At 40.5% G+C, this 1153433-nt stretch overlaps 4 protein-coding genes, 1 long non-coding RNA gene and 1 pseudogene across 19 annotated transcripts in view; 2 read left to right on the top strand and 4 right to left on the bottom strand.

Annotated features, from left to right (window-relative positions):
• The window catches only part of LOC309623148 (methionine aminopeptidase 1 pseudogene), a 10533-nt pseudogene extending 4306 nt beyond the window's left edge, over positions 1-6227 (bottom strand). Inside the window, exon 1 of the transcript in view lies at positions 1-6227. This exon is cut by the window's left edge and continues 4306 nt beyond it. The product of the transcript in view is annotated as a methionine aminopeptidase 1 pseudogene (transcript).
• Positions 6228-571022: 564795 nt separating this feature from the next.
• LOC309623538 lies at positions 571023-592103 on the bottom strand. Its single transcript, XR_014241398.1, has 2 exons — positions 587997-592103; positions 571023-587819 (listed from the first exon to the last, which is right to left on the bottom strand). It is a non-coding gene; the product is annotated as an uncharacterized lncRNA (long non-coding RNA).
• A 16604-nt stretch (positions 592104-608707) lies between these two features.
• Positions 608708-650352, bottom strand: MTRR (5-methyltetrahydrofolate-homocysteine methyltransferase reductase). Of its 5 annotated transcripts, none has more exons than XM_082380321.1 (15): positions 650274-650352; positions 649084-649251; positions 647214-647367; positions 645336-645453; positions 636982-637360; positions 634176-634298; positions 632532-632685; positions 631341-631429; positions 627659-627839; positions 625674-625716; positions 624921-625107; positions 622072-622190; positions 620306-620398; positions 620013-620195; positions 608708-617749 (listed from the first exon to the last, which is right to left on the bottom strand). In XM_082380321.1, the coding sequence occupies exons 2-15, from the start codon at positions 649210-649212 to the stop codon at positions 617608-617610; spliced, it is 2094 nt and encodes a 697-aa protein (XP_082236447.1). In that variant the 5' UTR covers positions 649213-649251; positions 650274-650352; the 3' UTR covers positions 608708-617607. The 5 variants fall into 5 exon arrangements, with proteins under 5 accessions (XP_082236447.1, XP_082236449.1, XP_082236448.1 ...); XM_082380323.1 differs by having other exon boundaries at positions 608708-616610; XM_082380322.1 differs by lacking the exon at positions 650274-650352 and adding an exon at positions 649530-650248 and having other exon boundaries at positions 616738-617749.
• Positions 650353-650433: 81 nt separating this feature from the next.
• On the top strand, positions 650434-666961 carry FASTKD3 (FAST kinase domains 3). 8 transcript variants are annotated; one of them, XM_082380327.1, is made up of 7 exons: positions 650434-650533; positions 651437-652907; positions 653575-653660; positions 655691-655865; positions 656949-657018; positions 666097-666301; positions 666837-666961. In XM_082380327.1, exons 2-6 carry the CDS (start codon positions 651470-651472, stop codon positions 666296-666298), a joined length of 1971 nt encoding a protein of 656 aa, XP_082236453.1. In that variant the 5' UTR covers positions 650434-650533; positions 651437-651469; the 3' UTR covers positions 666299-666301; positions 666837-666961. The 8 variants fall into 8 exon arrangements, 4 of the variants coding, with proteins under 4 accessions (XP_082236453.1, XP_082236452.1, XP_082236454.1 ...); XM_082380326.1 differs by lacking the exons at positions 666097-666301; positions 666837-666961 and adding exons at positions 657356-657470; positions 658598-658924; XR_014241358.1 differs by lacking the exons at positions 666097-666301; positions 666837-666961 and adding an exon at positions 657356-657435 and having other exon boundaries at positions 656835-657018.
• Positions 666962-668231: 1270 nt separating this feature from the next.
• Positions 668232-683996, top strand: CFAP90 (cilia and flagella associated protein 90). 2 transcript variants are annotated; one of them, XM_082380347.1, is made up of 4 exons: positions 668232-668342; positions 668549-668783; positions 681461-681577; positions 683465-683996. In XM_082380347.1, the coding sequence occupies exons 2-4, from the start codon at positions 668637-668639 to the stop codon at positions 683642-683644; spliced, it is 444 nt and encodes a 147-aa protein (XP_082236473.1). In that variant the 5' UTR covers positions 668232-668342; positions 668549-668636; the 3' UTR covers positions 683645-683996. The 2 variants fall into 2 exon arrangements, with proteins under 2 accessions (XP_082236473.1, XP_082236472.1); XM_082380346.1 differs by lacking the exons at positions 668232-668342; positions 668549-668783 and adding an exon at positions 676088-680108.
• Positions 683997-687966: 3970 nt separating this feature from the next.
• Positions 687967-1121251, bottom strand: ADCY2 (adenylate cyclase 2). Of its 2 annotated transcripts, none has more exons than XM_082380318.1 (25): positions 1120914-1121251; positions 1101528-1101725; positions 1012525-1012686; positions 907018-907167; positions 827876-828024; positions 820077-820188; positions 815484-815611; positions 810083-810241; positions 809120-809252; positions 807410-807586; positions 803889-803932; positions 799928-800008; positions 790971-791040; positions 788269-788366; positions 772512-772596; positions 759405-759542; positions 752200-752280; positions 744196-744365; positions 728065-728149; positions 723454-723612; positions 711803-711949; positions 709949-710056; positions 696538-696652; positions 693184-693308; positions 687967-688783 (listed from the first exon to the last, which is right to left on the bottom strand). In XM_082380318.1, exons 1-25 carry the CDS (start codon positions 1121139-1121141, stop codon positions 688631-688633), a joined length of 3255 nt encoding a protein of 1084 aa, XP_082236444.1. In that variant the 5' UTR covers positions 1121142-1121251; the 3' UTR covers positions 687967-688630. The 2 variants fall into 2 exon arrangements, with proteins under 2 accessions (XP_082236444.1, XP_082236443.1); XM_082380317.1 differs by having other exon boundaries at positions 752161-752280; positions 1120914-1121249.
• Between the last annotated feature and the right edge of the window lie 32182 nt (positions 1121252-1153433).

The raw sequence follows: 1153433 nt of genomic DNA, 5'->3' as shown, positions 1-1153433 counted from the left end.
CAGTGGTAAGTCATGGTGATAAATATACCCTAGATATGATGTGATGAAAATGACTGGGACATTGTCACAGCCAAGTGGAGTCTTAAGGGACATGACAGATACATGTATTGTGGATTCCTGGACTAACAATCCTTGGATTGTTACCAAAAGGCATCAGGTAAAAGCCAAGGAAATTCAAATAAAGTATGGCCTTTGTTAATAGAAAACATATCAGTATTGGTTGATTAATTGTAATAACTTTACATTACTAATATAAAATGTTTATAATAGGAGAAACTAGGTGTAGGACATATGGGGACTCTCTGTACTACCTTCACAAATGTTCTGTAAATCCTAATCTATTTTTCTTTTCTTTTCTTTTATTTATTTATTTTTTGTGTGTGCTTCACAAACATAATTTTTTATTTGCTATGTGGAATAAGGACTGGGGAAAGGAGACACAAAAGTTAGAGACACCAGTTAAGAGGGTATTGTATTACAAGGGTAAAAAATAATAGGAAAGGGCAATTACAGAGGCAATTAGGAGAGAAAGGCAATACAAGAAATTGTGTTTCTAATTGATAAACTTCCAAGAATTGTTTTTTTTTTTAACATCTTTATTGGAGTATAATTGCTTTACAATGGTATGTTAGTTTCTGCTGTAAAACAAAGTGAATCAGCTATATGTATATATATATATATCCCCATATCCCCTCCCTCTTGCGTCTCCCTCCCACCCTCCCTATCCCACCCCTCTAGGTGGTCACAAAGCACTGAGCTGATCTCCCTGTGCTATGCAGCTGCTTCCCACTAGATATCTATTTTACATTTAGTAGTATACATATGTCTATGCTACTCTCTCACTTTGTCCCAGTTTACCCTTCCCCCTCCCCATGCCCTCAAGTCCATTCTCTATGTCTGCATCTTTATTCCTGTCCTGCCCCTAATTTCATCAGAACCTTTTTTTTTTTTAGATTCCATATATATGTGCTAGCATGCACTATTTGTTTTTCTCTTTCTGACTTACTTCACTCTGTATGACAGACTCTAGGTCCATCCACCTCACTACAAATAACTAAGTTTTGTTTCTTTTTATGGCTGAGTAATATTCCATTGTATATATGTGCCACATCTTCTTTATCCATTCATCTGTCAATGGACATTTAGGTTGCTTCCATGTCCTGGCTCTTGTAAATAGCACTGAAATGAACATTGTGGTACATGTCTCTTTTTGAATTATGGTTTTCTCAGGGTATATGCCCAGTAGTGGGATTGCTGGGTCATATGCTAGTTTTATTTTCAGTTTTTTAAGGAACCTCCATACTGTTCTCCATAGTGGCTGTATCAATTTACATTCCCACCAACAGTGCAAGAGGCTTCCCTTTTCTCCACACCCTCTCCAGTATTTATTGTTTGTAAATTTTTTGAAGATGGACATTCTGACCGGTGTGAGGTGATACCTCCTTGTAGTTTTGATTTGCATCTTGAGAAAGAAAAACGGAGCTGGAGGAATCAGGCTCCCTGACCTCAGATTATACTACAAAGCTACATTAATCAAGACAGTATGGTACTGGCACAAAAATAGAAATATAGATCAATGGAACAGGATAGAGAGCCCAGAGATAAACCCACACACATATAGTCACCTTATCTTTGATACAGGAGGCAAGAATATACAATGGAGAAAAGACAGCGTCTTCAGTAAGTGGTGCTGGGAAAACTGGACAGCTACATGTAAAACAATGAAATTAGAACACTTCCTAACACCATACACAAAAATAAACTCAAAATGGATTAAAGACCTAAATGTAAGGCCAGACACTATCAAACTCTTAGAGGAAAACATAGGCAGAACACACTATGACATAAATCACAGCAAGATCCTTTTTGACCCCCCTCCTAGAGAAATGGAAATAAAAATAAAAATAAACAAATGGGACTTACTGAAACTTAAAAGTTTTTACACAGTAAAGGAAACCATAAACAAGATGAAAAGACAACCCTCAGAGTGGGAGAAAATATTTGCAAATGAAGCAACTGACAAAGGATTAATCTCCAAAATATACAAGCAGCTCATGCAGCTCAATACCAAAAACAAACAAACAAACAAATCCAAAAATGGGCAGAAGACCTAAATAGACATTTCTCCTAACCTATTTTTAAATCAAAAGTTTATTTAAAAAGATAGACTTAGATTATTTCTACCAGACAATTCAGTGATGACTTTCATTGGAACAAACAACAGTCTATAAAAAGCACTGGGCAAAAAAAAACTGGATGGTTTCCAGATTGCATTTAACTGTTCCTTTCACTCTTCTGATTATTTGTCCTTATTTTTAACCTTTTTATTTTGATCTTATCAATTTCCAAATTACTTTGTTTAATGAGATAAAAACTGAAGTATATTTTCTTTTCACCAGCATTGGGAAGATGAAGCGTTTATTTCAACATGGTTCACTGGTTGCCTGCTCTCTACAGGGCTCTAAGGCTGAGGCCTGCAAGGAATGCCAAGAAAGCAACATGCAAGCTGATTTGCAAGTTTTGCCTGAATAGAGAAAGCTGTGTACTGAAGCACAGTATAGAGGCTCCTATTGACCTTAAAATTATTTTTAAAATACTGTATATATTGGAGCAACATCTGGTGAAATCAGTACAATTCATAATTTCTGCTAATATTTTCAAATACTTAACCATCCAGAAAAATTTTATATACTTGGTTGGAGCTTATTCTGATTTGGAGGCCTTAGAGGATGTAAGATAAATATTCTCCTTTTGAGGTGGACAAATTCTTATTTCTCAGTATTTCAGAAGAATTGGACAGATACAGACAGAAAACAAAAGGCATGACATAGAACAAATCACTTTTACAAGTGTCAGTTTATAAACAATTGTGTTCACAAAGTGTTGAATGAATATCATTCACGTGAAAACCATAAATATCTTGGCATTGGAAGGAATCTCACTGTATTCCCATCTTGTTAAGTCACTGACAACCAATACAATACCTAGATGTTTTTCTCAAAGAACAAATATAATTTTGTATTACCAGTTTTGTTTTTTAAGAAATAGAATCATACTTTGTGGTAATTTACAACTTAAACATTTCACATCTGTTCCCTTTCTCCAATTGCTTTCCAAACCCCACTTGGGCAGTAGGGCAGCACACATTTATGGTAGCATAGGGAACAGAGTTTATCACCTGGACAAAGACTGTAGCTCCACCCAAGAGCACAAACTCTGGCATTTCTAGAACAGTCCATGTAGGAAGGGAAAGGAGAGAACATGCGTTCTTGCAAAAATATCCAGAACATACTGTGGATCCTCTTCTAAGATCCCATGTTCTTCTCTTAGTTGTATGTTTGATTTGTATAATCGAGGTCTTCACCTTCCATCATAGAGCAGATTGCCCTTGTAAAGTCATATCATGCAGGTATTTTTATTTATTGGTTTGTAATCTTATCTTCCTTATTTGCCTACTCCAGCATGTGGTCTCCTAGATGGAAATTCCCTTTGGTTATTTAGTAGTCCCCCACCAGTGGAGGGACGCAATAAATGTTAAATTTCCAATAACTAAATTTTAATGTTTCACCTGGTTATGTTACCTGGTATTTTGCATTAAAAATTCTCTTAAATGACACTTGTTAATGTAAAATATATGGAAAGCAAGCTGAGGCAGTAATTTATTCCAACTCTGTACAATGAGGTGAAACCAGTAATTTATCCTAAGAATAGTAGTTGAGAAAAATAATTAAGTTCTCAAATGATAATTTTCAACAGAGACTACTATCTATAAATTTTAGAAGTCAGAAACTAGGACTTCCCTGGTGGTGCAGGGGACACGGGTTCGAGCCCTGGTCCAGGAAGATCCCACATGCCACAGAGCAACTAAGCCCATGCGCCACAACTATTGAAGCCTGCACACCTAGAGCCCATGCTCCACAACAAGAGAAGGCACCACAATGAGAAGCCCGTGCACCACAATGAATAGTAGCTCCCTCTCACCGCAACTAGACAAAGCCTGCACACAGCAATGAAGACCCAATGCAACCAAAAAATAAATAAATAAATAAAAAGAGACTATGTTTTGTTCATTTTTAGATTGTCCAGCTTTTTCTGTAGTAGATGTTTAATAAGTATGTGTTGAATAGTTCACTGTTGTCATGCACATTTTTCCACTTTGATGCTGTAGAACTACAAAGCATCTTTGAGACTAGTCTCATTTTATAAAAATAGAAATTAGGTGCAAAGAGAATAGGTGACCTACAGCTGGTGTATTCAGACCAGGGGACCCAACCTGCTGGTTTCCAGTAAACAGTGAGCAGCTAGGATTTTTTTTTTTAAGAGCTTGACTGTGGACCTAAACTAGGAGTCAACAATATTCTTCCAGGCATCCTTCTGACCACAATTTGTGACTTGGTTCTGCTTGGCTTCAAAGCATAAGCCTCATATCTACCTGTGATAAGATTCTGGGATGGTGCGAGTTGGTGGCTAAATCCTTAGGATCTCAAAAAAATCCAAAATAGTCTATGGGAATAGAATTAGTACACATTTTTCAATCCTATAAATTGTAATATTTCCTTTCCTTCTCTATGAATTTTCTTTTCTCAATTCTTAAAATTTTAGATTCTTTGTGGAAGAAAGCGAACAGCCAGAATAGCTCCCCATTCATCTGGTATATGAAAGTTTGCAGTTGAGAGTGTCATGGTATTGCTGTTACTGGCCTTATTTATTAAGAAGATTCTGTTTCCTTGGTAGGATAGAGATGACGACTGAAAAAGAAGAACTCCTTGCTTTCACTGGAATTGGTACAGAATATTCCAATGAGTGTTAAAGTTTTTTCAAAGCAACAAAATATTCCAATACAATAGTTAAAGAACTCTGCATGATTTAAGATTTGTTTATTAAAGCTATCATTGAAAAGTTGTTTGTAAAAGGTTTTACAAAAATATAGTCTTACACATTTTCACCATCATGACATCAAGCTAGACTTTGTCCCCCCACCCCCGCGAAAAGCATACCTGAAAAGCCAGTTACTCTCTGAATTTAACTTTGTTCAAATGGGACCTTGTGCCAACAAAATGAGAAAGAGATTTCACTGAGAATTGTCTCCGTCTGGGTCAGATCAAGCTTCCTGTCCTAGAACTGTTAACTGAGATCCAACATTTTGATTACAGTTTCCTTCAGTTTCATCTTCCAGGTAGAAGTAGAAAGAGATACCAGAATGCAGAGATTTCATTCCATTTTTTCCTGAAGGGAAGATAATTATTTCCAATCTGAAAAGATCCCTGAGGGAGTCAGAATTTAAAGTTAGGTCTAAGTTTTGTTTGGGTCCTTAGAACTCTTTAAAGGCCTCGTTCTTTTTCATGTTTTAACTGTGTGTATGATATATCATTTGCCAAGAACTCCTAATGGTGAATAATATTAAATTCATTGATGATAAACACCACCAAAAGCAAAACTTTTCAGTACCAGCACTAGTTTATAACCCTGGACATCCCTAGAGATTTTTTTTTGACTTTCTGTGATCTTTATTTTTATTGAAGTATAGTTAATTTACAGTGTTGTGTTAGTTTCAAGTATACAGCAAAGTGACTCAGTTATACATGTGTGTGTATATATATATATTTTTTCAGATATTTTTCCATGATAGGTTATTACAAAATATTGAGTATTCTTCCCTGTGCTATACAGTAGGTCCTTGTCATTTATCTATTTTGTATATAGTAGTGTATATATGTTAATCCCAAACTCCTAATTTATCTTTCTTCCCCCCATTATCCCCTTTGGTAACATAAGTTTGTCTTCTATGCCTGTGAATCTACTTCTGTTTTGTAAATATATTCACTTGCATTATTCTTTTAGATTCCACATATAAGTGATATCATATGAAAATTGTCTTTCTCTGTCTGACTTACTGCACTTACTATGATAATCTCTAGGTCCATCCATATTGCAAATGGCATTATTTCATTCTTTTTTTATAACTGAGTAATATTCCATTGTGTATATATACCACATCTTCTTTATCCATTCATCCGTGGATGGACACTTAGGTTGCATCCATGTCTTGGCTATTATAAATAGTGCTGCTATGAACATTGGGATGCATGTATCTTTTTTTTTTTAACAGCTTTATTGGAGTATAATTGCTTTACAATGGTGTGTTAGTTTCTGCTTTATAACAAAGTGAATCAATCAGCTATACATATACATATATCCCCATATCTCTTCCCTCTTGCGTCTCCCTCCCACCCTCCCTATCCCACCCCTCTAAGCGGTCACAAAGCACTGAGCTGATCTCCCTGTGCTATACGGCTGCTTCCCACTAGCTATCTATTTTACATTTGGTAGTGTATATATGTCCATGCCACTCTCTCACTTCGTTCCAGCTTACCCTTCCCCCTCCTCGTGTCCTCAAGTCCATTCTCTACATCTGCGTCTTTATTCCTGTCCTGCCCCTAGGTTCTTCAGAACCACTTTTTTTTTTTTTTTAGATTCCATATATATGTGTTAGCATATGGTATTTGTTTTTCTTTTTCTGACTAACTTCACTCTGTATGACAGACTCTAGGTCCATCCACCTCACTACAAATAACTCAATTTCATTTCTTTTTATGGCTGAGTAATATTCCATTGTATATATGTATCACATCTTCTTTATCCATTCATCTGTCGATGGACACTTAGGTTGCTTCCATGTCCTGGCTATTGTAAATAGAGCTGCAATGAACATTGTGGTACATGACTCTTTTTGAATTATGTTTTTCTCAGGGTATATGCCCAGTAGTGGGATTGCTGGGTCATATGGTAGTTTTATTTTTAGTTTTTAAAGGAACCTCTATGCTGTTCTCCACAGTGGTTGTATCACTTTACATTCCCACCAACAAGTGCAAGAGGGTTCCCTCTTCTTCACACCCTCTCCAGCATTTACTGTTCGTAGATTTTTTGATGATGGCCATTCTGACCGGTGTGAGGTGATACCTCATTGTAGTTTTGATTTGCATTTCTCTAATGATTAGTGATGTTGAGCATCCTTTCATGTGTTTGCTGGCAATCTGTATATCTTCTTTGGAGAAATGTCTGTTTAAGTCTTCTGCCCATTTTTGGACTGGGTTGTTTAGTTTTTTGATATTGAGCTGCATGTATCTTTTTGGATTAGCATTTTCTCTAGATGGAGGAAAGACAAGCTCTTCAATAAATGGTGCTGGGAAACTGATATTAGAGATCTTCAAATGTGCTGAAATTTGAGCAAGATGAAAAGCTGACTACATAATATGACTGATCTTTTGAAAACTGGTGGATTTATTTGAGAGGTAGATCTCACCAGGAAAATGCATTGAGATACTACCCAAGAACTTTTATTTCGAAAGCTGAAATTGATGGCAATTAGACAAAAATTAATTTCCCCTTCCAAAGGTAATATCTACTAATTCTATCTTTACATGTGCCTCAAAGATACTGAGTGCTTTACATATATTATCTCATTCATTTTCACATCATGTATATTAGCTGTTCCTTTTTCTACAGGTGAGGAAAGTGAAGATAACAGCCTCACCCACTCTTATACTTTTGACAAATAACATACAATGTGCTCTGTCCATGGTTGTTTTCTATCATTGACATCTTAGTTGCTTTTCATCATTAGCTTCAAAAATTGGAAATGTCATAAAACATAAAGAAAACAGCATAATCACAGATGTTAAAATTGGCCATTTCTATCCAGTTCAGTGGAAAAAGAAATTAGCTTATAGATATTAAGTAACCTATTTTCAATACCAAGACCATGGCTAGATAAATGTTCTCTAATTTTCAGGTCCCAAGATTAAAACTATTCCATCTTAGCCTGAAAAAACTTGAACTATTCAATTCAAATCCATCGTATTTTCATTCCAACTTATCAGATACATATCTCATCCTCTGATAATCCCACTTGCATAAGAAACCCCCACCAATTATCTGTTGGTTATATCATCATGATAATATGATTGTGATGCTTTCTTTTTCATGTATTATGTATGTGAAGATTTTGGTAAATTTATTCTGAGCCTTGCCTTCCTTGTTTTAATTTAATTTAATTTTTTTATTTTTATGTTTTTTTTTAATTTTTATTTATTTTTGGCTGCGTTGGCTCTTCATTGCTGCACGTGGGCTTTTCTCTAGTTGTGTGAGCGGGGACTACTCTTCGTTGTGGTGTGTGGGCTTCTCATTGTGTGGGCTTCTCATTGTGGTGGCTTTTCTTGTTGTGGAGCATGGGCTCTAGGCTTGTGGGCTCAGTAGTTGTGACACACGGGCTCAGTAGTTGTGGCACAGGTGCTCAGTAGTTGTAGACCGTGGGCTCTAGAGTGCAGGCTCAGTAGTTGTGGCACATGGGCTTAGTTGCTCCGCAGCATGTGGGATCTTCCCGGACCAGGGCTCAAACCCGTGTCCTCTGCATTGGCAAGCGTATTCTTAAGCACTGCGCCACCAGGGAAGTCCTGCCTTCCTTGTTTTTAGAAGATGGCTAGTAATACCACCCCAAGGACAATTTCAGATAATTTGTGTGAAGCCCCTAGAATAGTGCCTAGCACATGGAAGGAAAACAATAAACAGAGGTGGCCATTACTGCATCCTCTCTAAGACTATTCTGCAATCATCATTATGCATATCTCATCAATCTAATTTCTGTTTGGAGCCTTTAACACAAGTATAAATGTAATAGATATTTAATAATGGGGCTCAGTATATATTCATTAGTGGATTAATTAATTGTCAAGAACGGAGGCTGAAGAACAAAAATTATCAGGAGCTTCTGGCAGAAGCTGTATTCTTTATTCCATCAAATAAATTCTTCTGTCTGTCTCAGGTCGACACTTGTCTCTCTTTGAACATAGCACATCCCTAGGTTGATTATGGACTCTTCTGTCCAAAAAGAGAATCACGGAATTTTCTACACCAGAGAAGGCCTTAACTGTCAGACTCCAAAGACATAAAACAAAACCTGATTCAGATGATTACTTACAGATATGCAACATTTGTGTTCTTAGGCTTAACAATGTGAAATTAAACTAAAAAGATACTCAAACACAACCTATTTGGGGGACTAGTGATTCAGGATTAGTGTCCAAAAGAGAACAGGTGGAGAGATTGTGCAGCAGGAGTGCTGGATGGTATTTCCTGGGAAGTTTCTCGTGCTTGTGCCATTTTTGGGGAGGGTCCAGAGGTGAGTGTTCTAAACAAGGTAGTCACTGAATTTGGCTTTACCATGTGTTTCACATAGTTTCATTTAACTGTAACTTACTGTATATGGGGAATTCTCCAAGATCTCTGTGAGGGGTGGGTAAGACATCCTATTGTGTCATTTAATAAAATAAAAGATTTTCCAGGTGTCATTCTGTGTGTACTTTCCACTTTGGCCTTCAAATAGTTATCTTGATTGAAATCAATACTGCATTCTTAGAATTAGACAGTTTGTCATACTGAGATTCCAGTTTTACCTTACAAATCTTAGAAAATTGGTTCATTACAGTAATTCTTTTCTGGTGTTTTGGTTTTGACCATTTACTTCATCTAGCCTTAGGAAAAAATTTTTTTTCTGTAAATGGAACAAATGTTGAGAATCATATATATTCAGAAAGAGCTCACTTGTCAAGTATGATGTATTGGAGAATGTATGATCTTTTAATATTATGTCTTGGCAACATAGATGAACTACAAAAGCCAGAGAACACCTTCATGATACCATTAAAGTCTTAAAATCTTCTGCAAAAATACTACTTAATGTCTCTTCCTACTGGATTGGGTATCTTCAAGAGTGTTTCTCTTCATGAGGGAATGAAGAAATCTTAAACAGGGACTGGAGTGGGGGAGAGATTCATCCCCAATACAAGGGAAATGTAGTCAGAGTGAATAAAGGGAGAAGACTAGAGAGAATAAAGGTGGTGGGATCTTAACAAGCACTGAAGGACATGGGGTGGAGAAGGAAAAGTCTTATCTGACACACGAGGAAGGCCTGATCTCCAGAGCTTCCCCCATACTTAGGATGGGAGAGGAAACTGGTAAGGAAGTACGTAGTTCACTATTAGTGGTGTTGCTCAGCTCTCTGAGGCTAAGTTCAAATGGAGCTGGTAAATTTGCACTAATGTGATTTGCATTTCAGGCTGGGAAATCTAAGGCCAGAGACAGCAGTGGTCGGTGAGAGCGTTGGTTCAGAAACCAAGATTTCTGGGTCCAAAAAGCTGGATCCAGGGTCTTGGTATTCAGTTAGTTCCTTGTGGTGCATGTAGAGACTGAGCCCCATTCCTTCAAACCTGAAATGCCTGTGAGTTCCCAAGGGGGACCTACTGTGTGCAGCAGTAACAGGCAATGCGTGGAAAGGCTTTTGGAGAATTTCCAAAACTGACAAGTCAGGACTGCCATGACTCCCTAAGTGACAGCTCTGGGGGGAGAGGAGGGAGTCACTGCCCCCATTCTTAAAGGGGTAACAGAAGCAGGACAGAGAAAAACACTCTACCTGTGTCTTAACACTATGTTGTTTTAAAGCCAAACCCAGACACTTTGGTCTCTGTCAGCTGTCTGCTTCTATACTAATTTCCCTCATTTATCACCACCTAGAAATGGTTCTGTATTGGGAGATGTTTATACTGCTAAAAGGCCCTGTTGAGAGACCATTCCCTTAACAGAAGAACATGGATTCTAGATCCGTGTTGACAGAACACTGTGAAGATCACATTAGTGCAGAGAGAGGCAATGCAGACAGAGCGATGCTGAAGAAGAAACCGTCCTGCCCACTTCAGACAGAGCTGCTCAGTGCAGGTACTTTATGTGGGTCTCTACGGGAAAAAGTTAGCTCAACTCCAGTTGATCAAGCATGGAGGCAGTATCTCAACTAAAAACATTTCAAAATGGAGAGAAAAACAGAGTGACAATCTAATCATTCACAACAGGGTTAGAGCTGTTGGTATTATTAATTTTCTGAGAACAGCCTCTTGTGATGTGTATGTTCATACAGGAGAACAAAATGTAAATTACAAGGTTGTTTGATGAGCAGAGTTAGAATGAAGGGAGTGACTTTCTTAAGGGGTATTTTCATTAGTCAAGGAAAACTTGAGTGGTATTTATCTGTCCACATAACCAGTAAAAATTTACTAGAGTCAAATCCCCATTTCTCTGGGACGAACTGGGTAAATCTAAGAAGATACTGAATTCCCTCTTTCTAAAATCTACTCAATTTGCCACATAACAAGTTATAGCAAATATTGTAAACTATAAAGTATTGTGGCAGATACACTTGATGCTGACCCTCGAGGATTCATCCCCTCCTCTTGAGTGTGGCAGAAAATGTGACTTGTTCTAACCAATAGAATATGACACATGTGATAGATGTCAATCCTTTGATTAGGCTATGTTATTTGGCAAAAGGAATAGTTTTCACTCCCTTCATTAAGTTGCATGGTAAGGCAAAAGTGGTGGGTTTTGCAGATAATTAAATCATAAATTAGCTGATTTTTTAGAGTTAAGCAAAAGGGAGCTTATCTTGAGTGGGCCTTACTTAATCAGGTGAAAACCCCTAAAAGACAACTGGAGACCTTATAAGGAAATAGACCTTATGAGGAAAGGCTCCTTCTGAACTGGAAGAAGCAAACTGCCGTGTCATGACTTCCTATGGAGAGAATCATGTGGCAGAGAACTGTGGGTGGCCTCTCAATTCTGGGGGCAGCCTCCACTCATTAGGAAACAGGACCCTCTGTCACACAGTCCATGGAGATGAATTCTGTCCACCTGAATGAGATGGACATGTATTCTTCCATAGCCAAGCCTCCAGATGAGAATGCAGCCCAACAGACATCAAATTGTAACCTGGATTGACCCAGAACAGAGAATCCAGATAGGCCATGATAACACTGTAGCCATTGATTACACATCATTAGAAAATACAAGAATGCTACATATTTTCAAAACCATCTCATCTTTCTGATTTAATGACAAGATACCCCGGTTTCATTAACAGAATTTAAATCACCTCTCAGGGAAGTTTCTTGTACCTTCAGCTGATCTCTTGCACAAGTGTAGAATTCTACTTGTTTCAGTTTCAGAGATGAAGGACCCATGAGTCCTTCAAGTCGAGGAGCACCTTTTGAATTCCCCATCTACGCTAGATTTAGAATAAATTTTGCTGAAAATACACTGACTACATTTTGTGGATAAAAATAGTGTAACAGTGCAGCAACAAGTGATTTATTAACCATGACATTACTGACAAGACTGCTCCACGATTCATCAAAAGCCTGTCTCATGACCGGTTCTGTCTCAGTCATTGTTGTTTTCTTTCCTCTTGGCTTTCTGCTCATTTGCAGCACTATCACCTATTCTGCATTTGGATGAAGCACAGATTAATTCTGAAATACTGGGATTAACAAAACGCAATAATGAGGATCTCAAAGTAGCAGAGCAGCTTTCTGTAGGGATGAAGTAAGGGTCACCACACACACTTGAACCCAGCAATTACTAGTTCACCAGTAGCAGGTCCTTCATCGTAGACTTCTGCCAGAAACCCTGAAAGCAGGAAGGACCCAGAGGCAACACCGCCTAGATGCATACATTCTTCATAATTGAATTGTCCAGAAATAATCACTATCCCGTACTTCATCTTCAAACATTAACTAGCCTTAAGGGTTTCATCCTTAAGGGTTTCTTGGGCTGTATGAAAATTATACTTCTGTAAATAATTGTGAGGAAAACTAAGCAATTGTAGGTCAAGTTAATCTTCACCTAGTAGAGACAATTGTACTGTTCAGTGGTAAATGGGTGTGGATTTCAACTGGCTCTGCTAACCAAAAACACACATTGCGTTATCCCGTGGCCTACAATAAATAACAACGCTCCACTTACCTCTCTCCCTTTATCTACCTTAAATAAAGATAGTGGTTAAATTATAACCTGTTTATTGCTAGGGGCTAAATTGGAGGATGTAGCTTATGTGAGAGATCACTGCATTCCAGAATTAGATAGATGTTCCCATTGAGTCTCAGTTTACATTGGACAGCGGTGGCCTCAGCTAGCTTGTTCCCAAGGCAGAGAGCAGATCCTAGCTGAGCATGCGTGGTTACTCTCCGGAACTGGCCAATCAGGGGAGTCACTCCTCTCCCTCCCGGCAGGATGCTGAAGAGATGATTACAGGACTATAGCCCATGTATTCTTCACCGGAAGAAAACCGGACCCCAGCAATCCACCTCTGCTTGGATCACGTCTAATAAATTCTCTCTCAGAAAACCGAGCCTTAAATTTACTACTGAAGGACAAATTCCATATCAGTTTGGAGAACCGAGTAAAAGATACAGTTATACACCTTATGTCATAAATCAAAGCTAAGAGAGATAATAAGGACTGATATGAGAGACTTGTTACAGATAAATTATGTATGGTGTGTAGTCAAAGGAAGGCACTGGCACTTCTCAGCTAGAGATCTGAAGTTAATCATCCAAAGCAGAGAACAGAGTGGCAGTTAAGTCTTCAGAGGATACAGAAAATTGTGGGCAGACTGCCAAATCACGTCTGGGAGAAAGACCAGCCTCACGCTGAGTAAACACTGCACGGTTATGTTGAGACCTCCGTCTCTGCTGGACTACCAAAAGGGCACCAGGTCACCATGGTGTGAGCAAATTTCCTCCTCTGTATCTGGCTCCAGAACCTTCCATATCACAGAACATCAGGAAACTACGCTTCTCCTGGGAGAGCACTGACTGCCTCCATGCCTCCCATCAGTCATCTTCCCCAGGGGAGGTTCTAGAATTTCTCTATAGAAAGGGCTTAGGGAAGCAACCTGGATGTAAGGAGGGGTCTCGGAGTGCTCATCTGAAAACATCCTCTGCTTTTTATATTTCTTATATTGTAGGTTTGTCATATCTTGGATTGGGAGTGAGTATGAGATTGTGGAGCAACTCAAATCTCCCCGAGCCACTCCCATCACCACCTCTCTGCCTCTTCTAACAAAATAGTTTAGATTCAGAGATTGACTATCCAGCCTATATCACATGGCAGAGTATCTCTCCCCTTCTCCTAACACAGTAGCAATAGTCATTAATCAGAATTCGCATGAACTCACACCCTGGAAGGCTGGTCGTGGAACCCTGCCCATGCACTTTCTCCATGGCTCCCCTAGACCAGCCATGCTGCTGGCCAGGCCTGAAGCACACTCTCTCCCAATTTGAAGGGACAGTGGGGCCCTGTTCTTAGGATCTTCAAGGCCTGGTGTGACACAGAGTGAGTTGGCACAGCACTGGCATCTGCTACAAGCCAGGGGACAGCTAGGATCAAAGCAGTGTTTAAGGAAGGTCCCCTCAGTTTCTGGGCCCACAGACTCCAGATGCAAACTCATTTATGGTGTCCAAGAACCAGTCCTGGGGTTCCTGAAGAACCGGTGCTGATGCTCTGTCAGCTCATATTTAAACTGGGGATTAGGCAACACCACCTCAGGCTGATGGGTTTAACGCTCCTCTATTCACTGGGAGGGAGAAACGTTCACAAACGTGAACAAATACATTAAATAGTGACAATTTCTATTAGAAACTACAGCACACAGAGGGCTGGAGGAAGCTGACAAATTATTAGACTTGTTTACCCTATAGGCCCATGCAATTCCTCCAGAGTAATTAATCTGAAAGAGAAAATTAGCCAGATTACATTAGTAATGTGGAGGAAGCTGAGCAGCTTAAACTACCTCTAAGAAGAAATGAAAATACATTTGAGGCAGACAAATAAGTATATCCTATGTATTTAGTACATTTATAAGTACATTTCCATAACTTCCTACAGAAAAATCCAAATGAACTTTTTGGCCAACCCAATACAACCAGAGACATAATTTGTAGAGCTACTGCAAAAATAAAATGTGGGCCCTCTTGTTCAAAAAGCAGGGGAAAAAAAAGTACAGTTAAAGGTACTAAAACAGAGACACTTTTTATTTAGAAATATTTTATTATTAATACAATTTCATAGGAGTAATTTTATACAAAAGCAACAACACAAACTTATAAATTGCAAAATATATTCTGGTGTAATATTTTTATAAAACAAATAAATAATAAAAATATTTCATTAATTTGATATCTTGATTGAGCATAAGGTTTCTGTGGCTCACTTTTCTGAAAATACTTTTACTAACTCATCAAAATGAGTATCCAAAGCAATTTAACTTTCTTTTTTTTTTTGAATTTTATTTATTTATTTATGTTATACAGCATGTTCTTATTACTTACCATTGTATACCTATTAGTGTATATATGTCAATCCCAGTCTCCCAAATGACCTCACCACCCTCCACCCCGCTTTCCCCCCTTGATGTCCATACGTTTGTTCTCTACATCTGTGTCTCTATTTCTGCCTTGCAAACTGGTTCATCTGTACCATTTTTCTAGATTCCACATATATGTGTTAATACATGATATTTGTTTTTCTCTTTCTGACTTACTTCACTCTGTATGACAGTCTCTAGGTCCATCCATGTCTCTACAAGTGACTCAATTTCATTTCCTTTTTATGGCTGAGTAATATTCCATTGTATATATGTACCACAACTTCTTTATCCATTTGTCTGTTAATGGGCATTTAGGTTGTTCCATGACATGGCTATTGTAAATAGTGCTGCAATGAACATTGGGGTGCATGTGTCTTTTTGAATTATGGTTTTCTCAGGGTATATGCCCAGTAGTGGGATTGCTGAGTCATACGGTAATTCTATTTTAAGTTTTTTAAGGAATCTCCATACTGCTCTCCATAGTGGCTGTATCAGTTTACATTCTCACCAACAGTGCAAGAGGGTTCCCTTTTCTCCACACCCTCTCCAGCATTTATTGTTTGTAGATTTTCTGCTGATGCCCATTCTAACAAGTGTGAGGGGATACCTCATTTTAGTTTTGATTTGCATTTCTCTAATAATGAGTGTTGTTGAGCATCTTTTCATGTGACTTTTGGCCATCTGTATGTCTTCTTTGGAGAAATGTCTATTTAGGTCTTCTGCCCATTTTTGGATTGGGTTGTTTGTTTTTTTAACATTGAGCTGCATGAGCTGTTTATATATTTTGGAGATTAATCCTTTGTCCGTTGATTCATTGGCAAATATTTTCTCCCATTCTGAGGGTTGTCTTTTTGTCTTGTTTATAGTTTCCTTTGCTGTGCAAAAGCTTTTAAGTTTCATTAGGTCCCATTTGTTTATTTTTGTTTTTATTTCCATTACTCTAGGAAGTGGGTCAAAAAAGATCTTGCTGTAATTTATGTCAATGAGTGTTTTGCCTATGTTTTCCTCTAAGAGTTTTTTAGTGTCCGGTCTTACATTTAGGTCTTTAATCCATTTGGAGTTTATTTTTGTGTATGATGTTAGGGAGTGCTCTAATTTCATTCTTTTACATGTAGCGGTCCAGTTTTCCCAGCACCACTTATTGAAGAGACTGTCTTTTCTCCATTGCATAGCCTTACTTCCTTTGTCATAGATTAGTTGGCCATAGGTGTGTGGGTTTATCTCTGGGTTTTCTATCCTGTTCCATTGATCTATATTTCAGTTTTTGTGCCAGTACCATACTGTCTTGATTACTGTAGCTTTGTAGTATAGTCTGAAGTCAGGGAGTCTAATGCCTCCAGCTCCGTTTTTCTTTCTCAAGATTGTTTTTGCTATTCTGGGTCTTTTGTGTTTCCATACAAATTATGAGATTTTTTGTTCTAGTTCTGTGAAAAATGCCATTGGTACTTTAATAGGGATTGTATTGAACCTGTAGATTGCTTTGGGTAGTATAGTCGTTTTCACAATATTGATTCTTCCAATCCAAGAACATGGTATATCTCTCCATTCGTTTGTGTTGTCTTTGATTTCTTTCATCACTGTCTTATAGTTTTCTGAGTACAGGTCTTTTACCTCCTTAGATAGGTTTATTCCTACGCATTTTATTCTTTTCATTGCAATGGTGAATGGGATTGTTTCCTTAATTTCTCTTTCTGATCTTTCATTGTTAATGTATAGGAATGCAAGAGATTTCTGTGCATTAATTTTGTATCCTGCAACTTTACCAAATTCATTGATTAGTTTTCTGGTGGCATCTTTAGGATTCTCTATGTATAGTATCATTTCACCTGCAAACAGTGACAGTTTTACTTCTTCTTTTCTGGTTTGCATTCCTTTCATTTCTTTTACTACTCTGATTGTCATTGGTAGGACTTCTAAAACTATGTTGAATAATAGTGGCAAGAGTAGACATCCTTGTCTTGTTCCTGATCTTAGAGGAAATGCTTTCAGTTTTTCACGATTGAGAATGATGTTTCCTGTGGGTTTGTCGTATATGGCCTTTATTATGTTGAGGTAGGTTCCCTCTATGCTTACTTTCTGGAGAGTTTTTGTCATAAATAGGTGTTGAATTTTGTCAAAAGCTTTTTCTGCATCTATTGAGATGATCATATGGTTTTTCTTCGTCAATTTGTTCATATGGTGTATCACATTGATTGCTTTGTGTATATTGAAGAATCTTTCATCCCTGGGATAAATCCCACTTGATCACGGTGGATGATCCTTTTAACGTGTTGTTGGATTCTGTTTGCTAGTATTTTGTTGAGGATTTTTGCATCTATATTCATCCGTGATATTGGTCTGTAATTTTCTTTTTTTGTAGTATCTTTGTCTGGTTTTGGTATCAGGGTGATGGTGACCTTGTAGAATGAATTTGGGAGTGTTCCTTCCTCTGCAATTTTTTGCAAGAGTTTGAGAAGGATGGGTGTTAGCTGTTCTCTAAATGTTTGATAGAATTCACCTGTGAAGCCATCTGGTCCTGGACTTTTGTTTGTTGGAAGATTTTTAATCACAGTTTCAATTTCATTACTTGTGATTGGTCTGTTTATATTTTCTATTTCTTCCTGGTTCAGTCTTGGAAGGGTATACCTTTCTAAGAATTTGTCCATTTTATTGCATAGAGTTGCTTGTAGTAGTCTCTTATGATGCTTTGTATTTCTGCTGTGTCCATTGTAACGTCTTCTTTTTCATTTTTATTGATTTGAGTCCTCTCCCTCTTTTTCTTGATGAGTCTGGCTCATTGTTTATCAATTTTGTTTGTCTTCTCAAAGAACCAGCTTTTAGTTTTATTGATCTTTGCTATTGTTTTCTTTGTTTCTATTTCATTTTTTTCTGCTCTGATCTTTATGATTTCTTTCCTTCTACTAATTTTGGGTTCTGTTTGTTCTTCTTTCTCTTGTTCCTTTAGGTGTAAGGTTAGATTGTTTGAGACTTTTCTTGTTTCTTGAGAAAAACAACTTAATTTTCTATTGACATAATTGACAGCAACATCACTTGCTCTTGGCAAATGTAAGGTCACAAAGCATTTTTTTTTTATTTTTTAATTTTAAGTAGAATCTTTTGTTGATGCAACTATGACTGAAGGTTATTATATGCTGTGAAAACTGTAGGATAAACTTCTGTTGAATTATTTTGAAATATGATTTTTAAAAAATTTTAGGTAATAAAAATAAGTACTAGTTAAAGTGTCTGCAAACACTTTGAATTTAAAATGTATTGTCACTTGATCATAAATTGTATGGTTTTAAATAAATTTTTCAGTGTTCAAAAAAAAAGAAATATGTTTTTTAGTATACCTAAAGATAATGATTCTTGTGGAACAACTTTTTAAAATATTATGAACTTTGTGTTTGAATATAAATTCTGTTTGCTAGTTTTTAAAAATAAACTTTATATAGTACAGCAGTTTTATGTTAAGGCAAAATTGAGCAGAAAGTGCAGAGAGTTTCTGCCCCTGCATGCATTGCCTCTCCTACTACCTACATCTCCCACCAGATGGTACATTTATTATAGTCCATTAACCTACACTGACACATCATAATCACTCAGTATCCATAGTTAACATTAGGGTTCCCTTTTGGTATTCTGTATTCTGTGGGCTTGGGCAAATGTATAACATGAATCCACCTTTATAGTATCATACAGAATTGTTTTGCTGCCCTACAAATCCTCTGTGTCCCATCTCCCTTCCTCCAATTCCATCCTTTCCTTCCTTCAGCCTCTGGAAACCACTGATCTATTTACTGTCTCTGTAGTTTTGCTTTTTCCAGAATATCATAAAATTGGAATCATCTTTTCAGATTGGCTTCTTTCACTTAGTAATAAACATTCAAAGTCCCTCCGTGTCTTTTTATGGCTTAATAGCTCATTTCCTTTTAGCACTAAATAACATTCCATTGTCTAAATGTGCCATAGTTTGTTTATCCATTCATCTACTGAAGGATATCTTGGTTGCTTCCAAGTCTTATTGATTATGAATAAAGCTGCTATAAACAAGAAACTGTGTGCAGGTTCTTGTGTGTACCAATTTAATTTTAAAAGTAAATTTCCATGATCATGTTTTAAGGTTTCCTCTGGCATTTCCTGTAAACTGTGGATGAAATACAAGAACCCAAAAGCAGATTCATGATTTGCACACAATTCAAAACTCCTGTTTCTGCAGTCAATCACTGTATCTTCAATAACATAGCAATTCATTTTAAAATTATCTTCCTCATCAATAATAGGTTCATCTGAAGGTTCATATGGAGATAGTGTTATTTACCATCGAATGTGATATCCTTAAATTTAATTTCTACTTTTAAGCTTGTGGGTATTTGCTTTGCAGTTTTGTAGCAGTTTTCAAAACAAGAGATTCTAACTCTCTGAAGATTTCTAATAACTCCCTGATATGCTTTATTGCAATGTCCATACATATGCTTTTATTTTGTAATAAAATAAAATTTTACTAGCTCCAGCAATTTCTATCTCAGGCTGGAGAGTTAATATTTGTGTAGATGCTGCAGGCGGGGGCTCCACTGCAGGTCTCAGCCCTGCCCGCAGTTGGGGTCCTCTTCTCTCCCTCAGCTGTCACCTCTGCCACCAAAGCTCCTGTTTTTGACTGCCACCTCACAGGCACATGCACATGCCTTTTCTGCTCTTGTCTCTTTTCTCAGTTAGTTGTCACTCTCTCCTTTCTCTTCTCTTTCCAGGCAGTGTGAATTGGGGGAACTTCCTCCCTATGCCTTCTGTTCAAATGCCCCCAAAATCAAAGTTGGGTTATTTCTCTTGGAGGGAAAATTAGGGGTCTGGGGACACTGCCCACAAAGTCATCTCAGCTTTGTTGCCTTTGTCCTCATGGTAAGCTCAAACCATTAGCCCATTTCCCTCCATCCTTCTCTGAAACTCGACCAGCCCGTTGTTGACCCCAGCACCAATGTTTGAGCCCCATTGTCCTCAGTTTCTCCTTCCTAGGGTGAGGAGAAGCTCTGCCTATTCAACGTTGTCAGGTGTGTGAGCCCCAGTATCCTTTCCCAGCTCTCCAGGGCATGCACCTGAGGCTCCCGGAACACAGGATTTCCACCACTTCTTAACCAGGCAGCGCTCTGGGTACCTCTATGCTTTGCACTTGCTCGTCCAGCTTCCCAAAGGGCCGTTACCGCTTCTCATCCTCCTAAGGAATCAGAGTGAATTCCACCTCCTCCAGGAAATCTTTTTCAAGTGTTCTGGTTTCTTCATCTTCTTCTCATAGCATCTTTAAAGATTTCTGTTAGATCAGGGACAACATTTACCGTGATTATTTGCTCACACATCTGCCTCTTTCAAACCACTGATGAACCTTGTGATGATTTTGACAGGAAATCTAAAGGTTCTGTATTTTACCCCAAATCTGCTCTGTTTATGACCAGTCTTAGCATAGGTTATTTTTTCTCTTCTACCCCATCTTGCCATGATTCATCCCCTAATCTGGTAACTCTAATTTGCCTCCATAATTGAATCACATCTCTCATTTATTCTCCTCCACTCTCATTACCAGGGTAAAATAGCATACTACCTTTACATGTTCATAAAGACTTCAAACTCATTATCTGTGCAAAGAAATATATTTGACATCAAATCTGAGAATTTACAAATCCAGAGTTGAGGCACAAATCAGGTAATAAAATGTTTTAAGCTCTGAAAGAGGAAAGCAAAGAGAAATATGTGCATATGCCTTTGTGTGTGTGTATGTTTGTGTGCAGGTATATATTAACCAGATAAGCTCATCAGAGTAATTTTGTTGAGACTCATAGACTTAGAGAACAAACTTATGGTTACCAGGGGTAAGGGTAGGGGAAAGGGATAGTTAGGGAGTTTGGGATTGACATGTACACACTTCTATATTTAAAACAGATAACCAACAAGGATCTACTGTATAGCACAGGGAACTCTGCTCAATGTTATGTGGCAGGCTGGATGGGAGGGAAGTTTGGGGGAGAATGGATACATGTATATGTATGGCTGAGTCGCTTTGCTGTGCACATGAAACTATCACAACATTGTTAATCGGCTATACTCCAATATAAAATAAAAGGTTTTTTTTTTAAAAAAAGAGTAATTTTGTTAAGGCAGAAGCCAAGAGACACAAAAATAGGTTACTCAATAGCCCATTATACTTTTGAAAATTGTTTTCTATTTTTTCATCCTTCCCCTTACTTCACTTCAACAAATGGAGGGAAAATGAAGTTAAAACACAAGATGACCAGTTTTATGACAGGGCAAACACTGATTACAAAGAAGAAACAAAGACTAGAAAATAGAAAAAAAAATACTCTCCATACCTTGCATGTTAATCGCCTCCAAACTTCAACCTGTTAGAGGTGGTCTTCCCTAAGATAAGCAAGAAATCCCTTTATATCTTTTTATTTTTATATAATTTCATGTGCACAAGAAGCCCAAGGTGATTTGCAAGGACTAGGGAGTTTGGCTGTTGTCAGACACTAAATTTCTTTATTGGATGAAATGAGGAGAAATTGACGATGCTGTTCATTATCTTTGGAGCATGGTTGAACTTGTTGGAAGTTTGGAAGCCTTGGGAAATTTTGATCCAATTTACAGGCTATTTTTTTAACTTTTTATTTTATATTGGAGTATTGTTGATTAACAATGTTGTGTTCATTCCAGGTGTACAGCAAAGTGATTCAGGTGTACATATACATGTATCTATTCTTTTTCAATTTATTTTCCCATTTATGTTGTTACATAGTATTGAGCAGAGTTCCCTGTGCTATACAGTATGTCCTTGTTAGTCATCCATTTTAAATATAACCGTGTGTACAGGCTATTTTAATTGACTAACAGTATCTCTTAGCTTCACTAATTAACATATGTGGTGCTACGTATTCCTTGGCCTTTCAAGAATTCTGACGCCTCCTTCTCCTGCTATCCCCACTTTTTGACTTGGGATTCAAAGAGTGGCTTACATGGTATAAAGATGTGATCCTTCTTGATTAGAAAACTAGCTGGGGCATGAATCAGGAAAGGGGTAACTTTGGCGGCCTTAGGCAAAAGCTAATAAAGAGGAAGTGTGATAAAAAGATGAGGGAAAAGACAAATCTTACCAATGAGAAATCTAAATAACTATTATAGATACAAGTTAAGGTAAAGCAAAGACACTTCAATGTCTAATTTTAAAAGTCAAGACAAATTTCTCTTGAGCCCAGCAAGAGGTGTATTTGAGGAGCAGAGAATTAGGAGAGGTGAGGTGAGAGGAATCCGTACATACATGAGGAGGATTGTTGGAGAATAAATTTCTGTATCCTTGGATAGCTGGCTTTTCTGCAATGTTGTCTCCCTTTATTCAGGAAAACTATGAGGAATAGGATGTAATGAATGCATTAAAACCTGGCTGTGTTAGATGTGGTAGGTGTGGTAGATTGTGTTAATAAAATGGCCACAATGCTATCTCTCAACACATATGCTCTTTGGCAATGGTTTCTTGTCTCTCCTGACCCCTGATTCAAAAGGGGAATCTATTTCCTTCCCTGGGAATCTGGACTAGCCCTTGAGTGCTCTAAACAGTAGAATGTGGCAGAAGTGATGTTCTGAGACTTCCAAGCTCATATATTAAAAATATCTGGCAGCTTTGACTCTTGTGCTCTGGGATAAGACAGCAACCAGGTAAGACTTCCAATTTCCTCAAGACTGCCATGCTGTAAGAGATGGGGAGAGGCACACAGAAGAAAACAAGGCACCCACAAGTAGCAGAACCCAGACCAACCTGCTAGCCATGTGATTAAGACCATCTTGGAAACAAATACTACAGACCAGTCGAGCCACCTGGTGACACCACATAGAGCAGAGTACTGCTTTCCCCTCTAAGTCCTGCCTACAATGCAGAATCATGTGTAAACAAATCATATTTTAAACCACTAAGTTTTAAGGGGGTTCCTAACAGCAATAACCAAAGCATGACCTCATACACCTTGAGGTTCCCTACACTAATCACACTATTTGTACCAATGGAGGCACGTTAACAGTAACTGCCCCAGTAGACAGCCCTCAGTAGCCCACCCCTGTACAAGTTCTTTTAGAACACCCTAACTCAACTTCAAAGAGTAGTCTTTAAAAACTACCTTTTCTGTCCAACTGTGTAAAACTTTTCCACTTTGATTCCAAGGGAGTGGATACCATGTGCTGACTGAGAAGATAATAGATGGAGAAAATAGATAGTGTAACTCCAATACATGAGTAATTTCACAGCACTCTGGTAAGATGTAGTCTCTTTGCTATATTCAGGGTTTAAAATCTTAGCTGAGACCCTAGAGTAAATAAGAAACATGCTGGGAGCAGACCCTGTAAGCCTTTGCTCCCTTAAAGCAGTTATTAAAATGTGCCTCCTGCTGGTGGATTACCGATGTTTGTATGCTCCCCACCATACACACATGGCACATAAATATAGGTCAGTAAATAAGAGCCTTCCAAACAATTAGGTTTGCTAGTCTGAAGTCTCTTGGGATATCATAATCTTTAAGAGCACATAATTTTATTGCTGGATTACAGCAGTAGGAGAGATAGGGAAAGTTATGAATATAAAATATAAAAATATAAAATGACAAACAAGGGGCTCAGTGACCTTATTAAGATTGAGTGAGTTGACTTAAAGCAGTTTCTTCATCAGCCTATCTTCTGCTTTAGTGGGAAAATGACATTTGTATAAAGAATTGTAATTTTTCCAAGATTTGATTTTGAAAAATTTCAAAAACAGAACATTGAAAGATATTTACAATGAATATCTAAATACCCCACCTAGATTTTACCATTATCATTTTATTATGCATGCTTTATCACATATTGATATTGATCACTTAATTTTTGAAGCACTTCAGAATAAATTGCAGACATCAGTACACAACTTTTTATATGCTTAAACATGTATGCCATTAACTAGATTTCAATATTTGTTTATAGAGACTATGTAAAAGTTATACACTATGAAATGCACAACTAATAAGTCTACATTTGATGTTTTTCCAAAGGTATACACTGTAATCCAAACCCCTATCAAAATATAGAATATTAATCTCACCACAGGAAGTTTCCTTATGCCGCTTCCCAGTCAGTATTTATTTCTGCTTCGCTCAAATTGGCAATCATTGTTCAGATTTGTTTTCCAAGATCAGTTTTTCTTGTGTAGAATTTCGTATAAACGTAATAGAATCGTGTAGTCTATTGTGTGTAGGGCTTTTTGCCCAGCATGTTTTTGTGATTCATCCATGGTCTTGCATAGGTCACACATTTGTTCCTATTCATTGTAATGTTCTGTTGTAGGAATGTACCAAAGTTTATTTATCCATTCATCTATCAATGGATACAAGTGATGTTTTCCAGTTTTTAACTATTATAAATAAAGCTGCTATGGACATCCTTGGGAAAGTCTTTCCGTAAACATGTTTTCATTTCTCTTGAACAAATAAATAGGAGAAGAATTCTGGGTCATAGAAAAGGCATATGTTAGGCTTTTTAAGAAACCGTCAGAATATGTTCTGTGCCAGAACATTCTAGAGTGTTTGTACCATGTTACGTTCCTACTGACATTGCATGAGAGTTCCAGCTATCCTGTTCCTCACCAACATTTGGTGTTTTAGGTCTTTTAAACTTTAGCCATTTTGGTGGTCATTTTTCAGTATGAGATGATATCTCATTATGGATTTAATTTAGATTTCTCCAAATGATAAATGAGATTGATAACTTTTTAATGTGTTTATTGGTGATTCATACGTATTGCTTTGTGGAATGTCTATTAAAATATTTGGTCCATTTTTTGTTGATGCGTAGTAGAAGTAAGAGTTTCATCTTGTCTTGTGCTTGATCATAGTGAGACAAGAATTCAATATTTGATCATTAAATGTGATGTTAGTTGTAGGGTTTTTTATATGCTCTTTATCAGATTTAGAATGTTCTATTTCAATTTGGCTGAGAGATTTCATCATAAATGGTTGTTGGATTTTGTCAAGTTATTTTTATGTATACATTATAAGATTATGTTTTTTCTCATTTATTCTCATAAGATGGTGAAATGCATTAGTTGATTTCAAATTAGTTTTAGCTTTTGGAACAGTTTTAGATTTACAGAAATTTTAAGAAGATATTACAGAGAGCTCCCATATACCCTGCATCCAGTATCCCGTATTATTAATACCTTATATGAGTATAGTTCATTTGCTACAATTAATGAAACAATATTGATATGTTATTTTTAACTAAAGCCCATATTTTATTCATATTATCTTGGTTTTTACCTAATGTCCTTTTTCAGTTTTAGGATCCCCTCCAGGATACCACATTGTGTTTAGTTGTCATTTCTCCTGAGACTCCTCTTGGCTGTAAAAATTTCTCAGATTTTCTTTGACGTTGATGACTTTGACCAATTTGAAGAGTACTGGTGAGGTATTAGAGAATGACTCCGTGTTTGAATTTTTCCTGATATTTTTCTAATGATTAAACTGGGGTTATGGATTTTGGAGAGGAAAACCAGAGTTTAAATGCCATTTTTATCACATCAGGGGCATTATTATCAACATGTTTTACCACTGTTGATTTTGAAGATCACTGGTAGAAATTGTGTTTGCAAGTTTCTCCATAGTAAAGTGACTCTTTATTCCTCCCTTTCCATGATGTACTCTTTGGAAGGAAGCCACCTGCACAGGCCATGTGTAAGGAATGGGGCTTGGGATCCCTCTTCTTGAGGGTGAAGAATCTACATAAATTATTCAACATTCTTCTTCACAAAAAATTGGTCTCTTCTCCATCATTTATTAAGTTATTCAATTATTATATTAGTATGAACTCATTGATATTTATTTTATACTTTGTGTTATAGTTTAATGATACTTTTTCTATTTATTTTGCCCCAATTGTTCCAGCACTGGCCATTTGGAGCTCTTTTACTTGGTACCTGTACCCTTCAATGTACGTGTGATGTTAGCTGTAGGCTTTTGTAGATGCTCTTCTTCAGAGTGAAATGATTCTCTTTTATTTCTAGGTTGCTGAGATTTTTTTTTTTATCATGAATAGATGTTGAATTTTACCAAATGCTTTTTCTCCATCAATTGATTTGATCATGTGGCATTTTTTCTTTAGAATATTAATGTGGTAAATTATATTGATTGATATTTTTTAAATAGTAGGCTTTTTGTCACAGGAATAAACCACACCCCCCAATTCAGTGGCAAGGGCTTACTCTATATATATATAATTAGATTTAGTTTGCTAATATTTTATTGAGACTTTTTGTGTTTATGTTCTTGAGGAATAATATTGGTCTGTAATTTTCTTTATTTTTTTAAAGTAGTGTCTTTGCCTGGTTCTGGTATCAGGAAGATGAGGCACTCAAAAATAATTTTGGAAATGGTTTTTCTATTTTCAGGAAGAGATTGGACAGAGTTGTTATTTCTTCTCTAAAGTTTGGTAGACTCCACCAGTGAGACCACTGGAAACTCTGGAAAGTTTTTAAATACTAATTAAATTTTCATTATATTAGTAGGACTATTCAATTATTTGATCTATCTTGGGTGAGTTTTGATAGTTTGTGCTCTTCAAGGAATTAATCCATCTTATCAAAGTTGTCTAATTTCTGTGCATAGTGCGATTTGTAGTAGTTTCTTATTTTTGTAATGTCTGTGAGATTGGTCATGAAAATCCTTCTTCATTCCAAATATTTGTAACTTGAGTGTTCTCTTTTTGTTACCAGTCTTGCTAGAGGTTTCTCAGTTTTACTGATCTCTGATCTTTTCAAAGGATCAGTTTGAGTTTGCTGATTTTTCTTTACTCTTCTGTGTTTATTTTCAGTGATTTCTGTTCTTATTTTTTATACACTTCCTTCTTGTTTTTTATTTACTTTGTTCTTGTTCTTCTTTTCTATGAAGTAAAATAACTGATTTCAGACTTTTCTTCATTTCTAAGTGCTGTTACTTTCCTTTTTAGCACAACTTTATTTGATTTCCACATATTTTGATATGCTGTATATTTTTTCTTTTTTTTTTAACATCTTTATTGTAGTATAATTGCTTTACAGTGTTGTGTTAGTTTCTGCTGTATAACAAAGTGAATTAGCTATATGCATATGAATATCCCCATATCTCCTCTCTCTTGTGTCTCTCTCCCACCCTCCTTATCCCACCCCTTTGGTGGTTGCAAAGCACTGAGCTGATCTCCCAGTGCCATGCAGCTGCTTCCCACTAGCTATCTATTTTACATTTGGTAGTGTATATATGTCCATGCCACCCTCTCACTTCGTCCCAGCTTACCCTTCCCCCTCCCTGTGTCCTCAAGTCCATTCTCTACATCTGCATCTTTATGCCTGTCCTGCCCCTAGGTTCTTCAGAACCTTTTTCTTTAGATTGCATATATATGTGTTAGCATACGGTATTTGTTTTTCTCTTTCTGACTTACTTCACTCTGTATGACAGTCTCCATGTCCATCCGCCTCACTACAAATAACTCAATTTCATTTCTTTTTATGGCTGAGTAATATTTTCATTGTATATATGTGCCACTTCCTCTTTACCCATTCATCTGTCGATGGACACTTAGTTTGTTTCCATGTCCTGACTATTGTAAATAGAGCTGCAATGAACACTGTGGTACATGACTCTTTTTGAATTATGTTTTTCTCAGGGTATATGCCCAGTAGTGGGATTGTTGGGTCATATGGTAGTTCTATTTTTAGTTTTTTATGGAACTTCCATACTGTTCTCCATAGTGGCTGTATCAATTTACATTCCCACCAACAGTGCAAGAGGGTTCCCTTTTCTCCACACCCTCTCCAGCATTTATTGTTTGTAGATTTTTTGATGATGGCCATTCTGACTGGTGTGAGGTGATACCTCATTGTAGTTTTAATTTGCATTTCTCTAATGATTAGTGATGTTGAGGATCCTTTCATGTGTTTGTTGGTAATCTGTATACCTTCTTTGGAGAAATGTCTGTTTAGGTCTTCTGTCCATTTTTGGATTGGGTTATTTGATTTTTTGATATTGAGCTGCATGAGCTGCTTGTAAAATTTGAAGATTAATCCTTTGTTAGTTGCTTCATTTGCAAATATTTTCTCCCATTCCGAGGGTTGTCTTTACATCTTTTTTATGGTTTCCTTTACTGTGCAAAAGCTTTTAAGTTTCATTAGGTCCCATTTGTTTATTTTTGTTTTTATTTCCATTTCTCTAGGAGGTAGGTAAAAAAGGTTCTTGCTGTGATTTATGTCATAGAGTGTTCTGCCTATGTTTTCCTTTAAGAGTTTTATAGTGTCTGACCTTACATTTAGGTCTTTGATCCATTTGGAGTATATTTTTGTGTATGGTGTTAGGGAGTGTTCTAATTTAATTCTTTTACATGTAGCTGTCCAGTTATCCCAGCACCACTTACTGAAGAGGCTGTCTTCTCTCCATTGTATATTCTTGTCTCCTTTATCAAAGATATGGTGACCATATGTGCATGGGTTTATCTCTGGGTTTCTATCCTGTTCCATTGATCTATATTTCAGTTTTTGTGCCAGTACCATACTGTCTTGATTACTGTAGCTTTGTAGTATAGTCTGAAGTCAGGGAGTCTGTTTTCTCCAGGTCCATTTTCCTTTCTCAGGATTGCTTTGACTATTCAGGGTCTTTTGTGTTTCCATACAAACTGTGAAATTTTTTGTTCCAGTTCTGTGAAATATGCTATCAGTACTTTGATAGGGATTGCATTGACCCTGTAGATTGCTTTGGGTACTATAGTCATTTTCACAATGTTGATTCTTCCAATCCAAGAACATGGTATATCTCTCCATCTGTTTGTACCATCTTTAATTTCTTTCATCAGTGTCTTAAAGTTTTCTGCATACAGGTCTTTTGTCTCCTGAAGTAGGTTTACTCCTAGGTATTTTATTCTTTTGTTGCAATGGTAAATGAGAGTGTTTCCTTAGTTTCTCTTTCACATTTTTCATCATTGGTGTATAGGCATGCCAGAGATTTCTGTGCATTAATTTTTTATCCTGCTACTTTATGAAATTCATTGAATAGATATAGTAGTTTTCTGTTAACGTCTTTAGGATTCTCTATGTGTAGCACCATGTCATCTGCAGACAATGACAGTTTTACTTCTTTTCCATTTTGGATTCCTTTTATTTCTTACACTTCTGTGATTGCTGTGGCTTTCCCCCACCGCCACCCGCCATCTCCGCCCGCGAAGGGGCTTCCTAGTGTGTGGAAACCTTTCCTCCTTCACAGCTCCCTCCCACTGGTGCAGGTCCCGTCCCTATTCTTTTGTCTCTATGTTTTCTGTTTTCTTTTGCCCTACCCAGGTACGTGGGGATTTTCTTGCCTTTTGCGATGTCAGAGATCTTCTGCCAGTGTTCAGTAGGTGTTTGTAGGAGTTGTTCCACAGGTAGATGTATTTCTGTTGTATTTATGGGGAGGAAGGTGATCTCCATGTCTTACTCCTCTGCCGTCTTGAAGGTCCCTCCTCTGCTGTATGTTTATTTTCATTCAGTCCAATATATTTTTCAAATTTCCTTTAAGACTTCCTCTTTGGTCCATGGATTATTAGATGTATGTTATTTAAATTCAAGCATCTGCTGGTTTTCCTCTCATCTTTCTGTGACTGATTTCTAATTAAATTACTTTATGTTTAGATATCATATTTTTATGATTTCTAATAATTATTATCTGTTTCAATATATTTTATGATCCAGGATAAAGACTATCTTGGTGACTATTACTTGGGCACTTGGACAAAAATGTGTATTCTGTTGTTGACTGTAGGGTTCTATAAATGTCAAGGATATCCCATTTGTCAGTGGTGTTGTTCAGTTCTTCTGTATACTTTCTGATATTCAGTCTATATCAAATTTATCAATCTCAAAGAGGGGTTATTAATGTGCCCAAATATAATTTTGAATTTGTCTTTCTCTCCTTTTAGTTCTGTTAGTTTTTTCTTCATGTATTTTGAATCTCTGTTGTTTGGTATATATGCTTTTAGGATTGTTATATCTTCTTGGTAAATAGTCCTTTCATTGTTACTTAATGTCCTTCTTTGTTCCTGGAATATTTTTTCTGAAGTCTAGTTGGTCTGAACATCAGCTTTTACTTGATTAGTTTTTATATGGCTGATCTTTTTCTAATCTGTTTCTCTATTTCTTACATGTATCTTTATATTAGAAGTGAGTTTCTTATAGACAACATACAGCTGAGTGAGTCATTAATTTGTTTCACTCACTCTGACAATTTCTGTGGGTCTCTTGAAATTTACTTTTAATGTAATTGTTAGCATGTTAGCATTGAGATCTGCCATTTTATTATTTGTTCGGATCATTGAAAAATTTTTAAAGATTTTTTTTGATGTGGACCATTTTTAAAGTCTTTACTGAATTTGTTACAGTATTGCTTCTGTTTTATGTTTTGGTTTTTGGCCGCAAGGCATGTAGGATCTTAGCTCCCCAACCGGGGATTGAACCTGCACCCCCTGCATTGGAAAGGGGAGTCTTAACCACTGGACTGCCAGGGAAGTCCCTGTATCATTGATTTTTAATTAGATATTGCTGGTATATCTACAATGTATACTAATAGAATTAAAGTATTTGCCAAAAATAAATAAATAAATAAATAAAGTGTGAATATTGAATGAATAATATCTTATTTTATAGATACATATTTTAGCAATGGAACAAGTGCTTACAGAAATAAGTACAGTTTAAATAAAATACTAAAAGAACCAGTAGACTGCTAATGAGTACAGGGTTTCTTTTGGAGTGATGAAAATATTCCCATGTTACATTTTAGTGATGGTTGCAGAACACTGTAAATATATTAAAGATTTTAAATGAATGAATTGTACAGTATCTAAATTATATTTCAATTATGCTGTTAAAATTCAAAGGTAAAAACAACCAAAAAAGCCTGGTAAATCAATTTAGTGGTCATGTTTTATTAGTTTTATTATTAAAACTTGACCCCCAAAAAGCCTTACCCTGGATTTGAAGACAAATGTGATTTAAAAAAAAAGCTTAAATAAAACGGCAGGTTCCCTCACAACTGTCAGAAATTAATTTCATAGTAACAGCTTCAGGCAGCATTCAACCTCAGTAGGTCTTAGTAGTGGATCTTTAGTTTTTGTGTATTGTAATAACATTCCCGCTTGAATTTCTCCTCTGTATGTATGAAAGTGAAAGAGCAAAGAACGTTTGATAATAGAGAGATAAGAATATAAGAAATATACAAACTACTACTGAGCTGACATGGTTTCGACTCTTCACGGAAATGTTTCACAGGCAGCTTGGACTGAATAGTTCAAAAATATACTCCAGAGCAGTAGCAATTTTTACAACTACAGTGTGGCTGGACCACACTGACTCCATCATGTCAGCTCCAACTTAGACCCGCAGTCCTGCCCCCTCCCCTTTCTGCATGACTGAGCTCCAGCCCACTCACAAGGAATGCTCCCAAGCCAGGTAAGTTCCCCTTCAACTTTTACCCTTGGCTTCATCTGACATGAAAACTAGAAGAATGCCTTCTGCTGTAGCGGATGGTTAATGATCTTGAGAACCCCTTCCCCTTCTCCCCACCAAGGGAGGAAAAACCCCATCAGTGCAGCCATGCTTCTCACTTGGTAGTCAAATTCTACTTTTAGCCTTGAAGCCTTTAAGTCCCTCTGTGCCCCTTTCCGCGGCAGGTAGCGCAGCTTCGAATGCCCCTGCTTAGTCCTCCACCGGATCCTGCCCGCGTGTAAGTTATCCACAATAAACATCATAGTGGCTCTTTATGGAGTTACCTGTTTCACTTTTCAGTCTTAAAGTTCCTCCTCAGTTCACAGGATAGTATTCAATATCTCCACCTCCCAACAACTACTTTTTTTCTCTATCTCTATTAGTGGCACCCACTTGCTCAAGCCAGAACCTTGTGTCACTCCTGAGTCCTCCCTATCTCTCACCCCAACAATGGAATGTTTCTGAATGATCTCTTAGAACGTTCCTCCCCTGCCATAACTCAAGGTCATGATAAGTTCCTTTATCCCCTGACTACTGACCGCGCTCTGGTTGGCAAAGCCTTATCTCCTGCACAGTGCAATCCCCTCCCAGGGGCCTTTCCTGCACGTCATGCTAGGTCAGGCAATCTCTCCATCACATTATGCATTTTCCACAAACAGCACTTTCATCCTTGAATATGTTTTCCTGTCTTCTTTACAAATTTGATTCATATTGATAAACCCAGATAAGCCCGAGTTGGCCATCTGGGCTCACCCAGCTCTTTGCCCTACACGTGTTTAATATTAGATTGCAATGACCATAGCTTTCTTCCTCCCAAATTGTCCATCTCTTCCACTAAATTATGAGGTCCTTGAGGGCATGCTTCATGTCTTGTCCACCACTGAATCCCTACTGCTTAGTCCCATTTCTAGCAGTTATTGGACCCAGTAAATCGGTGTCAAATTTGATTTAATTTGTTTCAGCATCCATTTGTCCTCCTGAGCCTTGAGGGAGGGACTTTTCCTAAACACTGTGAATCTGCAAGGCATATATCATGCCTGATAGACAACAGTTTTCTTGAAATATGTTTAATGTTTATTAATGCATGAAATTGATTAATAAAAATCAACAAAGCTGAGTCCCTAACTCAGTTAAGGGAGCACTAAATTGGAATAGAAACACCTGGACTTGAGTATGTATATCTGTAACTGTAAGATTTTAACAAGCTGCTTTTCCTCTTTGGTGCATACATTCCAGAATCCGACTGCCTGGGTTTAAATCCTGGCTCTGTCACTTAACAGCTACTCGACCTTAGGAAGTAGCTTAATATAATGGACAAGACCCCAGTTTGCTGGGTTTCAAATCTCTCCACATGGGGCACAACCAACACCCCAATCCTTAGCCTCATGCAGTTAGACAGGAACTTAAAATTAGTTCTGGCCAATGGACTGCGTATAGAAGTTTGTTTTTTTTGGTCTCATACATTTAAAAATTGGTGCATGACACTCAGCTCTCTCTTTCCCTGCCATGGTAATAAGAAAGACACGAATTAAAAAAAAAAAAAAAAAAGAGAGAGAGAGAGAGAGAGAGAGGAATTTGCACAAATCATGTGTTCAGTTTTCTGCATTCACAAAATAAACAAAACTGTATAAAACCACACAGATCAAGAAATACAATATCACCAGCATCTGAAAAAACTCCTTATTCAAACTCTCAATTCTTATCCCGTCTCTTCCCTTCTAGTTAATTATTAGCCCAGCTTCTAACACCCTGGATTCTTTTTGCCTACTTGCCTGCACAATCCGCGTTTGCCCTTTTGACTATGGCCTTTTTCACTCGCATCACATTCGTGGGATGCACCCATATTGTTATTTGTAGCAGTAACTCACTCATTTCCACTGATGCAGTGTATGCTGTTGTATTAAAAAAAAAAAATCAAAATTTATATATTCATCAACCATTGATGGGCATTTTAGATATTTCCAATTTGAGAGATGTAGCTATCTTCCAAAATTATTACTCCCTTCAGGTTCTTGATGTATTTAGGCCAGAGGCTGCTCTCAGTTCCTTATCAGGTCATCCCCTCCATCCTCATGAGCATGCAAGAAGGCCCTAGAGAGATACCAGCAAGACAGGTCATGGTCTTTTACATCCTAATTTTGGAAGTGACATCCTGTGGTGTCTGCAGTGCTCCACGTACTAGGTCCACTCATGGTCAGGAGGAGTGGATTACATGGTGTATGGCTACCAGGAGGTGGGCATCACCAGAAGCCATGCCAAAGGGTGCCTACCATGTTATCTGCAGACTGCAAGCCAAGAATGTCAGACGCCATCGAGTATATGTAGTGTTATTTTAAGTACCAATAAGAAAGCAAAACTGCCACCAACCATATTTTAAGATACAATAGATTGTAGGATCACCTTAATTTGAAATGTTAAAATGTGAAGAAAATATGCATTCTAGATTCAGTGAAATAAGGTACCTGTGTTTTTCAGTGATAATCTTAGTAGCTCACTATGAAAAAAATATTTAATTTCCTGATACCATTAATGGTGGCACTTTAATCATATAAGCCAAGGATGTCAAGATGAAATCCCTATGATGCGGTGACAAGTTCAAAGAACTGCTTATTTTTAGTTTTTTAAGGAAACTCCATACTGGTCTCCATAGTGATTGTACCAATTTACATAGAAAAGAAGAGAAAATTATTAGTAAAATACTTTTAAAACATTTCTCCACACTTGAAGGACATGAGTTTCTAAATTTAAATGCACCCCTGACTGTCTAGCAAAACAGATGAAAATAGAGCCATCAGGGATAACACTGTGAAATTTCAAAACATTGAGTATAAAAAAAGAGAAGATGTAACAAGCTCCCAAGGAGGAAAAGAGTTTTTATATAAAGGATTAAGCAAAATGGTAAAAATACAGAAAAAAATGCTTTCCAAATTCTGAGGAAAATTTATTTCCATCTTAGAAGTTTACTGGAAATCAAACTATAAATCAAGTGCAAGGATAGAATAAAGACCTTTCAGACGGGCAATTTCTCAAACTTTTACATGTCGCGTGTACTCCGTTCCAAGAACCTACTAGAAAACATGTCACACAGAATCCAGGGAGTAACCCAAGAAAATAGAAATAAAGGACAAGAAAATTCAGAAAACGTGGCATCCACCATTAAAAAGAGGTGAAAGGATGCTTCAGGGTGATAGAGAAGGGGGATTCCAGGCTGGCAGCTGGGAAGCAGCCTGGGAGATTAAAGGAAGGAGAATCCCTAAGTGCGGGAAAAGAGCAGTCAGTGCAAAAGGATGCACGCAAGACAGCCAAACTCATCTTTCATGGCAGGAAGTCAAGAGAGTGTGATTAAAACTGAACAAAAAAGAAACAGCAATATAAGCATTACTCTCAGTGATGGAAATAAACAACAAAATAACCAGCTGAAGGAGTTGAATGCATTCGCTTTTGGGAAGAAGAGAATAGGGTGCATATTATGGTGGGGAGCTCCCAAGGTTCGTAACACAATTTCTAGAATTATTGGACTCTTTAAATATTGTGCAGTATAACTATTTTAAATATTACAAATAAATTTAAGTATTAAAATACATTTTAAGAAATAGGAATACAATAAATTTTAAAGTAAATTTGAATATTAAAATGCATTTAAGATAAATTCAAGTAAATTTAAAATAAATGTAAAATTTTTAATTATAAATAATAAATTATAAAAACAACCAGCCTGCAAGTGCACACTCACGCAGGCACACACACAGTTCTGACTAGTGATGGACGATGAAATAAAGGCATAAGTACAGGAAGGACGGTGCACACCAGCTCTACAGGTATGGTGGGCTCTGGGAAGGAAGGAAAGCACCGGGATGGGGAAGAAGGGCACATTGCATGTCTTCACCAACTGAGCTGTTTTTTTAAACAATTGTCTACCTCCTGCCCTTGATCAGAGAGTGGATAAATGACAGTGGGATTGGAGCAGTCTCTGGACACCCAAAGTGGCCTGTGCCTGCCCATTTGGACACAGTGGTTGAGGGTTCACTGCTATCTCTAGAACAGAGATCTCTTTACCACCCAAACTTGGCACTTTCACACTCTCCTTTCCATTGAAAGCACATGGTATCTATTATGTGCTTTGAGTTCTGTCTAGGAGAAATTCAGTAGTTGTTGGGCAAATTTAGAGTATCCCTCTTTATCCATAACAGCTGGAGCCAGCCCCTTAGCGCATCCTTAGGGACCACCAGGGTATGGCCAAGACGCAGGTGGATGTTTATTTTCTGTCCACTGTTGCCATTCTGAAATGCAGTCAACTTCCCAGACACCCCCATTTTTAACCGGGGGACTCGCCCCAATTCTAACATGAATTGCATATGAAAAACTGTCAACATAATACTTGTGAATGCCTGTGAACAAGCCCCTTATTACTCTTACAAATAAAAGTGTAGTATGTGTAGTCAAAATATCAAAATAATATCAGTACTCTGCCCCCTTCTATGCCTAGTTTATTGTCACTGTCATCCAAAAGGACCATCCTTTCTCCAGAACATCGCCTGGCCCCTTGCCCCTGCATGGCAGGGATAAGAATATTAGCATTTACAGATGGAAAAGTTTTGAGTTGTTCGTATTACTATCCCTATAAGAATTGTTATGTCTACAGGATAAGCCCCAAATAGACCACACTTTTTAAACTCATACATAATATGTTATTTACTATAAATGTTGGCGTATGTGACTATGGCTGAACCATTCACCTACAAAATGATGATGGCAAAATCTACCTTCTAGAAAAAAATAGGACAGGTTTAGACTAGATGCCATTTAGCATCCATCCATCAACAAATGGGGTTCTGTGCACAAAAAAATCACCCTAACCCTCTGTGATAAAGAGTCTGACTCAATTCTGGATGCTTGCTAATAGCTTTCAAGCTCTGCTTCTCCCTCTTCCCCTCCTGCCCCAAATCTGGGTAAGCCAATGAGAAGCCCAGCCTCCCTGGACTTGCCAGGAAGTTTGCACTATGCCAGCCTTAGGCATCGACACCATCCCATAACCACTGTACATCCCACGGCCCCTTCCTGCTTTCTCAAGCTATTTCAGACCTGCTTGGGACCCTGTCCTGCTCTACCCAGAAAGCAACATGATTGTGAGAATAAGCCCTTGCATATCCTCTTCACGCGTGTGTAGCATCAACAGACTTGGCAACTTAACCAAATTTTATTGGGGAGGGGGTGTTTGATACCTCTTACATAGGCGACCACAAAGCAATCTCCTTCACTGGATGAGAAAAAATATTCTAGGGAAAAAGTGTTTCCTTTGAAGGACACAAGAAAATACTCATGTGTACTTGGATTGATAGAGCTGCATGAATAAAAATAGTGATTTATTTCACAGACTCCCTACTCACCGGCTCCCCTAGCAGGGCAGGTAGCTGCACAGGTGAATGGTGCTCTTCCCCTCCACAAGCTGAAACATGGGAATAAGGCATGTCTCCACCTGGTCAAGCAAGGAGGCATGAGGCCACATGTCCACCACTTGACAAGCCATAGTTGGGAGAAAGGGTTCTCAAGGATGTGTAGTCCATTTGAATCTGACCTTTGGAAATATAGGGACATACAAGCACTTTGGGGCATTTAAGATGAAGGATTTCTACTCAGGTAACAACACTTGGGTTCCCTCATGTACTGATCACAAAAGAGCAACTAGACAGCAGATGTCTTGAGAAACTACCACCTCAGACTGAATCAAACTGGTGACTTGCAGAGGTGGAATTAACATCCTTTTACTAACCTCCTGGGCCAAGTAGGATTCCTTAGCACTCTTTTCTTTTTCTTAAAGCGCATATTAAACTTAAAATGTGCATATGGCTGTTTTGCTGAAAGCTAGGCAAGAGAAATTCACTTTGGGGACAGTGGTTGCCTTGGTATTTTTATAAGCTTTTTGAATTTCCAGTTCATATTAAGGACAATTAAAGTAGTATTTACAACAAGCAACTAACCTCAACTTCTGTGATTTGTAAATGTAAAGACAGGCTAATCTATATATACCTATATAAGAAAGTACATTTCCTAAATCCCCAAATTTTCATTTTTATACACACACACACCATAACTGAACAAAGCAAGTAGAAAAAACTCTTTAAAAATCTGAAAAATAGGACTGCCTAGAGTAATTCTGTTGTTTATTCAGAGACATAAACAAAACATAAATCGAAACATAGATCCAAAGAAAAATGTATCTTGCTTCTGTTCTAGTTGGAGGTTATGCCCATGAATAGAAAGCAGGTCTCCTGAATTGTAACAATGGGTTTATCTCCCTTACCTCACCCACAGGAGCTCAAGATCAACCAAAGACTGATGTAATTATAGTCTCCACCTCAGTCCCATTTCTTTCTCATCCTCTAGTCAGCAGAGGTATCTAGAATGGCTGCATATCAATATTTCATCTTCAATTCAAATTATACTCATATTCTGCCTGTGTAAAATTTCTCTATCTATATTGACAAATTAAGCTTCTTGATGATCATAAAACAGCATGGGAGTATTTAAAATATAACTAGAATGAAAAGTGATGCTTAAGTAGTTTTTGACAATTAACAAAAAAGTGTATTAAAAAGACGATATAATTAAACAAATATCTAAGGAGAAAACACCCATATCAGGATCAATATGAATAGGATTATAAGATTTACTAAGCCAGAAGAGTTTAATTAAATCCAAGATAAAAGTGATGGGATGCTGTATACTTTTTAAATTCTATTTTTATTGCAGCTTATTAAGGAAACATATGGACAATCCAAATGTAGAATATGAATTTGTTAAATTTCATAATAAGATTGCAAATCAAAATGATGTATTTAATAAAATTTCCTATTAAATTTTCAGTTTTTCAAAGGACTCCTTTCTTTTGTAATACAGCTATTGTCAGTTAAACGTCAGCAGAAAATCAAAGTAACTTTTTCATGATTAATGTTAAAATACTGTGACACCACAGCAACTTGCACAGAGACTCTGACTATCCATTTTAGTATCCAACACAGGTATGCTCCTTGGCTGGTTGGACCCTGAGTCTGACATACCGGAGTATGTCTGATGTCCAATACATGGCTGAATTCCTCAAGTGCACTCAAGCTTTTCTGTAGGTACTCAGTGGAATATCTAAGATGAATTTGTTAGCAGTTGCACAGTGACAAAAAGTTTTGTTCTTTCCTCAAATTTAGTGGGTTTTGAAACTTAATAAATCAGATTGAAAGTCCCTGGCATAATAAATTCAAAATGGCACAAAACTGCATAAAATATTACAGAATAAATTGTCTTACACTATTCATAGGTCACACCCTAACTCTGAAACCAGCCCTGTGGAAAGGCTACTTAGTTCCAGTACAAACATCTTAGTCTCTTGGGATGCCAAAGAGACTATGAATTATGGTTACTTTTAAAATAAGTTTTAGTTGAAAATTTTAAACAAAAATTACACATATTTAAGGTGTACAATGTGATGATTTGATATACACAGTGAAATGATTATAATTATTACTATGGTCAAGCTAATTAACATATCCAACTCCTCACATAGTTACCTTTTTTTTTTTTTTTTTTTGGTGAAATCTACTTTTAACCGTGGATTAAGGTCAGCATCCTTTGACAATGCATGGCAACTCCCATACAGTTAAACATCACAATATATGGTGGTATTGTGTCTATTTCTGGCATTTTAGTCTGCCCTTCCAAAATTTTAGTTTTTCCTAGTGTTACTTGGCAAGCTTTATTATATCTATTAGTGATGATTCCTGCCAATATCCTACAGATGTGTCATTTTGCATATATCCCTGAGAGATGTTTGTATATGCAAACTAGCTACATCTGACCATCCAACTCCATGCTTAATAGGGTTGGACGCATTGTCTGAATGGAGAGAGAGTTAATTGTACCTCATTATGCCTTTGGGGTCCTCACATATTCAGACTAAATACAACACTATATTCAAACTTCAAAATGCCTTTCCAGTAGGTGCTGCAGCAGAAGGGACCTTATAAAAAATGTGAATGTTAAAAAAGACAGATTGAAAGCCTGTCACTATTAGCACCTCCCAGGGTCCTATCTCAGAGGAAGCTGAAGCACAAGACTGAGCCTGAATAGGACAATTGTACTTCAGAGTGATGACTGAAGATTCCAGGATTTTATGATAGACTCTGACACCTGCAAAAGCAATGTGAATAAGATTACAGTTAATGTTTTCTTCTGTCATAAAGCTAAAGGTTAAAATATGATTCAGCACCGCAGACTTGCAGGAGCTCTCTGACACTACAAAATTCATCATATCCGCTTGTGAAGAAAATCTATAACAGTGACACCTCTACACTTTTATATTTAAATCCATTATAGCTTGGGCTTATATCCTTAAATTTTCAAAATAGAAATGTTTTCATCTGAAATTTGATGATTTGAGAATGATGTTAATAAAGATATATCTATTTTCCAAATTGTATTTAAATAATATTTTCCTTCCTTGTGAGTCTGAAAAAATTATCTAAAAATTTAGAGCTCAGGGAAATATTTTTCTTGAGTAAATCTTTTCTCCATGTAAATGAAATTGAGCTTCAATATTGAATATTAGTTCCTTGGATTGGGAGGGGAAAATGTGAATCTGTCATTGTTGTCTTTTGTCAGCGTGTCAATAATTAATACCTCAATTATTTAGGGTAGAGAGGTCAATCAGAAGGAAAAAAAAGGGGGGAGAAATCTAAGGGAACGTTAGGATCTGCCTGCGTTTTCTAGAAGTAATGTTGAGGTTCCCCACTAAGTAGCCCATGGCTGCCCCATCTCCCCCACCAGCACAGGGCAGAGAATATGGTAGAAGCTCTGCAACATTTATTAGATTTGTGAATAGATAAATGAGTGGACAAATAAATGAATGAACACTCATGATGATTCTTGGATGCCAAATAAATAACTTTCAGTTAGTTCTTAGAAAAAGACCCCCTTCTTTTTTTTTTTAAATTATTTATTTATTTATGGCTGTGTTGGGTCTTCGTTTCTGTGCGAGGGCTTTCTCCAGTTGTGGCAAGTGGGGGCCACTCTTCATCGCGGTGCGCGGGCCTCTCACTAACGTGGCCTCTCTTGTTGCGGAGCACAGGCTCCAGACACGCAGGCTCAGCAATTGTGGCTCACGGGCCTAGTTGCTCCGCGGCATGTGGGATCCTCCCAGACCAGGGCTCGAACCCGTGTCCCCTGCATTGGCAGGCAGCTTCTCAACCACTGCGCCACCAGGGAAGCCCAGACCCCCTTCTTAAAAACAAAAATCACATAGGAAAATGCATCTTCAAAAGTCTTAAAAAATGTAAATTTGGGAGTAATTTAATGGCGCCCGATTCTCAGGCTCTCAATAAATGTGTTTAATTTTAAATTTTGCTGTCTCTCATACATGCTACCTTCACCCTTTTACCAAGTTGGAAAACCATTAAATGCATGTCTTCCTTAATCCGTAGCAACCAGATGATAACAATCAGGGTTGTGATAGTCCCAACCCTTTGAAATTCTCTTCTGATTTGAGATAAAAAGACTTAGGTCTGTGGGGTGGCCTCAGGGTCTCCGAGTGGTGCAAATTTTCAGGCCTTGGTTTCTTGCTCCCCTGCGTGAGAGAAGCGCGGGCCCAGGTAACACAGTTCTCATGTAGCACTAACACGGCTTTGGAATAAGGGCCTGGTTGCTGAATGTCCTGGTGCCCCCTCAGAAACCCCGGCCCTCTTCATGTCTGGGGTGACCTTGTGTCTTGTTGTGTTGATCAAACAATGTGAAGTAATCGCTCTTACTTAAGCCTCAGAGGCCAGACAGCAGAAGACTCTGCCATGGTTTATATCTCTCTATGTCCTTTCATATTAATATCAAAACTCTCTTGCTCTGTGTTTTATCAAAATGGATCTCCCTCTGCTTCGGTTTCCCAGGTGGATGTATCGGACAGTATCTGGCTGAATGGTCTCCAGGAGGATTGGGAAATGCTCAGACATTTTGACTATGTTTGCAGGATTCGTCATCCGGATTCAGAGAAGAGAGCTCCAAACAATTATGCAGGATCAAAACTGACATAATTTGGTCACATGAGACTTGGCAGGATCACAGATCTTAACTCAGAGAGGGGGAAGACCCAGATCCAGAAGGATGTGAGGTGCACCGCGAGCAGGCAGCAGAGAGATACATCTGGTCTCCCTCATGCTGCAGACCCAACACTTGGGCCTCAAGGCGGTTCCCTTCCAAGGTGCCCTTGATTCTTGGCAGCCTTCTTGCCTGATAGATAAGAACTAGGTAATAACAAACATCTGGGAAAAGGAGGAAAGTTTGGAGGTCCTTTCATTTTTACTCTTGTTTCTGTGAAGTTTAAAAGATTGGCATTTCTCTGAATCCTGAGGATCTATACCAAAAGAGGAGTGAAAATCATGCCATTTATGTAATCATCTGGAATTTCTATGTTCAAGTACTACAGAAATTAAGAAGCAAAGTACAGTAGTTTGTCCCTTAGTATCCACAGGGAATTGGTTCCAGGATGCCCATGGTTACCAAAATCTGTGATGCTCAAGTCCCTTCTATAAAAGGTGCAGTATTTGGATATAACTTACACACATGCTCCCGTATACTTTAAATCATCTCTAGATTATTTATAATGCCTAATAAATGGAAATGCTATGCCAATAGTAGTAAATACAATGGAAATGCTATGTAAACAGGTGCCCAAATGCAGCAAATTCAAGTTTTGCTCTTTGGAACTTTCTGAAATTTTTTCCCACATAATCTAGATCTGTGGCTGATTGAATCCTTGTATGTGAAACCTTTGAATACGGAGGGCTGACTGTAAAACTCAAGCTATTATCTAGTTGACGCTATTGTGCTTTTCAGATTTACTTACTGCTTCCTGGGAGTCTACAACAGGTGCTATCACATGCACCTGAATTCACTCCACTCTCTGAAGCTTCCTCATGAGGACCCTAAAGAGAAGCAACATATTTCACAGGAATAAAAGAAAAGGAAACAGCTGAACGTCCCAGTTATAGAATTAGTGATGATGCCTACACAACTTTCTAAATACAATAAAATCCACTGAACTGTAAACTTTAGAAGGACTGTTTTATGGTATATTAAATATTAATAAATCTCAATTTTAAAATAATATTAAATTGCTCTCACAAAGTGCAAAAAAAACCTTATTTAAATTGAAGTATAGTTGATTTACAATGTTGTGTTAGTTTCAGGTGTACAGCAAAGTGATTCAATTATACATACAGATATTTCTATTTCCCTTTAGATTCTTTTCCCTTATAGGTTATTACAGAATACTGAGTATAGTTCCCTGTATTATACAGTAGGTCCTTGTTGTTTATCTATTTTATATATAGTAGTGTGTCTATGTTAATTCCAAATTCCTAATTTATCCCTCCCCCGCTTCCTCTTTGGTAACCATAAGTTTGTTTTCTATGTCTGTGGGTCTATTTCTGTTTTGTATATAAGTTCATTTGTATCATTTTTTAAAGCCTTTTAAAATTTTTTTCAAGTAAACTGAAATATATTGGAACATTATGGGAGGAACAGGGAGAGAGAAAAACTCCCAGAATCATCAAACTCTTCACACACAGGAAATTAAGGGAAAATCATTAAAAGTCATAAATAAGAAAGAAAGTGGTAAATAGAGCCAGCCCTCCTATTGGCAGGTTTTGCAGCCACAAATCAATCAGAAAATCCATCCGAGGTTGGTTGAGTCCTTGGATGCAGAACCAGCAAATATGGAGGGCTGAGTACTAGTATTTTATATTAAGGGACTTGAACATCCAGGGATTTTTTGTATCTGCAGGGGTCCTGGAACCAACCCCTTGGATACTGGAGACAAATGTATATAAAATGTCACCATGACGAACATTATCTGGTGAGCTACTTTCCAATCACAAGCCTGTCAACCAGAGGGCTAATATCCTCTTTGAATTCATGTTGCTTTAGTCTGTATTGATTATAATGATCTCTCTCCTGTCCCACTTCTCAGGAAAAGGATGACCCCCAGAGAACAGTCCTGGAACATTCTCTTGATTCTGGACAATGGGACGATTTTGACTGATAAAACTCCCTCTTACTTTTCACACCCATTTTCTTTATTGCTTGAAAATTCTCCCAGGACATCATTGTTCAAATGCCAGTATTCCTATAGTAGGGAGGTGTCAGTACGACCCCCAAGTTGTAAGTCTCTGGAAGTGTGAATTATAAATGCATTGAGTCCAGTTATACGATATTTTCCATCTTACACAATCTTCAGAAAGGCTTAAAAATGGAATATGGACATGATTTAGGGCAGTAGATCTCAAACTTTAGCGTGTATCAGAAACAGTTGGGGGCTTGTTAACACATGTTGACGAGATGCTCCCTTGAGTTTCTGGATCAGTAGGCCTGGGGTAGAGGCACAGAATTTGCATTTTAAACAAGTTCCAAGTGATGATGCTGTTGGACTGGGAACCACATCCTGGAACCACTGATTTATGGGATGAAAGGTATAAAGTTATACCCTCTTCCTTTCAAGGGACATGGAGAAAGATCATATGCTATTCATTAAATAACTAAATATTCCCTCTTTGGATTTTTTTTTTCTTTTCATTGGTTCCAGGGTTTACAGAGACTATGAAACCAGCCTTAATGATAAAGATTTCATTTTCTTGCTACTCTGTTTTTTCCTTTTTCTGGAACCTAGCTAAAAAGGAGATAGTATTTAGGAATTCCCGTTCTCATTTCTATTTTGAAATTGTTTCATCTTTAGCTTTCAGTAAAACTGCTAAATCATCACTTAGAGGTTTGGCATTATTTTTATTCTATTACTATTACAGAAGAGGAAGAAAGCAATATCTTTTCTTTCTTTTTAAATTTTTTCTGCAACTATCTCATATGTGTTCATTGTTATTTTCTTAAGAGAATAATTCCACTTACCTAAAGTCTTTCTTCATAATATTCATCAGTGCAGTATTTAGGTTTCTTTTTAAGTGGTCAACTTGCTGAGATATCCTCTCTACAGAGTTGCTCTTTTTCCCCAACTTTATTTGATCTGAGTTGCTCATCCAGCTCACCAGGCCTTTTCAACAAGCAGACAGGAGTCTTCGTTTAGTCCCAGAGCATAGCTTGGAACTTCTCCAAAGTCAGCTACAGATATGAGTGCTTGTCGATTTACCTAGGCATGCCAAGGAGGCTGCTCTTGGTGCTCAAGGAGATAACAGCACCTTATAGATGTACACAGTATTCACTTCTGCATAAGCCACAGATTGCTGCCGACAAATGCACAGTCGTTCCCATTTATATCAGGCCAATAACAGTTGGGTTCTAATGAAGGATCTTGAGAAAGTTGTAATCGACAGTTGTGATCATTTAGGATGTGAGAAAGCTTTGTGAACCTGAAGACAGAGGGGGTTGGAAATGAGACCGAAGTCTGCCCCCTGCTGGGGGCCTATAAAAGAAAATCTGAGTGAAGGTCAATGCTGCCTTTGTACAGATTAACTGGGTTAAAGATGCATCTTCTGCTCCTAACTGGTCTCCTAACTCACACTTCCTCTCCTTCATTCTTGTGCCTTTGCCTTTGGTCTCTTAAGCTTTCATGCTCCTTTTTTCCTTCTCCCCACTGCTATCAGCTCATGTTCTCTTGAACTCATTAGAGTCTTTTCTTTGTATGTGAATTCTATAATTTTTGGAAGACTTTATTTTTTAGGACTTTTTCAGCTTCATAGCAAAATTGAGAGGAAGGTACAGAGGTTCCCCATATTCCTCCTGCCCCTCCCTCACTTGATCTCCCCCATTATCAACGTCCCCCCCAGAGTGGAGCATTTGTTACAACTGATGAACCTACACTGACTGACACATCATAATCACCCACAGTCCACAGTTTACAGTAAGATTCACTCTTGGTGGTGTACATTGTATGGATTTGGACAAATGCATACAGGTACCCATTATGAGAGTATCAGATACAGTATTTTCACTTCCCTAAAAATCCTCTGTGCTCTGACTTTTCATCTCTCATCTCCACACCCCCAAACCCTGGCAACCACTGATAATTTTACTGTTTCTTTTGTTTTGCCTTTTCTAGAATGTCATATACAGTACAAATGAGTTCCATTCCAAGAGTGAATTTGTAAGTCCAATTTGTTCATAAGTCCAACAAAGTTAGCCTAGGTATCCAACTAACACAATTGGCTATATAGTACTGTACTGTAATAGGCTTATAATACTTTTCACACAAATAATACAGAAAAACAAACAGTACAGTACCTTGAAAAAGTACAGTAGTGCAGTACAACAGCTGGCATCCAGGGGCTGGCATCGCGTGAACAGGCAGGAAGAGTTACTGACTGGAGGAGGGAGAGGAGGTGGGAGATGGTAGAGCTGAAGGATCGTCAGCAACAGGAGATGGAGGGCAAGCTGCAATTTCACTCACGCCTGATGTGGATGGAAAGCATGTTCGCATCTTTGAAAGTTTGCAACTTGAAGGCTCGGATGTAGGGCACTTACTGTAGCTGGAAACACACAGTATGTAGCCTTTTCAGATTGTAGTGTCTTTGCCTGGTTTGGGTATTAGGGTAATGGTGGCCTCATAGAATGAATTTGGGAGTGTTGTCTCCCCTTCAATTTTTTGCAATAATTTGAGAAAGATAGGTATTAGTTCTTTACATGTCTTTATATGATTTTTATTATTTTTTAATTGTGATAAAAAACACATAACATAAAATTTACCATCTTAACCAATTCTAATTCTAAGTATACAGTTGAGTAGGATTATGGATATTCACATTGTTGTGCAACCAATCTCCAGAACTTTTTTTTCTGCAAAACTGAAAACTCTATACCCATTAAACAATAGCTGCCCATTCCCCCTCCCCAGCCCCTGGTCATCACCATTTTATTTTCTGTTTCTATGAACCTGACTACTGTAGATACCTCATTTAAGTGGAATTATACACTATTTGTCTATCAGTAACTGGCTTATTTCAGTCAACATGTTGTCCTCAAGTTTGATCCATGTTATAGTATGTGTCAGAATACTATGGATAGACTACATCATGCTGAATGAAAAATACCCATCCCAACATGTTGTGTACCACATGATTTCATGTATGTAATATTTTTTTGAAATGGTAAAATTGTAGAAATAGAAAATAGATCACTGATAATTATATGTTAGGGATGATGGTGGAGGGGTTATTAAAGGCAACATGAGAGACCCTTATGAGGATGGGACTGTTTAGAATCTTGACTGTGATACAGATACACAAATTATACTCGTGTTAAAATCATATAGAACTAAAATGCATATTCTCCTGCACATATACACACACATAAGTACATATAAAACTGAGGAAATCTGAATAAGATCAGTGATTTATATCAGTGTTAATACCTTGGTTGTGATAATTTACACAACCACATTTACAAGATGTTTACCATTGGGAGAAACTGGGCCAAGCGTTCATGGGATATCTTCGTATTATTTCTTTAAACTGCATGTAAATCTACAATTATCTAAATTAGAAATTCCATTTAAAAAGTAATAGTTCTCAAGACCTCTGGGTGCATTTTCTAAATCACATAAACTTTTGCATCTCTTTCTCAGGACTACCCATATACACTGTGATATTCCTAATACTTTATTTTGTAGAACAATCATTCACAAAGTACTGTTACTACTGAAGTTTCAATCATTTTTGTCTACTCTATGTGGTACGTAGAAACACAGGTTTCTATTAAAAATGAATGGAAGGATTAAAAATTGGAAACAAGAGAACTCTAGTCTTTTAAAAAATTCCCTATGGTTTATTTGCTGGGTTTCCAGATTGACTAAAGACTGCCTCTGGGTCATGAGCGTCAAAAAGAATACAGAAGCCCCCATACATGGGCTCTTTGCTGTGTAAGGAGCTCCCGGTAGGGGCTCCCACTGCAGTGCTGTGTACCATTTGTTTCCAGCCTGGAAGGCAAATCTTACAGTCATCAGTATTGATTTCTCTGTCTGCAAGTGGCAGCCACTAATTTTAACCACTGCTTGACAAGTAGCTTTTTGCAACTCAGAGCTGCCTTCTTTGGGTTCATTGCTCTAAGTATTCCATTACTATTATATATCAGCATACCCTGACATACATCGCTCTACCTTATGTAGAAAAAAGTGCTCCTTAATTTGACTTCAGCATTGGTTTATTTGCCTGCCTAGCTATGATTTTAGGTTCTGCTGTTTAGAGGTCTTAAGTCCAAAGGGAGGAATGGTTTCACAAGGGGGCACGACAGATGATCCCATCGAACTGGAAGTTAGCACTGCCTCCTGGGCTCTTTGAGCATCTCATTCCTCTGGGTCAACAGGCAGAGAAGGGGGTCACTGTGCTGGTGGGGGTGATGACCTTGACTATGAAGGGAAAAGTGGGTGACCACTGCATAATGCAGGCAGGGAAGAGTGTGTCTGGAAAGCAGTCATCAAGGGCATCTTTTAGGACTTTCAAGTATGTAATTAAAGTTGATGGGAAACTATAACAATCCAATTCAGGCGGGACTGCTAATGATCCAGATTCTTCAGGAATGAGGTTTGGGTCACCTCACTAGACAAGGAAACAAGAGACGATGTCTAGTGAGGGAATACAGAATGTCCCCAGATTGCTCTCAAATGGTTCCGAAAAAGAGATACAAAATTATTTATGTGTGTGTGTGACAAAGAGAGAGAGAGAGGGAGAGGGAGAAAGCAAATGGGGCAAAACAAACAATTCCTGAATTTGAGTCAAGGGTATATGAAAATTCCTTGTACTAATCTTGACATTTTTCTGTAAATTTGAAATTACAGTTAAAAAAAAAAAAAAAGTGTTACAAAAATAAAATCATAAAATCAGTGATTTTAAATGGAGTCTGGGGAGCATTTCAGACTCACAGAAACAAAGCTGTCTTCTGTGGGAAATTACTTGATAATGTTTTTAGTAGCTATAAATGTCTAACCATAAAAACTGTTACTGTGCACATGTGGGTTTTTTTATTAAATCCAGCCTTCACGGGGTGCAATAGCTGTTATGGCCTTTTTCGCTTTGTCACTGCAGAACTATTATTTCTGGTCACATTTTTCACTTTACACTTTACACTTCCGTGATCTCGCCAGCTGCCACTCACAGAAAGCAGCTGTAATGCGCATAACAAGTTCTCCTTACCCTCATTAGCACAGTCATGCTATAACCAACAGCATAAAATCAGGCTGCAATTGTGGTCCTTAATCAATATTTCTCATCTTTTTAAATTCCTTTCTTTCAGATTATGAAATGTCTGTGCTTACAGATTACACTCATTCAGGTCCATTGAAAAGAAAATTTCATTGGTAACCATAGATGAGAGCAGTGCTAGACTTAAGGGTGCAACAGTGAGAAACTGGGGAAATGGAGACTTTAGCAAGAGTGGTCAGGACAGTCCTCTTGGAGGAGGAGATCTATGAAATGGGACTGAGTGTGCGACCAGAGACCGTGACTTGGGAGGAGAGTCTTCCAGGCAGAAGGAACAGCAAGATGGGCCCCTGGGTGAGTTGATGAGCGCAGAGAAATCCCCATAGTTACTGCAGAGTGAAGAGGAGGCCAGTGGGTTGCGATGAGGCCTGAGAGACAGAGAGACTACAAACCATGTGGGTTTCATTTTGAGTGGGAGAATTTTAGGAGGGCACTGGGGTGATTGTGTTATACTGAACTGCATTTCCCAGCTCTCTGCAGCCTGTCTGCACAGCTGACCAATGCTTCAGAGAAACTGCTTATGCAACTTTATGGGTTTCCAAGAGGTCTCAGCATAAGACCAAGGTTTCTTGATTTCTCATATATTCTTTTTTTTTTATTTAACTATAGATGATTTACAATGTTGGGTTAGTTTCAGGTATACAGCGAAGTGATTCAGTTATACATTTATATATACATATTTTTCAGATTCTTTTCCATTATAGGTTATTACAAGATATTAAATATAGTTCCCTGTGCTATACAGTAGGTCCTTGTTGTTTATCTACTTTATATAGTGTGTGTATCTGATAATCTCAAATTCCCAATTTATCCCTCCCCCTCCCCCTTTAATGGACGCATATGTTCTTAGGATGACTGCCACCACCACTAACCGCCCACCGTATCTCCTAACCTTCTCCTTTGATTTAAGTAATCCAAGGGAGACCCGGTTCTTTACAACCATAGGAACCTTTTCCCATTCTCTGCCTCTATCCCTTAACTGGTTTACATGTAATTAGGCAGATTTTTAAATTAGAGTCTTTTGATGAAGAATGTTTTATTGTCTGTTAATTTCAATTGCAGAAGTTTAGCGTTTGCATTCTCTCACGATTTGTACCAACATGTTTGTGTCTATACCTGTCTCTGCTCCTCTTTAATTTCATCATTTACATCTTGGCTGTGTTGGTATGAAGGTGAATGCTCAGGTAAGAAAGTGGGAAACGTCTGTCTCCCAGTGAGTAGAAACATGGAGGAGATATTCTGGTTCAACACAACATGCAGTTCTTCCCAATTCCTACCTAAATATGCTTTTGGAAAGATGTAGATTTGGGGGTACTCCTTTAGGAAAACACTCTATTTTCAATCCATATGGTGCAGGTGGTAATGATGCCAAAAATCTGTTCCATTAGGGCTTCTCAGTTGCATCATTATCAGAGGATAAATAGTTTCTCTTTATGCCACTTTTACTGATGTTACAATTAGTGTGTTTCAGTGCTTCTGCCTAGTATATCCATCACCCAGATAACCATCAACTGTTCACTGATGCTATTGTATTAGCAGCCATGGCTGGCAGTCAGTTGCCTAACTGTTGTTTTATTAGAGGTTTCAAAATTTTGGCTTTCTACTTCTACCATTCCTCCTGTGCTTATTTATCTCCATCTTTGGGGTATTAGTCAGTAAACTCTTTTGATAAGCTTGGCTTATCCTAACTGACACTAATTATTAGTTTTTCAAGGTTCAATTTCTGACTATGATCTCAGTCAATCGCCCTCTAAAAGGCCCATGTTCTATTCAGTGGAAACCACTGGGAAAGTAACATCTGGGAAGAATGACACACACTAAATTTTCTAATTGGCTAATAAGTATCAGTGCTAGAAGTCTCACAGAAACACAGAGGCAAAACTCTGGAATCAGTGTCACCAAACACTCCAACAATTCTCTAGTTAAAGGCCAGGTTCATATTTGAAAATAGAAGATGAAAGCATTTCTAAGCATCCTACAAAAACAGTATGGTATTCTGTAGTGTTACTAAGGTTCTCCCAATCAAGTAGGATGATATCACTGAGTTCTGGAAAATGGTGAGTAAGCAAAGAGTCAGGGGAAGCTCCTGGGAATCTTCCTCAAAAGACAGCATGTATAGAACTTTGTCTCTTTTTATTAGTTTCTTTTCTTATCCCTGCTTGTATGAAGCAAGTGTAACTACTGAGCCTCCAGTGGCCACCATGTACCATGGTGTAAAAGGCAAACCCTAGGGATGGCAGAGCGTAATAGTGCAAGAAACCTGGGACTTAGATAGAGTCATAAAAGTGTAAGAACACCCCTGCTTCCATCAACTTGATAATATTTCGTCTTGTATATTTGAGCCACTGCAAAATTTAGCTTTTGGAGCCATACAGCTGAACCTAACCCTTATTAATATGCTGACTAAGAGAAACTAGTAAGTAAAAAAATTTCTCTTCCTACCTTTTAATGTAGCTGCACGAGGACATGATGTTAAGAGATCTGGCAGCCATATTGCCAGAGCCACACCTGAAATGGAAGTATCCTCAATGAAATGGTAAATAGGACATAGCACATGAAACCATTACATTGTAGTAACAGCAAAATGCCGGTTATCAGAGGCGTTCCCAAGAAATATTTTTATGCCATCTGTTGTAGTCTCAGAAACAATATCTATCTGCCTAACACAGTAATGTCCCCTAAGGTTGGGAATTACTTAAAGGACGTTTATAATTCTCAGCTTTCCTTGCAGTTGGGTTGGGTCTTGAAACTAGTACCAGGCAACAGAATTTGAGCAGGAGTGTCATGCCTCCTTACTGCTTCCTGGTTGGAGAGGTTGTGCTGATTCCAATCCAGCCTCTCTCCCTCTGCCACTGGCCATGTGGTCCAGATGGCAGAACCTCCACCATGAGGGCCAAGATCTCCTGCCAGTCAACATGGAGTGAGAAATAAGCTTTTGTGATGTGAAGCCCTTGAGATGTTGGGATATTTCTGCATAAGCTATGCCTGTATGAATACACACCATATTGATGTTAATAAAAATGTTACTTGTGCTAACGATTACAAGTTCAAACAGTTCAAAAAATTATAATTAATAAAATAAAACCACAAAGTTCAGTCTCTTTGTAAAATTAACCACTGCTAGGTTTCCAATGTCTCCTTCCAGAAAAAATATGTCATGCAAAAACTATTACTAAAAAAATAATCAAACTCCACACGCTTCTGCACTTTTCTTTTTAAAGTGGTAATGTATCTTGGCTGTATAGCTATATCTCACTCATTAAAAAAAAAAAATGCATTGCATAGGTAAAGCATAGTTAGTCAGGTAACTATGGGAATAACTGTGGGAATAAGATAAGACAGCAGTAATCTCCACAGCAGCCCAGTGAAAGGGGCTTCTGGGTGCAGGTTTTAATTGCCCTTTAAAGCACACCTCACTGTGATGATTGACTCTACTTTTCCAGAACCATCCAGATGCTCACAGAAGTGGCTGAATGTTGCCAGGGAATCTGACCTTGAAATGAATGTCTCTACAGGCTTTCAAATCAATTATTTTAAATTATTTTTTTAGCTCCTGGCAAATGTTTAAACAGGTTCTTACACTAATCTTTAACATTAAAAATTAATCACTATAAATGAAGGGCTTATTACTGGAGCTGAGGCAGACTATTTTTTCAGGAAGTAGACAATATGAGATATTTATAGAGTTTTAAATATCAAGGAAAGAACATGGAGTTTCTTTGGGAGATGTCCATTCCCTGCTCCATATTTAAATGTGATAGCAGGAAGACAGCATGTTTCAACTTTGAATATTATAATATGAAACTGCAAAAATGCATATTATTTGGTTAAAATTTCCTTTAATAAACCACCAACATAATCCAGATTAGGGGATGCTTCCTGCTGGGTTAATATAAGTAGGTCATAACTAGAAACCAGGGGAGAAAGTGGACACTTTCAGAAGGCCTGTGTTACAAAAAGGAAAATATGTCTTAACCAAGATGCGACAGCCACGTGGATATATTATAAGAAGCAGATTTAAATTAATTTTTAGCCCCAGGTGGGAGTTCTCAGGCAAAGGTGTCCCAAGGTATACATGAGTGTTTTTATAGCACACACAGAAGGTGAGAGATTCTAACCAAGCATCTCAGGGAGACACCCAAGGCCACATTTGTAGATGGATGAAGATGGAGAATAGGCACTTCCTCCTCCCACTAAAGAAAAGAAAGACAACTTTGTACCCAAACAGTGATTCCTCAGAAGGGATCCTGGAGAGAGTAGCTGAGAGGAAGGAGAGACAGAGGGTGATGACAGGGAAAGAGGAACTAGGACACAGAACAGGGAGGGTTTCTAAATGGGGGATGAGCAGATGCCAGCACCTTGAGAAGTCAGAGCTCTTTTCTTAATTCTCCCTCAGATTTGCAGTTCTTGACCCCTTTCTCCTCTCTGCAGAATAGTCTGGACACGGAGCATTTCATTTAGTTAAAATAGTCCAGACGCTCACTAAGCACGTCCTTTGGATGGAGCATGGAGGTGGGAGGGAGAGATAAGGAGAGAATAAATACAGTAAGAGACCAGCATTTACCCAGGGTGGGTACTTGAAAAGTGTCCTTGGCAGTTACCACTGGGGGTGAACACATTTCCCTCTAGACGAAAGTATCACACAATTCATGTGGGACATCTGAAATTCCAGAATTGGTCATCATTAGTCACCACTCTTCCCATGTAAAATGTCACACGGCTGGGTTGGGTAACACATTGGCCAGCAAGCTATTTCTGAGATAATTGAGTACTATCCTCCCAGCTCACTGACCCCCAAAGAAGGCAGAAATTTCAAGAAGGTGAGACACGAATCCCAAAGAGGATGCCATGGAGAAACTTGGAGATTCCTACAAAGTCAAGGTGGAAGAAGTGATTAGGACTAATGCTAAGCCTGCTTCAGGAGGTTACCTAGGTCTTGACTCCAGGCAGAACCAGCTACAGAATTCGTGGGTCCCAGTGCAAAATGAAAATGCAGAGCCCCTTCTTTAAAAATTAAGACTCAAGCCAACAATGGCAGAGCACTGCACCACTTCCGGGATCCTTCTGAGCATGGGCTCCTGAAGGTTGCCCTGATGTCAGGACCCCCCCTGCAAAGAGAGCTTGGAATGCTTAATCAGAATATACAGGTGACAGAACAGCTTTGAAGAAACACAGAAACAAAACAAGAGAAAGCTTCGTAGGTGGCTTTCATGCTCAGTCTAGTCCTGGAAGAGGCTGGTCTCACTACAGCACTGTGATTCCTACCTTGATGTGAAAGTTGACTGAGAAGATGAAACCCAACAAAGGTGAGAGAATTTCTCCTTTCAAAAAGGTGATCTCCAAGGGTAAAGGACCTCATTAGCCTAGTTGCTTAAGGATGCCAGACTACAGGAGCACTTGAGAAAATGGGCATGGAAATTAAAACCTTAAATGCTCAGGCTATACCTAATAGCATCTTGACCTTAATAAGCCACAAGGGACACACAAGTCCTTTTATAGATACATATGCAGGAGGTGAGGAGTTCTCAACAAGCCCAAAACCACAAAGAGAAAATGTAACCCCTGAAGAATATTCAAAGGAAAAATGCAAAAATGGTACCAATACATTTATTTCCAATGAGAAGAGTCAAATGCTATCACTGCAAATAGTATAATTACGTAATTCAGTCACTTAGGTTTCTTCCAGTGTAACTGTGTCACCAAGTTTGCATCCCACCGTGGGCACATCGAGCGTTTGTATGCAAATGGCTTACACAAAGATATGGTGCTTATATATAACAGAACTCAGGAAAATAAGTCCAATACTAGCCATTGGGTTTATTTCACATTCTTCTGTGTCTAAAATGAAAGTTACGATCAATTTTAGCATGATTTATTCTCTTTAGCCTTACAAATCATTCTCTATTTTCCAGTACCGTTAGCAAAGATGGCTGGTAGAAGCACACTTTCTCCACTGAAAGATCAATAAAAGGTAGCAAACAAGTTTAAACCTGAATCCTGAACTTACACCACTCAATTTCACAACCTAAGGTTGCATTGCTTCTTGTCATAGACAGGCACATGACACTGGTTTTGAGGGTGGAGGTGGTGGTATTTTCCCAGGAGGTCCATGGAGTAAGTTATGAACGTGGAGAAGCAGTAAGAGAAGAAGCTGATCTGTCTCCTGGTGAATTCTCGCCTTGTGAGGGTGGGCCCCCCTGCTCATTATGGGAATCTTAGGGAGACGCTTCTCTTTCTCTCCATGGTCAGTTCTCTTGCTGTATCCAAGTTTGTCCATAGATAACACATGTTTTACCCACCAATGACCCTCTGGACACTGAACTCCAAATGGGCCATACCTGCTACTCCTTTGGGCAGGAAGAGCTCGTGTGAGCTGATATGTGTCCACCTGGAACATCAAGGACTCTCGGTGCCTGTTTTCAAGAGATCAGCATCACATGAGGGAAATTGAGGTCTGAAGATTGCACGATCCAGTGCGAAGCTGGTGACCCACAGCCTTTAAAGGACGTGGGGGTCAGTCATGATACAGATACTCAAGGAACTGCAGACAAGTGGGTGGCCTGAAAGTAGATGAGAGACAAACCCTCCTCTTTCCCAAATGTTATAGCAAGTGTTAAGCCAAGATCGGAGGGCGGGTCCCTCAGAGTAAAGGAGACAGAGCCAGCAACTGTGTGTGGAATCTGGTAAATAAGAGTAAACTGGTGCAGGATGAAGAGTAAACAGATGGTGGAGTCACTCCATAGTAGAGGCTGCTATTCAAGGCATTCTTCTCAGTAGAGATGTTAGGAGCATTGAAAACCCAATACACTCATTCATTTGTAAATATGGCTTGAGCCTCCCTTAAGTCCCAGAACTCTTACCATATTTTGGGAATACAGTGGTGAAAAAGTCATTCACCATCCCTGCCTTTGTGAAACCCAAGTCTAGTGGAAAGATGGTTAATTAAACACATATTTACATAAATTCAATCATGGTGGCGCAATATTCACAAGACCAAATTCCTCAGCACCTCATCCTCAGTTAGAATCAGTGCCATATGGGGAAGGCATATTGACTCAGAAAGTGCCTTGACAATTATTTTATCCTGCTCCTTCTGTAAAATGGATCAGTTCATACTAGCTTTGCTGAAATATTGTGAAAACAAAGCATGCTGAGAGTGCCCAGAATGCTGTCTGGCATACGGCCCACACTGAAAAAAATTATAGCTAATACTACCCAGAACATTTTTCTTTGTTCCATTATTTTACTCACAGTGACTGGCAAGCTTACCAGTCCTGTTTCCTCTGACAGACAGGAGGGTAGGATAATAAGAAAAATAAGACGAGATATTTGGCATGTTCACTTAAGTCATTTACTGTTAAGAACCCTATGAGCAAGGTCCAGAGAAGTGGAGGGCTATTTCAGGAAAAACTTGAGAGGTTGCTTATTTTTTGTTCGTCAGTATCATCAAGAGAATGGGTATTTATTTGTATTGCATGATTTTAAATAGGAACGTTCAGGGAATCTGGCCCAATAAGTCTTTAAAGACATTTCCAGATCAGGACATACATTCAGACTTTGCTTAGTGCCTCCTGTCCTAATGACAATAACACCAAAAAGAAGCATCGGTTCCCAGACCTGCTGACTGCACCATGAGCAGCAAACTGACCTGAATGAATGTTTTATTAAAACTGTCCCCAGCCACCTTGTTGGAGGAAATTGTGCCTGAGGAATCATGGTTTTATACACTTTCTAATGAACTCATGAAAAGATAAAAAGATGACTTATGAAGAACAAATCAAAAATTGACAAAAAATCCAGGAATTTGACCTGACAATGCATGAAGAGGTGAGACTTGGTAGGTAACAAATGATATTTTCTTTTCCTTAGATGCAGGCTCTTTTGATTCATAATATCCTCCTTAACATTTAGATAACACTTAGTTACCTCTACTAAACTTTTTTAAAATTTATAAACTTACATTTAAATAGTGCTTTGAATTTTGTGTGCTTTGGTAAACTGCAGACTCTTCTAGAATTGTTGGAAAATGCATAGCACCCTTGAGCCCCCCAGGAACAATTGTAAGAGAAATTGAGGAGAACTTAAAATATACTCTTACATCGATATGGACAAATTTTTAATTTCATTTCATATAGATTATACAGTTTTAAGCACTGCTTTTTTATTTGTGTTGCATCACAAGCCTTGTCAATTATTTTCTAGATACACAAAGCAACACAAAAATGTATTTCATAACTTACTCATCATAAAGTTTTACAGACCCACAAGCTATGGGATTTTCACCTGCAGGCTGGGCCTAAACCAAATGTGAATCAACCCTGACCAAGGTTCTGGAAACTCTTGGGTTCCTGAGCCAAGGCCTCATGTGACCCTGGAAAGAGCCTTGTGTCCCTGTGGCCATTGAGTTGAGCCTTCTCTCTTCATCTCTCAGATGTTTTCCAGTTCAGACATTGGAGCTACTAGGCTTCAACTGAGTTTCCCTGTTCGACACACTATGCCCCTGTATTAGTTAGCGAGGTGTCTTAGTCCATTTGGGCTGCTATAACAAAATGCCATAGGCTGGTGGCTTATAAACAGCAGAAATCTGTTTCTCACAGACTGGAAGCCTGGAAGTCTGCGATAAAGGCGCCAGTGTACTTGGTGCCCGGCGAGAGCGTCCCACTTCAGGGATGGTGGTCTTTTGGCTGTGTCCTTGCTTTGCAGAAGAGGCAAGGGAACTCTCTGGCGTTTCTTTTATAAGGGCACTAATCCTATTCATCACCTAATTACCCTCCAAAGCCTCACTCCCAAATCCCCTTATATTGGAAATTAGGCTTCAACATATGAATTTGAAGACATAAATTTGAAGACATATGGGGGGACGTAAACATTCAGTCTGTATCACTAGATCGGCTGTAACATAGTAGCAGCGACTGGGCAGCTTAAACAATAGAAATTTATAGCCTCACAATTCTGGAGGCTGGAAGTCCACGATCAAGGTGTTGGCAGGGCTGGTTCCTCCTTAGATCTCTATCCTCAGCTTATAGATGGATGCGTTCTAACATGATCTTCTTTCTGTGTGTGTATGTGTCCTAATCTCCTCTTCTTATGAGGACACCAGTCATATTGAATTAGAGTTCACACTAGTGATCTCATTTTATTATACCTTAATTGCCTCTTTAATGGCTCTGTCTCCAAATACAGTCACATTCTGAGGTGCTGGGGTTAGGACTTCAACATGTGAATTTGAGGGGGACACAGTTCAGCCCATGACAGCCCCACAGAGAAGAGAGGACCTGCCCAATGCCAGTCCCTCATTCTTGGGCTGCCGACCCCTGGCCAGCCCTTTCCCAGTGGCCACAGGTAAATGTTGACTTCACAGTTGATTTTTCTTCTTCCTTTACCTCTCTTATTTAATGGTTCTCCAATCCTGTGTTTCTGCCTCAGAAATCACTGGATTCTGGACTGTCATCTCTCCTCATGAGCACTGTCTCTCATCATGCTGCTGCACCAGTTGCCTCCTCCATCTCAGGACCAAAAGGGTCCCAAAAGTTATCTTCCTGAAAAATCTAATCAAACTCTGCTTTAAGCCAATCATGGAAATATTATTGGTAGTCCGTTAAAGTCAAAACTCTTCCAGATAACCAAAAACCACCTTCACAGTTTAATTCCAGTTTCTTGCACCACCCACTCACCCATTCTACCCCATTCTCCATGATGGTTAGGATCAGGGTCCTCTGCCAGGAGGAGAGAAGCCAAATTACATGGCTTTAAAAAAGCAGTTTTTCTCACATATGCCTGCCCCCAAAACAGGTGATCCTGGGCTGGTAGCGCAACTTTGCTCTGTGAAATCCCCAGGTTCCTTCAGGCTGGATGCTCTGCCTCCTGAGGGTTCAGATCCAAGCCTCATGATCCAAGACGGCTGCAACAACCCCTGCCAAGATGCCTGCCTTCCAGGCAGTGGGGTAGTTGGGAAGCCATTGTTTTGGAAGGAAAGAGCTGATTTCCTGACAGTAACATCAAGAAGACCATTTCCCAAGATACAAACGCCCACACATGGGGCTAGAAAATAAGTTTGCAAAGTTAATAATGGGCTCTCTACTCTCAAGAGAGCTCAGCTTAGTGACACGGAGTTGAATAATTTTCAGGACAGCAGGACAAGTATTTTTATGAACCAAGCGCTGAAGACTCATCAGGGAAGAAGTCACTTATGTTTTTGTTTTGTTTTGTTTTGTTTTGTTTTGTTTTTACAAATTTCTGACACTTTTATTTTTCTTTCAGTGAAGCAACTTTAGATCAAAGTTTCACATTAAGTGAACAGTCCGAACATCCATTGTCTAAATTATTGAAAGCCTATTATAGAAACAGATTTAAAAGTATTCTCCTTAAAAGTGGGCTTGCAACGTTAGTAGTAAGTTGAAAAATAACGCGAAGAAGCTGTAATGACATTTGCTGGAATGGAAATCTGGTTGTGTTGGTAAATTCAGCATATGAAATATAGCATTCAGATTTCCCTCTTATCAACTTTCCTTGTTGAGTTATGTTCCTAATTCTTATTTTATTAATCTTCATTATGGTTTTCATATTTTACTTAAATCATGGACTCATTTTCTAGAGAAATGATTCTACTCTTTGTCCTACTTTCAATTAAATGCTTTTAATTCAAACCAATGTAATTCAATTTAATAAATACATGCCATGAGGCAGACATTGCACTGTGTTTGGAAAACAGTGGTGAATATTTTAGACCCATATCTTACTTTCGGAACATACAATTTTGCAGGGAAGACAAATTTTAAAGTGGTAAATAAACATTTATTACGAAAAGTGCAATAAGAGTATGTTGCAAAATAAATGGATTAACCAAATGGATTAGGGATGGGAAGTCACTTATGCTGAATCAGTGTGAACTGCTGGTTACGGGATCTTGAGTAATTCACTTAACTTCTTTGTGCCTTTGTTTTGACATTTGTAAAATGCTGAGAATAATAGCTCTCACCTTATGGAGATGCTGTGGTCATGATACCGAGCTCTTGTCAAAAGGAATATATGTGGAAGTGCTTGCGGCTGCTTCTAGTGGCTTGCTGTTGGGTTTCCGTCTGCTTTTCCCTGGATCCCAGACCCCTTTCTCCTCCTTTGGGTATCATTTCTCTGGTCTACTCCTCCACACTATGGGTGGATGAATAGTGGTCCCCAAACGTATCCAGATCCTAACCTCTGAACCTGTGAACTTTAATTAATATGGCCAAAGGAGCTTTGTAGAATGAATTAAGGGTATTAAAATATGGAGATTAATTTGGATTATCCACATGTGCCCAATGTAATCACAAGGCTCCTTGTAAATAGGAAGCAAGTAGGTCAGAAAAGAAAGAAGGAGATGTGATGACAGAGACAAGAGGTTGGAATGCTGTGGGGAAGAGGCCGTGAGACAAAGAATGCAGGCGGCCACCAGAAGCTGGAAAAGTCAAGGAAATCATTTTCCCCGGCACCTCTAGAAGAACCCAGCCCTGTTGATACACTGACGTTAGCCCAGGGACCCTGATTTCAGATGTCTGGCTTCCATCACTGGAAAGGGACAGATATGTGTTGTTTTAAGCCATTATGTTTGTGTTAATTTGTTACAGCACCCAGAGACATACTAATACACATATTTTGCCAAGACATGGAACATTCAGGAAATGACTGAGCTTGTGAGGCAACGTATCAAAGCACAAGAGAGTCCTGGCAAAAGCTGTCCTTATTATTCCTTCCACAGAGAGCTCCAGAGTGCTGATGACGGTGACCAGGTGCAGAAATGACTGCAATGTGGTTTCCATCTCTGACAGACTCACATCGCATCCTCGTCAGAACACGTTAATAACCTGCACAGATAACTGCTATACAAGGAAGCAAAAGTGACCACACGAAGAAAAATTGTGCACAGTAGGAAAGCACATCTGTTCAGAATACTGTGGAAAGCACTCAAAGATATGGACTCAGTCTTTGAGACAGGGGACCAGAACCTTGGCTTGCATGAAACACAATTTACTCTGCCTAAGAAATATAACAAAAAGTGAGGTACAGGAAGTGAGTGAGGCAACTCAGAGAAAGGGGGCGGAACAGCCATGCTGAGAAAGGCAGTAGCTTAGAGGCTTCCGAGGGCTGGGTTCAGTGAAAGGAAAATGAACAGAGATTCTCATCAGGGTGCTGCCCCTGGGGTGCTTACATCATGGGTGAATGCCATTTGTGTTTGGTGCTACCGGTTTAACAGGCACCTTTCTGGAAGGGTCCACAAGTCTGTCTGGGGTCCCACACCCACCTGTTCCCAGAGTAGACATCTCATGTTGACAAGTCTTCCCATAAATTGTGAATAGCTGGAGCAGAGTTAAAAAAAAAATTGGATGTTGGTCTCTGAAAAATCTATGTTGGACATGGAAAAAATGGCAGCTTTCCACTTGCAATAGGAAGGATTTTTCCATACAGACATGGTGAATTTTATTCCAGGAAACAGAAATGGGATAAACAAAGGAACAGATGGGCAATCACAGGTGACAGGAAGGGAGAAGTGAGGACCCCAGCTTGGCTGAAGTATGATGAGATGGGGCTGAAATTGCATATTAGAGCCAAAATGTGAAAAAGAAGATCAATGCCAGAAAAGAAGATTTGATTTTATCTTGTAGACAGAGCAGGCCACTAAAGGTATGTGATAATCATTGCTCTTATGTTATTTTGGTAGATCTTTGCAATATAATTTGAAGGCAGGAAGGATGGGTGAGGGGAATCAGTCAAGAGGCTATTACAATTATTTAGGAAAGAGGTAATGAAGTCCTAAAACAAGGTGGTGGAAGTGAAGGTGCTAAGAATAAGTTTCCCTACTAAGGAGGAATTTAAAAGTTTTCTCCTTCCAAATGATACCCAAATTCAGGGCTGAACAATCCAGTTATACAGGGTTTGCAAACCCAGAGATGTGCCTTCAGCAGCCTTCCCTGGATATTCTGACCCAGGTCGGTGTGTAGACGCAGAGTCCCTATTTCTTAAGACCTCACGTGACTGACAGGAAGAGAGAGGCTTGTTAGAAGCAGAGCAGCTCAGAGAGATTCATTAGGCATGTTTAATTTAACAGTTCAGGTAATCCAGCTACTGTTTTTATTCACACCATAGTGGTGTGTCTCACTGTTCTCCAGAACGCACTTCCTTCCAAAAGTCTCTGTAACACCCGTTGTAGGAACGGCTGCCACCAGGCCCTCCCAGTCCCTCCTGCCTGAACTACCTCCAACTACAGAGGCCAGGGAGGCTCACATTCTATCCCCTATTGTGGGAGTGGCCTCCAGGTCTGGCTCTTCCAATGGGAACTGTGGGGAAGTCAGCTGGGGGCTTCTGGAAAGGACTGAGAGGCCAGTCAGTCAGAGGAATCTCATCCTGCCCAGCCATGCTACTTCCTACCGCACAGGTGGTCGCATGAGAAATGATGCTAAAATTGTTGCAGCCTTTTTGGAACCCTGAGGGGGAAGAGCCAAAAAGTCACGGTGTTGTTGAGCACCCATCACAGTCCTGCCACTGTGGGAAAACTAATACCCTAGGGACAACATGCCCTTTGCTTCTGGTTAAGTAATCAATGCGTCCTTAGGTTTAAGCCACGGATGTTACGCGACTGTCTGTATCCTAATTGTTACAGTCTCAAATGAAGAGTAAAAACATATTGTTAGGGCTTCCCTGGTGGCGCAGTGGTTGAGAGTCTGCCTGCCAATGCAGGGGACACGGGTTCAAGCCCTGGTCTGGGAAGATCCCATGTGCCGCAGAGCAGCTGGTCCCGTGAGCCACAACTACTGAGCCTGCGCGTCTGGAGCCTGTGCTCTGCAACAGGAGGGGCCGCGACAGTGAGAGGCCCGCGCACCACGACGAAGAGTGGCCCCTGCTTGCCGCAACTAGAGAAAGCCCTCGCACAGAAACGAAGACCCAACACAGCCAAAAATAAATAAATAAATAAAATTTAAAAAAAAACAAAACATGTTGTTTTAGCACTTGCATCTGAACTGGCTCTCCAGCTTCTAGTGAAGAAATTGCATGAGGCTGTAAAGGATTATAATGACTGGGTCTTTCTGCACCGTTACTTCCAAGAGAAGAGGAGAGCATTTATAGGATTAACAAGTTAGTATCATACATTAATTTCTAACATCTCAATCAAAATCATTCTTCTTCCCTTTAATTTCAAACAGTTACTCAAACAAAATCTCATTGTAGAGACACCACTACAGATTCATTAAAATGGTTAAACAAACAAACAAAACCCAGTATTGATACCAAGCATTGGTGAGAAAGGATATGGAGAAACTGTAACTCTCGTTCCTTGCTGGTAAAATGGTACAACTACGTTGGAAAACAGTCTGGTACTTTTTTACATATCTACCATATGATCCAGAAATTCCACTCCTATGTGTTTACCCAAGAGAAAAAATATGTATATATTCACAGAAAGACTTGTTCCGGAATATTCACAGCAGCTACACTCATAATAGCTCAAACTGGAAATAACCTCAGTGTCTATCACCAGGCGAATATAAGAACAATTGTGGTATATTCATATAAACTAATACTACCTAGCAATAAAAAGTAGTAAACTACTGATATACACAACAACATGGGTGAATCTCAAAAACTGTATGATGAACAAAAGAATGCAGACACAAAAGGATGTATACTTTGTAATTCCAGTTACATGAAACTCTAGAAAAGACAAATCTAATCTACAGTAACAAAAAGTATATCATATCAGTGTTTGCTTGGGTCAGGGTGTTGGATGGGAGATGTTTGGGGCACAAAGGAATTTTTTGAGGTGATGAAAATGTTCTATATGTTGGTTATAGTGATGGTTACATAAGTTTATATCAAACCTCATTGAACTGTACACTTAAAATGAGAGTGCTTTATTGTATGTAAACTATACCTTGGTAAAGTTGATTTCAAAGAAAGCAGATTGCAGACTAATAATAAGTAATAGTATGCAATAATAATAAAGTAAAAGTAATAATATGTTAATTAAGATTCTGTTTTTGTAAATAGGAAACAAAAGCCCATAATAAAAGCCCATCTAAGGGCTTCTCTGGTAGCGCAGTGGTTAAGAATCCGTCTGCCAATGCAGGGGGCACGGGTTCAAGCCCTGGTCTGGGAAGATCCCACATGCCGCGGAGCAGCTGGGCCCGTGAGCCACAACTACTGAGCCTGTGCTCTAGAGCCTGCGAGCCACAACTATGGAGGCTGCGTGTCACAGCTACTGAAGCCCGTGAACCTAGAGCCCACGCTCCACAACAAGAGAAGCCACCACAATGAGAAGCCCGCATACCGCAACAAAGAGTAGCCCCCGCTCGCCGCAACTAGAGAAAGCCCGCGCACAGCAGTGAAGACCCAACACAGCCAAAAATAAAATAAATAAAATAAAAATAAATTTTAAAAAATAGGGATTATTTTTTAAAAACCCATATATGTTTGCATATATCTGTAGGAGTACAGAGAAAGGTGTGAAAGAATATATACCAAGCTATTATCATTGTTTACCTTGAGAGTTAAGAATATTAAATATAACTAATATTGGGAGGAAATCTCATTTTAATAAAGCCAAGACAAATTTATCTATGGTGGTTATTTATCAATGCATTATTTTTCCATTTCTTAAAAGCATGAAGAGCAATCTGCTCAGTGGTAGCTATATTCTCCAGATATTGTTTTTTTATTCTTAAAATGAATTAATTAATTCACTCACAGTTGGCATGACCAAGATGATCTTATTTTAAGCAATTAGAAAAAGTGGTTATAATAAGCTTTGGAAAGAACAGGGTTTGGGGTTTTTTAAAATTATTCCTAAATCTCTGTGCCTCCAAATCATTTCAGGCCATCTTATTAAAATGCAGTCTAATGACAAGATATGAAATATTTTAAACAAGACATTGAGATAGATGACTTTGTTTAGTACAATGTGGTTTTGCAGCTCAAGTGTGAATTTACTTTGAATTTCATTGATCCAATATCTTATAGGTCAGTATATGAGCTCTTAGTTTCTAGGGTCTTAAAAGTTTCTTTTAGGTCTTGGCATAAGTAAATCATAAGTCAAGCCCTGCATCTGTCAGTTTTCTGGAATATAGTTGATTCTACAGGTCAGAAATGATAAATAGTAGAGTTTGAGGCTAAATTTGCTAGTTGGTTTCTCAATGTTGCAATATTTCTGTTCTCAGAATGTCATTCTCAAAAAGTAAAACACTTTACTTTTTCTCTTTTGCTTAAGATGCTACATTAAAAGGCCCTCAGCTGATTCAAATGGGCAGTCAGGGCCGGACATCACTGAATGATCCCACGCCCACATGGGTTCAACTATCACATATTGCCTAGAGTAAGCCCTGGTGCTGCCAGAGAGGCACAAGTCAGACTCAGAGACCTACTTCATGGCATTTTACTGAAGTCTGGCTTGATGCAGTTAAATAAAGAGCGATAGTTGTGAGAAAATGGAGCTGGGAAGAGTCAGAAGCCCTCATATGAAATGACTGATTATGAGTCAGTCTTTGAAAATACTTTTTCGAAAAGGCAAAAAAAAAAAAAAAAAAAAACCCAGAGTTTTGTTTTATCTCTTAAATATACAAATAGCAAGTTTCTTACATCTGATTTAAACAAAAAGAAAGAAATGACATATATACAATGGAATGTTACTCAGCCATAAAAAAGAACGAAATAATGCCATTTGCAGGAGCATGGATGGACCTAGAGATCATCCTACTAAGTGAAGTGAAGTCATAGAAAGACAAATATCATATGATATCACTTATATGTGGAATCTAAAATATGACACAAATGAACTTATTTACAAAACACAAATAGAGTCACAGAGGTCGAAAACAAACTTATGGTTACCGGGGGGAAGGGGGGGGATAAATCGGGAGATTGGGATTGACACATACACGCTACTATATATAAAATAGATAATTAATAAGAACCTACTGTATAGCACAGGGAATTCTACTCAATACTCTGCAATGGCCTGTATGGGAAAAGAATCTAAAAGAGAATGGATATATGTGTATGTATAACTGATTCACTTTGCTGTACACCTATAACTAACACACCATTGAAAATCAGCTATACTCCAATAAAAATTTTTAAAAAAGACTAAACAATTGAACTTAAAAAGTAAAAACAAACAAAAAAAAAGAAATTTGTGCCTATTCAGTGTTTGCAATATTTCTGTGTGCATCATAAGAACATATATGTCAACTGACTTTGCACTAATAATAGCTGGGAGGATTAAGACTGCAGATGACCCTTGAACGACATGGGGCTTAGGGGTGCCGACTCACGCACAGTGGAAAACCCACATAAAACTTACAGTAATCTTCAGTTCTGCATCTACCAATTCAACCAACCAAGGATTGTATAGTACTGTAGTATGTATTTACTGAAAAAAATGCATGTATAAGTGGACCTGCACATTCACACCCAACTGTATATATATGTTTATATTATACACATAGTACCTTAAAACTGATAGAAGCTTTTAAAATATTATATTATTATCATTATCAATTATAAACCAGGCATATTACTGATGTTAATAAATGTATTCACAAGAGACCAGTAAAACATACCTTCATCATCTGGGGATAGAGGTCTGTAGTGTCACATACGCTCGTCTGGACTGGCCTTTGCCTACTTCTCCCCCCATCATCACCTGCCACTAGCCCTTTGCAGCCCCTGTTCCCTCTGAGGATGCCTCCTAACTGTGCCAAGTCCCCTCTCTGTAAAATGCTGCTCAACGCCTCTCCACCTCTGCTCCCCTTTGCTGAAGTGCCCTGTATCTTCTTGTCACATGTTTTTCCCTCCCTCACCCTGAGTAGCCCCTCGCAGGCACCCCTCCTCTGGACTCCCAGAGTACTCTGCTTCTCTGTCCTTCACTAGAATATCAAGGTCAAAGATCCATAGGGCATCTCTGTAGCCCCAGTCCCAGACTAGTACAGGACACCGGACCCAAGTCCCTAGTTACCTGCGGAATGGATAGCAGAATTCACAGGGATATGCTGCTCTCCAAATGTACTGGGGTTTCCTCCACACTAGCTCTGACTCTTGGAAGAATTACAGACAGATATATCAGAACTTTATCCCCTTATCTTTTCATTAGAACAGAACACAGTCAAGACCCTGGCAACAAAGCTAATTTTGAACTTGTAATTACAAAGTTTAAATTAAACCTCATTATGTTATCAGAAATAATCTCTGATACATGTACTGCAATGTGAAATCACAGCACTAAATTACGTTAAGGACAGATTAGCATGAAACATCGCTGAGGAGTTATTTTTGAGCTGGAATAAGTATGTAACCATTTTTATATTATTTTTAAGGGACGGAAGCCCTTGATTACATCTCTCAAAAGTTTGTGTAAGCAGGGTTGCTCTGATATAGTATTCAGACTTCTTTTTCTATTGAAATTCTCTGGGAAAATCAGAACCAGATGGCTTTTGTGAAGGTAGGAGAATTCCAACAGCCTTATTATTAGAGGGGTATGAACACTAGGATTTATTATGACCATGGTATTTTAAAAGCCAAATGAGAGATAATTGGGCTCTCTGGATAAAGTATTTCATTGTAAATGTTACTATCTGACCACATATTATAGAACAGTCCTCATCTGTGAATTGATGATATGTGAAACTTAAACCTAAGAAAAATACACAATTTTTATTGAGTATTTTAACAGTGCACGTTAGCGACTGGTGCCAGACATCGCTCCAGAAATGTTCTTCTCTGGAGGAACTGAGCTCACCATGGGGTGAGTGGTTTTTCCTGAAGTAGTTTCTGTCTGACAGTCTCACAGAGCAGTCAGCACCTGCTTGAATAATTAAGCCTGACTTTGAAAGTTTAAAAGCAGACACAACTTCTTTGAAATTGAACCCAAAAGAAGGACTATCAAGGCTATTGACGCCTGTGAAAAGAAACAGAAAGAAAACAAATCTATTATGTACAGAAGAAAGGAAAATAGTCACTAACTGCGCTTAATGACTGTGTTTGCTTTTCCAACACTTCCTAAAACAATGACTTGTAAGATTTTTCTCCAGTTCATTCTCGGTGAGACAAAGACCCTGGCTGCACACATCCCAACACACCCAGGTTATCAGCAGGGAACATTGTCATTTCCACTTAAAGATCACAAAGATGTACACAAAATACTTCTGTTGGGATTTCACAAGAAATGGATGTCAAAAGGAGGCACATTTGGCAAAATAACTGTTGGGAAAAAAATGTGTTTGGGCTTCTCTGTTCTGTCTTTTACTATTATTATTGGGAAGAGGTGGAAATATTATGTTTATATGGAAGAAAAAAGCGAATAAATTTAGGAAAAAGAGGTACATAAAATCAGAAACATATTTAACTCATTCTTTGTGGCACTGGCTAGCTACACTCCTTTTAGTGTCCCAGAAATGGAGAGAAGAGACAAATCTCACCACCATTGTCCAGTAAATCTCCATGATAAATGATGGCCACAGGTGCACGTTCTCAGTGTGGGATGCACTTTTTACCCATTGTCACTATCTTCTTCCCTGTCATATGAGCATAAGCTTTAGTAAAAGCTATCACTGCGGTATTTAGAGATCCAGTACTTGAGTTCCTGCCTCCCTCGGTCCCCAGATTTGTCACAGGCTATTTCTGTAGAAATTGTGTGAATTGTATGTGGGGAGAGAGTAATGGGGTGAGTATTATTGTTGATGTTGGGGAAATATAATTAAAAACAAAATCTTCTCCCAACCCAGAAGACCTCTTCAAAAAGGTAATAGAGAAATAAAACAGTCTTATTACTGAATTAGCATTAAACTAGAATGTGATGTACATCACAGGCCATCTGCTCAGAGACTTCAAAGAAAGAAAAAAATCTCACCTATTATATAACAAAGCCCATGCAATCCATTACATATTTGTTCTTGAAGGGGTTCAGAAAGAGCTTCCCAAAGTGTGGCACCTTGACATGTGGATTATGTTGAGCCAAAGGCAATAGAGACACTGCAGGCTCAAGAGAAAACTCTGCCCTCCTTTAATTACCTAGAAAGACTTAAATTGGGGTCCTTCCCAGCATAATAGTTACTACCAGAGATAAACTTTATCTGAGTGGCCCACTGTATGGGAGCAAACAACTAATTACCCAGCATCTACTCTTTTTCTTATCATCCTCTGACTTACCCTTTTGTCCTTAGAAACCCCAGGTCCCTATCCCATTCCTTAGCTTAGGACGGCATATACACCTCATTTTACCTACCTGTCTTTAAATAAACCTCTCATGTATGTGGAGGTCTTTGAACCTCTTAGATATGTGGGGTTCCCATACATACAAAATTAAGTTTTAGTTTTTTCCTGTTAATCTGTCTCAGGTCGATTGAATAATTAGACCAGCCAAAAGAACCTTTGAAGGGGAGAGAAAATTCTTTCCTACGTCCTCAATAAACAATAACTGGTCCTTACATTGATGGTTCTATTTGTCACACATAGTTCATCCTAAATACACTTGTTAATGGAGGTAACCATTTGTTAGTTAATTGGCTTTATCCAAAGGAAAATAAACTCCTCATATGTTTATGACAGAAGTAGTTTTGCAACTTGGAGTCAGGTGCCCACGAAAGTTAGGTTCCTACCCTTGCCTGAAACTGGGAGACAGGAACATATCTTCCTAGATGATTTTATTTCAAGGGGACAGTTCCCAGGGCCTGGAGAAAGATATTCCAGGGTTGTAAAGTTGTCAAGAGGCCTATTTAGCTTGTAAAAAGATTTACATACATTTCAAAGAGACAGAAAGAACTTACAAGCACATGTTTTCCTAAGTAAATGTTCTAAGAAAAGAGGGGGAGACATCTCTTTATTTTTAATCAGGAGAATTAAGCTCTTAAGTTTAATTTGTATTGCCCTTACATTGAGAGAGGAGTAGTGGCAACAGTTCAACAAAGATTTTTAAAGAATGTTTAACGGTTAAATTGTAATTAAATCTTCTGTACATGTAATACATTTAAGATCTACCATTTACTCTTGTAGATGCTTCAAAAATAAATAGCAGATAATTAAATTTTTTCTAGGGTCTGAAAATAATTATAGTGGAAAGTACGAGAGCAGAGTAGAACTTGAATAGACTCATGCTAATTTTCGTTGAGGTCATTCTTAGAATCAGTCATTAATTCTCGACCAATAAACTATTATACTATAAAAAGCATTTTAAAGGACACTTAAACCATCCCTCTGTCAAACAGATACAAAAGACACCTATAATTTTAGCTCAGAACCATGGGGTTAGGGGTTAGGGGTAGGGTTAGGAGGGTTAGGGTTAGGTTAGGTAAACTTCCAAGTTCAGGTGGTCCATGAATGTGTCTGAATAACTGAGAGAACTCAGTAAGTCACATCCTTACACTTCAGCTTTTATTGTAAATACTTATTCCCTCCTGGCCTTTTGGAATGCACTGCTAGAAAGTTATGATTAATTATTCAGAAGGCCAGAAATGCCCTTTCGCCTGTTATCTTTATGAAATGCAAATTACAGATTCAGAAATATAAGATGATGACTGAAAATAAAGCACAGAACTATGGTTACTGTTCATGGAAATACCTTCAAAGTCAGAGCATCCAGGAAGATTAGGGAAGGGGAGGACTTTTTCTTTAAAAATTAAACTTTCTCGGGGCTTCCCTGGTGGCGCAGTGGTTGAGAGTCTGCCTGCCAGTGCAGGGGACACGGGTTCGAGCCCTGGTCCGGGAAGATCCCACATGCCGCGGAGCAGATGGGCCCGTGAGCCACAACTACTGAGCCTGCGCGTCTGGAGCCTGTGCTCCGCAACGAGAGAGGCCGCGATAGTGAGAGGCCCGCGCACCGCGATGAGGAGTGGCCCCCGCTTGCCGCAACTGGAGAAAGCCCTCGCACAGAGGCGAAGACCCAGCACAACCATAAATAAATAATTGCCATTTAAAAAAAAAAGAGTATATGTTCTATATTGGGGACCAGTGGGAAATAACATCCCAGTGTATCCCCTTTAAAAAAAAAAAATTAATCTTTCTCAATGCTAAGCCCCTTATGGAACTTTTTTTTTTCTTCATTTGAAGGAATAATTTCTTAATCGGTAGTCCTTGCATGAAAGCATCTTCGAGTTTTCAGAAGAGAACAGGACTGTTTCAAAGCAGGGCCTGCTGCTCTGAAATAGAGCAGCACCTCATTAAATTGAGAGTCACCAGCTGGGCAGGAACATCAGTCAAGGGCAAAAAGAAGAGTGAGAATTTATTAAGATTTTCCCAGTAACAACCTATATTTAAGTCATTCTCTTAGAAATCTTATCTAAAACGTAAACCCATGATCATCCACCATTCAAAAGCTAAATGGCTCACTTCTCTTTATCTTGTCTGGTCCTGAATTAAATGCCAATACTTTTTTTCTCTTCCCAAAGTGGGGGGATTTTCAGAAATCAGCGAGAGGTTTTGAGATTGCAGAGGGTCTGGGTAGAGACCATGGAGTTCAATTTATGTTATAATGAGGTGGTTTTTTTTATTTTTCAGTTTTGAATCTCAGTGCAGGTAGTTAAGGAATATCCATGGATTGTAACTTTTGTACTATTTATGTTGACATAAACATGTTTAACAGTACATAGCAAAGGATATTTTTCCAAAATTAAAGTACATTTTAAAATATGATTCTTATGTATTCACTTCTCTGAGAAGTATCAGTACAGATTAATTATCCTTAACAAAATAAAATGTTTCCATGTCTATGTGCCAGAATAAGCAATGGCCAGAATAGATACCATTCACTCTATATTACAATCCTTTAATTCCAGTGAACAGGTGTTCAAACACAACTTTCCTCCGAAATACTTTCAAAAAAAATTCATGATTATTTGTCAAAAATGTACAAGAGGATTTAAAATGTGTCTATTTACTCAAAGCGATTACAAAAAATTAGTGTTGAATTGGATTCTGTTTCCCAAAGAACTGGAAACAAGGTCTCTCATTTTCTGCCTTAAATTTTTGTAAAAATAAATAAGTAAATGTCTTTACCCACGGAGGGTAGCATCATGCCTGGCATATAGTAACTGCTCAGTTGATGTTTGGGGCCTATGGTAAGATGGGAGTAAATATTTTGTGGAACATCTTCCTAGGGTGTGTGTGGTAAGACTGTTAGGATCTCAAGTTTTAGCTCTAGATTTGTCAGTGTTCTCACTGAAATATATACATCAAACAAATATTGAATAAATGCAAGAATTCCAATGCTGAGAGGCTTAATACGTTATTCATATTTTTCAGTCTTCCTTCTGGCTATTTTGTTGCTCATTAGCTCTTTTTCCTACTGGTAGAATAGTAAAGACAGAAGAAAATTCTAATGATATTTTTTTCTACCCTTACAGCTTTAGTAAAGTGTTGTTTTGAGTCACCGTAACCATAGAACCGAACAGAGCAGACTGCTTTTTCCCCCGCAGGTCACTTCTCCTATTTATAATTTTGCTTTCCGTTTGTTTCCTTGTGATAACAGGTAGTAAGTCTCTATGGACAAAAGTCATGAGGTTTATAGGGTGAAGTGAAAAATTTCATTTCTCTTCTTGTCTCCCAGCCTTGCTGTTCCTCTCCTTGAAGACAATCAATGTTACTGGTTTCTCATGGACTCTTCAATGACGCCCTAAAAGAATTTTTGAAAGGAGGTTGGTGTGATTTTTACAGGATAATTGAGTCACTGAGTGAAGCAGCATTATTTTGAGGGAAAGCTGGCCATTGAGTTAGTGGTGCGGGAAGAGAAGCCAGAGATTCATTTCACAAATGAGAAAATTGAAGCCTGGAGAATAAAAAAACGCTCATCCAATGTTGCAGAAGGCACAAGCATTTTGAATACAGGTCATGTGATTCCAAGTGTGATGCTCTCTTTTAACACTATGTGAAACTGAATTAAGCCTTTACAAATCTATCAAAATCTTAAACTTAATCATTATCTTAAACTTAACCTCTATCATTGGCCGTTACCATGAGCTATCAAGGCTGATCAGATAAAGGCAGTGAAACTGAGTCTCTATTTTAACTTAAACGAAGAAAGAATAGCATGGCAACCCTGCAACACTGGACAAAAGGAGATACTATTATTTATGAGGTATAAGAATTATATGCTAATTTTGTGGCCACTTAAAAATATGATGATGATGGTGATTTAAAAAAATCCCCCCAAAATACAAAGATGGATAAAAAAGAAATATTTTAAAACAATTTTTAGGAGGGACAACTACAAAATGTGATGCCACAAAACTGATTGAAACTGTAACTAGCAAAAATTAAAGAAAGTTGAAGAAAATTTTATGGTCTTAAGGAAATATTTTAAAAAAATGCATTCTTCACGTAGAAGATAATCCACATGGAAACTTAATGCTGACATTTATGCCTGAATTTAATCCTCTGGAACATGTCAGCACCACAGGGCAGGATATTTCCCAGGAAGGAAGCCTTTTTCTAAGCATCGTGTTTAGTAGAAAGAACTGGAAAGCTATGCTTATCTGGGCCTCCTTCGTGCTACCACTGCGTCCTCTGTAGGTTTGGCAACGTCAATGGACAAACTCCTCTGAGCAGACATTTTCTATCAATCTGCCCTAGGAGTGATGGGGATAAGTACTAATTTCGTCAAAATCCTGTTCTCCCAAACCAAAATCTCTCTCAAGCCTGTCTCAGTTTTACTTTTACATTCTATAATACGTCCATAACAGGTGTATCAGCAGCCAACCCTAAAATCCATGGAGAGCAGTTGTGAACAGTGAAAGAAAAAGCTAGTAAGAAGGAGATGACTTTTAATGACTGCTGTATGACCAGTCTAATAGTGAGAGGAAATAGCCAAATCTCAAGAGTTTTCATAGCAGACACATCACAGGGTGGTTGTGAGGAGTGAGATAATTAAAGAAGATTGTTTAGCAGAGCATCTGGAATTTTAAGTAAAATTTGTGTGCATTTTTTTTCTGGCATTGACTTCATATTTTAAGTTAAAGTAGCAGAGTGTTTGAGTTATGCCTCAGACAGGAAGGTGGTCTTTTCCCTGTTGAGAGACACAGAGGCTTGCAAAACCCCATCCAGCAGTCACTGATATGACCAGAATTGGCAGTGCCTTAAGAAGAACTGTGTGCAACAGCTAGTTGCATCAAAATTACAGCAAAGCAGAATATGTATAGTAGTCTGGGCAATAAAGTTTCAAAAATCTCCATAGTTATGAATATCAACTGATGCTAGGAATCAAACAGTACAACAGAGTATCTCTAAAATGATCTTCCGGGACTTCCCTGGTGGTCCTGTGCTTCCACTGCAGGGGACGGGAGTTCGATTCCTGGTCGCGGAACTAAGACCCCACATGCTGCACAGCAGGACCAAAAAATAAATAAATAAATAAATAAAATGCTCTTCCTCAAGATCTTGACATTGTTACTGAGTTCAAGCTCATACTGCCCTCTGCATCACAGGCCAATAAATCAAGAGATGACTTGTGGAGCAAGAAGTAGCGACTTGATTAGGAAAGCCAGCAGACCAAGAAGATGGTGGACTGGTGTCCCAAAGACCCATCTTGCCTGGGTTTGGACGCTAGTTTCTTTTATAGAGCAAAGAGGGGGAGGTGAGGAGGTAAAGTAAAAAAGGCAATACATTGTTGCAAATTTATCCTGGTTCCACCCAGACTCTGGAGGGGATGTGTTAATTTCTTCTTTCCTGCAGCTATTCACAGGCGCGCCTGGTCAGGGTGTTTCCAGTGAGCTAAACAAAGGTATTTTAGCTTAACACTCAGGTATGAGAGGCAAGGTCCTGGAGATGGGCCATTATGTTTACTTTAAGCTGAAGGCAACATCCCTTTATGACTAACTTGTAGGGAAAGCAATAGAATACAAAGGTTAAAGAAACAGATCCAGTGTGGAGTCAGATTTGTTCTTCCCCATTGTCACTCCCTCACTGGAATCTACTCTTTGCTCAAAGGGTATCTACTCAGAGAAGTCTTTCCAGATAATCCTATTTAAAATAAACTCCAAACTCATCACCCCAGACTCTCTCTCTTCCATTTTTATATTATACACACACATACACACAACCCGTTTACTTGTTAGCATGTTTTTTCCCCTGACTAAAGTGCAAATCTCAGGAAGAGGGGTCACCTTGTGTTCTTATTCCCTCCTCCATTCCGCCTACACAGACCATGGCAGGCCGAATCTCCATGGACGTCAGTCTGCTGGCTGGGTGAAAGAATGAATAGACATGGCAAAAGAGAGTCATGGTGACTAGTGCAGACCCTGAAAATCGCCTAGGTCTATATCTTATCCCTGCCATTTAACTTATCCCAATGGGATAAGATTAGTGCGAGTCTCTTAAGTTGCTTTGGAGATTGGGTTAATCCATGAAATATCTTTAGCACAGTGCCTGGCACATGGTAAATGCTCAGTAAATGATAGTTATTACATCATGGACAAGAGGTAGGTCACCTGTCTGTCTATTTCCAAGTCAGTCTCCAGCAGGTGTAGTTGAATTACTAAAACTGACCTAGAGCAATCACAATTCACTCTGTCCTATCTAAGCAAGTAGGGTAATTGTTGTTAAGAAGTCCCCAGACAGCATCTAACACCTGGTCAGGCTGGGCTGGCTGGTGGTTGATACCAGAAACGCACTGTAGCCATGCTCTGTGTTACTTGCAGTTTGATATATATGTGATTATATAAATTACTAAGTTATATAATTTTGTTACATAACTTGATATGTAGGTTAAGGCTTTTCAACTAACTCTTTTGGATGAAGAAGCATACATCATTGTAGGAAGTAGGATCAAGTAACAAAAATTTTTTCGGTTTCTAGTAGATATTGTGAAGACTCCTTCTCTGCTTAAGTATCTACACATTAAATAAAACATATTTTAATGATTTGCTGGGCATATTAGCCAGGTATAGGCACAACTGCAATATGTAACAAACCACCCAATTTCAGTGGCTTCAGATAACAATTATTTATTCTCACCTCATTGATTCATGAATTGACTTCACCTTGGCCAGGGAAGACTGAACTCTATCCAGGTTCTGGGTTCTGGGATCCATGCTGAAGTTAAGGTTCAATTTCATTTCACGTACCTCTCATCCTTCTTGGACCAGCTAATGCTCACAGCATCTGGTCTGTGATATGTGTCTCATTCTGGGGGCTAGGCTGAATGTCAGTGGCTGCCTGGGATATACTCGTTTCATGGCAGATTGTTGGAGCTTAAGAGGGCAAGCTTGGCCACACAAGTACCATTCAAACCTCCATTTGCATCAAATCTACTACTATCCTACTGACCAATGCAAGTCACTTGGACAAGCCTAAAGTCAAGGAGTGTGCAAGTGCACTCTGCCTATTGTGAGGCCATTCTCCAGAGCAGAGAACTGGGACCAGTAATTCAATCTATCACTCTAAACTTGCCGTAAGTGAAAGAAAGCTCTTGTCATGACCACTCCCAGTTTCCTTCATGAAAGAAAAATAGAAAAGTGAGCTTAAACCTTATAAGCGTGTAGGGGGAGTGAACAAATGCAAAATGCAGTGTTTCCCCGAGGGTTAATCTAGTGTCAGAGATGCTCTCAGAAGGGCAACAGACAAAACTACAGAGAAAAAAGGGTACAGACATCATTATAGGCAGAAATATAACGTATGTATTTTAATAATTTTAGGTTAAGTAATCCAAAAATTAGACGAATTACAGATTTAAAAGATATAATTAATGTTTGACTTAATAAGGGTGTATATATACATATATACACATATATACACATATTATATAAAATTGTCCACCTGACAAATCATGAATAAATATTCTTCATAAACACACATGAAACTTTAAAAAAAGACTAAACATAAACTAGACCTAGATAAAGTTACCAGAGAATTTGGACAATTGATATTATATACACTACACGCTCTGAAAAAAATTTTTAATTAAATTAACGGTTAATAACATAATATACACAAAAAATTCTCATATACGTAGAAACTAAAACACACACTTACAGTTATGTCCCCCTTTCTGTAAGCAGCTCTTAGCAGGAAACCGCCCTCAGCAGGAAGCCCTTTTGTCTCACATCACTTTAGCAAAGCTATATCGTAACTAGCTTTTACAACAGGCACCCCTCATGCTCTACTCATCTCCGGCACACCTTTTAAATCTTTTAATCACACAATACCTTGCTTAATTTGTCGGTTCTTTCCCTGGATCAAAGAAGTAGAAATGAAGATTAGGTAATTAACCGATGACCAGATCTCTTCCCGAGCTTCCCCTCAGTAAACTCCTGAACAAACTGTGTGACCAAACTGTGTGAACAAGATAACGTCTAGAGGGAAATCATGAGGCGTCAACAAGCCTGCGCACAGCTGGGGATGGTGACAACCCTGACCCTATCTTGGTGATTAACTGGGATTACTTCCCTCCTTCCCTTTAAAAGGTTCATGGCCGAGCAGAATCTTTGGAGATGGTTTTGGGGGGACGTTGAGTCTACCACCTCCCCAGGTTGCTGGTATTCTTATTAAAGGAGTCTTTCCTTTGCTACCAACATTCGTATGTTATTGATATTGTAAGCTGCCAGCAGCAGAACCCCCATGGGATAATATTTCCCACCATGATGCTTATTTCTCCTCTTTTCCTTCATTGTCTTTATTCATCATTTCAAAGAACTTAGATTTGGATTTTAATGATTAACTTTTTTTCTCCTCTGCCTAATTTTTCCTCATTTCCTTCCTTCTGCATTATCCCACTATTCTTTTTATTAAGCTCTCTAAATTTAAAGATCTGTTTATTTACTTTCAGTGTCTTGAATTCACACATACAAGTGGATTGTATGTTAATAGCCAGGGACTCCCATTCTCTCCCTGGTAGCTTTTTTACAACCATTCTAGTCAGGCTTTGTGCCCTCCACTCCACTATAATTGCTTGTTGGTCACTGTGACCTGAATGTTGTTAAATCCTATAGATACTTCTCAGTTTGCCTCTTACACCTATCGCAGTGATGCACCCAGACTCCATTTCTCCCTGAAACACTTTATGGTTCTCTAGTGCATCATACTCTTGAGTTTCCTAACTGGCCATTCTTCTCAGTCTCATTTGCTACTTCCTCCTCTCCCCAGACTCTTGTTTTTTTTTTCAGCAAAGTAGGGGGTTTATTTACAGGGTGCCAAGCAAGGAGTAAAGACAGCTCATGCTCAGAAGACCTGAGCTTCCTATAGGCAATGGCTTTTCTTTATTTTATGTGCTGGGACAATTTTACTTCTCAATAACCTTATGAGATAGGAACTAGGATAATTCGCATTTTACAGATGTAAACCCTGGGTTTGGGAAGGTAAATCACTTGCCCAAGGTCTGCCACAATGTGGCAGAATCTGAATTTGCTCTGATGGCACTTTTTGTTTGTTGGTTGGTTATCTATTTTAAATATAGCAGTGTGTACATGTCAATCCCAAACTCCCAATCTATCCCTCCCCACCACGCTTCCCCTGGTAACCATAAGTTTGTTCTCTGTGAGCCTGTTTCTATTGTGTAAATAAGTTCATTTGTATCATTTATTTTTAGATTCCACATATAAGCGATATCACATCAAACTCTTAACCAAAAATCTAACGTATTTGATCCCCAGAGCATGTGATTTAACACTCTCTTCAGGATAAACAAAAGTATAATCATGCAATACTTGGTAACAGTAATAATCATGCAGTAACTTGATTCATTCATTAGGGTTTAGAATAACAAAAAGGAAAAGTAAGTTTCAGTTTAAAGTTCTTCTTCAAATTTAGAAAAATATTTCAGTTTCGAACTAAAATTTGTACTTTCTAAACCAAAATTTACAACTTGCAGTTAATATTGTTTTAAAACTTAGAAAACAAACAACAACAAAAAACCCTTTAAGTTGTCACATAGAAAAACAGAATCAACCTGTTTGCTATCTGGTTTCTTTGTGTTGCAGTCACTGTGCTATCAGCACATCCATCAGAGTCAAGGAGGTTCACGCCTTTCAGAATCAGTGAGCCTTAGACCGGTTTGGGGAGGGTCGCGGGCACTGGAAAGGAGGAGAGGGCAGATGAGGAATATGCAATATGAAATCAGGAGGGTTTCTTTTTTGTTGTTAAGTGTTTACCCACCCCCCTTCCACAAAAATGGAAATGTTAAAAAATAAAGTTGTAGCTTCAGAAAAAATGGTCTTTCAGAGTTTTCAGCCAAAAAAGACCTTCTCTTCTTTGAATTTTTGATTGTATTCAGACAAAGTCCTGAAGATACTGTTTCCCTTTGCTTTAAGTAGTCAACATTTTCAATGCTCATAGTTTTTTAGCTCCAGCTATTCATCACTTAAATCCTTGGCTATTTATCATGTCTAGAAAAAAGAAAGAAGGAAAGAAAAGAAAGAAAGAAAGAAAGGAAGGAAGGAAGGAAGAAAGAAAGAAAGAAAGAAAGAAAGAAAGGAAGGAAGGAAGAAAGAAAGAAGGAAAGAAGGAAAGAAAGAGAAGAAAAAAAGAAAGAAAGAAAAGAAAAGAAAAGAAAGAAAGAAAGAAAGAAAAAGAAAGAAAGAAAGGAAGAAAGAAAGAAAGAGGGAGGGTAATATTTAGGGTGCAGAATTTTTTACAACAAATTTCTTACCAAATCCTCCGAGTTCACTAAACTCTCTCCCTTGTGCTAAGTCACCAGATCACCCCTTCAGTTCTTTCTTTGGAAAACTGAACATTTCCTAATCAGTCCCTCCCCCGGACTCATCTCCCATACTTACACTCAGGCCTGCAGTCAGGGTGACAGTTCTAAAATGCAAATCTTTTCAAGTCCTTCCACACTTAAAGTCTTTCAAATGCTTCCTCCTTACTGCCCCAGAGTAAAACTAAACTCTTTAATAGGAGTCAAGGACTTTCAGGACCTGGGTCCTGCTAACCTGTGCTCATTTCCTGTCTCACTTCTCTGGGCACACTTCAGGACTTACTCATCCTGAAAGTACCAAGCTCTTCTTCACACCTCTAAGCCTCTGTCACTCTTGCCCCTCAGCTTGGACTGCCTTCACCCTCAGCCATTTCATTGGGCTTTAGATCTCAGCTTGCATGTATCTCCAGGAAAGGCCATTAGCTATTACATTTACACACACACCCTCACAAAGAGGCAGCATAGCTTAGTGGTTTAAGTTACACTGACTGAAACCAGACTGTACAGAGACAAATACTGGCTTTGACACTAAAGGGCTGTAAGACCTTTGGCACTTTTCTCTCTATGCCTCAGTTTCTTTGTCTGTAAATGGGAATAATACTGATTATGAATGGTGTAAAGATTAAATGAGTTACAACTCATTTATGCTAATATATAACATGTGCTATGTACACGTTGCTATTGTTATTAATGACACATTGAGGACTTACTATGTGCCTGGTCCTTTTCTAAGTGGCTTACATATCTGAACTCACTTAACTCACAAGACAGGGTGAAGTCCCCTGCCCCCGGGTGCCCTGGTAGCCCCTTACAAAACACTTACTGTCCTAAGTATTCTTGTGACTTTCCCAATAGTTAGTAAGTCCCTGAGGGTAGGGCATGTATCATGTTCGTCCTTTTGTCACCCAACATCCTAACAGTGCCTGGCAATTAGTATGCAGTGAATTAATGGATTTGATTAGAACCTGGCACATCACAGCAAAAAATTTTTTTTAAAGTTCTTTGTATTATTCACCTTGTCCTCAACCCCTCTGTGGTTCTATTCCTGCTCCACTGAAACTGGCCTCCCCAAGGTCACTGGTTGCTAAATCCAATTTCTTTGCAGCATTCAACTCAGTTGACTAGTCTCCTCCTTTGAGACACTCTTTTCTGGACTTCCGTGTTGTAGGAGTATTGGTGGGATAAGTTTTGAAGTACCACGGCTACTAGTTTAGTGGCTCACAAGTCATTTTGTGGTATAAAAGCCTCTGCTAGTTACTGTAGCCTGAACCGTCTGAAATAGTATAATGTGAAAGTCTAAAGACAAAGAGCTTGATTTAGAACATGAAACTGCTCTATAGGTCTTTGGTACCCCTGGGCAGTAACATTTGCAGAAGCTTGACTGGCCAAGAGTGTAGGGTGGGGTCACTAGATCACCACAGGCATGTGTACATCTACTTATAAGCCTGGATTTACTACCATCCTCTCTCTCTCCTTCAGGGAAGTTTTCCAGTAACCTTTGGCAACAAACTTGTAAGTTCATGAACAGTCTTAAATCTCACTCCAATGCTTACTAATGCTAATGCTTAGTAGTAATGCTACTTCACGTGATTTGCAAAATTTAGCATGGATTCAGAGTCATGTGATTAGCAAAAAAAAAAAAAAAAAAAAAGCATGCAGCAAATTTACACAAATGGTCCTCAACCGAAAATCCGTATCAAAATAACCCACCGACGGGGCTTGGGTTCCCTCAGTAAAGTTACTGAATTGGACTCTAGGAAGAAAGTATGACTTATACATGCTGTGTGTAAAGGGTCCCATGGAGATTCTGATGGGTGGCTCTGGTAAAGAATCAGGCACCAGACGAAGGTGTTTATATGAACACCTACCAAGATTCTACACCACTAGGTGAAGGTGTTCCAAAGACTGAAGAAACAATTCCTCTCTAAAAGAGGACATAAACACAAGGCCACAAATGGCCATTCCTCTAAGAAAGGTTTAAAAATTGTCATCATTATAGCATGTCTGTAAAGTGACGAGACTTCGATTGCTATATGCTACATAGCATTGAAAAATAAAATTTACTATTGAACAATAACAGACTTGCAAGATATCAAGTCCCTCAAGTCTGGAAGACTGCAACAATATCCACATAAAAATGCAAACAAAATTTTGTTTTAGTAAAAATATACTAGATTTATCTATATTTCCTCTGAGATGCTTTTGGCCCTTCAGAGCGTATATGATGAAGGAAGGGCCAAAAGGGCCATATTTAACAACAGGAAAATGTCCTTCTTTTGTAAATGAAGAAATGTCCCTTCATTTACAAAAGAAGACAAGCAAGACATATTGCGGCACAAAAATTCGAGAGTAAGATACATCTGTACCTACTCTGCTGAAGATGTGCTAAATTAGACCTGTGACTAGAGTTAATGGCATTAACTCTAAATGTATTTAAAAAAGAGAGAATCTTCACCATTGAACTAGGGGTAATAGAGAAATTAATCCCTAATTCAGAAGCGCAGATTTCAAAGTCAGAATCCAGACTCCATGGGTTTGAAGCCTGGAATGTGCCATGCGTAAGATGTGTAACTTTGAGCAAGCTACTAAACTGACCCGGTCTTAGAGGCCTCGTCTTCAAAGTGGGGAAAATAACAATATTTATCTGCTCAATGCAATTAGTGACTGAAACATGGTGCAGCTTACAAAACAGGCTTTCTTGTTCTTGCTCTTTCCAGAAAGAAAAAAAAAAATTCAATTACAATTGAAGGTTTCTTGATGGACCTTTCATTCTAGTGCCAAGAAAACTAATTGTCCTACACAATGAGTAAACTCAAAAAGAGCATATTATCATTGAAAAACATTTCCAATACACTCAAACATTTATGCTTTTCCACAGGAAATTACCAAGAGTAAAATAAAACTCATTCCTAGAACTCTGACACTCATTACACAGTATCTACATCTAGGGGAACTGTCAGGAAAGAATCGTAAAGAAAGATTTAAACTAAAACTCAAACCGTTAATTTAGCCTTTTGGACTGCTGAGAATTAAAATCAAATTTATGCTCCACTGGACAATTACATCTGACTAAAAGCAAACTAAACCTTAAAGAAAGTAATTAGTAAAATAAACACGTTAGACAACATATTAACAAGAAAATTCGCTAAATACATCTACCTCAACTCTTTTCCCAGGCATCAGACCAGCACTCGGCAAACAGCAGGTACAAATTTGTTAAATGAATGAATGACATTAAATGTCAATACGTATTTGTTAAATGCATGAATGACATTCTAACTCCCCCCAAATAATACAGAAAAGGCAAAACACAGTTAGGGATCACCGTGTATTGGGAAAATGTGACGATGAACACAGTTTCTTAGGACAGCTAACAACTTGGAGCCCTTCCCAGGGGCCACGCACGGTCCTAGGAGCTTCAGAGCATGAGGCCCTCAGCCCCATAACGACCTCGTGGAGCCGCTACTGCACCCCGCATTTCTCGGGGGCGGCTCGCCGGCACCCGCAGGGCAAGGTCCGGCGGACAAACAGCGGAGCAGGAGCCCGCGTCCGGCCGGGTCCGCGCTCCCAACATTCCTGACGCTCCGGCGCCCCGTCCGGACACCCTCGCCTGACCCTGTGCCCGAATGTGCCCTTTGACCCCGCGCCCCGATGTGCCCTTTGACCCCGTCTAGAAAAGTGTTCTGAACAAGACGCCGACGGAGGAGGAGCCCACAGGGGCCTGCGGGACCGGCTCCACTGTGCAAACGCCGCGGCGCCGCCGGGGACCCGCTCCCAGAGGCAGTGGGGAGGCCTCAAGGCCGAGTCCCCGGCGCCGCCCGCCCTCCGCGCGTGCGCCGCCCGCAGCCCCGAGAGGCCGGGGTCCTGACCGACCCGCGCGCGCCCAGCCCGGCCGGTGGAGGGACGCGGGGGCGCGGAGGCCGGTGCCCTCGCCGACCCCGAGCCACCTCCCCCCGGGCCCATGCTGGGCGGGCGCACGCATCGGGGAGAAAAGGAAATCGGGTCCGCACGTGAGGACGCCGAGCCTGGACGCCCCGGGAGAGCGGCGACTTCGCCAGCTGCGCCCGCGCTCACGACCAATAGGAAGCTGTGCCCGTGGCAGCGCTGGGACCAATCACAGTGCGCCCGGCATGTGGGCGGTGCCTGGGCGGCCGCCCCGACGCCCGGCATTGGTGGGAGCGGGTCTGTCAGCCTGGGGACGTGGATGCTGGCGGCGGCCTCTCCTCAGGCCCAGGTGTCCGGCCGCCCGGGGCGCGAGCGCAGGTGACCTGGGGCGTCCGGCCCGTGGGATGCGAGGTCCCTTCCTCACAGGGAGGGACGCGGCCGCTGGGGTCGCCTCTCCTTTGAGTTCCTGACACGCCCCAATGTACTCCAGTGGGGTGTTTGGGTCAGGCCAGGCCTCTCCGCCTCTTCCCCACTCATTGTCCTTTGTTTTGCTACTTCTTTCTTTTTTTCCTCCTATTTGCTGAGGCAGAGCTTTTTCTTCCTCAGACAGATATAACCCTGGTTTCGGAGGAGACTTATCTCAGGAGTCCGCCCCTGCCTGCCTTGACCTATCTGAAATTCCACCATTTTATCCAAAGAATTCTTAAAACATCTTCGCCTTGCGTTTGCTCCCTCCCTTCCTCCCTTCCTCCCTTCCTTTCCTTCCTCCCTTCCTCCCTTCCTCTCTCCCTTCCTCCCTCCCTTCCTCCCTCCCTTCCTCCCTCCCTCCCTTCCTCCCTCCCTCCCTTCCTTCCTCCATTCCTCTCTCCCTTCCTCCCTCCCTTCCTCCCTCCCTCCCTCCCTCCCTCCCTTCCTCCCTCCCTCCCTCCCTCCCTTCCTCCCCTCCCTCCCTCCCTTCCTCCCTCCCTTCCTCCCTCCCTCCCTTCCTCCCTCCCTCCCTCCCTTCCTCCCTCCCTTCCTTCCTCCCTCCCTCCCTTCCTCCCTCCCTTCCTCCCTCCCTTCCTCCCCTCCCTCCCTCCCTTCCTCCCTCCCTTCCTCCCTCCCTTCCTCTCTCCCTTCCTCTCTCCCTTCCTCCCTCCCTCCCTTCCTCCCTCTCTTCCTCCCTCCCTTCCTCCCTCCCTTCCTCCCTCCCTTCCTCCCTCCCTTCCTCCCTCCCTTCCTCCCTCCCTCCCTTCCTCCCTCCCTCCCTTCCTTCCTCCATTCCTCTCTCCCTTCCTCCCTCCCTTCCTCCCTCCCTCCCTCCCTCCCTCCCTTCCTCCCTCCCTCCCTTCCTTCCTCCCTCCCTCCCTTCCTCCCTCCCTTCCTCCCTCCCTTCCTCCCCTCCCTCCCTCCCTTCCTCCCTCCCTTCCTCCCTCCCTTCCTCCCTCCCTTTCTTCCTTCTTTCCTTCCTCCCCTCCCTCCCTCCCTCCCTCCCTTCCTTCCTCCCTCCCTCCCTCCCTTCCTCCCTCCCTTCCTTCCTCCCTTCCTCCCTCCCTTTCTTCCTTCTTTCCTTCCTCCCCTCCCTCTCTCCCTCCCTTCCTTCCTCCCCTCCCTCCCTCCCTCCCTTCCTTCCTTTCCTTCCTCCCCTCCCTCCCTCCCTTCCTTCCTTTCTACCTTCCTTCCTTCCTTTCCTTCGTCCCTCCCTCCCTCCCTCCCTGTTCCTTCTCTTCCTTTTTTTTTTTTAAATTTTGATCTTAACTAACAATTCATTTGTTCAACAAATATGAAACGTTCAGTCTCTAAAGACACACGGCCTGAGTTTGAACCCATCTGCTACTGCCTTGTTTGAGTGGGTGAACTCCCCTCTTCAGTTCTCATCTAGAAACCGAGGGTGGTGGTTCCCTGGGGGTGGATAAGGATTGTTAATATGTAGACCTGTGCCTGGTACCTTGTAAATGTTCTGAAGTTACTATTACTATTAGGTACCAGTCACTTTTCTAGGCTTTAGGACATAGGGATCAAGTCCCTGGTGGTGTGTCCTGGTGCTTATAAGTTAGTTCGGACACTTTGATACATTTTTAAGATACCTTTATTTTCATAAACACTGATAATTTTTGTGAGTGAGGCATATTCTCAAATGAGTATCTTTTCCAGTATTTAACATACTTGTATTCTTTTAAAAATGTAGGTACTGTTCAAAGGGACGTGGGAGTGACATGATTTTGATAACACTGTAGAGGAATCTTCTTTATTCATCTGATCTTTCCACATGTGGACCTCTGGCTGCTCTGAAAATTAACCTATGAATCATGGTTGCAAGGTACACTGTGTCCATGCAACCCAACATCTTTCAGGCTCAGATTTTGCACAGCTGGTAAAAAAAGTTCCAGTGCAGAAAATGGAAATGAGCTTGTGTAGTTGGTGTGCTACTGTTTTCGCAAGTATACAATTGGGATAGAGTGAACAAAAAAGAGTGAAAGCATGGATGAATAGATGTCTTACAGTAGACTAAAAAAAAAAAAAAATTTCCTCAGAGGAACTGCTTGATACCTACAGCAGGGATTTTGCAACAAATTTTCGAAATGGAAGAAAAAGGAATACTGGAGAATAACATCTTTGATGCTTTATAATTTCATTTTTAATGCTAAAAACTGTTAAATACTGGTTTGGTGACTGCTTTGTAAGCTCTGGCTGTGTTACCTGTGGATCCCTAAAGAAACTTGTTTGTAAGTCTAAATGCAGAATGCTGAAATTGGCTTAAAAGGGTTCACGGATAGTCACAATCTCTGTGTGGGAAACAGTATGATTAAACACCCACGTTCCAGCTCGTGCACCACTGGGAATACAAAGTGGAAACTTACAAGAATTTACTGCAAAGGATATGGTGTCATTTTATAGAATATTCTGTGATGAAAAAGTGGATCAACAATCAACTTTTAAAAGTAAGATAGGGCTTCCCTGGTGGCGCAGTGGTTGAGAATCTGCCTGCCAATGCAGGGGACACGGGTTCGAGCCCTGGTCTGGGAAGATCCCACATGCTGTGGAGCAACTAGGCCCATGAGCCACAACTACTGAGCCTGCGCGTCTGGAGCCTGTGCTCCGCAACAAGAGAGGCTGCGATAGTGAGAGGCCCGCGCACCGCGATGAAGAGTGGTCCCCCGCTCGCCGCAACTAGAGAAAGCCCTCGCACAGAAACGAAGACTCAACACAGTCATAAATAAATAAATAAATAAATAAAAGAACGTGAATTTCTTTTAAAAAAAAAAAAAAAGTAAGATAAATAACATGCACCAAGTACCCATTGAACCTGATCTGCCCTTCAAGAGCTGGGAGATGTCTAAGCCACCAGGTAAGAAAGCTGAGTGTGCAGAGTAGCACTCCTTCATCAAGCTGATGTTTTATGTGTGAGATTTGGCTCCAGCAGGGCCTGAAGATAAAAGTAAAACAAAGTGAGAGATTCAGACTTGCATGGCACCTTCTCCTGCTGCATTGTCTTTTCTCTCTGAACCCAGATACGGCCATGTGGCAACTTCCTTGCGATTTGTTGATGGAGGAAGAAAAATTTACAGATGAGTCTGTGTAATATGCTGAAAGCAGGTCGCTACAGCACTGATCCCCACCCTGGGGCACCCTCAGTAGCCCCTCTCTTCAGGGACTATGAAGGATTGTGATGAATGGAAACCCCTTCAGTGGGCAGAATTTCAAGTGATGCCACGGTTGTTCATTTTTCCTGGAGGGGGAGATTTTCAGATGTACATATCCACACTGACTCATAAGCAGTGGCAAATTGGCTGGCTGGGTGGTCAGGAACTTCAAAGCAACAGAATTGGAAAATGAGTGACAAAGAGGTCCTTGGCTAGACCTCTCTGAGTGGTCACAGCATGAAGATATTTTTGTCCCATTGTAAACGCTATGAAAGAAATGGCAGAAGGTAGGATGGAGTATGTAGAAGGGTTTAAATTAGTAATTCTTAAGCTTTGGGGTCGGGGTTGGGGAGGTCACAGATTCTTTTAAAAATGTGATGTATAGAGCTTCTCTCCAGAAAACACACTTACTGTACACTTTCTGGAGGTTCATGAATCTTCTAACCTAAACCCTATCTACAAACCTCTTTGACCTGAGGTCAAGAAAACCTCTTTTAAATAGTACAACCTGTGAACAATTGGAAATCAACTAATTACAAGATTTCAAAGGGAAAGGAAAATCCGTTGAAGCCTAATCCCCAAGTAAGCATCATGGTTAACTGGATACTTTAACAAATCAGAATTTATCCAATCTGTCTTCCCACTCAGTCTATTTTATTCTCTTTGCCTGGTTCACTCTAACTAAAGAACCACAAAATTTTGTAAATGATCTTAGAGATCAACTAACCTAACTTCTCTTGCTCTGGATTTTATTGATAAAGAAACAGACACAAAAGGTGAGTTACAAGATGATAAGATAGAAAATCAGACATAAAAATAAAAATTATAGTATGTACAGTGTACTTACTTTCTCTGTGCCAGACACTGTTCTAAGCTTTTTACGTGCATTGAATCATTTAATTCTCACACAACCCTAAAACTGTCATCTCCAAGGAAACTGAGGCTTGAGAAGTAAGTTGAGTTGTCACAAGTCACATAGCTGGTATGTGATGAAAGTTCTTGATACAGGGTCTGACATAGATAGGAATTAAGTGAATAATTAATAGCAATTTCTTTTCCTTTTCTTGTTCTTTCTCAAGAGAACTATTTAATGACAGAGGACTAGCACTAAATTTTTCTAGCTCCAGAGCCTTTTCTACCCACAAGCTCATACTCTTCCCTTCCATGCCTTCTCCTCTCCTGTCTCCAAACCTGACCATAATTAGAAAACAGAGGATCTATAGTTGACTAAATGCAATTCAATTCCTTTTTTTGACACAAAAGAAGTCTCCCTTGAGTCCAATCCTACAAGAAGTTTACCTGAATTAAGTTCCTTTTCACTTCCTTGTATTTTTATTTCACTGAAATTTCACATTAATATAAAAATTCTTTATCTTATTAAAGTAATTTCTGCACACTCTGGTCCTCATTCAAAACTGATAGCCTTTTAGATTTCTTGTTAAATAGGTCAAAGAAGCACACTACAAATTCAAAGAGGCCTTCACTTTGGAAGAGATATCTCAAAATACCCCCAGAACATTGGACCTGTAGACATTTTACCAAAGTAGCAAGGCCTTGTGTCTTTAGTTGATTGTTTCCCATCTCTAGCATGTATTTACCTAGTCAAGGTATCAAGAATATTTGCTAGATTTTGCTCACCATATCTAATTAACATGATATTACTGATGTAGAAGACCAGCATAGGGTACTGTGGGTTATGGAGGCTGTCAAGTTCCTTGTGAATTAGATTATTATACAGAGCTGCAGAGTTGATACGTTTTGCTGACCCTGCCAGCTGAAAGTAAACTGGTTTTAGTACCATTTATTAAAAGGTATGGCCATAAAAGAATTCACCACATTATTAGTCACATACCTGGTAACAGGGCATGTGTTCATTGTTTCAGTAAAGGAATCACAATTGGAACAGCATCTGCAATTGCAGTTACCATATGATTAAGTTTATGATGCTCCATTGTCATTTTCCAAGATCCAAATCTCCTGTACAAGAGCTACATCCTTTATTAGGTCCTTGATGGAGGCCCTAATCTCCACATATCCTCCAAGAGTTTTATATTCCTTTTATTACTTTGTAAGTAGAAGCCTTTCAACTTTACCTTTTCTAGTATAATAGTTCTCACTCCTCTCTCAAAGGTGAGGCAACCAATATAGAAATACTGCCAGAGCCAAGAATTTTTATTCTAACTTTGCATTTTGGAATTAGAAAAATAACCACAGAATAAATTTGGAGACTCACTGGGTCCACTGTGAGATGTAACTGAGCCAAAAGTACATTAATCACTGCTATAAACTCTTACTTTGACTAGTGGACCATAATGACATTTTGGGTCCACAAGAATGAGTATCACTTTAGAGCCAATGTCTAATAATTCCTACAAAGTTTAATTTCCTTTCCCTAAATACAGTCATCCTGATAGATAGTCTTAGGTCCCTTTGGAGATGAGTAAGAGGAAGAAATAAAGTATTAATTTATGGCAGTGTGGCATGGTCCTTCCTCAAGGATATCAGGCCTTCATTTCATTCAAAAGACTCTGGGTCGGGAAACTGACTCAACTCTAGAATTAGTGGAGAGGCTTTAAACTCTCTGCTGTGGTGATTCAAGTGAGACATCTGTTCACCAAACATGAAACATAAATTAGGAACATAGTAGGCTCCCATTTTCCAAATCTTTCTCAAGTTCTTCCTTTGAGCTCTAGCCCTGAGCTACTCAAGAAATGAGATTCTGGGAAATGTAGTTCACAGCCTTAGCCAAGTTGAAATAGCACTATATAGCAAAAGAGAGATAAGTATATAGCTGATCACAGTTTAATAGGATGCTCACATTCACACTATGGTAGTACAAAAGAAGAATTTAGGATTCCAGACAAACCAAGGAAGGATAGTGAGTGATTTATGAGCTGAATTTTAGGAGGAGACGTGATGGGGGTGAGAGGAGGACATTTCAGGCAATATTCCAGGTATGACTCAACTTGGCAAATTGCGAGTAGTTTACCATAGCTGGAACACATCATGCAGTGTATTCAGGGTAGTACAGAAGATGAGGCTAGATGTTACTTTTTCTGGCACAGTATTAAAAACAATCTTCAGCTCAGCAATTGTGCATGTGTTTTATAAAGATAAGTTAGGCTTGATTAAATAAATTAAGTAAATAAATTAGGCTGGTAAAAACCTATATCCATCAAAATAGGAGAAGTGTTGAGAATTTAATTGAACTTAAATATTGCCTCCATAGTTTGCATTGATCAAATTTAATGAATACACTTTACTGGAGACACTGTGATGGTTCAATTAAAAGTTATCTTTTCCCCATATCATAATATAAGGTTATTTAATGGTTAAATACTATTATACTAATTATTTGGATAAATTTATTAACTATCTTTTTTTCTGTTGATTAGACACTGTTACATATGAGGGGGAGACTATCAAAACTAGATATGGGCATTTTTGGTGGATAGTAATCAGTTATTAACCTGTGAAAGCACTGCTTTCACTCTTTGTCTGTATGAATCACACAGTATGGCTTCATCTTGAGTCTTAACAGAATTTAATAAGACAAGATTGTGATGGTTAATTTTACATGTCAGTGTGGCCATGGTACTCAGTTTTTGGTCAAACACTAGTCTAAATGTCCCTATGAAGGTATTTTTTAGTTGAAGTGAACACTTAAATCAGAGACTTTAATTAAAACAGATTATCATCCATAAAGTGGTGGGTCTTATCTAATCTGCTGAAGTTCTTAAGAGAAAAAGACCCAAGGAAGAGGGAATTCTGCCTTCAGACTTAAGACTGCAGTGTCCACGCTTCCCTGGGTCTTCAGAATGTTGTTCTGCTCTGCAGAGTTCATAGTTGACAGCCCCCCAAATCGTGTGAGCCAAGTGTTTAGAAATAAATATATATGTACACATCCTGTTGGTTCTGTTTTTCTGAGAATGCTGACCAATACAAGGATTAAACTGAATGTTGTTTTAAAAGATCAAGTTTAAAAGAATTTTTGTTCACAAAAGAGTTGCTGCTTAATTTAAAAGAACTAGTCAACTTGAATAAATACTTGATAATTTATAATCAAGACTGGATCATTAATAATGTTGGGAACAATATTGGCATAAATAATTGAATTTGAACATGATTTTCAAATTCAGTTTTTACTAGCAACTTTCAAACAATTTACCAAGGAATCAAACGACCCTAAAATGGATTGATTTTCTTCAATTTTACTTTATTGTTGAGGTTTTAATAAGTATTAAAATAGCAAATAATCATAATGCAAAATAAGAAAATATCTTCAAATGAGATAAGCAGTCTATGAATAACAATTAAATTAATTTGGAATATTCATATTGGAAAAATAAGGTAGTATAATTATCATAGCAAAAAATAGAATTGTACAAATGCATAGTTGTCACCAGTTAAATTGTGTCCCCTAAAAATTCACATGTTGAAGTCCTAACCCAGAGTAATTCAGAATGTAAGCTTATTTGGAGATTATTCCCTTATAAAGAGGGGGAACTTGGAGACAGACACACATACAGGGAGAACCTCATGCTAAGATGAAGGCAGAGATCAGGATGATGCTTCTACAAGCCAAGGAATGCCAAAGATTGTCAACAAACCACCAAAAGCCAGGAGAGAAGCATGGAGCGTAGCCTTCCTCACAGCCCTTAGAAAGAACCAACCCTGCCAACCCCTCGATCCTGGGATCCTAGCTTCCAGAACCATGAGACCATAAATTTCTGTTGTTTAAGCCACCTAGTTTGTGGTATTTTGTCATAGCAGCCCTACTAAAGTAACTCAATAGTACTAATTGATTTTTTAAAATAAACATAATAAAGAAATATCATTGTAAAATTCCTAATTATTCAACTAATCTCAGAACATTATTTATGAACTACTGTTTTCTGTTCATTATTTTCAAATTAATATTTAGTTATTGGGAGCAAATAATAATGATAATAATAGCTAACTCTTATGGGACATTTATTATTTTCCAGGCATTCTTTTAGATGCTTTAAGTGTACTAACTCATAGATAATACTATTAGCCCCATTTTACAAAAAGATACTCAGAAACACTGGAAAGTAAGTTGCTTAATTTACGTATACAGTAAGTGGTAGATCCAAGGCATAGACTCAGTTTGATTGTGAAGTTTTTGGTTCTAACCAAAATGCCATACTACCTATTGGTGACATAATTAATAAAGATTTTCCAGCCCTCCAAAAGAGCTTCCAAAAGCATTTGGGATGCTGGATTCACAACATACAGCTGCATGACACCAGGGTGTCTGCTTGAAAATATTTAGGTCACATCGTGCTAAATATCCACATATTCTTCCTCATGACACAAATTATTTTGGGCTGTTTACTATATTTGAGATTTATTAACAGAAAATAATATATACCAATCCTCTGTTGTGGTCTTATTTCTGTTAATATTTAAGTTGATTTCTTTATTAAAGAAGAAAAGCCTATAATGATCATTTATGCATTTGCAATAAAAGTCATATACAATTTCAGTGACTTTCATTGCATCAATGAATGGCATTAACTTCATATTCTGTGAATGTTATGCAGTTTAATGGCATGGAGTTCACTAACTGCAAACAGACATTTTCAATACACACACACACACACACACACACACACGCACACACACAGGGAAGCTCATGGTCTATCCATGACTATAAGCAGATATTTCCATCAAAGTCAGAGTATAAAATGTCTGTTATTTATTTCATGATCTCTGGAGAGGTTATTATAAATGCTTCAATTAAGGTGCTGGTAGATGTAAACTGTTAACATCATTAAAGGGGTTTCCATTGAGGAATAAATATTTGGTTTCTCATCCCGTTCTGCAGCTGAGCAACTTGACTGAGATGCCGTCTACAGTTCCATGGCTCTCCTCACGTTGAGCTGGGCACTCTGTGCTTCAAAGGCCCCGGATTTCCTGGGGCATGATCCTACCATTTCCTGAAGTCTGGGCACCTTACCTTCCTTCTGCACTGTGCATACAATTCCCAACGGCTCTGTGGTAAGGCATTTTTAGTTACCCATCTTATTTTTCTGTGATTCACCACTTCCTTAGTGCTTAGAAGCTGATTTTTCTAATTTCTAAAGGAATAAAAAAAAAAACTAAAGAAATCAAGATGTAACATATTTAATACTGAGAAATTATATATAGAAGAGCACCGCATGGCTCTTTTGTATAAGGAATACAAACGATCTCCAACATCATAGAACTGAAGACACTGGAAATTATAACGGGCTAAATTTTAAATGTCAATTAATCATAGACTTAAGTTCTATATTTTCTATACAGGTTTTATCTTTTAAACTCTTACATACTACATATATTACTCTGAAGTGTGTGAAATTCAACATTGTACCAAAGATATCTACCATTTGTTTATCTATCTATGTCCCTTTTTTTCTTCTTCGCTGCATCTCAGGGAAGGAAAATAAGCAACATTTAATGAAATTTTCGGATATTATCATATCAGTTAAAATGTTTTTGCTGTAGGTGACTCAAAAATACTTGAACAGTAACAGCATAATTATTTTTTCACATATCTGGAAATTCACAGTGCTGCTTAATTTACTGGCTAAAGAGAAAAGGACCCTGAGTCCTTTCCACTTTTCACTCTGCCATCCTCAGCTTGGTCCCTGAACTAGTTCCCTGAATCAATGCAAAATGGCTATGTGGTTTCAGATATCATAATCCATCAAATCTAGAGGAACTCTTTCTTTCATGGTCTCTTTTATTTTATGAAGAAACCTTTCCTAGATACCCACAGCAGACCATCCTGCGTGTTTCCTTGGCCAGAAGCATCACAAGCTCACCTTTGAAAAAGTCACTGTCAGAGGAATGGGATCCTCATAATTCACTTAAATCTGAATTTACCCCAGAGCCATGTGATGGAGGGCGAGCTTGTCTGAAAAATCAGGGATTAAACTGCTCCCTAGGAAAAACAGGATAATATATTTTGAATAGGCTACATATGACTATGCTATCCAGGCTCTGCTACATAAGGACTCGCTACTTACATGGGAAAGTATAGGAAAGTTTAGAAAATTAGAGAGGTGGGAATTAACACTTCATGGTACTAGTCACAGCTGGTTCAGGTCCCACATTTCAGCACTTCCTCAGTTTGGGACTCTTTTTTTTTTACTAGGCCTTATAACACGTTTGTTCCTTGAATGTTCCCCACCTGCCTGGTCTGTCCTACTATCTTTTTTACTTTGAATGTTTTTCTTTGGTTCCTCATTTATGCCACAGCTTTGCCCTCCATTCCCAACCCTCATCTCACAGGTGTAGCTCTAGACCTGCAGGTTCATTTACAATTAAATTATTTAAATTTCAGTTAAATTAGGAGAGCCTAGTGGTACCTCAAGTTCAGCAAGTTCAAACCATGGCCCTCCCTCTGCATTTTCTTATCTAAGATAAAAGCTGTGTGAGTCTTCCATTCATCCAAACTAGAAACTGACATAACATATGAAATCACTCCTTCTCAAGAATGAATCCCCAAAATCATTCTACAACCAGGTCATGGCAAGCATGCTTTTGACATGTTTTTCAGATATGTTTTTAAAAAAATTCTTTGCTCAAGTCTTACTCATTTGTTGCCTGAATCGCTGTACTGGTCCCTCTCTAACCCATTCTCCACAAGGCAGCCAGGATGAGCTTTTAAAAAGTTAAACCATTTTGGAAATAGTGGAGGTGATTGCAGAACACTGTGAATGTAATTAACGTTGTTGAATTTTACAATTAAAAATGGCTAATGCAAAATTTTATGTTATCTGTATTTTACCACAATAAAAAAAAAAACACTTTATAAAAAGTATCAAAAGCTATTTACCTATATTAAAGGCAAATCATGTTAATGTAATAGTAAGGTTGCCCGACCTTAATTAAAAAAACAAAAACACAAGAAACTAAATCAGATAAAAGAAAGTAAACCAGATTATTTGAGTGCCAGTGCCACTGCCAGGCTTAAATACACTTTGAATTTTCTGGGAGAAGAATTTTCAATCCCTTCCGTGGCCCTTGGAGGCCCTGTGTGACTAGCTCTGGGACCTCTTGGATCGTATCTTTATCCACTCTCTCCACCTGTTCCTCACTCAGCCAAGCTGCTTCCCATCATCTTCCCATCACCTACATCCTCTCCGACTCTGTACCCTTGCCCAGGCTGTCCTTTCCACCTGAGACATTCTTCCCCAGATCCCCAGGGACCTATATCCTCAGTCCTCAAAGCCCAGCCCCAGGTTCTTCTTCCCTGGTCATCCCATTTAAGGAGCCTCGTGGGTTACTCCACCCCATTACCCTTCTGTTTCCTTCCTAGCAGGAATCACTCTTTGTGACCATGACAACAGTTAAGTGTTTGGTTATTAATTGTCTGTCTCTCTTGCTAGAAATTAAATTCCAATTCCATGAGGAGTCTTTACTGTCTTGCTCAACATTGTATCCAAAATGCCTGTAAATATCCAATAAATGTCTAAAGAATGAGAGAATAAATGAAATAAATGAATACGTGAATAAGGATGAATGAATGAATGAATGGAATCTCTATCTGTTGCAGGTATCTTCTTTCTTTTTATATACAACCACCTTTTTTTTAAAGTGCAAATTTGATCATAATTCTCTTCTTAAAATTTTCCCAAAGCCCTTCATTGTCCCCACGAGAATGACAAACTCAAATATATCCAGGAGCCAGTTAACAGTTGAATTAGTGGAGCAGGGCAAGGGGCGGTAAGGACTGTGACAAACCCGACCGTCAGGAAGGCTCAGTCAGTTGTTGCTTGTGTGGAACAGAGGACCATCGTTGCCCAGTTGTCTGGCTTTCTCTAAATGGCTTGAAAACTGGAATTTTTATGTGAACCCTTCTCTTTCTGAAATATTGGGAAATAATTTTTCTCACATTTTTGGGGCTAATGCAGTAGAGATAAAATAAAATATTTCTGTGGGCTGAATTCAGTTGCAGGCTGCCAGTCTGCAGCCTCTGATTGCGGCCACTCTTTTGCCATGTCTTTATTTTATAGCCTCTTCTACCATGCACCCAGCCTGTAATTGCCTTCTTCTTTCCTTCTTTTATCCAGCGTCTGCAAAATGCAGCTGGCACTGTGAGAAAGCTCCCCAAACCTGTTTGAATCTTTTCCTCTCAGAACATCTTACCTCCTTATCTATCTCTCTCTTTAGCTTTTATCCTGCATCACGTGTATGTCATGTACCACTGTATTACCAGGAATTGAGTTCTCTTTGAGGACAGTGCAGCTTAGAGGAAAGAAAAGAGTCTTTGGAGTTGAATCACTGCAGCCACTTGAACAAGTTGATTTCTTCCTGAATCTCAGTTTCCTCATCTTCACTTTGGCGATAAATACTGAGACTGTATATGCAGTGCTTGGCACACATTAGGTACAGTAAATAAAGGTGATTATTCATTGCCCAGTGTCTGATGCAATTTCTGACAAGTAGTAGGCAGTTAATGAGCATTTGTTGAATGGGTGAGTAAAAGCCCATCCTGAGCTCTGGCTCTTGAATTACTGACACTTAAAGCCTCCCCTTGCCATATTGTCATGCTATCCCTACTGCGTGATTTGCTTCCACTCTGGCTAACCAGCTGTGGGTGCTGACCTCTCCTGGATTTCCTGGCCTTTTGTTACCTACACCCAGGCCCCCTACAAAGCACATTCAGCACAGTGCCCAACACTGCTCACCCTTGTCTATAGACTTAGCAGGACTCAGAGCCTCTGGGAGTTTATCACTCATTATCATAACAACTGCTTGTAAATTGTAAGGAACAGAATTCCTTGTGTTGGGCATTATACAAGGTTATGAGCTGAAATGTGTTCCGCCCAAATTCATATGTTGACATGCTAATCCCCAGTGTCTCAGAATGTGACTGTATTTGGAGATAGGGCCTTTAAAGAGGTAATTAAGTTAAAAATGAGATCATTAGGGTAGGCCCTTATCCAATATGGTGTTCTTATAAGAAAAGGAAGTCTAGACGCAGATACAGAGGGAAGACTGTGTGAAGAAACAGGGAAAGGACAGCCATCTACAAGCCGAGGAGCGAGGCTTTAGAAAAAACCAGCCCTGCTGATACCTTGATCTCAGACTTCTAGCCTCCAAAATTGTAAGCAAATAAATTTCTGTTATTTAAGCCACCCACTCTGTGGTACTGTTCTGGCAGCAAACAAATACGTCTTGCTTGTCCCACCCTTTCAAGTTGTGGAAAGAAAATTGGCTTAGCATCAGAAGATCTAGATTGAGCCTATTAACTATGGCAAAAAACAGAAACAAAAACAAAACAGTCTTTGCATCTGTATTCATTGCTTGTGATTCAATTATCTGTAGAACAATTTTCCGAACACTGAGGTAGTTCATTCCTTAGTTCTTTGAATGAACATATGTAAGGCAGGGTTCTTTGTTGTAATGATTATAGCAATTACTGACATTTAATGAGTTTGCCCTGTACCAGCAATATGCTTGGCATTTTTCCTACCTAGTAATTCAGTCTTCCTAACATCACCCATCCCTTGTCCATCTGTCCATCCATCCACACACTCACCAAAGTCCACTTTAGCAAGCCACTCCTTTCACAATTCCTGGGAGAGTGACATAACTCTGAAATCTTAAACTTGGATGCCTTACATTCTGACCAAGACCTTAATTCTTCTTGAGCTGCATGTGTCAAATTTTTAGGCTTTCTGTCTTAGCCTTATTGTTTTTATTTTAGTCACATGATATTACTTCATCTTTTCAAAGATAAATAGAGGTTCTCAGGTAAATTTGAGATTACCATATGCCCTGCTTTGCCTGCTTTGTCTTGTTTATGACTAATTATTAACACTACCCCTTTCATTCTAAAATATGTCCTGATTTGGACAAGGCATTATGTCTACCCTAAATAGAGACAAATTCAAATCACTGTTCTCAACTAAAATATCACTTCCCTGCTACTATGCAATGCTGCATCTCAAACAACCACAAACCTCAATGGCATTCACCGACAAACATTTATTTTGGTCATGGGTTTGTGGTGTTCATCTAATCTGGAGTGGGTCCGCTGACCCACACTGAGTTTACTTGTGCATCTGTGGTCGTCACCAGGCAGGCTCAGTGAGGATGGATTTGATTGAGATGACTAGGGTGACTCTGCTCTGTTCTGTGCAGGTAGTTTGGACATGTCCTTTGGTGAAGATAGAGACACAAGAGAGGAGGTAGAAATAAGCACTTCTTAAAGCCTTTGCTTGTGTTGTCTGCTGACATCCTATTGACCAGAGCAAATGCCATGGTCAAGCCCAGAGTGGGAGGGCTGTGTAGAAGGACATGGCAAAGGGCGAGGATTTGGGACAAAGGAAGACTCAGGGCATTGGTGCAGTCAGTCTACCACACAATCCACTGAAAACGTTGCCTACACCCAACTGCACCTCTCCTTTTGCCCCAGAGCCTTAGAGGCAGGGTGTCCCTCATTCTACTTGAGGGCTATTCTTGAATCTCTTTTGCTCCTCAAGTCCCTTGTTCTCAAGATCATACTTGGTTGGTAGGGAAGGTATTCTGAATTATTCCCTGAAAATATTGAATTGAAAGAATGACAAAAAGGGCACTCTGATGCCGCAGTCTTAGACTGTCATAGGCACAAAGACTGTGTCTTCAGGAGATGTCATCTGATCATTTTAGTCTGGGGAACATTCAGCAATTTCAGGCCCTGTAGGACCCCTTGTTTCTAATGGCAAATGCACTAGGTTCTTCCTCGCCAGAGTGAGGCTTTGCCAAATGCAGGAAATGCTAAGTAAGAGCTTACTAAGATTCTTACAGTTCCAATCACAGCATCTCGAAACTCCAGCATAAGTATCTTTCATGGTCACAGAAATATCCCTTTTGGAAGCCAGGTCACTTGTATCTAACAGTTGAGTTTCACGTACCATGTTTCACTACAGTGCAAGTGCCATCTTGCTACCTTGGCCATGGTCATATATTAATATACTGTGCATTACACACGCATTGTTACAACTGTCTATGTTTTGAAGACCTGTCTGCTGTCCTCAAGGACTAGAAGGGCATGAGCATGTCAGACCCAGCTGCTGCCCACCCTGGCTTCTTCAGTTTTATTTCCTTCTGCCTCTTCACTGGCCTTTTCTACTCTAAGATCAGTCTACTTTTCAGCTTTGGCTCTTGCACCCCCATATGTACCCCTTGGGTTTTTTTTTAAGGAGCGCTGAGCGGTCTCCTGAAGGCATCATGCTCATCCTTACCTCTGTTTCCTTACAAATGTTGTCAATTTTGATATTAGTTCCTTTCTTTTTTCCTCTTGGGTAATTCCTGCTCCCCCCTTTAATCCTCCACTGAATTTTCAATTTTTCCCGGATTCCATTAGTTCCCTCCTTTATCAGCATCCTAAGTTATGATTCGTATTTTCACAGTATTGGAGCTCTTGGTCAATCCTCTGCTCCAAACCTCCAGCAATCCGCATTTTACATTTACTAAAATTTAAAACCCTCCTCTCTGCCCTCACATTTCCTCCATGTCATTTTCCCCTTTTCCCCTCTATTTTGTTCACACAGCTTTAGCCCCATTGGCTTCCTTACTTTTTCTCTAAAATGTCAGCCATTTGCCCTTGCTTTTCCATCAACCTATTAAGCTCTTCCATCAGTATCCAGTTGGGTAATGATTCTTTCAGTTCCTCTAAGTCTTTGCTCAAATATCACCTTCTAAGTGAGGCCTACCATGACCTCCTAACTGACATCTAGCATTCCTGACCCCTCTTATCTTGCTCTATTTTTTTCCCATAGCACTTAGCACTTTCTAACGTACCATAAAATATACTAATTTTTATGATTATTGTTACTGTTTGTCTCCCACTACTAAAATGCAAATTCCACAAAAGCAGGTATATGTTCATGTTTTGTTCATTGATGTATTCTAAGTGTTCAGAACAGTGCTTAATCATAATATTTTTTAACGCATTGATAACTGTTTTATGAACTTTTTGAGGTTCAGGGTGACATCTTATTCATTTGTATGCCCAGCATCTCACAAATAGGTAAAAGATAGTCCAGGCTCTATCAGTAACTCTTGTACGAGTAAGAGAAAAACAAATTATCTTGAGAATCAGCAGAAATATTTAAAATGTTGATAAATGACAAGTGGGAAAAAAAGCTTCATTAGTTATCACCAAGAAGAAAACAACAGAACAACAGATTGATCTATTTTAAACAAATTAGGGCCAAAAATGGACAAGTCTTACTTTTATCATCTTTTGTACCCCTGTTTGCGATTGCTTTATCAGTTATTTATTGAAGGAAGTAGAATCAACCATATAAGTCACTAAAGAAAACAGGAACAATAAGTTATGTGTTTGGTAATGAATCTGAGTCTCAAAATCAGATCCCTTGCTTTGTCACTCTTATAATCAAATGTATGTGTTCAGAGACATTCAACACTGCTTTAATGCCTTAAAATATTTATCAGTTAATAACCCTTTTTAAAATCATTCTGTAAGGCAGGGTTACTAAAAAGAAGTACATGTTTAATGAATAATACCTAAAATAGAGATGCTGTAAGACCTGCCTTCGAGTAAATGGAAATTGAGGAAACAGGAATGACATTTCCAAATTAGAATGTAAAGTTGAGCTCCTGAGTTCAGAGTGAACTATATGCTTGTAAATAATGTGAGAAATCAGTGAGAACTTAGAAAAACTAATTCCTAAGTCTTTAATAGATGAACATGGACATCAGTTTTTTCTACACTAAATGATCCTAATTTGTCTTCCATTTGTAGAAAAACCATTATTAGTCTGTCCACAATAGTCACAGTGAATTCCACTGTTTTCTTCCTTCTTAGGGTCCTGACTTCATATTGAAGTGATCTTTTCTGAAATCCACTTACTTACTACCTAATTACAAGCATTCTTATTTTAACAAAATCATTTTATGATCTATTATTTTTAATAAAGAAGACTCTTAAACATACTTAATTCTCCTGGTTTGAAATGTTTTGAAGATGTGAGCTAAGCATGATATAGACTCTCTCTGGTTTAAAAATTACAATCATTAACTTTCTAGTGATTAGAAGTAATTTACTGGAGGAAAAAGTCTCATCTGTGTTTAACTCAAGGAGAAATTGTGTCTGCTTATTGTGAAGACAGGTGCTTTGTGGAGCTTGACCCTGCTCCCTGGGAGCAGATGCTGCCTGTCAGTGGTCCAGGTGAGGCCAGGCTGTGGTGACTTTTGGGGTTATGTCCTAGGGACAGTGAGAACCCCTTTGGCAGAGTCCCTACAACTCAGTGTCCCAAAGGTGTGAATCGTCTGCCCTAAGTTCTCCCTGGACTGATGACATTTGCTAAAGTTGGAAATTCATAAATGGAAGGGAAGGATGGAGAACAAGCAAAACAAACATAAGTGGGGATTGGGAATAAAGTATGTTTATGAAGGAAAATCCTCAGAATTTAACACAGAGATGAAGAAGGACTGTAAAGTCAAAATAGACCACGAGCCAGTTAGTTGGGAGTGCATTTTATCATCAGGGAAGATGCTTCAAATGGAGTGTCTTTGTGAACAGTGGGCACTCTTCAGAGTCAGCAAGCACATGGCTAAGGCCTGATTTCTAACTCCCAGAGTTTCAACATGCTAGAGTGATGCTATGTGGGCTTAGAGCATGTTGAACAACTGTCATGAAGTGTGATGCTACACAACGAATCTCCCCTTCCTAACTTTCAGGGCTGTTTTGGCCTCACCAGAGGGCACTGGGTAGATTTGCTATGTTGGGTACCACAGATGCATTTCAGAAATTTTGTTGCAAGTCAAATTTGGTGTCATGGTGTCAGAGGTTATTTTAAAGAAGTAGCCTCCCTGCTCTATTTATAATGTGCCAGGTATGGGGACTCCATTTACACGTGATCTGTAGTCCTTCACACAGTTCTCCACGCTGCATAGGGATGTCCTCATCTTACAGATGAGCGGACTGAGCTCAGACCGATTAAACACCTTGCTGGGCCCACAGGGGTGAGGATTTGAAAGCAGATCTAACTCCAGAGCTTCCTGCATTCCTCCCCCTTCACTTCTCACGGCCTCCTCTTGTTTGGTCAGAACATTTTAAGGAATACAAACCTCACAACCTTCTTTGGTTTCTTTGCCGAGGTCCAATTTAAAATAAAATGCATTGAGTTAGTGTTACAAAGCTGAAACCCTGATAGATTTTGCCGTTGACAAGGGATATGAGGAAATTGAAAAAATTCAGAGTCTTTCTTTGATTGTTAAAGGCTTGCACAGAAGATAAATGAATCAGGATTATTAAACCCAAATCAGAAGCCTCTGGAGTAATTTAATAAACTTATTCATGTGTACATACTTGTGATAAAAGACACCAAGGGATCAATTTCTTTGGTGCTTTAGAAATAATGTAGTATTCTGTCTCTTTCATACGTTAAGCCCTAAGTGCCTGAAAGTCGAGGAACTATGAAATCCGTATCTTTAGATAAGAGCTCTATACTTGTTAGTAAGTAACTTGAAAGTTTGAATTTAAACTTCCATATTCAAATTAGAATGAATTAATCAATGCTTCCTATTTATCATCCATCTCCCTATCCTAGCGAAATATCGTGGAGGCAAAGGGACAAACGTACACACTCACAGGAAAATCTGTAGCATAAAACATGAAATCCACACAAATGAGATATGCCGTATTATACAAGGCTTCAATGAATTGCATGGGAATGTGCTATCATTGAAATATCAACTCAGAAAAATGGTTAAAGGTTGATTGTCTGAAGATTAGTTCTAAGGAGAGTTAAGTCCTAGTTTATTCTTTTGATTGTCCTGGTGTAATTATAGCATCCTGTTTCTAAGAGTGTTCCAGTTTCGGATCATACGTTATATTGTCACCCTATTTATAAAATGTTCAGATCTGGGTGTTTTAGTAAATTTGCTCCGAATTGTTGAGTAAATTTGCTCTAATATGTTTATGTTTTGGTAAACATCATGAAACAATCATTCAGCACTGTATTGGGGGAAAATATCTCTGGGTACTTCTATTTTCTTTGTATATTGGTCTAGATCAAGACCTTAGTTTCTCAAAACTAGTTTCTTCTTCAAAGAGCTAGGAATCAAGGACTAAGCAATGAAATGGATGATTCTCTCCTTGAATGCTGAAGAGGGCATTTGATGAAAATCAAATAATGTTGTTGTACAATATATTCTTTCAATTAAACTTTATTTTTTAAAAATTAGACCTTTTAACTCTATTGCTATGTGTAAAATACTTCCAGATCTTTGAATTCAAGTTAATATTTTTCAAAATTATTTTTCTTAATATTTTACTTTTAAATGTTTTCCACACTTCTAAGTGCTGTTTATGAGCCTGCAGGTTAACTTATTAAAATCAGCAATAATAACATTCAATTATAATTTAAAAAATAAAATCAGGAAACTTAGGTCATCCTAAATAAAATTATTTTATGAACTATACATAAATGCATGTTGTAAAGAAACTTGGATATATAGCCAGGCTGCAACTAATACTGGATCCTCTTCCATTCTTTTTGAGTTTGTTCATCTTCTCCATGCCAAATGTTTCTACAAATTTCATTTCTTTTCTGAGTAATCTCAGAGACTTTATTTTACATGACCATTTTGGAAACAAAGTTGTAAAACAAAATTCTTAAATTATATATAATTCCTTTCCTGCACATGAATTTTTATAGGAAACCATGTAATTCATAAGTAAATATGTTATCCAAGTGCATGGGATAAAAGCCACATCTCTATACACAAACCTGGGCTCACACGAGCACATGAAATCATTATGCAGGCTGACATATTCTCATGCCTATTTTCAGCCTTGATTAGTTAGCACATCTATTCATACGTACCCATATGAATTATGTACAAAGTCCCCTCAGATCTCTCTTTCACTCACATTCATTGTAAATTAGGTGATGCCGGCTTTATAATTTCTTTGATTAACTCAGAAGTGCCACAAATTAGGTTTGTGGCAAATTGCATTTTAGTAGGAAACAGACTTTAAATATTTAAATAAAGGAGGGAAAACAATTTGCATCCTCTCATCCTGCCTGGTGAGATTTACGCCCCCTCACCCTCTACCCCCTACCAGATTGTATCTGTAAATGGAGGCCTCTGGATCTATTTACTATCTGAAGGCTCTATGGGGCAGCGGTAACTTAAATATTATTCCTCTTCCTTGACATCTTTGAAAAAGGATAAGATACTGCTGGCTTCATTTCAGGGAGCTCTGCTTTCTAAGGAATGGAGCTTCGCAATTCAACAGCAGGTCAAACAATCAGAAGCTAGGCATCGTCCTACAAGGCCATGCTGCGGGACGGCACAATTTCCCCAAGTATGGTTTGGCTCGTTGAACAAAGTGGTCTGTATATACTCAAACACACTCTTTCCTTGTTTACTTAGTGGGTTAAAATGTATTGATTTGACCATTTCTATTAAAAACATACTTAGTTACAACATCATAAAAATAATTTCTGGAGACAAGCAATATCAGGGAGGTTTAGAGCCATCAGAAGAGGTTTTTCTGTGGAAGGAAGATGGTGAGGTCAAAGCTACCTGAGAAATCAGAGTTAAAGACGTTTCAATGTAGTAGAAGGCAGACGTGCAGCAGACACAGGAAATAACTCATCACACGGAGGCCATAGTGGATGCTATTTAAAATGCCTTGTCTGGAGCCAGATCACATACTCTCCAGTGATATTCATTAAGCTTTAGAGTTATTGCCCCTTCCTCCCTCATGCCTTACTTTTCCTATGGCATCCCCGAGAGCCCGTAGAGCATGAGATCCAGTTCCATCGGGCATTTTTCTCTGCCTGCACTCAGTTCTACAACTCTTTGCAGCTGATTACTTTAAAAACCTACTCCCCACACCACATGCAGTTTAGCGACTTCCCATCTCAGAGCTTGCCAACTTGGCCACTGAAGCCACTAGAGAGAAATCCAAATCTGTCCTTGAGTATTGTTAGCACAATTGATGTCCTCTTTGCTTATCATGATTTTTTTGAGTATTTTAGATGCAGGGGCTCTGGGTCAGATGGCCTGAGTTCAGAAAATGATGGAGTCCAGTTCTATATTTCAGTCTTTAGGCAAGTGTCTGTGAGTTTCTTATGCTAGTATTACAGGCTCTTTTGTAGTCCAGTGTGTTTTCATTGTTTTATTAATTATATGTCAATTGGGATACAATTCAGTTCAACCTATCAGAGCATATGGCCAATAGAATTGTCCCAACAGATACCTAATTATCCCTGAAAATGTGTTCTAGCAGATATAGCTGTTGTCTGCACCATTCTGAATATCAAAAGTTGTTGCTAGAATTACCCTAATTGCACTGTAAAATTCAATTACTCGCTATTAAATGGAATGTCCTTAGAAATAGAGAAAACAAGAAGAATGGAATCTAGTTGTTAGAATTTAAAAAGCATATATCTAAGAGGCAACTCTGTTTGTAAAGGCATGGATAAGTTCAATACTTACACCATCCAAAAGAATGTTATGCAAATAACATTTGAGAAAGGGAAAGAAAAAAAAAAAAGGAGCAGCTGCTGACATTGGGAAGCTGGCCTGGTTCTCACAGCTAGGCCACATTATCCTCCTGTTGGACATAAGTAATCTCAGAGAAAACTGACTTACTCTGATGCTATGATAAAGTGAGACCAAAAAAAGGCCAATTTATAATTTTGTCTAAACATAGACAAAAACAAGGTCACTGCTATGAACTGAATGTTTGTGTCTCCCTCAAATTCATATGTTGAAATCCTAACCCCCAGTGTGACAGTATTAGGAGATGGGTCTTTTGGAGGTTTTTAGATCTTGAGGGTAGAGCCCTCATGAGTGGGATCAGTGTCCTTATAAAGAGACCCCAAAGAGCACTCTCTCAACCTCTTTCCACTATGTGAGGACACAATGAGAAGTCAGTAGTCTGCAGCCCAGACAGAATAGTGGTCTCACCAGATCCTGACCAGCCTGGCACCTAGATCTTAGACTTCCCAGCCTCCAGCGCTGTAAGAAATAAATTTCTGTTGTTTATAAGCCACCCAGTCTGTGGTATTCTGTTATAGCATTCCAAAATGACTGAGACGGTCACTGTGCCACCCACAGAACACCAAACACACCCCTTTTTAATAAATGAGTGACTGGTACTTCTTTATCTAACAACAGTATCACCCCAGCTTTCTGACGGCATCAGATATACAGGAAGCCCCTTGACCATTTACCTAACCAATATCTAAATACTGTAGTATTAGTGTATCTTCATTTTAATGCTTTCTTACTGAGACACCCACTATTCTCCATGGCATATGCTCACCTTCACTGCAACAAGTACTGAACCCAAATTATTCAACTACAGGTATGTTACTGGTGATCTTTGGCTTTGTTTAAATGTTAAAAATAAAATTTAATTGGAAATCTATATAATTCTCAAATTTCTCTTGAGTCTGCTCAATGAAGGTAAAACTTTGCACAATTTTGTCAGCTCTTTCTTTCCATTATTAGGAAAAAAGTCTCTATCTGCTTTTAAGATTTTTTTCTTTGTCTTTAGTTTTCAGAAGTTTATGATGTGTCTTGGTGTAGATTTCTTTGATTTTTCCTACTTGGATTTTCTCAACTTCTTGAATCTGTGATTGTGTATATTTTCCATGTTTTGGAAAATTTCAGTCATCATTTCTTCAAATACTCTTTTAGTCTAACCCTCTTTCTCCTCTCTTTGTGGGATTCTGAAAATAAATATGTTGGGTCTTTTGTTATTTTCCCACAGGTTCCTGAGGCTCTGCTATATTTTTTTTAAGTCTGTTTTCTCTGTGTTGTTCAGATTAGGTGAATTCTATTGATCTGTCCTCAGATTCATCCTCTGTCATCTCCAGTCTGCTATTGACCTTATCCAGTGAGTTTTTAAAGTTTCCATTATTGCATTTTCACTTCTATAATTTCCATTTGATTCTTTTTTATGACTTCTATTTTATTGATGAGATCTTCTATCTTTTCATTTGTTTTCAGAAGATGTGTGATAGATCGTGGAAGTATTGTTATGATAACTGCTTTAAAATCCTTGTCAGATAAATTCAACTTGTGATTTATCTTAGTGTTGTTGTCAACTGGTTGACTGATTTTTTTTCCATTCAGGTTGAGATCTTCTTGGTTCTGGTATGACAGGTGAATTTTGATTATATCCTAGACATTTTGATTACTATGTTAGGAGACTCCAGTATTATTTAGATTTTTTATTTAGTAGGTGTCCACTCTGTTCAGGTTTAGGATGCAGGTCCTAGACTGCTTTTCAGGGCTGTGGTTCCAATGATAGTTTACTTTTTATTGTATGAAGGGTGTTACTTTATTGTATGTGTTTGGGTTATGTGATACCACTTGAGCCCTGCTATCCTACTGGTGCTGCCTGATGGAGCAAAAAGGGTTTTCTACTGTTTCTCTACTGGGGAAAGGAGTCTCAGACCCACAGGGACCAAGAGGTTTCCCTGGGTGGGCACTTGCTGTGGAAAGATGCCCCCTATCTCTTGGGGATGGAGAGGATTTCCCAAGTTGTATAGTTATTGTGGTCAGACTCCCTTACTGGTGCCCTTTGGCTGCCCTGGTGTCTCTGGTAAGGGAGTGGAGTCTCAATTAAGTAGAATCAAAAGTCTTCCTGGGCCAAGCTGCTTTTTGTAGCCAGGTCCCCTGCTCTGCTGTTGCCTGCCCACTTAAGTATTTCTCAACAGAGGAGAGCTTCCCCTGGCTGATTTCTGTTGGTGAGGGTCCTTATTGTCCCATTGTCAATGGTGTTTAGCTCACTGATTTTGTCAGGGAGACTCCTATTCAATTGGAGGGAGGAATAGACCTTCTGTTGCTACATTAGAGGTCAGGAAATGCCAGGCCTGAGTTGCCTTCTCCTGTTGGATATAGGGTTGTAAGACATCCTGCCACTGTGCTTTTCACCAGGCCTGATGCCCTAAGTCAGTTCATCCTCCTGCCACCTTTCAGAGCTCTCCTCTGGATGTCTCTTGCATTATTCCCAGGGTTTATAGTTGTGCTTAGTGAGGAGGAACACAGAGAAATGGGTCTATACCATCTTGCTCAGATGAAAAGTCCCAATTTGCCCAAATGAATTTTGACAAAGGTATAAGAGCAATTCAATAGACGAAGGATAACTTTTTCAACAAATGATGCTGGAGCAATTGGACATCTATAGGCAAAAAAACCCAAAGTCCAAAAAACAACAACAAAAAAACTTCAACTTAAACATCACACCATGCACAAAAATTAACTCTAAATAGATCACATACTTAAATGTAAAATTATAAAACATTTCGTATAGAAATAGAGAAAAACTTTCATAACATCAGGCTAAGCAAAAAATTCTTAGACTTTACATTAAAGGCATAATCAATAACAAAAAATCAATAAATTGTACATTATAAAAATTAAAACCATTTATTCTTAAAGACCTCGAGAACAACAAAAGACAGTTATATACTGGGAGAAATATTTATGAACCATGCATCCAACAAAGGACTAGTACCTAGAACACATAGGGAAATTTCAATATGTAACTGTTTAAAACACACACACACAAAAGCAAAAAGCAATTCAGTTTGCAAGTAGGCAAAATACATGAAGAGAAATTTCACCAAAAAGGATATACAAATGGCAAATAAGCACATGAAAAGATGTCCAACATCTTTAACCATTAGCAAAATGCAAATTAAAACCACAGTAAGATAATACTACAATGTATTAGAATGGTTAAAATGAAAAGTAATGACAACACCACACGTTTACAAGGATGCAAAGAAACTAGATATGTATACATTGCTGATGGGAATCTAAAATGGTTTAGCCACTCTGGAAAACAGTTTGGCAGATGAATATAAAACTAAACATGTGGGGTGGAGTCAAGATGGCATACTAGGAGGACGTGGAATTTGCATCTCCTTACAACTAGGGCACCTACCAGGCACCAGTGGGGGACCCTGGACACCTAAGGGGATGGGAGGAACCCCCAGAGACCGGGTAGGATGTGGGGCATGGGGGGAGTGAAGGGGGAGGAGAAATAGAGGCTGGACAGAACTGGTGCCCCTGAGGTGTGGCTGGGGAAGGGGAAGGGATCCCATGTCCGAAGGGGGAAATTGGGGAACCATTGGGAGGGCAGAGGATCAGAACGGAGCTTGGCCAGGTTTCCCCTGCCAACTTGGGCCCCCAGGAACCTGCTGAGATCCCAGGCCTGATCCTCTGCCCACTGAGGCCCCCTCCAGCCATGCAGGTCCTGAGGGAGTGGGAGGGAGGGAAGGGGGAGCAAAAGTAAAGGCTGGACCTCTGGGACCAGCACCCCTGTGGGGTGGCTAGGGGAGGGGAGGGGTTCCTACACCCAGCGGGACCCACCCACGGTTAGGGACCAGAGGCAACAGGGGAGACCCTGGGGGAGACAGTGGGGGAGGGGCACAAAGGAATGGAAGGGAACAGGGCCAGCTCTCTCCATGTCCACGTAGGCACTGGGGAGCCTGTTGGGCTCTGGGGCCTAATCCTCTGCCCTCGGAGCCTCCCTCCTGCTGTGCAGAGCCCAAGGCCCGCCCCTGCCCCTCCACCCAGGGCCCCCACCTCTACACTCGGAGACCCCCTCTGAGACCCCCTCCAACGCGCTGGACCTAAACCCCACCCACACACCCTCACTCAGGGCCTTTCCTCCAAACTCCAGAACTCCACACTCCAGAGGCCCCCCTTTCTATGTGCTGCCTCTCCCCTTCTGTGCAGGTCCTAAGCAGAGGCCCCGCCCCATGCTCAAAAGTCACCCCCCCACCTGCCTAGGTCCCGGCTCACCCAAAACCCCACCTGTGCCTAAGTTCCACCCCTGCCTAGGCTCTGCCCCCCTAGCTAAGGCTTTTTTTTTTTTTCCTCTTTTAGATTGGGGTTCTGTTTTACCTTGTGGATTCATTGTTGTTGATTCTTTTATATTTTTATTTTTCCTAACCTTTTATTTTTCTAATTTTATTTTACCCTGTTGTAATTGTTTCAATTATAGTTTTATTTTTCCTAATATATATTTTATCTTTCTAATTTTATTTTGTTTTTTATTCTTTGATATTGTACTGCTCTTTTTCTTTCTTTTTTCCTTTTTTTTTTTTTTTTTTGTTTACTGTGCCACAAAGCTTGCGGGATCTTGGTTCCCAGGCCAGAGGTCGGGCCCGCGTCCTGTGGTGGGAGCTCCGAGTCCAAACCGCTGGACTAACAGTGAACCTCAGACCCCAGGGAATATCAATCGAAGTGAGGCCTCCCTGAGGAGGGAGGTCCTCATCTCAGCACCAAGACCCAGCTCTATGCAACTGCCTGAAAACTCCAGTGCTGGACGTCTCAGGTCAAACAACCAGTAAGACAGGAATAGAGCACCACCCATCAAAAAAAAAAAAAAAAAAAAAAAAAAAGATGAAACCACAGAAAAATTTGTTACAGATGAAGGAGCAAGATAAAAACCTACAAGACCAAATAAATGAAGATGAAATAGGCAACCTACCTGAAAAAGAATTCAGATTATTGATAGTAAGGATGATCCAAAATCTTGGAAACAAAATGGAATAAATACAAGAAACATTTAACAAGGATCTAGAAGAACTAAAGAGCAAAAAAACAGTGAGGAGCAACACAATTACTGAAATTAAATATACTCTAGAAGGAATCAATAACAGAATAACTGAGGCAGAAGAACAGATAAGTGAGCTAGAAGATAAAATGGTGGAAATAACTGCCAGGGCACAGAATAAAGAAAAAAGAATGAAAAGAATTGAGGACAGTCTCAGAGACTTCTGGGAAAACATTAAGTGCAACACATTTGAATTATAGGGGTCCCAGAAGAAGAAGAGAAAAAGAAAGGGTCTGAGAAAATATTTGAAGAGATTATAGTCGAAAACTTCCCTAACATGGGAAAGGAAATAGTCAATCAAGTCCAGGAAACACAGAGAGTACCACACAGGATAAACCCAAAGAAGAAACACACCGAGACACGTATTAATCAAACTATCAAAAATTAAATACGAAGAAAAATATTAAAAGCAGCAAGGGAAAAGCAAATAACAACAACAAATAACATACAAGGGAATCCCCATAAGGTTAACAGCTGATTTTTCAGCAGAAACTCTGCAAGCCAGAAGGGAGTGGCAGGACATAGTTAAAGTGATGAAAGGGAAAAACCTACTACCACGATTACTCTACCCAGCAAGGATCTCATTCAGATTTGACAGAGAAATTAAAACCTTTACAGATAAGCAAAAGTTAAGAGAATTCAGCACCACAAAACCAGCTTTATAACAAATGCTAAAGGGACTTCTCTAGGCAAGAAACACAAAAGAAGGAAAAGACCTACAGTAACAAACCCAAAACAAGAAAATGGTAATAGGAACATACATATTGATAATTACCTTAAATGTAAATGGATTAAATGCTCCAACCAAAAGACACGGACTGGCTGAATGGATACAAAAACAAGACCCATACATATGCTATGTACAAGAGACCCACTTCAGACCTAGGGACACATACAGATTGAAAGTGAGGGGATGGAAAAAGATATTCCATGCAAAAGGAAATCAAAGAAAGCTGGAGTAGCAATTCTCATATCATACAAAATAGGCTTTAAAATAAAGACTATTACAATACACAAAGAAGGACACTACATAATGATCAAGGGATCAATCCAAGAAGAAGATATAACAATTGTAAATATTTATGCACCCAACATAGGAGCACCTCAATACACAAGGCAAATGCTAACAGGCATAAAAGGGGAAATCAACAGTAACAAAATCATAGTAGGGGACTTTAACACCCGACTTTCACCAATGGACAGATCATCCAAAATGAAAATAAATAAGGAGACAAAAGCTTTTACTGATACATTAAACAAGATGGACTTAATTGATCTTTATAGGACATTCCATATATGGACATGTCCATATATGGACATTCCATATTCTGTTGTTCCAAACGACAACAGAATACACTTTCTTCTCAAGTGCTCATGGAACATTCTCCAGGATAGATCATACCTTGGGTCACAAATCAAGCCTTGGTAAATTTAAAAAAATTGAAATCGTATGAAGTATCTTTTCCAACCACAACACTATGAGACTACATATCAATTACAGGAAAAAATCTGTAAAAAGTACAAACACATGGAGGCTACACAATACACTACTTAATAACGAAGTGATCACTGAAGAAATCAAAGGGGAAATCAAAAAATACCTAGAAACAAATGACAATGGAGACACGACGAACCAAAACCTATGGGATGCAGCAAAAGCAGTTCTAAGAGGGACGTTTATAGCAATACAATCCTACCTCAAGAAACAAGAAACATCTCAAATAAACAACCTAACCTTACACCTAAAGCAGTTAGAGAAAGAAGAACAAAAAACCCCCAAAATTAGCAGAAGGAAAGAAATCATAAAGATCAGATCAGAAATAAATGACAAAGAAATGAAGGAAACAATAGCAAAAATCAGTAAAACTAAAAGCTGGTTCTTTGAGAAGATAAAGAAAATTGATAAAATTGATTAGCCAGACTCATCAAAAAAAAAAAAAAAAAAAGAAGACTCAAATTGACAGAATTAGAAATGAAAAAGGAGAAGTAACAACTGACACTGCAGAAGTACAAAGGATCATGAGAGATTACTACAAGCAACTATATGCCAATAAAATGGACAACCGGGAAGAAATGGACAAGTTCTTAGAAAAGCACAACATTCTGAGACTGAACCAGGAAGAAAGAGAAAATATAAACAGACCAATCAAAAGCACTGAAATTGAGACCGTGATAAAAAATCTTCCAACAAACAAAAGCCCAGGACCAGATAGCTTCCCAGGTGAATTCTATCAAATATTTAGAAAAGAGCTAACACCTATCCTTCTCAAACTCTTCCAAAATATAGCAGAGGGAGAAACACTCCCAAACTCCTTCTACGAGGCCACCATCACCCTGATACCAAAACCAGACAAAGATGTCACAAAAAAAGAAAACTACAGGCCAATATCACTGATGAACATAGATGCAAAACTCCTCAACAGAATACTAGCAAACAGAATCCAGCAGCACATTAAAAGGATCATACACAATGATCAAGTGAGGTTTATCCCAGGAATGCAAGGGTTCTTCAATATACACAAATCAATCAATGTGATACACCATATTAACAAATTGAAGGATAAAAACCAAAAGCTCATCTCAATAGATGCAGAAAAAGCTTTTGACAAAATTCAACATCCATTTATGATAAAAACTCTCCAGAAAGTAGGCATAGAGGGAACTTACCTCAACATAATAAAGGCCATATATGACAAATCCACAGCCAACATCATTCTCAATGGTGAAAAACTGAGACCATTTCCTCTAAGATCATGAACAAGACAAGGTTGCCCATTCTCACCACTATTATTCAACATAGTTTTGGAAGTTTTAGCCACAGCAATCAGAGAAGAAAAAGAAATAAAAGGAATTCAAATCAGAAAAGAAGAAGTAAATCTGTCACTGTTTGCAGATGGCATGATACTTTACATAGAGGATCCTAAAGATGCTACCAGAAAACTACTAGAGCTAATCAGTGAATTTGGTAGAGTAGCAGGATGCAAACTTAATGCACAGAATCTCTTGCATTCCTATACACTAATGATGAAAAATCAGAAAGAGAAATTAAGGAAACACTCCCATTTACCATTGCAACAAAAAGAATAAAATACCTAGGAATAAACCTACCTAAGGAGGCAAAAGACCTGTATGCAGAAAGCTATAAGATACCAAAGAAAGAAATTAAAGATGATACAAAGAGATGGAGAGTTTTACTGTGTTCTTAGATTGGAAGAATCAACATTGTGGAAATGACTATACTACCCAAAGCAATGTACAGATTCAGTGCATCCCTATCAAACTACCAATGGCATTTTTCACAGAACTAGAACAAAAAATTGCAGAATTTGTATGGAAACACAAAAGACCCCAAATAGCCAACACAATCTTGAGAAGGAAAAACGGAGCTAGAGGAATCAGGCTCCTGGACTTCAGACTATACTACAAAACTACAGTAATACAGACAGTATGGTACTGGCACAAACACAGAAATATAGATCAATGGAACAGGATAGAAAGCCCAGAGATAAACCCATGCACATATGGTCACCTTATCTTTGATAAAGGAGGCAAGAGTATACACTGGAGAAGAGACAGCCTCTTCAATAAGTGGTGCTGGGAAAACTGGACAGCTACATGTAAAACAATGAAATTAGAACACTTCCTAACACCATAAAGAAAAATAAACTCAAAGTGGATTAAAGACCGAAATGTAAAGCAAGACACTCTAAAACTCTTAGAGGAAAACATAGGCAGAACACTTTATGACACAAATCACAGGAAGATCCTTTTTGACCCACCTCCTAGAGAAATGGAAATAAAAACAAAAATAAACAAATGGGACCTAATGAAACGTAAAAGCTTTTGCACAGCAAAGGAAACCATAATCAAGACCAAAAGACAACCCTCAGAATGGGAGAAAATATTTGCAAATGAAGCAACTGACAAAGGATTGATCTCCAGAATATACAAGCAGCTCATGCACCTCAATATCAAAAAACAAACAGCCCAATCCAAAAATGGGCAGAAGACCTAAATAGACATCTCTCCAAAGAAGATATACAGATGGCCAACAAACACATGAAAGGATGCTCAACATCACTAATCATTAGAGAAATGCAAATCAAAACTACAATGAGGTATCACCTGACACCAATCAGAATGGCCATCATCAAAAAATCTACAAACAATAAAGGCTGGAGAGTGTGTGGAGAAAAGGGAGCCACCCTGCACTGTTGGTGGGAATGTAAATTGGTACAGCCACTATGGAGAACTGTATAGAGGTTCCTTACAAAACTAAAAATAGAACTACCATACGACACAGCAATCCCACTACTGGGCCTATACCCTGAGAAAACCATAATTCAAAAAGAGTCAGGTACTACAGTGTTCATTGCAGCACTATTTACAGTAGCCAGGACATGGAAGCAACTTAAGCATCCATCAACAGATGAATGGATAAAGAAGTTGTGGCACATATATACAATGGAATATTACTCAGCCATAAAAAGAAACAAAATTGAGTTATTTGTAGTGAGGTGGATGGAAATGGAGGCTGTCATACAGAGTGAAGTAAGTCAGAAAGAGAAAAAGAAATACCATATGCTAACACATATATGTGGAATCTGAAAAAAAAAATGTTTCTGATGAACGTAGGGGCAGGACAGGAATAAAGGCACAGACGTAGAGAATGGTCTTGAGGACACAGGGATGGGGAAGCATAAGCTGGGACAAAGTGAGATAGTGTATATATATACACTACCAAATGTAAAATATATACACTACCAAATGTAAAATAAATAGCTAGTGGGAAGCAACTGCATAGCACAGCGAGATCAGCTCAGTGCTTTGTGACCACCTAGAGGGGTGGGATATGGAGGGTGGGAGGGAGATGCAAGAGAGAGGGGGTATGGGGATATATGTATATGTATAGCTGATTCACTTTGTTATACAGCAGAAACTAACACAACACTGTAAAGCCATTATACTTCATTAAAGATGTTAAAAAAAAAACCTAAACATGTAACTGTCATACAATGTCCAGTAATTGCATGCTGGGGCATTTATCCCATGAATGCTACTCTGCAATAAAAAGCACAAACTGCTAATACATTCCCCAACATGGATCTGCAAGGAATTTTTCTGAGTGAGAAAATCCAATCCCAAAAGGTTACATGCTGCATAATTCCTTGTATATAACATTATTGAAGTGACAAAATTATGGAAATGGAGAACGGATTAGTGTTGCCAGGGATTGGGGTGGGGAAAGGGAGGGAGACAGGCATGACTACAGAGGTCCAGGGGGAGGGATCCTTTTGGTGACAGAATTGTTCTGTGTCTGGGCTGTATCAATGTCAGTGTTCTGTATTTTACTATAGTTTTGAAAGATATTAACATGGAATCCCCCTGTATTATTTCTTAGAACTGCATGTCTACGTTGATCTCAAAATAAAAATTTAATTAAAAAATCAAGGTCATGGGCTTCCCTGGTGGTGCAGTGGTTAAGAATCCGCCTGCCAATGCAGGGGACATGGGTTCAAGCCCTGGTCCAGGAAGATCCCACATGCCGCGGAGCATCTAAGCCATGCGCCACAGCTACTGAGCTTGCACTCTAGAGCCTGTGAGCCACAACTACTAAGCCCACATGCCACAACTATTGAAGCATGCATGCCTAGAGCCCGTGCTCCACAATAAAAGAAGCCACCTCAGTGAGATGCTCGTGCACCACAATGAAGAGTAGCCCCTGCTCACTGCAACTAGAGAAAGCCCGCATGCAGCAACGAAGACCCAACAGAGCCAAAAAATAAAAATTAATTAATTAATTAAAAAAACATCAAGGTCACATTATCACCTCTGCATTATACTTTCATACCTCTAACCTATTATTAAAAGCCAGTACTAGAATGGCATGTTATAAATGGTAGTTTCATATTCTTATAGACAAAGACATTTATTTATATCAAACCAACTTATATGAAATTCTGAAGAGTATCAGTTATTATTTGTACTGGGATTTAGAGTTTATGAAAATAAATTTTAAAAGGCTTGTGGTTTCCTGATTCAGTCCTCTGTTCCAGGAGAGTTTAACATTCTTTCCTCTACTTTTTAGTTCCTCCTTCCCAGAGCTCATCACACATGATACACTCCCCGCCTCTGGGACATAGAGAGAATTAAATTCTCAGCAAATTCAGGTCTTTCCCTTATATATACCATGTCCCTACTCATGTTTTTTCTCTATCTGAAAACCTCTCTCTTTTCCTTTATTCCTCTTTCGTTCCCTTTTGTCTCCCTTACCTCTCCCCTTCCCTCCGCCTTCTCACTATGCAAAATGTAGCATATGTCTCAGATTCCTAGTAAGTTTATTATTCTCTAAGTAAGTTTATTATTTCTTATAACTTGGAATAACAATAAGGCAAAAAGACAAGTAGAGATTTTTACAGCCCTTGTGAATGATGTTATAACAAAATTATAAGCTCTCCCAATAAAACTAACATAATTCTCTCTTCATGGCCTCATAGGCCCATTGCTCTAATAAGGAAAGTAATAAATCTATATGATGTTCTTGATTGCTGAATTTTCAATTTGGATACCTGATTTACCAGACAGATATAATAATATGCATTTAGGCAGTTCCCAAGTGACTTAAAATAGGCTGAGGAGTTTTATGCATATGCTATCCAAATTAAAGTCAGCCATAACTTCTGCTCTATATTTTTCACTTCTGATCATTTCCTTTTATGATGGAGTGGAGAGACGCCCCAAATATGATGAGTTCAAATCTAAAATGAGAGAGACGCCACAGATGAGGACTTTTGGGGAAATGGAGAAGCAAGCATGTTTGCACACTTCAGTTATGCGTTGCAGCTTATTTTGCTTCCAAGTCAGACTCCATATGCAGTGGTCAGGATTGGCAGGGGGTGTCAAGGTGACTGGTTCCAGTAATGGCGTATCTCCTCGAGCAGCACAGCACCATGAACCAGGGCCTAAACAAGAGCCAGATGGAAGGAAGCCTGCAGGAGGCTCAGAAGTTCATTCAGATATATGAGGTGGTACAGCCAGTGGCCACAGTGCATCCCACATGGAGGTTAACAGCCATTTTCCCCATGTGACCGTGGGTTTGGTGCAGGGCAAGAACCTGCTCACCACATCATATATTTGGCCACAGGTAGGAGCTCTCCCTTCTCTGATTTTGTGTTTAAAATTCTAAACATATGGGAATTCCCTGGCGGTCCAGTGGTTAGGACTCGATGCTTCCACTGCAGGGGAAATGGGTTTGATCCCTGGTTGGGAACTAAGATCTCACAAGCCTTGAGGCATGGCCAAAATAAAATCTAAACATGCAATTTCAATGTCAAGCTGTCGGTCTCTCTTTTTTCCTCACAGGCAGCAAATTCACAATGCTCCCTCATCTTTATCTTCTGTGGTACTTGCAGGAAATCTTAACTTTTCTTTTTCCATGCTTTGTTTACTTTGATTGGAAAGATAATACTTGTACCTTTGCTACCGCTTCTTCACTTTTGATAACATAAGGCTTTTTTGATCAGATCTTTTAAATGTAATTTTGTGTAATTTAAGACAATAGCACTTTTTGTTACATAACATTTTAAGTGAAATATAATCTTGTGTTTGTCATGATAATTTCTTGTCTTTTCAAAGATAATATAGCAAAATATTTTTGTTGTAGAATAGTACATCAAAGCATTCCTGGAACTATTTCCTTTGTATTTATTCCCTTAGGGACAAATAACAGAGCATTTTATTAAAAATCTAGGGGAATATACTCATTAGGTAGTACAACTAAGCCTGATGAATTTCCAAAGTAACTTATTGCAGTAGTGCATTAAGTAATGCAGGAATGTTCCATCTCTTTGTTAATTACACCTACAACTCAAGGTAATGCAGACCAGCTTCTGGGGGCTTCTTGCAGTTCTGCATGCTCGTCCTCTATATTGGATGCCCTTGGCCTGGAATGTACTCACTTCCTCTCCATTCCCACCAATTCTTTGTCTAGCAAACAATGTATTCACCCTTCAGGTCCAGTATAATTAGTACTTTCTCGGGAAACAAAATATCCACTATTTTATCTTAATAATAATTCACATTTCTTAGTAAAAATTCTCATTTTATAATTATACATTTATCAGTTTGTTTATTTTATTCACTGAGTCACTAAAATTTATGGAATTTTTGCTATTTTGTGGTTTATCTGAGCTGATAAGTAAGACGGTGAACAGACTGTCAGCGTCCTGCTCTCTTGGAACTTACATTCCAGTGGGGACAGCAGAAAATGAACCAACCAATAACTCTTTCTGTGACAGTGGCCATGTGAAGATGATGTGTATTTCCATTAGTTTATAATTACATGCTTTTGGAAGCTTCTGATGACTTTTAATGAAATTGGGTTTGTAGTTTAATTCTGGAAGAGTCAACTTGTTTAATCACTATTCAAAACCTGCATATAAAGGTATAAAAGTGTTTATATATATATATATATGTGTGTATATATATATATATATATATATATATATATATATATATATATATTCCGTATACTATGTTTGAATGGAATCTAAATCTGGTTCTATTACCTAAATTACAGACTCCTAAATGAAATGATCATTAGCATCAGTTGCTTTTTAAACAGTACAACCATCTGGAAACTTGAACGCTGAGTTTGTTTTGAACGATCTCATGACTAGACCAGTCCTCTTCCTGGACACTACCGGGAGGGGATTAGCTCAGACCTCAGCAGCAGCAAGGATTCCAGGGTGTCTGATCATGTCAGGGCCTGCAATGGACTCTTCCACAGGCTTGTTTTTTGTTTGTTTATTTGTTTTCAATTCTCAGCTATTTACAAATTGAAATTATATGGCATACATAATCAAGATGTTGCTAAGTCAAATCAGAGTTAGAAATTTTGGTAAAATACCCATACATACCAAGAACTCTTCTGGTTACCATTACTAGTTACCATTTTTCACTAGTAAGGTGGTTTGTTAAACTCAGGGGAAGAGGTGTTTACAATGGGTGAAGGTACCTTCCAGCAGAACAAAACTGTGGATGCACGGGGTCCTAAAGTTACAGACCTGCTCCAAACCATATGCAGTGACTCAGGGCAGGCACATAAAAAGTTCTGGAAGCTGGATTCCCAGGCAGCTTTTAAGATTGTTCAGACTAGCTTGACAATTCTAACTTCATCACCTCTACAAATTACAAGTCTTATGTCTTAACTAACTTCTGGAGCTTTTTAAATATATTTTGAAGGAGGTGTGCTGAAAGAATCAGTTTAATATCTTGGGTTAGGACTTTAGAAAAGAAATCTAAGTTGAGAGATAAGTTTATTTTCTCACACTTCAGTTTACTTGAACAAACACAAATTGGAGAAAACTTGCCAATGGCCATTTAAAAAGTTGGTTTATTTTATTTGTCAGTATTACCCAACAATTAAAGTGATTGTAATGCAGTTCACGGTGCATCTCCCAGTTCATGTGGCATTTCCTTGCTGCCTACCATAAAGCTAAATCAAACAGCCTTTCCCAGACACATTCCAGGCCCATTTTCTTGGGGCACCCTTGTCTCTCTGCTGTTAGAAAACCAGCCAGGGTTAAGCACATTATCTGGGCACTGTCTGGGTAGACATTTTTGCAACTTCTTTGAAGTTCTTCTCAGATCCGGAGGCAAAGTAGTAAATGGTGACTCCTGTAGAATGCTGATGACTGGAGTTCTATAAATAACTGAGTCTTAAATCCAATAGCTGTTCAGTTCCTCTCAGCAAACATGAAAGTAGTGTTCACCATTCGTATAATCTGGGAATTGTTTCCTTCCTTGACTTCCAGAACACTGTCTCTTCTGACCCTTCCCCTCCCTCTATGACTATTCTTTTTTTGGTTCCACTTCCTCTGCCTGCCTGCCCCTCCGTGTGTCTGTGTCTTGAGCTCTGCTCATGGCCTTGGTTAGACGGGCTTTCATGAGCTGTGGGCAGCATGTTGGGTCCGTGAAGAAGGATAAAGTCTGGAATTCAGGAAAGTCACCTCGCCTTTGTTGGTCAACCAGACAGCAGTGAGTGATAGGGATTCCAAGTTGCCTTTTGTCCCTACTCATTATTTGTTGCTATCTTGTCCATGTTAATACCTATTAAGATAAAAGTATAATTACATGACTGTGTTGGAATAGATAGTTTCAAGAACAGAGACAGTCTTTTTCTTTTTCTTTTTTTGAACTCCATTCCACCCAATCAAAAAGGATATGAATTATGGTAGACTTTGCCTTGTGTGAAGAGTTGTAATAAATAATAATCCAGTAGTATTTTACTTTAACATATAAACTTCTACATCTTGAAATATAATAGAATAAAGCTCCTCAATTCTATCATTCCATACTTTGGCTATTGCGTCTAATAGTAGCCACTTCACTCTAATAGTATTTACTTTGCAGTAGAGTTTAGCCTAAGACGTAATTGCCTTGAACTCCAGACAAAGACTTTAATTAATAAAATTAAAAAGGTCACAGTTATGCAGTGACTCTGAATACATACCTCTGTGTTGTTACACCATATGTTACACACTCAATAAATATTTAAAATAAAATTGTTTTGTACTTGGAAGCTCTGGCTATCCTTTAAGCTTAGAGGTTTTGTTGGCTATCAGGAGATGGGCTCCACCGTGTTAATTTAAAATAATATGATGCAGAGGACTAATTGCACCATATGGAAAACAAAACAAATAAAACAAGGTCATGAAGTGGGGAGTCAGCGTGGTACCAATTCATGGCTTAAATAAAATGCCTTGGTGGGCTTCTATATTGATCAGTAGCCATAAAGCCTTGAATCTTAAAAGTTCTTGGAAATAAAAGTCTTTCTTTATCATTTCATCACTCTCTTTTCTGTGGTGCTAAGATTAAATAGGATTTAGGACTTCTCAGATGCTGCGGAATTGGGGAAATCTATGGAAAGAACATGGGAAAAATGTGTATACTGACTGCTAAATGAAGATCAAATTAGTTCTTTTATACTGTAGAGTGTTCCATTATTTGCTACACCTACCAATCTTCCCACTATGATTTTGGCTGGCTTATTACTAAATATGGCATGTTGAAAGTATCAAAGTTGGATATATTGGTAACAATATATCCACATTAATTCTTTTATAGATTTAAAATTATAGACAGCCACTTCTGTTTTCTAAACTCATGCAAATAGCTGACAACTTGAAATAGAAAATAACTTACAAGTTACATAACTTAAAACTTAAAAATTACATACAGAAAAATGGTCAGGAATTAATATTAAGTACAAAAATAATAACTTTTGACTGCTGAGATAATAAAAGGATAATATACTTATACTGACCTTCACAGTTTTCAAAATACAAATTCGTCTGATTTGGGCAATATCCTTTCAATTCCACAGAACTGAATTTTACTAGCACAGACATCAAGATACCTGTAGCATATAACACAGACAAGTGTGCAGTGGAGGTGAATTCAGGCCTGTTGACGCTCACTCTTGATGAATTTAGACCATACAATACTGGGGCCTGGTGGGATTAATATTAGCATTAATTATATAATTAATATTAATTATATAAGTTATCTTACTATTTTATTAAACTCTTTGCTTCTCATACCTCAGTCTTCCTCATGAATATTAAAACCAATCTAAGTACAAGTTAAAATAGTAATAATAATAATAATAAATCAATAAATAAAATGGAGCTCTATTTCCTAAAATTAGAGATGAGATCTTAAGTGATAAAAGTTCTAATGCCATAGAGCATTTTTACTTTATGCTTTAACTTACACTGAATAATTTTTTAGAAATATCACTTGGAATCTAGAATCTAGAAAGGATTACTTCTTTTTTTTCAAGATCTACTTTCTTAGTAACTTTCAAATATGCAATACAGTATTATTAACTATTGTTTAAGGATTACTTTTTTAAATAAGTCAATAACAGGAAAAACCATATTTAGAATGAAACTCTGTGATCAAGATGGTTATGAGCATAGTAAATAGCCCTCAAGAATGATATAAAATATTTGGTGATCTATTCTCCACTACATAAAACTTTTTAGTTTTTCAGCACTCTTAACTTAAAATGATAGTGCATTGAATTGGGGATAAGAAAGGAAAAGTCTGTCAAAAAAGTATAATTGCTGCCCAAGTGGAAATAAGAATTATTTTCCTCTTAACTGTTTGGATATATTTTCCTGAATCAATCTTCCCTTTGTCTTCTAATCTAAGCCATTTAAAAAACTGAAAGTAAGTTTATATTTAAATAATATCAAATACCAGTTTTATTCAGTATGCTTAAGAAAAGCCATATACAGATTTTTAAAAAGTAAATATAACGAAAAAGCCTAAATAATTGTGTCTACAAACGCTAAACGTCATTGTGCAGAGAGTAAACATAGCAGGCCTGAGACTGCCATCCTTAGGAAGACCTGTTTGCAAAGTTCATGCTTTGCAGGCTTCTGAGAACTTGGCTGGTAACCGTGCCCTGCACTGATATAGAACTTTCCCTAAATGATAAGAGTAGCTCACTGTGCCTAGACTGTACAAACAATGTAGTTTATGTGGAACACCTGCTTTCTTCCTGGGAGACTAAAAGTTCTGTCTCATGGTAGTAGAGGGTGCCTATGAGTTCGCCAAAAAACCATGGTCACTGAGTCTCTAATGAGCTTCCCTGGTAGAAGACACTTTACCCATATTGTCACAGCTTACTGCTGGGGGAATTAACCTTGTTCTGTGTGACTCACTGGGAGAGGACTTGGAATTTCGTGCCTGGTTTCCTGCAGATCTCATTCCCATGTGTCCTTTGTAGCTGTCAGTGTAATAAATCTTAGTTATGAGTACAACTATATGCTGAGTAATGTGAGTTCTTTTAACAAATCACTGAACCTAGGGATGATCTTGGAGACCCCAGATACAGACACAGGAATGTAAAGTAGTTGTGTTTTTTCTTCAAGTAAAAATACTAACTTACACATATCTGATCAATATCTTTGCAAATTCCCACATGTTATTATTTTTTTAAAATATTGCTCACATGTATTATTTATCACATCAAGGAAAGTATTAACATATCACTGGGCACTGAAGAAAACAGGCTAACTGTTGAGATCATCAGTTACTGAGGAAGAAATTCATTGGTCAAGGTAGGCAGTATAGGTTTTATTTTGTATAATAGTTTTTAAAGTGTGGTTGCAGCTGGTATTTAAAAACTACTCAAGTATGCAGAGTTAGTTGATAAGCATGACAAAAAGGACAGTTAAATGATAGTTGACATTTTGAGTGATCTGTAATGTTAACTGTACTGAGAGCTGTACATGCACTGCCTCATGTAATCTTTTCAGCAACTTCCAAGCCATAGGTAGTGTAGTGTATTGTTTAGCCTCCATGTGTTTGTATTTTTTACAGATATTTTCCTGTAATTGATATGTAGTCTCATAGTGTTGTGGTCGGAAAAGATACTTCATACAATTTGAATTTTCTTACAATTTACCAAGGCTTGATTTATGACCCAAGATATGATCTATACTGGAGAATGTTCCATGAGCACTTGAGAAGAAAGTATATTCTGTTGTTTTTGGATGGAATGTCCTATAAATATCAATTAAGTCCATCTTCTTTAATGTATCAGTTAAAGCTTGTGTCTCCTTATTTATTTTCATTTTGGATGATCTGTCCATTGGTAAAAGTCAGGTGTTAAAGTCCCCTGGTATGTTTGTGTTGCTGTCGATTTCCCCTTTTATGGCTGTTAACATTTGCCTTATGTGTTGAGGTGCTCTTATGTTGAGTGCATAAATATTTACAATTGTTATATCTTCTGTTTGGATTAATCCCTTGATCATTATGTAGTATCCTTCTTTGTCTCTTGTAATAGTCTTTATTTTAAAGTCTGTTTTTTCTGATATGAGAATTGCCACTCCAGCTTTCTTTAATTTCCATTTGCATGGAATATTTTTTCCATCCGCTCACTTTCAGTCTGTATGCTTCCCTAGGTCTGAAGTGGGTCTCTTGTAGACAACATATATATGGGTCTTGTTTTTGTATCCATTCAGCCAGTCTGTGTCTTTTGGTTGGAACATTTAATCCATTTACATTTAAGGTAATTACCGATATGTATGTTCCTATTACCATTTTCTTAATTGTTTTGGGTTTGTTAATTGTTTTGGGTAGGTCGTTTCCTTCTTTTCTGTTTCCTGCCTAGAGAAGTTCCTTTAGCATTTGTAGTAAAGCTGGTTTGGTGGTGCTGGATTCTCTAGCTTTTGCTTGTCTGTAAAGGTTTTAATTTCTCCATTGAATCTGAATGAGATCCTTGCTGGTTAGAGAATCTTGGTTGTAGGTTTTTCTCTTTCATCGCTTTAAATACGTCCTGCCACTCCCTTCTGGCTTGCAGAGTTTCTGCTGTAAGATCAGCTGTTAACTTTATGGGGATTCCCTTGTATGTTATTTGTTGTTTTTCCCTTGCTTCTTTTAATATTTTTTCTTTGTATTTAATTTTTGGTAGTTTGCTTAATGTGTGTCTTGGTGTGTTTCTCCTTGGATTTATCCTATATGGGACTCTCTGTGCTTCCTGGACTTGACTGACTCTTTCCTTTCCCGTGTTAGGGAAGTTTTCAACTATAATCTCTTCAAATATTTTCTCAGTCCCTTTCTTTTTCTCTTCTTCTTTTGGGACCCCTATAATTCAAATGTTGGTGCATTTAACGTTGTCCCAGAGGTCTCTGAGACTGTCCTCAATTGTTTTCATTCTTTTTTCTTTATTGTGCTCTGTGGTGGTCATTTCTACAAGTTTATCTTCCAGGTCACTTATCCGTTCTTCTGCCTCAGTTATTCTGCTCTTGATTCCTTCTAGAGACTTTTTAATTTCATTTATTGTGTTGTTCATCATTGTTTGTTTGCTCTTTAGTTCTTCTTGGTCCCTGTTAAACGTTTCTTGTATTTTCTCCATTCTATTTCCAAGATTTTGCATCATCTTTACTATCATTACCCTGAATTCTTTTTCAGGTAGACTGCCTATTCCTCTTCATTTGTTTGGTCTGGTGGGTTTTTGCCTTGCCCCTTCTTCTGCTGTGTGTTTCTCTGTCTTCTCATTTTGCTTAACTTACTGTGTTTGGGGTCTCCTTTTTGCAGGCTGCAGGTTCGTAGTTCCCATTGTTTTTGGTGTCTGCCCCAGTGGGTAAGGTTGGTTCAGTGGGTTGTGTAGGCTTCCTGGTGGAGGGGACTGTTGCCTGTGTTCTGGTGGATGTGGCTGGATCTTGTCTTTCTTGTGGGCAGGACTGCGTCTTGTGGTGTGTTTTGGGGTGTCTGTGGCCTTATTATGATTTTAGGCAGCCTCTCTGCTAGTGGGTGGAATTGTGTTCCTGTGTTGCTAGTTGTTTGGCGTAGGGTGTCCAGCATTGTAGCTTGCTGGTCGTTGAGTGGAGCTGGGTCTTAGCATTGAGATGAAGCTCTCTGGAAGAGCTTTTGTCATTTGACATTATGTGGAGCTGGGAGGTCTCTGGTGGAGCAATGTCTTGATGTTGGCTCTCCCACCTCAGGGGCACAGGCCTGACATTCTGCTGGAGCACCAAGACCCTGTCAGCCACACAGCCAAATTCACAAAAGTGGACAGGAGAAGTGCTGGAAGTCACTCCTATGCCTGTGGCTCTGCTTAACCAGGTTAATACATCCTGATTGGAGGCTGTTCTCCAAAAGCGGTGGAGAACCAAGGAAAACTTTGTTCTTTTTCTATATTGTTTGGCTCTTCAGGCTCTTTGCATTTCCAAATGAATTTTATGATATGCTTGTCAATTTCTGCAAAAGTATCAGCTGGAATTGGGTAGGGATTGCATTGAATCTGTACATCAATCTGGGAAGTATTAAGTCTTCTGATCCATGAACATGGGATATCTTACCTTTTGTTTAAGTCTTCTTTGTTTCAACAGTATTTTCTAGTTTTCAGAGTATAAGTTTTGCATTCCTTTTATTAAATATTTTTCTAAGAATTTTATTTTTTATGCTATTATAAATGGAATTTTTCCCAATTTCACTTTCATATTGTTCATTGCAACTAGCAAAACACTGCTGTATAATCCTTTTCATATGTCATTGTATTTGGTTTGCTAGTGTTTGGCTGAGGATTTTTGTGTCTCTGTTCATATGAGATATTTGTCTTTAGTTATCTTTTCTTCAGATATCTTTGTCTGGTTTTGATGTCAGCTGTCATTTCTTTTGAAATAAACCTACACGGAGGTGATGGGAGTTGAGGATTCCCTTAAATGATAAAAGAAAGAGATTTGATAGACCTGGTAATGAGAGAGTGATGTGTAACTGTTAATGTTATTGTTCTCACTTGAAATTCATTAGAGTAAACAGGCCTTCTTCAAATCGTCATGGGTTAATTTGTACATTTCCTGTCTCCTTTCCACCAGAATACCTGCAGAAAGCCGTGACTTGGAATAACAGCTTTATAGCGGTGCAGTGATTATCAGTGGCCAAATGTAAAAATAAACCTTTCCTGGGCATGTGGAAAACAATATTTTTTTCTTAGATATATATTGTTATAAGAACTCATATGTTTTCTTTTCTTTTTTCTTTCTTTCTCTTCCTCTTACCTCTCTCCCTACCTTTATCCTTTCATTTTTCTTTTCTTTTCTTTTCTTCTTTCTTTCTTTCTTTTCTTTCTTCTTGGTTACTTCAAAAAAGAGCAGCAGAATACTCCATAGTGATTTAATAACCTGATCATTTTTAATGTTGGTTTATAATACTGTCATCCTTTTCTTGAAACATGTAATTATTAGCCAAAATATATTTCACACATTATTTTTATGTGTATTTTTCTTTACTTAAGGGCTTTTCTGAGGATTCTATTAGATAATCCCATAATTGTCGCAAACATTAATAATAGATTAGCATAATTCTTAGGATCGGTAGAGCTAATGTCTCTGAGAGCAGCTATGTAATGAAAAGCACTGTTCTTATATGATTCTCTCAGATTTACCATTTAGATTAAATAAGTACCTCCTCAGAGAAGCTGAGGGCATGAACTTTGCTAATGAGTCATTTATGAGAAATCAGTGCAGCCTTTACTTAACCAACTACCTGAAAACAAGAATACCTGAAATTATAATTATGGAGAAACTGATCCTTGGAAATCAAATAAAAATCAATATGAAGAAGAAGTATTTTTCACTTTTCCATGTTGGATGACCCTAGTAAGTGCTAAATAATTGTTGGATAGTTGGGATGGATAGAATGCAGCTAGTTGTTCATCTATCTACCATCTGTCATTATCATCCTCACTGGCATTATTTTAGCTAAATCAAACTATAAAAAAAACTTGATATTTAAGTGTGTTCAACACACACTTGATTTCAGAGGCCTGCAAAACCTAAAATATGTTTAACATTTGGGGACAAGTTTGAGATTAAAACAATATAATATGATATTATAGTCCTAGTTACCTGCTTTGAGTCCAAATCCTGAGCCCCAGAAAAATATAATAAAACCAATTAAATATGAAACCCTTTCAGAGTTAAAATTGAGTTGAGAGAGAGGGAAAAAAAAGAGGGGTAAGAAAAAAGATTTCTTTCTTGAACTAGAAAATCTGTGTAAACATTGCTACATTTTGAGGATAAAATACTGATCATTGCCTATAATTAATAAGAAGCACTTAAAGTGATACTGGTTTGGGCCCAGTAGAAGTTGGTTTAAATTATCACAAATAATTTTAAAGGCTTTTATGTACAGCATTTTTCATGTAATTTTGTCAATATTAAAACCTCCAGTAGTAGAAAAGGGAACCCTCTTGCACTGTTGGTGTGAATGTAAATTGATACAGCCACTATGGATAACAGTATGGAGGTTCCTTAAAAAACTAAAAATAGAATTACCATATGACCCAGCAGTCCCACTACTGGGCATATACCCAGAGAAAACCATAATTAAAAAAGACACATGCACCCCATTGTTCATTGCAGCACTATTTACAATAGCCAGGACATAGAAGCAACCTAAGTGTCCATAGACAGATAAATGGATAAAGAAGATGTGGTACATATATACAATAGAATATTACTCAGCCATAAGAAGGAACGAAATTGGGTCATTTGTAGAGAGGTGGATGGACCTAGAGACTCTCATACAGAGTGAAGTAAGTCAGAAAGAGAAAACAAATATCGTACATTAACGCATACATGTGGAATCTAGAAAAGTGGTACAGATGAATCTTGTTTGCAAGGCAGAAATAGGGACACAGATGTAGAGAACTAACATATGGTCACCAAGGGGGGAAAGCGGGAGGGGGAGGGATGAATTGGGAGATTGGGATTGACACATGTATACACTAATATGTATAAAATAGATAACTAATAAGAACCTCCTGTATAAAAAAATTAAATTAAATTAAAAAAAAAAAACCTCCAGTAGTTAATTATGTGAATGCTTAAATATCTTTCTAGAACTTTGGAAAAATCTATGACCCTGAGTATTACGAGTGTTCTCTAAGCTTAATTAGTGGGATTTAGAGCTTCATTGTGAGACTTATTGATATGAACAATTAATTAATTTTTAAAGTCTGACCTTGACCATAGCAAAAGAACACTGGCTCAAAGTGAAAAAAAAAAAAAAGAAGTGTCAACTGCAGAGGCCTTAAATTGTCCTCAGTAAACTAGCTCTTTAAAAGCAATCTTCATAATGAGCTGCTGCTCTTTATAAACTATATTTTTTTTCTTTCCGTTAAAATTTGTATTGATTACACAATGTTGGTTTTTAAAAAATATTTGTGGGTAGCATTAATTTCTCTCTGCATGGAATGGATAAGAGCCAGTGGTCCTGGTCTTTATTGAATTGCTGACCTGTGATGATTCACCTACAGCTTGTTTTCAGGACCCTCTAACTTTCAAAGCTGGGGTTCCTTAACCTGCATCTCTGGGTTCCTCAGATCCTGGGGCCTTCCTACCTTGAGCACCAGATGTGCCAGGAGCATGAGGGCCCGGGTCCAGTGCCAGCTCATCTTGCCCTGGCTGGGCTCTGACCCCTCACCCAGTTTTAGTGACTCAGCCTTTGACATCTTCCCTTGTGACCTGTGATCCAATCTTCTCTTCAGTGTCTGAGTTGTATCCTGTCTTCTCTGATATGTTCTTATCTCAAAAGTCAGAGGGCCATTACTGTGCCTTGTGGTTGGTGCCCACTCCCTCCTGCTCCACTTCCAGACACTGACCTGCTGCATCCCCCCACCCCTCGACCGGTCCTCTCTCTCTTGGAATCTGATTGGGACCCTCACCATGGCCTTCATGGTTGGAGAATGTACAACTGGTGTTGGGACCAGCCTGGCCCTCAGCCACTTGAATCCTAGTTAGGGAAAAACAGTGAATTTTGTTATGACTCATAATTTGTCTTCTGCCTGAGTAAGAACTGGGCGGGGATGCCATGTAGATCACAAACAAATTGGCACCCATGGAAGGTTCAGGAGCCACACCAGAAAGTCAGCACTGAAGCCAGCAGGCTGAGGGCCCTGGAACCTGCATCATTAGTGTAGGGCACATGCCTGCCCAGTGGATGCCAGCTGGGGCTTTCCTGCCCCTTGAATATTTGGCTCCTTATTTCAGACTCCTAAGTCCATGGCCTTGGAAGTCCTCAGCTCTCCCCACAATTTCTGTTACTTATGCTCACGAAGTCCTATCTATACTCAGGTAGCATGTGTCGTCTCACTGTCAAACAAAAACAAATTCAGTCCCTTTACTCATTTCTGTATTTAAAAACTAAACTACAGCAAGTATCACATGAGTTTGGAAGCTATTGTTGAAAGTTCAGTGGTCACAGGGTCACAGGGAAGGAGTTTATTGAGATGTAGGTGGCTTTCTGTCATCTCCCTGGCTTCCCCTCTCTCCCAACCACTCTTTTGTCCCTCTTCTTTTTCCTTCTACCAGGAAGGCACTGAAACTACCCTCCTTCCCAAAGAGAGTCTCTTCTTCTTCTCTTGTCTGACTCCTTGATCCAACCAACACTCAAATCCTGGTTGGAGGGGTCTCATGTCATTACAGTTCAAGGTGTCACTCAAGAAAGCCAGTGCACCTCCAAAAAGCCCTGCTGTGAATCATAGCTTGTCCCCCCATCATATATCTCTTCCCCTCCTTTTGTTAGCACCGCACACTTCTATTTGATATATTTACTTCTAAAAGAATCCATCTTGTGACTAAGTATGTATGTGTATGTGGGTGTGTGCATACGCGTAGAGCATGGTCCAAATGATATGGGTCCCAGCTACATCAAAATGTAATTTGGCAAAGGACAAGACTTTCATCTTATTTGTATCTTTCCATTTTAAGAAGGTTATTTGTATTAAATATTGAATACATAATACTATTATAATAAATATATGTATTTGCAAGTAGTAACGATAAAATGAAAACAATACATTACCCACCATGCAGCTTAAACACTAGGATCTTGTTGGAACTTTGATGTCTGCTTTGAACACTCTTCCAACCCATTGTTTTCTGCCTCAGCTACTCTTTGTAATTTTTATTATTCCCTTGCTTTCTTTTATCACTTTACCACATAAACATACGGTTACAGTATCTATTAGTTCTGTGTGGTTTGGCCTAGAGATAAATGGAAAGATATATTTTATGTGACTTGCTTTTGTTCATTCCCATTATTTCTAAGAGATTTACCCACGTTCATGTATGTAACTAAGGTTTCTTCATCTTCACTGCTATATAGTGATCCTTTGTATTCCTGAATTTCATGTTATATCATTGACTGACATTTGGGTTGTTTCCATTGTTTTGCTGTTAAAAACAGTGCGGCTATGACCATCTCTGTTCACATCTCCTGAGGCAAAAGTTTCTCCGTATCAGGGCTTCCCAATCACAGCAACTGCAGAATATGGCACCATTTATATGGCATTGGGAAATAAATAAAGCCATTTGTGATGACCCCAAGGGTGGAAGGGATCAACATCTTGGTGGACTTGAAGCCTATTCATGGCCCAAGGGTGAGAAGCTGTGATCTTGCGGTGGAGCTGCTGGTTCATTGGCTACATGAAACTTAGACTCTGCTACAGTATTCTAAATTATTGTTGGGAGTCTTTTAGCATATCTCAGTACTTTAATTACACTTGACCCAGTTAGTTATATTATAAAAACATGTATAAGGTGGGATGTTTCTGTTTATTCAAAATAAAAATTTTTGCAGTTGCCCATCACAGTATGATATGGTTTATATCAAATCTGAAGGTTAGAAGCATATATGAAATTTGAAGAGGCAGAAGGGGACAGATCTGATGATTCCCTGGCTCCAACCCAGTGTACCACCCTCCTAAGTAACACGGAACCCTACATGTCCACAAGACAAAGCTCTAATCTTCTATACTTTGGTTGGGCCTCCCTCCCTCTCTCACATCCCTCCTTTCCTCTGACTGGAAAATGACTCCTCGTCCTTCAAGGTCAAGTTGAAAAGTATAGATTTTCCCTTCCCCATCTTCTCCCCAAAGACGGTTATACATTTCTAAACCTTGGAAGCACTGTTTCCACTCCACCTTGCTAATCACACATGCACAGTGTCTGCTGTGACCCTCCCCTCCTTCCTACTGGGCTAGGGGCTCAGTGTGGGTGGGAGGAGAAGGGCAAGACATTAAAGCAGTTAGAACCCCTCACAATGGCCAGACCCTGTCCTTACTTAGGCTAGAAGAACATAGCCACTGTAACTCCAGACTTGTAGATGAATACACTTCCTTCACCACAACTCACACATGCAAGTGAGAAGAAATTCTTCCAGGTAACTCATTCCTTCCAACCAGAGGAAATTGGTGGACACTAAGGCCAATTCCAAATATCTGAAAAGCTTCTAAGTTTGATATTTTAGTAGCAAGAGCAGCTAAACCAGAACATGACCCAAAGTACACTCTCAACAAATACTCACTAAATGAATAAGTGAGCTAATTAGTATTTGTGTCTGAAGGCAAATGGTTGGCAGTTCAGGAGGTAAAGGAAGGACAGCATCGCCAGAGTGTTCCACCTGCAGACCTGGGCAGCATGTGGCCCCTCATGGTCATAACATAGCCATGTCCTTTGTGCGTAAGGAAACTAGAAGGACTTCAGTCGTGATCAGAGGTCATGCCAAAGCTGCTCAGCTGTGTTGTGGGGACTCTTGCTGCCAGGTGGAGGGGGGCAGTGGGAGAGCATCTGACACACGAGGGTTTCATTTGTGCAGGAACAGATGGGAAATGGTAGAAGTATGATAACAAGTGAGCGAGCCCGATCAGTCCTGTGCTGAGTTGCCATCACATGCAGTTTACACAGCCTTGCTTCTGGAGAGGAAATCCAGTTAATACATTCTAAGCTATAGGATGCCACCCAGTGCATTCAACATGTTTACTTGTCTTGGATATCATCTAATTCTCTAAACATGGCCAACACAACACATGTGTTACTCATGTGATTAATAAACAAGCATGGGTAGAGGGCACATTATTTACTAGCTTAAGTTCAAGGTAGACAAGAAACATAAGAGGTGGTCCCTAACTTTATGTTGTTTGCAATTATGGTATTGAGGGGTGATTATATCTGGCCATAGAAATTCATTAGGGAATGGTGCAAATTTGTGTTAAAAGTAGCTGTTTAGATGATGGTTAATACACCAGGAGCTCCGACAAGGATGAAATTGCTATGAGTTGGAGGAACTGGAAGCAGTGTGTTGTGCTGGGAAAAGTATAAGCTTTAGTTCCAGACAAGACTAAGATTGTATCCTTCTTTCACCTATTATAAGCTATGTGACACTAGTAAATTTCTAGACCTTTGTAAGTCTCAGTTTCAGTTTCTGTCAAATAAGAATCACAATATCTATTCTGCAATATTTTAAAGGAGAATAAAAAGAGGAGATATATATCCAGTGTCTGCCACCCACATGTTTAAGTCCAGACACCTTCCATCTCTTACCCACTGGCTTTTACTGGATTTGTAAGTGTGTGTTGAGTTCTACCGGCAGCACTGTCTCTGCTCAGCCGTGTCCTACTGCAGGTTAGTTTCTCCAGGATGTAAACACAGAGATGGAGCTAGGAGCACAAGAGGTTTGGGGGGGGCTAACACCTGTGGAAAGAAAGAGGAAGGAAGCAGGACTGGGCGAGGGGAGCCATTAGACCCATCAAAAGGCTCTACCAGCACAATGTGGATCTTCAAGCAGAGTTTTTCTATTGAAGGAACTAAGCAGAAATAGAGAGGACCTTGACCACTGCCTTGCCCAGCCACTGAATGTGGGCACCCCTGAGAAGAACATGCCCTTGGCTACCACCATGTTCCCCAGGCTGAGGGTCTTCCCAAGAATATTTTGACCTTTCTTAGAAAACTGAGGCAGACCCTAAAGGATTAAATAGCTGGAGGCTGTCAGCTAACCACAGTCTTTGCAGCTGAACAAAGAGTTGGGCTCCTGACTGATACATCTCCACGCCTGCCTCTAGAATTACGCAGTTTGTAGAATCTCCCAAACGTACTGCATAGGACTTTTGGTCTTCTAATATATCAGGCTTACTACCTGAGACTGAATTAGAAAATGGAGAATTAGACTAATTATCTAATCATTAATTATACATAACTTGTAGATCTCTTAATGTTCTCTCATGCTCTAGACATCAGATTTTCTCAACTATGGCTCCACATTACACTCACCTTGACAGCTTTTGGAAAACACCAATGCCCACATTCTACCCTGACCAATTAAATCAGGTCTCTGCAAATGAAGGCGGGACCCAGGCATCTGTAATGTTTTACAGCCCCAAAGTTAGTCTAATGTGCAGTCTGGTAGTAGGTTCACAGTATCTACTTAAGGTTATGACCTATTGGGAGCTACTTTTCAATGTATAGAAAAAAGGACTTCTGGAGTAGAAGGGGGGTTTCTGGCCATGGCATCCTTCTCCTCCTCTTCCTCACCAGCGTCATGGCAATGGCTCAAGCACAGTAGGTGCTTCCTGTAATCCAGGCATTGTGATAAGAGATAAGTACTTTCCATAAAGTAGCTCATGGGGCTTAAGAAAGTAACAGATAGTCAACATGTCTCAGAGCTTCTCCATCACTGACCTTATTGTTAGCACCTTTGAGAATATGGACTAAAATCAGTAACCTCTAGTTGTTTGTCAAAGTACTATCCTAGACCATTTGTGTTAGATTCACCTAGAATTCTTATTAATGATGTTGGTTCCCAAGGCCCAGAGCAGACTTCCTGAATCCCAATCTCAGGGGTTGGACCTGGAATTTATATTTCAGCAATCTCCCCAAGTAACCTTTATAGTCATTAAAGTTTGAGAAAGAGTATGTTGTACTTATATATCTCTTGTTATGTCCACATTTTCAAATTTATGCCCCTACCTCACCCCACTTCAAGTTCTCGCCACTCAGGTAGTTTTCAGTGGAATGGGCACTAAGAAGGGTGCATGGAAGTTTATGGGCAACTTGTGTACTCTGGATGCCTCAAATTGTCAAAATAAGTGATAGAATTTTTAATGTAATCATTCTTCTCCTATATTTTAGTAATAACCAGGAAGATTGAAAGGTAAAAGCTCCACCTTGAGCTTAATGTGTGATTTCTGAGGCATACTTCTAGAATTTTAAAATCTTCATGTATTATTTCACTAAACCTTCATTGACGGTCTACCATGTGCCAAACAAATAAAAGTATCATGGATGAGAATAAGACTCAGTGCCTAACCTCCAGGAAAGTTCACATCATACAACAAAAGACAGACACTTTTCCTACAGTTTGACCTGATGTATTATCTTAGTTGAAGTAAGGATAACCTCCAAAGAGCACAGAGATTTGGGAACACTGAAATGGCCGGCGAGGGTCAGAAACGCCCCACAGTGGAGAGGCATGGGAGCTGGCTCTTGGAAGACTTGGAGATGGTTGCCTGGTGGAGAATTTTTGGAAGGACCTTCCTGGGAGAAGGTACAGACTATGCAAAACATCTAGCTCTAGAAAGGCATGAGGTGTTCTGGAAAGGTTGAGAAATTTAAGTTAGCTAGCATTGCGGGTAGAGAGATAGGAGCTGAAAAGAGATGAAGCTGAAAGTTAGGATGGGTCAGAATGAAAAATTTTATCCTAACAAATGAATTCAGAATTTCTGGTGCATGGATAGATTTAGGCCTCGGAGAGATACTGAGGTCAGTTTTGGATATGGTGAGATCCAGCAGCATGAGGTAGATCTAATAGTTGGTTGGAAATCCTTCTTTGAAGCTAAAGAGAAAGGTTTGAGACAGTAATGGAGCCCTCAGATCAGCTTTGAGGCCATTGGAATGGATAAGATCATGCCTAAAGAAAATGTGATAAGTCAAGCTACCAAACAGCTTGGAATCTCAGCCACTAGTTCATAATTAGTATGATGTGGCGATTCAGAAAAATGACAAATTAATTTTTTTATTCCACTGAGTAGACAGCTCCCTTTTATTCCTTTTAAATTAATGTAGTGGAGAAGTGCTTTGCATAGATTTTTCTCTACCACCCCAACTAACACTAATGGGACCAGACACAGTGTAAATTTCACCGCTGGTGTGAGAAGCTAATTTAGACGCTGTGTTCCTGCCTGGTGACTGTCAGAGAAGGGCTGCCGGCTTTGACAATTGCTGGCTGTTTTGTAATTTAGATACAATAAATCTAAGGCAAGTAATTTCCCTTCAGAACCTTGAATTGCCTCCTTAGCAGAATGATTTTCAGTCTGGTTGGAGTAACATTTAAGCCACAGGGCTGATTGAGAGCTTAAAAGGATGCCCAGAGGAGTCCATTGATTGCACGCTTGTTTTAAATACAATTGGGTTTCCATTCACAGGAAACTTACTGGCAAACTACTTTTAAGCTATCAGCTTACGATTTAAAGTACTTAAAGGAGTGTTTCGTTTCATTTTGTTTTTCAGTAAGGCAGTAGAGCAATCATCCACCCCTCTGCCTTGTGTGCAGCCAGTGCTGACAGAGGCAGGGAGCTTGCTCATTTTAGACAAAACTTGGGTAAGGATTATAATCTATAAGCTAAACATAGCAATAAAATAATAATACTGAATTCTCACATAACGCGTCCTGCGTGCCAGGCACCGTCTAAGCCTTCTGCATAGCTAAGCTCACTGCATGGCCCCTGGCCTGTGAGCTGGGCCCCAGGGTGAAGGAGACACAGATGCGAGTGACCTGGACACAGGAGTCTAACTTGGATCATCGGGCTCCAGGTCCTCACACGGAACCGTGTGCTCTGCTTGAGCACCTACTGTGTGTCAGGCACAGACACCCGTGAGATCACGGTGAATAAGACAGGCTAGGTCCCCCAGCACCTGACTACCTGGAATTTATATGCCGGGGGTTAGGATGCAGGAATATGGTTTAAAATACTTTGGGAAAAAGAATGTTGCATAAAATTTATGACTAGGATGTTTAAGCTGGCTAACATCCTTTTTGAGAAAAAAATAAGCCACTAGTTGAATCTGATAAACTGAGTTAATTAAAATCTCCCTTTTGTGCATAGGCTTGCCAAGAACGCCTATTTTCTTCTTTTAATTCCCCTTTACTATATAAATGCGATACTGAGCTCCCAGTGCCAAGACAAATTTAATTCATTTGTTCAATTACAACTTAAGAGAAAGAACTTTCGAAACATATTAGCTGTCTGCTACTTTGGAGTAAGGACCGGTTGAATTGATGAACTTTGTAGAATGATCTGTTGCTATGGTAACGTGCTGCCTAGGGACTGGAAGAGGATATTTCACAATTATCTCACTGATAATGCTTGGAAAGATAACAGATGCAAATATGAAAGGTTTCCTTTTACTTTGCAGTAACTCTGGGTACACGAGACAAATGCTAAAAATGTCTCTCTCCGATACAGCAGCAGGGAATCTGGCCCTACACAATTTGAAATAAAGTAATTTAGCTTTCTGAGTTAGTAGTCTCAGTGTCCACAACAAATCTCTATGCCTTGTTAAAGATATCCATTGTTAGTGGGGTTGTTTATCCATAATCAGCTATAATTTCTGCACAGTATTTAGTGCACAGAAAGCATAAATGTTCCCTTAAACTGCAACAAAAGTAAAAGGAGAAATTAAAAGAGAAAAAAGTCAAAAAATTTTGATCTCTCATACATTGGTGGTAGGAATATAAAATGGTATAACCACTCGGGATAATAATTTGGCAGTTTCTAACTAAACTGAACATAGATTTACCATACGACACAGCTGTTTCACTCCTGGGCCTGTATCCCAGAGAAATGAAGACATACCCACATAAAACATGTACATGATTGTTCGTAGCAGTTTAATTTGTATTAGCCAAAATCTGAAAACAACAATAAATGCCCCTCCATAGGTGAATGACTGAGCAAACCATGGTACCTCTATACCAGGGAATACTACTCAGCAATATAAAGGAATGAACTATTGATACAAGCAACAACTTGGATGGATGACCAGGGCATTACGCTGAATGGAAAAGCCAAGCTCAAAAGGTTCCATCCTGTATGAGTCCATTTAAAAAGCATTCTCAGAATGACAAAATTATAAAGATGGAAAATAGATTAGTGGTTACCATCAATTAGGGATGGTGGAAGAGAGGAAGGTGACACAAAGGAGATATTTGTGGTGACAGAATGATTCTGTATCTTCACTGTGGTATCAATTACACAAAACTACACAAATGACAATAATTATATAGACCTATACACACACATTGTACCAATGTCAATATCTTGGTTTTTATTTTGTACTATAATTATGTAACAAGTAACCATTGGAGGGGAACTAGGTGAGGGGTACTCTAGACCTCTCTATACTATCTTTGCAACTTTTTATAAATGTATATTGTTTTGAAATATGAAAGTTCTAAAAATAAGCAAAAAAAGCAGGCAGGTTTGGAAGGTTGGTCAGATCTTTTTTTTTTTTTTTTGTATTTCAAAAATGTGAGACAACAGAAGCTACACTTCAAAAGAAAGTAGGGACTACCTTGACCTCTAGTTAAGAACCACTCTACAACGAACCAAAGGCAGAAAGAAAGAACCTTCCCTAATGGTTATGATTGCTTTGTAGCAACCCGTAAGCCTCTGCAATAGTTGCATTCACTCTCACAGGACATCTGTCACTTGTCTGTGAGCAAATTGCCATCAGGTGATGCCAGATGGCCAGGTGAGGAGTTAGGGACCAGGTTCCAGTTCCAGGGCTGCACTCACTGGCTGGATAAACATGATCCATTAGTTAACCTTTGAGGACTGCATCACCTTACCTGCAGTAGGAGCTCTGATGCAGGGATTATCAAACATTTATGGAGATGGAACACTTTGTTCAAAGAAAATCTTATGACAAGTTTCAATATGTGAAATGCAATCAAATGAAGTTTGTCTTGTTGTAGACTGTGTGTATCTCAACTGTTTGGTTGGGAGGTGAGTGCTTTGTTCTCAGGGCAGCATTGGGACACCTCTGTACATCCTCAGGGTCTAGGTCTCCAGTGACCAAAACCATAGCCACTGGCCACAAGGCTATTGAGCGCTGGAAATGTGGCTAGTTTTAATTGGGATGCTCTGTAAGTACAAAGTGCATCAGATTTCAAAGACAGTAGGAAAGCAATGAATGTAAACCATCTCATTACTCATTTTTTACAACTGTTATGTGTTCAAATGCTAATGTTTTATTATATGTTGGTTTAAATAAAATTTATAATCAAAATTAATTTTACCTGTTTCTTTTTTACTTTTCTAAATGTGGCTGCTGGAAAATTAAAAACTACTTATGTGGACTGTGTAATATATTTCCATTGTACAGTGCTGGTCTAGAGGAACTGTCAGCTCCCACCTCCAGACATCAGTGCTTGAAGGTTTTGTGGGGATTTTAATCTTTGTTGCTGCTTTCTCAGGTCCCATGTGCATGTCATGCTGTTCTTGTGAAATGCGTTAGGAATTTTCCTGGCAGCTTTATTTACTACCACACTCTGCTCTAAGAATATCATTTCATTTAAACTCAAATACTTTTTAAAATTTCCTGCTGAAAAACACAGTTTTTTTTCCAGTTACTCTTCCCATGGGTGCTTAGTAACTCATTTACTGAAAGTCATGCATGTATTTTCCTGTGGGGTGAAGGTTTTAGAGCAAGCTTCAGTGTTTCATGTGTCATTGCTTGTAGCTGGAATTCTTTGTGGGATTTCTTCATGTCCTTTTCAGGTTACACTCCAGTTTTTGATAAGTCTTGTGCAAATATTTCTTCCCCAGCAGTCATTTTTAAAATTGAATTTACTACTATTTCGTGAGATAACGTGCGAATTGTACCCCTGGAAGCCATTTTTATTGATGACCTTTGTTTTTTCCTTTGATCATTTTCCTAATGGCTGAGATTATTGAGTTGAAATGGCTGTCTCTGTTATTACGGTAATCCAATTCCACCTCTGCATTTTCTACACCCCATCAGACTTGCTCCTCATCTTCCATGATGTCATTATTCACCAGCAAAAATCAATATTATGAATGTTTAGACCCACAATCTGATGATTTGTGCCCAGGAGAGTTCTCTTATCACAGGCAAACACACAGTGAAACCCTTTAATGTTTTCGGCATTAGTCTGGTGGCAGTGACCTTGTTTTTTAAAGTAGTGTCTCTTTCTCTTATTTCTAGAACTATTACTTTACTTGTGATTTTTCTGTGTTTACCTCTGAGCACGTTTCCTTATTACTTCATTTAAAACAATAGGTATTATACTTTGTCAAAACATTTTAGATTTTTTAAATTCACTGAATGATGATAAACATAAAAGTACAGATAATTGGGCTGGATACGACTTTTTTTAAAACCAAGCTTTCAAGGCGATTTGGTGGTTTCTTAGAAAGCTAAACATTCTCTTACCATATGATCCAGCAGTTGTGTTCCTTGGTATTTACCCTGGGTTGAAAACTTATGTCCACATAAAAACCTGAACAGTGATGTATATAAAAGCTTTATTCATAATTGCAAAACCTGGAAGCAACTGAGACAGCCTTCAGTCAGTGAATGGATAAATCAACTGTGTGGATATCCAGGCAATGGAATATCATTCAGTGCCAAAAAGAAATGATCTATTAAGCCATGAAAAGGCATGGAGGAATCTTAAAGGCATAGTGCTAAATGAAGGAAGCCAATCTGAAAAGGCTAACTACGGTATGATTCCAAGCACATGACATCCTGGAAAAGGCAAAGTTATGGAGAAAGTAAAAATATCAGGGCTTGGGAGTGGGAAGGGTTAAATAGGTGGAACACAGAGGATTTTTAGGGTACCTGTATGATACCATAATGATGACTACATGTCATTATACATTTGTCCAAACCACAGAATGTACAACACCAAGAGTGAATCTTAAGGTGTACCATAGACTTTGGGTGATTATGATGTATCAATGTAGGTTCATGAACTGTAACAAATGAACCACTCTGATAGGGGGGATGTTGGTGATGGGAAGGTTATTCCTGTGTGGAGGTAATGGGAGTATAGGAAATCTTTGTACCCTCCTTTCAATCTTGCTGTAAACCTAACACTGCTCCAAAAAAAGTAAATTAAAATTCCTTAAAATGAAAAAGAATATTTGATACACAAAGAGTAGACTAGTATTCCTATATACATAAATGGGGGAGCTCTATCAATCTTATTAGGAGACATAGGTCCATGACATATTGCATTTTATGTGTAATAATCATAAAAGTTGTAAAACATTTTTTTAAATCAAGTTTTTGCCACACCTGTTCCTGTGTGGAAACAGGAAATTGCAAGATTGAGAGTAACATGTTTATTTTTTTCTTTTTTTAAATTTTAAACTTTCTCTTGTAAAATGTAACAGAGATACAGAAAAGTGCATTAAAAAGACATGTAACAATGAATTATTATGAATCAAACATCCTCACTTCTTCCTCTGTTTGTTATATAACTGTATATCCCTAACTTGATAGTTTTTTTTTATACGTATATCTTTTAGAAATAGTTTTATTAAGGTATAACAGCCATACTAAGTACTGCATATATTTTAAATGGACAATTTGATATGTTTTGACACAGGTATTCACTGTGAAACCATCAACACTGTCATGACAATGACTATTTCTTTGTTAGAAAACCTCAACTGCAACCCTTTCCTCCTTCCCCTTCTACATCCATCACCCATCCATCCATCTTAGTGCCTAAACAGCTACTGATCAGCTTTCTGACACTTTAGATGAGTTTGTATTTCATATAAATGGAATCATACAGTACATACTCTCTTTTTCTGTCTTCTTTCACTCAAAAATTATTTTGATATTCATCTATGTTTTTGCATTATTAATAGTTCATTATTTTTACTGCTGAATAATATTTGATTGCATGAATATACTGCAGTTTATTTATCCATTCACCAGCTGATAGACATTTGGGTTGTTTCCATTTTTGCCCTGTAACAAATAAAACTGCTGTGAACATTTATGTAATACAAGTTTTTCTATGAACATGTGTTTCCATTTATCTTGGGAAATACATAGATGTGTTGTGTCTGCATCATACAGCACAAATATCTTTAAATGTTCAGAAACTGCCACACTGTTTTCCACAGTGATTGTACCGTTTTTTTCAGTTCCCGCCAGAAACGTATGAGGGGTCCAATTGCTCCTCATCCTTGCCAACATTTGGTATGATAAGTGGTTTATGGAGAAGTGTGTTAGTGTCCATATATTAGGGGATTCCCCACGTTTTTGATATTGATTACTTATTTAATTCACTTGTGTCCAGAGAACATACTTTGTGTGTTTCGAAATTTTTAATCTTTATTGGGGGGTTTTTGGACACAGAATATGGCCTATCTTGGTAAAGATTTCGTATGCACTTGAAAAGAATGTGTATTCTGCAGTTGTCGGACTGAGGATTTTATAAATCCCAACTAGATAAATTTGGTTGATACTACTTTTCAAGTCTATCCATATCCTTATTGATATTTTGTAAAATATACTTCTATAACATTGTTCTATTAATTATTGAGAGAGCAGTGTGAAAATGTTCAACTACAATTGTGAATTTGTCTGTCTCTTTGCAGCTCTATAAGTTTGGGCTCATAAATTTTGAAGTTCTGTTTTTAGTTGTGCACATGTTTAGGAATACCATGTCTGATTAATGAAATGATTCTCTCAATCCCTGGTAATATTCTTTGCCTTGAAATGCACTTTGGTATTAATTAAGCCACTCCAATAATCTTTTCATTAGTGTTAGCTTGTATACCTTTTATCCATAACTTTATTTTATTCCATTGGTGCCTTTATATTTAAGGTGGGTTGTGGGTTTTTTTTTTTGTAAACAGCTTATCTTTGGGTATTGCTTATTAATTCAACCCTAGCAATGTATTGCTTTACCATTTATTTTAATGTGATTATTGACCTGATTGTGTTTAATCTACCATATTACATTTTGTTTTCTATTTGTTATATCTGCTCTTTGCTGCTTGTTTTTTCATTGTCTACCTTATTTTGGATTGAGTATATTTTTCAATGATTTTCATAGGTATGGGCTACATGGCCAGGTAAGCCTGTATAATTTCTAACTCTATCCTTTACTGGCTGTGTAAGTTTGGATAAGCTACTGCACTCCCCAAGCCTCTATCTAAATTATTTCCTACCTCACACTCTAAATACTGAATAAAATGGTGTATGGGGCTGTGCAAGCTCTGTGGACAATGACAGCTTCTTGATGCTTCAGTTTTGTCATATATAAAATTAGGATGAATACTTACCTCACAAAGCTGTGTAAAGATTAAATAATTTATGTAAGCATAACTCTTGAATCATCACCTGGCTCACTGGAATTGGTCCATGACTCTTGACTATCATTAATAAATGGCAGTTCCTTCTTTGCTGAGAAAATGAGCATCTACCTTAGTTCCTGCCATACACACAGGAATAACAACTGCAGTCACTATGATGTGCACACCACCTTTTTAATCCCTACACACTGGGGCACCTCAAATGCAGTTGTTCTTCACAACACCCACAGAGAGTATGTTCATTGAGCCTGGTCCTCTGATGGGCATTGGTAATATGACAGTGGATAAAAAACGCAAATGGTTTTTACCCTTAGGGAACTTCGGCTCTAGCTTGGGAGAAGATATGGTCTAGTTCAGGAGAGGTTAATCCAATAATCACACAAATAAATGTAAAATTGTACCTGTAAGTGTTTCAGAAGAGATGTTTGGGAAAATTACTCATTTTATGAGGGTGGCAATTATCCCCAGTAATTAAGACAGAGAGGAGTTTGCTGAGTAAGAGGTGGTAGGTAGTGAAGGTTGGGGATTGTTGCAGACAGAGGAAACAGCACTTGGGAAGAAGGAAGAAACTTGCATCTTCTGAGGACCTTGAAGATGATGGGTGTGGGTGAAGATTAGGGAATGATGGGGAAAAAGGAAGATGAGAGGGAAGAGAGTGAAACAGAGGCCTGGAGTCTGGTCCCTAGAGGATGTTAAAGGAGCTTTGATCTTATCCTGAGAACAATGGGAAGCTTTTCAAGTATTCTATCACAGGGGGTGTGGTGGCTTGATTTCAGCAGAGAAGAGCTATATGTTCTCACTTTCCAGGTGTGGTTGATTCCTGAGAAAGAATTACTTGTTCCCAGAGAAAACAGAACTCAGGTCTATTGACAATTAGTCAATTTTCCCTCCTATTAGCTTCTTTATTTTGCTTTGCCATAAGGAGTAGATCATTTTCATTTTGTTCTGTGTCTCCATCAGAGCAGAAGGAGATTTTGTACCCACTTGATCATTCTAGACAGGTCTGCATTTTCCAAATATTTTAGACATGATCCTGCAGCCCCATGACGAGCTGACCAAACCTGTACACAATTCCATCCACCAAGATTAAGGTGTGTGGTTGGACCCTATCTTCCTTGATGATTACATTTCAAAGTGATGGTTCCCAGGTCCTTGAGAAAGAAATTTCTCTGTCATAAAACTGGCAAAAGCTTTAAGAAGATGTACATCTAAAAGCGGCAGAGAAATAGTTTGTAATTTAAAGTTTTCTAAGGTAAATTTTCTGAGAAAAGGGACCTCAGGGGCCTAGAGTCAGGAAGAAGACAGTTTAGTCAAGTTGAGGGGAATTTTAAGCCTTCTTGGTTGGTTGTAAACAGTAACTAGAATTCTGAGTATTTTCTGTCAGTTTAGGCTTCATTCGGCTCATGTCTTGTTTATTCCCAGGTTCTCTGCGGCCTCCAGATGGTGTTCCATCCAAGATAGGCTCAGTAAATCCTTGTCCAATAAACAAATGATCCCTTGGCCCCTCTCCTCACTGCTATTTTACTTCATAACTTGGAAAAAACATCTAAATCCTTATGAGATGGAGAAACTCTCCCTTTACAGAAAAGGGTAGTGATATACAACAGTAGCAAATGAATTTGAAAATGCTTGTTTTTGTTTTATTGACTAGTTAGGGAGAGAAGAAAAGCAGGGAATGGGAAGAACCTTGCCTACCTGGTTTTTCCTTTATAAATTGAAATCTTCCTTTATAAATCCGGTAGGAAAAAAAGGTACCATTAAAAAATTTACTTTTCCTGCATTTGTGTGAGCATGTATCTGGACACCATTAATTCAGTTAGTCTCTAATAGTCTAATTTAGACCACAAAAGTAACACCTCGTTAAGAAAATTAGTATGAAAATTAGGTAACTGCAAAGCAATTATTGTCTGAAAGGGCAAAGTTTTAAAAGGTGGAGTTAATAGGTTGGCACTTTTATAAATTAAATATTCTCTGAAGACAGCATCTGCCTGATGGGGGAAACATACATGTACAGAGAGAAACTGCAGGATCTCCACAAGGTCTTTCATTGCCCAAGCAACACATCATTAGTCATTCAGAATGAATCGCATGAACATTCAGAAGGGTGTTTTGACATGCACTCACTTTACAAAATATACCTTCTCCCTTCAAAATGAATTGAATGATTTTCAAATCTCAATATCTTGAGTTTTTGTTTGCATTGGCTTTGGTTTAGTCTCTATGGATCGTGACCTTTCTTTAGTTAATTCATCCATCACATATTTATTGAACTTAATATGTGCCCAGCACCAAGCCAGGCCCTGGGTGTTTGGGGATGGAGGAGACAGCTCTGACCCTGCTCTAGTGAGGCTGAAAGTTTAATGTGACATTATGACATATATAAAAGTTTCTTAATACCTAAAGGGCCTTGACGTTAACTTAGAGTTGACTTCACCTTAAAATACATTTATTGTTAAAGTCAGATTCTGGAATAGGCTCAAATTAACCTACTGTCCTTGTATGTCTGTCAAAATTTTAATAAAGCTATAACTGAGTAATAACTAGTGTTATCAACTTGAGTTTTCAATAGTAAGAGGATTATTAGTCAAATAACAGCACATTCACACAATGTATTATTTTGATGCCATTATGATGATTATGAAGAAATACTCATGATATAATGTTGATTGAAGAAAACAAGACAGAATTATAGGTATGCCATCATTACAACTACTAAAAATTGAAAGCAAAAAATTGAAATTAAATACATCAAAATACTAATTATGATGCTATTAGCACATTATTATAGGGATACTGAGTGAGAAGGGCTTGTACCACCAGGATCACAAGGTAGCTACCAAAGTCTTAGGGGTTGGGGTGAGTGGCTAAGGAACCATTTGAAATGCAATCGAAGGTTGAACATTGAAATGTTTTAACTCACTTGATAAATTTTGAAACATGTTATATTAGTGTTTGTCTCATAATAATTTGGGACTGATCTAGATTTTATGAGGATCGAAGTTTATAATTTATGAGTTTATGAAATTTGCTTTTTTTTTAAGGTAGATTTTATTTTTTAGAGAAGTTCTAGATTCACAGCAAAGTTAAGTACAGACAGTCCCATATGGCCCCTCCCTACACAAATGCACAGCTCCCCCACCCATCAACATCCCCCCCAAGAGTGGTACATTTGTTACAATCCGTGAACTTACATTGACACATCACCCTGAGTCCATAGTTTAAATTAAGGTTCACTCTTAGTGTTGTACATTCTGTGGGTTTGGACAAATGGATAATGACATGCATTCTTTACAGTATCATACACAGTATTTTCACTGCCCTAAAAATCCTCTGTGCTCTGCCTATTTATCTTTCCCTTCCACATCTCCCACAGCCACTAATCTTGGTAGCGTTTCTGAGAATGTCATAGAGTTAGAATCACAGAGGACGTAGCCTTTTCAGATGGGCTTCTTTCACTTAATGATATTCATTTAAGGTTCCTCCATGCCTTTTAATAGCTTGATAGCACTTTTCTTTTAAGCATTGAATAATATTCCATTGTCTGTATAGACCACAGTGTATTTATCCATTCACCGACTGAAGCACATCTTGGTTGCTTTCGAGTTCTGGAAATTATGAATAAAGTTGCTATAAGCATATGTGTGCAGGTTTTTATGTATACGTAAGTTTTCAGCTCATTTGGGTAAATAGCAGGGAATGCAACTGCTGGATCATATGGTAAAAGGATATTTAGTGACAAAACTGTCTACCAAAGTGCATTTCCACCAGCAACGTATGAGACTTCCTATTGCTTCACATTGTCAGCATTTGGTGTTGTTGGTGCTTTGGATTTTGTCCATTGTAATAGATGTGTAGTGGTAACTCATTGTTTAAATTTGCAATTCCCTCATGACGTATCTATATACATCTGTGTATCATTTTGCCATCTGGGTATCTTGTTTGGTGAGGTGTCTGTTCAGGTCTTTTTTAACATATTTTAAAATCAGATTGTTTACTTATTGTTGAGTTTTAAGAATCCTTTGTATATTTTGGATAACAGTCATATATCAAATGTGTCTTTTGCTAATATTTTCTCCCAATCTGTGGCTTGTCTTCTCATTCTCTTGATGGTAACTTTGCAGAGCAAAAGTTTTTAATTTTAATGAAATCCAGCTTATGAGTAATTTCTTTCACAGATTGTGACTTCAGTATTGTACAATTTACTTTTTCAAATATTTTCATTCATACCAAATTATGAGTAAAACTTGCTAGATCTGTGAGGGGATGGAAAAAGATATTCCATGCAAATGGAAATAAAAAGAAAGCTGGAGTAGCACTGCTCATATCAGATAAAATAGACTTTAAAATAGAGAATGTTACAAGAGACAAAGAAGGACACTACATAATGATCAAGGGATGAATCCAAGAAGAAGATATAACAATTATAAATATACGTGCACCCAACACAGGAGGACCTCAATACATAAGGCAATGGCTAACAGCTATAAAAGAGGAAATCGACAGTAACACAGTAATAGTGGGGGACTTCAACACCTCACTTACACCAATGGACAGATCATCCCAACAGAAAATAAATAAGGAAACACAAGCTTTAAATGACACAATAGACCAGACAGATTTAATTGATATTTATAGGACATTCCATCCCAAAACAGCAGATTACCCTTTCTTCTCAAATGCGCACACAACATCCTCCAAGATAGATCACATCTTGGGTCACAAATCAAGCCTCAGTAAATTTAAGAAAATTGAAATCATATCAAGCATCTTTTCTGACCACAACGCTGTGAGATTAGAAATCAATTACAGGGAAAAAAACATAAAAAACACAAACACATGGAGGCTAAACAATACGTTACTAAATAACCAAGAGATCACTGAAGAAATCAAAGAGGAAATCAAAAAATACCTAGAGACAAATGATAATGAAAACACAATGATCCAAAACCTATGGGATGCAGCAAAAGCTGTTCTAAGAGGGAAGTGTATAGCTGTACAAGCCTACCTCAAGAAACAAGAAAAATCTCAAATAAACAATCTAACCTTACACCTAAAGGAACTAGAGAAAGAAGAACAAACAAAACCCAAAGTTAGCAGAAAGAAAGAAATCATAAAGATCAGAGCAGAAATAAATGAAATAGAAACAAAGAAGACAATAGAAAAGATCAATAAAACTAAAAGCCGGTTCTTTGAGAAGATAAACAAAATTGATAAACCATTAGCCAGACTCATCAAGAAACAGAGGGAGAGGACTCAAATCAATAAATTTAGAAATGAAAAAGGAGAAGTTACAACAGACACCACAGACATACAAAGCATCCTAAGAGACTACTACAGGCAACTCAATGCCAATAAAATGGACAACCTGGAAGAAATAGACAAATTCTTAGAAAGGTATAACCTTCCAAGAGTGAACGAGAAAGAAATGGAAAATATGAACAGACAAATCACAAGTAATGAAATTGAAACTGTGATTAAAAACCTTCCAGCAAACAAAAGTTCAGGACCAGATGGCTTCACAGGTGAATTCTATCAAACATTTAGAGAAGAGCTAACACCCATCCTTCTCAAACTCTTCCAAAAAATTGCAGAGGAAGGAACACTCCCAAACTCATTCTATGAGGCCACCATCACCCTGATACCAAAACCAGACAAAGATACCACAAAAAAAGGAAATTACAGACCAATATCACTGATGAATATAGATGCAAAAATTCTCAACAAAATACTAGCAAACAGAATCCAACAACACATTAAAAGGATCATACAGCATGATCAAGTGGGATTAATCCCAGGAATGCAAGGATTCTTCAATATATGCAAATCAATCAGTGTGATACACCATATTAACAAATTGAAGAATGAAAACCATATGATCATCTCAATAGATGCAGAAAAAACTTTTGACAAAATTCAACACCCATTTATGATAAGAACTCTCCAGAAAGTGGGCATAGAGGGAACCTACCTCAAAATAATAAAGACCATATATGACAAACCCATAGCAAACATCATTCTCAATGTTGAAAAACTGAAAGCATTTCCTCTAAGATCAGGAACAAGAAAAGGAGGTCCACTCTTGCCACTATTATTCAACATAGTTTTGGAAGTCCTAGCCATGACAATCAGAGAAGAAAAAGAAATAAAAGGAATACAAAGTGGAAAACAAGAAGTAAAACTGTCACTGTTTGCAGATGACATTATACTATACATAGAGAGTCCTAAAGGTGCCACCAGAAAATGACTAGAGCTAATCAATGAATTTGGTAAAGTTGCAGGATACAAAATTAATGCACAGAAATCTCTTGCATTCCTATACACTAATGATGAAAAATCTCAAAGAGAAATTAAGGAAACACTCCCATTTACCATTGCAATGAAAAGAATAAAATACCTAGGAATAAACCTACCTAGGGAGACAAAAGACCTGTATGCAGAAAACTGTAAGACACTGTTGAAAGAAATTAAAGATGCAACCAACAGATAGATATACCATGTTTTGTATTGGAAGAATCAATATTGTGAAAATGACTGTACTACCCAAAGCAATCTACAGATTCAATGCAATCCCTATCAAATTACCAATGGCATTTTTTACAGAACTAGAACAAAAAATCTTAAAATTTGTATGGAGACACAAAAGACCCTGAATAGCCAAAGCAATCTTGAGGGAAAAAAATGGAGCTGGAGGAATCAGACTCCCTGACTTCAGACTATACTAGAAAGGTACAGTAATCAAGGCAATATGGTACTTGCACAAAAACAGAAATATCGATCAGTGGAACAGGATAGAAAGCCCAGAGATAAACCCACACACCTATGGTCAACTAATCTATGACAGAGGAGGCAAGGATATAAAATGGAGAAAAGACAGTCTCTTCAATAAGTGGTGCTGGGAAAACTGGACAGCTACATGTAAAAGAGTGAAATTAGAACACTCCCTAACACCATACACAAAAATAAACTTAAAATGGATTAGAGACCTAAATGTAAGGCCAGACACTGTAAAACTCTTAGAGGAAAACATAGGGAGAACACTCTATGACATAAATCACAGCAAGACCTTTTTGGATCCACCTCCTAGAGTAATGGAAATAAAAACAGAAATAAACAAATGGGACCTAATGAAACTGAAAACCTTTTGCAAAGCAAAGGAAGCTACAAACAAGATGAAAAGACAACCCTCAGAATGGGAAAAAATAGCTGCAAATGAATCAATGGACAAAGGATTAATCTTCAAAGTATATAAACAGTTTATGCAGCTCAATATTAAAAAACAAACACCCCAATCCAAAAATGGGCAGAAGACCTAAATAGACATTTCTCCAAAGAGGACATACAGATGGCCAAGAAGCACATGAAAAGCTGCTCAACGTCACTAATTATTAGGGAAATGCAAATCAAAACTACAATGAGGTATCACCTCACACCAGTTAGAATACACATCATCAGAAAAATCTACAAACAACAAATGCTGGAGAGTGTGTGGAGAAAAGGGAACCCTCTTGCACTGTTGGTGGGAATGTAAATTGATACAGTCACTATGGAGGACAGTATGGAGGTTCCTTAAAGAACTAAAGATAGGATTACCATATGACCCAGCAATCCCACTACTGGGCATATACCCAGAGAAAACCATAATTCAAAAAGACACATGCACCCCAATGTTCATTGCAGCACTATTTACAATAGCCAGGTCATGGAATCAACATAAATGCCCATCAACAGACGAATGGATAAAGAAGATGTGGTACATATATACAATGGAATATTACTCAGCCATAAAAATGAACGAAATTGGGTCATTTATAGAGACATGGATGGACCTAGAGACTGTCATACAGCGTGAAGTAAGTCAGAAAGAGAAAATCAAATATTGCATATTAACGCATATATGTGGAACCTAGAAAAATGGTACAGATGAACCAGTTTGCAGGACAGAAATTGAGACACAGATGTAGAGAACAAACGTATGAACACCATGGGGGGAAAGCAGTGGGGGTGGTGGTGGTGGTGTGATGAATTGGGCGATTGGGTTTGACATGTATACACTGATGTGTATAAAATGGATGACTAATAAGAACCTGCTGTATAAAAAAATAAATAAATAAAAATTCAAAAAAAAAAAAAAACATTGCTAGATCTGCTCCCACGGCCTTACAAGGAAGTGTCAAAGCTTCATTTGTTCCATAGGAAATAGGCCTCCAGCAAGTGTTATTATCATGATAGACAGTAAAAACAAACAAAAATGATACGTGCAACATCTTGTGGGAAGACTGTACTGTCACTTTCAAAAGTACTTCTTCCCCTACCTTTGGCCAAACACCCCACTCCACACACACACACACACACACACACACACACACACACACACACGCTCTTTTATTTGTCCCTAATGAGCTATTGCATAATTGAAGCAACTAGTAGTAACAGATTAAATAAAGTGAAAGCAGACTCTCGAGCTAGTCTTGAATTCTTGCCATACTGGTTATACTCCGTGGGAGTTTGTGTGCTTTCTTTCTGAGTGCTGTGGACACAGGGTCAGATTTTGACTGGTGAACCAGTAGGGCAGATTATTCATAAATTCTTATCTCTACATAACAGAATCCAATTAAACGATTTATATACTTAAGAGATACTTTAACTCAATAATTTTCAAACAGGAAGTTGAGGTTCATGATCAATAATTAATGAGTTGGAAAATGTTTTAAAATATGATATGAATAATAGAATGAATAGAAGAGAATAGAATAGAATATACTATGATAAATTTTACACAAACATATATATATGGTAACAGTTGTCCTTGAAACTTCAGTTTCTCTTTGTGAATGTGTGTGTACTGGCTGTCATGTGAAGTGCAATTTTTATTGAGTATAGTGATCACAAAAAAGACGGAGAGCTGTTCTTCTGAGTAATAAACATTCACTCCTGAATAAATATAAAAGCTTTTTATTTTTGAGTATTTGAATACATACAGAGATGTACCAGTTCGGGGGGTATTTGTGTTTTTGTCTCCTTCTTTTAACCTTCAACATTCAATAGAATCCTGTTGATATATTTATGTTCTGGAGGCACATAAAATTTTGTGTAAAAATTAAGATCTATTACTTGACACCTTGTGCATTTCAGACATAACTGTTGAATCCCCTGTGTTTTCTGATCCTGCCCATTAAATGCTTGTTCATAGGATTTCTCTTGACAAAACATGAAATGGACAAAGGAATAATTACATCTTAATTTTTATCTTTGATCAACCAGGGAGGAGAAGAGACTGTGAGATAGTGGACTTGGAGGAACCTATCATTATCTTTATTTTACATAATAGAGAACATAGAATACCAAACTCGTAGGCTTTTCCCTGAATGAAGAGACCAGTGATTCTTTTCTTTCCCTCCTGGGTACATGGACACAGAGCTTTCTGACCAGCACTCCCAGCAATTAGTTCAACATCCCTGAGCTGTGAAGGGCTCGGGTTGGACCACTCTTATTCCCTGTGCCCTTTGTCCTGGTTTTTGTCCCTGAGTACAAAAATGGTCATAGCTGAGACTGCCTTCCTTGTAAAGCTTCATCCTGGGGGCAGCTTGGACTTTCTAGAAAGATTTTATGCTTGTTTTAAGATTTTGATTATGACTGAGATGATTAAAGCCCATGGGGAGGGCAAGGTAAATAGCTGAGGATTCTGTGCATGATGAGAGAATGAACTGGGTTTTTTGTATCATATCAGAATCTAAAATTAATATCAATTAATTCCAATTACTAGATTACAGAAAGTACATTTGGATTGGAGTACAAATACCCTCTATTACTTTTGCTGCCTTTACCTTACTACTCATTTTTCCCAAAAGACATCATTGTAAACTTTACATCAGGTTCAATCAGTTTTAAGACACATTTTGCAGGAATATCAGTGTTATAACCACCTATTAATATTTCAACTTAAAAATCATTTGGTTGATAATACTGACAGTACATATCAGTTAATGAGGTGAGTTTTAAAAGCAAATTAAAACGTGAAAAAATATCTTTTGCATTTTAAACTTAGAGTATGATAGATCAATAATGAATATTTTTTAATGTATTAGAAGCAAGTCATTCATTAAAATACTATTTATTGACATCATCTTCAACTCACAGCATGTGACATGAATTAGAGTGGCTTTAGCAAGATACACATAATGAGTATAAATAGGTATTTTGGAGTTAATATATATTTGTTTATTGGCTATGTGCCTTTATTTAAAATAACATAATTACAATTATAGTTAAACCATTTATATTTATGGGAGTTGTGCATTAATCTTCTAATAGGCTTCACTGCCTTTAACTGTGGCATGTCCAACACATCCTAAACACCATAGCCAAGTTTTTTCTTCTTATGATGTTGCCTCCGCGACAACTTTTTCACATCGTGGAGGAACGCACAAGTTACCTAGGCTGCTCTGCTTGCCTTCCTCTAACCATGCTGTGCAGGTATGGTCTGTGTTCCCAATGCTGGAGATGTTCTCCACACTCAGCTCAACTTTAACCTTCATTCAAAAGCCAGCTGAAACCTCCCGTTTACCTGGAACTCCTTCTTATGCTCTCTCTCCTCTGAACTCCCCAGAACTCCTGTTGCAACTACTGCTTGGTCTTCTCATTTAATATTTATCTCCTGCTATCCTGCATTGTTTGGCAACCTTCGTGAATGTGTGCTTCCTCCGTTGCTAGACAGCAAGTTCATCTGTATTCTTCTTTGTGTCACAGTGGAACAGATACCACTATGTTTTGAACATACAAGTAGTCATTGATTGATTCAGACATGTAGCTGAATTGCTTTGCATTACTTAATGGAAAACATTGTGACATCTCACAGTGCTTTATTAAATAATGAGCCCTTGGCATTTACATATTTAGCATTTTCCTAATAAAACGTTTACAAACACCCCTGAAGGCACATAATATGCAGTAATTTGTAATTATGTTGAGACATAAATTAGAATAATTATATGCATTCCATCTCAAAGAAATGTATTGTTTTCATTTAATTCATACTATTATTTATTTCTCAAAATAGCCCTGTGAATTGGGTATTACCATTACAATTTTACAGAAGAGGAAACTGAAGACTAACTTGGGATATGTTTCTCAGCCATATTGTTGATTTACTGTCTTGGGATTTTGTAACTTATTTCTAGTAAAATCATGTCAATAATGTAGCACTTAATGAAAGGAATGGATTCCAAAGTGCATGTTTACATGGGGTTGGGGAATAAGCCACCTCAGATCTTATTTGGAATTAGAAGTACAATTCATACATATATAAATTAATAGATACCACTACTACTATAATTATAGTATCAATGTAAAAAAAATACTGACATTTGACATGTGGCCTTTCCACATTATATGGGAAGCACTGTGAAGTTTACAAGCGTCACTTTAGCCATGTCTGCAACTTCCAGGTGTCTTGTTGCATTTCTTGTTCCCATTGCAACTACCATAGAGGTAACAGCAAAATTCCATGGTAATGATAATTATATTTAGTCAATAGGTTTACAATGGTAAAATGTGTAACCACAGTAAAATGAAATGAAAGATTTTTTTAAAGGTTTAATAACCTTGTAAGTCTTTGACCACCTAAGCTTTCTTTAAAATAATTTTTTATTGTGTTTAGACTGGTTGAGTCAATTGTTGCCTAAGTTTCTTTCTATAAGGACTGACTACTTTACTTTTTCCCTTGGGTCCAGAAGTTGGTCTTTCATTTAGACAAGGTATGGGAGATGGCACAGGTCCATGCAGGAGGGTGTGGACACATATCTTTTATAAAAATATATGGCCATAGATAGTCATAGCCATAAAGAAGTTCATGCTTTTAACATACAAGCTTACTTTTGGAATCTTTCCTAAGAAAACGACTCAATTGAATTAAGTGACCATTTGTAGGAAGGTACATATTACTTTATTTAAGATAGGAAATAAAGGTAATTACACTATCCAAAAGGATGGAAATGTTTAGTAAACTATGTTAACAAATTTAATAGATTGGAAACATGAAAACAAGTATGGAGACTACGTATAAACATTTAAAAAGTTTTTTAATTGCTATTTTTCTTCTGTCTGCAGGTATGTCAATATGTCTTTGTGTGTGTTTGTATGCACATGCACACATACACACACACAAAATCATGTACAGGTGTTTCTGCTATACCACCATACATGATTCTTGAGAAATTTTTACATTCTGTAAAACCTCACACTAAAATCAGCATGACTCATAGGACCAATAAGCCACTCAAAACCTTTGCCACCCTGAAACTAGGTTACCCAGAAAAACAATTACTAGTACCTGGAGAGATGACGTGGCAGTTCAGTGCAGCTAGAAGTTTACTTTGGACACATTAAAAGCACATATAAACAGTACAGCAGGAATGCTGACCTGTAGGCACTGAGACAGCACAGTTGGAAGCAGAGATTTGAGCAAATAGGGCTGCCATTAAGGTGGGCACTGATAGAAGTGCAGCCTACTGTGACCTGAAAATCATTCCAGGTTGGAGGCAGCCTCTCCGGGGAGGGAGAAAATCTAGGTGACCTTGGGTTTGATGATGAATTTTTAGATACAAAAAGAAAGGCATGATCCATGAAAGAAAGAATTGATAAGCTAGACTTCATTAAAATTAAAAATTTCTGCTCAGCGAGAGACACTGTCAAAAGAATGAAAAGACAAGCCATAGAGAAAACATATTTGCAAAAACCTTGTCTAATAAAAGACTGCTGTCCAAAACATACAAAGAACTCTTAAAACTCAACAATTAGAAAACACACAACTTGATTAAAAAGTGGGCTTATTTTTAATACCACAACTACATTAATTCCTATAATGATCCATAATCTACCTTTAAAACGGCTGTATATTTGTAATATTACCTGAGGTGTTTTCTGGGTATGCAATATTCATATCTATGCTGAATCATGCTTTTTAAACTTTACTTACTGTTTTCCTTGTACAGATTTAGCTAATGCGTTTTTTTTGTTTGTTTGTTTGTTTCTTTCTGTATCACATTTCTTCTTAGAATGCCCAATGGGGATTTGATACATATTAATTTTGTCCACAGCCAGAAAGCCATATTTCCAAGAATGTCTGTGGATCTGTAAATGAAAGGTACAGGGAGTATCTTCAGCATTATTTTATAAAAACCCTGTTTTTTCAACCAGAGCACTATTGACATTTGAGTCAGACAATTCTTTGTTCTGGGACTTGTCTTGTGCATTGTAAGATGTTTACCAGCAGCCCTGGCCCTCTACCCACCAACTACCAGCAATGTAAAACAAGCCCAATAAGGTCAATTGATACTTAGCTAATGTAATATTTAAGGAGATCATACAATTCCCAAGGATACAGTGAAAAGTTGTTACTTTTTTTTTAACTGATCTTACCATCTTCTTAATACATTCAAGTTGATAAAACATAACTAGGTATTTTGGATGTAAAGCCAAAATAAAAATGAGTATCCTTGTTATGTTAAAAAAGCAGAAAAATAGAAATATTTCCTTCTTCTAGTACAAAGGTCTGCCTCTAAATATATATTTAATTCAAAAACATAATCTCAGTAATTGTTTTAAGCTTTAAATCTTAAGATTCCATCCAACAGCAGTCTCTGAATTCTGATACTTTTAAAAGCCAGGAGAATATAAAAATGAGAATAGTCTGAGTTCTTCAACTTGAAATAATAAGACAAGAACTTCATGAAATATTTTTGTCACAGAGGGAAATACAAAGTGGAATAAAGAAGGCTATGTATGACCCCTGATTGCATGATACCTGTTGTAACAAGATGTCTGTGAATTTTCATATGTTTACTCTGAAGAAATCTATCTTCCAAAAATAATAATTTTTTGGAGGATGGAAATAATTAACCATTTTTTATTAATTTATAATTTAGAATAAATATTAAAGTGATCAAAAGTTTTCCCACAGTAAAAAATATTCTGTGCAAGGAAAAATATATATTGTATTCTTTTATAGGGTAGGCTTTTGTATTTGAGTAGAAAAAACACACTGATTTTAAGCTCTGAGTGGAATTTTAAGAACATGAGCAACTAGTGACATATTCAGAAAAAGGAAATATTATTGCAGGCAGCTTTTCATTTGAAACAGCTTAAATTGTTGCTGTTGAACACTGCTGATTTGTCAGTTATGTAAACAGCTTTGCAGGAGGATGCCTGACAAAAACTACAGGGAATTCTGTTTTATGTATCTATCAGAGAAGGAAAAGTTAAAAAAATATGACAACATTCAGCATTAGAGAGGGTGTCAATAGACACTGCCCTGTTGTAGATTGGTACAAAATTAATACCTTATATTAGTCAGGGTTCTCAAGAGAAACAGAACTAACAGGAGATTATGTGTGTATATATTTATATGTGTGTGTGTGTATATATATATATATATATATATACACATATATATACACATACATATATACACACATTATATATATATATATAATATATATATATATATATGGAGAAATTTATTATAAAGAATTGGCTCATGTGATTGTGGAAGCCAAGAAGTCCCATGACCTGCCATCTGCAAGTTGGAGACTCAGGAAAGCCAGTGATGTAGTTCAGTCTGAGTTCAAAGGTCTGAAAACTCTGGGCATCAGTGATATCATTCCAGTCTAGATCTGAAGGCTGGAGAATCAAGAGCTCTGAGGGCAGAACAAGATCAATGTCCCAGCTCACAGAGTCAGGCAGGAAGTGCCAAATCCTTCCTTCCTTCATCTTCTTGTTTATTTAGGTCCTCAGTAGATTGAATGATACTCACCCACATAGGGGGCGGGTGGGGTGCAAACAGATTTACTGCTTCTACCAATTCAAACGCTAATTCAATCTGGAAACACCCTCACAGACACACCCAAATATAACGTTTAGCCAAATATCTGGGTACCCTGAGATCCTGTCAAGTTGACACATAAAATTAGCTATCACATAACCCTAACTTTTAACTCAGAATTTTACTTGTCCTACAGTAACTTATACAAAGACGTTCATTGCAACCCATAGTAATAATAATTTGAAAATAACCTAAATTTCCTTTAATAGGAGATTGTCTAAATAAACTTAGGCTCATTCTTGTAATGGCATATTCTGCAGCTTTTAAAAGGAGCGAGGTAGATTCTATACTTACTGACATGAAAATGTCTCATGATGTAATGTTACGTAAAAGCAGAAATGAAGCAGTGTGTACAATTCCATGTACTGCAGCAATGTTAATTTCTTAGTTGTGAAGAATGTACTATGTTGGATGTTAACATTAGGGGAAGCTGTGTGAAGCATGTACAGGAATCCTGTACTCTCTTTAGGAATCTTCAGTAAATCCAAAATTATTTCAGAATAAAAAGTCAAATATGCATACTGCAGTATATTTACACTTTACCATGAATACTGTACTGCACAACTAATTATTAACATGGAACAGGACTGTCCAAATCCTGTTTCATCCCATGTTAGATCCCAGGAAGGCTGGTATAAATACGGTAAATACAGATATCTCCTGACCCCTTATCTTACACAAGAGACCTTTGGAGAAGAGGCAAGAGGGAGGCTGTTAAACAGGTGGAGGTGGAAGTTGCAAACCCCAGTGGCAGGGACTTTAATGCTTTAAGAACTTTAGATAAATAATTAGTTGTTTGAATCATTCTACCATTCTGGACTTGGTTCTTTAACAAAAAACTGAGGTCTCCAGGGAACTTTACGGAGAGAGTAGGAGCTGGACTTTCTTCCCACCAGACAGGGAGGTTACAGAGATTATGAAAACTGATTTTTCTCAGGAGAAGGGTGATTTTGTAAGTTTGTCCACACTCCAGCATGTCACTTTGAGCCACCTCAGCAGATGAGGCAGTTCCACTCTCTCTCTTATGTCACAGCTTCTTATAGAAAGAGCCAGCCATGGTAGAGAATTTACAATTTCATCAGCCATTGTGGATATAGAACATTAGAGTATTGATAAGAAAGGAAGAAGGAGAGAATCATAAATGTAGAGTTGAACCAGGGATATGACCAACCAGCCATATCAGAAAAAAAAGTACACATTTAACATTTAACTGTTTCCTGTTGTTTTTGGAGAAATGGAGCAAAATAAAAGTTTGCCTGTATTTTCATGAACAAAATAGGGTGTCAGCATTATTATGAAATGATGGAGTACAGGACTCATTTGTAGCCCAGAAAGAGCAAACTTGTCTCACCATGGAGTTGTCTCTCCTTGAATGATGAATCTCTTCAAATGTAATGAAGAGCTCAGGGCAGGAATCTAAGGTCCAGAAGATGGGGTGGAGCAGGTATCAGAGAGTAGAGTGAAAGAAGGCAACTTACTTTAAATCACGTCTTCCTTTGTCAACAAAGTAAGTGAAGGGGCAAAAGGCATATTCACTCTATGTTTTCCATAGGCCACTTGGATCCCACTGCAACGCTGAAACGATATTCACAGAGCAATTCAGGGCTAAGAGATATTACTTTGCGTTATCACCTAATACACAGTTGAAAATACCAAGAGTCTAAGCTGTCTTGTATTATTTTTATAAATCAGAGGTTTTCTACTGATACCTCCTAGAGACTTTATATGCTGCTGAATATTATTAATTCAGGATCACAACAGTAAATAGTACACTCTTGTGCATCATTTGATGGAGGAAAGAACCACCAAGTATAGCCTGGGGAACGTGTTTATTAATATGTTTTTGTCTCTGTTTTAGTTGAAATTTCCTTCTCTAAAAAGGAGTGTGATACAAGTTGGTATTATAAGATGAAAAATCAACTTGGCAAACTAGTTGTAGTAATACTCAAGATACATCAGTGAATTATTCTGGACTGTATTTACTGTAAAAATTATCCATCTGATGATGTATGTTTAAATATGTTACTTCTTTGGTTGTCTTCAACTATTTCTGCCTCTAAAGCAGCACTTAACAGTATGTAAACCTAGGGACATATAACAAACACTTCCATTTAAAACTGTGTGCATATAAATTTGCTTGCTTATTGTATTCCTACTTGTTTTGCATATTTATGACATATATAATATACATCACATATACATATATATTTTGTAAATCTACCTCTCTATATACATGTCCCATATATAATAAACAGAATATTTCATAAAATTACATGTTGTTAAAGATGTTAGGTAAGTTAAATACTCCAAGCCATTTGGAATCAGTTGGAAGGAGTTTCAGCATCCTTTAGGATCTTGGTCATATTTAAAGACTTAAAAAAAATAAAAGCACTACTTCATTTATATTGGAAATGGTTCTTTTTTTTTCCCACATGTTTTAATGGATGACTTAGATAACTTAAAAATAATAATAGCTAGCAAGAAGAATAAGGTAGTTAATTAACCTTGTGGGAAATTTGGAACTATCCAGATACATTTTGTGATTACTTAGTTTAAATTATGACAGGTTCATTTTATCATATTATCATATACAAAGTAATTACAAAATTGTGTTGTTGCTAAATTTCAGAAAAGGAAGTGAATAAATGTGATGTACTGTATATACTTAGAAATATCTCAGAAGAATTTTTTATTTGAAATTATTTTAGTAATTGTAACTTTAAATTATTGTTTATACTGGGACCTTTAACTGTACAGGCATAGACTTGCATATTTCTGAAGGAATATATAAAGTAAAAATGGAATTTAATGTCAGTTGATTTATTATATTAATAAAGAGCTAAATCCTACAAGTAAGGGTGGCAGGTAATAATAGAAATGCATGTGTGATTCACAGGTAGAAAAATAATTTCTACATGCATGAAATAGGCTGCATGAAGGTTTAAAGTCTATATTTAATAGACATCTCAATATTTAAAATTCTTAAAATCACCCATATGTTTTTTAATATGAAGATAAAACAGAGATTGGTCCAAGATGGTGGAGTAGAAGGACGTGCGCTCACTCCCTCTTGCGAGAGCACCAGAATCACAACTAACTGCTGAACAATCATTGACAGGAAGACACTGGAACTCACCAGAAAAAGTACCCCACATCCAAAGACAAAGGAGAAGCCACAATGAGGGGCACAATCACAATAAAATCATATCCCATAACCACTGGGTGGGTGACTCACAAACTGGAGAACAGTTATACCACAGAAGTCCACCCACTGGAGTGAAGGTTCTGAGCCCCATGTCAGGCTTCCCAACCTGGGGGTCCAGCAACGGGAGGAGGAATTCCCAGAGAATCAGACTTTGAAGGCTAGGAGGGTTTGATTAATTACAAGGCTTTGACAGGACTGAGGGAATCAGAGACTCCACTCTTGGAGGGCACACACAAAGTAGTGTGTGCATCAGGACCCAGGAAAAGGAGCAGTGTCCCCATAGGAGACTGAACCAGACCTACCAGCTAGTGTTGGAGGGTCTCCTGCAGAGGCAGGGGCTGGCTGTGGCTCACCGCAGGGACAAGGACACGGAGAGCAGAAGTTCTGGGAAGTACTCCTTGGCATGAGCCCTCCTGGAGTCCACCATTAGCTCCACCAAAGATCCTGTAGCCTCCAGTGCTGGGTCACCTCTGACCAACCAACCAACAGGGAGGGAACTCAGCCCCACGCATCAGCAGACAAGTGGATTAAAGTTTTACTGAGCTCTGCCCACCAGAGCAACACCCAGCTCTACCCACCACCAGTCCCTCCCATTAGGAAGCTTGCACAAACCTCTTAGACCACCTCATCCACCAGAGGGCAGACAGCAGAAGCAAGAAGAACTGCAATCCTGCAGCCTGTGGAAAGAAAACCACATTCACAGAAATATAGACAAAATGAAAAGGCAGAGGGCTATGTACCAGATGAAGGAACAAGATAAAACCCCAGAAAAACAATTATATGAAGTAGAGATAGGCAACCTCCCAGAAAAAGAATTCAGAATAATGATAGTGAAAATGATCCCAGACCTTGGAAAAAGAATGGAGGCAAAGATCGAGAGGATGCAAGAAAGGTTTAACAAATACCAGGAAGAATTAAAGAACAAACACCTAGAAGAATTAAAGAAGAAACAGAGATGAACAGTATAATAACTGAAATGAAAAATACACTAGAAGGAATCAATAGTAGAATAACTGAGGCAGAAGAATGGATAAGTGTCCTGGAAGACAGAATAGTGGAATTCACTGCTATGGAACAGAATAAAGAAAAAAGAAGGAAAAGAAATGTAAACATACTAAGAGACCTCTGGGACAACATTAAATGCACCAACATTCACATTATAGGGGTCCCAGAAGGAGAAGAGAGAAAGAAAGGACCCAAGAAAATATTTGAAGAGATTATAGTCGAAAACTTCCCTAACATGGGAAAGGAAATAGCCACCCAAGTCCAGGAAGCACAGAGAGTCCCAGGCAGGATAAACCCAAGGAGAAACATGCTGAGACACATAGTAAGCAAATTGACAAAAATTAAACACAAAGCAAAATTTTCAAAAGCAACAAAGGAAAAATGACAAATAACATACAAGGGGACTCCCATAACGTTAACAGCTGATTTCTCAGCAGAAACTCTACCAGCCAGAAGGGAGTGGCATGATATACTTAAAGTAATGAAAAGGAAGAACATACAATCAAGATTACTCTACCTGGCAAGGATCTCATTCAGATTCGATGGAGAAATCAAAAGCTTTACAGACAAGCAAAAGCTAAGAGAATTCAGCACCACCAAACCAGCTTTACAACAAATGGTAAAGGAACTTCTCTAGGCAGGAAACACAAGAGAAGGAAAAGACCTACAAAAACAAACCCAAAACAATAAAGAAAATGGTAATAGGAACATACATATCAATAATTACCTTAAATGTGAATGGATTAAATGCTCCAACCAAAAGACATAGGCTAGCTGAATGGATATAAAAACAAGACTCAAATATATGCTGTCTACAAGAGACCCACTTCAGATGTAGGGACACATACAGACTGAAGGTGAGGGGATGGAAAAAGATACTCCATGCAAATGGAAATCAAAAGAAAGCTGGAGTAGCTATACTCATATCAGATAAAATAGACTTTAAAATAAGGAATATTACAAAAGACAAGGAAGGACAGTACATAATGATCAAGGGATCAATCCAAGAAGATATAACAATTATAACAATTATAAATATATATAACAATATATATAAGAAGATACAACAATTATAAATATATATTGCACCCAACATAGGAGCACCTCAATACATAAGGCAACTGCTAATAGCTATAAAAGAGGAAATTGACAGTAACACAATAATAGTGGGGGACTTGAACACATCACTTACACCAATGGACAGATCATCCAGACAGAAAATTAATAAGGAAACACAAACTTTAAATGACACAATAGACCAGATTGATTTAATTGATATTTATAGGACATTCCATCCAAAAACAGCAGACTACACTTTCTTCTTCACACGGAACATTCTCCAGGATAGATCACATCTTGGGTCACAAATAAAGCTTCAGTAACTTTAAGGAAATTGAAATCATATCAAGCATATTTTCCGACCACATCGCTATGAGATTAGAAATCAACTACAGGGGGAAAAAATTTAAAAAACACAAACACATGGAGGCTAAACAATATGTCACTAAATAACCAAGACACAACTGAAGAAATCAAAGAGGAAATTAAAAAACACCTAGAGGCAAATGACAACAAAAATACAACAATCCAAAATCTATGGGATGCAGCAAAAGCAGTTCTAAGAGGGAAGTTTACAACAATACAATCCTACCTCAAGAAAAATCTCAAATAGACAACCTAACTTTATACCTAAAGGAACTATGGAAAGAAGAACAAACAAAACCCAAAGTTAGTAGAAGGGAAGAAATCATAAAGATCAGAGCAGAAATAAATGAAATAGAAACAAAGAAAACAATAACAAAGATCAATAAAACTAAAAGCTGGTTCTTTGAGAAGATAAACAAAATTGATAAACTTTTAGCCAGACTCATCAAGAAAAAGAGGGGGAGGACTCATATCAGTAAAATTAGAAATGAAAAAGGAGAAGTTACAATGGAAACAGCAGAAATACAAAGCATCCTAAGAGACTACTACAAGTAACTCCATGCCAATAAAATGGACAACCTGGAAGAAATGGACAAATTCTTAGAAAGGTATAACCTTCCAAGACTGAACCAGGAAGAAATGGAAATATGAACAGACCAACACAAATAATGAAATTGAAAGTGTGATTAAAAATCTTGCAACAAACAAATGTCCAGGACCAGATGGCTTCACAGGTGAATTCTATCAAACATTTAGAGAAAAGTTAACATCCATCCTTCTCAAACTCTTGCAAAAAATTGCAGAGGAAGGAATACTCCCAAACTCATTCTATGAGGCCACCATCACCCTGATACCAAAACCAGACAAAGACACTACAAAAAAAAGAAAATTACAGACCAGTATCAGTGATGAATATAGATGCAAAAATTCTCAACAAAATACTAGCAAACAGAATCCAACAACACATTAAAAGGATCATACACCATGATCAAGTGGGATTTATCCCAGGGATGCAAGGATTCTTCAATATACACAAATCAATTAATGTGATACACCATATTAACAAATTGAAGGATAAAAACCATATGATCATCTCCATAGATGCAGAAAAAGCTTCTGACAAAATTCAACACCTATTTATGATAAAAACTTCCCTGAAAGTAGGCATAGAGGGAACCTACCTCAACATAATAAAGGGCATATATGACAAACCCACAGCAAACATCATACTCAATGTTGAAAAACTGAAAGCATTTCCTCTAAGATCAGGAACAAAAAAAGGATGTCCACACTTGCCACTGTTATTCAACATGGTTTTGGAAGTCGTAGCCATGACAATCAGCGAAGAAAAAGAAATAAAAGGAATACAAACTGGAAAAGAAAAAGTAAAACTGTCACTGTTTGCAGAGGACATGATACTATACATAGATAATCCTAAAGATGCCACCAGAAAACTACTAGAGTTAATCAATGAATTTGGTAAAGTTGCAGGATACAAAATTAATGCACAGAAATCTCTTGCATTCCTATACACCAATGATGAAACATCTTTAAGAGAAATTAAGGAAACACTCCCATTTACCATTGCAACAAAAAGAATAAAATACCTAGGAATAAACCTACCTAAGGAGGTAAAAGACCTGTACTCCGAAAACTATAAGACACTGATGAAATAAATCAAAGTCGACACAAACAGATGGAGAGATAGACCATGTTCTTGGATTGGAAGTATCAATATTGTGAAAATGACTATTCTACCCAAAGCAATCTACAGATTCAATGCAACCCCTATCAAATTACCAATGGCACTTTTTACAGAACTAGAAGAAAAAAATCTTAAAATTTGTATGGAGACACGGAAGACCCCGAATAGCAAAAGTAATCTTGAGGGAAAAAAACGGAGCTGGAGGAATCAGACTCCCTGACTTCAGACTATACTACAAAGCTACAGTAATTGAGACAATATGGTACTGGCACAAAAACTGAAATATAGATCAATGGAATAGGATAGAAAGCCCAGAGATAAACCCATGCCCCTATGGTCAACTAATCTATGACAGAGGAGGCAAGGATATACAATGGAGAAAAGACAGTCTCTTCAATAAGTGGTGCTGGGAAAACTGGACAGCTACATGTAAAAGAATGTATTTAGAACACTCCCTAACACCATACACAAAAATAAACTCAAAATGGATTAAAGACCTAAATGTAAGACCAGACACTATAAAACTCTTAGAGGAAAACATAGGAAGAACACTCTTTGACATAAATCACAGCAAGATCTTTTTTGACCCACCTCCTAGAATAATAGAAATAAAAACAAAAATAAACAAATGGGACCTAATGAAACTTAAAAGCTCTTGCACAGCAAAGGAAACTATAAAGACAAAAAGACAACCCTTAGAATGGGAGAAAATATTTGCAAACGAATCAACGGACAAAGGATTAATGTCCAAAATATATAAACAGCTCATGCAGCTCAATATTAAAAAAACAAACAACCCAATCCAAAAATGGGTGAAAGACCTAAATAGACATTTCTCCGAAGAAGACATACAGATGGCCAAGAGGCACATGTAAAAGCTGCTCAACCTCACTAATTGTTAGAGAAATGCAAATCAAAACTACAATGAGGTATCACCTTACACCAGTTAGAATGGGCATCATCAGAAAATCTACAAACAACAAATGCTGGAGAGGGTGTGGAGAAAAGGGAACCCTCTTGCACTGTTGGTGGGAATGTAAATTGATACAGCCACTATGGAGGACAGTATGGAGGTTCCTTAAAAAACTAAAAATAGAGCTACCATATGACCCAGCAATCCCACTACTGGGCATATACCCTGAGAAAACCATAATTCAAAAAGAGACATGTACCACAATGTTCATTGCAGCACTATTTACAATAGCCAGGACATGGAAGCAACTTAAGTGTCCATTGACAGATGAATGGATAAAGAAGATGTGGCACATATATACAATAGAATATTCTCAGCCATAAAAAGGAACGAAATTGGGTCATTTGTAGAGACGTGGATGGATCTAGAGAATGTCATACAGAGTGAAGTAAGTCAGAAAGAATAAAACAAATATCGTATAGTAATGCATACATGTGGAATCTAGAAAAACGATACAGATGAAGCAGTTTGCAAGGCAGAAATAGAGACACAGATGTAGAAAACAAACATATGGACACCAAGGGAGGAAGCACGGAGGGGCTTGGTGGTGGTGGGATGAATTGGGAGATTGGGATTGACATTTATATACTAAGATGTATAAAATAGATACCTAATAGGGACCTGCTGTATAAAAAAATAAAATAAAATAAAATTCAAAACAAAAAAGGATAAAACAGATTTCAATAAAGCCTTTCAACTGAGAGGATATTTTTAAGTTCTAAAATATTCTAAATGCAAATATTAAAGGAGGAAATGCAATATTAGTCAAATTTCTATATCTGTCACTAATGGTTTATTTTATGATATCAATATATCTTATAAGATCATTTGTTTTATGATATCAATATACTATATATCTAATTTGAACTCCTTAATTCTGTTCTTTGAATCATTGTCAGTTTGAAAAGCAATAATTAGAAGTATGAATTTAAATAGTCCCTTCATTTTAAATAAAGTTTTGTCTGGTCTTGACTATGACCACACTGTTTATTTCTGTGACTGCTGTTGAAAGAACTGCTAACTTGCACTAATGTTAAAAGGTTTTAGGACAATGATTGTACATATGTTTGGGTGATTTTTTGTTCAAATGTGATTTTGTCTTACATTATATAAAAAGTGTAGTAATTGCAGCAGAATTAATAAAATATCTGGTGTTTAGGGGGATTATCTCTAAATATATTTCAATTAAAACAAGGCGGTTTGCCTTCTCTAGCTTTCTTCATGATTAAACTTTTTAATTGTATCTAGTGTAACTCTTTTGAATTATTTACAATGCATTTTAAAATATCTTTTTCAATTTTCCTTTTGAGTTTAAAACCAGCTACTTCAAATAACCATGCAGCAACTGAGAAGACACGGTCTCTTAAGTCCCACGACTCTTCTTCCTTTGTTTCTCACACAGCCTCACTGTCAGACATACAGGAACATGTGAATTTGGGAGCAAGTAGAGAGACAGGTTGGATTCTGAGCCAGTTTTGATAGAGTGATCTCATTGCTTCCCCCTCCGCCAGGGATTGATGCTGCACCCCTGGATTTCATGGTCTTCTTGTGGCGCCACCTGTGGGTTCAGCTGCCAGATGTGCCAGGTGTGTACGGGACAGAACCCTGAGGAAAGTAGGCACTCGCTCTGCTCCTAGCATCACCATCCTCACATTCCCAGCATGGACCAATTTACCTGTAGTTTGAGGTGTGGATCTAGCTTAGCTTATCTACGGCATCCTTTTCTGTTGAGCTGAATCCCCCTCTTCTCTTTCTGCCATCCTTTTATTCAAACCTAAGCAGACAGCATTCCTGGACCTGAGTGGTGCCTTTGGTGTTTGCTGAACTGAGCTCTTCCTCATCAGGCACTGCAGTTCCAAGTCTCTTCTCTCTGTGTTCCCTGTACATTCAAAAACTGAGTCTGCTATAAAATGAATTGTGCTCTTTAGAATTCAACTAGACAGGTCTCCAAAACCTATGATTCTGAGTAGGACCTAATAAAGTTCCAGGTTTAAGATACAGTCAGATGAAGTAAAGCAGCTAACATGAAATAAGTAGCTACAGCACATCTCAGAACATTTTCAAGGTTTTGGTTATATTTTATAACTACCTACCATTCTCACTGAAACTGCCCTAAATTAAGCTGCAGTATAAACAAACTTGGGAGATTGTTTTCCCTGTTTCCCAGTTCATCATGATGACATTGAAGCTCAGGCTTGGATTTAACTGTTGGTCCCTTTGTATAAAATTAGAACATTTGTTTTCAGTCTCACAAAATTGTGGTTTTGAATTTCAATTCTTTCCTGTATGTTTAAAGTGTATTATAGTTTATGGTTATTGTTAAGAATTAGTGTAGATAAATTTCACATCGTTTTTAAGATTCTTATTCTGCTATAGTGGTATATGCTTCTCTTTGTTTTGATTAATGAAAGAGCAAACGGCTTACAATGATCTTTTAATTAAGTTGTATTAACACTATATCAGATGATACCACTTCAAAGGGCACTTTACTGAGGAAGCCTCTTACATAAATACTGCAACCAGATATTTGATGTTTGATTAATATTCCAAAGTACAAGAACTACAGATTTACTAATACCTTTACTAGGTATATATTACAACTAATAAATAAACAAAAGTGACTCTGCCCTTTCTTTCTTCACCATGTTCCCCAGGTACCAATGAAGATGTCTCTCCTTTTTTAGTAAAAAGTAAAACAGAAGGATGATGTTGACAAAGCAGGGTTTGTTATTTGTGAAGCAGTCCCATGACACAGTCCTACGCCAGGTCCATCACTGTTTAATCCCAGTTGATGGGTAGAGAGTTGTTCATGGGTTGAGTCGTCTCCTTCCTATTTAAGAACCTTGTACATTTTAAGATTGGTTAAAAGTTTTGAAATCTTCTAAAATATTAGAAGATCAGGCAAGTGCGCTCCCACTTTGCTGGGCTGCCTCAGGAATCAGGACCCTCTCCCTGCTATCAACCTGCCATGAACTTCCTCAGGCTGAGCAATGGGCCATGAAGTGAGGATCAAGCTCCCTTACTCCAGGTACATGTGTACACTGGCTATCCATGTGCAACTCTCTATAAAGCTGTCTTCAGGGAAAATTGGGATGGCGAGCTTGGTTGAAGAGCTTATATGTTTAAAATGTTACTTGTTTGCAGCAGTAGCATTTATAATTTATTTCATTAATGGAAGAAAAATGGAAATCTAATTAACAAATGAGATGAATAAGAACCAAACACAATTTATAGCATAAAGAAATATGAAATAAAATGTGATTATAGTGTTGATAAATCTAGTTCCTATGGGATTATAAAAATAATGTCTTTAGCGGAGACTAAGATTATAGAAGATGAATAATTTATGGAGAAACAATAATTGCTTTTAAATGAAAAATGAAAATAAGCCATCATGTAGCAAAACTAAGAATTTAATTTTTAATGCATCTTGAAACACATCTGTGACTTTCGATGCTTTAAAATGCTAGATGCCCAAGAGATCCAGTAAAATTCAAAAAATTGGTAAAAGTCAATAGTGTGCAGAAGACTGCAGGACTAAAATCCCAAGAACTTATCCAATGTGTAGATATTTGTCTATTAAACAAATTTTAAAAAACCCAAAACAAGCAGCTTCAAAGTCTCTAAAGTAAATAACTTCCCATTCCCACTATTGTTTATGATCAAGAGTAACCTGAGACCACTCTCTCAGGAACACAAGTCATTTGAGGTGGGGGGGAGAGGAGGTCTGAGGGAAACTGCTTTCTCACAGTTGTGGAGAATCCAGGGTTGAGGGCTTGTAAGGGTTTTGCCTCTGAGCACTCCCTCCTAGGTTGAGTTCTTGAGTGAAAATCCTGATACAAAGGGACAGAGCTAATCTAACAATTTCTATTTCCCTTCTGACCTCCTTGCTAGACATCCTGCAATTTCAGACGGTGGCATTTTAACAGATCCTTCTATGGCTTATTTCAGAGGACTCCTGCAGAATCGTGGCTTGAAGGAAAAAAGGAACTTAAAGGAGGAAGAGGAAAAAAAAGAAAGGCGATTTTTAATAAGCTTGAAATGCAGCCTAATAGATAATAAAACTTCCTGAAAACTCCGTGCTACATGCCCCTTTCAGAGTTATTTTGCAGTTTGTGTTTTGTTTTATTTTGGCGTTCTTTTTTAACTATAAGAAGATGTCTAGTGTTTTCAGAGATGTCCTGCTGTGGGCAGTAAGAAGGTACTTGTGCACTGTGGTTTATTTTTCTATGGGGAAAATGGTAGCTCAGCTGCCCTGTGTTTATTAAAAGTCAAGACTTTTATGAGTATTTTAAAGAAAGATTATTCTTTGCCCTCCTTACCCCTTATTTTATTGAAGCTGAAATTAATGTCATAGAATCTAGGCATCTTATACCTTTTAAATGACGGCGAGTCAGCTATTTTCTATTTCCTATTCTACTTACAGTGAGAGAAATTACATAGGGATATTTGGAATTAAACACTGAGAGTTCGGTCAGCATTTCTGACTTAAAAAAATATTCTCAAAATAAGTCCCAATTTCCTCCTGGAATACTCCATGCATCAACACATATGTTAATATTTACTGAGTAGTTGCTAAGTTTTACTTATTCTAACTCTGCGTGCACATTTGCATATACTTCCTAAGGTCAAATTCTTTCAATCAATTGTATCTTTAATTTTATTGTACCTTTTTTTATAACCTGGCTTCAAAACTTCTATCCAGACACTACTCTCTCTTAACTAGAAAAAAACTTCCCTCTTCCTTAGTACACAAGGATACAGAGGAAAATAAGAATGTCTAAAGGTCTTAGGCATGGGGACTTGGGGCAAGGGAAGAATAAGTTATCTTGAAAAGGAAGTCTAACGTTTCTCTTTTATCTTAGAAATATAAGATGAGAGAAAAGAAAGATAGCTAGGCAATATACATAGGTTATTTCTATATTTAAGTGTTTACAGAAATGCACTCGTATTATATGGTATCTATTTGCCAGATCGATTTCCTGGCGTTCTAGAAGATCCTCAACCATGGCATATTAAACAATCTTTCTCTGAAACTAAGAATGCCTCCCTCCCTCCTCCAAGATGAGACCTTGATTTTTGACATTACTGCTTTTTCTTGATTTGTTTTACTCAATATATTAACACAGGTGACAAATCTTATTTCTGTTTTTACCAAACCCCATATAAAATATATGCCCTAAGTTTCTCTCTCTCATATGGCAACCATCACATTTGTCTAGGTATTTGTTATCTCTCACTTTGATTGTGGTAATGTCTCCTCTACTTGTATATATAAGCCTCAGCAGACACACTCCATTGCCAGAGCCATTCATACTTAACGTGAGCAGGAATACCAACATTCTTGAACATCGTTTCCTTGGTCTCCATTCATTGGTTCACCCTGATTCCAGCTTCAACACAGTCCCGATTTTGGTTACATCAACACACAGTTAAATTGCAATCTTGCTATTTGGTATTTGTTTCTAGTCTCCTGATTCAGTCTGAAAGTTCCACATCAAAGACTGGCTTATGTTTGCTCCATGAGCTCTTCCAGCTGGTGACCTCATCTATCTGAGGGCTCAGACCCTACACTGAAATGGTCAGCTCCTGAAATCTCGGGGCTCTTGGACACCTGGACATGATGTACCAACTCCTGGGGATGAGCCTTCACTGTTTACTCTGACAGTGCTATTTTGTCCCTGGAGCTTTGTGGAACCTTCTCAATTCCTTAAAAATAAAGTTCAAGCTCATCCTCACTATACCATAAAAACCAGTTATCCTAGTTTATTTATCATTTCCTTTCTTTCTCTCTTCTCCTAAATAACATTTTTCACTTCACTTGTACTACTGCTACCTTTCTTTTTTCTTTAAAACATCACCTGATGCTCAAGATGCCTCAACTTGTTGATAACTTTCAATTTGACATTACATTCTACCTTTTATCAGGAAGTTTTCCTGATTTGAAGGAAAAGAAGTTGTCACTTCCCTGGACTGACTGTCAGGAAACTATACACCCTAAATTACTTTTTGTAGTTACTGGCTATCATTTTCCCTTATTCTACTCTGAAGATGCATTTCCTGTGTATGTACACAAGGCAGTGGTATTACTGTGCTAACATAATGTTTTCTGTCCTGCACATCCTGGGATTTTGTCCTTTCCCTTGTGTTCATCTTGAGTTATGTACATCTGTGGTCAGGAAGAGATCTTTGCAATTCCCTTTGCATAGTGTCCTGCAGTGTTAAGCCATAATTGGCAATGATGACATTAAAGGTGACTGACTTAGCTTAGAAGACAGGAACCTTTGCCTCTTATTTCTAAAGGAGGATAATCTGGGAAGGAACAGGGAGAAAAGGGTGTCCTACTGTTCCCTAGAAGTTTATTCCTAGTAGACTTAGTACACAAACTATTAAATTTAAATAGACCTTTAGATCACTGAATGTGTTTCGCTGAATTTTACTATATTCAGACAAACCTATTCAACCCTAGAGGCAGTGAACTGGAGAACAATGTTTTTTCTTTTCTTTTTTATTTCACATAGAAATTTTAGTTTGAAATGCATTTTAGATTTGTTATACCAAAGAGTGCAGAGAATGCCTAATTATAAGGATAAACAAGACTTTAGATATATAACTAAAAACTGGAAATACAGGAGTATACATAGAAGAATGTTCAAAAATTTAAAAGTAGGATCATTATTCAAAGGTAGGAATTCAGTTCTTTTGGATATTTGTTGGACTTTTTTCAAAAGTTGTCTGACAGTATTCTGAGATGTTTATTTAAATTTTTTTAAAATATAAAACATAAGAACCCAAATAATATATAGGAGGAACTTACTTCAAAAAAATCACTGTTTACATTTTTTTAAATTATAGAAATATATATATATTTTGTAAAATATTTTATAAAATATTTGTGTGTGTGCATGCCTATACACATACAGAGGGAGCACTTTTTCCCTTGGTTTAATATTTTAATCCTACTTTAGTTTTTAATTTGCATGTTTAGAATATCCATGTTCTATATGAAATGTTTTTCTATATGTTCCCCCATTTGGGTGTCTGTTTGAAGGGGTTTTTGTTTGTTTCTCCTTTAATTGGTTGCACGGGAAGATCCATCCTGCATTGTGAGTCCAGCATTTTCCTCGTTGTCTCCCGCGCATCCCATTGTCTGTGCACACACAGCATGGCCAGCGCCACATCCGCCTCCTTCCCTGGGTGACCACCCGGAACACGAAACGCCCCTCACGCGGAGCATGCCCATGGGTTCAACATCCCGTGCAGAGAGTGGAAAGCCTGTGGCCTCACGTTCCACTAAACCCTTGCTTTTTCCTCTTGGTTTCCTCATTACAGATACTGCAGTGAGCATCTGCTGTGCCCCCCACACATGTTCTGGACAGGCTGGGGTCCCTGGGAACGGTGCCCAGCACAGTGTGGAGGCGACATTCAAGCTCGCCGCAGAACCTGCGAGAATGGTCCTGACTGTGCGGGCTGTAGTGTGGTGAGTAGTCCTCCTCATCCCCAGCCCACAGTCTAGAGCTGGGAGTCCAGAGTCAGCACACACTAGATGCTCTGCAAACACAAGGTGTTCTGCAAACTGAATGCTCTGCAAACACAAGATGTTCTGCAAACACTAGATGATGTGAATCACACAAACTTCTCTGGTTAATAAGAATGTCCAGAGGAAATATTGAAAGGTCAGAGTAGCCTATAGGCTTCCTGAGCTAAGTAGACCTAGCCTAGAAATTTCTCAGTTCTGATTTCTGTGCTAAGACAAAAATGTTAGACTGCTTAATTCTGGACACAATATTTGGTCTGGGAAAATGAAAGGAGCTTTCCATTCTAAGCCCACGCTAAGGTATGGAATGCAGGATGAACCTGACACACTATGAGGGTGAGAAAACTCTGAAGTCAGAGCAAGTTGGTACCAATTCAGAGGAAATAAATCACAATTTACGGCTTCATTTTTCTTTGCCTTCACGGATCATATTTCCTTTAACGCTGAACTGCTCAAATAAAGTTCCATTTGGGCAAGCATCTTCCCACAGGCCCGTTGTTGCTCTTCCTGTGCCAGCTGCCAGAATGACTAAGCATGGAAAGCTGCTGGGCTTTCACCTGCCCCTGGTGCTGGCACTGCAGAGTGGATGCAGAGACAGTAGGGTGGTTTTGGTGAAGAGGTTCAGCCTGAGCAGATCTGGTTTGGCATGCTTCCTCCCTGATCTTTCCAGTATGTCTTTGCAGTACTTTGGACCCTTGGTTCATGAAGTTGAACAATGTTTTTGCGCTGCTGTAAAGCTTTTTTGTGAGATGCAAAAATCAAACAGTCCAGATAGCCTTGGGAAATTCAGAGAGAGGAGAAGTTTAGAGGTACTTCATCAGATACTATGCCTGATCCAAGGAGATTTCAATTACCGGGATTTGTAGTTACGTTTCTTTCCTTTCAAACTGTCAAAGAGATTGTAGTAGCCGTAATAGAATCTATTACTGATTATAGAGGCACTTGTTTCTAGGTCAGCCTGAACTAACTTTGGATTAAGAAAAATCTTAGTCTATATATAGGATGAAATATTTATTGACTTTTCAGATGCTCAAATTTAAAACTATTTTTATAAATGTGAAGGTAATTCATGGTAATTATAACGAACACCCACATGCTCTAGGAAAATAAACCCAATGTGGTAGCTCTACTCTTTGCTGAAGCATGTAACTTCCTGAACAAGTGTCTGGTGACTAGGGTCTACAATCCCACATGGACATTTGCATCATCTGCTGGGGAAAAACAGGGATGGAACCCAACAGAGTTGATCTTCTTAATCTTCTTGCCTTTAGTTTCTAAGAAATTTGAGGTACTAAGAAATCTGAATGCATGTTACATCATTCATTTATAATTGCTTATTGCCTTCAACAATATCACCCGTAAGATACTTTACTATAACAAAAAAGTATATTAAGGAAAAACTAACATATCTCATATACATACATATATTTTCTTGTGATTATAAATGTGAATGATTAAGTACTTCCTCAAGATGGTGCTGAATTTGTTGTTTATATTTCTATTTAAATAATATGTTGTTTGCATTTATATTTAATAACAAATTGCTTATGAAATAAATGTAACACCAGTTTCTAAATCCAGGAGAACTTTACATAGGTCTCTAATAGCTCTAGTAGGGGTTTTTAGGTTGTGTTCTTTTTCTCCCTACTGGAGTTTACTTCCTAGCAGATGTAATTGGCATAATCAATTAATCTATTTCCTTATGTAGAAGTACAAAAAAATGTTTTCCTTATTTGTTCCAGCTTCTGTTTTGCCTAAGGCAGGAATGCTGGCTCAGGTAAATTAATGAATGTAGACCAGTTGAAGCATGAGTTAAGTTTCTTCAGATTGCTTGGAAAATGTATTATCTCCATTAAATGTCCAAGAAGTTTATTTAAAAAGAAAAGTCACAGGGAGGAGAGCAAGATGGCAGAGTAGGAGGATGTTGAGCTCACCTCCTCGCATGAACACATCAAAAATACATCTACATGTGGAGCAAGTCTCACTGAAAACAAACTGGAGACTAACAGAAAGGCTCCTCTACAACCAAGGCTGTAAAGAAAGACCCACACAGAGTTAGGTAGGAAGGGGGAAGAAGTGATCAGGTTGGGACTCACGCCAATAGCAGGGGACACAGAAGAAGAGAGGGATATCACAGGCTTGGAGAGTTCGTTCTTTATTGAATATTTGTAGGACTTTTTTCAAAAGTTGTCTGATAGCATTCTGAGACATTTATTTAAACTTGTTTTAAATATAAAAGTATAAGAACCCAGATTATATATAGGATGGACTTATCACTCCCTGGGGAGTTAGGGGTTCAAGCCACATATTGGGCATCCCAGCCCTAGGGTCTAACACTGGAAGGCAAGTCCCTTTGACTGGGTTGAAAACCAGTGGGACTTTCAGGAGAGCTGTAAGAAACCTAGACTGTTCATGAAGAACACACACGCACTTGCTTACTCCCAGGAACAAGGCAGAGGAAGCAGACTGAAACTACCCATGGCTCTAGTCTACCCTGTAGCCACCCCAGCATGTGTCCCAGCCTGTGCTGAGCACCCTACCTGGCCCCTCTAGCTCCCACGCAGTTCCCCACTAAGGCAGAGACTGCAGTTGCTGAGAAGAGTGCACACTTGTGTGGACAGAACAGCCTTGGAGCTGAAACTGCATTTGAACAAAGTGAGGGCAGCCATTGTTGAAGCTTGTGGAGGTGGTGGATTGGAAGCTGTCTTGAGCTCTGACTGGTGTGCTGGGATCATCCAGCATGCACCAGAGTCTGCACTGGGTACCCACTGCAGCCTCTGTTGCTTTAGTGCTGCTCTCTCTGGGGTGAAGGTGCTGTTGCTGGGAAAGAAAACAGTGCAGACTTAGAGGGAATGGAACCAGCTTGGACCCAACCCTCAAAGCTTCTGCTCCAGCACCTTGGGCCCCAACCCTGCCCAATTGGGTGATGAAGGCCACTGAGAAGCCCTGGCCCACACCTGACTCTGGCTCTAGCTCCTCTGTCTCCAGCCCCACCTCCCACGAAAGTGATAGGTACTAGCACACCCTGAGGAAAGACGTGGCTTGTGTTCACATCAAATCCAGCTCTCCCACCAAAGACACTGGTCACCTGCAGATTGCATGGGACAATAGCAAACAAGGACACCCTTTCAAGAGTGGGATAAGTAAATGTTTTAGCTAATTTCATAGGATACAGGAAAAGTTAAACAAAATTAGAAGCCAAAGGAGTTTGTTTCAAATGTAAGAACAAGGAAAAAATCCTGAAAAAGCAACTAATGAAACAGAGGTAAATAATTTAGCAGATAAAGAGTTCAAAGCATTAGTAATAAGAATGTTAACTGAAAAAGAATAGATGAACACAGTGAGAATTTTAACAAGGAACCGGAAATTTTGATAAAAAGAACCAGTCAGAGCTGAAGAATATGATAACTGGAATGATAAATACAGTAGAAGGAATTAACAGCAGACTAGATGATACAGAAAAACACATAAGTGATCTGGAAGATAGGATAATGAAAATCACCCAAAAAGAACAACAAAAAGAAAAACAAATTAAAAAATGAGGATAGTTTAAGGAACCTCTGAGACAACATCAAGCATTATAACATTCTCATTGTGGGGGTCCCAGAAGAGAGGAGAGAGAAAGGGGTCAAAAATGTATTAGATGAAATCATAGCTGAAAACTTCCCAAACCTGAAGAAGGAAACAGATATCCAGGTGAAGGAAGCACAGAGTCCCAAACAAGATGAACCTAAAGAGACGCACACAAAGACGTATTATAATTAAAATGGCAAAAGTTAAAGAGGGAATTCTCAAAGCAACAAGAGAAAAACAAAGAGTCACATACAAGGGAAGTCCCATAAGGCTATCAGTAGATTTATTTGCAGAAACTTCGCAAGACAGAAAGGAGTAGCATGCTATCTTTGTAGGCTAAAGGTGTGCAATGGTTTGAGAGAACTGGAGTTCTCTGGTCTTTCATGGGTCTGGTCTTCTTAGCATGGGAGAAGCTTTGTAGTTATATTTTTTAGTCTTTGCATCTTTAGTTTGAAAAGTCAGAGTGGGACAGAGAGAAGAAAGGGGGCAGGAGGTAGCCCCTGGGGGGACCCATTTTCTACCATCTTGGAGTCCCACTGTTTGGTATTGAAGAACATTCTTTCTCCGTTCTAGTGCTCCTGGCAACACTAATTTAAAGCCTCTTTAATTTCCAGGAACGGAAGGGAGTTATTAGCCTTTACTGAGTACCTAACTTTATGGGTGTCATATTTGATAACTCCATGTGCATTTTTCCACTAACCCCCACGACAGCCCTTTTGCATAGATATCATCTTCTACCTTTTTATCAACAGAAAAACCGGGCTAAGAGGATAAATAATGTGTAGCTGGTAGTAGTATTGAGATTTGAAACCAAGTTTGTGTAACTCCAGAGCTTAAGTGTTTTTGTTTTTGTTTTTGGCTATACCATGTTCTCTGAGATGTAGGGATTTGTTTTTAATTTAGAAATAAAGTGAGATGCTAGAAAAAAAAAAAAAGAAGAAGAAGAAAGGAGTGGCATGATATATTTAAGTGCAGAAAGGGAAAAACTTACAACCTAGGATATTCTTCCCAGCAAGGTCATCATTCAGAATTGAATGAGAGTTAAAGAACTTCTCAGAAAAGCAAAAACTAAGAGAATTCATTAATACTAAACTTACCCTAAAAGAAGTGTTAAAAGGTCTTCTCTAAGTGTAAAAGAAAAGGGTACAACAAGAAGTAAGAATTTATAGGAAAAGAAAAATCCCACTGGTAAAGGCAAATATATAGTAAAGACTGGGGATCAAAAGTTTAAATAAGCTAGTAGGAAGATTAAAAGACAAAAATTGTAAAATCAGCCAAAACTAAAATAAATAGTTAAAGGATAAACATGAAGATGTAAAATATGACATCAAAAACACAAAACATGGGGGAGAGGAGTAAAAAACGTAGTTCTTTTAGAATGTGTTTGAACTTAAATGACTATCAGTTTAAAACAAGTAGATATACTTATAGAGCAACATCATATGAATCCCATGGTAATGACATATCAAAAACCTCAATGAGGTACACAAAAACTAGAAAGAAAGGAACACAATCATACCACTAAAGAAAATCATCAAACCAGAGGAAAGAAATGAAAGAAGAATAGAAGAGAGAAGAACTACAAAAACAATCAGAAAACAAATAACAAAATGGCAATAAGTACATACCTATCAAAAATCACTTTAAATGTCAATTGATTAAATGCTCCAATCAAAAGACATGGGGTGGCTGATAGGATAAAAAACAAGACCCATCTATATGTTGCCTACAAGATAATCCAGAGCTAAAGACAGACATGGGCTGAAAGAGAGGGGATGGAAAAATATTTCATGTAAATGAAAATGAAATGAAAGCAGGGGTAGCAATACCCATATGAGAAAAATGAGACTTTAAAACAAAGTCCATAACAAAAGACAAAGAAGGGCATTGTAAAATGACAAAGGAATCAATACAAGAAGATGATATAACATTTGTTAACATACATGCACCTAACATAGGAGCACCTAAACATATAAAGCAAATATTAACAGACATACAGTGAAAAATTGATAATAATACAATAAAAGTAGGGGAATTTAAAACCCCACTTACATCAATGGACAGATCATCTAGAATCAATAAGGAAACACTAGTCTTAAATGACACATTACACTAGTTTGAATTAATAGATATCTACAGGACATTCCATCCAAAAACAGTAGAATACACATTCTTTTCAAGTGCACATGGAATGTTCTCCAGGATAGATCACATGTTAGGCCACAAGATAAACAGCAGCAAATTTAAGAGGATAGAAATTATATCAAGCATTTTTTCTGACCTCAATGGTATGAAACTAGAAATCAATTACAGGAAGAAAAATGGGAATAGAAAAAACATGTGGAGACTAAGCAACATACTACTAAAAAACCAATGGGTCAATGAAGAAATTAAAGTGTAACAGAAAATACTTTGAGACAAATAAAAATAAAACACAGATTTTCACAATCTATGGGATGCAGCAAAAGCAGTTCTAAGAGGGAAATTTATAGTGGTACAGACCTACCTCAGAAAACAAGAAAAATTTCAAATAAACAGCTTAACCTACCGTTTAAAAGAATTAGAAAAACAGAAGAAACAAAACCCAAAGCCAGCAGAGGGACGGAAATAATAAAGATCAGGAGGGGAAACAAAAAACAATAGAAAAGATCAATGAAATCAACAGTTGTTTTTTTAAAAGATAAACAAAATTGATTAGCCTGTAGCTGAGGTCATTAAGAAAAACAAGAGAGATCAGAAATAAACAAAACAAGAAGTGAAAGAAGAGCAGTTACAATTTATATCATAGAGAAACAAAAATATAAGAAAATTCTATGAACAGTTATATGCCAACAAATTGAGTACCCTATAAGAAATGGATGAATTTCTGGAAACATACAGTCTTCAGAGACTGAATCAGGAAAAAATAGACAATCTGAATAAGACTGATCACTAGTAGTGAAATTGAATTAGTGATCAAGAAACTCTCAGCAAACAAAAGTCCAGGACCAGACAGCTTCTCAGAGGAATTCTCCCAAACATTAAAGAGGAGCTAATACCTATCCTTCTCAAATTATTCCAAAACATTGAAGAGGAGGGAACACTCCTAAATTTATTCTATGAGGCCACCATTTTTCTGATACCAAAACCAGACAAAGACACTACAAAAAAGGAAAATTACAGTCCAATATCTCTGATGAAAATAGATGCAAAAATCCTCAACAAAATATTATCAAACTGAATTCAACAATATATAAAAGAGATCATAAACCGTGAACAAGTGGGACTTACTCCACGGTTGGAAGATGGTTCAATATCTTCAAATTAATCAATGTGATATACCACATTAACAAAAGGAAGGATAAAAATCATATGATCATCTCAATAGATGCAGATAAAGCGACAAAATTCAACATCCATTTATGGTAAAAACTCTCATCAAAGCTCGTATAGAGGGAACATAACTCAAGACAAGAAAGGCCATTTATCACAGACCCACTACTAATATCATACTCAATGGTGAAAACTGAAAATGTTTCCTATAAAATCAGGAGCAAGACAAGGATGCCCACTCTCACCACTTCTGTTCAATATAGGATTGGAAGTCCTAACAACAGCAGTTAGACAAAAGAGAAAAAAAGAAAAAAAGAAAGATAAGACATCCAAGTTAGAAGGGAAGAAATAAAACTGTCACTATTTGCAGATGACATGATACTATGTACAGAAAACCCTGAAATCTCCACCAAAAAACTATTAGAACTAATAAGTGAATTCAATAAAGTTGCAGGATACAAGATTAAATACAAAAACCTGTTACTTTTCTATACACTAGTAATGAACTACCAGAAAGGGAAAACAAGAAAACAATATCATTTCAAATTGCATCAAAAAGAATAAAATACCTAGGAATAAACTTGTGTAAGGAGGAGAAAGATCTACACTATGAAAACTATAAAACATTGATGAAGGAAATTCAAAATGATTCAAAGAGATGGAAAAAATCCTATGTTCATAGATTGAAATAATATTGTTAAAAGGTCCATACTACCCAAAGCAATCAACAGAGTTAATGCAATTTCTATCAAAATGCCCATGACATTTTCACAGAATTAGAACAAATAATCCTAAAATTTATATGGAACCACAAAATACCCCAAATAGCTAAAGCAATCTTGAGAGAAAAGAATAAAGCTGGAGGTATCATGCCCCCTGACTTCAGAATATACTACAAATCTACTGTAATCAAAACAGTATCATACTGGCACAAAAACAGACACATAGATCAATGGAACAGAATAGAGATCCCAGAAATAAACCCATGCACTATTGTCAATGCATCTATGACAAAGGAAGCAAGATTATATGATGGGGAAATAACAGTCTCTTCAATATGTGGTGCTGGGTAAATGGGGCAGCTGCATGCAAACAAATGAAATTAGAACATTTTCTCACATCATATACAAAAATAAACTCAAAATGGAATAAAAACCTAAGTGTAAAACCAGAAACCATAAAACTCCTAGAAGAAAACATAGGCAGAACACTCTTTGACATAAGTCTTAGCAATATTTTTTTGGATCTGTCTCCTAAGGCAAAGGAAACAAAAGCAAAAATAAACAAGTGGGACCTAATTAAATTTAAAAAGCTTTTGCACAGCAAGGGAAACCATCCACAAAAGCAAAAAACAACCTACTGAATGGGAGAAAATATTTGCAAATGATATGACCAATAAGGGGTTAATATCCAAAATACATAAACAGCTCATAAAACTCAATATCAAAGAAAAACAACCCTATTAAAGAATGGGCTGAAGACTTGAATAGACATTTTTCCAAAGAAGACATACAGATGGCCAAAAGGCACATTAAAAGATGCTCGACATCACTAATCATCAGAGAAATGCAAATCAAAACCACAATGAGATATCACCTCACACCTGTCAGAATGTCTACCATCAAAAAGAGCACAGGGCTTCCCTGGTGGCGCAGTGGTTGAGAATCTGCCTGCTAATGCAGGGGACACGGGTTCGAGCCCTGGTCTGGGAAGATCCCACGTGCCACGGAGCAGCTGGGCCCGTGAGCCACAACTACTGAGCCTGCGCGTTTGGAGCCTGTGCCCCGCAACGGGAGGGGCCGCGATAGTGAAAGGCCCGCGCACCGCGATGAAGAGTGGTCCCCGCACCACGATGAAGAGTGGCCCCCGCTTGCCGCAACTAGAGAAAGCCCTCGCACGAACCGAAGACCCAACACAGTCAAAAATAAAATAAAATAAATAAATATATTTCCAAGGCAACTAAATGTAACTTTAAAAAAAAAAAAAAGAGCACAGATAACAAATACTGGAGAGGATACGAAGAATAGGAAACCCTTGTACCCTTTTGATAGGAATGCAAATTCGTGTAGCCACTGTGGAAAACAGTATGCAGGTTCCTCAAAAAAAACTAAAAATAGAACTACCATATGATCCAGCAATTCCACTCCTGTGTATATATGTAAAGAAAATAAAAACACTAATTTGAAAAGATACATGCCTTCAGTGTTCATAGGAGCTCTATTTACAATAGCCAAGATATGAAAGCATCCTCAGTGTCCATCAACGGATGAATGGATAAAGAAGATGTGGCATATGCATTCAATGGAATATTACTCAGCCATAAAAATGTATGAAGTTTTGCCATTTGCAACCACATGAATGGACCCAGAGGGTGTCATGCTTAGTGAAATATGTCAGACAGAGAATAACAAATATTGTATGTTATCACTTACATGGAATCTGAAAAATGAAACAAGTGATTGAATATAACAAAACAGAAACAGACTTACAAACATAGAGAACAAAGTACTGTTAACCAGTGGGAGAGGGAAGCGGGTACGGGTGAAACACCAGTAGGGGATTAAGAGGTACAGATGTTTAAAATAAATAAGCTGCAGTGACATATCGTACAGCACAGGAAATATAGCCAATATTTTATAATAACTATAAATGGAGTATAACCTATAAAAATATTGAATCACCAAGTTGTACACCTAAAACTAATATTGTAAATCAACTATACTTACATATATGCATACAGAAAGTCACACAGGTTTTGTAACATGATTGATTTGTACATTCTAGCTGCATTTGGCAAATCTTCAGACACAAAGTGTGTTTGATTTGAAGTGGTCTTTTATAGAAACTAGCTCTAAGTATAGGTATTGTAATTTCTTAATTTCAAGTAGTAAATTTGATCCTTTATCAATATCAAGCTGGATAAGAGGTCAGGTGATATTTCTGAGATTCAGCCTCCTTCTCTGAGAAGGAAGCAACAACAGTCCCTCCCTCCCGGGGCCGCTTTGTCAAAGACAGTGCCATCTGTGAGGTTCTGCTAGAAGGTCTCACATTCAGAGCAATTTAGTGTGAGTTTTTCTTCCTACTCTCATTACTTGTTGTTACTTTTTAAAAACTCATTCACTTTAAATCCTCAGATCTTCATAATACTATGATAAGGTCTATTCAACTACCAGTGATAGGAACATAAGGGAATTATCAATAGCAAGGAAATTTAATTGAAGAGAAACTCATAAAGAACATGAATTTTTATATTATTGTAACTAATTATTAAATAATATTTAATAATTAATAAACATTGTAAGTTAATTATTATAAAATCCATGAAGTTTTATCTTTGAAAATTACAACACATGATATGAAGGAGAATCCCAAATATTTATGCTAGGTAAATAGAATAGTTTCTCAATATGGTATAAGTCAAAGTCTCTCTCAAAGGTTTAAAGAATTAGAAATAAGTGCTGGGCTAGATACATCAAGGGCATTACAAACACCAAAATAGTGTTGGTATTACAAAATTATACCCTTATTGAAATTTCACACAAAAAGTAAAATGGTTGGCCAAAGGCTATGATCAAAGATATCAACATGGGACATAGAATTAATATGAATCTTCCTGATCTAGGAAAATGACCACAGAAGACCCTTTTTAAAAGTCATAAAGAAAGACGTTAAAACCAAAACATGCTGGCACAGGGATTCTTGGAAGGCTAATCAAAATCGATAAGCTGCACTATAAATTGTGTCAAATAATGCCACCAAGGATAAATGTAAACCTAAATGTAAAGGTAATTGTAAGCTTAAATAAATTTGTGATTTGAGTAATAATGGCAATATTACAAAGTGCCTTATTCTTGTTTAGCACATTAGGGTCTTACCAAATGCTTTTGAAAAGGTTCTCTCATCTTATATGGTCCTAATTTTCCAGATGAGGAAATTGAGGCCCAGAGAAACCTAGTCACTTATCTGAAACCCCACAGCTTGCAAAGCAAAGCCTACATTCCAGCTCTCATGCCAAGCGCTCTTCTCCCCTGAATGCTGTGGCTGATTCGGGAAAATACAGGAACAAGCACTGAGAAATTCGTTTGTCAGAGTAAATATCACACCAAAGCAGGCCTGTTAAAAATCCCCAGAAGGTAATTTTTGATTTGCTTTACCTTCAATCTTTTTTTTCTGAAAAGCTTTAGGTGAATTTGCCTCAGGCCAACAAGACATGACCTGGCTAAATTTTAAAAAGCATAGTTAGTAGAAAAAAACTTTTTGAGATTCATAAGAGTCTTTTTTAAGTCATTATCTGCAAAAAGCCTTACCATGTTCTTTTTGGAGATTTGGATTCTCAGATTAACCTCTGGCCTTCCCAACAATCATTTATTATTTTTAAAATATGCCTGAACAAATAAAAAGCAAAGATATCTTCCATAAGTTGAAAATATTTTAAATATTATGTAGAAGTTTTATTTCAAACATTGGAATCCAACTTCTGACACTGATAATTTTTCAATAGTTATGATTAATTGATGGCATAGGAAGAAATAAACATATCAACATTTTAAGATTTTTTCAAGGTTATTTTAGCAGAATTATTTTTAAAAAGCCTTTCGCCAAAACGTTCTTGCATATACAGTATTTTACTGGAAATGCATTGAATGTCTGCTGAGTTGCAGTAATACTGTCCAGAGCTGACACATGGCAGCTGGAGAACAATCATCATGGCCCACATAGCCTTTGATGGTATCCCAAGGGGAAAGGGGGAAGCCTTGGGAAGGAAGGTGGGAAGAGACTGGAGCCTTTCAAACTCATATTAAAATGCCTTCGAGGGTTAGTGGACTTTTTCCGAGGTGTTTTGATCAGTTTTAATTGATTATTTCAATTGTGCAAGACAGCAACTCAACATCATATATTTGTAGATCTCAAATATACTCCAGCATTACATAAGCAATAATAAATGGAATACTATATTGAGTACTCCATGAGAAACATGTTACAAGTAATATCATACATTAGAAACACCATATACCTAGCTAATGGTTACATATCTTTACATTTATTACTTTCATTTTGAAAATTTAGCAATCCATTATTTGGATCTCACATATTATGCCATTATATTAATATATACTTATTAACTCAAAATTCCCATGATATTTTAATGTTTCTTCTCTGAAGATACTGACCAAACTTAGTCTTAGAGTGTTGCCCCACTGTGTGACTTTGCGCATATTCCTTGACCTCTCTGTGATTTTAATTTTTCATCTGGAAACTGAACTTAACCTTGTTGAGTTTTTGTTAATATTGTATAAATTTATCCATGTAAAGAACTTAGCACCACGGTTTACAAAGCATAATAAATGCTCAGTGTTAACTATTTTATTATTGTTATTCATTAAACCACCTCTCATTTTCTGTGCTGTACTTACTTGCAAGTGGGAAGACAGAAGTTTGACATACATTGGGATGCCGGGGTTGCTGAATGAGCTCTCTTATCCTCTCTGTCATTCAAGGAGCTGACAGCCGAGGTGGTAGGTGTCGCTTCAGACATTTTCCACACCAGCACCCCCAGCGCCCCACACGCATCCACCCCGCTCTTGGGTCTCACATAGAACAGCAGCTCACTAAATGCTGCAACTAATTTAACGAATTTTATTCAGTTATTCAACTGTGGACTCAGTAGGCCACAGGTGTCTCCACAGCACTCTGACCCCATCTAATATTAGAAAAATAATTAAAATTACAATTTTTCTCATCCTGGCTATTGTAAATAGTGCTACAATGAACACTGAGGTGCATGCATCTTTTTGAATTATGGTTTTCTCCCGAAATATGCCCGGGAGTGGGATTGCTGGATCTTATGGTAGCTCTATTTCTAATTTTTAAAGAAACCTCCGTACTGTTCTCCATAGTGGCAACCTAGATGTCCGTCAACAGAGGAATGGATAAAGAAGGTGTGGTACATACGTACAATGGAACATTAGCCATAAAAAAGAATGAAATAATGCCGTTTGCAGCAACCTGGATGGACCTAGAGATTCTCATACTGAGTGAAGTAAGTCAGACGGAGATAAATATCATATGATACCGTTTATATGTGGAATCTAAAAAAAGGTTACAAATGAATTTATATACAAAACAGAAATAGAGTTACAGGTGTAGAAAACAAACTTATGGTTACCAGTGGGTAAGGGGGGAGTGATAAATTGGGAGAATGGGATTGACATATACACACTACTATATATAAAATAGGTAACTAATAAGAACCTACTGTATAGCACAGGGAACTCTACTCAATACTCTGCAATGGCCTATATGGGAAAAGAATCTAAAAGAGAATGGAGGGACTTCCCTGGTGGTCCAGTGGTAAAGAATCCGCCTTACAATGCAGGGGACACGGGTTTGATCCCTGGTCAGGGAACTAAGATCCCACATGCCGTGGAGCAACTAAGCCCGCACGCCACAACTACTGAGCTTGAGCACCTCAACTAGAGCCCACGTGCCACAAACTACAGAGCGCACGAGCTTTGGAACCCGCGTGCCACAACTAGAGAGCCCACGTGCCCTGGAGCCTGCACAGTGCAAATAGAGAAGAGAAAACCCACACACCACAACTAGAGAGAAGCCTGCACACCACAAGAAGCCCGCATGCCGCAGCGAAAGATCCTGCATGCCTCAACGAAGATCCCGCATGCTGCAACTAAGACCCAACGCAGCCATAAATTAATAAATAAATAAATAAATAAATAAATAAATAAATGATAAAGCTTTAAAAAAATAAATAAATAAAAAAGAATGGATATATGTATATGTGTAACTGATTCACTTTTCTGCATACCTGAAACTAACACAACATTGTAAATCAACTATACTCCAATAAAAATTAAAAATAAAATAAAATATAGGCAAAAAAGTACAATGTTTCTAATGTTAACAGAAACATCAACTTGTTTTACTCCAGTTAACTATGATCCACAGCAAATGTGATAAAATGAATCATCCAAACCAAAAGCTGAAAAAAAGCCTTTTAGAGCCTTACTGAGAACGACAGACAACTGTTGGTGGCTTCATGTAACTGAGAATCCAGGAGAAAGGATTCTTGGAGATGCCCCTGGTACCCAGATGCACCTGAGAAGGGATGCCTACTCCATTCCCTCTCTGGTCCCTCTCTGCATCCAATGTGCAGGTTGTGCACTGCATAATTTTAAGGGGCTGTCCACAATCGTGTAGATGTTACTAGCACCCCTTTGGTGGCTGCACAAGAAAACTCAGTGAGTTCTTCAAAGCCTCAGAAGCATGCAGAGTGCCAGCCTTCATTGTGAACTGCATTCTGCATCGTGAGTGCTCTGCCCTTGTTGAGAAGGGCAAGCTGGCATTTTAGCTTGAGCTTCCCTTAGAGAGCCTGAGACAAGGGCTGAGATCACATAGTTTATTTGGGAGATGATTGCACAGCATCAGGTGGGAAGGATGAGGGGATGAAGCAGGGAAGAAGGAGATATCCTATCAGGAGATGTCTGCTGTGGCTGTGAAACTCCATCCTCCAGGACTGCTGACAGGGATGCAGAAGCTTCCTAGAAGTGTCCCTTCATGGGATCCAGGTTGGTTGAGATGTGCCCTGAGATGAACTCCTGATGCTGCAGAGAGGTTCTGGGGAGGAGAACAACCGGAGGTAAGGCATGTGCTTGAGATGGACAATGCAGCCCACATCTGAATCTGCAGGGATTGTCCTCCTTGGCTGCAGCTGAAATCCCAGGTGATGGAGGGGATGTGGTATCCTGCATTAGGCATTTTTATTTGTACGGCCACTATCCAACCTACAGGTCGTCTTGGTCAGTGAGACCTGAGGCACTCCTAGCATGTGCTCTTGCTCCTAGAAGATGCAAGGGAGGGCTCCTTTCTTCTTCTGGATGCTGGCGTGTAGAGGATGTGATGCTACAACCACTACAGCCCATGTACTGCTGTCAGGGTAGGGACACAGGCTCAGGGAGGAGGGGCAGCAGGAGCAAAACAGAAAGCAGAGCTGAGCCCTTCTGCCCAGGAGCCACCCAGGCATGTGACACGTGACAGGAAAAGTCCACTGGGGTTTAAGCCATTCTGAGCCCACATCATCCTATCTGCTATGCACCTTCCCTCCCCTCATCACCTTGCTCCTCAGAAGCCCCTGAAACCCCAGATCCGCAAGGCTGGAGGAAGCAGGTGGGAAACCCTCGCCAGCTTTGTTCTTCCCTTTCCTTCCCTTCTATTATGAGATACATAGTTTGGGGAAACTCACTCACATGCTGATTAGCAGAAATATTCTTCCTTATTGATTGCTTTATACTCTCATATGGTATCTGGTGGAGATGATCTAAGGGTTTTTATGAGACAGGTTACCACCCAAGCAACAAATGATACTGGCCTTCATCAAAAAGGTCACAAAACAAACCCTGTAATTGCACAGTCATTTCTAAATGTGTTCACTTATATTTCCAAATATTTCTCTGCAAAGGAAAGGATCTATGATTATCCTAGATTAAACATGATAATCCATCTTCATAAGAATGGAAATGCGAAATCTGCTTTCAGGTTTCGGAAACATCATGGTGAAGAGCTTGTAAATATGAAAGATTGTCATAGTGAAAATGTCAAATTTTATTAAAGGGAGTTTGAGTGTCTTGAGAAAGAGATAATATCAGTACACATGATCATGTGGTATAGCAGATGGCCACAAAACTATACATTTTCTAAAATTTAGCATCAGCAGTTCTTCAATCAAGTACAAAAATGATGCATGACACAGAAGGGAAAAAAGAAAATGATACATTATAGGAATTAATCCTTCAAAATTCTGCTTCTAGGACATATGAATAATCATCTACAATCTCTAGAAATTATAATCCAAAACTAAGAAATGGAGAATTTTACAAAAATCTTTGTTTATAGTATTGGGAAAGGTGGAGCACAGTTTGATTTTGACTGAAGGTGGCTTTGCCACATGTAGGAAGAGCGCCCAGACAGGGAGGCACTGGTGGCAATAGACTAAGGTGGTAGCACAGTGAGAGGAGTGAGGCCTGCAGCCAGGCCACATTCCAGAACGGTCCCTGAGTGGACTCGGGGGGGGTTGGTTCCTTAGAAGTAAAGAAAAAAGGGGTAGAATACAAAGGCAGCATCCCTGTTGAAGCCCCTGGTGATGCAGTTACTGACTGTGGGAGAGTCCAGGAAAAGGGCACACAGGGAGGACAGGTGTGGGGCACAGGGCTTCCTGTGATGCTTCTCTCTAGCACCCTCCGTCTGCCTAGGCAAATGTGCAGCCCATCAAAAGCCCTGACTGCCCTCCCTGGGTGATTGCACAGCTGCCCTGACTCTGCTTTCAGGACCAAATCCTGTGCCCTGACCAGTGTGGGCTTCATGCTAAGGATGCCCAGCCCCCAGCAGCATGAGCCGGGAGGGAGGGGGGATCTGGAAGGAGGCAGTGCTGGACCAAGAGGTGCCAGAGTGAGGAAAGGCAGGAATGAAAGTGGCCGGCTGCAGGGCACCCAAAGGGCACTGTTCAGAGGAGGTGCAGCAGCTGACTGCTCCAGGAAGGGCCGAGGGGTAGGCGGTCCAAGCTTCTTCTGGATTGGAGTTCAACCGCAGCACAGGTTTGGAATCCAAGTATATCTGGGGGTCGTCAGGGAGGTCTCACTTGCATTTTCAAACAAATCCTCTGCAGTAACCATTGGGAATCTGAGGTTTACAAAAAGATTTTAATAAATCATACTTTTAAAAAAATTAGCATACGTAATTGTGAACTTGTTAAGAAGGAAGCATTGCGCAGGGACAGAAATGCCACATCAGTGGGGAAGAAATATAATTGTCTATGTTTTACCGATTCCTACCTCTTCACAGCATCTGTAAGGTGAGACCGGACTCCTGGACTTTTTCTCATCAATTTTTGATTTGTGTCCCATATATCATCCTTTGTTCTTTTCATGAGTTCATAAGAAAGCATATAAAACCATGCTTCCTTAGGCACAATTTCTTCCAACAAGGTGGTTGGGGAAAGTTTTAATAAAACATTCATTCAGGTCAGTGAGCTGCTCCTGGCACAGTCAGCAGGTCTGGGAACGGATGTTAAAGACCTTAAGGAAGGACTTACCTTTGTGTTGAAATTCTGGAAAAGTCTTTAAAGACTTATCAGGCTCAGTTCTAAAATCGTGCAGGAAAATGAATACCTACTTTTTTCTTGCCAATATGGCCCAACAGAAAATAAGCTTTCTATCCTGATACTCAGGAAGTTCTTCCTGAAATAACACTTTGATTAAAGCTCAGGTCCTCTCACTTGGACCAGACCTCAATGTCGGCTGAAATCACTTAAACAGATCGTCCCTAGATCTGATCCCATTTTCAACATTTCCCTGCCCTTTGTCTCTGTCACTAAAGGCGACAGCTCATAAGACGCCAGAGGGATGGGGAAAAATTATTCTAAGGTAACAATAGAGCTGTCATTTATTGAGTCACTAACAAATCTCAGGTGCCCTATAGGGGACTTCCCATTAATTTTCTTTTATTTTCTCAACAATTCTGCAAAGTAGATATTGTTAGACCCATTGTTAAGAATAGGACTTGGATACGGAGAACGTGGACTTGCCAGAGATACGCAGCCAGGGCCGGCTGAGCCAGGCTGCGCGTCAGCTTCTCGTGGCATCTGCTCTTGGGTCCCCACTATATGATCCTACCTCGAACCTCTGTGTGCTCCGGGGGTAAACGATGAGGAGCTGGTGGGGGGCAGGAAGGCGGGGAGTGTTTCATGAGATTCTGCTGTGTCCTGGTGATTTTTTAATCATTTATAACTAAACATTCTATTAAATATTCCCTCTCCATTTGATGGTTGGTTCCATGAAGGCAGAAGATTGCGTGCGCCTTTCTACCATTGTATTCCCAACACATAGCGGAATACCTGGCCCTTAATAGGTGCTCAGTAAATGTGGATATCTCTTTCAGGAAGAGTACTTTTGAGTGGAACCTCTATCATAAAAGACACCAAGCTGGCTGGCTTTTCTGTCTTGCATTGGCTTACATTCACTTCCCATAATTCACCAGCAAAGGGTCCTGCTGTCTTCTCCACCCCAGAGCCCTTCCCTCCCATCTCTGCTTCAGTCCTGTGCATCTCACTGTGAGGCATTTTCTTGTCCCCTGGAGGACCTCCTCCATCCATGGTTTGTCTCACAGCTGCTCCCAAACTGTTCACGTTGCTGCTGCTCTTTGGTTATCGGTTCTGTGTTCCATATCCAACCCTATTTACCTGAAGGCCACCGGCTTCTTTACAATGAATGAGAAGCTGAGGACATGCGACCAGTGGTGTGCTTGTAAACTGCACTCTCTGGAAAAAAAAAAAATAGAAAAAGCAAGAGATAGAAAGAGTTGATTTTTACTGTTTTCCTGTTTCTGTTGTGTAAATACTCCCATTATACTCAGCCCCAGGCCACCAACATGACATCATCGACCCCAGTTTGCACACAAAGAAACGCATGTGGTTGGATCTTGGGCTGCCATGTGGGACATCTTCATCACGCTACTGCATGCGACCCCGTGATCACAGCCTCCCTCATATGATCCTGAAATTTCCAAAGAAGCCTCCTTGGATGGACGAGGTCGCCAGCAATGCAGCCACACCACACAGGGAGTGTCGATTCCATCTCACTGGGAAGGGAGAGTTACATTGCCACAGATGAAAAAAATCTAAAGTCTATTTGCTAAAAATGCCTTTCCCCCTAACCTTTCCCAGGGCCCCTCATCTGTGCTGTGTGCCTCCTCACAGTGCACCCTGTCTCCTCTCTCTGAAGGGTTGTCCTCCCTGAGCGGTTTTTATTTAAGCCTCCTCACGGGAAACTTCCACAACTTCCAGGAAACGGCACCCACCACATGATCCTCTCCCCTGTAACTCCCTACTCACTCCCACCCCCAGCCCCTCGTCAGAGGGATTCCCTCATCTAGGATAACAGCCCACAGGTACAGCTGGACCATTCAAGCCATTCTCACGATCCCAGGACAGTGCACACCAGGTCCTGACAAGCTCTCCCACCCACAGAGTGGCAGATACGCCTTATCATTTTGCTCCGTGTCCAGAGGGTAACTGTTGGATAGGACATATATGTTATCTGTGGATGGACTCTGTTGCCTAGTGAGAAAGCAGACCATGGTGAAGAGAAGAAGCATCTCCCCTAGAGGTCTCCAGATGGGCTGGGTGGCCCTGTCTCTCCGGGCTAAGATTCATCAGAAGAGCAGATGGTCTTATTATTCCTCCTCCTCTTTCACCTCCTACTACATGGACCTCCTGGGAAAACACCATCACCACCACCCTCTGAAAACCATTCTCTTCATCTGTCACCACCATCCTCTGAAAACCATTCTCTTCATCTGTCTGTTACAACGTTAGAATGTAAAATTGAGGAATGTTAATTCAGGATTCAGATTTAAGCTTGCTTACTACCATTGTATTAGTTTTTCAAAAAATACGTTATTTTTAAAAATTTGTCAATATTACTGAGAAATATGGTGCTATTCTCTAAGGAAAAGGAGAGTACATCATGCAAAAAGCCGATGAAAACTTTTGTTTAATTTCCCAGAACAACTTGTAACAATAACTCAGTTGCTAATCATGGATTCATTTGCCTGAAGATTACTGCCATTTGTAGATAGATGAGTTATATCCCTTTTAAAGGATTTGTCTGCGGAAGACATTTCAAACAGGATGTTTTTGAGAGTTGGTTATTCAGTTACACTGGGAGAAGTCCTAAATGGTTAAATTACATAAGCCTAACAATTTCAGTGGTCATTTGACTCTGTTTTCATAGGAAATGATACAGTTTAATTTTACATCTTTTCCTTAAACGTGTTTATTAGGCTATTAAATTTGTTCTTTAGAATTTGGGTTTCCTTAGAATTTCTCACCTTCCATAAGATGTACCCTATAAAGGAGATTATGCATCCCTTGTGTCTTCTTTAGGTTACAGGTGCTAATAATTATTGTCATTTATTTTCTTAATTATATGCCTTTTTTTTTTTTTAACATCTTTATTGGAGTATAATTACTTTACAATGGTGTGTTAGTTTCTGCTTTATAACAAAGTGAATCAGTTATACATATACATATGTTCCCATATCTCTTCCTTCTTGAGTCTCCCTCCCTCCCACTCTCCCTATCCCACCTCTTTAGGTGGTCACAAACCACCGAATTGATCTCCCTGTGCTATGCGGCTACTTCCCACTAACTATTTTATGTTTGGTAGTGTATATATGTCCATGCCACTCTCTCACTTTGTCACAGCTTACCCTTCCCCCTCCCCATATCCTCAAGTCCATTCTCTAGTAGGTCTGTGTCTTGCCCCAGGTTCTTCATGACCTTTTTTTTTTTTCTTAGATTCCATATATATGTGTTAGCATACGGTATTTGTTTTTCTCTTTCTGACTTACTTCGCTCTGTATGACAGACTCTAGGTCCATCCACCTCACTACAAATAACTCCATTTCGTTTCTTTTTATGGCTGAGTAATATTCCATTGTGTATATGTGCCACATTTTCTTTATCCATTCATCTGTTGATGGACACTTCGGTTGCTTCCATGTCCTGGCTATTGTAAATAGAGCTGCAATGAACATTTTGGTACATGACTCTTTTTGAATTATGGTTTTCTCAGGGTATATGCCCAGTAGTGGGATTGCTGGGTCATATGGTAATTCAATTTTTAGTTTTTTAAGGAACCTCCATACTGTTCTGCATAGTGGCTGTATCAATTTACACTCCCACCAACAGTGCAAGAGTGTTCCCTTTTCTCCACACCCTCTCCAGCACTTATTGTTTCTAGATTTGTATGGAAACACAAAAGACCCCGAATAGCCAAAGCAATCTTGAGAACGAAAAATGGAGCTGGAGGAATCAGGCTCCCTGACTTCAGACTATACTACAAAGCTACAGTAATCAAGACAGTATGGTACTGGCACAAAAACAGAAATATAGATCAATGGAACAGGAGAAAGCCCAGAGATAAACCCACACACATATGGTCACCTTATCTTTGATAAAGGAGGCAAGAATATACAGTGGAGAAAAGACAGCCTCTTCAATGAGTGTTGCTGGGAAAACTGGACAGGTACTTGTAAAAGTATGAAATTAGAACACTCCCTAACACCATACACAAAAATAAACTCAAAATGGGTTAAAGACCTAAATGTAAGGCCAGACACTATAAAACTCTTAGAGGAAAACATAAGCAGAACACTCTATGACATAAATCACAGCAAGATTCTTTTTGACCCACCTCCTAGAGAAATGGAAATAAAAACAAAAATAAACAAATGGGACCTAGTGAAACTTAAAAGCTTTTGCACAGCCTCTTTTCTTAAATGCTCTGTGGTTTACTCTCCTTAAGCAGCCAGGTTAATGAGGCACTTTGACAGTTATTGTAAGGAGTAATTCTCTCACCTTGATATGTGTCAAATTTCACATTTGGGTAGAAAATGGAGTCCTCTTGGTGGGAGGCTCTGTAAAGTCCTCAGCTAGATTTATTTAGGGCGTTAAAGCAATGTGTGTTAGTCTAGTTTGTTTTCCCTCAGAGCTGGTCTCTTACCTTATATTCTGAGTAAGCCTCCCAGTTCTCCTTAAAGTCAGGAGTAAGGGAGTATTATGAATAGGCTTAGAGTTGGTCCTGGTCGCTCCTTCACCTCTGATTTCTGCAGCTCTCCCTGAGGTCCCAGCAGAACCGCTCACTGAAAGTGGTGTCTTATTCCTTCAGCCCCACTGAGCCAAGAGGGCTTAAAATAAATAAAATCATCTCAGAGAATGAGTCCATTGTCTAATGTGTTATTCCTTCCTACTGTACAAATCTTAGGCTGTAAGTAGTGATAAACTCTGGGATTTCAGGTGTCAGGTGAATTGAGAGATTTTTCTTTCAAAGAAAAAAAAACATAGCAACCACAATGGTGGCTGCCAACACCAAGTGTAAATGCAACTCAGCTCATTAAGGCTCTCTCTCGTCTCTCTCTCGTTCATTCTTGAAATCTCTCTTTCTCCCCACACCCCTTCACTCCCAGTTCTTACTCCCAACCCAGCACATACTTACTGAGTCACTGGGTCATAGGAGGAAAAATAAAATAACAGAACTTTGTGTTCAGCCCAGTCAACCGTGTGGACAGTAAGCTGAAAGCATCTCTGACTTGAAAGCTTGCTCATCAAGTTTCTTTCCCACTCAGGAGCAATCCTATTCTATTCCCTACCTCTCCCTGGTTTCCTTCTTTCCTTCCCCACTTCTCTGAGCTTCTTTCTCGAGGTTCCCCCTATATGGAACCACTTGGGCAAGAAGTTATCTTTTTTGTATTTAGTGGGAGGAGGAAGAAACCTCATCTCCATCTTCATCTGTTTGCAAAATCTCAGAACCCCTTGCCTTGGAGCATCCGTGTTCTGCCTTTGGGATGTTGTTTTACATGTGCCTCTTATAAAATATGTATGTGACTGTGGCATCTTGGGCAAGAAATGATTCTATTGTTGCACAAGCCTTGACATATTTCTTACATTCTAGCCTGGATTGTGGTGTTTCCCACAGGTTTACAATAACAGTGAAGGAAGCAACCGTTCATCCAGACTATGCTGGTGGTTCATTAAGAGATCTTTTAATTAATCAAATAATCTACATTTTTTGTTGCCAACTAAAATGCTCACAGTTGAAGTGTGATTCCCCTATATTCTCACAAAGTAAAGCAGAAAAAAGTTCTATCTCCAAAAGAAACTTTGGGATCTTTTCTTGAAATTTGCAAACTATGTAAAGCCATCCAAAGATTTCTTCTTTCTAATAAGAGGGTTAACCTCAGCTTTAGGATGAGTCCTTTAGTTTTTCTGTATTATTTTTCTGTCGTTGCTTAACTAATTAACATAAACTTAGTGGCTTAATATAACACCCATGTACTAGCTCACTGTTCTGTAGATTGGAGGTCCCATGTTGAGGGTAATGAAAATGAATAACAGAAACTATAGTTTTATTGAGGAATTGTATTCTCTCATTTCAAAGTGATCCTAAACTTCAGACATTTTAGGAACAAAAGAATCACTGCAATCAGAGGTTCCCATTGCCATTGTTGTTGTTATTATTTTTAATACCAAACTGGCTTCGCACCGTTGGACTCTGAATCATTTACTTATCAAGCAAATGAGACTAGTAGCAGTCACCTAAGGTATTCAGAATCCAGTGAGGTAGATAAAAATTGATTTGAAATGTATCAAATAGGAAACATTCCTGACATCAGGCAGTGACTTTGGTTTACCTCTCTTTCATCCTGGTGTACAATCTCTGGTGCTAGCCTGGTGCTCTGTTCCAAGCTCCCTCCCTCTCTGCCTCTAAGCCTAAAGCAGTGGTAATTAGGGTGTGGTCTTGGGACCAGCCACCCAGTCTCCTGGAGAACTTGTTAGCAGTGCCCCATCTGCTGATTCAGGAATCAGGAATACAGTGTTCATGGTGTGTGCAGACACTTGCCAAGTAGGGGGATCCCATGCTGGCCAACAGTCCTGATACTACAATAGATGGAACACATGCGGCCTAAATTCTGACAAACTGCGCCTGAAATCTGGTAGCAATAGGTTACTTGCTTTAGTGTTTTTTTTTTTTTATAATTATGTACACTGCTCTTCTAAGCTTTGACCCTCTTAACTAAAACTGTGTCTGCCTTGCTCTGTAGATATGAAATCTCTAATTTATAAGCCAAAGATGTCTTCAACGCAGCCACCTTCTAGCAATTTGTGATTCCCAGGGACTCAAACTACTCAAATTCCCCTGGCCCTCCCAGCTCAGACACCTGTCAGCCTCACTTCCACTTTAAGGGACTTTAATAAGCCTTTTATCTGTCCTATTGCCCTAGGCCATTCCTGTTGTGTTAAGCTGTTCAAGGACTACCTTTAAGGTCAGAGCTCTAAAAATCTCTCCTTTCCCTTTCTAAGGCTCTCAGACTGAATTTAGGGTATAGGAACCCGCCTGTTGAAAAATAGCCTACGCTGAGGTTATCTCATTCAATTACTCAGGGATTAACAGTCACTCACACCTAAATGGGTCTCTAAATTTTCTTTTCTCAGCAGAGCTTGAACAGACAAGCACTGATAGAGCATCCCATGATTCAGCATCTTTGCCGGAATCATTCTTGGGGGTTGCCATGATGTCTCCCATTGACAAGACTGCAAACATTTGAGCAGAACAGAATGAAATAATTTTAAAACTATATGACCTCTCCATAGTTACATGGACTTGATTTATTTCATCATCAGAGAAGAATCCCCTTGGGAAACACGTTAAAGAGGAAAGGGGCAATGTACAAAGTCCAACTTAAATTAAGAGCTGTGTGCTAGAATGCCTGACCTGTCATAATTATTTAACTTACCCACTTAAATTTTATATTTTTATTATAAATCATTTTGATGCTTTTTGGAAGATTAGCACAGATAACAACACAATCCCTGAAGAAAAAGTTGCTTCTTATGAATAATAAAAATCAATATAAAGCAAACAAACAAACAAATACAGCAAGTCCTGAATAGATGAAACATCTTTGCCAGTGTGATGCTAGATGAAGGCATTTGTGCTGAGCTTCCTTTGAACTGAGAGATCCTTATGATCATTGGAAGTAGTAACAATGGGAGACTTTCTGCAGTCATTTCCTTCCTATGGTTGTAGGTACTTATGGTTGCAAGGACTCCCTCACATAATCTTAAATGAAGGAGGATGGGAGTTAGAGAAGGCAAATGGTGAGACTTATCTAAGAAATCATGGGCAATCAAGGAATCTTGACTTCATGGTTTGGATCCGTGGAAACCAAGACACAGTTAGATAAGTAGCCTTTCTAAAACATAAGGACAGTCATGGAGCCCGGGCTTACTGTGGTGGGAACAATGGTTCAAAAGTCAGAGCCCACCTACCCCTTCCTAAATCTACTAAAGACTCCTGATTCCAGTTAAAGTAAAATCCAGTTCCTTACACAGCCTACAAAGACCTACATAATCTGCCATCTCTGGCCAATCTTAGCAACTCAGTCCTTAATTTATTCCATTAGCCCTTTCTCATTCTGCTCCAGTCATACTACTTTCCTGTCTGTTCGTCAATCACATTTACTGTTCCACCGGCCTGGAACATGCTTATTCCAGATTATCTCTATCTGACCTCATATCAAGGTGATATTTACAGAGCATCTGCACAGAGAGGCCTTTGCTGGCCACTGTATTCAGAGTCTCCTACCCCAAAGTCTCTCACTGTCTCGTTACCCACTGAATGTAGTATTTTGGAAAGCAAATACCCCCGGTAGCTCTGTTCACTTCTGTTTCCAGTGCCCGAGGCATAGTAGGTGTTTCTCTATTGCTTTTGGAATAAATGAACTGGAAGTTCAGTGGAGACCCAACATACCGCCATAGAGGGAAAGTCTTGTTTGCATTGCTATTATACCATTCAAGATACCCTTAATTCCTTTCTGCTTCGCACCGTCAACAAAGCTCATTAGCAGGCCCTGTATAGCTTCATTCAAATCACTTCTGAATTAATTCTCATCAGGATTGTGTGGAGAATACATCACTGCAGGATGTCCTTGAACATGCCCATCCAAGGCAAAATAATTCATGATGCAACATCTTATTTTTAGAGTTAAAATCAAGTACTAATTTATTTACTTATTTATTTTTGCTCAAATTGTTCCAGCTTTGGCCATGAGGAGTTCTTTCAGTTGGCTCCTGTATTCCTTCGACATACCTTCGTCATTGTGGGTGAGGGTTTATTTATATATATTTGACCATGTTTATACCTTCTGGTCCTACAATCTTGTAGCTCCAGCCTCATTTTGTATATTTCCTGCCCCAGTTCTGGAATCATCCATTTCTCCAAGGACCTCTGCTTCCTTTTACTGGAGAATGGTGTTCAAAACAAAGACTTGGGTGTGATCGTTGCTACTGGCATATTATTGTTTTATGTCCTCTCAGTCGACAGAGCACAGAAACATATGTGTGTGTACTAACTGGTCAATATACACACATCAGTAAAAAGCTAAACATGTGTTCATACTGATGTCTCCACTAGTCCTTACCTTATGGATTATTCAACCTTCTCTCTTTTCTTATCTGTAACCTCTCACTCCTAGCCATGAAACTCCTGGCTCTCGCTATATATCGTCTAGTTACTTAATTGTTTAATTTTGGCTTTACACATACAGTGGCTTCAGAAGTGTTAACCCATACCCTTGGGGGGAGAAAAGACGTTTCACCTAGAGTATGGTGCTTCTGTATAATTCCTTTGCCTTTAATAGTGCAGACTCCACTCTTCTGCAAAGTTTCTTAGGTCAGCACCCTTTCCCAAGACCTTATCACCAAACCCAGGGACACACAGATTTTCTCTTACGTTTTCTTCTAGAAATTTTGTAGTTGATGTTTTACATTTAGATATATGTTCCATTTTGGACTAATTTTTGTGGAAAATGTAAGGTCTCCATGTAACTTTTGTTTGTTTTGTTTTGTTTGTTTCAATATGGGCATGCAGTTGTTCCAACACTATTTGTTAAAAAGACTATTCTTCCTCCATGAATTGGTCTTTGCACCTTTGTCAAAGATCAGTTGACTATATTTATCTGGACTCACTATTTTTTTCCATTGATCTGTTTGTCTATTCCTCAACCAATGACCACAATAACTTGATTACTGTACCTTTTAGTAAAGCTTGAAATCAGGTATTTTGGGTCCACCAACTTTGCTGTTTTTCAGTATTCTGTTGGCTATTCCAGGTCTTTTGTTTTCTTCATATAAACTTTAGAAACAGTTCGTCTGATTTTTTAATGTTGAGCCAGTCTTTCATAGTTGGAATAAATCCCACTTGGTCATAGTGTATAATTTAAAATTATTGTCTTCAATTTGCTAACATTGGGTTGAGGATTTTTGTATCTATGTTAATGAAAGACATTGGATTCTAGCTTTCTCTCTGTAATGTCTTTATCTGGTTTGGGTATTAGTGTAATCTGTAAGAAATTGTGGACATTTTGCATTATTTCTTTCTTAAATGTTTGGTAAAATCCACCAGTTAGGTCATCTGAGCCTGGTGTTTTCTATTTTGGAGTTATTAATTATTGATTCAATTTCTTTAATAGATGTAGGCTATCCAAGTTATCTATTCTTGTTTGCATTTTGGTAGTTCATGCCTTTCAAGAAATTGGTTCACTTCATCTAAAATATCAAATTTGTTGGCCAAGTTGATCATAGTATTCTTTTATTATTCTTTTAATCCATGGGATCAGTATTAATGATCTCTTTCATTTCTGGAATTGGTCATTTGTGTCTTTATTTTACCATTTGACTGGCTAGAGGTTTATTAATTTAATTGACATTTCAAAAAACAACTTTTTGATTTCTTTGATGTTCTTCATTGTTTTCCTGTTTTCAATCCCATGGATTTCTGCTCTATTTTAAATTATTTCCTTTTTGCTTCTTTTGGCCTTAAATTGCCCTTTTATCTCTGGTTTCCTGAAAGGAAAGCTTAGGTTATTTATTTTAGATCTTTCTTCTTTTGTAGTATATACAAGTAATGCTATAGATTTCCCTTTATGTACTGCTTCCTCTGTACTCCACAAATTGCACTGTTATATTTTCCTTTTCATTCAATTCAAAATATTTAAAAATTTCTCTTGCAACTTCTCCTTTGATTTGCATTCCTTTGAAATGTGCTGTTTCATTTCCAAATATTTGAGGGATTATCCAGCTATCTTTTTGTTATTGACTTTTTGTTTGTTTAATTCTATTGTGGTCTAGAACATACTATGTGTGCATGCTGTCTTTTCTTTTAATTTTGTATGTTGTGTGGTCTAGAATGTGGTCTATCTTGTTGAATATTCCATTGATCATGAATGAATGTGTTTTATGCTGCTGCTAGATGGAATATTCTATAAATATTATGATTCTTGTGTCCTGTTGGTGTGGTGATAGGGTGTGGGGAGGAGGAGTGCTCTATAATTGTGTGATTAAATGTCACTTGTAGTGAGCTCTGTCTCGGGCTGTGACCTTCACAAGTGTTTCTCTATCAGCTTAGCTTTTTCCTCCCCTTCCTTCTACTCCCTTCCCTGACTGCCATGTTCCCCCCAACTATATTCTTGAAGCCCTGATCCTAGTTGACTATTTTTTCCCACCCTTTAGGAAAGGCAAGAAGACTGCAGGAAGTTGGAAGGGAACAAATGTCCTTCCCCCAGTTGGAATACAGCTCTGGGAAATTCTTTTCCTCTGGAGAGTAGTGTTTGGATTTGACTTACAGATGTGCTTCACATAGTAATGTAAGAAAAACCCAAAGCTCCGTTGCCCAGAATCTCCATAAATTATTGATATAAAAGGAATGCGTCTTTTGGAGAACACAACAGACTCTTACACAAAAGGGAGAGAGATATTCTGACCTCTCTCTTTGTCGTAGCCCATGATACAGCCCTGATGCTGAGAAGGTTCTAGAGCTCAGATACACTCTGAATCCCTGCCTGAAGGGCCAGAGAGACCATGGTACAGGTAAAATGTTGGTGCCATCTAGTAGAATGATATTCATTCTTTTTTTTTTTTTTTTTAAAGAGTCATTTATTCAGTCAGAAGGGACTTCTGAGTGACTACGATGAGCTACCAATGGTTTCGTTTTCATCTACCCAATTGGCAAGAATTTAAAAGCATAATAAGACCAAGTATTAGTGAGGATGTAAGGAAATTCGTACTGTCATACATTGTGTGAGGGCTGGGGGAATTAAAGCACACAATTGGGATTGGGATTGCCATACATACACTAATATGTATAAAATGGATATCTAATAAGAACGTGCTGTATAAAAAATAAATAAAATAAAATTCAAAAAATAAAACACACAATTGGAAAGTCATTTGAATAGTTCTTGGCAGAATAATACCCCTTCCCCAAAGATGTCCATATCCTAATCCCCAGAGCCTGTTAGCTTACACAGCAAGGAGGAATTAAGTTTGCAGATGTAATAAGATTGCTAATCAGCTGATCTTTCTTTTAATTGAAGTATAGTTGATTTGCAACATGTGTTAGTTTCAGGCATACAGTATAGTGATTCAGTTTTTTGCAGATTATATTCCATTATAGGTTTTTACAAGACAGTGGGTATAATTCCCTGTGCTATACAGTAAATCCTTTTGCTCCATTTTTTTGGGGGGGGATTTTTTTTTTTTTTGTAATTCAAACAGAAAGTCACAAAAATTATAATCATCCTCATCAGTTCACTCAGTCCCATATAATTAATTTTTTTTTCATCTTGATCTTTTGTTAGCACTTTTATGAGTTCATCAGTTTTTCATTAGCGTTCTGAAAATGCTTATTCATTCAGTTCAGCAGTACAGTTACCAGAAACGTGTACTTGTCAGAGTCTTTTCTATGAATTCCTTGAAGATGAAACCCTTTTATAGGAACATATTTGCAAAAGCATCAGAGTACACCCAGAACTGTCTGTAAATGACAAAAGACTTAAAAATGACCACGGTTAAAAATTTGATGAAAGTTCATAATAGTGCAATTGACAAGGAAATTTAGTTTTTTCTGAGATATACATTTTAAAGTAATAACTAGAATTATGACTTATAACATTATACCAGAACATATAAGATTTTTAGAAATTTCACGTAATGTCTGAAACATTTATATTAACATATTTCCATACAGATAACCCAATGAAAGTTTAGTATTAGTTGTTTTGTTTGTTTGTTTATCCTGTAGGTTCTTATTAGTCATCGATATTCATTCTTTAGCCCTTTGTCAATTGTCTTTAAATACTGTGAATAAAGTAGTGCAAGAGGCTGGAAGCTTTGACTTAACAGATGGGAGAAGAAGACAAAAACCCACTGTGTAAAATGGCTGGTGAGAGCTAGGATAACGGGAGTTGAACATGATTAAAGTGGATGAAAACCCAGCATTACACATGTCCTTGTCTGAGGGTGGTGGTGTCTGAATTCTCTCCACTGAGTTCACCTCAGGTTAGAGCTGTCTGAGACCAGCATTTAGGGAAGAATCTCTTCCTCGTGAAGCCCAGACTGAAAAGAACTTCCTATTTATGACAAATCCCAGAAACCAGCTTCCTTCTTGGGCTTCATCTCAATCTCCCAGGAATGGCTGTTTAACCAGGTGGTGCCCAATAATGTCAGGTGGCATAATAATTGATTGGTTAAAACAGATTGACTCATTAAAAATAGAACAGAAATAAAGGTGACTTCTTCTTTGATTACAGTCCATGGTATGATATAGTGGGACATGAGAAGTAAAGTAAAGGGCTTTGATTTAGGTAGAAGTTTGGCACTACGTACAAATTTGTCGTACCATGAAACAGTTAACATTAATGGTAAAACTTATTATTGTGTGGGTTCCTGGTGGGGTAACACTTTAAATAACATGGTTTGTCTTCCTTCCAAAGGAGAAGAGTCTGATTCAGTCCCAGGAGGTGTAATGTAGGAGTAGGGGTAGCTCTAAACAAAACGTTGTTGGTGGTGATATCTGTCCTCTCTGCCTCTTGTAAGCTGACCTGGGAAGATAAATTGTGCACAACTCTTTGAATCTTTTTGGTAAAAATGTATGCACCCATAGTTAGGAATTGGCAAGGTCTATAAGTCTCTTTCCCCACAACCTTGATGTTGGGTGTGAAAGCTGGTTACAGACTAAGTTGTGCTACATGTAGAAACAGGTACAGGATGAATGCTTATTTTTAGTAAGCAGGTCCAGAATAGCCATAAATTCTGTTCTGTAAGCTCAGTAACCCTCAGCTCTCTGTCCTTTTAGGTGTTCCTCTACATCTTGTATGACGGCTTCTCTTGGGCCAGACGGACATTATGCTGGAGGCAGATCCACTTGTATATGGTAGTCAGCTTCTAGGGTGACTAGGGAAGCCTGCTTGTCTTTGTGACCACTTTGGGGGTTGAATATCCTTCTTTATTCTGTCCACAAATAATTACTAATTTGGAACTGCCTAAGTCTGACCTGCACCCCAGAAAGCTGAGATTTCCCATCTCTTTGTGCTGCCCTAGGCTGCTCTCTTCTGGGGCAGACCAAGTCCTTTGGATCTTCATTTCTATGGACTGTAAAAAATTAATAAACAGAAACATCAATTAAATACATTCAGGAGACAAGAAGGGGGAGCTCTCAAGCTACTATAGTAGATCCCAACAGGAAGAAAAATTCCTCTTTTTCCTGGCAAGGACTCAGCCAATGAAAAGCCATGGACTCTTTGTTACTGCAGCCCTCCCAGCTTCTTTTTCCCCTCTATAAAAGTGTTCTCCTTCCCTTGCTGTGCAGGGATTTGCACATGGCTAGCCATTGTTGCAGGCCCTGAATTGCAGTTCTCTGCAGATCCCAAATAAACTCATTTTGCTCGAGAGATACCTGGCAGTCTCTTTGTTTTAGATCAAGAGGATGAAGCTTGATGTGTTTTAAGACTAGAAAATTGCTAGAGCTAAAAGCATCTTGAAGAGAATCCGGGTAGATAAGCCAGGCAAATAAAGCTGTGTTGAAGAAGCACTTCTTTCTATGAAAGGTAAAGTACTATGCAAGGCAGGATGTGCTGAAGCATGAAGATGATGGAGTTCTCAGAACAGGGAACCCAGAGACAGGCAGATCTGAATTACAAAAAGCCACCTTTTTAGTGCCAGTATTAAGCCAGTATTAGTGGCTGCCATTTGCAGACAGAGAAACCAGTACTAATGACAGTGACACTTTCCTTCTGGGGAAGAAGCAGATGATTCAAAACAGTACAGTGGAAATCCTCACAGAAGAGTGTGTGAGCTGTAATTGCATGGGGTCTACTGGATTCCTTTACAGGTTTATGGTCAAAGGATGTTGGTAGAACTGGAATCAGTCTGGGAACCACTGAATAAGGGTTGGAGGTAGAAAATATTTAGACTTGAGTATAGTTTTTGTTTGTAATATTTAATATTTCCATCCACTTTCATTTGTAACAGAAATCTGTATATTTCTACCACAGTAACCAAAAACTTTTTGAACAATACTGTAATAGCATTATTTTCTGGGGAAAAAAATAGTAACATATAACAAGGAGAGACTGTTTTTTGCTCTTATGAAAAAGAAGCAAAAATGAGGTATTAGGGAGTATGTTAGCACACTCTTGGAGTCCGAAGAGTGAGGCAACAAATCATACGTTTTAGTAAAAAGCACCCAGAAGTCCTCAGGTATTACACGTTAAAAACTATTTTTAAAATTTTTTTTAGTTTAAAGTTCTACTTTTATTTTAGTAGGTGAAGTGTTTAATTTCTATCTCAAAAAATCAAAAGTGATCCATATATTTTTGGAGAGCAACATAATAGGAACACTTCTTTATTTTTCAGGTGAATATTATTCACGGGATTAAACTTACTAAAACCACTTCTCAACTATTTCCCTTTCAGGCTGTCTAGAAATGGTGAACTTGAGATGAAGACCTATACTTCTTCTATTCATAGAACACCAACACCGTTTCATTTTCCTTTCACTTCTCTTGATGGGTGAGCAGAACACGACCATGTGCTGGGGGCGTTTTGGGAATATCACCTACATCTTGCTCAGTGTTGGTATGACATAAACACAGTAGGCTGGCAGCAACCTCTGATGCCACTGTGAGCAGGAGCCCTGTGTGTGCTTCCCCTGGAGAAGGAATCAGGGTGGGAACTCTGTTGTCAACCTGGGTTTCCACACAAGACCAGTTAGTAAGGTTAGTTTGATTTTCATTCTTGTCTCACAAGTGACATTTTCCATCTCATGCAAACAGGAGTAGATTGACTCCTGAGAACACTCATAAACCAGTGCCTGTGACAATGGAGGGGTGAAGCATTCTACTTTCAAAAATTACATTTCAGAGGTAGTGGTGAAAATTTCCTGGGCCACTGCTCTTGGATAAAGCAACCTTTTTTTGGCCCAAGTTCTTTCCTTCCTGCAGTTTCAAGGTGGGACAGTCTCTTCTGCTTTGCTCATGTGGGTTTGGGAAACCTCTACCCATTGGCTCTTAGTCTTGCTCTTCTCTCTCTGTCTTTCTCTCTGTTTCTGTCTCTCTCATCACTTATCTTCCCTTTCAATTTCATTGGACTCAAAGTATTTCAAAGGGCCTGATAATTAATTCACACTAATGTATTAACAGTATATACATTTAAAGGAGAGGCCTCCTGGAACAAGCACTGCTTTAACAATCTGACAATTTGATGACGATGTTGCTAGGAGAACAGAATTCAATCATATATCTATCCTCTACCTCACGACCAACCTGTCACAGGTTGGTTTGCTTGTAGATAATTCTATTAGGAAAAGGAATCATTTGCTCCATGTCTACTCCTCCTTCCCAGGAAGACTTGCTGCCAAAACTTCTTCCCTAATCAGAATTTTATTGATCATAGACAGCACAGCCTTTGTGTGTGAAGCATGGCAGCAACTTACCCTTTTAGAATGTTCATCAACCTGGCACCTCTCATGTCTTCTCTCTGCCTGGGTCCCACAGAGTGCCTGGTACATAGTGGATGGATGGTGAATATTATCCACTGACTGACTAGACTCAAAACAAAACCAAACCACCACCACAACAACAACCAGCAAACAATGACAGAAAAGATAAACAGCCCACATATAACACACCTAATATTTCAAACTTCATAAAATTTTCCAGAAGACTAGTTTGAGCTGACTGTACAAAAATATGTCAATTTTCACAGGAAACTGAGAGATAACAGTTTCACTCCTGTTCCCTCTCCTCACTTCACTGTAAAACAAAACCATCACAGAATTGAACCTAAGAGAAATATACAATATTTGTTTGTGTAAAATATAAATATTTTAAGAGAAATATACAAATATTTGTTTGTGTAAAATATAAATACCTACTCTGAAATTGCTACTATGACATTGACCACATATAGCAGCAATAACAATCCTTTTATGGGTAAAACATGTCCACTGAATATATGCTTACTCAGCACCTACTGTGCACCAGACACTATACTAGGCATTGGAATATAGCAGTGAAGCAGACAAAATTCTACATCCTTACATGCCTACAAAGAGATGAATATGAAAAAGTTCAAAATGTAGTATGTAAAATATTGGTAAGTCCTAAGGGAAAAATAAAGCAGAGAGTGCAGGTAGAGAGTTAATATTCTGATGGAAGAGGGTGTGTGGCTGACTGGAGGAAGACTAGTTTGGTCACAGAGAGTAGCCAGGCCAGGACCCCAAGTTGGGAGTGAGCCTGGAGAGTGCTGGGAACATCAAGAGCTGAGAGGAATGATGAGGAGGGAGAGCAGCAGAAGGAGTGAGCCCCAAGATTAGGGAATCCCCCTAGGCTAGGGCCTTAGAGGTCATTCTGAGGAATTTGGTTTTACCCTGAATGAGTTAGAAACCAATGAAGGGGATTGATCAAAGGAGGGGTATTTTCTTAAATTTAACAGATTTCAGTTTTGTTAATAATAGACTGTGGGAAGGCAGACCTAAAGCAGAGACACCAGCAATCCCTAGAAGGCTATTGCAATAAAACAGGAAGGCATGCTGTTGACTTAGACCAGAGTGGTTGCTGTGGAGATGATGAGAAGAGGTCAGTTCTGGATATATTTGGAAGGCAGTGTAGACAGGATTGGAAACAGGGTCCAAGAATAATGGTGTAAAGAATGACTCCAAGGTTTTCAGCTTAAGCAACCGGAAGATAAACTTGTCATTTTTACAGATAGGGGGGCACACAGACATTTAACTGAAGGACCCAGAAGAGCTGGATATTTGCAAAATATTGTTTTCCAATCTTCTCTGAGATTTAGGCCAATGATGTAGGGCATCACAGTTAAGGGCAGGTCCCAACATCCCTATTCCAGAAGCTGGAATGGGACCAATACAGAAGTAAACCTGTCTTGGTGGGGCATGAGAGTTAGCCATTTAATATTAACTTTGAATTCCATCTAAATGAACGGATTGTTGTCTGTTTATTTCTTCTACCACAACCCTTGGGCCTTCTCTGATTGGCTGTCAGTCCCTGACCCTCTGAGGCAAGTGTGCAGTGCACAGAGGGCAGAATCCCCTCACCCACCATCAAGTTCTAGAGCTTCCAGGAACCTGCACTTAGCTGACCTCCTCCCCAGGCTGGCTCAACCCCACACCTGTACCTAAACAGGAAGGTTCTCCCTGTCCCTGCACAGGGAGCTGACCTTGGTACTTTCAGGAGATGCAGAGATGTCAAGCACTGATGCTTCTCTAACGACTGTGGCCTGTCCAATGGGTATCATCTCATTAAGGAGAATTACCTGTATAAATGAATCATAATGAGAACTGAAATCATAAAGCTTAACATTTTGATTTATTCCTGGGAGAACTTTACAAAAATAGGAATGTTTTTAGAAATATTAAAAAGGATTGTATCTTCAGAAACTGTACCATGTTACAGTCACACAATTTACTTTAGGTGCATCCAGAAATGGAAATATATTTCTTTGACACAGATATACTCTTATGAAATGGAAACCGTATGTCTCTGTATCATTTGGCAACAATAAATCTCTTTTTAGAGGTGAATTTATGAACCCCAGCTTTCTACTTCCAAATCTCTCCTTCATATCCCCTTCTATTCCTCAAATGCAACAGGATAGGAGAAGATAGAGATTCAATTACATGAATTGCCTATTGCATCTTGATGAAGGCCAAAAATGAAATTGAAAAACACACATATTGAGCCTCAAGTCTCCTGTGGGGCTAGTTGTAATTCTAGAAAGTTGAGATGAACTCCTGTTTGGATTCCCACCCTCTCCTTACAATTCTTCTCAAATGAACTCTGAGGCTTTAGGTCAACTTAATAGAGTATCAAACAATATACAACACAATCAGAGTTAGGATTTGAGGGCAAATCTCTGTCACATAAGGTGATGGTAGTGTTATAATAGATAACGCCTAAATTTCAGAAATTTAACATAATAAAAGTATATTTTATATATTTATTTATATAAGTTTACGAAAGTATATCATTATGTCCAAAAAGAAAAGATAACATTTATAAATATTTATGTAACCAATATAGGATCACCTAAAGATTTAAAGTAAATATTAACAGACCTAAAGAGAGAAATAGACAACAGTGCAATAATATTAGAGGACTTTGATAGCCAAATTACATCAATAGATAAATCTTCAAGACAGAAAATCAATAAAGAAACATTGGCTTTAAACAACACATTAGGACAGCTGGACTTAACAGATACATACAGAACATTTCATCCAAAAGCAACAGAATACGCATTCTTCTCAAGTGTAAATGGCACACTCTCCAGGACAGATCATATGTTAGGCCACAAAACAAGTCTTAATAAATTTAAGAAGATTGAAATCATATCGCAACCACAATGGTTTCTTCTCCTACCACAATAGTATGCAACTAGAAAAATTGCAATAAGGAAACTGGAAAATTTACAAATATGTGGATATTAAACAGTATGCTACTGAACAACCAATGGGACAAAGAATAAATCAAAAGAGAAATAAAAAACTACCTTCAGACAAATGAAAATGGAAATACCACATTCCAAAACCTATGGGATGCAGCAAAAGCAGTTCTAAGAGAGAAGTTTATAGTGATAAATGCCTACATTGATTAAAAAAAAAAAATAGAAAAGTCTCATTTTAAACAACCTAATTTTACATCTCAAGAAACTAGAAGAAGAACAAATGAAGCCCAAAGTTAGTAGAAGGAAGGAAATAACAAAGATCAGAATAAAAATAAATAAATTAAAGAATAAAAAGATAATAGAAAAGATCAATGAAACTAAGAGATGGTTCTTTGAAAAGAAAAACAAAATTGACAAACCTTTAGCTACATTCAGCAAGAAAAAAGAGTGAGGGCACAAATAAATAAAATCAGAAATGAAAGAGAAAATTTATAACTGACATCACAGAAATGCAAAGGATCATATGAGACTACTATTAACAATTATATGTCAACAAATTGGACAACCTAGAAGAAATGGATAAATTCCCAGAGACATAAACCTACCAAGACTAAATCATGAAGAAACAGAAAATCTGATCAGACCAATTGCTAGTAAGGGGATTTAATCAGTAACCAAAAAACCTCCCAACAAAGGAAAGTGCAGGACCAGACAGCTTCACTGGAAATTATACCAAACATTCAAAGAAGAATTAAATATCAATCCTTCTCAAGCTCTTACAAAAAAAATAGAAGCGGAAGAAATGGTTCCAAGCTCATTTTATGAGGCCAGCATTACTCTAAGACCAAAACCAGCCTAGGACACCACAAGAAAAAAAAAAAAAAATCCCTGATGAACAAATATTAATAAACCAAATTCAACAATACATTCAAAAGATCATACACCATGATCAATTGGCATTTATTCCAGGGATGAAAGGATAGTTCAATATACACAAATCAATCAATGTGATGTACAACATTAACAAAATAAAGGATTAAAAATTATAAAAACATCTCAATAGATGCAGAAAGAGCATTTGACAAAATTCAACATCCATTATGATAAAAATTCTTAACACAGTGGATATAGAAGAAACATACTCCAAAATAATAAAGGCCATATATGACAAGCTCAAAGGTAACATCATACTCAATGGTAAAGATCAGGAACAAGACAAGGATGCCCACTCTCACGATGCTTAATCAGTGTAGTTTTGGAAGTACTAGCCAGAACAATTAGGTAGGGAAAAGAAATAAAAGGCATCCAAATTGGAAAGGAAGATGTAAAACTGCCACTATTTTCAGATGGCATGATATTATATATAGAAAACACTAAAGATGCCAAAAAAAAAAAAAAAAACCATTAGACTAACAAATTCAGTAAAGTTGCAAGGTACAAAATCATTATACAAAAATCTGTTGCATTTCTAGACACTAATAATGAACTATCAGAAAGAGAAATTAAGAAAACAATCCCATTTACAATTGCATCAAAAAAAATAAAGATCCTAGGAGTAAATCTAACCAGGGAAGTAAAATATTGGGTTGGCCAAAAAGTTCACTTGGGTTTCTCCATAAGATGTTATGGAAAAACCCGAATGAACTTTTTAGCCAACACAATATCTGTACACTGAAAACTATAAGACATTAATGAAGGAAACTGAAGACACAAATAAATGAAAAGATATTTCATGCTCATGGATTGGAAAAATTAATATTGTTGAAATGTCCATACCACCCAAATCAATCTACAGATTAAGTGAAATCTCTATTAAATTCCCAATGGCACTTTTCACAGAAATAGAAAAAACAATCCTAAAATTTGTATGGAATTACAGAAGACCCCAAATAAACTAAGCAACCCTGAGAAAGGAGAACTAAGCTGGAAGCGTCACACTCCCTGATTTCAAATTATATTACAAAATTATAGTAATCAAAACAGTATTGTGTTGGCATAAAAACAGACACATAGATCACTGGAACAGAATAGAGTTCCTAGGAGTAAACCCACACATATATGGACAATTAATTCATGAAAAAAAAAAAAGGAGCCAAGAATATACAATGGGGAAAGGATAGTCTCTGCAATAGTGTTGGGAAAACAGGATTTCCACATGCAAAAGAATGAAACTGAACCACTGTCTTACACCATACACAAAATTTAATTCAAAATGGATGCTGGAGAGGGTGTGGAGAAAAGGGAACCCTCTTGCACTGTTGGTGGGAATGTAAATTGATACAACCACTATGGAGAACAATATGGAGGTTCCTTAAAAAACTAAAAATAGAACTACCATATGACCCAGCAATCCCACTACTGGGCATATACCCTGAGAAAACCATAATTCAAAGAGAGACATGTACCACAATGTTCATTGCAGCTTTATCTACAATAGCCAGGACATGGAAGCAACCTAAGTGTCCATCAACAGATGAATGGATAAAGAAGATGTGGCACATATATACAATGGAATATTACTCAGCCATAAAAAGAAATGAAATTGAGTTATTTGTAGTGAGGTGGATGGACCTAGAGTCTGTCATACAGAGTGAAGTAAGTCAGAAAGAGAAAAACAAATACCGTATGCTAACATGTATATATGGAATCTAAAAAGAAAAAAATGGTTCTGAAGAACCTAGGGGCAGGGTAGGAATAAAGATGCAGATGTAGAGAATGGACTTGAGGACATGGGGAAGGGGAAGGGGAAGCTGGGACGAAGTGAGAGAGTGGAATGGACATATATACACTACCAAATGTAAAATAGATAGCTAGTGGGAAGCAGCCACATAGCAAAGGGAGATCAGCTCTGTGCTTTGTGCCCACCTAGAGGGGTGGGATAGAGAAGGTGGGAGGGAGAGGCAAGAGGGAGGAGATATGGGGATATATGTTTATGTACAGCTGATTCACTTTGTTATACAGCAGAAACTAACACACCATTGTAAAGCAATTATACTCCAATAAAGATGTTTAAAAAAATGTATTAAAGACTTGAATGTAAGACATGAAACCATAAAAATCATAGAAGAAAACATAGGTGGTAAGCTCCTTGACATCAGTCTTGGCAATGACTTTTTGGATTTGACACCAAAAGCAAAGGCAACAAAAGCAAAAATAAACAAATGGGACTGCATCAAACTAAAAACAAAAATTCTGTGCAGCAAAGGAAACCATAAACAAAATGGAAAGACAACCTATTAAGTGGGAGAAAATATTTGTAAATCATATCTCTGATAATGGGTTAATATTCAAAGTGTATAAAGAACACATACAACTTAATAGTAGAGAAACTAACAGTCTGATTTTAAAAATTGACAAAGGATCTGAAGAGACATTTTTCCAAATAAGACATACAGTTGGCCAATAGGTACATGAAAGGTTGCTCAACATCACTAATCATCAGCAAAATGCACATCAAAACCACAATAAGATATCCTCTCATCCCTGTTAGAATGACTACTATCAAAAAGACAAGAAATAACAGTGTTGGTGAGGATGTGGAGAAAAGGGAGCCATTGGTGGGACAGTAATTTAGTGTAGATACTATGGAAAATGTTGTGGAAGCTCCTTTAAAAAATTAAAAATAGAACTACCATGTGATCCAGCAATTCTACTTCTGGGTATTTATCCAAAGAAAACTAAAACAGGAACTCAGAAAGATATATGCACTCTCATGTTCACTGTAGCCTTATTTATAATGGCCAAGACATGGGATCAAACTAAATGCCCATTGATGGGTGAATGGACAAAGAAGATGTAATATATATAAAATGGACTATTTGCCATTAAAAAGAATGAAATCTTGCCATTTGTGACAATGTGAGTGGACCTTGAGGGCATAATGCTAAGTGAAATAAGAAAAAGACACATACTGTATTATCTCACTTATATGTGGAATCTAAAAAAACAAAAAACAAAATCAACAACAAAAACAAGTCTGAGTTCATGGATACAGAAAACAGATTGGTGTTGCCTGAGGCAGAGGTCGGGGTAAAATGGGTGCAGGGCATCAAAGGGAACAAGTGTCCAGCTACAAAATGAATAAATCATGAGGATGTTGTGCACAGTGTGGTGACTATAGTTAATAATGCTCTGTTACATATTTGAAAGTAGCCAGGGGAGTGGATCTTGAAAGTTCTTATCACACACACAAAATCTTTGTATAATTATGTATGGTGACATGTTAACTGAACTTACTGTGGTGATCATTTTGCAATATAAACAAATATCAAACGATCATACATCTGAAACTAATGAAATGTTGTATCAATTATATCTCAATTTAAAAAAAGAAATAGAAAATGTGAAATTGAATGAAAGGAAAAATACATATAAATTAATAAAATACAATACTCTGTAATGACCTATATGGGAAAAGAATTTTAAAAAGAGTGGATACATGTATATGCACAACTGATTCACTTTGCTGCACAACAGAAACTAACACAACATTGTAAATCAGCTAGACTCCAATAGAAAAATTTTTTAAAAACCCAAATAACCAACTAGAATCAACAAAGCACACAAATTGATTCTTTGAAAAGACTAATAATACTGATCAATTCCTGGTAAAACCAATCAAGGAAAACAAAGAGGGAGAGAGAAGGCAGAAATGACTCATACCAGGAGAGAAGACATCACTCTATATCCTACAGACATTAACTATACCAAGAAGATATTTTTTAAAGTGTATTTTAGCCCACAGGGCTTTACTGATGGCTGGTGGGACAAGAAGGGAATGGGTTGAAGAACCCAGGCTCATGAATATCATTAATATATGTTTCCTAAGTGTGGAGTGTGGAGAAAAGAGATCTGTTGGAAGGGATATATCTCCTGGGTGAAAACCACTTACACAGTTATCCTAAAGCAAAGGAAATACAAAGATGGGGCTGGGGGGATGCTGGGAAACATGGAGGAGAAGAGCAAGGGACACCGTTCGTATCTGTGAGGTAATGCGGATGGGCAGGAGGAGAACCTTGTACTTACAGTTTTGCCTGAGAACTTATTTACTCTCATTTTCTTTACCTTTAATCAATTCTCATTCATTCCTCCACTCCGAATTATTCACAGGTGAGAAGACTGTGTTACCTATATTTTAGGGCTGGGGAGAAAAAAAAGACACCAATGTCACAATATAATGAAATAGTAACTGTAAGGTCTAAGGGTGGCTAGGGGGATAGCTCTAAAGCTTGGTCTGGTTTTCCTTGAAATTGTTGAATCTGTGTTCTGAGTGTAAACGTCCATTCAGGAAAGAATGTATTCTTAAGTCTACATCCATCGGTATAAGTACATTTTTTTTTTTTTATCACTCTTGACACCATTCCTTAAGTAAGTGCAGGTTAACGAAAAGAAAAAAGCAAACATTCGTTAAGAATGACATTGAACCTGGAAAAAAATTTGTAAAAAGAGCAATCAGAAGGTGAATTTGAGGAGGCTTCTTGTTAAGTAAAGCCACTTCAGGGTTTTTAAAATTCATTCTCAGCTAATGGAACTTTCCCTCCTTTTTTACTGACTTTTCCTTCAGTAACCACCCAGCTGGTAGCAATGTGGGCCCACAAGAACTTCCACTACTGTATTCAGGGATATATGGTATGTTCTTCATAGCTTTTCTGTCTCCTGTCTTTATAGCCCTTTTATCACAGCCACAGACTGATCCATCATGAATGATGATCAGAATGTATCCTCTATGTACTAGCCCAGCCAGGTACGTGTAAGGGCTACAGCTGTCTTTGTAAAGTGCTAGACAGAGAATGAGGCACCCGTGGCCTCTCATTGCTGGGGTTTCAGGCCCTGCATGATGCCCCATAGCCCGCAAGTCTTAGTGCATCATTTGTGTATATTCTACACCTGGTACAGGCAATGTAAGCCCAAGACATGAAATGCCATCTGGCTACTCACAGCAACATCTTTACTTCTTACCTCTCTCCAGGTTTGTTGAGAGTTTTGGGTAGAGAAAGACAAATAAATTGTAAGAATTTGCATGAGGTAGAGAAATCCCTTCTCACATATTCAAAAAACCCAAGTGGAGTCACGATAAAACTTTTTTTTTTAATGTGTGGAGGATGAATTATTTTGTACACTATATAACCGGTTAAACTTGGAAGTTTACTTTTAACTCCATGTCACCATTTTTCAGCATAAGTCATTTAAAATGAAAATAATTCAGAATACATTATCAATTCACTGCTTTCAAAATCAGTCTGTATAGAATGTTTCCAGGTTAGCCCTGTGACTCATCGCACACAAAACCATCAAGTCTTATTTCAAGTCTTATTTAAATATGTGTCTTTGTCCCTGTATCAGCTGGTCCAAAATGTTATGCTTTTTGAGCTCTTGTTTTAGCTTTTTACAGGTTTCTTACTTTGCTGTTGCTGTTGAGCTATGAGCAGCAGTTAATTTCCTTAAACAGCCTCTCTCTTACCTTCTCTTTTTTTTCCTTCTAGCCACCGTGACCTTTCACATCACAGAATCTGGAGGATTAGGGTCAGAGCAGAATTGAAGCCCATGGTTAATGAACAACATTCTTGGGCTTTATGGAATATTTTTAACGACTTCTGATTGGCAATTCAGAGGAATTTTTTGCTTTTCTCTCTTTTTCGAGTTCCAGGTATGTACAGTTTTACCATAAGGTGTGATATGTGACTAATTTATTTAATGGCTAAATTCTTTTTCTTTTTTTTTTTTTAATTAATTAATTTATTTATTTATTTTTGGCTGTGTTGGGTCCTCGTTTCTGTGCGAGGGCTTTTTCTAGTTGCGGCAAGCGGGGGCCACTCTTCATCGCGGTGCGCGGGCCTCTCACTATCGCGGCCTCTCTTGTTGCGGAGCATAGGCTCCAGACGTGCAGGCTCAGTAGTTGTGGCTCACGGGCCCAGTTGCTCCGCGGCATGTGGGATCTTCCCAGACCAGGGCTCGAACCCGTGTTCCCAGCATTGGCAGGCGGATTCTCAACCACTGCACCACCAGGGAAGCCCAATGGCTAAATTCTTTAAGTTTAGTAATTAAGACCCTATTTACAGAGAGCCTAAATTCTTTGAGGAAAGTGACATGTCTGGATTGAATAATAAACCCAACCACTAATTAATACTGTATAAAGCAAAAATAACATTCTTTTATATGGTAAACAAAGGAAACAGCTTGCTATATAATTATTATTTGTTGATTGGAAGAAGACATTTGGCCATATGGGCTAGATCCTTGTTTCAAAGTTTCAATTTAAAGGAATTCATAATTAGCAGCAAAGTAATGTTACGGAGTCCAAGCTCTCTCTGATCCCCACACAACAGGCCAATAAATCGGGAGACGAGGAGGTGAGGCAAGGAGTACGACTTTATTCGGAAAGCCGGTAGACCAAGAAGATGACAGACTAAAGTCTCTGAAAAACCATCTTATTGGGGTTTGGATGCCAGTTTCTTTTATAGAACAGAGAGGAGGAGGAGATGAGGAAGTAAAGTAAAAAGGTCATAAGATTTGCCAATGTCCCCTGGAATAGCCAGCCTCGGGGAGGGGACGTGCTAATTTCTTCTTTCTTGCAGCCATCCACAGGTGGGCAGGGTCCGGATGCTTCCCTGAACAAAGGCACTTTGGTTTAACATTCAGGCAGAGGGGCAGGGTTCCCCGAGGCAGGCCATTGTCTATAGACAGTATCCTTTTAGTGAACAAAAGCAATGGGAAGCAAAAGTTAAAGTAAAAGAAACAGATCCAACATATAGTCCAATTTGGCTCTTCCCTGTTACAGTAACACCTCCCTTTTCAGGATTTTTATAAGGATTAAATGAGATAATAGATATTTATCAGTTCCTTCTGATGTGCTATTACAGTCTTTTTGACCTCTCTTGTCTTAGGGGTTTTGACTAGTTTTATTGCACTCTCGTGCCCCTCTAGAGACCTCCCATGCATGGGCTCTCATTGCCTTAATAGAAGCGAGACCTGAGTATACCTTTCCTCATGCTCCTGTGGACCTCTTACCGACTTAATTCAGGACCTCCTTGGTGACACTGAGGTGGAAATGGCTGTTGGACAGGCAACCCACAGGACGTGCCACAATCTGTTGATTTTTAAAAATAGGAATGATATAAAGGTCATAAGATTTGAGAATAACTAGAGCATGTTTGAGAAATCATGCAACTGACAAGGTTTTACAGAATTGAAGATTGAATAAATGTTTAGTAAGTGAGTTAAAGATGGAGAAGTCTCCAAGTTGAATTCTGTTAAATGTATTTGCAGGGCATGGAAACTTACATGTGTTGAACATACAGGTGAAGTTGCAAATCCTCCTTATCTCACACATTCTTCACAACAGTCTTGTGAGGTAAGATTCACCTTGGTTTTGAAGGTGGTAAAATTGAGAACTAGTGATATAAGTGACTTGCCAAGGTATAAGCAGCAAATATGTGATTAAAAGTTAAGTGGGCCTAGTTCCAAGGCTCATTCTGCCAAGCTACATCCCAACAGCATTGTCATTTGTTAGCAGTAAAAATTTGAACAATTTTACAACAGAGTGAAGAGGAATTTCTGGCTAATTTTAGGTTGCCCTGGATTCTAGAACTATACAACAATACATTACATATGGAACCGAAATTCATAGCTGCTGTACAGCAACTCTACATTTTAAAAATGCCACAGATGTTTTTAAACAAAATTCTTACAAAATTAGTTTCAAAGAGAAAAAAAAACATAGACACAAGTTAGACTTCTGGATATAAGGGGAAATGTCTTTAACAGTGTCTCATACGGAAGCAGGCATTTCTTCTGGACAGAAGATCTAACAACCTGTTTCATAAATGTAAAAATTCCCAGATGGACCTAGGAGCTCATGAAATAGTCTCTGACACAAATCAGTATCTGAAACCAACTGTCTAGGAGGGATACAACCATATGAGGGTCCCTGTAAGCCTATGTCCCCAGCCAATGACTACTAGAAGGTAGTCTCCCAGGTGAAATAAATACATCATGACCTTTGGGCGTTCAGTCCACTGCTTTATTGAAACGTGAAGTCAATAGAAAAAGGCTCTTGCAGGTTTGACAACTTCTATAGTATTTCCTTTAGCACAATATATTTGTTTTTGCCAACAGACAAAGTAATTTGATTGTGCTAGGAAATTGGCTGAAGAAGTTATTTAAATATTTAAAAGGGAAATGTTGATTCCTGTTTTTAAAGCACATAAACAATTAGCAGAACTAGTAAGATAATATTGCTTAGGTAATGCCAAATTAACAATTAATGGAGATGAATCCTGAAAAAAGTACAGGATAAAATGAGCAGAGAATTGGGAGTAGATTAAAGTGTTTCCCAGCAAATTCAGACATTATAAAGACCAGCCAGGGTCAGGCCTATCAGGAGTGCTTGTGCTTTATCTCAGAGCAATGATTCTCTTCAAATAATTCTACCATGATTTTAGGATAATGGATTCATGGAAAATCTTTATTGGGAGGAGAGATGACATTTCTCATGTGAGGGAAGTAACAGTACCCCGTAAGTCACTCTACCTTTGTAATAAATTTGGGTAAATTTTATATTGTAAAGATTTAAGCCAATACCATTGCAGTATTTTGAGTTACTGGCTGAAGCTATATGAAACACTAGCTGAGGAAGAATTGAATATTTTAATTTTAATATTTTAATCTTACTATTTTAAATGAGTTGCTTCATTTAAAAAAATATGGATAACATATAATACTATGAATTCATCTCCAGATTTTATTCAAAATATGACAACTAATGCCCATTTTCTGGGTCCAGGGTCCTGTCTAGAGCCACATCGCATTCTGTGGTCGGGTCGTTTTAGTCTTCTCTTGCAATCTGAGATAGATCCTCAGTCCCTGGACACATTTAAAGAAAAATTTGATTTTGTCTCTTTTAGGAGATACAAGGTTAAGTACTCAGATCTGTCGCATCAGGCTATCTGGGGTTCTTGTCTCAGCTCTCTCACTGTAGGATATCCTAGAAGGCATTTCATCTATAGGGACCCAAGTTTACATCATTTATTAAATGATGGAGTTGGCAATATGAAAGGTTTTCAAACTTTCTACCACCAAGGAAAATATTTTATTATTTTTTTCCTACCATGAAAAGATTTAATCTATTATCCAAACTGAAATACTTCAATCACTTTTTATAATGAAAATGTAATAATGCTTATAAAATAGTGGCCTGTTCTTTATCAGACATGCAAATAATAAATGAGTATTGGATAGAGTGACCACATGTGCTCAGGGAAAGAGCAAGTGATAACCAAATGCAGCCATTTAATAACTTTCTAAAATACCAACTCAAAGTGTGGTAAGTAATCCACCTTGATTATCTAGTGCTGGAGAGTTTTGGGGGAGAAAAAGGTGAATTATATCTTTTTCTGAATGTTGTCTACATGTTTATGTAACCAGACTATGGTGAGCTACACGCAACTAAAGATGCATTGAAATGATAGGTTTTGGAAATATCACTGCTTTCTTCTGCTCTGAGTGGATTTCTACACTTAATGGGCTCTTAAGAACATGGTTTTGAAAATTAGTAATAAAATTCTACTTTTAAAATGTATTTTAAAGATACATTAAAGTACATTTTATCTTAAAAATTACTTTTTTTCTGTATGAGCTCTACTTCCCAGATAACAAAATTTCCATGTTTTTAATAAATTGTATAACCATAATAGAGAAATCATGATGACTATTACTGATGTATTCAGCCTGAAATACATCCACTCAAATTCAAAATATCTACTAAACTGTCGTCTTTGTTACAGTGTAGAAAGCTTCCCGTTAGAGTTCATGAACAGCAGGCTTGAAGCACTTAAAATACCTGTGAATTAATTTAAAATCCAGGTTGAAATTTCTTTCCTTCGGTAGATTTTTCAGGGCCTTAGAAGGAAATATATTAAAACTTAAATTAGTAATCTTATAAAATAAGTATAACTTCAAAATAATTTATTTTATGTTAAATGGTTCTTGAGGTTATAATATATCGTTATGTAACCTAGAGTTAATTGTGAATTACAGTCTTTATTTATATAATTCATTATATTTATTGGTAACCATTTGAAATCTTACCAACGGACTTTTAAAGGGATTTTGAGTTCTTATACAATCATCCCACCACACCCGTGTCTTTCAAGGGCACATCTAAGGTCTGGAGAGATGCAGTGATGTGCTGAACATCACAGGGCTTTTCACTGTGGCAAAATCGGCTCCACGCCTCAATTATTCTAATCTCCCCATCACCTTGTTCTTCTGTACCATGCTGCCTTCTTTAAGGGAACGGACTGGTGGGTATTTTTCTTTCTTATTATCTCAAACACAATAGCCAGAATGTGTGAATAAGTTGATCACTTTTAGAGAAAACTGAAAGTTGCCCTAATGGAAATGATGAAAAGTATTCTATATGACCCAAACTATTCTCTGAAAAAAAAAAAAAATACAACAAATAAGTTGATTGCAGAAAAAATAAATGAAAGAAAGAATGATTTTCTTCCTCTTTCTGGGAATATATGGAATAGAGTAATGCAGCCTCCAAGCGGTAATTTAGTGGTATTATGGCAAAGGTAAACTCAAGTAATTCTAACAGAAAAGTGAGGAGATGCCTAAACACTATCACCTCCCCAGCTGGAATCCAGAATAAGGAACAAAAAATTATTAACAAGAGAATGATAACCTCTTATTAGGGCTGGTTTTATAATTTCTGCAAGCTCTTAAATAATCCTGAAACAAATGAAAAAGTTCTGAAGAGAGAAACATAATACTGTTCCTTATATTATAAATAGAATATTATCTTCTTTTGTGTCCCATGAAAAGAATAGCATGTAGTTTAATGCCTGCTTTTCCCTAAACCAGTCGTTCCAATGTGTGGTCCCTAGACCTGCAGCATTAGCACCACCTTGGAACTTGCTAGAATTCTGACTCCACCCAGGCCTACTGAATCAGACATTCAGAGGACAATTCCTGAAATCATATTTTCAACAGACCCTCCAGGCGCCTTGTGCCCAATAAAGTTTGAGAACTACTGCCCTAAATCATGCAAATATATCCATTTAAGCTTTTCTGAAAGCTGTACAAGGTGAAAATAATATCATGCAGCTGGATTTCATGCCTTTAGAATCCATGATGCTAATGACTTCCTGCTTTTCTAATTTGCATAGAGCTATTAAGCAGAAAGTCCTGCTAATACCTTCCTCACATGGGAACATTGGCATTTCTGCAGTGATGCCCTGAGAGAGCTTCCATGGCATAAAGAAAATGGGAGCAGACGCTAGAGGCCTCATGCCATTGGAAACTGTCCCACGTCTAGAATCAAGAGGGTTTTCCAAGGCTTTTCTGTGACTGTCATACTCCCCACTCACAAGTGGTACATGGGGTGGATCATTTTAATCCAACACAGACTAAAGTGACTTGAATTCAAAAATAATTGTAGCCCTATTGGTAACAAGCCTGAGATTTGTGCAACAAGAAGGGTAGCTCATGCACTAATGTTTGTCTTGCTGATGTTGTACAGTTTTAGTCATCGATTTCCTATTCAGGATTTGTAGTGATTTTCTCCCTATTCTCCTGTTTGTTCAGAGTTTTGTCCTTGGTAGCTTTTCTTGCCTTCATTCCTGGGAAACATGTTGCTTTTCCTTTGCGTCCCTATGAAGGAGCTGCAGACAATAGAGCAAGTTCAGGTTTATCTTGATGGGACCTTGGGTGGAGACTCACAGGAAGGAGGGAGTTGATCTAGAAAGAAAAATTTCAACAGCCCCAAGGAAACAATGAGTTATAATTTGCCTCCTGATTTCTAATGAAATATGAAGGTATGAATTCCAGTCCATTTGCATGAAAAAAGTTGAATACTTGGTCTCTTTTGGTATAGATTCTCAAAAATTTAGAAAAAAATGGGAGAAATTATTGATATCATATACTTGACAGAACTAAGAGAGAATAAGTAAAAAGACACCTAAATTTTCCTTCGTCTTTCAGATGCTAGTTGTCTGAATTCTCCAGGGATAATTAATGGATTATGAGTCAGGCTAACCAAGTTTATAGAAGAAATTAAAACAAACAAACAAAACCCTGAAAGTAAATATATGTCAGCACTGATTACTCGTTGTTACTGGCAGTAAGAAGGGCAAGGGTGGTGAGTGGCCTGGAGGAGCTACCAGAGCAAATGTTAAAATAAGAACCACTGGCTATCAGGTGAGAAGGCCACGGAGAAGCAGAGGTACTTTGGGGAGGGGGCTACCTTGAGCCACAGGAGTTGAGTCTGCAGGATGAGGAAGGAAACCAGTTATCTTTCTCTTCTTCCTGCTTCCTACATACCTCCCATCCTTCTGGAAAGCAGTTCTGTGAATACAGACTTCTTTGGATTCAGATCCGTGATCCCCTCAAGGCTCATGTAACCAAATTGCTGGAAGGTATGACTTGTGCACAAGTAACCTGGGACCTAAGGAAAAGCCACTTCTCTGAATCCAAATGAGGTAAATCCCAGGGAAGAATCCTAGAAACACAGTGTATCAGTTTAAATTCTCCAGAGAAACAGAACCAAGAGGAGATATAGATAGATGGATAGATAGATAGATAGATAGATAGATAGGGGTTGATTTTAAGGAATTGGCTTGTGTGATTATGGAGGATGGCTAGTCCATAGCTGTAGGGCAGGCTGATAAACTGGAAATTCCAGCAGAAGTTGATGTTAGTCTTAAGTCTGAAATCCATAACACAGGCCAGAATACTAGAAACTCAGGCAAGATTTCTGTGTTACAGCCTTGAGTCAGAACCATTCTTTTAGAGGAAACCTCAGGTTTTGCTACAAAGACCTGCAACTGATTGGATGAGGCCCATCACATTGTTGAGGGCAATCTCCTTTACTTAAATCAATTGATTTTAATGTTAATCACATCTACAAAACACCTTCAGAGCAACATCTAGACTGGCATTTGACCAAAAAACTAGGCGCCACAGCCTAGCCAAAGCTGACACATAAAATTAACCATTACACATGGTCAAGTCTTCTGGTACTTTCCCCATTATTCTGAAGGCCATGTTGCCAGATACCGTTACATAAGTCCCTGGATGTGATTTCAGCAGAGAGGATGTGATAAACACAGAGCAAACGGGTTTGTATCAATAGCTGCAGAGAGGCAGGCCTTGCTCTCCTCCAGCTGAAGAACAATTATGCAATTAATTCAAGACTTTCTTATACTTCAGCAGTTGCTTAGAAATTATGCTATATTTCATACAGTTTTTGCTTTGAGTTTGACACATTTTTGTTTTTAGTGAAGTGACCATTTGCCGTCAGTTTTTTTCTTTTGACAGGAAAAAAATGTCATTTTCAGCTAATTCCTTATATTGTTTAACTTATATGTACTTTTAGTTTGGAATCATACTAACTTTTTTAAAGTTTCTATTGTAAATGGACTAGTTTATTCATACTGGAAACACAGGTTTCTTGGAAACCTTTATGTTTTGTGTTTTTCATTCAGTTATAATTGCTTGTTTTACTCTTGTAATATTTGTCTCCTGGTCTCCCAACCTTTCAATGGCACTGTCTGCTCTACTGAGTGCCCCTCCCCCGCCTTCTTCCCTTCAGTTTCCTGAAGTAAATTATAGACTCTAGGTCGATTGCTTTCTAGGTCAACTGCTCTCCTTTCATATTGCAAGTTTCCTGTACTTTTTAATAGTACAAGCTCTGGATTTCTTATTGGTAAAATGAGAATGATGATATCCACTTAACAGTGGTGTTGTAAGAAGGATAATCCATGCATATTGAATAAATGGTATGAGGATAACTTAACCTGAAAATTACACATTTTTAAAAAGTTTATCTTGATTTGGTTCTTCGAGGAACAAACATGGAATTACTAGGATTCACTTTGGGCCAGTTTTGAATGTTCAAATGAATGCAAATTTTCTTTTTTATTGATGTATAGTTGATCTTCCCATACTTAGAAAAGCACTAAAATCATTGACTTGAAATAGCTGTTCTTTGTGATTAGCAGTAATTTTTTGATGTTCGACTACATTTTTTTTTTCCAGGGGAAAACTCCTATATATTTTGGCTCCTCCCTTTCCTCTTTTGGAGCAGTTCCTTAGAGTTACCTGAGAGATTGCCTCTCAGACTAGAGTCTTCAGTAAGATACTTGAATAAAACTTAACTTGCAACTTTAAGTTGTGTGTTTTTCTTCATTCAACAAATACATGGTAGTCTCATTGACCTTTCTTGCCTGTCATAGTATTTTTCTAATGGCAAATAAAAAAAATAAACCTTTTTGTCCCTGGCTTATTTATAAAACTATCCTTATGATAATCTCCCAGTATTTTAAGTATCAAATGTCCTGTGTTTGCTTCAAGACTTTCCTTTGAGTCACCCTATGGGATTCTGTTAAAATTAAAAAGTCAGTGTAGATATTCATAGATTTTACTCTAGAGGCATCTGTCTTTGACTTTTTTTGTTGTTATTTTTATACAACACCATGTTCTATAATCCTGGCAAAGTCACAAACTGCTTCAACCAAGGGCAAAGAGTCTGCTTGACCTGAAAAAGAACCAAAAATTTGAGTCTGGCAAATTTATCATTTCAATTCCATCAATAAGTACTCTAGGTAAGAGAAAATCTACTTTTATTTTTTAAAATCTCATTTAAGCAAATCTTTACAGAAAATAACTACAATATATGGCTCTATTGCATACACACAGTGCTGCGCACATGGCAGAAACTCATTAACTATTTAATAAATGAACATTTAATAAACATTGGAATGGCAGAGAGCTGAAGTTCTCATGTTACTGAACCGAACTTGGGTCTGCTCACCCGCCATGCAGCAAAGCCAATCTACTAGTACTGGGTTGTACAGTGCCAAGCAAGAGTATGGGCAGCTTGTGCTAAAAAAAATCCAAACTCCCTGATGGCTTTCAGGGAAGGATTGTTAAAGCAACATTTGCGGTGAGGGCTGCAGGGTACATGACTTTCTTCTGATTGGGTGGTGGTGAGGTAACAGGGTGGTGCTTCAGGAATCTTGATCATCAAACTTCCGGTTCCAACCAGTCTAGGGTCTTTTTGCTTGTGCTCAGCCTGCAGTCACCATCCTCCGTCTGGGTTGGGGGGCTTTGTTCCTGTAGAACAACTCAAAGGTGTGTGTCACTTTGTTATCTATATCCCTTGAGGAGGAATTAGGACTCTGTTTTATCGCTGAACTATTGTTATTACTTTCCTTGTTTAACTGCTTTCCTTTGTTTCTGCATTCCCTCACCCCTAATTAGTAATTGCTTGTGTCTGCTCTTTGGAACTCAGAGAATGCCTAGGAGACAAACAAGAAAAGGGGGACACCAGGGGCTTTTGTATCCAGGAGGACCCAATGGGTCCTGCTTGGTTTCAATCCCCCCTTTTCTTTGATATTCCTCAATCCTGAGGGGAACAGGGGAAGGACAAGAAAGGGAATAAAGTTTGGGATAGTGAAGTTAATCATGAACTCAGCATGGGAATTCGGTTTTGCGGGGACTTGGTTTCAATCACAGGAAGGAGGGGTAAATAGAGACTGTTTTATGGCTGAGGCAGCATCAGAGCTGAGCCCTGTCAGGGCATAGTGTTAGTGTTTTCCTATGTAGAGCTGGATGCAGGAAATGTTTCAGAAGGAGGAGAGAATGGCATCCATCAAACATTTTCATTATTGATTTATTCAATCAAGCACATTAGTTACTTGGCTACTCTGTCCTAAATGCTGTGTTTGAGTTGGGGAAACAGAGTCTTTGTGAAATGACCCCAGCCCTCATGTTGCAAATTCAATGGGTCAGGTGATTTACAGCCATTCCACTAATTACCCTGATTGCACCTGGCCCACACCTGTGCTGTGATTTGAATGATGGGCAGCAGGGCACTTCCCCAGAGCCTAGAGGTAAAAGGGAGCTACTTGAAGCAGCAGGAGGCAGGGAGTGGCCTGGCTTCTGTTCTTAGCCCTGGTTCCCCAATAAGTCTGATCCCATTTCCTTTTAAACGTTACCAAAAAGAAAGAAAAGAAAAAAGCTCAAAAATTCTCCACCTCACAGCCTCATTTCTTATTTTTCCCAGTGTCGTTGTGAATTTTACACACACACACACACACACACACACACACACACCTCTTGTCATCTCAGTGGGATTTTGTCTTGGAAGTGGAAGGTCCATGTTTTCTAATTACGAACTTGAAGAGAAGAAAGCTATTGATTTTGCCCTGTGTGTTTTGAAGTCATCTATCTCACTCAATCCACTTGTCTGCAATAGTTTTACACTAAAGTACCTTGCTTATTCCAGATTATCAAAATATCATCTGCACACACTAATAACTTCACTATATTTCTTCCAAAATGATACTTCATAACTTGTTTATTTCTAATCATATTGGCTAACATTTCCAGAGTAGCATATTAGTGATGTTGGTTTGAGAGAGAAATTTAAAATCATAGTAAGATCTCATTCTACTCCTATTTTACTTAAAAACAAAAACCAAAAATGGTTATCAAATTGTTTCAAGTGTACTTTGTAGGTGATCTCTTAGATTTGCTCCCTTTCCCTGATAATATGATGTTATACTATCATGTTCCTGGAATAAACACTAGTTAGGTGTTATTATTGTTTACTGTATATATAAGTTCATTTGGAAGTATTTTATTTAAGATTTTTATCTCTATTAATAAATGAGATTGAAATTGTTTTTCTTATTTTTATGCTATCCTTTCAAACTTTTTATTGCATTTATTGTAGTTAAAAGAGTTAACTAATGCTATCTCTTGTGTTATAATGCCAGATATCTCCTTATAGGTGAAAACCTAAGAAGGGTGGATAGAAAATGCACTTTAAGAATCTCTATAAATTCCACTCATGTAGGCAATTCCATGAACAAGCTGATAAAACTGCTCACTACAAATCACTGCAATCACACACTACCTTTTATTAAAAAGGAAGGATTATTCAGGAAGCAGAACCAAGAACACAAAAGGTGGAGATGAGGATCACAGAGCGTTATGCCCAGGCCTTGAAACCTAATCAAGAAACTCCCGATATTTGCCTGGCTGGATTTCAGAACTGCTGTAGCGTAGAGGTTCCCTTAACCTTCCATTTCCCCTTTGTGACAGGTCTTTAGAACTGTTACCCTAAATTCTTCCCACGATCCATTGTCTCCCTAGTTCACAGGTCCACAGAAGAGGAGGAGTTTTTCCACAGGAGCTATACTTAACAGATTATATGTTAATGTGTGTTAATCAGTTGAGGCCCCAGGATCCTCATCCACACCTTGACTTGACTAAAATGATGAGATTTTTGGACTTTAGTTGATGCTTATACCTTCATATGGGAGGGACATGAATCACTGGGGCCAGAGGGCAGATTGCACTCAAGCTGAGGAAAAGATGGTCCTCATGATTCCTAGCCCCTGGTGTTCCAACACTATAAGGCCCTCCCCTTGAGTGTGGATGGAACCTGAATCTGCTTCTAGACAACAGAATATGACAAAAGTGAAGAGAGGGGAGGAACAATTCTAAATGGGAGGAACCCACCTAAGAAGCAACACACCTCTATGTTTATTCCTAAATTTTAATATTTTAACATATTTATCTTATAATTGGAAGTTTGTACTTTTTTACCACTTTCATCCAATTCCCCCTCATCCCATCCTTGCCTCTGGTAACGACAAATTTGATCTCTTTTTCTATAAGTTTGCGTGTTTTATGAAGTATGATTGACATACAACACTATGTTAGTTCATAGTGGGTACACAACATAGTGATTTGGTATTTCTATGCATTATAAAATGATCTAGTTACCATTTGTCACCATACAAAGATATTACATTATTATTACTATATTCCTCACTCTGTACGTTTCATCCCTGTGACTCATTTATTTTGTAACTGGAAGTGTGTACCTCTTAATTTCCCTCATCTATTTCTCTTCTCCACCCAACACTCTCCCCTCTGGCAACCACCTGTTTATTCTCTGTATCTTTGAGTCTGTTTCTGTTTTGTTATGTTTGTCCATTCATCTTCTTTTTTAGATTCTACATGTAAGTGAAATCATACATTATTTATCTTTCTCTGTCTGGCTTCTTTCACCTAGCATAATATCCTCTAAGTCCATCCATGTTGTAGCAAATGGCAAGATTTCATTCTTTTTTATGGCTGAGTAATATTCCATCATATATATATATATATATATATATATATATAATCTCACATCTTTTTTATCCATTCATCTATTGATGGGCACTTAGGTTGCTTTCATATCTTGGCTATTGTGAATGATGCTGCAATGAACATAGGTGTACATCTATCTTTTTGAATTTATGTTCTTCTTTTATTTGGAAAAATACCCAGAAGTTGAATTGCTAGATCTTATGGTAGCTCTATTTTTAGTTTTTTGATGAAGCTCCATAATGTTTTCCATAGTGGCTGCACCAATTTACTTTCCCACCAACAGCTCATGAGGGTTCCCTTTTCTCCACATCCTTGCCAATACTTGTTATTTGATGTCTTTTTGATGATAGCCGTTCAGACACATATGATGTAATAAATTACTGTGGTTTTGATTTGCATTTCCCTCATGATTAGTGTTGTTGACCATCTTTTCATGTGTCTGTTGGCCATTGTATGTCTTCTTTGGAAAAATGTGTATAGAGGTCCTCTGCTCATTTTTTTAAAATCAGGTTGTTTGTTTAAGTTGAGTAGTATGCGTTTTTTGTATATTTTCGATATTAATCCCTTGTCAGACATAGCATTTGCAAATATCTTCTCCCATTCAGTAGGTGAACTTTTCATTTTGTTGATGGCTTCTTTTGCTGTGCAGATTTTTAGTTTGATGTGGTCCCATTTATTTCTTTTTGCTTTTGCTTCCCTGGCCTGAGGAGACATATTCAAAAAAAATATCACTTGAAACCATTTCCACTAAGATCAGGAACAAGACAAGGTTGCCCACTCTCACCACTATTATTCAACATAGTTTTGGAAGTGTTAGCCACAGCAATCAGAGAAGACAAAGAAATAAAAGGAATCCAAATCGGAAAAGAAGAAGTAAAGCTGTCACTGTTTGCAGATGACATGATACTATACATAGAGAATCCTAAAGATGCTACCAGAAAACTCCTAGAGCTAATCAATGAATTTGGTAAAGTAGCAGGATACAAAATTAATGCACAGAAATCTCTTGCATTTCTATACACTAATGACGAAAAATCTGAAAGTGAAATTAAGAAAACACTCCCGTTTACCATTGCAACAAAAAGAATAAAATATCTAGGAATAAACCTACCTAAGGAGACAAAGGACCTGTATGCAGAAAATTATAAGACATTGATGAAAGAAATTAAAGATGATACAAATAGATGGAAAGATATACCATGTTCCTGGATTGGAAGAATCAACATTGTGAAAATGACTCTACTACCCAAAGCAATCTACAGATTCAATGCAATCCCTATCAAACTACCACTGGCATTTTTCACAGAACTAGAACAAAAAATTTCACAATTTGTATGGAAACACAAAAGACCCCGAATAGCCAAAGCAATCTTGAGAACGAAAAATGGAGCTGGGGGAATCAGGCTCCCTGACTTCAGACTATATTACAAAGCTACAGTAATCAAGACAGTTTGGTACTGGCACAAAAACAGAAATATAGATCAATGGAACAGGATAGAAAGCCCAGAGATAAACCCACGCACATATGGTCACCTTATCTTTGATAAAGGAGGCAAGCATATAAAGTGGAGAAAAGACAGCCTCTTCAATAAGTGGTGCTGGGAAAATTGGACAGATACATGTAAAAGTATGAAATTAGAACACTCCCTGACACCATGCACAAAAATAAACTCAAAATGGATTAAAGACCTAAGTGTAAGACCAGACACTATCAAACTCTTAGAGGAAAACATAGGCAGAACACTCTATGACATACATCACAGCAAGATTCTTTTTGACCCAGCTCCCAGAGAAATGGAAATAAGAACACAAATAAACAAATGGGACCTAATGAAACTTAAAAGCTTTTGCACAGCAAAGGAAACCATAAACAAGACCAAAAGACAACCATCAGAATGGGAGAAAATATTTGCAAATGAAGCAACTGACAAAGGATTAATCTCCAAGATTTACAAGCAGCTCATGCAGCTCAATAACAGAAAAACGAACAACCCAATCCAAAAATGGGCAGAAGACCTAAATAGACATTTCTCCAAAGAAGATATACAGATGGCCAACAGACACATGAAAGAATGCTCAACATCATTAATCATTAGAGAAATGCAAATCAAAACTACAATGAGATATCATCTCACACCGGTCAGAATGGCCATCATCAAAAAATCTAGAAACAATAAATGCTGGAGAGGGTGTGGAGGAAAGGGAACTCTCCTGCACTGTTGGTGGGAATGTAAATTGATACAGCCACTATGGAGAACAGTATGGAGGTTCCTTAAAAAACTACAAATAGAACTACCATACGATCCAGCAATCCCACTACTGGGCATATACCCTGAGAAAACCATAGTTCAAAAAGAGTCATGTACCAAAATGTTCATTGCAGCTCTATTTACAATAGCCAGGACATGGAAGCAATCTAAATGTCCATCGACAGATGAATGGATAAAGAAGATGTGGCACATATATACAATGGAATATTACTCAGCCATAAAAAGAAATGAAATGGAGGTATTTGTAATGAGGTGGATGGAGTTAGAGTCTGTCATACAGAGTGAAGTAAGTCAGAAAGAGAAAAACAAATACAGTATGCTAACACATATATACGGAATCTAAGGGGAAAAAAAGCCATGAAGAACCTAGTGGCAAGACGGGAATAAAGACACAGACCTACTAGAGAATGGACTTGAGGATATGGGGAGGGGGTGGGGTGAGATGTGACAGGGTGAGAGAGTGTCATGGACATATATACACTGCCAAATGTAAAATAGATAGCTAGTGGGAAGGAGCCGCATAGCACAGGGAGATCAGCTTGGTGCTTTGTGACCACCTAGAGGGGTGGGATGGGGAGGGTGGGAGGGAGGGAGATGCAAGAGGGAAGAGATATGGGAACATATTGTATATGTATAACTGATTAACTTTGTTATAAAGCAGAAGCTAACACACCATTGTAAGGCAATTATACTTCAATAAAGATGTTTAAAAAAAAAAATATTACTAAGATCAAAGAGCATACTGCTCATGTTTTCTTCTAGGAGTTTTATGGTTTCAGATCTTACATTTAAGTTTTTAATTCAGTTTGAGTTTATTTTTGTACATGCTGTGAAAAATTAGCCCAGCTAGATTCTTTTGAATGTAGCTGTCCAGTTTTCCCAACACCATTTATTGAAGAGGCTGTATTTTCCTCATTACATATTCTTGCCTCCTTTGTCATAGGTTAATTGCTTGTATGAGTGTGGGTTCATTTCAGGCTCTGTATTCTGTTCCATTGACCTATGTGTCTGTTTTTGTGGCAGTACCATACTGTTTTGATTACTGTAGCTTTGTAATGTAGTTTGAAATCAGAGAACCTGAAACCTTCAGCTTTGCTCCCTTTTCTCAAGACTGCTTTGGGTATTCAGGGTCTTTTTTGTTTCCATACAAATATTAGAATTATTTTTTTCTAGTCCTCTGAAAACTGTCATTGGTGTTTTTATAGGGATTTCATTTTAAACTATAGGTTGCCTTGGAGAGTATGGTTATTTTAACAATATTAATTTTTCCAATCCACAAACACAGTATATCTTTCCATTTGTTTGTGTCATCTTCAATTTCTTTCATCAGTGTCTTACAGTTTTCTGAGTACTGTTTTTTTTACCTCCTTAGTTATATTTCTTCCTAAGTATTTTATTGCAGTTGTAAATGGAATTGTTTTCTTAATTTAACTTTCTGATAGTTTGTTGTTAGTGTATGAAAATGCAACAGATTTCTGTATATTAATTTTCTATGCTGCAACTTTACTGAATTCATTTATTAGGTCTAATAGCTTTTGGTGGTATCTTTAGGATTTTCTATATAGAGTATCATGTCATCTGAAAACAGTGACAATATTACTAATTCTTTTTCAATTTGGATTTGTTTTATTTATTTATTTATCTTTTGTTTTTGTCTGATTGCTGTGGCTAGGACTTCCAATATTATGCTTAACAAAATGGGCAAGAGTGGGCATCCTTGCCTTTGTTTCTGATCTTAGAGAAAATGCTTTCAGCTTTTCACCATTGGATATGATGTTGGCTGTATGTTTGTCATATATGCTCTTTATTATTTTGAGGAATGTTCCCTCTATACCCACTTTGTTGAGAGTTTTTTTTTTAATCATAAATGGATGTTGAGTTTTGTCAAAAGCTTTTTCTCCTTTTGACAAAAGCTTTTTGAGATGATCATATGTTTGAGGTGATCATATTGTTTTTTATTCAGTTTGTTAATGTGGTATATCACATAGATTGATTCCAGGACATTGAACCATCTTTACATCCCTGGGCTAAATCTCACTTGATCATTGTGTTCCTTTTAATGTACTGTTGAATTCAGTTTGCTAATGTTTTGTGTAGGATTTTTGCATTAATATTGACCTGTAATTTTTGGTTTTTGTGATATCTTTTCCTGGTTTTTGTATCAGGGTGATGTTATACCCATGTAATGAGTTTGAAAATGTTCCTTCCTCTGCAATATTTTGGAATAGTTTGAGAAAGATAGGTGATAACTCTTCTGTAAATGTTTGGTAGATGTCACCTGTTAAGCTATCTACTCCTATTCTTTTATTTGTTGGGAGATTTTTTTTTAAACTACTGATTCAGTGTCATTACTGATCTGTTTCATTGGTCTCTTCACACTTTATATTTATTCCTGGTTCAGTTTTGAGAGATTATACATTTCTGGTAATTTATCCATTCCTTCTATGTTGTCCATTTTATAATTGCTCATAGTAATATCCTATGATCCTTTGTATTTCATTGGTGTCAGTTGTAACTTCTCTTTCATTTCTGATTATATTTAATTGGCCCCTCTTTCTTAAGGTCTTAAACTGTCTTCATGATTTTAATTTTTTTAAATTTTTTTTTTCTTTTCAGTTTGGGTGATTTCCACTACTCTGTCTTCAAGATTGCTCATCCGTTTCTCTGTATCATCCAATCTACTGTTGCTTCCTTCTAGTGTATTTTGTATTTCAGTTATTATATTCTTCAACTCTATTTGGTTCTTCTTTATATTTTCTAACTCTTCATTAAACTTCTCACTGTGTTCATCCATCTTCTCCCAAGTTTGTTGACCATTGTTATGATTTTTACCTTGAACACTTTATGGGTAGAATGCTTATCTCATTCTATCTAATTCTTCTTCTGGGGTTTTATCTTGTTCGTTCACATGTATTATTTAGATCAGTTACATTTCCCTATCTTGGAGAAGTGACCTTGTGTAGAAGATGTCCTATGGGGCCCAGCATCACATTCCCTTTTGATCACCAGAGCTATATGATCTAGAGGTGCCCCCTATGTGGGCTGAATGGGTCCTTCTGTTGTGGCAGGGCTGACTACTGTGGGTGTGCTGATAGATGGGTTGGTCCCTGGCCTGGTTGGCTGTCCAGCCCTCCTTATTATGAAGGCTGTCAGCTGCTGATGGGCAAGGCTGGGTCCTGGTGTGGTTGGTTCCATGGCCTGGGGAGTCCCAGGACAGCTGGCTATGGAGCCCAGAGGGCCTTGGGCCTGGTCTTGGCCCACTGGGAGGGTGGGGCTAGATCCTGATGCAGCTGACTTCAGGGTTCCAGGGTCCAGAGGCTGGTGATAGCCCACTGGTAGGTAAGGCTGAGGCTTTGAAAATTCCAGGCTGGTGCTGACCTGCTGGTGGGTGGGACTGAGTCCCAGGTAGCTGGCTGCATGGCCTGGGGATCCCAGGGCTGTTTGCACATTGCTGGTGGGTGATGCTGTTTCCCAGCTGGGTTGGCTGTGGGGTTCAGGGATCCTGGGGCTTGTCACTCTCCACTCCTGGGCAGTGCCAGGTCCCTGGCAGCTTGCTCAGGGGTCTGGGGGATCCCTAGGGCTGCTGCTGACCACCTGGTGAGCAGGGCTAGGTCTTGGTGCTAATAGTCTAGAGGGAGGATCCAAAATGGCACTTGTCAGCTCCTTGTATTCGTGGTAGAACAAGCTCCCCAAAATGGTTGACACCAGCATCTAAGTCCCCAGGGGTGTCTCGGTGACCTATTTCTCTAGGAGGCTCTCCAAGATCAGCAAATGGTTCTGACTCATACCCCCTTCAGATTTCTGCCTCTGTGCTGGGTCTCAGAGTGTGTGAGATTTTGTGTGCACCGTTTAAGAGCAGAGTCTCTGTTTCTTACAGCCCTCTGGCTCTCAGGTACACAAGCCCTGCTGACCTTCAAAGGCAGATGTTCTTGGGGTTCATCTTCTTAATGAAGGACCACCGGGCTGGGAAGCCAGATATGTGGCTTACATCCCTTGCTCCTTGGGGACAACTTCTGCAATTGTAATTATCCTCCCACTTGTGGGTCACCTGCCTCAGGGGTGTGAATCTTGACTATACTGGCCCTCCTACCCATCTCACTGTGGTTCCTTCTTTATATCTTTAGTTGTAGAAGATCTTTCCTGCTAGTCTTCAGGTCACTCTTATGGATAGCTGCTTTGTAAATAGTTGTAATTTTGGTGTCTCCATGGGAGAAGGTGAGCTCAGGGTTTTCCTACTTGCTATATTGGGAACTCTCCTCTTGTGGATATTTTTCATGACATGGTCTTAGTTTCTTTGAATTTTGTAGAGATGAATAGATCTGTGGTGAAGCTGAAACACTTGTTTTCTGGAGCCAAATTGCTTGTGTTCAACTCCTGCCTTTGCTACTTACCAGCACTCTAAGCCTTAATCAAGAATTTCCCTTTTTCTTTACGTTGTGTGGCGTGTGTGTGTGTGTATGTAAAGATGAAAACCTTTGCATTTTATGAATGTACTTTCTTATATACATATACATATATTTACCTTTCTTTGTATTTAGAAACCACATAAGTTGAGGTAAGTTGCTTGTTGTAAACACCATTCTAGTTTTCCTTAACCTGAACTGGAAATTTAAAAACCTTATAAAAATGCCAAGGCAACTAGTGTCTCCAAAGTGAATTTCCCTTGCTTGGATTTCAGTAAAACATCAATATGCCAATTCTAAGTTGAATTTGTGCTTTAAGAAAAAGAAAACAAGAGTGCTAAGGAAACCTACTGGACCCAGGAGTTTAATTAAATGTTAATTCCACCTCTGCAAGTCATCAGTTTGATTCAGTCTGAGGTGGCAGTTTCTCAAGACATCTGCTGTCTAATTGTTCTTTTGTGGTCAGTAAGTGAGGGAATCCAGGTGTTCTTAGCTGAGTAGAGATCCCTCATTTAAAATGTTCCAAAGTGCTTATATGTTCCTTTATTCCCAAAAGTCAGGAACCCTTTCTCCCAGGAAAGGCTTGTCAAATGGTAGACATGCCATCCTAGTGCCTACTCACTTGACCAGGTGGAGTTGTACCTCACACCTACCCAGCCCTTGTGCTGGCTCTGAGGAGGTGGAAAGCACCATTCAGTTAGGTAGCTACCTGCATAGCTGCAGAGTGAGTAGGGGGTCTGGGAAATAATTCTTTGTTTTTATGCATACAGCTCTATCAATCCAAGCACATATGAGTATTTTCCTATGTTCTCTTCTTCCAAGGAAATGCTTTCTCCTTAATACCAATATCATGCCATGAAGGAGATTTAGGGGGGATTTTCTTCCCAGAAGCTCAGTTGCAGACAGATGTTAAAATGCACTAGTCTAAACGGTCATTTTTTAAAATGAAAGGCAGATTTTCTTACCATGATTTGTATGAGTAAAATATAGAAAAGGCATATCATTTAGCCAGAGTCACTCAGAGTCTAGGAGGTTTGAATACAAAAGAATGATAATAAATTTGGGGGTTTAGCTTTAGAAATACCAGTTCACATAGGGATACTAATGTGATAAATTCTACAATTGTCAATTTGTGAAAACTATATTCTTATCCCATAATCCAGGAGTGGGTAGCTTAGTGATCATCTGTAAAACATCACTGGGAAAAGATTATGGTTTGGGATACTTATGATATTTAACCAAATATATAACACTAATACTGATTTTATTTTTATTTTTTGGCTACATATATTGTATTGCTCATGATAAAAGTATTTAAGGGGTGGTTCATAGCAATTTGCAGCATTACATGGATATTTTCCCATATTCAGTTTATTTGAGAGTAATTCTTTGGCAGAAAAGTGATCCTTCAGAAGTTCTTTTTGTAAATCAGTATGGCAGCAACCTATGGAAAAAAAAACATCTATGAGTCATGACTGTGCTCAGGCAAACCTAGGAAGATGACGGCTAAAAGTCCAAATCAGGCGATTATGGCTAAATTCTAAATTTGCCTGAGTTTCTCATGGAAAGGACCCAAAGCCCACTGAAGAAAATGATGTAGCTTCTGTGGACAGGCACGCATGTAATAAAATTCCCAGAAAGGGTAGGAAAGAGGTATTCCATGTTCTGGGGTGGAATTATCAAGGATGTAGATTCTTTTTTTTTTTTTTAACATCTTTATTGGAGTATAATTGATTTACAATGGTGTGTTAGTTTCTGCTTTATAACAAAGTGAATCAGATATACATATACATATATCCCCATATCTCCTCCCTCCTGTGTCTCCCTCCCACCCTCCCTATCCCACGCCTCTAGCTGGTCACAAAACACCGCGCTGATCTCCCTGTGCTATGCGGCTGCTTCCCACTAGCTATCTATTTTACATTTGGTAGTGTATATATATCCATGCCACTCTCTCACTTCGTCCCAGCTTACCCTTCCTCCTCCCTGTGTCCTCAAGTCCATTCTCTACATCTGCATCTTTATTCCTGTCCTGCCCCTAGGTTCTTCAGAACCTTTTTTTTTTTTAGATTCCATATATATGTGTTAGCATACAGTATTTGTTTTTCTCTTTCTGACTTACTTCACTCTGTATGACAGTCTCTAGGTCCATCCACCTCACTACAAATAACTTACTTTCATTTCTTTTTAAGGCTGAGTAATATTTCATTGTATATATGTGCCACATCTTCTTTATCCATTCATCTGTCAATGGACTTAGGTTGCCTCCATGCCCTGGCTATTGTAAATAGAGCTGCAATGAACATTGTGGTACATGTCTCTTTTTGAATTATGGTTTTCTCAGGGTATATGCCCAGTAGTGGGATTGCTGGGTCATATGGTAGTTCTAGTTTTAGTTTTTTAAGGAACCTCCATACTGTTCTCCATAGTGGCTGTATCAATTTACATTCCCAGCAGCAGTGCAAGAGGGTTCCCTTTTCTCCACACCCTCTCCAGCATTTATTGTTTCTAGATTTTTTGATGATGGCCATTCTGAGTGGTGTGAGGTGATACCTCATTGTAGTTTTGATTTGCATTTCTCTAATGATTAGTGATGTTGAGCATCCTTTCATGTGTTTGTTGGCAATCTGTATATCTTCTTTGGAGGAATGTCTATTTAGGTCTTCTACCCATTTGTGGATTGGGTTGTTTGTTTTTTTGATATTGAGCTGCATGAGCTGCTTGTAAATTTTGGAGATTAATCCTTTGTCAGTAGCTTCATTTGCAAATATTTTCTACCATTCTGAGGGTTGTCTTTTCATCTTGTTTATGGTTTCCTTTGCTGTGCAAAAGCTTTTAAGTTTCATGAGATCCCATTTGTTTATTTTTGTTTTTATTTCCATTTCTCTAGGAGGTGGGTCAAAAAGGATCTTGCTATGATTTATGTCATAGAGTGCTCTGCCTATGTTTTCCTCTAAGAGTTTGATAGTGTCTGGCCTTACACTTAGGTCTTTAATCCATTTTGAGTTTATTTTTGTGTATGGTGTTAGAGTTTTAACCCACTTTCTGATCTTAGCTCTGTTTTCACCACTAACTTCAGAGATAATGGTATCACAAATTGCAGTAGCTGTTAATAGTTTCATGGTGTAAACTGGGTTACTTTTTGGCTTGCCACACTGTTGACTTAAGATTTGATAGTCTTGGGTTTGATGCATGAGTTAATGAACACTGGAGGTTACCTGACCCTCCTATCACAAAACAAGGGAAGGTTTTAAAGCCCATTGGTTCAACAAGATTTCAAAACGTATCAGGGAAGAAATCGTGACTATCAGAGTGGTCTAGATTTGGGGGCCTGGAGTTCATTCAATTTTAGAGCATCTCTTCAAGAAGAAGAGTAAAATAAGAAAATTCAAAATTAGGTAATCAGGTATAGCGCACGAATCCTATGAGCCTCAAGAAGGTTTAGCTGTCTCCAATGACCATCATTTTCCAGGAATCAGCTAGATATGAGACGCTTGAAGTGAAGTGGTACAAACTCCAGTGTATGTGTGTTTTGGGATGAAAATACAAAACTAGATTTCCTTAGTACTAATACATACACACGCTTATTATCCAAAGGGAGTTTTCACAAGTATTTGTTTATTACTTTATACACCAGTATCCAAACTTTAGCTGCTGAAATGTATTAGGATTTTTAAAACATTGTTTTAAAGTGACTTACTCACTTTGGGGGTCTTCTGGCTTCAACTGACAGGTGCAGAGGCTGTCAGGATTTCAACATATTTAGCTTCTGCAGACCAGGGCTGGGTGAAGATAGTAAGGGTCCTGGATGCCAGACCTCTGTGTCTCTTCTGGGTAAGCATTTCTTACCCTCTGCGTGATTAGCCAAAGATTTTAAATAAAAGAACTCCCTGGTTTTAATTAAACTAATATTCTTTTTTCCTTATGGTATGATTTAAGGTGAAGTCAGGAAAGGTTACTTTACTAGAAATAACATGGTGTGGAAAACAAAATATTTAGTGACATTAAAGCAGCAGGCACAAGCCACATTCCATGACATTTCAGGCTTATTAGGGTTTGAGGAACCATCTGTAAAGATATCTCCCTGTCCCTTACTGTTATGCAGTCATACAGCTTGAAGATATTACCCAGAGAGGAAGGATCAGCCTTTTTATTAAAAACTTCGTTTTTCTCCAGCCACATATGGTTATTGCATTTGCCAAGAGAATATGTTATCATAAAGATAGACCTCAAAGGGTGAACATTTGAATTGCAAATCCTTAAAGGAAAAACAGTGTAGATTCTGTATGAGATGTCAAACATTTTGGTGATAGGCCAATGACTTTCGCCAACAAATGATTCCCAAATGTGTTCAAGAGTAATTGTTGAGAGAAAAATAAAGATGTCCATTTTAAAATCACTTTATGCTTGAAAGAGATTCATGGAAAAAAATTTTTTTAATTTTAAAAATTTAAATTCTACTTTAAGACAAGTGTTTGTAAATGCAGTAAAGTGAGTCATTAGTAGCTAATTCATTTTACCTTGGATGATTAACACTTAGTAGTAAATTTCTGTCACTTAGTTGTTAGTTGTTAGGTTAACTTGGGGTTTATATTTGCCTGAAATTTACATTACTTAAAATCTGACATGTAGACATATTTATATAATTTATAACATAGATTATTGCAATCCCACATTAATTCTTGGTGGTGACCAAAGAGGTGCCTTGATAAGGTATTATTTTTAGAAAACAAGCTACCAAGCTATGAGAAGCACAGTATAGCACAGAGGGCTACAGCCTCTAGCTTCTAAATCTTGAGATTCACCGCTGAGTTCACAGTGAGACCTCACTCCCTCAGCCTGCTTCGAGCTAGTAAGCATGGTGGGCTCACTGGAACAGGGCCACTGCTGCCTGATGCAGGAGTTCTATCATAGGTAATCTCTTTTTTTCCAATTTTTTTATTGTGGTAAGATTATATATATATATGAAATCTCAAATTGCAGGGCCACATAGGTGAAGGTATAGTAGAGCTTCAAGACTGAGTTTACTGGAAGAGGATTTTTTTTTTAAAGGGAGGGGTAAGTTAAATTATTCTCATTATTAGAAAAAAAAAAAAGATGCATCCTAGTTCTGTGAGGGTGAGGTGGGAATCAAAGCTTTTCCTAGACCTGAGTTATTCATAAAGTTTCACCCATGATATTTCATTCTGGGGTGTGGCAGTTATCACTGTTACCAATATTCTAAGAATATTCTAATATTCTTCCTTCTAAAAACAGTTTCCCTCCTTTTGGGGATTAGGAACTGCATGTGACTTGCCTTGGTCAGTAAAACCTGAGCAGAATTGGCATGCCGCAACTCCACATCTACGTGAGAGCCTTCAACTGTCAGGACTCATTCCACATGGCGGAGGTTTTGTCAGCTTCAGTGTCAGGACAGCACATTTCAGGGTATTCACCTAGTGCACAATGGTCTACCCCAAACGAAAAGTAAACTGTCATTTAGGGCACTTAAATTTGGACTTTGTTGGCTACTGCTGCCTCATCAGATTTCTCCTGACTGACATGGGGGTGCAGGATACTGTCGGAACAATCTTACCTGCACTAACATTTGTCTTAAACCATCCTGTCTGCACTGATATTGGCCCAAAATGACTCTTTCTGAACTGGATTCTTTACTGCAAATTTCCTAAGTTTTATATGTTGCTTTTTAATAGCATAGTTTGATAACTGAGAGCATAGCTTTGCTATGTTACTTAGGAAAAGAGGCTTTTTAAGAAAATAAGGTAATTCTATTCAAGTACATATGATTTTGCTACTTGTCTTGACTGACTGGTAGAGAGCCAATATTTAAGTAATCAGATAGACTGCTTATCCTATTTTCATTAAAATTACTTAATTCAGCCAGGTTTTGACATGTGTTTAATAGCACACAGATCAAGATTGTCATAGACAAGAAATACTCATTTTCTGTTTTAACAGTCTAAAAAGGGCAGTGCCCTATGCAATTAATTTATGTGTAGGCATAAGTGTTCCTTAAATAGACAATATTCAGAGATGGACAGAGCCTGTAAAATGTCATATCATCCCTAAATTAATATTGTTTTTGTGATTCTTGTCAAGTAAGCACTTTGTAGTTCACATTCTGAGTGAAATACTTTATCAAACAACAGAGAGGATTAAAGGGAGTGTCTGCAGAGCAAATTATGAATAAGGTTTTAGATATTTGAAGGGAGATCAGGAAAACAATCACTGATAGATCTTAACTACGATCCTGAAACCATGTGATGCAGTGAATACAGGGTTAATTCACAAATCACAGAAGATGTGCACATTGTAGGCAGTTTGGAGCAGCTATTATTTGTTCCTGAAGGTTTAGAATTTCTTCCCAGGATTAACCTTCCTCATGTAGTAAATTACCCCAGGTTAAAGGAATGGAGAGATCTGATTTCTGAATTGCTCCATTGCAATTCAATGTGACTACTATGTTTAAGTCTATTCAATTTGTATCCAAATCACTGTGTCAGGCTTTGAAAAATGGATCCTACTCATTTCAGAGCTATAACCATTATGTGACATTTACTAACATTACAAAACACATTGTTTAAAGTAAAGAATAGGGAGGGATCCAAGGTAACAGGATTACTGAACGGTGATTTTTTTTCTTGTTACTTTTCACCTTGTTTGTTTTCTCTAGTTATTGTTTTCACCAAACTGTTTTGTGACATACATTTATAGAATAGTGAAGAAAGTAATCCTTTTTTTTTTTAACATCTTTATTGGAGTATAATTGCTTTACAATGGTGTGTTAGTTTCTGCTTTATAACAAAGTGAATCAGTTATACATCTACATATGTCCCCATATCTCTTCCCTCTTGCATCTCCCTCCCTCCCACCCTTCCTATCCCACCCCCCTAGGTGGTCACAAAGCACTGAGCTGATCTCCCTGTGCTATGCGGCTGCTTCCCACTAGCTATCTATTTTACATTTGGTAGTGTATATATGTCCATGCCAGTCTCTCACTTTGTCCCAGCTTACCCTTCCCCCTCCCCGTATCCTCAAGTCCATTCCCTAGTAGGTCTGCATCTTTATTCCCGTCTTGCCCCTAGGTTCTTCTGACTAATTTTTTTTCTTTTCTTTTGTTTTCTTTTTTTTTAGATTCCATATATATGTGTTAGCATACGGTATTTGTTTTTCTCTTTCTGACTTACTTCACTCTGTATGACAGTCTCTAGGTCCATCCACCTCATTACAAATAACTCAGTTTCATTCCTTTTTATGGCTGAGTAATATTCCATTGTATATATGTGCCACATCTTCTTTATCCATTCATCTGTCGATGGACACTTAGGTTGCTTCCATGTCCTGGCTGTTGTAAATAGAGCTGCAATGAACATTTTGGTACATGACTCTTTTTGAATTATGGTTTTCTCAGGGTATATGCCCAGTAGTGGGATTGCTGGGTCGTATGGTAGTTCTATTTTTAGTTTTTTAAGGAACCCCCATACTGTTCTTCAGAATGGCTGTATCAATTTGCATTCCCAGCAGCAGTGCAAGAGGGTTCCCTTTTCTCCACACCCTCTCCAGCATTTATTGTTTCTAGATTTTTTGGTGATGGCCATTCTGACTGGTGTGAGATGATATCTCATTGTAGTTTTGATTTGCATTTCTCTAATGATTAATGATGTTGAGCATTCAGAAAGTAATCCTTCTTGAAGTACTGCCAAAGAAACCTGGATTATTTTCCACAATTTTCAGTACCATAAGTGAGGTATTTGTAGTCATAGTACTTGTGTGAGTTGATTTTATTACACTTTTATATATGTTACTTTTCAGTAGATGGAATCACTGTGGGAAATTTTCCCAGATCTGACACGCCATGAGTTTGCTGAATGTCGTCTTATACTTTGCAGCTCTTACAATCTGCCCATTAGATAAATTTTCAAAATCATCATGGTAAAGAAATCGGTCCAGAAAATATATGTATAGACATTTGTGACACATTGGAGAGTCTTCAAAGAAAAGCACTTCCACTTTCTTAGCTTTTTTTTTTTTTATAAATGTGTGTCTTGATAATTAAAAAAAAAAATAAATTTATTTATTTATTTATTTTTGGCTGTGCTGTGTCTTTGTTGCAGTGCACAGGCTTCTCATGGTGGTGGCTTCTCTAGTTGTGGAGCACGGGCTCTAGGCACGTGGGCTTCAGTAGTTATGGCACGCAGGCTCAGTAGTTGTGGCTCACGGGCTCTAGAGAGCAGGCTCAGTAGTTGTGGCTCCACGGCATGTGGGATCTTCCTGGACCAGGGCTGGAACCTGTGTTGCCTGCCTTGGCAGGCGGATTCTTAACCACTATGCCACCAGGGAAGTCCACTTTCTTAGCTATTATGTATGTATATTTTACTGGTTTAAGGTATGTTGTTTTAAGGATTTTTATTGAAATAAAGGAAATATTATATAACTAGTACACTTTTCTATCAGGCTTAAAAGTTTCAAGTACATTATGTTTTTAAAACTGGCCAAATCATAGTCTATTTAAATATCTTATTTTCATGGAAAACAGTGTAAATAGATAAACTAAGCTTTATAAATGGAAGCAAATATTGTATTGTACCCTATACTATGAGCTGGTGGAGAAAACGTTTTTCAAGTCTCTTGCAGTATATGTGAGTGAACTTATCAAAACTGATGACATACACACTCCACGCATGAAGTATATCACTCTTTCAGGGATATGATTAAATTCCACCTCCTGGATCACTGGGAAGGTCAGGGCATGAATCTTTCAGTAGCATACAAGTGGACGATCTTTTATTCAGTGGCATACAAGTGGACGATCTTTTATTCAGTGATGTGTATGTGGACGATTTTTTATTCAGTGGTGTGTAAGTGGACGAGCTTTTATTCAGTATCGTATAAGTGGACGAGGTTTTATTTCCAATCTCCTTCCTCTTCCAGTTACAATTTGGCACAGAAGTCATAGAATTTGTGTCTCTTTGTTTGCATGTTTACTTACTTCTGGGACAAAACAAAGCTGTGCTCTTAAATTATCACATATAAAATTCAACCTTAGCGAAATTAGGAGTTTAATTGTAAAGTTATGGAGCTATTAAACTCTGACTTTTCATTTCTAACACAGTTTTTGACCAAATCAGCAGATATATAGGGATATATCTGGAGCGCAATGTAAACTCCAGGGTGGTGATACTCACACATCATTAAGGTTTGAGGATGACCATCAGATATTCCAGTCCTCACAGACAGCTCCAGTAGATGCAAAGAGCAGTGCACATGGCAGTGAAGACACATGTGTAAGAAAGATATATTTTAAAATATATTCAAGAATTTTACTCATTTGAAAAAGAGCCCCTAAATTTATTTTCCTACCTACATATGTATGCCTTTTATGAAACTTATCATATTTCAGTAAAATATAGATTTTTTTTTCCTTTCGGACAAATAGCACATTAAAAATAAACCATCATACCTGAAAAAAACAGTCCAGACCTTGAAATTAGTTTTCCAGTGATAATGTTAATCCTGTTTAATCTGAAGCCCAAATGATTGGAAGGCAAAGAGTAGCTCAGAAATGCTTCTTTACAGAGTCAGGCTATTGCTCTTAAATACTTTGAATTATTTTCAGTAGTATTACTTTAGAATATTTAGACATATCTGAAAAACCAAGGCCCAGTCATTTGTAGAGAGAATTACTTTTTCTCTTGCTTTTTTGGCAATGATTATGGAGAAACTTAAAATGAATAATTTTTTCACTTCTTTTATATTTGACAAATGTGTTTGCTTTTAGATTTTTTGTAATTCAATTGAAACTGGAATTGTCACAAGCTATGTTTGGAACCCACTCTTGAAAAGAATCTCAGTTCTCAATTTTAAAGCATATGGATTTTTGAATTGATTGATTACATCATAATTTATACTGTTATCCATTCTGGCAAGTAGTGGGTCACTAAGAAAATGCTGTGTCTTTTAGACCCAAGAATGTTTATCATTGACATTATTTTAAATGCATTAAGATCCAGTCGAACAGTTTCAATTTGGTATAGGAAAGCACGACATTGGAGATGAGACAAACACAAAAGATCATTTGTCTTATAAAATATAGCAATATTTTTATTCTAATGCTGAGAAAAGTGAAATCAACTACCCATTTCAAGTTGATATTTATTTGACACTTCAAAATTTTTTAAATTAAAAATGTTTCAATAGAAGTTGATATATCCCTTTGGGAGATAAACTACTGGATCCTTCGACCCAGATACTCTTCTGATTTGCAGTCATGTCATTTGTACTTGACAGTACAGATATTTCGGAACGGGGAGTAGGGGCAGTGGTGGTTACTATGGGGATAAGATGTCTTAGTGTGCCCTGATGGAAAGAAAGGTGTCAGGAAGGGTGCTCTTAGTTTTACACCCCATGAGTTCTCTGCAGGATTTCTTTAGTGAGCAAGTCCTCATTTTTTCACAAGACCAACCCTGCTTTTGTCATTCCTTACTCAGTCACTGCGATGTAACAACACACAGGAAGGAAGGAGAACAAGAGAAGAGACTGATCATCTTGTTTGTGTCCCAAACAGGGCTTTAATAGCTGCACTTAGTTGTGAAGATTGACCTGTCGCAAGGCTGACAGTCTATACATGTTCAGAAATAAAGACGTCTGAAATGGAAAGGAAAGTAGCAGAGCAGGAGTGAGGAAATGGTGGGTGCTTTTTATTCAACATGGAATCTGACACAATCAGAGGGTTCCTAGAGGTCACAGCCCAATATTTTGGCCCCGATACATCTTCTACTTCTACTTCTGTCAAGTGCCTTTCCGTTCCTGGTTTTCTTCTCCCTTTCCTCCTCTTGACTGTCCTAATCTCTGTAGAACAGTCAGTGGTGGGTGCTTCCAGAGACCAAGGAAAATTTTAATTTTGAAATAAATGTGTTAGTAGTGGTTTCATTATTTTTTAAATGAGAGAATAATTTTTCAACAAAAATTTTCTACAATATTTCTGGATCCAAAGAAGCTTTGCTCTTAAAATCACCAAAATATAAAACTAGGATAATGCAGAAGTTGCTTTAAATCAACCAAGTATGTCTTAATAAGGCAATTGGTTCCATTGTTTGACATTTGCATTTTCTTTCTTTTATTTATTTATTTATTTTTGATTCATAGCTTTTCTATTTCCTTTTACCACTGTGATCCAATGATGAAGTTGCTCAGGCGTTCTGAAAGATTCTAATATCCTGATAAATATCAGACTAACACATTTAATTGTTTGAAAAGGCTCTTCATATTGACTGACCTATATTTTTGTGTAAGGTGATTACTACATATTAAGGATGGCATGTAAAAATATTAATAACCCAACCATGAGGTGCATTTTAATGACTGCAGTTAAGAAGTAAGGGGTTTACAACGTTGCTCCCAGCACGTTCCTAATACACTGTGGGTTCTTGGCTAAGATTGTAAATCTCTTGTTTCTGGTTGCCTACCTGCTGTCACCCACCCAGTTTTGAAAAATAAAGAGGCTAATCCTCATAAGGTGTTGTGATGTTACTCATGTAATGTCCCTACATCATCTCTTCCCCTGACCTGCACTTAAGTGAACACCCTAGGAATCAAAGTTAACAAAACATGTACACCTTGGCACTTAGTCAACGAGGGCATATGAAGTTTCTGGGAAGATGTCAAGGGGATGAATTAGTGAGAAAAGTTTTGGAAAATAGAGAATAAAATGATTGGCTTTAGGGATCCCTATCCTTTACATTTCCTCAACTGTGATCATACATTACAGGGCTCCCACTTGTGAGAGCACCTATTCTCTCCCCAAAACGCACAGCTGTCACTCTAGCTTGTTGAGGTCAGCACGTTTCAAATGCATTTCGAACGTGCCTGAGCGGTGTGCCCAGCAGTTAGCTCCATCAGAAGTGAGTCTGTACGTGGACTGAAGCTTCAGGGGAAGAGAAGGTCTGAAGCATGATTATGAAACTGTATCGGGACCTTCCTTGTCCCAGGGATGGGTAACTGTGCATACGTCATGACGTGTGCCGCTCAGATCCGGTTTTCAAGTCAGCCGTCACCGCAGTCATACGTCAGTCCGGTGAAGAATGAGGGAGACTCAGAGAAAGCAGGACAGGCGTGTAAAGAGCCGTCTTTTCTGTGGCCCCACTGCCTGCTGGTCAGCCCCTCCCTCCATGGCCCCAACTTCCACAAGATGGCCTCTGTAAGATGGTTCTAGCTTTTGGGTTCTGGATACTCTCCTTCTTCCCGTTACTCTATCAGCTCTGGGAATGATAGCAGCTCTCAAGTGTTTATCGACACCTGGGTTGCCTTTCATTTGGCTTCTCACTCTCCCATCTGATGTATAACAAATCCCTGCATTGAATTTCCTTGTTTGAAATTTCTGGAGTGGTTTCTATTTTCTTGTCTGGACCCTGACAGACACAGAGAAAGTCTACTGGGACTCACTTAGGGAAATTAAGTGGCAAGAGAATTGGGCTAATCACTCTGAATAACGTTGAGGCTAGAAAACCTCAAATTACACATTGAAAAACTTAGTGACTGAAAACATTGATGTGCTCAAAATTCTGCAATTTGGCTAGGGCTCAGTGGGGACAACTCAACTCTGCTCCACACGGCGGCAGCAGCTGGGTGGCCCAACCAGGGTGAGAAGTTCCATTTCCAAAATGGCCTCACTCTGATGGCTCACTCCTGGCTGTTGGCTAGGAGTCCAACTGAGGTTGTGTGTCAGGCCCTTGATTCTGCCCCACATGGTGTCCTCATATGGCTATGTTGGTCTTCTCCTAGTAAGACCATCTTCATTTAGTCAGATTCTTACATAATGGCTAACTTCCCCTAGAGTACAAAAGCAGAAGGTTCCAGGGCCATTTAATGCCTGAGCTCAGAAGTCTCAGAATATGATTTACACCACTGTCTATTGTCTATTATTCAAAGTAATCACAGAGTAACCAGGTTCGAGGGGAGGGGAATTTGGCTTATTCTCTACATGAGAGGTGGCAAGATAATATTATAAATGAGCATGTGGGATTGGAGATATTTTTCTGCCATCTTTGTTTTTTTAATTAATTTTTATTGGAGTATAGTTGCTTTACAATGTTTTATTAGTTCCTGCTGTACAGCAAAATGAATCAGTTATACGTATACATATATCCCCTCTTTTTATGTTTGGAAACGTGATCTACTACACCTGGTTAGTTGGATTTCATGCATTTATTTGTCCTAGTTTCCTTACTATAGGGCAACACAGCATCAAATTCAGCTCAGCCAGGTTACAGAAACTTATTCTCCAGCTCTGTCCAGGTTCCTTCTAATTCTTTCTTCCTTAATGCATGTGAACATTTTTCTAACATGCCTTTCTTATATCCTTTTCCCTTTCCAGCCACCACTTGTGTTTAGTAATAATTGTCTTTTCTATCCATACATTGAAATGTCTTCTTTTCTAACTTAACATGCATCTATAATATTGTGTCCCCTCTCAGTTGTAGAGACTTCTCTTTCCTCATCCTTCTTGATTCTTTCTTCCCATACCTTTTTCCTGAGGTTAACAAAACTTCTCCCTTCCTGATTCATGCCTCGATTATATCCCTTTTAAAGGAAGATTCCTTCTTTATACTATATAAATACCTTATTGAATCCAAAGTCAAATATAGTGTTGTTTTGGGTGTAGGGGAAGTTATGAGCCAAGGTTTCTATTATATCATATTATAGCATTATTTAATGAAGCTAAAAGAAGTCATCAATCAGAATGTTTTGCAAACACCATCAAAATGTCCTCAGGCTCAAAATGTCCTCAGGCTGAATCATAATCCCAAGATTGCAACCAGCTTCATCAACTCATCTTGATAAAGAGAATCATGGTATCTACTTATATGCAAGCTCCCTCAAATATTTCCCACAAAAAAATGTGTTCATTATTGTATAACAACCATAATTGGAAAGAAAATATATACACACAGTGATTCCTTACTCTGTGTTAGGAATGGCTTTGTCTGTTGGCACTCAGACAGAGGTTCCAAATTCCTTTGGTTCATAGTACACTGTAGTACCTCAGTTATTTGTTCACGTGACTCCTAGACCAAAATAAATGCCTACAATTCAGTTAATTCTGTAGTTAAATCCAAACAACTTCATTACTTTGCATTGAGAAAAAAATATATATATATAAAGGCTTCTTTGAAACCTGAGAAGGAATGACCAAATGTCAAGAAAACAAAATGGAAGAGAATAAACTAGATCTGTTAAAAGTATGGAGTGGCAGATCAGGATATGCTTAACAAATTATGACAAGGAAAGGAGGAAGAAAAGTACCCAGACAAATCTGTGCTTGACCCTAGGGAGAGCATATGTCAAGTAAGATGCGGAATACTTGTGTCATGTCTCATAGTCCACCACATAGAGTTTGTATGTGATGTGGCAGAGACAGATGTATGAGTAAATAATCACAATATATGTGGTCCATGGCCTCAGAGAGACCTTTACTGGTACCATTATGAGATGCAAAAGATGAAGAGACTAGGAGCCTTGGGAGAGATTTCACAGAGGAGATGAAATTCATTCTGGGTCTTTAGGAGTTCTTAGGGTGATGTAAGGGAAAATGGTAGCGGTCGTCTGGACAATTGCAACAGCACGTGCAAAGCAAGAGGTGGCAAGAGCATCACTTGGTTAAGAAGTGGTGGAAGTTGTGTGTGCTGGGAGTGTGGGGTGGTTGAACTGGAGAGGTGGGAACAGAGATTGGGGCTTGCACATCTGATGGTCTTGAATGAGAAGTATTCCCCCCGGGCACCCAGGTAAAGAAAAATAGGAGAGCAACAAAGTTTAAGCCAGGGATCAGTCACCAACAGTCCAGCTTGGACTGAGATTGGAGGGAAATGGGGTGACGGACTGAGATGACGTGACATGCCCCCAGGTTCCAATGAGTGCAGCAACACGATGATGAGAGATGTTCCGGGTCTGACTTCTCAGATGCTTCACTCAGAGATAACTGGACACTTTAGGGGCACTTGATACCGACACAAAAATCATGTGGAGACAATCCCCTCAAACCCCTAATGCCTGGAGAGAGATGGGGCGGGGGAAACAGAGGGAAAAGCAAACCGAGTAAGAGGCAAAGGATGCTTGTGCTTGTGCTTTCAAGGTACAGAACTATAGGTGTGCCTAATCCATGGAATATACTTGCTCATCTCAAAAGTGTTTTTTCCCTTTTGAGGAATTATTTTAAACTGCTCAGGTACCTGAACATCATAAACAAATTCCAACCAATGTTCCTTTTCAGATTGATTGTTCTGAATGAGTTGCATATTTTTGTAGGGAAACAAATCTAATGATTTGTAAACTTCCTCCAGGCTGCTGGGCACTGTACTGCTTCTCCTTGAAACTGTCACAATTTTATTTACTTGGGCTGGTGAGTACTTTCCCTCCCAAAGAATGAAGCTATCAGTTCACGATTCTGGGCTGAATGGAGCCTAATTTCTAATGTAAATATGAACTTGGCAGAAAGATGGCAGTTGTTCTCCAGGTGCCACTGCTGGAGTTGGTTCTCAAGCACCTGGAATGGGAATTCCCTGGTGGTGTAGTGGTTAGGACTCCGCATTCTCACGGTCGAGGCCCCGGGTTCAATCCCTGGTTGGGGAACTAAAATCCCACAATCCGCGTGGCGTGGCAAAACATAAAAAAGAAACCCTGAAAGTCAAGCACCTGAAATTGATGAGTATTCCCTCCTCTGTCTATGGGAAAAAATACTGAAGAAAACTTTCTGAAACACCACTTTGTCCCTAATTCCCTCCTGCCTACAGGAGCTTACTAACATGAACCCAAGCACCCGTGATTCTTAGAACTTGGTACCATTGGCTTTTCACCTACGAAGGACTTTGCCGGTGGTTGGGCAGCTGTGAAGGCCCCCAGCTGGGCTGCCCCAGTCCAGTGCTAACTGAGACTGGTAGGCTTAATTCTGGAATTCAGTGAATAGTCTCCTTTGACTCTCAAACTAAGTGACACCTCCAACTTCACATTTATTTGTAATAAAGATCATGCAGTTTGTTTTATTTTTCAATTTGTTGAGGACCTCAGTGGGGTTGTAGAGTGCTATTTTAGGCACCCATTGGATATCCCGACTTAGGGGTTTTGGATAATGTAAGATTGAATCATCTGATCCACCTATCACTGAGCATTTTTAATGTCTCTTTTAGAGCAAGGTTATTTTGGCCTCCAAGTGCTTAGTTTTTTTCAGGATCAAGGGTGTGGGAACTGTAATTTACATATATCAGAAAACTCTCTGGGCTGCTTTTAAGGCTAATTCACATTTAGAGTGAACCGTAAGGTAGCAATTCTTTCTGGAAGAATCAATTCTGAAAGCTATGTGCAACTCTGTCATGATGTCTCTGGGTCATTCCTGCTTTCAGGGTTTCTCACAGATGTACCCCCAAGGACCAGCTAAATGGATTGGTCATTGTTGGGTTCAGGTGTGTGTGGGGTCCCATATGCCACCCCCAACAAGATCCCTCTCTGTGTGATTGTAAACAGTGCATTCTGTTCATTCCAGTGTTTCAGAATTAATCCCTGCCTCATCGAAATGCAAAACAGGTGATAGCAGCACATGTGGGCAGAAGGGAGAAATATTAATGATCTTAAGAAAGGGAGGTCACAGCATAAGCTTTTTAAAAAATTTTTTGGAGTATAGTTGATTTACAATGTTGTGTTAGTTTCAGGTGTACAGCAAAGTGAATCAGTTATATATATATATATACATATATATATATATATATATATATATATATATCCATTCTTTTTCAGATTCTTTTCCCATATACGCCATTACAGAGTATTGAGTAGAATTCCCTGTGCTATATACTAGGTCCTTATTAATTATCTATTTTATATTTTGTAGTGTGTATGTTAATCCCAATCTCCTAATTTATCACTTCCCCCCCACATTTCCCATTTGGTAACCACAAGTTTAATTTCAAGATCTATGAGTCTGTTTCTGTTTTGTAAATAAGTTCATTTGTATCATTTTTTATTAGGTTCCACATATAAGGGTAACATACGATATTTGTCTTTGTCTGACTTACTTCACTTAGTATGAGAATCTCTGGGTCCATTCATGTAGCTGCAAATGGCATTATTTTGTATTTTTTATGGCCCAGTAATATTCCATTGCATATATGTGCTACATCTTTTTTATCCATTCTTCTGCTGATGGACATTTAGGTTGCTTCCATGTCCTGGCTATTGTAAGTAGTGCTGCCATGAACATTGGGGTGCATGTATCTTTTCAAATTATGGTTTTCTCTGGATATATACCCAGGAGTGGGATTGCTAGATCATATGGTAGCTCTATTTTTAGTTTTTTAAGGAACCTCCATACTGTTATCCATAGTGGTTGTACCAATTTACATTCCCACCAACAGTGTAGGAGGGTTCCCTTTTCTCCACACCCTCTCCAGCATTTATTGTTTGTAGATTTTTTAGATGATGTCCATTCTGACCAGTGTGAGGTGGTACCTCATTGTAGTTTTGATTTGCATTTCTCTAATAATTAGTGATGTTGAGCATCTTTTCATGTGCTTTTTGGTCATCTGTATGTCTTCTTTGGAGAAATGTCTATTGAGATCTTCCACCCATATTTTGGATTGGGTTGTTTGTTTTTTAATATTGAGCTGCATGAGCTGTTTGTATATTTTGGAGATTAATCCCTTGTTGGTCACATCATTTGATGAAGAAAAAGTCAGTGTTAGCCATGATGGCATGACAATGATTTATTTGTTGATACATTGTTAACACCATTTTAACTCCAAAAATATAGACTAATGAATAACTTCACATAGATGGGGCTTTCAAAGGTGCTCCCAGAAATTGGGGGCTTCTAGGTGAGATAAAGTTCACCTTACAAACTGAAATAAGTAGAAATCTACACTCAATAAGGGCTGCCAACCGATGGTAGAAAGGACTTGCCCTGAGAATTGGTTTTCATTGTGCTCCCAACCAGGCTAGAGTGTTTGTAATGAGAAAGACAAGATGATTTTTTTAAAAATCTATAATATTCTTAATGACATGATATATTGCAATAATTATTTTGTTGTCCAAAAGTGAGAATGGGAAAAGTTTGAATAGATTCTTGGGCATAAGAAAGACAGTGTTGAAGAATTTGTCAGTTTACCCAGTCCTCTCCAGGGAAAGCGTGCTTTAAATCTAGAGCATTCCTACCCATTTTCTGGACAGATAACCATCTGTAGTGTTTTTACGGATTGAGGGAAATCTCCCTTATAAAACATTCAGATCCCACCATTCTAACTAGTTCTGCTCACTCAGCAACCTTCTAGGTTGCATTGTGGTCCCTTGTGTGAACTTACATAACTGAAGTGGGTGCTCTAAGAAAATTCATGGTACTGGTAATAGCACCACGGTTAACCCCATTACAAGTGACTCAATTGTCACTCTAGTTTCTCTCTACACCTTGAAAATGTATTAGGTTGAGGTACTTTCTAGCAGAACTGCAGTTTTCTGGAGACCCCACAAGTCCTTGGCATCAGACAGCTTTGCCTGATTTGGCCAGTGGGCTTCCTTCTTTGACACCTCTCGACCCGCAGACCTTCCTTTGTGCATTAACATGGTCTTCTTGGGTTTTCCTGTCAACATCATATGCCTTTTTCATGGGAGCAGTTTTCAACCCTCTTTTGGTGATGGAAGCCCGTCCCAGCAGAGCAGTTTGTCTAGAAGCAGCCACCTGGGAAGAAGAAAGCCTTGGGTCGGCTTTGGCAATTAAGGGAAAACCAGCACTCACAGCCCTATTGTTAAGAGTGTTTCTCCTGCCCTGCGGTCCAGGCCCTTTAAGAACAGTCTGCACCCACACGGGAGCCACGTGACAGGTCTGATTTGATGAAGCAGCCAGTTTTCCTCTTCTGCCTTGTTGGCTATGGCACGTGGTGGCTGGTCCATGTCTGGGGCTCACCTACAGCCAGCTTCCAGTGCACAGAGTCACGGCCTCTGTGATCCTCTAAGGCTGGTCCCGACTCACTGGCCAGGACTTGTTCCAGCCTTTTTGATCAGAAGTTCTGGGTTCTGCCCCACCCTTCTCCACCTCCAGCTCCTTTTGGTCTTGGATTTCCAAGTCACAAAAGTAAATCACGGGGCTTCCCTGGTGGCGCAGTGGTTGAGAATCTGCCTGCCAATGCAGGGGACACGGGTTCGAGCCCTGGTCTGGGAAGATCCCACATGCCGCGGAGCAACTGGGCCTGTGAGCCACAATTACTGAGCCTGCGCGTCTGGAGCCTGTGCTCCGCAACAAGAGAGGCCGCGATAGTGACAGGCCCGCGCACCGCGATGAAGAGTGGCCCCCACTCGCCGCAACTGGAGAAAGCCCTCACACAGAAACGAAGACCCAACACAGCCAAAAATAAAAACATAATAAATAAATAATAAATAAAAATTAAAAAAAAAAAAAAAAAAAAGTAAATCACTTTGATGCAAATTTACCGACTGCATTTTAGCTTAGGGTACTTTCAGGTAACCACTTCATAGGCTGTGAAACGTCACATTCTTTCCATCCCTGTGAGTCCCTCTCCCAGGCAAGAGCTCAGGGTGGGACAAGATCTCTGAGCCTAGCCACGTGGGTTAGTGGACTGTCTTTCTGCTTTCCCCAGTTCTTCAGGCCACTCCTTGACTCTCTGTCACCTAGTTTTCTCCCTGAGCTCTCTTTAATATTCACGCTAACTGAACTGTATGCCCCCTTTTTCCCATAAAAAGAAACATGAGTCCAGCCAGAAGGGAATGTCTTGAAGTATTATTTTTTTCAGAGAATGTTATGATATTAAAGCTGTTTGGACTGTCATGAAGGTGTTCATTGAGTTTTGGACTTTGTGTATGTTCCCTAGATATGAAATTAAAAGTTCAAATATTCTTCCACTTAACATACTTGGGACCTAACGCCTCTCTAAATAGACATGGATGCTTATATTTGTGTCTTTTTACAATTAAAAAAATTAATAATTTTTTCTTATTGCAAGGTGAAGGAAACTGTCCAAGTCAGAACATCAGGAAATCATTTCTATAATGCGTGGATTTTCTAAGACTATAAAGGCAAAATGAAAATCCTTAATAGGACAAAATATCTAACTCTAATAATGTAATACTATAGATTTCAGTGAAAATAACTGCTTAAGGGTCAAGTGGGGAAAGCAGGTAGGGCAATATTTTAAAGAGTGACAGCCAGAAAAGATTATTTTCTTATTTCATTAAATAATGTGGCAAACACATTACATTACGCCTCAACAGAAACTTGGAAAGTTCTCCACCTGCATCCACTTGCATTTAAATGAAAACTATATGAAACAAAACTGGAAAAGCCAACTTCAAGAACCAGCTACCCTAGAATACTCACCTCTGGACCGGCCCCCAAAACTGTTGGCACAAGTGAAGGAAACTTCCTAGAAAATTCTATTCTCTACTCCTACTATGCATGAATTCTCTTCTCACTTTTGGATGTCTGATGAAACACTAATCCTGAGTCTGTAGACCCCCATTAGGTTGTGTGAGCGTATAGTTTTAATGTAGTCTCGGATTGCTTTGCAGGAGAATGGAAATGTGTCTATTGAGGGATTTTTTCATGTCTTTGGGGCCTGATAGTTTAAATATTCTTTGGAGTGGAAGGTTTTGTGATTGCTTTTGGACAGCCCTTAGGCAGGAGAGTCCACAATCAATCATGTGCTAAGGAGGTAGGAGTGTAAACCTGGGACAGACAGCAAAGTTTAGTAGATGGATTAGAGAGTGTAGCTTCTGCCAGAAGCTCCTCTGGTGATTTTTCTTTTCAGCCTTCCTTCCTTGACAATTAATTAATCAACTAACATGCATTTATTAAGCTCCTGTTATTAAATATCGATTATATTTCTATCTGTGTGTGAGGTTCCATAGAGAACAGAAGATACATTGATGAAAGATATAATGATGAGTACAAAATAATCACTGTCTTTTTTTTATTAATTACCTCCCATGTGCTATGAAGGGTTCTGGTGCTTCACACAGGACATTTGTGTTTCTCATGGAGACCCTACACAGTGGTAATGCCAGCTCCATTTTAAATATGAAGAAGTCAAGTCTCAAAGTAGTTAAACTTACCCAAAGCCTTTAAATAAATAGTGAGTGAATGAAACAATATCACTATGATATTAATTATGATGATGATATTATAGTCATTCCTCCGCATCCATGGGAGATTGGTTCCAGGACCCCTGTGGATATCAAAATCCGAGAATGCTCAAGTCCCTTATGTAAAAATGGTGTGGTATTTGCATATAGCCTACACATATCCTCCTGTATACTTTAAATCGTCTCTAGGTTACTCATAATACCTAACACAATATAAATGCTATGCAAATACAGTTGACCCTTGAACAACATAGATTTGAACTGTGCGGATCCACTTACATGTGAATTTTTTCCACTGAATACATACTACAGTACTATACAATCTGCAGTTAGTTGAATCTGTGGATGTCGAACCCTGGATACAGAGGGCTCACTGTAAAGTTATACTGGGATTTTTGACTGTGCAGCAGTTGGGGTCCCTAAACCCCTTAAATTCCTCATTGTTCAAGGGTCAATGGTAGTTGTAAATACAGTGTAAATGTTATGTAAATAGTTGCCAGTGGGTAGCAAATTCAAGTTTTGCTTTTTGGAAATTTCTGGAATTTAAAAAAATTGTCGATCTGCAATTGGTTGAATCTGAAGATGCAGAACATGTGGACATGGAGGGCTGACTGTAATTATCATCAGATAAGTAGTAAGGGCCTTTCGTATGCAAGACAGACCTTATCCTATTAAGAGCTTAGAAAAATTAAAGTGTAAGATTCAATCTTTGTCCTCCAGGGAACCAAACTCGTCATCAGTTGGGGTTACAAAATGTGCATATTCTCAGGCCCCATCCTCAATTTAATAATGATACCAACCATCTTTGCCCCAACTCGAGGGGCACATGAGAATATAAGGAGACAGGGATGGCCCTAAAAGGATAACTACGTGGAGAATCACATAGAATGGTTCAAAGAGCTTTGCCCAAGCACACATGCTTCTGTTCCAGACTGTTCTTGAATATGGGACCGAATGTGGGTTCTTAGGTAAGGACTTTCATTTCTATGAGCCTCAGTTTCCCTGCCTGTAAATGGGAGAGGTGCAGGCCTACCTGCCTCCAAAATTTGAAAGACTCAATGATATAGGATATGTTCTAAGGCTGTAGATGATAGACCTGCTGTGTACACTGTCGACAGAAGTTCTAGGGCCATCTGGCGTTCAAATGTGTCATTTAGAGGACAGCCAACTGGGTTGACCTTCTGGTTTTTGAGCTCTCTCTCTTGCTGGTGCCCAAGGACATTGGGCTGTGAAGGACTAACTCATGCCCATTAAACAAACATCCTCAGTGGACAGCAGGGTGCCTACTCATGCCTGTCAGTGTCACATAGCCCTGTGCAGATTGGAAATTGTATCGTTGTCGTCTTTCAGCATGTTTTCTCTCTTGTCAGGCTGCATGAAAATCAATATCATACTCAAAAGCTATTCACTGATACAGTATAAGGTCAAAATATTCAAAGTTCATTACACTTTAAGACTTATTTGAGAATAAGTGTGTCAATTGAGTTGAAATTAGAATAAAGAGACTTAATTGTCTTGAGTGGTTCAATTTTCCAGGCCAGAATAGAATGGTTTTACCATTGGAACCTAAATTTAGAAATTTTTACCTACATGAGGAATGGTCTTGGTAGTGACATTAGATCCTCAAAAGCCTGATGGCTGTTTTTCTCCTAAACTGAATAAGAATGTCCAGTTTTTAGCTCTGGAATTCTGCCTTTTTCCCTGTGTTATTATGACAGCTCTACTTTTTTGAGTTATTGATTTAAAAAAAAAAAAAACACTTTGGACAGCACTCTGTTTTACGACACTTACCAGAAGTATAAACTCTGGCAAGATATTTATCCTCTTAAACTCAATTTCCCCACCTGTAGAAAGGGGGAAATAATGTCTAATTTATATCATTGTTGTGAAAATAAATGAGATACTATATGTAAATCATTAAGTACCACTTTTAGAACATAGACAATGCAATAATCAGTAGATATTAGCTTTGGATGGGAAAATTAGTTTTCAGTTAATTGCCATCAAATGCACCCTTTGCTGTGCATAACAGTTTCTGAATTCTTTCTCTTGTAGAGAATTGTCTCTGTCTTAATTCTACCAATTTCAACAAGGCCAGCTATATTATGTAGTCACTTTTTTTTTTAATCCTAATCTACTTTTAGTGAGCCTAAACTATTTAGAAAGTTCCTGAGTTATAAACTATTCCTGGTTTTGAAGATTTTTTTTTTAAATATTTCATATTTTGATGCTATTGCAAATGATAACTTTTTCATTTCAATTTTTGAGTGTTTTTTTTTTAATTTTTATTTATTTATATTTATTTTTGGCTGTGTTGGGTCTTCGTTTCTGTGCGAGGGCTTTCTCTAGTTGCGGCAAGCGGGGGCCACTCTTCATCGCAGTGCGCGGGCCTCTCATCGTCGTGGCCTCTCTTGCTGTGGAGCACAAGCTCCAGACGCGCAGGCTCAGTAGTTGTGGCTCACGGGCCTAGTTGCTCCGCGGCATGTGGGATCCTCCCAGACCAGGGCTCGAACCCGTGTCCCCTGCATTGGCAGGCAGATTCTCAACCACTGCGCCACCAGGGAAGCCCTGAAGATTTTTTTTACACTAACTAATGGAATGCTATTCACCCTTAGGAGTTCTTGGCAAGTAAATATGCCACACACAGAGCTAAAACATGAAAAATGACATGAGGTTTTTCATGAGGTTTAAGTCTCCAAACAAAATTTAAACCATCTCTAAACCTGACTTTCAAACATGTTCTTTTCATATTGGAAATAGTTGTCAACCCCTTTAAGGAAAAAATTAAATGAAGTCTTTGAGTTCCATCATCTCTTTCTATATCTACCTTGAGGATGAAAGTGAGAAAAACCCTAATCAAAACTTTGTATCTTGGCTATAGCTTGGGGATAGAAATTATGAATACTGACACTAAGACAGCCTTCAGTCAAAGTTCTCTCTCATATGTTTAGTCAGGCACAAGGTCCCACTTGAATAGAATTAGATTCAGAGAGTAACTGGACTTTCAGTGCTATTTGGGAATAAAATCCAAGTTGATGGTACAATGGTACAAATGTGCATGATTACACAGATGCAAACCATTTTACAAATGACTTTCCAATGACACCTCTTTTGTCTAAAATTTCTATACACTCCAGAGTAATCTGCTTGAGCTATGTGACTCGTTTGTTATGTTGAAAAAGTTTTTAAAAGTCTTTGAAATACTCTGTACCTATTCCAGTGAATCCAGGGAGTTATCCCCTTTCACTCAGTGCCTCTGTTCCACCCAGAAATGGAATCCTCTTGTTGCTGTTGGTAATGACAGTGCCATTCCATGCCGAATGGGGAATATCAATGGGATGTCTTTTCGCTATTTGTCATGTGAAGTAAAGAATGTTAACTAAATAATTAACTTGATAAATAAATAAAAGTTGCTCGCTTCTGTCTTTGCCCTCCAGAGGCTCAAACTACCTCTATCAGCACCATCTGGAGTGATGAGAAAATCTTCTTATTCTCCAGTCCCATCCTGGTTCTAATAATGGAAAGGTGTACCTGACGGTTTAGGTTGGTTACTTAGAAGAAAGCTACCCAAGCTGACCCTCTCCTTTGTGAGCCCTTGGCTTCTCCCTTTCCAGTGCTCAAGGAGCTCAGACTCTGAGAAACTGACTCAACCTCATTAAATATACACAAGAGCAGGTGGACAGTAATCTGAACATTCTTGCTGCAATGGATTTAGCATTGATTTATTTTTATTCTTTGCTAACACTCTTTTTTTTATTTTGCAATAAAATCTTCTGATATCAACTCGCTTAAAAATTGAAAGTACATGCTCAATAAGAAATTCCATATCGAATATCGATATCTCTAGAAAACTGATAATAAACATAATTTGCACAAAACATTTTCTCATCCACCATGGGAGCTTGTGATATTCCTGACCATATGAAATCCAGAAGATGCAAATCTGCTGAAGATGCGGCAGCATCTACTCTAATGTCCATAAGTGTTTTAAGAAATTTGTGTCCAAAGAAACATGAGTGTGACAGGTACAGCTGGATTGGTTGGGTTTACACACGGGTCTTCAGATTATAACTTTGTTTTAGGTCACATGAGTTATTCTTTAAACTAGTTCTTTTGATTTTGATCTCAAATTTCCTTTTACATGAACAAAAAGTAAAACACGGTAGTTGATGTTGGCTCCGATAGTAGAAAAACATTCCAAAGCATTGATGATGTCAGTTTAATATCAGTGTTATCAGAGGTTTCAAATAAAAAGTCAGATACTTCTAATAATGACGAACTTTTTTCATCTAATACATAAATTCAGAGTAAACTTTGCTAGATTGAACACAAAGTAACTCCTGACTCTATGAATCAACCCTTTCCAACTGCACCTCCTCAAGTTAACCAGTTAGTGATTAGATTTGGTACGGGTTTCTTTAAGAATATTAGTTACAGAAATGTAAACACCCTTTCAAATTCCCTGTATTTTCTTAATGCATCTAGGCAATGTAATAAAAACAGATTTTAGTGATTTGGTTACACTCTGATATTCTCTATTTAGAGAATGAAATATTAATGGAATCTCATAAAGATAGATAAAGGAAAACTTCATAAGGAGTTCTTTTTAGTTACTTACCAAAGTTCTTCCAGATAATCGCTTGGGGAATGTTGATAAAGAAACCTAGGCTACAAGAACAAACGTATGGACACCAAAGGGGGAAAGTGGGGGGGTATGAAGTGGGAGATTGGGATTGACATACATACACTAATATGTATAAAATAGAACCTGCTGTATAAAAAATGCATACATAAAATAAAATTCAAAAAAAAAAAAAAGAACCTTAGGCTACAGAACGGATAAGAATCAGAGAAAACAGGGATTGATACTCTCGTGCAAAGGGAAGATATAATGCAATCATTTCTGATATAACTGAGGTTTATCTATTTTCTTATTTATTTTTAAGTCACGATAACATATTAAGCATATACTAAAATGCAAAATTTCCCCTTTCATTGATGTTCCTAGAATTATTTTCTTCTGAGCAAACCATTATTTTAGGGTTGATGTGTGCTGTCCAGATGCATGTTTATGCAGTTAACATACATATAAAGCAAGCATACACATATATAGATATATAGTTGGCTTGTTCATAACATTAATGGAATCACGGTATACATTTTTTTCTTGCCATGCATTTATTACTGGGATTATTTTTATATCACAACATATATATTTATTCTTTTTTTCTTTCTAACCACTGCAGGTCATGTGTTGATGGGCAGTTAGGTTGTTTCCAATTATTCTGCTGTTTCCAGTGAAGCTTCCACACCCATTCTTACCATGTTCTTTTTGCATACAAGTGACCATTTCTGTACGAGGGATGTGCATTTTAGATTTAACAGATAGAGATAGATAACCTTGTTCAAAAATCTATACCGGGACTTCCCTGGTGGCGCAGTGGTTGAGAGTCCGCCTGCCGGTGCAGGGGACGCAGGTTCGAGCCCTGGTCTGCGAGGATCCCGCGTGCTGCTGAGCAGCTAGGCCTGTGTGCCTGCGCACACAACTGCTGAGCCTGCGCTCTAAAGCCCGTGAGCCACCACTGCTGAAGCCCACGTGCTGCAACTGCTGAGGCCCGCGCACCTAGAGCCCGTGCTCCACAACAAGAGAGGCCACTGCGATGAGAAGACCGCACACCACAACGAAGAGTGGCCCCCGCTCGCCGCAACTAGAGAAAGCCCACGTGCAGCAACGAGGACCCAATGCAGCCATAAATAAATAAATTAATTAATTAATTTAAAAAAAAAATCTATACCAACTTGGACTTGCACAAGTGAAACACAAACCCACCACATGCACCACTCCCTCAGCGGCACTTTGGATCTTAGCAATCTCTGCCAATCTGAAGGGAACTGTGTGCTATTTGTTTAATTTGCATTTTCTTAATTTTTTAATATTAACCATTGAATATGTTTTGCATACTTTTCTATTGTTATCCTTTCTTACTTATTTGTAAGAACTTATTGTATATGAGTTCATCACTTGTCTTTTGATTCTTTTGTGGTATATTTTGGCATATAGAGGATTTTATGGGAGGTCACACCTGTCAATAAATTTTGTTTGGCTTCTAAGTTTTGTGTAGTAAGCAGAACCTTCCTAAACTAAATTAGGCAGTCCATTATTTCCTGCTATTCATTATATATGTATTTACATATACATGTATATATTATATATTTTACATATATATGTATATATTCTATATATATTTATTATTTTATTTACGTCAATACACTTTGAATTTATTTTTACTGTTAGGTTTTGTGTCTTAAAGAAACAATTCTAACTTTGACTAGAAAATGAACTTCTATATTATCTTCCAATACATTTATTATTTTATTTATATTTTTAATTCATATAAATTCATTATGGTTCCTGATGTGTACCTTTTTGTTTATCAATTTGGTAGGTTTTTTTTTTTTTAATATCTTTATTGGAGTATAATTGCTTTACAGTGGTGTGTTAGTTTCTGCTTTATAACAAAGTGAATCAGCTATACATATACATATATCCCCATATCTGCTCCCTCTTGCATCTCCCTCCCACCCTCCCTAACTCATTCCTCTAGGTGGTCAAAAAGCACCGAGCTGTTCTCCCTGTGCTATGCAACTGCTTCCCACTAGCTATCTATTTTACGTTTGGTAGTGTATATATGTCCATGCCACTCTCTCACTTCGTACCAGCTTACCCTTCCTCGACCCCGTGTCCTCAACTCCATTCTCTTCATCTGGGTCTTTATTCCTGTCCTGCCCCTAGGTTCTTCAGAACCAGTTTTTTTTTTTTTTTTTTTTTTTAGACTTCATGTATATGTGTTAACATAAGGTATTTGGTTTTTTTTCTGACTTACTTCACTCTCTATGACAGACTCTAGGTCCATCCACCTCACTACATATAACTCAATTTCGTTTCTTTTTATGGCTGAGCAATGTTCCATTGTATATATGTCCCACATCTTCTTTATGCATTCATCTGTTGATGGACACTTAGGTTGCTTCCATGTCCTGGTTATTGTAAATAGAGCTGCAATGAACATTGTGGCATGTGACTCTTTTTGAATTATCGTTTTCTCAGGGTATATGCCCAGTAGTGGGATTGCTGGGTCATATGGTAGTTCTATTTTTAGTTTTTTAAGAAACCTCCATAATGTTCTCCATAGTGGCTGTATCAATTTACGTTCCCACCAACAGTGCAAGAGGGTTCCCTTTTCTCCACACCCTCTCCAGCATTTACTGTTTGTAGATTTTTTGATGATGGCCATTCTGACCAGTGTGAGATGATACCTCACTGTAGTTTTGATTTGCATTTCTCTAATGATTAGTAATGTTGAGCATCCTTTCATGTGTTTGATGGCAATCTGTATATCTTCCTTGGAGAAATGTCTATTTAGGTCTTCTGCCCATTTTTGGATTGGGTTTGATTTTTGGTATTGAGCTGCATGAGCTGCTTGTAAATTTTGGAGATTAATCCTTTGTCAGTTGCTTCATTTGCAAATACTTTCTCCCATTCTGAGGGTTGTGTTTTCATCTTGTTTATGGTTTCCTTTGCTGTGCAAAAGCTTTTAAGTTTCGTGAGGTCCCATTTGTTTATTTTTGTTTTTATTTCCATTTCTCTAGGAGGTGGGTCAAAAAGGATCTTGCTGTGATTTATGTCATAGAGTGTTCTACCTATGTTTTCCTCTAAGAGTTTTACAGTGTCTGGCCTTACATTTAGGTCTTTAATCCATTTTGAGTTTATTTTTGTATATGGTGTTAGGGAGTGTTCTAATTTCATTCTTTTACATGTAGCTGTCCAGTTTTCCCAGCACCACTTATTGAAGAGGCTATCTTTTCTCCATTGTATATTCTTGCCTCCTTTATCAAAAATAAAGTGACCATATGTGTGTGGGTTTATCTCTGGGGTTTCTATCCTGTTCCATTGATCTATATTTCTGTTATCGTGCCAGTACCATACTGTCTTGATTGCTGTAGCTTTGTAGTATAGTCTGAAGCCCGGGACCCTGATTCCTCCAGCTCTGTTTTTCTTTCTCAAGATTGCTTTGGCTATTTGGGGTCTTTTGTGTTTCCATACAAATTGTGACAATTTTTTCCTAGTTCTGTGAAAAATGCCATTGGTAGTTTGATAGGGATTGCATTGAATCTGTAGATTGCTTTCGGTAGTATAGTCATTTTCACAGTGTTGATTCTTCCAAGCCAAGAACATGGTATAGCTCTCCATCTGTTTGTATCATCTTTAATTTCTTTTATCAGTGTCTTAAAGTTTTCTGCATACAGGTCTTTTGTCTCCTTAAGTAGGTTTATTCCTATTCATTTTATTCTTTTCATTGCAATGGTAAATGGGAGAGTTTCCTTAATTTCTCTCTCAGATTTTTCATCATTAGTGTTAGGAATGCAAGAGGTTTTTGTGCATTAATTTTGTATCCAGCTACTTTACCAAATTCCTTGATTGGTTCTTGTAGTTTTCTGGTAGCATTTTTAGGATTCTCTATGTATAGTATCATGTCATCTGCAAACAGTGACAGCTTTACTTCTTCTTTTCTGGTTTGATTTCCTTTTATTTCTTTATCTTCTCTGATTGCTATGGCTAAAACTTCCAAAACTATGTTGAATAATAGTGGTGAGAATGGACAACCTTATCTTGTTACTGATCTTAGAGGAAATGGTTTCAGTTTTTCACCATTGAGAACAACGTTGGCTGTGGGTTTCTCATATATGGCCTTTATTATGCTGAGGTAAGTTCCCTCTATACCTACTTTCTGGAGGGTTTTTATCATAAATGGGTGTTAAATTTTGTTGAAAGCTTTTTCTGCATCTATTGAGATGATCATATGGTTTTTCTCCTTCAATTTGTTAATATGGTGTATCACGTTGATTGATTTGTGTATATTGAAGAATTCTTGCATTCCTGGGATAAACCCCACTTGATCATGGTGTATGATCCTTTTAATGTGCTGTTAGATTCTGTTTGCTAGTATTTTGTTGAGGATTTTTGCATCTATGTTCATCAGTGATATTGGCCTGTAGTTTTCTTTCTTTGTAACATCTGTGTCTGGTTTTGGTATCAGGGTGATGGTGGCCTCGTAGAACAAGGTTGGGAGTGTTCCTCCCTCTGCTATATTTTGGAAGAGTTTGAGAAGGATAGGTGTTAGCTCTTCTCTAAATGTTTGATACAATTCTCCTGTGAAGCCATCTGGTCCTGGGCTTTTGTTTATTGGAAGATTTTTAATCATGGTCTCAATTTCCGTGCTTGTGATTTGTCTGTTTATATTTTCTATTTTTTCCTGGTTCAGTCTCAGAAGGTTGTGCTTTTCTAAGAATTGTCCATTTCTTCCTGGTTGTCCATTTTACTGGCATATAGTTGCTTGTAGTAATCTCTCACAATCCTTTGTATTTCTGCAGTGTCAGTTGTTACTTCTCCTTTTTCATTTCTAATTCTATTGATTTGATTCTTCTCCCTTTTTTTCTTGATGAGTCTGGCTGATGTTTTATCAGTTTTGTTTATGTTCTCAAAGAACCACTTTTTAGTTTTATTGATCTTTGCTATTGTTTCCTTCATTAATTTTTCATTTATTTCTGATCTGATCTTTATGATTTCCTCCCTTCTGATAACTTTTGGGCGTTTTTGTTCTTCTTTCTCTAACTTATTTAGGTGTAAGGTTAGGTTGTTTATTTGAGATGTTTCTTATTTCTTGAGGTAGTATTGTATTGCTATAAACTTCCCTCTTAGAGCTGCTTTTGTTGCATCCCATAGGTTTTGGGTCGTCGTGTTTTCACTGTAATTTTTTTCTAGGTATTTTTTTATTTCTTCTTTGATTTCCTCAGTTATCTCTTGTTTATTTAGTAGTGTATTGTTTAGCCTCCATGTGTTTGTATTTTTTACAGATTTTTTCCTGTACTTGGTATCTGGTCTCATAGCGTTGTGGTCATAAAAGGCACTTGATATGATTTCAATTTTCTTAAATATACGAAAGCTTGATTTGTGACCCAAGATATGATCTATCCTGGAGAATTTTGCTTGAGCACTTGAGAAGAAACATATTCTGTTGTTTTGGGATGGAATGTCCTATAAATATCAGTTAAGTCCATCTTGTTTAATGTATCATTTAAAGCTTGTGTTTCCTTATTTATTTTCATTTTGGATGATCTCTCCATTGGTGAAAGTGGGGTTTTAAAGTCCCATACTCTTATTGTGTTACTGTCGATTTCCCCTTTTATGTCTGCTAGCATTTGCCTTATGTATTGAGATGCTCCTATGTTGGGTGCATAAATATTTACAATTGTTATATCTTCTTCTTGGATTGATCCCTTGATCATTATGTAGTGTCCTTCTTTGTGTCTTGTAATACTCTTTATTTGAAAGTCTATTTTGTCTGATATGTGAATTGCTACTCCAGCTCTCTTTTGGTTTACATTTGCATGGAATATCTTTTCCCATCCACTCACTTTCAGTCTGTATGTGTCCCAGTCTGCAGTTGGTCTCCTGTAGACAGCATATATACGGTTCTTGTTTTTGTATCCATTCATCCAGTCTATGTCTTTTGGTTGGAGCATTTAATCCATTTACATTAAAGGTAGTTATCAATATGTATGTTCCTATTACCATTTTCTTAATTGTTTTGGGTTTGTTATTGTAGGTCTTTTCCTTCTCTTGTGTTTCCTGCCTAGAGAAGTTCCTTTAGCATTTGTTGTAAAGCTGGTTTGGTGGTGCTGAATTCTCTTAGCTTTTGCTTATCTGTAAAGGTTTTAAATTCTCCATTGAATCTGAATGAGATCCTTGCTGGGTAGAGTATTCTTGGTTTTAGGTTTTTCCGTTTCATCACTTTAAATATGTCCTGTCACTCCCTGCTGGCTTGCAGAGTTTCTGCTGAAAGATCAGCTGTTAACTTTATGTGTATTCCCTTGTATGTTATTTGTTGTTTTTCCCTTGCTGCTTTTAACATTTTTCTTTGTATTTAATTTTTGATAGTTTGATTAACATGTGTCTTGGCATGTTTCTCCTTGTATTTATCCTGTATGGGACTCTCCAAGCTTCCTGGACTTGATTAACTATTTCCTTTCCCATATTAGGGAAGTTTTCAACTATAGTCTCTTCAAATATTTTCTCAGTCCCTTTCTTTTTCTCTTCCTCTTCTGGGACCCCTGTAATTCGAATGCTGCTGCATTTAATGTTGTCCCAGAGGTCTCTAAGTCTGTCCTCAATTCTTTTCATTTTCTTTTCTTTATTCTGCTCTGCAGTAGTTATTTCCACTATTTTATCTTCAAGGTCACTTATCCGTTCTTCTGCCTCAGCTAGTCTGCTATTGATTCCTTCTAGAGAATTTTAAATTTCATTTATTGTGTTGTTCATCATTGTTTGTTTGCTCTTTAGTTCTTCTAGGTCCTTGTTAAGCATTTCTTGTATTTTCTCCATTCTATTTCCAGGATTTTGGATCATCTTTACTATCATTACTCTGAATTCTTTTTCAGCTAGACTCCCTATTTCCTCTTCATTTGTTTGGTCTGGTGGGTTTTTACCTTGCTCCTTCATCTGCTGTGTGTTTCTCTGTCTTCTCATTTTGCTTAACTTACTGTGTTTGGGGTGTCCTTTTCGCAGGCTGCAGATTCATAGTTCCCGTTGTTTTTGGTGTCTGCCCCCAGTGGGTAAGGTTGGTTCAGTGGGTTGTGTAGGCTTCCTGGTGGAGGGGACTAGTGCCTGTGTTCTGGTGGATGAGGCTGGATCTTGTCTTTCTGGTGGGCAGGACCATGTCCGGTGGTGTGTTTTGGGGTGTCTGTGATCTTATTATGATTTTAGGCAGCCTCTCTGCTAATGGTTGGGGTGTGTTCCTCTCTTTCTAGTTGTTTGACATAGTGTGTCTTGCACTGTAGATTCTTGGTTTGAGTGGAGCTGGGTCTTAATGTTGAGATGGAGCTCTCTGGGAGAGCTTTTGCCGTTTGTTATTATGTGGAGCTGGGAGGTCTCTGGTGGACCAGTGTCCTTAACCCAGCTCTCCCACCTCAGAGGCACAGGCCTGACACCTGGCCAGAGCATCAACTTGGAAGGTTGTTCATAACAACATTCATGCTTTCATTACTGATTAGAAATGCTGTCCTAATTTTAAACATTTTTTGTGGCTCTAATGCTGAGATCTCTTCTGTTTCATTGTTTCACTCCTTTTTTTGAGTTAATGCAAATACATTTATTGTCATTTTAGTGTGTTTTGGTATTTTATAGGATATAGTCTCTCTTTGTTCTCTTTCAAAAAAAAAAAAAACCAAAATCCTTGGCAAGTACCAAGCATTTTTTCCTGCCCACATTTCATCTAAAATGTCTCTGTTTTCTTTAATTATGGAGGTTGGTTAATTCTCATGCCTTTTGTCCCTACACATGTAAAGACTGAGAGTTGTTGGGGAAGAAAGGAAATATTTAGTCCATGACCTCAGAATGCTAAATGTTCATAAATAGTACACAATAATTTGGATGATGTTTTTGCAAAATTTTCCCAAGAACAAATCTCTCTCTTATAATAGGTATACTCTAACTGAAAACCTAATTCTGCAAAAACATTTGTATTCATGTGAATATAAACTTTAGATGAAGGAGAGGCAGGCTTCTCCAGAATACCTGTTCCAGGTGAATGCTGGGACTCAGAAGAAAAACCGGGTAAGGGTTTTTTACTGCTGATGGTAGGGTGGGAGACAGGAGGCTATAGCTTCCACCATACTTTGAAATAAGCAAGGAGAGAACAGAGACTAAGAAGGGACCACTTAAACCAAGAGGGAGGCAAGGTCAGATGTCTGTACTGTACAGTCCCATGTGACTATGAAGACGCCAGTAGCTTTATTCATTTCACTAGTTCCAGAATCAGAATCTGCAATTATCAACAGAGAGGACATCCCCACTGGTACTCCTGTTCCCACGTAGATGCAGTAGTCACATGATTCTGTCCCAAGTCTCACTGTGTAAAAGGCAGTAAGAGAGGGTAATTGTCCTAAAATGTAATGAAATATTTAACCAAAATGAATATAAAATGTAATAACTGGAGCAGATATAGTATAAAGCTAATGTTTATGAGAGGGTACTAAGATACTGTTGATTAACAACTTTCTTCTCTCTGATGTCTAAAACAAGTGGAGAATGGAGATAAGATGAGGCTGATTTCAAAAGGGAAAAGTTGGTAACAATTATTTGAATAAATCCTGTTCTGTGTTTGTACCTCACTGAACAAAGTCTCCACAATCTTGTTTCCACAGAAGTAAATGGCACCACCATCTACTTGATGTCTAGGGCCAGAACATTCAGACTTGCCCTATACAATTCCTTCATCTCACAAATCCAATACAGTATCTAGTCCTATTGGTTTTACTTCCTGTATATTTTGTGGATGTGTTAATTCATTTCAAACCTCCATCAGCTGATTCAAATCACTATCAGCTCTCACCTAGGTTAATGTCATTGTCTCCTAACTGTCTCCCTACCTTCTTCCTTGTTCCTCTGCACATATTCTTTGCAAGCAACCAAAATAGCATCATAAAGGCAAAAAGTAAAAAAATCGAACAATCATCTAACCAATTATTATTAGTCCCACATTCTTGGTGACAGACACCATAGAGTCCAATCCACCCTGTTAACCTGGTATCCATACTTCAGCTTTATCTTTCACCGCTCGCATCTGGGCTCATGAATCCCCATTTACCTTTTTATTCTATTCCTTAAAATTCCCAGCACTTCTTCCCATCACCTAAGAGCTCCTGGACAACTGCCCTCTACCTGTACCATGCCTCTGCCACACTTCACCTGGCTAACATCTACTCATCCTTCCTGTCTCAACCAAATGTCAATCCCTTGATTTACCCACAGTTTAATTCTCCCATGATCTCATGAAGTCCCATAACACCTCATATTTTTCCTTTGTAAAATCTGTGTGATTATGTGTTTGTCTATCTTCCCTTCTAGAATGTAAGTTCCAGAGTTATGACAGGAGAACCAGCCAGACATGATCACATGTAGCTTCCTTCTTGTCTGCTGTTTTCATTATTTCTGATGTCATTTGTTCTCAAATATTAGTATGTATCCCAAACACCAGGAAAGCTTGTTAAGACACAGGCTTTGGGGACCACGCCTCCAGAGTTTCCTATTCACTAGGTGTAGGGCAGACACCCCTGAATTAACATTTCTGACTAGTTCTTAGGTGACATTGGTGACGCTGCTCCTGGTACCCCATGTGAGAATAATGACAATAAGGTAATTTTGCATCCCCACTGACTGACTGAAGCTTATAGAGTCACTAGTCATGAGTTCCCTGTGGACCAAGCACAGAACTACATTCCAGGAAACAGAAACTGTATTCACAGTTTTATCATTGATCTTCTCTGTGTCCTGTGCAAATCACTAAGTATTTATATACACGACTTCATCTTTGAGCAAAATGCTGACCTAACTGTTTTGGGATATAAAATATTACAATCCATTTTGGATCTTCAAAATTGCATTGAGGTGCTCAGCAATTACTGCCTTATGATGTAATATCGATCACAATCCAACTATCTTATTGACGCAACACATATTAATTATTGATGAAAATTGTCTGCCTGAGATTCTAATTCAGTTAAACACTGTTGCCATCACCCTCACGGTAAAGCTGTATTAATCATCAGGGCTGTTTACTGCTAGACAGTTTGAATGTCACACCCAGTGTTGCTCTGCGAGTGGGTTGCTTTGTAGCTTAAAAACAAGCCAGAGAATGATGAACGTGATGTTTATTAGGAGTTGAATCATGTCTCTATAATGCTTCATTAGTTTTGTCCTGTTGACTCAAAGTTCCAGATCCTAGATTGGGACATAGCTAAATGGTTTATGTATTAAAGTGACTTTTCCCAAGAAAAAACCTCAGTGAACATAGGTCTATTTTGTTGAGTTTATAGAGGCCTGAAAGAGTTTCTGCCTGAAAGAGTAGTGTCATTTAACACACTGAACTGCAGTTTCAGACTACATGTTCTGGATCACCTGATTCTATTTGTGTCCAACAGTGGTAACAGAAACAAGTGTCAGAAAACCATTGTTATAATAAAGAAAGCCCAGTGCTTTCTGAGAACACACTTAGATTTCTATGTAAAGAAACAGACTTGTGTCGATGAACTTCTCCCATGCTCCATCCCATACAGAATAGAACTGTCTGTGCCTATGTATGCATAAGGCACATCCACCCAGTGAGACACTACACTCTCTTCATGGAAGTTTTTAAGGTGACTGGCCAGTGGATTTAAGCTAATGAAGAAAGATAAACCATTGGCAGAAGTGATCATTAAGAAAAATTCTCACCCTATTGGACAGATACTGCTTCTGCAAATGGATTCCTGATTTGGGGGTGATGGACCAGGATTCCATGTGGGCCACAAGTGCAGAAATACCTTATAATGAGTTGTCCCTTCTTATAGACTTCAAACCAGTACCTCATCAGAGGACTCGTGTTTGCTCCACCAGGTCTTGGAGCAAGAGACCTTACCCAACCCTCCTGCAAGCTTCCCACTGCTTAGATCCCTAGGATCAATGGTGTGTTCAACTGATGCTTTGAATCATAATGAATGTTTCTCCCAGGAGCATGGCTTCCTCTGGTGAACTGGGGATCCAGGGTAAACTTGAAGGAAGGTGCCCAAATGAGCTTCTCATCATGTCCTTATGAAATCAAGGGTCACCATAGAAGAGTATGAAGTCTACACAAAGCCACTGAAGAGAATGTTTTGACTGGACTTTATACAAATAGCAAAATGCCTATATCCATGAAGCACATTAGGTCCACTTTTCCAGGACCTTATATCCTTTTGGACACCAGAGCAGCAGCATCCATTAGAGGATTCCCACGTCTGTATCCCAGCCTTTCCAGAGTCAAGGTTGGCATCTTGCTTTGCAGATCCCAAGTTATTTAATAGGTGCATGTGTGTGTAAGGGTATGTGTGGCTAAATGTATGTGGGTATGTGTAGGCATTTGTGTGAGTGTGTGTGATGTGTGATATGGGGAGGTTGCTTCCTTTCAGGTCATGTCAGGCAAAACAAATATTTAAGGGAAAAGAAAGTTTGGAGGTATATCCTAAATAATTATCTATAAATCCAGAAAAGAGGGACTGCCCTGGTGGTCTAATGGTTAAGACTCCAGGCTCCCAGTGCAGGGGGCATGAGTTTGATCCCTGGTCGGGGAACTAAGATCCCATGAGCTGCACAGCATGGCCAAAAAAAAAAAAAATTGAAAGCCAGAAGAGGGAAAGTGAAATGTCTGTATGCAGATGTGCAGAAATTTAAATTTTTCTAGATTAAATCCTTGACAGTGTCTTGGCAACAGGAAACTATTTTCCTGTTGGCTTTACTTAGTTTTCTCTTTAACGTTTAAATTTACTCAAGTCTCAATTCATATTAGTGTTTCCTTGTCTTAATCAATCTTTCTTCAAACCCTTAAGCCCCAGGATTAACAAAGTTATAACAGATCAACTGTGATAATTAAGTAAACACTAAGCATACATAAACACACCTATCCCCACACACATACAAATACAAAACCACAAATATATATAGTACCAGGTATATAGTAGGCACCTATCTATTGTTGAATGAATGACCAAACAATGTGATTAAATATTATAGCCCAAATACTGATTTTTGATTGGGGGCACCCCATAGTCTTGCTTCATCAATAATCACATATGGACCTTTAAGTGATCCATCCTGCATGTGAGTGTCTTCAGTCCTTGTTCTCTTTGTGGACTTTCACCTCTGTCCCACTGCAGCTTGGCTTCTTATTTCAGTGGTCTCCTGGAGCCACCATATTACCCAGGATCCCTTCCTTGGAGAACTAGGCGCAAAGGGGTAGGATGATTGTCAGATATAAGTCAGATGTCAGCATAGGTCCAGAGCTTACTGATTTTTGGAGCCCTCTTAAAAAATACTACACAATGAAGAATTCAAAATTAGAAACAAATATTTACATGGAATGATAAAAGAAATAACAAATTATAAATATTAAAATACTAACGAATACCAAAGCCACCGTAAGATCTACAACAATATCAATAACCTAACGTTTTATTTATACTCACCTAGCATTACCTTCACAATATTTTTCTTGTGACCTTTGGCTGTATGCTCTTTAATCACCTCTTCACATGACAATTTTGTAACATTTTCTCTAGAGAGTCTGGAAAAATAATTCAGTCTCTTCTCTAGTGTGGATATTCAAATTTGGATTCATGTTATTGATAACTTAAAATTTCATTTTATCTTTGCATCTTATTATTGGTAATGTTAGGTCAATTTTGTGGTTTTGTCAAATTTGGAAAAATCTCTACCAAGCTTTTTTACATATAGTAGCTGTTAAAGACATATTAACTGTTTGCATAAAACTATATACTTTTGTGCTATATACAAACACAGAGATTTTGATAAACTCTATTTTGTGCAATTCCTATTATAAAGGGAAATATTTATAGTGTATTCACTCTTCTATATGTTGTGTCATTGGAATTCATTCCTGAGAAGAAAGAACTTCCCCTTTGAATAGACATGAGTAAGACCCACATCATCTGCTTAAAATATTTTACATCTGGTAGTTGGAAGACTGTCCCTCAGCCTGGCTTCTGGCTCTGGTTAACTCAAGCCTTCTTTCCTTCTCAACACTCACATACATTTGGATCTTGGAGCCATTGGGCAGGTTCTTGTCATCATATGGCCTCCGGCCCTGCATTTTCATATCATGACTCCGGGTAAACGTATTCCTCGGTGCTCTTTCTACACAGCCATGGGTACCAATAACTGTACACAGACATGACCGAGAATCACACAGACATACCTCCACACAACCAGACTAAATGTAAACCCTATTCAACACTCAACTTCCTTGAAGCTGATTCCATAAATGTCTATGACAAATAGGCAGGTGGAGAAGTGTGATAGGAAGACAGTAAAAAGTGTCTGCTCTTTTAACCAATTGGAGTAGTAATATCTTTAGCTATGAATTTTACTTCAACATGTTAGTGTATGAACACATTGCTTGGAAGTAGCAGTGCATGTGAGGGAGCCTTAAGCTAAAGCTTCATGATAAATCGAACTCTGTCAGGCCTCCTGGAGACTGGAGTGGGGTGTGGAAGTCATTCATCTTTTTCTCTCTGGGGCCACCTGGTCTTTTGCCTCTGCTTATCCATAGCTCTTGCTCCCCATCACTTTTCCTTGATCATCCTTTGGTGACTGTAGCCCTAAGACAACACTATATAACCTTTCAGCTCAACCTGTCACCGACTAACTATGATCTGTGACTCTTGGTCAATCTTGGGAAGGGGATATGATTAGGGTCCAGCTAATAGTCAATGGGCTGGCCTGTGCCTGGGGAGGTTATGGTCGTGTCACCTGCTGTCCACTCCCCTTCTCTCACCAATTTATTTCTAAACTCATTGACATACCCAAGCCCCTGTCTCTTTACTTTCTCTCTTGTTTCCTCCTGTCTCTACTTGTCCCCCAACACATTTCACCCTACTGACTACTCCTGTCGCTATATCAACTCTCTGACCTCCATGGGTTTTCAACGCCTCCCCAGCAAGAAACCCCAACTCTCAGATCTTCCCCCTGTAGTCTCAGGTCTGTGAGTATCACTGGAGAGTATCATATATATCTGCAGATTAGGGTCGCTAAAAATTCATGGTCTCCAACCAGTTTCCTCATTGCGCTTAGCAATCCCACTGTGTGTCCTGGTGGCCAGTCGCTATGATTTCCCATTAAGCTGGTTCCAAAATTGAATCCCTACCCTGTGATTCCTCACTCTTTTTTTATTGACGTGTACTTGATTTACAATATTGTATTAGTTTCAGGTGTTTAGCATTGTGATTCAGTATTTTTACAGATTGTACTCAATTAAAAGTTATTACAAGATAATAGATATAATTTCTTGCATTATATAATATATCCCTTTTGCTTATCTGTTTTATAATAGTATTGATAGTTTGTATCTCTTAATCCCATACCCCTAATTTGCTCCCCCCCCCCTTCCCTCTCCCGTTTGGTAACCACTAGTTTGTTTTCTATATCTGAGTCTGTTTCTGTTTTGCATATACATTCATTTGTATTATTTTTTAGATTTCACATATAAGTGATATCATAGAGTACTTGGCTTTGTCTGACTTAGTTCACTAAGCATAATATTCTCTAGGTCCATTCACATTGCTACAAATGGCAGAATTTCGTTCTTTTTATGGCTATAATATTGCGTTGTATAAATATACCACACCTTCTTATCTATTCCTCCCTCTAAACTCTACCGACATCTGGTTCAGAAAGTTTCCTCACCTACAATTTCACAACGAAAATAAAAGAATTAGTAAGAGCTTCCAATTCCTGGCTCTCCCTTCCCCCAGCCCCCCTCCCCCATCAATTCCACACTTACTGGCACCTGCTCTCTTTATTCCTTTCCTCTTGCTCAGGGGAGCAGTCTCTCCTCCAATGCAGGGACTGACCTCTCACTCTGCATGCATCTCCAGCCTCTCCTCTCTACTTACTGACCTGCTTCAGCCCATCCATAGGTCCTTGTGAGCCCCTATCTCAGGGACGTTTCCCTTCAGTCCTACTTGTCTCTCCCTCCTGTGGCCCAAAGCATTTGCTTCATTTTTCAGATGCTGTGACCTATAAGTGTCTCAGCCTCCTTACCCTCATGCTTAGCAGGATGTCCATGAATCTGTTCCCAGATCACTAGTGACCCTTGGATTGTCAAATGCCCCTGGATTTCATTCCTTGTTCCACATGAACCCACAGCAGGATTTGACCATAATGACCTCCCCTCCTTCTCAAATACTTTTGTCCTTTGCCACCCCACTTTCTTGGTCTTCCTTTTTTTTTCTGACTTCTCTTCGCAGTCCCCTTTGAGAGCTCCTATTCCTTCACCTTTAATATTGCAGTTCCTGACAGTTTCATCTTAGATTCCTTTCTCTTCTCACTCTCATACTTTTAATAAGTCATCTCACAACCCCTCCTTAAAACTACCACCCTCCTGGCTTCAGATTGAGACATCTTCCCCATTATGTCATAGTTTCTACATGGATATCCTACAGGAGGCCGACACTGGACATGTCTGAAGCTATGCTCACATCCCCTTTCGGGCATCCTTCACCCCCAACCCCTGTCCTACACCCATATAATGACCCCTTCCATTCTTCATGACCCACACGTGGTGACCCCTTCTCTGCACTGCCCATCTAAGTATATGGCGCCATCCAGTCACCAGCCTAGGGACCTGCCCATCGTGGCAGTCGCCTCCACTTCCTTCGCATCCCAAATCAGATCAGTCTCTAATTCCTGATGATTATACCGCCTATATGTTGCCCAAAGCTCCCTCTTCCTCCCTATTTTCACCATCACAGCCTTGCTTCTGTCCCTTACCATATCTTGTATTTACAATAGTAGCTCTTTTACTGGTCTCACTGCCTTCTTTTGTGGCCTTGTTATCCATCTCTACTGACTCTTTGACAGTGTACGTAAAATCCTGCTTTTTAAAAAAATTATGAATATTAACATAGCACAACCCTCTTCTCTCTCCATTCTGCTTCTTTAAACCCTCATTTCCAGTTATAGCAAAGCTGGAAGCTTCCCCAGGAGTCCAGACTTTCTCTTTCTGTGGCCTTGGCACACACTGTGGTTCTGCTTTTCACCTTAATCCCTATGTTCTCCTTTTCTAATGCATCTGATATCACTTCCTAAAGGAAACCTCTTCTAACCCTGCCAGAGCATCTCTGTGTATTATAGTTGCTGGCTTATGTGGTCAGGCAGGGATGCTGCCACCCTGCAGCATATACCCAGCGATATATACACAGTATGTAGCTAAATTCTCAGCACAGACTAGACACTCAATAGATATTGAATGAATGAATGAATGAATGAATGAATTATTGGAATGTTCACCAATAATATATCATCATATTGACATGGGTCCATTGTGTCAACAATCTCCAAATATGTTTGCAAACACATTTTTACTTGTGGCCATTTGTGCAAGAAAACAACGAAAACAAAAAAAAAAAGCTATATGTGCAATATCAATAAAAGGGAAGGTTGGCCAGAGAGTCCGTAAACAGACTTCTGTTGCTAACAGGCAAAACTGATTGACTACATGAACTCCAAAAGTTTTAGTGTGTGTGTGTGTGTGTGTGTGTGTGTGTGTGTGTTGGTTAATCTGCAAATGATATACATAATACTCCCACAGAAATGGCCATTTTTTTATCTGATATTTTATTGATGTCCTGGGCCAGAGATTCTTACATAATTTGTTTTAAAAGTGGCTGCAGGATGAGCTTAATCAAGATTTTCTTTAACTTGATATATTTGGAGACATACACCTTTTGGGATTTTTGATGTTCTGATCTACTGAACCAAGAATAGAGCATGTGGGGCGTGGTGTGGTGAGGTGGTGTGGTGACAGTGAGAGGTCTGTTTCCCTTCTGTCTATATGTAGCACAAGACTGGAGTCAAAGTCATACCGATGTTTCATAATTTGTTTTCCATTTTAACCCTGGTAAACTCCCCTGTTTCCTTTCACAAAGTATTTCTTATGACATGACTTCTTCTAGTTGACAGGTTGCTTTTTATTATTCCCAAGTATAATTTATCAGCTTACTTTTCTTCATTCTAGTCTATTTTTATAGCTCTGATACTCAGATTTTAGAACAACTAGTCTTAAATAGTTACTCCTCCTGAGAAAACAAGTATGAAAACAGTGTAAAATATTATAAAGATAAACCTTTATGTCCCACCTACACATCATCGGGATTGGCTAATGGCAGTTTCATTTCTCGAGAGATATCTCCTAAAGATACATAAGGGTTCATATTTTAATAGTTTTCATGTTTTTCCCCTTTTTACTATCTCTTTATAGAATTTGGAGACATTTATTTCTCATCATGTTCTCTCCAGGGTTATTGCAAATTTTGACAGTATCATTAAATCTACTTTGAACCTTCTATTTTTTAATGTAATTATTTATTTCACAGACTTTAGCATTCTTAGAACTAAATTTTTTCACTATTTTCTCAATCTTTTATTAATCCATATAAAGAATTTAAAGCTACTGACTCATCATACTGCTTTTTCACTCAGAGTTGTGTTAAGGTTGTCCTAACAAATAGCTGACAAAGACATTACATTTCTTCACGATCAAGGTAGGGAACAAAGGACAAGAGTCAGTCTTCATAACAGTAAGAAGAGAAAGTGAAACGTTCAGTATTGGGATGGCACCACAGGAAGTCCAAGTATTTCTATCATGCTTATTTCAATTAATCCAAGTGGAAATATGTGCAAAGAAGAATTTTTCACACTACCTCATATACCTTGAAATGAAATGCATGCATTTTATTTTAAAATATGAGAACTTTAATGGCTTTTTTCCCACCAAATTCTGTATTTGTCTCTCCTTACTCTTAAAGGGTATTGACTCATTTATTGGTTTATATTAACTCGGGGTGATGCATTCACACTCATACATACGTACACACGCAGACGTACACATACAGTGAAAATTCCCTTTTTATAGTTCATGGTATTCTATCACATGTTAAGTTTCCTTAACTAATTCTTTGTTGATAAACTCTTAGGGTCTTTCAACTATTTTGCCATTGAAAACAATGCTGCAGGGGTAACATTGCACATATGTCTTTTCTCACGTGTGTAAGAATCTCTGCAAAATGTTCTCAGAACTGAAGTAATGTGATCAAAAGCTATATGCATTTGTAATTTTTATATATACTTCCAAATACCCTCCATAGAAGTAGAATATAGATAGATAGATGATAGATACAGATAGAGAGATATAGCGAGATATATACATCCTATATCTCCATTTGATCTTCCATGCCAAGAGTTTCCATCATTCCTCCCTTCCAGGGGCCACCTCCAGACTCTATGGTCTTCAAAGAAAAGTCAGTGAGAGGAGAAGAGAGTGAGGTCCCATGTGCAAAACAGAGTTACAAAGTTTGGTACATTTCTCATTGCATAGCAGTGCTCCTGACTACATTTAACTTGATGTGTTGAGTTTGGTTTGTACAAGTTGCATGCACTAAAGTAATACTGAGCATTTTCCTTGGGATTTATATTTCAATTAAGCATTTTATTTTAAAACAGTTTTAGATTTACAGAAAAATTTCAATGTCACAAAAATTGCACAGATGGTACAGAGAGCTCCCATATATTCTACATCCAGTTCCCCTATTATTAACATCCTACATTAATATGTACATTTGTTAAAATTTAAATTTGTTAAAATTCTATGAACCAATACTCTTACATTATTGTTAACTCAAGGCCATACATTCTAAAGATTTCCTTAATTTTTAACTTTTGTCCTCTTTTCTGTTCCAGGGTCTCCATCCAAGATACCACATTCCTCTCCACCTTGGTATTTCTTCTTAAAGTAATATGTCAACCTCTGGGTTCCTAACCCTGAAATCTTATTGTTCACGGAGAACCTACTTCTCAAATGCAAGATCCTATGGTCTGAATGTTTGTGTCAGCCCCAAATTCATATGTTGAAAACGTAATGCTCAAGGTGTTAGTATTAGGAGGTGGGGGCTTTCAAGAGGTGATTAGGTCATGAAGGTGGAGCTCTCTTGAATGGGATCAGTGTCCTTATAAAAGAGGTCCCAGAGAGCTAGCTACCCCCTCTATAATGTGAGGACACGATAAGAAATGGGGCCCTCGCCCAACCATGCTGGTACCCTGATCTTAGACCTCCAGCACACAGAACTGTGAGAAATGCATTTATGTTGTTTATAAGCTACCCAGTCTGTGGTATTTTATTATTAACAATCTAAACAGACTAAGACAGAGGATTATTTTTCCCTCACACCCATTATACCTGAGGGTCAGGATAAGGGATTAGGTCCTCCTTGCTTCCCTGTGATGCCTCCAGATCATCACTTCATCTCCAACTCTCAAAACACTTGCTCGCATGAGACTAGCACTATCAAAATCTACCCTACTTCCTCTTCATTGCTGCCAGGACGTCCTCCTGGTCACTTCTTTCTTTCACTGAAAATTTTAACCTCTGGATCACTGGTTTCGTCCACACTTCTTCATCGACACTCTACCTACATTCCTGCCAATTATTGGATTCCAACACCCACACAGATGTACCATCCATGATCATTGCGGATGTACCATCCACATCTTGGCCTTGAAGCGCTATGCATCCTCCTATTCGGTGACCTTCCCTTCTGTGGCCACTTTCTCCTAGGGTCCTACCTCAGAAACATGCCGCCTCTCAGATATCAAATTCTGACATTCCCCTCGCCAACCACAAGTTTCTATCCACCAAGACATTTGGTCAAGACACTTGCAAAAATTCTGATTCACAAGTAATTTTTAGCGCATTGATTTTTTTTTTTCATTTCCTCACAATCCCTTTGACCTTCCTTTCCTTTGTGGTACAGTTTAGAGTCATTATTAAAATTCTTCATTTTCAATCAATTTACTTCCCTCTCTTTTCCTGCTCGGTACTTGGATGGCAACCCTCCAGGCTGAATGCACTTTTCCATCTGCTGTCTCTAGCCTTCACTGAAGCAGCTGGACATTTCTAGGAAAAAAATCACATGTCCTGTCAGTTAGGCATTCCTTTGATATCTTTATCTCAAATTTCACATGGGCATGATTATCCTATAAATCTTTTTTCATCTATTCTCCTTGGTTTTCTCTTCTCCAGATGGCAATCTTATAAATTTCCCTTCCTCATAACCTTAGTGGATAACCTTGCCTCATAATTCATAGAATGAATAGAAGGCACCAGATAGGAAACCTCTTATTGCTTCCTCCCAATCCATAAATCTGCTCACATCTGGATTCCTCTTCTCCTTTCCTCCTGTTATAACTGATTCAATGCTTCTTTTTCATCCCACCCAGTCCCTCTAAAGGTGCTGTAGGTCCCATCTCTTCTTGACATTACAGGGCTCCCTCTGCTGTCCTCTCATTCCTGTAACATCAATCTCCACATTTTCCTTGATTATGCCTGACAGCCTACAGGGATCAAGATCACCAGCTGTCTTCGTGATGCTGCACAACGATCAATTTTTGGTTTTAATCTCACTGCGATTGACCTTGCAAACAACATCCTTTTCTCTTGGTCTTTGTGACATCAATTCCTCCTGGTTCTTTTTTGGCTTCTCTACCCTCCAGGCTTCTCTTCATCTACTCTCCCTATGACGGTGAATTTGAAGGACCAAGTCCTGAAATGTCTACTCTTCTCCCTTGAAATTTTACTCCTAGAAGAGAGCCTCCATTTATGAGGTTTTAAATCATATCTATATGATTCTGACTGAAGTTTTTCCCAATAAATCTTTTGCATGTCGAATTCCATCTTGAAGACTGCTTCTTGGAGATGTGAGGCTATTTATTTGATATCAACAAAGATAAGCCTACTTAAGTCTCAAGAAAATACCACTGGAATCTTAGCAACAGAATGAATTTTAAGTGGAAGGGTGAGCATTCCACTTGGTGGGAGTTGCGGGGGGCAGGCAGGCTGCTATCGCTTGACTGAAATGACGGGGGCAATGTTATTCCCATTACATTCACAAGCTCATGCACGCAGGGACCACAACAGACTTGATGGACCACACAGACTTTAGTGAGCAGGTGTCATCAAGGTAAGAGTGCAATTAGAGGGACGAAATAATGCTTACATGTTTTAAGGCATTGGTGGGAAGAATATATGTGCCTTTAAAAGTGCAAAGCAGCTGGATTCTGGGTGCAACAGGGAGCACAGGCAGTCAGTGAGGCTCTAGGCTTAAAATGTCGATGCCAAACTTGGATAGCCAGTGGCAGTGGGAAATGGAAACAAATATTCTTAATGGGAAAGACGTACATCAACTAAGACCTAGCAATTCAGGCTGCCACCATAGCAAATTCCTAAACTTTCACAAAGGCAGCAAAATCCCTGGATATCAGACTGAGTGGAATAAGAAATGAGAATTTAATTCCTTTTGACTTGTAACAAGTAAGAGATAAATACTTGACACTTAATCTAAAGAAATTAACTTTCAAGGGGATTTAATTCTCGAACTCTAATGTCTCTGTGAAAATTATCGTAATGGGAGGGCTTAATATTCACAGTTGGAATTGGAATTGATCATGAAACTGTCTTTATACATTTTATTATTGTAGTTTCTTAATGTTGTACTTGAATCTCTGCAGAATCACTAATGGACTATTTTGAACAACATGACATTTGGAATGGGAAGTCAAATAAGAAGTGATTTTTGTTTTGGATCAGAATAGCCATGGAAGTTATTCTAATTAGTGTATTCTTTTTTTAAAAATTATCTTTTACCTTTTAAAAGCTGCTGAGCATGCCACTGTTTGACTACATAGCACAGGCTCTAGGTGCGCGGGCTTCAGTAGTTGCAGCACGTGGACTCAGTAGTTGTGGCTCATGGGCTCTAGAGCGCAGGCTCAGTAGTTGTGGCGCATGGGCTTAGTTGCTCCTTGGCATGTGGGATCTTCCGGGACCAGGGCTCGAACCTGTGTCCCCTGCATTGGCAGGTGGATTCTTAACCACTGTGCCACCAGGGAAGCCCCTAATTAGTGTACTCTTCACTCGCATTTCAGGGCCTTCTGGGGGACAAACCTGTGCTGTCCCTCAGTGTTTCCAGTGGAATGCCTAAAGGAGTTACTTCAAGAAGCAGAGTTGATATGAAGGAAATGGGCTTATGAAGGTAGAAGTAGGACTGTTTTGGTGGGCTGTTCATCCCCTCACCCAAGATAGAGAACATTTGGTGAGCCATCAAAGGCTTTTATATTAACCTCAATAAGTTGAGAGAAGAGGAGGCTGGAGAAGGTTAAGGGGGGTTATGCATGGGAGGAGTGAACATTTATTATCCACCCTTTGTGTTTGCTTTCATGTGAAGGTAGATTTTGGAGTAAGACTCCTGGCTTCTCTCCACCACCTTCATCAACTGCTCTCCACAGCGAGTAGAAGTAACCTTTGTGATAAGTGAGTAAAAAACCCAGTCAGACCCGCCTTCCTCCCTTTCTCTGGGAACTGCCCACCTGCAGAGAGAATCTGTTCTCCTCTGCTGCCCCTTACCCAAATCTCCCTCACCCTCACAGCTGTGTCCACGCCAGGGCAGAAGTTCTCCCTAAGCCAGACGTCCACTCTCAGCCATCACATTGTGCTACCATATCTGGGGTCATTCTCCAGCCCCCACTCCATGCTTCCCACAGCAAGCTGCCTCAGGGAAGTGTGAGTTCACAATTCTCTTCCTTCGTGTGGTAACAGGGCACACTCCCTGCCCTCTCTGGTGGGAAGGGCTGCAGAATCGGGGGTGTAATCATGAAGTCACAGAACTTTGTTTGCTCAGTAGAGGTTCAAACTGTCTGACTCCTAAGCATGTTGCACATATTATGAAGGACAATTAAACTAAAATGAGCCCCGCATGTATCTGGGCTTTGAGAGCTGATAGAATTACTAAAACTACTGAGTGAATTATTCAAAGGAGCTTTATGGCTTCATGTAGGAGGGAATTGAAACTAATGTCATTATGTAGGAAAACAGGAGAGTTCCGACAAATATGACCATGCCTTCTTAATACATTTTATCTAAAGAACAGTGAATTGCAGGAGCTCAGACAGCACCTGACAGGAGAAGTGAAAGGGATTTATGGTGGTGGTTCAAAACAAGACTTCACGTTTTAGGTTGTTTTATTTCCTTAACGTACAAGAAAGGATCAAGTCACGTTTTGGGAGAATTACTGTGGAATTTGGTAATAAAAGGGTTTTGTTTCACTGAACTGCTGGAAGCTATTTTGAGATAGTTTTTGCTATAGTAGTATCAGAAGTCACCTGCAATTTGGCTAAGAAGATGAAGGTTCTGGATCTCTGTCTGACGGCAGGTCATGGTACCACCTGAAAGCTAATCACATCTCTGCACAATTGCTTTGGTTTAAGGGGCCGTAAGGATATAGATTAGTGTGGCTAAATTTGCCTCAGAATGCAGAGACACGATCATTTCAATAAACTGTCACCAAATGCCCCCTTGCCCAGGTTCTCTTGGCCATATTAGCAATAGCAATATAATATTCTTACTCTCTTGGCTTTAAAAATCAACCAGTATGTAGCAACTACTCCACCTGTTGGTATTCATGGTTATAATTCCAGAGTTGCAAGCATGATACACCACCCATAATGTCACCAATTTGTTTTCTAATCTCCAGAAGGATTGAAATTTAAATAATTCCAAATAAAGCCAGTGTAAAACCTCTCAGCTTCTCTCCTAAACTGGCCCTGCAGAATCCCACCGGTGATGGGAACCTCTTCTTTAGCAAGCACTACACAGGACCGCTCAGGGGTGTTTGGAAAAGCCTTAACCCTCATGTTAGTTGAAGCCACCCTGGATCTCAGAGGCACCATGTCTCCGGGCACAGAGAGATTGACCCCATGTGGTACCCAAGCTGCATGAAGACATCTGTGCTCCCGGGATGGCTCAGGACCCTTAGGAGTTTAATTCCAGTGACATTTCTGGATCACGAGAGATTTTCTTTAAATGAAAACTGCCTCTCCCATCATTCTTCAGATGATGCATCCTTTAACCAATGCTTTAGCATAAACTAAAATAGGTCTTCTCTTTCTACAAGAGCCACATACTTTGTATGAATGAGGATGGATTTGACATCCCACAGGTTACAGGTTTATGGCTTCTGCTTATAAAGAACATTTTCAAAGGAAGGAGGTTGCTAAGCAGAATTGCAGGTTTCTGATGTGCACTATCACAGGAGAAAAAAAAGAAAGAACTCTGCACAGATTTTATTTCCTTTAATTTAAAAACAACGCATAGTTTGAAATAAGAGAATTTCAGAGGATTTTTATTAGGTTTTGCAAATTAACAAAACGAAATAGACCATTTTTAATGTACATCCCATTTAGTGGTGGCCCCTCATGCCAAGGTCTCCCCCCACCATCAGGTGCCACACGCTGTGCTCAGCTTGTGCTCAGGCTACGGGCCAATCATGTTGTGGGTTCAGTCTCATTCATGTTCATATAGAAATATGCCTAAAGAAGCTTGTATACGTCTACTAGTTTCAGATCAACTCTGAATTGTGTAAGGACTGACTAGAAATATTACAAAATGGGTAAAAAGAAAACTGCAAGCACTTTCCTCAGCAGGTTTCAGTCTATTTTTATGCTATCTATCTGAGCATGGTCAGTTAGCTCAGGAAGTCAGAGTCCAGAGTAAGAAGCCTCTGAAGTTTGGATCCCACCTGGGTCACAGTTTCTCAGGGATGCAAATGCTGATGCGTGTCCCAGAAGGACCAGGGAGTCCTTCCCAGAAATGCCTCTGCAGAGCTGCTGAGTTGGAGGAAACTAATCCACCACTGTCTCCTTAATGAGAAGCCAAGATATAATCTTGTGACTCGATTTGTTAGTACCATCATATTTTTCTTCTGTTGAAGTTTACTTGGCTCTTTCACCATGGAAACATGTCCGTGAGATGGGGGAGCATAGCAACCAACTTTCTCATTCTCTCTAATTCTGGGTTCCAATAAGATTCTGGGAAAAGGCTGTGTTCCACCTGGGATCTCTCAGGGTTTTCTTTGAAGCTAGATATAGGAATTCTGGCTATTTGGGGAAAAGGCTTTTTTTTTTTTAAGTGGCACAAAAAGCATGGCCTTATTCTTGTGGAACGGAACAAATACGAGTATGTCAAAGATGTCATCTTCTCTGTGATCTGAAGGTGCCCTCCTGAAAATAAGGAATGTCACAGGGTGAAAAAGTCCATCTAAGGCCCAGACCTCAGTTCCACGACCTTGTCATCTCTGAGTATTGCTGGGACTTCACTTCCCTCCCTCACTCCCGTGGCCAGATTCTGTCCTGCAGGATCTAGTGACCAGGGTGGAAGGGGTGCTTCCTCCGCTCCTGAGGGGTGGACAGAATCTGAGCACAGCCCCTCTCCTGACTGCTCGCTTGGGCCATTATTACCCACACACTCATGTTTCTCCTGCATTAGGATCTTAGGTCCTTTGGCCCTTTACCTTAAAATAATAACAATTATTTTATGTTGACTACACTTCAGATTCTGTCCTAATGCTTTTCCTTATTTTATCTAATCTACATCAAAGCTATGTTTTTATCTTCATTTTACAGAGGAGGAGCTCTAAGTCCGAGATTGTGCAGCCAGTAAGTGGCAGATTGGAGGCTTGAACCTCCTCGGGTAGGGGGTACATAGATACAGATAGGTAAAATGTCTCCGTAGTTTCCATAACTTGTTATTATGGGTTAATTAAGAATCTATTTGTGTCACAAATAAATACAGCAAACTTAATAGTAGCATTGATTTTTTTTTTTAATTTTATTTATTTATTTATTTATTTTTGGCTGTGTTGGGTCTTCGTTTCTGTGCGAGGGCTTTCTCTAGTTGCGGCAAGCGGGGGCCACTCTTCATCGCGGTGCGCGGGCCTCTCACTATCGCGGCCTCTCTTGTTGCGGAGCACAGGCTTCAGACGCGCAGGCTCAGTAGCTGTGGCTCACGGGCCTAGTTGCTCCGTGGCATGTGGGATCTTCCCAGACCAGGGCTCGAACCCGTGTCCCCTGCATTGGCAGGCAGATTCTCAACCACTGTGCCACCAGGGAAGCCCCAGCATTGATTTTTGAAAGTAGTTGTTAGTTTACACCTTTGTTTTACTGTCAACATTCATAGGACATGCCCTATGGGTTGAATTATAATTCAGTTAGATTTTTGTGAATGGTGTAGTCACTCAACAAACGTCTTCTCTTTAGGAAAAGAGAAGCAAATCGGTGTCTAAAAGTAGCAAGCAGATGCTGATAATAAAAGACCAGGACGCCCTGTTGTGAACTCTCAGCGCCTCTCCCTGAGGACGGCGCCCCCTTTAGGCAACATTGGGCATCTCACGTTCGCTGAAACCAGCAGAGGCTCCGCTACCGGCAGCGCCCCGGCGGGTGTAGACACAGGCCTCCAGCTCTGAGCATAAACCTGAAGTTTCCTTATTGGTTTGAAACACACTGGGCCCTAACTGGGCAGATAAGAGAGCAGATACCTACGAGGCTGGGTTAAGTTTTCCTAAGTAGCATGATGCGCGCGTTTGGAGAGTCCGACGTTACGGATCTCAGCTTCTTCGGCTTCTTTACCTGCGCCAGGTGTGCCCTTTGCGGACGGCCGGTCTCTCTCCGACTCGGCTGGGCTGCAGGCCCCCGCCTCGCCGACGTGTCCCCCGAGCTGGAGGGTGGAAAGTGGATCTGTGAGGCTCTCGGGTGCAGGAACGACGGTCCTGGGCCAGTTCCTGCCTTTCCCGCCGAGAAGCCTGTGCCCGAGGGTCCGAGGCGTCTCTTGACTCCCGCGGGGCCGAGCCTCCCCGGGACCCAGGCGCCCGCGGCCGGGTTCCCTCCACGGAGCCCGGGCCCCTCCGGACACGGTCTGGGAAGGTCAGGAGCTTGGCCAGACCAGCCGGTCCTCGGTCCCTCGGGGGCCGTGTCTCTGCTGAGTCGCTTCAGTCAAAAAGCACCCACCTCACCCAATTTATTTTCAGTGTTACAACCTTACCGACTGCCATTCTGATACGGGATTTTAGCCGAATCACCCTTTACAGGTCATAACTTCGTCAGATAACGTTGACTCCTTCTTTTTCTATAAAGTTCAGTTGTCAAATTCCATTTCAGCTTCGAGTTATCAAAGTACACTTTTTTTTGATGGCCTCGAAGTTATTTTTTCCTCCTATCTTTTGGAAACTTGCCCTGCATGGAACTGAAAAGTCCCAGGGGAATGACCCTGATCACAGCCAGATCTGCAGTGTGAGGTGGTTGAACAGGGCGGGTCCCAATCCCCGGGCTTCTGGGTTGAATGACACTCGAGTGGGATGTGCTACCTGACAGCACAGATCGCCGGCACGTGTAAATCGTCTATTAGAAATTACAAGTCAGTTCCTAGTGGTGTTTGTTACCATAACTGTACAAAGTGGGAAACCCAACAGCACCAACCGACATAGGTTTATTCAAACCTAATATGCTGAAAGACTTTGAATTCAGAAAAAATGGCATTTATGAAATCATTCCCTAAATATTTATTGAACACTTGTGATGTGCAGTTACACATCTTCCGGGTAGAAACAAGACCTCCTCTTCTTTCTTTTGTTTCTGTATTTTTCCATGTCCACAGTTTCAGTGCCAGAGTTAGGGATAGAGTCAGGGCCTTAGTTAGGGACAGTGTCAGGGCCTGAGTTGGGAGTAGTGTTCCAGCAGGTTCCCAACCCCAGCAGGGGCCAGCTCAGTCCTGGGGGCCTGACGGGCAGGTACACCCTCTCCCCCTGCTCATATCACATGACTGAGGAGGGACTGAGGAGGATTCAGGAAGCTGAACCCAGCTCCTCCCACCAGCTCCGTCTGATCTGTCAATCACATTATCATTTCCTCAGGTCAGGGGTTTGCACACTACCAGGGTTTACCTTCACTGGGGTCACTTTGGATTCAGCATTTCCTTGCACGCCCTATCCACACGTCCAGAGAATTCTTCATGTTCTCTTTTCCTTCTGTAATTTCTGCTCCTTCCACCACCACCTGACACTCACCTGACACTCATCCTGATACCTGGATCATTGCAAGTGTTCCTGGACTCACCCCGACTTCATTATTACTCCTCCAGCTTCCCTCCCAGCCTCCTCCTCCCTTTCCCTAATACACGTCTATCCAACCTGCTGCAGCCAGTTCAGAATTCCACTAGGATCACCACATGTCCTCCAGGTTCACAAAACGTTAAGGACTCTTTATTTCCTCATGAAAAGCCTAACATTCACCATCAGTGAATTAATACATTTTATAATATTATTTCCACCTTTCTTTCTAACTCTCCCCTCCTGGATTGAAGAGTGGTGTTACGTTTGCCCGTGTTTCTGAACCGATGTGGAGTTTTGATTATACTATGTGAATCTGAATGTCAGTCTTTAATGTGTCAGAAATCAGAATTGTCCTTTTTCATATATTTTCTATGTGAAATTATCACTGTCTAGAGCACATAAAGATAAATGGGGATATTAGAAAGTAGTGATATTTAGTCTGAGAACACAATGATTTCTAGTTTCTGTAGAAATTTTGAAATTTAATTTTAAAATTTTATATTGAATGCTTAAGAATATAAACAATTTACAACTTAAATACATCAACAAGTAACTGGTCCCATATTCCATGCAAAGGCAAGATAAGCTCATCAGTAGAAATGAAACATCTTTGTCTTTCAGGAGTTTTTCATCACTTTAGGAACAAGAGTTCAATAGGCTTAAACAGTAAAGTTAATTTTCTCATGTTTCTGAGCCTATGTGGAATTTTTAAAATTATAGTATGTTTATTTGAAAATTAATCACTAAAATTAATTATGAGGGCCATAATAGCCCTCATACATTTTTTAATGTTAATGATGACTGTCTAAACCATTTAGAGATGAGAAACCAGAATTTCACAAGGTAGTGATTCTTTGTTCTCTACTGCTGAGTCTATTTGCTCAGCTATAAGCTGCGGGTTGTAATACTTTTCTCCCAAGATTGTTGTGATTCATTAAAAACATAACATCCAAAAGCACCCAGTGCTGTGCTGAGTACTGACCAGCCCTTTGTTTCCTCCTTCTACCTTTTTTTCTTTCCTTTTTCTTCTTTTTTCTTTCCTTCCTTCCTCTTCTGTAAAATGGTAGATCCTGAAATAGAGTATAGTGCACACTGCATGATGTTTTCTAAACGAACACAGCACAAAACAGCAGCCTCTGCTTTCTGCTCCGTTGTCCTGCCTCTGCTCTTTTTACCATCTCACAGCTACTCTGCCTGTGCTTTTCGGCTTCCACATTCCTCTGGTCAAAGCAGGGGAACAGGTTTTGCAGTGTGTGTGTGATTCAAGTTTCACTCCTGCAGCTGCTGTCTCTGAGCACAGCAGGATGCACATCTAGGGGCCACCTCCCCGCTCGCCCCCCAGCCTCCTCCCAGCCAGTCCACTGGGGACGCAGGGGACCAGACCTGCCACCATTTGAGCCAGCAGGAGCATGTTTTGAGTAGAAGAAGCTGAGAAATGCTTGAGAGGGGAGGCTTGTGTGGGAAGTTGCTTCCTGAGCTCTGAGAGCTCTGACAGGATGCTAGTTCTTTCCACAAAAGTCAAGGGTTTTCCAGGTTCATCATGTGTTAAAAGCAAAAGGCAGTTTGCAAAATAAGTGATGAACATAACGGAACATGGACATTTACCAGTCAGATTTCAACAGAGGTCTTTGCCTAATTGATGAATAAGATGGAAACATGATTTAGGAAGGACAGCCAGTGATGCACTTCTTCCATTTGGATGTACACTTCTTTGTTAGGTGTTTTTCTAGCTAAGGCACCATTAAAACCAAGGATCAAAATAAGCTGAACCAGAACCAAGACTTTAAAAATAAAGAAGCATTTCAATCATACTACTAGTAATAAAAATATCGGTATACGTGTAATCACTTATACAGTAATTATATAATAATGTTTTTGATGAAAGCAATAATTAATTAATATAAATATAAAGTACCTTTTATAAAAAGGCAGGAAGAAAGAGATTGAGAAAGATAAAGAGAGCTTTGGAAAGAAGAAGGAAGGATTTCCAGTTTCTATGACATAAGACGATCTCCTTCTTCCCTTGTGTACAAGGGTAGCTGCTCCCTTTACCTGGTGATCCCCCTCCCATCACCTGGACAACCTCTCCTCACCCGTAAGATACGTCAAGATAGAACTCAGAGAGCTGTCCCTGACCATGGCAGACTTAGACGGGGTCGCTCATGTTTCACCACAGCACAATCTGTGTATGACTATCATCACATGGTCCCAGTGACGTGAAAACCCATTTACCCGTCTGTCCCCCTCAGTTGATGGTGGCCACCTCCACCAAGGAAACCTTGTTTTATTTACCTTTGAAATTGCACGGACTCACTCTATCACAGACCCTCATTCAGTGTTTGATCAGTGAATCAGTGAGGATAAAATATAGAAAAAAGACAGAAATAAGGAAATAAAGAAAAGGCGTGGTAACAAAATGAGCTTCCAGATTAGGAATCATTGAGGGTTGATGCCTGAGAACACTCCAGTGGGAATCTTCAAGTCCCTTCTTCTCTGGCAGCAATAATAGCCCCTTCAGTTAGGAAAAAGTAACATGGAAAACACCAGATGGAACAGAAGAACCCAAGCCATTTCTTGGACGAGGGAGTGGGCAATTTCACAGGCTACTCTGGGTTAGGAAACCCTTGCTGGCTCTTTATATGACAAGAATTTTGTGGTCTAAGTGAAGTCTACCTTTATTTGGTTTTAACCAATTCTCTTACAGGTAGTCGCACGTGTTTAGTTTAAATGAAGACATTTATAAAAGTTCTTATTATCTGTGCCCTAAATTGTAGTTAAATAGTCCATTAGGCTATAATAGAATTGGTTGCAGATAACTGGCCTCAAGTTGATCGGCCCTTGTCACCAACTGAGCAAGACATTTCCGCCCATTCAGGGAGCAATTACTCCTCATCACATCCTCCTGCTCTATTTCATACTGGTTTCCGGGTGTCTGGTGGCGAGGGAGGAGGTGGGCAGGTAACTTACAAATCTTCTCTTGGCTTCTGCCGGCTTCCTGCCTATTTTCAATGTCTCAGCTCTTATTTTGTCTCTTCAGTTTGCCACTCCGGACTCCTCGTCTGTCTCCCATCTCCAATTTCCTCAGCCCGGCTCTTCCTTTCCCATGTCCTCTCACAGTTAAGATTCATCTGATAATAGCTAATTCGAGGAAAATGGACACACGAGCTCTCTTTTTGGGATGGGCAACCTGAGACATTAAACATGAGACATTGGAAGTGGCTTTCCTAAGATCACATAAGTACTTAATGACAGACCTGGGAACTTTATTTTTATCTCCTGACCCCTGGGTGTAGTCTGCCTCCAGATCAACCAGGGTCTCTCCACCAAGTCCGTGAATGCACAGCTTCCCAGAATGGAGCCCCCGTTTGAACGTAGAATAGTTGATAGAGAATCACCAACTCTTCAAAGTCAAGGAAGCACAATTCACTGCCCTGTAATATCCAGAACCAGCTCTATACATAAAATAATATTCAACTTCCTGTATAATATGAAGAACAACTAACAAAGGATTACATGGGAAGATTAAACAGCACCAAATGCCTTCACAGCAAGTGTCTAACACAGAAAGGATCCCCCTCTGTCTCTTCTCCAGCTTTTTTTCTGTCTTTAAAGTCTATTGAATTGAATGCTTAGTTTGGTTTGCGTCGTATCCCTTAATATGTTGTTTGGCCAAATTCAGTTACTTCCTTGGCAAGTATTTTATTCATTCAGTAACCAATTTGCTATAAAGTTTTGACCAGGGCCAGATTTAAGCAGCCAGGTGGTTTGAGCTCTGTGTGTTTGAGGATAAGGACCAAGATTGGATTCACTGCAAAGACCAAAGAATCAGGGAATAAAACTTAAAATTTACCTAATACACAAGGCAAGACTTGTGTGCTCGTGCCTTAACATTACATAACATGGCAACATGGCCTTGGCTGCCTTCATCTGGGACCCTTTTACTCTGCTGTGTCCCTTTGTATTCCCTTTGAGGAATAATCATAATTATTGTCTCCTTCCCTTCTTGCCCTCTTTACCTCACTTCTTAATATGCTTTACATTAGAAAAGAGTCTAACCTAATAGCTGCCCATGGGAAATATCTCTCCAGATATATGCATTTATTGATAGAGCAGGTCAACTGGAAATTAATATATATTTAAATGGAAATAATAAGAATAGAGATTTTTATTTCTATATATCACTGGAATTGTATTCCAGCCAAGCTCATTTATTTTGAGATTGCTTCTACAGCACATTAAAAAAAAGTGAATATTACATAAAATTGAATCAGCATCTGCTCATATGCTGCTTAATTCTAATCTACTACATACCCATTGCAATTATATAATGGAATTATATGATGTGATTTGGATTGCCTGCATCTATTTTTATTTGCCCCCAAGAGGCTATCTGACAAATGCTGAGTATAAATTGCCAGAGAGCAAATACACTTCCTTTCTCAGCACAGGACATTTTGTAATTTAAATTCATTTTCAAGGAGTGTAAGATCACATTAAATATATGTAAAAATAATCTTCCTGTTTAGGAGCAGCTGAATTTTCACTATTAAATTATGTCAAATCTCTGCCATGTAAGAGTTTCTTTACCGTGGGACATAGATGAACATTAGTATTTCTACCAAAGTGCACCATTGTATTTATTAGATTGTAATATTAATCCTGTTTTTGTCTAAATAACTTTTAAACCAGTAATTCAGTACCTATGTTTTCCTCTTTACACTTCATGGGACGAACCAGTCACGACATCCCTCTTCTCACTCTGTTGTATGGACACCAACATATCAGAGATGACTTTATACTCTGACTTTAAAATAGTTGATTTTCTCTGTGACCAGAGTTCTATTTATGACCTAGGCCTTAGATTCTATAATTCTACAGTGGAAAGAGACCTGTGAAATCCATCTACTCCTCTATTTATCAGACAAGAAATCTGAAACTAAAGATAGCCAATGAGTTTCTCCCATGCAGATATACAGTAGCCTTAAATTTTTAGTATGAATTCTTTCCCTGAACTTCTTCTTTATAGCCATTCTCTCTGTTAAGTAGATAACCAGCTCAGACCTCTTTCCCCTGAGGGCAGCCCACCCTGGGGGAGACCTCTGGAACCTCAGAGGGCTGTGGCCAACGGCCCCAGGGTGGTTCTCGGCAGCAGCTGGGCTTGGGGCTGACCTTCTCCATGATGCTGCGGACTCAGCTCATTTCATCGTGTCCCCATTGGGAACACTCCTCATGCCTCACCCACCGCTGAGTCATCACCAATCCCACTGACGTTTCCAATAGGAAGGTCAGCGTCTTGCTGAGCCCCATACTGACAAGTGCAGAGTCACATCCATCTTCTGAAAATCAAGTCTCCTTGAAGGAACTCATTCAAAACTCTCCTAAACTGAACACATGAGAGAGAAAGAGAGAGACAGGCACAACAGGCTCTCATCACCACCTTTCTTCTTTCTGGAAACGTTTACAGAGCAACACAGTGGTGAGGGGAGGGAGCAAGTCACAAACAAGAAAACAAATAGCAAACAGTGTATTTACAAATGTGGTAAGTTTCCTGAAGGAAATAGACAAAGAGAAAGAGTGACTGAGGAAGTCCTAATTACATGGATCTTGGCTCTCAGGAGGGGGCATTAAAGCTGGTCTGAAAGGTGAAGTCAGCAATGTGAAAAGTTGAGGGAAAAGTCTTCTAATTCAGGAACAGAAAATGCAAATGTTGAATATCGTGTCTCACGGCAGCCAGCCCTATCCGAAGGGATTAAAACAATGGCAACACATTTCTAAGAGTCCAACTCACTCCAAAACATGACCTTCGAAGGTTTGGAAAGGGCTTCCAAGGCCCTGGATACATTCAATGATAATTCCAGGGTGATTATCAGCACCTGAAATACTTTGATGCCAACAGCAAAGAAACTATGGTTTACTTGATGTTTTAATCAGATAGAAAGCTTTGAACCTTTGAAAATACCAGTGCAGCAAAGTAATCATCAGGAAGTGTAAAAAGAGCCCTGGACTTGGAGTCATAAAGTGCATTCTCAGCTGGGCTCTGACACTAGGAAACCTGGTGACACTGAGAACACAGAGGAGGGTCCTTGTCCTTCCTAGATCTTGATGGATAAACGGAGGGATGGCACCTCTGATCACCAAGGTCTGCTCCTGAGCTAACACGTGCTTCTCAAGCATCCAGAGACTCCGGTATATGAGCTCAGTGACAAGGGCTAACCACCATATGGGCTGGAAGAGCTGGTCCCATGAAGCCAATCCAGACAGGCGTGATATGTTTCCACCCCAGGGAATTAAACTCTGTTCCTCCTCTTCCCTGTTCCTAGAAACCCACGGCCAGGAAGCCTGGCTGAGCGTGCACACGCGCCGTTAGAATACCTGGTTCCCTGGTCGCCACGAAGTACTTGCCCTGTTGATACCACTTCCCCACCATGTGGCTCAACTGCAAAATGGTTTGACCTCATAGGAAATCTTATAATACCCTTTGCTCTAAACAAATACATTTTGTGCCAACGTGAAGCACTGCGCATTTGTGGTCTTCGTGGCTGTTATCATAAGCCGGACTAGTCTTGATATGCAAGGTGATGGCCTATATTTTTGCAAACTATCCTTGTTATAACCCCTCCTCCACTCCCACAACTACTCAGGGAAACTAGTCTCAGTATCGTATAGCTACTTCTCTACATAGAGACTTTTTTTGATGTCAATAACACCAGCCTTAAAAACCAGTTCATCTCTGAGAAGCCACCATTAGAAATACTAATATGCCTTTTAGGCCACCATGCTCAGTATGATTGGGTATACACAACTGACAAAACAGCTCTGTAACAATCAAGTAATGAAGGTGTTTATTCCAATTTATTTTTTATATGTTTGATATAGCTGATTTGATATGCTCTGGAATTGCTGACTTCTTAGTACAATATCATTTAAGGAGGCACTTAATATCCATTTGTCCCCAAAGTGGGGAAGGTAAGGTTTTTATTTTTTCCTTTAGACTTTAGTTTTTTAGAGCAGTTTTAGGTTTGCAGCAAAATCGAAGGGAAAGTACAGGGATTTGGGATTTTGCATACATTCTCTGTCTCCACACATGCATGACCTCCCTCTTTATCGTCCCCCACCAGAGTGGTACCTTTGTTGTAACTGATGAACCTACAGGGACACATCATGATTACCCGAAGTTCATAGTTTACATGATGGTTCACTCTTGGTGTTGTGCCGTCTCTGGGTTTGGACAAAGGCATAGTGTCTTGTATCTATAATTATTGTATCACATGGAGTATTTTCACTGCCCTAAGAATCCTTTGTGCTCTGCCTGTTAATCCCTCCCCCTTTTCCAAAACTCTGCCAACCACTGATCTTTTTACTCTCTCCATGATTTTTCCTATTCCAGAATGTCATATGGGTGGAATCATAAAACATTCAGCCTTTTCAGATTGGTTTTTTTCACTACATAATATGCATTTAAAATTTCCCCATGTCTTTTCATGACTTAACAGCTCATTTCTACTGTCTGGATGTACCAGAGTTTATTTATCCCTTCATCTACTGACGGACATATTGTTTGCTTCCAAAAAGGTTAAATTTTAATAACTTTGTTTTGTCAGCCAAAATTCTCCACTGTAGAATCATAGTTTTCCCTTTGTAGATAATTCATGGGTAGATGATTTGAGGGTATAAAAATGCCCTGTTTTTTATCAGGTTTTCATCTACTTAACAATTTTAGCATCCATTGATGATTTTCTAACTCTATCATTCTATTTTTTATTAATTGTCATCATACTATAAGAGAGAGCTTTCCATCCTCCTATTTATGTGTTTGTTTTTATCACGGTAGACTTATGTATTTTTATTTTATACAGTGGGTTACACTGTATTCATTGTACATTGATAATCACCCTGGAGTTATCACTGAATGTGCCCAGGGCCTTGGAGGGCCTTTCCAAACTTTCAAAGGTCATGTTTCAGAGTGAGTTTGGCTCTTAGGAATGTGTTACCATTGTTTTAATCCCTTGGGATAGGATTGGCTGCAATGCAATATGATATTCAATATGCATCGCCTATTACAGTAGATGTCTATTTTGATGCTCAAATTTTCACAGATCGGACCCAAGACAGCTCTTCCAGCTGGTTCCTGGCTGCCTTTGATATGTTCCTATGACTCTTTAAAGACTTGTTTATTTTCTGGTACAATAAGATGTTCCAGACTCATCTTGTGCTTTTCCTGGCCCAACTCTGGAATCAGCCATCTTTCCAAGGAGTCCTGGCTCCTTTCAACAGAGATTATTTTTTAGTAACCAATATTTTGATGCTAGGCTGTATGTGTTTTAGATTTTTCACTAAGTTCATAGAAAAGAGCAGGAGCTCACTCTAATCACTCTTTGAAAATATATAGGGTGGTGAAGAAGAGTGAAAATTGAAATTTGGCATATCAGAACAGCTGGATTGTGGTATTGTATCCATATAATACCTCCTTAAGTATTTCTGTGCAAACCGAATGGGCTTGCCTTTTGTCTTTGAAATTGCTTAGTTTTAATGCCAGTGACTTATGCTGCTTCATCATTTGTTCCAAACTTAGAGGGAGTAGGAGGACTGAATGAATTGGGCAAAGTAATATCTGTGAACTATAGAAAAATCATATCACATGATGTCTTCCACAGTCCTTCTTTAAAGTTACACATAATCCATTTCACATAATTATGCTTTATTGTTCTATACCTATGACTACTTGAAAGAAAATTATTTCTGTAGAAACTGTGCTTTTTATTCTTTGCATAACTTTTCTATGAGATTAAAAATGCACTAAGATGCTTGCCGAATTCTCTGTCCAAAAAAGTAAAAGCCTAAATAGAATCACAGGTATTTTCAAGTAAGGCTTTCAGGCTTTACTTTACACTGTTTGAAAATGTAGATAACATATTTCATATTTTCTCCTCTTTAGGTGCAATATCATTATCAGTGCTGAGATTAGTTATTAGTGGTCACAGCATCAAATGGAATTTCTAATAAAAATCCCTTATTTTATAGCAGGCATCTTTAGAATGTTGTCTGGTAGAAATTTCACTCCAACCTCTACTAATAATTTTGGTTGTATCTACCACTTAGTGTCTTGTTTGTGCCAAGATCTTTCTATAGTCTATCTCCTTTACTGAATTATGTTTTACTCTCTGCATTTCAGAGTCTGGGAAAGGCAGCTGGAGCTCCAGTATCTCTCAAGGTCTTAGCTTAGAACTGGACCAGACTCCCATGCTGGCCCTTCCTGACCACAGGCCACAGAGGCTTCATTTTAGAGTATTGTTCAGTATTCATGCTGGGTAAACACTGTCTCCTTGCATTAAACTAGATAATGTGTTTAAAGCACCTACTCTGTGCCTGTATGTGAATTCCAATTTCGTGTTGCTTCTCTTCCTGAATGTGATAGATGTGTTTCAGAATATGCCATCTACCAGGCTAATTTGCATTTGCCAGTGCTTCCAAAACTCTGGGATTCTCCTCTTTGACACTGTATCAGATAATCAATAATTTGTCAGCCAAAACATATATTTCCTGAGGGAGTTCATTTATTTAAAGGCACATTCTTCAAATTCCTTATTTAGTTCACCACTTGGGAGGGACCTCTATACATTGAGCTGACTAATGTAGATGCATTTCTCCGATAATTGGCGTGGGTAGGTGTTGATTATCAGATGAAAAGTGCAAATCCGAGTAAAAATCCCATTTGAAATAATGTGAGTGTAACTACATAGAAAAAGTATTATCTCTAGGAGATGGAATTGGGGTAATTCTTACTCTTCTATTTATGACACTCTGAAATGAAGAAAGTATGCCAAATCTACCATATGAGGAACTTAACCATCAGAAATTCTAAATGTAAAGTACACTGAAGTGTAGCCCTGGAAAAGAATCCATGAGCAATTTCCATCGTAGAGAACAGAGGTAAACACACAAATCTAAACAAATGCTGTTAGTAAAAAAATAAGGATACAAACCATCTATAAATTGGATATGAAAACAGCCTTGTACAGATCAATTGTTTTTTTAAGGAACCACTTGTGTAAAAACTATTAACTAGATGAATTGTATTAATGAGTTTTTCCAATTGTGAAATATCTCTGCATCATAAACATATTATTCTCATTCATTTTATTATCCTCTCAAATTAGATCTGCCAGGATTTTATTTATGAATTGGGAATCAATATTCACAAGTGATATTGATAACCCCTCCATGAATCAGCCACAAATAGTGAACAAATGATGACATTTTGTCAAAAAGTCTTGGAACCCTCTCCCAGGTTCCTCCCTGCCTCGTCCTCCCCTGAGAGGCAGTAGGTATCATTGACCTGGTGTGTAGTGTCCCTGAGAAAGGAAGAAAGAGATGCAGCCTGCAGAGCAAGGTGACAGTGATGGGTCCTGAGCGATGTCCACGCCCTGGCAGAGGAGTGGGCTCCAAGGTGGCCACTTTGTCCACTGGAATCCCCTCCTTTGTCTGTTGTTCTCTGAGGACAGAAAAAAAAGCGTCCCTTGAAAATTAACTTATACTTCTTCTACTCTGAGGAGGTGGTTTTGGGAATAGATGAGCTAGAACTTTCTATTTTAGGCTTAAGTGAATTTACTCACTTTTTCTTTAAGTATGGCCTGGTTTTTGTTTGTTTGTTTGTTTGTTTGGCTGGTTGGTTGGTTTGGTTTGTTCTGTTTTTGGTTAGCTTAACCCTGACGCTTCAAAATTGCTGAGAAATAGATCTTTATATTTTATGATAACATTATATTCTGAATTCGAAAGCCATACCCATCTCAAATTTTCAGGAGATGTTCCAACTTATTCTTTCATTTTCTGAGCCAACAAAATGAAACAGATATTACAATGATCAGCATTATAAACACATCTCATGGGCATCCTCTTGTATCTGGAAATGGCACAATGCTGATTTGTTGTATAACTGTCCCACTTTTGTTTTGGGAAATGTTACGATACTTTACATATGTCACTCCTAATAAACTAAGACAGGAGTGGCAAGCTTCTCTCTACCTGAACACACAAATAGAAAGAGAGTTTGATGAACAGCTGGAATGTGGATGGCATATGCTGTTTTCTTTGCACTTCAATGAACAAAAATCATAATTTAAGAAAAGTGTACAAATCCAGAAATTGGCCATTACATTTCCTGTGAACCACGTAGGTGTTTGGTACATTGCTGGATGCAAAGACAATACAACAAAAGTATGAAACACATGCTTTATCTTCAAGGACCACCATCACACAGAGATTTGTGGATCATACAACCAGCTCTGTATGAGGTACTGGGTTATTTCTAGGGATGCAAAAGTTAAGTAAATGTGGCTGCTTTTCTGGAGAAACATGTACACTATTTGGATGTTTTGGCAGAGCTAGACTTGATAGTAGATAGAGCCTCTAAAAGGCAAGGTCTTGCTCACCTGCCAGAATGGTGTGTTTCAAAATAATGTATGAATTGTAAATCTCTTCTGAGGGCCAAAGAGTATTTCATAAAGATGAAGGTTTATAATGATAAAAGCTAGTAGAAGATTGTTATGCAAATTTAAATTTTCAGCTCTTATATTCATGCAAGAACTATTTCTATAGGCTAGCAGATTAAGGATGGAAATCCTAATTCATTGTTTCTGTATATGTTACTTTGAAATCTCCTGTAGTCCCCAAAGACAGAAATCTTCTGTGTGCTTTACTGCTGTCTGGTCTGAAGTCTGTATTTCTTGAAGTCAGTTCTTCTCCCCCTCCTCCTCCTCCTCCTCCTCCTCCTCCTCCTTCTTCTTCTTCTTCTTCTTCTCCTTCTCATTCTTCTTCTTCTTCTCCTTCTTCTTCTTCTTCTTCTCCTTCTTCTTCTTCTTCTTCTTCTTCTTCTTCTTCTTCTTCTTCTTCTTCTTCTTCTTCTTCTTCTTCTTCTCCTTCTCCTTCTCCTTCTCCTTCTCCTTCTCCTTCTTCTTCTTCTTCTTCTTCTTCTTCTTCTTCTTCTTCTTCTTCTTCTTCTTCTTCTCTTCTTCTTCTTCTTCTTCTTCTTCTTCTTCTTCTTCTTCTTCTTCTTCTTCTTCTTCTTCTTCTTCTTCTCCTTCTCCTTCTCCTTCTCCTTCTCCTTCCCCTTCCCCTTCCCCTTCCCCTTCCCCTTCCCCTTCCCCTTCTCCTTCTCCTTCTTCTTCTTCTTCTTCTTCTTCTTCTTCTTCTGAGAATGCTTAAGATCTAGTCTCAGCAACTTTAAAGTACATACATAATATTGATATTGTGTTCTTAACCAAGGCACAATGCTGTACTTTAGATCCTCAGAACTTATTCTTATAACTGAAAATGTGTAAGATTGACCTACATCACTTCATTTTCCCCTCCTCCCAGCCCCTGGTATCCACCATTCTATTATTCTTTTCTCTGTTTCTGTAATCAGCTTTTTTAAAGATTTCATATATAAATGATACCATATAATATTTTTCTTTCTCTGTCTGGCTTATTTCACTTAGCATAATGCCATTCAGGTTCATCCATGTCATCACAAACAGCAGGATTTCCTCCTTTTTCTGGCTTGAATAATATTCCATTGTGTGTATTTTCTTTATGCTTTCATCCACTGAAGGACATTTAAGTTGTTTCCATGCCTCGGGTACTGTGAATAATGCTGCAATGAACATGGGAGTACAGATATTTCTTCAAGATACTGATTTCGATTATTTTGGATATGTACCCAGATGTGGAATTGCTGGATCATATGGTAGTTCTATTTTTAATTATTTGAGAAAACTTCATACTGTTCTCCATAGTGGCTACACCAATTTACATTCCCATCAACAGGTTGTAAGAATTCCCTTTTTTCCACACCCTCTCCAAAATATTTTATCTCTTTTCGCTTTGATAATAGATTGATGGTGAGTCTTATACAAGAACTTTGTGGAATTACATCTCTTTCTTTCAAATAAATGAGTATTTGATCTTAGAAAATCTTCAGTTGCCACTGGTAAATCTGAGACATCTGCATTTTCAATTATGTTAAAAGCAAATGTACTGCCTACCCTCCAAGGCTTTTATTAATTCCAAGTGTCAGTATGTTTAATTGGAAAGAGATTTTAAAGATAAATCAAATAGTGTAAGAATTAAGAGATTCTGACACCTTTAAGGATTGTTTTAAAATTATTGCATCGATTCTTTTTTTTATTTATTTTTTTCCGCTAGGGGTTGGGACTGGTAGACCACCAATGAATCTGTCATTCTCTCATATACTCTCATTATTTATTATTATCATCTGCCCTGGGAGCTTGTAGATTAATAAAAACATTTCCTTAAGGTATGTTACAAGTAAAGGGAAATTAGCCAGCTTTCCCACCTCATTTTATGCTAATATATTAAATTATGAGCTCTGAAGAAATTAGCAAGGTCATGAAATCAACTACCGTGTCTTCCTTTGAGCAAATTAAAATGTAATAAGTACAGATATTCTGTAACCATCAGGTATTAAACTCCTTTCCTCTTTTTCTTTTTTTTTCCTTTTAACATAACCAAAGCTGTAAATATACCATATATACATACATATAGGCATACATATATGTGTGTACACACCTATATATATAAAACATATACATATGTGTGTGTGTAAACTGAGAGTATCATTCCTTCCTAAATAATCCTATATTTATTTGGTGTGACACAAGATAAAAAGTATAATGAAATCTGGAAGGTGATGTACAGTTTCCTAAAGACTAAGAGGAGAAAAGTTATAATATTTCTATGACCAAAAAATAATATTTTCATGCCTCTAATTAAATGCACACTTTAAAAAGTGAATAGTAATTAACAATAAATAAATAATATCAAATTTGTGGTGCCAGTACTCTTAATAACCAATCAAGTTTTACACAAAATCCTAATGAGTTTATAGACAGCTGATCAATCCAAACTTCTGACATGGGAGTTAGGGTAGGTGTCAAGCTGCACTTGCCAATCAGGGTGATAACCCCACCCCCACGGTTCCATTTCAAAGCACCATCTGCCCCAAGCACATGGACTGTCAAATTCTGGCTTGTGCCCTGTGGCATTTGGTGACGGTGGCACTCAGAGCCAGTGACATGCGAGGAGGCATTTAAATTCTCACTTCTTTAAACCCTGACTAGGTCACAGTAGCAATTTGTCAACAGATGCCTTTGGAATATGCAGAACTCAACATATTTTGTTTACCTGGTGCCAACTCTGAACATGACTTTAGTTTTTATGCCAGTAACAGTTTAGAATGTCTTTAAAGAGCACCTGTGATTATGTTCTCTCTCAACCCAGTCACAAAAATATTGTAATTCATGCATTTCCATGTGACACAAAAAGACATAAAGACTTAGTGGCATTAGGCGTTTATTAAAGTTCCGGTTGGGAAAGGAATGGCATTGGTGCCATCTGATGATCACCTGAAGACACATTATTACATTATTATAACATACGGTGTTGCAGGGATTTTGAAACGTTGTCTTGACCCAGTTTTGAGACACTGGCAAAAAGCCTGTCAGCTCTTCTTCTCAAGCAATTGATAAAGTCCATGCCCTAGCTACTTCCCTTACGGGACTCTGACAATCCAGGGTACTATGAAGCCACCCGAACTGCCCTGGGACAGGTATCAATCAACTAGTCAGCTCTGTGTCCCAGGGCCCAAGGATTTATTCAAGTTAGCCAGTTCACAGAGAGCTATAAAGCCTGGCTAAGCCCACCCTGCTTGCCATACCAAGCTGTGGCTCTGGCTCCAGCTTTCTGGTACCCTGTCCCCAGGTGTGGCCCTGGTGGCAGCCTTCTCTTCTCTGGAGCCAGAAGTAATGAGAGCTCTACCTTACATCTATCTGAGTATCTTTGTGTTGTGTCCTACCATCCAATGTATAACCCTACGAAATATTTTCTAACTACAAAACAACTGTGCTGATTTGAGTGATTGCTATCCCATTTCTCCAGGTTCCCTTGTTAGGCAGAAGTCTTTTTAAAGCACAGAAACTTACACACAAATGTTACTCAATACATATTGGTTGTTTGGTTTAAAAATCACTGGGCAGAATGCATATCCAGTTAAGTCATCAAGAAAATGCCAGGTGTGTTTCATGTTGATTTTTGTTTATGGAGTTCTCAGACCATGGTGTAGAGAACTCAGTCCTCTTCCACTGAGAATCACCTCTAAGTCCTTGGCAAATAGTACATATTAATTCACTACATGGAGTCTTATGCTAAGTGATAGATTCACAAACTCCCCTCACAAACGTTTGCTGGGCACAGAGAGATGAAAGACAAAAGTTGTTTAAGACAAAGGGAGTGAGCCCCACTAAACTAGAGCCCATCGCAAACAAATGGAACCTCCTTAGGGTAAAAAAGTTAACAGAACAACATCTAAGTGTAACCACCATCCCAACACTGTGAGTGACCAGCTGCCATCGGGGGTAATCGCTTTAACAGTGAGCAGTAAAGTTATTCTTCCTTTATTTTCTTTCAGTATAAGGTAAAAGTCAACATACGGATTGTGCTAGAAATTTGATTTCATATAAAATTAAAATTCAACTGACTGAATTGCTTTCCTAGTAGATCAGTTTGTCTTTTGAAACTTGAAATGCAAGGTTTGTAATTAATTACAGAGAGCTATGAGAAAAGTATTTCCTCAGTAGGAACTGTGACAAAAACACTCATGTATATTTGGAAGCCAGTATGTCACAACCATTTTGTTAAATACAACTGTTCTTTGACTAAGCACTGATCATAACGACTGCACTTGAAAGCACCTTTCTCCTCCAAATCCCTGGGATCCCTTTGAGATAAGGTTTCTAGCAGAGCGGTTGCAGGGCAGAGCTGTGCTCCAGGAATCCTGCCCATTCCTCCCCACTGGGTAGTGAGTTCAAGCTCCAGCCTCGTCTTTCAGCTGCTGGGCAAACTGTGACCTTGGAGAAGTTTGCCCCGGAGGCCAGCACTGCTCCTTGGAAGGGCCACTGAATGTCTTCATCAGATGTCTCACACTCAGTAGACAGAACGTGGCTCCATTTCTGCAGAAATGTGTCTGGTGGGGCTCAGAAGTTAAAGACACCTGTCTCTCAGGCTGCTTACCACCGTGTATGGATAACAAAGGCAAGTATATTCCATGACCAAGAGAAGGAAGGTATCTCAGTAAAGGAACCTCCCTTTGTTCTGCTGAACATCTTGGTGTGTTGAAAACAGCATGGTTGTGAAGAAAAGATGAAGCAAGATTAACTGTTCAGCGAATCTTGTTGATAAAAGGGGGATGAGTGAGAGGTCCCCCAACAACATGAAAAGGAAGGAGAATTCCCTCTGGTTGAGGGGAGATTGGATTGTTATGTGGGGGAAGGTGAGAGGGAATCACCTGTGCTATGAGGACACTTAGGAAAAGGAAAGGCCTCACGTTGAACTTGCAGTTTCTTTGCATCTCTGCCCAGTAAGCATCTGCTCTTTCCTCACTTTCTCCTCTCCTATGGCTGCACCTCACTCTATCTTCATCCCCAGTACAGAAAATACTAATGGGTGACTGAGGTGGACTGTTTGCCCATTATTTTGCTTGTTTTGTGAGAATTAAACACTCTGATGGTTGAGGAACTAAATAGAAATTATTTTGCAAACCTGACCTTCAAGTACTAGAGGATGGTTAGAGAAAACGGGAATAAATACTTGATGTTGTGTAGAGTGGTGCTCAAGAGGCCGACAGCCCAGTCCCCACTGACCAGTGGTGTCCCTTGTGTTGCTTACCATCACCCATTGTTTTGTTTTGTTTTGTTTTTAATTGGAGTATAGATGCTTTACAATGTTGTGTTAGTTTCTGCTGTACAATGAAGTGAATCAGCTGTATGTATACATATATCCCCTCCCTCTTGGGCCTCCCTCCCACCCCCCCCACCCCCACCCATCTAGGTCACCACAGAGCACCGAGCTGAGCTCCCTGTGCTATACAGCAGCTTCCCACTAGCTACCTATTTTACACATGGTAGTGTATATATGTCAATTCTAATCACCCATGGTTGACTGCAAGTTTGCAAAGCCTCAACACTCATTAAAAACTTGAAATGCTAGTCCGAGGAAATGCACAGAATGGGAATGGCTCATCCAGGTGCAAAACTAGGGGCTCGGACTCTGTAGCACATTGGGAATCTGGAAAAATTGGATCTGTTTCTGGACAAAGAGAAGTTTTGGTTTAATCTTAGTTGAGATATGCTTGAGTGTGATTTCGGTGCACATGAAGACAGTTTGATTCAATAGACATACTTATTCTCTAAAACACACATTTCCGAGATTCGTTCAAGATGGCGGAGTAGAAGGACGTGCTCTCACTCCCTCTTTCGAGAGCACCGGAATCACAACTAACTGCTGAACAATCATCGACAGGAAGACACTGGAACTCACCAGAAAAGGTACCGCACATCCAAAGACAAAAGAGAAGCCACAATGAGATGGTAGGAGGGGCCCTATCACAATAAAATCTAATCCTATAACTGCTGGGTGGGTGACTCACAAAATGGAGAACACTTATACCACAGAAGTCCACCCACTGGAGTGAAGGTTCTGAGCCATATGTCAGGCTTCCCAACCTGGGTGTCTGGCAACGGGAGGAGGAATTCCTAGAGAATCAGACTTTGAAGGCTAGTGGGGTTTGAATGCAGGACATCAGCAGGACTAGGGGAAACAGAGACTCCACTCTTGGAGGGCACACACAAAGTAGTGTGTGCATCAGGACCCAGGGGAAGGAGCAGTGACCACATAGGAGACGGAACCAGACCTACCTGCTAGTATTGGAGAGTCACCTGCAGAGGTGGGGGGCAGCTGCGGCTCACCAAGGGACAAGGACCCTGGCAGCAGAAGTTCTGGGAAGTACTCCTGGCATGAGCCCTCCCAGAGTCCACCATTAGCCCCACCAAAGAGCCCAGGTAGGCTCCAGTGTTGGGTCACCTCGGGCCAAACAACCAACAGGGAGGGAACACAGCCCCATCCATCAGCAGACAAGTGGATTAAAGTTTTACTGAGCTCTGCCCACCAGAGCAACACCCAGCTCTACCCACCACCAGTCCTTCCCATCAAGAAGCTTGCAGAAGCCTCTTAGATAGCCTCATCCACCAGAGGGCAGACAGCAGAAGCAAGAAGAGCTACAATCCTGCAGCCTGTGGAACAAAAACCACATTCACAGAAAGATAGACAAGATGAAAAGGCAGAGGGCAATGTACCAGATGAAGGAACAAGATAAAACTCCAGAAAAACAACTAAATGAAGTGGAGATAAGCAACCTTCCAGAAAAAGAATTGAGAATAGTGATAGTGAAGATGATCCCGGACCTCGGAAAAAGAATGGAGGCAAAGATCGAGAAGATGCAAGAAGTGTTTAACAAAGACCTAGAGGAATTAAAGAACCAACACCTAGAAGAATTAAAGAACAAACAAACAGAGATGAACAATACAATAACTGAAATGAAAAATACACTAGAAGGAATCAATAGCAGAATAACTGAGGCAGAAAAATGGATAAGGACCTGGAAGACAGAATGGTGGAATTCACTGCTGTGGAACAAAATAAAGAAAAAAGAATGAAAAGAAATGTAAACATACTAAGAGACCTCTGGGACAACATTAAGTGCAACAACATCCACATTATACAGGTCTCAGAAGGAGAAGAGAGAGAGAAAGGCCCCGAGAAAATATTTGAAGAGATTATAGTTGAAAACTTCCCTAAAATGGGAAAGGAAATAGCCACCCAAGTCCAGGAAGCACAGAGAGTCCCATACAGGATAAACCCGAGGAGAAACATGCTGAGACACATAGTGATCAAATTGGCAAAAATTAAAGACAAAGAAAAATTATTGAAAGCAGCAAGGGAAAAACGACAAATAACATACAAGGGAACTCCCATAAGGTTAACAGCTGATTTCTCAGCAGAAACTCTACGAGCCAGAAGGGAGTGGCATGATATACTTAAAGTGATGAAAGGGAAGAAACTACAACCAAGATTACTCTACCCAGCAAGGATCTCATTCAGATTCGATGGAGAAATCAAAAGCTTTACAGACAAGCAAAAGCTAAGAGAATTCAGCACTACCAAACCAACTCTGCAACAAATGCTAAAGGAACTTCTGTAAGTGGGAAACACAGGAGAAGAAAAGGACCTACAAAAACAAACCCAAAACAATTAAGAAAATGGTCATAGGAACATACATATCGATAATTACCTTAAATGTGAATGGATTAAATGCTCCAACCAAAAGACTCAGGCTTGCTGAATGGATACAATAACAAGACCCATATAAATGCTGTCTACAAGAGAGTCACTTCACACCTAGGGGCACATACAGACTGAAAGTGAGGGGATGGAAAAAGATATTCCATGCAAATGAAAATCAAAAGAAAGTTGGAGTAGCTATACTCATATCAGATAAAATAGACTTTAAAATAAAGAATGTTACAAGAGACAAGGAGGGACACTACATAATGATCAAGGGATCAATCCAAGAAGAAGATATAACAATTATAAATATATATGCACCCAACATAGGAACACCTCAATACATAAGGCAACTGCTAACAGCTAGAAAAAAGGAAACCAACAGTAACACAATAATAGTGGGGGACTTTAACACCTCACTTACACCAATGGACAGATCATCCAAAATGAAAATAAATAAGGAAACAGAAGCTTTAAATGACACAATAGACCCGATAGATTTAATTGATATTTATAGGACATTCCATCCAAAAACAGCAGATTACACTTTCTTCTCAAGTGCACACGGAACATTCTCCAGGATAGATCACATATTAGGTCACAAATCAAGCCTCAGTAAATTTAAGAAGATTGAAATCATATCAAGCATCTTTCGGACCACAACGCTATGAGATTAGAAATGAATTACAGGGGAAAAAACGTAAAAAACACAAACACATGGAGGCTAAACAATACCTTACTAAAAAACCAAGAGATCACTAAAGAAATCAAAGAGGAAATCAAAAAATACCTAGAGACAAATGACAATGAAAACACGATGATCCAAAACCTATGGGATGCAGCAAAAGCGGTTCTAAGAGGGAAGTTTATAGCTATACACGCCTACCTTAAGAAACAAGAAAAATCTCAAATAAACAATCTAACGTTACACCTAAAGAAACTAGAGAACGAAGAACAAACAAAACCCAAAGTTAGCAGAAGGAAAGAAATCATAAAGATCAGAGCAGAAATAAATGAAAGAGAAGCAAAGAAAACAATAGCAAAGATCAATAAAACTAAAAGCTGGTTCTTTGAGAAGATAAACAAAATTGATAAACCATTAGCCAGACTCATCAAGAAAAAGACGGAGAGGACTCAAATCATTAAAATTAGAAATGAATATGTCCATGACACTCTCTTACCCTGTCACATCTCACCCCACCCCCTCCCCCTATCCTCAAGTCCATTCTCTAGTAGGTCTGTGTCTTTATTCCCGTCTTGCCACTAGGTTCTTCATGGCCTTTTTTTTTTCTTCCTTAGATTCCGTATATATGTGTTAGCATACTGTATTTGTTTTTCTCTTTCTGACTTACTTCACTCTGTATGGACATATATACACTACCAAATGTAAAATAGATAGCTAGTGGGAAGCAGCCGCATAGCACAGGGAGATCAGCTCGGTGCTTTGTGACCACCTAGAGGGGTGGGATGGGGAGGGTGGGAGGGAGGGAGATGCAAGAGGGAAGAGAAATGGGAACATATTGTATATGTATAACTGATTCACTTTGTTATAAAGCAGAAGCTAACACACTATTGTAAGGCAATTATACTTCAATAAAGATGTTTAAAAAAAAAAAAAAAAAAAAAAAAAAATTAGAAATGAAAAAGGAGAAGTTACAACAGACAGCGCAGAAATACAAAGCATCCTAAGAGACTACTACAAGCAACTCTATGCCAATAAAATGGACATCCTGGAAGAAATGGACAAATTCTCAGAAAGGTATAAGCTTCCAGACTGAACTAGGAAGAAATAGAAAATATGAACAGACCAATCACAAGTAATGAAATTGAAACTGTGATTAAAAATCTTCCAACAAACAAAAGTCCAGGACCACATGGCTTCACAGGTGAATTCTATCAAACATTTAGAGATGAGCTAATGCCCATTCTTCTCAAACTCTTCCAAAACCTTGCGTAGGAAGGAACACTCCCAAACTCATTCTATGAGGCCACCATCACCCTGATACCAAAACCAGACAAAGATACTACAAAAAAAGAAAATTACAGACCAATATCACTGATGAATATAGATGCAAAAATCCTCAACAAAATACTACCAAACAGAATCCAACAACACATTAAAAGTTCATACACCATGATCAAGTGGGATTTATCGCAGGGATGCAAGGATTCTTCAATATACACAAATCAATCAATGTGATACACCATATTAACCAATTGAAGGATAAAAACCATATGATCATCTCAATAGATGCAGAAAAAGCTTTTGACAAAATTCAACACCTGTTTATGATAAAAACTTCCCAGAAAGTGGGCATAGAGGGAACCTACCTCAGCATAAGAAAGGCCATATATGATAAACCCACAGCAAACATCATTCTCAATGATGAAACACTGAAAGCATTTCCTCTAAGATCAGGAACAAGACAAGGATGTCCACTCTCGCCACTTATTCAACATAGTTTTGGAAGTCCTAACCATGGCAATCAGAGAAGAAAAAGAAGTAAAAGGAATACAAATTGGAAAAGAAAAAGTAAAACTGTCACTGTTTGCAGATGACATGTTACTATACATAGAGAATCCTAAAGATGCCACCAGAAAACTACTAGAGCTAATCAATGAATTTGGTAAAGTTGAAGGATACAAAATTAATGCACAGAAATCTCTTGCATTCCTATACACTAATGATGAAAAATCTGAAAGAGAAATTAAGGAAACACTCCCATTTACCACTGCAACAAAGACAATAAAATACCTAGGAATAAACCTACCTAGGTAGACAAAAGACCTGTATGCAGAAAACTATAAGACACTGATGAAAGAAATTAAAGATGATACCAACAGATGGAGAGATATACCATGTTCTTGTATTGGAAGAATCAATATTGTGAAAATGACTATACTACCTAAAGAAATGTACAGATTCAATGCAGTCCCTATTAAACTACCAATGGCATTTTTTACGGAATTAGAACAAAAAATCTTAAAACTTGTATGGAGACACAAAAGACCCCGAATAGCCAAAGCAGTCTTGAGGGAAAAAAACGGAGCTGGAGGAATCAGACTCCCTGACTTCAGACTATACTACAAAGCTACAGTAATCAAGACAATATGGTACTGGCACAAAAACAGAAACATAGATCAATGGAACAAGATAGAAAGCCCAGAGATAAACCCGCGCACCTATGGTCAACTAATCTATGACAAAGGGGGCAAAGATATACAGTGGAGAAAAGACAGTCTCTTTAATAAGTGGTACTGGGAAGACTGGACAGCTACATGTAAAAGAATGAAATTAGAACACTCCCTACCACCATACACAAAAATAAACTGAAAATGGATTAGAGACCTAAATGTAAGACCAGACAGTATAAAACTCTTAGAGCAAAACATAGTAAGAACACTCTTTGATATAAATCACAGCAAGAGATTTTTTGATCCACCTCCTAGAGTAATGGAAATAAAAACAAAAATAAACAAATGGGACCTAATGAAACTTAAAAGCTTTTGCACAGCAAAGGAAACCATAAACAAGACCAAAAAACAACCTTCAGAATGGGAGAAAATATTTGTACATGAATCATCAGACAAAGGATTAATCTCCAAAATATATAAACAGCTCGTGCAGGTCTATATTAAAAAGACAAACAACCCAATCCAAAAATGAGCAGAAGACCTAAATAGAAATTTCTCCAAAGAAGACATACAGATGGCCAAGAAGCACATGAAAAGCTGCTCAACATCACTAATTATTAGAGCAATGCAAATCAAAACTACAATGAGGTATCACCTCACACCAGTTAGAATGGGCATCATCAGAAAATCTACAAACAAATCCTGGAGAGGGTGTGGAGAAAAGGGAACCCTCTTGCCCTGTTGGTTGGAATGTAAGTTGATACAGCCACTATGGAGAACAGTATGGAGGTTCCTTAAAAAACTAAAAATAGAATTACCATATGACCCAGCAATCCCACTACTGGGCATATACCCTGAGAAAACCATAATTCAAACAGACACATGCACCCCAATGTTCATTGCAGCACTGTTTACAATAGCCAGGTCATGGAAGCAACCTAAATGCCCATCGACAGATGAATGGATAAAGAAGATGTGGTACATATATACAGTGGAATATTACTCAGCCATAAAAAGGAACAAAATTGGGATATTTGTAGAGACGTGGATGCATCTAGAGTCGGTCATACAGAGTGAAGTAAGTCAGAAAGAGAAAAACAAATATCGTATATTAATGCATTTATGTGGAACCTAGAAAATGGTGCAGATGAACCAGTTTGCAGAGCAGAAATTGAGACACAGAAGTAGAGAAAAACGTAGGGACACCAAGGGGGGAAAGTGGTGGGGTTTTTGGTGGGATGAATTGGGAGATTGGGATTGACATGTATACACTGATGTGTATAAAATGGATGACTAATAAGAAAACAAATAAATAAATAAATTTAAATTAAAAAAAATAAGTAAAACACACACATTTCCATTACTGTATTTTATTGTGAATAATAATTCCATTATTATTCACCCCACATGTGAAATGTCATCTCTGATGGTGAGAGTCCTCCAGGTCAGTCTGACCCCCCAGCAAGGGGGTTCCTCAACTGTGAACTTTGTCCTTGTCTGTCATTTGCTGGGAATCTGGGCTGAGCTGGAGTAATGGCCTCTCCTTGTGCTGGGTGGGCACAAGTGGAGAGAGTTCCCATACCCGGTGCTGTCTGTCACAACAGGTTGTCACAACAAGCCAGGTGTAGCCAGCCAAAGGAGCCTCTCCTGTAGCTTCTGAATGCACAGCTTCCTCACATACTTGAAGCCACAGAGCAAAGGAGGAGACATGAGCACTTGCTGAGGGCAGGGGATGTGAACCTCATGGGGAACAGATCTCCACGGGCTCCCAAAGCAAAGTGCTGCCTCTGCTCTAGGTCCATCCATGTGGCTACAAATGGCATAATTTCATTCTTTTTTATGGCCAAGTAATATTCCATTGTATAAATATACCACATCCTGTTTATTCATTCTTTGCTATTGTAAATAGTGCTGCAATGAGCACTGGGGTACATGTATCTTTTCAAATTATGGTTTCGTCTGAGTATATGCCCAGGAGTGTGATTGCAGGATCATATGGTAGCTCTATTTTTAGTTTTTTAAGGAACCTCCATACTGTTCTCCATAGTGGCTGCACCAATTTACATTCCCACCAACAGTGTAAAAGGGTTCTCTTCCCCACACCCTCTGCAGCATTGATTGTTTGTAGACTTTTTGATTTCTATAAGATTACCGAAAGTTTCTGCAAAAACAAAGCACCAGTTTCCCTGCCAATGATTAGGTCCCTTGGGACAAAATGTCTCTTGGGTGATGGCTGGTGGGCAGCTACCTTATTTGTAATACCTCCTTTGTGTCAGCTTAGATGTGTCCCCTAGTAGACAGGGAATAAGGACCATGAGTAAGGTCTGCTTCATCTTGTGAAGATGGACCCAAAGTTCCAGTCTCCTTGTGAGGGAGGTATCTCCCCATGTTCTGATACTTCCATCTCCATCTTTCCATCTGACCCGCTATCCTTCCATGAGCTGCTCTGGGGAGTGGTGATGGGAACTCCTGGGATACGTGTGATAGTTCATGCCCTTCAGGATCTTGGCATCCAAAGGCAGAGCAAAAATCTTAATAAGTGCCCTGAGTTAAAGCAGCACTGAGACACTGAGATACAGACCTCTTGATGTGGAGACTTGAAAGAAGAAAAAGAAACCCAACTTGACAACTATAATCACCATTAGCTCTTTGCACCAGTCTAGGTTTTTGTCTTGCTTTGTTTTATTTTAATTGCCAAACCAGGATCCCTGGACACCTGCAACATTTGGCATTTTGACATTGAACTCTGAAATAGAGTTTAGATTAATTTCTGAAGACATCACTTGAAGGGTGACATGGAAAGAGGATAAAAATAAATCACTTGCCTTTGTGCACAGTGGGAGTTCTCAGGATGAAGGGAATCTTTGGTGAGTTTTTGCTCTCAGCTCTGAATTTAAACTTAAACTTGTAATTTTGGGGGACCAATAATTAATTTTCAGTGGTTATTGAAAGGGGCAGGTGTCAGTGGCAATCCAGGTGGAAAGGATATATAGACAGGGGTTATGAGGGGCTCATTTTCCTGGCCCAAATCCACTGCCCAAGTAATCTATCTTGTGAAAAACAACAGAGATTAAATTTTTAAAGATTTTTAGGCAGCAAGAAAAATGAAAAATAAATCACATTCTGGTGATTTATGGAGTTCAAGGGGCAAAGACATTTCCATAACCATATAATTATGAATTCATTTTGGCATTGTTTTTTAAATTAGTATTGGGCTGTGAAAAATCATCATATTTTGCATTCTTTGTCAGCATTGCATAGCATAAACATTGACATTTGTAACACTTTCACAAAGTATAAAATCCCCACAAAATATTTAATGCTTTAAGGAAAAGGATATTTAATTATATTCTACTGCATAGCTAACTCCTGTCCTTTTCATTTATAAATATTAATTTCCTTTTCATCTTCACGTTTGCTATCACAGGGCTAGAGGATGTAAAATTGGTTTTTGGTAATTAGGGTTCAGATAATGCTAATAGTGGGTGGGTGTTGGGGAGGATAGGGAATGGAAGGTAGAGGACGCTGTTTCTCTTCAAAGGAGATGTCACTGATCTGAAGTGGGGATGCCTGGGGAAGGGGAAAGGATGCTGACGAGAAGGTGAAAGTCTGCACTGGAGCCCCTGCACAGATGTACTACACATCCAATAGGTATATTTTTCAAATTATCACTAATATTTGTATAATGCCTTGCATCTTATATTCAGTTGCTAGGGCTGCCATGACAAAATACCACAGCCTGGGGGCTTAAACAACAGAACTTTATTTCTCACAGTTCTAGAGGCTGGAAGTCCAAGATCAGGGTGTTGGCAGGTTGGTTTCTCCTCTGGCCGTTCTCCTTGGTTTGCAGATGCTGCTTCTTTGCTGTGTCTGCACATGGTTTTTCCTCTTTGCATGCATCCCTGGTGCCTCTTTGTTTAGATTTCCTCTTCTTATAAGGAGATCAGTGAGACTGAATCAGGACCCAGCGTAACAGCCTCATTCTAACTTAATCCCTTCTGTGAGCTCCTGTCTACAAATACAGTACTGGGGTTTAGGGCATTAATATATGAAATTTGGGGGACACAATTTTGTCCATAACACATCTCAAATTTTTTTTCCCATTTACCTTGTTTTATTTGACACCAGGGACACACGCAGAGCAGATCTTATTATTCTCCCAGTTTTCAGGTGACGAGACAGATCAGAGAATTTAGGAGCCTGCCTGAGGGAACTCAGGACCTCTGACTTCCACTCACAAGACCCCTCACCAGACTTGGAAAAGTTTTGTTCTCCTGCTGATGGAACAAACCCACGATGTAATAAGCCATTGTCTGACTTCCTCAGGAGAACCTGGTGAGGCCAGCAGGGCTGGAACCCAATGGTCTTTCCACAGGCAAGGAGCTCCCACATCAAGCCTCCTGGGACCAGGGAAAAGGGACGGTAATTCTAAATGATTTTGTTTTAAGTAAAATGCTACGTTCACCCACAATGAATTCATACCCTTGTTTTTCATTGAGAAAGTTTCCTTTTGCTTCTTTTCCTGAACCTTTATGATTTAGTTTGGAAGAATAAAGTAAAAGGGAGGCAAGAGTGGTGCATAAAAGACCACTAGCGGCTGCATATTTCTTTCTCTTCAGTGGAACAAATTGCTCTCAAGGAGACACCAGCTGTATTTTATTTTGCCAATAAATATAACAAATGAGCTTTGGTTTTTGCTATTGTTTGGTGCTCCTATTTTTCTAGTTAAGGCAAGCGAGGTTTTTTTTAATCAAAATAAATCTAATTTTTGAAATTCTTTATCTCCAACATTTTTTCTGCCTTATTGGTGCCTGCCCTGCCATTAGTCATCATCTATACATAGTTTACTTTTCCTACAACATGCTATTTATCATTTGACCCTAGCAAATTTTTTTCTGTGCTTGAAGGAAAATATTGAATGCCAGAGAGAGAGAGAGAGAGAGAGAGAGCTGAACAAGACCCTGGTAACATGGGCTCTACTTCTTCGATTCTCAAGATCCTGCTTCCTTCCTTCCCTTATTTCCAATTTTCCAGGTTGGATGCCACTCCAGACGGTTCACCAAAGTTCAGTTACTTCCCTAATCTATTTCTTTCCTGACTTTTTGTGGTGCTGTGTACATACCTCATATGTATAAATACTTATGATGGTCATTGGCCGGTACAATTTTCATGAGAAAATGAGGAAACTAAAGACCCCTGGAAGACATGAGAGTCAGGATTAATCCATTGTTTCTATTCACAATTAGTTGCTGCCACGTTTATCACTGGGGGATGACAAGAGCCTGAGTGTGTGGAAAATGAGGGGTCGGGGCAGGAAGGAGGACCCCTGACATGAGTCACACCTGTGCAAAGGCTTTAAAATGAAGCTTTTTCTCTTATCTGAAAATAATATACATATATTTATATATACATATATATACATGGAGAGAGAGATTCTATATGTGTGTCTGACTGTGTAGGTTTGAATTATACTCTTCTTATAAAGTTATTTGGAAATGTATTCATTTTTAATGACTTGAAAGCCTCAAACATGTAAATTTTACTATATTCTAGTGCAAAATATAAATTTATCTAAAAAACTCTATCCAAATCTTCTTTACATGAGTTGATATATTCAAAAATTCAATTATAGGATTAAAATAATACAGGCATACCTCATTTTATCTTGCTTTATTTCATTGTCCTTCACAGATATTGCACTTTTTTAAATGAAGGTTTGTGGCAGCTCGGTGTCAAGCAAGTCTATTGGTGCTGTTTTCCAACATCTTTTGCTCACTTCTTATCTTTGTGTCACATTTTGGTACTTCTCCTGATATTTCAAATTTTAAATTATTATTATACTTGTTATGGTGATCTGTGATCAGTGGTCTTTAATGTTACTATTGTAATTGTCTGGGGGGCACCACAAACCACATCCATATAAGACAGTGAACTTAATAAACGTTGTGTGTTCTGACTGCTCCACCAACAGGCCATTTCCCCATCTCTTTTCCTCTCCTTGGTCCTCCCTATGCCCTGAGATACAGAAACATTGAAATTAGGCAAAGTAATAACCCTACAGTGGCCTCTAAGTGTTCAAGTGAAAGGAAGAGTCGCATGTCTCTCACTTTTAATCAAAAGCTAGAAATGATGAAGCTTAGTGAGGAAGGCATGTTGAAATCTGAGATAGGCCTAAAGCTAGGCCTCTTACGTAAAGAGTTAGCCAAGTTGTGAATGCAAAGGAAAAGTTCTTGAAGAAAATAAGAAATGCTACTCAGTGAACACATGAATAATAAGAAAGCAAAACAGCCCTATTGCTGACATGGAGAAAGTTTGAGTGGCCTGGATAGAAGATCAAACCAGCCACAACATTTCCTTAAGCCAAAGCCTAGTCCAGAATAAGACCATAATTCTCTTCAATTCTATCAAGGCTGAGAAAATTGAGGAAGCTGCAGAAGAAAAGTTTGAAGCTAACAGAATTTGGTTCATGAGGTTTAAAGAAACACACCATCTCCGCAACAGCATAAAAGTGCAAGATGAAGCAGCAAGTGCTGATGTAGAAGTTGCAGCAAGTTACCCAGAAAATCTCACCAAGATAATAACAAAGGTGGCTACACTAAACAACCTATTTTCAATGGAGACAAAAAAAGTCTTTTCTTGAAGAAGAAGATGCTATTAGGATTTTCATAGCTGGAGAGGAGAAGTCAATGCCTGGATTCAAAGCTCCAAAGGACAGACTGACTCTCTTGTTAGGTGACTCAAACTTGAAACCATTGCTCATTTACCATTCTGAAAATCCTGGGGCTTTTAAGAATTATGCTAAATCAGAGATTGGTTCAAGATGATGGAGTAGAAGGACGTGTGTTCACTCCCTCTTGCAAGAGCACCAGAATCACAACTAACTGCTGAATAATCATCGACAGAAAGACACTGGAACTCACCAAAAAAATACCCCACATCCAAAGACAAAGGAGAAGCCACAATGAGACAGTAGGAGGAGTGCAATCACAATAAAATCAAATCCCATAACCACTGGGTGGGTGACTCACAAAGTGGAGAACAATTATATCACAGAATTCCACCCACTGGAGGGAAGGTTCTGAGCCCCCCGTCAGGCTTCCCAACCTGGGGGTCAGCAACGGGAGGAAGAATTCCTAGAGAATCAGACTTTGAAGTATAGCGGGATTTGATTGCAGGACTTCCACAGAACTGGGGGAAACAGAGACTCCACTCTTGGAGGGCACACACAAAGTAGTGTGTGCATCAGGACCTAGGGAGAAGGAGCAGTGACCCCAGATGAGACTGAACCAGACCTACCTGCTAGTGTTGGAGGGTCTCCTGCAGAGGCAGGGGGGTGTCTGTGTCTCACTGTGAGGACAAGGACACTGGCAGCAGAAGTTCTGGGAAGTACTCCTGGCGTGAGCCCTCCCAGAGTCTACCATTAGCCCGACCAAAGAGCTCGGGTAGGCTCCAGTGTTTGGTCCCTTCAGGCCAAACAACCAACAAGGAGGGAACACAGCCCCACCCATCAGCAGACAAGCGGATTAAAGTTTTACTGAGCCCTGCCCACCAGAGCAACACCCAGCTCTACCTACCACCAGTCCTTCCCATCAGGAAACTTGCAGAAGCCTCTTAGATAGCCTCATCCACCAGAGGGCAGACAGCAGAAGCAAGAAGAACTACAATCCTGCAGCCTGTGGAACAACAACCACATTCACAGAAAGATAGATAAGATGAAAAGGCAGAGGGCAATGTACCAGATGAAGGAACAAGATAAAACCCCAGAAAAACAACTAAATGAAGTGGAGATAGGCAACCTTCCAGAAAAAGAATTGAGAATAGTGATAGTGAAGATGATCCCGGACCTCGGAAAAAGAATGGAGAAGATACAAGAAATGTTTAACAAAGACCTAGAAGAATTAAAGAACCAACACCTAGAAGAATTAAAGAACAAACAAACAGAGATGAACAATACAATAACTGAAATGAAAAATACACTAGAAGGAATCAATAGCAGAATAATTGAGACAAAAGAACGGATAAGTGACCTGGAAAACAGAATGGTGGAATTCACTGCCACAGAACACAATAAAGAAAAGAGAATGAAAAGAAATGAAGACAGCCTAAGAGACCTCTGGGACAACATTCACATTATAGGGGTCCCAGAAGGAGAAGAGAGAGAGAAAGGCCCCGAGAAAATATTTTATGATATTATAGTCGAGAACTTCCTTAACATAACAAAGGAAATAGCCACCCAAGTCCAGGAAGCACAGAGAGTCCCAGGCAGGATAAACCCAAGGAGAAACATGCCAAGACACATAGTAATCATATTGACAAAAAATAAAGACAAAGAAAAATTATTGAAAGCAGCAAGGGAAAAACAACAAATAACATACAAGGGAGCTCCCATAAGGTTAACAGCTGATTTCTCAGCAGAAACTCTACAAGCCAGAAGGGAGTGGCATGATATATTTAAAGTGATGAAAGGGAAGAACCTACAACAAAGATTACTCCACCCAGCAAGGATCTCATTCAGATTCGATGGAGAAATCAAAAGCTTTACAGACAAGCAAAAGCTAAGAAAATTCAGCACCACCAAACCAGCTCTACAACAAATGCTAAAGGAACTTCTCTAAGTGGGAAACACAGGAGAAAGAAAGGACCTACAAAAAGAAACCCAGAACAACTAAGAAAATGGTCATAGGAACATACATATCGATAATTACTTTAAATGTGAATGGATTAAAAGCTCCATCCAAAAGACACAGGCTTGCTGTATGGATACAAAAACAAGACCCATCTATATGCTGTCTACAAGAGACCCACTTTAGACCTAGGGACACATTCAGACTGAAAGTGAGGGGATGGAAAAAGATATTCCATGCAAATGGAAATCAAATGAAAGCTGTAGTAGCAACACTCATATCAGATAAAATAGAGTTTAAAATAAACAGTGCTACAATAGAAAAGGAAGCATAATACATAATGATTAAGGGATCAATCCAATTGATCCCTTATAATTGATATAATTGATATAACAATTATAAATATATATGCACCCAACATAGGAGCACCTCAGTACATAAGGCAACTGTTAACAGCTATAAAAGACGAAATCAACAGTAACACAATAATAGTGGGGGACTTTAACACCTCACTTACAGCAATGGACAGATCATCCAAACAGAAAATTAATAAGGAGACACAAGCTTTAAATGACACAATAGACCACAGAGATTTAACTGATATTTATAGGACATTCTGTTAAAAAACAGCAGATTACACTTTCTTCTCAAGTGCACATGGAACATTCTCCAGGACAGATCACATCTTGGGTCACAAATCAAGCCTCAGTAAATTTAAGGAAATTGAAATCATATCAAGCATCTTTTCTGACCACAACGCTTTGAGATTAGAAATCAATTAAAGGGAAAAAAACGTAAAAAACACAAACACGTGGAGGCTAAACAATATGTTACTAAAAAACCAATAGATCACTGAAGAAATCAAAGAGGAAATCAAAAAATATCTAGAGACAAATGACAATGAAAGCACGACGATTGAAAACCTATGGGATACAGCAAAAGCAGTTCTAAGAGGGAAGTTTATAGCAATACAATACTACCTCAAGAAACAAGAAACATCTCAAATAAACAACCTAACCTGACACCTAAAACAATTAGAGAAAGAAGAACAAAAACACCCCAAAGTTAGCAGAAGGAAAGATCATAAAGATCAGATCGAAATAAATGAAAAAGAAATGAAGGAAACGATAGCAAAGATCAATAAAACTAAAAGCTGGTTCTTTGAGAAGATAAACAAAATTGATAAACTATCAGCCAGACTCATCAAGAAAAAAAGGGAGAAGACTCAAATCAATAGAATTAGAAATAATAAAGGAGAAGTAACAACTGACACTGCTGAAATACAAAGGATCATGAGAGATTACTACAGGAACTATATGCCAATAAAATGGACAACCTGGAAGAAATGGGCACATTCTTAGAAAAGCACAACGTCTGAGACTGAACCAGGAAGAAATAGAAAATATAAACAGACCAATCACAAGCACTTTAATTGAGCCTGAGATTAAAAATCTTCCAACAAACAAAAGCCCAGGACCAGATGGCTTCACAGACGAATTCTGTCAAACATTTAGAGAAGAGCTAACACCTATCCTTCTCAAACTCTTCCAAAATATAGCAGAGGGAGGAACACTCCCAAACTCATTCTACAAGGCCACCATCACCCTGATACCAAAACCAGAAAAAGATGTCACAAAGAAAGAAAACTAGAGGCCATTGTCACTGATGAACATAAATGCAAAAATCCTTAACAAAATACTAGCAAACAGAATCAAACAGCACATTTAAAGAGTCATACACCAGGATCAAGTGAATTTTATCCCAGGAATGCAAGGATTCTTCAATATATGCAAATCAATCAATGTGATAACCCATGTTAACCAATTGAAGGAGAAAAACCATATGATCATCTCAATGGATGCAGAAAAAGCTTTTGACAAAATTCAACACCCATTTATGATAAAAACTCTCCAGAAATTGGGCATAGAGGGAACTTACCTCAACATAATAAAGACCATATACGACTAACCCACAGCAAACATCATTCTCAACAGTGAAAAACTGAAAGCATTTCCTCTAAGATCGGGAACAAGGCAAGGATGTCCATTCTCGCTACTATTATTCAACATAGTTTTGGAAGTCCTAGCTATGGCAATCAGAGAAGAAAAAGAAATCAAAGGAATACAAATGGAAAAAGAAGAAGTAAAGCTGTCACTGTTTGCAGATGACATGATACTATACATAGAGAATCCTAAAGATGCCACCAGAAAACTACTAGAACTAATCAATGAATTTGGTAAAGTTGAAGGATAGAAAATTAATGCACAGAAATCTCTTGCATTCCTATACGCTAATGATGAAAAATCTGAAAGAGACATAAGGAAACACTCCCATTTACCATTGCAGCAAAGAGAATAAAATGCCTAGGAATAAACCTATCTTGGGAGACAAAAGTCCTGTATGCAAAAAACTATAAGGCACTGATGAAAGAAATTAAAGACAATACAAACAGATGGAGAGATATACCATGTTCTTGGATTGGAAGAATCAGTATTGTGAAAATGACTATACTACCCAAAGCAATCTATAGATTCAATGCAATCCCTATCAAATTACCAATGGCATTTTTTACAGAACTAGAACAAAAAAGGTTAAAATTTGTATGGAGACACAAAAGACCCCAAATAGCCAAAGCAGTCTTGAGGGAAAAAAATGGAGCTGGAGGAATCAGATTCTCTGACTTCAGACTATACTACAAAGCTACAGTAATCAAGACAATATGGTACTGGCACAAAAACAGAAATATAGATCAATGGAACAGGATAGAAAGCCCAGAGTTAATCCCACCCATGGTCAACTAATCTATAACAAAGGAGGCAAGGATATACAATGAAGAAAAGACAGTCTCTTCAATAAGTGGTGCTGGGAAAACTGGACAGCTACACATAAAATAATGAATTTAGTACACTCCCTAACACCATACACAAAAATAAACTCAAAGTGAATTAGAGACCTAAATGTAAGACCGGACACTATAAAACTCTTAGTGGAAAACATAGGAAGAACACTCTTTGACATAAATCACAGCAAGATCTTTTTTGATCCACCTCCTACAGTAATGGAAATAAAAACAAAAATAAACAAATGGGGCCTAATGAAACTTAAAAGCTTTTATAAAGCAAAGGAAACTACAAACAAGATGAAAAGACAACCCTCAGAATGGAAGAAAATATTTGCAAACAAATCAACCGACAAAGGATTAATCTCCAAAATATATAAACAGCTCATGCAGCTCAATATTAAAAAAACAAACAACCCAATCTAAAAATGGACAGAAGACCTAAATAGACATTTCTCCAAAGAATATATACAGATGGCCAAGAAGCACATGAAAAGCTGCTTAACATCACTAATTATTAGAGAAATGCAAATCAAAACTACAATGAGGTATCACCTCACACCTGTTAGAATGGGCATCATAAGAAAATCTACAAATAACAAATGCTGGAGAGGTTGTGGAGAAAAGGGAACCCTCTTGCACTGTTGGTGGGAATGTAAATTGATACAGCCACTATGGAGAACAGTATGGAAGTTCCTTAAAAAACTAAAAATAGAATTACCATATGACCCAGCAATCCCACTACTAGGCATATACCCAGAGAAAACCATAATTCAAAAAACACATGCACCCCAATGTTCATTGGAGCACTATTTGCATGAGCCAGGTCATGGAAGCAACCAAAATGCCCATTCACAGACAAATGCATAAAGAAGACGTGGTACATATATACAGTGGAATATTACTCAGCCATAAAAAGGAACGAAATTAGGTCATTTGTAGAGACATGGATGGATCTAGAGACTGTCATACAGAGTGAAGTAAGTCAGAAAGTGAAAAACAAATATCGTATATTAATGCATGTATGTGGAACAAACCCAGAAAAATGGTACAGATGAACCGGTTTGCAGGGCAGAAATAGAGACACAGATGTAGAGAAAAAAACATATGGACACCAAGGGGGGAAAGTGGTGGGTGGGGGGGGCGGTGGTGGTGGGATGAATTGGGAGATTGGGATTGACTTACATACACTAGTATGTATAAAATGGATAACTAATAAGAACCTGCTGTATAAAAAAATAAATAAAATTCTAAAATTCAAAAAAAAAGGAAAAAAGAATTATGCTAAATCTACACTGCCTGTGTCCTACGAATGCAGCAACATATCATAGATGATAGGATATCTGTTTATAACATGGTTACTGAATATTTTAAGCCCACTGCTGAGACCTACTGCTCAGAAAAAAAAAGATTCCTTTCAAAATATTACTGATCATTGACAATGCACCTGGTCACCAAAGAGCTCTAATGGAGATATACGAGATGAATCTTGTTTCCATGCCTGCCAACACAACATTCATTCTGTAGCCCGTGGATCAAAAAGGAATTTTGACATTCAAGTCTTAATTAAGAAATACATTCCATAAGGCTGTAGCTGCTGGAGATAGTGATTGTTCGGTGTGATCTGGACAACGTAAGTTGAAAACCTTCTGTAAAGGACTCAACATTGTAGATGCCATTAAGAACATTCATGATTCACAGGAAAAGGTTCAAGTATCAACATGAACAGGAGTTTGGAAGAAGTTGTTTCCAATCCTCATGGGTGATTTTGAGGGGTTCAAGACTTCAGTAGAGGAAGTAACTGCAGATGTGGTGCAAACAGCAAGAAAAATAGAATTAGAAGTGGAGCCTGAAGATGTGACTGAATTGCTGCAATCTCACGATAAAACTTTAACCGATGAGGAGCCGCTTCTTATGGGGAAGAGCAAAGAAAGTTGCTTCTTGAGATCGAATCTACTCCTGGTAAAGATGCTACTGTATTAAGATGGTTGAATAGACAAAAAGGAGTCAGAATATTATGTAAACTTTGTTGATACAGCAGTAGCAGGGTTTGAGAGGATTAACTTCAATTTTGAAAGAATTTTTACTCTGAGTAAAAGGTTATCAAATAACATTGTGTGCTACAGAGAAATTGTTTATGAAAGGAAGAGCCAATCAATGAGGCAAACTCCACTGTTGTCTTATTTTAAGAAATTCCCACGGCCACCCCACCTTCAGCAACCACCACCCTGATCAGCCAGCAGCCATCGACATCGAGGCAAAACCCTTGGACAATGGTTAGCATATTTTAGCAATAAAGTAATTTTTAATTAAGGTATGTACATTTTTAGATATAATTCTATTGTACACTCAATAGACTACAGTATAGTGTAAACATAACTTTTTTGCACGGGAAAAACAAAAATTTGTGTTAGTCACTTTATTGCAATATTCACTTTATTGGGGTGATCTGGAACCGAACCCACAATATCTCCAAAGTCTGCCTGTATTTCTCATTTGCTTTTGTAGAATAAACTCCAGTGTCATTCTGTTTGCAAATTTTGCTTTCAGTAAGTACAATTAATTAAAACCTAAATCTTTTTGGCGCTCCATTCTGTGACTATTGTGCTTAAAGTTTTTCAACTAATTTTGAACAAGAGGCAAACAAAATTTAGAGCACTTATTTAAAAATCTTACAAACAAGATGTAACCATATTTATTTCATCATGATTAGGAATATGCATTAATTTACAGCTCCTGAAACTGTGTAAATAATTTTTTTAAAATAAATTCTCCACAATGTACTTAACCAGTCTTAAGTTATGCTTGCTCCACGTGTTTTACCAACTCTAAATGACTGCTTTGGATGAAGGTACATGATAATGGGGAAGAAAGAATCATCAAAAGCAGGAAAACACAAAGCCTGTGTTGGGAGGCAGGAACAGCCCATGTGGTCTCAGGACTAAGCCGCAGTAGGTATCTCTAGAGGAGCCCGGTCTTTAAAGAGGGATGCAGACAGACTGCGGGGGATTTTCCGTGTGAGGTCCGGGAGTTTGTGGTCAATTACGGAACCCCTGGACGTTTTGATGAATAGAACTTCATTCACTGCTCATTCAGTCACTCAACAATCATTTGCCGGCCGCCTCTCCAGCAACATAATGATGAAGACAAAACGGGAGAAAGTCATGGCTCCCGCCCTCGTGAAACTCTGAGTCTCCAAAAGGAGACCAGAAGGTGGGCAAATAATGAAAGTCCCGTGAGTTAAGGGTTAATAAGGAGCCGGGAACAGGAGCCCAAGGTGGGTGGGATGAGTTCGCCGGAGCTCATCCTTGACCCCTGGGAATAAGTGCCGGGAGCGTTCTGTGGGCCACCCGGTCTCCACAGTTCCAGGCCCGTGACCTCACCCCGGTGACCTCGGCCTCAGATGAGGACGCACAGAGAGGGCGGCAACCTGCCCAGGTGCACACAGCCCATCCGCGGTGCAGGTGGAATCCGTACCGCACGCGAATGCACGTGGTAGACCCCAGAGCCCACTGTGTGCATTCTGATTTTCATTCGATATGAAATTTCAGGTAAACTGCAGACATTTAACTCATGTTTATATGGAGTGTTTAGATTCTGCTGTGTTAGAGCTCTTCGACCATTCTTTCAGCTACATATCCTAGAGCAGAGGTCAACAATTCTTTGAGAAAGATATTAAAGAAGGAAAAAGATTATCAGCAGAGTAGGTGTAGAATTTTCCCCCCAATCCTCAATAACTTTGTTTCTACTGTACTGTTTTGAAAGAACTGAAATTCAAAGCTATTGGAATGATGAAAATAGTTTGGTTTTAACCAAATATCTTACTATTTCTGTCTGTCTGAATATCTACAGTTCCTTTGTGGCACATACATTTACGGTAGAGGAAGGAGGCTTGCGGGTCAGGAAGAGGTCATAGTGCTTCCAAAAATGCAAACAGCTCCACTGCTCACACCTAAAACTGGTCCCAGGGTGGAGTGATGGGGGTGGATGCTGCATCAGAGGGACAAACACGGAACTGAGGGTCCAGGAGGAGACTTTGGGGTTTACAGAATGCTTGCTCCCAAGTTATCCTGTTTGTTCCTCATGACAGTCCCATGAGGTACAGGATTGCATCATCTCCATGTGCAGATGTGGACGGAGGGATTCTGAAGGACCGGGCTCCTTGCCCAGGGTGGTGTGGCTCAGTTAAGGGCTCGGGGATGGGAGACGGGCTGTGGAGAGGAGCCCCTGAGAAGGATGCAGCCCAGGGATGGCACTGGGAGCAGGTCTGCCTCTGATACGGGTGCACCCACATGGCTACTGCTGCTCAAGGCCTGCTGGTTGGAAAAACACTTGCATTTTTAGATACCAATTAGATTCTCTAATGACAAGAGTTTTTAATTGAGGGGGGGTTGTTTGTTTGTTTGTTTTTTCAAAATTACATGTAGCTGGCCTGTACTAAATTACAGCTATAAAGAGTTTCCAGTTTCAGCAACAAATTGGACCCAAGTACAATGCTGAAAGGCCAACCTCTGTTTGAATAATTCTGCAAATGTAAAGTCTCCATGATAGAGTATCACATAACTGGCTTCAAGGGAAATAGTAGATTGCAATAACTTTGGGATATGTTCTTTTTAAAATTGCTTTCTATTGTGAATATTTCTATTAACTTGATCAAGTTTTCACTCCATTCAGGGTATTTCTGCCAACTGCACTATTCCTTGTTAAGCAGATGCAGAATCAAAACAGGCTAAACAATATTGCAGGTATTTATGAGATAGAACACATTTCTGTACACATTTACCCAGACTTCAGTCATGTCTCAGGCGGGTTTTCTACAGCTGAACATCTGCTGCGTAGATTTTGGCAAACAGTACCTTCCACTGTGGCAGGAAGACACATTTGTGAGCGTCCCTTCAGCAGAGTTTGGTAAACTTATTTCAAGGAATCTTTGATAGAAGTGTAGCAATTAACCTTTGAGTTGGGGTAATATTTGGAACATCTTTTGAGTATTGATCATGAAGAATCTTTTTCCGTGGAGATGTCTGAATTTAGATAAAGAAGCAGCAAAGCTCCTGTTTAATTAAATGGAAAGTTGTCATAGATGAAATGTTCATTAAACCTGAGCTTGCACTTCTGCTGGAACGATGAACACCCAAAGGTCACCCCTGGTTTTCTCTACTTTGGGGACATCTTCAGCAGAGACCCAGGAATGTCCTCAGGTTTGTAAACAGCACTGTGGACATCTGGTCACCAGGAGGGGACAGGGGCTCTTCAGTCATCTCCCCTAGAGGAAGGACTGGGTCTAGGGGATCAGTGTGGCAGGATGGCATGTTTTATGGGTTCAATTGTGTCCCCCCCAAATATTCATACGTTGTATCCCTAGTACCTCAGAAAGTGATCTTATTTGGAAATAGGATCTTTGCAGATGTGATTAGTTAAGATTAAAGGCATTAGGGTGTCTCCTAATTCAATATGACTGGTGCCCTTATAATAAAGGGGAAATCTGGACACAGAGACAGACACACTCACATGGAAACACATGTGAAGAGGAAGGCGGAGATGGGGGTGATGCTTCTACATGTCAAGGATCGCCAAGGATTCCCAGTAAAGCCCCAGAAGTCAGGAGAGAGGCATGGACCAGATTCTCTCACAGCCCTTGGAAGACACACTGCTGACACCTTCATCTTGGGCTTCTGGCTTTGAGAACTGTGAAATTAAATGTTTCTATTATTCAAGTACCTCCCAGGTGTGTTAGCTCACTGGAAACATAGGGCTGCCTATTATAAACTGGCCTAACTGTATACAGAGCAGGAGCCTCTGGCATCTTTCAGGGAACTAAGAACTGAATTGTGCTTGGACTAGTTTGAACCAGGCCTGCATGAGCCCTGAGAACAGTGGGATATTTGCTGAGATATGGAGAAGGACCAGTTCTGCCTCTGTCTGCCCGTCTGGGATCACAGGATTCGCATAGTTGGCACTGGAGGATTTCAACTGCCACTGCATCCTCTTTCCTTCTAAAAGTTTCATCCCAGGCTTATAAAGCATCTGTCATAAGTACTGGTGATTTTCCTTGGGTTTAAATCAGTCTTCCTGAAGGTTTCCTTTAGAGAGCTGAATTCCTGTTCTTCCAACAAATGGAAAGCCACATGTGTACCAGAACATTTTCTATCTTGAGAATCAGTATTTCCCATTTCATTCTCAGCCATACTTCCCGACTCAGGACCTGTTCACAGAGCTGCCCCTTTGTCTTAGTAAAGTCTGTGCGTAGTGAAGACGTAGATTCGTCACCCCTTGGCGGCCTTGTGGCAGGCCGCATCAGAGGTGGCTGGGACATGGCACAAAGACCCGGCTGGCCAGGGCCTGGATGGGCAGCCAGGGAGGTCCTAGGAGCAGGCAGCCTGGGAAGCCGGCCCAGGAGCCAGAGAGATGCCCCCGACAAAGGGGAGAACATGTCCGTCTGACAGCAGGGGCAAGGAGAGTGTGGCCGGCGTCCAGGGTCCTTTGACAGCAGTCCAGCAGAAAGGTGGAGAAACATCTACCAAAATGAACTAAGTCTCCAGGTCATAACTCCGACCTCTAGGAAGAGAAGAGCATGGGTCAAGCAGGGCTTCTGCAGAGAGCAACTGAATTTAAGGTAGAAGGCAGAGTGTAAGGGGGGTGGCGATGGGGGGGCTTTGGAGGGGACAGGGGGGGCTGTGATATTCTGTGGCATAGCTGGAGAAACAAATTAAGACAGTGGCCTAGTGACCAGACAAGAGAGACCAGCCCCAGCGGCCAGGGCATACGTGGTAATCAGGACCTACAGCAAGAGGGCCGAGGCTGAGCCAATGAGCGAGGGCCCTGGGTCCTGACGTCTCCTGGCTTAGGGTACCCTGGTCCACATGCTGGGCTGGCCTCTGTCTCCAGGTGCAAAGAGCTGGGCAGAACCAAGCAGATCCCTACGCTTCCCCTTCTCACTCCCAGAGATTCAGCATCCCTTCAGCCCTTCATTAACTGGTCCAGCACCTCACTATTGTTTTTTTTTTTTTTTTTTTACCTTTCTGCCAAGCTTTTATTAAAATACTCATAAAGATTTTTAAAAAGACAAGACTGCACAGACCAATTACTAAGCATACAGAAACATGATATTCAAACATCATTAAAATGACAGAAATCTTTTAAGATCTGCTTCCCATCTGAGTCTAAATCAAGGATCTGGCATTGTCCTCAAGGAACTAACCACAAATAACTCGGTGCATGCCTAATAGCTTTCTTTGTGTTCCCTTTGTTGGTCCAGCTACTTGCTTTATAATTCTTCCTTACCTGAATGACATTATTAGCAATAGAAAACACACAAATATTACCGTAGGAATTAGCTAATTATTAAAAGCTGATTATCAGCTATATTTATCCTATAATTTAATTTCATCTGTTTCTTTGTAATTTTGCTTTTACATACAAAATTTACCACCAAATATGTATCTCTGGCTCCCTAATATAAAAAAGACTTGTGTAAGAAAAAACATTTGATGACATACATAAAATCACAATCACAGTAATTGGACAATAGTTAACACTAATTCAGAACAGAGGAAGCCCAAGACAGCATAGTTAAAGCTAAATATGCAGAAGTAGCAAAACATAAGGAGCAAAACAATGAATCTCAGCTTAAAATTAAGGAACTGGACCACAACATCAGCAAACATAAACGGGAAGCTGAAGATGCTGCTGCAAAGGTGTCCAAAATGTTGAAAGATTATGACTGGATTAATGCAGAGAAACACCTCTTTGGGCAACCCAATAGCACCTATGATTTCAAAACTAACAACCCAAAAGAAGCTGGTCAGAGACTTCAGAAGTTGCAAGAAATGAAGGAGAAACTAGGAAGAAATGTCAACATGAGAGCTATGAATGTACTGACAGAAGCTGAAGAGCGGTATAATGACTTGATGAAGAAGAAGAGAATTGTAGAAAATGACAAATCAAAAATCCTTGCAACTATAGAAGACCTTGACCAGAAGAAAAACCAAGCCCTAAATATTGCTTGGCAAAAGGTGAACAAGGGACTTTGGATCTATTTTTTCCACTCTTTTGCCTGGTGCTAATGCTATGCTTGCACCACCAGAAGGGCAAAATGTACTGGATGGTCTGGAGTTTAAGGTTGCCTTAGGAAATACTTGGAAAGAAAACCTAACTGAACTTAGTGGTGGTCAGAGGTCTTCAGTGGCTTTGTCGTTAATACTGTCCATGCTCCTCTTCAAACCTGCCCCAATTTACATCCTGGATGAGGTAGATGCAGCCTTGGATCTTTCTCATACTCAGAATATTGGACAGATGCTACGTACTCATTTCACACATTCTCAGTTCATTGTGGTGTCCCTAAAGGAAGGTATGTTCAACAATGCAAACGTCCTTTTCAAAACCAAGTTTGTGGATGGTGTTTCTACAGTAGCCAGATTTACTCAGTGTCAAAATGGAAAAGTTCCAAAGGAAACCAAATCCAAGGCAAAAGGACCCAAATGATCACATATGGAAGTTAAAAGTACGAATTTATTCTTTCACCTTGACCTATTTTTTAAACATAAACTTTTTAAGAACTTGGGATTGATGTAATTTGTTCATATAAAAAATTTAGTATCATTTTGTTACCTAACCCATTTTCTCTTCCTTTATATAATCACTTATAAATGAGCATAAACTCACTATTGTTTTTTGTGTGAAATTGCTAAATCAGCCCAAATAGTTCCCAATTCAGGCCACTCATTAGAATCCCTTGGAAAACTTTAAAAAAAAGAAAGAAAATGCTGATTCTCAGACCCCACTCCAGGACAAATAAATCAGAATCTCTGTTGAGATCCACTGAGCAAATGCCCTCCTTTGAAATTATTTGAAAATCGTTCTCTATTCACAGAGTTCCGGATCATATTAAAGGAATGGTTACCCTCAACAACTGAAAACACGTACATTTATTAATGCCGAAGCACCTTATAAATCCTGTAGGGACACTGCCTCCTGAGACTAGACTTGTATCTTCTCACTGACTTATCCCCACATGCCCAAAATAAAACAAAGGGGCAACAGCTACTTCTGGATGAATGAATAAAGAAACACACCAAAGGCATATTTTATAAAACACAAGTTTTATGTGTTTGTGTGAGGGTACACCCCTTCCATCCTGGTGGAAAGTGAGTGAAACCTCCTCCCCCCAGACCAGGTGAAGGACAAGTGGGGTGACAGGTGTGGGGACATGCTGGCCCATGCCATCTGCAGGTGCACGAGACAAAGGGGGTTCTCAGCCCAGGATGTGCACCCATTGCAAACAGTAGCCGTTACTCTGAGCGTGGACATGATACTGACCAGAGTTCTTGGCCTTCCCCAATCCACAGAAATTGACTAGAGGCCAGACAAGAAATTCAGGCAAGGCTTTACTGGGGCTCCTACAGCTGCAGGAAGGAGTGAAAACAAGTAACAGTTTCCCTTGCTCGCTTCCTGGGGGGCGGCGGGGGGTACGAACTTGTTCCTTATACGGGGTGAGGGTAGGGGTGTGTCCAGGGGTCGGGCTGGATGGGTGGCTTAGGTGTTTGCCCACCCCTTTGTTGGTGCTGAGCGCTGGGGGCATGCGCAGTGCCCTGCTTTTGCTCCCCGCTCTTCAGAAGGGGTAGTTGCTTTTTTTTGGTCTTTTTGTATCTTTTGTCCAGAATTTGCCCCAACTGCGCATGCACGCTGTTATTTTTAGTCCCTCATAGTTTCTTCGTATTTTGAAGCTCTAGGAGAAGTTTGTCCAGGTGCAAGCACTGCGGCCCTGTAGCAGGGCAGCAAAGGGTCCCAGGTTCCAGCCTGTCTCAGAGAGAGCTCCAGTCACCACTCCCATAAATGCAAACCCCTGCTTTAGCGAGGAGCAGATGAGAGGGTGGAGAGCTCAGAACTAGCCCACCTGCAGGAATGGCGGCTGGGCCAGGAGAGCAGCAGACCAGGGTGCCAGGGCCAGGGAGGCTCCTTCTTGTAAAAACGAAAAACAAAAGCAAAACGCATATTCTCTCAGGACAGCGAGACTAGTGCACTGGTTTCCCAAAAGTGCTGCGACAAATTCCTACAGACTTAGTGGCTTAAACAACACAAACATTATCTTACAGTTCAGGAGTTCGGGAAACTCACACAGGTCTAATGGGACTGAAATCAAGGTTCTCGGGGCTGCGTTCCACCCTGTTGAGCCAGGTCTGATCCGTTTCATGGTGCGGTTCAGCTCCTAGAGGCTGCCACTCTCCTTGGCTCATGGCTCCCTCCTCCTTCCTCAAGGCCAGCGATGGCTTGTCAAGTCCTTTTCATACCTTCTCACTGTGACCACCTTTTGTGGTCACGGTCTCACCTACCCTCCTGTCTCCTACTCCCACTGTTATAGACCCTCATGTTGACACTGAGCCCGCCCAGATAATCCAGGAGAACCTCTCTGTCTTACATCAGATAACTAGCAACCATAATTACATCTGTGACCTTAATCCCCTTTCTGCAATGTGACATAGTCTCAGGTTCCAGGGATTAGGATTTGGGCATCTTTGGGGGCTGTTGTTCTCCCAGCATAGTCAGCAGGTATATAGGGCAGGGCCCCATGACTAGGCAGAGACCCAGAAAAAGAACAGGAGCCCCCTTGCAATAGAGAAGGACAAATCTGACTTCATATGAGATCCGTTCCTTTTACTGTAACCTTTGTGCTCTGTTGCCTGTGCTTAGTCATGCTGGCTCTGCATCTTTTGTAAAAGAATGTTGCCAGTAGCCTGAAATGTACAGAATAGCCTATTCTCAGGGCTCGACCTCTAAGAGTCCGTTCTTATAGAGATAAAAAGTTGCGGAACAGAGAATAACATTTGTCTTGTTGGAGGTTTACAGGAACATCGTGACCTGACCTACGTGGACAGCTGCAGGAACAAAGGATTCCGACATCAACAAGTTTGCAGCAACCAACCACGCCCCTCCCTCACCTGGCCGTTAAAAGTGCTTTGCTGAAAAAAAAAAAAAAAGATGCTTTGCTGAAACCCTTCGGAGACTTTGGGGCTTTTTGGAGGCATGAGCCACCGGTCTCCTTGGAGGGCCCTGCAATAATCCTTTCTCTGACATTTCAGTATTGTTTGGCCTCACTGTGTGTCTGGCACATGAACTTGCATTTGGTAACACCCTTAAATGGGCAGAAGCTTATGTGATGACACCGAGTACAATTTTCTTTCTCTCCATCAGACCCTATGTTGGGCAGCAGCATCAGATTTTTTCCCACCATCCTGGCAATAGAAGCCTTTGTTCTGGAACATTCTCTCCTACTTTACCAATTACTAACTTCTGTGAGCTCTCAAAGTGCAGTCAAAGACAGAAATGTTTGCAAACAGAGAGCTGGGTGAGCCCTTATGAATCATGTAGAGAAGAAAGTGGTTCCCAGTTGAGTAGATGGTGGCAAAAACAGCTCAGAATGCCACGTGAATTAGAACTTGTTTCTTGCAATGCAAGTAACATAGACACCACACTGGCGTTTTGTTACTCATGAAGTGTCCAAATGTAGCGGTTTGGGGGCATCTTCTATGACAAGCAGGACAGCAAAGAACAACTGGTACAACGTGACTTTACGTTCTCAAGATGAAAGATGTTACCAGCATTATTTCGCTGATGGAAAATGCACAGATCCTGCTGTTTGCTGACAAAATAAAGGCATCGCATTAGGGAAGGGTGACCTGCACCGACCTTCAAAGCCCTCCTGCTGTTCTCGGCACCCTGGGCCCCTGGACCTCCTGTGCTGGGTGGAGAATGGTGTGTCCGGCGGCCTCCTAACCAGAGTTATTGATGACTTGGTGAAAGTACAGACAATGTAGCTCAGAGGGCAGCCGGAGGCAGGCGACGCGGGCGCATGGACGGTTTGGGAAACTTGCTTCCAGGGACAAAAGCCCCTCCCCTCCTCACCCACGCCTGCCTTCAGCCCCGGGCCTCTCCTCCTCACCACTTCATCTTTTCTCTCAAAAGAAGTTTAAACACTCAGAGGCAAACAAACAAAAACAGACAAAACACCTCACTCCCATCACACCAAAAGTGGCTGCAAAATCAGCCCCCTTCCCTGGGCTGGAAGGTCGCCCTCCTGCGCCCAGGACATCTCCACGGGTCCTTCACAGCCCGGGTGCTCAAGAGGAGGAGCTCGCGGGGGCCAGCGTGCGCCCTGGGGTCGCCACGCCCCACACACACCCTGCTCCACGCAGCCCCATCTGGGCGCCGCCGGGCACGTCTCGCTCCGGGCAGGTCTTTGAATCGCTAGCGCTCCTGGCGAAGGCCTGCGGGGTCTCCAGGGCTCCCACTGCGCTGCACGGAACGCAGACTCGGCAGCCTGACTTGCAAATTCCCGCAGGAGGGCTGTCCCTGTGGGCGCTCATCTACACCAGAGGGCAAAGTGCTTACACACACCACATACCACACACCAAACACACAACACACCACACACGTTCTATGGAAGGATGCAGTGAAAGGAGTGAGAAAAGACCAAGTTGACTCTTTACCATTGAACTATTCCACAGCCCTATAGTAATTTATTCTAGAAAGTGTGTTACTCACCAGTAATTATCACAAATTACACAGAAGAAAAAAGAAATTAATTTTGATCAAAAGCAGACATTTCATCTTTTCTAAACAAAGCATCTATTTTGCAATACCAAAAAATAATGAAATCTATTCAGGTTTTTTCCCTCCGCTGACTTAAAAAGACAAATGGCTTTTGTGATGGTAAATTTTCCCCTTTGAGATTGTAACGTGTCTCAGGGCATATAAATGCTGCTTCTGCTTTCTCTAAGTTCTATAAAAACATTACAAGGCCCTCTCCTTTCCCCTGGAAATCAGACATTTTCATGCTTTCCCCAGGTAGCGATAAAAGAGAGCAGGCTTTGGAGAAGCAATTTCAGAGACATTTTTCCTGACAGGGAGAACTCAAGATTATTGAGCTCCATGTTCAAATGTTCAAAGGTTTTCAAAGGTAGCAGCGACTCTGCAAGCACAGGCCACAGACCTGTCACCTGCCGTCGTTCAGAAGGTGACCAGGTGAACATTTGAAACAATCATACAGGAAAGGGGAGTTGTCCGTCTTTAAGTTGCAGGTAGGAGGACCCCTTCCAGGGCCCGAGAGTGGGCTGTTGTCTAACACTCGGAAATGAACTGTCCGAGGAGACACACGTGCTGACAAAGCAAGACACCGTATTGGGAAGGGGAGCCCGGGCGGAGAGCAGCAGTGTAAGGGAACCCAGGAGAGCTGCTCTCCACGTGGCTCGCAGTCTCGGGTTTTATGGTGATGGGGTTAGTTTCCGGGTTGTCTCTGGCCAATCATTCTGACTCAGGGTCCTTCCTGGTGGCATGCGCATCGCTCAGCCAAGATGGATTCCAGCCAGAAGGATCCTGGGAGGTTGCTAGGACATATGGACTGGCGTTTCCTCCCTCCTTTTGACCTCTCCCGAATTCTTCCAGTTGGTGGTAGCCGGTTAGTTCCAAGTTCCTTACCAGGACCTCCTGTTGTAAGAGAACTCATGCAAGTGGTTACTACTGTGCCTGGCCAGGGCGGGCGGTTTCAAGTCAGTGGTTCCCCTAACATTTATACTTCACCCGATATGAGCGTCATTGTCATCTTGGGCCAAAGGACCACACAGAAGGCAGCATTAAAACAATACCGTGCATCCCGCGATTCAAAACCAGCTGCTGGGTGGGTGGCGAGGTAGCCATCACAAACAGGACCTGCCTCTTTCAGCTCTGGGGAAAAAAGAAAATTATTCTACAGCTCATTCAAAGCCAGGGACTCTTTCTCCTCCTGGGAGTCTAGAGCAGAAGAGATTCTGAATCATTAGACGTTCTATTCACAGAAAGGGCATGAGGTGGGTTTGCACTGTTGCCAGGTCTGTGGTTGCGGTACCTACAGCAGGTGCGTTGGGAACGGCAGGTGAAGGTGTGTGAGGCTGAAACGATGTTTCCTGCTGCCGACGTTTGTTAAAATCCTTCTGAATCAGTCGATCTATCAATCAGAAATTGTCACAAACTATATTGACAAAGCTCTCCAATGTATGTAAAAACTCTAGCCTACCCCTGAGAATTCTCACAAGTCTATGTGTGTTTTTGGAGACGGAGACCCTAAATATTACCAGAAGCCCCAAGAGGACTTGGCAGGGGGCATTGTGCTGCATCTGGTTTGGGGAAGGAGGACTCAGGATTTTTTCTTCTTTGTTATCTTTTTGCACCTAGAAGGTCAGGTTTACCGTTGGGCAGAGGGCTTGCTGAGACCTGGCCAGGCATCAAAAGGAACCCGAGACATGGGCCGCCATTCCCTGCCACCAGACCACTCAGCTCCTCCCCTCCACTTGTATGTGCCCCCAGCACCACTTTTTCCCACCAAATCTCCAGCTTTTGAAAGGAATCTGAAGCGCAGACACATTCCAATTGTCCGAGAGCTGCCCCAGTTTCTGGAGTTGGTTTCATGGAGGGGCTGCCTACAGTTGGATCTGCCAGCCCTCCCACCTGGCCGCCACCTCATTTTCTGTTTCAATTCAGTGTGGAGACAAGCTGATATGTCCAATTAACTTGTGCATATGACAAACAGCTAAATAATTATTTTCAGATACACTCAGTTGCCCTTGTAGGTCCCTTGCTGGAGATGGATGCCCTCATCAGAGGCTCTGCTTCATGTCCAAGACAGGAGCAGAAACCCAAGCAAGAGACTCACCTGTCTTGTCTCATGCTCTCAGACTCCCTTCTTCTGGCTGGGACACCTGCTCCTGGTACCAAAGAAATGTCCTTATCTTATTACTTGGAATAATTACTGGTTCCACTGTCTCTGTATTTGAGACTATCTTTCTTTTGTAACTATTAGCATTCCAGACAATGAGAACAGACCATAACCTCAATCCCTTTATTCGGACCTCCCTTCTCCACTTCTAGAACATTCCATGGGCCTCCATCTTGCCAACACTCCTGGCTCTCTTGTGAATTTTATTTTCATTATTTCTCTACCATGCATATAGAATTAAAAATAAGCTTAATAAAATGAGAAATCTTGTCTCAAAAGAGATATCGTTTCCCTCAGTGGAAGGATACAATAGTGGGGAAATTAGGTTGACACAATTAATTTCTTCATTAGCTATTTCATAAGATTGTAGAATCCTAGCAAGTAAAAATGGATGTTTTGAATGGAATTAAAGACTGTAATTTATCAGATGGTAGATACCTAACCCAAATGCTCATTTTCAAAGTGAATAACTGAACACTACTTAGAAGACACTTAAACCCACACTGGGGGTGTTTTTCAAGGGCAACTTTGGGAGTTGGAGAATAAAGGGGGGGGTTTGGCAAGGATGGTTGCCCTCCAAGCGGGAAGAGTGGCCTGCTTCCACCCTCACCTCCATCAGCAGAGGGCCCTGGGAGTGAATCCCTGCGCAGCGCTGGAGCTGCATCCCCTACAGGGAAGGGACGACCAGTGAACTGGCGCGCAATTCCAGCTGCGCGAGTCTCGGGGGGATGGGCCAGCTGGAAGCCCCCCCTCACTCCCCCACCCCCCTGTGCCAGCGGGAGCCTGTGAACTGAGCCTTGGGATCAGCTGCGTTCTCGGGGGGGGCCATGGCAAAGGATGCTTGAGAGTTTCCTGAGGAGCAGCCCAGGGTCTCGGAGCAGAAAATAAAGCTGTGGGGTTGTCTTGGCTTCTCGGATGGTCGCTCAGAGGTGTGCGGACCGCAGGAAGCAGGCTCGGGCTCCTCTCCTCTGAACTGAGCTTCCCTGGGGGTCGTGCACCTGGAGGGATGGTCCGCATGCCAGCGCCGCTCCGGCGGAGCCCGTGCCCGCAGCCCAGGGACCCAGACACACAAGCCACAGGCCACAGCCACCACGGCCCTCACCTGATGACACCTGATGAGGCAAGGAAAAGGGGTAGGTCAGGGACCAGGGTCCCAGGACACCTGTGCTTCATCTCTGAGGACCAGGAGAGGACGGGCTGCATGCAGGAGACTTCGAACATGGACTGTATATTTAACAATATTTTTCTGCTCTTGGGCGCCCCCTTGAAGACCGACCCGACTCTGCCACTTCCAGCCCCAGCTTTTATCGCATCGCTCCCTGAACCAGTATGACCTCTGACCCCTCCACCTGTCTCCGCAAGTCCCTGATCAGGACCCGACTCCTGTGCATAGCCGCTCCAGTAAGAGTTTGTTCCCACAGGTGGTTTATCTTTTCAGGGGCGGCGGAGGAGCGCTGAGAAGCTGGAGCAGGTCTGTGGGTTGCACCGTCCGGGGTGGAGGCGGAGCCAAGAAGAAGGAGGAGCTTTGACTGACGGGCCCCAAGTCCTGGGCTCTCAAGATATGGCTCTAGGTCCCTTAGTGGTGATGGCCTTGCGCAACTACAGGGACTGCCTTTTCTGGGTCCAGGGGTCCCTGAGATATTTTGTTCATACAGAGCCTATGAAGCTCTTACAAAGTCAGTAATTCTCAAAGAGCAGAGTTATTCCTCCCTGTATGGAGAGACAGAGACAGAGAGACAGAGAAAGATGATAGATAGATAGATAGATGATAGATAGATAGATAGATAGATAGATGATAGAGCTAGTAGATAGATGATAGATAGTGATACTCAGATATATATATGCATATGGGGCCCTTCCTACCTCTCATTTCACTGATCTAAACTCTGCCCTTCCCTGGCTCTCTAGCATAAAAAGACAAAGTTTTTTATTCCTTAGAGGAAGGTACATTAGGGCAGATAACTTTCAAAGAATCTGCATTTTTTGTGAGTTGCTCACTGTAGCTAAGAACATTTTTGATGCTTATTTTTCTGATGAATAAAAACATCTTCTCTAGAACATTAATCAACACAGAGAACTTTCTAGCCTCAATTATCTTCAGTTATTAGATGGAGACAAGACAGAGGTTTAGTAACTAAGATACCTGATACTCATCTCTCTCCAGGCCTCATTATATGGGCACACAGCTCTCCACAACGATTTAGAACGTAATTATACCAACTTTATTTAAAGTGTATGCTACCCTTAGACTGTGTCTAAATCTTTGTCATAAATAAGCCATTAGGTGACCCAAATATTTTCTAGACTCTATCCTGGTAGAATTAGCCATTTGACGTTATGTTATTTTGTTTCTTATATACTTTTTAATATTCACGTAAAGCATGTTTATGTGTGTGCATGTGAAAGAGAGAGGTTGAAAGATGAGGAAATTGATAGAGGGAGAAAGAGAGAGGGATCGGGATCTTGTCTGCATGGTCCTGGACGCTCTGGATGAGACTGAGGACCATTTTTCTCACAAATTCATTTCTCTTTCATTTCTCTGCTTGGTTTGCCTCGTGGTTTACAAAGAAGGGGATGTTTTGCTGTTAGTGGAATGAGGAAGGAAGAGGGAAATGCCTTTTGTATTTATTTTATCTTATTTTGTCTTGATTTTGTTGTGCAGGAATGATAGGAGAGAGAGGAGAAACATAAAGACCATAGAGGCAATGATCTGTTATCCGTCAGATGCCTGCATGTCAAAATGAGCGGGAAATTAAGGTGAGTTAGCAGCTAGTGTAAGGAGCTACGCCAGCACATAGAAACAGTGTCTCCTCAGAGATGTTGTGGATTCTGGGTATTAGCCGTGGACACACAGCATGTCAGTTTTTCATGGGGATGCCCCTTGACTTGACTCTGCTCCCACACTGGTCCAGCTCTGTCTTCAAGCCAGCCCAGCCACTCTGCTCCCAAGCAAAGGAGGTACTGCCCGAGACACACACAGAGGGTCCTCCCACTTCGATCCATGAGAATTTTTCCCTTAGAAGTGAAGTGGACAAAGTTACCAGTATCATCCCTCTGGCAAATAAAATTATGAGTTGCACTGGGTTTTTCTTAATACAGTCTGTAACGTATGTCAAAATATAGTTTTTTAGAAGCCAATCTGCAAGCAAGTAAAATAATCCCATATAAATATCAATATTTTGCTCCACAATGGTAGAATGGAAGCAAAGATAAATACAAGAGCACTGGAAATCTGTCACAGTCTCTATTTCCAAGAGCAAAGTGTAATCATCAAATTCAAAGTTAAAAAACAAGAATAGGTCAGGCTGGTTTGTTGTTTTTAGCCCTTCTAATAGGTGCATTGTGGTATCGCATTGTGGTTTTAATTTGCATTTCCCTTGTGACTAATGAAGTAGAGCATCTTTTCTTTGTCCTCCTTCTATTTCCTTTGGTGAAAGATCTGAACAGATGCTTTTTGCATTGTCTCATTGGGTTGTTTGCTTTCGTATTGTAGATTTTTGAGAGTTCTTTTATATTCTGGGTATAAGTCCTTTGTCAGATACGTGATTTCCAAATATCATTCCTGGTCCATGGCTTGCCTTTTCATTCTCTTTAACACCGTAAATTACTTTAAACTTTTAAAATTGAAGTGTCACACATATACAGAAACTTACATCACTCATAATTGCGCAGCTCAATGAATTACAGTAAGTCCCCTACATATGAACCTTCAAGTTGTGAACTTTCAAAAATGTGAATGTGTGTTCACAAGTCCAATCTCGTAAGTTAGTTCACCTGTCTGGTGTACATTGTCACGTGTGTGCATCCTCTACAAGTGGTTGTGCTTTTGTGTACTTTACAGTACTTATAGACTAGAGTAGTACAGTACCTTTATTTCAAGCCCAGGGTGTCCTGAAGCAAGTGTAAAAGCAGCAGTGATGTAGCTGGTACTGCTAAAGAACCCAAGAGATTCACGAAGCAGGAAATGGCAAGGGGAGTTTCCTTATTTGAGGAGGCACTGTTAGTTTTTAAGGCACAGGACCCGAACAAGAACGGTACACAAAGGTTGCGGCAGCCGTTCAGGATGCAATCCAGTGCTACCGTGTCATCTATGATGAGAAAAAACGAGCTGCTACCCAGACATCACTGGATCGTATTTTCAAGAAGGTAGATAGAATTGAAGCCAGCAAGGAACCAGAACCTGTGCCATCCACGTCAGGTGTGAGTGAAATTGCAGCTTGCCCTCCATCTCCTATTGCTGACAACCCTTCAGCTCTACCATCTTCCACCTCCTCTCCCTCCTCCAGTCAGTAACTCTTCCTGCCTGTTCACCTGATGCCAGCCCCTGGATGCCAGCTGTTGTACTGCACTACTGTACTTTTCAAGGTACTGTACTGTAAGGTTAAAAGTGTTTTCTTTATTTTTTGTTTGTGTTTTATGTATTATTTGTGTGAAAAGTATTATAAACCTATTAGAGTACAGTAGTATGTAGCAGACTGTGTTAGTTGGGTACCTAGGCTAACTGTGTTAGACTTACAAACAAGTTGGACTTATGAACGCACTCTGAGAACAGAACTCGTTCGTATGTAGGGGACTTAGCGTACGGCAAAGCGGTCTCTCCCACATCCCCAGGTTAAGAGCAGGGCTGTGCTGGTACTGTGTCCCCTGCACGCTCTTCCTGATCAGCGTCTTCTCTCTCCTTCCCTAGGTAACCACCATCCTGCCTGCTGAGATCACCCTCTAATTTTGCCTCCTTCTGAGCTTTGACGCATGTTTTGTGTCAGTCTTTTGTCTGGGACCTGGCCACTGGTTTGTGTACAGAAAGGATGGCAGCCAGTTCCAGACTTGGCTCAGGACAAGCCCCCTGTGCTCCTCCACGCATTTCCCTCCCTCTTCTGCACCCAAGTTGCAGAGGACCCAACAGAGGACCCGGAGGCCTTGGCGGAAGGCCTGGGGCCCTAAGTCCCAGCGGGGAGGGTCACCAGCCCCATAACCACATTGGATGGCTTTGTGGTTGAGAAGTGAATTCTATTGTTAAACCCGAGAGCTGGGAGCTGTTCGCACAGCGCTGAGCCTCTCCTGGTAACACTAACATGATGTCTTGCAATAATATTATATTATCGGGGGGCTTATATTTGTAATTTGTATTACTTTCTGATAATTTTATTAATGAAAGTATTATACATTTTCTGTATTCCTCATCTAATTTTCATCAATTTTTATTTTCAAATGAGGAGATTCTGAAAACTGTAAATCAATTAAGGCCTGAAAAAATTTAAAAGAGAAAATGTGACTATTCTTGTAGCTCAAAATGAAGCATTATTTCAAGCTATAGGAGCATCAATGGCTCTCCAGCCACTGGGCAGGTTATCTTTTAGTCCCACCTTCTCTCTCTGGCCGTTGCTTCACCTGGTGGTCTGGCAGCTCCTGGCTCAGTTGCCTTGTGTACCTCTTGCCTCCTGCCCTGGCGTCTCCAGCGCTAGATGCGCTCGCATGCAAGGTGAGCTAGAGCTGAGCCACCTAGCTCGGGCCATCAGACCCAGCAGCCGACCACAGATACCTGAGTGTGCCGTGGATAAATCAAATAAATTCTTCAAAGAACCTCAGCTAAATCACTCACCCACAGAACCTATAAGTTAAATAAAGAGTTCTTTTAAGCCACTACATTTTGGGTTTGCTTGTTATGCAGGAAAAAATATCTGATACACAAATGCATCCTTTTCAATTCCCATCAATAAAAGGGATCAAAATTCATTCTCATTTAAATTGGGCAACTCCAGCCAAATATAATCACTGACTTCTCCCAGGCTAGGTTAATGCTACCATTTTTTCAACCACCTTCTCAGTAAAAATACAGACAATGACCTTGATTGCTTTGACCTTGTGTGGAGAGCCAGGCTGAGCCACTAGATTGAGCACATCATGCTGGCCAGACAGGGGGTCAGGATGTCCTGTGTGCCCTACTAAGTCACGTGCCAAACAGTGGGAGAAAAACACCAGACAATAACGGGGCTGCATGATGATACATTCAGGGGCCAATTGTGTGCGACGGCTCGGGAAAACCTCTCTAATCCAAAGAGCTAGTTACTGCAACTTGCCACAAGCTAAGACTTGACACTGCAGCTTTACAGAGGCTTTAGAGGCAGCAGATACTACATATTCATCAACTCTTCTTTTATGGACATTGCAGCCAGTTATGGCTTTAAAGACCCGGTGACAAAGTGACTTAATGTGGGTGCACGTAGCTCTGAATGGTGTGAGTGTTGACCTGTAGCAAGTCCCCTCGCCACCAGGCATCACCGTCCCTCAGCCCACCTTTGATTTTGACGAAGGCCAGAGCAGACGGTGTGATGCAGGTTCAGGCTCAGCTTGTGCCTACAGCCCCTCCCCTCAGCTGTGCACACACTCTCCACCTCCACGCCACGTCCTTCTCTGATGGCACATTGTCTGGTTGGCCCACGTGCAAATGCAGTTCAGAAGTTCCGGGACTGAAATCCCCTGGGGGCAAACTTCCGCTAATGATCAATGGAGTCAAAAGAAAGTCATTTCAGCCCCTGTCCTTCAGACAGGCACTTCTGGGGGCATCTCCACTTCTCAAGAGATGCCAGTAGAAGTGAATTCCTACAGGAAGCAGCTAGGAAAAAGAAGACTACCGTGTTCTCAAAAGGTCCATTTTCCATGAACCTGTGATGCATGTTCTTTACAGAAGAAACATAATACACAGGGAAATGGATCACTCCGAATGCTAGACGAATCATGCATATTGTGATTTTTCTCGTGTATCGAGTCTTTTTTGAGGACCTACTGTGCTCAAGGCACCCATCCTGGCACAAGAGATACAACAATAAACAAAACAAACAAAAACCCTGCATCCAGCTAGCAAAGGACGATATGCGATGTTTAGAAATTGAGCTTTTGGCTCAAGCCCTTCACTCAGAAAATGTCTTTTCATCAATCTAGGGTACATTAGTTACATTAATTAGGGAAAGGGGTGGCCCATCTCACACTTTGCAGCTTTCAAATTCCAATGCAAAATAACAAGTCAGTTTCAAGGGAACATGTTTCTGTGATGTGTACGGCACACAACTTTCAAACGTCTTGAAACACTAAAAGGGCAATTGAGGGGGGAAATAGCATATTAACTCATTGTTGTGAATTTGTGTTTTGCGTAACTTTGTGCTTTTTCTTTTGGATTTACCAGAAAGGTGGGTGGGTGGGGGGTGGATTTTCCTGAACACTGTAAAATGTAATGCCTTTTTCATTTTTAAAATGGCTTTTATTATGAAAAATATAACCATACTCAAGAGCAGAGAGAATGTATTACTAACCCCCATGTATTTAACAACCAGCCCAACAACCAGCCCCGTGACTATTGTTGTGTTTGCTTCATCTACTCCCCCCGCTTCACTTCATTTCTAGAAATGAAATTTTTGGATGATACTTACCATAGCATTGTCTTTAGGAATTATTTGCCAAATTGCTCCTAAACTTGTTTCTACCTACTGATCCTTTCACAAATAACGTATAAGATTTATTTTTTCTGTATATCTTTGCCAAATTGTGTATCATCAGACTTGTCAACTTTGCTAACGTGATGGATCTGAGCTAGCTCATCAGCGTGTTGCACTTTTTTTTCTGATTTCTAGTGAGGATGAGTATTTTTTCATGTTAATAGAAATTAATGATGGCCTTTTGCAAATTAATTGCTTGTCTCGAGGGCTTCTTTTCCATTGTTAAAGTTTTTATAAGTAATCGATACTAATCTTATACACAATTGTTTATGTTGTAAGTATCTTCTCTCAGTCTGTGATTTTCTCTTTAATTCTGTCTATTATATTTTTTTCATGGTTACTAGATTTAATTTTAAGAGTCACACTATTAAAATTTACCCTTAGTATGGGTACCTTTTGTGTCATGATTTAAGATAGAATTCTCTTGTGGTTATAAAGATAATCTTCTTAGTTTTCTAGTAAAAAGTTACACTTATTTCATATTTAGAACTTTGATATAGCTGAAGCTAATTTTAAGAATAGTATGAGGTATATAGACCCAATTTAATTTTTCCTGTGTTTGTACTGTGTCCTATGTACATAGTGGATTCACCTAATACCATCTATGAAGTATCAATATTTCTTCATTTTTCCACAGATTCAAGATGCAATTTCTCTCATATACCAACTTTTCATCATAGACAGAATATTTCCAAACTTTTCTCCCTCTAATAATATAGCTTTATAATATACTTGATAACTAGAAGCTTTCCTTCATCTCATGAATCTTAGAAAGAGCATGTTAACGTTTGTAGGAAATTCATTTAAGATTTAATTGGTTTTCAGTTAATTTGCATATTCATTATACTTTATATAATGAATTTTATACATAATTTTGTATATTCAATATGTTTCATTCAATTTTATATGGAGACAATTAATAACGTTGAAATACTGAATCTTTTATCCATGGAAATGGTCTATGGTTCCCTTGATTTTTTTCAAGACTTCTAATACTTTATAAAACTTTACAATTTTTATCCATAAAAATCTTATACATGCTTGTATTCCCCTTTTCACTAAAGAATTTGGTAACTATTCTAAATGAGTTTTATTTTTTAATTTGGTAATTTCTGATGATTAGAAATGCTATTTATTTTTCTATATTAATCATGCAGCTAGAAATTACCACTTAAATCTATTTACCTTAATATTCTTTTTTAATTTTCTATGTAGCCAATTATATTTTCTGTAATTAATGAATATATTTATATCAATATATTTTTCTAGTCTGATTAAACAGGCTAAGAACTTCAGGTACATTACTGAATAATAGAGATGGTTCTAACTTTAAATTTAATGAGAATAATTTTCATGTTTTAATGCTATGAATATTATTCATTTTAGTTTTTGGTAGTGTTACAACTTAAGAAGTTTTTTTAACTATTTTTAGTTTGCTAAGAAATGTAGCAATCTTGAATGGTTGCTGAATCTTATTTTTCTACGTATTTTCAGATAATCTTGTATGTTTTCTCATTTGTTAACGTGAAAAATAACATTAAACTTTTTTAACGTTAAAACATTTCATAATTTCTAGAGAAAACCCTAACTAATTACAATGTTTTATTTTACATGAATTTCTAGATTTGTTTTTCTAATCTGTTATTTAGGAGTTTTGCTTATGTTTATACATAAAAGTGGCCCATTGTTTTACTTTATTCTTGCTATCAAGATTATAGCGACACTCCATAAGATGAGTTTGGTAACTTTTCCTATTTTTTCACATTGTTTATATAAGAATTATATGTTCCTAAATTGTATAGACATTCCTATGAAATTTTTCTTTTTATCCCCAGTATCAAAGGCATTTATCAAGATGGGTTAAAGAATTGTACAAGATGCAAATTCTTTACCTATTGAGATGCTCATATTTTTCCTTTAATTTGTTATTTACTAATTATATTTTTGGATTCTTGATGTTAAACCAAACTTGAAGTCCTACCATAAACTTAATTTAGTTGTAAGGCTTTATACTTTTTCTTTTAACTTGCTGACTTCAGTTTGCTAATATTTTCTTTAGGATTTTGTTACTGACATACATAGCAGATGTTGGCCCGTGGTTTTACTTCCAGCACTGTCTTTTTTGGTTTAGTATCAATATCTTAAAAATATTTATTTGGTATGTTCTTCATGATGTAATAGAACCTTTCAATTGCTTATTTGCAAAATACAACTGATATTGGCCTTGGAACCCTTATTTTGTGGAACACCTCACAGATTTAGGGAGTACACTTTGCTGACATGGTAAGAAGAGCTGTTGTCCCAGTGCGGTATCAAAACCTCTGCAGTGATACAATTTCTTGGGCATGCATAGGGATGACTGAGCTTTAAGGGAGTCAGTTTCCAGATCCTCCAACCCCATGAGCTCTTTCCTAAGCTTGATGTGCCTGGTGCCCTGTGGTTGGCTGTTTCTTTTTTCTCTCCTCCCCTTTCACAATGGTGCTTCCCTCACCCTACAGAAGGAAGGCAAACTTCCCACTCATCCCATCTTCCTATGATGCCTGGCTTTGAGGTGTGCAAACCTGCAGGCACCAAACCCAGGTGTGATTTATAATTTCCACGTTTGAGGAAGAGTCCCATGAAAGGAGAAAAGAGAAACTTCAGGAAGAAATACTGAAGTGTCAAACCGTATTGGCCAGGTACACTAAGGCCCTGTCAGTCTATCTATCTATCTATGATCGATTGATCTATGTATCTATGCATCTATGTATCTATCTATCTCTCTACCCATTTATCTGTCTATGATCTATCTATCTATCTATCCTCTAAATTGAAAGTAGAACTCAGAACTGATAAAGCTGTTGTATAGACATCTATTATCATGCTTATTTGAAATAAAACATAAATTCAGACTATTTTCTGGAAGGATATAAGTTTGATTTGGTGAACGTGAGAAAGAAAACTTCATGTCAATCTGTCTGCACAGTGGATATTTTCCTTTAAGGAATGAGGTAAACTTGCAGCTCCAGTTTCACAGTTTGGTGAAAATAGATTTAATCCTCATATGCAGTGCATAATACAATGAAAACATATTCTTTACAGATATTTGAAAGTATGTTAACAAATTTTAGATGTTTATATAAAAATGTTTGCGTGGTCAGTAGTTTTTAAAAATTTGTTTAGAGGTTATGCAGACAAAAATGTCGAAGTGCTCTGGACTAAAAGGTAATACAATTTCTTTACAAATGACAGAGGCCATACAAAAATTATACATTTAATTCTTCTCTGTGTTTTAAAGCCAGACATTTGTGCACTTAAATTTGTTCACCTAGTTTTTGGCTTCATAGAACCCCAAATGATGAAACTTTAGTGCCAACTATGAATCAGAATTTTGCTCAGTCAGAGAGGCTAACTGTATTAGTCAGTGTTCTCCAGAGAAGAAACAGAATCAATAGGGGGTGTGTGTGTGTGTGTTTGTGTGTGTGTGTGTGTGTGGAGAGAGAGACAGAGATAAACAGAGACAGAGAGAGACAAAGAGATTGAGACTGCTTTACTCAGTCTACCAATTTAAATGTTTATCTCAAGCAAAACACACCAAAAACACCCTCACAGAAACATCTGCAATGATGTTTGACCAAATATCTGGGCACCTCATGGCCCAGTCAAGTTAACACGTACAGCTAACCATCATATTAACTATATTATACATTGACACATTTTTATCACTGGGCATCAGGAAAAGCCCTGGGTAAACATCAGGATACCTGAGGTCTGGTTCCAGCTTCTTCATTTTTGAACTGGTGACTTTATGTAATTACTGAAGGTTTCTGAGCCTGGGTTTCTTCCTCTCTAAAAGGAATAAAATAGTTGTCTTTTCTACCCCATGGGGGTGTATGTAGAGGTTGGGTGTAAATCCAAAATTGCTTTGTAAATTCTATTATGGAAACAATGATAGGTTGATCATTCAGTTCACTATCTGCATGTTAATACCCTACAGACAAGATAGTTTTATTGTGTTTTCAGACCACAAAACATTCCTTGCCATGAGCTAGTCAACCAATTGCCATTTTTTACATATTGCTGGTAATTCGTTTGCTTTGAATTTTCTTATTTTCTCTTTCTTTTTCAAGGTGAAGTGTGTTAATTTCCTTGGGAACAAATTTTCCACTCAGTGACTGCAGGACGAGATTCCTAAACATCTCAGTGTGGAGGCAAGAGGTTGTTCTTGGGTGCAGTTCAGGTAACAGATGATTCTGGAGTCTCAAATCTTCACAAAGTTCCGTCAACACAGGTGCCCCCCTGAATCCAGAATCTATTTTTCACGTAATTTCTCCAATAAGTTAGTTTTGTTTCCTTGGAAGCAGGACAGTGTGCTGGGCAAGAGCTGGGCAGTACTGGTGGTGGTAGCGAAGGAGAGGTGCCCTCTGCCCATCGGGACAAGCATTACCCTCTGTATGGTACCCATTGGTGTTAAAAATAGAGTGGGGAACATTTTCTATATAACATTTGTTTCCTTGTTTGTGCCTTGTGTTGTTTGTACCTTTAACTCAACAAAATCTTTCTTCGTGAGTTCGTTCACCCTGTGTGGCTTTCGTGAGCTCTGTGTTAATGTCACAGTCAAAACATCACTCACTGCTTTGAACAGTGAGGGGTAAAGGTGGAAAATAATTAGTATCTATTTTCAGTCTCGAGGTCTATCAGTGTCAATAAGAAAGAGAGGGCAGCAGAAATACAGTCATGAGGAAAGGACTTTGCCCAGCAGGAAGCAGACTTAATTAATTTACCCCAAGCTAATCTGAAAAGAGTGGGAAAATGGACGCAAGAGTAAAAGAACATGTTCACCCTCCACAGTCTTGTGTATATATTTTAATCACTAAGCTTATTTTATCAGAAGTTTTGTCTTAACCCTTTAGAAAACCAACCTAGTTAATTTTGAGGGAGATACTGTATACTCAAAGCCCCAAAAAAGGTATGCAATTATTTACTCGTATTTAATGAATTCATTCATTCACTAATACTAAATGTTGACGCTAAAACATGAAAATACAATTAAATGGAGGAGAACAACTTGTGAATAAACATCCTTGAAGCAATAACATCAGCTTCCTCCTTGCTTTGCCAAGAAGTCCCAGATGTGACCTTCAGACAAGTGTTATTTTTTAAGTAGTCATTTGTGTGACTCCTTAAAGTAATAATATAAAGTTAGGACCACAGATCAATAGTCAAGATTCAACACCCTGAGTATATTTCAAATATCCTTGAGCGATCAGGAGAAGTATAAGTGATGCTCTATTGACTCCAAAGAGGAGAAACAAAATAATTTAAACCGTATATGAGTATTGCATAGAGATTCTCGGTTGTATCTGCAGATTTTTCTGAGTAACAGCCCTGTGAATAGGTCTCAACTCAAGTCACTACCAAAGTGAAGAGGTACAGTCATTCATCACGATATCTTAGTGGCTGAGGCCCTACGAAATCCAAAAACTCTTCAAGATCTCTTTTCATCACAATTCCTGGCCGTGAAAACGTCATCACAGCCACTCCTTGTGTGTAGACGTCTTTATTAAGAACATGCTGGTGAGGGCTTCCCTGGTGGTGCAGTGGTTAAGAATCCGCCTGCCAATGCAGGCGACACAGGTTCGAGCCCTGGTCTGGGAAGATCCCACATGCCGCGGAGCAACTAAGCCCGTGCGCCACAGCTACTGAGCCTGCACTCTAGAGCCCGCGAGCCACAACGACTGAGCCCGCATGCCACAACTACTGAAGCCCGAGAAGCCACCGCAATGAGAAGCCCACGCACCTCAATGAAAGTGTAGCCCCCGCTCGCCGCAACTAGATAAAGCCCGCACACAGCAACGAAGACCCAACACGGCCATAAATAAATAAATAAATAAATGAAGTTTAAAAAAATAATAAATAAAAGTTCTAAAAAAAAAGAACGTGCTGGCATGACATGCACATAAGTGGCTTAGAAATTTGCAGTAGACATGCCCACAGCGTGCTGTGAGCTGTGTGATGGGCAGCTGTGATGGTGTGAATGCAGCCAGGCCACATGGTGGGAGACTCAGGTATCATATTGACTCCTCTTTGGGATGCACTGGGTCATGCTCTCTGGGCCACTTTGAACGTGTTTGTGAGGGTGACTCACCCTAGCACAGCCTAGCCTGTGTAGGACCAGCACAGAAGTGAGATGACCTTTTAGTGTCTGCTGAGCTCACAGGAGCTAACAAACAGCATTTACTTGGTGAATTCTTATCTGTTACATTAAACATCGTTAATTCAAACACAAATGTTTGACATTATGGGTGTGTATCCTTGGGTAGTCTGTATACATTTTAGTCCCTGAAAATAAATTTCTGCCTATTCTTAGAATTAGAGTTCATCTGTAGACTGTGCAAAAGCACTGTCTTACCCATGATTCTGACATTCAGCATAGACCTATCCTTATGGGGAATAACCGTGCTTGGAAGTTTCTTCTCCCTGCCCCTTACTTTTCAGTCCCAATTCCATTTTCCCAGGAATGCATTTACCTTACCATAGAGCACCACTTGCTGGACCTTGATTATAGTGGGTTTTAATAGGTTATCTTTCTGGTACATTTGTGGATAAGATTACAGGATTTCAAATCAAAGAGACCAAGGTTTGAATCTTAACTTTCAGACACTAACTTTTGACCATTGATAAATCACTTGGGTTTTCCAGGTTTTAGTTTCTTCAGCTGCAAAGTGTTGACAATATTACACACCTATAAAGTTGTTTTGTGGGTCAAAAGGAAAAATAGAATTGAGAATTTCAGCCTGATGACAGAGACATAATCCATGTTCAAACAGTAACTATCATTACTACTAATTATTCCTTTATTTACTAATTACTCCATGAGTTATTCATTAATGAGTATTCCTTTCTAATATTAACAATGTAGGGAAGGAAGAACTTAGGACACTTGGAAATTATTGCTCATTTTGATGACAGCATTGCATTTTACTCTTTCTAGGTATTTACCAGTAGAAATTTTAAAAGAAACTCTTGGATATTCTGCTGCATAATGTAGTGATATAGGATGATACTTTTTCTCCTGTCAGCAGCCAACACGCAGCAGCTGGGAATGAGCGTCTCAGCAGTTCTGAGGAGGTCTTGCTGCCCACAATGCCATGATGTCACAGCAACCAGTTCCAGAAGGCCATGCTTGTCAGCCTCATTGGAATCAGAAAACACTGGAGCTTCATCTTTGTTTCCCTATAATCCCCCTAAAAAAGAAATTTCAGACACGTTTTTCCTCTAATCATCTCCCACCCCCAAACATATACAGATACATTCTATGTACTATGTGTCTCTGTCTATATCACATGAAAAGAATGGGTTTTGTTCTTCACCAACTTCCATCCCCTTGGGGGTGATATAACCCTCATTGGCACAGTCAGTCTCTCTCCAACACAGAGCATCTTTGTTTGACTGACCTGTGGCTGGAGGGAGAACTGGACCACAGTGAGTGCAGAGATCTCTATGTAAGGAACACCTGGAGAGTTTAGGGAGAAGTTGGGGGCTCCCAGGCTTGGCAGAAGGGGGAGATGTAAACAACAAGCACCTTGTGTGATCCATCTATTGTGCCTGGGAAGGATGGTGCCTTGTAACTATGCAACTTTCCAAAACTGTTTAAGGACAAACGTTAAGGTTTTGGAGTAGGATATTGACATTATCTGAATGGAGGAAGGTCATCTGTGGCAGCCTGCTGTGTCGAATTAGGCTGGGTAGACCTGGAGAGTAAACATTACTGAAGGGGCTCTGGTAATAACGTATGTGTGAAAGAGCAAGAGCTGTGGCAATGAAATGCAGGAAAAGAGAAAATTATTAAAAATTTCATAAAGTAGGCTGGAGATGGGCGTAAAGATGATTCAGTGATTAGAACCTGGATATAGATACCTAAGAAAAATGTATGTCATTTACATACTAAGGAAAATCAGAAAGAATATCTGGTTTAAGAAAGAAAGTGTAAATTTTAGCTATTATCTACTGATAGATTTATTCATTGAACTCAGCCACTCCATATATTTAAAGGTATTTGCAAATGCTTATTTTCTATGAAGGCCATATTTTTCACTCAAAATAAATACATTTAAATTATGTTTTAACCGATGAGACTTAAAAGATTAACACTTGCATTAGCTATTTGTCTAAAATAAGTTATCCTATAAAAATTAGTATTCAATTGTCATTTGAGGGCATTGGTTAAGAATCCACCTGCCAATGCAGGGGACACGGGTTCGAGCCCTGGCCCGAGAAGATCCCACATGCCACGGAGCAACTAAACCCACGTGCCTCAACTACTGAGCCTGCGCTTTAGAGCCCATGAGCCACAACTACTGAGCCTATGTGCCACAACTACTGAAGCCCGTGAGGCTAGAGCCTGTGCTCTGCAACAAGAGAAGACACCGCAATGAGAAGCCCGCGCACTGCAGCGAAGAGTAGCCCCTGCTCGCTGCAACTAGAGAAAGCCCGTGCGCAGCAACGAAGAGCCAATGCAGCCAAAAATAACCAAAAAAACCAAAACCAAAACAAAACAAAACTGTCATTTGAAATGTGATATTTTAGCATACATTTTTATAACAGCAGGCACCTTCAAATGTTGGTAGAGTTGTATTTGTAGAATTATCCTAATGACTAATGCTAATTAGACTTGTGATTATCACTATGATATTGGAGCTCTTAATAAGCAAGATTTCTCTCTAAAAAAAATCATTTGTCTATAGTGAGAATGTCTCTGGGCAGAAGCTGTCAGGACTGTTAAGAGTCTGTTCCTGAACACAGGATGTTTTCTTCCACATACTGATAATAATCTCAGGTATCCCAGCAGGATGAAGAAAACTCTATCCCACCACTGTGCATTCAATGAAAAGTATGTCCTGTGAGAATCAGGTATAGAAGTTAGAAAGGAAAATTCCAGATCAAAAGATGAGCATCATGGACACAGTAGACACATAAGAAGTCCAGTCCTAGAGACGGTCTTCATTAGCACAGAGCTTTGCAATGTGTGCTCTGGACCTATTCTGTTATCATGAAGAGTTCTGAAAAACAGATAAGTTACAGTGTTGTTGTTGATTTCATTGCACTGGGTTTCTTTGCTATAATCATAATTTTTTTTTTACTATGGGTCTCTCCAGTTGTATTTATTCAAGTAAAAATTTGGATTCAATTTAGTGGAGGTGTTACTACAGGGAGATAAACTCCTTAGGGGAGGTTGTAGCAATTCAAAGGCAGCTACTTCCAGAGCCAGAGCTAAAAAACCTGATACATGATGCAGAGATTAAAATAGAAAAACAACATACACATCTTAGTTCAGCAAACACATCTGCTAGGGATTCATTCATTAATTATACAGGCTCAAAATCCTTTATGGTGTCGCAAATCCACATGAGTTCTTTGGGTTCCCAATTGTTAAACCCACTAAAGGATGTTGGCATGAGTAGTGAGTTTCAGCAGGGCACAAACCAGATGTCTTTGGTTTTGCTCATAGAATGGAATTCCAGTATGTTCATTCTGGCAGGGATATTCATCCATCAGGTGCAAAGAACTTAATCAACTCAAGCCAACAAGGAAACTATGGCTCCTCCTGCTACTTAACCCCCAACTTTCTCTGGGAGTCCAGACTTTCCCAACCTCTGACCTTTGTGAAGGGATTTTTATGTGCAGAATAATTACATATCCAAATATGTCTTAGAGTGAGTTGGAGAAAGTAAAAATAACCTATGAGAGCAAATCCCTAGGTGAGATCACCATAATCTTATCAGATAGAATTTATATTACTTTTTATTTCTATTGAGATAGAGGCCTCACATAAAATTTACAAGTATTTTTACTGTTTCCACGTGTATCAAGGCAAAGTAAAAAGCAAGCACTACTTTCTCTCTCTGAAGCTCCCACATTTAGATACTAACAATTGAAAGTGGTGTAGGCATTCAGTGATGGCAAAGGCTATGGCTACTAGAAAGAGTACCATGACAGAGCTGTATATTATAAAATGCTTAGTATTCTCTTCTGGAATTACGACTGCAATTTTCCAGTATAATTCAAATTAAATAGCTAAATGTTATTTCAGTTCAACTGTTTCTATTTTGCGGAGGGGCATATATTTTATGTGTACGTCTAGAGTGTCTAACAGAGCTTTGCACATAGCAACAAAAGAGTTAAAACTGAATAAAATTTAAAGCCCTATATTAAGTGAAATAATGGTTAAGATGAAAACACAGAACATGATTCTTGCCTTTGTTGGTTTGCAGACTCAGGAGCTTTCCCGGGTAAAATCTGAAACTGCCCCCCCCACGAAGGGCAAAGAGAGATCAAAGACAGAGGCAGATTTAATAAGCAAGAGACTTACAAAGGAGGCTTGTCTCAGACAGCCACAATGTGAGTAGATCTCTGCCCCCACTTCCCACCAGGATCTTTTTGTGTTTTTTTTTATGTTTCAATATATTACTTTTTTTTTTTAAACATCTTTATTGGAGTATAATTGCTTTACAATGGTGTGTTAGCTTCTGCTTTATAACAAAGTGAATCAGTTATACATATACATATGTTCCCATATCTCTTCCCTCTTGCATCTCCCTCCCTCCCACCCTCCCCATCCCACCCCTCTAGGTGGTCACAAAGCACCGAGCTGATCTCCCTGTGCTATGCGGCTGCTTCCCACTAGCTATCTATTTTACATTTGGTAGTGTATATATGTACATGACACTCTATTACCCTGTCACATCTCACCCCACCCCCTCCCCATATCCTCAAGTCCATTCTCTAGTAGGTCTGTGTCTCTATTCCCGTCTTGCCACTAGGTTCTTCATGACCTTTTTTTTTTTTTTTCCCTTAGATTCCATATATATGTGTTAGTATACGGTATTTGTTTTTCTCTTTCTGACTTACTTCACTCTGTTTGACAGACTCTAATTCCATCCACCTCACTACAAATAACTCCATTTCGTTTCTTTTTATGGCTGAGTAATATTCCATTGTATATATGTGCCACCAGAATCTTAAGAGCTTGTATAGAGGCCTTCAGTGGGTTCAGTCATGTGTATCACCCATATGGTCTCACCAACACACTGCCCTCTCAATGCTACATCCTTGAAAATGGCTCCACTGTAGGAACAGTGGGCAGAAAGCACATCCCAAGGACAGGGGAGAGAGTGAGGAGCTTCTAATTGCCGAGGTCCAGCTTGTGTGTCAACCAGTGGTCACGTCCTCTCAATGACCTTCTCCAACAGTCTTCAGGGAGTTCATAGCCTTAAAGTGGAATGCATCCACCCATGGCCCCTAGAGAGGTCTTACTGATCAGTACATCCCCCTTCAAGCCCTACATCTTCCAGTCACTTAGAGCGGACATTTGTAAGCTTAGACTCATGGGCCAGATCCTGCCCAAGGTCTGTTACTGTTCAGCTTATAAGCTAAGAATACTTTTTACATTTTTAAAGGGCTATTAAAAAAACAAAAGGATATGCAACAGAGATCTGTGTGACCCACAAAGCTGAAAATATTTACTCTTTTACTCTTTACAGGAAAAGTTTCCTTACTTTTGACTTAGAGGATGCTTAGAGGATAATTAGACATAGAGATGGTTTATCACACGTTCTGACCCTGCCCCCTTCCCACAGAGCGTGTGCTGTTAACTTTGTCTTTGAGTAATTATAAAACAAAACCAACAATCCTAACTTTGCCAGTTAAAGCAAAGACTGAATGTTGATGGAACTATTCTTTCAAAAAGAACGACATACTCATGTTGTTAGTTAGAGGAACACCAGTACCATACTTGGAATAACTCAGTTGGAGTAAACCTCCACTTTTGGTGGACTGACACAGTAGAGTGTATTTTCTCCCTTACATAGCTGTCCCATACATCCTTACACGCATGTGTTTCTGGCCAACCACTGGGGCTCAGGGATCTGGCTCACCATCTTTGAAGTAGCCATCCACCGAGTCTCTGCGTCCTCAACTTCCAGCTGAAAAAAAAAAGGGGGAGAGGAAGAAAGAGTAGAGAAGGCACAGTCATTTTTAAACATGCCTGCCCAAAAGTAACACACCTCACTTCCTCCCCCATAATATTGGCAAGAATTAGTCATGTGACCACACTTGCTGTGATAGTAAAGGGAGTCCCTGGTTGGACCACTAGGGGAGCTCCTCACTACAGTGGGGTGGGGCATGAACACCTGGTTGGCATGTAGTGGTCTCCACCACCTGCATAGGTGACAAAGGACCTGATTTTTTTAGTGAAGATATTGGATTGAAAACACTTGTGATGTCACCCTATTCCAGTACCCACTGCAGCTTCCAGTTAAGAGATGAAAAATAATAATAACGAACAGCACACAAAAACAGTGAAAATGAGAGACAAAGAACAACAAAAATGAGTAGCTTACAGAATAAACTTATTAAATGATAACTGGCTTTAAGACATGAGGAAATCAAGTCTTAACCCTGCAGTGGGAACACAGAGGATTTCTGGAACAAAGCAGGACTCAGTTTCCTCTGGAAAGAGGCTAAAGGCTGTGCGTGGGAGTGCTTCCTTAGGCTTGGTCAGGCTGGAACTCCCACATCTGGCTCTGAGTGAGTAGGTAATTAAGTGGCCCAAAGAGGTGTTTTCTTGAGATTTAGGGAGGCAACAGTTTAGCAGCAACCACTGATCTCTGAAGATTGAGAAGGTTGAGAAATAGACATCAGGGTTCCCGGAAGGGAAGGTTCTGGCTTGTACTTCACACTCTTCTGTTTCCATCTAGATCTTCCTGACTGTTGACCCCACTGAACACAGTGGCCCCAGGCTCATGACCACATGCTTGGCTGTGGGTTGTCAATGTCCTTCAGCCAGAGGGCACCAAGAGTTCATCTGTATTTGAACAGGTTGAGTTTGTTACTTGTTGCAATGAAGGAGCACATCCACACCAGGGGGAATTGCAGGTGTCCCAGCAGGAGGTATTAGAAAGAACCTATTATAGGATTTGGACTTTGGCTGGTGATTTGGGGGAGATTTTAGGGAAGTGGAGCTTTGCTCTCTGTTGGAAGCAGTCATGAAGTGAGAATAATGTTATGACTGGTATCTTAATAAATCCTATCTGTAAGGAGGGCAGACTGAAAGGGAAACAAAAGCTATAATTGAGAAAGAGCAATCAGTCACTCACATCAGCTGAGAGAGGGAGATGTTTATAGTCTGTGGCTCCGATGACATTCTGTGTTTAAGTAAGATTACAAAATGGTCTTTTAAAAATTTTCTTGTCTTGATCTATCAGTCACAGAGTGGCCTTGTCTCATACTGATGTTCTGTGAAATTGTTTACATCCAGCAAGAGAACACCAAAGCCTAGCTCTGGATGCCAGACCAACTTGTGATAACATCAAGACCCAGCTGATAATGCCGGGACACCCCCTGGATTTCGGGGGCTGCATAGACCTTTCTGAGGGTGCACAGACCTGTGGCATGGATTTCTTAGCAGCCCGACTTCAGCAGCTGGATGAGCTTGGCTTCTCTAACTGCCGGAAGGGTGTCTCCTCTTACGTTCTAGCTCCCTTTGGTAGACCTTCATTTATCCAGCTTATCTCATAATGGTGTCAAAGCTGATTTCTATAATAAATACCTTACCCCATAACTCATAGGGTTTCTGCTCCTCTAATTAAACACTGACTGTGATACTGGGACTTAAGTAAGGAGGCTTAATTGAAAGCTGTTTGAGAGCACATAGATCCCTGGATACCACTTTCCGAATCCATGCATTGAGAGCCTACCCTTCTCAATCATGGCAAAATAATGGGGGTTTGTGCTCTTTAAAAGACAAAACAGAGGGACTGTGGACTGAGGAATTTCGGGTATATTTGAAGACAGGATATGTCTCTAGAAACAGGGGAATAATTTCAAAACATGTGAGCTGAATTCTGACTTCACCAGCCTCCTTTTTCTACTCAGCCCCCAAATTCTGCAGTCACACAAAATGCGCCCTGTAGAGGGAGACTGGAGGAATGTGTTCTGTGAAATCTGACCAAATGTATACAAGGCGGGGCGGGGGAGAAGGTGTCACTGTCTGAAGCATAAAATGATCATAAATGCTGAACACCATTATGTCTGCCTGATGCATTGACCCCACTATCTTTGAGAATTGACTTCCTTTACTCCTGGTAGCATTCTTTTCTCTGAAACCTACGTTGTCTAAAATCAATGTAGCCATTCCAGGTATCCTTGGATTCAGGTTAGCATGGCATATATTTTTGCTTTTCCTTTTCATTTATTTGGATCATTTTATTTACATCTGTCACAAGCAGCACGTAGTTGGCTCTTACTTTTTTATGTAATCTGGAAATCTTTCACTTTTAATTTGGATGTTTAGATTATTTATATTTAATGGGATTAATGATATAGTTAAGTTTATGTCCATCATCTTGCTGTTTGTTTTCTATTTGCCGCATCTATTATTTTTTTATTTTTTCCCCTTCCTTACTATCTTCTTTGTTTTGTTATCTTAATGGGTATTTTGTAGATAACACAGGAACCCTTCAGGTTATATTTTATGTGTAAAAAACTCACAATAGTATATTTCTATTTCTCTCTTCCCAGCTGTTATCCCTTTGTCGTTATATTTTTAAATTTTACCTATATTATAAACTCTATGCTACATTTTGTTACTTGTTGTTTAAACAACTCATTATCTTTTAAAGAAATGTAAATAACATTTTAAAACACTTTTACACATTTACGCCTGTGGGTACCATTTCCAGTGTTCTTCATTCCTTTTGTAGACCCACCTGCCTGATATCATTTTCTTTTTTCCAGAAGCACTTCTTGTGAGATTTCTTACAGTGAACGGAGTCAGGGTCCAGTTGCTCTATCTGCCCCACTTGGAGGAATGAGTTGGGGCTCTCTCTACCCGCTCACCTCCTCAACTGCTCTGTAAGTCGAATAACTAAGCCAGAGAGTCAGGGACTAGTTGTCACCTCAGGATTGTTTGTGCCCGCCTTCTTTATCACAAAAGGGAATTGGGGGACTAATTCTCTTTAAAGCTCTGTGTGCTTTACATGTTGATAAATTAGAAGAAAATGTTTTCCTAAAATATTTAAACTTTAAAGCATTAATTTCTATATAAATATATGTGGGACTTTTAAAAATTATTCCTCATGATTCTATGTAGTGGTTTAAAACACGAGATCGAAGGAAGGATGCCAGATGTACGTATTTCATAAACTTTAAGAGTACAGGGAGTTGGACTTTTCCCCCATTTGACTCCATGTTTTGAGAAAATCTACCTTGAGAGCCCTTCACAATCCCACCTGTCTTAGATGACTCGTTCCTTCAGTGTCACCTGCTCTTGCCTTGGGCTGTGGGGCGCTCCCTGAACTCACTCAGCTCCTGTTCTTCGCTGCACATCTTCCTGTTCTCTTCCTCCATCGCGCTCGCCATCCGAGCGCTGCAGGAAATAGTGTATACGCTGCATCTACTCTGCATAATACTCACTGCAGCTTCTATTGATAAACTGCCTGAGCTACTCAGCCCGTGTGCACTAAGTGCAGGTCTTGCAGCTCCTGCTCTAAATGGCTGCGTCTCCTGCTCTGTTGAGGAGCTCACTCAGTGGGGAGGGTCTGCAAGCGGGGGTCTGGCACCTGATGGTCGCGGGGAAAGTCCAAAGCAGGGGTGCATGGGAAATGGAGCCCCAAGCGGGCAGCCAACCTCAGTAAGACACAGAAAGGAGTATGACGGTTCTAACAGAGGGATAAAAGCTGGATGCAAAACCAGGAACCGAGGGGTGAGTGCGGAAGAGCCAGGCGATGATAGATTCGAAGTCAGATGGCTGAGCTTGAGACTTCTGTGGGCCTCACCTGCTGTATAAATACTTAACAAAAACAAGTGAGAGAGAGAGAGAGAGAGTGTGTGTGTGTGTGTGTGTGTGTGTGTGTTAACTGCTGTATTAGGTTCTCGTGGCTGCCACAATAAATGACCGCAAACTTGGTGACTTCGAACAACAGCCATTTATCCTCTCACAGTTCTGGAGGCAGAAGTCTGCAGTCAGTGTGTCAGCAGGGTTCACTCCTCCTAGAAGCTCCGAGGGAGAATCTGTCCCATGCCTCGTGGTGAAACCAAGCAGGACCCAGTGGGGCTCCTGGGCATGGAAGCCTTTCAAACAGTTGCTAATCAGGGAAGGGAGGGGGTGCAGAATACAAGGCAAGAGCAGCCAAGAAGCAATAGTGCAGCCTTGGGGCAGGGTCCTGGTTCCGCCTCAAGGGGTTCACATAGCAATATCTTTGAGCTCTTTACAGAACTAAAAGCCCCAACAAATGGAAGATGTTAGCATTCTTCACTGCAGAGAAGATCACAGTTTGATAACCTTGAGAAGTTCATCAGGAGACCACCTGAGGCCAGATTAAAGGAGTGCAGGCCCTGCCCACACCCTGATTCTTACCAGCAACCCTACCCTTGAACCTGCTATAAAACTCCTCACCAAATCCTCCCGGGTTGGAACACACAGTTTTCCAGGGCATGAGCCTACCATGTCTGCCTTTGCCTGGCAAAGCAATAAAGCTATTATTTTCTGCTTCACCCAAAACTCTGTCTCTGAGATTCGATTCAGCACCGGTGCACAGAGGCCGAGTTTTCAGCACCATTGGCAACCCTTGGCATTCATTGTCTTATAGCTGCATCACTCCAATCTCTGCCTCCATCCTTATATGTCCTTCTTCTTGGTAAGTCTGTGTTCTAGCTTCTTATAAGGACACCTATCATGGGATTTAAGGACCACCCTAAACCCAGTATGACCTTATCTTGAGATCCTTAACAAAATTACATCCGAAAACAAACAAACAAAGAAAAAAACCTTCTTCCAAATAAATTCACCTCCATAAATTCTGGGGATTAGGGCTTGAATCTATCTTTTTTCAGGGGGGGCAACATTCAACCCAATAGAGCTACTATATTCAAGACACTGTTCTAAACACTTTACATGTATTAACTTATTTACTTCTTATACAGGACTTTGACATATGTGCAAATATTAGAACTATTTTACAAACAAAGAATCTGAGGTGTGGAAATGTTAAATAATTTTCCAGAAATCCGACATCAGTAAGTGTTAAGCTACACTTAAATCCAGGTGGGCAAATGCCACAGTTTACACATTTAACCACTATGCTTTAGAAAATACTAGCAATTTCTGAGCCTCTGTTTCTTCATCTATAAAATGGAGACATTATTAGTAACAGGATAATACACGTAAAGACAGAGGCATTTGGAAAGCTGCTACAATTTAACTTCTGACATTAATAACAGAGTGAAGAGCCTTAGATCAAGAGTCAGCTAGGCCAAGTCCTGAAAAATTCCAAAAATGTCTGACTTTTACTGGCATCACCCAAGTGTGGCATGGGAGAGCTGGCTGTGCTGAAACGGTTGGAAACAGGGGCCAGTAGAATGGAAGCTTCTGGAACTAAGTGAGGCTATTCTTCACTCTCCTGTCACTGGCACCCAGTAGGATGGCTGCCACGTGGTGTGGTGAGTAAGTGTGTGGAGTGAACGAATAACTAAACCACAATATATTTTTTGAAAGCAGGCACTATTAATTGCCTCTTCTGTACATCATTCTCACTAGCCCCTGCATCTTCAAGGTCAGGTGGAATACTAGTCATACAAAGGAATTAATTTACACTAATCCTTGAGTTCTATTTCACACATACTTTGGGAACCGTATATCTTCAGCACCCTATATATCATGTACTTCTCTATTATATTCTTCTGCTGCCCATCTTTCTCACTAATTCTGCTCCTTCAAGGTCAAGATCAGCAGCGGTCATAAATAAGAATTTATTTATGCAGGTCCTTGCCTTTTCTGGGGCAGGTGTATGGCAGCCCTGATACCTCCCATCTTTAGATGAAAATTCTCTCATTAAAATGAGAAACATGGGCAGAAACATTGAGAGCAGTCCCTTCTGGTGAGGCCCATGGATGTTGTAGAAAGAATATGGGCGTGGGGTTGTCAAAGTGCAGTTTGGCAACACCATTCATTGCATACCCAGTCTGTGCCTGGCATTGCTCTGGACTGTAGAAACAAGACAGATAACACCAATGGAATAGTAGATGAGGATAGATAGATACAGATAGATAGATAGATAGATAGATAGATAGATAGATAGATAGATAGATGATAGATAGATAGATAGATAGATTTAATTCTCATTCTGCCACTTAATATCTGTGGAATCTTGCATAAGTTATAACAACAATCTAAGCCTCAGTTTAGATAAAATTATAGGGTTTCTGTGAGAACTAAATAAGTAATTGTATATATACATATATAATATATACATATGTATTCTCAAATATATCTATACCTATTTATAGATATAATATGTGAGTGTATGTATACACAGCTATATCTCTATCCCTAGAGAGAAAGAGAGAGAGAGAGAAAGGAATGAGCTTGGTACATGATATAATATATTTGTCTTCCCTTTCTTCTCAGCTTCTGTACTATAACACAGTGATTCTACTGTCTATTTTGGGCCAGGATGTGGCCTGCACCTTCCTAAATGCCCCTAAATGACTCCTGACCTTTCTGATAACCTTCACTGCTCCTGAGCTTTCCCTCTTGCAGGAAAGCACCTGGTAATGCTGGACTGACCCAGGAGCGATTTTTGTCCCAGCTCCTCCAGACCTATATGGACCATGCAAGGAGCTATCTTCAGATGGTAATTTTTCTCAGCTGCAGCCGTGACCCCATTAAAGACATAACTCTAGAGATAAAAAGTCCTGGATCCCGTGATCAGTCCCTACTTCAAACAAAAATGCTGGGACTTAACAGCTCTCCATGTGGCTTCCGCAGCTTAATGACACCATCAGTATCTCCTACCTGAATGAAGGCTGCACTAATTATGGCACTAAGATGCATGGCCATATTTCAGTTAACTGACTTTATCTGCTAGTTTGCGAAGAAACACAATTAATAAAAGACGTTGTGCATGCCATATTTTTTTGCAAGTCAACTTTGAAATGATAACTATTTTGACTGATCTGCTCTAAATAAAACGAGGAAAACAGTTCATGCTGAACTATTCACAGGCAGAGGTGATGAACATATGCTTCTAATTTGAGCTAAGAGAAAAGCAAAAATAAACAAATTTAGCAAATCTTAGTTCTTGACAACCACTCACAGGATATTTCAGCTAAGAAATGAGCATATGGTACAAGGAATAAAGAAACGAGCTGGTTTGGGTGTGGAAATGAAGCTTCGAGGCTCACAGTTTCCTGACTGTGGTAATCTCATTCCTTTTGAGTCCTCTTAATTTACTCTGTCTTGCCTGCTGTAAGTTTTCACAAGCTCCCCTTTGTGGCCCAGCTGAATTATTGATCACAGTTTGCTGAGAAAAGACCTCACAACTCATATTGGCTAAAATGACCTTTTAACCCATCAGCGTGGCCCTTTAGCCCATCCCAATTAAAGGGCCAAAACAAGCTTCCTTGAAAATCCTAATGCAATCCTCAAGGTTAACTTCCAAGGCATCTCAGTAGGAAAGAAAACCTTTACAGGAAATTGACATGAACAGGGAATTAGATGCTTAGTTGTACTTTTCATTCCGCCCTCACCTTATCTGTCTCCTGTGACTTATTACATTGCTTTCCCAGTAGCCAGGGTAGATCTTGCAACAGCGCAATGAAGTGTGTTCCGAAGCTCCCTGAACAAGTGGACTTCCCTCACCCACCATGTCTAAATGACCTACTGCCAGAAAGTGCTAAAAAGAAACAAGCCCAAAATGGAGTCACTTCTACAAAACCTCATCAAAACGTAATACTTAACCTAATGGCAGTTTCAGCCTCTCCCAGAAGTGGAATTTTATACCAATCAGTCTGGAATTTCCTGGTCTGCACTAGTGAGGTAATCTTGCGTGAAACAATCCTCTCTTTTCTTTTGCTAATAACCTTTTTGTCCTGCTCCATTTCTGTAAAAGACTTCCACTTCGTACAGCTCGGAGGAGGAGCAGCTTTCTACTTGCTAGATGTGACGCTATGCAATTCATGAATTGTTGAATAAAGCCAATTAGATCTTCAAATTTACTTGGTTGAATTTTGGGGGGTATTTTGCAAAAGAAATTTAGTATTCTGAAAATAAGACTTGGTGCATAACTTTTAGCCCTTTGAGTTTTTCTCATTAACCAATGAAACCAATCATTGTGTAATTGAGTCACAAAGATTACCTTCAGACCAACACAGGAGTCTTACCTCATGGCCATGGTAAAGCTATTTAAGCTTCCTTGTGCTAGAAATTAAGTTTTTGTTTGCAAGAACTGCTGTGGATTCTAAATGTAAAGCTAACTTACATCTTCCATTTTGTATTTCAATGCATTCTTATTTGCTATGTACATTATTGAGAGTGCAAACCGGATCACTAATATTTACTTTTGCATGTCTTTGTTTCAAAGGTAGGCAAGATTCTAAAAAATCATCTCTGACTAAAATAAAAATAAATGTGGGAATGTAACGTACAATGTTCATGGTAAAAAAAAAATCTGTGTCAATCCATATGAGAACAAAAGAAATCAAAATGCTTTCTGCTTGGGCATATGTCATGATTTTAATTATTTTGTAAAATTTTTAATGATATATTAGTATTACATTATGAGGTCCATTTGATTATAGGAGTATCGGTTTGTAAGTTGCATTATTAAACTGCATTTATTTCAGAATGTTTCGCTTGTCATTTCTTAGTGAGGTTCTTAATAGCCCCTGATAATTGAGAAGCAGAAATGGACTTTTATTTACTATATCTGAGTTTGTAGTTATATAATTGATTGTCATAGTTCATCCAAGGCAGACTGCAAGAGCATGAGAAAAAATGATTACATGCCAATAGTAGAGGTTAATCAATTCACATAATCAAAAACATGTGTCTGGCTGCTGTGGGCGTTTTACTCTGTGCAAGGGTAAAAATGTGGAGGGCATAGTTTGCCCCAGGAGAATCTCTTGGTCAGGTAACAAAGAAGGGCTTTAAAGGAAAGTTAATTAGGGATTTATAAGTGCAATAATAGCTCACCATGTATTAAATATGCCTGGATCAGAGCAACTGACTCTACCCCTAGGGACCAAGAGGGGCAGGGAAAATGGAGACATTTAGAAAGTGTGACTATATTTCATCGGGGAGAAATAGGCTAAAATTTTAAATTTTATCTGGTAGTCATTGGGATAGCTCTGATGGGTTTTAATCAAAGAAGCAACCATATAAATACTAATATTTTTACTATCAAATGATTACTATGAAACATTGTTCTGACTTCATATTAAGGACACATTTCTGAAATATATTTGCTGTTTTTCTACAGTAGTGTCGTACTTCTGCCATTTATGTTCAGATCTTTAATCCACTGGGAGTCATATTTTTACTTAACCTGAGTGGTGATGTAACTTTATTTTCTCTATAGAATGAGCCAAATTTTCCATTATCTGTTTGTGATATGGGTCCATTTCTCTATTCCTTTATGGCAGGATTTCTCAACCTCAGCATGGGTAACATTTTGGTCTGGGTAATTCTTTGTTGTGGGGACTGCCCTGTGTGTTGTAGAATATTTAGCAGCAACCCTATAGAATCTTTACCCTCTATGTGCCAATAGCACACCCCTCTCCCCAGTTTTGACACTAAAAATGTCTTCAAACTGAAGGACAAAATTGCCTCTGGTTGAGAACCACTGCTCTAACTAAGACTATTGCTCTGGTTCCATTGCTATGACTACAGACTATTCCTTTCTACAAGGCTGGATGAGTCTCTTACTGTCTTTTCCAGAATTGTCTTATAAGTTTGGGGGCGTTTTTATTTTTGTATATATTTTAGAAATATTTTGTCCAATACCCCCAAATATCACTGGGTTGTATTTTTTTAACCAATTTGGGAAATATGGACATATTTACAATGTTATGTTTCTCATTTATTCACTCTTTGGCCTAATTTAATTGAATTTTTCAATTTATACATAAGTAATACTTCCAATTAATCCTAGGTAGGTTATAGACTAATGTCAATGCAAATAGTATCGCAGTTTCTATTACATTTTTCATTACTTCTTCTGGAGTATTATGAATTTATGTGTTGACCTTTACAGCCACTGTCACTCACTTTTAGACCAAATACTGCTGCTTCCCTTTGTATATGTTAACAAATCCACATTCCACAAATTAGTTTAAATTTTTTAGGAGATATTTACACTTGAGACTTGCAAAAAATGAACAAAACAAACCCCATTAGTTTGCTCTCAGCTGTATAAATGTGTGCTCTGATTTTCTTTCCGTAATTCACTGTGGACAAAAATTATGGAACTAGGAACTTTATGGAATTAGGAATTTTAGAGTTTGTTTCCTACATCCTCCTAATTTAAAAGAAATTTGCCTTAAACTTCCTATCTTAAAACATCATTACAAGTCCAGTGTTGGAGAAATCACATGTGAGACTTATTCTAAAGCTACAGCAATTAAGATAGAGTGCTGTGTAAGAAACACAAGACACCTCAATGAAACACAGTGAAGATGAAATATGGAACCACATACAGTCAACTGATTTTTGGAAAAGATGCAAAGGCAAATTAACTGAGAAACAATAGTCTTTTCAATAAGTGGTGCTGGGACAATTGGTTGTCTATATGAAAAAAAAAGGAAGGAGAAGAAGAAGAAGGAGAGGAGAAGGAGGAGGAGGATGAGGGGGAGGAGAAGGAGATAAAAAAGAAGAAGAGGGAGAAGAATCTAGACAAGGATCCTACACCTTTCTCACAAATTAACTCAAAATGGAACATAGATCTAAATGTAAAATGCAATACTATGCAATACTATACGATTTCTACAAGAAAACGTAGGAGAAAAATCTACATGACATTAGATTTTTTTGAGCAGTTCTTAAATACAACACCAAAGCAAAATTCATGAAACAACAACAAAAATAATTTTGGATTTTAATAAAATTTAAAACTTCTGGGCTTCCCTGGTGGCGCAGTGGTTAAGAATCCATCTGCCAATGCAGGGGACACAGGTTCGAGCCCTGGTCCGGGAAGATCCCACATGCCGCAGAGCAACTAAGCCCCGTGTGCCACAACTACTGAGCCTGTGTGCCACAACTACTGAATCCTGCACGCCTAGAGCCTGTGCTTTGCAGCAAGAGAAGCCACCGCAATTAAAAGCCTGCGCACTGCACCAAAGAGTAGCTCCCACTCGCTGCAACTAGAGAAAGCCCGCATGCAGCAATGAAGACCCAACGCAGCCAAAAATAAAATAAATACATTTATAAAAAAATTTTTTTTAAACTTCTGCTCTGCAAATATACTGGTTAAAAAAAATGAAAAGACAAGCCACAGACTAGGATAAAATATCTACAAAACATATCTGATAATGACTGATATCCAAAATATTCAAAGATCTCTTAAAACTTAAAAATAGGAAAACAAACAACTCGATCAAAAAATAAGCAAAAGACCTCAACAGACACCTCATCAATGAAGATATATAGATGGCAAATAAGCCTATGAAAAGACGCTCAAAATCATTTCTCAACATTAAAATAAAATTTTAAACAATGAGGTATCACTACTCACCTATTAGAATGGCTAAAATCCACACAAATGACAATAACAATTACTAATGCAGATATAGCTCGTAGTAATGCAAAATGATACAGTCTGGGCGAGTTTGGTAGTTTCTGACAAAGTTAAATATGGTCTTACCATAGTCAACCAATCCAGCAACCGGATTGATTTGAAAACTTATGTCCACACAAAATCTCCATGTGAATGTTTATAGCAATATTATCCATAATCACCCCAAACTGGAGGCAACCAAGATCCTTCAATAGGTAAATGGATAAACAAACAGTAATATATCCACACAATGGAATAATATTCAGGAATAAATAGGAAAGAGCTATGAAACCATGTAAAAACATGGATTTATCATAAATGCATATTGCTAAGTAAAAGAAGACAGTATGAACGGTGACCTACTGTATGATTCCATTTATTTGACATTCTGGAAAAGGCAAAGATATAAAGATGACAAGGAGATAAGTGGTTTTTAAGAGCTTGAGGTCAAGGAGGATTGAACATGTGAAGCACAAGGCATTTTTTAGGGCAATAGCTATTCTGCATGATATTGTAATGGTGGACAATCAACAAAGTGCATTTGCCAAAACCTACAGAACTTTACCACACAAAGAATGAAACTTAAGGCATGAAAATATTAAGAAATCATTTAAGAGGTCAGAAAATCCCAAGATGAAATACAGAATATGGCAAAAGAATCCAACTACATTACAAATATAGAAGAATCTCCTTGAAGAGAGGGAAAGGGAAGAGGTGCTGACCTATATAACTTTGAAAATGCGTGAATTCTTGAAGACAAAAAGCACAAGGAAATATACATAAGCACCACACTAAATCTGATAAAGTTATTCCTACAGAGGTACAAAATAACAATTGTAAAACCACCGTACATATATATTGGCATTGAAGAATTAAGTAAATGCATGGCAGATGGTGGGAGCCTGGTTTCTCATGGTTGAAGTGGAAGATTACAGATAAGGAATTGGGGAGGCTAGAATAATCCATATGGAAGTTGATTAGAGTTGAACATCAATGTGAACTAATGTTTAACTTAATATAAATACATATAGACACACAAAGAAACATTCGTAGATGTGTGTATATTCATGTGTCAGTATACGTACGTACATTTATTTCCTTGTTCTGTAAGCTGAGGGAGTCTAGAAGCAATGACACCTCAAAGCAATGAGCACAGCTATTTCCCAGATTTTAGTTTCTAATACCATTCTCCAATAAAAGGAACTAGGTCTCTTTGGAGAAATGGCTGATTTGGGGGCTGGGGCAGGATATATACAAGATAAGGCTCAAGCATCTTGTAGTTCCAGAAAGTGTGAAAGTCCTCAATGATCCCACAGTGATGGGGTATGTCAGAAAGACAGGAGCCAACTGAAAGAGGTCCCAATGGCCAAGGATGAACTGATTTGAGCAAAAAAATAAAGTAGCAGTGGACTTAACCAAAAGTATAAAACTAATATCCATGAGTCTATACTCAGATATTAAAATAATCAGAAATAAATGTCTGATTGAATCAGTGAGTAAATGCGGGAGAATAGATAACCCTCCCATAAGGAATAATTCCAAATAATTTCTATGGATACTTCACCCTCAAAGAGATGAAGCATAACTCTCCACTTCATAAGTGTTGGCTACACACAGTGACTTCCAAAATGTACAAACTGGAAAGAGCAGGAAACAAAGTAGCTATACGGTAGAGAAATCTGCCAAAACTAGCTCAGCCCGGTCAGTGATCAACGTTAACACCAGCAGTGATAACTCGTGCTGATGGTAGGTGCCCTGGTGATATAATGAGAATAGCACTTTGCCACTGTGGTCTTCCTTCAAAACACCCATAGCCCCAGTCTAATGAGAAAAACATCAGACAAGTCACTATCAAAGGACTTTCTACCAAGCACTTGCCCAGTCCTCAAAACAGTAAAGTTCATCAAAAACAGGGAAAGTCTGAGAAAACGTCACAGCCAAGAGAAATTTAAGGAGACATGACAAGTAAATGTAATGTGGTGTCCTGGTGGAATCCTGGAACAGAAGAGGACATGAAGTAAAAACTAAGGAAATCTGAATAAAATGCAGACTTTAGTTAATATTTTGTCTGTGTCGGTCCATAATTTTTGACAAATAGTCAATATAAGAAGTTAATAATAGGAACTCTGTGAGGGGAGGGGTATGTGGGTAATATCTTTGCAACTTTTGTTTCAATATAAACTATTCTAAAATAAAATGTTTTGTTTTTTTAAAAAAAAACATACTCTTATAATAAAGAGTCCGGTAGATATAAATGAAAAATAAATTTTGAGCAACTCCATTAGGCAACAATCTCAGATAGCTTTAATTTCGAGTCCCTCTATCTTCTTGCCAAGTCCCTCCAGTGATTCTGTTTCCATTCTCCGTACCTAAGTTGGGATCACATCTCAGATGCTATCTTTGGAAGTGAAAGACAGTGGTCTTTGCTTGACCACTATCATACCCCAAACCACTTCCCTGAAATTGAACTGCTCATTCTTCTTGCTGGTTGAAAGCAACAGTAAAGATAAGATAAGGAGGAGGACTCTCCTCCTTCCAAGAGCCTTTTCTGATTGTTCCAGACCCAACCATGCCCCCCTTTTTGAATGTCTAGATCTGTTTTCTCCAACACAGCACCCACTATTCACATGTGACTGTTGAGCATTTCAAGTGTGACTGGTCTAAACTGAGATGAGCTGTAAGTGTAAAATATACACTAGATTGTGAAGATTTTGTTAGGAAAAAATGTAAAATATATAATTTTATAATTTTTAAAATTATTACATGTTGAAGTGATAATATTCTGGATATACAAGAATCAATAAGTCATGTTATTAAAACTAATTCCACCAGTTTTGTTTTACTTATTCTAGGAATTTTTAAATTGTATATGTGGTTTGCATCATATCTCTTTTGTACAGTGTTGTTCTAGAGCATACATTCAACCCAATGCAATACATCTTATGCAATATTTGTCAGGATTCATTGTGCTTTCTAGTTGTGCCATCTATGTCATTCCTGATAGAATTGATAGACCATTTCTGGAAGAGGGAAACCAGGCTCTGAGATGCCTCTTGGGATTATCTGACCCTTCGGCACACAGCTGGGGATAGTCCTGACTTTCCAACGACTTGTAGTCTTCACTGGAGAATCCATGACCAGGAGGATTTTAATACAAACTTTTCTATAACCTGAGAATCTGAAAATCTCTCATCAAAATCTAGAAGATAAAATAACGTCAGAAGGCAAAAAGAAAAAAAAAAGCATGCAAATATTTTTAGCTATTTATTTATTTCAGGTAACAATTTATAGGTTCCAATGTTGGGTCAAACAATTACATGTCAAAATAAATATCCAAGAAGTTCTAATAATGTATTCTCATTGGAGAAGTATTTCATTGCATTTTAAGGTAGGAATATACTTTTTCTTTTAGGGCCTGTATTCAGCAAGGACACACTTTTATATTTGGTCATTTATGGATCCCAGGCATAATTTATGAAGGGAAGTGAGAAAAAGAAATAACAGGAAAATATAAACTATTCCCCTGGGACAGAAAAACAGAGCAGAACAAAACAAAACAATACAGCCATAGGATAATATGCCATATGTCTTCCCATAATGTTAAGTCTCTGGACTATTTCTGCTAAATTCACAAACTTCGTAAATGATGAGTCTTCTCGCTTATTAGTTTAGTTCCCCTTTCTCCACATGGAAATTAAGTCTTAAGGATTTCAATGAGGAGCACAATTTAAATTTTAAAAAAAGGAAACCAGTTTATCTTCCTCAGGAAAGCTGTCACACCATTCACTGCATGAGCAAAAACACTTATTTTTAGTGAAGATTGCAGTTTGGAGGTCATTAGATTTAACTTTTAAGACTCTGAGGCTTTATTTACTCTTCAGAGACTTGTTCTTTTCCGGATCAAGTTGAGACAAGAAAATTGAAGCATCTAACTTGTCTCAGAAATCATAGTATTGTAAAAGATAGAGTTTTATGTTTTTGTGTTTTTTATCATATATATTTGATATTCTAAGGGAATAGTAGAACTGATCCAATTAGCAGCAATTTTTCAAGTACCTACCAGATGCCAGAGATACGTTAGTGGAGAAGCCATCCTATCTTCCTGGGAGACAGACAATGGAAACTAATCACCATGATGCTCAGTCATGGTAAAATGAGGGCAGCCCAGGTCATTGAGGAATGTAGCTGTCCCATTCAGCCTGGTCTGAGGTCCCAGGAGGAATTCCTTATAAAGGGATATTTAAGGTAGGACCTGAACAATGGGTGAAGGATGAGGGTGGGGAAGAGAGTAGAGGACACAGCAAAGGCCTGTGGGTGAGAGAGCTCAGCACCTTTGGGACAAACGAAGGAGGTCACCAAGACTGGACCCTGGAGGAAGACCAGTGAGAATGAGAGAGGAGGGGACGAACTTGGAGGACTTGAGAGCCAGTGGTTTGTTATCTACAGGGCCAGGGGAGGCCGTTAAAGAGTTTAAGTTCCATACTTGTGTTTATAAATGTCCCTCTGACTGCAGAGACTGGAGAGGTATCATGGGTACAGGAGAGAAGCCAGAGAGCTAGATCCATAGTCAAGGATAAAGATGATTATAGATTCTACCAGGAGTGGAATGGGAAAAAAGAAATAGAGGCAAGAGCTATTTTAGAAGCGGAGCTAAACACATTTGGTGATTGTTTGAACGTTGATGATGAGGGAGAAGGAAAATATCAGCACACCCCATACAGCTGTGCAGGTTGTGCACGAACCAATCCAAGGGTTCCATTGTCGTTACATCTACGTGAGAATCTCTCGAGGAAGTTGTGCAATATAGCAGAACTCAAGAGCCCAATGATGAAAGACTGTGTCCCAGCCTTGACCCTGGGCAAATGGGAAATTGTGAGTGTAAGGTAGGAGGAGAATTAGGGTCCAGGATGGAGAGGGTGGGAGTTGGTAGCAGTACTGAGGAGAAATGATGAGTCAGTAGAGTGCCAAACAATTTGACTTTGAACGGAGATGTGCAATAGAAAAATGAATGTGTCTGGCCCTCAGGGTATTGGTCTGCATAACAATGGATACTTGAGAAACCTTGACAGTCATCTGGTAAAGCTAGAAAGTTGCTTAAGACAAAGAAGGCAAGTAGAGACAGAAGAATAAGGGCCAGTATCAGAACCTTTGGAATGAAAACATCTGATGAGAGGGAGATGCAAAGTAGACTAACGAAGAGATAGGGAAGGTAGGTGTGAGACCAGGAAAGCATGGTGCCACAAGATCCATGGAAGAGAGTGAGGAAGTGGCCAAGTAGCTGAAGTTGCAAAAGGGAAAATATCTGAAGTTTAATGTGGGTCAGAGGTGGCCTGATTAGGACAGTTCCATTGTGGGGGAGGAGGAGGCAGAAGCCAGACTGCAATGAATTGGGATGGAATAGAAAGTGCAGAAATGGAAGCAGAAAGTGTAAACAGTTCATTCCTGCAGTTTAGCTGTGAATATTAGGACCAGCTAGCAGAGGAGAAGTAATGGGAAGTAGTGAAGACGTAAAAGAGAATAGAGTGTTGTTGTTTTTGTTGTTGTTTAGAGGAATAGCAATGGGCTCTAGAACACACACTAGCCAATTGGCTTCCTGCAGGAGAAGACACACCTCTTTCATTATAACAAGAGGATATGTTCTTCCACAAATTTCCAGTATTTTTTCACTTGAGTTAGCTCAGTACTCTAAAAGGACTTAGAAAAACAAACAAACAAACAAAAAAACAACCTGATGTTCAGAGAAGAAGTTTTTTGGGAACCACCTTGAAAATTCATATGTTCCCTAACACAATGACTATTTCATCACTTTTTGGAGACGTTCTCTTTCCCTTTTCAATTTACCTGTTCAGTGGCTTATAAAATTTTCATGCTAATAGTAGAGGAAATTCAGACATAGCTTTAGAAGAAAAAGATCATCAATTTTCACCCAAATAAGCTATGGAAATCTGAGGAAATTCAGATAGTGACAGAGATATAGAAGAAAAAGACCGTCAATCCTCACCTAAATAAGTTATGGGACTGTGTGAAGCTGAAGTCAGAAGCAATATCTGGATTCTTGAAAGAAGAACTTGCTGCTAAAGCTCTCCTTCCAGGCTGCCTGTAGTCCCTTTGGGAATGTTTATACGTCAGTACATAGGGAATCCTGACTCATGCTGGTGCTGGATTTGTTCACATTTTACCTCTGGCATGACTATCACTCTGCCAGGTGTGTCGAGTTCCACCCTACTTCTCTGGAAGGTTACAGGTGTCTTGAGACACTGCCCAACCCCTGGGGTGAATTTGAGCAAAGTCTCAGATTTTATTCCTCCTGGTTCTTGAACTGGCATCACACTGACTTTTGTCAAAGAGGAACTCTTCAGATACCACGAAAGGATGACTAGTGTACCCTCTGCTCAAGAGCTGGCGCTTACTCCAGTTAACCTGGGGACAGGGAGATCACCTTTGTTGAAAGGATTCCCCTCCTTTCCTAACTCAGTCTATGGTCCCAGAAACTCAAAGGTCATTCTCTTATCATATCTTCCATCTCATTCTTCCCTGCCCCCAGCATGGAAGATAGCTTTCCAAACCAGTCTGGTGTTTCCTCCCATTATTTGGGTCTGTTTCAGGAGTCTTTTCCATGTTCTTCAGAGGGTAAGGTATTGAAAACCAAAATTCCAGAAAATATTATTTTTGCCTTCATTTTCTGTTGTCATGCCCTTCCTGGAAACAGCAAGTTTAGAATGAGAGCAAGGAAGAAATGTAATATTGAGAAAGAATAGAGCATAATAAAGCAAAATGTTTCATCCCAATGACAAGATCTTAGAATGCTCAGATCAGTAGGGAGGATGTGAGCTTGGAAACCACGCTTCCTCTTTGCCCTAGAGCTTGCATGGTCATGAAGATCCTCTATAGTAAGAGTTTCCCTGAAAGGAAGGGGTGTGACCTGAAACCTGCACAGGTTGTGTTGAAATGTGCACACTCTTGGGCTGCGGAAACCGCCAGCGGGACAGAGTCTTTAAAACCTCTGTCTCCACCTTCCTGAGGGGTGTTGATGCCTGTGGCTTACCAGAGAGCAAAGGATGGTCTTTACAAGGCCATGGATCTAACTCTGACCCTCATTTTAAAAGGAACTTTTGGGGGACCTACAGGGTCTGTCATTAGCATTTGAGGTGCAGGGAATTACCAGGTAAACACAGAACTTCAAGCCCAAGGTGGGAAATGTTGACATTAAATCATTGCACAAATACATAACCAGTTACCACATGATGGTACAATGAGGAGATCTGGGTGGTATCAGCTAGTCTGGGGGATGAGAAAGGGTCCTGGAGAAACTGAAATTTCCCGGTGACAGTGGGGAGTCAGAGGGAGTCAGCTAAGCAAAGAGAAAAGCAGGAAAAAACAATCCAAGGAGGTCTTGGAACAGGAAAAGTTTCAGCCAGTTTGCCAAAGTCAAATAGCATCAGTGTGACAGGAAGAAGAGGACATGGGGAAAAGCCAGAAACCTGGACAAAGTTGTTGTGTTAAGGACTTTGGGACTTTATTTTAATGTAAATGGGGAATCAATTTGGAAGTCTCACTCAGGCTGCTGTTTGGGGGGGCATTTTGGGGGGCCAGCAGTGGCCTAGAAGAGGTCCATTGCAAGTTATCAAACTCACTTTGCCAAATACAGGCGTGCACTTTCAGGAGTGATAGATTACTTCCTTCCTGCACAAACAGACAATTTTAAACAAAACCAAATGTGACTTGTTACAATTTCAGTGAACTTTTATTATCTGCTGTATTCATTAGGGCATTCTAAACTGTTGTTAAAATAAGAGAACCAAAATGCAAAGGCTAGTACAATGGAGATTTAATTTCTTGCTTGCATAACAGTCTAAGGCTGTTCCAACTGCTCTGCCACTTTAAATGTGTGGTTTCCAAGGGTGTGTGGGCTCACCATGCCAGCCAGCTGGAAGGAGAAAGAGAATAGAGAACGTGGCATGGGTGATTTCCTTAAAGACGGTGGACCCATATCATTTCTGTCAACATTCCATTGGGAGGACCCTGTCACACGACACGTAACGGCGGGGGGTGTGTGAAATGCAGCCCACCTCTGTGCTCAAGAGGGTAGAGTGGATTTCAGCATATTAGCATATTAGACAGTATTAGGGAGTTTGCCAGGGATATTTTAGTTTCAGAGATTACTCTTCAAAGATTAGTCTTCCAATTAGAGTAGGTGGATTCCATCATCATTCTTCCTCTCTGTGCCTCCGAACCTCAAGGACCAGTTTCTCTCTGGTCTTCAAGGGAATTTCAGCTTTTGATTCCGGAATGATATTTTGGTTCAACAGAAAACAAAACAAGTGTGAAGGTCTGCTAGGGTCACCGGTGGACAGTATGAACATACCCTGTCAGGTAGCACCCCTTTATTTTCCACTAAATTCTAGATATCAAAAGTTTTACTTGTTTAGCATAAAAAGTACATCACAACCGACCACAATTAATTGAAGCTCAGCTCATCTTCTCTCTATTTCCTTAATCTCCAGACGCCATGAGCTTTGAATGAAATAATTTCATAACACTCTATGTAAAAATTATTCATTAAAAGATTCCTAAGTTTCTGTACCAGCTCCATGTACCCATCAAACAGTGTAATTTTTAGTTTAAAGGTTATTTTGTGGGGAAAGACTCTGAAAAGCATTAAAACACTATTAATAACTATTTCTGACTATTCCTGCTCAGATTTACTGTATCTCACATTAAATCCGTCAATACTCTGTGGGAAATCCTTATAATATTAATATTCTGAGACTGACACAATCTATCCATGATTGCATTCAACATAGAGTTTTGTATCCTAACCTAGAAAAATATTGCTCTCATTTTTATTGGAATGGGGTTTCAGCTAAAGTAAGATGTCATCTTAATTTAAGATTAAGTGAATATACAAATATACCTCTGCAGTCTCAGGTCTATGTATTCAATCTTGTGGAGCCTGGATTTTTAAACCAAGTTGAGGTAATAGAAACCCGGAGACAAAGCAATACATCTTGTAGAGCTTCTCCCTTGCTTAATTACATTTAAAGATGACCAATTAGACTCTCTTTCCTTCTGGAGATGTGAGAAAATACTTACTGGTGAAGTTAAGAATATATAGAGTGTAGCAGATACACGCTACAGTGTATAAAATAGATAAACAACAAGGACCTACAGTATAGCACAGTGAACTGTATTCAATATCTTGTAATAACCTGTAATGGAAAAGAATCTGAAAAAGAATAGAGAAACATATGTATAACTGAATCACTTTGCTGTATACCTGAAACATTGTAAATCAACTATACTTCAATTTTTTAAAAAAGTATATTACATGTGGTTTTGCTAGACAGTTACAGGTAAACCCTGGTATGCATGGGTGTTTGTTATTGTTGGGCCTGGGGGGATTTTTGTGGAAGGTGATAGACATTTGTAATATTTGAAGTTACTTTACCTTCAAGAAGAAAAACTCCAAAGCATGGTAATTCCATTGAGACTTTACAAGTACTTACTGATGTCAGTGTTATCATAGCAAAATCTTTTTCCTTATGATATTATGTGAAAGGGTAGCTATGAGTACATATTACTTAAGAGTCAAACAGTTCTTTTTTTCATTGAAATGAAAAGTTTACTGTTTAAGGACATTGTAAAAAATAGAGATTGTAAACATTGTGTGTTTATCTTCTCAATAAGTACTTCAGGGAACAATAGTTTCTGGGGAAACTTAGTTTAGGAAGCTTTACTGATGTTTTATGAATACAGTGTTTGAAAAACTTTGAAAAACATTTATTTTAAATAACCAATTATAGTTTGTGTTGAAATATTACAATTTTTGTATTATAATACAAGACCCATTATCCATCTCATCAACTGCCACAGGTTCGAAAGCAAGATTCCACATAACTAAATGCTACTATAATACAGGCTTGGCTTTTCAAGCCATTTCCTTCCTTTTTGAAGATTTGGCAGTAGTTCTCTCTCTCTCAAATGGTGCCTTTGTTATTTACAACAAAGCAGAGGCATTAAATCAAGGCATTTGGGGTCTTCTGTGTGGTTCGTTTTCCATCAATGTCTGTGTGTTGGCAAGTCTACCTAACGGTCTGTTAGCTGGGAAGCGTCCAGCCTGTCTGCATCTTTTGGCCTCTTTGTTAGCTCCCTCACCAGCATATTGGCAATCCTCCCACCCTGAGACCAAGTTGCAAAGCTCTGCTTTCCATTAGTGTGGGTTCACTGATTTCTCTTGAGATGCACAATTTATTGGACCCATGTGAGACCCTCACAGGGATTTCAAGGGGAAAGATATAGGAAACCCAAAAAAGGACTCCCCAGAGCCAGAGAAATAAAGTAAGCCATGGCGGAAACTTTGATTTTTGTTTTGTTTTTGGCTGACCCATTGTTTTAAGTTGAAATGTCAAAAAATAACTCCTCTAGGTGGGAATGTAAATTGGTGCAGCCACTATGGAAAACAGTATGGAGGTTCCTCATAAAATTAAAAATAGAACTACCATATGATACAGAATCCTACTTCTGGGTATATATCTAAAGGAAATGAAAACAGGAGTTCCAAGAGATATCTGCACACCTATGTTCATCTCAACATTATTCAGAATAACCATACCACACCAAGATGTGGAGACAACCTAAGTGTCCATCAGTGGAGGAACAGATAAAGAAGAAAAGAACATATGCAATACACACACACACACACACACACACACACACAATGGAATGTTATTCAGCCATGAGAAAGAAGGAGATCCTGCCATTTGAAACAACATGGATGGATCTAAAAGGCATTATGCTAAGTGAAACCAATCTCATAGAAACAGAATAGAAAAGTGGTCACCAGGGGCTGGGAAGTTGGGGAAATATGGAGAAGTTGGTAAAAGGGTACACATTTTCAGCTATAAGATGAATAAGAATAAGGTCTGAGGATCTAATGTGTAATATAGTGACTACAGTTAATAACATTGTATTATATAATTGAAAGTTGCTAAGAGAGTAGAACTTAAATGTTCTCAACAACAACAAAAAGAGACAAATATGTGAGGTAACAGATGTGTTAATTAACTATATGTGAGGAATCTTTCACAATGTATGCGTATATCAAATCATCATGATGTACACTTCAAATTTCTTATAGTTTTGTCAGTTATACTTCAAGAAAGCTTAAAAAAGATAACTAAATTGTGAAAAGAATGTGCAGAAAAAAATGAGGGGACAAAAAAGGCAGGAAAATAGATTACCGTCTTGGAAACTAAATGATACAGTAGCTGAATGGTCTGTGGGAATCTTGCTCATATTTTTTCACATCATTTCCTCTTTCAGAAGATGTTCCCAAGCTTCTTCTTTATGTTTTCAATTCTTGGCTTTTCTTTGACTTTTTTCAACATTTCCTGATTATCTCACGCTCAGAGATGGTGATAAGACAGACTCTTAATTCTCCCAGGATGACATTTAAAATGACGTCATGACGAAACCCCCAGGACTGCTCTCCAAATCCCAGCCATGATTAATGGCTCTGAATTTTGGCAATTAAGATGAAAATGATAATGTGAGGAATTTTGTTTGTTCCAGACTGTTGAAATATGAAGAACTTAACTTTGGCCTCCTTTTCACAAGCCTCTTGGGCTTGTTCTTTACCCGAGTTGTGTGTTTATAAGTTTTGAGTAAAACCGTGAGAAAGTTGTATAATCTCTGCTTCTCAATTTCAGGAAGAAGGGAAAGCTCTCTCTATGTTAAAAATTGCCAGCATCATTTTTCCTAATAAGGTTATATTGCTCTTCTTACCACAATATTAAATATCATTTTGTATGTCTAAAGTATAGACTTAAAAATAGCCTTGCATTCCAAAAAAATACCTCTAGTGGCAGCTGATTGAATTGTTATCACTTTCTATTACAGGGTCACAACACCATGGCAGTCCTGCAAAATTTAAAGCTATTTTAAAAATAAACCTCAAGTCTGGATGGTAAAATAGATTTAAAATATACATAAAAGAAACAGGAAGCAGAATCATAAAGATTTAGCAGTAGTAATGCACACATGAATTGTAGTCTGATTATCTCTAGATCATCTTTGTCCAATTGCAGCTGGGTGAATTCAGCCCATTTGTTCTGAACAGATGAAGAAAGAACTATAGGTTTAGTTGGGTCAAAATTAAACAATTATCTGCTACAGGAGGAAAAGTGGAAGTTGGTTTTTTGTTTGTTTCTTTGCTTCTTTGTTTTTAAATACTTACTGATGACAAATTTCTCAGATGAGCCACTGAACTTCGAATCAATTATCCCATTTATAACTAACTGCTTTTAATAGAACCAAGGCCAATAAAATAATTTTTTTAAGAAGTAACATGAGGTCATTTTTTCTCTAGGATTTGATGACAAATGGAGACCAAATTAATTTTGATTCTTTTTAAAAAAAGCTTATTGATTTATTAGCATGTATGAACAATGATAAAATGCTTATTGCTGCCAGCTATTAAATTACCAGAGATTGTATTTAAGTCACGTAAATAATGTTTAAGGTGCTTACATATTGAGGAGAAATTGTATTGAGTGTTTTTTGTAGGGCTACTTTAAATAAGGTTACTTTCAAAATTAAATAGGGCACCCCCCAAAATAAACCTATATTGTATAATACAATTAACTGAATTCTTTAATTGAGAACTGTTTATATCTTTAGGAATAATGTAATTATATTTTGCCTAAATGCAGACAGTGGTTTTATGGTGCTAATATTATAATTATGATTTATCATTATAATTATGATTTATGGAATTAAGTTTAGCTAAAACTGTTGACTTTCTTTAAAGTCTTAAAGCAAGTCTTATTAACCTGAGTTTTAATTATACTTGTACAGGGTAAGCATATTGAGTAATTGATGTATAAAGTAACAACCTTATCTTTTTCATATGGTATTCTACTTTTAAAAAAAAGCCATTACATTTATTATTCTAATAGGGAAACAGATGAAAAAATATCACGTTAGATTGCTATTTAAATGATTAAATTGTGGAAGCATTTTTCTCACACATTGATTCTAGCTTTCTCTGCTGGCTTTTCTTTACCTCTTCGAGCAAGTACCTGTGACTTAATGTATGCTGTTGCACTCATAATGAATTGCAGCATCTCAATATCCTATTGGATAAAATTAATGTTTTCTCAGATGTAAGCATTTGTCAAAATTCAGCAAGCATACCCTTATGATTTATGCATTTCATTGCATACATATTTTACATAAAAGTATAAACAAATATTGAAAGTTAGCTAATGATATGCATGCAGAAGTATCTAGGAGAATGTGTGCTGCTATCTGCAATTTACTTTGAAATGTATAAAAATGATTTGATGGAAGGATAGAGGGTGGGTACATGTACAGGTATGTGATTAATAAGTACAGTAAAATATTAATGGCAGAAACTATGTGTAGGCTTTAAGGGGGTTCATTGGAAAATTATTTCAACTTTGTTGAATACATGACATTTTTCAAAATAAAATGCAAGGGGAAGAAAACCAACCTATCTCTAATGCCTGTGCTGTGTTAAAAATCTTTGTTTTCCCTGATTCACCCCCACATCCAGTGCTTCATCCGTTCTGTCCACTCTTCCTGTATCACACTGACCAAATCTGACCACTTCTGATCTCCCCCTTCCTGACCCTACCTCCAGCTACATCGTCTCTCACTGGATGACCCCCAGCCGGTCTCCCTGCTATGCCCTTGACCTCCTAGATCCTCTCCCTATGGAGCAGCTAGAGTGATCTTTAAAGAACATAAATCAGAATTTCAGCTGCAAAATTGCAAACAATCTCAACTTTAAGTCAACTGATGACTTACAGCTCTCACATGCAATTTTTAGAAAAAGCATCTGGGAAGTCGTGGTCTTTTTAGTCAATGATGACCCAAGTACACACTTCCTGGTTGTGAGTTTTGATTTGCTTTTATGACCATAATATGCAAACTGAAACAAAAGAGCTTTTTGTTTCAAACATTATAAATGCATTGCAATATGTTTTCTAATTGGTGTATAGGAGATCAATATACATTTGGGATATTAGTTCTTTGTCAGTATGTAAAGACATATCTTCTCTAGACTGAACTTGCTGTTTTACACTCTTAAGAGTGTATTTTAATAACACACCTTCTTAATTTGAATGTTATCTATCTTTATATTTTATGGTTACTCATTCTTGTGACCTGTTTAAAGAACTTTTAGCTGCCCCAAATCATGAGGATATTCTCCTATGTTATTTTAAGAAAGCAAAACTTGCCACCCCAAAATGTCTCTTTGGCATGTGGATTATTTTGAGCTGAAAACAATGAAGCACCAAAAGACTCAGGAGATAGAGGGTTTGTTTCTGGAATAGGGGTATTGCCAGAAATATCTGCAAAAAATACGGGCTAAGTGTGCTGGGTAAAACTCAGCAGGGCTGAGAGACCAGAGTCCACTCAGTGTCCCACTGTCTCTTCCTGGCCCAGCAAACATTTGTTTACCAAACATTTGCTCTTCCAACTCCATGTGAATTCCTCCCCTTTGAAGTCCCAAACTGCTACCCCCAACATCCTCTTTTGTCTTTAGCTGAAAATGCTATTTAAGTTGAGGTTTTCAGCCATCTTGACAGTTACTCAGTTTTCCTGGGTCTCCTCTATGTATATGTGTTATTAAACTTTTGTTTGATTTTCTCCTGTTAATCTGTCTCATATCAACCTAACTTTTATACCAGCCAGAAAAACCTAGAAGGGCAGAGGAAAATTTCTTCCTCCCTGACATTATCTTCTAGAAGATTCATTATTTTGCTTTTCACTTTTAGACCTACAATTTACTTGGAATTGATTTTCTCTATGTTATAATATAGAGGCCAAGATGGTTTATTTTTAACCTACATGGAGAGAAAATTGAAAGAACTCATGTATTAAAAAGGTCATCCTTCACCAGTTGCTCTCAAGTGTCATCTTTGTCATAAATTGTGTGTGTGTATGTGTATGCTTGTGTGTGTGTGTGTGTGTGTGATGCATGTGTATGTATGTGCGATATCTTGGTTTCTATTTTCTTCTGTTGGTCTATTTGTCCATGCTTGCATTGATGCCATATTGTCTTACTATCTTTTAATGTCTTGATATTTGTTTAAGTATTGCAATTTTATTTTTATTTGTTCAAATACATCTTAGCTCTCCTAGGCCCATTGTATATCCACATAAAATTAAAATCAATTTCTACCAAAAAAATGCATATTTTCTTTTGTTTTATTTAATGTTATTTCTAGTTTTTTTGTTGTTGTATTAGTTTCTTTTCTTCCTTTTTTTTGTTATAAGTGTGTTTGTAATCATTAATGTTCCACTGAGTTCTGCTTGACAACATTTTACAGGTTTTGAGAAGTAGTGCTCTAATTTTTGATCACTTATAAGTAATTTTATAACTTCTTATTTGAATTTCTCTTGTAAAAAAAACTATTTAGAAATGTGTGTTTATAAATTTTAGGATATTATTTCCCAACCCTTTTATTTTATTTAAGCTTTATTGCATATGACACAGTGATGGCAGACTATGGAAATTTCTGCTTTTTTGGATTTCAGGAAAGATAAGTGATCATTTTTCAACAATCTGATCTCGGGTGGCCTCTGCCTGTAGTGGCTTGAAGCAGGATTTCTGTTCCCAGTCAGTGATGGAGGTCAGGTCGCAGCAGCGAGAGCACTGAATCCTCGTCACTTGACCAGTGGTCAGTGACAAGGGCCTGGTCCTACGTCTTTGCAGCAAAAGAATTCCCACAAAGACAGAAAGTACTGAAATAAGTAAAGTATTTATTAGGAAAAAGAAGTACAGTACACATGGTTAGACACATGGGTGGACTCAGAGAGAGAGTCACGCCCTCGTGGCAGTTTGAATCACTTTTATGGGTCATTTCTTCTAGGTTTCCTTTGGCCAATCATCGTGATTTGCCTGGTTCAAAGTCCGTATTTGGTATATCTCAGGATCTCCCCATGTGTGCACGAGCATCTCTTAGCCAAGATGGATTCTACCAAAGAGGCCTATGGGTAGACTTGACATCACTTAGCGTTACTCCCCTTTTGACCTCCAAGGAGACTTTCTGTGCATGTGTAGTCAGGGAAGTCTCCTGACTTCAGGAATGAGGAATATGTGGTCTCTTATCTTCTATCTGGGCAGGGCCCAGCTTCCTCTCTCAATTGTCCTGTTATTCTCGTTTTGGAGTATTGGTCCACAGGGAACTAACTCCAACTGCTTGCCCTGGGGGCCCATCTATCTCCTGCCTCAAATCCATGTGTATGTGAGTACACTTTGTTCTGAAGTAAATATAAAATGATATATGTGATATTTGCTTGTCCATGTAAAAGTGTTTTACAAACCTTCAATATGTTTGCTTAATTTATTCCCTGGGTTTCCAAGATAGATATGTTGTGCTTTTGTCAAATTCTCCTTGTATTTCTCTCAATATTTTAAAAAATATTTTAAACCTCTGTTATTAGCTAAATAAAGCTAATGACTGATATAACTTCTTGGAATGTTATTTTAATTAATATAAAATATTATGCTTTTTCTTTTAGATCTTAAATTAAGGCCTGTCTGATATTGACATTGCTAGATTTGTTTTCTTTTGCCTATTATTTGTTTTTTATTGATCCTTTATTGTTATCTTTTGTTTATGTAGCAGAGGTAGAATTTTTTTATTCTATTTTCTTCATTAATAATAAAGAAGTAAACATAAGTCAGTAATTGCCCACATAAATCGAAAATTTAAAAAGATAAAGCTGTGAGATACAATAGAAGTAGTCAAACAATACAAGTAGACAAGGTTTTTTAATTTATTTTTTGATATGAAACTATCCTAGCCAATCCTGTGGAGTTGTTTACAATAGCTTTTTTTTTTTTTTCCAGAAAGGAATATAGCCTTTTTATTGACTACTTTAAGTAGAACAAACTAAATACATATTTAACAGACAAATTAAAAAAGGAAAATAACTCATAGTCGTCCAAAGTATATAGGGTAATGTTTCTATACTGCTTTTCATTGTTTAAAGCAAGAGCCGAGAAATATATGGTAATTTTGATCCATTGTTGGATTCAGTTAGAGCTACAGTATGTTAGCATTGATAGTAATTTTTAAAAAAAGGTGTAAATAGTCTCGGCATTTTTCATTGTGTTTAATTGATCCTATTCATATTTCATAAGGTAAAATATATTTTTTCATTGAAAAATGTCAGAAATTACCATTTTTGAAAAAGACAGCAGAAAGGATAAAGAGGCCATCTTTAGTCGTCTAGAAATAGAGTACTTAGTGAAGGAAATATAAACATTCTGAATTTGGTTAAATAAGCACATAACTCAAAGTTTTATGTTCCCTTGGATTTTCAGCAACTTTCTGGGAAGAGAGTATAGGGGGTGAGTAAGTGGTGAAAACTAAATTTAATGCATGTTATCTGGTCACAAATGAATTTTCCCCATTGAGTTAAATGTAGGTAAATATTGAATAACTGTGAAATCAATGAGTTCATAAAGTAAGCGTCTGAAAGAATTCCACAATTTGAAAACAGAGTAAAATCTGATGGCTGTCGATGTTTTAGATTTGATGTGGTCACCATAAATATACAAAAGCTAGAATACTATTCTTAAGACCTACCTAACTTTATTATTCTGTGCACACAAGTGCACATGCAGACTGTTTTTCAAGATTTTTGCAATTTTTTTTCTTTAGAGTTTTTTCTTTAGGTTTAGGTGTGTGGTTAGTGCTAGCAAGCCTCCTTACTTTCCAGGCCTCTCTCCTTATAGTGAGGCAGGAGACAGATGGGCCCCAGGCTGAACAGCTGGAGTTGTTCCCTATGGCCAGTTACTCCAAGATGAAGATAGGAGAGGCTGAACCCTGCCCAGATAAAAGATAGAGACCACATATTCATCATTCTCAAAGTCCAGGAGACCTTCCCGACTATGCATGTGCAGAAAAGGCTCCTTGAATGTCAAAAGGGAGGGGGCACCACCCCATAGTAGGTGATGTCAACCTACCTATAGGTCTATTCACTGGAATCCACCTTGGCTAAGAGATGCACATGCACACATGCGAAGCCCTGAGGTACACCAAATACAGACCCAGAACCAGGCAAAGCAAGATGACTGGACCAAGGAAACCTGGAAGAAATGTCCCATATAAATGATTCAAACTATCGCAAGGGTACGACTCTCTCTCTGAGCCTGCCCGTGTATCTATCCACAGGTACTCTTTTTCCTTCTAATAAACACTTTACTTGTTTTGCTACTTTCCATCTTGGTGGGAATTCTTTTCTTCAAAGCTGATGGGCCAGGACCTTGTCACTGGCCACTGGTCTAGTGGCCTGACTTCAATATCAGGCCGGGAATTGAAATCCTGCTTCAAGCCGCTGCAGGCTGAGGCCACCCAAGATCAATAGCACTGGACCAAGGCTAACCAATACATTTCTCCTGGGGAATTCTTAATTTGACCATTTGTTACTTATTCTGTGTTCAGTAGGATTCTGATGTTCAATTGGGAGATACTTCTGTTATCAATTGGCAGTTAGGACAAGGGAAGGGCTGGACACTTAAGAGCCCTGTATTTGTCATCTTGTCTAGGTTATACACTCTGTAAGGTCAGAGAGCCCATTCTGCTTTGTATCTCTCACACTTTGAACAACAAATGTTTATGAAATGGTAAAAAAAGTCAAAATTAATTTTTAATAAGAAGAAATTTCTGGTAATATGGAAGACAAAATCTGCATTATTCTGCTTGGCCTGCCATAACAAGATACCACAGGCTGGGTAGCTTAACTAGCACACATTTATTGTCTCACATTTCTGGAGGCTGGAAATCCAAAATAAGGGTGTCAACAGGATGGGTTTAAGAAGCCAGTTGTCTTGGTTTGCAGACAACTGACTCCTCGTTGTGTTCTCACGAGCTTTCTCACTGTGCATGCATGAAGAGAGAGATCACTGGTGACTACTCTTTTAAGAGCACCAGTCCTATCAAATTAGGGCCCCATCCTTATGACCTCATTTTATCTTAATTACCTTTTAAAATAACCACTAAAGAAGCTTGACATTCCAGGACAATGAATCATGGTCAGATCATAATTCCCCTATAAAGTTTTCATCAGGGCAACTTGATAAATTTGATCTCAGTATCTTAGAATTCCATATATCTCAGAGAGTGCACTTCACTCTACCACAGAACCAGAAAGTTGGGTGCAAACCATGTTTAATTTTATTATTCAGTTGAGAAATATTTTAACTTACTAGAGTTAATCACTATTTAAAGGAAATTTGAAGTAAAACCATTAGATAAGGGGAGAAGTTACTGTGCAATAGGCATAATGAAGACCTAATTATGAAAAATATATATAATTTGTAAAATTCCATCATCTTCTTTTTCCAGTGAGGATATATATGTATGGAAAACACTGTGACACAGACATTTTTATGGTGTATAAAAATTTAATCATTTGACATTTTCCAAATAATTCAGTGCTGAAATATTTACGCATGAATATCCAGTCATCTGTTCATTCAACAAGATTTATGGAGCGCTTACTGTGTTCTCAAGGGAGCTGTGCCAAGACCTAGTGGACAGAGGTATATGAGAAGTGGGCCAGTGGGAAACTAGACATGGAATGTCTTCACTTGTGTTTAAGTCTCCTTCATGTCCTTCAAGAGGTTTTACACTACCAAATGTAAAACCAATAGCTAGTGGGAAGCAGCCGCATAGCACAGGGAGATCAGCTCGGTGCTTTGTGACCACCTAGAGGGGTGGGATAGGGAGGGTGGGAGGGAGGGAGACACAAGAGGGAAGAGATATGGGGATATATGTATATGTATAGCTGATTCACTTTGTTATAAAGCAGAAACTAACACACCATTATAAAGCAATTATACTCCAATAAAGATGTTTAAAAAAATGTTTAATTTTATGCCTAGCTATTTTACCTTCTTGTGTATTATATTTGTGATATTATAAATGAGTCTGTTCTATTTTCTATTTGCTTCATAGATAGTTATTGATTACTGATTCTATAGCCTGCTATTTTACTAAATTCTCTTACTATGTGTAGTAACTTCCATTGATTCTTGTGAATTTTTAAAATGTAAAATCAGATTACCTACAAATATATATGGTTTTACCTGTTTTGTTCTAAATCCTAAGCCTTTAAGTACTTTCTTTTGTGTAAGTTTATCACCATTTTATTGAGTGTTTCAATGTAAATATGTATTCAACGTCGTAAATCAACTATACTTCAATAAAATATAAAAATATATAAATAAATGTGTATTAAAATTCAAAAATCATCAAACATACATTTTCTGCAACTATGGAGATGATCATAGGATTGTTTTCCTTTAGCTCTATGAATATGATGGACTATATCAATAGATTTCATCATGTTGACCTACTCTCACATTCCTGAAATGTATCCCAGTTAATCATGATATATTATTTTCTTCAATGCACCATTTAATACAACTTTGCAATGTAATTAATGAGGGGGAAGTGTATTCCCCTTTTCTCATGTTTCTACACAGGAGACTGCCTTCCACTCAACTCCCCAGGAATGGCAACATTGGAATGGATGCAGCTAGTCTTCCTTTACACACTGTATTATTCGTGTCCTGGAATAAAAAGGGAATGTTAACAAGATTGTGTTTGTTTACCAGTGGTGAGGATATTGTGTCTCAAAGCAAAAAAGAAGAAAATGTCTCTTGCTGCCTGTTCTAAGGATAAGAAAGTCTGGGGGGATAGAGATGTCATCTATTTCCCTTCCTAGCTGCATTTCCTGGGAGTCAGGACATGCCCATATGAGAACTCAGTAAGGAGACTCCAACGGGGAGGAAGTTTTTGTTATGTTGAGGTTCTCCTTCTTTGTTGTTACTCTTCTCTTTCCACTGAGCCTTAAAAGTAGACTAACCCCAGGTTTGACCCCAGTTTTCTCAAAGAAGGTCAAAGACATCAGGTAGAAAACAGGTATTAATATTGTTGTTAAAGGCATAATTCTTGGACAAAATTAAGGATGAACATGTTCTGATTTTTTCCTTTTCCTTTGCTATGACACTTCATTAGGGCCTTTGTAATAGATGTTTAAAAACCTGGAGAAAGGGTCATTCTACAATTTTATGACATTGCAACTCTTCTTTGACACTGTGATGAGAAAAATAGAGGAGGTAGACTCCAGGGCCTTTTGAGTAACAGTGACTTTTAAAACCTCATTGGAGCTGCTTGTATATTTTGGAGATTAATCCTTTGTCCCATTTTTTCCCATTCTGAGGGTTGTCTTTTCGTCTAGTTTATGGTTTCCTTTGCCGTGCAAAAGCTTTTAAGTTTCATTATGGTGTTCAATATCAAAAAAAAAACAAACAACTCAATTAAAAAATGAGCGGAAGACATAAATAGACATTTCACTAAAGAAAACATACAGATGGCCAAGAGGCACATGAAAAGATGCTCAACATCACTAATCATTAGAGAAATGCAAATCAAAACTACAATGAGGTATCACCTCACACCGGTCAAAATGGCCACCATCAAAAAATCTACAAACAATAAATGCTGGAGAGGGTGTGGAGAAAAGGGAACCCTCCTGTACTGTTGGTGGGAATGTAAATTGATAGAGCCACTATGGAGAACACTATGGAGGTTCCTTAAAAAACTAAAAATAGAACTACCATACGACCCAGCAATCCCACTACTGGGCATATACCCTGAGAAAACCGTAAATCAAAAGGAGACATGTACCCTAGTGTTCATTGCAGCACTATTCACAACAGCCAGGACATGGAAACAACCTAAATGTCCAACGATAGATGAACGGATAAAGAAGACGTGGTACAAATATACATTGCAATGTTACTCAGCCTTAAAAAGGAACAAAATTGGATCATTTGTAGAGATGTAGATGGACCTAGAGTCTGTCATACAGAGTGAAGTAAGCCAGAAAGAGAAAAACAAATATCGTATATTAAAGCATATATGTGGAATCTAGAAAAATGGTACAGATGAACCTATTTGTAGGGCAGGAATAGAAACATAGACATAAAGAACAGACATGTGGACACAGTGGGGGAAGGGGAGGGTGGGATGAATTGGGAGATTAGATTTGACATAAATACAGTACCACGTGTAAAATAGTTAGCTGGTGAGAACCTGCTGTATAGCACAGGGAGCTCAGCTCAGTGCTCTGTGACAACCTAGATGGGTGGGATGGGGGGGTGGGGAGGGAGGTCCAAGAGGGAGGGGATATAGTTATGCATATAGCTGATTCATTTCATTGTACAGCAGAAACTTACACAACATCGTAAAGCAATTTTACTCCAATAAAAAAATAATAAATATTAAAAAAAAAAACACCCAATTGGAAAATCCTCAGACTAGCTCTGGAAGAGTCTTCCTATGAAGCATTTTATAGATGGACTTTGAGTGTTAGGTGTAGGGAACTGATGTCTCCATGCAAAGAGGTCATGTGCAGGCTTCCAATATCTGAGCTGTTGTCGGTGCTAAAACCATGCAACTGAGCCCAACTTAGTATTCTCAGGTGCAGATGAAGAAAGCTCTTAATTGTATGAGCTGAGAAGTATGAGGTCGCTGATAAGTAAACATTTAAGGCCATTGTGTTAATTTTGTTGTAACATTTCACATTTTAGGTGGAGCCATACTCGGATGTGGAGGAATTAGGAAGCAAGGCAGATTTCTTAAGTCTTATTCTGACGTTCAGTGAAAAAAACAGTGTAGCAGGCTTTGTGTATGCATAGGCTTTTTCTCCTATTGTCAAAAACATTCTCTGTTGTTTCTAGAATTCATGCACTTTATTTTCTGATATGATTGGTGCTCACTTGGCTCTTTCAACAGACAATTTAAATATTCTAGCTATGTTAGCTTTTCTTTTTTACGCCATCTTTTGTAATATATGCCTGTCATACCTTAGAAGAGAAAAATGTAGATTCGACCGATCTCTATAGTGAGCATAATTTTTAGTATCCTCTGGTAGTTAAAGTAGAATCCTAAATTTATTCATACCTTGAGACTCAATAGTGAAGGCTCTCTTGGAGTTTGCCTATGAAGAATTTTATGCAAATTACAATATTTCAAATTGAATCATCTTTTAATGCAGTGGGGAAGTTCACTGCATGGAAAAAACAAAAGTCAAAATACTTTAAGAAAGTGAAGAATTGGCTGTCTTTTAACTACCTCTGGTATTTGTTGTCCTGTAAAGACCAAGTTCAGCCTAATTGAATTTTCCTAGAGTTTAATATGTCTGACTTACTTTGGGGATGTGAAAACAAAAACTTAAGTTCAGCTTCAGATGTTAGATGAAGCTAATTAATGTGTCCTTGATTACCTTGTGCAAATAAAGATGAGTCCATTTGTAAACTCATCCTCTGGCCTCTTTGTTACACTTTGTAAAAGAGGAAAATAGAAGAATGATCTGATCTCTTGATCAAGGCATCTTGACCACCTGCCATTAAGAAGCTATTAATTCTCAACTTCATTACATTCATCTCATTCCACACCTCAGTTGTCAAAATTATCATTAGACTAGTTGCTCACTCCACCTTGAGAAGCTTTCTTGCATCTACCCCTTCCTCTCCATTGTCCCTCCCACTAGCCTATCTGCACCTTCAGACCATAATCTCCACCAGTAAACAGTTATTGGCAACCCCTCACAAGGCACCTACATTGATTTACCCAAAAATGATACACAACTGCTATTATGTTATGTACGTTATGAAGCAAGTACAAAGGATGACATTAAAAAGGATGATTTGAAAATAAATGTGCACATACATTGGAAAAATGCACCCCGTCTGGATGGATTGGTGCATGCACCCAATTTGGAGACCATTGCTTAGACTAACTACTGCAATACCTCCCCATGCCTTCCCTCTGCTGCACTTTCTCTCCTGCTTTAACATACACCACAGACTCCCTCTAGCTTTTCTGGGGTATTCCTTTGATGATATCACTTTCCCACTCCAAATATTTAATTATTTTCCCACAGATCAGCAGGTTAATTTCAAATTCCTAAACTCAGAATTCGATGACTTCCAAAATGGGACTCACCTTCAACTTCATCCTCTCCTTATCCCCCCCTCACTGGGCAATAGTCAGCACAGACCACCCCGTGCACACCTCCACATGCCCGCATGTCCCAGACTGGGCAGCGACATCCTTTCTCCATTCCTGGCTTCTACACGTCTCTACTGAAATCAGCATGTCATTCTCTAGCCTGGGCCCACAGAAAAAAACAACTTTTCATAATATATGAAACTTATGTTTTTTTATACCCATTTGCAACTCCCTATTCCTTAAGAGAATTTTGCTTTGTGCTAACTTTACAGTTTCTTAGACATTGGTATGAACAAGCAGGTTAAAGAAAAACCAACAAGTAAATCAAGTGTAATTATATGCTTTTCTTTCTGTTAATTCATATTCACATTTGTACTTCCCCTCAGATTTCTAGGATGACAAAAGGACAGAATCCAAAGAAGTTTTCTAAATTGGGAAATTGGGTCAACAGTAATATGTTGCTCACATACAGGAATCACACAGAATCTTCCATTTTGTTACATTTGCTAGAAGAGAAAATATATCTAGAGGAACATGTAAGAGCCAAAAGGTATATACAGCATATAGTATTTAAGGTAGATTATACATATTTTAGTAAACACTTTATATGAATTTTATATTCCCAAAAAGGTCTATATTTAGAAAAATACTGTTTTATTGAGACAACTATATATGTGAGCTCTTTTTTATTTCTCTCTATGTCTTTCTTTAAACTTCTCTGGAGTGATATAAAAAGCAATAAAGCCACAGTTGGACAGTCTGTTTTAGTGACAGATTTTTCAAATGCATGACATTTTGTTTGTTGTATAAAAAGGCCTAAGTGAACATGGAAGGCATGACAAGGGCCTGAAGAGAAGACCTCTTGACTTTGTATCAGCATAAGAGTTTGTAGGTTCAACAGTGAAGTCAGTCTTAGATAATGCAATCATAGCAAATAACAATTAGGGTTGAATGAATTTTTCCAGAGTCTATTTTTTCTACTTTTGCCCAAATAGACCTGACAGTATCTCATGTTTTAAATGTATACAGGTTAGGATAATGTTTCAACATGCATGCTTCCTCATGAATACCCATAATAGACTTATCCATTCTTGAATTTATTTATCAATTGTCATGAGAGAGGAAGGATAAAAAGCAGCCCCACTGGCTGGTGGTCAGAATGAGAGCAGACAGCACAGAAATGTCAGGTGGGTCTGCTGTGGAGTTTGTTGTAACTTCTCCCCTCCAGACTCCCCAGAGAGCCATAGTTGTGTTTCACCTGGCTGAGGGGGCTCTTGGTGGTCCATCTGGAGGAGCATAGAGGCTCATGTCTGAGTCACTGTGGAGCAGCCTACAGATCACAAAGGTGTAAGAGCAGAACCCCAAACCATGGGGCCATGACTCCCAGGAGATGTCTGGGAGTCAGGAAATTGTGAAGGCTTTAGGCTTCTCCAAGCTGTGGAATTTGAGGTTGGAGGTGTTCCTTTATCTCTTGGAAGGATGACAAAATACCAGCATCAAAATTCGGGCACCACTTTAGTATGTTCTCTTTAAAAAATGAGTACCACTGACCTTACCTTTCTAGAAATAAGAGAATGCAAAGAAATCCCAAAATAAAGACCATGGCAATTCCATTGTCTCCTACTGCAGAGATGATATTGCTACTGGTAAGCTTTTAAGAGCCATCAGATAGAAGTTATGTTTGTTGAAATCCGAGATTCTAGTATTGTCTTTGTACTCAGGCATGGAATGGCTTGAATGGAAATGGATTGAGCTGAGGAGACTCTGGGGTATCTCAAAAATGGCACATTTGTGTGTTGTTACATCATGTCATGTGCTGAGATTTTGACATCTGTCACACACCTAGAAAAATTTATTTGCAATCATCCAAATTTCCTAAAACATACAGAACACAAGGACCCTAAAATGTTGAAGGACAACTAATCAACATGAAAACAAACAATAAGAGGGGGTATTGGGTGTGAATTAAACTATGCTGTCTGCTTTTAAATTTGATTTCTGAGGACTTGCTGAGACCACCGCACTAGGAAATGTCAGTGGTGTGGCCCCAGGGTCATCTGTGACACTCAGCATAGTAGGGGAGTGTGGGGTGGTGGAAATGAGAATGAGAATTTTGCAAAGAATGGGATGCCCCCATATGAAAAGCACATAACCTCTGGATAAAAGATTAAAAACAAAACAAGAAGAGCAAGATGTGTGTTTACATGCATGCCTTCTTACTGTGTTACACGTGTCCCAGCCATGATTTAAGAGACCCAAGTCATATATGTTAAGCATGAGGTTCACTCTATTGTTAGAACAGCACATACTGTCCTCTGACAAGGTCCTAGTTCCACCCCACAGTGGGAAAACAAAATTGTATTGAATAATAAACTAAGACTGATCCACTAACTTTTCCAGGCACTCTGACTTAAACACTCTTGTGTGGGGATAAATATTCAGTTACATCTAAAATGTGTTTAACTCAGATCTGGGTTGACATTTGCTCTCTGAAGTCCCCCGGCCCCTCAGCCGGCTGGTCCATCTGCAGGGAGCGTCTGTCCTTGGCCCTGGCATGGCTGAGTCCCACCCAGGGCTGTGCCAGGGCTGAGTTCCATGGCAGCTCTCCCCCCGTGCCAGCCCAGATGACCCCTCAGATGTTGCATCCTGTGCACTTCAGGTGTTCCCAGGGTTACAGCCTGGCCTGGGCACTATGTACTAATGCATTTGCTCTATTACACCTATTATAAATTATAATAGGAATTATAAAACAAGAATGCGTTATAATTAAGTAGCATAAGTTCACGGTAACAGTATTTTTATTAGTACTATGTTGTTAACCAATATTCCCTACTTCAGTAGTTAAAATGAGTTTAAATTGAAATTCTCATTAACGAACTTGGCAGTATAAACACTCATCCATAGAAAAGATGGAAAACGGCATCACTAAAAAATATATATGATACATGTATATATATATATATAAAATATATACAAAAATTTTTATATTGCTATAGTTCCTCAAATATAAACATTTCTATCTTATAATTTCTTCCCATTTCTAAAGGACACATGAAAGACATGAAAAGAAATATCTTGGGTTTATTTTTGAGATGTATACCCTCTCAATTCTTATTTATTTGATATTTTTGTGAAATTAAATGCAGTAGAAAACAGCAAAAAAGGTTTAAAATAATAAAAATCAGTTTAAAAGAAAGAATAAGAAGAAAAATATAAGACACCTAATACATTGAATTATGTAGCTGAACACTGAATTTTGGGTTTAGTGTCCTGGGAAATATATTAGATCATGTTATTCTCACAGCTGGCAAACGTCCAGCCTTGCACAGTACGGACACAGTCCCTGGACCACTGGGGAAGAGAAACAAGCCCCACCGTCCACTCAGCCCAACTAACTTCACATTCCTGGACAAGTCAGCCTCATGGGGAGAAACACAGACCCAGGGAACGCGAACAGAATCATAAGACTGGATTTTAATTGAAACATTTATCAGCTAAAAGTTATTTGCCCAACTCCATAATGGATACAGTTATTCCTTGTATAGTTTTTGTAGAATTAAATGACATACAGTAATCAAATATCTCTGTAAGGTAGCAGTATAAATAAAATCTAAAGTCCATGAGTTGACATAGAAAGATGATCTTTTCCTGGAATGGAAATCCTAGAAGAGTCACCATATGGATCGCATAATCAATTAACTTTAACAATCATGTGCTCCCAAGAAGACCATGACCTTCCTCAGGACCTAGCGGATCCAAGGTGATTTGTGTTGGCGTATCCCAGCGCTTTCACACGCTGACTTACACCCCAGATAGATAGGCAGCCATTGTGCACTGGCTTATCGATTGAAGAAGCAAGCGATGGAATGAGGACTTCTATTTACAGAGGACTGCTGTGAGCCAGACACCCTCCTGGGCACCCAGTACACGTTACCTTATGGAAGTTCATCAGGATTACAAACTCGTGAGCAAGATTTTATCCCACTTTACAGCTGAAAGAAAAAAAAAAAAAAGCAAGAAATTAAACTACTGTTCGTGAGCTGATCATCAGCATAAAATCATACTCTTATTTTAGTATCATCCAAACGAAATACAGATGACCCTTGAATAACATGGGTGTGAACAGCACGTTCCACTTATACTCCAGTATGTACATGGACATATGTGCCTCTCTGGTTGTGTGTGTGTATATACATCAGTATATATTCTCCCCTGACTCCACAGCTTGCGTTAGCCACTCCCCCATTTATCTATCTACCAAAATACCTCAAAAGGGTTGTCTATGCTAGGTGTCTCTAATTTTTCTTCTCACAATATCACCCCTCCAAATCATGTCAAATTACTGTTTTAAAGTCATTTAGAAGAGTTTCTCTCTGTGTGATTATGCCACGAACTCAATACACGGTCCCTCATTTCACTTTCATTTTGCTTTCAATTGTGGATTCCTTTCTTTAAATTGTGTTTCATAATTGTTTAAATATTCACTTGTTCTCAAAATTCAATCTACAAAAGAAGGTACAGTTTTATCCCTGTCTCTTCTATCCTATATCCTTCTTACTGGTAATCATTCTCTTAAATTTTACAATTTATACTTCCTTTATTTTTTCTAACATAAAGAAATATGTATATCTCTCTCTATATGTATATATATAAAATATACATAGATATTTGTGCATGTGGATGTGTATGTGCTGTGTGTGTACTGTGTGTGTATTTATGTATATATCTATATGTGTGCATGTGTGTATGCCTGTATATACATGTATGTGTCCCTTTTCTTAAGCAAACTGTAGCAGACGATACATACTTTTATCATTCAACCTGGAAATCATTCCACAGTATTACATAAATGTTATTCCTTATATATTTTTATGATAGCGTGCTACTTTATTTTGTGGATGAACCATATTTTTATTTAACCAGTTTTCTATTACTGGAAGTTTGAGTGGGGTTAAAGAATTTATTAGTTTTGTATGTTTTTAATAGAAATCACTAGAGTTAAATTTGGAGTGGATTTATTTTGGGAAAAAAAAGACTTGTGTTTTCTTAATCTGATCCAGTGATAAAGGGAGGAGTGAAAACAAGAATTTTTTTTTTCCATTGACAATCATGAGAAAAATAATTTTGGATCAGTCCAGTGCCAAATCTGTGGGTCCACTAACTTTGACTTTCACATTAGTCATTTGTGAAAACATTCAGCCCAGCTGACCTTTTAGAATGTAAACGGCAAATGCAATTAAATCCCAGGGTGGAAACTAAGGGCTGTAAAGTCAGGGAATCCTGCGGTTGGCAACTGACTTGGCAGTTTTCCAGCAAGCGACGCCCACCCTCCAGGCTTCAGTGTGGAAATCAACTTCACTCATAAGTTAAAGTAAGGATTCAATGGATAATGTTTATAACTCATGAGTCATAGTGCTTGGAGTAGAATAGGTAAATGCCAAACTATTATTATCATCATCGTCAACATTGACAAAATACTGTTCTCAGGTCACTCCCATGAATACTTTTTTGTAATCTTATATTTTAACCATTGTTTTCAAAGCTTGAATGCATGCTTTAAATTGAACCCTTTGGTCTGATTTCTTTAGCTGATTTCAATTCCTTGGGAAAACTATAGCCATTAGTGGTTTGCATACTTTCATTCATATACCCTTTCAGAAACATCTGAAGAACTTAAAGACTCTCGTGAGGATAATTATCAAAGCAGTGTCAGAAGAGCCAGATTGAAATCTTCAAATATGATGATCCTGTCTGTATCTAAGCCTCGGAATTACCCAATGAACCAACAGCACTCATTTTACTTAATGTGCATATTGGATTTTGAAGAATTTCTTCAAATTAGATATTATAGGAAATCTACATTATTTTGAAAAACATTTATTTATGTAGAACAAGTTCCACAAAATTGATTAGAAAGATTTACTTTCATCATTACCGGTAGACACATGAGAATTTACTTGAAAAGCTTAGAAAATTATCACATTCTAGTCTTTTGGAAGTTTTGGTTTAAAAAATAACTGGTGAGAATAAGTCTTTTGGGGAAGGTAGGGTAAGAATTCACACAGTTTTCCCATTATATTTGGGTCAGAACTTTCTAATTTTAAATTAGAAGTCTATATGAATCCCTCTCAGTTATTATAATTTAAATTGAATATTACTACACTGTTATACTAAGGAATATCTCATTTTCTGAGATTTTCCTTGGCTCAATCCAATATATTTTAGTTATTTTCACTAAAATCATGACCTATGCAATTAAAATCTACTACTGAGCACCATATTTCAATATTAATTTTAGGAAGCAGAGCAGAGTGAAAGAGCGGCACATAGATCCTGAAATGATTTCCAGCCCAGAGCAGACTTTCATGGATTTAGCTACTTCTTATTTCTCAAGCCAGGTTCCTAAAACTTAATAGTTACTGAAAATTGATAAAGACTTTTCAAATTATGCTTATAATTAAAACTGTGTTAAAATGTTTTTCTTAAATGAAGATTTATAATTAGCAAAACATCTAATGTGTCATGGTATACTCATGAATTTAGTAACCTTTATCTTAACACTTCTCTGATGTTCCTAAGATCTGAGAATGACGAATATTTACTTCCCCTGACAATACCATTGGAAAATGATAGATAAAATAGAAAAAAAAGGACAAAGGATTCATTAGATAAATGGAATTTGTGGTTCATTAAGTTAATAAAATAAACATGACTGAATCCAAACTTGTCTGTAAATAAACAAGAAAAACTTGTTAGTTGCCAGGATGGCCTACAAATAAAATGAATGCCAGTAAAGTGCAAGAGTGAAAAATGAAAACTCTCAAAATATGCTGAGAAAATCGATTTGCTGCCCACATTCTTTGACTTATGGGTCTTACTTCCCATGCTGATAGATGTCATTAACATTTATTTAATTAGTCAATATTTCTTTAAAATCACAATTAGTATTTAAATACTTACTAGAGAGACTTCAGTACTATTCAACTTAAATAAATAGCATTCAGCTCTAACATTAAGATGTTTGATTGGGAAGAGTGATTTCTATCAATTTTTTATATTTCTTGGTAAAACTCTTAAAAGTTTTATCTTTTCTAGCTTAAGCATAATATTCCATTTTGTCTCCTGATTGATAACATGATCACAAACACTCTTTTTGTTTTTAATTCCCTTGATTTCTTTTGTTTTCATTTTGGTTATTTTTGATTATTTCATATAGTATTGTGTTTAATAGAGCAGCTCTACATCGATATAGTATCTCTAATAAGGGTATGAAATTCTTAAATTAACATTTGTTTGACTTTAAATATAAGCTTTTCCCCTTATATAAACTAATTTTATATAAAAGATTATCTTTTCAAGGAAGTTGAAAGAAATTTAAAATTTTATTCAAATTTCCCACTAATGTTTCTTTCGCTGTGTTCAACTTTTTATAATAATTCTCTTCATATCCCTTGTTACCCTTTTTAGTGTGTTTCATAAAATTTAAATGTGCTGCCATTAAAACCAGCTACATTAGGGCAATTACTGCACAGGCAAACTGAAGAATAATAAATAATTGACAGATTGAAATAGGTACTCACCCCGATGGCAGAGGACATTATGCACCCAACGGGGGTTGCAGGGTCAGAAATGGCAAAATGCAGCAGGCAATTTCAAGGTTTAATTGCTGCACTTAAAGCCATTTATCACAGAACAGCTCAGAAACCTGTTCACAACTGAAAGAAAAAATATCACCTTCTCCAGCGATCACAAAAATGAAATCCCCATGCAAAGTAAAAAAAAAAATACTCATTAGTGTCAGTGACAGAGCCTCAGGAAAATACAGGGTTTCAGAAATGTAGGAAGAAGGAAATATTTCAGAAACGTATAGGAAGAAAAGAAGGAAGGAAGGGAGGGAGGGAGGGAAGGAATATTGAATTTTTATTTATGATTAAGATGGCCTTGTTGGAGCAACAAAACACACAAAAAATCATTTTATATTATATTTTGGGTATAGTTTTTAACATATTGTTAAAATATTAATTTTTAGAAAAGAAAACCATTGGAGAATCTCATGACAAATTTTAAAAGTAACTAGTAATAAAATGACAAATGACACTTTTGATTCACACTTGAGAATTTAATGTGTGCCTAAACTCCATTTCCACAGGTTTGTCTGACTCATACAAGGAGTTTAGGGCAGGAGTGAAATTCAAAGAACTCTGGTCTCTCACAGAAGTCACAGCATAAGTAAATACCACTTGAAAAAAATTCCAAGTCCACACTGTCTTATGATACACCATACTATCACTTTTTACATTTATTTTTGTTTTGACATATCCTCAAATTGTTGAGAAGGTCCTAACTGTCCTGAATGCTGTGAAATGAATTTTCTAGTAACATGGTCATGTAGTAAATAGACAACGTCTTCTTGTCCAATCTTCACTGCAGTTCATGGAACCACACAGCTCGGAGAATAAGGCAGATTTCATAAATAATGACCACAATGATTGAGTTGAAATATTGTGATATTAATATATTACTAAAAAGTGATAAAGTCCTAGAGCACTTTATTTTAAATTAATTCCTATATATTCACCCTGGAAATTAGCCATGCAAAGTCCTACAATTTTTCTTTAATCTGAGTTTTGTATTATTGAATTTTCACTGCCACGTTGTCTTTATTTTTTTTTTTTATGTTTTTTTAAAATTTATTTATTTATTTTTGGCTGCATTGGGTCTTCGTTGCTGCGTGCGGCTTTCTCTAGTTGCAGCGAGCGGGAGCTACTCTTTGTTGCGGTGCATGGGCTTCTCATTGCAGTGGCTTCTCTTGTTGCAAAGCACGGGCTCTAGGCGCACAGGCTTCAGGAGCTGTGGCTCGCGGGCTCTAGAGTGCAGGCTCAGTAGTTGTGGCGCACGGGCGTAGTTGCTCCGCAGCATGTGGTATCTTCCTGGACCAGGGTTCAAACCTGTGTCCCCTGCATTGGCAGGAGGATTCTTAACCACTGTGCCACCAGGGAAGCCCTGCCACACTGTCTTTAGAAAACAGAGATTAGTTGAAAATGTGAAATTAAACTATATCTCAACATTATGGTCCATTTCCCAGGTATAGAACAATTTACCATGGCGTGAAGACATATTTCAAAACCCTTACAGTCTGTCTCTACGTTATCAAGATCTTGGGGGACACAAGTTCTTTAATGAACAAATGAATGAATATATGTAGTAAACATTTATATATCATCATCATAGGATACAAGAGAATGAGGGTATTCTTAAAACCAGTTTATTGAGGTATGATTGACATGTAAGCTGTATGCATCCACTGTATACAATTCAATGAATTTGGGGACAAGTACAAACTTGTGAAACTATCACCACCACCAAGGCCATAGACATACCTAACTGAAAGAGTATTTTAAATATTTTAACATATTTAAGGCATTTTTTGAAATCATAGCTCTATGTTATAATCTGTTATTTATCTTTTCTTAATTTCATAGGTAGAAATTTTAAAGCAATCTAATACAGTGGGAGTATAAAGCAGAAAGAGGGTTTCCTATAACATACTGCCTGCCTTTAGGAAACAAATCATGACAGTTTAGATTTTATTCTTACACATCAGAATTTTTTCTATATGTACAAATGTTATGCATGCTAGATTATGCTTATGTCTATTTTATGCACCCACATAGATAATATTATTTGATGACATATAGTCATATACTTGCACTCTTACCTTAATATATTATCTATAATTCAAATTATCTAAATTTGATTCCAAAATTTATTGAGGCACAATTTCTAATGGGAGTATCACTGAGCATTAAAGGTGTACATTCAGGTCCCTTACTCTCTCTGCAGGGTAAGTGAACCCAGAGACCCCTGTGAATCTCAATTAGCCCCCTCCCCCAATTCTACCTGATGGCCAACCAGAAAGTGGTACTTTCCCAAAAGTTAGATGTGGGGGAGGGGATGAAGAACACCCTCATTCCTTAAGGAGCTTAAGCCACAGTTCTACATTAGTTTATTAATTAAATAACACTGTCATTCTCCATGGTCCCGTGATGCAGACTTCACCACATTGCAGGTGGAGAGAGGAGAGTGGGAAAACCTGAAGGGCGGGATCAGGCACCATAACAGCATCAAATTCTGGCGACACTTGAGCCTCTTGCATCTTCATCATCGCTAAGAGCAGCCCAGAAGGACACCTACCAAGAGGTCTTCAAGTGGCCACGCAACCTCTCATAGAAAACCCCTATTCTAAAAGACACATTTCATATTTAAATACCTTGATTCCTTCAGTCAGTTACAGCAAAGTCTGGGTTACTATTTTAACTCTGTAGGATGATTTTACAAATCCTTGCTTTTACCCATTTGAAATCTGTTTTTTTTTTTTTTTTTTTAATTATTTCCTAACCTAACCTGCAGACAATTCTATTTTTCGTCTTGCCAGTTTTGGAAAACAACTCATTGCAGTCCTCAAAGGCAGACAGCGATATTCACGAAGTTTCATTAAACCTTCCTGACAGTTGTGCACAAACATAAAATAGGATGTTTAGTAAAATTACACAATGAAAACAGTAAAACAGTAAAAAAAAAAAAAAAAAAAGTGTGTGTAGACATCTGCCTGCATCAAATAAATTGAAATCCTTTTATTTTAATGGGAAAGAAAAAATTTAAGTCTATCATCATGGACAATTGCTAATTAGAATTCTTGCTTATTTCAAAAGAGAAGAAAAGACATAATGGTTTACACTCACGATCCTTTCAGGTAGAGCAAAAACTGATGACAAGAAATAGAAATGAGATTGGAGAAAGAAACATTGAGAGGAAGTTTAAGCACATGGTATTATCTTTTGATGGCCTAGTGCATTCAGGTTTTTATTTGTAATCACGTTGGATAGTAGGCTTATGGCAAAACTGAGCACCTGATTTACTGGCAACCATGCATGCTTATTCTACATCAACCACCGGAGATTTAAGACAATGTCCACATGAGATACGTCATAATGGACACATTTGTCTAAAACCTGAATTTCTTCTCTGTATTTTCACATATCAATGAATAGTATCTTTGTCAGAAATGTAGAGCCATAAGGATGGCAGTCAGAGTGAAACAAATTTCAGGGTCATTTATTAGAATGATGCCTCAGACGGAACCACTCAAAGCTGGAATTGTAGGATAAGCCCATGTTCCTCTCATGGGATTTTGCTCAAACCAACTGGAAATTTGGATTTGTATTACATCGTTTAGAACTCTTTGAACATGGAGAATTTATCATTCTATTTAGTGACCAGAATACATGGTTAAAGGGCCAGGAAATAATGTAACAGATAAAAATTTTAGAGCATCTAATGACAATTGTTCCCATATAGCAGGTTGGGATTCATACTCCCCGATCTTCCCATGAAAGCTCTAACCATTAAGATCCAAGGGAGAATGCAGGGCGGACAGCGGTAGCTACACAGATAAATGTGTTGCCCCATCCAGGGAAGCCCCCAGCCCACCCACCATGGACTCCAGGTGGAAGTGAGGCGCTGTGCCGCCCCTGCCTTCCCGTGACACCCCAAGCTCCTCTCTGCCTCACCCCATCACACTAGCTTTTACCAGACGCTTCCTTAGCTATGTCCCCGCAGGACTGTTAAATCCCCAGGGCAGGTGTGTGTGGAAGTGAGATCTGTGTCTAATTGTGTCTCTCTCCTCTGGGCTCAGTGCCATGGGCGACTAAACAAAAGGAACTTATTTAATATAAGGAATAAACAAATGAATCAATGAAAGATAATTGAGTGAGTTAGTGACTAAATTGCAAAACCTGATTCAAAAACACTCTTTTTGAATGACAAACTTTTAAAATTCAAAGAAATACCTGTCTCCTGGTGGAAGAGGGGGAGCTACATGTGTATAGCGCCCTACATCCCTCCCCTCATCCCAAGTAAATCACTAAAAGTTCTGGTTATCCTTGAACTTTCCTGCTTTGAGGAAAACTGTCACTTCTCATTCTTAAGGTCAGATGACACACGCCTAGTGTTTGCTTTCATGGTTACTGTTATGAACCTTCATTGACACTTGTAATTATCACTATTATTATATGTATCTTAACTACTAAAACATGTTCATCTCTTAAAGTAACAAAATTTGTTTTGACTCTGCCACTTTGTTGAATTTTATAATCATACTGGATTGGTGCTTTATATTTTTATGGATTTTTAAAGATAATTCTAAAATATTCTTTTCACTCCTTCCCAAAGAGCATACATGCAGGGAACTAGTCCTTGACCTATACACTGTAAAATTTGGGATGCAAGAGAAAAAAAAAAATTATGAGTTAGATAGCAAAGCAGCAGTTCAATTAAAATCTAAGGCCAGTACAAAAGTGGATAATTTGTTTTAATAATTCACGAATTCCAGAGTCAACATGAGCTAAAAGTCACCAGACAATAAGATTACTGAGGGTGGGGATGATCAGGAAAATCAAGCCAGAGCTGGCCTGGGGGAATTACCTGGAATTACACATAAAGATAGATATTGGAAAGGGTAGTCATTCCAGTTAGGAAATAAATTGTGAACAAAATGCTGTTGGCATGAAAAAAGAGAGAAATCATGGTCAGAGTGTCTCCAGTGTTGTAAATTGTTCTCACAAATCTGAATAAATTGATCTAATTAATGCAAGCATTATTGTTCATTTAGTCCATCCAAGTTCTAAGAAATTTCCCTCAGAATTTATGGCCACATCTAAGTGTGATGGTTAGTTTTATGTGTCAAGGTGGCTGGGCTAAGGAGCACCCAGAAAGCTGATAAAACATTATTTCTAGGTGTGACTGTGAGGGTGTTTCTTGAAGAAATTAGCATTTGAGTTGGTAGACTTTGTAAAAAAGACCACCCTCTCCAATGGGGGTAGGCATCTTCCAATCCCTTGAGGGACTGACTAGAATTAAAAGGTGGAGCAAGGGTGAATTTGCTCGGCTTGAGCTGAGGCATTCATCTACTCTTGCCCCCCGGACGTCAGGGCTTCTGGTTCTAGGACCTTCAGACTTGGACTAGAACTTACACCATTGAATCCCCTGCATCTCAAGGCTTCAGGCTGGTCTGGAACAAAACCACCAGCTTTCCTCGGCCTCCAGTATACAAACGGCAGACCATGGGAACTCTCACACTCCACAAGTACATGAGACAATCTTTCATGAAAACTATTTTTCTAGATAGATAGATAGATGGATGGATAGATAGATAGATAGATAGATAGATAGATAGATATCCTATTGGTTCTATTTCTCTAGAGAGCCCTGACTAATACACTGAATCTTCAAATATTTGAGGAATTCTCCTTAATATTAAAGAGCTGACTCTGTACATTGCAGCACTATTTAAAATAGCCAAGACCTGGAAGCAACCTAAATGTCCATCCACAGATAAATGGATAAAGAAGATGTGGTACATATATACTATGGAATAGTACTCAGCCATAAAAAAGAATGAAATAATGCCATTTGCAGCAACATGAATGGACCCTAGAGATTCTCATACTAAGTGAAGTAAGTCAAACAGAGAAAGACATATATTATATGATACCACTTACATGTGGAATCTAAAAAATTGATACAAATGAATTTATTTACACAATAGAAAAAGACTCACAGACGTAGAAAACAAACTTATGGTTACCAAAGGGGAAAAGGGGGAGGGATAAATTGGGAATTTGGGATTAACAGATATGTACTACTATATATAAAATAGATAAACAAGGACCAAGTTTTACATATATAAAATATATATTACATTTTAAATATATATATTTTATAAATATATACATAATACATATATTCAGTTATATATATATAATTGAATCACTTTGCTGTACACCAGCGACTAATACGACATTGTAAATTATACTTCAATAAAGAAAAGAGCTGACTGTACATCATGCTCATGTATAAGCTACACTTCTTTACCATATTTAGATATTAATAAATGAAATTAATTATCAATTTCTGGGCCTTAAGCAATGTCAGATATGAATATTCAGTTTAGAAGAATTTGACAAACTCTTATTTTTGCTTTTAAATGTATCTTGACAATACTAAGGGATATTACCTTATGAGTTACCATCATATAACTGCACACCTTTATCTTTTTCCTGTACTATTTTGTACAAATGAAAAGATTTACTAGAAGTTGTATGAATCTAATCAGTCATTTTAAGAAAATGCACACTAACTACAGGCTTAATTTTCTTTTACCACCAAAACTGCTTCAATGACCAGTTTCATTTTCCAAACTTCCAAATAGTATGCTCTTCATATTCCCTCTCAATTCTACTTGTAGACCCAGTCCTTTCATGAGTTCATCTCTTTTTTGTAGTACTTCAGTAATGAACTGATAACAACTAACTCATACAAGTAACATCAGTTTTGAAAGCAAATCATCCAGACCTTAGGATTGCCAGAGAAAACGGAGGATGTCTAGTTAAATTTCACATAAACAACAATTTTTTTTAGTATCAGTGTGTCCCAAATACTGTATGGAACATATGTATACTAAAAAGTTATTCATTGTTTATCTGAAATTCAGATTTAATTGAGTGTCCTGTATTTTATTTGCTAAATCTGGTAACCTCACAAGAGCCTCCGGTTCAGTAGGTAGATGCATACCTTCCCCATCATCTATAGCTCTGTTTGGTACATGCTGATTTCTGGCAGCACAGGACCAGGACAAAAGTCCAGGCCAAACAAAACAACACATTTAGACCTTATGCTAGGACATAAAATGAGTCACAGCCACCCATATTCACACCTCTAAATATAAAATATATATTCCATTAATTTTGTGGTTTAGCATAAATGCCATCAAACTGCATTCATTACTTTATTGTGCAACTTTTTTACATTATATATATATATTTTTTTTTTAATAAATTTATTTATTTATTTATTTATTTTTTGGCTGTGTTGGGTCCTCATTTCTGTGCGAGGGCTTTCTCTAGTTGTGGCGAGCGGGGGCCACTCCTCATCGTGGTGCGCGGGCCTCTCACTATCGCGGCCTCTCTTGTTGTGGAGCACAGGCTCCAGACGCGCAGGCTCAGTAGTTGTGGCTCATGGGCCCAGTTGCTCCGCGGCATGTGGGATCTTCCCAGACCGGGGCTCGAACCCGTGTCCCCAGCATTGGCAGGCAGATTCTCAACCACTGTGCCACCAGGGAAGCCCCCATTATATATTTTTAAGATCTTTCTATGGCAATATGAAAATATGGATTATCATAAGTTATTTAATGTATATTTTTATTTTATTCATTCATAACACATAGTTTACCTATTTTACATTTATTTATATTTTTTAATATATCTTACAATTGTTAAGTTTTCATTTTGTTTTGTTTTTTCATTGGGTTCTGTTGATTTGTCTTCTTTTTCTCTTTCTTTTTTCTTTTAATTTTTATTGGCGTATAGTTGATTTACAATGTTGTGTTAGTTTCTGCTGTACAGCAAAGTGAATCAGTTGTACATATACATATATCCACTCTTTTTTTTTTTAGATTCTTTTCCCATATAGGCCATTACAGAGTATTGAATAGAGTTTCCTGTGCTATACACTAGGTCCTTATTAGTTATCTATTTTATATATAGTAGTGTGTATATGTCAGTCCCAATCTCCCAGTTTATCCCTTCCCGCCCTTACCCCCTGGTAACCATAAGTTTGTTTTCTACATCTGTGACTCTATTTGTGTTTTGTAAATAAGTTCATTTGTACCTTTTTTTTAGATTCCACATATAAGTGATATCATATGATATTTGCCTTTCTGTGTCTGACTTACCTCACTCAGTATGATGATCTCTAGGTCCATCCATGTTGCTGCAAATGGCATTATTTTGCTCTTTTTTATGGCTGAGTAATATTCCATTGTATATATGTACCACTTCTCCTTTATCCATTCCTCTGTTGATGGACATTTAGGTGGATCCATGTCCTGGCTATTGTAAATAGTGTTGCAAAGAACATTGGGGTGCATGTATCTTTTTGAATTATGGTTTTCTCTGGATATATGCCCAGGAATGGTAACAACTGTTAAGTTTTATAAAAGCAGATTTTACTTAAATCTCTTATAATCACCTAATGATATAAAATTATTTGTGTATTTAAATTATTTTTTAGCCAAAATTATCTTTAAAAGCATCAAATTACTAGTGATTTACATTTATTAGTAATTTGGTTAGTGAGATCATATATAAACTTATATATTAAATATAGTTATATATATACTATATAATATCCTTACATGTACAATTTTCTTAAAATTACAAACATATATTATAATAAGTATAATATAATATGTATAAATATTATATGTTACATGTATATATTCTACTTATAATTATGAGTAAAATTTAAATTAGTCAGCAGTATAGCCATTACAAAGGTTTTTTCTTATTTAGAGAAAATTTACCCAGTGAGGCATTTCCTGTGTGCATGGTACTGTTTTGAATAAAATCATATCAATTCAGTGAATATCAGTTCGGTTCCAGTGATTGAGCTAAAAAGGGTCAAAGTAAGTCAGCCTTTCAATAATAATAATGTGGACCTAATTTCACTCTATTTCTCTTGCTGAGATATTTCTATTGAGTGTAATATATCAAGAGCAGGAAATTATTTTCACATTTAGGTCATTCACAAAGTTAATTAAATCTGAATTCAGAAGCATTTTAGAGAAGTACCCTAGAGATATTAAAAGTGTTAAGACCCAACATCATTTTTCATAGCTTGCTAGATTAGAGCTGGTGTAACAAATAGAAAGAAAAGTAATACAAGCAGAGCAATATCTGAACTAGTGAATTATAGCTGATGAATGAATACTGGCAGCTCTAGGCAAGGTTTGAAGCAAGTCAGTTTCACTGAGACCTGTCTTATGACTGTCTAGCTTTCCTGGTGTCACCTATTAAATTTAAACTTTCCATTTCTGGATTTATTCTATAATATATTAAGACCACTGCTGAAAAGATCAGAAAAAAATCTGATTACCACAGAGAAGGCTGAGAGAGCAATGTATTTTTGATATAATGTCAGATTTTACTTTTATTTCTTTTCTATGAAAAATAATAAATCCAAAATCCATTCAAACAAAATTAATAGAATACAGTATTCCAGCCTAAAGTCTCTGCAAGAGTCTAAGGAACATTGTTTACCGTTTTATCTGTTCATTTTTCCCTTTTGAATTCTACCTGATGAAGCTTGAGATAGTACAGAAAACATTAAAAAATAAAATGAAAATAGAACATAAACTTGATCTCTTAGGCCTCTTGAAAATTAATGGGCAAGAATATTTCCTGTGTTCAAAGTGGATGATGGCTTAAATGAAGACATAATTGCTAAGAATATTTTTAGGGTTTTGTTTTCATCTTGTGATTATACTGTAGGATTTTTAGGCTCCTTGGCCCTAGGGTGGGTATCCAGGTGGGGGACACCTGAGGTCATCTTTGTCCAGGTGTGTCTCCTGTAGTGGGTGAACGCTCTGTGGGTGGAAAAAAGAAGCCGATGATGTTGATGGTCAGGGAGATTATCAGTTCCTGAATCCTATCATCTTCTCTTCAAGGCAACTGGGAGAAGAACAAGAGAGTTGTGGACCTCTCTCCTCTGGACAGAGGACAGATCTGGTAAAGGGACATGTGTTATAACATAAATCCAGCCACCAAGCCCCAATAGCATCCCCTGGAAACTGGACTGGACCATGTGCCCAGGTCCAGGGCAGGTTGAGCTGCTTTCTCTGTCTTTCCCCTTTAGACTGGCCTCCATCCATCGTCTGCTGCTATAATTCCCGCCCCATGAGACTGAATCTCAAGATAGACTCAGACCATGCCCATAGAACCAAGACCCAGTATAAAGTTCTGGTCCTGAGACCTGCCCCAGCCTTGGAGGAGGGAGAGAAGGGCAGAGGGAAAGTGGGGAAGAGCCTGCATGCCCTTCACCAGCAGCTCCTTTATCCACCAGCCTCTTGGGCATTCAGTTACCATCACCCTGGGATCTGGCCACCACACAGGGAACTGAGGCCCAGGATTTCTGAGCTTTGATTCCCCTGAAATTAGCTTTTCTGATTGTATTCACTCAAGACTTTGTGAATGGTAACATTGCATTTTATCTCTCTGTAGGCTCAGGAAGACCACATTCCTATTGGGAACAATCTTAACAAGCAAATAAACAAATGAGGAATGCAATAAAAAGCAAGAAGGAAAATGGAACTTTAAATGTCACCTTTTCTACATTGTAAAACCAAATTCCAATCCATGTAACAGCAAACAGGTTCATCTCCACTGAGTGGAATTAAATTATTTGATTTACCTTTAGCGTTATCATCTTGACCTAGGGAACATTTATATATAAGCAACTGAGAGCACCAATCCCTTAATCAAACACAGAATGAGGCCAAATGTGTAAAATCTCCTTTGCACTTTTGACTTTGCTAGAAAAATCATGCTTAAAATGTCCAATTAATTTGGAGTTTTATCCCAAGATAGAGTCATCCAGGGTAAATAAATAAGCTATGTAAGCAGAATAAAGTCAGAAATGCTTCTCTCTGGTGATGGTCTTTCACTGATGGGAATAGAGTTTTCTAATCCTAAATTGAGTTAATAGTAGAATGTTTAGCTGGGATACTCAGCTCATCTTGATAATATTAATTCTCTTGAACGCTCTTTGAGGGAGAGAGGAGGCATCAGGACATGCGCCCACCCAGTTAACGCATCACTGGCACATAATTGTCTGTCCCAGCGCCTGCATTCCCTTCACTCATCCTGTGGCTCTAAACATTTTCTTGGACGAACCTTGTTATGTGTGCTACTGAATCTCACCTTATGCAGAATGCAATGCGTAATAGAGTAGAATGGCATTAAAAATGGGCAGCTCATTAAATTGTGAGGAGATGTTTGAATTTATCATCCAGCTTTGGTCAATTCCTCTTTCAAATTTCTGTCCTCTGGTCCATCAGGGTTGATGAGAAACTCCATTGCCATCACTCCAGGGTCTTCCAGCTGTGCCTTCCTCATTATCCTCATTATCATCAGCCTCATTATCACCACTCCCCCACATTTGCCCGACCTGGAAAACAGTGGAGAGTGTTGGTACCATCATAGGCTACATTTTCTTGCAGACGCAGGGTCTGGCCCAATCACTGTCAGTCTTTGAGCAAGATAATTAAACCCAGATGCCAAGAATGTTGTTTGACAGTTGCTAAATTAAGTCAAACCTAGCTAAATTTATATTTGTAATTTTTTTTTGATATTGTCAGATAGTCTCTCCATATATTAACAGTTTCTAAAAGCCAAATAATTGTAATTGTCCAAAAGTTATTTGATAATATTTCCTGCTATCCCACAGAGGACTTCACCTAAGTTACCCTGTTCAGTGTCCACAACACCCCAGCAATTAGGAATGCTTGCGCCACACCCTGGAGGAGGAGATGGCAGTGCGTAGCCTGAGGCTAGTGGCTGCTGTGGCTGAAGGTTGGTGATACTTCTCAATGGCAGTCACTGAAGCATCTTCAGATCTCTAAAATCTTACCATTTCCATTTCTGCTTGCTTGTTCCATATGTATGAAAATCAGTTTTTTTCTATTTTCCAAATGTAATAAAAAAATAAAATCCTATAAAAACCATACCATATTTTGGAAAATAGGGAAGTCTGATTTTAGTATTATCTTTCATTATGATACCATGAAAGTAACAGTTAAAAGATTTTTTTAAATGTATAACTCCGTATGCTAACACATATATATGGAATCTAAAAAAAAAAAAAAAAGGTTCTGAAGAACCTAGGGGCAGAACAGGAATAAAGACGCAGACATAGAGAATGGACTTGAGGACACGGGGAGGGGGAAGGGTAAGCTAGGACGAAGTGAGACAGTGGCATGGACATATATACACTACCAAATGTAAAATAGATAGCTAGTGGGAAGCAGCTGCATAGCACAGGGAGATCAGCTTCTGGCTTTGTGACCACCTACAGGGGTGGGATAGGGAGGGTGGGAGGGAGGGAGATGCAAGAGGGAAGAGATATGGGGATATATATATATGTATAGCTGATTCACTTTGTTATAAAGCAGAAACTAACACACCATTGTAAAACAATTATACGCCAATAAAGATGTTAAATAAATAAACACTCAACACTCAAAAAAAACATGTATACCTCAAATCCTAAACTCTTTGCAAAGTAAATTTCACTTTTGCATATTTTTCTACATGTGTACAGATGTGCACATACTTTATGTCATTGTAATAAAGTAAGTCAAAAATGTTACCTTCTGTTTTCAATAATTATTAAATTATAGACTTTCTTCTCAATTCTTGCATTATCTTCTCAATTATCATGTGTACACTACGTAATGATCCATTAGGTCTTAACCATTTCCTGTCTGTTAGATTAAAATTCTGGTTAGAGACAGAAATTTTCCATATGTGTCCATATGTGTCAATATCTCGTCAGAACTGACACAACGTTTGATTATTTCCGTATGCATCTTAGGCCCGTCATCGCTGCTGCTCTAACATATCAAAATATATCAGCATAGGATTTATCTCTAAAATTCAGCTGGTGGTATTTCTTGTATTACTTGGAGCTAGTGGTCTTTAATTCTACTTGTGAGTGAAAAAATGTCGCCTGCCATATCAGTAAACAAAGGATGTTGCAGCCATCAAGCCACCACATTACAGCCGCCCCCATGGTGAGCCCTGAGGGAACTCAGGATGGAGACAAAGCCCTCAGCCACCGCAGCCACCCCCAACTGTGCACCCTGAGGGGATTCAGGATGGAGAAAAGCAGGATACTCGTCCTAGATAGTTAAGGTGCATATCAAAGGATTGATTTCCATGACCTCAGACTCTCGAAACTTCCCGTACATATTCATTAACTTGAGATATCTGGTTTTATTTTCTTTTTTTTTCCATAAGTTTATTTATTTATTTTTGTCTGCATTGGGTCTTTGCTGCTGCGTGTGAGCTTTCTCTAGTTGCAGTAAGCGGGGGCTACTCTTCGTCGCGGTGCACAGGCTTCTTGTTGCGGTGGCTTGTCTTTGTTGCGGAGCACGGGCTCTAGGCGCACAGGCTTCAGTAGTTGTGGCATGCAGGCTCAGTAGTTGTGGCTCGGGGGTTCTAGAGCGCAGGCTCAGTAGTTGTGGCACACGGGCTTAGTTGCTCCGCGGGCATGTGGGATCTTCCCGGACCAGGGCTTGAACCTGTGTCGCCTGCATTGGCAGGCAGATTCTTAACCACTGCACCACCAGGGAAGTCCAGATATCTGGATTTCTTTAATTAACAGTCATCTTTTGAAGTGCTGACTACCTGGTCTTTGTTGCAGAAACTCACGTATATCCCGGCTCCTCTTTGGAGGAAGCCCTCAGATCTATCTGAGAAGCTGCATCCAGGGCTTAAGTCCTCAGTTTTGTCCACAAAATAAAATGTAATTCTCAACTTTTAGGGTGTGCATTTTTTTCAGTGGACATACTCCTTTCCCCTACAGTGGCTCTGAGTTTTGTAATGGAGGGCAAGCAGAGCATAGGGAACATCCACATGATACAGAAAGAATTGCTATTCAGATACCGTCCCTGACTCATTAGGAAGCTGTGTCTTTCTACAGTTCTGGTCAGGTGGACGGCTCTGTTCCACAGTGCTTGTCTCACATTAATATTCATTCATTATTAATCCAGAATGTTGGCATTCCGTATAGTGAGAGCACTTTATTTATTATAGTCTAATGAAGGAATGGTAGGTATACAGCTACTTTAATAGTTATTACACCTTATAGAGGTAAATCCTGGGGGGGCAATATTTTTAATAACTAGTAATGATAATTCCAAAATTATGCCATTATCCCTTGGAATCGAGTGCCAGAAATTGCTAGGCTTCCTGCAGCACTGAAAGCCTGGCATTCCACTGGTCTGCTCACATGGGCTGATTGGGCTATACATTCCTGCAGCTGAACTTAGAGATGTACCTTTATTGGGGGACAAATATTTGGCTTGAGGTGTTCCACTTAGCTTCTTTCTCTGATGATGAACAATTGGTTTTTCATGCACAATCATGTTTTAGAAACACATAGTTTAATTGCATTCATGAATGCAGCTTGATCCAACTTTATCAGGCTTTGTGGAACAACCTAATACAGTGCTTTTGCTGGTCTTATCACAGACTGGCGATATTGCTGCAAAGTGATTGCCAGACTGAAAGAAACCTTTCACTTTACATGCTACAGACAAGAATAATAGATACTAAGACCTCAGAATGCAAATTTACAGCAAAGCAAAAAGAAGAAAGCTGGAAATTCTGTAGCCCTGGAATAAAGTGCCACACAAGCCTCCAAGCCCAGGACACGCTAGCCAACAGGCAGAGATCTCCGGTGGTCCTTCCCACGGTTTGCAAATGTGTCCTCTGAAATGAACAAGTTCCAATGCTCCTTGGTTCTCTCCTGTGTGGAAAATTCTTCACTTACAAAGATTCTTTAACGTTGGTGTTGGGAATCCTCAACTTTGTTCAGTTGCAACCCCATTTCCTGGGTACCTGCCACCTCCCTTTGGTCTTATCTGTATCAGCCAAGTCTTCTTCTCGCAGCTGTAGTCTTGTTGGATCCTGACGCTGCAAAACTGAGGTCTGAAAATGCACCTTCTTTACCCTGGATCCTTTGTTCTTGTAACACTTTTATCCATTTTTATTTATTTATTCCAATGAATAAATGGAGGCAGCATTTTCCTCTCTTTGTTCAGCATTCATATTATACATACTTCTCTTCTTCATACTTGCTTTTTATAAAACTTTTTTTCTGATTCTACACTTTTGTTTGTTCTGTAGGTTTTGTTTTGTTTTGCTTTTGTTTTTTTTGTTTTTTTATAATGTGGGTTGTTGAGGAGGAAACTTTTTTCCTCTACCTTTCTAGGTTCTTTTGGTTGTCTAGTAATTAAATTGTCATAAGGTAAATTAACAGGAGAAAAACAAATTTAATTATTTATATTCTGGAGTCCCATAAGACTATGAGACCCAGAGACAATTGAGGTTGATACATCACCTGAGCTAAAGGGAAGGGAGTAGGGATCTGAGATTTCAAAGGGGAGGAAGACAGTTCACAGGAAGGTTGGAAGAGCAAATATTTGGTAAACAGAGGTTTGTTACACCACTCGGAGACAGCGGGACACAGAGAGGAATTTGATCTCCAGGCCCTGCCAATGTCCCACCAGCTCACCACATCTAACCTCTATAGTTTCTAGTTATCGTTGGTGATAGTTCTCTTCCTGGACCAGGTCCTCTATCTATATCTTTTCAGGCAGTTAAGGGGCAGGTAAAAAGCTCTTTCTGAGTCTTTTGGGCCTTGATTTTCTTCAGCTCAAAATAACCTACAAGTCAAAGTGGCACATTTTGGAGAGCCTCATTCTGAACCCCTTCAGGATGAATCCACCCATCTTCTCATTTAAGGCTTCTGATCAATAATTAGAAAGGCCTTCCTCATTTCAAAATTAATTTTTAACTCTATCATGCATGTGGTTTTAATTTTCAAGTGATTTTTTGATATAACTGGAATTTATTTTAGTAGAAGTGGTGAGGTACAATTTTCATTTCCAGATAGCTAGGAAGTTGTTTCTGAAACCGAGTGAGGCTCTGCGGGGCCCCCGGGCACGGAAGCCCTTTTGTTCCCCGTTCTTGTAGGCAACTCCAGCCTCCATGACCTTCCCTGAGTTCCAAAGGGCAGATTTGAACAGTGGCTAATCAAGGGAGGAGTGGCCAAGAAACCACCTGAGACAAGATTAAAAGGACCAGAGAAGCTCTTCAAGATTAGGAGACCCACCACCTGAGATTAAGGGAGCTAAACCCTGCGCACACCCTAATCTTGTCAGAGACCTCACCCTTGAACCACTGTTATAAAACCCCTCATCAAATTCTTGTGGGTTGGGACACATAGTTTTTTCGAGGCAGGAGCCTGCCGTGGCCCCCTTTGCCTGGCAAAGCAATAAAGCTATTCTTTTCTACTTCACCCAAAACTTTGTCTCTGAGATTCAATTCCACACCGGTGCACAGAGAAGCTGAGCTTTAGGCAACATTTTGATCACATACACTTAATGATCCATAGTTTCCCACTGATTTGTAAGGGCAACTGTGTGGGGTTTTTTTCTACTAAATATATGTGATTTTCAGTTTATTTCCAGATTCTAGATTATGTTTTTTTGATTGTTCCACTCTCTTCATGCACTGGTGTCACACTCTTTTAATTAGTGTTGCTTTCTATTACTTATTTTACTAAGATATAATTGGCATATAATATTGTGTAAGTTTAAGATGTGCAGTTGTTGATTTAGTACACTTATATATTGCAATATGTTTACCACTGTAGCATTAATTAACACCTCTGTCATGTCACATAATTATCCATTTTTGTGTGTGGTAAGAACATTTAATATCTAGTTTCTTAGCAACTTTGAAGTACTTTTTTTTTTTTAAACATCTTTATTGGAGTATAATTGCTTTACAATGGTGTGTTAGTTTCTACTTTATAACAAAGTGAATCAGTTATACATATACATATGTTCCCATATCTCTTCCCCCTTGCATCTCCCTCCCTCCCACCCTCCCTATCCCACCCCTCTAGGTGGTCACAAAACACCGAGCTAATCTCCCTGTGCTATGCAGTTGCTTCCCACTAGCTATCTATTTTATGTTTGGTAGTGTATATATGACTTTGAAGTACTTAATATAACACTGTTGACCATAATCGCTGTTATGTTTTTAGTATCTGGTAGAATTCGTTCAACTTTATCTTTTTGGCCATGCTGTGGGGCTTGTGGTGTCTTAATTCCCCTACCAGGGATTGAACCAGGGCCCACAGCAGTGAAAGCTCCAAGTTCTAACCACTGGACTGCCAAGGAATTCCCTAGTTCAACTTTACTTCTCTTCTTTTTTGGAAGTGTCCTACATATTCTTCCACACATATTGTCCCAAAGAACTTTAGAATTAGCTCACGTATGTGAAAAAACCATATTGCTTATACATTGACTGGTGTCCACTGAATACTATGAATAGGCTATTTAAATAGGCTATTTAAATTTGCTTCTTGACAATAAGTTTTTCTTTTTCAATCCAGGAGTAGAATAGACATTTCCATTTATGTTCTGTTGTATCTCTCAGTAGCACTTTAAAGATTTATTCTTCTATTTTATGTGTATGCTTTGTAAAATTTATATTGAGTTATTTATTTGTATCATTCTAGTAAATGGGATATTTCATTCAATACATTTATTAACAACTGTTGTTTACATTTAGTTAGGCTATTGATTTTTTAAAAATAAATTTATTTATTTATTTATTTTTAATTTTTGGCTGTGTTGGGTCTTCGTTACTGCACGCAGGCTTTCTCTAGTTGCGGCGAGTGGGGCTACTCTTCACTGCAGTGTGTGGGCTACTCATTGCAGTGGCTTCTCTTGTTGTGGAGCACGGGCTCTAGGCGTGTGGGCTTCAGTAGTTACAGCACGCAGGCTCAGTAGTTGCGGCACGCGGGCTCTAGAGCGCAGGCTCAGTAGTTGTGGCGCACGGGCTTAGCTTCTCCACGGCATGTAGGATCTTCCGGGACCAGAGAATGAACCCACATCCCCTGTATTGGCAGGCGGATTCTTAACCACTGCACCACAAGGGAAGCTCCAGGCTATTGATTTTTATATTAATTTTGTATTCAGTGACTTACTGAATTCTGTAATAGATTTTTACGAAATCAATTTTTTTACAAAAATTATCTTTATTTGATTCTCTTCTGTTGACTCTCCACACAGCCCTGCCTCCCCCAGATACTCAAACCTGAAACTCATCATCTGTTGTGTGTTTCTCAATATGCATGCAACATAAATATTTGTTTTCTGTAAACCAACATTTTATAGATATATCGGTTTGTGGTGCTATCACTTATTTTCTGGTATGAAAATTAGAAAATTGACATTTGAGAGAAACTCATGGACAAACTCATTATCTTCTCTTGCTCTTTCCCACTTCAAAGGAGATTGTAAGAATTAAACAGATAATTCCCTCAAATTAGTTTTGACTGTAACAGAGAGTGATTCCACATAAGTACTAAGGATTAGGATAACACTTTATCTCATTAATATTCAGAAATGAAAAGAGATTGTAAACTAAGAATGGTAAGTGAGCCTGTGTGTTTCAAGAACTGACACCTTATCTAAGGAATGGAGATGTAGTGTAGTGTAAGCCCTGAAGGTTGGCTTTTCCTTTTGTAATGTAAGTGCCTGAGTTAAGCTTTGATTGCAGATGCATCTACTTTAAATAGGCGTACTGTATATAAAGCGGTGGGGGAAGGATGAATTGAGAGATTGGGATTGACATATACACACTACTGTATATAAAAAAGATAACTAATAAGGGCCTACTGTATAGCATGGGGAACTCTACTCAATACTCTAATAAAGTATAAGGGAAAAGAATCTTAAAATGAGTGGATAGATGTATATGTATAACTGATTCACTTTGCTGTACAGCAGAAACTAACACAACATTGTAAATCACCTATACTCCAAAAAAACTAATTAAAAAGAAAAAAGCCATCTCCTGCAAGGAATGTTACCTTGAATAAACACATTATCACCCACTGGGCTAGATATAGAGCTAGGCCACCTCCTCCCCCTGAGGCTCCTTTGTTTTAGAGATCCTGGTTGATTTAGATAGCTGGCCATTTGGGATGCTTGGCTTTTCTTTCTTTTTCTCTTCCCAAGCTTTAAATGCCTGCTCCATGTTTTACATTCACTAATAAAGAATGAGCCCATGAAACCATAGGCGTCCCAGCCTTAACCTCAATAAAAAAACAGGACCCCAAGCCCACAAGTTCTTCCTCTCTCTCTACCTGCAACCTCTCTGTGTGACCCAGGTGTGCTTTTTAATTCCCAGGTCTTAGAAGTAATAAACCTCTGTTTCCTCTGTTTCTTTCTGCTGAAGGGCATCTTGCAATCAAAATAAGAACTACAAGGGCTGATCCAACTACAACATTGGTTACTGATAGGCTGAGACCAACACAAAATATGTTTTCCATAAATGACGTAGATTGGTAGAGCAAACGTATGGATATGGCCTAGAGAAAAATTAAAATAATAAGCATTCATATAAATGAAGGCTGTATTTTGAAAAAGAGCACGACCAAAAGATATGTTGAGCATTGTGAGAATGAGCATTTACCAAGAAATCTAAAATTTCAACAGCTTGATACATAGAAATTTATTCATGGTTTCCAGCACTCAGTGAAGCTTGCAGAACGCACTCTAAGCATTTCAGGTATAAAGTATGAGATTAAGGATTAAATCCTATGTAATGGTTGAAGTTCTAGAAGTCTCCACAAAGTCAAGGAAGCTGCCCCTGACATCTCAGCTGGAGGCTCTTGTCAACTGAAAAAAAAAAAAAAAAAAAGCACAACCTAAATTAGGTTTTATTCCGTAGACTTTCTGAGGACTTGAGCCCAGAGCAAGCTCTCAGATAGCTCTGGGACACTGCCCCCTAGAGGTAAGGGAGGAGCCAGGTGTTTTCGCAGAACAAAAAAACAAACAAAAAGAAAAAAACAGTTGGAACATTGAAAAATCACTGTTAATTAAAGAAAAACAGACATCAAGTTAAGCAATTTAGTGCTTTTCTGTATATGGGAAGATGCAAGAGTCTTGGCTCACTGAAATCATTCCTCTGATATGCACCTTAACTATGTAGGGCCAACATCCTGCTTCACTCCTTCTGAATCCCCTCGGGGTGCACAGTCAGGGCAGCTGCAGTGGCTGAGGGCTTGATGGCTCAACATCCTTTGTTTCCTAATATGGCAGGTGACATTCCTAGGGCACGCTCTCAAGTGGGTGGTTGTCAGACTGTTACTGGGAATCTGCATCAATACCGAGGATCACTTAAGGATGGCTCTCCACCAGCCGCAGTCAGTGGCAGGGGAGTGGATGGTCCCAATCGCCAGCCAGGGCGCCTCAGGAAACCTGTGTCAGCCCAGGAGTCCAATGGCAACTGAATTTGTCTTTCTAGCAAATTCGAATCTGGAGCCATACAGGAAAGGGATTCTGGGAACCGTATTTCCTGGCCTTGCTGGTGTGGACAAGGAATGTCACCTGCCATTTTAGTAAACAAAGGATGATGCTACCATAAGCCGTCAGCCACTGCAGCTGTCCTGATGGTATACCCTGAGGGGAATTCAGGATGGAGAAAAACAGGATACTGGCCCTAGACAGTTAAGATGCATATAAGAGGAATGATTTCAATCTGCCCAGACTCTTGCATCATCCCATACATAGAAAAGCACTAAATTCATTAACTTGAGATGTCTGGTTTTTTGATTAGCAATAATATTTTTTTTTAATTTATTTATTTATTTATGGCTGTGTTGGGTCTTCATTTCTGTGCGAGGGCTTTCTCTAGTTGCGGCGAGCGGGGGCCACTCTTCATCGCGGTGCGCAGGCCTCTCACTATCGCGGTCTCTCTTGTTGCGGAGCACAGGCTCCAGACACGCAGGCTCAGTAGTTGTGGCTCACGGGCCCAGTTGCTCCGCGGCATGTGGGATCTTCCCAGACCAGGGCTTGAACCCGTGTCCCCTGCATTGGAAGGCAGACTCTCAACCACTGCGCCACCAGGGAAGCCCAGCAATAATCTTTTGATGTTGCGTACATATTGTTGGGGTTTTGGGTTTTTTGTTTTTTCCAGCAAAAATTCCTGTATACCCCGGCTCCTCCCTTACCTCTTGGGAACAATCCCTCAGAGCTATCTGAGAGGCTTCCTTCCCAGGCTATAGTCATCAGGAAGGCAACTAATAAAACATAATTCTCGGGCTCAGTGGGCCACAACTACTGAGCCTGCGCTCTAGAGCCCACGAGCCACAACTACTGAGCCCACGTGCCACAACTACTGAGCCCACGAGCCACAACTACTGAGCCCACATGTCACAACTACTGAAGCCTGCGGACCTAGAGCCCGTGCTCCGCAACAGGAGAAGCTGCCGCAATGAGAGGCCCACACACTGCAACGAAGAGTAGCCCCCGCTCGCCACAACTTGAGAAAGCCCGCGTGCAGCAGCGAATACCCAATGTGCCAAAAATAAATAAATAAATAAATGTATGGAAAAAACACATAATTTTCAACTTTTAGGTTGTGCTCTTTTTTTCACTTGACACAGGCAACACAGAGGAGTTCTTAGAAAGGTCAGTGGTGATGCTGAGGTGACAGTAAACAAGGCTGTAAATGCATAGAACAGTGCGACTGAGGGCTCCTGGTTGGTGTGTCACTCACTACACGTGGAGGCTGGGGACGCATGGTTCTTCTTCCTTGTGCCTCTGCTGTTTCTTTGGACCCTGAGTCCTCTGCATCCCCTCAGCAGATGGTTGAAAGAGAAGAGTGCTGCCTTGGCCTGGGGGTGATCTGCATCACTTCCACGCACTCCCAACAGGCAGGAACAGGTCCACCCCACACCAGTCACAACCCACGCCCTCACCAGCCACAAGGTGGGCTTGGAGGTATAGTCCCCAGTGGGAAGCTACTTCCCAGCTATCATTCCTTATAATGGAAAAGGGGTCAGTGGTATTGGCATATAATGTTTAGAAAATGAATAATTGAAAAATAAAAGTTCAAATCCACTTGATATTTAATAAAAAATCAATCCTGGGATCAATATGCAACATGAGTTAATAGTTTCTCAACACATTCATATGCTTGCCACTTTAGATTTTTCTTTCATCTTTAAAACACTGTATTCTCTGACTTTAGATACAAGAGTTTTGCACAGGACAAAAAATGTTATCTAAAAAACTCCAATTTTCATTTATTTTTTATATTGAACCAGTATATCATCATTTGTCTTTTATTAGCCTGCAAGAAATGGCTTTATTGTTCTGGAATTTGGGGAGAGTCTGTCCTCATAAAAATTGATGAAGAAAGTTTTGAAGTCCTTGATGAGACATTTGTATTTTATGAAGATAGAGTAGACAATTTTACATTTTATTACATCACACAGTGATATGTATTTAAAAATTCAATTTAATAAATTACTAACAAATTAATATTTATTTATATTTTTACAAATATGTGTACCTTCTGTCCCTGTTTTGGGTAAAAAGAGTCTTGGCTTGCACCATTTGAAACTGTTTGTCATCAAGGAGAAAATGAAAACACAGTTTTCTGAACCAACTTCAATTTCACTCAGCTAGCCAAGAGATTTAGAGGAGTTAAGCTAAGAAAGTGATGTAACTTTTATCACCAAAAGCAATTGGAATATTAAATGAATTAATTTTTATGTCCCTGCCTTTGGACTAGGTTTTCCAAAGCCAGGTAATTGTATCCCTTGCACTTAACAGTGTGTGCTACGTTTATTTCAATGAATGAATTTTAAAAAAATCAGAGTGTATGTATAGTGAGAATTGTTGGCCTATGTACCTGATAAAGGAATCCTAAACATACCTTCACATCATAATAATTCAGGTAATTCTTTTCCCTTCATACTCCCTGAGATTCCCACCACTAACTATCTAGACACCTACAAAATGAGTTCTAATGTAAGAAGTTTGAAAAGCACACAGGGGAATTCCCTGGTGGTCCAGTGGTTAGGACTCCAAGCTTCCCTGCCGAGGACCCGGGTTCAATCCCTGGTTGGGAAACTAAGATCCCGCAAGCTGCAAGCCGTGGCAAAAAGAAAGAAAGAAAGAAAGAAAAGCACATGGGTTTTTATAGCAGAAACAAATTGTTGCAGAGATTCATACACTGCATTTCCCCTAAGTGTCCTTACTAGTTAAAGGTTAATTAGTTTTCTTAGGTATCTCTGTTCTCACTGAGCTACTACCCAAAGAAACTTAACCCTGGGTACTTCCTGAATTACCTGTACTCTAGTTACTATCTTCAATGTGTCTGAGGTCTGAGATCTTTAACCAAAATTGCAACACTGGTGTGAGGCAGTAGTTATAGCCATGACAATGATATTTTATAGATCATATATTTTCACACAATTTTTCTGTTTTAAAATTAGCGTGGTGCAAAAGGGCTCACGATGGAGATAGCATTACCATAAAATTTTAGACACAGTGTATTTAAAAGTTCATAAAACTGGATGTTGATAAGAGCAGCACATTTTCATATAATTAGAGATTTACAGCAGCATTATAATTTAATTTCCACAAAGCAAACTTTCATACATGGGTGTTTCAAGCATGTAATTGTGAAATGCAATTGGAAACGCCAAATGGAAGCCTGCATATAGAATTCCTGAAGAGTCACATCAGGCACAATATAAGCTTACAGGAAATTGGGAAAATTAGGAAGAACTATGGCACTTGGCATTTTGTGTTTCTATAAAGGAAGCCTGGAGTGAAAAAAGAAGTAATCTTTGGGTTGGCCAAAAGGTTAGTTCAGTTTTTTCTGTAAGGTGGCTCTAGTAGCGCTTAACTGTCTTTACCTTCATTCAAAACAATTTTGTTAGATTGTATTGTGACAGCTGTCATATCAGCATGCATTTTAAACAAATACTTATCAAATTGGTGAATTTTTGCGTAACCAATTTAATATTGAAGATGGAAGAAAAAAAGCAACATTTTCGGCATATTATGCTTTATTATTTCAAGAAAGGTAAAAACGCAACTGAAACACAGGAAAAAATTTGTGCAGTGTATGGAGAAGGTGCTGTGACTGATCAAACGTGTCAAATGTGGTTCACGAAGTTTCATGCTGGAGATTTCTCTCTGGACGATACTCCACGGTCAGGTAGACAATTTGAAGTTGATAGAGATCAAATCAAGACATTCATTGAGAACAAAAAACATTATATCACGCGGGAGATAGCTGACATACTCAAAATATCCAAATCAAGTGTTGAAAATCATTTGCACCAGCTTGGTTATGTTCATCGCTTTGATGTTTGGGCTCCACATAAGTTAAGCAAAAAAAACCTTCTTGACCATATTTCCACATGCGATTCTCTACTGAAACATAATGAAAATGTTCCGTTTTTAAAACAACTTGTGATGGGCTATGAAAAGTGGATACTGTACAATAATATGGGATGAAAGAGATCGTGGGGCAAGCAAAATGAATCACCACCAACCACAGCAAAAGCCTGTCTTCAACCAAAGAAGGTGATGTTGCGTATATGGTGGGATTGGAAGGAGCTCTATTATGAGCTCCTTCCAGAAAACCAAACGATTAATCCAACAAGTTAGACAAACTGAAAGCAGCACTTGTTGAAAAGCATCCGGAATTGATCAACAGAAAATGCATAATCTTCCATCAGGATAATGCAAGACCCCATGTTTCTTTCATAACCAGGCAAAAACTGTTACAGCTTGGCTGGGAAGTTCTGATTCATCTGCCATATTCACCAGACATTGCACCTTCAGATTTCCATTTATTTTGGTCTTTACAAAATTCTCTTAATGGAAAAAATTTCAATTCCCTGAAAGACTCTAAAAGGCATCTGGAACAGTTCTTTGCTCAAAAAGATACAAAGTTTTGGGAAGATGGAATTATGAAGTTGCCTGAAAAATGGCAGAAGATAGTGGAACAAACCAGTGGATATGTTGTTCAGTAAAGTTCTTGGTGCAACTGAAAAATGTGTCTTTTATTTTTACTTAAAAACCAAAGGAAATTTTTGACCAACCCAAATAGAATGTAAGTGAATTCCTTAAAGTGGGAACAGGAAGTGATGCTGAGATTTTTTTCTGTGCACGTACAGACCATGGTAGTAGGGCTGTCCTGTGGTGTGTGCTGCCCTGGCACCATGAACTAAGAATGTCTCCTGCCATGTTGGTAAACAAAGGATGTTGCAGCCATCGAGCCACCACATTACAGCTACCAGGATGGTGAGCCCTGAGCGAACTCAGGATGGAAACAAAGAATGCCCCCCATCTAAAGTCAACTGCTGCAGCCATTCTGAGGAGCACAGGATGAGAACACACAGGATACTGGCCCCAGAGAGCTGAGGTGCATGTCAAAGGAACAATTTCAGTGAGCCCAGACTTTGCATCTTCCCATGCATAGAAAAGTACTAATTTCATTACCTTGAGATGCCTGTTTTTTTCTTTTATTAACTGTAATTTTTAATGTTCCGACTACCTGGTCTTTTGTTGCAAAAACTCCTATGTATACTGGTTCCCCACTTTGCGTCTTCAGAGCAGTTTCTTAGAATTACCTGAGATGCTGTGTCCCAGGCTTAAGTCCTCAGATTTGTCCACTGAATAAAACATAACTCTCAACTTTTAGGCTGTGCTTTTTTTTTTCAGTCGACAGCACACAGGGGTGTCCTGCCAGGTAGAGCAGATTTTCCAGTTATTATCAATTGCTACTGACAGTCACAGAGGCAAGGTCTCAGGCTATGTTGTATTGTTAATAGCTATAATGGGTTGAATTATATGCCCCCCAATCCTTGTTGGAGCCCTTCTCCCTAGTACCTCAGAATATTACCTTATCAGGAAATAGGGTCTTTGCAGATGTAATTAGTTAAGTTATGGTAAGGTTATACTGGTGGGCCCTAATCCAATATGGCTGGTGTCCTTTTAAAATGGGGAAATTTGGAGACAGACACATGCAGGGAGAATACCAGGTGAACATGAAGGCAGAGATGGGATGATGCTTCTACAAACCAAGGAACACCAAGGATTGCCAGCAAACCCCCAGAAGCCAGGAGAAAGGCCTGGAAGAGCTTTCTCCCACAGACCGCAAAAGGAGCCAGTCCTGTCAACATCCTGATCTCATATTTCTGGTCTCCAGAATGCCGAGACAATAATTTCTATTGTTTAAGCTATTCAGTCTGGGATACTTTGTTACAGCAGCCATAGAAAGCTAATACACTAGCATTACTGCAACTGGAGACATTCACATTTAAGTAAACGACTGCACTTTAAAATGAGCATGACTTACTAAGTAAACAAAAATGTACTTGAGTAGAATTGTTGTATTGTACTTGTTGTATGTTTGTAATCTAAAATCAACCTGATAAGGCACTCTGTCAGTGGTCCATGTATTTTAATTAGGCTCTAGGCCTTCATGAATATAGAGTAGGTGAAATTCCATAAATATCGGAGGTATCTCTGCTTTTTCTTGGTTATCTATGGACAAATAACTATGGGGATGAGCTATAATAGTTAAATCCTGCCCTTTTAATTCCTAGATAACAAAGATCTTGGAAGACTAAATTATATAACATGAAAGGAAACATAAATATCATTGTAAGGAGTATTATATAAGATCTTTGTACCCATTAATTAACACTAAAAAATGTCACCCACACATGCATTATACTACTGGAAAACGGAATAAATCTGGAGAAACCATGAAGAAACACTGTATCTAAAATGTGTTTAAAAAAAATAAAATAAAAATAAATAAAATGTTTTTCTTGAACTCCTCCGCAAGTTTTCTTTAATCTTTTTGTGGCTTTTTGGCCAAAATTTAGAAGTCTTTGCCTGCATAATTAAAGGCAGTAAATTGCCATTGTGATTAAAATCTTCTTGATTATGATTGACACTTCAAGTGAAAATGTAAAAGAAAATATATAGAATCACATAGAAGACAATGATATTGTCCTAAAGATTAAGTGGAGGTTCACATTTATACCCCAAAGTATTGGCCTATCTTTTACCTATATTTGAAGATATTTAAAATAGCTGGGAAACTTCTTCATTTGGTTATGATGTTTTGAGGCTGTGTGTGAAGTTTTTATTCCTTAGGATTAAGGACATTATAGTTTAACATGTACAATTTTGTATTTCATATAGTAATTTCACAATCTAGTAATGTTGCTAACTTCAAACCAATAAATTTAAATGGATGAAAGACCACAGTCAGAAATATAAAGATGGTACAACTCAGTGTTTAAATAATATATCAGAGTCACTACCAATAAAATGTCTCTTCTGCATTAGATCATTAAAAAATAAAAATTTGTATAGAGACAGAAAATAGTTTAGTGGTTGCCTAGGGCTGAGGATGGGAATAGGGAATGATTATAATTGGGTAAAAGGTCCCTTTGTAGGGTGATGTGGTAGACTGAAAATGTCACCTCCCAAAGATCTATCCATTTCTTAATCCCCGAAGTGTGACTATTACCTTATATGGCAAAAGATGTGATTAAGAATCTTGAAATGCAAATCAACCTACAATGAGATATCACTTCACTTCTGTTAAGATGTCTATTATCAAAAAAAAAAAAAAAAGGTAACAACTGCTGGTGAGGATGTGGAGAAAAGGAAACATTTGGGTACTGTTGGTAGGAATGTATTGATAATTTGGTACAGCCATTGTGGAAAACAGTATTCCTCAAAAAGTTAAAACTAGAACTACCACATGATCCAGCAACCCCACTTCTGGGTATACATAGAAAGGAAAGGAAATCAGCACCTTGAAGAGATCTGTGCAGCAGATTCATTGCAGCATTATTTACAATAGATAAAATATGGAAACAACCCAAGTGTCCATCACCTGATGAATGGATAAAGAAAATATGAGACACACACAATGGTATATTATTCATCCTTTAAAAAGAAGGAAATCTTGTCATTTGCAACAACATGGATGAAACTGGAGGACATTATGTTAAGTGAAATAAGCCAGAAACGGAAAGAAAAATTCTGCATGATCTCAATTATATGTGGAATTTTAAAAAGTCAAATACATAAAAGCAGAGAGAAGAACAGTGGTAACCAGGGGAAGGGAGGTGGGGGAAATGGGGACATTTGGTTAAGATACATAAGTCTTGAGATCTAATGTGCAGCATGGTGACTATAGTTAATAATACTCTACTGTTATGGTCAATATCTTGTAATAACTTATAATGGAAAAGAATCTGAAAAATAATATATATATATATATATGTACATATATATGTATAACTGAATCACTTTGCTGCACACCTGAAACTAACAGAACATTGTAAATCAACTATACTTCAGTAAAAATAATTCTCTGTTACTTACGGAAAATTTGCTAAGAGAATAGATTTCAGGTAAATCTCTCATCACACACACACAAAAAAAAGGTAAATGGATGAGCAAGTGGGTATGTTACTTAGCTTGATGACAGTAATCATCTCATTACATATATGTGTATCAAAACACCATGTTCTTTCTCTCTCCATATATATATACATATATACAATTGTTATCTACAAAATAGAAAAGAGTATTCCAACTAATAAATAAAAAAGAAATGACAGAATTGGAGTGCCACCATTTTACAAGCCCAGTGCATTAATAGATATAGGCATTTTTCAGCAGTGGCACTAGCATCACAAGAAAAGAGACAACTGCTTCCTGATGAAAGAACACAATTGCACCAACAGTCTTGCCAAAGGAATGGATCCAGAAATGACTTCATCTCTGCATCCAGCTGCCAAAGTATCTGAAATAAAATAGACAGAAGAGCATGTTGAACGGCACCAGAGCAAGCAGGCAACATCCCTCAGCCCAGGGAAAATGCTGCAGGTCAAAGGAATGGGGTCTGCAGCAGGTATCTTGTAAAGAAAAGAGAGAAGAAATGCACAGGAGTCAGCTGCAGAGTCTCCAGTGATAAATGATGAAAAGTAACTCATAAGGAAATCGTTACTACAACAGTCATGATGATGGTGACTTCTGGGGCATCTGTATTGAGATTGATTTGAGTGGGAAGGAAAGTTGAATAAATTTTCAGATTTCAAGGTAGGTAGATGTAAATTAAAAGTAATATTCCAACTCATATCCATGCAATAAAAATTAAAAATAAATTTTATTATTTTCATATTACCTGCTAGCTCTTCATAACACATATATTGTATAAAGTCCAAAGAAATGTTCTAAGATCCATATTTTCATTTTCAGCATTAAGATCCTCTAAGTTTTTCCTTTGACTTGGTCACGTCTTCCAAAATGCTTGTTTGTCTGAGTGCTTCACAGTGTGAACAATTTTCAAACACTTGAGAAAAACTACTTATGTTCCTCCAAGTTGCAGAATAATGAAAGAAATATTTTTTAAAAGAGGGGTAGCAATTTGAATTAAGATTTCCAAATTATGATTTTAAACTTCTTTAAAGGCAATGTTAATTGGATATCTGCTAGATGTGGGGTATGTGATATCACATTTGACCTTCACTATAAATGTGAGGATTAAACAGGCTCATTTCACATGCAGGAAAAGAAATGAAATGGGGATCATTTTACACTGATAACTACATTTGATATAACAGCTTAGAGAGGAAAGAGTCTAATTTGAAGATAGTTAGAAGAGAACCTTCTGGATGTCAAAGAGCCCCACTTTGTTCTAAAAGCTGCCCCAGTGAAATTTCCACCACTTCTGCTGGTCATGACATCTGGGACTGCCCCATTCTCCCTCCTGTTTCCTTTACCTGCCTGGTGTCATTCTGTCATGTGACAGGGCAGCTCTTCTGTAACTGAAGCCAATTAACCATCTTTTCCTTCGAGCTAAGCACGTTGAGTTCATGGAGGATTTCTTCATGTGAGAAGTCGTATATTGAGGGGACTAATCGCTAAAATTTCCTCCAATTTTAATATTTTTGTGTTTAAAGGAAAATTTGTACATCCTGTGAATTATTTCTAACTTTGTTACGGAGGAAGACCATGGGGGCCTGCTATGGAAGGATTCTAAGCTCTCCAGAAATATATCCTATTCATCTTGGGTTGGAAAATCGTTTCAAATTCCCATTAGCTAGAGTTTGGTTTTTGAAGGAATTGAATCTCTTACTATAGTTAAAACATCTCACCTGAAATGATTCCAGGGAGTCTGTAGAACTGTAACAGTGTCTATCTAATTCTATAATAATGCCTGTTGTTGTCCTTTTCTCCCAGAACTGTTATCGTGAAAGGGATTAGAAAGTTAATAGCATTTACTGAGTTTCATATTTACCAGGCATTGTACGGAAGGCTTCACATGTGTTATCACATTTAGTTCTCAGACAACCATGAACCTTGGTCTACTTCAGGTTTTTTGACAGAAGAATAAGCTGTGGTAGTTCATGCAACATCATTTAACTAACTAGGCAGGGCTGGGATTTGAGCACAGGTCTGAGGGTCTCACAGCCCACCTACTTAAGAATGTGCAGTTTGTAACATGAGTCTCAGTCTTTCTAAGCTCTATTTAAATTGATTCTGAAGCTGCCTCCGTGTTGCGTAATCCTTAGAACTTTCATGGAAGTCATTAAATCTATCCCCACCGTTTCTCGCAGGATCCCACAAATCGGGTGTGAAAATACCACATTCTAGGACTTAAATTTTAAATTCACCATTGTAGCTGCCCATTTGAAGTGAGAAAGCAAAGCACTATTGGAGACTGTGAATGTTTCACCCTGTGAATATGTTTCCTGTATGAGGTCAAATCTCTCTGTGATTCTCCTAAAAGGAGACGTGCCATGAGCAGGTCCTGGGGCTAAAACAGTTTTAGAAGGAAGAAGGCGACAAAGAGCTTCGTTCTCACCCCCGCCAAGGTCACACATTCCCGATGTCATCGTCCAGACAGTGGCTGCCCCCTGTGTTTCCTGGAGGGGCAATGTGTGGATTGGGGGACAACAGGAGGTGACACAGTAAGATGTTCAGCCCGAGTTTTGCTTCTGCACATGAAATTGAACCAGAAATCACTCTCCTCCATATCATCATATTAAGCTGTCTTGCACAGGTTTGAGTAAATCATTACTGGAAGAGGTGGTTGTAAAGGGATTGGGAATTTCATATTTTTCTGGTCTGTAGGCAAAAGAAGTTTTGTTAGTAATTCCATGGGGGGCTCTTCATTTTTCTGTGAATCCTACAGATGGCAGTTCCATGCAATGATGGGAAATGAAATTACTGACCTTGGGAATATAGTCTGTGTTGCTATTAAATCACTTTCATTCTATTGCTTTAGGGAGGTTCCAAAGTCTTTTTCCTGGTTTTTTTTTTTGTTGTTGTTGATAGATCCCTTTCCCACAACCATGTTGTATTTTTCTTTAAAATTACCGTGTTGCTAGTGCTTGGGAAATACTAAATACAAGTAAAAGCTTCCCTATTTCCCATTGCTAACTTTTCTTTCTGTTGCAATAGCCTGGTTGGGTAAGCAACACAGAGGACCTATGTTCACTTGAGAGCGAAGAATAATAGTCACCCCCATCCATTCAGTTTGTTAGTGTCAAGGTTTAGGTGGAAGGGAGATAAGTCTATGACGATGGCCTTAAGATATTTCTCTTCTTCCACAAGCTATGCTCGCACATCGGTGGACCTTGCTCAGAAACAGTCTGGAGAACAGGTACCACTCCAGAAAACATGTTGCATTGTGTGTGTGAGGGAGGTTTTCCTTTTGCTTAATTTGGAAATGCTGCATGCTGCAGTGGTTCTGTAGAGAACATTAAAATCACAGGGCTGTGAAGCGTGAGTTCCTCTTGCTAATTTATCATTGATTTGCACTTCAATCATTCTCTGACACTGAACATCTGGTCAGGAGCTTATTGGGCCCAACACACCCCCACAGACCCTACCCAGCGGGAGAGCTGCAGGCCGGCCTCAAGACCAGCCAAAACGAAGCTCTGTGCTTTTCCTTTTATTAGGAGGTGCTGCCTGAGCTACCATTAGCCTGACAACTTAGAGAAGGAGAGGAAAAATAAAAAGTGATAATGCCACAAAACCTAACTGCTTGCTGAGTCTCCTAAGACTGATAATTTCACAACTTCTGTTGAGAACATGAATGGGGAGTTAATTAGTCATTGTTGTGACTGATACTGAAATCCATGGTTTTTAGGCTAATTTACAGAGGGTTTAACAACCAGAGGTTTCACACCGGTGTGAAAAATAATTCACACATGACAAAAAACATTAAAAACATCCAAATAATCAGTCTCTAAACTGCCATTCTTGATCATTAAAATCAGGAAAAATAGCAACAAAAGGAAAAATTTCAGGAGTTCAACTCAAGTCTCACTTTCTACCATTAAAAAGAAGGACAACTTTCACATCCTGATTGGAATCAGGAATTTTAGGAACTCAACTTAGGTACAGATGGCATGAAGGGCAAATTGGGCTTTATCTTATCAGGCTGACAGGGAAGGGGTGTCATGAGGCCAGCCCTACCACCAAGGGAGCGAGGATGGAGATGCTGCCAGCTCCAGTGAAACAACAGTTGGTGAGGGAAACTCCAGCAACTGCTCCCAAAGAAACCAGCCAGGAACACACACGTGCTTTCAGAGGGGCCATCCTAGGAAGTTAACGCCCTCATGTCTGCCAACTGCAGAAAATAACACAGATTGCAAGGGCACTAGTAACCTAGCATAGAGTTCCTGACACACAATGTAGCAGAAGCATTACTACACTCTTTGCAGTTGTATCTGTGCAATGACTAGTAAAGAGGCCATTGCATAATAACCAGGCATGGACTCCAGTCTCACCTGATATAATATGAGCCTGTACCCCTGGGATTCACCCAAGGCTCGCAGAAGGGCCAGGATGCAATGTCAGAACTGACGGGGCCACGGTGTTGGCACCCGCCTCCGAGCTCCTGATGAGTGTTGGGGGCCTGCTTTCCAAAGAGGGAGACCCCAACCCTTTGTGCTGTGATTGTAAGGACTGTAGAAAGGACGTGAGGAGATGATGTCAGCTTACTTACCGTGAAGCCATAATAAATCAAGACAGCCAAATGAATCAAAAAATTGGCAGGGCTTCCCTGGTGGCGCAGTGGTTGAGAATCTGCCTGCCAATGCAGGGGACACGGGTTCGAGCCCTGGTCTGGGAAGATCCCAAATGCCGCGGAGCAACTAGGCCCGTGAGCCACAACTACTGAGCCTGCGCGTCTGGAGCCTGTGCTCCGCAACAAGAGAGGCCGCGATAGTGAGAGGCCCGCGCACCGCGATGAAGAGTGGCCCCCGCTCGCCACGACTAGAGAAAGCCCTCACACAGAAATGAAGACCCAACACAGCCAAAACTAAATAAATAAATAAGCTTTCGTTTAAAAAAAAAAAAAAAAAAAAAGTTGTTTAAAAAAAAAAAAATTGGCAAAAAAAAAAAATAGATTGATGGTACAGAATAAAGAGAAATGGACCCAAATAAATATAGCCAACTAATCTTTGAAAAAAGAGCAAAGGTAATTAAATGGAGAAGGGTAGTATTTTCAACAAATGGTGCTGGAACAACTGGACATTCACATGCAAAAAAGTGAATCTAGATACAGAACTTACACCTTTCACAACAGTTAGCTCAAGATAGATCATAGACCTAAATATAAAAACTATAAGCAAAAAACTATAAAACTTTTAGAAAATAACATAGGAGGAAACCGAAGTGACCTTGGGTGATGAATTTTAGATACAGCACCAGAAGCATGATCCATGAAAGAAATAATTGATAATTGAGACTTCATTAAAATTAAAAATTTGCTCTGTGAAAGACACTGTTAAGATATGCAAAAGACAAACCACAGCCTGAGAGAAAATATTTGCAAAGGATATGTCTGGTAAAGGCTGTTATCCAAAATATCAAAAGAACTCTTGGAACTCAATAAGAAAATGAACAATCAGTTAAAAACATGGGCAAAGATCTAGACAGACACCTCACCAAAGAAGATATACAGATGATAAATAAGCACATGAAAAGACGCTCAACATCCTGTGCCATTAGGGAATTGCAAATTAAAACGATTAAAATGGCCAAAGTAGAATGGCCAAAACTCACAACACTGACTCTACCAAATGCTGATGAAGATGTAGACTAGCAGGAACTCTCACTAACTGTTGGTTGGAATATATAATGATACAGGCACTCTAGAAGACAGTTTGGCAGTTTCCTACAAAGTTAACATACTCTGACCATAGGATCTAGCAATTGCACTTCTTGGTATTTACCCAGACTGGAAACTCATGTCCACAAAAAACTGCACACGGGTGTTTATAGCAGCTTTATTCATAACCATTAAAACATGGAAGCAACCAAGATGTCCTTCAATGGTTTGAATAGATAAATAAACTGTGGTATATCCATACAATGAAATATAATTCATCGATAAAAAGAAATGAATTAAAAATAAACGGAGTAGGACTTCCCCGGTGGCGCAGTGGCTAAGAATCCACCTGCCACTGCGGGGGACATGGGTTCGAGCCCTGGTCCGGGAAGATCCCACATGCCGTGGAGCAACTAAGCCCATGTGCCACAACTACGAAGCCTGTGCTGTAGACCCCGTGAGCCACAACTACTGAGCCCGTGTGCCACAACTACGGAAGCCCGCATGCCTATAGCCTGTGCTCCACAACAAGAGAAGCCACTGCAATGAGAATCACGTGCACTGCAACCAAGAGTAGCCCCCGCTTGCTGCAAGTAGAGAAAGCCCATGTGCAGCAACAAAGACCCAACACAGCCAAAAATAAATAATAAATAAGTAAATTTATTAAAAAAATAATAATAATAAAAAAATAAATGGAGGAAACAAATTCATATTACTAAGTGAAAGAAGTTAGTCTGAAGAAGCTATGGATTGTATGATTCTGACTGTATGGCGTTCTGGAAAAGTCGAAACCATGGAGACAGTAAAAAGATCGGTGGTTTCCAGGGGTTGCAGAGAGAGAAGGAGGGATGAATAGGCAGAACACAGGGGGATTGTTAAGTGGTGGAAATATTCGGTACGATACTGTAATGGTGGATACATAACGTTTGTCAAAACCCACAGAACTGCATAAGACTAAAAGTGGACCCTAATATAATGATGGACTTAGATGTTACAGTTAATAATTACAGTTAATAATAATGTATCAACAATCATTAATCAATTGCAACAAAAGTACCACACTCATGCAATATATTAATAACAGGGAAACATGTGAGAAGAGGAGGGGAAGTGTGAAGAAGTACATGAGTCCTCTGTACATTCTGCTAAACCTAAGCTTTCTGTAAACCTAAAACTTCTCTAAAAAATACAGTCTATTAATTTTTTTAAATGTCACGAAGTTTAGTAAGGATGAAACATGAAAAAAAAGGTAGTGAAATAAATCCTACTATAACAGTAGTTGTAGGAAACAATTTAATTATAATTTATAATCTCCCACATTGGATTTGTTTTTTATCCAGGAATATATTTATATCAAGAGGAAGATTTGCCTTGGGCCCTGCATTCAGAACAAAGGATAGCAAACTGTGGTCCATGGACCCAATATAGCCTACCATCTGTTTTTATGTAAACTGCAAGCTAAGAATTTTTTTTCATGTTTTAACTGGTTTTTAAAAATCTAAAGAAAAATATTTTATTACACATGAAGATTTTATGCATCCCAAAGCTCATAAATATAGTTTTATTGGACACAATTAAGTACCCGCATAACATCCTCAATTTTGCCTCTTGGCCCACAAAATCTAAAATATTTGCTAGCTGGCCCTTTACAGAAAAAGTTTGCTGTCCTATTTTAAAGAGTCTACTACATTATAAAAACAAAAATGTATAAAGAACACATAGACACCTCTTTCACTCAAAGTCTCCTGGTTTTTGCAAGAACAAAACTCTAAACATCTGTTTTTATAACTAACACCCATCAGGCCCCAGGGAAACACTTCTCCACTTACCTTGTTTATTTCCATGAGACAGAGGGACCTTTGTCTAAATTCCATGGAGTTGTGTGGTTTGTGCTGATGCCAGGGCTAGAAATTGACTCATTTTTGGAGTATGGTGTAAACTTGAACAGTAGCACCACATAGGTAAAGTAATAGACAAATGAATGAATGTGCTAAATCCTTGCTCTCATACAGCATAAACACAAGATATACAATAGAGTATCATCCCAAGAAATATGGATTATATACTTACTTTCTTGTCTTTAAGTCCAAATGTGTGGTTCTGGAAGTACTCATCAATTAGCAAAGAATTACAATTTGCATATGGTACATGAAGAGTATTCAGCAATAATAAAAAATCAAATACTCTTAAATTTATATAGTCTAAAATATTCTCAAATCTGTATGCTCTATATACTCTTACATATATGTAGTCTAAATAATACGCTTGAAGTATGATCTGATTCTTTTCATGGGCAACCACAAGTAGAAAAACTTTCATCAGGACAACAGGTGGAGATAAATATTAATCCAACCTAAAAATGCACTTACCTTAATAGAAATGTGCCCGGAGATGCATATACGATTATTTCATTGTATCACAACACAGCAAAAATTGGAAACATCTTAAATGGCCTTACATAGAGACAGATTAAGAAAAGTTTTATGCAGGTATACAATGAAACCAAGTACACAGCAGCTGGTAGATCCATCTACATGTGATAGCATTTAGTGAAGAAGCATGTTATTCAGCGTATGGGAGAGGCTAAGTATCTGGGATATTGCTTACCGACTGCAACTTTTTCTGGGTTATTTAGAATTTTTCACCAGGAATGCATAGTTTTTTAAAGTATATTTCAATTCGGGGGAAAAAGAGGTTTCTGTGAGCTTATATATATATATTAGTAAATAAATCTGAAATATTGGGTTAAAATGAGAAAGCCATATTGTACTAAAAACGGCCCATTTTCTCCCCTGGGCTGTTCTCTAGTCTAATTTTCTGTCTGCAGTTTATTTCAGAATTGCATGGAAGATTTGTGGAATACCATTAGCTATGGTTGAGGAATTACTTTCATGCTAAAGTCTTGTTCATAGTCACTTCTAACTTCTCGGAAAAAAAAAAAAAAAATTAGCCTAATATTTTTCTGGATGTTTTCAAGCCAAAGATAAATTTTATTTGAAAAGCTTAGAGGAAAAAAATCCCCTTAGCTCCGTTAGTTATTTATGCATAAATCAAGGGTTTCTTAAATTGAAAGAAAAAGAATATCATTTACATTTTTAAAATAGATAACCTGAAAGCATTTGCACTAAAAACCCTTTAATCTGTCATGGTTGCAGGTAGGCAAAATAGATTAGTGGTAACTGAAACATTGCTGTCTTTGTGGATTCTCTGTAGGTATGTAACCGTGGTCTTCTCTTATGCAAATGCCATTCTCTAGTGCTTGTTTGTTTTTAATTATGGCAGCTGAACAATATGGCCTTTTATCTATTTTTATATTATGTTCTCTCTCTCACGTTTTCCATTTTATTAATTTACTTATTTTTGCTAGGTAATGCATATGCGTGCATCTCAATGAAATAAAATTTCAGTGGCACAGCATTTCAATGAAATAAAAGGGCAAATAGTGAAAATTAAGTCTCCACCACCCATTCCCTGGGATAACTTCCCAAGACTCACATGACTGGGACAAGCTGCTGTGTGTCCTTCCAGACGTGTTCTACACATTTACAAGCACGTGTGCACATACAGGTGGCTTCCTCTTACTCAGGTGAGTATGTGTCTATTCTGCATTGTAGTCTTGGGGGCTCAGAGGCTTTTGCCAAGATGTCAGTTAAAAGAGAGCAACTCTGCCTGTGTAACCATTCTTGCCAGAGACTGTTGTTTATTCTCTCATCAGTCAGACTCAGCCAGACACCGTCGTCACACGTCTCCTCAATGAAAGGGATGCCTTCACTGGAGTTCATCACACCTACCTGTTTACTCTGGAGAGAAAGGGAACTGTGGATGCTGAGACCTGCACGGACCTTGCCCTAACATTTTTATACTTTGTTAAGTCTGGGTGAGCTGTCGCCTCTGCTTGTGCCCAGCAGGCATCCTGAGATCTACACATACCCTCATTCTGGGCATCTGCCTTCTGGACTCCCAAGCGAGAGCCAGTACGTGTAACCCCAGCATGTGGAGGACCTGGAAAGCCAGTAGGGGTCATTTAGGGAGACAGCAGAGGCCGAGAGCAGCAGAGGCAGGACTGTACCATGCCAATAAAATAAGGATGCACTGGGCATCTCCTACGCATTGCTCCCCTTAACAGAGCACTCAGGCTCTGCAGAGATTAAGGAAAGAAGATGTGCCAGAACTGGGCCAGGTCCCCCTCCTCCACTCACCGGTGCTGGAGTGGGAGGGAGGAGGAGTGAATGAGCAGACTAGACCCTTCCCCACTTCAGGCCCCCGGAGCCACCAGCCTGGCCGTCCATGGTGGAGAGAGGAACTTTGGGCTGGACTAAGATGGGGGTTTTAAACTGGATGGATTTTAAAAGCTAGCAGATACGGTCAAGAGGACATTAAAGAAACTGCTTTACAGAATAGTAAAGGAAGGTTTGATAAAGCAAAATTAATGGCAGCAACTAAGGAAAACAAAGGCACACTATGGTTGTCCCCTACCAAGTTCAGACAGTTCACTAAATGTTTCCATAACCTGTGACTTATGAGTTAAGGATAAGCAGATAGGTAGATAGTTGATTAAATGTTCTTACCAACTGATTTTCTTGATTTCTCAATTTACTCGTTAAGATGCTTTGATCAGAGCGGGTAGACCCAGATGTATTTTAAGATATAATATTTTAGCCTTTGAAAATCTATTGCTCAGAAATACAGGTCTTCCCCACACTTTTTCCCGTTCTATGCCTGCCACAGAAATGGCACACACATATACAAGAAATGCAGGTGCACGCTTCAATAGGAAACACGCACAAACGTGGACCGGATGAAGGCAGGAGAGAGCCACGCTCAGGTGTCCTTGTCAGACAGGTCGCTGGCAGCAATATGGGGCTGGATGAGACCACTTAGGAGGAGATGCAGTATGCAAGAAAAGAGCTGAGCAGGGCAGACAGGGGTGGAGAAGAGGGAGCTCCTGGAAAAGTAATCAGGAAGTGGCAGAGCACCACTTAAGACTAAATGGATGGGGAGACAGAGGAGGGGGAGTTTATCAGGAAGGTTTTCAGGTTTTGATTTAAGAGGATGGAGAGAGGATGACCCAATCAAAAGAAGGGCAGTCTTGGAGTTTGGGTATGATAACATTTCCAGCGCTCATGGGATATCTGGAAGGACCTATTACCTGGGTGGTTGGGTTGGATGTAGTGGGCAGAGCCCAGCGGTGTGTCTGGGAGCTGGGGGAGGGGATGAGGCTCCCCAGAAAAACTATTAGGGTTTCAGAGTGGGAAACTGGGAGCACCTGCTAAGGCCCGGGAGGGCTGGGTTTTTCTGTCATGTTATAGAGCAGCATTATTTTATAGTCAGAGGTGACAGCCAGAATGTTTTTGAGACATAAGTGAAGGATTTCAGGTAGCCAGACTTCCTTCAGAAGTTTTGATTAATATCATCCTTGTTTCTAGATTGGGCTGAAGATAAAGGTAGGTTGATACATAAGCTTTAAGAAGACATAATTTTTAACAGAAGGGGTTTCTGAAGTGCAAGGAAAATTATGCTATTTTTGTATTGATTAATTACAAAATAATATTTAGATAAGTGACTTTTCAAATCATTTTCTTTAAACCTTTGAGCAGGTGCAGAAGAATACAAAATATCACAACTTATCAAAGGCAAAGCTGAAAAAAAAAATCCTGAAACCATGCATAAATCCAACGACAGCACTATCCCCTTGGCTTTTCCAGTGAGATTATAAGATGGGTTGTCCCACCTAGAGGGATGGGATAGGGAGGGTGGGAGGGAGACGCATCAGGGAGGAGATATGGGGCTATATGTATATGTATAGTTGATGCACTTCGTTATGAAGCAGAAACTAACACACCATTGTAAAGCAATTGTACTGCAATAAAGATGTTTAAAAAAAAGGCCCACCACAGCCTAATTAATTAATTAATTAATTTAAAAAAAAAAAAAAAGACAGGTCGTATGAACAGAGTGTTTCCCTGCAAACACGCGTCCTGAACCACCGTTGTCTGGTCACCTGTCCCTCTCCCATCTCACTCACAGGAGGAAGCAGAGAGAAGACAGGGCCGGCATCCGTCCAGCCGCGGCTGTGAGCGACGTGCCTTCTGGAGCCGGAGCGCACCGCCTGGTGCTGCTGGCCTGGGCGCCGCTCCTGCGCTCGCTCCACGCGGCTGCGGCCAGGCTGCCAGCCAAGGTCAAGCCTCCCACGTGACTGCTGAGCTCCTTTCCTGACCTCGCTGCCCTTTGACCCCTGCCTTCCTCACGCCAAGTCAACCTTATCCACCCTTTAAGTGGCTTGAACTCGTCTCAGCTTAAGCTATCGTCCCCGCTTTGTGTTCTGATGGCCCCGGTCTTGGAAGTCAGAGAGCTTTCCGTGACCCTGCAGAGCGCTAGTTCTTTCAGGAGACACCCAGCACCCTGGTCCTCTGACCCCGGCCCGCCCTCTGGCCCCATCTGCCCCCCCAGAGGCCTCCCACTCCTCCCCCCGGTTCCCACCCTCTCCCCACAGCGCCGCCCCCCCCCCCCCACGCGGGTCCCTGCCTGGTCCCAGCGGGGCAGTGGGGCTCCTCCCTGCGCTCCTGCACAGCGTGGCTGCGTGATAATGAGCCACGGAGGGAAATACGTTGGGAGAGAAACATGGAAAGAAATGCCTCTGGAGGTCTAATTACGAAAACTACAGCGCGTCTCTGACAGCACTGGGAAAAGGTAGCGGAAAAGCCCAGGGGCACAGGCACCTAGACTGATGTGAGTCGGTGCAGGACGGCACCACCGTGGAGCCAGAGGAGAGGCGGTGTCACAGCAGAGCCCCGGCTCCTGGGGGCGGACAGACCCGGGAGGGGCCCGCTGGCCCGCGGAGCCCACAGACGGGAGACGAAAGCAGAGGTGGAGACGTGCGTTAGGCTCGGGGGCTGTGGAGGCAATGCCGGAGGGGATCACCCTTCACCCCCGATTTATTTTCTGGGGGGTCTCACAGGCAGGGTCCGTGGAACCTCCCCGGGTGAATTTGCAGGGTCTGCGCTCAGCTCTCCGCAGGGTCGCTGGGCTTTTCTCCTTCCCACCGGCCTCAGTGTGATGTGTAAGGTCCCGTCCGGAGGGCGAGACCACCCGGATGGAGGTGCTGGCCCACCCACTTGTCTGTCTCCAGGCCTGTCGCAGTGCTGGGGCGGCGTGGTCCTCAGCAGGGAGTGTGAATGAGCAAATACATGAGTGAAGGGTGAGTAACAAATGATGCTGATCACGCCATCAGAGTGGTCAGAGCCCGCGGTGCTGTTCACAGGTGCGTGGACGAGGATGCTTCGGGGGCCTGTGTCTGAAGCTAAGGATGCTGAAACCACGCCAGGTGCCTGGATGGTGACCTCAGGAGGGGTAAGAGGTTATTAAAGGACCACGATCTCTGCTTTGGGGTGTGGGAAGCACCATTCTGGGCTTTGTCTTATAACACAGGGAAGGATGTTGCCAATCATTCTCTATACCCTGCTTGTGTAAATACGTAAAACAGATCCAGGACGAATCTCCTCTTGAAGCTCTGCTTTATTTTCTGAGGTTAATTCAGCTCTTGGTGTATCGACAACAAAACAGGATCAATTTTATCTTCACCTTTCCCCTGTTGGAATCTTTATCTTGTTACCATGACAACTCACTCCACAAATTTGTTGCCAGACACATGGTAAAAAATAGGAGAGTGCTTTATCTAGAAAAATTGAAAATAAATCCTCAAAAGTACAAAGTAAATACGAATCCAGAAGCCAAGAGAATTAAAATGGCATTGGAAAAGTTATTCAGTGGTAAAGTAGATTTTAAAATTTCTAAAATTGTTAAAGCCTTCACAAATTGATATTGAGAATATATTTTCTTGAAAACTGCAAAATCAAATATTAACGTAAAGCAATTTTAACTTGCTCAAGAAATACTTTATGCGCTTTGGAGTATATTCGTGTTTATTTTACTTGCAAAAAGTTATATATGACATCATGCTTTTTATAAAACAAGAGAACCATCCAGAACTAAAGTAAAAACAGAATCTTTCTCCTTCACTCTCCCTGCTTCACTCAGTCGGGAATTGCAGCCTCTTCCCCAAAAGGAATCACTCTTAACGGTGTCTGTCTTTCCATACTAATCTATAGTATGTACACATAGGGAGATAAATTTCTCCTATATCCTTTCTTACAAATTTCTTTTTTTACACCTAAATTAACAAAACGACTTTGCCATCTTTTCATAGTAGTGCATTCAACTATACCTATACCTCATTCCCTTTATTTTTTTATTTATTTTTTATTTATTTATTTTATTTATGGCTGTGTTGGGTCTTCGTTTCTGTGCGAGGGCTTTCTCTAGTTGTGGCGAGCGGGGGCCACTCTTCATCGCGGTGCGCGGGCCTCTCACTATCGTGGCCTCTCTTGTTGCAGAGCACAGGCTCCAGACGCGCAGGCTCAGTAGTTGTGGCTCACGGGCCCAGTTGCTCCGCGGCATGTGGGATCCTCCCAGACCAGGGCTCGAACCCGTGTCCCCTGCATTGGCAGGCAGACTCTCAACCACTGCGCCACCAGGGAAGCCCCATTCCCTTTAAATCTGTATGGTGTAACATAATACTATAAATGTACTAGAAATTGTAGGCATCCCCTTACTGGCAAACATTCAGGTTGTTTCCAATTTATCTTTAGCACAAACCGGGCTGCAGAGGACTTTTTGTCTACGTGCGTTAGGGCGCATTGTTCGTTCCTTCAGTGTAAGGGATGCTAAAAGTAGAGGTGCTGGTCACAGGACATGAGCCCTTAATAGCTGACAGGCACTACCAAGTTGTTCTTTAAATGACCTGTGAAAAGTTATCTATTGAAAAATTAAAGTGCTCCTTTCTGTATGGCTTTATTTTCCTATTATCAGTATGTTTATTTTTACCAATGTGATGATAGGCAAATATAACTTTGTATGTAAATCATATGTACGTGTATAATTGATTTTATAATTTGCTTCCAATTGCTATGAGATGATGTGTTATCAGATAGGTGTATTAGCATTTCAATTTCTTTTGTGAATGTGCTTATTTATATTTTGAACACTTTTCTATGTGGTCATTTGTGTATTTTTCTTGTGACAAGGGGTTCATTATACATTTTGATGTTAATCCATGGCTGTGATAAATGTTATGTGTGTGTCCATTAGACCAAAGCTGTTCACTGTATTAAGACTTTGGATTTTTTTTTCAAGTTATTTCTCTGAATTCTGAACATTGAGTATTATAATATTCAAATTGGGTTATAGATTTCTCCTTGTAAGTCACATAATGTTTGTTTTATACACTTAGAATCTCTATTAGCAGGGGTAGAGTATGTTTCCTGTGTTCATTATGGACTATAATTTCTGTCTCCATTTGTGCCATTTAATGCTTTTCAGATGGAATTCTGATTTGACACCTGCCAGGCTTTCTTTTTATTAACCGATTCCTGATAGATCTCTCACCACACACTTACTTTTTACTTTTTCTATTATAACTGTTCAAAGTACAGTCTCTGGAGTCAAGTGGTCGGGTCAGTACTTGTGCTCAGCTCATAATGTCATTTTGAGGATTAGATGAGGTGATCCATGCGAAAGTTGGTCTAGTGCTTCGAACAGACTCAGGATACAGTGTGTCGTTGCTTTATGTGGGGTATGTGTCCTTGTAAATGGCTTTTAGCTAAATTTTTATCTCATCCCAAACTGGGAAGAAATATATCCCATTCAAATTTATTGTGAAAACTAATATATACCCTTTTATATTCTTCTATTTTACTCAATTAAATATTTAACAAAACGTTTAAACATACTTTTAATTTAACCCTGTGTGAGATCTCTCTGACTTGAGAAGGATAAATCAGTCACATACTCATATCCATCAATTTCTTCTCACTTCTCAGGTATTAAAATCATCTGGAATTTTATTTCTAAGTTATTAATTTCTTACATGTGCTTTGACATTCTTAGAAATTGTTTTTTATCAGTTGGAGTTTACTTCATAGCTACATTTTCCTCAATTGTGGAGGCATATATCAATTTATTTTTTTTAATTCACCGTCAGCTTTGAATACTGTATTTGATCCTAAATTCTGATCATTCCAGCTTTGTAGTATTTTTATTATTAATTTGCTCTTGTTTTTCTAGATTTTTAAAGTGGAAACTTAAATCATTGTTCTGAAATCTTTCTTTTATAATGTAAGCACTCTAAATCTCCCTCTAAACTTTGAATACTTTAGGATTAACAGGCCAAGAGGCAAGCTAAGGATATTCTGTAAGTGCTTATATAACAAAAAAAATTTTTTTCACATATTCTATCAATGAAATTAAAAACAGTATGATAATAATTGAGTAAAATTTTTTGTCATACAGGTCTGCTAATGAAAAGAATGCAATTCTGATTTGGGGGGATAACATTTCACTTGGATTTCCATATGACATGTCATTAAAATGAGAATAAGAACATGATATTCGTTTGATTTTTGTGAGAGAGGTTACTTGAAATTTGGGGGTTGTGGCTAGGAGTTAGGATGGCACAGAAAGAGAAGGAAGAGAAATGCACAAGTGCCTTAGAGCCCAGATGCTTCTCAAGTACAGTCATTCATTCATTCAACAAATGTCTACTGAGGGCCTATCATGTCCCCAGCACTATTTTAGGCACTTGGGATACATCAGTAAGCAATCAGCAGAGACAGCTGCCCTCATGGAACTCACATTCTACAGGACAAGATAATTCAGGAGTCAAGACCTAATGTTTACTCAGGATATCCCATGCTGAATTAGACTAACTCACTTGTAATGCTCTAAAGATGTAAAACTTTTAAAAGTAATTTTGTAAATAAATGAAAACTGAAAATATTCATATAATTTATAGTGTCAATCACACTAGAAAATATCTAAAATTATCAAAATTCACATGTAAGCATATCTTATATCTAATTGAAAAGAAGTTTCAGGAAAGTTTATCAAGTGATCATCGAGATATTTTTATAAATTTACAATTAATTTCTTACATGCTATCTTAACTATTTTTGTCAGAATATGACAGGCTACAGAAGATAACTAAAATATATTGCTCTCAACTCAAAGTCCTTAATTTGGTCCTCCATTTAGGGAATAAATGAAATGTAAACTTTCAAATTGTTTTTGCTTGCATGACCTAACAGTCAAAATAACTTATTTTATATAAAAATAATAAGAAATATGAAATTAAATCCATTTGAAAGTTTACCTGAAATTGGGAATGAGATTAAAGGGTTATCATTTATTCACCCTTTGGAAAAGGTGACTATGGAAAGGTCAGTGTGAAAATCCCTATCTTTCTTAAATTAATATCACAAATATTCTGCCATAACAGAGATGTAAGGTGAGACTATCATTCTATTGTATAGTGTTCTTTGGGGAGTATACCATAAAAATTAATTCATAATACTGAACTGAGCAAGCATATTATTAGCTCACTAAAAGTTATCAGCATTTTTATCTTAGAGCTTTTTCTACATATAGCCATATTTTTCTTTTGTTGAGGCCAATGTTTTCAGTAACAGTATTACTTTTTTTTTTAACATCTTTTTTGGAGTATAATTGCTTTACAATTGTGTGCTACTTTCTAACAGTATTACTTTAATGAAGCATATCGTAAAGTAGAAAAACTTATGACAGCGGCATATGCTCATTAAGAAACTTTTTGCCTAAAATTATATATTACTACACAATATGATCTGTTTAGGCTTGTGACATGAATATCTTCACAAATCATAACTTGAAACATGGACAGCAATCTAGAACATTCTGTACCAGGCCATGACATACACCCTCCCCCAAAATAAGTCACACAGGGCTTACTCAAAAGATAACTTTTAGTTGTAAACAACATCTTGACCTGATCTATTTGGCAACGTTTTTACAATTAAACCCAAGGTAGTTACAGTTAAAATTTGTTTTTAAGAAAGTCAACATTGTTTCTGAAATTATACGTGCTTTTTAACTGTGTAGTTTTATACTTCCTCTGAAACATGAGATGAAATGAAAATTTTCAAAGTTAAAAACGTGTCGTTATCAAATCAATTCGTACCCTTCACTTTCCCAGGATTGAAAAGGATGATTGAAGCCTAAGGTCCTTTCTTAAATTTCTGAAACTTCCCCAGATAATGTTCCTTCTTGTGTTTGTTTATTTTGTCTACGATAACAGATTTCTTTATTGGGTTCCTATGAGAGGCTGTGCTAGATCCTGAGGAATCAAGGTAACAAGACCTATAGGGTTTATAGATATTCATGAAACTCAAGGTCCATTAAGGGAGAATTATGTATGTATCCCCTTTATGCTATGTGTTATGAAGGTAGCACGTTACACTGAGGTGGAGAAGAGGAAGAGAGAGTGTTGAAATGACCACATACCTCCCGTACAGGGTCTGCTCTGGGATGGACCCCAGAAGAGAAGGAAGCCAGAGGGAGAAGGTTTGCAATCAAGGGTTTAAAATTAAAAGAGATTTTAGCCTTTCTGATCTTTGGTAAATAGCCTCTTTAAATATGGTAAATTTGTTAAATGTGTCTCTTTAAACTGTTTTCTCAACATTTTGTACACATAGCAGCCTGGAAAGTCCTATGGTAGCTTTAAAAAATATTATTTGCCTGTTTCATTCTCACTTTCTTTTCCCTTTCTCCTTTTGAAATCACTTCCTGTCATCTCCGGTCACACTATATCAGGGGTCCCCAACCCCCGGGCCGCGGACCTGTAGCGGTCTGCTGCCTGTTAGGAACCGGGGTGCACACCAGGTGAGCAGCGGGCGAGCCAGCGAAGCTTCATCTGCCGTTCCCCATCGCTCCCCATCCCTCGCATTACCTCCTGAACCATCCCCCGCCCCCGTCCGTGGAAAAATTGTCTTCCACGAAACCGGTCCCTGGTGCCAAAAAGGTTGGGGACCACTGCACTATATCATCTCCAGTTTTCGGCAATTTCATGGCTTGTGACCAGCAAGACTTCCACTTGCTAAGTTCTTCCGTGGAGAGCTAGGTCATAGCCCAAACCTCCAGGGAGTCCACGCCAAGAGATGGCCTAACCTGGTACCTATGCCCTGTGGAAACCAAACTTTGAACTCACTCTTGCCCTGCAGTCTAATCTTGCTCTGAACCCTAAATGGTCCAGAAACACCGTGCGGTCTTCATGACCCAGGAGCAGAACATAGGAACCACAAGAAGAGGCAGCCAAAGAGAATACTTCAAATGCACACAGAATAAACTAGCTGAGGGCTCGTGGTCATTCAGGGACGATGGCTGTCCTGATGAAGGGACTCTGCTGTTAACTGAAAATCAGCCTCCCAGGGGAATCCGGGTCCATGAAGATTGCGACTACTAACCCTCAAACTGTAAGTTTCACATGTACAAACTGCTCCTCTCCACCGGCTAGAGCTGCTCAATTTTTGCAAAGGGACACTGAGTAGGGGAGGCATCAGAAGCTACAATTTCAATTTCAACAGGGAGGAAAATACTTAAATAAGAAGGAGAAGGTGATATTCAAGGAATTATATTCTCATAAGTTCTCTCTTCGTGAAAGACTTAGAAGATGGACAAAGAAAACTCTCCCCATGCCTTCAAATCCTTGTGATCCACATGGCCCCTGGGGACCCCGGCATGTGTAGAGCACATCAGTTTAGCTGAGAGCAAAGCCTCCAGAAAGAAGTGACATAACTAATGACATTGCTACCCCGGGATATGTCCATCCGTTTTCTGCTCCATGGTCCCCTTCTTCTGAACAGAATACAGAAACTGGAACTGTGGAGGGTCCTTACACAGGCTCTGGAGCTGACACTGTAGAAGAAATCTCTGCTTGTCACCTCTGGGTGTGACCTCGGGCCAATTACTGAGGCTCCTCGTGCCTCAGCTTTGTCATCTCTAAGATGGGCATAATAAATACTCTCCACCTTCTCATGTAACCAGGAGAATTACATGAGTTAATATATTTAAATGCTAAGGACAATACTTGGCATCAAGTTAGGGGTAGTAAACTGTTGTAATTGTTTTTTTCACAGGTGTTACAACTCCTGGTACTTTATTTGAAAAAGACGAACAAAATAAACCAAAAGCTGTGTCTCCAAAGACATTGACTTAGATCCTCAGAATGTCAGACCAGAAAGGATCCTGATCACGACCTACACCCCCACTATCCAATATGGTGGCCACTAGCCACATGTGGTCACTGGGCACTAGAAATGTGGCTGGTCTGGGTTGAGATGTAATCTGAGTGTAAATAACCACCAGATTCTGAAGACTTAGTACAAACAAAAGAACAGAAAATATCCATTTAATAGGTATCTTTATATTGATTACATGTCAAAATGATAACATCTTGGATATATATATATATATTTTTTATAAATTTATTTATTTTTTTTTGGCTGCGTTGGGTCTTCATTGCTGTGCGCGGGCTTTCTCTAGTTGCGGCGAGCGGGGGCTACTCTTTGTTGCAGTGCACGGGCTCCTCACTGCGGTGGCTTCTCTTGTTGCGGAGCACAGGCTCTAGTGATACAGGCTTCAGTAATTGTGGCACGTGGGCTCAGTAGTTGTGGCACGTGGGATCTAGAGCACAAGCTCAGTAGCTGTGGCGCACAGGCTTAGTTGCTCCGCAGGCATGTGGGATCTTCCCGGACTGGGACTCGAACCCATGTCCCCTGCACTGGCAGGCAGATTCTTTGCCACTGCGCCACCAGGGAAGTCCCAACATCTTGGATATATTGAACTGAACGAACCATATTATTAAACTTAATTTTACCTGTTTGTTTTTACTTCTTTAATGTGGCAACTAGAATATTTTAAGTGTGGCTCACATTATACTTCTATGGGACCGCACTAACCTAGACCAACATCCTCATTTCACAGAATAGAAAACAAGGAGAGAAACATTATGTTTTGTGACAAAAGTCCCACAGTGAGTTCATAGCAGGATCCGACTGGAATCAGTAACGTCTGGGTGTTGAGTCAACACACTTCCGCACTGTGACCTCACTCTACAGCGACCTTCTTCGACAATCCAAATGGAGAAATTTTTTTTTAAACTGAGAAGAAAAAAATCAGCAGAATAAACCAGGTTCACCGTGTTTTATTTATTTATTTATTTATTGGACTGGATATTCTTGGCTGCTTTTGTTTCCTATAACTCGTTTTTTAATTTATAATTTTCTACATACAGTGGGAGGCAGGAAGAAATAGACTTTCTCAATTATGCCACATTTTGAAAAGACACTGAATTTTCTATAAATGTCTTCCGAACTTTAGCTTCAATAAAAAGAGCCTCTCTAACCTTTTTATTATCAAAGTTGTAACCCTCTGCAGCACCAAGTTGTGATGAGTCTATAAACAAATAGTACAAAAAGGAGGCCCCTGTTATTGTCTGTTGGGTTCAACAGGCCTGAACCCTTCAGATAATAAAGAAACGTAAACATCTCTCAAACCCCTGGGCTCACACAAAGACAGTCACTCCAAGGAAATATTTCAGGTCTGAATGGCCTTGTTCACAGTCTGGCCATACAGTAATGGTGAACTAAATAGAACATGCAAGTATTACCCCACGGGATGTGAGAAGTGCCCCAAATTACCCCAGTGATTCAGAAAGACCTGGGCTCTTTAAGTCAGAGTCTTCCTCTGCTTCCAAGGAGTCAACTTTGTCAATATTTGGTGGGTCCCTATAGGAGGTTACCTGGAAGGAGGGAAGTTGTCTATGGCTGGCTGTCTTGGGTCAGGAATCCTGCACTAAGTCCACCTGAACAGTCCATTGACCAGATCACAAGGGGGAGCTTCAGGTCAGTGTCCAAGAGTCTGAAACAAAGGTCCTTCCAGCCACAGGGATAGAAGCCATGGATGAGGGATAAAGTGGAGAAGGTCTCCATCAGGAGAAAGCCCCTCATTCTGGGTGATAATCTGAAAGGGTTAGGGCAGTCCTGAGTTAGAGATTCCATGATATGTGGGAAAGAACCTCACCATCTGCAGGTGGATCTCAGATTCACAGAATTCTGGCTGCAGCCCTCCTTACAGTGGGCTCCTGCTGAGCTGGGGGGTGGTCCATACAAGACTAGGGACTTGACAGGTGGGCTGCAGGTGCTGTGATGGACAGTGTCCAGTGTCCAGTGTAAGTCAGCACTCAAGAAAGAAGCCGTAGAGACACAGAACTCACCACACCTTTCGCCTACAGAAGACCCTGGTGTCACCTGGATTTCCAAGAATACCCACATGACCGAAGGAAGAGAGGCCAAAGACCTCGAAATATCAATCTTGATGGACTCTTTCACAAACACTAAGTGTTCAGGCCCATTCCTTGCCTGGACTCCTTTTCCAATGCCGTTAATAAAGTGGTCATTCCATGGCAGTTTTATAAAGCTCCCAGTCACATAAGATAGTCCATTATTTTTATAAAAGCTTGAAATGTTAGAAAGGCCTACAAATTTCTGGCTCCATTCCAGGAGTATAACCCTATGAATCAATAATTTTCTCAAAATCATGTTTAGCTACGCTTCTTTTCCACGATACCGTACAGCGTTAAAAATTGTCCACTTGATATTAGATTCTTTGTCTATCAACCAATCAGCAAGTATTTATTCATCACCTACTGTGGGGATTTCAGAGTAAATATATAAGGAGCCTATACACTGTGATTAAATAGGAATTCGGCGTACAGATGAAAATACCTTACTAAAAAAATGAGTTTATACTATTTATTCTCTCTCTTTGTATCTCATATGTGGGAGTACCTCTGTCTCTGCCTTACCTAGTATATCTAGACTTTGTCTCTTTCCCTTTATATATTTACACACACACACACACACACTGGAATGAATAGCATTATATATTTTAGGTTATATATTCTAATGAATGATGTTGCAGTGGATGCTCAAATCCTCCCCCTCAAACATCTCCATTTCCTTTGAAGAAACAGTCCCTAGACAAGCTCTCCCTACCCACCTCTGCATCACAGCGTTGTACCCCGGGCCTGGATGGTAGTGACTACTTGTTCTTTACTGCTCATTACTGCTTCCAGACCATGTCCCTCCCTCTTCCTAGCTCCCCCAACTTTAAATCTTATACATAGAATACACTATCTGAGACCCGCCCCGTTGCTATCTTCTACCAACCCCTGGACTAACCCTAATTCCATGAAGATTTTATCTCCTGGCTCACCATCACTCACCATTGCTCTTCCCAACACTGCCATCACTCTTCAATACCTATGAAGATGATTTTCCACATAAACTGGTTTTTCAGTTCCTTGATCTCTTCTCCTCCAATAATTTCTGTTCCACGCTCAGCGCTTCATTTGAATGGTCAAACCCTTGATCTTGTTATTCCCAGCTATGGCAATACCTTTAAAGTCTCAATTCAAAGAATCCTCATCTCCAGCAACCACCTTCCTAGATTCTAGGTCAGTGTCTCTATAACCCCACTCTAAAAATCCTTTGACTTAACAGGACCTAAAATTTATTTGCTCTGTATTTTCACTGTCTGACAGCAGTCTTATGCCTCCACAGCCTTTGTTATTCATCCTGAATTCTGCGGCCTGCATACCCTGCCCAGCTTTCTCTAATCTTGTTTCCTCAAAATGAGAACAACCACAACACAAACTGAAAAGCACAAGTCCCTGCCTGATCCAACTCTGTACCAGCATAGCTGAATGTGGCTGGAGAAAAACACTTTAAATTCATGACGTCTAATATCAGATGGCTGGTAATACTGCCTGGCAGTCCTAATTTTTCTTCCATTCACTTACTTACTCTCTTCTCTCTTTCTCAGACTTCGTCCCCCATCCTATCTCTCAGCTGAAGAACTGTGTTCCATTTCACTGAGAAACCATATGCAACTCTGCCTGTATGTTCTGACGCCCTCCTGGTACCACAGATGAATTGTCCTAAAGCAGGTCCTTCCACATGTGAGCTGGAAACCATCTTCTCTTTCCTACCCTAGGACGTTACTGCAGCAATTCTTCCCCTCTCTCCCACTTCACCAATTTTCCTCTACTGGGTCATCTTTTAAATATATGTAACTGTCTCTTCACTCCACGTCCCTCTCCTGGTACCATATCATGCCTCCATGCCTCAAACCAAGCTCCTCTACTCACTGCCTCCAAAGCCTCTTTCCCTTAAGTCAAGTTTTTGATGCCACTTTTGCTCCACCATACACGTTCTTTCCAAGGTCGCCAGTGAATTTCCTTTTACTAAGCCCAGTAGTCTAATACCAAGCGTCTCTTTAATTATATTTGATCCAGTTTATGACTCCTTCTTTCTCAAAAACACATCCTTGTATGTCTTCCAGAATACTCACTCACCTGCATCCTTTCTGTTGTATCTTAATTGGAAAACTCTTCTTGGCTGGTTTCTTCTCATCTCAACCTCTTAACTCTTGGAATCCCCAAAGGCTCAGTCCTCCAGACTCGTATTTTCTTCTGTCTACACTGTCTCACTTGAGGATCTCATTCACACCCATGCGTTTTATCCACTAATGTAAACTAATAAGTTTACATCAAGCCTGGATCTCTCCATGGAACACTCACTGTCTTCTGAGAATCTGCACCTAGAGGTCTGATGAGCACCTCAAACATTACATGTTCTAAACAGAGCTCCCAACTTCCCACACATAAAAAATGGTTTCTCCAGAATTCTTCCCTATATCAGTAAAAGACAGCTCCATTCTCCCAGTTGTGTAAATCAAAATAATTCTTGATTCTTCTCTTTTGCACCCATGTGCAACCCATCAGCAAATCCTTCTGGCTTTAAACTATGAATTCAACCAAGATCCCCACCACTTCCACCTTCTCCAAGACCCCACCATCTCTCCTCTGGATCATGGTAGTAGCCTCAAAACTGGTCTTCTACTACATTTGCCCCTTAGGGGCTATTCTCAGCCAGCAGCTGGAGTGATCCTCTTAAGGAGCACATCGGATCATGACACCCTTCTTCCTAAAGCCCCCTAAGACTCCACATCTCACTCAAAGTGAAAACCAAAGTCATCAGAATGACTTTCATGGTCCTGCACCATCTGGCTCCCTGGGACCTCCCTGATCTTATCTACTGTCCTCCTCGCCTAAGTTTGTCCTGCCCTGTGCACTCTGGGCTCCTTGCTCTTGTTGAAACTGACAAGCATGCTCCAAACTCAGGGTTTTTGTGTCCTCTATGTCCACTACCAGGAAATAGTTAGATACTCCTGCTTTTTTCCTGCTCCCCGTCACCCTTATAGTATTTGTTTCTTTCCATTACACTTATCACTAATATTAATATTGGTGATGTTATATATCACTATAACTAATACTGTATAATATTAAATTTAATAAAATATAATATTGCTTTTTAAAATATATTAGTCACTACCAACTAGAATCTTTCTCCACTAGAATTAATCTCCACTATGGATTTTAGTCTGTTTTCTTTACTGCTAAATCCCCGTTGCCAAATACAATGTCTGGCACGCAGAAAGCACTTAGTAAATACTGTGCTTGTTTAATTAGTTAGTTAATTCATATCACATTGTCATCCAGTTTATACTTAATCCCTATGTGAATAGATGCTCACTACCTCCTTAGACAATCCGTTCCACCCTTAGAAAATTACTTTGTAAAATCATTGCATAAAACCCATCATGTTTACTTCTGACAATTGTGCATATGTCCGTCTAATATAGTCATGTGGAATAAGTCTAATCCCTCTTCCTTCTCATCTTTGGTAACAGCTCTGGATACTTTCTGCATTAAGGTTGCATAAGGAATTCTGAAGAGAAAACACATACAAAGAAGCAGTTTGAGCAACATAACACATGGGAGGTGGCATGGTTTCTCTTACTCAGCATCTCATCTTCTTAATCCATAGCCATTGTCCGTTGATGATCAGGAGGGCACATTAATGTTCTCAAAATACATAATGAGTTAGTTCATAGTCATTCTCTTGGTTCATTGCAGGTTTCTGCTGGATATTGCCTGAAACAATCTTCTTAGTCAATTAAAATGCAATGGAAGTAACCCTGAAGCCAGCCCCTGAAAATGAAGCTTCTATAAAATATGCCAGTAGCAGTGAAAGAAGGGGGGAAAATAGTAGCAAATAATGATACAGGATTTTCAAGGTTCAGGTCGCCAGAAGAATTTACAAAGCCATCTAAGGTCTTAAGAGGCAGCCTGGGGTAGTAATTAAAAGCATAGATTCTAGAACTAGTTCTCAATATTTAAATTCTGGCTGTGTCCCACAATGATCCTCTTAGATTTCACAATTATTGTGGACCAATGAGTTGTGCGTTCTCCCGTTTTACCTCTTTTTGAATGGGAGAGTCTATAGCAGTTATCCTATACTTGTTCTACCTTTGTATGTTGGTTGTGTGGTAGGGGGAGAGAGGGAGAAAGTAACTCTCCAGTTAATTTACAGGTCTGTAGATAAAAGGTACTGACTCTCATACAGTACTCCAAGAACCATCCCTGAAGAGCCTCATCCATACTGAAATGGATTCCTAGGATCAGATCCTGTGTACCGTTATGAGCTCAGGGCAAAGAAGTGAAGAAAATCTAATTTATATATTATACGTCTTCTCAGGTACTTATCTGACTGACATTAAACAGCCCTAAATATGGGTTAAAATTTTTAGTCCATTAAAATTTTCTATTTTTTTTTACCAAGATTTATTTTATTTTTTAATTGAAGTATAGGTGATTTACAATATTATATTAGTTTCAGGTGTACAACATAGCGATTCAATATTTTCATAGATTATACTACACTTAAAGTTATTACAAAATAATGGCTATATTTCCCTGTGCCGTACAATATATCCTTGTTGCTTATCTATTTTATACATAATAGTTTGTATTTCTTAATCCCATACCCCTATCTTGCCCCTCCCTCCTTCTCTCTCCCCACTGGGAAGCACTAGTTTGTTCTCTATATCTGTGAGTCTATTTTCTGTTTTCTTATATATATTCATTTGTTTTATTTTTCAGATTCCATATATAAGTGATAACAAAGAGTATTTGTTTTTCTTTGTCTGACTTATTTTACTAAGCATAATTCTCTCTTAGTAGAGAGAATTATGAGTCCATCAAATGGCAGAATTTCATTCTATTTAATGGCTGAGTAGGATTCCATTGTATATATATACCACATCTTCTTTATCCATTCGTCTGCTGATGGACACTTGGGCTGCTTCCATATCTTGGCTATTGTGAACAATGCTGCCATGAACATTGGGTTGCATGCATCTTTTAGAATGAGTGTTTTCATTTTATTCAGATATATACCTAGGAGTGGAATTTCAGGATCATATGGTAGATCTATTTTTAGTTTTTTGCAGAACTACCGTACTGTTTTCCATAGTAGCTGCACCGATTTACATTCCCACCAACAGTGCACAAGGGTTTTCTTTTCTCCACATTCTCTTGTTATTTGTTGTCTTTTTAATGATAGGCCAGTATGAAGTGATATTTCATTGTTGTTTTGATTTGCATTTTTCTAATAGTTAATGATGTTGAGCATCTTTTAATGTGCCTGTTGGCCATCTTATATGTTCTTTGGAAAAATGTCTATTTAGATTTTTGCCCATTTTTAATTGGGCTGTTGGTTGTTTTTTTTTAATATATTGAGTTGTATGAGGTGTTTACATATTTTGGATATTAACCCCTTATCAATCATATCATTTGCAAATATTTTCTCCGATTCAGTAGGTTGTCTTTTCATTTTGTCAGTGTTTTCCTTTGCTCTGTTCAGCATCAGCTTGCCTCCTGCAACACCTTGTTTCCATCCAGGATTGTCTTTTCTGGCACAGACTCACATAGCAGAAAGAACTATATCTTCTTGGATTACCTTGAATAAGAGCCAATGAAATGTAAAACAAAGCACAAATATTTATTTCTTTCGGTTGGAAGGAGATGCCAAAATTTAAGAGTTCGTAACAGAAACCAGAGTGCTGATTTCTCAACTACCACTAGTAAAAAAGTGCCCAAAACAAACAATGGCCTAATATGTAACACTAAGCGTCAAGGCCTTCCTTAGCTTTCTGGAGGCAAGCTATCCAAACATAACTTGGGAGCAAACAGAGATAAGTCCCCCCCACGAGGCCTGTTGGGAGTTGTTGCTTCTACAAACTAACGAAGGAAAGAAAAATATGTGTTTGACTTTGAGTCAGGAAACCTGATATTAAGCTTTAATTATATGAGGGGGTTTCTGCAGAATCAAGGATAACCACTTAAGCTGAAAAATCTAAAATTGCGCATAAGCAATTGTATTTGTTTATTTGTAGTGGCCACAAACTCAGGCATGCAAAAAAAAAAATGTACATCGTTACATTTCTTTAATCAAATTGTCTCAGGCCCACCTCCCTCCTCATGCCAGAAAAGTTAATATAGTCAGCTCCAGATAAAACAAGATTATGCCCTTTAAACTCTCTCTGGGGGTCTTCTCCTCCTCGGGGCAGCACTCACACCCTGGGGTTCACAAGGAGCCCGGCACGGGCCTGGGATGGGAGTTAGGTTTCCATCAGCTCCACTAGGAGCTCCGTCACTTCTGCTGCATTCTGTTGGTCACGCCAGTAGCCCCCCTCAATGTGGGAGGGGGCTACCCCAGGTCGTGACTACCAGGCAACATGGTTCATCGGGGCCACCCGGGAGAGTAGCCCTGAGGAGGTTAGTATTCACGTTGTAAAGGGTGGTGGGCCCCCCAAAAAGGACGTCATAATTAATGTTGTACAGAAGCGTGGGGGTCTGAGGTCCTTTGAAAAGGAGGGATGTTTGTTACTCATGATGAGATAAGCTGGCTGACCCTAATTGTGTGGATGCCACGTAGGAAACCAGTTTAATTTAAAGAGGGAATTCGTCTATTTTGTAATGTTTGTTCATATTGGATCGGAAAAGAAGAGAGGAAGGTCAGCAGGGAGCATTTCTATCTCTCTTAAGGAAAACTTTGTTATAAACTGCCCCCCAGTAAAGGACAAAATATTTCTCTGGCTCTGCAGACTGAAGTTCATACTAGGTAGAAATATCAGGGACAGCTGTGTTATCAGCAGGAAATGATGGGCCAGATCCGGGCTCAGAGTCAATGAGACCCTTGAATAGTCCCAGCAATCAAGGAAGCCAACGGCTGATTTATCTGGAAACCAGAAATGTCATTTGCCTCTATCACCGATCAGGAAGGTGTCCTCTTGAGAGGTTCTAAAATGTGCTGCCTGGTACAAATTAACCACAACGAATGGATCTCTCTCTCCTCATTTTCCTCATCCTTTGGTGGTTATTGGACACAAGAATCACTCCAGAAACCTCAAAAGTTCCGTGGCTTGTGTCAAACCCCATAGGTATCTGAAGTCTCACAATTACAAGTGAATGCCAAGGGAAAAAGAATAATTCTTTAAAAATGGTCCAGAAGTACCTCCTTGTTTAACTTGGCTGCCAGAGAAATCGGCTAGTCTCCAGCAGGACAGAAGCCGCCTTTCCAGGCAGTGTGGAAGCCGCTGACTAATACAAAGCAACCCGACGTGAGAGGTTAAGTCAGGAAAGAAAAATGCATATGCGATTGGAATCCCAGGAAGGAGAATCTCCGTGAGCACCAGGAATGATTCCAAACCCTGGAGAAGAGCCAGTGAGGCCCGCGGCCCCGGGAGGAGCTGGGCTTAGATGCTCAGGGGAGCCTCCGCCGTGGGAAGGCCCGCCCGCCCCCGGGCCCCGCCAGTGGGGGTCTGGGGCTGTGCAGGGGACCTCCTTTGCCACCTGCTGGGCCACTGAAGACCCAGGAAGGTGCAGCCATAAGCACTAAGGCAAGAGCGGTGCTGCACACACATACAGAAGGTAAAAGCATCCGAGGACGAGCTAGTTTATGGACGTGCTCTCAGGGGATGAGACTCAACGCAGATTTGCAGATACGTGAAAGGAAAGTCATCAGATTGGTCACGTGCCACATATTTAAGCTTTTTCTTTTTTGCTAGTTCTAGAAGTCTGAAGTGAGGCAGTTTATAAATTGACTCTGTCTCGGAGCAGTTTAACAAACAGGAATAGATATGCAAGGCAAGCGGCACATCTCCACCCGGAGGACCAGGAGAGCTGCCAGAGGCGGGGCAGGCAACCGGGCTCATTTCTCTTCTCTCGAAAGTCCTCTTTGTGTTGGGCGAAGGGGATACTTCGTGTCACCTCCCAGGGAAGGATGTGCTGGGGTGCGGACGCCTTCAGGGCCCGGTCACACTCACTCGTCAACCAGGGACACCAAGCATGCTAGTGAAATGGCGCATTCAGGCCCAACCTGACCTCAGGAAACAAAAGCAAGTTTGGCTCTGAACTGACTCTGTCAACACAAGGGCTGTTCCCAGCAGCCGTGCAAGACTGTTAGTGAACTCAGTCAGCACTATTCTTGGTTGATTTATTTCTCCTTAGTTCACTTTGCTAAGTCTCCCCAGATTCCCAGGATCAACAGAAGAATGCAATGTGGGGAGGGGTAGACACAGAACCCTGCACTGGGCCTTAGGACTTGTTTCTAGAACTTTGTAGTTTTACAGCCTTGCTTGTCAACTCCATCCATTTGGATTTCATCCTCCTTAAACCAAAACACAGGGTTTGGACCAGCAGATCTCTGACCTTCGGTGGCATTTAGATGAAGCCGTGAATGATCATGAAGCATAATCAGGATATTGTTGGTTTCATTCATTCATCATTCACTTATTCCATGTATGTCTTTAGAGCCTGATATATGCCAGAAAGTTATGATAACAGAGATGATACAATGTAGCCCTGGTTCTCAAGCAGCCACCACCATAATGAAGAAACAGAGGCACAATGTCTTTGATTATGTTAATTGATATATTAAAAGTAATTAAAGTTTAATGTTCATTAGAAAAAAGAATGACCTCTGACCTGACTCTTCACAATTTGACACCATTTGGTTCCCCGGCTGTCAAAGAGCCCACACCCATGAAGCTCCTGTGATAACGGGAGGAGTGTAAGCACGCATCTCTTAATACAGCTTGTAGGGGTTCAATGAAATAATAGCTCAACAGGTGAGCAGGACAGATTAAAGTCCTACTACCTTCTCTGTCACACTGTTGACAGGTCACTAAACCCTGAGACAATTCTAGGATCCAACTCAGAAATTAAGACGTCTAAAGGACACCCCCAAAGTGAGACTTCAATAAAAGTGGGACACTCTACATGACACGTGACATTCCCCCAGCCACTGTCACGTGCGATATTGCATTTGATTATCTCAGAATCGTGTGAGGTACACAAATGAGAACAAGCTAGGTTCTGGGAGTTTAGTCTTCTTAAATTTTCCCAGCTGGTAAATGGTGTCCGTGAGTTTCTTTTAGTTGGAAATGCCGTCCTGTTTGTTGAAACAAAGGATGCCAGCCCCAATCTGGCCTTCGTTCATGTACTGCTTTTCCACGGGGCTCACGACCTGGGGTGAGTTATCGGGAATCCCACGCACAGTCACAGCAGAACAGCTTCTCGTGATGACCTTCAGCCCGTCCCCCAAGGCGGCCACTTCAGCATCTGTAGCCACTTCTTAATCCTCATGGCTTTTGCCCTGTGCTGCTTTTGCTTGACCTCTAGAGTTCAAACTGTTCTATGCTGGGTTTGGCTTTTTTTGTTTTTGTTTTTGTTTTCTTTTCCACTAGTTCTGCTCTGTGAGGCACCAGCTCTCTGCACAGAGTGAGCTCAGGGTGACGGTCATTCAAATCTATGGGCAAAGGTCTAGAGAGAGATCACACTTCACGGAGAAGGTCAACACACTAAGCTGTTAGCAGATCATCAGGGAGAGGACTCAAATGTCAAGGGCAATCAGAAGTGCTCCTATAAGGTCAGAGCTGAGAACCACAGACTTCAGTAAACTGGGAGGAGCAGGGGGTTGGCTGGGCTTGGCTCTGTCACCTCCCCACTCCCAGTCAGCACGGGAGGGGAAAGGCAAGGCGGTGGGGAAGGCTGGGGACAGGCCCTCGGCTGCCCAGAGCGTGTGGGCGGCGCTGGGTCCTGCAGGAGCGCCCCCTAATTCCCAGCCCGGAGCCCTCTGCCCTCCCTGGGACCCTGTGCCTGGCTTTTCCCTTTGCCAGTTACAATGACCATATTTATCCAAGAATGGTGCCCATGGGGCTTTTCAGAGGACCTTGGGGAAAGGGTATTTCTTGCGAGGCCAGGATCCTTGGCACTTAAAGCTGAAGACTGACGTGAGACTAAATCACACAAGCCGCTTGTGCCCAACAGACGCGCGCCTCAGTGCTTGTCGTGGGAGCCTTGAAGGCGGGGCGGGTGCACGTTCTCTGCGCCCGTACTTCTCCTGAGCTGGGGGCGGCTGAATGCAGGCCTTCCGGGGGCGAGGAGCGACGCGGGGAGTCTCAGCTTTCCTCCACGTCCAGCAGCCTCTGACGGGGCGGGTCCCACACAGGCTGGGGCTGAGACCCGGGGCTGGTGAGTCAGCAGAGCAGGGCAAGTGCGTGAGTGCACGTGTGCGTGTGTGCGTGTGCGTGTGTGTGAAGGGGAGGGGGGAGGGAGAGGTGGGGTGGGAAATGCCTCTGAGAGTGTGTGTGTCTGTAGCATAGGTTTGAAAATGTGTTTGCTGAGTGATGACGAGTGTAAGAGAGTGCGAGTGCGTGCGTATGAGAGTGTGCAAGTGTGTCTGTGAGTGTGAGCACCTTGTGAGTGTGTGTGGACGTGAGTGAACCGTGTCTGAAAATGTGAGATTGTAGTTGTGACTAGGCGGATGGGTGTAAGTGTGTTGGAGAGCGTGAGAGTGTATTGGTGTGTCTGTGAGTGAGTATGAGTATGTGGGTGTGAGAGAGCATGTGGGTGAAAGGGGGTGTGTGTTTGCGTGTTCTATAGGATTGGGGAAAGGTGGTGAGAAGGGACATTGAGTCTTAGGTACTTTCCTAGGAAAATACAGACCCTGGCATTTCCCCTAACTCACGCTCGCGTGTCTTGCTGAACCACAGGTCCCAAAAGCCTGTGAAGATGATGTGGCAACCCTGCAAAATGAAAAATAGGCTCCCTTGTAAACACAGAGTCCCAGCGTGCATTCTCGCCCTGGCCCTGCAGCACCTGTACCTCGCGGGCAGCTCTCAATGCAGGTGTGGGCTTGCGGTGTGGCTGGAAAGAAAGTCCGCTACAACCACCTGTGGAGATCTGGCGTCCTGCTCTCTTCTTTTTTCAGCCTGTCCTTTAGTCCCTTCGTACTTTCAGAACATATGATGCTGATCACTTCTGGGCAATAACTTTCAAAAAGAAATGATTTGGAAAAGGCCTGTTTGCTCATTTTAGATCCTGCTTCCATACACCTGTTAAAGCAACTTACGTAACAAAATCAGCAGAAACTAGAAGAATTTATGAACTTGCTGTTTCTGTTTTGCCCTGAAGGAATCCCCGTAATTGGGCACTGGGAGCTCATTTGAAAGTGTTAACCGGGGAGCGCGGCCGCACTATTTTCCCTTGTAGACAGAACGTCCCTCCCCTGCTGGGGAAGGTCTTTCTCTCGCGGGCACTGAAGGGCTGTCGTGGAGCAAAGGAAAACCCTCATCACGGCCGCCTCTTCTGCCTAATCACTCTGAGAAAATGAGTGTTGTCAGCTCACAGCCCCCCAGACAGCTTCTTTCAATCCAGGACTTCTCTAGAAGAAGGAAACGCATTCACTTAGGGAGAAGGCAAAGATGCAGGAACAAGGAAAGAAGACAGACTCTTGGAACATCCCATGGGTGAGAACCTGTGGCCAAGAGTTAAGACCCGCGGCTTTTTCTTCAGGTTTGCATCTTGACACGTGATTCCAGTTTTGAAACCACGCCCCACAGGGTTAACAGAAGCTGGTAAGTAACGGAAATTCTTGAGCTTGTATTACAAGTTGCTAAAAACCCCACCGCTTATAGCCTGCCTTCGCTGGGCAAGCTCGCTTTAATTCTTTTGTTCCAAATTGCATACCCTCCAAGCTTCACATAAGCTAAACAATAAGATGTTTGCCTGAGTTGTTTTCCAGGAACTTGGAGTCAGCTGTGTCTAGTTCAAGCTCAAGCCAGCTAAGACTGCTTGGGACCACAGACCCTCAAACTGGGCCTGTGTGGGTGTCCAGTGAATGGCTTTTTGACATCAGAGGGCCAAACATGTCACCCTCAGATCATGCTAAACAACTCCATTTTTTAGCATGCATCCCATGAAGAAGCATGTAACTCAGATACACCTGCACAGAACACCAATTGCCTCACCTTTTCCCGACCTGCAATCACCATTCCCCATGCCTGAGACCATCCTGCTTCTTTAACCCATAAAAATCCCAAGCCCCTCGCCTTTGGGGAGGTGGATCGGAGACTTCTCCTCCCATCTCCTTGCTTGGCTGCCTTGTGACTAAACTCTTTGTTGCAAACCTCTGCATCTCAGCGTTTTGGCTTGCTGCATGTTGGGCAAATGAAACTTGTTCGGTTACAGATCTAGAAAATTGACATCTGCATATGAAAATATTATTATAATAATTTTTGAGAAAACTTGGCTTAACCCCTGAACACAGAGGGTATAAGCTCACAATAGAAAGTTTGTTTGCCATAGATTTTTCAGACCTAAACTAGGAGCTGTCAGTGGTGGAACCTCAACATGAGTGAGTTCCTGTAACAATGATGTTGAGCTACTTACTGCCCCAGGCAAACAAGGATGGAGACCATTTTATCCTTTGCCCCTGGCCTTTGTCTTCTGTCCATTCTGCAGCTCCGTACAGCGACCACTGGGGCTCTTCTTTTGGGAAACGACCTCTTGCAGAAGGGGCAGTCAGAGCAAAGTCATGGGATCTTGAACTGTGACCTCACTCTATTACATGGTAATAACTGCTTTTTATCTTATGACAAATACAAATAATACCTGTCCTTCACTTATCAGTACCGATATACATGGGATAAGACATCGAAATGATTGACCAAATTGAAATATGTCCCATGATTTGTTTCTTTATGGATTTTCATTTTTGTGATCTTCCAGTTTAAAGATTAAACCCAGAGCCAAAGAGAAAATTCCTGGTGTTACTGAGAAAGGCATATTACTGTCATTTCTAACATTTTAAGAAGCCAAGATATTTTCATTTCCCAGAAGAACAGCACCTATGGCAGGGACTGTGCCCTGAGCTTTCATTACTGACTTAAAATAGAGACTCAGAAAGATTTGTGAAACCTCTTGATTAAAGAATATGGTGGAAGGCTGCAGTTCCACATACTCATGACATTCTGGAGGATTATCTGGGTCACCTGTACAAGGCCTACCTTAATCTTTCTACACCAACACCTGTGGACAAGCACTGTTTTTTCTCCAGCCTCAGGAAGGCAAACTAATGTTCTAATTTGTCTGGCATGTGCTACAAAGAATTGAGAAACAAAGAAGGAAGACAAAACCGAGATTCCGTATTGAGCACTAGAGTATTTTTAATTATTAGCTGAAGTATGTTCAGATGATCAAATTTCTACATTGCTTTATGATTACCATGCTTTGTATCCAGTGAGAAATACATCCCCTTCAGTAAAGCTGAGAATAAGTGTCTCAACTTAAGCTGGTTTTGATTCATTATTCATTGAAAAGAAGCCAGGTTGGTCTTTAATAAATGTTAAGACCAATCAATAAATGCTATCTGTAAGAGAAAAGATAAGTGAGACTACCAAAATGGTTCACTCTGGACTCACAGAATATACATGAAGTGAAGTGCTTTTAGTGAAACATTTGACAAGGTCACAAAGATTTTGTTTTTGGAATGTATGAAGATTTTTACTACAAGGGAAAGAAAAGAAAAGAAAGAAAAATCAAATTCAGATATATCAACTTGAACATTAAGCAAGGAGACATAAAGATGGAAAGCAAGCAACCCGATTACCTATCAGTAAATAATAAATTAGAACTCCATTAAACACAGATGCATTTATTTAACTAGAAATAAAAATAAAAGCATTTCTAAATGTACTACAACCATTTTAGTTTCTTTTCATATTCACTGCCTCCATATTATGTTGGCTTTCTATATTCTGAAACAAGAAGGAGCATTTGAAGTTTGTGGAAGGATCTCCCATCCTTGCCTATACTGAGAAAAACCATTGACCCTTAGGAAAATTTGCCACTCCTAAAAAAAAATGCCTTCTTGCTGCTGCAGTTTTTAGCCAAGAAGTGTAGATTGCTTAGTGGCAGGTGAACTGAATCTCATGACATAGATCTTCCAACTGGTCTAGAAGTAATATAGAATAAAATAACTGTAGTTAACAAAGCTACAGTAATCAAGAGAGTACGGTATTGGCACAAAAACTGAAATACATATCAATGGAACAGGATAGAAAGCCCAGAGATAAACCCACGCACATATGGTCACATCTTTGATACAGGAGGCAAGAATATACAGTGGAGAAAAGACAGCCCCTTCAATAAGCGGTGCTGGGAAAACTGGACAGGTACATGTAAAAGAATGAAATTAGAACACTCCCTAACACCATACAGAAAAATAAACTCAAAATGGACTAAAGACCTAAATGTAAGGCCAGACACTATCAAACTCTTAGAGGAAAACATAGGCAGAACATTCTATGACATAAATCACAGCAAGATCTTTTTTGACCCACCTCCTAAGGAAATGGAAATAAAAACAAAAATAAACAAATGGGACCTAATGAAACTTCAAAGCTTTTGCACAGCAAAGGAAACCATAAACAAGATGAAAAGACAACCCTCAGAATGGGAGAAAATATTTGCAAATGAAGCAACGGACAAAGGATTAATCTCCAAAATTTACAAGCAGCTCATGCAGCTCAATATCAAAAAAGCAAACAACCCAATCCAAAAATGGGCCGAAGACCTAAATAGACATTTCTCCAAAGAAGATATACAGATTGCCAACAAACACATGAAAGGATGCTCAACATCACTAATCATTAGAGAAATGCAAATCAAAACTACAATGAGGTATCACCTCACACCAGTCAGAATGGCCATCATTAAAAGATCTACAAACAATAAATGCTGGAGAGAGTGTGGAGAAAAGGGAACCCCCTCTCACTGTTGGTGGGAATGTAAACTGATACAGCCACTATGGAGAACAGTGTGGAGGTTCCTTAAAAAACTAAAAATAGAACTACCATACGACCTAGCAATCCCACTACTGGGCATATACACTGAGAAAATCATAATTCAAAAAGAGACATGTACCACAATGTTCATTGCAGCTCTGTTTACAATAACCAGGTCATGGAAGCAACCCAAATGCCCATCAACAACGAATGGATAAAAAAGATGTGGCAGATATATACAATGAAATGTTGCTCAGCCATAAAAAGAAACAAAATTGAGTTATTTGTAGTGAGGTGGATGGCCCTAGAGTCTGTCATACAGAGTGAAATAAGTCAGAAAGAGAAAAACAAATATTGTATGCTAACACGTATATATGGAATCTAAAAAAAAAAAGGTTCTGAAGAACCTAGGGGCAGGACAGAAATAAAGACACAGACGTAGAGAATGGACTTGAGGACACGGGGAGTGGGATGGGTAAGCTGGGACGAAGTGAGAGAGTGGCATGGACATATATACACTACCAAATGTAAAGTAGACAGCTAGTGGGAAGCAGCCGCATAGCACAGGGAGATCAGCTCGGTGCTTTGTGCCCACCTAGAGGGGTGGGATAGGGAGGGTGGGAGGGAGACGCAAGAGGGAGGAGATATGGGGATATATGTATATGTATAGCTGATTCACTTTGTTATAAAGTAGAAACTAACACACCGTTGTAAAGCAATTATACTCCAATAAAGATGTTTTAAAAAAATAACTGTAGTTAGTAATTTCAAATAACAGAGGATTTAACCGTTTTTTCCCAGTGAAAGTGTCTTCCAGTTTGGAATAAATTCAAACTTTGAGTTTAGATTGTTGGGAGTGAGGTAATGCTGATTTTTTTTTTTAAATACATTGGGCAGGATACATGTCCCACTTTGAATCCATTTACTTAGATTTGCTCTGTTCCTTAACCCATGCATATGCATGTTTTTATATGTGTACCTTTATATACAATATTAAATGAACATTTTATGTATATTTATAGATAGTATATGTACATGTGGTGTATGTGTGCATATATGTAAATGTCTGGAAAGATGGCCACGAAACGTTTCTGTGTATTGAACATTGAAATTTCTGGTGATTTGTTTCTTTCTTCTTTATTCTGATTTCAGATATTTATGTCTTTGTACAATGAACACGTATTATCTTGTCACTAGGAAAACTTTTAGACATTTTCACTGGGGAAAAAAATGTAACTGCTCAATATGTATGAAATAGATTTGGCTGTTCTCTCCTGCATACCCTCTCCTATAATATGAGGGACTATACCAGGGCTTTTAAAAAATGGGTGCTTTGTCTCTCATCTCCAGACACCACCTCCATTTTAATTAATAAGGGAAAACTGAAAGGATTATAGTCTGCATTTTATGTATCCTTATAGCGAGTCGCTTTATTTTCCAAGAACACAAACCATTTGTATTCATACTTGGCTAGAATCAAATATTTATCACGCACTATGGATCATTCTTGCAAACCAGGTTGATTTCTAAGAAACATTCCGATATGGTCCCATACAAGATCGATGGTTCAGTAACAGGGCTAGATGCTAATCCTTGATTCTTCAAAAATCTTCATTCCAAGTCAATGAGAAAAAAATGAGAAAACACCCAAAACACCTGCATAGGAAGTTGTCAGACCATAGAGAAATAAAATATAAAAATGAAAACACCTAAAAGCCTAAACAATTTTAGTTTGTTAGATTATCTGTTGTAGCTAACACCAGAGAGGAGAAAGCTCTCTTTATGTTCCTGGTTTCTAGACAAAGCAGTGAAATTCAGGTCACAACATTCTCTGGTTATAATACTGGTTATGTTGTGTTCATCTTTTCTTCTATTTTCCTTAGCAAATTATTTTTTCACAACTGTAACTTTTGTTCAGAATAAAATGCTAATTTGTACTTATTTGCTACAGAAAATTTTGAATGTAAAATAAGTTCAGAGTAAAATAAATCGAATTCTATTTCTTCTAACGGATTGTTTAGTGAAGGCAAAAAGTTCTGCAAAAAGATAATTACAGCACTAAAGTTTACATGAAAAGGAACCCTGAAAACAAAATGACAGAGAGGAAATATTAAATATAAGAAAATTTGCCCTGAGCAAATACTGTGCATTGATGTCTTCATTTCATAGCATTTCCAACATCATTTGTAAAAATGTTCTACAAATTGCCTTTAATATTTTGAAAGGAATTCGATAGATTCAGGCAAAGTTGAGGAACAATATCCACCAGTGGAAGCTAGGGCGCTTGGCTTTGGCACCAGAGTTGACCTCGGACCCCGAGTCTCTGCCAGCCTGTGTGTCCTCCTCTGACGTCACCCAAGTGCTTGACGTCAATGAGTTGCAGCAATGAGTGACGTCACCCCAGGCAGGGTGAGGGCAGGTCAGTCGCTCCAGCCTCACGCACAGGAATGAGAACACACGAACAAGGATGTGGTCACGGCACAAACAGTTCAGTCTCCCCGCGACAGGCAGGGGGTGACGGGGAGACCGAGGAGTGGGGTGCGACCCCCCCGCCCCATTTCCGCACCTGCCCTCGGCATCAGTCGGGGAGTCAACGAGCAGATGCCTCATTGCAGCACCACCCCCGTGCCTGGTAAAGGCTGTTTGGAGGACACAGGCTCCTGCAGAGGAAAGGGTGCTCCCTGAGCCCGGGAACCAGCCGCTCTCCCTCCTCCGCCCAGGCCAAGGGCAGGGTTTGCAGGGCAGACGCACTGGGTCGGGCAGGTGCCCCCGGAGAGGCCAGGACAGGATGGCGCCGGGCAGTTCAGCTCGCTCTTCCCAGCGTCCCGGCGGGACACGGCTCTTCCCTGGGCGCAGCGGGGAGAGCGGGGAGGCGCCGGGAGTCACGCTAAGGAGCTCCTTTCCTGGGATGAAGGATCAGGGAGGGGACGTGCCCCCAACACACGGGCTTCAGGGTAGGACACCCCTGACCTTGACTCTGGACCAGCCACCCAAGGTGGGCGAGCTTCCTGATTCTCATGAGGTTTCCTTTCCTCATATGTAAATGCAGACACAGTTCATTATGCAGATTAAGGGATGGGAGATCAACTACGTGAAACACTTAGCAGATGCTTCATAAATGTAAGTTAATATAAAAATTGTCACTTTGAGGCAAATTTATATTCAAACATGGTTTTCTTGATATTTATTCATACATTAACATCTGACTGGTTAGTTACCCCACAGTGCCGCTCCATCTGTACCTATGCTGAAAGAAATCAAAACATCCTGGATGATGACTTATCTTCAATCAAATGTGTGCAAGTGAAACTAGTTTATGGCCAGATTGATCTGAAAGTCCCTCTGTCAATTCTGCCTTCTTAGGATGGCTCAAATTTGTTTACCTTCTTCCACATTCCCAGATACAGCCTTGGTGAAGGCACCTCTCACCTGTCCTCCTAAATATTCTCCTGGTCACAGGTCTGCTTCCTTCAATCTCCACCTCAGTTAATCCAGAGAGAGTCTTCTAAAAATGTAGATCAATTCAAGGACTTCCTTTGGCTCAAGATCAGATCTAAACTCTGTGTCATTCGGCACCTTCACAAGACAGTCATTTCCTAGAATGCTGGGTTCAAATCATCCTTGTCTTCAGACTGGGTCAGTTTCTCAAGAGCATCCTTCCCTGGGCCTCAGCATTCTCTGATGTATATCTTGTTCTCCTCTCCTGTGCTGGAGACCGTTAGTAGTTTTTTCACCTAAACTGGTATCTTCATAACAGATTAGACATAACCTTTTTAGGAAAGCTTTCCTTGACCTACTGAGCCTGGGCTAAGCACTTATATTCAAGCCATAATCTCACATTTCACACTATGGATAACTGAATTTTTAGCTGCCCCTTTGACCAGACTGGATGTTTCTCAAGAACACAGAGCAAATCATTTCATGAGTGTTCTCACTGCTGGGCACAAGAAGGCACATACTGTGTGTTAAATAACCATTTCTCCAATTCCCTCAGTAGTGAATAAATGAATGAACGAATGAATGAATGGTTGGATGAGATGCAAATATATGACATCACTCCAGTGACTCTCCTCTGTTCCCATTCAATATTACTATTGTCCTAATCACTGCCTTTTCACCCCACGGATTATCCATCAGTCCTTTACACTCCATGACCCCTGGTGTAATCAGTGCCACACTCACTTTTCTATCTGGAATAACCAGGTTAAGACTCAAAGTCAAGGTCACTGTTGTGACATGATGGTGCAGTCAGAAGATTCTCAGTGTAAAGATTAAAACTTGTAGAGTCCACTTAGGGAGTACCTTTGAGAATCTTTTCTTCTAGAATTTCTTCCTCTCCAATTTCTTCTTTTTAAGATCCTGTTTTTGTATTTCTTTCTTCTTCACATCATACCCATCCCTCTCTTTTTGGTTTAATGAACATCTCCTGAAATCTTCAGATTAAAGTTATCAGTGACCTACTAATTACTACCCCCTTTGGATTTGTTTTCATCCAGGAGACATTTACTAATTTAGTTATTAGATAAATGATGGGGTTGGGGACCTCTTTGGCATTTGACAATGATCCCTTATGATCCTCTTCCAAATCTTTGATTCAGCTGACATAACTTTTCTCCTGTTTCACCAATCTGTCTCTTATACTTACCCTTTCTCTTCTGTGCTCTTACATAGGTTGAAGTTATTGATGGATCCAGCATCCATGTAGTTCCCAGGCAAAATCATTCATTCTCATGTCTTCCAGTACCAACGACCAATAATCAAACTACCTTTGAATACATGACCTCTTTCCTGAGGCTTTGGTATAGAACCGCTTTATCAGAATACCCTAAAAGAAAGTCAACTTTTAAAATTTCAATTAAAAAATTCTAAAACTTCATCTCATTATCGGGACCTTAACTTTCTTTCCTTCTCCTATATTCCTTCTATTACAAATAATAGTTTGATTAAATAATTGGTTGTCAGCTTTTCTACAGAAAGCGTCCTGGAATACAGAGGTCTTCATTAATCTGATAAGCACATTGCTTTGTGAAGGTGGGCTTGGAGATGAGTCTGGCAACAGAAGCTGGGATGACTTGATCGTTTCACATAATCAAATGAGAATTTTGAATGCTTGGGTTCTATGCAAGAGAAAAAGAGAGTGAAGAGGAGACACAGGAGGAGAGAAGAAGAGAGGATGTCAGGCGAGAGAGTGAGAAACTGAGGTACAAACAGAGATGGAGGAGTTAGAAACTATCAGGGTCAGGGTAGCTGGATGAAAAAAGATGTCAGTGTCAGTTCCATCTCATGCATGGGCAAGGTGAGCCCCCCCAGGGACCTCCAGCTCACAGGTAGAGAATTTCCTACTCTAATTTAGCAATTACCTTAGGTGGAGGAAATGAAGAGGAAACTGTTTCTCAGGTGTGGTTTGACACCAGGGAAACAACGTAAGGATCACATTCTTAAGGGTAGCACACTGACGACAGAGGAAACAGGGAAATGTAGATCGTGCTGAAAGATTATAGAAGCCCGGGGGATGTTTCAAACCTCCACCATTATTAGAATGAAAGTTTAAATCAATCTTTTCCACAGCTTAGCCCATTAGAAAATCTCTGCTAACAAGTGTTTCCCCAATCAGGTAATACCATTGTCATAATCCACTCACTGAGTCAAGTTAGAGTCCTAACATAGTTTTGGAAGTCCTAGCCATGGCAATCAGAGAAGAAAAAGAAATACAAATTGGAAAAGAAGAAGTACAACTGTCACTGTTTGCAGATGACATGATACTATATATAGAGAATCCTAAAGATGCCACCAGAAAACTACTAGAGCTAATCAATGACTTTGGTAACATTGCAGGATACAAAATTAATGCACAGAAATCTCTTGCATTCCTATACACTAATGATGAAAAATCTGAAAGTGAAATTAAGGAAACACTTCCATTTACCATTGCAACAGAAAGAATAAAATACCTAGGAATAAACCTACCTAGGGAGACAAAAGGCCTGTATGCAGAAAACTCTAAGCACTGATGAAAGAAATTAAAGATGATACAAACAGATGGAGAGATATACCATGTTCTTGGATTGGAAGAATCAATATTATGAAAATGACTATACTACCCAAAGCAATCTACAGATTCAATGCAATCCCTATCAAATTACAAATGGCATTTTTTACAGAACTAGAACAAAAAAATCTTAAAATTTGTATGGAGACACAAAAGACCCTGAATAGCCAAAGCAGTCTTGAGGGAAAAAAACGGAGCTGGAGGAATCAGATTCCCTGACTTCAGACTATACTACAAAGCTACAGTAATCAAGACAATATGGCACTGGCATAAAAACAGAAATATAGATCAATGGAACAGGATAGAAAGCCCAGAGATAAAGCCACGCACCTATGGTCAACTAATCTATGACAAAGGAGGCAAGGATATACAATGGAGAAAAGACAGCCTCTTCAATAAGTGGTGCTGGGAAAGCTGGACAGCTACACATAAAAGAATGAAATTAGAACACTCCCTAACACCATACACAAAAATAAACTCAAAATGGATTAAACACCTAAATGTAAGACCGGACACTATAAAACTCTCAGAGAAAACATAGGAAGAACACTCTTTGACATAAATCACAGCAAGATCTTTTTTGATTCACTTCCTAGAGTAATGGAAATAAAAACAAAAATAAACAAATGGGACCTAATGAAACTTCAAAGCTTTTGAACAGCAAAGGAAACCATAAACGAGATGAAAAGACAACCCTCAGAATGGGAGAACATATTTGCAAATGAGTCATCAGACAAAAGATTAATCTCCAAACTATATAAACAACTCACGCAGCTCAATATTAAAAAAACAAACAACCCAATCCAAAAATGGGCAGAAGAACTAAATAGACATTTCTCCAAAGAAGATATACAGATGGCCAAGAGGCACATGAAAAGCTGCTCAACATCACTAATTATTAGAGAAATGCAAATCAAAACTACAATGTGGTATCACCTCACACCAGTTAGAATGGGCGTCATCAGAAAATCTACAAACAATAAATGCTGGAGAGGGTGTGGAGAAAAGGGAACCCTCTCACACTGTTGGTGGGAATGTAAATTGATACAGCCACTATGGAGAACAGTATGGAGGTTCCTTAAAGAACTAAAAATAGAATTACCATATGACCCATCAATCCCATTACTGGGCATATACACTGAGAAAACCATAATTCAAAAAGACACATGCACCCCAGTGTTCATTGCAGCACTATTTACAATAGCCAGGTCATGGAAGCAACTGAAATGTCCATTGACAGACAAATGCATAAAGAAGATGTGGTACATATATACAATGGAATATTACTCAGCCATAAAAAGGAACGAAACGGGGTCATTTGTAGAGATGTGGATGCATCTAGAGACTGTCATACAGAGTGAAGTAAGTCAGAAAGAGAAAAACAAATATCGTATATTAACGCATATATGTGGAACCTAGAAAATGGTACAGATGAACCAGTTTTGCAGAGCAGAAATTGAGACACAGATGTAGAGAACAAACGTAGGGACACCAAGGGGGGAAAGCAGCAGGGGGATGGTGGTGGTGGTGTGATGAACTGGGAGATTGGGATTGACATGTATACACTGATGTGTATAAAATGGATGACTAATACGAAAAATAAAGAAAGAAAAAAGAAAAAAAAAGTTGACAAGTGAATGAAGAATGTCCATAAGTTTATGCCCTATTTTCAATAAAACAAATCAAACAACCACCTAAAAAAAAAACAAAGAAAATCTCTGCTAACAAATGTTTCCCCACTCAGGTAATACCGTTGTCATAATCCACTCACTGAGTCAAGTTAGAGTCACAGATACTCACCTTTACCTTCTCCTGTCCCCTCTCCTTGGGCTGCTCCTGGTCTTTATCCCATTCTCACCCTTCTCCCCCCTGTTCTCTAGCACCCAGCCCAGCTCTGAAAGCTGCATCTCCCATTCTCCCACGACAGCTTTGTTCTGGTGGGATCCTGCAAATGGGAGGCTCCAGCAGGAAATGGGAGGAGGATGGGAAGGGAGAAACTAGGGCATTTCTTCCCTCCCTCTATCGTTGGTTGGGTCTTTGGCAGTGGCTGAGTCTCCTCTGCAGATCCAGGCAGAATTCTCTGCTTGCCCTGCCACTCTTGCCCCCCTCAACAGTGGGGGCTGGGCGGTGCCTCCTTTCTTTGACCCTCCAGCCTGGGTGGGGAGTAGCTACCTGCTGTGGCCCATCTCTGATTTATCTCTGTGGACTCATATTGAAACTCTCAACTTTCCAACATTTTTGTAAACATCTCCTTGTATTCGATTTCCTTTGTTTGAAATTCTTAGAGGAGTTTCTGTTTCCTTTGGGTTCTAAACAAAGCCCCAGTGAGCATCTTCTCTCATCTTCCATATGCCTCTGTCATCTTCTTCTCCTCCTCCCTCTCCTCCTCCTCCTCCTCCTTTCCTTTCCCCTTCCCCCCCCACCCCTCTCTTCTTCCTTCTCCTTCTTCTTATTCTTCCTTTCTCCCTCTCTCTCCTTCTCCCCTGAATATTACCCAGACATTATATTTAAATCAAAAACATTCCTAGAATTTAATGTTATTAATAAACACATTTGAAGATCAAGACACAAAAAATAATCTAAAGATAGCAGGAATAGAAAAAGCCAAGGAATGTAAAAAGTATTCATGAGAACATTAATAAAACCATCAATTCACCTATTCACTCTTTCACTCACCCATTCATTTAACAATCACTTATTAGAACCTACCCTGGATCAACAACTCTCTTTCGTTTCTCCAGAGGAGGGTTGAGGAGATATTGTGGATGGAAAAACCATAGTACTGAAATGACCTGGTTTATGCTTCTGAGAAGCAAACAGTCAATTGCAGAGCCAAAGGGTAAACAAATAATTGCTGTAACTCCTATGCAGGCTTCATATCCCAGAGCAATGCCAGCCAGAGAGGGGCAGGCAGCTGGTGACACCAGCTTAATACCCTCACAAACTCCCTTCACTAAGACATAGTGATTTCAAAAAATATTTATTATCTTCCTGTGTGTATTTTGACTGCAATTCATTTTTATGCATTCTCTGTTTAGCTTTCCAAAACCAGTTTGATAATCAAGCAGCTAATCACCAAGCCCCATGTTCCCACAGCTGTCAAGGACTGTGAATCCATGTGTTTATATTAGTTTGCAATTATCATACAGGAGAGAAATGTGTACAGTGCCACAAGTATCAGAATATCCCTATAGCAAGACCTATTTTAAAATTCATTGCACCATGCTTTTTGTTTTTCCCAGCTCACTGAATATATCCCAGAGCAGAAATAAATTTAAATGCAATATTTCTTAGAATTATCGGTACACCACCAAAACACCCTATTTCATTTAATATAAAATTGACTGTAATTTAAGCCATAATGCACATCTTTTATGAAATGCTATGGCACAAGGCAAACTTAAAGAATCACAGACTGTAAGTGATGTCGTATAGATCACCTCAGCATCTAGGCTGACAATGGAGAGCCAGACAAATCCTCATAATCTCCATCTGCAGCTCTGAACATAGAAACCAATATTAGTTTTAAAAAAAACACAAGACATACATTTTAAATATCAATTCTTATTTCTCTGCTTTCTCTTCTCACATGCATGTAATCTGTTATATAAAGCATTCAGAGGACACAACTTAATTATAGGAATAAAAATATTGACGAGGAAGACACACTTAGATTTATAAAACCAGACTAATGATTAGAGTTTCAATAAGCTGCTCCCAAGAGAGCTTGTGAAACTGCTTGTCAAAGCACCTTAACGTTAAACTCCGTGCTCCTAATAAGCTCCAAATGAAGTATGCAGTGAGAACCCTCCTGAGGTCTGTGCCAGTGAGACAAAAACTAAAAGACGGAAATTAGAAAGTGCCCAGAGAACAGCTCTGCCATACAGCTGAGAGCCAAGGATAGGACAACGCAGGAGAAAGAGGGCAATGGGAAGACCAGGACAGGACTGGAATCCCTCACAGAAGATCACTTTACAACTGGACACAGTCCTCCATGGAAGACACTAGAAGCACACCTCCCCTACATCACAGAGTCAAAGACTCCCCTGAAAGATAAGGTGATGTATTTTGGCTTGCTCCAAACTACCAGACACATCTCACTTGGATAAAGTAAGAATTAATTTAAATAAATGCACATTTAAAAAAATATTTCAAAGTCATGTGTTTGCATGGGCATTAGAATATATTATTTCTAGGTCCCCTAGGTTTCTAAGATGTTATGATTTGAATAACTGTCATTTTGGAGGGAGATAATAAAACAACCAGTTATGTGGGGGGAGAAAAGAATATAAAACTGATATTCTATAACAAGGGGTTGGCAAACTTTTTTAATAAAGGGCCAGTTAGTAAATAGTTTAGGATTTGCAGGCCATACAGTCTCTGTTGCAACTTTTCAACCCTATGGTTGTAGTGAGAAAGCAGCCATAGACAATACATAAATAAATAAATGTGGGTGAATTCCAATAAATCTTTATTTACAAAAACAGATGGTGGGCCAGATTTGGCCTTTGGGTTATAGTTTGCCTATACTGTTTTATAGTATAAAACTATGTTCTAAACCGTGTGTGTCTCACCCATCAAAATGGCCATCATTAAAAAGTCTACAAATAACAAATGCTGGAAAGGGTGTGGGGAAAAGTGAACCCTCCTACACTGTCGGTGGGAATGTAAGTTGCTGCAGCCACTGTGAAAAACAGTATGGAAGTTCCTCAGAAAACTAAAACTAGAGCTACCATATGATCCAGCAATCCCATTCCTGGGCATATATCCAGACAAAACTATAACTCAAAAAGATACATGTAACCCTATGTTCATAGCAACACTATTCACAATAGCCAAGATGTGGAAACAACCTAAATGCCCATCTACAGATGAATGGATAAAGAAGATGTGGTTCACCTCCTAGAGAAATGGAAATAAAAACAAAAATAAACAAATGGGACCTAATGAAACTTCAAAGCTTTTTCACAGCAAAGGAAACCATAAACAAGATGAGAAGACAACCCGCAGAATGGGAGAAAATATTTGCAAATGAAGCAACGGACAAAGGATTAATCTCCAAAATTTACAAGCAGCTCATGCAGCTCAATATCAAAAAAACAAACAACCCAATCCACAAATGGGCAGAAGACCTAAATAGACATTTCTCCAAAGAAGATATACAGATTGCCCACAAACACATGAAAGGATGCTCAACATCACTAATCATTAGAGAAAGGCAAATCAAAACTACAATGAGGTATCACCTGACACCAGTCAGGATGGCCATCATCAAAAAATCTACAAACAATAAATGCTGGAGAGGGTGTGGAGAAAAGGGAACCCTCTTGCACTGTTGGTGGGAATGTAAATTGATACAGCCACTATGGAGAACAGTATGGAGGTTCCTTAAAAAACTAAAAATAGAACTACCATATGACCCAGCAATCCCACTACTGGACATATACCCTGAGAAAACCATAATTCAAAGAGAGTCATGTACCACAGTGTTCATTGCAGCTCTATTTACAATAGCCAGGACATGGAAGCAACCTAAGTGTCCATCGACAGATGAATGGATAAAGATGTGGCACATATATACAATGGAATATTACTCAGCCATAAAAAGAAACAAAATTGAGTTATTTGTAGTGAGGTGGATGGACCTAGAGTCTGTCATACAGAGTGAAGTAAGTCAGAAAGAGAAAAACAAATAGTGCATGCTAGCACATATATATGGAATCTAAAAAAAAAAAAGGTTCTGATGAACTTAGGGGCAGGACAGGAATAAAGATGCAGACATAGAGAATGGACTTGAGGACACGGGGAGGGGGAAGGGTAAACTGGGACAAAGTGAGAGAGTGGCATGGACTAATATATACACTACCAAATGTAAAATAGATAGCTAGTGGGAAGCAGCTGCATAGCACAGGGAGATCAACTCGGTGCTTTGTGACCACCTAGAGGGGTGGGATAGGGAGGGTGGAATAAGGAGGGTGGGAGGGAGATGCAAGAGGGAGGGGATGTGGGGATATATATACACATATAGCTGACTCACTTTGTTATACAGCAGAAACTAACACAACATTGTAAAGCAATTATACTCCAATCAAGATGTTAAAAAAAAAAAGATGTGGTTCATATATACAATGGAATACTACTCAGCCATTAAAAAGAAGAATGAAATAATGCCATTTGCCGCAACATGGGTGGACCTAGAGATGATCATACTAAGTGAAGTAAGTCAGAAAGAGAAAAACAAATACCATATGATATCACTTATATGTGGAATCTAAAATATGACACAAATGAACCTGTCTATGAAACAAAAACAGAATCATGGACATAGAGAACATACTGGTGGTTGCCAAGGGGGTGGGTAGCATTTGGGAGAGGGATGGATTGGGAGTTTGGGATTAGCAGATGCAAACTATCATACAGAGAATGGATAAACAACAAGGTCTGAATGTATAGCACAGAGAGCTATATTCAATATCCTATGATAAATCATAATAGAAAAGAATACAAAAAATGTATATATGTAAAACTGAATCACTTTGCTGTACAGCAGAAATTAACACAACATTGTAAATCAACTATACTTCAATAAAAAAATAAAAATAAAAATACACCGTGTGTGCCTATCAGCAGAATCCAAAGCCTACAGCTGTCTGAGGACACTGACCCGCCTCCCCATGTGGAGGTGTCCTCAGTGCCAGCTCAGGGTCCACGTCTGATCGGTGACAGTCACCTTCCACTCTGCTTAGCGCCACAGAGAATGTGGTCAGAACCACATATCCGGTTCCTGGACCCTCCCTGCAGAGGGACAAGGCCACCCTGGGCAGTGTTCACAGCAGGCTGACCTGGATGGCCATGGAGAGCATTGCCATGTGAGGAAAGGTCAAAGGGGGTCAGCATGTTTATCCAGAGGAGCAGACGCCATGGAGACCTTTCACTGAATCCAAGTTTCCGGCAAATTATGGCATAAAATGAGAGCCTCTTTATTATATATATGAAGTGACAAGGCACAAAACACAACAGCTACATGAAATTTCAGGGTGGCAAGTTTTCTCTCAATATAAGAAAGAACAACAGAAAAATTAGAGCTTCCTAATAATGCATTGGCTGCCTTTGGTAATTTCCCTTAAACTCTGGGTGTTGAGTAAAGACCAAATTAGCCTTTGTAAATTAAACTAACTGGATAGATTTGTGCTTTGTTTTCTCCTACTGAGGTTTTGTCTAGACTTTTTAATCAAGACGCCATATTTAGACATTTTGGATTTTCTTTCTAAATAAGGTGGATAATTTAAGCTCTGTGGCACTGCGCTAAGTGAGCTGTTGTAATCAAAAACCTTTAAATTAAAGGCATGTTCTTTAATAATTAACCACTAACAATGTTCAATTATTTTGTGCCACATCTGCAGACTCCATCAGAATAAGCACCACGCTCTTCTCCACAGGACACTATGTTGAACAATTAGTCACCCATCACTAGGGAAGCCTAATTAAAGAGTAAACATGAGAGAGAAAGAGGAGAGAGGAAAGCTAACAAAAATAAATGCTGTAAACAACTCAAGTGATCTTTGATTCTCCAAATGATAGTTTCATTAGGAATTCATCATTTGAGATATTTTGGTGCCAAAAAGTGAATTCATAAAAGATATTCCTGAATATAGACAACCTACCTTTCTGTTTGGGGATATCTATACATCCTAGAGCTTAGCCTACTTTTTAAGAAGTTAAAACTACAGGCAAAGTAGATATAGCCTTGGAAAGCAAAGAAAGAACAGTTTCTATACTAAAAAGAAAGAAAAAAGAATCTTATTATCTGGGAAAATAATGCTAAAATCCCATCTGCTAGAGGTGAGCTGGTTTCTTTTAGGCCCAAGTTCTCCAAGTTGTGGATAAATTGTCCCCCTTCTGCATCAGTCTCCTAGGTCTGCTGTAACAAAGTACCCCAGACCTGGGGCTTAAACAACAGACATTTACTGTCTCACAGCTCTGGAGGCTGGAAGTCTGAGATCAAGGTGTCGCCAGAGTCGGTGCCTTCTGAGGGCTGTGAAGAAGAATCTGTTCCAGGACTCTCTCCTTAGTTTATAAAAGACTGTCTTCTTCCCGTGTCTCTTCTCATGGCCTTCCCTCTGTGCCTTTCTGTCTCTGTGCCCAAACTTCCCCTTTTTATGAGAACATCAGTCATATTGGATTGGGGCCCACACTAATGACCTCATTTCAACTTGGTTTCCTCTGTAAAGTCCCCATCTCCAAATAAGGTCCCATTCTGAGGTGCTGGGGGTTAGGATTCCAACATATATCTTTTTGGTGGGAACACAATTCAACCCGTAACATCATCCCTGGAGCGAGAAAGTCTTAATTCATCTCTAAGGATTGTTATTAGCAAGATAGAGCTTTTACTTTTGCACAGGGCAGCTCACTCCCATGGTTTCCTGGCACGAAATTAGGCTGGACAACGCAAGGCTACTTCCTGAGGCTTCAGTAACATTTTCATCATATATATTCCTTGGCATTTGTGATTAGTCCATCAGAAAAAGAATAGATACATGTTCAGATAGTTTCAAAGACCTCACTAAACCGAAAATGTCTTTGACCCTCTGGGAAAGACAGGTGTTCTCAACGCACTAAAGTCACAGCGTTAGGGCTCATCGTCCTCAAAATCTAGTGCATTCCTGTCATACCTGCTGACTGCTTTCAGTTGCTGTAAGATCCTAACTAAATGCAGACTGTACAGCACCGTGGATTGGGAGCTCAAGGTTTCTCAGGTCTAATGGATGGAGAGCTGCCAACAACTGGTTCTGAACAGAATGTGCAACTGAGAATCAATATGGGTCTCCTTAAGCGATCGGACTTGTTAGGAACTGTCTGTGCTCATTACAGTTCATGTCAAAGTGAGCAGGAACACAGCCTCACAAATCACTCATGGGCCACAGGGAGCGTTGCTAAGGTGCGGATCTGCAGACCAGGAGGAGGCTGCAATTCTGTTGTTGGCCTTGTTCCCATTCATCAAACACAAGCCTCTTTACACGGGCACTTCCATTTGTCAGACACTGAAACAGGAAAATCATCCTTTCAGAGTATTGGTGAGAGGAATGATCTCATGGTTTTGTTGTTGTTGTTTGTTTCTTTTTTTGTTTGTTTTGATGTCATATTTTCATTATGATATCAGCTCTTCAGAAAAACATTTAAGGAAAATACAGGTATCTTAAAAATCACACCTGAGCTTATTTTATTTTCTGGTACTAAGGGCTTGAGAAAGAGGCACTGTTGTGGGTTGAATTGTGTCCCCCCCCCACCCCCCCAAAAAAGCTATATTGACATCTTAGCCCCTGGTACCTGTAATGTGGCCTTATTTGGAAATAGGGTCTTTGCAGATGTAATCAAGTTAAGATGAGGTGATACTGGATTAAGGTGGGTCCTAACCCAGTGACTGGAGTCCTTCTAAGATAAGGAAATTTGGACACAGACATGTACAGAGAGGAGAATGCCACATGAAGACACAGACACAGAGAGGATATCGTCGCATGACAACAGAGACAGAGACTGTAGTGATGAGCCTAAAAGGCAAAGAATCCCAAGGTTTCCAGCAACCAGCAGAAGCTAGGAAGATACAAGAAAAGATCCTCCCTAGAATCTTCAAATAGTTGTTGCTTTCCCAACAGCTTGATTTTGAACTTCTAACTTCCAGAACTCTGAGAGAATAAATTCCACCATTTTAAGCCACTCCTTTTTGTAGTTTGCTATGGCAGCCCTAGGAAACTAGTATAGGTGCTAAGATTCATTCCAGAATTTTCATGTGCTCCTCCTCTATGCTGAGTTTGTGGGAGACACCATAGTGCGTCACGTATGACCCTTTTCTTGAAAAGTTTATAATTTGATTGGGGTAATAATGCATAAATAGCCATCATGCAGGTAGAGAGTCACACTGCCTGTTAAAATATGTATATCATTGGAGTTTCACCTCTTACCTAAGAGTCTTCAATATTGAGTCAAAAATGAACGAGGTCCAAGCCTTCTCCGTGACCCCCTCTCCCAATGTGTCTGAGATTGAGTATTTGGGGAGTATGTTGGGGAGTACATGTGGGTGAGAAGAGGAGCTAGTGAACTAGAAAAGTGGACCAGGTGTTGTCCCTAACTTTCCTTGCTTCTAAGATTTACAGGGAAAGCTCAAGTATCTCACAGTGGAAATTTGCTTCTCCACAGAATTACACCACCACAAGATATGCCAAAGAATGGATTTTTCATAGAATAGGAGTTATGCTTATCTCAGCCTGCACGCTCTCCCACTGCATCCACTTTCTCTTATCTAGTTAGGGAAACTTTCCCAACTGCATATGGACCAATGGTCAGGGCTATCAATCACTGTGTGCTGTCCCAAACACAAGACGAGAAAAATACCACAGTGATACATGTAGAGCTGAGAAATTATTCAAATAGATATACCAGGGTCTTCCCTAGATTTACAATATGGAATTTGGGGGCAGACATGTTATCTTTCCCCTGAAAAGATGAGAGATCTGTGTTACTAGGTGCTTTCTTGCCATCTATATGGAGAAAGTCCATCTGCAGAAAGAAGCCATAGAAACAACCAGAACCATGAGAAAAAGGAAGATGCAGAATCCTGCTAATCTTGTTTGAGTACCTGGATCCACCCCTGGACTTCTCAGTCACAGGGGACAATATATTCTCTCTGTCAGTGTTTCTCTCACATCAGAATGATCCCTGCCCTCCACAAACACATCCCTCTGTTACAAGAATAATCCCCAGTGGTCATTACATATCACACCATCATGCTTATTCCTTTCACAAAATCCTCTTCTTACAGAAGTGTAACACTCCAAACTTAGGAAAAAATCTTGTGCACATATTAATTCATTTTAACCATCAATAGATAGATGAATAGATAGATAGATAGATAGATATCTTAGGAATGCAACATTGGTTTAACACTGAAATATCAAACAGCATAGTTTGCTAAATAGACTAGATTATTTCAGTAATAGACTCAAAGAGATAAACAACATTATCATCTCAATAGTTTAAGAATAAATATTTGACAACGTTCAACATCTATTCACAGTAAAAAGAAACCTCAGTAAAATAAGAATATAAGTGAACTTCCTCACCCTGATGAAGTGCTTCTACAACAAATCTATAGTTAACTTTATGCTTTATGGTGAAACACTGCTTTCCTTCTAAAGACAGGATCAAAAACAAGGATATCTGCTTTCACCACATTCAGTAAATATTATATTGGAAGTCTTAGTCATTTCAATGTCAAGAAAATCAAATAAATGCAGTGCATATTGGAAAGTATGGGAGGAAGCCTCTAAGATGACCCTTTGATTCCTAGTATTCATGCCATCATATGTTCCCCACCCCTTGAGTGCGGACTGGACTTACTGGTCTGCTTCTAATAGAATGTGGCAGAAACATAGGATGATATTCTAAACATAAAGTTCTAAAATGACTGTGGCCTCTGCTGGGCAACACTGGCTCTCTCTCTGCTGGATCACCAGCTTCCACATCATGAGGTCACCCTGGAAGTCTAGGGAGAAGTCCACATGGCAAAGAACCAAGGCCTGCCAGCAGCCTTGTAAGATTGGAACCAGATCCTCCCCACCTCAGTGGAGCCTTCACGTGAGACCAGAGCCCCAGCCAACAGCTGAACTGCTGCTCATGAGAGACTTTAAACCAGAGGGACCCAGCTAAGCCACATCCAGACCCCTGACCCACAGAAACCATGAGATAGTAAATGTTTGCCTTGTTATGCCAATAACTTTTGAGGCAATCTGTTAGGCAACAATAGATAAATCAAACACATAGGAAGAAATAAAATTATCTTTATTTGCAGAAGACATAATCTCTGTTAGAAGAAACTAAGGAATCTATGAAAGGTCTCCTAGTTCTGAAAGGTCACAGGATGCAGCATCAAATCTATTTTATATACTGACAACAACTGAAGTTAAAAAAAGAATAAACATTTTAAATAGCACCAAAAAACACAAAATACCTAAGAATAAATTGGCCAATGCACAGAATCTGTAAGCTGAGAACTACAAAACATTACAAGAGAAGTTAAAGAATATTTAAATAAACTGGGAAGTATACCATATTCATGGATCAAAAGAATCAATAGTATTATAATATCAATTCTCTCCAAATTATCTATAAATTCAATAAACTTTCTGTCAAAATTTTAGCAGTCTTTTTTGTAAAAATTGACAAGCTGATTCTAAAATTTACATGAAAATTCAATGACCTAAAATTGGCCGAGTAGTTTTTAAAAAAAGAGGAAGTATATGGAACCTTTATATTTCAATGATAAAATCCTTTTCATTCAAAATACTATATATATGTATCTTTTAATCTACTTCACATTATTCTATAGTGAAAATTTTTGGCAAAGAATATGGCAAGAACAATTTATGCTTTGACAATCTACTGCAATTTTATAGTTGTAATTATTCCATGTAAATAAACTATTAAAATGTATATATTGGATCATTGGTTACTTTATGATTGCTATAACTCAAGCTATGATTAACATATTTTTGTAACAGATTTTTAAAAAGTAATAAAATTTCAAAATCAGGAATGTTCCAAATAAGGAACTGCTCTTGCTGCCAGATCTAGCCATGGGCGTATTTTAGTGGGTCCCCGTTTTGCAACCGCTTGTGGCCTAAAGATGCTCTTTCCTGGCCCCTCCATATTCCCAGGTGTCTCCTTCCACGGGTTCCACCCCCAGTTCTCCACAGATGGTTGTCTATTCATTATGGCTTTGCTCTTCTCTGTGGCCTTCATCACTTTAAGCAAGAGAGTATGTTTCCTGTTTTTGCTTATGTGGTGTGAAAACACTATCTGAATAATAACAATGTATTTTAAAACACTTTAAGTATTATGTTATTCTCTTGTAAAAGACAATGTTCGTAGTCATTAGTCTTCCTTCACATTTTCGGCCATAGGAAATGGAATTCTGCTTCCTGTATTGACCCACTTACCCTCAAAACATATTATAACCTGCCCGCCCAGGTTCATTAACTCTGACTTAGCCCATTGTGTGATACCCTTCACTAGCCGCCGTCTGGAAGATGAAATTTCCTGTGCCTCAGTGATAGCAGGACTGTATTTTTTAGCTGCTCACTGCACAATCATGCCAGCAGCTTACTAAATCCATTCTGAGTTGTGTTGCTTTTTTCTTTCCCTTCCCCTTCACTTCTATCTTTTGTGCGTGGTCGCCTCTCTCATGCCAAGGGAGCCTGTACCCATTTAGGTCACAAATCAGCAGCCCAGGTTCCCGCCTCCTCAGGGCATCTGTCTTCTCGGAGCAGATACCTCGGGAGGTGGAGGACCTTCCTGGGTTTTCTGATTCCCACTCACCTCCCTGCAGGTCACAGGCCCCGAACACTTCATCCCTACTAACCCTGCTTTTCTCAGCTTTCCTCAACTGTAGCTAAGTAGAAAGGCAGCCATGGAGACAAAAATAGTGACTAAAATCAGCAATGGAATTTGGCCAAATAAAGTTCTTGATTTCAGTTCACTGAGCCCCATTCTTCCAGGTTTCCCAGCTCTGTGGCCGTGGGGAAGGGGTGACGGGTGTAAAACACTGCCTGACTTCCTCCCCGCCCCACACACAGCTGATGCCCAAGCGTCTGGGGGCTGTCACCCCTCACCCTTCTCTGTGAATCCACAGCAGGAAGTGGCCATGGAGGCTGATGGGCTAAGAGACTGCTGCTGCTTCCTTAGCAAACTGCAGTCAAGGGTCGCTCTGTATTCCTCGTTCCTGGTGAGTGATGCAAACCCAAGCCGAGTGCTGCTGCTGGGTTCTGAGCAGAGAGAAATTCATGCCTTCATTTCTTTCCTCGAGGCCGTGGACCTTGTCCTGCCTACCAGTCAGTAGAGGAGGAGGAAGAGGTCATGAGAACCAGCTAAGGCTTTTCCTGACGCCTGTGTTGTTCACCTTCCCGTTTGTTGCAGACACTCACTGGAATTAAACCACCGATGGTTCCCTGTTTTTTTCTTCCTCAGTTTTCAGCTATTTTATGTTGTCTATTCTCCAGTTGGATGAAATGACAGCGGGTGTTCACCTTGCAGTACGTCCAACTTTCTAAGCCGTCTTCATTAACCAAAGATTCTCCCTCAAACGCCTGTTTCCCTGCAGCAGAATTATCGTTAGCGTGTGTAGTCGTATGATGTCTTAGACCTTGGAACCTAGTGGTTCTGGAGAGCAGCCCTGCTTGTCTTTGATGGTTCAGAGGAAAGGAAACCTCTTCCGTGCCGGCGCTTTTACGGCACAGTCACTCCAGGGCTGGGTGACTCTCACATGTTTCCGTGTTCCCCAAGTGTGCAGTTGACAGTTGACAAGGTGGAGTGACCACACAGAACTTCACCTCCTGTCCCACCAGTTAAAAAATCAACACTTTTAGCCAGTCTCAGCAAGAGAGGAATTTCTCTGTCTTGCGGCAGTGCTTCTCAAACTCGTCCCCCGTGTCTATCCTTAAGGGCAGAGGAGAGAGGAATGGGGCCACTGAGATATGGGGGCAGTACTGTAGCCTCAGAAAAACTGAACTTCATATGTGAACCCTCATATTTCACCTATAAATGACATATCAATTTCTATGTTACTAAGTGCCAAAATATTTTTTATTGAAATAAGATTTTTCAGTAACCAGGGATCTTTCCTTGAACTATCTTCAAGGAAAATTGATGAAGTATTATCATCTTCATCCTGTGGCTTCCTGTACTTTCTGACAAGGGTGTCTACCTTTTAAAAATTAGGAGGTTAAGTGACAGGTCAGAGATCCTTCTATCATTCTATTACAGTTTAGTATGAATAAGATATTAAAACTTTTTCTAAGCTAAGGTGATGGTAGAAGGTGATAGTATGATTACGCAGTGACCCACGAGGGGAGAAGGGAATCCCACTGAGAGAGAACAATGATACACAGCTGGACAGGAGAACCCGTCCGTGTCAAACAGCCTCTCACATTTCCACTTCTGGCAAGAGCTGGCCCTGCATTAGAGCAGTCTTTATATTCATTTCAAAAGGTTTCCACTAAAAAGCGCCATTAAAGTCCCATTGACCTGCCGCCCCTTCGCATCGCCCTCACGCTGGGCTGCTCTGTGCCCACTACAAACCAGACCAACAATCCCACATCCCATCAACGTGGATCCGCCCAGTAACCCTTCTGGAATTTCATGTCCTTCCAGCAGGCACAGGCTCTGTGTCTTCATAGCTTCCACCAACTTTATATCTCATTCTTCAACCTAAAATTGCTTTCAGCGAGAATTTCATTTGGAGCCAGAGGGCTTTATTTTAGAGGTATAAAAAATGTGAACATATCGGCTTAAATGCAGGAGGAAAATATATACAGTGATACTGTCAGAAGCACTTAAACAGAAAGATGCAGTCTTCCCAACCATAAAATATTACTGATTATAATAATAGGTAGACCTGACCCAGAAGAATTGTTGGATTTATTCAGCATCTTACTCACTGCACTTGGGGACATTCAAGGGCCACTATAAAATCTTTCTTCCGGGATTTGAGTCCCAGAATCCCCTCCTCATCAGAGAGCAGGGAGGACCGTTCTGAATCCATGGAAGGGCGTTTGGCTCCTGGACCTGCACATCTTAGCTGCATTAGGACCTCTCTATCCCTTCCACCCTGTGTCTACATGTCTAGAAGCCAAGTAATTGCTGACACCTCAAATCACAGGATGATGATGAGGGTCCAAACCAAACTGAGATATTTTATGTTTAAGTATTTTTCAAACACCCCCATCAGGGTGCTGTGCAGACACTAGTTAATCACGTCTTGTCTCTTCACCATTGCGTTTCCACTACGATTCAGCTTCCCACTCCTGCTGCATCTGACTCTGAGAATATCTAAATTCTCTAAGGAATTTATCCTGAGTGAGGTGGTGTGTAAGATAACTATATATATATATAAATATATGGTATAAAATATGCATATATATCTTCATTTTCATATTAGTAACTGTATTTTCACACTAAATAGACTCATAAGAGAACAGAGCTGAACCAATCAGGTGATTATTACCATTGTCACCTGTCACTCTATTGGATTGGGAAAAATCCCTGGAGAAAAAAAAACAGGGGCGGCAAGAAGTTTTGCTTCATAGCCTGGGAGCTGCAGCCACAGGAAGTCTTTCATTTATTGAGTATTTATTAAACTTGTACTGAAGCTTGCTGTTAATGTAAAATTTTAAATAAAAAAACTAGATAACACATAAGGCAAGAAAAATGGACAAAAATGAGGTAAGAACAAACACTAATCTGTTCAGATATTAGGAGACGTGCTGATGAAAAAATATAAAGTTGAAAATGTGTATTTGACGGACAGTGGGGGGCAATGAAATGGGCTTGCTGTTTTTTGGGGGGTTTTTTTCTCCGCTTTCCCACAATTTCAGTGCTTGAGGCAGAGGTGTTATGTGACTTTGGTTCCTCATGTACCCTCTGCCAACCAAGGGTAATAATGTTTCTCAAAAGTCTCTCACAGAAGTTGTGAGGATTAATGAAAGCATGTTATCTGGCTTTGTGCTTCTTGGAAAAAGATGGTATCAAAATACAAGACTCACCGCCTTGTATCCTGAGAGGTAATATATGCTGAAATAAAGTGTTTTTCCCTTAAATGAACACAAAGTTTTGCAGCTCATTTGGGCAGAAGGTCCTAACTTTTAACATCTTGTGACTCTGAATAACCTTCATGTTGGGGAAGAAGCATTTCTTCAGATTTTCATACCCAAGTTTCTAACTGTTCTCCTCTGGTAGCTTGGAAGTAAGTATTATTTAAGTTCATCACCAATGCTAGAAAATCTAGAAATCCTGCTGAGCATTAAATAAACATATTTTCATATCTGAAAATTGATAGTTCTCACGTGAGTCTATATTAAGGTTGAAAACCCAATGCCACAGTGAACCTGAGGTCATGCATTCAAGCCCTCTGCATTATAATGTGATGTCCATTATATAATTTCCCTTACATAATATTCCCTGAATCTTTTTGTACAAATGATTTTTTCTCTTGCCTCTTTCATATCTGGATTTTTCCAGTTATGTAATTGGCCATTTTTTATACGTTTTCAACCCAATTATAATACATCTCAGCTGACAAACCATTTTATATAATTTGTTTATTTCATGGCTTTTCACTAATACAAAAGAATTTGGCATAAATTGGGGTTACAGAATCTTGCCAACAGAATCAGACGTTAACACACTGAAACCAAACTAAAGTAACTTTTCATAGTTAAAATGTGTTTTTGTTGTTGGTTCACTTACTTAATGCAACTCCATTAAATGGATAATTTTAGATTAGTCCTGCTGCCTTTACTCAGATCAACACCCCCTTCTCCATCTACTCTGAATTCTTATTAGCAAAGTGGTTTGGCCATTACCAAACACAGTTTACAATAATCTATCCATTGAAATAGCTCCTATTTTCCCCAAAAGGCATAGGCTCTGATAATAAGTTTAGGAATCACTTGAAACAGTAAAAATAGGGCTCAACATATCAATCATGATTAAAACCTTGAACAGCAACTACCTTAGTGAAATGGTTTGTAAATTGAGATGTACGATATTTCAGAATTGTGTTGAGGAAAATATAAGGTGCTCTTTTACAGCAACATCAAGAAATGGCTGGTATAACCAGAGGGAAATGTAGAAGTTTGTTTACTTATAGCTGTGTTACCAAGCAAAGGGCTCACTGCCCCATACACATAGAAGCCAGTACTATGGCATGGCCTTCGAGAAAAGAAAACGCTTTATTGCAAGGTCAACCAGCAAGGAGACAGGAGGCAGGGCTCAGATCTGTCTGCCCAATCTAGGGTTGGGTCAAAATTTTAGGAGTTCGGGGAGGACAGGCTGGTGAGCAGAAGCTTTGGCAGGCAGGTTTCCTTCAGAGGGCTTTAAACCTGGACATTTTGGGTAAGCTATAGTAGAGGGGCTTCAGCACCAGATCTTCCTGCACAGAGGGCCCCTCACTCCCGAAAGGATCCCAGCATTCAAGTTCTGGTCAAGGCCAAGTCCTTTGATTCTGTTTAGGAGAAACTTTGGTTCCAAGTGTTATTTGAAGTCAAATTTTTCTCCTCTGAGCAAGCTTCGGCTGCATGATTTACAGTTTTGCTCTGTTGTTTCTGAAAAACAACTCTAACAATCTGGTTAGAAACAGGTTAAGACCAGTTTGGGCTGCTTCTGTGGTTACAGATGCAGCATATTCCAAATGGCCACTTTCATTACAAGAGTTCAGATGACTAATTATTTGAAGGCACTCATGTTTCCCAGTGATTTCAAGAGTGGGTCAGGAGGAGGAGAAACAATGTAGTGGAGTCCAAATTCAGGGGTTCCTACCATTGGCCGCCTGTTAGAACCACCTGGAGAAGTTTTAAAGAAGACAGGTGAGCCTGTGCCACAGACGTTGACGCAGTAGTTCTGGGGATGGCTGGGGGTGGGCAGAATCTTAATAATCTCCCCAGGTGATTTTAACGTGAGGTTTATATTTGGTTCAAGTCTGACACTAACATTGAGGAGTCGCCTTCCCTGGTCTACATATTTTCTTGTTCTAATGCCAAGGGTCAAATGGAACTGATATTTGAGACTTGCATTGTGGCAGGGGTCTTCTGTGACCATCTTCCACTCTTCTCACCTGGCTGAGAGCAGTTCCCTAAACCAGCATTTCTTACACTTCCGTAAGTATAAGAATCACCTGGGAATGTTGTTAAAATGCAGATTCTGTATCAGGAGGTAGGTCTGGGGTGGGACCCACCGTTCAGCAAGCTTCCAGGGCATACTGAGGCTGTCAGTGCTGATGTACCAGGGACCACATTTTGACCAGCTAGAATCTATAGTTTATTTGCTTAATAAGCATCATTCTTTCCAAACACCATCAAAATTCCTCCTAAATACATTTGTATTTGTGGGGACAGGAGAAGGATTCCAAAAGCTATCAATCCATAACCATCCACGCTAATTATCATAATGTGAATGTCTTGATTTCTTACTGTTTGTACACAATGTAAACATAACAACAGTGTTAATGAAATTCTGTCAGAAAATAAAATTAACAGGGCCTCTTTCTTGCCTGGGAATTTTGACATTACCCACTCCTTAGATCCAGGTGATGCCCCTGCACTGTGATACCTCTTATGAATCTCAATCCACAGATTCACATGTGCAAGAACGATCCCTTTATTTTCTGTAATTCCACTTAGTGTGGACTCTGAATTACCAATCAGCCAGGCAGGTGGAAAACTTAGTGCTAGCTTTTTGGGGCACTTAGTACAGCTCCCAAAGCTCTGGTCCCACAGTTCTGGGCCTTTTTCATGCCAAGGCACTGGGTGGAGAGGAGCCAACCAGATGCTCCCTCATTAGTCCACAGAACAGCACCCCCATAGCACCAGGAGCTACAGGTGTGGGGCAGAGGGCTAACTGCATCCCCAATATGCTTGGATGGGTGGATGGATTGATGGATGGATGGATGGATGGATGGATGGATGGATGGATGGATGGATAGATGGATGGATGGATAGATGGATAAATGGATGGATGGATGGATGGATGGATGGATGGATGGATGGATGGATGGATGGATGGATGGATAGATGGATGGATGGATAGATGGATAAATGGATGGATGGATGGATGGATGGATGGATGGATGGATGGATGGATGGATGGATGACTAGATGGGTGGATTTACCACTCATCAAGGGGGGGAACATCCACTTCAGTAATTCACTCAACTAATTTTTTATTGTGGACAGATAGGATAATTCCCTACAAAATAAACAGCTCCAAGGTGGCCACCTTTTCTTATACATCTCAGAGCACTTGGCCAGTTTTTCTAGGTAAGAAGATGGCCACATGCAAAGGGTTTTGATGAAAGAGGTAAAAGCTCCCATAAAGTCCCATTGCTTAAAACTCCCCTCAGCAAAATGAAGGTGCCTGTTCCACCACCTCTTGCCAATGCTGTTCCCATTTTTTATAAATTTCTCTAATCTGATAAATTTTAAATGTCATCATTATAATTTCCTCTTTTAAGTATTTCCTATTTGTATGGTTTGCCCTTGTATTCTAACAATGTTTTTGTCTTTTCATTTAATTTGGAAGAGTTCTTTCTGTTATGTTGCAGACATTTGTCTTGATTTGGGTGGATTTGCCTCATAATCTATCCCCACTCCCAGAAGGGCATATTCAAGTCTGACTCTAGGATGACCTTTTGCATCCCAGGTGCCAAGAATGTTCCAGGAAGGAATTTCTTGCTCCAATTGCAGGGAAAGAGCCCAGGGCAGCCAAGAACAACCCTGTCCATCCCCATCAGGGATCATGGCCCCTCATCTCTGCCCTCAACCCAGTGTGTCCTTGATTACTCCTGAGTGCACAGAGGGTGAGTGATGAATTAGATTCACACACACATGCACACATACACACACACCTGTCCAAACAATCTTCAAAGGCAGTAGAGTTTAAAAAGAAATCATTTTCTACTGGGAAGCTACATGTAAAAAAATGAAATTAGATCATTCTCTAACACCATACCCAAAAGTAAACTCAAAATGTATTAAAGACCTAAATGTAAGACTGGAAACCATAAAACTCCTAGAAGAAAACATAGGCAGAAGAGTCTTTGACATAAATCACTGCAATATTTTTTGAATCTGTCTCCTAAAGCAAAGGAAACAAAAGCAAAAATAAGCAAACGGGACCTAATTAAATGTAAAAGCTTTTGCACAGCGAAGGAAACCATCGACAAAATGAAAAGATAACCTACTGAATGGGAGAAAATGTTTGCAAATGATATGACCGATAAGGAGTTAATATCCAAAATATATAAACTGCACATACAACGCATCATTAAAAAAAAAAAAAAAGCCACTATGGAGAACAGTATGGAGGTTCCTTAAAAAACTAAAAATAGAACTACCATACGACCCAGCAATCCCACTACTGGGCATATACCCTGAGAAAACCATAATTCAAAAAGGGTCATGCACCACATGTTTATTGCAGCTCTCTTTACAATAACCAGGACATGGAAGCCACCTAAGTGTCCATCAACAGATGAATGGATAAAGAAGATGTGGCACATATATACGATAGAATATTAGCCATCAAAGGAAACGAACTTGAGTTATTTGTAATGAAGTGGATGGACCTAGAGTCTGTCATACAGAGTGAAGTAAATTAGAAAGAGAAAAACAAATACCGTATGCTAACAGATATATATGGAATCTAAAAAAAAAAAAAAAAAAGGTTCTGAAGAACCTAGGGGCAGGATAGGAATAAAGACGCAGATGTAGAGAATGGACTTGAGGATATGGGGAGTGGGAAGGGTAGGCTGGGACGAAGTGAAAGAGTGGCATGGACATACATATACTACCAAATGTAAAATAGATAGCTAGTGAGAAGCAGCCGCATAGCACAGGGAGATCAGCTCGGTGCTTTGTGACCACCTAGAGGGGTGGGATAGGGAGGGTTGGAGGGAGACACAAGAGGGAGGAGATATGGGGATATATGTATATGTATAGCTGATTCTCTTTGTTATAAAGTAGAAACTAACACACCATTGTAAAGCAACTATACTCCAATAAAGGTGTTTAAAAAAAAAAAACCCAACTAAAAAATGGGCAGAAGACCTGCATAGACATTTCTCCAAAGAGGAAATGCAGATGGCCAACAGGCACAAGAAGAGATGCTCAATGTCGCTAATCATCAGGGAAATGCAAATCCACAGTGAGATATCACTTCACATCTGTCAGAATGGCTATCATCAAAAAGAATACAAATAACAATGTTGGCCAGGATGTGAAGAAAAGGGAGCACTCTTACACTCTTTGTGGGAATGTAAACTGTTGCAGTCACTGTGGAAAACAGTATGGAGATTTCTCAAAAATCTAAAAATAGAACCACCATATGATCCAGCAATTTCACTCCTGAGTATATACCTGAAAAAATAAAAACACTCATTCAAAAAGATAAATGCACCCCAATGATCATAACGACTTTATTCACAATTAGTGAGATATGGAAGCAACCTAAGTGTCCATCAATAGATGAGTGGATAAAGAAGATGTGGCATTGTATATATATGTAAAATGAAATACTGCTCAACCATAAAAAAAGAACAAAATTTTGCCATTTGCAACAACATGGATGGACTTGGAGGGCATTATGCTAAGTGAAATAAGTCAGACAGAGAAAGACAAATACTATATGATATCACTTATATGTGGAATCTAAAAATACAACAAACTAGTGAATATAACAAAAAAGAAGCAGACTCACAGGTACAGAGAACAAACTAGTGGTCACCAGTGAGGAGAGGGAAGTGGGGGCAGCATAGGGGTAGGGGATTAAGAGGTACAAACTATTAGGTATAAAATAAGCTACAAGAATATATTGCACAACATGGGGAATATAGCCAATATTTTATAATAAGTATAAATGGAGTATATCCTTTAAAAATTGTGAATCACCTGTACCCTATATAATATTGTACGTCGACTACACTTCAATTTAAACAAATCATTTTCTGACTTCTCCTAATGTCTTCATGGCTATGTTTATAAATAGTGGATCATCTTTTCAAATTATTGAGTAAATTGTGTTTTTTCTTTCTCCCATGCCATCACACTGTCCCCTTCAGTCTGGGCAGGAATAAGGAGCAGGGTCACAGCAGAGCCATTCAGGAGCCATGTCCCCCCCCCAACTACCCGCAGGAAACCTGCATGAAGTTTCCCACGTGCAGGGCTAATTGACATCTTCCTAAGGAGCCAGCCTATCTTCAGGCTCGGTCTGGGAGAAGGAAGCTGTGCTTTTTCTTGTAACAGGCGGAAGGGAGCCAGTGCAGGTTTCTCATCAGAGAAGCAGCGTTACTGATTGGTGTCAAATAGAACAGTCCCACAGCAATGTGCATTACAGGTTGTTGGGAGGGAGGTTGAATTAATTTATTTATTTATTTATTTATTTTTGGCTGCGTTGGGTCTTCGTTGCTGCGTGCGGGCTTTCTCTAATTGCGGCAAGCGGGGACTACTCTTCATTGCGGTGCGCGGGCTTCTCATTGCGGTGGCTTCTCTTGTTGCGGAGCACGAGCTCTAGGCGCGCGGGCTCAGTAGTTGTGGCTCGCGGGCTCAGGAGTTGTGGCGCACAGGCTCAGGAGTTGTGGCGCACGGGCTTAGTTGTTCCGTGGCATGTGGGATCTTCCCGGACCAGGGCTCGATCCCGTGTCCCCTGCATTGGCAGGCGGATTCTTAACCACTGAGCCACCAGGGAAGTCCAAAGAGGGAGGTTTAGAAGGAAGAGATTTAGGAGACGTAACAGTGGAACAGAATGAGGACGAGAACTCGGGGGGAGGCTTGCCAGAGTGACAGGTGTCAGGTTGGGGTGAGGGGTTACGAGGCCTCCCCAGCTCGCTCTCAGGCACAGGAACCACTCACCCGCATATGGAGATTCACCTCTGCATAGACATGGGCTGCGGACCCCAGCTCACCTGCAGCTTCACCGGCAGACTTGGATCCCACTCTTGTTTTCTGCTCCTGCCACGGACCCCTATTCCAGTGACTTCATCAATTCCTGGAATTTCTAGAGACAGCTGCTCCTCTAGTTGAGCTCCCTCTCGATCTATGTGAAAACAGATGCCAACATGCCTGCTCTGGCTGGACCTGGGCTCCCACTCACCTGTTAAGGTAATGATGTGGCCGGGTGGTAATTGAGGTCAGCAAGCCTGGCTTCTTCTGTCCTGCCTAGACAGCGGCTCTGCCCTGCATTTTTACAAATGTTTGCTTAGAAGAAGGGGACACAACTGTAGCATTTGATCAGTTTGAAAAATCTTGAAATTCTCCAATTTCATTTTTGAACATCTGTTTCAAATGTGGGAGCCAAAGACACACTCAGGGCCTTCTGTGAGAGGAACCCCTCTGTGTGATTGATTGTAATTTTTATTTTTATTTTTTTTTTGCAAAAGTCTAAATAACATTCTAGGAAAAAGTCTTTACAGAAGCACAGCTTTCTTGTTAGTCAGTTGAGGAAGATAGCATTTTATTTGGGGCAGAAATGCATATGAGCAAGAGACACTAATCTGAACTGCCCTTGAAGTCACAGAGCTTGTGGCTTGGTTACCATGGGAATAGCCCTCCCTCTTTCCTGGTGAACCTGTGACAATGAAAATGAACTGTTGCATTTTTACTTTGATCCCTATGCAGATACCACAGAGAACCTGTGTTCATGAACTTAAACAGAAAATCCATAGTGGCATAAAGTATTCCAATGCCTGGGTTTCACCCCTGGAGATTTCAATTTCCTTGTTTGGCCCCGGGCACTGGAATATTTTTTAAAGCTTCTCAGGTTAACACAAAACCCAGCCAAGATTATGAATCCCTGATTTAATGTGAGATAATTAGTGAATGGCAAGCAATTGTTCCAAAAGTTTTTCTTTTCCTTTTAAATTAGTCCCAAAACTGATTATAAAAATAAGGCAGGGTAATTTCACTTCTGAGAGGATGGAGTAAGCGTACAAGTACTCATAATGTCTTCTTCTTCCCAACACATGAAAAGGCTGGACTTCTCTCCTCTTTTAAAAGTAAAGGTAGTGACTTGCTTTGGTCATTGATAAGTGAATGGAAGTGAAATAGATTACTGCAGGTTAGAAGCTTTGAGGATCAATGCGTGATTTGCCACGTTTCCTTCTATCTATGTGGTAACTGCAAAACATACACTGAGGTGAAGCTTTTGTCCGTTTGAACCTTGAATAACTACGAAGGGCACGGCATCCCTGTCAATCCACATTGGACAAGTGGTGCAAAATAAAACTTAGCCATCTTTAGCTACTGAGATTTGGGGATTACCTGTTACTGCAGCAAAACATAGTTTATTCTGACTTATACTCTATAACCCAACATCTTAAAAACTTAAAATATTTTGTGCCCCACTGAGAGTGATTCAGGACAATACGTGATGATGATAATTCTGATAGAATCAATGTGTTTTACTTATGAAAAAAATATATGTTCTTTTTTAATGTGTGACAACTATAAAACACCTTTATGACTTCGTTTGGCAATTTCTGGGACGTGGACAATGTGACTTATAGATTTCAATTTGTTCCCAAGTCTTCTGATTCTGAGGCTGAGAGCTGGCAATACTGGGTTCTTTGGGGAAAAAATGGCTTTAAAGTGACAGCAGACAAATGTGCAGTGAGAGCTAATTTTACAATTTAGTGATCAGTGAGTTAGACTTCAAGGAGAGAATTTATAGAAATATAATAGAGTCAATTTTCCCCTTTGGGATTAAATTTTATTAGGTTTAACATTATAGGTTTGAGAAGTGTTATTATTTAATGCTTATGGCAATGAACTAGGTGAATGGCATTCAACTGAGCTCATATGCATAACCTTACATGAAAAATTAAAATAGCAAGGTTAAGGGTAGGCTGGGACAAAGTGAGTGAGTGGCATGGACATATATACACTACCAAATGTAAAATTGATAGCTAGTGGGAAGCAGCCGCATAGCACAGGGAGATCAGCTCGGTGCTTTGTGACCACCTAGAGGGGTGGGATATGGAGGGTGGGAGGGAGACTCAAGAGGGAGGAGATATGGGGATATATATGTATATGTATAGCTGATTCACTTTGTTATAAAGCAGAAACTAACACACCATTGTAAAGCAATTATACTCCAATAAAGATGTTAAAAAAAATAAAAAATAAAATAAAATAGCAAGGTTGTTTAGCACAGCTGCTTGCTAATGAAGATACATTTCTAATAAAGATGATTATCTTATCAGGGAGAGTCACTTAAGGTTCTAAAGTCCAGAGGTGTAATATAGCCACCAAAGAAATAGGTAAACAAAGACAGCAAAACTGAGGAATTATTCTCAATCAGTTCCTGAACTGGTACAAATCTAAGTTGTTGACATCAGGAACTGGAAGAAACTTCCACCCTCTGGGAAATGGGAAAAGAAAGTTCTCCTGAAAGTGTCTTCTGGCTGCCGTTATCCTGCACTGATTTGAATTGGCAATTGTCGTGCCCTCTATCTAGACAAACCTTTCAAACAAAGCTCTGTCTGGTACCCCTTCCTTTCCTGATACAATTTGTCATATATTTGCCATCTAGTTCATGTATTATAAAATAAGGCTTTGAAATACCAGTCATTCCTCAGCTGAACTTTAGAGTAACAGCAGTGACAGCAGCAAACACATCCTGTTTGTGTGCTTTTCTCACTCTGAAGATACTAACATATTCTTTCCTGCCAGAGTCAAAGCAGGGCCTATATCTTGTCTGATAGCTGGAATGATAATCTTTTGATAGATTAGCAGAGGGATGGCTCAGAAGAAAAGGCTGACGCCAGCCACTGCTCACCTTTCCCAATAAGACCACTTGTCAAACCAGGGAGATCCATCGGCGGCAGTCACACAGGTGTTCCCTGCTCCCTGACCCCATAAATAGGCACAGCATCAGAGGAGCAGGGACGCTGCACGCTGGCAGGTTGGCTGTGGAGTGTGGAGACTGAGGTGTGGAATAGTGAGAGCTCAGGGTTTGCTATAGACTGAGCGTTTGTGTCTCCAAAATTCATACGTAGAAATGCTACCCCTATTTTGATAGTGTTTGGAGTTGGAGCCTCTGGGAGGTGGGGGGTTGTTAGGTCCTGAGGGTAGAGCCCTCACGAATGAGATTAGTGTCTGATAAAAGAGACCCCAGAGAGGTCCCTTGCCCCTTCTTGCCATGTGCGGAAACATCAAGAAGTCTGAGGTCTATGAACCAGGGAGTGGGCTCTCACCAGACATCGAATCTGCCAGTGCCTTGATCTTGGACTTCCTAGGCTCCAGAATTGTGAGAAATCAATGTCTGTTGTTTATAAGCCGCCCAGTCTATGGTATTTTTGCTACAGCGGCCCAACAGACTAAGAAAGGTATTTGTGTGTTCTGCTATTTTTTGGCTCCTAAGTGCCCCTCCTCCTCTTCCTCTCTGCACCATGCGCTGGTGGTGTCTGAAAGCAGCCCCTTTGCACAGCTCAGGAGGAGCACAGACAAGTCAACAACACCCCAGGTTAAACTGATGTAAAGTTCTGTAATAGCCTGAATGGGAAAAGAAGTTGAAAAAGAATAGATACTTATATATGTATAACTGAATCACCTTGCTGTACACCTGAAACTAACACAACATTGTTAATCAACTATACTCCAATATAAAATAATATTTTTTTTTAAAAGTGACCTTGTGTTGCCCCCTGGAGAAAAGAGCACTAATTCCATCTGAGTGTATGGGATGGTTTCAAGGAGGATGAGGTCAGTAAGTTGGGCCCTGGAAACAGAGTAGGATTTGAGTAAAGGCAGGGAGCAGGCCTTGGGGCTCAGGCAGGGAGCTGGGAAGGAGCAGGGGCTTGGATGGTGAGAAGCCCTGCAGGTCTCCTGTTTATAAACTCTCAGCAGGTCACATCTGCCCAGACAGCAAAGGGCACAGAGAGTGAAACCTGCATCAGTTTACGCTGCATCCCCCCGAAGAAAACTACGTCAGGAGAACAGTTATCAACTCATGGAACATAGGGCGGAAAGGGAATGGAAATCCATGGAAATATTTTTTTCTCTTCACAGTATTTTTCCACCTCTCCTTCAAGGCACTGCTTCTTCTGAAGGAGAGAGTCTTGAGCAGAGCACACATTCTGGGAAACATACCTTTATTTTTATTTACTTATTTATTTATTTTTTAACATCTTTTTGGGGTAGAATTGCTTTACAATGGTGTGTTAGTTTCTGCTGTATAACAAAGGGAATCAGCTATACGTATACATATATCCCCACATCTCCTCCCTCTTGTGTCTCCCTCCCACCCTCCCTATCCCACCCCTCTAGGTCATACCTTTATTTTTAAGTGAAACATTTTCTAAACATATGTCACAATTTTGTTTGATGTTTGATGGCATTGGAGGGGTCTCATGTGTTCTCTTCAAATAATTGGATTTGTGTTTTTTCTTCAGCAAGTTCTGGGCTTTGCATCTGTTGCTGAGATAGGTCTAAGGTTGTCAGTTTCAAAGGTGAAAAGACTCCCCTTTAAAATTTCCATAAAACTCCTGTGTTGTAACACCAGGTAAAATATATCATCACTCTATGACATTCTATAAAGAATTGTAATTTTCTAGTAAGGCTTATTGATGTCACTGTCAGCAACATAAAAACCAGGGGAAAAATTGTAAAAGGTCACCCAATTGCTTCTTTATATCTTGTCTCCAAAATGTACAATACCATTAGCATAAGTTAGGATTTAAAATTTAACTAAAAATTCCATTAGTCAGGTGTTGACAGCTTAGGCTTCCTGAGAACAAAGGCTTTAGAGGTTTGAGGTCAGGGCAAAAATATAAACTTTATAGGAGAACTCAACTTGAAATATTCAGTTTTTGCAGATGGAGCATGAATTGGTAAAAAGGGCAGATTTATCACATTATATTAAAGATGGATATAATGCTCTTTCTCATTCCTCATGCCAACTGTTTTATCTTCTCAATTTGCTGCTGACTTTGACCTTCTCAATATCTATTCCCAGAAAGTTGGGGTAACTAGTCTTTCTGAATAAAGAATGGGGAGGCATTACCATGTTCACCACCAATTTCTGTAAAAGAACAATTGTCAACTTAGAATTCTATACACAGCTTTTTTTTTAACATGAAAATGAAATAAAGACATTCTTAGGCAAACACAAGCAAAGTCAATCCACTGCAGCAAACTGAATGAAAAAAGTTAAATAAATCTCTTCAGGCTGAAGGAAAATGACAGTTCATAGAAACCTGTATCTTCATGAAGGAAGGTAAAGCAGCAGAAATAATAGTCATGTAATTAAACATGACAGACATTTAAAAACTTACTTTAAGGTTTAAAGAATCAATTCTCAAACTTTCTGGTCTGAAGACCCCTTTACATTTTTAAAAAATTGAGGATACCAAAGAGGTTTTATTTTTGTAAATTATAGCCATTAATATATTTAACATATTAGAAACAAAAACTGAGAAATTATATATTATATTATATTACATATATAATATACTTGAAAATAACAAAAATCCTATACATGTTAACAAAACAAGATCCTTTTAAAGATATATAACTATATTTTAAAACAAAAACATTAAAAAGAAGAATGGAACTGTTTTATGTTTTTGCAAATTTCTTTAATGTCTGAATTAAGAGAAGACAGCTAGATTCTCATATCTGTTTTGTATTCAGTCTGTTACAGTAACATATGCTATGTAGCCTCTGAAAATGCAAATATACTCTCATGAGAGAATGAAAGTAAAATGGCAAATAAGGTTTTAGAATTATTCTGAAAGTAGTTTCAATCTCAAGAACAACCCAAAAGAATTTTAGGGACTTAAAGAGTTCCTGGATCAAAATTTGAGAAAATTTGATTTTGGAAAAAAATAATAACAATGTACTATAGAGTTGTTAATATATATAAAAGGATAAAATAGCACATAGGTTGGAAAGGAGGAGATAGAAGCACACTGTTGCAAGGTATTTGCACTCTACCAAAGCATTGTAATGCAATTTAAAGATAAACAATGAAAAGTCAAAATTATATATTAAAACCCAAGAACAGCCACTGGGGGAAAAAAGGAGAGAAAGTAAAAATAAGAGAATTAAAGCTAATAAGGCAAAAGTGGAGATAAAGTAGAACATCAAAAGTTACTCACTTGATGTGGCACATATATACAATGGAATATTACCCAGCCATAAAAAGAAACGAAAATGAGTTATTTGCAGTGAGGTGGATGGACCTAGAGTCTGTCATACAGAGTGAAGTAAGTCAGAAAGAGAAAAACAAATATCATATGCTAACACGTATATATGGAATCTAAAAAAATAATGGTTCTGATGAACATAGGGGCAGGACAGGAATAAAGATGCAGACAGAGAATGGACTTCAGAACATGGGCAAGGGCAAGTGTAAGATGGGATGAAGTGAGAGAGTTGCACGGACATATATACACTACCAAATGTAAAAGAGATAGCTAGTGGGAAGCAGCTGCATAGCACAGGGAGATCAGCTCGGTGCTTTGTGTCCACCTAGAGGGGTGGGATAAGGAGGGTGGGAGGGAGACGCAAGAGGGAGGGGATATATGTATACGTATAGCTGATTCTCTTTGTTATAAAGCAGAAACTAACACAACATTGTAAAGCAATTATACTCCAATAAAGATGTTTAAAAAAAAGTTAATCACTTTATCCCCAGAAAGACAAAAAAAGAAGGAAAAAGGAACAATAAACAAGTGGGGTAAATAGTAGATAAATGGCAAGAGGGATGATTAAACCCCAAAATAGCAGAAATTAAATTAAATTAAAATTAAACAGTCTATGTTAAAGTTTTTTAAAGTATTTAAATAGTCTAATTCAAAACAGATAAGTCAGGATTTTTTTTTAAAGCAGGACAATAAAACTATATACATTAAATATAAAAACAGTGAAAGTATGGATAAAAGAGATACCATTTTGAATTATAATCATAACTATAGTTATAGCTAATTATAACCAGCTTCAAAAGATACATTAAGATTAGATAAGGTAGTTTTCAAGACAAAGGAAAAACAGGAGCATTAAACAATGATGAGTGAATAAATCAAGAAGACTTAAAATTTCTATATGTGAATATATCTATTATAGAGTTTTCACATCCATAAATGAAAACTACATAAATACAGGTATTAAAAAAACAAATCTACAGTCATAGTGGGAGATTTTACCAGTCACATCTCAACTGCCATGGTGCATTAGACCATTAAAAAAAAAAGAGGAAAAAAAATCACTAAGGAGAGAAAACATTTGAATAATAGAATACCACTATCAAACAACTTGGCCTAATTTACACTTATAAAACACTTCACACCAAAAGAGCAGAGTATACATTCTTTTCAAGTGAACAATTAACATTCATCAGGATAAAAATACATATATGTGACCATAATACACCTTTCAAGAAATTTAAAGGATTGAAATTATGTAGTGTATGATCTCTGACCACAACAAAATTAAATTAGAAATCAAAAAACTATTTGAAAATCCCCCCCAAATATTTGGAAATTAAACAACACAATTCCAAATAATGCATGGATCAAAGAAGAAACCACAAGAAACATTAAATGATGCATTTTAAAGTACATATTAAATGTATGAGATGCAGCTAAAGCAGCATTTATAATAAAAGTGTAGCTTTACATGCTTATATTATGAAAGATGCAAGGTTCAAGTCAATGACCAAAGCTTCTACCTTAAGAATCTAGTAAAATAAGAACGGTTTAAATGCAAAGTAAGTAGAAGGAAGGAAACAATAAATATGAAAGCAGAAACAACAAAAAGAGAAAGCAAAGAGTAAAGAGAAGTCCGGTCTAGCATACCAGAAGCTTGGAAGTCAGCACACCACACTAACAAGTAAAAAGCTCAACAAACTGAAAAATCAACAACTCTCCTTAGATCCATCAGAGAAGTGAGGTCACAGGACAAACCACTGCCCCCAAAACTGGAGACCCACAGGGAGAGTCACAGATATCCACAAGCAGAAACCTGGGACACACATTCAAGAGTTTTACCTGTGGGAGCTCAAGCAGATTTTCACAGTGAAGATGAGAGAAAACTCTCCTGTGCTTCCGGTGGAGGGAGGGGAAAAGGAACCATTTTTAAATTAGACCAGAGCATTCTGTTCTACTCAACAAGGCCTGCTCACAAGAGAAACTATTTTTGCAAAGTCTAAGCTCTTGGAATTTTAACAGAACCTAATCAACCTGGGTTAAAGGAAAGGTACAACTCCTACCCGATCTAGCTGTTGTGTACCACCTACAGGCATGAAAAAAAGGAAAAACAAAACTGAGAGGCACTTGTAAAGTTCAGAGTGCTAGGCACAGCCTCACTAAACAACTGAGGACTAATAATAGGACTGTAGATTGTTTCTCCTTCCCCATAACTTAACACTATGCTACTAAAGCCCTGTTTACGCCTAGCACATGCTGCCTGCTCTGACGCAAAAAATTGCAAAGCATACTAAAAGGCATAGAATACAGTCTGAAGAGAGAGAGCAAGTATCCAAACCAGACCAGGATAAGGCAAGGATGTTGGGATTATCAACAAGGAATTTTAAACTATGATTAAAACGCTGAGGGTTTTTATTATATTTGTATATGTTAGCACCTAACAAGTGGAAAATGAAATTAAAGCAGGACCATTTACAATGGCAGAAAAAAAGTCATGACATACTTAAGAATAAAATTAACAAAAATCGTCAAGGTCTGTACATAAAAGCTAAAAAATACTGAGAGAGGTTTAAAAAGACCAGTGAAAATACATAGGTATATTACGTTAATGGGTTGGAAGATTGCATATCGTAAGGTTGTCATTTCTCCTTGAATCAATCTATACATTCAGTGCAATTCCAGTCAAAATGCCAGCAGGTAGACAATCTAGATCTGAAATTTACATTGAAACACAACTTACAAGGAAACAAACCACCCAAGACACAATTTACATGGAAAAGACTTAGATTTGCCAAAGCAACTTAGGAAAAGAGTAACAAATTGGAAGATTTAAATTACCTGTTTTCAAAACTTGTGGTAAAGCTAAATAGTCATGACTGTGTAATACTGGCATTAAGATAGCTATATGGATTAATAGAGCAAGTTACAGAGTCCAGAAATACTATAACATACACATCTTCAAGAGGTTTCAACTTTGGTAGCAAGGTATTTTATTGGGGAAAGGACAGTCTTCTCAACAAATGGCCCTGGAACCATAAGTTATCCATATGGAGAAAATAAACTTTGACTGTTATCTCACAACATTACCAGAAATCAACTCAAAGTGAAACTGTTACATAAAAGTAAAATAATCTTCTAATGTGGTTAAGCAATTATGCATTTCGGGAACTCTCTGCTGGAGCTGTTTAGAAAGCCAGAGATAAATGGCTCCAGAGACCATACCTTTAACTCAGACTACACTGTCTTCTAATATAGTGTGTTTTATTGGTTTTTCTTTTCTTTAAATTTTTATTGGAGTATAGTTGATTTACAATGCTGTGTTAGTTTCTGCTGTACAGCAAAGAGAATCAGTTACACATATACATATATCCACTTTTTTTTAGATTCTTTTCCCATATAGGTCATTACAGAGTATTGAGTAGAGTTCCCTGTGCTCTACAGTAGGTCCTTATTGGTTATCTTTTTTATATGTAGTAGTGTGTATATTCCAATCCAAATCTCCCAGTTTATTCCCCCCTTTCCCTCCAGTCACCATAAGTTTGTTTTCTACATCTGTGACTCTATTTCTGTTTTGTAAATAAGTTCATTTGCACCCTTTTTTAGATTCCACATATAAGTGATATCATATGATATTTGTCTTCCTCTGTCTGACTTACTTCACTCAGTATGACAATCTCTAGGTCCATCCATGTTGCTGCAAATGGCATTATTTCGTTCTTTTTTATGGCTGAGTAGTATTCCGTTATATATATATGTACCACATCTTCTTTATCCACTCCTCTGTTGATGGACATTTAGGTTGCTTCCATGTCCTGGTTATTATAAACAGTGCTGCAATGAACACTGGGATTCATGTGTCTTTTCGAATTATGGTTTTGTCCAGATATATGCCCAGGAGTGGGATTGCTGGATCATATGGCAGCTTTATTTTTAGTTTTTTAAGGAACCTCCATACTGTTCTCCATATTGGTTGTGCAAATTTACATTCCTACCAACAGTATAGAAGGGCTCTCTTTTCTCCACACCCTCTCCAGCATTTATTATTTGTAGATTTTTTGATGATGACCATTCTGACTGGTGTGAGGTGATACCTCATTGTAGTTTTGATTTGCCTTTCTCTAATAATTAATGATGTTGAGCATCTTTTCATGTGCTTTTTGGCCATCTGTATGTCATAGTGTGTTAATTCTAACAGATCAGAGAAAGTTAAATACATAATGAAGTGACTTGCGTATTAGTAATTGATTAAATTATACATATCTGTCTGCCTTGAACAAAGCAATGTAGTCACAAACAGTCTGCACATCAAACAAGAGAAGAGACTTCATTATGATAAAATGTCATGAAATAGCAGGGATGGGTTAGATAGAGTTTTATTCCAGCCACAGGACTGTGCAAATCAACCTTTTCACTCATGAGTCCAGAATGCAGGATTTGATTCAAAAATAGATTAATAATTCTAAAGCATTGCTACTATTTCTCCAGAGCTATCTTATGCCTAGAATGTGATAAATTATTTACGCATATTTAAATGAATAGATGGTGAGAGTTCTAAACCAAAAGTGTTGTCCAAAATGAATATTCTAGGCTCTTCACTAGTTGATAGACAGGTTATAAAAATAAATTATCCCTTCTCTATGTTTGAGAAAACTGTGAGTCAGGGGGTTATCAGGAAATTACAGAAAACTTTAACACAAAATAGAACATAAGTGTCCAAGAGGGTTAAAACTCCAAATGCTCCAGACTGCTCAGAGAGACTGAAGTATCAGATGAGGCTTCTTGGAGCAGTAGGCATTTGAGATATATTTAAACATAGATGTGAGGCAGAGTCAAGATGGCAGCATGGAAAGACGTGAAAGACACGTTAGTGTCTCCCCGCAACTAGGGCGCCTGCCGGCTGCTGGTGGGGGACTCTGACGCCCAAGGAGAGGGGAGGAACCCCAGAGTGAACTGGTAGGACGTAGGGGGACTGAGGGGGGAGAAGAAGTGGAGGCCAGACAGGATTGGTGCCCCTGAGGCAGGGGAGATCAGGAGAGGCAGACGGGAGGGACTCTCCAGGAAGAGCAGGAGAAGAGCAGAGGGCAATCGCCTGGCCCACTCGAGTCAGGGAGCCTGATGAGCTCTCAGGCCAGTTCCCCACGCCCAAAACCCCATCCAGGTGGAGTGGGTCCTGGGGGCAGAGGAAGGAGGCCGGGGAGATCAGGAGAGGCAGGCAGGAGGAGCCATCCAGGAGGAGTGGGAGAGGAGTGGAGGGTGATTGCCCCACCCACTAGGGCCCAGGGAGCCTGCTGAGCACCCAGGCCCGTCCCCTGCCCTCCAAAGCGCCCTCCAGGCTGTGTGCGTCCTTGGGGGCATAGGAGGGAGGCTGAGGAGAGAACAGGAGAGGCAGGCGGGAGGGGCCCTCTCAGACCAGAAAGCAGGAGAGGAGAGGAGGGCGTTTACCCTGCCCACTCAAGCCCAGGAAGCCTGCTGGGCTCCCAGGTGAGGTCCCCTGCCCTCTGAGACCAGGGATGGGGTGCTCTCCAGGGCCCCTTCTGTTCCTTGACCCTAAGCCCCTCCCCCCACAGCCTCCAGAGCCTTTTCCAGCCCTGTGGGTCCTGAGCATTGGCCCCACCCACCGCCCAAAACTCACCCTTGCTTAAGCCATGCCCTCCACAGCCAAGGCCTTCCCCACCCCCGTTTTTTGTTTTTGTTTTGCCTCCCCAGACAGCTTGCAGGATCTTTGCTCACGAGACCAGGGTCTGGCTGAAGCTCCTGCAGTGGGAGCTCCAAGTCTGAACCACTGGACTAACAGAGAACCTCAGACCACAGGGAATATTCATCAGAGAGAGGTCTCATGGAGCTCTTCATCTCAGCACCAAGAAGACCCAGCTCTACACAAGAGCCTACAAATGCCAATGTAGGAAGCCTCAGGCCAAACAACCAGTAAGACAGGAAAACAATCCCACTCATTAAAAAAAAAAAAAATGAGATGGCAAAAAATATATCACAGATGAAGGAGCAAGGTAAAAACCTATAAGACCAAATAAATGAAGAGAAAATAGGAAATCTACCTGAAAAACAAGTCAGAGTAATGATAGTAAAGATGATCCAGAATCTCAGAAATAGAATGGAGGCACAGATTGAGCAAATACAAGACAGGTTTAAGAAAGATGTAGAAGAACTAAAGAACAAACAAACAGAGATGAACAACAAAATAACTGAAATGAAAAATACACTAGAAGGAATCAATAACAGAATAACTGGGGCAGAAGAATGAATAAGTGAGCTGGAAGATGAAATGGTGGAAATAACTTCCGAGGATCAGAATAAAGAAAAAAAATGAAAAGAATTGAAGACAATCTCTGAGAACTTTGGGACAACACTAAATGCACCAACATTCGAATTATAGGGGTCCCAGAAGAAGAAGAGAAAAAGAAAGGGCCTGAGAAAATATTTGAAGACATTATAGATGAAAACTTCCCTAACATGGGAAAGGAAATAGTCACCCAAGTCCAGGAAGCACAGAGAGTCCCATACAGGATAAACCTTAAGAAACACACACCAAGACACATATTAATTAAAATAACAAAAATCAAATTCAAAGGAAAATATTAAAAGCAGCAAGGGAAAAACAAAAAATAATATACAAAGGAATCCCCATAAGGTTATCAGCTGATTTTTCAGTGGAAACTCTGCAGGCCAGAAGGAAGTGGCAAAATATACTTGAAGTGATGAAAGAGAAAAACCTATAACCAAGATTAATTTACCCAGCAAGGATCTCATTCAGATTTGACAGAGAAATCAAAAGCTTTACACACAAGCTTTACAAAAGTAAAGAGAATTCAGTACCACCAAACCAGTCTTATAACAAATGTTAAGAAACTTCTCTATGCTGGAAACACAAAAGAAGGAAAAGACTCACAAAAACAAACTCAAAACAATTAAGAAAATGGTCATAGGAACATACATATTGATAATAACCTTGAATGTAAATGGATTAAATGTCCCAATCAAAAGACATAGACTGGCTGAATGGATGCAAAAACAAGACCCAGATATATGCGGTCTACAAGAGACCAATTTCAGACCTAGGGACACATACAGACTGAAAGTGAAGGGATGGAAAAAGATATTCCATGCAAATGGAAATCAAAAGAAAGCTGGAGTAGCAATACTCATATCAGATAAAATAGACTTTAAAATAAAGACTGTTGGGCTTCCCTGGTGGCACAGTGGTTGAGAATCTGCCTGCCAATGCAGGGGACACGGGTTCGAGCCCTGGTCTGGGAAGATCCCACATGCCGCGGAGCAACTGGGCTCGTGAGCCACAACTACTGAGCCTGCGCGTCTGGAGCCTGTGCTCCGCAACAAGAGAGGCCGCAATAGTGAGAGGCCCGCGCACCGCGATGAAGAATGGCCCCCGCTCGCCGCAACTAGGGAAAGCCCTCGCACAGAAACGAACACCCAACACAGCTAAAAATAGATAAATAAATAAATTTATTAAAATAAAGACTGTTACAAGAGATAAGGTGGGACACTACATAATGACCAAAGGATTAAACCAAGAAGAAGATATAACAATTATAAATGTTTATGCACCCAACATAGGAGCAACTCAATACATAAGGCAAATGCTAACAACCATGAAAGGAGAAATTGACAGTAACACAATAATAGTAGGGGACTTTAACACCCCACTTACACCAATGGACAGATCATCCAAAATGAAAATAAATAAGGAAACACAAGCTTTAAATTACAAATTAAACAAGATGGACTTAATTGATATTTATAGGACATTCCATCCAAAAACAACAGAATACACTTTCTTCTCAAGTGCTCAAGGAACATTCTCCAGAATAGATCATATCTTGAGTCACAAATAAAGCCTCAGTAAATTTAAGAAAACTGAAATCGTATCAAATATCTTTTCCAACCACAATGCTATGAGACTAGATATCAATTACAGGGAAAAAGCTGTAAAAAATACAAACATATGGAGGCCAAACATTATGCTACTAAATATCCAAGAGATCACTGAGGAGATCAAAGAGCAAATCAAATAATACCTAGAAACAAATGACAATGAAAATATGATGACCCAAAACCAATGGGATGCAGCAAAAGCAGTTCTAAGAGGGAAGTTCATAGCAATACAATCCTACCTCAAGAAACAAGAAACACCTCAAATAAACAACCTAACCTTACACCTAAAGCAATTAGAGAAAGAAGAACAAAAAACCCAAAAGTTAGCAGAAGGAAAGAAATCATAAATATCAGATCAGCAATAAATGAAAAAGAAATGAAGGAAACAATAGCAAAGATCAATAAAACTAAAAGCTGGTTCTTTGAGAAGATAAACAAAATTGATAAACCATTCGCCAGACTTATCAAGAAAAAAAGGGAGAAAACTCAAATCAATAGAATTAGAAATGAAAAAGGAGAAGTAACAACTGACACTGCAGAAATACAAACGATCATGAGAGATTACTACAAGCAACTATATGCCAATAAAATGGACAACTGGGAAGAAATGGACAAGTTCTTAGAAAAGCACAACATTCTGAGACTGAACCAGGAAGAAAGAGAAAATATAAACAGACCAATCAAAAGCACTGAAATTGAGACCGTGATAAAAAATCTTCCAACAAACAAAAGCCCAGGACCAGATAGCTTCCCAGGTGAATTCTATCAAATATTTAGAAAAGAGCTAACACCTATCCTTCTCAAACTCTTCCAGAATATAGTAGAGGGAGGAACACTCCCAAACTCATTCTACGAGGCCACCATCACCCTGATACCAAAACCAGACAAAGATGTCACAAAGAAAGAAAACTACAGGCCAATATTACTGATGAACATAGATGCAAAAATCCTCAACAAAATACTAGCAAACAGAATCCAACAGCACATTAAAAGGATCATACAACATGATCAAGTGGGGTTTATCCCAGGAATGCAAGAATTCTTCAATATATGCAAATCAATCAATGTGATACACCATATTAACAAACTGAAGGGGAAAAACCATATGATAATCTCAATAGATGCAGAAAAAGCTTTCAACAAAATTCAACACCCATTTATGATAAAAACCCTCCAGAAAGTAGGCATAGAGGGAACTTACCTCAACGTAATAAAGGCCATATATGACAAACCCACATCCAATATCGTTCTCAATGGTGAAAAACTGAAACCATTTCCACTAAGATCAGGAACAAGACAAGGTTACCCACTCTCACCACTATTATTCAACATAGTTTTGAAAGTTTTAGCCACAGCAATCAGAGAAGAAAAAGGAATAGAAATTGGAAAAGAAGAAGTAAAGCTGTCACTGTTTGCAGATGACATGATACTATACATAGAGAATCCTAAAGATGCTACCAGAAAACTACTAGAGCTAATCAATGACTTCGGTAAAGTAGCAGGATACAAAATTAATGCACAGAAATCGCTTGCATTCCTATACACTAATGATGAAAAATCTGAAAGAGAAATTAAGGAAACACTCCCATATACCATTGCAACAAAAAGAATAAAATACTTAAGAATAAACCTGCCTAAGGAGACAAAAGACCTGTATGCAGAAAACTATAAGACACTGATGAAAGAAATTAAAGATGATCCAAACAGATGGAGAGATATGCCATGTTCTTGGATTGTAAGAATCAACATTGTGAAAATGACTCTACTACCCAAAGCAATCTACAGATTCAATGCAATCCCTATCAAACTACCAATGGCATTCTTCACAGAATTAGAACAAAAAATTTTGCAATTCGTAAGGAAACACAAAAGACCCCAAACAGCCAAAGCAATCTTGAGAAAGAAAAACAGAGTTGGAGGAATCACGCTCCTGGACTCCAGACTATACTACAAAGCTACAGTAATCAAGACAGTATGGTACTGGCACAAAAACAGAAATATAGATCAATGGAACAGGATAGAAAGCCCAGAGATAAATCCATGCACATATGGTCACCTAATTTACAACAAAGGAGGCAAGAACATACAATGGAGAAAAGACAGCCTCTTCAATAAGTGGTGCTGGGAAAACTGGACAGCTACATGTAAAAGAATGAAATTAGAACACTCCCTAACACCATACACAAAAATAAACTCCAAATGGATTAAAGATCTAAATGTAAAGCCAGACACTATAAAACTCTTAGAGGAAAACATAGGCAGAACACTCTATGACATAAATCATAGCAAGATCCTTTCAGACCCACCTCCTACAGTAACAGAAATAAAAACAAAAATAAACAAATGGGACATAATTAAACGTCAAAGCTTTTGCACAGCAAAGGAAACCATAAACAAGACGAAAAGAGAACCCTCAGAATGGGAGAAAATATTTGCAAATGAAACAACAGACAAAGGATTAATCTCCAAAATATACAAGCAGCTCATGCAGCTCAATATCAAAAAAAACAAACAATCCAGTTAAAAAATGGATGGAAGACCTAAATAGACATTTCACCAAGGAAGACATACAGATGGTCAAGAGGCACATGAAAAGCTGCTCAACATCACTAATTATTAGAGAAATGCAAATCAAAACTACAATGAGGTATTACCTCACGTCAGTCAGAATGACCACTATCAAAAAATCTAGAAACAATAAATGCTGGAAAGAGTGTGGTGAAAAGGGAACCCACTTGCACTGTTGTTGGGAATGTAAATTGATACAACCCCTATGGAAAACAGTATGGAGGTTCCTTAAAAAACTAAAACTAGAACTACCATATGACCCAGCAATCCCACCACTGGGCATATACCCTGAGAAAACCATAATTCAAAAAGAGACATGTACCACAATTTTCATTGCAGCACTATTTACAATAGCCAGGACATGGAACCAACTTAAATGTCCATTGACAGATGAATGGATAAAGAAGATGTGCCACATATATACAATGGAATGTTATCTATAAAAAGAAACGAAATTGAGTTATTTGTAGTGAGGTGGATGGGCCTGGCGTCTGTCATACAGAGTGAAGTAAGTCAGAAAGAGAAAAACAAATACCATATGCTAACACATATGTATGGAATAAAAAAAATGGTACCTAGTTTCAGGGCAGAAATAAAGAGATAGACATAGAAAATGGACTTGAGGACATAGGGTGGGAGGGTGAAGCTGGGGCAAAGTGAGAGTAGCATTGACAAACATACACTACCGAATGTAAAATAGTTGGCTAGTGAGAAGCAGTAGCATAGCACAGCGAGGTAGGCTCAGTGCTTTGTGATGACCTAGAGGGGTGGGATAGGGAGAATGGGAGGGAGGCTCAAGAAGGAGGGGGTATGGGGACATGTGTATGCATATGGCTGATTTGCTTTTTTGTGCAACAGAAACTAACACAGTATTGTGAAGTAATTATACTCCTATAAAGATCTATTAAAAAAAGTTAAATATAAAATTACCATATGATTCAGCAATTCCACTGTTAGGTATATATCTAAAGGAATTGAAAGCAAGCGTTCAAACAGATACTTGTTTGCTGATGTGGATAGCAGCATTATTCATAATAGCCAAAAAGTGGAAACAACCCAAATATTCGTCCATGGACAAATAAAATGCGGTACATACATTGGAATATTATCCAACCACAAAAAGGAATGAGGTACTGATACATGTTACAACATGGATGAACATTATGCTAAGTGAAATAAAGTGGATACAAACAGACAAATGTTGTATGATTCCATTTCATGAGTTACCTAGAGCAGGCAAATTCATCGAGACAGAAAGTAGATCAGAGCTTACAAGGGACTGAGGAGAGAGGCATGGGGAGTTATTGCCTATGTTGTGATCTTCTATTTGGGATGATGGAAAAGTTTTGGAAATAGATAGTAGTAATGGTTACACAATATTGTGAGTGTGACTAATGCCACTGAATTAAACACTTAAAAATGTTTAAAATGGCAAGTGTATGTTATATATATTTTACTACAATTTTTAAAAGATTAATAATATAATATACCAAAAGCAATTGAATTCTACACTTTAAATGGGTAAATTGTATAATATGTGAATTATATCACAATAATAACTGGACTCCACATGCAAAGGAATGAAGGAGGACCCCAATTTCACACCATATACAAAAGTTAACTCAAAATGGTTCAAAGACCTAAATTTCAGAACTAAAATTATAAAACTCTTAGAAGAAAACATAGGCATAAATCTTCATGATCTTGGATTAGATAATAATTTCTTAAATATGACACCAAAAGCACAATGAAAGAAAAAATAAACTGGACATCATTGAAATTTTAAACTTTTGTGTTTCAAAGGACACTGTAAAAAAAGCAAAAAGACAACCCATAGGTTAAAAAATATTGGCAAATTATATATCTGATAAGGTATATATCTGATATGGTGATAAGGGATATAACTAGAATATATAGATATAGATATATCTAGAATATATAAAGATCACTTACAACTCAATAATAAAAACACATGTCCAGGGCTTCCCTGGTGGCGCAGTGGTTGAGAATCTGCTTGCCAATGCAGGGGACAGGGGTTTGAGCCCTGGTCTGGGAAGATCCCACATGCCACGGAGCGACTGGGCCTGTGAGTCACAATTACTGAGCCTGCGCGTCTGGAGCCTGTGCTCCGCAACAAGAAAGGCCGCGATAGTGAGAGGTCCGCGCACTGCGATGAAGAGTGGTCCCCACTAGCCGCAACTGGAGAAAGCCCTCGCGCAGAAACGAAGACCCAACACAGCCATAAATAAATAAATAAATAAATAAATAAATAAATAAATAAATAAATAAAATATTTAAAAAAAAGAATTCTTGATCTTTAAAAAAAAAAAAAAAGACATGCCCAATTTTTTAAGTGGACAAAGGATTTGAATTGACATTTATCCAAATAAGATATAGAAGTGGCTGATAAGCATATGAAAAGTCGTTCAATATTACTACCCTTCAGGGAAATGCAAATCAAAACCACAATGAGATACTTCATACCCACTAGGATAGTTATAATTAAAAAGACAGACAATAAGTGGGAGATACAAACTGTTGGGTATAAAGCTACAGGGATGTATTGTACAACATGGGGAACATAGCCAATAGTTTGTAATAACTGTAAATGGAGTGTAACGGTTAAAATTGTATAAAAATAAAAGATAAAAATAATTTTTTAAAAAAATTCAAAAGGATTCCTAGCCCTTTGTTAAAAAGACAAACAATAACAAGCATCATATACTGCCGGTGGGAATATAAAATAGTTCAGCCACTTTGGAAAATGTTCTAAAATTGATTGTGGTTGATGATGTTTGCATAATTCTATGTATATTTTAAAAGCATTAAATTGTACACTTTGAGTGACTTTTATGATATGTAAGTTTTATCTCAATAAAGCTGTTTAAACAAACAAACAAACAAAAAAACATAGATGTAAAAACTTACTGAATGTCATTCTTCCTGGGAGGAACATGCCCTTTATTTGCATTGCCGTTATTTTTCAGGGCCTGCCTTTTCCATGGAGTTTGTACATTTAAAGCCCTAACTGTTGTGAACTCTTAGTTAATGGATTCTGAATGAGGCTTTAGTACTTAAAGCACTTTCCACACAACAAGATGATGGACAGGCTAATAGCACATGTATTTGAAGTGAGGACTCCAGACAAGTGAACTGCTTTAAATAGTAACTTAACCTACAGAAAAACAATGACACTGGTAATTGCGATCTTAAATAGAGCTGTGCGTACTTTTTAGCTATAGACACGAGCTTGACCCAAGATTGGGAAAATATGTGATAAATACAATGGTAGTAAAGATTAAACATAAGTGGGGAAAAAGAACAAAAAACTGGCCAGTTAAATCAAATCATAAGAAAACCAGCTGGATATTCTTACAGAGACTGAGAGAAATCTTGAGATCATGAAATGAATTTCAGTAAAAATCAGAAGCTTAATGCATGCTAGACCACCCAAAAAAAAACCCCATAAAAGCAGGAACCCTGAATCTCAGGAGCATTTAGAACCAGCCTTCCTACTACCCCCTGTGAGAGACATGAAGAGAAAGACTTCTCTGGATACACAGTGAAACCAGAAGCTCTAACTAATCCTTGTAAAGGGTTCCTTACAGTACTTTAACTTTCCTTATCTGTTTCTTTAACATTTAACTCTGTTTTGTATCCACATAAAACTGGAATTCTGCGTGGGATAGCCACACACTTCACAAACCAGAGATGTCAAATATATCCCATCTCTAGGTAGTCTGTGTTAGAAAAGACAGTTGTTGATTTCATCATCTTATATCTCCAGTAAAATTATAATCCCAAGAGAAAAAGAAAAATTCTCCTTGAGAGCATATCTCTATTTCTCCTTTCTTTCCTCGATACCTATTATTCCCATTTAAACTGGAATACCATTTGCTTCCTAATCCTGAGCTGAGGTTTCCATTCTCCAGTTTGATTTTTTTCCTGTTCACTTACTACCTTAGGGGAGCATCCAGGATGATTGGAAGGAGAAGATGGTTTCTTCTCCTTTTGGTACCCCAGTGTTGAAGGGTCATATTACCCTGGAAATCAGGAAAAAGATTAGTGTGATATCTTCAATTGCTCTACAAACAGCTCTTTGATCCCTCCACCATGTCTAGGACAGAATTATCTCCACCCAGGTGTACCCAGGCTCCTTACCTATGAAGCTTTCACAACCACTGGGCTCAATACCAGCAGAACACCAGAGAAGGAAAAATCTGTTTTACACATTAGAGAAGGTGTATTTTTTTTTTTCTTCCCTTGGAGTTCTTTCTCAATTTCATTATTTGGTGAACTACAGTTTTCTATGGTTGCATAAGAATTTACCATGAATATAATGACTTAAACCACACCTATATATTATCTCATTTCCACAGGTCAGAAGTCCAGTTGGCTCAACATGGTCACCAGAGTCACCAGGCAAAAATCCAGGTGCAAGCCAGCTGGGTTCTTACCTGGCGCTCTGGGAGAGAATCCATTTCCATGCTCATAAGGTTGTTTGCCACATTCAGTTCTCTGTGGTTGTAGGACTGAGGTTCCCATTTCCTCACTGCTGTTGTCTGAGGGGTTGTTATTTTTGCTTCTAGGGATCGTCCACTCTCCCTGGACCCATCCATGTTCCAAGCCTGTGACAGCTGTCAAATTCTCCCAGTGCTTGGAATATCTGACTTCCCCTTCTGCCTTTCTCTTTTAAGGACATGTGTCATGACCTTCTAACTCACCCAGCTAGTTCAGGGTAATTTCTCTATATTAAGGTCAACTGATTAGAAATGTCAATTATGCCTTCAAAAACCCTTTGCCAGGTAACATATATATGAGCACCATATCTCCGGTGATTAGCACCTGGAATCTTACAAGGGAGGAAGGTTGGATATTCTGCTTGTAAGACGAGGCTATTAGTCAGATATATATTGTTTCATTTTTAATTCATTTTGCCATAAGATTTTTAATTTTAAATACTGGGCTTATTTTACATATTAATTTTGAAAGAGAAGAACTTGTTTTGTGTGGATGCCTTTAACTCTTATTGTTTAAGGAATCTAGAAATTTTGTTTGTTTTCTTTCTCTTTTTAAATCTAACGTCATTTTCATTAATAATTTATGATGATTGCTGTTACAAATTTTCAGAACGATCTTGTTCTCAAATTTTAACACTAACTACAAATGTCCTTTTTATTCTTATCTTAATTTTTTAATTTAAAAATTTTATAGGTTTGATCATGTTATTCTCCATTTAAAATCTTTCAAAATCTCCTCCTGACATAAGATAAATTCCAAATGCCATCCAATAAGAAACACGATCGTTTATTACACAGCCCCATTCTACAGATATCATTTCATTTTTGGTCTGCTGTTGACCTATCCTTGCTATGCAGGTCGCAGAATTCTATAAACAAGTTGCAATAACTTTAAAAGTGATGAATTGTACAGAGAATGTTGTATAACAAAAACAAAACTAAATAGAAATAAGAACAATGTCTGAAAAAAATCCCAAATATTTGGAAATTGAACAACACACTTTGAAATAATCCACGGATCAAAGAGAAATCACAAAATAAATTAGAATCTTTTGAACTGAATGAAAATGAAAATATAGCATACCAATATTTGTGGGATATAGCTAAAGCAGTGGTTGCAGGAATTTTTACAGCATTAAAAGCTTAAATTAGAAATGGAAAAAGAAGTAAAATTAATTATCTATCATAAGAATCTAGGGGAAAAAAGAGCAAATTAACTGCAAAGAATTTAGAAGCTAGGAAAAAATTAAAAGAAGCTTTTAAACAAATGAAATATAAAATGGACAAATAAGAGAAAATTAAGGAAGCCAGAGTTGGTTATTTAAAAAGGCCAATAAAATTGATATATCTCTATAATGATCAACAAAATAAAAGGAAAAGACACAAATTATCAATATCAAGGATAAGAGAGTGACCATCACTACATAGTCTACAAATATTAAAAGAATAATAAGGAAATAATGTGAAAATTTTTATGTCAATAAATTTGGCAATCTAGGTAAAATGAACAAATTCCCTGATACAAAGCTGACACAAGAGAAGATAGAAAATCTGAATAACACTTATCTATTAAAGGATGCACGTTCCAGCCTTCCCAGATCCATCGCCACCCTCCACCCCTGACATATCCTAATTGTATTGGGCATATCCTCCTTAGGAAGCTTAGGTGATTTATAAGAAGCTGAGTTCCTTCCTTCCTTCCTCCTCTCTTTCTCTCTTTCCTTCCTTCCCCCTTCCTTCCTTCCTCTACTAATTTAGTATATTCCAGATAGCAGTATTCTTTTAAATATTAACTCAATAACATCCCTAATTGCAAGTGTTACTCCTAGCTGTCTAAGCAAATCAGATTCAGACCATTTCTTTTCTCTTCTTCTATTGAAGTTATTTCTGTTTCCTGTGATTGGTTCCAGAATAGAGATGGCACAGTTCTGGCCAGTGGGGTATAAGGAGAGGTTTGCCACTGGCTCCAGAGGAAACTCCCAGGAGAGTGTACAGGGCTGTCCTCCCAGTTCCCAAGTGTGAATGAAGAATCCTGGAGTCCCAGGTCCTAGCAGCGTCCTTGCTCAGGGAACCAGACCTGGGAAGATTTGGGCTGTAGGTCAGAAAGCATGGAAGAGGGACAGAAAACCTGGGTCCCACATGACTTGACTGAGCAGTGGGTCCCATCAACACTGAAACGATGGTGCCTTGGATCTCCAGCGCATGAGTCCTGGACTCTTTCTTACTGTTCAAGGCAGATACGAGTAGTTTCATGTGATTGAAAACACCCCAAATGATTCGCAGAAGAAAGACTCTGGTTGTTTCTAATTAAGTGGACAATGTACATTGACAAAGAAAGCACCCAGTAGACTAAATCTGGGAAGTTTATCTAAATAGAAGACCTGGTCCCGGAGACCAGCTTGCCTTTAATGATAGAAAAATTTGTTATTTCCCTTTTCTGGGCTGTGTTTTCTGTGCTTCCTCTTTCTTAACACTCATGCAGATTAGAAAAATTATTCTGTGGGACTCAGTAAATGTGTAAATGAATGGCAACACCCACACAAAGTTAATTATAATTAAATTTATTTTGTTTCCAACTTGATCTGATTTATTATAAGGAAGTAAGTTTTTAGTTAATCCAGGCACCAATACGATACTTCAGAGTATTATTTTAAATATTAACTCAGACTCACTCTTAATTGCACGTGTGCTCCTTGAATAATTTAAGTCAATCAAATTCAGCCAACCTCCATTGCCGCTGTTTGGATATGGAGTGGAGATATGGCACCATCTGAAGCAATGAAATATAAGAAGTTGGCGGCTAGCTTTAGAGGAATTTCTTGTTGCTCTCCCGGGGAATACCCAGAAGCAGCCCTGTGCATCTCAAGTATGAAATAGGAACACTGGACCCTTAGGTCCTGGCCACTCTGCCTTCAGAGATCCAGCCCTGGCAGGAGCTGGACTGTGGACCAGGGACTGCAGAGACAGAAAGCCTGGGTCCCCTGTAATTTTACTGAGCAATGGAACCCATCAGTACCAAGGCCAGTGGCTTCTTGGCCCTCCAGGGAATTTGTCAGGGCTTCCCCGATTCCTTACTAAGCAGTGAGAGGAGGGTTTGTCCTTCCAACTGCTGGAAACACCCTCACATGTTCACAGACCCTCAAAGCTAAGAGAATCAGGTTGTTTCTAATTACTTGGCCATTGATAAAGAGAAGGGCCCAGGGGACTTGCTTGGGAAATTTACTCTGAATAGGAGACCTGGTCCCGAGACAAGGTTGCCTTAATTATAGGCAAATTTGTTATTTCCCCTGTCTGTGTTTTGACCCTTCCTCAGTTTTAATGCTCAAGCAGGTAAGAAAAATTACTCCATAAGACTCAGTGAATGTGTAAATGAATGGCAACACTCACACAAATTCAACTATAATTAAATTTAGCGTGCTTCCATCCTGATCTGATTCATTATGAGGAAGTAAGTTTCTGGGCAGCTTTGAATTAATAGTAGAATAGTGTATCAGTCTGCAGTAACTTCCTGAAGTCACTGTTAACAGTCAGCCAGTGGCTGTGATTTAAAACGTGTTCCATTTGGAAGCCAGCCACAGGACCTCCACTACAGAAGTAAGAGGAAATGACGTATGTGCATGGCCCTCTTTCAAACTACACAGCAGCAAAAATTCTGGATGAATATACTTATCATCAGACTTCACGATATGAAGATTCTGGTCTGATCGTGACTCCAAGGGACTTATCCTACTAGTACACATCTTCCCGAAGTCACTGGTGAAATCTCTGCCTCTATAGAAGGAGCACCATGTTATAGAAGTGTTTTTATGCACCTGTTGGAAGAAATTGACTCAGGTACAGCCATTCAAGTGTCCTCTCCCTGGGCTTTATATCCTGAGCAAGTGACTTCAAGCGGTGGGCCAGTTGGCAATCATATTGCTCCAGGAGGCAGGGTTGATGCTGTGTGGACAAAACTCTTCCCATGGCATGACCTCTGGTACCCAATTCACCTCGATGCCTGTCTAGTTCTCAAGCCCTGTCAAGCTTTTCCTCTGAGCTCCTAGAGGGTTCCCGTAAATTCCATCTTTGATTAACATGGTCAGAATGGATCTCCCCTGCTAGTAACCAGAACTGTGATTTCAACAGACACTCAGGACTCCCACCTTTCTCCTACTCTGAGAGATTCATTATCATATTAATGGGATTCCAGTACATTTCCCCATACTGTAAAGGGAGTGAAGAGAGAGAAAACGAAGTTTTCTTGCTGTGTCCAAGGAGAATCACGGCACGGTGAGGCTGATCTCGGTACATCCAACCGAGTAAGGTGATTGCTTTGATCCCCACCACTTCCGCTGTGTATCTGCTCTTGTGACATCTCACCTGCATATGTCAATAGTGCCCTAGAATGCAGTGAAGAGAATTGAATGCAATGACTTTGGAGCCACTCAGATCCAAGTTCAAATTTTCAGCTTCGCCTTGATTATCATTCATGGCAAGTTTCTTGACCTCTTTGACGCTTATTTCTTTAAAATGAATATAATGTTACTACTGAAAGGATGAGAGATGCTAGAGATAGTAGCTGGCACACCTGTGTGCACCATAGATGGTAGTTATTATTGTTACTATTATTATTATTATTAATAATATCATCATTGTTCCAATCTCTCTCACTCAAACCTGCCTGCACTTTAATGCCAGAGGGATTGAAATCAGACCACTTTTTCACTGAACAGTACAATGGCAGAAGCTCACATTTTGGAGTTGGATGGGTCTTGAAATTTGGACCTGCCAACTTCCAGTAGTGTGAGAACTCAAGCATACGTGGAATTCAAAAAGTGGGCTACTACCAATGAGCAAGCACTTCATCATATTTGAGTATCTGAGCCTCAGTTTCTTTCTCTGTGAAAGGGAGATAAAGTTACCCCTCCTAAGACTTGTGGGAGTTAAATTAGATGGTATTTTTAACACCCAGAACTGTAGTGGCTGATAGTTAAGTATACGATTTCCTTTAGTTTCCTACTGTTTTCTCCACCTTTTCTTCTTCCTTTTTTGCTCCTCACAACACTTAAAAAACTACTGTCCGCTCAGTCTAATACTCAAGCTCCTGCTCGCCTTGGCTTCCGTTCAGTCTTTCGGTCTCATCTTCAGATTCTCTCCTAATCAGCCCTCCACCCTCTCCAGACCCCCCTCGGTAGCGCCTCCCAACTGCTGCGTGCTACGGTCCCCATCTGTGCCTCTGTCCTCACCACTCTTCCTCCCTCACAGGTTTTGCCTGCATCTTGGCTTCCCCACTGCCGCAGCCACTTGGGGTTTCCTCACAGCTGAGCATCTGTGTGTGTGCCGCTCTCCCTCCTGGCTGTCCTGGTCCACACCTGCACCTACGGTGTCACTTAAACACAGGTGTCTGTCTTCTCACTAACTAGGTGTCCTGAGGACAGCCAGGCATAATTCAACACTCTCTCTCTCAGTGGCCGCAGAAACTTAGGGCCTCTCTCTCGACTCCTTGATATTTTCACCCCTCATCTATCCCCCAGTAAAGGATTGGACTAATTAATTCATTTTCTCTCTTTACTTTGACAGTTGAACAGGACAATATTGATTAGACATTACAGAATTGAAGAAGACATACCTTTTTGAATTTAGAAGTGTCTATTTATGAACCACAAAATAAAATTCTCCAATCAAAATTATTAATCCTCATCCCTTGTGTTATTTTTGTTAAAACATACATTATTTTATAAATGAACCAGAGGAGCTGGGTTTCGGGCTTCTTCTTGTGTTTTTATGCATCATTCATCACTTCATTGTGATGAGAGAGACTGTTGGCCTCGTGGCGGAGAGCGTGGCCAATCCCAGCCCTGCCACTTGCCCGCCATGTGGTCCTGGCAGAGGAGGACCACCCTCCTGCTACTAGGCAGGCACCTGGTTAGCCCTCTGTGGGCTATAAGATGAACCAAGTACTCTGAGGGTATTTACCCTCCCAATCACAAAGAAGGCCAAGACTCTTCTTCCTTTTTTAAGTGAGGGAGACTGGGTAAGGGGGTTTCTCTGAGGTCCTGTTAGGGACTCTATAGTTCTTCTCTTAAGCCACTTCCAGCCACTAGATGCCTCTGAACCAGCTGGGTGACGTCCAGCACCTGCAGCCCATGCCAACTTGACAAGTGGCCCATTGGAGGGGAAGGTTTCGCTGAAATGGCCTCTCAGGACAAGTCCTCTTGTAAGGTAAGACAAGGTAGGACATTACCCTACCTTGACAGTTTGGCAGGGTGGAGGAGAATTCCCACCAAAATGAAGACACACTAATAAGTCAGCCCATCATGTTCTGTGGATGCTGATGGAAGACAACAAATCCCAAGGTCAGAGGCAAAGAACTTTACTACTCACAGCAAAAACAGCAGCAGGGTTATGCCCATAGCCCTGCTGCTTCCTTGAGGCCCAAATCCCACTGAGTGACGCCAAAGTCCAGGGGAAGACTGCGTGTCCAATGGCGCATAACCGAGAAGAAGAACCCTGAGTCTAGGGAATCTGTCACTTCTAGTGTCAGTAGGAAGCAAGCTAGTCCTCTGGCACCATCAAATCAGAGAGAGATCGGGTGCAGCAAGGACCCCCAGGTGGTATGTCCTTTGCTGTGTTATCTCATTTTTCAGAATTGCAAGCTGAATAAACACAGCAATCCTGAGAAGTGGCCAGGTGAAGGAACAGTCAGGGCATCAAGAGGTTGACCCACTCAGCAAGACGAGTAGGAGTGAAAGAGGCCCATGGTGGGCTCCCTCCGACTCCATCCCCCTGGTAAAATGCTGCCATAACATATCCTTTGCCAAAAGTTATTGGCTAGCACACGTGTGTGTCTTTATTGCAGAGATTCATTTTTATTGTTGGAAAGGAACAAAAGAAACAGTCATTTAATGAATTTAAAACCTTAGGGAATGGGAAGCAAAACGGCCCAATTTGAAGATATTTACTTCAACATTTATCACAGAGCAACTAAATTTATTCTGAATGATGCAAGAGAAGATAATTATGGGAAAATTCATTGTTTAGTTAAAATTATCATTCATATAGCATGCATTTGTTGGCAAGACGTATGTAAAACCAAGAATACAATGATCTGTAAGAACCAAATTGGAAAGTCCTGGTTTAGCAAAATGCAATCAAAGTTTGGATTGTGGTTAGCTACTATGCCTTAAAAAGGTTTACAAATCAAATTGACAAGCAACTGTTTCATCCATATATTGTTATTATCAAACATTTATAATTGCATTCTTGATTTAAATGCATTTCAATTCAGACATCAAAGAACACTTCTCATCCCTGAAGAAAAGTAAAAACTACACAATTAGATATAATGGCATAAAAGTTTTAATAGGTTTTTGGAATACTGTGGTTTTGTAGAGGTGGTATTTATAGCTTAATATAAATTCTGAATGCAGTACAGTCAGACGTGTGACATTGAGATTACATACTTAATTGTTAATCTAAGTTGTGTGGTACCAGGTTACAGGAAGAGCAGATAGAAGTATGTCACAGAAAATGTGAAATCCCTTCCCTGGCAGGCTTGCAGAAATCTTGCCGACTCTGTTGGAGAGAAGAGAATAGGAACCTTTGCATTTTAACAAAAAGTAGGAAGTTAACAGCATATGACACGTGGGTATTGTGCACATGGCAGGATTTTCTAAGGATTTTATATGTATGGTAGGTAGAATGATGTCCCCTACAAGATGTCTACATCCTATTTCCTAAAACCTGTCAATAGGTCAACTTCCTTGGCAAAAAAGGACTTTGCAGATGTGATTAAGATAAGGATCTTGATGTGGACAGATTATCCTGGATTATCTGCATGGTCCCAATGTAATCAGAAGGGAGGCAGGAGAGTCGGAATCAGAGAAGGAGATCTGATCACAAAAGCAGAGATTGGAGTGATGCACTTTGAAGATGGAGCAAGGGGCCACAAGCCAAGGAATGCAGGCAGCCCTAGTGAAACTGATTTTGGACTTTTGGCCTCCAGAACTGTAAGATAAATTGTGTTGTTTGAAGCCACTAAGCTTGTGGTAATTTGTTACGGCAGCAACAGGAAACTAATACAGCTTGTGTTATCTCGTCATCTTCAGGACACCCACATGAGGCTCACACCAATCCCTCTACTGTCTTCTCCATCTCATTTGAACATCATTCTTTTCTCCTTTTCTCTCACACCTCCCACTTCCAGTTCACCAGCGCCCACTGCATCCACTGAAGGCTCGTGGTCCAAGCTCTACTGCGCTACTGTGTCTAGGATGGAGTCAAACAGTGACCACCTCCTGGCTGGCCTCCCTGCTCTCTCTCAGACCCCCTGCAGTCTTTTATCTACAGAATGGAGGGGCTACTTTGAACCCCAAGTCAGACCCTGTCACTACTCCAGCCACTGTCCTCCCGCTCAAAGAGAAACCAGAGTCCTCCATCCCACCCCATTCCCAACTGATTTGACCTGCCTTTGCCTACCCACCCCTGTCTCCTCTAAGCTCTCCATCCTTTCCTCTGTCCCAGGGCACTGGTCCCATTTGGTTCTAGAACCCACCAGGCACTTTCCAGCCTTAGTGCCTATTTGGGGCTGAATTCTGTGACCCCCTACCCCCTCAGAATTCATATGCTGAAAGCTTAACCCCCAGTTTCTCAGAATGTGACTCTGTTTGGAGACAGGTCTTTAAAAAGATAAAAAGTAAAAATGAAGTCCACAGGGTGGGCTCCAATGCAAACTGCGGTCCCGACAAGAAGACGAGATGAGGACACAGACATGCACAGAGGGAAGGCCCTTTGCAGACACAGGGAGAAGATGGCCATCCACAGGCTGAGGAGAGAGGCCTCAGAAGAAATCAGCCCTGCCGACACCTTGATCTTGGACTTCCAGCCTCCAGGGCAGCTCACCCACAGTGGTGCAGCTAGTAAGACGCAGAGCCAGGTCTCACACCTGCTCTTTGCAGACTTCAGCTGTCCAGCTGTGACCGCACAACAGCAACATTACACAGCCCTCTATCTCAGAGCCACAGCAGGCAGGGCTGTGCAGAGCACACAAATACACCCCAGCCAGGCCGCTTCCTGCCGCTGTGAGGGTCGATTGTGTGGCAATTCCCCAAAATGTTCATGATATCTCAGAAACAGGGTAACTCAGAGCAACTGAAGTGATTTTGAGAGGGCAGAAATAACCTAACTGCTGCATTTTTGTCATTTACTTTAATCGATAAAATTGTTCAAATGAGGGGCCTTTGTACTGAACCCCAGGGTGATCTTTGTGCTATTCCATGCACTAGTATCTCAAACCAACAGGACCTGCAAACACAGGACTAAACTGGGATGGAACCATAATCACTTCTGAACTTCTAAAATGTATCTATATACACACTCACACACACACACACACATATATATAAATACATATACAAACACACACACATAGTAAAAATCACGTAGTACTTAGTAAAAATCGCAGTTCCAGGCACATGCTTTTGCTCATGTGCAGTGTCTCTCCCCACAGTGATAGAGGACCCAGGATCTTTCCAGCTTGTAGCACTTCATCCCTAAATGCATAGTCTGCATCTGCACCCAGCCAGCAGAAGAGGAAAGAGGGGAGAGGAAGCACGCGCAGTCCTCAAAAGCCTTGGTGTTGTTACCTCTTGCACGCAATGTTGAGACGTCCTCACCAGAGCAGCAAACATCCAACAGCAAAGGAGGCTGGGAAATGTAGTTCAGCCAGGCGCCTGGCTACTGTCCCGTTTTCACGGAAGGAGAGGATGAATTTCGGTGGACATCTGGCAGGTTTTACTACAGATTAAGGCAGAAGAAAAGTATTCAAGTAAAGGCCAAACGGGATGGCCAATTAATCCCCGCAATCATGGGTGATGATAAACTGGGCAGGTCTCTGGACTCCGAGCCACCTGCCCAGGTAAGATACCATGAAGGAGCGGAGGAGACCTGCACTGCCTACAGGTAAGCTCACTCCCAAGAGAAGAACAGGGAGGAGTTTAGCCAGCAGGACATTGGTTCCCAATTACCATTTCAGTAATGCAGTAAATCCTAGGGCGGAGAGAGGAAAGGGAAACAGAGGTCAGGGTGCTACAGGAACCGGGCTCTCCCCACGTAGAAGGAAACATCAGGAGTGGGAAAGAACTGTCCCGCTCTAACATGATCCTCCAAGGACAAACCCATTGCTCCTCCTTCCAAAAGGAAACTGACACTCCAGGCAGAGTCAGTCTTTCTTCCCTCTGACTTTCCTGTAGTATAGACTCTCTGATGGAACTTGCCCTCTTTTCCTCATACCATAGACATCTGTGTATATATCCAATATCCTTGAATAGACTGTAGGCTCCTGAGGAAAGAGTCCTTATCTCCTATCATTCTGTACTATTCTCACTACCTAACATTTGCGTTCAAATACAGCAAAATTTTAATGATGAATAAATGATTGAAATTTGTAATATATATTAAGCAAAACAGATTGACGAGTATTTATGACAAAAGGGTGGGTTTCCTTTTCTTTGTGACACAAGCACTTTATTCTCAGCATATTGAGGCCTGCTAGAGCAGACATGCTGGTTTAAATCCTATTCACGGAATGATATGAAACCAGTTCAGAATCTAACAAGGCATGCTAGTTGCTGGGAGGGAATACACAGTCTTAGCATTTCAGTTTAGCTCCCAGATTTCTAAAACAGTGAACTAATTACTCAATAGTTAGCAAACCAAATAGCATACCATGAATTGGTCACAATTTTTTTAAGTGAATTTGAATATTTTCTGTGTTTGAATATCTCATTTTATCCAGTGTTTAAAACAATGAATTATTAATATGACTGAAAATTTTCCATTGAAAGACAAAGCTTTCTAAAGGATTTCAGTAACAGGACATGTGTTGTTACTAAAAGGATGTGTCTCATGGTTATATATGACCATGCCTTTTCCTTCAGGCTCAATTGTAGGCTACTTAAGGACAGGGGTCATATATCCTTGGCAGTACCAGCATGTTAAGTGACATTCTACAACTATTTCTTGGATTGAGACAATTTCCTCAATGAGGTGGTATATAGATTGATAATATAGAAACAAGAATGATCTTCCTAACCTCAGTGTCCTCTGTATTTAAAAGCATCACGTCAGAAATAATTTAGTTATCACCACAAACTATGTCTTTTTTAATTGCTGTGGGGAAAAATATTTGAATAATCATCTTGCTGTTTGAGTGCAAGTTCAAAATAATGCCAGAAGGCATCAGTGACAAATTAGTTTGAAGTAATAAATTGTTATTAAAAGGACAATGCCCAAATTTCAGGAATCTAATTTAAACATTTTAAATAAATTTAATTTTAATTATTGGTTACTGATGTTGAATATTAAAAATTTTCTCAAAAATCCTAGAGTGTTTCCAAAATGAAATCAACTCTTGAAGATGCCATTTAGTCAAATTTACAAATGAGAATGTGATGAAACAAATATTGAAGAACCCCAATGCTAACCTCTCCCCAAAATAATGACATAGAAAGAATTTTCAGGGTTTAAATGTTAATACGATAAGTATGGTCCACTTAAACTCTCCAAAGCTAGGTTACTTTTATGTAACATTTCAGGAAGCATCTCTTTAACGTCTGTTATCATGAAAACAGGTCCTAGTAATGCAGGCAATCAGTTCAGAAGGCAATTGTTATACCCATAGAAAGTCCCAAACAAGAAAAATACAAGCAAATTGGGCATATGTTATGAACTGACTTGTGTTCCTACAAAATGTATATGTTGAATTCTAACCCCCAATTTTAGATAGGGCCTTTAAGGAGGTAATTAGGTTAAATGAGGTCATAAGGGTGGGACCCTAATGCAACGTGGTAGGTGTCCTTATAAGAAAAGGAAGAGACAACAGAGATATCTCTCTTTCCCTCTATCTCTCTCCCACTACACACATACACACACACACACACACACGCACACACACACACACACACACACACACACACACAGAAAAGACTATGTGAGAACACAGAGACAAGGTGCCATCTGCAAGCCAAAGAGAGAGGCTTCACCAGAAACCAACCCTACAGGTACCTTGACCTTGGACTTCTGACCTCCAGAACTGCTAAAAATTAATTTCTGTTGTTTAAACCACCTAATCTGTGGTGGGTTTTTGTTTTTTTATTTATTTATTTTATTATTATTATTTATTTTTATTTTATTTTTTGGTCTTCATTTCTGTGCAAGGGCTTTCTCTAGTTGCGGCAAGCGGGGCCACTCTTCATTGCGGTGTGTGGGTCTCTCACTATCGCGGCCTCTTTTTGTTACGGAGCACAGGCTCCAGACGCGCAGACTCAGTAGTTGTGGCTCACGGGCCTAGTTGCTCTGTGGCATGTGGGATCTTCCCAGACCAGGGCTTGAACCCGTGTCCCCTGCATTGGCAGGCGGATTCTCAACCACTGCGCCACCAGGGAAGTCCCATCTGTGGTGTTTTGATATGGCAACCTGAGCAGACTAATGTAACCTGTCTGTTTGCCCTAATTCAAGTTTATTTCACATGTCATCAAAATTAATGATCATCTTTCTGGGGAAAAAATATGAATTATCAGCACCTAAATGCATAAAAATTAGTAAGTATTGCTGAGGAATCTAGGGGGCAATGTGCATATAAATATTTATGTGAAATAAAAATTCTTTGTTAAGTTGTCAATGTAGTTTGTTTCCTTGGAGGGATGTGGGGACACAAAGGGTTACTCTCTGAGGTTTAATATTATGCTGTTCAGTGGGGAAAGCATGGCTTTGGAGTAAGTTACAGATACATGAATTCAAATCCCAGCACTTATATTTATTAGTTGTGTGACCAGAGGCAACTTCTGTAATTTCTCTAGCATCAGTTTTTCCCATTTCTGCAAGGAGAGAATTCTACCTCTCTCTTCATTGCTGAAAGAAACGTGATATTGTATTCAAAGCGTCTGGCAGAGAATCATTACTATACTTTGGTTTCCTTTAGCATTTTGTAGGCTTCCAGGACACCAGAATTTGTAGGAGCTGCTTAGGAAGTAAACATTACTGTGGGGACTCTGACTTATCCATGTATCAAGGTGCTCACAGTGTTGCTTTGACGGTAGGGCCAGAAGAGGAATTAAACTGTGATCAGCATTTACTGAACAACAGGTCATTTCTGTGAAGAATATTACTGGACTTGAACACAACAGAACTGGGCTCAAGTCCAGAGTCTGCCACTTTCTAGGTAACTTAAGTTTTATTATCTCTGACCTCAAGTTCCTCATCTGTAAAATGGGAATAACTATCCTTTTAACCTCACAGACGTTTGTGGGATTCTAAAGCAACAAGCAAAAGCATTTTACAATATGTCTGAAGAGAATTAGATTTTAACATAAAAGAATCATTGGATTCTCATGGGTAATTCGGGCTAAAGTGACTGAGGATTCTGGGTCATGTATTCATTCAACCAATATTTACAGAAATGGTACTGGGCCCTATGCTAGGCACAAAGTACACCTTTATGGACCAAAGGGATTTGGTTCCTGCCTTCAAAGAGCTCACCAACAAGCAAGGAGACAGGTATTAAACACAAAGAAAACTAATAAATGTATTATTTTAAACTGTGGTAAATCCTATAAATAAAAAGAATAGGCAGCTGTGAAAAAGAGTATCTCAGGGGTTGGAGGGGACTGATTTAGACTGAGGGTCAAGGGCAAGGGCAGGTGATGAGATGGGCAGGGTGGGTGGAAGGGAGGCAGGTGAGGCTGGGGTGGTCTGGGGAAGGGGAGGGGTAAGTTCTCCCAACATCCTCAGCTAAGACAATGGGCCACCGTGGCTGGTCTTTAGAGAGCCGGGGGGGTGTCGGGAGTTGGGGTGGAGAGAGGGCATATGAGAGATTGTTTAATTTAACCCACGTGCAATGGGAATCCATGGGGAGCTGTCACAGGGGAATGGCAGGACCCAGTCAAGGACTGCAAAGGTCACTCCAGCTGATCTGCACAGAGTACACAGGAGGGGAGCAGGTGGGTGAAGGTGGGTCATCGAGGACAGCATCCCTGCCACCAGGTGTGTGGGGGGAGGAGGGCATCTCACTACTGGGAGGGGAGGGGGGAGGAAAACGTCCTGGGCATTGGGAGGGGAGGAGGGAAGACTGGACCCAGAGGGAGGGAAGGAGGCAGCTGGAGTCGGGATATATTTTGCAGGTAGAATGGCCAGGTAGTTTTGCTTACCTATTTTATTATAACAGCCAGGCTGCATTGTCACCTTCCTGTGTGAAGAAGGAAATAGCATGATGAGGAGTGTGAAATAACGTGAATCCCTTTAAATAAAAACTTTTGCTAAGCTGATATATTTTTTTAACACCTTTATTGGAGTATAACTGCTTTACAATGGTGTGTTAGTTTCTGCTGTATAACAAAGTGAATCAGCTATACATGTACATATATCCCCATATCCCCTCCCTCTTGCGTCTCCCTCCCACCCTCCCTATCCCACCCCTCTAGGTGGACACAAAGCACCGAGCTGATCTCCCTGTGCCATGTGGCTGCTTCCCACTAGCTACCTATTTTACATTTGGTAGTGTATATATGTCCATGCCACTCTCTCACTTCATCCCAGCTTACCCTTCCCCCTCCCCGTGTCCTCAAGTCCATTCTCTATGTCTATGCCTTTATTCCTGTCCTGCCCCTAGGTTCATCAGAACCATATTTTTTTTAGATTCCATGTATATGCGTTATAAGCTGATAATTTTTGAAAATCATTAGCTAGTCGATTTGAAGTGTTTTGATAATTCTTTCTTTTTCTCACAGGAAGAGTAATGTAATTCCACCAATTTCACAGCAAGAAACGAAGGCAACCCATTTCTTAGGGATAGAAGAGAAAAATGGTTACTATTTTACTCAATAGTAAACAATTTCCCTAACCACTGTATTTCTCACATATTAATTGAATCTAATAACATTTTGTGATTACACTTCAACCTCAATATCATAAGTTGTTATTTGTCTCTGGAACTTTTCTAAAGTTTCCCTACTTTCTATGTGCCTTTCATAGAAATATTTATATTTTCTTCCTTTAAGTTACCATAATTATTTTAATTATATCTCTACTTCGATTTTATATTCTATTTTCTTTTTTCTTTTTCTTTCATTTGCCTTAATGAGAAGTGTGTTATTAGTTTATAAGAAATGGCAGGTTTTCACAACTTTAACTTCAACACGATAAAAATAGCACTTTGACCATTTTTCCAAGGACAGCAGTTATGAAAGAAACTTTACACTGTAGAAACATCAGTAAATCCAGATAGAGTTTTCCAATAAAATGCGAACCAACAGACTTTGGAATTACAATACTTTCAGGTTTCAATCACCACCACATTTCAACTTGTCATCTCTTCTTTATTATTAATACCCCTTAAAGTATCTCTCTTTCAGTTTTTATCTGTTCTCATATTAACTCTGTTCTCAAGAGTTGACAGCAAGGGAGGATGCCCGTTCTCTCACAAGGACCATATAAGCCTTCTGTAATTCCTCACCTTCTTAAGTGATTTTTTCACAGCAAATGTTTCCATAAATTCCTTTCTTTTCAACTTGTGAAGTGATGGATTCATTTTGTAATACATCGTTCATTCACCCATGTGCATATAAAAATAAATTATAGTTTACACCATTACATCCAACCAGTAGTACTGCTATATTTTGCTAATGTTAAAGATCCTATTTATACCAAACCTATTTGAAATAGACTGATAGTGACAACACTGATAATGTTATGTATTTGCATTATGTCTCTTCTCTGGAACTTGAAATGTGGCTAACCTGATAAATAATTAAGAATCAACTCGTTCCAAGGAGATGAGTGATTTTCTACCATCCAGTAATCTGCTGAATCCTCCCAAGGTCCAGATGGTGGTGGTTCAGACTTGCCAAGAGCTTCAGCACTGACTTTGTTGGGACACCACGCCCTCCTGAAGTGCCCTCTCTCAGGAAAGGGAAGACAGACCTGGAATGTAGATAATCTTAGCTTCTCTCACATTTTCTGACTGGTCAGAGCCAACTGTAACTTAAGCCACCCAACTTAGGGTCAATTATGTCAAAATAGTTTATATTCTCTCTGGACCCCTACAATTCATGTACATTTGAGGAATGGGGGGGAAAATGGGCATTTTAAGTAGCTTTAGTTCTATAAATAATATAAAATTATTCAAATAATAAATCTAGTTTTGTTTACTCATATAGATATGTCTGTTTTCTATGCTGAATAACAAAATTATAAGGAGAAAAATCATAGTTATAAATTCCCTTTTTCTTCAAAGTTTATATAAAGCTCATATCAGTCCCTCATTTTGATTTTGATGAGCACATCAATATCATGGAAAAGGAAGAGTAGTTATTGGCTCTATTTCATAGGTGAGGGGGAAAAGATGGTGATTCCACCACGGTTCCAAAGCTCACGCTTGGCAACTTCTAGCCAGACTTTCTGATTCCCAGTCCTGGTCTCTTCTGCTGTAGCATGAGCCCCCAACTGCTCCTTACTCACTGTGGACCTGCCGTCCTTCCGCTCCAGGAGCTAGTGTAAGCTCTGTGGACGAAGGGATAAAGGATGCATTAAAGTAGTGCGCGTATTAAATGATCCTGGTACCTCTCTATTATTTGACTTCATATTGACCTGGCTGTATTTTTTAAAACCTATCAGTGTGTTTTCTTATTTTTGGTAATTGTGCATTTGCTTGCTTCAGACAATTCCCCCATTAAGAACAACTAGAAAGGCTGAGGAAAAACAAAAATAACTATCTGTATGTGTGTGTGTGCATGCATGTGTGTGTGTTCAAATCAAAGACGTCTTTTGTGATTTTTCTGTTTAGTTTTTGTCAATTTTACCATGCTAATCCTTGGTTGTTTCTCTTCATTCAAAGTTTGTGTAGGAGTTATTGTATATTTTAATCTATAGCTTGATATCTCTCATCAGTTTTTTAAAGTTTTAGGTCTTAATTACTGAAATATTGCTTATCCTCATTTCTCCTCTTCTCCTGTGTTGGAGCTCTAATTCAATATATGTTAAATCTTTTCACTACGCCCCATATATCCCTTACACTCATTCCTGTATTTTCTAGGAGAAGACTTCTCAACAGAGACAGGTTAGGCCAGGAGATCTGAGAATGCAATATTCCAAGTGTTGAAAGAAAATAAATGTCACTTTAGATAGATACCCATTAAAAATATCATTTGTAAATAAAGGCAAAATAAAGACATTTTCAGACAAATAAAATCTGGTAGAGTTTGTATTAAGATACCCCCTTTAAAAAATGATCCCAGAAGGAAGAATAAAGGCAACAGAAGTAGTGAAAAACAAGAAAAATCATAAATATGTGGGTAAATCTAAAAGAATATGGACTTTGTACAATAATAATAATATTCTATTGGCTTTGAAACAGCTAGGGAATGAAAATACAGGGCAACAAAAACACAAAATATGAAAGAAGATTTACCCACAGTGGGGGAAAGAACAGTCTTTTGAATAATTCATGATGGGTCAAATGGACATTCTCATGGAAAAAAATATGTTGGCTTCAACTTTACACCATAGACGAAAGTCAGTTCCAAGTAGATTCTAGTTATAAGTGATAAAAGAACAATAAAGCTTCTACAGAGTAATATGTGAGGATATTTTTTGACCTTGGGTATAGGCTAAACGTCCCTAAATAGAACACAATAAGTGTTAACTATGAAGGAAGATATTGCTACATTAGATTACGTTAAAATTATGAACTTTTGTTGAATACTAGAAGGTGAAAAGCCACAGTGGAAAACATGCTCTGAATATATATACCCAACGAAAATTTTGTGTCCAGAATTCCTTTAAAGTCTGACAATGTAGTAAGTGAAGAACAGATGCCCACAGCCAAAGACTTGATTACATGAGTTTATGTAAGTCTCCTTGGTACATGAACCAAATAATCATAAATCAACAATTATAAAAAGTAGGGGCCACATGGAAGTTAGAATACTACTGACTGGAATGTAAGCAGTCATATTTTTATAAAGTTGTTCAGCAATGCAGCTTATTCTTACTATTTTGAACTGTCTTGCTACTCATTGCTTTTTTTCTTATACATTGAATTATGCAGATCAAACATGACTTTTCCTGTCATTTTTATTCCCAGGCAAAAGTAGGGGGATTGAAATGTATTATTTTTAGTTTTTCCATGTGTTCAATTTTTGTATCTGTTATATATGTGTTTATAAAACCTCTGGGCTATCCATCTAACTTTACCAGGTTCTTAAAGAAATAGTAAATAGGAAAAGCAATAATCAGTAGAGAGATAAGCCACATCATATTCAGAGGGGAGTTTCCTAATGTTTTCATTCACAATCATTACAAAATTTGTGAATAAACAAGATGGTATGTTTTTATGGTGAACATAGAAATCTGCAGGAGAAAATTCTCTCTAGAGTAAAACAAACCAGAATGGAAAGGAGACTTCATTCTCTTATAATTCATTGACATCTCTAAGCTCTAACCAACTCATTTTCCCATTCTCTGTGATAATTCTTTCAAATATTTCCCCTTCTCCTAAAAGTTCCATGTACTTCTCAGTAGAAGCTCTTGTTTCTAAACTCTCTGTGATATTAGCCATTGATCTATCTCAGATTTCTAGCATCAGTTCTACAAACTCACCTACATTTCCATTCATAGTTTCTTTTTTCTTTTTTCCTTGCCCCTTGTTAACCAGGAACAAATAACCCTGTCTTGTTACCTTCAACCTCTCCCCCAGTGCTCAGGGGCTCATCCACACCACCTCTCACTTCCAAGGCACCCTGATCTATCAATTATCTTCTTTCTGTTGTATATTCAACCTCACCTTCTCTGTCTATTCATCAGCATTAAAAATTACTCAACAATCTTCTCTCCAAAAAATAAAGCCCTTGACACTATATAGCCCCCTCATTACTCATATGGATCTTTTTCCCCACCATAACCTTCCTTAAAATTCTACTGAAACCAAACAGACTGTGGAAACTTCTCAGGGGCAAACCCCACCCCCGTGTCCCCCTCCCCTTGTTTGTAGAAAAGCTTTAGCCTCCTAGGCCTTCCCCAAGTTCCAAAGAGCAAATTTAATCAGAGAAGTGAGAAAATGCAGAAACAAAGGAAAACAGTCAAGCAAAACAAAAAAATTTAGCCATAAAACAAAGTCAAGGACCCTTAGTTCCTCCTCAAGGGCTATAGATGATATTCTGAGCCATATCCTTGAGCTGTTTTGTAGACACTGAAGTCCCCACTAGGTGGAAGAAGTTAACTGTATACTTACCATTTACATGTAGACTTTTTTCAATACAGTACTACAAATCTGTCATTGGTTGAATGCATGAATGTGGAACCTCAGATATGGAGGGCCAATTGTGGAACTTGAGCATGCTCAGAGTTTGTTATCTGAGGTGGGTCCTGGAACCAATCCCTCTAGTTGTTCAAGGATCGAACTGTACAATTCTTTTGCCTCTTGGTTAAGTTTATCGCTAACTATTGTATTCTTTTTGATGCTGTGATATTGTGATTTATAAAAAGAAATATGTATTTGGTCTTCTTTTTTCTGTGCCATTTCTAGCCCAGAGCTTCTAAAACTCTTGAAATTTCCTAAGTGAAGAGAGCCTTGAAAGGTATCTGTTGTTATGCTAATGAGGTGGCTTTAGGACCTCACCTAAGGATGGGGGCTAGCTGCCAGGGGAAGAAACCATGTGATTAGAGGGTTGGAACTTTCAGCCCCACCCCCTGACCTCCAGGGAAGGGAGAGGGGCTGGAGGTTGAATCAGTTGCCGATGGCCAATGATCTAATCAATCATAACTAAGTAATGACGGCTCCATAAAAAACAAAAAGGACAGGGTTTGGAGAGCTTCTGGGTTGGTGAACACATGGAGACTGAGGGAAAGTAGCTCCCATGGTAGAGACAGGGAATTTCTGTACCTTTTCCCCATACTTTGCCCTATGCATCTCTTCCAACTGGCTGCTTGTGAATTATACCCTTTTACAATAAACCAGTGATCTAGTAAATAAAATGTTTCTCTGAGTTCTGTGAGCCACTCTAGCAAATTAATCAAACCCAAGGAGATGGTCGTGGGAGCCTCCAATCTATAGCCGGTTGGTCAGGAACACAGGTAACAACCTGGACTAAGTGACTGGTGCCTGAGTTGGGGGAAGGGCAGTCTTGTAGAACTGAGTCCTTAACCTGTGGGGTTTGATGCTATGTCCAAGTAAATAGTGTCGGAACTGAGTTGAATTGCAGGACACCCAGCTGGTGTCAAAGAATTAAACACACATTGGAGTTGTTGGGTACAGGAAATTTTAGATGTTATTATGAATGAAATTGTTTTCTTAATTTCTTTTATGGATTGTTTATGTTAGTGTATAGAAATGTAACTGATTTTCATGTGTTGATTTTGTATCCTGCAACTTTGCTGAATTTGTTTATTATTTCTAACAGTTTTTGTGCCGTGTGTGTGCGTGCGTGTGTGTGTGTGTGTGTAATCTTTAGGGCACACTTTCTTTTAAACTGTTGGTTAATATAAGGCATGGGAAATTCACACTGTTGAATTTTAACATTGAATCTTTCATTTCAGTAAGCACAGAGATGCACCACCGAGGTTCCTCTTCAAGGAAGGACTTGTGAATAAAGACGCAGACGTAGAGAATGGACTTGAGGTTCGGAGAGGGGGAAGGGTAAGCTGGGATGAAGTGAGAGAGTGGCATGGACATATATACACTACCAAATGTAAAACTGATAGCTAGTGGGAAGCAGCCACATAGCACAGGGAGATCAGCTCGGTGCTTTGTGACCACTTAGAGGGATGGGATAGGGAGGGTGGGAGGGAGACACAAAAGGGAGGGGATATGGGGATATATGTTTATGTATAGCTGATCCACTTTCTTATTTCTTATTTCTTATTTCAGCAGAAATGAACATACCATTGTAAAGCATTTATACTCCAATAAAGATGTTTAAAAAAAATTTTTTTAATTAAAAAAAAAAGGAAGGACTTGCCACCCAGAGGTGGGTAGTGTGTTGGCACACAGATAACTGTTACAGACCTCAGTCCAGAGGGTCTGCTTCTACTGCAAGGAGCTGCCTCGTCCACAGCCATGCCCTTCTCTGGGCTCCCACATCTAGAGACTGAGCAGGAGGCAGATAAACACCTGACCCATTCAGCCAGCAATTCCTCTCCTGAGCTCCTACCAGGGTGGGAGGCTTGTTCAGGTGGCATCACCCTACCACCTCCCCTCTGCCCAATCCTGCCTCTCCCCTTTTCTTTCACAGGTGGTCACGCAAATGAACATCTTGCATCCTAAAATCTTAGTGTCTGCTTCTGGGAAACTCAACCTGAGACATTATTATCGAAGATAATCATTATTTTAAAAGATGATTCCTGTTGTGTTATTTGTAACTTAAAATTTTGCAGATAATTTGACAAAAGTCCATTTAAACAATGGCAATAATTCAGAAGCCTAGAATCCGTTTTTTAGAAACCTTGTGCCAGAAACAATTCCAAAGTAGTAACTGTATTTTTGTTTTAATTCCTTCATCCTTGTTTTCAGATGAATGAATAAAGGTGACCTTAGGATCCCGTTTACTTTTCCTTCTGAGTTGACATCAGGCAGATGAAGTTGTTTAAATATCAGCTCCTTGTAGCTTTACTGAAAGGCTTAAGGTCTCTGAAGGGTTATGTTGTATCTTGAACTGCTATTTTAAATAAATCTATGATTAAGAGTCAAATCAAAAGTCATCCTTATTGAAAGTTTCCTCTTACATCTCTTCTGTGGTTTAAAATTTTTTTGTTTGTTTATTAACACTCTGCCTAGCTTTAATCCTTCAGCTTTTTATTTTGCAGATCTTTCTTTTCCATGAATAGTGATTGGGCCTGTGACACTAAGGAAAAAGGAGAGACACAGAATCCCTCATGTAGATGCTGTGTGTTCTGCCTCGACAACTCTCATAAAACATTCCTGGAGAAGAGGCGGTGAGCGTGAATGAAAAAGAAAAAGCAAAATCTCATTCATGTAGATTCCACGTTGTTTCCAGTCTGATCAAAATTCATCTATTCTGGTAGTGAAATGAATCCATGAGTCTTATGTGATTGTGTCACAATCTGCCATGATCAGTATATTTTGTTGATGACTTAACAAGATTAAACATATATAAAGCACTATATTCGTGTAGAGCAACTCATTTATTTCTCATGAAATCTGATAGTCTGGTTCCAACTTTAGAGGAAGCCTGGCAGTTATGCAATTATTGCCTCCAATGGCAATTGCCCAAATTTATAAAATTGGCCTCCATTTCATGCTTCAATTGTCAATGTTCACTGATCTTTGCAATATTACAATAACAGAGCAAAATAGAAAGTCACTTGGTCCAGCCATAAGACAATAAAGAAACCCACCAGGGTGCTAGTTCTTTCTAATTTGGGCATTGATACAAAATTTCTAGGGAAACTTTAATACCATCCTTCCTCTGTTTTTACTGAAAAGTGGAATAAAGAGAAAAATGTACTATTTTAACATTTTTGAAGTATTTTCCAATGTGAAGTCTTAGTGCCCAGTGATTGAATATCAAAAGAAAACAAGAAAAACACTTGCTTCTGTCTGTGTGTGTGCACATGCATGTGTGTGTGTATAGGTTACCTTCTCTGTTTTGTCTCTCAAAAGTGCCTATGGCCCAATTTTGTTGGTATCTTTCATGGTGTTTACTAAGGTTCCTGGCATTCAATTTTCCCTTGGAATATTTTGAAAATTCAGTAACGGTTAGGGTTTCCTTCAGCTGCAAATAACAAACTTAAAGAAGTTAATTATCTGAATCTCTTTCCTCTCAGATATGTGAAGACTAGAGGCATGCAGTCCTGAATGGGAAGAGTATCTACAAACTGTCCCCAGGGAACCAGGTTTCTACTTTCCTGCTCTGCCATGTGACTTTCATCCTCATGCTTACAAGATGGCTGCTGTACCTCTAGGCACCACATCTTACATTCCGGGCAGCAAAAATGAGAGTGAAAGGGCCAAACACTATGCCAGCTAAGTCTTTCCCTTTTTCTCAGAGAAAAGTCTCACCCAAGAAGATTCTGATTATATCTTACTAGACAGAACTGTCACATGGTCACTGCTAGCTGGAAGGAAGCCTAGGAAATTGAGATTCTTAGCTGAACTCCAAACAAAATCAGGGTTTCCTTAGAAATGGCAGAGTGGTGATAAATATTGGGTAGACCAATTTCAGAGTCTTCTACAATTCTTTCAATTAGTGGTTAGGATATAGTTACATATTCTTTTTTTGGCTTTTTTTTATTGAAGTATAATTGATTTACAGTGTTTCAGGTGTGCAACAAAGTGATTCAGTTAGATAGGTAGATAGATATTCTTTTCCATTATAGGCTATTACAAGATATTGAATATTGTAGGTCCTTGCTGTTTATCTATTTTAACAGATTCATTTTTATTTAATAATTGACACTGGATATGGGTCAAAGATACATAAAATTGTAATGTTTATGATGCCAAGAGGGGGGAGCAATCTGGAGGGAAGTCCTCAAACACTGTCTGACTAGTGTGTGGCAGTGCTCACAGGATTGTCAGATGAGCCCCTGGAGAACGGCTCTAGTACAGCTGCCGGTGCTGTAAGTGCGTGTTCCCTGGGTGTCCTGGTAGGAGAGTGGGTGGGAGAATGGCAGAGGGTGAACCAGGAGAGAAGGGGTTCCAGAGCTGCAATGTGGAGGGTGAATGACTTACAGAAACCATGATGAAGGCTCACGCACAGAGCTTCAGATACCGCATCACTATTTCCCTTGATACTGTGTTCATCACAGGAAATCAGAACAGTGTCTAATTTCTCTACAGGATATTGATGACCCCAGGGAGGCCAGTGATGATTATTATAAACACAAAAATACCTCCACCATGTGCTGGTACTAAGATTCTTTATTGATCCTGCATCAGATCCCATCCAGTGTTGGGTTCTTTATGTTTCATTTGAATGAGTATGTAACTATTCAAAAAATGAATATGTAACTATATCCTCTCACCACTGCCTTTCATGGTAGCCTGAAATATGTCATTTCTCTCACCCCTGATCAGGATTTCCTCTGCTTAAACTTAGCATCTGTCAAGGCTGAAATTAACAGTAAAATTACAGGCTGTATTGTTTCCACTTCTAACTAGCTCTGTGCCAGACCACCCATTGTTAAGCACAACAATTTAACTAAATTGCTGTAAATTATCCTCATTTTATCCCCATTTAATTGACACTACTGAAACCACATTCAGTGATTTGTTTTGTTTTTTCTTTCTTTCCTGTGTGTTTAGGGACTGAAGAAGTTTGTGTAACAGATTACATGATAACGAAATTGTTTTATGATCTTGTTCATAGGAGGTTGTGCATTACAGTTGGTCAGAGGTCTAGGCCTACAGATTCTGGATGTTTCTAAGCTGGGAGGTCGCAGAATAGAAAGGGTCAGACATGGGGTGTCTTCTGCAACGTGTGTATCTGTGATTCATCTCCATAGTATCACCGAGAACATTTATAGCTAAGATAACCATGGGGCCACTAAGAATTGTGACCACGGAAGTTAACTACTGGGTTTTCAGCAGTTATTGCAAAAGCAGATAGGATCCAAGAGATTGATAAATGGTAGAAAAGTGATGCATTTTCTTCACCTAAGAGGAAAAAAATCTCTAAAAGGAAAAGCTTCAGAAATCTAGACATGACTAGCTCAAATTCAATACCCATTAGAAATACTGGAATGAATCGTGAAAGAATCAATTTGTACACAACTCTACAACTACAAGGGACTAAGCCAAGAAATCCACAGGGCTTTGTGAAGAATATATTCAACAGCCCAAACCAATTTCCTCCTGAGCATTGTGACAAGCCTAAAAGATCAGGAGAAGCAACGGATAGGACCCAGTCTGCTGTGAAAGCCACTGTCTCCTCCTGCATGTGGTCCAATCTCAGACAGTGAGTCAGGGCGCTGGGATCTTAGAAGAGAAAGGCAGATTCACTGTAAAGTTACCCAGCAGAGCAAGCCAATAACAGGGCATGTAAACCGGACAAAATTCCCATCAGTAATTTACCTAGAAAATCAAGATTAAGCAAAGTGAAATGAATTTAAGATAATAATTCTAGTAAAATCAAGAAAAATAGGAACATAAAATGAGCTAAGGTAATATAAGTCTGAGTCGTCTGGAGATGTACTCATTGATTTCCTACTTAATTCAACAATCATTTTACTGTTATTCATAATATTTACTGAATAATACTACGGAAATACACGAAGATGATTCACATGAGAAAGACACAAGCTATTTATACAGAGCTTGCCATAGCAAGGGAGTCATTCACCATCACTTGCGTTTTGGCAGAGACTCAAAAGCAGGCAGAGGAGTGGGAAATGTTTACAGGAAAAAAAAAAAGGGACGGCGCAGGTGTGCCCTGACTGGAGGCTGTTGGCCTGGGGGGGACGGAGATACGCTAAGTAGAAGCAGGGCATCCTGTATGATTGGTTAGGGGTGCACATTTTGCTTTCTCTCACTCATCCTAAATTGGAAGCAGGACAAAAGTTTGGGCAGCTGCTTATTTAGGGCAGATGGTTCCAGGAGTTATCGTTTGGTTTCCGGGATCAGTCACTAGAGACAGTGGTCTGACTTCCTACAAGAAGGCCTCCTGGGCTGATTGTGACAGATGGTGGGTCAGAGTTCTATCTTTACATGTGGTCTGGCCCTTACCCAGTTATTAATATATATTGTCTCTCATTACTCCATGGCAGGCACAGGCATGTAACATTCATTACATTATTTAATCTAATTTAATCCCAATATGTTGCTGTGAAAATTTCTATTTTACAGAGTAAGAAACCGAGGCTTCACCAGTTCAGATAATGTGTCTGACCCACAGGGTAAGTGATGGCGTCAGTGATAAGATTAAGGTCATCTGACCCCAAAGCCTGAGCTCTGGAGGTTGGTGGTAATTGCACGATTTGGAAACTGAGAAGTAACTGAGACCAGCCTGTCTGTCTGGTTTTTGTTTCCCGTTCTATTGGAGATTTTACTCCAATCCTCTCTCATTGTGTCTTTCTCTTCAGAATATTAAATCAACTTCTACAGCAGAGGATTAACCAAAAGGTCTACAGCCAAGCAAATAACTTGAATGCATGAGTCTCCTGAATATAAGGCCATGGTAAGGAAGGGCCCATACCTGCCCAGAAAAAGAGTGTCTCATGCCCCCCTGAGGCTTCCTCATTCATTTTATCAACAGTGCACTGAACGAACAATACCTTCCAGGCAGGAGCTCACAACTCGAGTACTAAAATCTGCAGTAAAATCAAGTGGGAAAAGAGCTCAATTAAAAGTTTAATTTGAAGACCTTTTAATGCCCCTTCTGAATAAATAGATTTTAAACTGATATCCTTTAAATATTCAAAAGTAAAATAATTTGAATGAAATAGCATAATTGGGAAATTATACAGAACAGAAGTGGAATAAAAGTTGGCTGGTACGAATATTCTAATTAGATGCCTCTTTGAATTTTGTTGCTATCATAAGACTCTACGTTTTCAAAGGTTAAAGTGCTTGGTTCTCTTCTGCTGTGGTAGGTCTGCAGCCACACAGAATGAAAGTTAGGGACGCCAAGGAACATATGCAAACTACTTAAACACTGGATTGCATTTTGCAACCTGTTAACAGAAAAAAATTTTCAAATAACTTCCTTTGTTTAAATTGTAAAATATTCGAGGCTGAGTCAAAGACGACTAGGGATTATATTTACCAGAACTGGAGAATATTAGGGTGCAATGTAAATGGAGATCCACAATTTGGAAATGCAATAGTAGTTCCTAAGCTGCTCACACAGCAACCATCCTTGGGAATCATCAGGGATAAGAGAGTCAATTTCACTTCTGTTATCTGTGCCTTAGATTCATGTTTTTTCACATTATGGTAAAGACACGCATGTGCACCAATTGTCCCCAGTAAGTGGTTAGCGGAGAAATTTTGAAAAGGTAGGATTGCATTTAACTCAAGCTTCCAGCTTCCTTGGTCCAGGAAATGAGTAAGAGCGTCATTGCTGGGGAAAATTCTTGTCAGCCTGTAGAGAGAAAATCATAGGAAGAGAGACAAGAGGTCTGTACGGACCCCAGGTCCGCAGAAGGCTATGACGTGGCAAAGGTAAGAAATGAAGCCGTCAGCATCTGCACAGAGGTGGGGTCAACCAACTAGGGCTGTTTCAGAGAAGAGCTACACATTCTGAGTTAAGGGCCCCTGCTGCTTCGGTGGAGGGTTGGAGACGAGAAATAGAGATGAACCTAGGAGTGGATGATCACATGTCACACAGTCCAAGCCATTCCCAGTTTATAACCAATCATCCTGGAGTAATTACTATTAGTGCCAAAAGTGTCCTAGTTTAATGACTAGGGTCTCACTCTACCCTTCGTGTCTGACCAGCCTGAATTCATCTGTGGTCCCCAGTGTCCCAAGTCCAGACACCTGATTTCCTCCATTCTCAGCACAGCCTGTGAAGGTCTGACTTTTCAAATGACCCTTGTTCATGAGTGCACCGGAGAGATATAAAGGGAACACCAGGTGCACTCAAGAGACAATTCATCTACCTTTTTCGTTTGGGTATATTTACACCACTTCCATTATCTGATTCATAAACATTACAGATCTGGATGGAACTCCCTTTGAATTTCTGCTCCAGAGACCTGGGAAACCTGGTCCTCCCAGCGGTTTCTTCTTCTTTGTCTTACTTTCTGTTTATAACAAAACAAAAGCCCCAAAACTGGAGGTTCAATCTGAAACAGTACTAATATACAAAATGTAGGCACATCTCCGGAGGGGGAGAAAAACTTTCCTCTCTACCCCTTTCAAATCCATTACTTTATTTAGACTCTGACATAATTAACCTTGATATGCCTCAGCAGTTCCCCTTCTGATTATGGCCAAATACCTCACACTGACCAACCCTCTTGAATATTTCTACATAAAACCTGAACAAAATACACAAAACAACACCTTAGAGGAACTGGAGGGTGACCCAAAGGAAGCAAATAGTATAGTGTGAAGTTCAAGTTTCTTTTTTCTTTCCTTTTTTTTTTTAAAGTTTTTTACCTGAGAGCAGGCTTTAGTCACCTGCCTATAAGGTGTCTAAAACTCACATAGAAACCTGCTGTATTACAGTCTTGAGGAATCAGAGGACAGAGTTCGGGGAAACTACAGCAGCTAGAAAGTGATGGGAGAAAATCCCTGAAAGGAGAGACTCAGATGGGGAGCTGCAGATTTGGGATATCAAGTCTACACAAAGCTCTTACTGGTCCCGAACCCCTCCTGTGCACACAGATCACAAGCAGCACAGGTAATGTTGTAAGAACTGAACAGAGATTTTGGCTGCTACCCACCAGGAGGAAGACAGTGTTTGGAGTTGGGGTCCAATCAAGTTAACTGCCTGTGAAAACAAAAAAATCAAGACCTGCCAGAGGAACATAACAGAAGAGTTTCTATGCCATATTATTCACAATGACCAAGACACAATCCAAAATTACCAGAGTTACAAAGAAACAGGAAAATGTGACCCCTATTCAAGGGAAAATGTGACCAATGGGGACTTCATGCCCTGCAGAGTTAGGAAGAAGAAGTAGCTAGAACCATGGGATTCTCTGACACAGAAAGCTGAACAGAACCCTCCACTCAGATATCCACATCACACTTCTAATTTTTAAAAGTCCACTATTGAAGGGTACTCAAATCAAGCCCTCATTGATTAATACATTACTCTTTACTATCAGCAGCAGAGGGCAAGGAAAGTGGGACCACACCTGGATGGAAAAAGGGAGAGAAGATTTTATGTTTCCTTAGTTATGTAAGCTTGCTTTGAACTTGCCTGTGCCTGGTGACATGTGGCATTTAAAAGAGCTGCTGGAGGAGAACTCCTGAAGTATGATGATTGTGCTGCTCATTTACTTAACTTCTCTGAGGAAGACTTTGGAGGTGATCTAATTCAACCTCATCATCTAAAAATTAGTCTTAGAAAAGGTCAAGGTGGAACATGGCCATACAGCTAGTTAGTTTCAGTGATAGGACTAGAAGAGCACACTTGGATCCCTAGCACTTTGTGCCTCAGCAACTTTCCATTATTATTTCATTCATTTCATTGCATTTTTTATTGCATGCCTTCAATGTAACAACTATTCTGAGATCTGGGTGTTAAAATGAACAAGGAAGATGAGTTCCCTGCATTAAATCTACTCTTGACATTCTTCCTCCAAAGCTGCCCTTTCCTGGTTTAGACTGTTAGACCCTTAACTCTTAAGATTCTTTCAGTACAATTTTCACTTCTCATGAAAGCTTTCTATTTGTTAATTTCCCTTACATGGTATTACCTCCCCCAGATTAATCCATAAGAATCTAAATAAAGCTAGACATCTCATTAGGCAAAAGAGCTGCCACTTGGTCTTTTCCTATGACTTAGTGGCTAGGTATCATTCCCTTCCTTTTATGATGCTTCAGCAATTGCTGGTCTGTTTCACTGAAGGCAATTTGAATAAATATTATCAGATACAGCAGTTTAAAAGTTCTTTATGTCAAAGTCATAAAAATATGCAACATTTCTTACCTACTATCTTCTTGTTGCTTTGGGGGCAGCATAAGAAACTAAGTTGTTGTACAGAATGTAATCTCTTTTTAAAATTCCTTTTAATGTTAAAATCCATTGTGGTTTAATGGAAATTTGCTTTCCAAAATTAAAAACATATGATTGTAAATGCTTTCATGATAATTTCTCTTCTCTGTTGGAAACTGACCATTTACTGTAAAGGACATATGTCATTTTTGCAGTCCACCATCCATCACCACTTCTTTTAGTAACAGCTTTTTCAGGAGCTCTCCCTTTATTGGATGCATGTGGACCAAACCAGATCCATCACCCCACTTACCCGGTAATGATACCCTGAGGACACTCAGAGGGACACTCAGGACCAGAGCATCCCAGAGAGGTCTCTGGAGATGCTGAACCTGCTGATTCACTTTCCTCTTTCATCTTATTATTTAAATCATAGCCTTATAAAAACTTCCTGTATCCTTGATTTAACCAGAGTTTACTTCTATTTCTTAAAACTGAAAAATTCTTAGTCATCCATAAACTCCTGTTTCTTCACTTAAATATTATCACTTAAAGCCAATGTTAATATCACCTATAAATGTGTAAATCTGAATTAAACTGAGTGCATAAATTTGATATAGGTTATTTTCTTACCTTTGCAACTTAGTGAGTATAAAGGGAGAAAGTCTTCTTTGCAATTCTACTGTATAAAAATGATCGCTTCTCTCTTGGCAAAACACAACACAAATGTTGAATATTTTATAAATCGCCTCACTAATTCTCTAGTTAAAATAAAACTTAGGAAGAGTTAAGCAGCAAACTTTAAAACAGTGAAATTGCTGAAAATATCTCTGCAGTCACTACAATTACTACTGCTGCCGAAGCTACTGCTAACTAGATAAGACAATTCATTGGTCATCTACTATGTGCTTAGTATTACTGTAAATACTCCCACAGTACAAAATCGTAGGCTTAGCTCATAAGCTCAAGGAACTTTCACTGACTAAAGGGGAAAAATAGCATAAAAGCAGGGGCATATTAATCTGGGTTTTCAAGTTGAAAGGGACATTTTGATAAGTAAAAATTAAATTGTTTTTTCAATGTTGAATACAATAGGAGAGATGGAGAAGAAAGTATTGGGTTGGACAAAATTTCGTTGAAGTTTTCCGTTACATCTTACAGAAAAACCCGAACGAACTTTTTGGCCAAACCAATATTTGGAAAAGCAGTGTCTATGAATGAAGAAATTGAGGTTAGACGACTCCCACCGCATAATATCAGGATGTATAATTTGCACAAACATATGCATACAGACTGACTAGTTCCCTGTGGCTTAAATAAGAGACTATTAGTTTCATTGGCATAAAAACATTTAAATAACAAAGGATTAGTTGTGTCATTTCAGATCACACAGCTAGGTAAAAATAGAAAAAAAAAAAGATCACCTAGGCTTCCTGGTTGAAAGCTGTACTCTTTCAGGTTATGCCATGCTTCTCAAACTTGAAAACTGTTTGATCTTTTTTTAACAAAAAAAAAATTTCCAAAACCAACAAAAAGAATCCTTATTAATGTATTCATATTAATTTATGGTACAATATGCTACAACAAAGCTGTACACTGATTTGCGTTCTTGTGCCTCCATTTTCATAGAGGAGATGACATTGTCTCCTTCCTTCCAAAATGTGAAACTGGATGGCCACCATTCAAGGCTCTACTTTCTTCACCATCCAATTTAGCTGGAGAAGAGTCTTGCTGAAACTCCGTTGCTGACTCTTCAAGTCTTTTCATTTCTGCATGTATTCATAAAATAAAAAGATCAAGACATCTCTTTCCCAACTTAATGAACCATAGAAAAACATTCTCCAAGTTCTCTCCAAAAAGCCAGACATCCCACAGGCTAATCGTCATTTCTGATAAGATCAAACTTCTGGTCAAAGGCCCTGCCCTTCACTCCATATACATAGAAAGATGGAGATATTGATACATGTCTACATATAGAGAGGGTCAAGATTTAAAATACCCAGTAGAAACAGGAATTGAACACAATCCAGTCGTGGCGGGATAACAGAGCCCACTTCCCTATATAGGGTGCGGACCTCACTCTGTGTTCTTTTTTTGAGTAGAAGCTGAAAATGGTCTCCTCCATACTTGGGGTTTCCGCTAGAAACAAGCTGCTCATCTATCCTGGAAAAGGCAAAGACCCCTGCATGACAGGAACTGGGTAACCCCAAGTGTTGGCTCGAAATTAGAGCTGAGAGAGCCTGTCTCTGGGGGGCAGAACAAGAATTTTAACACATGACTCACCCTTGCCCTGTCTTTCATTTTCACTGGAGAACTATGCAAGTAAACTTACATTATGCCTGATTTTCTCTGAGTTTTTTCCTTTAGAACTTCTGTGAATGTGTTTTTGCTATTCAATACTATATCAATAAAGTGTAAATAGTTCCCATACTTGGAGTTTTCAACATAATTTTCCATCAACTTTTGCTCTATTTTTTAGAGTTGCAGAAGTGGGAAAAGTGTTTTCTCCTATACACATTCACACATTCCCCCAAGCCTAAGGCTTGATTAGCCTTCACTTCTGTACGTTTTCTGTCGAAGCCCAGCTGTGGTACATTCACTGCAGCGGCCTCCACATCCACACAAAGTCTTTCCTTCAGAAGTGAGTAAATATGTGTCCTCCAGACACAATCCTCAGTCATTTCAGGGTTGACCAGATATTAGAAGTTATGTTTAAAAGTTAACTCTAGTCTGCTCCTTCTTATTTAATTTATTTGAAAGTAATTTATTTGTTCTATATACATTCTACAATTGTATGAATTGTATGAAAACATATTTATATTAGTGTCCTATTGCTGTCATAACAAATTCTACAGCCTTAGTGGCTTAAAACAGTGCCCACTTATTATCTTAAAGTTCTGGAGATCAGAAGTCCAAATTGGGTCTCACTGTACTAAAATCGAGGTGTCAACAGAACTGCCTTCCTTCTAGGAAAGAAACTGTTACGTGCCTTTTCCAGCTTCCAGAGGCTGCCCATTCCTTGGTTCATGGCCCCTTCTTTCATCTTTAAAACCAGCAGAGTAGCATCTTCAAATCTCTCCGACCCTGACATCTTCTGTCCTCCTCTTCCACATTTAAGGACCTTGTGATTGGACCCATCCAAATCATCCAGGATAATCTCCTTATTTTAAGGGCATCTACTTAACCACTTTAATTCTATCTGCAACTTTAATTCCCCTTTGTCATGTAACATACATATTCCTGGGTTCCAGGGACTACGATGTGGACCCTTTGGGACAGGGGGACGTTGCTTTGCCCAACACAAACTTACTGGCTGTCCTTTGGTCCATCTTATTTCTGTGCACAAATTAATGTTATTGGAGTCACTGCACAATTTTGTCTTTATGCTCTTTTGCTGCAACCAAAGTTACCAAATAAATGTTTCTATTTGATGCAGTTATCACAAGTTGCTATGACCATTGTTATTTGTAAACTGCTTTTAATGACTACTTATTTTTATTGTTTCCATTAGACTTAGATTTCTCTCTAATCCCCTAGCTTCGCGTAGCATGTAGATTTGAGGTCCTCACTTGCACTCTCACCGTATCCATTTTCATAGACAAAAACATGAGACACAGACTCTTTCAGAATTCAGTGCTGTGCTGAAATTATGGTTCTTATGGGTTCTGCTGAAGACAATTTAATTTGACTGTATCTTAATTTACTAGAAACAGTGATACAAAATAAGATCTGGTTGAACACCTGGGGTGTCGAATCAGGGTGATGAAGATGGAGTGAGAGTCAAAATGTCCTTGGTGTTAGCCAAGCCTGGACATTTAATTTCCCAAAATGTGTGATGATGAGTTTTCTCTAACACATAACGGTGTCCTTCCTATTGTGAGTAATTGTGTTACTTTCGTGTGAGAGGAACATGCTTACTTCCTGAGCAATCCCATCCGTGTTACCTACTTCATTGTTATCTAGTTCTTACCTCCATGACACCTGAGTTCACAGGTTTTCCAGCCCCTCAATTTTCACATCTGCTTTCTGCTACTCATTCTCTTTTCCTTCAGTTAAACAAAAATCACTAGATTTAGAGTATCATGATGATACCCTACCTTATCTACAAAAGGCTGGACACTGCCCACTACCTGTGCCATCACGGTGAATTCCACCCTGTGTGTCTGCAGTGTGCTGAGTTAGAGTGGTCGTCACAAAACATCAGCCTACATTTTGTTCACATTCAAGTGATGTGGGGATAGGCATTCCTAGGATATGATTTCAACACATGGAATGGTTCATTATTAAAAGTAGAAAGGATGAACATTCTCCCGTTTGTTCATTCATTCATTTACTTTTTTTAATATATATTTTGATTCTCATTATATCTTGTGGACCATTTTTAAAATCTTTATTGAATTTGTTACAATATTGCTTCTGTTTTATGTTTTGGTTTTTTTGGCTGCGAAGCATGTGAGATCTTAGCTCCTCAACCAGGGATTGAAACCGCACCCCCTGCATTGGAAGGCAAAGTCTTAACCACTGGACCGCCAGGGAAGTCCCTGTTCATTCACTTACTTGTTTTGAGTCCTAAACACTGGGCCGCCAGGAAATTCCCTTACTCATTTTGAATCTAGTTGTCAGGAAAGACCTGCTGTGCATGCCACAGACCATGTTAGATATAATGGATGTAAGAATAAGTGAGATAAAATCTTTTCTTTCATAAAGAACAGAGTCTAAAAGAGGGAAAATAGATATTCAATAGAGAGAAAAATAGTCTACAAGCTAAAGCTGTCTTGTGTCATTTCCTTTCTTCATTTGGCTCTCTCATTATTCTCAGTTCTGCAGTAATGTTGGTCCTTGGATCTAACACAATGGACATTCCCAATGGAAATGCGATAAAAATCATCATAAGAGCTTAAGAAATGTTAACTTATGGTTGAGGGTAAGGAGGACAAGATCTAAGGTGTTTTCTTAAAATCCAACTTCAGATAACATCACTGTTATCAACTTTCATAAAGTTTAAAAGTCTCTTAAATCAATTAAGGCATGATGGACTCCCTAATTTTAAGAATTAATTTTTATTTACCACAAAATATTTTAATGCACGGGCTCACACATGACCTTCCATATAAGAAGAGTCTGTATTTAAGTGAAGCGATGGCTTTCTAGAACTGGAATGAGCATCCATGTTTGAAATTAGAATGCAGGTAAAACTTTCTTCCCTACTTGAGTCTCAGGAAAGCACATGGTGTGAAGTTAGCCCCTTCTAATAAGCTACTTATGCCACTTTCCTGAAGTCAAAGGACGAGAAGAAATGATCTTCCTTCCTTCCTTCTTCAGGACCCAGTGGGAAGCTGGCTGGCCCTCCTCTGAATTAAGCCATCACTTTTTACCACTCTTCTGGAACTTATCAATGTCTCCCTGGTGTTCTTACATAAACACATAATAAAGTATGAGCTTCTGCAGGACAGAGTCTGTGATCATCTCAGATCCCAAACAGCCCCCGTGACAGGGGTTGACTCTCTGAGGTTCACTCTCCACAGTGGCTTCTTGAATGTGAAAGGCCTAGTTCCAGGATTCTCACGGATGCTTTAATCCCATCCCATCAACAGGGCAACAGCTGTCAGTGAACAGATCCTTTTTATTTAAGAGATAAAATTCTTCCAGAACTTTAAAAAAAAGCTGATATTTTTACTTGTCGCAAGGCACACTTGTGCTCCACAGATCTGCTCTCTGCTTTTTTGATAAAATACACTTGGCTCAGTCTACAGGCATCTCTTTACTTCAACACTCCTGTTTCCCTAAAATCCTCCAAACCCACATCAAGTGCAACAGAGCTTCACAGACTTGTGCACAACCCAAAGGACAAGTGTATCAATACATCTCTTTAATCCAGATGGAAGATCAGTCTTGTCTGTAGGCAACTAGGATAAGTATGATGACAGCCCCAAGCATGGGGCTTGGGTGTCTGTGGCTTCATGCAACCCATAGCACTTCATGCCCTTTGCCTGGTTGAATCGAGAGGGGGGACCTTAGGCACCTGAGTGACACTGATAGGAGGGAGACAGCCAGCATAGACCCTCCCACACAGGCTGCTACAGTGTGTGTTAGGCCAGATGCACACTCAGGAGACCCCATCCCAGGACACTGAATTTAAGAAGAGTGGGTCCCAGCCCTAACTCTGCCCGAGCGAGACCTGGGACCTGGAAGGTCACTTTGCCACTCCTGCCTCAGTTTCCTCAGGGGTGGAATGATGGGGCTGTAACCAGATTTGCTCCAAAGGCAATGCAAGCTGTGGTACTTTGTTCTTTAAAAACATTAGGGACCAACACAGGTCAAGTTGAGATTCATAACACCGTAAACACGGCTTCCAAGAGTTTCATAATATTGTAAAGGTTGTGCCTCGGTCTGGAAAGACAATTAAAATGAGATGTTTGCAGCTGCAGTCAGAAGTGTGTTATGATTGAGGAGCTCATAGATGATCATAAATGACTGTATGACTGAGGAAGCACAAAGCACATGCCATCCCAAGATTTCTATTCTTCTCCAGAGCATAGAAGCCAAGACCCATAGATTTTATTCCTGACAGTCACAAAGGGGAGGGGTGTTCCCCAGTGCAGTACAATCTGAGACTCCAAGTAGCTATTGGAATAAAGTTGTGAATATAATTTTTGTCTGTTTGTTATTTTAGGAAGATACATATTTTTTAGTTCATATCAATTGTATTATCTCGAATCCAGGAGAAAATCATAAGATGACAGAAATCAAAGTAGCAGTACCAAAACATATTTCGAAGCGGTCACTGTAAAGCATAGGGATATTTTACATCGATTTTGCCAAAGATATCACTTTCCTAAAGATTATAAAACTTTTGTAAACCTTTCATTGGAATTAAGTTTTCTTTAATGGTACAAATTTATAAAATCTAGAGTGTATAAGTGCAGTTAGATACAGCTGTCTTTCAACCATATTCTTCTATGATTCGTTTTTTGAAGGAGTAGAGTATATTAAAGCCCTTTTGTGTTCAAGACACTGATCTATGGGGTACTTTAAGGACGAGGCCACCTTGATCTTTCCTTGGAAAAGTTACAATCGGTGAGAGATGATACACACACAAATAACCACCAAACCACGCAGTGACAGAGAAGCACTGCTGAAAATTCACAGTCTACACAGTCTGTTCTTAAACATAAACTCTTGCTGATTTTCTCAGCAAGTCTGCAGAATAGAAGAAGATGGGTAATATTTCTCCAAATTAACCAACAAAGGCACAAACTCAAGTCACCAAGACCATGGTCAGCAATTGAGAAATGCAGGTTTTGACTTCCTCCTAATACATCAAGCTGTTCTTACAGCCAATGGGAGATACACGTTATTTCCCAAGGTCAAGATTAGAAACCAAAGAAGCCTTATTGAAAGTTAGGCTTTTGATCTGAGTCAGGAAGAAGAGGTGTAAGTTCTCTGAATGGAGTTGAGGATGTTTCAGAGAAGGAAGAGGATGGGCAGAAGGATGGACGCAGTGCAGTGTAAGGGATGCTCAAGTGACCTACGAACAAAGTGCTCTGATCAAAGGACCAGGATCCTGCAGAGCAACAGGGGCTACGAGCGCGGAGAGCACGGCAGCAGGTCAGGGTCTGCAATGTCCAAGGTGGGGCTCGGACTGAGCAGTTCATTCTGCAAAAAGCTGGAGACATTGGAAATACTTAAGTAAAAGACAGTCATAGATGAAACGGATAGTTTAGAAAGAGTAATCTAGAAGAGTCATACACCTGATCTATAGACTTACACGTAATCTTACAGACTTATCTTATTGGTGGGGGATGGAGGGAAATGAGAATTAATGGGGGTCTGAGAATAAGAACCTCAGCTCTCACTTCTAAACACAAAGCAAGGTCTATCCCTACCACACAAAGTCCAGAGGTTGTGTTCATTTCTGAGTCCAAATACTAAAGCCACGTCACCAGAAATCTGTGAGAGATTTTGCCCTGCATCTCTTGGTTCTGCTTTCCTTTGTGTTGGTTTTTCTCTCGGGCACATTTTCTGCACGTGGCAGGCAAGGAGGCGCTGTCATTCTAAGCTTACGTGATATTTACCACCTAGGAGCTCAGAAGGGAAGATATATTCTCTCTCCAGTATCACTTCCCATCCATCTCAGGTTGGTCCCTTTAGGGTGCCAGGTCTTACTGAGCCCTGGAGGAGAAGGGTAATTGATTAGTCAGCCTGGGCCTAGATGCACCCCTGTGGTGGACAGGTGAGGACACGTGACGGACAGCCTGTTGTAAGTGGATGGGGCTGGGATATGCAGACCTAACAAACCATCCCCTAATGATGGTGACTTTAAACAGTAAAGGTTTGTTCATTGCCCAGGCTACACCCGCCGTTCATGGAGGGGCTCTGCCCTGGACCCAGGCCTATGCAGCAGACATCCTCGGGATTGTTACCAGACACTGCGGCAGAGGAAGAGAGAAGCATGGCAAATGACACACTGGGTCTTAAGACTTCCACCAGGAAGTAACTTTGGTTACTTCCTCTCACATTCCATTGGTCAAAGCCAATTATGACACTCACGGTCAAAGAGGCAGAAATTGCCATCTTATCATGTTTCCAGAAGGAGCCAGGAAATGGTCTGTGAAAAGCAATAGTGACCCCACACGGCCCCCCAGAATCACAGGATGTTCAGAGCACACTTCGGAAAGGAAAGAATAGGGCAGTATTAAGTCAAGCACTGCACCGGAAACATCACTGAATTACAGTTAGGAGAAAAGAAATAATCCTGCCATAGGGTGAGACAGAGAAAGGCCTGAAGTGGGGTGAGGAAGTGGAAGGGGCAAAGTGAGAATCACTTCAGAGGAATAATATTAGGACTTAGTGCGAAACGGGGTAAAAAAAGAAAGCACGCTTAACACTGAGGGTCTGGGATTTTGTTGTTGTTGTTTGCTTTTTATTTATTCATTTTTGTCCTGGTGCCTGGAGAGACCAAAGTAGTATAAATAGAAACAGAAAAATCAGGATAAAGAGAGAGTCAGTAAAGGAAGATTATCAAACTCGAAATGTCCAGAAGGCAGATGGAAATGTGACCCCAGAGTATCCTACGAGGTCACTGTCATAAGACTTTCTACAATGGAGACACTTATGAGCTGAATTGTGTCCCCTCAAAATTCATACACTGAGGGACGTGCCTGGTGGTCCAGTGGTTAAGACACTGTGCTTCCAATGCAAGGGGCATGGGTTCGATCTCACATGCCTCACGGTGTGGCCAAGAAAATATTTAAAAAATAAAATAAAAATTAAACAGCTTTTTAAAAAAAATTCATACACCGAAATCCTTGCCCCAGGACCTCAGAATGTGACTGTATTTGGAGATGGAGTCATTAAAGAGGTGATTAAGGTAAAATGAAGTAACCAAGGTGAGCCCGGATTCAATACGACTGGTGTCCTTATAAGAAGAGGAAGTTAGGACACAGACACACACAGAGGGACGATCACGTGAAGACACCAGAAGACGATCATCTCTGTGCCAAGGAAAGAAGCCCTCAGAAGAAACCAACCCTGTGACACCTTGATCTCAGATGTCCAGCTTCCAGAAGAGTGAGAAAATAAATTTCTGTTCTGTCAGCCGCCAGGTCTGTGGTTTCTTGCTATGGCAGCCGGAGTAGACTTATATGGCAACTTCAGAAAGAATTTCCCAGGGATCACGTTGGACTTTGAAATAAGAAGCTTGTGATTTTACATTGGTACGATTTGCACATTCCCGCAGAAGCTGCGTGAGAGATTCTGAAACTGTGTTCACGTTAAAGCGTTATTCATGCTTCGCTGGAACGCGTTGTGCTGTCATTATTTGCCCTCAATTACCCCATAAGTGACTCAAATTCTAGAACCTATATTTAGAGGAAAATTGCTGATCAGAGGAGCGGAAAAGAGTCCCCTGAAATGGGGCGGCTCAGGGGCCAACCCGCAGGTAATAGCGATGACTCGTCAGTGTTGTAGATGCTATTTTCCAGTTGAGGCTGCAGTCATGTTTCTGGTCCCACGTGTATTTTTCCAGGACTTTGCCGCACCCCACACATAGCTGGAGCACAGTTCTCCTTCCCTTGAACTCGGGCTGTTGTAGTAACCATCTCTATGAATAGGATGTGGTGGAAGTGGTACTTCCGGGCCTGGCTCTCTCTCTGTCAGGATGCTCACCCTTAGAACCCGGCCGCTACATTGCAAAGAAGCTCAGGTCACATGCAAAGGTCACATGTAGATGTTTAAGGCGACAGCCCAGGTCCCATGTGACAGTCACTCATGTGCGTGAATAAAGCTTCCAGCCCCAACACCCCTGCCTCTCCACCTTGAGCTGCACAGGCTCATGCGGAGAATTTTCCTTGAAAATTCTATGCTTTAAGGCCACCTCTGAGTGAGGGGTAAGGCGCCTTCTCTCTTGGCCTCTGCCCAGCACCAGCCTGCAGCCTGGAGGTCTGCTCTGAGACTTCCCAGGGGTCTACAGTGTCCTTGTGAGTCTGGGGCAGCAGGAGGGTCCTCCAGGGGCTTTGCAGGCAGAGCTCGTGGGCCAGTGGTGATTGGCCCACCAGGAGGCAGGCTTATTTGTGGGGACACACGGAGCACCCCAGAAGTCACTGGGGTGTCCTCCGGGGGAAAGGATTGATGCTACATCACTAACACAGTGGGGACTTGCACCGGGGAGGGACCCACTACTTGCTCTTGCACAATCATGCCACTGCCCCCAGCGGCTCCTATGATCCCTCGGTTGAGAGGTTTACACCGTCCATCTACATGGGCCTCACCTTGTGCAAACTGTATACACTTATCTTCTCAGAGTCATTCAGAATTCTACGTGGTTTTCACCAGTGAAACTGGCAAACGTTAAAAACATAATCCCCATAAAGCTGATAGTACACTTGGAAGTAAGCAATTTGACACACTGCAGCTGGAGAGAACTTTGTCAAAGAACAATTTAGCAATGACACCAAAAGCATGACATAGATGCATAAATTTGACCCCATAACTTCATTTACAGGACTGAATCCTAAGAACCAAGTCATGGATGTACACAAAAATACGTCTACAAAGACATTCACCGAACTTTTGTTTTCAAAAGTGACTGTTGAAGAACCTAGGGGCAGGACAGGAATAAAGACACAGATGTAGAGAATAGACTTGAGGACACGGGGAGTGGGAAGGGTAAGCTGGGGCAAAGTGAGAGAGTGGCATGGACATATATACACTACCAAATATAAAATAGATAGCTAGTGGGAAGCAGCTGCATAGCACAGGGAGATCAGCTCGGTGCTTTGTGACCACCTAGAGGGGTGGGATAGGGAGGGTGGAAGGGAGATGCAAGAGGGAGGTGATATGGGGATACATGTATATGTATAGCTGATTCACTTTGTTATAAAGCAGAAACTAACACACCATTGTAAAGCAATTATACCCCAATAAAGATGTTAAAAAAAAAAAACAAAAAAAACCCAATATGGCAACCTAAAAAAAAAAAAAAGTGACTATTGGAAACCACCCAAATTTCCAAAATGGGGATTGAGTATTCGTGTAATGGAAATTAATATAGACACTGAAGGTGATTCGAAGAATATCTATGGGCACTTAAATGGGAAAATATGCCTGCTCTAACGTCAGGAAGGAAAGTACCTGTCAGGCAGCACTTTGAACCCATATGGATAGCCGGAACAGAACAGGACCCTATGGTCCTTCCCCCCATGTCCTCAGCCTGACTTTTGCCTGTATAAAAACTTTAGCCAAAGAACAAGTTTAATCAGAGAAGTGAGAAAATACAGAAACAAAGGAAAACAGTCAAACAAGACCAAATAATAATAATTTAGTCATTAAGCAAAGCCAGGGACCTTTAGTTCCTCCTCAAGGGTTATAGATAACATTCTGAGCCGTATCCTGTGAACTATTGATACTGAGACCCTCACCAGGTGGAAGAAGTTAACTACATGACGACCAGGCTATAGCCATGACATAAGCTGCCACAATTCCGAGAACCGGCCTCAAAGAAATGGGAATAAACTGACCCTGGAACTGAAGATTCACTGTACTTAAAACAATCAAGATGATGCTGATCAGATCACCACAGGACCAATTTCAAGATGCTCGTCAGAGCTGGCTGTGCCGTTTCTGCATGAAGCCCCCTCCCTCCACCTATAAACCCCCGAGACTCCCCTTTCAAAGCTCTTGCCCACTGATTGGCAGTGGGGGGAGTCAGCCTTCGGATAAAAGTCTGCCCTTCCCCCTCTCCCCTCTGTCCAGGTGGCCAGCCTCTGAAATAAAGCAAACTTTCCTTTCCACCAACCTTGCCTCTTGAGTATTGGTTTTAAAGCTGTGAGACCCCATTTTCAGTAACATGGCCTCCTTACCCTAAGAAATCCAATCAGAAGGCTGACCACCATCCCCCTCCAGGGGTAAGCACAGCTTGGCAAGCTTGGCTCTCGGTCTTCACATTCTCCTTCCCCACATTCTTCCTCACTAACAGTGCGTTTGGGTCACAGCGTGCAGCTGTACAAAGCTGCATTTCCCAAACCTCCCTGATGCTAGTCAATTAGATGAAGCAGAAGCCTGTTGCAGATTTTTGAGAAAGTCCTGCTTTGGTGAAGGGCCCCCTTTTCTCCTTGATTTCTTTTCATTCCCATCCCTCATTCTCTTCCTTTCTAAAATGCCAATATAATACTTGGAGTTGGAGCAGCTGTCTTTTGTCTACAGGAGAGAAAAACCTCCAGGGGCAGGAGGCTAAAGGAGCCCTGGTTCTTGAAGGCATGGCTGAGCTACTGCACCAGCCCTGGACTAATTATATGAGAACTAAAACCCCGCAGGACATTAAGCCACCGTTTCTTAGGTTTCTGTTACTGACTCACACTTTGAGCTCATAAAAATTGATAAAATGTTAAATACAGAGTCAGTTTAAAAGGTTTTTAATAAAATGTATGCATTGAAATGTATTTAAATGGTATAAAATTACAGAAGCAATAAGAGAATATTTCGTATATATAGAGAGAATATATATGGAAAGGCCTTCCAAATAGTTTACTGAAAATATTTTTATAAAAGCGTTAAAATATTATTTTCCTAAATATACTTCTCACCAAATTTCACTGATGTGTAAGCACCTCATATTAACAGCGTGTGATGTTTGGAAATAAAAACAGGCTTTTCTGTTAGCACATGAATGGTGATATTTGCCGTTTCCAGGCATGTTAGCTGTCAAGTAGTTGGAAAACAATGGCAACCCTCTCTGTACAGCTTAATTACTCGTCCTGGGAAGATAGAGCTATTTTAGCACAAGGCTTTGGAGCTGCCGAAATGTACAAGCGCCACATCAACAATGCTACAAAATTCCCTCTAAAAAGCTAGAAAACACTTTGTCTGGGTTCAAAACAAACAAAATGTATCTATGCCTTTAGCACATACACTTTTAAGTGTTGGTTTCTTCAGCATTTATTCTATCTACGGAGCCGCAAACCACGCAATTAGGACAAAGCCCCACGGGACTGCCTTCAGGCTGAAAGCAGCTCATTTCTCTTTGATGTCAGCAACATCTCCAAACTTCTGGGCTCCTTAGATCCAAAACCGGAAGAGCGTTTAAGAACTGAAAGTACTGCTGCCCTCACAGCGATGTCTCCCAGCCCCTCCACCGTACCTTTCACTTTCCCTCATCTATCTCCCTTTGTCCCCTTAACAATCATCAGCCAATTCCCTCTGTCCGGGAAGAAGGAGGAATGGGTAAATATTTATTAGTATCAAGTATGCAAAGTAGATCTATTAACTCAGATTTCCGGATATTTTGTTGGTAGCTGCTACTCCCAGAATCTGTGTTTTTAAAATACTAAATGACATTCTGTTTATTCAGTCACCTGGTGGCCATCTTTATTGTACTAATTAACTTTTTTTTTTTTTTTTTTTGGCCATGCCACCCAGCAAGTGAGATATTAGTTCCCTGACTAGGGATTGAACCCTCGCCCCCTGCATTGGAAACACGGAGTCTTAACTACTGGACCGCCAGGGAAGTCCCTGTACTAACTAACTTTTGATGAGCATTTTGAAAGTCTACTATAAAATGGTGAGTCATCTCTGTCCCTTTCTGGCTTAACTCTGAAAGCACAGGGAAAAGACCTTACGGCCTAAGCAGGAGCTGGGAGAGTTCTTCTCTTAAAGAGTTGGGCTCTTGCATGATTATCCTGTGGTGAAGCCCACCACTCAATAAGCCCTGTCCCTACCCACAGAACTTCCCAGTAGCTATTTATGACTTGCTAGTGACTATGAGTAGACAATCAATAAAGACCCAAGATTTGAAGAAAACCTCTACCATGAAAGGTGGTATGGAAAGCAACAAATAGAAAAGAAGAACTACAGAGACAATTCAGGGAGCAAAATGGAATTATATAAAAAATAAATAACTGCATCAGAGAAATAAAGAAAGATAGTGCACCATAAAACAAAAAGAGAAGGAATATTTTGAAAGAAAAATACAAAGAACTTACAAAAATTAAAAACTGACACTAAGGTATTTGTCCAGGATCTCACAATGGTTGGTCTAGGGATAGAGCTGGATCTGCTCATTTCTGGTCCAAAGATCTTTATTCAAAATTGCTTTCCCAACTTTACCTACCATTATTTCCACTTTTAAAAATTTGATGTTTTAATATAACTTTACTAAATGAATGTCAGAATGAGTCTAACATTTGGTATGATTTTAATTAATTTCCACATGTGGGTACCAGTGCTTCCCCCCTGAAGCTGTGACTTAACTTCAGTTCTGTTTTATCTAAGCTAAATGCTGTGAAGTCACCAGAGCCACTGGTGAGTGCAAACCTGGTGCGATATATTTGCCTCTGAAAGGTTTACTAATTGGTATTTCTAAATCTTCAAATCATGGCTTAAATATTCAAAAGATTTTTTCCTTAGTGGTATTTAAGAAATGTCATTCTCAGAGAATTCTGCAGACTTACATATTTCATTTCTCATCAATGTATAATTTCTATGAACCCATCAATTCATAATTCCTATGAAGCCAAGAGTGATTTTCACAAGGGCTTGACATTAAAAGTACTGTAATTCTTGATAGGCTCTGTGACCTTGAAGAGCTTGAATCAATGACATAGAATGTCTCTCTATAAAAAAATAATATGCATTTTTTTGTAAAGGACTTTGATTCTTATTGGCAAGCATTTAGAAATATATATGTTCAGTAAGGCCAAACTCCTCTTATAAAAGTCAGCTATTTTTAACATTATGTGTCACTATAGATATAAAAAGGACACTTACTGAATAAACAATAGTATTGAAAAACACTAGTTTTCTTTTAAAAGAAATCAGTATCCAAATTCTTAGTATGCATGTTGTGTAGAACTACAGAAAATTTTTAAATGTTTCAGTGAGAGTTAAGGTAAACTAACTGCTTTAAGAAATGGTTCCAATATATGGTTTTCAAATATTTTCTCCTGTTCTGTACGTTGCCTTTTCATGTTGTTGATCATTTCCTTTGCTGTGCAGAAGATTTTTAGTTCGATGTAGTCCCACTTGTCTATTTTTGCTTCTGTTGCCTGTACTTTTGGTGTCATATCCCTGAAATCATTATTTAGATGAACGTCAAGAACATTTCCCCCTATGTTTTCTTCTAGGTGTTTTACAGTTTCAGGTCTTATGTTTAAGTTTCTATTCCATTTTGTATGGTGTAAGGTAGGAGTCCAGTTTCATTTTTTTGCATGTGGATATCCAGTTTCTCCAACACCATTTGTTGAAGAGAGTATCCCTTCCCCATTGCGTATTCTTAGCATCCTTGTCAAAGATCAGTTGACCATACATGCATAGGTTTATGACAAGGGACAAACTACTATGACTCAACAGCAAAAAATCATAGTAATAATAACCCAGTTAAAAATAAACAAAGGACGCAGACTTTTCTCCAAAGAAAGCACACAAATGGCCAATAGGTATACGAAAAGATGCTCAACCTCATTGTCAGGAAAATGTAAATTAAAACTACAATGAGATACGACTTCATTCCTGTTAGGCTGGTTACAAGGTAAAAAAAAAAAAAAAAGAGAGAAAAGGGTAACAAGAGTTGTCAAGGATGTGGAGAAATTGGAATCATTGTGGGTTCCAATACCCCAACTGTTTGTGAGTATTTAAAATGGTGTAGCAGCTATAGAAAATAGTATGGAGGTTCTTCAAGCAATTAAAAATAGAACTACTATATGCTCCAGCAACCCCACTTCTAGGTGTATATATCCAAGAAAATTGAAATAGTGATCTCAAAGAGGTATCTGCACTTCTGTGTCCATCACAGTACTATTCACATTAGCCCAGATACAGAGACAACTAAAGCGTCCATAGACAGATGAATGGATAAAGAAACTGTGGTATATTCATACAATGGAATATTATTCAGCCTCAAAAAATAAGCCTCAAGATATAGAAATCCTGCCATTTGCAACAGCATGGATAAACCTGGAGGACATTACACTAAGTGAAATAAGGCAATCACGAAGGAAAAAATACTGCATGATTCCACTTCTATGAAACATCAATAATAGTCAGTCTTACAAAGCAGAGAATACAATAGTTATTGCCAGGGGCTGGGTGGTGGGGGGAATGGGAAGATGTTTAATTGTTATAAAGTTTCTGTTTAGCTAAATGAATAAGTTTTAGAGATCTGCTGTACACCACAGGGCCTACAGATAACAGTACACTACTGTGCACTGCAAAATTTAAGGGGCTAAATCTCATGTTAAGCATTATTACATACATAAATAAATAAATAAATAAATAATTTTTTTTAAAAAATGAGACACAAGGAAACTCTGGAAGGTGTTGGTTATGTCTATTACCATGGCTATGATGATGGTGTCTCAGGTATTTGTGTATGTCAAAACTCATCAAATAGTACACATTAAATATGTACAGGCGTTTTTATATCAATTACATGTCCATAAAGCTGCTTATATCTATCTGTATAAATCCATGGTTCAAGCACCGCTGAAGTTATATTTTCTTATTTATGTTTGTTTCTGGTTTTTTGTATTTTTGCTCAGATAAATCCTTCCAGGTCAGGAGGGGAGTACAGGGAGTTCTCTGCTCTGCAGTCATTTGAAAACCCAGATTGGAGGGTTTCTGCCCTCGTCCACACTCCAGCTCTGCCCATTTTCAATTAGAGACACTTTTGCTCCCTGTGGTGGAGGCTTCACTGTGAGATATTTGCCTCTGCCTTGACACCTAATATTAATTCTAGACTAGATATTTTAATCAATTTTTTGAGCTATAAATTACATAAAATAAAATTCAACAGTTTTAAGCGTACAATTCAATAAGTTTATTTGTATTTATGTAGCTACCATCACAAGATATAGAACATTTACATCATCCAAAAAATTTTCCTTGAGCTTCTTACCATCAATATCTTCTTCACCACCCCCTCTACCCTCCAGCAAACACTATTCTGCTTTCTGTCACCATAGTTTTGCCCTTTCTAGAACTTTGTAAAAATGGAATTGTACATCGTGTAATTTGTGTGTGTGTGGTTTCTTTCATGTCGTGTAATGCTTTTGAAATTCACTCATGTTGTTGTGTGTACATGTAGTTTATTCCTTTTTCATACTGAGTAGTGTTCAATTGTATGAATGTGCAACAATTTGTAAATCCATCCACTAGTGGACTGACATTTGGGTTATTTCCAGTTTGGGGCGATTATTAATAAATCTGCTATCAACATTCATGTAAAGTCTTTGGTTGGACATATGTTTTCATTTCTGTTTGAGTAACTAGGAGGGATCACTGGGTTGCATGATGAGTGTATGTTTAGATTTATAAAGAACTGTCCATTTTTTCTTGAAGTGATTATATACCATTTTGTTTTATCACCAACAATTTTGTGTCATGTGTGAGCACATATGTGTGGTCCTATTTCTAGACCTACAACAGTAACTTGAATTTCCTACCTTCACTTCCTATGTGCCAGTCATCCCTCTTTATTCTACCCATGTTAAAACCCTTCAGTATGTTATGACTTAAACACTCATTTTCTTTTGATGAGTTTAAAAAATGAGAATATCTTTTATTTTTTACCCACATATTATTTCCAGCATGCCTCCTCATTTTATGTAGATCCTTATTTCCATCTAGTGTTATTTTTGTTTTTCCTGAAGAACTTCAACATTTCTTTTAATGCAAGTCTACTGGTAATTAATTCTCTCAGCTTTTGTCTGAAAAAAAAAAATCCCTTATATATAGTAGTGTGTGTATGTTAATCCCAAGCTCCTAATTTATCCCTCCTCCCCACCTCCATGTTTCCCCTTTGGTAACCATAAGTTTGTTTTTGAAATCTGTGAGTCTGTTTCTATTTTGTAAATAAGTTCATCTATATCATTTTTTAAAATTAGATTCCAACATATGAGTGATATCATACATACACTACTATATATAAAACAAATAACCAACAAGGACCTACTGTGTAGCACAGGGAACTCTACTCAATACAGTATTCTGTAATAACCTATACAGGAAAAGAATCTGAAAAAGAATGAATATATGTATATGTATAACTGAATCACTTTGCTGTGCACCTGAAACTAACACAACATTGCAAATCAAAAATACTCCAATAAAATTTTTTTAATCCTTTATTTTATTTATAAAAGATATCTTTGCTAAAGTTAGAATTCTATCTTGATAGCTTTTTTCCTCCAGTATTTTAAAAATGGTGTTCCATATTCTTCTGCTTTACATAGTTTCTGGAAAGAATTCTGCTCCTATCTTACCTTTGTTTCTCTGTATGTAATGTGTTTGTTTCTCTAGCTGCTTTAAGATAGTCTCTTAAAAATTTGATTATGATGTCCCTTGGTGTGATTTTCTTCATTTTTCTTCTGCTTGGGTTCTGTTGACCTTCTTGAATCTGTAGGTTTATCATTTATACTAAATTTGGAAACATTTTGGCCACTTATTTCTTCAAATACTTTTTTCTCCCCTTCCTTTCCTCTCCTCTCTGAGACTGCAATTATAAACAACCACTTCGTACCAGCCACCAGAGTTCTGTTACTTCTTTTACAGCCTCTTCTCTCTTTGTTTCATTTGGGATAATTTTTATTAGTATGTTTTTTCTTCTGCAGCGGGTAACTGGCTTATAAATTTTGAATTTCAGGTATTGCATTTTTCTTTTTTTTCTTTTTTAATTTATTCATTTTATTTACTTATTCTTGGTTGTGTTGGGTCTTCGTTGCGGTGCGTGGGCTTCTCTTGTTGTGGAGCACGGGCTCTAGGCATGTGGGTTTCAGTAGTTGCAGCACGTGGGCTCAGTAGCTGTGGCTCACAGGCTCTAGAGCACAGGCTCAGTAGTTGTGGCGCGTATGGGCTTAGTTGCTCCACGGCATGTGAGATCTTCCCGGCCCAGGGCTCAAACCCGTGTCTCCTGCATTGGCAGGCGGATTCTCAACCACTGTGCCACCAGGGAAGTCCCTACAGGTATTGCATTTTTCAAATCTGAAAATTCCATGTAGGTCTTTTTAAATTTTTTACATTTCTTTCTTCATTGTATTCATGTCCTCCTTTATGTTCTAGAGCCTATGAAGAATATTTATAATAGGTCTTTAACATTGTCTGGTAATTAATTCCAGCATCTCTCTCATTTCTAATTATTGCTCTTTTTCCTGGTTTGAGGTCATATTTTCCTGCTTATTTGCATGTTTAGTAGTTTTGAATGAATCTTAGAAATTATGAGTTTTATTTTATTTTGTTATTTTATGATGTTGATTCAGTTTTTTATCTTTTAATATTCCTTTATAGAGTGTTGGACTTCAGTTCTGGCATTCAGTTCAGTTACTTTAGATCAATCTGATTTTTCTGAGACTTGCTTTTAAGCCATGTTTTGGTAGGTCCATGGCAAACTTTATATAGACAAGTTTTTAACAATAATTTCTGTACTAATCTCTTCGATTACATGTAGTATGAATTAAGAACCCCAAACCAATGCATATTACAGGCTGGATTTTCTGTTTTCTCATGGGTTTCTATTTTCTAAACATAGCTTACAACTAGAGCTCCACATGGGCACTGGATCCCTAAAGAGTGAGCAGAGGTTTTTCTAGTCCTTATATTCTGGCCTTTTATAAAAAGTTTATTTCCTGTTCCACCCAGATCAAGAGACTATTGTCCCTGCAGGGACATTGAACACCTGGTATTAAGACAATATCTGTTTCTGATATCCCATGTACAATATACTCAATGCCAACTCAGGCTCTGCATTTAAATCCCCCCTCATTTTTAGGCACCTGTGGTGGCTTTTTTCCCTTGCAATCTCAACTCTGCATTTTAATTTTACATTGACTATATTTATTCAGCATGGGCCAGTTTTTTTTTTTTTTTTTAAGAAACATCTTGCCTGAGTTAGAATTCAAGCTTCTTTTTTTTTTTTAAGTTTAATTTTTATTTATTTATTTATGGCTGTGTTGGGTCTTCATTTCTGTGTGAGTGCTTTCTCTAGTCGTGGCAAGTGGGGGCCACTCTTCATCGCGGTGCACGGGCCTCTCACTATCGCGGCCTCTCTTGTTGCGGAGCACAGGCTCCAGACGCGCAGGCTCAGTGGCTCATGGGCCCAGTTGCTCCGCGGCACGTGGGATCTTCTCAGACCAGGGCTCGAACCCGTGTCCCCTGCATTGGCAGGCAGATTCTCAACCACTGCGCCACCTGGTTCTCAAGCCCCTGGGCCAGGTTTTGACATGTGCTCATTGGTGGAAGGTTGAAGAGAAATATATTCCAAGTCAGCACAGTCTCCCTTGGACTAGAATTCTCACGGTGCTGTCTGTCTAAGGGAGACGGTCCCAGAGACTCACGGCTGCCATGGGTGCTGGAAGATCTATTGACAACAGGATTTGGGTCTACATGAGCCTTCATGTGAATCTATTGAAAAATGTCTTGGTTTTTCAGAGTGTCCAAAATAAATGGAACAACTCTTTACAGCAAAAGTTGGTATCTGCTGTGTTACAGAAAGAGAATACATAGGAAATTCCAAAGTTTCATATACCTAAATGTGAATTAGTAATCTACCTGAGGTCACTCTCCTAAGACTTTGCTAACTCTTCATTTCAACTGTGTGAGTCAATGAAACAGCCGTAATTTAAACATGGAAAGCAAGAAGCTTTCATCAATAGAAGCTCAGTACTGTCTACCTTCATGCTAATTAGCAAAATCTTCCATTTTAATACAACTTAGTTGAAGGGGTGTTAGGCAATTTTTCATAAACATTTTTGGTGTAAAGTGTTAGGTAGCCAAACTTTTTCTGAATTTCTTTTTATTTTTATTTTCTTAAAGCTATTCTTTGAGTCTTAGTAGAGTGAGCTGCAGGGAAATGGCAGGCTTAGGTCTAGGACACACTGGTCACAATACTTTGGAGGTGATACAAAGCAATGTAGGCAGCTTTCCCACAGCAGATAGTTTCTCTCCTCAAAACCCTTCCTATCACAAAGGAGAAAATCCAATGTCATTTAGCAGACACAATAAACTTCTCAAAAGAGACAAAAATCGCAACCTTCTTTCCAATGTACGCATTTGAGACAGACACATTGACTTGGTTTGCTGCTTCAGGCTGTCAAAGTTTTGTAAACATCAATGTCCAATTCTGGAAGGATGAATGTAGGGTTGAGAGGGGCTCTGGATTTTTGCCCTTAATCCCTTCCTCTCCTTTGTTTCCCAACATCTAATCTTTTTTTTTATATATATTAGTGGGATTAAACTTGGGCCAAGTGGGTAAAACTCTGTGTCCTCCTCGGTTGGATAACAACTCATTGGTGGCTCCAAATGATGGTGGCCTTCCCTCACAAAGGACCACTTCCACAAGCTGCAGCATCTCATGCAGTCCCACAAGAGGACCTGCTCTTACCCAGGTCCCATTTTCATTTTATTACACTCTTGAAAATTGTTTTCTGAAAAGCTTCCAGAAAATAACCTGACCACACTGTAAAGTTCACAGTGATGGGTTTTAAGATAAACAGGACGGCTGGCTGTTTTCTAAGCACTGAGAGCTCACCCTGGTGAGCGTCCTGGTCTCCAGGCCCGGCAACCTGACATTTGCTGACTGCCAAGGACCGAGGGCCCAACACAAGCCCAGCCCCTGCCCAAGGGGCCTTCCGTGTTCTCAGCACACCCATCTTCCCTCCTTCTTTCTCTCCCTCTCGATCACAAAGCCGTTTTCCCCTAGCTGTGCTACGTTTGCTGCCTCCGGGTCTATGAAAGGACCATCCCTTCCCGGTGATGTCTTCCGGGCGCCGATTCTTACCAGGGCAGCCATGTGGTTGGGGGTTTGGACGGTACCTGCGGCCCTGGCCATGGGAGAGAGCTCGGAAGAAGCAGGTCTCTCTATGCCTCGCCGTACCAGCTCCACTCTTAACTGTTCTAATTGTGCTTCACATAAATTTTATTTTAAAAAGAAAGGAGCTGCACAATTTAAAACAAACAAAAAAATAAGGCCACTCATTTTGCGGTGTTTGTGGTTTTGACAAAGGCTCCCAGAGCCGTCCGTGGCGGGCCCCTCCGATCTTTCTAACTTCTCTCTCCTCTCACCTTGCTCCGCAGAAACGCTCCGTCCCGTCAAACTCCTTCCTTCCTCCCGGCCTCACTGCAAAGTGCCCCAGGCGTCCTCTCCTCCTTTCACCAGCTAATACTCGCTGCTTTGCCCAGACGTACCCCTGCCGATTGTCACACCTGCCCTTCCTCTGCTCAGTCCCCGCCTGCTGGGAAGGCGGCCGCGGGGCCCCATCTCTCAGGAGTCCCCCCCTCCCTGGTCCCGGCAACTTCACAGCGGAGCCCGACGCCTCTCCTCCTTCAAGGCGCCCGGGGCTGTGAGCATCGCTCTGACCGCCCCTCGCCGCTCCTGTGCCCGCAGCAGCCGCAGAGTGGCCTGCTCGCCGGGGCCAGCAGTCACCCCAGCTCCACGAATTCCAGTGCTGCATAACTTTAGACAAAGATGTGCACTTTCAGGAAGGCATCTTCCGATGGGATTGCTCCTAGGAAGGAGTCGGTTTGTGTTTAAATTCGGCTGCTGTAAACGGGATGCTTTTACTGAGTTACGTTTATCCGAGCAGGTGCCGGTCCCTCCCCAGGGACGAGGCGCTTGGACGCCGTCGGTCGACCTGATCTGGCGCGCGGTCCCCCTCTTGTGAGGACAGGGACCTAGGGATGAACGGGAGGAGGAAGAAGAAAGGAGAAGAGCGCCGAATCTGGGCATCTCCCGATGAACGCCGATCGCACCTCGGTGCGCGCAGTCGTGAAACTTGCTGAGGTGCCCGACGCCGCCGTCCTGCCGGCCGTCCTCAACCCAGGCGTTTCCCACGTGGTGCGGGCGTCTCTGAAGGGGTTTCCAGGCCCTCCCACTGCACGCGCCGTGGCCGTGCTGTCGTGATCACGCACGAACCGGCCCGCACTCCTTCCGCCACCTGCGCCCGGCGATGCGCGGCTGTCCTCCCGTGCGTCCGGAGCGCGCTCGCGCCCGTTTCTATTCACGTCTGGTTTCCCGGTGAACGTTCTCTGGCCCGGGTACCTTCGCGAGCGGGACGGGCAGCAGATGGGCTGGAGCAGATGCGCCCCCGCAGCTGAGGGACACCTGCGCGCTCAGCGCTTCGCCCTCACCTGCCCTCAGGTGCTCCGCAGGTGCTCGGCCCGCGGCCACCTGCACCCCAGGGCCTCGGGAGCCCCGGGCCGGGTCCAAGGGCAGGACGCCCACCCGTGGCCACACCGCAGGAAGGGGCCCCGTTCTCCTCACCTGGGCCCACTGCCCTCCCTGAGATCGGCACCTCCTGCTGCCTCTGCTTGCACTTGCTACCACTCGACACACCCCCGGGAGAAAGCCAGTGGTCCCGCCCAGGGCACTGCTCTGGTCCCCAAGGCCCAGGGCTCAGGGGACGGAGAGCTCTGGGCCCGCACAGAGCGGGGGAGACAGTGTTCTCCCCACCACTCTTCACTGTGATAGCTAAACTGGTTTTAATTTCCCCAAAGAGTCACAGGTCTCTCATGGGAGAGAGTTCATTCCAGAGCAGGCCCCAAAGCATCACATCAGCTGGGCTCTCACTTCCAGGGTTGAGCGGGAAATAGACCAATCACTGCATCAGCCCCCCTTGCCAGTATTCCCATCCTCAGCACCCGAGGGCTGCCCAGATTCCCCCACAGTACCTGCCTTCCTCCTCAAAACCAGAAAAAGCATATAAACGTGTAAAATAGATCTATATAAAGGTCATTTTTTACCCCACAGCTGCTAAACTCTCAACTTCCTTCATTGTCTCTTTTGTCAAAAAAAAAAAAATAAAAGAAGAAGAAAAGCCAAACTAAACTAAAATCAAATCAAATCTACCTGGCCTTAAGCACTCATGTCTTTCTGATGATCTCAAGGGCAGAGTCTAAGATAATTAGCAATCTTGACTCATTGAGCCCAGCTATCTTATCCATAATTTCTCAGTGAATTAAAGTATCTCACACTGTTCTTTTGAGGCATACCCACTAATTAACGACAGTTTTATCTTAGTTGTAGAGAAAGCCTTCCTTCCTAAGAGCTATATGAATGTTATGTGTTTGAACAAGTCCTTCCATCACTGGAGGCCAGGAAATGGCTTTGCTCTGACAGGTTACTCTGTATTTCACAAAACAATGAAGAATCTAAATGGCTTCCTTGATATTGACAACTCTGCGATAGAGAATTGTAACTTGTTTATGATTTTGTAGAGCCCTAATTAAAGACTCCCAAGGTTATATCATTGCCCAAATTTTATTGACACGTGTTTGTTCCTGCTTTTCTAGTATCCTTCCACTCTTCAAAGCTGCGTATTTTTTTTTCTTTTTAATTGTACAAGCTCCCAGCTGCCACAAGGACATTTTGCTAACATATTACTCCTTGAAATATTATTTACATTTACGCTCAATCTAGTGATAGTAATAATAACTTACTTTTGTTGAAATTACATTCCTATCTGGCCAGGAATTTTTCTAAGTGCTTTATATATATATATATATCAACTCAATGAATCATTAGCATGTCCCTATAGGTGTTATAATTATCCCCATTTTGCAGAGGGAAAACTAAGGCACGGAGAGGTCAATTAACATCCTAAGGTCCCAGTAAGTGGCAGAGAGAGAGGTTGAGCCCAGGCAGTCCCCTTTGTGCCCGCCCACTCAGCTGAACAATCTTCATTCCCACGAGTGGACAATCATAGTTCCCTTTCACAACTTGCCAGATTATTTTGAGGGTATGATTTTTTAAGGGGCCAAAGTACACTTTGGAAGATTTAAAAGCCAGTATACATATGCAGTATAGTACTCTGATATTTTGTGCAATTGAGGGCTTTGACATTTTTTTCTTCTCTAATGTTTGTATGGTAAATGATAAGTTAAATAATTTTGAAAAAATACTGAATATAATGTAACAAAAGTTTGGAAAAATGTTTCAGACTATGTGATCATAATCTCTCAAACTATGAAAATGTGAAATATCCCCTAGACCTGAATTCACCCCAAAGACCAAATAGTGTAGGAAATTACACTGAAGCTCCCAATTACCCACCCCCGACTCCCCAGGCTTCCTATCTTGCGCGGCTCACGCTAACAGGGCATAACTCTGACCACGGAGGGATAGTTCATTCCTAGGGTCTATTTTTCCTAGCTGCTCTGTGATCCTCTTGAGAGCAGGGAATTGAATCCTTTACTTCTTTGTATCAGTGCTGTGTCTCCAGAATTAATAAAAGTTTGTGGATTTGAACTGACTCCGTCTCCTCTCCTTGGCACTTCCCAAGCCAGGAGCACAGAGCTTTCCCACGTCTATTAACGTAGTGAGGTTGGCAGATTCAGGCACAAAGTGTATTTTCACTTCAAGCCGAGACTTGCAGGGGTGTCTTCATTTCTACTGCTCCAGGCACTTTGCTGGTACAAGTTGGTTTTCAGATTCCCTCAAATTTATTCAGGTCAAAATCCACTCAGAAGCAAAGCCAGACATGGACCTCATAACTGATGGAGGCTGGTCTTGCTCTGAGCATTTGGCTTTTTTTCTAGATTCTTCTTTTCTTAATAGAACCGCAGTCCTCTTGCTCTTTCTAACCACGGACACACTTTTCCCAGGTGGTGCCAAATGCTGATCTCACTGAGGCCAGGAGCTTCTCCTGGGAGGTTGAACTGATGGATATGCCCCAGCCTGGACCACAGCTTAGAGGAAGCCTTCCCACATGCATGCTTGGTTATTTTGAAACCACCTATGCGTTCCCTTACGATGTACTGGGATCTAGGTATCCTCTCTCTTCTTCCCCGTGGTCTCTTCTCTCTGAAACACCGCTCTGCTCCTGGCAGGCTTGGCCACCCTGAAGCCTGTCCCCTCCCCCAGGTCGTTAGAAAGTGCATTGACACCATCCATCATGACAACCCCAGTGACTTCTCACTCCTCAGCTTCATACTCTAGGAACTGGCTGTTCAATCAGACTCTTCTTCCCCCTCGCAGACAGCTGCTCCTGCTTAGCTCTCTATGAACTGCATCTTCCTTAGTCTCTTGTGAGCGAGTTAGCAAAAGGCCTTCATATCAAGGAAATGTCGCGCGTCTAAATAAATTATGTCCCCTGAGCATCTTTTACCCATGACTATGTCAACCTCAAAAGTTCTATGATATATTAATTTTTTGCAAAAATTGGCATTCTCTACTTTTCCTGTTTTTATTAAATCTCTATTGGCTAAGGATTTACTTTGTTTTCTTTGTTCCTTTTCTCTTGTTTCTCCTGACATTAGAGGCCAATTCTAACCATATACACTGGACTCATGCTCACTTCAGATTCTTTTTCTCTTTTCTTTTAAGGATTTCATTCCTCATTGAATTTGCATCTCATACAAAACCAGTCAGTGACATCTTTGGATGCCTTTTGTCAGTGTCTGTAGAGTAATTATCAGGACGTCTGTGTTGGTCTTTAGAGTTTATTCATAAAAGAGCGTATGTACTCTAGATGGACATCTGGTCACCCCAGCATAAGATCTGACGTTCACACCTGTGCCCTTAAGCCTGATTACATCTGCAGTGATGAGGATTCATCCTGGGGTGAAATTAAAGCCCCATTCAATTTCTTATCCGAAGACAGGAAGTTCACATTTCACTCTAGAAACTTAAGTACTGGGAGCTATTCAGTTAGGAAATATCTATCAACAAATGTTCAGATTACTTCTCTCATGGCCTATGTGTCATGCAGACGTGTCCAACAAGCAGCGAGTCCCTTGTGGAACTGCTCTGAGGACAGATGTGGGATGCAGATCAAGGAAGACCATCGGACCATGACAGGGTTAGTGTAATGGATTCTACATTGTGCTATCACAGCTGGAGAAGACCTAGGAAAGGAAGGGGCATATACGCATACCGGATTTGCTCTAGAAAGAGCCAGCATCCATGACTGAAGCTTCGAGAGGAGGCGGCTCAGGTTGATGTTCTAATCAGAGTGGATTTTTATTGTCCCGTAAGCGGCGGCTTCCCACACCCTGATGGCACACAGGTCTCACAAGTCCTGAGCGGCAGAGGCAAATCCTCTATCAGGCACACTTCTCTCCTCCTCCCAGGTCAGATCTCTGGTGCATCAGCATTATGAGGGCCCATAGTGCTGGTCTCAGCTTAGGGATGACCAGGAGAGCAAATCAAGAAAAGACAGAAGGAAGCTGTTCTGCCTGAGAGGTTTCTGGGAGGGGCACCCAGAGAGGACCAGGTCTAACTTAGACTGTATCTCATGACTCCAAAAGATCAGAAGAGCCTTCCAAAGTGGGTGATGCAACCTCACTTTTTATCCCATATCTGATGACCATGAGACAGCTCTTAGACTGAATTGACCTACTGCAAATTCATTGGTTCACTTAAACACAGAATGCAAGTGTCAAGAGGCAGAGCAAAGAGAAGAGGAAAGAGAGAGAAGGCAAGGATGCTGGGGGTGGGGGTGAGTAGCATGGGAAAGACCATGAACTGTGAGGTTTAAGGAATAGACAATCCTTAAATGCCAGGTGGGGAGCACTGTAGAGCCAACGTACTTGGTGTCTAGGGGCCTTGGGTTCTGGGAGTTCTTTGGGTGCCTCTATTTTATCCCCATCAGCTCCCACCTGTTTTTATCTCAGAGTCCCTGACCATCCCTCCCACTAGCTACCAGGATCAGCACCACCTTGCCTTACTGTCCTTCCCTTTAATCTGGTCAAAGCCCCAGAGGTGGATAATTTAACATCAAGCACTCTTAAATTCCATAAAAGACAATCTGCAAGTTAGAAAGAAAAGAAAGAAAGAAAAAAAGAAAGAGAAAATCTATTGATATAAACACATTAGAATTACTGTTTATATAACAAGAAAATGCCAACATCTGTTTTGGCATATGTCTAGAACTGGCAGACTAATTTGCTTAGCAGTTTTCTACCAGGGGTTGGTGATATTTCAAATGTTAAATGAAAACAATGAGACTTTGTTTTCCATAGCTTGACTCAATCACTAAAATGGAAAAAGGTAAGATATTTAAATTCTAATGTATGGGCTTGGTTGTTTTGATTTATTGAATCGATAGTGCCAAGTACACAGTATCTTATAATTTCTGAAATGAGATTTTTAATTATATAAACCATTAGGTTTTATAACATTTATGGTAAAGTCTTAAAGACCAACCACTTCACTTAAAGGCAAAAGTAACGATAATCTCTTACAAATGTCTCATAATGTCAACCTAGACCTGCATACCATTTTACCTTGAGTTAAATATGGAAACGTTTCCCACTCTTTATGTGTTTTGCTGTGTAAAACAGCCCTAAATCTCTCAACTTATTTTTTAGCACTTTGATAGATCAATTTAATACTTTTAACTCTTTAGAAGAAAAATTATACAGAAAGCCCGAATCTTTCTTTGGAAACACAGGTACAATCTCCAGTGCTCAGGAGGACATTTCCATGTGCTGTCTTATATCTGGGGAAGATTTTGGACCATCACTGTAAATTAGAAAAACAGAACAATTTATTAGTTTCTTGAAAGGAGTTCAGAAGTAGATACTATATTTTTTCAGAAAGAAAAACAGAACTAACAATCTGTATGCGGTTAATGAGATAAAATAATGATCTGGGGGTTGGTTTCAATCCTTCGTGCTTGTTTCCCACTCGTCTCCCTCAGGATCAGGCACAAAGGATGCCCACCTCAGTTGGGATCCTGACAGCCACCTTTTCCAGTCCTCTCCCCTATCCAGGTCACCTGTTTCTGAGACCCCACCATCTCCTTAAGCCCAGCACTCTATTTTACAGAAATCTCCTGAAACCCCTTACCCTCTCTAAACTGCTCCCTCAGCCATCACACTTTTACAGAAACCCCAAGGTTTGCTGGAGGCTGCTTCCGCACCTGACTTCTTCCCCCACCTTGGAGGAAGGAGAGAAAGTTTCTTCCTCCTGGCTGCCAGCGAACAGTGTCAGCATATTGCATCATCGTCTTTCCCACTTCTCTCTTGAGAATCCCATGTCACGTGATGATACCCTCTTTATTCTCCAGCGGTGCCATGGCTTACTCCTCAATTCACTACTCCTCTATTGTTTGGGGATGCCACCCTGGTTCAGTGTTCTTGCCTCCACCTCATCCCTTGCCAGCACCAGAGTTCCTAGGGCCTCCACATTCATGCCTCATTAATGACATGATATCAGCTCCAGTGATAACTACCCCCTGATGTCTATTGTCTTCAAATGGCATGGCCACACTGCAGATGATGCCATTACCCAGGATGGCTCCACCTTGAAAGAAACAGATCTGAAATTCTCTGCCATGATAACAACCCCCTTTCTTTGCCCTTGCCCCATGTACCCACTCTTAACCTGCTGAAATTGATTCCTTACATCCTCTAGGCCTTCATCCTCTCTGGGCTGTACTTCTCCCATTAACCACCTGCCTCTCGCCTCACCTTTTCAACTTCATTCTCATGAAGGCTCTATAATCCACCTCCCTGTAGAATCTCCCTCCCTGCCTTGCACTTCCCCCACTGAGGTACCCATTCCTGGGATGCTGAGTCATGCTGGAGAGAAGTGAAGAGCTGCTGTCAGAGTCATTCCGGACTCTGGTTCTCCCATCATCTGCACCTTCAGGGCAGCTGTGTGGTCCTCTCATCCCTGGTTAGTGCATTTTTTAATTCCTCATGATGTTATACTTTTCTCCAAGGATTTATACCTCCACTAACACCTTTTCACTGTAGATGTTCTTCCTGAGCACCTCATTGAAAATAAGACGTCATTAGCTGTGAACTGCTTTAGTGTTGATAGGCTTTTCATCAAATTCTGACTTTATTTTCCTTTTTCCTTATCTTTTCTAAGTTAGAGGAAGGGCTCTTGTTTCCAGGGCTTACCCCATTACAATCAGGAAAACTTGTGAATACCATGCAGCATAAATACAAAAACAGCCACACTTAGGCACATCCTAATTAAACTGCTAAAAGCCAAAGACAAAGCATTCCATATGGTTTCAGAATCATGAAAGTTTCAAGGTGAAAAATAGTGCAAAAAGTTTTGCTCACTTCTTTGCAATTTCGTCTTCTGCAGAATTGTGTGAGGTGAAGTCCTGCGTTTTGTTTGTTTTTGGTTTGATTTGGTTTGGTTTTGGTTGTCCTTAACTCCAAATGTGTTTCTCTAAGTCTTATGAAACTGATAAAAGCTTTGAGCTGCTGCTTTTTGCCCAGCCTCTAGATCCCTTATAGCTTCTGAATCAGTAATTTCCATAAAGAAAAAAAAGCACAAAGAATGGACTTTCTTCAATGTTTCCTTCAGTTATCTAATATGTTTGTTTATAAGTGATCTGGATCCTAGAAAATTTGGTCAAAAACTATTTATGGAAATAAAATTTATTTCAAATATATGTTGGCTATCAAAACAATTTGATAGAAAGGTTAAACTACATATTCATTGGCTTTCATACACATAGGAAACCATATTGTGGTTTTGTCACCTTTTCCTGAACTTAAAGTGGTAACACTTTTATGTAAGTTTTCACCTTTACTTTTCAAATCAATTTTAGTCAATTATTCCTGTTCTATATTGTGTTAGAGCAAATGTAAGAGTATATACACCTATATAGGAAAAAGATGCAATAAAAGGAATATCTAGCAATTGCCAGATTTAACTAATAAATCAAATTAGGTTTCCAAACTTTTATAAGATTTCTTAGAAAGAAACAAATTATATTTCTATGTATATATGTGTGGGTATGTATGTGTGCATAGTGTGGGTGAATATATAGACAGTGGCTAAAAATCATGGGCTCCAATAACCAACAGTTGTGCTTCTATCCCAGTTCAGCATTGCCTGAGTGGCACCAATGAGCAAGTTTCCATTTTGCTCCTTTTTATAATTTCTGTCTCTTTATTTATATTTTCTATGTGGTGAGACACCCTTCTCATACTTTCCTTTAATTGTTTAGATGGGTTTTTTTTTTTTTTTTTTTTTAGTTTTTTGAACATATTTGCAACAGCTGATTTAAAGTCTTTGTCTAGTAAATCCAATACCTGGGCTTGCTCAAAGACAATTTCTGTCAATTTTTTTTTCGTATATATGAGCATTAAAGTTATGCTTTCATGTTTCCTTGAATGTATCAGAACTTTTCTGTTGAAAACTAGACATTTTTAATTATATAATGTGGCAACTCTGGAAATCAGATACACACTCCCCCAAGGATTATTGTAGTCGCTGTTTGTTGTTGTGATGCTGGTTTTATTGTTGATGTATGGGGATAATAACAACCCTTACTTCATAAGATTATAAGTATTTGAAAAATGTAAAAGCATGCAGACTATTCCAGGAACATATAAGCATTCACTCAATATAAGCTGTTACAGTTATGAACAGAATCAAATGTGGAGGGACATACATAACAGTGTTAACAGTAATTGTCCTTGGGTAGATAGAATTATGGATATATATTTTTAGCTCTATATATTTTGGGTATTCTATGATGATGCATTTGTAACAAAAAAAAGGGAAATATAAAAGTATAACAGAGATAAAATCTGTCATTTTTTTAAAGTTTGTATTTTTCTCTCTAACTTATTAAATAAAATATTTAAAGTCAATGATGACCCCTCTGCCTATATAGTAATATTTTTATGTTTGATTGGAAAGTACAAGGAATAAAAGACATAGATCACCTCCAGTAATTTAAAAGTCTTCAACAATCACATTTCCTTCTCTTGTACTTATTAAATGACATTCAGGTAGGGATCAGGGATGTGTGCCTGGATTCCCATGAGCAGCAGAGAGCTGTACATCATTTTGTGTTGGTATCCTGGGGAGGGAGCCAGCTTCAAGTTGTGGTTGTGTATGCACCTTGGGAGAAATGACCCACTTCATTGGACCCTAGTCTCGCTAGAGACCCCCCCCCCACTCTCTAGTCACAGTTTGTGACGTTGAGTGCACCATGTAGCCTATGGGTGTCTTGGTTTTAATCAGCATTATTAGGTGCTGAAGCACGAGTGGTATCCTCCGTCCTCCAATTTTCTGGTTCTATGGACTTTTCTTCTTTGGATCATGGAAGCTTTGCACCAGTTGGAGGAGAGAGATTGGGTGGGGAAGGTCCCCAGATTAACTGAGGTTGAAGATTAGTTAACTGATTCAAATATATAAAAGTGAGCTATTTCTTGTACATCTTGTACATCGGACTCAGTTGTGAATGTTGTGGAGTCTTACATTATCATACCTCTCATTGTACATTTAAGTTAATTTCATGAAAAATTATTAAAGATGCATATAATTTTTGAAGATTATTTTCTGTTGCAATTATAATTATTAGTACTAAGACAAAGAATAAACTATGACTGGGAGAATTTATTTCTGGCCCTATCGTTGCTTTGACCAAATTGCCACATAGAGCAACTTGCTGCTAACCAATCTGATTTAAATTGAAACATATTTAACTAGCTGATGTGCCACCTGTTTCTTCTTATGCACCCATTTACCAGTTTGTTCCCACCTTCCCCCTGCCATCTTGAGGTATCTACTCTCCACTCATCTCTCTGTAAAGTCTTAGATGAAGAGTCACCACATCAGGGCTGTCTTTTCCTGCTCCTGCAATGCTGGTATGCCTGAATTATCATAAAAGGAAAGAACACATGTCTGCCTATAAATAACTTTGTGACACGGTCAGAATCATTTGTCCCATCACAAATTACTGATGAATATGATCAAGCCCACACCCATTAAGATTTTTTAAATCATATTACAGCAAAGTTTTCTCTCTGTTCTCTAGCAAGACTTATTTTCATAATACCAGCAGCAGTTTTTCAAAATATAAATTAGGATTTATCAATAGCAGCTCTACTGATATTTGGGGCTAGATAATTCTATATTGTGGGCTGGGCACTCTCCTGTGAACTGGAAGATGTTTTGCCTAGTAGATCCCAGTAACAACCCACCCTCCAGTTGTGACAACCAAAAATGCCTGGAGACATTGCAAAATGTACTCTGGGAGACAAAATCAACCCTAGCTAAAAATCGTAATAGAGGTGAGCACTTACTGTTCCTGATATTGTACATAGAACAGTTTTACAAAGGATTATCTTTGAATTTTATTTCCTCTGTGATTCTTTCAGTAACTACAATCTTCAGAGCTCTGAATTCCCAAAACAATGTTTATCGCGTTCTTGTTCTCACTGTGATTTGCAAAGGTGAGGTGAGAATTTCAAATCTATCCACAAGGAAATTTATGCAAAACAGATTGAGAGAAAAGCAATTTCAGATTTTATTTTCATATCTACTATGAAAAAATAAATCAAGTATATCCTCCTTAAACGAAACTGGTTCAGATATTATTTTAAGAACAATTTCTGCTTGTATTAAAAATTTATGGAGATGCAGTGGGTGCAAGCAATCATTTCTGCTATTCTTCACACACTCTGGGCTCAAGGAAACACTTTAAGTGGAAAATTACACCATATATTTCAAATAGGTCCAGACAGAAATTTTAAGTTACATTTCAAATTTTATTTTACTTAGAACAAATGAAGCAGATCCTAAGTAGAGGATTTAGATACACGAGCATCATGTGAGACCATGCAGGTTCCAGAATATAGACCTCTATAACTGCAAAGGAAGTTTCAGAAAAACAAGAAGCAAGAAAGCAAATTTCTTCATCCCGCTCACCTTCTGAACTGAGAAAAAGAGGTAAACAATTACTGGAATTCTTCAAAAGTTCAACATTTCATTACTTGGAGTTTTGGGTGTTTTGGGGGGCCTTTATATTGAGACTTATTTTGTCTTTTTGATCAACTGAAGATTTCCACACAAGGTTTGTTTCAATGGATGTATTTATTACCTTCATTGTGGTGATGATTTCACCGTGTGTACATATGTCCAAACTCATCAAACTGTATACATTAAATATGTACAGTTTTTTGGTATATACATTATACCTCAATTAAAGCTGTTAAAAAAACAAAGAGACAAACCTTTTTTATGCAAGGAAGAACAAAATACGGTATGCTGGGCAGAGGGTCAGTATAATAGGACTTAATAAATCAATCATCAACATGACCAGGTACCAACCCCTTGTAAATTAAAAACCTGGTTGATTTTCCTTACCTCACATCTCCTCTGGAAATATTTGTGAAAGTTGTTTGCGACATCACAGAATCGTCACAAAGCTTGTTGGCCCAATCCAGGCCTCACCCAAGAGTCCTTAGGATCTGTTCACACAGGAGCGTGTTATGGGGTTTACCCACGAGGTCCTCTGTAGCTTAACTCTGATGAATGTGCTTCTTAAAGGTTTACAAGGATCTTTAAGTAGCAAGCACATCTGGGGAGACAGAGGCCACTGAGGCTACACAAAGAAAAATGCCGCTAAATTGTTTCCTAAATGGTAGGATTTATTTCAACGCTCGCTTACAATGGAATGAGACAAACCATTTACATAAAGCTTAAGTACAAAAAATATAATAGAATTTTTACTGTACATAATCAGGATTCTCTTATTTTGTCCCCAAAATGTTGGCAGATAGAGATGAAGGGGGGGCTGGTATGGAAGGAAGCTTGGGGGACGGTTGGCAATACTCGGGATCATCCTTCATGAATTTATGGTTTATAAACGATGCAGAGGTTTGGGTTATAGAACCTGGCAATTCGCCAAGAGCAGTGAGCGAGCGGGACACTTTCACTTTGGGGATACCAGCTCATTTTACCTTATACATACGTTTCTTTTCCTCTGAGTTGAGGCTGGGAGCTGGTGACAGTTGGTTTCTGCAGACTGGTTGGGAGACACCTGCCCGCCCCTTCCCTGAACTTCCGGCATTGATCCAGGGCAGCGGGCAATGGGCTCCCTCCCTGCACTGCCTCAGCTGGTGTCTTAAACTGATTTTGAAAACAACGTATCTGTCTGGTGTCATTAGACAACTTTCCTAGATATAGACCTGGACAGCTCTCAAGTGAGCATTTAAGACTAGTAAGTCGATGAGCAGAAAAGATGAAAGTGAAGACCACTGGAAATCTGTATTACACATTTCTAACAACCAAGTTTCCAATGACTGTAATAATTAAGATCGTAAGAACTGAGAAGCTGAATGGTGTGTTCAATGAGCCAGTGAGGAAATACCCGGCGAAACAGGAGCATTCCAACAGGACAACCAAAATTCCATTCTCTCCTTCAGATGAAGGGAAAGGCAATGCTATTTCATTCTACAAAAGCTCCACTGTAATTAATATAGGCTGCTTTTTTTTAAATGTAATTTTTGAGAAGAGGGAGGTTAGTAACTTCCTGCACTTTTCACCAAGGCCTGAAGTTGGCTTTAGAAAATGTCCAATGACAAAGTAAAACAATTCCAAATAGGTTTATTGTGTACCACAAAACAGGCAACAGTATTTAACACAGAATGAGGCATTTAACAATTCACATCTTCGGAGGTCACATCAAATGGTAAAACATGCAGTTATCGTCACTTACTTTATAAGAATTCTGCATTGGACCAAATTTATGCATTTTCTCTGAGGAGGATGTAGAATTTCAGTAGTGAATCTAGATGCTCCAACTGAAGGTTTATACTGCATTTTTCTTCAAAGTGCAGAAGTTCAAGGCTAATGTTGGTCAACAATCATGGTATAGGGGAAAAGCAATCAATTTAGCAAAAAACCAAAACATGAACTTTTTTAGCCAAAGCTAAGGATGACACCTTTTGCAAACTTGTGAAGCAATTTGAAATCTACTTCAAAGAAATAAAAAGTCAGGCAATGTTCTAGGTGGTTCTCGTTTGTCCAATCATCATATCTGTAGCAGCTTTCACCAGCCTGTCTCTGACTTTCCTCTATCTATGGATTTGCCTGAAGAGGAATAGTCAGAAAACTTCTAATTTCTATATGCGTCACACTGACATCCCTACTACAGAACAGACACTACAGTGGTGTGAGGGGTTTGTTTGTGTTTGTTTGTTTGTTTTGGAAGATATAAAAGTTAGAGGGATGTCAGATTCTGGAAGACTGAGTCTGGGTTACCCTAAATTCTGAACATGCCTTTTCTGGCACCACATCCCTCGTGGGGATGGGTTGTGTTCATTGTTTTCTGTTCCTGAGTTCAAAGAGAGTTATAAGAACAAATTTACTTAAAGTATATCCAATCAGTCCTTTGTTTCTAACTGGAACCAGTAATATCCAAGTGAAATGATTAACCATCATCTTAAACTAGGCACTGCCAACTTTTTATAAGAAATTAAACTATTTAGGGAATTCCTTGGACGTCCAGTGGTTAGGACTCTGCCCTTTCACTGCCGAGGGCCCGGGTTCAATCCCTGGTCCGGGAACTAAGATCCCAAAAACTGAGCCAACAAGATGCACGGCTTGGCCAAAAGAAAAAGGTATTTATTATTTACACTTAAGAGAGGGAAGCAACTAGGTAGAAGGATAGTTTGGATTTTTCAGAATCCAGATGTCCCTCCGAGCTTGTGAGTCTTTAACATTGAGCCGTTAAAATTTTTCATGTAAGTGAGGATCAAATTGCCTCTGATTGCTGATTAAGTTAGGAGAAGTGGCATACAGCAGCGGTCCCCAACCTTTTTGGCACCAGGGACCAGTTTCGTGGAAGACAATTTTTCCACGGACCAGGGGCGGGGTAGGGGGGATGGTTCAGGTGGTAATGTGAGTGATGGGGGGCCATGGGGGGCCATGGGGGGCCATGGGGAGCAATAGGGAGCAATGGGGAGTGGCAGATGAAGCTTCACTTGCTCGCCCAGCGCTCACCTCCTACTGTGTGGCCCGTTCCTAACAGGCCGCAGACTGGTACCGGTCCTCGGCCCGGGGGTTGGGGACCCCTGGCATACAGCCTCTTACCTGACTTACACTTCAGTTTAAGAAATACCATAGACTGATTTTCTACCACCAGGACTGTGCAGTAAATTTTACACTACTTTTCTCCTTTCTGGTCTGAGAGTGTTCTTGACTGGCTAGCTTTATCTTGTCTGCACAGTAAAATAGGCTTATCTGAATTAGATCCGATATCAACTTTTTTCATGGGTAATAAGCTTGATTTTTTTTCAATGGCAGAGCTAATATGATCTTTAGAAAAGGCTGTATATGAGGTGATTTTTGCTAGGAACTGTACAATTGGTGTCAGCCTCTGAATTAGGTTTAATGGGGCTCTAAGTCACTTTGCTATGGGAACTATTTTCAAGAAGAGAACAGGTCTCTATTCCTGTTGATTCTGATACCAAATTTTTGATAATAAACTATATTAAAGTTGAATCAAACCTTGTTCCATCTGCTAAAAAAATGTATAATTCACCTTTAATGTAAGTCCATTTGAAAAAGAGCATGGAGGGAATTCCCTGGTGGTCCAGTGATTAGGACTCTGCACTTTCACTGCCGAGGGTCTGGGTTCAATCCCTGGTTAGGGAACTAATAAAAAAAATGTAAAAGAGCATGGAATACAGTCATTTAAAAAAATCACTGCCGACACTTCAGCATTGCAGAGAGGCAATCAGGCAGGGATAATATATCTCATTCATTGTTTTTCAATATCCAAAAGAGAAAAGAAGAAAGATTAGAGCAATATATTTTCTTTGGATTTGTAATTTCAAAACAAATAATGAATGCCTTGGTTCTGTCTTTATTGAGTTACAAAACATCCTTAAGTCAATTATCAATCAATTATTATTAGTGATCTCAATAGGGGAGAACAGCAGAAATAAATTCCAAACTAGTGCCCAGGTTGCAAATATTTTATCCTACATGGTAATGCACTGTGCAATATTTGGTATTCCCTTTTGTGCATTTCTCAGGTCAAAATAAATATTACTGTATGTTCTCTCATTTCACAAGCACTGATCAGAGAAGCAAGGGAGTCAGAATGGCTTTCTGGCATCTGCTATAGATAATTCACAGGTGGGTAATAAAATATTAATCAATATTAGCTACGCTGTGTCAAGAGAATCTCCAAATACACCATGGATGAATGAATGCCCTGGACATGATTGATGCAATCGCCTTAAAAAGAATAGTAAGAATTTGCATATGAGTTGATTTAAGAGCGTCATTTGAATACTCTATTTATGTGGAAATTTACTACTGGGGCAGTGGTACTTGAGCAGGAGCCCCCCACGTGCAGAATGGTTATTTCTGAGGCCAACATAGTTGAGTTCATTGTATCTGCTCATGGTAGCTGTTGTCTGCTGTTATGCACCCCACAGCCATCTTTTGATAGACAAAGGCTGAATTCGGATATAAGCAATGGAGGTACTTCAAATACCACACACATGAGAAAAAAAAAAAAAACAACGAAGTCACCCTGGGCCTAAAGAAAGTTGATGCCCACGGAGCAAAGTCAATGTTGAAGGTGGTTTGACAGTGTTGGGGTAATGGACATGATTGATTCTAAAAGTGAGGGAAATCTCATAAAGGGGCACTGGGATATTTGTAAATTCAGACACTAAGGAGGCTGCACCTCCAATGTGCATTAAGGACGTGTTTACACAAAATGACTAGCTGAACGCAGACCTGATATGTTTTTTAATAAAATCTCCTTTGATCTGTGGTTACACAAACAGCATCCCTTCAGGTAGCCCCTGGGATTCCCCTGCTGAGACTTTGTCCATAACTTGAAAGGCATCTGACTCACGAACTCTACCGAAGTCTCCAGTGGGAACTCTCACCACACAGGCTTTGATTCCCATTAATTTCACCCTTTTGCAAATAAATAAGGAAATAGAGGCACCTTCGCCTGCACTCTGGGTAGTTGATCCCGGAAGATCCAGGGATCAGCCCACAGGACTGTGCAAGCGGATCGTGGGTCCCCACCTGGGACTGTCCAGGACACTCGGCTGGGAGGGACCAGGTCCCCTTATTTTCAAGGTCACCTTCTCCCACATTCGCTTCCTTTCTCTTTGGCATCACCGGTGAGTCAATGGGGCCAGACCCCTGGCTCACGCCGTTCCCATGGGCTGACCCTTCCTGGGGACAGAGCCTTCTCCACGGCAGGGAGCCCTCACGTCCACTCACCCTTTACTCCTCTCAGCTCCTTTAAAATCTCTGCCCACCCTTGACACACACAGGGAACCCTCTTTTTTCCCAGTATTAATGCCGATTCTAGTCAGAATCTATAGGCTTAGTGAAATGCCTCTGAAGGAGCAGGGAAGTTCAGAACCTCCCATAAGTTTCCAGGGGCAGCAGCACAGAAACGTGCCTAAAGCGAGTCAGACAACTGGGTAAGGAAACACCCAAGTCTGGGGACGCTGGGTCTTTACGCAACAGAGGCTGATCCTGCGCCCCCAGAGCACCTCAGAATTCATGGAGTCCATGTCATTCGGGGTGACAAAGCCCTCAGTGTCATCAAAGCCATCATCTACAGAGCTATTTGGGGAAGGCCACCCGCTATGCAGCGAGCAGGGACCCTGTGGCACTGCAGGGTTGATTTTGGATATTAGAGAAAGCACTGAACACTGAGAATCACTTCCGAAGAATTCCAGTGTGAGACTAAAGCCTGTTTCCTAATGAAAACAAGCCAAACTTCAACTGTATCCAGAAACAACCCTAGAAATTAAACTGTGATTAATGTTTCCGTCTAGTTCCTTTAGCACGATTAAGTTGCTTGGTGCAGCTGAAATTATTCTGCTCTAATTGTGCTTCTTATGGTGGAAAAAGAAAAAAGAGTGAAAAAGTCACACAGAGATGGAAGATGTGACCAGTGTTGGCAGGAGTGCCAACCCTCGCAGCCTAAGGAAGAGGTGCCGTGTGGAGGCGGTTGCAGCAGAAGCGGGAGACACCACTTGGGGGCTTCATGGGGGGGCGTGGAGGGGAGGCGTAGACACGTGAACCTCAGCCGTGTAGTGATGGGAAAGCAGAGAGAGCCCACGGGAGGCGAAAATGCTTGGACTACAGCGAACACTATTCTAAACCAATTGTTCTTCTGTTAAGTGATCATTCAAAACGATAACAACCACATACCGCCACGCCCCCACTGGGACGGCTAAACTCCAAAAACTCGGCAACACCAATTACTAGCGAGAATGTGGAGCAAGAGGAACTCTCGTTCATTGCCAGCGGGAATGCAGCCGTCCAGCCGCTTCAGAAGACAGTTTAGCAGATTTTACAGACCTACCGGATCCTGGTTTAATCAGCGAGGACCAACGGGGAAAGAATCAAACTGGTTGGAAGGAACTTTTATTACAAAGGGAAATGACATGGGTAGAATGGGGGAGGGAGAGAGCAAATCATTTCCTAAGACATTATCGTCTCCTATGTATAGATGGAGAAATGGAGGCTCAGAGGGTATGAGCGACTTTCTCAAGGTTACATGGGTCCCTTGGGTCCAGGGTTAATGTCCCTTGCCCCCTTATTCCTGGGGACTAGAAGGAGACTAGCCTACTACACAAAATGTCTGGTTTAAAAACTAGTGGCTTAATAGTCCACTGCAGAAGAAAAAATAACAAAATGCACCACCTCAATTGCCTTATAGGGTGCAAAGGACCTTTGCTGCACTTGAAAAAGATTTGAAGGCAGAGTTGTAAACAGTGCAAACGTTGTCTCAGGGCGCCATCTAGGGGACAATTCGTGAAGTGACACTCTTTTCCTCATGAAGACGGCAGGTCTTCAGTTCTTGCTTTTCCCGTGTTCCTTTGGAATCTGTGTACCCAAGGCGACGTGTCATGGTTTCACAAGCAAAGTTAACAAGGCAGTTCACCATCAGGGGGCTCCTTTTCCTTGCCCCCCACTCTGTCACCTGCGTCACCACCGCGGAGCTTTGCCGACAGCCCCCAGGGTCCACCTGCCGTCCTCGCTCACCTGGCTGCTCATCTTTACCTGGATGGCCTCCACCGAGTCACACTTGTCCAGCTTGCTGACGTGGTTAGTTTTGTGGCGCTGAGAAGGGCGGTTGCGACGGGCTGGCCTGGGAGTTGGGGCGCCGCTGGTTTCTCTGGCAGTAGGCGTAGCCCGAGGATGGGCGCCCATCACGTGGACCGCAGCTTCAAAGCAACGTCAGTTCCTCTTCCTTCTCCTCTTCCTCTTCCCGACGTTTTCCTTTTCCCCTGCGCCCTCCCTTCCTTTCCTGAACAATTCAGTCCTCAGTGCAGAGCCAGGTAGGCGCGTGAGATGGCATCAAGGCGGGGTGGGACCCAGCAGGTGGCCGGCATCCCGGCCTGGGCAGGGGGATGCCATCCACAGGGGTAGCGGCCCCGCTCGGGAGGTGGGCCCTGTTGCGCACACAGTGGACCCGGGGCGGGGTCGCCGGGCGCAGAGCGAGGCCCCCGGGGAGAGCCTGCAGGTCTGTCCCCTGCGCTCGGGTCCCCGGGTGTTTGCACCCTCATCACCTGGGCTCCTCCCGCACTCTCTGAGCCTTCGCCTCACCTGCTATCTGCAGCACAGGTGAAATCTTTCTCATCTGGCCCTAAACCCCGGGGCTAAGCTGAGCCCCTTTGATGCTCCTGGAACCCGAGGTCCTGCCTGAGAGGTGGATTAGCTCCCCGAGGTGGACGGACACCCCTTGGTTCTCTGCAGCTGTAACCTGCACGGAGATTCCAAACAGACAGGCTGGATAATCCAGGAGGACGTTACTAGAACATTCCACCAATATCGCCCACTTCCTGACATCCACCTCAACTTTTCACTTCTCTATTATTTGGTCACTGGTGTAAGAAAGTGAAAGGAATCCATGAATCTTTGGCCTTTCCTGATTTTGTCTGAAGCCTCCAGGCCTGGACAGCTCCTAACCTGGGACGGTTGGATAAAGTATCCAGGGGCCATTCCACCAGCAACCGCTAGAAGCTTCTACTCTTAACCCTGAAGGTGCCCTCAAGTTAAGCAAGAGCGATTTCACACCTTTTGTCATTTCTCGATACTTTAGCCGTTTGGACTACCCAGGGTTAATGCCATGTACAGATAAAAGTACTTCTGCTGCACTGATAACATATTATAACACGTGGAAGATGTATGACTCTCTCCATATGCAGATATTTTGTCATTAGTCAAATGAATCATTCCTGCAGGTGCCTGGGGAAGTCTGGGGCCAGCTGACATCTTTATGATGATTATATAATCTTTGTGTCTCATGCAACTAAAATAGCTAAATTGGAACATTTCAATAGGCCTACATTTTTTCTGCATAAGTGAAAAATGTGCCTATTAAGTCTCTCGAATCTGCTTAGTGTGGCTCTTTGCTTTAAATATGCTTTATGTTGTTATTGGTCAGTAAGCTGGCCTGGAAACCCCACAGTTAGTTAGGTGGCTGATTTTCTGTGCAAAGCCTAACTGATTTCTCAACAAACAGAAGAAAGAAGTCTATATTGTCTCCCTAAGCATCCTATAGCATTGCTGTTGGATAATTGCTTGTGTTTACCTGCCAGTCCTAAAATGAGATCCATCCAAACTCTTACCTGTCTCCTTGCTGATGTGTTAACACGAGCAGCCTAAAGAGTTAAAACATTATTTCTGAGGATTATAGAGTAATTAAGGTTTCTGTACGTTCAATCAGTATCCCCAAGAGGCATGCTTCTGGGCTCTATCGCCAGTTGGTAAGTTTGGCTCAGACACAAGGAAGCAGCATTTCAGTACAGGCATGATCTTTGCCCCATGTTGTCCTGGGTGCTCAATGCCCTTAAAGGACTCCTGTATCCTAACCCAAGAGGGCCAGCTGGGGAAATATCTGCTGCCCTCCTATCCAGGTGTGTTTGTGACATAGACAAGTACTTTAGTGGCTTATGGATGGCACAGACAGAAAAGTTCAAATTTGTAGTTGATGTGAACCTGAGAATGTGTTTTTTTATCATCCAGTATTGTAGAAAGTTTAAAGGAGGCAAGTGAAACCTCATACCTCATTATAATTGAGTCACCCCAAAGGCTGGAGGCTTCTATTGATTGCCATGGATCTGCAAAGCAAATGTACATAAATGCTTCAACCCCATTTCACTCTTGGGAAATCTAAATCTAGGTGCTATCTAGGTATCAATTATTTAATACTGGAATATGTATAATTAATGTTCAAGGTGTTGGGCGGTCCATGCAGTGTCTTCAGTCTGTTAATCTCGACCACCGGAAGAAGAAATAGTTTATAAAAAGAGGGGAGGAGAAATGATCAGAGAATATCAGAAAGTAAGTAGACAGTTGAAGAAAAAACTGACCTACCTTTTCTACATACTGGATCTTGCTACAGATACTTCTGGAAGAACAAAGTTTATAGAACAATGATGATTTTAAAGCTTCTCTGTAAACAGACCTATTTTTATTTTTACATGACTGGCGGTTCTAGAAGCTTGTTTTATGATAAAATTGCAATCTGTAGGTGCTGATGTTTTCTACGTAGGGTTTTATATTTGTTTGTCTACACAGTTGTTTCTGGAGGAGGGGGAGGAAGTTGCCTAGTGCTGCACCTTGTGCTGAAGCCATGGCACCAGCCTCAGCCAAACCCCCAAATCTTGTACTCAATTTCTGGTAAAATGCATACTTCCAGCTATGAAACCGTGGACAGGGCTTGCCTGTGGTCCATAGTGTTCCTGCCTCAGCTCTTTTGTTTCATCAAAGCCAGTGCTGTCCCATTTCCTGGAGAGGGGTATCAATCCATGAGCCTGTCCACATGCATCTGGAAATCAGCAGATCACCACTAGTCATTAGACAAATGCAAATTAAAAGCACAATGAGAAAATGAATCTAGACACAGACCTTACACCCTTCACAAAACTTAACTCAAAATGGATCATAGACTTAAATGTAAAACACAAAACTATAAAACTCCTAGAAGAAAACATAGGAGAAACCTAGATGACCTTGGGTATGGCAATGACTTTTTAGATGCAACACCAAAGACATGATCCATGAAAGAAATCATTGATAACTGGGACTTCATGGAAATTGAAAACTTCTGCTCTGCAAAAGACAGTATCAAGTGAATTAAAAGACAAGCCACAGGCTAGGAGAAAATATTTGCAAAAGATATATCTGATAAAGAACTGTTATCCAAAATATACAAAGAACTTTTAAAATTCAACAATAAAAAAAAAAGTTGATTAAAAAATGGTCCAAAGACCTTAACAGACAGCCCACCAGAGAAGATGCAGATGGCAAATAAGTACATGAAATTATTCTCCACATCACATACCATCAGAGAAATGCAAATTAAAACAACAATGAGATACCACTACACACCCATTAGAGTGGCCAAAATCCAGAACACTGACAACACCAAATGCTGACAAGGATGTGGAGCAACAGGAAATCTCATTTATGGCTGGTGGGAATGCAGAGTGGTACAGCCACTTTGGAAGACTGTCTGGCAGTGTCTTACAAAACTAAACATACTCTGACCATATGATCCAGAAATCCTGCTTGTTGGTATTTACCCAAAGGATTTTAAAACTTATATCCACACAAAAACTTGCACATGGATGTTTATAACAGCTTTCTTCACAGTTGCCAAAACTTGGAAGCAACCAAGATGTCTTTCAGTGGGTGAATAGTTAAATAAACTGTGGTACATCTGGACAATGGAATATTATTCAGCGTTAAAAAGAAATGAGGTTGAACCTTCAAGATGGCAGAAGAGTAAGACATGGAGATCACCTTCTTCCCCACAAATACATCAGAAATACATCTATATGTGGAACAACTCCTACAGAACACCTACTGAACGCTGGCAGAAGACCTCAGACTTCTCAAAAGGCAAGACACTCCCCACCTACCTGGGTAGGGCAAAAGAAAAAGGAAAAAACAGAGAAAAAAGAATAGGGACGGGACCTGCACCAGTGGGAGGGAGCTGTGAAGGAGGAAAGGTTTCCACACACTAGGAAGACCCTTCAGTGGTGGAGACGGGGGATGGCAGAGGGGGGAGCTTCGGAGCCACAGAGGAGAATGCAGCAACAGGGATTCAGAGGGCAAAGTGGAGAAATTCCCGCACAGAGGATCAGTGCCGACCAGCACTCACCAGCCTGAGAGGCTTGTCTGCTCACCCACCAGGGCAGGCGGGGGCTGGGAGCTGAGGCTCGGGCTTCGGAGGTCGGATCCTAGGGAGAGGACTGGGGTTGGCTGCGTGAACACAGCCTGAAGGGGGCCAGTGTACCACAGCTAGCCGGGAGGGAGTCTGGGGAAAAGTCTGGACCGGCCTAAGAGGCAAGAGACCATTGTTTCAGGGTGTGCGAGGAGAGGGGATTCAGAGCACTGCCTAAACGAGCTCCAGAGATGGGCGCGAGCCACAGCTATCAGTGCAGACCCCAGAGACGGGCATGAGACGCTAAGGCTGCTGCCGCCACCAAGAAGCCTGTGTGCAAGCCCAGGTCACTACCCACACCTCTCCTCCCTGGAGACTGTGCAGCCCGCCACTGCCAGGGTCCCGTGATACAGGGACAACTTCCCCGGGAGAACGCACGGCGCGCCTCAGGCTGGTGCAACGTCACGCCGGCCTCTGCCACCGCAAGCTCGCCCCGCATCCGTACCCCTCCCTCCCCCCGGCCTGAGTGAGCCAGAGCCCCCGAATCAGCTGCTCCTTTAACCCGTCCTGAGCGAGGAACAGATGCCCTCAGGCGACTTACACGCAGAGGTGCGTCCAAATCTAAAGCTGAACCCCGGGAGCTGTGGGAACAAAGAAGAGAAAGGGAAATTTCTCCCAGCAGCCTCAGGAGCAGTGGATTAAATCTCCACAGTCAACTTGATGTACACTGCATCTGTGGAATACCTGAGTAGACAACGGACCATCCCAAATTGAGGAGGTGGACTTTGGGAGCAACGAGATATATATATATATATATATATATATATATATATATATATATATATATATATATATATTTCCTTTTTCTCTTTTTGTAAGTGTGTATGTGTATGCTTCTTTGTGTGATTTTGTCTGTATAGCTTTGCTTTTACCATTTGTCCTAGGGCTCTGTTTGTCCGTTTTTGTTGTTTGCTTTTTTTGGGTTGTTTTTTTTTCTTTGTATAGTTTTTACCTCTTGTTATCATTGGTAGATTTGTTTTTTGGTTTGGTGGCTCTCTTCTTTTTTTTTCTTTTTTTAATTACTTTTTAACTTTTTTATTTTTAATAATTATTTTTATTTTAATAACTTTATTTTACCTTATTTTCTGTCTTCCTTCCTTCCTCCCTCCCTCCCTCCTCCTTCTCTCTTTCTTTCTTTCTTCCTTTCTTTCTTTCTTCCTTCCTTCCTTCCTTTCCTTTCTTTCTTTCTTTCTTCCTTCCTTCCTTCCTTTCTTTCTTTCTTTCTTTCTTTCTTTCTCTCTTTCTTTTCTTTCTTCTCCCTTTTCTTCTGAGCTGTGTAGATGACAGGGTCTTGGTGCTCCAGCCGGGTGTCAGGCCTAAGCCTCTGAGGTGGGAGAGCCTAGTTCAGGACATTAGTCCAACAGAGACCTCCCAGCTCCACGTAATATCAAACGGCAAAAGCTCTCCCAGAGATCTCCATGTCAATGCTAAGACCCAGCTCCACTCAACGACCGGCAAGCTACAATGCTGGACACCCTCTGCCAAACAACTAGCAAGACAGGAACACAACCACACCCATTAGCAGAGAGGCTGCCTAAAATCATAATAAGGTCAGAGACATCTCAAAACACACCACTGGACACAGTCCTGCCCACCAGAAAGACAAGATCCAGCCTCATCCACCAGAACACAGGCAATAGTCCCCTCCACCAGGAAGCCTACACAACTCACTGAACCAACCTTACCCACGGGGGTACACACAGAAAACAAGGAGAACTACGAACCTGACTCCTGTGAAAAGGAGACCCCAAACACAGTAAGTTAAGCAAAATAAGAAGACAGAGAAACACCCAGCAGATGAAGGAGCAAGGTAAAAACCACCAGACCAAACAAATGAAGAGGAAATAGGCAGTCTACCTGAAAAAGAATTCAGAGTAATGATAGTAAAGATGATCCAAAATCTTGGAAATAGAATGGAGAAAATACAAGAAACGTTTAACAAGGACCTAGAAGAACTAAAGAGCAAACAAACAATGATGAACAACACAATAAATGAAATTTAAAATTCTCTAGAAGGAAAGAATAGCAGAATAACTGAGGCAGAAGAACGGATAAGTGACCTGGAAGATAAAATAGTGGAAATAACTACTGCAGAGCAGAATGAAGAAAAAAGAATAAAAAGAATTGAGGACAGTCTCAGAGACCTCTGGGACAACATTAAACGCACCAATATTCGAATTATAGAAGTCCCAGAAGAAGAAGGGAAAAAGAAAGTGACTGAGAAAATATTTGAAGAGATTATAGTTGAAAACTTCCCTAATATGAGAAAGGAAATAGTTAATCAAGTCCAGGAAGTGCAGAGAGTCCCATATAGGATAAATCCAAGGAGAAACACACCAAGACACATATTAATCAAACTATCAAAAATTAAATACAAATAACAAATATTAAAAGCAGCAAGGGAAAAACAACAAATAACATACAAGGGAATCCACATGAGGTTAACAGTTGATCTTTCAGCAGGAACTCTGCAAGCCAAAAGGGAGGGGCAGGACATATTTAAAGTGATGAAAGGGAAAAACCTACAGCCAAGATTACTCTACCCAGCAAGGATCTCATTCAGATTCGATGGAGAAATTAAAACCTTTACAGACAAGCAGAAGCTAAGAGAATTCAACACCACCAAACCAGCTTTACAACAAATGCTAAAGGAACTTCTCTAGGCAGGAAACACAAGAAAAGGAAAAGACCTACAGTAACAAACCCAAAACAATTAAGGAAATGGTAATAGGAACATACATATCGATAATAACCTTAAATGTAAATGGATTAAATGCTCCAACCAAAAGACACAGACTGCCTGAATGGATACAAAAATAAGACCCATATATATGCTGTCTACAAGAGGCCCACCTCAGACCTAGGGACACATACAGACTGAAAGTGAGGGGATGGAAAAAATATTCCATGCAAATTGAAATCAAAAGAAAGCTGGAGTAGTAATTCTCATATCAGACAAAATAGACTTTCAAATAAAGACTACTACAAGAGACAAAGAAGGACACTACATAGTGATCAAGGGATCAATCCAAGCAGAAGATATAACAACTGTAAATATTTATGCACCCAACATAGGAGCACCTCAATACATAAGGCAAATACTAACAGCCATAAAAGGGGAAATCTACAGTAGCACAATCATAGTAGGGGACTTTAACAAGCCACTTCCACCAATGGAGAGATCATCCAAAATGAAAATAAATAAGGAAACACAAGCTTTAAATGATACATTAAACAAGATGGACTTAATTGATATTTATAGGACATTCCACCCAAAAACAACAGAATACGCTTTCTTCTCAAGTGCTCATGGAATGTTCTCCAGGATAGATTATATCGTGGGTCACAAATCAAGCCCTGGTAAATTTAAGAAAATTGAAATCGTATCAAGTATCCTTTCCAAACAGAGCGCTATGAGACTAGATATCAATTACAGGAAAAAAATCTGTAAAAAATACAAACACATGGAAGCTAAACAATACACTAATTAATAACCAAGAGATCACTGAAGAAATCAAAGAGGAAATCAAAAAATACCTAGAAACAAATGACAATGAAAACATGACGACCCAAAACCTGTGGGATGTAGCAAAAGCAGTTCTAACAGGGAAGTTTATAGCAATACAATCCTACCTCAAGAAACAAGAAACATCTCAAATAGACAACCTAACCTTACACCTAAAGCAATCAGAGAAAGAAGAACAAAAAACCCCAAAGTTGGCAGAAAGAAAGAAATCATAAAGATCAGATCAGAAATAAATGAAAAAGAAATGAAGGAAACAATAGCAAAGATCAATAAAACTAAAAGCTGGTTCTTTGAGAAGATAAACAAAAGTGACAAACCATTAGCCAGACTCATCAAGAGAAAAAGGGAGAAGACTCATATCAATAGAATTAGAAATGAAAAAGGAGAAGTAACAACTGACACTGCAGAAATACAAAGGATCATGAGAGATTACTACAAGCAAGTATATGCCAATAAAATGGACAACCTGGAAGAAATGGACACATTCTTAGAAAAGCACAACCTTGCAAGACTGAACCAGGAAGAAATAGAATATATAAACAGACAAATCACAAGCATTGATATTGAGACTGTGATTAAAAATCTTCCAACAAACAAAAGCCCAGGACCAGATGGCTTCACAGGCAAATTCTAGCAAACATTTAAAGAAGAGCTAACACCTATCCTTCTCAAACTCTTCCAAAATATAGCAGAGGGAAGAACACACCCAAACTCATTCTATGAGACCACCATCACCCTGATACCAAAACCAGACAAAGATGTCAAAAACAAAGAAAACTACAGGCCAATATCACTGATGAACATTGATGCAAAAATCCTCAACAAAATACTAGCAAACAGAATCCAACAGCACATTAAAAGGATCATACACTATGATCAAGTGGGGTTTATCCCAGGAATGCAAGGATTCTTCAATATACACAAATCAATCAATATCACAAATCAATGTGATATGCCATATTAACAAATTGAAGGAGAAAAACCATATGATCATCTCAATAGATATAGAAAAAGCTTTCGACAAAATTCAACACCATTTATGATAAAAACCCTCCAGAAAGTAGGCATAGAGGGAACTTACCTCAACATAATAAAGGTCATATATGACAAACCCACAGCCAACATCACTCTTAATAGTGAAAAACTGAAACCATTTCCACTAAGATCAGGAACAAGACAATGTTGCCCACTGTCACCACTAATATTCAACATAGTTTTGGAAGTTTTAGCCACAGCAATCAGAGAAGAAAAAGAAATATACGGAATCCAAATCAGAAAAGAAGAAGTAAAGCTGTCACTGTTTGCAAGTGACATGATACTATACATAGAGAATCCTAAAGACTCTACCAGAAAACTACTAGAGCTAATCAATAAATTTGGTAAAGTAGCAGGATACAAAGTTAATGCACAGAAATCTCTTGCATTCCTATACACTAATGAGGAAAAATCTGAAAGAGGAATTAAGGAAACACTTCCATTTACAATTGTAAACAAAGAATAAAATACCTAAGGAGACAAAAGACCTGTATGCAAGAAAGTATAAGATTCTGATGAAAGAAATTAAAGATGATACAAACAGATGGAGAGATATACCATGCTCTTGGATTGGAACAATCAACATTGTGAAAATGACTGTACTACCCAAAGCAATCTACAGATTCAATGCAATTCCTATCAAACTACCAATGGCATTTTTCACAGAACTAGAACAAAAAATTTCACAATTTGTATGGAGACACAAAAGACCCTGAATTGCCAAAGCAATCCTGAGAAAGAAAAACAGAGCTGGAGGAATCAGGCTCCCTGACTTCAGACTACACTACAAAGCTACAGTAATCAAGACAGTATGGTACTGGCACAAAAACAGAAATATCGATCAATAGAACAGGATAGAAAGCCCAGAGATAAACCCACGCACATATGGTCACCTTAGTTTTGATAAAGGAGGCAAGAATATACAATGGAGAAAAGACAGCCTCTTCAATAAGTGGTGCTGGGAAAACTGGACAGCTACATGTAAAAGAATGAAATTAGAACACTCCTTAACACCATACACAAAAATAAACTCAAAATGGATTAAAGACCTAAATGTAAGGCCAGACACCATCAAACTCTTAGAGGAAAACATAGGCAGAACACTCTATGACATAAATCACAGCAAGATCCTTTTTGACCCATCTCCTAGAGAAATGGAAATAAAAACAAAAATAAACAAATGGGACCTAATGAAACTTAAAACCTTTTGCACAGCAAAGGAAACCATAAACAGGACGAAAAGACAACCCTCAGAATGGGAGAAAATATTTGCAAACGAAGCAACTGACAAAGAATTAATCTCAAAAATATACAAGCAGCTCAATATCAAAAAAGCAATCCAAAAATGGGCAGAACACCTAAATAGACATTTCTCCAAAGAAGATATACAGATTGCCAACAAACACATGAAAGAATGCTCAACATCACTAATCATTAGAGAAATGCAAATCAAAACTACAGTGAGATATCACCTCACACTGGTCAGAATGGCCATCATCAAAAAATCTACAAACAATAAATGCTGGAGAGAGTGTGGAGAAAAAGGAATCCTCTTGCACTGTTGGTGGGAATGTAAATCAATATAACCACTATGGAGAACAGTATGGAGGTTCCTTAAAAAACTAAAAATAGAACTACCATATGACCCAGCAATCCCACTACTGGGCATATACCCTGAGAAAACCTTAATTCAAAAAGAGTCATGTACCACAATGTTCACTGCAGCTCTATTTACAATAGCCAGGACATGGAAGCAACGTAATTGTCCATAAACAGATGAATGGATAAAGAAGATGTGGCACATATATACAATGGAATATTACTCAGCCATAAAAAGAAACAAAATTGAGTTATTTGTAGTGAGGTGGATGGACCTAGAGTCTGTCATACAGAGTGAAGTAAGTCAGAAAGAGAAAAACAAATACCATATGCTAACACACATATATGGAATCTAAAAAAAAAAAAAGGTTCTGAAGAACCTGGTGACAGGACAGGAATAAAGATGCAGATGTAGAGAATGGATTTGAGGACACGGGGAGGGGAAAAGGTAAAGTGGGATGAAGTGAGAGAGTGGCATGGACATATATACACTACCAAATGTAAAATAAATAGCTAGTGGGAAGCAGCTGCATAGCACAGGGAGATCAGCTCGGTGCTTTGTGACCACCTAGAGGGGTGGGATAGGGAGGGTGGGAGGGAGAGGCAAGAGGGAGGAGAAATGGGAATATATGTTTATGTATAGCTGATTCACTTTGTTCTAAAGCAGAAACTAACACACCATCGTAAAGCAATTATACTCCAATAAAGATGTTAAAAAAAACCCCAGAGGAATGGATAAAAAGAGGTGGTACATATATACAATGGAATATTACTCAGCCATACAAAGACGAAACTGGGTCATTTGTAGAGACATGGATGGACCTAGAGACTGTCATACAGAGTGAAGTAATTCAGAAAGAGAAAAACAAATATCGTATATTAATGCATATATATGGAATCTGAAAAAATTGGTATAGATGATCTTCTTTACAAAGTAGAAATAGAGGTACAGACATAGAGAACAAACGTATGGATACCAAGGGGGAGGGGGAGGTGGGGTGAATTGGGAGATTGGGATTGACATATGTACACTATTGATACTATGTATAAAACAGATAACTAATGAGAACCTACTGTATAGCACTGGGAACTCTACTCAGTGCTCTGTGGTGACCTAAGTGAGAAGGAAATGCAAAAAAGAGGGGATATATGTATACATATAGATGATTTATTTTGCTGTACAGTATAAACTAACACAGTATTGTAAAACAACTATACTCCAATACAAATTTTAAAAATTTTTAAAGTTAAATAACAGTTAAAAAAAAAGGCAGGGCTGTAGCAGTTGATCAATGAGCATTTGTTGGATGGATGAGTGGAGTGAGTGGATGGATAATGGATGGATAGGTGAATGGATGGTGGAGGGATGGATAGGTGGATGGATGAGTGGATGATGGAGGGATGGATAGGTGGATGGATGATGGATGGACGGAGGAGTGGATGGGTGGATGGGTAATGGATAGATAAGTGGACGACGGATGGATGGATGGAGGAGTGGATGATGGAGGGATGGATAGGTGGATGGGTGGATGGATGATGGATGGATGAGTGGATGGCTAACGGATGGATAGGTGAATGGATGGTGGATGGACGGAGGAGTGGATGGGTGGATGGGTAATGGATAGATAAGTGGACGACGGATGGATGGATGGAGGAGTGGATGATGGAGGGATGGATAGGTGGATGGATGATGGATGGATGGAGGAGTGGATGGGCAGATGGGTAGTGGATAGATAAGTGGATGATGGATGGATGGATCGATGAATAAACATGTACATTAACTGAAAATACAGTTCCCAGCTTTGTAGCTGGGTCACTCAGTAACGTCCCTGCTCCTCCAGCTGCTCCACTCCTCCTCGGCTGTCTCTGTTTCTCCAGCCTCAGGAGACTCTCCGTCTGACCACCCAGCTTTCCCAGCCAAGTGATGCTGAGGGGCTGAAAAGGTCACAGAGCCCATTCTTTCCCACAGCCCCAGCATGGAGAGTGGGAGGATTCCTCCCCTGCAGCTGGGAGGGAGCCTGTGAAGTGACATCACTCGATTAGGGTCCATGCTGTAAACTTGTCAGAATCTCACCCTCACCTCCTCAGGCTCCAGACACGATTCCTCGTTGTCATCAGCAGACGCTTGGGTGCTGCCAGGGACAGCACTCATCTCAGAGACACCCTGTTAACATGATCTGCTGGCTGTTTTTACTGTTTTAGCCTTAATATCTGGGTCCCACAGCTCTTCCTTCCCACCCCCTCTTGCTAAACCTGAATAGCTAAGCCTCAAAGGCTGATAAACTCCAGAAAAATTCCTTTCTTCTGAGAACCATCTTTGACAAGCTATTCCAGAAACTAACTAAACATAGGCTGACGCACTTGCTTCATCATAGAAGGAAAACTGAGAGACACGGAGTTCTAATACCTGTCGACTTGGGGACTCGGCTCAGGTCAGCTTCGGCACATTGGAAGGAGGAATTGAGCCCCACTTAGGCATGTTTGAGTCCCTCTAAGAAAACCAGGGCATTTACTGCTCGATGGGGAACTATTTTGAATTTTGGCTACTATTACTTCATTTATCCAGCAAGAGGAACAGCAGATCTGATATTCTAGGGAGAAGGTGGGCAAGAAGTATCTCCCTTCACTTTTCTCTTGACCTTTAGATTTCACAGTCAACGATGTCGTCTCCCAGAATTGCGACACGTGCTGGGCACTGGGTCTGAAATGATTAAAGCGCATCAGTGCATTCCTAAGTGCATCCCCACACGGCTGCCTCGCTAGCAGTGTGGTCCCAAATCTTATTGGAGCAAATCACACTCATCCTCTGGGTTTTTCTAGTCCAGCTCCAAACGAAACCCTCCCCAGTTTATCCCTTTTGACTAATAATTAAGCAAAAATGCAGGTGAGCGATAACCTGCTACAACCCTAGCTTATTCATCCGTAATTGCCATTAAATAGTGTTCAGATGGGAAAATAATCTGTGCAGGTGGCTAAGTCTCCTCGCTGCAGTAGGTCTCGTGACAGTAGTTCACATATCTTTCTGAGAAACTTCTTACAAAGAAAATACAGCTTTCTCACTTCCCCTTGAAAATACTGAAGAAAAAAAAATCTTAATAACCTACAGATACGTTCTGAAATAAAGGCAGAATTTAACTGCTCTTACACACAACGGAGTCAAGCTCTTTTGTTAAAGTCATCCATCTGGAAAAACAGAAACATGATTTAGACCTTTTCCAAACCTGTTCCTTTACCCGTTAACCTTTGGACCATGAATTAAAGCTGGTGAGAGGTGCTGAGTTAACTGCTATTGAATCGAGGGCCAGGGAGACAGATGTGTGCTCTGGAACCACGCAATGGGGTGGGCGCTTGCCAGGGAAATGAGAAACGTATCAAAGTGACCTTGCCATACATCAGACAGACTTCTGGAATTCCGAGCACGCCCAGCCACAGAGGGGTGCTGCAGGAATAAATGTAGAAGTTCTAGGGGCAGGAGCAATCATAGCGACAGGACTAGTATCAGCGATTGTAAACCCTTATTTTGTATCTGGCATAGCTCTAAGGACTTGAAATCTGTTAACTCATCTCATGGACCATCATCAAGATTCCTGTTCACTTAGGTTAAACTTTCTACCCAGTTACCAATATTGATAAAGATTTAATAATTTTCGCAGAAGATAGATAGTGTGACACAGGCTTCATACCAAGTCTGCCGGGCAGAATTCTAGGTCACGTGAAGGCAAACAGACCGAGAGTTGTATGTGCCATTAAGCTGCACCCCGCTGCCCTTTACCCAGAGCTGCCAGCTCCAAATGCCGTCGGGATTCTTTGCAGAGAAAAAGATGTGAGGTATCACTCCATGTACATCACTGACTTTATGATTAACCACTAAAGAAATACTATGCAATTAAGTCTTATCCTGCCCAGAGTAAAAGAGTGTCCTGATGCCTTTTCAGAAAACCTGTATCAAAAGTGTGGATGGAAAAAAAAAAAAAAAAAAGTGTGGATGGAGTTGTGAGGAGAACTTGAAGCCATAAAGACCCGCTAAGTTTCCAGGCCATTTTAAGCCACATTTGTCTTACACCATTAGAGGAAATGAAAGGTGTCTTTTATAATGAATATTGCACTTGTCCTTGGCTTAGAGTCTAATACTTATAAAAAAAATCAGCTTTTCTTGTATGTATTTGAACACTGAAGTTAAAAAAAGGTGAATGTTCAGAAACTAGAATGTAATTAATACATACAGAAACACCGTCATACATTTTCCCAATTTGATGCAATTAAAAAAACAAAAAGATCCAGGCAGACTGCTTTGCAATCTTTGGCTAAAGGGCTGGGGTGGTGATCACTGGTCACCGTGGAGGTGAGTGTCTTACCGTTGCCAAAGCCCGTCCAAGCTCACACCGGCCACAGAGGCCTTCAAGAGGATGCGTGTGTGACTGGGACCGTCCATTTCCCCCTCGACCTTCACGGCTGCCATGTTGCTCCATCAGAGCCTGTGCGACCCTTACGGCCAAATTACAAACCCAAGGGAGCAAAACAATCCTGTCCAAGTTCCGCTTCATGTTCTGCTAATATAATTACAGCAGACATGAAATTCCACTTCAGCAACCTCACACCCACCAGTGGTCATTCAGAGGCCGTGTAAGATGCTAAACGATGAAGAAAGTGTATTTTTTTTAAATGACAGAAATAATGAAAGCAAAGGAATGATGGTCATGTGCTAGACGTTCTATATTCCAATTTCTTTATCTTAACATAGTAAAAACATTTATCGTATGTTAAGAAAATGGTAAAAATTTTAAATCTTTTTCTTTTTCTTTCATTAGTTTTTTTTTTCTTTTTTTTTAATGAAAGACTTATTCCTTCCCAACAGAAAGCACCTCCCCCAGGAAGCTGTGTTCTTTATTATTATGACCCCACAATGCTCCTTTTTTCTGAAGCCAAACTTCAGGTCAGCAGTGGCCTAATTAACATATCAGACACCTGGTAGGTCATGGTTTACCATCACCTCCTTTATGTGACAATTATTTTCAGTAGTAATTATGTAGTGAAACACATAATAATAATGGCAAGAAAGAAACACAGTAAAAATTTCCTCTTATTGAACTTGATATACGTATAATCATTTTTAATTATAAAAATTAAAATGAAATACAATAAAAAGATAAATAGCACTAATTTCTCTTTAATTGCACTAATGCACTTTTTGAAAAAAGGTGGAAATTTATACCTACCTATGAGCCTAATGCCTAAATAAGTTACAGTACAGCATCTGCTTCAATCTGTAACTTCTGCATATTTGTCAAAATTAACATTCTTTGCATATTCATGTTCAATGGACATATAGCAAGATTTGTCATGTCCCTTTCCCCATAGTTAATCGAAAAACACTTCTTAAATGTTAAGTTTGGAAAGTTTTTTTCACGTAAAGAAACAGATATATGAATTGTTAGGAAAAGTCTTAAATATACGTTTGTCAGAGATCCATAAAAAAAAAAAATCACATTTCACAATAAATTCCAGAAATTGAAATACTGTTATTGTCTTCGTTCCTTCAGGACTGATTCTAATGGCTTTCAAATGTCTCTGCAGTGGAAGAATTTCCTCTAACATACCTTCACCATAAATTTCTATTAAGTGAAAATGTCCAAAAGAGTCTGAGAAAAGGGCTGGATGTTAAGAAACATTGAGAATATTTAACCCATTGCTTCAGAAGAACTGTCCAGTTCTTGGTGAAATTAATAAAATACTCAAATGTGCCCTGCAGTTCCTTCTGGCAACACACGGCCAGCCCCTTTTGTCCTTTCTCCTGACGTTCTGCCTTAAATTGGATTTTTTTTCTGTATAAATGTCCATTTACTTATGTTTTATTGTTGCATGGTTAATGGTTTTCTCCACAGTTTCTGTGTGCTGATCTTCAAGGAACAGTTTTAAAGCGTGGGTTTCACTATATCATTTTTGATTCTGGCTGTTTATAAATATTTTTATATCTGATTTACTTGATTTAAAAGTTTACACCAGAAAAGAAGATGGCTCAGGGAAAAAAAAAAATCACATACAGTAGAGAACAAAATCTGAGGAGCACCTGTCGTGTCCACGTTAATTTTCAGACGGCAACGCACTTCAGAGGTTGAGGTGGATGTCCCAGCGTTGGTCTGTAGTCCACGCAGAGCTTCTTAATGAGCACATCATATGATCACGGCTACACCTATATTTCAAAGCATTTTTCACCTATAAAGTAAGACTGAAGCAAGTAAGTAATTGTTTTCCAATGTTAAAAAAAGTCACCATGAAGAAAAACTTCAAGCGGTCATACAGAATAACAAAATTCAAGTAACTCAAGTTCTGTCTCTTTGTTTCTATCATCTCCATGCCATCGTTTGAAATTTTGACTCTCCTGTTTGAATGCGGTAACACATGACGCCACAGAGACTGCAGACAGGACAGTCCTGAAGCTCTAACAAGGCTGAGCTCCTACTAACTTACTCTCAAAATAAGTGCACGAGCTCTCAGTCATCACTGGTGGGAATGCAAAACAAGACAGCTGCTTTGGAAGACAGTTTGGCAATTTCTTAGAAATTTTATTTTTTAAAAGGAAAATAAAAGAAAAGCTTGGCATCTGACCCAGAAATCCCACTCCCACATACTTATCCAAGTGAATTGAAAACTAACGTTTTTGCAGAAGATTTCTTTCAATCGGTGAATGAATAAGCTTTTGTATATCCATACAACGAAATATTACTTAGCAATAAAAAGGAACTAGGTAACAATTCACACAATCACATGGATGAATCTTAGAGACATTTTGTTAAATGAAGGAAGACCCACCCAAAAAGCAGTGTGTTGTATAATTCTAATCAAGTCACAGTCTGGAAAAGGCAAAATTAGAGAGATAGAAAAGAGATCAGTGGTCGTCAGGGGTTCTCTAATAGAAGGAATCAGGGCTCTTTGGGAAAATGTTTGATTGTAACACTGGGGCAGGGAGAATATAAGATGATCCTGGAACATCTCAGAGTGCCAGAAAATAAGGAAGTACTTAGAAAATAAAACAAAGGGGCGTATTGCAGGGACACAAGAGTCGACCTGAAAGACCTTGCAGTAGCCAAAGATGAACAATTTGAGCAAAAAAACCATAATATTATAACCCATAGTATTTAAATAAATACCCATGAGTCGATCTGATAGAAACAGATGATAAAATAAAATACATAACTTGGGAGAAGAGACAAATTTCCTTACAAAGCATAAAAATAATATATATAGATACTCCTCCAGGAGGTCAAGCTTAATTTCCCTCCCTTTTAATATGGGCTGGACTTAGTGACTCATTTCCAAATAGACTGAAAAGGAAAAATAGGAACTTCTCAGTGGAGAAAGCTAGCAGGTTCCACCTTAACCAAGTGACAGGGTTAACCTCACCAGTGATTAATCATGTTATGCCATGTGCTCCCAGAAATAAGGTGACATCTCACCTCTGGTGTATTCTCTAAAAACCATGATCCCAGTGTAACCATGAGTAACTATCAGGCAAACCCAAAACAAGAGACCTCCTACAAAATACCTGACAAGTGCTTTTCAAAACTTCAGTGTCATGAAAAACAATGAAAGACTGAAAAACTGTCACAGGCTGGAGGAGACTGAGGAGATAAGAACACTAAATGTCATGTGGTGTCCTGGGTGGGGCTCTGGAACAGAAAGATGTTAGTGAGAAAAGTGGCAAAATCAGAATAAAGCCTGGAGTTTAATTTTTCTAAGCTGATCAGAATTAATTCTACAATAATATTATTATTGTGTAACTTTTCTAAGCCGATCAGAATTAATTCTACAATAATATTATTATTGTGTGGTTTAGTAAAGCTATTTAATATTATTTGATAAATCTACTAAATTCCTATGATTAATATTACCTATATCCTATTTTCAAACTAGCTTTTTTCAAATTCTAGAAAGTCATTTAAAGTTTTTAAAAAGTAATTTAAGAATCACAGAATATCCAGTGTTCCTAAGAATAAAATGAACAAAAGATGTGTAAATGCTGTGTGAAAAAAATTACAAAAGTTTACTGAAGGACGTTACAAAAGATTTAATCAAATGGAGAGCAGAACCATTTTCATGATAGCAAGCAACAATATGGCAGAGATTTCAGTCCTTCCAAAATGTATTCAAGGCAATTCCAATTTAAAAATCTCATCAGGATGTTTTGATGAACTTGAAAAGCTGATTCTAAAACTTACAAAGAATAACAAAGACCTGAGAATAACCAAGACGCTCATTTAGAAGAAAAATAAGGTTGTGTGAGTTTATGGAGCAGTTAAATCTTCTTAGACAAACCTCCTCATTTGCAGACTAAGAATAATAACACGTATCTCACAGAATCTCAGTGATGACTCCGTGAGGCCCACAGGGTTGACACACAGGGGTGGATAAACTCTGTTAACCCTGATATGAGACACACGGCAGTAGTGGGCAGACCAAGGAACCCTAGGTTCAGAACTGGGTTTCTTCTCAGATCATGCCACCCACTGCTTACAATGGTGGGTTATGCACACATGTACACTGAACATTATTAATGCTGAAGAGAGACTGATCAGACAATAAAATGCATTCAACATACTTCAGCCAACTCTAGTTTAATATTCTTACCCTAAAAGAATACTTCTAAAAATAAAAGTTGTCCTAACCTAAAAAAACACAGCTGAACCTCAGGTTCATGAAAATTTAATGGATGTCAAAAGCGATATTTGGATCTCCATGAAATGTCAATCAACCCCATTTAAAAAGAAAAATGTTAGCATTAAACAAAGCATAGATGAAAGCCTGGAAGAATTGATTTAACAACACTGTGAGTAACACTGCTTTTAATTGTGTTTAACTTGAGGATATGGGGAGGGGGAAGGTTAGGCTGTGACAAAGTGAGAGAGTGGCATGGACATATATACACTAGCAAACGTAAAATAGATAGCTAGTGGGAAGCAGCCACATAGCACAGGGAGATCAGCTCGGTGCTTTGTGACCAGCTAGAGGGGTGGGATAGGGAGGGTGGGAGGGAGGGAGACGCAAGAGGGAAGAGATGTGGGGACATATATATATGTATAGCTGATTCACTTTGTTATAAAGCAGAAACTAACACATCATTGTAAAGCAATTATACTCCAATAAAGATGTTAAAAAAAAAAAAACCAACTTAATGTTCCTCTCTGAGTGGGAAAACTTATCATATCCATTCAAATATTGCAAAAATATTTAAATTATCTCAGTTTTCAACTTTGATGAAAATAAGCCACCTTGACGTGTATGTCCACACACGTTAGGTAAACTGCATCACCTGTGTGACTAGAAGGACTAATCTTTGTGGCTCACAGAGCAGGAGGGAAACCAGAACTGACCAGACCTCGTCACATGGGACATTCTACACAGCAGTCAGCATGTGATGCAGGGCATTCATTCATCTCACCAAAAATTGTAATTCAGGCACTTCTGGGTCTGTGTAGAGCTATTTGAAATTGTCCATATTCATGAATGCTTACTTTCATGTTTGAACCTTTAAATATTTATCATTAATACCCCAGAAGCAAAATAAATTGAGAATCTTACAGGACCAGAAATGATCGTAGTTTATACCTCGGCATTTTATAGAAAAAAATGGAAATATATATCACAGAGAAAACAAAAACTGTATCTGAAGTTGTTATCATTAATAGCAGTTCCACTTATAAAGGACTCACTGAATGCCAGGAGCTATTCTAAGTTCTTTATATAAATTAACTCATAATCCTCATTTAACAGACTGAGGCAAAGAGAGGTTAAATAACTTGTTCAAAGACATCAACCACGCATGAGAGCTGAGTTTCAAACATGTGTCTGTTTCAAACATGTATTTATGCTAGTAACTACTGTGCTCTCTGTCTCTCCAAGGAGCTGCAGCTCTTAAGTTTCTGATTCCAAACTATGAACTTTCCCCCCATCCCCACCACAATGCCCCTCAAGCACATACTGAAGCTGAATGAAACTTTCCATCACCAAACATGAAAAAAGAAAATCATGGAAATATCTGTGTAAACCAGAATAAGCTAAGCACTTCAATTAAAAGAAAATAAATAAATGGATAAAAATTTAAGTCCCCAATCATAGCAAAATACAAATCCAGTTGAGATAGCTTTAAAGTATAATCAGTGCTGTGATTAAAGAACTTAAAGCTTAAATTTATTAATGTGCATATTCTTTCCAGTATTTTATTAATCTGACTGATTAAAGATGAAATTGAAGTACAATCCACTCTGTGATAACATTTTAGGAAAATTCAAATAAAGCCAAGTCATGTCCAGTGAAAAAAATCCACGGAGTGAAGAAATAGTCCTGAATAGGCAAGAAAGCAACACACCTTAGAAGCCCCAGGTTATTGGAAATCGTCTTATTGCCATGGGAATTTTAAAGCCAAGGTATACTAGTTTAGGTACTTGGGAGCAGTGGGAGATCAGAAGGACACACTAAAGTTTGATCAGAAAGTCCAGGTTTAAGACTTACTTAAACTTACTTAAGGTAATTGTTTATTTTTCATGTAGCAAGTTTTAAATTTATAGTAACAATCTGGATGTACAGAAATACAATATCCTTTATTTTTTCCTAAGTGATCATAGCTTGCTCATAAATCTCTTAATTCAGGCTTGGTAACCAAACTGTTTTCACTCACAATACTTCTGACATCAAACGTGCAGGTTTTTTCTTATTATGTTGAGGTACGTTCCTTCTGTACCCAATTTGTTGAGAGTTTTTATCATAAAAAGACGTTGAATTTTGCAAAACTATAAGACATAGATGAAAGAAATTGAGGAAGACACAAATAAATGGAAAGATAGTCCATGTTCATGGATTGGAAAAAAATAACACTATTAAATATCCTACTATCTACAGTGATCTATAGATTCAGTGAAATTGCTACCAAAATTCCATTGGCACTTTTAACAGAAATTGAAAAAACAATCCTAAAATTTGTATGAAACCACAAGATATCCCAAATAGCCAAAGCAATCCTGAGAAAGAGGAACAAAACTGGAGACATCACACACCCTGATTTCAAGCTATATCACAAAGCTGCAGTAATCGAAATAGTATGTTACTGGCATAAAAACAGACACACAGATCAATGGAACAGAATCTAGATCCCAGAAATAAACCCACACATACCCAGTCAACTAATCTTTGACAAAGGCACAAAGAACACACAATGGCAAAAGGACAGTCTCTTCAATAAATGGTGTTGGGAAAACTGGATATTTACATGCAAAAGAAAGAAACTGGCTCCCTATCTTATACCACTCACAAAAATTAACTCAAAATGAATTAAAAACTTAAATGTAAGACCTGAAATCATAAAACTCCTAGAAGAAAACATAGGATAAAAGATCCTTGACATTGGTTGGCAATGATTTTTTGTTATGAAACCAAAAGCACAGGCAATGTAAGCAAAAATAAATAAATGGGACTACATCAAACTAAAAAGCTTCTGCACAGCAAAGGGAACCATCAACAAAATGAAAAAGCAGCCTATGGAATGGGAGAAAATATTCATAAATAATATATCTGATAAGGGCTTAATAATATCCTATATATATATATATATATATATATATATATATATATATATATAAACATACAACTCAGTAGTAAAAAAAAAAAAAATTGCAAAAGACAACAGACATTTTCCCAAAGAAGACACAAATAGTCAACAGGTACATGGAAAGGTGTTCAATATCACTAACCATCGGGAAATGCAAATCAAAACCGCAATGAGCTATCATCTCACACCTGCTAGGATGGCTTTTATCAAAAAGACAAGAGATAATAAGTACTGGTGAGAATGTGGAGAAAAGGGGACACTTGTGCCCTTTTGGTGGGAATGTAAATTGGCATGGCCACTATGGAGGTTCCTCAAAAACTTAAAATAGAACTACCATATGATTCAGTAATTCCACTTCTCGATATACATCCAAAGGAAATGAAATCAGGATCTCGAAGAGATATCTGCACTCCCATATTTGTTACAGCTTTATTCACAATAGCCAAGGTATGGAAACAACCTCAGTGTCTGTCAACAGATGAATGCATAAAGACGATGTGGTAGGGCTTCCCTGGTGGCGCAATGGTTGAGAATCTGCCTGCCAATGCAGGGGACACGGGTTCAAGCCCTGGTCTGGGAAGATCCCACATGCCGCAGAGCAACTGGGCCCGTGAGCCACAATTACTGAGCCTGCGCGTCTGGAGCCTGTGCTCCGCAACAAGAGAGGCCACGATAGTGAGAGGCCCGCGCACCGTGATGAAGAGTGGCCCCCACTTGCCACAACTGGAGAAAGCCCTCACACAGAAACGAAGACCCAACACAGCCAAAAATAAATAAATAAATAAATAAATAATTAAAAATGAATATCTGCTTATAAAAAAAAAAGACGATGTGGTGTATATCATTACATTAACTAACCAAGGAGGTCGGTTGGCTGAGGTGGCTTTAATGCCTTGGCAGCCTACGTAAGCCACCAAAACCTAAGCCTGTAGTGCCTCAAGGTTAAGAAATCAAAACCTAAGGACAATCACAAACAGCCAAATAGGATTTCCCAAACAACGTACCTGCTTAAGCCATAGCCAAGCAAACAATTCCCTTGCTTTGCTTCCTCATCTTCCTCATTAGTCTTTTCCCTAGTTTCCATAGGTGGAGCACTCCTGAAAACTTCCTGTTTGGTGCTGCCTGGTTTGAACTGAGTTTTGCTCAAATAAAATCTTAAAATGTTTAATATGCCTCAGTTTATCTGTAACAATACACACAATGGCATATTACTCAGCCGAGAAAGCAATCCTGCCATTTGCAACATGAATGAACACAGAGGACATTATGCTAAGTGAAATAAGCCAGAGAACGGCAAATATTGTATGGTCTCACTTATATGTGGAATCTAAAAAGAACAAAGTCAAAGTCATAGAAATAGTAGAATGGTGGTTACCCCGGGCTTGGGGCTGGGGAAACGGGGAGATGCCAGTCAAAGGGTACAAGCCTTTGGTTATAAGATGAATAAGACCTGGGAATATAATGTACAGCATGGTGACCATAGTTAATAATACAGTATTGTATACTTGAAATGTGCCGAGAGAGTAGATCTTAAGCATTCTCGTCACACACACTCAAATACGATAACTATGTGAGGCAAAGAATGTAATAATTAACCTGATGTGGTCATCATTTCACAAAGTATGCATAGATCAAATCATCACGTTGTACATTTTAATTCTGTACAATTTTATTTGTTAATTATACCTCAGTAAAGATGGAAAAAATCTTAAACAATTAACTTTTGCTTTGCTGGTTTTCTCTATTATATGTTGTTTTTTCTATTTCATTGAAATCTTCTTTTATCTTTACTACATCCTTTCATATTCTTGGTAGTTAACTGATCCTTTTCTAACTTCCTAGTGTTAAAGCGTAGACCATTGACTTCTGAGCTTTTTTAATTTTATAAGAATTTAGACCCACAAACTTCCCCCAGAGCACTGATTTAGCTGCATACCACAAATTTTTTCATCTTCATCAAAATATTTTCTAATTTCCTTGTGATTTTTCTTGACTCATAGGTTACTTTGTGTTGCTTATTTTTCAAATATTTGGAGGTTATTCTAGTTTCATTTAGTTACTGACTTTTAGTTTAATTCTCAGAAAACCTATTGTACAGTTTCTATCTCTTTAAAAGTTGGTCTATTCTGGTAAATATTCAATGTAAACTAGAAGACAAGTTCTATTCTGAAGTTGTTGGTGTTAGTGTTTTATATATGTCAATTAGATCCTATTGTTAAAAATCTTCTAAATGCCTACTATCGTTTGCTTGTTCTATGGTATAACTTCCCAAATGTGATTTTGGATTTGGCTTTTCCTCCTCTTAGTTCACAATTTTTGCTTTATATATTTTGCAGCTTTTTTACTGAGTGCATGCATATTTAGGATTTTCATGTTTTTCTCATCAATTGACTCTAATCACCATGATAATATCTCTTGTAATATTTCTTGCTTTAAGCCTCCTTTTTATATGAATTTAACTATATTTGCTTTTCTTTTGTTTGCATGGTATATTCTTTTCCAAACTTTCCAACTTAAAGTCTATCTTTTCTAAATAACATATGGGTTGGTTTGCTTAATAATCTTGCTTTTATTTGGATTGTTAGTACAATTACAGTTAATATAGTTACTGAATACTTTTGGTGGGATGTCCTTGGTTTGTCTACAGTGCTCACCCAGATAAACCTAGGACGCATAGATTTATAGGGCATGGCGTTCCAGAAAGTGCTGCATTAGCTGCATAATTTTTGGGCATATAAAAGAGATATTCCATGACCTAAATAGTCCCTTTTGTATAAGTGATGCCCTATTTGCAATGTATGCGTTTTATGATAATCTCGGTCTGCAAGGGCCTAATGCAGCAGGAAGATCCTAGGGAGTGGTAGAGGCAGTCCTAGGTTTCTCCCTTCTCCACGTGTCCTGCATTTCCTGCATCCTTGACATCAGTAAAGCTGGAGAAGGTTAAGATTTCTGACTCTCGTGAGTCTGATTTGATGATCTGACCCTTTGTATTATGCCAACTCTCTAAGAGATTTCAATGGTTCAATCCTTGGCGCTTTCAGTTCAGTCTCAACCACAACAGCCAGAGTTAAGCCCTGCAGAATGTAAACTATCAATAGATCATGTGATTCCTCTGATCCAATGGCTTTCTAGTCACTCGGAGTAAAAACCAAAATCTACAATGACCTCAAGGCAACGCATCATATTTCCCCATTTCTTTTCTCTCCCTCCGACTTACCAGACACCGTCGTACCTCAGGACCTTTGCACAGACTGCCTCCTGGCCTGATATCCACAGCAGCTGGCTGCCTGCTCTCTTCCAGATCTTTCCCTTCTCAGTGAGCCCTTCCCTGACTGCTCTGTCTGGTTGCACGGCCCTTCCAACACTGCATACTAAACCCACTTTAGCCTGGTTTGTCCTTCTCCATGACGCTTGTCACCTTCTCAGACATCGTAATTGGTATTTATTCATTCATTTATGGCTCTCCTCAAATAGAAATGTAAGCTCTGAGAACAGAGGCGTTTTACCTACTTTGTTCACTACTGTATCAACAGTACTTCAGTACCTGGCAAAGTAGGCCCTTAAAATATCTGTGAAATGGATGAATGAAATTTCCCTCCGGGTGTTGCTTTGGCTGCAACCGTGTGTCCAGTTAGCACTTTAGAAGAAACCAGTCCTAAATCTTCTGTCATCTAGTTTTATTTCTTATGCCATGAATCATTTGCATGTGTTTAAAAATTCTTCAATGTGGCCTTTGTGGGCTGCTTTTTATAGTTTTTAATTCTGTTAGGATCAGCAAACAATGTCTTATTTCATGCAATTTTGAGTTTTCCTTTATGGCCTAGTTCGTGGTCAATTTTTAAAATGTTTCAAGTATATCTGAAACGAATATGGGTGCCCAGTTTGCTGGATACATGCTGCAAATTCTCCAAGTTTTTTATCTGATAGTTTATGACTAAATAGATTAGTGTCCCCATGTTACGGTGTCTGGAATTCAGTCTAGAATACTTCAGATACATAGGTGTGTTACAGAGTAAGGAACCCTCGGGGTGCAGTTAGCATTATAATGAAGAAAACCTTAATGCAGACAGCTACCCCAAGCTCTTCTATTAATTTCATCACTGATCAACATTATGTTACTGAAAATAATGTGTCCAATAGCAGATTCTTAGAAAAACTGAGGTTAGAAAGGGGCTCTTACTGAATACCTAGCGCTATTAAGGTATGATGGAGTTTGAACAGATTAACTCAGAGGTACTCTCCACCGCAGCATAAACAAGGTCAAAGACTTTTTCTAGCAAGATCCTTGGGGTAGCGCCTGAGGCATAAAATAGCACTGTGTCCAGCCAATGGGTTGGAGGGTAGCTCACAATGCTGCTAGGAGAAACAAAACCCTGCTCCTGGAGTACTCACGACCATCTTGAATAAACTGACACAAGACATGAAACTTTTTATGCAAGATGTAGCTGGCCCAGCTAGAGAGACAGGGCTGGAACTTCGTTAAGCTTACAGGACAGGCTCTAAGATGTTTTATACCTGACTGCTAGTAAACTATTAAATATCTGCATGTGCTGCAGAATCTGGCCTGGGATCTAGTTTCACCATCACCTGCTGGCACACTGTGAGGGAACAGCTGATCAATACTCACCTGAACTTGGTATCTAACAACCTAACAGAAATAACCCGGATGTTGTGCATAAATCAGATGGCTCGGGTCAGGTTCTGGGGCCACTAGAGACACTCCTCAGTCTGTCTTTAGGGACCTATCAGTTTTGGGGTCACACATGGACAGACAACAAAATGGACAAAACTTTTTTTTATTGGCGTATAGATGCTTTACAATGTTGTGTTAGTTTCTGCTGTACAAGGAAGTGAATCAGCTGTATGTATACATATATCCCCTCCCTCTTGGACCTCCCTCCCATCCTGCCCACCTAGGTAATCATAGAGCACCAAGCTGAGCTCTCTGTGCCATACCGCAGGTTCCCACTAGCTATCTGTTTTACACATGGTAGTGTATTTATGTCAAACCTAATCTCCCAATTCATCCCACCCTCCCCTTTCCCCGGTGTCCACACTTCCATTTACATCTGCATCCCTATTCCTGCCCTGGAAATAGGTTCATCTGTACTATCTTTCTAGATTCCACATGCATGTGCTAATATACAATATTTGTTTTTTCTCTTTCTGACTTGCTTCACTTTGTATGACAGACTCTAGGTCCATCCATATCTCTACAAATGACCCAATTTCATTCCTTTTTATAGCTGAGTAATATTCCATCGTATATATGTACCACATCTTCTTTACCCATTCATCTGTCAATGGACATCTGGGTTGCTTCCATGACCTGGCTATTGTAAACAGTGCTGCAATGAACACTGGCGGGGGGATCTTTTATTGACACACCTCCTAGAGTAATGAAAATATAAACAAAACTAAACAAATGGGACCTAATCAAACTTCAAAGCTTTTGCATAGCAAAGGAAACCATAAACAAGACGAGAAAACAACCTTCAGAATGGGAGAAAATATTTGCAAATGAAGCAACTGACAAAGAATTAATCTCCAAAATATACAAACAGCTCATGCAGCTCAATATCAAAAAAACAAACAACCCAATACGAAAATGGGTGGAAGACCTAAATAGACGTTCCTCCAAAGAAGACATACAGATGGCCAAGAGGCACATGAAAGGATGCTCAACATCACTAATTATTAGAGAAATGCAAATCAAAACTACAATGATGTATCACCTCACCCTAGTCAGAACGGCTATCATCAAAAAATCTACAAACAATAAATGCTGGAGAGGGTGTGGAGAAAAGGGAACCCTTTTACACTGTTGGTGGGAATGTAAATTGATACAGCCACTATGGAGAAGGGTATGGAGGTTCCTTAAAAAACTAAAAACAGAACTACCATACGACCCAGTAATCCCACTACTGGGCATATACCCTGAGAAAACCATAATTCAAAAAGATGGACACAAGTTCTTAATTGTCATATATTCTTGTTAGAGTTATCAATAAGGAATATTGTTCTTTGTCCCTTTTCATGTTTTCACCTTGAGTCTATTTTGGCTGATATATATAACATATGCGTATAATTTTGCTTGCTATGTTTTCTTATGCCTTTTGTTTTTTTGGAAATATTTCTATTGTAAAATATATGAGATTAGAGATTATAATAAACAGCCATGAAGCCTTAACAAATCTTAAGATTATATTTCCTTCAGATCTTCATTTTTCAAAATGACCAGAAACCTGTGACAGGTGAAGATTTGCTTTTTAAATGCCAATCTCTTTCATAAAAAAACAATATATACCTGAGAGTAGGAGAAAAGTTTTCATACCCTTTTTACATTTTGATTTCCGTTTTGACAAAATCTTAAAAGAGAACGTGTCACCAGGAATTGTCTTAGTCCATTCGAGCTGCTGCAACAAAATACCAGTGGGTGGCTAACAGACAATAGAATTTCTCACAGTTCTGGAAGCTGGAAAAGACCAGGTGCCAGTGTTGTCGGGTTCTGGTGAAGGCCTCAGGGTTGCAGACAGCCGACTTCCACGATGTCCTCACAGGGTGGAAGGAGTGGGGAGCTCTGAGGGGTCTCTTGTAACAAGGGCGCTGACCCCATTCCTGAGGGCTCCAGCATCATGACCTAACCATTCCGCAAAGGCCCCAGCTCCTACCACCATCACACTGGAGTCAGGATTTGAATATATGAATTTGGAAGACATAAAATAGTCAGACAATAGTAGCAATTTTAAAAATACAAGGATATTAAGTAGGTATTTTAAGCCCAGGCTACAACTTGTGTGATATCATGGAGGTAAAATAAATTATGTGGAAAAACTAAAAAATATGCCGAAAGGAGCAGAAATGAAAAGGTGGGGAATGGGGGTGGGCTGGGGGCTGGACAGAGGAGGAGAAAAGGGTGGTAGCTTTACTGAAATATGCACTTGCTCGCATCTGTAAAGTGAATGCAAATTCCCTAAATTCTGACACTGTGATATTAAAAAAAAGGAACTGTGGTAGATAAATCACATGCCAGTGGAATTTCAAAATATATTTCAGATTTCTAGCATAAAAAAATCCCTATAAGCATTACCTTAAAATATTTTTTATCAGAAATATAGTTTTGGTAATAAACCATTTGATAAAATTATATAAACATGTAATCAGATACGCTAAACATATGTAATTTTAATGCACTAATATGAATATTTTTATGGTATATTTTACATAAGAATATAAATTATGTTTAGATTATTTTAAAAAAACCGGTGACCAGCTCACGAGATTTAACTATCTACCCAGGTGACGCTCGTGCCCGTATCCCGTACTGAGAAGTCTTCACACGTGTACTGCTGGAGATGCCCTGTGATCTGGTCGCGGTCCCTGCAGAAGCTCTCCAGGAGGGAGAGGCGCCCCGGGAGGTGCTGGTGGAGGAGTGCGGGCTGCCTTTTTCAGCTCAGGGCGGTTTGGGGAGGGTTAGGGGTGCAGATATGGGAACCTGAATTGAAATCTTCCTACACTGTTAAACGGTCCACTCCCCATGCCACCCCCCGACCTCCTCCAAGAAATGTTAAAAAAAAAAATTTAATTTTAAAAATCGGAAGTCTCAAGCTTCAGTAAAGTTGTCTTTTAGTACTTTCAGCCAAAAAGCTTAATTCTCTTCCTTTATTTTCCAATTTTATCACCAAATATCCTGAAGATACCGTTTTTCTTCTTTTAAAGTAGCCAATGTTTTCATTGCTTCTAGTTTTTCAACTCCAACCTCTTTGCTTATTATCTCCACAAGGACATCATTTACATCCTTGGCCATATTCTTAGCATCTCTAAAAAAAAAAGAATAACGGCATTACTGTTTAAGAAACAGTGATTTTTACCAAATCCTCCTTAATTCACAAATCTCACTGCCGAGACTCTGTCACTACACCTTAGTCCTCCCTCCATCTCTCTGGAAAGTGTCCCTCAGGTCTCCAGGCACCTACTGCTCCCCCAGGGACAAGCCTTCGCCCAGGACCACTGTCACATGCGGTGCTGACCGCCCCATTCACAGCTTTAAACCCTTCAAAGGCGTCCGTGCTCTGGGAGCAGCCGAAATCTTTAAATGTCTGAGGACCTCACAATCGGGCCCCTCCTCACCTGTCTTCCCTCTATTCTCAAGGCATTCCTGAGGGCAACAAGCCCCCCGGACACGTCTAAGCCTTCATATGCACGCGTGCACACGCTGAGTTATTAACAGACACGTTTACCGAGACCTTGCCAAGGGCTGGCCCTCTATGAAGTGTCTCCACGCCCCAGCTCTTTCGTTTGCAGGTCGGGCAAGGGGCCCCTCCTGTGCACTCCTGTGGCCCCTGCACGGCGCCCGCTATACCGTGAGCGCCTGCTGACCCGGCTTTCCCACAGGGAGCAGGCGGCCTGGGATAGGGCTGCATCTCATTTACCATTATCCCTCGACGTCTGCACAGTGCCAAATACTTAGTAGGCACTCGAATGCTTGTTGAATGCAAGTGTCTGACAGGACTCTAACGTCTCAGGAATTGAACTTGCCCTGCCCCTCACAGTAAGATTTCCTGAGAAAGTTTTAACGGCTGCCATGCTCTCCCCTCAAGCACTCTGAGATCACTTCTACCCCCACGGCCCTTCCCCATGTCCCGCGGCTGCAGCTGCCAAACCTACTGGCCCCTCTGTCTTCCCCCGACTTGACTATCGGCAGCAAAGGCTCCGCTTTGAGTCAGCGTCCCCTGGGCTTAGGGACAAGTCCGCTCCTTCCTCAGTGGCTGTTCTTCTCAGTCTCCTGTGTTTGGTCCATGTTAGAGTGCCGTGGGGTGTCACTTTGAGCCCTCACCTCTGACCAGCCATGAACGCTATCAGCTTCACTTCACAGACATGAAAAATGAAGCACCAGTGACGGTGCAGAGTTATTTCTGGGTTAATGTTTTAAGAGTTTTTTTAAGATGTTTAAGAACCCCTCCAAGTTCTCAATTACCAGTTACTCATATATTTGTACATGTGTTTGCACAACGGACTTCACCTCCACTATTCAGAGCTGCATCTAAGCCTTCAGCCTGTATCTGACACTGACAGCACTGTCCTCTGCAAACAAAGAAAGATCAAATGCTTCACTAGAAGTAAATGAAAACGTAAACCAACACAGCGTCCAGAAGCTCTGCCCTTTCTGACCTAGAGCAGCGTTTTCTAGCTGAGGAGTCGTTAATGGGTCATGACATCAACTTCGTAGCCAAAGTCAGCTTTTTGTAAAATGACAGAACAAATGAAATAAAAGTTATCAGAATGTGTCATAAAAAGTAAGTCGAAAAAGGAAGCTTTGTTTTATGAACCTTTTCAATTATATTTATATGTATTCTAGGGTCACTATGCCAGTATTTCTTTTTCTGTATCATAGTTTAAAAAAAAAACAAACAAAAAAACCTGACCTGATGACTTACGGAATGTTTTAAATGCCAGGGATGTTGTTAGGATAAAAAAAGAGTAATTTCTTATTTCAAAACTCCTTTTTAACTGGCAAACATTTTTGAGTTCCATTAAAACAAGTAGCTAAGTTCCTAAAATTTTTATTTTCTATGGCAATCTTGGGTTTCTATAATGGATCTTATGTCAAAAAGTAGATGAAACATAAGAATGACTCCTGGCTTATGTCAACTTTGACATCATAAATTATGCCTTAAAGAAAAAGGATCCTAGGCCCACCTTCTCAGAGTCAAAACCAAAGCTGTTTTCCTTGGCTAGGTCGACTGCACAAATCACATATTCACTATTTACTGATACAACAAAATCAATTCTGAGACAGAATGTAACGTTCAGAGGCTAAAAACATGTATTTAAAACTGCACAAAGCATTCCCCAATGCATGAGTTAATTTTTTTTTTTTTGGGGGGGCCACGCTGGCCAACTTCTTGGCTATTAAGTGTATGTTAAAAATCATTTTAGAGCTTGTATTTCTATTCCTGTATTTAAGAATCAAATCTCTCATCCGTACATGTGCACATCACTAACCAATCGGTCCCTGGTCTGTTTAATAAACATTACCGACTGCCCTCCCCGCCCCGGCACTTGGGCACGATGGCCACTCACCCACACACGTAAACATGACCGTCCTCCTGAAGAAGGACCCTTGCCACCTGCTCGCTGTGACGCTGGATGCTGTCTTGCACGTACTTTGCTGGGGCTTCTTCCTCCCCCACAGGAGCATCTCTTGAGAAGGAAACTTTCAAGTGAGTGAGAATTCCACACTTAAGGAAATGTCTGAGCTCCTCTCTGAAATACAATATTTAATAGGTCCCTGGAAGGTAATTTAAAGTTGAAGAAGTCTGAAATTAGAATTGCACGGCATGGCTGAGTCTTACAATGCTAGAATTGTGACGTACCTGAATAAATAATCCCTATCCTTATGTCTGCAGCCAAAAAACAACCACATTGCTCCAAAGTGTCCATCTGGGTGATGTTCCCGGAGTTTCTCTCTAAGTGAAAAAGAAAGTTGAGATGTTTGATATAAAGAATAGGTAAAAGCAATCTTTCTTTTTCCTTTTACCTCTCCAGATAGGTCTGTAAAATCCACCTTCGCAGTCACTCAAAGTCCATTTACTGAATTAACATTTTACTATCTGCAGGGTACCTGGGCCACTCCAGCAGACACTACAAAAAGTAAGCTTACCTATGAGCTGCAGACATCTATGAGCTTTATATGACATCTCTGTAGTGAGGATAATTCAAATTATCACATTGTGAAACCCAGACTAATTTCTACATTAAATATTCATAACAATTTTATGAATAAAAATTAACTCTCAATTAACATAATCGAAAAGCGGCACCGGGTTTTTTTTTTTTTTAAATAAATTCATTCATTTTCTTTATTTTTGGCTGCGTTGAGTCTTCACCGCTGTGCGCGGGCCCTCTCTAGTTGCAGAGAGCGGGGGCCACTCTTCGCCACGGTGCACGGGCCTCTCATTGCGGCGGCCTCTCCTGTTGCAGAGCATGCACGGGCTCTAGGCGCACGGGCCTCAGCAGTTGTGGCGCACGGGCCTCAGCAGTTGTGGCGCACGGGCCTCAGCAGTTGTGGCGCACGGGCCTCAGCAGTTGTGGCGCACGGGCCTCAGCAGTTGTGGCGCACGGGCCTCAGCAGTTGTGGCGCACGGGCCTCAGCAGTTGTGGCGCACGGGCCTCAGCAGTTGTGGCGCACGGGCCTCAGCAGTTGTGGCGCACGGGCCTCAGCAGTTGTGGCGCACGGGCCTCAGCAGTTGTGGCGCACGGGCCTCAGCAGTTGTGGCACATGGGCCTAGCAGTTGTGGCTCAAGGGCTCTAGAGCACAGGCTCAGCAGTTGTGGTGCACAGGCCCAGTTGCTCCACAGCATGTGGGATCCTCCCAGACCAGGGATCGAACCCGTGTCCCCTGCATTGGCAGGTGGACCCTCAACCACTGCGCCACCAGGGAAGTCCCAGCACCAGGCTTTAAAAGGTAGAATGGTCTGCTGTGAAATGTTTCAGAAATGATGGACTCACCCTACTTTTTTGATTTCTTAAGAAAAAAAAAAGAAAACAACAAAAAGACTTTGTCCAAAGGATATTACTCCACTATCTGGGGAACACTACGTAAGAATTGTTATTTCACAAACAGGGAGAGAAGCACAATTTTATTTATTTTATAAAAAATAGTTGTGTTCTGATACAAAGATACATGTATTAATATCATTCTGTTGAAAATTACTGATGTTAAGGGTTTAACTTTGAAACTGTTGGTGTAATTGGATCTTTGTGACTACCAATTTTATCTAGCTAAGGAATAGATGGGGCAGCTGCACATCACCACAGCATAAAGGTGTGCTTGAAATCTGTCCCCAGATACATGCACTACAAACTATGGTTCAGCAGGAGAAAAAGAAAAAGAATGTACTAGAGTAAAAATGGAAGTTCCAGTACAAAGCAAAATTTCTAGAAGATATATTTACTTTTCCCATGGTGACAAATTATGCTATGCTATCACACATTTGATAATAATTTTTTTAAATAAAAATTTTACAACCAAAGTCCAATACCCTAAAAACCACTGAAGAAACAAAAAAGCTCTCTATTACATACTTCCACCCAGGACCACAAGGGACACATTTTCTCACCAGCCAAAGAAAACACATACCTATGTTGTAGGAAGCCAATGAAAGGTGCTATGCCGGTTCCTGGACCCACCATTATGATGGGAACTGAGGGGTCATTTGGTAAATGGAAAAAATTTGTTGCCCGAGGAGATATGGATATCTGAAATATTAAACCAATGCTCATAAGTTCGGAAGAAAACCAGACAAAAGCATATAACCAAGGTGATGCCTGCTAAAGAAATCAGAAAGTGCAACTTCCCCTCAAAGGAGAGTCATAAAATTAAATAGCAGCATTAAATCTTACTGAAAACACAAACACATTTGTCAGTGCAGAGAAATAAACAAGTCTGTCTTGTAAATTTTTCTTTTCTATCCAAATCAAAAGTATTTTAAAAATGACAGGCACGATATTTCTGAGGTAGAACACTGAATAAATAATAATTGAGTTTTCTAGGCCCAAGAAAAAGATCTGCTTCCTAGTAGGCAACCCATTATAGGTATCATGAAGAAATGCACAAAAAAATGAAGACATTATTCTTCATGTTAGGACATAAAGGGGCAATGAAGATTAACATCAAGATGGGGTGAAGGTTTTAAGTGAAAATTAGGCAAGCGAAAGAGAAATTAAGGGGCTGCCCCAAAGATACTAGAGCACTGCACTACATTTGCTACTCTAGGTCCCATGTTACCTGTGTTTGTTGCAAAACTAGAATAAGTGATATATAGATAAACAAAATCTTTTTGCTATAATTTCAAAAGGGTTTTCTTCTAAATCATGTGCCAGGGATACTTAAAGGAATCAATTTCTAAATGTATTCATCTTTCAGTTTCACTTTGCCATATGCTTTAGTTACACAGAGTGATACTAACAGTTAAGAATGACAGGAATCTTCCCTCCATTCCCTGCTGGTATAATTGTATATATTTTAACCTTTAATTGTCTGAAGTTCATCAACAGGATGAACACAGTACTTTTTAAAAGAAGAACTGGCAGAGCTGTATCTAATGATTGTTCTCATTTTGGAGTGAAACTGTAATTAATATTATATTAGTCTTATTCACTTGATTCATCCTCTTCACAATTTTATTGAAGGTACTCAATATGACAAACACTAGGACAGAGAAATGAGCAAAACCACATCTGTCTTCATGGGACTTATATTCTAGTGGGTGGAAAAGACAATAAACAAACATATATTTATAGAATGACAGGTAATGATAAGTCCCAGGAAGCAAAATAAAACAGGATAGGATGGGTATGGCAGGAAACTGCTAAAGAGACCACACTTCCTATGTTCCAGGGACAGCAAAGAGACCAGAACACTAGTCAGCTCCTGCTGTCAATCTCCGACGGCTTACAACACCAAACGCCTACTTCTGGCTCTGCTCAATGGCTGCAGCTCTGCACCATCATCTCCTCCACTTGGATCCAAACCCAAGAAGCATCCCTGACCTGAATCACTCCATCCGATGTCAGAGGGAAAGAGCAAGAGAGGCAAGCCACAGCATCCTATCAGGTTCAGAGCGCCTGCTGAGACGTGGCATAATCCCGTCTGCTCACCTTTCACTGGCCAAGGCTGGTCACATGGCCAGGCTACACATGAATGGGAGGGCAAGTCTACTCTTCCTCCGGGGGCGGGGGCATCTGTGAACAACAGTACTATCTACCATTCAGGGGAGGGCATGCGGTGGATGGATCCTGGATAAAATACGGTACTACACGGCACAACGAAATCTAAGTAGCTTTAAATTATATCCTTTCTATCTGTACCTCTAGTGCCTCAACACTGGGTAGTCAACAAAAATCTGTTAAAATGTGGAAAGAAGAAGAAAAGGGCAGGAGGGAGGAAAGAAAGAATATGTGAAAGGCACCCATGCTTGGTGTTTGTAATACAGCATCAATATACATATTTTTTTTAGCTTTCTGAAGATCATCTACTGTTTTTATGAGATCATGAAGTGACACAATACTTTCATGTCAGTACTACAATATTTCTTTACAAAAAAGAAGTTTCTCATGTTCTCAATATTTTGTTGATATGAGGGACACACGGTAAAGCACCTGTTCCAGGCAGCAGATTGGGAAAATACCAAGTTAAAGGGCAATTTTAAGCCCTAGTCTTCCCTTAAGCTCACTCAAGTATATATCAGAAGTCTTAATTCCCCCTAAGTGCTGTCAACTTTTTAACTTCAGTAACTTATAGCAATCAAACCAGTAATAAGATAACATTACAACTGACATGTTCATTCTTCAATACCATGGAGAAGACTTCATGATAAAGACTGAAATTTTTTAAAAATTTCAACCATCCTTGTGGGTGAGGAGGGAGAACGTAATTGCTCCCTATGCATACGGTCTCGAATGAGATTTTGCCAAGTGTGGATCAAAATATAAAAGAACACCACGGCTCCAACAAAAGGGGAAGAAACAGGGGCAGGGGAAAATCCTACTACCCAAAACTGAAGGACATAAAATTAATCTCTGGTTGTCAACTGCCATTTTAAGACGACTTCTTTGGAGCACAGGACACCGACTGAGCATAAATGAGGCTGTCCCTCATCACCAGCCTTCACTGTGGACTCGACTCCTGTGCCAACCTACCAAGAACATCAGCGCAAAGGTCTTCTCCTTCGTGAATGTGACAAGCAAGAAGCAGAGTGTATGTATTATATAAAATTCATGCTTTACACATTTAGGAAACACACGGACTACACTGAGTGAAGTAATGTTCTCCTGACTTTCCAAAAGATATATTAAAATTCAAGTAGGGCATACATTTTCCTTTGAATAATTTGATGGGAATGGACCGTGCAGGGGACCCTACACTGTTTTTTCTCATCGGGCAAAGAGCACACTTTTAATGATGCCAAAACTGCCCACTCCTAGTACCTCGGGCGCCAGGGCCTTCTCGCCGTCTGCCAGGGAGGCATGTGTGTTCGGCTGAAGAACCGATTCAACCAGCGCGGCCAGCCAGCCCGTGCACACGCCCTTCCGCAGAGCCACCGCTGTGGTGTCAGACCAAAACTCCACGATGTTAAAAATGAAATGAAGCTTCCCTGGGTGAAAGAGGCTCGAGCTGCAGAGACACAGAGGTAAGTTTGTAAACTCCGCCTCAGGACTAACAAATACAGGCCAAGCTAGGCCTTTTTTACTGCATGAGGGTATTTCCTAATGGGCTCTAAACCTACCTTCTTCCTCTTCAGAAAACAGTTCTGTTGCTTACTTCAAAGCGCCCCCCCCCCCACCGGCCTAGTTTTGTGATGTCATTCAGGAGAGTTTCTGGTTACCTGTTGCCGCCAAGACTGAATGAGATTTATACCAGCTTTCCTCCCTCTTCCCTACGTCCACCCGGGGAAGGCGGCCGGGCACACTAGTAAAGGCCGCAGGTGGAGGACCTGCAGACTCGCTAAGTGGGGACGTGGCTCTGGACCACGGGGGCCACTGAAGAGCCACACCCTATGAACTCCGGGAGGACACAGTCCAAGCCTGGTCTTCTTCACTCCTCATCATGCCTGCTACTGTCTTGCACAAATCTGCTAAGTTTTCAGTAAATGGATTTGTAGCTACTAAGCATTTGGAAGTCAGAGTTTCATTATATTTTAGGAGAAAGAGGCTAAGTATTATGTTAATAAACGTCAGTACCTTGCACATGAATATGGTCTGGGTTGGAGCTTAGGAAGATGTTCTGGAAAAAAATTAAAATAAGCAATTATTAATTCATTCCTACTGAAAATAAATTATATGCATATATGTAAATTATATGTAAAGATCTGAATTTGATTCCTATTTTCTTATTTAGAATTTCAAAATAACTTGTTTTAATTTTAAATCATATTTTAGAGCACACATAAATTCACTGTGTCTAAGTAAAATATCACTAAATACTTTTTTCCAATTCTTAAAGACCAGACATATCACATTTCCTCAATCTGAACTCAGTATTTCTACTTAAAAGCTGTTGTTTTTTTTTTTTAAACATCAAAGGGTAGTAAGAGTAGGGTCCATGAATGGGCCTCAGAGTCAAGGAACCAATTACATTGTTTTCTGGGGTGTGTCCAGAGTTTCCAGATTTGAAAAAAGATCATGACCCAAAAAAGATTAAGGACTATGGAAAATACTTAGGCTTGAAATATTTTTCCTTCATAATATTTATATGATAATAACAAAAAAATAGGAGTGTAATGGTGGACATTTTTCAATCAAGTTATCCAGAAACCTAGTGGTTTTAAGATACATAGGTACTCTTTTAAAAGGAGATTAAGAAGTCAGTATTTGAATATCTAATTGTCCACTATTAAACCCTGTTAATTTTTTGTGTTCAGTATGTTATATTTTTGATAGTTATTTAGCAAAAATTTAGAAAGACCTTTCTAAAATGTCTTACAGTTGTAGTATCAGGATCAAGTTTAATAGAGGGCTCACCTTAATACTTTAGTTATATTAAGTTTTCTTACAGAAATTAGAAAATAATTAAAACTTTTATGTCTCAATGCCTTTAATTTTTTTACATAACTATATAATAAATGATACATATAAGCTTAAAAAGGTAACAGAAAACCTATAAAAAGAATTGGAACAATTCTTCCGTGATTAACAGCTTTACAAGACTTCTTGTAACTTCCCTAACGGGTGTTCCGGTTGTTATCAAAAGCCTCGGCTGAGGACGGTAAGAGTGTTCATTCGCGCAGGAAAGCAGGGAGAGCAGCCTCGCCCCCCTGAGGAGGAGGAAAGAGAACACTAAGAAATAAAAGGGGGAAGAGGGCAGGGCCTGACTTGTAAAGCAGGGCGTCCTTAACCGTACTCGGCATCAAAGGGGACCTTGGGTAAAAAGTACACGTTTTCCCGTCACCAAACACAAATGCAAATTTTGAACATTTTACTATTTATCACCAAGGAAAACCGAGAGGAGACGACAAAGTTACAAGCGTAGGAAAGTAACAAAGGTTTTAAAGTCCTGTAAGGTTCTGACAGTCACTGCCCCTAGCAAGCGCCTCCAGTCCCTGCGGCCAGCTCCTCAGGGAAGATCTTCAACTCTCGTCTGCTGGAGTATGAGGACCAGAAGACACAATCTGGGCAAAAACCCAGCATGTGATCTTTTCACATCTGGATGTTCTGTCTCCCCCAAGGCTAACGCCCCGGGGCACCGTGAGTGAGGCCACTTGTTTGTACTGGTGGACTTGCCCAGGTGGGAACATTTCTGTACCCTGCACACAGAGTGCACGCTTCATCAAACTCCATCAATTAGCACTATCTTTGAAAAAGGTCCTTTTCTTGGAAACCTCATTTTTAGATAAAATTTGGCTACAAGCTTTCTGAAAAACACAGTAGAGGCCGAAGGCTGAGGAAAAAAAAGAGAATTAAGGCTGGCTATATTAAGAGAGCAATGACAGTGGCAATGGTAGGAAAGAAAAATTAAAAAATAAAAATTTAAGCTTGGAAGAGAGATTCTTTGACTTCCAGAAGGCAGTTCAGCGGTCCAGGCAGCGGGAAGAGCAGCCGTAAGACGCTTACTTACTGATCACGGTGATCGAGACGCACTCCCACGGGCCTGCAGAGAACTCAAAGGCGCTGCTACCACGGAGAGGCTGCCCCTCGGGGCTGGGGCGACTGTGACAGCGACCACTCACCAAGCAGGAGGCCGAGCGGAGGCTGGCAGGACGGAAAGGCCAGCAGGAGGTCTAGGAGGCAGGCCCGGGAGTCTCTGACGAAGCGGTTGTAGTCGGCCGCCCCCTGCCTGCTGCACAGCTCCTGCAGCCGTCGCTTCTCCGCGCCGTCGCCAGTGTGGTCCACGAGGGCTCGCAAGAACGCCTGTGGCCGAGGAAGCCGACTTAAATCACCACGCGCTCTGTGGTCACAGCCGTGAGAACGCGGGGTGAGTCCCCACCTGGGGGTGTGCCCAGTTATCCAAGAGAAAGTGAGTGTGGTCACTAGGGGCGTGGGCACTAGGAGCGTGGGCAGGACAAGAGCATTGCATTTGTTATTCGTTTTAATGGCAGCCTGTTAGGCAAACCCCACTTTTATGTTCCATTTTTGGTCACCTTCCCTATATCTTAAACCAACCCAATCTCAAATTACATGGCAGGTATATGTGAGTAATCAGAAAGTCTCACAACTTAACGTTTTTATCTCGGGACACAGTACCTGTTCTTGCCTTAGCTGATGATTACAACCCAGATTTCTACATTTATTTGACCTCTGTTATGACAGACACCGGGCAGGTAAAGCACTGGGCAAAGAGGACACCTAACTTGCCCAAAAGGCTTCACAGGCGAGTGAGAGCAACAGAGGTCAAGAAGTAGCCAGTGTGCGGCAGGCCGCCTATCCACCAGGGCAGACGGACGTTCAGGGCTCCCCAGAAGGCAGGCTTGAGCCGAAAGCCGGCTGCACGGAAGAAAGGAGGTGACGGGCAGCCAGAGATGGCAGAGCCACAGGGGGGCACGGGAGGCAGGCGAAAGCACGGCTCTTGGGGAGCACGTGCGCTTCAACACAAATGCCAGGAAATGCGGACACGGGCAGAGGCTGACAAACAGTGAGGGCCCGAACCTCCAGACCCCTGCACGGGGACTCTGAGTCACCTCGGATCCATCGTGGAAAGGGGAGGAGAACATAAATAAAGCAAAACAAGGAAGTCCCGGATCCCTAGTCTCAAAGACGGAACCAAGTCCAAACTCTTGGGCAAAAGACCAAACTTGCTAATGACAACTTTTGGTTCTAATGCAATTCCAAGCACATCCATCATGGGACATATAAAGCTCTCATTACTCACGGGAAGCAAAGAGCTTCGGCAAGTCATCTGCATCAACGCTACCTGAAACACGAGTGGGCACCACTACTTTTTACTCCATGGCTCCCACATCCCGGAGGGCTGGAAGCCCTTAACAGGGAAAATGAGATCCATGTTCCTGTGAGGGTCACGGGTTTCCACTGGCCCAGCCAAGAATCCCTGCTTAAACTATCCAGATACCAACAAATTACATGGCTTCTTCAAAGTGCCGGACACAGAACAAGCACCTGGGAAACGTCGTGGCATAAAGCCCCAGGTCTCTGCATGGATCTCTGGTAAGACAGGAGTTTACCAAGAACACTTCACACCACGCTTTCTCAAGTCAATAAAATTCCCTAAATTACAGGCTATAACAGTAGCAATTGTAAATCCTTCACTTTACAATTACAGAAACTTCAAGGTACCAAAATAGGAAATACAGCACTGTGCAGAGAACTGACAAACGTTACTAAAACTTAAATTATAAATATTTTTAACATAGTAATTCTACTCCAAGGAATTTATTTTTTAAAAAAACTTCAGGGGGCTTCCCTGGTGGTCCAGTGGGTAAGACTCCACCCTCCCATTGCAGGGGGCCCAGAGTTTGAACCCTGGTCGGGGAACTAAGAAGTCCTCATGCATGCCGCAACTAAGAATTCACATGCTGCAACTAAGACCCGGCGGAGCCTAAATAAATAAATAAAAATAAATCTAAAAAAAAAAGTTTTTAAAAAATTTTTTTAATAAAAATAAAAAAGACTTCAGGTACTTCCCTGGCAGTCCAGTGGTTAAGACTCCACGCCTACAATGCAGGGGGCATGGGTTCGATCCCTGGTCGGGGAACTAAGATCCCACACGCCACCCAGCGCAACCAAAAAATAAATAAATTAAAAAAAATAAAAACATAAAAAAGACTTCAAACAAGTGTGCAAAGACGAATTAGAATGTTCACCTATGTAGGTTTTTTAAATAGTGGAAAACTGGAAACAACCAACTGTCCGTAATCAAATCAACAATTGTTTTTTTCTTAAAAAAATTTTTTTTAAATTTATTTATTTTTGGCTGCACTGGGTCTTCGTTGCTGTGTGCAGGCTTTCTCTAGTTGCAGCGAGCAGGGGCTACTCTTCGTTGTGGTGCGCGGGCTTCTCATTGCAGTGGCTTCTCTTGTTGCAGAGCATGGGCTATAGGTGCGAGGGCTTCAGCGGTTGTGGCACGTGGGGTCAGTAGTTGTGGCACTCGGGCTCTAGAGCACAGGCTCAGTAGTTGTGGCGCACGGGCTTAGTTGCTCTGTGGCATGTGGGATTTTCCTGGACCAGGGATCGAACCCGTGTCCCCTGCATTGGCAGGCGGATTCTTAACCACTGCGCCACCAGGGAAGTCCTCAAATCAACAACTGTGTTGCACCCATAGCATCTTTTAAAAGTATCTTCAGTACCTTTCCACACTGGCATATCCAAACTCATTTCCTTTTAAGTAAAAAAAGGCATGTTGCAGAACAGCACATATACTACATGACCTCATTTTTCTTTAGCAAAACAAAATCCAAGTGTTAATTGCAGGGGTTTGATTATGAAGGACTTTTGCTTCCTGAGTTACTTACTTTTGTGTCCAGACTTTTTATAAGCATATTACTTTTGCAGTAAGGAAAGATATATTTTTAAATATGTACTTCATGAAATTTTCAGAAACTACGGTAGAGTTAAACTAAAATTGTGAAACTATTTAATCAAGAAGTTCTCATCACAGTGAATTGTAGATTTACTCAAATTATATCTAGGACTAAGCCTCTCCATAAAGTAGTTCACTTCCCCAAGACTACAAGTGCAGTAAACACAATAACAAAATAGAGAATAGACACTGCACTGCGGACAGGGTAGCCGAATAATAGTACTATTTATGCTCATTGGAAATACAAGTTTGGTAAAGCACAGCTTGGAAAGTGTACCCATGAATATCCACTTGAGTAACATGGTTGTAACAAAATCAGTAGTTCCCGGCATAACACTGACATCCAGTGGATCTTTCTGTCTCCAAATTCATCTAAACATCAATATAACCTACCAAAACCCTTCCATGTTCCCTGAAGAATTCTGACATAATAAATAAGTACAGGTTTTTACACAAAAGGGGTCTTCACAACATTAAACAGGTGGCAAGCAGTGGAAAGGCCCTACACCCCAAGCTTCCTGCCACCAATTAGAGAGAAAAAGTGTCCACGTACAGCTGGAAAACACATGCTACCTAGGGCCACTTTCATCACTAGTTACCGTGCTACATCAAGTTAATGTCCAGAAAAATAAGATTAAGAAAAAGCCCTACCTTAAAAATCTCATTTCAGTAGAAAACAAAAAATTTCAGTATAAGCACAACATAAAAATATTTGCCCATGACAATTACAAAGACACTGCACACCTTGGGAACTATTTTGAACACATGCTGTGAAGACCATATTTCTCAGCCTTCAAAGGGCAAATACCAGATTTAATAAACCGTACAAAGAGGTGAGCATATTTTTAAATAGTCACCCAAAGAAGAAAGAAAAATACCTTCTTAGGAAGCGCTCGTATTTCAAGGCACCAGGTAAGAAGGAACTGGAGAGAACACTTCTCGGGTATATGCTGGGGCAAGGTTGCTCCTTTTCAGGCAGACAGGAAAGAGTCAATAACACAGAAAATAGAGAAGACAATGTTTTCCATCCATAAAAACACTAACAGCTGTAATATTTTACATTATAGTGCTGTCAAAGTACTTGTGGCAATATGGCTTGTGGCAATGTTTATTCAGTCAAAAAATTTCCTCAAAAGGAATACAAAAGAAAAAACCTACTTTACAAAAACAATGGTTATAAATTTAACAGCATTATTGTACCAGCCATACCTACCAAATCTAGGTACACTGAACAAAAGAAAGGGAAATTATCCAAAACCACTGAACAAAAGAAAGGAACAAAAAGCCAAAAGATGGCAGTGGTCCAATAACACTGCCTATCATCCTCAAAAAGAATTTCAGAACTGACTGAATTCCAGTTCAAGATTCTAAGCAAATAACTAAAAAATAACTTCCTTTAATTATGGAGCAAGCAATTATTTTCATATATTAAATAAGCAAAAACAAATATGCTATGAGAAACAAACAGTAAAAAAAAAAAATTTTTTTTTTTTTTTTTGGCCGCGCCATGTGGCTTGCAGGATGTTCCCCCGACCAGATATTAAACTTGGGCCCCGGGAATGAAAGCCTGGAGTCCTAACCACTAGGCCACCAGGGAACTCCCAACAAAAAACTTTTAAAAAAGATTCATATAATACAGTTTTTTTTGCCTGACAATTTTAATATGCTAACCTAGAAACAAAATAATGCTGATTGCAAAAAAACAGCCTAACAAGTCAGCCCAACTAACCAACCTGCTTCTCCAAAACCAGTTACATTCATTTTTTTAACCATTCCCCAGTTTGCTACAAGCTTGCTGATTTCCAGAGTTTTGAAAAAGCTGATTCTTCAACTTCACTTTTAATGTCTGTAAGCATCCAATAAGCATAAACTCTATTAGCATCTCATTCAGCGTAACTGACTCATTCAGGGCACTTGATGTGAAAGCTAAAAACCCCCAAGACCAGCAAGTGGCTGTGTTCCGCCTGCTGATCCGTGGCCGACCCCCGGGCACCTGTGCAGACTCGCCCTGGTCACCTCCAATCCCCTGGCCCAGTGACATCCTGGGAAATAAGAGATCAGGGCTGTACCTTTCTTCTTCGTGTCTGCCTTAATGTTCAAGATGACACAATGTTCTCTCCTGTCTATGAGCTGCAGTCTTTGGAGTAGGTGCTGTACCTCAGAGTCACTGTTGGGACAGATCACGTTAAAGGCATCTCCAGGCTGGTAGGAAAAATCTGTTTTCTAGAGAAGAACCAACATGAAATACAAAAAATTCCACATGAGTTAAAGAGTTTTCGTTGTGGGGTAACAGAGTTTTAAATATATGACCATTTGAATAAATGAATTAGTTTATTGCAATTAGAATTATTTTGTTTCTAACAAGTAGGTGCAAGTAATCAAACAAACATACTTTTATTAGGAGTTATTTTTAAAAAGAAATTCTGTAGTTATCCAATGTTTTTCTTTATATTGAGTATTCATAGACTAGAAATTAAGACCTTCTGCCTCTTCTAAATATTAAGGTGCTCTGGTAAGTAGTGTTTCAATAATCCATGTAAAAATTCTCTCATGAAAACATACACACACACACATTAGGAGCAAAAGAAACTACTTAAGGCCGTCTGCACTGGTTTTCAATTTCCTTTCTTTACTCCTTTCCTTTGGGGAGGAATAGGGGTCGGGGACAGCAATTTCTTTTTCCTTACTGACACACGACGTCAAACCACCTGGCTCGGTACTGGCCGTACACAAACCCGGGCTCCAGGTGGAGCCACCTCCCACAGCAGGTCTACTGAGAGCGGTGTGGGGTGTGGAGCGCTCTGGAGAGGGCCCTCTGGCCACACATGCTCACACCTCTAGCCTGGGAGGGACACAGGCTATCCCTACCAGGCGGCCAAACCTCGCCTCTTTATGACAAAAGTACAGAACAAGAGTGAGATGGTTTGGTGTACATAGGGTATTTAGCAATATGGATTAGAATGTTCAAAAGGAAAATGGAACTACTCAATACTACGTAAGCAAAACCATCTAGTTCTGACGCCTGTCACATTTCTTTCTATGAGAAACTCAATTAAACCCACATCGACGGCCTTGGCGCACCCTCTTCTGAGAGCCCAGCCCACGGAACCTCGCAGGGCCCTCGTCAAGGGTTGAGCCATGTGGCTGTGAGGACGTACAACCACAGCTTCTCAACCTGAGGCCAATGAGGCAGCGGCTGGGGAGGCCTCATGGATGGGGTTGAGAGAGGGAGCACATAAACGCCCGAAAACTGTGTGCAAAGTGTTTATATACAATCATTCTTCTGGAGAGGGGGCCCGTGATTTCTTCCAGATCCTCAAAGGAACAAGGACCACCACTCTGCGAAGTGAATGTCACACGACTGTCTAGTCTGGCCCTACTTCCACTAGCCGCTGACCTCAGGTAAGCAGCTTCCTTCCCAGGGGCTCTTATACGGAAATACTGCTCTGATTCCATCATTCTTTGGCGGCTTAATGAGTAAGGCAGCAACACTTTGCTCTCAAGTGGAATCACCTCCACTCACTCATTTTAGCCCCTCCTTGAAGTGAAAGGAAAAGGTATGAGGTGGAGAGAAAAAACGATGGGTCAAGAATAAAAAGGCCGCTGTCCAGCCACAGGCCTCACTCTTCCTGAGTGTGTAGACGAGGACACAGCACAAGTCTCTGCACTTGCTGACAACATCCCTGTGCTCAGAAACACATTCTGTAACTTACTGAAATGTCCAGTTCTATCAGAAGAGTGGTTTTTATGGCATCATTCATAGTCAGTTGAACTGCCTTTGAAATTGGAACGTGAAAAATTGGATCCACTGAGGTCACAGGTGCTTGGCTTTCCTCCTTGAGAAACAAATGTGATAAAATATTACTAAATGCAGTTTTCAATTATACTTACCACTGCTTCACTTAGTGACAAGGTGAGAGCTACAGGCTCTTTTAAAATGTCCTGCTATTTAAGTATTCTTCTCTAAGGTAAATGGCTACAGACATACGCCTCTCAGTCCTGGCCCAAGCCCGGCTCAGTGGGTCCACGGGTCACTTGGCAGTGAGCATAACCCCATACTGGATCCCTGGCCCGTAGGCTAAGAGCTGTCACAGTGGGGAAGGCCAAGACGAGGCCTCTGAATTTGACACCAGCCTCTCTCCTCATCAAGGTATAGAATTAAAAACAATATAGCATCCTAGGAGGAAAGGCAGATAGCAATATAATCCTTAAAAATCTAAAGGATACAGGAGGGTGTCCATCATAGTTCCATGTAATTCACCAGCCTGGCCCCTGCAAAAACCAGACGGATCCTGGGGGATGACAATGAATGCCAGAAACTCAAACAAGCAGTAGCTCCAACAGCAGATGGATGGTTTTCTTTGACAGAGCAGTTAACACGGCCTCAGGCACGTGGCACGTGGACAAAGGTTTAGCCAAGGTGCTCTTTTCCATTTCTATCCATAAAGAGGAGCAGACACGTTCACTTTCACTTGAACATTTATAATTCTACCCCAAGACCACGACATCGTTCCTGCTTGCTGGTACAAGACAGTGTGAATAAATGCGGAACATCCGGACACCCAGCAAAACATCACCCTAGTCCACAGTATCGACACCATTATGCTGATCAGATGATGCTGGAGTCTTCTGTGCCGTATGGAGATTGAGGGCCTGTGGTGTAAGTACAGTTTTTAAGATTCCAATGTTTCGTGCGTGTCAGGACATCCCCTCCCAAGTAAAGGATACACTATCTCATCTTGCACTTCACTTCACCGAGAGAGATGCATTACACCTGGCAGGCCTCTCTTCAGGCTCTGGGATGCTGAAATACCGCTCCAACCCAAACACCAGGTGACACAAAAGTGGCCAGCTCTGAGGGGGCCCGGAGCAGGAAGGAGCTCTGCAGCAGGACCCCGTGACACGCTCACCGGAGGCCGTGCTGCTTGTACTGCACAGTCCAGGAGACCCCACGGCGTTAGAGGCAGAAGGGGTGGGGAAACGACGCTGTGGCGTGAGTGGGTCCGGCTGACGGCTTTCTTATGGCTGCACTGAAGCTCAGCTTCCCACTCGGCCCAGTCCTGCTTCCACCCTCCCCTCCCCCACCCACCCTGCCCCCAAGGTGATGATCCCAAGAGGATGCCCTAAAAAAGGAAACTTTTTTCCCCAACCCCTTACCCTCTAGGTATATCCTTTGAACAGATTTACACAACTTTCCCTTAAATAGTTGAGATTTTTAAAAATCTTTTAACCACATTACCAACCAAGCCTATTTAATGATACCTACCATAAAAGAAACTCTCAGCAGATCCTCAGTGAAGTGCCTTGTCAGATCAGTCAGCGCTCACCGCCTCTGTCACATGCACCCATCCTTGCAGCGAGCACACGGGGCCTGGCTCTCCACACGTCCATGCACCCTGCTCCCACCAGCCCGGCATGTTCACTAGAGCCACCCATGCCTGGTCCCAGCCCTGACTACAATGTACTTATTGTGATGACCCCACTTAATAAATAATGAAGTATGAGTGCAAAAGCAATAACCCATGGCTGGTCATATAAAACCATACCTGTTTATCTGAATGCATTAGAAAAACACTATAAAAATATGATGCTAAAAACACTAATATCATCTCAGATATATGCAAACAGTTCTAGTAAACTAGAAAGCTGTACTTATATTGTTTCTAAAATGTCTAAATGGTTCATCATTTAATAAAAAGAAACAAAGAAACAAGAAAACATGACGGCTGTACTAAAGGTGTGGTTCATGCGAGAAAGCCCCTGTGGGACTCCAATCAGCCACTCTAAAAAAGAGGGCTTGGCTCTGCATTACAAGATTGGCTGCACTGGAAATTTATTCCAAGCATGCTGGAAGGAATTTCAGGGTACCAAATACTGGCAATCATGGGGTAATATTAGCTATTATTCAACTTGATGCTCAAAAATTTAAAGACCACTTTAAAGTCATTTATTTATTGACAGGAAAAATACTCTAGGCAAAGAGAAAAAGACTTAATATAGACAAAAATAGATGTGTAAGATATTACCAAGAAAAAGAAAAACCCACAAAGTGGAGTAACCCAGAACACCAAAAATCCATACTGGGAAGAGATTTTCCTATAAATGAGTCCTCTGAGTTTAGCTGCTGAGGTAATTTCCTGACTGCCCACAACAACTTGCCCTCATCTGGCTGACATATCAAGTGAGAAGCCAAGAAGTTAATTCTCCAAAATAATGGAGAAACTGAGCTGTTAACCACTTCCTTCTTCAAAGAATAACACCACAAGCAGGAGTGCAACGCGTGGCGGTAGCACCTCTCCAGTGACTACTCAGTCCCACCACTGCAGTGCAGACGCAGCCACAGGCACCGACCGCGTGGATGGACGGGCACGGCTGGGTTCCAGTAAAACTTTATTCACAAAAGAGAGGTGGGAGACCACACTCTCCCTGCACGCCACAGTCTGCTGGCCTCCATCATAATGTAATTTAAAAAACACCACCACCACCACCACCCACGGTGCATAAAGTAAAACTGCTTACCTGGCCAAAGGACTCCTGCAGATGCACCTGTAAATATTCTGGTGGTAAAGCGGGAATATTCAGAGAGGCCTGTGAAAGCGGGGGTACTGAACGGATAAGCGAGGGCTCAAAGTCTGCAATCAATGTATTCGATTGACCTCTGTTCACAGCATTTTGCTCTAAAACTTCAGCATCCTTTCGTCTGGAACCATCTAATCTCAGAAGTCCAACCTGTGATTCAATGTGTAATAATTCCGGTGTCACGGGGTCTGTCCTCCGGGAGGCATTAGATGCCATTGTGAGAGTTCCATTCATCTCCTCTTTTCCTCTACTCAACAGAAAATGCTTCGCCAGGGCAGCCCAGAGTCCGTTAATCCATGGCTCAACCACAAGTTCTAAACTGGATTGTTGTAATAAAAAAGGAAAAAAGAAACAAATGCCTAAGTTCTCCATTTAAATACATAACAATTGGATAATGGCAGAATCTGTCCATTTGACAGAATGCTGTGCAACTGTCAAAAACACTAAATATGGAGGCTATTCAGAATACAAAAAATACTTATGAATGATTAAGCTAAAAAGCAGAACATTATTGTGTTCATTAGCGCTGCACTGTAAAAAATTCAGAGAGCAAAAATGAAGATAATTTAGTAAAAGGTAATAGGAGTGTGATTCCTCTTAACTTCCTAAAACAGAGCTGGTAATTTAAGAAGCTGTAATTTTAAAGAGGCATGCTAAATTCTGATGAGGCTAACAGTACTTACCCAAAATCCAAGTCTACTCTAATATCACAAATGATAATTACATCAATCGAATACACCATCTTTTTTTTTTTTTTTTTTTGCCTAGCTAATTTACTGATCTTTGTTTCCCACAGATTAAAATATCACCAAGAAACCACTCCAGATTAACGCTCTTTTGACTAATAGTTCAAACCTTCGATCAGTTCTGAGCAATTATGCTGGTAAAATTTCCAGGCAGGCTGACCACAGGGGAAAAAAGCAAGCATCCTTTAGGAGAGCTGAATTAATCATAAATACAGGGGACTTCCCTGGTGGCGCAGTTGTTAAGAATCGCCTGCCAATGCAGGAGACACGGGTTCAAGCCCTGGTCTGGGAAGACCCCACATGCTGTGGAGCAACTAAGTCCGTGAGCCACAACTACTGAGCCTGCGCTCTAGAGCCCGCGAGCCACAATTACTGAAGCCCACGCGCCTACAGCCCCTGCTCTGCAACAAGAGAAGCCACTGCAATGAGAAGCCCGCGCACCGCAACGAAGAGTAGCCCCCGCTTGCCGCAACTAGAGAAAGCCCACGCACAGCAATGAAGACCCAGCACAGCCAAAAATAAATAAATTAATTAATTTTTAAAAAAATCATAAGTACATTTTAAAATACAGTAGTCTATGTACTACTAGCAAAGTATGAGGGCTCAACAATTACAGTCCCTACACTCCCTGAACAGAAACCGTACACAGAGTGTACAGAATTGCTAAGAAAGACTGCATCAGGACCTTGGGAATAACATCTTTGTCATTTTCAATCACAACTCAAACAAGTTATCAATTAAATTCCAATTCATAAAGCTAAATGACAATTAAGAGGAGACATATTTTAGACCTCCATGTTATTGCAACTTGGACCATAATTTCATCATATTCATTTGGTGCTCACAGTACATAGTTCCAAATTTGGTCACACAGTACATCTATCCCTCAGAAGCCTCTGGAAGAGCAAGAATACAAAATCTGCAGTTCAATAATGACAGCTACATTTAACACCCCATTCTCACAACTCAGAAATAATAAGATGATAATACCCATAAATCAGAAAGCTCATACTTGCTGCATGCTTACTACATGGCAGGCATTATTCTAAAATAACAACTTGTATTAATTCATTTGATGCTCCAAAGAACCTTACACTACATGTACTATTATTATCTATTTTACAAGGGAGAAACCAAGGCACAAAAAGTTTAAGTAATCTGACCAAGGTTTCACAGTCAGTAAGTGGGGAAAATCAAGGATTTGAACCCAGATGTATGGACTCCAGTCTACAGTCTTAACCCCTTCAATGTGGTGGTACTTTAAGCCAAGGTGCCTCCTTGAAAATATTTTAATTTTACAAAAGAGTACTTAGGTTGACAATTTAAGAGATGCAGGCTGCTGAAATATACATTCAAGAATTTTAGGGAGAGAGGAGAAGATGGCGGAAGAGTAAGACGCAGAGATCACCTTCTTCCCCAAAGATATTTCCTCCCCAGAAATACATCTACACGTGGAACTGCTCGTATAGAACACCAACTGAATGCTGGCAGAAGACGTCAGACCTCCCAAAAGGCAAGAAACTCCCCACGTACCTGGGTAGGGCAAAAGAAAAAAGAAATAACAGAGACAAAAGAATAGGGACGGGACCTGCACCAGTGGGAGGGAGCTGTGAAGGAGGAAAGGTTTCCACACACTAGGAGCCCCTTCGCAGGTGGAGACTGCGGGTGGCAGAGGGGGGAGCTTTGGAGCCACGGAGGAGAGCGCAGCCACAGGGGTGTGGGGGGCAAAGCGGAGAGATTCCCGCACAGAGGACCAGCACCGAGCAGCACTCACCAGCCCGAGAGGCTTGTCTGCTCAGCCGCCGGGGCGGGCGGGGCTGGGAGCTGAGGCTCGGGCTTCGGTCGGATCGCAGGGAGAGGACTGGGGTTGGTGGCATGAACACAGCCTGAAGGGGCTAGTGCGCCACGGCTAGCCGGGAGGGAGTCCGGGAAAAGGTCTGCAGCTGCCGAAAAGACAAGAGACTTTTTCTTGCCTCTCTGTTTCCTGGTGCGCGAGGAGAGGGGATTCAGAGCGCCGCCTAAACGAGCTCCAGAGACGGGCGTGAGCCACAGCTATCAGCGCGGACCCCAGAGACGGGCATGAGACGCTAAGGCTGCTGCTGCCGCCACCAAGAGGCCTGTGTGCAAGCACAGGTCACTCTCCACACCGCCCCTCCCGGGAGCCTGTGCAGCCCGCCACGGCCAGGGTCCCGTGACCGGGGACAACTTCCCCGGGAGAACGCACGGCGCGTCTCAGGCTGCTGCAACGTCACGACGCCTCTGACGCCGCAGGCTCGCCCCGCCTCCTCCGTACCGCTCCCTCCCCGCGGCCTGGGTGAGCCAGAGCCCCTGAAGCAGCTGCTCCTTTAACCCCGTCCTGTCTGAGTGAAGAACAGACGCCCTCAGACGACCTACACACAGAGGCGGGTCCAGATCCAGAGCTGAACCCCGGGAGCTGTGCGAACAAAGAAGAGAAAGGGAAATCTCTCCCAGCAGCCTCAGGAGCAGCGGATTAAATCTCCACAATCAAAGTGATGTACCTGCATCTGTGGAATACCTGAATAGACAACGAATCATCCCAAATTGAGAAGGTGGACTTTGGGAGCAAGATATATTATTTTTTCCCCTTTTCCTCTTTTTGTGAGTGTGTATGTGTACGCTTCTGTGTGAGATTTTGTCTGTATAGCTCTGCTTTCACCATTTGTCCTAGGGTTCTGTCCGTCGTTTTCTTTTTTTTAACTTAAAAAATTTTTTTTCTTAATAATTATTTTTTATTTTAATAAATTTATTTTATTTTTCTTACTTTATTTTACTTTATTTTATCCTCTTTCTTTCTTCCTTTATATTTTTTCTCCCTTGCACCTAAAGCAATTAGAGAAAGAAGAACAAAAAAACCCCAAAGTTAGCAGAAGGAAAGAAATCATAAAGACCAGATCAGAAATAAATGAAAAATAAATGAAGGAAACGATAGTAAAGATCAATACAACTAAAAGCTGGTTCTTTGAGAAGATAAACAAAATTGATAAACCATTAGCCAGATTCATCAAGAAAAAAAGGGAGAAGACTCAAATCAATAGAATTAGAAATGAAAAAGGAGAAGTAACAACTGACACTGCAGAAATACAAACGATCATGAGAGATTACTACAAGCAACTCTGCCAATAAAATGGACAACCTGGAAGAAATGGACAAATTCTTAGAACTGCACAACCTGCCGAGACTGAACCAGGAAGAAATAGAAAATATGAACAGACCTATCACAAGCACTGAAATTGAAACTGTGATTAAAAATCTTCCAACAACAAAAGCCCAGGATCAGATGGCTTCACAGGCGAATTCTATCAAACATTTAGAGAAGAGCTAACACCTATCCTTCTCAAACTCTTCCAAAATATTGCAGAGGGAGGAACACTCCCCAACTCATTCTACGAGGCCACCATCACCCTGATACCAAACCAGACAAAGATGTCACAAAGAAAGAAAACTACAGGCCAATATCACTGATGAACATAGATGCAAAAATCCTCAACAAAATACTAGGAAACAGAATCCAACAGCACATTAAAAGGATCATACACCATGATCAAGTGGGGTTTATTCCAGGAATGCAAGGATTCTTCAATATACGCAAATCAATCAACGTGATACATCACATTAACAAATTGAAGGAGAAAAACCATATGATCATCTCAATAGATGCAAAAAAAGCTTTCGACAAAATTCAACACCCATTTATGATAAAAGCCCTGCAGAAAGTAGGCATAGAGGGAACTTTCCTCAACATAATAAAGGCCATATATGACAAACCCACAGCCAACATTGTCCTCAATGGTGAAAAACTGAAACCATTTCCACTAAGATCAGGAACAAGACAAGGTTGCCCACTCTCACCACTATTATTCAACATAGTTTTGGAAGTGTTAGCCACAGCAAGCAGAGAAGAAAAAGGAATCCAAATCGGAAAAGAAGAAGTAAAGCTGTCACTGTTTGCAGATGACATGATACTATACATAGAGAATCCTAAAGATGCTACCAGAAAACTACTAGAGCTAATCAATGAATTTGGTAAAGTAGCAGGATACAAAATTAATGCACAGAAATCTCTTGCATTCCTATACACTAATGATGAAAAATATGAAAGTGAAATTAAGAAAACACTCCCATTTACCACTGCAACAAAAAGAATAAAATATCTAGGAATAAACCTACCTAAGGAGACAAAAGACCTGTATGCAGAAAATTATAAGACACTGATGAAAGAAATTAAAGATGATACAAATAGATGGAGAGATATACCATGTTCTTGGATTGGAAGGATCAACATTGTGAAAATGACTCTACTACCCAAAGCAATCTACAGATTCAATGCAATCCCTATCAAACTACCACTGGCATTTTTCACAAAACTAGAACAAAAAATTACACAATTTGTATGGAAACACAAAAGACCCCGAATAGCCAAAGCAATCTTTTAGAACGAAAAATGGAGCTGGAGGAATCTGGCTCCCTGACTTCAGACTATACTACAAAGCTACAGTAATCAAGACAGTTTGGTACTGGCACAAAAACAGAAACATAGATCAACTGAACAGGATAGAAAGCCCAGAGATAAACCCACGCACATATGGTCACCTTATCTTTGATAAAGGAGGCAAGGATATACAGTGGAGAAAAGACAGCCTCTTCAATAAGTGGTGCTGGGAAAATTGGACAGGTGCATGTAAAAGTATGAAATTAGAACACTCCCTAACACCATACACAAAAATAAACTCAAAATGGATTAAAGACCTAAAAGTAAGACCAGACACTATAAACTCTTAGAGGAAAACATAGGCAGAACACTCTATGACATAAATCACAGCAAGATCCTTTTTGACCCACCTCCTAGAGAAATGGAAATAAAAACCAAAATAAACAAATGGGACCTAATGAAACTTAAAAGCTTTTGCACAGCAAAGGAAAACATTAACAAGACGAAAAGACAACCCTCAGAATGGGAGAAAAGATTTGCAAATGATGCAACTGACAAAGGATTAATCTCCAAAATTTACAAGCAGCTTATGCAGCTGAATAACAACAACAAAAAAAAACCCAATTCAAAAATGGGCAGAAGACCTAAACAGACATTTCCCCAAAGAAGATATACAGATTGCCAACAAACACATGAAAGAATGCTCAACATCATTAATCATTAGACAAATGCAAATCAAAACTACAATGAGATATCATCTCACACCGGTCAGAATGGCCATCATCAAAAAATCTAGAAACAATAAATGCTGGAGAGGGTGTGGAGAAAAGGGAACACTCTTGCACTGTTGGTGGGAATGTAAATTGATACAGCCACTATGGAGAACAGTATGGAGGTTCCTTAAGAAACTAAAAATAGAACTACCATACGACCCAGCAATTCCACTACTGGGCATATACCCTGAGAAAACCATAATTCAAAAAGAGTCATGTACCAAAATGTTCATTGCAGCTCTATTTACAATAGCCAGGACATGGAAGCAACCTAAGTGTCCATCATCGGATGAATGAATAAAGAAGATGTGGCACATATATACAATGGAATATTACTCAGCCATAAAAAGAAATGAAATTGAGTTATTTGTAGTGAGGTGGATGGAGTTATAGAGTCTGTCATACAGAGTGAAGTAAGTGAGAAAGAGAAAAACAAATACAGTATGCTAACACATATATATGGAATCTAAGGAAAAAAAAAAAAGGTCATGAAGAACCTAGTGGCAAGATGGGAATAAAGACGCAGACCTACTAGAGAATGGACTTGAGGATATGGGGAGGGGGAAGGGTAAGATATGACAAAGTGAGAGAGTGGCATGGACATATATACACTACCAAAGGTAAAATAGCTAGCTAGTCGGAAGCAACAGCATAGCAGAGGGAAATCAGCTCTGTGCTTTGTGATCACCTGGAGGGGTGGGATAGGGAGGGTGGGAGGGAGGGAGATGCAAGAGGGAAGAGATATGGGAACATATGTATATGTATAACTGATTCACTTTGTTATAAAGCAGAAAACTAACACACCATTGTAAAGCAATTATACTCCAAGAAAGATGTTAAAAAAAAGAATTTTAGGGCTTCCCTGGTGGCGCAGTGGTTGAGAATCTGCCTGCCAATGCAGGGGACACGGGTTCGAGCCCTGGTCTGGGAAGATCCCACATGCCGAGGAGCAACAGGGCCCGTGAGCCACAACTACTGAGCCTGCGCGTCTGGAGCCTGTGCTCCGCAGCAACAGAGGCTGCGACAGTGAGAGGCCCGCGCACCGCGATGAAGAGTGGCCCCCACTTGCCACAACTAGAGAAAGCCCTTGCACAGAAACGAAGACCCAACACAGCCATAAATAAATAAATTAATTAATTAAAAAAAAAAAAACAAAAAAAAAACTATGAATTTAAAAAAAAAAAAAAAAAGAATTTTAATGCTCAATCCAATAAATGAACAGGGAAACCAAAAGCCTTTGAAGTAAAAAATGAACTGAGCAATAGGACTAATGGATTTATGGGGGTTTAGCAATTAAATAGCTCATACAGGACAATAAGCATTTAATGCCAACAAGTTTCGGGGTTGGGCGGAAGCCCAATACAAAGGGACAAAACTAAAAGATAACGCGCAAGGAAATGTGGTAGAGCTTTGTCACCAGAAACGACATGTGCCCTCGGAAGACGGAACAAACCCACAGTATCACAGCTGCAGAAAACGACGGATGTAGTGGACTCAAAGGCTGAGTTATGGGGAAACAGAAGTGTCTCCAACACGCCCGTGCAAGGTGATATATGTAGAAAAGCACAACTTTTGCTGAACTTGTCATGATGCATAAACACAGATCTGGTGGGTGAGATTTACCTAGTACATACGCCTAGTAGAAAAAAAATCAAAGGCGTGTGTGTGCTGTTATCTGGCTAAAGCAGTTCAAGGATAAATGACAGCATAAGTTGTAGCACAGTACCTGTAAGGTTTCTGAATTAAGACATTAAGAACATTTGAAAGGTGGCACATAGAGTGAAATGCTGAATTGTAAAAACAAGAAAAAATTAATGAAATAGAAATTATATTTCCGGTTGGCATGGTGGCAAGTGGCCAACAGGAGGGAGAACACCGAGGAACCAGTGTGCCAGGAAGGCCTCTGACCCGCCTCCTCCAACCGTAACTCGTGGCCTCTGGGCACCCTCCACGTGGGAGGTCCCGAGTCCAGTCGCTCCCGTGGGCACACGCTACCCAAGTGCCTAAAGACAATGCTGACTTTTTGCAAACACCTACACACTTTTAAGACTAAGGTAACTGTACTGGGGAACCTTTCCTAGTTTCTTCCATTAACAGATACTGAGATGGATAAGGCACACAAAAAAAATCAGCAAAATAGATAAGTGAAACTCTGGATGGTCCTTCTTTGGTGCTAGAATTAAAGACAGCTAACAAAACTAAAATAAGACTTTCAAGATCGAAGTTTAGTGCTGGATCAAAAGCGAACCCCTTTTATAAACTCACTAACTTTCATCATGTACAAACAAGGTTTACTGGAAGTGACAGAAAATACATTGCTCTTACCCTACACAGTCATCCGCGTGGCCAGTGTCATAGAAACGCTGGGCACCAAGCTCTTGCAATCGTTTATCAATTATCTTCCCCCCATTACAGAAGTACGTGTATTCTGAATCACCCAGACCTAAAGAGCCCAAATAGGTTATCAGTATGCAATAAGGTTTAAATTTAACCACATACAGAAGAGAGAAACAAAACATTTAAAACAATACCACTCCATGCTGTTGTTGATGGAACAAGAAATAATGTATAGCTTCACATTTTCTTATTTTTTCCTTGAGAAATACTAAGTTTACAAATAGAAACAAATAAATACTTTGGATCACTATTAACAGAAATAGATCTCACATGTTTGTTTCCATGAATCTGTGTAAAAATATGGCAATCTGTAAACAAGGATTAAAAACAGGTAATATCTGTATTTGCAGACTTTTCCAATCTACTGCAGGGTCTGCAAACTATAGCCAATTGTGAGCCAATTACCACCCACTGTCTTTGTAAATAAAGTTTTATTGGAACACAGCCAGGTCCACTGGTTCACACCTTGCTATGGCAGGTTCAAGTGACAACAACAGAGCTAAGTAGATGGTATAGAGACCAATGGCCTGCAAAGCCTAAAATATTTACTATCTTGTCCTTTACCGTTTACTGACTCCTAATCTAGAACATGAAAAGGTTACATCTGAAACACAAACAACCATTTATTTGCTCTGTTTCTGTGCTGGATAAATTAAGAATTGCTTCTATGTTTCCCGGTAAGAAATGGACTAATATTTTCATACTTAGTTGAAAATTTAAAATTAAAAGCCTAAATTTCTTAGTTGTTTAACTGTCTTCCTGGATTTTTCCTACAAGAATGAGGTGAGCAATTGGTGGGTCCATATACGGGCCTAAGACTGACTAAAGCGGTGGGATAAGCTTCAGTGTTTCCTTTTAAATAATTTTTTGAGGAATTTTTAAAGCAATACGTACATGTTCACTCTTGAAAGTAAAGAAACTGGAAAAAAACAAATTAGAAAGATGTGAACACTCTAAAATGCTCTCTTGAATACATTACACGACAGATCTTGGCCAGGGTCACAACCTCAAATCTCTAACCGATTATTTATCATAGCACATTCCATCCCTCCTAGATACCTTCCCCAAAATAGTTGTCAAAGGTGAATACAGATCACAAGCCAAGCAAATGGACCCTGAATTCCCTCTCTGGTGCCCTACCTTGCTGAGCGGGTCCTTCTGATCCTTTAATATTTTAAACCTATACTTCACAGAGCCCTAGGCCAGTGCTTCTTAAGCTGGGATACATATTAGAGTCACCTGGGAGCTTTAAAAATACTGATACCAGGACCCTACCTCAGAACAATTAAGTCAGAATCACTGGAGAGGGGGCTCAAAATAATGGAATTGGAAGGAAAACTCCCCCAGCAGATCCCAGTGCATGGCCAGGCTTGAGAACCACATCCTAGGGGAATGGGTCTTCCCCTAGGGAAACTATCAGATCCACCTGAGAGCTTTAAAAAAAACAACAACAACAACAAAAAAACCACCAGCATGCCAGGTCGCTCCTTCAGGGATTCTGTTCTAGCAGGTTTAGGGTGGGGCCTGGCCACTAACATCGTGAAAATATTTCCTGGTTGAATCTGGTGTGTGCCCGGGGTTAAGGTGCTACTCAGGGGCTCTGCAGAGGAGCTGCAGCGGGGTGAAGACTGGGGAAACAGCACCTTATTTACATTCAAATATTATACATACATAAAGTATTTATGCAAAAACCCAAAAAGGACAAAACCCAGGCAATCACACACCATGGCTTTGAAAGATACATTTAGATACTAGAGTTAAATCCAGCAGCAACAGTACAGTAAGTGCACAAAATACAGTCCACACCTAGTAATCCATACCACAGGTGAGCCAAGAAGTCACTCGGCAGCGTCTTGTCCTGTATGGCTTTAACAAACTTGCGGGCCGTGTCTGGCGGGTCTCCGTTGCCCGTGGTAGAAACCACCACCACAAGAGGCGCTCTTTCAGTTTTCAGATCATACTATAAAATAAGGGTGTCATGTCAGAGAGCTATTGTTGTACATATTTTTGCCTTAACACATCAGCAAAGTAATCAGGTTAATTTTCCGTCTTGTTGTCTGGATCGCATAATGGCAGAGAGGTACACAGAGCATTTTAAAGTTGGCAAAGAAAGTGTTACTCCTCAGAAATCAGGAGACCTGGCTGTCAGGAAGGGCCCGACTCCCTCAGGGTTCCAGAGAGCCGAGAATACGGTCAGTGGTAAACTGAGATCATCGGTGTTTCCGAGCCTTACAAACCAAGTTTCCTTATTCTACTTCTCAACTAAATCGAAGTATTTCCAATAAAGCACTTCCCTATCTCTATTCGTTTCGACTCCATGAGTTCTGCTCCTCAAGGGTATCATCTAACGTGGCACAAAGGAACTCATCACTTTATTTTTCATGCTGACGTAACAGGCAAAGATTTGAGCTAACGTTTTACCGGGCTTATAGGACACAACACAACTCTATGCAGTTTAAAGTCACTTTACTTTGAAAAAGACTACCGTGATCTAGGAAGCAGAGAGCTATCAATTTAAACTTGGATCAGGAACAATTGGAGAAATCACTCAGCTGGGAAGAGCAAACAACATGACTAAGGTGGCAGCCAAAAAATTCACTACTCACCTAACTTTCAAATAGCTGCTGACCCCACTGGGGTCACTGGTGAGGGGGTCAAACCAGGGCTGGTTATATGATGCTAATGACTTTGTTTGTAGTAACAGATTCGGACTGTACTCCACCCTGTGGCAGCAGCAATGTGAATTCACTTTGAAGGTGCTGTAGAATCATGGAGCCTGCGATTGCTGGTGTCCCCCAGGACCCTCCCTGCTGGGTGAATGACTCCACTGGGGCCACCCTAGCCCTGCTGCATCAAGGAACTTGATGGTTTCCCTGCTATGCACTGAGTTTATAATTCACCTCTGCTGCTGACGGGCTAGTCTTTACAACTAGAGATGCGGGAAAGACCAGAGGAGGTTGTGAACTTGAGCGAGAGTGCACTGCAGGGGTGGGTTTTCAAGTACTGAGCTGAATTCAAGGGCTTAGTGGCTGGCACATCACTGTGTGGTATTAGGCAGGAGCCCCTGCTCGTTGCTAGGGCCTGAACTGTATGAAACTATAATCTGAGGGTCTCAATCAAACCAGTTAGTCTGGGCACAGATCTGTTACGATCTCATGTATCCTAAGGTGGGAACTTCTGCAGAGACTGAACGTGATAAAAACAAGCAGTCCCAAGTCTTCTGAAGATCCTTCCACCTCCACTTTAAATTCTATTTCACAAAAGAATTCAATGGTTCTTCACCTGGAGGAACTCTGGCATGAATTTCAGGGAAGTTACAAACGGGGCAGCGGGATTCATGAGATGGAAAGCTCCCATGTTCCTGTGAACACGCAGACCTCATTTGTTCCCAGGCACCCCGTGAGAAAAACAAGGCGAATACTACTATTTCCATCTACAGTTGAGAGCAGTTACTCGTCTTAGTTTTTAAGACTATGTAGTTTAATTCAAAAAACACACACACACACACGTAAAAAAAAACTGGCAGGAATCTTGCAACACAGTCCATAAAATAAATCTCTAAGTGTTAAAAGAAAAAAAGGATCATGGTGGCATTCGGCGTCCCACTTTGTTGTTTAACGTCGCTTCCCAACCAAAATACTTCAAAGTATGAAACACCGTAAAAATCATGACTTACCTTGTGAGACTCACTTATACAGTGAAGATCTGCAGAAAATCCATATGCAACTGCTTTTTCACTTATGTCTTCGGCTATGGCCTGTGCCTGTCCTCGCTGCGAAGCATAGAGTAACAAAAACCTTTTCATCACTTCAAAGCATCTGCTGCTACAGCTGTAACAGTTACACTGGAAAACAGAAAAGGGAAAAAGGGATTTTCCTTCTAATGAAGCAGTAATCAACTTGCAGGTATGAATTCTCTTAACTTAAAATAACTTCAACAATATTCACACATAATACGAAATATGCTTCTAAGTTTGTCTGTTAGCATTAATTTTAAAGGTTGAAGAGAGAATTCATTAAACCAAGGAGGATACAAGGTATGAAGCTCGAATTCCGCGGCTCACAAATCACATTCTGGGGCCAGACTACTGGGGCTTGAATCCAGCCACGATGGATCACTCACAAGAGCAGAACTTTAGACCAGCTTCTCAACTAAGCGGTGGCTCAGCTCCCGCACCTTCAGAGCGGGGACGATGACCACAGCCACCCGACGAAAACAACGGTTGATGGAAACGGCACCGCGTATTATCAAAGCTAAGGACCCGGAGCCCTTCCCAGGAGCCACGCACGGTCCTAGGAGCTTCAGAGCATGGGGCCCTCAGCCCCATAACGACCTCGTGGAGCCGCTACTGCACCCCGCATTTCTCGGGGGCGGCTCGCCGGCACCCGCAGGGCAAGGTCCGGCGGACAAACAGCGGAGCAGGAGCCCGCGTCCGGCCGGGTCCGCGCTCCCAACATTCCTGACTCTCCGGCGCCCCGTCCGGACACCCTTGCCTGACCCTGCGCCCGAATGTGCCCTTTGACCCCATCTAGAAAAGTGTTCCGAACAAGACGCCGACGGAGAAAGGGCCCACAGGGACCTGCGGGACCGGCTCCGCTGTGCAAACGCCGCGGCGCCGCCGGGGACCCGCTCCCAGAGGCAGCGGGGAGGCCTCAAGGCCGAGTCCCCGGTGCAGCCCGCCCTCCGCGCGCGACGCCCGCAGCCCCGAGGGGCTGGGGTCCTGACCCACCCGCGCGCGCCCAGCCCGGCCGGGGGAGGGACGCGGGGGCGCGGAGGCCGGTGCCCTCGCCGACCCCGAGCCGCCTCCCCTCGGGCCCGCGCTGGGCGGGCGCCCAGATTTGGAAGCTGCGGCCGCCGCGCCCTCACCTGCTGGCGTCCGCCTGCGACGCTGGGGGAAGCGCAGGTACCGCGACCCCTGCTCCCGCGCCTGCGCACACAGTCGGCGCCCGAGACCAATAGGAAGCTCGGGAAAGGAGCGGGGCCAATCACGGCGCGCCGGGCGTGGGGCGGCTCCCCTCCAGGCGCAGGCGCCGAAGCGCTGGGTCCCGGCGCGGCGCGCGCGTACGGAGGCCCACGAGGCTGGGGTACCTTCAGGGTTTGCTGGGTCACCTGGCGCGCCGAGTCCGGTAGGTGTCCACGCCGGGTTTGGACTCGGTTGTTCCGGTCCGGCGTGCGTGGCCCGCGGCTTCGCTAAGGCGCCCGCGCTCCCTGGCTCGCCCCGCTCTTCGGGCGCCGCTCCCGCCCTTCCAGGGCGCCGGTTTGGGGGTGCGCCCGGCCCGTGGGGTCCTTTCCCTCCAGGGAGGACGCGGTCCCCGGGGCCCCCCATCCTCCCCGTCCCGCGCACTCGTGTTCCCAGGTTCCACAGCTGGGGTGTTCAGGTGTGGGCGCGCCGCCCACCTTACTCCGTCGTTGACCAGCGTTTTCCTTTTTTTATTCTACGAGCATTTCTTTTTTCCCATCTGCCAAGCTAGACCTTCTTGTTCCTCGGTCCTGGAACAAGATCCTAACTCTGAGGGGAAACCAGCATCTCAAGGCCCTTTAAGCGCTTTTTCACTCTTGCTTTAACCCATCCGAATTAATGGCCACTTTACCCGTTGCCTTTTTTGGGGAAGTTGAACCAAACGCAATTCCTTCCATCAACCAACACATAGGAGGCGTACTTAGGATCCAGACTACCTGAGTTGAAGCCTAGCTCTGCCCCTTAATAGCTGTGTAAACTGGATCACGTGACGTCTTTGTACTTCAGTTTCCTCGTTTCTAAAATGACATCGAAGTAGTTAATTCGTTGTGTTGTTGGGAGAATTAAGTACAGCATTGCCTGGCAAATGAGAGCGATTATTACGAGATCCAGCCGCTGTTCTAAGCTCTAGGGTGCAGAGACGCTGCTCTTCTGGTACTTGTGTTTGAATGGGAAATGTTTAGTGGGAATCATTCCTTTTGGGGTACTCATCCTTAGTTCCATAAGCATTGATGTTGAATAAACTGTGTTCTAATATATTTGATCGTGTTTTTTTATTCTTTTAACGTAGTTATAAATCAAGAGGAGTTGAGAGTCTGGTGGCATGGCTTTAATTACCTTGCGGAGGAACCTTTGTCATTTATCTGATTTTCGGATACATGGAGCTCTGGCTGGTCTGAAAACTCAGCGTGTAAATTGTGTTCACAAGACAGTCAAGGAGCATCTGTGTCCATGGTTCTGGTCACTGCAACTTGAGCCTGTTAGGGTCAGGTTCCATCATGCCCATTCTAAAAAGTTCCATTCAGAAAACGGAAATGACCTTCATCCAGTTGGTGAGCCAGTGTCCTCTCAAGTACACGCTTGGGACAGGTCTGAACACAGTGTTACAAATGCGGATGAACAGATATTTTACAGGAGACTAAACAGCTTCACTTCATCGGAAGAAGTCTTACATTTTATAAGCACGCTGCAGACTTTGCCTGATACTATGGCAGCAGGAGCCTTACATCGGATTTGTGAAATGGAAAAAAAAGGCGATGATCAAAGGTTGCCAAAAGAAATACTGGAGAATAGCGCCTTTCAAGCTTTGTGTAATCAGTTTGCACAGGACCCCTCAAATCGGTCAAACACGGGTTTGGTGACTGCTTTGCAAGCCCTGACCCTGTTGTATGTGGATCCCCAAAGTCGCTTGCTGCGGAACCTCCTGTCAGAGTGCCAGCATCGTCTCGAAAGGGGTAGCCTGGACATTCACAGTCTTTGTATCCTGGGGGAAAGTCTGATTAAACTGCAAGGTCCAGGTTGTTCGACACTAGACCTGATTATATATCAACTGCAAGGTGGAAATTTGGAAGAATTTACCCCCGAGGATATTGTGACCCTTTACAGAATACTTCAGGCATGTCCTGAAAAAGTTGACCAACACCAGATGTTTTTAAATAAGATGAATAACTGTTCTCTGTCAGTAGTTTCCAACCTGAGTCCTAAGTTGCTGAGCCAAATGCTCACTGCCCTGGTGGTCCTTGATCAAACTCAGGCACTTCCGCTGGTTATAAAATTGGGTAAATATGTTGTGAGGCACATCCCTCATTTCACTAGTGAAGAGCTCAGAGAAGTCTTAGAGGCATTCATCTACTTTGGGCACAATGACAGATTTTTTACAAAAGCCCTGGAGCAACATGTCGCTTCACTCTGTCTCACTCTGGATCCCGAGGTTGTCAGCAAAGTCATGGAGTATTGCAGTAGAAAGCTGATTTTTTCAAAACCCATCCTCGATGCAGTGGCAGAAACTTTTGTTTGTCAGTCAGAAAAATTTTCACCTAATCAAACTGCTGAGTTAATTGAACCATTTGGAAAACTCAATTATTTGCCACCAAATGCCTCTGCTTTATTTAGGAAGCTAGAAAACATACTGTTAACTCGTTTCAATTATTTTCCACCCAAAACACTATTGAAACTTCTCCATTCATGTTCACTTATTGAATGCCATCCGGTCAACTTTATGGCCAGAATATTCAGCCCGTATTTTCTTCAGCAGCTGCAAGGTGAGTTTGTTATTACTTCTGAGAGTAGAAAACTTAGCATTTGAACTTGCGATGTTTTCAAGGCACATATGTACCTTTTTTATTGAGCAGTGCTTTGCCTTTATTTTTTCTTCCATAACGATCTAATGAAGAAATCTGAAGCTGCAGATGCTAATGTAGACACAGAATTAATGCTAGAACATTGCATGGAGAGAGAAAACAGTTTCGGGTAAACAGACTCTGCTGCCCCAGCTGAGAAACTGAGTCTTCCTGCAGGGATCTGGTGACACCTGTGGCAGTGTCACAATTACATGTTAGCATCTTTGATGAGAACAACTGTATCACTCCTTCTTTTTGAGAAGATGTTCATCTTAATTCAAAGCCACCCAAATATGCCAGAATCTAGATCTCCGTAGGTAAAGGAAATTCCCACAAATTCTACTAACATACATTTGTCACGTTTAATTGTATTCTCTAGTTAGGAGCATGCGTTCTTGGAAGCCAAAATGAGATTTCATTGAGATGGGAGGCAAGAAGGTATAATTAATTCTAACAAGTTCTTTTCCTAGTGTCATTTAAAAGTACCTTACTGGCGTGAATTCATTAGTGTGCATTCTGGATATTCTTTTCTCTTATTACACACACCAAAGTTCAAACCTATCTGTGACTGGGATGCTTTGTATTTCAGGTGAAGAGCCCTATTTGGACAGACTGAGCTTAGCACAACTGACCCAACTTTTCTTAACCGCGATTCTAGAATGCCCGTTCTATAAGGTAAAAGCATGAGCTGCCTTGCTTTATTTCCCTACAGGGATGGTATTCTTTTGCCTCCTTCTTCCTCTCCAACACCTCCCCCGCTCCCGAATCTTTTAAGTTCCTTCTCTTTTGAGCTTTCTCAGTAACCTCACTAGAAAGCAGAATTTTCATTCACTTGGAGTAGTTGCCCCCAGATAGCCTTTTCTCTAATAAATTGACCCTATTCCTGTGTTCCTGTCCTTGAAAGAGCCACTTTCTACAGTGTAAGATTCTTAGAAGGTTTTATCAAGTGTGGCGGGCTTATGAGTCTTAGTGCTCCTAGACTTACTCTAGGGATTTTAAAGGGTTTTAGCATTCCCCATGGCTGTTGGATAAAGAAGTGTGAATTTATGCACTGAACAAATCCTGAACCATTCCTGAGTATGTTCTTAAACCAAGCAGAAGTTTCACTCTTACATGATAGAATTCAGTTTACATGGAGTTCAAGCTTTGTATAAAGCTTTCTAAGGATTCATTCTCCTAACTTAATCAGGCACGTTGTTTAGGATCAGAAATGGTACCTCCGGACTTGCTCATTCCTGCCTGTTCTCCGTACTTGACTGAACCATGTTTATGAGTAGCTCATAAACACCATCTAGTTTCTCTCTTTTCATGGAATGGGACTATTCAAACTACAATTTGCTTTTATTCCCAGTGTATCATGGACATTCCTCAGGGGTAATAGATAAAAATCAAATATATACTTTTAAAGAATGGTCTGATATTTCATGGTATTTATTGTACTGTCCCACCATTGATGGATTTTCAGGCTTTTTCCAACGTTTGTCTTGATCAGCCATGCTGTCATAAACATACTTACATATCCTTTCATACTGGAGCCTTTTTGTTGTTTTAATCTAAAGACTAGATTCCTGAATGTGGGATTACTTGATTAATTTTCAATAGAGACTGACAGACAGATTTTTTTTTCCCGTATAGTTGTAGATGTCATATTTCACCAGCAGTGAATGAAGGTGACCACGTCTCCCCATTTCTGTTGCAGTGTGTTCTTAGTCCCTTTAATTTTGTCATTCGACTCAGTGAAATGTCATGTCACATGCTTCAGTCGCACTTTAACGAGCGTTAATGAAGTTGAGCATATTTTCAAATGTTTACTGGTCATTTACATTTGCTATGAATTACCTTGTTACACCTTAATTCCTATTTCTATAGGGTTGTTTGTCTTTCTCTTTTGTGTTTGTTTTTTGTCCTAGAACACATTGTAAAACATATTAACTGTTATGTACGTTGTACGTATTTCTTCCTGGTTTGTGGTTTTAAATTTTTTTCGTTTTAATTTAATATTGTTTATGATGCCTTTTTGCTATACAGAAATTTTTAAGTTTTCTGTAGTCAAATTCATTTTTTTATGGCTGCTGGGTTTCCTATATTGTTTAGGAATATTTTATGACTCCTAAGGTAATATAAATATTTTACTAAATTTAAAAAATATTATTTTCCATATTATATTTAGATCTTTAATCTACTTGAAATAGATTATAGTCTGTAATGTGTGGCAGAACTCTAACTTAGTTCTTTTCCAGATGGATAACCAATTGCTAGCACCATTATTACATAGCTGTCCTTTTCTTTCTAAATTGAAATGTCAGCTTTATCACAATTCCCACTATTAAAAACTTCAGCTGGGTTTCCTCAAGGCCCTTAAAGCAATTCTGAGAGTTCCAAAGATGTTTCTTGAGCTTGCTTGCTTGCTTGCTTTCTTTCTTTCTTTCTTTCTTTCTTTCTTTCTTTCTTTCTTTCTTTCTTTATTTCAGTGACCATTGGCTACATTTAAAACACATTTAAAAGATATTTTGGACTATTGGGCTTGAACTATAACAAGAATATTTGGCATTGTCATTTTGAGAAAGGTATTTGTCCTAAGTCCTGGAGAAGCATCTTGCCTATAAAGTAATATTGGATCAGACTTTTATACTCAGGCAACCTTCATTTTATTCTCTGATTTTGTATCTTATTTTTCTTTCTCGTGTTTGCACATACATTTTTAGGGTCCAAAACTTCTTCCTAAATATCAAGTGAAATCATTTCTTACTCCGTGCTCTTCCCTGGAGACCCCTATGGATTTTCAGCTTTATAAATCTGTGATGATTGGACTGATTGACCTTTTAGGAGCAAGATTGTATTTTGCTTCAAAAGTGTTAACACCCTATTGTTACACGATAGGTAAGTAGTAGGGAGTTTTGTTGTTGTTAACTAAACCTCAGCGTGCTGTCCTCTGATGGAACACGTGGGGCTTAGTAGCCACCAAAGGTCTGGAAACAAAATGAAGTTGGCCCTTCCCTGAAGGCAAATTGGAACAGGGGTGGGTGGTAGGGCTGAAGAGTCAGGACTCCACGTTAGCCACATAGTAGCCGAATGCCTTTGGGCATCCTTGCGGGGCATGCATTTGCTTGTCCTCATCTGCAGGATGAGAGTAAGAGGAGTAGTGACCTCAAAGACTTGTGTAAGGACAAAATGAGGTGACTCAGACTAATACCTGGGAGACAGTAAGTGCTCAGTAATTGTTAGCTGCTCTCATCCTCTTGGCCAGTGCTGTCCAATGTAATAGCCACACATACCAGTAGCTACTTAAATTTAAATTAATTCCAATTTTGAAAATTCCCATTTCAAGTCCGCAGTCGCACTAGCCGCACTCAAAGTACTCAGTAGCAGGTGTAAGCGTTTGCATCACCGCGGACGGCGCTGACCACAAAGTCCTTCTCCTTTCAGATCGATGAGTAAAGGAGAGCGAGCTCAGGGAGGACAGTGCTTCTAGGCTTCAGGTGGTCCCATCTCGCTCCCCTCCTTTATGGGCTCCTTTGGCAAGGAGGGAAGGGGGAGGCTGCCGGCGCCCGGGGCCCGCGTGTTGGGCTGCCGGCTGCTTCACCTTCCCTGGGCACTGGAGCCCCAGGGATGCAAGGTGCCAGTTGCACAGGTGTCTGACTTTACTCAAAGGATTTTCTTCACTATTCCCACCAGTTGTTATGAGGAGAGTAAAAGTGTGTGTGATTCACATCGTGCCCCAGATACCTTGAGGGCCCCCTCTTGTTTTAGTGCAGTGGAGGCCCTCTTAGTTTAAAGCTGACTTGGTTGGGCAAAGCTCTGATTAAATTAGAATTCTCACCATTGTCTGGTGTGGTCATTACTTTGCAGCCTTTTGCCCAGTTGATAAACGCAGTGTGGACGAGATCCAAACAACAAGGAGAAAAGGAAGCTAGTGTTTGTGAGGGTATCACACGAAGGATTTTCCCTTTCTTCTCTTACCAGATGTTGAAATTAAATTAGATGAAGACGGATTTGTATTACCATTTACAGTTGATGAAGATATACATAAAAGGTAAAGAAAACTGTTGTGGTTTATATGTTATAAGACTCATTGAGGGTAATACACAGGGATTGTTTTCTTAAGAAAGCGAAAAAAGTAGACATGGTTCTGAAAATTAAAACACTATGGCATACCAGTTTTGGAAATTCCGTGTAATATCTTGTGAACCTTAATTTAATTAAGTTGAGTGCTTTTTCAACAGATTAATGGATAACAGTCATGATTCATTTGAAAATAATATTGGCACGAAGGAATAGCCAAATCCCAAATAAACTCTGGCAGCTAAAACCATATAAATACTTTGGATTGTTTTAAAAATTAAGTTTCCCTCTCCTCTTTGGTTTTTTAGGGTAGCACTGTGCATTGATGGTCCAAAAAGATTTTGTTTGAATAGCAAACACTTACTGGGAAAGGAAGCTACTAAACAAAGACATCTGTACTTACTTGGTTATCAAGTTGTCCAGGTACGGTTTTGCCTTTTTTTTTTTTTTTTTTTTTCCTAAAAGCCATTTCTAGTTCAGATTTGCTTTTTCCAGGGTACTAAGTAGTATGCCAGCCAAGTGGACCAAGACTCTTAAGTCTGGTTTAAATGCCAGCTTTGTTCATTAGGCTTAAGTCTCTTGATTTGTAATTTGAAATCACAATTTTCAAATTTTCTCTTTTCCAAAAGTGAGACATCCCTAAATTCTGTATAAGCTGTGCTTTACTTTGCTTTTAGAATTACTAAATTATTTGAATATCTGTTTTGTGTTAATTTCCCTTTGATTTAATGACTAGAATGGACAAGATGACCCATTAAAAGCGGGATCTTCATCAGTTTTTAGTGTTTAAGACTCTTACTTGTATTTACATCGTAGATCGCTTGGCAAGGTCTTAGGTGATGGGTCGCGATGCATGTCCATGGAGGTTTCCATTCTCTAAGCTGTCTACCAATCTGGTCTCTGCTTTCCTGTCTGGTTACTTTGTTCCTTTCCGTCTTGTACACACCCAGATTAATTTTCCTAAAGTGAATCGTGCCAGTGTGTGCCTAGAAACCTTCATTGTTTCTTTATTGCTTATGGGATAAAGACTACGTCTACATCTCAGCATTCTAGACCCTTCGAGGTCTGTCCGCAGCCAGGCCCTGTGCTCCCAGCTCAGTGGTCTCTTCTGTCTGGCCTTTCTCCCTTGCCCATGCGAGTCAGGTGGTCCCCACCTCTCTGAGTGTCTAAATTCGGGCTGTTCATCAACTCCCAGCTCAGGTTGACCTTTCACCCTAATCTAAAGTGTCAACTCCCTCTCAGCACTAGAGCACCAGTTTGTTTTGCACGTTCTGCTTCGTATTACTGCCTCCTTTTTGTATGTTTTAAGTCAGCACCTAACTTGTAAGTTCCTTGAGGGCAGGGATCACGTCTGATTCTTATTTAGACACTCCACCTACTGCTGAGCCTCTGCTACCCGGCAGCGCCGTTACAGGCACCGCTGGTACCTCTGCCTGCTGGGGGCCTACACGCTGCTGTGGGGGGGGTGTGATAGGCAGACAGGGCAACCAAACCCGAGGTAATTTCAGGTTATGAAGCATGAGGGTGGATTTATTTTCCTCTCTTTACAGATCCCCTATTACGAGATTGAGATGCTGACATCAAGACTTGAATTAGTGGAATATTTACAAAGAAAACTATTTTCTCAAAACTCTGGTGGTCACTGGTAACAAGAATGAATACTGACTTCAGAACTCAAATAGTGAAAGAACTTGCAGATTAGCCGTTTATTTATGGACTGTGGTGATCTGAAAGGGGTCTGTAGTTTCCTTATACCGTGTATACACTTATCAGTAGCAAATTTAAAATTAATTTTAACCTTCATTTAATACTGGTATCAGATACTTTTATACATCAAACAGAATCGATCAAGTACAATAAAGGAATGTGATGAGTAAGTGTCATAATTTTAAGTCTTGTGTTTTGGGACAGTTATCTGCTAACTGAAAATATATTCTTGAGAGACCTTTGTTTCCTCTTCTAACAAATGTAAGGAAAAATTTTACCTCCCGGTTTTTTCTTTTGTATTTTGTTAGAGGAAGTAATATATGGTAAGGAAAAGGAGCAATGAAAAATAGACTAGTACTTTGGATGTAAACATATATAACTGTAGACTTATGCAGAAATAACCCTTTAGTTAATAATATTTTGTATTGGTATAGGAGCTTTATTTATATATATATATACACACACACACACACACACACACACATATATATTATAATTTTTTAAATAAAGGAATAAAGATGTAAAAAATGCAACTTAAGTAGGGTTTTGGGGGGTGTGTTTGGAGGGAGAAACTTCTAAATTTTAAACTTAGCATGGATTAAAATTCTTTAGTTCATTGCAGATGCTTCATTGTCCCATTACGGTCAAGTTACAGTTTCGGGGTAAAAGGGTTCTGCACCCAACTACAGTGTACGCATTGGCCAAGGGGGCGGGGTGTGGGTGTCCCACACAGCACTCAGCAGTGCCCCAACACCAGCTGGGGGCCCGCAATTCAACTCCATTCGGACACCGTCTACCTGGCTCAGTCCCACGAGACTGCCCGCTTCCCACCACCCCCCTTTCAGATGCCAGTCACAAGTCCAGGTTGTCACATGACCTGTGCTTCTGACCAACCGGCTATAGATTGGAGGGTCCAATGACCCCCTCCTTGGGCTCCGTTAATTTGTTAGAGCAGCTCATGGAACTCAGAGAAACGTTTTACTTACCAGATTACTAGTTTATTACAAAAGGATATAACTCAGGAAAGGCAGATGAAAGACATTCTTAGGGGCAGGTATGGGGAAGGGTGTGGGGTTTCCTTGCCCTCTCCAGGCAGCACTTTCCCCTAAGCTCCACCTGTTCACCAACCTGGAAGCTCTGAATCTGGTCCTTCTGGGTTTTTATTGAGACTTGATGACATAGACTTAAATAGCCACACAAAGAGGTAAGAGCAGTCTGTCATAAATGCTATGAAAAAAACAGTATAGCCTAAAACCTTCCTCCTCCGCCTTTTCCATTTATCTAAATCCTTCTCCATCGGGACCTTTGTTCCTGGTTGCTCTAATTGGAATGAGATGCTCCTTCTGCACTTTTAGTTACATCCTCTCCCGAGCCTTTGTCTCATTTGGCTCTCCCTTACCCTCTTCATTCATTCGTCCCATTAAACATTTATTAAAGAGCTGTGATCGTGCTGGGCACCCACTGACTGTTAGAGCTGCAGAGGGAAGCAGAAAAGAGCTCCTGCCCGGAGGGGCTGTGGGTGATTATAGTGATGAGCCAGCTGGCAGTCCTGATGCCTGAGCAGGACCCTGGAAGGCAGAAGACGGCAGGCCTGCCTGGGTGCGGGACGAGGCTTCTTGGAGTGATCTGTGAGCTGAATTCAAAGGAAGGGAGGCAGGTCTCTGGTGGGAGCGCATTTCAGGCATCGCCATGGCCAGAGCACCCAGCACAAAGCAGACGGTCGCCATGGAGAGTGAGGCCAGAACTGACGCTGGCACTGTTTGTTTTAAAGCAAAGTTTAATCCTGAAAATGTGCATGGATATGCTATGAAAATGGTTTAGGCTACTAAACAGATACAAGACTGCTGATTTCACCAATTGGAGTAAATTTGGCAAGCTCCGTAAGATTATAAAGCCATGTGTCCTTATAAACTGAATCCTCAGGCCACTAATATTTTAATGTCTACTTATGTAAGTAAATATGATGTGAATTTCCTTGTTGAAATTACATATACAGTATGATAACTCCTGGTACCGTATATTAATAATGTTTTTAAATAAGACTCTTGATGTTGTTTTTTAAAAATAAAAGCAAAGCAAGGAAAAAAAAAGTAAAGCAAAGAAAGAAAAATAGGTGAAAAAAGTTTAACTTGCGAGCATAACCCCTGAAGCAACAGTGATCATCTTCAGACCAGCCGCGAGAGGGCAGCAAAGGTTAGGACATTTATTGGGCTTCAGCAGTGGAACCGGGATAATCCCTGGTCCCAGGAGGAGAGAGTGTATCCTGCGCGCCTGTTGGCAGGGGGAAGGGCGGGAGGCGGCAGGCTGGAGCTGTGGAATGGTGCGGTGACAGTTCTGCCTGAACAAAACAGGCAATTTTCCGTACCTTGACCTGAAGAAGGAATGCTGTTTGGCTGAACCAAGCCTAGACAGGGAGGGTAGATGGTATCTTTGGATGAAGAGATGCTGGTTGGTTCTTTGACCAGGATTCTACCTGCCGACTCCGTACACCTGGGTGCATTTGGAGACTTGGTAAATATTCATTAGGTAGAAGAAAGAATAGGAAGGAGCAGAACTGAGCATATTTGATAGAATTCTGGGGGGTAAAAAGTCAGTTCCCTCTAAAAAAGCTGGACCCTTCCCTGAATTTGTGCACAAATTCAGGGAGGGGGTCTTGGCTCCACGGTGGTGAATAAGCCTCCAAAAGCTGAGATTTCCCCAAACTGGAAACATCCAGACCCACCTGGAGTCTAAATACACAGTGTAGGATTGTTACCAAACTCCGGTCCGCCCACCCACGTGCAGCAAAGCCAATCTCCTGACACCGGGTTGTGGTGAAGGGAAGTGCAGCGTCTATGGCAGGCACCAGGCAAAGTGTCCAGGCAGCTGGTGCTCAGAAAGCCTGAACCATCCCCCCCCGCCCCCGCCCCCGCCACGCCCCCGCCACGCCCCCGCCATGGGCTTCAGCAAAGCATTTTTAAAGGCCAAGTGAGGGAGGGGGCGTCCCAGGGTGTGTGATCAGCTAGTGCACAATTTTCTGATTGGTTGATGGTGAGGTAACAGGGTGGTGTCACAGGGGTTAACATTGTCAGTCCTTAGGCGCCAGTAGGTCTGGGGGCTAAGTGCTCATGGTCATCAGGTAGTTAATTTCTTCCATTTAGTGGTGGTTTTAGCATCCGTAAAACAACTCAGGAAATGTGCATCAGATACCATTATCTATTATCTGGGTACTTCAAAGAGGAACTACAGCAGAGGACATGGGGGAGGGGTGTGTCCCTGAAAGGCCCCTTAGGGTCCTGCTCGGTTTCAGGATCATGAAATAAGTCGTGCCTTGTCAGCTGTATGGCCAGTACCTGGAAAACAGTACGTGCTCAGCGAGCCATGAGGACTCTTGTTGTCATTGGTACAAGAGTTACGTTGCAGTCAAACTTCATGGTTACAGCTCCTGGACAGGGAGCCCATCAGGCATGCTCTGTAAGGAGGAGCACCGTTGCCTCCATGGGTAAGACTCCTGGGGCAGCAGCTTGAACCGGCGGCCACTCCTTTTGCTAATTAGCATCACAGGCACCCTGCTGAGAAACCTCATTCTGTAAAACCTTTGCTGTAATAAGAATGGAACACGCCTCTATTGCCTGCAGGATCTGAGCCTCGTGGGTCATTCTGGTGCAGAGAAGCAGCCTTGATTTCCAAGAGGATGCAGAGCTTCAGATAGAGGGTTTGGGACACAAACCCCCTTACCTTTTTCTTATCTTTGAGCATCCCGGGTCGTCTTCTCAGGCCAGGCCTCACGTTAGTTCTCTTATACACAAGCTTGCTCTCTGCATCTCCAACCCAGCTTTGTTCAGTTTGACCCAAATCCTCTACTCACCCTGTCATCCCTCTGCCTGGTTCCTCTGGTGTGCCGGCTCCCTTGCCTCTGTAGTCAATAAGCCTTACCTTTTGCTGGTGTTCTTTGGCTGTTGGCTCCATCATAAGAAATTTTGCCTTAATATACTTGAAATCCCATCTCAGAAAAAAACTAAAAATCTCTGTCCCCATCTCCTCCCACAGTCTCTGGTATATAGGGCACACTATTTGTGTCTTGAACTGATATTCTGGGTTCTAATGTTTGCAATAAACAATGTCTCAATAATGCTGTCAATTTTATTATGGAAAACACTGAACACACATAAGTGTAGAAAGAATAGTATAATGAATTCACATGAGTCCCTTTATTCAGCATGACAAAATACCCAAATTTTCCGATTCTGTTTCATCTATTTATTCCCATATTCTTTTTTCTCTTTTCCTTTTTTATTGGAATGTTTCTTTAAAAATCCAAGCTATCATATACTTTTATCCTAAATACTTCAATATGAATCTATAACCAATAAACTTTTTTCTTTTTTCTTTAACTATTCTGCCATTATTACAATGAACAAAACTAATAATTATTACCTGTGATCATTTAATAACCTGGTCTATATTCCAGGTTTTCTATACTGTCTCAGGAATATTTTTTTAATTTTTTTTATTGAAGTATAGTTGATTTACAATGTTGTGTTAATTTCTGCAGAACAGCCAAGTGACTCAGTTATACATATATATACATTCTTTTTTATATTCTTTTCCATTATGGTTTATCCCAGGATATTGAATATAGTTCCCTATGCTATACAGTAGAACCTTGTTGTTTATCCATTCTGTATGTAATAGTTTGCATCTACTAACCCCAGACTCCCCCTTGGCAACCACAAGTCTGTTCTCTATGTCTGTGAGTCTGTTCTTGTGTTGTAGATAGGTTCATTTGTGCAATATTTTAGGTTCCACATATGTGGTATCATATGGTATTTGTCTTTCTCTCAGAAATATTTTGTAACTGTTGATTTGTTTGAAGCAGGATCTGAACAAAGGCCACATACTACTTTTAGATGTTATACCCCTAAGTCTTAAGTCTCATGTCTGTAACTGCCCCCCTCCCTCACCTGGTTTCCATGTTATTAAGTTATTGGAGAAGTTAGATCAATTGCCTTGTAAAATATCCCACAGTATTGATTTGACATTTTCTAACTGGTTCCTTTGCCGTATTCCCTGTTAAACTAAAAGTTACATCCAGAGGCTTGCTTAGATTCAGCTTAATTTTCTCAGCAGGGGTGCTTCAGAGGAGGCGCTGTGTATTTGTTTTACATCATACCGTAATGTCGCCTTACCCTCTTAGTGATACTCATTAGGATGGATAGTGGGTTCCTGGATCAGCACCAGCCTGATCCATCCACCATACAGTCCCCAACAACCTGCCACCTAATGGCTTCAGCATCTGTTGATGACTGTTGCCTAGATTCATTATTCCAACAGGTGTTTAAAACAAAAAGATTTCCTAACGCTATCATTCCTTTACTTTTATCAGCTTGTATTCATCTATAAAGAAGAAATTTCTCCCATCAACTATTCTTGAACTCTAAAATAAGGTTTATACACACACTTATGGTTACCAGGGGGAAAAGGCGGGGGAGGGATCAACTGGGAGATTGGGATTGACACACGCACACTACTGTATATAAAATAGATAACTAATAAGGACCTACTGTATAGCACAGGGAGCTCTACTCAATACTCTGTAATGACCTACGTGGGAAAAGAATCTAAAAAAGAGTGGATATGTGTATATGTATAACTGATTCACTTTGCTGTACAGCAGAAACTAACACAACATCTTAACTATACTCCAATAAAAATAAAATAAGGTTTATACAGAAAAAAAAAAAGAGATAAATGTGTCTTTCCTTGTATCAAGGTTTAGAATACAGAGGTGGTTATCTGGTCAGTATTTTGTTTGTTTGTTTGTTTTAGGATATTTATGAATTCATGACATTTTACATATTTGATGTGCTTCAGGCCATTACAGTCATCTTTTGGATGCATAACTAGTCCTGTTTTAGACCGGTGGGATACCCTTCAGGATGGCCTCTTTGTCCTTTTGACCTTGACACATTCGATTTTGAAAATTTCTTGGCAGAAGAGGATGTCCCAGGCTCACTCACCACCTCCTGTCTCAGCCCTGGGGTCCACCCTCTGTAAGGAGCCCTGGGTCTGCCAGGTGGTCCTGCTCATAGCTAGAGCCGTCGGTATCAGGGGTTTTTCGTTTGGGGCGTCTCTAAAATCACACTCATTTTGATTTCAAAATCAACAAGGTGAACAAGCCAAAATTAAATTTGCACTTATATGTCTTGATTCATAAGTTTGATGCTTAAAGTGGCTCCGAGGGATTCCATCAAGTGAGTGACCCAGCCTACAGGAAAAACCTGATGACAAACACGCTTTCTAAGTCTACCAGCAGTACTCACGCCTCTTTCCCAGGGAGGCGGTGTCGAGTGAGGTGAAGGCGTGTTACCCCATTACGGACCGCTGCCCGTGCCCCGGAGCCTGCGGAGATGCTTTGGAGGACGGACAGTGGCTTCCCTGTCGCAGGAGCCAGGGTCATGCAGTTACTCTCACTGTCAAACAGCACTGATGGGGGCTCCGGAAAAGGTGCAGCAGGAGCACCCTTTCATACCCCTTGAGTTCATAATGACCTTTAGATTTGCTGGGTACACAGACGGGCACTTCTCCTAGCGGGTGACGGGTATGATGTGTGTTTGTCCATCCACCCCTCTTGCTCTGAATCATCATAAAAGCAGAGGAGTACTTAATCCAAGGGATTTTAAGCTGTTTTAAAGCCTGTGAAAGTCCAATTATGTTGGGCCACTTAAATGAGTTTACAGTGACATTTACAAATAACATGATTGTAAAAGCTTTCAAACTTAAAATGGAGATATCAACCTTGTTTTAAAATTTCTGCATTTTCAACAGAAGATTTTATAGAAAGATGATGGCATTTTCATGTATTCACAGGTGATTTTTCCCCCCTCTCTCCGCCTCAGTTGACAAAGGTTTACAAGGTGGAGAGGAGGCCATCTGGACACTTTGTTCCTTGGCTGCATCAGTGCGCTGGCTGAGAATCTCTGGCTAAAGCTTTGTGCTTTGTCCAGGCTGTGGCCCCATCTCTGAATGGTCTGAGGGCTCCAAAGGAGAAAACCATTCCCTCAGACCAGCCCCCCCTTTCCAGATATTCCATACACCTTTCAGGAGGGGCACCCACTGCCTTGTCACCTGCATCAAGTCACTTATCCTACCTGCATCTCAGTTTTCCCATCAGCATAAAGAACCAGAGGGTTCTTCTGAACTTAACAAGTCTGTGGGTTCATGAGGACTCATGATAAATATAACACACACACTGCCCAAGATGTGCTGAAAGCTCCGCTAATGTGACATGTGACATGCTAATGTCGCACCACATTAGCTTTCTCCTTCCTGGCCTCAAATTAACAGAAATTCTTCCCACCAGGTCTCCCCCTGCTTACATTCTGCCCAGATGTCAAGAGAGACGGGACAAGTCCCAGCTGCAGTTTGGATTAGGCGCCTCCAATGCTCCCATGAACTGCCTGAGTTTCTGCAGTGGGGGCTGCCCTCCAGCGTGTCATCCAGCGGGGGGGCTGCAGGCAGCCGAGGCCCCGCTGGACCTGCAGAGCAGGCTGCATGAACAGTGAACGGTCAGTACGCCCATGTCACCCTAAGCCAGACCAGGGCAACGTCATCACCCAGCGTCAGCTGAGGGCGCCGGTGTATGTCCATGAGGCTGGCATGGGATTGGGGGGGTAGACATCCCAGACTACTGAGGCTGGCATTTGAAACAAAGCTGATCTGTGCACCCTTCGATAGCTCAGCTGGTAGAGCGGAGGACTGTAGACCTGACACGTGAAACAAAGCTGATCTGATCTCCTGCAGAGTTAACTCGTACTCAGCGTGCCTTCTTGTACTATTAACCCACTTATTTTAAGAGCAGGGTTTTCATTCTTTTATCCTTCCTTTCCCTCATGCAGAACTTTGCAAGTACAAGTCACAGATACAAGGGACTTAAACGCATTCGACTCTTTGACCTTGTATTCCACTCATGTCCCCAGAATACATAATAGGATCATAGAGGAAAAATGTTTTTTTAAAAAGGAACTAAAATCTCTTGATAATTGAAACTGGCAAAGTTGGTCTTACCTATTGTTTCCTCCACCCCTGCTTCCCGCCCTGCAGCCGCTCAGCCTCACATCTGAATACACCCCCGGCGTGGTGGCCATTCCATGGGGCTGCACCCACCTCCTGACAGCAGCATGCCACCTCCAGTTGATGCCCCGTACCTGTCCCTGTCAGCCCCAGCGCTTCTCTGGCACCGGGGAGACCCTCAGGGAGCCTGGGCAGGGGTCCCACCAAGTCAGGAGTGAACAATCCAGAAGGAAGTCTCACCCCAGGAGGACTGGGAACAAGAAATAAAAAGCGCCTTCATGTTGAACTGCAGGTGGTTCTGAAAGGCTGCTCCAGGCTCCTCAGAAAGTCTTGGGCAACGTCGAGCTCCAGCTGCCCTCAGGAGTGACCTTGAGAATTCAACCTTATACAGACTTTCCTGCTGCTCTCACTCCTCTGGTCCCTCCCTCCTGCTCCTTGGAATTACCTCCCAAATAAAGCAAGAGCATCCAAGCCCTTGTCCCAGACTCACCTTTATGGTTTTTTTTTTAATTAATTAACTTATTTATTTATTTTTGACTGTGTTGGGTCTTCGTTTCTGTGCGAGGGCTCTCTCTAGTTGTGGCAAGCGGGGGCCACTCTTCATCGCGGTGCGCGGGCCTCTCACTATCGCGGCCTCTCCTGTTGCGGAGCACAGGCTCCAGACGCGCAGGCTCAGTAGTTGTGGCTCACGGGCCCAGTTGCTCCGCGGCATGTGGGATCTTCCTAGACCAGGGCCCGAACCCGTGTCCCCTGCATTGGCAGGCAGATTCTCAACCACTGCGCCACCAGGGAAGCCCCCAGACTCACCTTTAGAAGGTACCCAAGCCATTATGGCAACTGTATTTCTTACTGAGCCACCAAGTATCTGTTGAGTACCTACTGTGTGCCAGACTTGAGCCATCAGAGAGAGTGTATGTGTGCAACCATGTCCTGTACAGCTGTCAGTCTGGTGCAGAACAAATTGAAATTGAAATCGAAGCTAACAGAAGCACGCCCACATAGCTGTGGAAAAGGATTTTTCAATGAAACGATTTCGGTCTCAGTTTTAGCTGAGGTCTCAAGATAATTGGTGTTAACTGCTCCCATTTTGCAAAGTGTGAGATCAGATCACCTGTGCAACGCTTGTGACGACTCCTGACCATTAGCTGAGCTCCTATGTCTGGTCTTTAAAAGAGACTGGAGAGGTTGAAAGAGGTAGTAGACTATAAGAGTTTTTTTTTTTTTTTTCCTTTGCTGGCGCTTTTATGAGGACCCCTGCCCGGGGGAGGATGGGACCATGGTTGCCAGAAAGTTTTACGTTACACACGCGGCCCTCTCTGTCTTCTTACTGGGCAGCACTGTCCCAGACCCTCTTCAAGTTGCTTGCGTTTTCACACCTGTCACCTGCCTTCATCACCGGACTGTCAGATCCCGGTGGACAAGGGTTGCTTGGTTCAAGGCTACATCCCCAGCGCTGGCACTCAGTAGGTGCAAGGTCATTAACTGCCCAGCGAACAATGGTCCCTGAGTGAACGAACCGACACTGCGTGGAGAAGGGTAAGCAGGGCGGAAAGTGAGGATCCCAGAGGCACCTCCCACCCGGGAACCCCGCAGTGGCTTTAGCAGGTGTGGCTCCCCCGACGCCCCAAGAAGGAAAGACCCGGGTGTGCACCGACGTGCCGGGGGGCGGGGGAGGGTCGGCCCCACCCCCGCCCCGCCCCGCCCCTCCGTCCAGCCTAGCGTTGCGCCCCCTCGGTTTCCAGGCAACGGCCGAACGCGGGCGCCGGGCAACCTGCGACGGGCGGACTGGGACCGGGCTCCTCGGCTGGCGGGACCGAGCACGGCTGCCGGATGGAGGACGACGAGGAGGAGATCACCGCCGCCACGCTGCGGGGCAAGCCCCGGCCGCCGCCCATCTCGGCGCTGTCCGCCTTCAGCTACGTCCCGCCGCGGCGCCAGGACCCCAAGGAGCACAGCTACTACTACCGCCAGGGCAGGGTGAGCGGCCCGGGGCGGGGCGGGCTGGAGAGCAGGGACGGGGGCTGGGGGGGATTGAGGGGAGCGCTACCCTGCGGGGGAGGGGCCGGGGAGGTGCTGGGGGCGGGGCTGCACGTCCGGGGAGGGGGTCGGGGGAGGAGGGGGAGGAGGGGGAATAGGGGCGGGGTCTCACTGCCCGGGAGGGGACGCGGGGAGGGGAGATGGGACGGGGCTGCCCTGCGGGGAGGGTGCTGGGGGCGGGGTTTCACTGCCGGGAAGGGGTGCTGGGGGCGCGGCCGCACTACCCCGGAGGGGCCTGGGGGAGGGGGAATGGGGCACCGCCGGGGAGGGCGTTAGAGGGGGAAGGAATGGGGCGGGGCTACACTGCCCGGGAGGATGCGGGGGCGGGGTCACACTGCCGGCGAGGGCTCCTGGGGGCGAGGCTGCAGGCCGGGGCCGCCCCGCGGAGCGTGGAGGGCCGGGCGGTGGGGCTGCAGATTCGGGTTAGGACTCTGGGGCGGGGCTGCGCCGAAGAGCCGGGGCGGGCTTGAGCGGCACCGCCTGTGCGGGCTTCGGGGCGGGGCGCAGGGAGTCAGGGGGCGTCCGGGTCAAAGCGGGTGGGAGGGTGGGAGAGTGGCCTCCCTCTGGGGCTCCTAGACCCCAGAGTACCGCGACTACGACCACCGGCGTCACGTGGACCCCCGCGCCCCCCACGAGGGCATGGGCAGGCGCGGAGCCGGGTGTAGGGATGGGGGAGGGGAAAAACGCTCACCTGGAAGGGGGCTGCGAGGCCGGGCGTGCGGGCTGGGCGGCCGGGATTGCTCAGCGGGTGTTCGGAGCCTTTTAGGGGTGGGTGAGGGCCGAGTTTTCCCCCGGGAAGTGAGGGAGAGCCCCTGGGCTTCTCCTCCTTCTGCCGGGAGCAGCAAGGTGAGCCTGGTGCCCAGGATCTGGGGGAGGGTCGCAGGAGCGCGGGGGCCACCCAGCCGGCAGGGGCACCGCTGCTTCTGGGGTCTGCCTGCCGCAGGCCTGGGCTGGCCCGAAAACAGCCACTACCGGGAGGCTTTCGCCGCAGTGACTGTGCCCGGACCGCCCAGGGCGCGGAAACCCTCCTAGAAGCCCGCCTGCGAGCAAGGAAACCTCGAGGCAGGGCTGAACAGCCGCTGGCAGGGAGAGCGCGGCTGGGAGCGTCCCAGGATTGTGGCCGGGACGCACCAGGCACACACGAGTCGTGGGGAAAGCCTGAGGGTCTGCGAAGGCCACCCTGCAGCCAAAGCAGGAAGAAAAGCGAAAGGAAAAGAAACACATTCAGAATTTGCGGGGGTCGTTTACTCCTTTCTTCTCCATGTTTTTCCTAAAAGTCTCCATCCAGTGCCTTGTACTGTACGTTGCTGCAGCCTGTCTTGCAGCTGGGGAAGCAGGGGCATCATTATTAAAAGGCGCATTTGGGGAGATGCTCAGCCTGCAGGGATAAGGGGTGGCCTGAAGAGGGATCTATAGATAACCAAGTGCCTGGGAGGAAGGAGGTCTTTCCCTCCTGATGTGAGAGGTGTTCCCGCCAAACACATCCTTTGCTTCTCCATACCCACAATCCACAGAGCCCAAGTGAATCCCCGTTTAGATCAGGTCAGCACATATTTGAGTACTTGCCACATGTGAAAGAATACCACGGATCTTAGCCGTGCAAACAGAAGCAGTAGTTTCTAGTTTCGACAACTGAAAGGGGTTGAACCGTGTCCCCCTAATATTCTTATGTTAGAGTCCTAATCCCCTGTATCTCAGAATGTGACTTTATTTGGTGACAGGGTCTTTACAGAGGTAATCAAAGTGAGGTCATTAGTGGGGGGCCCTGATCCAAAATGACTGCCGTCTAGGAAAAGAGGCAATTTGGGCACAGAGACAGACCTGCGTAGAGGGGAAATGATGTGAATGGACAGGGAGAAGACGGCTGTCTGTAAGCCAAGGACAGAGGCTGGGGACAGGTCCTTCCCTCATGGTCCTCAGAAGGAACAAGCTCTGCTGACACCTTGATCTCCGACTTGGGCCACCAGAACTGTGAGAAAGTATATGTCTGTTGCTTAGCCCCTGGTTCTGGGTACTTTGTGTTTTGGCAGCCCCAGCAAACCAACACATAGACCGCAGCCAGGGGCATCTCTTGTATCTGTTAGCGCCTCTCTGCTTGGCTTTGACGATATGGAAGGACAGAAGGACATGAGGAAGAAAGGGGACTCCTGTAGCTCATCTGTCCTTACCTCCCTGTTTGCTGACTGGCCCGGGCTTGAATATCTCTGCTGACCGTTAAGACAGGAATGGGATTGAAAGCAGTGGTTCCCAACCTCACAGCCACCATGGACCTCATATCTTTTCCTCCCATGAGCAGTATATTTTGAAAGAAATTTTATCTATAAATAATTTTATTTATTAAATGAACTTTACAACTTAGGTGTGCCAAACTTTTATCATTGCCAGTGAATTTATGAGTCACGCATAGCATTAATGCACAGCATGAGAGAACCAACCAAAAATCAAGGAGTCTTGATGTTTTAGGTTGGTCCATGCTGTTTTATTGAAAGTATATAAATATTATCCGGCTTCTTGACAAAATGGAAAAATTCACAGTACACCATTTTATGTGTATCTTTGAGGGGTCTTATTGATTACCACTTTGAGGCTATAGGGAAATAAGATAAAGGATTAAGCAGGTGGGGGCCAAGATACATATTTGTCAGAGAAAAAAGCCAGGGTGCAGGATCCCGCTAAGGACTCTGGGCAAATGGGTTTGGGCTTGGGGAGACTGAAGCTCTGAATCAGATTTACCCATCCAGCCACCAGAGCTGTGGGCCCCGGAAGAAGCAGAGGAGACCCCTCTACCCCCTGTGGGCCAGGCACTGCCAAGGGAAAAGGGGCAGAGTTGAGTTTGGCAGACTCAGTTTATTCTTCCTAAATTCACCAATCTGACTCATGGCTCCACCTTTCTGGTGCCAAATCAACCAAGGGGCAGAGAGACGCCCAAGGTATGAGGTGACCAGGGCTCCGTACTTGGAAGCAGATCAGAAATGGGCAAGAAGTGTGCCCCTCTAGTGCAGGGGCCATGCACAGGAAGCCTCCTGGGCCAAATCTGCCCTGCCACCTGTATTAAGAAAGTTTTATTGAAACGCAGTCACATGCCCATGTGTATAGTATTGTCAATGGCAACCACACAGAGCTGAATAGTTGCAACAGTGACCATGGCACCTGCAAAGCCTAAAACAGTGACTATCTGTCCCTTTACAGAAAACGCTTGCCAACATCTGCTCTTGATGTCTTACTGCCAATGGAGGGATGGGCCTTAGACAAATTAATACAAAGGAGATTTTAAGAAAAAAATTTCAGTACAGTTGATAGCTGGGGTCACAGGCAAATTCAAGTCCTGAAGCCTTTACCGTCACAGGGAAAAAAATGATGCAGGAGAAAGGTTAACACCTAAATAAAAAAGCCTTCAAAGCAGCAAGAACAACAAAAGACATTTCAAAGTCCATTTGCAAGCCAGCTACCAATGGCAATAATGACCTTGTATGTGCTGGTATTCAATCAGCTACACGATTCCAGAAGCTGATTCTCTGACCCTGAGATCATATGGACTAAAAAGTATGAACTCTGTATCACAGGTTTGCTGGGGTCTCAGCTGCCCCTAAATTCTTTGTAAATAATTCCAGGCCCCGCTCAAAGCTGGGAAGAAACATTGCAAAAGTAGCTCTTAAGTCAGTTGCTGTGTGTCACACTCACCGGTTAGTTCGTTAGTAGTACAGGCCCAGGAGTCCTGCATTATTAGTCCTCTGTGTTATTAGTTCAAGTCACAGACCAAACATTCCGTCTCACCTTGCCCCTCTCGGGATCAAGGATCAAACAGCACCAAATGCATGGAGCTCTTATGAGAATTAATTTAATTAATGGGTGGAAAGTGGCACATAGTAAGCCCAATGTAAGGAGAGCTCTTCTTCTTATTATTTGTTCTTCTTAGTGATGATTAGAGTTTCCTTTCATTGAGGGTTCGGTCCTGGGGCCTTTTATCCTCCATCTTGTTCACTGTTGGAAATGAACACAGGTGAGGCAGGTAGTCTGCGTGTCAATCTGGTGGTTCCTTATGTTCTATAAGGCATCTCCCCCGCAGGGGCCCAAAGTCAAAGCTCTTGCAGCAGCACACTTATTTAAAGCCCCAGTAATACCCTGGATCTTAAGACAAATTTGTCCTCTAAAGCTGCCAACGAAAATGCTATCAACTCCTGTCCTGCTCCCTAGGGAGCCTCTAGCAGTGTGGGCTTTTTCTACAAAATAATGTTCCATAGATTGAGTTCAGTGGTGTTTTTAAATTACTTTTTTCCTCTTCTGCTTTGTGCAACATTTCTGCTACTGAAATGGAAAGGCTAAGTCAAAGGAGAATGCCCTTTTATGACAGTTTTGATTAAATTTCTCAAAGTCTAAAAGCTACATTAAAAAAAAAATCTTAGGCAGTTTTAGAATATGCTTTCCCTCATGCTAATGTGAATTGTGGATAGCTGGGTCTTGAGTGAAGCTTTGCTCAGAAAATCCAACCTTAGTTTTGGTGGGATTAGCCGACTTTCCGTGACGGTGTGTGGTGGAGAGAAAGAGGCAAGGGGCTGACTGTTTCTTTACCCTCCTGATACTGAATTTCCTTTTGTCTCGTGCAGCCAAGCGCTTGGTAAACATAATGATGGGTGTTAACTGCACAGAGGTGCAAAGGGGCATCCCTGAAGGGCCTATGCCCACGTCCAGGATACAGGAAGTGTTCAATACCAGCTCCCCGAGCCCTTCCTGGACCCTCTTCACCTTTAGGCATCAAGTACATCTGCCATACAGGCTTGGCCACTCCTAGGGGCTGTGGAGGACACGTGAGCTCCGGTTCTGTTGCTGGGCCACCTGTGAAAATCTAGGCAAGTTTCTCTCTCTTTATCCATCGTGTACCCGCATGTCCTCCAGTCCCAATGTGTGCTGGCCGAATGCAAGTGTGCCCGCCCCGCCCCCTGCCCTCCAAGGCACACTCCGCATCCTGCCTGATCTTCTCCTTTGCATGTATTAGTATCTAACCTACTAAATAGTTTACTTGGTTATCTTGTTGGTTTTTTCTCTCCTATTAAAATATGAGCTCCATGAGGGCAGGGATTTATTTGTGTGACTCCTCTATCCTCAGCAATTGAAAGAGTGCCCACGGTCTCATAGTTGGTGCGTCATAAATAGCTGCTGATGAACCAGTGAGGATGAATAAATGGATGCGGATTTTTTAAACAAAGAGACGAGTCACCGATTGATGAGCTTAGCTTCTTAGGCTAAACAGAGGTCTCCTTTTGGATTATCTGCTGTTTGGGTTATCCTTGACCTTGCTCTTCTCCTCGAGGGACCAAAATTGGGAATGGACTCTTGTTGCCTCTCTCTGTCTGGGCTGGCTGCACTTGTACTGTTCAGTGACCCGCCCCTGGGAACTTAAGGCCTGGAGGGTGGGGCTGAGGGTCTTCCTCCAGGGCAGGCGGAAGGGGGGCAGGTCACCCAGGAGGGAGGAAGGAGTGAGAGGAGAGGTCATGTGTGCCCTTCTAGCGCAAGTGATTCCTCTGGAAGGAAACCCCAAGAATAGGGAATTTCCTACCAGTTGGTTCCCACCAGTCATGACCACCCATGTGCGCCCACATGGTGCACATGGTGCATGCCTTTCCACGTGCGTTTATGAATGCAGTCATGTGTGTCGAATTTTTAAATATAAGAACATGTTCACACACGATCACGCACCTACGTGTATATATTTGCAGCATGCTCTTTTCATTTAACAGTGTATCTCAGACTTTTTTTTCAAAATCATCCCCTTTTAAGAAGTACAACAAGCAAATGATACGTGAAAACAAACAGCATTTTCCCCAATATATTTGACCAAGTGACAACATGTAAGACTTAGATTCAGGTTTCAGCCCCCGTGGATGGCCCTTTCTTCCTTGATGTGAATTGCTGGGGGGCAGGGGGCGGAAGAGGGGGCGAATGGGGAGCTGGTATCAATGGAAGAGAGAAGGCAACTGTCTTCATTCTTATTAAATTGATAAACTATTCAGATTATTTGGAAAGTTATGAAAATTTCCCAAACGTGTGATCTTAACACACCAGAGAGGAAACACAATCTTTGCCACAAACCAGAGAATAGTTGAGTATTGTCCTTTTAAAAAAGTTATCATTATGTCCTTGACAAGCTACCTTTCTTCTGAGAGATAGAATTTTGAACAATATTAAAATTAATGAAAACATACTCCTTAAGCTTCATACACTGCTTGACTCACAAGGAGAAGCACTGAATTTATCAGAAGTAAAATGAGGCCCTTATGAATCAAAGAAAACCATTTTCAGTCACCTTGGGAATTTTCAGTTTTAAAAGTAAAAGTCACAAAGCTCTGGGTAGGCAAACAGTACCTGAAAGCCTCCAGGTGAGAGGTAGCAGTACTATGGCCCCTGAGGAGAGGAGATGAGAATAGCTCGGTCATAACCTTATTAATAAAGGTGGGCTAGGATGTGCTATGCAAACAAATGGACCCCACCCCCCAGAGTCTTAACTAGTGGTGTGTCAGAGTCTGATCATACTGACAAAGAGGGGATTTTTAGCATCTCTTCTGAACTCTGCATTCAAATGGAAGCCTGAAATTGGCCATGATGGGAGTATTTACACCACAGAAATTAGCAAACAAACACTACAAATCAGGTCTTTTTTGTCCAGACAGCAGGTTGTTAGCATAAGTGCGCCAGTGGCCTTAAGCATATAAACATGACGTAATGAAATAGAGCCCAACATGTATGTTTCTCCTGGGCGGGTCTTCTTAATGCAGTTACTTGGGAAACTGAGCTTCTCTGTTTTAGTGACTCCATTATTGCCAGGGCCTGGAAATCTTTGGGACTTCGGGTCTTTCCCTGGATCCTTTAAATTGCTGGTCAGTGAGCAAGGAGAGAGAGTGTGGAGGCCTGCTGAGAGTTTCTTAGGGACCAGGCCTAGAAGATGGCATCCACTGGTTTCACCCACATTCCCTGGCCAGAGCTGGTCACTTGGCCCTGGCCTAATTGTGATGGAAACTTACAATGAAGAGTGCATTTATATTCAAAATGGTCTGAAAGGGAGGAGAAAATAAAGGACTTGAATCTCAGTTTGCTCAAAATCTTCCCCCAACTTTTTTTTCTTTTAATGCAACATAGAATCATTTTGCAATTTTTTAAAAAATATTTTTATTTTTTTATATTTTTTGGCTGTGTTGGGCCTTCGTTTCTGTGCGAGGGCTTTCTCTAGTTGTGGCAATGGGGGCCACTCGTCATCGCGGTGCACGGGCCTCTCACTATGGCGGCCTCTCTTGTTGCAGAGCACAGGCTCCAGACGCGCAGGCTCAGTAGTTGTGGCTCACGGGCCTAGTTGCTCCGCGGCATGTGGGATCTTCCCAGACCAGGGCTCGAACCCGTGTCCCCTGCATTGGCAGGCAGATTCTCAACCACTGCGCCACCACGGAAGCCCTCCCCCAACTATTTGTGTGAGAGTTTGTGTAACTTCTGGGAGGAAGAGAACTTCCAAGTTTGGGAGGAGGCACTGGGTATAATAAAGCCCACAACCCCAGAAGAGACAGCTCTCAGGCCCCCTGTGGGCTGGAGGTGGCAGGCCAGGGCTTCTTCCTTGTTTATGAACTTGCATTAGTCATGATAAGCTAGGTTATGCTGCAGTAACGAACAACCCCCAAAGTCTCAGTGGCCTGAAGCAAAGCTTATTTCTCATGCTAAGCGTCCAACAGGGATCAGAAGGGCGACTCTGCCCAGTACCGTCCCTCAGTGGCCACCGTGGAAGCTGCTGACACCTCAGTCTGAAGCGTCAGGAGTCCCCGGCACCGGCTCTTAAATACTTCCGATCGAAGAGTCACATGTCACCTCTACGCACCATTCATTGGTTAGCACTGGGCTCATGGCTTCACTAACCTAAAGGAGAGGGAAGATTAATGCTCTGTGTAGTCAGTAGAGGAGCACTGAACGTTGGTGATGTCTACCAAGCCAGTAGGTCTACCGATTCAGTTTACCGGAGTGGAGTGTTCCGTGGTTGGGTCTCTGGTTCCACTGCAATAACCTTTGTACTATCTCTATCCTTACTTTCCATCGTTCAAAGGATGGCTAATTTTCCTTATCGCGTATGTTGTTAGAGCTGCTGTAACAAAGTACCACAGACCTGGCTGCTTAAACAACAGGAGTTTATTGTCTCACAGTTTCTGTTGGCTAGACATCTGAAATCAAGGTGCTGGCAGTGTTGGTTCCTTCTGAGGCTGTGAGGGAGAAGCTGTCCCCCACCTCTCTCCTTAGCTCAGCTGTCTTCTCCCTGTGTCTCTTCATATCATCTTCACTTTCTGCCTATTTGTGTCTGTGTGCAAATTCTTTTAATAAGGGCACCAGTCTTATTGGATTAGGGACCCACCCTATCCCAGTCTGACCTCAACTAATTACGCCTTCAGTAATCTTATTACCAAATAAGGTCATGTTCTGAGGTACTAGGGGTTAGGACTTCAACATGTGAATTTTTGGAGGAAGGAATTCAACCCTTAACACACGGGGAGCTTACTCCCCAGTGGCCCTGGCTACAGTGGTGTGGTCCCTCCTGTCAACTTCATTTGCATCCACTTGTTACCCCCAGGCTAGACAAAAGCTGATCCTTCCTTCTTTGGTGCTACTGCACTTTGTACATACCTCTGTTCCTCCCTGTGTGTTATGTTGAGATATTTTAATTAGTGGGTTTATTTCCATTCTCAGCCTTTAGGTGGTCTCCTTTAAAGTAGGGTCTCCCTATTTCTGTTCCAGAGTCTAGGAGAGTGCCTGGCACAAAGTAGACCCAACGTGCTTTGGAAGCTGAAAACTGAAGGCCCCCACTTGTCTTATGGTGTCAGCCCAGGGCTACAGACTGGGGTGATTTTTCAGTGTTAGGAGTAGGGGTCACCATAGGGAAACTGATGGTGGGTGATCAGATACCACGACCAGAATAAGACCAGAATACATTATAACAGTACTCAAAACACAAAGGAGCTGAGGAAATCATGAGAGAAAAGTAAAGGGGCTCTGCTTTGCCTTTTTTTTTTTTTTTTAAAAGTCATCTGTGAAACAGAGGAAATCCCTTGAGAGATTTTAATAGCAAAATATCAGGAACCCAGAAGCTCTGTTTTTTGGTAGCATCTACATCCAGAGAAATAGAGGAAATCCCTTGAGAGATTTTAATAGCAAAATATCAGGAACCCAGCAGCTCTGTTTTGTGGTAGCATCTAAATCCAGTTTGGCTTTTATTAATATCATTTTGCTTCAAATCATAAAGGAATAAAAAAGCCCGAAAGAAGAAAGATTAATCATTAAAATCCAGGAAAACCCAGATTTTTGGTTTGATTAGGTATTGGAAATGGACAGTCACATTACTAAGTAAGGCTGCCTGCCTGGTGATGGATTAATTTTTTCTTATTTTTCAATGATAGAAAAAAACTCGTTTTTACTCTGGAAAGTCCTGAGTAGGCAAAATCCCCACACAGAAGACTTAAAGATTCTGATCACATCCATCAGTAGTGAGATTTCTAATAAAGACTCTTCTAAGATATAGTAGGCTGTTGGTACCTAATCCTGGGGACGGGAGTCCGGCATTGCTGCTCATAGATCTTACTTTTATAGAGTATTTTAGGAGACCCAATTAGAATGAGAAGAAATAGGCATTAATTATTCTGTAAAGCTGCATATTGCAGTGAGTTTCTCCATCATAGGGGACAGAATGAAGCAAGACTTCCTTCTTCGTTCAGGTAACAGCGATGGCATTCTCATTCTGTTCTTGAGTTCGTTCCTCCCTCTTTAGTCTTTCTCCCAGGACAAGTCCAAGGACCCCAGGGGCTTACTCAGTTCAGGAGGGGCAGGCGTGAATGGGCCACCTGCACGGGAAGCCAGCACCGGGAGGATCCCTGTTTCCCCTGCTGTCAGGGCTGCCCCCTTGTGGTGGGGCTGAGCCGCACACCCTGGGGCAGCTAGTCCCTGCAGGGAGCATTGCAGGGAACAGAGACTGGCCGCTGGTCTCCTCCTCTCTGGCCCAAGGTTCTCAGGGTGCAGAAGGGGGCACCTCTGGCCGCAGGTGCAGCTCCCACTCAGGTGCTCGGTCCTAGGAAACCAGGTCATTCTGTTGCCCACGGCAGCTCTTTCCCAAAACGCACCCATTTCACAGATCAGTCGGGCCAGGAGAGATTCCAGTGACAATGGAACATCTACATTATGACCAAGAGCCCAGCCTAGATTACCGTGTAAATGCGGGCGATGTAGGGGTGATGGCGTTTCAAGTTACTGTTCGTGTCTGCCTCTGCTGGGCCTGGCCAGTAGTTCTGAACCCCAAAGGAAAGGGTCTGCATTGCAATACCCCCTTTACAGAAGGCGAGCATGCTCCCTTGGAGAATTTGTGTCCCACAATCCCAGCAGATGGGTGGCATCCTTGAGCTTCTGCTGTGTCTCTGCAGGACCCGCTGGCCCGGTAGCTTACCCGAAAAAAGGTTTGCTGTGAGGTTTGCTTAATCTCTCTAGGCTACAAGTGAGCACCCAGCCAACCCCACCAGCTTCTGCTTCTGTGGACATCCTACACGCTGATGTTAAAGACACTGAGATTTCTTCTTCATTTTCTAAAGGTGTTTTAAGTTTGAATTTTATTTGATAGGCATATGTCTGATTTTTACATGGTCAAAGTGATGGATATTTTCTTTGTGATATTTCCCCATTGCTTTCTTGCCTAGGAGGTCCCTTGTGGGTTTTCCTTTCAGTTATTTTTCTAATCCATCCAGAGTTTACTTTTGTCCAGAGTGTGATGTGAAGACACAGGTTTCTTTTCCTTTTTTTCCCCAAACAGCTAGCCAATGTTCACAGTACCGAAAACTGAATAATGTATCACCTCTCCACTGATTTGGGTCTTTTACTTTTTAATCCCATGAGTACAAGGTTACCTTCAGGAGGTTGTAGGGTGTCGGTGGCCTTCAGGAGGCATGACAGTCAGGGCCGGCCAAACCAGTGCATGCACAGACCCAGGAGCTGAGTGCGAGAGGGAAGACAAACCCAAGAAGAAGCTTCTGCGAGGTGACCTCATTAAATGACCATCAGGGCACAGATTCAGAAGCCATGGCTCCTGTTCTAGCCACTTGGAGTGACTCGGAACGTAGGCAAACCAGGATTCCAGCGTCACTGAATAAGTGCCTTGTACATGGTGCCACTGAAATTCTGGAGAACTTGAAAATAATGTTTCTAAAAGATGGCACTGTTTTCCTGACTAGATGGTTAATGGCACCAGGACAGCAGCGATGTGTGAGTTATCTTCAAACCTTCCCGAGCGGGAGTGGCACGTCTTGCACAGGATAGATGAAGGTGAAGGAGTTTTCACGGCTGGGCTGAAGCTACATCACACTCTAGCCATATCCGCTGTTGTCAGCAGCTCTTGAGTTCCCACACTGAGAACGGGCGGGATGTGTTTTCCAACAGGCTATGCACTCAGTGTGCGCCCTTTTCACCGTTACCTTCTACCTCTGTGTCCTTCAGCTGGAGGGGACTATTCTAGCGTTACTATTCAGGATGAAAACAAACAAGCAAGCAGAGGTTAGAGGCCCCGTGATCCCACATCCCAGCGAGATGGCACATCTGCCTTTGCTGCTGGAGGATTCAAGGCAGGTGGCACTTGGCTGGGGGAACATAAATGACAGGCCTGACTTACAAGGCGAGGATTGAAGATCCGCTAACACGTGGATTTCTTTTCCTTTTACTAGATTCCAAATGAGGCAGTTTTACTTTTGTAGTAAGAAAAATTGGGGATAAAAAAATGGAGATTGAAAAAAAAAAAAAAATGGAGATGTTACAGATGGCAGCTCTGTTAATGGGATCATTTTCTAACACATTAGAGCTGTGTGTGTGAGTATTTTATACGTATGTTTGCTATATATGTGTATATTATACATATGTATATATATACATATATAACATATACCAAATATATATTTCATATATATATGAATTACAGTTTTTATAGCTGCCACATATGATTAAAGAAAATATTTCTCTCTAGAGAGGGAGAACTTCTGTTTGGGTATATTGTCCTAGTATTCAGATATTGTTAGTTTTTCAAAGCAGTACAAGCCTATTTTAGAAAATTTGAGAAATTCAAGAAAAGTAGAAATGAAGGAGAGGGACTTCCCTGGAGGTCCAGTGGTTAAGACTCCAAGCTTCCACTGCAGGGGGCGCGGGTTCGATCCCTGGTCAGGGCGCTAAGATCCCACGTGCCACGCGGCACCAACAAAAAAAAAAAAAAAAAAATGGAGGAGAAAACACATATACTGAGTGGATTATCATTATTTTAAGATTTGAGCCCTAGGGTGGAGTCAGGGAGAGCGGGGAGCCTCCTCTGGGAAGGAGGGGTCTGTAACAGTCTAGGAAAATTGTCCCTGGAAACATCACCCTGTCGGGCCTCTCAGGAACTTGGGGCCTGGCATCCCTGCTCTGGTCACCGCCCGAGGGGCGGTGACCTTCCCCATACACGTTCGGTGCAGTCGGGAATCTCTATACATCTCCACTCTTCATCCGGGAGAGTCTGGGCTCTCAAGCTGCACGAAGCTTCCATGGCTCAGCCCTTGAATAAACCATGGCTTTCTTTCTCTTTCTATTCCCAGACCGGAATCATTTCCCTCTATGACTGTGTTTTTAAGAGGAGCCCAGGATATAATCAGAAATTGCACCGAGACGACAGAGAACATGCAAAAAGCCTGGGACTGCACGTTAACGAGGAGGTAACAGTAAGGCAGGGCATCGCTGGGTGTGCACAGATTCCCTGTGTGTGCGTTTACTGAGCACCGTGTGCAGTTGGCTGCACGTGACTGTCCCCTGTGAGGCTCTCCTCTGTCTCACTGTGCCGGGAAGTGAAGGCTAAGCTACCGTCACAGCTCACTCCATTCTGCCATGTTAAACTGCGTGTTAAGTTTTGTGACTGTTGTTTAGTCCTCTAGAATGCAACAGTTCCATGACAGCAAAACTCAGGCGTTCTTTTCAATAGATAAATAGGTCTTTGCTTAACCTCCCAGGCCTGGCTATCATAGTTCTAAGAACACTGGCCTTCCAGGGATGAAACCACACATGCAAGAAAGAGTATTTCTCCCAAGTTACCAGGGCACTGTATGTACCACATACGGCTCAGTTCTTCTTTTATCTCTGCAAGGTTTTCTGAGGGGAAGGGCTTTGCTTCTCCTCAGCTGTACAGGTTGGGTGGTGACCAACAGAGGGAACCAAACTCACAGGGTGAGAAGGTCAGGCTCACAGCAGGTACAGGGGGTTGGGTGGGGGGTTGGAGGTGTGGGCGTAGAGAGAGGGGGGTTGATAGGGATGGGGTGGGGGAAGGAGGTTGTGCATCCCCTTGGCATGGTCGAGCCCACCTGCCGCTGGGTTAGACCCTCTTCCACACTAGGACATTGTCTCTGTAAATCTGATCCGAGGACCGTATGCTTATTAAAATCTGGATTCTGTATTCATATCATAATCTTTATACAATACACAGAAATCTGGATGAAAAAGCTTCTGGTGGGATTTCTTTTTGGATCAGAGGATTTTTGCCTGTGGCAGTTAATGTTTAAGAATGCCACCATGTCACTTTCAAAGAAACTTTTAACTGCTGTGAAATTAAGTGATGGAGGTACTATGAAGTATCACCACTTAAGTCACGGACATTAACTTTGTTGTTTTGGTTTGTGTTAATTCGTTCCAAGTTAGCAGTGAGGTTAGTGCTTTTCTCTCATAAGCACACGCCTGGCATGACTTAGATCCAGTCAGAGTTTTTGAGCACCTCCCATGTGCCACTGAGTGTAAAGGGAATGAAACAGAAGTGTCTGTCCTCCTAGAGCTGACATTCCCATGAGGAGACAGAAAAATAAAAGCCAAATAAATAATGACCTGGATGCCAGCTAGTGATAAGTGGTATGCAGAGAAATACAGCCTTTTAAGGGGATGGAGAAAATGAAAGGGATGAAGGGGGCTGGGGACATGATGGGGGGCCTGGGGAGATGAGGGTGTCTGGGGCATGGAGCATGGGGAGATGGCGGATAGGGGAGATGAGAGGTCTGGGGAGATGAGATGTCTGGGGAGATGGCAGGTCTGGGGAGCTGGGAGATCTGGGGAGATGGGAGACCAGGGGAGATGAGAGGTCTGGGGAGATGGGCGATCTGGGGAGGTGAGAGGTCTGAGGAGATGAGAGGTCTGGGGAGATGGAAGGTCTGGGGAGATGGGAGATCTGGGGAGATGGGAGATCTGGGGAGATGAGAGGTCTGGGGAGATGGGAGGTCTGGGGAGATGGGAGATCTGGGGAGACGTGTATCTGGGAGAAGGAAGAAGGCGGACAGAAGACAGGTAGGAGGAGCTCGGGGAGAAGGGAGGAGAGGGGGAGGAACAGGACCCTGAAGTCAGTGGGTACCTGTTGCCCCGTGCGAGATCTTGGTCTTTCCTCTGAAAGACTTGAGGACAGCAGCAGGCCGGGAGCAGAGGGGACAGGGTGTGAATTGGTTAAAGAGGACCCCCCCGGCGTCAGCGTGGAGGGGTCCTAAGAAGCCAGGTGGAGGTGGGGCGCAGGTGCGCGGCACGCGGGCTGGACAGGTAAGAGCGCTCCGCTCCCCGACCCTCACCCCCAACAGGAGCGCGAGAGGCCAGTGTGGGTGCTGACGTCTTCCGTCTACGGGCGGCGCATCCACCAGCCCGTGGAGCCCGCGAACCGGGATCACAGCCGCGCCGGCCACGTGAAGGCCGACTTCTACCGGAAGAACGACATCCCCAGCATCAAGGCGCCCGGCTTCGGGCACATTTCTCCGGCCTGACGCCCTCGCATGGCCCGAAGGGCGCGGGCGAGAGGGATGGCACTGCAGGGGGGGGAGGGGCGGGGGGGACGCGGTGTGGCGCCGGCCTCAGGGCCCCTGTGTGACCCTGAGGCTCCCGGGCCAGCGGGCGTCCCTGATGCGCCCCCGATGCGCTGGGGCCGCGGGAAGGACCGCGCAGGGCTGCTTCCCGCACGTTTCCTTGGCGACCAGCCTGGCCAAAGGCCTGCGACTCTGAGGATGGACACCTACCTAGTCTGACGGTTTTCACGCGAACCGATTTCAGATGAAATGATGCTGGGGGACGGATCCATTATGAGCATCTGAATAAAATGAAAACCTGGCTCCCCCTTGACAGCGGCTGGGCTGACCTTTGTTCGCTGCTCTCCACGTCTGCGAGTCTTCCTGGCGGAGGCGCTCGTGGCAATGGTGCGCAGGCGCTTTTCTTACCGGTTACGGAAACCGCTACCGTCTCACAGCACAAACAATACTTAATGGGGATGTAATGAAATTGCCTTTCGGCACAGCTGAACTCTAGCGTCTACAACATTCCTCCCCCCACCCCGCCACAGGCCTGAGCCACAAATAACAGAATTTTGGACAACCGAGGACAAAAGCCCCTAGTAGGATGGGTGGCCTCGGAGGCCAGCGCTGCTGCTGTCACCCCTCGGTGGCGAAGCAGCCAGAGGTCACAGGAAGAGATCGGGCTTTGGCGCTCGACAGGCTTGGGTAACACTGTGGCTCCTGCATCTTCTAGCTGCGTGGGGCAGGGCAAATTGACTCACCTACTTGAGCCCACATTTCCTCAGCTTTAAAGTGGGAGTTCTAAACCTTGAGGAGTTTGTGTAGTAATCCATAAGCCACTGGGGTGTGGTCTTAACCTGCACGATAGGGGCTGAGACTGTCACTTTGAACAGTTTTCTTTTAGGAAGCAGCTGCTGCCTTTAACCAAAGTTAGAAATGTTTACTTTGGAGGTGATTTGAAACTTATTCAAGTATTAAGATATTGGCTATGTTTTTAATGAATGGATCTCTTGGAAGAAATCATCCGTCACCTATCATGATTAAATTTTCCACAGCTTAGCAGTTAATGGGCAGGTGATCTAATTAATTTCAGTGCTGATTCCCCCATTGCTGGTTTTATTGTCTTGATTCTCTAAGGACTTATGACACTGCGTTCCTGGCAATTTCAAGGCTGAATGACTCTTAAATATTTCCTTATACTTTCGAAAATGTTTTTTCACTGTTGATGTCTTTTATTTTTTTTCAAACAAATAGCAGTTTATTTGAAATGCCTTTGGGTGCATTAAGCATGACAGAAAATATATAAAGTTTGGGTGATGGAAATTTTTATAAATTATTCTTTCTTCAGTCTTGATTACCAAGAAAGACAAGGCACCTCTAAGACATGCCTTTGGGGCTTCCCTGGTGGCCCAGTGGTTAAGAATCCGCCTGCCAATGCAGGGGACATGGGTTCAAGCCCTGGTTCGGGAAGATCCCACATGCCACGGAGCAACTAAGCCCATGCATCGCAACTACTGAGCCTATACTCTAGAGCCCGCGAGCCACAACTACTGAGCCTGCGTGCCACAACTACTGAAGCCCATGCGTCTAGGGCCCGGGCTCCACAACAAGAAAAGCCACCGCAATGAGAAGCCCCCGCTCACTGCAACTAGAGAAAGCCCGTGTGCAGCAATGAAGACCCAATGCAGCCAAAAAAAAAAAAAAAAAAAAAAAAAATGCCTTCATCTGAAAGTAGTTGCAATAAATTAATGTCAGATTATTTTCAGTTACTTTAAGTCAGATTCTACTCCCTTAACCTTCTACTACTTTTAAAAAGCAGGGCTTTAATTGGGCAAGCTTTCAAAAGCACTCATGTTTATTAGGCAGCAAAGGAAAATTATATTTCTTTCAGCATCTTGACTTTTACACCTTAAAGCCAATCAATGAATGCCCATTAGTCATCTTGTCAAAGAAAAACATACATTAAAAGAATTTGTTTTGATTTATTAAATTTCCATTTGTCAGTGTTTTTTCAAAAGCAGAGTGTTGCTGTCTTTAGGAAAGCACACTGAGCTGGGAAAAAGAATAACGTGGAAGAGTCATGACAACGTAGACTTTTCTAAACAGATGTATTAAAAATACTGCAGTGTTAAGGGGACTGGACTCACAGTGTTTGTCATGAGAGGGGGGCTTCCTACAAGACTGAGAGGTTAAGGAGGGTTTTGAGGCGAGATTCTTACGTGTCATCAATGCTGCAGCCATGATGGGCTGATGGACATGGCTGGCGAGTCCTCTCATTTGCATGATTTGCTCACAGCAGTGTCCGTAGTTGCCTGAACTTAGGGAGCCTTGACCACCAGTCACACGTTCAGATTCAGGAAACAGGCAGTTTTCCCTTCCAGTCTCGTCTTAGTCACTGATCAACTGGGAAACTTTGGACAAGCCCCTGAACCTCTCTGCACCTGGTTCCTCTGTTGTAAAATGCAGGGGGTCTCAGGCTTGATGGGGGATCCGAATCACGTGGAGGACCTGCTCTGCAGAGCACAGGGAGCGTGCTGGGCCCCCCACCAGGATTTCTGAGTTGGCAGGTCTGCAGTGGGGCCTGAAAAATGTGCATTTCTAACAAGTTCCCAGGTGATGCCGATACTGCTGGTTGGGAACCTCACTTTGAGAGACCCACGTGTGCACAGCCCTTTGCGCGGTGGACTCGCTCTGATTGCTTTAAAAAATCTACTGTTTGATGAGGCTGGAGATACAGCTCTGGGGAAAAACAGTTCTCCTTCTGCATCCGGGGCAGGGGCGGAGGGGCACAGTTAAGGGCACCGGGTGAATCACCCATCTGCAGGTGTCTCCCTTTAAGGGCAGGTGACAAAAAGAGCCCCAGGATGGATGCTGTGGGCTCCAAGGGAGGAAGAACCCACAGGGGCAGTTCGAAGTCCCTGAAACCTAGGGCATCCTAGCCCGGATTTCGGTTACAGTGAAGAGAGATGCCCTCATACTATTTTTCTTCTCTCAGTCACCTTTTTGGAGAATTAGATGTATAAAGGTCAATGCTGAGTGGCAATTACAGGATCAAACACTTTCTGACTGGGGCAGACAATTGGACAAGTCATGCTGTACTCCCACTTTGATGATGGAGTCCGGTTATTAATTTCGATAAGCGCTTTTTACCACGCCCTGGCAGGGTGGCCATGTTGGTCCTGCAATGCGCTGGGTCCAACAAGCTGGAGCGAGGCCTGGGTACCTGCCAGCCTCTCTCACGGTCATTAGCTCTTTTAATCAGACCCGATCCCATGAGCTACCAATGAGGAAAAGAGTCCTAAGAGAAACTGAAAAATGTGTTCAAAGTCTCACAGCTAGTAACAAAAAAACCAGAGTCAGGGATTAAACGGAGGTCTCCTGTTTCAAGCCCGAGTTCCCAGCCGCTTCCTAGTGCATCACTGGGGTCCTCGACCTCCTACAGATGCCTGCCCTGAGCTGTGGTGTGCCCAACCAGGCTGGCATTGGCGGCTTTGCTTCTAAACATTTGATTATGCATGACCTATTTTTCACCCTTTGGCAAAGTATGATTTCTTTAGGGGAAGAAAGAAACCAAAACTTTTGAGTTGGATTTACAAGAACACAGTTTTCCAGGTCTTCTCTCTTCAAAAATGCATCGACACTGGCTTTGGGCCCTCTTTTTTTCTTTTTTCTTTTGATGTGGACCATTTTAAAGTCTTTATTGAATTTGTTACAATATTGCTTCTGTTTTATGTTTTGGTTTTTTGGCCGCGAGGCCTTAGTTCTCCGACCAGGGATCGAACCCGCACCCCCGGCATTGGAAGGCGAAGTCCTAACCACTGGACCACCAGGGAAGTCCCCGTGCCTTCTTAAGTCTCCTCAGACATAACAGGCAGCTCGTGGGGCTTTGGTGGCTTCTCTCGTTAGTTCAAACTATTGTGAGGCTGATGTACCTAGTTCCCAATTATTCGGTGCCTCGTAGCTCTACCGACGTATTACAGTAGATCAGAGTATGCGGACGGAGTGTGTGCCGCTGCTAGTAGCAATATTTTTTCCCTGCAAATGTTCCCTAGAGATGCCAAAATGAAAATAGACCACGTGACACAGTGAAGCATACCGTCTTTCTTTCCAGGGAGTTGCATAATCAACGATCGGCATCACAAACTTTGTCCCGATCTGATTTACCCAAGGGGAGTTCAATCTCTGCTTCCGGAACAACTGTCCATGGGAGAATCAGTGGAAAACCAACTCAGTTCTGGAGCAAACCGCAGGAGAAAGAAGAAGAGGGCAGGGCGGGGGCGGGGAAGATACAGACTATCAACCAAAGTACATAAAACTTTTAATGAATTAACCTTACAAAAGACAATGGCATCAAAACATCAGACGTGTTTGGTACAAAACTAGTCCTAGGTTGTAAGAACTAATTCTGGTGATGGATGGTGACGTGCTGCCGGCACGAGACACGACAGAGCAAGGTGACGGAGCCACGGATCCCAGCTGGGCCGAGGACAGTCACCGAAATGAGACACGTGGGTGAACACGGATTCCATGTGGGGTGACAGGATCAACTTAGTCACAAATACTGTGTGTTTTAGTGTCAGACTAGCGGATGCGGTTGGCGAGCTACCATATTTTTCCAGAAAAGAACATGCACCGGAAGATAATATACACCCCCTAGTTTTATTGCCTTAAGAATTTTTGTCTGGTTCGCCTCTCATCTCTGTCAGTTTCTCTGAAGGCTTTTCCGCTGTAATGCGCACTCCTTTTCCTTCTTCTCAGGAGTAAGCACGGTGCAAGTGGCAGGGCGATCTTGGCACACGTCAGACACCACACGGCAGGCCCCCGGGTCACAGGAATGAGTCTACAGAGGCTCCAGAGAACAGAACAGAGCACACACATCACAAACGAGGGACAGAAGTGGCAGTCAGAAAGTGCACTGTTGTCTTCCTGAAAATACAGTCTTCTTGCCAACACCGAGGCGACGCTTCAGGATGCCAGGTTGCTCTGGGAAAGGGACCGTGACATCTCTGTGTTCACAAAGTACGTCTTCAGGTCCCCCTTTCCTTTCACGTTGATTATTCCTCGACATGTGCACGTGTATCCCAGGGTCTGCAGAATGAGGCTCGTCTCCTCAGTAACCTGGAAGCACAGTGACAGATGAAGACGGGCTTAGTGCCAATGCGGACACGGCCCTTTCAAAGGGCATTTGAGTACAAGAATAAAGAGCCCCCAAACGTTCATGGTCTTTGACCCATTCATCCTACTCCTGAGAAATCAGAAGAGAGAATAATCCATGAGAGGAAGAGCTTTCTAAGGACAATGTTTAATTCAGTGCTGAGAAAGTGAAAAACTGGAAACAACCTAAGATTCAAGTAATCTCCAGGGTTAAGTAAACTACGATGCTATCGTGCTCGCTTCGGCAGCACATATGCTAAAACTGGAACGATACAGAGAAGATTAGCGTGGCCCCCGCGCAAGGATGACACGCAAATTCGTGAAGCGTTCCATGTTTTTGAGAGTTGAACTTGGGCCGAACATGCAGTAAGCATTTATTTAAAAATGACTATTGACTACTGTTATTATTTACAGACATCAGTTACAATTTATAGAACTGAAAAATAATGACATGTTTAATTTTAATGATTTTAAAATAAAATTCAGATTTATGGTGTCCTGAAAAAAACAACAAAAACAAAACTACGACGCTATCATGATCAATGTCACGGATCAGACGATGAAATTATGTCGAACTATTTCACCCCCCAAAAGAGAATTAAGCCTGGATCCACGCCATGATTTTAACCACGTGAAGATTATGCTTTCACATGTAAGAGACCTGGAAAAGAAGTAAACCTATGCTGAAGTGGTGGGATTTTGGATGATGTTTATAAATTGTTATTAATGTCATTTCAAAAAATAATAAATATTAATGATAGATTTTAAATAGATAAGAGAAAACACACGAGAAGCAGCACAGTCGACTCTGCAAATGGCCACGTGTTTCAGGTTTAATACACGTGAATAAAATGACCTAAAACTGAAAGAACATTAGGAATCCGCACCAGCCTGAGGGCGGACAGGATGCTCTGAGTCCGGTCTGGAAAGTTTCCCCACCTCATTGGATTGACTCGGGATGCTGGAAGGAGTGACCCCTCCGGGGCGGCCTGTCAATGTGACGGGACTCCTGATTTGCTGCCACTGCACCACGAGGTGAGGACCCCATCTCTGCACTACGTCCTGGTCCTGCTGGGTCAGTGGGCAGGGAAACCTGCTGGGTAGGACGGATCCTCTCTCCGAGGGGAGGGGGGGTGGGTTGTACTGTCTTCAGCTTGAGCACGTGCCGTGCTCTCGAGAGAGACCACGCCTAGGACCGAGGGCCGGGGTCTGATGCTTGCGTGTCAGAAGAACCTCCTGCAAAAGGCATCCTCTCAAGCAGAGAACGTGTGAGGTACACAGACTGGGCTACAAACAAGACCTCAGCTTCTGAGGTGAGGGACCACCCATCAGACACGTGGTCCCCCAGCCAGGCCCCCCAGGAGGTATCTGGGACTTGAGCAGAGAGGGAGGGAGCTATTTTCCCAGAAATCCCTGGTAACACTGCTCTGGAACCATGTGAAACAGCAGATGCAGAGGAGGGATTTCATCCCACTTCATCAGAGGAAACGGCCATGGGACCTGTAGGGCCCGGCCACCTTGGGTATGTGGGTGACACACGTGTGCCGGGCAGGCCACACCACAATTCTGGTTCTGGTGTGGACACCGCCGGGGGGCCGTGTGGTGTTGGGACAGCAGCAGGGGCAATGAGCCAGCCCCTTGGTGGCTGAGAGGGGCCTGGAGGATGGACGCTGCCATGGGGCACAGGTGGCAGCACATCAAAACCACAGGAGGGCTGGGCTTCTAGAACCCAGGACAGCATCCAGGGGGCCCCAGAAGCAAGGCTGAAGTGTGTGTTGTGACGATCTCAAGGGCAGGCTGTGGGCAAGAGCTAGAAAGATCAATCTGTCTTCTGCACTGTGACCCAGTGGCTGGCCCCTAGCAAAGGGGCCAAAGCGTGGGTCTTTCTGAGCAGAGCAGGAAGGAAAAGGGGGATGCAAAGGCCAGATGCTCATGTCCTGCCCTCCCCTGGCTGGGCCCAAGTCCCGGAGGAGGAGGACAGGTGTAGCTCGGGAACATTAGATAAGAACTGAAAAAGTATGGACATAGTCAAGAAAATCAGATGACAAATACATTCTCCTGATTAGAGTTCTTAGGGGCAATCAGAATTAGAGATTGCTGCAGACATTTGGCTTCCGGTCTTCCACGCAGTGAGCAAACGCGTCGTTTGGCGCCTTGGAGGTTAGTTTTGCAGCTGAGGCTGGTGCAGAGCGGCACGCCCTTGGCATGCTTGAGTGGCCGCTGGAATCTGTACCACCAAGCACACAACTACCGTGACGTTCAGAGGGAGCCATCAACCTAATTAACTCCAGCTATGATTCCTCCAAGCCCAGGGGAAGCCTGGCTGGGGGATGAGGGGTTTCCTATGCTGTTCTTGGGGCATAGGAAGCATGGTGGGAGTGTAATCCTCTTTAAGAAGAAGAACTTGTCCTTCAGGCCCAGGGGAAGCTTTAAATATCCTCAGCATCATTTTCAATTTTCCCTGGCATCTCACTACTGTTTTTTTTTCGCACATAAATGGAAATGAGAGGCTAGTGGAGCTGGGGTGAGCTCTGCCCTCCGGAGAGGAAAACCTACCCAGACGCGGACCCTCCAGCCGCTGAGCTGAGTGAACACGCAGGCCTGCGGAAGGCATCCCTCACTCTGGACGGGCTGAAACCTGTCTTGTTCCCTCCCCGGGCTCAGAGAAAGCGCGCAGAGACGGTCCAGGTTGGCCGCACGGCACTAAGTCACACGGGCTTTTATGAGGCCCAGTTTCCTCTTAGAGACACACGTGATCATTGTCAACATTGACCTGTAGGGGACTTACGGTCTCCGGGAGGGCACGTTCCCCCGACCGGCCTCTCTCAGATTGCTTTTGCTACTTATCCTAAGTGCTTGAAAACTGCTTGGAGAGTCGTGAAGCACGCGGAGCTACCGTCCATCTTCCGAACGTTCCTGGTGTGTGGTGGAGGCCTGGGTCGGCCCACGGGTGGGCAGACGTGTTCCTGGTAGCAGCCTGCCTCTCTCCCCACCAAGCAGAAGCCCCGGGCTGCCCGGGATCGCTGGAGCATCCCTGGGCACGGGGAGCGGCCAGCCATGTACAGACAGAAAGCCCTCGTCAGGGGAGCCCCATTTTTGCTGAGAGCTTGGTCTGGGGTGGATCCCGTGAGAATAGCCAGCTCTCTTTTTCCTCGGCAGTGGCCAATTTGGCCGGGAAGGCGTGGGATATTTCCTCTCCTCCTCCACACTCCTCTTTTTCTCTCTCTCTCTTCTCTTTGCTGGACGGTTGCTAACTTTTCAGCAACCGCTGACTCATATTCTGACTGCAAGGCGGACACGTAGAGGTCACGTGTGTCACCTTCCATCTAAAGGTCAAGCTCCGCCTGAGAAAGGCCACAGAGACGGGGTCCTCTCGGAGGAACGAGGTGGAGTCAGGCTGAAAGCAAGCGAGCTACGCAGGGGCTTCACGAAAAGCCCCTTCTAGGTGATGCTGGAGCTGACAGCTTCCTGCAGAGGTTAACAACGGACTCCAGTGTCCATCGTACTTTTGGGAGGCAGGGTTATTTGAGGATTTCCGCCAAGCTGAGGCGCGGAACAGGGGCTCAGGGAATTCTCTGAAGAGGACAAAAAACTGATAAAACCTATTATTTGTGTCCAGTGATTTTCATACAAACTTGCCATTTGGCAGGAACTTATCTTCCAGAAGACAACAAAGCTGGGGTGAAATGTGGAACCACTGCTTTTTGAGGGCGAGGAAAACAGCAAGTTCCACATAGACACACAGGCACGCGCGCGCACACACACACAAATACACACACACATCCTTCTCGTTCGGAGAGTGAGCCTCTCATTGTAGGTGCTGGTGCTGCGGCCCAAGCAGGTGTGCGCAGTCACCACTGCTTTTAACTTGTCAGATCTTGGAATTCTCCCCCTTGGGTGGATTCCAGAGCTTTCCGGTCATTTCCAGATATCCGAATCCCATGCTAGTCTGATCCAGTACTGTCATTTCACCTCACTCCATTTCATCTCTTCCTCTCCGCGGTTGGCCCCTTCACTCATCCTCCAAGTTCAGCCCCCGGGGACAGGAAGGCAGGTGGTCACGTCTGGTCTGGGTTATACCAAGGAGAAGGGCACCCCTGCCGCCCCTCCCATCAGGTGGTTGCACTGCCCTGTTGGTCGCTGTGATCACCCATTTTCCCAAATGCAATAACCTTCATACTATTTCACAATTTTTATGGTTCACAGTTAATGCAGAAACGAATTAGTATTTCCCCAATAAAAAGTTTAACTAAATTACAAAGTTTACTTTCTTCCCCCTGTTTTAATATATTACCCTTAGTATATACTTATTCATGGTTCCCAAGAGGACAGACAGTGGATAACGACAGAGCAGACTAAATTACCTGGATTTTGTCCAGGACCCCGGTGCTGTCCATCCTACTGGCCACATTCACGGTGTTGCCCCAGATATCGTACTGTGGCTTCTGAGCTCCGATCACGCCGGCTATTACAGGGCCATGGTTAATACCTGTGACACACCAGAACCAGCTGAGCACGATTTGAATCATGAACTTGACAGTGTAAGCAACTGTCTCAAACAGGAAAGTTTTACAAGACCATTCCTGAACTACCATTACGCAGCAAACATTCGCCCAACTCATGGAACTCTAAAACAAAGAACCATGATTCCTCTAACTTCATCATCTCAAAAACAGTAAAATGTTTGTCTTTCTTCCTCTTCTTGATTCGCGCTCATACGTCTATTTATCATTATTCCGTAATAGCGTAAAATTGGTATACTTTATAAAACTCAACATTATAATTGTTTTTCTATGATGCCACGTAATCTTAGACAAGAGATGATTATCTTGTTTTCCAATAGTTTTGTGGTTAATTACTTCTGAAATGCACCTATTTTAAATTTAACCGGCCACAGCGAGTCTGTGAACTCTATTTATTGGCCGTCCTGCCGCTGGTGGGCTTCTGGGTTCCCTCTAATGTTTTGCTTAAACCACCACCAGCCCCTTGACACGTGTGCTACATTTTCTACCTGCCGTGTACTATTCTGTGAGCTTGACATGTACAAGCTTCTAATTCTCACAGACCCCTGCCTGGGGTCTTCCCCCACCCCCAGTGTAGCAAGTAGGACGATTCCTTGTCCCAAGAACTCAGTTCAGACACACGGACCCACAGTTGTTATGGGCGTCGCAGGGAGGTAGGCCACAGAAATAGAAGCAGAGGTATTGACACTGGTTGATTTTTTTCCCCCCCTATATTTTCTCCTGGATCTAAGACCCCCTCCTCCCCAGCCTTACTGCAGTAATCAAATCGTATGGATTAATGAGGGTGTTTCTGAGAGATTTCACTTCCCACTACTGAACTGCTTCGTGTACAAGTCCAGTTATAGATCGGAGGCAAAGCCTCCCCTTTGCAATGGAAAGGGGGGCAGGCAACACAGCACAAACGTTGTTCCACAAAATCCCTGAAGGTACGCAAGAGTGAGAAAGAAGTTCTCCTTTGCTTTTGTGGAGTATTCAGTAAAACTCAAATCTCTGTTTCAGACATCCCAAATAATTTATTCCTGCTGCTGGCCGGTGATCTCAGACGCCACTGCCCTCAGCTGCCCTGAGGCTCTGAGTCTTGCTTGGTCAGTGGCTCTGGGCCAGGGCAGAGAGCCTGGGCCGATGTTGCTGGCAGCGGAGTGATCTCTGCTGAAGCGCAGGAGTGTGCTTGATTTGTGGTTCCCACTCACTGACCGACTCTACAGCTTGACACGTGGAAAAGGACATTAGGAGCAAATTTGGCTCTTACTATTATCATGATTTTGTAGGGGCTAATATTACCCTTCTGAGTTCCTACCGTGAACCGCCACTGGATGGCACTATGTCCAAAGATGGGGCTGGGAAGCGGCCCTTGGGAGAGACGGAGGGTTTGGGGAAAGGCAAGCTCAGAGGCCACGGAAACACTGAGCTGGGCTTCCGCAGAAATCTAAAAGAGCTGGTGTGTGGGGTGAGTGTATAGATATTAATAGTTATTCAATAATCAGTGTAAAGTAAGCACTCAATAAGTACCTACTGAAGGAAGTCCATTGACTTGCTCACATTAATCTGGAAAATATTGTTATGGTCCAGACCAAGAACCCTGGGCTTTTGATGTAACAGATATGACTAGCAAAGAATTGTCCCGTTCCCCCTCGCAGTGAAGGGCAATATTGTTTTGGTCCATACATATTTGACAACAGATGGAGTGGGAGGCTGGGCTCAGCAGATGTAAGCTTTTCTATGTAGAATGGATAAACCACAAGGTCCTACTGTATAGCACAGAGAACTATATTCAATATCCTATGGTAAAGCATAATGGAAAAGAATATTAAAAAAAGACTGTATATATGTGTATAACTGCATCACTTTGCTGTACAGCAGAAATTAACACAACATTGTAAATCAACTGTACTTCAATTAAAAGAAAAAAGACCATTTGACAGGGGTCATTCTGCCATGCAATTGATTTCTTTTTTTAAGGAGCATATTATGAAAGTTTGAGGAGCCCATTTTCCAAGCTGTTAAAGCAATGAAAAGCTCCAGGTGAAAGGGCCACCTCCACGTTTGATGGGGGCAGCTTCCTGCCCACCTGGCCCTTCTCATCTTTGTACGGGTGGAGCCAGATAAAGGTCCACTGGGCACACAGATGAGAAGGTCTAAATAAAAATGTGTTCAGATGCTGACAATAAGACATACATACAGTGAAGAGAATCCCATTTGCTCAAGAAATGTATAATATTTCTGGGTTTTACAGTTCAGAACATATGAACACCAAAGGAAGAAAACAGCCCCAAATATTGGGATTTTTTTAAAAGTTGAAATCTGTATGCAAGAGAGGTGAAAAGCCACTCAGATGGAATTTGTTAAAAGAGCTACTCTTATATGGACTTGCTTTCAGAAGCAGCAAAATACGTTGCCAAGAACAGCATAAAATGGTCAAAGAAGCTCTTACAAATCACAAATGGCTGCAAGTGACCATGCAAACGTCACAAGGCGGTGTGTGCAGGCCTGAGGGTTTAAAACACACTTTTTTTTGGATAGACCTTTGTAAAAGGCAAGGGAGCATGAAACATGCTCAAGAATCAACTTAAAGCAAGGGAAGAACTTACTTGAATTTTTTTTTTTGGAAGAAAGTTGGCTTTGTCTCTGGTATTTGAACGTTCAATCTGAAAAGCTCCAGCTCTGTTAGAATTTAGGACACAGTTGGGGTTCTTATAGGTTGTGACCCCAGGAGTGTGGGACTATTCCAACAATTCCAAGATGCATTTTTAAAAAACAGTCTTACATCTTTGAAGTCTGGATGCATCTTATAGCCCGTAGTGGGTCCTACTCTCATAAAATGATGGAGGGGTTTACAGTCAAGCTTGCATCAGCTCCTGGCATGGCTGAAGGCTGCGCCTACCATGACCTGCAGAAATGACTGTGGCTGGAGAGACTGAAACCCAGCTCAGGGTCCACTTCTGAAACCAAGTGCTTGCAGCCTGCGTGCAACCAAAGCAGGTGTTTTTGTTGTTTGGGTTTTTTTTCTAATTTGCACAAAAGTGCCGCAGGAGCTCATAGCTGCCCTGGGCCCTTCCACCTGCCGTCCAGCCTTGCTGCTCTAACGCTGCATTTGTCATTGTACTGCTCCAACATTGCAAGGATGGCGACCTTTCCGTGAATCTGTTCCTGACGCCAAGCCTTCTCCACAACCCACCCCAGATCTGCACAACGTACCTACTCGTAACTTGAAGTCGTTGAAGGAGTGCTTGTTGATGGCGTCCAGTTTCCCCACCAGGGCGAATGCAAACTCCACCATGGTGCCGATGTGCATGTACTGCCTCTCGGGCTCCTGAAGGAAAACAAACACAGCAGGCGGGGGTGAGGACTCAGCAGGCGGGGAAAGGCTCCTTCGGTCACAGGATGCACACTCTTTCCTCTGGCCTCCTTGCGGGAGGGGGTGTTGTGGCTGAATTGTGTACCCCCAAAATCATATACTGAAGCCCTAACCCCCAGGACCTCAGAATGTGACTGTATTTGAAGACAGGGTCTTTAAAGAAGGAATTAAGATTAAATTAGGTCATTAGTGTGACCAATCTGGTATGACTGGTGTCCTTATAAGAGGAGGAGATTAGGACACAGACACACCAGAGAGACCATGTGAAGACACAGTGAGAAGGTGGCATTCTACAGGCCCAGGAGACAAGCCTCAGAAGAAACCTTCCCTGTCCGCTCCTTGATCTCAGACTTCCAGCCTCCAGAACCGTGAGAACATAAATGTCTGTTGTTTTAGCTGCCAGTCTGTGTTACTTTGTTATGGCAGCCTGAGCAGACTTATACAGGGGCTAACCATTTTCTGCCTTTACTGGTCCCTGGGTGGTTTATTATCCCTTGAGGAAGAGAGAGTTATCACCCGTATGGAGCTGAAGGAAAAGTCCAAGATTTCCAATGAAGGTAAGTGGAAATTTCTACTTCTTTTTACTATCAATTTGTATTTATGCTTCCTGTTACTAATTCACATTTACCATTAATTTGTTAACACCTATTCTGTTTGTATTTACTTTTGAAGTTCATCCTTTTGAAAATTCTATTTTTGGTTATATTCTAAAAATAGATTCTTTATTAGTATTTGTATATAACCTATAAAAATGTATTAATTTACACGTCCTGAAGGTCCCCCAGTTTTGTGGGGCATACTCGTATTTTATTATTTATTTATCTGCTTGCTTATTTATTAAATTAACTTTTATTGGAGCGGTTAGGTGCATGGGATAGTTTGGAACACAGCTTCGGAAGGCTGAACTGAAATGCAGCCCCAGAGCTGCCGTCAGGCTCTTGGTATGGACGTCCTCTCCGTCTTTCTTTGGTCTCCCTGGCTGGTTTGTGAGCTCCACAAGGGCAGAGACTATGTTCTGTTAACCTGTAGACACACACAACAGCCAAGTGCCTGGTGCAGAAGAAGCACTTAGTAAACGTCTATTGAGAGACTGCACTTCGGTTGACTGTCGGGGACCCGGGCGGGGCATGATGTCTGGGAGAAGCAGAGAGAGAGAGTCGTCAGCGGTGGTGGAAGGTCAAAGCCAGGGATGGTCTGTGGGGAGCACACGCCCAGAGGAATCATTCACGTGTCCACTGCAGTGGGCGATGCCCCAAGGGAAGAAACGGAAACAAAATATCAGAGGGGTGACCTGGGGGAGGCCCTCAGTTGGGACGGGGCGGGGGTCAGTAAAGGACCCTGGAAATACTTGAGAGGACAGAACACGGGGCCATCGTGGGTCTCGCGCTGTGATTTCTGGGACGGGTGTTCACCCCCCTGGGCCCCAGAGGAGTTCAATCAGAGGTGGAGAGAGCTCTCGGGGGCGTTTGAAGAGGAGGCACCTGGTGACCGGTGGGGGGCATACTCCACGGAGGGTGAAGATAAAGACCAACTCTGAGGGTTTCGGTGGGGATGACTGAGAAGGAAAACGGACAGAACCCGCCCATTCAAGATGCCAGGAAGATGGAGAGAATCACGGTAACAGCTAAGGGAAAGAGGAACACGGCAAGGGGGCGATCCAATGACCCACACGGCCTTCTGATAATGCCAGTGAAGGGGGTAGCACTAAGGCAAGTCTCCCAGCCTGGGCACTGCTGACATTTGGGTGGGATCAGTCTTTGTTGGGGGGTGTCCTGCACACTGCAGGGTGTTGAGCAGGATTCCTGCCTCTGCCCACTAGATGCCAAGAGCTTCTCTCCCTCCAGCGTGACAACCAAAAAGGTCTCCAGACATTGCCAAACGTCCCCTGGGCAACAAAATTGCTCCCAATTGAGACCACTGCACTAAACTTTACACACACACACACACACACACACACACACACACACACACACATATATATATACACGTATATATATGTATATATATATGAAGGGGGAAGAGGAATTAAAGTTCTGGCTCAGAGAGAAAGATTTCTTCCTTCCTTTCCTCGAGTGAATTATTGTATCATTCTAGAAAAAGATGGATGAAATACTACTGTTGCCATAAATCCGCAACTTAGAAGTGTGGGAGCAAAACCAAACAATTTAAAATATTAGAACCACGAAGCAGACTGTCAGCTAACTTTGGTGGAAATGCAGAGAGTCATTTCTTAAGAACAGTTACACTTTTCCATCAGAGCTTGCTAGTATCTCTTGTCTCATGACTTAGGGGCAAGACATGATTTGGAGGTATCTGCAGTCAGTTGGAAAACATCTCGCTCCTTGACGGGAGGCATGAGCTGTTAAATCAACAGGCAGGATCCTGTGCCATAAAAATGACAACTGTCCTGGCAAGGAGAACAGACTGGCCGTGGGAGAAATGGTTTGCTTTTCACAGAATAAAGGTGCAGCAAATGAGCTTCTCTCCCTGATAAATGACTGCCCAATCTGTTTCCAGGCACCAGGCTTCAACTGCGGGTTTGATGTGACCTCAGTGATAAATGAAGAGACTGAGCTCTGGGAGTGGGGTTTAAATCCAATGTCAAGGACTCATTCGGGCTTAGTAAAGCCTAGAGAAGATTATGCTCAGTCTCTAGAAGACTCAGTTCACTTCAAGAAGTCCTTATAACTGAACTTTTGATAAATGTTTGACGACAGCCTGAAACAGCTCTTTCTTCCATGATCCAAATAATTTCTCCCGTCTCCAAATATTTAACTGACTTCTAGCTACACAGCGAGACCACTCATTCAGTTTCCTGGAACACATCTGGCAAGCTGTTTGTTTTGCAAGTTTCACCTGCAGGGAATGTGGCATAAAGTAAATGCATGTTTATTGAGGTTATCTTATAACCCAAGTGACTGGTATTGACCGAGGTGAAATTAACACAAGCCTCTGCTCCCGGCTTCTCCTCTCTTTCCTCCTCGCCTTCCTCTATCCATCAAACGTCCACTGCGTTCCTGCTGTGTTGGTGCTCGTCTGATTCTGAAGATTCGGAACCGCTGTCTAAGGAGCACTTAGTTCTGCTGCCTGGGGCTCCTGGGAGAACGGATCAGACCTCACAGTTCTCTGAAGGGGAGTCACCCCAACCAGGTGAGCTGAGTGTCCCAGCATGGAGATCGGCCCTCACGTGGGAGCTCAGGGCATCTGAGCTTCAGGCACCTTTGGGAGAACAGGACTGGAACTCCCAGCTTCCCAGTGTTTACCAAAACTCAGAGGCGTGAAATAATATTTATGGAAAATGGCCTGATTCCTGGGTCATCTGTGGATTCCTCTGTATCCAGTGAACTTGGATTAAACTGGATGCAATGTTCTCCACCTGATCTCACTCTACCAAAGAATGTATTTGATGAAAATATGCATTAAGAGATGTTCTAGCTAACAACCTCCCCCCTCAATGTGTTAAACCGTGTTCCATGAGGAAGTTACCAAGCACACTGTTCACTACAGACCCATCCTAATGGTTATGAGGGCCTGTTTGTTAGAGCTTGGGTCAGGGACCCAGTGGAGCATCCAGCTGCAGCCTGATGTAGCTTGGCTTCAAATATATTAATGAATGAGTGATTTGATCTCACCTTATGAACACTAAAGCACTGCACTTGTGTTGGCTGCTGGAAATTTCGGAACAATTAATAGCAATAGTGTATGTATGCATGTACTTAATCCTCACAACGATTCCCAAGAAAGAATGCCTGTCTTTATCCCCATTATGCAGATGAGAAAGGGAAACCCAGAGAGGTTAATAACTTGTGTAAGTGGAATAACCAGGCTTTGCAGGTGGGCAATCTGACTCCAGGGTCCTCAATCTTCATTTACTCTAAATGTAAATGGATTAAATACTCCAATCAAAAGACACAGAGTGGCTGATAGGTTACAAAAAAAAAAATCCATATATATGCTGCCTACAAGAGACTCACTTCAAATCTAAAGACACACTCAGACTGAAAGTGAGGGCATGGAAAAAGGTATTCCATGCAAATGGAAACAAAAAGAAAGCTGAGGTATCAATACTTAACATCAGACAAATAAACTTCACCATCTTGCCTCCTTCCCCGTGTGCATCTTGAACGTGGTCAGAACTTTTGCTATCTGATTTTCATCTTATTGCATCATCCTCATTTTTGTTTCTATCTTATCTTTCAAGTTCCTTGCATGTTAGTTTATTAATTTAAAAATATTTTTGCATTGTGTCCATTTTTGTAAGCTTCTTAAGGGAGAGATTTAAATAAAGTAGGCACATACATGTAGACAAGTAGGTAAGCATTTTTCCTTGATAGTCTTGCTGCTAAAATGGTGACAGCTGTGTTGGATGATGTGTCTAAGAGATATTCAGCTGATGGAAAACTATATCCAAGCATTGCTCATTAAGGGCTCTGGAACTGGCCACCACCCATGTGGATGACTGGAATTCTACTTGGGTGTCTTATTGAAAACTCAAACTTGTAAGTCTAAAACTATTATTTCTATTTAATCTCCCATTAACGGCTCTTATTCTTGACTCTTCTACTTTTGCTAATGGTGTCATCAATTTCAGATCCCTAAACTGGAAACCTGAGATTCAGACAGCCCCCTCCATCCTGCTTCCTCAGCTCCCAAGTCCATCTCCCATGGATATGCTTCTTCCATTCACCTCTTTCTTTATTTTCTTTGTTTCTTTATTTTCATTGTTTATACTGTGACCACTACTTGTCTGAAAGTAGGAAGTTCACTAAATAACTGCCAGCACTTTTGAGTCAGACAAAGTTGGGTCCAGCTCCAGGTTCTACAATCATCAGCTGCATGGCCTTGGCTGAGTCACTTAACTTCTCTGGGGCTCAGTTTCCTCATCTGTGAATTGAAACAATAACTACCAGTCTCATAGGGTTGTGGTTAAGATGAAATGAATTCATATGGGCAACACGTTCAGCCTGCATCCCTGAGGCTCAGGATTTATTTAGTTTCCTTCATGATAGGTTAGAGAAGCACATCACTCTGCTTGACATGAAAAGCTTCTAGGAGGAAAATGTCAGCAAGAATTGCTTTATGCCCTGGTTTAGTACTTCCCCCCCATTCCACACACTGAGAAACCTACACTGATGTATGGCTTCGACAACAATCTAAGTGCCTGAAATGTTAAGTATCTTTGAGATTCTCAGTGTGTATAGCAAAGAGTGATGGTTCTTCCTTCAGTGTTTGTTTCCTATTAGTAGCATTAAAGTAGGAGGGCATTTCTCTCTCCACTTACCCTACATAACGATAGCTTTGGTGTTTGTGCAAAAATACACAGCACTGAGATAATGCTTTTCATTTCAGCAGAGACCAAAACTATTTTCTACTTTTGCCAGTAAAGGTAACTATGGTTATGAGTTTCAACATATGCTTTAGTTACTAAGAAACTGGCAGCAGAAGATCTGAGAATGATTCCTTACTTCTTCCCTGTTCAACTTGGTGGAATGTCCTAAAGTTTCACCAAAATTCATATGAGGAAGCCTAATCCCCAATGTGATGGTATTAGGAGGTGGAGCTTTGGGGAAGTAATTAGGTCACATGGGTGGAGACCTCACGAATGGGATTCGTGCCCTTATAAGAAGAGACAGGAGAGAGCTGCTTCCTCTCTCTCTGCTCTCCATCTGCACCGAATAAGGACACAGAGAGAAGACGGCCGTCTGCAAACCAGAAAGAGGGCCCTCACCAGATGCCAAATCTGCAGACTTGATCTCAGACTCCCCAGCTTCCAGAACTGTGAGAAATAAATGTTGTTTGTGACCCAGTCTATGGTAATTTCTTATAGCAGCCCAGCTGAGACACCTCTAATATCCCCAGGCTTACCCAGCATTGGAATTGCTGTTTGCATGCATGACTTTTTCCAGACTATAAACTCTGGAGGGCAATTACAGAGGGGCAGTCATTAACAAGTAATTGGCACTTGCCCCAACGGGTAAAGAAAATCTACGCTGGTTGACCTACTAGCTAAATAAAATCCCGAACAGTCAAGCCAGGCAGCTCCTAACTCAGGCAGAGACAGAACTGCTAGCCTGACTCAGTGAACGTGGATGGGCAATGTTTATTGCTCATTGTTTTGTCGGTCAGCTCGGTTTTGCTAATAAACTGAGTAAGCGTAGGAATCTCATAGATGGGTCACTTGGAGCCTGGGATCTTATTTGGGGGATTGAGGGAGAAGAATGATGGAGAAATCCTAGTGCTAGCCACAGCGGTATGTCTATGGGGCCAACTCAGCAAGAAACAGAGTGAGAGGTAGTGCTTACAAACTAGTAACTACCCTCAGCCCACAACCTGCTGTCAAATTTGTTCTGATAGAATAAATAAATAAAATAAAAAACTCATTTAAAATAAATAACTTAAATTTTTAAAATAAAAATAATTAAAAAGAGAGCAATAATACAAAGCTTAAAAATTTTTAACGAGCACCAGCACTCATACCTTGATAGGAATACAAGCTCCCTGTTACCTCTTGCTTCTCTGCCTCTCCCCTCCCCCCATTTTTCTGGCACCACAAGTCACTTCTTCCAAAGTGTCGCTGGCAATGGGCATCACTCTATTTGAAATTGTGAATAAAACTAGAGGTATGGCTCATCACAGCAATAGTGTAATCAAAGTATGGGTTTACATGAAAGTTTTCATCTCTGTACTTTGGTTTTGACATATTTAAGTTCTCAGTAAAATTTGTATTAAAAAGATCAAAACCAATTTACATAATTGCTAAGACCAGCGATGACCCTAATCATTGATTCCGGCATGAAGGACGGACTTCCTTAATGATAGGGCAGGCAAAGTTCCTTCAGAGGTCGAGTAGGGGAGGCTCCAGAGTGCAGCAGAGGGAATGAGGCAATAGGGAGGGGTGAGGAGTGTGGCAAACTGGGGAGAACATGCCAAGATGGGGCAGCTGCTTCTCAGCTGGTGATTGTTGTCATCAGGAATGAAGATCAGGAGATCTACCAATTTTCAGGAGAAAGTTGAGATGATTATTTTTTAGTGAGATGTTCTTTTACAAGAAGTCTACATAAGTCAAGAAAAACATACCTGTAACCACAAGTGTGCTATCATGGCTTGAGGTCTAAAGGCCATGGCTGGGAAGGAGCAGGGGGCTGCTATGGGTCTGGGAAGTGGTGAAGTCCTGACATTAAAATGAAGCGCCTCTGGGGTGTGTAAGCTCCCCATTTCTATCAACCCTGAATTCCAGCGTGGAACATGTACTTTTCAGGTGCATGCTCCAGGGATTACGAGAGCAGGGTCAGAATGCAAGCCTGTTCTCCATGTAATGTTTCATTTTTTGAAAATGCCTGCTTCTTTCAACAACAACAATCAGTTGTTACACATAATACAACCAACCATCTAGTCATGTTGTCTTTAAGCTTAAAATCAGAATGTGTTGTTTCACTTACGATAACACAAATGAAGCAAAACAAAGGCAGATAGAAAGCCCTGCTCTGACTAGGTGCTGATAGACCCCTGTGCATTCGTTTTCCCAGTGGGTAAGTAGCCTGTGTCGGCATGTAGAAAATGTGGAGGTAATTACAAATAAAAGCTGACTTTCAAAAGACTTCTTCTATCCAGACAGCTCTGCCTCTTTTTGGATTTAAGAAAAACACATGAATCCTTGAGAAATCCAATATATTTTGCCAAACTAAATATCTGGCTGTGTTGAATATGTTTTGTTGCCAAACTAAATATTTGGCTAAATAATAAATAGAAAATTTTTTGTTTGTAAACAATAAATGGAAAGTTTTTGGGTTTTAACTAGAGAGACAAGTAGGTAGGCTACAAAAGGCAAAAGGGACATTCATTTTTTCATAAAGACTATATCCATATTATTATTTCTCAAGCATGCTATGACCCCAATCAAACATAATGAACTTTCCTTTCAGATTTTCACTGAATTTCAAAATATTTCTAGGATGATCTTACCGAGATTCTAATTAAATGTTCTAAATAAAAATAGCTCGTATTGAGTAAAAGCTCCCTGCATGGATCTGATGCCATATTTCATTTATGTCCAAAAACCCTTTTACCTATTCTGCAGGAGGAAGCAATGGTATCCATACGTGAAACAGTGTACAAACCATAACTGTATTATTACCGCTATTAGCATTTTTATTACCCACTCTGCCCATGGAGCATTTTTCATATTAATGTCTTCCCCACAGCCTCAGGAAATGAGTGGGATCCCCACTGTATATAAAAGGACACTAATTTGCAGAAAGCTTAGCTACCATGGTAAGGGATGAGCAGTCTCACGTGAAAGCCACGCTCCTTCCACTCTGCCATGAAGGTAAATACTCACGTATTAACAGTGGTGGCTGTCAGGAGTCAGGATGCAGCTCAAGGGTAGCTGAGAAGGCAGATTTTGTGGCTGCCAGTGACGAGGGCAGAAGGGATGGGGCACCCGTGGAAGGAGTGCTTGGGTGAATGGTGTGCGTACAAACGTGTGGGTGCAGAAGCCAACATGGTGGGGGGCTGGGGAAGAAGAGGAGGGGGTGAAGCAGCACGAGAGCTGTGGGCGGAGGGAGGTGAGCCCTGCACCCAGAGTGCCCGGGTTATGCAGCTCTGCTCCATAGCCCTGCTCTATGGCTGCTTGTTCTATGACCTTGGGCAAGTTACTGCACTGCTGTGCCTCAGTTTCTCCATCTGTAAAATGGTCCCGGGTTGGGGTGCCTCCTAGGCTTGTTAAAAGTAAAGCCTCAGGAGGCATTTATTAAGTTTTTGAAAATGTTAGGAGAAAAAAAAAGGAGAGCGTTTGCATTGGGAGGAGCAGAATTGTAAAATGGCAGGAAGGAAGCGAGAGGCTGGGCTGGGAAGCAGGGTGGACACACGCTGCTCCATCATTCATTGAACAGACATGGGCAATCGCTCTGTTCAGCGCCCCCTGCTGGGACTTTGGGGAACACCACATAAGACAGGGCCCCTGCTATAATTTGGATGCTGGATAAGAAACACACGTCTAAACAAAAGCAGGAAACGATATGCAGCACGTGGGAGGACAGGAAATAGGATCTAGACACAGGGGGTCAGGTGAGGCCAAAGAGCCTCAGGTAAGCGTGCAGGAGAGGCTCCTATGAAAGTGGGAGCCTTGGCACGGCTGATGGGTGAGATCTGAAAACAGGGTGTCTTCCTGTGCATCAGAATCACCTGTGGAAATGGAGATTTCCAGCCCCTCCCTCGGGTGTCCGGAGACCATGTGTAGCACCCACCACAGGGCCTCTGATGCAGATGGTGGGTGCACCCCTCCTGGAGGGTGTATGAGTAGCACTTGGTGCTTGTCTGCACAGACGCACAGTGCACGTTTGAGGGCGATGAGGAAACTGTAGGGAGAGGGAGGGGACGGGTCAGAGCAGGGGCGTGGAGGCAGATGGTGGGGGCCCTGTTCTGGGAGTAGGGAGGACGAGAGGAAGGTGAGGGCGCTGTTAGCAAGCTGGGTGTCTGTGGAAAGCTGGAAACGTGAGCTCCAAGCTTGGCCTAATGGTCAGGAAGGTGGACGATGGTTTTGTAAGCGGTCGGATACACAGGCTGGTGGAGCAAGTCTTAGCTGAGATCCCTGATGGAGGGGAGGGGTTGGGGAAAAAACATGGAAATGTCCACAGAGGAAGGCCTCAGGCAGGAGTCACTAAAGAGAAGAAACCAGAAGCTGAGGGAGAAGAGGACTTCTGGGCGAAGGTGATGGCTGGCTATATCAGAGGCCACAGACGGGACACAGAGAATGATCGCTTGGGGAATGCAAATCCGACTTGGATTTTGGAATTTGGAAGTACTTCCTGATCTTTAGGAGTGGAATTTCTGACATCTGCATTGGTGAGGGTTAGCAAAGAAGGAGAAGGTGAAAAGTAAAGGCAGTGGATAAGGACAAGCCATCCAAAAATTGTGCCTATGGGAAGGTGGAGGAGAGGCCTGGAGCCATTTGTTGAAGATCCAGGAGACCAGGGTCTGGTGGTGACAGAGTCGGGACCAGGAAGCCCGGCTGTAGGGATGATGGAGGGATGATGGAGGGTGATTGTGGGATGGAGGAGGGATCATGGAGGGGTGATGGAGGGATGATGGAGGGATGATGGAAGGATGAAGGAGGGATGATGGAGGGATGAAGGAAGGATGATGGAGGAATGATAGAGGAGTGATGGAGGGCTGAGGGAGGGATGAAGAAGGGATATTGGAGGAATGATGGAGGAGTGATGGAGGGATGATGGAGGGATGAAGGAGGGATGAAGGAGGGATGATGGAGGGATGAAGGAGGGATGATGGAGGGGTGATGGAGGGGTGATGGGGGTGATGGAGGGGTGATGGGTATGATGGAAGGATGATGGAGGGATGAAGGAGGGATGATGGAGGAATGATGGAGGAATGATGGAGGAGTGATGTTGGGTGATGGAGGGATGATAGAGGGCTGATGGAGGGATGAAGGAGGGGTGATGGATGAATGATGGAAGAATGTTGGAGCGGTGATGGAGGGATGATGGTAGGATGATGGAGGAGTGATGGAGGAGTGATGGAGGGGTGATGGAGGGGTGATGGAGGGATGAAGGAGGGATGAAGGAGGGATGATGGAGGGATGATGGAGGGGTGATGGAGGGGTGATGAAGGCATGATGGAGGGGTGATGAGGGTGATGGAAGGATGATGGAGGGATGAAGGAGGGATGCAGGGGGGATGATGGAGGGAAGATGGAAGGATGAAGGAGGGATGATGGAGCAGTGATGGAGGGATGACGGTAGGATGATGGAGGAGTCATGGAGGAGTGATGGAGGGGTGATGGAGGGATGAAGGAGGGATGATGGAGGGATGAAGGAGGGATGCAGGGGGGATGATGGAGGGATGATGGAAGGATGAAGGAGGGATGATGGAGGAATGATGGAAGAGTGATGTTGGGTGATGGAGGGCTGATGGAGGGATGAAGGAGGGGTGATGGATGAATGATGGAGGAATGATGGAGCGGTGATGGAGGGATGATGGTAGGATGATGGAGGAGTCATGGAGGAGTGATGGAGGGATGATGGAGGGATGATGGAGGGGCGATGGAGGGACGAAGGAGGGATGATGGAGGGATGATGATGGAGGGGTGGTGGAGGAGGGGCCCAGCACAGACGCTGAATGCTGAGTGGGTCTTCACGTGCCTCTGAGCATCCCTGCCAAGGGTTCCGTAAGTGGCTGTCACTAGCTAAGTTCCGGAGCAGGTGTGATTTTGTCAAGTGCCCTAAATGGTCCACAAGAGGAGGTCAGCTGAGAGGCCTCAGAATTGGGGCTGGGGTTAGGGTGAGAAGAGTGAGGCACTCACCTCAGCTGCAAAACTTAAGGGGGCACCGAAAAGCTCAGCAATCATGAGAAACAATATCCTAGTGCGATGTTTAGAAAATCAAAATTAATGCAGAAAAATCCAGAAAGAAGTAAAACACTGAAATTTAAAGAAAGATAGGGGCTGTGGACTGCACAGATCCCCCTCAAATTCATATCTTGAAGCCAAACCCACGAGATCTCTCTCTTTCTGCTTTGTGAGGACATAGCAAAAGGGCAGCCAGCAACAAGCCAGGAAGACAGCCCTCACATGAACCACATCCCATAGGACCTTGATCTGGGACTTCCAGCCTCCAGAGCTGTGAGAAAATAAATCTCTGAGGTTGAAGCTGCCCAGCCTTCATTATGGCAGCTGAGCTCACTAATCAGACAGTTTCTGACAGTGCTGTGCTGGGCGTCTTAGAGCCCGAGGCAACAGGAAAAATGTCTGTCCCTGTGTACATAATTTTATGTTATTTTTAATGGTTAATTTTTTTCAGAACATTAAAGATGCTGAAAAGGATTAAGTTTTCTTCCATTAAAGCCAGGACAGTAAAAATCTAATTAGTTCTGTCTTGGGTAAAAATAAGATATTTAGAATTAAAACAATGTTATACATTTTAATACCTTTATTGTCCAATTTTCCAATAGTTTTTCAACACTTGAATGTTCTGGCAATAAAAACCCAACCCTGAAAGATACACAACACCATGTAAACAGGGGTGCCCATTTTTCCTTTTCTGTCAGGCGTCAAGATTGCTTGGAACGGTACTGCTCAAAACTTAAGATTCTTCTAAGTTTTCTTTTATTGCTTGTTTGTTTTACTTTTCCCTTATTACTAAAGTAATTCGTACCCATGAAAAAAATAATAATCTGGAAGCAACACCTGAGTAGAAGGGACATATATTACCCCACTCACTCAGAAAAACGCTAGGGTTAATCTTGAGTCCGACGTTTCATGTTCTCGTCTCTGCCCACGAATGTTAAGAGAGAAGAGGACCCTCTCCTGATGCTCCGGGGGGTAGGCCCTGTCTGCGCAAGCTGCTGCCCCTCTGTCCCTCTCTTGGTTGCCTGTGGGAGGTGGCGGGGTTGGGGGGAAGCTAGACACACGGTGGGCGGGGAATGGCTGAGCTCTTCCTCTCTTTGGGGGAATCCAAACACCTCCAGCAAGCTGTGCTCTGGTAAGTTTCATCCCTCTGTGCTGTACCCACCACCTCTGCCCCGCGGCAAACAAGCCAGTGCCTGTCAGGGAGCCCACTGTCCCGAGGGGAAAGGGGTCTTGTTATTGACCCACAAGTTAACAAACCATATCTAGGGACTTCCCTGGTGGTCCAGTGGTTAAGACTCTGAGCTCCCAATTCAGGGGGCACGGGTTCGATCCCTGGTCGGGGAACTAAGATCCCACGTGCCACATGGCATGGCCAAAAGAAAACCAAAACCAAAAACAAAGCATATCTACACACACACACACACACACACATTCAGAGAAACAAGACACAACATAACAGAAAACCCCCCTCAAAAACCCTAGTTGATTGAAGATACTCAGTTTTGACCAAATCACCTTTTCAACCAAATTTCTGGGTGGTCAGCATGTTTTTGACCACGTTGTTTTAAATCAAAAGGCCAGAGGCCCTCCCATAATGAGTCACCTTTAAATAAACAGCTCTAATCAACTTTCTTGTATATTTATCTGGTATCAAGCAGCTACCAGACTGGTTGTTGTTTTTCTACCTTGTCTGCCAGAGAAAGAAGTTCTGTGAACAGACCCTCAGAAGCCTCCAGAATTCTCATCTTTTCTCATGAGACCTTAATCACTGAGGTCTGGGTTGTGCCTGCAATACAGTGTATGGGTCGCTGCATGACTGTTTTGGTCCCAGGATGACCCGTGGGCAGAGCCGAGGCTCACGTGTGCTGCGTGTGGCCGACACGTGTGTACCTGGGCGTGCTCCTGGCTGGGCACGGCGCTCAGACCCGTCGCCGCCATGTACGTGCTGCCGATGGTCTTGATCTTTTCAACTCCACTGAACTTTGGCTTGGACAGCAGCTGGGGAGCAATGACAATCACACAGTTACTCAGTCGGGTGCTGACCCAAGGCCAAGCATTTTCTAGAGACATTCTCAAATCCTAGCTCAGTCACAGGAACATGATACTGCTTATTCACCCTTCGACCTTGGGCATCGTGGGGAAAGAACACTTCATGCATCTCACAAAGGGCATGTCCTTGGAAAGATATGCAGTATAATGATTTACTTCCAGTTAACATGAATTACCTTTCAGAATTTGCTAGTGAAGGAAACAGGATAAATTATGATGCGAGTGATAATGGCCTCAAATAAATTTCCCCACTCTGTGTTTGAAAGACCTAAATACAAAATCATGATTCAGAGAGTGAGGTCTTCCCTGCATGGTGAGGGTGATTTATGACCAACTGTAGTGTTGAGGATTGACTTTTGCCCTCTGAAAACCTGGAGTGGAGGGAATAAAGATCTAGAATGGCCCCTCCCATCAGCCCTGACCCTAATATTTTTTGTCCCAGTTTCTGGCACCAGTAATCAGTTTCCTACTGGGCTCCTCCTCATCCACTACATTAGACCTTGGGGTGGGATGGAGGAAAGGTAAAAATAAGATAAGAAGCTGTAGGAAAGAGAAAGACTGGATGGAGAGAGCAAATGAAGGTAACTCTGGAAGGTTCTGTATCTGCTCAGCAGGACAAAGGTATGAACAGAAGACTGGGAACATCTTCTAGACCCTTCCTTGGTACTCCTGCTTTCAGAGGAGATTCGTTCAAGATCACACGTCAGAGAATCGAAGATAAGTGAGCAAATCCCACGATCACATCTCCATGAGCAATCCAACCTGAAAGAACGGTCACTAGTACTAGAGAGCATTTATTTTACCGAGGGGCAGCTGGAGGAAATGTGCCACCATTTTCCACTATGAACCCTGCACAATAGTGAAAATCTCTACTTGTCATTACTTCACCATGAGTCTTGAGTCAACCTCATGGTGACAGTGGTGGTAGCAGAGAAATGCACAGGTACCACAAGACATTTAGAACGTTGGCCTGAAACCATCATATTATATAATTTCATCACTGTATTTCAAAATTCCATCAATCATGATGAACCTATGTTCACTGATGTCAATTTTCCTATATTTGCAAAATATTGTTAAAAATGGTGTACCAACAATATCTTTCAAACCAGAGGTCTGTTTGTTCTTACTAGAAAACAAAGTGCATTGTTTCCTTTGTAGGCAGAAAATTGAAAATTGAAAAATGACACCTATTCCAATATCTAAGATGTATACTTTGTCCCTTCTAAAATATATTCTACCACATTCATATTGCTTTTTCAATAATAAAGCATGCCATCCTTGTACACTTCAAATTGATATCTGACATAGACCTTGGAGTTTGCACAGACACACATGCAAATAATCTACTATCTTTTTTATGTATAAAGAGATGGGCAAGTATTTTCCTTGGAGTTCAAGCCTTTCAAGAAAATTCATGGGCATGCTAGAGAGATATTTTATTGAACAGATTTTGATAGTTGTTTATAGAAATCATATTCACTTTAAAAATAATATGTGTTTGCCTCACCAAAATTAGTCAGTGACCTAAATCGAGCAAAAAGCTTAATGCCAACCACCAGAAATTTTGTCAGAGGACAAGTTTTAAGATATGCCATGATGTTGGACTAACTTCAAATGTGCCAGTCCAGAGGAACGCCAAAGTATGGGACTGGGGCCACCCCTGCCCATCAAGGGTAACTCTGAAGTACGTACATCGTCAAAGTCGGCAATGATCTCGTTCAGGAGCCGAAGGCATTCCAAGCCCTCCTTGTTCACATCCGATTCTGTATAGAATTCTTTGAAATCCGGAATGGAGGCAAACATGACACAGACACAGTCATAGGACTGGTGGTATAAATCCTGCCCGGGAGAAGAGGAAGGGATGAGCACTAGGAAAGCTTTTAAGCAAACACGCTCCCAATGGAAGTGCTTCTTTACGTTAAGACTGGTAAAGAAATCACCCAGTGTCCACTGCACCTGCTCTACCCTCGTCCCAGGCCCATTTTAGGCACTTGGCCATTGATCACAGGTGAAGGCTTCTAGTGAGCTGAATACAGGCTCAGAAGCGTCAACACCGCACTCCCACTGTCACTGCCGGTTAGTATGAGGTGCCCTTCCAGTTACCCCTCTCTGCCATCTCTACCTTAGACAATTACAAGAGACCATAGACTTCTCACTTAGGAAAAAACAACAACAACATTCTTTTAACAACTAAAGGGAAACAAGATGATTTCCCAAGCTACTATATTGTCCTAAAGTGACTCATTATGGCTACATTCTTTGGATTGGAGGCTTCAAGAATTTTCCTCTTCAGCGTCTCCTGAAAGGAGCGGATGAAACTCATCATGTTACTGCTTTACAATGGTGTGTTAGTTTCCGCTTTATAACAAAGTGAATCAGCTACACATATACATATGTTCCCATATCTCTTCCCTCTTGCGTCTCCCTCCCTACCACCCTCCCTATCCCACCCCTCTAGGTGGTCACAAGCACCGAGCTGATCTCCCTGTGCTATGTGGCTGCTTCCCACTAGCTATCTATTTTACATTTGGTAGTGTATATATGTCCATGACACTCTCTCACCCTGTCACATCTTACCCCTCCCCCTCCCCATATCCTCAAGTCCATCCTCTAGTAGGTCTGTGTCTTTATTCCCGTCTTGCCACTAGGTTCTTCATGACCTTTTTTTTTTTTTTTTCCCTCAGATTCCATATATATGTGTTAGCATACTGTACTTGTTTTTCTCTTTCTGACTTACTTCACTCTGTATGACAGACTCTAACTCCATCCACCTCACTACAAATACCTCCATTTCATGTTACTTCTTAATTACACCAGAGAGAACTAGTGAAATTCCCCAGACTACTTATTCTATTGTATTAGACACCAGAAATACTTGTTCGGGATTTCCTTTTGTTTTTAAATAGACTATAGTCTAAACTAAAAGTCTAAACTATAGCTCATAGTTTCACCCATAGACATGAGGAAAATTACAATGTCTTGTAAATACAATTTCAAGGTGTCTCCACACATAATTTTCCCCAGCATATAGTGAGACCTTCAAGTTCAGTGGAGATTTCATAAAGGAAGCGTTATTATGTGGGCATGGGGGCTGGTCCTGGGCGGGAGGATCTGCTCTCTCACCGGTGCTGGTGCATCAGGGCCCTTGGATGGCCTGTCCCGGGCAGAACGGCCAGGTGCCAATGTGGGCACCCTGCATCACGGGAAACACTCCCTCTGCCAGGAAACGTGAGGAGAGTTCTATTACACAAGACGGCGACCTCTGAGTGGAGGAAAGAAAGCTAGCGGCCGGTGTTTCCTGTGTGCCTGGCAGAGGGAGAGAATCTACCCTGCATAGATGTTACCAGTGTGCTCTGCTCTCTGGGGCACTCAGATGAATCCCTTAGCAGGGAGTGAGCACTTCAACAGCACCGTAACTCCAAGGTTTGGTGGCCTCTCAGAAGAGCCATTCTTCCTCCGCTGAGGTCTCATGACACACACATCGGGGCAATGGCAACCCACGGCAGGTCACAACCACTTCCTGGGAAAGATAGACTTGTGTCGTCTTCCTGTTCTCAGGGCCGACCACCTTGTACTGCCTTCTGCTACTGCCTGCCAATCTCTATTAAATACATGAACAATAGAATCAAGGTTTTTCTTTTCTATTCTGCTCTCAGTATGGTTGAGTTGGCTCTTTGTGCAGACCTATACTTCCTCTCTCTGAAAAGTTGTTTTTGTGAACACTCATATCCTCGGACGACGACCTGTGGCACGTGTGATCGCCAAGCTTAGGTTCCAGTAATGCTGACCAAGCCAGGGTGTCAGGGTAACAGGGGAGTGAAAAGCCCCTAGAAGCCTCTTCTAGTTAAAAAGGGCAGTTTCATAAAAGTAGTATAAACTCCACTGACTTCTCCACTCTTAAGGAAAAGGGGTACATCTAGCAAGGCAAGGATATATTTTCTGTACCCTGCATTTCCCCGCTGTCTGCTGACATCAGCCAGAGTGACCGTCTGGGGAACGATGATGACGAGAATACACACAATAATCGCCAGCACTGCCTGAGTGCCCACCGCATGCCAGATGCCCACCCCTCTGAACTCTCCAGCAGCATTAACTCGCCCCTGACTACAGTCCTAGGAAGCTGGTATTTTTATTCTCAATCTACAGATGAGGAAACTGAGGCACAGAACAGTTACATTACTTTCCCAAGGTCACAGTTACCAAGTCTGATGCAGAGGTCACTCTTATAAATGCTACACTTTATACTTTACCCTGCATTTCCTGGATGACCACAGACTGTGCTGCCTGCACCTGGGGCAGCATGGGGTCTCGACTCACTTGTAGGTCACGTCACTTTGCCTTTCTCCTTTCCCCTAGGGTCTTTAAGGGTATCTGGGGATGGGAGATAAGGAAATGCAAGACTGAACTGACTGACAGTTTGGATATGAGTGCTGATTTTAACCACACTGGTTTGGAGTCTAATAAAACATCCTCAGGTTGACACTCTCAAAATTGTCCTCTGAACTCTTGCCCCAGAACACCTAGGTTGTTGGAGTTGGAAGAGGTCTGATGGGTCATTTAATTCCATGGTCTTCAAATAGGAATGCCTGGGAAAGTCACCAATGGGGCTTTCAAGAAGGCGACACCTGGGCTGCCCAAAGACCAACTGAACCTTGCCCCTGGGGTGGGCTCCAAGCATGTGCATCTTTTTGTAAAACTCCATGGGTTTTCCTGCTGTGCAGTCTTGATTAAGAATCACAGGACAAATGAGGAATTGTTAATTCAGGGGAGTTTGGTGACACACCAAGGCTCTCACTGACTTAGGGGCCAGGCCTAATCTCTGGAGTCCTGCTCTGGCACTCCACAGGCTACGAGTGCTACTGGGGCCTTGGACTGCAAACTGCTCACCCACCCTCTCTGACAAATGGGTCACTTGGAGCGTCGAGGAAACACTAAGGGTGAGTGGGGATTTCTGACCCCCTAGTTCCTGACTCAGGGCTTCCACAGGGCTACCCTTGAGAATCAGGGAAACTTCACAAATGGGAAGCTTTACAAATTCACTAGCGCTAATGAAGCGTGCAGGGCTTAGAACCATACCCTAAACTCATGAGAGGTTCCCTCGGGTCTTTGGGTTGCGCTTGGGGCCAGAGGGAACCACAAGCTGATTGGCTGATGACCCGAGCTTATCTTATACTTCCAGAGAATCTGGGGTGAGGGTAGGGCAGGTAGGAAGCCTTGGAGGAGATTTTGGAATTCAGGGTCTAGCACGGGTGACCCTTGTCCAGAACATAGCTGCCAACAAGAATCTTGCTGAGCTTTAAAAGTGGAAGCTTAGGGCTTCCCTGGTGGCGCAGTGGTTGAGAATCTGCCTGCCAATGCAGGGGACACGGGTTCGAGCCCTGGTCTGGGAAGATCCCACATGCCACGGAGCAACTAGGCCCGTGAGCCACAACTACTGAGCCTGTGCATCTGGAGCCTGTGCTCCCAACAAGAGAGGCCGCGATAGTGAGAGGCCCGTGCACTGCGATGAAGAGTGGCACCCACTTGCCACAACTGGAGAAAGCCCTTGCACAGAAACGAAGACCCAACACAGCCAAAAATAAATAAATTAATTAATAAATTAAAAAAAAAAAAGTGGAAGCTTAGATGCCATTTCAACATTCACTCACATGCCGCCATTCTGCAAAACAAGCTCAAGTTATGGCAAAATCATCACAAGGCAGCTGCATTTCTGTGTGCACTGTCCTTTTCAGTTTATTGAGCGGGACTTCAGTTCTTTCCCAACTCTGGATGAAAACTTGGGACAACCCCATGACTCTTCTTGTCATTCTCAGGTAACAGGAGTCCTCTTATCAATACTTTAAGTATCCGATTTAACGAGAAGTCAGAACTCAGATCCCAGTGGAATGTGTGGCTTTTCTCCTTCCCCAGTGTGGGCCTGCTGGGCGGTGGAGGAGTGTCTGCAGGGTGGGAAGGGGGCACGGTTGGCTTCTACTCTCCCTCTGCTCCTCATGTTTCTGCTCTGACCCTCCCCAGCTGGCTAGCCAGGTTTTCCAAAGCACCCAGGGCTGGAGAACAGGGCAAGAAAGAAGGGTCTGTTGGAGGAGGGACACGTTCCATTAATTACATCATGCTCCCAGGGAACTTAAACCTGGGGGACATTTTCATGGGTTATTTGAAGACTCTCCGTCACTTCCCCCCAACACGGGACGTCCTGCCAAGGTTCTCCTGATGTGGACCACGCACTCCCCTCCTACTTGTGACTACTCTCTCTGCCCCGGGCTTTCTGGTTAGTCTTCTACTTTCTCTGCTGGGGCCCATTCCCCCCTCCAAGCAGCTTTTCAAAACAGGATCTAAAATGACCCCATGCCAACTGTTTTTCTCCGGCTTGGTCCCTGGAAACATTCAGCAAGCTTTGCCCCCCCAAACCCTCATAGTCCCATTACATCCCCACCTGCAGCCCCCAACCCTCTTGGACCAGACACTCCAATAAGCCCCTACCCTCTGCATTTAGGAACCTACACGTCATCTGTGTCCCCCAGATGGAGTTGCTGCCCCAGGACCACGTAGGGGCCCAAGTCGTAGGTACACATCCCAAGCTGAGTGGTTATGGTCTATTTATGAGGCAAGAGGTAAAGGGAGGATTCCCCATGTCCCTTTAGGAGGGGGCTCGCTTCTCACTATATTCTGTCCCAAATCCCTCTTCCAACCTCTACTCTCCCAGCCCTCGTGTCCCTGAGAGTGAAGGGTTGAGAGTTGTGTAGCTCTTGCATTTGTAAGTTCTGCACACTGTTTAGCAGCCCCTTTGGAACATGACACCTACTGTCTCTTGGTGTCATGGGCTGACATTCACTTTAGTGTGCTGTTACATAGACACACAGGCACGCACAGCCCCCCATGAGGGCCTGCCATGTGCCAGGCTTCATACCAGGAAATGGGGTCACAGAGACGGACAACGCAAGCCCTGCTCTAAGGAGCTTAGAGTCCAGTTGGAGAGACAGCGCAAATACAAGGACAGGAAAACAAAGTGTGATTGGTGCTGCTTACACCCAGGTGTGGGACGTCTGCTTGGTGTGCCCTAGGAAATGGCCAGAACTTGCCACTAGCTTGGGGTTCCAAACTCCGGGACCAGCGCTTTCTCCTGCTGACTCAGGCCACAGTGAGGAGGAGAAGCTCCCATCTTTCACATCCCCCCTCGGTCCCCAGTTGTCAGCTAACGCCTAATTTATTCAGGGGAGTCAGATCTTTAGAAAGCACAAAAGCATCTCTGAAAACCTGTGGCTTTCTAGCCTGACTCTGTAAGGACTGCGTTGGGGGAGCTGCCTGGGCTTTGGGAGGTTCGCTGAGAAGGGGGAGCGTTTGTGTGTCTGGTGAATTGCCCTGCACCGCAGTGACGTCTGTGTCTTGTTTTGATCAAGCCTCAGCTCTCCCGCAGTGAGGCTGCGTGGCTCAGAGTCACACATAACCCTGACCACCGGGGACTCGGCAAAGGGGCGACAAAATGCAGTCTTTTCAACAAGTGACAAAAGCTAGCTGGGACGTCTGTTCAAGGGACCTTTCAGACATGTTCCTGCCAAAACACAGCCATCTGGAGAGCAGGCTTTGTAAACCAGCGGGCTCTGTCTGGACCACAGAGCTCTGTACCAGGGTCTGAATGGCTTGAGGGCCCGGACCTGGTCAGGACATCAGCAGCTGATGGAGAAGCTTGAGGATGTGTTGAGTAAAACCAGTGCCCCGGGGAAGGAAGAAGAGGAGCTTGCAAAGGTGGACACGGCAGCTCTCTGCCCACAGGCCCGGAACACAGGTGCAGTGAACAGCTTTAAATCGAAATAAAGATCTTTTTGGAATTATTGTGATTAAATCATTCTTTACTCCGTATTTCTGAAGGAAAACGAGTTTCCTCTGTATGTGCATGCGGCGGGTAGGAGAATCAAAAGGCCCTTTGTGAACATGGGTCCTGGCCAAGGTCATAGGTCATGTTTCCAAGGAATGTTCCAGAAAACCATGGAACATTAACCATTACTGTGGGACTGAAAGCCACACTCCTGTCTACCGCATGCTCTAAAAATAACCCTGGTCCAGCCTCTGCATTCAGAAGCTGTGGGTGCTCAGCCCCCCCACGGAGAGGGAGCAGAGGAGGTGATGTCGTCAGATAAGGATACAGCGCAAAGCGATTGTGTGTGTTTTGTTGTCCACGCTAGTCAGGCCCTGAAAAGCTGTGGGAAGGCGCCTCCCTTGACAGATATTGATAAGTTCCAGGAGGCAGTGTTCTCAGGTTTTGCGTAAGTTTGGGATATTTGCTTCAAAGATGACTAAAATTGAGTGTTTCCTGCATGCCAGGTACTGCTCTAAAAGTTTCGCATGGGCTTCCCTGGTGGCGCAGTGGTTGAGAGTCTGCCTGCCAAGGCAGGGGACACGGGTTTGAGCCCTGGTCTGGGAAGATCCCACATGCCGCAGAGCAACTGGGCCCGTGAGCCACAACTACTGAGCCTGCGTGTCTGGAGCCTGTGCTCCACAACAAGAGAGGCCGTGATAGTGAGGGGCCCGCGCACCGCGATAAAGAGTGGCCCCCGCTTGCCGCAACTAGAGGAAGCCCTCGCACAGAAACGAAGACCCAACACAGCCATAAATAAATAAATAAATAAATAAATAAATAAATAAATAAATAAACCCAAAGTTAAAAAAAAAAAGATTCGCATGAATTATTGCTTTTAAAATTAGTTATAGCCTCTGTGAGGATGGAGCCCGAGGTCCCACAACTAAGAAGTGCCAGGCCCGGGATAAGAGCTTTGCTCTCAACGGCCAAGCAGGGCCCAGCAGGTAAGGAAAGCTGGCCGGGGCCCAGGAACCTCTCCTGTTCTGGCACTGGCTATGCTCTGCCACGCCCAGTTTGGGTCTGGAATCCTCCAGAAATGATCCTCCTCCAGGATCCGCGTGTTCGACAATGGGCAGAACTTTCCCTCTCAGAAGCATCAGGGAAGGAGACAGGGGGAGAGAGAGAGAGAGAGCGCGTGCAGGCAGGGCGCGTCTATACGGCCCTGACAGTGAGGTGGGGCCAGCAGCCTGGACCGTGTCCACGCTATAAAACAGCACAGACCCCATCACCGTTTGGCTGCAGGAGGTCAAACACCTCAGCCTGCCTGGCCTCGGATCACAAGCTTGGGATGACGCATCCCCAGGTCAGGGAAGTGGGTTCTTTCGCCCAGGGATGAAGTCAATTGAGGACAGGAAGGGCTGAGTGTGACAGAAGTTAGGCATCCGGCCGTCGGGAAGCCAGAGGGACGGGGCAGAAATCTGCCATGCACTCAAAGGGGTCTCTTGGTAATAACCTGGTTATAAGCATTTTGGAAAAAAACCCAAAAAACAACACCGTCCTTTCTGAGACTCATGGTGGGAGCCCTCAGAACCTCTAGGCAACGGGCTAGGGGCTCTCCTTCTCCTTCAGACCCTTTACGGGGCTTCTCTTCTGCAGTCAGGATTCCCTGTGAGGACTGGAGCGGCAGACCTGCTTCACTACCGGTCTGATCTTGAGCAGCGACTGGAGGGCATCTCTGTCCCGCTGAGCAGACATCAGGCTGCCCTGACCGCAGGCTGCCCGACGGGGCCCGCTGTAATTGTCTAATCCCCAACAGTTACAGTGGCTGCTTGAGTAGCTCCCTCCCTTCTCCAAATATTTAACCTAACCAGCAAAAACTGGCAGTAAAATCTGGAAAGTCACAGCCCAGGGGAGCTCTGTGTTGTCTGATGAAATAGAGAGACTTTTGCAGCCCACAGTTGTGCAGAATGAAGAGATCATTTCAAGGATGGTCTCATCGGTCTGATGCCCCCGATTTAAGATTCAGTGTGTGTCGCTCTACCCTCTTCAGCAACGTGAGGTCAGCAGCTAGAACGTGCAAATCTAATGATGTCCAGGGTATCGGGGTTCCTAAACGAAAACCGGAGACCCCTAATATGCAATAAGGGAACTTGGAGCTGTTTGTGGCAGTAAGCGTTTGAAAAGCTTTGGAATTGAGCTCCTGTTCATTTTCCTATGGGAAAATGAGGCTGCCTGGGTCAGGGCTGTGTTTCCTGAATGAAAGAATAAGCTGGGAGCTTGGTGAATGGGTGCTGTCTGTGGGGGAAATCATTCTAGCGCCTAAGTCAGGTTCACGTGCACACACAGGCATGATGCGGCCATGGACGAGGCCCCCAAGGACTTCACCTTCTTGATCTGACAAACGAGGCAACAGAGTCCAGAGCTGGTTTCATCGAAACGCGCTGATTCCTACTTTGTCTCGGAAAAGTTCCCAAACTGCCGGCGCAGTGAGGTGGTGCCTATTCCAGGGTTCAAGCCCAGCGCGCGGTGCTGCCCTGACGCTGCAGGCTTCCCCACGGACCCCACGTGGGCGGTGAAGGCTGTAGAAGACGCTGGGTGTGTTCTTAATTATTAAACTCGCAGCACTGATGAGGAAACTTGGAGGGAAATGCCACCCCCATCTTGGAAGCACCCATAACGTGCTAGTCGCAGAAGGGTCACTGGCCCGGCACACAGTAGGGCCACTCGGTCAGTGGATGAGCCCATTGGTGCTTTGGTGCTGCCTGCCCACCAGGTATGTCCCACCTGCATGGATGTGGGACTCCGGGTCCTGCTCTATCAAATGTCCACCTCAGCTGGAGGGACAGACGTTCAGTGTGACATGTAACATCCCACACTCTACCTAAGAATTGTGCAAAGTAAAGCACAGTTCTCCTTTGACTCATGGGCAGACGGGGCTCAGGCCGGGGAGGTAGCTCACGTTACCATGACAGAAAATGCTGGGACAAAGGTTCGAGCCCGTGCTGTCCACCTGTGGGCTTCACTCTCCATCCCCATCTGCTTTTCCTTATGATTTCCAAAGGGGCAACTGTGTTCAGAGGCCTGCTTAGAATAAGCCAAGCAAACAGGAACGAATAGAGAGAACCCACGATTCCCCTGGTCTGGCCTAGGGAGACGTCAGGAGGGGGCAGAAGAGGTCACCAAGTGCTGTAGGGCTGAACCCGGGGCCTTTTAAGGTCTTGAACGAAGCACTGTCCTGTCATCTGGACAGAAGTAGCCCCTTGAAGCCTGGAATGGTCTTTTTCTCCCCCTCTGCAGCCTGCATCTCTCTGCCAGTTTCTAGCACTTTCTTTTCTGGTTCAGAAGTCACTTGCTCACAGTGGTGGACTTTCTGGACTCCTGCATTTATGCAGTTAGCACCTTTGGAGACAATAGGATTCTGTCCCCTCCTGGGGATGAGGCCGCCTTGTCCTGTTCATCTCTGTAACCAGGCCCAGCACCAGCCTGACCCAGGGCAGGGGCAACAGATGAATTTATAACCTGAATTGATAGCTAGCCATAGAGACACAAACAAGCTCTTAAACTGCTAATGAAAACAGACGGTTCCTTTTTAATAGATGTAATGATTTCACTGTCTGTGACCAAGAGGTAAATAAGTTGCTGAATAACCTACTGAAAGCAGAAAACACCAGAAGAAGAAATAGAGAAGTGAACGGTGGGACCTGCTGGGGCCCCCGGACTGGCTCACCATGCCTAGCATGTTTCCAGAAAGACCAGAGTGATAAAGTCCGGTCCCTGCCCACCACCTGGCACTTTCTTCTCAATGTCAACTTTAACTATGTTACAGATGAATACCGTTCCAAGCCTTCTCACTTCGCTGCTCTGTGCATCAGTGCCATCAAAGTTCAGCTTATCTACGAACGAGTTCATCCATCTACAGGTTTCCGGATCCCTCACCCACTCCCAATCCTCACTGAACATCTCCTAAGAACGAGGATTGCACCTCATACATCTCTGAAACTCCACAGCACCAGACACAGGTCATTCACTCAGTGGGTGCTCAAATGCATGTTTCTTAAATTAACAGAGTCCCACTGTAGATACATCTGCCGACTCTTGTAATTTAGTTACATGAAAGAAAATTCATGACATTTCATTTCATAAGCCATTTCAGCATCGAAACAACATGCCAATCTCTCCAACTCTAGTTAAATATCCATTCCTTTAGATGTTCCACGAAATTCCCATTTCTATCCATTCAAATGGATGGTCTCAAGTCTTTGATCTGTCCTTGTGTGGCCAGCTCCTAAATTCTGTCTGTCTCATATCTTTGAAATTCTAAGACCCTTAAAAGGCTCTCAGGGAAGTCATGAGCCGTGAAACAGTGGAGTGTGGGATGCACGGTGTGATTTTGCTTCTTGGTTTGGCCTTGATGGCACGCTGGTAAGGAAGCGTCCTCCCACACCAGGCAGAGGGTGGTGACCCCTTTTGTGACATATTTGGAAGCCCAGTGCCTCATATTGCACGTTCAGAACTTTACATGACTGAGGAAGAGAAACTAGGAAGAATGAATCAACTTCATGCTAAGATGTTCACAGGCGAGTCTAACTCACTATTCCCAGTTGACCTCTATACGACCAGTCAATATACTCTTGAAAATGGACACATTCAGGCCAATGTCGAGTATTTTGAACACTGACATGTTTGAAGTGCCACAGGCCTCTAGGTCACTGCCAGGAGCTTTTGGCCCTCGCCAGCCCACGCCCTTCCCTGGCCAGCAGCCCCGCCTCTCCCCATCCCCTCTGCCTCTCCCCACCGGCCCCGCCTCTCCCCCCCGGCCCCGCCTCTCCCCCCCGGCCCCGCCTCTCTCCACCGGCCACACCTCTCCCCACCGGCCCCACCTCTCTCCATCGCCCCACCTCTCTCCACCGGCCACACCTCTCCCCACCGGCCCCGCCTCTCTCCACCGGCCACACCTCTCCCCACCGGCCCCGCCTCTCTCCACCGGCCACACCTCTCCCCACCGGCCCCGCCTCTCTCCACCGGCCACACCTCTCCCCACCGGCCCCGCCTCTCCCCACCGGCCCCGCCTCTCTCCACCGGCCCCGCCTCTCCCCACCGGCCCCGCCTCTCACCACCAGCCCCGCCTCTCCCCACCAGCCCCGCCTCTCCCCATCGGCCCCGCCTCTCTCCACCGGCCACACCTCTCCCCACCGGCCCCGCCTCTCTCCATCGCCCCACCCCTCCCCACCGGCCCCGCCTCTCCCCACCAGCCACACCTCTCCCCATCAGCCCAGCCTCTCTCCATCACCCCGCCTCTCCCCACCAGCTCCGCCTCTCCCCACCAGCCACACCTCTCCCCATCACCCCGCCTCTCCCCACTGGCCCCACCTCTCCCCACCAGCCCAGCCTCTCACCACCAGCCACACCTCTCTCCATCAGCCCAGCCTCTCTCCATCGCCCAGCCTCTCCCCACCGGCCCAGCCTCTCTCCACCAGCCACACCTCTCCCCATCGCCCAGCCTCTCCCCACCAGCCCCGCCTCTCCCCATCAGCCCCGCCTCTCTGACCTCATTCTTCAGGCTCCTGGCCAGGAAGTGCTCAGCCACGTGCGCAGGGAGCACGTTCTCCAGCAGCACGCGGTTCAAGTTCTCCATGGTTTCTATCTCCTCTCGCTCTTTTTTGAACTTGTTCTTCCATAAGAAGTCTAACCTACAGTAATATTCATTCTGTTACAAGAGGACACAGAGGTAAAGAAACAATAGGCATCTTGTCCTGCCAGAGAGTGGAGGTTTTAAAGAGAAAATAAAAAGAATGAAACAAACCTAAAAAAGAACCCCCCCAAACGGAATCGTCACCCTCCCTACCAAGCCCTCAGTTGTCCCCAAATGTCTCTCATTCATCCTCGAACATGGATTTCCAAAATGCAAATTTGGGAAAGAACCAGCCTCAGAAACAGAGAAAACAGCTATACTGAAGGCTTGAAAGACAAAAATGACATGAAAGCTTCTTACATAGTCATGTTAATAAATGGTGGCTTGAATTATTTTTTGGAAAGAGCTGTGATAGAATATAAATAATGAATAAAGGAAAAATGAAAAATATATTAGTAGACAGAGTGCATTGTTTCATGATTTGCATTTAAAAAATAATAGTGTTCATTTGTGGCAGTTTGCCTTTAACAGCTGAAAATCAGTTTTCCTCTACCACAAATTATGTAATTAAGTATACATTGAAAAGTATGTGTTTTTTCATTTGGGATTGCACCGTACTGAGAAAATGACATTATATTTAGACAAAAGTTCATTTTGATATAATTTAATTAAGATGGTGCCTGCCAGTAAAAACATATGTGTTCATGCTTTATAATGTATTAAAATTCAATGTTTTTAAAAACCAGCTGTTATTAACACTGTAGAAATAGAGAGACCCGTTTACTATCACAGGGTCTCTTTGGTTTGTCATCATTTTGTATCTGCTCTGATGTATATAATTTAATATAATGAAACAGCCTTGAATGAATCTTCCTGTAACAGAAGGGCCTAATAGACTGTATTTCAGCACAGATAGTAATTATTGACAAATAAATGCAAAAATGAACTAAGTGGAGGGAGTTTGTTCTATTGGTTTGATTAGCTATACCAATGACAGCACAAAGCAAAATAAAACACACATAAATGGCCTCATGCACAGATGGCAATTTCAAAAAAAAATTCACAATTTGAAACCTGAAAGAACAATGATCATTCACTGAAATTAGGTTTGCTTCAAACTATGTATGATATACTCAAAAATTACTCCTCCTCCTCTGGGGAGGCATTTATTTTTAGCTCATATAACAAGCCATTTTTAAAAAAGATTACAAAAGAGATATTTTAAAAGTTTGCTTATATTAAATTTTACATTACTGACACATTTTCCACATTCTGTATTTATGGAAATCATGCTATGCACGTACTGGAAAAGGCCTCTCCCTTGGAGAGCAGATTATTTATAGATTTTTTTGGGGGGATAAACTAGTGGTGTGGCCGGTATTAAAGTAAAATAACAGAAGCAATCTACGGTGGTGGCATCGAGAAGACACAGGTACACACCAAAGATCAGATGAAAATGAAACATGAGATGAAGCCATGGAGGCAGCAAGCCCAATTCGTGTAAGTTTGAAAGGTTTTCGTAAAGCACGTGAGGAGTTGCTCAGGTTTTCTGAGGGATTGCTACTGCACCACGTGCAAGCATTCTTTAAGTCTCCTACTAAAGGAATCGGAGCACTTTGGGACCAGCTACCTTGGACTGAGAGTGACCTTCTGACAAATCTTTCCCACTCCCCTCCCCAACCAGTGCAGTCTGCTGCAGAACCCTTGCCTTGAGGCGCAAGGATCTTAAAAACTCATGTGCAGTCCCCCAAAGGAAGACAAATGTTTTTATCCCAAACCAGTTGTAATGGACTTAATCATGTCCCCAAAGAGATCGTTCCAAGTCCGAACCCCGGTATCTGTGCCTGTGACTTCTCTGGAAATAGAGTCTCGGCAGATGTAATGAACTTAAGGATCTCAGGATGAGATGATCCTGGATTTAGGGTGGGCTGTAAATCCAATGACTGATGTCCTTACAGGAGAAAAGAGAGGGAGATTTGACGCAGAGACCCGGGGAGGCTGCGTGAGGAGATGCAGCCAGGGGCGGGGAGAGTTGCTTCCTCCGTGACCCTGACTCAGGGCAGGAAAGCGCTCTAAGGACTTTGTGACACTTCAGCTAAAACAGCAGCCCAGCTCCATGACCTACAGTCAGTCCTCACATCACCCCCCATCTCTCAGATTCCATCTGGGGCCGCTCCCCAAATGCTTAGGGGCCCAGATCCCACTCAGACGTGGAATTTGTCTTCATGAGCTCTGGCGTGATGGGAGAGAGAGCAGGAAGAGTCTTGAGAGGGCGTCCAGGCCGCGTTTGGGACCCCACCGACCCTGTCTGCTGTGTTTCACGTCCTACCACAGCCTCGAGGGCGTCCCGTGCTCTGTCTAGTTCTGAAAACTACCTGAGAAACTGGGCTGACACCTTTCTGCGTGGTCTCTGGGTAGGGGCGCAGGCAGCACGTGATTCCACTTTCTCTGGGATCCCCAACTCTCGCACACAAGGACCTCGGCCTCACTCTCAGGCACTAGGTTGCCACCGCCCGGTTCCATACTCTGAATGAGCCCACCTAGGATGCAGACCCTTGATGGCAGAGGGCTGCCCTTTAAGCTTGGGTGAAATACAGGGGATCTTTCTTTTTCAAAAGAGGCCCTTGAGTTGGCTTGCATTTCTGTCACAAGCTAGGTTTCAGTACAGAGAGTGGTACTGTACTGTCGCTCTTGTCTAGGATGTGTTATGTTTTCATTAAGGTTTCTGAGATGCCTACAGCAATATTTAGTATAGTCATTTTCTTAGAAAGCAAGTACATTGCCATCATTTCAAAAAAGATGGTCATGGGCCAGGGGAGCCATTAGGACGAATGATAACAAAAATAAGTTGCAAAAAGTCTGTGCTATTATTTAAAACATATTCAGAAAAGAGGTAACTCTGAGGCCATGGATTCTTACAACACTTGAAGACCTTATTTCAAATATCAGACATTTGTTTATAATACAGTTGTATTTCCGGAAGGGTGTGCAGAGGAAGTCTATATCACAGACTTCACAGTTCTTGTTATCCCAGAAGACTTGGGATCTCAGTAAATCATTCACTTAATGATTTTGGACTGAAGGTCCGCCTTCTGGCTCACCTTGGTATATCCTTGGTTCTAGTTAAAGAGTAACTGTGGACACAATTAATCCTGCAGGGATTACTACTCTTTAGGCCTCTAGATGTACGTATTACTTACCGTTACACTAGTGACAAAAAAGGAAACTGGTATCAGCACTATCACGTTAAATGAATGCCTGGCCATAATACTGCATACTTTTGATTATTTATTTAAATCATTTAGGGGGTAACTGATCAGTGAGCAGCCATGGGATTCAACAACATTTGTGTAGTGGTATTGCCTGTATCTTATCTCAGTGATCAATAAAAAAAGTTGGGAGAATTCAATTTGATTCTAGGTAATTAAAATATATTGCTGTGAAGCAATCTGAGTGATCATTCTAGTAGGAGAAACTGCCTAAGAATGCGGAACCTAGCATGTGCCGGGGACAGAGGTGGGGAGGGTGATGGGGGGACCGGGGTCTTCTAAGCTCTGCATCAGGACCACAGCGAAGCTCTAGGGAGACTGGTGAGAGCTGCACTGTGGGTTCCAGGGAAGGATGCCCCTTGCACGTCCCTGGGAAGATGGAAGAGGATGGATGGCATTCCCGGGTGCCGGCCTGACTGTCACAGATCTTTTCTCTGCTCCGACTGTGCGATTATTAGCAGCTTCCTCCTGGTGAGAAATGGAAGCCAGACCCAAACTCCCCAGTTGATAGTTTGCCTCTCAGATAACTTAACTGTTTAGAGATGTGTATAGAATTTAATTGGCATTGCCTCTTCCCTGGTTATCTCCAAATAAATCACTTCTTTGTTTCATGCTATCCATCAAAGAAATTAAAACAAACTTTGGTTGAGGCAGAGTTACCCGGTATAGGATAATTCTTTAGTCTTTGGGTGATTGTCCTTGTTTGCAGGCAGAGAAAGAATATTGCCCTTAAAAGTCCTGTACCTACAGGCTCCACGGGGAGGCCAGAAGCGGGCACAGAGCCCGAGGAGGACGTTTCATTTGCATCACAAAATAAAATTTTTGAACAAGGGACCATATTTCTAGGGATAATTGCAAGTGACAGCAGGGATACTTAATACCCACTTCAAAGAAAAAGAAGCCATACCTTTTGAAATGCAGATGAAAACCCCAGGCAAGGGGACATTTTTTTCCAATTAGTGTCAGCTATTGAGGGAATACATTGTAGGCTTACAGAAACCTACATATTTATTTTGAGACTTAACAGGAAATTCATTGATTCACACTTCTACTGTTCACAAAATCTGCCTCTTAGGGGAAAAAAAACGAGAGGACTTTTTCTTGTGTCTATAGCCTTGTGCTACCTACTTTTCTTTTAAGTGATAAGATGATTCTGATGCTTCAACGTTTGTGTGCATGAAAGCAATGGCAATGCACGTCAGCAAAGTATTATTAATACAGCACTTTAGAGACGTTACAGAAGAAACAGACTTCTTACCTGTCTGCCCAGAACAAGTAGTGTGATGAAAAATATAAAGAGAGACACTGAGCCCATGGTCTTTAGGTCTTTCCAAATGCCTGGTCTATTAGAAAACAAACAAACAGACGAAAACAATACAACAAAACAACATACACACAGGACTTAGAATTCGTGCGTGAACAAATTTCAGAATCTCTAGTGCTTGTCTACATTCTACACCAACCAACCAAACACACACACACACACACACACACACACACACACACACACACACACTTCAAATGTATTTGCAAACCCAGATTGCATCAGAAGAAAGCAAAATAATCCTTATTTCAAGAGCTCAGTAAAAGAAAAAAATCTTCCCGATGAATATAGACTTCTTACTTTATACCAAACTCTAGCAAATATAAAATGAAGAGCAGAATATTAGTAATATTTTCTTGATATTTCTGGGATCAATATGGATAATTGGATATATGACTTGTATTTTTTAGTAATTATTTGCAGAATGAGACAGTATGCTAGAAATTAATAATCATGGGAGATATAAAACTGAAGTAGGGAACTTTATTTCTATAAGCTACTCTGACATATGAATAATATACTTTCATATAACTTTCTGGCAGGCGCTCCTTCTAATTCCTCCTTTCATGGGGTTTTGTATCACAAAGGCATAAGACAGATGGAAACCCTTGGCCCACTGCCCCATCAAGCTCTTACTGTGCTGGCTGGGCCCTCCATCCTCACCATGACCTTCTAGGCAATGACCACCCACACATCCTAGTTGGCATGTGTGGTGGGTCAATTTTATGTGTCAACTTAAAGGTTCTGTTTTCGGTTCTCGTACAGCATACAAGGAGAAATCGACTTGATTCCCCAGGGTAATCCTGCATCGCTGACAAATGATTATTTCACACGTATAACTGTAAATGAGACTTGAGAAGTTGATTATGTACGGCTGCCATGTCACATAAGCAGCATAGCTTGTATTTAATCAAGTATAAATAGCAAGTCATCAGTTTCTGCTTGGGAGTTGAATATGCTTTGAGATTTTCCTGTTTCTCCATAGAAGGTTCGAGGACTGATGAGATAATAAGAGAAATGGATAAAGAACTAAAGAGCGCACGTGGGCTTTGACGTAAGTAACACTGGTTGGAATCATGACTCCCCTGCTCTAGTGAGCTGGGGACCTAGGATAAACCCCTCCAAACCTCACTTTCCCCATCAGCCAAAGGGGGTACCAATGCCCATCTTACTGGCTGTCTTGGTCACTAGGTCAAATATTTATGTACCTGGCATAGAGCCTGACATACAGGAAGCACTTCATAAATGGCACTCATGATTTTTAGTATTAACTACACAGTGATAAACAAGAGGATGGAGCAAGGAAGCTAGAGAAAAAGATAAGAAAATGCAGGTTGGTGGATTTCATTAACAGAATGACAGATCCATGTGCAAAAGAAAGGCAGATTCCTGCAGAAATGAGGAGACAGAATCTCCGGTCCCAGTGGCTGAAGGGCTTAGGACCTCAGAGAACTCTCCAGAAAGGCTATGCTTGTACTCAGGGCTCTTTCCTCCTACCAAGCCAACTGTGGCTGGGAAAAAATCTGAGCTCAACAGCCATAAGGAGGTTACCAGTTTCTCTCTAGGAATGAAGTGAGCTGACAAGTGTCACTTTCCTGTCTCAGTAGTAGTGATTTTAAGAAATGAAGTTCCTTTTTGAGCTCGTGGCAGCTGTGTGTAATAGCACAGTTGAAGTGACTGCACTTCAGATGTTTATAAGCAGTGCAAACTCCAGTGACTTTTAGGGACTTTTTTTGGCCACACCATGTGCGGCATGTAGGATCTCAGTTCCCCGACTAGGGATTGAACCCATGCCCCCTGCAGTGGAAGCAGGGAATCTTAACCACTGGACCTCCGGGGAAGTCCCCAGTGACTTTTAAACTCATTTCCCCCCATATTGACTACACTGACAGGATATTAACCAGTTAATAAAACTGGTACAGGGAATTCTCTGGCAGTCCAGTGGTTAAGACTCCGAGCCTTCCCTGCCAGGGCCCGGATTCGATCCTTGGTTGGGGAACTAAGCTCTCACAAGCTGTACGGCATGGCCATTAAAAAAAAAAAAAAAAAAAGTGGTACAACATACACAACAGCGTGCAAGAAGCTGGTACAGGCTGTTTTTAACTTTCACGTTGCTTCATGAACATCCTATTACTTTACCATTCCAGGAATCCTAGAAAACTGCTATGACATCCCTCCCTTTTACCCATCACCCTATAAACCTAAACTGAGAGTAGAATGTTAACTCCAAGGTCAGGATCTTACAGTAGCTTCATCAATGTAACCAATCAGAACTCAGGTCCCACGTGCATCCCCAGGTAAGGGACCAGATGCCCCAAATATACAAAGCCATCTCCCGTCCCTCTCACTGATGGAGAGTGGGAGGTAAGACCCTCTTTATGCAGTTCACGGGCTGGCTGGGTTTTCAGATAATCACACAGAAAATACATGCAAGCAACCTAGAGGGAAAAATCCTTTTCTGGGACTCCTCACGCTAATGCATTTAAACATAGGTTTAGGGGTACAAATAACCTCTACCTATCTCCCAGTTCCTGAGCCTTAGTGAGGAAGAGTGGTGGGTGGAGGTGGGGACTTGGGGGAAGCAAGACTAGGAAAGGTTCTCATTGCTGGACTGGGCAGTGCACTGGAAAGTACAGAACTAAATGGACCTCAGAGATAATGACGCACAGCACAGCCTGTAGGATAGACTTGGGTACCAGTCCACAGATGCCTTTTTCCCTTCTGACATTCTCCGTCAACTAGGGAGACCTGTAACCTGCTGTCTTCGCTTTCATTTAGATTTCTCAGAAACTTCTTTTATTCAACCAGCCCCAAAGAACTGCTGATTCCAACGGGAGTCCATCTCTCCCACGTGGGCCCCTCACAGGCCACGGCTGATGGGCTCCTGAAGCTTGAGGGATGAATTTCTCCATCCACAGATCCATTCCTGGGTTCCTTGCTCTTTGTGTGTATGCAAGAGAGGCTGGGAGGAAAAGGAGTGGGTATTATGGAGGAGACATCGGGACAGAGAGAATAAAATTCCACGATGTCCTCTGGCAGAGTCTAGTCAGTTGTGTTGATCATATCAGTTTCCCAGACCTTTTCTTTGAAGTGTAGTTGATTTGCAATGCTGTGTTGGTTTCAGGTGTACAGTAAAATGATTCAGTTATACATATATATATATTCTTTCTCAATCTTTTCCATTATATGTTATACAAGATACTTTGCTATATAGTAGGACCTTGTTGTTTATTTTATATACAGTAGTTTGCATCTGCTAATTCCAAACTCCTAACTCCCAGGATTGCTGAAACAAAGTGCCACAAACTGGGTGGCTTAAAACAACAGAAATTTATCATCTCATAGTTCTGGAGGCCAGAAGTCTGAAATCAAGGTGGCGGCAGGGCCGTGCTCCCTCTGAAACCTGCAGAGAAATCCTTCCTTGCCTCGTCCTGGCTTTGGTGATCGGCTGGCCACTGTATCACTCCATGTCTGTCTTCATCATCACGTGGTACCCGCTCCCCTCCCCCCATGTGTCTCTGTCTCCACATGGCCATCTTCTTACAAGGACACCAGTCATATTGGATCAGGGCCCACCCCACTCCAGCAGGACTTGATCTTAACTAATTACATGTGCAATGATCCTATTTCCAAATACGGTCACATCCTCAGCTACTGGGGCTTAGGACCTCAGCATGTCTTCTTTTAAGTGACACACTGACACATTAACAATTGTATCGGCCATTTATATAAAAATGACAGCAACTTAGTCTGAGGTCTCTCTCTCTCCCTTCCCTTTAAGTTTTAGGGATGAAATCCACTTTGGACTTCCACATGTTAGGGCTGTGCTATCACTCTGTCATGAAGTATAGAAGACAGAGCTAATATAACTGAGAAGGTTTCTAACTCTATGATTTTTAACTTGACAGTTTTAGCCAAAATGTGACCAGATAGGCTATTTTTCATCCTTAAAAATGGGTTCTGGAGACACAGACACCCAAATGTGCCTGTAGCCACACACTAATTTACAGCTGACCCTCACCCTGAGGCTGTTAATGGAGCAATCATTCTGGCCCTCAAGTTTCCAGAGTCCAAGAGAACAAAGAAACCTAACAAATTGGGCAAAGGATATGGAATTGCTTGGTGAACCAGTCTCTAACCTAAAGGCAAACAGCTCCGTGACATAAAAATGACATTTTCATTGCTTTCAGGAGAGGATGCAGTCCAGGTATGTATACACAAACATAATTAACATTTCAAAACATTCTATTTTCTAGGTGACATAAGCCTCTATTTACTAAGAAGAAAAGTACCTCAAGAAACCTAGTTTCTGTTGTGTTGGTAACAATATACGAACTGAGTAAAATCAGATCTTCCCAGGTCACTCACTGGGATCAAAAGTGGTCTGACCTCTGGGACCCTGAACCCCTGAGGCCTGCGTTTCATGAAGAAAAGTCCCACAAAGAGACAATGGCTACTGCCCTCCCTCTTAACGTGAGACCCTGTTGTTCTGCCGCTGATGAAGCTCTTTACTTCTGGCTGTCCCTGTGAGTAAGTTAGGAAACGCCTGGCTTTGCCCACAAGGAACCTCTGAATCCTCAGCCATCTTCAATGTCAAGCGATGCAAAAAGCTCAAGTTTTGGCCAACTTGTTGCTGCTGCAAGATGAATCTGCTGTACCTTGCTCAGCACAGGACCAAGACCTCAACTACAATGTCAGGAGACGATACAATCCGAATAAAACAAAAATACCCCAGAAAGGAAACGTTGGGGTTAAAATGCCAAGGGCAAAATAAAGACAGCCAATTGCCCTGTCGGGAAATCTTCCTCTAAGTCTGGCTGGCGAAAGGGCAAGGAATTGCTGAGATGCATGTGTTAGTACCACATTCCTGATATTCCCTCCTGGCCTTTCAGGTGAGTGGCATACAGCAACCTGTTGATCTCTGCTTCCAAGCTCTCCTCCCTCCGGGTCACCAGTGCAGTGGCTGGGTCCTGGCCAGGTGATGCTGGCTCGTGATGAAGCGTGAGGATGACAGCTCAGCCAAAATTCCTGTATTCCACTGCTCAGAATCAGCAGCCATCAAAGCAAACCTATTTTCTGATGGCTGACCTGGTTTTTTGCAATGACCATCAGAGCTGTGGTCAGACAGGAGAGTTCTAAAACAGCTCAGTCGTTTAAAAAATACACCATTCCTTTCCAATGATTGGAGATGCATCATTAATAAGTTTTCTTGACCAACTGAGTCAGGGGTGGGAATGACCTCTGCAGACAGTTTGTGTTTGTGTCTTTTGACATATTTTTTCAGCTATTTTCTTTCCAGTTCTATTTAGACATAATTGACATATAAACTGTATAAGTTTAAGGTGTGCAATGTGTTGATTTGATACACTTATATGTTGGGAAATGATTATCCCTATAGCATTAGCTGACATCCTCATCACCTCACATAATTACCATCTCCTTTTTGTGGTGAGAACATTTAAGATCTACTCTTTTAGCAACTTTCAAGTATGTAATACAGTATTGTTAGCTATAGTCACCATGCTGTACCTTAGATCCCCAGAAGGTATTCATGTTATAACAGGAAGCTGGTGCCTTTTGACCAACATCTCCCCACTTCTCCCACCTTTCCCCAGCCCTGGGTAACCACCGTTCTACTCTGTTTCTGTGAGTTCAGCTTTTTTAGATTTCACATATAAGTGACATCATACAGTATTTGTCTGTCTCTGGCTGGCTTATTTCACTCAGCATGATGCCCTCAGGGTCCATTCATGTTGTTGCAAGTGGCAGGATTTCCATTTTTCTCATGGCTGAGAAAATAATATCCCTTTATTCCTTTTTCTCCACATCCTTGCCAAAACTTGTCATCTCTTGTCTTTTTGATGATAGCCATTCTAAGGAGTGTGCAACATTTTATTGTGGTCTTGATATGCACTTCCCCGATTATTAATAATATTGAACATTTTCTTGTGTCCTGTTGACCATTTGTATGTCTTCTTTGGAAAATGTCTATTCAGTTCCTCTGCCTACTTTTATTTTATTTTATTTATTTATTTATTTTAAAAAAATTTGTTTATTTATTTATTTTTGGCTGTGTTGGGTCTTTGTTTCTGTGCGAGGGCTTTCTCTAGTTGCGGTGAGCGGGGGCTACTCTTCATCGCAGTGCACGGGCCTCTCACTGTCGCGGCCTCTCTTGTTGCGGAGCACAGGCTCCAGAGGCACAGGCTCAGTAGTTATGGCTCACGGGCCCAGTTGCTCCACGGCATGTGGGATCTTCCCAGACCAGGGCTCGAACCCGTGTCCCCTGCATTGGCAGGCAGATTCTCAACCACTGCGCCACCAGGGAAGCCCCTCTCTGCCTACTTTTAAATTGATTTTTTTCATGTTGAGTTGTATGAGTTCTTTATGTATTTTGGATATTAGCCCATTATCAGATATATTATTGGCAAGTAGTTTCTCCCATTCTGTAGGTTGCTTTTTCATTTCGTTGATGGTTTCTTTTGCCATTCAGAAGTTTTTTAGCTTGATGTAGTTCCACTCACTTATTTTTGCTTTTGTTGTTTGTGCTTTTGGTGACATATCCAAAAAAATCATTGCTAAGATCAATGTCGAGGAGTTTTTTTCCCCTGTTTTTTTCTAGGCATTTTAAAGTTTCAGGTCTCTTATCCATTTCAAATTAATGTTTGTTAGTGGTGCAAGATAGGGGTCCAATCTCATTCTTCTGCATGTGGTATTTAATTTTCCCAATACCATTTAGTGAAGAGACTATCCTTTACTTATTGAGCATTATTGGCTCCCTTGTCAAATATTAGTTTATCACATATGCAAGGGGTTATCTGGGCTCTGTATTCTGTTCCACTTGTCTATGTATCTATTTTTTTGTCAGTACCATATGGTTTTAATTACTGTAGCTTTGCAGTGTAGTTTGAAATCAGGAGTGTGATGCCTCCAGCTTTATGCCTCTTACTCAGGATTACTTTGGTTATTCAGGGTCTTTTGTGGTTCTATACAAATTTTAGAATTGTTTGTTCTATTTCTGTGAAAACTGCTAATGGAATTTTGATGGGAATTGCATTGAATCTATAGATGGCTTTAGGTAGTATGAACATTTTAACAATATTCTTCTGATCCATGAACATGGGATTTCTTTCCATTTGCTTGTGTCTTCTTCAGTTATTTTCATCAAAGTCTTATGGTTTTCAGTGTACAGATCTTTCATCTCCTTGGTGTAATTTATTCCTAAATATTTTCTTGGTTTTGATGCCATTGTGAATGGGATCGTTTTCTTTATTTCTTTATCAGATAATTCATTGTTAGTGTATAGAAACACAACTGATTTCTGTATGTTGATTCTGTATGCTGTGACGTAACTGAATTTTTTGATTAGTTCTAGCAATTTTTTTTTGGTGGAGCCTTTAGGGTTCTCTATGTATAAGAGCATATCATCTGCAAACAAAGACAATTTTTCATCTTCCTTCTAATTGTATGCCTTTCATTTCTTTTTCTTGCCTGATTTCTCTGGGTAAGACTTCCAGTACTATGTTGAATAAAAGTGGCAAGAGAGGCACCCTTTTCTTGTCTTGATTTTAGAGGCAAAGCTTTCAGCCTTTTTTCAATGAGTATGATGTTAGCTATGCACTTGTTATATGCCAACTTTATCATGCTGAGGTGTGTTCCTTTTATACCCAATTTGTTGAAAGTTTTTTATCATGAGAAGATGTATTTCATCAAATGCTTTTCCTGCATTTATTGAGATAATAGATCACATGATTTTTATCTTTCATTCTATTAATGTGGTGTATCACACTTATTAGTTTGCATGTGTTGAACCATCCTTGTATCTCAGGGATAGATCCCGTTTGATCATGGGGCATGATCCTTTTAATGTGCTGTTCAATTTGGCTTGTTAATATTTTGTTCAGAATTTTTGCATCTATATTTATCGGAAATATTAGTCTGTGGTTTTTTTTGTTGTTGTTGTTTGTTGTTTTTTTCTTTTAGTGTCCCTATCAGGCTTTGATATCAGGGTAATGCTGGCCGCATAAAGTGAGTTTGGGAGTGTTCCCTCCTCTTCAATTTTGGGAAAAGTTTGAGAAATATTGGGATTAATTTTTCTTTAAATGTTTGGTAGAATTCACTAGTAAATCATCTGGTCCTGAGCTTCTCTTTGTTGGAGATTTTGATTACTGATTCAATCTCCTTCCTCATTATTGGTCTGTTAGGACTTTCTATTTCTTCATCATTCAGTCTTGGTAGGTTGTATGTTTCCAAGAATTTATCCATTTCTTCTCTGTTGTCCAATTTGTTGGTGTATAATTTTTCATAGTAGTCTCTTATGATCCTTTGTATTTGGGTAGTATCAACTGTAATGTCTTCTATTTCATTTCTAATTTTATTTATTCCAGTCCTCTCTCTTTTTTCCCTATGGCTAGTCTACTTAAAGGTTTGTTTATTTTGTTTATCTTTTCAAAAATCAGCTCTTAGCTTCACTGATGTTTTCTATTGTCTTCTTGGTCTGTATTTCATTAATTTCTTCTCTGATCTTTGTTATTTCCTTCCTTCTGCTAACTTTGGGCTTAGTTTGTTCTTCTTTTTCTATTTCTTTGAGGTGTAATGTTAGGGTTTTTATCTGAGATCTTTCTTTTTCTTAATGTAGGCATTTGTAATGATAAGCTTACCTTTAAAAACTGCTTTTGCAGCATACTATAGGTTCTGGTACCTTGTGTTCCCATTTTCATTCGTTTCAAGTTATATTTTGTTTTTTCTTTTGTATTCTTCTTTGACCATTGATTGTTTAGGAGTATGTGGTTTAATTTCTATATATTTGTGAAATTCCCAGTTTTCCTACTGTTACTGATTTCTAGTTTCATACTATTGTGATTGGAAAAGATACATGGTATAATTTCAACCTTAATTTTGCTAAGACATGTTTTATGACCTAACATATGATCTATTCTGGAATGTTCCATGTGTGCTTGTGAAGAATGTGTATTCTGTTGCTGTTAGATGGAGTGTTCCATATGTGTCTGTTAGGTCCATTTGACCTAAAGTATAGTTCAAGTCCAATGTTTCCTATTTGACTTTCTGTCTGGATGATCTATTGTTGAATGTGATGTATTGATGTTCTCTACTATTATTCCATTGTCATCTATTTCTCCTATCATATCTACTAGTATTCGCTTAATTTATTTAGGTGTTCTGATGTTGGATGCATATATATTTATAATTTTTATATCTTCTAGATGAATTGACCCCTTTGTCAATACATAATGACTTTGTTTCTTGTTACTGTTTTTGGATGAAAGTGTATTTATCGGATATAAGTATAGCTACCCCTACTCTCTTTTTGTTTCCACTTGCATGGAATATCTTTTTCCATTCCTTTACTTTGATCCTATGTGTGTCCTTAAAGCTGAGGTGAGTTCCTTGTAGGCAGCACATAGGTGGATCTTGTTTTTTTTATCTGTATAGCCACTCTATGCCTTTTAAATGGACAATTCAATCCATTTACACTTAGAGTAAAATTGATAGGTAAGGGCTTAATAATGAATTGTTTTCTAGCTGTTTTTTAGTTCTTTTGTTCCTTTCTTCCTTGATTTCATGTTCCTTAAAGTTTTGCATTGCTGTATTCATATGTGAAGTAGCACTCACTTCCTGCACCCTTTACTAACTGTCTTCAGGGCATAAATATCTTCCTCCAGCCCTGCTAGTGCTTCTGAGGCTTTCTGGACCTTCTGTGGATACATCTCTCCACCTTTCTTGCTCCTTCTTGTGGCAGAATTCTAAGCTTCTATGCCTTCTCTCCATCCTGCAATGCACCAGGCCGACTGCTGACAGTCTTCCTTTTGTTTTCCCAAACAAAACTTGCTAAAGCTCAAGTTTGTGGTCTCTCTCTGGCCCTCAGATTTCAGTCAGCTTTCTGTGCATGCCCACTAGCTGTTGGTCCAAGCTCCCTCTCGATGCTGTCATCGGGAGGGAATATGCACAGGGAGCTGGCCACAGGGTAGGGGTGTGCATGAGGCATGCGGAACAATGAGGGTGCCCGTGAGCCAGCTGGGGAGATCTGTGGGTGAAGTGTTCCCAGCGGCTTGTGGGTGGGCTCCTTGACAAAGGCAGTAATGCAGTTAGTGGCATCTGTGTTCTCTTAAAGCCCTCTGAGAGTCCTATCTGCTCCTCTCCCAGCTTGGTAGCTTCCTGCACAGCTGGCAAGCCGGGTGCTCACAGGAGAAGTCACAGAGTGAGAACATCTCTCTTGGACTTAAGCTGTGCCATCTTGGGGGAAGGGTGGTGTGGACGGACAGAGTCAGACTGTTTCTCTTACCCACTTCAGCATGTCCAAACTCATGTTTTTTTCTCCAATGGTGTGCTAGAATTTCTCCTCTGAAAACCTGGACTTCCGCAAAGTCTCTCTCTTCCATGGGTCACTGGCTAAGACTGTTTTCCAGGGGGCTCCAAGGCCAAGAGCTGCTGAGGCTGGATTACATGTCACTGCAGGGTCCACAGCCAGGATCAAGGTCTGTATGCCTACTGTCCAACACATGGGTGGACAAGACTCCTCCTGGATCCCATATGGTGCTGGGTCCCACAGCTCCTACAAAGGCACTTTCCTCCAAGGATAGATTACAAATTATTGTTGGGGACAAACATGAGGGATGTCTTATTCTGCCATGATGTTGACAACACTCCTCCCTTATCTTTTTGGACCTCCACAGTTCTTCAAGGTCTTTCCAATATCACAGTCAACTCTGGGTCACTTAACCAGCCTCCAGCCAACAGGTTCACTCATTCCCTAGGTAGGCTACAGGAACTTAACCTGCAAGTCTCCTTTTAGCCTTATGGTGAAACACAATTTTCTAATAGAGAGATTTTGTAAATTCTTGAGAGCAGAGACTATATTTTATTCATCTCTATGTGCTTGGACTCCAGCAATCAGGTCTGGAATATACAGGGTATTCAATGAAACTGTGCTGTAAAGACAAAGGAATGAGTGGACAAATAACTGTGTTGGTGTGAAATCTAAGGGGTTTCATTTATAGACACTTTTCCTCCTCTGGCTGGACACAGATGCACTGAAATCCTATGCAATCTTCCAGAGAAGGTGACCCAGTGTCATCCAAGGACAGATGGATCAAAGTCTCATGCTTTTTCCGAGTTATTCACAAATGCTAAGGACTGCAGACAAATTCTGGCACTGCCAATGACTAACATAATAAGGGATAAGCTCATGCTTAAGGAAGAGCCCTGGAGGCAGCTGCAGGTCAGGAGAAATGATCAAAGTGGGGCTGGAGAGGTAGTGCTGGCCTTTTGCTATGGAGAAATGATGCACCCTGATTAATGCAATCATGGTTTCATCCTTTGGAGAAGAGTGATTTTAAATGGGAAGCAGTTGGTGCATCTGATATCGTGGGTCTGTGCACTGGGCTTTAGCCTCATGCATTGGAGAGCTGATGATAAGAAGTACGTATCCTATCTAGTCTGGGGGCCCAGGCTCTCTGAAGTTTCCTTCTTCCCCTCAGTCTAAAATCAAACAAAACAAGAAACAGCCTAAAAATTGAGTATCTTCCTACAAGTGGGTCCAAATCACAGGGCATTTTCTTTTTTAGGTTAGATAACAAAGGAGCTCACTAATGGTTGCTTTTTATAGAAGAAAAGAAAGCTTGGGAGAATTCGAGCAGCCCTAGGACAACTTTTTTTGTTGTTCTTGTTAATTTAGGCAACTCAGATTACTGACCTCCTTACTCTACCTCCCAGCTCTGCTACTAGTGGCGTCAGCTACAGAGAAACAAACGTGTGTATTCCATACTTTCTGGAGATGGCACTGGAGGGGGAGGAGGGGAATTAGGAAGGGGAAGAGAAACTGAGATATTAAATTTGAAAGTAATTTAAAATCTTTTTGGTATGAACTTGGATATATTATGGGTTTGACTACAGATTTGGAATACGGTTTTCATTTAAAGGAGGAGACTTTAAAGAAATGTCAGGTGCCTGGATATGCCTCTGGACCATCTCTCCCAGAGGTGGATGCATACTGCTCCTGCCTTCTTCCTGAGCATGACTAATGCCGCAGTTCTTCCTCCAGGCTTTCAGTGAGCTCATCATCAGTTGATCCCTAGCTGGGACACTGTCAAAATGTTACAATATGCCGAATTCTAGCCATTGGGTTTTCCATGAGACACAGAAAAAACAGAGAATGCAGAACCATGTTGAAGGTGCTTGACTCACGGCTCCATCGCTATGGAGCATTTCCATGGCTATCCTTGGTATGGAGCTGTTGCTAAGGTCAGGAAGTTAAAATTATGCAGACATTTCTACCAGCAATAATCCAGAGCTTCTGAATGATGCTGGGTACTCGATATAACTGCTGCTTACTTATACACTTTATATGCTGCCCACAAAGTATTTATTTTATTAGGCTAAGTGCCCACACAGAGCTGGTTAATGTGCTGGACTCCTGGTTAACCCCTCTGTTCAAGCTCTCCATCCTCCACACATCTTTAGAATAGAAGGCATATTTCTAGCTTTCAGGTGAATTAACATAATGGCTGGGTCCACGTGAAATGATAATATTCATCCTTTGATACTCTTCAGTTCTGCAAGGAAAAAACGCACAGGAAAGATCTGACAACGTCTTGCAGACTCTGTAACGAGCCTTTGTCAAGGGAAGGGAACGTGTCCTTGAAACAAAAACAGCTTCCAGCAATATCAATGGTTATCACGATCACCATCACCATCACCTGTAAAGCATCCTCAGTGGTGTTGGCTGAGGGCTTTGGGAGATGGTGTCATGGACCGGAATCGGGATTGTTGATTGATTGATTCAACAAAGCATCTCGTACTCACAGATGATATGGAAGACTGTTGTAAATGCCAAAGAATTAGGACATGGATTTTTCTGGACTTCCTAAATATCAGACACTTCTGAGCTTCCTTCACCATGAGGTGATAGATCACAATCACGTGATGGCAGGTGAAGTACTGGGACCTTGCTGGCCTCCATTCGTATAGATTTTTAATGGCACACCCTCTCAAGTAGACTTTTTTTTTTCTCCTGTAAAGTTGGCTTTCCGCACTCATGAATCTTACAGATTATTTTTGGTATCCTTTTCTGAATCATTCATTGATCTGGAGTCTTTCTAGTGCATACTTTTGTTTTGTTTGATGACCCTGCTGGCAAAAAAACTCCCTGTTGGCTTGTCCGTGATCAATGTCAAATTTGGCTTGGAAAAGGCCCCTGAAACATGGTGAACTCACATATAGGACAACAACACAGTCCAAACTGTGTATTCAGAAGATGGCCCAGCAGTCCCCTGTAAACAGAGATGCTGAAACCGAGCAGGACCCTGTGGGGCTCCTGGGCACGGAAGCTTTTCTTTGCCCCCCATTTCTTGTTTGTAGGGAATAGACTCCAGCCTCTATGACCTTCCCTGAGTTCCAAAGGGCAGATTGGAACAGTTGCTAATCCAGGAAGGGAGGGGATGCAGAGACAAGGGAGGAGACCACCTGAGGGCAGATCAAAGGAACCAGAGAACCTCATCAGGAGACCACCTGAGGCCAGATTAAAGGACTGCAGACCCTGCACACACCCTGATCCTTATTAGCAACACCGCCCTTGAGCTATTGCTATAAAACTCCTCCCCAAATCATCCCTGGTTAGGACACACAGGAGCCCAGTGTGTCCCCCTCTGCCTGGCAAAGAGATAAAGCTATTCTTTTCTACTTCACTTAAAACTCTGTCTCCAAGATTTGACTTGACACCGGTGCACAGAGGCCGAGTTTTCAGCATCAACAGTGACCAAAAACAGGTCAGAAAAGGGATGGCACCAAGCATGTGACTTTGATGGCACAGACCAACTCGATCAGGAAAGGAGGTGCTGCCTGGCCTTGTGTTAAGCCAGCATTTTCCTTGAAGGGCATCTATGGCTTTGGGACGGAGGGACGTACATTCTCAAAGCAACATCTCAGACTAGCTTTTTTTTTTTTTTTATGGATCCTAGTTTCATATCTGAAAGGGTTGTGTCAGCAATAACAAACCAGATATAGGAGGAAAAAACCTTTATCAGTTCTTTCATGGTGGAATATCTTGAATCTCAGAAAAGGGAAAGGAAACATTGAACTCAATGGGTTTTAGCACTGGCACAAGTCACATGGTTAAGTCATACACACACCGAGCTTGGGGAAATCAGAGGGGATTCCAAGCTGCCACTCAAAGGTCTCTCATTTGGGGTTCGTTTTAAACTGCTATTAGAGAACATTTGTTAATTTTGAGGTATTATGCTATTATGTCAGTAATATTCATCTTCTGGCAGAGGCATGCTTCCGGGAGTATTGTGGCAGCTCACGCAGAAACCTTAGTCAAGGTTAGGAGGCGGGCGCACCCATCCTAGAGAGGATGCTGGCTTACCGTTGGCAGTGAAGGCAGGTGCCTGAGGCTTGTCACGTCAGCCCTACCTAGCTTTAAGGTGATTATGAAGACAAAGCCAAGAGAACACACACAAAAGACCTTGAATGAAACAAAAGGGCTCTGAAAGCAAAACTCCTTTTCTTTAACCAAATAGCTACTTCCCTGCTGCTGGGGTTCTAAAAAGAGGTGGCGTGTCTCCCTCAGATCCCCAAAGTAATTCCCTCTCCATCAGAAACTTGCTAATCTAATTTCTACTTTTGCTTCGGATGTGTACCATATGCAGGAGCTTTAAATTTAATAAAGGGAAATTGAGTAGTGTTCTCAGCTGTGTGCCAAAATCGGTGATGCTACATTTACTTACGGATTCAATACGGGCTCTCTGGATACGGTAGGGAAATGTTAAAGCGTGTTTGGTTGGCAATTTTGAGAATTTATTGGAAAATTAACTTCGATTTCATTTTCATCTTGGCTAAGGAATCATATAATTTCCTTAATACAATTATGTATTTTTGCAACTCCACTATCCTCAGCCTGACTACAGATTGTTAGGGTTTCATGGCGTTGGAGGATGACGAAAATTAAATTTGGTGAAGAGAATGCGGTGCAGTTGTGTTTCTAAAAGCATTCTTACTGGGAAGGAACGTTTACACAGTGAGGTGCCCACGTTCCTGACACTGGGCCTCCATTGGTGAAGCGGCCATAAGCTGTCAACACAAATCATCTTTCCTGAGCAACAAATCTATGCAAGTATTTAAGGCATTTATTTTATGTTAAAAGAAATATAGAAATATTATGGGGGATTATGCAAAGCACTCATAGAAAAACTTGAAGTCTGGCGGGTCCAGAAATAAACCTAACACTTGATACAAAATGTGTTTTTGCTGTTAAGATGCGAGATGGAGAATATCATGATGAAAACTTCTTTTTCAAGCAGGGAATAAATATTTATGATTAGTTTATAGAAGTAATTTGATAACAGGAAACGTTTCATAAGTCCAAGGGCGTGGACCTGGGAGGATCATTCTTGAAGCATCTAGTCCTAAGGCTGGCAGAGTAAACACAACCAGTAGGATTCCCTCCACACCAGGATGTTTTAGGAAATCTCCAATACGAAATTTTATCTTATCTCCAACAAGTTATAGTTCCATTCACTATAACTTGTGAATGGAACCACCCACTGTCCCTGTACTTTTGTGTATATGGATTCAGTTGTTCTGACCTGGGGGCCGCACTGCCCTGGAGGGCACATTCCTCAATGTCTGGAGGCATTTTCAATTGTCATGACTTGGAGGGGGGGGTGGATTTTGTGGCATCTAGTGGGTAGAGGCCAGGGATACTGCTCAATAACCTTTAATGCACAGGACAACCCCCTGAAAATCCTTCAGTCCAAAATATCAATAATGCTGAACGTGAAAGGAAAGATTATTCTTATCAGTATAGTACAGATTATAACACAAATCCTCTCTCTAAACCATTTCATATCTGCTGATCATATGTGATAATACCTATTCTGTGTAATCTGTAATAAAAAACACACATTCTCTTCCTGAATCATCACTTCAAAGAAACACTCACACAGTGATTCCCAATGACAGTGCTATTGCTAATTTGCATTTACTCCACGCATACTTATGTTACCAACATCCCATGAAGGAACTAAAGAGAAGGAAGAGGAAGCAGGTTACCTCTCAAATAAGACCTGGCTGTAGTCATCCAGGAGGTGGGCGTGAGTGTGGAGAAAGATGGTGTTGTAGCCCACCAATGCTGCCATCATGATCAGCATCTTTAGCTCATAATTCACACGCAGGAAAACCGAACAGGATATCAATCCCAGGATGCAGCTGTATATAAAGTACTGGAACAGGGAAATACGTCAGATGAATACTTGGGATCTCTTCTGAGGAATGGCAAAATGAGAATTAAAATTGGGGACCACCATCAAGCTCACTTGGTCAACTCCCAAACTGACTGTGAAAGCAGATGCATTTGTCTGCTCCTTGATCCAGTGACACATGACTAAACACATTGGATTTAGAAAAGAATTACTCATGACATGGCTTGCTCACCCAGCGTAGCATGTTTAATAAAAATAATCGTGCATATGGCCAAATACTTTTCAGAAATAATTTTTAGAAATCTATATTGAAGCTATGTCATTATTAGCAAATGTCCTTTGCTTCTTGAAAATGAAAACAAAATGGCTCCCTACACATTTACAGATTAAAACAAAATGACAGTACACAGAATCTTTTGTGGGCTTTCAATGATTTAATTCATTAAGAGGATACAAATCATTACAGGTAGTTCTATTAAAGGTATAAGAAAGCCTAGACATTTTATTTAAAAAGCAGTTGTGTGTCAGAGGGATTATCTAGAACAGAAAGGATTTAAAAAAACTAAAAGCTTTGAACTATATATAAGATAGATAACCAACAGGAACCTACTGTATAGCACAGGGAACTCTACTCAATATTCTGTGATAATCTATATGAGAAAAGAATCTAAAATAGAATGAATATATGTACACATATAACTGAATCACTTTGCTGTACTCCTGAAACTAACACAACCCTGTAAATCAACTACACTCCAATAAACTTAAAAAAAAACCCCAACATTCTAAGGGTTCACAGCCTTCACCAGACTACTAATGGGTCTTTATCCCAGATAAAAAATCAATTAAGAAAACTGGAGGACGTGAGAGGAATTCAGTGGTGAGTCTTCAACATCAGCAACAAGAACATGTTTGAAAATAAACTGTAGCACCGTACAAAGTTAAAAAAAAAAAAAAAAAGAAAAAGAAGAAGAAGAAAAACAGCAAGATTTAACATTGGTTGAAAACCAATTGGCCATAAGTGTGAGGGTTTACTTCTGAACTCTTAATCCTGTTCCATTGGTCTATATGTTTTTACTTATGCTAGTTCCACATTGTCTTGGGTACTGCCGTTTGATAGTAAATTTTGAAATTGAAAATCAAAACAAAACAAAACAAAGACAACAAAAAACCCTAAAAGCTTTGACCTGGGTGAGTCATGACTGCCCTGGAAGTGGACGGGCACCAAAGAAATCAAAGACCCCAGCGTGAGGACGAAGGCCAGCACGGTCCATCTTTTGTGGTCCATGGGAAGCAGCTGGCAGGTGCCCTGTGTTAGCACTTTTCCATTTACCACAGTGGACATTGACAAGACAGGATAGCCCTGGATTCAGTTCTGCTCCAATCACTCGTTAGCGGATTGACTTTAGGCCAGTGCCCTAACTTGCATATGTCACAGTGTCCTCATCTGTAAAAGGAGCGTAATAATGTCCCCCCTTCTAGGTCACTGAGAAGAGCACGTAAAGCTTGGAGTCCATGGCCCTGCAGGCCAGGAGGTGCCCGCTAAGTGGAAACAGTTGTCATTCTCGCAAAGCGTTTGTTTGCTGGATTATAGGGTTTTAATAACCAGGATTAGCTGCTATCTTTTCGTGTCTGCAGCAGAAGCAGCAGTCGGTAAAGTTTAATCATTTTAATAAAACAGAGATCCGACTGATGTTTGATAAATCCTGCCTTTAAAAAATAGCTCAGTGTGTAAGCTACTCCATTTTAGTTACATTATATGGGATAAGCCATGTATAAACTGCTTATTTTTGTCATTCTAGCTCTTCCTTTTATTTCCCCAGCTAAGGTCATCTACAGTCAGCCATGGGGAGGGCTACTAATATTAGTGCATCAGTCCTGTTCTTGGGGGAGAAAGGAAAGTTGGAAAATGAGCTGTGGTGGTCCTAGCAGGCACCTCCTTCCCTGTGAGAGGCACCCACGCAGGGGTCAAGGCAGATCCTCACCAGTGAGGACTGAGACCTGCCATCTCAGCTTCAGAAGGAAGACCAGCAATTAAGTCCCTTGGGTCCGACAACCACTGGGTCAGTCCCCAGGAAGTAAAGCATCCCTAGGCAAGGAGCATGATGGGTGGTGGCGGCTTAGGGAAGGCTGGGAGTCTGTAAGCGCAACTTCTTTGGCCACAATTCCCTGAGGTCAGTTCTCTACTATTCTGACCACTGATAACCCCACGACAGAGAATAGGGAGAAGAAAAGAGGAGAGGAAATGTGTCCTGATGGGACCATGTGGCTGGCGGAGAGGAAGGACAGAATCAAGAGGTCTGGGAGAGAGTGGATGGGCACCACCGACTCAGTCTCCCTAAAGCGGAGGGTGAGGGAGAGAGAGCCTGTGCTTTGAAACCAGCCCTCGTGTATAGGGGACTTGGCGTTATTACCTTAATGACTTAAATTAATTACTTAAATCCTTAATGGCTAAGTATTGCCCTCAGAGGGCAGGTGTGAGGCTCAGTGATTCAGTGGGCATCGGTGCTGGGACAGCTTACTGAAAGCTGCCCAGGGAGCCCCGCAGACTGTCTGGGGGTCCCTGCATTCCTGTGGGCACGTGCACAGCAACCTGACAGGGCAGGCTTCTTTCTGGTGAATCGAATAAAACACGGGCTTGCACTTTGTATGTCTTCTTTCGTTAGTTCATTTTGGGGCTCATCTGCTATTAGATGTTTCATAAGTATCCACCCCGACCAAGAGTCTGAGAATCCCTGGGTTTTAACCTCCTCTTTAGTCAGCAGTCACTGTCTTACACGACTGCTCCGTAAAGCCACAAAATCGCCTTGGGAACGCGCAGCGGGCAAGGTTCCCACTCAGCGTCTCGCCCTTCTACTCACAAAGCAGCTCACTGGTACAAATAAAGGCATGCCTGTCCCCTGCACAGGTGACCCAAGGTAAGGAGGATGATGAAGCCCACCTTGATGAATTCTTGTGAAGATTAAAGAAGATAATAAAAGTAAAGTGCACAGAACAGTGCCTGGCCCATGGGAGGCCATATAAATTCTGCTATTATTGTTATAAACTGGAGCTCTTTGTAAGACTTTTTATTTTATTTTTCTTCTTTTTTAAAAAAATTTTTATTTTATATTGGAGTATAGTTGCTTAACAATGTTGTGTTAGCTTCAGGTGTGCAGCAAAGTGATTCACTTATACATATACATGTATCTATTCTTTCTCAAATTCTTTTCCCATTTCGGTTATTACAGAATATTGAACAGCATTCCCTGTGCTATACAATAGGTCCTTGTTGGTCATCTATTTTAAATACAGCAGTGTGTACACGTCAGTCCCAAACTCCCAATCTATCTCTCCACCCCACCCTAAAATTTGATTTTAAAAAGGATTCTGCTGCTAAAATTCTGCTGAAAATCATTATTAGAATGAACGTTATCAACAGTTCAGCCTAAGTGAATGAGAAGCAGAATAATGAGCCCCTTACATGAGTGTGTGTGTGTGTGTGTGTGTGTGTATGAGTGTGTGTGTGTGTGTGTGTGTGTGTGTGAATGTGTGCATGTGCATTTCGGGGGATTGGGGTCAGTAGGCTTCTAAAAGTTTTCTGAAACACCCCTAGTTTGAAATATGTGCCAATACCTATAAAATATGTCTATGATTTCACATTTGAAAATTCATTCTTAGGCTTTTAAAAAGTTTTCACATTTCAGGGTTAGGGTTACTAAAATACATATGTTATGGGAAGTAGCCTTTTAGTCCATTTTCTATTAAATAAGCCTTTCTAGAAGGCTTGGAGGCCATGTGCAAGGTGATGTGGGAATTCATTAAAGGTAGGTTGGGACCCTGAAGGTAGCAACAGAGGGATTGTGTGAATAAAGAAGAATAACGGGAGAAGGCCAGGCTGGGAGCTGTGAAGATCAGCTGCCTCTGCTACATAAGGTAGCCCTACAGGGAGGTCGCTGGATGTCAAGAGCTCTGGCTGCAGGCTCCTGAGCTGAGTTCTATTAGGACACTATTGCTAAGAACCTTATTTTTACATAGTTTTAATAGTTAATATAATTATTAGTTAATATTTTTATTAAGGTTATTTGTTAGTATTATTTAAATATCATATATTACTATTACTTAATATTAGGTAACTAAGCTAAAATTGGTTCATATAGTTATTAATACTTTTCATATATTAATCGATGAAACCAACTTGCATTTTGACACCAAGGGAGCAGCCACTGTCACCTTTGGCAATTTACTTAAGTATCTTTTGGTTTCAGTTTCCTCACCTGGAAAACAGGAATTCCAATATCTAACTCACAGGGTAGTTTTGTGGATGAAATGATATAAATGCCTGATATAGTGTGAACTGCCTACATGGCAAAGATTCTTTCTGGTTGATTCTGTTGGACATTTTTAAATGACTTTTTCTTCTGCTACAGAAATAATACACCTGATGTTAAAAATTAGGAAATATACAAAGGACGCATATAAAAAGTAAGCATCTCCTATAATCCCCAACATCCAACTTGAGCCATGATTAATTAATTGTTTTGTATATCTTTCCAGCTTTTTTTTTTTTGGTGTGTGTGCTACTTGTTATTGGTATTATTATTTTAGAAAATTGGGAAAGGATTGTTTGGAATGTTTTTAAATGATACTTTTCACTTAATAGCTTATAAGTATATATTTCTATGTCATTAAATAGTTTTCTACAACATCTTTTGTAGCAGCTGGATATAATCTTATTGTATGTTCATAACAAAATTTGTTTAAACAGTTAAATTTATTCTAACTTTTAGGTTGCTTGCTTTCTTTTCCTTTCTTTGTTGTTATTGTTACATAAACCTTTCGACGAACACCCTGGTAGCTAAATCTTTGCACCTTTAAAATTACTTTCTAAAGTTAGTATTGCAGGGTGCAAACTATGTCTGTTTCTATGCTTTTTGATGACTATTATAAATGGCCATTAAAGTCAGTATTGCAGGGTGCAAACTATGTCTGTTTCTATGCTTTCTGATGACTGTTATAAATGGCCATTAAAGTCAGTATTGCAGGGTGCAAACTGTTTCTATGCTTCTTGATGACTGTTATAAATGGCCATTAAAGTCAGTATTGCAGGGTGCAAACTATGCCTGTTTCTATGCTTTTTGATGACTATTATAAATGGCCATTAAAGTCAGTATTGCAGGGTGCGAACTCTGTCTGCTTCTATGCTTTTTGATGACTGTTATAAATGGCCATTAGGAAGAGCTGTGTGACTTTCTACCTCCTGCATCAGTGCCTGTGGATGCTCCTTCACGTCCACCGTCAACCTCAGGCGTCATGTACAATGGGGTTCGAGAGTAATAATGCAGACATCGTGCACATCCACAAACGGCTTTCCCAATGTTCCTTCCAATATATTAAGAGGGAAGCCAGGATGTTTCCAGGCTCCTCTGGGACCCCTAAACTCATGAGTTAATAATGTCGTTTCTGTACAGACAGTACGTGAGCATGAGGGGCTTCCTTGGCAAAGCCCATCATAATCCTCTTTCTGAGGACTTATTATTGGAACAATAGTAGCCTACTGACTAAGTCTGACCTAGATTTTGAAAAGTCTACTGTGTGCTTTTTCAGAATCGTTGAAGGTTGAGGAATGTTCTTTTTCGCCACTTTGGGTTTCTAATGATTTGCTTCTTCTGAAAATAAGATATCATGCGCAGACTTACTTAAATGAAATTCAGGATCATGACCTCATTGCTATTAGGGGGGCCGAGGACGGTGAGTTGTACAACCCAAAACTATTGGATGGAGAGATTTTCTTAAAAAGATGATTTGCCAGCTATACTTTTCTTTCCTATGAAAATGCATGTTTACTGTAAGTTGTTGAAGTGCCTTATGAATGCAGCATGGGGATGGTTTGGAGGCTTGTCCTCTCTCCAGGGGCCGATGGGCCATGTGCGTGTTAATACCATCCATCCAAGGAGGAAGAGCCAGACCGCACAGGTAGTTTGAATCATTCTCTAGAGAACGGGGTTCCAAAGCGCCCACAGTGAGGTCACAGCCAATAAACCCTCATCATGAATCCCATCCCTCACTTTTCACATAACTGAAATAGAAAAGACGGTGTCCAGTCCTCCCTGGGGTTCACAATAATGCCTAACGTGAGGGCCAGGACCCCGTGGATACGGGACGAAGCTTATGCCATCCTCTCTTCCTGAGTCTGTGGGGACGTTGCTATGGACTCCGGTTAGCTGTCATGGCTTAAAGGAACACCAGATGCCCCTACTCTCCGTACACTGAGCTGTGAGCATCCCAGGAAACTGAAATGATGAGATGGGAAAAAGGATCAAAGCCTAATATCAAAGGGAGAAAGAAAGGAAGTTTCCTTTATCACCAGAGCTAATGGAGTTTTAAAAAAATTGTATGTTAAAAAAAAATTAAAGTTAAAAAATTTTTTTTAAATATACATATTAAGTGACCAATTTCAGTGCCTGGAATATGTAAGACAAACAAAATGGGAAGAATCTATATTACCTTTAGATGATTATTCAGAAAATGGAAAGGAGAGTATCAAAATCATTTTTTTTTTGCACAAATAATTCATGGAAGAAAGAAGTTATTAAGCAGTAAATAATTGATTTAACTCCTTTCACTTAAATGACTGATGTGTTAGTAAGTTTTGAAATTTCAATCTAGGCCCTTAGTAAGGGCCAGTTAGTAAGGAGTATTTGAAGATACAATTACTGGACGGCATTTGCAGCCAAAGGAGAGGGAGAAATATGAGCTGTGGTCCCTGTCATCACAGAGTCAGGAAGCTAACGCTAATTCACCGGAACAATTAGCAAAATCGGTAAGCAACAATTCAGTGACATACAATCTAATGCTACATGCTGGGATACATTCTATAAAATGTAGCATTAAGATAAATTGGTGCAGCCACTATGGAAACAGTATGGAGTCTCCCCAGAAAACTAAAAATAGAGTTACTATATGATGCAGCAATCCCACTCCTGGGCATATACCCAGAGAAAACTATAATTCAAAAACATACATGTACCCCTATCACATCACTATTCTCAATAGCCAAGACATGGAGGCAACCTAAATGTCCATCGACAGATGAATGGATAAAGAAGATGTGGTACATATACACAATGGAATATTACTCAGCTGTAAAGAAGAATGAAATAATGCCATTTGCAGCAACATGGATACAACTAGAGATTATCATACTAAGTGAAGTTAAGTCAGACAGAGAAAGACAAATATCATATGATATCACTTATATATGGAATCTAAAATACGACACAAATGAACTTATCTATGAAAAAGAAACAGAATCATGGACATAGAGAACAGACTTGTGGTTGCCAAGGGGGAGGGAGGGATGGAGTGGGAGTTTGGGGTCAGCAGATGCAAACTAGTATATACAGAAGGGATAAACAACAAGGTCCTATTGCATAGCGCAGGAAACTATATTCAATATCCTGTGATAAACCATAATGGAAAAGAATATGAAAAAGAATATATATATGTATAACTGAATCACTTTGCTATAAAGCAGAAATTAACACAACATTGTAAATCAGCTATACTTCAATAAAAAAATAAATTAAAATGTAGCATTAAGAGAATAAAGGCACGAGTCATCCGTGAGAGCCTCAAAATGCCATTGAAAGTTTGCATATGTGGTCTAATTGGTGCCCGTTGGCTGGGACTTTCTGCTGAAGGCTGGCAATTTTTACCCAGTCAGAACATACTCAGATATGGAACCCGAAGAAGAAAAGTGCAGGCCACGCCATTCAATACGTAACAGCATACAGGAAAACAACAAAAGCAATAATAATGAGGGAGATGTTCTTACCGGCAGGAAAAACAAATTTTGCGCACGCAGAATTGCTACCTGATTATATAAGGCAGAAAGACTTGTGTTTGACGCATTGGCGGTTGGAAGAATTGTCTCCTCTGACTCACTCAGGAAAAACTGCAAAGAAAGTGTTTTTACAATGAATTAGTGCAAAGGAGAGTAAAGAGTTAGCAGGTGGGTGCTAAGTTTATTAATGACGTGCTTTGTCGCCTCCATGAGCAGGATTGTGTGGGCAACTCAGCATCTTTCCTTCCAGTGCTAATCCCTTCATCTTCTCTTTGAGGCTTTCAGAATTTCTATTGAATAAGTAAATAACTCTTGTTGTGCTCTGCACTTCATAGTGAATTCCAGAACTCCCGAGTTGATGTTAAAGACAACAGAAGCACCTTGTTAAATATAAATTTTAAAATGAACCAAGGACAGGGCAGAGGGTTTGGTTAGAATTACGACCTGACATCACAACCCTCACACTTTCAATTCTGCAGCAGGAGATCGGAGTCTTCACAATGTGTTTTTGCAGGATCTTCACCATCATGGCTCAAACGTTAAATGAGTCAATGCAGTTATATGAGTTTTTTTTTTTTATATTAAGAAAATAAATTAATTTTATGGGAAAAATGCAGTAACTGGCATCAACAGTTGTCTCTATTACTTGTGAGTGCTTGGCATCTCAGGATCATGAGGGATTGAATTTGGAAAGGAAGGATGCTCTTAGGACTATTGGAAAGGGGGTCCTGATTTAAAAAGAAAAGAAGTAATCCTGAGAAAATAAAAATGATTAGCTCTTATGTAATGGTCACCAATACCAGCACCCAGAAGGAAAGTGTCAGCCAGTTCCAAGGTAGGAAAAATTCAATCTCTTTCTGTTTCTCTCTTCCTCTCGCTCTCCTTCTCTGTCTCTGTCTGTTTCTCTCTCTTTTTGTCTCTTTCCTAGACGAGCTGCAGCACAAACTGTTTAGGTAACCAAGGATCAGTTACTTTCCATACCATGGCTGAGGGTCAGAGAAGTGTTCAGTGAAGGTAAACTAGAGAATCACTCAGGCCAGGTTCCCTTATGAAAGAGATTCATCTCATCCATGAAACTAGGCTAGGTCTTCGGCACAGGGTTAACCATCCATGTTCCAGGTCTAAAAAGTAAAACTTCCCTGTAGAGTTTCAATGGTTGCTTTTGTTTCCTTCCTTTCTTTTGTTTGTTTCCTTTGATGGCAGAGTTCTTGTCAAATACCTACGGTAATTTACTCAGGTAAATAAGAAGGCATTTAAATAAATATATAGATATATTTAAATATATTAAATAGTATATTCTTGAGAACATTTCCTCTGAGATTCCAAGAATGATACTAGGTACAGTGTTTTTGCCCATTATATCATTTGATAAAATGCTGCAAAAAGCTGATTTAAAAGTCAAATAAATGTAGTAGATTTCTTTATTTACTACTAAAGAATTTATCAAAAATGTCACAACCCCTGGCTGAAATATAAATGTGCTAATTATTTGGAAAAAAATATATCAGGAAAAGAAATGAAGTAATTGCTTGGCAAACATAAGGTTCCAAAATGTTAAAAATTTAGATTTGACAGACCCAACATACAATTGATTTAAATATTAAAGAATCAAGATACGACAAAGAGAAGGAGACTGTTTAGCTTGATAGGTTACTAGTCTCAGGCACCTGAGATCTTAAAATAATTTAAAAAAACCTTCTTGATTGTATCAGCATATAAAGAAGAAACTAAATTCTTGCTGTACAATGAGTAGAAATATATGCTGTGAAAGTTTTGTCTTGCAAGGACGCGCTGCAATAATAAGATGGTTTGAACTTGAAAAACAGTGGAGAACTTTAATCAATACATCAGGAATGCTTCATTAACCCCCTACTGCTACTTTTTTCTAGTGTTTAATTAACTACCCCTAAAATCAAGAACCTCTTTATTCTGTCTACGTGGCATCACACTGCAGTTTGGAATCAATTTTCCTCTTCTGTCCCCTTAGTCACTTTAAAAGAACAAACTCCTAATTATAGGCAGTCCAAGCTCGAGGGTTATCAATCCACGTCCCTCTCCCTTCCGGATTAAAGTGCCACAATCTTCTGCACAGAATGAATTTCTAGTATCATAATTATTTGGGGGAACGCCTCTCGATCTATTTTAATATTCTACAATCTTTGTCATAATTGGGAAAATGATACCCTCATCCTGGACAAGATATCCTAACTAAGTGCCTATTTTTAGCCCTACTTCCAAATTTTACATTTCCCAGGCAATGTGAAACATCTCAGAATTATGTTTTTCAAATAATATTAAACTGTGAACACGTGATTTAATACCGTGTTAATAGCCTGATAACATCATTGCTTGTCATTTGGTTGGAAATAGAAGTAAGTAACTAATTAGAATTAGATTACCAATTAACTACTAGTTAACCACGGCTAACTCCTTGTCTATGTGGCTCACGAAGCTGGGCTATTTATAATATTCTCTGGGAAGTTTCTCGGAAAAGTTGCAAAATGGTGTGAGGCATCACATGACGACATTGTCAAAATGTCAGAAAAAAAAAGGCAGAGGATTTGAGCTTCTCGAACATGGCTCTAAACAGTCAGCTGGAAACTAAAATGGAACAAAACACACAGGCCTTTTGCAATTTGCTACCCGAAACCCTATATTTGAAAAAAAAGTCTGCATAACTGGTTGTTTTTTTCCACTTTGTACTGGGGTGTTTGGTGAACACCAGGTATTTTAAATGTCCTGGTAAAATCTCACAATTCATTTTAAATAAAACTGACCTGGACATTTCGTCATTTATATTAGTGTGTAACGAGAGTTAAAGGAACACCATCCCTGTTGACCCCAGCTCTTGTAAGGGCTGTGAAAATTCAGCCTCGGGATAAACATTAGGGACTAAAAATCCATGCGGAGGCTCAGTGTGGAAGGGTCCATCCACACGGTCAGGGGCAGAGGGAGCTCGCGGGTGGCCTCAGCCCTCACGTCATCCCTAGGGCTTCTCTCCTCTCTGAGGTAAAGAGAGTGATGGTGGTGATGATAGAAAAGTAGTTAATAAGGGCTGTTTGCCACTGGCTGGAAAAATCCAGGGCAAACTGAGAGGTTCCCCCGCTGTGGAGGAACTGGGCATCAAAGCGAAAATGAGAACCTTCAAAACATTATTGGAAGTGAAATAAACCAGTCACAAAAAAGACAACTATCATGTAATCTCACGTATACGAGGTGTTCTAGAATAGGTAAGTTTTTCGTAACAGAAAGCAGAGTAGAGGTTACCAGAGGCCAGGGAAGTGGGGAGTTATTGTTCATGGGTACGGAGTCTGAGATGATGAACAAGTTCTGGAAATAGACAGTGGTGATGGTTTGCATAATACTGCAAAGGTACTGAATACCCCTGAATTGTACACTTAAAAATGGTTAAAACAATAAACTTTATGTTATATATATTTTCCCCAAAGGAAAAATAACAAACATTGAAAACAGAAAAAGAAAAAAAAAAAAAAAGGAAGAAAGCATTTTTGCCTTGTCCCTAAAAGAATGCTTCAAAATCACAGGAGCTACAGAAGAGGATCTGAATGTGCTGTGACTTTAAAAAGATGAAGCTTCCTGAGAGAGAAGTATCTTCCCAGTGACTTAAGGAAAGCTTGCTCCTGAAGGCAGCCCCTCGCCTAACTCCCACACCAGAGAGCTGCTCTTCTCTGGAATGTGAGTCCAGCACCCGGATTAGCCTCACGGGTTAATCACTGCTAAGAAAAAACAAAACTACAACGCGGGGATAGGGCTCAGTTAGTCCAGGAACTGTATTCTTAGAAGAAGTACCAAGATAAGTTTAAAAGCTATCCAGGTACTACATTAAATAGAAACCTCTCCTGGATGGGGGTTTGAAGTGGGGCTAGGAAAAAAGGCACAGAAACACCGCTAGGAGCATTAGACCGCATGCAGGTAAAGACTGTACCCGCATCGCCAGCAGGAGGAGCCATCTTCCCAGAATGTGAGTGAGGGACCTGGAGCCCACTTCCCTTGCTTGGCACCCCAAAGATGCTCAATTCTACCAGCCCAGGTCTCAGTGCTGCACTGGCACCCCCTGGTGATGTGTGTGACCCAAGGGACGTCACAGCACCGTGCAGTGTGGCTGGGGACACAGGATCTTGTGTCTGCCTTGCGCAGTCAAAATGCAAGAGGTCGGGGATCCGAATAGCTGGAGAGCGTTTCTCTGTAAATCATCAGATGCGATCAAAGATGGCACCCTGATGGACCAGTCCTTCCCCTTCTGTGATGAATAAGAAATGACAAGAAATCTCAAGATCTAGGGAAAGTGATTTCCTTTGTCTACCTCATGTTGCATTTCATACTGTTTTGTGATGTTTCTTTGAAATAAATACAAGAAGAACATCTGCATGGGAGGGAACCACTAATTTCACCAGGTATCAAGAAAAATAATGGACGGAAACAAATTAATTTAGCTTGTCCTTGTCCCACAGCCTCTGATACCAAGGGGCAGCTCAGTGCGTTCAGCCTTATTTCATTCTTTCTCAAAGCTCATCCACCATACTTTTAATGTGTCTCCCACAGACTTCTCGACCTCACTTGGCAATGCACTTCCTTCCTTCTGAGGAAGGAAAATGACACTGGAAGATGTGTTTCCGGTACAGAAGATATATTTCTTCTCTCCAAAGGGATTGCAGTTACTGTAAAAATATCTACTCCTAAATGCTGAGCTCATGCAACATTTATAGACAGTGATTGAACTGCCCATCAATCACTAATTATCCTAGGAGAACTACAACCAGCTTCGAATAAGACTTGTTTCCCATTTCGAGTCTGTCTTTTAAAAACTAGGTGATAAATCCTGGTTTTATAAGGTCAAATTGGATTTCATGAAAAATGTTTTCTTTTTTAAAGGGTTGCCTGCTTACACATTCATTCATTCATTCTCTCATTTAGTAACTACGGAACGGCCCCTCCTTATATAGAGGGTGCTTTCCTAGGACACGTGAAAAAATAAATAAGTAAAACACCCCTCGCTCTTAGGTGTGTGGATGTTCCGTTACATGCGTCACCTCTCAGGACGTGTACACAGGTAAATGAGCGCACAGGTGAGTGCACAGGTAAATGAGCGCACAGGTGAGTGATTGCAACCTGAAGTCCCTCCTGAGCAGGGTATTCTTGAGGGAATTACCTGTCCAGACAGGGCACCATTTCCCAGCTCTTCCCCAGTCAGTCCTGACAAAGCCCTTGTTGGAAATAAATGATGTCACGGTCTAGGTATGCCTGAGACCTAGAAGAGGAGGCCTCCATCCCTGGAGGGAAGGTCTCATCATCTCTGAAGCAGAAAGTCAGCCTCAGGTGCTGTGAAGGTCCAGGAGGAGGGTGAAGAGCTTGGGGAGAAGTCCAGGAGGAGGGCCAGGATGGTGGAGCTGTCATGGTGAACTTGACACAGCAAGACAACTCCACATAGGAACACAAGCTGGTCCTGGGGAAGCCTGCCGGCTGCATGGGCTTGACTGCCGAGCCCTCTCGCCCCACAGACACCGTTAGTTCTAACTGCACAGGGGCAACTGGGAGCAGCCCCTTCCCGAGCTGACCTCTGAGGCTGAGCAGGTGGGTAGAGGAAGGCCAAGTCACGGTGACATCTGTCACTGGTCTGTGCCTGGGAAGACCTACAGTAGGGCCTCACCTCATGTCCTTTCTCAGGGGAGCTCCTAGAGGGAGCTGGGGCATGTAGTTAGATGAGGTGGAAGAAGCCAGCTCACCTGTCCTCCAGTTAACCACACGGCAGGACACTCAGGAATCCATACCCAACCTCCTGATGGGCAGGAAGTGGGAGGAAGGAGGGCAAGCAGAGGCTTCTCCGCCACCTTCTTTCCAGGTGCCCTTAAGATGGACTTCGAGGCAAAGTGAAGTGGAGGAAGGGGCCCTCCCACCTCTGCAGCTGGCACCCCCGCCCTTCTGCCTTCCAGCTGGCATCACCCTCACCTGAATCTCCAGGTGTGTCTGGAGAAACTGTACGACCCATAGTACAACACTGAGGACAAATCCCAAGCAAATATTCAAGGTCCTTACTTACTCCTTCAGCCTTGTTTTTTTGCTGCTACTTGGTACAAATTTGTCTCTCTTCTTTGTCCTAGATGCCAAATGCCTTCCCTCCTTCTCATCTTTCATCCACCATCTGGTGAAACTCCTTCTGCCCATCCTTTAGAATCCTGTCCCGCACGCTGGCTCCCCTGTCCTTGCCCCTTACATGCTTCCATGGTTGGCTCTCAGACGCTTTTATAAGTTTACCCAGCTGTCGGTCTCCTAAACTCCACCGGGAACTCCTGGGAGGCAAACCGTCTTTGGGTTCTGAGGATCTAGTGACGTACCAGGTGCATATTTATGCTCAATAAATATATATATATTTTTTGCTGAATGAATGCTCATTAGTCTCACCTATGAAAACTATGTCTTTATTATGTAACACACGTGCCTCTTCTCCACAACCTGGTTTTGTGTTTCCGGAAGGCAAGGAGTATACTCATGACACTGCAGTTCCAACACCAGTAAAGCACCCAACATATGAAGGAAATTAACGCCTTATGGTTGATGGTGATGATGTCAGAATAATAATAAGGTTGTGTCTCAATGTGCACTGATTACCTAAGTGTCTATTTTTAAGGCTATACCAATAGTAATATTGATACAGTAAGAGCGACCACTGGTTCAATATTTACCAAATACCTCATGCCGTCCTAAGTGTGCTCGGAGCGTCGGTTCATACCTTAAAAATCCACCTTGGCAGAGAAGTGTGAGTTCTCACTGAGAACTGAAAGTAAGTTCTCAGTTCTCTCATGAGGAGTGAAGTGGAGCCTGTGAAAGTTTGTAATGAAAATTCTCCAAAACCGAACAGCTGGTAAGGTGGGAGCTGCTGCTTGAAATCAGGCCCTTTAACCCCCAGAGCAGGACACCTTTCCCACTGCACTCTCCTTAATTTGCTGGTTCTGTTACCCCCGGCCGATCACCCTGCTGACATTTGGTGGCATTTCTGTAGCCGGAGCCAAGACGAGCTAGGAGGTAGGAAACCGCTGGAAGGAGCCTCCCTCCCTCGCGGTGGTTCCCCCAGTCTGCATCCTTTTCCCTTAGCGAAGCCGCTGCTGCAGCGGTTGAGGGCTGAATTTAACAGGCAGCAATGGGTGTCACTGAAGGAGCTGTGGGAAAGGTTTCCAAATCCCATGAGACAGGCACCGCCCGGCGGGGCCCTGACTCACCATGTTGAACACGGCCATGGTTAATATGATGGCCGTGGTGATGACCGTCAGGGAGATCCGAGGCCAGGGGCGGGTGGCGATGATGCCCGACGACTTCAAAAGCCACAGGAGAGAGGCGGACGCTTTTTTGCTGCATTGCTGGGAGGAGAGAGAAGGAAAAAGAAATGTGTTGCTATTTTATGTATTTTCTCAAGTTTCTCAAGGATGTTTAAAACCACAAGATGCATCGATATTCTTCACAGATTGAAGAAGTAGACTATGTTGGCATCATTGTTACAAATTAGGAACAAATTAATTACGTTTGTACGACAAATTAGGACGTGCTTGTATGTCCTTTAAAAGAGACCTGAAATTATGTTTAAAAATTCTTCTGGTAAAGGAAAAATATGCCAGGTAATTAAACCACTCTGGGGGATGTGTTGGGTCTCAGATCACAGCCGTGAGGAGGCAGGTTTCATAAATTCAGGTGATTTACGCAGAAAGCGATCAACACGCAGCTAATCCTAAGAATACAACCGGACCATAAAATAGTTTGGTGCCTGTACCTGTGAAGGCAACACCCAGTGTTCTCAGCTGAGGCTTGTGGTGATGGCTTGACCTCATCCTGTCCTGCGAGGGCTTCCTCCACGTGGAGAAGCTCTACTTTTTATTATAAAAATTTTTATTTTTGATTGTGTTAAAAAATGTAAAACGGACCCTCTAAACTATTTTTAAGTGCACAGTTCAGTAGTGTTACTGCATCCACATTGCTGTGTTACAGATCTCTAGAGCTGTTATCTTGCACAACTGAGACTCCACACCCACGAAACAACTCCCCTTTCCCCTGGCAACCGCTATGCTACTTTCTGTCTCTAAGCCTCTGACCAGTCTAAGTACTCATGAAAGTGGAATCATGCAGTATTTGTCTTTCTGTGCCTGGCTTACTTCAGCTGGCATAATGTCCTCTGGGTTCATCCACGCTGTAGCCTGTGACAGGACTTCTTTCTTTTCATAAGGCTGAATAACAATCTATGTATAGGCCACATTTTGTTTATCCATTCATCTCCTGTTGGACACTGGCGTTGGCTACAGTGAATAATGCTGCACTGAGCAGCATTATAGTTTCTAAGAAGCTCTCTTCGTGTGGAAGGACCTGAGGTCTTTATAGGATGACAGCCAGCTTTCCCTCACCATCTTCTGTGGGCCAGACTCTGCTCTGTGGGAACTCAGTGATGGGCTAACCTCACCGAGGCCTCGAGGCCACCTTCCTGGGGAAGCATTGTGATGTTCACCTTTGTCCCGGTGGTGAGAGAGCGGAGTAGGGAGAATCCTAACCTGTGGGTAACGCAAACCTGGCCAGTGCCAGGTATTCCGGTACCCACCGGAGTGGGCATTTACATATGTTATCAGATCTGACAGGCATTCTTAAGAGTTCTCTAGGAATCTAAATTTTAACCTTCACGCAAAAGGGACTGTGCATCTGAGGTCACGTGTCCTGGAACCATTAAAAAAAGGTATAATTTCAAAAAAGTTCAGAAGGAGGAATAAATATACACTTATACACTTTTGACGCATACTAGTAAGTTAATATAATGATAAACTGTTGCGACATCAATAAAATTCAAATAGAGACTATTCCTTAATAGCACTAATAAACAGCGCTTTTATTTCTCAACCTCTTTCACATTTTCTTTCTGCTTTATTCTTTAAAGTATTGTTGATGTAAGCACTGCAATTTGTTAACTGTTGATACAACAATTAAATGAGACTCTGTGATACTGGATGAGAGGTAGTGAGAAAGGTAACCGGCCCTGTGGCTCGGCATCAAGTCCCTATAGCTGTTAAACTTTCAGCAAGTTAATTACCCTCTCTGGCCTCAGTTTCTTCATCTCTAAAATGAGAATAATAGTGCCTGCCTCGAGGTTTAAATGAGCTACGTAAGGTGCCCAGAACAGGACATATGTGTTAACGCTTCTTATATTTGTGAAGAAAACATAATATTTCTCAGAAACATTTCAGTGACTAAAAATTTATTTGCTCTACATCTAGATGAACAAAAAACATGTTTCCCCTTCCATTCCACTATAGTCTTTTTTTCCCCCTTCAGCTCCTGATATAAAGAGATGCAGAACATTTGTCTACAGCATACATCCCCCACTGATGTAGAATCCCAGGACAGCGTTTAGGGCTCACTCCTTGGGCAGATTCTCCTGGGTCTTTCTCTGGTTTCTCCTACAGCCTGTCTGGGAGACTGGGGCAGTGCTGCCCTGGATTCTGGGGGCACCAGGAGCTGAATCACTGGCTGGCAACCGGGCTCTGCAGAGCATCTTCCCACCAGCAACTCAGGGGGAGCCAGATTTATGCCCTAAGCTTCTTCCCCAAAGCAGGCTGTGGACGGGGGTTGGTGGTGGCGTTAAGTCTGTTTTCCAATGAGATGCCCTTTCATGCTGTGAACATGCAGTATCTTTCAGGGTCACACGGCTGGAGGACACCCACCTGAAAGTGTACCACTATCGTTCAATGCATGCTACTTGGAATAATATTAATACCGCAGACCACAGTCAGATCTGCACTCTGGAGGAGAAGCTATAATAGAGTAAAGAGCAGAGATTCAAATAGAATATCATTGTCATCCAGCTCATATTCCAGTAGGAGATGATGACATCTGGCTGGATTCTGGCAATTTGAGGCAATGTTTATGTATTTGCATCCTAAGTGACTAGGATTAGTTTTTTTATTTAAAAGAAAATTATAAAAATGGATGCTTTTGTGTCTGTACACAGAAATTGTCAATAGATATGATAAACGTTTTAAGAGCAGAAAACACAAAACTGCTATTTTAGGAGAATATTTAAATCTAAATATTACATTACAGATTCCATGTCACAGTCAATTAGGTAAAATATTATCTGGTTATTACACAGACATGCTATTGAAATTATGAAATTAAAAAAAATCACTGTTTGAATTTTTAGAATAATGCATGGTGATAATATTGCCAAATATGCCATCTAATAGGAATATGTTATATTCTGCTTACAGATTAGTCATTTGCTGAAGCAGATGTGGGCAGACATACGTGAGTTTTTTCTGCTCCCATGACACGCTGGGCACAATTACAAACTGGTGGCCCTAGAAACTACTGCCTCTGTGTGCCTACTGTATATGTGGCAGAATGTCCTGGAAATCTGTCATGTTCCTACTCAGCCCTGCGAAGAGCCCTCTTCTTGGAACTGCTCACTAAAGACGCGTGGGGTTGGCGTGCATTGGGCTCAGGACACCGGATTCAGGATGCGGTAGGTTCAATTCCTTCTCCGTTTAGTCTTCCTATGTGACTCCGAGTCCCCCCGTGAAATTGTTTTTAAACCTATTGAGCCAAATACTCATTGTTCTCCAGCTCATGGAGACAGGCAGCCTCCCCTATCTTTCCATCCTTTCACCAAGTAGAGGCAAAGTAAATACAACTGTTCTGAAATATGAAAACTGGTAACACTGCTGGTGGCAAGGATGAGGAAATAGAAGATGATGATGGAGATGGAGACCCTGAACTACAAAGACAGTGCAGGAAGAAGAGGAGGAAGATACAGACCTTAGGGGGAAGAGAAGAAACCAACGATGGGAGAAAAGGAGAAAAAAGACTAAGAACTTAAGATAGAAGGAATCTGATTAAGGAAAAATGGGAACATTGATTCCATTTGTAGCTCTGAATAAAAATTACAACTTGGATCTTAACATGATAATTTAGTTCAGTTTATTCTGTTTTGGGTTAAGTATTCAAACAGAGTCCCTGATGGAAAAATAAAGTTTATCAAAATTTACACCATCCTAATGAGACATTATAAATGGTAACATCTCAAAGAATATTGTGGTGTTTATTCAGAAGATGCTATGCATATGAAAATGAGAGCATTTCCAATGGGTAGTCATTCTATTTGATCTTTGCTGTAATCACTGGCATCGTTTCAGCCAAATCTGTTTCCTCCCTGCCGTGATCATCAGTGAGGCTCACTGTATCCTATGATTGCCTCTTCTTACTTACAGTGAGCTCACTGTAAGTAAGAAATGCTAGAAATCCTTCTAGAAATGCTCTTGGCTGGTAATGCCACATGCATCCACTGATAAATACGGAATTGGTACTAACTGTAGTGGGAGATGTAAAAGGAGAAAGAATATAAATGTATAGGAAAACCCTATGGTGGGGACTTCCCTGGTGGCGCAGTGGTTAATAATCCACCTGCTAACGCAGGGGACATGGGTTCCATCCCTGGTCCAGGAAGATCGCACATGCTGTGGAGCACCTAAGCCTGTAAGTCACAACTACTGAGCCTGTGCTCTACAGTCCGTGAGCCGCAACTACTGAGCCCACATGCCACAACTACTGAAGCCTGAGCAGCTAGAGCCTGTGCTCTGCAACAAAGAGAAGCCACTTCAATGAGAAGCCCACGCACTGCAACAAAGACTCAACGCAGCCAGAAAAAAAAACCAAAAACAAACTATGGTGGAGTTAGTGCTTGGAGCAGTGAGCAGTGTGGGTTGCTAGAAAGGGTGTGGATGAATGCTAATGTTCTTCATCCAGAAGATGCAGAGATTCTCCATGTAAAAATAAAATGCTCTTCATCTGTGTTTTGGATTAAAAAAAAGGAAAAAAACTAACTCCACCAAAAATATTTTCCATTTCTTCCTTCCTCTCTTCCTTTTCTTCTTTTTGAAACTTTTGCATTGGAAACGACTGGTAGTCTCTCTTTCTAAAATTCCTCCTAATTTAATGTTATCATTATTAAAGCAGATTGTGTTTGTAGTCTCATTAGTGTTCCTTTTTAAAATAAAACGATGTACCTGAAAAGAAGTAGATCCTTATATAGGTGAAGTTTAATACAATGAGAAACATTTCAGAAAGTTATCAATATATCACAGTGGCTGAGTAACAAATTTTTATTATTAGAACTCATCCTAAAATCTTGCCTGAAAGCTATGGTGAAGTTTATCATATAAACATGCACTATTGTGTAGTTGTCTAAAGGAACACTTTGCCTTTCTTACTTTGGCATTTTAACTGGGCAGGGACTATCTTTTTGAATGGCAGCAACAAGTTGCAGCAATAATTACTTAAAACATTTAATGTCACAGAGACTGATGTGTCTGCTTTAATTATTTAATTGTACTTGGATTTCCCACAGACTTTTATTTCAACCAATCATAGTTTACAAAATCAACCTGTTTCTTTTGTACGCTTTGGCTGAGCCATATTCCTCTGTCATTCATCCACTGTGTGGTCCTCGTAGCACCGTCCACATTGTGTTATCTTTGCCGACATGCTTGTCTCTGGTCATGTGGAGACCTGGTGGAGGACACTGGCCTCCTCACACCAATCTTTGTTTTCTATTTTTTTTTTTGGCCACGCTGTGCAGCTTGTGGGATCTTAGTTCCCTGACCAGGGATCAAACCTGGGCCCACAGCAGTGAAAGTGCCGAGTCCTTACCACTGGACCTCCAGGGAACTCCCATAACCCATCTTTGTATTCCCAGAGGCAGCACGGTGTTTGGCAAACAGTCAGAACGTAATAGATGCTCACTCAATAAGCTCCCCGTCTTAACGATGGACCCAAAGAGAAATTCCCATGGGCTGGGAACAAAGAAGGAGATCACTGCTAGGGGGACTGAGGCTGTGGGATTGGCCTAGGAGTGTCCTGAAACTGGACATTACCTAGGGCTGGGCTTTTAATGCCCACAGGGAAAAGATGTTGCCTTGGGTCTGCAAAAGGTGGGCAGCTGGAACCAAGACCCCTGAATAAAACCAGAAGCCTCAGAAAGCTATTCTCTCCATGTGGAGAAGTCTAGAAGAACTCCATACACTAGATCAAGGAAGTACCAATAAACTTCCAATGATAATTCAAACTCTAAATATGGGTGTTGGTTTTGAAACCACATTATCTGCTTCATAATGAGAATCCCAAGGTGAGTGGTTATCAATCAGACCAAAAACCAGAGAAAGTCTTTGGGGCTCCAGCTGCAGCAAGAACAACACTGCTTATGAAAAATACTTCACATCGCAGGGTGCAGGTCACGTCCCAGTTGGGAAGGGGGCAGCCCCTACTGAATGATCTCACAATAAACAAAAATTATGAACTACGTAAGAAGACCTTACAAGGAAGAATAAACAGAAATAACAGATAGTAGAATTAGTATCACAAGGTCTGCAATTATTATATCAATCTGAAATAGTCTGTAAAATAAGATTAAATTAATAAAAGATGGGTTAGAGTTCATAATGAATAATCAGTTAAGAGAAAGCAACAGGCATATTTTAAAAATGAGCTCCATAGACTCTCTAGAGACAAACAGGTAGATATTGAGATTAAACACTCAATAGTTATGCTGAAGAGGGTAAGATAGCTCTAAGGAAACAACCTGTAAAACAGCACAGAAATATAAAGAGATAAAAAGTATGATGTTGAGGCACGGAAGGTACAATAAAAAGATTCAACATACTTGGAATGAAAGTTTGAGAAAAATAGAACAGAAAGACAGGGAAAGAGGCAAAATACAAGGAAATATGGGATGACAACTTTGTGGACCTGGAGCACGAAATGAACTCTGTGGCTGGACAATGCACTGAGTCGCAACCAGGAAAAATGAAAGTAAACCTACTCCTTAACACGAGGAGTCAGCTGACCAAGACAGACAAAGAACAAATCCTACAAAAGCAATCAGAGAAAAGACATTTACCAAGGAAGAACAATTAGAGTAGATTTCTCCTCAGTACATTAAAATCCAGGAAAATATGGACTCATGTCTTCAAAATGTTGGAAAAATTATTGACTAAATTATTAGTGAGGAAAAAAGGCTATTTTTTAAATATAAAAGCTGATTGGGTATATTATGCACAGGCTCTCATGGAAGGGATTACAAAAGGAATAATCCTATGGAAATATGGACACTGCATCTGGAGGAAGGAATGGCATTCAGAAGACCGGTGAACAAAGAGATTGTTAAACAAGAATAGTGGTAACAATGAACAATAAAAATAGTTTAAATTTTAAAAATCTAAACAGCACTAGCATGGATGATGGAAAAGGATGATAAGATTTAGAGATTTAGAGCATGGTCCTTGTATTCTTCACCAAGAAGATGGAGATAATAATGGACCCTGTTAATCATGTGCATGTTACATATTTTACCTTAATTGCTAAAAGAAAAGACTTGGATAAAGCAACTGCCAAGTCACTACAGGGGATAAAGGAGAATAAACTCCATTCGTCCAAGAGAAGGCAGGAGAGGAGGAAAAATAAGCAGAAGCAAAGAACATACATGATGGATAAAAAAAGCAAAATAAGACTAGCAGTAATTATAATACACATAAATGTATTACACTTGTCAGGTAAAAGAAAGAGACTCTTGGATCAGAGAATGTAACATACACTTAGATGCTGTTTACAAGAGACACACCTATATAGCAAGGAAAAGCTGAATAAGAAGACGGGAAAAGGGACACTGGGAAAATACTAACCATGAGAAAGCTGATTATGTTGAAATTAGAGAAAATAGATTTCAAGGGAAAAACACTCCTGTGGGTAGAAAGCTTTTTAATCAGCTGGTGTGTGACCTACTTTCCTTCCCCAGGACAATCTCTATGTTTGTGCTTTCATCTCTGCCTGGAACAACGTTGGTGGGCTGATATCATATTATCTCTGCTATACAAAGCACAAGAAAACCACATTGAGAGAAAAAAATTCTCCTGACATTTTCTAACATTTTCATTTGCTAAATCTGGCATACTCCTTCTAAAATACATTTCATCAAGGAGGGTTTTTTTTTTTTTTTGGTGTGTGTGTTATTTATAGTTATATCTCTTGTATTTCTTCCAGAGATGCAAGTCTACTTCAGGTAGTTTAGAAAGTTAAATTTGGCAGTAAGTACACACTTATTATTATTACTACTATGATGATGACAGCTATTATTATTTTTTATTGCCGAGTGTCATGAAAATACAATCTCTTACTCTACATCTTAGTTTCTACTTAGATAAAATGGATTCTTTGGATTATCAAATAAAATAATATACATTGAATGCACTTTAAAGGGCTCTCACATATGTAAAAACATTTTTGCAAAGTATTATTATTAAGGATGCTTTCCTACTAGAATATTTTGGAGTTTAAATCCACTTATAAATGAACATTTTTCCTCCATTTTACTGAATGACTCTTAAGATGGAGTTATACCTTGCCCAGAATCCAGTTTTATGTAAACTGGGTCAACAGCTGCATATATTGGAAAACTAGACTATGAATTAGGTTCTATGTGAGGTTATCGTGACTGACTTACGTGATTCTGACCAACTGATTCTTAGCAGTCACCGGAGACAACCTCAGTGCCATGATGGCCCAAGACCATGAATGTGGTCATCCCTGCCTAGTTCTGAGCAACTGTCTGCCAGGGACTCTCCACACACAGCCTAGCACCCTCTGGAACCTGCCTCCCAGTAATCATAAGGGTTCTAAGCCTTGTTTCCAGTGGCTCCAAAACCTACTTGCTATACACTACAGGGCAAATTATGTAGCCTCTGTGAGCTTCTGTTTGTTTCATTAATTGAGAATAAGCGTTCCCTCCAAGGACCCTTGTGTGGTTAAATGAGCCAGCCTATATAACATGCTTAGCAGAGTAATTTTAATATAATATAACATTTATTATTTCTAAACTGCAATGAGGTCAGATACAGAACTATTCACGGGATCTTGCCCGTCATAAGCAGTTTACGTTGGTTCTGAAGGTTCTCCTCCAAGGACAGGAAACCTTTGCAGATCTTATAGTGTCCTGATCCTGATCCAAAGCCTCCGTCTCCAACCTCAAGAGATCTGCTTACAACTCCTGCATTATCTGTCATGGAGGGAAACTTTTAAGTATGTAGAAATGGGAACTCATTGAAGTGAATGGCATCTCGAGTCCTGGGTCCCTCATCCACAAAATGCGGGGCTGACCAAGGTTATCTCTTGGGTCCCTTTCAGCTCTCAAGTTTACGATTGTGAAATGCTAACCAGTGTCTGTTGTAGAAAGCTAAGCACCTCCTAAGGGGACCGATGCACAGGCGGTGAAGGAGGTCTGACAAGTGAGAACACGGGATGATGGTCCAGGATGCAGGCAAGCCAGGAGCTTGCCAGAACCGGGAGCAGGGATGCGGTGACCGTGAGCTGAATTCAGAGCTGCGAGCTTGGGGGAAGTTGAGTCTGGGCGAGGGTGGGTGTGGGATGTTCTCTGAGCAGTGGTGCCAGGACGTTGCCTTTAAGGTAACTGACATTAAATATTTATCTTGTGCTTCAAGTGCCTGAAATACTCAATGAAAAAAAAACAGGGCTGAGGTGAACTCACTGATGATTTTTTTCACCTGAAAGAATACAAATCAGAACAGAAAATAGGAAGCCCAAACAGCAGGCACTAGGGAAGCCAGTGGGGGAAAAGGAGGGCTCTTCAGAATTAGTTTATGAAGGTTAGGAGATCATTTCCAAAGGAGAAGTCAGCCCGAAGCACGTCAGAGTCAAAGATTCATGGTGCATATGAGAAGGAATTTCAGTGCAGTGAGATGAGGGCCATGGACCACCATTCAGTCTTTCATACATTCATTTACACACAGAGCCCATCCCCACGCCAGGGCATCTGGAGAAAGAAGGATGAACACGGGCTCTCAGGGCACATAACTCTGCCTGAGGATGAATGGGGGAGGGTTGGTGAGACAAGGGAGGTGCTACATGGAGCTTGATGAGTGGAGAAAGGAAAAAGAACCTCATGGAAATCATAGAAGTCCAGTGGCGCTTACTTAGCATATGCTCATTACAAACTCATTTATGAGGTTAGCATTCTGCTGGATTCCCTGGGAGACAGAAAGCAAGGGTAGGAAACAACCCTGGCCTTAAGGAACCTACTGTATACAAGGAGAAACAGCAGTCACACTCACCAAAAAATAAAAAAAATGGGGGTCAGCGAGATGTTATACAATCGAGTGTCAAATTACATGGTGCAGATCTTGAGTCCCATGGTGCTCAAAGAAGGATCCATCACAAGGGCTGGTGATGCTCCTGATAAAGTTTCTAGGAAGGCGAGCAGGTGCAGAGCCCACCCCCATGGGCAAGAACTAAGAAGTGGGCAATGCGGGGGAGGGGAGGGGAGGGCCAGCACTGGGGAAGGTGTGGGCTAGGGTGACTGGAGGGAGAGGAGAGGCCGGGCTTCCCCCAGCAATCATGATTATAACAAACAGATTCCCTGGCATTTTTCTCTGAATGTGTCACTGAACACATATCTTTTTAATCAACAGGAAAAAAATTGCATTTCCTTATCACTTTTATTTTCTGCCCACTTTGATGTTTCTCTACCTTTTTATCACACCCAGCTGAACAATGACCTATCGATTGTATCTATTATGTTGCACTTTTTGTGCAACAGAGGATAATAAAGGTAAAGGTCTTGGAGGAAAAATATCTGTCAGGCCTACCTTTTCTCAACCTCCTTCATAGATGTATTTTAATTTCTTTCTTCATACGTTGAATTTAATACCGATATTAGCATTGATACTGCCTTTGGCATTTAAGTTTTCAGAAGGTGAACATCAGTTAATAGAAGATGAGTCTGGGATATTCAGTATTCTTTCATAAACTCAGTATTTAATCCATAAATAAGTGCAAATCACAATAAAACCTCATACTTCTCTATGACCACTGTGGAATATTTGTGATATACATAGGTTTTTTTCTTCTTCAATTTAAATTTGTTGTTTGTAGAGTGACACTTAAGTATTACATTAAATGTCACATGTAAGAACTGTAAATTTTTTTTTTAAAAAGAGACAGAAGCAAGCATTTATCATTTTGATCTTTGTTCAAAACACTATGAGAACTCATATTAATTTTTAAAAAGTTAATGCTGTTGTTTGCTGCCTTAAAAAGGGTTTGTCTAAAGTGCTCTAAGAATAGGCACTCTAAAATATGCAGTGATGGAAAATAATGGTAGCTGCTGTTTGTTGAAAATCTGTTGGTATCCTGCTAGGTCCTTAACATTTAATATCTCCAGTCATCCTGAGAAGCTGTGAGGATGGTTGATTTCCAATTTCCATGTGAGGAAACTGTGGCTTGGAAAAGACTTAACCAGAGTCTCAAAGGTGATATATGTAGTTTTTGACCGAATTTGGAGGGTAGAGTAGAAAGCACACTTAAAGCCTTCTGCATGACTATGTTTGATGTTGAAAGATAAAAAAAAAAAATCCTTACATAATGTTTTAAAGAGTGAAAAGAACCTCTTATTGGAATGAGAAGAGTTCCTCTTTGAATTTTACCAGGATTACATCTGGACCAAGCATCACAGCTGGCCTCTGGGGGCAGACTCATTCACAGATCCTATTGATTCAAGTTTAGAAAGGCCAGATGTCTTCAAGTTTGGTCTTCCTGACCACTTTGGCAAAGTACAGGCTTCCTGTGAGTTGGAGGTTAAACACTAGTTCATTTGCAGCATTGAACTTTTCTCTTTGAGACAACACAGAGTTAAGAACTTCCTAGCATCTGGTGTGTGGGTGTCAGAGTCTTGGGATGCCCTTGGGGAGTGGGAGGAACCAGGAGCCAGGAATGTTGGATCTTGAACCCCCTGAGGCACCACTGGCAGGTCCAGGAGGGACCAAAAGCCACGAAAGGTTCAACAGTGAGGTCAGATTATACCAAGGCTGAGAGGGGAGACGTTATATAAGAGCAAAGCATTCCCACCAAGGCAGCAAAGTTGCTCAGGAGATTCTTTCTCCCTCCTCTGGCTCTCTGTTTCTTTCCTATAGCAACTTAGACAGTGGAAAGAAATGTCAGTTTGAAACCCTAAATATACACTATATTCCCGCCACCCCCAAGACTGGATTCCTTGGAATAGAAAAAGAGAAGGATGGCTACTGAGACACAGTGATAGAATCTGCTTTAATTAGAACAGGGTTTGGATTTCCAATGGAACCACGAATGACCGTTCCTCTTCTGAAAACCTGAGAAACGGGCTGCAGAAGTCTTTTGGGAGCCAGGAGGAGAAAGAGTGGAGTCTGTGTGCTTTTCCACACAAGGAAAATCTGAACATAGAAAGTCAGGATCCCTTGTATGTTAAGAATTCCTTGTATCTTAGAACTTGACAAGGGTTCCCGTAGTCAACAGTTACTCAATCTTCTCTACAACCTACAAGGTCTTCAGGGGATTTTTAAGAGACTCAAGATGCCATGTGTGCGTTCGAGGAAATCAGAAACAACAGTTTCACTTTTGGAAGAGTTTCCAATCCAACTGGAAACATCCAAACTATGATATAGCAAACAAAACCCACAAAAGTTTGCAAAGGTACAAGGCAGAGGAGGCAGTGTCTACTGTCCAGAGGTAGGGACATGCTTTGGAATCTTAACCCTTTTTGGCCAAGTGATTTCACATATCCAACAAGAATGCACCCAATGCTTGGAATCTGGTTCATAGTGGCCTCTCCTGTTTCAACTCACCTCAGATGAACAAAATGGAACCTTGACTGTCTTTTGGCACTCCTATCTCATTGTTGGCTTTCTTAGGATGCTCTCATGGAGGTAGGGCCACCCAGCAACACTTGCTTTAGACTCAAGAATGCAGTGAGATTTAATTCTTAAATCCTGAACTAGCATTTAAACCATAAGTGCTGACAATGATTAGTTTTAAATTAAAACACTAATAAGAGATATTTTTACATTTGCTATTTTCATATTTTCCAAAACTTTATACCTTAAAAGTTGACATTCAAGACACATTTGGTTTACATTTTAATTCTCCCGGTCATTAAAAGCCTCCTATTACACTAGTATTTGCTGCTATAAATACTCTGAAAACTTGGAGGAGATAAAAAATGTTGACAGAAACAAATAAACATAAATACAATTTTATAGCATGATATCCAACATTTCAAGTAACCTTCAGATTAGTGTCTTGGCTGTGCACGGGCTGCCTCAGCTTATACTCTGGGCTGTTGACATGAAGCGTCCATATTTCTCTACTTGGATGTACATCTCCTGAAACAGTAAATCAACAAGCTCCCTGTCTTGAGGAAGAAATCAGTTTTCATTCAATGAGCACACTTTTCAAAGAAGTTCCATATTTGAAGTACCTACCAAAAGCTGTCCAGCAAAGCAGACGAAAAGGATAAAGGCAAGCGAGAGAAATGCAGCTCCAAAGGAAATCCCGAGAATGGACGTTCTACCAGGAAACAAAAAGGAACAGGTTAGTGTGGGGATAGCTTTGATTTTTCTGGAAAGCCATCATGAATACTTTTGGATTAATTAGGGTTTCATTAAATGAGGACTTCAATCCTCACTAATTTCTTGAGAAATGAAAATGGAGCTAAAAACAAACCAAAGATACGTCCATAGAAAAACATCTATGGTTGTGTCTGATCCACTTGCTATGACCCATTAAAACTGCCCTACAATCATCAGTTCTTCATTAAAGAAAAACCATCTTTTTATGACTTGCCTCTGCAACCAGCGCTCTCATGCCCACACCTGATCACGTCCATCTCGGTGCCCTTTCCCCTGCTGTTGATGTACTGGCAGCTGCTACCTCCGGGGCGGCCTCATCTGGTTTGCTTGGAAACACTGAGTCCTCACCCGCCCCAGGACAATCCAATCAGATACAATTTCCTTCAAGACTGACGCAGCTAAATGTTTACTGAGGTTCCCCAAAGATTTCACAGGCCGTGGCCTTTACAGTCTTGCATGAGCCAATGAACACACAAGCTTCCTGTGATCATGTGAAAAATGTGCCCACTGAGTTACAGGTTCTGCCACCGACAGGTTACAGGTAGATAAATGTGGTCATAAGAATTGTATGCATTTCTGAGAGGTCCTTTAAATAATTAAAAAATTCAAGGCCTCTTAAAACGTCATGTAATCCAAAGGAAGCAGTGTTTGGGGTATTAAAAAAGATAAGCCATAATGAATAATTGGATGAAATTCAGATGCAGCATCCAAAGAGAGGTCAGTGATACCTGAGACCACAATGGAAGCTCTTGCTAATGAGGTCGGCTAGAGATACCGAAGAGACAGAAGAACTGGCACTGAGAAGAGTACGGGCACCCTGAAAGGCAATCCACTGAAAGGAAGACTCAGATGCAAACCAGCAACAAGCTGAAATGCCCAGTGAGTGCACAGCTGTGAGCCCCTCGGGGAGGGAAAAGAGGCAAGTAATCAGTGAAGTGAGTAATCCCCTCATGCCATCAGGATGGGAAGGGTCCACTCAGCTCACACTCAGATACCTACTCTATCTTGAGAGATGATTACACATCAAGCAAGATCTACAAAACCTGGACTTCAAACCACTACGCACTTGAACCTGACCTAATGATATATTTATGGGGTACTGAGTTAGCTCCTAGACACGGTGCACAATGCTTTCAAATACCTGGCCTGATAATGACATTTGCTCACATCTTATGAGTAACAATAAGTGTCTGCTAGGAAGGTGTATATATACCAAATACACCTGTGTTTTGACTAGTCTCATGGCCAGGCCCATGCTGGGCTGGAATGGTGCAAAGACGAGTACAATGTCATCCCTGTTTCGAGTGGTTCACAGCCTAGGAAAGGGAAGCACCGCATGCCTCCTTACTTCCCTATCCCAAACACCCCTTGTTTTTCAGACATCACTCCTGAGTCCTTGGTCAGAAGCCAAAATCTCAGCATCTCCCCATCACAGACTCTCAGAGCTTCCTATTAGCCAGGCAGTGTGGAGAGAGGGGAGTGTATGGAGGGCTCGCGTTACTCCTGTGACCCAGGAGAGACACAGGAACTCATCTGCTAAACTTCCATTTGCCGTCTTTCTCATGCATCTTTGTAAGAGAGCTCTGATGGGTTTTCTTTGACTCTGTGCTCTCTTGGTTCCTTGTTGGTGTCAAGGTGATGCCAGCTACATAAGGTTGACTTCAGAAACATTATAGCTTTTTCTTAGGTCTGAAACTGTTTATTTTTTTATTTTTTATTTTTTGGACACACCTTGTGGCTTGCAGGATCTTAGTTCGAACCTGTGCCCCCTGCAGTGAAAGTGCAGAGTCCTAACCACTGGACCACCAGGGAATTCAGGTCTGAAACTGCTTAAATACGACTGATCTCTTCTTGAAGGTTTGGTAAGTCTCAGCTATAAAACCATCTGGTGATAGTGATGGGTGATGGTGATGGGGTGATGACATGATAATATGATGACAGAATATTGACTATGTATGTGTCAAGCACTGTTTTAAAGGCTTTATATGTATGTGTAATCCTGGACAGCAGTTATTGTTATTTCTTCATTTTACCAAAGAGAAACTGATGCCCAGAGAAGTTGAGAAACTTGCCTAAAGTTACACCCCTACCTAGTGGTACGGTCAGGGTGCACACAGTTGATTAGTTTTCTAATCCACACAGCTGTATTCCTGACCCCCTCTCTGTTTTTAGGAGTAGACATGTCACATTTCTGTCATGTTTACTGGTTCAACTTTCCAGGAAAATTATCCATTTCATTTAGATTTTTGACTATGAAATAATCTCCTTAATATTCTCTTATAATTTTAGAAGTAGCCATATTTGAAGCGATTTCTTCTTGTCCTTAGTGTTATTTTTCTTATTCTCTCTAGATCAAACTTTTGAAGCTTTGCATGTTTGTTGAACTTCTCAAAGAATGAACTTTCGGTTTATAATTAAGGTCTATGCTTTCTGATCATTTTCTATGTTATTGGTTTCTGATTCAACTTAAAAAAACCCTTCCTCCTTCTTTATTTAAACTTTCATTGTTCTTTTTCTTGATTGTCATTTATTGTCAATATTTTGTATTTTCTAATAAATGCATTTAAGGACATAAATATTCCTGTAATTACTGCTTTAGCCAAATCCCACAGTTTTTGATTTATAGCTACTCATTGCCATTATTTTCTAAAAAGCCTATAATTTCAATTTCCATTTCCTTTTAATACAAGAGTAATTCCACAAGGAGATTATTTTTGGTCTGTCCTTGTTATTTCTAATTTCATTAGGTTTGATCAGAGATTGTGGTCTCTGTTATTTCTACTTTGACAATTTCTTTTTCTTCTGTGATGTGATAAATACGTTCTATTTCTATTATGTCTTATGAATTTCTAAAAATGATATATATTTATATTCTCTTTTTGCTGGAAACAAAGCATGTTCTTTCAATATATCTATTGTCAGAGCCTGATGAGTTAGTTAGATCCCCAGTGGGCTGACTTATTGTCTCAATTTGGTCTGTCAATTTTAGAATGTATTAATATTTCCAACTAAGATTATGGGTTTGTAGATACATCTGAACATTTTAATAGTGTCTGTTTATTTCAGAGAGATGTTGGAGTGCATAAAGATTTATGATTCTTAACTTTTCTTGGTGATTGTACTGTAATATGTCTCTTTCTTTCATGCTAAATGCCTTTCATTTGAACTCTATATTGTCAGAAATTTATATTATTGAGGCTTTCCTATTTCTTTAAGCTGTTTCCTGAAATAACTCTTTTCCATCCTTTATTTCCAACATCTCTCTATCTTTTAATTTTAGCTAGATCTTTTAAAGGTGGCACAGAAGTGGTCTTTGGTTTGTAGTCTCAACTTTGAGTGTCTTTCCAAGAATAGGACACTTTCATCCATTCACAATTATGAAATTTGTTAGTATTTGACCAGTTCTTTCTACCTTATTTTCTTAAAATGTTTGGTAAAATTCACAGAAATCACTTGAGGAAAAAAAAAATTTAATACAGTTAATAGATAAATACCCATTTAAATTTTGATTACATACATGTCCGTTTTGATAAGTTGTATATTCAATGAATTTTCCCATTTTATCTAAATTGTAGATATTTTTGGCCTTGAGTAGTTTATAACATTCCATATTTATCCTGTTAAAATCTGTAGGATCTGTAGTAAATCCCATTTTATTCCTTATATTATTAGTTTGGGTGGTTTGTGATTACTGCTTTTTTTCTTGATCAGTCTTGCTAGTGGTTAGGCATTTACAAAAATTTTTAAAGAACCAACTTTTAGCCAAAAGTTGGTTGTTTTTTCTGTTGGTTGTTTTCTGTTTTACTGATTTCTTCTTTAGTATATATTCCCTTCTATTCACTGGATTTGCTCATCTTTTTCTGGCTTCCTATGTTGGAAATGTAAAAAACTGATTTTAACTTTCTTTTTTTTCAAATATAAGTGTTTTAAAGCTCTCTAAATCCTCTCTAAATCAGTGTTATAGATACATTCCATACATTTTGCTTTGATATACCAAACATTTTCTACTTTGTCTTGATTTTTTTACTTGACTCATAGGTTATTCAGAAGTATATAGTTTAACATTGAAATAGTTGGGATTATTTTTAGATATTCTATTGTTTTCAATTTCTAAGTTGGCGTTGGTGTAGTTAGGTATGTCTATAAGTTTTTCATCTTTTCATATTTATTTCAATCTTTTCAAATTTATTGAGATGATTTTATTTTATATCTTGGTCAATGTTCCATGTACAGTTTAAAATAACATGTATTTTACTGTTGGACTTAGTGTTCTATGAATGCCAATTCATAGGCTGACAATCTTGCTCAGCTTTTCAATATCCTTATATATAGTAAGATATAAAAGGGATACTAAGTATCTAAATCTGATTATTGATTTGTCTAATACTCTTTTTTTTCAGGTTTTTTTCCTTTCAAGTATTTTATAGCTGTGTTTTAAGTATATGCCATTTAATGATTTTATGTTTTCTGATAAACTGAACTTTTCACCAATTTTCAATGTTGCTCTTTATCTCTGTTAACACTTCTTGCCTTCATGTCTACTTTGTCTGATATCAACATATGTACAGTAACTTTCTTATGCTTACTGTTTATATGATCTCTATTTTCCACCATTTTAACTCCAACCTAACTTCCTTCTGTATTTAAAGAGCATCTCTTGTAGACAGTACGTGGCTTTGTCATGCTTTTATTTGGAGTGTTTAGTCCTTATACATTTAATAATAAACCTACCATATTACCATCTCTTGTCTATTGTCCTACTGCTTGGTTTGTATGGGGTGGTCCATTATATTTGTCGATATTCTTTATTTTAAATCTGCCATTTTACTATTTGTTTTCTATTTGTCTCGTGTCCTTTTGGTTCTGTTTCTCCCTTATTGCCGTTTTTCATTAATCTAATATTTTCATAGGACTTTTAATTTCTTCTATTGATTTTTTAGCTATACCTTTTTGTACTTTTTAGTGATTGCTCAAGAAATAAAATATACATGATTAATTTATCAGAAGTTACTTAGCATTAATATTGCGTCACTTGGAAATACATAAGGTCCTGACAACAATATAATCCCGCTCTTCTCTGCATCTTAATTCTTAGTGTAGTTATTATTTTTGCATTAAATGATCAGCAGTCTTTTAGAAAAAATAATACATTATAAGGGTACAGTCTTTTATACTCTTACATATTAAGCATGTTCTGCTCTTCATTCCCTCCTGTAGATTTAAGTTTGCCTCTGGTATCATTTCAGTTCAGCTTGAAGAACTTCCATTAGCACTCCTTATACTATAGGTTTGCTGGTGATGAATTCCTCTAGCTTTCTTTCATTTGCAAAATGTCTTTCATCTCATTTTTAAAAAAAGGAATATTTTTACTGAATATTTAATTCAGGATTGACTATGCATATATCAGTGGTTCTGATAAGAAGTCAGCCAATATTTCCATCACTGATGCCTTGTATGAAATGTCTTTTTTCCTCCGGCTTCATTTACAGTTTTTTTTTTTTTTCCTTCTTTTTTTCTGTGGCTTCAACAGTTTGAGTATAATACACCACATGTAGTGTTATTTATATTTATTCTCCTTGCTGTTCACAGAGGTTCTTGCCTTTGGGGGCTAATGTATTTCAACAAATTTGGGAAAATTCATCACCAAGTGTGCTGGTAATTTCCTGTTTGTTTTCAAACACTTTTCCATTCCATCTCCTACAAACTCCATTTTCCAGACTATTTGCCAACTGGTTCTAACAAGGTTTGGCCAATGGGAAGTAGCGGGGAATGACTGGAAGGGGGAAGGAGGAAGCATGGGTATCTCTCCTTACTCTCTACGTAGCAGTCATTCTCTGAATGGGCTGCAACTCCTGCTGTCTCTGAGGTTGCAGATCCCTGTCGGGGAAGAATCCTGCCTGGGCATGGCTCTAGCCTCTGCAGGCAGGTCCAGGACCCTGCATTCCTGGTGACATCACGTCCCTCCTGTGTCCTTTCAAACCTAGGGTGGCAGCAGATTCCTCCCTTGCGCACCTCTTGGTTGCTTTCATCCCGTTTGGTTTCTCAGCTTTCCCCTCATTCTGTAAGCACTTCACTTTATTAAATTCCCATGGTGAAATACCTGAGGTCATTTCTGTTTTCTTTACAGGACTCTAATCCATTAACTCAAGTTTTTTTTCTAGGCACTATGGTAGCATTAGTGGTTAGATGGAAACTTAGGAATAATTAAAATCAGTTACTTCAACTTTCTTCCTTTTTCCTTTGAAAAAGAGCCAACCATTGTTTTAATTAGAAGTATGGAGACAATATCTACATATTCCATAAGATATGCCATAGCTGAATTTCCTTACGAATGGATAAGTGATAATGGATTATACTGGCCTTTAATTACACAAATCTCAACAGATTTAATGACAATTATCATGGTTTAATCTATGTTCAAATCACGACTTATTTTGTGAATCAGAATTTAAATAAAAGATTCATGTACTATAGTGAGTTTCATAGGCTTTTGTTTTCTAAAGTGCATTTCAATGTTTGTTTTTAGGAATAATTATTCCACCATGAAGATGCTTGATAGAAATCCTGGACATTCTGGAGTTGGGTCAAACAGCTATATTAGAGCCCAAGAAAACAATAAGGGTGTTAAAATTTGACTCCCACATTTTATAATAATCCACTGGATACAGTGAACAGTATCTGGTGATATTTTTGCCTTAATGTATCTGATGACCCCTACTTTGCTTCTTCTCATACGTCAGAATCCGTTAAAGGAGGACGAGAGGTTGATAAGGGAAAACAGTGGTCCTGATACAATGAACTATCTGCGTTTTGGTAGAATGGATGACAAATGCTCATTAAAGCAGGAATGAGTATTCTTAAAAGTATGTTATGACACAAAATATCAAACGTGACTCAATAAGAAATAGAAAATCTGAATAGACCTACAAAAGTAAAGAAATTGAATTAGTAATTAAAAAACAAAACAAAAATAAAAACTACTCACAAAAAAAAGCTCATGCACAGATGGCTTCATTGGTGAGTTCAACAAAACACTTAAGGAAGGATTAATACTACTTTTTCACAAACTCTTCCAGAAAATAAAGGAGATGGAACAGTTACTAAGTGGTTCTATGAGGCCAGTATCACTTTGATACTAATACCAGACGAGGACAGCACAAGAAAACGAAACTAGAGACCAATATCTCTTATGAATATAGATACAAAAATCCTTGTCAAAATATTAGCAAACTGAATCTAGTCACATATAAAAAGGGTTATATACCGTGACCAAGTGGGATTTATCTGAGAAAGGCAAGGTTGGTTTAATATCTGAAAATCAATTAATGTGATACACTGTATTAACAGAATAAAGGAAAGATAACCCACATGATCATCTCAATAGCTCAGTATAACAAAGTCCAACACCCTTTTATTATAAAAACACTCAACAGACTATAACCAAAGGCATTTCCTTTATCCTGATAAAAGGCATCTTTGAAAAACACACAGGTAACATCATACTTAACAATGAAAGACTGGATGCTTTCCTCCCAAGATCGTACGTGTGCCGTGGCTACTTCTATGGAATGTTATACTGGAGGTTCTAGCCAGGGAAATTAGGCAGGAAAATGAAATAAAAGGCATTAGATTGGAGAGGAAGAAGTACAGCTACCTCTGTGTGTAGTTGATATGATCTTGTATGCAGAACATGATGTCACAGCCTGAGATCCAGACCCAGAGTGGCTCACATTCCGGGTGACCTGCACCATCGGGGTGGGCTGTCCAGTGCTCCAGTCCAGACATTGACATTCTTGTCTGGTTGAATGTAACTTTCACCCCAGAGAACAAGAACTACCCTAAGGCAAAGTCATGGTTGGTCAAAAGCTCTTAAATATAACCATTTATCCTGCCTGTTCTATCAAAAGCGTGTTCAGGCTCATTAAGCATACCAAGTTGTTTGTGTAATGCAATCAATTTTAATTAACATTCTGGTTGCAAAGCTTTTTTTTTTTTTTATTTTAAACAAACAGGCATAATTGATTTATATACTCACTGAAAAGCAAACTTGACTCTCCCCTGTCAGGAGGCAAGAAAAATTACACTTCTTAGTGATAATTTTTGACTTGGGCACTTTAATCCAGTGTATTGTTACGGTATATGGAAAAGGCTGATTTGAGACAAGGTCTTTGTTCCTTTTGGTTTTTTGCCAGTTAGTTTATTGCTTACAGGTGGTCCTGATGGAGATGAGGATGCACTTTTGCTGACAGGAAAAATTCGGCAGAGAGATACATCCTTCCCCCAAAGTCTAAGAGTTATATTAATTATAAACCATTTCTATGGGCAAATAACAGTGTCTTTCTCTGGAATTCTGTTTAATGTGATGACTTTCATATCCCTTCTCCCTCTGTGCCCTCAGCTTGCTCCCCCTGAGAATGATGCGGATTCTCTCATAGAAGCTCTGTTCACGTCTGTTACATGGTATTTAGCAAGGATAATAAGAACCAAAGGGGAAAAAACTTTTCTTTAACTATACATTAGCATGAAATAATAAAAATCCCCCCCTCTTTAAGTGATAGGTGATAGAACCTCAAAATGAAAGGTTCTTTGTTAAAAGAAAGAATCAAAGAATGAAAAGGAGAAAAGGCATTTAAATATTCGTCACCATTACAGATTATTGCAGCCTTTCTCCGATAATAGGACTTAGCAGCTTTGAGATGTTCCGCCCACTTGAAAGTCCTGTGAGGCTGGAAAGGGAAAAGGAGTTACATTTGGCAGAGTTAAGAGCTTCCACTCCATGCCAACAATAAGGGCTGAAGACCTGAATTTTCCGAAGGTCCGCGGCGTTCTCTTTCTACGCTCACTCCTTAGGTGAGCTCATCACCTCCCAGGGATATAAATACTACCTATGCGCTGATTCTTCCAAATTATGACTCCAGCCCTGACTCCTTCCATGAACCTCCGGCTCACATACACCCTCCCCTCCCCACCATGAAGCCCCACCACCTGGACACTTAATATGCACACACATGCCTCTGATGCTCAGAGCTGAGCCTTTCATTCCATGCTCCTCTCTGACTTGTTCCTTCCCCTGGAGTCTCCCTCTCTAAATGGCTGCCCAATTTTTCCATTTGCTCAGGCCAAAAACAAAAAACAAAAAACCCCCACAGGACTTAGCTTTCTCTTATTCTTCATCTCCAATCTAATAGCAAGACTTTCCTCATCACTCTTCATAACACATCTCAGAATTTGATCACTTTTTACACCTCCACTGCTACTCAACTGCAAACCATCATCTTCCTTGGTCTTCCTATTCCCACCCTCTCCCTCTTCCGGAACAGCAAGAACAATACCCCAAGCACAGCAACAGCATGTCCTCAGCTGAGAACCTTCCAGGGCTTCTCATCACACTCAGCATTCAATCCAAAGTTCTCCAGTAGCCTGTGAAGGTCACCACGACCTGCCCGTCTCACTGCTCCTGTGATCCCATCTCCATACTCTCTCAGGGCTCACTCTGCTCCTGCCATCCTGCCTCCTTGCTGGTCCTTGAACACACCTGTGACTTCCATCATCTAGAATGTTCTTCTGCCAGATATCCACGTAATTCTCATTTCAATTCATTCAGACTTCTCTTCAATATCACTCAATCAGTGACGCCTTCCCTGACAGCCCTCATCTGAATTACCACCTTCCCTCACTCTATAGTAGCCTACTCTTTTAATTTTTCTTAAAGCTTATTACAACTGAATTAATATGTATTTGTTTATTACATTAGTGTTGTGCCTCCTAATAGAATGTAAGCTGTAGGAGAGAAAGGACTTTTGGGGGGTTACTTACTGCTGCTTTCCCAGCATCTCGAACTATGCTTGGTATATGGTAGCTTGATAAACAGCTGTAGAAGTGATTCCACAAATGATGGACAGAATGTATGTATAAATTTCTCTTATGAATTTCTATTTTTATTACAAATGCTCAGAATATTGCCCAGATACAAAGCAAAAGTATAATGGCCTGTTTCATTGAGTAAAAACACATTCAGCTCCCTTTTTATTGTATTGTCCTTCAAATCTTACTGTATCAGTGACATATAGGTAACCACAACTAAAATCACCTTTCATTCCTGGAGAGATTACTGGTTTTCATGAAATCCATCTTTTCCTGATAATAGAATTTTCAGATGGGCACCCTGTTACACAGACTAAAGGCTGCACATTCCAGCCTCCCTTGCAGCTAGGTTTGCACATGGGACTAAGATCTCAGTCTTGAGTTATAGACCAAAGTATCATGAGGTAGTTTCTTGGAGGTGTCCGCAGAGACAGCAGTTATAAATGCTTTTGTCCACTGCTTCTGGGTCTGTTCCTCCGTCTTGTTGCTCAGAATGTGGGTGCTGCCATCTTAGAAATGAAGATGAGAACCAAACTCGAGGGAAAGCAGAGCTGTGTGCTGGAGGGACCCAGGGCTCCCAAGGAATCTGAGGGACCTTGGGCCTTTGATTATGGGGAAGGAACAAAACTTCTAACTTATATTCAAGCTACTAACTGTGAGGCATTTCCTTACTTTCAGATGACCTGAATCCAGAGTTGAATATTGTTCATCTCAGTAAAAGGTACCTGGCTCATTTATCTTGGACAGTGAGAATTATCTTGCTTCATTTTTTGCTTCCCTTCCCTTCTCTTCCTTTCCCGTCTCTTCTCTTCCTTCTTTATTTTTTTGCTTTGCCCAAAGATTCACATCCACTGCATCAAGGTACGCAGGGAGCAAATTACCTTCATGGTATCCAATATGGGGGCCAACCAATTTGGTTGCCCACCAAAGCAAACTGCCTTCACAAAAGTTGTTCTCCATCATTTCTGTTTAGAAAACCAAGCCTTCTTTCAATGGACGTGAACGATTCTACCATTAAACTTTCTCCTATTTTTTTTTCCCTTTTTGAAGATAACAAAATAAAAGCAACTCTTTTGAAATGATTATTAAATCATTAATGAGCATTGATTATTAACATGAGTAATAGAATGCGTATTAAAGAATCTCAGTGGAAATAATAGTTCTAAGACATTTAATATTGTAATTTGCTATTAATTTTCCTTAAGGAAAATGTTATTATTCTTAATTTTGCTTGGGTAATGAAACATATGATATCTCACTGAACTTTATTAGAAAAAATCATTCTTATTTTAATTATTGCCATGAATGGTTTAACATAATCTATTTAGTTTGGCAGACAATATGAATGAAACTACTAAAAAATGTAAAGATTCATGCTTGCTCATTTCTGGTCTTTGAAGGTAGCTCACATTTCTGATAAAGTTATAGTACAAGGCTGACAGAAGTGAGAGAACAACTCCAAAAAGAGGAGCCAACTAATAATTTAATTACATCTGCTCAAATCCTGAGACTAGAGCCAGATTTGAAAATTATGGGCCCAAAAGAGACGATGTAAGGCCCCCTTTCAGGGAAACACTTCCCTTTTCTGGTCCTTTCAACAAGCGAGGGCATACTAGAAAAAGTGAGAAGCACCATTATCTCAATAAACATGCTTCATAAAATATAACAGAATTATTATTTTTAAATGGATGCACTCAGCGCAAGGAAGAGAACACACTAGACACACAAGAGGGTATTCAAAGCAGAATGCCAAGAGGCACTGATGCTAAGTGGCCCGGGAGGGACCAGGGGCTGATACATGCCATGGAGTGAATGTGAGATTTAATGTCAGTACAAGGTTGGTGATGCTCACAGGACTTTCTCAATGGAAAACGAGAACTGAGCTCTTGAATAAAGTCAGAAGGCATAAAGGGCTGTCCTATCAGGAAACAGGAAACATAAAAACTATGCCCAACAGCCTAGTAATTTTCAGGGATGCCAAGTATCTATGTAGGGTCATAAGTGGAAAAGGAATAATCTTTGACAACTGAGATCCCCAATCCTGATCCACGTTAAGGGGCTAATCAAACTCACATGACTTAAGTATTTTTAAAAAATACTGTGGCTTGAATTGGTGAACCCCAGAGGTCCTGGCAGAGATACAGTGAAAATTATATCATAGTGATGCCTTCAGAACTCAGAACACATGAGATCACCATGGACCTAAACTCTTGCGTTGATGAACTCAGTTGAAATTACAGATAACACAAGGAGACACATGACCACGAAAGAGACAATAGTGAAAGTAAATAACAGAATTCATGCACTTATGAACCATAAATAACAGAAGGAAACAAGTGATATTTTCATACAACATATTTGAAATCTGAAAATAAATGGAAAAAAATAAAAAGCATAGGCAAAATAGAGAATTATAAGAAAAACTCAGATAAAAAGTAGACTTCTTAGATATGAAAAAGTGATCTTTGAAATTATAAACTCATTGTGGATGAGGAATTCACCAGAATGCAGCACAAAGAATTAAAGAGGTGGAAACTTTGAGGAAAAATTACAGGACCTGGAGCACAGAATGAACAGCACAATGTACAATTAATAAGAGTTCTAGGAGGAAAGGACAGAGAAAAGAGAGAAGCAATATGTGAGGTGAAACAGGCAGTCAATTGCTAAGAACTAAGCAAAGACAAGAATCCTCAGACTGAACAAAAATCACAACTAGTCACGTAGGGAAATAAGAACAAGTGCATATCTAGAAACAATATAGTAAAAATCCGGGGCCCCCCCCACCAAAAAATAAAAAGCTGAAAAGCATACAAATAGGAAAGACCGATTACGTACAAAGGAATGTAATGGGATTGACAGAAGACATTTCCTTAGCAACAACAGAAGCTGAAATTCAATGTAATAATATCATCAAAATACTAAGGGAAAATAAGAATTTTACACCCAAACTATTATTCAAGGGCAAACTGAAATAAAGCAGCTAAAGATATTTTAATACAAACAAAAAAAGGAGCTATTGCTACTCACAGATACTAATGATACACATCATCAAGAAGGAGAATAAACTTGTAGGAAGAAATAATTTTTACAAAGCACTGATGAACAAATAAAATGATAAAGAATGTAAGTCTTAATAAATATTGACTGTAATTACCATCTGGAACTAAAATCCTAAGAAATAATTACATAGAAGAGACATAATGATTAACTTTATAATTTATTAAATTAAGAATATGTGTTAAAATTTCAATGGTAATCATTGAAAGAAAATATATAGGATCCCCCTTCTATCCCCCCTGCTCTATATATATAGAGCAAGTAAAGGAAAAATAAGAATAAAGAAAACTTGATGAATCCTTTAGAGGTTAAGAAGATGGGAGATTTGGGGCACGGGGAATACCAAAGAAAAGCAAAGTAAATGAAACATAAAATAAGAGCGTAGAAGTGGGTCCACACGCATCAACAAAAGAATCAAAATACAAATGGAATAAAGTCACATTAATATACAAAAAGATATCAGATTGAATAAACAAAAAAACCCCATAACAATAGATACTGTTTACAGGAAGCATACCCAACCAATAATGTCCCCAAGAGCACAGAAACTTATATATAGTCAGTATGACACAGGCTCAACATTTGTGACATCTGGATTGTGTGCAAATGCATATTTATTATACTATGCTCTGTACTTTTCTGTATCTTTGAAATATTTCAGAGCAAGAATTTTTAAAAAGAAAAAAAGAAAAATTAGGACATTAACGTGAAAGAAAAATGAAGGAAAAAGACTATACTATACTATACTATACTATACTATACTATACTATACTATACTACACTACACTGTGAGGCCGGTATAGAAAGTGCAGGTCTAAAGTCTCCATGAAAGGCGTCCGCAGACCTTACTCTGCGCCTTCTAACTGCCAACACAGAAAGGGAAATGTGACCCGTACCTATTTCACAACACTCATGCTCAAAATCCAACTCATTGCTCAAGAGAAACACAATAATTGGTAATGATGCCTGAGGGAATGAACTTCGATGGGTTCCCGTAAAACAACACAACAGAAAAGAGACAAAAAAATAAAAGCGAAGACAGAAAAGACACCAACTTGATTTTTTTTAAAGTGTAATTCCATGGAATGTTTTTCCTGGTCCCCAGAAGTCCTTTTGTCTTCTTTGGCATCGTCTTTTATAACACTCTGGTCACTTTCTCCCCTCCCAAACAGTAGGTGAAAAACCCTGTCTTAATTGTGATGTAGAAAATATGAAAATACTCATCCAATAGGAAGATGTAGAAAAATGAATGAATGTCTCTACTTTAGAGTATAAATAAGGGCTCATTCCCCTTGGTAACACTTATTTCAACTACATCACTTTTTACATGCCCTTCGGCTTTACTATTCAATAAGCCTTGTCTGTGCAGGAACAGCTGTTTCTCTCCTGCACCATGTGGCAGAGGCCTGGAACTTAGAAGAAGCTTAATTGTTAACATTTTTTTTTTTTTCATTGGAAAACTGACAGGTTGACCTTGGCAAAGTTCACTGAAGACTGTGTAAGTCTAGAGGGAGAACTCATTTGGCAAATGTATTTCAATGCTCATTTATGGGGGGAAAGGGGAGGAAAGGGGTGGCCAGTGGGAACCTCTTCTAAAAGGGGACAGATAGCTTTGGGATTGTACATGTGTGAATAATACGATCACTTGTTATTAATCTTTAAATGCCTTGGTATTGGCTAGTTGTCCAGAAGAACATCCTTTGGGGTATGGAGGGAAAGGCAGACCATTTCTTTCTAGTTTGCTCAGCATCTTCATGAGACAAACTGGAACCCAGCCTCAGCAATTCAGGTTGCCCACAAATGCTGGCTGCACCGCTGAAGTTAAATGCAATAATACAACTAACTCCAACTAGATTGAAAATGGTCGCTGTGGCCTTTACAAAAGAGGTAATGATGAGTGGAAAGAAAATTTTTCTTAAATTTGTTTCTTATCCCCAATTATTAGAAGAAGGACAAGCATTTTCTTTTAGACTGTATGATGAGGAAGAATCAGTTTCTTTAAAGAGAGTCAGTTGACTTACATTCCACTCCTTAATAAGGTGTAAGAGAACGTCTACCTAGGAATCATGGAGTGATTGGGTTTTCACCAGTAGGAGGAAAAATGTGAAAGTGTGAAATCTGGTTACCCAGTTCTCTGTACCCGGGTCTCTCCTGGGAGGGGCGAGCTGGAGAGGGGCTCATAACACTCAGAGATGGCGGAGAGGGTGGGCTTCAGGGAGAAGAACACGAAATCAGAATGGATGGGTGGGCAAAGTAAGCCCAGAGCAGGTTTTGCCCTTTCAATACATAATAATGTTGTTTGTTTATTAGGAACAACATCTGGTGATTTTGCTCTTTCTGGGTAAACTTATTGGGTTACATTTCTTAGACATGAACATCAGAATAATATGGAAATCAAAGTAAAATGGTTAAATTTATTTTTTTAAAAATCCCTAGAAGGTCAATCAACATGTCCACTTGGAAAATTCAAAATTACTAAAACTGAGTAAGACACGGGGACCACTTAGCTTCACAGAGCCTGAAATCACCTCCCCTGCCCGCCGTCCTCTCCCCACCCTGCCTGCCACCCGCCTGTGTTACATAAGCGCTCCGTTGGAAACTGTGCATCCTCTCGTGACCCTTAGTATAACTGAGTCCAGCAGAAATACACACCCAGTGAGAATCACAACGTAGAACCGTATGTACTTACTTGGGTAAGACCAGGATCTGCACGATGAAGATGCAGAAGAATATGAGGCAAGCGCAGGTCACGTAATACTTGAAGGCTGGCAGTGCAGTGGCTCGGTACTAAGGCGAGAAAAGAAACCAGGAATGACAAGTTGTCTGAGAGAAGGGCTGAAACAGTCATCCAGCAGGTACATCTAACTGTACCTGGTTCATACCACACTCGTCACCTGCAGACTGTGGAAAAAAACCACCTAAGGACAATGGCTGTTCCCCTCTGGCAACGAGAGCTCCCTCCCTCCAAATGAGCTGTGAAAGGGTGACTTCAAAGACCATGACTTTTGTGAGTCGACCTGTTCGGAAACCCATGGAGAGGCAATCGAATCCCTCCAGCAAGGAGACAGAGCACCTGGCCAGAAAGACGAGTGAGTGAACTGAATGGACCCACGAAGTGTGCAGGTGTCCTGCTTCCCTTGTGGGTCTGAGGTCCGAGATCGCTTGCGGAAAGCAACTGACTTTTCACATAGCCATATTTTACTTTTGAAGAATACTGAGGAAATGCAATATTCTCGTTTTATTTATTTGTTTTAGCATTTTATTATTGAGAGGTGGTGAGCGAAATTATAAGACAGAAGACCAGCAGGCTCTATCCTCTACGAACATCTGTTTGCCTGTCTGGGTCTGGCTGTTGGACTCTTTCTACTTGCCCAGCATAATCAGCAGTTTCATATGGCTTGCCATAACATCCAGGATCATAAACTGACCAGTGTAGCTTCCCGCCTGGGGCTGCCCTTCTTGGCTTATGCAGGAAAAGCCGGCCAACCCTGCACTCATGATGGTAACAGTCTGCCACATGTCCCCTTGACTCTGGTGATGGTGTGCCGGGCACTCTCAAGGCTTTCTGCGGACTAACTCATTTAATCCTCACAACAACTGCGTGAGGCAGGAACTACTGCTGTCTCTAGTTTTGGATGAAAAAAACTTTGGACCAGAACAACTGATTAACATTCTTAGAAACACACAGCACCTGGTGCAACCAGAATCTTCACCTCGCCGGACTGGCTCCCGAACCCAGGCTTCCAACCACGAGGCACTATTGCCTCTCAAAAAAGGGTTCTATGATAACATTAAAGGAAATAAAGTTTTTGTGGCAATGCTATTGAAGCCTCCTGACAATGCTGGCAGGTCGTATGAGTGTATCTGCACAAACTGTGTCCCAAGTTGTGGGAAGTTAGGTATGTATTTCTCGGGTTTAGCCTCTGGGATTTTGGTGCAGATGATGGACCTCTGGGTGGTCTGGCTTCTCTTCCTCTATGTCTTGCTGCCTTTTTCCCCTCCTGCTGGCCCGAAGAGCAGGTTGGGCATAGGAGGACAAAAAGTGAGCTTAAATCTCAATACTGCCTAAAGTCTGCCTCAAAGTCGGCTTCTGCAAATATGTACGCATGGGGAACGTCAGCAAAAGCTGCATGTTTTAATAATGATCATTTTCTGTTTACTAGAATATTTCTTTGGTGACTTTTGTGACTTCATAGCCAGGAAAATTTACAATGCTGATGAAGAAGCTCTGCTAGCGTAATTGCTGAAATGTGATTATATTTTATGCACTCAGTTATGTCCTTATTTTCTGTGCTTTGTGCAGAGACATGACTTGGAATTTCCTTGTGGTATTAATCAAGGAAAAGGACTTCTATCAGGAAGGAAATAATTTAACATTTAAACAGTAAGTAGTCATTAGTGTCTAAGTTGTTCAATAATAATAATAATAAATTGTATCAAACATCAATTTGGTAAACTCTCTGCAGTCAAAGTCCCTAACTTAGAGACAGAAAATTGATCTTCTTGATCACTAACTAGTACAAAAGAAAGCTTTGGTGTAATTGTAAAATCCAACGTTGATGAGTTTTGGAAAGAATTTTGATATTTTCTACGTCCATTCAATATCCATAAAACAATGAACTGGATTTTCTCAACAGAGTTTTAATACCTGTGCTGTGACTGTTGCCATTAACATAGTAGCTTTTGTTCAAACTAAGACTATAATTATACGGTTAGATGGTGCAAATTACCTCTAACCTGCTCTTTTTCTAGATCAACACGAAAAAAAAGGCAAATGAATAAGGCCAACCTAGAACACTTGTCCTTTCTGCAGTAATTACTTAATCCATTTTAGCAAATCCTGGTTAAGCTTGACATGTACAAATTAAATGTCTGGTTATTTATTCGTGCCTGAAATGGCTCTACTTTAGGAGTTAAAATGTGAAAGTATTTAGATGCAAAAAAACTTAAAAAGTTTCTAATTCTCCCAAACAGGGGTTGAATGTAAATCTCACATTTTTATCAAAAAGTTAAAATAATTTGTGTAAAGACACTGTAAATTTGTCAGAAAGGATTTTGCTTTCTTTTAAAAACTTTCCTAAGAAAATTTCTCACTGAGAAAGCAAGATATTAACTTCTTCCTTTTCCCTTAGCTCCACATCACACAGACATCATTTACTAACAGGAGTGTTGAAAGAGGTGACTCGCCAAAGACAGAAACCTGGTAACCAGAAATGTGGTAAAACAATGTATGCCTGGAAGGACCACAGGAAAAGCTAGAAAGAAATCGGATATGGTTAGAGGCAGTTTAAATGTTGCATGTAAAATGCTATGAATACAATTTCATGATGGAATTTTAAAAAAACTAGTATTTTGGAAAAACGATTGATTTTGAAGAAAAATATAGCTTACTTCTTTTTCTAGTATTTTATTGTAGAAAAGCAATGAGATTCTCTGAATGTCTTCAGACTTGAGCCACTGCCTGGAAACGAAAAGGATAGACACATCATAAAACCAAACCTCCAACCAAACACCTGGAACTATTTTTTAAAAATGACTTGCGTTCTTCTTTCTTCATAATGCCAAACATGGAATCTAGGTTTGTTAACAGGATATGCAAATATAATATGCTTATTCACACGTTGCCCACCTTGAAAATTCTATATTACAAACCAACTGTCAAACCAAGTTGAAACTCAAGTTATCCAACTTAAATAATTAGGGAGATAAGTCATCAAAAGGACTCAAGTACGTCAATAAATTTATTCCCTGATGTCTTACTGAAACCACATGGTACTTTCGTCTCCTAAAGGATCTGGTTCAGGGAGAAGCACCATTTTTCTTAGCTTATAGCAAGCAACATGTCACAGAGCGTCAGAAATATTTAGAGTGGCTTCCAGATGCAGGCAAGAATATTTTACTCCTTTCACACTTACTAAAAATACTTTCATTGTCATGTTTTTCATTTCTATAAAGTAAAAAAAAAAAGTCATGCTTGAATAGAGATTTCAAAAAATGGGTACAAATACTAATATAAGAAGCAATCAGGTCAGACCACTAACATAGTACGTCGATGCCAACATAAACACACACATACATAATACATATATATCTCTCAGACGTTCAAAAATAAAAGGCATATGGAAGTAACATTCTCACACGTTGATTGACTTTCAGAAATCTGTTTTGGGAAAGCAGTTGAGATAGAGAAAGGCCTTAAAGACAAAACCCTTCTTCACTAGAACATTGTGTATAATCGCAGGTTGAACGGCCACCCTGGGTGTATGATCCAGCAAGCTGGGCATATGATGCCCGGTACACTCACACATTTTGCAATAAAATAAACACACAGTTTATGAAATAAAGCTAAGCAAACAGAGAGATAACACATTCTTATAGTCATGAGTACAGAAATGTAAGAAAAAATTGAAATCTATGCATCAAGAAAAATACCTAGAAATAAATACGAACAAAATAAATTACCGTCTAGGTTAAGTCATTACACTGAGGAATTTTTATTTCTACTTTCTGATTTTTTAAAAACAAAGACTTTTATAATTAAAATATATAATTACCTGAATTGCATATGTATATGCGTGTAGTATTTATGCATAAATACCTGCATATTTATGTATATATTTCCAAGTGTATATAACTACATATCTACATCTACATTTATATCTATACTTATATATCTGTATATAGGCAGAGAGAGTATATATATATATATACTTCTAGAGATAAAATGGTACACCTGTGAAAACAATGATCAATTCCCAAGAATTCCTAAATATAGTACTTTTCCAACCCATTGGTCATATCTCTCTGGATTTTGACTACCTGCAACATATTTGGGAGATAAAGACAAATGGGGAAGGCCTTTGACGATCCAGGAATAAAGACCAAGTGAACTGTCACACATTATCCCATAATCAACAGGGACAGTCACCTCCTCATTTCAGACACAGGTCGAAATGTACACTGAGGTTTCACATCAGGGTTGACCCAGTTAACCCAGGAGACTGGCACATTTGAGGAGGGACATCTCCAGGGCTACCTGGACAGCCGTGTGCCTGGAACATCTGGACAGTTCTGAAGACGCTCACAGCACATGCACCACGATGAACTTGAGTTTCCCAGGAGACTAAACCACAGACAGCGCAATTTCAACGGTGGCCCAGAAGTCAGTCATGTATTCTAGAATGATTGCCATTAAAAGTGAGAACTTTAAAAATACTTTTGGATTCAAGGTTATAAGCTTTAGGTATCAGGAAAATAATTTTTTTTTTGACATTATGACTGCCCCAGCAGCAGAGATAGGTTATTGTTCTGTTTTATGGCACTAGTTGGAGGAATCAAAGGTTAGTTAATATTAGAAGGAGCAGAAAATAAAATTTAAGATAAATTTTAACTATACTCATTTTTTAGAACTGTGTTTTCATTATGGATATCCTATGAATAATGTATGCCAGTAACTTATTAAACAGTTTTTTTCTTTATTACGGATGAAATTTCTATTTAAAAAATGCTCCTGGATAATATAAGCTTGGAAATAAAATACGAGCAAAATTTATAAAGTGGAGATAAAACCAGTTCCTCATTGGTTAGTGGGGCCGCCATGTTTCTAGGTTTTAGTTACCTGTCTGTCCTGCAGGTAGACAGGAAGCACTCAAGACAACGTCTGCCTTTCTTTGTGTCCCCAACACCTAACACAGGTTCATAAGACTTGATCCCTGGACGGATGCTTGGGGAAATGACTGAATTCCAATGCTGGTTCAAGGTATTTGCTCATAAGAATCTTGGCTGCAAGCAGAGTTGCTGTACAACTAATTAGCCATAAGGCCGTTTTGCCATAATAGATAAAATAGCTGTTGATTCACAGTTTTGGATTCATTACACTAGAAAATGATAATATATCAATCTTTGCACATCCTTCAGTGAGCAGTCATCTCTCCCACCCACCAAAACCAACAGTTTACCAAGTTATGGCAAATATATAAAAGGCGGCTAGTAATTGACAACAGTCGTCGAGAGCATTAATCATTGGCTCTTTGGCTGATCTAGATACAACAGCTTGTTCTCTCCTGCCGTCTCTACCAAATTTATCATGCAGTAGTAGAAGCTGGAGACAAAAGGAGAATCCAGGTCCTATCCTCCCCAAAAAGAAATGGTTGTATAATTCTTTTTTTTTTTTTTTTTAATTTTTTTTTTTTTTTTTTAATTTTTATTTATTTATGGCTGTGTTGGGTCTTCGTTTCTGTGCGAGGGCTTTCTCCAGTTGTGGCAAGTGGGGGCCACTCTTCATCGCGGTGCGCGGGCCTCTCACTATCGCGGCCTCTCTTGTTGCGGAGCACAGGCTCCAGACGCGCAGGCTCAGTAATTGTGGCTCACGGGCCCAGTTGCTCCGCGGCATGTGGGATCTTCCCAGACCAGGGCTCGAACCCGTGTCCCCTGCATTGGCAGGCAGACTCTCAACCACTGCGCCACCAGGGAAGCCCGGTTGTATAATTCTTGATGAGTATACATTTCTTTTTAAAAATTTTAAAATTTATTTTATTTATTTTTTTAACATCTTTATTGGAGTATAATTGCTTTACAATGGTGTGTTAGTTTCTGCTTTATAACAAAGTGAATCAGCTACACATATACATATATCCCCATATCTCCTCCCTCTTGCGTCTCCCTCCCACCCTCCCTATCTCACCCCTCTAGGTGGTCACAAAGCACTGAGCTGATCTCCCTGTGCTATGCAGCTGCTTCCCACTAGCTATCTGTTTTACATTTGGTAGTGTATATATAAGTCCACGCCACTCTCTCACTTCGTCCCAGCTTACCCTTCCCCCTCCCAGTGTCCCCAAGTCCATTCTCTACGTCTGCATCTTTATTCCTGTCCTGCCACTAGGTTCTTCAGAACCATTTTTTTTTTTTTTTTAGATTCCATATATATGTGTTAGCATACGGTATTTGTTTTTCTCTTTCTGACTTACTTCATTCTGTATGACAGTCTCTATGACCATCCACCTCACTACAAATAACTCAGTTTCATTTCTTTTTATGGCTGAGTAATATTCCATTGCATATATGTGCCACATCTTCTTTATCCATTCATCTGTCGATGGACATGGTGAATTTTTTTGCCATTTGATAGTGAAGATCATGAAATAGACAGAATTGTGGTATTTGGCACAGAATTTGGCTTAGATGATTTGGTGCAATATAGGGACTGGGCATGTGCTGGGACATTTCAGTATAGTCTGGATATGTGTCACCAGTGATATACGTTACACATGTTGATAAGAAATAGCTGAGTCCCTCCTCTGTTCATTTTACTCCCAGGGGAATCTGCAGAGGCTTAGAGCAGATTTTTTTATATCGTAAAGAATGTATGTCTGACATTAGATCCTGAATCCTTAGTGATCAGCCTTGAGAAAGAAAGTAGCATTGCTTTCTCTAAGATACACCCAAATACAACTATAACCATGTATCTACACGCATTTTAAGTGCATCTAAGTATTTTTTGCATTTTTATTTTTTGCAATCGAATCTTTCAAAATTTTGTTGCTAATGTTTCAAGATGTCCATTTCAATGTTTCTCTTTTATTTTCTTTATTTTATCTTTTATGGCAAAACTGTCTTATGCCAATTAGTCCTGAGGTGAATTCCCTTGCAGCAAAGATATTTATGGTGAGACTACCGGACCCACACCTACCCTGTGCCTTCCTTTTCCCACAGCAGGTCAGGTTTGGCCAAAGGCTTCTTCCTTGAAGCCATAAGTGATGGGTCCAATTCTTCCTCTTTTGTCCTCAGAGTTAAGGAGAGCACATCCTCCCCACAGGCCTCACGTCTCTGTGGGTTCTCTGAGGTGGCCTCAGTTCCCATTACTGATTCATAGGAAACTCAGAGATTTATAAATGTCATTTGGATATTTGGAGTCAGAAAGACTTGTGTGGGAAAATAAGGTCAAATATTTTGGGGAATTGGAACTACAGACAGAGACAAGAATGGAGAATGTGTGTAATATTCCCGGTCTCCTGACACTGTTCCTGACTCAAGTGGTCTCTGGCACGAAGAAAGTCAACCCCGCCCCTGCGCTACACAAAAGAATGATTATTAATTTATACTAAGTTGTTTTTGTGCTAGGTTGAGGCCAATAAAGGAAATTCTAAACAAGATCTTGACTTGAGCTGAGAGGCAAAGTACATCCACATCCTCATGCAGAATTATTCTGGAATGTTATCACAAAGGGGATGTTAAAATAGAGAGAAGACCACTTTCCTTGCGTTATGGACTGACTGTTCGTATCTCCCACTTCATACATTGAAGGCCTAACCTGCAGTGTGCGTATCTGGAGATGGGGCCTCCAAGGAAGTAATTAGAGTTGAATGAAGTCCTAAGGGTGGGGACCTGACTCAAGAGAATGAGTGAACTTATGAGAAGTGACACCAGAGAGCTCGCTCTTTCTCTTTTTCTGCGTAGCCCAGAGGAAAGGCCACAGGAGCACACAGCAAGGGGACTGCCTTTTGCAAGTCAAGGAGAGAGTTCTCACCCGAAACCAACCATGCTGGCACCCTGACTCGGACTTCTAGTCTTCAGAGCTGTGAGAAAATAAATTTTTGTTGTATAAGCCACTCAGCCTGTGGCATTTTGTACGGCAGTCCCAGCTGACTAACACACCACCTATCTATGCAGCCTTGAATCCAAAGGTCCAAGTGGCCTCAGTTGTGCACTAAGGCCCTGGGTGACCTGTGGCATTTGGGAAAGGTGGTCCATGGACCTGCAGCTGAAATAAATGATGCTGGATAGGTGGTCTCTCGGTGTGGAAGCCTGACCCTTCCCCAGCCCTTGGGTCGGCCGGTCATCCACCCATATATGCACACCACCCCACTCAGACATAATTAAACCTGGGTCCCGTGTCCTTCATTAACTCGCCAGCTCCTTTCCTGCACCCCAGAAGCCCCTGTTTGTCCCCTTTTGAACTTTTCACATTACCTCTTTCCTACTGTTTTTTTTTTTCTTTTTAAACCAATCTGGAAGAACCTGACATGGCAATCTCATTCTGAATATTAACTGTACAGCACACCCCTCTATTGAGATGAATCTTACAGGAGCGCCCAGGTCCTCAAGAGAAGAATACTGCCGTGGAGGGGATGGCCTGGTCCATCCACCCACAGGGCTTCCCCTTCCCGGCTCTGCACCTCCCGAGGGGAGAAGCTTCTGGTAATCCTCCTCGGGGCAGACCTCTGGTACACACTTTCTTCCCTCTCACCTCACTGCCAACTAAAAACTGCCACTTGTCACCTGCCTCTACAAGGACTTTGTCACTGGCCACTGCTGTCGCTGACCTTCAACACACCTTCAAAGGGGTTCAGGGTGGAGATCATGAATGAGGCACTCTGTGCTCTGGGAAAACTGGCAGAAAAGGCCTTCAGATAGTTAAGATATTTTATGAGCCCAATTTCTTGCCTCTTCTCACATCTAGAAAAGCACTAAAATCATTAATGGGCACGTTTGCTCCTCGTGACTAGGAGCAACCTTCTGCCTCAACATGTGCTGGGTTGCATGTGCCCCCTTCACCAAGATCACGTATACACTGACCTCCTCCCCACCTCTTCGGACAGTTGCTCAGAGCTACCTGAGAGGCTGTCTCCTGGCCTACAGTCCTCACTTTACCCCCAGTAAAACTTAATTCACAACTCTCAGGTTGTGCATTGTTTTTCAGCTGACATCACCCACCCAGACTAAGTCAAAACCTCTGCCCTGAGCTCCATCCTCACGGGGGCCTGGCCATCTCTGGTTTGGCTCTGCAGCATTCATTTTAGGGTCTTCCTGTCTTAAGGAATCCTCTGCACACCAGCAGGATGGAGGTGATTACACAGTCATTGGTTAGAACCATTCAGAGTGCTCACGCCCCACCCCCCTCAGGCGGACTCCAAGTTGCTTCTCAGGGCATTCAACTTCCCACTCAAGCCTCTTTACCCTGAGAGCCTCCTGCAGGGGCGTCCTGTGTCCTGACTGTGCTAAAGGCTGGGAAGCACACCTCTGACCCTGGCGCGTCCTGTTGTCACACCATGACGGTTTCCCTCTCTCCCTCTTAGTTTCCTTCAAGGTTTGGCCCAGGTGTCACCTCCTCCAGAAAACTTGAGACTTTTCGTCTGTGCTGTCCTGCTCCTCTTCACCTGTCACAACCGTAGGGCATCTGTGCAGCGATCTTTCTTCCCCTCACTCAGGGCTTTGAGGGGTAACACCAGGCCTGGGGTCTTGGTATGCATTTCTGATGCTGAGCAAATGACATTGCTCACCCTTTAACCAATGCTCGCTAAATGAGTAAAGGAATGAATACATGAAAATCTGCATATAAATCACTGTTTTATGTCAATAGCAGAAAACGACTGAATGGTACATCAAGCCTGGAGTCCCTACTGAATCCTCAAGGGGAAAATCAAATAAGATCAGAAGAACATCTTATCGAAGAACAAGAGAAGTTAATGAGTAGGGCATAACAGAATGGGAGTGAAGCTAATTAAAAAAATAGGTGCATAATAGCTTCCATTTTAAAAATTCTCCTTTTGATTTTTGAGTACAGCATGACATTTTCTTCCACTTGATTTCTGAAATGTGTTGGGAAAATTACAGCGTAAGCGGTTACACCAACGTTAACCACGACTTTAGCATAAAACTACGTTAAAACACAAAGGTGGTAACCAAACATGTATTTGAGTACAAAATGATACCATACTGACAGACAATTCACAAACAACCTTGACAAAAATAAAGCAAAGCCAATGATTGTACTTTCTAATGATTCCTTTAGTAGGAACGTTCTAAAAAGTGGGCATAAAAGTAGTTTAACAAGGTAGGCGTCCTGCATGAAGACATGCTGAGGCTGATTTTATACATTCGTTTTTTATTATTACTATTATCATTGTAATTGGCTAAACTTCGTCAAGGAACAAGATTTCTTCTCTCTTCTGCTGTATTTTATTCCAGTGGGTTACAGAGTAGTAACTACTATTTCCTCTGGTTGAATGAATCTACATTGTGTGAAATCAGACTTCCCTGGGTTTTAGCTGCCAGTACATTACAGGTAATCATTGTTGCTCAGTTGTGAGGTGTTGAGGCTTCCATCAGGGCAGAGTTGAGACTATTTTTCACTTGGATCCTGGTATCAGGCAAAGCAGAGCACCTATCTCGGCACTGCTGATGTGCCTTGAGTGTTCTATGGCAGGTGGAAGGTTTTATCTATTTGGGGTATACAACGGGGATTAGGCAGGTGTGCATTCAATGTGCTGGCCTATCTGAATTGCAGCTCTAGCCAGCCCTAGAGACTTTATTGTATACGTATGGAACTCCACACATACACACACCACCTACATACATACATACACTCATGCGATTCCTTCATAAGTCCTGTAAGTATTCTGAAATGCACACTTGCAAGGCACAGTGTAGAAGAGGTAGGCATTTTGCAAAGCTGTGTAACTTAATTTTGGAGGCACAGTTCCAGGTGAAAATCATTTACACTTTCCACGAGTCAACTTTCATGATAAAAATTCAATAGGTTTCCATAAAGATGAAAACTTTCGCATAAAACCTTTTCATTTGGATCTACTAAGGTTTTCACAGCAGTTTAATTCAATAAACATTTATGGAGCATCTAATGAGTACCAGGAAACACACTGAGTTGTTTACCTCCTGCCTTTCATGAGGTCAGCCATGGCACACACACCTAAGGAGAATTCCAAGGCCGGTGAATGTAATCATTCTGTGCAAGCCATGAAAGCCACCACCTTCTTTAAATCTTGTCTCCTGCCTTTTTGGACCATTTAAAACTACAATAGCAATTCTTGGCTTTATAGACTGAATGATATTTTGGCCTCCAAAGAATTGGTCTTCCTCCTGCTGCCTCCATGAATTCAGATTCTAATGCTCAAGACCCTCTTCCAGGATTTAGAACACAGGTACCTCCACATTCTCTGATTTTTCGGGGTGGGGGGATGTATGCATCTTGAATAGTGTCACACGTTACAACTTAATGATTTTCCCATGTGGAATCTATTGATCTTTAAAAAATATGCTACTGAACACACTATGCTCTAATTTTCTCTCTATAATTATCTATCATGTTGTTTATCAGTAATTTACTTGGGGAGGATTAGGCAGAGTTAAAAAAATTTTTAAAAGATGAAATACTACTAACAAAAGCTATTATTAAGGACGTTTGAGGTGAAATGAATGAACCGTCTCAGAAAACTTGGCTTTGTCATGATAAGTATGACAGAGTTTGGGGGGAAATTCTTTTGGAAAATATGTCATTATTTTCAAATAATAGGATTGAAATAAGAGAGGAATGATAATTTAAAAGTACTCACTTTTGTGCATTGATTCCATCAATTGCTTGAATCATCCTTTCATTTAATTCCTCTTCAAATCTTTTCTTTTGTGACTTGGTTCTATATGAAGGAGGAAATATTTTGGGTAAGAATATTATTACTAAACTAAACAGTAAGCCTGTGCGTCTATGATGCCAAAACCTGTCTGATTCTGTTCACTGAATTTTTTTAAAAAAGGAAACAGTCTATGTGCAGCCTTTTCTCTATTAACATATAGCCACTCTGTGGATTGAATGAATTGGCTAGAGTTTTTGGTGCAGTAAAATGTTGCCTTACTACTCAGAATGAAATTAAAAAGCAACACTGAAAGATATGGCCTTGGTGTCTGAGATAAAAGAAATTTCTGTCCCAAGAGATGCACTAGCCCTTGAATTGTTGCCTTTATAAACTTTATTTTATGACAGAACATACTGGCTTTGGAAATTCCCTTGTAAAAATCTGGTGTGGTTGACAAAATAATCATTCCTGTTTTATGTTTTCCTTGGTCAATTTTCAAGAATTTTCAGAACTAAAGTCTTACTTGAGACACGTCAAAGCTTCATTGCATGTATTTAAATGTTCCTCAGTTTCGGAAAGCACTATTCACAGAAAACCCCACTTATATGTGCAGACCGCTCACTTGATCTTGGAAGTAAATAATCTGCAGTCATAATATAAAATGTTTTGCAAATAAATTGTGCCAAGATAAGAATGAGTTCTCCAAGGTTCATTTGACAATTAGCATGAGAATGATGTAAAGGAGAAAATCAAAATAATACCTGTTTTTAAAAGTTAAACATCTACTGCAAAGAGTATAAGCACATCTGGCCCTTCCCAAACTGGCCTGAACGAGCCTGCACCTGAGTCTGGGTGTCCGAGTCACCTAGTCCCATGGGAGTGAGCACAAGCCTTTGTCTTGTGGTTGGTTAAATTACTCACTGAATAGACCTCCTACTCTGGAATAAAAATAATACTTTTCTGAGTTTAGAACTGCCTCTATATATAGATAAGAATAGTATTCAGTGTGCAATATCATATTTATCTGTAATTAAATCTCATGGAATTATCATTAATGAGATGGATGGGTAATCTACCTACATTATATCATTGTTTGTGGATTCACACTTTCAGGTCCTGCTTTCTGTAAACAGGCTAAGGGCAGTTTTTGTTCAAAAACAGAACGATATTAAGTGATCCACCTATAGACACCAAGCCAATGGAATTAAGAGGTTTTGGCATGCCAAATTCCAAGCTAAATTGGAAGGCAAATTAATTTTGATCCTTCTTTTAAAAAAAGCATGGCATCTTAGCAGTCATCTAGGATGGCTCATTCCCATTTATGGCTGAGGTGCTACCTTCATTTTAGACTCTTCTTTTTCTTTTTATCAGCCCTATGCCAAGTGTTGGGATTCCTGACTTCAGTTTGGTGGCTTTCTCTTTCAAAAAGTGTCCCCAAGTGTGAGAAGGAACAGTGTAGATGCCTTGAGCTCACAAGAAAATTTAACCCTTCCATCATATGTCCAGGGTGCTAACAATGGCACTGTTGTCGTGAGTCTGTTTTAGGATTAGCTTAGATAATGCCTGTGCGGTGCTCAACGCAGTAAATGTGGCACATGAAGTAGCCAATAAATGCATGTTATTATGCATCCTTTGCATTCACTAATTTTCTGGCTAACAGCTCTTAACATGTAGACAGTTTCCTTGTCTCCACAGTTTTGTGACCTCCGCTACAGAAGTGATAGGATACCCTTGGGGCTGATCACCTCCCCACGAGGAGTTCTTAATTCACCAAGCAGGGCTTTGTTCCTCAGATTTTCAACGTTTCAGCATTTTTGACCTTCCTGTCCTCGTTCCTGCCCTACCGTTGGCTTCCCCAGTACTCAGTGTCCCCAACCCCTCTTTCCAATTCCTCTCCATTCTCTCTCCTGAGCTCCTTCCCCGACCTGTCCCAGCCCCAGGCCTGGGCTGCTATATCTAAGGAGGCGTGGAAGAGGTCCTGCTTTATCTCAGATGATGCTTCACTGCCCCGTGACGCCCACTCACTGCCAGGCTGTGGGCTCAGAGAGGTTTTAGGACCTTGGCCATGTTACATAGGCAGGACGTACAGAGGAAGTCCCAGGTGAGGCTGATTTGAAAGCCGAGCTCTCTCTGGTAGGCTTGGGGCCACCAAAGATCAACCACCACGGAGGAAAGTGGAGTAGATGTGGAAGAAGCTCTTAGGAGGGCAGGCAGGACAGGAGAGCAGCTACGAACACAGGTTTTGGGGTCATAGACCCTGGGCATGACCACGGCCTCGCCTCCACAGTCACGTGACTCTGGTCATCTCCTAACCCAGCACCTTGGTTTCTTCCCTCCTAAAATGATAATGGCAATTGCATCTACCTTGGAGTAACCCTGTAGGGATGAAATTAGGTTCCCCATGTGCCTGGTGCAGATAAAAATGACAGCTTCTCATCACTGTCTTTCAGACATTGGTCATCCCCAAAGACACTGCCCACATCATACTGGCACCGCACGAGGTATTCCCCACTAGACAGATAAGAGGACATAGCACATATAAGGCGAAAGGATGTCCATGAAATTCTGTAGACAGTTGTTTGCAGATGTGCTAGTCTCTTATTGGCCTGAAGAGTCAAGCCTTCTCAAGATATGTGACGGGCCCAAAATATTTCTTAAATTACCTTAATCTCTCTTTAATTTGGCATTTGCCACTTAAAAAATAACACTTCAAAAGCCCAAGAACCCAATTTTCCTTATAACATAGGGCTCTAAGTGTTATATGTCAATGTTAAAATTTCAAATTTTACACAAAATACAAATTAGAGCTCATTACAACAAAAATAAAGTAACATAGAGGGATCTGAAATAGTGTGCCGTAAAGATCTGGCAGGGAATGATCTAACTACTTTCAAGCAATGAGTTTTCTACAGGAATAAACTCACGTCTCTGTGGGGAAAGAAAAGCTGACTCAAGTTTTGGGCCTTTCATTAATTATCCTAACATCTTCGACTCAAGTTTTGGGCCTTTCATTAATTATCCTAACATCTTCAATAAGAAGTACTTAGCTCCCAAACCAATGCAAAAGTAAGACTCTTAGCCCCAAAGCTAGAGGAACACAGACAAGGAAAAGGGTTAGTGTCTGTCTGTGATCTTGTGAAGATGACAAAGGGACCTGCAGGCCTTTGCGGAAGCGATTTTTCTTTTTTTGAGCAGGGTAGGCTGCACTTCTTTTCACTATAGAAAGGCTGATGAGCCCTGGAGGTGGCTCTTGGAGGAGATGAGCGTTTCATTTCTTGCAGGGAGATGTTGCTGCTGTCCTGACTGGGAGGAGGGTGAGGGTGATGGGTGTGGCCCCAGAGCTGGTGGTTTCCCCTCCCCCTGCCCCCTGCCACTCTCTAGGCCAGCCTCGGATGACCTTCTTGACCTGCAGCAGCTCATGGACTGGGGGCAAGGAGTCCCTGGCCTCTCCTTGCCTCATCCTTGCCTTCAAGTGATTGAGCCTCTCTGGTCCTCAGTGTTGCCATCTGTAAAATGGTGGACCACATGGTCTGTAAAGGGCCTTCCATCCAAAAAAAAAAGGCTGGACTTACCTTGCTTTTATTTCTAGGATTCAACCCCAGAAACATCATTTTAAGTAAGTTACTCATTTTAAGAAAGTTCAATTTTTTACTACAAATTAATATGAAGAAGAATCATTTTAAGAAAACAATTTAAAGTTCTAAAGTGTTTACTAGGCAGTGTTTTCCTTTTCCCTCTTTTAACTCTAATAAAACGACACCAATAATCCTATTTTTAGAAGCTGAAAGCAATTTAGTAGGGGTTTTCACAAGTAGCTGCTCTTTTTTTGGAAGAAGTAGACTTCAAAATTACTATAATTGATGATAATTACTTTCAGGAATAAATAAAAAACAATTAAGCCTTTAAAAAATTAGAAAGCAGAATGTATACACATATACTATACCTTAAGGTGCGACTTTGAAAATTATGCTGACCCATTGGTACATCCTATTAAAAAAAAGAGTGTTAGTTGCCAAAAACATACTTTAAGAAACTTGCAGTGATAATGATGTATATTTCTTCTTCTATCATGGAAAATATCATTTAGGTAACAAATAACTACTCATGGGGAGAAAAAGAGCTTAATTATAAATGTGAAACATGATTAAAAATTCAGTTTATATTTCTAATGTTGTTGTAATCTATAAACTCTGGATGTTGGAAGTGTCAGGATTGTGGTCTGAATTTTTAAAATTTCCATCCTGATATTTGCAGATATGATTTCAAACGATGCCTGCAGAGGACTGTTATTAAAGTTACTGTAGACAAATGATGTGAAAATGTAGTTTGACATCAGACAAAAATTTTAAAAATGCTTTAAAACACAAACATGATCATAAAATCTATAGTCAATCCTTATCACTGACTGGGCTGTTAAGAAATGGGACTATTGGTTAAGTGTGTGAAAGCGAGAATCATTGATCAAAAAGAAGAAATCTACATATGAGTGCTGGTAGTTCCTGAAAAAGGTCAATGAGAGAGAGAGACATTGGTCAGAGTTAATCAGTGGGGGTCTCCACTGCCAAATGTTCAATAATAGACTTAAAAAACCACAAGATTCACTTTCATACATTTAAATAAAATAAAATAATTAAAATAAAACTTGGGACAAAGTGGCTCCGAATAAACTGTTCTTTGTTGCTTTGATCTCCAAGGTTAGATCAGGAAATATATTCAGCCTAGGGAAAGGTGAGTCTTAAAAAAATAACTGAACTCCAAGTTTTATTATATAAAGTAGAATAATGCATTATTTACCAGCTCTATCAACGTTAAATCAAGAGTCAATGAAGTTCTGCATAGGGGATTAGATAAAAGAAATAACTTTTGGCAATGACAACTGTTCAACCCTGGGATGTATTAATAAGAATGGCAATGGGATCTTTCTGAAACTGAGTAAGGGACACAGTCCTATGGGCTTCATGTGCTAATAACCAAAGCCTCAGATGTCCTCTGTCTCTACTAAGGCAGTCTCTAGGCTCCATCTCTGTGACTGGAGGCCAGCTGGTCAAGAAAAGTGAGTTTGTTCCAGAGGCCCTCTGATTTTTATACACAATTTCCTGAAGTTCAAATCTCTAGCCAGTTACAACTCTCTTGAAAGAGGCATCTTCACTAACACATAATAACAGATTAAAGTCAGGCTGAAATCTTTCCTTCAGTGTTTTGCTGAGATAGTAAGGCAGACAGTTGCTCTTAAGTCCCGAGACAATAAAGACTGATAAGAAATTAGCAACCACAGCAACATCAATCACACACCCAGAAAAGCGAGGCCTTATTTTCACAGGTACACATATGAAACAGCACAGAAAATCATGTTTTCATATTTAGATCTGATTCTTATTTCTTGAAAACCAACCAACCAGCCAACCAACCGACCGACTGACCGACCAACCAACTCTTGGTTTATAACAAATCTCGATGAGAGATATTAGCCATTAATACTAATAATAAATGCAGTGTTGAGATGAAATTATCCAACTTTTTTCATAAGAGTGATAGAAGCATCGACTTTCCCTGACTACTAGATCCTAGGGTCTTAGGGTACCTTTCCTCTAACAGGGTCTAGTTGCTGGAAGGTTCCAGTTGCCCCAGTCCTGCCTCCTTGGATCTTTTCTCTTCTTATGATATCATCCAGCTCCATGGCTTCAAATATCATCTAAAACCTGATGCTTCTCACAGTCACATCCCCAACTGGGACTTCTTCCCTGAGTTCCAGACTCGCACACCCAACTGCCAACTTCCTAGCTGCACTTCGGTGTCTAAAAGGCATACTGATTTGAAGATGTCCATTAGCAAGACCTGGATTTTTCCATCTGAAATCCCCTGACTTTCCCCGAGTATTTGTCCTCTCCGTTCATGGCATCATCTTTCTTCTAGGGGTGCAGCCAAAAAAGTGTGGATTCATCCTTGATCCTCCTTTTCACACATATCCACTCCATCACCAAGTCTTATATGTTCCACTTTCAAATTATAACCTGAGTTTTGCTTCTCACTGTTTCCACTACTAAAATCTTAGCATAAGAGGGCACCATCCTCCTCCCTCGGAACACTGCATTCTTGCTCCATTACCCAGAGCATTAATTATGCTATGCCCTCCCCTTGCGTAAGACCCTCTAACGACTTCCCATCACAATCAGAATAAATGATACATGATCACTTAGAGCCTCTCACCCTGATGACCTCCCCTTGCTTATTGCTGATGACGCTACAGCCACACCAGCCTCCTCTCTGCCCTCAAAGATGCCAGTTCATTTCCATCTCAGGGCCACAGAATTTGATTTGCCACCGACTTCTCCCCTTCTCCGAGATGTCCCCAGCCACCCCATCCAGAGTAGCCACACCATTCACTCCCAAAGACGATACTCCCATTTTCTCTCCATCATGGCCCTGAGCAGCACCTGGAGTGATCTTGTTTGTTCATTTGAGTCCTACTTAGGGTCTCTCTCTTTCCAACAGAATGCAAACTCCTCTAGGACTTGCCCTGGTGGTCTCCCTTGTTGACTGCCTGATGGATCATGATCTTCTGTCAGATCATTTATTTTTCAGTTGAAACAGAACAAAGGAAGTTGAGAGAAGAGATGTAACTGAGACAAAACAAGAATGCTGAGCCCCTGCCTTTTGGGCTTGGGTGTGTGACTGTGAAATGTCCACTTTTACCTGACAGCCTGGTATGTTTCTTTTTCTCGTCAGCTAATAAGAATTATGTAACATCCCATTTTCTTTCTTTACCTCAAATGCATCCCTAATACAATTAATGCCATTCTGCATGAAATTTTACTCAGAGATTGTTTTAAAATCTAACTGTACCACTGGGATTATTCTAAGTGCTCAACTGTCTTTACTTTTCTCTCCTCTTATGAGTTTTTCTATTGTCTATCTGCACTTCAGCTATCTTATTGAGAATGTCCCTGTTGTAAGGAGCATTGGGACTTTATTCTCTGTTGGAAGTAAGGATGATGTAAATAAAGATCTCCAACAATAGAATGTACATTGCTTCTGACACAGCCTGAATCTCTGGGTGATGAAGAGACAGTTTTAATGATGCCACTCAAATTCCAAGGACATCATGCCTTCATTTGTTCTCTTATTAAGATGCTCGGGCTTTCTATTGTACTTCGTAATAGCAGAAGCAAAACACAAACCTGGATTTAAAAAAAGAGTTCAGTTGTATTCAGTTGCTACTGTCAGTTGTAAGTAACAGTCTTGGGTAATAAAGTTATAGTGCAAAATCGCTCTAGGTTAAAACCCTTAGCAATGCGGGATTGGTGCTCATTGATAACCTGATATCTGTAAGGAATATCTGAGAATGCCAATCTGAGAAGTCGGAGATGGTAAGCTTGCCTCATTACAGACAAAAGTTACTTTGGCAGGAGATGCCTTTTGGGGAACTAGCTTTCGCCCAGCGCTAAGGGCATGGGGAGGGCGTACCGTGGTGCTGATCTTGCCGTTCTCTGTGGTCATGCTGTCTCTGTGATGCAGGTGTGCAAAGGGCTTGGCCGCCCCCCAGGACTCCAGGTACCGGGTCATGCGGACAGAAGCCCTCATCTTGGCTCCATCGAGGGTGGGTCGAGGTCTGAAGAGGTGCTGGGGGCTCCGTCGTTCTCCCTTGGGGTGAGAAACAAAGCATTACACCTGGCGGGGCACAGGTGCACAGCCTCCCGCCTTCCTGCTCTGCCCACCAAGAAGCTTCTCTTGAGTAAGCAGATTCCTCTAACATCATGCCCTTCACTTTCCTGGTTCCTACTCTCATTCCTTCAGTGACTGGTATTCAGTGCCACGAGCTGTTGGAGCCAAGTGATTTTCTTTCAGACAACAAAATTTACCTGTAATTGAAAATTAAGGAAAAATAATAGCTATTTTAAGGGATGTTTTTATAAAGTTGATTCTTAGACAGAATATGCTGGTCTGTTTCAATGTATTCTTGATGGTTGTGTTTTTTCCTAAAGCGATTGGGGCTTTTCTGATGCTAAATGGCCCCCGAATATCGGTGTTTTGGTGTTCTTTGCCTGAACACAATGTTCTTTCTTTTTTTTTTCTTTTTTCTTTTTAAATTGGGGGTATAGTTGCTTTACAATGTGGTGTTAGTTTCTGCTGTACAACGAAATGAATCAGCTATAAGTATACATCTATCCCCTCCCTCATGGGCCTCCCTCCCACCCCCCCATCCTGCCCATCTAGGTCACCACAGAGCACAGAGCTGAACTCAGTGTTCTTTGTACACATTTTTTTAACCTCTTCCCTGTGCCGTCCCTGCCCCATCACCGCACAGTTTGTCCCGCTTGTCATACATCTGTCTCCAGATCAACCCTCTAGTCAGTTGGAAGTTTGTCTCTGAAGGTGAAACTGGGGTTTTAGGGAGGTTATTGTGAGTAAACATTAATAAACTTGATCTCCTTGATTTTACGATATTGGTTTTGACAATTCAGAGGTGTGTCTTGCTGCTCTCTGCGCTATTTACCAGCCTGCGATTTGGAGGGAGTTGACAGAAACCCTCAGAGCTTCAGTTTCTTCATCTGTAAACAGCAGTAGTACCCATTTGGCAGGAATTTGGGAAGGGTTAAAAGAGATGAGAGCTCTAAGCCCCTGCTCTGGCCTGACGCATGGTGTGAAGAGAGTTAGAGCCAGCAGCTGTCTGCATGCGATGAATGGTGTTTACTGTATCAAAGTTACCATGTCTGCACATAACGTACACACATAAGTGTATACATGACATTTACTTGCCAATCTTCTAGAAGTTTCTTCTTTCCCTTTTTCTTATCTCTTCATCCTAATTTCTCTCATTAGATTTTTATCATCCGAAGCCCTGAGCAAAATCCTTATCTTTATTTAGTTTTCTAACTGCCAGGCGGGGTCCATCATGGACTAACACACACATTGATCAACACTGACTAACCTATACAACCTTGTGATGCAGACAATACCCTTGTCATATAAACAAGCGATTCATTTCAACTGTTTCTTTAATATTTGAATCCATTGTTACAAAACACATACGCATTTAAAGTAGTTTTAGAGGCAAAGACTAGCGAAGAATTACACTAGTTCTTGACTAAGAACACTTTCCATATCAGTACTTTGCCCTTTTCACTTTTAATCATAGAAGTCATAGGCTAAGTATAGACTCTTAACAATACTGACCTTGGGGTTGATTACAAAGTAGGTCTTCACCAAGTGCTGCTTTAAATATGCGTCTCTGACGTCACCATCTCCTTCCTCCACTTTATAAGCCCCATTCAAGTGTTCCAGGGTGACGGAAGAAATGTGAACACGTCTGAAATTCCATTTTAAAACCACAATCAGGATATATAAGGAGGAACGTGCAAGAAGACTTTCTATTTATTTGGGATTTCAGAGAGAATTTCTTCTGCCCAAAGTGAAGGTAAGGTTATATGTTCTTAGTAAAATTGACTGTAATTAAGGTTCATAGTCTGTTAACCACTGCTTTGGAAAGATGCTCTCAGAGGTCATGAGCTACTAATATTTGGAGCTTCTCTGCACTCACAGAAACCTGCATAGTGAATTATAGCAATTAAAACTCAATCATATCGAATTTTGGGGTATGAAGATATTTTTTTTTGAAATGCATGCCAAAGTCATTTTAGGAAGCGTGCTGATCTGTATAAAAGTATGGGCTTTCTTTCTCAGTGCTTGTTCTCATGCTTCTCCACATTACAGCACTTGCATCGAGATTCTCGTGTCATCTATCCAGATGGTACCGTTTGCTTATTTCAATAGTACTGATTTCAGAAGTTACCAGTAATAGAGAAACACCATATATCTTCACTGACTTATAAACCCATATATCTTCACTGACTTATAAACCGTCTTTAACGTAGGTCTCTATTCATAAATATGCAAATAAGTAGAAGTCTGTAATTTAGGATCTGACATCCACAGTCTTTGACCACGGGTCCCAGGGGTGGTTGAATTGGGGCTTGAGAGTTCATGACCATCTGGTTAATGGAAAAGGCCACTGGGCGTGTGTAACGTGATACTAACCAAGGCAACAGAAATCACTGAGCAGTCAGTTATTAACCTGTCAAGCTATTATTCCTAGCCCTGTAACCTGCTGCACGAGAGAAAGCCAAAGTGCCGCCTTACCCAGGGACCCCTCCAGCTTCCATGTGGTTGGCCAGGGTAACGTCATGGGACCATACGTCGTACTGCCACTTCTGCAGCCCGATCACGCCGCAGAGGACGTTCCCAGAATGCACTCCCACGCGCATGTTGATGTCCACTCCAGTGGCGTCCCTCACTTTCCTAAAGGGAAGGAAAGTCACGTCACCTTCTAGGACCAGCCTCTTCTTCCTTTAATTCCTGGCCAATTTTCTGGGCATTTAATCATTCAGAATGGCTCAGATTGTTGGAAATATTGTCATGAATTCTTCCTGTGGCAGAAGATTGCTGCTCCGAGGCAAGAGAAAGGGATTTTTCTTCGGTTACTACCAGACTAAACCACCAGCGCCAAGCCAATGCTCTGGCCGGTAAAGCATCAGGAAGGCAGGGGCCGTGATGCAGGATTTTGGTTGTAGTTTCTACTTTTTCAACCAATATGTATCAAGCACGTATCATGTGCTGACACCTCCTCAGAATTTTCATACTAGACTCGTGTGACATTGCCTTGTACCGTCAGAAACAATCGTAGATGCCATTTGCAATTCTAGTGCTTAGCATAACGTATGTCCCCAAGGAATATTTTCTGCTGATGAGACAATACGGCTTATTTGTGAGGTTAATAATGACTTTAGCCTGAATAGGAATTAAAAAAAGTAACCATGAGATGAAAGCTTTTCAATTGTGCACATTCTTTAACAGAAAAGAGAAAAGAATACTCTTTAAGAAGCTTTAATAATGCATAAGGTATCATTAAAAAGAAACTAATTTTAAAAAATCATTTAAAAAATACTTTAGGACTCTGTTGCCAACTTATTGAAAGAGACAAATGAAGAACTTCCTTTAAGGGAAAAATAGCAATGCTTGGCGATGCTTAGTTGTTTCTGCCAGTTAGATACATTTATCAATTAAAATTTTATTGTAAAAGAAGAATGCAGGAAGGTATCCCTAGTTACATGGAAAGAATCACCCCAAGAGGAAACGTGGAGGGAAGCAATGACACTGATTTCAACACAGCAAGTCGGAAGGGTTACCAGGTGTGGGATGCAGTAAAATGAACCTGAAACATCTCAGAATGACACAAGCATGCTTAAATGATGAAGTGACATCATCTGAGCGTACTACTGATAAAAAGAAATGGGTCCATGATGTAAAACTAAATGACGTCCTGAAAAAAGACTATAGAAGGCTGTCTCTTTCCCCTCCCTTCCTCTCTACCTTCCTTTCCTGTTCTCATTTTTTTATAAAAAAGACAACCTATTTGGGGTACTTTGCAAGTCATCCAAACCCTTCATTCCTGCTCCCAAGGAGCATGTACATGACACAGGAGGCTTGCCCTACCACTGTCTCCATCAGCACTGCGTGTGGACGGCTGCCCGGACCCTGCCTGGTCCTCCTCTCCGGGCCTTCGCTCACTATGGTTCCTCTCTGCTCCCCACTCCCCGGAGTGTCCCCCTCCTGACAGGGCCCGGGAGTCACAAGGCCAGTCTGTGATAGAAGTGACTGGTTAATGATTCGACTCTTTAAATGAACAATCTCCACATGCTTCATGCCTTTTTTAGAGAAATGTGTTGATCAAGGGTTCAGATGGCCTGACTGACCAAACGTTTTAATGCACGTAGATGAAATCTGTGTGATCTATAGAAAAATGTTGAAATAATCCCTTAGAGCTTGCAATTATAATAGACAATCTTTCTAATTTAAGAGGAGCCATAATCACTTACACAATCAGGGTCCTGAATATCACTGCCTTGATTAAGAACAGTTTGCATTTTCATGACAGGAAAAAAAAAGTCTCTTTAAGCGTTGGGAATATTCCAAAACTGCAGCTGAAGTGCTTCTGCAGTGGTGACTTAGCTAAGGCTCGGGATAAATGTGGAGGTCCAAACTTGGAAGGAAAAACACAGGCAAACGTTTCTGGACCCATGTTGCTGGTTCCCACCAAAACTGGAGATAATCTGGCAAAATTTCAAGTGCCAAGTGTGTGGTTTCTCCTAACCAGCTTGAAAAACTAAAATTCCTGTATTCACGCTCATCTTACGGCTTAAGAAATGGGAATGGAAACACTTGTCTTTGTATGTGAGAGAGAACAAAGAATTTCTGAAATGTGCTGAGGTATTCTCTCTTTTCCTGGCTTATATTGGGGGTGTAGCAAGACAACCTATTATTATTATTTTTTATTGAAGTATGGTTGATTTACAATGTTGTGTTAATTTCTGCTGTACAGCAAAATGACTCATATATATATATTCGTTTTTGTATTCTTTTCTTTATGGTTTATCACAGGATATTGAATATAGTTCCCTGTGCTATACAGTAGAACCTTGTTTATCCATCCTATATATAATAGTTTGCATCTGCTAATCCCAAACTCCCAATCCATCCCTCCCCCACTCTCCCTCCCCCTTGGCAACCACAAGTCTGTTCTCTATGTCTGTGAGTCTGTTTCTGTTTCATAGATAGGCTCATTTGTGTCATATTTTAGATTCCACATGTAAGTGATATCATGTGATATTTGTATTTCTCTGTCTGGCTTACTTCACTTAGTATGGTAATCTCTAAGTCCATCTATGTTGATGCAAATGGCATTATTTCATTCACTTTTATGGCTAATATTCCATTGTATGTATGTACCACGTCTTCTTTATCCATTCATCTGTCAATGAACATTTAGGTTGTTTCCATGTCTTGGCTATTGTGAATAGTGCTGCTACGGACACACAGGTGCATGTATCTTTTTGAATTGTAGTTTTGTCTGGATATATGCCCAGGAGTGGGATTGCTGGATCTTCTGGCAATTCTATTTTTAGTTTTTTGAGGAGCTTCCATACTGTTTCACACAGTGGTCGCACCAATTTACATTCCCACCAACAATGTAGGAGGGTTCCCTTTTCTCTACACCCTCTCCAGCATTTGTTATTTGTAGACTTTTTAATGATGGCCATTCTGACCGGTGTGAGGTGGTACTTCACTGTAGTTTTGATTTGCATTTCTCTAATAATTAGCGATGTTGAGCATCTTTTCATGTGCCTGTTGGCCATCTGTATGTCTTCTTTGGAGAAATGTCTATTTAGGTCTTCTGCCCATTTTTCGATTGGGCTAAAACAACTTATTACTGATCACTTTGTCAACTGTACATGAGCCAAACTGGCGATACATAGCAGAGGAAGAATTCAGAAGCCCTTGGTCAAGGAGGAGCAGATCATGGGGACACATGGCCATTAAGATATGAAACTTAAGTTTAGGTGTAAGGAAGAGCTCTGGAAGTTCACTCAAATCTGCTGACATTACTGAGATGCTGGACACATAAGATATCACTGAGGTATCTATGATGAATGGATAAATAAAATGCAATACATACATACAATGGAGTGTTATTCCATCATTAAAAGGAATGAAGTACTGATACATACCACAATATGAATAAACCTTGAAAACATTACATAAAGTGAAATAAGTCACACACAAAAGAACAAGTATTGTACAATTCCAGTTGCATGAAATATCTAGAACAGGCAAATTTATAGAGGCAGAAAGTAGAACAGAGGTTACTAGGGGCTGGGAGGAAGGGAATGGGGAGTTATTGCTTAGTGGGTACAGAGTTTCTGTTTGGGACAATGAAAAGGTTCTGGAAGTAGATAGTGGTGATGGTTGTATGACATTTTGAATGTATTTAATGCCGCCTAATTGTACACGTAAAAATGGTTCAAAGGGCAATATTTATGTTATGTATATTTAACCCCAATAAATAAATGTAACAACCAAAGAAGGTATTACTGATGACCTGACGACATGCCAGTGGACAGAATGTAGGGAATCTCTTTTCTAAAGGCTCTTCAACATATTGGAATTACGTAAACTTAACAGAACTGGAAAACAGTTGATTCCAAAGCAGAAACTAAGCTTTAGTAAAAGGGTGGATTGTTGAATCCAATGTGCTATTGATTCACATAATATCATCCTTCACAAAACCCCTTTATAGAACCCATTTCCCCTCATGTTTGAAACCAACACTGAGGTGGCCTCTGGGGGTGGGTTATACATTTGAGAAAATCTGTTAGGTCTACACTGATTAAATCCACTTTCATCTAGACCCATAGTGGCGTGAATAGTTAATGACTCTTGCAATAAAGTTGAAAAACTTTTTTTTTTTTTATGTCTCCGAGAAGACAAATGATTTACTTATGGGAAGAAGCAGGGGGACTGTTATTTCCCACACAATGTATTTCAGGTGGGAAGCTGAGGCGACACTGCCCACCCCTCCCATCTCGATTCTTCCTTCGATTCCTCTCGATTCCGTTGCCTCTCAATCCCTGACCGCCCCACAGTGACCCCTGACAAAGGCTGAGCTAGTGGATCTGGACACTTAGGTCTGCGGGCTCTGCTGCGGCTAGGGCTTCACTGTTCTTCCCTGGCCAGCACTGGAAACCCACTGACAAACCTCTCAGTACATTTCGGCGCACAACTAACACCATGGTGGGCTAAACACAGTGATACCTTGACTTGTTGCTTTCTCACTTAAGGTCCTATTTACTCTGACCCTGAGACAAGGAATCAGACCATCAAGCACATAGTTCCCATCCTGTTTAGACGAAAAATATGTGGAGGATAGGGGAAAATCATTTGACCAAAAATAGGCAATTCCCCCCAACCCCCCAAAAAAACCCAAACTGAAATCCTTCAATCACACAATCAGCAAACAGGAGCTTTTATCATTTATAAGAATACCCTGGCTTCTATGAAGGTACTTATAAAGAAGTATGCATTATGGTACGGGCAGTGAAAACTCACTTTTTACCTCACATTTTTACCCTGTACTTGTCAACTGTAACGATAACATTATTCTGTGTAAGCAAATCTTCTCTAGAATTACAGTGAAAGAACCTATAGATACAAGGCTGAAAACTATTATGGATATAAACTGAAACTACATTCACAGAGCTGAGCGTGACTTACATGGAGTAATTCTGGGCTGGATTTTTATATTCATTGCAGTCTGGTGGTAAAAACTACTTTCTCTCTTACAATTTACATGTACTTGTCAGAAATCAAGAGATGCTAAGAGTACAGACTTTTTCCTGAAGACTGGAGGAGACCTTTACATGTTTAAAAAAAACACTTTTGAAACAAACACAAAGATCCCTTCCCAAAGATTCTAACTCAGTGTTGCTGTAATCTAAGACTAATAACAGTAATACAAAACACAGAAGGCTTACGGCTTACTTTGGACTGAGTTCTCACATGCCAATAAATGAGTCTCTGCCTATTTATGTTTAAATGTACAATCATGTATTTAGTTTCAGTAGACAGAAAAATAGGAATAGTTGTAAGAACTACAACTAAAACTTATCAGACAGTTAAAAAAGCTCTTACTAAGCATTACACTTACTTTATGGCTTCACACATATCCAGTCCCATTTTCACACAATTCTTGGCATGGTTAGGGAGAGAGATAGGGAGTCCGGAAACACAGTAGTAGCAGTCTCCTAGAATTTTTATTCTCATGCATTCATTCTCCTGAAAGAAGAAATCACAGAATTTCAGTTGCATTAAGCACATATATAATGATTTTGATTTACCAAATATCACCAAGTGCTAGTTCTACTGGCATTGCCACAGTGAATAGGGTTTGTGGGGAGAAAGAAATGAGAACTAGTTGAGTTTCCCTTAATTACCCATCAAGATTAAGCCACCCTCACCTGCAAGCCCCTTTACCAAAGCAGGAAGAATCAGGGTAAGGGGTAGAAGGGGAAAGCTGAGAGAAAGTTCTGGAATGATTTACACTTAACACAGCAGAGGAGGGTAAAGATAGGACCATTCTCTTTAGTCTGAACAAATCCAAACACTGACAGTGAAATGAAACATTCTATGCAAAACAGAATCTTTCAGGATAGAAAATGGTAATCAGAACTCAACTGGAATTAGAATTTTTGTCATTTCCTACTGTGCTCACGATTTTCCTCATTTCTTTTAAAGCTGAAGCAGATTCTTACCTGCTGACATGTAGCTTCCAATAAACATCTCTACAACATAATAAGCCACCATTCAACATTGCCAAGTAATTTAAAACTTAATTCTGATCTGAGGTTAAACCGTTTTAATATAAAGTTAGACAAACTCATTATTTTTCTTGGCTGGGTTGTATTTATATCATAATATTGAGATTAACTTCATTCATATGCATTAATCCTACATCCATTTCTAACCTTTTCAACTAGTTTAGAGACTCTTCACTCAAATTTATAATAAATACATAAATAAACAAAGATGTACCAAACACAGATTTTTTTTTTTTTTTGGCCACACTGCGTGGCATGTGGGATCCTAGCTCCTCAATCAGGGATCAAACCTGTGCAGTGGGAGCCTGGAGTCTTAACCACTGGACCACCAGGGAAATCTCAGATTTTTTTTCTTCTTAACACTCGCACAGGCTTATGTATAAAATGAACAAATTTGAAATAATAAAATGAACATAAGATCTTTTTGTTCTTAAGTATGTGTTAGGTTTACTGAAGATTTTGCAGATTTCTTTCCCTGTCTCATAGAGAGCTGTGTACTTTCATGCTTATCTATAGCGTTATAGATGATGTGTTAGTAATTCCTGATAACAATATTTTAAATAATAAAAAGGCAAAACATTGTTTATTAATAAGGCTTCTCTCCTATACTTCCTAAATATGTATCCTGAGTCTAGAAAACAGTAAGATTAAGAACAGTGAATTCTTGGCACCCTTATCAATGATCAGCTGACTGTATATGCATGGGTTTATTTCTAGTCTCTCTATTCTGCTCCATTGGTCTGTATGCCTGTCTTTAATACCAGTATCAGACTGTTTTGATTGCTGTAGCTTTGCAATATAGTTTGAAATCAGGAAGCACGATGCCTCCAGCTTTGTTTTTCTTGCTCAAAATTGCTTTGGATATTTGGTGTCTCTTGTGGTTCTATATGAATTTTAGGGTTTTTTTTTTCTATTTCTGTAAAAACTACCATTGGGATTTTGATAGGGATTGCATTGAGTCTGTAGATGGTTTTGGGTACTATTTTAACAATATTAATTCTTTCAACCCATGAACATGGAATGTCTTTCTACTTATTTGTGTCTCTTTATATTTCTTTCATCAATATTTTATAGTTTTTGGTGTATAAGTCATTCACCTACTTAGTTAAGTCTATTTCCTAAGTATTTTATTATTTTTGATGATAATGTAAATGTGTTTTCTTGATTTCCTTATGAGATACTTCATTGTATAGAAATACAACTGATTATTGTACATTGACTTTGTATCCTGCAACTTTACTGAGTTTATTTATTAGTTCTAACAGATTTTTGTGGACTCTTTAGGGTTTTCTACATATAAGGTCATATCATCTGCAAACAGAGATAATTTTACTTCTCTTTTGAGTTGGATGTCTTTTATTTCTTTTTCTTGCCTAACTGCTGCGTCAGGAACTTCCAGCACTATGTTGAACAGAACTGGTGAGAGTAGGTATCCTTGTCTTGTGCCCAATCTTAGAAGAAAAGCTTTCAGTTTGTCACTGTTGAGTATGATGTTCACTGTGGGTTTTTCATATACGGCTTTATTGTGTTGAGGTAAGTTCCTTCTTATTAGTTGAGAGTGTTTAATCATAAAAGCGTGTTTAATTTTGTCACATGCTTTTTCTGCATCAATTGATTGAGATGATCATATGATTTTTACCCTTCATTCTGTTAATGTGTTATATCCCATCAATTGATTTGTGATGCTATCCAACCTGCATCCCAGGGATAAATCCCAGTTGGTCATGGTATATGATCTTTTTAAAGTGCTGTTGAATTTGACTTGTTAAGTGAAATAAGCCAGATACAGAATGACAAATACTACATGATACCACTTATATGAGGAATCTAAATTGGTCAAACACAGAAGAAGAGTATAGAATGGTGGTTTCCAGGCCTGGGAGAGGGGAAAATGGGGAGGTGTTTGTCAAAGGGCACAAAGTTTCAGTTATGCATGATGAATAAGTCCTAGAGATCTACTGTACAGCATAGTGTCTATAGTTAATAATATTATATTGTATACCTAAACATTGGCTAAGAAGGTAGATCTTATGTTAAGTGTTTTAATCACAAAATAACAATGATGATGATAATGATAAATTAAAAGGGCAAGAGGAAACTTTTGTAGGTGATAGATGATTATGGCATAGATTGTAGTGATGGTTTCAAGGGTGTATCCCTAAGCTCAGTAAGTTGTATGTATGTGAAATATGTACAGCTTTCTGTATGCCAATTATACCTCATTAAAGTGGATAAAAACTAACAGTGAATGAGCAGTGATGTTGAGTTCCTTAACTTAATGTGCTTTATGTAGTATTCCCTCAATGGACTGAACTATCTGTTTGCTTACAATGCTCACCAACTCCATGTTTTGAACTATGAGCCATGAACTGATATCCAAAGCATGCTGCCCCTGTGACCAGCAATGGATGGACCAAGCTATCCTAGGCCAGTCTCTGATATTGCCTGGACGTTCCTGTGTTACAATGATCGGAGAGGAGCAGGAAGTCACACCGACTACCTACCTTATGAGTTATAAATTGTGTCCTCCTCAGATTCACATGTTGAAATCCTAACCCCTGGTACCTGTGAACGTGACATTATTTGGCCATAGGGTCATTGTAGATGTAATTAGTTAAGATGGGGTCATATAGGAGTAGGGTGGGCCCCTAATCAGTTTGACTGGTGTCCATATAGAGAGAAGTAATTTGGACACAGAGCCTTGCGTGTGGGGAAAATGCCATGTAAACACTGGAGCTCTGTGGTTATCAGCCAAGATTAGGATGTTTCTTCCTACTGTGACCACGTAGTGCAACAAAAATGACCTTTTACTGACTCAAACTTTCAAGACGTTTTCTAAAGATGAGGCCCCCTCTACCCCAAACTCAACCTCTTCCTTTGGTTTGGTAAAGGAAGGAAACAGAGCTATACTCTTAGTGATTTTTTAGAATTCCCGATGAGATCTGTCATGGTCAGTTGGGCAACATAAGACACCTCATGGAAAGCTTGACCCAAAAGTGACTCTGTGAACATCTGCAAGCCAGATTTATGCCTAGGAGGCTTGGCTGGAATGTTCTTTATTGTTTAAAAGTGAGCAAAATCTCACCTATTGTTTTCAAAATCTCACCATGAACTAAACTTAGAACCAACTCTTCCTTATGTAAAGAATGCATTTTAATAAGCATAATAATGTATTTTTGTTGGGAACAATTCAGAGACAAAATTAAGCTGATTAGAAACATTTTATGAGACAGAAGTAGAGGGCTAGCAGGAAAGGAAAAAAATTATCAATATTCCCACCAGGAACCTTAATAGTTCCAATAAATAAGTCTAGAATAAGGTCTAGTATGGTTTTAGATCAGTTGTCATCATTTCTTCTCTGTGAAACTTCCCACAAATGAGCATATGAATGACAAATACTGAACTTACACCTCTGCAAGTGGCACAAGGGTCAGTGGATAAAAAGGAGACAACAGTCAATAAAGGGCTTAGGAAGAAGGGATGGATCCTATTTTAGGGATTTTCCCAGGATGCCGCTTAACACTGTGAATATGTAATAGTTATAACTGGAGAGGAAATCATGTTTCCAACTCCTTGACATCGAAATGCCTAAAAAGAGAATCTTAGAACAGCACAGTAGAGAGAGATGTGCAAATCAAATCTCGTCATCTTGAATGTATTTATTATATGTGTGCTGAGTTATATATAAGCAGAAGTTTTAAAAGTAGATGAAAACATATGCTAATTATATGCTATGACATCTCTCATTCCCAGTGTAGGTTTGAGATTTATCAGGGCTCGATGACAAATAAATCCAACAAATCTACAAACAACATTCCTAAAGGATGTTTTTATGAAGAAGTAAAAAATTGATAAGGGACCAGAGAAAAAGTAAGCCCAAATTTTATATATCCTCAAAATAGAAGGCAATCACTAATACTCACCTTTGCAATTTGATCAAATTTTCCAAAGAGTTCATTCAGCATGTGGACCAGTTCTCCTGGGGAGCAGTCACTGGCCAGACGGGTGAACCCAACAATGTCCGCGTAGAGGATACTGTGGGAACAAACCAGTGGGTGCCATATTTGCAAGTTGATATTCGTTAAGAAAGTAATGGTAGTTTTTCCCATTAAAAGAGTATACGTTTTTACATTTTATATTTTTGCAAAATGTCATTTCCCTGGGTATGGAATATGTAAACATTTTGCTAAACTTTCCCATTAAATTTTTCTTTTTTGATGTTAAATTTTTATAATTAAATCGTGGAAGAAAAAGTCATGTGATGCACTTTCTCTATTCTAGTCCGTTTTTACTGCTCACCTTTCTTCTCTCAGGGCCAGCCCCTCCCCGCCTCTCTCATTTATGTGGTCTTCATCCTGACAGTACATTACAGTGTCATAATTCTGATATCAAAGGAGTATGCTTCTAATTGAATCGTTACATGATTTTATATTATAAGGATTCCTATGTAGAAGAAGCAAAATAATAAAAGTCAAATCCTGTTTTTATTGATTCAAAGAAAAAATTCTGTCTTCCTTACTACCTGCCAGGAGAGCAGATACAGAACATCTTTCTAAAGCTCAGAGTTTGGTTTGGGGGATGCATGAAACAAATAAGGACACCAACCAACGTCCAATTACAGTGATAATAAGTGCTATAAAAGAAAACAGCAGAGTGCTGTAAGACAGAACAGTGGAGGTGGTGAAGAGTCAGGGAAAGTCACTTAGGAAATGACAGTACAGCTTCCCTTCATGGGATGTACAGGCTGGGAGGGCAAATGTGAGATTCCTTAGAGTTGTGTACGTGTTTAGCTAACCTTGATGGGTCAGGATAGAGAAACTACAGCACCACTGTGTACATTACAACTTTACCTACACAATAACGTGTTTATGTTTTGTGTAAAGGACTAATAAAGAAGCCTAAAATTCTGGATTCAGGTAGTGAATATGGTATGGTTTAAGATGGGCCATGAAACAAAAATAACTGCCAATTCACAAAATTTTATGAAACATAAAATTACCATATATAGGATCCAGCAATTCCACTCTTAGGTATATACCCAAAAGAGCTGAAAGCAGGAACTCAAACAGATATTCGTATACCCATGTTCACAGCAGTATTATTCATAAAATGAAACAAATGTCTATTGACATTTGAAGAAATGGATGGATGAAACTGTGGTGTATAATACAGTGGAATATTATTCAGTCTTTAAAAGAAATGAAATTCTGACACATGCTACAACTTGGATGAACCTTGAAGACATTAAATTGAGTGAAATAAGCTAGACTCAAAAGGACAAATATTATATGATTTCACTTATATGAAGTACTTAGACTAGCCCAACCATAGAGACAGAGAGTAGCATGGTGGCTGCCAGAGTCTGGGGATGGGGCATTGCTGTTTAGTGGGTATGGAGCTTCAGTTTGGGATGAAAAAAATGTTCTGGACATGGATGTTGGTGATGGTTGCAGAACAACATGAATGTATTTAATGACACTGCACTGTACCATTTAAAATGGTTAAAATTGTAAATGCTATGTATATTTTACCACAATTAAAAAAAAAAAAAGTGTGGCAGCCGTCAGCCTGGTCCCAGGCAGAACATGGCTTGATCTCTGCTGCTGGCAACACTTTGCTCCTCATGCAAAGTACAAGGCTTGTGGCTTCACCTTGGAGGAGAGACTTGCTCCTCTGATGATGGACAGAAGCAGGGGGAGACCTCTGGTCCAGGGAAATCGGGGCTGCTGGGGCTTTTGTGCTCTCCATTCAGATGGTGCCATAAAACCATCCCTACTTCTCCTGTGCTCTCCTGCAGAGGCAGGGACCCACAGATGCTGAGCCATGGTCCAAGAGGAGGCATTACTCTCACTCAGAGGAAGATGCCCGATCCAGGCAGCATGGGAGGGAGAACGTGAGAATGAGTGGTTGACTCCTTGTTGACAATCTCCACAGTGTTTCCTGTGTCAAGACATGTAGTGGGTGAAGGAGCCCAAGATGGGCTGAATGTACAGGTCTGAAGCTGGCCCTGCGGTTACTGGGCAGGAAGATGCAGACTGTATATGAGTAACTGGGACACAATGTACAAAGGGTTATGGAAGAGGAGGCGCAGGGCACTGCGGGGGTCACACAGGAAGGAAACCCGACCTAGACTCGGATCACATCACCACTTGAGAAAGACCACTCCGGCGGCAGCAACCTGGAGGTGGGCAGGTCAGTGAGAATCATATCCGGTACATTCCGGAGAGCCCTGTGGAAGGTCTATAAGTGGGGGAAATGGGGAGACCTGGACAGAGAGGGAAGATTTGTAGGAAGGAGAATGAATCAGGCTTTGGTAGGGATTAGATGTTGTGGGAAGTGTCTAGGAAAAGGAAGTGTTGAGATAAAAACCGGGTTCTGGCTGAGTACTGGGGCTGTACCTAGTGTACAGATCAAATCAAGCTAGCAGGAGTTGACTAGCTCAACTTTGGTTGGGTTGAGTCTGAGGGTGGTGTCAGTGGGAGACCCAAGAGGAAGACCATTAGGTAGATGCTTACGGAAAACTATGGTTGAGTTCTGTGTCTTAGCATCATATAGATGGTCATTAAGTCCTGGGAGAGAGCTGGAGAGAACAGAGGAGTTAGGAGAGCCCTGGAAATGCTTTCATTTACAGAAGAGCCTAGATTTAGGGATGAGAAAACAATAAAGAAGACTGCAGGGAGAAAACAAAGGGGAAACAATGGCATGGAAACCCAAGGATGTAGAGTTATTTAAATGCAAAGACAAGGTGAATGGGACCAAGCATAACCATGTGGTCAATGAGATAAGATGCAGAGGAAGTCATATTCAGATTTGGGAACAAGACAACTGGTGATGAAATGTAGGAAGAATGAGTTCTGTGACATGGGGGAGGTTAATGCCAGAGGGTGGTGATTTGAGGAGGGAGGGAAAATAAGGAAGTCTAGTTAGAGAGTGGAAACTTGTTCTAGAATCTGGGCTATGAAATTCATGGAGGTAATTTCAGAGTTGGAGGGTGGCACTGGATTCAGCGATTTATGTTTGTTTTCAAAGACATGATGGGTTTGTGAATGTTTCAGCACTAGTGGGAGAGATTCAGAGGAAGACAATGATTCAGAAGGCAACTGGTAGTTGCTACCTTCACATCTACAAATTCTTCTTCTTCTCCACTTCCTCCTCATCCTACTTATTACTATTATTATTACTGTTATTATATCAGCTAGTAAAGAGCTAGTCAATGTTATTAACAGAGAATAAATATTTCACTGAATGAATCATCAAAGCAAAACTAAAAGTTATCAACAGATCTTTTTGGTCTATAAACCTAATAATTCTCATTAAAAAACACCCTCAGGTATTGACTGAACTACCTGCATTAGTCAGGTATTGTATCTGCTTCTTTGTTTATTATACTTGTCCTGTTTCAGGAGGAAAAGGCCATATGTTTTCATATTTCCTTTAAAATTAATTGGTACTCCATGCCATTGAAGCTTTTGCATTTTTAAGTTTTAAGAATTTAAGTTACTTTAGGATCCCAAATATGTTTTATGAATTTAAATTTAATTTAACACTGCAAACATATTCTACACAATCTCTGAAGACAGTTGAAGCTGCTTCACCAATCCTTTGCCTTAGATAAGTGTGTTAATCAGCTTCCAAGATGGCCCCAGTGATCCTCACCTCCCAGTACTCACACTCTTGTACTGTCCCTTCCCATAATGGGTAGGGCTGACTTGTGTAACCAATAGGATACTGCAGAAATGACCTTCCAAGGTTAGATCATAAAAGATATTGCAGCTTCCACCTGGACCCCTCCCTCTGGGGAAGCAAGCGGCCATGTTGTGAGGATACTCAAGCAACCTGTGAAGAGGCCCAATGATGAGGAACTGAGGCCTCCAGCCAAAAGGAAGTTAACCTGTCCACCAGGTGGGAAGTCACATTGGGAACAGATTGCCCAGCAGCCTGCAGCCTCATGGGAAAGTCTATGCCAAAACCACCTGGGTAAGCTGCTCCCAAACTCCAACCCACAGATGTTGTGAGATGTTTATTGTTCTTTTTTTTTTTTTTTTTAAACATCTTTATTGAGGTATAATTGCCTTACAATAGTGTGTTAGCTTCTGCTTTATAACAAAGTGAATCAGTTATACATATACAATATGTTCCCATTTCTCTTCCCTCTTGCATCTCCCTCCCTCCCACCCTCCCCATCCCACCCCTCTAGGTGGTCACAAAGCACCGAGCTGATCTCCCTGTGCTATGCGGCTGCTTCCCACTAGCTATCTATTTTACATTTGGTAGTGTATATATGTCCATGACACTCTCTTACCCTGTCTCATCTCACCCCACCCCCTTTTTTTTTTTTTTAATTAGGTTATTTGTATTTTTATTGTTGAGCTGTAAAAGTTCTTTATATATTCTGGATTCAAGTCCCTTATCAGATATATTATTGCAAATATTTTCTCCCATTCTATGGGTTTTTCTTTTTTTATGGTTCTTTTTTTTTTTTGAAGTATAGCTGATTTACAATGTTGTGTTAATTTCTTCTATACAGCAAAATGATTCAGTTATACATATATATATATATATATTATTTTTCATATTTCTTTCCATATGGTTTGTCATAGGATATTGAATATAGTTCCCTGTGCTATACAGTAGGACATTGTTGTTTATCCATTCTATGTATAATAGCTTGCCTCTGCTAATCCCAAACTCCCAGTCCTTCCCTCTTCCAACCCCCTTCCCCTTAACAATCACAACTCTGTTCTCTATGTCTGTGAGTCTGTTTTTGTTTCATAGATATGTTGATTCATATTGTATTTTAGATTCTACATGCAAGTGATAGCATATGACAGTTGTCTTTCTCTTTCTGACTTACTTCACTTAATGATAATCTCTAGGTCTATCCATGTTGCTGCAAATGGCATTATTTCATTTTTTATGGCTAAGTAATATTCCATTGTATATATGTACCACATCTTCTTTATCCATTCATCTGTCAATGGAATTTAGATTGCTTCCATGTCTTGGCTATTGTAAATGGTGCTGCAGTGAACATTGGGGTGCATGTATCTTTTTGAATTGTTGTTTTCTCCAGATATATGCCCAGGAGTCGGATTGCTGGATTATATGGTAGCTCTATTTTTAGTTTTTTGAGGAACTCCATACTGTTTTCCATAGTGGCTGCACCAATTTACATTCCTACCAACAATGTAAGAGGGTTCCCTTTTCTCCACATCCTCTCCAGCATTTGTTATTTATAGACTTTTTGATGATGACCATTCTGATTGGTGTGTTTATTGTTCTTTAAAGCCACTAAGTTTTGGGGTAATTTGTTACACAAAAACTGATAACTAATATAGATATTATGCAGACCATTATCAACTGCTTGAGATTGGTTGTGTCTTCAGTCATTTTGACAGGTCTATTGTTCCCGGATTATATCACAGCTACTTAAAGATAGTCTGTGATCCTATTTAGATACAGACACATTTATCCTTACACAATTTGAATACCAATAAGTGACATAAAAATATTTCTGGAGATGGAAGGGGCATTGCTGATTTTCATAGTTAAGGCTGGAAAGAGCAATTTCTACTATAGTATGTCTTGTCAGACACCATAAATGTTTTTTCTTTAATTATGTAGGTAAAATGCTTAAAAACCTAAAGGCAGTCTAGTGTTTTAAATAATTTTATTCCTTTTATTTTGGCTGCATTGGGTCTTCGTTGCTGTGTGCAGGCTTTCTCTAGTTGCAGTGAGCAGGGGCTACTCTTTGCTGTGGTGTGCAGGCTTCTCATTGCGGTGGCTTCTCTTGTTGCAGAGCATGGGCTCTAGGCATGCGGGCTTCAGTAATTGCAGCACGTGGGCTCAGTAGTTGCCGCATGTGGGCCCTAGAGTGCATGGGCTTCAGTAGTTGCATGGGCTCAGTAATTGTGGCATGCGGGCTCTAGGATGCACGGGCTTCAGTAGTTGTGGTGCGCGGGCTCAGTAGTTGTGGCTCGTGGGCTCTAGAGCACAGGCTCAGTAGTTGTGGTGCACGGGCTTAGTTGCTCCGCAGCATGTGGGATCTTCCCGGACCAGGGCTCGAACCTGTGTCCCCTGCATTGGCAGGAGGATTCTTAACCACTGCGCCACCAAGGAAGTCCAGTTTTACTCCTTAACATGTATGAATGTTCTCTGTCTGTGTGTGTGTGTGTGTGTGTGTATATATATATATATATGTGTATATATATATATATATATATATATATATATATATATATATATGTATACGTGTATATATATATGTATATATATATACAAACACACATATATGCATATATATACATACATATATATATATGTATATATACACACATAGCTCTTTCCTATTATTCCAAGAAAAAAAAAGGTGGGGACTATAAAAAAATTTACTCCTGATTCCTCATTTATTCAATGTTTTTTCCTTAGTTCCTACTTGATATGCAACTTTTTTTCTCTGTTATCTCCCTTTCAATGTGCATTTCTCATTGTATAGTAGCTCTTTGTGTGCTTGGGCCATACCTTTTTCTAAAATCATGTGTTAAAATGCGATTTGTCTTAGACATGCATAAATTAAGCTACAGTTAAATTTGTTTCTTAATAAACTTCAAAAATCCTTGACCTGAAGTAACCAGACAGAAGGCTGCATCATGCAATGGGAAAGGTCTGGACTTGAAGGCAAACAGCCCTATTACAATTCTAGACGATTCTAAACACACTTTAGTTTGTGTTTGTGGTTGTTGTTATTAAACAATTGAATGGGGTGGAGGGGGGGTGAATAACCCTGACAACTAAAGGAATGACATAATGAGTGAGGCATGCACAGGTTACTTATGGAGATAACCCAGCCAGAATAGCAAGCACCACTGCAATGTAATCGAGTGGATGAAAGGACAGCCCCCAGAGAAGTGGTATCAGGAACGAGTGGGCATGGAGAACAGTGAGGACCAGGGCGCCCACATCTGGAGGGGTCCCACACCACTGTAGCCGGAGATGCATGGGGAGCACAGGAGGGAGAACCCTCTCCAGACTGAAGTGAGGACCTGCTCAGCTCCTCTCTAGAGCTCAGGGGAGAAGAGGTCCTATACCATCCTCCTTCCTGACCACAATCCCATGTTAGTTTTCCAGTTACTGGGAGTCCAGGGATGGCTCCCTGGGAAGCATGGATGGCTGTGTCACTCCTGGAAAAGCAGTAACTTTCATTATAATTTAATTAAGGTGCATGTTGGTCCCCTGTGATGCTGGGTACCAGCCATACCCCAGAAACCCATCATTCCTGGTTGACAGCAGAACATCCAGCTTCCCTGGAAAGTGCTGGCTTCCCAAGGCCCTGCCCTTGCCGAGTCCACCTTGAGGAACCAGTCCTTGTGCCTAGAGCCCATGACTCTTTAATCTTACTGATACTGAGTCCTGGGTTTCAGGGACACAGTGAGATCTGACCAAGGAGTTCCCAGAATAAGGGCCCCGTTGTCCACTTCTCTCCCTTTTGTAATTGATGGTCACAAAATGCAATAAGTAGAGGAACCCATTTTCTTATCTTAATGTGAAGGCCCAAGAGGCAGCACATGGGTAGGTGGAGTGATATTTACTCTACACACAAAGATAAACAGTTCCAAAGGACACATGAAACTGTAAGATTATGGGCTCCCAGTTAAATATGTCCCCCACCTGGCATACAGGCTCCCCAGACTTGCTGCGGAAGGAGAACAGAGCAGCAGCGTACCTGACGTTGGTGTGCCGCTTGACGTACAGGTTGTGAAAGTTGTTGGTGTTTTCCATTTGGCCGGCTTTGGGGCCCTGCAGCCTCTGGATGATCTCGGCTTTCATCTCCATGGCTATGTGCGCTGGCAGCAGGGACAGCAGAAGCCGCTCCTGAAACCAGGTGTGGAAGGAAGACCAAGAGATGTCACACAACCAAGGTCACAGCCAAGTACCATCTGAAATCAATACTGATTTGTAGTGGGGCTAATTTGAGGACTCTTTACAAGTTAAAATACAGACTCTAGAAATACATATTGAAAAAAATATAAAATTTTCTAAGGTCAGAGTGTGTTATTATATTCTTTATTATTTATTGAGCTCTAAGCATGTGTTCTTCAGTATGGAGACTAAAGGAAGGCATAGTTATTTCCCTGAGGATATTATTTATCTATTTTGATTTTAAAGTAGTGAAGCAGAAATAATATTAAAATGCCAGAAACCAGTGGTCAGTCTAAGATAGAAAACACTCATTTTCACCTGCTTGTTCATTTGAGATATAAAGTACAAGCTTTATTGTACTTTTGAAAGTCAGCCAATATTCCACATTTCCTAAGTAAGAGTCACATATTTTCAAATATTTCATTTCCTCTGTGGTGACCATCCAATCCTCTTTAGTGCTTCTAAACTATTATAAAGACAGAGTCAGAAATATTAGCTTCTGAAAAAGACATCACCTATGAGAAACTATAGGTGGGACACAAAGAAATGATAACATATGAGATTTTCTTGTATTTTTAGTCTTTAAATTCAGTATTTGTGGTACATAATAGCATGCAATATTACACATAATCTGTATTTATTATAGTTAGAGTGGCACCTTTTCCAATCTCTTCAAGGAAACTATGCAATTTTTTTTTTTTGAGGAAAAGTATCATAGATGGCAATCTTTGCAAGTTGATATTCATCCTTGAGTGTTTTAAACATTAATCTATTACAGAAAACACCATATTCTTCAGGCATTGTGGATTTAGCTAGTGGCATTCAGTGTGTATAAACAAACATTTGTTGAATGCCACATTTTCTCCTTCTTCCACATTGTCTCTTTTTTTCTTTAAAAAAATTTCTTTTTGGTGGACAAAGTGGTGAGAGAGTAGAGGAAGGGGTGGGGAAGCTGGGCTTTGCTCACAGATTCACTGGTCCAGGTGTCTGTGCCCTGGGCCCACCCACAGTGCACATCGCTTTGGGGCTGTTGGGAACTTTCACCAAGGGAGCAGAGGGTAGGCCAGGAGTGCATCTTGATGAAGATGAAATGACCCTCACCACAGCCCATCCCCAGCCTGACCCAGGAAAAGACAGGTGCAACGTCAACAGGAGACTCAGCGTGTGCCTGTGTGAGGTGTCAGTGCATGGTAGGGAGCGTTTCTCTATGAACTGGCATAACTGAGTGTTGATTGTTTGTTCATCCCTTCCGTCCTTCATTAACCCAATCAGAAAACATCCATCACTGCCCATTAAATGCCAGACCCCTTCATAAGCAGTAATGGTAAGTGCAAAGATGAAGGGGACAGTGTCCCTAATACCATGCTGTTCATGATCCAGGAAGGGGCCCACCCACGGTGCATAGCTGTTAGATGAGGCTAGAAAGACAGGCTGGTATTTGGAGGAAGCCACGTGCCTGAGATCTGGGAAAAAAGGGGGAGCTAACAGACGAGGAGCACCTGCTATGCACCACATGTTCCCAGGAGCCATCTTCACGTGAACCAACTGAATCAAAACAACAGCATCATCTGACTGGTATTGTTACCAACCTCCTTGCAACAGAGGCAAAAAGAAGCAGTTAGATAAAGGGCAGAGAGCTGACACTTCTCATAACACTTGTCACACACCAAAGGGAATTTTATTGGTACTTAGGAAAGTAAGAGAACACTTTTTATTTAATAATCAACTTTTTACTTTTTTGTTAAATTCCCCTTGATGTTTCCATTTAAATTAAGAAATGAAATGGAGAAATCAAAATTTTCTAACAAGGTAAATGTCCATATATACATCTGGGGAAATATAAATTAATATTAACTGTACAAAATAATGAGGTTAATGTTGGTGTGGTCTAAAATATAACAGAATGAAATGCACAATGACAATAACACAAAAGATGAAATGGGAGTCAATGGAATAAAAATGTTCTGAGATCCTAGAATTGTGTGAGAAGTGGCAAAAGAAAGCAATTTATGTTAGACTGTAGTAAGTCAAGAAAGGATGCAATTTCCACATCAGCAACAAAAAGTTTGAAAAACTGTATGACTAACAGGTTAACAGAGAAAATGGGAAAGAAATCCTTGATTAATCCAAAATAAATCAATAAAGAAGAATCAAAGAAAACTAAAAACAGGTAGGGCAAATAGAAAATAAATCATAAAATGCCAGTTATTAGCCTGTTGTGTCAGAAATTATATTAAATGTAAATGGACTAAATATTCCAATTAACTGACTAATACTGTCAGATTGGACTGAAAAAAAGACAAAATGTAACTCTAAACTACTCACAATAAACACATCTTAAATATAAGAATACAAAACTATCAGAAATAAAAAAAGATACACCAAAAAGAGATAAATTATAAAAACCTTAATGAAAAAAAAAGCAGTATAGCTATACCAATATCAGAAAGATACTGTAGATATTCCAGTCTTAGGGGAAAAGATTGACAAGTCCACAAATTTTTTTTTGGTGGGGGAAATACGACTAGATTTTATTGTGGACATTGGCAATATAACCCCTTTTGTGGTTCCTTCCACTGAAAGAGACTGGTGGTGTGAAGGGCAGTGAACTGGGGGGCTTGTCTATTGCTTTATTTCTTAATACCTGCAGGAGTTCCTGGAAAGTAGCATTTTCTCTGTAGTTATTTGTTCAATGAATGAAGGACCTGCTGTGCATTTTATCTGGGGCACAATAAAGAAAAATCTAATTTCAAAGCCTCTGTTCTTTGTTGGTACTACTTATGTGGAGACCTGGGTAGACAGTGCTTATGATTTAAAATCAGATTAATGACCCCCCCCTTTTTTTTAAGCATCTTTATTGGAGTATAATTGCTTTACAATGGTGTGTTAATTTCTGCTTTATAACAAAGTGAATCAGTTATACATATACATATGTCCCTATATCTCTTCCCTCTTCCATCTCCCTCCCTCCCACCCTCCCTATCTCACCCCTCTAGGTGGTCACAAAGCAGCGAGTTAATCTCCCTGTGCTATGTGGCTGCTTCCCACTAGCTATCTATTCTATGTTTGGTAGTGTATATATGTCCATGCCACTCTCTCACTTTGTCCCAGCTTACCCTTCCCCCTCCCTGTATCCTCAAGTCCATTCTCTAGTAGATCTGTGTCTTTATTCCTATCTTGCCCCTAGGTTCTTCATGACAATTTTTTTTTTTTTTAGATTCCATATATATGTGTTAGCATATGGTATTTGTTTTTCTCTTTCTGACTTACTTCACTCTGTATGACAGACCCTAGGTCCATCCACCTCACTACAAATAACTCAATTTCGTTTCTTTTTATGGCTGAGTAATATTCCATTGTATATATGTGCCACACCTTCTTTACCCATTCACCTGTCGATGGACACGTAGGTTGCTTCCATGTCCTGGCTATTGTAAATAGTGCTGCAATGAACATTGTGGTACATGACTCTTTTTGAATTATGGTTTTCTTAGGGTATATGCCCAGTAGTGGGATTGCTGGGTCATATGGTAGTTCTATTTTAGTTTTTAAAGGAACCTCCATACTATTCTCCATAGTGGCTGTATCATTGTACATTCCCACCAACAATGCAAGAGAGTACCCTTTTCTCCACACCCTCTCCAGCATTTGTTGTTTGTAGATTTTTTGATGATGGCCATTCTGACTGGTGTGAGATGATATCTCATTGTAGTTTTGATTTGCATTTCTCTAATGATTAATGATGTTGAGCATTCTTTCATGTGTTTGTTGGCAATCTGTATATCTTCTTCTTTGGAGAAATGTCTATTTAGGTCTTCTGCCCATTTGTGGATTGGGTTGTTTGTTTTTTTGATATTGAGCTGCATGAGCTACTTGTAAATTTTGGAGATGAATCCTTTGTCAGTTGCTTCATTTGCAAATATTTTCTCCCATTCTGAGGGTTGACTTTTCATCTTGTTTATGGTTTTCTTTGCTGTGCAAAAGCTTTGAAGTTTCATTAGGTCCCATTTGTTTATTTTGGTTTTTATTTCCATTTCTCTAGGAGGTGGGTCAAAAAGGATCTTGCTGTGATTTATGTCATAGAGTGTTCTGCCTATGTTTTCCTCTAAGAGTTTGATAGTGTCTGGCCTTACATTTAGGTCTTTAATCCATTTTGAGTCTATTTTTGTGTATGGTGTTAGGGAGTGTTCTAATTTCATTCTTTTACATGTAGCTGTCCAGTTTTCCCAGCACCACTTATTGAAGAGGCTGTCTTTTCTCCATTGTATATTCTTGCATCCTTTATCAAAGATAAGGTGACCATATGTGTGTGGGTTTATCTCTGGGCTTTCTATCCTGTTCCATTGATCTATATTTCTGTTTTTGTGCCAGTACCATACTGTCTTGATTACTGTAGCTTTGTAGTATAGTCTGAAGTCAGGGAGCCTAACTCCTCCAGCTCCGCTTTTCTTTCTCAAGATTGCTTTGGCTATTCGGGGTCTTTTGTGTTTACATACAAATTGTGAAATTTTTTGTTCTAGTTCTGTGAAAAATACCAGAGGTAGTTTGATAGGAATTGCATTGAATCTGTAGATTGCTTTGGGTAGTAGAGTCATTTTCACAATGTTGATTCTTCCAATCCAAAAACATGGTATATTTCTCCATCTATTTGTATCATCTTTAATTTCTTTCATCAGTGTCTTATAATTTTCTGCATACAGGTCTTTTGTCTCCTTAGGTAGGTTTATTCCAAGATATCTTATTCTTTTTGTTACTATGGTAAATGGGAGTGTTTTCTTAATTTCACTTTCATATTTTTCATCATTAGTGTATAGGAATGCAAAAATTTCTGTGCATTAATTTTGTATCCTGCTAATTTACCAAATTCATTGGTTAGCTCTAGTAGTTTTCTGGTAGCAACTTTAGGATTCTCTATGTATAGTATCATGTCATCTGCGAACAGTGACAGCTTTATTTCTTCTTTTCCAATTTGTATTCCTTTTACTTCTTTTTCTTCTCTGATTGCTGTAGCTGAAAATTCCAAAACTATGTTTAATAATAGTGGTGAGAATGGGCAACCTTGTCTTGTTCCTGATCTTAGTGGAAAAGTTTCAGTTTTTCACCATTGAGGACGATGTTGGCTGTGGGTTTGTCATATATGGCCTTTATTATGTTGAGGAAAGTCCCCTCTATGCCTAATTTTTGGAAGGTTTTTATCATAAATGGGTGTTAAATTTTGTTGAAAGCTTTTTTTGCATCTATTGAGATGATCATATGGTTTTTCTCCTTCAATTTGTTAATATGGTGTATCACATTGATTGATTTGCATATATTGAAGAATTCTTGCATTCCTGAGATAAACCCCACTTGATCATGTTGTATGATCCTTTTAATGTGCTGTTGGATTCTGTTTGCTAGTATTTTATTGAGGATTTTTGCATCTATGTCCAGCAGAGATATTGGCCTGTAGTTTTCTTTCTTTGTGACATCTTTCTCTGGTTTTGGTATCAGGGTGATGGTGCCCTCATCGAATGAGTTTGGGAGTGTTCCTCCCTCTACTATATTTTGGAAGAGTTTGAGAAGGATAGGTGTTAGCTCTTCTCTAAATGTTTGATAGAATTCGACTGTGAAGCCACGTGGTCCTGGGCTTTTGTTTGTTGGAAGATTTTTAATCACAGTTTCAGTTTCAGTGCTTGTGATTGGTCTGTTCATATTTTCTATTTCTTCCTGGTTCAGTCTCGGAAGGTTGTGCATTTCTAAGAATGTGTCCATTTCATCCAGGTTGTCTATTTTATTGGCATATAGCTGCTTGTAGTAATCTCTCAGGGTCCTTTGTATTTCTGCAGTGTCACTTGTTACTTCTCCTTTTTCATTTCTAATTCTATTGATTTGAGTCTTCTCCTTTATTTCTTGATGAGTCTGGCTAATGGTTTATCAATTTTGTTCATCTTCTCAAAGAACCGACTTTTAGTTTCATTGATCTTTGCTATTGTTTCCTTCATTTCTTTTTCATTTATTTCTGATCTGATCTTTATGATTTCTTTCCTTCTGCTAACTTTGGGGTTTTTTTGTTATTCTTTGTCTAATTGCTTTAGGTGTAAGGTTAGGTTGTTTATTAGAGATGTTTCTTGTTTCTTAAGGTAGGCTTGTATAGCTATAAACTTCCCTCTTACAACTGCTTTTGCTGCATCCCATAGGTTTTGGGTCGTTGTGTTTTCATTGTCATTTGTTTCTAGGTATTTTTTTATTTCCTCTTTGATTTCTTCAGTGATGTCTTGGTTATTAAGTAGTGTGTTGTTTAGCCTCCATGTGTTTGCATTTGTTACAGATTTTTTCCTGTAATTGATATCTTGTCTCATAGCATTGTGGTTGGAAAAGATACTTGATACGATTTCAGTTTTCTTAAATTTACCAAGGCTTGATTTGTGACCCAAGATATGATCTAACCTGGAGAATGTTCCATGAGCACTTGAGAAGAATGTGTATTCTGTTGTTTTTGGATGGAATGTCCTATAAATATCAATCAAGTCCATCTTGTTTAATGTATCATTTAAAGCTTGTGTTTCCTTATTTATTTTCATTTTGGATGATCTGTCCATTGGTGAAAGTGGGGTGTTAAAGTCCCCTACTATGATTGTGCTACTGTCGATTTCCCCTTTTATGGCTGTTATTATTTGCCTTTTGTATTGAGGTGCTCCTATGCTAGGTGCATAAATATTTACAATTGTTATATCTTCTTCTTGGATTGATCCCTTGATCATTATGTAGTGTCCTTCTTTGTCTCTTGTAATAGTCTTTGTTTTAAAGTTTATTTTGTCTGATATAAGAATTGCTACTCCAGCTTTTTTTGATTTCCATTTGCATGGAATATCTTTTACCATCCCCTCACTTTCAGTCTGTATGTGTCCCTAGGTCTGAGGTGGGACTCTTGTAGACAGCATATATATGGGTCTTGTTTTTGTACCCAATCAGCCAGTCTATGTCTTTTGGTTGGAGCATTTACTCCATTTTTATTTAAGGTAATTATCAACATGTATGTTCCTATTCCCATTTTCTTAAATGTTTTGGGTTTGTTACTGTAGGTCTTTTACTTCTCTTGTGTTTCCTGACTAGAGAAGATCCTTTAGCATTTGTTGTAAAGCTGGTTTGGTGGTGCTGAATTCTCTTAGCTTTTGCTTGTTTGTAAACATTTTAACTTCTCCATCAAATCTGAATGAGATCGTTGTTGGGTAGAGTAATCTTGGGTGTAGGTTTTTCTCCTTCTTCACTTTAAATATGTCCTGCCACTCCCTTCTGGCTTGCAGAGTTTTTGCTGAAAGATCAGCTGTTAACCTTATGGGGATTCCCTTGTGTGTTTGTTGTTTTTCCCTTGCTGCTTTTAATATTTGTTCTTTGTATTTAATTTTTGATAGTTTGATTAATATGTGTCTTGGCGTGTTTCTCCTTGGATTTATCCTGTTTGAGACTCTCTGTGCTTCCTGGACTTGATTAACTATTTCCTTTCCAATATTAGGGAAGTTTTCAACTATAATCTCTTCAAGTATTTTCTCAGTCCCTGTCTTTTTCTCTTCTTCTCCTGGGACTCCTATAATTCTAATGTTGCTGCATTTAATGTTGTCCCAGAGGTCTCTGAGACTGTCCTCAATTCTTTTCATTCTTTTTTCTTTATTCTGCTCTGCAGTACTTATTTCCACTATTTTATCTTCCAGGTCACTTATCTGTTCTTCTACCTCAGTTATTCTGCTATTGATCCCTTCTAGAGAATTTTAAATTTCATTTATTGTGTTGTTCATCACTGTTTGTTTGCTCTTTAGTTCTTCTAGGTCCTTGTTAAACGTTTCTTGTATTTTCTCCATTCTATTTCCAAGATTTTGGATCATCTTTACTATCATTCTGAATTCTTTTTCAGGTAGACTGCCTATTTCTTCTTCATTTGTTAGGTCTGGTGGGTTTTTGCCTTGCTCCTTCATCTGCTGTGTGTTTCTCCGTCTTCTCATTTTGCTTAACTTACTCTGTTTGGGGTCTCCTTTTTGCAGGCTGCAGGTTTGTAGTTCCCGTTGTTTTTGGTGTCTGTCCCCAGTGGCTAAGGTTGGTTCAGTGGGCTGTGTACGTTTCCTGGTGGAGGGGACTAGTGCCTGTGTTCTGGTGGATGAGGCTGAATCTTGTCTTTCTGGTGGGCAGGTCCACGTCTGGTGGTGTGTTTTGGTGTGTCTGTGGCCTTATTATGGGTTTAGGCAGCCTCTCTGCTAATGGATGAGGTTGTGTTCCTGTCTTGCTAGCTGTTTGGCATAGGGTGTACTGCACTGTAGCTTGCTGGTCATTGAGTGGAGCTGGGTCTTGGTGTTGAGATGGAGATCTCTGGGAGATTTTCACTGTTTGATATTACGTGGAGCTGGTAGGTCTCTTGTGGACCAGTGTCCTGAACTTGGCTCTCCCACCTCAGAGGCACAGTCCTGATGCCTGGCTGGAGCACCAAGAGCCTGTCCTCCACACAGCTCAGAATAAAAGGGAGAAAAAAAAGAAAGAAAGAAGAAGATAAAATAAAATAAAATAAAGTAATGTAAAGTAAAATAAAGTTATTAAAATAAAAAATAATTATTAAAAAAAATTTTTGTAAGTAATAAAAAAATTTTTTAAAAAAGGAAAGAAAGAAAGAAGAGAGCAGCCAAACCAGAAAACAAATCCCCAATGATAACAGGTGGTAAAAACTATACTTAAAAAACAAAAACAAAAACAAAAAAAAGGACAGACAGAACCCTAGGACATAATGTAAATGCAAAGCTATACAGACAAAATCACACACAGAAGCATACACATACACACTCAAAAAAGAGAAAAAAAAAATATATCGTTGCTCCCAAAGTCCACCTCCTCAATTTGGGATGATTAGTTGTCTATTCAGGTATTCCACAGGTGCAGGGTACATCAAGTTGACTGTGGAGCTTTAATCTGCTGCTTCTCAGGCTGCTGGGAGAGATTTCCCTTTCTCTTCTTTGTTCGCACAGCTCCCGGGGTTCAGCTTTGGATTTGGACCCGCCTCTGCGTGTAGGTCACCTGAGGGCGTCTGTTCTTCACTCAGACAGGACGGGGTTAAAGGAGCAGCTGCTTCGGGGGCTCTGGCTCACTCAGGCCGGGGGGAGGGAGGGGTACGGAGGAGGCGGGGCGAGCCTGCAGCGGCAGAGGCCGGCGTGACGTTGCACCAGCCCGAGGCGCGCCGTGCGTTCTCCCGGGGAAGTTGTCCCCGGATCACGGGAGCCTGGCAGTGGCGGGCTGCACCGGCTCCCGGGAGGGGCGGTGTGGATAGTGACCTGTGCTCGCACACAGGCTTCTTGGTGGCGGCAGCAGCAGCCTTAGCGTCTCATGCCCATCTCTGGGGTCCGCGCTGATAGCCACGGCTCGCGCCCATCTCTGGAGCTCATTTAGGCGGCGCTCTGAATCCCCTCTCCTTGCGCACCAGGAAACAAAGAGGTAAGAAAAAGTCTCTTGCCTCTTCGGCAGCTGCAGACTTTTTCCCGGACTCCCTCCCGGCTCGCCGTGGCGCACTAGCCCCTTCAGGCTGTGTTCACGCCGCCAGCCCCAGTCCTCTCCCTGCGATCCGACAGAAGCCCGAGCCTCAGCTCCCAGCCCCCGCCCGCCCCGGCGGGGGAGCAGACAAGCCTCTCGGGCTGGTGAGTGCTGCTCGGCGCTGATCCTCAGTGCAGGAATCTCTCCTCTTTGTCCTCTGCACCCCTGTGGCTGCGCTCTCCTCCGTGGCTCCGAAGCTTCCCCCTCCGCCACCCGCAGTCTCCGCCTGCGAAGGGGCTCCTAGTGTGTGGACACCTTTCCTCCTTCACAGCTCCCTCCCCGAGGTGCAGGTCCTGTCCCTATTCTTTGTCTTAGTTATTTCTTTTTTCTTTTGCCCTACCCAGGTACATGGGGAGTTTCTTGCCTTTTGGGAGGTCTGGGGTCTTCTGCCAGCGTTCAGTAGGTGTTCTACAGGAGTTGTTCCACATGTAGATGTATTTCTGACGTATTTGTGGGGAGGAAGGTGATCTCCACGTCTTACTCTTCCGCCATCTTGAAGCTCCGCCCTAATGACCTTCTTGGTCATAAATACCAGGCCTGGGCAAAATCTGGATCAGTGATGTTCATACAAAGGGAAATTTAACTACTCTGCAAAATAACGCAGTGATTACTCTGGGTTTTTCTCTCTGGCAGACAATGATACTGTGGGTATAGGAGAAGAGTGAAAGACTCATTTAGTGGGAGGGGAGAACCCAGCTTCATATCAGCAGGCTGCATCCAAGGAAAAAGAGAACATTCAAAGTGTCTCCTGGTTGGAAAATGGTTGGTAAACATTGGCAACCACTTGAAATTGAATTTTGATTTGATTTGTATTCTGAGCTCGAATTCCCTTCTGTTATTCTCCAAATTTCATTAATGATCTAACAATATAGCAGCATCATGTTAGCTTAAAGGTGACAAGGTGATTTCAAATTTTGGACTACAGCAAAATGTGTGAGACATCTCTGCATCCGGATGGGGCCAAGATAAGCAAAAGCAAGAGGATGGAAAATAACTGAGGTCAAAAATAGAGTGAGAAATCAAGTAATGTTTTGGTTTTTCAACAGAACAGGTTCCCCCAGAAAAATAGAGCCACTTGGAACTCAGATTACCAAGAAATTACTAATGACGTGAAAAATAGATGTCCGTATTTTAAAACTTAGAAGAAAAGCTGTGTCCTTGTTACACACAAATTGAGAGTTCAATACATTTGGTTGTTGATCTAATGTCTATACAATTCTGCTCCCTCTCTGATCTCAGAACCCACATGGAAAGACAGTGGGATTTATTTTTAAAATAAATGGCACTTTACTACCTTTTGTAATCTTAATACAAAGAACTGTTCCATCATCTACTCATCTTTTGTTACCCAACTGACAAGTACATCTATTTGCCACTTATTGTCATTTTTCTGTGTTTTGGCTTTCATGACCAACCAGATGGTTAGACATTTGGGAAGTCTGAAGGTCATAAAACACGTGATACATCCAAGGAAGTACTTAGACAACAAGACAACAGACTTTGTCCCTTAAAGTTTGGAACTGAGTTATGCTAATGCTGCATTCACTTAATTCCATTCTGGTAGCTATTGAGCACACTGTATGTATTGGGTGACTCTGTATGGGATGATCTCTGTTTCTCTTTCTGTTTATTGATCAGTGTATTGCATCACTGGATGTGAGGTCAAAATATTATAAAGGGCTCATAATGTTCAAAATCTATTTAAACAAATAGAGGAAACCTATTGAGCAAAGTATGAAACTGATGTCAACAAAATCAGAAGACCTGTCTGGTCACCCTCTCAGACATGATCAAAGCAGTCCCAGGTGGGAGCAAAAGGAGGCATGTTACTGAGAGTGCCATCAAATCTCTGTCATAAAGCAAGTAGATACTGAATACAAATTTGTTAACTTTGAAAACAGTGACAATAAGTGTTGGCATGTAGGAATAACAGATTATGAATAACCAGATTATGAATTTGGTCTAGGCTATCTGTTTAGAAATCTCAGTGGAATCTATGTCTACAGAGATGTCTGATGATTGGCTTAAGTAGATTAAAACCAATTTTGTACCTTCTGATGGGTGATGGAAGAGTTAAGGGCTAAGAAAAAACAAAACGCACAAGGTCACAATGCTCAGTTGACATCGTTCTGCATTATTACCATACGATGATAAGCTGAGTGTCCACGCGGATACGGTGCAGTCAGTCGACTCTCCCAATGTTTATATTCATTTCTAGTTATGCTTTCTGGAGCCGATGTTGGTGGTGTCCTAACCATATTCCCTCTGCCTTCCTTGGAGGTCACCTGCAGGCTGTTCCTTTCTAAATCTACAGTTTCCTGTGCTTCAACCAATGAGAAAGTAATTGATGGATATTAAAAAAAAATCATTTATAAAATGATGGATAAATGCCCCAGTTTCTGCACCCACACCCCTCAGTGGGCAGGTCTGCGCATCTTCCACACTTCCCTTGGAGGGTCTCCAGATGGACTGAGCCCCTGTTGCCAGTTGCCCCTTTCAGTAGCTGGAGCTGAACCCTCCCTGGTCCACTCGCTCTGCCACCTGGAACCACTTCCCAACTAAATGTCCACACCCACGTCCTTGCCTTAGGGCTGCTTGGGGCAAACCTGAGATATTTCTAAGCATCTCTCTTCTGCCTACATTCTGTAATAAGAATACACTAAACCCCAAAGCACACAGAGCCAGCCTTTCCTGAAAGACAGATGTTATGAACAAAAAAGATGAATCAAATATAGTAATTTTCTTTCATGCCCATAACTGCATTTTAACGACCAAATGTAAACCATGATCTTTATTTTAGCCCCACATGTAGACAGATGACTGGCTTTTTATAGGTAGTTTGAAAAATACAGGAAATCAACTCCATATGTTGTGTAAACCAAATTTTTCTTTTTGTGTGTGTGTTAAGAATTTGTGTGAAGGTAGAATGGAATAAAGATTTTGGTTAACAGCCAACAAGCCAAAGGAAAGGACCCATGGCTTCTCCACTATCATGTGATTCTGGTACCACTGGTGGATGGCAGGACCTGTGATCAGATTCCATGGACAGGATCCGTGCTCTGGGGTCTGCACATCTCCCCTTGGTGATCACAGCATTGGGTATTGAGGTAAGCCTTAAACAAAAGCCTGTACTCAAATGTGGTAAATCAAGGCACTTTTAAATATGTCTGTCTTCCATTACAAAATGCTTTGCTCTGAAAGAAAAGCCCAATATTATGGCACACATGATAAATTTCAACTCAGTTCATAATCTGACAAGGTTAATATTTCCATTAATATTTCAGCTTTTTGCTAATATAGCTGTGTGCCCTGCCAAATTATCTGAAAGCAACACACAAACTTAAGTGTTTAATATACTGGATATGACTTAGCTACATTACCTCCAAATACACTGGAGAATTTTCTTAAGGGGACTTTTGGAAAATCAAGTTGTCACAGAATTGATTGATGCACACCATTGCTATTTCTTTCTTTTGCTAGAAAAGATTGTCTAGCTACCGAGAATCTGGATAATTCCAGCCTATTCAAAGGTTATCCAGTGAACAGCTTGACCTTGGTTTGACAGTTCCATTTCAACACATCCCTTTTTTCCCGAGAACTTGTTCTTTTAAATTGTGCCTCTGAGAAAAGCTACAGAGTTCATAAATTTCAACATACTACTGCTCAAAATTCAGGACACTCTGCACTCCAAAGCATTTCTAATATAATGAAACAAAGCAGATATTTAACTTTATATTTATGCTACTTTTGAGATTATTTCGGCTGATAGGAAAATCCAATTTAAGCAAAGATAACTTGTACTTAAATTTTGAGCTAAGATATAGTGATGTACATTATATCCTGTTCCTGCATTAAACAATGCATGTAATAAATATTTAAACCTGCTGTATTTTTCAAAAGGGAGCCTGACAGGGACATGCTTTTTTATAAGAATTAAAAATTTATTCTCTTTCAAAATTCTTATTTCTATTTAGTTCTTATTTTAAGTGCAATTCAATTACATCAGGATGCCAAACCAACTCAATAAATAGAAGGGATATTGTTATAAATTTTTCTTCTCCCAATAGAAAGTAGCTACCAGAAGAAACAGACACCAGATCCCTAAGCAGCCACTGTGTTACATGTGGTGCTGAGAGGACAGATGATGTTATTCACTATTTTCCTGCAGTATAAAAGGACCAGGTATCCACTCAGAGTCAAATGCTGAAAACTCTGTACTTGGAAAATACCTGCCAGGGACGTGCATATATGTCAGTATCTTCCTTCAGCTGCATCTTGTCTTGCAGCCAGCTTCATGCTTGCAGGTCTCTGAGAAGAAGCATCCTCCACTGGCACCAACCTCTATCACTTGCACATCTCTGAAGTTAAGGTCTAGTAACAACTGCTATTGCCACTGTTTCTTGTTATAAAATTTAGTTTGTTTCTCTTAGGTCCATCCTTACAAATCTTGCTTTACATCAATCAAATCAGAACACATTTAATACTCTTACTATTTGAGAGGCCTTGCTTTATCTTTCTTTGACTTTTACAAAAGAGTCAGTAGTCATATTTATGTATGATAGAAAGTAGCAGTACTTTAGAGTAGAAACAGCACCTAGGTAATAGTAGATGCGAGTCCTGCCCTTTCTCTGTCACTATGTAGAAGATCTCAATTAAATCACTCCAGCCTTTGAGCCCCAGTTTGGTTGTCTAAAAAATACGTCTGTTGGGGGCTTCCCTGGTGGTGCAGTGGTTGGGAATCTGCCTGCCAGTGCAGGGGACACGAGTTCAAGCCCTGGTCTGGGAAGATCCCACATGCTGCGGAGCATCTAGGCCCGTGAGCCACAATTACTGAGCCTGCGCGTCTGGAGCCCGTGCTCCGCAACAAGAGAGGCCGCGATAGTGAGAGGCCCACGCACCGCGATGAGGAGTGGCCCCCACTTGCCACAACTGGAGAAAGCCCTCGCACAGAAACGAAGACCCAACACAGCCATAAATAAATAAATTAATTAATTAAATTTAAAAAAAAAAACGTCTGTTGGACTCAGTGAATTGAAGGTCTCCATGTCCCTGTAAGTTCCTAGAATTTTATGGAACTACAAGAGGTTCTTTCTGGAATTTACCTCTCATTGTTTCAAAGTCGAGCAATTAGTGACAGAGGAAAGGACCCAAGTGCTCACAACCCAAGACAATGGCCAAGACTGTAAGAAGGATTGTAGGAAAGGAGAGACCACTTGAGATCTTGACCAAGAAGACAAGGAGGAAGTTGGGTCTGTGCTGGTTCTTGAACAGTGACTTCAATGGATTGGAGGAGGGTGAAGAAGGGTCATGAGTTCAGGTGTGGGATAGCCTCATCCACCAGAGGGCAGAAAGCAGAAGCAAGAAGAACTACAATCCTGCAGCCTGTGGAATGAAAACCACATTCACAGAAAGACAGACAAAATGAAAAGGCAGATGGCTATGTACTAGATGAAGGAATAAGATAAAACCCCAGAAAAACAACTAAAATGAAGTGGAGATAGGCAACCTTCCAGAAAAAGAATTCAGAATAATGATAGTGAAGATGACCCAGGACCTTGGAAAAAGAATGGAGGCAAAAATCGAGAAGATGCAAGAAATGTTTAACAAAGACCTAGAAGAATTAAAGAACAAACACCTAGAAGAATTAAAGTACAAACAAACAGAGATGAACAATACAATAACTGAAATTAAAAATACACTAGAAGGAATGAATAGCAGAATAACTGAGACAGAAGAACGGATAAGTGACCTGGAAGACAGAATGGTGGAATTCACTGCCGCAGAACAGAATAAAGAAAAAAGAATGAAAAGAAATGAAGACAGCCTAACAGACCTCTGAGACAATGGCAAACGCACCAACATCCTCCTTATAGGGTTCCCAGAAGGAAAAGAGAAAGAGAAAGGACACAAGAAAATATTTGAAGAGATTATAGTCAAAAACTTCCCTAACATGGGAAAGGAAATAGCCACCCAAGTCCAGGAAGCACAGAGAGTCCCAGGCAGGATAAACCCAAGGAGGAACACACCAAGACACATAGTAATCAGACTGACAAAAATTAAAGACAAAGAAAAATTATTAAAAGCAACAAGGAAAAAATGACAAATAACATACAAGGGAACTCCCATAAAGTTAACAGCTGATTTCTCAGCAGAAACTCTACAAGCCAAAAGGGAGCAATATATTTAAAGTGATGAAAGGGAAGAACCTACAACCAAGATTACTCTACCCGGCAAGGATCTCATTCAGATTCGACAGAGAAATCAAAAGCTTTACAGACAAGCAAAAGCTAAGAGAATTCAGTACCACCAAACCAGCTCTACAGCAAATGCTAAAGGAACTTCTCTAAGTGGGAAACACAAGAGAAGAAAAAGACCTACAAAAACAAACCCAGAACAATTAAGAAAATGGTAATAGGAACGTACATATCGATAATTACCTTAAATGTAAATGGATTAAATGCTCCAACCAAAAGACACAGACAGGCTCACTGAATGGATACAAAAACAAGACCCATATATATGCTGTCTACAAGAGACCCACTTCACACCTAGGGACACATACAGACTGAAAGTGAGGACAGACAGGCTCGCTGAATGTATACAAAAACAAGACCCATACATATGCTGTCTACAAGAGACCCACTTCAGATCTAGGGACACATACAGACTGAAAGTGAGGGGATGGAAAAAGATATTTCATGCAAATGGAAATCAAAAGAAAGCTGGAGTAGCAATACTCATATCAGATAACATAGACCTTAAAATAAAGAATGTTACAAGAGACAAGGAAGGACACTACATAATGATCAAGGGATCAAACCAAGAAGAAGATATAACAATTATAAATGTATATGCATTCAACATAGGAACACCTCAATGCATAAGGCAAATTCTAACAGCTATAAAAGAGGAAATCAACAGTAACACAATAATAGTGGGGGACTTTAACACCTCACTTACACCAATGGACAGATCATCCAGACAGAAAATTAATAAGGAAACACAAGCTTTAAATGATACAATAGACCAGATAGATATAATTGATATTTATAGGACATTCCATCCAAAAACAGCAGATTACACTTGCTTCTCAAGTGCACATGGAACATTCTCCAGGATAGATCACATCTTGGGTCACAAATCAAGCCCCGGTAAATTTAAGAAAGTTGATATCATATCAAGCATCTTTTCTGACCACAACGCTATGAGATTAGAAATAAATTACAGGGAAAAAATGTAAAAAACACAAACACTTGGAGGCTAAACAAAACCTTACTAAATAACCAAGAGATCACTGAAGAAATCAAAGAGGAAATTAAAAAATACCTAGAGACAAATGGCAATGAAAACACGATTATCCAAAACCTATGGGATGTAGCAAAAGCAGTTCTAAGAAGGAAGTTTATAGCATTACAATCACACCTCAAGAAACAAGAAAAATTTCAAATAAACAATCTAACCTTACACCTAGAGGAACTAGAAAAAGAAGAACAAACAAAACCCAAAGTTAGTAGAAGGAAAGAAATCATAAAGATCAGAGCAGAAATAAATGAAATAGAAACAAAGAAAACAATAGCAAAGATCAATAAAACTAAAAGTTGGTTCTTTGAGAAGATAAACAAAATTGATAAATCTTTAGCCAGACTCATCAAGAAAAAGACAGAGAGGACTCAAATCAATAAAATTAGAAACAAAACAAAACAAAACAACAGTTCGGGTGTGCCATGTTAATGGCCACTGTTTGTGGAGGGAAAGTCAGGTTGTTTATTTCATATTCTAGGAAAACTGAAATGCTTTGTGCAAATTAAAATCAATATACACATCAACAAATCCCTGTTCCTTTTTACAAAACAGTAAGTCCTTTGGTTGCATTCATATATTGTTGTCTCATTTTATAAACTGGGGTCACATTCAATTTTATTTAAATTTAAACATTTTTGACCAAAAAAAGGGCAAAATAGATATAGGTGTGGCTCAGAGAGGGTATAAGGAGGTGGTATTCACTAGGGAGTCAAGACCAGATGAAACTTGTGTCTTCCAACTTTATAGCCACTGACTGCTCGTCCCACTTGCTCTGATTTGCAAGCTCAATGAGAGGATTGAGATGGCTGAGACACTTTTAGAGAGCACATCATTAATAGAAGGTGGGAAAAAAGAAACAGTCATTCACATGTGATTACTCTCCAGTTTGGAGAAGTTAGAGAACAAAAGGCTAATCAAGTCAAATTATAAATTATGTCTCTAGTCACAGGTGACAGTAAATTGATACTTCTAAACTTGAACTGTTTACCATCAATCCAACTCTTTAAAATAGAGCCTCTAGTGGAAAAAACATCACTCATAAGGTAAAAAGCATTCAATCCTTGGGTGGGAGACTATGGATGTCCTAGGATAAGAGGCACAGCTCTGTTCCCTGGACCGGGCAGCAGGGCACATGGCTGTGCAGGTGCCCAGAGCAAGATGGTGGGAGGGTCCATGAGCATCACACGCATCTCCCTGGCCACTGCTCCCACGTGTTCTGAGACAACACAACTCAACACCAGTTCTGTTGTATCACCCAAAGGGGATCTCACCGTGCAAACAGACCTCCACACTCACATGCTATAAAGTATAAAAGTAAAGTACTCCAGAGTAACACGGATTCTGGTCTGATTTGCCTCTCATCTGCCTATATGCAAGGAACCCCTCCAGCCTGAAATAGGTAAAGCCAGTTGAAGAAAATGGCAGAGAGAATGTGTGAAAACTGACCACACTGCTGAATTTCAGAGAAAAGAAAAACTCATGACATACAGGTGGCCAGGTAATTTCTTCTGAGAAGAAGGTGGAGATGCTGACAGTACCGTCGACAGAAGGAAATGATAAGGTATAGATGTAATATGTGGGATCAATTGTATTAAATATTGCAAGGAGTAAAATGGAATATTATAACATTCAAACACAATCCCTCAATGAAACTGTATGCCATAGACGAGCAGATAACAATGTAGCTATATACACACAACACTGTAACTGAATAGTTGTTCTGAAATATGTGTTGGCCCTTCCTTTCCTTGCCCCACTGATCATAAGCTTGGCCTCGTGGTTCGGTCTGACCAATGAAATGTGAGGGGCGTGATGTGTGCTTCTTCTGAGCAGAAGCTTTAAGAGCAGTGTGGGGCTCACCAAGCTTTCGTTTCCCTCTGCTTTGGGGACCAGTAATGTCCCAGGTAGGAGCTACTCTGAGCCTGAGTCCAGTGTAGGATGCAACGTGGCAGCCCACCTATACTGGACAAATACAAGGTCTCCCTTCCATTATCGTTGCCAGCCCCTTCAATTTGGGGGCACTTTTTGCCATTGCACACCTTAGCTATTCGGACAGATGCAACACCGTGAAGGGTGTGTACACCACCTCATGTGCTCAATCCTTGTGTGCATGTGATCTTCACAGCTGTTCTGACTTGGCGAAATTTCACTTACTCACTCAGGCACTTGGGGTTGCTTTGAGGGGTGTAGGAATTACACAGGGCAGGAATTTCCCCACCCAGGGTCAAACGTTTCTCTTCAGCTATAAACAACAGGGATCACTTCTCTAAAAGATTTGTTCTCAGGAAAGGCTGAAGTCTTGAGAATTTACCCATTCTGCTTGGCTGTAGGTGTCATCCTATATACAAATTCCTGTTGTCTCTGTTCTCCAATCAAAGTGTTTGTTCTCGTTGGATGCCAAGCAACGGGCTTTCATCAGCCAGCCAAGTGCTCTCACACTTAAGAATGTTGGCAGTGCCGTGTCGCACAGTGATGTTCATACCATCAACCATGAAAAGTACTGAGAAAGAGCCTGGGAGTGTGTCTGCATGGGCAGACCCTTGATGGTGGTGAGACTGCGGGTTCACTCTGTTTAATCCCTCAGCGGCTTGGGATTCTAGTTTGGAGTGGGCTTCTCAGTCTAAGGCTGGATGTTTGGGTGTTTCATGTTATGAAACCATGATGAGTATAAGAGATGTGGGCAGGGGTGAGGGTGGGTGCCAGAGGCTATGCAGCTTTGGAGGGGAGACCAGTCCCTTCAATGTGGCTACTAAGTTTGGCCTCAAAAAAGGTCTATAAATTCATGTTTGGACCATTCAGAATTGTTGCTCAAAGAACAGACCTCTATCTTACATGGAAATGAACTTTCTCCTATTCTTCCCGGGAAATTACAGAACTACTCTACTTGAATGCAGTTGCTGTGTTCTTTTTTAAAAATTTATTTTATTGAAGTATAGTTGATTTGTAATGTTGTGTTAGTTTCTTGGTGTACAGCAAAGTGACTCAGTTATATCAATACATGTATGTACATTCTTTTTCATATTCTTTTCCATTATGCTTTCTCACAGGATATTGAATATAGTTCCCTGTGCTCTACAGTAGGACCTTATTGTTTATGCATTCTATATATTGAATATAATAGTTTGCATCTGCTAACCCCAAACTCCCAATCCTTCCCTCCTCCACCCCCTCCCCCTTGGCAACCACAAGTCTGTTCTCTATGTCTGTGAGTCTATTTCTGTTCCATACATAAGTTCATTTGTGTCATATTTTAGATTCCATATATATGATATTTGTCTTCTCTGTCTGACTCACTTCACTTAGCATGATAATCTCTAGGTCCATCTATGTTGCTGCAAATGGCATCATTTCATTCTTTTTTATGGCTGAGTAATATTCTACTGTATATCGGTACCACATTGTCTTTATCCATTCATCTGTCGATGGACATTTAGGTTGTCTCCATGCAGTTGCTGTGCTCTTAATTCAATATATTTTTTTTCCATTCAACAGATATGAGCTGACTACTTTCCATGTACCAATTCCAGTTCTAAGCGATTTGTAATCATTATCTTGCTTAATTCTTCCCCAACCCAATGAAGTAGGTATTATTACTTTCCTCATTTTTACGAAGAGGAAACTGAAGAAAAAGAGGTTTGGAGACTTGCTAAGTATCCCACATCAAGCAGGTGGTGGAGTCAGTATTTGAGCCCATGGAGGCAGTCAGTGGGTAGAGCTCTTCTTACCATCCAGAAGAAGAGGCAACATACAAAGAGGCACAAGAAGAAATAACGGCTCCAGCCAGTGATGGGGACGGATATTGTTCCACATGGTAGTGTCTCTGGGTGTGGTTGATTCCCCTCCCCACTCCTTTTTTTTGGTGGGGAGAATAATCCTTTTTCCTAATTGTGCTGAAATTGTTGACTTGAACACCAACGCAAACTTGGTCTTGGGGTAAGTCTCACAGTCTCCTACGGTGTTGACAGCCCTCAACCTCTTCCCACCCCTCAATCCAGACCCCTGCCAGAGGTGTGCCCCCGGCCACACTGGGGCACAGAGCAAATGCCAGCAAATATCAGAAGGCTTTCTTTGAGCAGGGAGGGAACCGAGGAGATTTCTGGAAGAAACTGCTTGTCATTTCTCTCATGAACACAGGACCGAATCCTGAGGTGGGCATTTGCTTTTTCTCTGCTGCGAATGCAGAGCTGAGGAGCTGGCTTGGAGGGGTGATCCAAGGACTCTCCAGCGTGGAGGTAGATGTTCACATTTCTGCTTATTTGTCCTGAAAACTAAAGCCTCCAGAGGAAAGCCTCTAAAGTCAAAACCTTGCAGATAATACCCTTTAAATATGGTGCCTACCCTTAAACACTAATTGTCCCCTTGGGCACTGATACTGTTGATACCAATAAGTGAGAAAAAAGAGAGAGCGGAATTGCACTAATTCTCATTCTGCTCATTAAGCAATGTCCTAAGTTTCCTCAGGTACAAATGAAAGATGCAATCAGCAAATTGGACTGCAAAATCACCATGGCAAAAAGTAGAAGGGCAGTCCCGTTGCTAGAACTGTACTAAAGTAACTCAAATGAAAGGACTGTGGTTCGAACGCAGGAAGGAAGGTGCTCTTTTGCTGCAGTTTGCTGGACTGTTAACTTGTTACACACCCGATCTCTGAATGAATCCTGTTGGCACATGATTTTTAAGCTTTATCTTTGTCTTTAAAAAATATGTTCTCTGTAATCAGACTGCAGATTTTCTTTCAAGGATTCTCCCACCAAGATTTCACTAAGAGTTCTGTCTTTGGAGAGCATGACATCAAATATTAGCTAAAAACAGTGATTCTGGTTCAGGATCTCAGATGCAACTGCTGGGGCTCAGGGCAGCCCCCTACCCCACTCCCAACCACAGTGACATCCTGGTTATTCTGAATTACAGTTACTTGAGAAACAGCCAGTGCAAAAGGGATACTCTGGCCCACCCTCTCTGCCCCCCTGAAAGCAGCAAATAAATCTCCCCTGTGAAAGGTACACTCCCAGTGCCAGGAGGTAGAGACACACCCTTATGGCCAGAGAGAGGGAATTCAGGGCCAAGAAGCTCCTATAAACAAACCTCGTTACTCCTTTAATTTACTACCCAAGCCCAAACTCAGTTTTGATTCTTCACTAATTAAGCACCCAAGCTTAAATTTCTTTGTCTTGTCAATTTCTCACAAATGTATTGTTTCTTTGTCTAAAAATATAAAAACTGCCTGCTTTGGCCCCTTCTAATGTTCTATTTCTATGAGATCTCCAAAGGTATGAACTAAATTTGTATTTTTTCTCCTGTTCATCTGTCTTGTGTCAATTTCATTATTGGACCAGCCAAAAGAACTCAAGAAGGGTAGGGGGGAAATTTTCTCCTCCCCAACACATGGCTACCTGACAAAGAAAAATAAATCGTGGCTTGAAGCTTCTATAATTTAAGAAAAACATCTCGTAAGAGAGTTAATTGTTACATATGACGATAACTCAAGTTTAAATCATACAGGTAATGTAGCAGGAAACCTTGATTTGGTGTGTTTGCTAACTCATTTATTTTTTCTAAACATATCCATTCTTAAGAATTCATCAAAATTTTAAGCCCGGAGAAAGCAAACTGGCAGCCCGTGGGCTGAGCCTTGCCAGGCAGATCAGCTCTGACTGGCTTGCAGGGAGGGCACATGCATGTTTGTGTGTGTGCAGGTGGAAAGAATTTGAACGCTATTACGTAGGACATGTAATTTCATTGTACGCATTCACCTTGTCGGCCAGTCCTCTACATCTGACTTCTCGCCTTCAGCGCTACGGGCATTTGGGGCTGGAGAGTTCTTTGTTTGGGAGACTGTCCTGTGCATTGCAGGATGCTTAGCAGATTCTACCCCACAGACCTAAACCTAAACTTGACTTCAAGAGTTCCTACCCACTGGATACCAGTAGAAATCCCATCCCCAGCCGTGATAACTGGAATCACCTCCAAGCATTGCCAAATGCTCCCTGGTTGCGTGGTGGCAGTCAAAGTCTCCCCTGGTTGAGAACCATTGTTCTAAATGTGAGGCTCCTCCTTTGGACCTCTAGCCCGACTACTTATCCCCTATTGCTCCTTCCCTTTCCCTACTTCATTCCTTTCCTCCCTAGACTCCGAGGTCCATCACTTCAATCGCTTTCTTGCCTCCATCCTTCCAGAATGGAAGAGGACACCTCCCTAGGGCATCCCTTGGAAGATATCATGGCTTCTGCTCACACGCCATTGGCCAGAGGTGATCATAAGGCTATAATCACCTCTGAAGGATGCTGGGACTGTCTTTGTTCAGGATGGCATGTGCCCAGGTAAAAAGATCCTCTTAGTATAGAAGAAGGAGAGAATGGATATTGAGAGAAAAAACAGAGGTCTCTGTCACATGCAGAGAACTCCAACGCTGCATTTCCAAGACGGAAACTATCACCTTCCTTTCCAGAGCTGTTCCTCCCCTTGTAACCTTAGTTAAGTTAAAGGTTGATCATCTGCCCAGCTGCCCAAGCAGAAACCACTCTCATCCTCGATTATTCTTCCCTCTTACCACCCCGCATCCGGCGAAGCAGCGATTCCTGTCCTTCACACTGTGGAACTTGCCCCTTCCCCTTGACCTACAGCCACTCCCCAGTTCACCGTCACCCCTGCCACCCATCTGATGAGTGGATCATCTCCTAACTGGGCTCCCCACCTCCTGTCTTCCCCTCCCCCTTTCTCTCCTGCAGCAGAGGTCTTTCTAAAATGTGAAGCAGGCAAATCAGGTCAGTCCCAGCTCTGAACGTCTACTGACAAATCCTAAGCCCTCCAGGATGTCACCTCTGGTGTAGTGTATCTTGCATCTTGTGTTCACCAGAGGTGAACCCCACCTCCTTCATTTCTTCCTCCTCAGCCTTGAGCCTGTGGTCCAGCTCTTCTGAGTCACGTGCAGCCCCAGGCTGGGGCTGCACTCACCTCTCCCCTGGACAGCATGCTCCCCTGGGACCTGGACCCCAGGCTCCATCACTCCATTCCCACCCACACCACCGGCATTCACTAAGGTCAGCCCGGCTAACTCTTCAGTCAAGCTTCTAATCCCACACCCGCCACCTCTTCCATCACCTCCTCTCTGAGAGCTGTCTGGCTAGGTGTTGTGTGCTGTTTTGGCATCCAATGTTTACCCTCAAACTCTAATCATCTGTTTACTTTCCTGCCCAAAGCTGTACCCAAACTGTGCCTTCTTCAATATTATGTCCCTGGCATGGAACACAGAGCTGGGAACACAGTAGACACTCCATAAACATTTGTCAGATGGACACAGGAAGGAAGGCATGGATGTGTGACTAAGGCCTCATTACATTTTGTATAAGTGGGCAGCTCATTAAGTAGTCTGCTTTTTCAATGATGGAAGTCAGGAGAACATTCTGGCCTCAGCTCTCATTAGGTGGATGGAGGGTAACAAAGGTGGATGATGTGTAACTTCTTTGGCTACCAGTGTCCTCCCAGTAGCCTGAGAGGTGTTTGAGTATGTTTCTGCTGTCTCTTCCACTTTGAGCTTTCTCCCACTCTGTAAGGTGTCAGGAAGAAATGGGAAGACATCCTTGAGTGCAGCAGCAAAAAAGAAATATACTTTGAAATTTTGGGGGTAATTTTGAAAAACCTGTGATTTTCTCCATTAGAAGAAATGACGGGAGCATGTATATAACAAATATATGTATATATATTATATAAGTATGTAATACATGTGCATATATATCCATATCTATATACCTATAGATCTATAGATGTCTTTTAATCTTGTCACCATACATATTAGTTGGCATGTGTACATTTACATTCTTTCATGGATTTTTCTTAAAGTTGTGCTAATATTTCATCTTTCTAGAGCTGATGAAGCGGGCACTCTCCTTTTTGTTATTCTGCAGGTACGAATTCAAGTGCTCATGTAGATTACATCGGGAAGGCTCCTCCTGTCTCTGACTCAGCGTGATGAAAGACGCACAGCCCAGAGCACGATGTGGAGGAGCTGAAGAGAAAGGAATAACTTATGAACTGCAGCCCTGCCACAGGGCAAAGGGGGCAAGTTTTCTGCCTGGAAACAAACACCGAGATCAGCATGGGAATGAAAGCTATGGCTCATGAGAAGATGCTATGTTACACTTAAAAAAAAAAAAAAAAAAAAAAAAAAAAAATATATATATATATATATATATATATATACACACACACTTATCAATTAATTTAAATTAACTACATCAGCATATATAAACTTGGGAATTCTCAACTCTGTCATGCCAATAAAAATGTTTGTCAAACAGTAAACATATTTTTAGGAGCACTAAATTGAAAGTGTGAAAGGCTGGTGTCTGATACAATACTGAACCCTATGCAATGATTTCTAAGGAAAATAGCATCTTATTCTAAGCAGCTCCTGGGCCCCTGCTGACCTGAGCTCAGGCCTGCTTTGGATTAGGGATGTATTTCAGTTATCCACTGCTGCAAAACAAACTGCCCCAAGCCCAGTGGCTTAGAACAATGATGCTTCTTTTTTTTCCCCCTCCTGATTCTGTGGATCAGCTGGGTGGTTCCTTTGCTGGTTTTGCTGCGGGCCAGTCACATGACTGCTTTCAACTGGGGAGGGCTGGCCTGGCTGGAAGCCCCAACACAGCCCTTTTGTTGGTTTGGCAGTTGCTGCTGGCCGGCAGCTGGGCCTTGGTTCTTCTCCCTGCGGCCGCTCATCCTCCATCAGGCTGGACTGGTTTCCTGGTGGTGAGTCCAGAAAGCAAGAAGGGATCTCGGGGCCTCATGAGGCCTTGGCACAGACTTCCTACGGCATTAGTTTCCCGTATTCTATTAGTCAAACCAAGAATCACGCACACCCAGATTCAAAGGATGGGGAAAAATGGTGGTGTTTTCCATCAGATACAGACTGGATGACAGATGTTTCCAACATTCCTGGTTCCAAAGGCATGGTGGATCCAAGGGCTAAATAATTTCTACAGGCCCTGGAGGCCCAGGGTCTCTCCATGCGGGACCCCAGGAGCCCAGTTCAAGTCAAGTCTCACCTTGACTTTCTGTGAATCTACCTTGTCTCCAGCTCTGCACACAACTTCTCTCTCTTCTCCTTTTCATCCAAACACTTGCTCCAGGTTGGGCTGACACTACATAGGATGTGATGCAGGAGGACAGGCTCTTGATGAGGAATTGAGGAGAATCCTACTTTATTCTCTCTACGACACTCACATTTTGGCTTCTACCTCAACTTAAAACTTGGCAAATGATTCTTAGAAATGGCTTAAAGCAAACAAGATAGACAATGGAAATTAAGCAGCTGTCTACAAATGCTATGAGTCCCTTTCAATTTATTTTAAGATTGTTTTAGACATAAACTCATATGTATTAGCTCAGTAAAAATGGGTTTTTAAAAAAACTAATGTTGACTTTTTTTGTCAAGAAAATAAACGTAATAAAACTTAGATAGGATTGAAGAGATTTCTTAAAATAAACCATCTTGAAAGGGAAGGGGAAAATTAATGAAATGGCATTCAGATATGTTTCATAATTCACTCTTAAGTGATCCATTGAAATATCTGGGAATGTTCTGTTATTGGTTGAGTGGTTTTACTATAAACTGCTTTTCTGGTAGCTGATAAAAGCACACCATACCATACTACCCAAAGCAAGGTGCTCGCTCTTTGCACATGGAATAGGCAACTTAATAGAGCAGAGGCGCCCAAAACTTTTAATTCAATTGACGGGCCTCAAACTTCTTACTCAACTTGCATTCAAAATCATGAAACTCACATAAAATGAGATGTCTGACTCACAGTCATCCTTTACTCAACACTGCAAAGCTACAGAATAAAAAATCACGTTTTAAAATACCATCCACTTCAAAAGTGAAATAGAATTATCTATTAACTTCCAAAATAATTATTTCAAAAACAATCACGACCTTAGATGCTTATATTTACAAATCTTCTACTGTAGCTGAATGCTTTTGTCAGTACAACGCTGAACTTGCTGCCTGTAATCTGCTTACAACAGCAATACATTATCAACAACAATATCAGTGACATCACTGGTCTAGTGAACTCACCAATCCCTTCCGCCACAGTGAAAAAAAACTTCTGGTCTAAACGTTTCCACAGCGGTCACCATCTGACCCAGTCTCACCTATGCAACTTTCCACCATTTCATTCATAACATTCCAGAGCTGCATCTGCTAATTTCTCCTTGAATGCTCTCTCCGGTTGTATTTTGCGTTTTGTTTCATTCTTCCTTTTCCTTTAACATTTGCTCTTGCCCCTCCTCTTAAAGGGGGTGAGAAGAGCCCTCTGCAATGAGATTGCTGTGGGGTTAAAAGGATTAATGTTCAGAAAGGGCTTAGAACATGCCTGGCACACAGAAGCCTGGATGATCAGAAATCATCCTTAGGTTAGTTCAAGCCCACGTGCATGGTGCTGTTCTCCGAATGCCCACTTGTCATTTCATTATTCTCTAACTCTTTCACTCACATTGGTTCCCCAGGTACAGTCAAAATTACTTTGGGGGGAGGGAGAAGCGTGCAGAGATAATGCATTTTATTTACACATCCTTTGCAATTCTAGATGTTTTTTACGCTTATTAAGTGATCAGTAATTATGGTTGTGTTTGCTGATGACTCTAAGTATATAAATAAAATTGGCAGCCAAATGTAGGTGTCCTATTAAAACTATAGGGCAGAACTTCCTGCTCACGATACCGAAGAGAACAGGCCAACACTTATAAAAAGCAACAAGGAAAATTCACCAACTGTGGCAACAGAACACAAAAGGGCATGACCCAGTAACATAAACTCCAGGAACCAAGGGCCAAGAAGAGAAAGAGAAGATTCCAGAGCTGAGCACGAGGTGGGCTATGGCTATACGCGGCTCTTGACACGGCCCACCCTCTCAAGCAGCCTCCCTGAGTAAGCAAAGGCCAGAGAATTCTTACGAATCCCTACAGACCCAGCGAGAGGCAAACCAAGAGGCATTCTCCGTTTCTGACTGAGGGAGAATGGAGATCACTGCATGGTGGAAACAGTCTGGAGCACCAGCTACCTTAAAAGTGCTCCTGCTGGATCCCAAATAAATTAGGAAAAAACCCATCACTACTGCAACTGACAAGGGCGGGGGGGGAGAGAAGAGTGGTAGGGGTCTCAGTCTACATCAGCGGTTGCCACTGGGGCCAATTCTGTACCTCCCCAGGGAGCATCAGGCAGTTCCTGGAGACACTGTTGGTTGTCACACCTGGAGGATGCTGCTGGCCCCGAGTGGCCAGAGGGAAGGGACGGTGCTCGACGTCTGCACGGGGCAGCCTCACGGCAGGGCCGGATCCAGCTGCGTGTGTCATCAGGGCTGAGGCTGAGAATATCTGCTCTAGGCGTCCGTTTCATCGCCTGTCGGGTTCATTGCACGTGCTTAAAATTTTGGCTTTGCTTAAGAATGTGATGAAATAATTGGGTCAGTAAAATCGTTATCATAATTCTTGTCCTCTGGGAAGCAGTGGAACTCACGGACCTTGGAGAATCATCCCATGTTACTGTTACAAGCATATGTGGGCTATTTTATGCTGAGCAAGACAAGGGATGTGCCTACTTCCATGTTGAGGGTGTCAAGGCGGCTACATGCCACTGTATTCGTTTTCTAGCGCTGTCGTAAGACGGTGCCACAGTCTGGGGGCTTAAACCACAGAGATGTACTTCCTTACAGTTCTGGGGGCTGGAAGTCTGGGATCAAAGTGTCAGCACTTTTGTTGGTTTCTCCCAAGGCCTCCCTCCTTGGCTTGCCGATGGCTGCCTTCCACTTGTTTGTTCACACGGTCTCTTCTCTGTGTGCGTCTGTGTCCCGATCTCCTCTTCTCATAAAGACACAAGTCAGATTGGATTAGGGTCACTCTAATGACCTCATTTTAACGTTAATTCCCTCTTTAAAGACCCTGTGACTACATACAGTCACATTCTGAGGTCCCGGGATTTAGGGCTTCAAAGTATGAATCTGGGGGAGGGGGACACAATTCAGCCCCTAACAGAGTCCTTCATCAGCAGCACAGAGAAGGAGGTTGTCAGGACACAGGGTCCCCAAGTGGCTGCTGGGACCCATGGGCGGACAGACACTCCCTGCTCGGTCTTGCTACCTGCTGCCTTTTCATCTCCAGTGCCTCACCTGCTACTTGTTTAAATATTCTCAAGTGTCCTGAAACGTTCTCCAATCTCTTCTCTAACTGTCCTGGCCCTCACGCTGCCGCCTTCTCTTGATGCCTGTCACCCAGCTGCACCTACACTCCTAAGCAGCAGGAGGGGCCGCTGGGCAGCTTCCAAGGCTCGCCATTTGGCAAGGAGCCATTTCCTCTCTGGAGGGGTGGGATACTAGAGTCTCATAGCCTCTCGGTAGAGAAGCAGAATTCTAACACTGGGAGGAAACGGTGCCTGACACAGAGCTTCCACCCATACAGCCTAGAGCAGGGATTGGCAAACTTTCTGTAAAGGGCCAGGAAATGAATAGTTCAGGCTTTATGTGCCAAGTCACTTCTGTCACAAATGCTCAGCTCTGCCACTGTAGCAGGAAAGCAGTCACAGACAGGGAGAAAATGAATGAATGTGCTGTGAGCCAATACTTTATTTATAGAAACGGAAACCTTAATTGCATGTCATTTTCATGTGTCATGGAGCATTATTATTCTTCTCTTTTTTTTTTTCTGATTTTTAAAAAAATCATCTAACAATGTAAAATACTTTCTTAGCTCATGAGGCCATTACAGAAGCAGGTGGAGGCCAGATCTGCCCCTAAAGCTGTGGCTTGATGTCTCCTGAGGTAGAGAAAGTGTTCTTGAAAATCACACTTAATGGCAGGGCAGACACATCAGAACTGTCACCGACAAGTGAAGGAGTGAGAATAAAGGGTATATCCTTCAACCGAAGGGCATATCACTATTACTTCCATAATCTCTCTCCCATATGTTGCTCAACTTAACAGTAAAATCCATAAAATAGATCTTCTTGGAAACTCTTAATGTCCAAGTTCTTATTGAGCTCTCAGCTGAGAAGGAGAGGGCAGGGATTCCAAGCACGTGCTTGGGTGTTTTCAGGTCTGGAAGCAAATCCCAGCTCCCCCATGTCCTCGTGTTCTGATGGTATTGACTTATGCAGGGATCTGGATTTAAATCCACATCCTGGATTTAAGTGGCTGGTTGCCCTAGAGGTGGCCATCTCACCACATCATTGGGATGATGGTGGGGCAGCAAGTCGTTCACTGCATAAAACCAGACGATGGAAGTTCGTGTCTGAGCTGACCATTCCTTTGGGTGAGACTTCAGGCCACCCTCTCACCTCCCTGGGCCTCATCTTCCTCACCCTAAAATGGAGAGTCTGGACGAAACAATTCCCAAATCCTTCTTGCTATAAAAGCTGGTGAAGCAATAGTTCTATAACACTTATTTTTAGATAAAGCAAAAAAAAAAAAAAAAGTCAACTTGAGTTTAGCTGCAAACAAAAGTATCTCATTTCCCCACTCAATAGCTAATTCTCCAGCAGTCAGAATTCAGAACACATGTTGCTCGATTTACACTGGCAACCAGTAATTTGTGTGAGAAAGACTTAATTCAGAAGAACGCAAATGTCATTTTTTCTCATAACCAAGTGAGAGTTACAATTAGTTTGATTCATATGCTGTCATGGATGTCTCCACCACACGCACAGTGAACAATACAAAGTTTTTCAGGCAGCTCTTTGATAGAACTATTTCTCAGTTGTGTAATTAATACTAAACATAAATCCTCCTCCATCTTCCTCTTGAACATCCCGTGCCCACCGAAGCATCATCTCCTACGAGTGGAACACTAAGGAGAAAAACCACAGGAGAGGCTCGCTTTTAGTGAGTTTTGCTCCAAGCATTCAACCTTTGGGAAATTGCCAGAATAAGTACATAGCAGTGAAACTTGCAAAATAACCACCACCAACAAATAATGTCTCAACTCTTCTCCCATTTTCACCTATATCTTAACATGTAGCAAATTTTTAATTAATTTCATTCTGTCAAAACCCAGATGAATCAAAGTGTTTTCCCACGTTTGATTTAGAAATCAAGGAGATATAAGACTGGGTTTAAAATAAGAAATGGGTATGACGTTGATAATTGAAGCATCGAAGTGTTAATGATCACTTCATTTCTAGTTGCAAAATTCCTCCCTCCCGTGTCTTCTATCTGTCTGACTTGAAAGTTAACTAAAATCACACAGGAAGTGATTTCATCAGGAAGAAATAAAGAACTGCCCACCAATTAAGTCTTAGAGAAGTTATTACAGGGGATATAGGATAGTGGATACGGGATAAATGCTATTTATTTTAGAATATGTTCGTGTGTATACACATTTCCCATACCATTGAGAAATATACTCTTTTTTATTGAAGTATAGTTGACTTACAAAATTGTGCCAATCTCAGCTGTACAGCAAAGTGACTCAGTTATACACATATATACATTTTTTTTTAAAAAAAATAGATCCTTATTGGAGTATAATTGCTTCACAATACTGTGTTAGTTTCTGTTGTACAACAAAGCGAATCAGCCATATACGTACATATATCCCCATATTCCCTCCCTCTTGAGCCTCCCTCCCACCCTCCCTATCCCACCCCTCTAGGTCATCACAAAGTACCGAGCTGATCTCCCTGTGCTATGCAGCTGCTTCCCACTAGCCATCCATTTTACATTTGGTAGTGTATGTATGTCGATGCTACTCTCACTTCGCCCCAGCTTCTCCCTCCTTCCCTGTGGCCTCAAGTCCATCCTCTATGTCTACGTTTTTATTCCTACCCTGCCACCAGGTTCATCAGTACCATTTTTTTTTTTTTTTTTTGGATTCCATATGTGTGTGTTAGCATACGGTATTTGTTTTTCTCTTTCTGACTTACTTCACTCTGTATGACAGACTCTAGGTCCATCCACCGCACTGCAAATAACTCAATTTCGTTTCTTTTTATGGCTGAGTAATATTCCATTGTATATATGTGCCACATCTTCTTTATCCATTCATCTGTCAATGGACATTTAGGTTGGTTCCATGTCCTGGCTATTGTAAATAGTGCTGTATACATTCCGTTTTTATAGTCTTTTCCACTATGGTTTATCACAGGATATTGAATATAGTCCCCTGTGCTATACAGTAGGACCTTGTTGTTTATCTATTCTAAATGTGATAGTTTGCATCTACCAACACCAAACTCCCGGTCCATCCTTCTCCCTCCCCGCCTCCCTTGGCAACTGCAAGTCTATTCTCTATGTGTATGAGTCTGTTTCTGTTTTGTAGATAGAGTTATTTGTGCCATATTAATGCAACAGAATAGAGAGCCCAGAAATAAGCCCACACACCTATGGTCACTTAATCTTCGACAAGGGAGGCAAGAATATAAAATTGAGAAAAGACAGTCTCTTCAGCACGTGGTGCTGGGAAAGTTGGAAAGTAAAATCAATGAAGTTAGAACACACCCTCACACCATGCACAAAAATAAACTCAAAATGGCTTAAAGAGTTAAACATAAGACCTGACACCATAAAACTCCTAGAAGAGAAATATACTCTTGGTATATAAAACAGGTTTGCGTTTTCTATTTGGGAGTTAAATAACAGTAATAATAGTATAGGTCTTCAATAAAGCCTTTCAGTCTGTGCATATTTTGCCACAGAAATGAATATAACAATTATTCTTTTAAAATATTATCAAATGTTTTGCATATAATATGCACTCAGTAAATGCTGAATGACTACTATTTTGAGATGCCATCTGAGTTCCGTTGGGTTACAGCAGCCTCTTAAATTGGATAAACATAGAACAAATTAGTTAGGAAGAAGCAGCGTGCGCAGGGAGGGTGGGATGGAGGACCACATCCTTCACAACCAGCAGACCTTCCATCACTCAGATGCCCGCAACCCTGGGATGGCGGCCAACGGCTCACCCAGTGCTGTGGGACCTTCCTTTGCTACACGTCTCATAGTTTACACCGTCTATCTTTAGGTTAACTGTCCAGTGTTTTTCACATACTAGACTCTGAATTAAAATAATTACATTAAAAACAAACATTCAGTTAATGAAAAACACAATACATTATTAATAACATCTCATCTGTCTTGGGTGGTTGCTATGTGCCAGGCACTGTACATGAACCATTAACTCTGATGGGAAGCCCGCGCATTAGGAATGTTATTATGGAAAGTGACCCACGCTCACGCTGCCTGGAGGTGGCAGTGCTTTCATCCTGCTCGGGTTTCACTCATCTACACCGTTCACTCCTTTGGCTCTTTCTGTGTTTATTCCCTCTAATTGTTTTGCATTGCCTCCCTTGAAGAAATACCAGTAGTTTGGGTGACTCTCACAAAAATCATGAGTCACACTATTTCCTACCATCAGACCCACGAAGTCTACTTACTCTGCCTCTTAAACCGGCTGCAGTTAGATCCAGATACAGTTCAACATATGTTTTAGGAAATGAGTAGAGCCGTGATAGATTCTGGGCTATTCCCAAATTAGTGAAGACTGAGCAAGTCATGAATAGGCACCACATCTCTCATCACAGTTCACATCTTTGGGTCAGAATCTCAGAGCACTTGGCTTCTTCCAGTGCCAAGCTGATCTCAGATGCCTAAGAAATACAATGACAAGAAAGGCTCTGATGGATGAAATTCCCATTGATAACACAATGTCATATTCTTTTCTTTCTACAATTAAAAAATACCTTTGTTTTCTAGATCATCATTTTCCAATGTGTGCTTATTGTTTTTGATTTATCCATGGCGTTCTCTTGATTTCTAGTGATTTCTCACATATTCACGTGTCTTAGTCAAGTTTGTCCAGAGAAAACAGAACCCACAGAATGTGTGTATATCTATCTACTTATCATCTATCTGTCATCTATCTATCTATCATCTATCTATCATCTATTATGTATGTATCTATCTATCTATCATCTTTAATTTAAAGAATTGGATCACGTGATTCTGGGGGCTGATAAGTCTGAATTGTGCAGGGCAGGCGAGCAGGCTGGAATTGATGTTCTTCTGACTTGAGTCCAAAAGCAATCTGCTGACAAAAGTCCCTCTTTCTCAGGGAACCTCAGTGTTTTTTGTTAAGACCTTCAACTGATTGCATGAAACTCACCCACATTATGGAGGGTCATCTGCTTTACTCAGAGCCTACTGATTTAGATGTTGATCTCATCTAAAATATACCTTCACGGCAATATCTAGACTGGTGGTTGACCAAACATCTGAGTACCACAGCCTAGTCAAGTTTACACAGAAAGTTAACTATCACACCGTGGTTTTCCATAGCTTCAGTAATGAAATACATATGTGATAGGAAAAGTATTTAATCTCATCCTTATGAGATTTTCACTAGAGCTGTTTGTGTAGAAATCTAGGAGGATTATATGTTAATTTTTCCTCTCTTTTTCTCCAAAGGAGTAGCAGAGTCACTGAGAAATGGCACAGGTGGGCAGAAGCAAAGAGGTAACATCAATCTGGAGAGCTCAAACCCATCACCAGCGCGTCATCCTGCATCCCTGGTACCATGTGTAGTTGACTCGCCTCACATCTATCTGTTCAACACTTTAGAACATCTTATTTTCAGTGGAGGGCGGGATGTTAAATAAGCAATGGTTTCACTTTTAATGTCCTTTACATTCATGAAATGCTTTAGTTTTAATTAGTTTGGTTAGTTAAAGGCAATAAAATTTTAGTTAACTTTAGTGAAAGTAATAATACACAAAATTATTCTACATCTGAGATGGTGATTTTATTGCTCTACCCACATCAGTACAGAATGTGTTCATTCCAATCAAGAGAATGGCTTCTCCCCTCCTGAACAAGACTTTGGCATGTTGTTTTATTATTTTAGAAGAAAATAGTATTATGTTGACAGTATTAAGAAAAATGAGTGAATCCCATAGTGAATATTGAGAAATAGTTACTCAGAAAAAGAAGTATCTTTTGGAATTTGGAAGCAGATGAACAGTTATCAAAAATACTGGTTCTCCTGCCCCGATATCTCCTTAGGACTGATATTTCCCAATGACAGTGGAGCACACAGTCCTTGCCAAAACATCTTCTAGATACAGGAATCTGAAGGTGGGACACCAAATGGAGAGGAACAATGTTCTTCCTTTCCAGCCATGTCAATCATCCCTGCCAATATACCGTATTTTGTTTACATTTACACATTTCCTCATTAGGGAAATACAAAAGCCTAGGAGTCAGAGAAATAAACTCCTCCCCTTTTGACAATTTACGAGACAATTTGCCCATGTGTGTTGAACAGTTCTTTTATTTATCCTAGCCTTAGTCTTTTCCTCCTTCTTCCATACATCTCTTGATAGATACCTGGTTATCCCATCAAATGCCAGGACTGTGCTAGGACACCCATGACACAAACTCTGCCCTCAGGAGTTCTTAGTCTGCATAGAGGACGGCGGGTATGAGACAGATCCCAGCAATGGACTTTGTTGGCTGTCTTACTAGAGCTACATTTCGAGGTACGGATGAGACAGGATGGAAGACCAGTCCAGGGAAAGGAATCAGCAAGCAGGACCCACAGCGGGGGTGGATGGAGCAGGAAGCCAGAAGGGCACAGCGGAGCCCCAGCTCTCAGGTCTGTGGTGTGGGGCAAAGGGCAGGACATTTAGACCTAGACCACCAGGGCAAAGGCCCCCATCCAGACATTATCCACTGCTGTGGGATTCTGGACTTCAGAGACTGGAATGTTAGCTTTGTCGTCGACAGTAGAAGAAAGTTCCACCTACCCTGCATGTTTTCATTGAAGTTCCTAATAATAACATGAAACGTTTCTGGCGTGATGTGGGCACCAAGTAAACGCTAGTTCCCCACCTCCCAGGAAGCCAAGAGAAAGACATCTTTAACGTGTGGGTGGAACGTGGGCACACGGGGAGGTGGTTCCTCTCCTTCCTGGAACTTGGAAAAAGTCATAAAAAATTTTCCTCTAAGAATTATACCAAGGGCATCCCTGGTGGCGCAGTGCTTAAGAATCTGCCTGCCAATGCAGGGGACATGGGTTCAAGCCCTGGTCTGGGAAGATCCCACAAGCTGCAGAGCAACTAAGCCTGTGCACCACAACTACTGAGCCTGTGCTCTAGATCCCGCGAGCCACAACTACTGAGCCCACATGCCACAACTACTGAGGCCCATGTGCCTAGAGCCCGTGCTCCATAACAAGAGAAGCCACCACAATGAGAAGCCCACACACCGCAATGAAGAGTAGCCCCCGCTCGCCTCAACTAGAGAAAGCCCGCACGCAGCAACGAAGACCCAACGCAGCCACAAATAAATAAATTAATTAATTAAAAAGGAAAAAAAAAAGAATTACACTGAAAACCAAACATAAATAAACCCAGAACAGACATCTTAAAGAGTAATACGCTGCAGAATGGCATGTCAGAACCCAACAGAGAGCAAGAGAAATGGGCAGTGATGACACACAAGAAAAAGGATGCAGGAGAGGCAAGGGATGATGTGGTCCAGGGAGAGGCCGGACAGGCTCAGGACCACATTGACCAGGGTGTGACCTGTGTGGGCCTCTATGGGGAGATGGAGGTACTCTGGGGACACCGGTGGCCCGGCCATTACAGCAATCCCTCTAGGCCCACTCATTCTGATTCCTGCTCCTGGGACATAATTACAAATATAACTGAACCTCCAATACACATGGCATAGACTGACCTGCAGACATGAGCATCTTGTTTAGGCAGCAGTGGGATTTCTCAGTGTAAATACATAAATGGTCTGTTTTCCCCTTATGATGCTGGTGTACGTGAGACTGCGCCCACGAGTGCAACACATGCTTGGGATGCCGACAAATTGGGGTGCTGAGCTTCCAAAGTGAGACACCAGCCCCTAGGTGGATACCTAGGACAGGTGGGGGACACCTGTGATCACACAGTACCTTTCAATGCAACAAAAGAAGACAGCAGGACAGATGGCCCAGTGGTGGCCTGAGCACCAGCTTCTCATTTCAATTGCCTAAAAAGAGAGCCTTTCTTATCGTCCCTCTTTAAACTGGAAGTCTTACTGGAGAGCAGAAACAGTTCTTCACAACTGAAGTCCAATTTTTAAAATGAGTTTTCCATTCAGCAGTGGGAGAAAAAAAAAAAAACCTCACATGTTTTTCAGATTGAACAATTTGTGGTTCTGTCCCGTAGGCTATTTTGCCCCATCTTTTGCCATTAAATGTTTTTTATTAGCTGCTTTATGGAGAGGTTCTTTTGAAATGTTCGTATAACCTCAGTTTTGATGTTTTCCATAAACAGACACTGCCAGTGTTACCTTGAAAAACCATTTCTACTTGACAAGGCTTTGGAGCACTAAACCTGGATGCTTCCAGCTTGCACTCAATGGAAAGGACGGGCTGTTTTAGGCATTGGAGATCCACACAGAGGCCTCTCCAAAGAGTCATTCTTTGGAAACCATCTTCCAGCCCCAGTTGCTGAGTTCCTTCAGATGTCTCCCCCACCCCTGCAATTCCCAGTTCAGGAAAGAATTCTTGGATAGTGCAGACCACCTACTTCCTTCCCAGAGGGTTCTGGGACATGCAAAACTCCTTGGAGGGTGTTCCTGGGGGCTAGCGCCAGAATTTTCACCCAGAGCATTTGGCCTGCCCCTAATGTGTTCCCTCCGCCAGCCTCAGGTAGCGGAGGGCTGCCAAAGGTCTTCCAGAAGAACCAGTGTTCAAGGATCGGGATCTCTAAAGGGGCCAGACCTCAATGAGCCCCGCCCCAGGCCTCTCTTAAGGATCCCGAAGAAACACCCTTAATTTGTTCCCCTGGCACGGGATTCCATTGGCCCACCAATGAAGAAGCCATGATGTCTTCAGGGTCTCCCAGTTAAAAGCCACAGCATTGAGCCCTGGGGTTCCAGGTACCAGGCCGGAGGCTCTAAAAGCAAGGTGTTACACGGGCAGGATATGAAATACAGGGAGAGCATCCAAGGACACGAGCTAACTCTCACATCAGAGTGAATGGCGACAGTGCCGGGGGCCTCCGGGGAAAGCATTTTTCATAGGCCCGGTTATGTTTTCCACCATGTGAAATGCCCGGGCAATGAGCTGGTGCTGGTCTAGGATTTACTGTCTTTTTTTGTGTGTGGCTAAATATGTATCAATCTAGAAGTGATGTACATAACTCGGTCCACTGGAGCCATTTAATACATGCCTATTAGTAGTAGGATTAATAATTCTGCTAGTGATATAAAAAAAAGAGATTATACCTTCTCTCTGTTTTTAATCTGCTTGCAGGACATATATTAAGTTAACCTTAAAAATCCATTCCAATATACATGTGGTGCCAATACTGTTTGATTCCACTTATACGAGGTATCTAGAATAGTCGAATTCATAGCGTCAGATAGTACATTGGTCGATGCCAGGGGCTGGGGCATGGGGCATGGGGCGGGGGAGGAGGGAGGAATGGGGAGTTAGTGGTTAATGGGGACAGAGTTTCAGTTTAGGAAGGTGAAAGATTCGGGAGATGGATGATGGTGAGAGTTGCACAACAGTGTGAAGGTACTTTGTGCCACTGAACTGTACAGTTAAATATGGCTACAATAGTATGTTTTATATTATGTGACTTTTACCACAATAAAAAACAACATTGGATTGACACGTATACAGTGATGTGTATAAAATTGATGACTGATTAAAAAAAAAACCAAAAAACCAAACCAAACAAAAACAACATAAAAGAAAACAAGAGATTAACCGATGGACATATTCATAGACTCTAACTCCTCTGGACTACTGGTTAGGGCTCTAGCATCTACCCAACCCAGTTTAATATATTAATACACTAAAGAACGTTTGCTTATCTTTTGCTCATTCAAACTGAATGCGGGGATGTGCTAAGATACTGCCCTAAAGTCCACAGCTGACCTAAAGAAGCAAGAGAGATAAAGACCTCACACTGTTCTGCAAATAGATGCAGGTTTGGGCAAACTCTGTTCGCTCTCCTGATTTCCTGGCTCTTCCTGACTTTCTGCGCATGTTTCTGAGTATGGCAAGAGTACGCAGAACTTTTCTGAGCTCCTGTTGTCTTCTAAGAAACCCTTAAATAAAAATCTTCTCTCCCTGGAGGTTCTTTACTCAGAGCTGACACCCAGGAAACACCGTCCATTAGGGCATTCATGGGTGATGCCATCCAGGCAAGTGGGGGCCGCGGAAGAAGTTCCAACCCGAGTGGCTTTGGGAGAGAAGGGAATAGCTTCCTGGGCAAAGCTCTTCTAGATCGAACACAAAATGTGCCCCAGACCATGTGAGATGCTAGTAAAACCACCATGGTCCCAGCACTGTAAATTAAAAATAGAACAGAAAGCACTATAGCAGCGGTGTGGTGCTGCCAGCCGGTCCCTGGGCACCAAGAGGCAGGAGGGCGTCTGTCGACTGGGATGCCTGGGGAGGGAAAACCGAGCTGCATCTTCTGGCAGCAGCTCAGCCCTGGGGAGGGCGGCAGCTGTTTCTGCACTTGCCGCAGCTGGAGGAAGGAGTCTCAGCTGTGTTTCTGCCTCTGCCCTTGGAAGGGGAGAAACATATTTGCCTCTTGCTTCCAGAATACTAATTGATGCTAAATTTTGAACATTTGCTTGATTGCAAAATGATTATATGCCAACCTAAGGAGTTCTATTATTCATTTGACCCCATCATTGTCTCCCTAAAATCTGCAATCTTTGCTTTTTTCTTTTTGGTGTATGTGTGCGCTGGACCAGCAACTTTTATACTACCACTTGAGTGATGGTTATTTATAAAAGTAACGAGGCTGCGTGCATGCGACTGAATAATGGCCTCCCTAAGACATCCACAACCTAATCCCAGAAGCTGCGGATGGGTTACCTTACAAGGCAAAAGGGACTTTGCAGATGTGATTCAGATAAAGATTTGGGATGAGGAGATTATCCTTGATTATCCAGTCGGAGCCAGTATGGTCACAAGGACTCTTATAAGAGGGGGACAGAAGGTCATAGACAGAGAAAAGGTGATGTGAGAACAGAAGCAGAGGGAGAGACCAGAAGATGGCACATGGTTCCCTGTGGCTTTGAAGACGGAGGAGGGGCCGTGAGCCACGGTTGGGGGCAGCCTGTAGAAACTAGTTTTGAAACGTGTCCCCTACATATGAACGAGTTCCGTTCCGAGACTGTGTTCGTAAGTCCAATTTGTTCATAATTCCAATTTGTTCATAAGTCCAACAAAGTTAGTCTAGGTACCCACCTAACACAATCCTCTGCTTTCACGCTTGCTTCTGGACATCTTGGGCTTGAAATAAAGATACTGTACCACTGTACTCTATACAGTACTGTACAGTGAAGTACACAAAAGCACAACAATTTGTAGAGGATGCACACACGTGACAATGTACGCCAGACACGTGAACTAACTTAGGTGATTGGACATGCAAATGCACATTCGCATCTGTGAAAGTTAGCAACTTGAAGGTTCGTAGGTAGGGGACTTACTGTACTTACTTCTCTGTTCCTTCTCACCCCAAACAAGGCTGACCATGTGACCTCAGCCAATCAGATGTTTTCTAGGTTTTCTCCTTCTTATTCTTTATCCTGCAAAAGCCTCCTGCCTTCTGCCCCATTTTGCAGTTCTCCGAATGGAGACTGCTTCATGAAGCATTTAATGAAGTTTGTTTGTATCACCTGAATTGTCTTCTTTTATCGTTTTTTAACACTAGGAAAGGCAAGGAAACAAATTCTCCCTTAGAGCTTCCAGAAGGAACAAGCCCTGACAACCCATCTTAGACTTCTGACCCTCAAAAGGGGAAGAGAATACATCTGTGTTATTTTGAGCCATGATTTGTAGTGATTTGTCACAGCAGAAATAGGAAAAAGTACTACCTACGTATAAGGGTGTGGCTACCAGACCAGTGGACCAGGGTGTCCTGGAAAGGAAACCGGTGGGTGGGTGCAGATGTGAAGTGTGCACTGTGGTGGGCTTGGGTGGCAGGGCTGGAGGGCAGAGGTGGGTCACAGCTTACGATGCAGCTGTGAGCACGTGGGCGGGTTTGCCCAGCCTGCAGCGCTTTGTCACGGGGCTGCAGCACTGAGACATGACTCGTGTTACAAACATGGACTTGAGGCCCAGGGAAAGTTTCCGAGGGATGTTCTGAGCTTGACATCTTCTAGTCTTGTTGCCTTTACTAACGCTTATTTAATATGATCAATTAATAAAATTGACCAAAATAGATAAAAGAGGGACGTACTATGCTCCCCATGATGAGGGTACTCTGGTGATTTATGGGTTGGTGTGGAAAGAAGGCTTTCTCTAGAACAGGGATGCATGGAGCGTGTGAAGCAAACACTGGAACTTCTACTTATGCACATCTTTTAAAATTAAAAGTGAGAGACACCCAAGTACTTAATACCTTGATTGACAGTGGCACCCTCTCTAGGTGACGGCCAGACACACAGGTGTCACCTACAACAGAGGGCGCACCAGCAGGAAGACAGGACTTCCCGGGCAGAGTGCTGGAGCTGGCGCCTCTCCGATGTGTCAGCTCATAGTGTGTGGTGACGCACCTGCTCTAGAACGTTCTGTGTGGTTAATCCTATAGAGAGTAAAACCTGTATAAAACCTCCTAATATGATGGACTTTCATACCACACAGTACCTTCCTGGTTACCTTGTGCATAGACTTTAAACTGAAATAGGTATTATGTGTTTTTTTTAATTTATTTTTTTTATTGACGTATAGTTGATTTACAATGTTGTGTTAATTTCTCTTATTTTTTTGTGTGGGTTTTTTTTTTTTTTGGCCAAAATTACAGCAGTCCAAATTTGTTGATCTCTCCTGTCACGACAAAACTTCTAATATTATACTATATCGGAAGTAGTTTTAGACACACACACACATACACACACGTACAATTAACCTGTTCTTTCAAAGTAAGATCGTCATTTTAACCATGAGGGACAAATTGCTCTTTTTATAAGAACACATGCTATGGAGAAACCATTTGAAAGGCAGGAACTTAGAAATACTACTTCTTTACGTGATTTTCTTGCCAAAAACAATATGAAAACTCTCATAATTGTACATTTATATTCCTTACAAATAGAATTTTTAAATTCAGTTAAAAATCTCCCAAATGAAGATTCAGTACATCTTGAGCAAATTCAGTACATTTGCTAAAAAATAAAAATGCAATACCTTCTGGTTGATTTGCAAGGACTGATTGACATCAGGAAACAATGGAGCATTTACAGCTGAATGTCATCAAAAAATCTCTGCCTCAGTGCGGACATGACTGGAAAATGAGTATCATGATTTAAAGACCCACTGTCCAAGTCTTTCCTCGGTTGGATCATTTGATCATTAAACCAAGTGTCAGAAATAACTGGCAAAGCGTTAACCAAATAATTCTTAAGCAGTGAAGCATATTCCATCATAATGCTCTTACTAAAAGTATTCAATATTAAAAACATACTAAATAAAGGCGTCTAGTGTATTTTCAAACTATAAAAAATTACTAAAAGATTATTTTCATTGTTGTCTACCCTTAATGGTAACCTGTTTTATAATGTACTTAAAATATGAACATATATATCTTATGAATAAACAAATATACATGGTTAATATTAACCATGTATATTTGCATATTAAATATGCAGGGTTAATATTTTTTAACCCTGTCTGCACCATAAAAACCAGTTTAATGCCCTCTGCCTTAGAGCTATGCCTCCCTGCCCAAATCACCCTTCACCGGCTCCAAAGTAGAGGAAAGAAATAAACACGTGGGCGAAGTCACCCATGCAGGGCAAACGTATTGAGGACCCACGGGGCTTGGTGTTGGGGAGACTGCCTCTACGAGCACGTGGAAGGATGCAGCCCACCTTGCCTCACTGCCGCTCTCTCCTGTTTCCCTGCCGTGATGGTTAGCTTTATGTGTCATTTTGGCAAGATGACGGTGACCAGTTGTTTGGCCAAACAAGTCTAGATGTTGCTAGAAAGGCTTTTTTTTTTAGATGTTATTAACATTCACAGTCCGCTGATTTTAAGTAGATGAGCTTCCAGCCATCAGCTTCAAGACCGAAACATCACCTCTTACCTGAACCTCCAGACTGGAGGCCTGCCCTACAAATTGTGGATTTTCAAGCCGCCACCAGTGCATGAGATAATTCCTTAAAGCAGATTTCTCTGTGTGTATCCGCACATCTCCTAGGGGAGCCCTGACTGGTCCACAAGGAAGGGAGCCAAGCTAGAGTCAGCCAGCTTGTCCTGGCCGTGCCTCTCGCTCCTCGGAGGAGGAGAAGGATTGAGGACAGCTCCTCCCCTCTTTTCCTTGCTGGCAGCACACTGGTTTTCTTATCTGCTCCTCGCTGCCTTCCATTTCCCGGGGTCAAGTGTCCGGCGGGGGTTCCTGCAGCTGCTTAACTCCACCAGGGACTGGGGCTAAGTGACCTACCTGTGCTACTTGAGGCCAGATCCAAGCCAAGCTCCCCAAGACAGCTTCATCAGTAACAGAGGTGGACCCCTGGTCTCCATCTGTCTGACTTCTGTCTATCCTTCAGTTCACTCTGCTCTCAGGCAGGGCAATGAGGGGGCTGTGTATTGGGCGCCTCAGAGCCCACAGGGCACATGGGCCACGGGGCACAGCTTACAAGCCAACGGTTGATGTCGGGTGTTCCAGGTCAGCGTGCGATACGTGCGCAAGGCTGTGGGTTCAGAGCGCGAGCAGCTAGCTCTGCAGAGCTGCTGACGGCTGTCGCTCTTGGGGTTGCCTCCCTGGGCTCAGCTGAGACATCAGTCAGGCTGATGGGAGGTCAGGGAGAGTAGAGGGAAGGAGGAAGAGATGACAGGCACAAGGCGAGAGAGGGCTTTGCATGTCTGGGGGGCTGCAGGTCGGTGGGCAGTAGTGGCATCCTAACGGCTGAGGTCGACCTTCTGAAGAGGGCCTGATTCTACCCCCATTCTCCCTGTAACCTGCTCCTGTGTTGCCATAGCTGCTTGAGTCCCAGCTGAAAAGTCTAGATTTAGGAGCACAAAAGCAAAGAATTATAGTGAAGAGACATGAAAGTTAAGTGTCCGCAATTATATGCCTAGTTCCGTATTTAATCACTGTGTTTACTTAGGCCTGGCTTATCCTCCCGCCGTAGGCAATTCATTTGACACATCAGTTTGGAAAGCTGGTAGTTTGTAAATGAAAGCTCTCCATGGGTACCTGAACAGTTGTGTGTAGCTGGGCCACAAGTCTAAATATAAAGGCGACCTTCCGAAGTACTCCTAGGAAGTTCCACTTCTGTGCAAATTGATTAGACGAATGAAACTGTTTCCTGTAAGTTGTACCACTCTGGTAGAGACGGCTCATAGCAGAGGCATTATTTATCCTTAGTAACTGGATGTCCCGGTCCCACAAGTGTCCTGTTACAAGCCATGGCTATTTGAGGACGAACTGGCAAGTGTAACTCTTAGAAACCACAGAGCTGTGGATTTCAACAGCAAATGCTAGAGGTTTTCAGCACGTTTGCAGAGAAACAACAATGATTTTGGTATCAATTTTACCAGACTGCTTTCATTTTCATTCCAAAGCTGGTGGCAAGCAACGCCATAGCCTGCACAGTACAGTAACCCGGGTATTATGAAGTTCTTGAATAGAACACAAACACACGCACACACACACTGCTGCACACAAAGGAGACACGTTGGTTCATGCCAAATCTCATCTTAAAGTACACTGAGTTGGAAAGAGCTAAATACTTACACCCTGTTTAACTGGTATTTAACTGGTATTGCAGTGAATAGAGTGAACAGCTGCAGAATAAGAAAAAGTGTACCTACACTGAAAAGCAAACCCTTGCAAAGTTAAAGCCGATGATATTTCTTGTTTCTTTCATCTCAGAATCTGAGTGTCAAGCCTGCTGAAATATCTGGTTTCCAAAAGATTCTCTGCATGAAATACATCTTAGTGCTTTAAATGGAAGCACTGAGAAAACTCAGTATGGTGGCTAATTTTATGGGTCAAGTTGGCTGAGCCACGGTGCTCAGATATGTGGTCAAATGTGATTCTAGGTGTTTCTGTGAGAGTGTTTTGGGATCAGATTTATATTCAAATTGGTGGCCTTTGAGTTAAGCAGAGTACCTTTCATAGCATGGTGGGCCTCATCCAATCAGTTGAAGGCCTGAATAGAACAAAAGACTGTCCTCCCAAAGCAAGAAGGAATTCTGCCACAGATGGCCCTTGGACTTGAGCTGCACTGGTTGTTCTCTGGTCTCGAGCTGCCACCCACCCTGCAGATTTTGGACTTGCCAGCCTCTATAACTCTGTAAGCCAATCTCTTAAAACAAATCTCTTTCTATGTCAACACACATCATTTTGGTTCTGTTTCTCTGGAGAAGCTTGACTAATAGATTCAGGATTAATAAAAACTAATGATTCTGTTTCCTTAGCTTCGTGTTCTCAACAGAAGTGCTGCAGTGAATACAAATTTCCTCGCTAATGAGAAGGGAAAACAGAAACTTGCCACAAAAAATGCAGTGAACATATCAAAGAACAGCATAGCCCAAGAGCGAAAGCAATCTCAAGAAGAGGGGTTACGGGAATCCATCAGTTCACAGGAAAACCCTGGGAACAGAGAGAGGGCCCATATGGAATGGGAACTTGTGTCCAGGAGAGGCAGTGCTACCCTCTGCCCAGCTTCCGGGTTGCCAAGCAATCCCCGGTTCAGTGCATTTGACCGGAAATCCCCATATTCAGAAAAGTCTGAAGAAGGCAGGGTTGTCACTGCACCTGTAGGTCGGAGGCCTGAAGGCCAGGGACACTCATGTCCATCATGTGGTTCCTTCTATCGGCCTGAACAGCTGGGCAGCTGCATCACACCATGTCACGGCTGTCCCCTTGCAGGGTCTTATGACTCTGCAGGAAAATTATTTGCTGGGAATTCCGGCATCTGATTTCCAGCAGAGAGAAAAGCAAAGGTCTGGATTGTGTCCATCTGATGGGATACTGTGGCAGGGGCTTTGATGTGAGGGGTCATTTCAGAGTCATGGGGTGGGCACTGGTTGGTCCTCGATTCGAAAACGTAGGTCCATTAACCCTCTACACTAGTTAAACCCTTAGGAGGAAAGAATAAAAGAGAATAGTTCTGTTGAGCACTTCGCTTATGGGTTAAAAATCAAAAAGGCACCCTTGTGTGTACCTGTGTGTGAGAGGGTGGAGGCAGAGCACAGACAGAGACGGAAGGCATAGATGGCCTGGGGATGCAGAACCACGGGCAGCATCCTGTGGCATACGGAACCCTGCTCAGCCCTCCTGGGTACCTGTGCCAGAGGCAGACCGCCCCACAGGACGCAGCTCTCGTCCCGTCTTCCCGGAAGACTTCACCCGCACCTACACGTCTACAGCAAAGTACCCACGATGAGGGGGGCAGATACTCAATTAGCCTCACTGATTTTCAACGACCCGCCACTCACGCCCATCCAGTCCCACTGTGCGCTAGCGCTTTCCACGCCAACGTCGCTGGGCGGTGTATGTCAGTATCACCTGTTCAGAATATGATGGCTCCATCACAGAAGACTGTACGCCCAGGGGCTCCTCCCCCTCCCCACTAGATCTGAACCCGGTGAACTCTGTTGCTCCGCCTTCCGAAGGGTTCCTGTCTCACATCTCCCTGAGCGGGTTGAACTGCATCCCATGTCTCGCCATCTTGCTTTTGTCCTGACGTGACAGAACACTGCCATCTGGAGGTCGGCATCCAGTCCTCCCGGCGCCGTGAGGTGACAGAACACTGCCATCTGCAGGTCGGCATCCAGTCCTCCCGGTGCCGTGAGGTGACAGAACACTGCCATCTGCAGGTCGGCATCCAGTCCTCCCGGCGCCGTGAGGTGACAGAACACTGCCATCTGCAGGTCGGCATCCAGTCCTCCCAGCGCCGTGAGGTGACAGAACACGGCCATCTGGAGGTCGGCATCCAGTCCTCCCGGCGCCGTGAGGTGACAGAACACTGCCATCTGCAGGTCGGCATCCAGTCCTCCCGGCGCCGTGAGGTGGGAAAGGATGTTTGGCCACAGGGCTACCTCGACAGTGAGGATCCCAGGTTCACTCTGACATGAGATACTAAAAATACTGGTAACCATATACAGTCTTTCTGCTCAATATCATTCAGTGAATGAATCTATATTCCCCAGTTAGTTCTCTCAGCACGCTGATTACTCTGGATCCGTTGGTTAATCTTGTTTTAAAGAATCCTGACAATTTTGAAAGCATAGCATCAGTATGTAATCAATGCAAACCATTTAAGGAAGTGTTTCAGAAAACAGTAGCTCACGTCTGTGGAGAGCGCTGTACGGGTCAGAGCTGTGCTAAGTGCCCTCCATCCTTCCTTTATAAGACGCAGCTCCTGGGCAACCAGGAAGCATCTGAACCCAGAATGTGCAGCTCCGGGGGCGTCTCCCGCGTGGCGATCGGACACAAGTGGGAGGGGGCTTTGCTTGCTTTTCCCACAATTCCTAAGCCATAATAAACAAGGTTATAAAAATTATGTAGTTACTTCAGAGAACTAAAGTTTGGGCTTTCTTACAGTTCCAGTAATGGGTCCTGAAAACATTCAGGAATAACAATAAAAGCAGCAAAGAAACACAACCCAATAAAAAGCCAAGAAACTAGAATTCCTCCCTGATGCCATCAATTTGCAGATACCGTGGGATCACTTGGCTCCAGCCTTGAGGCAGAGGAAACAGGCACCGTGAATCCTACTGACACAAAAGCCAAGAGGCCTTCTGTGGGAGGTGTCAATCCCAAGCCCAGACATGTGTCTCTAGATACCTTAGCATCTAAAACCTAACAGGGATCTAGAAGTGATTCTAAAACTTGATGGAAACATTTATGTTCTGGCCACTAATATCTCCGAACCACGTATTTCAGAAAGGTACTATGGCTAGGAAGCAATACTCATTTACGTATTTTTTTCCTAAATGAACATTTCCTTGTCTCAAGGTTCGGCCTCACTTTTTAGTGTTTCAGGACTTCATAGGTTACTTATCCAGACTACTGATGTCAATATGTGGGCCATCACGTTTTCCAGACTCCCGCAAAGAGTAGACTTTGCACCTTTCTTTAATGCTTCTCCTCCTCCCTCTGCTGGACCTGCAGCCAGGAGGCTTTCTCCCTCACTGCCCTGTTAGAACCTGCTGGAACTGCTCTCCTTGAGGACACAGCTGATTGTTTGCCTTCCTTCTGAAACTCTTTATTTACTTGGCTTTCTGAGCACCACCCTGGCCCACCTCCCCACCTGCTACAGGATTCATCTCTTCTTAGTGCCCTTTGCTGACATCTCCTTTTCTCCTGGGTCTTTGGATGTCAGGGTCCCTTGTTGGCTGAGTCCAATCTCAGAGCCTTGAATCAATCTGCTGGCTACCCTCAGTGTGCGTCCACAGCCCAGCCCACGGCCCTGGACTCCAGACTTACAGCTCCAACTGCCTTCTCAACACTTCTCCTTGGATTTCTAAACGGAACTCCTAATTTGCCCCACAAACTGCCTCATCTCCCAGGAGCCAAGATTTATTCATCCCGAGTGATGGTAAAACATGAAACCTCATGTTTCTCGTGAGAGGGAAAAGCACGTGATAATATTTCACCCTCATTAAACACATGAAAATAAATGGTCTCAATTGCAGAAGATTATCTAAGGTAATTTTAGCTTGAATCAATAAGTAAATATTCCTGATGGCATCTTCCGTGTTCTAAATAATAAGGTAATTACAGACGATCTAAAGAATAATAAGCTACCCACTATTTCTTGAGCTATGTGTGCCAGGAAAAGAGTAAACTCTTTACATCTTGTATTCATTTAATCCTCACTAAATGCTGCAACATGGGATAGGGATGATTACCATCCCCATTATTACATCTTGGAAGTTTGAACAAAGAGAGCGTTTTGCCTGACATTTCACAAGTGAGCCAAACCCAAACCCAGGCTGGCTGGATCCACTGTCCACACTCCAGGGGAGGGTTATGGGAGTTGTTCTGGGAAAAGGAAAGGAACAGAAGGAAATATTCTGAAATCCAAATTTCTTAGTAATTGTACCTAGTGTTAAAAAAAAAAAACAAATAACTGTTAACAGACCTACTAGTACATTGCATTTAAATCCAAGTCCTCCCCTGTCTACACCTGCAATCCCAGTAGAGTCAAGCGAATTGAAACATTATCAGTTCCAACATAATGTAACATGGAAAAAACCCAGAATTGTGGAAGTTACTTTTTCTGTCCATTCCAAAATCTCATTCCCTTTTCCCCGCTTTTGTTTTTTTTACATTATATTTTCCCTCTGGATAATATTTCATTGCTTTTTCTACAAACTTCACTGCAGAACTTATGTAACGACGAAAGTTAGCATGTCATGGTTAGGGCAAGTCCCAGGGGGAGAGAAGATCTTTTCCTAGAAATGAAGGGAAGCAGTAATTCCAAGATATTCATAAAGAACTCAAGCCTTGCCCTCTTGATTTAATATGTGCATGTTTAACAAAATAAAATCAGTGTCAGAAGAGCCACTTTCACATCAGACACTGAGACCCAGACACACAACCTCTTTGACGTCCTCACAGGGACAATGGGCTCCATCTGATAAAAGGAATTATAAAGGACGGATGAAATTTGCAGAGTGGTATACAAATGTTTCCTCTTATCATTAGCACTGGTAACAATTACACAGAAAATGTAATGGCAATTTTTTTTTTATAGCATATCCAAAATGTATCCTACCTTCAGGGGTAGATAAAAGAAATATTTGTCTATGTTGTTGTTATGTTTACAATATTTCCACACTATAAAAGATCAAGGGCAAAAAATTTTTATGGTTAAAACTTGAAAGCTGGATTTTCCTTCAGCAAGAGAAACAGCAATTTTAATCAGTCTTTCCCATCAGTCTCTCCCTTTCTGTTTTTTCCTCTCTCTCTCCTGTAATGTAAATGGCTCAATATTTTTATACATGTCACTGCTTAAGGTAATGGAAAAGGTAATGGAAGTGCCCATAGTTATAATCAGAGAATGATTTAAAACTCTTACCTTTTATAGTTCTATTGATCCTTTTTTATGTCTGTGATAAATGTTTATAAATCTGCTTAGGGCTGGAAACCTCAGCAGGGTGAAATAAATTTGAAGAAGTGGAGGTGGGAGGATATTGTCATTAATAGACATGAAATTTATTTACTAGAAGAGGCAATCATTAAGGCAATTGCACTTTTTACATAGGTCCCTCTATAGTCTTGCCCAACAAATGGCTTTAATGAAGAATCTTTTGATGCTGGGTTTCAAATCAGGACCCCTGGGCCCTAGGCTCAAGACAGTTGCTGGTCACCCCGGCAGTTACATGACCCAGAAGGAAAAAGAAACCGCTAAACTGCTGGACGAGCCCCATGCACCGTCTGCAGACCTTTGCAGGCCTCCTCTCTGCCAAACCTCCAAGGAATGGTACGCCTAACCATTGAGCAAGGTCTCGTCAGCAGTTTGTCCCATCAGCATCTTTATATGCCAACAGTACTCCCTGGGCAACTGTCCTACGAACAGAGAGAAATAATTTCTGTTCCCAGGGAGGAGTTCCCAGAACCAAGCCGCCTCACTCAATTCCTTTTTATTAAAATGTGGGGGGCTTCCCTGGTGGCGCAGTGGTTGAGAATCTGCCTGCCAATGCAGGGGACACGGATTCGAGCCCTGGTCTGGGAGGATCCCACATGCCGCGGAGCAACTGGGAGTTGTGAGCCACAACTACTGAGCCTGCGCGTCTGGAGCCTGTGCTCCGCAACAAGAGAGGCCGCGATAGTGAGAGGCCCGCGCACCGCGATGAAGAGTGGCCCCCGCTCGCCGCAACTAGAGAAAGCCCTCGCACAGAAACGAAGACCCAACACAGCCATAAATAAATAAATAAATTAATTAATAATTTAAAAAAATGTGGGAAAACATCTCTTCCTTCTGCCCTATTTTCTTTTTCATTGCTCCTTATTCCATAAGGCTCTAAAGCACTGCATGTTTTTGAGAAAGAACTTCTGCACAGTCTCTAAGCATCATTTCATTTAGAACAACAGCAGCCATACTGGAATGTGTACAAGGTGCGAGAGGGTGGGGAGGAAGGCCAGGACCTGCTCGCACTCAGTGGCCTCACAACTGAGGAAAATCTTCAGGATTTGCGTTTCTGGAGGTGCGCTTGGGCTCCTCACATCTATTTTTTCACTCACATAGTTAGTGCTGCGAAACATTGTTTTCCAGCCTCACTACTATCCCTGATCTCGAGGTGCTCTGTGTAGCTTCATTCTTTCTTGCTTGAGGCGTGATTTGTAACGTACCTGTGATTTGTCTTAGTCAGGGGCGGTAAGACATGGATGCACAGGAATGACGGTGATGGAAGAAGTTTCTATACTTGCAGGTCCCTTGGAAGAGGAGGCGGGGCACGCCATGCAGGGCCACGGGGTCACCTGGAGGAGAGGCAGCGAGGGGGACAACGTGGGCGAGGTTTTCTGTGGTTTCCATGGGAAAGGGGAGGCAAGGGAGGGCAAGCAGACTGGCTAGTTCGCATAATCACAGTAGGCTCTGGGGCCGTGGCTTGATGTCTGGTACCTGGCCTTGGAGTGATTAGGGCAGACGGACCATGGTCTGGAGCGTGAGAGCCTGACAGAGGAGGTGGTTGGGGAATTGGCCCTGGATTGGTTGGTTTACATATGAAAAGTGTCCAAGCAGACAAGTCCTTTTCTCTCTGCATGGAGTATCTCGAGGGGGCAGTCTCCAGGAAGAGCAAGGCCAGATATCAAAACATGAGAAAATACAGAAAATAAAAAGCCACGTGTGCTACAGGGCTCTCTGTGTGGTGGCCAGTATTCTAGAGGCCGTGCATTTATTATTTCTGAGCGTGCTCGCTCAGGGACAGAGACGTGAAGGGCGGTGAGTTGCAGTGTGTGTGTGCCCGTGCACACGCAGACCAGGGAAGGTTACATCTCATCCACGGCGTAGTGAAAACTCTGCTTGCAGACAATTCCAGTGACATAGCAGAGGCTCAGTCACAGAAACAACACTCTCAGAAAGCAGAAACTGCCGTTGTTTAGGTAGAGACAAAAGAAGAAAAATGACAATTATACAGTATCCAAGTACTGCAGAGAGTCTTGCAATGGAAGAGTGGTTCCTGAGGGAAGTGGTTTGATGATGATGATGATGATGATGATGGTGATGACGATGATGGTGATGGTGATGGTGATGGTGATGATGGTGATGATGATGACGATGATGATGATGATGATGATGATGATGATGATGGTGATGGTGATGATGATGAGTATTGACGATGTTAATATTTATTGACATCTTTCAATAAATAATAAGGCATAAATCTCCCTAAAGAGGAGTTCCTACATGAGGTCAGCAAGGTTTCACTTCTCTGATACCATGTGCTGTCAACTTCCCTGTCACAGATGGGAAAATCACTGCCAATGAGATGAAATAAGCAGATAGGAGATTCCTAGGGGATGAATTTGGAAATTTGGGTTGTTACCACTTTTTGGCTATTATGAATAATACATAGTGATCCAATAAACACTCACGTGCAAGTTTTTGTGTGGACATATGTTTTCATTTCTCTTGAGTATGTACCTAGGAGTATAATTGCTGGTTCATATGGTAACTCTATGTTTAACTTTTTGAGGAACTGCCAGGATGTTTTCCAAAGCAGTGACATCATTTTACAATTCAATCACCAGTGTACAGGGATTCCAACTTATCTGAATTCTCCCCCAAACTTGTTACTTTCTGTCTTTTTTATTGTAGTCATTTTAGTGAGTGTAAAGTGATATCTCAGTGGTTTTGATTTGCATTTTCCAGATTGCTAATGATGAGAATCTTTTTATGTGCACATTGGCCATTTGTATATCTTCTTTGGAGAAATGCATATTGAGATCCTTCAGCTCTTTTCAATTGGAGTATTTTGGAATTTTTTTGTCACTGAGTTGTAAGAGTTCTATATATATATTCTTAATACAACTCCCTTCTCAGATACAGGATTTGCAAATATTTTCTCCCATTCTGTGAGCTGTCTTTTCATTTTCTGGATGGTGTCCCTTGAAATGCAAGTTTTAAATTTTGGTGAAGTCCAATTTACTGATTTTTTTCTATTGTACTTTTAGTATCACATCTAAGAAACTTTGCTTAATCCTACATCATGAAGATTTATGGCTATATTTTCTTCTAAGCGTTTTACAGTTTCAGTTCTTACATTTAGGTCTTTGAACCATTTTGAGTTAACTTTTTGTAGATGGTGTGAGGAAGGGGTCCGACTGCATTCTTTTGCATGTGAGTATCCAATTATCACAGCATCATTTGTTGAAAACATTATTCCTTCTTTATTGAATTATCTTGGCACCCTAGTCAAAAATAATTGGTTACAAATGTGATGCTTTATTTGTGGACTTTCCATTCTATTACACTGGTCTGTATTTATGCCAGTATCATACTTTGTTGATTACTATAGCTTTGTAGGAGTTTTGAAATCATCAAGAATGAGTCCTTCATATTTGTTTTTCGTTTTCAGTATTATTTTGGTTGTTCTGGGTCACTTGCATTTCCACATGAAACTTAAGATCACATTCTCAATTTCTATTTATTCTTCTCCATTTGTGTGCTACTACTGTTGCACACAACAATAATTATTGCACAGTCATTGCTATTATAGTGTGGTATAGTAGTATACATATTACATCTATATAGTCACAACCTCAAGAAACACCTTGTTATAATTATTATTGTACACAATTTTATGTCTTTTAAAGAAGAGAGAGAAGAAAGAAAAACAAGTATATATTCATAGAGTTTGTTATATTTATCTTTTTAACATGAATTTTTTGGTTGACGTGTATTTTTTTCCCTTTCAGTGCTTTGAATATGCCATCCCACTGCCTTCTGGCCACCATGGTTTCTCATAAGTCAGCTGTTATCCTCATTAAACTTCCCTTGTAAGTGATGAGACATTTTTCTCTTGCTGCTTTCAAGATTTTCTCCCTGTGGTTGGCTTTTAGCATTTTCAGTATGATGTATCTGGGTGTGGATCTCTTTGTATTTATAATACTTTTAGATTCTTGGATATATCAGTTTTGGGGAAATGCTCACAATTATTTCTTTGAATACTTTTTTCTGCTTTCTCTCTGTCCTCTCCTTCTGGACCCCCACTATGTTCATGTTGGTGCACTTAATGGTTTCCTACACTTCTCTGAAACTGTGTTCATCTTTCCCCATTCTTTTTCTCTCTGTTGTTCAGTCTGCATAATATTTATTGATCTATCTTCAAGTTTACCAATTCTTTCTCTTGCCAATTCAAATCTACTACTGTTGACCCCTTTTAGTGAATTTTTCATTTCAGTTATTGTACTTTTAATTCTGTGATTACCACTTGGCTCTTTTAGAATTTCTGTCACTCTATTGATATTTTCTATTTGATGAGACATTGTCATCACACCTTCCTTTACTTCTTTTAGCATATATTTTTAAAAATTTGAGCATATTTATTGTGACTGCTTTGAATTTTTGTCTTCTATGTTCCAGGGATATAGTGATAAACCAAATTTTCAAAGTTCCTTCTATAACGATGTTTACTTTTTAACTGAGTGATAAAACCAGGTGTCATCAATCTATGGCCCACTGGCTAAATCTTGTTTCCCACCCATTTCTCAATGGCTTATAAGCTAAGAATGGTTTTTACATTTTAAAATGTAAAGTGTGTGTGTGTATGTGTAACAACATGCCTTTGATGAGACCAGTGGTTTGATTTTACCTCTTGGCCCACAAAAGTTAAAATGTTTATTACCTGGCCCTTTACTGAAAAAGTTTACTAACTTCTGATATAGACAAGAGGCAAAAAAAAGTGAAAAATAAAAGAATAAAAAAGGAAAAAAGGGAAATGATGTAATGCATTGGTAAGTGCTACTAAACAATACTGTTGGGTCAGGGAAGGATCATGGTGGTACTATTATCAGCATAGTCTCAGGGTCACCACTAGGGGCTGGCACTGGAGCAGAGACTTCATGGTAGGAAGGCAGAGAGCAAAGGGAACAGTGAGTGTCAGAGTCCTTTTGCAAAATGCACCCAGCCAAAGAGAAAAAAAGCACAGTGCAAAAGCAGATACCAAAATCCACAGATGCTCAAGTCCCATAGTTGGCCCTCTATATCCATGGTTCCACATCAATTGGTTCAACCAACCAGACTGTGTAGTACTTTAGTGTTTATTGAAAAAATCCATGTATAAGTGGACCTACACAGTTCAAACCCAAGTTGTTTAATGGTCAACTGTAGTTTCCTTCCTCTTTCCCTCACTCTCTGCCTACAAATGCATATAATAGTATGCAGATTAGGGAAGGTTACATTTAGATCTTCCAGACTCTCAGAACTAGTTACATTTATGGTGCTTGATGAAGAACACTGAGATTTCAGCTGTGTTTGCTATAAACTGACTATGCATCGGGAGAGAAATAGTGTCCAGAGAACTCAAATTTCTGTGCTGAATCCTATATGAAATCAGAATGTAAACAAAAATAATTTTGATATCAATTCTCCATTCCAAATCAATACAATATTTGTAGTTCAATAACATTCTATTCAGTTGTTATTCCAAGTGAGGAGCAGAGCAGGAAAATAATCTTACTTCTGCTTTCAAAGTTATCATATTGTTTGAGAAAAGAACAAGGCAATTCCTTCAGTGAGTATATCTCTAAATATTAAGAAGATCACACTTGTGTGACTCTGAGAATGTAAAGATGATAAGCATTTTCTTAGCCAGAGGAGTGATTTATTAGATGGTTTTATGTCCAGTAAGCTTTAGTAGCTTAACTTCTGAGCCATTATTGTTTGTGTAACCCATAGCTAAGAGCAAAAGAATTTATCCAATTCTATTGTTTATCAGAACTTGACAGCATATTTATTCTGCAATGGTGGAAATGGCTTGCTTCACGAATTTAAAATAATACCTTCTTGCTCATCAAAATTCTAGTAAATAACATAAAATGATTCTAATTCATTTTATCTATATTTTAAAATGTCTAAGTTTTATGACTCAAGATTAGTTTATTTTATATATTTCAGTTCTCACAATAAGCCCATCTTTTTGTCCCTAGGCATTTTACTTGACAAAGATTTTCTTAAATTATTAAGAAACTCTGCCTTTTTCTATTGCCAGGAAATGTGCTTTGGTGAGGGTGTCCATTATCTGAAATGACTAGAATGAAGAATACTGACATTCTTGGGTCACCAATTGATGATATTTGTGGTAGAATATACTTCTAGTCTAAATAGTATTTTTTCCATTATGTCATAGTAGTACTCATCCTTGTAAATGCAAAGATAACTGTGAACTTAAGAAACTACTTTAAGTGGATGCTTTGCTCTGAAGAGCTTCTTGTAATGAGCATACATGAATTTCTAAAATTCTCAAAAGTAATTAGCTAATAAAATAGGAATAATGTGCCATGAGAAATGAACCCCATGCCCACGGGATAGAAACGAATGTCCACAGATAGGAAGGAGTTAAAAGCTTAGTGGCAACAACTCAACATCACAGCCAGAATTTGAGATGCAGCGAAAATGAAAGAAAGGAAACCAGTCATAGAATTTTCTTTGAAGGTTTCTGAGATATTGAAAATAAGGTGGGTAAAATGTAAAATCACGGGCTATTAGGCAGGTAGGAGGTCTATTGAGGTTCAGAACCCTCATTTTACACACGAGGAAAATGAAGCCCAGTGAGCACTGAAATCACTCACAAGTGTGCCTTTCCCCTGGGCCTCTCCAAGGGGAAGCGAGAGTAAGGCAGAGGGTCTGATTATTTGTCCCTTTGCTTTGCACTTTAAGTTTGAAATATTTCAATGCAGAGAGAAAAAGAGAACATCAGGAAACATCAAAAGTCAAGGACAGAGCTACTCTCTCACTTCATCCCAGCTTCCGCTTCCCGCCCCTGTGTCCTCAAGTCCATTCTAGATGTAAAATAGATAGCTAGTGGGAAGCAGCCACATAGCACAGGGAGATCAGCTCGGTGCTTTGTGACCACCTAGAGGGGTGGGATAGGGAGGGTGGGAGGGAGACACAAGAGGGAGGGGATATGGGGATATATGTATACGTATAGCTGATTCACTTTGTTATACAGCAGAAACTAACACAACATTGCAAAGCAATTATACTCCAATAAAGATGTGAAAAAAAAAGTCAAGGACACTTTGATCTGCAGCAATTAGAAGTGATGATTCTTTGTAGAACTTTATGTACCTCTAAAATGTTGCCAAATGCTGGTGGAGAGAGAATAGAAGGCACAATTAAGAGGTCAAAGGTCCAGCAACACACCAGCTGGTTTACAGCCTTCATTCTTGGTCCCTCTGTATCTTCTTATAGTTGTTACTTTGTTAATTTTTAAGAAGTGTCAAAAGCATTGCAGATTTCCAAAAGTTCAGATTGAGGCTACTGTTCCGCATAATATTCAGGGGTACTTCTCAGTGTTCATGCAGTAGGTGAATCCCTGTGCAAAACCGTCAATTCACAACTCACGGAGACCAGAAGCCTGCGAGGTTTAAGATCCACACACAACCTCCGCCTAGCGACTAAGGGCCCAGGCCCACGGCATGATGGCTGTCATTGAGTAATGCTCCAGATCCCTGACTTACGTGCTTCATCCCTAGAGCAGCCCCGTGGGGTGGGGCAGATTCCTACCACTATTCACATTATACAGACCAGGAGATCCAGGCGCAGGGAGGTTAAAAAGCAACAACCAAGTCAAACAAAAAACACGTGCCCAGGGTCAGTCACGCCATCAGGCAGGGCTTCACGTTAGCAGTTGAAAGGCACACATACACTCCAAGGAAGGACAGAAGGGTCTGCTCAGTGAGGGGATTCTGGTTAGAATGGAGGTCCTCAACCTTTCCTGAGAGCGCCGAACTTTCTTACAGTAGCTTTTTACAGGAGGCAAGCTTCAGGCTGAACGCATCAGGCGAATGACGCTGGGACACGTGGAAGTAAAGAAAAATGCTCCCAAGAGCAAGTTATTCCCAAATGAAGCCTATTCCTGAGTCTTGCCTTCAGGAATTTGGGTGAAATTGCCCATCTGCACAACCTTTTGCTAAAACCTCAGTAATTCCCTGCCATATGTATGTATGGCAAAAACACCACAGCATGAGACGATTCTATGTAATGCGATATTTATGATATTTATAAAGAATTCGGTTCCCTCAGATGAAAGATGTTATGTAAATGCAGGTACCAATAACGCTGAAATGAATAACATGCTTCAGGGGATTCTGACTTTCACAGCTTAAATGTAATAAGCTCTTTTTACCTGGTCCTTAAACCGAGATCTTACTGCACATGGATGAAAGAAAGATATTAAAGCCTCAGTGTATGAAACTGCATAATTCAGGATGGCTTTTCCTTACATAAGCAATGCCTTTTTCCTTTGCAATGAAATTTGAATTACCACTTAAAGAGTTTTTCAAATTTAACACAGGACCTGCTTTGATGAATATAAAAATCTAATTCACCCCTTTAATGCTGTTTGAAATTAAAAATATTCACTATGACTGAAAGCAATGGGGTAAACCACTTCTTATTTTTAAATGTTACGTTCTAGAAGAAATCAGTTTTTCTAGACAAGATAAGACAGCCTCAACCCAATAACTCCCAAGCTGAAATCATCTGATTTTTAAAATGTTAGAATTTTGTTCTTCTTGCTGTTCTAATTAATAGTGTTATTTTTACACTAGGCAGCTATAATTATTTAGTTTTATTACTTAGTATGAATTCTCAAGTTTTACCAGTTTCTTGGCTCACAAAGTTTCTCTTATCCCCTCTTTTGTTTGAATTCATTTTTATTTGTTTCACTGGAGGAAATCCTCAAATTTCTATGTCATTATACCTGTAGGGGGTTGCATTTTCTGAGCCTACATGTGCCTGAAAATCACACTGCCCGTTTATGAATGGTAGTTTGACTTGGTGAACAAATTGAAGTGCAAAATACTTTTCTAAAGTATTTTTAAGATTTTGCTCTACTATTTTTTAACATCTGGTGTTGATTATGAGAAAAGCAAATCTGACTCTTGTCCCACAGCAATTATCCTTGTTTTCTTCTTTCCAGAAGCTTTTAGAATTTCTCTCCTTCTTCTTAGTACTGACATGTTAGCAGCATAGAAATGAGTCCAACATGGATATCTGAACTGCCTGTCATTGAATAAACAAAGAATCAGGCTCGTAACTCAAGTATCTTATAGTTTCCGTATATATATTTTTTCAGTATAAAGAAATATCTTTAAATGATGGCTTAAAAGAAGACGACGATAAAGATATTACTAGAAAGAAAGTAATGTACGTGACTGGGAATTTGTTCACTGGTAACCTGTTGATACATGAGTCATTTTCCCTCCCAAAGCTCTTGTACAAACTGGACACTCTCTCACTGGTGACAAGGTGGGGACATCCTTTAATTTCCCCAGTATTCAACATTTCCTTCTTCATAGTCTGTCAGCTGAAAAAATATCTCCTGGCTTCTATGGGTTGCACTGGCTCTTTTTTCCCGCAGGACTTTGAAGATGCATATGCTGGCTCTGTTTTTATTATCACGCTTCAAAACTCCCCAGTGGGGCTTCCCTGGTGGCGCAGTGGTTGAGAGTCTGCCTGCCAATGCAGGGGACACGGGTTCGAGCCCTGGTCTGGAAGGATCCCACATGCCGCGGGGCAACTGGGTCCGTGAGCCACAACTACTGAGCCTGCGCGTCTGGAGCCTGTGCTCCGCAACAAGAGAGGCCGCGATAGAGAGAGGCCCGCGCACCGCGATGAAGAGTGGCCCCCGCTTGCCGCGACTAGAGAAAGCCCTCGCACAGAAACAAAGACCCAACTCAGCCAAAAATAAATTAATTAATTAATTAATTAAAAAAAAAAAAAGACCCAACACAGCCGAAAATAAATAATAAATAAATAATAATAATTAAAAAAAAAAAAAAAAAACTCCCCAGTGAAGCCAGTACCCTACCACATGAGCCTCAGTTGTCCTTCAGTCCTGATATGAAGTGTCAGCTACCTTCTGTGGACTCTCTTTAGGCCGTTTGGAATTCAGAATGCATATAAATATGCTCTAAATATATACATTCGAAATACATATATTTATAAATATGTATAAATAAATATGCAAACTTAGTGATCACATATATGAATATATTTATATAAATATATATAGTCAATATATATATTATATATGTGTACTTGTACACATGGAGGGGAGGGAACACGTGTGTGCACACACGCATATGTATTGGGAACATGCCCCTGGCTCAGTGATAATAAAAATGTATAAGATACCCACAGTTCTACTGAGGTAGGCAATGTCATTACTCCATTGCTTTGGTCTGAATGTCTGTGTCCCCCTGGTATTCATATATTGAAATCCTAGCCTCCAGTGTGATGGTTCATTGGGGGGTGATCAGGTCATGAAAGCAGAGCCCTCACAGTTGGGATGAGTGTCCTTATAGGAGAGACTCCAGGAAGCTCCCTTCCTCCGTGTGAGGAAACAAGGAGAAGTCAGCTGTCTGCAACCTCTTCAAGAGGGTCTTCACCACAACCCCATCATGCTGGCTCCCTGACCTTGGGCTTCCAGCCTCCAGAATGACGAGCAATAAATTTCTGCTGTTTACAAGGCACTCAGTTCATGGTATTTCGTTACAGCAACCTGACTGGACTAACTAACTCACCCATTTTACAGATGAGGAAACCAAAGACCAGAAAAGTTACACAACTTTCCCTGAGTCATGCAGGTATCAAGGGGTGTCAAAGGATTCCAAATCAACAATGAGGAAACAGAACCACGCTTACAACAATTACACAATACTGCCTCTCAGCAAACAGTTCAAAGAACAGCTGTTAAGGACACTGCATTATTAACCAGGTCAGTGTGTTTACATGTTCAGCTTTGCCCTGATAGTAACCGTGCCTTTCGAGGATTAATATGACATGAATCTGATGAGGGCAGGGTGCAGGAGAAACCTAAAGAGGTGGCAGTGGGGATGTCAAATATAAATGACACAGCAGAGCAATTGGTTTTTTTGGATATTCAAAGGAGAAAGCACAGACAAAGTGTGTGGTCTGGGTTAAAATGGGGTTCGGACATTCTGAGTATGTGGTATTAATGAAAAATGCATCTAGAACCCAGGAAAAGATGGAGGCAGAATTAGTGCATTGAGAGCCATCAATCCAGACAGAATGACTGAAAATGTGTGATGAGCTGAAAACTGACCAAGACAAATATGGAGAAAAGACATCTCTGTGCAGCGTCCTTACGAACATGTGTGTGTGCTTGGTGGGTAGCAACAGAAAGAGTGTCTACCAAAAATATGGAGAGAGAGAAAAAAGTTAGGGATCCCAAGTGGCACCAGGTAATGGGAACCAAGAGAGAAGGTTTTTGTTTTTCCCTCCCAGAATATTTTTTTCCAAAAAAATACTGGCAACAAAAGTCAACACTGCGGAAACTTAGGATGCAAATACCTTTAAATTTAGCAAGTGTTTTCAGCTGAACAGTGAGTTTTGATAGCAGTTGGGTAGTGAACTTAGGAAATGGGTAAAAAGGAAAGAGAAACAAAGAGCGGTCCCTACTTTCTCAAGAAGTTTAGTGGTGAGTGAAAGGGAACAAGAATGAAGACACTCGTGAGATATCTAAGCAAATATAACTTTTTCTTAGTTTATGTATTAATTTTAAAATAAGAGAAACTGGAACGTTTATTAGCAAAGAAGAACACAGATATGTGTTATTGGGACCACTTAGATAAAAAGTAATTACAATGTTAAAATGTTGGTGCATATTCTAAAATGTCCACAAAATATGTTAGAAATAAAGCAGATACCTTACAAATCGTAATAAAAAGGAAAGGACATACAAAATAGGATGACGTTACTATAAAAAAAGTTTAGGAAACAGCACTCAATATCAGGAGACAGAATGAGAGAAGCTAGATATGGTGTAACCATTATGGTGACAAATGCAAATGGTCTATATTTATCTCTCTAAAGTCAAAGGTAAGTTTAGATTCAAAAGCAAAATCAAAATGCCATGGCTTAAAAAAGAAATGTTTAAGGAGGTAGAAAAAATAAAAATACTTTTAAAAAGTTTGTGTATTTAATTGTGAAAGACAAAATGATGGACATTTCCTGTAAGCACAGGCACCAAGAAAACTGCCCCACAGAAAGAACAATGTCATTCAGTGTAATATTGGAAGCTCTTGATACCAGAAAATGTAAAAAATTAAACATATAAAAACATAAAGTGCAGTTTGCAAGTGATTATCATATCAGGAAGAAAGCACTATTAGAGTAAATAGAGAATTTCCTGAGGGTCTGGTTACAAGATAAACACACATCCCAACAATATACTGTTACAATATACAGCATACTGTTCATAGGCAGACAAAAGTCATGTTGAAAAGAAAATAACCTCTTCACAAGAACCTATAAAAATTTCAGAATGAACTTATTAAGACTGTGCGGGATCTTTGCAGAGAAAACGTTAAAGGCTTTGCTGATTGAGTTAATGATATAGTTTGTAAATAGAGAAATCCAACATTTCCGAATGGGAAAGTTATAGGAATATATTTAAGAACCTGAAAAAAATGATACTCCCCAGTCTATGCAGAAAAATAAAAGGTGAAAAATAAATCAAAGAAAACTCTAATTAAAATATATATAAAAAGGAAGGATGGTGGTAATCTTGCGAGATACAGGAAATACCGCTACCGCAAAATACAACAACTACAACGTGAAATTACTAAGACATGGGCATAGAAACAAACTCCTGATTAAAACAGATTTGGCCTAAAAACTTAAAAAGTTGATATATGATAAAATAAACATCATCATATAACAGAACACAGAAGGATAACTCAGCAGAAGGAGAAAAATACAGATTCACCTCTTACACTGTGATTGTTATTCTTTAATAAGGGTTGTTGGGTAATCTCCGTGTTTTTGATCTGCATTTTTTTTACAACTCCACGTTGATTACAAAGCACTGTACACAGAGGTTCACAGATTCTGAGAATCCTGGGGCTGATGGAATGGGCAGTTCAGGTCCCTCGCGATGCACAAACCCTTTAACCACATCCCTGACAGGTGCTGAACCCGCCACCTGAGCACCTGTGAAGGGGCGTGTAGGTTCCCTGCTTCCCAGGAGCTGGAGGACTGCCCAGGGAGAGGGGGTGTGATGGGAACATCAGACCTAGGTCCTCCCTGGAGGGCACAGGTGACACTGGGGACATACGTGGGAGCACTTCATTTTCAAATTTCTCATCTCTCTACTCAAGGGGTGTCTGGTGAAGAAAGGCTGAACAGGGAGAAAGTACAGAACTTTCTCTGAAGCATCAGAAAATTAACTTTTCCAAACCCCTTCCCGGCTGGAGGATGGTATTAGCCATTATTTCTTTAGATTTAGAAGACAATTCAGCCCATCACTCTCTATTTCACCAGTAAAGATAGTAAGACATGAAATGATTAAACTCATCATTCTCTAGAGAAAATACCCACAAAATACCACAAAATACCCACCTATTTATATCATGACAGTAGAAAAGCTAAATGGTAAAATAAAACCTCCAGAAGTTTCCTCCCTGTAAGACCCTTGAGCAAAACCCCAATCTAATGTCCATTGTGAGGAAGCCACTCACCTGTCTTATTGGAGAAACACCTGGGGAACATTTTTATTGCTCCAGATTATCACAAGCTAATGTTTGTTGATAATACTAGAGAAGCACACACACACAAAAAAAAAACAACAACAAAAACAAACAAAAAAAACCCAGAAATCGGTATTTCTCTTTTTTAGCATGATAATATTCTTGATTTGTCCTCTCTAGCCTTCAATCTCATATTGTTCATTTCTCAATGAAATAAAATCAAATCATGATGTCAGCAAAGGCAAAAGACAGTTGCTATAAATGCTAATCTACATGGGAAACTATAGGAACATTTTTCCTGAAAGCATATAAAAAGCAAACTTTATTTAAAAGCAAGTTTAAATTTTTTTTCCCACTATTCATCAGCAACTCTGAGAGATCTTTCAATTTTCTCCAGTATAGAAGTTGTTGCATTTTATGTTCATGTATATCAGCTGATGAAGTATCAATACATTGTTCTTTAATGGAAGGATTCCCCTCTGTTTTTCAGTAAGCATTCAAAATCCCGCTCATAGCTTTTCAGAAACCTCACTCATTTGAAAGTGTTACACCTTCAGAGCCCAAGTTTTGAGCTCCTCCATCTCTCTGCCCCTTTTAAAGAGTAGAATCTGTCGTTGACATTTGTCTCTCTGTGCTGACCCATCCTTTGGAACACCCAATCCTAAATATTCCCCCTAAACATTTTTTCTCAACTTGATAATAAAATTCACCAGGAAAGAGCTGAAATAGTAATTAAGTTCTGTATTCATCAACATCAAAATCTAACGCTGTTTTAAAGATCCATTATCCTGTAAACTATTCTCACAATTGTATCCATGAGCCAAGCATTTCAATACAGGCTAGTTTAAATGCACGTTCTCCAGCAGATCTGGATCAACTTAACAGGCTGGGTGATTTCATGCTTGTGTTTTACCTTTGACATAAAAATTGCATCGTTCATAACACACACACACACAATTCTGTGTGTACGCTCCCTACTGTAAGGATATTGATCACTTCCATGACAATGAGGCTAAAATAACACACAGTCACAGAAACATTTTAGCTAAAATTACACTAGAAACTTTTGGGGAGAGGCATATGGGCCTGAGAGAACAGGGGATTGCAAAGTTGCGCTGTTTTTCTTTATTCTTTTCGAGGATTTAACATGACCAAATATTACTTTCATGAATAACCACGTAAGTGAGCCTCCTAATGGAAAGACGTATCTGATAGCACCTGGGTTCGTTCAGAGCTGCCATGTAAGAACAGTTCAAAGATGACATTTAACCTGCAGAGAATTCAGAAGAGACAGAAGTAGAGATTTATGAATGGTGAATCAAAATGGCATATGAACTCTCAGGAGTCCAGGGGTTGCTATAAATCATTAGGAGTCCAAAGTATCAGAAGATCCTGTTTTGGGACCATTGATAATAACAAAGTTAAGCTAATTACTTCCACATAGCTATATAATTAATAATTGCATTATAAAGGTTGAATGTAGAAAGAGAAGGGCGAGGGGAGAGAGACAGCACAGGATACACGGATGTGTCTTGACACATCTGGAGTGTCATAGTACGTGTCCTTGCCTACTCCATGCAGGCAACTGTACCAGGATCTAAGAATACAAAGAAAAATAATGAAATAATAGACAGCCCCGCCACCAAAGGATTCACAGTCAGGTTTCAGGATGGCAGGAGCGGGCCCCAGGTAGGCCTCTGGAAATGAACCCCAGAGTCACTTCGTCTGGTGGTAAACTCTTGGGCAGCTGTCAAGATGGCGGCCACATTTTGACACCTAGTGACCTGTGGATGGGAAAGGCCATTAGGAGGAGCCTGGGCAAGGACACCTTCACACGTGGCACCTTTTGCGTCATGTGAGTGGGTTTTGTGTTTTGTTTTAATGCACTTTTCTTCCTCCAACCTTTGGATCTTGTCCCTGAGTGATAAAGATTTCGCACGACAAAGCTTGTCCAAGGAATGGCCATTTCTTTCAGGGCTGAGATGCCTGCGTGGCCTGCGGGCCTTAGATTCCATCAGATGGGTCTGAGTCAACGATAAAATATTCCTGTTCTTATTCTACACTATTCCTCTAGAAAATGAAGTCATCTGGCACACAAGGCGCCAGAAAGGAGCCTAAAACAGGACTGGAAACAACAACAACAAAGAAAATTCCATTCTGAGGCCAAACATTATTCCCTGGACTCCTGTCACTCGGAATCTGGCTAGTCAAGACGTGCAGGGGTCCGGGGACAATAGTAAGAAAATCTCAATGTATCTGCTGCCGCCTTTTCATGCTGAATCTTAAGGAGTTGGCTGAAGCTGCCATCTACTGATCTTTGTTTGTGCTTTTCAATTCAAATAATTCCGTGGCTTGCTGATGGATTTTTATCTTCAGGGGAAATGCCTAGCCTTGCTTTTTCCATAACAAGAATTATGCTTTTAGTAAAACTGTGCAACCTTGAAACTTTTACGCTCTGGGTAGCGATCCTCCCAGGAATACGGTTATAATGGCACATTCATTGATACGTAATTTTTTTTTTTTGCGAAGAGGATGAAGTATTTTTCCTTTAACATTTAGTCTTATGGTTTCATTTTAATGGGTTTCTAAAACATAGTTAACCCAAGTTGAGGCTTGAGTTTTTGTCTTAATTCATTCTCTTTACTTTACCCATAGGCCTCCCAACTTTTTTGTTCCCTTTCATGGTTTCCATGTTGTTACTATTTGCCTATTTACAAAAAACTCTTTTTCATTGTTTCTATTTGGGTTCAAAACTTTCTAGTAGCTATTACCAGAACATAAGTCAGCTTACATATGAGCCAGCTGTGATTATTTAGTAACTGTAATCCAGGAACTGAGTCGCCTTTCTAGAAAAATCAATCAATCCCTCTGCCCATCCTTTCCTGAGAATGATTCAATGATTCAGAATAAAAGAAAGACATACTGGGAAAACTATGTAATATATTACAGTAGAAACTATTAATAGCTAAAAATGTACTGCCAGAGATGCCACAGTAAGTATGTAAGACAACATTGGTTTCCATCTTGTGTAAAGAAAATCTTGACCAAACAAACTGCTCCGCATTTTTGGCTCCCCTTTCCTGCTACACATGTCAAAGGAGCCATCAAAACTCATAGCATGCCCTTCCTCACCTCCCGTTCAACTTAACCCCTCTGCCCGGCGACCGCCATGCTGCCAAGACCATTGGTCACTTCACACTCTGCCCTCTGCGACTCAGCATTTGACTAAGTTGACTGCTGTCCTCCTAAACTTCCTTTTTTGGCTTCTAGTGAACCACACTCTCTGGCTTTTCTCTCATGTAATGGGTGATCTTTCTCAGTGAATATTGGTACACTTTGGGGGTTGGTCCTGGGTCATTTTTGTCTTTTCTAACCCTAATCTCTCCCTAGGGGTTCTCATTTCGTCCTTTGAATACCAACTATACTCTGATGTCTTCCAAATTTACATTTTCAGCTCCCGATTTCATTTACAACTGCCAGCTAGGCATCTCCTCTGCGACATACAATAGGTAACTCAAACTTAACTGTTCAAAACTCAACTCGTGATTTCTACTCCACCCCCCGATAAGTACTATTCCCAAAGACTTTGATATCTAAGAAGTGGCACACCAACCATGATCCAGTTGCTGGAACTCAAACTTAGGGATCTCTCTTGATTATTTTCTTTTCTTCTCACCCAACATTTAATCCAACAGTAATCCCTACTGGTTTCATTTCAAAATAGGTCCTGAATCTGTCCACTCTGACCCAAGCTGCTCTTAGCTCAGGTCTGGACTACTGCCACAGCTTGTAATGGGTCACCCTGCTAACCCTCATCCCTCCTCCAATCCATCAAAAAGATATACGCACCCTTATGTTCACAGCAGCACTATTCACAATGGCTAAGACATGGAAACAACCTAAATGCCCATGGACAGATGAATAGATAAAGAAGATGTGGTACATGTATACAGTGGAATACTACTCAGCCATAAAAAAGAATGAAATAATGCCATTTGCAGCAACATGGATGGACCTAGCGATTATCAAACTAAGTGAAGTAAGTCAGACAGAGAAAGACAAATATTGTATGATATCACTTATATGTGGAATCTAAAAAAATGATACAAATGAACTTATTTACAAAACAGAAACAGACTCACAGACATAGAAAACAGACTTGTGGTTGCCAAGGGGGAGGGGGTGTGGGGGAGGGATGGATTGGGAGTTTGGGATTAGCAGATGCAAACTAGTATATATAGGATGGATGAACAAGGTCCTACTGTATCGCACAGGGAACTATGTTCAATATCCTGTGATAAACCATCAGGGAAAGAATATAGAAAAAGAATGTATATATATGTATAACTGAATCACTTTGCTGTACAGCAGAAATTAACACAACATTGTAAATCAACTATATTTCAAAAAAAAATTAAAAGAATGTTAGCCAGTTCACATCACTGCCTTATTTAAAACCCTTCGGTGACTTCCCACTCCATGTATAATAAACTCCCAAGTCCTTAACACACCTTGTGAGGCCCAGTGTGTGGTCTGGTATCTGATTGCTGTCTCCTTCTCTCTTCTCTTCTCATTCCCAATGATCCCACTGACCTTTATGCTCTTCAAACAGGCCAATCAGGTTCCTAAGTCTAGACTTTTGTAGGCCCACTCCTTCCACTGAGAGCATTTCTCATCACGTCATCATAGGGCTGCATATTCCTGTGATTCATGTTGCAACTCAACTGTCACATTCCCAGAGAAGGCCCCCTGACTGGCCTCTCCAATGCACCACTCTACCTACCCCACTAAGCTTTGTCACATTATCTTTTTGTATGTTCTCATGAAAATTCTGCCTTCCGATGGTTATGGTCTGTCTCCTGCCATTCGAAGGTAAGCCCAAAGACAACAGGGGCCTTTAGTCTACTACTAAGATACTACTCTATTCCCTGGTTTAATCCCCTGGCACATAACAGATAAGAGAAGAAAAAACTGTGAAATAGAAGTTTAGATACATAAGAGGGCCTTCCATAGCCTTCATAATCCTGTATTTAATGGAAGAATACATGTAAAAACCCTATTTTAATTTAGTAGTTTATGCACAGGTTTATATGCATGTCATTACCTCTAATATTCCTCATATTTCATTCCTGAGTATATCATATAGTCCTACATACTTTCACATTTATGGAAAACATAGGTTTGGGGGAGGAATTTTCACATCCAATAACATACATATATTAAATGGCCAATAATAGACCAAAGGATTCTTCTTGAGAAGCACAAGAACAAAATTTCCTAAAACTCTGAGGATACTCAGACAACTTAAAAAGAGAAAACTCCAAAGAATAACACCTTCTGAAAACATATATGCATTAACAAAATTCTAAAGCTCCTAACTCATAGTTTTCAATTTGTTATAAACATTGGGGAGTGCCTTGATTCAGCAAGCACAGCCCTAATGCGATGAGAGGTGTTTCTATCTGTGACTATGCTTATGGTGATAGACTCTTAAACACAAATTCAATAACTTTAACATTTTGAAATCAGCCCCATGCTGGTGAGCCCAAAATGCCTTTTTTCCCCATTAACAGGTATACTGGACTATCTGTGACTACGTTTTCAGGAAGAAAACTATGATTGCAATCACAGAAGATCTGACATTTGACTTTGATTTTGGAGTAGGGCACACATTTTCTCTTGTGTGTGACAAATACCAGAAGAATGGTTACTGCAGCCAGAAGGACTGATTCTGGAACTCTTTTTTATTGGGTTTGTTTTACTTTGCTGTACAGCAGAAATTAACACAACATTCTGTGTTAATTTGATGTTGAACTGATGTTCCATTACATTACAAATTAATGTAATGGAAATACTCAAGAAAGTTCAAATGATGTTGAACTTACTTGAGTCTTTCCATTACATTATCCTTTTCCTATTATACAATCTTGCAAGCATCAAACTACTGCATCACAGGCTATAAAAAATAAGCGGTCTCCAAGAAAAACTGAAAACTTTCAGAAGCCAAAAATATCAAAACGAGATGCTTTCCTGAGGGTGCACCTTCTGGGTTTTTTTTGTTTGTTTTTGTTGTTGTTTTTTTTTTGTGTGTGTGTGCTTCTCTAGTATTATCAACAAACATTAGCTTGTGATAATCTGGAGCAATAAAAATGTTCCCCAGGTGTTTCTCCAATAAGACAGGTGAGTGGCTTCCTCACAATGGACATTAGATTGGGGTTTTGCTCAAGGGTCTTACAGGGAGGAAACTTCTGGAGGTTTTATTTTACCATTTAGCTTTTCTACTGTCATGATATAAATAGGTATTTGCATACATTGCTTGATTAATTATTGTAACCGTACTTTATTTTTTTCCTTTAGAACAAGATGTCTAACTTTTTAAAGAATGAACACTGATGCTACTTTGAGCTCCCATTACTAATCTCCTGAAGTGATGCTCTTCATTAGGCAACAAGATTTGACATTGTTTCCAATGGTCTTCCTCCTCTTTCCCCTTGATCTTCAATCTACAACTGTTGATTCCTCCTTAAAGGAGCCAGAGTACACATTCACAGCATGGCCTTCATTGTAGTCTTTGAAAATATGTAGTGTTCTCATCCATTCTAACTAAAGAACTCATCAGAAAATATTGCAGGCTTGGTGATTTGAGGGTTACTTATATATTTTTTCTGGAATTGATTTTCATTTCCCATTTATAAGCTCCTATAAGCATCATGGCATAAACTGTAACATCCCAAAATATCTTGCCCTGGCATTTCTCAATGAAACATAATATCTGATTTTTGAGAGAATTTAAGCAATCAATAGGATACAATGCCATGCAAACTGTTAAAGCAATTCTTGAACTTCATTCTGATGCATTCGAATGGCAAACACTGGGAAGAGAACTCTTATGAAATCTCAACTCTTCATTTTTTCAACTTCCAAGCAAAACATAAGTGTTATCTTCTACATCATTCGATCTTTCACTAGTGAGTGCTGAGGAAAAGTGGTGACTTACATAAACTACATCCTTTCCATCGAGGGAGTGATACCAAGAGAAAAATTTGTAATTCATCACTTAATAAAATGGAAACAAGTGGCCACCAAGAATGATACAAGTTATGACTCCATCAAGGAAGAGATACCAAAGAAAAAAAAGACACAAGTGATTATTAAATAAAACAGAAAAAAAGTGGATGGGGTGGGAGAAAAGTTTAACTCATAATCTTTGAGGATGCAAGTTGGGGTCAGCCTATCTGAACCAAATTGTATGTACCGTGTGATGTTTTGTGTTTCTCATCTTCTGCTGTCTCCGCTGGGTGCACGATCTTACCCAAAGATCATGGAATAACATTTATACTGAAACTTGCTGCTTTCGTTCTTCAGGAACTGCAGTGAGAAAGTCTCACTCGCTTTAACTCTTCTTGGGCTCTCGATGCCCAATTAGGTTTCTATCAAGAGGCATTACTTGATTTGCATTTCTCTAATGATTAATGATGTTGAGCATTCTTTCATGTGTCTGTTGGCAATCTGTATATCTTCTTTGGAGAAATGTCTATTTAGCTCTTCTGCCCAATTTTCAATTGGGTTGTTTGTTTTTTTGATATTGAGCTGCATGAGCTGCTTGTATGTTTTGGAGATTAATCCTTTGTCAGTTGCTTCATTTGCAAATATTTTCTCCCATTCTGAGGGTTGTCTTTTCGTCTTATGGTTTCCTTTGCTGTGCAAAAGCTTTGAAGCTTCATTAGATCCCATTTGTTTATTTTTGTTTTTATTTCCATTTCTCTAGGAGGTGGGTCAAAAAGGATCTTGCTGTGATTTATGTCATAGAGTGTTCTGCCTATGTTTTCCTCTAAGAGTTTGATGGTGTCTGGCCTTACATTTAGGTCTTTAATCCATTTTGAGTTTATTTTTGTGTATGGTGTTAGGGAGTGTTCTAATTTCATTCTTTTAAATGTAGCTGTCCAGTTTTCCCAGCACCACTTATTAAAGAGGCTGTCTTTTCTCCACTGTATATTCTTGCCTCCTTTATCAAAGATAAGGTGACCATATGTGCATGGGTTTATCTCTGGGCTTTCTATCCTGTTCCATTGATCTATATTTCTGTTTTTGGGCCAGTACCATACTGTCTTGATTACTGTAGCTTTGTAGCATAGTCTGAAGTCAGGGGGCCTGATTCCTCCAGCTCCGTTTTCTTTCTCAAGATTGCTTTGGCTATTCGGGGTCTTTTGTGCTTCCATACAAATTGTGAAATTTTTTGTTCTAGTTCTGTGAAAAATGCCATTGGTAGTTTGACAGGGATTGTATTGGATCTGTAGATTGATTTGGGTAGTATAGTCATTTTCACAATGTTGATTCTTCCAGTCCAAGAACATGGTATATCTCTCCATCTATTTGTATCATCTTTAATTTCTTTCATCAGTGTCTTATAATTTTCCACATACAGGTCTTTTGTCTCCTTAGGTAGGTTTATTCCTAGATATTTTATTCTTTTTGTTGCAATGGTGAATGGGAGTGTTTTCTTAATTTCACTTAAAGATTTTTCATCATTAGTGTATAGGAATGCAAGAGATTTCTGTGCATTAATTTTGTATCCTGCTACTTTACCAAGTTCATTGATTAGCTCTAGTAGTTTTCCAGTAGCATCTTTAGGATTCTCTATGTATAGTATCATGTCATCTGCAAACAGTGACAGCTTTACTTCTTCTTTCTGATTTGTATTCCTTTCATTTCTTTTTCTTCTCTGATTGCTGTGGCTAAAACTTCCAAAACTATGTTGAATAATAGTGGTGAGAGTGGGCAACCTTGTCTTGTTCCTGATCTTAGTGGAAATGGTTTCAGTTTTTCACCATTGAGGACGATGTTGGCTGTGGGTTTGTCATATATGGTCTTTATTATGTTGAGGAAAGTTCCCTGTATGTCTACTTTCTGGAGGGTTTTTATCATAAATGGGTGTTGATCATTAGAGAAATGCAAATCAAAACTACAATGAGATATCACCTCACACCAGTCAGAATGGCCGTCATCAAAATATCTACGAACAATAAATGCTGGAGAGTGTGTGCAGAAAAGGGAACCCTCTTGCACTGTTGGTGGGAATGTAAATTGATACAGTCACTATGGAGAACAGTATGGAGGCTCCTTAAAAAACTAAAAATAGAACTACCATACGACCCAGCAATTCCACTACTGGCCATATAACCTGAGAGAACCATAATTCAAAAAGAGTCATGTACCAAAATGTTCATTGCAGCTCTGTTTACAATAGCCAGGACATGGAAGCAACCTAAGTGTCCATCAACAGATGAATGGATAAAGAAGATGTGGCACATATATACAATGGAATATTACTCAGCCATAAAAAGGAATGAAACTGAGTTATTTGTAGTGAGGTAGATGGACCTAGAGACTGTCATACAGAGTGAAGTAAGTCAGAAAGAGAAAAACAAATACCGTATGCTAACAGATATATATGGAATCTAAAAAGAAAAAAAAAAAGTTGGTCAGAAGAACCTAGGGGCAAGACAGGAATAAAGATGCAGACCTACTAGAGAATGGACTTGAGGATACGGGGAGGGGGAAGGGTAAGCTGGGACAAAGTGAGACAGTGGCATGGACATATATACACTACCAAACTTAAAATAGATAGCTAGAGGGAAGCAGTCGCATAGCATAGGGAGATCAGCTCGGTGCTTTGTGACCACCTAGAGGGGTGGGATAGGGAGGGTGGGAGGGAGGGAGATGCAAGAGGCAAGAGATATGGGGACATATGTATATGTATAACTGATTCACTTTGTTATAAAGCAGAAACTCACACACCATTGTAAAGCAATTATACTCCAATAAAGATGTTAAAAAAAAAAAAAAACACGCATTGCTGTGAGATGCTTCACCCTGGACTCCATGTACCAACTCAGATGCAGACAGACAACTGGGGGAAATGCAGAGTCATGCCGTGTGAGCAGCAATGCCCATTCTGCTCGTGAAAAGTAGACTTCCGAACGTGGTGAGATGGGACTGGTAAGAGTGTTGGCAAGACTCCCCATCTGTTCTAGCAGACAAAGCAGAACATTTCTCTGTTCAATCTGTTTGCTTCAAGGAAGAAGGGAACTTATTATGGAGGGCACTCAGGAGATGGCATAGCCGGCATCGATCACTACCCGCCCCCCTCGCCCCGCCTCAGCACGGTCAATGGCTTGGCCAGGGTGGCAGCTGATTTCTGTTGCTTAAGTTAGTGCATTAAGTCATGAGAGTTCAGTGCAATACCAGCTACTGATTACTTTCTTAACAGGATACCATTCTGGATGCTGGAAAGACTGTTTCTTAAATGTGGCAAGAGATCAAGTAGAAGAACTTCCATCAGAGGAAAAGAAGTTAGGAAATTTGACCGAGGTCACACTGAAAGATGACGTACATAACCAGGATTCAGCTCAGGTGGCCTCCAGGGTCCACTACAGAATGGAAATCAAGCCACAGACAGATTCAACACTGCGGCTTCTTGAGGAAATGATCTTTCACGTAACTTCCTAACATTCTCATGGACAATATGTTCTTAAGGGCAATGCATTACCTAAGGATAAGCCAGGTAAATGTTTGCTATTGTCTTATGCTTTCTTATGTATCTAGTAATAGTAATAACACAGTTAACTAAAAAAAGTCCTTTATGGCTGGGAAAAATCTCTATCCTCAGAGATTACTTCAAACAACCTAGGCAGAACCAATATGAGAGGCAGAAATAACAACACTTACTAGCTGAGTGATCTTGGACAAGTAACTTGACAATTACTTTGTTTGTTTTAAGTGGGAAAAAGGACTTAAGTCATAGAGTTGATAAGTAAGTTAAGAAGACAGGGTAGTAGGCTGAATAATGAACCTGCAAAGATGACCCTGTCCTAATCCCTGGAACCTGTATGTTACCTTACATGGCACACCCAGAACTCTGCAGATGTAATTAAATTAAGGACCTCGAGATGGGGAGATTTTCCTGGATTATCCTTATGGGAGGCAGGAGGGTTAGTGAGAGAGAAGGAAGAAGATGCAAGGGCAGAATCAGAGATTAGACAGGAGGGTTGGAGAGACAGAGAGATTGGAAAATTCTATGCTGCTGAATTTGAGGACGGAAGAAGGGGCTAGGACCCAAGGAATGCAGGCAGGCTCTAGAAGCTTGAAAAGGGAACTAAACAGATTCTCCCCTCAAAGCCTCCAGAAGGAGCCCACCCTGCCAATACCCTGACCAAACTCACGAGACTGATTTTGGACTTCTGGTCTCCAGAACTGTACAATACTGAATTTGTTCTGTTTTAAGCCACTGCATTTGTGGTCATCTGCTACAACAGCAACAGGAAACTGATACAACAGTATATGTAAAAGAAGTAAATAGACAACCTGGCACGTTATGAGGACCCAAAGAAATGTCAGTTCCTTCTTTCTCTTTTTCCCTCATGAAAAGGGACCAAATTTTAGCATCCCAAATCTACAGCAACTCCATCTACACTTTACCTCGCATCATAAATGATTTATGCAATACATTAGGTAGTGCCCTAATATTACCTGCTATCATATTAGGATAAAGATGGGTACATTTATTATCTACCCAACCATGGACACAAAAGGACCACTTACTTGCTCCATTGAAATCTGAAGAGAAGAAACACACTTTTGCCCGAGAGACTGGAAGCCTACTGGTTCACTAACGGCTCCCATGGTGGGCTACAGATCCAGGAATAACATGGGGTCCACACCTCACTTGACTAGTATTCTCCACTGAAACACATACTGTGTCATATTCAATCCACAGGATGGCTCCAGAGGAAGGCAGACCATATAAAGATTCTTTGAATTACATTACTTTCAAACAAAGACAACATACAAATTGAAGAGTGTTTATTTTCTTTCTATAAAAAAAGCAAATCCAGTTTGCAGTCCTACAGAGGCAACATTTATTTCAACTGCCCAGGCAGTTAAGAGAGAGGGTTCCTGTTTTGCTCTGAATCCAGCTCTCATCAATTCTTGAGAGTCTATTACACACTCCAGGGAGAAACACCTGCTTGATAAAGAGCCTCTATGGCACTGACATGGTGCACAAGAAATGGCTTTTACTGCGCGATGTGAAACTTAAGACAAAAGTCAAAACTCACCACTTTCAGGCCCCAAAGGTGGCCTCAAGGCTAATGCGATGCGTTCGTTTTCCCAGTTAGTAAAAAAAAAAATACGATTTTTAGTGTTTATCCATGAGGGCACTTTTAGGGCAAGAATACAACTCTGAGAAAATCTCTGCTAACATTTTTCATTCCCTTCTCTCTCCAAATCTTATAGCACAAATACTACTTTATTCAAACATGATTTTTAATCTTAAGAAATTCATCTCATTTGCATCTAGGAAAAATAGCACAAAATTTGAAGAAAAGAAAGTACAGAGTTGAGCAATTTTGAAAAGATTTCAGAATCCCTAGCCACTTCCCAGTAATATCAACTATTTGTAGACTCCAGGGCGGTTGCAGAAGGGAGAGCTTCTTGGGCTCACAGGACATTTGCGTTCCTCCCCAAGGATTAAGGACGGCAGGGGGCTGAAGCTGTGAAAGAGGCCCAGTAACTATGCAAGATGGCAGCCCTCAGTCTCTGGGAGTGTCAACTCACTCTGCAGCAACTGCAGATATAACATTAAAATGGATGGTATAGATTTTATCCAAACGGCGGCTGAAACAAATCATCTTGTAGCTGCTCAGCACACACCCCTACTCTGAATGAAGCCCTTTGAAGGACACTATTGTTTGTCCTAGTGACTGTGGATAAAGCAAAAATGGTTTGTGGTATATTCAGTATCTTGTAATAACCTACAGTGGAAAAGAATCTGAAAAAGTATATACATATATATATCTGAATCACTTTGCTGTACACCTGAAACACCTATATATATAGATATATAGAGATATGGATATATAGAGAACATGCATAGAATATATATAACATATATAACATACATATAACATATATAGGTATCTATATAGGTATATGTAAATATAGCTATAAATATCTGAACCACTTTTCTGTACATCAGAAACTAACACAACATTGTAAATCAACTATACTTCAATATTTTTTTTTAAAAACTGGTTTGTGGTAACGGGTGGAGAGGAAGGGGCAGGTGGCATCCTTGGACCTTAATTTGGTCTGTGGCCACACCAGGCCTTATGGTCTCTGAGACTGCTCCTCTGTATGAAGGATACCTAGCTTGCCACTGGCCAATTTTTATTTGTTTCCTTAAATCTGTACGATCACGCCTTACTGATTTTATTAACTATGGAAATTTTTCATTCCCATTTAATTACACGCTGGTCTGAAAAAAAAAACTATAAACATTTATTCTATTCTAGAAACATATTTTCCAAAATCCTAACAAGAAAACTACTACATTCCGGGACCAAGACCCTGAGAGCTGACTCTCAAGTTTGGCAGCAAAATACACGTGTGGTGTCCAATTATATTTTATTAAACATCTTTAGTATAAGTTTTTTGTCTTCAAAGTGTCCCTTTTCTCTTTCCTTATTTGAAAAAGGATCATTGGCTCCTTTTCGTAAAACTTGTAAGTAGACGCCCTTATAATACCTCCCACAATGGTCCCATAAAGTCTGTAGCACGAGGTATGCCTCACTGGTCTGGTTCTGGAGACACGTAAGGTCAAAGCATGGCCCTTCTTGACCACTTGGATGACACCTGGTCCTGGCTGCTCAAGGTCTCTTCAGGGAAGGAAGCAGTGCAGACCAGGTCAGCAGTCTGACTTACTGCTCTGTCAAGTCCGTACTATAAACATTAGGTTATATAAACCCTCGACTTGGAATTTCAGTTCTTCCTAACCTTGGTGCAAGTGATGGAAAAGAAAGTTAAATATGACTGACACGACCAACCTGATCCACTCACTGCTGTTTGAAAAAGGATACCATCTCTCCCAAAACATTTGAACTCTGTAGAGGGAACAATCGTGAACACTAAGTGCTGTGTGTTTAATCTATGGAATTTTCTAGAACCCAAATTTGAACTATTACTGAACGTGGATAAATGTACAGTATATGAAGATATACCAGTTAACAAACCCATGTCAACAACTGTCTATTTCTCTTAATGTGGAATACATAGTTTGATATACATAGGGACCAAAGAATTAAACATTAATAACTGAATACTTTTGCTACACATGTTGTAACACAAAATGCTTTTTTAAAAACAAACTGGGAGATTTTTCTAATACCAGTGAGAAAGCAATATTTACAGCCACACCCCAGTACCTAGAATCATGCCTGCCACAAACTAGATGCTCAGTCAATATTTGCTGAACGAAGAAACAGACCTCCCTGTTTTCAAAAAGGAATCCAATTACTATTCATCGGTCCATACACAAATAAAAGTCTAGTGTCAATATTTAAAGGATTTTTTTTGCTCTCACCACCATAATATATTTTGATGAAATTATATAAAATGGACTAACTCAATACAACTTAACAAATAGTAATAACACATCTTCTATGTGCCAAATACTGACGAATGTGCTCAGAGAGGGGTTCACAGAGAGTCATGCCAACCATCACCTTTATAGATGGAAACTGGGTTCCAGCGGAAATACACAAACCCAGGTTAAAAAAAACACAACAAAACTATTCATACGGATATTCCACCATGACCTGAAGTTAAGCATGTCAAGTTCAGGACCCCTTCCTGCTTTCCCCTCCAAAGCATATCTGCTTCACCGGCTCGCCACCATCCCGGATGAGACCACATGGATCCTAGATGGCTTTGCTTCCCACCTCTCCTACTATGTCCACTTGCTATTTTTGCAGTGCTTCATCAGAGCCTATGTATTTCCCTGATGCATGTTTCCACGCTTCACCGTAGGACAGCCCTCGACACTGTAACAACTAGTTCCCTACCAGACCTTCCTTCCCAACTCCAATCACCTCCCTCAAGGATGAGCTCAATCACCCCATCCCTCTTCATCATTTCGTCCCATCCCACCACAGGCGGAAAACAGGCCCTATACGAAGTGCTACTGATGACACAGGCAGACTTCAGGTGGGGCACACTGTTGCCACAGAGAAATACGCTTTAACCCAAAATGAGTGTCTTAATAAAGTGTCACTGTAATAATAATCATTATCATTATTATTTGGATGGTGGTTGATGTGACTGTCAGCACGTGGGTGATCCTGGGGTTGCTGGGTCTGAGTCTGAAGATGCCATCTCTGCTTGTTGGTTCACGATTCAATCTACCCAGCACACCGCCTGAGGCTGGGCGGGCAGGGCAATCAGATAGCTGCTCTGGTTTCCTTCTGATGCCCGCGAGTGGACGAACTGCACACTCGACATTAGCAGTGACAACATCATTTCAACAGCGTCTCAAATAACGTGGACATAAGATTGAACATGCATTTTACCTGCTGACGCTTTTCAAATTCCAGCTTGATCCGGGACTTGATGCAGTTGCAAGTGTCCTGATACGTTTGCTGCAGAGCGAGTTCCATGAGGTGCTTATGGTACGCCCCGGCCAGGTTCCCGCAGATGAAGATGATCACGTTGGCCAGGATCTGAGGATACAAAGAGCCACTCAATAGGGCGACCGTTTATCATTCGAGAACAGAACAAACAACACAATGCACGTGAGCAGCAGTCTTCAAAGAGATGACTTTGCCTGAGGTTAATTTTATTTCTGTTCCCGAACTAACATTTTTATTTACTTAACAGAAAAGGATTCCATCCCCTTCTTGGATCCGTGCCCTCTGACAGGTCACTTTGCTGTCCCTCCCTTGTCTCTGGGCTCAGCCATGTGATTCGCTACAGCTAATGCAATGTGGGTGTGAGTAATCGAGTGCCAGATCCAGCCCAGGTTTAGAAGGCCTGGTGTGTTTTGGGTGACACTCTTGTGTCTCATCAGGAAAAGACTAGCCCACTGGTCCCGGGAAGGTGAGAAACTCATGGAACAGAGACACGCAGCCAACCCGTAGTCCACTATCGTGGCCACTGAGATTTCATGGTTGTCATACAGCATTACTGTGATACTAGATGATACAGGCTGCCCTCACATCGAACCTGTATTCACTGAGCCTGGAGAAGTTATATTCCCCGTTACTTACTGTTTATATAGGAATATAGGAACCTTTCAAACCATATAACTTGTTGCTCTATTCATGATAAAAACCATTCATGCTCACAAAAATTTGTGGTGGGAGGGAAGAAAAAAATATATAAAGAAAAACTACAAAGAACCTATAATTGCCCAGCCCACGAAGAATTCGGTGCCATATTTTCTTTTGTCAAGACCGTTACCTTGTTCCAAAGGAACCAAGTTCATTCTGAATGCAGTGTTTTGCTTTGCTTTTTTAATTTAACATTTAATCTGATTTTTTTCAGATCATAAAAATTCTGTAGAAACAGGATTTTGAATGTTTAGATAATATTCAGTTCTATGACTATATCATGACTTAGTTATGTCTATACTATCTTTATTAATATTCTTTATTTATTAATAAAGAATACTTTATTACTTAATTAATATTCTTTATTAATATTCTTTGCATTTGCTTTACGCTACAGTGGTCAACCTTGTGTCTAAAGCTTTGGCCTCATATTTAATCATCTCTCAGGCTCAATTAGTAAAATACACTGAGTTGAAAGCCTTGAATATTTTAAAGTTCTTGATACATATGGCAAAATTGCTCCGTGTAAATGTTCCATTGATATTCTCACCACCAGTGTATGACCATGGTCTTTTCAAGACCCGCTATTAACACAGAGCAAGTGGTAATAATAAATAAAACTGACGATCACGTGTTCAGGGCTAGATCTGAGCAGGTCTGGCAGGGCACGCACGGTCACACCTGCAGAAAATGTCCCTCCGCCCTCACCCGCCTCCACATGACCTCTCCTCTCACCAAACGGGCACTCAACCCTTCAACAACAAAGGCAGAGCATCTGTGTCCAAAAGCTCCGTGCTCCTTGCTAAGGGTCTCCCACTGACACAGGTCAGCTTAACACATCAGTCAACTGACGCGGGGGGCATGCACGCCAGGACTCAAGCGTTCTTGGGGGAATTTTTATTCCTAAGCCTTCAAGGTTCCCATGACAGGACTTCGCAGAGAATCATGCCGTCCTCCCTCTGCACGGTGTAGTACTCCCGATGATTAAAATATTAGCTCTGTGTATTGCTGAGTGTGTGCGCGCGCGCGCGCGTGTGTGTGACATGCATCTGTGTGTGATTTGTGTATGATACATGCATGATATGTGTGTACATAATATGCATGTAAGATTTCTGTGATGTGTATGGGGTGTGTGATTTGTATATGTGATATATCCATGTGACACACGTGTCTCTCTGACTCATGCACGATGTATGTATGTGGTACGCCTGTGCACCTGGCATGTGTCATGTGAATGCTATGTGTAACGGAAGTGCGCATGTCGTATGTAACTTATATATGGGATAAACGTGTGGTTTGGGGTAGTGTGTGTGATGTGTGTACGTCATGTGCACACGTGACACGTGCATGTGCTGTGTGTGTGCCTCGGCACAGAGCAGGAGAGCAGTGTGCCAGCCTTCGGTGTTGCTCCCAAGCATTTCTAGCTGCACAGGCTCTGTTCCTTCCCACTGCCGTCCTTTCCCACATCACCCCCGTGGACGTCAGTCCTTCGAGGATGTGGGACAGCTCGCGAACTTCCTGGCTTCCTGCCTGAGCACAGGTCATTTCAGAGCCGGGCCCAGGGGTGCACTGTTAACTTAGTCCTGTCATACTTTGCTTCTGCAAAATGACCATCTGCTTCGCTAAAGATTCTTCAGACCTTGACTTTGCTGGGTTTGCTTTGAAGAACAGTGACCCAAAGAATGCAGGAACCAGAAGCGCCAACACAAAACCAGACTGCCCGGAATTAGAAAGCCCCAACTCTTTCCTTATTAGGTGCAGCTGAAATAATAATAAAAATAACTGTGATTACCTACGAGAGCTTCTTCTTTTTCTCCTTAAAAATGCCTTCAAACAAAGACGCAAACATTTTAGGAACACAGTTCCTCCAAAATAACAACCAAATGTAAGCAAGGGAACTGAATGAAGCCGTCCCCTGTCCCCTGGCCTCCCTCAGCAGGGAGTACGAAAGGGGCATCTCTATTACAACACTGTCTGCCTGACCCAGTGCCCTGGCAACTTTGCAATGTCATGGGACTGAAGGAAAAGCCTTCTTTCGCTTTACTCGTTCATCCATTCAGCCATTCGGTCAATGGATGCCGCATTGCTTCAAGCAACATGCAATTCGGACCCTCCCTGGCTATAGATAATTAGAAAGAATGCATTTATGGATTTTTATTTGGATATGCAAAGGAAATGCTTAAGAAGTAAACAGCTAAGAGTTTTAATGCCAAGTAGTTCTGGCCTTTCTCTTCTGGTGGAAAATGTAATCAAATTACAAGCATTTTTCTGATCCCTGCTTTCATGCTAAAATACCACATTCTAAGGTTAATAGAATTAGTCCTGGTATTTTAATCACTACACACATTTACATATGTGATTGATGTCCTAAAGCATTTTTCCGTCAAAAGGGCGCATTCATATAATGACTCTTTGAAACCTAGGGCACAAGGAAGTGATGCGGTTAAGGTTTTCTTTTCAAAAATAATATCACAGCATTTTATTTCCTAGAAGACTGTTTAACAAAACACACAATAAAAAAATCCTATTTTCACAATGTTGGATTTATTTTATAACATCATACTGTCTTGATGTTTTCTTTTATCTCGTTGCTTCGTTTAGCTACTCTCACATCTGTCAGAAAATAGGAGAAGAAACTTAGCTTCCCAAGAGATGTCTTGGAAGAAAATAAATTGTTTAAGGTAATAACAGCAGCCAAGGTTCACCATGAAGTTTCAAATCAGGCCTTGAGATCAAGCTTGACCCACGATCCAGAATCTGTGCAAACCGGACTCTGCCCAGTTGTCGCAGAGGTCTGGTTGTCTCCACCACTTTCCACTTCCCCATCTTCACTTGATGTGAGGGTGGGAAGATTGGTCAACACTTGTCAGTGATTCTCAGGAGATGCAAAAATAATCAGTCCTGTGCTGGTGGGAAGGCCGGTACCCACCAGCAAACTCTGATTCTGCTTCTTTCACAGCCATCCCCTTGCCTTTCCAAACACACCTTGTTTCATCCTTGCAAGAGTGCAGAAAGTAAAACAGCCAGGAAGATGGACATTTTTGTTATTTCATTTTATAGGCAAAGAAACAAAGGTCTACAAAATTAAGAGACTGGAGGGCAGGGCTCTACCAGGCTCTCAGGATTACCCCGTACCAACCCACATGGCCCTGATTCACATGGGCCAGGGCAGATTGGTCCAGCAGAATCCAACCCTCTACTTGGGTGTGGGGAAAGTATTTCTGAAGGATTTCTAAAGACACATGTGTAAGCTTTGAAGCAGCTAACATCATTTTCCTTTACAAAGCATTTGTATTTGATGCTATAAAGCGCCTTCATCGTTTAAAGTTCTTTTAAGTGGCTGCAGTTTGGAGACCACACGTCCATGGAGCATTTAACTATGATGCTGGTACATCGACGTACATTCAGAGCAAAGTCACAGGAAGTGAGGCTGTTCCTAACTGGATCATGTGACCAAGGGCAAATGACCCGAGCAGGGTTATTTCCCCCGGGAAAAGGACATTTAAGGATGTGAGCTCACTGTCTTCAAACATTTGAGAAATTATCACGAGGATTAGGTGACCACTCAGGTCCTCTGTGACTCTTTCAAAGAGTTTTACAATTGTTCAATACTCCCATTCTTAATCTTAGGTTAGGGGCTGCCAACTGCAATGCCCACAGAGGTCAGCAGGCAGCACACATGCCAGCTGAGGGTGGGGTGAGGCTGCTGGTACCAGATGAAACCCTGTCACTCAATACCATGGTTTCCCTGTGAGCCCACTGCACAGGGCTGGAGGAGAAAGGAGAGTACCGCATTTAAACCAGGTCCTCAGCTTAAAACAAAGCAGATCATAAATATGCAAAAACACCAATTATAAGTCAAAGGAAAATAAAAGGGATTATAAGAACTTGATGAACCGAGCTGCAAATGAATATTCAGCAAGCTCACTGCATCTCATAAGCATCAAATTTGGCTTAAATAAAACAATGCTCTTGCTTGGGAGAGAAAATGATCAGGTAGAATTCTCCTTAGCTGAGCTCTCAAACATGGCTACAGAGAATCTCCATGCCATCTCCTCAGCACTTCCTGCAAACCCCAAAGAAGTAAATTTGCTATATGCCCTGGCCTCAGGATTTCTGTTTTTTATCAGTCTTTTAGTGTAGACCAGAAACACTGTGCTTTGGCTATAACATCTAATGGTCCTCAGGTCACATGTTGGAATCTTCTTCTAATTGAAAATCCCTCCAGATGAGGAGTGGAGTCAGAAAATACTATGGGCTGAATGTCATGTCCTTCCCAGATGCATATACTGAAGCCTTAACTCCCAATATGATGGTTTTAGTGGTGGGACCCTTGGGAGATAATTAGGTTTAGATGAGGTCATGAAGGTCCGGTCCCCATGATGAAATTAGCATCCTTATAAGGAAAGGAAGAGAATCTCTCTCTCTCTCTCTCTCTGTCTCTCTGTGTCTGTCTGTCTGTCTCTCTTTCTCTCTCCGCCATGTGAGAAGGGGTGTCTGCCAGGAAGTGGGCCCTCACCAGAACAGAATCATCAGCACCTTGATCTTAGACTTCCCAGCCTCCAGGGATGCGAGAAATAAGTATCTCCTGTTTGCACCACCCAGCCTGCAGTGTTTTGTTATGGCAGCGTGAGCTAAGACAGAAAGTTATGAAGAAAATTGAAAAACCAACCACCTCAACAATGGGTGTTATTAGCGTTTTGGTTGGTTAGACTGGAATTGAAAATTGGGAGTCAAATGCAATTTGATTTCCTATGGAAATGGCCGCTAGAAATAGTACTGTTGGTTGTGATTATTATTTTCATTATTCTCTTTTATATTAGAGCTGTTATTATTAGGTCTTTTTGAATAGCATACATTATGCTATTTTTCCAGCTATATTTGGGCTAAAGGGCTAAAGAATCTTACACTTAGGGTTCAAGTTCAGTATCACAGCTAGATAAAATTTCAGGGAGGAGTTTGAGAGTCATTTGCTTCTCTCAGGAGTGTTCCACCAGCTCATTGCAGGCCAGTGGGAAGAGATGGGCCTGGAAGACACCAGCTCATTACAGGCCAGTGGGAAGAGATGGGCCTAGAAGATACTCAAGATCTTGATAGAAAGTTCCTCTCACAAATTAAGTCATTGAGAACACATCTTCCCTAGAAGGGAAAGTTGGCTTCCCCCTGCAGAAACCCAGACTTGTACTTCTCAGCTCAGGGACTGCAAAATTGAAACTGATGGGGAGAAAGCTGGCTTGATTAATAGTTTAGAATAACAAAAAGGAGACAAAACATAGAGTTTCCAATATTCAGAACTCAGTGGAAGAAGAATGCACAAGCCTCCCTCCACCGAGATCCACAGGTCACTCTGCTTTCCACAGAGGAGTGCACCGTCACACGTTTGTTCTCTCATCCAGGCTCTCTCTGATTTCAAGCACGTGGAAGAATCTTAGCTTTCAGGGTTTAGCTCCTCTCCACCACGGGAGACAGAAGAGCAAACAAATAAGCTGTATGGAAAGGAGGGAGCTGCTAACTCCAGAACTCATAGCCCACTTCTCCTGTAGCCAAAAGGGGACCAGTCATTTCCTTTTTGTTGTTAACTTACTCTGCAGGCCATTTCTGTAAAACAACACTAGCAGACATTCTTCTCCCCACTCTCTTTGTTTCACAGAGCTCCAAGCCCAATTGGGAGTTTACCTGTGATTACAAAGGACTTTTATTAGAGTTAGTCTCCATCTGGTCCAAACTGTCTCCTGCCCTCCTGCTGGCACAGTGACGTCTGAATGATTACATCTGACATTCTGTCAACCAATCGATGATTAACTGAACTTTACATCTTTACTAGTAGCCAACAGAAGCCACAGTCTCCTTGGTCTTTGTGCGTCCAGATAGTTGAATGAAAGTTAAGTATTCCAAAGAGGTTCCACTCTTTCAGAAACCCAGGGGACGAAGTGGTCCTGGATTGTCCAATGGGCTTAATAAATGCTGGTTTCTGGGTCTTCCTGAACCTTCTCTCCCATATATAATGACATATGCGCAATAGGAGAACACTTCTAAGTGCTGTGTCTCGGTGCGTTGCAAAAACTTTAGAAACGTATAATTATATACTAATTAAAACTCAAATTTTATTCACCTTGAATCAGCTCACCTAAGGATCTGCACTAAGCAATACAAAATTTGCCTAATTCTGGTGGTTTCAGTGGACTTACAAGTGAAAAAAAAAGATATTTGAGCACACTTTAGACTTTAGACAGATAATCTCTCTAATTAATCTGGATCAATGAAATTTAGCTTCATTTAAACACTATACACAATTATCTTCACTTATCACCGCTTTATAGGTGACACATTTGATCCACATTTAAAAAGTTGAGAGGCAACAGGTGTTCAGATTCAGTCAACAAACATGACCAAGGCTATCAGACACTCCAACCCGTGCAGCTTAGTTTAAGATGAAATGATACACCACTTCACGTGAGATAAGCATGTCTCTTCAACCAACAGCGCACAAGAAGGGACGCACATCTTTTATGGGTACTCAGGGTACATTTGCATTGCTACCCCATTGGCAACTTGCATTATGACCTACTTGTGACCCCATTTATAACCTACACAATAGTGGATAAATTAGAATTAAGCAAACCAAGCACAGTATAGCCTGCCAATTATGACTGAAGAAGAGGACACCTTATGAAGTTAAATGGAACGAAATGTAGATATCAAATGTCACATGATAACAGAGGGACAAGCTTGCTGAGGGCAATAACACCACAGGGATAGCACAGCCAATCCTGGGTATGAACTTAAACATGACATTAGCAAGCGCATTCACACGGAAGTGATAGATTGCAGTCACGGACTCCAAATACAGGAGAAAAACAATGAATGCTGTGATTCTCAAGGTCTACCCTGGAATTGCCCTTTTTAATCAGACCGAAAGATATTCTGTAAAGTCATGCTGTGATTAAAAAAGATAAATAACTGCTTGGCTGCGTAACTGAAACCTTCTGCAAATTGGAAAACAAAGAAATCTCCTATTACAAACTAAACTAGATGTTTCATTAATGATACTAATTAGGGGAGGGGACGGCTGGTAGCAGCTTTCCTTTTAACAGGATAAAAGGCTGAAATGCACTTAAAAGTAGTGTCTCCCCGGAGGGTGCTCCTGGGTTTCCTCACCACCTTCTTTCCTCTCCTACTGAGGGTTTTCCTGAGGAGTGGGTCTTGGAGGAAGCAAAGACGATTTATACCGTTGACACCAGACTCTGACTTCTGAGCAATTTCAACCAGAGAATATATTGGGCTGGCCAAAAAGTTCGTTCGGGTTTTTGTACGATGTTACAGAAAAACCCGAACGAACTTCTGGGCCAATGCAGTACATTAGTTCCACCCAAATCACCAAGAGGCATCTCATGTTCTCTCACAGGGCCATGACCAAGCAGCTCTTCCCAGTCAGCAGCATTCAAGGACCCTAATCAAAAGGAATGGGTTTTGCTAAACCCGTGTGTGCGCTCATCTCCTTGGGCTGCAGGGACAAAATACCACAGACTCAGTGACTTAAACAACAGAAATTTTTGTTTGTTTGTTTGTTTACTTGTGGAAGCTGGAAGTCCAACATCAAGGTGTCAGCAGGGTTATTTTCTCCTAAGACTTCTCACCTGACTTGTAGATGACCACCTTCTAGCTGTTTCCTCACATGGCCTTTTCTCTATGCAAGCCTGTGTGCCCCTGGGGTCTCTCTGTGTGTCCTAATCTCTTTTTCTTATAAGGACACCACCCTAATGGCCTCATCTTAGCTCAGTCACCTCTCCAAATGCCCTGTCTCTAAATATAGTCACATTCTGTGGTACTCAAGGTTGGGCTTCAACATATGCATTTTGGGGGGCACAACTCAGCCCGTAATAACATGCCATTGAGGTGTTTTTTTGGCACTTTGTAGACATCATTTCATTTTTTTTTCCTTCCAGTATTATTGAGATATAATTGACATACAGCACTGTGTAAATTTAAGGTGTGGAGTATAATGATTTGATTTACACATATTAGGAAGTGATTATCACAGTAAGTTTAGTGACTGTCCATCATCTCATATAGGTAAAAAATTAAAGAAATAGAAATTTTGTTCTTGTAATGAGAACTCTTAAGATTTACTCTCTTAACTTTCATATATAACACAGAGCAGTGTTAATTGTATTTATCATGTTATACACTGCATCCCCAATACTTATTTACTTTATAACTGGAAGGTTGTACCTTTTGACTGCCCCTCACTCAATTCCCCCACCTCCAACATACTACTGAGGGTTTTTTTTCTATTTTTTTAATTGAAGTATTCTTGATTTACGATGTTGTACTAATTTCTGCTGTACAAAGGACTCAGTTATACACATATATACATTCTTTTTTCATATTCTTTTCCATTATGGTTTATCCCAGGAGATTGGATAGAGTTCCCTGTGTCTTTAAAACTATTGAGTTTTAAAGACAGATTATTTATAAATTACCAGAAAATTCACTTAAAGGTTAACCCCGCATTCCTTAGAAATTTGGGGCTGGTAGCTCTTTTGCAGAAATGCTACATACTGCTGATGGTTTAATACGAACTAAGACATTCATTAAATCACTTCATTTGTTCAAAAAACATTTATTGAGCATTTATTTATAATCAACTAAATGTTATATTCTCCCCACCCAAGAGATCAACCTCACTGACAAAAATGTAATAAAACAAACCAATAATAAATGTCAACAAAGCAAGCAAACAAAGGTAGGTGAGGCAAAGCAGGCTTCTATGAGCTGCACAGGTGAGATTTCAGAGCGATGACCGCGATCATCCGACCATGAGGGTTCCCCATTAGCTAGCCGTCTTTATGAGACTTAGGGATGCCTGTGGTTGAAGGAAAACCGCTGATAAACTGAGCATACATCACATACATCCTCCAACGTTATTATAAACTTTTACTCGCAAAAAGTAAAACCACTAAGGCAGAGGTTCCCAAATTTTCTTGTTTCACAATGCCCTTAGTGTCTTATTAATATTTTCATAGCATTCCTAGGCCAAAGGAGATATCTAACAGTCTTGTTTATTAAGTAGTAAGGTCTGAACTGCTTAAGTATTATGACCCAACAGCTTAGGAGTTGTTGGAAGAGAAATCCAACATATATATTGAAATAAAATATTATAATTTTATTTCATTCTTAAGTAGCCACTTACTGTGTGACTTAACATGGGCCTTCAGTAGTCAGTGTGTCTGTTGAGCATTGCATCTGCACAAACCCTAGCCTCGGATTCAACACCACCACTCACATTTCCTATTCTGTCTTGATTTCCCCAGGTCACTGTTTTTTTTCCCCCCCGGTCACATATGCCAAAAACCCAGCTTGACACCAAAAGGAATGCAGTGCCACCTAATGTTGAAACCATAAACTACCTTGAGTTGATTTCCATAGTGACAGATATCTGGTGTTGCTAGGTTCCCCTTGAAATTTTCAAATATCCTGGGATGCCCTGGGGGTGCCTTAGCACATGCTTTGGAAACCACGTCACTGATGACATACAATTTCAACATCGATAACAAAAATATATTACCTAATTAAGCAGAATAAAAAGGGTTATTAAAATCATGATGGGGCTTCCCTGGTGGCGCAGTGGTTGAGAATCTGCCTGCCAATGCAGGGGACACAGGTTCGAGCCCTGGTCTGGGAGGATCCCACATGCCGCGGAGCAACTAGGCCCGTGAGCCACAACTACTGAGCCTGCGCGTCTGGAGCCTGTGCTCCTCAACAAGAGAGGCCGCGATAGTGAGAGGCCCGCGCACCGCGATGAAGAGTGGCCCCCGCTCACCGCAACTGGAGAAAGCCCTCGCACAGAAACGAAGACCCAACACAGCCATAAATTAAAAAAAAAAAAAAAAAATCATGATGGGTCTGCTACCTATTTTCTCCTTAATCGACTCTGAGAAGGCACACTTGATTCGACCAAAAATATATGAGACTTCATATGTGGAATCTAATTTTTAAAAAAATGATACTAGTGAACTTATTTACGAAAGAGAAACAGACTTACAGATATCGAAAACAAACTTATGGTTACCAAAGGGGAAACATGGGGGGGAAGGGATAAATCAGGAGCTTGGGATTAACATACACACACTATTATATATGAGACAGATAATCAGCAAAGACCTACTGTATAGCACAGGGAACTCCACTCGATAATCTGCGATAACCTATATGAGAAAAGAATCTGAAAAAGAATGAATACACGTATATGCATAACTGAGTCACTTTGCTGTAGACCTGAAACTAACACAGCATTGTAAATCATCTACACTCCAATAAAATTGAGTATATATATATATATATATATATATATATATATATATTTATTTATATATATATATATGACTCGCTGGCAGTTTACACAGAGGTGTAACTGTTTCTGTTTCTCCCAAGTAAACCTGAGTTGAAAGTATTATTGTGCAGATTATTGGAAGCTGCAGCCCGGAGTAGCAATGGGTTTAACCTTCTGGGTTCAGGTCTTCTCTGTGTCATTAGTGATAGCAACTACTTCCTCCCCAAGCCAACTAGCCTTCCTTGGGGATAAGAAGCCGCAATTAAATATACCCCATGAGTCCAGTTTCAGTCAAGGGCTCACCCAGAAAAGATGGCGTACGCAAAAGAGGCAAAGTCTCATGAAATGACGATTTACAAAGGTTTCCAGATGGTGGGCTTCACATACACTGTCTCAGCCTATCAAGAAAATGAGTTAAAGCCCCAACCCTCATTTGGGACCATAATGATCATATTTTTAAAATCTCCAGTGTTTTCCAAGTCTAAATACATTTCTGTGATGAATTAACGTACTTCCTGATGGTGTGAAGAAGTATTTCAAGCCAGGAATGAAACAGAAATCTATCCAAGGCTACTAGAATTCCAAAGAATGAGTATATAAAGTTAAAAATACTCATTTCTGTTTTCCAGTGGACATATTACGTAATAAACCTGCCCACTAAAATTCCAGAGTAAAATTATGAGATGAGCAGTCCAGGGGTACTAATTTTTTAAGGACGATAATAAAGAGTAGAATTCTTAGTTCACAGCTAATGAAGTTCCCTTTATTTTGCATCATATGTAAATCAGTCATTAACCAATTAGGGTAATATTTACTATCTCACAATTTAACTATTTGAGAAACAGTTTCATGCCTCTTTAGAATGATTTTGCAAGGATATTTGGAATATGAAATTAAATAGAAGCAGCAAAGAAGTTTATTGCCATAGGTTTAAAAGACAAAGTGGGATTATCTCCACACTGAGAAATTATCTCTATACTGGAAAGAAGAGGCAGGAGATGCAGAGCTTCCCGTGATCAGGTGGTCCTGAAGGTTGTTTTCCCCCCATCAGAGAAACTGATATGTTGTGCTTGCTACAGGAAATAGTTTTCACACCTTAAGGATTTCTATAGGCAATCACACACTGAAAGACGCTGATGAGAAAAAACCGTGCCTGGCATCAAAACCACATGGGAGTAGAATTGGAATGGAAGAAACGGTTTGATTTTAGAATATGCATTTAGAAATTTCTTTGTTGGGATGAAATTTGACAACCAAATTCCACCACTTGCAAGAAAAATACTTTTTAACCTTGATGCAGAAGAAAACCACACAGCCTGGACCATCACCTTGATTATCAATTGTCTCCAGGCAACAGGGATTTCAGGCTCCAGTTCATTCCCGACTACTTCTGTCATCAATCTCTCCCTCTTTGAACCATTTCCAGCAGCAAGCAAGTCTGCTCCCAACCGAGCAGTGCCTTCCCTAAACACAACACAACCCCGCCTTCTTTATTTCTCGTTTCCCTTTAGAGCTGAATCTCAAAGGCTTGTCTACTGAAGCTCCTCCTACTTCTTTGGCCTCTGATTCTCCATATCCCATTTCAAACTATGTAGCAACCCCAAGAAGCCACAAAAACTACTCTTGTCAAGCTCACTGGTTACCTACAACTTCGTCAATCCCATCCACTCCTTTCCACGTTCCCCTTACCGTGACTTCCAAGCAGCGTCCTCAGCAGAGCTGGTCCCTTTCTCCTGCCAAGAATCCTGGTCTCTCTCAGCTTCCTTGGCCCCATGCTCCCTGGGGTCTGGCCATTCTGCTGACTCCACCTGCTCTGACTCAAATATTGCCCTCTCTGGGGCTCGGTCTAGGTCCCTTTCTCTTTAAATTCCCCCATTTTCCCCTTGCAGGGACATCCATATACCTGGCGCCTTCTTCAACACCATCTAAATAGCACCAACTCTCAAAGGTGGACCTCCAGCCCAGATCTTCCTTCTGAAGTTTAGACCCAGGAGAGACGGCCTGTCCACTTTAATGTCTACACTGAACTCTTCACACATCTTGCCCCGGTCTGCATCTTTAGTTTCTATTCATGCCTTACCCCTCAGTTCCACTCGAGGTACCGTGCCCTCCTTGGGGGTCTTCCAGCTTGCCCATCTCTCCAGGCTCAAGGCCTTTGCACACACAGTTCCCTCTGCCTGAGAAGCTCCTTCCTGCCCCTCTTCCTGTGTGGGACCTGCTCACACCTGGCTTCCATGACAGGCCTGCCCTGAGCGTGCTCCTTGAGGGCCTCCTGGTGATCCACCAGCTGCTCCCTGCTATTTCTTCCAATATCACTTTGCTCCCCAAAAGGTGATAACTTGTATTTACCCGTCAGCTTATTGCCTGTCTCTCCTGTTTTGCTCTATGGTCCATGAGGGCAGGGATCCCAACTCTTTTATCCCCTTATGGATACATTGGGTAATTTGTATGGGGTCTGTCATAATGTGTTCTTGGTAAATAGTCTCTGTTTCTTTTTTTGTTTTTGTTTGTTTGTTTGTTTTGTTTTTTTGTCTCCGTTGGGTCTTCATTGCTGCACACGGGCTTTCTCTAGTTGCGGCGAGTGGGGGCTACTCTTCATTGTGGTGCGCGGGCTTCTCATAGCGGTGGCTTCTCTTGTTGCGGAGCACGGGCTCTCGGCGCATGGGCTTCAGTAGTTGTGGCACGTGGGCTCGGTAGTTGTGGCTCACGGGCTCTAGAGTGCAGGCTCAGTAGTTGTGGCACATGGGCTTAGTTGCTCTGTGGTATGTGGGATCTTCCCGGACCAGGGATCGAACCCGTGTCCCCTGCATTGGCAGGTGGATTCTTAACCACTGCACCACCAGGGAAGTCCCTGGTAAACATTCTTTGAATGAATGAATATAATCCCTCATATCCACATGGTTCACTACACCAGAATTGGAGAGATCCTAACTCATATACTGAATAAAAATATTATTTTTTCATTCAACAAATATTATTGAGGGCCCACTATGTGACAGAAGCTGTTCATGGTACAGGGACTATAATTTTAAGTAAACAAAAAACACAAAAAATCCTTGTCCTAGTGGAGCTTAAATTTAAATATGATTTTTGGCTTTGAATCAATCCACTCCATTTTTCTGCCTTTCATATTTGGGGAGGAAGCTTTGTAATTGCTTTGTCAGATGTCATCCTTAAGAGCAGGGTTATGCTTTGACATATACCTGATGTCCCTTCAGTAAATCCATGCAAATAACACCTGGGACAGACATGAAGAATTTGGACCCAAAATTGTCCCATCAGAGTTAACCTGAAAAGGATGCAGATACATGTTTCATCACCTGAAAGACAATGCAATTCTGGTCAGATTTGATTCTGATCTGTTGGGTGAACAAAAGCATCTGAAGAAAGATATGTCCAAAAAAGGAGGGAGGTGAGTGGGTGGTAAAGATTTTAATTTTGGAAGCAGAGAAAGAGGCCAGTTTCTGAGGAAAACAACGCTGTCTAGGAGAGAAGTTGTCTTGTCAGCGGATTCCAGTACCTGGCCCACCTGGCTGGTGTATCCTTCTAAGTGGAGGCTCATAGTTTAGGCTTTAGGAAATGGATTTCTTAGGCCATACATTCTCAGCGGGGGCCCCAAGAGGGCAAACACTGGTTCTCGAGGAAAGCCAGAAAAATTAGTCTTTTAATGCATGATACACAGATATGCATATATCACATAAATAGATATGCAATATACCTGTGGTATTAAAATTTCATGGGGGGTTGGTTAGAAAAAAAACATTTAAAAAGGCTTCTTAAGAGACTAGTAATGGAGAAAGGTCGAGAAACATTGCCTTAAACGTACAAATCCCCACTCCACCTGTGTTATAACCAGGCTCATGGGTGACCTTTGGACAAGGTGGCTTCTTGCTATAGAGAGAGAAGATAAGAGATGATTTTATATAAACAACTAACTGGTCTACCCGATAGGCATATTCTGCATGATAAATTAATAAATTGGCATCCTGGGTTTAAATATCATTCTTTTCCACTTCTGTTAGAGCAAGTCAGACTCCCACATTTGGTAGAGTTTGGATTACTAACAAGGTAACACTTCAGAGCTCTCCAGACCACAGGCCACTCCCTGTAGAGGAGCCAATGCCCCAGGCAGACAGACGCTACCTGTGTAGACAGGCTTCCCCAGGAGACACATCTGTCTGATTACATCATTCTTTAAAGCAAGACCAGCTCATATATGACCCCATCAGCCACAGATTAAAATCCACCCTTCTTAACCTTTGTATCTTTCCCATTTGGTAATGTACATAAACTACATCCAATTCTGTACCGGTCTTTTGCCATCTCTTACAACTATAGTGAATCTAATAAAAACATCACCATAATATACAAATGCAAATTTCATGCACAAACTGTGCTCTATTTAGAGAACCAGAAACTTATATTTTAAAGCATGCTTTCGATTCTAAGTACGATACAAATACGTCTTCTGATTTTGTTGTTAGCAATCGGAAAAGCAAGATAAACTTCAGTAAGGTCCTTACCTCACCAGAGCTCACTGCACCAAACTTCTGAAACAGGCTGTGTATTAGAATCACCTGGTGCTTTAAAAAGATGCCTAAGTGCCCAGAGCCCACTCCTGGAGACTCAGTAGGTTATTATTTTTTTAACATAAGTCTCCCCAAGTGCATATGTTGTGCACTACCACTGCAGAAACTAATGTCAATAAAAAAGTAGATAACTAAACCCGAATATTGCCAGAACAAAGAAACAATTCAAGTGGAGAGAAGAGCTGAGAATTTAATAATGGATTGAATAATGGCTAATGCTAATGAGGATGAGCTTCTCCAGAGGAAGGAGGGCTTTGCTATTCAAACTAAAGATGGGAAGTGTGGTGTAATTATTTAAACCAAGTCAAAGACACCCTTCCACTCATTCAGGAGGGCTCCTGTACTGATTAGAGGAGGGAGATGAACACTGCAGTAAGAGGACTAGAAAATTAACTTGGATAAAGCTGAGGTTGAGTGGTGGGGTACGGCGGGGGGGAAGAGGAAGCAGCTGAGTAAGAGATGGGCCCAGGCCAACCTCAGACACTCACATCTGAACAGACAGTGGGATTTCAAAGGACCCTCAGTAACAGGGGAATGAGGACCAGGGGTAGGGATGGAAGACAATATGTACACAACGTGACATCAAAGAAATATTTTAGGGAGGCTAGGCTTCCCAGTTAACTTCTAGAGAAATATTTTTAAATGCACCCTTTCCAGACTATAGAGTTGCTACTATCGTGGGTATATACGTTTTGTTCTGAAAGCAAATAGCAAACACTCAGTAGTTTCTAAGAGAAATGGAAAACAGAAATCATCTAGTTAGAACTAGTTAATAAATTAGCATTCGAAAGTTATATGTCATTCTCTTGTACCTTTCTTAGAGCAAGTCAGCATCCCAGATCCGACAGCGTTCGGATTAGCAAATCTGATAAAGTTTGGCTTAACAAGGGGATCAAACTTCAGAGCTGCAAAAATGTTCCCAGGTGGAGCCTTTGCTAATAAAAAATGTTGTATTAAGTGATCATTGATCAAATTTAGATTTAAATGTAAAATTGTCTCCTTCATAAATAATGATAATAAATCTTACTAAATTTTGCGTTAATGGATGATGAATTAACATAGATACATATTACCTACATAAGCCTTTTTTCCCCAGGTTTCTCCTTCATTTTAACCCCACATCACAGCTGGATGCAGGCTCCCAGGAGAACATTGTAGCCTAAGAGGATATGATTCTGAGTGAATTTTTCGCAATAAAAGCAGGGGCTGCACCAGAACCTATGAAGTTCTCTTTTACACACTTTATTAACACCAGTAATAAAACATCCACTGGTTCACTCGTAAACACGGCATATTCCCCACCTAACCAGCAGTCTTGCCCAGGTTTCAAAGCAGCCTCACAATGAATGACTGCGTTGGAGCTTTCTGTCAGCGGAGGTGACCACAACTCCACGTTCAAAACAGCATTCACCGGTATACTTAGAGTGAAAAAATCCTGCAGCCTGGTAATTTATGTACTTTGGAGTTAATTATTGCCTACTGACTTAACAGCTGTTCTCATCAATCCTGGCGTCAGACAAGATGACAGTATTAGATGGTGTGTGATGACGCGTCGGAACCCAGACAGGCTGGGTTACGCAAGCACTTTGAGGGAGCAGCAAACTCTACTGATCAGCTAGTAAAGACCTTTCCCACCACCTTTTCTCCAGGTACCTCCCAATACAGAAGCTAGAAATCCACACAATTATTTCCCCCAGTTCTCGTGTAACTGGAAGTGGCCGAGGAACCAGATGTGAGTGAAGTAGGCTTCAGAAGAAAAAAGGGCCTCCATGTCAGCTTTCAATTTCTTAACAAAAAGGAGCAGATGCAATTCATGGGAAACTTCTGCTTTCCTATTCCATCTACTTGCTTTGAAGGTAGATGAAATGGCTGGATCTGCAGCAGCCTCCATATGACTGTGAGAGAAAAGCCAATGCACTCCTGAAGACATCAGTCCTGATTTCCTTAATCTGCTGGACTAAGGTCTGTAGCCCAGTACCTTTGGATGTGTTTTTTTTTTTTTTTTTTTTTTGAGGCAAATAAATTCGCATTTGTTTAGGCCTCTATAGTCTGATTTTCTGTTTCTTGCAGCCAAATATAAGGCTGACTCATTTGGTTGGGACAGCCAACTGAGTCAGCAAACACAGCCTTTCCTGTGTTGTAGCATAAGCTTCTGTCGCATGTAGTTTTCTGAGTATGTTTGGTGTAAAGCAAATGAGTAAGTTGAGACCATACATAAAAGCCATGTATGGAATGTACCGTAAATAGGAATGACAAACCAGTAAGAGAAGGAATTCAGATGGATCTGAGAAAATTAACCTCTTCATGGTGGACATATGGGATGATCTAAAGGAGACTTCTTGAAAGTAGGCCTTGAGATAAGTATTAAAAGGTAGGGATGAGTTTGCTCCACCTATGAAGGTCTGCAAGTTGAGAGGAGGCAGAGCTGGCCAAACTGGGAAGACATCTTGGCGTGTACCAGCTGGAGGGACTAAGAGCAGCAGAAAACAGAAGACAAATCCTTTCCCTCGAGGAGTTGACTGTAGAGTTATAATGGCAGCATAAACTCACAAAAAAAGAAAACATCAAAGCAGATTTTGTTAAGGTACCATTTTTTGATTACAGTGGGTTGAATGGTACCCCCAACTTAAAAAAAAAAAAAAAGCCATGTTCATGTAGAAGCTACTTGGAAAAAATGAAATCTTTGCAGATGTAATTAAGTTTAGGATCAGAGATAAGTTCATCCTGGATTTGACTGAGCCGTAAATCCATTGACATGTATCCTACAAGAACAGAAAAAACAGGGAAGATGAGGGAAGACAGCCATGTGAAGACAGGGGCAGAGATTGGAGGGATGCAGCCACGGTCAAGGAACACATGGGCCACCAGAAGCTGAAGGAGGAAAGGAAGGATCCCCCCAGAGCTTCCGGAGGGAGTGTGGCTCTTTTGACAACTTGAGTTTGGACTTCTGTTCTCCCAGACTTTGAGAGAATAAATGATGTTTGTTTTAAGTCACTGAGTTTGTAGTAATTTGTTACAGCAGCCCTAGGAAACTCATACTCTGAAGCACACTATATACTTTACTGCCGAGGAAAGATGAGGGAAATGCAGGTAAGGCAAAAAACCTAAAGAAGGAAGAGAAAGAGAGAGCAGGATTCTTGGAACAGGGTAAGGGAGGAATGATGAAAACTGAGGTTTCTCTTTGGGTCCTGGTGCTGATTGTCTGCTTGTTGGATGAACCCTTCTCCCTCAGCAGAAAGCTGTGTTATTTTTATCCTCAACCAAAGCTGAGCCTATCTTATGGGACTTTGTTTTGAACATTATGGGACAGAAGGTAAGGGTTTGGGACAGGTGAGCCTTCAGAGTCTGTGCTCATGTCACCTTCCTACATAAAGCTGAGAGCCCAGATGTTTTGACTGTCCCTCTAACTGAGTTTTGCTCAGCACGGAGGCCTAAGATATAGATAAGGGTGATGGATTTGGCCTTTGTGAATTTCCTCCACCATTCTTTTTCCATTTCTTAATTCACCATGGTATTAGTTCAAAATTAAACTATTAATAACTTAATATTATACTGGTCTTAAAAAACACTGTCCAAAGAAAAATAGGCGGGAGGGGCTCTCCAGGACCAGAGGAGCAGGAGAGGAGGAGAGGGCGTTTGCCCACCCACTGGAGCCTGGGAAGCCTGCTGAGCTCCCAGGCCAGCTTCCCCGACCTCTGAGAGCGGAGGCACGCTTGGGCCCCTTCTATTCCGTTGAGCCTAAGTCCCACCCCACACCACTCCCACAGGGCTTTTTCCAGCCCTGTGAGGCCTAAGAATAGGCCTCTCTCACTGCCTAAACCCCACCTCTGCCTAAGCCCCACCCTCCAGAGCCAAGGCCTTTTCCGCCTTTTCTTTCTGTCTTCTCCTCTTTTTTACTATCGTGGTACTGTTTTACCTTCCAGTTGTTTTTTCATCTATATTTTTATTTTTATATTCTTTCTAACATGTCTGTTAGTTTCCTAGTCTAATTTTATTTTTTACTCTTTGTTATTGCTCTCCTTTTTTTTTTTTTTTGCCACCCCATGCTGCTTGCGGGATCTTGGTTCACGAGCCGTGGGTCGGGCTGAAGCTCCGGCAGTGGGAGCTCCAGGTCCGAACCACTGAACTCACAGAGAACCTCAGACCCCAGGGAATATTCATCACAGGGAGGTCTCCCGGAGGTCCTCATCTCAACACTAAGACCCAGCTCTATCCAACAGCCTAGAAACTCCAGTGTTGGAAGCCTCAGGTGAAACAACCAGTAAGACAGGAACACAATCCCACCCATCAAAAAATTAAAAAAGTGAGACAGCAAAAACATATGTCACAATTGAAGGAGCAAGGTAAAAACCTACAAGATGAAATAAATGAAGAGGAAATAGGCAACCTACCTGAAAAAGAATTCAGAGTAATGATAATAAAGATGATCCAGAATCTTGGAAATAGAATGGAGGCACGGATTGAGAAAATACAAGAAATGTTTAACAAAGATCTAGAAGAACTAAAGAACAAACAAACAGAGATGAACAACACAATAACTGAAATTAAAAATACACTAGAAAGAATCAATAACAGAAAAACTGAGGCAGAAAAATGAATAAGTGAGCTGGAAGACAAAATGGTGGAAATAATTGCCGAGGAGCAGAATAAAGAAAAAAGAATTGAAGACAATCTCAGAGACCTCTGGGACAACACTAAACGCAGCACCATTTGAATTATAGGGGTCCCAGAAGAAGAAGAGAAAAAGAAAGGGTCTGAGAAAATCTTTGAAGAGATTATAGTGGAAAACTTCCCTAACATGGGAAAGGAAATAGTCACTCAAGTCCAGGAAGCACAAAGAGTCCCATACAGGATAAACCCTAGGAGAAATACAGCAAGACACATATTAATCAAACTAACAAAAATTAAATTCAAAGAAAAAATATTAAAAGCACTAAGAGAAAAGCAAAAAATAACATACAAAGAAATCCCCATAGGTTATCAGCTGATTTTGCAGCAGAAACTCTGCAGGCCAGAAGGGATTGTCAGGATATACTTAAAGTGATGAAAGAGAAAAACCTACAACCAAGATTACTCTACCCAGCATGGATCTCATTCAGATTCGATGGAGTAATCAAAAGCTTTTCAGACAAGCAAAAGCTAAGAGATTTCAGCACCACCAAACCAGCTTTACAACAAATGCTAAAGAAACTTCTCTAGGTGGGAAATGCAAGAGAAGAAAGAGACCCACAAAAGCAAACCCAAAACAATTAAGAAAATGGTAATAGGAACATACATATTGATAATAACCTTGAATGTAAATGAATTAAATGCCCCAACCAAAAAACACAGACTGGCTGAATGGATAAAATAAGACCCATATATATGCTGTCTACAAGAGACCCACTTCAGACCTAGGGAGACATACACACTGAAAGTGAGGGGATGGAAAAAGATATTCCATGCAAATGGAAATCAAAAGAAAGCTGGAGTAGCAATACTCGTATCAGATAAAATAGATTTTAAAATAAAAACTGTTACAAGACATAAGGAAGGACACTATATAATGATCAAGGGATCAATCCATGAAGAAGATATAACAATTATAAATGTTTATGCACCCAACATAGGAGCACCTCAATACATAAGGCAAATGCTAACAACCATGAAAGGGGAAATAGATAGTAACACAATAATAGGAGGGGACTTTTAACACCCCACTTACACCAATGGACAGATCATCCAAACGGAAAATAAATAAGGAAACAGAAGCTTTAAATGACACAGTAGACCAGATAGATTTAATTAATATTTATAGAACATTCCACCCGAAAATGGGAGAATACACTTTCTTCTCAAGTGCACACAGAACATTCTCCAGGATAGATCACATCTCGGGTCACAAATCAAGCCTCGGAAAATTAAGAAAACTGAAATCATATCAAGCATCTTTTTTGACCACAATGCTATGAGATTGGAAATCAATTACAGGAAAAAAAGTGTAAAAAACACAAATACGTAGAGGCTAAACAGTGTGCTACTAAATAACTAAGAAATCACTGAAGAAATAAGAGAAGAAATCTTTAAAATACATAGAAACAAATGACAATGAAAACACAATGACTCAAAACCTATGGGACACAGCAAAAGCAGCTCTAAGAAGGAAGTTTATAGCAATTTAATCTCACCACAAGATACAAGAAAAATCTCAAATAAACAATCTAATCCTACACCTAAAGCAACTAGAGAAAGAAGAACAAAGAAAACCCAAAGTCAGTAGAAGGAAAGAAATCATAAAGATCAGAGCAGAAATAAATGAAATAGAAATGAAGAAAACAATAGCAAAGATCAATAAAACTAAAAGTCGGTTCTTTGAGAAGATAAACAAAATTGATAAACGCTTAGCCAGACTCATCAAGAAAAAAAGGGAGAGGACGTAAATCAATAAAATTAGAAATGAAACAGGAGAAATCACAACTGACACTGCAGAAATAAAAAGGATTATAAGAGACTACTAAAAACAAGTATATGCCAATAAAATGGACAACGACAAAGAAAGGGACAAATTCTTAGAAAGGTACAATTTTCCAAGACTGAACCCGGAAGAATTAGAAAATATAAACAGACCTAGCAGAAACAATGAAATTGAAACTGTAATTAAAAATTTTCCAACAAAGTCCAGGACCAGATGACTTCACAGGCGAATTCTATCAAACATTTAGAGAAGAGCTAACACCAATCCTTCTCAAACTCTTCCAAAAAATTGCAGAGGGAGGAACACTCCTAAATTCATTCTACAAAGCCACAACCACCATGATACCAAAACAGTAAAAGATATCACAAAAAAGGAAAATTATAGACCAAAATCACTGATGCACATAGATGCAAAAATCCTGAACAAAATACTAGCAAACAGAATCCAACAACATATTAAAAGGATCATACACCATAATCAAGTGGGATTTATGCCAGGAATGCAGGGATTCTTCAATATATGCAAATCAATCAATGTGATATACCATATTAACAAATTAAGGAATAAAAACCATATGATCATCTCAATAGATGCAGAAAAGCTTTTGACAAAATTCAATACCCATTTACGATAAAAAGTCTCCAGAAAGTGGGCATAGAGGGAACCTACCTCAACATAATAAAGGCCATATATGACAAACCCACAGCAAACATCATACTCAATGGTGAAACACTGAAAGCATTTCCTCTAAGATCAGGAACAAGACAAGGATGTCCACTCTTGCCATTCTTATTCAACATAGTTTTGGAAATCCTAGCCACAGCAATCAGAGAAGAAAAAGAAATAAAAGGAATACAAATTGGAAAAGAAGAAGTAAAACTGTCACTGTTTGCAGATGACATGATACTACACATAGAAAATCCTAAAGATGTCCCCAGAAAACTACTAGAACTAATCAATGAATCTGGTAAGGTTGCAGGATACAAAATTAATGCATAGAAATCTCTTGCATTCCTACACACTAATGATGAAAAATCTGAAAGAGAAATTAAGGAAACAATCCCATTTACTATCCCAACAAAAAGAATAAAATACTTAGGAATAAACCTACCTAAGGAGGTGAAAGACTTGTACTCATAAAACTATAAAACACTGATGAAAGAAATCAAAGATGACATAAACAGATGGAGAAATATACCATGTTCTTGGATTGGAAGAATCAATATTGTGAAAATGACTATACTACCCAAAGCAATCTACTGATTCAATGCAACCCCTATCAAACTACCAATGGCATTCTTCATAGAATTAGAACAGAAAATTTTACAATTCATATGGAAACACAAAAGACCCTGAATAGTCAAAGCAATCGAGAAAGAAAAACGGAGCTGGAGGAATCAGGCTCCCCGACTTCAAACTATACTACAAAGCTACAGTAATCAAGACAGTATGGTACTGGCACAAAAACAGAAATATAGATCATTGGTACAGGATAGAAAGTCCAGAGATAAACCCACACACATATGGTCAACTAATTTATGACAAAGGAGGCAAGAATATACAATGGAGAAAAGACAGCCTCTTCAATAAGTGTTGCTGGGAAAACTGGACAGCTGCATGTAAAAGAATGAAATCAGAACACTCCCTAACACCATACATAAAAATAAACTCCAAATGGATTAAAGACATAAATGTAAGACTGGACACTATAAAACTTTTAGTGGAAAACATAGGAAAAACACTCTGACATAAACCACAGAAAGACCTTTTCTGACCCACCTCCTAGAGTACTGAAAATAAAAACAAAAATAAACATATGGGACCTAATGAAACTTAAAAAGCGTTTGCACAGCAAAGGAAACATAAACAAGAGGAAAAGACCACCCTCAGAATGGGAGAAAATATTTGCAAATGAAACAACAGACAAAGGATTAATCTTCAAAATATACAAACAGCTCATGGAGCTCAAGATCAAAAAAACAAACAATCCAATTAAAAAATGGGTGGAAGATGTAAATAGACATTTCACCAAAGAAGACATACAGATGGCCAAGAGGCACATGAAAAGCTGCTCAACATCACTAATTATTAGAGAAATGCAAATCAAAACTACAATGAGGTATCACCCCACACCAGTCAGAATGGCCATTGTCAAAAAATCTAGAAACAATAAATGCTGGAGAGGGTGTGGTGAAAAGGGAACCCTCCTGCACTGTTGGTGGGAATGTAAATTGATACAACCACTATGGAAAACAGTATGGAGGTTCCTTAAAAAACTAAAAATAGAACTACTATATGACCCAGCAATCCCACTACTGGGCATATACCCAGAGAAAACCATAATTCAAAAAGAGACATGTACCACAAAGTTTATTGCAGCCCTATTTACAATAGCTAGGACATGGAACCAACCTAAATGTCCATCAACAGATGAATGGATAAAGAAGATGTGGCACATATATAGAATGGAATATTACTCAGATATAAAAAGAAATGAAATTGAGTTATTTGTAGTGACGTGTTTGGACCTAGAGTCTGTCATACGGAGTGAAGTCAGAAAGAGAAAAACAAATACCATATGCTAACGCATATATATGGAATTAAAAAAAAAAAACGGTACTGATGAACCTAGTGGCAGGGCAGGAATAAAGACGCAGACATAGAGAATGGACTTGAGGACACCGGGAGGGGAGGGGGAAGCTGGGGTGAAGTAAGAGTAGCATCGACATAAATACACTACCAAATGTAAAATAGATAGCTAGTGGGAAGCAGCTGCATAGCATAGGGAGACCAGCTCGGTGCTTTGAGAAAACCTAGAGGGGTGGGACAGAGAGGATGGGAGGGAGGCTCAAGAGGAAGGGAATATGGGGATATATGTATACGTATAGGTGATTCAATTTGTTGTACAACAGAAACTAACAGCACTGTGAAGCAATAATACTCCAATAAAGATATATATATATAAAAAGAAACTATAGCAGAATTAAAAGAAAAAAAAAACAAAAAGAAAAATAAACTGGATCAGGAGCTGAGAGGACAGTGAAGGGGTTTCTGATCTTAGGTTCTGAGCAAAGGCTTTGACCACGTGGCTCTGTCCTTCACCTTGGGAAAGGTGGGGTCGTGCCGGCTGTCCTGGATCTCAATTCCCTCATTACTCACTAAAGCCTTTGGAACCTGGCCTAGAGGCTTCCATGGTACCAACTTGATTTGTGACTCTGATATTTCAATATTCATGGACAGGACCTATCCGACAATACTTAGACATTTGACGTTGGGCCAGTGGCCTTCACTCCAATCACCGTGCCCATAACCTTGAACTTTCTGATCACATGAACCCATCCATCTCAGAAATATCAAACTCACTGCCCATCCCTTCTTCCCTGCCAGCTTCCTACAGCCTCACCTTGACCATCACTTGGCCCTCACTCCTGGCCCTGCCTTTTCTGCTCATCTATTGGCTTACTTGCTGGCATCGCTTCCTTCTCTGGAGAGCTGGGAATTTACCGCAGATGATCTGAGCTTTCCCCCTGCCGGCCTCCTTGTAACCACATCCGCTGTGCCTAGCCAGTCATGAAGCACGGATTGACACCGTCTGTCTTTCCCACCCTGACGCCAAGCACACAATTCCAGAGAATTCCCCGTGGATGTAAGATTGAGACCACTATATACTTGTGGTCTCCAATCTCGGGGCACTACCAAAATCACCTCAATACCACTTAGCTATCGCTTCCATCTTTCTCCAAGACTATCTCCAACCTTTGACACTCTCTTTGTCTCCTTCCCACTGAGCCCTTGCCTTCATGCTTCAAAAGCCAGTCTGCTCTCTATGTCAAAAGAAAACGGAGGTGTTCCTTCACTCCCCCATCGCATGACCCCAGTTTACACCCACACCCGTGTCTACATGGGTTTCTCCAATCAGAGATGTCCCTTCAGTTCAAGGACAACCTCTCCACCTTGACCCCAAACTCTCCTCTGGGGCCTCACTGCAGCTACCAGACCTTCCATCTCCTCCCACTGACTCTGTCACTAAAGGGAACGCTTGTATTTCTCTAGGTCCTGCCCATCCTTTCTCTTTTTAGCTCTACCAAGCTTCTTGGAAGATAAGTGAGTCCCAAACTTGGGTGGGCATCGAAGATTCCTCGAGAAACTTTTATGGATCCCTTGGGTCCATCCCACACAGACCAGCGAATCAGCATCTTCAGGAGCATGCCACAAGAACCTATTTGGAAATATCTTTCTATTCGGTCTTTTTTTGATGATCCTCTCTGGCCCTGATCATTCCTCAAGACTCCTCTGCTTTCCAAATTCTGTACACCTTGGTGCTCTCCACGGTCTCAGTTCACTCTCACAAGATTCAAACTAAGTGACCACGTCGGCTCCCAGGGTTGACACAATCCCCTGCAGTGCGGCATCTCCCTGATCGACCTGGGTCTCCAGCCTGACTCCCCTTGCAGGATTCAGCCCGTCACAGCCAGCTGCCTGGCACACACCTCCACCTGGTGGACCCTCAAGCACATTCCAAGATCTGGACAAAAGGAATTCCCCATCTTCCATCCCTAAAGTCATCCACCCTCCACCTTCTCTATACACTTGGTGTCACTGCCCACAACCCGCTCACCCAGACTAGCAACAGGACACCATTCCCTGATGTGTACTTTCCCCACACATCTGACATTCATTAATCTCTGACGATTTTATTTGTTAAATATCTCTTGAATCTGTGCCCTCCTCATTTCCATTCTCCCTTCTGTTCTGTTCCTCTGTCAACTCTGGACTCTTGCCACAAACTTCAGTTGGCCTCTCTGCCGTTGGGCTGTCCTTATTCAAATGTAGCTGGCAGGAAGCCACTCAAAAGTGATACAGATGAATTCTAGTTGCCTGCTCCAGCCAGCACAGGTGGGTGATGCTGGGGCTACGGGCACCTCCCAGGTGTCAGCAGCTCACACCCTAAATGTCCATCTCTGCCTCAAGCTTGAAGGCCACCAGGGGTCACCAGAGGGGTGAGGACCCAGGCTAACACAGGCTTCACCTCACCGTGGGCGCCCACAATTACCACGGCAGAGAGAAGACAACGGCACAGAGGCTCCTTTGGGAGATGCCACAAATCTCTGCTACGCACTTCAGCAAGTCACCTGAGCTCAAGGAGGAGGAAAGTGCAAGCTGATCATGTGCCTCTGGGGGTGCACAACTCAAATCCCCACCACCAGCACTGGGCAGGCCTCTGCCCAAACCTCCCCACGACCTAGAGCTTTGTCTGCCAACTTCACTACGCATACAGAAGATCAAGTATGCACATTTAAAATACGAAATTCCAGGACCCACCTCCAGAAAATTCTGATCAGTTTGGAATGTGGCCCAGGAATCTGCATTTTAACAGACTTCCAAGGTGATTATTTTGCCGCGGTCCATGTGCAATACTTTAAACACTGGCTTACAAGATCAAGTGTAAGCTTCTTAAAATAGCATAGGATGTCCTTGATGCTGGGACTCAGGCTGTCTCTGGAAGCCCACTGACACTCCTGCCCCACCTTGGAGCCACCTTGCTTCTCAAGGTGAGGCCACCCCACCCCAAGATACTGGCCACTAGACTTTGCTCGCTGTCTCTGCTCCATGCTCACCTTCTCCTTCCTAGTGTTTGGCCTGGTCAACTCCTCAGTGACCCCAGGACCCAGCCCTGGTGGTACTGGAAGAGGAAGGCTTTTCAGCTCCCGTCCCAGCCCTAGCCGGGTCAGGCGGCCTCTCCTGTACTTGACCACCCCGTGTGTGGTGCTTATCTTGTGCTGAACCAACTTGGGCAGGATTACCTACTTCTGAGGATATTCTTTCATTAGAATTTGCAACTAAGAGCAATGACTATTCCACCACCCAGTATAATGCAAGGCAGACAGGGTGTTCCACACATGATGGTTGAATGCGTCAATGAGAATAAAGAACAAATGGATGGATGGACGGATGGTCTATTCCAGCGCCATGTTTCTATTGCATATCTCATTCCTGGTTCCATTGCTCCCAAGGGAAAACAAGTTTTGACTTGGGAAGGTTGAGGGCAGGAGGCAGAAGGGCCAGGACTGGGACCCCTGGTGGTTCGTGCACTGCTCACCATGGCTTTGAAACCTCTGGATTGCTAAGGGGCCTCCAGTGCGCAGCCCGAGGGCACGGGCTTCTCAAAGGGGGCTCTGTGCAGAGCCGCAGAAGCTGCCCGAATGTTTGCTTTGACTCCGGCCCAAGCCGCAGCCCTAGCCTCTCCCCAGCCCCTGCCTCCTTCTCCTTGCCTTCAGGCAGACACCAGAAATAGCAATTGACGGAGGACGGGAGGAACTAGAGAAAGCCTAATATTGTTTCCTTGCCTTTCAGACAGTTAAATAAAAGATCAAGATAAATAGAGATTCTGGATTGCGCTCCCCGTACAGCTTTGACCTGAGACAAGTCTTCTGGGCTTGGCTCTTAGAGGAGCTCAAAAACTAGCTCACAGAGCTGCTTTCTCCATTCACTTGTTTTTCCTTGACTTCACTTTCCTTGCTTATGTGAAATTTGTGTAACTTGGTGTATTATTTCTATGTAGCCCATCTTAACGTGTCTTTGAAACACAATGAGGACTGTTTAAAAAAAAAAAAAAAAGCATGACTCCAATTCACCGACTCGGTAGAGGCCATAACATCAGGGATACACTGTCTCTGACACTGAATTCTGTGAGTACTAGTTAATGATAATAATAATAATAACAACAACCACTGTGGCTGCAACACGAGCTGAGGTATACCCAGCACCTACCGTGGGCTGGGCACTGTTTCCAGCAGAACCTAGTTATGAATTCATTGAATGGCTTTAACTCCCCATTTAATAGATGGAGATGCAGGGATAAGAGAGGGGAGGAGACTTACCCCTGATGCCCTGAAAACCCAGCGGCCTGAGCACAGAGCCTGCCCGCCCAGCCAGCCCACTCATTCGCCTCAGATGCACAAGTCACAGAATTTATTTTTTTAAATTTATTTATATTTTTAGTTGAAGTATCGTTGATTTGCAATGCTGTGTTCATTTCTGGTGTACAGCAAAGTGACTCCGTTTTTTGTATATACACACACATACATATATATACATATATATTCTTTTTCATATTCTTTTCCATTATGGTTTATTACAGGATAATGAATGTAGTTCCCTCTGCTCTACAGTAGGACCTTGTTGTTTATCCATTCTATATATAATACTTTACATCTGCTAATCACAAACTCCCAATCCATCCCTCCCACACCCCTCCCCCTTGGCAACCACAAGTCTGTTCTCTATTTCTGTGAGTCTGTTTCTGTTTCATACATAAATTCATGTGTGTCATATTTTAGATTTCACATTTAAGTGATATCATATGGTATTTGTTTTTCTCTTTCTGACTTACTTTGCTTAGTATGAGCATCTCTAGGTGCATCCATGTTGCTACAAATGGCATTATTTCATTCCTTTTGATGGCTGAGCAATATTCCATTGTGTATATGTACCGCATCTTCTTTACCCATTCATCTGTCAATGGGCATTTAGGTTGTTTTCATGTCTTGGCTCTTGTGAATAGTGCTGTGCTATGAACACTGGGGCGTATGTATCTTTTTGAATTATAGTTTTGTCCAGATAGATGCCCAGGAGTGGGATTGCTGAATCATATGGCAACTCTATTTTTAGTTTTTTGAGGAACTTCCATATTGCTCTCCATAGCAGATGCACCAGTTTAACAGAATTCATTTTTATGATAACATTTTAGATTTGTTGTTGTTGCTCATATGCTCTCAAGTAGACAGAAGACAGTTCCTTTGGTCAGTTTCAGTCAACTAATCATCAGGTAAGTGGATCACTGTCATAAATACCAACCGTGCTGTTAGTGAGGGAACGAGGGGCTATTTACTAGCATGAACTTGGAGCTCCGTGTTGACTTGGGTTTCTATGCCCCTCACATGGGCTAAATCAAATGGTAGGGCATTTGATTACCATGGAAATGTATCCACTGGCAAGGCTGCTGTTGTGTGCCTCAGGTTATCGGAGAAATAGACATTAAAAAAATTACAGTCCACTTCCTGCAAAAGGAACTATGAGATACAGGTTACCAAACATGAAAGCATGGGAGGGATGTAAAATACATAAACATATGTAATGTAAATATATTTTACATATAAATATATTGAGAAGTAAGTAAAGGAATATATGGCTGCAGAATAACACCTACTGAGAATTTTCTGGATACATACATATCTCCAGATATATATCATATATATAATTTTCTCCCCACGTGGAGAAAGCAAAGGGGGTCTACCAAGTCTGACAGTGCTGGTGGACATAGGGGTCAACCTTTCACTCCCCCACTCCCTGAGCCTGAAGAGGAGGGCTCCCCCCCCCCCAAGCAGGGCTGGGACCCTCGCAGGGCCATCCTCCTGGGAAGGCCTCTGGAGAGAGTGTGGTGCCCAGACTCTGAGAACACTAAGAAAGGACTAATTCTAAAACATCACCATATAAAATTTCTGGTATGTCTACATAATTTGCTAGTATTTAAAAATTAAGTCATTCGTCAGACTCACAGACATAGAAAATAAACCTGTGGTTACCAAAGAGAAGAGAGAAGGGGGAAGGGACAAATTAGGGGTATAGGATTAACAGATATAAACTATTATATATAAAACAGATAAGCAACCATGATTGACTGTATAGCACAGGGAATTATGCCCATTATCTTGTCATAGCCTATAATGAATATAATCTGCAAAAATACTCAATCATGATGCTGGACACCCGAAACTAACACAATACTGTAAATCAACTATACTTCAATTAAAACAAATTTTTAAATAAAAAGCAGGAGGGCTTCCCTGGTGGTGCAGTGGTTGAGAATCTGCCTGCCAATGCAGGGGACACGGGTTCGAGCCCTGGTCTGGGAAGATCCCACATGCCACGGAGCAACTAGGCCCGTGAGCCACGACTACTGAGCCTGCGCGTCTGGAGCCTGTGCTCCGCAACGACAGGACGTTACAGTGAGAGGCCCGCGCACCACGATGAAGAGTGGCCCCCACTCGCCGCAACTGGAGAAAGCCCTCGCGCAGAAACGAAGACCCAACACAGCCAAAAATAAATAAATAAATAGAATACCATGGCCAAAATTAGTAAAAATTAAAAAAAAAATTAAAAAATAAAAGAGGAGCCTAAGGAGACATGATGGCTAAACATAAAGTGATATCCTGGATGGGATCCTGTAACAGAAAAAATACACTAAGTAAATAAAAAGCAAAACAAAATCCACCTAACTGTTTGGATATGCATAGTCTTCACAGGTACTGCTCATGGCAAATGTCCTTCATTAACCATTTAAAAGAAATAATATTTCTGAAACAAAAATTAAGTCATGTGTAACTTAGAGACACCCAGAGCTCAGGAGATGCCAAACACTGACACTTTTGCTTGTGAACATTAGACAGGTACCTTCGCCTCCAGCAAGAAGGTATGTGGGAGGACAGACAGTAACAGACTACTCTTTCCTCGGGGTTCACACTGTTATTTACAAAGCCAGGAACTGAAAACATTTCATGCATGTTTGGACAAAGCCAATTTAAATGCTCCTAAATATTTCTGAGGTTTAGGAGATTGACGTAAAGAACTTAAAGAGTTATGGGAAATGATTCTCTAAAATAATAAAATACAATTATTAAAATAATAAATGCTTGAAAATTAGCAATGACGATGGTCAATAAGGAATGTGCTACTCACTAAAAAAGTCAAAGTAATATTCACCACTCTTTAATAACAACGCTGTGGTTTTTTAATTGATTCCTAGTTTCTTTTTGAGAGCTTGCACTGGGGTATGAGCAGGGGTTCGGGTGCTTGCTGCAATGTGCTCATTCTAAGGAGACGATTATAATTAGATAATGAACAAAACCACTAGCCCTTGTAAACCACTTTGCCTTGAAGGACAAAGAAAACAGATTAAAAGGGAGGGGAAAAAAGGCAAACCAATTTAGAATGATATACCAATGTCTCCAATAATTGGTTAAGAGACGCAGTCAGGGCACCAACAGATAGCGTTTAGCAGTCTCTGGATTCTGTCCATAGAAAGTGGCCTTGAGGTGCCCTCTTCCTTAGACAGTCTTCCTTCCTGTTGTGAAATCAGGCTCGTGATGTTGACCACAGAGGGTCAAGGGGCTTCTCTTTTTATAAGAGTTTTGGATTGTTTTCTTTAATAATTTTAAGTAGTTTCTTTGAAGTGAAGGTTTCACAAATATAAAAAATTCATCCTCTTGGTGCAGTTTTGTTCACCAGGTCATTTAGTCAGCAAACATTTTACTGAGAACAAGACAGACAAATGCCCTCCTGCACACTTACATTCTGCCTGGGGACAAGGACAGCAACCGTGTAAACTCATTAATTGTCAATAGTTAATTACAAGCTGCAGAGTGCAAAGAAGGGAAGTGCTGTGACAGGACCGCGCAAGAGCTCCTGGCTGCTTACAGAGAAAGGTAAGGGACATTGGCGGAAAATAATGATTATCATTCTAAAAACTAGAAAGGGTCTGGGGCTCCTCCCCCACGAGGCTCCTCCCTCACAAGGCTCCACCCAAGACTCCTCCCCCAGGAGGCTCCACCCTCATGAGGCTCCTCCCCAGGAGGCTCCGCCCTCATGAGGCTCTTCCCCAGGAGGCTCCACCCTCATGAGGCTCCTCCCCAGGAGGCTCTTCCCCAGGAGGCTCCGCCCTCATGAGTCTCCTCCCCATGAGGCTCCTCCCCATGAGGCTCCTCCCCCACCATGCTCCTCCCCCCACAAGGCTCACTCTCATGTTGAGTTTTTACTTTTGCTTTACTTCCAAAGGTTGGCCAGGCATTCCTCTGGCCCAACCTTCTCCAGTCCTTGGAGTCCAACATGCTGCTGCTGATCGTCTCATTCTCCACATCTGACTGATGGGTTATCTGGACTGGTCAACCACCACCAAGTATCCCACACTGGCCACCTCACACCACTTCCGCGGCTAGTGCCCAGGTCCCCACGCCTCCGCCCCTCTCACCTCTACACGGGCCTCTAAACCAGTCTCACGACTCTGCCCTCCTCTCCACCTGTCGCCTCTAGGCACGGCAGCCACTAACTCTGAACGAAAGTTAGATCAGTCAGTCATATACTCATGTTGCTCTTGCATCTTCTCAAATCACCTGAGAACGAAGTCAGTGCCCTTGACATTGTCTCCCGAGCCTATGTGGCCCACCCACACCGCCTGTCCAATCCCACTGCTTTCGTGCTTTGCTCCACACGCTGGCTTCCCTGAATCTAGAACTCTCTTAACCCACACGTCCACATCCTTTGATCTCGCTCAAATGGCATTTCATCAGTGAAGCCTTCTCTGACCAGCTTATTCCAAGTAACAATACCTCCCTCCCCCAGCACGGGAAAGCCTTTTTCTGCTTTATTTTTATCCATTCAATTATCACACTCTGCCGTATTATATGTATAAATTTTTACAGGTTTGCTTATTGTCTCATCTTCCCCTAACTAGAATGCAAATGTCATGTAGGCAGGGTTTTTATTATTTGTGTTCACTGCTTTCCCCAGCTTCTAGGAAAGGTGTCTGTGACTAATTAATCCATGTTGAATGGATGTCTTGAATAGATGTGCAGCTGTTTGGGTCGGTTTTCCATAAGTAGAACAATTCCACTCTCCTCTTTTGAAGTGAGTTTTAACAGCTTTTTTTTTTTTTTTTTTCACTTTACTCATCCCATCTCTTCTTTCTTTCTCCTCCACTCCTTCCTCCTTGGCAACACAGAGTCCTGGGGAGGAAGAGAGGAGTGACTGTACTCATCAGGGTTAGCGGAGAAAGACACAACGCCATACTCTGCTAACGCATGCCTTCTCCGTGTGCAGGTGACCCTGGCCAAAGTCAACCCAACACCTTATTTTATTAAACCCCCTACAAGACAAGTTCACTTTCTTGAGAAGCAGCGCCAATTCATTGGATAATTTCACAAGTTATGATAAAATAATTTTCATTGAGCTCATGAGACAAGGAACTTCTTTGGGCTGAACACTTAAGTGTTCAATATTGGAAAATTTTACACATGAGAAGTAACTTTCGGTAAGATTCCAAAAAGTGCCTGGAAAAGACTGTTGATGGGAAAGCATTATCTGTGGAATATTTGTCACGGTGTATCACTGGAGAAAGTAACTCTTACATTGGCATTTTTATATCCAAAACATCAACTTATGGATGGACCTAATACCTCTCAATGAGTGCTTTTGGACATTCAAGCACATATTTCACAGATGTACCTCATGGTTTTTAATGCACATTTTGCATCTTCTTCAGAGCAATAAAAATCAGGAAGTCCTCCTCTGATAGCAGGCAGGTTTCTGGACACCAGGAAGCTTTTAGCCATTCTGTCCCAGAGCATCTCTCTGCCTTGAGGCTGCCAGTACCACCTCTTGGTCTTGGTGCTCCTTCTGGATTTATTAGGTTCATGGTCCACGCAATTCAATCCCAGCCCTACACCCCTCAGCACGTGGTCAGATGATTCCTACACTTTATGGAAAGAAAGGCTTTACTGTAACAGTAGGTAGACATTGCTGATAAGACCGACTCCCTTTCGTGTATGAATAACAAGTCTTTGATTTTATGAGTAACAGTCAGGGTCAAGACGAATGCTGCCCTCGAATGTAATAAATGAGCAAGAATGCTTATCCCCAAGGGGAGCTGCTGCGGGGCCCCAAACCTACCCCAAACGAATCCTAATCAGCCTGCACTTTATCTTACAGATAGAAAAAAGGCTTAGTGCTAGTAATATCTAAATATGAAACATACATAAGATAAAATCTCAAGCTATGTATTCTATATCACATAACATGATAAATCACAACTTACCAGGAGGAATTCTCTCTTCCATTAAGTTCAACTTTCTAAAGGAAATAAGTTATACTTTGCTACTATTTTATTGAGTGGAGGTGTGTTTAGTGTTCTACATAATTACAACAGGATTTTCTTGCAATTGCCTGTTCCCAGATGAAGCCCAGAATTTTTTGTTCAAATTTACTTCATTCCAAAACTTCCCTGGTTCAGGATGTTCCTTTATATTTTTTTAATTTTTTTTTATTTTTGGAACTTTTAATTTGGAAATAATTTTATTACAGAAAAGCTCCATGAATAGTACAGGAACACACATATACCCTTTACCCAGATTCTCTCTCTTTCCCTCTCTCTCTTTTCATATATGTATACATATATGCATATAAGGAGATATGTATATATGCATATACATATTTTTCTGAATTTTTGAGAATAAGTTGTATATGCCTAAAGATAAGAATATTCTTTTTTTTAACATCTTTATTAGAGTATAATTGCTTTACAATGGTGTATTAGTTTCTGCTTTATAACAAAGTGAATCAGTTATACATATACATATGTCCCCATATCTCTTCCCTCCTGCATCTCCCTCCCTCCCACCCTCCCTATCCCACCCCTCTAGGTGGTCACAAAGCACCGAGCTGGTCTCCCTGTGCTATGCAGCTGCTTCCCACTAGCTATCTATTTTACGTTTGGTAGTGTATATATGTCCATGCCACTCTCTCACTTTGTCCCAGCTTACCCTTCCCCCTCTCCGTGTCCTCAAGTTCATTCTCTAGTAGGTCTGCATCTTTATTCCCATCTTGCCCCTAGGTTCTTCTGACCAGTTTTTTTTCTTTTGCTCAGATTCCATATATATGTGTTAGCGTATGGTATTTGTTTTTCTCTTTCTGACTTACTTCACTCTGTATGACAGTCTCTAGGTCCATCCTAACCACACCTAACCACAAATAACTCAGTTTCGTTCCATTTCACGGCTGAGTAATATTCCATTGTATATATGTGCCACATCTTCTTTATCCATTCATCTGTTGATGGACACTTAGGTTGCTTCCATGTCCTGGCTATTGTAAATAGAGCTGCAATGAACATTTTGATACATGACTCTTTTTGAATTATGGTTTTCTCAGGGTATATGCCCAGTAGTGGGACTGCTGGGTCGTATGGTAGTTCTATTTTTAGTTTTTTAAGGAACCTCCATACTGTTCTCCATAGTGGCTGTATCAATTTACATTCCCACCAACAGTGCAAGAGGGTTTCCCTTTCTCCACACCCTCTCCAGCATTTATTGCTTGTAGATTTTTTGATGATGGCCATTCTGACCGGTGTGAGATGATATCTCATTGTAGTTTGGAATTGCATTTCTCCAATAATTAATGACGTTGAGCATTCTTTCATGTGTCTGTTGGCAATCTGTATATCTTCTTTGGAGAAAGGTCTATTTAGGTCTTCTGCCCATTTGTGGATTGGGTTATTTGTTTTTTTGATATTGAGCTGCATGGGTTGCTTGTATGTTTTGGAGATTAATCCTTTGTCAGTTGCTTCATTTGCAAATATTTTCTCCCATTCTGAGGGTTGTCTTTTCGTCTTGTTTATGGTTTCTTTTGCTGTGCAAAAGCTTTTAAGTTTCATTAGGTCCCATTTACTTATTTTTGTTTTTATTTCCATTTCTCTAGGATGTGGGTCAAAAAGGATCTTGCTCTGATTTATGTCATAGAGTGTTCTACCTATGTTTTCCTCTAAGAGTTTGATGGTGTCTGGCCTTACATTTAGATCTTTAATCCATTTTGAGTTTATTTTTGTAAATGGTGTTAGGGAGTGTTCTAATTTCATTCTTTTACATGTAGCTGTCTAGTTTTCCCAGCACCACTTATTGAAGAGGCTGTCTTTTCTCCACAGTATATTCTTGCCTCCTTTATCAAAGATAAGGTGACCATACGTGCACGGGTTTATCTCTGGGCTTTCTATCCTATTCCATTGATCTATATTTCTGTTTTTGTGCCAGTACCATACTATCTTGATTACTGTAGCTTTGTAGTATTGTCTGAAGTCAGGGAGCCTGATTCCTCCAGCTCCGTTTTTCTTTCTCAAGATTGCTTTGGCTATTCGGGGTCTTTTGTGTTTCCATACAAATTGTGAAATTTTTTGTTCTAGCTCTGTGAAAAAGGCCAGTGGTAGTTTGATAGAGATTGCATTGAATCTGTAGATTGCTTTGGGTAGTAGAGTCATTTTCACAATGTTGATTCTTCCAATCCAAGAACATGGTATATCTCTCCATCTATTTGTATCATCTCTCATTTCTTTCATCAGTGTCTTATAATTTTCTGCATACAGGTCTTTTGTCTCCTTAGGTAGGTTTATTCCTATATATTTTATTCTTTTTGTTGCAATGGTAAATGGGAGTGTTTTCTTAATTTCATTTTCAGATTTTTCATCATTAGTGTATAGGAATGAAAGAGATTTCTGTGCATTAATTTTGTATCCTGCTACTTTACCAAATTCATTGGTTAGCTCTACTAGTTTTCTGGTAGTTTTCTGGTAGCATCTTTAGGATTCTCTATATATAGAGAATCTGCAAACAGTGACAGCTTTACTTCTTCTTTTCCAATTTGGATTCCTTTTATTTCTTTTTCTTCTCTGATTGCTGTGGCTAAAGCTTCCAAAACTATGTTGAATAATAGTGGTGAGAGTGGGCAACCTTGTCTTGTTCCTGATCTTAGTGGAAATGGTTTGTTTTTCTCCATTGAGGACAATGTTGGCTGCGGGTTTGTCATATATGGCCTTTATTATGTTGAGGAAAGTTCCCTCTATGCCTACTTTCTGGAGGGTTTTTATCATAAATGGGTGTTGAATTTTGTCAAAAGCTTTCTCTGCACCTATTGAGATGATCATATGGTTTTTCTCTTTCAATTTGTTAATATGGTGTATCATGATGATTGATTTGCATATATTGAAGAATCCTTGCATTCCTGGGATAAACCCCACTTGATCATAGTGTATGATCCTTATAATGTGCTGTTGGATTCTGTTTGCGAGTATTTTGTTGAGGATTTTTGCATCTATGTTCATCAGTGATATTAGCCTGTAGTTTTCTTTCTTTGTGACACCTTTGTCTGGTTTTGGTATCAGAGTGATTGTGGCCTCGTAAAATGAGTTTGGGAGTGTTCCTCCCTCTGCTATATTTTGGAAGAGTTTGAGAAGGATAGGTATTAGCTCTTCTCTAAATGTTTGATAGAATTCGCCTGTGAAGCCATCTGGTCCTGGGCTTTTGTTTGTTGGAAGATTTTTAATCACAGTCTCCATTTCAGTGCTTGTGATTGGTTTGTTTATATTTTTTATTTCTTCCTGGTTCAGTCTCAGAAGGTTGTGCATTTCTAAGAATGTGTCCATTTCTTCCAGGTTGTCCATTTTATTGGCATATAGTTGCTTGTAGTAATCTCTCATGATCCTTTGTATTTCTGCAGTGTCAATTGTTACTTCTCCTTTTTCTTTTCTAATTCTATTGATTTGAGTCTTCTCCCTTTTTTTCTTGATAAGCCTCGGTAATGGTTTATCAATTTTATCTTCTCAAAGAACCAGCTTTTAGTTGTATTGATCATTGCTATCGTTTCTTTCATTTCTTTTTCATTTATTTCTGATCTGAGCTTTATGATTTCTTTCCTTCTGCTAACTTTGGGGTTTTTTTGATCTTTCTCTAATTGCTTTAGGTGTAAGGTTAGGTTGTCTATTTGAGATGTTTCTTTTTTCTTAAGGTAGGCTTGTAAAGCTATAAACTTCCCTCTTACAACTGCTTTTGCTCCATCCCATAGGTTTTGGGTCAGTGTGTTTTCATTGTCATTTGTTTCTAGGTATTTTTTTATTTCCTCTTTGATTTCTTCAGTGATCTCTTGGTTATTAAGTAGTGTGTTGTTTAGCCTCCACGTGTTTGTATTTCTTACAGATTTTTTCCTGTAATTAATATCTAGTCTCATAGCGTTGTGGTTGGAAAAGATACTTGGTACGATTTCAATTTTCTTAAATTTACCAAGGCTTGATTTGTGACCCAAGATATGATCTATCCTGGAGAATGTTCCAGGAGCATTTGAGAAGAATGTGTATTCTGTTGTTTTTGGATGGAATGTCCTATAAATATCAATTGTTTAATATATCATTTAAAGCTTGTGTTTCCTTATTTATTTTCATTTTGGATGACCTGTGCTTTGGTGAAAGTGGGGTTTTAAAGTCCCCTACTATGATGTGTTACTGTCGATTTCCCCTTTTACGGCTGTTAGTATTTGCCTTATGTATTGAGGTGCTCCTATGTTGGGTGCATAACTATTTACAATTGTTATATCTTCTTCTTGGATTGATCTCTTGATCATTATGTAGTGTCTTTGTCTCTTGTAATAATCTTTGTTTTAAAGTCTATTTTGTCTGATATGAGAATTGCTGCTTCAGCTTTCTTTTGATTTCCATTTGCATGGAATATCTTTTTCCATCTCCTCACTTTCAGTCTGTATATGTCCCTAGGTCTGAAGTGGGTCTCTTGTAGACAGCATATATATGGGTCTTGTTTTTGTATCCATTCAGCCAGTCTATGTCTTTTGGTTGGAGCATTTAATCCACTTACATTTAAGGTAATTATTGATATGTATGTTCCTATTACCATTTTCTCAATTGTTTTGGGTTTATTATTGTAGGTCTTTTCCTTCTCTTGTGTTTCCTGCCTAGAGAAGTTCTTTTAGCATTTGTTGTAAAGCTGGTTTGGTAGTGCTGAATTCTCTTAGCTTTTGCTTGTCTGTAAAGGTTTTAATTTCTCCATCAAATCTGAATGAGATCCTTGCTGGGTACAGTAAATCTTGGTTGTAGGTTTTTCTCCTTCATCACTTTAAATATGTCCTGCCACTCCCTTCTGGCTTGCAGAGTTTCTGCTGAAAGATCAGCTGTTAACCTTATGGGGATTCCCTTGTGTGTTATTTGTTGTTTTTCCCTTGCTGCTTTTAATATTTGTTCTTTGCATTTAATTTTTGATAGTTTGATTAACATGTGTCTTGGTGTGTTTCTCCTTGGATTTTCCTGTATGGGACTCTCTGTGCTCCCTGGAATTAATTATTTCCTTTCCCGTATTAGGGAAGTTTTCAACTATAATGTCTTCAAATATTTTCTCAGTCCCTTTCTGTTTCTCTTCTTCTTCTGGGACCCCTATAATTCGAATGTTGTCACGGTTTATGTTGTCCCAGAGGTCTGTGAGACTGTCCTCAATTCTTTTCATTCTTTTTTCTTTATTCTTCTCTGCAGTAGTTATTTCCACTATTTTATCTTCCAGGTCACTTATCCGTTCTTCTGCCTCAGTTATTCTGCTATTGATCCCTTCTAGAGAATTTTTAATTTCATTTATTGTGTTGTTCATCACTGTTTGTTTGCTCTTTAGTTCTTCTAGGTCCTTGTTAAAGGTTTCTTGTATTTTCTCCCTCCTATTTCCAAGATTTTGGATCATCTTTACTATCATTATTCTGAATTCTTTTTCGGGTAGACTGCCTATTTCCTCTTTATTTGCTAGGTCTGGTGGGTTTTTGTCTTGCTCCTTCATCTGCTGTGTGTTTCTGTCTTCTCATTTTCCTTAACTTACTCTGTTTGGGGTCTCCTTTTTGAAGGCTGCAGGTTCGTAGTTTCCGTTGTTTTTGGTGTCTGTCCCCAGTGGCTAAGGTTGGTTCAGTGGGTTGTGTAGGCTTCCTGGTGGAGGGGACTAGTGCCTGTGTTCTGGTGGATGAGGCTGGATCTTGTCTTTCTGGTGGGCAGGTCTGGTGGTGTGTTTTGGGGGTATCTGTGGCCTTATTATGATTTTAGGCAGCCTCTCTGCTAATGGATGGGGTTGTGTCCCCTTCTTGCTAGTTGTTTGGCATAGGGTGTCCTGCACTGTAGCTTGCTGGTCGTTGAGTGGAGCTGGGTTTTGGCATTGAGATGGAGATCTCTGGGAGATTTTCGCTGTTTGATATTACGTGGAGCTGGGAGTTCTCTTGTGGACCAGTGTCCTGACCTTGTCTCTCCCACCTCAGTGGCACAGCCCTGACCCCTGGTTGGAGCACCAAGAGCCTGTCCTCCACACGGCTCTTTTGGGAGGTCTGAGGTCTTCTGCCAGCGTTCAGTAGGTGTTCTGTAGGAGTTGTTCCACGTGTAGATGTATTTCTGATGTATTTGTGGGGAGGAAGGTGATCTCTGCATCTTACTCTTCCGCCATCTTGAAGCTCCTCTCTGTTCCTTTATTTTGTGTTTTGTGTGTGTGTGTGTTGGGGGGGGAGTGGTGGGTGGGAATCACTATTCGGTTTACTGATCTGTTGGTTTCTGTGCAGTTCCAACTCTGAATTCACAGAAAGTTATACAAACGGGTAACCATATTCTCCCTTACTCTTTTACTTATTTTATAAATTTTATACAGGTTCTTAAGATTTTTTAATTTTCTTTAAATTTTATCATTATTTTTTCCAGTTCCAGGACAAGATGGATGCAGTTGGATCTCAGAGTGTTCCCATTGGGAGCACAGGATCCTCTGCCATTTCTTCAGATTTCATTTTCTGTCTTGCAATAAAATCGTGCTTTATTTTCATACAGGTGCTGAAACATTCTATTTGACCCTACTCTTCAATGACTTTACCAATCATCAGAAACAAATAGTTTTTACTTTAGAATATTATTTTTAATTGATCCAAGGATATCAACTTCCATTTAGAAGAAAACATTTCCAGAGTCTTTTCTCGTAATATTTAAAAATGATTTCCAGATGGATTATATTTGAATTAAAAAACAAAAATATATTAATAAATATTAAGGATGCCCTAATATTGGGAATGGGGACAAACCTAGTGGCAATAAAGGAAAAGGGTCATGTTTGAGGATTTAACTAAAAAATTAAATTGAAGTATAGCTGATTTACAATATTATATTAGTTTAGGTGTACAAAGAATGATTCAGTATTTTTATAGATGATACTCCATTTAAAGTTATAAAATATTGGCTATATTCCCTGTGTTGTACAATATGTCCTAGTTTATTGTTTATTTTATACACAATAATAGTTTTTATCTCTTAACCCCCTGCTTCTATCTTGCCCTGCCCCCCTTCCCTCGCCCCACTGGTAACCACTAGTTTGTTCTCTGTATCTGTGAGTCTGTTTCTATTTTGTTATATTCATTTGTTTGTTTTACTTATTAGATTCCACATATAAGTGATAATATACAGTGTTTGTGTTTCTCTGTCTTACTTATTTCACTAAGCAAAATACCCTCCAGGGAGGACCTAAAATTTTAAATTGCATAGTAAAAGCCACTATATATAAACAAAGACAAATGATAGGCTTGGGTGGATATACTTGCAACACGTATTAAAAATCAAGTGGATTAATATTACTGTTATAAATATAACTTTTACAAATTGAAAAGAAAAAAGACAAATAACCCTATAGAGAAAAAGATTTAAAAAGCTACTTCAAAGACGAGGAAATTCAAATGGCCAGGAAGCACAAGCATCTTCAAAAGCTGAAAAGGTGATCATTCCAAAATTTACCTCCTACGTTCATTTTGTAAACGGTAATGAAACTACATTAAAACTGAATTCCCTTTAAAAAAGGACCGCAGATTCAAATTGTAACCACCTTTTTCTTCAGTTTGAATATTATTTGTGTTACCAATGGTAAAATAGAAAAAAACTGGAATACAGTTTATAGTAATAAATAAACCTTATAAGAGTACTGAACATATAAATACATATATTATATAATATATAAATTGTTGCTATAAATTAATAACTAACCTTTTGAATACGCAGAAGCAAAAACACACTGAACTGTTTTTCATATGTGTTAAACATAACCACATTTATACTGCAGGTTTCTGTGGGCCAATTTCATCCACACCATAATGTTCATTACTTTTGGCATCATTACTGAACTATACCATGGCCCCATCAAATGTTTTGTACAATATTTCACCTTTTCTGATGATGAAAGGCAGGCAACACTTTCTTAAACTATTAAACTACCTTCAGAGAGAAAAATCTTGCTTCCTTTCTGCGGTCCCAAATGGACAATTTATTTTTTCCCAAATGCAACCAAACACAAAAACTCCAATTTTTAAAATATGCCTTTGAATAAACAGAACATAAGGGATTCTAGAATGACTATGCAACTATTTTTAAAAATAGAGTTTTTAAAAGATAGCCAAAGTTTAAATACAATCTAATTTTGCTGCAGTATGTCTTCAATTTACACTGTTCTCTGGTACATCTGTCAAGAACAGCTACTGGCATTTTCTGAGTCAAGGAGATTAAATGGCGGAACTAAAAGATTTCCACTATCAGTTAATAATCTCTACTATTCTAGCACCTTTTGCAAGTGCCCCCTATTTAGCTTTCTTCTACCTCTTTTTACATCATTACCCTTTTTTGTCCTTTGCACTTAGTTGAAGTATAATGACTCCCAAAATGACTCATTTCCTTTTATCTCATTTCCAACAGCTCTTGTCAGCTTTGATTTTGGTTTTAGTCGATAGAGTCTAAATATTCACTTGGACATGGGATTTTAGCATCGCAAGCAGGCAGGCCCATCAATGTCAGTCACAAAGTCTATGAGCCAACTGTGTCTGACACCCGTACATGCAGGTAGGAGGGAAGAGTTCTATGACCAAGGGGCCATTGGAATCAGCAGTGAAAGGACCCATTTAACCTTGCTTGGCTCCTGCTTTACTTCCTTTGATGGTTTTAACATATTGGGGGGAAGAAAGGCTTCCAAGGTGCTTCCTCCAGGTGCGAGGAGTAAGTGCTTGGAGCATCAGACGGTGCTGCATCATATGACAATCCCCCTGGAGAAGTGAGATGGAAACCTTTCTCAGGTGCTCCAGCTTCCAGCGGACGAATGAGAAGAAACACCAAAGAAAACAGTGCAGAATTTAGGGTCCAGAGGGAGTCCCTTTTAGGCTTAGAAAGGACTCCCTCACTATAAAATTAGATATTCACTATGTTTTCCTTAATTATTTATTTGTTTACACTATCTCTTCACTTGGACTTTATTTTGGTTGTTGTTGGATGGTAAAGGTTTGACAAGCTTTTTTCCCCTCAGTTATGTAGCCAGTTTCTCACACTATTTGCTGAATAACCTTTGTCTTTCTCACTGGGTGGTGATGCCTCCTTTATAATATCTTAATTCCTATGTGCCTCAGTATCTGTTTCTTTGTTCTTTATTCCAGGGGTTGGAAACTATGGTCCCCAGGCCAAATCAGGTCTGCAGTTTGGAGAGCTACCTCTTGAGCTAAGAATGACTTGTGCAGTTTTAAACGATTGTGTGTGTGTATGTGTGTGTGTGTGTGTGTGTGTGTGTGTGTGTAGGGGAAGGGGGAAATCCAATATTTCATGACACATGAAAATTATATAAATTTCAAATTTCAGTGTACCTAAGGTTTTATTGGAGCACAGCATGCTCATTTGTTTGTATTTTATCTATGGTCACTTTTGTGCTACAACAGAGATGGATAGTTTTGGCTGACAAAGGCAAAAATAAGATTGCCTGGCCCTTTACAGAAAACATTTGCCAACCATGATAATATTTCATTGATCTGTGTACTAACTCTAAACCCATAAATGACAAGACAAATTCATTAGAAATTATTTCTTGTTTATTTTTCCAAATTCAATACATAAATAGCTAATCAAATTACCATTATGGACTGAATGTTTGTGTCCCCTCCCCCCTTAATTCCTATGGTAATGCCCTACCCTCAATGGGATGGCACTGGAAGATGGAACCTTTGGCAGGTAATTAGGATGGGATGAGGTCAAGCAGGCTGAGTCCTGCTTTGATGGGATTAGTGCCCTTGTAAGAAGAGATGCCAGAGCTCTTTATCTTCCTTTCTCCCAGCCCCCAAGAAAAGGCCTTGTGATGACATAGTAAGAAACACCATCCTTGGACCATGCTGGCACCTCGATCTCAAAATTCTAGACCCCAGAACAGTGAGAAAATAAATTTCTGCCACTTAAACCACACAGTTAATGGCATTTTAAGTTGCTGAGCAGACTAACATAATTATAAAAATTTTTCATTGGGATGTTAATTGCATGTTAACTTTATAAATGAATTTGGTAAGGACTGACCTTGTTATAATATTTACTATTTTCACCAAATATCATGCCATGTCCCCACTCCTCATTTATTCGGATTTTTTTTATCTCTCAGAAAAGCATTTTAGTTGTCTTCTACATGTCTCTTATTTTTATTATTAATTTATTCTGGAACATTGTACATTTTTTTCATATTTCTAATAGAGTCCTTTCTTCTATTACAATTTTCTGACTGTTACTGAAACAAGGAAAACCCTGTGTGTTTCTTGCCTTGCATCTAATCACTTTTCTTGATTCTCTTGGGTTTTTCTGTAACAGTATATTATTTGCAAAAGTAATAATAAAAAATATCCACTTTTTCTCTAATTTTTATAGCTTTTTTTCTTTCCCTTGACTAATTGCATTGACTAGTATTGCCACGGTAATTTAATAAAACTGCTGTGCTGTCATGGCCACTTTAGTGGGAGGATGGAAGGAGTAAGAGTAGTTCTAGATTCCTGGCAGCTCGACCCCTAACTGATCCTCCCTCTAAGTGTGTTTATATCCTTCTCTATGCTCTTGTACTTATATTCCCTTTTATTTGCTTTTTCTTCTCTATAGCTCTCCCTTACTTGTCTATAACATATAATGGAATCATATTTTTAAATTATTGTCATTCTAAACATTGATTTTATTTCTATTTTTAATTTAAAAGAAGAGGCCTCATCCATGAAGTCATCCAGGCAGGTTTTTGTCAGCTACCATATTGCACTGGGCCCCATGTGAGACTCAGGGAATTCTAAGCTGAATTCCACCCATTCCCTGGAAGGTACAGGGAACCCACTTTTGGTGGAACTCTGGTGAAGGAGACTGGGCTCCAGAGAGGGAGACTTCTCTTTTTCCTGTGCTTTGACTTTTATTTTTTTTACTGTGTACATCACAGTTATAATAAGTGTCAATGCTTTTGACTTAAAGGAAAGTAAGAATCAAATTGAGACTAAAATTCTTAAATTAAAAAAGAAAACAGCATGCATCACTTAAGTACCTCCCAACAAGGAAGAAGAAGCCAAATGAAGAGATCAAATTCACGATACTGCCCAGGGCTCAAAGATGAGTCACAAGCAAATTACTAGACAATCATGAGGGAGCAGGCACCCCAAGCTGGGGCAGGAAGGAGGGTGAGCAGGGACTTCCTGGAGCAGGTGAGTTGAGATGGTTAGTCATGTGAATAATGTCATATTGTGACTGAAAGCAAAGGCTCTAGGCCTTGGCAGGCAAGGGTTTGGATCCTGACTCCACCTGCCATTGATAATATAATTCCAGGTAGTTCCTTCACATCTGGGCCTCCAACTCTTCCCCTGTAAACCTGGGGATTAAGTGATCTCTGTCTATCTCTGTTTCTATTTCTACCTAACTACATATCATCTATCTATCTATCTATCTATCTATCTATCTATCTATCTATCTATCTATCTATCTATCTATCATCTATCTCTGTAGATAGATAGATGTAGATATGGATATGGATATGGACACAGACATAGGTAGAGTCTCCATATCCATCCACATTACAAGCTCAACTCATCTTGTCTTCACTTTCTCACTGTCATCATTTCAAGATGACTCTTCATTCTCATGTGTGGTGTGATAACAGACCACCTACCCCTACCGTAGTGTCTGCAGACTTACAAGGCTACCTGGCTGCAGGCCTTTCTCCAACAGTCTGTAGATTATCATGGACATGTCTGGGCAAACCAGAGACAGCCAGTTAGCTACCTGAACACGTCCCCTGGGAAGCGCAACAATCAAAGTCCTGGTCAGCTGCTTATTAGATTAGCTTGTCTCCTATGCCGAAATGAAGCCCGGTAGCAGACACAGTGAAATTTAATTAACTGTACATTTCCTTTCTGCCACATTTGTCAGAATTCGTGAGTTGACTCAGAATCACCTGGTACAGATGTTTGCCTGCGTGGAGGAGACCCTGGGAAGGAAGACGGGGAGGGTGAGTAGGGATGAGTGTTACAGAAGCTGATAAAACGGGTAGGCCTGTAAACTCCTTGGAGACCTTAAACTGGCTGCTTTTTAAAAGTACATTTCCGGTTTGAATTTCCACATCAATTATTAAGTGGAATTATTTTCTCAAACTCTAAGCTGCCTCCATCAACTGGTCATGGATTAGTCCAAACTTACAATGCTGTTTTGCCACAAAAAAGAAAATAAGGTAAATAAAATCAGTGCATTATTTTCCTCCCAAAGATAGGCATAATCCTATCAGAGTTGAGACAGGGGAAAAAATAAACTAAGGTGGTAGAATTTGGGGGCAAGCTCATTCTTGCCTAACACAGAATCAAGTCCAGTATTTTTCTTTGATAATGAGGTCTGCATTTCCTCACTTAGCATATGAGGCCTGGCTTTACATTTATTTCTCTGTCCTATAGCTACTAAAATAGAAGGTGGGTGTTTAGAAAACAATAAGATGGATAGTATATTTTCACTCCACAAGAACCAGAGTTGGAAAACCTCATGATCGTAAGTAGTAAGTTGGTTCCAGACACCTATGACAAACTTGCCAGTAATTGGTGTTGTCATTCTTTTACATTAAGTCATTTTGGCTTGTGGCTAGTGTTATTTTCATTGTGATTTTAATTTGCATTTCCCCGTTGACTAATAAATCTGAAGCCCTGTTTGAGGCCTTGTTCCTGTGCTTATGGGGCTTTTTATATGTCATCCTTTGTGAAATGTCTGTTCAGATCTTTTGTCTGATTTTTTTTTAATTAATTAATTAATTAATTAATTTATTTATTTATGGCTGTGTTGGGTCTTCGTTTCTGTGCGAGGGCTTTCTCTAGTTGCGGCAAGTGGGGGCCACTCTTCATCGCGGTGCGCGGGCCTCTCACTATCGCGGCCTCTCTTGTTGCGGAGCACAGGCTCCAGACGCGCAGGCTCAGCAATTGTGGCTCACGGGCCTAGTTGCTCCGCGGCATGTGGGATCTTCCCAGACCAGGGCTCGAACCCGTGTCCCCTGCATTGGCAGGCAGACTCTCAACCACTGCGCCACCAGGGAAGCCCTTATCTGATTTTTAATTAGGTTGTTTGTCTTCATATTATTGAATTGCAGAAGTTCTTTATATATTCTGGATAAAAAGTTTTTTGTCAGACCTATATTTTTCATTATGTTTTCTTATCTTTGGCTTACCTAGTCATGTTCTAAACGGTGTTTTTGATGAGAAAATTTTATTCTTTAAAGGTTATTATTTTCTGTTTTCTGCATAAGAAACTCAGTGTCGATTTTACCCCCAACAAAGATGTTCTTTAATGTTTACATCTAGAAGCTTTATAGTTTTAGTTTTTACATTTAGCTACAATTAGATGATTCACCTGATTTAATTTCTTTTTATGGTGAGAGGTAGAGATAGAGGGTTTTTTTGTTTTTGTTTTTTGCATGTATATCCAGTTAATTCAGCACCATTTTGAAAAGACTTTCATTTACCCATGAGATGACTTTTGCATCTCTGCCCAAAATCCGATGACTGTATAAGCTGGTCTGTTTATGAACTCCCTATGCTGACCTATCAGTTGATCTTCATGGTGGCATCACCATGGCTAAAGCCAACCAAGGCAAGTACTTTAACTCTGCTCCACTTTTACAAGATTACTTTGACTCTCCTAAGTCCCAAATTTCAACATAAATTTTATAACCAGTTGATAAATTTCTGTAAAAACCCTGTTGGACTTACAATTGGGAATGATTGACTATATACAATGATCTTCAGATAATTTACATTTTAATAATTTTGAGATTTCCAAGCCACAAACACAGCATATTGCTCCCCTTATTTTGGTCTTTTAAAAATGTCTTTCAGAAAAAGACAAATACCATATGATATCACTTGTATGTGGAATCTAAAATATGACACTAATGAACTTATCTACGAAACAGAAACAGGGTCATAGACATAGAGAACAGACTTGTGGTTGCCAAGGGGTGGGAGAGGGAGGGATTGGGAGTTTGGTGTTAGCAGATTCAAACTATTATATATAGAATGGATAAACAATAAGGTCCTACTGTAGAGCACAGGGAACTATAGTCATAATATCCTGTAATGAACCATAATAGAAAAGAATATGAAAAAGAATAGGTATAACTGGATCACTCTACTGTACACCAGAAACTAACACAACATTGTAAATCAACTATACTTCAATTTAAAGAAAAGAAAGAAAAATAAATAAAAATGTCTTTCAGTAACTGTGTAATTTTAAATGTAGAGATCTCACTTGTCTTTTTTAAAATTTCTTATTAAATACTTTTTTATGTAACTGTAAAGGGAATTATACTTTTTTACTTTTCTTTTTCAATTTTTCCTGCCAGTATATAAAAATACAATTGATTTTTGTATAATGGCTTTGTACAGTATCTCTCAACTTTGCTATATTCACATATTAGTTCTATGGGTTAATAGATTCCTTAGGATTTTCTGTGCAATTAATTTGTCCTGTGTAAAGAGACCGCTTTACTTGTTACCTTCCATGTTTCCTCTTCTTTTTCTTGCCTTGTTTCGCTTGTATGACCTGCAGTAAAACATTGAATACAAGTGCCTTGTTCCAGATCTTAAAAGAAAAGTGTTTAATATTTGACTATTAAGATGTTAGCTGTATGTGTTTTTCACATATGCCCTTTATCAGTTTGAAAGTGTTCCCTTCTTCTCTAAATTGCTGAGAGTTTATATCATAGAAGATACTGCATTTTGCCAAATGCCGTTTCCATTTATTGCAATCTTCATATAGTTGTTCTCTTTTATTCTGTAAATGTGGTGGACTAAACTGATTAAATTTTCACATTAAACCTACTCCACATTCTTGGAACAAATCTAACATGGTCAAGATATCTTTTGTATATACTGAAAGATTTGATCTGCTGAGATTTTAGTAAGGATTTTGCATAAAAATTCATTAAGAATATGGGTCAGTTATTTTCCTTATTTTGAATATTTTTATTAGATTTTGATATCTGGATTACGCTGGCCTCATAAAATGAGTTGAGAGGTGTTCCTTACATTTCTATTCCTTGTAATGGTTTGTGTAAGATTGATGCTATTTCCCTCTTACTTATCACCAATTCATTCTAAGAGGGGTTCTTGCTCTTTTAAATTCTATCAGTTCTAATTTCAACCATCTGTAGCACGTACATATTCGTGACTGTCATGTTTTCCTAATAAAGGCAGTAAATCACCTTATTGTGAAATGTCTGGTAATTCTCTGGGTATTGCATGTGATGCTAATATGACTACTCCAATCTTACAGTGCTTGCTTTCATGGTGTATCTGTCAAATCCTTTAGCCTGTACGTCTTTCTATTTAAAGTGTCTCTCTTGTAAACAGCGTATAACTGGGTTTTGCTTTTTACCTGTTCTGATTATATCAACCTCTTACAAGTGTACTTAGTCCATTCATTTTAACATAATTATTAACAGAGTTGGGTATAGGTCTACTATTTTACTTGTGGTTTTCTTTGTCCCATATGTTTCATGTTCTTCTTTTCCTCCTCTCCTCTTTCCTTTGGGTCAATTGAATTTTTTAGATTCCACTTCAATTAGTCTATTGGCTTCTGAGCTCTATCTCTTTGTGTTGCTATTTGGGAGACTGCTGTAGTGAGAACAAGATACAGCCCTGACTTTTCCACCTAAAGTAACATGAGAACCCAGTGCCACTGCCGTGGGCCGCAGCTGCAGTCTCTGTTCAGCTCCTGTAGCCTCAGCTGCATCCTAGGGTTCTGTCCTGTTCGTGGTTATTTCGAGAGTCAGCCTGAGGTTTGTATGGAGTTTATATTCGGGACCGGGGTCTCTCCCTCTGTGGCTCAGTCCTTCCTAGCTTTTCCCCTCCTCCTGTTCTAGTGACTGTCTTGTCAATGAATTCCTTTACTCATGGTACAGTCCAGGGAAACTGCAGCATTCTTCCTGCATTTTACCCATTCCTCCTGGGGCTGCCTGGAGTCTTCTCTAACCTCCCAAATCCATAAAAACAGAAAATCCCTCCAGGGACTGTTCCTTTACTCCCAAGTGTTGAATCCTATCTGATCCTGCTTCTTTTCAGTCACTCCCCAGTGCCTGCAGGAAGTTTTGTTTTATATTTTATCTAGAGTTTGGTTTGATAGGCGCTACTCTACCATCAGTGGAAGTGAAACTCTATTACCCCATTGTAAAGATGGGAAAGACTGAGGCACAGAGTTTAAGTAACTTTCCTAAGGCTTACCATTTCAGCAGGATATTGTTATAGCAAAAGACAATGAATTCCTCAGTTGGCAGGAAATATATTTGGGCCACTATGAAGAGTCCTTAGTTGCAACTGTCTGCCTTTATTCCCACCACCGCAACCAGCCCACTAGGAAAGATCATACGTGGGCTCAGAGTGTCTTTGTACCTCCCCACCTCCCACCATAAGTTCCCAAGGAGGTCCACCCTGTTGGCAGCACCCTGAGAGGAACGCAAGGCGTGGGGAAGGGTGGGGAGGGCTGGCACACTGACTGTTCAAATATAAAACCTGCAAGTGAAGCACTGTCCCCTGGCATTGCGACAGCTCACGCTGTAGAGTCAGGTAAAAGGCAAGTTCTGAAAATAATATAACCACAATTCTAAAACATTTAGTTACTACAAAGACATCAGATAAACACACAACACGATTTATTGCAAAAATACCCAAGACAACAACAACAAAACCAAAAAAAAATAACTTGCCAAAGAGAATGATTTCTCTTTTAAAAATATCTGGGCAGCAAGTAGGAACACGAGAAAGATATTTCAGCATATGGGAAGGCGAGTAGAAAGAGCTAAGTGTTGACGCTGGGGAAACCTCGGTGCTGTGTTTACATAACTTTCGAAATAAAAAAGCACTGGGAGCTCCTTCAAGACTTCTCTTTCAATTTGACCACTGGCACCATCTCAGGGCACAAGTTAATGCTTCAGAAGGACGCCTCTCCAGAAAATTCTCAAAGTGCTCTCAGGTAATTAAGTGCCAAGAAGCAAAATACCAATGATCCACAGTTGACGCACTCTCTCTTCACAGATCTTTGATCAATGCACATTATGTTGATACAAACTTTCCAGGAGATAACACAGCCAGGGGCCTTCAGCTCGCTGCAGTGTTGTTTGTCTGTCTGTTTGTTTGTTTTTGAGAAAGCTGGACTGAGCACTGCTGAGCATAATGTCTTTTCTGAGAACTAGGACACTTTCAATGTGTTCTGCTGGCCACTCTGCCCCGGGCATACGGCTACTTCTCTCCTGCCCTTTTCCTCTGCGCCTGGGCCCCAGAATTTCAATTTCCTTTCACTCGTCAGCCATCAACACTTAAGTGCTTTAACCCAAACAACTTTTCTCTTCTCTGGTCCACTGGAGTCCGGTAGCAAATTGTCAGAAGCTTCTCTTTTTCTCCTGTTCCAGAGGCAAACTAGGTCCCTTAAATTTTCTAAGTTTGGTTTTCATTTATTACTATCACTTAAATATTATCTTATACTGGGTAGTTATAAGAAAGTATAAATCAAGGGGCAAACAGCACGCCTAGAGGGTATTCACAATACAAGGAGATGGTCTTCTGAGAAGTTTCTCCAGGTATCTTCTGTGACATGACTGCAGCCAGAATTAATACTTTTCACGGCTGTTGACTCCATCCCTACTGTGCCAAATTCATAAATTCATAAGCATCTTACTTTGTTCCCGGAATGCAAACCACAGACACCTTTTTCCTTTTAGAAAAAGCCTCTATGCCAGCTACCTGGATGTCAAAATCACATATATGTGTGTTCACTGCAAATTTGATGGAAGGTAAAATTCTTCTGAAATATTCGAAATATAGGATGAATCTAGTTTAATGTCTTCTAAAGAACACAAAGCAGCTTCACATACATGCTTTAAAGACTATCTTGCTTTCTTCAGTCATATATCTGATATTCGATTAAAATTGAAATGCTTATTTACTTTAATGTAATATAATCATTCTCATCCCACAGGTCTGCCCTAAAACTTGACCTATTCAGACTAGCTTTCCTTGGCCACCCTGACATACTTCAACGGTCTCATTTCTCTGCCTAGCTGAGACCAACTAATGCTTGGAATATGAGATACTCAAAAAAATTGAGAGATTAACAGCATCTCTATCATGAACTCATGGAAAAAAGAATAAATTTCAATATAAATTAACTAGAAAGGAATTGAGCACCCTGAAATATTGAAACTTCTTAATGAAGATACACACTGAAAGGTGACATGATTTTAAAAAGTTACATCTTCAGTAAAGATAAATCTATGCAGGTAAACCACACTCGCACAGAACTTTTCCCCCAAATAGTGTGACAACTTTAAATAGGTTTGCTGCCTCTACTTGTTAGACAAAGTATGTTTAATACTTGGGAATATGCTTAGAATAAATCCCCTAGTTAAGAGAGCCCTTAACAATGATGTCTATGGGGGGGACGCGGTGAATAAAAATGGTTCAATTTCTGTCTTCATTTACAAGCTGTGTGACAACTAGGAAATTACTTAAATTACCTGAGTCTCAGTTTCATATCCTGTATAGTAGGAATACTGCCATTTTGTGCATTTAAAACAAAATTATGTGTTAAGTACTATGGCTTTGTACAGCGTCTACACACAGCAAGCATTATAAAATGGTAGCTATGATTTTTATTTACCCAAGAAACCTTGGAATTCTTGGATGGTATTACAAGCTCTTATGCCAGCTATCATGAGAGGATTCCTGATGTTTTGTAACCCTGTTTCACCCAAACCCTGTAGCACATCACCTGTCCTGTGGATTCCAAACGCAAACCTGGAAATGCAGATGCAAGAAGGAGGCGCGGGGAGCCTCCACCAGCTGTAATTAACGAGCGGCCTCTGCCCACCGACCCGCAGGGAGTGTCTCTGGAGTGACACGGGCACATTTTCCAGCCACCTTATCCCTCCCCCAAGGAGGCACACTCTGAGCTGCAGATTTAGCACAGAACCATCTGCGGAAGCCCTGTGACAGCTCTGTTACTGCCACCCGCCTCCTGGGAGGGCCTGTGTGCAGAAGAATGAGCCAGAAAAAAAGCATTTCTGGCTCCACTTCAATGGGGGCTGGAGGAGAGAGGCGGAGGGTGCTCAGACTCGCAGACTTCTGGTGGAGAAATCTCAACCCAGAACACCATACCCAGAGGACCCATTCTAGCATATTCCACACGACATGACATAATACTTCCTTGTTGCTTTAGTAAATAGAAAAAGAATAGACCCACTTGCCAAAAATAGACAGACACACACACACACACACTCTCAGGAACAGGTCATTATTTCTTAATTCTTGAAAAACAACACTGTCAAGTTAAAGGTAATTCATTTTTAAAATATCAATTGTGCTTTTCAATAGATCTGATTATTTATAGTACATTAGACTTTTTTTAAGCCTTGGTTTGAAAATAGAACATTTTGGTAAAGATAGTCCATGATACATATTTGATGGTAAAAATACAATTGAAATTTAATTTTCTTAACTGACCCATAATTGGCTATGTAGACCTTAGTCCCATTCTAAAAGAGTCAATATAGGGCTTCCCTGGTGGCGCAGTGGTTGAGAATCTGCCTGCCAATGCGGGGGACACGGGTTCGAGCCCTGGTCTGGGAGGATCCCACATGCCGCGGAGCAACTGGGCCCGTGAGCCACGACTACTGAGCCTGCGCGTCTGGAGCCTGTGCTCCGCAACAAGAGAGGCCGCGACAGTGAGAGGCCCGCGCACCGCGATGAAGAGTGGCCCCCGCTCGCCGCAACTAGAGAAAGCCGTCGCACAGAAACGAAGACCCAACACAGCCAAAAATAAATCATAAATAAATAATAAATTAATTTAAAAAAACAAAAGAGTCAATATAAAACGAATGGCTTTATCAAAGGTATGCACAGAAACAAAATATCTATTATCCTGACTCTGGAAGTCCTAAGGTTTAGGAATATTTAAGATAAGAGCTAAGCTTCAGTTAAATCAACAAAATAAGAGCAGGAACTACAAAAATTGACTGTAAAGACACTTTGCATTTCAGAAATTCTACATTACCTTTATGAAATCAAAGCAACCACAGCACAACTGTTTCTGGAACATCTTTTTATATTAAATAAACGATAATGAGTTTTTAAAAACAGCATTATATATATTATATGCTTATTTTAAAGCACAGAAAACAGATAATCCAAAAGAAAATATTAAAAGTTACTTATGATCCAAATACCTGTAATTCAACATAATCCATTTCAGTATTTTCATGAATATCCTTCCAATAGTTGGTATTCATATCCAGCTATTTTTCTTTCAAAAAAAAGAATGGTAATAGTCCCATGATTCAGAATCTTGTTTTTTCACATAATAATGTAAATAAATATTCCCCCTACTATTAATCTGCAAAGTCTTTATATTATATTCAAATGTAACAAAATGTATTTAACCCAACCCCTACAGTCAGATATTTCATTCTTTCCACTTTTTGCCATTATAAAATATACTGTGATAAACATTCTTGGAAGCTAAATTTTTACACAAATTCATTGGTATTTCCTTCGGATACAGGATGACAAGCGTCACTGGCGGGTCAAAGGGCATTCTACTGTGAAGGTCATTGCTATATGGTAACAGATTGCCCTACAAATATGGGATCCAATTTAAAGGTCACGGGTCCATTTGCATACATTCTCACCAACCCTGGGTTTTACATATATCTGAAAGCCTTGCCACTTTGCAAATGCTTTAATTTAAACATTGTGAATATGATATTCACACTTGCTGCTGTGTGTGTGTGTGTGTGTGTGTGTGAGAGAGAGAGAGAGAGAGAGAGAATTGCTCCATATCCATAGCTTGTGTGTCTTCTATCCCCCAGCCTATAACTGTTTCTTTAATTCATTTGAAAACATTCCTTTATCAATTAAGGAAATCAACTCTGTACTGCAGATGCTGCAAATGTTTTCCCAGCTTTTTATATGATTATATTATTGTTTAGAATAATTTCCATGCAAAGAAATTAAAAACTCATGTAGTCAAATAGGAAAGTCTTTTCCCACGTGTTGCTCTTTTTAGAACCATACATCCATTACCCCTGCAAAAATCACCCTGGAAAAGGGGTGATTATTTGTCACTATTCTAAGAACGACTCTCATGACACACACCCCCCCACCCAGTTACCCTCTCCAGAAAATACATTCAGTAATTTCTTGTACCTTACGTGAACACGAGTTTTCATGTTTTTATATGCCTTTATTATAATGTCATGTCACTAGCTTAATAAGGTGAATTTTAAAGAAACCAAGCCTCAGATTTCTTCAACCAATGACCAAATAATATCAAATCTAAATACATGACTCGGCTCAGGCTTCCATAATAACGACTACATACCAGGTGGTTTACACAACAGAAATTTGTTTTCTCACAGTTCTTTAGGCTGGAAGTCTGAGATCAAGGTGTGGGCAGGGTTGGTTTCTTTTGAGGCCTCTCTCCTTAGCTTGTACATGGACTTCTTCTTCTGATGTCTTCATGCTGTTTTTTCCCCTCTGTGTGTCTGTGCCCTAATAGCCTCTTATAAGGATACCAGTTATATTAGATTAGAGCCCACCTTAATGACCTCACTTAACCTTAAATACCCCTTTAAAGACCCTATCTCCAGATACAGTCACCTTCTGAGTCACTGGGGGTTAAGCCTTCAAAATATGAATTTGGTGGCAGGAAGCAACACAGTTCAGCCCATAACACTAATTAATACAATTCTTAATACAAAAGAATAAGTTAAATATAATTTGTTTAAAAACCCTGCAGCCTGTAACTAACCTGGTCAATTGTTAAAACAAACAAACAACATTCTCCTTAGGAATTAAACAAGACCCCAATTCCTGTAACATAATACTCAAAATGTCCAGGAATCAATGCCAAATTCCTAAGGCCTAAGAAAATCTCAACTCACAAGTAAAAGGAAAATCAACAGATACTAATCCTGATATATTACAGATGTTAAAATTATCAAAGACTTGAAAAGAGCTATTATAACCAACCTCCAAGAAGTAAGGGAAAACACTTTGGAAATCAGTACAATAATGGAAAGTCTTAGGAAAGAAATAGGTGACACATGGCAGAATGAAATGGAGATTTTATAACTGAATAATAACTTTCTAATTTTAAGTTTAAACTACTACTAATATCTCATTTGAGAATTACACTTATGATTTCAGGTTAATGGTATTTTTCTAATTGCTAATATACTTGTATTTTTTTAACTGTCAAAAATGCTCCAAATCTTGCTTTGTTTTTCATCTAAGTAATCTCAATTTGCTTGTTTTCTTGCTTAAAAGAGAGCCATCCTAAATGTTTCTCTGAAAGGGGTATCTCCTTTGAATCTTCTCCCAGGGCTCAGCTCTGACACTGATGTCATGCATACTGGCACTGGGCCACAGTTTCCAGGAGAAGCTCCAGGACAACTTTTGTGGATGGACATTTTTGTTTTTAACATCTTTATTGGAGTATAATTGCTCTACGATGTTGTGTTCGTTTCTGCTGTATAGCAAAGTGAATCAGCTATATGTGTACAGATATCCCCATGTCCCCTCCCTGTGGATGGACTTTTAAAGGGAAAGACTGGCAGTGATACAAACCTGAAAAAGTTGTAATGTTCACCTTTACTAATTATGAAAAATACTTCATATTTTGTGCTGTTGAGTGAGCTGGGAACCAATGGTTCATAAGTCAAATGGCCATTTCACACAGCTCCTGCAGCACCAGTGTTTCACAGAAAATTTAGAAATCAATAAAAAATGGGGTCTTGCTGTCTTTTGCTTAAAAAGCCAACAATAAGAAAGAGTCATCTTTTTAAATGTAGTGAAGAAAATGCTGAGCAACATTATTTTCCATAGATGGAACCTAAGCTTTAGATTCCATAAAAGAAAATGATTCACATAGTACATATGTTCCAAAGTGCAAGTAAGTTACTGCTTCTGAGTTTTGCAATAAATCTCTAGTGACATATCAGCTAAGAATATTTCTGGTAGAATCAACAATCAATGAATGAACAAAAAGAGTGTTTCTGGGACCCTGTAAGACTGAAGGCTGAGGGCCTAATAATGAAAGAACATTTACAACAGTCAAGGACAGATGTCTGCTGCCCTGTGTCACCATTTTTTTTAACACAAAATAAATATCACCACAGTCTTATTACCATGAAACTAAGTTGAAATAATATAATATTTGAATTATTACCGATATATTGAGATTTAAAAGAAAGTTTCAAAAAGCCATAGTCTAGGAGAAAGGGTGAAATTCTGTAGCATGGGGGCTTAAAATATTTATTTATTCCTGTGTGGTTTTATTTTCTACTCCTAAATACAAGCTTTTGGTTTTGCTTTTGTTCTTTTTTAATGCCTTGGCTCCTCCTTATCTTACACAGCTATTAATTATCTATTGTCTTTTTCTTTTTCATCTCATCCTCATTTTTGGCTCCCATTAAATGGCTCCTACTCATGTTTCAAAGCACTGGTTCACCCACTCGTGACATACTGAATTAGGAGGGAATGTCCACTCTATGTTTCCTAGTCTTACAGAAGTCTCAATTGCGATGGCTGCATCAAATGCTATAGCCAAGACATGTTATGTTAAACTATATTTATTACAACAATATTACAGAACACTGAAATATTTCAGCTGGTCCATTTAAGTTTCTTATGATGATATGTAACCCACAGTTCAGTGGTTCTAGTCAAAAAGTCAAGGAACCAACCAGTTTTGATCCATGTTTCTCTGTGCTTTCATTTTGTCTCCAAAAAATGCATGACTGCCAGACATTGTGGTCACAGATTCTTGATGAATCACTAATTCACTCTGGTTTGGAATTTGACCCTTAGGGAAAAGCTTAAATGAAATATTTAAGCAGAAGTCAGATGGTTATATCTACAGGAATGAAAAGGTTGTGTGACCTTAAGCAAGTCACTTAATTAGTTTCCTCTTTTATAAAATTGATGAGATTGCTTCATAAGATATCCAGGGCTCCTTACATTTCCAAGATTATTAATGGTTCTATTAATCTTCACCTACTGAACATTTTTCATCTTCAAACCAGAATGAACGTTCCTGAACTTCTGTGAGTGGAAGACTAAAACAGCAAGGCTAAATTAGATTGAGATTTAATTCTCAATAGCCTTGCTTTGGTCATTAGCATCAATCTTCTTTGTTTCTCCAAAGGCAGACAACCAATCTTTCTTTTCTTCTTAAACCTGAACAGTTCACCATTTCAAGTATGAGCTTGTTACCTGGGGAACCAAAGCCTCCTTAGAGACAGCAGTTCAATAACGACTGGGCCAGAAGTCACATAGACTAATGGGATATTGAAACCAAGCTTCAAATATTTTTTATGCCAAGTAACTTGGTGATGAAGAAAAGCAGGACTATTGGGGAGTCGGCTAAGCGAAGTCAACTGGTAACTGAAGAAACTTCGCTACACACCTGGGCGGGAGCTGTGGCGTGTTTGGATGGTAGACATTTACGTATGTTTTCCAGGACTCTTGGGTCATGTCCTTGCATTGTTTCAATTAATTGTGTCTTTAGTGCCTATCTTTAGAAGGCCAAATTATTTGTCATAGACTGCATATGTTTTTAATGATATGGCCCGAGACCTTTTTAAGCATCATCTATCTGTAAGATCTCACCCACACCCCCAAGGCAGGTCAAACCACTTACAGCACGTGTAGGTTCAAGGAACATATCTGTACTCTTAGATCTCAGTGCTTGTATGTGTAGTAACCTCGGCCTTCCAGACTCAGTTCTGTGGTGCTCTCTTCGCTGGAGCTTTCCCCACCCACCCTAGGCTTTGAGGAGCTACCTGGCACTCACCACATTGAACTGGGATTGCCTGTTCCCATGTCCACGCCTCCACTAGAGCATATGGCCCCAGTGTAATGCACTTTGGTCTATAACTATTAAGGAGGGACAGCCTCTTAATGAAAAATAACTTATGTTTTAGTAGCACATTACAGTCAAAGCTCTATCATAACCATCTGTTTATTTGACAATCAGCCAATGAATAGACATTGCAGGTTTTATTACCCCAATTTAACTTGAAAGATTGAGAAGTCTACAGATGTTAACTTAGTCTCACGCCTGGTCTATTAAATCATGGCTGAAGAAATAAAAAAAAAAATATCCCTCACACACAAAAGGAAGTACACAGGTACAAAAAATACGACATTTTCTAGAACAGTTGTCAGTTGAATAGAATTAAGTAAAAGTTCACCTAGATCATGAACTGGGCCGTGAAGAGAGCTGGTGAATAGTTTCTGATGTAATTAGAAAACTCTAAAGTCCCGTATTTCATCTCCAAGGAGGAAGACATTTCAGCTCTGGGAGCAGCATCAAACACAGGCCTTTCTGGTGAGGAACTGTCACCCGTGGCAGGAGCAAAAACCAAGGTCATGCATCAACACCACTGACCTTGGAATTTGTTTTCATTCCCAATGAGAAATTCACCATAAGGCCATAGTACGCCTCTGGAAGTGAGACCAGGCACTCAGATGACATAATTTCCATAACCTAGGAAAAATGACTTAAAAAAGCAAAGGGCTGTCAACACGCTAATTACAGTAACAGCCCTAAGGATAACACCACTTACAGTCATTTAACTTTCTTTTAAATTATCTTACTAGAGAGTTAATAAAGAGTTATGCCTGTGATTAAACTGAGAGGCTGAAGAGTCAAATTCAGAGCCTGAGTTATAGAAATCAGCTCTATTTTATAAAGTAAGATTGCCGTGATGACGTGGAGATGAATCAGTTACGAAATCAACGGTGCTGGGAGAACACGTATTAATAAAAGGAAACCTTTACTTGGATTTTGAGCTCTCTTCACATACTACATTAAGTGCCAAATGGACAAGAAGTGAAATATTTGTAAAAATCAGACCACAAAATATTAAAAACAAAATCTAGAATGTTGTTCTCTTAAAGGAACAGAATTCATTATAATGGAAAAGGTGGAGAAAGGGAGAGAAGGCAGTTCTGCCTGTGACAGAGATTTACACATCCGAGGTTTTTTGAGAGGTGGGTCCAGGTCAGATTTTTATTTTTGTTTCCGTGGTTTGATATAGTGAATTATATAGATAGGTATTCACCAAAGAAGAAAATGTGGATTGACTAAATACAGAGATGAAATAATTATATAAATATTAGGTACTTCAGTACAATGAAACCCAACAAAACTAAGATTAAAGGAAGAATTAGGAAACAGCAGAGATAAATATGACAGGTGAGATTGAATATCTAAACTGCATAAAGAACTGGACTCATTAACAAAACCACATCCCTAAAAGGCAAGAAGTTCCAGGTTTACACACATGAACTATAAAGAAGTAAATGATCCTTGAAAAAAAGTCAGTTTCATTAGTAATTAAAGTAAAAAGGACACAAATTCCTGAGATATAAGTTATTACTTATCATCTTAGGAAAAAAATTAAAGAAATGCCAAAATCGATTGCAAGCAAATTTGTTGTACTTGAAACAGCAGAAACTAGGAAGAGTTTTGTGAGACAATCCTATTTGTTCTAAGGCAATAATTCAGAGGAACACAAATAGAAAAACTAACTGCTAAATGACTAACCGTCCAAAGATGGTACAGTAGCAAAACTTTTAAGAATCAAAGGCTGCAGCAATAAAAATGACGAGTGTAAACCCTTTACACATGAGCAAAATTTTATCTAAATTATCATCTAAAAAGCAGAGAAAAAATTATCTGTATACCATGATTAGCCCTAAAAAAGTGCTATGGCAACAGATGGATCGAGACTGAAAAGAATCTCTCGAATTTAAATATGGGCTATGTGATAGAGTTGTTCTTGTAATCTATTTAAAATTATTTTAAAATAAATCTTACCAAAAATTAGTAAGACTGATCAACACATTCTCGAAATAATAAACTCTAATGAAAAATTATTGTAGACTTAGCCACTTTATTATTTCCAAGACCAAAAATATTATATACTTGGAAACTTCCAAATACTGTTATTTTGTAACTTCACTGGCAAAATTCTAGAATACTAGACAAGGTCATGCAGTGACCAATTCCCTCATTCTGCCATTGAGGAATCTGAGGTCCACAGTGTGACACTCTAGCCCCTGAGGAGGGAGAACGGTCCCTCCATCCAGCACCTTCCCAGGCCTCACGGAGGCTCCGGGGTGCTGCAGATTGGTTTGCAAAGTGGAGTTCATGTCTGCAGAATCATAGAGTAAGAAGAAAATAGATTTGGAGGTGTTCTGTGTCTCCTAAGAACAGTATCCTTTCCTCTTACAGCATCTTATGATGCTGGGGAATTGCATTATAGATGACTATTTACAGCTGCCCTCAGGATGCTCTGACCCACCTCGGCTGACATCCTCGCTGAACCCAAATTCTCCTTCCCTCATGTACACGTGTACCAGTGCTTCCCTTACTCCAGGAGAAAAATCCTCTTTGCAGAATACTTTTTGCTCATTATTAGAAACATAAGAACATTCCAGATTTATTTTTTATCTTAGTTGAAGAAAGCTAAGTTGGGGTTCTCAAAGCATTTTTTTTTTCTGAGAACTGGGGGTGTTAATAAGTGAAAAATGGAAACAAGGTTCCATGATTAAGTACATCTGGGAAAGCTGGGCAGACCGGCTCAGAGAGCTGTTAATCTTCAATTGGTAATGGGATTTCACAGGAGAGCAGACAGTACAGAGCCATCCATTTGGACCCAAGACCCTTCTTCTATGGGGAGCATTGTGGAGACTTGGGTGTGTGAAGACATTTGGGAGATGCTAGCCTATCTGTTATGTATCCAGGTGGCCCCTGTAAATCAAATTTACTTTGTAGTTCAATCAACTGTATGAGCATGACTTATATTTTTTGGAAGAGAAGATGTTTCTCTTTTCAAAACTTGTGAAGCAAACTGATGTTGGAGAAAATGAGTGGCTTAAAATAGATTTAACACAGGCATTATTCATCTGCCTATTGATATGAACTAGAGTGGGTGCCATAAAGAATTGATCATAACGAAGGCAGTCCATAAGTTATTTCAGCACATAAAAAAGATAAGCCTGATGAAAACTCCTCAATTCTGCATTTATTTCTCTAGCTATGAAAAGAGACGGAAAGCACTTTTGATGAATGTCTTAATGAGTTGCCTAGCATTTCATTTATGTGTGCTTTGAAAGACTCTTGAATAATACCAAGTGAATTCACAATTAACTTACGAATGTCAATAGACCAGCCCTAAAGGAACAAGGCAAGAGGAAAGGCATAACTTTTCCTCTTACTCCAGCAAGTGAGCCAAGGAGTCAGCACACCTGCTGGCGTGTGGGTTGATACAGCCGTGTGTGTGCACGCGTGTGTGAGTGTGTGTTTGCGCATGTGCGCGTGTGCTATTCTGGTCTCTGAGGGTTTGGCCTTATTAAGAGCAAGTTCACCTCCACCTGCTCCAGCACGTCGCTTTGGAAGAATATCAATGAAGTGACAATTTTCACACATAAATGTTCCCACTAGAAAATTCACCCTGTAGAAAACAGAGAGACCTTTATTCAATATTGGACTTTCTTGAAGTCTCCATCATTTGTAGTTTCAGTTTATGCTTATTGAATGTCTCTTGGTAATAGTCCTGCATTTCGGGCTTTAGGTTTTGTTTTTGTGCATCTTCAAGAACAGAATGAAACCTTCCATTTTCTTTGAGGTGATCTTCACCGTGGTTTATTTGAGTTTTGTTGGGTGGCAGCAATGCGTGGAGTCTAAGTGACTTATAACGTGCCTTCCCGCCAAGCCCAGGGCTCTTAGCAGGCACCAAGGCTCGGTGACCATTTCAGGTGCAGGAAAGCAGGCCATCACTGCAGAGAAACAGTGACCGAGGTCAGAGGGCAGCTCCCCTGATGCCACCATGAAGACCACAGGTTCTGAACGCCCCACACGGGGTGGACTCCCAGCTTTACCACCAGCCAGCTGGGTGGCCTGGGGCAAATTAGCCACCTTCTTTGTGTCTCCAGGGCTGCTATGAGAAGCATATGGGTTAATGTACAGCACGTTGGCAACTCTGTGGGTGTGCTATCCGACTGTTTCCACTTAAATTACAATGAATTCCTTGACTTTCTCTATAGATATGTTACTCATATTACAATACCTCTCTTGTTGTAATAAGAAGTGAATCTTAAATCTTTTATCCTCTGAACCTAGTCCGTAAATGTGTCCTTATGCCGAATTGCTAGGATAGTTCTTGATTCAGCAATGGCACCAGATCAACAGATAACCTTACTAAACTGTTTTTGGAAAAATGCGTTGAGTAATGAAAGCTACCACGTTCAAGGGGAGAAAGAACATCTTAACTATGCTCACAAAGACTGTCTTCTATAGAATTAACCTTTTTAAAGTAATCTATTTAAATAAATTCATTTAAAAATCAAATAGGAATATGGGCGTAAGCATCACACCTAATCAAGATATGTCTGAATGTGCAATTTAAAAAAAACCTTCTTTCTCTATGGGCTGTGCTTGGGATGGTACTTAGGATAAAAGCAGGAGGAGTCTTTGCTAAACTCAATTGTAACACCTCGCCTATTGATTATTCACTCAACCAACCAACATTTATTGACCATAAACAACAGAGAAGGTGCTGTGCAGATACAAAGTTGAAAACACTAGGGTCCTCGCTCCCCAAAACCTTAGAACAGGGAGATGGTCATGTGCAACGAATTTTAAGATATAACGTAAAACTGAAGACCAGGCACTACCCAAGGCAGCACCGGGCTGTAAAGCTGTAGGGCTGTAAAGCTCCCGGCTCTCATTTACAGCACCCTCGCCTTGTGCTTTTCATGCTGACCTGAGATGCAGCCTCACCAGACACGAGTAGCGTGGTCTTCTTATCAACTCTGGAGGATCCTATTTTTGTCTAGGTTATATAAAATTATATGAGTCATTCTATTTTATATGTATGGCTTTTATATTAAGCCAGCTATGAACATACCATCAAGAGAATTGCAACCATCAAGAGGGCAGTCTGCAGATTTTGATTTTAAGAATCAAACAGGAGATTTCAAAAAAGTGGGTTGTAACTTTGGAGTAGGCGTACACGGGTAAATGTCCCAAGCCTAAAGGGCACACGGCAGCCTCTCCTCTGGGCTCAGGGAAGCTTGGGGTAAAAGCCGGGCTCTCTTCCATGGGGTGTATTCATCCTATGTCTCACCTGCATATTTTATTTTTTATTTACCTTTTATGAAGTCTATGTCACTGGGACCCCGGAAAACTATGGAGAATGGAGGATTTCCGTCAGTCATAAATGCAGATGACATTTATGGAAGGACATTCATACATATTTAGCTAGTTTAAATTGGTTCCTGTTTAAGTGGTGTGATTTGCTAATTCCTTTTAACTTTACTTTTTAAAAAGCAAATGTCACAGATTGCAAATTTTGTGAATAGATTCCAAACATGGTGAGATCAAAGATTAAATCTGCCTCCCAAAATGTCAGGAAAGAGAATAAGACCAATACGATGCATTTAAAGCAGTCTGCAGGACAGCAAAATATGCTGATTAAATCTGAGACCCAGAATTTAAAATGATAAAATAAAAATACAAGTAAACGGTGCCGTGCAGGAGGATGCTTCAACATTTTTCTCAGCTGGACTGAAAATCTGATATTGGTCTATAAGGGCAGTTTTGGAAAACACAAAAAAGAAGACCTAATGACTTATGAGTGGATTCCTAGGATGAGTACAGAAAATAGTTCATAAATACACTGAGAATGTAAGAAAAGGGAACTGTTTTATAAAAAATTTAAAGCCTTGAGGTTCTTAGGTTTTTAACTAACAGGCTTTTCTTTTTGAAACATCTTTTCAGCAGTGTCATCAGATTGTTTTTATCTACTATTTAAAGCTCCCTCCTTCTCTCCTTCCTTTTGTGTGTGTGTGTGTGTGTGTGTGTGTGTGTGTGTGTGTGTGTGTTCTGGACAGAGATGATCCAAAGGAATTACTTTTATAAACTATTTAAGTAAAATATAAAAGACTGACATATTTCCTGTTCAGCATCAAGCACAGTGAATTACCTCAGCAAATGAAACTCTGCAAGGATCACACTGAAGGTAAGCCAGACAGGCCTTTCCACTAAAATCAGATGACACAAGAATGTCTATTTCCCCCCACCCCCACTTTACTGAATGACTTTCCAGGATCGAATAAAAACAAATAAGAGATATAAATATTGAAATTATTATAAATTATAATATAATTATAAATTATTATTCACAGACATAATCATTCATATGGCAAAGAAAATAGAACAAAAAACAGGATTATTAAGAGTGTTCAATTAGCCGGCCTGTTAGAAGCTAAAAATATTCAAATTGATAGTTTTTCCTACGTATCAAATAGTTATGATATCATTAAAAAAATTAAAAACCCATTCACAGAGTTAAAGAAGATATAAAATACTCTAAATTAATAAAAAATGTACAAGGGCTATATAATCAAAAGTATAGGATTTTGCTGATGTATAGGGAAAATACCACACAAATACATTGCTAAATGTGCAATACAGTATTCTTGGGTGTGAAGGCTTGGTATTATAGAGAACCAAAATTAGTACCTTGGAGAAACTGAATAATTCAGTGGGGTTAGGGGAAGCTAGCAAGACACAAAGGTGGCTGTTATGGGATCATGGCAACAATACGTAGTTTCTCCCAAAAAGGGACCAAGTGCCTCACACCAAGGGCACCAGGTGCTCTGCTGGCTGCCAAATGTACAGAGCACATGTACTTTCTGACCTATGGATATTCCCCATTATGTTACAATAACCATGTTTAAAGACTACGTAAATCTAGGCATTAAATTGTCTATACATTCTAATAGTTCTACAAAGAGAGATTTATTATCTGCCTTCACATTTAAAAAATTCACATTTTTATCTTACATTTTAATTTGCTTGTTACAAGTCATTGAGAAGGCAAAAAAAAATTTTTTTATTAAACAGTGGCTAGCTTCAGAAGGAGGCCAAGTATGTGTTTTTGGGCCACGCTTAATCATAATCTTGACCTTTCCCCAAGCACTGTTAAAAATCAATGGGAACAAAAAAAAATCAATAATGGCACAAAATGCTCCTATATTTTTGAAAACAAAGAATGAAACAAATGATAAAAGTTAAATATTAGAAAACTGTTAGTGGAATTCAGGCAGACTTTTTCCCATCATTGTTATCCATAAGAATCATGCTTGAATACCTTCAATTCAGGCTCATTCAGAGGTTTCAAGGCCATAAATTTCAAAAGATAATGCTCAAGATGACATCTGGACGTCCCACTTGTGCAAAGAGGATGAATACCACAAAAAGAAACTCAGGCAGTGACTTTGGGGTGGAAAAGATATGAAGATTTTTTAAAGTGGCATTTTTCCGCTTACACTAGAAAATTTTTGTTTCTCATTCATAACAGCTTTTGAAAAATGAAAACAGTTAAAAGGCAGAAAAGTACAGAAAAAAATAATATAACAAACACCCGTGAAGCTACCATCCGCATCTATAAAAACGATGTAAAGAATTACTGAGAGACACCCTTTCCTTTTTCTTTTCACAGGGACCACTGGCATCCTGTCTTTTCCTAGACTTTTATCATATCTGAATAGTACCAGAAACAAAGCGCAGTGTTGTTCTGTATGTTTTAATCGTACCAAATGGCATTCTACATATACCCAGTATTCAGCAATTTGCTATTTTTCACTCAGTTTGATGTTCTGGATGACCATCTCTCCTAGAACATATAAACCCAGTTTGTTTTATTAACATTTGATTAATATTCTTGTCTCTATACCATAAGCTATTTTTTTCATTTTCCTACCGATGGACACATCATTTGCTTTCCATTGTGTATTATGATAGATGATGCTGAAATGGATATTTTGGAAACTGTCTTCTTGGGGACACTCACTGAAGTCTCTCGAAGAATATCAAACAAGTAGCATTTCTGTTCAAAGGTATGCCTAATTTTATTCTTCTAAAGTAATTATTTTAATTTTCACTATCAACAGCCACGTACCAGCTCTCAACCCTTCATATGCAACACTACCAAGGGATTGTCAGGCTCTTCAAATGTTACCAGTCTGATGGTTGTGTGACTGAAACTCCCTGTTAGTAATTTGCTTTCCTCTGACTATGAGGGAGGTTGAGTATCAATTCCTCTGTTTTTTTGTAATTTAGATACTATCACTGAAAAATGTATTTCATATACTTTCCATATATATGCATTTTTGGCTTCATGATTTATAGGAGAGAAAACTTTTATCAGAGGTATTGGTGGCAAACATCTTCTCCCAGTCCTGTTTCTTCACTTTTTTTAGTGGTGTCTTTGCACAAATGAAATTTAAAATTTTAATGTTCTAAAATTACCAATCTTCCCTTTTTAGTTAGTGCTTTTTGGGTCTAAAGTTCTCAAAAAAGCATGAGCCATAAAGGAAAAGCTTTAAAACTGAAGCACAGAATGTTAAAACCTTCTATACCATAAAAGTTATTACAGGCTAAAATTAAGTCTATGATACACTGGAACACATGGTAATGACCATAATAATGGCTCAGATAATGTGTACCCATTAAAGACTATTTTGATGCAAATGTATTCACATATTTATTATTTATTCAATCATTGTTGGTTTGTTTGTTGTGGATATTTATTTATATATAATTTTATATGTGCATGGACAAAAGGAATTACAAATTTAAATATATAGGAAGTTAATTTAAAAAATGTTCTTTTTCAATAATTTATTCAATCATGATCATATTATTATTCAATCATTCATTCATTCATTTTTAGTTTTGTTAATTGTTCATTTTCTAGAACAAAAGTTCCACAATGCTAGGAATGTTTAAATATTTTATTTATTTCTATAGAACAGTTCTAGGAACATAATAGCTTGTCTATGAATTGAATATTTATTTGCCTTCACATTTTAAAATTTCACATGTTATCTTATATTTTAATATGCCTGTTACAAGTCATTGAGAAGGCAAGAAAAACAATTTACTAAACAGTGTTTAGCTGAATGATGAATGAATTACTGCACTTTAAGGAGATACGGGAGATGTGTGCAAAATGTATAGATAAAGTTGCTCACTACAGCATTATGTACACCACTGAGACATTGAAAGTTATCTAAATGCACAGCTTTGGGAAGCTGGTTAAGTAAATGATGTTCTTCATCTGAGACGTCCAGGATGGTAGCCACTATCCACAAATGACTGGTAAGCACGTGAAATGTGGCAGCTAGGGAACTGAAAGTTTATCATATTTAACTTAAATTTAATTTTGAATAACCACATGTGGTTTGTGGCTACAATACTGGACAGTGCAGATCTAAACCATGAGACTAATAGAATCCAAAGGGCTGGCTGCATTCACTTGAACTTTGTTGCCAATTTTATTATCCGAAAAATGTGTGTGTGTGTGTGTGTGTGTGTGTGTGTGTGTGTGTGTGAAAGTATGGAGATCTTTTATTCTTCTGAATTGAATTAGTATTTAAAACCAAGTCCCACTATAAAAAGATAGATGAAAATTGTACAACCACACACGTGTGCACACATACTCATATATATATGTATATGATACAAATGCTGGCCAAAATGATAGGAATGCAATATTCCTGAAATAAATTACACATGCTTGAAAAGTAGCTAACACTCTTATTTTAAGAACAGTTTTTAAATTAACTTCCTATATATTTAAATTTGTAATTCTTTTTGTCCATGCACATATAAAATTATATTTAAATAAATATCCACAACAAACAAACCAAGTACCCAATAAAGTGTATGTTTCCTATTTGAATTTAAGCAATTGAAACTACATAACTGACCAACTATTACCAATTTAAAATCAAAAAGGTCTGAACAATTTGCCAAAAATGCACTCCTACCCCAAAACTCAAACGAACTGAATATCAAGTGCTTCTTAAATTTTCATAACTTTTAATAGAATTGGTACTTGAAGGCAACCATTCAAATATGTAGCAGGACAAACATAAATGCTGGAAAGGATGTGGAGAAAAGGGAACCCTCTTGCACTGTTGGTGGGAATGTAAATTGATACAGCCACTATGGAGAACAGTATGGAGGTTCCTTAAAAAACTAAAAATAGAGCTACCATACGACACAGCAATCCCACTACTGGGCATATACCCTGAGAAAACCATAATTCAAAAAGAGTCATGTACCACAATGTTCATTGCAGCACTATTTACAATAGCCAGGACATGGAAGCAACCTAAGTGTCCATCGACAGATGAATGGATAAAGAAGATGTGGCACATATATGCAATGGAATATTACTCAGCCATAAAAAGAAACGAAACTGAGTTATTTGTAGTGAGGTGGATGGACCTAGAGTCTGTCATACAGAGTGAAGTAAGTCAGAAGGAGAAAACAAATACCGTATGCTAACGCATATATATGGAATCTAAAAAAAAAAGAAGGTTCTGATGAACCTATGGGCAGGACAGGAATAAAGACTCAGACGTAGAGAATGGACTTGAGGACACGGGGAGGGGGAAGGGTAAGCTGGGACGAAGAGAGAGAATAGCATGGACTTATATACACTACCAAATGTAAAACAGCTAGCTAGTGAGAAGCAGCTGCATCACACAGGGAGATCAGCTCGGTGTTTCGTGACCACCTAGAGGGGTGGGATAGGGAGGGTGGGAGGGAGACGCAAGAGGGAGGGGATATGGGGATACATGTATGTGTATAGCTGATTCACTTTGTTATACAGCAGAAATTAACACACCGTTGTAAAGCAATTGTACTCCAATAAAGATGTTAAAAAAAAATATGTAGCAGGCATTCAACAAATATTTGTTGATTGATGAATGGCTGTTAGTGAGGGCATCTCCCTCGCCTGGTCCCTCGCCTGTACAACAAATGTTCAAGGAAGAACCCCCCCCCCCCCCCAGGCTACAGGAGGACTCAACAGGGCCATCACATAACAATGATTTGGACACATGACTTCAAAGATGTATTTGTAAAACAGTCAAGTACAGAAAGGCACACAGGTGAATACAATGCACACCCCTACCAAGAAGCCTGCCTTGCCATCTGAGGCTGAACTGATTATAAAAACACCACTTTTTTCCATCACCGCATCTTGGAGGGGGAACAAGTGGGATGACACATGGGAAGCGCAGGGAGGACCAGGTCGGGAAGAAAGAGCAGGATGGTTTTCAGCCACAGTCCCCGTCTCTTCACATTTTGGGGACAGCCACTGACCCCTTTGAATATCTAGTGAAAACTGTTGAAACATCTCAGCATATACAAAAATATTTCATAGGATTCAAGATGATTCCTGAAAACCCAGGAAATCTGTCGTCAACCCCTGCTCTGGGCTCGAATGTCCAGCCAGAGTCTGATACCTGATGGAGGCCGTGAATGACACAACAAAGGTGGGTTTGACCCAGGACCCTCTTTGCTGGGACTTGTAGAGACTCAGTGATTAAAGAAGTAGGTCTGGCTACCCAGTGACATACTTTTAGGCCTTAAGGAATCACATCTGAAGTCTCTGTGGGCTTACTAAGAGCTTTATACATATATTGTCTCAAAAGAACCACAAGATGGAAATGCACATGTGTTCATCAAACCCCACCCAGATCCTTACTTACAGCAAGTAAACATTTGGTGACCATAATTATAATCAAATATGTACTTCCTGTCCCCAAATAACCACTTCTTTATTAAGAATAGCATATTGTCTTCATCACAGTCAAAATACAAAAATATGTTCAGTCTCCACAATGCCATGGGAACTCCCAAGTTCTCTCACGCAGGACAAAAGTGCTCAGATGAATTAACACTTTTGCTGAAAAATCAAGGCAAATCCCTTTATTTATTTATTTGTTTATTTTTAATTTAAAAGGTGATAAATGTAAGTTTAAGCATATTCGAAACGTGACTAATCATCTTCTTTTCTATAGATAGCCTTGGCATAGCTAGCTTCAGCACTGAAGTAACTAATGAATTCACATTTATTTGTTTCTTTATTTAAACCTGACTTTTTAATGTCATGCTCTTTTTACAGACTCAGGGTGTTACCGAGTCCAAGCTGGCTCTGCTCGCTGCGCGACAGGCCAATTCTGCTCGCTGCGCGACAGGCCAATGAATCGGAGACTAGGATTTGAGGCAAGGAGTACGACTTTATTCGGAGAGCCGGCAGACCAAGAAGATGGCAGACTAGTGTCTCGGAAAAACCATCTCATTGGGGTTTGGATGCCCGTTTCATTTATAGAACAGAGAGGGGGAGGAGATGAGGAAGTAAAGTAAAAAGGCCGTAAGTTTTGCAAATATCCCCTGGAATGGCCAGCCTCAGGGAGGGGATGTGTTAATTTTTTCTTTCTTGCAGCCATCCACAGGTGGCCAGGTCCGGATGCTTCCCTGAACAAAGGCACTTTGGTTTAACATTCAGGCAGAGGGGCAGGGTTCCCGGAGGCAGGCCATTCTGTATAGACAGTATCCTTTCAGTGAACAAAAGCAGCGGAAGCAAAGGTTAAAGTAAAAGAAACAGCTCCAACATGTAGTCAGATTTGGCTCTTCCCTGTTACAAGGATGCTTGAATGGCTTGTCTTTTACTTGCTGAATTCTAAGCCCTCCATGTTTCTTAAATAGTTCACGCCATAGTGGGATTTTCATAGTAACACTAGCGAGGACTCATCATGTGTCATGCTTTGCCATGCTTACTATTTCCCCACATTTTCTCTTATATTTTGAGAAAGCAAAGGGGGGGGGGGGTGTCACACTCATGCCCCTGTGTCTGTGCACCGAGGGTGAATATTATGGTAACAGTGCTCTGAAGTCCAAGGGCACCCGTCAGTCCTCCTAACAGATGCGTTCTTGTGCAGTAGAGGGTCCTGCCTGACAAGCCCTGCTCCACGCACAGTCTGCGGCCGCTCTGCACCCTCTGGTGCTGAGGTCTTGTTCACCATGCTCCCCTTCTCTATGTGAAGGGATGAACTGCTTGTCCTTACAAAGTTTCTTGAAATGATGTCTCCAGGCCCAACTGAGTTAAATGGTACTTTAAGACCAGATGGAGATAAGATGTGCTCCTGTTTTACAGTGGACCACTTTTTCCTTCCTTTTCTTTTTCTTTTCTGAAAAGTGTAACAGTAAGATATAGAACTTTCTTAACACAAGATGCCTAAACCCAAGGAACATGCCACTAAAAGAAATGATGAGAGAACCCTATTGTATTTCAGCGATGATGCATGATCTCTGAAACTCATCAGGGGATAATGTCCTATGTCTTGACCGTTCTAGTATCTACATAGGATCGTAGATTTGTCCAAACTCATCAAAATGTTATACTTAAAATGTTGCATCTTATTGTATGTAAGTTTTACCTCAAGAAAGTTCACCTGAAGTCTTTAGGGGAGCACAGGTTATGGGGGATGATTTGGAATTGGGCCTCCAGTTCCAAAGGCCCATTTGGAATGTTCTTCCCTGGCCTTCTAACTTGGTCCCGAGAAACAACCACCCCCAGGAGTGACCAATTAAAGATCTTGACAACTGACCAGCACAACACTGGACCTTTCCTTCAGGAGTAAGATGAAGGGTGGGCCATAAAATTTCATCACATCAAAAAAGAATAACAATAAAGAATGTATTTTAATTTAATTATTTAAAAATACTATACAGTTCTAAACCTTTAGTATGAGTAGACTACTAAAAGGAAAACATATATAACTTCCTTTAAAAATTTTTTTTAACTTCTGAGATCTCCTGAAAATTAATAAGAAGGACAATCTATTCTGGCACATTTATGGTTGAAAATGATAAATGATGAAATATTATAAAAAGGAGAACTTATATAAGAACACATCTTTCTACCATCTGTTTTGAATGACCAGACCAAAAAGGGATTTCTGGGGACTGAAAGGAGTAACCACAGAACATTTATAAAATGTGTGATGTTCAAGAAATATTTCTTAGGAGAATAAATTATATTATATTCCAAGGCTTCCAAGCATGTGAGGCACAGCAGGTCCGACTTCTGCTAACATTCTTAAAAATGATATTTGGGTGATTTTATTCTCTTAGAGAGAAAAAAGCAAGGTCTTGCAATAAAGGTTCACACTCATTAGTCTTGGCACCCAAAGCTTTGGAAGAGAGTCTGTCAACCATCAAAATACTGCTTTTCACTGATGAGAGATTTGGAATACAGACTCTCATTTCCAGAGGGATACTTAAAAACAATGCACTCAAAATGTGGATCAAGAAGCAAAGATTGCTTTTTCCCTTTCTTAACAAGTCAGTTTATCTGAAGAGATGTATACCAGTACGACAGCTGGTTTCATGAGAAAGAGCCTCTTCTAAGTTTATCAGGAGTCTGTATTCGTGGGAGAAATGATGACAAATGGATTGTTCCTTCCAATCATTAATTCTGTTCAACTCTACCTCCACATGTTACAGGGTTCTTATTAAGCAATGGATAGTAACATTTTAATTAAATGGTACAACTTTGTACTGATTTCATTATTTCTGCGAACAGACTGCTCAGGTAATAAAATTAAGTATATACAGAAACATATATAACAAAGCTCTCAAAGACATAAGCTAGAAAAATAACAAAAGGTAACAGGCATAATTCTAGACAAAGTGTAGTCATGGAGTATCTTTCAAAGGGATCTGGGACCTCTGTAGGACTCTCCAACTCTTTCTCAACTAGTTACTTAATAATTACATACTGGACACTCAAAGGTAGATATACAGTAGTATGCAATGGAAAATATAGTCGCCAACTCTTGAAATAAGCTCCCTCCAAAAACAGGATTTTCCAGAGTTGACCAGCAGACTGACACTACTCGTGTCCAGGTATCAGTGTTGGTGACTGATCGATCACTGAACCTTTGGGGGTTTACTAGTGTTTGGCACACAGTGGGCTTTCTTAAATATTTTGAATAGCAAAAGAATACATAAATAACGATGAATAAGTATCCATGTTGTCTTTTTAAAAAATTTTTATTTTATATTGGCGTATAGTTGATTTACGATGTTGTGTTAGTTTCAGGTGTACAGCAAAGTGATTCAGTTATACATATACATATAATCTATTCTAGTATCCATGTATCCCTAAAAGAAAACCACAGACATTATTATCTCTAAACACGTGTTTTGTGGGTCTCTAGATGGAAGCCTGGACTTACTGAGAGACAGTATGAAGCAAAATAAGAACTTAAACGTGGACACGTCCTGTCAGTGGAAACTCGGTCAAGTGATTTAACTCTCTGAGTCTCAAATTGCCATTTTTTAAATCGGGATAATAATATTATTTTTATGACTTTCAGGAGGATTAAAATAACTGTGAATGTAAATTACGAAGTCCCTGAATCGTAACCATCATGAACTCAGACTAATTTTCCTTCCTTTGTTTCCTCCTTTCTCAAACAATATTTTTAGAGCCACTGATAGAGTGAAATGTCATACAATGAGGACTTATCCTTGAAGACAAACTTTGCAGAAGGTTTTGAATATGATAGTATGTATAGGTTAAGAAATGAATAAAGAAACACATAATTCTGTCTGTGAGAGGTCAGGAAATATTTCTCAAAGTAGGTGTCTCTAGATCTGATTTTAAGAAGATGAATAGGAATTCTGTGGTCGGAGAGAAAAGATGGGGCAGAGAAAAGAGAGGATGTCATGGAGTACCAACCATAAAGTTCCAGGGGCCTCAGAGAGCAGCAGATCTGGGGAATTTTTAAGAGGATTAGTATGGCTGAGATGTTGAGTGTGAATGGAATTCTGGGTGAAGACGGTGGGCCTGTGATGGTACCCAGGAGCCTGTGCTGTCTCAGGTAGGTGATAAGAGGCCATGAAGGTGTGATGTAGAGGAGTGGATTGAACCTGGATGCAGGGAGACAAGGCACAGGGATGCCAGGTATAGGGTGAGAGCATTCCTCCAGGATAGCAGAGGATCAGGAAGCAGAGTTCATGGCTAAGAGTGAAATAGACATATCATAGGGTCTTATCAACTGGCTTAGTCATCAATGAGTTGTCAGAGGATGTCTAAAGAAATAATGTTAATTCCAAGTAGTTCATATAAATGCAATTTTCAATTCAGTGTCACAAACGTGGATTGGATCACTGCCATCGAGATCCTCTGCAGAACAAGGGTCAAAGTCTAATTTCTCCCAGCCATGCTCCTACTGGCAACACATTTCTTATTGAACGATACTCCTGGGGACAGAGATTTTTGGATCCAGTACACTGTTAATGGTTAACTTTCTCTGTGGTAAGTATATGTTATAACAAAATTGGGATATACTGCTTCTGAACTTTGAAAAATCATTTCTTGGTCAACTTCACAGAAACCGAGAAGGTTCGGGTTACAGTGTTAATTGTCAGAAAGTTCTTAATTGTCATTTAAGGAAAAGGTGATCCACTCAGGTCAATAGAGAGAATTTTAGAATTAGAATTTACCACTGTGGGTAGGGCTTAATCTGCGTCCTCACTTTTGGAATGCTGGAATGTCAAGGAAGGACTTCAAGAGTTCTATTTGCAAAGAATTTCTAGAGTCCCAGGAAAACAAAGTAGAGAAGAACAGCAGCCAATGGTCTGGCCACTCAATGAGGGCATTCTGACTCCCCAAGAGGGAAGCCATGAATTAAAGGAGAAGGTAGAGGTGCTCCAGGTAGACTTTTGTGAAGCAGGAACTGACTGAAAGTTTGGGTCTGTCCAGGATGCTGTAGATATTAGTTGGAGAGAGATGTGTACGTGCACCCTACATGCTCCCCACACAGCTCGCATGTTCCCCAGTCTCCTGCGCAGGGACTACAGCTAATGCACAATGAGAAATTTGAAAGCAAGACAGCCAGGTGACTTTGTAGGGCCCTAAAAATGAATGTTGGTCACTTAAAAATCACACCATCACAGTTTGGCCAAAAGAGTCATAATCACATGGAAAGAGCCATTTAGATTTCAGAAGTGATGGAGGAAACATCTAGCAGCAAATGAGCATTTGCTTATGAAATGCTTTGTCTTTAGAAAGCAAATTGCAGAAACCTATGGGTATGAGAGACCCCGGTTTGGTAAACTCTAGTGTTGTTTCCAGACAGTCTCTGCACCATCCTGCGGTAAAACTCCATTTCATTCAGTTCCATCAGCTTCAAACTTGGTCATGTGACTTGTGATGCCCTTCCTGTTAAGGGAACTGTATTTCTCTTTTCAACTAACATGAGGTTTGAACAAAGACTTATCAGGGAAAGCGACATGAGCCACTTCTGAGCAGAAGCTTTAAGTGCCAAAACATGACTCTGCCCTCTCATTTTCCGTTGTCATGAGTCCAGTAATGTTCTAGATGGGAACAGTCCCTCCACCTGGGGTCTGGGGGAAAGAGGATGTAGTGAGGACTACAGTAATTCTCTGTGATGAGAACATAATGCGAGCAAGAAACAGAACTCTGCGGGCAGTCACTGAGACCCAGGATCATTTGTTATGGCAGCACAATGTCACCTATCCTGACTACTCTGCCTCGTTCATAGCGTCCACGGTCCTTGGTAGGGATTATAAAATACTTCCAGCAGGACAGAGCCCACAGCTGTTATGTAACACTACTGACTTTATGAATGCCTTTCTAACTTTCTTTTTCAGTATTGTCGTCCCCGCCTACAAAACACCACCTGTAATTGTGTGCTGCTGACTGCAGATGCACCAGAAACTGCTCAGCCATAGGCTATGACTTCAAATGAATGCGCTCAGCCTACTACCTCTCTTCCCAGGGCAGGTGATGAAGGCGGACAAGTAAATATTATGGCTGCATGTTTATTTTTAATTTCACAAAGTTCATTTATATGCAGATCACAGATGGCTTTGGGGTTCTAGGCAAGTTGCCAGAAAGATTCTTTAGGTCCTAAAGTCTGGGCATACAGTCTTGACTTGCCTGCAGTTGCAGCATATTTCAACGATTAAAGTGCTTGAGCCTGAAGACAGATTTCAGATCCACTGTTATTAAGGAGAGGTATTCAAGCTCCTGGCAAAAGCAGAGGCTCTAATAGCTTGCTCTAAAGGGACAGAATAATTGGGAGCCACTGTGCAGGACTGAAATAGAAACAGTTTAAGCAAAGAGACATAGAGCACAAGTGGCATATAGGTTCCTGACGTCGAAACTCTACCGGCTGTTCATCCTTACGCACAATTTTTTCTCTGCAGGATTTTATTTTCTCACCCATTTTTAATTATTGACTTTTATATTTTGAGATATATATGTGTATATATATTATATAAATATAGTTTATGAAGTAGATTCATTATGATTACTTTACGTAGATAACGCTATTTTTTTCTCTTTTTATACTGAAGAGAAAAATCAATTTTTTTTATAAAGAAATCATGGATTTAGACACACTTGAGTTGCTAATATTTGAATTTTCTGGGCAAAATTATCTAATTTAGAAATATTATTTGGTTTAATGTGTTTAATTTGGCCCTATGAAAAAATAAAAGCAGTTTCACAAATGTGATTTCTTGCTGCCAGGTTCAGCCTTGAGATGGGCATGTGTCAATCTAACCAGCGATGGTTTCATCTCAGCTGTGCATGGATCCCAGAAGGAGGATCCGAGACTTTAAGAAACTTCCTTCTATGAAAGGGACCCTCCTACACTGCTGGTGGGAATGTAAACTGGTGCAGCCACTATGGAGAACAGTATGGAGGGTCCTTAAAAAACTAAAAATAGAGTTACCATATGACCCAGCAATACCACTCCTGGGCACATATACAGAGAAAACCATAATTCGAAAAGACACATGCACCCCTATGTTCATAGCAGCACTATTTACAATAGCCAGGACATGGAAGCGACCTAAATGTCCATCAACAGAGGAATGGATAAAGAAGATGTGGTACATATATACAATGGAATATTACTGCACCATAAAAAGGAACGAAATAGTGCCATTTGCAGAGACGTGGGCGGACCTAGAGATCGTCATACAGAGTAAAGTAAGTCAGAAAGAGAAAAACAAACATCATATAATATCGCTTATATGTGGAATCTAGAAAAATGGTACAGAAGAACTTGTTGGCAAAACAAAAATAGAGTCACAGATGTAGAAAACAAACTTATGGACACCAAGGTGGGAAGGGGGTGGGATGAATTGGGAGATTGGGATTGACATATATACACTAATATGTATAAAATAGATAACTAAGGAGAACCTACTGTATAGCACAGGGAACTCTACTCAATGCTCTGTGGTGACCTAAATGGGAAGGAAATGCAAAAAAAGAGTGGATATATGTATACCTATAACTGATTCACTTTGCTGTACAGCAGAAACTAATGCAACATTGTAAAGCAACTATACTCCAATAAAAATTGAAGAAAAAAAGAAACTTTCTTCCACTGAATTTAGGAAGATGGAGCAGCTTGTGGGGAGCAGGAGATTGTGTGACATTGCCCTTGAGCTTCACCAGTGAAGCAGTGAGCCCTGAGAAAAGGCTTTCGGGGAAGAACAGCTTCCATGGTGCCCAGCAGGAGGTTGGAAGTGGTGAGGGAACGGGCGGAGCCTCTGTACTTGAAGAAACTAAAGCAAGTGAAAGTAGAAAGCAGGTCAGCACCACCTGAAAGCCCTGCTCAGTACAAAATGCAGTGTGTCAGCTCTCAGTGTGGACAGCCTGAGATCCACTTGCTCAGGAGGAAGGACGCCAGGTGTGCCATTGATAATGAGGAACAAGAAGGCCGGCGAGCTCAGAAGCTGTGTGGTTTTGGAGGCTTGTTAGAAATGCCGAGAAAGCGCCCCTTTGTACTTATGCTGTACAACCAGGGCACCTGCTGGCTCTGGCTCCCCAGGTACGTCCACCTGCCCATGTGTGCCCTCACCCAGGAGAGACATCACGCAAGACCCGAGCCAGGATCTGCTCCAGTAAACCTTCCAGGACCTCCTGGGCTGAGTTAGGGGCTCCCCGCACATGCCACCCAGCCTCCATACTCAACTCCAGCAGCACAGAAATCTCACTACCCTAACTCTCTGAGTATCTGTCTTGTCCACTGGATTACGAGTTCAGGGAGGGCACAGAACAGTTCCTAACGTGAGTCTCTACCAAAGCGCCACTGGATGAGAGAATGAATAAGATGAGGACGCCAGGGGCCCAGGCTCTGGGTCCTGGATTCGCCCACTTCCAGGGGTGACACAGGCAGCCCTCCCCTTGAGGAGACATCCTACACAGGAGCAGCTTCTTGCCAGGTAGCAGCAATGCGGGGTGTTGACTCTTTGGGGGTGTGCAGAAATAGCCCATTCTCAAAGCAGACCCCAGCCCCACAAGCTCGTGGAACTTGAGGTTGAGTAGTAATAGACACTGAACAAATACATAGGGAAACAGGCACTAGAAAGGATGCAAAGTCCTTTATGGCGAAAGCGTAAAGGTTTAGGAGAAGGAATGGAGTCCTACTTGGGTCTGGAAGAGTCAGTTTCTCTAAGGAGGTGACAACTGAAGCTGAGACCTGAGGAAGGAGAAGGGACTGAGGGAAGGAAGCAAGGGCAGAACTTTCTGGAGTAACCCGGAGGTGGTGCCTGATTGCAGGGGGCTGAGGGAAGGGCAGCGTTGGCTGTGGGAACAGGAGCCTGGATTGGAATCCCAGCTCCGTCACCTACATGCTGCGTAGCTGCGGGCAAGTCCCTTCGTCTCCCCAAGCCTCTGTTTTCACATCCAGAAAATGGTGGGAGGAATTTTATTACCTGGATTAAGTAAGATGAAACATGTTAAATACTTGGGATTAAATAAAATGAAATACGTTAAACACGGTCAGCGCAAATAAATGCTGTTGGCAATCATTCTATTATTGTCGCTGTATTCCTGAAGCATCATCATTCATGCAGTGCCTGCTCTGGGCAGGGCACTGTGAGAAAATGTTACATGAACTGGATTTCTGTTCTGTCTTGTATGGGGTAGACCACGAGGATCAGTACAGGAAAATGTGAGCCTCATTAGTGTATGTTCAAGGCATTTCACACGTACTAATGCGGGGGGGCTTTATGGTGCATTGTTGTACAGATGAAAGGGAACGGTGAGAGCAGGGAGGAAGCTTATCTTTGATGAATAGCTTCCAAAGACAGAAGAAATGAATTGTTGCCAATGGTTCTGGAAATGATCATTTGGAGGTAGAAATTTCCTCCCGCTTCTGCAATGATCCCTCTGCAAAGACCGAGTGCTCAGACCTCACTCCAAACAGCTGTGGTGGCTCTGATAACACATCCAATTGCCAAGCCTTCAGGGACTGCGGCTGAGCTGTGGGTCAGGTGGGGATTACCAGGGAACTGCAATTGCAGAGAAGAACAAATGTGCAAAAGCGTTGCGTTATCAGCAGGAGTGGGACCCACTGATGGCGCCCTAAAGGATTATGATGCTCTGTCACCTTCAAAATCACCTTCGGGAGAAGCAACTGCCCTTCTAACAGACAGGCCAAGTTCTCCAAGTACAAAAACTTCGGCACATTTAAAATAAATACAGTGGAAATGCATCACTTTTCTAAGCTCGGACTTCTGTGACCATTAGGGTTGGGTAGGGTGGATCTGGACAGGTGTTTATTCCCTAGAAACTTCTGCGAGCCTCCGGGATGCAACGGGCATTTATTTGTCTGCTTCACAGGCACACTCATCCTCCCAAAGCTGGTTCTTTCTTTGACAGGGAGGAGAAGCTTCCCCCTGATTTGTAAGTAGCCAGCACCGCAATTCACCAGAAGGGAGCCAGCTCTCTAATAAGCTACTTTTCTTTTCCATGTAAAGACGAGAAAGGCAGAAAGGCATCTGTTCGTGGACACTGAACTTGGTAGCTAAATCAGGATGGCTCCCAGAAACACTGTATAATGGGATAAGGAAGGATGCCTAAGGGTGAGGTGTGCGTCTGCGGTCACCAGCTGCCTAGACAGCCCCCAATATTCCGCTCCTGTTGCTGTTCACACCTGTGTTACCCTCTCCCCTTGGGTGTGGGCTGGACCCAGTGACCTGCTCCAATGACCAGACCGTGCAAAGGTGATGGGTCAGATGTCACTTCCAAGATGAGGTGACAAAGACTGTGACTCTGTCTTGCTCTTAACTTCTCTCTTGCTGATGCACTGTTGCCCTATCCCTTGCTTGCTCTGAAGAAGCTAGCAGCCGTGTTGTGAGCTGCCCTATGGAGAGGGCCCAAGAGCAAGAAGCTAAGGCCACCAGCCAATAGCTCATGAGAAACTGAGGCCATCAGACCAACAGTCCATGAGAAACTGAATCCTGCCGACGACTAAGTAAGTGAGCTCGGGTCCGTCCCCAGCAGATCTTAGGATGTCTCTGTCCCAGCCAACAGCCTTGAGACAGACCCCAGAGTCAGAGGGTCCAGCAAGGCTGTGCCTGGATCGCTGACCCACAGAAACTGTGAGACAGATAATAAATGTTGTTTTGAGCCACGAAACCCAGGGTGGGGGGGATTTGTTGTGCAGCTAGAGATGACTACTACACACACACAGAGTATAGTTACCCAGAAATGAAGGAACTGAGAGGCCAAGTTAGAGGAGCAGGGGTAAGGCAACCCAAAGATTAGAGACAGAGGAAGCCCACAGGCCTCTAACCCAGACCCCACGCTGGAGGGAAAGGGATGGAAATGATGTTAGCAGAGCCTAGAAGTTATTGGACAGAACCAAACTGGTCCAGTCCATCAGGAGCTGGCACCACAGAGGAGAAGCAACTCTGAGGAAAGAAAGGAAGAAGTGTTGTTGGTTTTCCCTTCCTGTGTCCCCCAGACTCCTGCTGGTGCTGGTGCAGAGCCTGAAGCACCCTCTGCCGGGTCAGCCCCTGCGATGCAGAGCAGAGAGGAGAAGTACAAGGGGTAGGCTGGGCCAAACAGGACCAGGTCCGGCCCCAGGAGCACGCCATCAAACACTCGGGATTACTCGTGCTCTCTCCTTGGGACTCTGTCTCAGGTCGGACTCCCAGATTTAACCTGGTTTTCATTTAGTTGTGATTCCACGTGGGGGGAGTTCCTGGAAATGCTCCCCATCACTCTTCCTTGTTTTACTCACCCTCCTTGCAGATGAGAGCGATGTGATGGGTGAGACTGGAGAAGGGACCGGCCTGTGTGGTAAGCTGAACAATGCCTTCCCCCAAGACGTCCGCGTCCCAATCCTCAGAACCTGTGGATGCAACCTTACGGGGAAAGAGGAACTTTGCAGATGCGATGAAGGTAAGGGTCTTGAGAGGAGGAGAGTATCCTGGATGGTCCAGGTGGGTCCAAGAAAACAGGGATTTTTATAAGAGGAGGTGTAGAAGGATCAGAGAGGAAACAGGAGATTTGGTGATGAAAGTGAGAGGTCGAAATGATGCAGGAATGTGGGAAGCTTCCGGAAGCTGGAAAAGGCAAGGGGACGATTCTCCTCTAGAGCCTTGAGAAGGAGCCGACCTGCCAAACCTTGACTTCATCCCCAGTGAAATGGATTGCATCCTTTTAAGACCTCCGATACTGGGGGAGAATAAAATTATGTCTTTTAAGCCACCAAATTTGTGGTAATTTTTTATAGCAGCTCTAGGAAACAAATACTGTCTGCTCACCTCAGCAGTCCTCCCTGCCTCTGTGGGATCTTCCTATGAAAGGGAGCACAGGTTCTGGTGGGTGGGCTCTTCCTCCCAGGGAAGCGATCAAACCCAGGTGGGCAGTGGAAAAGGATGAAGTGAAGTGCTAGCAAGCTCACCTGCTCTGTGGTCCTAATGGAGCTATTTTTACCCCCGTCTCTCTGAGTCCTGAGTGTATCTCTCAGCTGGTTTTGAAAGAAGGGGAATCTAATATGATATGTGCTCCTGAACCTCAATCAGCTTCGTGTGTGTGAGGGGAATCGGTAACTGTCTTGGTATAAACTGTGTGTGTTTGTGTGTGTATGTGTGTGTGTGTGTATCTCCTAATGGTTCTGTTTTCATGGAGAACACTGTCTGAAACACAGACACTAATCAAAAGAAAGCTGCCATAGTCATAGCAACTTCAATAAAACAGACTTCAGGACAAGGAAGATTATCAAGGACAAAGAGTAACCATACATAATGGAAAAGTGAATTCTCCAAGAATAAATAATAATCCTAAATGCATATCCAACAACAACAGAGAGTCAAAACATATGAGGCAAAAACTGATAGAACTGAAAGAAGAGACAACTCCACTATTATAGTTGGTGACTTTATATCCCTCTCTCAGTTAATTGATACACCAAGCTAGCAAAAAAATCAGTAATGGTAAAAAGGATCTGAACCACAGGATCAATCGATTTGACCTTGTTGACATTTACAGAACACACCATCGTACAACAGCAGAAAACAAGTTCTTCTCAGAAACACATGGAAAATTCACCACGATAGACCACATCCCAGGTGATAAAACCAACCTGAACAAAATGAAAACAAAAATTCCACCTGTCAAAATTCGTGAGATGCAGCAAGAGCAGTGCTTACAGGGAAATTTACAGTATTAAATTCGAATGTTAGAAAAGAAGATCTATTATATATGGCATAAGCTTTCATCTGGGAAATTAGAGAAAGAAGAGAAAATTAGATACAAAGCAAGTAGAAGGAAGGAGATAAATTTAGAGCAGAAATTAATGGAATTAAAATCAGGTAATGATAGAGAAAATCCATAAAAATCTAATATGCTTCTTTGAAAAGATCAATAAAATTGATAGACTTCTATCTGGTTAACCAACAATTTAGAATAACTGGAGGGATTTATAATGTATTTGTTTTATATGGTGTGGTATCTTTGCATTTAAAAGAATTATGCTGTTTCTACTTCCCAGTTGGATTATTGAATCAGAGTCTAAACCAGCACGGTGATAACAAACAAATTGATAAAGGCCAGGTGGTCACTAAGCCTACAGTTTCGTCAATTGCCACTGGGTGAAAAGCTCTGGAGAATTCCACCGAGGGCCCAAGGAAGTGGTCCTGAAGCTTAGGAGCCTGTGTGGCATCACTTTGCTGCCTGCACACTTGTTCTCTGCTCTATCGAGTCACACTCATTTCACATACAGGTTTCTGATTTTCCAAGGGTCGTTCAGGGTAAACTGATTGCAGTTCTTCTTGAGTTTTTTTTTTGTTTGTTTCTTTTTCATTAAAAAACAAATACAGAAAGCAAAAAGAAAGAGAGCTCCAAGTGACTTGTGTCTGCGTCTGGAAAAAGAATGTGTATTGAAGTCTTTCCAGTCGGAAACCCACGGTCAATACTTCTTCTAACTGAATTTTCTCCGCACTGCCTCATAACAAACACCTGAACCCCATTTCACAACCACACCATCGCCAGAAACCTTTTATTTCTCAGTAGGCCAGCTCTTTTCCCTTTCATTATTTTACAGAACAGTTTTTACACAGATGCTCTGCACTTTGTTTACACAATCATGAAAGAATAGAGCTGAAAGAGAAATTGGGATCATCTTCTCCAAGCCCCTCATTTCACAGATTAGGGCCCTTGGGTGGGTCCAAGGGCTGGAGTCACAAGGCTGCTTCCTTAGTGGTGGAGCTGGGCCCGGAGCCCACGTTCCCATGTTCCTGGGTCAGTGTTCTTTCCTCCGTCCCTGTCTGTGTCTTCTCACTGTCACTGTCACAAAAGGTGATTATGTACACATATGCCTGCTTCCCAGATATAATCGACCATCAACAGTGGGGATGGTTCAACCTTGGGCTTTGAAAAGACCCATTCTTTTGGCGATGCTTTCACTATCTTTCATTTAAATGATCATTAATGTCTTTCATTTAAATGAAAGACAGTGAAAATTTTGACCCTGTGTCAAAATTTTAATTCCTCTTCAGTCTGCCATGAAAGTCAAGAAGATCGCCTACAATTCTCCTTTCATTATGTAACTTCTGGGAAAGCTGAGTTTTCTATTTCATGGTTCGTAACTGCGGGGGTGGGAGAACATGTTCAGAGAATTCCGCAGTGGTTAGAGGCCTGGGCCTGAATCCCATCCACACTCGCCATTTGCAAGCTGGGCAACTCTGAGCCCCCTGCTGCCACTCCCAGACTCAGGTTCCTCTCAGTAGTAGGGAGAGGTTGACTGAGTCAAGATGCTTGGGAAAGTAGATGTTAGTTAACTCAAGTCAACGAAATAGTAAATGTTCATCCATTAGTTATTATCAACCCATTTTCTGGAAATGCATTTCTCAGTAAAAGACATGAAGGCAGAGCTATTGCTGCTGATATTATTATTTTCTCTTGTTTGCTGTGGACACACATCACGTGCTCTTGCTCGGGAGAAGTCATTGCTCTGCTCTAGCTTAAACCGATCACATACAACTTGCAGACAGCTAAGATCCTTAACATTCTTTGTCATGGGAAATTCCGTTACTTTATGCTTCTTCCCTTTTGTGCTTATGCAGATCACCTTTTGACCCTCAACCGTTCAAAATAAATCTAATCTTAAGCGATTTGTCACACGTTCTAATCAGACAAACTTGCTTTCGGCTCTTTACTCTACTTGCATTCTATCCAGTATCTCCTCCAGACTCATGTCATCAACGTTGCTCTAGGGCTGCTCTCGGCATCACCTCTGTCACCAAACAAGCCTTTGATTTAAAATGTGGGACAGGCAGAGGCAAGGATGACCCCCGCAGAGTACACCTGAATGCTTCCTTTCACACTGCTGGGCACACTGGGTCTGCCTGCTCTGTCAGGACGAACCCTCTGGGTGGCGCTGCGTTCCCGGACCCTGTTTCTCTGTCTCATCCTAAAGACCTCAGGCAGGATCTCGTTAAGCGCCTTGCTAAAATACAGACTTCTCCTGTCTCTAACATCCCCCAATCCAACAGCCCACTGTGTCTACGAAGAGCCTGTGTTCCCATCAGACCTTTAATAAATGGGAAAGAGTTTTGTATTTTCCCGCATATATTTTCATTTTACAAGCCTTGCATTTCACACCATCTGCTGATGTGGGCACTTATCATGCTGCCAGTCAGCTTAAATTTTATTTTTAGATGCCAGCTTTGGGCAGACCATGAAAATTCTGCAGGCTAAATTTTCAGACGTTCTAAACAAAATGTCTCAACAATCTTTTAAGACCCCGTGAGAGTGGATGGGGTCAGAAGCCTAAATCACTGAGAATCACTTGTGGTTCTTTCAAGAAAAGAGAAATGCAAACAGCTGCAACTGGAAAGGGATCAAATAACTGATGCTTATGTAACTGTATCCTGCACACTAGTCAGGAGACTTGACTATAAACAGGCAATCGTATGTGAAACACAGCACTAGGGGAAATTCTCAGCCCAGAGAGTGAAACCTGACAGCTAAATAAGCAGATTGCTGGGAAGACCCCAAAGGACGGAATGAAAATCCTTAAGCGTCTTTTCTCCTAAGAAGGTTCTGATCTTCCCTTGAGCCTTCCCTCAATTTGACTTAATAAAAAAAAAAAAAAAAAAAGAGAGAGAGAGAGAAGCAGAGGCAGAAATGTGCAGAAACATTAAGAATCAACATTCCTTCAGCAGTATGTGCAATCTTGTTTCACCAGCAGCTGTCTGTCTTTGTAAAACAGAGACCCAGCCAGGATACGAGCTGTAAGAAGTGCTGATCGGTATACCCTGGGACATTTTTATTCTACTCTTTTGGAAGACTCTTTGGGGGAAATGTTTAGCAGGACCCTGCAAGCTGAAAAATGTACGGCATGTATGCCTGAATTTCCCAGTCAGTGACACATTGTTGAAAAATATTAACTGTGTTACATGAACTCTGAAGCATCTGCTCAAAATCCAGCAGAGGATGTTGAGACACATCCAGGGCAGCACAGAGATAAGTGATGGGAAAAGGAGAGAAATCCTGAGTCTTACATCAGTAGTGGAGGTGTTGAGAGCAATGAAATAAAAATTAACCTCATGTTCACTAGGGATGTGACACAAGTGAGGCCTCTTACAAAGTTCACAGAACAACAAGATGGAGGTCTATTTCTGAGGAAGGGTGGCTTTGGAAGTTGCATGTTACAAATTTCTGAAAAATAACAAACTCTGTTTAAGTGAACAGACAGGGAGCAGCAGGCATTTAAGTATTTTGTGGGGTGATAAATTATTATAGTTAGAGTGAAAATAAGATTTCTCGTTATTATTCTACAGTGAGTCGATATGCCGAGTCTGATTTTGTAAATAAAGTTGTATTGGCTCACAGTCACATCTATTTGCTTGCACGTTATTCATAGGTGTTTGCAGGCTACAGCGAGCAAAGTTGAGCAGCTGCCACTGAGACCAGATGGCCCGAAAATTCGAAAATATTTACTCTGTGGTCCTTCCCATAGAAAGACTGCGAACCCCTGTTCTAGAACATACACAGGCCTTTCTTTGTTGCTCATGGTCGTACTCGTAAATCCAACTGACCATCTCACAGCTGAGTGACAGGAGAGACTCGGTATCACTTTAAATCACCTTCTAAGTTCTAAATGCAGAATCCAGGACTGCAGATGTCTTGACTATGGTGAATTGTTGGTGAAGAATTCTATTACAGAGGACACAATCACCACCCTTTGTAAACTGCTATGAACCTGCATTTCTGTTTCTCAATGCTACTTACAGGTCTCCTAGTAGATGTTAGGGTGCCTGAGGTTTTGCTGTTTTACATCATGCTCATCTTGGAAGCACTTAGAAAAGGACCGGAATGCAGCAGTTACACAAAATACATCTTCTGGATAGACGGATGAACTTGCAATTGACATTAATAAGTTCTCTAAATTTACAAGAAACAGATTTACTAAAATTATAATCTGATTTGTAAAAATACTACAATTTAATTAAAGTTATTGTTATTAAAGAAATTAGCTACCTCTTAAATCACCTCTCATACTGCATAATGGTTTTCTACAGTTTTGGACATTTCCCTGTTGATCTAATTGGTAGAGGGTTATACGGGTTCCCCTTAAGGTTTATATGGTTCTTCCATTAACTGTTCTAAAATATCATCATGGACTATCTTTCTGGATGTTGAATGTTTTCACCCATTTAAATACCTCAGGAAGAAGTTCTCTCCTAACTTTAAAGGTTGATTATGTGTGTGTTACTGAAAAATAACAAAAGTAAGCCAGAGACAGAGAGAGAGAGAGAAAACGCAGAAAGCCATAATCATAGCCATAATGGCTGCCATTTATTGAACACTTAACATAGGCCAAGCACTCGCCAGGAATTACTGACACATGGTCTCTAATCCTCGGTCCAGTTCTGTCCTTGGCCCTATTTACAGATAAGTAAACAGATGCTCAGAGAAGCTAAGTTACTTGCTAAAATTTGTATAACCAATTTATGTACAACTGGGATTTGAGCTCAAGTCTTTCTGGCTCCAAAATTAAAGCTCTTTCCATTATGCATCATGCTGTCTTTGAAAAGGGGAAACACATCTTTTCGTTCTGGGGGACTCAGCAGAAGAATTTAACTGCTTTTGCTAGTGCAGCATACAAGTAAGCTTTCCTAGTAAGCCTGAGGTTCTTAAGATCAGATATGGCGAACAGAGGCACTGTATGCATCCGGGAAACACCTGCATGCCTGCAGAGAGCAAAGAAAAAGTCGCTTCTACAAGGAGCACCCAGGTAGCACAGGAGTCAGAAAGGAGGTCCAGTGAACTTGAGATGAGAGGCGCATGATGGCTGGCCTCCAAGAGCCCAAACTTGGGCTCCTGGGACAAGTTCATGGGCCATGGAGGACTTTCTGCGGGGGACACCTGGCTCGTTCTCAAGCACTGGCCAGGTGATAAAAGGAGGATGCTCCAGACAGAGGACAAAACAGATGTAACAGCACTGACGTGAGAGGAGGCAAAGCACAATCAGGAACCCGCAAGTGGCTCAGCCTCTGCAGAGCTGAGGCTGCTGGGAAAGGGTGGGGCGAGGCTGCAGGCGCTACAGGGCCTGGCGGCGCACGATCCCAAGAGGTCTGGGTTATTTGTTCTGCAGGGAATGAGAAGCACTGAAGGATTATGAGGGCAGACGTGAGTTGTAGACTGATGCCTTGGAGAGCTGTGGGTCAGGCCCAGAGCCAAGCCAGCCTCTCCTGCAGCACCCCCTGGGAGTAAGTGATGCACGCGGCGCAGGGGTAGTAGGATGAAACGCTTCGGGAGGTGACTTCTGACTAATACTGAAGACAAACACTTACTGAGACCTGGAGCCAGAGGTCATCCAAATGATTCTTACATTAGATGCAACTCAAAAGGCCGGGAAGAAACGGAAATACTTTTCTCCTTTGTGGATGTTATAAATATTAGATTTTAAAACATGTTAAATAAGAAATGAGAATCTTAACCTGATCCAAAAGATAAGCTCAAAACAGTTCGTGAGATTTTCCGTAAGAAGGCAACACCAGGGTGAAATTTCTACACACCTTCCTCGTCTTTTTATCCAAATCCAAAAAATTATTTAAATTCCTTATGAGATAATTAAGGAAAGGAAAGGAAGAACTGTGTAGTTTGTACACTTACTTTTAAATTGTGTTTAGAAATGACAGTTTTTACTCTGAAAACTAGGTCGTGAAGACTTATTTATAAGAAAAAACAGACCAAAACTCCTCAAAAGTCCAAAAAGCTGTTAGATGAGTAGTAAAGGTAAACCACAGTAGAGGGAAATACCCAGAATGGGTTTTGATACACAGAAGATCATGCAAAAAAATGAACTAAAAATGTGGGGAAATTGATTTGCCATGCAATATTGATGTTTACAGTCAGAAGATCCCAATTCCTAAAGTCATCTGAGAAGGTTCTCTAAGAGAGGTAATTAAAACGATAATCAAGTGAACCAATTACTACTGAACCAACTCCGCAGGATTTGCCAGGAGACGATAGGAATGGCAGTGCATCCCACCTGCACAGGTGAGGTCCTTCAATTCACCACCTCCTAATCTCTGCTGGGATCCACCCACATCTGTCTCAACAACTGTCACCTCCAATCTCACAACCACCAAATGTGTCCACAAGTGACTGGTCCACTAGAGAACCACTGTGTCTGGGACACAAGACTTCCACCCCATAATAAGAAGAGTTTGCTAAGAATCCAGATACTCTTTGGCAGGAAAAGACTAGAAGACCTTCCAAATGAAAGCCTAGCTCTGCCTACAGAACTTCCTTGGTGCTCAGTCAAGAGAAGCAGTCTTCGACCTGTTAAGAAACCTTAGGGACTTCTCTGGTAGTCCAGTGGGTAAGACTCCATGCTCCCAATGCAGGGGGCCCAGGTTCGATCCCAGGTTGGGGAACTAGATCCCCACAGGCATGCCGCAACTAAAGAGTCTGCACGCCGCAACGAAGATCCTGAGTGCTGCAACGAAGACCCGATGCAGCCAAAATAAATAATAAATAAATAAATATATTTTTTTAAAGACCACATCAAACCAGAGGTTTAGTTCACAGTATAACCTGTAGCTTGAAGCACTAAGTACTTCCTTGACCAAACTTCCAGAGGTGTGTATAAGGCAGTTTACTTCAGATTAACGCCCTCAGTGGCTTCAGGATTTTTGAAAATGTCTTTATTTCTCAATTAATAGGAACCCAAATCAGTGACCTTCTCTGCCTCATTAACTAGCTAAGATATGATGATCTCTATGGGTTCAGCAACCAAGCACACAGGGGCTGCTGGACTCAAGCATCCAGCCTGTTGTTCCTACGGATCATGTTAATATCCCTGGAGCCAGTTCAATTTCATCTCATTTTTCTGTCAGTGATGAGTAATCCCAATCTTGAACTTCCCTTTGTATATCCAGTTTCCTAATTCTTCAATCATCTTTGTATCTTTCCTCTGATTCCTCTATAATAGGGTAAGCTTGATTTAAAACTTATTTAAAATATATGTGAGGATCTGACTTATCTTGAAACCAAAAGGATAAAATAAAAGTTTGAGGACGTCGGGGCTGTTTTCACTCTTCCTGATTCTCTTTAAAGGGCACCACTACTTCACCCAGCAGTCATGCTCAGAGACAGTGCAAAGAGAAAGGGCCGCCCACTGTCCCCCTCGCTGGGTGCTGTCCAAGGCACATGTATGCTTACGATGCTGCTACACCCGGTCATGCGTGTGTGTGCCTGTTCATTCCATCCCTCATGTGTCTATTCATGCAGGCATCCATTTAACATTATGTACCCCCGGTGCTGGGACAAATAAAAATATTTAAAAGCTCTGGTTCCTGCCACAGGTCTCAAAAGCTCATCTCAAGGCCCAGGGAACGTGTGACAGAAGGACATACAGACAAATAAGCATCATGAAATACGATGTGAGGATTCCTGTAGAAAGTCATAATAATAACACAGAGCAGGAGAGGATGGGACCATGGGGAAGGTTCCCACCACCTCAGCCTTCATCTCCAGATCAGTGATTCCCTGCTGGTCCGTGAGAAGCCGAGGACACGGGTCCCTTCACCGCCTCAACTCTACTTCTGGTCTACTCGGGTCTCTCTCCCAGCAGAACAGGTCAAAGGACAAAAGGAGAGCAGGAATGTCCAGGATTAGAACAGAAGGCTCGGTAGCATCATGAGCGCTTCAAACAACACTGAGACTCAGACTTGCTAAACTTTCAGTAAACCAGACAAACCAACTGTCATGGATGGAACCGTGTCCCCCCACCCCACGTGAATTCACACGTCGAGGCCCTAACTCCCAGTGTGACTGCACTGAGAGTGAGGAGGGAATTCAGATTAAATGGAGACCTAAGAGTGGAGCCCTTGATCTGGTCTGGTTTTAGTGTCCTTATAAGAAAAGACAACAGAGCTTGCTCCCTCCCTGTTCCTCTCCCTTTCTCTCTCCGTCTCCCTCACCCTCTTTCTCTTTCCCTCTTCCTCTCTCCCTGCTATGTGAGAGCACAGTGAGAAGGTAGCTATCTGCCAGTCAGGAAGAGAGCCATCACTACAACCCATTCTGGTACCCTAATCTCAGACTGCCAACATCCAGAACTGTGAGAAAATAAATTTCTGTTGTTTAAGCCACCCAGTTTATGCCATTTCGTTATAGCAGCCTGAGCTAATTCATACACCAAGCCATGGCTAGGAATCTTAGGAAAATATTCTATATTATAAATAAAACTCTGTTTAATCTCATCATCTGTTATTTTCTTCTTTCCCTTCCCATTTTTGGTCAATGTCTTGATCTAGAGTTTGAGGCTTAGGTATGGCATAGAAGGTGAATTTTTAAGAAACTAAAGAAAAGGTTAAAAACTAAATATTTCCAGTTTGACCCACAAAGATTACAATTCTTCTTCTTTTCCTAAAAACTATCCAGAACACCAAAGAGCACAGGAAATGCATAGATAATTTATATTTTTAACAAAATTAGAAGATCAGTAGAAACTCCAGGCTCCAAAGTGGGTGTGAGGGCTACTAAACATAAGCAGGACCCAGAGGTGGGAAACCAAGAAAAGACACTCTAAGAGAACCCCCATAAAGGAGGCTGTAGATTCAGAAAGGAAGCAGAGATGTACCTCAAGGTGAGGGGCCTGTAAAAGCCAGGTCCCTGTTTTGCAATTGTAGGAGTATTGGTGGGAGCCCTCTTGGATTCGGGATGTTCAGGAGGCTAGGCTCCAGAAGGAATGGCATCACTAGGAGTATGGCAGGAAGCAGCCCCACTCTGAGGCAGGAGATTCTGTCAGCATCTCCAGTGGCTGTAAGAACACAATGACTGGAATGCCATTTAATACAGTGATTCACCCCCACAAGTGCTCAGAGAGTTCTAGTGCTAATGATGAGAATGACCGGCAGTAGCAGTAGTAGTATCTAGTTCATGTTAAAAGGGCACTCTGAAAAATAGTAGAGTAAATGCAAAGTATTAATAAAACATCAAATTGCAGTAAAGTTGCTGGACTTCAAAAATAAAGATGTCCATTGGGCAACCAGGCAGAAAGATCAATTTTGTTGTAAGGGAAAAGAGAAATTCAGGCTGGCCTTAGATTACCAAACAACGAACTTAATAAATTCTAAAAAGTAGAAATAACATACACAGTTCTCTAATCTTAATGCAAAAAAGGCTAAAATTGATAACAAAAACAGAAGAGAAAAATCCACAATCATCAAAACAACAGCAAAAGTTTTTCTTGTGTAACAAAAGAAATTCAAACCAAATCAGCAAAATATCTAGAAAATAATGATTATGAACACATATAAAGCATAGAGCTAAAGCAGCCTCCAGAGGAAAATGTATAGCCTTCAGTACTTACATAAATATGAGAGAAAAAATAAATCGATTAAGCATCTAACACAAGAAGTTCAAAATAAAAAACAAAATCAAAGAAAATTAATGTAAGGAATTAACAAAGAAAAAAACTGAAATTAAAAAAACAACACAAATTCAATAAAAATAATAAATATATCCAAAACTCATTCCTTGGAGAAATAAAGAAAAATAAATTTTAAAAACTGCTAGATGACTCAGGAATTAATAGAGAAAGGACAAATTCCAAGAATAAGAAACTAACCAGGGAAAAGTAAACATCAGAACAGAAGTAACTGAAACCATGAAAAGAGATCACTCTACTCTATAAAATACAACTGCAACCTTAGATGAAAGAAACTGTATTTATAAGAGTATATCTTTGAGAAAAACACCCCAGAAAAGAAAGTAAATCTAAACAGAAGAATCTGCACAGAAAAAAAAGGGAATGATCTTTAATCTAAATAAACATTTGAGATGGAAGATGGTCACCCATGGGTGAAGCACTCAGAATCATCCCTGGCCCATGGCCAGTGCTGCCTGTGTTTGCTCTTATTATTGTCAAAACAGATCCAAAACCCCTCATAATTTATTAGTCAAAAGGATCAAGCAGAAAATTAGATAAAAACACAACATGACCTACTGAGCTAATTCCAGGAATTCAAGACTCATTCAATATTATAAAAGGGAAGAAATCATACAGTCTTGCCCACAGGTGATTTTTTTTAGAAACTCTTTTGATAAAGTTCAAGGTCAATCTTTAAAGAAAAGAAAAAGAAAAAAGAAAATGTCTGTAAGTAGGAATACATGGTTACTTCCTTCAAATTATAACATTTATTTAACTTAACCCAAAAGCCAGCATGTTGTTTAAAGGACAAACGTCAACCCTACTAAATGAAAAAACAGACAAATGTGTCTACTATCACCACGTTACTGTCAACTTTTTTCTAGAGGTACTAGGCAAAGCAATTGGAAAGAAAAGGTGGCTATAAAAATCAGAAAGTAAAGATTTACTTGAAAATGATGTGATTATATACCTCAAAATCCTAAAAGGGTCAAATGGAAAACTACTACAAACAATGAGAAAATTTAGAGTGGTTGGAAGAAGCATATTCACTGAAAAGCTTTTGAAACCTTTATCTCAACTTTTTAAAAAAAAAGTGACCCCATCACCTATTTTTAAAAATGGGGCAAAAAGCCAGTGGCAGATGTTTAGTTCCCCTACCTGTCTGCAACCGTTCCTCAGGAATCCTTGTTAGTTGCCTTATGGATGAGAGTTTTGTTTAAGCAAGAGTGGAATTCCCATATGTTTCCTCACTCTAAATTCTTCTAGTTTTGCTTTATTTTCCTATGTGTTACCATAAATATCTTCCAAGGAGGTATCTTCATATGTTGCACACCATAGAGCTTAGTAATACCTGAGTAGTCAAGTGAAGGGGAGCCCCATGGTCTCTCTGGCCTTGGAGAATACATGGAGGGTCTGTAGCAAGCCATGCAGGAGAGGAATGGAACTGCTGTCCATCTGTGGAGGTTGGTATCAGTAGCGGGTTGAAAACAAGCCCCCAAGTTATGTCCGCTAGGAACCTCAGAATACTACCTTTTTTTTTTTGGCATAAGGGTCTTTGCAGATGTAATTAAATTAAGGATGTTGCTTTGAGATCATCAGAGTGGGCCCTAAAGACAATGGCCAGTGTCCCTATAAGAAGGGGACAAGATGCACAGACATGAAGAGAAGGCCACGTAAAGATGGAGGAAGAGACTGGAGTTTTGAAGCCCCAAGCCAAGGTACACCAAGGATTTCTGGCAACCACCAGAAGCTAGGAAAGAGGTATGAAAACCTTCTCCCTCAGAGCCTCCAGGGGACCCAACTCTGCTACAGCTTGGTTTTGATTTTTGTGAAATGATAAACTCCAGAATTTAGCAATTGCTGTTGTTTAAAGCACCCAAGTTTGTGGTAATTTTTTCAGCAGCATTAGGAAACCAATACAGTATCTCAGCTGAGGGGCTGGAAGGAGTGATGCAAAGAGATGGAGCTGTATACATGCATGTGTCCAGGACCACAAAGCTGAGATGCAGGATGGTCTGATCCAATGTATCAAGGTACCATTGGCTGGTCCAAATGAGCAATCCCCAAGGTTGGCTGGGGAACAGGAGTGGGCTTCTCCAGGGAACAAACACTCCAGGGAAAGAGCTCAAGATGTCCAACTGGCAAGTGATCCTATAAACACCTCCTTCTCACTCCTGACGAGGGATGAGCTGTCTCTTGGGTCTCCAAAAGCTGGTGTCCCACTAACCTACAGAAGCACAGGTCCCCAGGTATTAGCTGAACTTCCGAACTTCACTCATCAGTGTAGTGTGGGCTTCTAGCATCTCACCAGGATGCATCTCACCGCCTTGAGTCTGCAGAGGACATTCCACAGGATGGTCAACCAGGCCAGACCTGGGCTCTGAGGGTCTTACGTATGTATGACGCAACTTTTGCCCTACTCAGTTCCATAGGTCATTTGGACTTTGATTATTAACATATATCCTCAAAGCATTTTCATGTTCCATTTATCTCAGCTTCTGTAAAAGTCATTTAGACTTAGCAAAATATATTACCGCTGTTGCTGCTGTCTACCGCTTACTGAGGACTAAGGACGAGGCCAGCCTGACAACAGGTTCTTCCTATACACCAGGTCATCTAATCAGCACCAAGGCCAGCAACGTTCTAGGGAGGCTGGTGTTACTGCTGCCATTTTAGAGATGAGAAAACTGAGTAAACTAAAGACTTCGGCCAAGTTTATGCGATGCAGCAGTTTGGTTCTCCAGGAAGCACATATGAAACGGAGCTGGGTGTTTAGTAGGGAGCGCCCTTCAGATCAATGCCCAAGCGGAGGGAAGGACTCGGGACTTGGCAGAGGGAGAAGTTGGGCTGGGATGCAGGCCTGACAACTTCAGACAGACTCACAGAAGCTGTCGCGCTGAAACGGCCAATCAGAATTGTCTTGCGTTGGGCCCCCCACCTCCATCAGTCATGGATGTGGGCCACCCTTGGAAAGGCATGACCTTGGGCTGGCAGCTCTGCACAGCTGAGGCAGCCTGGAAGGGACTAAGGATGGAAAGCCAGCTGTTACCAACACCCCGAACAGCTGGACAATCAGTCTTTCTTTGAGGGGGCTCTGGGTGGTCCACCTTCATGTCCACGACGCACAGCTATAAAGTGGGAGAAACTGAATCCGAGCCCAGGTTCCATCTGAGACCAAAGTGCTTGCTGTGTCCACCATCCCATACTCTCTGACGTGCCAAGACATTCATGAGCTGCTGAGAAGGACAGCAAAAGTGATGAACCCGGAGTCTGGCCGGCAGGAACTCACATCTCCCGGGGAAAGCAAATTTGATGTACATCATTCTCAAAGAGGGCACACTGTGATTACTGCTGCAAAAACGGATAGAAAGTACGTCCCCTCCCTTAGCCTGTCCAGGCCATTGCATTCCACAAACATAATGAAGATGTTGTAGTTCTATCACTATGCAGTTATTGTTATCAACACTTGATGTCTACTAACTGATGCATTAACTGTGCACCTGGCCCAGTTAAGTCCTTTTCATTTATCATCTCATCTAATCATCTCTGCTGCCCTAGGAAGAAGGCATTATTATTATTATTTCCACTTTACAGGTAACTAGGAGCATCCCCAGCCCTGTCCGTCCTTAGAACGTCTCCCAGTGACTATCTGTACATCCTCTCTCCATTGCACCAATGGAGTTCCGTTGGGTTTCTCTCTACTCTTTAAAGAGATACCTTAGAACCAGAGCAAAGTTCTCGCTAAAGTCAAGCTGCAGGTATATTTCTCTCTCAAGTTCACACAACTTAGCAGATTCATCGTTCGTCCTGCAAGTACCTAGAAGGAGTCTGTCTCGTGTGACTCCCCATAGGGGTTGCTGACTTTCTCGTTGTCCACTAAGGGTTTTAAAAAGAATCATTACTAGCACAACATTGTAAAGCAATTATACTCCAATAAAGATGTTAAAAAAAAATAAAGTGGCCGGTTTGCTTCAAAAAATAATTGAAAAATAAAAAGCATCATTGATGGTTTAATAAATGACTAGAAATAATTATCTTTCACAAACTATCCTCAAAAATAAACATTTGGAATGGACAGAGCCTCAGATCTTTGTATATACTGTAACGAAAATGCAGGGATTGGTGAAAGTACTAGGAAGACCACCTGTCAAGATGTCAGCCAGTGGAACATGCCATTCAGCTGACATTTAATCAATCTGTAATGATGTAAGTCATCTGACATGAATCCATTGCTTTGAATGAACAGAAAGTACAGAATTCAGAGGACAGGTTCAAGAAGAGGATAGAGACAGCTGTTGGGTGATCGATGGCATTTTTCATTTTTAGAGAAATCCTTCTTTTTCATGCTCCTTTGATCAAATCTCCAAGACAAAACTCATAGTCTGATAGGGCTTCCCTTTACCTCTGTTCCTTCTATCTCCTCCCCAAAACAGGTTCACAAATGTTGGAAAATAAACCTAGGTCTCATTCCATCATTAGAGTCAAATAGTTAACTACGAACATGAAGCTTCTCTGTCTCAGACACTTTTTTTTTATTGAAGTATAGTTGATTTACAATGTTGTATTAGTTTCAGGTATGCAGCAAAGTGATTCAGTTTTATGTATATGAATATACATATACATATATCTATTCTTTTTCAGATTCTTTTTCATTATAGGGTTATTGCAAGATATTGAATATGGTTCCCTATGCTATACAGTAGGTATATTATCAGTTATCAGTTATCTATTTTACATATAGGAGTGTGTTTCCGTTCATCCCAAACTCCTAACTTATCCCTCCCTCTCCTCCTTTCCCCGTTGGTAACCATAAGTTTATTTTCTGTGGGTCTATTTCTATTTTGTAAATAAGTTCATTTGTATTATTTTTTCAGATTCCACATATATGGAGACATCATATGATATTTGTCTTTCTCTGACTTACTTCATTCAGTATGATAATCTCTGGGTCCTTCCATGTTGCTGCAAATGGTATTATTTCATTCTTTTTTATGGCTAAGTAATATGCCATTATATATACACAACATCTGCTTTACCCATTCATCTGTCGATGGACATTTAGGTTGCTTCCATGTCCTGGCTATTGTAAGTAGTGTTGCTATGAACATTGGGGTGCATGTATCTTTTTGAGTTATAGTTTCCTCTGGATATATGCCCAGGAGTGGGACTGCAGGATCATATGGTAGTTCTATTTTTAGTTTTTTAAGGAACCTCCATACTGTTCTCCATAGTGACTGCACCAATTTACATTCCCACTAAGAGTGTAGGAGGGTTCCCTCAAACATTCTTAAAATTGCCAGAGCATTTTTAAATGATTTGGCATCCTGCAGGGAACTGCTAATTTTTGTTTTGTTGTTCACTTGCCCTACCAAACTCTCTCTGATGCGATGATGGTGCGAAGTTCCTGTCATTTAGAGGAGAATGAGGTTTATCTGTCCAGCTGGGGGAAGGGTAAGGAAGGCAAAAGGAGGGCAGAACTGTGAAGTGCATTTCGATTTGCTTTAGGACACAGTCACATTAGGTACTTTCCTGTTTTTAACCTCTTCTCTATGCTTACCCCACTCCTTCCAAATTAGAATGTCTTTAGAACAGATAAATGATACCTTGTTCAAATAGGATACAGATCATAATCAATAGCTGGATATTACACAGAGTGAACAGTGATACAGTCTCTTTTCCCCTCTTTGGAAAATATTAATATCCTGAGCTTCTCTAAAGACAAAACCGCAAGAACAGAGATCCAAATTCCTAACAATTAGTCTCTTCCACAGCCAGAAACGGGGCAGCTGGTAACGTGCTGTTTCTCCTTTGAGCCTCTCAGATTAGATCCTAAATGCAATTTAATTCCAGACTCCAATATACAGTTCCTGAATTATACTGAAAAGGAATCAGTTATGTAACAAATCTGCGTTACTACGATTGCACACTTGCCATAGATGACAGGCTATATTTTCTATTTTAGGTCCAAACGAAAATTTTTCAGATCGTATCACAACTTAAATATATTAAAGTATCCACTGCATAAAGGAACCCTATAAAATTTCTCTGAAATATGAGTAATCCTGTTAGAAAATCAATATGCACTGCTTGGCTTATCTTCTTTAATAAATATGGATTCTCACATAACCTGCTTGTGAAAGAAATCTATATTCAAATTCCTCCCTCTCTCACGGGAAAATAAAACATACAGAAAATGAAAATTCAGACCGTGCTAGGAATACCACGGAAATAAACACATTAAAAAAGTAAGTAAATTTCAAATACAAAATGCAATTGTAATCTGTGAATAGGAATATTTGGAAATTCCTTGAGGATGGCTCAGTACCCTGCTGATAGTGTAGCTGACCTACAGAAGTTTAGCAAGTGAAGAACGGACAAGGTGCATATTTAAAATGGAGTAAGTGCTACACAAACACAGGCAGCAGGACAGACTGGGCTCCTGACTGATGGACCAGCTGCCCCAGTGTGGGAGGCAAGACACCTACCCAGATCCCTAACCTTGTCTACTGGCTGCATAATTGCCACCCATCCTCCCAGGGCCCAAGCAGGAGGCAGGCACCATGGCATGAGGTGGGAAGTTTCATCACGCTTTCCTAGGCCTCAGTCTCCCTCTGCCGTGATATAATCATAGGCAAAAAAGACTCCTTGCTGCCTTTGTGGAACTTTCCGTCAAATGCATGCTATCCTACTGATACAGGCAAAATTCTTATTTGCTTGTTAACCATAAATTGTTAAGGGCTTTGGTATCTCTGCTAAATTTATGATAGGCAAAGTATCCTTCTTACATAGACAGTACAAAACTGCTTTTCTTTAAGTTTCCTAATATCAAAATAATTTTTTCCCTTGGTGATTAAGGATTCCAGATTCCCTTAATAATCTCAGATTCCAGAAAAGCTTTTCTCTGAAATCCAGTTAGGAAACAAAGACAGAAAAGAGTTAGAAGAAAAGGTGCCAAGACCGGTACAAAGGGAATCACAGAAAGTAACTGAAAAGAATCTCTTCCTCTTCCACAAATAAAGTCCGTTCAAAATGTGTTCGCTGTCTTCCTCTTCCGGGCCCATCCTTTACCCCTTCTCTTCTTGTCCTTGTCCTTCCCTCCTGAATAACTGAGTGCCCAGCCCTCAGGTGAGGCAGAGAAGAGAGGCGTCTGCACCAACAGGGGACGGGGGAAGCCAAACTCACCCAAGATGACAAAGCTGGGCTGGGTGTGTGGAGTTCCTACACTGGGCAAAGTCAAGGACAGAGCCTGAGCTGGGGCAGGGGACACCCTCACTTGGACTGGGGGTCAGAGCCCCAGCTGGGGAAACGGGACATAGACGGGGGGAAGGAAGCTGTCCCAAGTGAGAGGGCAGGGAGAGGGGCTGACAGTTGCAACAGGAGACTGGTTATATGCAAGGTTTCATCAAATAAATAAATATATTTAGGATCATGAGAGCTCAATATTTTTCACTGTTGGTCAAGGGAGCCACAAGGGAAAGAGAGAAAACAGGCATGAAACTTATGCTGGAATGGAAATGGAAATATCGGTGTGAAGTCATGCTGTTTAAGATGTAGGCAGATATAAAAATAAATGGAGATGTAAAGCACTTGGAGTACTGACACCCCAATGGCAACGGAAAGGCCTAAAGCCCAGATCTTGCCACGAAATGTCATTCTTCACCAAAAAGAACCAGGGCTCCTTGGAGAGATGGCTGATTTTAGGGCCAGGTCAGGGAGGGCACAAGAGGAACCCAAAATAGCTTGTGCCAGAAATTGAGGAAATGCTCAAAGAATCACAGGGACAAGTCAAAGGTACAGCTTGGAGAGGCACCTGCTGGACAAATCTGAGACCATATGGGCATCAAAATAAACAGTGACCGCAGTGGTTTATAATCTACTGAACATCAGACCATGTAGATACAAACAAGCAAATAAACATATTAAAAGTTTGATGAGAAACAGAATATTTGCATAGTTTCAAAGCACTTCTCCACAAAATATGTACTAATGACAAAGAGGAAAAGAGTAATTTCAAAGTGGAAACGGCTGGTGGACAGCACCCTGATAGTAATGACCACTGACAATAATGGGACAAAGTGGACGTACACGCCCCTGATAGAACGTGATGAGGACACACCATCTCTTCTGAGATTCCTGCCAAAATGCATAACTTCAGTCTATTCATGAGGAAACATTGGACCCCCCCCATGTTAAAGGACATCTTAGAAAATAACTGGCCTGCAACCTTCAAAAGCGTTAAGATAATAAAAGCCAAAGAAAGACTAAGGAACTGTTCCATCCAGACGGAGACCAAAGAGACTTAAGAACACAGTGCAATGCAAGGGCCCTTGTTCTGTAAAGGACATTACTGGGAAAGCTGCAGGAACCGGAACGTCAGGAATTAAACAATGCACATTTCCAGTTTTGATAGCTGCATTGTGGTTATGTAGGAGCGTGGTATTGTAGGAAGTCCACACCAAAGCAGCTGGAGGCAATGGAACATCACATCTGGGGGCAACCTATCTTTGAAAGGCTTAGGGGAAAAAATTATCCAGACTGGATTTGCAATGCACTGGTAGGTCTGTAAAAAAATGTATTAGGGATTATACTTTGTGTTCAAATGTGTTAGGAGACATCATCCACAATTTTCAGGTATTAAATAAATTTCCTCAAGTAGATGACAGGTCATAGCCTGAGAATGAATTCTACTTCAAGACAAATACTGGTGAAATTAATTTCCTGAGCAAAAGATGGAACGGGAATAGAGTTTCCTATTAGGTCAATATTTTGGTAAACAGATAAGTTACTACATGCTATCAATGGATTGCCAATGTTCAGAAAATAAAATGAAACAAAAATGATTAGTATGGACCCATGTTAGATAAAATGCACTCTTTCTTTGGGGGTTTAGAAGGCAGGGTGATACTGATCATTGATGGGCAGCTCATTCTTTATATCAGAGCAAGATTCTTTATTTTAAACAGTTTTGCTTTAAACAATTACTCCAGAGCAATATAACTACCTAATCTGTAGCATTCCGTCTTTTATACACTTTTCATAAAAAGAATGCCATAAAATGTTTTCCTTACATCACAAACCAGTATTATTTTTAGTTTATATTTCCAGCACTGGCCAAAGGTACTTAAAGCTCTTCTACTTCATTACTTTGATGTTTACCTATGAACCTTCCATTTTAAAGCTGTTGGCAGATTTTGCCTTTCCCAGTTCTTGAAATCACTGTGAAATTACTTCTGAAGGGATGGAAACCTGACCTTATATTCTTCTGTTCCTTTCAACGTTATTCTTATGGAATAAAGAATGTTTATTCTTTTGTTATTCTAGAATTATCCTATCATTATCCAATCTCTGCCTGTCCACTGATAAGAAGTATTTTTCTTCGTTGGTTTTGGAAATTGAGTAAATAAAAATTTAAGATTACATTCTTTCCACTTTTTTTTTTAACCAATGCAAGAAAACAACAGTGCTAAAAAAAAAAAAAACAAAAAAACCTCAGTATAGTACTTGATATCTAAAATATGTCTGGTTCTTTGTAAATCACTTATTCTTTTCCTTTTTTTTTTTTAACCCCATTTGATCTTTACAGGCAGATTTCATAATCCTCATTTCCCAGATGTTTCTTCTATTACATCTGCACCAGCAGACACTTTCTTTATTCATGAAGGGGCAGAAAAGATAGGTACAAAATGTTCAAGGTATGTGTTCCACGGTAACCCACGACCAGCAAGATGCCGTGAGCAGTGAAATATGTATGAGTGCCCTGTTGCCTGTGTGGCCAGGCCTTTCCTGTAGTGATTTCCATAGTGTAAACTGGCAGAGAAAATTATTATTGTTACGTAATATTCTTACATAAATTATTATGTACTCATTCCTATGTAAAATATACCCATCACCCCGACCTGCATGTGACTACCTAAGGTTGAGCTCAATGGCCCCACTAAAGGGAGGGTGGAAGAATGGAATTTATGGGAGAAAGGAGAAATGTCCCATGAATATCCTCGTGGGAGGCTCTGAAATGTAGAAAAAGCAAGTAAAAGCTGGGGCAGAACTCGTGTAAAAAGGAACGTTTCTTCCACCTCATCCCGGGCACAGCTGGATTGTTTCCTCTTTTAATAAAACACCCACCTTCTTTCTTTCATTTGATCAGTTACTGGCCAGCCGCCGTGTGTGTCTCTGGCGATGCAGGTTGCTGATGTGACTACTCTGCTCCGTCACAGGAAAGACATGGTTCCCTCCACTTCCTGGAGGGGATGCTTCTTAGTGACGTCCAAGCAAGTCAACGGGAAACGGGCACCCACTGTGCCAGATCAGGAGCTTTGCCCTCACTCAGTGCCCACAGAGGACATTTCACAAGTGCTCAGGCTACTCTAAATGAATGTTTGTTATGAGCGCTCAGAGACGAGTATTGAGAAAAGGGGTCCTTAGGACGCTTTCCAACTAAGAGCAATTACTACAGACCCAAGGGTAAGCGTACATTTCCATCTCAAGTTTCCAAATAAAACATTCCTTCAAGTGAAGGACAAACTGGTTTCTCAGACCCACAGGGCTCAAGTGACCCACGTCTAAAATCCCCTTTTCAACAACAGTGGTGTTCATAGCTACTCCTCTCAGCCCCGCTGCATTTTGCACACTGGCTGCATTTGTTACATTTGATTCCAACCCAGCAAAATAAAGCACACTTTTTACAGGTGAAAAAGAGACTTGTTAAGAATAAGTGCAAACCACTGCCCCTCATGTTTATGGATGTACGTAACAGGAAATTAAATGGCTTTTTAAATGCTTTTAACTAATTAAATAAGAAGGCTTCGTTGGAATGCCCCTTAGCAGTAAAGCAAAATTTGCTGTTGAAGCATTTTAAAGAACTATTTTTTACGTCCTTGGACTTGCCAGAGGATTAAGAAATAGAGAGCTCTTCTGTCCTCTGTAAAGACAGGGTTTTGCATATCTCTCAGAAAGAGATGGGGGAGAATTATGAATTTAATTATATAAGTTGTTTCACTCTAACTCTTAAAAATACGAGTACTAAATTACAATGTATAGTAACAGCTTTTAACCATCAATCAGCAAAATGGAGCTGCCATTTCCAATTTTCACTGTTGCTAATTGCTAAGTGACTGCTGATTCCACTGCAGAGAGGTGGGGGGAGGCTGGCTACCCATTAGCGACACTCAGGGTCAACATCAGAGAGCAGACCTGGAGCACCTGCCAGGTACCAGCCAACACTCACACCTTGAGCAGGTGTGGTCACCCTGCAGAGATGGAGGTGCACCTACCTGCCAGACCAGGTGCTCCTTGGCCCCCGGCATTGCAGACAGGCAGACGCTCAGCACGACGGTGTGGGAAGAGGAGGTGAGGACACTGGCGATGATGGCATCTCGCATGTTGAAGGGCAGCATGGTGTACACCACGAAGATGATGAAGAGGAAGAATGACACCTACAGGTGGGGAAGAAGGACAGTGAGAGTCACAGAGAACGCCTGTTCCCAAACGCTCCCCCTCTCCTTCCCATTAAAGGCTGCACAGATCCCCAGGAACCGCAGCCATTCAAGAAATAATATTACAACAAAAAGAGGGCATGTTCATGCCGCGGAGCAACTGGGCCCGTGAGCCACAACTACTGAGCCTGCGCGTCTGGAGCCTGTGCTCCGCAACAAGAGAGGCCGCGATAGTGAGAGGCCTGCGCACTGCGATGAAGAGTGGCCCCCGCTTGCCCCAACTAGAGAAAGCCCTCACACAGAAACGAAGACCCAACACAGCCAAAAAATAAATATAAAAATAAATAGATTAAAAAAAAAAAAAAGAGCAGGGGCATGGAATTAACAAAATAAAGCAGCTTAGAGATGATTCCCCTGTAGTGAAAACAGTTTGACAGTTTCCCAAAGGTTAAACATACAATTACCATGTGATCCTAAATATATACCCTAGAGAATTGAAAACAAGTACTCAAACAAATACATGAACACACATGTTCATGACAGCACTATTCACAATATTCAAAAGGTGGAACCAACACAAATGTCCATCCATGGATGAATGGATAAATAGCATGTGGTCCATCCATACAATGGAATACTATTCAGCCCTGAAAAGGAAGGGAATACTGATCCAGGCTACCCTGTGGGTGAACCTCAAAAACATTATGCTAAGTGAACACAGCTAGGGCAAAAGACCCCGTATTGTATGATCCCATTGATATGAAATATCCAGAATAAGTAAATGTATGGAGACAGAGAGCAGATTGGGGGTTTTTAGGGGCTGGGAAGTAACTGCTCAACAGGGAAAGAGTTTCCTTTGGGGTGATGAGAATACTCCGGAACTAGATAAAGCTGGATATGGCACACACTGTGAATATGCTAAAAACCACTGAATCCTTCCCTCTAAAGTGGCTCACCTATGTTATGCGAATGTCACCTCAATAAAAAAAATCCATTTGAAACAGCTTAGAGAAAAGTTCGGAATGGAAAAGAAAATGGTTTCGTAGGTAATAAAACAGGCCACTGTCACTATAAAAGAAGCAGAACATCAAAAGGGATAAAAAGGTGATAAATCAAGTGGAAAAAAGACCAGACCAAGGTCAGAAAAATAGGGAACGTGGGGATTTGGTAGCTTCATTCACCACACAGATCTTCACTCAAAAAATAAGTGAGGCTAAGGGAAGAGCTTGCCCCACTTTTACAGGGTGACCCGTGTTACTTTAAGGAATCCTAAAGCCCAGAATAGCAGGAAGGACACAAGAGACAGGGCACCAGCTGTTCTGCTCGAGTCCGGGTGTAAATTCACGGGAAGGATGCGGGCAAAAGGCTCTGCTCTGGATTTAAAGAGAGGGAAGCTTGGGTGGATGCCAGGCTCATTTCTCCTCCTGCATAGTCGCAGGAATCTGTACCGCATATTACCATCAAAAAGTAACTGTGCAGGTTCTCTTAAGCGGGTGTCTCAGCCTCAGCACTACTGACCTCTGAGGCTGGATAATTCTTTGTGGTGGATGTTGTCTGTGCACTGCAGGATGGGTGACAGCACCCCTGGCCTCTACCCACTGGATGCCAACAGCATCCCCCCTTCAAAGCTGTGACAATTGAAAACGTCTCCAGCCATTGTCAAATGTCTTCCAGGGAGTAATACCACCTCTGGTGGAGAACCACTAAGCTATAGGAAAAGTCTCTTTTAAGAATGAGAAAAACGATTGTTATGTAGTCACAGCTCACTGAGAAAATTAAATTTACTTTGGAATCCCTAATATCCAGCAAATTTACAGGAAACACTTTCAATTAAGGTATTATTATTTCTACATGTAGAATTTATGCCAAACCCTTATATCCTGCAAGAGGCATTAAACGAATACTTTCAGGTATCAGAATTGACAATCAATTACAAACGAAAACCTCTTTGCCAACGACATGTTTTTCTTCTAATGCAAAATCCTTTAGTATTTCTTTGAAATTAACAAAACTTTTGGACAGCTTTAAAACTCTAACACGATTTCAATTAACACAGGCTCTGCAAACATTCTGAGCTTTGAAATGGAAGCGTGTGGAAAGCTTATCTGCAGTAACCAAATGGAGAATAGAGGCGGCCGGTTTTCCGAATATGGTGGCTCCTGTTATTCACTTTTAGATGACAAAAGGAAATTGTTAAAGGTCAGTTAAGCAAGTCATATTCAATCAAGTTTGGGATTTTAGTGGCAGCATCCCAGGAGTGACATTTCGGGGGCTCAGCGAGTGGTGCCTGGGCTGCATTCGGCAGGTTGGATGGAAGGAAAGTCTGGTGCAGTTTCAAGGCCCGGGGGGGGGACAGTCTGCACTTTTTATTGCTCCCAGGGGCCTCTATTTTTTTTTAGCCTGCTTTCCAAAGCAACTTCAAATAGGGCCATATGTAAAACCAAAATGGATTTGCCATATCTAAAAGAATGTGTGAGTAAAAAGGTCCAAAACATTAAATACAGGCACTTGGGTTCCACGTTAACATGGGGACATTTCCGCCACTGGATTCCCCTTGGATATGTCTCTGTCCAGAGCCTGAAGAGAGAGGAAGATTGATTTGGTTCCGGACCCTGTACGGAAACCCAGATGAGCATGGGATCAGAAGTGGCGGCCCTCATCCCAACAGGACGGTTTCAAGTGTTTCTCTTAATTCTGGCCCGGCATCGGCCTTTTTCAAGACATGCATATCTTCTCTTTGAAGGTCTACTTGACCTTCAAGCTCCACAAGTTTCAAACTGACTAAGAGATTCTCCTTTATGTTCTTAAACTTATTCCTCTTGCCCGATAACTCAATTCTGCTCATGATGCCTCACTCTCCAAACAACCCAGGCGTAAACATTTGAGAATCGCTTCTTCTGACAATTCTTCACATACACACTAAAAAAAAAAAAAGAAGTCTTCTGCCTTCAGAACTCCAGGCTCCGGCATCTGACTGCTCCTTTCTGCCTTCACAGCCACTAGGTGGGCTCAGTACCTTTCCATTTGGTAAGAAATATGCTTCCACGCTTTCTCTCCCTCCTCCCCCCATAACAAGGACACTGGAGTGAGCACCCTTCCTCACTCTGGCCCATCCCACCCCATCCTCCATGCTCCTGGCAATCATCAGGACTCTTTACCAAACATTTCTAGCTTTCCTCCTTCCGGGTACATGGTACAAATGCATTGAGCATTTCTTTTAAGTTAAGTGAGACCTGTGACTCGCTTTGACAAATGAAGCAGAAGCAGAAGTGATACGTGTCCTTTCTGGGTGGAAACTTTAAAAGCTAGTGCACAACTTGCCAAGTCCCCTCCCTCCCTGGCCATCATGGAATCGATGATGGAGCTTCTCCCAGCCTTGGTCTCAAGGGAGGGGCAGAGCCATTCGGCTGACCCACATGGAATCTGTGAGCATATGAATGAGCCTTAACCCTTTGTGATGGTAAAATCGACCCACATGGAATCTGTGAGCATATGAATGAGCCTTAACCCTTTGTGATGGTAAAATCTGGGTCCGTAAGCACAGCCTGGATGGTCCTGACTGATACCAAGCCCATACAAACACACACACATGCACACACCTGGGAGGTTTAATTGATGGGTTAAATAGGATGCTTTTATATGCATTACTCTGCAATGTGCTTTTATCACTGAACTATATATACACCACAGCCATCTTTCCAAGTCTATAGATGTGAAGGTATTATTTACTTTTTACCAGCTGCAAAATATCCCATAGAAATGGATGCACCACACGGCTCCAGAATTTCCTTACTGACGATCACTGTGGCATGATAGGAGCCCCTTATCCAACTGATACAATAATACTCTCACTGATCTCCTTTTCTCCAGCAGTCTCCTTTCTTTAATCCAGCCAACATACGACTGCTGGATTTGTGAACCTGAATGCAAAGATCTAGTTAGTTCTTTCCTTAGATGCATACTTCCTCTGGCTTACCCCTGTGCTCTGAACACTTCTCTCCAAGGCTTCTTGTGATCACAGAGTAAAGCAGAAACCACATGGCCTGGAGGTCCAGACTGTCCCCAAACTGACCTTTCCATCCTCACCCCCACTCTGCTCTGGAAACGTCCTCTATTCCAGCCAACCCTGGTCATCCCCATGTCGTAGGCGTCGGGTGCTCGCCTCTAGGTCTGCCATTGCTCGTTCTCAGAATGTTCTCCCTCCTCTTCTTGGCCTCTTGAAATCTCACCTCTTTCTAGACCCAGTTCATATACAAATTCTTATCATTTCTCCAACACTCTCCAGCTGCTCCCCATTTCGCTCAGAGTGAACTCTCAAGACCGGGCAACATCCCACCTTTCCTAGGATGTGGTCTCCTGTGGCCACGCTGCCCTCCACTCTGCCAGCTCCCTCCTTCCCTTGCCGTGATCCAGTATCTTCGGCCTCCTGGCTGTTTCCGGGGCCTGCCAGGGATGCTCGTGCCCCGGTGCTCATCCCCGTGGTGCCCCTACCAGGCTCCCTCTTTCCACTCAGGTCTCTGATCAAGTATTACTTTACCTACCAGACTTAATGGACCTCCCTGCACAAAACAGCAAACCTCCCTTCCACATCCTAGTCCTCGTCACCTGCTTTACCTTATTCATAGCATTTATTTATAGTTCTGGGTTTGTTAATCTTCTCCCTCTGCACAGTGAAGCTGAAATGACATTGTAAGGGCAGGAACTTGTTTCACTCATAGCCAAAACCCCAACGCCAAGGCCCACAATGGTTTACACATGGTAGGTGCTCCATAAGTATTTGTTGTCTGCACGAATAACTCTATTATACATCCCGATATGACCTAAACTACATCCATGTTATTAGCACCTTCTCACTAAATGCATCTCTAAACATATCTCACCATCTTCCTTGATCCAATCGGCCTCACCATTAACTACAGCCATATTAAATTTTGAATGATTATTTCTCTACTGATCAAAAAACTTAAATGAACAGACATCTGTCAGATGTCTATGGCAGGCAACAGCAGACACTGGATCAAATAGGAAATGGCCACTGTTCTCAGGGCATCTCCTAGTTTACCCTCCAGGAGTCCTTGAGCCCTAGGAAAAAATATGTATCTTATTGTTTTAGCATACAACTAGAAATGCCAGATTTTAGTAAAAACTGCCCAAGGAAAAGATAGAATTTTTGAATATATTGATCTAATTGAGCATTCTGGAAGGTAAGTTCTAAATTCAAAATTAAAATTTCCTCTTTGAATGTTATTTCCACCCCAAAGGATTGCTGATTTTGAGAATATTTATATGATTTACTAATTACGGGCATCTTTAAAACTTTCTGGAAACATAACTATAAAGCTATTAAGCCAGAAATGTGCTTTAACTTTTAAAAAAACAAAACACGCAAGCTATATTTACCTTTTCATGTAGATTAGTTTTTTATTACTTTGTTCCTTGATCATACTTTACATAGAGATTACCTTGAGTCACTCTTACATTTTTTAGTGCAAATATCACAACTGTGTAAAACAGTACTTTCTTTAATTGGGGAATCCTATCATACCAATTTTTAGTGCTAAAGCATCCGTGTGTGTTAAGGCTTCTTTGAGTGTCTCTTTATGATCACCCTGCTTTTCAAGTTTAACTTTCTCCCCTTTCCCCTCTTTCTCCAGGTCTTCCCAATGGAGAGGGGGTTTCTAGATCTATCTATGTGTATGTGTACACATATGTACACATATGTACATACATACGTACACATATGTAATTGTTGTGTGTGTATGTGTGCAGACTCTGGTGAATCCACATACTGCACCTCACTGAATTCCCTCAAACTCCAGGTCTCGTGTCTGATGTTCATTTAAGAAGCCACCTCTCCCCAGCCGAGAGACGGAGGCTTACCCACAAGGACTAACCAAGGGAAAGGAGATACACACACACACACACACACACACACACACACACACACACACACATACATATATATGTACACATATAATGGAATATCATTCAGCTATGAGAAAGAAGAATATCTTGCCCTCTTTAACAACATGGATGGACCTTGAAGGCATTATGCTAAGAGAGAGAAATCACAGTGAGAAAGACACTGATGATTCGTTTATATGTATGATATCACTTACATGTGAAATCTAAAAAATTCAACTTGTAGAAACAGAGTACAATGGCGGTTACCAGGGGCCGGGGGTGGAGAAATGGGGAGATGTTCGTCAAAGGGCACAAACTTGCAGTTATAGGGTAAGTCCTGGGGATCTAAAGCACAGCATTGCATTTACAGTTAACAACATTATTATATACATCAAAGTTGCTAAGGAACTAGATCTTAAAGTTCTCACCACAAAAAAGGAATGACAATTATGGGACGTGATGGAGATATTAGCTAACGCTCTGGTGGTAATCAAAGTGATCTTTTAAAATGTTAAAACTGACCATGTCACTCCTCCTCTGTTTATATCCCACCACTGGCTTTCTACAACACTAAGAAAAAAATCAAAGTCCTCGGCATGCCAATAAGGGTTCCTCATGATCTGGTCTGGCTGATGTCTCTAATCTCATATCTCACCAACTCCCATCACCCCACGTTCACAGTCCCTCCATACTGGCCTTATTGATGTTCCTCCGACAACCTCAGGGCCTTTGCACTTTCTGTTCTTCTGCCTCAAATATTCTTCCTTGGATCTTCCCTTGGCTGGCTTCTGTCATCCAGGACAGAAGCTCAAATATCACCTCCCAGAGAGAATCCCACTAACTCTCTATCTAAAATATCACCCCCATTCATCCTCTAGCTAATCACCATGCTGAACGTCTTCCTATCATTATTGGAATCTGAATGCTTATTTTTATATTTTTCTCATTTTTATTTTCTGTCTTTATCCATACAAATGTAGGCTCCATGGAGACAAGAACCCTGTACGGACCTGAGAATAGCACCTGGCACATAAAGATCTCAACACATATGTGCTGAAGGAAAGAAGGGGTGAAACATTTCAGGTGTAATTGCACATGCAAGTTCCGAGCAGGGAAGCAGAGGGAGCTGACTGATTAGAGGCTTGTGCTCCGTGGTGTGTATGTAACTCAGGGATGCGAGCCTGGCTCTGCAGACTCGCATTCCTTCCCACGAGTCCAGGCAGCATGATGGATGACACTCATTTGTATCCCAGCTCATCTTAACCTCTCATCAGTAACAAGGATAACTGAGAGCCGTAGAGTGCCACAGCTACACGTTCGTCATTGAAAGACCCTAGTAATAAAAATTAAGCCAGCTCCTTAGTGTCAACAGTGTGTTCTGTGCCTTTGCTAACCTGTGAGTGTCTGATGACTGCTGCCTGGGTGTATGTGCCGTCTTCCCACTTCTCCCCAGTTCATTACTGGTCTTGGCTGATGGTCCTTCAGGGTATGGGAGGTACAAGCTTCCTCAGCACATCCATTATGCTCCGTACCAGTAACAACCCTGAATTGTCTCTTGCTCTGTGGAGCTCAGATCCTTGTTACACCAACTGTGGGCCTTGCACCCGATCTCAGCCTCACCTGGGAGCCTGTCAGAAATGTGTGCTCTTGGGCGCCACCCAAAGTTTACTGAATCCAACTTTGTATTCTAACCCTGTTCCCAGGTGGTTGCCTGAGACCCACACGGATCTGATGGGCTCTGGGTGGGTTCAGGGGTCAGCGTTAGTCTCGCTTGTGTGGCAAAGACTGCAGAGAGTTTCCAATATGCCAACCAGATGGACGCACAGGACAAGGGAGATGTGTTCACCTCTGCCATCCTGCTCTAATCAAAGTCTGGTCCAAGACAGACACTGAGTTAATCAACGAATCAGTGAACTATGAGTAATTATTCATCTTTGACTTTGTTATTAGATCTTTCTTTTCTTTCTTTTTTTAAAAATTTTGCAGTATAGTTGATTTAAAATATTGTGTTAGTTTCAGGTGTACAGCAAAGTGAATCAGTTATACTTATACATATATCCACTATTTTTTAGAGTCTTTTCCCATATAGGCCATTACAGAGTATTGAGTAGATTTTCCTGTGCTATACAGCATGTCCTTATTAGTCACTTATTCTATATATAAGAGTGTATATGTCAATCCCAATTGCCATTTATCCCTCCCCCCCAGCCGTTAACCATAAGATTGTTTTCTACATCTGTAACTCTATTTCTGTTTTGTGAATAAGTTCATTTGTACCATTGTTTTAGATTTCACATAAGCGATATGACATGATACTGTACATAGTATCCTAAAGATGCTACCAGAAAACTACTAGAGCTTATCAGTTAATTTGGTAAAGTTGCAGGATACGAAATTAATACACAGAAATCTCTTGCATTCCTATACACTTACAACGCAAGATCAGAAAGAGAAGTTAAGGAGACAATCCCATTTACGATCGCATCAAAAAGAATAAAATACCTAAACCTACCTAAGGAGGCAAAAGACTTGTACTCAGAAAACTATAAGATACTGATGAAAGAAATCATTATTAGATCTTATTTCTTGAAGTCTCCAGGCCAATTTGATTTTAAAATAGAGACCAATCTAAATAATTATTTATTTCCAGCTTAATTTCTACTAAATAAGCAAAAGGGACCACACCAACAGATACTGATGACATGTGACGTCTGGGTCATTCGACACACCTTCCTCCATGTTGTCACTGCCGCAACCTGTTGTTTCCATTTTCCTGACCGGAGCGCTCGTTTCAGAAGAAGGAAATGAATTGTCCATTTGAGTCATCAAATAGTATCTGTCATTCAATACTGAATAGTTAAGTAGAACTGCATCTTTCTTACTATGAAAGACATACTTAGAAATTCTTGGAAATTAACTCTATACTATACAAAAACATCTTTAATGACCGTAATTCAGGATAAAACGCAGGGACACCTTGAAGACTCAATGATAGAAAAGATTCTATTTTTCTTCTGCAGATATTTTTGGCCAAGAATATTTTCTGAATATCGATCCTATTTTTACAGAATATGAAAACATATCTTTAAATATTATATTATTAAGGGAAAGAATACATATTATGTTCTTTGATGGAAAGCCTGGGCTCCAAAAGAGTAATGATGAAATCATGAATCACTGGGTAGCTTTCATTCTTCTCCTGAAAATGTTTTTCAGAGTTAAGGGAGATTGATGTTGGAATCAGAGGTAAAACAATAACTTTCACTGTGCCTTTTTTAAATTTAAAATAGGTGGGAGGTATATCATAAATTTTAAAAAGCTTGAAAAAAAGAGAATAGTAGGAGGTAAAAAAAAAAAAACAAAACCCTAATATCCTAGCACAAAGGCAGCCTGCCGTCTTCGCCAGCGAATTTGGACAGTTCTGTCTGTCCAAACCCTCAGCCCCTACTTTGAGACAGTGATGACTAATGCAATTTCCTGATTTCTTTTCCACGGTCCCTTCTCTTCCTCCTGCTTCCTTGTTTGGACCTGGGTATCCATCTACTTATATGTTTCATATTCCTTTCTTCATCTTTCATGCATTCATTTATTCACCAGTATTTAACTCTACAATATATGAAGCATTTTGTTACCTATCATGGATAATACAGGGTCCCTGTTCGTAAGACACCTGAAATTCCTTGGAGTGAAGGCCAATTTCCAAACTTGTCCATTTGTTTCCTGTACCTTCTTTCCCCCCTCATACTCACATAAAGATGGCAGGGTCTGTCTGCAAGTCTGATTTGTTTAGAGTTAAAAATATGTAAACTTTCCACCAGTAATAAGCAAACTACTTTGTCTGAATATGAGCTACCATCCTCATTGTTAAAGCATGTAAACTGTGTTCCTTGGGTCTGGAAAAGTAGTATAGTGTTCCCACATTATCCTCCTGTTTCCCAGAGTACCTCTTCAATTTTTTAAAGATTTGTTTTGGATGGTGGTCACTTGGTCAAGATAAAAATGAGAACACAAGGCATTCTTGAACTTTGCTCAGTTAGGCCCAGTTTCCTAATGCAGAAGATGTGGTCACAGTTCTTTCTTCTCACCTTGCCCTTGCCGTGGAGATCAGTAGATGGAGTATTCATCTCTATGGCATCGACTTTGGACTTGGTCGTGAGACTTACTTTCAGTAATGGGATATGGGCTGAAGTGACAGCTACCAGTTCAGAACTGAGGCTTTCAGGGGCTTCAATTCAGGTTTCTGCCTGCCCTCTTGGATGTCTGGTCTTCCATAATGAGAAAGACATGGCCCAGAAAGACACATCTCTTTAAACTGGGTCTGGATTAAAGACCATGGAGTAGATCTGGACCCAAAATAAAGTCTGGAATATACCCTACCTGCTGAGCTTGGGTAGGGCCAACAGAGATCAGACAAATCTAGCCAACCTGCAGACTAGTGAGTATGAAAGAGAAAATACGTTATTACTGCTGCAAGCCACTTGGATTTGGGGGTTGCTTATTATTCAGAATTATCAGAGAAGAAACCTGACTAAAACAGCAGTTGGTATCAGAAGTGATGTTCTACTCTAGTGAAAACCTAAAATATAGGTCATTGCCTTTGGGACTTCCAAAAAATTATTATGTTAACCTATTGGCAAAATAATTGGTAAGCATGGCTTCTAAGAAAGCCATTTACCAAAATGTCCAGGCTTCATACGGTCTTGGAACTGCATGAAAAAGTCTTTAGAAACAACAGAAAAAAGAACTGAGAAAAGGTAGAACGTTCCCAGAAATAGCTGTTAGTATGTAGAAAGAACATCATCCAACCTAAAATTGATATTTTGACGATCTCAAAATACATTACAAACAGGATCTATTGACAAGTATTTTATTCTTTTACAGTTGGGAAGATCAAGGTGCTGAAGGGTTAAGTATTTTGTCCAGAGTCATAAGGCAGCATAAAAACAAGCCATGATCTTCTGCTGAAGCTAAAACATTATTTCACCATAATTCCTGAAGGTTAACAGGACAACATAAGGTGAGCATTGTCCAGGGAATTCATGTTATTCAAAATAAAAAGAACCTTGAGAATCCATCTGCCCTACCAAAACAGCTTGCTCCAACCCCAGGAAGTCCTGCTCCTTAAAAATGATTTTCCTCATCAAATGCAAAGAAAGAAAATAGCAAGTTCATTTGGAAGCAATTAGGTAAAATGACGTCTATTAGAAATTGTCTACTTAATATTTTTTCTAGTACATGGTTAGGAAAAAATAATGTGCTCTTGTTTATGTTTTCCTTTTTTGTGCAAAAGCTTTTAAGTTTCATTAGGTCCCATTTGTTTATTTTTGTTTTTATTTCCATGTCCCTAGGAGGTGGGTCAAAAAGGATCTTGCTGTGATTTATGTCATAGAGTGTTCTGCCTATGTTTTCCCTAAGAGTTTTATAGTGTCTGGCCTTACATTTAGGTCTTTAATCCATTTTGAGTTTATTTTTGTGTATGGTGTTAGGGAGTGTTCTAATTTCATTCTTTTACACGTAGCTGTCCAGTTTTCCCAGCACCACTTATTGAAGAGGCTGTCTTTTCTCCATTGTATATTCTTGCCTACAAGATGAAAAGACAACCCTCAGAACGGGAGAAAATATTTGCAAATGAAGCAACTGACAAAGGATTAATCTCCAAAATTTACAAGCAGCTCATGCAGCTCAATATCAAAAAACAAACAACCCAATCCAAAAATGGGCAGAAGACCTAAACAGACATTTCTCCAAAGAAGATATACAGATTGCCAACAAACACATGAAAGGATGCTCAACATCACTAATCATTAGAGAAATGCAAATCAAAACTACAATGAGGTATTGCCTCACACCAGTCAGAATGGCCATCATCAAAAAATCTACAAACAACAAATGCTGGAGAGGGTGTGGAGAAAAGGGAACCCTCTTGCACTGTTGGTGGGAATATACAATGATACTGGAGAACAGTATGGAGGTTCCTTAAAAAACTAAAACTAGAAATACCATATGACCCAGCAATCCCACTACTGGGCATATACCCTGAGAAAACCATAATTCAAAAAGAGTCATGTACCACAGTGTTCATTGCAGCACTATTTACAATAGCCAGGACATGGAAGCAACCTAAGCGTCCATCGACAGATGAATGGATAAAGAAGATGTGGCACATATATACAAAGGAATATTACACAGCCATAAAAAGAAACGAAATTGAGTTATTTGTAGTGAAGTGGATGGACCTAGAGTCTGTCATACAGAATGAAGTAAGCCAGAAAGAGAAAAACAAATACCGTATGCTAACACATACATAGGGAATCTAAAAAAAAAAAAAAGAAAATGGTTCTGAAGAACCTAGCAGCAGGACAGGAATAAAGACGCAGATGTACAGAATGGACTTGAGGATACGGGGAATGGGAAGGGTAAGCTGGGACAAAGTGAGAGAGTGGCATGGACATATATACGCTACCAAATGTAAAATAGATAGCTAGTGGGAAGCAGCCACATAGCACAGGGAGATCAGCTAAGTACTTTGTGACCACCTAGAGGGTAGGGAGGGTGGTAGGGAGACACAAGAGGGAGGAGATATGGGGATATATGTTTATGTATAGCTGATCCACTTTCTTATACAGCAGAAACTAACATACCCTTGTAAAGCAATTATACTCTAATAAAGATGTTAAAAAAATAATAATGTGCTCTTTGATGATTTTTTAAATCATTCTTTTTTCAGAAGGTAGTAAGTAGATTTCTACTTTCTGAGCTTATATTTTTACAAAAGTGACTCTGAACATTTTCATCTCTCCGTGGCCCCCTTTTTGTGTGTAACAGAATGGACCAGGAGCCCACCCTTCAAGTGAAGAATTTCCCATCCTTCCAGTCTGGCAAGTGGATACCAGACAGTCAACAACAACATATCTCAAATTCAACCTTTCCTGCTGCAGTTATATCAACTTCACTTTCATTAACTTCCAGATTTAAATTATACAGTATGCTGCCATTAAATCAGCATTGATTATAAGGTCATGTGTTCAAAGACAGTCACAGCCTTGAGTAGCTAATGTTATAAAATAGACAGCAATGCACTTCTACTCTAAGTAATCTCAGGGATTACTTATAGTAAGACTATCCGGACAATTCCATTAACAGAATTAATCAATCAAACATCATGATATACTGGCTCCTTTTAAACGAGTTGTTTGGGTAAAACTAACCGCAGTCTTAATTTGTTTATCTTTCTCTTTCTAGTCAAATGTCAGCTGTTTCATTCTGCCTTTACCTCCAGCTTTTAAGGAACTGGGATAAGAGCCTCACTATTTGTATTCCCAGTTTATGATAACCTAAATTTTGCATGTATGTATATTTTGAAGCTTTAAATCATTGGCTTATCTATAGAAACACCAAAAACTGATCTGCCATCCTTTATGTGTATGAACTGGCCACATTTTCAGGGTACATAATCTTTTTAAAAATTGTTTTCTTTTTTTACGTTCCTCCAGTTGTTTAGACAAACACTTAACTGAGGAGTTGGCACCATGCTAGGCTGATTCTATGGCTAATGGGCTGTGCCATAAGCAAGCACTACCTCAATTCTCAGTAAAGGAAAATACTGTTGCATGAAACAATTTGGAAAAACAGTATCACTACTTCAATAACAGGTAGGTTTCGTAGAAGAAATGGTGTCCTGGAAAATCACTTTGAATAATATAATTTTAGAAGAACAACAGCAAAAAAAAATACAACAGTAAGGTCCTCATAAAAAAAAATAAAATGTTATGTAAAAGGGCTTTTATTTATATTCACTGTTTTGGTCTTTATGAATATTCATGCCCATATTCTTTTGAAACATTATATTTATTTAATTTGAAAGGCCAGTGCTTCAGATGAGAAAAACTCGTGAGGGGAAAATGAGTGAATTATTCATCTAAAAACAAATACTCCATTTTCTACTGTGTGTTCAACATCTACATAAATCAGCATCCGGGTGAAGCAGTGTGTTTGTACAATGGGGGTCTTACCACAAAAAGACCCACCAAGTTCTAAATGCCTTTGTTTGCTTCTTCTCTCATTCTGAAAGAGGAAAATATTAAAAGGGAGAATGCATATGCCGGAGCTGTAAAGATGAATTATTTCTGTGTCCGCGTTGGCTCTGTGAGGCTTTCAATTCTTGAATTACACAACTTCCTGAAACAGCTCTCAACTCCAACCATCTCACGGCGGCTGCCCGTTAATAATTCCTTATGTTCCCTCCTATATGTCAGTGAAAATCGGACGGTCTTCAGAGCAGGTCCGTTCTACAGCAATAATTTCATTCTGGAACACCAGAGCTGCTTTATTTGGCTTTTTTATTTATTTATTATTTTCACAGAAGGGTCCAAACCATCACCGCCTGTCCCGTCAGCAGTCCTCTCACGTCTATATGGGGCGTCACGGTTTGCACAGGATCTGGTCTTTCTAAGTATTATTTTAAAGTCTCAGGATTATTAAGTTTTGGGCTTATGTCACACTTTTATGACATGCTTCATGGTATTTAAAGAAACGTGATTCCATCACCAGTATCATGAAAACCAGTAGTAAACTGTACGCTTTAACAGGCTTTGCCTCACTTTTTAAAAAATTTTTTGGCTGCACCTCGCGGGATGTGGGATCTTAGTTCCTCAACCAGGGATCGAATCTGCACCGCCTGCAGTGGCAGTGAGGAGTCTTAACCACTGGACCGTCAGGGAAGTCCCTTGGCCTCACTTTAAAGTCACTTCAAAAACAAAAAAGCACCACACATATTTCTGGCTGGACAATATTTATTTTTTTGAAGTGATAACTCCCTTATTACTACCTAAATATTAGTAACCTTATGTAAATCCCCATTTACACAGGCACTATGTTCCTGAAAACAATGCTAACTAATCAGAAATGGGAAAGTTTTACACTCTGGATATTTTCATAATTCTATTACTTTGAAAATGCTCATGTTAAAATAGACTCAATAGGTTTTATTTAAAAGAACATTCCATTCTAGATTCTGTAAAATTTGATACTTGGATCTGTGTTTGGGTCTATTTCAGTTTTTTTTTTTTTTCTGGTTCATAGCTGACTTGGGCTCTGTCCTTTAATAAGTGTGTTCCTTGATCTAAGCGGGAGACCACCAGGTAGATGGACTCAGATAAAGGGCACTGAGTCATAATGGCGTAGGCTGATACTGTTTCCAGAAGCCTACTAGGTGGTTCTCTCAACCCCGCAAGTCAAGGAAACTGAGACAGAGCTTCAAATGAAAGCACATCTACATCAAGGGCACAGCCAAGACTTTTGCTAAACTTGCCTTTTGTTGATTTTTTTTTTTTCATGGCTCATAAACACCCACGAAGGGTAAACCTGGGGAAAGCAAATATGAGGCCATTCTGCTCTTAATAAACTCATATCTTCATCATGCTGTTCTCTCTTCTTGAAATACCATCCCTATCTTTAAAAAACAAAAGGGGGGGATTCCCTGGTGGCGCAGGGGTTGAGAATCTGCCTGCCAGTGCAGGGGACACGGGTTCGAGCCCTGGTCTGGGAAGATCCCACATGCTGCGGAGCAACTAGGCCCGTGAGCCACAATTACTGAGCCTCCGCGTCTGGAGCCTGTGCTCCCCAACAAGAGAGGCCGCGACAGTGAGAGGCCCGTGCACCACGATGAAGAGTGGCCCCCGCTCGCCGCAGCTAGAGAAAGCCCTCGCACAGAAATGAAGACCCAACACAGCCAAAAATGAATAAAGAAAGAAAGAAGCTTTCATTTAATAAATAAATAAATAAATAAATAAATAAATAAACAAACAAACAAAAGGGGGTTAAATCTTGTTCTTAAGGATCTGTCTTTATTCCACTGCTAGGCTGATGTGTCCCATCAGGGTGCCCACGCGCACACTGGGCCCTCTTTTCAATTCCGAGAGGCTTCCCTGGGCGGGGACGGTGCTGCCCTCCTCCTGATGTTCATAACAATCATGCAGCCAACACTCCCTTCGACAACCCTAGGAGAAAGGGTTATCTGATGGGATAAGGAAACTGACTCAGAGACAGGAAGCACCTTGCCCAGGGCCACTCTAACAGCAGGGGGCAGCGCTGGGGTTGAAACCCTGGGAGTCTAGTGCCAGTGTCTACGCCCCAATACCCCCCTCGCTTGCCTCTGAGCTCAGCCCCAAACCAGCACGCGGCTACTGACTGATGTGACTTGAGGACTAAGCCCATCTTAGAGCAGTAGAGGTATAAGAAAACATATGATTGGCTTCTTACTGTCTCCCTACTTACCAACTTTTTTGGGTGCACTTTAGTTACTAAGTATTTTATTACATTACATAATTAATGGCACACTTCTTAGACACTTTTAATATCTCGGGAGGAGATTTTTAAGAGCAAGGAAAGGCACCTAGGACAATGTCATGAATCCAGGGGAAATCAAGAAACAACTACTCTGGGCAAAGATGGGGTCCAATGAGGTCAGATGTCATTTCCTTTATTCCTTCATTAAGCACCTACTGTGTACCCAGCTCCACACTCCACACAGGTACATCAGGGGGCAAAGGGCACTTAACTTGGCTCTCATGGAACTGGTGCTCCTTAGGGACCAGAGAAACAGGCAGCTCTGACATGGGGGACAGGCACTTGTAGACTCAGGGAGTGCCACAAAAAACCCAGACAGGGGACAGCTCTATCTCAGAGAATAACATTCCAGGGGGAGGGGACCATGTGGGCAAAGCCTGGAGGTGACGCAGTCTAGTCACAGGAAATGATTTTGCTCTACTGGCTTCCAAGCACTGCACTGGATCATTTTAATTGTGCCGAGTGTAAAATACATCACTGGTATCGGTGAAAGCCCGTTTAGACCAGGGTCATTTATTCTTGGACTAACAGGCCTCTGCGAAGCTGCCAGGCACATGACGGGTGGGTCATAGCAGAAGCGCGGCTGTCCACAGACCATGAGCGTTCCGCTCAGCAGTCCCTAACAAGTCTGCATCTGAATGGCCTCCAGACGCGGTTTCCTCTGTCCCTAGCCATCCCACCTGTCTCTCCTGGACCCATGGGCCATGGAGGCCACACTCTCAGGCTGGAATCGGAAGGCGAGCGATGCTGAGAAAGCAGGCAGCCCCCAGCCTGCCCCACTGGCTGGGAAACTGTGCGAATAGAGGTGACTTCTAGGTGGGACAGGCAGCCTGAAACAGTAGGTCCATCCTCCGCTCTGTCCTGGGGGAGGCTTGACCGTTCCCAGCGGATGAGAATGCCCAAAGCGGGGCTTCTGCCTGGCCTCACACTTGGGGCGCTGGCAGGAGACTGGCTCTAACGCTGCCCTGCCTTCACGTGGGGCTTGCCTGGCATGGGAGGGGGGCAGGGGTTCAACTCCGAGGTGCTATGGGTGATCTTGAACGTGGATGACAATTTCTTTTTTTTTTTCTTGTTTTTCATAATTTTATTTATTATTTTTGGCTGTGTTGGGTCTTCGTTGCTGTGCACGGGCTTTCTCTAGTTGCGGCGAGTGGGGCTACTCTTCGTTGTGGTGCGCGGGGTTCTCATTGCGGTGGCTTCTCTTGTTGCGGAGCACGGGCTCTCGGCACGCGGGCTTCAGTAGTTGTGGCACGCGGGCTCAGTAGTTGTGGCTCGTGGGCTCTAGAGCACAGGCTCAGTAGTTGTGGCGCACGGGCTTAGCTGCTCCACGGCATGTGGGATCTTTCCCGACCAGGACTCGAACCCATGTCCCCTGCATTGGCAGGCAGATTCTTAACCACTGTGCCACCAGGGAAGTCCCTGGATGACAGCTTCTGACAGTTTTCTTCCTAATTATTGTTGCTGGCTTTCTAGAAGTGTGGATTTAAACTCTGTTCTGCAATGACACGTAGGCATCAGAACCAGGAACCGGGCGGGCAGGGGGCTGGGGGGAGCTCCTTATTCATCCTCCAGCCTGGTCCCGTCCCCAGGGTACAGTCACAGTGTGGCTGGCCCCGACTTCCTCCCCTGGGGGCACCCCCCCACGTTGAAGCAATACCCCATCTCTTGAGGGTACCCCTAAGGTAGGAGATAGATAGGCCCCAGGCTGAGCAGCTACAGGTGGTCTCCTGCTGGTGCTTCGAGGTGGGATACCGGTGGGAGCATAGGGCCCTGACTGGGTACATTCTCGTGGATTTCCTGGCCCGACACAGAGAAGACCTCAGTCTAGGGGAAGGACAAAAGGAGGGAGAAGATGCCAGCTAGAATCCATCTTGGCTGAGAGATGAGTACCCATACCAGGACCAAATATGGAGTTGCCTGGCCAGAAAAATAAACAAAAAACTGCCCTTATACAAGCAACCTAAGCCGCCCCCATTGGGCGCAACTCACTCCGAGCTCACCTGTGTGCTCTTTCACATGTCTTTTGTTTTTTCCACATGCACTTTGCTTCTAATAAACACTTTTATCTTTTTCACGATCTTGATCTCTTTGCTGAGTTCTTTCTTCAAAGAAGACAAGAAGCAAGGTCCTCCTTTTCACCACCAGACTCAGCCCCAGCATAGGAGGGGACTCTGTGTGTCTAAATGACTTCATATCACATGGCATTAGGCAAGTGTCTCAGTGCTGTGACTGGGTGGTCGTCTGTCTCTCCCCTGCTCCATGAATCTTCCCACCAGGGGACCCAACCTGACAGCTGGGACTACAATTCCAGAGGCCAAGGGGCCCCAGGCTCTGCACTGCCAGGGCAAGCAAGGTTGACAGTGGGCTCAAAGCAGAGTGGGTCCAGTCTCTCCAATAGTCTACCTCTTCCTTCCCCTGCACCATTTGGTTTTCCTTTGGAAGAGAATTTCAAGCCGTTTTGTTATTGGAAAGAAGAAAAACATTCTCTTTGGGTTGGAGGAGTATAAACATCTACACTTATATCATGACTGTTTCTCTAAGTCTCTCACCAGCTACAGCATTTCCTAAAAATTATTTCTCAATTTTATTGTACCCCAAAACTACCTAATTTCTTCTCAAGCCAGATCATATTATTTAAAAGCATATAACTTGAGTTTACATTTTAAAAGATCCATGATTCTGTTCAAAAAGCATCAATATCTTCATGAAATAATTTCTGTTGAATAGTAACATCATTTTAGGTCTTAGGGTTGTTAATTTTTTGAAATTCTTCGGCATATTTAAGTGTTTCTGTTGAGTTTGTTTCCTATAAGGATAGACAGGCTCTGTAAGGAACCAGCCAAGTTTCACATTAGCTTGTACATTCCTCCTTCTTCACATGTAAACAGATACTAGAATCAGCACTAAATGAAACATCATGTCAAGATCCCAAGCAGGGATGTCCAAGGAGGGAAGAAAATGGAAACACCTATTTAAAAAAAGATTTTATTTAAAATGTAACTATTACTCGTGAATCAAAAATAAAAAAGATCTTGAAAGTTTTCTGTAAGAACATACATAAACATAAAATTCTTAAACCTGGCACCATCATTTCAACTGTTAAATCTCTTGACTAACTTAGACTATACACTTCAGAAAAACACCTCTACTAATTAATTAAGCACACGTCGATAATTTCCAAACAATACTTTTCCACCTCAGACCTAGAATCAAGAATTTCTCCAAGGATCCTGATATCTTTAAGAGGAAGACTATTTAGAAACCAGGAATTGGGCACTAGCTGTGACCACTTTTTTCTGGTCACTTTCTGTGGGCACAGCTAAGAAATACATACATAATATGTAAGTCATGAGTACATAGTGCTTCTAATTTAAACCTAACACATACTACATTGTTCTTCTTCATCTTGTTCAAATCATATGTATATTTCTCTTCTCCAGTGATAACTCTGGTTCCTGACATCATCAATATATTTATTCTATCTTTCAATACCCACTCTTAATGTTATCTTTAGAATTACTATATCAATACAATTGCCAAAAAAAGCCAAGTAAAGTCCAGAATGTGTTTCAGATCTTTCTGTTCTTATAAATTTTCCACAAAGATTATACAGCCAGGTTACTGCATTCAAAAGTTACTTGTATCGATTTATCTTTCTGTGTAGTTATCAGTATGATAGGTGTTTAGGTTAATCTTAGGGTTTGATTTTTTTTTCTGTCTTTCCAATTTATTTATTTGTTTATTTAGTTAGTTATCCATTTACCTATTTATTTCTATCTTTTTTCTTCCAGTTTTATTGAGACATAATTGACATGAAGCACTGTATAAGTTTAAGGTGTACAGCATAATATGACTTACATACATCATGAAATGATTAGCACAATAAGTTTAATGAACATCCCTCATTGCATATAGATACAAAATTAAAGAAAGGAAGACTATGCTTTTCTTGTGATGAGAACTCTTAGAATTTACTCTTAACTTTCACGTGTAACATAAAGCAGTGTTCACTGTATTTATCATGTTGTACATTACACCTCCAATACTTATTTATCTTATAATTGGAAGTTGGTATCTTTTGACTGCCTTCATTCCGACCACAATGCTATGAGATTAGAAATCAATTACAGGAATAAAACTGTAGAAAACACAAACACATGGAGGCTAAACAATATGTTACTAGACAACCAACAGATCACTGAAGAAATCAAAGAGGAAACCAGAAAATACCTAGAGACAAATGGCAATGAAAACACAATAATCCAAAACCTATGGGATGCAGCAAAAGCAGTTCTAAGAGGGAAGTTTATAGCAATACAATCCTACCTCAGGAAACAAGAAAAATCTAAAATAAACAACCTAACCTTACACCTAAATCAACTAGAGAAAGATGAACAAAAAAACCCCAAAGTTGGTAGAAGGAAAGCAATCATAAAGATCAGAGCAGAAACAAATGAAATAGAGACAAAGAAAACAATAGCAAAGATCAAGGAATCTAAAATCTGGTTCTTTGAGAAGGTAAACAAAATTGATAAACCTTTAGCCAGACGTATCAAAAAAAAAAAAAAAAAGGGAGAGGACTCAGTTCAATAAAATTAGAAATGAAAAAGGGGAAGTTACAACTTTCACTGCAGAAATACAAAGGAACATAAGAGACTACTACAAGCAACTCTATGCCAATAAAATGGACAACCTGGAAGAAATGGACAAATTCTTAGAAGGTACGACCTTCCAAGACTGCACCAGGAAGAAACAGAAAACATGAACAGACCAATCACAAGTAATGAAATTGAAACCGTGATTTAAAAACTCCCAACGAACTGAAGTCCAGGACCTGATGGCTTCACAGGCAAATTCTATCAAACTGCCTTCACTCAGCGCCCCACCCTAACTGCTCCACTTCTGGTAACCACAAATTTGAACTCTTTTTCTATGAGTGAGTTTGTTTGTTTGCTTTTGAAGTATAACTGACCTACCACACTATGACAGCTCCTGTTACACAGCATAGTGATTGGATACTTTAATACATTTCAAAATGATCACCAGGATAGTCTAGTTACAATATGTCACCATACAAAGACATGACCTAGTTATTGACTATATTCTCCGCACTGTACATTTCATACCCATGACTCATTTATTTTGCAACTGTTAAGTTTGTATCTTTTAATCTCTCTCACCTATTTCACTTATCCCCTCCACACTCCTCCTCTCTGGCAACCAATTGTTTGTTCTTTGTATCTATGACTCTTTATGTTTTGTTATGTTTGTTCATTTGTTTTGTTTTTTTAGATTCCATATATAAGTGAAATCATACAGTATTTGTCTTTCTCTGTCTGACTTATTTCACTTAGCGTTAATACCCTCTAGATCCATCCATGTTGTTACAAATGGCAAGATTTCATTTTTTTTATGGCTGAGTAGCATTCAAATATATATGTATATACACATATATACATATATACACAAATCTTCTTTGTCTGTTCATCTATCAATGGACACTTAAGTTGTTTTCATGTTTTGGCTATCGCATATAATGCTGCAATGAACACAGGGGTGCATATATCTTTTTGAATTAGTGTTTTTGTTTTCTTCAGAAAAATACCCAGAAGTGGAATTGCTGGATCATATGGTAGTTCTATTTTTAAGTTTTTGAGGAACCTCCCTACTATTTGCCATAGTGGCTGCATGAATTTACATTCCCACCAACAGTGCACGAAGGTTCCCCTTTCTCCACATCCTTGCCAACACTTGATATTTGGTGTCTTTTTGATACTTGTCATTCTCACAGGTATGAGGTGTTATCTCATTGCAATTTTCATTTGCATTTCCCTGATGGTTAGTGATGTTGAGCATCTTTTCATATGTCTTTTGGCCATCTCTATGTCTTCTATGGAAAAGTGTCTATTCAGGTCCTCTGCCCATTTTTTTTAATCAGGTTGTTTGTTTGATTTGATGTTGAGTTATATGAATTCTTTGTATGTTTTGGGTATTAATCCATTATCAGACGTATCATTTGCAGATATCTTCTCCCATTCTGTAGGTGGATTTTTGTTAATAGTTTCCTTTGCTATGCAAATCTTTTTGGTTCAATGTAGTCCTATTTGTTTATTTTTGCTTTTGTTTCCTTTGACTTGGGAGACAGATCCAAAATAATACTACTAACACTGATGTCAAAGAGCTTACAGCCTATGTTTTCTTCTAGAATTTTTATGGTTTCAGGTCTTACATTCAAGTCTTTAATCCATTTTGATTTTGTATTTGTTTATGGTGTGAGAGAGTAGTCTAGTTTCATTCTGTTGCATGTAGCTGTCCAGTTTTCCCAACACCATTTTTAAAGAGGCTGTCTTTTCTCCATTGTATATTCTTGACTCCTTTGTCATAGATTAATTGCCCATATAAGTGTGGGTTCATTTCTGGGCTCTCTATTCTGTTCCACTGATCTATGTGTCTATTTTTGTGCCAGTACCATACTGTTTTGATGACTGTCTCTTTGTAGTATAGTTTGAAATCAGGGCACACAATACTTCCAGCTTTGTTCTTCCTCAAGATTGTTTTGGCTATTCAGGGTCTTCTGTGTTTCCATACAAATTTTAGAATTATTTGTTCTAGTTCCATGAAAAATGCCATTGATATTTTCATAGAGATTGCACTGAATCTGTAGAGTGCCTTGAGTAGTATGGTCATTTTAACAATACTAATTCTTCCAGTTCATGAACACAATATATCTTTCTGTTTTTGTTGTCTTCAATTTCTTTCATCAGTGTCTTATAGTTCTCCAAATACAGGCCTTGTACTCCCTTAGATTTATTCCTAGGTATTTTATTCTTTATGATGCAACTGTAAATGGGACTGTTTTGTTAATTTCTCTTTCTGATAGTTCCAATTAGTCTTATTTTTGAATATGTACTTTTAGGAACAACAATCAAACAACAGATAAAGAAATATCCAGGGAATTTCTATTGATGACCCACTTCAGATGAAGATAAGTTTTCTATTCTTGGAACTCACATTTAAGTTAGAACCCTAAGAGCTACTTCACTGGTTATTGGTTTAGATCTTACTCTAAGTCTTTATCTGTCTATGCTTCCTTGCATTTCCTCTAGCTTCTGACTCATGAAGGTGGTTATACTGTTACTCTGCCTGGTCCAATATCATTATAATATCTCCTCTTTTTTCACTGTTTGCATTTAACTGGTGTAACTTTGCATCCTCCCCTTGTTAAAATTATTAATCAACTATTTTCTTAGGACAGTTTTATATTTACCAAAAAACTGCAAAGATAATACAGCATCTCCATATACTTTGCATGCAGTTTCTCCTTATTAACATCTTACATTATTATTAACATCTTACATTAGTATGCCATCATTTACTCAGACTTCCTTAGTTTTCACCTAATGTCCTTATTCTGTTTGTTCTGGGATACCATCCAGAATACCTCATTACGTTCTCATGTCCCCATACGGTGACAATTTCTCAGAGTTTTTCTTGCTTTTGATGACCTTGACAATTTTGAGGAGTGTTAATAAGATATTTTATAGGCTACCCCTTGACTGAATTTCTGATGTTTTTCTCATGATTTACCTGGAACTAAGTGTTTGGGGGAGGAAGACTACAGAGATAAAGTGCCCTTCTCATCACACCATGTCAAGGGCAGGTACTATCCACATGACTTATAACTGTTGATGTTCATCTTGATCATGTGGCTAAGGTCATGTTCATCAGGTTTCTCCACTCTAAAGTTACCACCTCCTGACCCTCCCATAATGCCCTCTGTCAAGAATTTACTATGTGCCGCCCACACTTGCAGGGTGAGGAGCTACACTCTCCTTACTTGAAGGCAGAACATCTACATAAATCATGTGGAATTCTTCTGCATGGGAGATTTGATTATTCTACCCGTTTATTTATGCATTGAATCATTTATTTATACTGGTGTGGATTTATGAATATTCATTTTAGACTGTGGATTATAATCCAATACTACCTTATTTACTTTGATGTTCAAATTGTTCCAGCTTTGATGTTCCTTGAGAAATGGCTGATTCTAGCACTGGGGCAGGAAACATACACAATCAGCTTTGAGCCTCTTGTAGTGCAAACAAATGCAAACGAACAACAAAATGCCACAGTGATGGGGTACATAAAGGGGCACAGCACGGGAGACAGTGAAAGGGCTCCCACATTTTTAGCCTTTCTGAATTGCTGGAAGTAAGTCTCTTGTAAAAAGCACAGAGTCGGGTTTTATTTTGTGAGCCAATATGAGTATTTTTTTTCTTCTTTTAAGTAGGTTAAGTCCATTTGTATTCATTGATATGACTGCAATATTATAACTTGGTCAAACAGTTTATATTAATTTTACTGTGTATATTACATTATGTTTACTATGGTTCTTTGTCTATATATATACTTTTCTTTGTTTATTTCATTATGTATCTTTGTATTAATATTTAGAAAGGTTTGCATTTTTGTTTTAGTGGTAACTACTACACAGTGTATGTTAGTACCCTTAGTCCTTCTTTTCCCTACCAGGTGTGTGCTATTTGCTTTGTCAGCTTTAAATTCTATCCTTTGATTCTCATTTACTACCTAAGCAACAATCAAGGAGCTCATTTTATTTTTCCTCTGTTCTCTTTGATCCCCATTCTGAACCTTTCATTTAAGTGTGACATCCACACAGAAGTGCAAAATTTTTAACTGCACAGCACAATGGATTTCACAAAGCAAACAATGTTGTATAATCAGAACACAGAACAAGAAAACAGAATTCCACGCTTTCACTGCCGAGGGCCTGGGTTCGATCCCTGGTCGGGGAACTAAGATCCCACAAGCTGCGTAGCGTGGCCAAAAAAAGAAAAAAGAATATTTCAAGGATTCCAGAAACCTGTCCTTAGGTGGGCCCCCACCCACCAGCAACAGCACCAAAAAATTAACCACTATCCTGACTTCAAATACTGGAGATTAATTTTGTCTGTTTTTTTATATGAATGGAATCCTACCACATATAACCTGTTATGTTTGGATTTTTCTCATCATTATATTTGTGGGATTCATCCATGTCACTGAGTATAATCACTGTGGTTCCTTTATCCTCCTTGTTGTCTACCACCGCTTTGTGTGAATATAACACAATTTGTTTAATTGTTTTTCTGCTAATGGACATGTGGGTAGTTTCTAGATTTATGCTATTACCACCAAGTGTTGCTATGACCGTTCTTATACATATCTTTTGATAAATATGTTTATACACTTAGGTTGAAGATAAACTGAATGCAGTTGCTCCGTACTAGGCTATGCATATGTTGAACTGTAGTAGACACTAATTTAAAGTTTTCCAAGTAGTTGAACAAATTTACACCACCAAAAGCAGCATATAAGAATTTCACCTGCTCAATTTCTGTCAATACTTCTCCCATTTTAAAATTGTGTCACTTCTGTCTTTTCAGAAAGTATATTTACATATACTGCTTTCTCATATTTGTCCCCACTTTCTTTTTACTCTTAGATCTACAAAGTATCCATAAAGTTTAGAAACATCTAATGGTCATCTTTATTATTATTGTTTTATAGAATGGAGATGTCCTAGAAAACACTGTGAATGTTCACCTATGCTTCCAGGCTTCCTAAATACCTTGTAAAGTTCAGTATATTCAATGCACATCATCAGTCCTATTATCTAAGTGTCCCAGTCATCTTTTCTTGGATACATCTTATCTTTTTTTATGGCATCACTCAAAGTATGGCCTACAAACTGGCGACAGAAGTTAAGAAACTTATGCTGGAATTAAATGAATTATTTCACCAAGGACATTGTTCAGTTCAGCTGACTTTTTTTTTTTTTTTTGCATGTTTAATTCACAAAAGCAAGTGATACATTGAGTTACTTTCTGGAACAAGCTCCTTTTCTCCTCCTCAAGAAACAACAGTTTGAGGGGAACTGCTCTCCTAGATTGCTCAGGAAGGATTCATGAGTACAGTATTACTTGGGTTTTTGATTCTTGAAAGGCAGTTTGGCTGGATGTAAAATTACCAGCTCACACACAATATATCCTTGAGTTTCTTAAATTATTGCTTCATTGCTGTCTTGCTTGCTCTGTCAACATAGAGAATGCTGATGTAGCTCTGATTTTCTTTTCTCTAAGTGATGCATCTTTTTGTATGGACACCCTGCAGATGTGTTCTTCTCTGTAAAATCTAGCAGACTTCTCAGAAACATGGCAGCATTGACATTTTAGGTCAGTTTTCTCAGGTACATAGTGGACTCTCTAATGTATAATTTCAGGTCTTCATTAATTTCCCCCCAAATTCTTCTATTTTAGTTTTTAAACAATAGGTCTGTTTCATTACATTGCTTTTGTCTCCAGGGACTGCAGTTAAATGAATGTTAAAACATTTTTTTTTTTTGCCTATCTTTTATACCTATCCCTTTCCCACTAACCTTTTTACTTTTTTATTTCATCTTGGTTCTCCTGGCTAACGTCACTCCTCAAAATCCTTTATTATATTTTCATTAAATCTATTCTGTCCTATGTGCCTTTTTCTTTAATTTTTTTTTCCTGAGATTGGCCAATTCTTCTTCTGTATCTCCCTGCTTTTTATCCATTTTTGCTCGGAATTTTTGAATTTCTAATGTGCAGTTTTAAAACTTATTTGAAAATGCTTTAAGAATACAAACTAGCTTGGAGTGGTATGTTACATTTTTCCTTTTTTGGTTTTGTGGTTTGTTTTTTGGGGTTTTCCATTCTCATTTTCTGATTTTTTCTTAGAGAAACTTGGTATAGATGTTGTCTTCCATGTTCTGGTCATTAGAAATGTCTGTTATTTTCCTGAACAAACAATATTATATATGTTATATATATACATATATACACACACACACACACACACACACACATATACATATATTTGAATGAAGGGTTCCATCTTATTTCGATATAATGAAATATGTTTTCTTCAATCAATGGCTCCTTGGAAGGGATCAGAGTATGTTCTGATTTTTTTTAATTCAAAAAATATTTTATTTTTTCTTGCTTCATTGAGATGTAATTGACATATAATATTTTATAAGGTTAAATGCACAAGGAATTGATCTGGTGTACTTACATATTGTAAAATGTTACCACCATAGTTTTAGCTGACACCTCCAACCCTTGTGCACTGTGAATAGGAATGTAAATTGGTGCAGCCACTATGGAAAACAGAGTTAAGGTTCATCAGGAAAATTAAAAATAGAACTACCATGTCATCCAGCAATTCTACTTCTGGGTATATATCCAAAGGAAATGAAATCAGGATCTCAAAGAGATATCTGCATTCCCACATTCATTGCAGCATTACTCACAATAGCCACAATATGGAAACAACCTAAGTGTCCGTCAGTAGATGAATGGATAAAGAAGTTGTCATATATATGTGTATACACACACACACACAAACACACACACACAATGGAAAGACATGCATATATTCAGCGAGGAGAAACAAGAAAATCCTGCAATTTTCGACATAAGGGTATTATGCTAAGTGAAATAAGTCAGACAGAGAAGACAAACACTGTATGATATCACTTATATGTGGAAGCTAAAAAAGCCAAAGCCAAATTCATAGAAACAGAGAGTAGAATGGTGGTTACCAGGGCTGGGGAGGGAAGGGGACAGAGTAAATAGGGAGATGTTGGCCAAAGGGTAAAAACTTCCATTCAGAAGATAAGTTGTAGGGATCTAATGCACAGCGTGATGACTATGGCTAATAACACTGTATTGTATACTTGAAAGTTGCTAAGAGAGCAGATCTGGACTTTAATTTCCACTTTCAATTTTCTTTCTTTCCATCACTATGCATCCCAGGAATTCCTTCTCCCCAAAAAAAAGCAGTGCCTTTCCAAGACTGCCACCCCTGCTCTGGTGCACTTTCAATTTGTTTCTTTACATTCTGCATTAGTCAGTGTTTTGATCCACCAAGGCTCAGACCAGGTATGAGGGTCTTTTTCTCTCTGGAAATGATTTTATTTTATTTTTATTTTTATTTTTTCTACCCCCCGGGCTGCCACCTTCCACTCTTGTTTTCAGCGCAATTTTTTCCTGACTCTGATCAGGCATTGTCTCTGTATCTGGCTCTGCTGGTAGCTGGCAAATGAAAGTGTATTTCCCATCAGACAAATCACAGAAGTATTTGTTAGTTTTTGCCTCCCAGTTATGCTTTTGAGATGGGTTATCAATGACCTCATTTGCTCTCCTTATTGATGTGAATGTCTTTGGAGGGATGTGTTGAGAAATTTAGATTATGTGGCCATCTAAATAGGAATACTGACACTAGAAATTGTAATTTCCTGCTTTTATCCCCAAATGGTTAGCTAACACTTTTTTTGAAGGCTCAATTCCTTTCCCACTGATTTGAAATGACACATAGGTACTTGTGACTATTTCTGTTCCATCTGTCTATTTTTATTTCAGTAGGCTAGTCTTTTAATTATTATATCTTTCACACATTCTAATATCACAAAAATACAAGTAACCATCTCTTGGATCTTCTTTATACAGCTTCCCTGGTTATTCTTGTTTGTGTATTACTCTTCCATATTAAAATTAGTGACATGTGATTAATTTCGCCATACTTATATGTGCATTTTGGCTGAGATTAAAGACTGGGTTAAAAACTTTGTTATTGTTGTTTTCAAACACTGAATCTTCATATGTAAGACTGTGCTACCTATGGATTAATTATTATCTTTTCTTATGGCGCTCCCTAAAGTTTTATAGTTTTATTCCAGGACTTTTAACGCTATGTTTATCTCTAGACATATTATTGTTAATATGTTAAAATGATAACATATTCCTAGATATAGTAGTGTTAAGGTAAATCGGGTTTCTGTCCTATCATATTTGCTAAATTTTTAAACTCGTATATTAAAAAGCACTTAAGCTTTATACATGAACTTAATAACACAATGACTTATGGAATCTCTCCATTAATGCTAATGGTTTTCAGTTGTGTACCTTTGACTTCTCAGGAGGTAATAATAAAAATGAATAACATTTACTGAGTGTACTTACTATCTTCCAACTATCATAAGAGAGGCACCTTACATGCATTATCCAATTTATTTAAACAACAAATTTGTGAAGTATGTCGTCTTAATAGTCTCAGTGGTGATATTAAATATTAAAGCTTAGAGAGGTTAAATAAACTTTGCCATAATCACCCAGCTGTTATGTATCGAGGTCAATGTATAATAGCCACATTAATGATAAGTTTCCTTATCCTTTCCTATATGTATACTCTAATTTCTCCCCCTGTTAAACTAAAGATTCTTTTCAGTACAATGTTATCCAACAGAATTGATAGCATACATCCTTCTTTAGTCTTCAATCTAATGGGAATTCCTCTGATGCTATATCTGTAAGAATTTGGAGGCTGAGCTTGAGTTATCTTTATAAAATATCAAGGAAATATCCTTTTGATTTTTATTTTACTGAGATTTCTCCCCACCTAAGAATTGGAATTGAATTATCTTAACTGTTTTGTAGTATATATCAAAATGACCTTGTAATTTTTCCTTTTGATAGATTAAAATATTAAGCAATATTATTATATTTTCTAAAGTCAAACCTTTCTTGCACTCCCTGAAAAAAACTACATAGTTGCACAAGGTATGTGTGCCCTTGGGCAAACTCCTTCACCTCTATGGATCTGTTATACCATTTTTATAGAGAATGGCAATATTAATAGTATCAATCTAATGTTGTTATGAAAATTATTAATTCATTTATTCAATAAATTTATTGACTTTCTGTTTCGTGCCATGCACAATTCTAGGTTCTGTTATTATACCTATGAGAAAAACAGAAGAAGACTTTTGAGCTTACATTCTAGTTAATAAGTTAATAATAAGAACTTAGAATAGTTCCTGGAACATAGTATCAATATCATACATGTAGGTATTAGCCACTATTAATATTATAGCTTTAATACACTATTGGGCTAAATTTGCCAATACTTTTCTTAAGAATTTGCATCTACAGCCATAAAATTTTCCAACGGTGTTATCTTTATCAGGTTAGAATATTAGGATGATGCCAGAGTCATAAAAATGAATTGGAAAACTTTCCTTTTCCTATTTTGCAATAGGTTAAACATTACAGGATCCATCAGGTCCTAGAATCAACCTTTCTGATACTAGAGCCTTTATAAAAAATAAGTTCTTTCTGAAGTTGCCTTAATTCTGTATAGGTAGTATATATTTTATTTAAAATCCATCTACTTCATTAGATTTTAGTATTTACCAGCATAGACTGGTACATTGTTCTACTCTGCAATTTCCTAATATTTGCGTATTGCTAAGCAGTGAAGAAGATATTTAAAAGGGCCATAGAGAGGGCAAGTAGGGAAAATAAAGAGCCTTTCTATCTCCTCCCCCATCTCCTCCAAGGTGAATTTTGAAACCGAGTAGATATAAATGAATCATCAGAAGTGTGCAGATAGCACACACCATTTTAAAGACTGTTTCAATTTAAGTCAAATTATATGGATGAAACACAAATATGGAAAGAAAACCAATAAAGTAAAAAGGGTGTGACTACATGATCTCTATGGTCACTCCTTGGTCTTCTCATGTGCTCTGATGATCTGGGGTGGAAATTATATTTGTGTGCCGCCTGCAGTGTTGTAATAGCAATCAACTGAACAGATTAACTAACCTATCTATCTATCACCTATCTATCTATAATCTATCATCTATCTATCGCATCTATGTATTGATTTTTCAGTGCATCAATGTGAGAATGCACTGAAAAAATAACTTTTAGGTTAAGTCATCATCTATATATTAATGAGTTTGTTTCTTCTCTTTTAAGAGCATGTGTTTCTGCATTTTTTGCACTCAAAATCATAAATTTAATGAAAAATCAGAAACGTCTAGTGAGACAAACCTGGTAGTTCTAATTTTTCATTTAAAAATTTTAAACATCTCATCCATGTTTTAACCTTGGACTCTACCTTTGAGCAACAAGAATAACAATCCTGTACTGTTTTCACAGGACACCCAGCGTTTACCACGGGTTACTCTACAGAGAATGGACACATACTTTGGTGGTCATGAGAGAAAATCATTTTGATAAATTCAGTCATCTTTTACATTATAACTCCTTTTGCTGAAATGAATTAAAACTTTCCACTGATTGGCTAAATAATTCATTGCAACAGCCTCCAAATCTATTCCTAAACTGAATAAATGATAACTATTTCATGAAGTATTTTTAGAAAAGGATGTCAAAATCTTCAGATTTAGAACACTCACATAAAGTTCCAGAGAAATTGAAAGGGTACAGGATGACCTTTTCCAGGTTTACATAAAATGGAACTAACTGCACTGGAAACAAAATACTATTCAAGAACCTTTTTATTACCAACAGATGAAGTACAATATCCCTCTCAAGATGAAAATAATTCATAAATATCAATATATTCAATTTAGGTCATTTCACTTAAACGTAACTATCCTCTTTCGGTATTTAGTTAAATTCCTGGGAACAAGAAAGAATTTCAGGTTGTTGTAGTATTAATTTCCAAAAATAATTAATGCACCCTATCTTAAGAGTTCATGGGAATACACTAGATTCTTCTAAACAAATGAATTTGAGATTCTTGACACAGAGATATACGAGCTTCCTGGCACATAATGAACGAGAGGTACAAGTTCCCACCAAGGCAATGTAACTCCTTTTATTTAGAGCATAATCATTTCACACGATGCAGGTGAGATGCCAGGAGCAATTGGACTATCATATACGTGTGTGTGCCTAAATATGGCTCACAGACTAGACCAAACTAAAAATGGCCACCAGGAAATAAAACAGGGCTTTGCCTGAGTTTTGCTCTATCTCGGGGGTAGGGAAGGGCTGAGTGATAAACAGTGAAAAGAAGTGACAGCAGAGATGAGAAACAGCTGGACATTTCCCCAAAGGGAATGCGGGTGGGTGGCAGATGGGGCCACTGGCCCAGGGGCGAGGATGGCACATTGGGCTCTCAGCACGGGCTCCACGTGCACAGCGGTACAGCCTTGGGGCCGGCGTTCTCTCTGAAAACCCATGTTCAGAAGGACAGGGTCCACATTTCCACCCATTACCTTTTCTCACCATCTAAAATTTAGCCAAAGATACCAGGACAACTAATCGAAATGAAGTGTTTCTTTCTTGTTTTTAACACCGTGGAGTCCTGTTACTGACACCTTGCTAGCTCTCCACGTAATTCACACTTTGCTGGAAACAGGAGAGGCTCCCAAGTGCTTATTATTACTTTAGAGGTTCAGAGCACCTCTGCGCTCAGGCAATTACTGATCTGATATTAAGACCGTCCGACCCCCTTTGTCCTCTGAGTCATGCCATCTGGGGGGGGCCTGGAGGGTTCCTTGGACACGGGATCAGCCCTGCTCCACAGGACGGGGTGACGATGGTGCAATCTGAGCCCAGGTGAGGGGCACTGCTCTCTGCTCTGAACAGCTGGGAAAACATTACAAGAAGAGGCGAGTCACAGAGGTGAGTGTGGAGGATGGACAGCGTGGAGTTGAGGCAGAGAGATAAGGACAAGTCAAAGCACGTACAGATTCACAAGGCAAGGGAGGTCTAGACGTGCTCAGGGGACTGGGAGCTGAGGATGGCTCCCAGCAGTGGGGGGACTTGATCACATGTTGACTTTAGAAAAGTCACCCTGCCCTGGAAAGACTGAACTGCGGGCGCCGGAGAGGAAGGCAGCTGGGAGTCTGAGGAGTACTGATATTTCAGGGTGAGAAATAAAAAGGACCTGCACTAAGGCAGTCACAGAACAGAGAGGGACGAAAGTACAGACTTCACCCTTGGCATCCATCGGGCAAGCGGGCAGGATCGCAGAAAACACCGTGATTTGTGAGCACAGGACGGATTGCCAATCCTGGGGGTTTCCGTGCGGCAAACCAAATCCCCTTAAGGACTGAGGACACATCACCCCTCCTGTACCTGCGTCACCTGAACAGACCCCCCTGCCCAGGGCTTGCCCCGCCCTGGTGCAGCGGATCAGCTCAATGACTGGAGGGCCCTGGGTAGAAGGCCCAGCCCTCCCACCCCAGCTCCAGAGCGCGCCTCCCAAGCTTCTGAGCTCCCTGCAGGGCGCGCTGAGTGCACGCTGGGACGGCACCACGGCCCCACTTCTCCCTCAGCCCAGCCTGCTCCCCTCCCTCCCCCGCCCGTGTGGATCTCAGGATCCCACCCACTAAACTTCCCACATGTTCACCTTGACCCCCAGAGGCCAACCTGCCCAGCATCAGTGAAAGCGGAGGACACTGCTTGTACGAGGACACCTGAGCACCAGACAATCACGGTATGGCCTGGAAGCCAGGCGCGGGGACGGTAACAGTTCTCGACAGGCAACCAGAAACAAACATTTACTTCTGAGAAATCACTATCTCTTTTGACTTATATTAATATGATGTCATATATTATATATTATAGGTAATATAATTAATACAGCATGAGAAACAAGTTGGCAAAATTTATCAAGAGACAAGGTGGCATTCAATAATTAAGGCACAATTCCACCGATATGCACAAAATGCATATCAGAAAAATAGGAATTTTATGGGAAAAAAACCAAAAGAAACATAGAAGAAACAGAAGCAAAAGGAAAGGTTCAGCCATTCAGGAAGGAGTGATTACATGTATACATCCATTTGATAGGATGGGATGCATCTAAACAAGTAATAGGAATAGGATACTTCATGTTCTAGAAGGATGTGTCTTACTGGGGCCTTAACAATGCTGGGAGAAACAGATCGTGAAACCATCCCATTCTCTCTGCGTCCTCAGTGCTGGCCTCTAGGACTGTCCTCCACAGCCTTCCGTTTCAAGCAACAAAATGTATGCTATTGTGGAGAATGGGCTAAGGAGCAATCCACCTGCTTCTCTGACTCTCCCACAAAGCCCACCCCTCAGCAAAAAGGAAACATCGTGCCTGCCATCAGGATAAGACCGGGGAACCAGGAGATGGCACTGAACTTCTGTCTCTGGAATTTGCAGAACCTGACATTAGAGGAATTGGTTTGGAGACTGTGTAATTGACAAAGCCCTTGAATAAATTCCACACACAGAGATGTGAGAACATCTCAGAGAACCAGGGGGAAACAGCCTTGTGTCTGATAGAAAAATGGGGTCTCTGTCTGGCAGGCCTCCCTAGAGAAACACACTCAGTGCTGAAACTGAGCAGAGGCTTGTCTGCCTTCGTAATCAGCCGGGTTGGCAGGGGACATCTCATTCAAACGACCACTAGGAAGTTTTAAACTCCTCTGGCATATCATCCTTTTTTTTTCTTAAAGATTTCTGCACCTGTGTCCCTACATCTGCATCTACATACCTGAAGAGGTACTGGTCCCTCTCTATTTTTTTAATGTATTGGCAGGTTTTGGTGTCAGTTATGCTAGCCTCAAAAAAACGTCTGCTGTTGTTCCACCTTCATCTATTTTCTGAACAAAGTTTTAAGAAGTTTAGCATTATTTCTTCATTAAATGTTTGGTAGAATTCCCACAACACAACATGTTGCTCTGTGTTTTTCTCATCCCCAGGCTTGGAACTGTCCCTCCCTATGTCCCTTATTTATGCCTTTTCACTCTGGTCTAAGATTTCCTACCAGTCCCAAAACACAGATCCAACGTCAGAACTTGAACAGGGCTGCCAAGGAGCAGACAGCGCCTTGAATTGGGGACTTTCCCACGTTCCACCTTCCCCTCCACAGGACCTGCCACTCTGCGTGATGTGTCACCTCCCCCGTGACACCTATGCTCCTTCAAGGCAGAGCCCGCTTCCTCCTCAGCGGGGTACCCTGCGTCTAGCAGAAACCCTGGCGCACTCAAGAAGCTCCATTAGTCCTTTTTAAAATTTGATAAATGCGGTGTGGAGCATGGAAACAGGATGTGCTAAACGGATGGACGAAGAAAATAGAATGACTTATTCAGTTATGTTTGTGCTTATAAAAAGCACATTATAATTACCCCAAATGGAAATTAGTAACCATTAAAGACAGATAGAAATCAATAATATAGAAAGTTAGTTTTAATTAAAAGTATGATGACCACAACACAGTTAGGGGCTACAGCTCCTTTGTTATATAAAGTACGATTTTCATATCTATTTTAGATCTAGATATCAATGGCCTATTTTACACTATGCATACCAAAATTACTGGAAAACATTCTTCTGCATTTAATGCACAAAATGCAAAAGAAGCAAAATGATAGAGTAAAAATAATATTGAGTTAACTTGCTTCCTTATGAGAGTCACCAAAGATCAGTTTTATGTAATTATCATTTTTATCAGTTTCTAGGGCCTCTTACAAGCAGAATGGTAAATGAAAGAAAGTAAGTAATGTGATACAAAATATCATTTCAAATTGAATTATTTTTGTAGCCAAGCACAGATATGTGAGACTATATCTTGAATATTTTACAGTTCTTGTTATTAAAGAGATAGAATTATAATTTGTTGATGAATCAAGTAAAACCTCCAGCTGCCCTTTGTCAATCCATATTAAGGCATTTCCCTTTATTTAATTGGGCTCCCGCTTAACATTATTAATCTCATTTTGTGATTTTATTACTAGCTTTTCAAGTGTAAAGGGCATATTTATTTTTTAAATGCAATAGCATTTCAAGTTCATGTCCTCAATTACACATATCTCATTTAAAAAGTTTCTATTTCTTACTTGCATCATATTTAATGGTCCTATTATCTCACAGACATCTGACTTGGGATGATTATGATTTATAGCATTATTAATGTGCCTTCTCAAACTCCTGCTGAGGTGACATATCTGTTCAGGTCAGCCTTTAGAAAGGTTACTTGATGTACCTTAGACCACACAGATTTAAGATACTTAGGCATTTGTCAAGCAATTCCATCCTCAAAGTAATGCTTAAATATATATATACATATATATAAATTATTTTACATTGGAATATAGTTGATTTACAATGTTGTGTTAGTTTCAGGTATACAGCAAAGTGATTCAGTTTTACATATACGTGTATCTGTTCTTTTTCAGATTCTTTTCCCATATAGGTTATTATAGAGTATTGAGTAGAGTTCCCTGTGCTATACAGTAGGCCCTTGTTGATTATCTATTTTATATATAGTAGTGTGTATATATGTTAATCCCAACCTCCTAATTTATCCCTCCCCCTCCTCCTACCTTTCCCCTTTGGAATCCATAAGTTTGTTTTCTAAGTCCTTGAATCTGTTTCTGTTTATTTTTAAGCATCACTTAAAAAGGCTGGCTAGAGCCTTTCAATGGTATGTGATAATTCCCTACAAGGTACATTTCTATTTATTCCATTTTTTTTTCAGATCAAGGCAATAAAGTCAGCAGAGAAGAATTTTAGTGTGTGTGTGTGTATATATATCCATGCCCCACTGCTTCTGTAGTCTAATCCTAAATTACCCTAATCAAGGCCACTTTACCTCTGAGCAAGAGGCAGAGCTTTGCACATGCACTTGTTCCTATTCACCCTGCAGGTGGGGTGTGAATGGAGCAGACTGAAGTCAGCTTGAAGTGAATTGTGGACAGTTTAATATTTCCATTTGAAAATAATGCCATTTAATAATGGAGAAAAGAACTTCTGAAAGGTCTAAACAATGATATTAACAGAATAAACTCTTACGGAAACTATTTATATTATACGACCCCTACCAGTTGTAAGGAAAAAAGGTGAACATCAATTATATATATTTTAGTCTATGAGAACGTCTACTTACTCTCACGGTAACAATGAACCTCCAATCACATATCGAACTTCCTTCTTTCGGAAGTAATATCCTTTCCCACTCAGAATGATAAATTTTACCACTCCAGTCCTCAAAGTCTTTACTTCTGCGTTAAGTAAAATGTTAAATTTGCCTCCAGTAGTCAATCAAAGACCACAGAAATCAAGACTGAGAGAGGCGCAATCTCACTCTCCAGCCACAGGCGGCTCATCTCCACATCGGTCACCTGTTCATCCTAAGTCATCAGCAACAGTGCATGCCTGTTGACCTGGGTCTCAAAGAATGAATGTTCCCCTCCACACACACTTGGGCAGAGAGAAAGCGCAAAGGCAAGTCAAGAGGGCACCATATTTAAGATACCCCAAGTTTTCCATCCTGGGAGAATCCTGAGTTATTTAAAACCCAAATGTCCCACTCCAAGTTGAGGCTGGGAAGCCAGGGGATATGCAAAGGTGTGCGTGGCCATATGTGTGCGTGTGTGTATTTGTATCTATATATATTGTAATAACCAATTTTTTAAATTTAATAATCTTTAAAATTTATAAAAGCACCATTATGAAGGAATAGAGACTGGTGATGTACACTTCGAATGCTCTCAGCTGCCCCTAGAGACAACGTGTCCCTAGGAATTCATTAGGTCTCTCTCAGTCTTGTGTGTTCTTAATGAATAAAATCACCTTGGATTTGAATTTAGAACTTCAATTATATAATTCCCTTCATAAATAAAAATTCTGTATTTCTTCAGTGTTATTCTTTTATATTCATTGCAATAGATATTCATTAAAGAAAACACAGAAGATTCAAATGAGAGGGTAAATCGCTACCTCTAATACCCAAGATCACTCATTTTATTATCTGGATATTTATCCTTTTATCTTTTTTTCTAAGATAAATTCAAAAACAAAATTGGGAGTGTATGATACACAGTACTTTGTAGTGACATATCACAATTAGAATACTAATAAATCTTCATATTATAATTTTTACTAGTGTACCTACAGATATTTTGTAACACAGCATTTCTCTACACTCCTATGAAGATTCAGTAACATCTTTTGCATATCTGAGTAATTACGTTCTTAGGATAGCTTACCAGATGTGGAACTAATATGTTGAAAGACAGACACATTTTAAGAATTAAGGAAAAATCTGCCAAAACCCCTTCCATGGCTGTGTAGCAATCTACACTCCAGGGCAGGATATAAATATGCCTGTTTTGTTTTGCATTATTATTCTTTCTAACTGTTTTGAAAATGTCATATCCTTGACATATTAGTTCGAATTTATTTATTATTGGTGAGACTGAACTTACATTTTTTTCATTTATATTCATTCTGTAAATTTTGCACTCATGTCTTTATCTACTCCTTTTGGGGGGTTTTGATCATTTTTTATTAATCTGAAAAGTTCTCTATATTTTGAGCATTTGAGTATTTTCCCCAACTGACAGTTTATTTTTAGAACTGTTTATTGTGTGTCTGTGCTTTCTTTTTAGACTTAAAAAAGTTTTAAATCTGTGTGTAGCCATGTCTATCCAAGTTCCAGAGGGAGAAAGAAATGCATTGTGTGGAGCAGGTAAAAGTCAGGCTGAGAACTGACCACTGGATTTAGCAACATGGAAATTACTGGAGACCTTGATGAGGTGACCTTAATAAGAGCAGTTTCCTCCAAATAGGATTTACTGATCTCTTCCGTCTTTACTGATCCCATCCACTCCAGAATTGTGTGGGATCCAGGGACAAGTGTGATCAGACTGCACAGACTGAACTCTTTCAAGGAGTTTTGTTATAAATGGAAAGAGAAGAATGGGATGGTAGTTCATGGGAAATGGGGTCAAGAGTGTCGTTTTGTAAGATGTAAGAATAGCATGCTATGTACCCCAATGTTCACTGCAGCACTATTTACAATAGCCAAAACATGGAAACAACCTAAATGTCCATCAACAGATGAACGGATAAAGAAGATGTGGTACATATATTCAATGGAATATTACTCAGCCATTAAAAAGAGTGAAATAATGCCATTTGCAGCAACATGGATGGACCTAGAGATTATCATACAAAGCAAAGTAAGTCAGACAGAGAAAGACAAATATCATATGATATCACTTATATGTGGAATCTAAAATATGACACAAATGAACATGTCTATGAAACAGAAACAGACTCACAGACACAGAGAAGAGACTGTGGTTGCCAAGGAGGAGGGGAGTGGGGGAGGGAAAGATTGGGAGTTGGGGATTAGCAGGCACAATCTATTATATATAGGATGGATAAACAACAAGGTCCTACTGTAGAGCACAGGGCACTATATTCAATATCCTGCGATAAACCAAAATGGAAACGAATATGAAAAAGAATATATATATATGTATAACTGAGTCACTTTGCTGTACAGCAGAAATTAACACAACATTGTAAATCAACTATACTTCAATAAATTTTTTTTTTAAGCCAAAAAAATAAAAATAAAAAGAATAGCATGCTAGTGTACTGAAGGAGAAGATCCAGTGGAGAGGGAGAATTTTAGGATGAAGAGAGAAAGGAGAAGATCATACCCTTGGGTAACTGGAGATACCTGAAAACTGGCCAAGAGGAAGAGTCAGCCCAAAGTAAGGGGATCCACAGGCAGTCCAAGGCCATGACAGGCAGGAAGACTCAGGCTAGACGTGTAGAGGGGTGACATGGTGGGAGGGGGAGTCAGATTGCTCAAAACTTTCCAGTGAAACAGGAGAGGATGCAAGGTTTTCATCTGAGAGTGAGGGCGGGTGGGAGAGGAGAGCGGCTTGGAGTAGGCATCTGAGAGCAGTTACTTTCTGGGAAGTTGAAGGGAGGTGGGCCGGGCTGGGGTCTCCCCGACCAGGACGCTGCAGCACCTCATTTATTCCAGCTTCAGTCCATTCCCCAAAACGACTTCACCCCTTTCTTCATAAAGCCTGTGCCCATTTGTTACAGAGTTAACTCGTAAAACCTCTGTGATTTTGCAGATCTCATAAACCGGATTATTTCTCCCCAGGATATTTTCTAACTGGGTGTTATTAGGTTAGAAAGAAACCTTGAAAGCTGTCATTTATTTATTTTTAACTGGTCACTTAGAAGGCTTCTCAAAGCATTAACTGTCATGTTTTCAGTTCAGTAGCATAAGCATGGAATAAAAATTGGGGAAATTGTAATTGATTTAAAATGATAATTTGTCAAGAGGAAGAATATTTCAGGAACACATGGGTGAAAGGTGGTCATCAGTGTGCTACAGGAATATCATTCAACTTGTTAGAACCTGGGTTTCCTCACCTATAAGGGATAAAATCTCTTCTATCAACGTTTTGATGTCAACAATACGAGTTTGTATAAAAATATCTGTAAACCACCCAGTTATATACAAATGGCAAGTGTTATTACAAAAAAGAGAGAGAACACTGCAGCTCAGCAAGCCTCCACAGAATAAAAATCAACGGAAGTGCACCTTGCACGTGGATCAGGATTTGGAGTGGAAGAGATGAAGCAGGAGGAGGGAGAGAAGGAACCAGGTGAGGGTGGGTCCTGGACGGAGGTGCAGAAGGCAGCAGGTGCGGCCAACAGAGACACCTCACGCCGTGTCGCCTCTCTGGGCTCCATGTACTCAGGTAAAGGAGATTTCAAACCGACCCCATTACCTTAAGGAGTGGGGGAGACCCTATTACATTTTGCATGCTTTCAGCATTCTGGTTAATAATAACTTAAGACAAAATGCAACTGGTCTTTCTAAGATGGATTGAAATGTATTGCAGTTTTCAATCACGGAGAAGCTAGGCAAACCTGTACATTCTTCAGTCACAGCCCTCCAATACATTAGTCCTTTTTGAAAGTTCAAGTCTTGGACCACTTCTGAATCAGAAGGGGAAAAATACACATATCGGCAAGCTGAGAGTCATAATCATTCACCTTAAATCAGGACTCTTAAAAACGTGACTTAAAACTAGCTTCCTAGAGTGAGCAAACACCTGAGAAATAAACAAGCTGAATCTTACTGATAGAGCAGATTCTTAAGTTGTGAGATTGTAGCTAAAATCAGACACCTCTTGTGGTCGAAGTTGGACTTTTCTTATTGCATGAGTAAATGACCTCATGACCCCAGCACGTAAACTAAAAAGAATGGGCCAATACAATATATCTGAGGCATCAGGCTTTATTGATAAATCTCGTCACCCTTTCAAATGTGTCCCTTTTTTTAAAAAGTGATAGTTTTGTTCTGTATGTCCTCATGCTGAATTTGGGCCCTAAAAGCACCAATGCATGAAACACATTCATTAATCAAGTGTATAATATATTAACCTATTTGAGATTCCAAGGATGTCACCAATGATACCTCATAAATTTAATCATGGTTTCTGAGAAGTTTAACCATCCAAACCCTGAAAATTATGTAATACGCAAAAAAGTGAATTTACAAAATAAAAGATAAATATTGAACTCCATAAGACCTTTTTCATTATAAATTGGGGCAAGCATTTTACTAGTATAAATAACACCCTAAAATATCAAGTTACAATGTAAAACATCTGCACTCTTGGTAGACGGCAAACTGTTACCGAATGCCTCGCGAGCAGCTGTGGTCATATAGCAGGCTCTGTGTTTTCCTACAACTCCTAATACATAATATAATATCTGTCATCCCTTTCATTTAATGTGTCATCAGTGAAAAATAAACATACTTTTGCAGTGAAATTTGTTTCAGGCCAGGTACTCTCGCTTTTAAAAAAACAGAGTGTGTGGTGTCTAATCATCCTGTACAAATAGAGGTGCCTTTGTTTGCCTCAAAGATTGGCCTTACATGAAATATTAGATGACAGGATAATTGTACCCTATCAAATGTGCTCCCATTTTCTTCCAAACTGTTCAACAGACATTCATGGAACAGCAAAGACACACTATTCATTCCACAAATATTTGAGCACTTAATATGTTCAAATACATTCTATGATTATTGCAGCACTATTTACAATAGCCAGGACATGGAAGCCACTTAAATGTCCGTTAACAGATGAATGGATAAAGAAGATGTGGCACATATATACAATGGAATATTACTCAGCCATAAAAAGAAATGAAATTGAGTTATTTGTAGCGAGGTGGATGGATCTAGAGTCTGTCATACAGAGTGAAGTAAGTCAGAAAGATAAAAGCAAATATCATATGTTAACGCATATTTATGGAATCCAAAAAAAAAAAATGGTACTGATGAACCTAGTGGCAGGGCGGAATAAAAACGCAGACGTAGAGAACGGACTTGAGGACACGGAGTGGGGAGGGGGAAGCTGGGGCGAAGTGAGAGTAGCATCGACATACATACACTACCAAATGTAAAACAGATAACTAGTGGGAAGCAGCCGCATAGCACAGGGAGATCAGCTCGGTGCTTGTGACCACCTAGAAGGGTGGGATAGGGAGGGTGGGAGGGAGGCTCAAGAGGGAGGGTATATGGGTATATATGTATGCATATGGCTGATTCACTTTGTTGTACAACAGAAACTAACACAGCATTGTGAAGCAATTATACTCCAATAAAGATGTATTTTAAAAAAAGACAGTTAAGAAAACAAAAAGAGAAACAGACTGGGATAAAATACTATATGTGTGTGTGTGTGTGTGTGTGTGTGTGTGTGTGTGTGTGTATTTGCCATATATTTTATTAAGTACTTGTATCAGAATATATAAAGAACTCTCAAAATTTAATAATAAGTAATTTGAAAAATGGGCAAAAAAAAGATTATATAGACACACTCATATAGGCATAAACATGTGCAAATAAGTACATATTTAAGAAACTAATGGAAAGAGTAGCAATATTTTTTTGTGGATTCATATTTCCATGATCTGCTCGGATTGTATATGCTGGTTAATGGCCATGCTAACATTAGTTTATATGTTTGTTGAAAGCCTTCTACTTTGGTAGAAATAGGAATTTTGTTAATCATTTTATCGACAGTAAATTAACCCTATACCAAGCCCAACTGCTCAGATGGTGAATCCATCATCCAGACAATCTTGCTCACCTGGAAGTGAGAGGTTATAACTGTTTAGAGCAGGGGTCCCCAACCCCCAGGCCACGGACTGGTACCGGTCTGTGGCCTGTTAGGAACAGGGCTGAACAGCAGGAGGTGAGAGGCAGGAGGGCGAGTGAAGCTTCATCTGTATTTACAGCCGCTCCCCATCACTCACATTACCGCCTGAGCTCCGCCTCCTTTCAGCATTATGGTGAGTTGGTTAATTATTTCATTATATATTACAATGTAATAATAATAGAAACAAAGTGCACAATAAATGTAATGCGCTTGAATCATCCCGAAACCATTCCCTCCACCCTGGTCTGTGGAAAAATTGTCTTCCACGAAACCTGGCCCTGGTGCCAAAAAGGTTGGAGACTGCTGGTTTAGAGGTTACTACTTAGCAGGTTGTCACTGCACCAGGAGAAGATGAACAGGTCCTGGGCTTGTGATACTGATAAAGCAAACGCATAAAGTTACAGAAACACCACGCCACCATCACTGACATGAGCCAACACTTTATATTCATTCATTTATTCATTCATTCGTTCAGTTAGTCACGAAATTCTTTCTCATTGTCTCTAATCTCTCAGGCACCATGTAGAGTAAAAGACTGAAAAAAGCAAACTAAATGCCCTTAAAATTAACAGCTGCGTCTATTCACAAAAAGTAATTGCTTTCTGCTAGAGTAGATGCATGTAATTGATGTAACTATATAAATATTTTTGGTGCTTTATTTAAATCCCTGGATGTTTGGAGTAGATCAATAACATGGTGAAGATGAAGAGTTTAGTCCCTGAACAGGTCAGTGAATTTCACACAGAGACAGGTTTGAGGTTTGCAGATTGTGTCCATAGCTCTGATTACGCTGCAAACCATGGTTTTGGCAAAGGTATTCAATCTAAAATACAGAAATTCATATAAACTGAAGATCAGATAAGAGTAGATCTTTAGAAGCTCTCTATAAAGAAAAAAATGCCAATGCCTTTACAAGCAGCCTGCGCTGTCTCTGACACAAGAGTGATGCAAAGGTGACAGATGTGCCATCAGGTACAGAGCTTTCCACCATCCGCATAGAGTAACTGACAGAGAACCACCCAAAAGAGCCTCTAAATCTAGATTACCCTGACTCAATGTCAAAAGTTCAGCAAGTAGAATATAAACAAATGCACCATTACATATATTTATATAGTCGTTAAAATTGAAAGTTCCAGAATCACGCAGACAATACCCTGACACATATGGTGAAGTCATACGAGAAATTAGGCTGGGATTAAAGAGATTAAATCACTTTTCTGTATTAAAAAAAAAAATTCAACATCCAATGCCTCTTGACTTGACCTGTGTCTTTTCACAGGGTCTTCTGTGGAGGAAACACCAAGTCCTGACGTGAAAAGACCCTATTGCTTTTACTCCCCATTATCCTACTAAAGGGGACAGAGGAGGAAGGGAGGATACATATAAGAATGGGAGAGGTTATGTTCAATGAGAAACAAGCTTTGGCAGATAAATAAAGTCAGCAGAAGGATTTGCAGAGCTGAAATTTTATGGTTTTCAAGAAGTACTTTTCAATTTCCTGGACTCAGGTGACACTCTAGGTGTTGAAGAAAAGAAAGACGTGATATTTCTTTTCATGTTACTCTGCAGTTTGTCTCCTCCTCTGTGATATTACCGCTGGCTTGGGAAGAAGTAAAGACAGCAAACTTCAAAAACGGTTCTCACTGGACACATAGTTTACATATTAGAAGGCAAGACATTGACTTTTACATAGGAGATCAACGTGAGCCAAGGGAATTTCTAAAATTTTGGAATAAAGAGATTTACTTGAATAAAATTTTGGAATGAGAGATTTCTAGAGCTGGCTCATTGGATGTCCATCTGGTACATTCCTTATCTGGACTCGACAAGCCAGAGAACCGGCGCTGGGAAAGAGCTGCAGGGGGTCTGGGATCTTCTGCAGGGGGCTGCGCCATCTGTAGGTCACTGAGTAACTCAATCCACCAGCACACTGGTAACTTCAGGCTGAGAAAGTTCCTGCTGGCACCAAAGGAAAGGGGGCCTAGAAGAAGCCAGTCCCTGGCTTTTAGGGAACAAAATAGGATGACATTTTCATCCTGTTTATCCTGGGTACCCGAGGAGCCTCTGACCCTGTTGAGAATCCTGCATCCTGGCGCTCTGCTCTTTCCTCGCATCGTCCCTCCGTTTCTCACCCAGTCACTGCCTGCTCCTTTCCCAACGTCTAGACGTGAGGGATCCATATGGCTTGGCTGTGGGCCAGTTCTCCTGGCCAAACATTTATACATTTTTATCTCCAACCAGATCTCTCCTGTTAAATGTGGAACAAGCTTTACCACATAAACTGAATCTGGAGAAATATTAGCAGAGCTAAAATTTTATGGTTTTCAAGAAGTATTTTTTTTTAATTTCCTGGTCTGACAGTGAGACTATAAGTATCAGAGAAAAGAAAGACATGTTTTTTTTTTCTAGCTTTATTGAGATATAACTGACATAGAACATTGCATAACTGTAAGGTGTACAATGTATTGATCACTTAAATTTGTAGAATGATGACCACGATAGTGTTAGTTAACAACCCCATCACTCACAAAATTACCATTTCATTTTTGGGGTAAGAATATTTAAGATGCACTCTTTTAGCAACTTTCCAGGATTGTTAACTACAGTCACCATGCTGTACATTAGATCCCCAGAACTCACTCATCTTATAACTGGGAGTTAATACCCTTTGACTAACTCCTCCCCATTTTCCCCTCCTCCCCCAACTCCTGGCAACCATCATTCTACCATCTGTTTCTACGAGTTTGGCTTTTTCAGATTCCACATGTCAGTGATATCACAGTGTTCATCTTTTTTTGTGTGACTTATCTCACTCAGCATAAATGCCCTCAAGGCCCATTCATGTTGTCATAAATGACAGTATTTCCTTCTTTCTCATGGCTGATAATATTCCATTATATAAACCATATCTTCTTTATCCATTCATCTGTAGTCAGACATTTAGGTTGTTTCCATATCTTGGCAATAGTGAATAATGTTACAATGAATATGAGAGGGCAGGTATCTCTTTGAGATCCTGAATTCATTTCCTTTGGATAAATACCCAGAAGCAGGATTGCTGGATCATATGGTAGTTCTACTTTTAATATTTTGAGAAACCACCATACTGTTTCCCATAGCAGCTATACCAACTTATTGTACTTTCCTACCAACAGTGCACCAGGGTTCTCTTCTCTCCACATCCTTCTCGAAAGCCTTTTTATCTCTTGTCTTTTTGATAATAGCCCTTCTAACAGGTGTGAGGAGATATCTCACTGTGGCTTTGATTTGCATTTGCCTGATCAGTAATGTTGAATATCTTTTAATGTACCTATTGGCTATTTGTATGTCTTTGGAAAAATGTCTATTCAGTTCTTTCACTTATTTTTTAAATTGAATTTTTCCTTCGCTATTGAGCTGTATGAGTTCCTTGTATGTCTTGGATATTAACCCCTTATCAGATATATGATTTGCAAATATTTGCACGCTGCTCCACAGTCTTTCTATTCCTCTCTGATGTTACTACTTGGTTATAAAAACTAAAGACAGTGAACTTCAAAAACATGTTCTCATTAGACACATTATTTATATATCTGCAGACTTTTTCAACGAGAAGGATGTACATATTAGAAGAAGATGTACGACTTCCTGCTTGACCTCTCCTCTTGGCAGCCCCGAAGTTGCCTCAGACTTAAGATCTCCAAACATCACTCTCGACTCCGATTCCTCCCTCCAACTTGGTCCTGCCAAAGGATTTCCCCCCTTTCAGAGGAGAGTGCTGGCTTCATCCAGTTACAAAAGCCTCCGAGTTATCCTTGACTTTGCCTCCCCCCTCAAATCTTACCCAACAAGTTCTGCCTGTTCTAGGTTAAAAATGCATCCCATGTCCATCACTTTTTCCCACGGTCACTGCCCAGCCACCCAACATCTCTCCTCTCCCCCCAGCTGCTGGGAGGAGCCTCTCATTGTACCCATTGCTCATCGCCATGTTCACCCCTTCCGTCCACTGCCCGTACCACAGGTGGAGTGACCTCTCCAAGGGGAATTCAGTTCCTCTTCCTCTCAGTGCTGCAGACTTTGTTTCCTCCTCCATGTCCTGTCTGTCCTCCACTCTGCCATGTGCCTGAGAGGCTGACGTCTGAGAACTGGGTTAACAGGCTCCTTTCCATTTGGGCTTCCAGTGAGGTGTACCAGTTGGATGCTTAGGCAAGAGATGGGAGGGCTTCCCCTACTGACTCACCACAAGCCAGCCTCCCTCCAGCAAAAGCCACGGCTCCTTAGGAGACTCTCCTGGAACCCATCCTTCCCGAGTGCGGGAACATTGGCCCCTCCTTCCCACTTCAGGCTCAGGTGGTAACAGCTCCCTGCTGTGTCTGGCCTTCGGCCTTCACCATCCCAGCTTGGTTTCTTTTAAGCTTGTCTAGACCTTGTGAACACCAGCTTCCTTAATTGCCTCTCAGTCACCCCCTCTGAGCATGCCATCTGTTTTCTGCTAGGGCCTTGGCTGATACTCTTCACCGCCAGCCACCTCCCAATGCACTTAGAGGACAAGCCAAGCTTCTTTCCCTGGCAGCCTGCAGGATCTGGCACTGCCCACGCCTCCCGCCTGACTCAGGAGGTCTCCCTCTCCAGGTTCAACGCCCTTCTGTCAGTCTCTGTAGCAGCCCTCACCCCAGGTTCCTTTGACATTATCTCTGCCCAGAAAGTTTTCCCCAAATCCCTGCCCAAAACTGCCACAACAACAGCTCTTAATAACTCTGGCTTATTTTCAGCCTTTGGGTTTCAGCTTCCACTTTACCTCTTCAAGGAGGCCACCGCCCCCTACCCACCGCCCATATCAGACCCTTGTCTGTGGCCCCTACTATAGCACCCTGTTAATCTCCTCCACAGCAAGTGCTACCAATGTTTTCCTTCATTATTTCTCTATTTTTTTATATGTTTGGTCTGCCCTCTTACCAGGTTGTGAGGACAATGGTGGCACAGCTGAGTCTATCCTGGTTGTCTGTATTATCTTCACCACATAGCTCTGTGCCTGGCCCAGTGCACACTCAATAAAGTTTGGTTAATGAATGAATGAATTCACAGACTGTAAACACAAGTAAATAAGAGCTTCTGGCTTCTGCCTAGAATGCAGTAACCTGTAAAGAATATTGTTTCCAGCCTATCACTATAAAAAAGCAGGATAACCTAAAACTTATAACTTTTCTTGAACTCATTAGAGAGCTGATGTCACAGAACAATGAACTAGCCTGAAATCTCAGGAAAGATGGGTGCCCCTGAGGGGAGGATGGATGTGAGCTCTAACTTCCCTGTGGTAGAACAGATGGAAGACAGGACCCCTACCTGGGCAGGTAAGAAGCTGTCAGCTGAAACTCTGAATGAATTGCTAAGGCTGAGTGTGGGCTAGTGTGAGAAGACAGATGCTGGGGGCTGAGATACAAGGAGACTATCTATACCTCCCCAGGCTCTTCTCCACACGCCTCCACCAAGTGCTCTTTTAAAAGATTGGGAGCAAGGTGGAAGACTGGGAGAAGCCTTCTTCGATGGTCCATGCTTAGAAGAAGAGAATGGCCACCACTGCAGAAAGGGCAAAAAGCCCAGCCCAACCTTTTCCCCCCTAAGATCCAAAGTCTCAAGCCTCTGAGAAAAGACAGCATACCTTGTCATCCACAGAGCACAAGTGAAGATCCATTGCACCTGGGAGAAGGGTAAATACCTTTTTTAAAAAGGGTCCTCTATCTCTGGGAAATGGGGGCAGGAAACCAACTGGGTGCAGATCATAAGAACTCTCCTCATGCTGGGGAGGTGAAGGACCACTGAGAAACTCAATCCCTGACAGCCATGGATGCAGAGCCTGCCTAATACTGAGGCAGCTCTGGTGCAACAGAGAAGCCCCCTCTTCTGATCCCCATTATCAGGCTTGTAAGAATGAGTAATAAGTAAGACAAGTATACTACTGGGGGAGGGGTGGGAGTGAAAAGAGTGACCCTCTCTGGTAGACAGGGCACAAGGGAAAGGCCCAAAGCTGAGGGTGGAGCAAAAACATTGGGAAAAAAACATCAAAAAATCAGAACACACCCTAAGGACAAGCTAAAGAACTAGAAATTAGTGGTACAGTGAAACTGAATACAAGACAAAACCCAAACCCAGCACAGCTTCTGACAAGCCCAACTCAACCCTCCTCACTACTGGTCTTGCTGAAGGAGAGGCATGCCCTTTTCTAAGCATAAATTCTATCTATCTCAGTCTCTACTGTTCTACTCATAAAGTCCAACATTTAATACAAGATTATAGTTATACAACAAAAATGCAAGGGAAAATGCACCAACAATACACAAAGCAAGATAGAAATCCAGATACATATATGACCCAGAAAGGGAACTGAAAATATCTGTAATTAATATACTAAAATACTCCAGTGGAGAAGGTAAGCAACATGCATGATCATATATAGAATTTCATAAGGAGGAGTAAAATGGAAATGCTAGAAATAAAAATAAGGAAGCAGAAATGAAGGAAGCCTTTGACAAATTCATCAGAAGACTCAACAAAGCTTAGGCAGGAATCAGTGAAATTGAAGCTGGTTTGATAGAAATTAACCAAATGTGAACAAAAAGAGAAGAGAAAAAAAGAATAGTGCATCTCAGCATTGTGAAATAATAGCAAACAACCTCTAACATATGTATGATCAGAATCCTACAAAGAGAAGAGAGACTGGGACAGAAGAAATCATAGCTGAGAATTTTTCCACAAATAATGAAATATATCAAACAATAGATCCAAGGACTTCAACATGAATGCAAAAAACAAAATCTAGACACATCATTTTCAAACCGCTGAAATCTAAAAACAGAGATAATCCTGAAGGTCTTCAGGGAAAGTGAAAACACATCACATATAGAGGGGCAGAGTGAAGAATTACAGCCAACTCCTCGTGAGAAACTATGCAAGATAGGAAGCAATAGATGGGCATATTCAAATTGTTCAAAGAAAGAAAAACGGTCAAACCAGCAACTATATCCAGAGAAAATGTCTCTCAAAGTGAAGAAAAAATAAAGACATCTTTTCTTCAGACAAATGAGAACTTAGAGGATTTATTATCAGCAGGGCTATACTATAGAAACTTGGGTCTACACAAACAAATGAAAATCTCCAGGAATGATGAAAATAAAGCTAAATGTAAAACATATTTTTCCTTTGTTAAAAAAATCACTCTAAAATACCATGTATTATCAAGGAAAAATAGTAGCAATATACTGTGTATTTGTAGCATATGGAAAAATAAGATAAATGAAAACAATAGGGAGGAAAAAATGGGAGGGATTTTTCCCTCCCATAGGAGGGAAAAAAAAATGGGAGGGGTATACTGTTACAGTCACCTTCACTACTTGTGAAGTGGTATATTATTTGAAAGTAGACTGCAATTAAGGGTATCCACTAAAATTTTTTAAGAGGTATAAATAATAAGCCAATGTCAGAGATAACAACAGAAGCATAAATAATACTATGGCAAAAAGCAGGCAGACAAAGATTTTAAATGACAATCCAACCTTATCCATAATTATATCAAAGTTAAACACATAAGCATACCAAGAAAAACACAGAGATGGTCATCTTGGATAAAAAGGTAATACCCAACATTGTTTTGTCTACAAGAAACCTAATTTAAATATAAAGATACAGATAGAATAAAAGTGAAAAAAAAATGGAAAAAGATATACCATATGACTCTAACTAAAATAAACTAGAGTGGCTATATTTTATCAGGCAAAGTATACTTCAGAATAAGGAATATTGCCAAGAACAGAGAAGGACATTACATAATGATAATGGAGTCAATTTATAAAGAAGGCGTAAGAAACTGAAATGTAATGATTTATTTAATCATAAGCTCCCTGAGTGATTATAGAGAAAGATGGATAAGACACAGTTGTCTCGAGGAGTTTTTAACCTAATGGGATATAAAAATAAAACTGTTCTTTTGGAAATTCAACATATTTTTGTTAGAAAGGTCCCATAAATGATTTTTTTTCTTCTCCAGTGGAAACAAAACTCATTTTTCAGGAGACGCTGTCAAATCACAGAATTCTTTCCTGAGGGCACAAATCTGAGGACTCAAGCCTGAAAAAACCCACATAACCAGTCTTTTGAAGGCAAATTAGCATGTGCTTCACTTACACACAAAATGGCTTGCCAGGCCATGGCAACGTGATGACCCTTCTCCATGGCAATCAATAGCGGGTATAACAACCAAGGTTTCCTGGACACTCAACAGTTCTCAGGTTAAATTTGTGATGTAGGGAGAGGGTGACTGCCTGGATATGTAGAAGAAAAGGGGGCTAGGACAAAATATAGGTTGGCTGACATTTCAAGGGTTATTTGGACCCAAGAATTCTGCTTCCCTGAAACTTACAAACCTGTGTGTTGCTGTGCTTTGTTCTCTTTTGAGAAGTAATATAGCTCAGTGGTTAAGAGAACAAGCTCGAAGCCACTATTTGGGTTAGTAACCTGGTTCTACCACTAACTAGCTGCCTTTGGTCAACTTAATCTCTCTCTGCCTGAGTGTCCTCACATCCAAACCAGTCCCTGCCCCATGGGGTGGTTAAAGGGAGCGAGGGAATAAAGATGCTCGGCTGGGCCTGTTATTATTACTTTCCATTCCTTAAACATGGTGGCCCTGATTCAACTCCAATGAGGTCAACTCCATTATGTACATCTTTCCCAAGGAAACACGATTAAGAGAAACTCCATCAGCCTCCTTAATCATGTGCTCTAGCAGCCAGTCGGTGACTTTCCCCAACTTTGGTGTTTTCCCTGGGTATGCAGAGGTAGTTGATTACAGTGGTTAGGGGCATAGGCTCTGGCACCTGCTGGCCAGGGTTGAAATGCAGGCTCTGCCACGTGCTGGCCGTGAGACCTTGGCAAGTCATTTAACGCTCTGTGCCTCAGTTTCACTTGTAAAGAGAGGATGGTGACCTATGACCTAGCCTTTCTTTTAGATCTGTGGAATCGAGTGAATAGTTAATGTACATAAGGGATTCAGGATGCAGTGAGGCATGTAGAAAATGCTCCATAGATATTAGTTGCTAAGTACAAACAAGTCTAGGACTATATTAAGAAATATTAAAATGACCTCACATTGGCCACTGCCTGAGGTTACATCTGAAGGAAAACTTGGAGGCATATGTTAATGACTTTACTCAGAAAAAATAAAATCAGGCCGAAGTGAACATTCAAAGTAGTCACAGATATTCACTTGTTGAATATTTCTAATAATTTATTAATAATAAAGAATTTCATCTGAAAATGTTTTACTTTTATCCATTGTACATAATAGGGGTTCTCAGTTCTCAGGGGAGGAAACGTTATTTTTTAAAAGGCAGGGACTCATATATTTGGGGTGATTCGCAAGCCTAGAAAATAGATTTTTATTTGCTAGGATTTTCTCCAATGAGGTACAGCAAGGTCTCTCTAGGTATCCAGGACTTTCTTACTTAAAATCAGGCAGTCCTTTCAATAAACATGAGATAAAAACCATGCAGACATAACATCCTCTCTTTAAGGAAACTCCTCGGTTAAAGCCAGAAGTCAGCCAGTCTTATCATACATGTTTCAAGCTAAGAGGAAGAGGACTTTTCCTAAAATAATTTAGAATTGGTGTATTCTATATCTATCTACATATACACAACTGTAAAATTCCATTAAGTTGTTATCCTAACATTCATGCACTTTGCCCACGTAAGGTGCACCTCAATAAAAAGAAAAATATGTTAATAAAAAAAGGATCAGCTTCCATACAAAAAACCATAGGTGTCTCATAGACTTTGTCCTCAATATAGTTTTAGTGGTGTCTGCAGTGTCTCTACCTTGGGCTGCCTGTGCACTGACCGTTAGACCAGGAAGCACAGACACTTAGAGAATGACCTCAGGGAGGACCTCTAGGGCTAGAGAAAGTGAAGCTGACGGCCGGAAGAAGGTGACTGTCTTTGGACAAGAAAGTAGTTGGATTCTGAATACGCTTTCATGTGGAGCTCACTGGACTTGAAGACGCATCCATGTGGGGTATAAGAGCAAAGACTTGCCACACAGGACTCCAAGGTGCCTCACCTGAGCAACATCATATGAGATGAAAACTCTAAAGGAAGGTGCCTTTTGGAAGAAAAAGTAGAGATTCAATTTGGGGATATTTCTTGGATGTCCAAAGGGAGATCCAGGATGCTAGATCTAATAGGTGTTGTCAACTCAATATTCCATCCACTTCTTGCACCCAACACCTCACACCAAGCACTCTCGTCATTTGATATGGTCATTGGGACTCAGTCACGCGGGAAATGTAAAACCAGTGACTTCAATTACAGCACGTCAGGTGTGACAGAGGGCACCTCACCCCGACTCCCTCCCCACCAACCCCTCTGAAGTGAGCTGACCCGATCTGATCTGTTCCAGTTACTACCACTGCTTAACAAACCAGCCCTGAATTCCAAACAGCAGTGGCTTATTTTAGCTCAGTTTTGTGGGTGAGGAATTTGGGCAGGGACCAGCTGGGAGGTTCTTCTCTCCACGTGGCATTGCTGGAGGTCAGACAACAACACTCAGATGGAGGCTGGACTGGTCTGGAGGGTCCAAGACAGCTTTGCACACATTTGACACCTTACAGGGATGGCAGGAAGGAGGGGCTCAGCTGGGACCCTGGACCAGAGCGCCTACACGTGGCTCTTCAGCAGTGCGGTCTCGGGGTAGCCAGACAAGTGACATAGCAGCTCACGGCTCCCAGAGAGAAAGTTCTGAAGAGCAAAAGAAGCTGCATGCTTGCTGTAACCCAGCCTCAGCCCTCCGACAACTTACATTATGGGAGGGAAGACACAACAGGACAACAAAATTCATAGGGTGTTTCCAGGAAGTAATCAGTAGCAGGTAGGAAAATAAAACAAAATCAGGGGACAGTTTATAGAATAAACTTCCTAAATGACTAAGCATGTCGTTTCTCTACCCCAAATCTCCAGTGGCTTTCCTGTGTCTACTAAATGAAATGCAAATTAATTTTGGTGTTACCTAAGACACACCAAAATGCAGCAGCCAAGATGGAGAATTTAGGGGCCCTCCCTCGTGTTCACTCCTCCCCCGTGTTCGCTAAGCTCGCCTATATGCGTAGCTTTGCCGCTGCTGCTGTTCCTTCCTCCACAATGCGCCCTTCTTTCTTGTAATCCTGTCCTGCCTTTGAAGCACTGTCAACATGAAACAGTCTTAGTCCCTCAACCTAATACAATTCCTTCCTCCTTTGGACTTTTTTCGGTGGTGGGGGGGGGGTGTCGGGTAAAGAATTTCATCTACTATGTTAAAACAGAGCTACATACACACTCAGTTCATACCTTTCACAGGCCACGTCTCGTTTTTGTGCCTCTCCGCTCGTGCTCCCAGCAGAAGGTCACCCACGTGATGGATGGGGTGCGACAGGACGGCTCCAAGTTGCAATGCCTGAGCCCTGGAACTGGACTCAGTTACAGCTCTGGGTCTATATACAGATCCCACCAACAAAGAGCTTTGTGTCCCTGGGAATGTTACGCACCTCTTTGGGCCATACTCCCCTCAACAGTAAAACGGGCGGTGTGGTAGTAATCCCTTCAAAGGGCAAAGACACACAGAACGGTGCCCACCCCAGCACATGCATCACGGGAGGATCTCCCTCTTCACTGGCTTCGTTACAATGCTGTGGACACTGAACAAATCCTCACAAAACTGAGGGGCAGTACTGGAAAGGATGTGATGATAGCATCCAGACTAAAAAGGATTTGGGCAGTCCATACAATGGGGGAAGCCAAAAAATGTCACAGCATAGGTATAAATGTAAGTATGGTACTTTGTTTCAAAAGTCCATTTCGTAAGCATGTTTATGCAAACAATTTGTGGTTAAAAAAAAACCCTCTTTTTATTGACTCTTAGGGAAACAGAAGCCAACTCAGAAGAAGGTTGAGTTAGACCTCAAACTCATGGACAGCCCAGCCGCATCCGGTACCACAAAGCCTCCGCTCTGTTCCCCTCTGTCACGTCCCTGGAATCCACCCCGTCTCCTCCCAGATTCACTGCCGGGCAGGTCCCCACCTGTTCGCTATCCCCTCCATCACCTGGACCGCCTGCAGCAGCCTCTCAGCTGGCACCCGCTCTGCAAATGAAATGAGCCCACAGGTACAAGAAAATGTATTTAATGTCTATCTTCCAATCCAACCCACACACAGGATCACATAGAGAATCCCACTTAATAGAGAATTGCCATTTACACCACGAACGCCCAACTGATGCTGAAAAGAACTAGAATGAAGCAAAGCCGATATTCAAAATATACTGAATATAATTTCACCAATTTCATGATTCAAAAGGCACTTCAGAATTTTTAGGTGTTTTCGGTAAGAACTGCCACCATCTACTACTATAGTTTTAAACTCTCACTAATAAAATATCAAATCATTTGATTTTTTTTTTGTAGCTATGTTTGACAATCTGCATTTTTTTTTAATAATGAGGGAAAATATTTCCTAGGAGAGGTAGGAAGCGTCAAATACATTAGTTATTAACTTTAGTAAGTGTGAATAAAATGGCAATATTGGGAAAGCCATTTAATCAAGAAATTAAAATTTGGCGACTGATCTAGTATTATCAATCAGTAGCTGAAAAACAGAATTTGGGGGTTGACATGTTTGTTACTTTCATCTGCCAGTATTTTTTAAACATTTTCATTAATTAGTCTGAGAGATTTATGACTCTCTTCTACGTGTTATTCAACTACTACTTGAAAATAATAAGGTTAGGCAGACTAAGATGCAGTGTTTGGGTCCTTATGCTGTGGTTAATTAAAACACACTAGGCCTAATCGAATACTCGGGCAGCATTTTATAGACAATCCTACTGTGCCATCTATTAGTCAACTTGCTCTATTTAAAGGAGAAACAGCTAATGTCAACAAACTGCCATCAAAATATGCGCACACCATAAACCAACTGACGGGAAAAGCATCTTTACCGAAACTATCCATCCTTCCTTCTCGTTAATAGTTCAAATCATACAGAAGAAAGCGACCTTGTCCTTCACTGCATTTCCTTCTCTGGGAGATTTTGACAACGTTCCAAATATTCAAGAATGATGATCTCCATGAAACAGATACTAAAGTATGAGACCTTAATAGACAGCATTTCTCTTATTAGCAATCAACTAACGTTTCAAATGTGAATTTAGAAATAACACTGAAACATCCTTTAAATTGCCTGGGCAGGAGGACCAACATTCATTATATAAATAAATTCATTACAAAGATACACTCAAAGATTTACCTAATAAATCCCCGCTCCAAAACTGGGAGGATATTTTTCTAAAACTGCAAGTTTAATTTTTCCATAAAGAGCCACACACAAAGGAATAGCTCAATTAAATTCCCAGCTCTTTTTAAAAACATGGTTTGATTAGCTTGGAAGCTACATCTAATTCTAAGATGTGCCAAAGGCACATATGTGGAAACATAATCATAGCGTCAAGGCAGCTGATAAAATAAATAAAAGCTATGGAAGGCAAAATATTATACTGAATTATTATGCTACGAATGTAACCAAAAGGTTGGTATTTGATATGTCACAATGAATATCCCTAAAAACATTCAGAATGTCCTCCAAAGACAAACTGGGTGATGTGTATTAAGGCAGAGCTTGCTGATTGCCCCCAGGATCAATCCTTCAATTTCTAGGAAAGGGAAAAGAACCTCAATTCTTTGCTAAACCAAAAGAACTACATTGTCCGCTTCCTTTCCACGTAAATGTGGTCATTTGGCCAATGAGAGGCAGGCGGAAGTACTGTTAAGGTTTCTCCCAATAAGCATCTTTGACTTATTTGTTTTCCCCCCCAGGTTTATTGAGGTATAATTGACATATAAAGTTGAAAGATATTTAAAGTGTACGTCATGGTGATTTGATATATGTATACATTGTAAAAGGATTCCCCACATGTAATTAGCACTTCCATCACCTCACAAATTTATCTTTTTTTAGGAGAACAATTAAGGTCTATTCTTTAGCAAATTTCAATTATATAATACAGTGTTATCAGCATGTTTACATTAGATCTCCAGACCTTATTTATTTTATAGCTGAAAGTCTGTACTCTTTTACAAACCTCTCCCTATTTCTTGTATCCCCCTCAGCCCCTGACAACCACTTTTCTACTGTTTCTATGAGTTTGACTTTTTTTTTTAGACTCCGCATATGTTACCATGCAGTATTTGTCTTTCTCTGTCTGGCTTATCTCACTCAGCATAATACCCTCAAGGTCCATCCATGTTGCAAATGGAAGGATTTCCTTCTTTCTCATGGCTGATAATATTCCGTTTTGTGTGTGTGTGTGTGTGTGTGTGTGTGTGTGCATATATAGAAAACGCATATCTTATTTATCCATTCATCTATCAGTAGACATTTAGGCTGCCTTCTATCATGGCTATTACAAATAATGCTGCAATGAACATAGGGGTGCATATATCTTTTCAAATTAGTGTTCCTGTTTTCTTCAAGTAAACACCCAGAAGTGGAATTACTGGATTGGCTGGTGGTTCTATTTTTAATTTTTTGAGGAACCTCTATATTGTTTTTCATAGTGTCTGTACTAACTTACATTCCTACCAACAGTGCACAAGGGTTCCCTTTTGTCCACGTCCTTGCCAAGACTTGGTACCTCTTGTCTTTCTGATAATAACCATCCTAACAGGTGTGGAGTGATGTCTCATTGTGGTTTTGACGTGCATTTCTCTGACAATTAGTGACGCTGAGCACCGTTTCACATACCTGTTGGCCATCTGTATGTCTTCTTTGGAAACACGTCTATTCAGATCATCTGCTCATTTTCTAATGGGACTGCTTTGGGTTTTTTTGCTACTGAGTTGTATGGGCTTTTTTTTTTTTTTTAATATATTTTCAATATAAACTCCTTATCTCCCAGTAAGACTCTTTGCAAAGGAGGGAGAGGACCTTCCTCCCAGCCTGGGATGCGTTGTGGTGGCCTGACGTGGAGCTGTGGCCTGAGAGCGTGCTGGGAATAGGGAGAATTTTGCTGCAATGAGTCAGGTCTCAGCAATGTCATGAAGCATCCTTTCCTACTCTGGATTCCTAACCCTGGACTTCTCTGCAGTGTAATAGAGACAAACTTCCCTCCTGTATAGCAACTGTGGTTTGAGGTCATTTCTTCTCTTAAATGCAGTGGAACCTAATTTTAAATGATTGAGGCAGCGCATGAAGAAAGAACTTAAAATGCCCATTGCCTTTCTAGACCCCTCCCATCATCGTGCCCCACTCCTTCTATCAAGCTGGTGTCTCCTCCCCGCCCTCTTCCAAAGAAAAAGCACTTATTATAGTAAGCGCTACGTCATCCCACAAGAAATACATACTCGTGTGTATGTGTGCATGTCCCGAGTAAGAGTAAGACATTGAATGTACATAAAGGAAAAAACCATCCCCAAGTGAACCCGAATTTAGATTGCTGTCCTTGACACCTTCATTTTGAAGATGCTCTTAAGAAACAGGTTAATCATTATAACTAATTAAATATCATGCTCCTGGGACATTATTAAGTATAAGCTTGTAAGACTACAACTCAAGAGTTCTCATTTTGAAAATGCTGAATATTTGTGTTTATATTTTAAGCTAAAAGGAGAACAAAACATTTATAGTTTTATGTTTAATGTACTTTGTATTTTATAGCAAAAGAGCCAAGTAAATGTTTACAACATTCTTCGTACTGTATGTAAAGGGTCCTTGCTTATCAACTGTGCTAATTATAATTTTCAAAGATAGCCCTCTAGATGGAATGGAATTGTACCTTCATTTCTGCAAAGAAAAATTACCTCTTAAATTGCTATGGACAGTGCATTCAAGTTATTTAGCTTGTTAATGTTACATGCTGTTATTGTTATATATCATGTCTACAGTTTTAGATTTATTTTTCATTTATATTCTCAAAATAACACAATAATAACTACAGCCCATCCTATTTTGAGGTCAAATCAAGAACATATGCTGATCTCAACTAGGAAGTTGCCAATTCTATTCTTAGAAAAAAATGTAGCCATTTCAAAATTACTGCCAATAAAAAGGTCACCTGCTTGGACGTTAATTATATTAGAAAAGATAAATCTCAAGGTCTCTCCAAAATATAAGTTAGGGGATTAAAGTGAACAACTGGAATGAGAAATAACATTTTGCTTTACCATATATACATCTATGAAAATAAACATCAGCCTCACACAAGCCCACTTTTCCTGTCTTACTTGGAATAGCTTGGACTAGGGCTCAGCAAATGTTCATCGTGGTCCATCGCCCCTGTTGGCAGAAGATACTTCCCGCCTCATTGCTGTTGGACGTGGCCCTATGACTTGCTTTGGCCAATGAACTGTTAAACAACATGATGGGAGCAGTGGCATTAAATGTGTTTGCTCATTCGGCTTGGTCCTTGTGCCCTGACCATCCATCACAAGAAAATATCTCCAGCAGCTCCTGACCCATGAAGAATGCAGACATATATGAGGCAGGTCTCAACCCACTTGCAGCCTGGAGTTAGGGACGGCCGAGATAAGTCAACACGAGCCAAACCACAGGGCTCAGTGAGAAACATATTCTGTTTTTTCTTAAACCCCAAACTCCCACTCCATCCCTCCCCTCCCCCCAACCTTGACAACCACAAGTCTGTTCTCTATGTCTGTCTGTTTCTGTTTCATAGATAAGTTCATCTGTGTCATATGTTAGATTCCACATATAAGTGATATCATATAATATTTGTTTTTCTCTGTCTGGCTGAATCCACTTAGTATGATCATCTCTAGTTCCATCAGAAACATATTCTTTATGATTTAAGCCATTGCGTTTGGGGTGATTTGTTTTTCAGCAACATTGTGGCCTTGGCTGACTGACACATGGCTCAAAGCCGTTTTGGTCAGCCTCTGGAGTGACTGTCCATCTCCAACCACACCAGCTTCACCGTGGCCCTGCCTTCAATCAGCAGTTCTGGCATTAAGTCTAAGTTCTTCAATCTGAACACTTGCTTTCAGGCTACCTCAAAGTCAATCCCACCAAACTCTTTCCCAAGTGACTTATACTTTCTTTGCTTTGTGTACCAGCAAGTCTTAGGTAAAAGTTTTTGCTGTATTATCTAGCCTTCTGTGATTGTTTTATAATGGAATTATTTATACTCTTGAGGGAGTACCAGGAATTTTCCCTGTATTTCTTTAGAGAGCATGAATTTGAGACAGAAAAGTCTTTTAACACACGCTGGCTGGAAAATAAGACCTTGTGATCCAGAGAGCGAAAGCCCCAAGAAGATTGAATGTCACAGAATAGATGTCTTATTTTTTCTAAACATGTGGGGAAAAAACCAAAAGGGTATCTCTAAAAATAGAGATGTGTTAGGTGAATACATCTGATCCAACTCTTCCACATTAGCAAATCATCTGAAAATGCAAGTATTTCTTCCTCTTTATATAATAGTACTGTACGAAACAGTCTATTACCACCATTAATAATTTAAAGTCTAACATGAACTATTCAAAACCACTATGCTTATTATAAATAAAATTAAGGACCATATTATTTTTTGTTCCAAAGCTCATTAATCAAGAACATAATCCTTTTTTCCTGCTCTTTTTCTACTCTTACTTAACACAAACACCCTAATAACATAAGCAGCAGCAAAACAGTACCAGAGTACTCTATAGTAATGAAGTCTATCCATACTACAATTACTGTCACACTAGCATCCCTGAGGACATGATCATCTGTGTGTGAAAACCAGAGCCTTCATGCAGGTCATCACATAGAAGAGCACATTCTAGCCACTGCATAGGAAATCCAGGGCTGAAAGTGAGGATGCAACTTTTGGAATAAAATATTTTTACTTGTTTCTACTTAGCTTGTTTTATATGTTTTTATTAGTCAAATGTTCAGGTTCATTTGACTTTTGCAAACATGGTCTTCTCGCTGGTACAGTGATGACTCAGAGACCATGAACAAACTGTGTTCTCTTTTATCAGTCGTGCCGTACTTCCCAGCTTCAGAGAAAAACTAGGAAGCTTTTCATATGAATGAACTACAGAAAGGAGGGACAGAATTCCTTAGCCAAGAAGGGGCCCTTCTGGATCCTGTGCCCCGGGGTTGGGGGTAGACCATTTTCAGATTGTTATCTTCTCCCTGTACCATCTCTCCTTGAGGGTTTGATTTTACATCCCCTCCCATGAAGGGGTGGAGTCCTTGCCCCCACCCCTTGAAGCTGGGCTAGCCTTGAGTCTTGAGTTGGTCAAGAGGAAATGCAGAAGGGGAGCTGGGCTGATTCTGAGGTCTTGCTCCTGCCTGTTTTCTAGGAATCCTGTGAATGCACCTGGAGCAGCCTGTGGAGGAAGGATGAGCATGAAGGGGACAGACAAGGCCCTACAGCTGAGGGCATCCCAAACCATCCAGCCCCCAGCGGACCCGCAGCTGACCACAGACACACAAGGGTGCCCAGCCAAGACCAGAGGAACTGACCAGTTGAGCCCACAGGGTTGTTTTAAGCTACTCAATTCTGGGTGGTTTGTCTACCAAAGCTTACTGATATGTGGGGTCTTCATCCAAAACCTCAAACACAGTCTATTTCTTAACATCCTGAAGCATCAGTGCAGAAGATAAGGAAGGTGAAATTCAAGTGGGAATATTCTTTGAAAAAAAAAATCAACATCCATAGCAGCAATGGAATCACCTGGAGAGACTGTTAAACACAGATTGCTGGGGCCACACTTAGGATTCCTGATTCAGTTGTTCTGGGCTGGGGCCTGAGAATCTGCATTTCCAGCTGGTTCCCAGCTTTCGCTAATGTTATTGGCATGGGTACCACACACTGAGATCCTTCCTCAACATGACCAAGTATACTGCAAACAAAAGAGTCCCTTACAGAATACACATCTTACTAAATTAACAGAATAAAAATATCTCTTTAAAAATCCAATTAAACTAGGGAGTCCAATCAGATTCCAACATAAAGAAAAAGGAATTATACTTACTATTCAGACCTGCTGGACAAAAATCACCTAGGGTCACCAATACTTCATGAATTACACCCAATGCAACAATTTATGGCTATATTTAAAACTAAGGGTTTTTCCTTTTACAGTGTAAAGACCATGAGTCACAGTTAAAATTACAGCAGGAATAAACAGTGTTTCTATATACTATTAATATTTAAAATCTGAAAATCACAGCAAGCAGAGGATTTATTTCTTTGAGTGTGATCACAATAATATTTCAGATTATTATTCATGTTTCCGATGCCGTGAGTGGTTTATGGAGTGTACACACTTTCATTTCCGATGTCTTACTTCAGTGAGTTGAATGTGTTTGCATTCTCTGAAGTTCTGAGTCTTATTGGCAGAAATTCCTGACTTTTTTTTCGGGCACATAAAACTATTTCCATCCAGTCTCCTTTTAATCTCTGCATTTTAAAGATCATTAGTGTACATTGAATTCCTAAAGACATACAACTCTTCAAGGAAAATTCATTTTGTTCAATCAATAACACAATTTATAATTTAGAAAACGGACTTACTTAACAATAAACATTTTTTGAGTTCTGTTTTCATTTCAAACTAATGATTAATACTTAGGGGAAGGGGAAGGGGTTTTTTTTTTGCATTTCTCTTTTTTTCCAATTTTAAAAATGTTTTTCTTTTTATACAGTTTTTAAAGGTTACTTTCCATTTACAGTTATTACAAAATATTGGCTCGATCCTCCATGTTGCACAATACATCCTTGAGCCTGTCTTACACCCAGTAGTTTGTACCCCCTGCTCCCCAACCCCTATGCTGCCCCTCCCCCTTCCTACTGGGAACCTCTAGTTTGTTCCCTATATCTGTGGGTCTGCTTCTTTTATGTTATATTCACTAGTTTGTTGTATTTTTTAGATTTCACATATAAGCGATATAATACAATATTTATCTTTGTCTATCTGACTTATCTCACTTAGCATGATGCCTTCCAAATCCATCCATGCTGCTGTAAATGGCAAAATTTCATTCTTTTTATTGCTGAGTAGTATTCCATTGTATATCTATACTACATCTGCTTTATTTAAGGCAAGTATAAACTTCATTATTGTACACACTATAAACGTATCTAAAGGGGCTTCCCTGGTGGCGCAGTGGTTGAGAATCTGCCTGCTAATGCAGGGGACACGGGTTCGAGCCCTGGTCTGGGAAGATCCCACATGCCGCAGAGCAACTGGGCCCGTGAGCCACAACTACTGAGCCTGCGCGTCTGGAGCCTGTGCTCCGCAACAAGAGAGGCCACGATAGTGAGAGGCCCGCGCACCGCGATGAAGAGTGGCCCCTGCTTGCCGCAACTAGAGAAAGCCCTAGCACAGAAACTAAGACCCAACATAGCAATCAATCAATCAATCAATAAATCTTTAAAAAAAAAAAAAGTATCTAAAGAATAAGTTCAGAGCAAATGCTATGTTTGTATAATGGGATTCCTCTCCCTCTCAGAGAAACTATAAAGTATTTTATCTCAAGCCCTCATTTGTTCAAGATGGGAACAGCAGATAGAATTGTTATTTATCTTAAATTTTGTTTCTACTACCTAATCACTTATGTAATATATATTATATAAGTGTGATATTTATATATTACTATTACATTCTATAATTATATACTAGTATATAATTAATTACAATGTTATTATAAACATTATAAATATTGTTTTAAATATATGTTATATAAAATATATACTATATAAATATGTTTTATAAGCTCTATATATAATATATTGCATATAATATCACAGATAACATATAGGAATTTATAAAACATACGTATTATATAAATTTGTGACTATATTTTTAATTGAATAGGTATTTATATTATTTCAATCCTATGTAATGAGTGCTATCATCACATTTACTGGAGACTTTTCACTAAAATATCCATAGTTTTAAGAACGTTTTCATCAGCTGCGATACAAACTTCAGTGGGACAACATATAATCATGGTTCTCTCATTTCAGACAGACATTTAGATCTGAATCCATCTCTTACACACCGCAGAGTAAGTTTAGCCTCTCTTCAGGGGCAGAATATCAACCTGACAACAATGTAAACATACCTGTACAACCAATCATGTTCTGTATTACTCTCAAATGAATATTCATTACATTATCATTGCACAAGCAGAGCCTAGGAGAGATGGTGAGTGTGATGAAATTCCTCATGGTTAAAAAAAAAAGAATGAGACCATCTTTCACAGGTGGGGTATAAAATGTTAAAACTTCCTTGCAAAGCTGTTTGGAAGTATTCTCTGGAACCTTACAGATACTCTTTGGGACCAGGAATTTCACTGTTTGTAGTCTATACTAAGAAATGACTATAAAAAGCACAAAAAACGCTCTGTGGGTCAGGGGAGCTTGTCACAGCTCGATTATAATGATGAGAACATTCAGAATAAGCTAAATATCTGACAACAAGAGTTTAGGTAAATTGTGCCGGAAATTAAATGAATACCTATGAGGAAGTTTAAACACTGGTGGAAAAGGCAAGCTAGTAAACTGAAGATAGAATATGTACATCAAGGACATGTCAATGCAGAGGAAAACAACCCATGAGACCTTCTAAAACCAGCAGTGTCAGCTCTGCAAGTTGGATTTATCTGTGGATTTCATGTTCTTTGCATGTGAATGACCTTTTATTATACATACTTTTTTATTTTATAACATTTTTGTAACAAAACGTTATCTTACAAGGTAGCATGACCCAGTCCCTCTCCTTTCTAAGTCTTCTGCCGGATTGTTTAAGAACAGAAACATTGCCCAATGTCTGTAAATGGTAAATGAAAACCTTCAGGGACAAGGCAGCAAAGTAGGACTCGAGGGGAAATTCATACTGCACTTCTGAAATATCTGAAAATTGTTTTCTTTATCAGGAATTGAGAACTAAATCTTCTACATCAAGTTGGCTATTGTCAAAGTGGAAAGTCAATTACCTATTCCTCCCAGTTTCTCTAGTCAGTTATTATGTATCTCAACAGGGGAGTAAAGATTTCCCATTTTATTTTTATTTGCTTTTTTTGCTATTTGTGTTCACCAGCACAGCCTGAGAGTGGAGCTGGCATCTGCTGATTGTTCTTGTTTTGTTTAGTTTTTTAACATCATACCGATCAAGTCCTGCATGTAGAAAGCTAGGACAGAAGGCTCTTTTGGTTACCCAAGTATTAAAACAGGTATCAAATACACTGAAAACGCATTTGAAGTACTCTGTTTAAAAAGAAAGATGGTTTTGTTTTTCAGCCTATTTTGAGGGTCAACGTTTTAAAATGAAAGCAGGTTCAGCTGTTTTGGGATAGAAAGTGTGAATTAGTGGATTTGTTTCCATGAGTTTCTGACCTCGAGAAGCTGACAATCAATGAATGAATCTGCTCAACACCAAGACCTATGACTGTCAGAGGCCTGGGATGACACTCAGGCAGAGGCGTCTGGTAACAGCAGGAGAAGGTCCAGCCCAGGAGCCACTGGGCCGATGGGCTTCTTGCACTAGTAACCCTGACGGAGGAAGAGGGCAGACACCATCACCTGATCCTGGCCTTGTGGGTGGCATTCTTCTGCATCTTTAGTTTATTCTCCTGACAAGGCCTTTGAGGAGGTGGGACAGAGTTTAAATCTTATGGAAAGTAAGATCTGCAGCTGTTGGAAACAATGATCAGAAAGCCCTCATCCCTACCACAGGGTCACGAGGCCTCAGTGGAAACCACAGTTCCAGATATTCCTAGGCAGGACTCAGGGTTTACGGGAGACAGGGCGGTGTGAGCAGGCAGCTTCCGGAGGGTGTCTGTGCCCACGGCGGGGCTGAGAGGTCCCCTCTGATCTTCACGTCTGCAGAGTCTCAGTACAGCTCTCCCACCTCCCTTCTGTGGGAAGCCCCAGGCCCCCCTGGAAAAGCATCTGAAGCCCCAGGAGGCCCTACTCCTGACACGTCTCCTTCTCCAGGCTCTCCCTGGGAGATGTGTCCACATGTGTGATTACATATGGCAGAGCTGAGACCAAGAATATGGAATATGTCAATAAATGCAAATGGCCCTAACCTGTCTATCAAAAAATATTTTCATGCTACAAAACAATAACTGTTTCTATAAACAAGAAGAGACTCTTAAATTAGCCCAGAAATATTAAAAATAAAAGGATGAAAGGATATACGGAAAGACAGACAAAAGCAGTATAATGCAATCTGGGGTTACAATTTGGTATCAGACATGGTGGAATTCAGGGCAAAAAATATTTAAAAGCAGGCACTTTATAATGCTAGAGACTACAAAGAACAATCAAAATCCTTATATATAAGTGACTGTATTAAAGATCAATAGAATTCAATTCTAAAGATGTCAAAAAGGCACTTAACAAAATTCAACAACAGTTCTTTATCAAAGCACCCAATAAAATGGAACTCTTAGATGCTTACTGAACACTCAATGCGATTATATACATAAAAATCTTAGTCCAAATGCCAGGATCCTACTTAATGAGGAAACACTGGAGATATTTCTACTAAAGTGGGAAAAACGATATATGCCAACTGTCACCACCACTAATAAATACGGTAATGGATGTAGACAATGCAATGAGACAAGAGAAAGCAATTAGAGGCATAAGAATCCAGGGGAAAAAGACATAAAACAATCTTTCTATGTAGATAAAACTGCCTATCTGAAAATTCAAAAGTGCATTAAAGACTTTTATAAAAAAAAGAATTTAGTCAAATTGTAAGATATAAATTAAATGGAGAAAAGTCAATAAATCTCATTTATAACACAAATATCTAAAAAAAAAGACACAATGGAAAAAATGTCCTATTTATAAGGAAAAATAATTAAATGAATGACAAAAATATATATATAGTATCGAGGTACGGAAATGACATAGGTGTCAAACCTATATAAGAAACTTTATATACTCCTGGAAGAAAAAAAAAAAAAAACAGAAATGTAGACATCGATGAATGGAAACCATGCCATGTTCTTGAATCACAAAGCCATCAGTTCTCTCTAGATTTAGCCACAATTTTAATGCAGTCCCAATAACCATATCTACATGTTTGGGGTTTTTTTTCCCAGGAGCTGGAAAAATGAATTATAAAGTACATAGAATTATAAAAGATCCACCAGATGTTAAAACTTACTATAAAACCTCCAAAATTAAAAGAGTGGTCCTGGCACACAAACAGCCTAATGGAAGAGAAGAGAGTGGAAAACTAGACCCACATGAAGGGAGATTTAGCCTAGGAAAACAGCAGGATCCTTTCAATAAATAGCATTGGGCCAACAGCACAGTCACTCAGAAAAAGATAAAGCATGTCTCACCTTCATGGAGATAGACGTCCCATTCATTGGTCAGTAATCTAAATGTAGAGATTAGCTCAAAAAGGCTTACTCCCTCATAACCTAGGAGTTTTGAGGGGGAACTTCCTAAACATGCCTCAAAATTGAGAAGAATAAACTAAAAGATTGACTAATCCAACTACACAAAATTTGAAATAAAACTTTTGCATGCAAAACATCACAAGAAAACTCAAGACAAAGGACAAAATGGGGAACACATTTGCAACTTATATCAAAGGCAAATCACTAATATCCCCAATAAGCAAAGGACTCCTCAAAATAGAGAACGTTCTAATATTGAAATGGGCGAAACTATGAACAAACAGTTCCTGACAGCTGGTTTGCCAGCACACTGCTGGATATAAATATTTAAGGTATACAATTTAATGAGTTTGGGGAGATGCATACACCCATGAAACCATCACCACGATCAAGGTAATAACACATCTTCCTCACCTCCAAGCGTTTCCTCCTGCACCCCTCCTTTTGTGGTCAGAACACTTAACCCCAGACCCACCCTCTTTATGCACTTTGAAGTGCATCATACAGTGTTGTTATCTGTAGGCACCGTATCGCAGAGCGGGTCTCAGGAACTTAACCATCCTGCGTTACTGAGGGGTTGTTCAGCAAACTTTCAGTCCCTACACTTGTTGATATCTGTCCACAGCCTCTCCATCTGTGACCTGCAGGGCTCTACAACCTCATGGTGGTCTGAGACTTCTCTCACTTCTCTGGCCACTCCTGTGATGTGGTCACCTTCTGTGCTGCTCTTTTTACCTCTCACCTGTCCTGTCACACAGCTCTGAGTTCTGCCACAGTCACGCTCTCATCTCTACTTTGTTTTTAATTTTTTACTTTTATACAATTTTTAAAGTTCCATTTACAGTTACTACAAAATATTGACTATATTCCCTGTATTGTACAATACGTCCTTGAGCCTGTCTTACCCCTAATAGTTTATGCCTCCCAACCCCTAGATTTAACTATAATTCTATAGCTATAAAATATAACCTCTATGTTGCCCCTCCCCCCTCCCCACTGGTAACCGCTAGTTTGTTCCCTACATCTGTGAGTCTGCTTCTTTTCTGTTATAGTCACTAGCTTGTTGTATGTTTTAGATTCCACATGTAAGTGACATCACACAGTGTTTGTCTTTCTCTGTCTGACTTATTCCACTTAGCATAATGCCCTCCAAGTCCATCCATGTTGGTCCAAATGGCAAACTTTTGTTCTTTTTTATGGTTTAGTAGCATTCCATTGTACATAGGTACCATATCTTCTTTATCCATTCATCTGTTGGTGGACACATAGGTTGCTTCCATAACTGGCAACTGTAAATAACGCTGCTATGAACACAGGGGTGCAAGTATCTTTTTAAATTAGTGTTTTTGTTTTTTTCAGATATATACCCAGGAGTGGATTTGCTGGGTTATATGGCAGTTCTATTTTTAGTTTTTTTTAGAAACTAAATTCTCCCCTCTACTTTGAAACTAACCTTTCTCCTGGGCTCCAAACTCCCATATGGCGTCAGCATTTCTATTATTTGCCAGTTGAATAAAGGGGCTACATCACATGCAGAGTCATTAAAAGATAGCCCAGAGTACGGGAAGGCTTATCACACTAACTAGCATTTACCGAGCACCTATCACTAGATGCCAGGCACCGTGCTAAGAATTATCCTTGCTACCCTTTCCCATGGCCCTCTGAGCCGCTGCTAATATGATTGTGATTCTACAGATGGAGAAACCGAGGCCTGGACAAGTTAATTCCCTTGACCAAGAGCTCATACCTTGTACAAAATGACACTGCAAGTAACTCTATCATGTGATTGGCAGGCTCAGGCTCCTGCCCACCACTCCACAGCCCTCATTGCAGCGTGCATTAACACCTGGGTCCATGGAACCCCATCTGTCCTCCGCAGAAGGGAGGCTGCAGGACAAGTCTTGAAGCTGGGTTTCCACAGCAACTGCATCCCTTTACTAAGTGCCATGGTGGCTTGAGGGGGTTGATGGAGATTCTGGGGATGTCTGAGCACCTCTAAGCCAGTCCCTCAGGACCTGCCACGGCGGCTATGGAACATCAGCGTTTCTTAAATGTCCTAGGGCTTCCCTGGTGGCGCAGTGGTTGAGAGTCCGCCTGCCAGTGCAGGGGACACGGGTTCGAGCCCTGGTCTGGGAGGATCCCACATGCCGCGGAGCAACTGGGCCCGTGAGCCACAACTACTGAGCCTGCGCGTCTGGAGCCTGTGCTCCGCAACAAGAGAGGCCGCGACAGTGAGAGGCCCGCGCGCCGCGATGAAGAGTGGCCCCCGCTCGCCGCAACTAGCGGAAGCCCTCGTGCAGAAACAAAGACCCAACACAGCCAAAAATAAATAAATAAATAAATAAGAATAACAATGATTTAAAAAAAAAAAAAAAATCCTGTCCTAATACATTGTTCTGAAGCTCCTGGCCTGAGTCCTTGCAGCCGTCTGTGGGGTGGAAGTCAGCACCAGTCCCATCACTGGAACCTACGAAGTGGGGCTGTGCCTGATCCTAATGGCCTTTAGAGTGTCTCTTTCCTGCCTAAATGCCACTCAAGGGACAGGAACAGCCCCTCCCGAAGGCACAGAGGCTCTGAAATAACTAACAGCCTGATGCCAGAGGATGTCCCAGGACACTCGCTGAGGAAGTGGCAATGTTTGATCTGGGTGCAGAGCCCTCCCCGTCACAGGAGCATGCCCACCACACCGCCCTTATGTTCCATCACACGGCTGTCTCTCAGGAGCCCAGGAGAGCTCTGGACTGGAGCCTCACCCCATCAGGTACCTGCGGTCAGATCGGCTGCCAAACACTCCAGCTGCTGAAGGTGTCACCGCCGACAGCAGGGATCACTCATCAAGGACACTCTGACCGAAGGACCTTTGTTCCCAAATGTTAATCCTGGAACCCCTCAACCCTTCACATGAACCTGTTTTTCCAGTTTTCTAACGCTATCATCATTTCACAATATTTCAACAATGAGCTGAAAATGAGTGAGGCCAAAATACAACTCACAGAAATATCAAGGCCAAGGCACGTTATTTCAATACATCACATATGAAAATGGAAAAGGTGATGGGAAGGACAGAAATTTGAAACCAGTAGTTCCATTGCCATCTCCATGGGCTATTACACTGACAATGTTGTGATTCGCCCTCCCAAGGTAAGGTGGTCCATTCTCCTTAATCTCTGTAGTTATGGCTATACCATCACCATGAACACTGAATTAGTGAGTACTGAGCAATTAAATATGGGGCGAGGCTCCTGTGGGCCCCTGGTCACAGCATTTTCCTTAACCAATCAATACATAACCTTGTTTTATTGTGTTTTTGTTAAAGGCACCTTATTTTCTATATACATTGTTGATTTGTTAACACTGAACTCACAGCCAGCATCTCTGGCTTATCTAACACATATTTTCTCCAGAAGGCACATCACAACCTTCTTGCGTTCAGGAACACCAGACAAAACTTCAGCAAGGTGCTTGGAGGCCATTTTAAGCAGTGAAATCATCAACACAAAGCATGAAAATACAAAAAAAAAAAAAAAAAAAAAAAAAAAATATATATATATATATATATATATATATATATGGCACTAAGTAAATCACAAAAAGGACGCTTGCTTAAGGTGTGAGCTGAAACCACAAGGCAGAGTGATGCCTTGTTCCAGCTCAGCTGAGAACATTCAAATGGGGCAACTCAGATTGTTTGCTGCTCTGCGCATGTCCACAAATGGCCTCAACTATCGACTCTGGGGTTATAAATACATTTTAGCAAGTAGGCAAATTTGCAAAACTGGATGCTGCAAATAATGGGGATCACCTGCATTTCTATTCCATGCTGACTCTGCTCAGAAACCAAGGCAAGAATGTTGAGATTTCCAAGGGCTTCTAAAATTTTAACATTGGCCTTTATCTATAGAAATCCATCATTACTAAGCCACTTCATTATTGCTGGGGGAAAAAATACCTGCCAACCTGAGGAGAGTATCCATTTCTAACAGTGATAAGTACTGGAGTCTCTGCTGTTGGGTGCTGTTTGGTAGAAACATCTCAGGGTTACCAGTGAGGCCAGAGCCACATTTTGGGGCCCACCAGGGGCCCGACTGCTGACCACACAGGCACAACAGCCGATACCCAAAGTGAGACAGAGACCTTAGCTGTTCTCTCAGCTGTCAACACAGCCTCTAGCTACTCCTAGGGCCCCTTTTTTTCAATTGGAATTAATTAGAAATCTTTCTGAACTCTTAAGGAGAAGTGTATTTATTTAGTTAAGTAACAGTTTATATGCAATAATAGTGTTTCCAGAGCTTAGAAATGGCTGGTCTTATGCCCTGATGGACACAGGCTCCAGGTCCTGCTGGAGATTCCCGTGATGTCAGATGGCCAAAGGACAGGTTCCCACATTGGGATGCTGGTTAAATGATGAGTGAAGCAGAATCCGGAAGAGAAGACATCAGCCAAAACCAAACCTAGGTTTTCCTCCAGTGGAGGAAAATAATGCTCATATTCCAAAAATATTCATCCTCTTCCCTGGGTCACACTTTCTATCTATAGGAGACCTTAAGTCGGTTCACTTGAGAGTATTGGCAGGACATTGAAACTGATCCTGGAGGAGCTCCATGCAACACAGCCCAAGACTTTTGCCCAACATCACCTGCCAAAAACAATGACCTCATTGTGCAACCGTGCTCCTACTCAGACCATCTCAGCCTGAATAAAATACCCAAGGAAAGCTCATGACCCACTTTGTTCTGATCTGATCTTCAACACACACCCAACTGAATAGGTTTCCCAGGTAACCTAACACCAGAAAGAAGGTATTTTTGGTTAGCAGACAGGAGCACTCTCTAAACAGCAATAAAACCATAAGTTGGCATTCTGGGTGAATGTGGATTAATCCCCCACAATCAGATCATCCTGTGAAGCTATAGGATGCATGCTTTATAGGAGCATCCTATAAAGGATCTACAAAAGAGATCCTGGCCCCAAGCAGTCCTTGAACAGGACAGACACCAAAGAAATCTTGGCTAAAACAGATGGCTGTCTATAATCACAGTATGTGGGACACAGCTTTGTAGGACCCTTAACCTCCATCCCGTGAGGTCTAGAGTCTCTGTGCTCTCTGCCCTGTGACACTCACAAATACCCAGACGATGGCTTAGACAGAGGCCGCACCAGAGGCCAACAGAAAGATGCCCTCCAGACTGTAAAGGCCTGTTTCTGCTTTCAGTTTCTAAGACAGCTCTTGGGGTTTGTGCCCACATCCTAAGCGTACGGACCATCCATATGTCCCCCACTTAGCCTTGGTGTCTCTGCATTTCCAATAAAAAAGAAGTATCTAGATGCTGAGTTTCATCTTCTTCAAAGACGTATGGAGCGAGAAGTTGACTTAGAATGCAAAGCATTAGATGTTGACCGAGTTTTTGTAATCAGCACACTGACTGTGTCTGCAGTTAAGCCCTAGCACATACCTTAAAAGAAGACATGCAAAAAAAAATAAAAAATAGTCAAAGGTAGAGAAAAAGGTAGTGTTGGGAGAAGCAGCAACCACTAAAGAATATTGAGGCATCTCCCTCCCTTGTTTCATGAAACAAGTCTCTGTACAGAGTTCTAAAGGACTATAGCATTTAGCAAATGAGAAAAGTAGTTTTTGACAGGGGAAAAGGTATCCTGCTAAATGGAACTTCGATAAAGACAAATCAGAACTTTAAAATATCTCAAATTCAGAGCTTGATAAAATATATCGCATACTGTGCTGATAATTTATAGAATGTATTCTTCCCTTTATCGTAAGGCTCTGTCAATCCCCAGCACCATTCCTTAACCTCCTGCCACTACCCATTTAATCTGTATGTGTTACAAGAACTGTCCGTTCCTTTTTCTTTATGGACTGCTAATTCTGCTGGTTCCTTGTATGTATGCTGGTGTTTATGTTTAAAAATAAGCTAGTACCATCCACAAAGTAGTAGGAAACACGAATCCAAAATCCATATGCACTGACCCCCAGAACTTGAGAAAGAAGAGTCCATTGGATGACTTGGGTACATGTTTTTCCTAGCATATTTAATGAAGCTGTCAGGTTTTTGTTTTAAATCTCTAGAAATTCTAAAGTTTTCTGATGACTATGAATAAATTTAAGTGCCATAGTTTAAAAGTATTAGCATTTTGTTGGAAAATTAGTGTTTTTCCTTAAATACAAAGTTTCAAATCATAAAAAAAAAAAAGAAGACATGCAGAAGGTAACTGAAGGAAGAGAGTGGCAGGATTTGAATCAATCTAGTACAATTATTTCATTTAATTCTTCCATGCTAATGTGTTAATTGTTATCATCATGGGTCAACAGAAAAACATTGTCAAAAGTACAACTGTGTCATACTCAACAGCACACATATGTAAAGTTCAAAGACAAAGATGCCTTAATTTCAATCCTTCATTCTCAAATATTTTGTCAACAGTTTTGGGTTTTTTCTTTTTTTTTTTTGGAATAGTTGGAAACCAAGGAAAACAATTAACATTTAATTGTAATAACAATTACTTTATAGGATTTAAGGATTATGGCCATTAATTAATCCCCCAAGGATTTATTCCATGAAAATGTGATATCACCATTTAGCTATTTCTTGTAAGTGGTTATGTTCTTTGGACATTTTGATTGGATTTTCATTCATTGTTAAATACGCATCCCAGTGACCATATCTTACCATCATTCAGTATTAATTCCCTGTCACTGATAGAGTGCTAAACAATATTTTTAAAGTTTGAAAAATAGAACATGCTTTATTAAAACTAGTAATAACACACATGTAGGTAAAAAAGGAGGGTTATTTTTTTTTCACCATGGTGAACAACAATCACACCCCAGAGGCTGAGGGACAGGAAACAGCAGGAGAGACGGCTGCCCTCAGAAGGGGCTCATGGGCTGATAACGAACGGAGTCAGATTCTAAAAGCTGGGCTGGGACCCACGATCCAGAATGGCAAATGCAGGTCAAAGGCAAAGTCATATTCAGTACAACAGATGTTCTTTTTATCTTTTTAATTTTACTCTAAAATGTGAAACACTAAAACCACTAAAACCAGAATTCTTAAAAATACAAGTCATATGACAGCCTCCCGTAAACACACCTCATACACTGAACGTTATGCCACAGTAGCCTTCAATCCTATTTTTTCATATATATGTATATGTATATTTACCACACACACACACTGAGGAAGTTACAGCTAAAGTCTCCTCTTCACATTATCTTCTCGCTTTCCCCACAAAAAACCAAGAGGGGGAAATCAGTACATTATTCTTCTCATTCATGTTTTTTTATTTTTTGAATACTTGCATCTGTAAGTATTCAAAGTATAACTATATATAAAATTAGCATCGTTCTGCAACTTTTCTACTCAGCACTATGCTTCCAAGATTTCTCAGTATTGATACATGTAGATCTATGTATTCATTTGAGTCTTATTTAGTATTTTATTGAATAAAGTACTGTAATTGATTTATCCAGTTCCCAACCAATTCATCTACATGCCTCCTTGGTCACACATGTAAGGCTGTTTCTTGAGTATCTACAAAGAAATAAAAATAATTGGGATGGGTCTTTCCTTTTATATTTCTCCATCAATTTTCTTTCATAATTAAAAAAAAGTTTTTTCTCTTCATACCTTATTTTAAGAAACCCTTCCCTACACTGATGTTATAAAGAGATTTCCCGCTACACTTCTGTGAAAACCTTAATGGTTTGCTTTCCTCATTTAGATTTTAATCCAGCTAGAATTCGTATTTTTATATGGAATAAAGTAGGAATTTGATTCTTTCCATAAGAAAAATCTCTTTCTTTCTTTTGTTCATTTATTTCATGTATTCCTTTTTTCACTTACTGAATAGTTCATCCCACCGCTGCTAGTTTTAATTTCATCTCTGCCATAAAAGACAGGTCTCTTTCTGAGTTCTCCCTTCCTTTCCCTTGGTGTATTTATCTGTATCTGGGCGAATATGATAAAGTTAATTTTTTATTTTGTTATAATAACTCCCCATTTATTTCCCTTCTTTAAGAACTTTGGTTCATCTGTCTACCAAAAAAAGTTATTTCTTTGCTTCACAATTTTTAGCCTAACGCATCTGTGTTACACATCTTAGAATATTTGGTTCTTTAGTTACATCCCCCAGCAGGAGGTAAAACAGTAATAAAAGTATTTTTTTCATATTAAGAGCATTAAAGAAAATACAGATTGGTGACTTACACATTTTATACGTGTACCATGTTCAATGAAAAAAAATTCTTTTAAAAACAGGCTGAGCAGAGATTGAATTTCACACAACTCAGCAACTGACTGCCCAATCTTTAAAAAAATTGAATAGGTAAGAAATCTTTGCTCAAGGAATCATCTCCTTTTTAGACATGATAAAAATGGAAATCTTGCCATTCTCTTAGAACATCTCGGTATCTTTGTTCTCCGTAAAGACCCCTCCTTTCTTTCAGCCACTATAAAGGCATCAGGGGGACACAGCCAAGAGTGGGTGAGTCAGCTCACCTGAATGGAAGGAAGAAAGACATAGTGGGTTCCAGCCTTCCACCTGCTACATGTTTTTGGAGAGTCACAAAGCCTCTTTTTGTATCTCAGGTTTTTTGGGGGCGGTTTTCATGTTTAAAATGGGAATCCTACCTCCCATTTGAGGATATTGTATCAATAATTTGGAATGGAGTATGAAAATTCTTTGTGCACTACAAAACCTCATTCACTAATTATACACCTGTACTGAGGTATAATTCAGTTGTAAGAGTCTGTTCGACATCCTAAGTACAAGTGCTTTGCCAGATATGTATTTTTTAACTATTGTTCCCAGTCCATGGCTTGCATTTTCACTTTCATAAAAGTGCATTTGAGTAGGAAGAGTTTTTACATTTTGATCAAATCCTATGGATAAGGGCTTTTTCTTTAACAGTTGACAATTTGTGGCGTATTCTATTTAACAAACAGCTTTCTAAGCCAAGGGTACCAAGATCTTTTCTCATGGTCCTCATGTTTTCTTCTGGAAGTTTAATAGTTTGAGGACTAACTTTTAAATCTATGATCCATTTTGAGTTCATTTTTTTATACATTTTATATATATATATGCACATATATATGAATGGAAGTTTATTTTTTGCACAAGACTAATTTTTTCAACAGCTATTGTTGAAAAGCTTATACTTTCCCCCATTAAATTGGCTTGGAACATAGTCAAAACTAAATTGACCATATATATGTGGGACTATTTCTGGACAATCTATTGTATTCCATTGGCCTAAATGTCTATTTTTACACCAATACTATACTAGGTTGATTATGGAGTTTTATAATAAATCCTGAAATCCAGTAGAGTAAAATCTCTACGTTCTGCTTTTTCAAATTTGTTTTAGCTCTTCTAGGTATTTTGCATGTGCACACATATCTTAGAATCTGCCTGCTACTCTCTATAAACAGCTTGTTGAGAGTGCGTTGCCTGTACAGAACGAATTGGGGGAGAATTGACAGCTTAACAACATTGAGTCTTTGGATCCATGAACAGAGTCTATCTCTCCAGTTACTCATTTCATTAATTTCTGTCAACAATGTCTTATAGTTTTCTGTGTAGAAGAATTATACACGTTTATTCAAATATACTCCTAAGTATTTTACATTTTGATGCTATATTAAGTGGTATTTTTTTCAATTTATGGTTGGAAGATTCCAATATATAGGAATACAGTTTATTTTATCTCAACCTTGTAAACTGCATCCTCACTAAACCCACTTACTAGTCCTAGCAGCATTTTTTAGGTTCCATAGGATTTTTAATATAATGCACAGTGCACACACAGACAGATAAAGCCAGCCTAACTTCTTATGTTCTAGTCTCTATGTCTTTTGATTCTTCTCCTTACCTTATCCAGATCACAGGTAACATCATTCAGTGCTTCCCAATTAAGTATGATGCTACACTGGTTTCTTTATTATTTTATAAATTTATTTATTTATTTTGGCTGCATTGCTGCACGCGGGCTTTCTCTAGCTGCGGTGAGCAGGGGCTACTCTTCGTTGTGGTGTGCGGCCTTCTCATTGCGGTGGCTTCTCTTGTTGCAGAGCATGGGGTCTAGGCACGCGGGTTTCAGTAGTTGTAGCACATGGGCTCAGAAGTGTGGCACGTGGGCTCAGTAGTTGTGGCGCATGGGCTTAGTTGCTCCATGGCATGTGGGGTCTTCCCGGACCAGGGCTTGAACCCGTGACCCCTGCATTGGCAGGCGGATTCTTAACCACTGCACCACCAGGGAAGTCCCAATGCTATACTTTTTATTCAATTGCCCTTTATTGGTTTGAGGAAGTCCCTTTCTACTCCCAGATTGCTGAGAGATGCTATCATGAGTAGATGTTGAATTTTGTCAAATGTCTCCCCTTTATCTACCAAAACGATGGCAGGCATTGCAATTACTGAAATGATCTGTTAATGTGGTAAATCACATGAATTGATTTTTGAATGTTAAACCAACTTTGCATTCTTGATATAAATTCCATTGTTTTGCTGGATTAAATTTACTAAAATTTTTAAAAGAATTTTTGCATCTATGTTCGAGAGAGATTGATCTGTAGTTTTCTTTCCTTGTAACGTCTTTGGCTTTGGTATCAGAGTAATCCTGGCCTCATGACATGAGTTGGGAAATATGTTCCTTCTTCTATCTTGCAGAACTTGAATAGTATTGGGATTATTTCCTCCTTAAATTTTGGTAGAACTCACCAGAGAAGGCATTTGGGCCTGGAATTTTCTTTGTAGGAAGATATTTGACAACATATTCAGATTATTTCATACATATAGGGCAATTCAAGTTATCTATTTCTTCTTGAATGAGCTTTGCTAGTTTGCTTTCCAAGGAATTTGTCCATTTCATCTAGACTGTGGAATTTATTGGCATAAAGCTGTTCATAATATTTCCTTATCCTTTTAAAGTCTGTAGGATCTATAGGGACAGACCCTCTCACATTTCTAATACTGGTAATTTTGTCTTCTATCTTTATTTCTGATCAGTCTTGCTAGAGATTTACCTATTTTATGGATCTTCTCAAAGGACCAGTTTTGGGTTCACTGATTATCTTTATTGTTTTTCTGTTTACAATTTCATTGTTTTTTGCTCCTTTTTATTTCCTTTCTTCTAATTTGTACTCCTTTTTCTAGTTTCTTACGTTGGAAGCTTACGTTGTTGATTTGAGCCCTTTCCTCTTTTGTACTATAAACATTTGACGCTACAAATTTCTAAGTGCCGATTTAGGTGCACCCTGCAAACTGTGATCCATCATGTTTTCATTTCATTCAGTTCAACATACTTTCCAATTCCCCTTGTAATTTCTTCTTGGCCTTCAGAGTTATTTAGAAATGGGTTGTTTAGTTTCCAAATATTGATTGATATTCCAAACTTCTTTACGTTATTGACTTCAAGTTTAAGTCCGTTATGGCCAGAGAGCGCACTTTATATGAAAGTAATCTTTTTAAGCTTAGCGAGACTTTTAGGATCAAGAATGTGGTCCCTACCCTCCTGCACTGTTGGTGGGAATGTAAATTGATACAGCCACTATGGAAAACAGTATGAAGGTTCCTTAAAAAACTAAAAATATAACTACCATATGACCCAGCAATCTCACTACTGGGCATATACCTTAAGAAAACCATAATTCAGAAAGAGTCATGTACCACAATGTTCATTGCAGCTCTGTTTACAATAGCCAGGACATGGACCCAACCTAAATGTCCATCAACAGATGAATGGATAAAGAAGATGTGGCACATATATACAATGGAATATTACTCAGCCATAAAAAGGAACGAAAGTGAGTTATTTGTAATGAGGTGGATGGACCGAGAGTCCGTCATGCAGAGTGAAGTAAGTCAGAAAGAGAAAAACAAATACTGTATGCTAACACATATATATGGAATTGAAAGAAAATGGTTCTGAAGAACCTAGGGGCAGGACAGGAATAAAGACGAAGATGTAGAGAATGGACTTGAGGACACGGGGAGGGGGGAGGGGAAGCTGGGACGAAGTGAGAGAGCAGCACTGATATATACACTACCAAATGTAAAATGGATGGTTAGTGGGAAGCTGCTGCATAGCAAAGGGAGATCAGCTCAATGCTTTGTGCCCACGTAGAGGGGTAGGATAGGGTAGGTGGGAGGGGAGAGGGATATATGTATGCATTTGGCTGATTCACTTTGTTGTACAACAGAAACTAACACAACTTTGTAAAGCAATTATACTCCAAAACAGATATTAAAAGAAAAAACAATGAAAGAATATGGTCCCTCTTGGTAAATGTTCCACATGCGTTTAAAAGAACACATATTCTGCATTGTTGGCTGGAGAGCTCTATAAACATCAATTAGATCAATTTGTTTGGTAATACTTTGTGAATCTCCTACATCCTTATTGATTTTCTTTCTTATTGTCCCATCTGTTATTGAGATAGCGTGTTTCAATCTCTGAGTTAGATATGGGTTTTCGCATCACCTATTTTGCATCTCTCTTATTAGGCATATAAGTATTTGGAACTGTTAGGTCTTCTTGATGAACTGATTCCCTTTGCATCAGGAACTCTCCGTCACTGGTGCTTGCTCTCCAGACCTTGTGCCAGGAATTAATCCATCTGTTCTTTCCCAGAGGTCCTTCCTCGGGCCTGTGGTAGGTTTCTCCCCTGTGTGTGCGAATCGGTGCTCAGGCGGAAAGTCAAGGTACTTTCTACAAACCTCCGGAGCTCCCTCTCTCTCTCTAGTTCTCTCCTCTCTCTTCCTAGGTTTTCTGTCCCGAGAATTTCAGCACCTTTGCCTTTCCAAACTCTAGTTTCTGGTTTCTCAACTCCGTGAAATTGCTGGGCGAGGATGATGTTAGTGGCTGCTGAGAAAAGGAAATCTGAAACACCAAATACTGGGGAAGCTAAGTGAGGTGTTGCTTAGCAACTCTTAATAGGAAACAATTTAAACTCGGGATGTATTTTTTTCCTGAGAACTTGCTGCTCCAGCCTGGAGTCTAGAATTCACTCCCCTTCACGTCAGCAGCTCCCCGGCACTCACACACACTGTCCGAACAGGACAATCACAGGTTATATTATTCACCAGTTCCCGTAAGTATGTTTCTTTGGATATAACAACAGCATCCAAGATCCAAGGCCAAAGTAGCTGGAATTCTATGACAAACACAGCGTTTTATCAAATCATTTGGCAAATACGAGGGACATGATGCAGGAAGCCCTAAGATAATCACCATCAAAAATGTCTCCATTTAAACAGAGTTAGTAACAGATGTTTTGGAAGCCTACAGAACATTTTTCCTCCCTTGTAAAGTTCCAGCTCTTTCAGGAAAACACTACAAACTCCAGATTACTGTCATGATTCCTTCTTCTGACCACACACTGACTTCCCCAGAGGCCCTGATTGCTGCACACACAGGACCAGCTTCCTTATGATGGTGGCCACCCCCTAGGACACGAGTGCCTTACTGGAAGAGCCAGTATCCCAGGAAATGGTCCTTTGAGCCTAAGGGGTTTTTCCTACAGGGAAGAAAGGGACTGATTACTGGTACACAGATGCTAAGACAGACCCAGATGAGAAAACCAGCAGAAAGAAGTGTAATTACAGGGAATCTGTTAATAAGGGAGTTATGTTCATTTCAGTATGAAAGCAATCATTGATTTCCAAACAGTAATGCTGACTAATATGGGCACACAGACATTTGTTCCTTGGGCCGAAATGTCCCGTTTCTCTTACTGACTCGTCTGATGAATGAAAATACCTCCAACTGGGAAAATCACTAGCAATTCAGAACAGTGATGTGATCAATTTTTTGGCATCTCTGAAGCAACAGCTCCCACCCCATGAAGTTTTTCCAAACAACATGTAACAGACAGAACAATGCAGAATTCTCCAGTGTGCCCCCTTCCTCGTCACATAATAAACTGTCATTTGCTGAGGCACCACAGGAAACACCCCACAGTCACCAATGACGAGGCACAGAGGAAGATGATGTGTGATGATCACGCATGGTGCCAGAATGTCATGTTCAAATTCTGGCTCTCTTCCTAATTGTGTGACTTTGGGAAAGTTGCTTAACCTCTCTGGGTTTCAGTTTTCTCATCTTCAAGTTGCACGTAATAATAGTAGTGACGTCGCAGGGTTGTACAGATCAGGAAGGCATGTATGTAAAGTAATTGAACGCTGCCTGGAGCAGGGAAGAACCAGGACCGCGGAAGGGTCTTCTATCCTGACCGCGGAGGAGGGGACCAGCAGACAGATATGTTATGCGTGCACTCGTTCAATTAGTTCCTCAAGTATTTGCGTTGTGATCCCCATGCACGTGACACTGTGCTGCACACTGGGAACAGAGCAGCAAACAAAAATGCCTCCGAGGCCACCCTGCCTTTAAAATGTATGTTGATGTGGGCATGGGGTGGAGGGAGGACCACAAAAGCTCAGAGGCGAGAACGGCCGCATCCCTTCCATTGCCAGAAAACAGCTTGATGGAGATGCCAATCTTAAGTACCAGGGCTTATGCTCCTCTAAAGAAAAGCACGGGAGGAGAGAAAAGAAGAGGAAGCACGGAGATTGTTCCAGAAACAGCAGCAGACTTGTCTCTTCAAGCAAGGCCAGGGCTGGGAAGCCCCGGTGAGGGTGGTGATAAATCCCCAGTTCACTGCACAGCCTGTGTGGTTTTCACAGCACTCCGGCTGGGAAGGAACGGTAGAGAGAATACAGCAATGCCACCTCCGTGCTCAACAGCCAGAAATATGTGGGGATCTCAAAATAACTTCACTTGGGGCTGTGTCCAGCTGTGCTGCACTTCCTTAAAATTCACATTTCATCAGTACATTTCTTGCCATTATTAAAAAAAAAAAAAAAAAAGAGAGGTTTAGAAAATCCCTACATCTTTGTTGTTAAATGAAATAATTTTTATATTACTTTTAACTTTTCTCAGATATGTTCTTCTTCATATTAAGTCCAAAATGTCCCCTAAGAAATCAACCTTGGTGCACAAAAGCATACAGAGATGGCTTTCTTGGATACTTAGGAACAGGCTGGATTCCTCCTCTCACTCATATGCTCCTAGGTTCTTCCAGGAGTAAATACATTCTTTAATAGCTCTCCAAGTGACTGCACCTGAAAACTGACTCTGTGCCATTTCAAAACCTATGAGAGGCCTTGCTTTTCTTTCATTCTCACCCATTTTCAATTAAAAAAAGATGTTTGAACACTGATGTCCTATTTTTGTAGGAAAACATACACAGGTACATGGTGAATGTCTGGCATCCTTTCAGGTAATAGGGCAAAGAAAGTCTCTTCTTCCTGGAGCAAAATGTTAGCCTTTCACATTGGTAATTTAACAGATCTATACAGTAACTGCAGCCTGGTCTCCCTGCCAAGGCGGAAATGGGGTTGTCAGAAATGGAAGTTTTTATTTAACTCTAGTCAATGGGCTCTTAATACAAGGGAAGCAGAACTCTGGAATCAAATGCAAATACGACTCACTCGCTGGTCCTCACTTGGCCAACCCAGTGGCTACAGGCTAACATCAGCCATCGTAGGCGACCGCCTTCCTGCCCTGCCACCTTCTCAACGTCTTCTCATCTCAGTGGGAAGGACCTAAGTCAGGGGTTTTCAGCTGAGATGGAATGGATTTGTCTTGATAGAGAGTCATAAATTAAAACATCACCTAAATGTCTAGGCTGCACTAAGTAAACCAAAGACATTACAAAACTGTATCAGGCAAGAAAAGTGTCATCATGTCACTCAGGTAGAAACCCCAAAGAAGCACCTTCATTATTCAGACTGGCAGAGTAAACCAACCTAACGTGCAAACATTCGTTTATGATGCTGTGCTTGTTTACAAGGCAATGTGATCAATCACCAGCTTATTTTCTCTTTCTGTTCTGTTTATTCCAGCAGGCTATTCACACACAAGAATGTTTCTAATTCCCAGACACTGGTTTGAAAATGGGTCAAAAACCTCCACAGCATACATTTAATCCCAAGGTGGATTTGTGGTTTAAGCGAAGGTCGACATCAAGAGCAGCTGTCAGCTATCGAAGAGGGGGAAGTAAATATTAGAGCCGCAGAGGCCCCGAGATGGGACTGGCTTCCTGCAACAGGAGACCATCCTCTTAGGGAACAGTGTCTTCCCGTGAAGTAACATCTGTCATGAGTTGAATGGTGTCCCCCCCACAAAGATGTGTTCAAATCCTAACTCCCAGTACCTGTGATGTGACCTTACTTAAAACCAGAGCCTTTGCAAACATGGTCAAGTTAAGAAGAAATCATTGGGGTTCCCTAAGTCCAGTCTGACGGGTATCCTTATAAGAAGCGAAGAGACACGGGGAGAAAAGTGCCACGTGATGACGGACGTTGCAGAGGTGTGTCTACAATCCACGGAACACAAGGTTACCAGCAGCCACATGAGGCTGGAAGAGGCAGGGAAGGATCCTGCCCTGGCGCCTTCAGGGGGAGCGTGGCCCTGCCCACATCTTGATTTCAGACGTCGGGCTCCAGAGCTGGGAGACACTATTTGTGAACCTCCATTAAGCCTCTTTCAACAGGACTTACCTATCAGGAAGGCCCTGTGCTCCAGAGGCCCTCAGACAGGAAGTACTGTCATGTCGTGTGGTGGCCCGGGCACGTGCAGAAGAGGGGACTGTGGGCCCCAGACACAGTGCCGCTGGTGTCTTTAAAAAAATGAAAAAAAAAAAAAAAAAAATGAAATAAAAATTAAAAATTATCCCCTTTCCGTTACCTAACAGAACAGAGGAAGCAGACACCTTGAATCCTCCTCTGCCGAGTTCAAAATTGTTCAAGTATTTTCAGACATTCAGAAAAAGAAGATACGGTGCATCGACAGCCCCTCTACCATGTGAGCAATGGGGAGCTCGCCACAGCACACGGAGGGCATTTCAGCAGATCAGCCTGAGCCAGAAGCAGGCAGAGAATTTCCCTGCAAAATGCAGACGCTGCCACTGTAACAGCTGGAGCCCCAAACTCTGCAATTTACCACCCGGCTTCCCTCTGAATGTTTGGAACCATCAACAGAATATCATTTTTAAATACTTTTTGTCCAGGAGGCAGCTGTGTGGAACAAATGTCAGCTGGGTTGGGGTGCTGGCGGCAGAGGGTAGGAGGGGACTCCAAGCTGGGGGCGACTTGAGCCGAATTAAGATGAGAGGCCTCCACACGCAGTCAGGGCTGTGAGGGCAAAGCCACTGAAGTTCCGTCCTCCGTGTTTTCCTTATTTCCCCAGGGACCCCTTCCAAACCACACTGGTGACCAATCTCAAACCTGCCACCCTTTCCCCTGAGGGTACTTTCTCCAGGATACACGCTGTGAAATCACTCATCTTTGCCTGATCAAAACGGAACCATCACTCTTAAGCCATGCCCTGGCAACTCTACAATTCCACTTACTGAGGCTTTGAGAACTGGGTCTAAGTTTAAAAGACAACCAGGGCGAGCACCTCAAAATACAGCGTTTCTCAGATTCAGCACTCCAGGCGCCCGGGGATGGATAATTCTTGGTGATGTTGCTGACCTGTAGGGCGTTTGTGGCATGTAGAGCAGCATCTACGGCCTCTACTCACTAGATGACCCCCAACCAGGCTGTGACAATCAAAGACGTTTCCAGACAGGGACGAACGGCCCCTGGGGGTGAAATCACTCCCTCTTGAGAACCACGGTATCATGGACCACAGTGGCCTCTGGAGTCAGAGCCCTGAGTTCAAATCTCCTGTTCTGCTCACCTGCAGCCTGGCCGGGAGCAAGGTGCCACCCGTGTGGAAGGCTGGGCCCCTCGGGGAGCCTGGGTACCATGACGCCCACCCCACGGCGCTACGCAAGGATTGGATGGGTTTGTGTAAGGGAAGCACCCAGAGCAGGGGTGGCACCGTCCAGACGACGCCCGTGCCGGCCGTTTCTATTCTGGGTTCTGCACTGGAGCTGTTGACGGGCCGAGATCTACACTCGACCCACCTGTACAGGGAAGAACCAGCCTCACCCAGAGGCAGCTCTGCCTTTGCCCTGGGCTCCTGGGAGGGCAGCTCCAGGCCCCAGGAATGCCCCGCCTGAGAGGACTCTGTTTGCCTGGGGGCTTTGGCCAGCAGACCGTCCGAATGCGATTCACGAAGGATGCTCAGGGCCACACGGTGTCAGCTCTGTCCACAGAGAGGCTGAGACCGACAGCCACGCAGGCGGCACGTGAGGAGTCCCAGTCAAAAGCCCGGACACACAGGGCTCTGCGGACCCTCGCAGGCAGGCAGTATTCCCCATGCACCGCGCTACATGTTGCAGCCAGGAGGGAACAATGGAGGCTTTAGAACTGGCAGTTCTCCTGCACACTCCCCTTGGCTGATGCTAATCTGTATTCTTTCTCTGTAAGAGACCACAACCATGAGTATTACAGCTTTCAGTGAGTTCTGAGTCCTTCTAGCAAGTGATTAAGCCTCGAGGTGGCCTTGGGACCCCCGAACTTGCCCTTGGCGTCAGCGGTGAGGGGCCCTGTGTGGACCGTCCCCGTCAGTGCAGCAGGTGATCTCCTGCAGCCCCTCACAACGGTACTGTTCACGGAAACACCTTCTAGTGGGAACCATTCCTTGAGCTCACTTCCTCAAGCGCACTGAGCCTATTCTAACACTTCTGGAAGGTCAGCGTTCAGTGAGGGGCCTGCATCTGTGGTGCTGATACCAAAAGACGCCAGAGAGTAAACCTGGGGTCAATCTGGCAGAATGACTACATTTCAAGTCCCCTGCTGAAGGGGCAGGAGTAGCCGGGAGTGCTGGGCTGGATTTCAAGTTCCAGGGGAGGCACAGGGCCCAAAGTGCCCCTCTTCCGGCAAGAGGTGTGAGCAGCCCTCCAGCGTGAGGCGTGCACCCTGGCCAAGCCCCCGGCTTAGAAACAGTGGCCAGGAATAGCCGCCACCGCCGAGCCCGGCTGTGGCCTTTTCTGGGCACCAAGCACACACAGCTGTGCTCCTAGACGCCTGCCCAGGCCACCTGCCACATCAACAGGGCTGAGGTTGCACGCAGGAGCTCTCTCTGCCCAGGGCCCCGGTGGCATGAGGGTTAGGGTGGGATCACGGGTCAGGGGGTGAAGATTCCCAGTTCAACTTAAAGTCAGAAACAACAACATCAAAGCTGATGCCAAGAAACTGAGCCAACCAACTCAACACCTGGGGAACCGATCTGGAAAAAACGAAAGCAAAATGACTGTGAGATAGGTATGTTTAAGATGCTTAGAGAGATCTTGTACAAGCGGGCAGATAGCAGCAATAAAACCAAGGTGTATGTTATAAAACCAGCAGATAAGTGAAAACGGAACAAGTGCATACACACGCACACACAAATCCAACAACAACAAAGCTGAAAGTGAAAAACTACAGTCATCCACTAAGGAAAGCACTGCACAAGCAGCTCTGGGTGCTCCTACCGGCAGAGAATGCTCAGAGGTGCGAAGACACAGCAGCCGATGATGGTCAAATCCACCCCCCGACCCCGGAAGGAGTTTATATTCTTGCAGGGGAGACAGTTGATTAACAAAGAGAGGGGTATGTCACGTGCTCTGAGGTGCTGTAGATCATCACGAGTGCTACAGAACAACAAGAAAGATGGGGGGTGGCCCGGTGGGGTGGCAGCTGGACCCCTGGGGAGGCCGCTCTGGGAAGGGGCCCGATGAGGTTAGTGAAAGTAACATTAGAGCTTTCACTGAACGTGACAAACTGATTCCGTAATTCACACGGAAAAGGAAGCTCAGAGAATTCTAACAAAAGGAAACTGCCGTTCCAGGTAGTAAGGCTTCTTCTAAAACTGTTTTGTTAAAACAAGGTGGCACTGGTGCTAGGAGAGGCCACTGGGTCCACACCACAGAAAGCAAATGATGCTCTGAACCGGTTTTGTTTCTGTCCACGTGCACTGGTGTGAAGGCGGAGGGACCTCGGACCACACGTGCCGTCGATGGCAGCTGGGTGAGGGCGTGTGAAGGACAAAGGGGGGAGCGGGGGCGGGGAAGGAGCTGGCCGGAGCATGGAGGCAGGGGTGGGGGGGGTGCCCAGCCCTGCAAGAGGCTTGAACGGGGTCGTGAGGCGCAGACGGCCAGGGGAGCTCCCCTGAGCACTGGGGCCTCTTCGGGGAGCTGCAGGAGAGGAAAGGCACTGTTTCCACCTGTGCTCACCATCACAGCACCCTTTAGAGCCAGAGGGACCAACCTGAGTTCACTTCGTCCAGCCTCTTCCTTTGCAGAAGAAACCGAGGCCCGAAGAGCATGATGGTTTGGCTGAGGTCATGGGACAGAATTCTCTGGAAACCTCATGCTTGGGCTCACCCAGCGCTCTCTTGGCTCAGGCACGTCAACCCTTTTGTGCGTTCCCATCTGGAACCTCTCTTCTCCGTTGGCCTCCACAGCAATTCACCCTCCCTGGTCCTCACCTCCTAATGACTTCTCCTCTATCCATCTGTGGTTCCCGTTCCTCTCCTACCCCGGGCTCTTGAGTCTCCACCAACTCAGGGACAGCCCTCCTGGTGCTCAGTTTCGTCTCTCCCTGGAGGGCGACAGAACCCCTTGGCTTCCATCACAAACTTGAAGCTAGCAACTAGCACACCCCCATCTGCAGCCCACACCTGCGCCCTGGACGACCCAGCACCTGATCAAGCAGTCAGCAGGCTACAGCCTTGTGGCAGCAGTACACGGGGAAAAGCCCATTAGCCTACATTCTCCTAAAGACCTAACATCCTCCAGACATAGCCATTTCCTAAGTCAAGAGCCTCCCCCGTTTCAACATGAAGAACTATGGGTCTCCCTATTGCTACGATGTTATGACGTTGATACAAAATCAGTATCACAGCCATCTGTCTGTAAGAAGGGAGATCCAGTCACTGAGAAAGAGTTCAAGGGCAATGACCAGTCTTTGAGACTTAGAGGCACAAAGTGAGGCTCCAGTCCCAGAGGGATTCCAGAATAATGGGAAACTCAGGGGTTAGAGGAGAACGGAGCTACCAAGACCAAGTGGTGAGAGGTGTAAACGCAGACTTCGCCATCAGAAGAAACACGTGACCATGTGAGCCCAAGCAGCACCCCAATGGCCAGCAGGTCTGAGGAGCTAAAACGGGTGCTGAGTGACTTCACCATGGGGACATCCCTGAGACAGCTGTTTCAGAAGACTTCCTTCTCAGCTATTGGTCTCCTGTTTACAGTTTAGGGCCAAGTTGACAGAACTTGGTATGTTACAGATCAAAGCACAGAAAAACAAACACAAAGAGCATTTCAACAGCTTACCTGGTCCCAGGGAGAGACGGTGCCTCCAAAACACATGAACAAGTAGCCCATGGCCACGAGACAAATCCATATCACCAAAGAGAAAAGGCGGAGCAGCTTCTTAAACACTGACTCGATGCAGACGAGGATGAAGATAGCAAAGAAAATCGCCAGGGCAGTTGGAACTGTTATTAAAAATGCCACGTGGTCTTCAACTTCCTAAGGAGAGAAAAAAAATATTGCAAAGGTACAATTTAGAAAACCCGTGGTACCCATGACTTGTTATCAGAATGTTATCAATGTTAATCAGTGTCGAAATATATCAGGTTTTAAAAGTGATTTCAGAAGTAAAACAGTTTGAACTTGTGAAAATTTAAGTTTCTTATTAAATAACCATGTTCTTCTATATAAATAACCCAGTATTGGATATTTAAATAATGCAAAACAGGCATGGCATCAAATTCAAATTTTCCCTGGTAAATGGAGAAATGGATTTCATTCAAAAGTGAATGCAAGAACACAGAAGGTACAGATAAAATAAGACAACCAACTTCACTGCCTGCACCAGAGGATCAGAAATACCCCAACTGTAGGAAATTAAGGCCTCCAAATGGATTTGAAATGTTTTATTTAAAAAAAAAACCTAAAAACTATCTCAGGCTCTCAAGGGAGAAGTTTTTCTTTTAATGCACAGCAATTAATGTTTTAACGGGAACATAGGTTAATAGAAAAGGGTCTAGAAGATGAGAGAGCGGGAAATACTTAGAAGAATGTGTCAGTTTGCTAGTTTCCTTCCCCACCTCTCTTGGGCTCCAGTAGCAAAAAGAAAATGGACATTTATTATTGGCCTCTTACTAATGCATTTTTTAAAAATCCACATTTGCACACTAATACTCATTTTCTATTTATCTCTTTCTAGTTACACACCCCCTAAAAGGCACACTATTACAATTCTATACAATTTCACACAATGTAATAGACATCATACTTCCTTTGATTATCCAAGCCTGGATTTAGGCTTGAGCTTCTCCAAACATTATGCTGGAACCTTGCTCTGAACAGCACACACTATGGGATGGAACACAGTTTAAGATCTTTAATCCTCACCCAATATATTTAGTTGGTGAAATACTCAAAGGAGTTTCAATCAAAAGCCCATATGGCCGGGGCCCTAAGAACTTCCACTGAGGTTTTAGCATATTAAAAGTTACAGTACAATCTGGCACGTATGGGGCTGGTCTTTCAAATACCAGAGCCTGGGGAAGCCTTCACCTTTTCTGGTTGGTACAGGGTTCACCCCGTGCCACGAGCATCTCTAACTTCACCCTGGAGATGCCCCCCGCCCCGTGCCCCCTTCAGATATCAGGCCACTAACCACAGGGAGAGCGGGAAGCAAAGCAGATCAGCCAAACCACCATACGGGGCCCAGGCTGACACCCAGCAGAAAGAAAAGGGACCCAGGCCCACCCTCAATGCCTTCATTCCCCTTTCCTCTCTCTCCCAATTACTTGCGTCAAGCGATACCCGGAAAAAAGGCAATCATAGCATATACTCATGTCTATGTTTTTGTGCTAAGCACGCAGGTACATTAAGCCCTTTAACACAACAGCCCTATGGGGGTGGTGGGCACTGGTGCCTGCACTGTTCTACAGCTGAGAAAACGCACGGAAACCTGAACGGAAAGACGGCGCCAGGGTCGTGGAGCTGATGGGGAGAGAGCCAGGGCTCCAGCCCAGGGAGCTGGGGGCGGTCTGTTCCTGCAGACCCTTGCAGCAGAGCTCTGCACCCTGCTTGTGCAGAGACGATACACTAGACCAGGTGCGGCCAGTCCTTGAGGGGCCAAAAGAATCTGTTTCCACAACAGCCAGGAAACAGAAGGATCCAAAGGGATGTTCTTATAACCTCCCGCCATTGCTATTTTTGGCCACGATTAAGTGCCTAATTGTACTCTTACCCTCAGACACATGTTCCAATCATTGCAAAAAGGTGTCAGGTATCCACCAGTGCTCTCCAGCACGCAGGCACCACGGGTCGAGGTACACAGGGACCCGACAGCCTGTCTTCTGAAGACATCAAATTTGAGACCACGATCGCTACACACATGGAGCCGTGAAAACCAATTTTATTTTAAACCTTCCCAAATGAAGTTAACTGAGCTGCGGACAGAAAGCTAACCAGTAAATAACCAGGACAGCTGTTTTCCTGGTGTGGCTTTTCACTTATTTCATTAACCCAGTAGGGCAGAAACAATCATTGACTTTATTGGCTCTGATTTCTCCAGAAAGACTGAAAATGGTGTGAAAATATGCGTGACTGTCTAGTGAAAATTAGTAGCTAAAGGAACAGAAAGTCTGTGATTGTGAGTCCTTCCAGGAAGAGGGGGACAAAGTACACTACCTGTAGGAGCTTTTTCTGTGCTTCTCCTTTTAAAAGATCCAACGGTAATCCAGTCGAAGACCCAATGCCTTATTGAGCTGGGTACATTATGTAGTAAGACTTGATACACGGGTTTTGGTTTTAAATATTGGAGTCTCTCTGTCACTTTTTTTCTTTTTTTTTTAACTCTCAGAGTCTTGATCACTGAGAAGTGACTAGTCTGGGCCGCAGGTGACCTCTTCACTGGGCACAGAGGACACAGAGCCTGGGTCCCCTAATATTTTTACGGGCCCACAGAAATGTTTTAATTTCTTTCAAAATCAGAACAATGACAACCAAAAAACCCAAGATTCTAAGCTCAAAGGTTACATACGTCTCCACGCTAACCCAGCATAAACTATGATTGTGAATATACCTGTAGGGAGGAGGGGGCAGACAAAGGCCCTCAGTCCCTCCGTTGTAATCTGATCTGAGGGGGCTGGCGCCCCCGCTCACCAGATGTGCGGCATTCCCTGGTCCATCCCACACACCAGAGAAGGACCCCCAGCTCCAAGCAGTGTCCCCAGCCTCGGTTGAGGGGACCAGATTCCCAGATGGCCAACGGCTTAAGACGGTCAGCCACTGCTCATGAGGCCAGTGGCCCTGACCATTGCAAAACCTGAGCCCACTGAAGAATCTGGGCTCTTCCAGAAAGAGAACAGCCACCAATTTATTCTGCATTCTCCTTTTGAAGTCTAACTCCAAACATCTTAATATGGACTTCTCCACTAAATAGAATCTTTTATAAGGTTGTCAAGGAAAAAAACAGTACAGTATTCATTAAGAATGTGTAAGCTTATAAACCACATTCTTTCCTAGCCCCGCGTCTGAATCATGCGTTTTTCTTAAGGCTAATAAGTAAATGAAACAGCGGAACGCCCTCAGACCTTGCATTACACGGGCCTCCACGGTCCTTTATTCCGGCCCCAGTGGACAGGAAACTGAATGAAGCCACTACAGCTCCCCCGTGGCTGCTTCCTTAGGAGCTAGTTGAGTTTTCAAGATTCAGAGTATAAAACAAATAGAGTAGCTCAAAATAAAGTGAACAAAAACAGCGAAAACACTGTCAATCTAAATTAAATATGTTTATATATCCTCACCCCGCCTCCCTTCGTGGAAAAAAAAATTTACCATGTTATGTAAACTAAATGAAATGTACTAAAATGTCTTTATTAGTACTAAAACATGTGAAAATGCCTTTAAGACATGTCTTTAAAAAGATTTTTTAAATTTACCATACAATGCAAAATAAATAAAATGTGCTAAAATGCCTTTAAAAGAGAGATCTTGAGCATGGTATTACCTACTCTCATGATAATGGGCTCCTATCTCTCCTGGACCATTTCATCCTTTCCTGTTCAATGCATTTTGGGGTAATTTGGGATCGCTTCTAATTGCCAAGCCTATTAAACACCCATTGTTTTTATTTATTATGTGACAACTGCTTTGTTTCTTGGAGGCTTTTCCATGGAGCAACAGATTATCTGTATGTTCATTCTTTTCCACGTGTATTTTTCATTTTTGGTTAAACAGTACTGTTCTTCTTTTAGATGGTAAAGGACAGTCTAATGTAAAATACTTCTTTTCTATAAAAAGGATATTTTAGTGAAGTGCTTTGAAGTCCGACAGACTGAAGGTAGAAACCAATTTCCATCACTAACTGCAACTTGGAGTAAGCACTGGGCCTCCCTAAGTCCCTGTTTCTTCACATGAACAGAAATACAGACACTGCATGGCTGGCGGGGTTGAGTACATCACTGGTGCACCATAAATGAGATTACTATTGTGGTGACCATCACTCCCTCTTTCCTGCAAATCTGAGTACTTTCCACCAATGCTAGTCTGACTATTCCTTATTGAAATGATGCCAATTTTCCATTCTAAATGATTATATATTTGATTACCACAAATTAATCTGAAGGGTTGTCACTGGGCAAAAAGAAATCAGCCTTTAGCTATGCTACACATTTGCCTTTAAGTATATGTGTCATGTCATATATATGTGTGTGTTGTGTGTGTGTGATACGTAACAGAAAATATATTTTTTCATTCTTTCCCACATATACAGTCATACTCCATTTTACCATGAGGTGTGAAAGGAATCAATAAAAATTCTAACTAAAATATTCTATAAAACTATGATGAAATAAATCAAAGATGATCTCAATAAATATTCCATGTAAATAAATAGGAAGATATTCCATATACATAAGTAGGAAGAAAATATTGTCAAGATGTCAGTTCTTTCCAAATTAATCTATAGATTCAATGCAATGCCAATCGAAATCACAGCAAGTTAATTTTGTAGATATCAACACACTGATTCTAAAGTTTAAACGAAGAGGCAAAAGACCCAGAATAGCCAACACGATGTTGAAGGAGAAGAACAAAGTTGGAGGACCAACACTGCCTGATTTCAAGACTTAGTACAAAGCAACTGTAATCAAGACAGAGTGGTAATGCAGAATAGACAAATAGATCAACGGACTGGAAAGACCCACGTTAATGTAGTCAACTGATGTTGGCAAAGGCGCAAAGACAGTTAAATGGAGAAAGGATGGAACAACTAAATAGATACCCACGTGAAAATATGAATCGAGACACATACTTTACACCTTTCACAAAAATCAACTCAAAATGGATCATAGATCTAAATGTAAAACGCAAAATAATTGTGAACAATTTTGAAAGTCTTCCCATGAGCAAACCTGTGTTGTGCAGTAAAAGTGGTGCTCAGAGGGAAATTGTTCATCTTAAAAGCTGAGCTGAATTGTCCTACTGTCAATTTGGCTTTGCTGGGAGTCACATTTCTTAGAGCCCCTTTCCCTCCGTGGCTCTTGCTTAGAGTTGAACAGAAGAGGAATTTGTGCCAGAATTGAGAGGGGAAAGGGGAGCCAGTCCTCACCAGAATCCCCTTCCTGGAATGCTCCCAGGTGAGAGCTGGCCCTCGCAGGTGCCTGCACAAGATTTGGGAGGCGGAAGCCAAGCAGCCCCAGGAAGGGCGACGTGCAGGGTCAGATGTGGATGAGACACGTGTGGAGCTGCCTGGAGGGGCCCAGCCTGCCCGGCTCTGCCCTGCTCCACGTGCAGCACTCTGACCAAAGCAGCCGGACCAGGCTCCCCGCTACATTCCTTCCTGAAAGGGCTCCCTTCAGCGGCTGCACATCCCTTCACGTCCTGATTGGCTTAGCGACTCTCCGCTGATCTCAATGCTCCCTGTCGCTGCCAAGCTCCATACTAAGAAAGGAGGCTGAAAACTGGTGAATTAAAGATCCCACTTCAGATATTTGGAAAAGAACGAAACCCAAAGAAAGCAGAAAGAAGATGCGATGGTCAGGGACTTTCCAAAATATTCCCTATTTCCTTCTTCTGGGTTCCTTCTGGGTGTACTTTCTGACCTCCTTTGAAGTTCCGAGTAGCCATGCTTTGGCCAGAAAAATGTGAACAGAAGTGAAGTGTTTCTCTCCTGGGCAGAGGCATGTAAGTGCCAGGGAGAGGTCTCACGGCACTTTCTCTCCATGGTACAATGATTACAGAAGCATCTGTCATGAGGAGGACTCCTACAGCCCAGCCCAGATGAGCAGAAGCTCCCTCCTGGCCCACACTGGCCAGGACGTGTATGCAAGAAGTAAACCTCTGGTGTGGGAGGCCAAATAAGAGGTTTGTTTATTAACCCATCACAACCTATAACATCTTTACTGATACAAAAATTGGTACCTGAAATAGAGTGCTGCCCAAAACCTCAAATATACAGCACTGATAGCTGCTAAGTGGCAGAAGCAGCAAGGAAACTATTATCAGAGACTGAAAGGTGGCAACCCAAGCTACGCGATGGTCCAACATTTGGTCAAAATATCTTCCTGTCCTGGAAGGCAAAAAATGCTCTAATAGAATTGTAAGTCTAGAGCAGGGCTCAGCGAGCTTCTTTTGTAAGAGCCAGATCATAAATGTTTTAGGCTTCACTGGCTATAAGATCTCTGTCACACTAAGCACAGCCTGCTGTACCTTAAACACAGTCATAGATCATAGGGAAATGAATGGTCAGGCTATATTCCAATAAAACTTTATTTGAAAAAATAGGCAGTGGGTCAGATTTGGTCCCAGGCCAGAGTTTGTTTGACCCCTACTCTAGAAAGGGCCATCAAACACAATGTTACAAGTGTGGGTATGTTTCTGCTGACTGCATTTGTTAAGGTACAAGAAAAATACAAGCTCAGAAAATAACTGATTGGTTGTAAGGAGGGATGAAAGGGAAGCAGAATTCTATGGATTTGTCAGAGGAAGAGGAAAATGCTTCTCAGTCTCAACCAATACATGATAGAACTTGGGTCCTAGAGGGATTAAAACCCAGCCATGTGCAGGAAAAAAAAAAAAATCAAACCTACTATTGAAAATGGAATGGATTAAGGTGCTTCAGACTAAAGCCCAACTAAAAGTATGGTGCCAGCAAATTCTTTCAACTGAACAAAAAGGCGCAGGGAAAAGAGAACCAGAAATTGTGTTTCCCAAACAGGCTCAAAGCATGCACAGACTGATAGAGAGAGAGAGAGAGAGAGAGAAAGACTGAAAGATAGATGGAGTGAAAAGGCAGAGAAATATAGCAAATCACAGAAGTATGTCTTGAAAAGAACATGACCTCTGACACCGGGAGATGACTGAAATTAAACAGAGAAGAATTCAAAGAAGTTTTGAAAGATTTGTGTTTCCAAAAGAAATGCCAACGTGAACTTTGGCTGTTCTAGACAAAGGAAATTTGGGGTTCTCTATCTATGGCAAGAAACAGGTTGAGAAAATTGCTCAGTCCCCAAGAAGGAAATATTCCCCAACAATCAATCCAGCTGTGGTCAAAACGATGGCCAATAAGGAAGAACCTCCCCAGTGGAGGGTTCAGATGTCACAGGAAATAATAGACAAGGGTCTATTTCCAGGACAAGAGTCTGGATCTAATGAAGAAGCAATCCCCATCCCCAGGGCCAGGGACCCTCAAACTGTCTGCCCAGGGGAATTTATAATTGGTATGACCAGAGATTAATGTGTGTCATTCTTCCCTTGGGATAATGGGAGAGTTTTGTGGCTATCCTTTGTGCACTGGGTGGCTGAATGGATGGTTGATAACGTGTTTTCAGTCCACAGGTCTCCAGATCAAAAGAAGCCATAGGAGGGATAAATCAGGAGCTTGGGATGAATACACATACACCACTATATATAAGATACATAACCAACAAGGACCTACTGCATAGCACAGGGAACTCTACTCAATATTCTGTAATAACCTATATGAGAAAAGAATCTAAAAAAGAATGAATATATATATATATATATATAAAACTGAGTTACTTTGCTGTATACCTGAAACTAACACAACATTATAAATCAGCTATACTCCAACAAAATTAAAATTAAAAAAAAAAAAGAAGCCACATTCAGGCTTCACGTGAAATGACTGCTCAGCATTCCCTTTGAACAAACTAGTGCCCTTCGTTCACAGATCCTAGACTCTGAGCTTCTTGCCATTACTGGATGGAACTTTGGAGCGGTCTCTCTTGAGAAAGGGATGTATGTATTTTCTTAAGGAAGGAGTAAACTAAATGTCTGGTGACCAGGTAGGTGCACTGTGGTAGTAATAGCGCTGTTAAACATTCTAGTTCACCTCTCTGTTATGGTTTTGTCAGCAAAACTGGCTGTACTAATTCCCTTCCCTATATCCAAGCCCTTGTGTAATTCTCTCCTACACTGACTCTGGTCCTGGCCATGTGACTCTCTTTGGCCAATTTGACAACAGTTGCATGAAATAAAGACGTGAAAATACTTAGGTATCGGGGCTTGCCTTCTTCCTCATTGATCTTTAGAACCCTACATGCAAAGTAGCTCAGGCTAGTGTGCTAAACGAGCCCAGTGACTCTGTCACCTTATCCAACAGCCCTGGCTGACAGCCTGCCAACTGGCCTCATATGTCAATGAGGACGCCTTAGATGATCCAGCTACCAACTGACCCACCAGCTGCCAGCTGACCACAGAAACAAGAGACAGATCAGCAGAGATCAATTGAATAGCTAGAACCAAGGGATGAGCCACAGAATTGTGAGCTAAATAAGATAGTTATTCCAATCTGTTAATTCTGGAGGTGGTTTGTTACGCAGAACAAGCTAACTGATGCATCCTCCTTGTAGGCATACGGGAATTTGATGTGCTATATGAGGTACCGTGGTAGACTGTATTTCCCACGAATGGGGGCCATTATACATCCCATCCCATATGTGACTGGCACTCCTCTCATCGAGTGAGGTTCTATGTCCTCCTCAATTGAACCTGGGCAGTTCTTTGTGACCATGATGGAAGTGGTGTTATCTGACTTCAGAGACAGGGTCATAAGGATGCCATGCACTTCCACTTGATCCTTAGAGGATGATCATTCTTGGAACCCAGCAACTATACGGTGAAGAAGTCAAGTAACCATGTGGAGAGGCATGTGAAGGTGTTCCAGCCAACAGTACCAGTTGAGTTTCAGCTACCAGCCAGCAATGACACTAGACATGTAAGTGAGCAAGCCTCCAGGGACTCCAGCTCTCAGCCTTTAAGCCATCCCAATTGACACATGGAGCAGGGATGAGCTGCCATTGCCAAACCTGCCCAAATTGCTGATTCAGGAGGAAAATAAACGATGTTGATGTTTTCAACTGCTAAGTTTTCTGGGGTATTTTATGCAGCAAAAGATAACTAGGATACTTACCCTGGTCAATGAAAAATGAGTAAAAGTGATGTGTCACTTCCATGTGGAAGATGTCAATTGCCAGAGAGTGAAGCACTCTTTTCCTCCCTAGTATAGCAATCAAGGAAGGAAGGATCCTGTGGGATGCAACTTCCTTCATTCTAAATCTCTGAGTGACTGGTGTGATAGAATTCCTCTGCTGACTCAAATTTACTGTGCAGCTTGAACAAAATATAAACCTTTATTGTATTAAGCTGTTAAGATTTTGGAGTTGTTTGTTTCCATAGCATATTCTAATATGTTCTGATTGACACAAGAGGTAATAAAGATAGAAAGCAAAAATGCAAATATTTTGTCTTAATGTATGTTAAGACAAAACATACATCTGATGAGATTAAGTAAAAAAAGAAAGCACCTAAAAATAACACTATAAATAAAACCCGAAGATATAGTATATGTAAAGTGTAAAATTGAGAACAGTATTATCACATATATGCCATTAAACTTGAGAATTGGGACAAAATGCAAAGATTCCTAGAAAAGTCTTATTGAAACTGACTTGAGAAGTAAAGTTAGAAATACTATAATCCTATTACTATCAAAGATACTGAAGCAGAAATTTTAAAATCTCTCTACAAAGAAAGCAACAAACCCATGTGGTTTTCTAAGCAAATTCTATCAACTCTAACATAATGAAAACTTTCAGAAAACTAAAAATGAAGGCATATTCCCTGATTTATTTTATAAGACCAGAAAAACTTATAAAAGAAAAATGACAATTTGATAAAGAAAAATTCCAAACTCATTTCACCAAAGAATATGCTTGCAAAAATCTTAAACAAAATGTTAGTACTTCATATCCAACATTTTATAAGAGATATCATAAAAACTGTGTTTGTATCAGGAATATAAAAATTGTTAAATAGGGCTTCCCTGGTGGCGCAGTGGTTGAGAATCTGCCTGCCAATGCAGGGGACACGGGTTCGAGCCCTGGTCTGGGAAGATCCCACATGCCGCGGAGCAACTGGGCTTGTGAGCCACAACTACTGAGCCTGCGCGTCTGGAGCCTGTGCTCCGCAACAAGAGAGGCCGCGATAGTGAGAGGCCCGCGCACCGCGATGAAGAGTGGCCCCCACTTGCCGCAACTAGAGAAAGCCGGCACGCAGCAAGAAGACCCAACACAGCCAAAAATAAATAAATAAATAAATAAATAAATAAATAAATAAATAAATAAATAAATTTAAAAATTGTTAAATAATAGAAAATTATTATCCATTACTTTGACATTAAAAAACAACAAAAAATCCTATAATTATCTCAATTTGGTAAAACTCAACACCCAATCACGTTTAAACTTTTTTTATAAATTAGAACAAAAGGGAATCACAAAGGATATCTATAAAAATCTGTAACCAACATCATCCTAAGTGGATAAACTATGAAGGAATTCTATTTAAAATTAGGAAAAAGGGCAAGGATACCCTCAATCACAAGTTCTGTCAATAACACATTAGAGTTTCCAGCCAGCACAATAATACAAGAAAAAGAAATGAAATGCCTTAGGATTGGACAAAAGGAAATAAAACTCTCATTATTTGCAGATGATATGATTGTCTATGTAGAGAACCTGAAAGAATCTGCATTTAAGCTACCAGTAATAAAAAGAATATAAGTTGTGTAGCTATAAAATAATATCCAAAATTATATTCTTTTACATTATCAACAAAAGAGTAGAAATTCATAATTTTTAAAACATCATTTACAGTAAGCAATAAAATACAAAATATCTTTGGGTACTCAGAAGTAAGAACAGCCTATAGAAAATTGTAAAACATTACTGAAGCACATAAATGGAGAGATGGCCCATGTTCATGGATAGAAAATTTTAATATCATAAAATATCAATTATCAGCAATGAATCAATAGATTAAATATAACACTAACAAAATCCCACTTGAGTTTTTTCATATTGAGGTTAAAATAAGTTGATTGTAAAATATATATGGAAGAACAAAAATTCAATAATAACCAAGAAACTTTTCAAAGAGTTGAACGTTACTTCCCCTGCCCAATATAAATAAGTATTATAAACCTTAGTAATTATACTCTGTGTGTGTGTGTATCAAAAAAGAACAAAACTTAACCAATGGAAGAGAAAAGATAGCCCATAACAAATGACTCATATATGCAATTTTGATTTATAACAGATTTGGGGAAAGAAGTAACTAAAATGAATCAGTAAAAATTGATTCTCCACAGGAAAAAAAATATGTAAATGGACCTCAATCACCACTTTATACCACACATGTACCACATGATATATATATAGGATATGTATGATAAAATGAACAAAAAGAAAAGCAAGAGAATGACAAACAAAAAGTGCAAATGAAGTTTACTTCTGAGGGTAGGTAGGGGAATGGGAGAGGTGCAGTGTAGACTGAAATACACTATTGGGGATATTCTAGTTTGGACTGGGTTCGTGGATGTTTAATTTTAGTGTAAATTTAATTTTAGTGTAAATAGACAAGCAAGCCAAATAGATATAAACGAGGATTGAGCTCAAGAATCAAAGGTTAATCAAATTAATCAAATGATAAATCCCATTCTGTGCACCTAAAGTCCAATTCTGAAGAATATGGATGTTATATGTTTGAATTAACTGCAAGTCAATAATGGGAAAGGATTAGATATTAGATCAACCATATGTGTGAACCATGTTAACATTTCTTCATTATTTCTTTCATTTTTATTCATCTGATCTCCTTATCCTCTGAATTTTTAACATCACATAGCTTTTATTAGTTCTACTAATGCACCAGTCTAAAACTTCCTTTCCTTCATCATATCCACAGCTCACTAGTAGCTTGAAATCTTAATTATTTTCCCTTTTTTTATAGAGCTTAAAAATAATACAGTACATTTAAAACACACGCAATAATTCAGCATTTGGGGTAAGCATGGAATGGAAGCCAGCACCTATGAGCTCTGGCCCGTCCTGGCTGTAATATCCCAGCATTATTATATCTGAGGGATGATAAAGGACACTGGTGGAAATTGGGTAGAAATTCTAATCCCAAAACCCTGCAGTCAGGGCTCCCATCACCATGGTGTTGGTCCGCCATCGTCTCCACCGGGAACCTTCTGTAGGGTGGTTACCCTAGACACTTGATTTATTCATAAGATTCTCTCAGACAATAATCATCATCTTGATAAGTCTTCTCAAGAATTTCAACGTTCTAAAAAGAAGCTATTGTACTTTATGTTTGTATGTTTCAAATGCAATAAAATATTCATTCAATAGATTTTAATTGCGCTAATACTGAAATTTTCCATTTCAAGCAAAAAGTGACTTGGTTCGACTCTGAGATACAATTGGCCTTATGCATTCCTAACGGTGGTGACCCACGTCTGTATTCTCGTTCTTTCTGTCTTGGCACTGTCATTCTACAGCCCTGGGCAGAGTCAGAAAACTAGTTGGCAGAGCTGCTCATGGGGCTTTTTAGGCTGAGTATCTCATAACTCTGCCCATCACTCTCTCTCACCTGAAGGTGGCACCTGGGGATGGAAGCATAAGCCCAAGTGAAAGGAGGGAGCAAAAATGATTATTTGTAACGTTGACAGCAACAGATGAACTAATGAAGTCTTCCTCCAAACCTCTCCCGGTTCCCTTCCTTGTGATCTTTATTGTATCTTTATACAAACAGGGCATCGAAGCAACATTAGCAAAGTCTTAATTTGGCCAAATGGATCAAACACACAAGCTGACTCAACAATCCTTTTCTCTCCTCCCAAACGCACCTGGTGGTTGCAAACCAGCATCGCCAGATGTGTATCTATTTCCTAGTTTGACACCAGGGAACTGCCTGGTAAATATTATCTTATCACTCTCGTTCATTTTACATTACATAACATTATCCAAAGCTAACAAAATTGAAAAAATATGAAGGCCAATAGCAGTGTCAATTTGGCAGAATTTTAGTGCTAGAGAATGGTAACTTGTATCAAAATATGACTTTAATTAAACTATCTATGCTTCTCCATCTTTTTTTTAAGTAACTCAAAGCTATATTCATACTTATCACATAAATAGAAAAACATCCCCTGTTCTTTCATACCCAGGTTTGAAAATTCTAGTACTCATTTAGTTGTCAGTCTGAAATACATCTACAGGGGACCTTGACAAGGAGAACCCTGTGTGCTGCAAGTATAATAATAAAAATGACCTACATTTGTTTTGGGTAAGACATGTGCCCAGCTCTGTGCTAATGTCCACAGGATCCATCTTACTTAGTTCCCAGAAGATCTTCCTGAGCCTGGCTGTGTTATTCATTTTAGTCCACAGCAGATAAATGAATTTGTCAGGAACACTAAGTGGCAACATTGAGACCAGATCCAGGTCTAGTGACAGTTTTATGCTCTTAACAAGAGGCTACACAATGGGAATGACAGCAGCAAAGGAAAAATGCATCTACCCCCTAAATTATACATGTTAATTAAGCACCTGCGATCTGGTTAGCGCTGTATTAAATATAGGGGTGCTAATGTTTCTTCCCTGAAAGAACTAACGATTAGTTGAGGAGACAAGACGAACTGACCAAACTACTCTGCACGTCAGATGACAGTCATGGAGTGGGTAAATCATTTCGTGTAATAAACGAGCTTTGCAGGTATCAGAGGCAGCAACAAATACAGATAGGAATGCACAGCACAGGCTGGCCTGTTTAAGCTCAAGAAGGAGAGTCTGAACTTGGATAAGCAGCACAGGCGGCTTCGAGGAGAGGGGAAGCCCTGGAGGAAACAGCAAAGCTAGAAAGGACCAGATGCAGACACTCTGAGCTCTCGGCCTCCAGGCTAACAGACCACCCTAGTATTGACAGGTAAATGGCAGCGTGTAGAAGATGAGCGGCTTCTGGATGGAATGCCACCCAGGGGGATGCCCATCCCAGTGCGGGCCCCGGTAGGCACTCTGTGAATATCAGTGAGGGAAGAATGAGTGAAGCCCAGTGGATCGTACTGATGTCAATATCGAGTTATAGAAGGAACTAGGGTACCAGTGGATTATGCACAAGCACCCAGCCCTGACTGTCCCATCACTAGCAATTCCTGAACAAACAGATTGAAGTAATTAATAGAACCATGAGACACCTTTACCAAAGTAAGAGATCAGCTTTAACAGCATTAGTATCTTTTAAATAGAATGTTTAAGTTAAAAAATACCAGTAAGTTTCACACAGAGCTCAACAGGAATGGATTTTACAGGTCACAGTATTCACGCCGGGGACTTGGCCAATGAAAGCAAAGTTACAAATACACCTGCTGCTTAATGGGAAAACCCTGGGAATATTCAGCATAAAAGAACCCCAAGGAGTTAATCGTGGGGAAGCATCCCTACAATTCTTTAACGTTAAAAGAGAAAAAAATGGAAATGTAACCCCATCCACAGAATGAAGCTTGAGGACTTTCCTAGCAGCATGAAATTTCAACAAGAAAACTGCGGCTGTGCTAGGACCAGAGCTGGGGATTCTAGATCTGCAGTGATCACCAGCCTAGTTCACCCAGGCAGAGTCAGACATCCAGCACCACAACTGCACCCTTAAAGACAAGAGCCACCAGCTTTGGGTTTCGGTTTCCTCCTCTGTAGCATGAGCACCCTTCCAGCTCTAATACTATGTGACTACGTGTTTTTCACAGCAGCAATGAAAATGCAACTACAGAAGACCCAGTAATGACAACAGTTCCTGAGGGCATACTCTGTGCCAGGCATTCTTCTAAGTGCTTCGCGTGCACTGATTGGGACCATCACCTTAAAAGGCAGGTACCATTTCATTTTACAAACAAGAAAACTGGGGCATAGAGAAGTTGAACAATTTGCCCAAGGTCACAGAGATGGAAAGGGACAAAGTCAAAATGCCAACACAGATAGATGCTCTTAACCATTACACTCTGCCTTTTTTAAATGGAGAAGGCAAGGTACCGTGCATATATTTAATTATGCACTTTAATATGCAAAGATGCTTCCAAATCCTTTCTTGCTAGGCCTCTAAACTGCAACCATCTTTCCTGCAGAAAACCACAGTTTTTCGTTGTCGTTTGTTTATACCACAGTTAAATCATAAAGTGACTTACTGAATTACTGGTTGCAAATTACAAACACCTGCCAAGTAAGATTCTCCTGCATGTATAGAGAAATTCGCAGAAAGACGGATCTTTAGCTGCCTCCACTCCAATTCCTAAAAGCATGCACTACCCCTCCACCCCCAGAATTAAGAGACTAGAGAAAGTATGCAGAGAATTACCTGCTCCTTAGAGGAGATGTCAGACATATTTATCTGCCTTCTCCAGCCTTCCACTCCCCAAGAAAAGACTTCTCCCCATTGATCCTTCCACCCACTAGGGGCGCTGAAATAATGTCTGGAATAATAAAGGCAATTTGCCTCTACAATGATTGAATTCATTTATTTGGAAAATGAAAAATTTTGGAAAAATTTTTTTGGAAAAATTAGGATTCTTTCTCCATGTATAGAGAAAAGAAACACTCATATATCTGCCCCTAGAAAAAACACCTGATGCTGGAAAACTGATTTGTAATGAAGTACTTACGGTCATTGTTTGAAAGATCTAGCACACCAAATCACAGTAAAAGCAAGAAGGTAGATCATATTCTGTCAAAATCGTACATGTTACATATTTAATACTGATAAAAGTATATACTCATTTGGATATTATTACCAAACTAAAAAAAAAAAAACAGGTAAAAAAAACAGAAAAAAACTATTTTATTGCAATATGTGACTATTTAAAATTTATGGGAATGAAATTTTTCCATTCCAGTTGAAATATTGACCATCCCTAATCATAAATTTTAACCAAAATAAATCTGGCTGGAGCTAGCTGGTATTTGACAAACTAAAAAATTTATGTCAGCCTTTCCTAACCACGACGGGCAAATTTTGAGAGAAGCCGGCTGATTTTGGACATAATAAATGAGAGAGGATTTGATTCTGAGAAGAGGTTTTCATGCATTTAGTAATAAGAACCAGTCCTGGAAAATGAAGCTACCTCATAAGACTTAGAACTTAAAGTTTGTTCTTATTAGTTCCAAGTTTTCTCATGCCAGAGGGTAATTTAATTTTGTTCACCATGCCCAGTACCAACATCAAAAACTTCCATCATAAGCAACAGAAAATATTTTTCATATTATTAAACAAGATATTAAAATTCAAGACATGCTATCATATGTGCTATTTGTTTCATCTTGATATTTCTTAACAAATATGGGATTAAACCTATTTAATCACCTTTTATGTAGAAAATAGTTAAGCAAGATAGTAAAGCTTCAATTCAGAAATTACTTTTTAAAATATAACAAAAATACTTTGCAGATTACCTTATCTTCATGATCAATGATGCAGACGCATAGATTGACCATAGATTGAAATTAAGTTAAAGCAGATTGTGAATAATGCCAATTAGGGAAATACTAAGTCAAGACAAAGCTTACTTTTTTTCTTTTTAAGAGATATTTCAAGTCACTTCACACAAAGGCAGTTACATATACCAAAAAATCACTATGTACTTGGATACTATCAGGATCATCTTGTGATCCAAATGTTCCAGAAAACTATGGATATGCATTAAGAAAGTTACCAGACTTTTTCTACTACAAGAACTGATGGAAGCCTAGTGGAAATCAAAATCAGGCAGATTCATGGGAAAGAAGAATCTGTCCAAGATTTCAGGCAGCAAAAAGAGATCTTCCGAGCTCCTGAACTACATCAGAGCCTAGCGATTCTAGTAAAGCGCTCGAAGGTGGAAACCTGGGCGGGGCCCAGGCAGCTATTTCTGTCTCCCAGTGTAGATCTCTGGGAAGCCAAGCTCTGGTCAGTCTGAGAAATGAATTTACCCCACTCTGTGTGCACAGGACTCCATGTTAACTCTGTCCCATCTTCCAGTGCTCCTAACCCAGCCATCTTTGACTACATGGATGGAGAACATTTTTTGTAAAGTGGAACTGCTGTTTATGCTATTACTAAAAGCAAAATAGAAATGAGCTGTCCAGACCTCAGAACTGTGCCAGTACTTCCTAAGGTCAAGTTTCAGAGGACAGTGCCCATTCCTCCCATGCATTTCCCAATGCCAGGCCCAGCAGCCCCAGTGCCCACTTGAAGGTAGCCTTTCCACCAGACCACGTCACCCTTCCTGATTCTGGAACATTTCTGCACAGCTCATTACCTAGAAGGATTTACAGAGTAGTCAGAGCATGGTTTAGGTACAGCAAAGGACAGGATCCATTCCACCATCTCTGGACCTCACCCCGGGCTACAGCCATGCCATGGGAAGTGCCTGCTTTGTACTTAAGAGTGATTTAGCTGAATGCCAGGAGAGTGTGGGAATGAGGGATTTATCAAGCAAAGTAAAGATGCCTGAATAAACTTTTTAAAAAGATACCACTCCAGCATTTGCACCACGTGAAATGGAACATAAAGGAACTGGGTAAAGAAACACAAAGATCAAAGACAAATTAGAGAAGGGAGCTTTCAGCTGACTCTGCTGAATCCCTGACGACCCATTCAAGAACATCTACGTAGATCAAGGTTTAAGAAGTTAGAAATCTGTATGATAGCAAACAAAGTGGTGTGTGCAGGGGAGCATGAACTTCACATTTGTCTTTAAATATATTAATGGTGCTATAAATAGGCCATCACCTGCTCCTCCTTTTCCATTTGGAAGAGAACCAGCCAGAACGGGTTTGGATTACAGATTCAACAGAATCACAAGTAGCAATGTCCTGGCTGCTTTTTCCAGAGGAAAAGGGATGTGTTTTCTTCCCTGCAAGAATGGAAATGAGAAGGAGATGCTTTTAGAGACCCTGCTTGCCAATGAGACTGAGCAGAGAGCAGAAGTCTCTCGTCAGGTCCTCTTTGGCCCTAAAAAGTGGTGAGAAGAGACAAAGATGCCATTCCAGGGAGCATTCCACGGCTGAAGACTGCCGTGAACTCACACCCAGAATACAGAATTAAGGTGCTCTATGTTGTATAATGAAAGACCCAGTTGTGATCGGTGGCATCGTGATGTTCTATTTACTTTCTAATTTTTATTCTTATGTCATTGAATTCCAGCAGAAGACAACACCTCTTGACTAGTGTGGCGAAAAAGAAAACTTCATTTTTTAAAGAACCCAGATGATAAGTTTTCCCGTGCATAATATTTGAGCACCATCTGGCTCAGGATATGAAGAATAAATTGCCAAAAACCAAGGACAGCTATTGTGCACACGTGTTGAAATAAAGCAAACACCCACGCCTTTGCTCCGAGGACATGAATATAGGTGTATGTTTATATTCTAAGCTAAAAAGACATCATTCGATGCAGACATCCCCAGATCAACCACTGACCAAAAATATCTCACTGATTAATCAATGCCTGGCACTCAATCTGCACATACATATCATAGGCGGTGCAAAAGTTTGAACCACACCAACAGAAAGATCACTAACAGGAAGCTTACCGCCATCTACAGATTTCCCCTCACTGCTCACGGGAATGAGCCAAGGATTTCTCCTCGAAAAATCTAAATTGGCAAAATTGACATCAGCTGTGGAGTTGCATTACGCTCCTAGTGATGAAATCCAGTTTAATAACCTGTGCAAAACAGTAAACACGACTAACTACCTGTCTAGAAATAGGAAAGCAACGGTCCACGGATGCCTGTTACTTATACACTTGGAGGCTGAAGACTCACAACAGGTCAACACCCCATCTCGCCCTGTCTATGGGACTAAACCATACAGATTTAAAGGCAAAGATGTATAATAATATACTTGTTTTCATTTCTCCTCGCCATTCACCACTTTCCCAAGTCAGGCTTTTTAGAGAGTTTTAAATAACTAAAACGCCAGCCCCGGGGCTGGGCAGCGGCCTCGCGAAGAGGCGCGAGGCTGATTCGGATGGACACAGACCTAGTGGAGCGGATGTTGCGGCCAGCGGCGCCGAGCGGAAAGCGCGGCGAGTTTGCCAGCGGGTGCGCAGAGGTGGAAAACGCACACCCGGGCCGTGCAGCCGGTGCACACCCCGGCAACTTTATTTTGGGCAGAACCTTCCGAGGAAACTTTTCTCTCGCCCTCAGTTCTCGCCCAAGCCAGGTCGGCCGCGGGCGGGCAGGAGGGGCAGGGCGCCGCGGGCCGAGGGGTAGCCCCGGGCGGGACGCGGCTCGGCGGGCACCTCCCTCTGCTCTCGGGGCCCCGGGGCGCGCGGGCAGGTCCCGCAGGGAGGCCACTCACCAGGCGGAGCGCGAAGAAGACGGCGAGCAGGGCGAGGCAGGCGCCCATGACGATGAGCAGCAAGAAGACGATGAGCGGGTGCTGCTGGCTCATGCGGTAGTACGACTCGTAGAGCCAGTCCCGGGACCGCTGCAGCCCGTCGCCGTCGCCGCCGCCGCCCGCCGCCGCCGCCGCCGCCTCGGCGCGGTCCCGCAGGTAGCGGCGCCGCCGCATCGCCTCCTGCCACATCGGGGCGGCTCACGGGGCGCCCGCCGAGCGCGCCCGGCCGGGGCCGCGCCGCCCGCTCGCCCGCTCGCCCGCCGCCGCCGCCCGCGTCCCAGCCCCGCGCTGCCTCGGCCGGCCGCGCTGCCCGCGCTCCGAGCTGCGCGCAGGGGCCTCCGGCGCGGGCGGAGCTCGGCGCCCCGGGCTGGGCGCGCTGACGCGCGGGCGGGGGCCGGGCGGCGGCCTCGGGGGCAGCTCCCGGCGGCGCCGCTGCCGCCACCGCGCGGGAGGGGGCGGGTGCGACAGGGGGCGCTCGACCCGCCTCTGCCCGCACCCCGCGCGGCGCAGCCGGGCCTCCACCCACCGCCGCCCCCCGACGGCCGGGTCGCGCGCTGGGCACGGCGGGGGGCCGGCGCGCCCGGCCGCGTGCTGGGCGGGGAGAGGCGGGGGCCGCGCCCCAGCCCCGGGGGTCCCCCTCTTAGACCCGCCCACGGTCGGCGCGGGCAAGGCCCACCTCCCCTCCGCCGTCTCAGCCTGGGGTCGGGCGGGGGCTCCCACCGTGCCCTGCGCGGTCCCCGAGCGCGGCCTGGGGGTTCCCGCTTCCTGCCGCCCTCACCTCCGACCTCGCTCGGAAGACTGCGGAGGCTCCTAAGTCCTCGCCACCGGCTCCAAGTGCGGCGGGGAGGGGCCCTGAGGGGCCCTCCCACCCTCCAGTCCCCCCAGGCTCTGAGTGGTGTGCGGGGGGTGGCGTGGACGGGGTGCCCCCACGCTCCTCCCCACTTTCGCAGAGCGTAGCCGGGAGGACACCTCCCATCCTTTGGTACCCCCTGCTCGGAGGACCGAGGGGACTTCCTCTTTTTCACTCTCCGTGCGCTCGGAGGAGGGATTCCCCTCCCCTCCGCATCCCTTAATGGGTAGGGGGTTCCCACCCTCCTCTTCTTCAACTCAGCACAGCGGGCTTGGGGGGCTCTCACGGTCCTCCCCACTCTCTCAGAGGGCAGGGGGCTTCCCTGCGGGGGGCGGGAAGGCGCTGGGACGCGAAGAGACCCCTTGGCCGAGAACGGCTCCAAATGCGCAATGGAGAAGCGAGGCGGACACCCGCCCGTGTGATTGAACGCTGCGCCCCGCCACGTCCTCGGGTAGGCCGCCTTACTTGCGCCCTGCAGTTTCAGCTTAAGTCACACTTTGGAGGTACCCGATAGGGCAAGGCTTTCCGTATCGGAGTTTAGAGGAAGCCCTCTGGTCGGTCCACGGCCCCCGCCGAGCCCCTGCTGTCCGGCAGGGATGGCAGCGAGGGCGCGACCGGGGAGAGCGGCTGGGCGCTGGTGCGGGCAGGCTCGGCTCTGGGATTCGCTTCCTCCACGCCACCTCGGGAGACTGGGCGCGGGGGCCGATATCTGCAGGGCCAGTGTCCCCTCCCGCCACGCCTGGGGGTCGAGCCCGCTGGCCCTCTCCCTGGGCGGTAGAGGAGCTCCTTGGTGCTCTCCAAAGGAGCCCACCCTTTTGGAGGGTTCCTCCTAGTCGAGAGTTGTCTGTACCCAAGACCCACAAATCCCACCTCCACCCGAAGCCTAAGGAATCCGAGGCACCGCGACCCTCCCCTCTCGGGCACCAGCACACGGCCGGGGGTTGTTCCTATGCACTTGTCTGTTCCAGCACCAGAGACCAGCGCAGGGGGCTCTGAGCCGTGGCACCGCCTAACACTTGGGAAACCTTCCCGAACTGTCCCGCTGCCCGTTCTTGGTCCTCCTGTCCCCCTGCGGGACAGAGGCATGTGAGCTGGGTAGCTGCGTGCCCAGTGACGGCAGGACCCAGGCCACGAGGGGAGAGGGGCCCGGAGCCTCCTAGTGACTTTATTTTTAGCCGCAGTTAATGCCTGCTCTGCTCAGGGGGTGTAGACCAGAGCAGGGCACAGCTCTGTCACCGGTTGCCCGAGACCTTGGCCGGTGGGTAAGGATGGGGGAGTAAAACGGAAGCGTGTCCCGGACACTGGATTCTTGGCCACGGGCCCTGCCCACCAGACTCCACCTAGCCCTGGGCCTTCCCTCCTGCCCTAGACCTGCAGAGGAGAAGAAATGGAAGGAGGCAACGGATGGGAGAAGCCCCCTACCCCGAACGTGTTCTGGGAGGTCCCACGGCCTCCTGCCCTCGCAGGAGATGGAACTCTTCTTTGTCGAGTTCCTGGTCTGCGCCCTCACCCCGCTTTGCCTGCCCACCCCTGGCGGTAGACGTAACCGCCCCCCACCCCCCCGGGGTAATTCAAATCTCAGCTTTACCCGCGGGTCCAGGCTCAACCATCGGGCTCAGTTCTTTCTTTTGGACTGGGGGATTTTAGGGTTTTGGTGGTTCTGAGAACAAGCTGCAAGACAGCGCTGATGAATCGGATTTATAAATACCCCGAGACCAGCGTCTCCTAAGGAAGCCCGGGTGAGTGGGAAGTTGCACAGCTGCTGTCGTGAGGATTCTCCCCTTCCTCCCGCTCTGCCCATGGTCTGTCTAGGTTGGGCAGAGCTGCGCATTTCCAGTCTTTTCCTTTTGGAGCAACTTCTCTCCAATTCTTGATGCTTCTTCACCCTTTGTATTGATAAACGGCTGCCTTTACCCACTCAAGAAGGAAGAAAAAGTAAATAATCTGTAATTTAGGTTTATGGTTGAAAGTACTGAGAGACTCGTAAGGGAACAGTACATGTTTAAGTATTTTCTCCTTCTCTCCAGTTAACAACCAGTAGCTATACCCTATATATATATCCTCCACATGGTAAAGGGGTGTGGCTGTAAGATTTCTAGGAGATTTTGTTAAATACAATGGCAGAATATAATTTAAAGAGACTCTGCATGAAGGGACTTTTGTCCTTGACCCTTATGACATTTTTATCACTCATTCTTTCATTAATTTGTTCAATAAATATTTATTTTGTGCCTATCATATGCCAGATGTTCAAGGGGGAAATAAAGGACCAAGCCTAGGACCCTTCTAGGAATTTCCAATGTACTTTGAAAAGTAGGGCTACAAAAAACAAAACATGAGCAAAAATCAACATCCATCCCCAAGTCCCCCATATGATTTAAATTTCACCATCGTGGACAAAGGTCGTGGAAGGAATATAATATAATAATCAAGATATGTCAGGCTTCCCGAGGTTATATTGGGTTTTTCGTTTGTTTCAGTTTGGGGGCTTATTTTTATGAGGACCTCTTTATGTTTAATACAAAATATGAACCAATATAATCATTATAGTTATTCTATCAGCATTTTAGAATCAATTGCACCAAATATACCTTTTTAAAAGTTCACAACAGTTTCTATTTTGAAGGCAAAAAAAAGAAAACAACGAAATAATAACCCACAAGCAGCATGAAGTGGAATGAAAAATGCCCTTTAGTACAAAGCCAGGAGCATGAACTCTAGACTCATGCAATTAAAGGGACCCCAAGGAGTCCATTTCGGTGCCTTTGGGTAGCAGGGCTGCTATGCCGAGGGTAAGACACGAAGAGCAAAGGGGTTTTCCCGCAAATTTACTCCATATCAATGTACTTGCGACAAAATGCACAAAGAAACTTACTATGGAAGCTCTAACCGGGCCTGAGAGATTGGGGGGAAAGAAGGAAGAATAAGCCTGAGAAAGGAGAATTCATTTTTCCTGAGACGCTAGAGGGCAGCTCTCCATCCTCAGAACCCAGAAGGCAGGGCAGACTTCCTGGGGGCGTGATTAGCGCTGTTGCACAGGGCCCCGGGCTTGGTTTAAGGTCCTGCTGTCGCCATGTTGAAATTCTTGATACCCGTGTTTATTTTGCCCTGAGCCCTGCAAATTAGAGAGCTGGTCCTGCCAGCTAGAGACACCAAACAGTCCTGGCATCTCTGCCTGTGTGCAGAGCCTAGGGGGCGCAAGCTTGAGTTCAAGCTGACAGACTCCTTCACCCAGGGACTGCAGGCCACCTCTCCCCTCCTAATCTGATCATCTTTCACACACACGATAACACACCTGAGCGCTTATACATCTGTTAAGTAACTATGCTGCAGGACAGGTTTTGGAATCAGTGGCTTTTCCTTTAAAACTAACCCATCTTCTAGTTCCTATTCCAAATCCAGTTAGATTAGCTCACTCAATAAGGACGCTGTTGGGCTCTTCCCAATGTCACAGTGCTCTGATTGATTAAAGGCAAGGACAGACACAGACACGTGTCAACCCGGAGCATATTGTAGAGCTGAGCGAGGAGCATTTCCCTGTGTATTCGTTTTTCTCTCTGGCAAATCCATCACTAAAATTTATACAATAAAGTATGAACACTATGTCAACAGATTCATTATCACCATGAAATATGTTTTGTGTACCCAGATAACATTTACATTTTGATTGAACCGGAGTCTGTGGATACAGAAACCACACAACCAAAGCCAGCTTCTAGCTCCAGGAAGCCTCATTAACTCTCTGAGCTCACTAAGGAACTCTTCTGCAGTTCAGTTTTTAGAGCATCAGATAAAAAGTTGCTGAATGGACCATTAATATATTCATTTTCTTTCCCCTTCCGTGTGGGATGATCCTGACACGTCTTTTGAAAAACCTTACTTGCTTGGTTTATTTCATAAATTATTTCTCAAGTGACAAAATTGGAATAAATAGTTCAGAGACTCATCTTTAAAATCTGATTTCAGGTGATTTACTGGGATTTATGGTCCTGAATATGTGAGAAGATGGTACAAGTATTTTGCAACAGACCTTTCACAAATCCCGCTGCCATTCCAAAGTTTGTTACTAGGACTTGTTTCAGGATCCATCGAGACACTGGAATTCCTTCCGTGAGTACTGGGAGGAGTGAGAATAAGTTAATGACTAATCGGTCCCAGCACCAGCGTGTCTACAACCTTGTGAGAGGTATCGATTTCTCGACTCCTGCTTAGACAATGTGATCTAAAATGTCATGACTCATAGAGTGGAGCTGTGTGCTCAGGATTTGTTTCCTAGGGAGGTACTGGAAGAGGGGGCTTGTTTACCAAGCTTGGATGATTCAGATACCTTGACTTTTATTCTTATATCCTTTTAGGTGTCCCTTAAAAGAGTCAACAAGAGAATAATTTAATTACACTCTAACATTGATCAATAATGTACTTTTAGGGACAAGAAATGGTCTCTATGATAAACAATACTGTGGCATAGTTCATGACTATTTTTGCCCAATTCTGAATTCATTCAATTCAGGTAACTTAGTTTAAGATTATAAGCCGCTCTCCCATGTTTGAGTCATGGTTTTATATTTTAATTTGAAAATAAACTCACTGCTTGTATTCACACTGCTATAATAGTTGTTAATATTCTCGTAATAACTTTCTTAAAGTGCTGGATGTTTGCCTCAACTCTGATACCAACTGTAGATCCTCAAAGAAGTCATAAACATCTCTGAGCTTCGGTTTATCTGTAAAGTAAGAAGAATGAACCAAATATTCTAAGGATTTTTCTAACATGTTTATACTACCCTGGGCTGGGTAAAGGGATGGATTTTAATCAACTTTTTTAGATCAGGGGTGGGGGAAGTCACATTCAATACAAACGAGGGAACTGTACACCAAAAAAGTGTGTTGGGGTGTACGTAGGCATTTGATAACAAGCACTGTTTCCTTAGGTGTAAATGCAAGAGTAAGAATGTTTCAGCGGTGTGCCATGGCAGTTAGTAGACACGCAAATCTTATTTTTGTCTTAACGTGGCCTTTCTTCCCTCACTAGGTCAATTAATTAAGGGCAGGAGATTTTGTTTCTTTTGTTCACTGTTATATCTCTATTACTTGACATTTGCAAAACACATAGTAAGTGCTTCATAAGTATGTGCTCGATGAATGAATGACGAAAGAATGAAGACATAAGGTGACTTTATTCTTTAAAAGAAAAAAAAAGGCAAATAATGCTACTAGATTACTTTACTTAGAACTTGATTTGATAGAAATGTTGCCCAGGTCCTGAAGAAGTTATATGTAAATAAATGTTTGCTATTGGCACTACCCTCATATTTTTTAAAAATCTCACAATGTTTTAAAATCCTAAAATGGCAAGATTTTCATACAATATTGAACTAGTTCTACTCACCCAATAGAGCAAAAGAAATAACCATAAAATAAATATGTCCAGAAAAAAAAGTGCATGGAGAAAGTACCACTGGGGTTGGTTTTCTCAAGAGAAAATGAAATGGGATGCTGTAGCTCCCAGTAACATATCAGAGGCAAAACAATTCCAGGCAAGGAAGACTCTCAGGATTTATGAAGTGTACACTTAAAATCTCATCCTTTCTGCAGCTTGACCATGGTTGAGACCTTGACAGCAAGGAAGCAGAGCCAGGATGGAGTGAAGTGAGTCACTCACATGGGTGTCAGTCTAATGACCAAGCATCAGTACCCAAACTAACAGATGTAAGATGAAGACAACAGCTTGGAACAGGCTTGTTTGGGTTGTTGGATTTTGTTTGTTATTGCTGGCACTTTTGACAAAAGTAATACACTTCTAAATTTAATTCCAAATATTATGATCCTCATGAACTGAGTTCCTTATTACAAATTCAGGAAACTTTGCTTTTAAACGGAAGATTTCAAAAAGAACCCCAAGTGAAATATTTGAGTAGCACGTTGAGTGTTGCTGCGTGTGATAGATATAAATAGCTTCATACCTAAGTTATGCGGCACTTTCCTTTTAAGTAGTCCCCCAATCACAGGTGACAAGTCCAAAACTGAACTCAAAACCATGCCTACCAAGCCTTTCTGTCCCTCCGTGACCGTCTATAACATGACTGAGCCAGCGACAAGGACTTCTCTTCCACTCCTTTTGTGCCATCACCTGCCCACATCCAAATAACCATCGTTCCTCCAACTTTATCACCCGTCTCTTCTCAAGCCTCCCCATTCTCCATAGCCCCACTCTTTTGCCTTAGTCAAGTCTTCAGAATTGCTCACCTGCCTTGCTGCCTGCTCAAAGCCAACCCTCAGTGTTCTACCTGGAACAGAAATCTGGCCCTGCTCTGCCCCATTGCCTACGCAAGAAAACTACATCCTGCTGAGGAAGGCCAGGGCTCTTGAAGCAGCCCTGCTCAGTCTGTAATGCCTTCATACCTCCTGATTTAGGCTCTAGATAAAGTGAGCTGCACGAAGCCTAGAGGTCCCCACCCCCATCCTCTTTTCTGGACCTAGCCGCCCGCTTCTTCCTGCCTGGAAGGGCACCCCTCATCTATGCACTATTTAAACAGGGAGGCCGTTGGATGGAGGTGGCTCTAATGCCTGAGTTGCCTACCTAAGCAAACCAAAACCTAAGCCGATGCACTGGAAACTGAGGGAGTGAAACTTGAGAACAGCCAATCACACGCAGCCAATCAGACTTTCCCAAATAAGAAACCCGCTGAAGCTCTAGCCAATCAAATCATTGCTTTGCTTCGCTTCTGTGTCCTGTCTGTAAAATCCTCACCCCTAGCTCCTGTTTGGCGCTGCCTGATTAGAATCCGTGTGTGCTCAAAAGAACTCTTCAAAAATTTTACTGGGCCTCGCTGCTGTGTTTAAAATGGATAACCAACAGGGACCTGCTATATAGCACAGGGAACTCTTCTCAGTGTTATGCGGCAGCCTGAATGGGAGGGGAGTCTGGGGGAGAATGGATACGTGTTTATATAGGCTGAGTCGCTTTGCTGTGCACCTGAAACTATCACAACATTGTTAATCGGCTATACGCCAATATAAAATAAAAAGTATAAATGTTTAAAAAAATTTAATGTGCCTCAGCTTACTTTTTTACAGCACGTACATACGCACCCATCCACCCACCCTCCAATTCCCTTACCTGGAAAACTGATCATCTCACCTGGGAATCTCCTCGATGTCCCTGGGCCAACCATTCTCCATGGGATGGCTATAAGGTTACGTCAACCCTGATTACTTTCCTAAAATAGAAAGGCATTATTATCAAACAATACTTTTGGTATTAGGAGGTTAAATAAAAGACATCTTGAAAGAATTTTTTTTTTTTTTAGTAATCCATTGTAATGAACGACTAGCACCCAGGCTTATTTTGTAGTTCATCATTATAAAAGCGTGATAATTTATAACAATATGGACAAGGAGTTCTAAACACTGGGCTTTAAAAAAAACAACAACAACAGAACGTTAAATACATAGATAAATAGTGACTAAATTTTAACATGAGTTAAATTAAAAAATAAATGATATTTCAAATGAAGAATCAATTGACCTTGTGGTCAGAATCTGCCTTCTCTTGCAAGAGCCCCTGAGATGCACTTTTCTCAGCTCCCACTTCAGCACCAGGTGGTGTCTGGGGCAATGGTGGGGGCCGGTCACTGGGTTCATGGAGCCAATTGCCTTAGACTGAATAACCGCTAAATGGCCAGATGTGGTGAATGTGCCACTCTATCTAGACAGGCTGCATTTACATGGTTACTGGGAAATGGTGAAGACTTTTTCACGCTCAGCAGGCTCAGGAATAAAAAGGTAATCTTAAACCTAGACCCTCATTATTGCATTACAGTCTAATAACTAATATATGAAAAAGAAATCTGTCTTTCCTGCTGTGGTAGAGTTGCTCTTCACTTCTAAACATATTTTTCCCAAGAGCCAACAAGTGGAGGGCTCCTCTTTAAAAAATGCTGAAAAATCTTAAAGACATTAATTAATATTAAGTTATCTGGACTAAAATATAGAGAATAGATATCAAGCTTGGAGTTTGCTCAATGTTGATTCAAATTTATATAACATTTCATTAGAGCACAAAGAATCTACTCTTCTTAAGACATACAGTTTGCAATTAGGTATCCAGTTACAGTGATACATGTGCTTTTCTTATATGGAGACCAAAATATGTAATTATATTTAGTCTTTTTAAATTTGCAAACATTGAATGCAATTACGTCTGTTCTGGACAGAATTTTACAAGTCTAAGTTATAGGTCCTTTTTGCTAACCCTGTATTTGTGGTATAGAAAACTAACCACCAGCCTTCTTCACATTCTTTCCTATATTGTAGGAAAATTTAAGAGCTAAAGGAGTCGTGGAGCGTGGTATTAGGAATCACAAATGTGAGCAAGTAACAAAATCAGATTATTCCAATGATTCCCACATTGTCTACTGGACAATGGATTCTTCCAGAAGGTTTTTCCTTCCTGTGAGTAAAGTATTCTTGACCCAAACAATATTCAGCTCTTTTCTTCTTTGCAGTCTATTCAGTATTTCAGTGAATTACATCTAAACAAAAGTGCAACATGGAATTTATGTAATGAGTTTTGTATTTAGGCTGGTACTTAGAATCCTTTCAGAGCCCCGAGTTTAAGAATGGGCTCTGGGTACTAAAAGGAAAATCAACATAGGCATAATTTGCATGAAGAAACACTGAACCTCTGTGTGGGTGTATTTCTTATCAAACATTGATACAACCAAAAACAGGAGTGGGTACTGGCTCCACCCAATCTTTTAACCTACTGATTGTTGGAGGAATAAACTGTAGGGATGTTTAACGATTTTTATTAAGCATTTAAAGCACGGTTGCTTGTGCTTGTTTATCTTCTTTTGATCATTGGCTCAGGATTCATAAATAAATTCTCATACAATCACACTTTATAATCTAAGACCTTTAGGGAAAGGACCACATCTGCTTAAGCTGTTCAGACAGCTGGATGATCCACAGTCACATAATCTTGTTTTATTTATTATTATTATTTTTACCCTAATACATGTGTAATCCTATAATCCCTTGAGTTGCCCTGTTTCTCTTAACCAGTTGGAAGCTTTTCTGTTTCTTAATTGACTGATAATTGATTGAACCCTGCCCCACCTCCCCAAGAAGGATTACTGGATTAGTTGCCCTCCTCTGATTGTTCTATTTTAAGTAATGCTTAATTTAAAAGTTAATTCCAACTATTTTGGAAATAGGTAGGATATAAATTTCAATTAAATAGTAGTTAGTAGGAGGCAGAAACTCAAGATAATACAGCTAATTTTACATTATTTATGAGCATACAGGAAATCTAGACTTAATTATGGAAAGTCTACATTTAGTTTTTGAAACTAAATTTTAGAAATAACATTGAGAAACTAAGATTATATCAAAGATGGTACCCATTGCAGAACCTGGAAGTCAGAACCCCCATGCCACAGTTTGTGTGTAGAGTCTTCTAGGGAGAGCTTAACCTGGAGAACAGATGCTTCACTGGGGCACAGAATCATCAACAGTTTCTCCTGTGTCACTCAGATGTGCAGAGAATCTCGCTTTGTTGTTTTCCTGTAAGTGCCTTGAGCTTTCCCACAGGTCTCATGCCTGCTGGGCAGAGAGGAGAGAAAGTCATCTGAGTGCAAGGCAATCACTAGCTGGACTTTTTTTTTCTTTTGACATCTTTATTGGAGTATAATTGCCTTACATTGTTGTGTTAGTTCCTGCTTTATAACAAAGTGAATCAGCTATAGTATACATATATCCCCATATCTCCTCCCTCTTGCGTCTCCCTTCCACCCTCCCTATCCCACCCCTCTAGGTAGTCACAAAGCTCTGAGCTGATCTCCTGTGCTATGCGGCTGCTTTCCACTAGCTATCTATTTTACATTTGGTAGTGTATATATGTCCATGCCACTCTCTCACTTTATCCCAGTTTACCCTTCCCCCTCACCGTGTCCTTAAGTCCATTCTCTACGTCTAGGGGCAGGACAGGAATACAGACACAGACGTAGAGACTAGTCGGATTTTTAAACTGAAGAGCTCCTTTATGTAACCTGAGCTCCAAGTTGGTGGATCCACGTCAAGGCTTATGTTATCCTGATCGCTGTACCAGCGACTTCTGATGTATACCAACCCTGGGCACTCCACTGGCATTTGCTGATGGAGGGCGTAATTTGTGGTCAGCCTGGTCGGGGTCCTGTGCTACTCCAGACTGACCAGAACTTTCCTCATCTCTCACTGAGTCTTTGCCATGTCCCCTGACTAGGCGACTGTGCCTGGGACCCTGGTGGACCCACTGACGATGGGTAGCTCTCACCTCAGCTGCCTCTGGGTCCCCTGAAATTCAGAGGCATGCAGAGAGTTCTTAGTGACTCCCATGTCACATCACCTGGGGGGTGGGGAGGTGTTTACAAGCTGAATCTACTCTCCCCTTGCCAACCTGCCTGGAACTATTGCTATTACTCTGATACAGCCACCCCTTGGTGAGCACAAGGTAATGAGCACACACTCTGATGGGTGGTACCCATGCCATACTGATTCTTGAACAGTTGACTATCACACATGCCCTAATCATTTCCAACATCTGCTTCCTGCTGTGGAGGGGTTGTCAGAATACATACCTCCCTCCTTGGTTCTCTCTGGTTTTCTCTCTTTCTTCCTTCTTACTATTCAGTTTGGGTCTTTCTACTTCCTAGATTCATATGCTCCTTTTCTCTGTCCTTGGTATTAAATGGAAGTCTCGGATCTGGACCCCCAGGCCTATCTTTTGGTGCGAAAAGTGCAGTAGTAATTAGGATTGCTTTTGGCTGCAAGAAAGAAGATTCCTGACCATCCATGACTCAAAAATCAAGGTATGTACCTCACCCAACAAGAAGTCGGAGACAGACAGTGGCTCCATGAAGTCCTCAGGCCTCCCAGAGCCATCTATTTCTTTGCTGTACCATCCTCAGCATCCTATTTTTCCCTGCCTTGTTAACTCTTGGGTACAAGTTAGCCACTGCAGCTATAGATGTCATACTGTCACAGGTCAGGATGCTGAGTAGGAAGGGAATGGGCATAAGTGGATTTTCTCCTGGAACATCTTCTCTTTCATTAAGTTGGAAAATCTGTCCCCTGCATATACAGTAGAATTCTCCCTACATCCATCAGCCAGAACGGCTCGTAGGCTTATCTTAAAACCAATCACAGGAAGGAAAGTGAGATCATGGTGATTCACCTGGGAGCCTACCTTCCCAGAGTGTGTGCCAACCAGATGCCCAAACAATATCAGTGTTGGTTGAGTTATCAAGGAAGAAGAGGAAAGTATTGTTGGGGTTGGCAAGCTACATTGCCCATGCCAGGGGCTGTAGCGAAACTCACAACGCTCTTTGCTCTCTTGACAATGCCTTTTTACAGTCATAGCCTTGCTAAAGAACTCCGGAAGGTCAACCTTAAGAGTAAAACACAATCAATGTCCTTCTTGTTCTTAGCAGTATATGTCCTCATTCATCTGGGGCTGCAATGGCACATGGTTTAGGGGAAAATAAAAACTTCTTGGTTTATTATTTTTAACATTAAAGAGCTATTTTGAAATATTTTCAGGCTTGTGATTTATTCAAATAACAGATATATATTAGGAACTGAACCTGAACTCTGGGCTAATATGTAAAAGCAACTGGTCTGATAAACTTTGATAGGATACAATTTTTAAAAAATAAATTTAGATTAATGTAAGATACATTTTGGCTCAGTATAAAGCAGAACTTTTCTCATATGAAAGTTACTTAAAATATAACAGATTATCTAGTGAGTTGGTAATTTTGAAGCACGTGATCTGTGATGGACTGTTATGAATTGAACAAGATGACTTCTAATTCTCTGATTCCAATATATCAATAAACTTGGACCAAACCCTAATAAGCATGAATACCACAAATAAGCACTAATTAGTATTCATGCTATTCTATGGAAGTGCTATTTGTGTTAAAATTATGATTATAATAGTATAAAATTTAATGCGTTCTTATCCTTTAGAATCTAGAACAGTCAACTGTCAACAGATCTAGTTTTATTACCATTTATTCTTAGAAACTGGTAAAAATCTAAACCTCACCATATATTTTAGCCTACCAGCAAAACTTGACATATTTTCATGGGATCATTCCCTTATACAAACATAATGTATATAACAACATGGAACTGTTTCAAAAGTAAGTACTTTTCAACCTTAATTTTTTTTTCTTTTTTTTTTTTGGGGGGGGGGAGCGTGAAGCATCTCTTTTAACCTTATAGAGTTTAGATAATAGAATCAAGACACAAATGGTACTAAAGAAAATGAATAAATATTAGTGATCTTATATATTTTGTATTATCATAATTTAAAATTTTTCTTTTACACAAAAAGACTTGGGGTAAATCATTTGCTTCAATTCTAACCAAATCAATGATATTATGAGATGCTTAATAATAGTTTGTTTGTATTTATGAATTAGATTTTCTCTATTGGCAGCCTTCCCAATCCACCCAAGCAAGGATTGCTTTTAGAATTCTATAATTTTATTTTCCAAGGGTAAAAATAATTTAAACCAATATCATTACTGACAAGAATTATTATTACCTGGATATCAATTTTAGTGTAAGGGGTAATTAACACAATCTTTTAGGAAATTATTGTGATTATAATTGAATCTATTTAATGCCTTTTTAAAATGTATTTTTACTTTAAAATTATATTTAAATCTGTTTTTACTATGTACTTAGTATACATTGTACATGAATTTGGGAAATGTTAAATGTTCTTTGACACTGTCTTGAATTATGTTTTAAAATAATGGTCTAAAATTTCTGATTTATGCAAAAGAAGAAAGTCTATATTGGACAAACTTCTGCAGATAATAATGAACACCTCTGAACATATGCATACACACATGCGCACACACACTCACACACACGCTAAACCCAGGGAATCATGAATTATGGTTGACTTCTCATGAGAAACAGTGGAGATCAGAAGATAATAGGATGATATCTTTAGACAGAAGGAAAACACACACACGCATGCACGAACTGAAAATTCTATATAAAGCAAAATACTAATTTGAAATAAAGACTTCTAAGATAGATAAAATCTGAAAAAATTAAATGCCAGCAGGCTTGTACTATGAGAAATGCTAATGGAAGTTTTTCAAGCTGGAGAAAAATGATATCAGATGGAAATGCAGATCTTAATTTATCCAAAAGAAAACTAAATATTTAAAGCAAAAGTGATTATATTACAATGTGTGGTTTATAACATATATTTTAGAAAATGTATAACAATAGTAAAAGATAGGTGGGTAAATTAAATTATGACTGTAGCAAAAAATAGGTGGATAGGTTAAAGTACACTTTGCAAACTTTTAAATTTTATGTGAAATAATGCTATTAGGTTTAAATAGACAGTGATGAATCAAAAATGCATATTTTGATTCCTAAAGTAGCCACTAAAAAAAATTACAAGGTATAACTAAAAAGCCAATAGATGTATTGAATGGGAATTCCTATAGCAATAGACTAATTCTAACAGCCAAAGAAGCCTGGAAGAGAGGAACACAGGAATGGAAACCAGATGAGATAAAAAGAAAATAGGTTACAAAGTGGTAGAATTATAGTTAACTATATCAATGATTGCCTTAAATATAAATAGACTAAAGGTGGAGATTGGAAGACCAGATAAAAAGGTAGAGATTTGAAGGTCAGATAAAAAAGCAAGATCCAGATACACACTGAACAAAAAATCACTTTAAATATAGGCACAAATGAAGAAACATATAAGGATAGAAAAAATATATACCATGCAATAGTCAGAATAATGAAGCTGGTGTTTTTATATTAATATCAGACAAAGTACAATTCAAGAGTAATTACTAGAGATAGTAAAGGATATTTTTTAATATTAAAAGATTTGTTTCATCAGGAACACATAATAAATGTCACACTAAAATTCATTTAAGATATCACAGCCCTAAATGTAAAACTTAAAACTATAGAACTGGTAGAAAATATTGGAGCATATCTTCAGTGTAGGCAACAATTTTTAGGCCACAAAAGTACTCAGCGTAAAAGGAAAATATTGATAGTTCGATGTTATTTTTTCAAATTCTGTTCCAAAAGTCACTAGTAAAAAAATAATAAAGCAAACTACAAGATGGGAGAAAATATACAGAATATGCATATTTGAAAAATGTCTTGTATCCAGAATTTATAAAGAGTTCTTACAGTTCATTAAATAGAAGAAAATAAAACAATGAAAAATGGGCAAAAGACTTGAACAGATGCTTCACAAATAAGATATACGAATGGCCAATAAGCACATGAAAAGATGTTCATTATCATTAGTCATGAGGTAAACCAAAATTATATCTGAAATAAAATAGCATTTCACATCTCTCCAGTGGCTAAAATCAAAGTGTCTAACACGAAATATTGAGTGGTCATGAAGCAATTGAAACTCTCGTATGAGTAAAATGCTACTTTGCAAAAGTTTGGAGTTTCAGATAAATTTAAACTTATACCAACACTGTGGCCCAGAGATCCCATTCTTAGGTGTTTAGCAATGAGAAAAGTAATACCTCCCAAAAGTCTTGTTTTAATAAGCTTCCTTATAACTCGCAAAAGCTGGAAAAGACCCACCTGTCCATCAACTGAAGAAGTAATTAAAAAGTCATGGTATATTTATAGAATGGAATAGTATTCACCAATTTTTTAAAAAATGAATTATTGATACAAACCACAGCATGAATGAATCTCAAGAACCGCAAGCAAAAAGAAGACAGACACAAAAAAAGAGTCCACCCTGCGTGAAAATTCAAGAACAGGTAAACTCTTGATGACACAAATGAAAACAGTGGTTGCTCCAGAAAGGCACATGTGAACCTAGAGGTTTAATTACTCTGTGGGTTTATGTACTCATCACCTCATATCTTGGGCCTATGTGCTCATGCATTTGATAATGCCAACTGAAATCATACCTGAAAAATATTCGTGACTTTTGTCTTCAAAGAATATGATTTGTTAATTTAGCAGAAGCTTGAAATCTGAAGAACCAAGCAATTGATCTTATAACAGCTGTAGTATGAGTTCTTTAACATCATATTCTAACTCACCTGAGTATATAATCACTCAGTTCACCTCAAGTTATTTAGAGAACTCCAAGTTCAGTGTATACTCCCTACCACCAAAATGATCATAATTCGTCATCCTGAATGGGTGGACTTGGAAAAAATACAAAGAACTTAGGTAGTGTCCAAATAAGGCAATAAAAATCACTGCATACTGGAAAATTACAGTGTCTCTCTTTATATGTAAACCACCACTGATTGTGCAATTCCTTGAATTTATCCTTTCTATATCAAATTCAATAACATTTTCAATGTCCCTGTTATGACAAAATAATACATATTTGAGAAACTTGTGTGAAGTTAGTTTGCTATAAAGCTATGAAGATATGAAAATGGAATGAATCAAAACTAAACTTGCCTGATTAGCACTTTGCTCTGAATAAAGGGGCCACCCATCAGATATAATTCAAATTGTGGGTCATGATGAACTCTCCCCACTTTAGTGAAATTGGTACTGCAATGGTAGAGCTCTGCTTTCGCTTAATTATTTGTTGACTAACATCGGCCCTGGAATGATGGAAAAGAAAATGATTCATTACATGCTTATTGAATGTTGCCAATGAGGAACAGGGAGACACCATGTGATTGAGTGAGACACGAAGGTGAACGAGGCAGATATGGCATTCGGCTCACCAGTCATTCCAGTCCCTAACACCATACACGAAAATAAACTCAAAATGGATTAAAGACCTAAATGTCAGGCCAGACACTATAAAACTCTTAGCAGAAAAAATAGGCAGAACACTCTATGACATAAATCACAGCAAGATCCTTTTTGACCCACCTCCTAGAGAAATGGAAATAAAAACAAAAATAAACAAATGGGACCTAATGAAAATTAAAAGCTTTTGCACAACAAAAAAGGAAACCATAAACAAGATGAAAAGACAACCCTCAGAATGGGAGGAAATATTTGCAAACGAAGCAACTGACAAAGGATTAATCTCCAAAATATATAAGCAGCTCATGCAGCTCAATGTCAAAAAAACAAACAACACAATCCAAAAATGGGCAGAAGACCTAAATAGACATTTCTCCAAAGAAGATATACAGATTGCTAACAAACACATGAAAGGATGCTCAACATCACTAATCATTAGAGAAATGCAAATCAAAACTACAATGAGGTATCACCTCACACCAGTCAGAATGGCCATCATCAAAAAATCTACAAACGATAAATGCTGGAGAGGGTGTGGAGAAAAGGGAACCCTCTAGCACTGTTGGTGGGAATGTAAGTTGATACAGCCACTATGGAGAACAGTATGGAGGTTCCTTAAAAAACTAAAACTAGAACTACCATATGACCCAGCAATCTCACTACTGGACATATACCCTGAGAAAACCATAATTCAAGAAGAGTCATGTACCACAATGTTCATTGCAACTCTATTTACAATAGCCAGGACATGGAAGCAACCAAAGTGGCCATCGACAGATGAATGGATAAAGAAGATGTGGCACATATATACAATGGAATATTACTCAGCCATGAAAAGAAACGAAATTGAGTTATTTGTAGTGAGGTGGATGGACCTAGAGTCTGTCATACAGAGTGAAGTAAGCCAGAAAGAGAAAAACAAATACCATATGCTAACACATACATATGGAATCTAAAAAAAAAAAAAAAAAAAATACCATTCTGATGAACCTAGTGGCAGGACAGGAATAAAGACACAGAGGTAGAGAATGGACTTGAGGACATGGAGGTGGGGGGGAAGGGTAAGCTGGGACAAAGTGAGAGAGTGGCATGGACATATATACACTACCAAATGTAAAATAGATAGCTAGTGGGAAGCAGCCACATAGCACAGGGAGATCAGCTCAGTGCTTTGTGACCACCTAGAGGTGGGGGATAGGGAGGGTGGGAGGGAAGTGCAAGAGGGAGGGGATATGGGGATATATGTATATACATATAGCTGATTCACTTTGTTATACAGCAGAAACTAACACAATATTGTAAAGCAATCAGACTCTAATAAAGATGTTTTTTAAAAAAAATGACCATCAAGGAAAGTTTGCGAGCAAGACTTTCTGCAAGTTATTTGAATAGCGTCCCTTCCCAACAGGGCTAAACTCTGGTCTTCTTGTCTGACTACGACTGCACCAGCATTTTTGTGTCTGAAGGTTATATAACCATTATTTCCTGAAAAGAACTTCCATAAAACCATTGACAACTGGGGAAAGAAGGAAATTTTGCAGGAATGCAGGGTGATGACAGGATAGTCGACCTCCTAAATCTGTACATACGGAACCTGTGGATAAGGAAAGCTGACTGTATTAGGCTATTTTACATAAAGGATTTGAGCATCCGTGATTTTGGTATCCGTGGGGGATGAGCGTAGTCAGAAGATGGCAAAAGATGGGGAGATAGTGAGGAAAAAAGTAGAAGTGTGGCAGAGAAAGTGCCCAAGGGAAATGAAGTTCACAGCTGCATTTATTTTCCCTCCTTCCTCTTTTCCTTGTTTCTCTGCCCCCCAAAAATTCTTGTCATGTGCCCTACCCCAAAGCCTGGTCAAGAGCCCTCCAGGGACATCTAGAGGGGGAGTCACATGTCAAACTGACTTAGGAATTATTTTTAACGTAATAGTGCTCTCATTAACACTGTCCTTACATTTTGTCACTGCTGGGGCTGATTTTGCTCTTTCAGAAAAGTAGTGCTGTGAAGACAGAATGGAACATAGAAAGGAAGAGGTAGAGGGAGATGAGATATTCTGAGAGGGCTGAGCAAGACTGAAAGAGAAGGTGACAAAAGTAAAGGTGAAGATGTTTTGAGAATGTGTGTTCCTGTGAAGAAGAGGTGGTCCAAGCAGCAGAGCTGAAGTGAACAGCTCAAGGGAAGAAGAATCTATGTGCCGTATCCCGGGGATCTGAAGGAGGCTGTGGACAGAGCAGGGCGGGCCTGCAGAGGTTGGGTACTGTTACCTTGGAGAGGAAGGATGGAGTCATGGAAGCTCATGGGCTCTGGAGTTAAGCAAACATAGACTCAATAGTGACTGCTTGACTCTTTGTGCAGCCTTGAGCAGTGTCTTAACCTCTGTGGACCTCAGTTGTAAATGGATGTACTTGATCGCACCACCTCTTAGGGTCCTGATGATTAAATAAGTGAATGTGCACCAGAACCATCCAACAGAAGCTGATAATATGGCAACAGTAGGTTGTTTGTTTATTTGACTTCCTCTCTTGGCCCTTTATATCAGAGGAACATAGAGAATGAATGAGGCATGCAGACAACTTTGAAGTCATCATTCTGATGCACCCAGCCACATGCTCTGAAGAGTGAGGAGGACCCAGGCCAGTCCTTCCTGGTCTTGAATGGTCATTGGCATGAATATTTAGAACCAACTGCCACATGGGACCCTGTCTTTAAAGTTGATGGAACCTGCATCCCAAAGCCAGCAAGATGGAAAGGCATCATCTTGGAATTGAAAAAGTGAATGCCCATGATAAGAACAGGGGTCTTTTAGGCTAGAATCTAAAGATAGAATTTAGCACATAATGTTTGCAAAATGTATTGATTCCTTTCTAATTTTAAATGCTCTTAGCCATATAAGGCAACCCAAATCCTCTTAACACATAAAAGTTATTTTAAAAGTATACAGTCTTTTCCTGCTAAAAGGTAATGGAAACATGCTACAAAATAAAATCAGAAGGAAAAATATTCAAGCTATGTCTACAAGGTGGGGAATGTATACATTTTGTGTATTTCCTGATATAGACACAGAATTGGATGTGCCTGCCCAAATACATAAGCCACACAAATCAATGTAGTCCCAAGCTTGAAAAGAACTCATCCTGAACCAAAGTGGATGAAAAATTGGATTTAGAAAGTTTGTACATTCAAAGAAAATCTTGGGAGGATACAGAGAAAACTGTTGAGTAGAGTTAGTTTTGCAGAATGGGTATTGGAAGCTTGGTGCAGTGGAGTACAAGGGGAAATAGATCATGAGGGTGGAGCCCTCATGAGTGGAATTAGTGCCCTTATAAAAGAAGCCCCACAGAGATCCCACACCCATTCCACCATGTGAGGACACAGCAAAAAGACAGCTGTTAATGAACTAGAAATAGGGCCCTCATCATGCACTGAATCTGCAGGCACCTTGACCTTGGAAGTCCCAGCATCCAGAACTGTAAAAAATAGGTTTCTGTTGTTTATAAGCCACTGAGTCTATGCTATTTTATTATAGCAGCCCAAATAGACTAAGACAATACACTTTAGATAGATGATAGATAGATAGGTAGACAGATACGTAGATACATAGATACATAGATAGATAGATAGATAGATAGATAGATAGATAGATAGATAGATAGAATGAGAGAGGGCAAGACACATTTAGAGATTACTCAGTAGCTATAAGGATAACATGAGATTAAGTACTCAAAAGATATACTACTCTTAATGATCATGTTTTTAATAAAAATGTAACACTGGGAAATTAATTTGAATAAATAATCAGAATATTACTCATTATTATTTCAATCTTTAAAGTAAAACACAAGCAAATACATTATCAGTGATAAACTATGGATGGTGGAATTATAGACTTTTTATTCTCTTATTCTTACATTTCTTTATTTTCCATATTTTCTAAAAAGACTATGTTTTCCTTTTATAATATATTTTTTAAATCCTACAAATAACTACAGTATTCTGAAATTAAGCCAAAGACTAGAAACAGTAACAAGAATTATTCTCATTACTTCCAAAAAGATAGCCATTCCATTTAAACACATTAAGGTATTGCTTCAAGTGTTCAATGTGAATTAATGAGAAATAGGTCATTTTTTGACATAGCTCACAAAACACCTGATAAGCACTTTTGCAAGATATAGTTCAGTAATTAACTGCAAAATATACATTGCCTTGTAAGCAAAGCTTTGAGATTCTGTTGGGGAAATCTCTAGGTCTGAAAGATAAGGGATTTTACTGCTTAACTCACTAAAATCCAAATGTAATCCATACCCAGCTGTCTAGCAGAAATTAAACTTGTTCTCTATCAGTGAGGAGGGATTAAAAGAAACAGGAATAATGCTCTTTTAGTTCTCAAAAACTTTTTTTAAATAAAAATTCAGAGAAGCCCTCTGTGATCTGAAACCTATCAAGATGAGTGACTGGGCTCTCTCCTGGGGCAAACATCTCCACTTGATATAGGAAAAAAGAACCAGCAATAAATAAGATGCAAATAACTTCTTCCTTCTGAGCGCCCCAGGAGCAGGGGCTGAGCCTTTGAAATTTGATTTGATAGTGCAAGATTATGATCTTGCTGCTTTCACAGTTTTCCTCCTTTCTCTGTTCTTTTTAGGCAGGAAGAAATATTTTGCCTGTGATCACTGACAATTTCTTCCCAGTAAATTTAGCTTTGGCCGCAGTAAAGACATATTGAATATATTTGCACTATATCAGCAACCTGAATCGTGATAAATACACTATTCATTTTAGGATTAGGGTAACTAATAAAATGGCTGGATCTCATTCATTCTTTATTGACCCAAGAATCAAATGTGTTGACCGTTCAATATACTCTGAGTGAGTTAATAGAGGGAGTCATAGGATTATTCTTTCTTAATTTCTCATCCAAAGAGAATATTTGGAGATTTAAGAGATATATTTTGATTGTCAACTCCATGAATGTTCCGGTTTGGATACAGGAAGCAATGTTGACGTCCATGTAAATATTTCTACATGAACTGAGATAGTAAATAAATTTGATATTTGACTATATATTTTTATAATGCCTTTAGTAATGAAGGGCTATGATTATATTGATTCTCCATTGTCACTCTTATTTAAGAATTTGTTAAGAAAAGAGAAGGCTCTCGTCTTTCAGCCAGTTATAGCACAAGCAGATTTGATGTGACGTATCTCTAAAGCCCCAGGATGTCAGGAGCCAAGAACCACCACATCCTTCTTCTTTCTGGGGTCATTGCCATCACAAGTCTCTGCTTCTCTCCCTGTGTCTATGTGACCACTTCTCTTTCTGCAGAGAACTTGACCTTCTCTGACCCACTTGCAGTTAGTTCAGACTTAAAACACCCAGCCCTGGAATGATATCATATCATGGTTCAGGCTCTGATTCTCTTAATGTGAGGTCTTGAGAGAAATTCAGCATGCCTCAGGTTGAAATGAGACCAATTAGGTAGATGCTGGTGTTGGAGAAGACCTTATGGTGTGGAGAATTGCTGATTTGGGGATGGGGGTGGGGACTGGGGAATGAGTTCATTAAGAAGGCATATGGAAGCAGGGAGGGTATTTCTGGTATCTCTAGAACAGTAATAATTTCCTAGGTCTGTAATAATTCAAAAGTCAGTACTGGTCACAATGTTATATTCAGGTAAATAAATTGCATATTAATTAAATTCAAAATGGTATCTGTCCATAACATTAGGCCAATTTCCTTTCTGGCTTTACTAGTCATGCCTGTGTATTAAGGTATTATGCGTGTTTAAGCCAGGTTTCCTAGAAGCAGAGTCTGGGAGGAGGATTCTTGGAAGAGTGATTTAATGAAAGAGCTCTTGGGTGAGGGAGTGAGGGCATGAGGGGGTGAGGGACAGCAGGATAAAACAGGGAAAGAAGGGTAGGCAAAGAAGTGATCCAGATTGGAGAGTCAATTCAACTGGGTTCATCAGTTTCACTACAGAGTCATTCCCTATTAGGCAAGGAGGCCAGCCTTTGATACACCCTGGCAGTTGCCCTTGTCTGCTGACAGCCCTTACCTGCTAGGGGGAGGGAGACATATGACCTCAGGGCAAGACAGCTGCTGTCCTACAGAGGCAATACACCAGTGAAGGGGGCAGCTGTGTGCTGTTGGCTGCCAAATTCAGCATCTGGGGAGGGGTGCCAACAGCATCCACCCCAGCATTCGGGGCTGCAGGACTTTCCAAACTTGGTTAAAGCAGCACAACATGAAAGTCAATGTCAAGTTAGATTATTTCAATTTCCTAATCCTCACCTTCCTGCACAGCCTTTTCTGGTGATTGGCTTCTGTAGCTCACCCCTGAGGACTGATCTCAGCTTGGTCCCCTCATCCATGCATTTTTGGCCACACACTCAATTTTTGTACCAATCTAATAATTCAATGAACCAATCCAAGTTCTTACGTTCATGGGTGAAGATTAGAGGTACATCCCCAGAGAATATGTTGTTCAAGTTACTGTGAATGGGTAACAAATTACTCCAACATAAGTGGTTTAAAACTACAACCACTTATTATCTCTCGTGGTCTCTGTGGGTCAGGAGTTTAGACAGTGGACAATAAGATGGCTTCTTTCTGGTCCACAGTATTACCTTTCATGACCTGAACTTGAAAGCTGCACAGTGTTACTTCTGCCACATTCTATTGGTTGAGACTGTTACAAAGGGCCATCTGGGTTCAAAAGAAGGGAGTGTTCAGAGTTCCATTCTCAATGGAAGCATGTTGACACTGCATTTTAAGAAAAGCATGAAGGATTGGATATATATTGGTGCAATCACTTTAGGAAAAAACAATCTGCTACTTGTGTGTATTGATTCATGCAATTATAAAATTGATGGGTGCTTCCATATAAGAGGCTTGGTGCTAAACATATTTAGACTATGGTTATCTAAAATCAGTAACCCAACCCATGCTTAATAATGATGGCCAACTATGCTTTTCCTTGTGGTGGCGTTCTCTGATGGAAGGAAGGACAGATGAGGAGAAAGCCAAGGCAAAAGAAAAGGAAAAGGTAAAACTGAAATTCATTGAGCTCCAAGGATGTGTGTTGTTAACATATTTATCATGTATTTTTCACAGCCAGCTCTAAAAGTTAGAGTTCCTTTCTCTTCCCACTTGGGTACATCTACCTAGAAATTTCAATAAGTTCATGGCCCTAAATGTGGTCTCAGATGTGTATCTCAAGACAGGTCACTCTTCCAGGCTCCAGTTCTGTATATCCAGAGATTAATTTTCATTTTCACTTGAGGGTCTTATATGTATCCTAGAGAGTTAACATGTCTACACCACCTAACTCTTCATCTCTCTTCCAAATCTAGCTGTCTTCCAGATTTCTCTTCTCCAGAAATGGTCCTTCTATTTGACTCAGGCCACATCTTGGAGTGTCTGAGATACCACTTCCCTCCATACCTCCCTCAGCCAATCAGCCCATCAAGCCCTTGCCTTCCCACTTCTCAAGTGTTTACCAACCCAGATGACATCTCACCAGTTCATCATGCAGTCCATGCCAGAACCAGAACTACAGTGGCCTCTGCACTGATGGCAACATATTTATCTGTGTCCTCCATATCAGCCTCATCCTTACCATAGCCTCAAAACCTCCGGCAATCTAGTGGATGCAAACATCTCCTGCCTCATTCCACACCCACCATCACTCTCTGTGCTCCCCAGTCACACAAGCCTTCTATTTCTTCACTATGCTGAGTGCCTTCCTGACCCAGAACCTGTGACCCAGCTATGCTCACTACCTAGAAAGTTGGTACCTCCTGCCTAGTAGTCCTCAGTACTGAGGGGGTCTCTCCTGAGCCTACTCCCACCTTCATCCTTAGATCTTTCATATCACACTGGAAATCTTACAGTTATTATGCAATAATTCCTTTAATATCTTGCCACAAAACCAGTGATTTTTAAACTGTAGGCATATGACCCATTAAGGAGGGACTCATTAAATCAGTTTAGTGAATGGTGATGGACACTTTTAACACAATTATAATACACTGGAAGGGAATAGAAAGCATAAGAGTGCAGTAAAGTTAGTAAAAACAGGTATTTTTTGGTAGAACTTTAATTCCAGTTCTATATACGTAAGTGTGTGTGCGCGCATAAGCGTGTGCCAAGTTGTGATGTAAAAGGTATTTCTGGGTGTACGGCCCACCGCCGCCACCTTGAGTTGAGGTGCTGTGGTGTCCCGATTTCTACGAGGAACTCTGCTCTGAAGTGCTGGGTTCAAGGCTTCTGCACGCAGCATCCTGTGAGCAAGTGAAACTAGACTAAGCACAAAGGGAAAAAAAAACAGTCTCCATGTGGTGTCAGTGGCTCCTGGAAGCTACAGAGTTAGCTGGTCCTCAAATAATATGATCTCACAGAAAGAGACAAAAACATCTCTTCTTCAGCAACTTGTCCATCCCGGAGAAGGATTCGAATCGACCTTGTTCAGAATTACACAATTAGGGGGACCTTGAAGATGGTGGAGGAGTAAGACATGGAGAGTACCTTCCTCCCCACAAATACATCAAAAATACATCTACATGTGGAACAACTCCTACAGAACACCTACTGAACACTGGCAGAAGACCTCAGACTTCCCAAAAGGCAAGAAACGCCCCACGTACCTGGGTAGGGCAAAAGAAAAAAGAAAAAACAGAGACAAAAGAACAGGGACGGGACCTGCCCTTCTGAGAGGGAGCTGTGAAGGAGGAAAGGTTTCCACACACTAGGAAGCCCCTTCACTGGCGGGGATGGGGGTGGCAGAGGGGGGAAGCTTTGGAGTCATGGAGGAGAGCGCAGCAACAGGGGTGCGGAGGGCAAAGTGGAGAGATTCCCGCACAAAGGATTGGTGCCAACCAGCACTCACCAGGTTGAGAGGCTTGTCTGCTCACCCACTGGGGTGGGTGGAGGCTGGGAGCTGAGGCTCGGGCTTCAGAAGTTGGATCCCAGGGAGAGGACTGGGGTTGGCTGCGTGAACACAGCCTGAAGGGGGCTAGTGCACCACAGCTAGCCAGGAGGGAGTCCGGAAAAAAGTCTGGAACTGCCTAAGAGGCAAGAGACCAGTGTTTTAGGGTGCAGGAGGAGATGGGATTCCTACCCCATGTGCCCACACCACAGAGGGCAGAGCACCACCTAAATGAGCTCCGGAGACGGGCACAAGCCATGGCTTTCAGCTCGGACCCTAGAGATGGGCATGAAATGCTAACGCGGCTGCTGCAGCCACCAAGAAGCCTGTGTGCAAGCACCGGTCACTATCCATACCCCGCAGGGAGCCTGTGCAGCCGCCACTGCCAGGGTCCTGTGATCCAGGGACAAGTTCCCCCGGAGAACACACGGTGCACCTCAGGCTGTTGCAACGTCATGCTGGCCTCTGCCGCCACAGGCTTGCCCCACATTCCAATTATAAGTACCGTACCCCTCCCTCCCCCTGGCCTGAGTGAGCCAGAGCCCTTTAATCAGTCGCTGCTTTAACCCTGTCCTGTCTGGGCGGGAACAGATGCCCGAGGGTGACGTACATGCAGAGGTGGGGCCAAATCCAAAGCTGAACCCCAGGAGCTGTGCGAACAAAGAAGAGAAAGGAAACTCTCTCCCAGCAGCCTCAGGAGCAGTGGATTAAATCCCCACAGTCAACTTGATGTACCCTGCATCTGTGGAATACCTGAATATACAATGAATCATCCCAAAACTGAGGTGGTGGACTTTGGAAGCAACCATAGACTTGGGGTTTGCTGTCTGTGACTGATTTGTTTCTGATTTTTATGTTTATCTTAGTATAGTTTTTAGTGCTTGTTATCATTGGTGGATTTGTATATTGGCTTGGTTGCTCTCTTTATTATTATTATTTTTTAATTTTTAAATTTGAATTACTTTTTATTAAATTTTTTTTCCTTCTTTTTTTTCTCCGTTTTCTTTTGAGCCATGTGGCTGACAGGGTCTTGGTGCTCCGGTCAGCTATCAGGTCAGAGCCTCTGAGGTGGGAGAGCCGAGTTCAGGACATTGGACCACCAGACACCTCCCAGCCCCATATAATATCAATAGGCGAGAGGTCTTGCAGAGATCTCCATTTCAACGCTAAGACCCAGCGCTAGTCAACGACCAGCAAGCTCCAGTGCTGGATGCCCTATGCCAATTAACTAGCAAGACAGGAACACAAACCCACCCATTAGCAGAGAGGCTGCCTAAAATCATAGTAAGTTCACAGACACCCCAAAACACACCAATGGATGCGGTCCAGCCCAGCAGAAAGAAAAGATCCAGCCCCACTCACCAGAACAAAAACACCAGTCCCCTCCACCAGGAAGCCTACACAACCCACTGAACCAACCTTACCCACTGGGGGCAGACACCAAAAACAGCAGGAACCATGAACCTGCAGCCTGCAAAAAGGAGACCCCAAACACAGTAAATTAAGCAAAATGAGAAGTCACAGAAACACAGCAGATGAAGGAGCAAGGTTAAAACCCACCAGACCAAACAAATGAAGAGGAAATAGGCAGTCTACCTGAAAAAGAATTCAGAGTAATGATAGTAAAGATGACCCAAAATATTGGAAATAGAATGGAGAAAATACAAGAAACATTTAACAAGGACCTAGAAGCACTATAGAGCAAATAAACAATGATGAACAACAAAATAAATGAAATTAAAAATTCTCTAGAAGGAAACAACAGCAGAATAACTGAAGCAGAAGAACGGATAAGTGACCTGGAAGATAAAATAGTGGAAATAAATACTGCAGAGCAGAAGAAAGAAAAAAGAATGAAAAGAATTGAGGAGAGTTTCAGACCTCTGGGACAACATTAAACTCACCAACATTCGAATTTTATGGGTCCCAGAAGAAGAAGAGAAAAAGAAGGGGACTGAGAAAATATTTGAAGAGATTATAGTTGAAAATTTCCCTAATATGGGAAAGGACATAGTCAATCAAGTCCAGGAAGCGCAGAGAGTCCCATACAGAAAAAATCCAAGGAGAAACACCCCAAGACACATACTAATCAAACTATCAAAAATTAAATATGAAGAAAAAATATTAAAAGCAGCAAGGGAAAAACAACAAATAACATACAAGGGAATCCCCATAAGGTTAACAGCTGATCTTTCAGCAGAAACTCTGCAAGCCAGAAGGGAGTGGCAGGACATATTTAAAGGGATGAAAGGGAAAAACCTACAACCAAGATTACTCTACCTAGCAAGGATCTCATTCACATTTGAAGGAGAAATTAAACACTTTACAGACAAGCAAAAGTTAAGAGAATTCAGCACCATCAAACCAGCTCTACAACAAATACTAAAGGAACTTCTCTAGTCAGGAAACACAAGAGAAGGAAAAGACCTACAATAACAAATGCATAATAATTAAGAAAATGGTAATAGGAACATACATATTGATAATTACCTTAAATGTAAATGGATTAAATGCTACAACCAAAAGACATAGACAGGCTGAATGGATACAAAAACAAGACCTGCATATATGCTGTCTACAAGAGACCCACTTCAGACCTAGGGACACATACAGACTGAAAGTGAGGGATGGAAAAAGATATTCCATGCAAATGGAAATCAAAAGAAAGCTGGAGTAGCAATTCTCATATCAGACAAAATAGACTTTAAATAAAGACTATTACAAGAGACAAAGAAGGACACTATATAATGATCAAGGGAACTGTCCAAGAAGAAGATATAACAATTGTAAATATTTATGCACCCAACATAGGAGCACCTCAATACATAAGGCAAATGCTAACAGCCATAAAAGGGGAAATCGACAGTAATACAATCATAGTAGGGGACTTTAACTCCCCACTTTCACCAATGGACAGATCATCCAAAATGAAAATAAATAAGGAAACACAAGTTTTAAATGATACATTAAACAAGAAGGACTTAATTGATATTTACAGGACATTCCATCCAAAAACAACAGAATACACTTTCTCCTCAAGGGCTCATGGAAAATTCTCCAGGATAGATAATACCTTGGGTCACAAATCAAGCCTTGGTAAGTTTAAGAAAATTGAAATCATATGAAGTATCTTTTCCTACTACAAAGCTATGAGACTAGATATCAACTACAGGAAAAAACCTGTAAAAAATACAAACACATGGAGGCTAAACAGTACACTACTTAATAACCAAGAGATCACTGAAGAAGTAAAAGAGGATATCCAAAAATACCTAGAAACAAATGACAATGAAAGCACGACAACCCAAAACATATGGGATGCAGAAAAAGCAGTTCTAAGAGGGAAGTTTATAGCAATACAATCCTACCTCAAGAAATAAGGAACATCTCAAATAAACAACCTACCCTTACACCTAAAGCAATTAGAGAAAGAAGAACAAAAAAACCCCAAAGTTAGCAGAAGGAAAGAAATCATAAAGATCAGATCAGAAATAAAGAAAAAGAAATGAAGGAAACAATAGCAAAGATCAATAAAACTAAAAGCTGGTTCTTTCATAAGATAAACAAAATTGATAAACCATTAGCCAGACTCATCAAGAAAAAAAGGGAGAAGACTCAAATCAATAGAATTAGAAATGAAAAAGGAGAAGTAACAACTGACACTGAAGAAATACAAAGGATCATGAGAGATTACTACAAACAAGTGTATGCCAATAAAATGGACAACCTGGAAGAAATGGACAACTTCTTAGAAAAGCACAACATTCCAAGACTGAATCAGGAAGAAAGAGAAAATATAAACAGACCAATCACAAGCACTGAAATGGAGACTGTGATTAAAAATCTTCCAACAAACAAAAGCCCAAGACCAGATGGCTTCACAGGCGAATTCTATCAAACATTTAGAGAAGAGCTAACACCTATCTTTCTCAAAATCTTCCAAATTATAGCAGAGGGAGGAACTGTCTCAAACTTATTCTACGAGGCCACCATGACCCTGATACCAAAATCAGACAAAGATGTCACAAAGAAAGAAAACTACAGGCCAATATCACTGATGGACATAGATGCAAAAATCCTCAACAAAATACTAGCAAACAGAACCCAACAGCACATTAAAAGGATCATACAACATGATCAAGTGGAGTTTATCCCAGAAATGCAAGGATTTTTCAATGTATGCAAATCAATCAATGTTATATACCATATTAAAAAATTGAAGGATAAAAACCATATGATCATCTCAATAGATGCAGAGAAAGCTTTTGACAAAATTCAACACCCATGTATGATAAAAAACCTCCAGAAAGTAGGCATACAGGGAACTTTCCTCAACATAATAAAGGCCATATATGACAAACCCACAACCAAGATCGCTCTCAATGATGAAAAACTGAAACCATTTCCCCGAAGATCAGGAAGAAGACAAGGTTGCCCACTCTCACTGCTATTATTAAACATAGTTTTGGAAGTTTTAGCCATAGCAATCAGAGAAGAAAAAGATATAAAGGAATCCAAATTGGAAAAGACAAAGTAAAGCTGTCATTGTTTGCAGATGACATGATACTCTACACAGAGAATCCTAAAGATGCTACCAGAAAACCACTGGAGCTAATCAATGAATTTGGTAAAGTAGTAGGATACAAAATTAATGCACAGAAATCTCTTGCATTCCTATACACTAATGATGAAAAACCTGAAAGAGAAATTAAGGAAACACTCCCATTTACCACTGCAACAGAAAGAATTAAAATACCTAGGAATAAACCTGCCTAAGGAGGTGAAAGACCTGTACTCAGAAAACTATAAAACACTGATGAAAGAAATCAAAATGACATAAACAGATCAAGAAATATACCATGTTCTTGGATTAGAAGAATCAATATTGTGAAAATGACTCTACTACCCAAAGCAACCTACAGATTCAATGCAATCCCTATCAAATTACCAATGGCATTTTTCACAGAACTAGAACAAAAGAATTCACAATTTGTATGGAAACACAAAAGACCCCGAATAGCCTAAGCAATCTTGAGAAAGAAAAACAGAGCTGGAGGAATCAGGCTCCCTGACTTCAGACTATACTGCAAAGCTACAGTAATCAAGACAGTATGGTACTGGCACAAAAACAGAAATATAGATCAATGGAACAGGATAGAAAGTCCAGAGATAAACCTATGCACATGTTCTCAACTTATCTTTGGTAAAGGAGGCAAGAATATACAATGGAGAAAAGACAGCCTCTTCAATAAGTGGTGCTGGGAAAACTGGACAGCTACATGTAAAAGAATGAAATTAGAACACTCCCTAATACCATACACAGAAATAAACTCAAAATGGATTAAAGACCTAAATGTAAGGCCAGACACTATAAAACTCTTAGTGGGAAACATAGGCAGAACACTTTATGACATAAATCACAGCAAGATCCTATTTGACCCACCTCCTAGAGATATGGAAATAAAAACAAAAATAAACAAATGGGACCTAATGAGACTTAAAATCTTTTTCAGAGCAAAGGAAACTATAAACAAGATGAAAAGACAACCCTCAGAATGGGAGAAAATATTTGCATATGAAGCAACTGACCAAGGATTAATCTCCAAAATATACAAGCAACTCATGCAGCTCAATATCAAAAAAACAAACAATGAATCCACAAATGGGCAGAAGACCTAAATAGACATTTCTCCAAAGAAGATATACAGATTGCCAACAAACACCTGAAAGGATGCTCAACATCACTAATCATTAGAGAAATGCAAATCAAAACCACAATGAGGTATCACCTCACACCAGTCAGAATGGCCATCATCAAAAAAATCTACAAACAAGAAATGTTGGAGAGGGTGTGGAGAAAAGGGAACCCTCTTGCACTGTTGGTGGGAATGTAAATTGATACAGCCACTATGGAGAACAGTATGGAGGTTCCTTAAAAAACTAAAACTAGAACTACCATATGACCCAGCAATCCCACTACTGGGCATATACCCTGAGAAAACCATAATTCAAAAAGAGACATGTACCACAGTGTTCATTGCAGCACTATTTACAATAGCCAGGACACGGAAGCAACCTAAGTGGCCATCAACAGATGAATGGATAAGGAAGTTGTGACATGTATATACAATGGAATATTACTCAGCCATAAAAAGAAATGAAATTGAACTATTTGTAGTGAGGTGGATGGACCTAGAGTCTGTCATACAGAGTGAAGTAAGTCAGAAAGAGAAAAACAAATACCGTATGCTAACACATAGTTACGGAATGTAAAAAAAATTTTTTTAATTGTTCTGATGAACCTAGGGTCAGGACAGGAGTAAAGACACAGATGTAGAGAATGGAATTGAGGACACGGGAGGGGGAAGGGTAAGCTGGGACGAAGTGAGAGAGCAGCATTGACATATATACACTACCAAATGTAAGATAGATAGCTACTGGGAAGGAGCTGCATAGCACAGGGAGATCAGCTTCGTGCTTTGTGACCACCTAAAGGGGTGGGGTAGGGAGGGTGGGAGGGAGGCTCAAGAGGGAGGAGATATGGGAATATATGTATATGTATGGCTGATTCACTTTGTTATACAGCTGAAACTAACACACCATTGTAAAGCAATTATACTCCAATAAAGATGTTAAAATAAAAAAAGAGGTATTTTTGACTCTGGGTGGAGATCAGATGAATTTGAACGCCACTCTACTACGTTGTAGACTTCGTATTTCATTGGGTGGGTACAATCCTTGACTCTCTCTGCCACATTACCTTCCTTACAGCATAACTGGGAGGATCAAATGAGTTAATAGTTGTAAGTTCTTGGAAGAATGCCTGGCGTCCTTGGAAGCCATGTATGTGTGTTACACAGCATTGTAATTATCTATAGTCATGTATTTTTATTTACTACTGTATCT

Source organism: Balaenoptera borealis, assembly GCF_965194805.1.
Source record: "Balaenoptera borealis genome assembly, chromosome: 2".
In the NCBI taxonomy this organism is placed as follows: domain Eukaryota; kingdom Metazoa; phylum Chordata; class Mammalia; order Artiodactyla; family Balaenopteridae; genus Balaenoptera; species Balaenoptera borealis.
Note: the sequence above shows the minus strand (reverse complement) of the source record. Positions and strands in the feature narration are given on the sequence as shown.

Bases quoted from the DNA above. Each gene is read 5' to 3' on its own strand.
- MTRR (XM_082380321.1), bottom strand. From the start codon at position 649,212: ATGAAAAGGTTTTTGTTACTCTATGCTTCGCAGCGAGGACAGGCACAG. The intron at 634,299-636,981 runs GTAAGCAGTTTT...TTGTTTCTCAAG, and splicing joins TGCAGGAGTCCTTTGGCCAG to GAGGAAAGCCAAGCACCTGT. The intron at 620,196-620,305 runs GTACGTCACAAT...ATTGTATTTCAG, and splicing joins GATAGGGATTATTTATTCAG to AGAGGAGCTCAGACATTTCC.
- FASTKD3 (XM_082380326.1), top strand. From the start codon at position 651,470: ATGGCTTTAATTACCTTGCGGAGGAACCTTTGTCATTTATCTGATTTT. The intron at 652,908-653,574 runs GTGAGTTTGTTA...TTTGTATTTCAG, and splicing joins TTTTCTTCAGCAGCTGCAAG to GTGAAGAGCCCTATTTGGAC. The intron at 653,661-655,690 runs GTAAAAGCATGA...ATACATTTTTAG, and splicing joins TAGAATGCCCGTTCTATAAG to GGTCCAAAACTTCTTCCTAA.
- CFAP90 (XM_082380346.1), top strand. From the start codon at position 679,926: ATGGCTCCTGTTCTAGCCACTTGGAGTGACTCGGAACGTAGGCAAACC. The intron at 680,109-681,460 runs GTGAGTTATCTT...TTCTATTCCCAG, and splicing joins CACCAGGACAGCAGCGATGT to ACCGGAATCATTTCCCTCTA. The intron at 681,578-683,464 runs GTAACAGTAAGG...CACCCCCAACAG, and splicing joins GACTGCACGTTAACGAGGAG to GAGCGCGAGAGGCCAGTGTG.
- ADCY2 (XM_082380317.1), bottom strand. From the start codon at position 1,121,141: ATGTGGCAGGAGGCGATGCGGCGGCGCCGCTACCTGCGGGACCGCGCC. The intron at 828,025-907,017 runs GTAAAATGCATG...ACCTGGTTTCAG, and splicing joins AATTTGAAAAGCGTCAGCAG to GAGCGGCTTCTGCTGTCCCT. The intron at 752,281-759,404 runs GTGAGTCAGGGC...CTTTCTTTGCAG, and splicing joins CCATGGCCGTGTTCAACATG to TTTTTCCTGAGTGAGTCAGA.